Source organism: Orcinus orca, chromosome 18, assembly GCF_937001465.1.
Source record: "Orcinus orca chromosome 18, mOrcOrc1.1, whole genome shotgun sequence".
Taxonomy (NCBI): Eukaryota; Metazoa; Chordata; class Mammalia; order Artiodactyla; family Delphinidae; genus Orcinus; species Orcinus orca.
Genome location: NC_064576.1, coordinates 12,842,694 through 13,809,041, shown reverse-complemented (window position 1 = coordinate 13,809,041; position 966,348 = coordinate 12,842,694). Strand labels below are relative to the sequence as shown.

The 966,348-nt window shown below is 40.2% G+C and overlaps 3 protein-coding genes, 1 long non-coding RNA gene, 1 other non-coding gene and 2 pseudogenes across 6 annotated transcripts; 4 read left to right on the top strand and 3 right to left on the bottom strand.

Moving 5' to 3' along the window:
- The first annotated feature begins 35,354 nt into the window (after positions 1-35,354).
- HS6ST3 (heparan sulfate 6-O-sulfotransferase 3) lies at positions 35,355-682,527 on the top strand. Of its 2 annotated transcripts, XR_007473134.1 has the most exons (3): positions 35,355-36,601; positions 675,646-678,377; positions 681,209-682,527. XR_007473134.1 is itself a non-coding variant. In XM_004273650.4 (2 exons), exons 1-2 carry the CDS (start codon positions 35,895-35,897, stop codon positions 676,352-676,354), a joined length of 1,416 nt encoding a protein of 471 aa, XP_004273698.2. In that variant the 5' UTR covers positions 35,355-35,894; the 3' UTR covers positions 676,355-682,527. The 2 variants fall into 2 exon arrangements, 1 of the variants encoding a protein (XP_004273698.2); XM_004273650.4 differs by having other exon boundaries at positions 675,646-682,527.
- TRNAA-UGC (transfer RNA alanine (anticodon UGC)) lies at positions 229,702-229,774 on the bottom strand. The gene has a single exon. It is a non-coding gene; the product is annotated as a tRNA-Ala (tRNA).
- On the top strand, positions 486,146-487,964 carry LOC101270538 (probable palmitoyltransferase ZDHHC24; annotated as a pseudogene).
- On the top strand, positions 495,047-495,247 carry LOC117202794 (guanine nucleotide-binding protein G(I)/G(S)/G(O) subunit gamma-5-like). The gene has a single exon (XM_033435118.1). It carries the CDS (start codon positions 495,047-495,049, stop codon positions 495,245-495,247), a length of 201 nt encoding a protein of 66 aa, XP_033291009.1.
- A 98,863-nt stretch (positions 682,528-781,390) lies between the features above and the next one.
- Positions 781,391-782,570, bottom strand: OXGR1 (oxoglutarate receptor 1). The gene has a single exon (XM_004273649.3). It carries the CDS (start codon positions 782,498-782,500, stop codon positions 781,487-781,489), a length of 1,014 nt encoding a protein of 337 aa, XP_004273697.1. The 5' UTR covers positions 782,501-782,570; the 3' UTR covers positions 781,391-781,486.
- A 47,096-nt stretch (positions 782,571-829,666) lies between these two features.
- LOC117202801 (ankyrin repeat domain-containing protein 13D-like) lies at positions 829,667-830,267 on the top strand (annotated as a pseudogene).
- Positions 830,268-938,719: 108,452 nt separating this feature from the next.
- LOC125961949 (uncharacterized) lies at positions 938,720-963,794 on the bottom strand. Its single transcript, XR_007473143.1, has 4 exons — positions 963,585-963,794; positions 954,514-954,564; positions 939,567-939,951; positions 938,720-939,074 (listed from the first exon to the last, which is right to left on the bottom strand). It is a non-coding gene; the product is annotated as an uncharacterized LOC125961949 (long non-coding RNA).
- Positions 963,795-966,348: the final 2,554 nt, after the last annotated feature.

Here is a 966,348-nt window from a genome sequence, read left to right as displayed (position 1 = left end):
TTATTATACATTCCAGTACATTTGAGTTCAGAATAGTGAGGAATACATTTCTCTTTTAAATATAATGAAATTAATCTAATGCAGGGCTATTTGTTTACATAATTATTATACATTTTAGCTTATATAGTATTTTTCTAGAAATTTAAATGGGTTTGAAATATTCCTCAGACTGGGCATCCCTGGGCATAATCCTCTACTGCAGAACAAAAGAAAGAGTAGGATTGAATGATATTTAAGTGTTGGAAGAAGTCACTGAGCGGACATGACCACAGGCTGACCCTTGAGCAGAACCTGGGCCATCAGAGACTCCTTACTCCCTCTTTGGAATGTACATTTCACTCACGGCTTCTGCACTAGGAACCACTTCAAGGAAGCAGCCTGAGAGAATAATGTTATTGAGACCATCTGGACTGTATACATGCCTGAGCCCCATTAAGACCTCTATATGAACTTTTAAGATTCTGGCGGGTGGGTGCAGAGCTCTATTATTCTTGTAGCCCCCTATAACAAGCCTCGTGTGTAAGTTTCCCTTGCTGATGAAAACTGCCACCTGCCAATCTGGAGTAATCTTCCTAATTCTCTGGTCTCTCTTTGCCATCTGTATGTGGGGGCCGGATTCTAATTTCACCTGGGGAACTCCTGAGGCTGTGAACTAACATTAAGGTCTCTTCTATATGTCATTTCTAAGGACAGATAGAAAAACTAAAATGCAAAAATTAAGTGACTCAGTAAAAGTCACTCAAGTTAGTGGAGCAACAAAGTATTCCAACCTCTATTATCCATAATCCTTTGGCACAGATTGGCTGTGAACTGAATGTAGTTCAGGGACACAATTGCACTTTAACATTTCTTAGCAAAATGTTATTCAAAGTTATTCACATCGGGATAATATGAATGGAAATTGATGAGGATAGCAGTTTTCACTGTATGTGGAAGAAGTGATTAATGAATGCTTTATAATAAGAATATTGTGTTTAATAGAATAAATCATCTTGAATTATTTTTAGGCACAGCATAGACTATTTAATGAGAATAGTGGTTACTGTTACTGCCAAATTATCATGCAGTAGAATAAAACTTTAATTTTCTCCACCTAAATAAAGTCTCACAGCTGCAATGGCTTTTAAAAATTATCACCCCTAGGTCTTCCAGATATCCCTTATTAAGAAAGACTCTATTCTCATTTTTTAATTTGAGTATCTTAAACACAACAATTTCCCCTTATCCTCGGGGGATATGTTCCAAGACCCCCAGTGAATGCCCGAAGCCATAGAGAGTACCCTATCTATACTATTTTTTTTCCTGTACACACACACCTATGATAAATGAGACACAGAGATTGACAGCTATAACTAATAATAAAATAGAACAATTATAACAACATACTATGATAAAAGTTACGTGAAGGTGGTCTCTCTCCCTCTCAAAATACCTTATCGTACAAATATAAAGCCTTTTGCATCTTAACTTTATCATGCACTGTGGCCATAAAGTTTGCAGCTTGAGGTGCGACAGCAAAACTAGCATAGATTTCTCTTTCCTTCTTCACAATTTCACAGATAGAAGATTCGTTCTTACCGTAGATCTTAGCAACCTCAGCATGTGATTGTTTTTTCCTTATTAGGGCAAGAACTTTCACCTTTCCACTTAAAAAAAATAACTTTAAGGCTTCTCTTTGGCATACCTGATTTGCCAGCATCACTACTCTTGTGCTTCGGGGCCATTGTGAAGTAAGCTAAGGGTTACTTGAACACAAAGCACTGCAATATCCCAACAGTTGATCTGATAACCCAGACAGATGGTTACTAAGTGACTTTGTTCAGTGGATGCACTGAACAAAGGGATGATTCACTTCTCCAGTGGGATGGCTCAAGATTTCATCCCTCCGTTGGGAATGGAGTATGATTTAAAACTTATGAATTGCTTATTTCTAGAATTTTCCATTTAATATTTTGGACCACAGTTGATTGCAGGTAACTGAAAGCTCAGAAGGTGAAACCACAGATAAGAGGGGGCTACTGGACACGAAAATCCTGCTCTTCATTCCACGTGGGAAAAATTTATAGGCTTAAGTAATCTGTTATGCTTTTCCTCCCTTAGCCAGATTACCCCAAAATCATAACCAAAGAGTAATGGTTTAGTTTCCTTTACGTATCAGCAGTAACCGTGATTTTTTAGGTTTGCATATTTTACTTAAAATAGATTACAAATGCCTCACAAATCTTTAATTCCAGGTATGTTTGATGAAATTTTCAAATAGCAAATTAACTATGTGAAATACATAATTTTTAAATTAATTATTTGGGATGATATTAGAACTTTAAATCTGCTATGTAACAACCTTCTGTTCTTATATACGTGGTCAGTATTTTATAATTATGCATTCAAAGGTTGCTAAGTCACTATTCTGCTGCTTTTATTATTTGTTTTATTTCTTCAGCAAAACACCCAGGATTGAAATGTGTTGGTAGAAGACAAAGAAAAGTATATTCTGTGTTTACATCTTCTAGTAGAAGTTTGTATAGTTATGTGCACAAACATTATTTTCTTCAAAATATATTGTATATCATCTATGGGAAGAAGACTGTATCAAAAACTGGGAAAAATACTGAGATAAAATGGTTAGTGTCTTCAAAGGCCTTAGAGTGTAGTAAGAACATAAGAACTTATATCAATATATTATTACAGAGAAAAGTTAATAAAGTTCTATAAAAGTCCAGAAGAAGACACATTTTTAAGAAATCTTGTTGAACCAATAAACCAATGAAAAGCAAATTTTCTCATTAAAATTATTTCCTGAGTTTAAATCTAGCACTTTGAGAAGCTGTACAAATTCTTTCAATCCCTAGGGAAGCATCTGAAAAATACTGTCATGATTATTGACCACAAAAATAGTCATGTGTAAAGCAGCTACTTTACATTTATGTCATGAAACACGGTCTCAAACCCTAAGTGACACTGTCATTTGTTTAGGAAGGTAGTACAGTACATAAAAAGTACGTAAGTTTTATGTGACAAGATCTGAAGGTCTGCCACATTACAATAACTGTGAGAGGAATTAAAGGAGGAGACTATCTTAAGAAAAGCCTCAAAGAATAGGTAGTGTGACTACACTTTGAGGAAAGTATAAATGACTTAGGTGTCAGCACTGTCATTGCAGCATGAATGCAGCCATAGACAATATGTAAAGAAATGGATGTGAATATGTTCCAAAGAACATTACTTAAGGACACCAAATTCCCTATTTTCACATATCATGAAATCTTCTTTTGCTTTTTGTAAAATTAAAAAAAATTCTTAACTCTCGGGCTATACATATTTGGCCCATGAGCTATAGTATGCCAACCTTTGGTTTTAAGAAAGTTTTGCAGGAAATCTATGCAAGAAAGCTCATAGAATTATTGTTTATAATAATAACACCAACAACAAAACTAGGTGCAGCTCAAATATCCGTTGAAGTAGAATAACAAAACACTCAAATATCCGTTGAAGTAGAATAACAAAATAAATTGTGGTTTATTCGTTCGATAGAATACTAACAGCAGTGACGATAGTCACAGCTATATAGATAAACAGATGAATCTCGAAAACATGTCAGTGAAAAAGCAAGTCACGAAAGCATGCGTGTACTAGGAATCTATTACATGGGGTTCAAAAGAGATAGCACCAAATGATATAAACTTTAGGGAGACATATAAACTCTAAGGAAAGTAAGGGAATGATTAACACAAAATTCAGTATATTTATTATCTCTGGGTAAGGAAAAAAGATGAGATCAAAAATGGACCCACAGAGAGCTTCAAAGGTATTGGTAGTAGTCTAAGTCTTAGGAAAGGTGGTGGGTACATGGATCTTACTTGCCGGTGATGTGGTTCATAATTTTTACAAAGTGAAATAAAAAGCCACAAAATGAATTATGTCCATGTCTTCCTTAAAAAACCCTGACGCTTCTCCACTGCCTACAGAATTAAGATGAAATTCCTTATGTATATACTGCTTGAAACACTTAGATTTTTATAATGTTTAATTGAATACTGGCTATGCTTTCTTCATTTCCTGGAAGATCCTCTGCTGATGTTCTAAATCTTGCAGTGTTGTTTAGAAATACCCTCTGTTGGAATGGCTAAGTTTTTAGAGAATCTTTCTATGGCTATTTTACTTTCCTTGTGTTTAAAAAGCAAACAAACATTTAAAAATATTTAACACTCTGATCCCATGTACCCATACCTTTGTCCTCAATCTCATTACCATGTTCCTTATTCTTAAAATTATTTTCCCTTTCCTTAGCTTACTAGGCCCTTTTGTGTACTCTGTTTAATGTGAATGTTATACCTTTTAGCTAGAATTCACTTTCATTCTTTTGCATCTGGTGTAACAGCAAAGCCCATGCCTTTTCTATTATACCAGGATGTAGAGATAACGTCTTAGTCACCATGTATCTCCAGTTCCTTGCGTGGGGTTTAGCTGATAATAAGTGCTCAACTAATATATCCTGAATATTAAGTGAGGAATGGATTAGAATTGTAACTTCTCTAGAATATTTCAGTTTTCTTTTGGTCAATTATTTTCAGTGCTTTCAATGAAACAACTACACAAAATGACCATAAAGCAATTAAATTAATTTTTCAGACAAACATTCCAGAATTTTCCTATTTAAACAAACCTCCTAGAAAGTCCACTTCAGTGGATATGTACATTATCAGATGCTACAACTGGTAAAAGTATTTTTTTTTAATTGTGGTAAAATACACATACATAAAATTAATCATCTCAACCATTTTTAAGTGTGCAGTTCAGTAGTAAGTATAGTCACATTGTTGTATAGCCCATTTCCAGAACTTTTTCATCTTGGAAAACCAAAACCCTTTATCCATTAAAACACACCTCACCATTTCTCCCCCACCTCAGGCCTCTCAACTACCGTTCTACTTCTGTCTGTGTGAATTTGACTATTCTAGATACCTAATATAAGTGGAATCATGCAGTATTTGTCATCTTATGGCTGGCTTACTTGGTTTCCATTAATGTACTCAAGGTTCATCCATGTTGCAGCATGTGTCAAAATTTCCTACCTTTTAAAGTCTGAATAATATTCCATTGTATTTACATGCAACATCTGTTTACCCTTTCATCTGTTGGATACTTGGGAGGCTTTCATCTTTTGTGAGTAGTGCTGCTACGAACATGAGTGTCTCTTGGATGCCCTGCTTTTAACTTTTTTGAACATATAAATGTATACCCAGAAGTGGAATAACTGGATCATATGGAAATTCTATTTTAAAATTTTTTAGGAACTGATACTCTTTTCCATAGTGGCTAAACTATTTTACATTTCCGCCAAGAGTGCACAAAGGTTTCTGGGTTTTTTGCTTGTTTGATTGTTTTGTTTTTTATAGTAGCCATCCTAACGAGGATGAGGTGATAACTCACTGAGGTTTTGATTTACATTTCACTAACCGCTCAAAGTATATTTGAAATATAAGTTTTGACACTAATTCAAGAGCTAATTTAGGAGTACCCAAGTAAGTACCTTCCATAATTGTGTGAGCACAAGACACTCTCCTTTGTGTTTGTCCCTCTGTCCATGCTGCACTCAGATTCTCTCTCAATGTATCACCTAAGAGATTGAGTTAGGCTGACAATATCAACAACCCCAAAAGAGTAGCTTAAGGCAGTAAGAGATCATATTTTTTCTCATAAAACTGGCAGTAGGCAATCTAGAGCTACTTGCCAGCTGAAAGGTGCCCAATCTTTTGTGTCTTTTTGTTCTGCCATGTTTAATGTGTGGATTTTAACCCGTCATAGATGACTCCTATGTCTCCAGGCATCACTTATATTTTCTTGGCAGGAGGAAGAAGAAAGAGAAAGGACAAAATGTAAAACCTGGATGCCAACCGAATTGGCTATATTTAATAAACTTTCCTGGAAGCCCTAGCGAATGACTTTCTCTGACCTCTATTAACTAGTTCTTTGCCACCTGGTCACGTCTTGGTGTCGGAAATGCTGGGCACATTTTCCCTATTTCTCCCAACTAAATTGGGATTCTGTTATAAAGGAACCAGAACATCATATTTATCCTGTCGACAGCTGGCTGGGTTCGCTACACCATGTATCCCTTCTGGTTTCATTTTGAGGCAATGGATTAACCTGGGAACTATGGGGAGTTAGATTCTAGAAGCCAAAGGACAAGTTGTAAGGCAACATCAGGAAATGGACGGTCTGCCATAAGTAAATACCTTCTAGCCTAATATAAGTACCATAATGTGGGTTTAATTTGTTGAAGAAACACTTGAAAGTCGAATGCAATAAGTTAAGACATGCCTTTATTTAAAAAATACTACAATTGAAAAGTAACAAAATATCAAAATTTAGTGCTTTTATCTTGAATCGGTTATATTTGCAGCTGCAAGTGCTAAAAAATCGCTTTGTCTAAAATTAGTTGTATCAAGTATCATGAGCCAAGACAACTTACGTCATTTGTGTTATTTTGGTTTAAAATCCTCCTGACCCAGCAACTAATCTAGATATAACTAAATAACAATTTGTTATATTTCAAAAGCCAAAAGGATTATTTTTGCCTAGCTAAAGGAACACCAGAGAAATTCATTCTTCCCATTTACTTCCTCATCTTATTCTGAGTGTATAATTCAGCTCTAGAATTAAAGAGAGAAGCGCGGAGGCACTTCCAATAGCACATCAAACGGGGGATTTATATGATGTGTATATTGTGTCCAATGGAGATACTGAGATGGAAACAGGGATGGAAAGAAAGTGAGAGGAGATTTTACAATATTAGCCGACTTGGTAAACCTTTTTATTATTAATTAATTAATTAATTTAACATCTTTATTGGAGTATAATTGCTTTACAATGGTGTGCTAGTTTCTACTGTATAACAAAGTGAATCAGTTATACATATACATATATCCCCATATCCCCTCCCTCTTGCGTCTCCCTCCCACCCTCCCTATCCCACCCCTCTAGGTGGTCACAAAGCACTGAGCTGATCTCCCCGTGCTATGCGGCTGCTTCCCACTAGCTATCTATTTTACGTTTGGTAGTGTATATATGTCCATGCCACTCTCTCACTTCGTCCCAACTTGCCCTTCCCCCTCCCCGTGTCCGCAAGTCCATTCTCTACATCTGTGTCTTTATTCCTGTCCTGCCCCTAGGTTCTTCAGAACCTGTTTTTCTTTTTTTTTTTAGATTCCATATATATGTGTTAGCATACGGTATTCGTTTTTCTCTTTCTGACTTACTTCACTCTGCATGACAGACTCTAGGTCCATCCACCTCACTACAAATAACTCAATTTCGTTTCCTTTTATGGCTGAGTAATATTCCATTGTATGTGCCAAGGTATGTGCCACATCTTCTTTATCCATTCATCTGTTGATGGACACTTAGGTTGCTTCCATGTCCTGGCTATTGTAAATAGTGCTGCAATGAACACTGTGGTACATGACTCTTTTTGAATTATGGTTTTCTCAGGTTATATGCCCAGTAGTGGGATTGCTGGGTCACGTGGTACTTCTGTTTTTAGTTTTTTAAGGAACCTCCACACTGTTCTCCGGAGTGGCTGTATCGATTTACATTCCCACCAACAGTGCAAGAGGGTTCCCTTTTCTCCACATCCTCTCCAGCATTTATTGTTTGTAGATTTTTTGATGATGGCCATTCTGACTGGTGTGAGGTGATACCTCACGGTAGTTTTGATTTGCATTTCTCTAGTGATTAGTGATGTTGAGCATCCTTTCCTGTGTTTGTTGGCAATCTGTATATCTTCTTTGCAGAAATGTCTATTTAGGTCCTCTGCCCATTTTTGGATTGGGGTGTTTGTTTTTTTGATATTGAGCTGCACGAGCTGTTTGTATATTTTGGAGATTAGTCCTTTGTCAGTTGCTTCGTTTGCAAATATTTTCTCCCATTCTGAGGGTTGTCTTTTCAGCTTGTTAACCTTTATATTTATTTTCTTTTTTACCTCCATTCCACTTTGGGGCCCTATGTCTTTTTTTCCTCTTCCCTCTTTTCATTTCCCTTCTACTGTTAATCTGATATTACTCATTTTTAATTGAGTGTGAATGCATTTCCAAACCTAAGCTAGAGTTGCCAGAGGGCTATTTGGAAGAGCTGTTCGGTGTGTTCGAAGGTCATTCACTGCCCCTGCTCGCGGCTATGCTGGAAGAAAAAGGGACCTGGACACAAACTGAGAGGGCACAGGTTATTCTGCTCTACAGGGTCCCCGCTTTATCCATCCTTGGCTTCTATACGCTTTTCCGTGTAGTTCAGGCTTCTCTCCTCACATCAACACCTTTAGCTCAGTGGTCCCGCTTCCTCCTCGCAAACTGTATAAACAACCAGTGGACTAGCACTTTTGTCTTTTTCCCCAGAATTTTTTTTTATTTTGAATCATTTTGCATCCAGAACATGTGGGGCTGGGACTTCTAAAGATAGGTGAGATGCATATGAATGTACTTCTCAGAAACATATAAGAGGGCGCTAGGCAGTATGTAAATACGGATCAGCGGGTACACCCTGGCTGGGTGGAGACCATCAGTCATGTGTGACAAAATTTCCCGACAGTTGGCTACTGGGGACTTAGGTATTTTTGTGCATTATGTTAATATGTTAACTTATGTGATTATAGTGAAGATTAAACTACCAATGTGAGCACTGTATGGGTACTCAAAAAACAATAAAGAGTGGATAAAAACTCTAAGAACAATGACATTGACTTCGGAGAACTTCTCACTGTTGTTTACCTCATTGTAATGCATCACAAGAAGTATGTGTAAAACTTCATTGAATAAAATAATCTCTATAAAATGCCTTGTGCACGCCTAGCAGATGGCAGACACTAAAATGCAAATATATAAGTAAACATATTATCCTATTATATATTTATCATATTACAATTATATCATGTTATAATGCATTATATCACTTCATCATTAATAGGTGCTTTATGAGACTTTCAGTTTCTTATTGTTATAACTTCGTGTTCCCATAGCAGAGTTTTCTATTCATACATGTCCCTAATCAGTGGTTACATTAGTGTGGATTTTTATTAAACCCTATTGAGAATTTTAAGTCATACCTTCACCTAAAATTTATGTTCCAAGTTCCTATAATTCAAAATGTCAGAATAATGTCTGTCGTTGACTCAGAAGGTGTCTCTTTGCCCACCAGTTTTTCTGCTGTTCTGTCTGGATTGATGTTTAAGCATTTGGCTTTCATTTTTATCTCGAGCTCAGCCAGGCTGGAAGAGTAGAATAGTAATACCAGCTGGCATAGAGTTGAGCCTGTATCAGCATATTGACGTTCCTGCGTCAGCATATTGATGCTAGTGACACCAAAATGTCTCTCTGTCTCACAGAACTGCCGCACATCGGCATTAAACAGTGTGGTGACAAAAGGGAGTGGATAAGAATCATCCCGTAGAGTGGATGCACGGTTGCCCGTTGGAAGAGAGAATGTTTCACGGTGAGGTGGTGCATTATCACAATGACATGAAACACATCAGTAGATCCCAACTATCTATAATAAATGAGCATTTGACTTTCTGCTGGTCATTGATGATTAACTATTGAGAGCAGAACACTTTTGATTTTGAGTGTGATTAAAACAGAAACTCACCATGATGGGGCGTCCCTGGTGGCGCAGTGGTTGAGAGCCCGCCTGCCGATGCAGAGGACACGGGTTCGTGCCCCGGTCCGGGAAGATCCCACATGCCGCGGAGCGGCTGGGCCCGTGAGCCATGGCTGCTGAGCCTGCGTGTCCAGAACCTGTGCTCCGCAACGGGAGAGGCCACAACAGTGAGAGGTCCGTGTACCGCAAAAAAAAAAAAAAAAAAAAGAAACTCACCACGATGAAGGTGTTTGTAAAAAACTGAAACTATTGCTCAACCATAATAGGAAGGTAACTGGCTAATTAATCATTTTTTAATTTTATTAACTTTTAATTGAAGGAAAACATATGTACAGAAAAGTGCACCCATCATACTTGTACAGGTCGATAAATTTTCATATATCTATCACATTCATGGAAACTCCACCAGGATCAAAAAATAGTACCTATTGACAGTAGCCCTTCTGCCTCCTAACACTCACTCCCCACAGCTTTCTCTCCAAAGGTAGCCACTAACCTGAATTTTTGCACTGTACATTCGTTTCATTTGTTTTTGAACATAATTCTATGCCACTTTTGAGAGTGGTTTAAAGTGGAGAGTATATTATCAGACATATGTAATAGAAAGGTTATTCTGCAGCAATATGAAGAACAAACTTGAGCCCCAAAGATCAGGACAAAGATGATTGAAATAGTGCAGGTAAGAGAGGATGAAGGGTCAGTAAGGTGGTAGAGTAGGGCTGGAAAAGGGTGGGTGTCCGGTTTGTGTGGAGCGTGAGGGATCCAGACTGACCTACAGTTTTCTAGCTCTGACAACTAGATGGAGGGGTTTCTAGTCACCTGAGAAGATGGAGCAGGTTTTAGGGGACAAGAGGCGAGTTCAGTATTGGACATGTTGAATTTGAAGTGGAATGTGGCAAGGAGGTGTGTAGGATTCAAGATATTAGGATGTTAGAATGCAAAATCTTTGTTGGTTGAATGTGTGGGGGAGAACACATTAAAGAAATAACTATGTGAGCGCTGAGCCTCAGGACTCTGGCTTGGGCAAATTGACAATCACTGAGCCAGGAGAACTGATGGGTTTTGGACATACTGCGTTTGAGGGATTTGTGAGGAATCCAAATAGAGATGGGATATGGGTAGTTGGGTATATAGATCTGCGCTTGAAACATGGATTATTTTTTGAAGATTAAAATAAGATATTTTAAACCACTCTGGAAAGTATAGCGTGCACCACAGACTACTATTGGCTATTATTTTTTGTTGACGCAGTTTAAAAAGGCTCTGAATGTGATATCCAACTAGTCCAGTCCATGATTAATTGCTGGAAGAGAAACATCATTTGTGGTTTTGTGGAGGTAAAAGAAGACATCAGCATTTTGTCACCGATAACAGTGGCATCATGCCAGTCTTAGAAGCCATTTTAGCCAGTGTTCGTCAGAAATTATTCACCTAAATTTTAACTGTGAGGCAATTCAATTCCGTAAGAAAGGGATACTAATTTATTCTCTAACATTGGTTACTATTAACTGTGGCACTAAAAAATGCCTGTAGTTGAGCCAGTAAGTTGTTGGAACTGAGGATTCTTCTATAGTCCAGAGTGAAAAACTCTGTTATTAAAAAAAAAGTTTTTGCTATGTCACAAAAACCTAAGAATAGGACATTGTTGTCACCTTCATTTTCTGATCCTGGTGATTCACCTGGAAACCAGGGAAGCGTCAATAAGAAAGCAGTGTAGTGCTTGAGTTTGAAGTGCTTGGACTAAATAGAACCATCTGAAAAATCTCTGTAAGAACATCACTAGTTGTTTTAGACTGACCTCAAATGTATGTATAGGATATTTCTATATAGGATATATGTGTACATATATATATATATATATGTATGTATAAAATTCAGTTATGAGAAAGAAGGAAATCCTGCCATTTGCAACATCAGGAATGGACCTTGAGGGCATTATGCTAAGTGAAATAAGCCAGACAGAGAAGAACAAACACTGCATGGTATCACTTGTATGTGGAATTTAAAAAAAGAAAAGAAAAGAAAAAGAAAGTCAAACTCATAGAAACAGAGGGGAGAAAGGTTGTTGCCAAAAGGCACAAGAAATAGGGAGAGGTTGGTAAAAGAGTACAGACTTTCAGCTATAAGATGAATAAGGTCTGAGGATCTAATGTATAACATAGTGACTATAGCTTAACACTGTACTGTATAATTGAAATTTGCTAAGAGAGTAGAACCTAAATGTTCTCACCAAAAGAAAAGAGATAAATATGTGAGGTGATGTATGTGTTAATTAAGTAGATGGGGTGAATCCTTTGGCAATGTATACATATATCAAATTACCACGATGTATACTTTAAATATCTTATAATTTTATGTGTCAGTTATACATCAATAAAACTAAAGTAAAAGAAATAGCAAAAAAGAAAAGGAAAAAAAAGAGCAAACCTGGAGAGGAATGATAAACTGAACAAGAGAAACCACTGATTCATTCCACCAGTCAGAATTCATACTCATAGAGACTATGCTGAGTATAAATATGTCTCTTCTCTCAGGGTCCATATACATGAGTGGAGAGACAAACCTATAAATAATTACCATGCAAAAGTATTAGTCATGTTAACAGAGATACAAGCAACATACAATAGGAGAACAGAAGAAGAGGGCATGTAACACTCCCAGTAAAGAACACGTGACAGATAAAATGGTATGAGATATGGGTGGAGAGATGAGTGGGAATTCAAATAGGCAGGAAAGCTTGGAGAGGCTCCTACCAGACAGATTTATGATAACCTCAGGTCAAAGATGACAGTAATTAATAGTAGTAGATTGAATAAAAAATACCCTCAGCTTCACAATGATTCTCAAGTAAGAGAGAAGGGGAAAAGAGGTAGGAGTGGAAGTGGTGGGGGAAAGAAAGCTATAAAATGTAAAAGGAATGGTAACATCAGAAAACCAACATTTTAAACCCCCAGTGTAATATTCCATTCAGACACAACTCATGAAGAGGTGCTAAAGCCACTGCATAAAATGATTTTGGAGAATGTGGTATTTGAACAGTGCCAAAGTATCACCCCAGAGTTTACTTATCAATTACAAAGGGAAAAGTGTATCTTTATAAGAGTGATCTGGGGACACTGCCTTAACTGAGGGATCACACTTAGCATCTCACAGAGTTAGACAATGTGATGTCATGTGCCTTCTGATGAGGTGCAATCAGATGTACACAACATCACTTATGGAGTATTTTTGGCTAAAATGTTAAACCTGAACCTATTCAAACCTCTCAACCTAATTTCCACTTTATAGAAAGTACAGGGAAGAGAGGAACAAGTTAAACAATGTTGTGAGAAACAGTCAAACAAGTTCAGGACGAGGGGGCATTCTGCAATAAAGCTGGCCTGAACTTTTGTAGGTTAATGCCTTATGGGGAAAAATGATGGGACTGTCCTAGATTAAAAGAGATGCTCAAGAGAGGCAGCAGCAAAATACAATGTGTGAGCCTTGATTGGATCCCTGTTAAAAAAACAAATAGTTATTAAGCACATTTTGGGGAAAACTGGGAGTAAATTTGAATATAAACTGGATATTTAGTTATATTGTAAAATAGTTAATTTTCTTAGTTGTGATAAGGAAACTGTGGTTATATAGGATAATAGATTTATTCTTTGGAGATGCATGACGTTTAAAATGTCTGTGACACACTTTCAAATGATTCAACAAAAGAAGGTGTATATTTGGCAAAACTGTTGAAACGAAATTGAGGGTTTATAGGAGTTCATTGCACTACTCTTTCAAGTTTTCTGTATGATTAAATTTTTCAAAATAAAACTTTTAAGTATTATAAACTAGGAGAGAGCTTAAAATGATATTTGATCCTAACAAAATCATTTTGGTGCCATTTCTGTCTCATTATGTTTATAAATGAACCATAACATCTATCCATACCAGTTATTTCTTGAATTCTATTTGCACAACTTAATTTTCCTTCACAGGCATACTAAATGTTTCTTATACGGTATTATGAGTGCACTGTAGCTTAATGACTATGCATGCGGGCTCTGGAGTAAGTTTTCTGTTTCAGTTTCTAAATTCCATGAACAAGGACTTTGTTCTCTTCACTACTGTGTCCCCTGGGCTTAGAACACACCTGGCCCATAGAGAGAGCTCAAATAATACTTAAAATACTTTTAATTTTGAAAATTTTTCAGACTTACAAAGAAGTTGCAAAAATAATAGAGTTCCATTTACCCTTTCACCAAGAATCCTTAAATGTTAACCTCTTATTAAACCATAGCACAATGATCCAAACCAGGTAAATAACATTGAAAATGCATAATCTACATCAAATAATACTTTTCAAATGAATGAATCTGTAGAATAGGCAAAATAATAGTTGCTACCTCAAGCACATAAACCTCATTAAGTGTTCACTATCATTTAAAATAAATAGCATTGTTCTGATTATTTCTGCCCCTCTAGAGTTTCTACATAGAAGGGGCAGAGGGACAGCAATCTGGCTGGAAGCAGAACTACGGGACAGGAAGATGAATTTACAGAGAAGGCATTGTGTGTGTTTACCTTTCAGTTTATCTGGCACTGCTATCATGCCTACCCTGTCAAATTGTCTAGGTCCTGGATCACTCGAGCTTTAGACATATTAGGGAGCCACCTCCATCGTGTGCTGCAAGGATTCATTCATTCAAAATTTACTGAGTCCCTACTACAAACCCGGAGCAAACCCATGGGGATTCAATGATCAACAAACTAACCAACCAACCACATAGATAAACAAACAACCAAACCAAACAAAAAACAAATACAAAAACTCTTCCCTTCAGGGAGTTCAGTCCAGCTGGGGCAAAAGATAAATAGCCAGTGATAAAAATAACTAATAAAGCAAATGTGATCAGAGTCACTTCTCCAAAACCCAACTGAATGTCTCAGGGAACCAGGAGAGAGCTGCTGACAGCAGGTAATACGTTACAGAGAAGCTACCAGCGTTCCGAGGAAGTTGTACTCACATTTCCACCAAAAAAAGTGGCACTGCCTCAGAATGTGGGGCTTCCTGATCTTAGAAGGATACTGCTTCAAAGATAAGATGGAGTCTTAAACAGTCCTTTTCATGCTTGCCCAGGGCTTCCTGTGTCAAACCTATGACTTGCTTCCTGATTTTACTATCCCAGACTCTTTGTGACTGCCTGCTGTCCCTGGCCTGACATCAGATCTTTCTGGACTTTAGACCAGCGTGAATGTTGACCTGTATTACTATGACATGGTGGTTTTAAATCCTTCTAAGAGCCACCTAATATCTTCTGAGCCCACTCCAGGCTCCAATTCTATGTCTGCTGTGTGACGGAATGTTTAACATGTCACCACAAGGTAATGTCTCTAACAGACATCCTCAGACTTTTTGGTCTTATTGTAGGAGACAGTTCTTTTCTTAACTTTCTGTAGATGGCTCTCTCATGCCATGTATAAATGGAGACTAAACCAGACTCAAGCAAAAACAAGCAATAACATCATTCTCCATTTGCTGCTATTCAATTCACCACTGCGATTTCTGGGTGCTGAATTTCCAGTGAGTATAAGAAAGACATATTGCCCCAGTTCTTGTATTATATTCAGCTTTAACTAAATGAGGATTGAGGCTCATACCCCTATTAAAATCAAATCCTCATATATTTCAAATGTAGTAAGATAAAACCAAAAAATATGCTGATAACTAAGACCAAAACATTATCAGGCAATCAGGATATATGATTCATGCTTTGGGAAATAGAGTAAATCACACTCTGATTATAACGTTTCAAATTGGTAGACTGAAAAATCTGTTTTGAGTGAAATACTTCCTTCTCAAAAACATTGAGTCTATATAACAACTTATTTTCATGATTCTAAATATAGCATTTAAGTTACAGTCATTTAATCATCGAGTCTATGCAATCACTTATACTGAGCATAACTATGGTGAACATGTAAAAATTACTTTTCCATAATGTAACTGAACATGTCATATCTTTTCCCATTAATTTGAATATGTAAAATTTTTGACTGAGTTGATTTACATGGGGTCATGGGGCCAAGAAACAGCTTTAAAATCAATGCAAAATATAAAAGTTACACATGAATAAGTATAAAAAAACTGCAGCCACAAGCTATTAAACATACAATTAAAATGGATTTATTGCTTTTGGCTTTGATTTTTTTTTTCCTCTCTGTTATTGAATCATTATAGGGATCCCTTGAGTTCAATTATAATTACACACATACACATTATAATGTTTCACATATATATATTATACATATACAGTCTTTAAAGCTGAAATAATGTAACAATATATATGCAAATTTAAATGTGTAAAGTTCAGGTAATTAAAAATTATGATTCCCTAAGCAGCATTAACATACAGATAGTTATGAATCACTGCATTGTTTGTTAAATTTATATCACAATACATTTCTGTGGCAGGGTGGATTTATGGTGTAGCTGGTGAGTTCTTTACATTTCATAACTTACATTCTTAAAGTATTAGGCATAGATTTCTATGTTTAATAATTCTATTCTACATTTACAGGCTTTCTTTGTGTCCTAGACAGCCAATCATTTCCTGCACAGGGTCCCCTGCCAAGCAAAGTAGCTCTAGATGACTGCATAAGTTTAAATGGCTATAGCGACATCTCTCGACCCTGTTCCCTTGGCCACAGGTGAGATAAAGGGTGGGTGGGCACCCTACCCAGCTTTCCACAATGAATCGACTTGTCAAAGGCCTGAGTGGTGATTAGAATTGAGGGTTTTGCACGAGAGAAGAGCAGATAACTCATTAGAATAATCATATTCTCTCATTGATTTTGAATGTGAGATTCAGAGAAAGCTGAGCAGTTGGTAGGTGGAACAAAATTATTAAAACCATGAGAATAAAGAAGCTGAAACATGTCAATAGTGGAATACTGCAAGGGGGGTCCATAAAATTTTGTTCCCTGAGGTGGCAGCAAGGTAAGCTAGTTCGTTGTTAAAGCTGGTCCTACCCAACTTTCTAGGTCAGACTCTGTGATGAGTTGAAGTGTGTTTCCCCCCCAAAACATATGCTGAAGTCCTAACACCCGGTACCTGCGATTGTGACCTTATTTGGAAAAAGGGTTTTTGCAGATGTAATCAGGTTAAGATGAGGTCATTAGGGTGGGCCCTAATCTAATACGACTGGTGTCCTCACAGGAAGGAAAGATTGCCTTGTGAAGATGTAGGCAGAGATTGAAATGCGGCAGCTGCAAGCCCAGGAAGGCCAGGAATGGCCAGCAAACAAACAGAAGCTGGGAAGAAGCAAGGAAGGATTCTCCCTTACAGGTTTCAGACACCTAGATCCTGACTTCTAGTCTCCAGAACTATGAGATGATACATTTCTGCTGCTTTAAGCCACTCGGTTTGTGATACTTTGTTCTGGCAGCCCTAGGAAACCAATCAGTCTCTTGGAGTCACCTCGGCCAATTTTCCTGTCCTCTCACGAAGACTGGTTGTCTGACTTCTGAAGCCCATCAAACATGGCTCTAAGTTCCTTGCAACTAAAATATGAGTATAAGTTGGAATCAGGAATAGGGCTGTGCGCAACAGAGGCTGATGGGAAACGAAGGACACGTGGAACTGGTTATGGTGAAGAGGGACGGCAACGGCAGTGAGAGTTCCCTCCATATCATGGATGAAGTGCTGGTAGCCTGCACTCTGTGGTGATGGAAGAATTCATTAAGCCATAACCTGCTATCTCTAGATACTTAGATAATATGTACACCAAAGGCAAGTCTTTGAGGGCTTTTGTAACTCCAAAGACTAGGTCCCAAAGGCCTGTAGAATTGCAGGGTCAGCTGAATTCCTGATTAGCCCATATCTCCATGTAAGAATTTAGGGCGTAAGTGGCAGAGTTTGGAATCCACATAATGAGAAAATCTGAGAAATAGAAGAGATTAAATGAGTTGCTCAAGGTCGCATTAATTTTATGTTATGTGCATTTGACCACAATTTAAAAAAATAAATAAAAGCACAGCTTATGAGTCAGGCCAAAAAAAAAAAAAAAAAGTAAAGAAAAACAATTATTTGAAATGCAAAAGGATGTATTGAGGATTATGTGTGTGAATATTTAAGGCTGAATTTGGAACAAGATCTGTGCCAAAGACCTCATATTCTCCATTGAATGTGACCTGTTGGACCAATGAAGGACTTATCTCTATGGAAGTTTTATTACTGTAGTATGCATGTTTTGCTGAAATGTCCTAGTAGGGAATGGAACAAAATTTTGGATAATCTAATCTTTATGATCTTTATAGAATAGCTCAAAAAATGGAGAGTGTCTTACTATATCTAATACTTTGGAAATATTGGGGGAAATGAAATTATAAAAGATGTAAGGAGATAACAATCAAGTACTTATTTACTTTTTAATACTTTGCCTAAAACAACTCACAGAATTCAGTTCCATAGTGTTTACCTGAAATATGCATCTGTTTACTTGAAATATGAGAAAAGACTCTAACTTTTCTAGCCTATGTGCATCCTCTGTATCCCTGGTGCCAGTCTGTTCCTTAAATAGAGGATTCAAAACAAAGGTGGAAACCTCAGTGTTGTCACAAACTGTCTTTGTCCCATTCTCTGAATGTCCCATTCGCTTACATATAATTGAATATTAGACATAAGCTTGATTCCTGTATGAGGAGAAGGGAAGATAAAGGATCCTCTAGTTTTCTTTTGGTAGAATAAAAATCGCACCAACCTGTAACCTTTGCCCCCATATCAGACAAACCAACTAACAAGCCAACAAACACAAATTCTTATACTAAATGCTCCTGTGCTCGTCTGAGCATCTTCTCACATTATGCAGAGATTAGTCCCACTCTAGAGACAAGGTTTTCATTCTTCACCAAGGAAATGAGCATGACTGGTCAAGGACAGGCAAGAGAGGGAAAAAAGGGGAACAGATATTTTTCAAAGGTCAATTCTTGTAATTCTTTCAATCCTACTGTGATATATAGGGAGTAGGAGTATCTCCATGTTACAGAAGCGAAGGTGTTTACTGAGTCAGGATCGCTCAGCCAGTGACAGAGCTTGCTCGGACTCCAAGCCAGTTGCTTTTTCTAGTACATCACCCAGACTCTCATATTAAGGGAATATTTATTCAGGGACAAAATGATTTTTGTTTAACAATTTCCATAAATATCCTTCTCCCTTCAGATCTTGCAACAGCTAAGACCCCTTTTCTTAGGGTAGTTACACATGCGCACGCATGCGCGCACACATACCCCCCCCCAACAAGTCATAAAAGTGATAACAATCTGCTAATTGGTGATTTCCAACTTTCCTAGGTGCCTTTGATATTCTTAACAAGTCAGCTTATGCCAATGAATGCCTTTTTACGCATAGCAGCTGGATGATACGTATTTTGAAACGATGATTACCAATCATGATAAGGATTCCATTGAGGCTATCTAAAAGTTGATATTATATGAAGCACTCCCTTTGAATTTGGAAAATCTTAGTAAGCTGATCATAGAAGAAGGACTAGATCATTATTTAATCAACAGATATAGTGCAAACGTCGCTATTTTAATTTTACCGTACCCGCTTTTCCTTTTGCTTATTAATCAAAAACGATTCTGTTTCTTGGCTTGGAGGAGTTGATGCTAACAAAGTATACTGTAATTGTTTAGAAGTGATTTTCTCCAGCGATCCAGGCAGCTTAAGTAGTTGAGTTTCCTATTACTTTCCGCCCCCTGGGTTTTACATTAGTCCTGCACTGACTTTCTTGTCTCGTGTGTTTGTTGGAGTTAACGATTAGGCAGGAGGGGATCCAGGGGACTGTTGCTGGCAGGAGCAGGTTGTGCTTAACTACCTTCTACTTACATGAACCTGATGCTGTTGGTTATTAACAGAGTTTGTGGAATCAATGACTACAATATCTCTTTGCTTAATAGGTGTATACAAAGGAAAAAAACAGATGTAATAACATTTATCTGCAGGTGCATCCTGCGGTCTTAATCCCAGAAACAGAATTTTGTAGCGTTCTTGACAGCTGTTTTCCTTGTTCTATGTTTTCATTGCACAGGTTGAGCCATGAATATTCAAAACATGGTCTGCCCAACAATGCCACCCATGGGAAAAATCAACGAGAAGAGATGTACGTGGTAGAAAGCAATGGGCAGCAAAGGCTATTGCAAATGGAGTGGTAGGAATTAAGCATAGACAAACCAGAATAATGGTAGAGACAAAATGAAATCTTGTCTTTACAAAATGAAATCTGGATGCCAGTGTCGAAGTGATATCAATGAGTGCTTCTGGATACTTGGAGGACCCTGATGACCTCCGATTATCTACATTGTCTGGACACTGGAGACGAAACCAAGTTTTGTGACTGTTCAGAGAAAATAGAAAGTGTAAGTTTTTGTATTCTTGTTCTATCATCTTTCTTTTTACTTACCTTTCTTGTCTCTCTTTTTCTTTCTTTTTTCCTTACTTCCTTTTCTCTTCCTTTTCCATCTCCTCCTCTTTTTTCTACTTATCTTCCTCTTCTTTTTTCTGAAGCTACGAGGCCTTCTTTGCGGCTGGGTGGGAAGAAAACCTGGAGAAAATGAAAGCCGGATGGGTCTTCGTGATAAAAAGGGAAGGAGAAATTCAGAAGGGAAAATCTAGTTCAGGGGTTGAAGGCTAGAGGAGAGATGGCCAACAGGAGGCAGGGAGAGGGAAGAAGAGGTAGGTTCAGGTGCAGAGGTCTACAGAAGTGTGGAGCTAAATGGCAGACGGGACTTCTGGGGGGAAAGGAACTGCATGGTAAAGATTTGTTGCTATGGGATGTGTGATGTAATCTCCATATCTGTATATCCAGCCAAACTACTGAATGTTGCTTGTGTGTGAGTGTGTGTGAGAGAGAGAGAGAGAGAGAGAGAGGAGTGTGTGTGTGTGTGTGTGTGTGTGTGTGTGTGTGTATCTGTTATGTCATTAGGTATTAAGCATTAGGTAAAAGGAGAGCTGACCCACTAAGACCCAAGGAAGACAGGGTATGAAAAAGTTACTTAAATATAGGAATCCCTTCCTTTACTGTCCTCTATTTCAGGGGTCCCCACGCCCTGGGCCCCGGAGCGGTACCGGTCCGCAGCCTGTTAGGAACGGAGCCGCACAGCAGGAGGTGAGCGGCGCGCAAGGGAGAGAAGCTTCACCTGCCGCTGCCCATCGCTCTCCATCACCCGCGTTACAGCCGAACGCCCCCGCCCCCGCGTCCGTGGAAGAAGTGTCTTCCACGAAACTGGTCCCTGGTGCCAAAAAGGTAGGGGACCGCCTGCTCTAAATTACCTACTGCAGTCAAATGAGACTACTCACTGCTTCCTGAACTTTTTGCCACTTCTTACCTCTGCACTCTTGGTGCTTGTGCTCTCAGCCTTCATATCCTGTCACTTCCGTTCCAGTAGGCTGTCAAAATCCTACTAACCTTAACAAAGTTTAAACAGCTTCTTTCCCTTAAAGCCTTCTCTGACTCCATGGCTGGAAATTATTTTCCTCTTTAATTCCTATCCTTTGTTTGCAGCTCTTTTAACTCCCTCATCATCCCTTGCCTTGTATTACAGCCACACGGGTGGGTCATTTCCCTGCTGAGCATGTGAACCCCTCCTACGAAGGGATCCTGTTCTATGCATCCACGTGCCACCTAGATCCTGGATCAGTACACTTAGCAGATGCTCAGTGAACATCTATAAAAGAATACATGCCTAGTTCACCAACTATAGTTTTTTGCCTGCATCTTCTTTTATAATATATGGGTATTTTTTAAAAGCTCTTTTGCGGGTAAAATTTCCTTCCCAGAGTACAACCCTGAAAGGTAACATTGGCAATCACAAATGGCAATAGTCAATAGAGTTCTAAAACAGGCAAGATGAAAAAATAATCAAGAAATCCTTTAGACGATACTATTTGTATTTCAATAACTAAATTATAATAGGTGTTCATCCATTTGGGAAATGTATTTACAAAGTAAAATTGTGTGGAAGTGAAAGACAGCAAAACTGTCATTCTCAAGATTTTTATGAGAATGGAAGGGGGTTTATGCTGTTATCTATCTTTGTCTTAAATTAAAAGAAGAACTGTAAAATGCAAATTACTCCAGAGTCAGAAAATGTAAGTAACCTGAGGTGATAATTAGAGGTGGTTTTCATATTTCCCTTGTGGAAAGAATGGATGCTTATGGCTGTGCACATTTCTCCATTTTCATATCGTCCCTGTGCCCTCTGGCAAAAAGTAAGAAGAGAAATTCTGACTTGAGACACTGCTTGGAAGAAATAATAGGATCCCAGAGAAAATGAAGGCACGACAGCCATATATATCAACACAGATGAATTCCAAAAACACATTGATTAGTAAAAAAGCAAATCACAGAAGAAAATGGGCGGGATGAGTCCCTGTACACAAAGTTAAAAAGCAGATCAAACAAAACAATATGTTGTTGAGAAATATATTTATAGTGTTAAAACTTAGAAAACAGGGAATGTGAATGCCAAGTTGAAGAAGTGAACCTTATACCTTTTTGAAGGGGTGGAAGGGAAGGTAAATTTAGGAGGGAATAACATGGGGCTTCAAAGATACAGATAATATTTTCTTTCTTAAGCTGGGGGGTGGCTTTGTAAAACTATACTTATATGTTATGTCCACTTTTGTGTATATGATATTATTAATGTTTAAATATAAATATATATTGTAACTTCACAGCCCTGTTGCAAAATTGGTGTATATATAGCAGCTTAGTAGAGAGTTGTGTTAAGGGGCTATGCAGGAGTACAAGGTCGACATAGCATTTGGCAATATCACTTTTAGTCAAAGTGTTGCGGGCAAAACATTTTCAAATGAAAGTATACTGGAATATTTTATGGAACGAAACAAAGCATTTGCATGAGGTTTCAAAGAGAAAATACAAGTCTTGCCAAGAAAGTCATTGTATGCAGTGAGCCATCCACGCTACGTGAGATGCTCACTCATTGCCCTCCATAGTATTGGATGGTGCAGGGGAACGATCTGGGAAGTTCCAAGCAGTCAAAGAGAGGTGTGTCCCCTGAGCCAGCAGGGAGAGTAGACTCGTGCCTTGTCTCAGAACACAGCAAAGGGGTATTTATAAATATAACCCTGTAGCATATGGTGGTACACAAGCTGGCTTCCTTTTTGCTATTTTAGAGAACACTGAGCAAATTGCTTTAGAGTTCTTTGCTGAAATAGCTATTATTTTTGGTGCCCCCTAGAGGTTACTGGGCATACAGTAATAAATCAGCCTCTAGTTCTCAAGTGACATACTAGTGACACTTCTAGCAGAGTGAGTGAGGGATTCTGGAGAGTTTATAGGGGCAGATAACACACCTAAGACACAAGAGCCATCAGGAAGGAAAAGGAGACTTTAGGACACAAGAAACAGTCATCCTTAAAATGCAGAAAGACTTTGTTAAAGTCCTTCATCCAAATGTGAATTGAGCTGTCTCTTGCCAAAAAAGGGAATGTCAGTCTTCCTAATGTATGTACCTCAAGACAGAGTAAAAGTTGTCTCTCTAGACTAGCAGGGTAAGGATATTCAGAAAGTCTAGATTCAATCATTCTGCAAATATTTATTGAGTGTCCACTGTGCTAGCCAACAGAGTTACAGTGATGAGTAAAAGCATCATCACCGCCCTTTGGAACATATGTCTAGTAAAGAAAAGGGAAATTAATCGAGTGACGTACAAATAAATGTACAATTAAAAACAGCTAAAATGCCGTGGAATGAAGATACATGGTGCTAGAAGAGGAGGTGCTAGAAGATATGGTGGTGGAATGAATCCAGAAGAACTTCTCTGAAGAAGTGACACTTGAAGTGAGATCTGAAGGATAAGCAGAAATTAACTTGCTGAAATGGGGGTGGGGTGCCATGTTCTAGAAGAGACACCGTATATGCAAATGTCCTGAGGCAAAATACAATATCCATGGTACATTCTAGAAAATGAAAGAAGACCAGTGTGACTATAGTGCAAATAATGAGGGGGGTGAGTGAGGTGGGCATGAGAAGGGTCTTGAGGGCTATTTTAAAGATTTAGGTCATTATCCTAAAAGCAGTGAGAAACCGTTGAAGCACTGTACACAGGGGAATGATATGATCAGATATATAAGGAGAATATTATGACTTCAGGGTAAAGAATAGATTGTCAGACAGATACAGAAACAGGAAAACCATTTAGGATGAATTGTGAACCAAAGGAGTGGATAATGGTACTTACCTTATTATGCTAATGGAAACAAAAGTGTTCTGAGAAATATTTGAAAGATAAAGTCTATAGGGCTTGAAAATGGATTGAATATCAGGGGTGAGAATCATCAGGGGTGACTCTCAGGTTTCTGGCTTGAGGTGATTGTGCCACTGACTTGGGGCACCCATAAGGGAAAGATCATGAATTTGGTTATAGATATGTTGAGTTGGAGATATTAGTAAAACAACCAAATAGAAATATTGAGAAGGCAGTGGCTACATGCAGGTGCAGTTGAGGGGAGAGCTGTCACTGGAAAAGAAGCAGCTGTCATTTGTATTTTCTGGGAGAAGGAGATGTTTGGTCATTTTGTGGTTGCATGGTGTCTTTGTTTTGATCTCTGTTCAGGCTTGTTTATGGAGTGGTCTTGTTTTTGTCTTGTTTGTAATCACAGAGTCCTCATCTGACGATAGTATGGGAAGCTGTTTATATAAAACAGGAAAACACCATGGCCTAGCTTGTAGCAATTAAGCCAGCTACCGGCTGACAGGTTTCAGCGCTGTTTTTCTTTCTCACCAGACAAGTTGGGGTCAGATCAGGGTAGGGATGACAAAATGGTCAAGGATAGATTAAGGATGAAGAATGGGATGGAAGTCAGGAAACACAAATAGAAAAAAAATCTAATCTAAACAGCCATAATATGTCTGCCACACTTGCTCGGCTCAGAAAGGCCCATCAATCATACTAAGAAATTCCTTTATTCATTCTCTGAAAATTCACTTGTCCTTGAATGGGCCACAATACAAGCCCTTTTTAAAAAAATTAATTATTATTTGTTTTTGGCCGCATCGGGTCTTTGTTGCCGTGCGTGCGCTTTCTCTAGTTGCGGCGAGCGGGGTCTACTCTTCATTGTGGTGTGCAGGCTTCTTATTGCGGTGGCTTCTCTTGTTGCAGAGCACGGGCTCTAGGCGCGCGGGCTTCAGTAGTTGTGGCACGTGGGCTCAGTAGTTGTGGCTCGCGGGCTCTAGAGTGCAGGCTCAGTAGTTGTGGCACACGGGCTTAGTTGCTCCACGGCATGTGGGATCTTCCCAGACCAGGGCTCGAACCCGTGTCCCCTGCATTGGCAGGTGGATTCTTAACCACTGTGCCACCAGGGAAGCCCCTACAAGCCCTTTTTCTAATTAGTATATTTCTTTCTCTTCCCTTCCTTCCCCTCCCTCCCTCCCTCCCTTCCTCCCTTCCTCCCTTCCTTCCATAACCTCATTCATTAATTGAAACCATCCACCTAATAACTAACCAGCCAATATGTTATTATGTACCAGGCACTGGGCTAGTGTATTACTTTTCTGTTGCAATGTAACAAATTAGCACAAACATACTGGCCTAAAATAAGACAGTTTGTAGGTCATAGCTCTGTAGGTAACAAGTCCAGGCTGGATTTTGCACTTAGCATCTCACAATGCTGAAATCAAGGTGTCAGCTAGGTCGATGTCCTGACCGAGGAAGAATCTGCTTTCAAGCTCATTCAGGTTTTGATAGAATCCGGTTCCTTAAGGCTGTGTGACTGAGGTCCCTGATTTCTCCCTGGCTATTGGTCAGGGACCCTCTCAGCTCTTGGAGTTTGCCTGCAATTCTTTTCCACACGGCTCCTCATGGACAATTCACAACATGATTACTGCTGCTTCCTCCAGGTCAGTGGGAATGAGATTTTCTGACTCCTTCCTCTGCAACCAGCTGGAGAAAACTTTCTGCTTTTAGAGGACTCAGGTCTAACTCGAAATATCTCCCTTTTGCCATATAACATAACAGAATCACAGCTTCTGCCCACACTCAACAGGACTGGATTATACAAGGGCAATGGTCATTGGCGGTCACCTTGGAATTCTGCCTACCTCAACTACATAGATAGAGCGATCAGTAATCAACAGTGCCTGCCTACAAGGAGTTCACGATCTCACTTAAAAGTCAGTCATATAAACGTAATTTAAATACAGAATGGTACAATACTAGAGCTACAAAATTGTAGCGAGGTAGAGAAGAGGAAGGGGCAATTAATTTCACCTGCAACAGAAGGCTTGTGGCGTGTCCAAATCGCTTTATGGAAGAGATGTTTCAGCTGAATGTGGAAGGGTGAGATGGATCCTGAGTTGGAAGAGTATTCCTGATTGACCTTTGCCAGGAAGTGTGTGTGTGTGTGTGTGTGTGTGTGTGTGTGTGTGTGTGTGATGGGGAGGTGAGACAAGGGAGATGATGGTCCAGTCTAGACAGATAACGTAAACACGTAAGTGCTAGAACAGGAGCTGGTAAAGCAGACCCAGGGAAGAGCCCTAGTCAAAGAGCTAGTGTTTGTTTTCACTCTCCACAACAAAGCTCCCAGCCCACTCCTCTCAAAGCGTGGGTGAGGCACTCGGTTTGGATAAGGAGCCATCGTGTGAAGCACATGATCGTTTTATCTTGCTCTGCCATTTTGTGCTTTTAGCAAATAGAACTTCTCACAACAAAGACCCAGAAAGACAGATGTTTTAATTTTGTTTTTTTTCAGGGGAATGAGATGTTTCTGCATTTGCTACATTAGGACATAGGACAGCACTTTAGTGTTAGACACTTAAATGATGCATTATTGCCTTATAAAATCACAAGAACAACGTTTAACTAACAATGATTGGGAAGAATTCGCATTAAATGCTTAAGAGCAATTCACTGGAAAGAATCATCAGTAGACAGCTCCACTCCACAGAGGGAGGAAAATGAAAGAGCAACTGTTTTGAAATGGCTTTTTCTGCAAAAAAAGTATATTGAATTTGGGTGTCTGGAGCACAATTATACCCTGAGAAAACCATAATTCAAAAAGAATCATGTACCAAAATGTTCATTGCAGCTCTATTTACAATAGCCAGGACATGGAAACAACCTAAGTGTCCATCATTGGATGAATGGATAAGGAAGATGTGGCACATATATACAATGGAATATTACTCAGCCATAAAAAGAAACAAAATTGAGCTATTTGTAATGAGGTGGATAGACCTAGAGTCTGTCATACAGAGTGAAGTAAGTCAGAAAGAGAAAGACAAATACCGTATGCTAACACATATATACGGAATCTAAAAAAAAAAAAAGGTTCTGAAGAACCTAGGGGCAGGACAGGAATAAAGATGCAGATATAGAGAATGGACTTGAGGACACAGGGAGGGGGAATGGTAAGCTGGGATGAAGTGAGAGACTGGCATGGACATATATACACTACCAAACGTAAAATAGATAGCTAGTGGGAAGCAGCCGCATAGCACAGGGAGACCAGCTCGGTGCTTTGTGACCACCTAGAGGGGTGGGACAGGGAGGGTGAGAGGGAGGGAGACGCAAGAGGGAAGAGATATGGGGACATATGTATATGTATAACTGATTCACGTTGTTATACAGCAGAAACTAACACACCATTGCAAAGCAATTATACCCCAATAAAGATGTAAAAAAAAAAGAATTAATTGATAAAACCCCATGCATTTCATAGCATGATTTTAAAAACAACTACTTGTATTTGTAACTGAATGAAAATAGATATGTGCTTCTGGGGTTGTGTGTGAGACCTTGGCTCGGGTCTCGGTAGAGGCAGGTTTGTTGCTACATTAAACAGTTGGTTTTTGCTCTTAGAATATGCTTTCCTGACGACATAGAAAACTAAAACAATAATGAGAAGAACTGAAAGTTTCAAGAAAATGCTCTGAAGACAATAAATCATTGCCAATGTGGAAAAAAGGAGCATTGCATCCTGATTCGTCATATGAAACATTAGGAAAGAGAAAATAGTCTTTACAAAATACACTTCTCTCTAGACTTTAGTTTCCAAAGCTAGTAATTAAACTAAGTTTATCTGGCTTACTGCGGAAAAATGAAAGTAAATTTTTAAAGCCTTCTTCCTTAAAATGGAATGTAAATGTTTTGAGGCTCAAACCCTTTTCAAAAATGCAAACACTTAAGTTTGCTGAAGGAATTAATAATTATCTGCACTGATTTCATTCCCAATCCTTTATCTATTTCTGCTCTCATAGTAATGGTATTACCATCCTTGTAGCTTTCCAAGCTAGGATACTTTCAGTCATCCTCAATTTCCTCCTCTCTCACACCTTCAGACTTAGTCACTAGATCCTGTTGATTCTACCTGGGAAATGTTTCTCAGATTTCTGCTCTTTTGTTCCACTACCATTCCTTTTGTTTGTGTCTCAATTCCCTCTTGGACTACAGTAATTGCTTACTTAGTCTTTCACAGATTCCTTCAACAAATATTTACAGAGCACTCATGGCTATGTGCTACCTATGTTATTAAAACCACCACAATTTTATCTCCTGTCCAGTCATAGCTGAGCTCCAGATCCTATATACAGCCGTTTATTTAATATCTCCATTTGGCTGTCTCATTAGTACTTTACACTTTACTTATCCAAAGCTGAAATTAGAATTCACCTTTCCTGAAGCCCCAGCCTCCCAACTGGTTTCTCCTTAATTTCTAGCCTTTCAGTAAATAGAATGTCAGCATTCTAGTAGCTCCAATGAAAAACCTCAGAATCAGCTCTGAGCCGCCCCCTGTCCACTCCCCCTTATGCAATCTATCAGCAAATCCTATTGATTTAGCTTCCAGCATCCATCTGAATGCAGTCACTTTCTCCAGCTGAAGCAAACCACCTGGTTCAAATCCAAGTACCATCACTTACTAGCTATGAGACCCTGGGTAATTAATGTCTGCAAGTTTTGGTTTCAAATGCAAAACCATACTTTCTGAGGAAAAAAATAGGTATCATTTCAAAAAAATTCTAAAAGTGTGGCTTTACCTATCAAGAACCAAAGTCTGACTGAGTGAGGAAAAAATGAGTGCTGATTTGGTCACTTTATCTCCCCCAAACTGATTCATATTGTTAGGGGAAAGAAAAGGGAGTTACTAGATTCTCAGTGGGAGCAGTAACAAGGCTTAGGGGGGTGTTTGGGCTTCTCACAATGACGGGGAGACTACTGCTTTTATTTGGTGGTTGCAGTGATAGAACTGTCTTGCTTCCACATGACTTTTAAATATTCCACTACATTCAGAAATCGGATTAGCCTTGATGTGTAGCATGACTTCAAGATAGAAAGTGTGTTATTTTGAGATATTTGATATTATGGAGAAGTATTTTGGCCCAACATTGAAAAAGAAAACCTAGCTCATTTATGAAAACCACACTTCCCTATTTTCCTCCCTCCAAAAATCTGCAGTTTGTCTTGGTGTATTACCTTTGCTTCTTTTTCTTATCGTATGTATATTTATAAATCAGGAGTATTCTTACTTATTCTAACATTATTTTAAATTCTAGTATCCACTAACATCTCTGCTCTTTCAAATTCTTCTTGAAAGGGATGGCTTCTGATTTTACTTCTCGTGTATTCAAACAAGATATTTAAGAGACACAAGCATCTGACTACTTCTTTATGTTGTCTACTGTAGTCAGGTCTGAGCATTTACATGTTAAAATATACAGTGTTCTATTATTAAGTACTTTCTTTTTGTATCTCAACATTACAGTTAGGGCATTTTAGGTTAGTTTGGTTAATTATGTGTGTGGGTATATTCTATTATCTATGATATTTAAGTTTGGATTATTAAAGGGATTATTTAAAAATATCTGTTCAATAAAAATGAGTGCTGGGTCTGGTGGGGTTGAAAACCACTGATTTAGATGCAAATGTGTCCCTGAGAAAAGGCCATAGAAGAGCCAAAGGGGCTGACAGACAGAAAGGGCCCCATAGCAGTTGAGTAAGATACAGATCGTGTGGACATGACAGCTGAGGTCATAAAAGGGCAGCAGGAGACCCAGCAGAAATCAAGACCTACACTTTGTTCAGGAGAGACTAACTCTACATTGTCAGGAAAGGCTGTGGAAACAGGATACTCCCCACAGACCACATCTCCTGCAGCCAGTGTGAAGATACTACATAAACTCCCGCAGCTCAGACCACCCTAGAGAGAGGCAAAGAGAAAGGGAAGGGGAGAAGGACCAACTTCACTGTTTACTGTAAAGAGACAGAGGGTAACTGAGCAGTGACTGAGTTGTTGGATGCTTTCATTTTCCTCTATCTCAGGAAATGGAATCTTTAAGGCGAAATTTCTTTCTATTATTAAAAAATGAAAAACGGTACTTCTTTTCACACTGAGTTTGTGTGACTGTAAATTATTTCCTCCACTGCTTCCATCCTCTTCCAAGTCTCCATCATCTCTTGCTTGGAAAACTACACTGAGTGAGCTTTTAACATCCATCAGTCATATAATGTCCTTACTGTAAAATTCCCCCGATGGCTCCTTTGCACCGCTGTCATGGCTCTGAATGATCTGCCCCAACCGCTGTCCCTAACGTCCCATTCCTCCCTTGAGCCTGCCAACGTCTTTCCCACTCCAGACCTTAGCACATGTTGTTGTGCATAGAAAGCTCTTCTCCAGGACGCTTGGCATGGCTGGTTCCTTCTAATCCTTCAGGGCTCAGCCCCTTGGTCTCTGCAGAGCAACAGTCTGTTCTGACTGCCCAGTGGAAATGACTGCCTCCTTCTCTCCATCCCTGTCATCTATGCTTTGAACATCACTCTCCTTATTTACCCTGATAGCACTTGCAATGGTCCCAGTTGGCATCCCGGTTGATGGCTGCTGCATCCTCTGACTACAAGGGCCCCAAACTTTGGCATCATCCCTGGCTCTGCCTTCCTCTAACACCCCTCGTTCAATCCAGCAGGAAACACCGATGGCTCTGTCCTGAAAATGGACGGAATCTGACCACTTCCCAGTGTCTCCTGTGCCTCCTGTCTTGGTCTGAGCCATATCGTCTCTCTTGGTTACGGAACACCACTTAACTGGTTTTCCTGCTTCTATGTTGACCCTCCTACAGTCTATTCTCAACAAAACAGTTAAAATGACCCTTTAAAAACTGTTAAAACCCCCCAGTGCCTCCCCATTTCTTTCACAGTAAATGTCGTACAGTAGCCCACAAGGCCCAACTATTTAACCCTGCTTACATTTAAACCCTTGAGGGCGAAAATTATAGTCTCTAGTGTTCACTAAATTATCCCAAGTACCTAGAAGTAGCTGGTAACATAGTAGGGGCTCAATAAATATCCTTGAGGTCCTTGAAGTAAATGGATGAATCTTGTTTCCTTTTTCATCGTTTATTTTTCCACCTTGGAATGTAAGCTACACTTATTGGTCTTGTTTAATGCAGTATCCAAAGCACTCAGAAGAGCACCTGGTATATATTAAGTGCTTAACAAGTTCTTGTTAAAGAAATAAGTGAATATCTACTATGAAAAGACTATTGTATCTGCTTACACAATACTGACTTAATGAATACATTGTGCATACAGGTAGCATAGCTTCCATCCATCACTTTTAGGCGGCTATCAGTGGTGGATGAAGAGTATCATACAATAAAGCAAAGAATGAACTGTTCATATAAATGGAACTTTATGGGAAGCAGTATGTAGGATTATGGTTGCCCCAAAGTTACAATCATGTAGTGAACTGGAATACATTCAGTAAATATCGCCATTCTTTCTGCAGTTTGCCCTGTCTATACAGACTCTTCTGCTTAACTTCCCCTGGAAAAAGAAAGCTACTGCTTTGCTGGTTATTTGCAAAACTGCTTACCCTGGGGATCTTTTTTTTGTTTGTTTACAAAAATGAAACCAAAAAGTCATTTCAGTGTATAAGAGCACTTTGTATCCTTGAAGGAGAGGTTTACGCCGCCAATGACTTACACAATCTAGTTTGTTTTTCATCTGTACTGAAGGGCATTCTTATCCATATACTCCTGTGTGCAAATGTAGGGGATCCGAAACTATTCTCTGTGATTGTTTGGATTGTGAATCTCTCCAGGGTTTCCTCAGCATTCTCAAAGGCAGTTTCTGGCACCAAAGGGAAAGTGGAGAAGTTGAGATGCAATTTCATCTCCCAACTGAACTTGATTAAATGGGGACTGTTCTAATCAAAAGTTTGAATCCTAGGGGAGTGCAATGTTGTTAGTGCGTTTGAGAATATTTGAGAACAGGGAGGAAGAGTACTGAAGTTAAGGCAGAGAAGGAATCAGGCAAGAACGTAATTGTGGTACAGCTTATTAAGGCATAAAATTAGGTGAAGAAATTGCTTCGCAGATAGCGTCAACCTCATCGCAAGACTGGCAAAGGAAGTGGAAGAAAGCTCTTTGAAAACATTATTTTTATTATTTTAATAATTTGTGTAGGAATCATAGTAGCTGCAATCTATTAGCCAGAAACAATTGCCTGCTGGTGTCATTGTGGAGTAACTGTAGTGAGCTGAATGCAAACATGTTTTTCCTTTTACCTGGAGAGCATTCAATTTTAGAAACTTTCTATTCATTTTCACCTGAACGTGAGGTCTGCCCTTGTAGATAAGGAAGCATGTTTATTGCGTGTGATTTAAGAGCTATGATTAGGTTCACGCCAAGTTCCACAACTATAATAGGAAGAGCACACCTGAGGCAGACCGTTAACACAACGAAAGTTACCTATCATTAAAAAAAAAGAATATTTGGGTATATCCCTGAATTATCTACGTAATTGCTTGATTCTATGAATTGCTTTCCTTGTATTTACCTCAAGGAAATTATGGCATTCCATTAGTTATTTTACTGAAAGCAGAAACAGATCTTCTGGGATAATGTTCTTTGAAAAAAGTTAAAAGTGCACTTATTTATGGAAACATACATTTTGTTAGCAACGTAGCTGTTATATTTGTTTGCTATAATATCTTCTCCTGAAATTCTCCTAAATAATTTAACAATGATATTATAATCATGTTAAGGTTGTCATTGTCTTTCCCCTGTTTATCTGGAAAGTCACAGACTAGGTTCCAAAACGATGCAGGATGTAGCGATTTCTCAGCTTTGCCTGTAAAGCCAGAGGGAGAGGGAAAATAATTTAATTGTTCTATTGCAATTCTGTGTCTCTTCCTGCCTCTTGACTCAAAGGATCTCAAGAGAGGAGAGCGGAAATTATGGGCTCTGTGTTGATGTTCATTGGATTTCTTAAATGGCGATTTGAATGTATTTCAAGGATGCAAGTGGTTTCTAATTGTCTCTGCTTTCACCTAGTTTTCTTTGGTTAAGTTTCCTCATCTTTAAAATGGGATATTATTCAGCTGGCCTTCTGTATCCCAGGTTCTGCATCCACAGATTCAACCAAGGACAGAAAACATTTGCAAAAACATTCTGGAAAGTTCCAAAAAGCAAAACTTGAATTTTCTGTGTGCCAGCAACTATTTACCTAGTATTTACATTGTATTAGGTTTCATAAGTAATCTAGAGCGATTTAAAGGTATATGGGAAGATGTGCATAGGTTATATGCAACTACTACACCATTTTATATAAAGGACTTGAGCATCCCAGGATTTGGGAGAGGGACCTTAAAACCAGTCCCTTTCCCCCCAGCCATAAAAAAGGGAGGACTGTACTTCTCTTACCTCCTTAGAGTGTTGTTCTGAGGAGCAAATGAGATAATGGCTGGGAAAGTGCTTTCCACTATACAAATTGCCTTTAGTACTCAGGTTATACATTTGGGTAGCTAATGAGGTTGTATTGATCCATTGGTTATCAAGTGATTTTATAGAAAACAAGAAACTTCTCAAATAAAGTAATACAAAAAGGTGTAATAGATTTTTACTTTGCTAAAGCAAAGGCATATTTAAAAAAATAAGTAACACCATTAACTAGATGCATTCAGGAAATAATTGTTGGATGTTATTGGATTTTGTTCTATCACAGTTTCCTGCTTTGGAGAGTGATGTGATGCCATTAATAGGATTTTAAACTTTAAGTGAGAAAAAGAGAAATAGAATCAAGTAAGCTTTAAGGAAACTGATTTATCTTACCTAACACCTTTCTTACTAATATAGTCTCATACAGTTTCAGGAAGGACACGGTGGTTGTTTATAGAGTTGAAAAGAGGAAAGGAAGCAGAGGAGGGACGTTTTCTTAGAAGAATCCAGCTCGCCTAGAACAATAAAAATAACTTCCTTTGGGCAAGCGTTAGCATCCTTGAAAGAAATCTGGATCTTAACTAATGGCTGTAAAGGGGACAGTCTGACAAATGAAGTAAATCAGCACAGTGATTTATTTATTTATTTATTTATTTACTTATTACGGAGACAAATACCGCATAGATCCATAAAGAGGCCAGGTGGGAAGGCTGGATGCTACGAAGACTGGGATGTTGGGTGTGGGAAACTAGGACTGGCAGGGTACCCAGGAGGGACATGTTGACCTGAGTCAGGGAATCAAACTGCATTGTGTCCACCTTCAATACGCTGCCACTCTCAACCTGGGTCAAGCAAGTCCAGGAATTGTGGAGGGGTAGTTACTCCTAATTTTTACTCCATTCATTATCTGAAGAAGAGAAACTGTTGTTAAAGATTTGTTTCTCAGAAAAATGCAAAATTTAGTGTTTGAAAAATAAAGTTAAAATCTGCACATAATCAAAAGCTTTTTAGCTTGTGAAATACAGGTAAGTAGAGGTCTTATTGTCCGCAATGGGGCGGGGAGAGGGGGTGAATCTCGCACATCTAGGAGCTCAGCGTGTGTTAGCAGGATGAATTTTACGAGGTGACCCCTAAACTCCTCTTATGATCTAAGTGCTGCATGGTTGTGGGCTGGACTTATCTGGTACTGGAAGAAACGAAGTGTGCATCGAATACAGAGCCTGATAGACAGTAGGAGCCTCATGGGTAATTGATGAATGGATGCTGGTTGAATAAAGTTGTAGAGTTGAACACACCGAGTCTGTACGTGCGGAAGGACCAGAATAAAACTTGAGCACCAGTTACAACTCTTGTGTCGAGATTAAAAGCAGTGTAGAGCCAACATCCCCTGCCGGCGAGGGACCAGCCAACTCCTGCCAAGTCTTGCCTAGGTGAGTCTGCCCAGCAGTGGGCAGGTGTTATCCTTGCAGACAGACTGGCCAGATTTCTGTCCACTCTCAGATTGAGAAAGCTGAGGATTTGGAGGTCTCGGATCAGCGCCAGCGACGATCTCCTCGGATCCTGTCCTCGCTCCGCCTTTGCCTTTCTCCCGAATCTCTCCTGGCTCTAGGCTGAAGAGATTCCCACCCCCAGTTGCCTGCTCCGAGCCCCGCGGAGCCGCGGACTCCTCCCCTGGAAACTCTTCGGGGGCTGGGGAAGGCTTTGGCGCATGCTCCTTACCTAGGGCAGGTTTTCGCTCCGGGTAGCAGGGCTCCTGTCACACCGGCTGGCGGGTTGTGGCGGCGCCAGCCAGTGTGAGCGAGTGTGTCTGCGTGCCCGCGCCTGGGCCGACCGACCCGGAGCAGCAGTGCGCCTCGCCCGGGGAGGCGGCTTCGCACCGGCGCCTAGTCCGCAGCCGCTGCGGGGCGGGGCGGGGCGGGGCGGGACGGGGGCGGGGAGCTCCTCTGCTAACTTGCGGCGGACGCCGTCCGTCCTCGCGGCTCCGGCGCCTCGCGACCTGAGGGCAGAGGCGCCGGGCGCGCGTGCGGGGCGCAGGGCCCGCGGGCGGCCGGGCCGCGCGTTTGCCCTTGGCCGGAGCCCTGGAGAGCCTCATGCAGCCCCCAAGCTCGCGGCCGCAGCTGCCTGGCTGCCCGGCTGCCCCGGGGCAGGTCCAGGACCCGAGCCGCGCTCCCCAGCGACTGAGCGCCGGCGGCGGGGTGCCCCGCGCCGCCTGAGAGCGCGCGCCGCGCCCGGGCGGGAGCAGGGAGCCAGCGGAGCCGGCGGAGCCGGGCGCCCCCGGGAGCGCAGGGCGCCCCGCGCCGCAGCCGCCACCGCGCGCGCCGGCGCCCGCCTCCCCGCTAGACTCGCAGGCCCGGCTCTGTCAGCCCCGGAGCGCCGGTGTGCCGCGGGGCCGCCAGCCAGCCGCACGCCTCAGCGTCAGGGGCATGGAGGAGCGGCGGGCTCGGAGCCGCGCCCCGGAGCCCCCGAAACTTCCGAGCGGGAGCCCGACAACGTCGCTGCCGCCGCCGCTTAGCCTGCCGGCCTGAGAGCGGGACCATGGATGAAAGGTTCAACAAGTGGCTGCTGACGCCGGTGCTCACTCTTCTCTTCGTGGTCATCATGTACCAGTACGTGTCCCCCTCCTGCACCAGCTCCTGCGCCAACTTCGGGGAGCAGCCCCGCGCCGGGGAGGCCGGCCAGTCTGCCGCCCCCGGTCCCGCCCGCCCGGCACAGGCGCCGCTCGAGGACTGGGAGCGACGGCCCCAGCTGCCCCCGCCACCCCGGGGGCCGCCCGAGGGACCTCGGGGGGCCGCGGCGCCGGAGGACGAGGACGAGGAGCCGGAGGACCCGGAGGAGGACGAGGCAGAGGAGGAGGAAGAAGAGCCGGACCCCGAGGCCCCGGAGAACGGGTCGCTGCCCCGGTTCGTGCCGCGCTTCAACTTCACCCTGAAGGACCTGACCCGCTTCGTGGATTTCAACATCAAGGGGCGCGACGTGATCGTGTTCCTGCACATCCAGAAGACCGGGGGCACCACGTTCGGGCGGCACCTGGTGAAGAACATCCGGCTGGAGCAGCCGTGCAGCTGCAAAGCCGGCCAGAAGAAGTGCACCTGCCACCGGCCCGGCAAGAAGGAGACGTGGCTCTTCTCCCGCTTCTCCACCGGCTGGAGCTGCGGGCTGCACGCCGACTGGACGGAGCTCACCAACTGTGTGCCGGCCATCATGGAGAAGAAAGACTGTCCCCGCAACCACAGCCATACCAGGTACTGTCCCCTTCCGCGTCTCGCTTCCTGCCAACTGCCACCCCCCTCCCAGCTCCCCCAAGTCCCGACCCCGGCGGCCCCGCGCTCACTGGGCGGCGTGCTGCTGGTTCCCCAACATCTTCCAGCGGTTCGGCCAGAGGCTTTAGGAGAGCGATAAGGAACCTTTGGATGGTGCCCTGGCCTTGAACTCGCTCCCCCCTCCCCCTCCGTCGATTCCCGCCCCCCCTCCCCCAAAGGTGATGGGAACCATCGTCGTGTGTGTGTCCTTCGTTTTGCCTAGCACGGTGTGGCCTCCCTCCCAGTCGGTGCTCGGAGAACCGCGCAATGGCCAGGAGGCCTGGGTTAGACTAGCGAGGTCGAATCCTGTACCTGAGTGCTGTGAGTGGAAACTCAAATCCGGTAAAAGGCAGGGGGAGCTGGAGGTAGAGAGGCAGGGCAGGAGTTTTCCAGGCATGGGGAAGCCAGAGACGAGCCTAGTGGCTCTTGGGTGGCTGCTTTCCAGCTCAGGAAACAGTCCTCTTGATGCCACTTTGAAGACACACGTTCAATTTCCTGCTCTACCTCTATAACCCTAATTCTGGAGATGGGCTTTGTTGCTGAGCAGCGCCAGGGTTTGGACTCATGCTGTTCTCAGCAAGATTTCCACTCTCCCCCAGGCCGATCCATCAACTCGTTCTGAAAGTATGTGTTAAATGCCTACTTGTGCCTGGAAGTGTGGTAAATGCTAGGTGGATTCAAAGATCTAATAAGTAAAATCCCTTCCTTTCAGGATAGACTAGCTTCCTCTCCCACCCCCATCCATACCCGCTTTTAAATAGTAATGCTGCTGAGAATTAGGAAAGTTTGAAATCTTAATAGCCAGTGAAACTGCATACCTTATTAACATCCTCTGAGAGACGCATGGGCTTAAGAATTTTGGTTGAATGTTCTTTCTGCCCATTGCAATTTGAAGATTAATCTGACATGCTTGCTCAAAGGACTAAAATATTAAAAGCTTGGAATACTAGTTTACTGAGGTTTTTGTCTCAAAGGTTTCAAACAATTTGGTGCAAGGAAATAGGACTTTAAAAACTCAAGCTCAGCATGTTGATATCAGATAGCTTTTGCACCTGACATTATGGAAAAGCTTCCTTTACTGGAAGCTACCCAGATTCTGGAATTCACCACCACCGAAGCATCTAATTCTACTTCATTTCTCTAAGAATGAGCAAAATTTCATTATGGGATTTTTTTTACTCTGGCAGTTTTTCAAATACTTTCTCTCCTCCTTTCCCTGTTTAAAGGAAATTGCTTAGAATAAGAAACTGGTTGGACTTGGAATGAAAGCATTAGGCTCCTTCCTTAGGTTTTAAGGACTTTTTACTTTTAAAGATTTCTAATTGTGTAGTGTTTTAGATCCTGCCCTTCTATTTTAGTTTAAGACAATTTTTCAATTGATAATTACTTACAAACTTTCTACCAAAAGACATTATTATTTCATGAGAGAGAGTCTCTGCTACATTTCCCCCCAAATGGTACTTTTTGTATTTACACCTTTATGTATTAATTCCTGAGTGACCCCAAAGAGTTTACTAGTCTGATTCCCAGCTTCCATTTCACTTAAACTAGAGACTGATTATCACATAGAAACATCTAGTGATTCTTCAGTAGGGATTGGCATTATTTTCTATCAATGTATATAAAACTGTTAGTGAATAGATGAAGATTTTAGAGGAATTAGAGATTATGGAATCTAAAAATAATTGGATTTTTGCTTAGTGATGAAATGCTGCTGCTGCTACAGACCCTGCGCAGATTACAACAGTGAGGTCTTACTTCTATAGGAAATACTCAGTATCTCTCTGCTGTGTGATGTGGGAAAATGCCACCTTGGCTATTTGAACATATGGTTTCTATTGCACAGTCAAGTGCTTTTCTTTGTTTAGTGATGGACTCATTTCTCTCAGAATCAGAAGTTATCAGATAATCACCTGCACTGGTTTGCTTTTTAAAAAATTTTTAAAATTTTGTGGTAGTATTTTTTGGGGGACCATTTTTTATAATCCTTCCTCCTCTTCGTCCTCACCCTCTCTTTCTTTCCTGGTATTCTCAGTTACTTTTCTTCTCTGGATACTTTAGGAAGGAATAGCTGTGGTTTATGCGAAGTGCCCTGCATCAAAAGCGATAGGGAAAAAGTTGAAGAGGTGTTCAGCTGCACCTTCCTCACAGAGAAGATTGAATTAGTTGTCTGTCATGAGAATGTCTGTGTACAGCATTCTACAGTCAACTAGATTAGCTTGGATAATGGAGGGTCCATTTCCACAATGCAAAATGACAGATAATCTATTGCTACGTAATGGGAACAAGGTTCTACTTCAAATAGGGCTGACTCTGAGCAAAATCAAGAAGTAGATCATGTTGACTTTGGTGCCCTAGTCTCTTTGCTTTTGGTTCCCCCAATGTCCCCTCCTTCCCCACTTCTCACAGGGATCAGTGTCCTTGTGGGTCATGTTATAGGTAAGAGCAAGGATTATCGAGTCAGATGGACGTGGCTCTTGTGCTTACTAGCTGTGTAAGTTAGTGAGTTGCCCTTTCTGAGCCTCAGATTCTTCATCTTTAAATATGGATAATATTGGTACTTTCCTCTTAGAGGTGTTATGAGAATTAAATGAGCAAATGCATGTAAAATACTTGGTATAGTATCTGTGCATAGTATAATATGCTGGCACACAGCACTCAATACTTACTATGCAGGTGTATAGTAATACTTAAATATTAGTTGCTCATTGTAATAGCAGTATTTCCCCTAATCAAGGCCTTCTTCCACGAAAGGATGTGAGGTCAGTTCCTTAGAGCAGCTCAGTGTAAATGGGTCACCTTAATTCGTAGAGATGCCATTTTATCATTATTTGTATGGAGACAGAATTCTAAGTTCAAAACATTAAGCAATGAATCGAAAATTAGGGATGGCCATTTGGGCATCAGTCATTGCAGAGGACAGGATGGGAAACAGGGGTGGGAGGACACAATATAACTGAGTACACATTCTGTTGGTGACAAGAAAAACTGGTTGGAATGGTGAGAGAGGAGTTGGGAACATCTAGGACCAAAGGCAGAAGCAGGGAGCCAACTCTGGAAGGAGGTTTGTGGTAGAGCGGAAGGAACTGTCATAGGGGTTATAAGGGGCCGGGAAGGGGCAAGGCTCTGGGGCTGGCAATTTGGGTCCAGTACAGAGGGCATTTCTGACCACAGAAACTGGTTAGAGTAAGATAGGAAGCTAAGAGGAAGACGGCTTATCTGAATGACCTCTTTTATCATATTAGTGATGATTTCTTCCCATTCCTTTTCTTTCTTTTCTCTATTATTTATTTGGTAGGATATTCTTTCTCCTTATCTTTCTCCTTCCTTCATTATTGCAGTATGTTTCCCCTTTTTGTCTGCATACCCAGGTCTTTGGAAGACTCTTCTTTACCATTGTTGAGTGTGGGTAAAATCGTAGCATTTTATGGCTAAAAAAAGACTGAAGAGATAATCTAGTTCCATAATTTATATGGCAAATGGGTTATCTAATACTAAGGAGGTGTAATATGTCTAAAGTTTCCCCAGGGAACTGGTGTCTTCATTTTGATAATTTATATTCAATGTTTTGCCTACTGTTTCTTCTGTTCACTATGACAACTATAGTGGAGAGTGTTTTAAGCACCTACTGTGTGCACCTACTGTGTGATAGGTCTAGGAATACAGTTTTGAACAAATAGTGTCAGCCCTATGAGCTTGGGCCATTAGGCAAGATGGACCTTGCTCTTCTTCAATAAGTGGGTATCGCTCTCATTCTTAAAATGATGGAAAGCGATTCCATCCATACCTTTTGTAGGGTAGGATGGCAGTTGTTCCCTTTTATGACCGCATTCTATTGGTCCTGTTAGCGTGCCTGGAACGTTATGAGCATTGTGTTAGATAGGACCCTCTGTGTTGCAGATGATACAAACCTGACTCAGGCTCAATTCAGGCAGAGGGGAATTATTGACTTAATAACCAGAACACAGGAAAGATAGGGGTAGAGTTGGTTTTAAGAATGGTTGGAACTGGAGATTTGGGAACTTTCTCCCCACACCCCTTTTCATATTGAACTCATTATATCAAATTGGCTTATTCCATGAAATGAGTAAATGGCTATCAACTCTAATAGCTCCACCAGCTAAGAGGAAAGCAGGCCTTCTCTGAGTTCCAATTTAAAACCTTGGGGAATGACTCAGATTAGCCCAGCTTGGAACTTGTGACTATTCTTTCAGCCAATCGGTGTGGCCAGGGAAATGAGGGTCTCTGACCCACTTTGTATCACAGAACCATCCCATCAGTAGTGTGTATGTGTGTATGTGTGTGTGTGTATCACAAGGAGAGCTAGCATACAGCTTCTGGAAGACCACTGGGTTCTGCATAGTCCTTGTAATTGTGTCGATTATAGTTGTAAATAAGCCTTCAGATCTCTTTTAAAAAACTTTTAAGAAAAATTTTGAGTCAAGCTACTACTCCAGTTTATTCGCAGCATCTGGAAATCATGTTGTATGAGGAATAATTGAAGGAGCTGGTAATATTTAATATGGAGATGGGAAAAATAGGAGAGACATAAAAATTGCTTTCAAATACTCAGAGAGGGAAGATGTGGAAGGTGCAGGAGAGTTGTTCTGTATTTCTCCAAAGGATAGAATTAGGATAAGTAGGATAGAAGTGATGGGATAAGGATTTCAACTCAGAGTAAGAAAGAATTCCTTAAAATTTATAACTGTCTACAATGAGAATGAACTCTTTTGTGAAGCGGCGTGCTCCCCAGCAGTAAACATTTTAGATGTAGCTAATTAACCACTGATGTTGTAGAAGGAATTTCTTCCTGGGGAAGGGCTTAGCCTGTGTGGCCTTTTATTTCAAGGTTCTGTGTTCTAATCTAAGCTGAGTTCACAGTATCTTTCTTGTCCTCTTTCTTGCCCTGTACAGAGAAAACAAAACAACCTCCACCACACACACACGAAAGGATTATAAAAATGAGCTAGTTAATTCTCAGAGATTTCTCAGCATTTCTACCAAGGAAACTTTTAGTATAGCACAGTCTGATGGTATAGACTATTTTACACATTCAAGGCCAAAAGCAATAAATAGGTCCTGTATATTAAAACGTCTGCTTCTTCATAATAAGTATGAAAAGGTAAGGTGAGAAAATATAACACAACTTGCCACAAAAAAGCCATAACCACTTTGGAACACCATCTGGTTATTACTTTTCCTTTAGACAGCAGGCTAAAATATATAAGGAGGCTGCAGAGCTCTGTTTCAAGGCTATCTAGAATATTATGGCCCATACTGCTTTCTAAGGGATAATCTTTTTGATGTCTCTTCTAATTAGAAATGTGGAACTGCAAAGAAGGTTAATTTTCACCATCAGGTTTGTGTGCAGTATAAAACCAAGGAGATAAGAGATTATTCTGTCTATATGCCAAATCCACTTATATGTTCAGTGCAGGGTCTCTTAAAGTATTGCTTCTGGTTCAAACCACTGATATTTGCTATAAATCAGAAGGAGGTTGAACTAAACCCATTCATTTTTTTTTTTTTTTTTTGAGTTGTGAAGATAAAACTGGAAGTGGTAGATGGTAAGAGATGATTTATTTTTCTGCATTTTTCTTGCTGGTTACCTTGGGATTTTTGAAAGGGTTGACTTCAGAGAAATAGAAATGTTCATGTAATAATTGGAAGGCAGGTAAATTTAGCCACTAGCGATATGGATTTGCTTCATCTTAGACTCTTATTATTCCCCAAAGCTAATTATTATCGTCTCATTTTGACTAAGGACAATCAGAAGCTTATGCCATTTGAAAGTTATTTATGCTTGATAATGAATTAAACAGGTTTAATTGAGACTGGCAAATCCTAATGTGATTTTAAGAGTCATGAACTAAATTATTAGCCCAAGAAATAGGTTTAGTATGAAAACAAGTAAATGCGGAACCCAAATTAATATCTTGTAGTAATCAATTATCTTGTTTTTGAGTTTGTTAAATTATGGATATCACAGATAAGTCTCTGATGATTTTAATTGGCTAATATAACTTTGTTTTAATTATAGCTAAGCATTTGACTATGTATTGGGAATTATCCTAAATACTTGTTGAACCTAGACAAGTGTTATTTGTTTATATCTTCCTCTAGCAAATACAGTTAGTCAGTAAACATATGCAAAGTTCCCAGTACAGAGACTGACCTATAGATGTTCAATCAGTGTCGGCTAAAAATATGCTCTATGTTCTAGATTACCTTTAAAAAATATCGTCATAACTTGACAAGACTTTGGTTCTTTGAAAGATGGGATTATCAAACATTTGGTGTCATCCCTGTCTTCTTTTGTCGTGCAATTTCGAATTGTTAATAATTGCCTTTCATAATTAACAAGATGTCAACTCCCCTTGTTCACTAGAAGAGTCAAAGTAAGCATCAAGCCCAAGGTTTATTAGAACATTCTAGAAGCTTTCTCCTCTTAGTGTGCCACAGATCAGACATTCATTTGGGTACAAACAGATGTTCTTGCCTCTTGGGAAGGTTAATCTCATCATTCATTCTCACTTCAGGGAAAAATCAGCCTAAACGAAGAGCGTGAGAACTCTGATGTAGGATGGGAGGATGAGAAAAGTACCAGTAACGTAGACTCTGGATTATTACTGGTCAAAGCCCGATGGTCGAGGCGGTTGTGGTTAAGGATTGTGATATTGGAGAGTAGTGGAAGGAGACCCCGAGTAAGGAAAAAAGTCCTCAACAGAAATTGGAGAAAATGACCAATATATCAGCCCCTGAATATTCCTGAAAATCGTGCTGATGCCCAGTTTGTGAATGTGATTAGGGTCATGTTTACAGCGTGGGCTGTGAAGTCAAGGTAGCTCGATTTTAATCCAGTTCAACCACTTGCTGTCACGTAACCCTGAATAAGTCAGTTACCTGCTCTGTCCTTCAGTTTCCTTCTCTGGAAAATGGGAGGAATAATAGTACTATCTCATGGTGAGTGCTAAGAATGCATGTGGCACTCTTCAAACAGAGCCTGACACAGACAAAGTCACTATTTTAATTCTCTCATGGGAGTCATCCTACACATCTGCATTGTTTTGTGTGAAAATAAAATGATATGTAAAGCTGTACTTCCCTCTTTGAATCTGGAACTTTTCATCCTGAACAATGCAAAAATGAACTTGCAAGGTGTGATGCAAAAGAAAAGCCATAAATGATAAAAGTAAATGTTAATACTCGGGATACCATGGGCACTCAGTGGGCACTTAATTAATGCTGTGAATAGAAACTTGCGTTCTTCCTCTTCTTCAGCATGTCATTTTATTTTTTATGGGATATTAATGAAACAGCAACAAAAATGTTTAAACACGTACAATTAAATTCATAAATGAAGCAGTCCTGCAGTGAAATTGAATTAGTCGCCTGTGGGCACATAAATATTTGTAGTTCATTGCTATTATTAATATAGTACCATGCTTTTTTGGTAAGTACTGGGTCATTTATTGTCAGAAGCTTGCATTTAACACCACATGTTCACAGTTGCCCCTGCATTCTAGTTTTTTTATAAACGTAAGAGGGTAGAAAAGCTAAACACCTCGATGTCCTCCATATTTATTTATTACATTTTACAGAGTATTTCTTTCAAAGAATTCAAGGTTATGGATGTATGACTGTAAACCTGGATGATAGCTTCTGTATTTTGTGGACTCTAATTAGGAACTTGTAGAATTGTATAGATTTTCTTAAAAAAATGAAAACATAGATCCAGAAGGAAAAGTAAACAGGACTTTAAACATAGGTATGTGGTAACTTGGCCTGTGTGTGGAAATCTGCAGGTAGGATCCATGTAACACAGTAAAGAACAAGGTGACATGTCAAGGAAGAGAGAACAGACAGTGATAATGCAGAGAGTAAATTAGAAGGATGCTACGGAGGAGGGAGAGGAGAAGGACGAAAGTAGTCAAGGTGAAGAATGAAATCCTTAAAGAACTGAATCAGAAACGTGGTGATATTGAGAGTTGAGGTCAGAAATGCATCTCGTATGCAATGGTTTGTCTCATTAGTACATTTATGGGAAGTAATCACCTATCTAAGAGGCTGTCTGGTGTATTCGCAGTGCTGGTGTATCTGAATGTGGCCGATGTTCTTTTATTTACTTATACATTATTCTTCTGTATCAGGTTGCTGTTTCAAACATTAGTAGCTGTGTTGTAGGTCCTGGCAGCAAACAGAGGTACCAACCACCTCTGGTGTTGCCAGTGGACTAGTTACAGAGGTATGGACCGAGTAAGGGTACCGACATTGAACATGAGGTTCCTTACAACTATTAACAAGGGAAGCAGTTAACCACCCTGGGCATGAAGTGGTGGAGCCAGGCAGGCAGTGTCAGCCTCCCATGTCTGTAGGCACCTGACAGGAGCTACAGTCTTGGAGGTAGGAAGGGCTTCCCCATAGGAGCTGTTTGTAGAAGGCAGCCACTGCTAGCAGTAAGGAGCTGAGGGGGGTGGGGGGAAGGAAATAAATATCTTGACTCCTTTCTCCTCCCACCTGTCCGTCTCCTCCCATTGTCTTCCAGTGGCTGGATTTACCTGGAAGCTAAAGGACGAGCGAGCTCCTCATTCCACATGGTTCACCAAGGCAGAGAAAGGTGGAGACTGGATTTGGGGTTGCAGGGGTAGAAGGGAGGAAAATGGAGAAGAACTTGCACAGTGACTTAAAATAGTTTGAAGTTTCCTCTAATTCATTTTATGAATGCCCAATTCAATTCTACATATGAGACTAAGAACGAATACTCTTTCATTTAGTACCTGTACCACATATTTTCTGTATGGACCATTAGTCTCCACCCAAAGAATGGTGGATGCAGCAAAGGACACTCAGCAGTGGAGCCGTCACCATAACAAGGGGTTTTCACTGAGTAATAAAAATGATCTTAGATTTGGGTGTTTTGTCCCCGTAGTGCTCCAGAATTGACTGGTGAGAGTGACACATTTGGACAGTTGGATCTGTATTTTGATACAGAGTGGATAATATACATTTTATCAATATATTTTATCTGTGTGAGGTACTTTATAAATTTGAAGTTATATAACAATATTAGTTAAGACATGACAAAATAATTTGCAAAACTGGCTCTGGTTTGCAAAAGCATATTCACGAGATGAGATGCTTTCTGTTGCTTAGATTTTCTTCCAAGAACATTAAGCACATTAAAAATAATATTAATGTGGCTTTAAGTCACTGAAGGTAACAGGTGAGGGAAGAAAAAAATTATATCACACTTGAAACTATTCTCATGTTTTTAGTTTTAATTTTAAAGGACTTTTGAAACATTATTTCCATCTTTATTTGGGGGGAGATAGGATGTGCTTGAAAGTATATATTCATGCAACTCTGTATAAAACATCATGAACCTGGAATCTCCTAATATTAGATACTGAAAAATAGTTAAGTGAAGTTGGTATCTGAGAAAACTCCGATAGAAAAGATAAGAAAAGAACCATCGATTCACTGCTTTAATTTCTAGAGTCAAAACACCGTGAACAAGATGCTATTCAGCATATGAATGACAAAAGCAATTTTGAGTGCCATGTCTGTACCTAGAACATCCATTGGGATTGGTGCACATGGGTTCAATTCATTTCTCCCATCTGTAGGAGGGGATTTTGAGTTGCTGGGAACAGCGTCATCCATGAAGAACACAGCGACCTCCGTCCTCTTTCACAGCCCTTCTTATGCACAATACTTTTTTGTTGTTCTCTGGGACAGCATTTTGTGACAAGGTTAAAGTCAGCAATAGTGTGTAAACAGGAGGGTCATCTTCAGGCCCTTACTTCCATATGAAAGTTACTTGCTGTGAGAAAATGGCCTTAGGGAATTGTTTTCTGCTGGCTATGAAAGGTATTAGCAATAAGGAACCTGCACTCTGTTCAATTGGATTTAAGTCCAGTTAACTTAAAGCTTCTGGGAGAGGTTTCAGAGAACGTTTTCTTTCCCATGTGGCTTCAGCGAATTTGTCGTTGTGCCTTTCATATAAGCCACGAAAGATTATTCTATTTCTAATATTTCTATTTATAAACATTTCTATCAGTACTTCTCTTGATAAATAACTATTAAAAGTATTGTGTATAAAAACGTTGGGCAACACAAAGGAACTTAGCTACATTGGAAGTGTCCAGTTGATTACCTGATGCATTTTTAGTCTAAAAATATTTGTCAACTATCCTGGTCCATTCTTTGTCTTTTCAATTCAGACTTAAGCCTACAATACAACACGGTAGATAAATTTCTTTGCTTTGAAAGTTTTATTCTCCTAGTTCCTTATGTGTGCTGTAAAGAATAATTAATGTAATGAAAAAATCAATATCGTGTATAAATTATTTAGGCTTTACTATCATTGTAATTTTCTCTTCAACACTTATTGATCAGCAACAATTCATTTGTTAATTTCTTCCTAGTAAGAGATTCATTGTATTAGGCCTGTAGTAGTGCTGTCCCTGCACTTTCACAAATAAGTCATGAATTACTAATGATACATGGGACAAGTTAACCTGCTCGTGAGTGCTGTGAGATGGAAAACAGGCAAGGGCAGTCATTTGAGATGCTGTCCCGTAGAAACCTTGTGTAGCCAGACAACTGCTGATAACTAAATGAGCAGACTCTTGCAGGATATTAATTTGTACTTCAAAACTTAATGTGAACCTATTTTTCCAGGTAAAAAATGGTCTTAGCACAGGCTGATTCTGTCTCAGCAGCAGTTTCTAGATCCAGTAAAGCATAGAGGCAAAGAACCTAAGTTCTGAAACCCAGCTTTGGGTTTAAGTCCTGACTCTACCATGTATTACTATGTGACCTCGCACACATTGCGTGCATTCTCCAAGGTCTCAGTTCTCGATCTGTAAAACGGTGATAAAACATTCCTACCTGGTGTTAGTGTGGGTTTGCAACCTTGGGGACTCCCCTGGTGAAATGTGAAGGTAGCTCCGTACACAGAGGGCAGGGAGGGACGGAAGAAAGATGCAGATCAGTCCAAGTGGGTAGGTGGCAGGTGTAATAAACAAGGGAACTTACACATGAAGGTAGACCTCTGCACCCACCTGCTAGAATCTTAGGAGTTTATATAGAGGTTTTAACGAGGTTCAGGCATGTAGGCTCTCCAGGTGGTCTCAACAGCACCCTATTCTCTCAAGGCTACGTTCTGGAAACAGCTTCTAGTGTGGGAATAGTAGATGGAGCATTCATTCCAAGGACAGGGGAGTGGGGCAGGAGCCTCCGACTGCCCGAGCCCGCTTTTGGGTCAGCCAGCTGTTGCATCCTTTAGCTGACCTCCTCCAAGAATTAGCGATGAAGATCATATGAGTTAATGCACAGAAACAATTACGTGTGCCTATGTTTCTTTTTTCTTTTTTTTTTTTTTTTTGCAGTACGTGGGCCTCTCACTGCTGTGGCCTCTCCCGTTGCAGAGCACAGGCTCCGGACGCGCAGGCTCAGCGGCCATGGCTCACGGGCCCAGCCGCTCTGCGGCATGTGGGATCTTCCCGGACGGGGGCACGAACCCGTGTCCCCTGCAACGGCAGGTGGACTCTCAACCACTGCGCCACCAGGGAAGCCCCCATATGTTTCTTTCTTAATTCAATTTTAACTCCCTCCACGATTCTCTTGTTTGGGGGAATATAATAGTGCTCTGAATGTGTTGGTTATTAAATGCCATTTTGACTGTTGTCCATTGGATTACTTTAGGGGAGTGGAAAACATCTGAGACCTTTTGGAAACCCAAAGAGATTCAAGTCCAAACTGCCAAAATTCATGGCAAAGATAACATTTGCATCAGTGGATTTGGACCAGGGAGGCAGATTGGTATCCTGTAAAGAGCTCTAAAGTTTTGATCAAGCAGCCAGGGTTTGAATCTAGGCTTCCTCATTGATTTGTTTACTTGTTTATTGTGTGGCTTTCCTGCCAAAATTTAAGTTTCCTGAAGATGGTGACTGTTTTGTTTCCTTCTGCATCCTCAGTGCCTAGAATAGTACCTGGTACATAATGGCTGTCAAATAAATGAATACATGAAAACAAGCATAAATAAATTCACAAATTTATTGGACAATTTGGATAAGAATGTATGTCCTATCTCTTTTTTTAGAGTTGTTGTGGATTAAGAAAATGACTGTGAAGGTACTTCGTGAAGTATAAAGTACTGTACAAATTTAAATTTACATTGACAGTGAGAATTCTTTTGACATAGAATGGAAAAGGAAGGGAAGTTGGATTTTGAAAGTGCAATGCATAGATAATTCACCTTTTATAGACATCTTCAAAAATTGGGAATGACAAAGATGCAGTTGAAAAATATGCAGAATACACATGCAGCTGAACAACTTGTTAAAGGAATGAGCAGTTTCTTTTAGAACAGGACATAATAGATCTTAAAAGACTCGTCAAAATGTATAAGTCTTTTCCTTAGACCATCAGGAGACCTTTTTCTCCAGGGATTTGGCACAGATCAAGGTACGAAAGTTTTCTTTCTTTTCCATGGCTCTACCCTTTTGGGAAAGTTATCCAGGAGTTAATATTTTAAATTTTGTATTCATACTTTTTCATTATTTTCATATGGCTATAAATTATAGGTATCAGTTAATACTATGTCATGACAGTGAGCTCAGAATGTAACTCTTCTTCATTTGAGCTGATTTAGGATGTGTTAATCCACTGAGCTCTTCACTACATAACTTGATTTTGCAGCTAATTATGAAAAAAGAATAGAAAATAAAATCTTCCTGCGTCTAGAGTTTGCATTATAATACATATCTGTTAGGAGAATATTTTTCCCTGGTAATGAGTTAGTTTTTATACATGAGGCAATGGCTGGCCACTTCCAGGAGGATATATACATTAGCATGGGCAGAGACCTAGGAGCACACGTAGCTCCTGGGCTAGGGTGGAGTCTCGGAATAAGACCTTCCATTCAGTAAACCTACGGACAACCGCGAAAGGGGTGATGACTGTGGTCGGAGTCCTCAGAAGAAGTGAGGATGGTATTTTCATTTATGGAACTCTTCTTAATCTTAACAGCAACCCTAGGAGACATAGAGACGTATCCCCATTTTAAAGGTGAAGAATCTGAATATAGGTATTAGGATGCCATCAGCTGCATTTAGCAAAAACGCTTCAAATTGCCTGAATAAGACATTTAAAATCTCATATAACAAGCCCAGAGGGAACTGGTTGATTCTGTCTTAGTCACATTTTCCAGATCCAGGTAAGCAAAAACATAAATCCTGAAGCCCAACGATAGGTTAGATCCCAACTCTACCATGTCGTGCTACGAGATTTTGCACAAATTGCTAAATTCTTCAGGTTTTTCATTGTGTAAAACAGTAATAAAAACATTCCTGCCGGGTATCAGTGAGGAGGATTGTGTGAGTTAATGCACACAGATGTTTAGGAGAATAGCTGAAGCACGGTAAGCACCTATTAGATGTTAGCTGTTGTTATTGTACTGAGGACCCAGGTGGTTTTACTCTGCCACCCTGCGCTTGCTGACTTGGGCCGTAGGATGCCTCCCTCATGGTTGCGAGAAGTCTACAGCTACACAGGCAGAATTTCCTTGCCAAATGAACAATGACTACAGTGGAAAGGGTCACATTCCCATCTGGAAACCAGTCACTGGCAATAGGAATGGACCCTCCAGGGTTTGTCCCTGAATAAGGCGATAGGATTGCCCTCCCGAGTCCCATGGGGACCGCAGAACAAAATGGGGGCTCTCCAAGCGAGGGAAAGGAGGGATGGATGTTGGAGAGGCTACCAGTAGCATCTCCATCCTGTCCTAGAAAGTCACATAGGATTAAATATTAAAGCTAGACTTCCAACCCAGGTCTCACTTCCAAGTTCTAGCCTGTCGAGTATTCTAACCTATGTCTGCTGAAAGTGTTGCATTTCTATGATTGGTTCAAGAGCTAGGATTACTTATTGATTTTTTTTCCCTTCTTTTGTTGGTTCAGTCAACTTCAACATACATTTATTGAGTATCTACTATGTATCAATCACACTACTGTTTTAGGGAAATCAGAGGGAGAAGAAATAGTAATTATTGCTGACACATTTTGATTGCTTGCTCTGCTCCAGGCAAAGTGCTTTATGGATGTAAGTACCTGAATTAAGTAGGTACTCCTGTCATCTCCATTGTACAGATGAGAAGATGAAGTTCAGGGATATTAAGTGACTTGTCCATGGTTGCAGAACTCATCACTGGTGGAGCAGTCAGGTATTTTAACCCAGGTGTATCTGATTTTAGGACCATCTCTCTTATCCCTAGGTTGTGCTGATACTGTGTGTATTTGACAGCTGTCTGGGTAGGTAGTAGGGTGTCAGCAGGAGGAACGCAGGACCAAGGTCGACCTAGGGGGGCTACTATTATAATAGCCTCGTTTTCTAGTTTTTGTATTTTGTGCTTTGACATCTGGGGCCTTGCTGATGCTTGAGGGATTGCTCCTCCCAGGGTTAGCTAATTTTTTGCGATAGTAAATGAGCATGACTGTGAGCATGCCTTCATATGCAAACCAACCAATCCAGAGCCCATACGTCCAACTATTTCCTTTCTCAAGCTCTTATACTCCAGACCACTATCCCCCTTGCCCTAATCACCCCAGGCCGGGTATCAGACAACTTGGGACAACCCCTATTCCCCAAAGCCCACAGAAATTATTCAAACTAGCCAGTCCCGAACCCATTTACCCTGCTACCGTTGTTCTTTCCTTTGGAATCCACAATAAGGCCTCTTGCCCACATTTCCCCCTTGCTTCCTCTGCCTCCTGAATGACCCTGCTGCTTCCCTGTGTGGCAGGCTGTGCCTCCTATTTCTAGGTATCTGTGAGTATAAACAACTTCTTCGTGACAGTCATTTCTGTGTCGGCTTGTCCTGCCATACCTGATTAAACAAATCCCAGGTATCCTTAAAACAGTCACCAAGAATGGAACTCAAACATAGGACCATGAATCTACTTAATCAGAAGCACACAAGTGATAAAAAGTGGATTCTGAATCAGTGTAGAAACCAGTTGTTCGGAGTACAGGTGCAAGGTCAAGTTGAGACGAGGTCCAGGATTAAACTAATCAGTGCCCACACATCCGTGGTCAGGATCACGGATTGGTTATAGAGATGGGAGCAAGTCTTCAAGCTAAATGGTTCTGAGCTATAGGTGGACATGGATGTAGGCAGAGGCAGGGAGAGAAGGGAAGGGTTGCAACACCAAGCAAAACCTGAGACAGCCAATCCCTTATAATTTAAACAACGTTGTAAAAACATTGCCTGGTTGACAAGAGAGATATAACATATCTACTTTTATTTTGAGGTCATTTTCTTTCTATAGCTAGGTAGCTTGATTGATTGGTTGATTCATGGTTATACATAGCCTAATACCAGGCACTGCAGAGGATGCAGATTGAGGAGAAGACTTGTTCCTGGCTCTCAAGGAGTGAAATCACAGTGTATGTAAGTCATAGATAAAATGAACTGGAAATATTTACATCACAACCTTTAAGTCAATTCATGGTACTATAATTAGAAGTAGACCTAGAAATTCCAAAGAAGGTGTGCTAAAAGAAGGAGTGTGACTGTCTGCAGGAGTGAATAAGGCACAGAATAAAGAGTTTGAATTGGCTGAAGAGCTGAGGGATACTGGAATGGTTGAATGGTAGTGTATGGAGAGCCCTGAATATATGCTAGGCTGAGGAAATGATCTTGATTGAGTACCAAATTTAGAACGACTTTAAATTCATAAACAGCGATGGTTTTACCAATATGTCTGTAAATTCTGGTACTCTTCTCTTCGAGAGGTGAAGCCTAATGCCTGTCTTCAGCCCCAGTGTTGACTTCAGTAACTTGATCCTAAGGAATCGAATACAACTGAAAGGGTGAGATGCCACTTCTGAGGTTTGGTTGTAGGAGGACTGTGGCTTCTGTTTAGGTGTTCTTCTTTCTCTCTTTCGGATCCCTTGTCCTGGGTGAAGCTGTGTTTTGTGCAGCCTTATGGGGAGGCCCACATGGCAAAGAACCGAAACCTCCTGTGAGTGAGCTTGGCAGCCCCCCTCTAGTCTTCAGAGACTGCAGCCTTGGCCAGCTGCTCGACTGCAACTTTGCGAGGGACCCTGAGCCCTGTTTGAATGCTCACAGGAACGATAAAGCAAAGAGGGGTGATGGTAGGAGAGGTGTTTTTAAGAAGATGAGAGATTATCTGATTACAGGACACAGGATCTCATCTATCTTCTTCCCTTTTTAACAGAAATGAAGGCAGAGCATTTGAGTACCAGATACAGGAAAGTTGGTGAATTGATAGTTGAAGGATGAGGTCGTTCTAATCTGATTGCATCTCTTTTCTCTGTGAGTCATGAAGCAAGGTCATTAGCTGAGAGTGGGGAGGAGAGGAAGGAATGTTGGAAATTTGAGGAGAACAGAGAACGTATGAATAATTATCTCGGAAGTTGGGGAAACAAATTTCCTAGGGAAGTAAGCTGTCTGACAGCTTTTTTTTTTTTTTGCGGTACGCGGGCCTCTCACTGTTGTGGTCTCTCCCGTTGCGGAGCACAGGCTCCGGACGTGCAGGTCAGCGGCCATAGCTCACGGGCCCAGCCGCTCGGCGGCATGTGGGATCTTCCCGGTCCGGGGCACGAACCCGTGTCCCCTGCATCGGCAGGCGGACTCTCAACCACTGCGCCACCAGGGAAGCCCCCACTAGAGGTTTTGATGAGATGCACTGGGAGAAGGGTGCATTAAGGGATGATTATTATGGTTTCCAAAAGATCACGCATTGCTTATACGTGGAAGGAGCCTTGTTCATAGATAGATTGGCTTGTGTTTTGTCTAAAGCTTGATTTCTTTCCCCATTTGGAGAACTACCAACATTTGTTCAGAATCTGTTGTCCTCTTGGTCTCTTTTGGAGAAGGGATGGAGGTGGTACAATAGTTACACTGGTGTTAGTGACTTTGAGGCATCAGAAAGGTTTAGAGGACCAAGGACGGGCCTAGGAATAAGATCCAAAAATGGCCCAAGAAAGCTTAAATAGGAAGGTAGAAATGGCGGAGGGTACAGCACTCAGTATTTATTAAGCCCTTCCCCTTGATGTTCAGTAATATGACAGGTTTGGGCATGTAGAAGTGGCTAAGGCCCTGCTGATAAAAAAAAAAAAAAGGTCTCTATCTTTCTTTCCTGGTGGAAGACAACAGTATGAACAACTAGGATACAATGTGAGTAGGTGGGAAGTGCTTAGGCCCTGTGCTGGGCACTGGAGATAAAGGATGACTGAGACATGGTCCCTTTTCTCAAGGACCTTACCGTGGACAGACTAAAAGGTGGGCAATTGTAATATAACGAGGGATGGGCTGTAAGGTAGGTGCAGTGCAAGCACAGTAAAGGGATGAGGCACAGCCTGCACGGCAGGAAAGACTTCCCTGGAGGGAATGGAGTAACTATAAAGAGTCATCAGAACTCAGAATAAAGAGTGGATGATTTTGCCTAAAGGGGACGGTAAAGACTTCACAAGTTATGATTCAGGAACTGCACACGGCTTACTTTACCTTGTCAAGGAGCTTCTCCAAAATCATTTTCTCACCATTCTTCACCCATTTGTGTCCAGATGTGTCTTGATGACATGCTGTTTGCTGCACGTCGACCAGTTACCAAAGTTTGTGAAAAATGATTATATTTTTCTTTTAAATTACAGAGGACCTAAGGTGACCCATGGGATTACTCGCGTATTCTGTAATACTTTCTTGAGCAGGATATAAAGGGGTAGATTTATAGTGCGTCCTGAAGGAAAAAGGTTGATTACTCCGTTTTTAGCATATATAATTAGGAACAGATGAACGATACTATTCAATTGGCATATAGCTTAATTACTTTTGAATGTGAATATTAAGGTGCATAACCTTCCTAGGCCAACTGCCTACCTCCAAAGACAATTTAAGGTGGATTACAGAATTAAAATAGGACAATTAAAAATATGAGGAAAACCAAAACAGTTTAAAAGGAGCAGAAAAATGTGTGTGCCAGGTATGTAAGTTTAGTTCACTTGTGCAGTTAAACATGAACTTAAGCTTTTAATATCTTGCCTGCTAAGACAAAAAACAAAATACTTAGAGAGCTTTTGTCATTGGGTTAAGTTTGTCTCAGGGATAAAAACCTTTCTTTCTGACCTCCGGAAGGAACTTATTGCTTAAAGGGACATGTGATGACACCAAGAACAGTGTTTTCACAAGAGTTTTGCAGAAGATACAGAACAGTCTTCAAAAGGCCGTTACTTACATCAACTCTATAAAACAAAGGTTTTGGTATATCAGCAGTAAGTGGCTGAAGAATATAATGAAAAAATCTTATTCACTATATTGACAAAGACATAAAATACTTAGGAATTAGCTTTATTAGGGATCCCTGTGAACCATGTGAAGCAAACTACAGCACTTCATTGGAGATATACTTGAACATGAATGGAGAAATGTTTTCTCAATTGAAGAATGAATATCGTAAATATTGTAAGTTTTTTATCAAGTTAATTAATAAGTTTAAAAATAAAAAAATCTGGGCTTCCCTGTGGCACAGTGGTTGAGAGTCCGCCTGCCGATGCAGGGGACACGGGTTCGTGCCCCGGACCGGGAAGATCCCACATGCCGCCGAGCGGCTGGGCCCGTGAGCCATGGCCGCTGAGCCTGCACCTCCGGAGCCTGTGCTCCACAACGGGAGAGGCCACAACAGTGTGAGGCCTGCGTACCACCAAAAAAAAAAAAAAAAAAAAAGGAAATCTAGAGAGGTGCAGGTGGCAGAACCCCTGTCCTGTTGTGATTTTGGTGCACCTGACTTGTGTTCTAATCATTCCCCTTATGCAGAAAGGCTTAGGGGAACTTGGAGGTAGGTCAAAATGTATTTAGGGATCAAAGGGAGTTTGTATGAAGTCATGGGAAAAACATGGGTTTTGGAGTATACAAATTAATTTTGACCTGAGCTTTATCATTTACTACATATATGTACTTGAGAAGGTCACTAAGTTCTCTGAGCCTCAATTTACTCATCTGTAAAATGAAATAGATAATTTAATCCAATTTTTAGGATTGAATGTTAAATGAGATTGTGAAATGAATTTTCTACGATGTAGTAGGTGTTAGTAATTTAATTCCCTTCCCTTTTTCTCTCCTTGCTTCTTACCTTCTTAAGTGCTTTGAGAGTTCTCAAAGGAGTCTTAAGAGTCTTGATTTCTGTAGCATGAAAGAGACTGTTTTGGCCTGAATATTTCATAAGACAAGGACTTGCAGGAAAATGCTAAAAGGATTAACATGGTAAGATGCCCCTGTGGTCTAAGCATATCAAAATAGTAGCAAAATAATTACAAAAATCATAACAAGTATCATGGAGGGAAAATAACCTTTGAAAACAATAAATGAAAATTTAAAATAAAATTTTAAAAACAACCATATCTCACTGTGAAAATATTTTAACACCATAGAGGAAGAACATATTTGCAGGACCAGGTATTTGCACTGGTAGAGGTGGAAAACAAATATTAAAAATTACAAGGAGACAAGATTGAATGATGATATCCACTTGAGAAGACAGAAAAGAAGGTATAATGTCTATAAAAACATGTAGTGATGATGAAAGACTGCAGCACATGGAAATGCTGCAGAAATACCAAAAAAACAAGACAGGATGCAAAGGATAGGCTTAGAGCACTGGAGTAAAGATTACATTAGTTATAAACGGTAACACTATGTGATTGAATTAAAAATATGTAACAGACTGCATGAATCTAGAAAATAGATGGAGATAAATCTGTAAAGAATAGGGACACTGTTATGGACTGCATTGTGTCCCCCCCCCCCCAAATTCATATGTTGAGGTCCTAATCCTGGTACTTCAAAGTGTGTGATTGTATTTTGAGATGGGGCCTTTAAAGATGTAATTAAGGCTAAATGAGGTCATTGGGGAGCCCTAACTTAATATGACTGGTGTCCTTATAAAAGAGATTAGGACACAGATACACACAGAGAGAAGACAATGTGAAGACAAAGGGAGAAGATGGCCACCTACAAGCTAAAGAGAAAGACCATAGGATGAAATCAACCCTGCCAACATCTTGATCTTGGACTTCTAGCCTCCAGATCTGTGAAGAAATAAATTTCTGTTGTTTAATTCACCTAGTCTGTGGTACTTTGTTCTGGCAGCCCTAGCAAACCAATACAGACACCAAAAGAAAAGTGATGATGAAAACCATAGGAAGGAAGTAGAGACTTCTTCTAACCTGGAAAAGGAGAAATTATGAAAGGAGAACTAGGAAAAGTGTTGAACTGCCTTCTATCAATACTCCTAATTAACAGTATTTAGAGATGCTTGCCACAGGACTATGAGTGGAAAAAATATGAAGGACCAGATGAATAACTCATGTTGCTAAATATAGATATCATTGTATATATAGAAATCAACTATAGTAATCACTATAGTAATATAGTAATCACTGAAAAGTAATCAATATAGTAATCACTGAAAAAGCAGTTTATAAAATATTCTGTGTGCTCTAACTCCTATTATCTAAAAAATACATAAATGGATTATGTATATTCCTCCAGTTTGTATTCTATACATCATATTGTTAAAACTTGTTTTCTCTGATAAGGGGCATTTAGGACAATTTTTTTTCATTATATTTTTCTGAAGTTTTCAAATTTTATAAGGAGAGAAGAATCTGTACGTGTTAATTTTTTGAAGAAAAATGTTTTTTACTTGGTATTATCTTTCTGTGACTTAGGCAACTGTGCTCTCTCATGAAAAATACAGAACTATAAGCAATTTTTAAAATTTAAATTTCTATGCATGGAGCTCAGCAGAGCTATTACCAGCTCAGGCACGCAGGAAGCCTAAACTAACAAATCATTTAGAATGTATAAAATATAGGAAGCTGACATATCTAAAGAACATGTATTACAAAAAAAGTTAGAAAGTTATACATTAAGACGTAGCAGGTCAGTCTTGTCTGGAAACTGGGTAAGTTTGGGATGAATATAGGAGGTTCTGAAACTAATGGAGATTGATTGGCCTGTAATGAAATGAGCCGGCCTGGGCTGGATAGGAAAAGTGCCTAATAAAACTTGGGCACCAAGAATTTCATTTTCCAAATCCCAGACCTTTTAAAAATAGATACTGTTAAAACTGGTCACAGAGGATTTAAATTCGTTTGCACACCTATCTGAAGAATATTTTTAGTTATTTGTTAAGTGTGTTCCCAACCACCCTAAGGTTTTAAAAATGCCTTCATTTCCCTTTGGGGTTTTAAATGTATACCATTTCAGAGTTACTGATTTACTCACATTTTGAATTTGGACCAATTTAATTTAGCTGAATTGAGATATCTCCAAGTAGGTAGGTTTTATGGACTTCCTGGTACAGTTTATGAGAGGTTCATTAAGGAGTCAAGCACATGCAAAGAGAGGCTGGGATATGTGAGGTGAGTGTCGCCCTGAGGGGTACAGAATGGAGATGTCTGTAGAAAAGGCAATGTATAGTGACATCTGTGGCCACTCTGCTTCCCTTTGGGCAGCTAGAACCTCTTTGATGCCACCAAGAAATGGAGAAAGCAAATGAGGCAGCTGGTGGCCACAACCACTGATGGCGCAGGCCAGTTCATAACAGCCACCTAAAGAGTGAGCTCAGTTCTCCTCCAGTCCAAGGTCCCTTCCTGATAGCAATGGTTATGAGTAGGACATTACATATTCATGAAAACTTGGCTTAGTTTTATTGGCTGCAGTCACTCTATTTGGAGAAGCAGCTGGCCCTGGGCCCCCAAATTTTCCAGATGCTAGACTCCCTGAATCACCTTTCATTTACCACCCAAGCTCTTCCCCAAATGAACTTACTGTTTGTCTGGTACTCATGCTCTTCCAAAATTCAACCCAACCCTGAAGAGGAACTCACAAGACTACATGTTACTCTGTATTGATTTCTTACTATTGCTTTATATGCTGATTTGTACTCATTACAATGACATTAGCATGGAAGAGGGTCTTGTCAATGGGAAGTAATGTTTGTGCAACCCATTGTCACCCAAGATTTTGTTCCTTTTGGTCACACTCTAACTTTCACCCTTTCGTTTTCAATAGCTAAAAAATTCAAAGTATTTCCCATGATCTGGCTATTGTAAGAGACTTACATGCTGGTAATTCCTTTAATCATCAGTATAATCCCTTCAGGTAGGGTTACTATTATTTATTTCATTACTATCATTGTCCCTATTTTTCAGGTGTGGAAATTGAGGCACAGAGAGGAAATTTTCCCGAGGCCATAAAAGATAGGAAGTGGTGCAGCCAGGATTTGATCTCAGGAGCCTGTACATTTACCTATATGCATTTGTGTTTCATCTTAATAGCCCAGAAACTTAGCTATATGTATTTGTTTCTATCCACTTATGTCTTTGACCATCATCTTCTGATGTTACAAGATATAGACATATTCTTCTAAATCTATTATTATAGTATATTATATTTCTATTAACATAATCTCATGATTATACTTTTACAAACCCTGTAGCCAAATATATTATATATATTTTCTGCTTAACCTCATTGTTTCCCCCCCTCACATTGTTGTATGGGAAATTACACTGTAGCCTTTCAATACACTACAGAGACCACTGAACAGAAAGGTTCATGGATAAAAATTAAGATGATGCAATCACATGGTTTATTAAATCAATTTAAAATAAATAATTAGGGCTTTCCTGGTGGTGCAGTGGTTAAGAATCCGCCTGCCAATGCAGGGGACACGGGTTCGAGCCCTGGTCCGGGAAGATCCCACATGCCGCGGAGTAGCTAAGCCCGTGTGCCACAACTACTGAGCCTGTGCTCTAGAGCCCGCAAGCCACCATTACTGAGCCCGCATGCCGCAACTACTGAAGCCCACGCGCCTAGAGCCCATGCTCCGCAACAAGAGAAGTCACCGCAATGAGAAGCCCACGCACCGCAACGAAGAGTAGCCCCCGCTCGCCGCAACTAGAGAAAGCCCACGTGCAGCAACGAAGACCCAGTGCAGCCAAAAATAAATAAGTAAAATAAATAAAAATTTTAATAAAATAAAATAAATAATGAGAATCAAGAGGAAAAAGGTGGGGTAAGTTAATGCACTTAGGATAGTATTCAATTGGGGTGAAAGGAAATCCACAACCTGAATTCAGGGCTGCACCATGTTCATATATCTTATCTCTTTCTTTGCTGAATCAGCCTCCAAACTGGTGGTGTGTTAATGAGGATGAGTGTGTTTTGAGAAAGGGGCCCGGACAGGCAGATGGAAGGTGTCTGGGGGTACACACTTGCTCTGTCAAAGAGACACAAGGGCAAGTACACCTGCAAACAACTTTGCTCGCCAGTTAGCCTGCTGAACAGTGTTGGGTTTTATCTATGTTCTTTTGGAGAGAACACTTGTGGGGCTAGAATAGAACCATATTAGACAGCTGATTTAAGGATAACATAATTGTTAGACCAGAATGGTGCGATTTTACCTTAAGACTTGGGCTTTCTGAACCTTCCAATCCAAAAGTAACACTCTTGTTTGTTCCATCATACGTTCCATTTATTCTATCTTTAACATGTCTTACAGGTTACTAACTTCCTGTTTATATCATCCTATGCCTGTGTCTCATAAGCGCCTCATTATCTATATTTAGTGCATCCTGTGAATTTTGCCTCTTCACTTATGCTCTTAGCTTACTTATTTTCTATGCATAACATTTCTTGAGTTCCATACATTCTGCTTGTTTGGCTTGTCTTTTTAGAAGAATTGAGTATTCTTAAATAATAGGGCAAGCACATATTCTTCGAGTGCAATAGATTTTCTCTCCTACCAACAGCTGGTGAGTAAAAAGTACTTTGAACAGTGACCGTTAGACAAATGGTCTCGTGAATGAATGGTATTTTTGGTGGAAATATCAGAAAAGGTTTTGCAAAAGGGGAATTGGAGCCGATGCTTAGGCTCTTCTGGTTAGTTTGTTTTAAACTGCTTCATGTCAACTCATGAAAACCTTCTCTCCCCCTTATTGAAAGCTATACAACTGTTAAAGAAATTTCTCAACTAGTTTTGATTGTTGAGGAAAAACATTTCTGGAAATCTGGCATTGAGTATAACTAGAGTACATATAAATTCTCTCCCCTTGAAGGGCTCTGGAATTATCAACTGGGTTTTATTACCAAAGGAGTTTTGGCATGACAGCTTTTATGAAAAGGGCAAAGTCAGGGCTTTGATTGCCTTTGTACCTAGCTACCTCTTAATTTTCACGAGTGAAGGATGCAGATAAAAGATTTATATGGAAAAATCCTTTTGAAGCTTATTCCAGAAAAGCTGGTTTACTGAGAATTCAAAATAGTGTGGATAAGGATCCTTTATTGTGCCTCCCTCTTGGACACATTATAGAAAAGGACCCCCTGGTTGTTTTAGAAAATTAAAAATGCAGAGCTTATCAAAATATTAGTTGTTGCATACCTGGGCCGATTAGGAGGTTTGGCTGATACCATAAGGTCAAGCCTGTTGAAGATCATGGATTTAAGCTCTCGTATTTGTCATATAGGGACGGAATCATCCCAGATATTAAAAAGAAAAGAGAGTGAAACGTTCAGGAGCTTTTCCTTAACAGTGTTTAGAAGCAGAGCTTATTGCCCTCTTGATGGCCATTTCTAGCCCGTTGTTCCACTGAATTGCCAGGAACAGCGATTTTAGGTGGGACGTTATTAACCATCTCAAGAGGGCTATCCTTTAGCCCAAGGAGACCACTGGGGACTTGAATTGGAGAACTGCTTTCAGGCATTAAAGGTCCCAGTGGACAATATCATTTAGCCAGGCTTCTTTGGCAGACGGGCCCCACCAGTCTGCTTCCTAACTTTGACACTTCTCATTTCTCGTTTAATTGAATATATGTGAAAAGCCATCCAAATCCTCCACAGCATAAGATGCAGTGTAAACAACATAAAAGGAAGCAACGTGATGGTAGGGTTTTCAACTGCAGTTTTCATAGCAAATGCAGAATCACTTAATGTGGTCCTTTGTTATTGGCTCATTAAAATTACTAAAATAAAATAAATAACTAAAATTAGATAGAAAAAATAAAGTAGCTATTGTTTTACTCCCTTTAAATAATGGAATGTGTAAGGAACTTTGACTTACAAGGCCTGTAAGCATCTAACGGCAGTGATGATGGATAATCCTTTGGTATAGTATTGGGGGTTACCTTGGATTTCTGCTGTTGAGCCAGAGGCCCGTGGGTTACACGCTGGGGGCATAACCAGGTAAAGAACATGTTTTGCTGATCTAATGTGTCATCCATATTAAGAGATGGTATAAATAAGCACTTTCCTTTCCTAACTCGCCTGTCTTACTACCAGCTATTAAAGATTCTTGCTTTTGATGACAGGACACAGATAAATAGTGGCAGGTAGTATAGAGTGCTGAGAAGCAGCACAACTTATTGTAGGTCTAATGTATAGTATGTTATCAATGATCCTCCACTTCTGAAAATAAACTGATAAATGTAGTGATACCCCAAACTAGACTCATGCAGGGTATTTCACCATGTCACATTCTGCTGTATGTAGAAAGGTAAGAAAAAAGATTTTGGAATAGGATAAATTGAGAAATGATTTTTAGTGTATGAAATTAATTATGGAGGTGGCAGTTTTAAGTAAAGGTCCAGTGGCTAATTATCTCTGTTACTTATCTTAAAGTTATTCTATTATGCTTTTTATAACTTTGTAAACCGTCCAAATCCCTCATAGCCTAAGGTACAGTGTAAACAAAATAAAGATAAGCAACATGATGGAAGGGTCTTCAATTGCAGTTTTTCTAATATATGCAGAATCATTTAATGTGGTCATTTATAATTGACTATAAAATTACACAATTAACAGCATGTGGTCAACGTTCTGTTAGGCCGTTTTGGCCAATGACCATGGCTATTTATTTTTAGTTCTGAAAGGGCGTGTACTTCCTTCCTTCCTGATCTCTCATAATTCCACTCCCACTATGCCTGCTCCTTGACTTCAAGTAGACCATTAATCTCTTAGCTTCTCTCCTTTCTCTGCACCTACCAATCAGTTCCCTCGTGACCTCTCTTCCTTTCCAGCTTAGTACGGGCCATGTGTTCTGTCATCCAAGCTATTCTTTCACCAGCAACTTTAGCTGTGCTATCCTTATCCTTCTGCAAAATGTAGAAGTAGACTTAGACTTACCCAGCGCTGCAAAATCTGGAATCAGGATTGATGCTACAGTTGATGCTGAGCCCTGTTAGAGAAAACCACACAACTGTGTAGGCTGTTGCCATGATATTATCATGGGATTCTGTCTCAGCTGAGCCTCTGTGTTTTTCAAATCATCCGTACTTGTTCTGTCATTTATAATGAGCCCAAAGTCTTACCTCTCCCTTCAGGCTCCCCTTTCAACCTCTCCCTCTCGCTCTTACCTCTCACTCTCAGTAAATGACATTATTTTACTGCTGCATCAAGAAAATCAGGTCCATCAAGGTTATCCCCCTTTCTTCCCATTTCCAGTTTCGAATGTGTTTATAACTAGTGGAATTGATTACGTCTTAGATTCTATCTCATGAGGCACTAGCAGTATGGTGTCGCAGAATATTTCGTGGACAGAGGGATTTTCTGATTGTCCCGTAGATGTCCTCTCACGGACAATCGCTGGCCTGGAGCAGTGCTGGATCGTGATGCACCCGGGGTAGGTTAGCCTTAAAGTGCATCCAGAGATAACTGGATGGTTATTTCCCATAACCCAGAAGTCAGTTGAAGAACTCTGACCTCCCTGGCTCCTCCGGGAAAGTGCTGAATGGTTTTGCCCCACGTGGGTGCAAAGCTCAGCTCCTTTCAAACTCCAGAGCCCCTGCTTGCTTTTGCGAGTTCACTGGTGCTTTGGGGGTTCAGGTGGGAATTCCATCTTGTGCCCTGCAGCCTTTCTAATCTCCCAGTTCTCCCCTTTCCCTGCTTTTCTCCCTTCTTTGTCTTCCCCGAATCCTGTTCCATCTATCTGCTAAGAGCTTTACACGTTCCTCTCCTTGTTCAATGCAGCTTAATAATGGTCATTTAAAAATCTGAGTGTGCTTGGGACTTTTCCCTTCATCCTAAAAGGCTTTTCAGAGTTTTTTTTTTCCTGTTCTCTTTCTAAGAGGAATTCTGGAAATAACATTTTCTCTCTCTCACTTTCTAAGACATCTCCTTCAGAGCTGTTTCTTAAACATGACAACTGTAGTGGTGTTATAGCCAATATTGTGAGTGGTTTATTCTGGCCATGATTGTTCCATTTCTGCAGGAAGTTCATTTTTTACTTCTCAAGGAGGATGCTACGGCAGGCAAGCATGCATCCAGATAATCTGATGACTAAATTACAGAGGGTGGAAGCTGCAGCATAAAGTTTTGCTTTACATAATTTGGAGTTTGACTTGTCGAAACACAGTCTCTTCTGATTCTTGTGGTTATGTTACAGTAAAATCATTTAAAGTCCCTGGGATCTGTATCTTCATTAGTTCGTATGAAACCAAGAATGACGGGGAACCAAGCATCAAAATTAATTTGGAGCATTTAGTTCTGTCTTTAAAAAATTCACCTGAATTAATATCATGAGTAGTAGTAATAGTCATATGTACAATAGTTACGGGTTGAACTGTGTCTCCCCCAAAATTCAGATACTGCAATTCTTACCCCCCCAGTTAAGATCCAGAATGTGGGCTTATTTGGAGATAGGGTCTTTTCTAAGTTAAAATGAGGTTATTTTATGGTGGGCCCTAATCCAGTAGGATTGATGGCCTTATAATTAGGGGAAATTTGGAGATAGACTTGCATACAGGAAGAACACCATGTGATCATGAAGACGGCCATCTGCCAGCCAAGGAGAGAGGCCTGGAACAGATACTTCCCTCACAGCCCTCAGAAAGAACCAACCCTCCCTACACCTTGATCTCAGACTTCAAGCCTCCAGAACTGTGAGGCAATAGATTTCTGTTGTTTAAGCCACCTAGTTTTTGGTACTTTGTTATGACAGCCCTAACAGACTAACGGAGGATGGCTGAAATTACGGTTCCTTACACAGAATGTTCGATGGCCTAATCTAGCCCTGTAGTTTGAGAGGGGGGAAAAACCAAAGTTTTAAAACTATTTCCACCAAAAATGAAGGGTATGTAATTTGGGGGAGAAGGATGGAGAAATTTCGGTAAATTCAGTAACTTATCCTAGGATTTTCTAAAGTTTATTTGGCAGAGAATCTCTGTTTTTTTTTTTTTAAGAGCTTTAAAGGAGATATAATAGCAGAACTGCTTAGCTTTGGTTGAAAGGGCATGTGTGTGTATCGGGGGGGAGCTGGTTGGTTGTGATTCCCCCCTGCCTCCCCCCCTGCCCCCCCAACTCCACTCTCCCCATTAAGCAATCTGGAACCCTGGACCTTTTAAGAAACAGTGGGCACTTAGGTTGTTTCCATCTCTGGGCTATTGTAAATAGAGCTGCAATGAACATTTTGGTACATGACTCTTTGAATTATGGTTTTCTCAGGGTATATGCCCAGTAGTGGGATTGCTGGGTCATATGGTAGTTCTATTTGTAGTTTTTTAAGGAACCTCCATACTGTTCTCCATAGTGGCTGTGTCCATCATCGGATGAATGGATAAAGAAGATGTGGCACATATATACAATGGAATATTACTCAGCCATAAAAAGAAACGAAATTGAGCTATTTGTAATGAGGTGGATAGACCTAGAGTCTGTCATACAGAGTGAAGTAAGTCAGAAAGAGAAAGACAAATACCGTATGCTAACACATATATATGGAATTTAAGAAAAAAAAATGTCATGAAGAACCTAGGGGTAAGACAGGAATAAAGACACAGACCTACTAGAGGATGGACTTGGGGATATGGGGAGGGGGAAGGGTAAGCTGTGACGAAGCGAGAGAGAGGCGTGGACATATATACAGTACCAAACGTAAGGTAGATAGCTAGTGGGAAGCAGCCGCATAGCGCAGGGAGATCAGCTCGGTGCTTTGTGACCGCCTGGAGGGGTGGGATAGGGAGGGTGGGAGGGAGGGAGATGCAAGAGGGAAGAGATATGGGAACATATGTATAACTGATTCACTTTGTTATAAAGCAGAAACTAACACACCATTGTAAAGCAATTATACTCCAATAAAGATGTAAAAAAAAAAAAAACAGTGGGACTATGCTTGGCTACTACTTTGAATTGACCCAGAAGGAACCCTGCCTGAGGGGTTAATTAGACTCTTTGCATGGGTTAGGATTTGCTGCCATTAAAACAAGTTACATTGTCCTATAGGCAAAATATTATTTCTGGGAAAAGCGATTCATTATATATGCTATAATGGGGGAGGGGTTGCCAAATCCTAGTTGGGGAAGCTTTTAGGGTCTTTGAAACATGGGGTGAATATCATGGGGAGAAATAGCTAACCGATCATTGTGAACTTGTCTTTCTTTGATTCCTTTTTCTTGAAGTTATGCCAGGAGCAAGTATATCCCCAAATCTTCCTTCATTATTGGCCCTATTGGTTAAGCCTTGTGCTTTTCAGTGAGCTCTGTAGTATTGCATTAAAAACTGCTTATAAAAGGATTTACATTTAATGAATTTCTCTGCAGCTTTCACTGAGCTCATTATTCTATCCAATCTAGTCTGGAACTTCCTCCTTCAATTATCACTGCTCTCAGATTTTCAACCTTCTCCTCTCTGGTGCCTTATTCCCTGTAGTTACTCAAAATGTTCAAGCTTTACCAAGTTTACCAAACCCCAAAACACCTTCCCTGCAGCCCATCTCAGCTCCCTGAATTTTAAAAGTCATTCCTTCATTTCCCTCTTCTTACCCCCAAGCAGGGTATTTCAGGGGCAGATGACGTCGGGGCCTGGATCAGCATCTGCAGTGAAAAGTGTGTTGTTTCTGATCTATGCTTCATCAGCTCACTGACCTCAGCTTTCCCTTGAAACCACCTTGAAATCCTTTGCCAGGGACTGTAAGTCTTGGAAAGTCAAATCTGTAGGAGACCTGCTGCCTTTGCATTGAACTCAAAACATGTTCTAAACTGCATCCAAGAGAAGTGTATATCTTACTTTAGTAAAGAGCCTCTTCTATTTGTCTGAACTGTTTCTGTTTATTCTCCTTAGCATTGTTTGTCTTAATTATTCCACTTAATGCTTATGATGTTTTCTCTTTAAAAATTAAAACAAAAACTTCCTAGTTTAACTTAAAAAATCTTCTTGCCATTTAATTTTGTTATTTTTTATTATATTAATTTTTTTGTTATTTTATTTTATTGTAGAAAGAACACTTAACATGAGATCCACCCTCTTAACAAATTTTAAGTGTACAATGTATTACTGGTGAGTGTAGGTACAATGTTGTACAGCAGGTCACTAGGGCTTATTCCTCTTGTTTGACTGAAACTATGCCTATTGATTTAGTAACTCCCCATTTCTCCTCCCCTCAGCCTCTGGAAACCACCATTCTGCTCTGTGATTCTATGAATTTGGCAATTTTGGATACCTTATGTAAGTGGAGTCATGCAGTATTTGTCTTTCTCTGATGGGCTTATTTTCACTTAGCATAATGTCCTCAAGGTTCATACATATTATCACATATTGGAGACTTTTCATTTTTTTTAAGGCTGAATAGTATTCCATTGTACATATCATATATATCATATGTCATATGTATATCATATCATATGATACATATGTATATTTTACTTTTTTACAATTTTACCTCTCCTTTTTAATTTAAATGCCTTTTATTCCTTTTTCCTACTTAATTGTTCTGGCTAGGACTTCCAGTACAATGATGAAGTAGTGAGAGTGAGCATCCTTGCCTTTTTCCTGATCTAAGGGAAAAACTTTTCAATTTTTCACCATTGAGTATAATGTCAGCTGTGGGCTTCTCATATATGCCCTTTATTATTGAAGTTGAAGTACATTCCTTCTATACTTAGTTTGTTGAGAGTTTTATCATATTAATTTTTAAAAAGTCAAAATCTCTTTTATATTTAGCTTAGCACGTTTATACTCTTAAATGCCTCAGCTTATGGTTTTATGTATTTTTAATGTTTGAATTTCTTTTTTAAATTCTTTCAATATTCTCTATATAATTATTATTTTTCACTTGTCCTATTTTTTACCCCCTCTTTTCTTGGTGCTCTGGTTTTTTTTGTCATTTATCTTCCTTTAATTTTGTATCTTTGATACTTTTTCCTTTGGCTCTTTTCTCCTGATTATTACTTTTTCATCCATTTATATTTTCAGCGGTGTAATATTTCTTTATCTTTTTATTTTGATTTTATCTATTTTATAGATTTTAATTTTAATTTTAGCAATTCTTTGCATTGTAATCTTCCAAATCCTTTCACATTATTTGTCTATTTCTTATTTTCCCATTATAGTACTTTAATTTCTTTTATTATTATTTTTTAAAAATTACAGACACAGAAGCATTTTGTTGGAGACAAAAATTCTAAGAAATTTTTCTTAGTAATCAGAGTTCGGATGTTGTTCTTCTGACTGTCCCTAATAGTGGCTCCTTTGCCTTCGTAGAATATCTCCCCATTTCCCTTCAGTGTTGTTACTCCAGGAAAAATAGTATTATCGTTGATACCTGCAGAATTGCATATGATAAATTTATTATCCAAAGGCAGTAATGATCCTCCTTATGGAAGAGGCTCATTTTACATTAAAATTAGTAAGTTTTTCTTTCCTTGAATCTCATATTGGCCAATTGTTCATGAAGGAGCTGGATAGTCTCATAGAACTCTATTGCTCTATGTTCTGATTAGACCATATATGGAATCATAAATCTGGTCTGGGACATATACTTTAAATAGAATGGTGAGGCGACTTAAAAAGCATGCTGCATGAGGAATAGTTGAGGGAGTTGTTTAGTTTAATTATAACAGGAACTTAAAGGAGATTTGCCTACTATTGGCAGATAGCCCTGGGCTGCCATGGAAGAGGGGGTTGCTAACTAGGGCAGAAGTAGATGCCGTGGGTGAAATTTACAGGGAGCCAGCTTTGACTGTGTTTGTGGAAGGAAAACAATTTAAATATGGAAACTGTTCAACCACACACCATACTGCTTCAAAATGGATCATGACAGGTTAATTGAGAGGGAAGTTAGAAGGTTCTGTGACTCTTTGGCCTTATGTTCATTTTTTACCCCTGGCCTTAAATTAGATTTTAAATGATCTGATTAGCTTATTTCAAACACAGTATTCGAATTTGAAATAGGTTTTTTCGTCTGATTTGTTTTTTTTTTTTGGCTGCGTTGGATCTTCGTTGCTGCCCGCAGGTTTTCTCTAGTTGCGGTGAGCGGGGGCTACTCTTCATTGCGGTGCGCAGGCTTCTCCTTGTGGTGGCTTCTCTTGTTGTGGAGCACGGGCCCTAGAGCGTGTGGGCTTCAGTAGTTGCAGCATGTGGGCTCAGTAGTTGTGGCTTGTGGGCTGTAGAACACAGACTCAGTAGTTGTGGCACATGGGCTTTGTTGCTCCACGGCATGTGGGATCTTCCTGGACCAGGGCTCGAACCTGTGTCCCCTGCATTGGCAGGTGGATTCTTAACCACTGTGCCACCAGGGAAGTCCCTCCTCATCTAATTTTATTTCTTTTGTTAGTGAGGAGGAAATCTTTCTTCTCAGCATCATCACTGGCTCTATGCCGCCAAGGTTGTGGTCGTTGTCCTGATATCCAGTAGGATGCATTGAATTTAAGTTCAGGTCATACGAGGCAAAAGATACTAGCATTGGATTGGAATAATTTTAGAGCTAATCTTTAGCTATCTGGAGATTTATTTTGTCTCAATTTTCTTTAAGGAGGGTAAGTAACATATGATAAAACGCATGATTTTAAATGTTTAGTGTGATGAATTTTGACAATTGTCTACACCTGTGTAGCCACTTCCTGGAAATTCCTTCACGTCCCTTTTTAATTGATTTCTTCCCCATCCTCACTCCCATAGATCAACCATTTTCTGACTTTCGTAGCTGTAGTTTTGCCTCTTCTAGGGCTTCATATAAATGGATCATAGAACCTTTACCATTTGTGTCTGGCTTTCTTGACTCACTATAATGTTTTGGAGGTCCATCATTCGTGTTAATACAGGATCAATAGTTTGTTCCTTTTTATTGTATTTCATTGACCATTTGCTCCTCCGGAGATTCTGTTTTTTGAAACCTGGAGGAACAGTGTTGAACATTTCCAAAAGACTCTGCATTCTGTAGTAAGCTTCCTCCTGACCTCATTACCTAATATTGTCATATTTTTACTTCATTTTGGCTATTTTTATTGAAAGAAACAAGATAATTGTTGTGTAATATAAAATGCTAAAACAGTCTCTAGCTTATGGAAAGTCTTCAATGAATGTGAGCTCTAGTGACAGCAATTAGCAGTTTACCTAATTTTGCCCCAAATACTTTTTAGTCCTAAACTTCAGTGGTGTAGTAAATATGTTAGTTAAATAAGTCTCAGAAAAGTTTAATAAAATCTGTTGGGAATTGCACAGGAATTGAAATCTCTGCATCAAATCCATGAATAAGCTTTAAATATACAAAGTTATGTTCTCTTTGAAATAAAGTGGGAGTTATATTTGTTACCACTTTATTTATGATTGCTAAACAGTGGAACCAACCTACTGTTGAGAATTTATAAAAATTATTTTTATCAGCTTTATTGAGCACGGTTGACATACAATAGCTGTGAATATTTACTTCTGTGAATAACTGTGAAATTTGATACATTTTTACATACGTTTGCAACATGAAACCATCACCGCAACCAAGGTAATGAACATATCTATTATCTACAGAAGTTTCCCTGTGCCCCTTTAGCATTTTCCTCTCTTGCCCTATCTTTCTCCTACCCTCGGTAACCGCTGATTAGCTTTCTGTCACTACATATTAATTTGCCTTTGATAGAGTTTTCGTAAGAGGTTGTTAAAATAAGTTGTGGTACATTTATATTCTGTTAAAATAATGCTTTTGAAGAATATTTAATTATAGGGGAAGTACTCATATACTAGGTGATAAAATGATATAAAATTATAAATATAGAATCATCTTAAATTTACGCACCCAAAATAACATGAATAGAAAAAGGATGAAAGAAACATTAAAATGAGATGGTTATTTCTGGGTGTGTGGGGTTACAGGTGATTTTATTTAATTTATACTACTTGTCTACTTTCTAAATTTAGTATAATCAGAATACATTATTTTACAGTGAGAATAAAGTCAAAATAAAGAAATCTATGAACAAGGTGATCTGAGTCTCCAGTGAACTCTATAATGCATTTCTGCTTGGCGGAGTAAGCTTTTACTTAGGGATTTAAACTGTAAATAGTTGAAATTGTGTTCTCTATGCTAAAGGAAAAATTCTGGTAAAGAGCATTTTCTTTTTCCGGGAAGTATTGGAGTGCCTTGCATATTAATATAATTTCTCTGAGTAATCATGTTAATCACTATGGTACGTAAAATAATTCCTACAGTATCTGACCGCTTATCCTCCTGGAAGTGAACTGAAAGCATTAAGTGAGCTCTTTTGGTAATGAGGGTCACAAATCAAAAGAAGGAATATATGAAAAAAGGATTAGAACAAAAAGAGCTAAAGCCATAACTCTACGTCCCTGTTGTAATGAATCCTGTAATTTGACAAAAGCAAGCAGGTAAACAATGGCACTTAATGAATTAATTATGAGCTGCTGTTTCTGATTGTCAGTTGGGAATAAAAACTTTTTTCCTGAAATCCTGAAAGATTCAGCCAAAAAAAGCACACATAAATTAAAATAAGTTGTTAGACATAAGCAAATTATCATTGTTTTATAAATAATGTTTGTAGTAAAGAGTAATTTTTCCTCTTTAATTTTCCATAGGGCTTATAGCATGTGTAACATAAATAAAAATTATAAAGTTTGTATATTTATTTTTACTTCTCAGTTTAACAAACTAGTAATTACCTATCAAGTGTTAGTAGACTTCTGCTCAGTGCTATGAAAACTACAAAAATGAGCAACTAGTATCCCTGGTCACAAGACACATAAAATTTAGTGTATTCTTTTGGGTGTCGTACTTAGGCTTTAAGCCAAGTATGTATTTTGAGCTTGAAGAAAACGAGTATTTACAAGTCTTATTTTCATCCATTAGTATACCAGAAGGAAGTGAAAAGTGACAGCATAGATCAATACAGTTATCAATTTCTATTAAAATTTAGTGTTTAGGTCATTAAAAAAGAATGTATTCTATAAAAAAATAAATGAAAATCACAACACATTTTTTTACTCACTTATTTTTAGTAGTGTTATTATTTACTACTTTGGGTAAGTCATTCTCCTGGAAAACACTTTTTCCAGAGGAGTAATAATTTATTATTTTGCATCCAAATTCCAGATTAGTATAGGTAAAACCAGACTGAATCTGGGATCAGGTCAGGAACTCCTAAGGCAGTTATTTCAGTCCTCAACCAAAGTGTAAACCAGTATTACACATGATGTAATACACACAAGGAAATGGCTGATACTTTGCACAGTCGGAAGGGTATGTATTGTACTTCCGCTTACCTGTGGCAATAAGGTGTGTGAATCATGACTATGGGCAATTCTGATGCAAATGATCATGTCTTATCATAGAATTGTTCTGGAAGTTTATAAATGTGGTAAAGATATATGTCAGAAACAAAGGCATATCATGAAAGTACAGTTAATGCAATTAAACATTTTATCCTTCCTTTGTGCTTCTGGTCTGGTTTTCTTCACAAATCCTCCCACTTATTAAACTGAACTCATTTTGAAGGATGCATTAGAAAATCAAGAAACAGGAATACGATATCTCAGTAATGTCTTTAAAAAAAGATATTTCAGAGTTAAACTGCTGATGCTCTCTGAGAGCTTAATTGTATTTAAACATAAATGAAAATCTGATGACTTATATCTTTCACCTCCCCCAAACCTTTTTCTAATGTAAATGCTATTTCATAGAAAACTCCTTAAGCAGAACTTGACATCTTTTAAAATCATTCACTATCATAACATAATGTAGTCTGCAAATGTTTTTCACTTTATTTGAAATGTCTGTATGGATGAACACAGATCCTCTTGATAGCAACGACTGAATGCTTCACTCTCCTTGCATAATGGAGCTAATATCACTATGAAATAAGATAATGAGCTTTCAGAATGTACAGAGCTCCCACAGACTTTTCACAGGTCAAAACAAAAACGTGGAGTAAAAATAGTGATACATCAATATTCCTTAACTGCTTTATCTTTACGCAGATGATCCTATATGTATACGTTAACAGACAGGATAGTTTCGAGAATAACCTTAAATACTTGGATGTGGTTTACTGCCAAGGGACTAGAATTGAATGCCTAAATTATTTAAGTTGAAGAGATGTATAAAAAAAATACTTAGTAGGATTTAACAACTACTGGAGGTCATTTTTCACTTTCAAAATGAGTACAGTTTACTGAAAAAATAATGAAGACTGCTTTGCATTGAAAATGAGTTGTTTTCCCTTTCTAGACACACTCTGCACAAACCATTTAATGCAGTTTACTCCTGATGGTTTGCAAGGTGCTTACCCAGTTTGTAGGTTATTCAGATCCTCTGTTTCTCTTCTTTTTCTGTCTGCTTTCTACCTTCTGTTCATATTAGTGTTTTCACCATCCTAATTGTGTTGGGTGATTGAGAGGAAATGCCTAAAGAAACAGAAGTTATGTGAGTCAGTGTTTTTCTTCTTTTTTTTTTAAACATCTTTATTGGAGTATAATTGCTTTACAATGGTGTGTTAGTTTCTGCTTTATAACAAAGTGAATCAGCTATACATATACATATATCCCCATATCTCCTCCCTCTTGCGTCTCCCTCCCACCTTCCCTATCCCACCCCTCTAGGTGGTCACAAAGCACCGAGCTGGTCTCCCTGTGCTCTGCGGCTGCTTCCCACTAGCTATCTGTTTTACATTTGTTAGTATATATATATGTCCATGCCACTCTCTCACTTCGTCCCAGCTTACCCTTCCCCCTCCCCACATCCTCAAGTCCATTCTCTATGTCTGCGTCTTTATTCCTGTCCTGCCCCTAGGTTCTTCAGAACCATTTTTTTTTTTTTTTTTTTTTTTTTTAGATTCCATATATACGTGTTAACATACGGTATTTTGTTTTTCTCTTTCTGACTTACTTCACTCTGTATGACAGACTCTAGGTCCATCCACCTGACTACAAATAATTCAATTTCGTTTCTTTTTATGGCTGAGTAATATTCCATTGTATATATGTGCCACATCTTCTTTATCCATTCATCTGTCGATGGACACTTAGGTTGCTTCCATGTCCTGGCTATTGTAAATAGAGCTGCAATGAACATTGTGGTACATGACTCTTTTTGGTTTTCTCGGGGCATATGCCCAGTAGTGGGATTGCTGGGTTGTATGGTAGTTCTATTTTTAGTTTTTTAAGGAACGTCCATACTGTTCTCATTAGTGGCTGTATCGATTTACATTCCCACCAACAGTGCAAGAGGGTTCCCTTTTCTCCACACCCTCTCCAGCATTTATTGTTTGTAGATTTTTTGATGATGGCCATTCTGACTGGTGTGAGGTGATATACCTCATTGTGGTTTTGATTTGCATTTCTCTAATGATTAGTGACGTTGAGCATCCTTTCATGTGTTTGTTGGCAGTCTGTATATCTTCTTTGCAGAAATGTGTATTTAAGTCTTCTGCCCATTTTTGGATTGGGGTGTTTGTTTTTTTGATATTGAGCTGCATGAGCTGCCTGTATATTTTGGAGATTAATCCTTTATCAGTTGCTTTGTTTGCAAATATTTTCTCCCATTCTGAGGGTTGTCTTTTTGTCTCGTTTCTGGTTTCCTTTGCTGTGCAAAAGCTTTTAAGTTTCTTTAGGTCCCATTTGTTTATTTTTGTTTTTATTTATATTTCTCTAGGAGGTGGGTCAAAAAGGATCTTTGTGATTTATGTCATAGAGTGTTCTGCCTATGTTTTCCTCTAAGAGTTTGATAGTGTCTGGCCTTATATTTAGGTCTTTAATCCATTTTGAGTTTATTTTTGTGTATGGTGTTAGGGAGTGTTCTAATTTCCTTCTTTCACATGTAGTTGTCCAGTTTTCCCAGCACCATTTATTGAAGAGGCTGTCTTTTCTCCATTGTATATTCTTGCTTCTGTTATAAAAAATAAGGTGACCATATGTGCATGGTGTTTTTCTTCTTAACTTTAGCAAAATGTTTTTTCCAAAAGCTGTTAGTTAAAATCAGGTTTTCCATGTACTGTTGATTTTAGTTTATGGTATATGTGTCTTTCATTAACTTAGGGAATCCTAAACTTAATGGAAAATTACAGCAGCACGATATAGTGAAAAGCTTTGAAATCAGACACAGTGGGATTCAAATCCCAGTTTGGCCATTAATAACCATGGTAAGATAATTTAATTTATTAGCCTCTATTTCTTCATCGGTTCATGGAGGATGAGATAGCTGTCATAGAGACCTATTTTGAGAATTATTAATCATTTATGTTAAAAACTGGTACATAGCATATTCACAATTTTACCTGTTGTGTTTCTCAGTTTATTAGAGCAGATTCAATACCAGAGGCACGTTAGTTGATTATATTAAATTGCCAACTATATTGTGAAAAGTGGTTATCAGAAATATAATTGACCAAAGTTTTAACACATAAACGTAATGACCCATTATTCACATAATCCTATGAAGGTGGCAGTTCTAAGTCATACAAAAGCACACACCAGTTTTATTTAATGTATAGAAGATCTTCACAAATTAGACAAACACAGAAGAGGACATTCAAATTGATAACGCTAGAGACCTCAGTTATTCCTCAGGTTGTGTTCACTGTCAAATAGACATGTATAAAAAGATCTCACTTTATGTACCTTATGGACTAGATGTGATCCTGGAATTGGTTATATATAAAATTCCTTTTAAAAAGAAGAAATTTAAATATATTAGAAAACACTGATGTTCAGAGAAATCAGAAACTTCTGATAGATGGTTCCGAGTATATTTTTGGGTTTCTTCAAGATGCAGATATAAATCATGTCACAGAGTTTACATCTCATTCTTCCCATTCCTGCCAGGCTCTGCTTCCCAGGCCTCTCATGCTTGCCTGGGATCGAAGCAATTTCATAAACTAATTCATATCCAGGTGTAATCACTTTGTGAAGAAATCTGTCGGAAAATTGTTTTTCAAGTGTGTTATAGTTTTTTTAAAAAATTTTATTTATTTTTGGCTGCATTGGGTCTTCACTGCCGTGCGCAGGATTTCTCTAGTTGCAGCGAGTGGGGGCTACTCTTTGTTGCTGTGCGCGGGCTTCTCACTGCGGCGACTTCTCTTGTTGCAGAGCATGTGGGTTGTAGGCATGCAGACTTCAGTAGTTGTAGTGCGTGGGCTTAGTAGTTGTGGCATGTGGGCTCAGTAGATGTGGCTCGTGGGCTCTAGAGCACAGGCTCCGTAGTTGTGGCGCACGGGCTTAAGTGTGTTATAGTTTATTTAAAGTTATTTTAAAAAATTCAGAGAACACAGGGCTTAGTTCCTTTAATGTAAAGGACACAACTGCATTAGCTAGTGTTGAATTGTTAAATGGAGTTGAACCGTGAATCAGGCAGGAGGTGGTGTTGACTGGGAGAATCATGCTGCAGGAGAAGGTTGCTCTACCATCTATCATCAACGACACAAGAAGAGTTCATTGTATTTTCCAGATAAGGAATTGAAATGCTGAGAGACACAGAAAAGCCAATGGAGTGACTCAGTGTGGTTAAGGGGCCTTTTTTTTTTTTGGTAATAAATTTATTTATTTATTTTTGGCTGTGTTGGGTCTTCGTTTCTGTGTGAGGGCTTTCTCTAGTTGCGGCGAGCGGGGGCCACTCTTCATCGCGGTGTGCGGGCCTCTCACTATCGCGGCCTCTCTTGTTGCGGAGCACAGGCTCCTGACGCGCAGGCTCAGTAGTTGTGGCTCACGGGCCCAGTTGCTGCGCGGCATGTGGGATCTTCCCAGACCAGGGCTCAAACTCGTGTCCCCTGCATTGGCAGGCAGATTCTAAACCACTGCACCACCAGGGAAGCCCAAGGGACCTTTTTAAAGTAAAACTTCTGTTTTCTCAAATTACTGTACATACACCCCCTATTTTAACTGGAAAAAAGGGCAAATGTGTTTTATCATTCCTGATAGTGATCAACTGAGCACATAATGAAGGATTAGCTTAATTATTGATCACTGTAGGGAGTGTCATTCATAAATAATCCACTTTCACTAAAGCTGTGTGCTTCCCCCATTTTACCCTGTATTTTTCAGGTTACTAAAAGAAAAATCACTTACTGACCCTTTGACCAGTTTATTAACTATCTCTTACAAATGTTCCCAAGTTTCAGCTGGATGGATAAGTCATAATGAGATTGAAGACTCACCATCATCCTAAGTGCATATTGGACATAACTGTTTATTTAACAAGAGAATTATAGCACATTCAGTGGATTAATGGCAGGAGAGTATATCTGGAGCATAGTCAGGTAGAAACACCTCTGAGTAGGCTCTGGGGAGAGAGAGCAGAAAGAGAGGTGAGATTGTGCTGTATTTAGCTATTCTTGATTTTTGGCCTGAATACTAAAGCTATTTCTTTAATGAACATTTCGGTTAATTAAGAAACTTCATTTAAAGTTTGGTAATCTTTGTGTAAACTTCAAAGAAGTGAAAACGGCAACATAAAGAAAATGAATTTCAGGAAAGTCAACTTAAGTAAACTTAAATAAATTATAAGAAGAGGATCTATAAGTGTAAGAATCCACGTAAACGAGATTATTTCTGAAAGCAACACTGGTAAAAGTAGCAAGAGGACAGGAAAGCAGGGTGAAACCTGGGTAGCTACGCAGAGCTGCAGATTTAAAAGGCCCCAAAGAGTGAGGATTAGAAAGGAGTATTAGACCAGAAACAGGGCATATCAGTGATGGCATGTAAGAATAAAACCAGGAAACCTGTGGTGAATAGAACTGAAAAAACCAAAATTGACAAAAAAAAAAATTCTTTAGGTATGTATGAGGTGCAGGGAAGACTGAGCAAAACATATCCTCTATTAGATGCAAAGAAAAAGAGATATGGTACCAAAACAGAAAGCAGAATTCAGTTGTTATTTAAGAAAATTTAACCTTCGTGATAGAATATAGTGTATAATTTGGAAAATGGAATCGGAAACTGTGGTTGAAGGGCAGGGAAACAAACTAGACTTGCCAGGGAGTGGTCAAAGATCAGTTAAACAGATCCTGATGACATTCAAATTAGAATGCCAATTATTGATGATTCTGGCCCTGAGGTGCTAAAAATAACACCTTTTTGTTACAGTAGAAAACTATTCTTAGTGATTTTTAGATCACTGTGAACTCTTAGTGCCTGCTTCATTATGCTTTATGTCAAAGGACACAAATGAAATTTTTTTTTTATTATGAACGTAGTTCCTGGTCTTTATTTAAAGTGCCTTATTTTTATAGCTTTTTCCTTTGTAATCTAGTATGACTCCCCATTTTCCTGTATCAGCATACGATGGGACAAAAGCTCACCTCATTTAAAGTGACTTGTGTTCACAGTAAGCATTATAGATCGGTCTCAAGTGAGAAAAGCCAATCTGTGTGTCCCAAAGCTGCCAGGGCATCAGAGAGGAGTGGGCCAAACGATGAACCCGGGACAGCACCCGTCTTTAAAAACATTTTTTTAAATTATAGTTGATTTACAATATTATATTAGTTTTAGGTGTTTTAGTATAGTGATGCAGTATTTTTACAGATTATACTCCATTATAAATTATTACAAGATAATGGCTCACACTTCAGTCTTATTTTTAAAAAGCAAACGTCTTATTTGGATCAATTAAAGAAACTATATAATATATGCTATTTTAAAAAATTATATAATCCTCCCTTCTAAAGACAGCTTTTTATTATGTCTGTAACAGAATACAATGTACAACTTTATATTTTACAATTACAGGGATTTGAAGAACCTGGCAAGCTTCCATGAAAAGCTGCAAAGATTACTCATCAGTAGCTGAATAATGCCTGTACATGTAATTTAATATTGATATGTATTTGCCCTTAAGATGTCTGAGAATGAATCAGTCTCGTGGAGGATAACACGTTACCTGAAGGCAACTAGTTTTACTAGCGGTGAAACTGCTAGTGGTGGAAGTTTGATTGAATATATTTAGCTTCTGGTAAAGGTCTACACTTTATCTAGAAGCTCTAGAGGAAGGTTCACACCGGTTTTTAAAGTAGTTGCTATGCCATAAAAGCAGCACATTGAGAAGTGTGCATTCCTGTCTGGGTGGTTCTCCTGTGACTTTGGCCAGGACACTCCAACTTTCTGTCCTCATGTTGCCCTAGGCTACGTGCCCATGAAGGACTCTCTCAGGCACTCTGATTCGCTTTTGAATTCTCTCTTTGAAAATTTGTGGTAAAGAATGTACATAAAAGATCTAAATGTACCAGACCTTTGTGTGTGTGTGTATTATCTATCTCCATATTCTTAAGGGGAAGTTGAATGAGGAAATGTGGATAGCAGATCTATTACCATTTTCCTTTGGCACGTAGGTTAATGGTTTGAACATATTTCTAAGTAGATGCCTCAGACATTGAAGATGTCCATCAGTAGGAAAGTGATTAAGTTATGGGACATCCTTGTGATAGCCAGTCTGCTAAATAAAGAACATCTGGACACGAAATAATGTGAGCAATGCACATTCCATTTTAAAAATTACACACACACACATGCATATACACAGGGTCTGGGTGAATTTGTACCCAGTGTCAACAGTGGCTCTCCTTTGATGGAGGGATTATAGGTGACTATTTTTGCACTTAGGGAAAAAGCCCCAGTAAATATTAAAAAAAAATCACCTATTAGTTTTCTAGGGCTACTGTAACAAATTACTACAAAGTGAGCGGCTTGCAACATCAGAACCTTATTGTCTCACAGTTCTGAGGTCAGAAGTCTGAAATCAGGGTGTCCAAGGGCTGTGATCTCTCTCTGGAACCTGTAGGGGAGAATACTCCTTTGCCTCTTCTGGGTTCTGGCATTTGCTAGCCATCCTGTGTCAAAAACAAGCAAAGTATTTAATTTTGAGAATTTTATAATATTTACATAAATTTTAGTTCTACTATGATAACCACTAGTATTAAAAAATTCTGTTTTGGGTCTTCCCTGGTGGTCCAGTGGTTAAGAATCCGCCTTCCAATGCAGGGGACATGGGTTCCATCCCTGGTCGGGGAACTAAGATCCTACATGCCACAGGGCAACTAAGCCTGCGTGCTCCGGATCCTGTGGGCCACAACTAGAGAGAAGCCCGTGCGCCACAACGAAGATCCTGCATGCCGCAACTAAGACCTGATGCAGCCCCCTGCCAAAAAAAAAAAATCCTGTTTTAAATTTTAGTAAGTTATGTATACTAAACTTTAAAAATATAATCAGTGGTGTTGACCCTTATTAATGGAGTTATCGCTTGAGGAATTTCCAACCAGAATACATAGACTAAATGCACTTGATAAAATGTCTGTTTCTAAGTTTGTTTTCATCGGTATTAGTGAGTACGCAATATTGCCATGGTAAGGGCTGCATGCGTATAAGGCCACATGCTTAGTGATGAGGGGAACAGGTCCTGGGTTTGCATTCCACTCCATCACCTGCTAGCTTACTGGTCTTGGCCAGGTGGGTAGCCATTCTGAACCCGTGTTTCTCAACTGTAAAGTTGAGAGGCCAATACCCATCTGAAAGGTTTATTTTGAGAATAAAATGAGATAATTTATCTAAACCACTTTGCACACTATCTGGTGCTTAGTAATTTTTCAGTGAAGGGAGGTGATCAGTAATAATGTTAGTATTAAATAATGTCAGATAATTTGAGACTTAGTGTAAGCATCAGTTTTAGAGCGGCAGAACCATCTGTTTTATTTGCATTCATTGATTCAACAATGCATTAAAAGGCCAAGGGAAGGATAGGGAATGAGACAATTTGTCTTTAATTGGCTGGTGTGTCATGTTTGGGAAAAAGCCCTTTATTTTAATTTCAAAAGATAAGTATAACAGGTAAGTGTCAGAGAAGGTAAAGACTTTTAAAGCCTTCAACTTGTCCTCAAGTAATGTCAACTTGATGGTAAAGTGTTCCTAATATACTTTAATTTTCATTTATTAGTGACCGTGATTTCACTACTTGACTTAGTGTAACATCAGCAAAATGTCAAGGATCCTTCTAATATTCTTACTTGTAGTATTAAATAATTTTGAGTAAAGGAGATGACCTCATACAAATCAATGAAAAAAAATGAGAGTTCTAATAGATGAACAGATAAAGATAATGAATAGATGACTCACAAAGGAAAACTGGAAAATAACCATGAGAAGAAAAATGTTCTCTGTAATAAGGGAAGTAGAAATTAATACAGCAAAGCGTCTATTTTATTTCTTGCCTATTGTGATAGGAAAACTTTTTGCTACAGAGAATTGGGATCTAGTGAAATTAATTAGTCACCTAGAGTATTGATGGCAGTAAAATTGGTGCAACCATTTCCTCTCAGTTTGAGAATATGTATCAGGGGCCTTAAAGCTGGGAAAAGGTATATGCAGGAAATGTTCATCAAAATGTTATTGAAAATTGTGGAGACTGGAACAATGTTAATATCAGCTACCATGGTTAAATTAATATTTTAGTTATATATTGTGTAGTCAACATGTATATTACTTATATACACATATATATTCCAATAGTAGTGTTGAGAAAAACAGAATATAAAGTTACATGTACACCATAATTAAAGTTTTATAAAAATATGCATAAAAAAAACTTGAAGGAAAAGCCCAAATTGCAGTTGTGATTACCTAAGAGATTGACTGTTGAGCAGATATATTCTTGCCTTGTGGACACGTTTATCTTGGCCTCCAGGGCAAAAGCTGAATGCTTAAATAGGTATTAATGAGCCCTAGATTCAGCAGTAGGCGAGGATGAAGATGTCAAAGGTTAATACACATTTTGACTGGGATGATGTATACAATGAAAATTCATGTCCATGCTATTCTGGCAATTTTTCCTTTAAAAAAGTTTGAGGATGTTTTTTTAAAGCTAAGAATAGTAGTAATTTTTAATAATGAAAAACTGACAACAGAAAAAAGGGTTCTATGTATACCAAGTACTTCTATTTTCCATGGCCAACAACGTAAGTACAGTTAGTTTATCTTGGTCTGTAATTTATCATACTACTTTTTTGTCAAAACATATGAGACTTAGGATTGCGTTTAATCTTCCAACAATGTTCCCCTGAATAAATAGAATTGTAAACATACTACATTGTTTGGTGAATAAGTCATTGAGTCATGAAAGCTTTTTTTTATGTTCACCGAAGACCTCCTCTAATCCAAATGCAAAGGTTGCTTTTTCAGTTACTGTTATGGACTGAATGTTTATGTCTTCCCCAAATTCATAAATTGAAGCTCTAATTCCCAGTGTGGCTGTATTTGGAGATGGGGGCTCTGAGGAAGTAATTAAGGTTATATGAAGTCATAGGGGTGGGGTCCTGGTCTGATAGGATTAGTGTTATAAGGGGAGACACAGAGAACTGGAACTCTCTCTCCTTGCACTAACACACCAAAAGGAAGGCCATGGGAGCACATAGAGAGAAGGTGGCTCACTTCAACCCAAGGGGAGAGCTCTCACCAGATACCAGCCCTGCTGGCACCTTGATCTTGGACTTTCCAGCCTCCAGAACTGCGAGAAAATAAATTTCAGTGTGTGGTATTTTGTTATAGCAGCTCAAGCAGACTAATACAGTGACCTTTGAAAGGATCAGGCACATAATTTCTTCTTCCTTTAAATATGCCTTCCTTTCAGCTTCCACGAAGCTACATTCTCATGATTTTCCTTCTGTTTCTGTCTTCTCACAATATGGAGTCATCTAACAATCTGTAAAATATCTAACACATATCTAGTGAACTTTTTTTATGTAGAAAGTACTATTCTGAATAATCACAGAAGCCTTTGAGGTAGGTAGGGTTATTGTCCCTGTCTTACAGGTGAGTAAACTGAGACACAGAGAGGCTAAGTGACTAACCCAAGTTACACAGTAAGAGGGAGACCTGGGACTGGAACCCGGTCCCCTGGTTTCAGAGCCTGGTGCTTTACCACTGCACCCCGTTTCTTAACAGTGCCCCTCAGTGGCTGAAAACCCAGAGGTGGCTCAGCGAGGGCAGGCATTGCTATGAGAAACCCAGAGAGTGAAAGGTACATGGCTTTCTGATTGGGTGACGTGATAGGAAGATACGTTTTTAGAACCCCTGGAAGACCCATAGGATCGAGTATGACTTTTTACAACTAAATTTCAGAATGGGAGAGCTGAATTCCTGGTGCTGTTTCCAAACAAGGTCCTGCTGATTTAAGGCAGCACTGGCCATGTGACGGTCAAAGGAGACAGCAGAGTTGGTTTTGAGAGCATGGATAGCCAGCTTCACTAACTAGGAGACATTGGGTTTGTTTCTGAACTTCAGGTCCTGACCTTCATTTGCTTACAAGGTGATACATCGTACTGTCCCATTCATAACTCATTCAGTACTTAGATGAAAAACGTATAAAGGCTTTTAGCACAGTACACAGCATAAATGCAGGCAAAGTATAGGATTGATGTTCTCTCATGGTAATAATGGTGACTGACCAGGAACCCAGAGGCAGGGAGCTTTAAGCAGGTCAGTTTTTCCTGAGAAAATTCCTTCATGTCACTCCAACATATGGCAAAAAAAAAAAAAAAAAGGCTTCCACTTATTATCTGGGTAACCTTAGACAGTAATTGAACCTCTCTGAACCTCAGTTCATTGATCTGTTAAACAAGGATAATGACATTTACTTTGATGAAGATTAAAGTTAGATAATAATGTCTTTAATCGCTAACCTACTTTCTTATTTCTGTAGTATTTGAAGCAATTTAGTAAATGTTAGTAAATGTTATGGAAAGGTCTTTGGCTGTGAATTTTTCCAGTTTTCATTTTATGGCCACCTTACCTGGAACTCTGTTTCTTCTTTCTGCCATTCAATGGGGTCATGAAATTATAGAGATTTTAACTCCCCAAAGTTTAGAAATTAGGGGAAGTTTATCAAAGAAATGATATCCTGAAAAATAAGAGAGGAGAAAAAGGATTATAAAACAGAATGTAAGCTGGCAGGAAGAGATACTTCCATTGTTTTAAAATGAGGCAAAACTTTGTAGAAATAAGTATCAGCACTGACATTTCAGAAGGCAATGAAGTATTTGCCCAGAGACCTGTGCGATAATTTGTCATTTTGGACTTTTCAAGTAGGACTTAGAAAAGCACAAGTGAGCAGTTGGCTGACTTGGGAAACTGATTGGTGTTCTCAGAGAATCTGTTTTCTTCATTCAGTGGAGGTAACCTTAACAAGAACCTTAAAGGGTCATATTTTGTGACAATGTTTTTTATTTCAGGAGGAAAACAATGTTCATTACCTCTTGAATTTTTCTTGGTGTCTTACGTGATGAATTATTTGAGTGCGAAGAGACTCAAAAAATCACTTAATAAAAGCCCGTACCCTTGAATAGGATTATATATAAACCTGACCTGACGGATGGATCAACTTAACGAAATAGACATCTTCGAAGACCTACTGTGAGCCAGGCACTTGATCAGCAGTACATGAGGTACAGAGGGGAAAACAGCACCGTCCTTTCTTTCTAGGAACAATGAAGACAGGAACAGGAGTGAAGGGGGACAGGATCTTACAAAGTTACCCTGGTACCAAAGCAGTAAATACTATAAATTACTGGTTTATACAGAGTACTCTGGGAACATCGAGGAAGAACTGGATATTCTTAGGAAGAATAGAGAAAGCTTCACAAAGTATGTGACACGTGAGCAGAAATCTGAAGGCTAAAGGCTATATCAAGTGAAGGAAACAGTTTGTATAAAGGTATAAAAGCTATCAGAGAGAATAAAAAACTGAGAATTGCATAGCAAGAGCAGCAGAATTTTGGTGCATGTCTGTCTTTCTCAGGCAGGTGATGGTATCAGAAACTCAGAACAATATCTGCTCTATTTACTATCCTCTTTGGAAAGAACTCCAGAACCAATCTTTTCATTCCCCCAACTGCCACTGCCCTAATTGTCAAGGGGTAGAAGATGAAGAGTTGGCTAAAGCTTAAATTCATTTATCTCTAGTTTGGTTCTTGACAAACATGGACACTTGTTTTTCTTACAAACCTTTGGAAAGAATCATCCTGTAATTCTTACTCCTTTTTCCATCTCGTCTACGTTACACAAGTCTGGATGTTCCTGGAGCTGTGGCAGATTGGACAACGGTTTTGGCCCTTTTCTCCGAACCGTTTTTAATTTCCCTGATTTTGTGGAATATGACAATCTGTGAAAAGAAAAATGACCTCCTTTCAAAAAAAAGAAAAGCTATTGGCCGTCCAGCATGAGGACCTGGTATGCCTCTGTGGTTGCTTGTCTGCATGTGAGGAGTCATAAGAGATGAGGCTGCAGGAGAAGGTGTGGAAAGGACTTCAAAATGGGTGGTTTCTGTTTGGGAGATGGAGTGGATCTAGGTTTGGGCAAAAAGAAGAAGGAGTGGGTTTGAGGAGAGAAAAGCTACCATGGCTTTGTGTAGTTTGAAGTATGTATTGGGGAGAGCAGAGTAAGAAGAAAAATGACAAGCTTGAACTCTTGGAAGGAAAGGCCAAGGAAGAAACCCGTGAATAAGACAGAGAAAGTAAGAAGGACTGGAGAGGAACCATCCTAGAGGTAGGAAGAGAACCAGGAAAGTGTAGCATGAATGAATCCCAGAGAGAGCATTTGAGGAGGGAGCTGGTGGCGTTAGCACAAACTAGGGGGAGATTAAGTGGGATGAGAAGTGAGAGTGCAGTAGGTCAGGGTCACTGGTGACATTGCCGAGAATGACTTCTCAAAAGCCAGGCTACTTTGGAATGATGAGTGGGGGGTGGGAGGTGAAGAAGTGGAGGAAGAACACATCCCTTTGCTGGTCCTTTGGCAGAGAAGAGAGGAAAGGAGGGCGAGAGAGTTCTGCGGGGACGGTGTGGAGTGCAGTAGATACAGAAGATTTGCACATGTTTGTGTTTGATCTGAGAGCTGCAGCCAGGAAGGGAGCAGGTGAGGATACAGAGAGGGAGAAATTTACAGAGGAAGTTTCCAGAGGAGGTGACAGAGTCTGGGGTCAAGAGCACACATGGGAGGATTAGTTCTTGAAGAAGCGGGACACATTTTCCTCTAAGAGAAGAAGGAAAGACACAGTGACCAATGAAGGTGAAAAAGAGGAGAGTGGATTCTGTAAATGCCTTGCTTCCTAAACTCTCTTACCAAAGGGAGCATTTGCTCCCAGATGCTAGTGTTTGCTAACATTTATTTTATTTTATTCTGTTTTATTGGAATTGTTTCGGTTTTTTGGTTTGTTTGCATTTTAAAGGAAATGGAGATATCATACCGATAAATCTTGCAGGTTTGCAGAAATCATACATCGTCCAAGCTCTAGAATGTGCTGATCTGGAAATGGTTTACTTAGGGGGAGAGTTCCTGGCCACATCTTTTCAATATGTTTCTCATACAATCAACCTTCGATCAGAATTGAGGAATTACTTAAGGGATTGACTGGTGTTTGTATCTTATTGGTTATACCATAATTTGTAATAATAATAATTTTAGGAGTCATTAAATACATGTACTATACAAAATAGAGAGAAAATAGTACATTAGCAAGGAACCAAAAGCTGCAGATATTATTAGAATAGAATATTAACAGTCTACTAGGTTGAACCATTTGAGCATTTTTGGTCTACAGAAGTAGCAGTTTCATACAATTCAGTGTGATGATAATGTCAAACTTATGAGAATATCTGAACAAATATATCCTTCCAATGGACACTAATGTGAGTCAGTCTCCGTAGTGGGAGGAGCCAGGACTGTGGCCCCAGAAAGGACCAGGAACTGTTCCCACCTCCATCTCTTACTAGCTGCATGACCTGGGGCACGTTATTTCATATCTTTGAGCTCTCATTTCCATTTAAAAACAAATAAATTTATTTATTTATTTTTGGCTGCGTTGGGTCTTCGTTGTTGCGCACGAGCTTTCTCTAGTTGCGGTGAGCGGGGGCTACCCTTTGTTGTGATGTGCAGGCTTCTCATTGCGGTGGCTTCTCTTGTGGCAGAGCACGGGCTCTAGGTGCACAGGCTTCAGTAGTTGTGGCTCGCGGGCTCTAGAGCGCGGGCTCAGTAGTTGTGGTGCACGAGCTTAGTTGCTCCGCAGCATGTGGGATCTTCCTGGGCCAGGGATCGAACCCTTGTCCCCTGCATTGGTAGGCAGATTCTTAACCACGGCACCACCAGGGAAGCCGTCGTTTCCATTTTTAAAATGTGATAATGATAGTCCCTAATGCGTAATGTTTTTATGAGGAGTAAATGAGATAATTTATGCGGCTCTTAGCAACATGCCTGACACGTAGTAAACACTCAATAAACAGCTAATAAAATGAATCTATGTAGCTATATGAAATTTTAGTAGAAGCAGCTTGTTTGTAGTAGAGGATATTGTGTGTAATGAAAATGCTGAATTGGTAGAAATTAACATACACTAAATCTGGTGATATTTATAGCTTTTTAAAGTCCTTCTGAACAGGTTAAATTAATACGGTTGCCCTGGGCACCTAGAGATAATGCTGCTGTGCTGATCAGTGTGTGGATGACGACTTCGTTTATAATATTAGTTATGTGCCAGAAGCTCTCTGAACAGAGCTCTGGGGGTTATTTAAAGGTTGCTTTTACTTACTGTGTTATCGAGGGCTATTTCCTTTATTTAAAGAGCTCCAAATTGTCCATTTTCTTATATTCCTGACCACGGATGCTTCATATTATATAGGAATATTTAGAAATGTGGTGATTAATTTCAAGAAGACCTAAATTCTTCTACCAGGTTCCTTTCTCCTGTGACCATGAGTTCATTTAACATTCATTTACTTTGGTTATTTATTGGAAAATGAGAATGACAGCTTTCCTTCTAGCTTGGGACTATTCTGAGGACAAATAAGGGAAAACTGTGGTATTTAAGCATTTATTTAGTCAACACTTTTAAATTTATTCTCTGATAAACACTGTATCTGATTTCTGTTCTCAGAGGGAATATAATCTAGTAGGGTAGACGGATACACAGACAGTTGAACTTTGGGTGGTAAAAACAATGAAAGGGGCATGCAGGCATGCAATAGAACCCAGAGGACTGGGCTATCACTGGGGGCTTTTTAGAAAGGGATGCGGTACTTGAGGCTGGTATAGGTTCAGAATTTCAAGAAGCAGAAATTTCTTTTTCCTACAATCTAAAGCTATGATACCGAATCCTAGTTTGAATGTCTTCATTTCCTTTAAGTTTAATTCCTTAATTCCTTGAATTTAATTTTATGAATATATATTTGCTAAATAGCACTTCTAGTCACTGGAACAAGGGTCACGTCATCTTTCATTTCAAAAATGTTGTTGAGTGTCTATTATATGCTGAACATTATGTTGGGTGCTGCTTGAAATATGGAAAGAAGTGGTTAATAATGTTTGCCCTTAAGAAGTTATGGCCTAGTTAGGGATTCTAATGCATTACGGCAGAATGAGATAAGTACTCCTGTAGGGATATGGGTAATATCTATATGAGGCTGAGATAATGAAATGTCCATAGCATATGTGAGGTTTCATAGAATAGATAGTAGGATTTTATCTGGATCTTTGCAAGTGAATGGGACATAGAAGTGAATTGAGCTTCAGCAAAGGCAGGGAAGCATGAAATTGCATAGATTCTCTGAGTAGTAGGGATGACTAGAGGGTAGTGATTTTGAAAAGATGAAGTGGGGGAGTAGATTGGAAAAGGAGATGGGGCTAAAATTTAGGGGTTTTACCCTTTGTAGCCTCTGCTAAGATCTCTACTATAGAGTTCGTTTTTCTCTTGAGAGTGAAGGATCTAAAAAGCTGTTTTACTATACTTTAGATAGAGGAATAACACCAGACTCAATGATCAGGTCCTTAGCAGAACCTTTAAGAATAGCACTGGTTGCAGTGTGATTTGAAAGCTTGGGGAGGAGAGATGAGATAGGAGGCTACTGCCCAAATACCCTGAATGGGTGATAAGAGACCTTTAATTCAGGATTGATGAAGAAAGCAGATATTGAAGTCTTTCCTTCCCACACAATACTCAGAGAAATATGTAAAAGAGAAGATATTATAAAACCAATAATTATATATCTCTGCTAAAAGAAGAAAGTAGATGAGGTTAAGTGTAAGAGCACAAGGGAAGATTATCTCACATAAAAGATGGAGTCAGTAGGGAATTATAAAGACCTGGGAAAGAATTCCATCCTGAAAGAATTCACAATTACTTAACATACACAGGATTTGCTCCTGAGGAAATAGAGATAATTGAATAGTCTGAAAAAGACGGTAAAATGAAAATATTGAACATCTTCAGGGTGATAAATGTCTTCACACTTATAAAACCAAAACAAGTATTTGTAAAATAAGAATAGACATTCAGATATCTTGGAAATAAACAATAAAATTATTAAAATGAAATCATAGCTGATAGACTACATAATAGCTTGGACGCAGCTTAATAGTAAACCAGTGATTTAGAAGATAAACCTAAAAAATTTCCCCAGCATACAGCAGGGATAAAGCTATGGAAAAATGATAGAAAATTTAAAATTTAAGAGACATGGAGGATGAATTCATGAACTCTAACATCCATATAATGGTATGAAGGTACGGAAGGTAAAAAGACAAAAAAAGGAGGAGAAGTGGAGTATGGGAATACAAAAGAATGAACTGAATCATTGTCTTGAATGGTTGAATATATGAGAAACTTGGAGCACTTGTCAAATGTTTGGATATAGAGTGTGAAGCTGGAAGAGTTGAAGAGGCTCCTAAGGGGAGTAAACAGGTGATGATGCTACTGAATTTAGGAAGAAAAAGAAAGTTGTGGGTAAATTATATTTCAATTAGGTTTGGAAATTCAGGAGAAATAACTCTGTGGACATGCTCATCCAGTACTAGAAACCAAGTCTGGAAGCTCAGAGGAGAGGTAGGGAAGAGATCACAGAGGCAGTAGTTGAAGGAATTCAAGTGCATAATATAATGGAAAATGCGCTAAAATGTGCTATTTGATATACAGTTGTTGTACTGTATGGTTTTACTTTATTAAATCAAAGTTGATTGTGGTACAAAGAGGTCTGTCTCATTAAAAATGTATCACAGGGAAGATGAAAAGCAATGTGTTTTGTTATCTGGCAGTTCTTTTTCATATTTTGTGTTTGGATTATGTTGTTTGGTTTATGTTTGATATGTTAGTTAACCATTATGTTTGATTTTTATTAATGCTTTTCCATATACACAGTAATATGGCTTTTCTTGTTCTCCCAGCACTCTCTTTCCAAAAGAAATGTGTTTAAATCATCATAGCTACTAAATTGCTCAAAAAAGCGTTCTTACCCCCAAATCTGATGTATATAACATATATACAACCTAATTTTAGGATTTCACCCCACACTGAATAGAACTTTCTTCATCAATTCTAAAGAAAACAGGAGAGATATTGATTTTATGAAGTTGCGCTTTTGGGTTTGGAGTAAAATGCTGCTTTCATGGGACAGTGGGCATATATAAATTTTTTTCTGTGCCATTTCAATGCATTTGGTATGTAAGTCTTTCTGAGATAGTTTTTTAAAAAACCAGACCAGTACACAGTATATATATATATTTTTTTGGTGCCTCCTCAGGTGGTATGTTCCAAAAATGCCATCGAAATAATAGTAGAGGATTAATTTATAATGACATTTAATGTATCCAAAGCTTAATAAAAAAACCCTTTTTTTCCCCTCTAGCCTTGGAATATATCATTATTAAACTACCACTGCATGACATGATGTACTTAGATCATTCTGCTGTGGTAAATTCTTCTCAGCAGAAGTTCTGAATCTGCCAGTGTTGACAGTTCTTTATTCCAAAGTGTAGCTGCTGGCAGGGGTCCTTTTAGGAGAAGAGTTTAGATATATTACCCACAAGTTCTTAAATATGTATAAAACTGGGAAAGCATTTTATGGTCTGGTTGGCCTTCTAAGATACATGGTTTGGGTACCGGGGAACACAATTCTTAGTCTTCCGCGGTGCCCTAGGGATGATTCCCAGTGTTTTCCTGTAACTGCTGCTAATATCAGCACATTGAGGCATCGTCCCCTGGTCTTGGGGAAAAGTAACTTCGCCTGGGATTAGGCTTTCTGCTCAGACTTGCTTTGTGAATCCAGAAAGCACCCAGGGGAGGTAGCCTGTCCATCTACTTCTTTGTCACACGCACCCCAACTGTGTTTTATATGCGCGTGAAACGTACTCTTGCAACAGAGGGATGCACGCCTTCCAAGGGTACTAATGCGTGGCTAGTTTACAGGATTTGCAGTAACATGCCACTTTCAAGATGATCAACTTCCACATGTATTCTTTTCTAAAACTGCCTGAGAAAGTGTCTGCTTTGCACATTTCTTCCCTCACTTTACAGAGAAGGGCCCTCTGATGTGTAAATATGGTACATTTGCTCCAGCATTAGAAACCTCCCATGCCTCAAAAGAAAAAAAAAAGGGATAATTAGAAATATTCATTTTGAAGGAGGACTCCTTTAATGATTAATCAAGGAAACTTAAACCTGGTGGATTTCTTGCCTTTCTGCATCTTACATATAATTCTGATAAGGGTAAGCTGGGCCTTGCGCATAGGTGAGTGGGGCCAGTTCTTTTAAAAATCTGTGTTTTCCAGGACTACCAAAGTTTTAAAGATACATTGGATAAAACCACAAATATATAGTTCATGTGGTTCTTTTGGATTCAGTGCAGCTTTCAATATGATAGTTAAAACCTATTTTATCAAAGCGTGTCATGAAATTAGATTTCAAAGTCGATCCTCATCTTATTTTGTCTTATAAAACATTTAACATTTCATATCTCCTCCTAACAAAAAATTAATTTTTAAACTTATGATGAGAATTTTGGGGTGACAGTTAAAAAATGTGTAAAGGAGGTGCATATTTTTTTCAAAATTTGTATAAGGGGAATGCAAGCAGAGTATTTTGAATAACACTGAAAAAAGGCCTCCTTGAACATCACCTGGGATTCTCCGGAGGCCTCAGTTGGCCCGTTGTTCATACAATCTTACCTCTTCTGGTGGATTATTCTTGCTGCTTTTACAGCCCCACTGTTCACCCTGTGTTTCCTCTGGGATATCTCATCCAGGAGGACTTCTGAAGCTCACTGCTAGTTGATGGAAGGCAGTGTCAGAGGGCAGCCTTCCCAGAGACAGTTGGTTCTTTCCAGAGCTTCTCTTTTGTGGTGCCAAGTTCCAGAAAGGGTATGTGACTAGTCAAGACTGCTGGTTGTGCTCTGGTAACAAATGATACCAACATCTCAGTGGCTTACAACAGCCAAGATGCATTCCTTGCTCATTCTGCATGTGCACATATGGGTCGGCTGTGATTGTGTTTCTGTTATCTTCACTTGAGAATTCAGGTAGATGGATCAGCCTCTGTTTGGGAAAGAGGGGAGGGGGCCAGCTACAGGTTAGGTCCCAGAGCTTTTGCCTGGGGTGGCATGGCCTTCAACTCACTTTTTATTGATCAGAGCAAGTTCATGGGCCAAACCTGGTGTCAGTGGGGATGAAGAATATGGTCCTTTCTTAGGGAGGGCCAGCCAATATTATCAAAGCAGAATTTACACTGGGCAGAGGTAAACAGGCAGGGAAAACTTTATTCAAGGCTATTGAGATAGGAGAAAGAGACCCGAACATAGTCTGCAGGCATTTCCACTGAAGCAAAGGGCAGGAGTTGTGGGTAGGGGATCATTGGCCAGCTGTGTTTGTTAACTGGTCTTACAAAAGGAGAAGTAAATTTTCCCATATCTTCATGACAGGAGGTCCTTTTACAACGAGGAGCAATGCACTCACTGACTTTAGCCTCTACCCTCCCCCAGAGGCTGGGAGAAGGGGCCCTGTCTTCCCTCATGATTACATTTCAAAGAGATGGCTCCCAGGCCCTGGAGAAAACATTCCTGGGTTTCAAAACTGGCAGGAGGCTTTTAGAAAGGTTTACATCTCAAAGGGGCAGAGAAAGAACTTTCAGTTACAAGTTTTCTAAACTAAATGTGTGTAAGTAACAGAAGGTCAGGGGCCTAGAGTCAGTCAGGGGCCTAGAGTCAGTAAGAAGCCTGTGTAAAGTTTATTGAAGCTGAGGAGAATGTTAAGGCCATCTTGGTGAACATTTAAGAACAATAACGCAGTCTATCTTAATGTAGAGCGTGTGTGTGTGTGTGTGTGTGTGTGTGTGTGTGTGTGTGTGTGTGTGTGTGATTTGCTTGATGATAAACAACAGGAATCAATACTAACTGCCATAAGCAGAAAAATGCCTTTTTTATAAACTATTGGGGGCTCACAGAATTGATGGGAGTTGAAGAACCAGATCTGAAAAACATGCATGGCAGATCATGAGATGGTAGCCCCCCATCTTTTGGCAGGGACAATACAGCTAGAACTTTGCCACCACTGGGCAAAGATGTGACCACCACCATTCACTGCTGTAGCTGCTGGAAATAAAGGCTGGGCACTCCTTCAGTTTTGGTCCAGAGCCAAGTCTGGCTTGGAATATCTGATTGGCAGAGCCAAGGCCACACACCCTGGGTAACGAGGAGGGGGTTATCTCTCTCACACACCCTGGCCTTGGCCCCTGAGTGATGGGGAGGGAGTGAGCCCCAACGTGGGCTTTGGTAATGGGAAATAGGGTAATGAGTTCCACCAAGACCAAACATAACTGGAGATAACCTCCTTCCCACCCACCCAAAGGGAAGGTTGGATGGACAAAACAAAAGAAAACAAAGCAAAGCAAAACAAAACCCAGAAGAAACATGTAACCACTAATGTCCACCACCTGAAGGATGGTGTGGTTGTGAAGAAAGTTGGGGCAACTGTTTCCCACTTCTTTCCTATCTCTTCTGTGGGACCTCTGATGGCCAACAAACCACTAGACTGCTCTGACCACCCAATTCCTGATCGAACCCCCTGGCTCACCAGGGCAGCCTCGCAGGTCTCTGAATACTCTTCTAATACCCTGTGGAGAGAGCTCTCTCTCCTCTAAGCTCCTTGTACTAAGATGGAATGAATGTATGACTGAGGTTTGCAAAAACCTCTCATGTTTATCAAGTACAAATAGGAAGTCTGTACTCTTAAGAGAGATTTTTATAACAGTTCCTTTAAAGGAGAAGGCAGAGGGTGGTCTTTGAAGTTGCAAAAACTAGGGCTTAGATCTCCTTCCCTTTTCTACCTGCGCTCCAGGTTCCCATCAGATAAATGGGGTTTTCATGCATATTTTGCAAGGAGTTTTAGAGAACATGTCGGATAATGTCTATAGAGCACACAGCTCCTAGTAGGAACAAATAAATGGTAATGATTATTAGGAAAGGGGCATCTCGAACTCTTCTTCTTTTCCCTCTGCCAGAGTTATTTCCCCATAGCAGTCACATTTCCAGTATTGGTTCAGGAGGAAGGAACACAGGTCTATTTTTGAATTGGCTTCTGGGGGCTGCAGAATGCCATGTGCTCTTGTTCAATCTTTCCTTATAGCCCAAGGATCTCCCTGGCCACTCGCCTGGCCTCAGTCAAATAGGACCAGAAGAGGCCTGATCTTGGGCAGAACATTTTGGAGCATTTCTGCCAGGCCACTGGGTCATTTACTGAGCCGCAGTGCTTTGCAAATAGGAAGCATCTTGAGGAAGGAGGGTTTATTAGACAATCTTTACTGTGTCCTCACACTTGTGCTCATTAATCATCTGAATTGTGCAGGTACCCAAGTGGTTCATGAATAGGTAATTAATTAAACTGTTATATGCAGGTGCCATGCAGTATGTGAAGGTTTTTATGGAAATTATTAACATTTCTATGAAAATTTCTCTTTGGCTCTATTTATAAATATACGCCTAAAGATATGGTATCTCTGGTATATAAATATACTGTGTGTGTGTGTGTGTGTGTGTGTGTGTGAAGTGCTTGATGAGGATTAAGATTTTATTGGTGTGGGTTTAGTTAGATTATAAAGCTGGAAGTGAATACCAAAAATTTTTCCAAGTGTCATTACAACGTAGCACCGTTTTTTTTTTTTTTTCAGTTTTAAAGAAAACTTACAAAATTGAACAAATTGGAAAGTTTTATTGGAAGTAATATTGTTTCTTAAACTCTGGTTGCCTTGGTTACTCTTGGAATATTAAAATAATCTGGGCCTTTCGGTAGTGAGGGCTAGTCTCCTACTTATTTCCGGCCCATGGTGGTACTAATTAACCGCTCTCTAGGGCAGGTGAGGGGGAGATGTACATGCTGTCTAGAAGGAAGGATGGCGATGGCAGCCAGCAGTTTGGTTAATTTCTGAGCCCAAAAGACAATAACATCATTGCTATGGAGGATCTTTATCTTTGACATACATGAGTCCTTTTCTGAATGTTTCTGGGGCACAAAGGCACATCTTTGACCGGGTATTTAAAGTTACTCTTTTAGAATAGAGCAGGGAGCACCCAGTGATCCTCATCCACGCCTGTGGATTTGTTCTTTAATTATCATTCTCCACCCTCACCCCTTTCTCAGAGATAACCTGCTGAAAGGGGCAATGGTCACAGATCACTTCTGAAAAGCTAGCAGTTCCCACATGTTTATTTAAGGCCTGCTGCTGTACCTACCCCGGCGATTGGTGGCGGCAGCCTTATCCCAGAATCAGAATTTCAAAGCTGAAATGGAACATAAGTGTTTGCTGAGCTCAGCCCACGTTTTTCAGATCACATGACCGATGATGAGAGAAGGGGCATTTCAGTTCTGAGTTTCTGATTTCCAGTGTAGTGTTTTTCTCTCATTCTGGTGGCGACTGAAGACAGTCCTGCCTTTTCCCTGTAAATCAAAGTCCCTTATTTAAATACCACCACTGTAGGAAAATTGTTCTGTAGCGTTGAAATTTTAGAAGTTGTCTTGGTAGAGTTATGGAATCACACAGTGTAAAGGAACCTTGAACAAGTATTAAATCCATCACGCCGGCCCCAGGCTCCAACAGGAGTGCTCTTAATACCATGCATGCACTCTGCTCATCCCCTTCCGGACAGTGAGCTCTCAAAATGTGTGGGGCACAATGTGAGGACAGCAGGTCTCAGAAGCAAGGGAATCTGTGTAAAAACAAAGCTGTTTTGCTTATTTAGCCCATTTTTGTTAACCCACTTATTTAGGATTATTGCTCATAGTATTATTATTATTTTTTTGTGGTACGCGGACCTCTCACCGTTGTGGCCTCTCCCGTCGCGGAGCACAGGCTCCGGATGCGCAGGCTCAGCGGCCATGGCTCACGGGCCCAGCCGCTCCGCGGCACGTGGGATCTTCCCAGACTGGGGCACGAACCCGTGTCCCCTGCATCGGCAGGTGAACTCTCAACCACTGCGCCACCAGGGAAGCTCGCCCATAGTATTTTTGAAGGATGGGAGCATGGCTATGAGGAAGAATTAGCACTTGCTTGTGATAAAAGTAAAAGCATCTGGCTTGTATTTTAGTCTTTCCACTTTTATTGTTGCACATAATCCATCACAAAACCATACTGATAACTTAAGTGTTGAATTGATTAGCAGTTAATAACAGTATCAAGAGTAAACAACACAAGACGGGAAAAGGGAAGAATGACGCTCACTGTGTGCTGTGTTCTCTCTGTGGGTCACTTATATTCAATCTTTACCATCAGGTGAAAAAGGTATTATTGTCATCATTTTACAGATGAGGACACTGAGAATCAGGAAGTTTTGTGTCCTTCTGAAGGTGGCAGGATTAATAAATGGTGACGGCAGCATTTGAACCTGGCCTGCTGCCTCCAGGTCTGTGGAGAAGATGTCAAACAGAAGAGCAACTGGATATCAGTGCAGTTCAGCCTAACAACCTTTTCTTCCTCTTGCCTAAAAGTCGGTCGTTTCATGTGATCCTCTTAGTTAGCTGTTCCTGCCAGAGCAAAGAGGCAGCTAAGGAATTTTCTTAAGTTTTCAGATCTCTTAAAGTTTAAAAGTGGTGGGAGAGTGGATTTTATAAAAAAGCTAACAAGTTTTTAGAAAAGCCGATGAGTGGGGAAGAACTTAAGATGCAGATTGATAAAGGCCTCACTGGCACCGTCAGGGGGAACTCAGTGCTCTGGAGGAGGAAGATGGGGATGGAAAATTGGGATGAGGAAGTAGTGCAACCACTGAACTGCCTATCTGGTAAGTGTGGCAAGTGGCAGAAAGGATTTGGTCTCCCGGAAGCCTAAAAACCCCGAAATGATTAATCAGACAAGTGACAGAAAGTGAGGCCTTGATGTAGCACAGAAACTAGGTAGAGGGAACTCTTGAATTTCTGAAAATAGGAATGATAAACTAAGGGGTTTATATTATTTAAAACACACACACAGACACACAGACACACACACACACACCCCGCACAGAGGCCAATGAGATTGTATTGAAATTATTTAAAAAAAAAAAAAGATTGTGAGAGCTTTAATCTCAGCCTAGGCTGTAATAAAGGGACTTTAAGTATAGATGAGATGCATACCTTTTAATGAAGAAATGTAGAACTTAGATTTTTGGTTAAGACCACTAACTCACAGTTTTAGGATTGAGTATGACAGGAAATGCCCAGATGTCAAATTAAAGAGCCAGTATTATTTCATTAATAGGAAACCTTACAGAAGGTAGTTGAGGGCAAAGTAGCAATGAACACAAAATCCTGAATTTACACAAATTTATTATCAGCCTCCTCCCTCCCCCTTCCTCCATTTATCTCTTCGCATCTCCCACCCCTTGCATCTGTCCTGCATGAGTTTCACAGTTCAGAGCTGGCACGGTGTGTTCAAATGTTTTTTCTTTCTTTCTTTGGTCTTAGGGAAGCCCAGCCTGAGCCGCAGGGGTTGTTCTTACGGAACATAAATACCCTCCGAGAGTTTCATTTGCACACAGTGATTCAGCATAAACTTGCTCAGGCCTCTCTGGTTACTTGGATATCTTTTCTTTGACAGTGTTCTTCTCTTCGTGGGCCTCCAGCCAACCTCGCAGTATATTCGAACTTCTTGACATATTACACCTTTTGTTTTCTACATGTGATAATATGGTTTGCTTGTAACTCATATAACAGAGGTTCCCAAACTTCATTGGTTCCTGGAGCCCTTAGGCAAAAACAACCAAATAAACAAACTTAATGATTCTGTTTAAGTAGTTAGGTTCAGACAACTTAATGAGTATGTATGTCCTAGCAATTGTGGCTATTTAAAAAATTAATGCTACCTTTCATTAGGTAGTTACTTTTTGCCAAAGTGCCAAGCATTTTACATACATTATTTCATTTTAATCATTCAGCAATACACTTTATTCAAGTATTCATTCAACAACATTCATTGAGCAGCTGCTGTGTGCTAAGCCTTGTTTTAGGTGTGAACGAAGTTATAGGTGTGAACGAAGCAGGTGGAACTCTATCCTTAAGAAACTTACAGTCTAGTATGGGAGACAGGTAATAAACAAAGGAAAGAATAGATAGATAAATAGCATGTAGAGGTAAGGTCAATGGTTAAGAAAAATAAATCAGATAAAGGGGAAAGAGAATGATGGAGATGCTATTTTAGATAAGAGTGCTCAGGGATATAACCGTGAAATAGGTGGTATTATCCTCATTTTAGGGAGAATGAAACCGAATCTCAGAGAGGTTAAGTGACTTGTCTGTGGTAGCACAGCTATAAAGACTTTAGCTGGGAATCAAATATGTCTAATCAAGGAATTGAGACAATGAAGCCAAGAGTCTTGGATGAATTCAAAGATAAAATTATTAACATTCTTGTCAAAATGTGTGAGTTGATGTATCATTGTATGAATAAGTGCCTGAGATAGCCTAACATTAACTCCCACCTGTAAAGAACTGAGAACTACAGAAAGATTAGTCTCATTTACATACTGATCAGGGAGATAAAACCTATTATGTGAGGGTGGAATCATTGAATACAAGCAAACATTGCCTGGTGTGATACTGCAAAATGACTTCTCTGAGGACAAACAAGACTTGGCTTCTTTAAAGAGGTAAATTCTCAGGGTGGAAAAAAAAATGGGGTCTGGAGGAAAATATTATTTATTTAGTTCGAGAGAGAGAGCATTTTCATTTTGATTGGTGGCTAGTAATAAGAGAAACATCAATTGGGAATCACATTTGAAATTAAACAACTTAATTTTATTTTCTGTGAAAGAAAAGTAAAATATTCCATTCACCTGAATTGTTCAGCATAGAAAAGGGACCATATAAGAAAGATGACTTATAAGGGATAGTAATGTATTTTTTACTTATTGTTTTTCTGACCAGTAAAGTGGAAAATAGAGCAAGAGAGTGATGGACAGAAGGAGACTGAGAAAGCTCCAAGGGAAACGTGTTAGCTATAGGTAAATCACACTTGTCACACTGTGTTTCGGGCATCAGAATAAATTATCACCTGTTAACACTACTCTTGGAAGATTTTCAGCAGATAAGAATAGTCTTCAGTTCCTCAGTGCTCTGGGAAACGTTGCAAATTAAAGCATATAAATACTGGTTCACATTTATTTACTTATTCTCATATTTTATGTTTAATTAAAATATTATGAAAAAATTCTAAGCATGCAGAATGAGAGTAAATGAGAAGTACATAATTTCCTAATTCCAGCACGACTTCCCAGAGGCAATTGCTTCCAGATTTTTCTGTTTATACATTAATATTGTAGGTATGTAATGGGTTACTTATTTGTCCTCTAGTTTGTCAACTTTAGGCAGTATCTTTTGAATCCCAATCATGAAAGAAGAATCTTTCTCATACATCCTTCTGGTTGTATTTTACTCTTTTCTCTCATTTCTCACATTTTAAAAGCAGTTTATTCTTATTTTCTGACTGCAGTGTTCACTCAATTTCTCTGAGGATACTAATTAGGTTTTCACATTATTTTCACTTCCACTGGAGCCAGTTTTTCTCCCTGTCCCTCAGTGTTCTTGTGTTTCGTTTTTTTATTTTCAATTTTTTTGATGACATTTATTTCTCTGTTTACCTTTTAAAACCAGAGGGCGACCCACTTGTAGGAAATGACAAAGTTCTGGAAGTATGTATTATCAAGGCTATTGTTTACAGCGCTATTTGTAGTAGAAAAACATTGGAAATAACCCAAATGTCTCTCAATAAGGGATTGGTTGAATAACAATGAAGTATCTTCAGAATGGATACTATATGATGCTATAAAGATGTTAGGAAGATCTATATATATTTATGTAGTGATCTATAGGATATATTGTTAGGTAAAAAAAAGCAAGGTGGATAAAAGTATGTATAGTATGATACTATATACTGTGAAAGGGGAGATAAAAATATAAATATATACACATGTGCTTATATTTTAAGAAATGGAAGGGTAAGCCATGAAATCTAAAAAAAAAGAATGTTAGCTTTTGGGCAGAGAGGAAATAAGGTTATACTAATTGTAAATTTGACTTTGCACCATGTACATGTTTTACATGATTATAATAAAAAATTAAATTTTAAAAGATAATCCCCCCACATCAGTAGTAAAAACAAATAAATGAATCTGATAGTATATTCAGTTAGCAATATAACCAAACAGGGATGAACTATTCCAAGTGCTTTAAAACACCGTGATTTGTATATCCTCAGAGAGATGTGCTCCAAGGAAAAATATAATTGTAAAAAATCCTAAACTGTTTCAGCAATTATACTGATTATATTGTTGATGGTAGTCTCCAAATGTGTATTCTGAGATTGCTGTTTATGTAATATACAATTAGGAAAAGTAGTAATTATGTTGGTGTTTTTAAGGACTGGGATTTTTGACATGCAGGATGGGTGTTGAGACATATAAGTTCAATGCGATTAAATTAAAGCTCTGTGGCCCTGATTTTGAAGTGGAAGTATCATTATGAACTCTGAGGTATTTTGTGTGTATGTGTATACATGTATTAAGTGTATTTATGCATGTGTGTATATATATATGTATTACGAGCCCTCTTCTGTGAAAAACTGCAGAAACAAGGACCAACCCAAGAGCAATGAACAACCTCAGCGCCTAGCTTGTTGTTTCTAAATACCGTCTTTCACTAAAATGAAAGAATTCCTTGAAAAAAAGCTTGATTCCTGGTCAAGGGTAAGAAATGTACAAGATAACCTACAATATCTTGTCATTCTAGAAAGCAAGGAAACTATCAAAGACCGTCAAAAGGGTTTAGGAGCCAACTTGTATAGGCTCCTGGTGGACAGAGCTGGGGTGGTTTACGCATCAAAAAGAGAGGCTGCAATGAATTAAAATACATCACATATGTTTAAATCCATGGATTCACAATAAAACAAACAACTGTCCCCACCAAAAATCCCCCAAATTCATCGATCACCTTTGTAAGATACAAAACTCTTTTTTTGGGAAACTGATGAATAAAGGAAAGAATTTAGCATTTATCTTGACTTTCTTATATAGAAAGTACACCACGATAATCAAATATTTGATGAGAGGAAGCTTACCTTTATAGATGTATTCCAGATAATAAGTGAAGAAGGAATGCTAGGATGAGAATATCATCTTTATGCAACTCTAATGAATGAGTTGGTTTAGGCAGTGATTATCAGTGGTTGCTAACTTTGTAAAAGGAGACAAGCAGACATTTTATACCTCCTGATGAAAGCACGCACACCATGTTTGAAGTGGTCTTGCCAAGAAAAAAAAAAAACAGAAAAAAACCCCACAGAAAAAAAGAACCAGTAACAGACCAAGCTTTCAACAAATCTATCAATGTACAAGAAATACCGACAGTAAAGGACCATGTTAAGTGACTCCATTGTGGGAGGCAGTCAGTAAAATCTAGACTTTGAGAAACTCTACAGCACAGTGTGATTTTGTCGACAAATTTAAATGGCAGGGAAGAAACAAAAATAGACAGGAAATCTATAGCCTATAAGAAATGAAGAGACTTGTCAACCAATCATAGTGTATACTTCTTGTTTTGGTACTGATATAAACAAATTGCATTTTTCAAAATATCATTTTTTCAAAAATTTATTTTATTTTATTAATTTTGGCTGCATCGGGTCCTTGTTGCTAGGCATGGGCTTTCTCTAGTTGTGGTGAGCGGGGGCCACTCGTCGTTGCAGTGCGTGGGCCTCTCATTGTGGTGGCTTTTCTTATTGCGGAGCATGGGCTCTAGGCGTGCGGGCTCAGTAGTTGTGGCACACGGGCTCAGTAGTTGTGGCTCGCGAGCTCTAGAGCGCAGGCCCAGAAGCTGTGGTGCACGGGCCCAGTTGCTCCGCGGCATGTGGGATCTTCTGGGAACAGGATTCGAACCCGTGTCCCCTGCACTGGCAGGCGGATTCCCAACCACTGTGCCACCCGGGAAGCCCCTAAAAACATCATTTTTAGAACAACCAAGTATATGAACACTAAGTCATGACATCAAGGAACTGTTGTTTTCTGGAGGCTGTGATTTAGATACTGTGGTTATGATTGGAAAAGGGAACCTTTGTCTTTTAGAGATACATACCTACATGTTTAATGATGGAGTAGCATAATGTCTGGGAATTTTTAAACAATTGTGTGGACTGGGGAAGTAGGTTGGGTTATAAAGAAAACAAGATTAGCTATGAATTCTTGAATTAATACTTGTGAAGCTGGGTGTCGTGTGCATGGAGGGGTGCGTTCTACTATCCTCTACCTTTGTATGTTTGGAATTTTTCATAACTACAAGTATAAAAGAACAGAGAATGGAAAACTTGTTTGGGTTAAAAATAGGTAGCTGCATGGATTTCTTTGGTGATTGATTGGTACGTATTAGCCATCAGACGTCTCTTCCCTGTGAGGTGGGCTGACTTTGAGCTCCATGTAGGTGGGTGGGGAGTTTTAATTGGCAAACTGCACTTGAGGGTGTTTGGCATATGCAAAGGCCAAAAGAAGGAGGGTTTCACTTTGGGGGGGCCCCCACTCTTGCCCTGGAACTATAGTCTGCCTTGGTAAATTCCTTGCAGAGAAGATCTTAGGTTTCATTTTTGAGCAAATGTCTGGCTATAGGTCTCTAGGTGAGGGTGGGAGTGTTCCGAAAATAAGTCTTTCAGTGAGTTAGCTTGCTTACCATTATATAGCCCACTGGGGATGCATTCTACCCGAGATCTCTTAGTTTGGAGTGAATCTTTCTGTTTCCAAGCATCATTCCATAAGACAGCTGGTAAATGGCTTTGCCCTTACTCTTTTACAGACCAGGAATATTTCTTTACGGGCAGGAGCAGAGAATAGGGAAGGTTGGAATTCTCTGGGAAAAGACACTGTTGTCTCATGAAGTACATGTCTGATGAAGTTAAAACTAAAGCTGGATCTTTTATTTGGATTTCTGAAAGGTATTGACCAGGTTTTAATATAGAGGAATATTTGAAAAGCTGAATTATATTGGCTTCGGGCCGAATATTAAGAAATGGTGATAGTGGGTAACACTAAGGAAATAAATGAGTCTTTCGGTGGATGAGGTTAACAGATTAATAAAATATGAACGCAGAGTTTCTTAGATTTTCACAAAGGCAATCAAGAAACAGTTTTGAACAGTGGAATTTCAGGTTGGGAAATGACAATCTCCACTAAGTAGTAAAATGATAAGGTGGAGAAAGTCTTGATGGGAGTGGTTAGAAAAGTGTGAGTTGAGTTAAAAAAAAGAAATCCAGACTATATTTAATATTCTGAATCCCATTTAATCTGGATTCTGTCGCCGTGCTGTTGAAGACGGTACTGTTGCAGGTCTCATTAACTCTGTATTCTGCAAAAACATTAGGAAGCTTGCTGTGTCAATAACTGAAATCTATCTTTTGCATTCTCCCTGCTGCAAACTAGCATCATGTTTGTATTTTCCATTGAAGTTCCTGGTAATGCTGTCTTTTCACACCTTGGGCTCATCATCTTGAAATAATTTATGTATTCACTCATTTGTTCAACATACATTTATCACTGCCTACATCTACCAGTCTCTATGCTAGGCGCTGAGTCACTGTGGTAAATGAGCTAAACAAGGTCTTTGCACTCATGGAATAAAGAGCTTGCAGAGACCACCATGGCCCTTCTCCTCTCTTGGGTCATTGTACAGGTGACTTCTACTAAGTCAGTCTCTCTCAATTTTGTCGCTTTTTACTTGGCTCGTCTAGAATAGTACTTATCAAAGTCTGTCTTAGATTATAGTTAGGTGTCTATCTCTTGCATTAGGTTAGGAGTAGAATTAATTGATAACGTATTATTCTTTGCCACCTTCCAAATGCTTGTTTATATGTTTTATGTTTCCTGGTATTAGGATGCGATTATGTGACTTCTTAGCTACACACACACACACACACACACACACACACACACACACACACACACACACACACACACACACACACACCCCACACCAGCCAACCAACAGAACCCCGTCATGTGCAGTAGTGAGGGGCTCCAAAGCAGGTGGCCAGATGCCTACGCTACATTGTGAGTCCCTCAGCTGGCAGCTTGAGGCCTTCTTCCATATTTGTCAGCCTCCTACCTGGAGGGGAGTGAAAATGATGTCTGTCTCCCTTCTCTTATACTGAGTGTTATTGTTAGAACACTTCCACCTAAATGACAATTTTTTTTTTTGCTTTTGAATGCTTTTATTCATAAAACTTTAGGGGTTCCTTTTGAAAAGACAGAAACCTGAAAGGGTTAATAAATATCTATAAAAAAGTTTCAACTGTTTTAAATGATATCAGTAGAATCTTGAAAACCATGAGATTGCTTTGTAGCATCTGACATGCAAACAATAAGAATGATTGAGTACTTGTATGTCCCTGGCACGGAGCCAAGTCCTGTATAAGATGTACCTTATTTAGTCGTCACAACAATTCTGTGAGGCAGGTACCTTTCCTATCTCCATTGGACTGCAGATTAAGACTCTGAAGCTTAAAGACATTAAATAATACGGTCATAGCTATCAAGTGGTGAGTCTGACATTTGAACTAACCATAACAATTGTATCACATATAACCCTCCCTCCCTCCCTCCCCCCCTCCTTCCCTCCTTCCTTCCTTCCTTCCTTCCTTTCCTAACTCACTTCCTCCCTCCCTTCCCTCCTTCTGGTGTTATGGAGAGTACATTTACCATGACATACTTAATTTAAAAAAATAACATTCAGATTAAGGTAATAATATTAATATTCTATCAATATTATCCCATGCATTTATTATTCAGTGAACAGTAGTAGCTGACTGGATTTCAGTTGCTAAATTTTACTTTGCATGTAGTAAAGAAATACATCCATTATTGTATCACATAAGTTACTCAACACAATTGAATTGAGAGATTTTATTTTTCATAATACACTTAATAAAATTCAAAAAAATTTTCCTACTCAACATTCATGATATATTACATAATTTTTTTAGCTTGCAACCATGAGAAACTTTGGAAGCACATTTCCTCAGAGGAGGGGCAGTTGGGTTTTGAATGTATGCCCATTTATATTTCTTACTGCAAGTCATTTACATTTCCATGTTTTAGCTATTGAGTTGTGCTCCTAAAGTGTCAAATGCAATTATCATAGTTAGCAATGACTGGAAGAACTTCCCTCCAAATATTTTCCTTAGGAAAGAAGAGACTTTTTTTTCTGCCTGGCTTGAGCTCAGTAGCCAGAAGCTTCCAGGTTATATAGCTGTCCTTCAGCCTCCTCACAGACCTTCTTTAGCAGACGGTCTGCTTTTCGGAGCCTCTTGCTGGCAATCCCCGTCCCAGGAGGCGAGATATGCTCTGGAAGGCTGGTCCTAGATGGAGATGTTCACTTCCATTTCAGAGCTCTGGAGACCACCCAACCCTCTCCTTGAACAGAATCCACACCTCTGAACCGACCTTAGGTTCTTTCAGACTGAGAATGGCTGGAGGTTGGCTAGAATTCCTACACCTTGAAAGCTGTTTCTCTAGAGTAAAAACAACCTCTGGATTTATACCCACACCTCTCTCCTGCTTTGTTTCAGTTCATCTGTTGAATCTTACACAGGCTATCATATTTTTTTACTTGATGATTTTTACCCAGTAGTTATTTTTACTTAATAATACCTTATAGATTTAGTAATTTCTGGATTTAAAAGCACTTACACCTACCCTATTTTGTTTTATCTGCTCCATAAGCCTGTGAGTTAGTAGAAGAAATTCTACTAGATGAGAAACTACAACCTGGAAGAACTTCAGGGACTCATGTAATGACACACTAGTTGGCGAAGGAAGTTAGAATTTGTAACTAGTGGTCTTGAGACTAGACCACGCTGTTGATATAAAACACTTTCAGAATAACAGTTTTTGTGAATTGATCCCTTCAATTAACTTGAGTTTCTGAGGCTTTGCAGTATTGTCAACCCCTTGACTTTTGCTAAAATGATGTCGAACCCTGCAATTCATTATGACTTCTAGGGCACGGTGATTCCAGCAGTTTCTAAAAGTATGCTTGGCCACAAAGACAATGTCTTAATGATCTAAGACAAGAATCCTTTATTCCTAAAATAATTCTGCTCACTAATGTGATCAGGGAGCTCAATTTCAGTTTGACAGAGGTTTCAAAATAGAACTTCATGAGGGAAAACTGCAACTAGATATTCATAGGTAATATTCGTAATTTTGTGAAGTAGAATGTTAATGAGGAGGGGTATTGATTTTATTTTACTTTAATTATACTACATTTGCTGTTATATCTGCTGCAGATTGTAAAGCACTTGATATTTTTACTTTGCCTTTGCTTCTTGTTCGGTAGCTGTTGTGAATAAAGGCATAGAATTCTTTGCACTCTGCAGCTGATGTAACAGCAAATGTGATATACCTGTTGTGAGTAAGCAAATAAAATCCTTAACAAAACTCCTCTTACTAGTAGTTGCAAAATAGTGTCATAGTCTTACCTTCTTATCTCTGAAGGCTCCCATCTGAACTACAGAACTCTGTGAGATTAGGAATCAAATAAAATAGAGTAGCAGAAAAATAGCCAGCCCAGTCATTCAAACCTAAATTATTAGCTTCCTTTCAAAGTCTTCTGCAATTTCTTTCTTTATCCAGTATTTGGAGATTAAGGATTTCCATTTCGTGGAGGAGAGCTGTTGTCAGGAGGCTCCTCCTGGGTGAATTAAAGAAGTGATAGAAATTGTTTGAGAGCTGATTCTAGATGGCAATAGAGACTCGCATGGGACGTGGCCCTGCTGTTTTCCTGTTACGGAATGTTGTGGATAATAACAATCATTTTGATACCGTCCATTTTCTTGGAAAATGATTGAATTGAAAATATAAGCGTGGAAATTACGGAGGGCTATGTTAAAGCCTTTGGAGGGGGGGAACTTGTACAGAAGTTGATTTTTCTTCACCTTTGCCATTGTGTGGGTCCAGTTTCATGTTTGGTGGGAGAAACTAAAGTGAGCATGTTGATTTCCACAGGGTCCCACCCCAGTGTCAGTGACCAAGAGAAACTTAGATGCTTCGGGTGGAAAAAAATCTTTGAATAATCTTCACCTTACTCAGTGTGTCTTAGGAGAAATTACTGCGGATACCTGGAGATGTTTTTCAATTCTTCTGCCCTGTCCTAAGGGTTATGTATTAGCCCCCATCCTCCTTCCATTAAATTCCCAGTTTGAGACCCAGGTAGACTGTGCTCCAGGCTCCATTACTCTTTCTATGCCCACATCATAAAAATACCTTCGAAAGAAAATTGTGCCACATGCTACAACATGGATGAAATTTGAGGGCATTATTTGCAGTGAAAGAACCCAGTCACAAAAGGACAAAAACTGTCTGATTCCACTTCTATGAGGTGCCTAGAGTAGGCAAATGCATAGAGACAGAAAGGAGAATGGTGTTTGTCAGGGCAGGGGGGAAGGAGATGGGAGGTGTTTAATTGGTACAGGGTTTCAGTTTTGCAAGATGAAAAGAGTTTTGGAGATGGAAAGTGGTGATGTTTGCACAGCCATGTGAATGTACTTAATGCCAGTGAACTGTATACTTAAAAATGGTTAGGATCATAAGTTGTATGTTAACGTGTATTTTACCACAATTAAAAATAATGAAAAAAATCTTCTATCATGCCATCTATTGTATCTAGAATTTCTCTTCTCAACTAGATAAACTCACCTTTTCTAATTGTTACCTACAAAACATGCACCCAGGTACTCAAATGCAGAGTTTGTATCCTCCCTTTCTTTTTTTTTTTTTTTTTTGCCGTACGCGGGCCTCTCACTGTTGTGGCCACTCCTGTTGCGGAGCACAGGCTCCGGACGCGCAGGCTCAGCGGCCATGGCTCATGGGCCCAGCCGCTCCGCGGCACGTGGGATCTTCCCGGACCGGGGCACGAACCCGCGTCCCCTGCATCGGCAGGCGGGACTCTCAACCACTGCGCCACCAGGGAAGCCCCTGTATCCTCCCTTTCTGTCATCCCACACATCCAGTCCATCCCCAAGTCCAGGTGATTTTTTTTACTCCTGAAATATATCTCCGTTCTGTCAACTGCTTTTGGTCTGTGTCATAATGATCCTGTTACTAGATACTGTCCTCTCTCCCCTGGGCTCCTGCTACAACCTCCTAACTGGTCTCCAGCTAAGTCTTTTCCAGCCCCTTTTGGGTGCTCCTTCTGCATGAAATGTTCTCCCTCCATCATTTCATTAGGCTGGCCTTTCAGGTCTTCCTGCAAAGGTCACATCTCACAGAGGGCCTCTCTCACCATCCCTTCTACATGTCCTTCCTCTCTCCCCTTCTTCCCTAGCTGCTCTCTTAACCCCTGTTTATTTTATTCAGCACACTTATCACATGATGTCCTTTTTTGTTTCTTTGGTTGATTACTGACTATCTTTTCCAGAAGACTAGAAGCTCTGTGAGGGCAGGGATCTCATCTTCTCTACTAAACACCCAGAGCCCCAGTACAGGGTACAGAATGGCAGATAGTCTATGAATTTATTGAATGAATGAACAACAATGTATATTTGTACGTTTCTCACTTTCACAGATTAAAAATAATTTCCTTAAATGTTTGAGATATATTACATAGTTCATCGTGATATCATGGATTTGAAGAAATCATGTTTTTAGTTTGTTTCAAAGGTATTTAAAATATGTGACCTTAGTAACTAATAACTATAGAAACGAGAAATGGTGTTTTCAGAGAAGCGAAGTGCGCTCCGCCAGTCACCAGTTTGGATGTTGCAGGTCGTTAAGTTCGTCTGGCACATGAGCGACCACACTGAGTCTCTTTACTGTGAAATTTGGATAATGATACCTATCCCATCCACTTTAGGGTAGTTATAAAGATCATGTTTTTCTATTTCTTGTTAGTAAAGTGCTTTAACATTTATAAAGTGTTTTCTTATTTATGCCTCATAGCAACTAGGTAAAGTAGGTATCATTATCTGCCTTTTAAAGAAGAGGAACTTCATTGCTGAAATTCCAGAGCTAGCGAGTGGCAAGGGTGGGCTCAAGCCGAGGCCCGTTGGCCGGCTGCGTATCTGTTATTCTGTCTTTGGCACGACAGCTGCCTGCTGTCTGTACCCCAGCTGAGGGATGGAGACCGTTCGGAAGTGCTATAAACACATGGAGTCGTATCATTAGGGTTTTTAATCTTGGTGAGTTTTGCCTGCATAAGTTTGCTGTGTTTTCTTACAGTGTGCTAAATGGTTACGCACCTGAGCAGTATACAAAAACACACAAACGTATGCTCCATCTAATTTCTTCAACAGGAGTTGTTCAACTGCCGAATTGTATATTTTGCTTGAATTTAGAGAAAAATAAAGAGAAAAAGGCACTTGAAATCATTTAACTTTCTGAATTTGACTCTATGTCTCTTTCTGTTTGCTTTTACTGCACATGCTTTTGGCCATGTGAGGGTATTTACCATGTGATGCTAGCGATTGGAAACATTTATTCACGTATATAGTCCATCTGTTCCTCCCCAAATGGGCAGAGATGCTAAAAAAGTGGAGTAAGTCTCAGTGAAGTCATATACTATGTGTATGTATGTATATGTGTGTCTATGTATATGTGTGTGTATGTGCATATACGTGTACATATTTATGTGTATATACTGTATATATGCATATACTGTGTGTATATGATATACACAAATATGCATATACACATGTGTGCATATATTTTACATATATATATTGTATATATGTATATAATGTGTGTATGTATGTATACAAACACACATACACGTGCATATATATGGATATATGTACATATATGTATGTGTGTACACCCATATACATATACAACGTATATATATATATATATATATATATATATATATATATATATATATATATATAGTTTTCCTCCTGACAATGAACAAACTAGGCTTGCTATTTTTTTTTTTGCGGTACGCAGGCCTCTCACCATTGTGGCCTCTCTCGTTGCGGAGCACAGGCTCCGGACGCGCAGGCTCAGCGGCCATGGCTCACAGGCCCAGCCGCTCGGTGGCATGTGGGACCTTCCCGGACCGGGGCACGAACCCGTGTCCCCAGCATCGGCAGGCGGACTCTCAACCACTGCGCCACCAGGGAAGCCCCTAGGCTTGCTATTTTTCTTGAGGCATCACCTTTCATATGTGCAGTGAAAACAGACGAGGTCCTCCAAAGTGTGTTTCCTTTGTGAAAAGTGAAAGAAGAAAAGTAAGAGGGCTTAGAGCACAAAGAATATGAGCTCCATAATCTAAGGTTCTCAGTCTAAGAAAGGTGAAGCTCCGGGGATTTCATTAGAATTTGCCCTATTGGGTCTCCTGGACCAGCAGGAATCCTGAGTGAGACAGCTCGTGTGATTGTAGACAATGATTGAATGTTTCTCTAACCTAGCTCTGGTGACCTTTCTCCTGCTGAGCCCCATGGCACAAGTCCACAAGTTCCAACGTTGGCTTTACATTATCACGCACCCAGTGGTTGTATGTGCCTAGGTCTTGAAAGTCTGATGTGATTCAAAGTAATGCCTGGATGCCGTCTACTCTGGAGACCTTTGTGTGTGGGTATAAAACACCCTCAGACTTAGAGCCTTATCTAAAGATACTTGAAAATCCAAGTAAGTTGTGCACATTAGACTCACTATTTTCTACTAATTTTTGACTCTGAGGAGGGCCAATGTGTAAAACACTTTTCTGAGAAAAGCTACTTCTTTCCCCCCCTGAATGTTTCTTCAAATATCTATTTCTAATCAGCCTCTCTGATAGATAAGTCCCTTTTACTGCTTTTTAGGTCTAAGTGTGAATACTCATAACTCTCAGCGTGTGTTCGTCACCTTTATTCACACTGGACCAATGGAGCATTTTTTAGTTTATTGTCCTTCAGGTTCAAGGATGCTGCTGTCCGTGATGATGCTCGTGGTGGGGGTGGATGTGATTGAAGAGGCCACTGTGATGAACAGTTTCTGCGATGTAATTTGCTATGAAAACCGTTTCTCGGTTTGTGGCGCAGGGCTCTCTTAGCTATGAGCAGATCTGATTTACTGGGGGCCCTGGCTTTCATTCTCGCGATCTGTCCAGTACCGTCGCTGCCGGGGAGGCATCCTAACACGTCCTCTGGCTTGGTGGCGGTGGCAGTGGCTTCTTATCAGCGGTTTGCAGGGAAAAGCATATTATTTGAGGCTGTACTTCAGTGTGCTTTTAAAACACTTTTCTGCTGTCTTTTGTACATGCCTGAATTCTGTTCACCTTGCAGCAACTTTTGTGATATCACATTTCTATCCCACATCTGGTGAAGAGTAAGTATACTGCTGAGAACACCACTTCCAAGCTGATCGAATGATTAAGAACATAAATAACTGTCATCTACTGAGTACTTTCTAAATGCCAGGCATCTTACCTATGCTATCTCATTTATTCTTTGCCAGGAAGGCAAGGCATTATCCCCATTTTACAGATGAGGAAATGCAGACTTTTAGTGTCAGTTTGCTCAACATTTTCCAGTTAGTACACTTATACTTACAAAGCCAGTTCAGGACCCAGATGTGTCAGGTGCCAGGGCCCAGATTTTCCATGGTGACAGTGCCCTATGGCTTATGGGTTACATGATGGGTTCTGGCCCTTGAGTTTTGGCTATATGACTCTCTGTAGTTAAGCATGACCAGTTTGCAAGACTAAATGTGTTATTTATGGCAGATCTCCACCTCTTTGTTGCATCATGGATTTGACACCAGGAGGTGCCCTTTGATTGGTAGATCATTGCCATGTTGGTGCCCTCGTCTGTCTGCCAGCCTGCTGAAGGACATGTTGACATTTCTGATTTGGCTGGCTATTTCTTTATCTGTCAAAGAGCTTGTTCCCTAGGTAGCAGAATTCAGTAACCATTTCTTTCTTTCCATTGGTAATGAACACCTGTAAATGAGTTTACATTCTCCTAAGCAGAGGTTGGTATCTATGTTGATTTTCTTCGGGCAACCGCCAGCTTTTAGCAATTCAAGTTCTAATCATTTCATTTGTAGGGTGCTGCTGGTTATACAGTGCATTACTTACCGTATATATGGTAGAAAACAAGTATATACCTATTCTCTGGTGTGCCCCTTTCCCTCTGTAGCACTGGGTCATGGGAGTTGCATCTGGTCCACGTCCCTGGGGTGATCACCTATCCTAAGTGCTGCTTACCACGTGTTCTATTTCATCTAACAAACTAGAGAACGTGACATAGTGTGTTATATAGGGCTATAGTTTAGTAAGTATGATGTTCATAGGAATTTTCAGATAAAGTTGATATCAGTCTTTGTTATAATTTATATATAACATGGTGTTTGTTTCAAAATCAACGTAAAATTTCTAGAAAATTAAGTCAAGTTTCTTAGACAAGTTTCTTAATCTTTTTTGAGTCATTTTCCTTATAATTAAAACAGAAATAATATACATGCTTCTTATTTAGATATAGTTGATGAAAGGGAATATATATGCTTCTGGAATGAGAGTAAAGGAGCATGGACCTCAAAGACAAGGACTTCCTAGACAAATTCCATACCAGACAGCTCTCGAGAGCTAGCCCTGCATCCCCCTCACTGCTAGCGCGATATTTCTAAAATGCAACTTTAGTCAAGTCAATCCCAGCATAAAGGCCTTTAAGGTGCTTCCACTGCCTTATGCTTTACCGCCACCTGCACCCCACGGATACGCTCAGGAGCTGTATCTTTCACCCTACTGCATACTCCTTCACTAAAGGTATCACAGTCTCTCTTAACCTCCATGACTAGGTACAGTTAGAACCTGTGCATTGTTTTTTCCACGTTCCCATACCTGAATGACTTCAATTCACCCTCCAAGTCCTGGTTTCCCTGACAGCTCAGTCAGGGTTAATTATCTGTCTTATGCGTGCTTATGGCCTTCTGTGTTATTCCTTTCCATTTTAACTTCATTCACATATTTATCTAGCTGTCTATCTATGTATCTGTCATCTATTTATTTTTGGTGGGAACATTTATGTTGTACTCTCTGAGCAGATTTCACTTATACAATACAGTGTTGTCAACTATAGTCCCCATGCTTTACATTAGATCCTCAGACCATATTCATCTCATAGCTGAAAGTTCATACCCTTTTACCAGCCTCTCAATTTCCCCCACCCCCAGCCCCTGGCAACCACTTTTCTACTCTCTGTTTCTATAAATTTGACTTTTCTTTCTTTCTTAGATTCTGCATATAAACGACGCCATGTAGTATTTGTCTTTCTGTGGTCTGGCTTATTTCACTTTAGCGTTGCTGTGAGGATTAAATGAGGTAATGAAAGTGCTTAGAAAAGTGCCTGATAATGATTACTACTATTATCATTAGTAAAAATAGAGATTTGAATATTTTCATCAAGGGTTAGAATGTCCACCAAATATGATGAGTTTTTAAAAAGGCAGCAGTGATAGTAAATTAGTATAGAAATACATTCAGTTAGAATGAGTATAAGGTTGGGAAGAAGTAAAGAATGGGACAATACATGGCAAGGTTGAAGGAAAGTGTTTCCGAGCTCTTCTAGAAGTATTACGGCACTCAAGAGTCTTCTGGGAAGCCTTGAACTTCCTCCTGCCTCCTTCAGTGCTGCTTCTCTCTCCAGCAGATTGCAGAAATGCTAAGTCCATTACTTCCTCCACTCCAGCCCTGTGTCTAGTAACCCCCTGGTCCTTCTGATGCCTTTGGCTCCAGGTTTCTGTTTAGAGCCAAACAAGAGAAATAGAGGTTGCCGTGGCCCAGAGATCTCTCTGTTTAGGTTTTAGGTGAACCCAATGGATTTTCCCACCTCTATTCTGTCAAGATGCTCAGGTTTTTAATGCTGGAGTAGAATCATCTGCTCAGAGTTTACAGAAATCAGAAGGAACATTGCTTGACAGTTCAATTCCATTCCAGCATTTTTAAGTTCCCAGTGGGAACTTGATTCAGTATTTCTTGCAGATGTCAGTAAGCTCGTGTAAATAACTAAAGCACAGGAGGGAAAAAGTGGTTTAGTAAAAGCAGAGGGTTCAAGTGATGGTGAAGCCAAGCGTAAAAATAGGTGCTGAACTCTCTGGCGATCGATTGAAAGAGGTCAGAGACTGTGTTGTGCGTGTGTCAGAAGGTAAGCTGGGGCTTCCCTGTGGCGCAGTGGTTGGGAGTCTGCCTGCCGATGCAGGGGACGCGGGTTCGTGCCCCGGTCCGGGAAGATCCCACGTGCCGCGGAGCGGCTGGGCCCGTGGGCCGTGGGCGCTGGGCCTGCGCGTCCGGAGCCTGTGCTCCGCAGTGGGAGGGGCCACAGCAGTGAGAAGCCCGCGTATCGCAAAAAAAAAAAAAAAAAAAGGTAAGCTGGTACTGAGTATGGGCATACTCTTCAAAACTGGAGAAGATGTTACAGATTTTTAAAAGGGGGAGAGAGAGAGAGAGAGAGAAATAGAGCGAGTGAGCGAGTGAGCGAGTGAGCGAAAGCCGAAAACGGTAATGACCGAGACCATGTCTTTGAGTTGGTAGTTGCTTTGGTACTTCCTGAGTGTGTATTGTATTGAGTGCACAGGGCATTTAGAAAGAAGGGTAGTGGAGTTTCTTATGGGATTTCATTAAGCCCCTTCCTAGCCATCTTATTATTTTGGAAATTGAATAAGCTCTTTCAGGACACCAGAGCTAATTAATACACTTGGTAATCTGCTACTTCATTAAGTGGAAATCCTTGAGGAGCCCCCGAAGCTTCAAAATGTGCATTCTAGGAATAAGTTTGTTGCTTTTCAGTAATAATAACAGTAGAGGTGAGCTATTGACATTTCCAACGTGCTAGGTACTGTGCTCAGAGCTTTATACAATTCCCCATTAATCCGCACAACAATCTTACTCGGAAGATTTCCCCAGCCCATTGCCAAAGCCTTGTTCCCCTTATTTGCTGCCATTTTGCTACAGACATATTGCATCTGTTTCCCTGGCGTCCTCATCTCATTATGTATATGAAATTGTAAAACGAAGAGGACCCAAAAATCTGCTTGCAGGAAATTGTGTATTGTGTCTGCCTAAACCCAATGGCCATGAAACCAAACCAGAAAGAGAGAAGTAGAAAAGACAGAATACATTTGAAGATATTTAGTCCAGGTCTCTGAATTTTTCATACAATTCCTTTGATATATTTTGTCAATTATAAACCCAGAGAAGTATGGAGATCTTTATTTTCTATACTTATCTTTTCGCCCAGAAAATTAATCTTATTATGTTCCTCTTATTTCTTTTAATTCCCCTTAGCCTTCCTTATAACAGTTATCGATCATTCTTATTAGGTAAATTGATCCCATTTCCTAACTTTAATTAACAGTGTGTTATTGATCAAACTTAGAGGTCATGTGCTACTCATGGAATTAATGTGACTATTGTGTGTGATGGTTATTTTAAAATTCAATTTTATTGATTTCAGATATAAAACCATTACTTCCTTCAAGAGAGCAATGTGCTGGGTGAAAAATGATGCCTTCACTGTTACTAGTTCAAGATTTGTCTGCCGGTTTCAAGGATTTTCTTTTTGAAATGTCAAAACTAAAAAGGGAAACAAAAATAACATTAACAGACCCACGTAGGAAATTATATTATTTGAGGGTGTCAGATTGGAAGATGGTACATGTTTTTTGCAGACTTCCCTGCCTCCTGAAAATAGCAGTGAATACCAGAGAAAATCTTCAATGCCATCTTTGATCTTCTGCTTGATAAAAAGGAGCTACTGTATAGCTTCGAAGGTTTAAACAAAAACCCAACTCTTTGCAGAAATAGTTCATCCTTTCCAGAGCATCTTCTCATCTCTGTGCGTAAGTGCACTCCCAGTGGCATGCTTAATCCATCTTCACAGCCCTTCATATCTTCAAGGGTGTGCATAAATTCTGTCAGGAAGGAACTACAACCTCGTTGTGAATAACTGCAAGGAGCACTGTTTGTGGGGATTGATGTAAAACATGGCCCTGGGTGATTGCTCTGTACTTAGTTTTTTAGGGTTATAAGGTTCTATGTGAACTCCTCGCCAAGCTGGCAAACATCACTGAACGTTCATTGTAGAGCTGGTGCCTGAAAAGCATCCCTTGGTCCATTTCCATAAATTCTCCTCCACTCCCCAATAACTCCAAGGGTTCATAGACAGCATAATTTAACCTCTGTGCCTCGGTTTCCTCCTTTGCCAAACAGGGATATTACTGTACGTCTCACATAAAGTTATTATGAGATTAAATGAAATAAAGCACCCAGGACATCCTGAGCGGTGCATGGCACATAATAAAATACGCTCCCGAGTGTTAGTTTCAAGCGATTTTTTTCTTTGCTCTTAAGAATAGGCTTAAGTTCATCAATCTCAGGAGCCAAATGATTTCTTTCTATTTGAGATCTGCTTTGACTTGTGTGCTTTTTCCTGAAGTAGAAGGCGTAATTTTAGTGTCTTCCAGTAAGTTTCTGAGAGCATAGATGTGAAAGCGAAGAGTCATTTAGTGCGGAGTGTCACGCTGGGTCAGCACATTAACCGCTTCCTCTCTGCGATCCCTGTGAAAGGCTGAGAAAGCCACCGCTGGGGGCTCACAAAATTGCTAGGGCCACCCACCCACTCTTGTATTTAAATCTGTCCCTTATCTGGTCTCTTGCTGTCCTCATCCATTTGGTTTCTTAGCTGCTCTGTCCCTCTTTGCCTCACCTATTTGGATTATGGCCCATGTATATGTATATTGTCTGTTGGGGTTTTGGTTGGCATCTCCCTAAAACCCTCCTCAGAATGTCCCTTCGGCTCTCTAGTGTCAGGAAGGTAGATCAGACAGGAAGCGGAAAGGCACTGCGTTGACCAGAATCCCTACAACAGTCCTATGCTGTAGGCATTTATTATCCTCTTGTACAGCTGATGCTAAACAGCATAGAGAGAATAAATAACTTCCCACGGCCATAGGCCTGATGAATGATTTTGCTGGGTCTTGAGGGCCATATTGATGATGGTTGGTGATTGGTAACTGTACAGCTCAGAGCAGGGACTTAGGCAGACAATGATGTAAATGTTCCCTCATAGCATGGTGGTGCCAATCAGGGGAGAGCTGTCCTGGGTGAGCCCCAGAGATCTCGGAGGGACCTTTTCAAGAGGAACACAAGTGAAGCGGAGCGCCACAGATGAGGCAACACAGCTGGTTCCCACCCAGTAATCACTTCTCCTCCTTTCTTTGTTATAGGATCCCAATTTTTAGTTACTCATTTTTCCATCTGAGACAGACGGCTTTTCTCAGCCTTCCTTGCAGCTAGATGTGGCCATGTCACAATTTGGTTGGTGAGTTGTGAGTGAAGGGTTGTGTGAGCCTGTTGAGAACGTTGTCTAAGGGTACCTGACTGAACAGGATGCCTTTCTCCTTTCTGATGTCCCTCCTGCTGGCCTGCAACTCACATTGATGATCTTTTTTAAAAAATTAATTATTTTTATGATGTAGCGTGGATTAAAAAATTTATTTATTTATTAATTAACATCTTTATTGGAGTTTAATTGCTTTACAATGTTGTGTTAGTTTCTGCTGTATAACAATCAGCTGTATGTATACATCTATCCCCATATCTCCTTGCTCTTGCGTCTCCCTCCCACCCTCCCTATCCCACCCCTCTAGGTGGTCACAAAGCCCTGAGGTGATCTCCCTGTGCTATGCGGCTGCTTCCCACTAGCTATCTATTTTACATTTGGTATGTTATTTATTTTATTTATTTATTTTTGGCTGCATTGGGTCTTCGTTGCTGCGTGTGGGCTTTCTCTAGTTGTGATGAGCGGGGGCTACTCTTCGTTGCGTGAGCGGGCTTCTCATTGCGGTGGGTTCTCTTCTTGCGGAGCACGGGCTCTAGGCACGTGTGCTTCAGTAGCTGCGGCATGTGGGCTCAGTAGTTGTGGCTCGCGGGCTCTAGAGCGCAGGCTCAGTAGTTGTGGTGCACAGGCTTAGTTGCTCTGCTGCATTTGGGATCTTCCCGGACCAGGGCTTGAACACGTGTCCCATGCATTGGCAGGTGGATTCTCAACCACTGCTCCACCAGGGAAGCCCCTGTGATGATCTTGAGGGGTGAAAGCCTTGCCCTAGGAAACTGGGTTCCTGGTGACACCATGAAGCTGTCCTACCAGCGCTGAACTGCTTCTCTGGCCTACTTTTATGTAAGAAAGGACACTTCCGTCTTTTTTGTCACTAAATATACATAGCAAAACACAGTTAAGTCTGTGTTAAGACTACAGTTACGGAAAACAGCATCTAGAAAAAAACTATAAAAATATAAGCTAGGAGAGAAAAGGCACAAGGGACAATGCAAACAGGCATGAAGGGCCAAAGAAACACCAGAAAATCTGCCCAAGGACCGAGGGTCCTGAGGAAAGGACAGAGGAGCTCTGGCCACTCAGGAGTCCTAGACATAAAGGGGATAGGTGAGCAGGCTTCCTGTACCCGCCACCACTGTGTTCAGGACATAGGAATCAGCTCTGGGCTAGAGGCTCACCCATTCAATGTCTGATTCCTGAGACCACGGAGAGTGACAGTAGCTGGCCCAGCTTTGGGAAGTACCAACCAGATGTGCAAACGACCTACGTTTTGGGCAAAGGGCCCTGTGGCTTATATCTGCTCATTGCTACTGACCATCATTGCCATGGACACTAGGAAAACCAAAGCCCAGCTTTGCACTGTGGCCACTGGGTGGGTACCCAGTGTGGGCCACAGTGGAGTCCCCTCAAGTCTGACTGTCCAGCACTTCCAAACACTATGGGGCTAAGTTTTTTCATGCTGCACAGTCCATTTTCCTTTGATCAGAGGTACAAACCCGAGGCTTCTGATCATTTGCCATGACCAAGCTATCATCTTCATGAACCAACCCTCCACTCTTCTCTCTTCTTATTCCTTTTCCTTCTCCAGATGTTTTCCTCATCTCCTTGACTTGAACTGAAACCTGGCTGGTCCCCAAGGTCATGGCTTCTCTGCAGCCCTCTCCATGGTCAGCTGACAGTCATCTCACAGCCTTTATTTCTCAGGGTTAGGAAGGGCCTTCTTTGCTCCAAAATGCAACTCTCTGACCAGTGTTTCTGCACTGTCCTAAGGCTCATGTCACTGGCTCTGTTAACTCTTTCTCTGTGTGACCTCCAGGTGGATCTGTATGATTCATGCAGGACTGGTTCATTGACAACAATATGACAGGTAATCTAATATATTTGATAAGTAGAGGATATAAACTACCTTTGGCTTTTAGGGCTAAAGTACATCTAAATACAAACAGTCTATAAATTAATTTACTTTATTGAGTTAAAATAGGGCTTTGGCAACAGGAAAATGTATTCATGTATATTGCCGAACAGTTACAGTGAAGGTGAGACTTTGTATGTAGGGTAGAGATTGCTTTACTTGAAAAAGGAACAACCACAGAGGATCTCTTGATAGTTATGTATTTTCCCTGGGATCTCAATTATATTATTTTAAAAATTAATTATAAGCTCACTGGATGGGAATTAGTGAGCTATTATGTAGCCAAGTGCCTAGTCAGCATTAATTCATTTTCATAACATTAATTCATTTTCATAACTGAAGCTATATAGCTATAAAGAAATGAGAATCATTAACATCTATGGATTATTTGGCTTCTGTTCTGCACTGCTTCTGTGTGTATCATTTTATTTTTAACTTTAAAAGCTGGCCTATAACTTGTTCTAAGACAAGGCTGAGGCTTTCGTAAATTGTAATACACGTTACTTGATGTGTAGAAGCTACGCTTACCAGGAAACAACCCGTTGACAGTCTTATTCATTTCTGGTAGAGAAAAGCCTAGGAATACCCACTGGTCAGTGTTGGAGTCAAAAGACACGCAGCTTCTGGTTTCCTCTGATTATTGGAATAGCTTGCTAGTAGGTTGAATGAGAATAGGATTAAAATTCAGCTTTCTCCGAGTAGCAGACTTCTATTCCCCTTCTAGGAGTGCAAACGTATTTCTGACACCGATAATGAATTACATCCACATGTTTCAAGTCTCCCAATAAAACATCTTTGAGAACTACAGACCATGCTGAGTTCTATACTCTGACTTAAAATCCATTTCCCTTAAGGTAAAGTATGAGAACTGGAGTTTGCACAGATGTTTCATCTCTGTGCCCCAAAATGTCTCCCATATTTTGGGGGTTGGAGCCAACAAGAAGACTTAACTACTGGGACACAGTGTAGAGTCAACTCTGTAGTGGCCCCGCATTTCCCTCACAGTAAAATCCAACACCCCTACTATGGTTCCCAAGGCCCACCTGATCTGACTCCTGTTACCTATGGGACCTCATCTTCCACCACTCTACCGCCTACTTTCTTGACTGTAGCCACCCAGGCCTCCTTGTTTCTTTCAACAGTCCTGGCATGCTCCTGCCTTAGGACTTTGCAGTGGCAGCTCCCTTTACCTGGAAAGCTTTTCCCCTTCATAGTCACATGGCTAATTCTCTTAAGTCCTCCTTAAGTCTGTGCTCAAATGTCACATTCTCACAGTAAGGCCTACCCTGACCCTGACTCTCCTACCTATAGTTACATCTTGCCATCTTCCTCCCCTCTCCCCAAGCCCTGCCAAACCCAATCTTCCTTATTCTGCTTTACTATTTCATTTTGCCATATTACCATATTATAACTATATTATTTTCCTATTTATTATATCTCCTGCTTTTATATGTCTTCCCCAAGCTACCTGAGGGCAAAGATCTTTGGTTTGCTCACTAATACATCTCAGGTACCTAGAAGATCACCTGGCTGTATTTACTGAATGGAAGACTATAGAATATACTTCATATTCCCATCCATGATGCCTCACTTTTGAATTCCTCACAAGTTACCTTTTGTTTGATATGTGATCTGACTTTGCTTTGGACTCTAACCTTCATTCATTCCCAGCTTAACCCCATGATCCCCTTTTTTGTGTGTGTTCTGGGTCTGGGAGGACAAAGCCTAGGCCAGAAAACTTATGGCTGTGAGTTCATGGCAGGTGGCCATGGTATTCTGCCTGGGTATCTCTGAGGCTAGAGACACAGTTGATAAATGACAGCCTGCCAAGCATCTATTACTACATCCCAGCTGTGCATGGGGCTGGGTGTGCATCTGTCAGACGGCTCTGTGCAGATGCACCTGTTTCACTCTGAGCTCTGGCGTGTCTCAGAATTTCTGATGATGGTAACTAAATAGATGAAGCGATTTGGGACCTGATGTAAGGGGCAGAATTCCTTGTCTAAACGGAAGCTTGGCCTCTAAAATGGCATCATCAGAATTTCAGATGAGAGCTGATCTGCTTTCCAATTAGTTTCCATTTCAAATTTCTAAATCCCTCGCATGGAGGAAGCCATCCCAGATTAGGCTGGTTGGAATAATGATATCTTCCACCCCAGGTTTCTGTGACTAATATTGGTCTTTACTTGTGAAATCCACAAGAAATTTAGCAAAAGAGAAACATTTAGAAATTGATATGGAACGTGAAAATCCATCATTTTTATGGAGAGATGTGTTTTGGGGCCATTGCATGAATAATGCTGCATTCATTTGTAATTCCTGTTGCACAGGATCCCTCCAGCGCTCAAGGTACATGGCTCTATGAACTGTAGAGTACGTTGGTGTTAGCACTGTTCTTAGAGTGTGAGCTTCAGATATGAATGGAAAGCGACTAAATAATGAGCTGAGGACTCTGTGTCACTTGCTTTTATAGCACTTGGCAAGCACCATGTGGAAACTATACGAATGCTTTTTCATGGAATTGATGAGGGTGGATATTTAATATTTATTAGGTAATAAGAGTAGCACAGTCTCATTTCAGGTTTCAGTATAAAACAGATTTCTATCTATATATTCATTGAACTGTAAATGCACTGAAATACTTGTTTGAATATGTATGTGTATATACACATCTCTCTATCTATCTATCAAATAGATTATTTGTGCCAAATACTGCATGCTTGTATCAAAGGAATTGTGACCTCCAAATTAAGAATTTGTATGTTGTGAAGTAAAGCGAAGCATTTAGTTAAAATTAAAATTGTGATGAGTTTAAACATCCAAACCATCTCAGTATAGATCCATTTTAAAATAAGCCCTCGAAGATTAACACCTGCATATTGCTGGGTTACCGTGACACATTTCAGTGGCTATAAAAGATTGTTTCATCCCCTAGATCCTCTTTTTAATGTCATTTAAAAAATGAATTGATCTGACACTAATGAAACCTGTTATAATGAATCACATCAGAGAGCTGCATTTTAATGCCTGGATGCCCCATGAAACGATTAGAGGGGGTGAAGGGGAAATGCATTTTCCTTATTCAGGTACTTCTCACATCCATTTGAAATTCCTCATCAAAGGTTTTAATGCTTTCTACTACTATCCTCTCTGCAATCCACTTCTTTATGTAACTGCACTGATTTCTTCAAATGCCTCAGTCCTTATTCCCTAGCCTCATCATCTGCAACCATCAACACCAGGGTCCCGTCTCTCAATGATGCTGCATGTCATCCTCTCCATCCCGTGGTGCTGCGGCACCTTGCTCACTGCCTTGTGCTAAGCTGTGCTTCAGCATCCCTGACACAACCCTATGATATTGAATTGGGAGCAACCATTCCCATTCATCTACAACTGCTCCTTCCAGGACTCCCCTAAGAGGCAGATGACTCTGAAATGTGTTACTTTCTTTCCATCATCTTTTCCATCCCAAGAGTTCTCAGGAAGTTTTCACCTTTCAGAATTTTAGGAACCAATTTCAAAGGTTAGGTGGTCTAATCCTGCTTGATTTGCTGGGGATTTAGAACTGACTTGCCTGTTGTGGGAATTACTCAGGTCACCAGCATAGAAAGCCTGGAACAGTTTCTGGAGGATACTCAGTTCTGCCCTTTATTGTCGTGCCTCTGACTTTTCAGAGATCTTTTCTGGCATGTAGTAAGCTCCAAGATGAAATTAGGAGGCAAATTCACTGTGGGTTACGGAGAAGACTCAAGAGACGGATCAATGATAAAGCTCTCTTACCATTCATCCAATTCATTCATCCCATTCATTCACCCAATTCATTCATGCCATTCATTCATTCACTCCTTTATTCATTCATTTACCGTTTGTCTCTTACTTATGGTGCCAGCCACATTTCCCCTTATACAGGCATTTTGGGCTTGATCCTTTCTTTTAATGTAAACCCCAATCCTATTACACTATCTTAGAGTAGATTTAGTCTATTTTAAAATTAATTCATTTCTACCATCTGCTTTCTATATTTCCAAATTAGAGCCTCATACCCCTTCTTACTGGGACTCCTTTCTTGGGAGCTAGCTTGCTGATGTGAGAAGGGTGCTGGGAGCCATGTACGTCAAATACCTTGGATGACGCTTAGAGGAAAACACGGGCAGTGGATTTAGTCTTTCTTACTTTCCTAGTGAAGCTGAGTTCAAAGTAGGGTTCAAATTTAAAGTATCTGCAAAATACATAAAAGTAGGAAATACTACACAGAATTTCACCTCTTTTTTGGTATTAGATGAAGAAATGAAATAAGCCAGAGTCTCTATACATCCCTCTAATCTCACATCTCAGGAGGTTACTGTGTATAGTATTTATGAATACATAGTAATATAGTATTTATATTTAATATATAGTATTTATATTTTATAAATACTATATATAGTATTTATACTCATATCTTAAGATGTTACATATGATTGTAAGGCATAAAAAAGGAAGCAAGCTAGATATTCATATCTATCAAAAGGAGACCAGTTGAGTAAGTTTGAGTACATTCTTACTATGAAATGTTATGTGATTATTAAAAGAGGGTGGTATTATACAAACTACTATACATAAACTAGATAGGCAACCAGGATTTCCTATATAAAACAGGGAACAATATTCAATTTCTTATAATAACCTATAATGGAAAATAGTCTGAAAAATATATATAACTGAATCACTTTGCTGTACACCTGAAACTAACAGAATATTGTAAGTCAACTATACCTCAATAAAAAAAAATTAAATGGAAAAAAAGAGGGTAGTATTAAGGCTTAAAAGCAAGTTTCAGATTAATATGTGTCATAAGATTTAATTTTGGTTAAAAATGTGCATATAATGCAAATCATTAGTAAAAAAGGATAGATGAGACACACCAAACAACTGCTATAGTTTTATCTGTTGCTTTTTTTTGAATATTTCAGAAGTATATATTACTTTTATAATTCTAAAATAATAAAATATTAAAGCACCCTCTTCCACATATTCTTTTTTATTTTCCTCCAACACTCAGCCATGCTAAATATATTGGCTCTCAACTTGCATTTTTCATTTAATATGTCATAGACATCTTCCCCTTAAAAACCATTCTTTTCCTGGCTACAAAGCATCTCTTATATGTGTGTGTCACACTTTATTGAATCATTTTGCGATTGATGGACTTTCAGGCCGTTTTTAAATTTCTGCTGGCAGTTGCAGTGCTGCACAAAGCATCATTGTCTCTAGATTTGCACATATCTAAACAATTATTTCTGTAAGATGAAGTATCAGAAATGGGATTGCTAGAAATGTACACTTCACGTTTTAATATCCTTCCTAATTTCTTAGGGTTCAACTGATTCTTCAGAGACTAAGTAGTTTCAAGTATTTTAGGAAATATTTTCTTTCCTTTTGATGATTAGGCTGATTATTGTTGAGGCCTAAGAATGGGTAATTGTATTTTTTATTTAATGTGGTTGAGTTTGGGAGGAACCACTGTATAAGGATAGTATGCGATTTTCATTTGATGTTTTACTCAAAACACAAGATTAGCCAGTGTTAAGTGGTGGCAGTCCTTCTATTTGCTATTATTATAAATAACGTACTTTGATATCCTCAGCTAAAAGGGCACTAGGGCACAATGAGAATTATCATTGTCCTTTGTTTATTCCCATGATTTTGAGATAAGTTGTTTATACCACAGACAATAAGGCAGAGTTTTTCCATGTACAGACATCTTCTTGGAAATATAGTACATGTAGGGAAGTTAGCAAGAAACCTTTTTGGGAAGTGAAACTACCATTTTTTAAGCTACTGCTTCACTGAGTGCCTTATTAAATTCATGAGTTTACACACTCTCCAGGATTATATAACAGATCATTTTTGATTTTTTTAGTTTGGCTGGGGATACCATACTACCATAGACTTTCAACTCTAAGTAAGTAAGTTTTGGGTATGGAGTTGACTGTAGCAGTAGAGATGTAATGGCGAAGTCAATATAGTAATAAAGATGGAAAGACAATGGTGGAGCTCATACGAGAACCAGGTCTCTGACTCCTAAGCCAGTGTTTTTGCCACCCAACCATGTTGGATTTTGAAGGGAAGGCCTGAGGTCATTGAATTAATGCTACATTAGGGCACCATTGTGTAACACGTGGTTGATGCTTTCCAACTATTTTCTGGTTGCCTTTGAGAAAAAAATTACTTGGTTATTGTTTATCCCTAGACTATCCCCAAGCCCATCGTCTGTTATGGACAAAAATCCAGGAGAATAGATGGATTTAGGAATAGCGGGTCTGATAGTACTGGAAGTAGTTGATTTCTTTGGGGGAGAATTTGTAGCAAATAAGTGACATTGGCTGTAGGGGTGTCAGCAGGCTCTTCTACAGTTTTCCATGTGGTTCGTGCCACCTCCCTGACCTCTTCTCATGCCGCTCACCCACCCAGACTTTTATGTCCTCAAATACCCCGACCTTGACCCAGCTTAGGGATATGGTACCTGCTGTTACTACTTCCAGCCATACTCTGCCCCAGAGGCAGCATGGCTGCCACCTCCTCAGTATTCAGGTCTTGGTTCCAATTTAAAGGGGCATTTGTGACCACCCTATATACTGTAACAGTGACATTTCCTCCTACCAGACTTGATCATATTATTCTTCTTAAATTCTTTTGTTGAATTATTACTGACTAAAAATATCAGGTCTATTTATTTGTTTGTTAATTGTCTGCCTCTTCTTAGTAGGTTGTACCTCTGTGAGAGCAGCCCCTGTTGGTATTGTTTACTGCTGTAGAAAACAGTAGGTGCTCAACAAATTTTGGTTGAACGAATGGTCTGAATGGAATACTGCTCTGGTTGGGATAGCACTCTGCCTCTACACGTCCTGTTTGGCTATGCAGGTCACAAATGATATGCTAAACCCTTGCTAATACTCGGGACAAGTTTTCAGAAAAAGTTTCCAAAGCAGAAAGTAGTTTATATCAGGAATGAAGGAAGTGAGAAATGTAAGCCAAATTGCTTCTATTTCAAACTATTTTTATGTTGTTAAACTTTCAGATGTTGAATGTCCTTCACCCAGCTTGTGGTTACCAGGAAGAGAAGTGACTTTTCCTTAGAAATTTCCTGGGAGTGCACCTCACGGCTAACCACTGTGGAGTCACAGTCAACTTTGCCATCTTTGGCATGTCCCGAGGTGTGCTTTTGGTCCCAGGATGATTCACCAGTTTCCCTGCTCACATACCCTTAGCCTTAGCAGAAGTCAAGGTGGACAAATGTTGTCTTCCTGTATTTTTTTTTCTTCTGTGACACCAACTTAATTGCCTGTTGATATCATCGTTATCCTTATTGCTGTTTTTATTTCTATTTTTATTATTATGGTTATTATTTGGTTGGTGAGACAGACTTCTGACGCTTAGGCTTCTGGAAACCTTACCACTAGCAATCCTCAACCAGTCCTGTCTTCCCCACCTACCCCACTTCAAACCATGGTCCACGGTCCATCTGGAGTTAGGTCACCAGTGTCCACTCCTAGTGACTACACCATGGTTACAGTTCTCAGCTTACTCTTTTATGTTTGTATAAATAGCTGTATAACAGACTTGTTGAATCCCAGTTCAGTACTTTGCAGGACTGAATTAGCTACGCCAATTTTCAGAGAACAGAGTTATGTATCGTCTAAATGTCTTTTGTATTGCGAGAATGTTGAAACCCTTTAAATTTATTGTTTTCTGTTATTTTATTAGATACTTTCTTACTCCAAAAATCTTTATTTCTTCTCCTAGAGGAGAAAAAAAAGATAATAAAGAGGATGCAGTTTTCTTGTGGAAGTTTGGCACTGGAGGTGGCTTTCTTTATACTGTGTTTCTGGGAAACTTAAAATTTTTCATCCCGTATCAACTTACATTCCCACCAACAGTGCAAGAGGGTTCCCTTTTCTCCACACCCTCTCCAGCATTTATTGTTTCTAGATTTTTTGATGATGGCCATTCTGACAAGTGTGAGATGATATCTTATTGTAGTTTTTATTTGCATTTCTCTAATGATTAATGATGTTGAACATTCTTTCATGTGTTTGTTGGCAATCTGTATATCTTCTTTGGAGAAATGTCTATTTAGGTCTTCTACCCATTTTTAGATCGGGTTGTCTGTGTTTTTGATATTGAGTTGCATGAGCTGCTTGTAAATTTTGGAGATTAATCCTTTGTCAGTTGCTTCATTTGCAAATATTTTCTCCCATTCTGAGGGTTGTCTTTTGGTCTTGTTTATGGTTTCCTTTGCTGTGCAAAAGCTTTGAAGTTTCATTAGGTCCCATTTGTTTATTTTTGTTTTTATTTCCATTTTTCTAAGAGGTGGGTCAAAAAGGATCTTGCTGTGATTTATTTCAGAGTGTTCTGCCTATGTTTTCCTCTAAGAGTTTGATAGTGTCTGGCCTTACATTTAGGTCTTTAATTCATTTTGAGTTTATTTTTGTGTATGGTGTTACGGAGTGTTCTAATTTCATTCTTTTACATGTAACTGTCCAGTTTTCCCAGCACCACTTATTGAAGAGGCTGTCTTTTCTCCATTGTGAATTCTTGCCTCCTTTATCAAAGATAAGGTGACCATATGTGCATGGGTTTATCTCTGGGCTATCTATCCTGTTCCATTGCTCTATATTTCTGTTTTTGTGCCAGTACCATACTGTCTTGATTACTGTAGCTTTGTAGTATACTGCGAAGTCAGGGAGCCTGATTCCTGTGGAGAACAGTATGGAGGATCCTTAAAAAACTAAAAGTAGAACTACCATACGACCCAGCAATTCCACTACTGGGCACATACCCTGAGAAAACCATAATTCAAAAAGAGTCATGTACCAAAATGTTCATTGCAGCTCTATTTACAATAGCCAGGACATGGAAGCAACCTACGTGTCCATCAACAGATGAATGGATAAAGAAGATGTGGCACATATATACAATGGAGTATTATTACTCAGCCACAAAAAGAAACGAAATTGAGTTATTTGTAGTGAGGTGGATGGACCTAGAGTCTGTCATACAGAGTGAAGTAAGTCAGAAAGAGAAAAACAAATACCGTGTGCTAACACATATATATGGAATCTAAAAAAAAAAGAAGAATAAAATGGTCATGAAGAACCTAGGGGCAAGACGAGAGCAAAGACACAGACCTACTAGTGAATGGACTTGAGGATACAGGGAGGGGGAAGGGTAAGCTGGGAGAAAGTGAGAGAGTGGCATGGACATATATACACTACCAAAGGTAAACTTGATAGCTAGTGGGAAACAGCCGCATAGCACAGGGAGATCAGCTAGGTGCTTTGTGACCACCTAGAGGGGTGGGATAGGGAGGGTGGGAGGGAGGGAGACACAAGAAGGAAGAGATATGGGAACATATGTATATGTATAACTGATTCACTTTGTTATAAAGCAGAAACTAACACACCATTGTAAAGCAATCATACTCCAATAAAGATGTTTAAAAAAATGTTTATTAAGGTGATTCAAAAAAAAATTTTTTTTTTTCATCCTGGTCGCCTGGAACTCACCTAAATGTCTACACATTGCAGTGATATACTGCTGCCTTTCTTTCACTTACCCTCTTTTGGTCAAGAAAACACAAAACCTTTTATAGAAATTAATTCTCTACAACCCCAGAGGATGAGACAAATAGCAACTGGGAAGAAAGTTACAGAAGAGATAGACAGTTTTCCTGACATCATAGAGTTTATCAGAAGCAAGAAAGTTTTATTAATTTCACAATTTCTCAAACCAGAGTATTTCCTAATTTGCATTTCTACCAATTTGGAAGTATCCTACTAACTTAAAAACTTACATCAAAAGGAGCTTTTATCTGACTGGTCAGTTGCTGCCGGGCACATTAATAGGAAAATATCTCTAGGGTAAAAATTAAACGAAGGCTTTTTGTAGAATTTTTGGAATATTATAAAAGAAGAATTGAATTGAAATGCTGGCATTGGTTTTAATGCATGGGTATTATAGCAATACATACAAGAAAACCTGAAGTCATTATACCTCCTAGACATATAGTAGGTACTAAATACGTATTTCATTGTTTTGAAAATTCCTTTGAAAGCCTATTTCTGTTTTGCAGTATTTCACTGTTGTTTAAAAGTTGAAGTCATACTTAGCTTATTTTCTTTAAAAGATATGTATTATTAGGGCATAATGAATCTCAGCGTATGTCTGTCTCTTTCAATGACAATGTCTCCCTACAAAATTTGAGAAAATTTGGGAAAATCTCTGAATCTGTTTGTAGATCTAGTCCATGTGTGTGCAAGTTATATAAAGGTAGTCAATTTTGTATTTTCAGAGAAAACCCCAAATATATTCAGGTTTGAAAACAGGTCCCAAATGCTAAGTTACTTTCCGGAGTTTGGATTATTTTATTCTCTCGACTGGTTGATTCCCTTTTTGAGGCCAAAGAGGTCAAGAAGCTGGGAGGCAGGAGGACCAGGGTAGGAACCACTGAATCATAGATGTAATACAGGTGATGAATTTCAGTGAAGAATTCTATTACTGAACATGGCAAACTCACAGGTTCGAATAATAGTATTTCATTTTTCATTGCTCTATACAGTAAGTGACTAGATTAACTATTGAAAATATATTTTCTCTCTCCAGAATCCAAAGAGAGAAGAAAATTTCACCAGCTAAATTTATTAACTTGCACCGCTAAAGCAGATGGTGTGATAGGAAATATTGATTTTTCTATACTGACAGAGCAGCTGATAACTTATTTTCAGTTTGACTTAATGTATAAACTGTGAGATAGGTCAAGGGATTTTTATACTATTTTGTACTGGCTTTACCTTGGACTTTACAAATCCAAATATTGACTTTTCAAAAGGAAAAAAAAATCTAATTTAACCCATTGTGGTTTTCATAACACAGTCACAGATTTTCCTTAAAATTTTGGCCACGCTGTACCTGCACTTGTCATTTATTTCCCATCATGTAGCCATAAACAGGGCCCAGTTCAGTACTGGAATCCACCCCTGCTGTGTCCACGCATATCACTCGTTCTGTGGCCCTTGTGTTCCTTTGCTGTTTTCTTTGCATTTGCTGGGGATATATTCTTATCCATTTCTTCCATCCAGACCTAAAGATTCTGTGCACTGTGCTTCTGTGCGGTCTCCTTTTTCCTACCTGTGACTGGTGAGGTGAAGACCAGGGTGGATGAATTAATGTCCCCACTGACTCCTGCCTCAGTGCAGGGCCTTTTGATATGAGTGAATAGTGGATCCTAGTGTGTATCTGTCTCTCTCAAAAACAATACCTGTTTAAAAAGAATAGGAACTGAGGAAAATTCCTGGAATCACTGTTGTATGTAGATCTAGTGCATATGTGTTCAAGTTATGTACATTTAGTTGTTTTCCTAGAGAAGCAAAATGTATTCACTTTTGCAGATGGGTCCCAAATGCTAAGTTTGGGTATTCCGATACTGAAATATTATTACAGAGTATGTGTGTCATAGACTTTTATGTCCTTGTTTCACTCATTATATCTACCTTGATTGGTGGGATTCTTTTGCTGTCTGATTTTTATTGTGAAATATTTTATACTTATAAAAAAGTACAGAGAATAACATAGCATTCTCCTTAAATCCTGGGTTTAAGAAATAATACCTAACAAATACAGTTGAAGATCCCTGTGGATTCTCCCAGGTCTCATGATCTTTTTCCTGTTTGCAGTCACTGGCTTAAGTGTGGTGTGATCATTTTTGCATATTTTTACACTTGTATTACGCTTGCATGCATATATAAACGAAAGTGAGATGATTTACATATTTAAAAAACTTTATAGAAGAGGTATCATGATGCCTGCTATACTGTCACAATTTGGTTTTAGCTTAACATTGTGTTTTAGAGATTCGTCACATTAATACATATAGATATAGTTTATTTTTATCGCACTATGCACTTGCATTGTATGAATTTACCAGGTTTTATTTATCCTTTCCCTTGTTGATGGGCATTTAGATTTTCCCAATGCAGGTAGTTGATGCGTTGTATATTTCCAGGTGCACAAGTCTGAGATTTTTCTCTAGGGCATCTACGTAGGAGTAGAATTGTTGTGTTGTAAGGCATACATAACTTTAACTTTACTAGGTATTGCCAAATTGCTCTCCAATTTATGCTTGTATCAGCAGTGTATAAGAACTCTAGTTTCTCCGTATCCTCACCAGCAATGGTATTGTCAGACTTTAAAATTTTAGTTGTCCATCTGGTGCATATAAAATAATATTTCATTGTGTTTTTTATTCACTCTTCCCTGACAACTAATAAGGTTAAGCATCTTTCCATAAAGGCCATTTAAGTTTTTTCTTCAGTGAATTATTTTTTAATAGCCTTTTCTTTTTTTGGTGGTTGTCTTAGGTCAAGCTGCTATAACAAGTATACCATAGACTGGGTGGTTTATAAACAGTAGAAATTTATCTGTCATATTTCTGGAGGCTGGAAGTCTGAGGTCAGGGTGCTAGCATGGTCGGGTTCTGGTGAGGACTCTCTTCTGGGTTGAAGACTGCTGACTTCTCATTTTTCCTGCTCTGGTGGAGAGAACTAGAGAGCTCTCTGGGGTTAATTTGAAAGGGCACTACTCCGTTCATGAAGCCTCTACCTTCTTGACATAATTACCTCCCAAGGGCTCTACCACCCACGACTATCACATTGGGGGTTAGGATTTCAACATATGAATTTTTTTGGTGGGGGGGCACAAGTGTTCACTCCATTCAGGTGATCTTCCTCTTATCGATTTGTAAGACTTTGTTATATATTCTGGGTTCTAATCCTTTGTTACATGCATGGCAAAGATCTTTTCCCTCACCTGTAGCTTCTCTCTTCACTTTTAAAGAATGCAGTGTAATTTTTACATTTTATTCATCTATTTTATCAATCATTTCCTTTTAGTTTCTTGTTTAAGAAATCACTCCCTAACACATGGACATTAAGAAACTTTCCTAGAACTTTACTCTCTGCACTTTCGTTTCTGCAGGTTTTTTTTTTTTTTTTTTTTTTTGGTGATGATGTTCTACTTTTATAATATGAATCGTGTGTCACCAGTATGTAAGTCTGCACTGGTCAGGCCAGGATCCAGAATTCCACCCATGGACCATTTCTATAAGAAATCTACTCACACTCAGCATTTTTGTGAGCTACTGAAGCCTGCATGCCTAAAGTCCGTGCTCCGCAACAAGAGAAGCCACTGCAATGAGAAGCCCAGGCATCGCAGCAAAGAGTAGACCCTGCTCGCTGAGACTAGAGAAAGCTTGCGTGCAGCAACAAAGACCCAATGCAGCCAAAAAGAAAGAGAAAGAGAGAGAGAGAGAGAGAGAGAGAGAGAGAGAGAGAGAGAGAAAGAGAAAGAGAAAGAGAAAGAGAGAAAGAGAGAGAGAGAGAGAGAAAGAAAGAAAGAAAAAGAAATGACTCATTGTAAAGATACAGGATAGAAGAGCCATGGATTATCTGCAGATTCAGGACTGGCAGTAGCCATGCTCTTCACCATCTCTGTGTCCACTGTGATAAGAAGCCAGGTAGGGAGGGTGGAGGGATGGGAGGAAAGGGTTTACTGAGACAGAGGAGAGAGAGCTGCACAGAGCAGGCCAACTTGAGAGAGCCAATGACTGTCAGGTGAGGAACACAGCAGCTAGAGGGGACCCTGCAGGGAAGGAGTCAGGAGGATAAATCCCCAGGCCTCACTCTGCTCCCTTTTCTCTAGTGTTTTGCCGGGGCGCCTCACCTGCCAAGGCCGAGTGGGAGCCAGGGGAGGGGCCTCCTTGCTGTAGTCCACACAGGTGAGCCTCCAGGACAGAGAGCAAGGTGGAGAAGCGGGGAGAGACCTGGATGGGCCAAGGAATGAGATCTGGCCGAGAGTGGCTGTGTACCGTGTCTTTCTCTCTACTAATCTGGCTATTTCTAGGACCTCGTGTTTCCTCCAGGAACATGCCAGGTACTGAATATCAGATACCCAAGCCACCTGTTGCCTTGTGGGGAGAAGACAGGCATTTGGGATCTGTTTAAGAGCACAAGTCAGGAACTGGCCAGTGATGGAGACTTCAAGGACGAAATGCAGCATGGTCCCACTTCATTAGGAAGGCATCTGTTAAAGAAAGGGCTGTGGATTCAAGAGCTTCTGAGTAGTTTTGTCTTGTGCCGTCTCATATTCCTTACTGTTGTCCATCACTTGACAGATGGGCTTTCCTGGTGCTCAACCAAACGTGAATATGCACCATTCTGTCTTCATCACAGCTCTGACTGCTCTTGGCAGGAGTGGTCTTTATCACCACTTTTGTTCTTCCCTCCAGTCCCCAGCCCACGCTACTTCTCAGGAGACATTTTTAGTGAAGAGCTTAGAGCTGTTGCTCATGGTTGGGTCTGGTGCGCCATTTTCTTTTTCCCACAAAGGCACCAACGACTCCCTAAGCTTTCCCTTTACAGGGCTGTATCTTTTCACACAAAGGTGCCCTGGGGACCAGCTGTGACCTCTGGAAGGTTCCTGTACATCTTCCCCTTGAATAGTCTACCTAAATTAAGACCCTCACATACAAGTATATGTGTTCAGATCTTGGATGGCTTACCTGGCTCATAAGTGGTCTTATTCTCTTTCACCTTCGCTTAAAGTTCCCACCTTGGATAATCACCCTGTGAGATTCTTGGCGTTTTTCTTTCCTTCTCTCTTGTCCATTTTAACTTCCAATATAGTTTTATCATCCTTGTGACCATATTTTAAAGGTGGAACATCATCTAAATAACATGAACGAATTGCTGTGTGTGATAGAGGTTGCATTTCCCGAGAATACTACTTTGTGGTGATTATTTCCTGTAACTGTATTTTGAACGCTATTCTTTCAACATAGCATGTTAATAAAAGCATGGATAGTGGACGTAGATAGACCTGAGCTCACATTAGCATAGTAGCACCATTCATTCATTCCAGCAACATTTATTGAATGCCTCTTAGGTGCCGTGCACTTTTCTTTAGGCTTTGGCGAATTGGAGATAGACAAAGCAGACTGCAGATGCCTTTATGAGATAATGAAAATAATGTCTATCCTAGAGGGTGGTTGGTAGGATGAGATGATATATGTAAAGGAACCAGCATGGAAGTTCGCACACAGTAGTTGCTTCATAAATCTCATTTGTGATCCTTTCCCTGTGGATAATAAACTTGATATTAGATACAGTTTTAAGATTCTTGCAAAAGATCGTCTGGAGGGAAAATATTTTTGAAAGACTTTTAAGAATAGAAGATTTTAAAGCATCACTAAGGCTTTAAATTTTCTGATTTGTTTTCTTAGCTTTTAAGTTGTAAAGTAAGACACATTTTTTTAAGGGTGTAAGGTAGAGGAGTTATCTCACAGACATCTAAAGTCACCTTTCTTTTTTCTGCCACTTAAAGAGCTTTAATTAGAAATGGTGGTGATTTTTCCTTCCTCTCAACCATCGGCTTATTCGAGCTAGCTAGGTTGTTTGTGATGATCTGTTTTATGCAGACACTTTATCTTAAAAAAAAAAACAGCAAACTTTAAGGAAACTCTATTTTAACTTCTTTCCCATCTCATAATTTTATATCCCCTAATAAATCTGTGACATTCATCTGGCCCAAGGATTCTATAAATTCATGTATTAGATAGCTAAGCCATACGATGTAAAAATTTAAGACTGTTCCACTGGCTTCATGAATCTAATTCTGTAATTGTTGATATTAATGTGGTCTGACAATGTCATGATTTTCCTACTTTTCATGCCCCAGGGTTGAAGCCTTCTGTTCAGGGTAAATGTATTGTTACTGAAACCATGACAGTCCACTACCAGACACTAATCTCATTAAGAAATTAAACATCAAAAAATATTCTTAAAACCAGAATAATTCTAGAGCACAAATGAACGTTTGTTTTGTCAACTCCTCTAAAAATTTTTACTTGACCATTACTGGTGTTTGAAAGCTGGCCAAAAAACTTTGAGGCCTTCAATTTTTAGGTGGCTAAAAGAAACTCAGTACAGAACGTATTAGCAATAAGATGTTATCTGATTGAATTAATAATTTAAGTAGCAACCAACCCGTTCTTTGAGAAATGCTATGGGTAACTTTTAACTTATAGAACTTATCTGAGCATGCTGAGTATTGTCTACTTGCCTCTTGAGGTCTCCTTTCTCCCCTCCTCCAGCTGCTTTATCTCCTGCTGTATTACTCATCTTGGGCTGCATAACAAAATAAAGTAGACTGGGTGGTGTAAACAACAGAGATTTATTTTCTCACAGTCTGGAGTCTGGGAAGTCCAAGATCGGCATCCAGCAGGGTTTGGTGTATGGTGAGAGCTCTTTTCCTGGCTTGCAGATGGCAGCCTTCTCAATGTGTGTTCACATGGCCTTTTCTTGGTGCGTGTGTATGGAGAGAGAGAGCAGACTCTCTAGTGTGTCCTCTCATAAGGGCACTAATCCCATGGTGAGGACACTGCCCGCATAACCTCATGCAACGCTAATTACCTCCCCGAGACCCCGTCTTCAAATACCATCACATTGGGAGTTAGGGCTTCACATATGAATTGGGGTGGGAAGCTGTACAGCCCACATCAAGGCATTCCTTGCCTCTGGCTTACTGTTGAGTTTGGCCAATGGGGAGTATCAGGAGGAGATAGAGAGAGGGAGAGAAATGAAGTCAACGGTTGTCATGGGCTTGCTGTGCCCTTTGACCCAAGGTCACATTGCCTGTCAGTCAGCCCTCTCCACGCTTCCTTTCACTCCAGTTGTTGTAACCACTGCATCTCCTTCCCTTCAGGCCTAGTGGTGGTGACAGTCCTGCAGTTACTGGTCTCAGGATACCGCAATCCCTGTGCTTTCCCTGTTTGTCCCACGCCCTGATTCATTTTTGTAAGAAATCCCTTTACTCAACTTCCCTCACATTATTTCCTCTATTGCCTGCTACAATCCTGAGCGATACACTTAATTTAAAACCTTTTAACTTTTGAAATATTATTATATATTAGATTGACATGAACAGACAGAAATAGCTAATAAGAAAATTTACCTTTCCTGTGTCTCAAATCCTCCTCCTGCTCTCCTCCCACCACCATAAAAAAAACAAAAAGAAAAACAAAAACTTTTTTTTTTTTTTAATGTGGGAAAGTAGGTGCCGCTTTGTGGATGGGAAACCAGTTTGTGACACTCTTCCCTTTTGATTGATTGGAAAACAGTTAAGGTCAGCGGAAGTCTTTTGGGGAAATGATAATTAAATTACCATCTCTCTGTGCAAGGCAGATATGACTCTTACTCAAATCACTGGTCAGGGCAAAGCAGTGCCAATCCCGGAACATTGCTAGGTGATCACTACTCGCTGAAATTGTCACTTATTTATTAGTTTCATTGCTTGTGCCTTATTCCCATCTTAGAGTTCAAGCTAGGGATTGTGATGGTCTTAAATAGTACAGTGTTCCAGACACAGAGAAGAATGCTCATGATAGCTTCCAATAAATTCAATTTGTCAAGTGAATTTGTTATCCACCTTCTGTTGAACCGCAGTATTATAGTGGGAGTCAGGACATGGGGGAACGGACTCGGGTGAATGCACTCAATAAAGTTCATCTAACAGGCAGCAAACAGTAGAGGGGAGATATGGTGCAGATAGCAAGGAGTGGCCTGGGGAAACTGTGGCTCAGAGTCTAGCAAAGTAAGAGGTGGTTCCGAGAATCTCATGGGCCAGAGGGAAAGAGGCCGTAGACTTTTGCCCGCCTGGAACTCTAGACAGCTGGAACGTCTATCAGCAGGTTGTAAGATGGAAGCAACCTGGCAGATGACAGGTACTGGGGTGATGCGATATAAAGGTGGTATGGCATAGCCCCTTGTATTCGGCTCTTTGTCTCTTTAGCATGGATGACTGAAAAAAACTATTACAGTTGATCCTTGAACAAGAGGGGGTTAGGGATGTTGCCTCTCCACACAGTCGAAATTCTGAGCAAAACTGATCGTTGTGTCTTCCTGTCTGCGATTCCTCCGTATCTGTATTTCCTCATCCAAGGATTCAACCAGCCGTGGGTCGTGCAGTACTGTAGTATTTATTATTGAAAAAATTCACGTCTAAGTGTACCTGTGCAGCTCAAACCTGTGTCTGTCCCTCAAAATGGAAAAAAAATCAACTTTAGTGATACTATTAAATTTCCTTTTAGGATAATAAACGGTTATCCTTAATTTTATAATTGATTCTAGATGGTTGCACTATAAAGTGCAGCACATCAACTTTAACATTGCTCAAATTCTGAAATACAGATGGTGAAATTGACAGTATGATGGGATAAAATCAAGGTTAGTTTTCCATGGGCAACCGTAAAACACCCATCTCAATTCTTTATTTAGAACTTCCTAAGACAATCTGGAGATGCTGAAGTAAATATGATTTTCCTCTTAGCACTTTATGATGTAACAGGGAATAAATTGATTTCCTTTCTAAGAAGGCACAAATCACATAAGACAAAGGAGTAACGGCCTTGAAATGGACTTTAATAATTTCCAGGCCTTAGAAGATGGTACAGATGTCTGCGTGGAAAGGTGATGAGCAACATTTCTTGTGGTACATCAGCTTAATTTTCCCTGGGCTGAAGATTAATAACAGGAAATTAAAGAGTGTAGTAAAGCTCAGAGAAAACCAGAGGCAAAATAGCTGAAGGAAGGTTAATATTTAAGCAAGGAGTTAACAAGATCAGTGATAGCTAACACCAGTGCCTAGGTATTATTAATGAAAATCGCCCACTGAACTCCTACCAGGTAAATGGGCTTGGTAGTTTTTACCTCATTCTTGGAGGAGTTCACTCTTAGAGCACTAATATTTAAACAGGAGTATGCTATTCAGGCCTAACAATTAGTAATTGTCCCAATGGCTGAATCGGTAATGGAATAATCAAAATGAATGTACTTACAGAGAATTACTGTGTGTGTTAGTGAATTGTATTTTATTTTTTAAAATTTATTTATATATTTATTTATTTATTGGCTGCATTGGGGTTCGTTGCTGTACATGGGCATTCTCTAGCTGTGGTGAGTGGGGGCTACTCTTCGTTGTGATGCGTGGGCTTCTCATTGCGTTGGCTTCTCTTGTTGTGGAGCACGGGCTTCAGTAGTTGCAGCACACAGGCTCAGTAGTTGTGGCTCGTGGGTTCTAGAGCACAGGCTCAGTAGATGTGGCACACAGGCTTAGCTGCTCTGCGACATGTGGGATCTTCCCGCACCAGGGCTTAAACCCATGTCCCCTGCATTGGCAGGCGGATTCTTAACCACTGTGCCACCAGGGAAGTCCCTGTGTTAGTGAATTTTAGATGAATAATTAGGCAGCTTAAAACTTGGGACCTCCATGTCATGAATTTCTTGGATTTCCATCCCTTCTTTTCAAAAATTTCTCATTTATCTGAAGCATGCTTTAGCTCACAGAGTTTAATGATAGGACTCTTTTGTGCAGGGGACATCTCTTCCTTTAGTTCTTCCTGTGTATCTATTTCAGTGGGTTTATGGATATGAGCTTGGTAAAAGGTGTCAAACCAGGAACTTCTGTGACACTGTTATGTCTTGAAAAGGCAAAATTGAAGGTATGCGGTGTTTTGATGTAGAAATGGAGTATAACCATGTAATATGCCCTTTATTTGTTTATGATCTGTGGGATGCTTTTGTGTGGTAAGTACCCACTTATTGTTGTAAGCCAGACTTGTTTTGAAATATTTTATTTCATCAAAGAAAAAAAATTGTTTTCCTGGTGGAATGTTTAGTGTTAGTATGTGAGGTGTGAAATCCAATCAGGACAAGAATGGGATGAATCATGAGTGAAGTTGGAGGAGGGAAGTAGAGACGAAGAGGATGGTGAATCACCCTTCTTTTGCCATCAGAAATGTAATGGTGTGACCTTCAAGATGGCAGAGGAGTAAGATGTGGTGATCACCTGCCTCCCCACAAATACATCAAAAATACATCTCCGTGTGGAACCACTCCTAGAGAACACCTACTGAACGCTGGCAGAAGACCTCAGACCTCCCAGAAGGCAAGAAACTCCCTGCGTACCTGGCCATGTTGCTGACAGGGTCTTGGTGCTCCGGCCAGCTGTCAGGCCTGAGCCTCTGATGTAGGAGAGCCAAGTTCAGGACATTGGACCACCAGAGACCTCCCAGCCCCACGTAATATCAGTTGATGAGAGCTCTCCCAGAGATCTCTGTCTCAACGCTAAGACCCAGCTCCACTCAAAGACCAGAGAGCTCCAGTGCTGGACACCCATGCCAAACAACTAGCAAGACAGGAACACAGTCCCACCCATTAGCAGAGAGGCTGCCTAAAATCATTATAAGTTCACAGGCACCCCAAAACACACCACCGGACACAGTCCTGCCCACCAGAAAGACAAAATCCAGCCTCATCCACCAGAACACAGGCACCAGTCCCCTCTACCAGGAAGCCTACGCAACCCAATGAACCAACCTTAGTCACTGGGTGCAGACACCAAAAACAATGGGAACTACGAACCTGCAGCCTGCGAAAAGGAGACCCCAAACACAGTAAGTTAAGCAAAATGAGAAGACAGAGAAATACGCAGCAGATGAAGGAGCAAGATGAAAACCCACCAGACCAAACAAGTGAAGAGGAAACAGGCAGTCTACCTGAAAAAGAATTCAGAGTAATGGTAGTAAAGATGATCCAAAATCTTGGGAATAGAATGGAGAAAATACAAGAAACGTTTAACAAGGACCTGGAAGAACTAAAAAGCAAACAAACAATGATGAACAACAAAATAAATGAAATTAAAAATTCTCTACAAGGAATCAGTAGCAGAATAACTGGGGCAGAAGAACGGATAAGTGACCAGGAAGATAGAATAGTGGAAATAACTACCACAGAGCAGAGCAAAGAAAAAAGAATGAAAAGCATTGAGGGCAGCCTCAGAGATCTCTGGGACAACATTAACTGCATCAACATTCGAATTATAGGGGTCCCAGAAGAAGAAGAGAAAAAGAAAGGGACTGAGAAAATATTTGAAGAGATTATAGTTGGAAACTTCCCTAATATGAGAAAGGCAATAGTCAATCAAGTCCAGGAAGTGCAGAGAGTCCCATACAGGATAAATCCAAAGAGAAACACACCAAGACACATATTAATCAAACTATCAAATATTAAATACAAAGAATAAATATTGAACGCAGCAAGGGAAAAGCAACAAATAACATACAGGGGAATCCCCATAAGGTTAACAGCTGATCTTTCAGCAGAAACTCTGCAAGCCAGAAGGGAGTGGCAGGACATACTTAAAGTGATGAAAGGGAGAAACCTACAACCAAGATTCCTCTACCCATCAAGGATCTCATTTAGTATTGACAGAGAAATTAAAACCTTTACAGACAAGCAAAAGCTAGGAGAATTCAGCACTACAAAACCAGCTTTACAAGAAATGCTGAAGGACCTTCTCTAGGCAGGAAACACAAGAGAAGGAAAAGACCTACAATAACAAACCCAAAACAATTAAGAAAATGGTAATAGGAACATACATATTGATAATTACCTTAAATGTAAATGGATTAAATGCTCCCACCAAAAGACATAGACTGGCTGAATGGATACAAAAACAAGACCTGTACATATACTGTCTACAAGAGACCCACTTCAGACCTAGGAACACATGCAGACTGAAAGTGAGGGACTGAAAAAAGATATTCCATGCAAATGGAAATCAGAAGAAAGCTGGAATAGCAGTTCTCATAACAGACAAAATAGACGTTAAAATAAAGACTGTTACAAGAGGCAAAGAAGGACACTACATAATGATCAAGGGATCAATCCAAGAAGAAGATATAACAATTGTAAATATTTATGCACCCAACATAGGAGCACCTCAATACATAAGGCAAATGCTAACAGCCATAAAAGGGGAAATCGACAGTAACACAATCATAGTAGGGGACTTTAATGTCCCACTTTCACCAATGGACAGATCAACCAAAATGATTATGAATAAGGAAACACAAGCTTTACATGACACATTAACCAACATGGATTTAATTGATATTTATATGACTTTCCATCCAAAAACAACAGAATACACTTTGTTCTCAAGTGCTTATGGAACATTCTCCAGGATAGATCCTATCTTGGGTCAGAAATCAAGCCTTGGTAAATTTAAGAAAATTGAAATCATATCAAGTATCTTTTCTGACCACAACACTATGAGACTAGATATCAATTACAGGAAAAGATCTGTAAAAAATACAAACACATGGAGGCTAAACAATACACTACTTAATAACCAAGAGATCACTGCAGAAATCAAAAAATACCTAGAAACAAATGACAATGAAAACACGACAACCCAAAACCTATGGGATGCAGCAAAAGCAGTTCTAAGAAGGAAGTTTATAGCAATACAATCCTACCTCAAGAAATAAGAAAAATCTCAAATAAACAACCTAAACCTTTACACCTAAAGCAATTAGAGAAAGAAGAACAAAAGAAGCCCCAAAGTTAGCAGAAGGAAAGCAATCATAAAGATCAGATCAGAAATTAATGAAAAAGAAATGAAGGAAAGGATAGCAAAGATCAATAAAACTAAAAGCTGGTTGTCTGAGAAGATAAACAAAATTGATAAACCACTAACCAGACTCATAATAAAAAAAGGGAGAAGACTCAAAGCAACAGAATTAGAAATGAAAAAGGAGAAGTAACAACTGACACTGCAGAAATACAAAGGATCGTGAGAGATTACTACAAGCAACTATAGGCCAATAAAATGGACAACCTGGAAGAAATGGACAAATTCGTAGAAAAGCACAACCTTCCGAGACTGAACCAGGAGGAAATAGAAAATATAAGCAGACCAATAACAAGCACTGAAATTGAAACTGTGATTAAAAATCTTCCAGCAAACAAAAGGCTAGGACCAGATGGCTTCACAGGCGAATTCTATCAAACATTTAGAGAAGAGCTAACACCTCTCTTTCTCAAACTCTTTCAAAATATGGCAGAGGGAGGAACACTCCCAAACTCATTCTACGAGGCCACCATCACCCTGATACCAAAACCAGACAACGATGTCATAAAGAAAGAAAACTACAGGCCAATATCACTGAATAACATAGATGCAAAAATCCTCAACAAAATATTAGCAAACAGAATCCAACAGCACATTAAAAGGATCATACACCATGATCAAGTGAGGTTTATTCCAGGAATGCAAGGATTCTTCAATATATGCAAATCAATGTGATACACCATATTAACAAACTGAAGTATAAAAACCATATGATCATCTCAATAGATGTCGAAAAAGATTTTGACAAAATTCAGCACTCATTTATGATAAAAACCCTCCAGAAAGTAGGCATAGAGGGAACTTACCTCAACATAATAAAGGCCATATATGACAAACCCACAGCCAACATTGTTCTCAATGATGAAAAAGTGAAACCATTTCCACTAAGATCAGGAACAAGACAAGGTTGCCCAGTCTCACCAGTATTATTCAACATAGTTTTGGAGGTTTTAGCGACAGCAATCAGAGAAGGAAAAGAAATAAAAGGAATCCAAATTGGAAAAGAAGATGTAAAGCTATCACTGTTTGCAGATGACATGATATATACATAGGGAATCCTAAAGATGCTGCTAGAGCTAATCAATGAATTTGGTAAAGTAGCAGGATACAAAATTAATGCACAGAAATCTCTTGCATTCTTATACCCTAATGATGAAAAGTCTGAAAGAGAAATTAAGGAAACACTCTCATTTACCATTGCAACAAAAAGAATAAAATACCTAGGAATAAGCCTACCTAAGGACACAAAAACCTGTACTCAGGAAACTATAAGACACTTACGAAAGAAATTAAAGATGATATAAACAGATGGAGAGATATACCATGTTCTTGGATTGGAAGAATCAACACTGTGAAAATGACTATACTACCCAAAGCAATCTACAGATTCAGTGCAATCCCTATCAAACTACCAATGGCATTTTTCACAGAACTAGGACAAAAAATTGCACAATTTGTATGGAAACACAAAAGACCCCGAATAGCCAAAGCAATCTTGAGAACCAAAAACGGAGCTGGAGGAATCTGTCTCCCTGGCTTCACAGTATACTGCAAAGCTACAGTTATCAAGACAGTATGGTACTGGCACAAAACAGAAATATAGATCAATGGAACAGGAAAGAAAGCCCAGAGATACATCCATGCACATATGGTCACCTTATGTTTGATAAAGGAGGCAAGAATTCACAATGGAGAAAAGACAGCCTCTTCAATAAGTGGTGCTGGGAAAACTGGACAGCTACATGTAAAAGAATGAAATTAGAACAGTCCTTGACATACACAAAAATAAACTCAAATTGGATTAAAGCCCTAAATGTAAGGCCAGACACTATAAAACTCTTAGAGGAAAGCATAGGCAGAACACTCTGAAATAAATCACAGCAAGATCCTTTTCGACCCACCTCTTAGAAAAATGGAAATAAAAACAAAAATAAACAAATGGGACCTAATGAAACTTCAAAGCTTTTGCACAGCAAAGGAAACCATAAACAAGACCAAAAGACAACCCTCAGAATGGGAGAAAATATTTGCAAATGAAGCAACTGACAAAGGATTAATCTCCAAAATTTACAAGTAGCTCATGCATCTCAATAACAAAAAAAAAGCAACCCAACCCAAAAATGGACAGAAGACCTAAATAGACATTTCTCCAAAGAAGATATATAGATTGCCAACAAACACATGAAAGGATGCTCAACATCACTAATCATTAGAGAAATGCAAATCAAAAAGTACAATGAGGTATCACCTCACACCGGTCAGAATGGCCATCATCAAAATATCTACAAACAATAAATGCTGGAGACAGTGTGGAGAAAAGGGAACCCTTCTACACTGTTGGTGGGAATGTAAATTGATACAGCCACTATAGGGAACAGTATGGAAGTTCCTTAAAATACTTTAAAAAATGCTATCCTTGGATAACTGGTCCAGGTCTCCACTCTCTCTAAGCCATGGCAATTTTTTTCAGTTGGAAGCTAGTTTCCTATATAATCTCAAGCAGAATATCCCAATCACTTTCATTCTTCTCTCTCCTCCCCTCCCTTCTCCTGTCTTCTCCTCTTTTATTCTCCTTCTTGGCAAAATATAAATTAACTGAATGTGTAAGAGCGTGACTTAGCCCAGTAGCGGCAAGCTGTGTATCCCACTGACACACACATACCTCCTTCTACATTTTACCTGTGGGTTTTCAAGATGTTCTCATTTCTATGTCAGGATATTAGCTTCTGTGGTGCTTTCAGTTATGCTGTGTTTCTTCAGGCTAATGATCGCAAATGAGACTCCCAAGCTCCATGAATGTGAGCACTGCTGGTTTGGACAAGGAAGAGTAAAACTTTGAATTTTAACATGAAAAACTTGAGATTAGCTCTTTGGTATATATATTAGAAATTAGGAAAACACCCTTGTCTTTTTATATATGTTCACAGTCTTATGTTCTAGGCAGAATATAAATCATGTTTGCTTTAGGATAAAAGAATATAGGGTTAAAGATAGCCAGATAGGGTTAGCTTGACCCAAGCTTGCAGGACCCGCTAATTGTTTCCTGATTTCCTAGACCGGTGATCTTCCTACAGGGTTCTTCTGGTGAGAATCTTAACACTCTTTAAAGATGAATATCTTCTCGGTCATCCATTACTTAGATTTCTTTTAGGCTATTCTTAAATAATTTGGGCAGACTTTTATGTTGGTTTAAGTGGAGCATGTTTGCCTTATTACTGGAAGTGAGTTTAATTTTTCCAAAGGGTAACTGAATTATTCTCAAGTTGAATGCATGGTTTACGCACAGCAATATATTAGCTTGTAAGTTGGCAGTTGAGGGAGTCACTGAGAATAAAACATTTCCTCCAAGCATCGTAAGTATTTTGGGAGCTTAAAATGTGATTTTTCATCACAGACATCCTATGTAGACAGGAGATTTAATTGCTCGTACCTGACAAATATACCCATATACAAGGCTATTTAAGAAGTGAATGTGGGGCTTCCGTGGTGGCGCAGTGGTTGAGAGTCTGCCTGCCGATGCAGGGGATGCGGGTTCGTGTCCCGGTCCGGGAAGATCCCACATGCCACGGAGCGGCTGGGCCCGTGAGCCGTGGCCGGTGAGCCTGCGCGTCCGGAGCCTGTGCTCTGCAACGGGAGAGGCCACAACAGTGAAAGGCCCGCATACCGCAAAAAAAAAAAAAAAAAAAAAGAAGTGAATGTGTACCAAATGGAGTTTGGCGTAACTAAATTATTCAGGGGACATACATATGTGGAAATACTGATGCTGTCATTACAAATTATTTATACTAGGAGGTGCAAACAATGAGTTATTCTGGGACTTGGAAACCTCTTCATGAATTATCAAATAATTTCCAAAGTTCACAAATTAAGAAACAGCAGACTTCAACATTCTTCTTCCACAAGTGGAACATTTTTACTGGAGATGAACATCAATACTTTTTAATATTTTCCTCACTGCATAGATAGGAGTATTTTAAGTAATCATGTTAGTTGTGTTTGCCTTTAATTTTTTAACAGAAGGAGCAATATTGGGAAAAGGCAAAGTAATATATCTTTTTAAAAAAAGAATAAGTTTATTTATTTACTTTAAAATTTTTGGCTGCATTGGGTCTTCGCTGCTGCACATGGGCTTTCTCTAGTTGCGCTGAGTGGGGGCTACTCTTTGTTGTGGTGTGCGAGCTTCTCATTGAGGTGGCTTCTCTTGTTGCAGAGCATGGGCTGTAGGCGTGTGGGCTTCAGCAGTTGTGGCACGTGGGCTCAGTAGTTGTGGCTCACAGGCTCTAGAGCGCAGGCTCAGTAGTTGTGGTGCACGGGCTTCAGTAGTTGTGGCTCGCAGGCTCTAGAGCGCAGGCTCAGTAGTTGTGGTGCACGGGCTTAGCTGCCCCATGGCATGTGGGATCTTCCCAGACCAGGGCTCGAACCCATGTCTCCTGCATTGGCAGGCGTACTCTTAACCACTGTGCCACCAGGGAAGTCCCAATATATCTTAAAGTTCTTATACATCCATCTCTACTTGCAACAGGAAATCACTGATAGAACATTTCATTTGAAGAACTTTACTTCCCTGTTTTAATAACTGATCAGTTTACGAATTGATTGGTACTTTTCTTTCATTTTAGCTCTTTGCCTGGCAATTCTATTTACCCAGATGTTTTGGTTTTCTTGTCTCTATCTTGTCGTTGTGAACAACTAAAATTATTATTGTGTCATTTTTACCTATACGTTATTTTTACTTATGTTTTTACATTTTAAGTTATTTTACTTATGTATTTACTTATATTTTCATATATATTATTATAATACTGTTATTATTAAATGATTATTAAGTATCTTACGATTTAAGAAAGAGGAGAAAATGTACTTCAGCTGGGGAGGAAAATTAAAAGAGCAAGGAGACTTTGTAGGAAGGTACCTAATAAGCATGTCATCATTAATTGTGGCAAATCCTGAGATAATATCTTAGAAAATTTGGTTTATTGTCTTGCCACTACCTGGCTGATCTTGGTAAGTGCTTTCTGTTGAGTCTCTGGGCTTCTGTTGCCCCCTCATTGGTACTGGGAATGAGGTTTAAGTGAAGACACAACCAGAAGTGTCACTTTGGTAAGAGGATGACTCGTTTTGCAGAGGGAATGACACTCTTAAAAATGGATTTGATGGACTAACCCAAAGAATGTAGAGCATTTAAAAACAACGAACAACTGGACTTACATCTATTTCATAGGGGAAATACCTTGAACTGTTTCAGAATTTAGATGAAGAAATTAAGACATTATCTTTTGTTTGGTTGTTATTTATATTTTTGTCAAAAAGTGAACTCTCTTCTAAACACATACTATTTAAAGGGAACAACACACTCTCTAGTTTCAATATTTGTCATATATACTGCAATATTTTTCTGTTTAAAGAAATATAGTGGCACCGTTATGGGCTTGGAGGCCTGAATCTGTGTTGCACATCTTGGTGTGAATGCACACTTGTCCCCCACCAAAGTGACACATACATAAAGTAAAATGAAATATTAAACCAAGATATGAAAGGATATATTTGCTAGGCACATCATAGGCAAAGCCTTTTAACAATGGATATTACAGGAGCCAGCTCATCTTGACGTCATTCACATTAACTGATTAATCTTTAGCGGGTCGGTCGCTTCCTGGTGCTCCATGGTGACTTTATCTGGCTAGTGTTCTGCATACATATTTTTATTATATTGAAGATTGTGTCTAGTGAAATCCTTGGTTGTTGGGATTCGTCCCTTTACCTTGATACAAACCAGAAATGTGTTTCGCCGATCTCTTTGAAAGAAAAGCCTTAAAACATCGATTTTGCAGGACCCCATGTTTTGCAGGCTCCATGCAAGAGTAAAAATATGGTTTTACTCTTTAAGTGTGGCTGTTCTTCACGTATCAGATGTATTTCTTCTTGTCAACATACTGTATTTACTACAGTCTTTGGGATAAATATTTACCCATCTTTGCTGTAAAAGTAGGTACTTAACAGCATTTGCGGGGCTCTAGCCGAACACCAGTAATCAATTTGATCTGGCCTCTGAAACAGGTGTCATTTTGATAAATGGTCCTAATTAAGCGGAGACTTCAGGTGGGAAGCCGATTGAGTTAATGCGTGGGCACCTATGTGGCCATGACCTGACAAGTACAGATGTTACAACAGGGTAAAGACACCACTTGATTAACGTAGTCAAGCCTCCAAGTTCTGCATTGCCCATCGTTTGATCGAAGCATCTCTGTGCTGCGACACCACTGGCTTTAACTTTCACTTATTTGCAGTATTGTGCGAGAAAAAGGCAGCTACGGAAGTTTCCACCCCTTCAGGTCATTTTTTTCCTGATCCCTAGCCTGCAGTGAGAGACAGGTGCATAAACATGATTAATTAGACAAGAAGCCTCATTGTTTCCAATCCATGATTCATGTTCCTTCTGCACAACATGGGTTTGAAAAGCTGGAAACAAAGCTCTTTTATGTCTTCTTACATTAATTTCGATATAGATTGTCCAGGTAAAGAATGCCCAGGATGCCCTCACTGCTCACTGCTTCCCATTTAGAAAGACTTTTGGTGCAAAATGATACAGGGACATGGCCTTATCTCCTGAATTCATGTTGCTTTGTGATCTCACAATATCAGATTATGCCATGGACAGTTTTGCAGTTGGGGACTCCAAGAGAAGACTTGCAATTTTATTTTTTTCTTACTTATTCATTTTGGGTTTTTTTTTTTTTTGACGGGGAGGTATTTTGGGGGAATATTTCAATAATCCAGTGAACTTAATTCAATTGCTTCAACTTTCTAATGCAGAGATCAGCAAACTTTTTCCATAAAGGATCAAATAGTAGATATATCAGGCTTTGTGGGCCATATGGTCCCTGTCTCAACTACGTACTTAACTGCTGTTGTGACGTGAAAGCAGCCACAGACAATACATACATGAATAAGCATGGCTGTGGTCCCATATGACTTTATTTATAAATGCTGAAGTTTGAATTTCATATACTTTTCACAGACCATGAGTATTCTTCTTCTTTTCTTTTCTTTTTACTTTTTGCAACCAGTTAGAAATGTAAAAAATATTCTTAGCTTGTGAGTCCTATGAAAATAGACAGTGGGCCAATTTTGGCCCATGGGCCCGCTTGTCAACCCTGTTGTAATGCATTTCGTGAAACTGTGCTACGTAACTAGTGCTGTGTTTAGTGCTGGAGTGGTCACACAGAAAATACTGTGTTGTCCTTGCCTTCAAGGAACTTTTCATTCAGATGGAGAAAACATCAACTGCTTAAAAACATACCAATGTTATAAAACAGAAAGCAATTAAAGGCTGAACTCCAAACCATAGTAGTTCTTTAGCCAGCCCAGGAAGGAGGAAGAGGGACCAGGGAAGGGAGAGGATGAGTTAAGGAGAAACCGTTGTCACAGGGGAGTATGGCAGTGGGTGTGAGGGGAGCAGTGTGGGTGGAGAGGGAACCTTGAGAAGACAGAGGTCCTAAGACACATGCAGCTCAGACAAGAACTGGTAGAAGATGCTTTCTGAACTTAGGAAGAGTTTCAGGAGGTTATAGTGAGAGAACCAGAATTTAAGCTACTTCAAAGTTTAGTTTTGCTCCTTTCTATAGCAGCAAATATACGAAAAGGCAAGATTAATTATAAGTTCACTTTGTGTGCTGTGATCTATGCTGTAAAATCCAGGAGAGATCCTGATTTCCCCTCTGATTTTGTAAGGCTTTTCGTTTTTTTTGTTGGGCAGCACATGCTGTTTTCCAGTCCTGTGTGTAATTTGGCCGTTCAGTAATCACTCATTACACTACCTTCTCTGAGCTGAGAGCTGTTGGTGCGCTAGTCAGCTCAGGCTGCTGCAACAGAATCCCACAGCGGCTCATAGCCTGAGTGGATTGAGCAACAGATATTTATTTCTCATAGTTCTGGAGGCTGGGAAGTCCAGGATCAAGGCGCCACTAGATTGGTTCCTGGTGAGTACCCTGTTCTCACATGGCAGAAAGAGAGAGAGAGAGAGAGAGAGAGAGAGAGAGAGAGGGAGGGAGGGAGGGAGGGAGGGAGAGAGAGGGAGAGAGAGAGAGGGAGAGAGAGAGAGGGGGAGGGGGAGGGGGAGAGAGAGGGGGGAGAGGGAGAGATAGAGGGAGGGAGAGAGAGAGAGGGAGAGAGAGAGAGGGGGAGGGGGAGAGGGAGAGAGAGAGAGAGAGGGAGAGAGGGAGATGGAGAGGGAGAGAGAGAGGGAGAGGGGGAGAGGGGGAGAGAGAGGGAGAGAGAGAGAGAGAGAGAGAGAGAGAGGGAGAGAGAGTGAGAGAGCGAGCGCTGATACCTCTTTTTGTAATGTTACTAATCTCATCACGAGGGCACCATCCTTGTGACCTCATCTAAGTCTAATTACCCCCAAAGGCCTCATCTCCAAATACCATCATACTGGGGAGGAGATAGGGCTTTAACATGAATTTTAAGGGGTACAATTCAGTCCATAATAACTGGCTACTAGGAACATAAAGAGTAGAATATAACATAATTTTAGCTCCTGTCTCAAGGGGAGACCCCATTTAGGCTCTTAGTACCATAGAGTGATAAGGGCTAAAATAAAGGGACATATAATTTGCAAGGGAAGCACATAGGGAAAAGTGCTTGGGAGGCTAGGACAAGGAAACAATTCATAGAAGAGACAGCATTTGGAACGTGTCTCAAATGATGAGTACAAGTGACCCAGGTGGGAGAGAATATTCTCAGCATCAGGGGCAGAGTTGGGCAAGCATACGGTATGTTCACATTCAGGAAATGCAAGAAACTCAACGTGGCTAGAGCATGGGAAGAATGTGTTGGATTGGCAGGAAAAGAGTCTAAGAAGGTATCTGAGCTTAGGATTCTGAAAGGTCTTTCCTGTCATAATAAGGAGTTTGAACTTTATCCTGTGGGTAAGGGAAACAAGTTAAGAATCCGTTGTTTTGATCCATGTGAAAAGTGATGTGAAGTTAAATAGGCGGTGAGAATAGGAATGAAGAGGGTAGCAGGCAGGGACTGAGGATTCTTAGAAAGCTCTCGAGGTTCTGGTTTGGTAACGGTGTAGATGATGTGCTTATCAACCAGATGGGGATCAGCGGATTGATTTGGTGGGGAAAACGTAAATTCAGTTTTTGGAGATGTTGAATTCGAGGTTCCGAGTATCCTGCCACCTGGGTGAAATATGGGTCTGGAGTTGTAGATTTGGGGAGCATGAAATTATAGATGAAGCCTTTAGAGCTGAAGAAACTATGCAGGGAGAGTGAGTCATGTGGGAGGGTGAGTCATGTGAGAAGATGAGGTCCAAGGATAAAACCCTGGTGAAGGTGGGTCTCCAGGGATGAGCAGAGGAGCTACATGGAAGTCAAGGAATTTCTCTCAAGCTACCAAGTCCCATATGATGCTGATGCAACATGTCCACACACCAAACTTTGAGTAGAAGGAAAGTTGGGCATTTTCTAGAAGCCGCACTTGTTTTTACTTAGATCATGTGTTTACGTGGGGTATGGGCTTTGGTGAGGAATGCTGTTAGAGAATATAGGAGGATTAGGGCCCTCTAAAACCAGCCTTGACCCAGTCATAAAGGGCACATAAAAGCTGTTTTTCTCCCTAAAGCTGGAAATTAAAACATTGATGACACCCACGGGAATGCCTGCTGTATCCAGCAGTTTGTCTTCTTGGGTGTAAGTAGGGTGAATATAGATAGTGGGACCCAAGGGGGCAGGTGAGGTAGGACATTTGAAGAAATGTGCCACGTTGATGTATTCTTGATTTGGAAAAATATAGAGCGCAGAGCCTGGGGACGGAGGTAAAGGTGTAAGAGTGAGAAGATGGAATGTCAGGGGATTGTGTTCTGTATGAATTCGCAGCGTGGGGTGACAGAGGTGGGGTAGCCTGAAAGATGACAACATCCAAGAGTGGCGCTCAGGGTGGTTGTTAAAGAATCGTTCAGAGGGATGGCAGAACTGAGGACCAGAGAAAGACACTTGCCAACACCCTCATCGATTGTGAGAGCGATCACAGCATCACAGTAACGAGGTAAAGGGGCTGGGGATGGGATGGGCAGATGCCAGGAGCCTCTGAAGAGGAGAAGTGTGGTACAAGGGCGGAGAAGTCATGGTTTAGAAATGGCAGAGAAAAAGCTACTCAAGGATGCTTGTGGATGGGTGTGAGAAAATGAGCAGGCTCCCCTAGAGAGGGCTAAAAAGGGAAAACAAATCCTCAGAAACCGGGATCTATTTAGGGTAAGGAAGAATCTGAGCATTCTGACATGAGCTTGAGAATACAGGAATGGGAGTGTGTAGGAGGGACTGGGGTGTTTCCAGAGAGCCCAGAGAAGAAGATTGTAGGGGCATTGGCTGTGGGAAGAATCAGCAGGAATTAGAAGGAAGGAAGGAGCCTTAAGAAGATGAGAAGGGGAGAAATGATTGGTACCTAAAGACAATTACCTGGGGGCAGTGCTGAAAGATGACAGCAAGGAAAAGGGACAGAGATGCTGTTGACTGGTCTTGGGGTTCTGACTGAGACTTGGGGTAAAGTTGTTTGGAAGGGCATCTGCGAACCTGATCCCAAGGCAGATGTGTTGGGGTGTGTAGGTCCAGTATCTTCCATACTGTGTGAGGTCTTGGTTGGATAAAGAAGAGGTCTGTTTATTTTATGCATAACAAGCAAGAAAACTGTAAAGGATAAATTCCATAATTTTGACAAGCATATTATGCATTTTTTGAATGATGATGCAAAACAGTCTATTGCTTGATTGATACATCTGTTTTCCCTTATTAAATTAAAGCATTGGTTTTTTGGTTTTGTCTTGTTTTTAGATAATGTGTTCTCCTTGAACACATTTCTTTTTTCCTACAAACTGGAAAAGAGAAAATTACAGTAGAATGAAGTTCTAACTTCCTGCCCTAAGTGGGACCACCGTCAGGCTATCAAGAGTCGCATTTCCATCCAGAAAAAGGCCCTTTTCTTTTGAAACTATAAAACATACCACATGCAAAAGGCTTGCCATGTCTACAGAATGGGTAGAATATTGCAATTTGCAATATTAGTTCTCTGTTGTTTTTATTCCTTTAGTTTTGTGTGGTAACTATTGTTGTCTATTGAAAGCAATAGCCAGTGAGAAATGTAATTTTGCACTTGACAAATATAGAGCATTCATTTTATTATCCAGCGTTTGAAACACCTAAGAAAGAAGCTATAGCTTGAAGAACTCCAGCACAATAAATCTGAAATAGAGATTCAGTGATGAGGCCTGGAAAACATACCTAACGAATCAAAATAAAACCAGTTATGAGGAAGAGGGAAAACACAGAAGGAAATTGGGAAAAGAATAAAAGAGATAATGAAACCCAATAGAAAAAGTTGAAATGATAGCAATTTGTGTTTACCTGGAAGTTTTCATCCAGAAATTAAATTTGATAGGAGTGGGGGATTTGGAGAGGCTGGGAACAAGCTAATAATGACTTGGATCTAGGAGGTTAGGTATGGGGTCTAAGCAAGTCTGTAAATAGGAAATAAAAATTGGGAAGCAATTTAAATTTAATCCAGGGAGCTTTGGGGGGATTTTGTGCTAAAGGACTGGTCTGGTCAAAATAACAGCAGGGAAGATAATTAGCATTCAGGCTACAGGAGCAGGAAAAGGCTGGAGAAAGGCATCTTAGGGGAGGGGAGTACAGGAGATGTTACCTACTGCATGTTGGAACCGAAAGGCCTTGGCATGTCAGCACTCCAGGTTCTGACTCATGAACAAGACCCTTCCTTTTGGGTCCTTATTTATTCATGTATTAAAAAGAAAGATATCATATGATATTTGTCCTTCTCTGTCTGGCTTACTTCACTTAGTATGATAATTTCTAGGTCCATCCATGTTGCTGCAAATGGCATTATTTCATTTTTTTATGGCTGAGTAATATTCCATTGTATATATGTACTACATCTTTTTTATTCATTCCTCTGCTGACGGACATTTAGGTTTCTTCCATGTCCTGGCTATTGTGAATTGTGCTGCTGTGAACATTGGGGTCCATGTATCTTTTTGAATTATGTTTTTCTCTGGATATATGCCCAGGAATGGGATTGCTGGATCATATGGTAACTCTATTTTTAGTTTCTAAAGGTCCTCCATACTGTTCTCCATAGTGGCTATACCAATTTACATTCCCACCAACCGTGCAGGAGGGTTCCTTTTCTCTAGACCCTCTCTAGCAATTATTATTTGTAGACTTTTTGATGATGGCCATTCTGACTGGTGTGAGGGAATACCTCATTGTAGTTTTGATTTGCATTTCTCTAATAATTAGCGATGTCGAACATCTTTTCATGTGCCTTTTGGCCATCTGTGTGTCTTCTTTGGAGAAATGTCTTTATATCTTCTGCCTGTTTTTGGATTGGGTTTATTGTTTTTTAGATATTGAGCTACATGAGCTGTTTGTATATTTTGGAGATTAATCGTTTGTCAGTCACATCGTTTGCAAAAATTTTTTCCTATTGTGTAAGTTGTCTTTTTGTTTTGTTTATGGTTTCCTTTGCTGTGCAGAAACTTACGATATCGCTTATATGTGGGATCTAAAAAAAGGATACAAATGAACTTTTTTACAAAACAGAATTAGACTCACAGACGTAGAAAACAAACTTATGGTTACCAAAAGGGGGAGGGAGGGAGAGCGATTAAAATATACATACTACTATGTATAAAATAGATAACCAATAAGGACCTACTGTATAGCACAGGGAACTATACTCAGTATCTTGTTATAACCTACAATGGAAGAGAATGTAAAAAACAGATATATACATATATATGTATAACTGAATCACTTTACTATACACCTGAAACTAACACAACATTGTAAATCAACTATATTTCAATAATAATTTAAAAATACATATTACAGTAAAAAATAAAAAAGAAAGAAAGGAAACAGAGTATAGACAGGCTTGACAAGGTACAAGGGAAGTCTTAGATGCTGCTTGTAATACAAACTTTCTTTGAAGATGATTGAATGATATGTGTCAAAAACCCTAAAAACATCCATTTTCTATGACAAAATTATACTACTTCAAGGGATTGATTATAGGCAATGATAGAGATGTCTTCAAAGATTTATGCCTATGGATGTTCATTACAGCATTATTTATAGTATCCTAAATTTGGAAGCAACCTAGACATATAAGAATAGCATGTTGCTTAAATAAATCTCAGCTGATTTATCCAATGTAATACAATGCATTTATTAATATCATGTTGTAGAAAAATATTTAATGTTGTTAGAAAATCTTTATGATAGGCTATCAAGTGGAAAAGAAGTAGTTTCCCAAACCCATACTGCTTGTACAATATGGCAAAAAAATATATATCTGAATGTATGGATGGATACTGAATATTTTGTCTGTATGGTTACCAATAGAAAAATGTATATTAGAGGACTGTCTGGAAATCTGGCTTTTAAAAAGTCCTGTGGTTGAGCTGTAAGATAACAAGCATTCATCCTTTGTAGGGTAGACATTCAGTTGATGTTTGAAGGTGGGCTACAGCCCCATCAAGCAGAAACTGCTTTTTCACTAAACACAGAATCAGGAAAGAGGAGGCCATGTCCTGGTTCCAGCAGAGGTATGGTGGGATCATCCTTTGTGGCAAATAAATTCCTGTTTCTATCCAAAGACCAAAAAATATTTTTCAATAAAATGTAAAAAAAACAAAACCAAAAACTATGGGGAGGCATGCGTTGTTCTTTTTCCTTGTTCTGTCTTACTGTTTTTAGACAGATCCTTCCCTTTCCCTACGTCAAAACCCCTGATCCTTTGTGTTACACAAAATGGATATCTCACCTTCACCCCAAGCCCATGCTGTCATCTGTCGATCCCCTGGTCACCCTTCTCCATTCATTGCAGGTTTCAGCTCCTAATTCATAGCCTTATTCCCCTCCCTGAACCCTGTCATTATTTTCTCCTCAATGACTGGAACACCCATCTGCTCATCCAGCTTGGTTCATCTACCTTCTCAAACAGTCATGTCTTGTTTGAATACATTCTCACTATCCACTCATCACCTCCACCATACTCTCTTCATTTGCCTCCTCACTCAGCTTAGACTCCATGGTTGTGTACCTGAATAACTCTCTTGAAAAAATCCCTCAACTTCTTTTACGTTTCTCCCTCTGTTATTTATCTCTAGAAAAACTCTGAGGCTATGAATATGCCATTCACTGTCTCCTTGCCGGTGCCCAAGCAGCTGAATATTCCTAGATTAGAAAGCACACGGGAGGGCAGCCTGGTTTAATTTTTTTAAGTAAATTTATTTATTTATTTATGGCTGTGTTGGGTCTTCACTGCTGCGTGCGGGCTTTCTCTAGTTGCAGTGAGCGGGGGCCGCTCTTTGTTGTGGTGCGCGGGCTTCTTATTGTGGTGGCTTTTCTTGTTGCAGAGCATGGACTCTAGGCACATGGGCTTCAGTCGTTGCAGCACACGGGCTCAGTAGTGGTGGCTCGCGGGCTCAGTAGTGGTGGCTCGCAGGCTCAGTAGTTGTGGCTCACGGGCTCTAGAGCGCAGGCTCAGTAGTTGTGGCGCACGGGCTTAGTTGCTCCGTGGCATGTGGGATCTTCCCAGACCAGGGCTCGAACCTGTGTCCCTGCGTTGGCTGGCGGATTCCTAACCACTGCGCCACCAGAGAAGTCCCAGCCTGGTTTAATTTTAAACGCACGATCACAAATCTCAAATAGCCAGTCAGTGCTCAGCTGCTATCCTACTGTATTTCTCTAGCAGACTCAGTTTCTCACTTCCTGAAATGGCTATTTCCTATTACCTGCCTTCCTCAAATCTCTCAGAACACTTCCTGCGTCTCTTGTAGTTGGTGACCTTCTTACATCATTGAAAAGTTAGAAGCCATCAGGAAGACACTTACTTGTCTTCATTACCAAATATAGGAACACACGTGCATATATCCCTCTTAGTATGATGGAGGAAATACCCTCCTTCTCCTATCAACTCCAGTTCTTTTCCTTTCCACTGGATCCTAGTCCTAGTTTTCTGCCTTCTGCAGGACTTGCTTCTCTAAGTTATTCCTTCACTCTGCCTCGTTGATCTTCTCCCCAGTCCCCAATCAGTGTATAAAATCAAACTGAAAATCTTGGCCCCAAATTTCTCTTGATCATTTGCTCCATTCCTGTTTTCTTGGTAATCACCCTCTTTAAAAAATTGTCTACACCTACTGTCTCTAACGCTTTACCTCCAGTCTTGTTTTCAACCCAACACTCAGCTGAAACTGCTCTTGTCAAGGTCACGAATGACCTTCACTTGGCCTAATTCGGTGGCTGCAGCCTCGCTCTTTTTGATCTCAGGCTTCACTCAGCGCTGGATTCCATTGACCACTTGCTTTTTTGAAATACGATCTCATTTTGATTTCTCTAACCTTGGACTTTTTTCTGGTTTATTCTTATCCCCCTTGATGTTTCATCACTCCTCTGCTACAAAATTTTGATGTTCCTCTCAACTAAACATGGGCCTCTCTCCCCTCCTTTCTCTCTCTGCTTTCTCTCTTTTACAGATCTCAGTCTCTACCCATGAGTTTGATATTGTCTCCAACTGCCGTTTTGAAGTCCCTAGTTGATTGTCTTACAGGCTTTTCAAGCTTATCATGTCTGAAATGGAATCCTGGATTTCGTCCTCCTCCAAATCTGTCCGTCTTTCAGTATTCCTTATCTCCATAAGGACTGCCGCCATCCACCCAGTTGTGTGAGATAAACACTGAGAGTCGTCCTTAATTTGTTCCTTTCACTTTCACATCCAATTTATCACCCAAATCTATAGCTTTCACCTTCTATGTATCTCAAAACCGTCTACTACTGTCCATTTCTATTGTCCAATTTTCTAAGCCACATCACACAGTCCCTGACTTGGACCACTGCCACAGCCCCCTACCTCTCCCCGCTTCCAGTATTAGCACCTTTTACTCATTCTTCAGCTGAAAGTGCTTTCTTTTTTAAGTTTTTTTTTGTAATAGCTTTATTAATATATAATTCATGTACCATAAAATCCACCTTTTAAAGCATATAATTCAGTGGTTTTTAGTATATTCACAAGGTTGTACATCATCCCCATTATCTAATATCATAACATTTTTATCACCCTGAAGAGAAACCCCATCCCCATTAGTAGTCACTCTGCATCCCACATCCTCTCAGTCCCTGGCAAGCACTAATCTACTCTCTGTTTATGTGTATTTCCCTATTCTGGACATTTCGAATAGTTGGAATCATACAGTCTTTTGTGACTGGCTTCATTCACTTAGCATAATGTTTTTATAGTTCATCCACGTTATAGCATAAATCAGTACTTCATTCCTTTTTATGGCTGAGTAAATTTCCATCTTTTATTGGCTGATTCTTCTCTTTTTTTTAAGTGAAATCTGATTTTGCCTCTTGGATGAACTGTGAGCTCCGTACTGTGGGCAATAAGGCTCTTTGGTCTATCATTCCTACCTCATTTTGTGCCTCTATCCCCTTTGCTACTGAGACCTCAGATTAAATGTAGTTAATTCCAAGAGGCTTTCCTCTACCTCCTGATAAAAGTAGATCTTGTTTCCATTATTATTCTCCAGCACAGAACTATTTTGGTTTTCTTAATAACACTCATGATCTCTAATTACGTATATTTACATGTTTGTTGTGTGTCTCGTCTGCTAGGCTGGAAGCCCCCTGAGGTCAAAACTGAAGTCTCCTCTGGTCCCTCTTTTACCCCAGAACCTGGCACAGTGCTTGTGCATAGTAGATAGTGTGCTTTCAGTAGGTATTTGTGAACAGAATTAATAGATGGAATGTTTGCCAGGTGTTGATTCTAGTTGGTGCTGATGGGAAGAGAAAGGATAAAAGTGATTCAGACTGTAAGATGATTACTGTGATGCCCAGGTGACACAGGATAAGTGGTAAGGATTGACAGCACAATATGGGGAAATGAAAAATGTAACAGCAAGGTTTAGAACTTGAAAAATGACAAAATGATTATATCTTTTTGGGGACAAGGAAATAGGGCAGTGGAAAGGTCTGAGGAAAAAATGCTGGGAGCTTGGTATTCTCTACCTTTTGTGGGAGATCTTATACTTAAAAAATCTCTTCAGGCCACCTGACTCAAAAATAGAATTCACAGAACTCTCCAGGATAGAATACAGAACAGAAACCACGAAGACATTAAACTTGAGAAAGGTCGTGTGGATATTAGGTCCTCGGTATCTACACATATACCAGTGAGTACGTGAAAACACACTAAGGAAGTGGTTAAGAGGAAGGTTATTTTCATGACTGATGCTTATTGATTATCAGAGAATTCCCTTGGTGATTGTCTTCTGCCTTAAAGAGTGTTGGTATGAAAGACATCCCTTCATCTGGCTACATAAATGAAATCAGTCATTTAGCAGCAGTTGGCTTATCATATTGCACTACTTTATACGAGAGCTGCTATCCATAAAGGCAATTGTAATGGGTGGTTTCATAAGGCAAACGCTGCTAAAGAGTACAATGTAGCTGTATTCTTAGCAAATACAATACTTCTTTCAATGCACTCATTTGTTTTATTAAGACCAATTATACATTTGTTTTTGTTCATTTTTACTGTACAAAAGAAATTTAAAATACTTAATAGTCAATTAACTGTGAGCATGCAGATAAAAATAATGAATGTTATCACACCAAGTTTATATATAAGAGGCAAGGCAGACATGAATATAGCATATGGAAATTTGTCAGAAATTAATAATTTCTATTTTAAGTCTCTTTAGGCATTCAGGGAAGGAAAACCTTTAAATTAATGAAATTCCTACCTGGGTCCATGTCGATGGCTGACATGATTCTATCTAAATGGAATAGTGATGAAAGCTACAATCAGGGTCCTCTCAAGAAAGCTGACTTTTTTCTTAACAGCATCTTTAATGCAATAGACGAACAAACTCTTGGTACTTAGATCTCTATATTTAGTCACTTTGGAATATTTTATGCTTTCATGAGTCATCAGAAAGGAACTATGAACTTGCCTTCAAGTGATAATGGAGAATGACATATTTCAAATAAATTTTGGGTCAGGGAATGATGACTATACCTATAATAAAATTATGGTTATGAATTAATAAGTAGACATTTTTTATTCACCAACCAGTTATGTAGCACTTACAATATTTCAGGCTCAGTACTAGATATAGAAAATATTTCAGGGTCAGTACTAGGTACATAAGATACATATGGTCCTTGCAGTATGAAGTTGATAATCTCAAGGTGAAACAAAGGATAAAGCAAGTTTCTCCAGTGACATGTGATATATGCCGTTGAGAGGAATTAGGAGTACCGGGGGAGCATTCATCTGTGAGGGTCCAGCCTCACAGAGATCAGGAAAGGCTTCCTGGAGGAAGTAACAGTTAAACTAAGCCTTTCATTTAAGTAGGAGTTAGGCAAAGGGCACAGAGGAAGCAACATGTATGTAGGTTTAGGTCCTGGAGCCTTTGAAAAATGGAAGGAAGTCCAGACTGGCTGGAGCTTAGAGTGTGAGGAAAAGTGGCAGAGATATGCCCAGGAGATGGATTGAGAATGGACTTGGATTGCCCTCTGAGTCATAATAAAGGAGTTCTTACTTTAATCTAAATGCTGGGAGGCCGCTAAGGATTTTAAGGAGGGTCAGAATGTGATCCACTTTTATTTTTATCCTTTAAACTATTCTAGCTATAGTGTGGAGAATGGGTGGGAAGGAAATAAGACCGGATGCAGGGAGATGAGTGAGGGAGGATGTTAATATGGCATCCAGTCAAGAAAGCACGGTGGCTTTCTTGGGCAAGGGCAGGGGGAGATAAAGGCAAGTGGATAGATTCAGGAAATGCTGATGAGTTAGAATGGCAAGTAGGTTGGTAGGTAGGTGGTTCTGAATCTCCGGAGTGTGGGCTGACCTGACGTATGTTTGACAGTTATCAGCATTTAGACACGTTGTAGTTGAAGTCATGGGAATCAATGAAAGGCCTACAACTGTGGTCTTCAAGCCAAGGTACCTGTACTTGTGTAGGTACATAAAGACCCCAAGGTTTCTGTGGGCACACAAATCATGGAATTTTAAGGGAATTCAGTTGTTAGGTCCTCACGTTCCATATGTTGTCTTCCTAAAATCAATATTCCTGAGAATCCTTCTGTGGTCAATTCCATCCATCTCCTTTCACAGAGTTCTCCCATTGACAAAAGAAGGGCAGACCTGCAGTTTATTCTTACTGGCCATGGTGCCTCCGTGAGCCCCACACAAAAGCAGTAGCATTTATATGGAGAAAGCGAACGACCCAAATGGGTAATAAAGGTTATAAATCCTTTTGCAACTCAAGTAATTTTTTTTTGTTTGCTTTTCACGAAATGAAAGAAATGCCAAATAGAACTGTCAGCTGATAGATCATTAAAAATAACTTTTGGTTGCTAGATAACTATTTGACTTTCGGCATGTAACTCAGAAGTTTAAAGAATTGAGTGACATTGTTATAATAAATCCTTCCATTTCTATCTACCTATTTATGTAAAGAATGTTCTACTTACTTACATTAAAAAATGAAATACAGAAATAAACTTGATGCAGAACATTGTCTAATTTTGGCAATAAGTTATATTATCCATGGACCCATGGAATAATTAAAAAAACTCATTTTAATTAATTAATAGTTCCATCTAAATACTGTTTATTATAATTAATAAATATCTGTCAAAATATAAAATATGTTACATTGTGTTTATCAGTTGGATGTAATGGTAATTTAATGAGAACTCAATCCAGAAGAAAAATGTTATCACTTAGAAACTTATGGACCCAGGAGATTAAAAAAATTAAATTTACTGACATATTTTTTTGCAGAGAGGTATGATAAGGCGAACAATAAAAGACTTTCAAGCATAAAATATATTACATTGGGTTGAAATTTTGTTGGAGAAATAGAACAGAATAATGAGTTCCAAGAGTAGAAGGAACGATATAACATTTTCTGATGTTAAGGAAGAGCTTATTCATGTATTTTTTAACTGGATGAAGGTAGGAATAAAATCAGTAGTGATTTCACACGTTTTAAATGTTGGACATATTTAAAGAATGAAGTAACAGTTATATTTTTAAACGTTGTTACAAAATTTACAAAATAGAGGCAGTTATATCCTTTGCCAGTGATATCCTACACCAAATTAGATGGTAACTTTTGGATGTCAACCTAAAAATATGAGAGAGGTTTTTCAAAATCATTTTAGCGGGTATCTGAGAATAAAGTTTGGAGGACCACTTGGTCTAGGGTGAAAAGAGAAAGGAGATTAGGTCCCCAGAAGCATCATTATTCAGAGCTCCTTCTACCTTCACCAGTGTAACAAGGAAAGGAAGCAAGAAAAGGCTCGCTAAGTGTAAATTTGTAGGTTGTCTCTATAGGATTGGGATTAAGCCATCTATGAGAGCTCAGGCTGGGTGCGGGAAGATGTCCAAAGAGAGTTTATTGTTTGAATTACCTGTTGTGGAGAATGGGAGCTTCCATCAGTGGTTGAGAAGTTAGTCTGGAGGTTGGCTGATCACTATCCTAGAGTAATATCAACCTCTTTGGTATGTGATATTATTCAGGCACTTATTGGTAAGAAATTCTTAAAGTCAACAGATAACATAGACATTAAAAAAAAACTAGAAATCACGTAATAAGAGACAATAAGGGTAATCCAAGGCAGAGACGATAAATCGTCTACCCACGGTTACTTTCAGGAATGGCAAATGGAATCTCAGCTTCTTGCTTTCACACTGAAGGTTTTATAAACTTACCTTGAACTTCCCTGTGGTATCTCTTTCACCGAGTTTGCTTATAAAGCACAGCAGAAGTGAGATGAGAAGTTAGGAAAAGTGTGTGTGTGTCCCTGTCTGACTTCAGAACTCGATCTCAACCCAGATGTCTAAACCACCCAAATGCACTTCCAGGCCAATCTCTCTTCTACCCCCTAGAATTTAATATTCCAGCTTCCGCCTGGCACACGTCTCCCTCCTAACTCCACCTTCAAAGTCGTCTGGATCCTTTAAAGGCCAGCCCCTCTGTGAATTTTTCGAACAAGTACAAGTGTGACGCTTATCCCCTATCCTAGCCCTGCCCAGGAGAAAAAGAATACAAATGACAAATGCAAGTCACTTATATAATTTTTATTTTTCTAGTAGCCACATTTACAAAAGTAGAAAAAAAAACCAGTTGGAATTAATCTTAATATGCTTTATTTAACCCATTATATCTAAGATAGTGTCATTTTAACATGTGATCAATGCAAAAATTATAAAAGAGATATTTGATATCCTGGGTTTTTTTGGGTACTGTCTTCAAACCCCAGTGTGTATCTTACATTTACAGCACATCTCAGTTTGAATTAGGCGCATTTCAAGTGCCAATAGCCATTTGAAGCTAGTGGCTACTGTATTGGAGAGTGAAAATCTATACGACAAATATTAGTGCTAAAAATTCCATTTTTCCTTGCTGATTCTTTCTTGGATGCTTTTGGTTTCCTTAGACTGTAAGATCCTTAAGGGCAGAGATCCTATTTCACATTTCTTTGATATCCTTAAGGTGCTCAGCTGTTACGCTCAGCCATGGTACGGTATCTGCATCTACCACATTTGTTGAATTATTTTGACCAATGAAACCACTTTGACCAAAGTTAAACCACTTTGACGATACCAGTCTGTTGGCTGGCCCTTTGGGAATAGGATAGCTCTTTTTGGAACAACAAAGCCGTCAGAGTTTTAAATAATTGACAAGGCTGCTAATAGATGTTGCTTGTGTAATTAGATAATCATTCAAATTTGTGAGCATCCTGGTGGCGGGACTGGGGTGTCTTTTAAGCTACATCCAGTCACGATAGCTTTTATTTTAAGCACGAACATCTTTACATGCAAATTAATAGTTCTTTGGAAGGTATTAGATGCTCTTTAAAAAAATTATGAGTGTAAATTTTCCCGGGGGTGCTTGCCAAGTTGGTTAATATTATCATGCTTGTATTTGACTTCTCTGAGAACCTAGGTGAAAAATAAATTGGCTTAGCTGTACCAACTAGTCCCTTAGAAAGTTTTCATTTTTCTTAGGGGAGGTGGAGTAGAGGGGTTTGCCTAGATTCTGGAAATGTCATTATCTCCTTCCGATAAGCCTTTATAGTGAGAGCTATGGCCTTCAGGATAAACAAAGTGAAAAAGGGCCCCTTGAGAATCTTAATTTGTTCAAAGTAAAATGAATGTAGGAAGATAATAAAGCTGTTTTAAAAAGCTAGTCTGAACTTTAGCATAGTACTTTAACTATTCCTTCGGGGAAGTTACATCACCCTTACATGCAGGGTCAGTGAAAAAACAGTAATTATTCCCAGTGGCAGGAATTTTTTTTTCAGCCTCCACCATTGTGATTGCAGGGGTATGAATTCAATCTTGCAAATTTTTGAACTGCAGCTCTATGACATTAGAAAACCTTTGAGGGGTACTGCGTAGGGAGGAGGGTTGACAAGAGTGATCACTTTGTTCCAATAACTTTATGCTAAAACAAACTTATGATCTCAAAATCAGCTTTGTAATAGAAATCCTTGTAGCAATTGCAGAGTGTAGATCTTCTGCGTGAGAAAGGATTTTTTTTTTGTAATTATGACCACTGTGTTAAAGCGATCAAGAAGGTGTGCTGATTTACTTCTGACTGATGCAATTGATTTCCTAAAAGTTTTCCGGGGGGTGGGGGGTGAGGGTGGGTGCGATAGGAGATGTCATTGTGATTAATCACAAATGCTTAATCCTATCACAATACAAAGCAAATTGAGTTGTTATGCATTCCATCTATTGTGGTATTAATCAAAGGGGAAAAAAACCTACTGTGTTCTTCATCTAGTTCTAGGTAATGGACAGATAGGAAGAGGATTATACAAGCTAGTTTTAAACTTTTACCAGAAGAAATTGAATTGAAATTTGAAGCCTCTGGCGCTCATTATTGAGGTGCATTCTGCTAGGGATTGAAGTCTGTGAGTGGCCCATAACAGAAGTCTGCCATATATGATATATTCCATACAGGGATAATGAACTGTTGTCAGTTTCCCTCAAGGGAAATCTGGATATATTGCATTTTCTCTCTAAGGTAGGTATAACTGTGTTTGAAAATAAAATTGTTGTTGCTGCTAATACTTATTAACTTTAAATGTCATTCGCTTGTCTATGCTAGGAAGTCACCGCATGTACTGAGCTTTAATTGTAATCTCTTCCAGCAGCAGTAAAATTGTACTTCAGAAGCCACTTAGATGAATGAGATCAGCTACTGTGGCGCTAATTTTGTGTGCTATTGCCAAATCATCTCAGATGATTGAAATCAGGCTTTCAGTGCTGATTTGGAATCAACACATAACATCGCAAACAAGGAAGTGATTTTTGGGTTCGTCTTAGAGCCAGCCCCTTGGTCATCATGTCTAGTTTGCACCTTACTGCTTATGCAAGATTCAGAGAATTGAATCTATCAGAGAAGAGTGTAAGCGGTATGGCATTAAGACCCCCACCTTAGGGTCTCCAATAGATGTAACTTAATTTTTTTCCATTCCAAATCTTTTGACAATTCAGGGTAATAGCTGTCAATTCAGAGTTTCCCCAGTCAGTCTATGGTTTCTGCTTTCTCATATGTTCCAACTAATTGCTAGCAACCTTACAGATGCCAAGACAGGAGGATCCATTCTGGTCCTCTTTGTGGACCGTATGTGTTGGTCCCTAGAGTTTGCTGCAAACCTTTGTTTTGATTGTAAGGAATATAGGGTCTAGGTCTCCCATTTCCTCACCCGTCCAGTGCTTCCTGGGCTTATCTAGGGTTCCTAAACACCCCGTGCAAACTGTAGGAGTCTCCTGGTTGGTTTGGAAAACAGCATATTTTTTTTTTTCAAGTAAGTCTCTTGTCCATGCTAGGTCCTTGGCATTTTATATGCAAAAGTCAAGAATTTGCCTCTTTGGCTCTTCTCTAAAATAGAAACTCCCGAATGCCTACCTGTCTCCTAGATTGCAATAACATGGGAGTGGGGGAGTGTCCTGGGCTAATAGGAAATACAGCGGAACCTTGAAAACAGTGGGGTGGGGAGAGTATAGAGGTGCTGACCCTCTCTGTAGTTGAAAACCCACGTATGACTTACAGTCAGTCTCCTTATCCATGGTTCCTGTGTATTCCTTGGATTCTGCATCCTTGGATTCAACCAGCAGGGGATTGCGTAGTACCGTAGTATTTACTACTGAAAAAAAGTCTGCATGTAAGTGGACCTATACAGTTCAAACCCCTGTTGGTTGAAGGATCAACTGTATAGAGGGAAATACTGCATCAGTTAATATGTCAAAAATATTGTTCTCTACAAGAACAAACACAATGAATAGAGTTTAGGAAATGTTAAAAAAAAAGATTAGGATTAGTCAATCAGAGTAAAAGAAAGCTATCTAAAATATGAATTATATATGTCATAATACATATATGAATGACTATTTTGTTTGGCTTTTGCTAACCAGTTAGTTACTGTCTCTTAGAGTAGCACCGTGTCTGTAAATATGATCCAGTGCAGTAATTTCTTTTCACAGTTAGGAAACAGAGACCCACAACTAGCATGAAGCCACACAGCAAATATAGGATGTGAAGCCATTTCCTCTGATTCAGAATCTTTGCTCATTTCTTTCCTCCTTGCCTGAGAATGATATTACTTTGCAACTGAAGAAAATTGGGTTAGCTATCAGGATGAACTTTTTGATACTAATAGGTTGAAACACAGAAATACATTATCAAGGACATTTGCAGTGGTTATTTTAAAAAATCGTTAGGCAGCTACATTTTTGCTCTGGCCTGGGGACAGTACTGTGGAATCAGAGATGATGTGACTTACTGATGTCAATTTCTTTACCCTGGTTTTTAGATTACATGACTTTAAGGCATATACTTCAGAAAAGGTTTATAAATGTAGACTTGATTGAAATATTTACCACAGAAGCTGCCCCTGCAGTTTCTCCAAACTCACTGTGTTTATTTCCTCCGTGTGTGTGTGTGTGTGTGTGTGTGTGTGTATGTGTGTGTGTGTGTGTGTGTGTGTGTGTGTGTGTGTGCAGGGAACATCAATCTGCCTTTTCAAGCAAATGTAAGGATTTTTCAAGATGTTTAAAAACAGACTAGTGAAATTGTCTTCAGATCCCTGGAGAAGATTGGGCTGCTTTGGGAGAGGATTTATAACTTTATGGGCCAAGTAGTGTAAAAGATGTGACAGGCTTCAAAAATAATTTTTCAGTGGGACTATTTCTTGGCAATGGTAATTGATTTTGCTTAGTGTCTGCTAAAAACAAACCTGGAAGACTGAGTTGCATAAAAAAGAAAAATCTAGAGCAAAGTATTCACATTTTTGTGAGGACGTGTAGAGATTTAGACAGATTTTAGAGAGATTATTTTCTTTCATTACTCCCTGGTGGAGAGAGATACATTTTGGAAAGCCAATCAGACACTTCCTTTTTCCTATGGTAATATTTAAAATCTTATAGCTTTCAAGAAAAATCTTCCAGAAGAACTTTTCTTTCTCATTCTGCACCCCAGGACACCTCCCCACTTCTTGGCTCCTTTCCTTTTGGTGGCAGTATGTCTATTTAACAGGATTTTTTTTTGGTAGGGGAAGCACCTGTTTGAATGCAGCCAATCCCTTCCTCCCTCCCTCTCTCCCTCCTTTCCTCCATCCCTCCCTCTCTCCATCCTTTCCTTCCTGTTTTGAAGTGAATGACTTTGAACTGCCAACATCAAATAACATGATATCATAATACAGCCTATTCCCCTCCCCAGCTTTGTTGAGATATAAATGACATATAACATTGTATAAATTTAAGATGTACGGTGTGATGATTTGGTGCACATATATACTGCAAAATGATTATTGCCAATAAGGTTAGTTAACATATACATCACACATCAACTCACATAATTACCTTTTTTTTTTTGTAGTGAGAACATTTAAGATCTGCTCTCTTAGCAACTTTCACGTATACAATACAGTATTGCTAACTATAGTTACCATGCTGTATATTACATCCCAGAACTTATTCAACATATGCTTGGAAGTCTGTACCCTTTGATCAACATCTCCCCCATTTCCCCCACCCCCCTAGCCCTCGGCAGCCACCATTCTACTCTCTGTTTCTATGAGTTCAGCTTAATAGATTTTACACATAAGAGGTGAGATCATACAGTATTTGCCTTTCTCTGTCTAACTTATCTCGCTTAGCATAATGCCCTCACGGCCCATTCATGTTGTCGCAAATGCCAAGGTTTCCTTCTTTTTTATGGTTGAATAATATTCCAGTTTTCTATATGTGTGTGTGTGTGTGTATCACATTTTCTTTTTTTTTTTTTAACATCTTTATTGGAGTATAACTGCTTTACAATGGTGTGTTAGTTCCTGCTTTATAACAAAGTGAATCAGTTATACATACACATATGTTCCCATATCTCTTCCCTCTTGCGTCTCCCTCCCTCTCACCCTCCCTGTCCCACCCCTCTAGGTGGTCACAAAGCACCGAGCTGATCTCCCTGCGCTATGCGGCTGCTTCCCACTAGCTATCTATTTTACGTTTGGTAGTGTATATATGTCCATGCCACTCTCTCAGTTTGTCACAGCTTACCCCTCCCCCTCCCCATATCGTCACATTTTCTTTATCCATTCATTTGTAACAGAGGTTATTTTTAATATGGTTGAATCTGGGAATCTACAGTAATTTTATTGAATTTGGGGATCTAAAGTACATACTGCATACTACAGCTTCATATTTCAGTATATTTAGCTAATTTGAGGGAACTTTTAATTTTATGTAATCTCTTAAGGTTATAGTAATAGGGATAGTTGTGTTTCTAATATAACTTCCAGCTGCGTTCTCACTCTGTCAACTCTGTAACATTAATCCTTTAGAGACAGAACCTGAAAGTTGGATTTAATTCAGAATTGATATAAGATGAGAACAGTTACGAATATCACCTAATTCCCTAGAGTTTTGTTTTCCTTTTAAGGTATACAAGTGTATGTAAACTCTCATTATTCAAATATTTGCCGTGAGGATTTGTAGACACTTTTACCCTAGACTTACCATCAAAATCAACATCTCACCACAATCAGTATGCCTGTGTGTATAATAAAAAACCATTTGTTGTTGTTGAGATCGGGCAGGAGGATGGAGCGTGAGTGGGCTGCAGTCTTAAGTCCTTTGCTCGGGTTGTTTAAAAGCGTTCGCGTTGTCTCTAACCATCTTTCTCATCCTGTTGCCTGAGTATTAGCCCCTTCCTGAGTCTCAGTTCCTTTCTGCCAGGATCTGGGAGCACTTCTAACCAGGGTCTAATTTTGATAGGATCGTTAGTATCTCTAACATGTTATGTCATTGTCTACTTACATTACGGTATATATCTTTGCACATGTAAAAGGAAAATATAATTCCTGTTTGATATTGTAAGAAGGGATTCCTTATGTACTGCATACAAACATACCCTCCAAACACTTCATTATGTGTTAAAGAATTGGGTAATTGGTGTTTCAAATGATCTAATTTATATCATTCAGAAATCCTGGGTGGATTTGGATTGCTGTATAGATGTTTACAAGTGTTTTATTGATATTTGGGGAAACTGGATGGGTGTTTGGGTGGGTTGGGAACATATTAATTTTCCTGATTAAAATAATAGAGTGAAAAAAAATAATAGAGTGATAGGCTTACATCACCTGAAAACTGCTGTGTAACATGTCTTCAGAAAAGAATTGATTCAGATGAGGGATGCCTGTATTTCTGTTCCAAGCAGACATGCATGTACTTTCTCTATCTTGAAACCTTTTGCATGACAAATCCTCACATTTGTCATCTAGTTTAATTCATGTGGCTTCCGATTCTATCAGACAATACATTTATAACCTTTTGTGTATTTCTTGAAAATTTTCTGGATCTCTGGCTGTGTTCCCTCCACCTGTGTTCTAAAGGGTCAGTGCCCTTGGGTCTTCTCTTTCCTCTCTCCCCTGAAGACAACTTGTGATCTCATTCCTCTGCTGAACTCTTCATCTTGAACCCTGTTCTCTTTCTCATGCTCCTGTCTCCCATTTTCAACTAGTGGCTTTTCTACATTTGTGTCCCAATGCCATTTCAAATATAACGTAGCAGGGAGGAAATATATGAACGTAACAGTGGGCCCCAGAAATTCCATTTGGGAGGCCATGGACTTTGTCTAGAAAAATGCCCTGTAAGCCAATTGATGCTGCAAATTGAGACCCTGAGAGAAAAGGTTGGTAGCTGACAAGGTGAGAAAAGGTAGCTGAATCACCCTGGATACATAATGAACAGGAATTTGAGGTTAGAAGGGAGGGAGAGAAAAGGAATGGTAGGAGAGAGTAAAGAGACGGAAAGGCTGCAAAACTTACAGAGCAGTAGAAAAGGACTTTGAAAGGACAGGTTGGTTTGATAGTCAAATTTAGTTTATTTATATTCTTTGCAGTATAAATGTCTTCCTCTCTCCAGTACAATCTGCTACACACGCAACAGCCTTCTATGGGCGAAGTTTTCTATGTCAGAATCTAGAGACAAATTAGAGCAGCATTATTCACAATAGCCCAAAGGGGGAAACAACCCAAACTGTCCATCAGGAGATGAATGGATAAACAAAGTGTGGTATAGCCATACAATGGAATATTATTCAGCTTATAAAGGAATGAAATTCTTATACATATTACAACAATACAATTCTTATACATCCTATACATGATGAATCTTGAAGACGTTATGCTGAGTGAAAGAGGCCAGACGGAAAAGGACAAATATTGTATGATTCCATTTATATGAGGTACCTAAAGTAGTCAAATTCATAGAGACAGAAAATAGATTATAGGTTACCAGGAGGTGGGAGGAGGGTGAAGTGTGGGGTTAATGTTTAAGAAGTACAGATGTTTAAGGAGTTAAGTTTGGGATGATGGAAAAATTCTGGAGATGGATGGTGGTGATGTTTGCACAACAGTGTGAATGTACTTAATGCCACTGAGCTGTACACTTAAAAGCGGCTAATGTGAATTTTATATTATGAATATTTTACTGTAAAATATATTTTTACAGGAAAAACATTTTTTTTTTTTAATGTGGAGATAGAGGCTGTATGCTATGTCAGGGGCCCTACAGTTTGTGCAGGGTGAAAGATGATCTAGAAGCTACATGACCTCAGCAGAGGTCAGGTTACAGAACCAGAGAGAGAGAAAAAACCCCAAAACCCCTGAAGTGGGTTGAATGATGCCCCCAAAAGATATGTCCATGGCCTAACCTCTGGAACCTATGGATGTGATCATATTTGGATAAAGAGTCCTTGCAGATACAATTATTTTTATTTACTTATTTATTGTAAATTTATTTATTTATTTATGGCTGTGTTGGGTCTTTGTTGCTGCGTGCGGGCTTTCTCTAGTTGTGGCGAGCCGGGGCTACTCTTCCTTGCGGTGCACGGGCTTCTCATTGCGGTGGCTTCTCTTGTTACGGAGCACAGGCTCTAGGCGCATGGGTTTCAGTAGTTGTTGTAGCGCACGGGCTCAGTAGTTGTGGCTCGTGTGCTCTAGAGCGCAGGCTCTGTAGTTGTGGCGCACGGGCTTAGTTGCTCCGCAGCATGTGGGATGTTCCCAGACCAGGGCTCAAACCTGTGTCTCCTGATTGGCAGGTGGATTCTTAACCACTGCACCACCAGGGAAGTCCTGCAGGTACTGTTAAATTAAGGATCTCAAGATGAGATCACCAGATTACCTGATTGGGCCCTAAATCCAGTGACAAGTGTCCTTTTAAGAGACAGAAGAGAAGAACCGGAGGAGAAGGCCAAGTAAAGATGTAGGCTGACATTGGAGTGATGCCAAGCAACGCCTGGAGCCACCAAGCTGCAAGAGGTAAGAAATCTCCTGCAGAGCCTTCAGAGGAGCGTGGCCCTGCCAACACCTTGATTTCGAACTTCCAGCCTCCAGAACTGTGAGAGAATAAATTTCTATTGTTTTAAGCCGCCAAGTTTGTCGTAATTTGTTATGGCAGCTCTAGGAAACTAATACCCTCCAGCCCTTCCGTGCTGTGGAAGATCTGACTAGTCATTGGGCAGTTGCAAGAGCTCCCATGGCAGAGAAGGCTGGCTTCCAGCTGAAACCATGAGCATCTTGAAGGCATCTTTACTGACTTCTAGGTTAAAGAAAAAAAGAAGAACGAGCCCGTTTTATTAGGTCTGATTCATGTGTCACCAAAACCCAGAGAAGGTAGGCATCAACATGTGTGTTTTCAGATGGGGAAACTGGAGAGGCTAACCCATCAGAGTGTGACCCGTGGACCATCTGCTCCAGAATCACCTGTGGTGTTTGTTTGTTGTTTCATTAGGTCCAAAACCTGATGAAGCAGAAACTCCGGGGATATTCTCCAGGAAGCTGAATTTTTTAAAATAATACTCATATGTATTAGATTTTGAGAACCACTGCGCTAAGTGATTAGGTGATTTGGTTGATGTCTAATGGTGGGTAACAGATGCAGCGAGGATTTGAAAACTTGTCTAGAAAGCATATCCTTTGCACCAAAAACCAGCTGACTTTTCATCTCTCTTTTCACTCTGAATTCCTTTATAGGGTTCAGTGGCACCAGTGAATGAATTGTTTTCTTTCTAGGTCTTAAATAGCTAATATTTATTTACTCTTTGGGTTCCAGACCAAAATGATGATTGTGTTGCTCATTGTGTGTGTGTCTGTTTCCTTGAGACCTTGAGCTCTTCCTGGGGGGCCCACATTTAATTTATCCCTGTATCTCTGATCTCTAGGGCAGGGCCTTTGTAAAGAAGACATCGCATACTGGAAAAACCTAACCATTCTTCTTTATTGTTTGAATTACACAAATTGTGTTTATTATTAAAATTTCAAACATTGTATGAGTATAGAAAGTGAAAAGGGCAAGTTTTGCCCTTAATTCCATCATTTGGAATATATCCTTCCATTTTTTGGATGTATATAGATTATTATAAACATATTTTTTCCACAAAAGGGCCCATTACTCTGCAATATACTTTTTCCTTTTAAATACACCATGGACAGCCCTCCTGATTAGTCCTATGGTCTACCTTATGATTTCCAAAAATCCCTGGCCCTTTACAATTTGTAGTTAATCTTCACAGTTCCTGCCGGAAGAGCTCAGCTGGGATCTGCCTAAGAAGGTGATGTCATTTGGGGCCTCTAAGGTATAAAGATGTGGAAAAGCTCAAAGGGATGGACAGACTCCAGAGAGAAGCTCAGAAACTGTCTAGCTCAGAGGAACCAAAGAAAGGAGACTTTTTTGCCTCAAAGGAAAAGAAAAATTGCAAGAAGGAACTTCAAGTTGTTCTAGAAAAGCGAAGGTTGTATGTTCTGAAGACCTAAAGAAAAAAGCTGACTACGTTCATTCCTGACCTTGTAGCTTTCTCTACAGAGTGAATAGAAAGCCAACTTTCAGCGAGAATTATAAGTGGATTTCAGCTGTTTAAAAACCAGTTGCGGGAAGAGTGAGTCAAAGTAAATGGTGAAAGCTAGGTTAGAAAGAGATGTTTTATTTTTCTTACTTTTGTAAAGATTCTTAACTTTTTAGACTATTTTTAAAATTTATTCAAGAAGCAATTAATATCTGCCACCTAGCTGGAACAGGCGAGATGCTGAAGGCTGAGAGATAAGCGAATCTCCACCCACAGGGAGTTATGGTCAAAATTAGGGCAATGGGACCTCCCCTACCACAGTATTGCTTTGAAAGCAAAACAGTTTTCATTTTATCCTATTTTATTACAGAATGTCTTCTGAAAACATGGATGGAAATCATGTAAAAAAGCTGAGTAACATAGACTGGCAGGTTAAGAGTAAGGAGTTGTGGAGAACAGTCCCATAGAAGTGAAAATGTTATAAAATCCCTAACTGTGGCATCAACTATGGTATATGTTTTTCTCTTTAAATTTAAATTAAAAATTTTAAAATTTTACAATGTATATGTCAAATATACTAAAAATTGTATTAATATTGAGTACATGTATGTGAATGTATTTAAAAAATAATTTTCTACCTAAGGCTTTGGGTCTTTCAACTTACTTAGCATGGCTTTAGAAGATAGAGGAAATGTATTTTAACAGTGGGGCAGGCTTTTTGGTTGTAATTTGTCGGGGGATTCAGCAGGCAATTATGATACTGCCTTTACTGAGGATTTACCAACTTTTGTACAAAATTTGCTCAAAGAAAGGTTAAAACTAGCCTTTTTCTTCCCTTGATAAGAAATCTGTAGAAAACTTTATCCGTATCAACAGCTCTAGCAATTTCTGAATCGCTTAAATGCTTTCCTGGTATTGATTCGTAATCCACAAATTTACAAATATCTCCATTTTCTTTACCCCCGCACCTCAAATTGTAGACACAGTGTTTGACCTAACTTCCATCGTTTTATGTATGTCATTGAATCACTGCTGTCTCCTTCACAAATAAACTCATAATTGACCAGTTCATGTCTTGTGAGCTTTTGATGTCTTGCTTTTGGCTTGCTTACTGATAACACAGATTTTATAAATTGTATTAGTATCAGGATCAGAATTTTCATTTTTCTGTCTTCCAGTCTACTGGATAAAAACAGAGAAGAAGAAAGCAACTAAATATTCAAATACACGAATGCTCCTGTACGGACAGTGGTAGTGCCATCAGGCCATATCTTTGCCTGGTGTTTCATCAGGTGATCTATATATGGAATTGGTGCTAGAGAGGGAATGGAATTTCATTGTATAATAAATGAAAGTAGAGGTTGGTATGAATCTTGAAGACTCTTGTCATGTGTATATTAAAGTATTCTATCATCTCAACAGTGCAGTAGGGATGGGAGCTAAAAATTTCATGTTATTTCAACTGTGGTCCAAATTATTAACTTACTTTATCCGTTCAACAGTGACCTCTGAACCTCAGTTTTTCTCTTTTTCTAAAGAGAGAGTACTGAGTGCTATCTCTCAGCGTTGCTGTGAGGACCGAGTAGTGTGCGACAGGGTTTAGACAGTACTGGCTGTGTGGGGCGAGCGGCAATGGAACCTCAGCGTCTTCTCAACCAGAGGATGTTGCACACCTGTAGAGCAGGTGCCACATCTTTCATCTCTTTATGGGGCTTTGTACAGGTTGTTACATAGTTAAGAAGTATTTTTTATTATTATTTTCCGTGGTCAGGATATGTAAGGTGACTTAGCAGTTGAATTGAATTTTAGATGAAGAGTTGTGAAACAGATATTGTAAGTTTAGGGATTTTTAAGTATGCTGTACATCTTCATCTGCAGAGCTAATTTTTGTGTGGATGTGTTGAGTTACAACCAACCCTTGGTTATTCTTGGTGAGGGTTGCAATGTGTTTTATCACCCAAACTGGTATGCTTTTCAGAGTGAAAGAGTGTGCTATAGATATTTACTCCTGGACTGCTGTTGAAATCAGGAATTGTCCCAGGCAAACAGAGATCGATAGATGGTCACTCTATTTGTGGTTGATCTTCTTCATTTGGAATCTTGTTTAATTTAAGGTGGAGCAGTTCTCCAAAGCACCTCCTGCTTCCGTTGAATTAATGTCATAACTACATTCTAAGCATGAGTGGACATCTTCCTGAGGATGGTGTTTCTCAGAAGTGTTTGTGATCTTTCTGGAGGTAAATGTTTAGCACTGCTTGACTGTTCTTAATTGAGCAATGGTACCGGGACCTTGAGATTAATGAGTTTATCAGGAGATCAGAGGATTCCCCTCTCCTAATCCTAATACCCCTGGTCCCTGAAGAGGCTTCCTCATCTACCTCCTGTGTATCCACTAGAGATGTTTATTAGTCTTGCAGTAGCACCTGGAATATAAAGCTCTATGATTCAAAGCCAAAGATTATTCAGATATTATTTGCATGATCCATATTAATATTCCTTTCCAGGATTAGCATATTTATCCGAGCGATAAACTAGCCTGGTGGTTAGAGCCAAGACTCTAGCTGCCAGATGGCCTGGGTTTGAACCCTTGCTCTGCCCACATCAATTTTGTGACCCTTGGCAAGTGACTTAATTTCTCCCCTTCAATTTCAGTTTCTTCATTAATAATATGGGGATAATAATAGTACTTACCTCATAGCAATGTTGCAGGGATTAAATGAATTAATACTTGCAAAATGCTTATAACAGTGTGATACCGAGCAAGAACTATATAAATGTTTGTAAGCAAAAAATATAAGTAAAACTTCTACATGTAATCCAGTGCTGGTGATACTAAGCTTGAGGTGCTCACAGGCATACATATAGGAGTAAAGGAAAGAACAAAAGAAAGTGAGGGCTGTAGATAGCACTGGGGTAATTGAGAGAAGACCCAGTATATTATTGGGCATAATGAACCTGAGAATCAAATGTAATTTTTCCTTTGCTTTATTCTTTGGGTGCCATTGAGTTTTGCAGGGATGCCACTGAAATCATTTTTGTTATTGTTAGTATTGTCATCATTAATATGTTAATCAGTTATAAAATATTAAACTTTATTGGATTTTGGCAATCCACTATATCATTTAAATACAGTGCTCCAGCCTCAGCACTCAGAGGTTTTGAAATGATAGTTCTTTACTGAAGTCTGGATGAGCCATAGTGGATTTAGTGTGTCTATTGTTGAGTTCTCTGAATGAAACAAGAAAATGGAAACATTCATAGATTTGACAGCACAGCACAAAATCTGGCAATGGACTGCTTCTAAATCCTGGATAGAATGATCCGAGAATCATTGCTTCAGAGTGAGCTGAACAAGGTCATTTTATTATCAAGTTCCCAGTTCTCATGTCAGATTTTAAAAAATCAACAACAAAGAACCCAAGAAGCTTAAACGTTAGAAAGATACAAAGACACAGAAGAAAGGTCTGTGAGCTTTGGCATGAGGTAGAATTGTATTCAGATTCTGGCTTTGGGATCGATTGTATGGGCCTAGATAACTTGTTAAGCTTTTAGAGCCTATCTCTGAAATGGGATTGACACTTATATAGTCAGAGTAAGGATTAAATGAGATCATATATGTCAAAGCAGCTGTTCTTAGTGGCACTTGGTTTAGGCGTTTTCCTTTTCCCTACCATTCACTTTATCATAGAGATCATGTCTTTTTATTAGTAATCTCCAACATCCCACACAATGTCTGCATATAGTAGATCTTAAACGTATATATATTCAATACTGAATGAATAATGGTCTAACTAAATCCATTAATTTATCAACCATTAATTGAGTAACCACTCTATGTTAGTGACTATGCTAAGGACTTGGGAAACAGAGATGGACATGGTGTGGTCCCCTCCCCACAGGGGCTTATTGGCTGGAAAGAGAGAATATACATTGTCGTGAGTGCATTGCAGAGTTTGTATAAGGTGCTATGGGTGTACGAATGAGGAAGCACCCTACTCTAACACGGGGAGTCTGGGAAAGTTTCACAGAAGATGAGATATTTGACCTAAGTCCACCAAGCAGATACAGAGAGGGTGCTCTACACAGAGGGAACTGCACGTGCAAGAACTCTGGGGAGGAAAGAGCATGCTGTGTTCTGTGAACTGCAGGTGTTTTCACTTATCTGGAAAGGAGAGAGAGAGTGTGTGTGTTTGGGGGCTGGGGAAGGTGGGAACGTGGTGGAATCTGGGGTGAAAGCTAGGCAGGGGGGCAAGTCATGACAGCTCTTGTAAGACATGTTCAGGCACCTGAACACCTTATCCTAAAGGTGATGGAGAGAGCCTTCAGAGGATTTCAAGCCAGGACAGACAGGACCAGATTTAGAAAGGGCCCTCTGGCTGCCACACGGAGGGTCAGCTAGGTGACGATTGTGGTTTTCCACGTGAGAAGGAGGAGGATATGGGAGCTGCAGTGGCTCTGGGAGGAGCATTGGGGTAGGAGTCAAAAGATCTTAGGGTGCAAGAATGATAGGATTTGGGGACTGATTGCGTGTAACGTCTAGAGAAGTCCAGTTGTGGTTTGAATTGTGCCAAGTAGAGATCCTTCTATACTTTAAGAGCCATAGAAAATATTTTATATCTAAGATGTTCTAATTTAACTATCAAGATAGTGTTTTAACGTCCGGAAGCCACCACTCTTATCATTTCTGTATTAAATGTGCACGAACACAAGAAAACACAGTGGTTCTAAGTTGAGGGTGAGGAGATGGCATGGTGAATTGGGAAAAGCACAGAAATGTGTTCTCCTTAGCTCTGGGAGCTGAATGATTTTGCATGAGTCACTCAAGCTGTTTTGTGCTACCTCTCCTTTTAATTTTTCTTTGGTTCTTTCTAGCTCATGTCTTTATAGATGTTTAACTTTGATCATTTAATTTTGGATTTTCCTATCCATCTTACTTTTCCTTTTTCTACCTGTAGTTGTTTGATTGGGAATAATAATCAGTGATTAGCATCTCTGTCAGAGAGTAGTCATAGACAAAGAGGAAAGATAAATGTTTGTTTCTCGTGTATTAGTTCCAGTAACATTTACTGTTGGCTATATTAAACCATTATTTGGATATGTAGCAATATTTTCCATAAAATATTGTCCTGTTGGCGGTGCCCTCACTTGGGTGATGACTATATTGTTTCCATCTGAGTTCTCTACATACACAAAAAGAGTCAAGAATCTGAGCCTTTTATTCATTGTATCTTTTGTTACTACCACCAAAACCAAAACAGATCTTTTACTAATACTACTACATCTGAATATACTTTAATGTCCTTGCTTAAATCACTTGGTTGCCACTTTGCTAGGATGTTAGCTTGAGTGACTTTTTAAACATTTTCTTTTCATTGAGTGAATTCTCTTAGATTTTTATCTGTTTGCCTCTTATTTTAGTCCCATTTACAGTGTGTTACTTCCTGGGCTTTACAGTAAAAGCCAAATGGAATTTAATTGTAAGAACAGAAATTCATATATTTGGACATATTATTATGTCTTGAAGATGGTTTGATTTAACAGATCCATTACTTTCAAAATGTCTTTGCATTGTATCATAAAAATTTTATATTCAGTTTCACAGAAATTTGTTAGTAAATGCGAATGTTTTAATAAAATATAACAGGAATTGATTCTCTGTTGTTGGAAAGCTAATGTAAACAGCTAATATAAACACTTTAAAGTCGTACTTTTTAGGTATATATTTGTAAGTAATGGTAGGCTTCAAACTGGGGCTAAAATAAGATATAGGAAAGTACCATTTGAAAATAGGGGGTAGGACCTGTGAATGAGAAAAGAAAATTGGCTATATACTGTGGTTTTTAAAATGTTAGTAAATATCCTTGATACATAGTTTCTTTCTGTATTAAATGTGCACGAATATAAGAAAACACAGTGGTTCTAAGTTGAGGGCGAGGAGATGGCATGGTGAAGTGGGAAAAGCTCAGAAGTGTGTTTTCCTCAGCTGTGGCAGCTGAATGAGTTTGCATGTGTCACTCAAGCTGTTTAGGGCGACCTTTCTTGTCCATGAAATCAGGAGAATGAAACAGTTGAACTTTAAGGTCTTTAAAAATGTTTTTCTTCAAAGCTTGGTAAGTGGCGTGAAGATAGAAATACGTAGAGGTTATGGATCTATATGGAAAATGTTTCCTGGTGGGTTTTTTGGACATTGAAATATGAAAAAAAGAGGTATTTTATGGTACTAGACTAACCCACTTCAGCTAGGGCTGGTAAATGTGCTAGGAATTTACAGCAAGTACAGAGGTCGCTTGAACCAAGTATCTCATAGAAGAAACTGAGAGAAGGATCAACTGCATTTATAAAGCTTTATTGGAAGTCCTAGAATCATCTTAGAAAGTAAGTGTACATTACCATGACAGTGAGATTTATCCCTTGATATGTTTATTTGGGGTGAATGGAGGTCATCAGAATGGTGAAGCACAACTGTCATTCAGGCATGTTTCAGAAGTAAGATGTCAACATCACAACTAGGTACCTTCATTCCCAGAACGTTAGGGCCGGTTAACTATTTGGCTCTACTGAAATGAAGGTGAGGAAGAAAAAAAAAATTTTAGTAGGTGAAAAATAGAAAAATAGGATTAACAGAAGGCAAACATTTTCTTTTTTTCTTTCTTTTTTCTTTTTTAACTCTTAGGGCAGGAGGACCTTTTGTCCTAGTCTGGAATTTTGGGTTGAACAATCAGACACAGGCTTTTAAGTGTCTGGGTAATTCTGATACCCATGGAGAGTCAAGGTGTACATTTTTGCCCTCTGTGACTTCTGAGTCTGAGGATAGCAGGTGCTTCATTGGGGGAAGCATCAAGGAAATTATGACCAAACCTTGATTGTAATTGTTCCTTTACACAATAAGTGATTTGGTCCTCAACCAGCTTTAATGAAATGAAAAATCAGGCAGCAAAGAATACAAGAGGAAGATTCTCTGCAAATAGTCTTTGTGAGCAGGGTGGTCAGTTATGTATTCATTTACCCATCCTGAGTTTATCACGGTGGAAATTTATCCTTATCCAACCCACCTAACTTGTACCATGCATCCACCAGAGAGCTGGGAAGGTCCGTCTCTCTTCAACTTTCAAGAGAGAATACCTCTGAAAAGAACTAGAACGAAAGAGAATTGAAATCTGCAATTAACTCATAACGGGTCCCAAGGTATTATCAAATATTGTTCATTTAAGCATTTGAGTATAGAAAGGTTTTTGGGCATTATCTCCCTGCATTTATTTATGTTATTAAATATGAGTGATTAACAGTATTCTTAACCTGTTCTGTACCTTGGATCTCTGTGTTGGTCTATAGATGTCTCAGAATAATGTTTTCAAGGGCATAAAATAAAAACACAGGATAACAAAAGAAATCATTACGTATTAAAATATTGTTTTCAAAATGTACAAAACAAGTATTTAATAAGACTATAGTGAATATTTGAAAATTGCTAAGAGAGTAGATCTTAAAAGTTTTCATTACAAGAAAAAAATTTGTAACTAGATGTAGTAATGGATGTTAACTAGACTTATGTGGTGATCATTTATCTATAAAACAAATATCAAATTATTATATTTTATACTGGAAACTAATATAATGTTATATGCAATTACACCTTAATAAAAATGCAAAATTTAAAAATTATTTTTCTAAAGTAATAAAAATTTATAAATAAAAAATATTGTACAAAATAAAAATGTGATATGGGGTAGATGTCTTTTAAGTACCATGATTTTGAAGTGATGATAATATAATTGGTATTGTGAGACAGCTGTTACAACCTCATATGTTATGAAAATATACATGAATTCTACTGGTGACACAGTTATAGGATTGACTAACACTGTGCTGATGTGTTGCCTACATTTATAATGGAGAGAAATGTTAAATTTCCATCAGAGGTAGAGAAAATAAAGATGTAATTTTTTTTCCCTATCCAAATCAATGGATTTCCTGGTTTCTATCCCTGTACCCCATAAGAATTCAAGGACCCCAAGTTAAGAACCATTCGCCTAGAAGATTTCCCAGTCTGTACTCTACAGTTGACTTAACTTTCACAGAAGAGGGGAAAGTGGGTATAAATGCCCACATTAATAAAATAAATGGAAAGTAAATCAATCCTTGACTATTTTTAAAAAATATATTTATTTATGGCTGCATTGGGTCTTCGTTGCTGTGTGTGGGCTTTCTCTAGTTGTAGCAAGCAGGGGTTACTCTTCGTTGTGATGCGAGGGCTTCTCATTGCAGTGGCTTCTCTTGTTGCAGAGCATGGGCTCTAGGCACGCGGGCTTCAGTAGTTGTGGTGTGCGGGCTTCAGTAGTTGTGGCTCATGGGCACTGGAGCACAGGCTTGGTAGTTGTGGCACACGGGCTCTGTTGCTCCACAGCATGTGGGATCTTCCCGGACCAGGGCTCGAACCTGCTTCCCCTGCATTGGCAGGTGCATTCTCAACCACTGCGCCACAAGGGAAGCCCAATCCGTTACTATTTATTATAATCAGAATACTAGATCCTGACAGAAAATGTTGATGTGGTTAGGTATACTTCTCTATTCCTAACATTCTCATTAAGATACAAGACCATCAGTATAGCTTGGGCTATTAAAAACATTGTGAACAAACTTTCAGTAAATGAGGATTTCTTTCTTACATTTGACGGAGAGTTCTTAAATATTTAATGAATCACAGAAGACTTGATATAGACTGTAGATGTCAGGAGCCAAGATTCAGACATTAATTACATGGGGTAGACTATTGGCTTACAAACAACAGATCTGGACAAGAACAGAGCAGCCACTGACCCAGGTCCAGGTCTGGATACTTCATTCTGATTTACAGTGTTGTCTTGATTAATATGTTCCCAAGGGGAATGTATTCCTTGACAAAGAGCTCCTAGTCGGTGAAAGACTGGGGAATTCCCTGTGGTGACAGCCACATGTCAGGGCTCAGGATGGAGCCTGGTGTCCTGTGGAAGAGAACCGCTTTGTGAGCCAGCCAGGGTGGAAGACGCATCTCCATCCTTCTCACCTCTAGCCGTTTGAGAATGTTGGGGAGTTAGTGGCTTCATCTGGGTGGTTGGATGAGGTGTAGTGGGGTGGACATCATACCTGGAACACAAACCCATGCCTATGATAATTTTTTAAAATCTCAGATAATGCAGTTTCTCCTAGTAAAGAATGTTAAGAATCCACCTTCCACATTCATACCAATATCATTATCGCTCCATGAACTGGCTGTACAAATACTCGAAGAGGCGTGGAGGTGAGGAGATGTGTGAGATCTCCAGAATAAAGATCGTGGAAGGAAATGTGCCTTCTGTTCATGGGCAGACATTTTTTAAAACTCACTTGCACTGAAAGGTGCTCCCAAGGCTGTACCTCCAAGTGCCAGCTTCTCCCTAGCTACAGAAAACCCTCAGATCTCTAGGGAAGTGTTTCTACTGGTCCTGGCTTGTCCACACCTGAGGGGCAATCCACAAAGCACATAGATCACAGCCAATTAGATTACTTCTATTTCTGGTCCCCCCAAATAATGAACAAGCTGGTCTCTCTTTAAAGACACCCTATCTGTAAAGGAGAGCTTGACCCTCATGGATGGCTGGAAACAGAAAGTAAACTGATGAACTCCGAGCTCAAACCAGTGGAACTCCAGTTCGGGCCCTTTTCTCAGTTTTCTTTTACAGTACAGGGAAGTGAGCTCTGGGGAGATGAGAGGCTTTCCAGTTCTCCAGAGCCAACCAGTGTCACCATGGGTTATTTCTAAAAGGTGAAGATACAAGGCTTTGAAGTTTGCACAGCTTCAAAGAAATTATTTGCAAGTGTTACAAGTTGACATTTCAAAATGCTGAAATTTGAAAGGAACTTTTAAAAAGTTCTAATTAAGCAATAATAAGTGGGAATTGACATTTTCTACCATTCACTGAGAAGTTACCCAGCTAATAACCCCCTCTTTTCAAATTCCCAACCTAAAGCCACTATATAAATATAGAATGGCATTATGGTGCCAGGTAGGAAATAGGGGTCTTAGCATCTAACCTATTCCCACCCCTCTCTCAGTCCACCTGCAGAGCACTATTGATATCACCCTAAATAGAAAAACGGTTTACCGTTTCTTGGAAATTTTATATAGAAATTGACTTTCTTTCAGCAATTCTAATTTAATTAATACACCACAACACTATTGATCTAATTCACTTAGAATCCCTTGAAACACTCCAGCTACTTTTATAGTACGCAATGGGAAAGTTTGTACCTAGGAATCTTAAGAATTACAGACATATAGCCTGAACCAGAAGCAGTAAAGCTTTATGATCGAGTGATTTAAGATTATGGGGAACTCGCAGACATGCTGTATTGGAGGGAGGGATCCAGGGGCAGGACCAGGGTGATCTTCCAGTTTTGCCCAGGACAGAGCCAGCTTAAGCTTGTTGTCACAGTTCTTTCATTCTCAAAAAGTGTCCTCATTTGGGTGATGAAATACTGGGTTGGCTAAAAAGTTCGTCTGGGTTTTTCCATAAGATGTTACAGAAAAATCCGAACAAACTTTTTGGCCGACCCAAAAGATGGTCGTCCCATTTAATTGTTCAATGAATTCCATGGTTTCACAAGGAGAACTGAAGTCGAATCAAACTATCTGGCTTCTCATCTCTACTGAGGGACACGAGGCAGTTTGCTTAAATTCTCTGTGGCTTTTTCTTTATCTCTAAAATGGAGATAACAATCCCTACCTCATAGAATAGTCCAGATATTTACATAATAAGCATGTATGCAAGAACACCACAGTAATGCTTGGTTAATAGTGGGCACAAAGTGTTTTAGTTTGGTTGGTCTGAATCTACTGCCAATTATTGGGACTCAGCACACTCATATGTTGATTCATCTGATATTCTAGAGAAAATATAAGTTGTTAATTCTTCTTCCTTGGACAGAGCTCCATGGTTGTTTGATTTACAGAACTTACGACTGGGAGACTCAAGTTTCAAGTCTGCCTCTGTCTCCCTGTTTGACTATGGGCACATCACTTGAGATTTCTGAGATCATTCTCACTTTCAATAATTATGAGGATTGGCTAAAATGGATACACTGTAACCAACATATTTGACTTCAGATTTTGAATAGGCCTTTATTCATTCAACAAATGTTTATTGTATGTCTGTTCAGTAAATGTCTGTCTGCCACATACACTCCAGTTACTGATAAATCAAAAGTGAACAAAGTAAATATGATGCCTGCCTCAAAGGAATTGTCAGTCTGGCTGTCCTGAGTTATATTTCCTAAGCATTTCTGATAGACAGGCATGTCTCTTCTCATACATCAACAGGATATTTTAGATTTCTTCATCTAACCTTATATAACAGTTTCTAAATCTTTAAATCTAACTAAAACTCCTCTGGTTTCTCCTTAAGTATTTTTCTTTCTGCTTTTTCTCAGCGGGAAAGGAGAAAATCTGCTCTTCTGACTACATGAATATCTTTTATGTTAGTAAAAATCTGTCAGGCTTTGTCAAGGCACTGCACTGTGTAATACCATGTGATTACCTTAAGTACCATAATGAACTCAGCTATTAGGCTGCATCTTTTAATTTTCTTCATGCTAATATAAACAGTTTTATAAAATTTAGAGTATGAGACTGATTTTGTGAGTGCTATATTGTAACATTTGAAAGATGCTAGGAAGGTTAGTGTGAGAAATTGTGTAGGCGGAAACATCAAGAATTGTGTGTGTGTGTGTGTGTGTGTGTGTGTGTGTGTGTGTGTATGTATGTGTGTCCCTGCTAGGAGATTGGTTACTTTTGCAAAGATCATGTGAGGATCTTACTGATAGGAAGGAATGGAGATGAAGCAGATTCTGGGTCCAGGAGTCAAAGGGAATGGGCTTATCAAGAGACAGGGTGAGAGTAGAGAGAGAATCAGGCTTTAAGACAGATAACCAGGTATAGCTGGGTTCCCGCCATTGACCTAAGAACACAGTCTGGTTGCCCTTGGCTGCATTTTGATAAATCTTGCTGGGAGGAGGGGATTGTGTACAGGGAGCCAGAGACCAACAAGGTTTATCAAGTGATTCTCTGAGTGGCTGAGGTAGTTGATTAGAGCAGAGGGGGCAGCCTCAACAAAAGATAAAATCGAACATAGCTATGTGTTGAACTGCCAAGAATTACCTTCATTTATCAGACTGCAAAGTACATCAGATCATCTTGCTTATCCTCTTGCTTCTTGGCAAAAAATTGCACATTAATGATTCTGGAAGGAGGTGTGTCTCACATATCAAATGACTTTAGAACAAAAGCTCAGCTAGAGCTAAAGACAGCTTTCCTGTGGGTCTATATTTCCTATATCATTTTGTCGATTCCATCCTGGTGCTACTTCAAGGAAATGGACATAATTTTTCTATTATTTAAATAGGATAATTTTTTATTTAATTTAAATTATTAATTATAATTAATTATTTATTTAATTATTTATTTAATTTAAATAATCACAGAGATGTACACTTCTGAACAGGCAGGTACAAATGTTTCATGAAAAGAGGCACAATGACTCCCCCTGCCCTGTCTCTGGGTTAACAAGAGGTCCATGCTTCTCAGCTGTATGCAGGCACGAGACAGTCATATCTTACGTAAGGAATAGGTTCATAAAGACCTTGCATTTTTCAAAACACACGTAATTCAACGCTAATTTTCCTATTGTAATAAACGTGTAACGTGGGGGGATATGTTCCCAGACTTCATAAATCAATGACATTTCTAGTGTAATTTTACTTTTTATCACATCTAATTTCACTCCATAGCTTTTGTTTTTTAATTTTATTTATTTATTTATTAATGGCTGCGTTGGGTCTTCGTTGCTGCGTGCGGGCATTCTCTAGTTGTGTCAAGCGAGGGCTACTCGTTGTTGCAGTGCACGGGCTCTAGGCACACGGGCTTCAGTAGTTTGGCACGCGCGCTTCAGTAGTTGTGGTGCGCGGGCTCTAGAGTGCAGACTCAGTAGTTGTGGTGCATGGGCTTAGTTGCTCTGTGGCATGTGGGATCTTCCCGGACCAGGGATTGAACCCGTGTTGTCTGCACCGGCAGGCGGATTCTTAACCACTGCGCCACCAGGGAGGTTCCCGCTCCATGCCTTTTGATTTGAGGGCTGCATTTAACAGCATCACCATTCAATGCATTCTGGGATGCTGTTCTGGGATATAAAAACAATTATAAATTATAATAGCACTGAACATTAAAAGAATAGTACAGTAGTCACAAAATAAATCCAGGAATGTCCCCAGGCTATAAATCCCAGTGTTGTACATGGGGTACTTTTATTTCTGATATTTCTGCTTACCAGCCAAAGTGCTGCTGCCTTGTGGGAATGAAAGAGATGCTGTTTGTGGTCAGCCTACTGCCAGCTTTGAAGGGACGTGATTCAGTGATGTTTTTAAAGTGTGTGTGTGTGTGTGTGTGTGTGTGTGTGTGTGTGTGTTTGTGTGTGTGTGTGTGTGTGTGTGTAGGGCTGTATTACTTCAAATTTTTCATGTTATATATAATATAAAAGATGTAGTATATATAATATAAAAACTAAATTATAACATTTCAAGCTGGCATATTTCAGTTTTGTGTAATAAAGAATGTCTTATATCTGTATCCAGTAATAGCTATCATGATTATTTATGTAATTTTAGAAGCAATCTCTTTCTATTGTTGAACCAATAATCTGATGTATGTTCTTATATTATGTCCCCCCCACCCACCAGTATCCACATGTTGAAGTCCTAACCCTCCATGTGACTGTATTGGAAATAGGGCCTTTAAGAAGGTGATTAAAATTAAATGAGATCATGAGGGCGAAGCCATGATCCAGTGGACAGGGCTGGTGTCTTTATAAAAGAGAATGAGATACCAGAGATCCCTCTCTCTTTCCACTTGTGCATAAACACTAAGAAGAGGTCTTGTGAGCACATGGTGAGAAGGTGGCTGCCTACAAGCCACGAGAAGAGGCCTCAAAATGAAACCTACCTTTCAGCACCTTGATCTTGGACTTCCCAGCCTTCAGAATTGTGAGAAGTAGATTTCTGTAGTTTAAGCCCCTCTGGGCTATGGTATTTTGTTATGGCAGCCCAAGCAGACTAAAGTACATATCGTCCTTTAACATTGAATATGTTTAAGTTATTAGTTCAGTTTTTATTTTTCTAACTTATAAATAATTAGTGCTTATATATATTTGATTGTCTTTTTTCACTTGAAACCTGTTCTTTTTGTTTAATTTAAAAAGTTGAAATATGAATTTTGTCTTCTTTTCTGGGAATTTATTCATGTTTACTGAATTTAGTGTTATGAGGATTCATCCAGTCACTCACTTAGAAATATGCTCAGGGGAGGTAAGAAGCTGAGGTAGGCACCTGGCAATGGGAAAATGAAGAAGACATGGTCTCTGTCTTCAACAAAATTGTCTGCTGGGTGACAGGGAAAAGAAATGCACAAGTAACAGCAGCATGTGGCAGACCATGGTGACTGGCAAGGAAGGAAGTCTGGACAGAATGGAGCTAAGTGACAGACCCTCTCTCTTTGCATTGTCTCTCCATCAGCTTTTCAGATGTTTGCCAGGACCAAGATCTTTCCCTCGTCACAGAGTTCAGACATGCTTTTCCTTTCCCTGCAGTGCTCTTCCCCTCTCCTTCACCTAACCAACTGGTAGAGCTCAACTCAGGTATCACTTCCTTGTGGGCTAATACGTACTTATATTTCTGGTACTTATCACAGTTACTAGTGGTGTTTTGGTAAATGTTTAACAACCAGCTCTGTGGGATAGGGGATGCTTTGGTTTGTAGTGTTTGCTGATTTCAGTGATGTAAGTGCTCTCAGTTCAGCGATATCAAGCTACCACTGCGATGTTATTGAAAGTGGAGTTGAGAAGATGTGCAGTAGCAAACTGATGTCGAATTTCCACGAGAAAGGTGCAAATATATATTTAAGTAATTTCGAGAGTGTAGAAAACAGTAAATTAGAAAATGGTGAGCTTAAAGTATTTATTACTTTTGTTTTTCATATAATTAATTGAAAGTTTATGTAGTTTAATTTCTAATATTGACTGTGTTTAATGACTGGCTTGCACAATTCTAAAAATTTAGCAAACAGCTCTGACAACTGGCAGAAGCTGGCTTCTGCACACCACTGACCATTACATAGTTTTGTGTGTAATCGGTTGCTTAAATGTCTGTCTTCTCCATGAGAATGGAAGCATGTAAAGGCAGGGACTGTGTTTGCCTTACTCTATCAGTAATTTGGAGAAGGGACAACAAAAGCCACCTAGGAATCCAAATAGGAAGGGCTTTATGCAAGGAACTAGAGGCTTACACCACCTTGGAAGGTCATGGAAGCAGATGGTTGGGTGTAGTTGACTCTCAGGAACCTACACAGAAGCTGTCTCAACTTCTCCCAGTCTCAGTGGGAACTGCTACTGCTGATCCTAGGGATTCTCAAGAACTAGCCTTTTGCCCATGAGTCTTCCTGCAGCTTCCAGCAGAGATGACCAAATCCCATGTGGGCTTCTCTCATTGGATGACTCTAACCTGGTTCCTTGCTGGGAAGGGCTGAAGAATCTGGCCTCAGGGTTCTCCTCTGCAATGCAGAGAATCTGCAGAAGGGAGCAGAGAGGACACCAAGTTGCTCTATCTTTCTCTCTTGCTCACTGCATATCACCAGCACGTAGAATATTCTCTTATGCCTAGGAGGTACTCAGTATGTGTTGGCTAAATGATTAACTCCCAGGTGTTGAAAGTATATAACACAACTTATATAATGTTGCTGAAATGTAACACTAATAATATAATAGCTCACCACCTTATAGAGTATTCTGTGAGAAAATGTACTTCAAGTTCCAGTTATGGTGCCCAGACCCACATTTTCTGATTTTGCATTTCTGGCAACAAGTATAGGAATTACTCGTCTCCAATTCCTTTTTAGACTTTAAGCAACAGGAATAGGAAGATCTTGATGTACATTCAGCTTTAGTCATGACAAGGAAAGTTAAGTTCTGAGTTCCTAGTCATAGGAGATAGAAATTCTGTGTGGAGGAGAGAGTTCTAGCGGCTATAATGGAAAAGTAAATTCTATGTAAGGGACTTTGCGTAGAACTATGATATTACATAGAGCAAAGCAAGTGCTTTATATTAGGATTTTCTGTATTATGCTTATTTAATTAAAATCAGAGTTTTCATTGCAAAAGAATATAAGCTATATTAAAATTAAATTGGAAGAATAAGCTATATGAAATTTGCATAGAGATTTTCTATAGTAGGTCCTAACAGGTGAGTGAACCATACCTTGGGGTTATTAACTCTGGTAGTTCTTAAAGAAATCACTTAGTAAATTACTAGTATGATGAACTAAAATATACTCTAAAGAATACAAAAAAGTGCTTTAAGTTTCTGGCGGCAGGGATCATGCCTTAATCACTGTGTTATCCTTCAAGAGTTAGCACTATGTTTAACAAACAGGCATACAGTGATTGTCAAATGAAATAGTGCAGGTTGTCAGGGAGATAAACTTAGAAAAGGAAGCGTAAATTAAAATAATCTAATCTAATCTCAGGACCCATGTAATAGACCATCAGAAAAAATGAGTAAGAATTGTAGATTTACAAATAGGAAAACTGATTTACAATAAGTACGGAGTTAGAGTTTGGGTGTAATTAATGCTCTTCACCACAAGAGTTGAATTCTTGGCCCCAGGCCATGAGATGGGGCTGTGCCTAGCTCTGGCCAATGAGTTGTTAGGAAACATGACATTTCTAGTTGATGCTTCTAGTCTGGTTTAAGATACTAGAAATTCCTTTTTCTTCTACTGTGTTGGCTGACAATGTTCCAGATAGTGACCATTCTATCAGCCTGGGTCTTATGTGATGGATAAGTAAAATAAATGAGAAATAAATAATGTGACCACAGAATTTTTCATTCAAACCAGATCACTTTCGAGACTTAGACGAGGCTCTGTTAATAATTTGGCTGAGACAAGACACATAAACTAGAACTGTCCTAAGCAAACAGAGACACATAATCACTTAGAACGAATTCTCTGTTATCTTAAGCTCCTGAGATTGGGGTTGTTTGTTACTGCAGCGTAATGATACATGGAGTCAATGCCAGAACTGAAAATGACAATCTCATTTTTGATTTGTTGCATTTGAATGAGTATATGTGTGTTAGTTGGATTGCAAGTGACAGAAACTGAAACTCATTGAGGCAAAGCAAAGGAATTTTGTAGCACTCGAAATCCAAGAAAGACTAAAAAATAAAACAATACTAGGGTACAAATGGAGCTGAGCTTCAGCCACACCCAGAGTGGGGGATGGGATGGGATGCTGTCAGGCCCTTCACCTCCACCTTCTGTTTCTACTTCTCTGTGTGTGGAGCCTACCTGCTTTTCACTGAAGCCAAATTTCTTCCATTGCAGGGCAAACCATGGCCACCAGCGGCTGCTAAATTCTAAATCTGACTGCTTCCATCATCAAGAGGGAAAGACTTACAAATGTTCTCTGAAGCCAGTTTCAAAAATCCCAAGCAAGGATTTCTGTTTGGCTCAGATTTGGAAAGGTGTCAGCCTTTTAACCAATCAGCTGAGACCAGAAAGTTGAGTCAGGTAGGACCAGGGCAGTATCCCTGAGAACTACATTGGGATAAGGAGAGAACAGCTTTGAGAAGAACGGGGTGCTAGGAAGACAAACACACTAGATGTTTACTTCATTGTACTCATGGATGTGGGTAGACACCATTAGTAAGGCACACGCTTAGAGCTTTTCTAGGGTTATTGCCGAAACTTGTAAAAAATTTTTGGCATTCTTCCCCTACTCCCCTACTCTCTTCTGTGATTCCTCAGATAAAAGCCTCACATTTGAAAATAGCTGGGTGGAAAAATGATGAGTTGTGGGGCCAAGGGACTGAGTCAAGCTAACTGACCCACCTGGGCACTGAACCAGAAGTTCTGCTCTTGGTAGAATTATATTCTAATCAACCAGGCTGAGCTGTGGGAACATAAATGACATAGTGACATTCAAAGTGACTTTCTTTTTTTCTCTAAACTTTTGAGATTACCTTTATTTTTTTTTAAACATCTTTATTGGAGTATAATTGCTTTACAATGGTGTGTTAGTTTCTGCTGTATAACAAAGTGAGTCAGTTATACATATACATATGTCCCCATATCTCTTCCCTCTTGCGTCTCCCTCTCTCCTACCCTCCCTATCCCACCCCTCTAGGTGGTCACTGATCATAAACTTCTATTATCCACAATTAGCTAACTTAGTCCTTAAAAAAAAAAAAAAGGAAAAAAACTAAAGAGTTAGATTACATCATCTTAAGTCTGCCTTCAAAGGTTAGATTACGGGGTTTATGATTCAGTTGAAAGCTCCAGCACTAGGTTCATGACCTACTGTCCTCCTCTTCTGCTTCACCTGAGCAGTGACATTCGTATTTTCAATGTAAATTTGAGGCATACAGTAGAAAGCCTACTCCCAACAAAGTTACCAGCCAAAGTCTCCTATGGCTCTGAAGGTACCTATGATTAAGGTCTGTGTCATGATGAAAATAATTGCTTTAATTAGCCATTAAACAGGTTCCGGGGTCAACATGACAATGGGTTTCTTTCTGTGTTTGATTTAGTGGAAGCAGTTAATGATTTTGTTTTTATTATCTTAACCCCCTGTTTCAGAATTATTTACTTAAGCACATGGAAGGCAACGGATATTTGTTATTATAAAATTAATTTCATGCCTGACTAGACCATCTCTTCCACCTTTGTCATTACTCTTTGAGCTTTGGGTGTTATCTTGGGCTCATTTATGTTTATACAACTAGATGGCAATGGACCCTACCAATAATTATTTGGGGAATTTGAGCCATACAGCAAGAGGCAGTGCATTTTCATTCTAATTTTCAGAGTATTTTGTGTATTCATTTCCCTCCCTTTCCATTAAAATTTCTAATCAATAGAATAATGTTTCTCAAGTAAAAGTATTACATCGTACTTTCTCTAGTTATCTACATGATAAGAATGGATTATGTATCTAGAGTAAAAATTCAATATGTAAAAGGACTGAAACACACATCCAGAAGCTATCATTTTGGTTAAAGGCATTCGTCTTTGAAATCTTTGTTTCCTGAAGTCGTGTTCCTTTGTTTTCCCTAGCTTTTATGTGAGGCTCAAGGTGACAATCATGGCTTTTCTGAAATGTCAGTAGCTGTGAAGTTTAACCTAAAATGCCAGTAACATTTTTCTTTTTCTTCTTTTTTTTTTTTTTTTTTTTTGGTGGTGGTGGTTCTGAATTAATTCTCAAACACACATAAAATTAGATCTGCAAAGTCTCTTTATGCCTGTTAAACACGGCCTAGATATAGCCTTGTGGGTGTGGGGTAGGAGTGACTTGGACTGGTTCTGATAGGATCAGCCCACTGGTTCCATCATGCCTTGATGCCCTCAGTTGCTGACAGGACCCAGAAAACTACCCTGACTGGTACCTTACTCCCATGAGGTCAGTTATCAGGAACCATAATGCCACGCTCTGATCCCATCACCTAATTTTTCCCACTGACTAGCTTTGACCTTCAACACCCAACAAACATTTATTAAGCATGTACCCAAACCTGGCTAGGAGCTCTAGCTCAGCACCTTACTGGCTGTGTGATGCTCAGCAAATTAAACCATAGTTTTCATATTTAGAAAATGGGACTAATATAAACATTCACCTTATCTACCTCACAACAAATGTTGTAAGGACTCAAACAGTAAACCATGTGAAAATATCTTGTATAAGCTGCTGTATAGAGGTTAGTTATTTTGTTTCATCGGAGGTATACATCTAGATTTCTGTTGAAAAATAATATCTCTAATCTTGATCAGGTCATTTCTCCTAGAAAACTGTATGCTGGTGTTATAGTTTAACATTTGGCATACGTTATGTAGAAGGTTCTTATGCTTTTATGCGTATCAGAATCATCTGGGGTGCTTTATAGAGGTAAATCCCAGTGTCCCACGCCCAGAAATTCTAGTTTGAGGTTTGCCTTGGGGCTCAGAAACATGAATTTTTAACAAGCACCGTGGAGATTTGTTTCCTGTTGTGTTTACCACAACAAGGTAGCATGAACTGGGTGGTTTGAACAACAGAAATTTATTGTCTCACAGTCTGAAGTCAAGAAGTTCCCAGACCAAGGTGTTGGTAGGGTCGGTTCCTTCTCAGGGCTGTGAGGGAGAATCTGTTCCAGGCCTCTGCTCTGGCTTCTGGTGCTCTGCTGGCAATCTTTGGTGTTCCTTGGCCTGCAGGTGTATCACCCCAATCTCCGTCTTCCTGTTCACGTGGCATTCTCCTGACGTGCACGTGTCTCCGAATTTCCTCTTTTTAGAAGGACACAGTCATATTGGATTAGGGCCCCTCCTAATGATCTTTCTTTTTTTTCTTGAAAGACACTTGACATAGAATATTATGTTAGTTTCAGGTGTACTACATAATAACTTGACATTTATATACATTATGAAATGATCACCACAATAAGTCTAGTAACCATCTGTCTGCATACAAAGTTATTACAATATCATTGACCATATTCCTTATGCTGTATATTACATCCCTGTGACTTATTTATTATATAACTGGAGGTTTGTACCTTTTAATCCTCTATATCTATTTTGCCTACCCCCACTCCCCTCCCCTTTGGTAACCACCCATTTGTTCTCTGTATTTGTGAGTCTGTTTTTCTTTTGTTTGTTTTGTTTTTTAGATTCCACACATAAATGAGATCATGTGGTATTTGTTTGTCAATCTTCATAACATCTCTATGCCACCTTTCGTCTGTATGTAAGAAAAAAGGAGTACCATGACACATAACAGGATGGTTATGATATTTCATTGTCAACCCCCAAACTCAAACAGGCTTTCTTCAATGTCCACATAGTAGAAAATGCCACCACTATTCACCCAGCTGCTCAGAACAGAAATCCTTGGTCTGATCCATGAACCCTATCTTTCCTATCAACTGTGATCTTCATCACCTCAACTTGTCTAGGCCACCAATATCTCAGACCATATTATTAACCTTCAAATTGTTCCCCCTCTATGACTCTTTTTATCTGATAATCTGTATGCCACATAGATGCCAGAGTTGTTTTTTTAAATTAGAAATGACCTTTCTTAACTTCATCTGCATAGACTCTATTTCCAGATAATGTCACCTTCTGAGGTACTGGCAGACTTCAATATATGAAATTTGGACTTCATTACATGAATTTTGAGGGGACATAATTCAACCTAAAACATACCCTAAGTGTTTCTCCTTATGTACCACCTCACACGCTATGGCCCTACCTAGGCCAAGTAACTAGAGCCTTTTAGCTGGGTGCCTCAGAAGAGGGCTGTTACAGTTGAGGAGAGATGACACATAGGCATTGGAAAATCATGGAAGATATAATAATTAGAAAGACTTGTCTGTAAATGTATGAAAGAAACAATAGATTTGAAACAATGTGTTATGATATGAAACCAAGTTTTTCTTGCCTCAGAAGAGATGTAGGTCCTACAGAATGGGAAGAGGACAGGAGAACTGGGGAAGAATCAAACTAGATGGGGGCAACTCTCCAAGAGAAAGGGCTCTTTCCTTATTTCACCCCCTTCCTTAGGTTAGGTCATAACCCAAGACCCAAACATAATCATTTTGATTTTTATGTCTATTTTTACTTTTATGTGGTAGCAGTTTATACACCATTTTATATTTTGTGTTCTATTTAACAATATATGATGAATATTTTCCATGTTGTGGTATTCTTCATATTTTAATGCCTAAAAAATAGACCATCAGGTGGTTGTACCCTAATTGTGTTGTGAGTTATGCCTATGTATTGCAGTGATTGTAATGAAACTACACAGTGAAGGGAAAGACCTGAGGAATTGGTAAGGGAGGAATTGCTCGTGAGTCTTTACCTCCCTGCCCACTTTTGTTGGACAAACATTGCCAAGAGAGTGGGTTTACTCACCAACCCAGTTTTCTGTCCCTGAGTCCCATTAACCCTCACAACTGGAAAGGATGAAATGCCCACTTACCGGTCCAATTCTGCTTCAGCCTGGGACAGATTTCACCACTCTTGCCAAGGCCCCTGTCTTGACATATTCAAATAACCTTTTCCCCTTCTGGAATGCCCTTCCTATATCTCTCTACCCATGCAAACACACTCTCTTCATATTTCCAGGCTCCACGCAACTTCAACCTACCCAGCGAAGCCTTTCTTTACTAGCTCAAGGGATCTAGCTTCCCCCTGAAGTCTTGGTTGTGTTTTATCCTCTGCTTTTGTCTCATCTCATCTGCTGTATTATAAATTGGTTGCAATCAGGGATCATGTGTTAGCCTTTTAGGTACTTCTCACCACTTCTGTTATAATGTGGAGCCTATATTAGGTGCTCAGCAAACACCATCTTTCAAAGAACTGAAGTCTTCAGGAAGGTGACAGATTTTCCAAGTGTCCTGGGAAAAGACTGATGATAAAGTATATTGTACTAATAAAATGGAATATATGCATTCATTAAAGTTATAAGTATGATGATTATATATTAACATGAAAATTTCACAGATTCTATTTTAATTTTAAGTGAAGAATATAGTACATAAAATTATATTTATACTACAATTACAGCTATGGAAAAACATGAATAAAGGCTGGGAGAGAATGCAAATATGAAGACAGTTATATTTAGGTGATAGATTAATGGATAAATTACTTTCTTTTAATACTGGGGTGCTATTTTCATAATAACTAAAAAACATACAGTGATAGTTTGGATTGTGGACAGCTATGGAGAAAAAATACTCAGTTTCTGGAAATGGAAAATAAAATGAGTTATATAGAGACTTCAAGAGCCTTCAATGCATGAGCTAAGTCTGATAGCCTTGTGCTTTAGTTTTTAATCTTAACCAATAATGAACACTCAATATAGGAGATATTTTAAAGACATGGTTACCATGTCTTAGGAGATCCATTTGGTAATCCTGCCATTTATATAATAACTCCAATTTCAATTTCCCCCCAAAAGTAGAACTGCCAGTAAGATATCTGAAATTCAAGACCTATGACAATCTTAATTACTTCAACTTCTTTTGTTCAAGATCCCCATATTTTTAGGACTCTTGTATTTTGTTTGCATGGCAAGAAACAGTTTCCAGTGTTTGAATCATCACGTTCTTTCCCCACATAACAATGTCCTATGGGGTTTTCAACAGGGAAGAAAAGGCAGCACACTGGAGTAAGATTTTGCTGTGATTATCTCATCATCTCTTTTCATGTGCGGTGCCACTGGCAAAACTCTTTTTTAAAGAAGGTTCAGCGAAATGATTGGCACTTGGTAAGTGGTTGATATTGAATAGGAAAAGCCAAGAGCTAATTTGAAGTCTTTATATAATGTTCTTTGTTTAAAAAATATGAACAGAAAAAATCCAGAATTAGACTACTAAGAACTAGAGCAGTCTTACACCTTACTGTTTTAATTGGTGGTTACTCATGAGAAGAATCAATAATTTCTTTTGAAGTTTCACATCGACTGATTAATTTTGATCAACTCATAATTAATCATCTGTGAATAAAATGAATCAGCTGTAATTTTAACCTTAGTTTTTAAAAACATAGCTACAATGATAGAAGGCATTGGTTATCTAACCTTATTCAAAGCCTTGTAAATGATTTTAGCTGTATTTTGGAGAAACTACAACTTATCAGTTTACTCATGAGTTTCAGCAATCACATTTTCAATACCTTTGCAGAACATATTTATTGAAATGTTAATGTAATTTTGTGTTCTTCAGGTATTTTACCTGTTTTATTTTAACTGCCAAGGAATAAAATAGTAGTATCCAGTGTATTTCCAGATACCATGGAGGCAGAGAAGTGAGTCAAAAGCATCATAGGGTGTGGAACCTATTCTCAAAGACCGTACAATATAAGTGGAGGAACAGACAGACTGGACATATACAAAATAATCAGAGAATAACTGACTTTCAAACTGTCATGTTAACTGATAGTAGATAAAATAATTTCAGAAAAGTAAGGAAGCTGGAGTAGTCTTTGAGTTCCTTGGAGGACATGGAACTTGAGTGGATACTTGAGGGATAGTGTGGCTGGGACTGCTAGTTTTCCCCAATATCTGTTCTTCCCTCCTAGATAGGAAGAGAACCTAGCTGGCCAGGAAGGCTACACTTAGGCTTCTTGCATATATGTGTGGCCATGGGTCCAAGTTCTGTGCAGTGAGTTGTAAGCAGAACAGCATGTAAATTTTAGATCATGCCATTAAGGCAAGAAGTATGTCCACCTGTTACTGCTTTTTGTCCATCTTACTGGGAGGGACACAGATAAAATAGCTAGAGCTGGAGCAGCCATCTCGGGCCATGATATTAGAGTCATGTGAATACGGCAGAGAACAAGATGGAGCCTGAGCCCCCGTCACCCTCATCAAACAGAATTGTCAAGTAAGCTGGGAATTTTATATGTAAGAGAAATAAATGAATATCTTGTGTAAGCCATTATTATTTTGGGTCTCCCTATTAGAGTAGCCAACCCTATATCCCAGTATAGATGGATAGAATGTAGATCATCAGAACAATAGAGGGCACATTTCATGTAAGGAAACAGCAGGAACAGAGACCCTGGATGGGGATTATTTCCTACCTCAGAATGTCTTTACATATGTTAAAGAGTGAAGAAAGTTATAGTTATTACTTATTTATCTTCATTGTGGTCAGAGAATACACTTTGTATAATTTGAATCCTTTAAAATTTATTGAGACTTGCTTTATGTTCTAACATATGGTCTATCCTTCTGTACTGGGGAACAGTGTGTATTCTGCTGTTGTTTTCTGGAGTGTTCTGTAGAGTCTGCTTGGTCTAGTTTGTTTACAGTATTGCTCAAAATTTTCTGTTTCTTTATCTTTTGTCTAGTTGTTCTATCCATTATTGAAAGTGGGATATTGAGTTCTCCAGCTGTTATTGCTGAATTGTCTATTTCTCCCTTCACTTCTGTCAGGTTTTGCTTCATGTGCTTGAAGCTCTGTTAAGTTCATATATGCTTCTAATTTCTCATATATTTATATAGTGTAATTTCATATAATTTCATATATTTTCTTGATGGATTGACCCTTTTACCATTATAAAATATCATGCATTGTTTCTACTAACAGTTTTTGTTTTAAATCTATTTTATTTCATATTAGTATAGTCATTCCAGCTTTCTTTTGATTTAAACCCTACCATATGAGTAATTACATTAAATGTAAGTAGATTGAATCCTCCAAATAAAGGCAAATATTGTTTCTAGTTTTTAGTTTTCTATATGCCTTGTCATTTTTGTTTCTCTGTTCCTCCATTACTTCCTTCTTTTGTGTTAAGTATTTTTCTAGTGTACCATTTTAATTCCCTTGTCATTTATTTTACTGTATATTTTTGAATTACTTTCGTAGTGGTTGGCCTGGGGATTACGCTTATAAAATCATAATTTATAACAATCTAATTTGGATTAATACCAACTTAATTTCAATATTGTAAAACAACTTTACTCCTATTATTCCTATATAGCTCCATTTCCCACTCCCTTTTTTCTGCAGTTCTCCATATATATACACATGCACACGTGTGTGTGCGTGTACGTGCACACACACACACATACTGTACCCATTAACACAGGTTTATAACCGTTGCTTTATGTATTTGGCTTTTAAATCAGATAAGAAAAAATGTGTCGCCAACAAAAATACATTTCTGCTTTTATATTTACTTATGTAGTTTCCTTTGCCAGTATTCTTTATTTAGTTATGTAGATGTGAGTTACTCTTTCTTTTATTTCAGCCTGAAGTGTTTAGTGTTTCTTGGAAGGCAAATCTGCTAGTGATGAATCCTTCCAGTTTTTGTTTATCTGCAAATGTCTTAATTTCAACTTTATTTTTGAAGATAGTTTTGTTGGACATAGAATTCTTGTTTGATAGAGTTTTTTTTTTTTTGTCTTTTACACACTGACTGAATATGTCACCCCACTGTTTTTAGCCTTCATGGTGTCTGATGAGGAATTAGCTGTTAGTCTTATTGAGTCTCCTTTGTAAATATGTGAGGAATTACTTCTCTCAGTACTATCAAGCTTGTGTCTTTGTCTATCAGATGTTTGATTATGATGTGTCTAGGTGTGAATCTTTTTGTTTTTTTTTCTTGCGGTACGCGGGCCTCTCACTGCTGTGGCCTCTCCCCTTGCAGAGCACAGGCTCCGGACGTGCAGGCCCAGCGGCCATGGCTCATGAGCCCAGCCGCCCTGCGGCACGCGGGATCCTCCCGGACCGGGGCACGAACCCGCGTCCCCTGCATCGGCAGGCGGACTCTCAACCGCTGCACCACCAGGGAAGCCCTAGGTGTGAATCTTTTTGCATGTATCCTATTTGAAATTTGTTGAGTTTCTTGCATGTGGAGATTAATATTTTTTATTAAATTGGGGAAATTTTAAACAATTATTTATTCAAATATGCTTTCTGCCTCTCTCCCCCTTTCCTCTCCTTTTGGGTCACGCCATATGCACATGTTCGTATGCTGGATGGTGTCCCAGAGGTCTCTGAGGCTCTGTTTCATCGTTCTTTGTTATTTTTCTATCTGTTACTCAGACTGGATAATTTCACTTGACCTATCTTCAAGTTCACTGATTTGTTCTTCTTTCTGCTGAAATCTAGTGTTGAGCTCCTCTAATGAGTTTTTCATTTCAGTTATTGTAGTTTTCAACCCCCAGAATGCCTGTGTGGTCCTTTTTATAATTTTGATCTCACTCTACCTGGTGAGGCATCATTCTCATATTAAAAAAAAATTTTTAAACATGGTTTCCTCTGATTCTTTAAACATGTTTATAATAGTTGACTTAAAATCTTTGTAGTAAGTCCAACATGTGGCCTATCTCAGAGACATCTGTTGATTGACTTCTGCCCTGTGTGCACCATGCATTCCTACTTCTTTGCATGTTTCACATTTTGTTGAAAATTGAATAATTTATATATTAGAATATGGCCAATCAGGACATTGGATTCCTTCCACCTTCCCCAGGGATTATTGTTGTTATTGTGTGTTGTGGTATTTGTTTGTTTAGTGATTTTTCTGAAGGAATTCTGTAAACTGCATTTTTTGTGATGTACATTCTCTGGAGCTTCTGCCTCGTTAGCTTAGCCATCAGCAAACGATTGGTCAGAGATTTTCTTAAATCCCTGGAATCAATGAGTCTCCCAGGTTTTGCCTGGGTGGTCTGCGTGCGTGTTGGGTATGCCTTCACCACTCAGCTAGCAGTTTATACCTCTGCCTTAGTCTTCACTGCCTGCTTGCTTAGAGCCTCCAGATCAGCCAGAAGTGAGATCTTCATGTGTGTTTCCTGAGCACACATTCAGCCCTGGACATATGCACAGCTCTACCTATGTACATGGCCTTCTAGTTTCCTAGGAATATGTTGGAGCTTTTCAAATCCCCTATGGGCACCTCATTCCCCAGATTATCCTTTTAGGCTTTTTAGTTAGTCTCTTATTTGCTCCAATTGTTGTCCACCACTTCAGACAGCCACAAAGTTGAACAATTTTCTGTAACTGCTGCTGAAAAACATCCTCAAAAGAAAAGAAGTTGGGGGAGAAGTTTTCTCCTCTGAGTGAGTTTTGAGTCAGATCAAATACAGAAGACAGATTTTCAAGTGGGTTTTCCAGGGAAGCACCACCCCGGTCACATAAGGACAATTCTTTGGAAATGTGGTGTTGAATGAGCTCCAGCTTTCCTCTGGTGGCTGCCAGGCTGCTGATTTTCAACCCAAATGTGACCTCCCCATGTTGGGGAATTGCAACATGGCAGTTCATCCATGTTGTCACAAATGGAGGGCAGGGGATGGCAAGTAAAATGCCACAAAGTTATTACTGATATTCAGCTGTTCTTGAAGAAATGTTTTCCATGTTCTTGTGAGCATTTGGGTAATTTGCAGAGTTCTGAGAAAGTTATTTTTGACATTTTTTGCCAGTTTTCTCATTACTTTTATGGAAGAGAGAATTTTTGGAAGTCTTTACCATTTTTGCTACAGTCACCCTCTCACCTACTTTTATGGCTTTTTCTAGGTATTACTTATTATTGTTTGGGCATATTGAGGTAATTTTTCACAAGTTATTTGAAATCTCATTGGAGGCATTTTACTTTTATTCTTTACAATTATATTGGGTAGAACATGTGTTGTTGGTAGTAGTGGTCCATTGTACTTGGGAATACCAAATTTGGGTTTAGAGTTAATATATTAAAAAATTCAATTCATATTGTTTACAAATATGTCTTAATAACGTTCAAATATAATCACTTAACTAATACTCATTTAGTGATTAATATGGCTGTCTACTGTTCTAATCACTTTACAAATATTGATGTGTTTAATTCTCATAACTTTGTAAGGAAAATACCATTATTAACCTCATTTGCACGAAGGAAACAAAGTCACAGGTAGATTAAAAAACGTTCCAAAGTTCATATAGATAGTGAATGACAAAAACAGAATTTAAGGGGCTTCCCTGGTGGCGCAGTCGTTAAGAATCTGCCTTCCAATACAGGGCACATGGGTTCGAGCCCTGGTCCGGGAAGATCCCACATGCCGCAGAGCAAATAAGCCCGTGCGCCGCAACTAGGGAGCCTGCGCTCTAGAGCCTGCGAGCCCCAACTGCTGAAGCCCACGCCCCTGGAGCCCATGCTCCGCAACAAGAGAAGCCACCACAATGAGAAGCTTGCACAACGAAGAGTAGCCCCCACTCGCTGCAACTAGAGAAAGCAAAGACCCAACGCAGCCAAAAATAAAATAAATTTATATTTAAAAAAACAAACAAACCTTGTTTAAAAAAAACAAAACAGAATTCAAATCCAGGCAGTCAGGCTCTAGAGTTTTTGCTTTTAATTATTATGCTATGCTGCCTCTCCAAGTAGTTACATTAATGATTATATTTAATTCATGTATTCTAATATTTATTGAACATATACACTATATGCTAGGTACTGTGGATTTGGAGATAGGTATGGTCTCTACCATTGTGGAGCTTATAATTGATAGAAGATTATAAACATTAAACAAATAATTATACAAATTACAAGTGATACAAAGGGTAAGTTTCAGGTTGTATGAGAGCATCCTGAAAGTGTTATGTGGAAAACTTCATCTCGTGTAGAGGGGCCAGAAAAGGTTTGTTTCAGAAAGTACATTGCCAAATTGAGAACTAAAACCAAGTTGGATTTGTCTAGACCCCAGGTATGGCAGTTCTTTCCAATGAATTCTGCTGCTTCTGTTAGCTGCCAGTGTATTTTCTTCCCTGCTCTATTCTTCTTTCTTGTCCTCTTTATCTCATAACTTCCCTTTTGTCTTTTGACTATCACATAAAAGGGTAGTCATTTGTCTTTCTCTGTCTGACTTATCTCACTTAGCATAATACCTTCTAGATTCATCCATGTTGTCACAAATGGCAACAACTCATTCTTTTTTATGGCTGAGTAATAGTTTTGTGTGTGTGTGTATATATATATATATATATATATATATATATATATATATATATATATATATATATATACACGACATCTTCTTTATCCACTCATCTATTGATGGACACTTAGGTTACTTCCATATCTTGGCTATTGTAAATAGTGCTTCAACAAGCAAAACAAAACAGAAACCGACTCACACACCCAGAGAACAAACTGGTAGCTGTCAGAAGGCAGAGGGGTGGAGGGTTGGGCGATACAGGTGAATGGGATTAAGAGGTACAAACTTCCAGTTATAAAAGAAATATCACAGGAATGTAATATATAGCATAAGGAATATAATCAATAATACCATAATAACTTTATATGCTGCCAGATGGTTACTAGATTTGCGGGGATCATTTTGTAATGTATTTAAATGTTGAATCACTAGGTTGCACACCTGAAACTGGCATAATACTGTACATCAACTATACTCCAATTTATAAAAAGGTAGTAATTGGCATTCAATCAGGATGTGTCTTTCATCCTGTGTTGGGCATAATTTGGCAGTGGCTGGAGATTCTCAATTGTGTCTGCAGTTGTTTGGTGCTTAGGGGTTTCTTCTCAGTGTCACCTCATTCATATATTTGTGCTACTTTAATTTTAATTTTTTAACTTTATTCATATTTCACTCTTCTAAGAGATCTAATACAGTTTGGAAGCGGTTAAATTGTATAAAAAATGACAGGGAATGACAGCTCCCTAAAATGGGAATTTTTGCTCTTGTGGCTTCAAATGTATGAGGACATAGCTTCTGGGTTTGTCAGTTCTTTGCCTTGGTGTCCTCAATAGCTTGGCAGCATTTTATACTGGCAGGTTCTTTTCGTCTGTCAACACAAGCTTGTTTTGTGCTCAGTGTTAGCTCTTGGATGGTTATGCAAAAGTGATGTGTCACTGAAATTTTCTTTTTTGACATGTCTCTTACCTGGTGGTTAATGGCTGTGATGAAATATTTTTCCTTCAAGAAATGAAGCACTTCTTCTTGGCTGTATATTCTAGTCTTTGATGTTATATTTGCCAAAAATTGCCAATGAAATGTTCTTTATTTTCTGTTCATTTAAAAAATATCTACCATTTCTCCATTCTATGTTTATTATTTCTATCCATGAAGTGATGTGTAGCTGTAATTTATCAGGCATTATATTGTAAACCAACTGATTGATTACCTTCAACATGAGGGACTTAGAGTAGAGAAAAAAGAGATGACAAATTCAGGATGTGTTCCATTCAACAACAAATGAAATAGAAAGTAGATTTCTACTAAATTGTTTGAACAATCAGAGAGCTGTGGGGGAGTATATATTTTGTAATCAATATAAAGTGAATTATGTTTTTGTCTGTCTTGTATCACATAACACAAAACCTGGTGGATGTATTTTTTTTTTTCTTTTTTGCTGTACGCGGGCCTCTCACTGTTGTGGCCTCTCCCGTTGTGCAGCACAGCCTCCGGACTCACAGCCTCAGTGGCCATGGCTCACGGGCCCAGCCGCTCCATGGCATGTGGGATCTTCCCGGACTGGGGCACGAACCCGGTCCCCTGCATTGGCAGGCGACTCTCAACCACTGCGCCACCAGGGAAGCCCAGAAGTTTATATCTTTAAGGGTGGTTATTACCTTGAGCTCTGAGAGGAAAACCAGCCAATTTCTCATAAATCTGAGTATTGCATGGGTGAGGAATAAAAACAAAGGTGCATACTTTTTTCAGTACTAACAGAAATAAATAGGTAAAATTGCAATAAGAGTGATTTAGAGAACTGTGAGGAGAAAGACCAGTAGTAATAGCACTCTAGCACTACAACAGAATTCAGAGGGACATTGTGGAAGTTTTGTTCTGATGGCATTAAAAGTAGCATAAGTGTCACCAGTCTGAAGTGGTTAAATTGCCTGTATTCGGATGTATTTGCTAGACATCATAAAATTACTGAATTAATTTTAGACTGAGACCTAGATTCTACTTCTGGTTCTGGTATATAATCATAGGTATATTTCCAAAATGGAAAACAGGGGAGTTAAATCGGATTCTCTCCAAGGTTAATTAGACCTGTGAGTTCTTTTGGATTTCCCTTATGAAGCATCAGATAACTCTGGTCATTGTATTTTGCATAACTGCCTGTTGTTCTCACAACAGTTAATATTATATCTAATCAATGCTCCAGGAAAAAATTAGAAAATTTGCAATAAGAATCTTCCACTCGATGACATAACTGGACTTAGGGCCTCTGGTCATGATAATACTTATGTGAAGTTCTAAAATTCTGTCACAGTTAGGAAAGTCATTTATTTAAATCAATTTTATGAATGCTATGGACAGGTTAATCTTTGCTGTACTTTAATCTCCTAATTCTTCTCAGTACCTATTCTAAATTTTTCAAAATGCCTTCACACCTAGCGTCTACTTCAGTCTGCACAAATGAGTCTGGGAATAAAGGATGCCATGGGTCCTCACCTGGAGCCAGTTCTACCTAGTCATGGGAGATCTGAATAGGGGTGGAAGGATGAGGTCACTCTTCTGGAGTCAGTCTCCCACGGAGAGAAAGAAGGTCAGTGGTCAAGAAGTCCAGCCAAGGTGAGACAGCCAGTAGGAGTCCAGCTGTGTGTGCTTTGGCAGAAGCAAAAACTAACAACAGGTGAAGGTCAATAGCCAAGAGATCAAGAAAGAGTGAAGCAGATGAAGATCAGAGAAGACGTTTCAGTAGATATAGCTATGTCTAAGGAATGTGGAGTCCACATGTTCAAAAAAAGCTTGCTTTACTCAGTTAACCAATCAGGAACACGTGAGGGTTAGTGGGGTCAACCAGCTTACCCAAGGGTGTTCTTCCCCATGAAATGGGATGCCAAGAATTAAACCTACATCTTTTGAGTACAGTATCTATTTAATTTCTCCTCTACCTCTCACTGTCAGGATTAAGGTACTCTATGGATGTTAAAGAATATGTAAATTCTCATGTAAAGTTTTTATGAGGAACTTGGGATCCATGGTTTGAAGATTCACTTTCTCATGAGATACCAGAGCTGAAAGCAAGTGTTGTGAAGCAATGTGCAAGGTAGGATGTGTATCATGAAAACCTGAGGCTGCATGGTTGCTTACTCAGGTTGCTTTCCTTGCAAGCAGAGTGTTAGAATTTAGGATTTGCATGAAGAGCTGTTATGAGCATGAATTTTTAAAATGTGTTATCGTTTAACGCAAAATCGCAAATAAGGAACACATGCCTGGTTACCTGAGGGCATCATCGTTGGCTGGAAAAATCCATTTGCTCCACAGCTGTCCCTAGTTCCAAAAGCCCCTGATGGATAACCTGGCTCAGCATCTCTTGAGTATCTCTTTCTCACTGTGCTGCAAACATCTGCTGTTCCAGACGTGCCATTTGCTTCTCATGTTTCAGAGAGATGTTAGTGATGGAGGATGGGTTTTTTTTTTTTTTAATTTAAGAAGAATACAAACAAATGTTTGATCTATCAGTTTACATTGTTACCTTTCCATTCTTCAGTAATAAAGCATTCTTTATGACTCATCTGGATTAAATCATTGTTCTTGCTTCATAATGCCCTACAACGCTGTTAAGTAAGTCCTTTTCAATTCTCTATAGACCTGGCCTGTGCAAAAGCTGTTATTTTATGACTGCAAAACATGATTTTCATTCTAGTTGAGGTTATGTTTTCTCACTTTAGTAAGTGTTTATTATGTAATATTTGAATATACAAAATATATGTAGCATAATAATAAAAAAACACCTGTAAATCCACCCTTTCAATTATGAACTAGAACGACACTGTTTTGTCTTCTCTTGTCCTCCTTTCTTACTGTACCTCTGTACCTCCTCTACCTCCAGAGGTAGCTAATGTCCTAAATTGCTTTGTAATTTATTTATTTTTATCGCATAAGTCTGAATCTCTAAACAATATACCATTTAGTTTCATTTAATCTCAAAATAGATATTGATGCGTGTAATTTCTATGGTTTGCTTATTTCTTAAACAAAATTATGTTTCTAAGAAACCTCCATGATTTGCTCCTTATAGAGCAGGGCTTTTTGACAAGCACACAACTCACCTTGGGAGCATGTTAGCGTCGGGGTCCTGATTCAGTACATTCATAGAGGGACCTGAGGCTCTGCACTTCTAACAGGCTACCAGGTCTTGTTCATGCTGCTGGTTTGTGTTACACTTTGATCAACAAAGTTGTAGAGGGCACGGAATATTCCCAATTAATAGATGGTGCCTTACTCTAAATAAGGTTAGGCATACCTGTCTGAAAACATACACTTTCATTACATTTATTTCTCCCCCAAACCTTAGTGGAAAGATGGATATTGTGAAAAGAATTACGGGGCCGGCTCCTTTTGACCTAAGCACAATGATGAGCAGTGGCCTTGTCTAAAAACCACTTGGGTAACATTAAACCAAGTTTCCCCCTGTGGTTGCTTGCTTGGATGCTTTTCTATCACAGGTCGTGTAGGGAGAATACTGGTCATTTTTTTGAAAGCTGGGATTTTCAGGCAATTATAATGTGTGCTGGCTATGTATGGCTTGATATATAAGGGCTTTAGGACCGAAGGTGTGTGTTTACTTGTTAGTCATGCACTCACCTCATGAATCTTTGCCTTTGGTGAGGTCCTAATAGTATAAGACAATCAACCTGGAAGGGAAGAACAGAAAGCCGTGTGATGCAACTTTGAGCCCCTCTTCAATGTGATTCAGCTGAGAGATCCACAGTGCTGATAGGCAGATGATTGATCATCCTTGTATTCCCCAGAGCACAAATTTCAAGGAGAAGCTGCCACTTCTGATCGTCTTAAAGATATACTATTTAGCAATAATTTTACTTTCAGAGAGACGAAAAGATTCTTGTTACTTAGTGCTGTTTATTCTGCTTCTGAATTCACAACGTTAGACTGTAAATCTACAATCACCTTCCACTTTCAGAAGAGCCATTCAGCCTTTGAGAAATGGAAGGTATGGGCACATATTTCCTGTTACTTAAGTGGTAGAGAATAGGGAATTGGGCTCTTTGGCTCTAATGGGTGTCTGCCTTGGTGAGAGAAATTAGCGTTTTGACGAAAAAGTCATGAATTACTTCACACAGTATTTACCATTATTCTAAATAATGATGAATTTGATAAGTTTATTCTGGTTTTGAGGGTCTTTGTAGCTTGTTTAGAGATACAAGAGTTGAAATTTAATTAAAGGACAAGGTGTCTTTTTATTGCAAGTGACAGAAACCCATCTCAAATCAAAAGCCAAAAGGGGAATGTCTGTGCTCATATGACTGGTAAATTCTGATGGTTCTCCGGCTTTAGGGGCAGATAGATGCAGGGCTTAAGCAAGTTATCAGCTCTCTCTCTCAGAAGCTCAGTTCTGTTTTCCTTGGTGTTGGCTTCATTCTTCCCGGGGAGTGGCCAAGCTGGCAGTCCACAGCTTGAGCCTGGCATTGTCTGCAAAGTGCCAACCTCGGAGAGCGGAGTGAGCTGCTTTCCGAGTAGCTTAACCAGTTAGTGCTTTCCGTCTTGTCCTTTGTGGTAACCTCTTCTCTTCTTCTCCTTTAACTATTTGACTCTTAATCCTTTGACCCTTAAATCGCTCTCATTTACAATGTCTTTCTGTTTCCTTCCTTAATTACTCCCTCTCTTTCTCTGTGTACCTAAGATGGTTGAAAGCTCTGGATGTGTGTGTGGCTAGGGAGAGATAGTGTGTGTTGATGTAGCCATTTAACATACTATTATATAAGAGTATATAATATCATGTAAAAATGTTCACAATTTATAAGTAAAAAAGCTGATTCCTGAATAGCTATAGACTATGATATCTTTTAAAACACAAGTAGAATATCTAGATGTATAGGCATAATGATATATAAATAACGGCAAAGATATCCAGTAGGATATACTCTAAAGAGTTAACATTGATTATAGCCAAGTAAATTCCAAAAATTTGGCTTAGTAGCCATAAGTCTTTTCTCTGGAACAGTTCACACTTCCCAGAAAAGGTCCCTTCACTCTCTTAGTGGAAGATATGCTTGTATATTTGGTTCCATTACCCTAGGAGCTGAGTGGAGAGGAAGACTGGGGGGTTTTAATACTGGGTATGTAAACTTTCACTTAATGCTTCTGATTTCAGGATGGTACAAGCACCTGCCCTTAACTCTGCCTGAAGAGAGATGGGGTATGTGCGTGTGTGTGCACGTGTGTGCGTGTGTGTGCGTGCGTGCATGTATGTGGGGGGAAGTGCCTGGTTGAACTGTGCAAAGCGGGGACAGAGATCCAGGAGAGAAATCGAATTCCCCAGCCCCTCTGGCAGCTCCCCAGGGCCAAGCCTCTCCTCTGGAGGGCCTCAGAACACAGAGATCTTTGTTGCCAGGGTACAATGTAGTAGAAATTGACTCCAGTGGTCATATTCCCTAATCCCCGATGTGTCTCAGTAAAGTAAATCAGATGAGCGTCTATATAACATCCTACAAATTCCTGTTCAATTCCTAATTAAAAATCGAAATGAATCTTTTTTATTAAGGTATACTTCCAAATGTTTAATATCTAGGAAGTAAATCTGAGTTACTTCATTTTAAGTAGTTTCAAGCATAAAAATATACAGGAAATTTTTATCTAGTACTTTGAAATATTTGAATATTTGGCTATTTTAAGATCCTTAAGGAGCATTATCTCTTTAGAGATATTTTAAGATCATTAAAGAGCATTATCCACATACAGCTCCATATGTCATTACTTAATATCGAGCTATGTGTGAAAAGTCATTTAGTGAAAATTTCAAAATGGAGTAATACCTAACATCAAACTTAAAGTAACATTGATGTTTTATTTTATATTTCTCTTCAGGGCATTTAAGAGTCAGTGGCTGAAAGTCAGAACAATATTTTTTATCCTTACTGCATACAGGGATGAGTGTTCCAACTCTTCTTAATTTAATTATTTTGCCATGAATTTCATGTGGTAGATATAGACATAAAATGGCAGGTATTGGGTTTGCCTTTTTAGCTCTTATTTGTTCCCTCTCTCTTTTTATTCTTTATTCCTTTCTTAATGAAAAATAACAGCTAAAGTTTACTTAATGTTTACCAAGTTCTAGGCTCCATTTAAATCCTTTGCCTACACTAGATTATTTAATTCTCACAGTAATCTGTGAGGAGTGCTGGTTATCAGATGTTGAGGTGGAAGCTTCAAAGTTTAAAGGCTAGAGTGCTGTGCTGCAGCGGTTCTCCAAATGTAGTCCCTGCACCTGTAGCATGGGCATCACTTAGGAACTTACTAGAAACACAGATTCTTAGGCATCTTAGGCATCTAGATTTACAGAACGAGAAACTCTGGGGGGTGGGACCTGCCAATTTGTGTTCTAACAAGTCCTTTCAGTGATTTTCATCCATGCTTACCCTTTGTTATATGTATACGTGTTTGAATTTGTTCCTGCAGTTTGTTTTACATTTTATTTTACCTCTTAAAAAATTATTGAAAACTCTTGGGTTTAAATAGATTCCTTATAGTTTATTCCTGTGATTATTTAAGAAATTATATTGTATTTTTGGACTAGATTACTCAAACTGTTACCAGCTAGAATCCAGCTAGTAATGTATTTAAAAAAATATACACTATGACCAATTATGGTTAATTTGAGGAATATAAGGATGGATCAGTGTCTAGAAAACGATTAATATAATTTACTGCGTTGGCAATCTAAAGGAGAAAAAATCATACATGCAGTGAAAAAGTTTTTGACAAATTTCGCAGCCAGCCCTCATAAAAAATTAAGCAACATGGGAATAAAGGAACTACAGTATGATAAAGACTATTTACTAAGCCCAGTAGCAAACATCATCCTACATAGTGTTATAAAACACTAAATCCATATCCACTGAAATCAGAACAGAGAAAAAGATGTCTTCTATTGCTTTTATTATTTAACATTGCTTTGTAGGTTGAAGTAAGTGCAAAATGTTGGGAAGACAAAATAATAGCTATAAATATAAAGAAAAAGCAATGTCTTTTTTTGCTGAAGATATTTTTTCTGTACCTAGAAACCCCAAGATATACTAGCAAAAATGCCTAGAATTGGTAAGGAACTTTATAAGGAGTCTAGTTATAAGAAAAATAATTTAAAAATTTTATACTACTAATAGCCACTTAGAAATGGAAATAGTAAAAGTATCTCAATCACAGGAATGACAAAAAATATAAGATACTTAAGTATAATTTTTAACAAGAAAATCACATAATTCGTATAAATGAAATTACAAAGCAGTATTGAAGGATATAAAGCAAGACATAAACAAATAGAAGGACTAATATCCTGATCATAATATATGAATTTGATGTAATTTCCTTTAAAATCTCAAGCTATTTTTGGAATTTAATTTTAAAATTCAAGGTTAGGAAAAATGAATATCTGAGAAAAATTAGAATATGAAAAAGAATGATGCAGAGCTGTTTTTCTTATCGGATACCAAAACATGCTAAAAAACAACCTCAATAAGAACAATATAGGGTGGGAATGGATGGGGAAATTTAATATGTGATAAAGCTGACATTTTATTTAACTATGAAAGGAATGGTTTATTTCATAAATTGTGCTCACACAACTGGAAATCACAATAAATGGCTCTCACTTCTTCATACATATATAAATTAATTTCAGCTGAGTAAAAGCCTTAAGTTTAAAGATAAAATTCTAGAAGAAAATTAATAGCTCATATAGTAACATATAGGCTGTGAAGACCTTTCTAACGGAGACAAGATATCTAGAAGCTACTATGTAGCTTTTGGCTACATAAAGATGAACAATTTGAGTATTGCAGATGCTACAAAGGAAATAGACAGACCATAGCTTGAGAAGTTATTTCCAATGTATATGGCATGTAAACAATAATCATAATAATAATCGAAGAAGTCTGACAAAGTTATGGTGGCAAGGATTGGTGGTTGTGTGAAGAGGCACCCCTGACTTCTCAGCATCCCTGGTGGCCCATGTTTTGCAATATGATAGGACCTATTATCTTCTTAGGTATGTACTAGGCAACAAGGAAAATCTATGTGTTGGGCGAAGGTGGGGAAAATCTTGTTGGGAAGATAAAGTGTCTGATTGGGATTTAGTTTGATAATAAACTTTCGTTTTTAATAAAAATATCGATGGTCCTGACAAGCAAATAAGATAAATGTATTTATTTAAAAGATTATATTCTCCGAAGAGAAAAAACTTTCTTGATCTGATGACATGAAGAGTTACTGAAATACCGTTTTGTGCTTTAACGGAGCTTTCTGTTAATGACTTAAAAAGATAAGTGCTGCTAGCAAAACCAAAACAAAAACGTGATTGATTTTGGAAAGCTCATCTAGGCAGGATTCCATTCACATGAAACCCATATAAAATAATGATCTGATTCAGTATCCAGGAAAGATGCTAATGATTTTTTTTTCTTTTTTTGCAAAAAACACATTCTACTTCCTACCGTGGAGTACTGAGTACATACCCTTTGTCTCACTTGTCAAACTGATGTTCCATGGAAAGCTGTATTGCAAGAAGCTAAGAGCTGTGCTTCAAAAAAATTTTTTTCTGTGATTATGCATGTTTAGAAAACCTTTACTTCTGAGATTGAAATATCTAAGAGGACTTCTAAAATATGTTATAATTCCCATATCATGGTACACTTTTATTATATAACGTTTAACTTATTTGAGAATGGTATTCTATGCAAGTCAGTTTAGGACCATTCTAAAAGACAGTGGTAGTCTGATTATTTTATTTTAGCAAACTAAGTTTTGGTAAAGTAATTTTAATTTTCATCCTCGTCCAAACAATAGGATGATTCATCATGGATTTCGGGACGGGGTGCTATGTCTGTTCATATGTTTGTTATTTAAAAAGCCCATTTAAATTTAAAATGCTTTATTAAAACCAAACCACTTTTCATTATTCAGGACGTTTTTTAATCTATAGGAAGAAATGGATGTATTTCAGTTAAATTTATGTTAAAGGTACGAAACTGTATATACAGTACTTCAGCTAATAGTCAATAGAGTGGCAAATATTTACTTAGCTTGCCACTGTGCCAGGTACCATATAGGCACTGGGGAAGAAGAAAGAGAAAATCTCTGTCCCCGAGGTGAATTCATTCTAATGCAGAATTCATCTTGGTGAATAAATAGCAAGATTATTAGAATAACTTTAATATTCTTCATAATTATTAGCTATAATAGAAAAACAAGTTTTCTGTTTTGTTCCATTTCAAATGATTCCAAATTTTAAACAGAAAATTCTAAATTACTTAAAATGTTTCTTAGACAAAGTAATTTATGCTAAACACGGATTGCTGCTTTAATATGCTGTGTTATCATGTTCTAATTTTCAAGCCACGGATTTATTTTACAACTAATGTATGATGACCTTCAGTAATAACGAATCCTGCAGTTTCTCTCTAAAACTGGGAGAATGTAGAGCTGTTAAGGTGGTATGAAGCCGTTCCCTCCAGTCAAGATTTATATGATTAATAAAAGGTAATGCAGGTATTTTATGAAACAATAGTGCCTTGAAATGGAGCAAGGACAACTTGTAAAATTATAAAACAATTAAGTTCAATTAGGAGCTTAACCATTCACTATATTTTGGGGATTTTATCTAACAATTATTTGGTATGTTTTCAGAAAAAAATAGCAACTCTTATAACAGTTTCTAAAGGTCAGGGCCACTGATGGTCTTCTACTCCAGTACTGGTGCTTTAGAGCTTATCTATAATTTTATGCCTTATTTTTGAAGCTCAGAGCAAGGGCCATTATAGATTTTAGCACTTAACAGTTGGTTATATCCAATTTACCTTTTCAGGGACTCCTTCAGGTAGAGAGAGAGAGAGAGAGAGAGAGAGAGAGAGAGAGAGCATCGTATTTTCATATAGTGATCTCAGGTGAACTGATCTCTAGATGACTCTTATAAGAACTTTCCATATGTGTGCACAGGTACATATATACATATAAGGCATATAAGCTCAAATCAGCCACTAATGCACACATACTCATATATACTCCCCACTCACATGTTTGCCTATGTAGAGGTATTTATCCAGGGTCACTATTTTGTCATTCATATAATATTCAATAAATATTAAATGTTTTTCCTTTAACAATATTACGGGGACATGATTCTCAGATATTTATGTCACAACCGGCTCTTAAGTAAAGTAAAGGTTAATTTTGGTATCACTGCTGGAGAGTATTGATAAATAAACTGGAAGTTGTCCAGAAACCACTGTCTCTGTGATGCAGAAAGGGGGAAGCCGAACTGTAAGGTGTTCACAGGAAAATGATACCCACATCATCTCCACTAGAAATTCCCCAGGTTGAGGAGAGATGGCGATAGAGGGTATTGCTTGTCCATACGCTTTTCTTGGCATTTTCAGGACTCCTGAGGTTCCATGGTGGGGCAGTGTCTTTAATAATAATAATTTTATTGTTCAAGACAGAAATCCTTTTGTGGCTTAAGGACGAGTAATGTCTGGAGGAGTGACATTACCTTTCTTGGGGTTTCAAACTTAGATGGATTTGGTAATGCTGTTTTGGCATTTTGTCCTGCTTCTCTGTAGGCAAGATTCTATACAGTGAGAATTCTATACAGGGAATTACTTATATACTTACATTGTTCTAACGTGAATGGTTGTTTAGGGAACTGATATTATGATAGTTATTTGTTACTAATACAGCATTTAGGTTAGTTTCAGAACAGCTCCTATGTATCTTGAGCCCCTTCTGTTGATAGTTCAGGCAATACGTCTGTGCATTTATTTTCGTAATTTATGGTATAAAGTTACTACACCATTATTTCTTAGTTCACAAGAAATACCTTAAGTTAAAAGAAAAAGAATAAAACCATTTTCTTGTCCCAGTAGAGTTAACCTCAATAGAAGAATATAGATGGGTGGAAATAGTATTCATATTAGAGTTTGTGAAAGAATACTGCAACTGTAAGCTTAGATTCTTATATAAAATAGCCTAAATGAGGTTGTTTCATTCTGTGACCGGAAGGGTTAATTTACTCTTCAGATTCTTTAAATACGTACTGTGTGTTTTAGGTTGTAAAAATGTGAATGTTGGTAATGAAAATGGGCTTTTTTTCTGAATGAGGAGTGTGCGTTTATATAAATACCACATAGAATGAAATCATGTGATAGAAGCCGTACCTGGTTCTTAAGAGCATTGCTGTGAATCCTCTGTAATTTAAAACTTCCTTTGTCAGTTGTATGAATAAAATGAAAGTTATTTCAAAGGAGTCCTAGCAAGAAACAAAACAATTGGATTTTTATAATCAATTAAAAAAAATAACTAGTCTGTGGTGAAAACTAGGGTTGTGGTAACAGTCGCCAGAGGGTGATCGCTGGGCAGGTTGTACTCCTCAGCTGTCTCACCAGGTGGCCACAGCCAGGTATTTTGTACCTTTTAAGCAGGATACATATAATAGAACGAAAATACTGCCATAGACCGTATTAAGTTGATGATAATATCTCAAATATTTTCCTTTTTTAGTTTTTTAACAGTGATAATGTATCTTTAGTATTTAATAGGTTATGCTCACTGAAGTTATTTATTAGTTTTACAAAGAAAAACATTCAATATAAGAATGTCGAGGTGTTTTCATTTTTCTCCCCCGCCCCCCAGGTGTCAGTGTGATTTAGAAGTAATTGCTGAAGAGAAGCCATGTTAACATAACAACAGTTGATGCAGTTGCAAATCTTGCCGTTTTAAGGCTCAGGGTTTTCCCCAAGGAGTGATCCTGGCCGATTGCAGATGTTGAGTTCTCTTTAAAAAAAAAAAAAATAGTGCTGAGCCTGATACAGATGTTCCCACATTGCCCAGCACTTTGATTAACTTTTGATGAAGTATCTGCCTACAGATATCTGGATTCGTATGTTCCCATGTGTCTTATTAAAAGCCTGCCAGGCTTTATTGAACCTTGTGTTTATACTTTGTGTTCTGTGGACAGTTTTGGTGCCTAGTAAGTAGAAAATGGAAAGCATTAGCTTATACTAACAAGGATGTGTGATGTTCGCTGCTGACTTGAGTTTGAAATGGGAACCGTCATGGTTTGATTAGCTGATTGTCATGAAAGAATAACAGTAGTTGCACAAATAAGAGGGGCTCTGACTTCCATAAACAAGTTGCTCATGCTTCCTTTGGAGACGTGTTAGTAGAATTTTCTGCTATTATCCAATGGTTGGGATTGGGTTTCCAAGTGTGTGTCCATACTCTAGTCTAGCTCTGAGCCCTCCACACAGGACCCACTGGCCAAAAGTAGTTCTTTAAATTTAAATAAAAATTAAATAAAATTCAAAATTCAGTTTCTTAGTCACACTGGTCACATTTCAAGTACTCAGTAACTACCTGTGGCAAATGGCTACTGTATTGGTAATGCAAACATAGAACATTTCCATTATTGCAAAAAATTCTACTGGGCAGCATTGCTCTGACCTTTAAATACCTGACTGACCCATATGCTACAGAATTTCCACTTATACTCTGTATCCTTAAAAAGACTTCTTCAATGGGTTTGTGTTTCCTTTAAATTTATACTATTAAAATCAAAAGTATCAGCTTTTCCCTAGAGGAATGATCAGCTCCCACTTCTTTTAGCTTAATATTTCAATCCTTGGATGAGAGTTTATACTAAGAGATTTAAGAATGAATTCTTGGAATAGCTATTTTTTTTTTTAGAAACTTGGACAGCCCTCAACAAGGGACTCCTGAGGTGATGGTGGTCTGCATGTCTTTGTGCCGTGCAGAACTGTGGGGAGAAAAACTGGCCCCAAATTGCCAGTGTTCAGAAAATACCACAATTTTCTAGGCTTTTTTCGTACGTTATTTAATTAATAATATTCTATTTACATAGCTATTAAAATGACTTAAATGGATGAGATCATGATCACTTTACCCTGAAATTCACTTTTTTTAACCTACTTTGAGTAAATGGGTTCAAGTATTTTCTAATTTTCCAACTTGCATTGCTTTTATAATATGAAATACCTTTTCAAGTTATATAGTTTCATTGAAATGTTTTACAAGGTACGCTTTCACTCCTTGGGCTGGATCTACCCTTCTCCATATTCTGAATTGATTATTCTTTGCTTTATTAACACAATTAATTGCATAGCCTCATCGCTCACCTAGTTTATCGCATTAGCCTACAGAGGGGTCTGTTGTCTCCGGTTTATCCCCTCTCCGGTGGATCCTCAAGGCTGCTATAAGGATTGTCTTTCTGAAATGCACATTCGATCACGTTCTGCTGTACTCCCATGGCTGGCTGAATGAGAGTCAGAGTCCTTAGGACTTGTCCAGTGGCCTGTCACAGCCTGGCTCTTATATACCTCCTAACTACGTTTCCACCAAACTCTTTTTCCTTCCCTCTTATTCTAACATTTTTTAAAATCAATGCAAAGGTCTTTATAATCAGCGTCTCTCTTTTCCCTTTTTCTGCATAGGTTCCCAACCTCATCTGCGTCTACCTGCTCTCTGCAGTGAATATTATTTTACTGTAAAAATTGAGGTGGTTTTCTCGACTTCCTTCTTTTCTACCTCTAAATTTCTCTATATTTTGTCTGTTTTCTTTTCCTTTCTCTCTTCTCAGAGGAAGAAATATCTCTTCTTTTATCCAAATAACTGAACTGAAGCCAAACTCTGAATCCTTACTTCAGTGGTTGCCCCATGGAGTGTAGATTAAAGTAAATAAAGCTCTTTGCTTGGCGTTCAAGGTACAACATGATTTGGCTCAAACCTCCTTTGCCAGGGTTAGTCCTCGCAGTGGTTTTTGTAGATGGAATTAATTCTCTGTGCCTTGCTTTGCTTACTCCCTGGCCTCGTCTGATGCTTTTTCTTCTAAATGTCGTGTTTTTTCCCCTCATCTATAATGATTTTTAAGTATCCAGACAAAAGCTGTGTCCCAGACGAAGGCATTTCTGATTCCCCCCAGTGTGCGATGCTCACACCTATCTGCCTTCCTAGAACACTTTATCATCACTTCCACTGACGTTCATAATCTCGCCTACTGGAGGGGAAGCTCCTTGGTAACAATTTATTACTGACTTCGCTTTCCCAGTTCCCCATAATGCCCACCACATAACCTGGTATTCAGTGCATGCTCCAAAATGTACTTTGAATGAATAAATGAATTGAATCACTTATTGCCAAGCCTAAACATTTTATTGTGTTATTTACAAAGCTATATCTATTTTAAATGAAAATTTCTTAGAGAAACCTGCTGTATTGGCTGCTGCATTAATGAACTCCGGATTAGGATGGGGAAGTGATTAGTTTCTTGTTTTAGCTGGTTGGATATGGTGGGTTTAGACAATTATTGATAGGGGTCAAGTTTGTTAGATTCAAACATAGGGAGATATCTTGTTTTAACAGTGCTTATTTCATGAATTCTTTGGTGTGCTTAAATGCTAAGATGTCAGGATTTATGATGAGGTGAACAGAGGTACGTTTGCACTTATACGACCATGGTTTGGCATGTACACGGACAAAACACATAGTGCGTGGTGGAAGGAAGGAAACGGAGAAATGGGAAAGACATTATAGTTACAGGTTATTACAAGGCTTGGTGCTAAGATGAGTATTACAACGTAAGTTTTCTCCTTAGGCTCAATGGCAAAGCACACTGGCTCTGAGATCAAACACGTGGGTTTGTATGTTTTCATTTCCCGGGGGGTCCTCTAAGCCTGGGCACTTTGCCCTCTTCTTGTGCACATTCTTTGAATCCAGAGACATCTCTAATAGTCTGCTACCTAAATCAAGATGAAGCAGCACCCAGATTGTTCTACAGCAATTGCAAAAATGTTTTTATTCCTGAGCTCCATTTCAACTTTATAGATATTAGTTGACCTGTCACAAGGAATGAGGTTACGGTGCTTGACCTTTGTGTCCTCTGCCTATTTTAAGGGCAGGAACTAACAGCTCAGCAGAAGGGAGGCTCCGTACCTATCCTTTGCCGTGGCAGCTTTCACTTCTATCAAACACCTGCAATTAAGTGGAAGAAATTTCCTATTGTAGGAAAAAAATGAAGATTAGCAATACCTGTTGGAGACAGGGGAAAATAATATACATTTTCAATCTATTGAATCATAAGTTTAATAGTGGTAGAGAAAAATATATTTTGAAAATATTTCATTTTTAAAGTAAGCTAGAAATTTCAGTATACTTAATTCATCGAACTCTCACGTTTTAATGATCGTTTCTGAATCCGTTACCCTAGAAAAACTAGAAATCCAGATGTCATGTTTCTTTGGGGTATTTCTCATGGTAGGTTGAACTCCTACTAAATTCCAAGCCTTAATACAGACCTTGGAAAATCCAAAGACAAATAAGACAGTCTCTACTTACATGGAATTTGCAGTCTTTTGGTGAAGGTAACCAAATAAAGCAACGATGAGAATAATGTAAGCTTTGGATGTAAAACTCCATAGAGGCAGAGTAGTGTCTGTTGCATTCACTGCTGCTTTCCTTGGCATCTAGCACAATGACTCGTACGTGGCAGAAGCTGAAGAAATATGTTAGATACTTTTGGGGATTTTGCAGAGGAAGTACTTGGAGAACTGGTACTTGATCCAGTTCATAGAGGGCTTCCCACAGATGGTGCTACTTGAGTGGAGTCTAGAAGGATATGTAAATGTCACCATGCGTAGAAAAAATGGCCCCCAGATGGGACTGATTTTGAAGGGCATACCAGGATGACCGAACAGAATGGGAAAACACAATAGCATGAGAAAGCTGCAATGCTTGTGTCAGATGGATTGTCCCAGGATAAGACTGTAGCGGCAGCAAGTCCAAATTATAGAAGGACTTAGAAGATAAGCTAGAAATTGCACTTTGGTATGAAGGCTACCAGGAGTCCATGAAGTATTTTTAGCAGCGTGACATACTCAGGTTTGCACTGAGGAAAAAAAATCACTGTGACATTGATATTTTGAAGGAAGGTGATAATGGGATAATGCAGACCAGACAACTAAAATATTCTAAATTGTGACATGAAGAAGTCTCACCTACAGAGATAAAATTTCCAGAACTCCTAATTCAGGAGAACAGATTAGTCTTTCTTTCATGAAAGAAAAACTTAGACAAGACACATATTTATTGACTATCTGGGGTAGTTTTAAAAGTCACTTATTGTGTTATATTAAAAAATGTATATAAATATATTCATACATACGCACCTCAATATGTTCACACAATAGTTGTATTTGCTCTATTAGGTTGTAAAACTAAAAATTATTTAATGATAACAATGTGTCATTTAATTTACTTTGAAAGATTTTTAATAATTGTAAAACGATAGTGACTTCATGAGAAATATTTTTTAGAAAGTTGACTGGACTATACTTTGCATAGATGTTGAAAAATACCAGGAGCACCATTAGAAAGAACTCGTTAAAGTCTGGTGTTCTAGAAGAAAGAGACACTTGCTATTTCTGTGCAGTGCTTCCCAAGTACCCCTATGATTAGCATTCTCTTCCAAATGAGAACATTTTTGAGAGTGACAGAGGATCCTGTTAATTATTATGCTGGATAAGAGGTGTTAACTGAGGTAGTTCCTGGCCAAACCAAGACGTATTCTCACCTCTAAGAACAACCCATATAGCATTGGAAATATACATTTTATTTGATATATTTGGTGTTCACAATGGTAGCTTTTAATCCTTCTCCAATATACAAATTAAACAAAACAAAATATTAAACAGCACACTATAAACTTTGCCTTTACAGCAAGAACTTGGTCTGAAACGCTTTGGCAAGCGGAAAGAACAAAGGAAAAAGAAAGTTTATTGGTTACCTTGCCCTTAAACTCTCTAGGTAATAAAATGAACCAGAAATAATTTTTGAGCCCCCTTAGAGTGATCCAAATGTGAAGGTTATAGGTGGGTAATGTGGGAATACCACAGTCGGTGGAAAGGACTCTCTCTAGCTTTGTGACCATGAGACAATACGTAACCTCTCTGAACCTCAGTATCCTTCTTGTCTTTCAAATGAGTGCCGAAGTTCACAAAATAAGAAAATAATTTTCCAAAGTTAGGAAAAATGCCCAGTCTTTTCACTCATGTGAGAAATGCACGTTGAACTATTGATAGCATTTTAAGGTCATCAAGGTGGCAAATAGAAGAAGAAGAGAGAACATCACAAGATTGCATGGCAGGGAGTATTGCAATTTACTGATGATGGAGGTGTAAATTGATAAATCCTCTCAGGAAGGCAATCTGGCAATATGTATCAAAAGTCACAAAACTTAAAAAAATGTTTTTATGCTTTTTGATTCAGAATTCCCTTTCGAGGAATTTGCCATAGGGAAGTAATCAGATTGTCAAACAGATTTATGCACCACAAGATCCATCGTCTAGTTATTTATAATAGCATAGCAACTGGAAAGAAATGTCTAGTATTCAGGGACTGATTAAATAGCTTACGGCACATGCAGCTAATGATAAAATTATGTAGCCCTTTCAAATTATACTCTTGAAGAATATTTAAGGCCATGACTAAATGCTTATGTAAAGTTGTTAAATAGATAAATGGTTCACAAAATTGCATGTATAGTATGATAATTACTTTGCAAGAAAGTACATATATAATATGAAAAATATGAAATTTATACATATCAGATTTATACGTAATGACTAGAAGAATAAACACCAAAATGTTAACAGTAGGTATCTCAGTGTCATGAGAGTAGAGGTGACTTTCACTTTCTTCTTTATTCCTTGCAGTCAGAAATTTTCTAAAATGAATTGTTGTTTATGTATTTTACAAAGGACAATAATTGTTGTATAATAATTTTGATTATAAAAAAGTTGCTAAACTAGATAATTTATAGTGCTAGCTCTTGTTCTAAGGTTCTAGAATCCTATAATTTTGTTTTAGAACAGATGTTAGAAAACTATGTCCTCAGACTTGCTACTTGATTTTGTAAATAAAGTTTTATTGGAACATGACCCTGCCCATTCGTTTACATATTACTTGTGGCTATTTTCCTGCTACAATGGTAGAGTTGAGTAGTTTTGATAGAGACCGTATGACGCACAAAGCCTAAAATATTTATTTTCTGGCCCTTTAAGAAAGTTTTCTGACCCGTTTTCTACAACGTTGCATTAGACATTACCATCATTTAAAAAAACTAACTCAGTTAAAACATAGTTTAATATTATTATTTCAGGTAAATATTGATGCCTAAAATTCTATAAGGATCTGTACATTATTTAAATAATTTTGTGAATGTTAAACTCACAAGGCCAGGAAAGATCAGGATCCAACTTGACTCATATTGAAGAGTCAGAGAAGTTTAGATGTGATTAGACCTAAGGAACGTTAAATTATTTGTTACACATTAGTGACAACGTCTGAGCAAGTGACCATCTAATGAAGATCTGCCTTAGTTAACGGGAATGATGATGGTGGGAGAGTGGAGGGTTGATCATTTTGGAGCAAGAGATGTCTTTGGAAGGCACTGTGAATTCATTGATTGCCTAGGGAAGAGGAGAGAGAATAACATGTAGACAGTGTATATGTTGGAAGGCTTCAAAGCTCAGCCACGTGAGAGTCACTACTGGGTGTTTCTATAATGATTTTCCTGCTCTGACTATTCCATATTTCTATCCTTCCACGTTTACTTATTTATCAAGAGAACAGAGGTTTCTAATGATTCCTCTGAAATTCATTACCATCTCTAGATTGTGGGCATTATTATGACTGGAAAATCTAATGGCATTTTTATTTGGAAAAAATAAATTTATGGGAAAACCGTTGACAGTGATAAATGTGGTTGTCAAGTATTCTCATTCATATTTGCTTGATATATTTATAAATATTTCTGAAAAATCCACATTTATCTCCTAAGTAAACATTTAGTTTTAAAGTACTTCATGAATGTTTTAATTTTTATGTTCTTTGATAGATGATATACTTTGATAGCAAATTTTTCTTGAACTACAAACAACATATAAAATGCATCATTAATGGAGTTTTCTAACTTGCATTATTCTTTATTCTTCTTGTCAAATTTTAGACAGCTCAGTATTTACACAAATTATACAGTTTATGCTTTAGAATCTGTACCGATTCTACTTGCAAATATATGTATTGCATATAGAATTTCTAATATACATGAAAAATTTTAAAATAAGTTCTTTCACATTATCATATTTATATAAAATGATATATAACTAATTTTAGTATCTAACACCAAGTCCCATATAAATCATTAATAGTTTAATATCCTTAGCAATTGTTATACATAAAAATAATTATCAGTGATTTATACTGCAATCTACATGTATCTCACAAGAATATACATAATATACCTTGGATATACATGCCTGGCTCAAGGTCAGTTTGTTATTTGCCTTCATATGAACTGTTGTCAGTTTCATGGTTTACTGATCCCCCTTAGTTAAAGTGAGCCCACATTATTATTGCTTCAAATGATCTGTATGAAGGTGAGTTAAATACTGTCCCTCTTAGAGTGAAAGTGCTAATTAGTAGTTTTTCCTTTCCAGGAGGACCAGAGGAGTCCCATTGACTGAGTCAGTTTCTCAGGTCAGGAAGCCTGGGTGCTTGCTCTGCACATATGCCCTTCTTGTTTCAGTGTGCAAGTCGATAGCTTCCTTTTGTGTTCCAGGACTTCCGACAGGAAGTGTTTAACCAAATAAATAACCTTTTAACTTTTAAGAGAAAATGCATTTACTTCCTTATACAACTGGATTCCAGTTGATAAGAAATCTTGATTCTAACAAATAATTTTTGTCACCATTTATACCAAGCAGTCTTTGAAAGTGCCTTATCTGGAGCGGATCCTGGGTTGGGTGCAAAGTTGATGGGCAACCTTGATTCAAATAAATACAAGGAAGAGGCAGGCAGCTCAATCAATGTTAAAATTAAAAACATGTACATCAAATAGGCGATTTAATAGCATTATAACTCCCAGGGGAATAATTATATATGAAAGGATGAAAGTAAGCCATGAAATTTCTGTTAGTCTTCCACATTCAGTTAGTCTAGGGAAGCTTTAAGAAAGAGGAAGGATTTTAAGATACGTTTCAATGAAAAAATGTGCTCCTTCTAATATCATATCTTGGGTAGAAAATTACTATTTCAGTGTTTTGTTTGCATTCATAATCGTGGGCAGTTATTTAGATACACAGGCATAGTGAATCTTCAAAACGAGGGAGTAATAGCCATTCTTTCTGCAAAGAATAGGAGTTTCTATTCTTTCTAAAGGCAGTTTCCTGGAAAAATTGAAAAAAATACTTATCTCACTAGAAGTGGGTAATATCCTAATTGTGGACATTTTGGAACACTATAGATAGTTTAAAAAATGCTACTTTAAAATTTTCTAGATGTGTGTGATGAGTCTTAAAAATTGAACTGCCAAGGTGTACTTATCAATATAATTGGTTACATATGTTTGACATTATTCCTGAGGATGACGTGTCCATTAATTATATTCTTTTGACTGATTTATTGTGGCATAGGAAATATTTTAATTTACTGTATATTGAATTATTCAAAATTCCTAATAGTAAGATAGCTCCTTCAATGGGCAGTATATATAATATGAATATGAATTCATGATACAGAGTGAGATTTAATAAAATTAAATTTATCACCAAGAACACACTCCTACTTCATATACATATTTTCTTAATATACTTCATATGTACTGCTGCAAGAATGCTGCAATTTGCTTTTTGAAATTACAGCTCTCCAGGATGAGAGGGAAGCTTGATTTGATTAATTATGCTTACAAGCTGTTGCAGGACGGGGGGGCGGGGCGGGGGAAAGAAAACGGTTTTGAGTTTAGTTTTTGCATAACTGCTGCTTTTTTGGATTTACATTACTTCCATCAGTTGTTGAGAAATGAAGAAGTAATTTATTTTAAAGAGAGAGATAAGATGAAGAGCTGAGGGCATCAATATGGAGAAGTAATGACATTTAACTACTACTCTGATGTGGTGATCAGTAAGAGGAGAGAAAGCATTTATTAAAATGTTAGTATGTCACTTTGTAGATACTTTTCAATCTTTAAGAAAATTGTTATTCTTATATTTAGAGGACCGGTTTCTTAGATGATCTTCATTTTATTTAACTGACAACATTAGACGTTACATTAGAAGGGACACAATTGATGCCTTATGGTCTGCTTCCTTGAAAGCCATTTGTGATGATCTTTGAATTTGGTATTCATTGTCCTACTTAGAAAAGTAATTGAGATTCGTTTCAGTTCTTCTTAGTCAAATAATTATAATGAGACAGAAAATATTTATTGCTGGTACCAAGACAGCGCTGTAGATGTGAAGCATTAGGAACACAGAGAATACATGCAGAGCAATATCCAAAATAAGCCCCTGAGTTGTAGACAGTCTAAAAATTAGAAATAAAGGTCATTAAAATAATCAACATTATTTCCTCTTCTCCATGATTAATTAGTAGGTATGGCATCAGACTTACATAAAAGATAGCAAGATTTATTTAAGTCTGTGTTATTAACTCTGGGAAGTTAGGGGTGAAAGTAATTTCTGGGGTGCCATTTTCATTCTTGTTGCCATTTCCATTCCATTCTATTCCTTTCTTCCTGTACACTCTTAATTCTGGGATCCAGCAAGAACCGCTCTCAACAGCCGTGTTTGGTTAAGATTAGTTTGTTCTTTTCAAGTTCACAGCTTCATAAATATGCATGCTATTCTGGGAAGCAAAGATTCTGTCCATGACAATTTGCTGTCTTGTGGCACGCATGATATAGCCTGTTACAATGGGGAAATTGCATACACATGTTGACTGGATAGAGTTTTACCGATAGGAATTTAAGAATTTCCGGGGAAGATTAGGAAAATTAACCTTTGTCTAGAGGGAAAGAAAGAAAAATTATATTTGGCATGTTTCTCTTCTATTTGTACAAAATATTTACACTGCCTTCCACTGTGAAAAACTGATTTAAAATATTTTCTAAGTGAATTTTCTGATCAAATATATACTTAGCATGGTTTGCAAATACTTATTTTCCTCAAACTTTATTCTTATATTGTTTTAGGTTGGGCACTGGGATGCTCTAGTACTTTGATCGACTCTTAACTTAGCATTTATCACCTTCTGGTTTTCATTATTTATTTTTCTCACTTAGTCATACATTTTGGAGGGAGAGGGCATTTATTTTAGCATCTGTTTGGTCCCATGCTGAGCATGGTACATAGATCATGCTCGATAAATACTGTTTAATTGAAAGATGATAGTAAACATCAGTGATGATCAAAATGATAGGAGTCTTCATTTTTATTGTGATAAGAATGTAAATATAACATTTTAAGAGGTTGGTGCTAATTTGTTTATTAGAAACATTTATTTGAATTCCTGTTCTGAGTAAGGTTAGTTTCTTTAGCAGCAAACATTTCACAAATATCAGGGTACTTAAGCCAAGTTCTGTAGTCCACTGGGGCTCTACGGATGGGTTTAATATTAATAGAAACCCTTTGAAATAATTTGCAAATGTTGCATTCATGTCCATTTTTATGCAGAGAGGATCAAAGCTTTTATTAGATTCTTAAAGAAGTCTGTGACTTAAACAAGATTAAAAATGACTGAGTTGGGGCTTCCCTGGTGGTGCAGTGGTTGAGAGTCCGCCTCTCATGCAGGGGACACGGGTTCGTGCCCCGGTCCGGGAAGATCCCACATGCCGCGGAGTGGCTGGGCCCGTGAGCCATGGCCGCTGAGCCTGCACGTCCGGAGCCTGTGCTCCGCAACGGGAGAGGCCATAACAGTGAGAGGCCCGCGTACTGAAAAAAGAAAAAAAAAAAAATGACTGAGTTAAAAGAGTAGTTGTTTTGGTGAACAGTCCAGATTTTGTCAGCTATCACATGTTCTCTCTGTGCTTTATCATTGAATTAAATTTCGATAAAAAATTTAAAACATATGTTCCTGTTCAACACTGCATTCAATGTTTTAAAGTTTAAAAACACATTAATGCCCTTACTTTTAACCATAAGAAGAGACTTTAAACCAGAGGAATATTGGTAGAGAAAATCAACAGCTAAATATATTAAGTGGGAAAGTATGTTACAAAACTTATGTACAGTAGGTATATAGTATATAATTAAATATACTTCACATAAATGAAATATGTGTCTAAATGTGTAAAGACAAGGAAGATATCCTCAAAAGATCTGTGGAGATTATTCCTGGGTGGTGAATCTTTTTTCTTAAAATCTTTATTGAATGTGTTACAATATTGCTTCTGTTTTATGTTTTTAGCCACAGAGACATGTGGGATCTTTGCTCCCACACTAGGGATCGAACCCACACCCCCTGCATTGGAAGGCGAAGTCTTACCCACTGAACCACTATGGAAGTCCCCCTAGGTGCTGAATCTTGTAGGATTTAATTTTTTTCTTTTGGCTATTAAAATCTGTATTTTAAAATCTGCTCTTCAGATTTTATTAAAAAATATACCCCTTCTACCATGTAAGGACACAGAGAGAAGTTGTCAGTCTGTAACCTGAAACAGGGCCTTTACCAGAACTGGCTATGCTGGCCCTCTGATCTTGAACTTCTGGCCTCCAGAACTGTGAGAAATAAATTTTTGTTGTTTATAAGTACCTCACCACTAAAAATATGTATATAGTGACTAGGTCTTTCTCTTAGAAGGTCTTTCTCTTAGAAGTTGTTCTTTGCATTTTGTCAGGCTAATTATTTTTCTTTAAGTATTTGAAAATAAATATAAACATGTACTTCTACACAAACATGTATGCAAATACATATATATACATATACATGTAACCAAACAGAGGAGTAATCTTCTTCAATGACATTAGAATAATTTAAACATCATTGAAACAAAATTTTATTTATCGCTGTGTTTTGAGAACCCTATGCTTCCATTGTCAATGAATCTATCCTTTGCCTAAAAGTCCTAGGTTTGCATCAGGCTGAAGGGATGTCTCAACTTTTGGGGCACAGTTTGGAAGTTGCAAGAATTCAGAAAGTAGATGGGCTGGACAAAGTAAGTTAACTTTACCAGCCAGTGATGAAATGAGAGGTTCCCATATTATTCATACCATCAGCAAGGACATGCTCCACATCCTTCAACATTGCATGAACACTTTTTAGAGTTCTTCCTGTCTTTTTTCCCTTACAGGGTTACCCTGGATATTCATTTAACTATAGTTTAATTTAAAAAATATTTTTTTTTTGGAAGCTGGAGAGTTCCCAGCAAATATTATGTTGCTTTGTGCTATACTTGCCCTTCCTACCTTCCCAGCATAAGTCAAATGGGTCCCTCTGAGCAGTGCCCACCCAAAACAAAAAAAACAAAAAAACCCAGAAAAGCCCCCTCAAAATCATGGAACCAGATTTATAAGTGGAAATTCAAAACTATTATTACCTCGGATCCAGATAACTCTAATGAAACCGAGAGGACTAATGAACAAAAAGTATCCTAATGAATGAATTTGACCTTAAACTGTAACATGCCACCGTATTATGTACCATATTTGTAAAAGGAATCGAAGTATCTACATGGCCAGGTGAGCGCTTGGTGGAACTCCACCCCATTGTCAGAGTGTCATCAGGGAAGACAGATTTATAAGGCTTAGTGAAGCACCTTGGTAATGTTGATATCCTATGTGCTCTTTCATTTCTGCCCTCTCATTTCACTGCCCACAGCCTCTGGAGCAGTGGAGCGGCAGTGTATATATATCAAGTCATCAAAGCACGAAATTTAAACTTCAGCACTTGGCTGGGTGGGGACTGGGGGGAGACACTTTCTGGAAGTGTTAACTGAAGACGGCAGGTAGGAGATGGTGTTAGCCAGAGCAGGGAGGCCATGGGCTCAACCCCTGTCTGCCTCTACCACCAGACTTGTCCCAGGAAACACGGGTTGAGAGCAGATTGAAATGGTTTTTCATGTTTTGGCTGGAAGGTGTTCACCCCTCGTCTTGTAGAAGTAAACTAGATTTCCTTTGAGAAACCAGACTCTTCTGCACATATATCATATATTTGAGGTGGATATGATTCAGGCCTACACAAATAGAACATTTTGTAATGTCCTATGCAGAGAAATTGATTCAGAGGTGGCACATGAGATGCAATGCAGTTTTTCTGGGGCTGGGTAAATCCACAGAAGATGTGGGTCTGTAGCTCCTGGGAACAGTCTAGCCGCCAACAGAAGCTTGAGAATAAATCCAATGTGGAGAAGGGTGGGTTTCAAGATGGAGAGAGACTGGGTTCTGGGGACATTGTTTGAACTCCTAAGTAAATCTCTGTTAGCTTTTTCATTTTCATCAGCCACTAAGTTCCTTTTTTGTTTAATCCACTTTGAATTTTTTTTTGTCATATACAACACAAATTTTCCTGATGAATACAATACCTGTTCTTTCCTAAAAAGTGCACAGACTCTATATTAGCTGGACAGTACACTCATGTTCCATAGCAGCACTGCAGAATCTGACCCAATGCTGCCTTTCAGCTTCTTTGGCATTGTTCTTGTTAAGCTTCTAAATTCTTAAATTGATGCTTAGCCCAATAATGTTCAGCCTTTCTTTTCAAATACAAACGTTTAAGTTTACACATTTCTTTCTAAGTAATGATTTAGTTGGATTTCCCAGGGTTTTTTTTTTTTTTTTTGCTGCTCCACGCTGCTTGCGGGATCTTAGTTCCCTGACCAGGGACTGAACCTGGGCCCTTGGCAGTGCAAGTGCAGAGTCTTAACCATTGGACCACCAGGGAATTCCGTGGGCTTCCCAGAATTTGATATGTAACATTTTCCAATTTCCATTATGGTTCATTTTTTGACCCATGAGTTATTTATATATAGATTTAAAAAAATCACCAATCATAATATTTTAATCTAATTTTCTTTGTTTCTCACTTGACTGAATCATTATGGTCAGAGAATGTGATACGTATGACATCTATCATTTGAAATATGTACGGACGTGTTTTATGGTCTGCTGTATGGTCAATATTCATAAATGTGCCACAGATGAAAGTGTGTGTATAAATTATAACTATAGTTTATATTGTTTGTTAATTCCATTAAAGTTGTTTTATATCTCTTTTAGTTTATTTGTTGCTGTTGTTGTCCTGTGTCATCAGACAGTTACTGAAAGCTCTCTGTTAAAAAATCTCCAAATATTATAGTGAGTCTTTCAAGTTTGCTTATTAGTTCTGTCAAATTTGGTTTATTTATTTGGAATTTTTGTTATTATCTGTATACAAGGTTAGAATTATTACATCTTCCTGGAGGACTGAATCTTTTAGCATTAGGTATTTATATTACTTTTCACTAAAAATTCTTATTGCCTTTGAATGTGAATGCATTTTAAGTTAATATAAACAGCAATATCACTTTCCTTTTGGGTAGCGTTTGCCTATAGATTGCTTTCTATCTGGATTACTGGGAATTGGCAAGTGCCTTAGGGAGTTGCTGGATTGAGAGACTGCTTGCCACCTTGGATTCTTGTACTTTCTTTCTGTTATCTTTTTAGGATTTCCTTTATTTTCTTATGGTCTTGCAAGTTCAGCCATGCACTAGAATAGATTTTAAAAAAATAATTGTATTTAACATTTTTAGGAAGTTTATTTTATCTGCTATCTTGTGAGAAACAGAAATTCTCCTCCATTATCTGCCCATTTAAATCCTTATCATTCTGGGTGTGGGAAGACACAGAGTTAGCATCTCCCCACAGCTAGGGTGCCTGCTGGCCGCTGGTGGGGGACTCTGACCCCCAAGGAGATGGGAGGAACCCCAGAGTGAACTGCTAGGACATAGGGGGACCGAGGGGGGGAGGAGAAGTGGAGGCCAGACAAGATCGGCACCCCTGAGGCCGGAGAGATCAGAAGAGGCAGGTGGGAGGGACTCTCCAAGAAGAGAGGGAGAAGAGTGGAGGGCGATCGCCTGGCCCACTTGGGCCGGGGAGCCTGCTGAGCTTCCAGGCTGATCCCCTGCCCTCCAAGCCCCCTCCAGGCTGCATGGGTCCTTGGGGACATAGGATGGAGGCAAGAGAGATCAGGAGAGGAAGGTGGGAGGGGTCCTCCCAGACCCCAGACTGGAGGAGCAGGAGAGGAGAGGAGGGCATTTGCCACCCCACTCGAGCCCAGGAAGCCTGCTGGGCTCCCAGGTGAGGTCCCCTGCCCTCAGAGACCAGGGGTGGGGGGCACGCCTGGGCCTCTTCTGTTCCTTGAGCCTAAGCCCCACCCCCCACCGCCCCCAGGGCCTTTTCCAGCCCTGCGGGTCCTGAGCATTGGCCCCGCCCACTGCCCAAACCTCGCCTTTGCTTAGGCCCCACTCTCCACAGCCAAGGCCTTCCCCCCCTCTCCCTTTTTTTTTTTTTCTTTTCCCTCCTCCTCTTTTTTACTATTGTGGTACTGATTTACCTTCTGGTTGTTGATTCATCTGTATTTTTATTTTTACATTCTTTCTAACATACCTGTTAGTTTCCTAGTCTAATTTTATGTTTTACTTTGTTATTGTTCTTTTTTTGTTTTTGTTTTGCCACCCCATGCGGCTTGTAGGATCTTGATTTGTGAGCCTGGGGTCAAGCAGAAGCTCCTTCTGTGGGAGTTCCGAGTCCGAACCACTGGACTAACAGAGAACCTCAGGCCCCAGGCAATATTCATTGGAGTGAGGTCTCACAGAGTTCCTCATCTCAGCACCAGGACCCAGCTCTACCCAACAGCCTACAAACTCCAGTGTTGGAAGCTTCAGGCCAAACAACCAGTAAAACAGGAACACAATCCCACTCATAAAAAAAAAAAAAGAGAGACAGCAAAATATGTCACAGATGAAGGAGCAAGGTAAAAACCCACAAGACCCAATAAATGAAGAGGAAATAGGCAATCTACCTGAAAAAGAATTCAGAGTAATGATAGTAAAGATGATCCAGAATCTCGGAAATAGAGTGGTAGCACAGATTGAGAAAATACAAGAAATGTTTAACAAAGATCTAGAAGAACTAAAGAACAAACAAACAGAGATGAACAACACAATAACTGAAATGAAAAATACACTAGAAGGAATCAAGAACAGAATAACTGAGGCAGAAGAACGAATAAGTGAGCTGGAAAACAGAATGGTGGAAATAACTGCCAAGAAGCAGAATAGAGAAAAAAGAATGAAAAGAATTGAAGACAATCTCAGAGACCTCTGGGACAACACTAAATGCACCAATATTCGAATTATAGGGGTCCCAGAAGAAGAAGAGAAAAAGAAAGGGTCTGAGAAAATATTTGAAGAGATTATAGTGGAAAACTTCCCTAATATGGGAAAGGAAATAGTCACCCAAGTCCAGGAAGCACAGAGGGTCCTATACAGGATAAACCCTAGGAAAAACACACCAAGACACATATTAATCAAACTAACAAAAATTAAATTCAAAGAAAAAATATTAAAAGCAGTAAGGGAAAAACAACAAATAACATACAAAGGAATCCCCATAAAGTTATCAGCTGATTTTTCAGTGGAAACTCTGCAGGCCAGAAGGGAGTGGCAGGATATACTTAAAGTGATGAAAGAGCAAAACCTACAACCAAGATTACTCTACCCAGCAAGGATCACATTCAGATTCAATGGAGAAATCAAAAGCTTTTCAGACAAGCAAAGGCTAAGAGAATTCAGCACCACCAGACAAGCTTTACAACAAATGCTAAAGGAACTTCTCTAGGTGGGAAACATAGCAGAAGAAAAAGACCCACAAAAACAAACTCAAAACAATTAAGAAAATAGTAATAGGAACATATATATCGATAATAACCTTGAATGTAAATGAAGTAAATGCCCCAACCAAAAGACACAGACTGGCTGAATGGACACAAAAACAAGACCCATATATATGCTGTCTGCAAGAGACCCACTTCAGACCTACGGACACATACAGACTGAAAGTGAAGGGATGGAAAAAGATAGTCCTTGCAAATGGAAATCAAAAGAAAGCTGGAGTAGCAATATTTGTATCAGATAAAATAGACTTTAAAATAAAGACTGTTACGAGAGATAAGGAGGGACACTACATAATGATCAAAGGATCAACCCAGGAAGAAGACATAACATTTATAAATGTTTATGCATCCAACATAGGAGCACCTCAATACATAAGGCAAATGCTAACAATAATGAAAGGAGAAATCAACAGTAGCACAATAATAGTAGGGAACTTTAACATCCTGCTTACACCAATGGACAGATCATCCAAAGAGAAAATAAATAAGGAAACACAAGCTTTAAATGACACAATAGACCAGATAGATCTAATTGATATATATAGAACATTCCATGCAAAAGTGGCAGAATACACTTTCTTTTCAAGTGCACATGGAACATTCACCAGGATAGATCACATCTTGGGTCACAAATCAAGCCTTGGAAAAATTAAGAAAATTGAAATCGTATCAAGTATCTTTTCTGACCACAACACTATGAGACTAGATATCAATTACAGGAAAAAAACTGTAAAAAACACAAATACGTGGAGGCTAAACAGTGTGCTAATAAATAACCAAGAGATCACTGAAGAAATCAAAGAAGATATGAAAAAAATACATAGAAACAAATGACAACAAAAACATGATGATCCAAAGCCTATGGGACGCAGCTAAAGCAGTTCTAAGAGGGAAGTTTATAGCAACACAATCCTACCTCATGAAACAAGAAACATCTCAAATAAACAATCTAACCCTACACTTAAAACAACTAGAGAAAGAAGAGCAAAGAAAACCCAAAGTCAGTAGAAGGAAAGAAATCATAAAGATCAGAGCAGAAATAAATGAAATAGAAATGAAGAAAATAGTAGCATAGATCAATAAAACTAAAAGCTGGTTCTTTGAGAAGATAAAATTGATAAACCCTTAGCCAGACTCATCAGGAAAAAAAGGGAGAGGAAGCAAATCAGTAAAATTAGAAATGAAAAACGACAAATCACAACTGACACTGCAGAAATAGAAAGGATTTTAAGAGACTACTACAAACAACTATATGCCAATAAAATGGACCATCATGAAGAAATGGACAAATTCTTGAAAAGGTACAATTTTCCAAGGCTGAACCAGGAAGAATTAGAAAATATAAACAGACCTATCACAAGTAATGAAATTGAAACCGTAATTAAAAATCTTCCAACAAACAAAAGTCCAGGACCAGATGGCTTCACAGATGAATTCTATCAAACATTTAGAGAAGAGCTAACACTGATCCTTCTCAAACTCTTCCAAAAAATTGCAGAGGGAGAAACACTCCCAAATTCATTCTACGAAGCCACCATCACTCTGTTACCAAAACCAGAAAAAGATATCGCAAAAAAGAAAATTATAGACCAATATCACTGATGAACATAGATGCAAAAATCCTGAACAAAATACTAGCAAACAGAATCCAACAGCACATTAAAAGGATCATACACCATGATCACATGGGATTTATCCCAGGGATGCAAGGATTCTTCAATATACACAAATCAATCAATGTGATACACCACATTAACAAATTAAGGAAGAAAAACCATATGATCATCTCAATAGATGCAGAAAAAGCTTTTGACAAAATTCAACACTCATTTATGATAAAAACTCTCCAGAAAATGGACATAGAGGGAACCTACCTCAACATAATAAAGACCATGTATGACAAACCCACAGCAAGCATCATACTCAATGGTGAAAAACTGAAAGCATTTCCACTAGGATCAGGAACAAGACAAAGATATCCACTCTCACTACTGTTATTCAACATAGTTTTGGAATTCCTAGCCACAGCAAGCAGAGAAGAAAAAGAAATAAAAGCAATACAAATTGGAAAAGAAGAAGTAAAACTGTCACTATTTGCTGATGACATGATACTATACATAGAAAATCCTAAAGACGCCACCAGAAAACTACTAGAACTAATCAATGAATTTGGTAAGGTTGCAGGATACAAAATTAATGCACAGAAATCTCTGGCATTCCCATATACCAACAACGAAAAATCAGAAGGAGAAATTAAGGAAACACTTCCATTTACCACTGCAACAAAAAGGATAAAATACCTAGGAATAAACCTGCCTAAGGAGGCAAAAGACTTGTACTCAGAAAACTATAAAACACTGATGAAAGAAATCAAAGATGACATAAACAGATGGAGGAATATACCATGTTCTTGGATTGGAAGAATCAATATTGTGAAAATGGCTATGCTACCTAACGCAATCTACAGATTCAATGCAATCCCTATCAAACTACCAATGTCATTCTTCACAGAATTAGACTGAAAAATCTTACAATTCATATGGAAACACAAAAGATCCCGAATAGCCAAACAATCTTGAGAAAGAAAAACGGAATTGGAGGAATCAGGCTCCCCAACTTCAAACTATACCACAAAGCTACAGTAATGAAGACAGTATGGTACTGGCACAAAAAGAGAAATATAGATCAATGGTACAGGATAGAAAGCCCAGAGATAAACCCATGCACATATGGACACCTAATTGATGACAAAGGAAGCAAGAACATACAGTGGAGAAAAGACAGCCTCTTCAATAAGTGGTGCTGGGAAAACTGTACAGCTACATGTAAAAGAATGAAAGTAGAAAACTCCCTAACACCATACACAAAAATAAACTCAAAATGGTTTAAAGACTTAAATGTAAGATCAGACACTATAAAACTTTTAGAGGAAAACATAGGAAAAACATTCTTTTATGTAAAGCACAGCAAGATCTTTTTTGACCCACCACCTAGAGTAACAGAAATAAAAACAAAAATAAACAAATTGGACTTAAAGTTAAAAGCTTTTGAACAGCAAAGGAAACCAAAAACAAGACAAAAAGACAACCCTCAGAATGGGAGAAAATATTTGCAAATGAAACAACAAACAAAGGATTCATCTCCAAAATATACAAACAGCTCATAGAGCTCAATATCAAAAAAGCAAACAATCCATTTAAAAAATAGGCACAAGACCTAAATAGACATTTCACCAAGGAAGACATACAGATGGCCAAAAGGCACATGAAAGGATGCTCAACATCCCTAATTATTAGAGAAATGCAAATCTAAACTACAATGAGGTATCACCTCATACCAGGCAGAATGGCCATTATCAAAAAAGCTAGAAACAATAAATGCTGGAAAGGTTGTGGTGAAAAGGGAATGTAAATTGATACAACCACTATGGAAAACAGTATGGCGGTTCCTTAAAAAACTAAAAATAGAACTACCATGTGACCCAGCAATCCCAACTACTGGGCGTATACCCTGAGAAAACCATAATTCAAAAAGAGACATGCACCACAATGTTCATTGTAGCACCATTTACATAGCCAGGACATGGAACCAACCTAAATGTCCGTTGACAGATGAATGGATAAAGAAGATGTGGCACATATATACAATGGAATATTACTCATCCATAAAAAGAAATGAAATGGGGTTATTTTTAGTGAGGTGGATGGACCTAGAGTCTGTCATACATAGTGAAGTAAGTCAGAAAGAGAAAAACAAATATCGTGTGCTAAAGCATATATATGGAATCCAAAAAAAAAAAAAAAAAAGTACTGATGAACCTAGTTGCAGGGCAGGAATAAAGAGAATGGACTTGATGACATGGGGTGGGAGGGGGAAGCTGGGGCGAAGTGAGAGTAGCATCGACATACATACACTACCGAATGTAAAATAGCTGGCTGGTGGGAAGCAGCAGCATAGCACAGGGAGATCGGCTTGGTGCTTTGCGATGACCTAGAGGGGTGGGATAGGGAGGATGGGAGGGATGCTCAAGAGGGAGGGGATATGGGGACATGTATGCATATGGCTGATTTGCTTTGTTTTGCAACAGAAACTAACATGGTATTGTGAAGCAATTATACTCCAATAAAGATCTATTAAAAAAATCCTTATTCTTAAAGTCTCTAAAGCTTCCTCTTTCGAGAGCTTTTCAGCATCAGATAAAATTCACCATCCTTTCTCTGAATTTCCCCATATTATTTATACCTTCACTTAGTACTGTTTTCATTCAGTTGTAGTCAATTATCATTTATATATCTTAGCTCATGCAATTCTTCCCCACTTCCCTCCAACAAGGTCTTCCCTCTGTCTGCCCCCCATCTTCCTAAATGCCATAGATTCTTCCCAAGTCTGGTACAAATTTCATATCCCACATGATGGTTTCAAATACTCTACTCCTTGCTGATGTATTTCATTTGTGAACTCCTATTACTTTCTTACCTTATGTCACAGAAAGAGCACATTATGGTTCATAGCTTGCTTTATTCTCTAATTTTATGTTGTTCCCAGATAGAAACCAGAAGGAGGTTAATATATTCTTGTCCTACCCTGTCAGATGGTTGGAGCCTCCTTGCCTCTTGAATCGTAGGTAAGATGGACTTGAATCACCACCGCACACTGAGCATATGTCCAAAACCCTCCCCAGGCTGTTCGCCTTTCAGGCTGGAGTAGAAGTGTGGTTCTTCAGTTCACCTCTGTCTTCAGTTTCCTGTTCTCACAGGTTTATCTGTTTCTGGGTCACATTAACATGCCATACTTGCTGCTTTTGTTCTCCCCACATCAATCCAGATATGAAATTCATTCTCTTAATTTCTACAAGGAAACCCACTCACGTAAAGGCAGTTATTGTCTACAGTACACTTTACTAGAGATTGGGAGATTTGTATCCAGCAATGCAAGGCAATTTACTATTTTAACGTTATTTTAAAAATAAAGTTAAATCAGTTAAACTTTATTATTTTCCATATCTTTTCTTAAAAATCGCTCATATATCCCATCATCAGGAGTAAGTTTCCTGATTACCTGCACCCCAAATGTTGCTGCAGCCTTACATCAACGTTCTGGCTTCTCTCTTTCTTTTCCCCAACTCTTCCAATGCTCCAAATTTCTGGTTGTTTCTAATGCTAAGTAGTAGAAAAAAATTCCCCTTTACTTCTGTAGATCCGCACTCTAAGTTCTAACTAATTCATCAAGTAAACTACCAATGTACTTTTCTAAACCTAAATCTCTGGAGCAGCTGTTAAGATGATAGCATTTTCATTCATTTCTGCCCTAGCAGCTCAAACCTGTCTTCTTCTAGCGGCTCGAGGCTAGCTTTGTGCTTTCTTGCAAGCCCTCCTTTAGCTATGTGGTCACTAGGAGGTAAGAACCCAGGTGGCAAGATGCAGCTGTTGCTAGCTATTTCTGGCGGCATGATTGAGCAGAAGGAAAGAACTATACAGCAAAAATGTTTTCAGCATTTTCTCAGTTGACTCTACCTGTTTTCTGAATCCTGGTGCTGTACCTTTTGTTCTAAACTTTCCAAGGTAAAAACTGGAATAGCGCTGCAAAAGTGGCTTTTTTTTTTTTTTTTTGGAGGGGGAATCTGAGGGTGGGGTGCAGAGGAAGAGGAAGAAAGAAAGAAATGGAGAATTATATACTTCCTGTCTTTGAAATTATGTAACTCAACAGACTAGGCCCGTTCATCTAATGCTTATTCTATTCCAAAGAGGCAAATCAGTCTATATGTCTTTGGAAGGGGTAGATATTTCTGTGAAAAATAAACCAACATCATGAACAATAGCTATATTTATCAACACAGATGAATTTCAAAAAAATACTGTGACAGAAACAAATCTCAGAAGAGAATATATTTAGTATTATTCAATTTAAGTAAAGTATAAAAATAGGTAAAACCAAACTATGAATTGTTTAATGTTACATACAAAAGTAGTAAATATAATTTGGGAATGTATGGGAATATTCTACTTATTGGTCTGAGAGTCAGATGCAAGTATTTTATTTTATTACTGTTTCTTAAACTATACAATTACATTTATACATTTCATACTCTTTTGTATGTATGCTGTACTTCAAAGTATACAAAAGACATAAATTAGACAACAGAAGCATAAAACAAATAAAGTGCACCAACACACCTATATCAACAAAGCAGATGGTATCAGAAATTCTTAAATTTCCAAAGTCTGGCATTAGGTCTATCTATGGATGAACAAATCTTACCTAACTGTATTTGACCTTGGGAAAAAATACAGTTGCTACTAAACAAAAAGGCTTTTTCCTTGCTGAATATATCAACTGTAGAGGAGAAAATCAGTGACTCATATCATACTACACCCAGTGTCTGCACAAAGAATTTAGATTAATTATTCTTGGGAGGCTCAGACATATTTCTCTAAGATCTTGACAACAGATATTGGTTGGTTATGACCCAAGCCATTCCAGAGAAACAGAAAGAAAAAGACCATCATCATTTCTGTGGAAATAGAAAAGTTAAAATATAGCCAATTATTATTAATAGTTGCAGAATAAATAAGGATAAACATAACACATTATCTAACCTGATAGCTAGGAATCTATTACTTGAAGTGCACGAATATGCTTTTAAACACTATGTTTACATTCAGAACGATAACTGCCACCATGTACATTTAGGTTTTTGATAGGATCCCCTGTCAGAGATCTAAAATGAGAAAAATCTGATAAATCTTCCTGTGCAGAATGTGTCAAAGCTCATGGTGAAACTACTGCTTTATATAACATGGAGTGTGATTTCCCCATTTGTATACATTAATAGCTTTTCTTTTTACTTGATTCTCCTTGTCGACCAATAGGACACATGAAAATGCCATTTTGTTTATAAAGGACTGTTTGTGTTAGTCATACAATCGTATATGTTTTCTCAGACTTGGTACCTTTCAGGTGAGGGTATTTCTATCCCTCTGTATTTTCGATAGAAGCTCGCTAGTGCTTTGAATAGGTAAAATCGATACCCGACGGAGACGTGACTTCTCCTAAGTTGTGCATGAAGTCATTGGGTTTTCTTTATAACAAGACCATGTTCCCTTCTTTCCTTTTGTGAGAAAGACAGGAGTTGACGTTATTATGGAGCAAACCAGACATACTTCAGCACTTGGCTTCTTCCCAGAACCCTGGGGTGCTCGCTTCTGGTTGTATTTTTTAAATTATCTCCATTGTGTTAATATTTACAGTTTGTATTAAACACATATTTGGAGCACATTTTTGCGGTAAATGCTGTTTTGTTTTCTTAAATCAGTACTTGTGGACCACTAGAGGTGTAAGATTATATACACTCACATACCCCCCCACCCCCAGGTGTGTGTAGTGTGTGTGTGTGTGTGTGTGTGTGTGATTGTGTGTGAAAGTCTCTCTTTAAGAAAGAACCGAAGAACAATCAAATAAAGAAAAGAGCCCCCACAAATTTCCTAAGTTCCAAGCAATTTCAAGGTGCTCATCTCCATTGCCTCCTTTGGTTTTCTCCATATACAACTTATTTATCATGGATTGGGAGGACCTGGGAAGAAGTACAGTTCTGTCAATGGTCTTCGTCTATCCAAAACCATAAGGTCACCCTGCAGGGGAGAAGCCCACTATCCTCAGGTTACCATTTGGCCTCTTCTCTCCTAAATGATGAGAAAATTGCAAGTCACATCTAGTTTGTTAGTTTTATTTCAATTATGATAATTTTAGTTGAAAGCTAAATTAGAGCTTAATTTTAGTCACAGGCAGCAGGAGCAGATGCTACTTTTCTGGCTCCTGGACGTTTCTCCTCCTCATAGGAACAAACACACCTACCCCTCTTCTCTTTTTTCACAACTTTCTATATTCTATATAAAGCAACATGGAATAAATGGGCAGGCATTCTTAAATCACAAAGAATCACTCTTTAGATGTTGGTCACCTGTGAATTCCAAATTCTAACGATGACGAAGAAAAATATTTGGCATAGAGATATTCATAAAGGAAGATGTTAATTCTGGCTTAATATTTGTCCTTAGCTTTTTAAAATAATAGTTTTACTGAGATATAATTCACTCATCATACATTTCATCCATTGCAAGTTTACGACTCAATGATTTTTAGTATATTCACAGTTTTACAGCGATAACGACAAATAGAGCATTTTCATCCGCCCCAAAAGAAACCCTGTGCCCATTAGCAGTCACTCCCAATTTCCCTCCAACCTCCCCCAGCACCTGGCAACCACCAATCTACTTTGTGTCTCTATAGATTTGCCAATTCTAGACATTTCGTATAAATGGAATGGAAATATGAAATTTTTTGTTACTAGCTTCTTTATCAGTGTTTTCAGGGCTCACCTATGTTGTAGCGTATATTGATACTTTATTTTGTTGCTGAATAATATTCCTCGGTATGGATATACCACAGTTTATTTATCCATTCATCAATTGGTAGACATTTAGGTTGTTTCCACGTTTTTGGCCATTATGAATAATGCTGCCATGAGCACTTATGTACAAGTTTTTGTGGGGGTGTTGTGTTTTCATTCCTCTTGGGTCTATACCTGGGAATAGAATTGCTGAGTCACATGGTAATTCTATGTGTAACCTTTTGAGGAGCTGCCGAACTGTCTCCCAAGGCTGTTGCAACATTTCCCATTCCCCCCAGCAGTGTATGAGGGTTCCAGGGGCTCCTTGTCCTGAACTTTTAATTGTTTTTTTGTTGTTGAGGCACATTAGAAGAAAAGTCTATGCTTAGCCTCAACAGTACAATGTCAACACCAGAGCCAATATTTATCAAACTTGTTAGGACTTCTGCAGGTACATTTTGAGATTTGGCTGTACATAACTTGAGAATGGTCTTCCTAGAGCTCTTTGCTAGGAGTCAGAAAAGTTACCAGTACTAGAGTTCTCTGAACACTGGAAAAATGAGTACTACCCCAGAAATTGCTTTTCCTTGTTCTCTGAGGATATCAGCTATGAGTCTGTGGTTAGGGCTTCTGATGAGGTTTGCTGTTGAGGGCTTTAATGGCAGTGGGGTTTTCGGTTACTCCTCAAATGACTCCTTTCAAAAAAAAAAAAAAAAAAGAATCTGTCAGAGCACTCCCTGACATAGTGCCTTGGGCCTGTGTATATTGGAGAATGAATATTCAGCTTCATGTGAAATCCTCCTTATTTTGTCCTGAAAAGTCATTCTTATGCCTAAGTGAACACTTGATCTTTTACTCACTGTTCTTTTAGCTAGATGCTTGTCTTATGCTCTTCCCCATTTGGATTCTGAAATTGTTGTTTATTTCTCATTCAAAGCTCTAAGTACATTGGAGCATGTTTCTTGACACAAAATTGAACGTTGGAGGAAGAGATCGCAAAGCTTCACAATGCCTCTGGTGTTATATTGTCTCCAACCCTGAAGTTTGCATTGAGATGTGACAACATTCATTTCAAATCACTTTTCCACACTCCTCACAATTGTGCATAGCAGTGTTGTTATGGAAATAGACTGTGTTGAGGCATAAATATGTACAGGAAACTGACAAAGAAACACAGAAGGTTTGAAGATGAACTTTGCCGTCTTTGAGATTGGGGTGAGATTTATCACAGAGCTATTTCCCATTTTAAGTTTTCTCTGACATGAGAGTGTGTCTTACTTATTTCTGTTTGGGACAGCATTTAGCTGACTTCAACACTGTCAGCAGCCAGTAGCTCCAGTGCAGCCCTGCAGCTGGTTGGAGGGCATCCCTGAGTCAGGGAACAGATGCTGGGACCCCAGTTTCTCATAGTGAGTGGGATCTTGCATGAATCTGGTCTAAAGCCTTTGGTGAGTTTGCTTCTTGGTAGACACTGCTGCCTTTGTGCCAAGGCCCATCATGGTAGGTCGGGTTTGGTATTGATGCTGGTCCAGATCAGACCAACATTTGCCTCATGTCTTTGGATTTTATAATGTGGATTTCTGCCCCCTACCTAGGGCTGGGCTGTGCAGCAAGGATGATTTCCTTGGTCCAGGTCCTATGTTTTCCACAATTACTCTTTTCATGCCTTCCTGGCTATGATGGATAACTGGTATACTTTCTTTTTGACTCCGTCTAATAAATTCAACCTTTAAGCAAAGAAACACAGACCAGTGTTCTTTTGGCTTTCTTATTTAATACATAAAATACTGAGGAAAAATGTTCTTTAATCCCTCTACTTTGAATCTCATGCTCTTAGACTAAACCATTCATGATCTGCCCATGTTGAAGTTGTCTCCCTGTCCCCAGATTATTTCTCTTCAATCCTTGAAGCCTGAGCCTCCACCTCACTGTCTGTCTTTACAGCACTACTGCTGTCATGTTTTCTGGTGATCTCTGTATCCACGAGGATGATTCTTTCTATATTCTTGCCTCTCACTTCCATTGCCACTCCTCCTCCGATGATGATGATTTTTTCCTCTAGTCTTCTTCATCTGGTCCAGCCTGGATGTCATTATTACTGTTAATTTCAACTCCTCCGCATCTTAATTTTAAGAATCCCATTTTCTGATCACCATGTCCTACGTTTCTAACTTATTTTCTCTGTAACATGACTCCAGTAATTCTTCAACCTCTCAGGAACAACAGTCCATCGACCACCATCTGTTCACTGTCTCTCACCCACCTCATGCCTCTCCTTCCCTCTAATACTCGAGTAAATTCCATGATCAGTTATTGTATTTTTTCCCTTGCCTTTGCCTCAGTATCTGGCTCCTGTATCACTTCATTGTACTTGCTTGGTAAAACCACAGTCCTGGGTATATTCACTTCTCTGCATCTGTGCCCATGCAGGTGAATGTGACCAGGGAAAAACAATCATACTGGTAAGTTTCACTTTAAGTCATGACCATGAACCTCAGATGTGCATGTACCATGCTTCCGTAGTCCATTCAATGTCTACTTTCCTTCTCAACTTTCATACCTTTCCTCCCCAAACCCCTAATACCTTTCCTCCCGTCCTCATTCTTAGCTGATGACTTTATTTCTACTTAACTGAAAAAAAAGGAAGCAATCAGAAAAGAACTTCCAGATTCCCGTCATCTCATCTACCTACTCACATACTCTGCTTTTGTAACAACGACCATAGGCAAACTCTTTAGCACCTAAACCGAGCCAATCTCTCAACCTATTTAGTAGTTTCTAATGCTTTGTCTTTTCAAGAACTCCAGGAATTTCTGACGTGCATAAGCAATTTTCCCTCTCTGTTTGGTCATCTCCATCAACAGATAAAAATACTGTTTATTTTACCTATCGAAAAAAAGAAACCCTCCCTTGACTCAGCATGTCTTTCAAGCATCTGCTCTTCTTCTCTTTTCTACATTATAGCAAAACTCCTAAAAAGTGTTGCCTGAATTTACTGTGACCATTCCACTCCTTCCATTCTTTCATGAAGCCACTACAGTCAGTCTTTCTTTCTACCACTCCGTTGACATTGCTTTGTTCAGGCCATTGATGACCTCTGGCCCATATCAGTGCAGTTGACATAGTCAATCACTTGCTCGGTTTTGAACCACCGTCTTCACTTGGCTTCCAGGACACCATACTCTTACGGCTTTCCTTGTGCCTCCCAGTTGATTCTTTTTGGTCTCCCCTGCTAGTTCCCCTTCACCTCTTCAACCTCCTTTTACTGGCACATTGCAAGGCTCAGTCCTTGGACCTCTCCTCTATTTCTCCCATTGGTGGTCTCATCTAGGCTCATGACTTTAAATACCATCTGTGTTTTACATGTCCAAATCAGCATCTCCAGCCTGCACATCCTTCCATCACTCCTTATGAGATAGGCTGGGACCTGGAACCCTTTACCAGCCTGCTTGCACTTGAACCTGGACAAACGTCTCCTCAAGCAACAAAATACAAAGAAACTATAAGGGACCAAAAATAACTGAATGCGTGTGCAGTTGGGGCAAATTATGACGGATACGATGCAAAAAGGCCAAAAACTAGCGGCCACTTCTGAGGGAGGTGTCACGAACAAAAGCAGGGTACTGTGCGTGACCCTTGCTCACCACCAGGGGGGTGAGCAGACCACCGAAGCCACCGTTCTGGCCTGACCCACGGATCCGCCTCTGCCTTCAGCCCACGTAAGGAACCAGCTCGCCCCTGTTACTTGTTTTTGCTACCTTGTGTTCCCATACGTCCTTCCCTTCTTTCCATGGCATCATCTTCTCTAAAGAACCTATTTAAAGTTACAATCTGCTGCCTCCTGGTGCTTTCTATTTTCCTTTCTTCTTTATTTTGTATAACATTTATAACCATCTAACATGCTGTATATTTTGCAGCTAGTTTATTTTCTCCCCACTCCCTTAGTAGAAAATAAGCTTCATAAGGGCAGGGATTTTTGTCCATTTCATTCAATGCCAAGAACAGTGCCTGGTATAAAAAGAACTCAATAAATATTTGCTATGTGAATACCATGTGGATTTAAATGGGGCCTTCTTTCTTATCATAACTTCTTTTCACAAACGATACAAGGTGACAACTCCTTTAAATGAACCACACTGAGAAACTGAAGGATACTTTATCAGTCCCCTGTGCTAGCCATGGAGATTTGCAGCACTAGAAGGTAGAAGACTAGACTCCAGGAGGAAACGGACAGAGGCAGCCGCTAAGCACAAATGGGCTGGCAGAAGTTGCCGAAACTCCTTCTCTAGACATCTTCAGAAACTTTATCGTGTGGCTATCTGCTTCACCAATAGGGTTGAGGGCTTTATAAATAGCTTCAGGATAGGGACATAAAGTACCCTTCCTCTTTACTAATTTTAATTTTAGTAAAGTAAGAAATTCTAAGGGAATTGTTTGGCAATGCTGAGTGATAGTATCTATCCATAGCAGGGTAGTTAGTCCTGCTATGGGTTGAATGATGTCCCCTTCCAAAGAATGTATTGGAGCCTTGATCTGCAGTTCCTCTGAATGGAACCTTATTTGGAAATACAGGGTTTTTTTGCAGATGATCAGGTTAAGATGAAACATTAGGACTATGTCTTTATAGAAAGGGGAAATTTGAACACAGACATATACAGAGGGATAATGATGTGAAGACACAGGGAGAGAGCATCATCCACAAGCCAAGGAATACTGAGGCCACAAGAAACTAGGAAAAGGGGCTGGAATAGATTCCCACTCAGCCCTCAGAAGGAACTAACCCTGCCAACACCTTTATTCAGATTTCTAGACTCTAGAACTGTAAGACAATGGATTTCTGTTGTTTAAGCCACCTAGTTGGTGGTACTTTGTTATGGCAGCCCTAGGAAACTATCAATAATACATTATTTTTGTTTTATTACTATATATAGCTTGGACATACTATTTGAGGACTGATAATTTATTTAAATCCCAGAGCTTTAGATTTTAATTATCTAGAGAAAATTTCCATCTATCACTTACTCACTAGGAAAATCATAGTGTGTATTGGTAACATTCTCGGACATTTAATGAAAAGAAGTATAATTTTGCTGCTTTTTAAATGCAACATTTAGAGGGCTGACTTTATAAATAAAAGGACACATTATGTTTAACTATTTAATGCTAGACAGTAAGAAGTCTTTTTAATAAATAATGCTTTACAAATGCAATTCATAAAAAATGATACCCCTTCAGAGTTTTCTGAGGTAAGGTAATGTTTTCACAGAATTTTAAACATTTAACATTAACTACCGGGACTATGAGTGGAGTCTGGAAGAAAGGGTTATTTACGCTTTGAGGGGCTAAATTTTGTCATTTAAATTGGTTGAGAAAATGTTTAAGACATTGTGAAATTCATTTAAATTGACAGACTTTAATGTTAGTAGGAAGTGGTTTTCTATGTTAAAATCTTTTCCCTCCTGTATTCATTATGCATCTTAAGATATGGTAATATATACATAGAACTATGTTTTTTAAATACTTAATTTAGTTTGAAATTATTGTAAGAGAGAAAAGATCTAAGAAGAGAACAGTGGCTTAAAATTCCGTAGTGATAATGAACTTGGAGGGAACCTTGTATACTAAGTGAATTGTAGGCTAGAGACAATGGGAAAAATGTACTCAAGTAATAATTTTGAAAATATTATCCAATTGGCCCCATTTGTGAAGATCCATAATTTGAAGCATATCTGATACATTCGATGACTTTCTTTCATGTTTCAGGTTTATTTCCTCCAATTTTTATATCACAGTTTTCAATTTTGTTCCACTTAAAGGTACTTGACAGTCTTGTGTAATACATAAAAGCGCCGAAGGTCTGAGTATATATGACTCTTGTAGGCCTTGTAAAGTTTGGATCCCAGTTCTAGCTTTAACTTTACTACCAGATAACTGGTGACCTTGGGAAAGTCTCTTCACCTTTTTGATTTCGTTTTTGGCATCTATAAAACTCTAACAATCTGTCTAATTTGCCTCTTGACGTCTTTGTGGAGCCTGACAAAGTTTAGGTGTGTGGCTCTTTCTCCCAAGAATTTAGAGACTGCATGGCACTGTTTTGAAATGTTCTCCTGGTTTAGGTGGGTGTTGTGTCTTGCTCTGCTACTGGCATTAGTGTCCCTTCATTAGCAGAGGCCCTCTTAGGACATCTCATTTGAGAATGTACTGCTCAATCTGTAAGAATTTGGAGACTACTGTTGTGACTTAAGGGATTGCAAAGAAACACACCTGCTGGCCCCTCACATTTTGCACAGGGGGTTGCTTGGTGTCTAAAATATGCATTGACTTGCAAAGTGCCTGTTTAAATGTTCCGGCAGTAACACAGGGGTAAACATGCATTTGACAACATCTGCTTGAGGAAAGGAAATGGAAATGCAGGCCCATAGCACATTTTGGGTCACAGGCTGATATTTAGGAGAATAACTGCATGTATGACAGCTGAGCTCAGAAACAGCAGAGGAGGTTCTCTGCAGAGGGTCCCTGTTGATAATTCTGGGTCCAGAGTGCAGGGTGGCTTCCACACTTAGGTCCTCTCTTGGCAGATCGTCAACCTAAGGTGATAACTCTTTAGAGTTGTGTGCTGTTAGGACTTGTGGTAAACGTCAGGTACTAGCAAAGGAAAGGTGACGGGGCTGCAGGGGGCGCGGGGGAGGGAGGTGGCCATCTGGGTGTCAAGCGCCTCCTCTCTTTTTGGAGTCCTGCAGTGCTGGATGGTACTGAGGGCTTTGGGGAAGCTTGTAGCATCCTCCAGCTGCTGATAAGCTTTTGGAGTAACAGTGGTTCCGGGATTTGCAGGAGAAATTGACAAGTGTGGAAGCCCTAGTTGTATCCAGGGTAGAAAGATACAGCGTGCCATTATAAGCAAATTCTGCAAGATGTGGATTTTGGGGTAGGTGTTTCGTAAGATTTAAAGTTTCTTTTGACGGTGGGACCCAGCACACTGACCCTCGGATAGATGAAGGCAGAACTCTTTGTTGCTTACAGCTCCCAACAAAATCAGGCTGCCAGGCGGGGCCGCAAAAGAGGCTGTTCCCAGGGACAGAACAGCAGCGGCTGGAGCTGCAGGATGACATCTGGGATGGGGTTAGCTAGATGTCAGGGCTTCTCTGGGGATTTGATAATTCAAACAATTCTGCGGGCTCCAGGGCATGGGGTCTGTCCTTAGTGGTCTGGTACCTGGCTTTTGAGCAGTTAGGGCAGGTGTATTGGAGCCCATGGCATGAGAGTCTGATAAGGGAAATGGTGGGGGATGTGGACTTAATTAGCTGGGCAAGGATGAGAGCTGCCTGGCCTCTAGCCAGGACCTCAAAAAGATCAAGATGGCACTAAAAAAAAAAAAGAGAGAGAGAAAGAAAGAAACTATATTACAATAGGTGTAGGGCCTTTTTAATTGTTTGAGTACCTAGTTGATGCTTCTCAGCTCTGCCATGGGTTAGTGGGTGTCAGGGGAGGACAGGTATTCAGGGAACTGAAAGACCTTAGAGAGCACCAACCAGCACCACTCAAAACTTGTGTGTGAATTGGCCCTTGGGCACCTTGCCATCCCGTGGAGGCTGAGGATCTTGGCGACATGGGAGGGGTCTGGTTGTTGCTAATTGGGGGTGGCTGGGGGGGCAGGAGGTGTCACGTGCTTATTGAGGGCCATCTACATAAGCAGGAGAGCCTTGGGACCATGCCAATGGATAGAGTAGAAACCATATTCGGGGTAAACGGTTGCTGGAATACTTGCAGGTTGAAAGGGGTTGAGAAGTCTCTGGATTCACCCAAGCCTGTTCTTGACCAAAGGCATGTCCCAAGTGATGGTGTATTGAGCGTAAATGCTATACCAGTCATTCAATGGTGTGCACAGACCTCAGTGATCAGCTTGGGTGGTGTTGTGGCCCCAGTGACGTGCTTGACCGGCCAACTGAGCAGCACAACAGCTTGTCCTAATAGCGCTGGCCTCTCTTTTTATGCCTTGTGTCTTTGGTTCTCTGGTACCACGGTAAATAGGACTCTACTTACTGCCCACACCAGCTCTCCTTTAGCAGTAGCTGGGCTAAAGATTTCCATGGTGATTCTAACTTCTGGAATAAGGCGTTGAGGTGGGGGCAGTTTGGGCTGGTCCCCATAGTCCCAGTTGACTGAACTGCTGCCTGTGGAGCATAGTTTTATAAATCACAGGGGGATTGGTGTAACGCTCTTCTCTAGATTTATTTCCTCCAGCCCCTTGGATAGAGTCCCCTTTGATAGGGTATGAACGGCTTGCATAATTCACTCTTGTTTTTTTTCAAAAGATGTATAGAAAACAAAGAAAAGTACCCCTTGTATGTGTCAGTGGTCGAATAATCTCTTCTGGGATCAGGCTCACGATGTCTTATGAATGTGGCCTTTCTTTAGATTATTGGTGCCTGGGAAGTAATAAACCTAAGTGTTTGACATTTTAAAACACTGTGAATTCTGGTTAGTTTATCACCATTTCCCTTAGTTATTTAGGCTTTAAATGTCATAAATTGTGGCACCCTCAAGCACCTGGTAATAAACGGAAAGTTTTGACTAATTGGTGATAACATTTTAAAATTATTATTCATATTTTCAAAATTATTTTATATTGAAAAGCTCTGATTTGTTTATTTTTATTGTATTTAGATAGTGCTTTTAAAAAACACAATTAGGTCTATAAGACTTAAAACAAAAAAGTTCGCTTCCATCCTCTGTTTGCCTCACTCTGCAGAGACAACTACTTTAAATTATTTGAACTTTTACTTTCATGTTTCTAATAACATAATTTTTCAGTTTTAAGTTATTATCTACTGACCTGTGGGTTGTTTTGGGATGAATTATGCCCTTCCAAAATTCATGTACTGAAACCCTAACCCCAGTACCTCAGAGTGTGACTGTATTTAGAGATAGGGTCTTTAAAGAGGTAATTAAGTTAAAATGATACCATTAGGATGGGCCGTAATTCAATCTGGCTGGTGTCCTTATAAGAAGAGATTAGGGCATGAACTTTCGCAGGGGGAAGATCATGTGAAGACCCTGGAAGAAGATGGCCATCTACAAGGTGAGGAGAGAAGCTTCAGAACAAAACCAACCCTGCCAACACCTTGATCTTAGACTTCTAGCCTCCAGAACTGGGAGGGAATAAATTTCCGTTGTTTAAGCCCCCCAGTCTGCAGTATTTGTTAAGGCAGCCTGAGTAGGAAAAACATACTCCTCCTGTGCTACAAATCAGAGGTTCCCATGAACCCCCTCCTTGGATTCAATTATTTGCTTGAACAGCTCCCAGAAATCAGGGAAACACTTACTTACATTTACCAGTTTATTATGTAATACAGGATACGATTGAGGATACAGATGAACCGCCAGATGAAGAGCTACATAGGGTGAAGTCTGGAAGGGTACCAAGAGCAGGAGCTTCTGTTGCAGTGGAGTTGCGGTGCATCACCCTCCCTGTACATGGGTGTGTTCACCAACCTGGAAGCCCTCCGAACCCCATACTTCCGGGATTTTTATGGAGACGATCGTGCAGGCATGATTGATCATTAACTCAATCTCCAGTCCCTCTCTCCTTCCTGGAGGATGAAGGGTAGGATGGAAAGTTCCAAGTTTCTAATCATGGCTTGGTCTTTCTGGTGACCAGCCTCCATCCTGAGCTCATAAGAATAAAAGACCCTCCCATCACCCAGGGAATTCCAAGGGGTTTAGAAGCTCTATGTCAGGAACCAGGGTCAAAGACCAAACATTAGAACAAAAGATGCTCCCAGTAGGAAATTACAAGCGTTTTAGGAGCTCTGCCAGGACCAGGGGCAGATATATAGATATAGATCAATCGATCGATCTGTCTATGTACTTTTTTTCCCTATTATTTCACACAGCCCTAGCAAATCAATATGTATACTTGTGTAAAAGAAAGATAAGATTTTAGCATTATACCCCCATCCTAAATTTATGTATACAAATCAAATTATGATATTGTTATAATTTGATGGAGTCAGTGTTTGGGATTATAAGAGCTACTATTCACAGGTCAACCAAGAAGTATAATTATATAATATTTTGTTCTTCCTGAAATTAATAAATGTCTCATTTCTTATTTGAACAGTTTGCTATGACCGGTCATTACTTCACTCTCACCTCTGACAGAAATATGCATCTTTCTTCAATACATCCATATATATGAAATAATTGATCAGTTTTGTTTTTCTCTTGAAAAAATTTCTTCTGATTTTGCTGTCAGCTTCATACTGCAGTCTTTGTTTTCCATGATGCCAGCAATGCCCATGACCTATCACTTACCTTGAATCCCGTTTTCTGGATTCCTTTTTCTAGGCTTACTTCCTCGTTTTGGTGGAACAAATCCTCCAGTATCATCCTTAGAACGGGTTCATGGTATATAAAATTTTCTTCTGCTACAATCGATTCTGGCTTGGAAAACATGTTTCCATGGTTGCTATTGAGATATGTGAGGAAATTTTCATTTCTGAGCCTATGTTGTGAATTTGCCTATATCTTCTCACTTGGAACATTGCAGTTGTTGGTGTTCTGATATTTCACAATGATGTGCATTGAGTTCTCCTACTTTGAAAATTCATCTTCCGAAATCTGGAACAATCTTTAAAAATATTGTTTTTGTTTTTGTTTGTTAATTTCTTCCTCCTCCACTTTCTCTCTTCTTTTTTTTTCCGGAGCAGCTGTCATTTGGAAGTAGAATTCCTGCATTGATTACCTAATTGCCTTATGATTTCTCCCCTATTTTCCAAGTTTTTGGCTTGACTTCTATTTCTGGAGGATTTTCTTAACTTTATCCTTCAACCCTTAAAGTAATTTTTTCATTTGTGCTATCACATTTTAATTTTTGAGAATTCTTTTCTGTTGTGGACATCAGGACACTGGGAACCACTTGTTTCCCAAATATTTTTATTACCTTTTTCAACTTTATAGATGTGATACCTTTTTTAAATCTCTCTGAGGATATTTATAATAGAATTTTAAAGATTTATTCTCCACTGTCCTTGCCACCTCTGGATTCCTATTTTATTTTGATTGCTTTGGACCTCAGTTTTTCTAGAGGCATTCCTCAAATGTCTGATGGTCTTTGGCTGAGATTGCAGTCTAAGGGCAAGGCATGAAAAGCTAATCAGAAACTTTAAAAATGATTGATGAGCCATGGAATTGTGGGACTTCAACTTTCAGGATGTATAGGTCTTTTTCTCCCAGGTCGTCAGTTCACAGGGTAGGTGTTTGCCTGACGGCAGTGTTTGGGAGCTAGTGAGGGGAGAGGGCTCTGGGGGCTGCCCAGAGTTCTCTGTAGAGTTTCACGTATCTCTGGCTTTCAGGGGACTGTACTTACCTCAGCTCAGAATCCTTCTCTTTCACTGCCCCCAGTATAACCTTCCAGTTTTCTGCTGGAGCATGAGAGAGGCTGGGAAAAGTTGGAGCGATGATCTGGAGACCTGAGTGTTTCCTTCAACCGATCTTACCAATGGCTGTCAGCTGTCTAGATGGTCCCAGCTTTCAGAGTCTCTGGTGCCTCTAATTCCTAGGGTTTGAGGGTATGACATCTCCAACTTTGGGGCTGCGTCCTGCCAGCTTAGGTGTCGGCTTCCTCAGCTGTCAGTTAAGCTGGCGTGTTTCTTCCCCACTCTTTGTAGTGGCAGGGCTATACCACTGGTACCCCTTTCTCGTCATTTGGTGGGACTCAGGAGAGAGTGGTGATACCACTGCAGTTCCATCTGTATTTCTGGAGGGACCATGTTACACTGAAATTCTTTTTTCAAAACCAGGCTCCTCGCTTTTGGGGTCTTGGATAGTCAAGGGTAAGTCAGAAATTGGTGGTCTTGTTATGTGTTTGCAGAAGTCATTCAAACTGCTGCCTGTTCCACCTGGGGATATATTGATGTCATGTCTATCAAAGTTAGCATTTAGGGGAATAGTAGGGAAAATTTAGATTGTGGAGCATGCTGGCTCCTCCGTGAAGCCTTTGGTGATAATTTACAAGAAGGACAAAAGACTGAGCTGAAAATGGTCTATTTAAAAAAAAAAAAAAAAAAAAAGAGAGGCACAAGAATAATTAGTTTTCCTAAAAGATACGGACTTTGGCTAGGGCCTGAAATCTGTGTCTGTTGATTAAAAAGCCAAATTCCCTCCCTAAAGCAAGCAGAGGTAGGGTGGTAGATGCTTAACAGGAGATGAAATGGGGCCAAAAAATGAGCCTGAGCTGTCAGGACCTCCCAAATTCCTCTTAAGCTTTTGGACCTGCAAAGTGATCAGACCAGAGGGAGAGAACGCATTATGGGTGGTGCTTCCTTGCCCAAGGCTCTGGTTTGTACCTACCTAGAAGCAGAGGCCTTTAAACTGAAAGCCAAGGGTGGGCAGGGCTCAGAGCCCTGGGGCAGGGAGACTGCAAGTTTCCAGAAGCAAGGTCTGTCCAGGAATCAAAGAGACCAGGAGTTTATTAAGAAACGAAGTGAATTGATTGCCAAAGAAACTCAAATTAGTAGATTACACATAGCCTATGAGTATCCGTCTCCTATGACAGTCCTCATCCCTCCCTTCACAACCCCTCCTCAAACTGAACAATGTGTTACTGTTGTTATTCAAATCCTGATAAGGGGTTTCTTTTGTTGTTGTTGTTTGTTTTTTATTTTATGTTATTTTTATTTGTTTATTTAATTTTATGTTATGTTTTACATTTATTTTATTGAAGTATAGTTGATTTACAGTGTTGTGTTAATTTCTGCTGTACGGCACGGCACAGTGAGTCAGTTATACATATGCATACATTCTTTTTCATATTCTTTTCCATTATGGTTTATTACAGGATATTGAATATAGTTCCCTGTGCTCTACAGTAGGACTTTGTTGTTTATCCATTCTATATAAACACCCCTCCCCCTTGGCAACCACAAGTCTGTTCTCTATATCTGTGAGTCTGTTTCTGTTTTGTAGCTAAGTTCATGTGTGTCTTATTTTAGATTCCACATGTAAGTGATATCATATGGTATTTGTCTTTGTCTTTCTGATGCACTTCGCTTAGCGTGATAATCTCTAGGTACCTCCATGTTGCTGCAAATGGCATTATTTCATTCTTTTTATGGCTGAGTAGTATTCCATTGTGTATATATACCATATCTTCTTTATCCATTCATCTGTCGATGGACATTTAGGTTGTTTCCATGTCTTGGCTATTGTGAATAGTGTTGCTATGAACATTGGGGTGCATGTATCTTTTCAAATTATGGTTTTCTCCAGATACATGCCGAGGAGTGGGATTGCTGAATCATATGGCAACTCTATTTTTAATTTTTTGAGGTACCTCTATACTGTTTTCCATAGAGGCTGCACCAATTTAGATTCCCACCAACAGTGTAGGAGGGGTTGGAGAAGGGGCTTCTTAATCATCATCTGTGTGCGGATATGGAGGACAGTGGAAAAGGATGACGTTCCTTGTGGGTATAACCACAGACTCTGGGAGACAGGGACCCAAGAAAGTCTTTCCAGAGAGCGGAACAGGGGTTGACAAGTTTGCCGATGAAGAACTGACTCTCACATCCAGGACAGAGTCCTGGCTCTTTCTGTCCAGCTGGGTATGTTTTATAATGTGAACCAGGGAGCCCGGTGCAGTGTTTCCCAGTCTCCCCTTTCCTGAATTAGTTTTTTTTTTTTAGCTGCTGCTTTTGGGTCCTTACTGACGATTGTATATGAGCTATGTTGGTGTGTTCTCAAATCGTAGAGAACGTTCTCATGGTCTAAGAAGTGGATAACACGTCACCCAGAGGTCCTGGACTTGGAGCGGGTTTCAGAAATGAATTCAATGTGGGAAAACCAAAAGCAACACAACCCGAAGGTCACCTTCCATACCAGGGGCAGTTGGTGGCCGACTCAGGGCCAAGGATTTGGAGTCAGAAGGACCAGGATATGCAAATCTAATCTCAGGCATTTACACTGTGTGCCCTTAGGCGCGTTAACCTCTCTAAATTGCATTTTCTTCAGATAAAGAGGGGAAGATGATAATCCTGCCTCACAGGGTTGATGTAAAGATTCCATGAAGTAGCGTACCTGAAGCGCTTCGCAGCGTGTCTGGCGTAGAGGGAGCATGCAGTCCGTGTCAGCTGCCTCAGTCCGATCGGATGCTGACCACAGTCTCGCCGCAGAGGCAGGCACGCTACTGTGCGTGCTAGGTACTGAGATATGAAGAACTAGGTGGGCATGCTCGGGAGTCGTAGGAATCAGTCTAAGGTTTCCTAAGCATGTCAGCTCTTCTGCCATGGTGTCCTTTCCTGTCCGTGTCTGTTTCTATCAAACCCTGTACTCTGCTTTGTGCATCACCAAGCCTTTCTGAGCTCTAGTCTTGGGGCCGAATACGGTGCTGTATAACAGATGTTCAGTAAATGGTTTTTGAATAAATATCAACTTATGACTAATTCCATTCTAAAATCAATATTTGCCAAAAAAAATGTTTTGGATTTTCTTAGCTTCCAGCTTATGTTTTACAGAAGTATTGGATGTTTTATTATTCTCAGATATAATGGCTAAAGTAACAAACATTTAAAAGGTCTTTGAAATTAAGCTTTTTTGGGGTATATGTGGGAGAATCAGCCATTTATTCCCAAGTAAGCTTCTACAGCTCGGGGGGGAATGGCCTTCATTTTCTATGGAATAAAAATAATCTATAAAACGTTCTTTTTATTTAGATCTGTGCACAGAATTTGGCCTATTTTCAAATGGGGAAGAGAAAAGCTGAAACATTGTTTTGAAAAGCATTTACTATGTTTAAAGAGTGGTTTAAAATATTAGTGGTATTAATTTTTAAATGGCATTTTCAATGTACAGGTTAAAACAATAAAATAAATGTTTAAATGTAGACCAATTAGAAAATCACTTTATTTTAAACTTGAGGCATACTTTTCTTGGGGATACTTGTCTGCCATTTGGGAAGGGTTCTTATTTCATTCTATAGGGCTAGTTTTTCTTCAGTGTGGGCAACCTTGCACTATGTGAATCTTGAAGAAATTTATAAATATATGTGCATATATATATGTAGATAGTTTTCAATATATCAGAAGCAGCTCATATATAAATCTGTTATATTTTATAAATTATATTATGTACAAATTCCTTTCAATGGAGAGATAACCAGCAAGTTCTTTGTGGTGCTTTTCAAACTGAGGTACTCTTACCCTGGGGATATACTGTAATGTGCCCTGGGCTATTGTGAAGCCCTGGGATGAATATGACACTTGGCATATCTACCTGGGGTGTCATCTTTATTGGAATTCTTTTTTTTGAGAGATACAGAGGCTAAGAAATGGAGGTTGAAGGGCTATATTAAGTGTTTCTTCAATGGTAAGTAATTAAAATATTTTTATAATAAAAAAGTAGATACATTGTGGAATTGGATAAAAATTCTATGGACTTTTAAAACTAAAAATGGAGACTTAGGGAATATGTCTTGCTTGCTAAGAATAGGGTCCCCAAACTCTATGAGATGCATTTTTCATTCTCCTCTACGATTACTATAAATTTTTTAGTCAACTTTGCTAAAAATAATTATTGAATATGTCTATTTTAGTTACCATATGTAGAAGTGATTTGTAGGTTAGCAGATATTTGGTCCTGTCCAAAATGTCCATAAGACATTTGGTCCACGCCAAAAGGCCCTTGAAATTTGATCCTGTCCAAAACAGCCATGAGCATATTTAGTCCATGCCAAATGGTTTTGGACAGGACCAAATATCAAAGACCTTTTGGTGTGGACCAAATGTCTCCATGGACATTTTGGACAGGACCAAATACGATCAAATATCAAGGACCTTTTGGAGTGGACCAAACATTTTATGAACATTTTGGACAGGACCAAATGGTCCTGCAGATATCAAGGACCTTTTAGCGTGGACCAAATGTCTTATGGACATTCTGGACAGGACCAAATGTCCTGCAAGGGATTTGTAATTTACATGTCTTGGTTGATATATTTTGCTCTAAATCAGGAATTCAGATGAACGTCCTGAAATTAAACACATCCATGTGTAAGTACGTTTGTATTTGTTACCCTCTCTCCACCGCTGAATTTTTCTTTTATCTAAAGGGAATTATGTACTAATAGAAGGAATTTCTTACTCTTCAGCATCTGTGCCAGTCAGACTCCTTAGTCTTCCAACCAAAAAAGGTCCATGATTTTCATCAGATTTATGAAAGGATTGATGGTAAAAATAATATTAAGAACTTATTGATTACAATTTTTTTTAACTTCGTCATTCAGAGAATGGGGCCTGTATAAGCAAATGGTTACTTTTCATATTTTGACTCATTGAGATCCAATGGCAGTTTATATTTCTCTGCATATCGTTATAGTTTAGTTACTTGTTTACCACCCACATCTCAGTCCTCTAGACTATGAATTCCATGAAGGGTAAGGACTGTGTCGTATTAGCTTTAAAGTCTAAGCATTTAATACTATGCCTGGCTCAACAGTAGGTGTTGAGTTGAACTGAATAACAAACACATTCATATAGTTCCCCTGAAGCACTGCCCTTGTAACCAGTAGAACACTGTGTTGCACATTAGTTTGAACTTAAATGATTCAGTTGTCGTGTTTACTTGCTAATGCCATCCTATCATTGTATTTTAGACTTGGATGTTTTAAAGAATAGCTTCTCCTTAACAAGACAGAATCCAGACACAGCAATAATCTCTTTACTCAACCCAGACCTAATATGTTAATTTTGATTTAATTTAATTTTCTTCTGCTCATGGCACTGAAATTTTCAGATGGTTCATTTGGTGCTTAATTATCAGCTAAATTTTTTACCCTATCTGGAGAGAAGCCATGCTGTGTCAAGTGCAGATCATTTATCTGGGTCCATTTCTGTTCTTCTCACCATTGTTGGGTTTTGTGTTATTCAAGAAGAAATGCTTCCATCTGTGACTCTAATTTAGAGATCGCTGATATATTTCGGAAAGGGTTTCTAAGTATTCAGGGCTAAATGCCATGTCTTCTGATTCCACATCTGTATTCTGTATTCAATATTATACTGCTTCTCACTTCTCCTAAAGAGACTAGTCATAATAGCCAAACTAATCAAAGAGTCATGGAAACTTTCCCTTCATCTGAAAGGAATTATGTCCTAATAGAAGGAGTTTCTTACTTTTCAGCATCAATGACAACCAGACTCCTTAGTCTGTTTCTTTTCTGCCTGAGAGATAAGCTATCTTGCTCTTCCTCACCCTTCCTGTATTAGTTTCCTGTTTCTGCTGTACAAAATTACTACAGATTTAATGGCTTAAAACAAAACAGGTCAAAGTCCAATACTTGTCTCACTGGGCTAAATCGAGGTGTAGCAAGTCTGCATTCTTTTCTTGGGGCTCAAGGAGAGAATCCATTTTTGTTGTCTTTTCCAGCTTCTAGAAATTGCCTGCATTCCTTGGCTTGTGGCTGCCTTCCGTCTTCAAAGCCAGCAGTGGACGGTCCAGTCCTTTTCACACTGCATGACTTTGACTTCCTCTAATGCCTCTTTCTTCCAGTTTAAGGACATTTGTGATTACATTGGACCCATCTGGATAATCCCGAATAATCTCTCTTTTAAGGTCAGCTGAGTAGCAACATTAATTTTCCTTTGCCATATCACATGACGTATTCATATAGGTTCCGGAGATAGGACATTGACATCTTTGCTGGGGAAGGGGGCAGGCTTATTATCTTCATGACCACACCTCCCATTCTCTTTTCCTTCTAACTCTTAGACTTTTCATTATCCTTCCACTCCCCTTATTTCTTCCTTGTCACTCCTTATTCATAGTAGCTTTTATTCATCCATCTATTATGTTTTATTTATTTTTACTTTATTTAACATACACCTATATAGTATATATTATATAGGTGTGTGTATGTAGGTAGATGAAGCCTTTTTAAAAATATTAACATTTTAATTTTCATAAGGACTCTACAAAGCTGTCCTATGACAGGCACTATTTTCATTCCTATTTTATGGATGAGGAAATTGGGACTTAAAGAAATAGCAGTCTGTCTAACAAATTCTTCAATAATATAATATATTATATTATAATCCTTTCTTATTTATACATTTTACTTATGATAAAAAAAAGAAAAATCCATAGAAATAATCAGGAAGAAATGGATGCTACTGAGGGGTAGGTATAATTGTCATTTCGTAGAGTGAGTCTCAGAATTAAGACTTGCCCAAGGACAGACAGTTGGTAGTTTACAGGTACTTGGGGTGCCAAGCTTATGATCTTTGTATCATAGGACACTATCCTGCCTAATGAATATTTATAGATTTGGTTATGCATTGCCACTGCTCTTTCTCTTTGTTATTGATGACTACTTTTAAAACATGGTGATAGGCATATTGTATTTGGGTATGTTTATCAAATTTGTACTCTCTCCTGTGGTGGTTAGTAACATACACTGACCTTGAACTATCCTCTACTATAAAGAAGCGTTTGCTTTGTATTTCACATCCTCCTTCTGACGTTACTTTCACACTAAATGTTTCTGTTTAGTGAAGGTCATTGCTTGTGAACAATGTCATTGATCTTCTAGAACACTACCGTAAGAATCAGTGTGCTGAGCCTGCTGATTGAGGTCTTATACAAAAACCTGTTTTGCCCTTAGATAGATGAGGAATCTTATGACATTATCTTTTGGCTTTCTTTCTTATTATTTGCTTGTCCACATGTAAGTAATAAGGGCAGGAAAATCCTTTTTCAATTGTGTGAAGATCATATTTGAACAAAAGTAACAGGACACAGTCACATTTTCTAGTAAAATTATCTTTAGGTTTCATGTTGAAGAAACATTTGGGTTAGTGATAATCTCACCCCACCGCCCGGATTAAGGCAGAATTTGAGAAACACAGTACAAAGAGGGATAAGAGGCATTTTGCTGTTTGTTTTGTTTTAGAGATATATTTGCATTGAATTAGGCAGCCTTCAGGAGAAATTTTCCCTAAAGTGAGCTCCCAGTGCCTTGTTTTTCATAAGGCTATCATCAATCCTTGAGAAATGCAATTACTTAGAAAACAAAACACAGCCTCTAGCAATTTTACCTGAAATATTCCTATTCATGTTGTTTCAGAGACTTGTTGTTATCAGGCTAGATAGCTTTTTCTCTAAAGGTTTGTCTCAGTGACTAGATTAAGTTTTAAGTGAGTGTGCATAGATCTAGTGCCCAGTGTTATTTACTGGAACAGTCTGAGGATGCTATGTTGCCAGTGGATTTCAGACACCACTAGGTGTGCAAGGAGTTTATTTGGCTAGTAGAGTGCATTTTGGCCATACCCATATTTACCATTTGCATTTCCTCCTGTTTCCTTCATGTCTACTGGAGCACATTGTTTACCGTGTCATTCATTTGAATCCTATATGGAAAGAGTAAGGTGTTTTTGATTCCTCATCTATAATAAAATTTTCTGTTGGAACCATCTGTGCTTGTGACCATACTAAATATTACTTAAAAAAATAGAGCCAAACAATTTATTGACGTTAATACGAAATTCATCTTTTGATTGGACAACCCAGCCCCTTCCCAAGCCACCCTGCCACACACATTTCCTTGTTTTCCTCCCATATCGATAACCTGCCTGTGCTGGTTATTAAGCTGTTGTCTCTCAGCTCCAAATCGGTCCTTCTGTCCTCTGCTTTGTTGCCAGTTTGAGCCTGGGACTCCCCAACCACATTTCTGCTTTTTCAGCTGGTACCCTCTTAGTGTCTGTTAACGGGGACCCAAGAGAGATGCTTTGAGGCTGGAGGAGGAAGAAAGGACTTGCCCCTTCCTGCCTCCTAGCGGTTCTCATGAGCCTCACTCTGGGAACTCTACCTCACCCCAGCCGTGGCAATTCTTTCCTCTCCATTTTGTGGTTTTTCCAGCACTGGCAGGACCAGCTTCATTGGGCAACTCTGTCCCCCAGCCCCCAAGACACTGGCACCAGCTGAACAATGTCCCCTCTTCAGAGGTCTGAGCTTCACCTGAATGGGGTTCCTTCTCTCAATTTCTACGTTTTTATAATTCCAAGCTCTTCCCTTTTTTCCCCCAGCCCTTGGGCTGGTAGCTACATTCTGCAGTTGCTACCTCCATGATACCTTAAAGTTCTCGCTCTCTCTTTTTAACCTCTTAGTTACCAGGTTAACAACTTTATACTTAACAATTATTTATGTCAAGTAAATTCTCTCTGGTCAAGTAAATTCTCTGGTCAAGTAAATCGTGTAATTTCTTTTTTTAAAATTTATTTTAAACATTGTAAAGCAACTGTACTCCAATAAAAATTAATTAAAAAGTAAGAAAAATAAATAAAAATAAAGTTTATTTTATCGACGTATAGTTGATTTACAATGTTGTGTTAGTTTCTTCTACACAGCAAAGTTAAATATGTAATTTCTGTCTCTGACCTTGACTTATACAATAAATATAAATTAATTAAAAAAATAGATTCAAGAAAAAAAGATACTTTGTTGCTAGAAAATTGGAAATATGCTAAAACTTGAGCACATTGTACACTGACCAGAGACATACCAAACATGGACCATCAGTCAGCCTGTAAGGCAGACAGCCTTTTGGATGACTGCTGGTGATCCCAGCCTCCTGGTATTAGTGGCCTTGTATAATCCCCTACCTTTGAGTAACTTTCTTCTAACATAGAATATGGTAGCATCGAAGGAATGCCATTTTCAAGAGCTCATGACTTCTATCTTGATAATGAACTCTATTGATTTCTTTGCTTGTACGCTTTGATGAAACAAGCTATCATGGTGGAGAGGTCCCCATGGTAAGGAGCTGAGGGTGGCTTCCAGACAACAACCAGCAAAGAACTCAATCCTGTAAACAACTACATAAGCTCGAAGTGAGTTCTTCTTAAGTCAAGTCTATAGATGAGACTCAACACCGATGCCTTCATTACAGCTTGCAAGTGATCCTGAAGCCTAGGACCCAGATAAGCTGTGCCTAGATTCATGATCCACAGAAGCTATGAGATAATAAGTGTGCATTGTTGTTTTAAGCTGTTAAGTTTTGTGGTACTTTTTGTGCAGAAATAGATAACTGATATAGCCTGCTTCCCTGGGTTTATTTGCTCACACTTCCATTCTGTCATGAAACATAAGATGGCATTGCCAACACAAGCATGTAATGGTTGACCATACATCCCAACCGTATTCATGCCTCATTACATTCTTTTGCTATCTCTTTTCCTAAGACTCAGGCTTGAGGAAATTATCTTTGTTTCATCAGTCATTGTTCAGAAAATTAAATCTCATAAGTGAAACCGATAGCCTGATCAAAGCGTCCCTGTGTACATATTTCAACTTTGCAATTTGGGGGAATTTAAGAATTTTATACTGCAGGATTGCCTAATATTTGGAATCTATAACAAATTTTTCCTTCTGACTAGACCACAGTTAACATTAATAGAAACTAATAATACAATCAGAATAGATGCTGGACTGTGATACCACATTGTTTTTGGTCTTAGAATTCAGAGGAACAGAACATATTATACGTGTTCCATGATTAGGAAAAATTCCACTCCTATCCTCTGCCTCTTTTTGCTATCTTTTTTCCAATCATCTTTTAGATCCCAATTAAATGACACCTTTTCCAAAAACCTTCCCTGGCTCCCTTATTCACTTACCCTTCCTCATGACTAGGCTAGGGGCCCCCACTATGTGCCTTCTATTCTAAAGTGCTTGTGCTGAAGAGCTATTGTTTAATTGCTGGTATCTCTGAATAGGCTTCAGGCCCCATAAGGCAAGGAGCATACAGCTCTTATCCATCGCGTATCTCTAGCACCTGGCATCCTCTCTGGTATAGAGTAAGCACTCAGTAAGTATTTATTGAAAAAATACATATCTATAATATGCAATCAGAGAATTTTTACCAATGGAATCATCAAAAATGTGGGAGGAGCTACTTGTCCCAGAAAATCTACAGGTCATGGAGAACCACTAACACTTGCTTTTCTGCAGTATTATAGCAGCACTTTACTGGAAAATTCAAGAACATTGGATATAGATTCTGCAAAGAGAAAGCCATCTAAGGAGGTGTAACATTCAAAATCCATTAAAGTCAGGTTGAGGACCCATTACTGTAGTTCCAGTTACCCAGCATCAGGAGGTATTGGCTATTCACATAACACTGAGAGCCGTGGTTGTATCATATTTAGAGGATCTGAGGAATGTGCCTGAAGGTACTTCAGCTTTGGAAATCATACTAATCAATGACTAACCATGTAAGATGAAACGTAACTCTGATTGTGACACAATTGGCAAAGACGCCTTCCATATCATTTTTTCCTAAAGAACTATTTGTCAAGATTACTGAAACCAACTTGTGGATTCAATGAACAATGGCTAAATGTTGGGCTGTGAAAAGTTCTCTCACAGAGGGACCTCCACTTGTCTTCACAAGGACTGCAGGCATCTGTTTTGTCATCCAGAGAACCTGCATCCTCGTCAGTTAGAATAGCCCAGCTTCAGAAAGGTCTTAACTGATTTCCTAAGGCGCTCTTCAAAGTGATGGGCACTTATGGGAACAGCCAGTCTCTTCATGTCTAGATCTCTTTTGGTCACACATGCTCTTGAAGATTAGAGTTTTTGCTCAGAGAGGAATAAAAATGAAGAAAAGCCTGATAACTAATCAAAGTGTCCTTTGTCACACGTGGCAGTTGGTTTTTACTGATTATGTTATAGATAAAAGTCAGGGATGTTTCGAATACAGGCAACACAGGGAAAGAGGTTTCACAAATTTAGGGTTTACAAAATTAAAATTTCATGACAATTTATATCCTGCAACAATCTCTCCTTGACTGATTACCGATACCCTAAGTGTTATGCTCCCTATAAATAGAAATTTGTAAACTTAAATGAAAGATTTGATTTCACATGCGATCCAGTGTTTGATTTTAATTTTCTTCTGAATTTGCAATAATCTTCAAGTATTAATACAATATTCAGCTGTTTGCTGCTGTTGATGAGCATTGCTCTGCTAAGTTAAAAAAGTAAAACAATCTGTCCTCAGGATTTTAGCTTTTCTCTATATTTGAAACAAGTAAGTCAAGAGTCAGGTGTGTTGTGTATTCTATATTAGATTTTTTTTTTTTTTTTTTTTTTTTTTGCGGTACGTGGGCCTCTCACTGTTGTGGCCTCTCCCGTTGCAGAGCACAGGCTCCGGACACGCAGGCTCAGCGGCCATGGCTCACGAGCCCAGCTGCTCCGTGGCATGTGGGATCTTCCCGGACCGGGGCACGAACCCGTGTCCCCTGCATCGGCAGGCGGATTCTCAACCACTGCGCCACCAGGGAAGCCCTATATTAGATTTTTAAGGAACTTATTGTGGTGGTGTTTGTTTTTGAATCATATTTTTCTTTGATTAAGTTTATTTGTCTCCCTTTCCAAACAACTCTCTCCAAAAGTGCTATATACCATTTTCAAAAATATAAATGGAATGTCACACCTCCTGACAAAGGAAATACCCAGCGGTTTTATATTTCAACCCCATGAAGACTGAGATTCACTCCACCTCTGAGAGTATGTTGATAGTGTAGCTTAGTGCAAGCTTTAGCTTGCCAGTCGCCTTTCTTTAAAGCAAGTTCAGTTTTTGAATATGTGTTGTTGGACTTTATTGCAACATAAGACAACTGTTTAAACCACCTTGTTCATTTCAGTTCAGTAGAAGTAAAAGAGGAAGAGAAAATTTTACAAAGAAAATGTGGTTGAATTTTTAATGCCAAGATCTTGATGCGTTTGTTCAGCAAAGACTAAGGAGAATCTATTATACATAAAAACCAAATAATGTTGTTGTTGACTGGAGTTGTAATAAGGGATACAGAAAATCAACAAAGTATTTATTTCAAGGGAAATCATATAACCGCAGTTCAGATGGTACAGGAAGTAAAGATGAAACCCTTTCTCCCTGGTTGTTGTCTAGGCTGTTGTAACACATCTCACACTGTGCTTCTGAAGGGAGTATTTGAAAACAGTATTTTGCAGCATCCTAAGGGTGGATCCAAATCTGCAGAGTCCCAACAATCCCAGATTTCCTTGTCCTGATGAAATAGTCTTTCTTGTTTTTGCCATTATTCATGTCAATCCTGTAGCTACATTGAGTCAGGCCACTGAAATTAATATTGAAATAAATGCAATTTCCCAAGTCTATTGTTTTTCATCACGTTCACAACAGATGTTAAGACTTGAAAAGGTTGGAACTGAACACGTCTGCCGTTCCAAGTTAAGCACAGAAAAAGCCAGCTTCCATGTTACCGTCACGGTCTGTACTCTGGTAAATCCTGTAATGTTTGGTGTGAGATGATTCCGCTAGTGTTGATCAAACTTGCTTATCAATCTGGCATTGTGATACGTCACGTTGGAAAGTCTTGGCATAAGATTCATCTGAAAAGCACAGAAAAGGGTCTTCTGGAGCAGAATTATGATTTATAGGCAAGATAATGTTTCTAGAATTAGAATCTGTAGAATGTGAGCAGTCCAACTCTAGACTTGTGTGTTCATTTTGCCTCTGAATCAATTGCTAGATGTTCTTCTGTTGGACATAGATAAGGAAAAAAATGGACACTAAACAGCTCAAGGTAATAATGAACTTTTACTTACCTAGGTGTTATTTTGGCTTTCCTTTCCTTCACGTGGATATAATAATGAAATTGAAAATCCTTGGAGGGTGTTATAACACCTGCTAGTGTATTCTCTTCCTGCAGCACAATGAAGAGAGAGGGTTTTCAAGTGTCTAACGTTATTAAAAATCAATTTATCAGTTACCTTGTAGTGTTCTCATTTTCCTGGGCCTCAAAAATACTCCCCACTGCTTCCTTCCTACCTGTTTCACCTTGAAAATTTTTTTAAAACTTAAACATTTCAAAAATTGCCTTTCTTTTGAAAGTTATTAAAAGGAAAATTTATTTGGAGAGGTTTTATTTTCCTAAGCAATATCAAGATTTGTTCCTTCTCAATTTTAACCTTTGTCATTTAGAAGCATGTTTTTATTTATTTATGTAGTTTTGATTTCCACCTTCCTTGGGTTAGGAAGATAATTAAGTCTTTTGGTTAAAGGTCAAGGAGGTTTAAAGATAGGAAATGAAAGATAGTGAACCATGACAACAGTGACTGTCATCTTTTAGTCATTTTAAAGTATTTTTTATCATATTGATAAAAACTTGAAAACAAGGTTTGATTTGGTATAATTTAAAAATTAATTGTTAATATTTCTATTAAAAATGAGATTTTATAGACTAAAAATATTAACCATTTCGGCCAAATTGGGGGATATGGCAGTCTACAACTACAAGAATATTCAGAATAATGGAAGAAATCAAACTGATAAATATTGCAGGTATATAATATCTTCAGCCATCATATGTTTTTAGAGCTAATATTTATTACTTCAGCCAATGCAAGTACAAAATAATAGCTATAAAATAATAATAGCTGTAGAGAAATAATAGCTATAAAAAGGAAAATATGAGGCAAAATTATCATTATTTTTAGATGATATAATTACACATATTAAAAATCCAAAATAATCAGTTGTCTGGCTACTAGAAAAATGCTATTCAGTGAGTTACCTGGTTACAAAATTAATAGAAGAGTAATAGCATTAAAATTGATAGTATCAGTACAATTTAGAGAATAAAATAGAAGTATAGCAACAAAATGAATAAGAGAAATGTGCCAGAAAGAAGTTCTACATGGATAGAAATGTCCAACATTGTGAAGAGGTCAGTTCTTTATAAATGAGTCTATAAAGTCAATGCCTTCCCAATAAAATTGTTAGTTGGAAGATGTATTAGTTATATATTGCTGCATAACCAATTAACCCAAACTTAGTGACTTAAAACAACAATAAATGTTTATTAATTCACACAGTTTCAGTGTGTCAGGAATTTGGGAGCAGCTTAGTTGGATGGTTTGGGGCTGGAGTCCTTCAGGAGGCTCCAGTCATTTGAAGGGGAGCCTTGGGCTGGAAGATTTGCTTCCAGGATGGTTCATCCTCATGGCCATGGTTGTCGTCAGGAAGCCTCAGTTCCTTTCATGTGAGTCTCTCCAGAGGCTACTTAAATGTCTTCACAACGTGGTAGTTGGCTTCTACCAGAGTGAGTACTCCAACAGACAGGATAGCATGGAAGCCTCAATGTTTTTTTAAGACCTAGTTTCGAATGTCACACAGTGTCATTTCTGCAATATCCTCTTAGTTACACCGGTCAGTCGTATTTAATGTGAGAAGAGGGGTATTTTTTTTTTTAACATCGTTATTGGAGTATAATTGCTTTACAATGTTGTGTTAGTTTCTGCTGTAAAACAAAGTGAATCAGCTATATGTATACATATATCCCCATATCCCCTCCCTCTTGTGTCTCCCTACCACCCTCCCTATCCCACCCCTCTAGGTGGTCACAAAGCACTGACCTGATCTCCCTGTGCTATGCGGCTGCTTCCCACTAGCTAGCTATTTCACATTTGGTAGTGTATATCTGTCCATGCCACTCTCTCACTTCGTCCCAGCTTACCTTCCCCCTTCCCGTGTCCTCAGGTCCATTCTCTAGTTCTGTGTCTTTATTCCTGTCATGCCCCTAGGTTCTTCAGAACCTTTTTTTTTTTTTTTAGATTCCATATATATGTGTTAGCATATGGTATTTGTTTTTCTCTTTATGACTTACTTCACTCTGTATGACAGACTCTAGGTCCATCCACCTCACTACAAATAACTCAATTTCGTTTCTTTTTATGGCTGAGTAATATTCCATTGTATATATGTGCCACATCTTCTTTATCCATTCATCTGTCGATGGACACTTAGGTTGCTTCCATGTCCTGGCTACTGTAAATACTGCTGCAATGAACATTGTGGTACCTGACTCTTTTTGAATTATGGTTTTCTCAGGGTATATGCCCAGTAGTGGAATTGCTGGGTCATATGGTAGTTCTATATTTAGTTTTCTAAGGAACCTCCATACTCTTCTCCATAGTGGCTGTATCAATTTACATTCCCACCAACAGTGCAAGAGGGTTCCCTTTTCTCCACACCCTGTCCAGTATTTATTGTTTGTAGACACTTTGATGATGACCATTCTGACTGGTGTGAGGTGATACCTCATTGTAGTTTTTTTTTTTTTTTAGCATCTTTATTGGAGTATAATTGCTTTACAATGGTGTGTTAGTTTCTGCTTTATAACAAAGTGAATCAGTTATACATATACATATGTTCCCATATCTCTTCCCTCTTGCGTCTCCCTCCCACCCTCCCTATCCCACCCCTCTAGGTGGTCACAAACCACCGAGCTGATCTCCCTGTGCTATGCAGCTGCTTCCCACTAGCTATCTGTTTTACGTTTGGTAGTGTATATACTCATTGTAGTTTTGATTTGCATTTCTTTAATGATTAGTGATGTTGAGCATCTTTTCATGTGTTTGTTGGCAATCTGTATATCTTCTTTGGAGAAATGTCTATTTAGGTCTTCTGCCCATTTTTGGATTGGATTGTTTGTTTTTTTGATATTGAGCTCAATGAGCTGCTTGTATATTTTGGAGATTAACCTTTGTCAGTTGCTTCATTTACAAATATTTTCTCACATTCTGACAACTGTCTTTTCGTCTTGTTTCTGGTTTCCTTTGCTGTGCAAAAGCTTTTAAGTTTCATTAGGTCCCATTTGTTTATTTTTGCTTTTATTTGTGTTTCTCTAGGAGGTGGGTCAAAAAGGATCTTGCTGTGATTTATGTCAAAGAGTGTTCTGCCTATGTTTTCCTCTAAGAGTTTTATAGTGTCTGGCCTTACATTTATGTCTTTAATCCATTTTGAGTTTATTTTTGTGTATGGTGTTAGGGAGTGTTCTAATTTCATTCTTTTTCATGTAGCTGTCCAGTTTTCCAAGCACCACTCATTGAAGAGGTTGTCTTTTCTCCATTTTGTATTCTTGCCTCCTTTATCAAAGATAAGATGACCATATATGCATGGGTTTACCTCTGAGTTTTCTTTCCTGTTCCATTGCTCTATATTTCTGATTTTGTGCCAGTACCATACTGTCTTGCTTATTGTAGCTTTGTAGTATAGTCTGCAGTCAGGGAGCCTAATTCCTCCAGCTACGTTTTTCTTTCTCAAGACTGCTTTGGATATTTGGGGTCTTTTGTGTTTCCACACAAATTGTGAAATTTTTTGTTCTAGTTCTGTGAAAAATGCCATTGGTAGTTTGATAGGGATTGCATTGAATCTGTAGATTGCTTTGGGTAGTAGAGTCACTGTCACAATGTTGATTCTTCCAATCCAAGAACATGGTATACCTCTCCATCTGTTTGTATCATGTTTAATTTCTTTAATCAGTGTCTGACAGTTTTCTGCCTACAGATCTTTTGTCTCCTTAGGTAGGTTTATTCCCAGGTATTTTATTCTTTTTGTTGCAGTGGTAAATGGAAGTGTTTCCTTAATTTCTCTTTCAGATTTTTGTCGTTAGTATATAGGAATGCAAGAGATTTCTGTGCAATAATTTTGTATCCTGCTACTTTACCAAATTCATTGATTAGCTCTAGTAGTTTTCTGGTAGCATCTTTATAATTCTCTATGTATAGTATCATGTCATCTGCAAACTGTGACAGTTTTACTTCTTCTTTTCTGATTTGGATTCCTTTTATTTCTTTTTCTTCTCTGATTGCTGTCGCTAAAACTTTCAAAACTGTGTTGAATAATAGTGGTGAGAGTGGACAACATTGTCTTGTTCTTGATCTTAGTGGAAATGGTTTCAGTTTTTTACTGTTGAGAATGATGTTAGCTGTGGGTTTGTCACATAGGGCCTTTATTATGTTGAGGTAAGTTCCCACTGTGCCTACTTTCTGGAGGGCTTTTATTATAAATGGGTGTTGAACTTTGTTGAAACCTTTTTCTTCTTGAGATGATTGTATGCTTTTTATCCTTTAATTTGTTAATGTGGTTTATCACATTGATTGATTTGCATATACTGAAGAATCCTTGCGTTCCAGGGATAACCCCACTTGATCATGGTGTATGATCCTTTTAATGTGCTGTTGGATTCTGTTTGCTAGTATTTTGCTGAGGATTTTTGCATCTATGTTCATCAGTGATATTGGCCTGCAGTTTGCTTTTTTTGTGACATCTGTGTCTGCTTTTGGTATTAGGGTGATGGTGGCTTCGTAGAATGAGTTTGAGAGTGTTCCTCCCTCTGCTATATTTTGGAAGAGTTTGAGAAGGATAGGTGTTAGCTCTTCTCTAAATGTTTCATAGAATTTGCCTGTGAAGCCATCTGGTCCTGGACTTTTGTTTGTTGGAAGATTTTTAATCACAGTTTCAATTTCATTGCTTGTGATTGGTCAATTTATATTTTCTATATGTTCCTGGTTCCATCTTGGAAGGTTGTGCTTTTCTAAGAATTTGTCCATTTCTTCCAGGTTGTCCATTTTATTGGCATATATTTGCTTGTAGTAATCTCTCATGATCCTTTGTATTTCTGCAGTGTCAGTTGTTACTTCTCCTTTTTCATTTCTAATTCTGTTGATTTGCGTCTTCTCCCTTTTTTTCTTGATGAGTCTGGCTAATGGTTTATCAGTTTTGTTTATCTTCTCGAAGAACCAGCTTTTAGTTTTATTGATCTTTGCTATTGTTTTCTTCATTTCTTTTTCATTTATTTCTTATCTGATATTTATGAATGATTCCTTTCCTTATGCTAACTTCAGGTTTTTAAAACTCTTCTTTCTCTAATTGCCTTAGGTGTAAGGTTAGATTGTTTATTTGATTTTTCTTGTTCCTTGAGGTCGGATTGTATTGCTATAAATGTCCCTGTTACAACTGCTTTTGCTGCATCCCATAGGTTTGGGGTCATCGTGTTTTCATTGTCATATGTTTCTAGGTATTTTTTGATTTCCTTTTTGATTTCTTCAGTGATCTATTGGTTATTTTGTAGTGTATTGTTTAGCCTTCATGTGTTTGTATTTTTTAGTTTTTTTTCCCTGTAATTGATATCTAGTTTCATAGCATTGTGGTCGGAAAAGATACTTGATACAATTTCACTTTTCTTAAATTTACCAAGACTTGATTTGTCACCCAAGATATCATCTATCCTGGAGAATGTTCCTTGAGCATTTGAGAAGAAAGTGTTCTGCTGTTTTTGGATGGAATGTCATATAAAGATCAATTGAATCCATCTTGTTTAATGTGTCCTTTAAGGTTTGTGTTTCTTTGTTTATGTTCATTTAGGATGATCTGTCCATTGGTGAAATCGGGGTGTTAAAGTCCCCTAGTATGATTGTGTTACTGTCAGTTTCCTCTTTTATGGCTGTTAGCATTTGCCTTATGTACTGAGGTGCTTCTATGTGGGGTGCATAAACATTTACAGTTGTTATATGTTCTTTTTGGATTGATCCCTTGATCATTATGTAGTGTCCTTCTTTGTCTCTTGTAATAGTCTTTATTTTATAGTCAGTTTTGTCTGATGTGAGAATTGCTACTCCAGTTTTCTTTTGATTTCCATTTGTATGGCATATCTTTTTCCATCCCCTCACTTTCAGTCTGTCTGTGTCCCTAGGTCTGAAGTGGGTCTCCTGTAGACAGCATATATACGGGCCTTGTTTCTTTATCCATTCAGTCAGTCTCTGTCTTTTGGTTGGAGCATTTAATCCATTTACATTTAAGGTAATTATTGATATGTATATTCCTATTACCATTTTCTTAATTGTTTTAGGTTTGTTATTGTAGGTGTTTTCGTTCTCTTGTGTTTCCTGCCTAGAGAAGCTCCTTTAGCATTTGTTGTAAAGCCGGTTTGGTGGTGCTGCATTCTCTTAGCTTTTGTTTGTCTGTAAAGCTTTTAACTTTCCTGTTGAATCTGAATGAGATCCTTGCTGGGTAGAGTAATCTTGGTTGTAGGTTTTCCCCTTTCATCACTTTAAATATGTCCTGCCACTCCCTTCTGGCTTGCAGAGTTCCTGCTGAAAGATCAGTTTTTAACCTTATGGGGATTCCCTCGTATGTTATTTGTTGTTTTTCCCTTGCTGCTTTTAATATTTTTTCTTTGTATTTAATGTTTGATAGTTTGATTAACTATAGTTTGATAGTTTGATTTGTGTCTTGGCGTGTTTCTCTTTGGGCTTATCCTGTATGGGACTCTGTGCTTCCTGGACTTGATTGCCTCTTTCTTTTCCCATATTAGGGAAGTTTTCAACTATAATCTCTTCAAATATTTTCTCAGTCCCTTTCTTTTTCTCTTCTTCTTCTGGAACCCCTATAATTCGAATATTGGTGCAGTTGCTGTTGTCCCAGAAGTCTCTGAGACTGTCCTCAATTCTTTTCATTCGTTTTTCTTTATTCTGCTCTGCGGTAGTTATTTCCACTATTTTATCTTCCATGTCACTTATTTGTTCCTCTCCGTCAGTTATTCTGCTATTGATTCCTGCTAGAGAATTTTAAATTTCATTTATTGTGTTGTTCATCATTGTTTGTTTGCTCTTTATTCTTCTAGGTCCTTGTTAAACGTTTCTTGTATTTTCCCCATTCTATTTCCAAGATTTTGGATCATCTTTACTGTCATTACTCTGAATTCTTTTTCAGGTAGACTGCCTCTTTCCTCTTCATTTGTTTGATCTGGTGGGTTTTTACCTTGCTCTTTCATCTGCTTCGTATTTCCCTGTCTTCTCATTTTGCTTAACTTACTCCATTTGGGATCTCCTTTTCTCAGGCTGCAGGTTTGTAGTTCCCATTGTTTTTGGTGTCTGCCCCCAGTGGGTAAGGTTGGTTTTGTGGGTTGTGTAGGCTTCCCGGTGGAGGGGAATGGTGCCTGTGTTCTGGTGGATGAGGCTGGATCTTGTCTTTCTGGTGGGCAGGACCGCGTCCAGTGTTGTGTTTTGGGGTGTCTGTGACCTTATTATGATTTTAGGCAACCTCTCTGCCAATGGGTGGTGTTGTGTTTCTGTCTTGCTACTTGTTTGGCATGGGGTGTCCAGCCCTGGAGCTTGCTGGTTGTTCACTGGAACTGGGTCTTAGTGTTGAGATGATCTCTGGGAGACCTCTCAGTGATTGATGTTTCGTCAGCCAGGAGGTCTCTGGTGGTCCAATGTCCTGATCTCAGCTCTCCCACTTCAGAGGCTCAAGCCTGACACCTGGTCGGAGCACCAAGACCCTGTCAGCCACACGCCTCAGAAGAAAAGGGAGAAAAAGAAGAAAGAAAGAAAAAGATAAAATAAAGTTATTAAAATAAAAAATTTTAAAATTGTTAAATAAAAAAATTTAAATAGTAATTAAAAAAAAAGAAGAGAGCAACGAAACCATTAAACAAATCCACCAATGTTAGCAAGTGGTAAAAACTATACTAAGATAAACATAAAAATCAGAAACTAGTCAGTCTCATACAGGGAGCCCCAAGTCTACAGTTGTTCCCCAAATCCACTGCTTCAAATTTGGCTTGAATCGTTGTCTGTTCACGTTTCCACAGATGCAGGTACATCAAGTTGATTGTGGAGACTTAATCTACTGCTTCGGAGGCTGCATGGAGAAATTTCCCTTTCTCTTCTTTGTTCGCACAGCTCCTGGGTTTCAGCTTTGGAGTTGGCCCTGCCTCTGTGTGTACGTCGCCCTTTGGTGTCTGTTCTTCTTCCAGAGAGGAGGGGGTTTTAGTAGCAGCTGATTAGGGGCCTCTGCTCACTCAGGCCGGGATGGGGAGGGGTATGGAATGTGGGGAGAGCCTGTGGTGACAGAGGGCAGTGTGACATTGCAACATCGTGAGGTGTGCTGTGTGTTCTCCAGGGAAGTTGTCCTTCGATCATGGGACCCTGGCAGTGGTGGGCTGCACAGTCCTCTGGGAGGGGAGGTGTGGATAGTGACCTGTGCTTGCACACAGGATTCTTGGTGGCTGCAGCAGCAATCTTAGCATCTCATGCCTGTCTCTGGGGTCTGCGCTGATAGCCGCAGCTCGCGCCCCTCTCTGGAGCTCATTTAGGTGGTGCTCTGAATCCCCTCTCCCCACGCACCCCAAAACAGTGGTCTCTTGCCTCTTAGGCAGGTCCAGACTTTTTCCCGGACTCCCTCCCTGTTAGCTGTGGCGCACTAGCCTCCTGCAGGCTGTGTTCACGCAGCCAACCCAGTCCTCTCCCTGGGGTCTGACCTCCAAAGCCAGAGCCTGAGCTTGCAGGCCCCGCCCGCCCTGGCAGGTGAGCAGACAAGCCTGTCGGTCTGGTGAGCGCTGGTCAGCACCGATCCCTTGTGCGGGAACCTCTCCACTTTGCCCTCTGCACCCCTGTTGCTGTGCTCTCCTCTGTGGCTCCGAAGCTTCCCCCCCCCACCCCGCCAACCCCCGTCTCCTCCAGTGGAGGGGCTTCCTAGTGTGTGGAAACTTTTCCTCCTTCACAGCTCCCTCCCAGAGATGCAGGTCCTTTCCGTATTCTTTTGTCTCTGTTTTTTTCTTTTTTCTTTTGCCCTACCCAGGTACGTGGGGAGTTTCTTGCCTTTTGAGAAGTCGGAGGTCTTCTGCCAGAGTTCAGTAGGTGTTCTAGTAGGAGTTGTTCCACATGTAGATGTATTTTTTTTTTTTTTGTAGATGTATTTTTGATGTATTTGTGGGGAGGAAGGTGATCTCCACATCTTACTCCTCTGCCATCTTGAAGGTCCTCAGAAGAGGGGTACTTTTATTATTATCCTCGTTACAGATGAGGAGATGGAAGCATAGAGAGATTTAAATAACTTGTCGAAGGTCTCATGATAAGTGGAAGAAGCAGGATTTGAACCCAAGCAAGTGTGGCTTTAAAGTTCCAAGTTCTTAACTCTAACGAGAAAGATTGTGGGTACCTACTAGACTCAGTAATATTTAAATCTACTGTAATAAAAATAGTTCTGTTATAGCAACAGAAAGAGAAATGAATGGAACTGAATGGAGTCCAGACATAGGTTCAAATACATGTGCGAATTCAGTATGGAATGTGGGTGACAGTTCACATTAGTAGGGAAAATTCAGTAAATGATATTGTGATAAACTGGCTAGCCATTTGGGAAAAAAAATAAAGCTAGCTTTAATCATTCTCTATACCAAACTTCCATGAATAGAGTACTATAATATAAAAAATGAAAACATAAAATTACTAGAAGAAAATATTACCAAACTGTTTTTAATAACAAGTAGGGAAAAGCTTTCATAACCAACAAGTCATATGACAAGATAGTGATCAATTTGACTACATATGCAAAATTTATCATAAGCGATCAAAAGATAAATAAAAAACTAGGGAAAAAGATATTCCTTCACTTATGCAACTGATACAGCTCTAATTTCCTCATTTATAAAGTGTTCTTACAAAATAAAAAAGGAAAAACATAATTCAATGAAGAATTACAGAAATGGTGATGGGCAAGAAATATTGAGGGTTTATAAACAAGAAAAATGCTCATCCTCCTATTTAAATAAATGAAATAATTTTTACCTATCATATTGGCATATGTCAGAGATTAAAATTTTACTACTTTACAGTATTACTAAGGGTGTAGAGAGAGAAGTAACCCTCATACACTAACCCCCATGTTGTTCAAAGGTCAACTGTACACTCTGATCTTTTGACCCAGTAATTTTACTACTAGTATTTATTCTAAATGCGTACTCTTACATGTGCCAAAAGATATATGCGGAGTTATGTCTGTTGCACCATTCCTTGAAACAGTAAAAAATATGCAAATAGAAAAATGAAAACTGTTTACAAATATGGAACTGGTTAAAAATAAATGATGGTATAAGTACACAGTGAAAAACTAGGCAGATATCCATTAAAGAGAGTTAGGTGACGGTGGTGTGCTGATGTAAAAACTTTCTCAGATTCAGTTTAGGGAACCAGTCAAATGCAGAAGGCTGATTGTTACAAATTCCCTTTGATTAGCAGCACTGACCACAAAGGAGTCACCTACATTTACTTTTTTTTTTTTTTTTTTTTTTTGCGGTACGCGGGTCTCTCACTGTTGTGGCCTCTCCCGTTGCGGACCACAGGCTCCGAACGCGCAGGCTCAGCGGCCATGGCTCACGGGCCCAGCCGCTCCGTGGCATGTGGGATCTTCCCGGACTGGGGCACGAACCTGTGTCCCCTGCATCGGCAGGTGGATTCTCAACCACTGCGCCACCAGAGAAGCCCTACATTTACTTTTATGAATTTAAAATTTCTGGAATTCCTTCCTCAAGAAGCTGTGAAAGTGGATGATTTTGAGGGGTCAGAGACAGGGTTTTGAGTAGAAGGAAAACATTATTTCATTATGTTGCATCTTGTACTTTTTGACTTTCCTTTTTGGTTTTGTCTATATTTTTTTTAATAAAAATTAATTAATAGTTTAAAAAGTTGGTCTATGATAGGGTTTAGTTTTATGATACATGATGTGAACCTCCATATATCTTCAAGTTTATGTCTGGTTCCTTTGAAAAATTAAATAATGTTACTGTTTTTTAGGGGAAAACAACAAATAATAATACAGGTTTTATTATTACCACAATGTAAAATGCATACAGGTGACTTAAAATGGAAGAGAAAAGGTAATGTAGTGATTGTGAGATTCTGATTTTTAATTTTTAATACCACTTTACTATTAGCCTTTGTAGTTTTATTTAAGTGAAGTACTCTGAAAAAAACCCTGTTAAAATCGAATGAGAGAACTACTTGCTATCAAATATACAACCATATTATATGTCAGTATTTCCAAGTGTACTAACCCAGACTACAGTCACTCCTCTGTATCTGAGGGTTCCACATCTGCAGATTCAACCAACTGAGGATCGAAAATATTGGGGGGAAAAAATTCCAGAAAGCTTCAAAAATCAAAGCTTGGGTTTGCCGTGCACTGGCAACTACTTCCATTCCATAGTATTTACATGATATTAGGTATTCTAAGTAGTCTGGAGATGATTTAAAGTATATGGGAGGATATTGCATAGGTTATATGTAAATACTGTACCATTTTATATAAGGGACTTGAACATTCTTGGACTTCGGTATCTGTGTGGTGTCCTGGAACCAATACCCCTTGGATACCGAGGGATGACTGTATAATGATTCAAGCTGCCTTAAGATGACCAATAATTTACCCACCCATCTAAAATATGTAACTGTTTTCTCGGAGAAAATGTTAAAATCCATTTAAAATGAGCGTCCATTGAAAAATTTAAGCAACTCCACAAAAAACTAACCAAAATGAGAAAGTGTCTGCCTCTGGGAATTGGCATGAAGTAGATATAACAGGCCAATTTTGTACAATATGAACGTCAAAAAAGAATAATTATAATAATGAATCATAACACATTAAATAAAAAGTAAAAGCATAAGTCCACTGTGATATATATGTATATGTATATGTGTGTGTTTACATATATAGTGTACAAAGAGATCCATTTTTAACAGAAGAATGCTAACTAATAATTATAGAAGAAAAGATAGAATCAGTGTTGCAATCCTTAATTCAATAATTGATCGGTTGAGGATCATCAGTGGATACTAAACCTTTCTTTTTTTTTTTTTTTGCGCTACGCGGGCCTCTCACTGTTGCGGCCTCTCCTGTTGTGGAGCACAGGCTCCGGACGCGCAGGCTCAGCGGCCATGGCTCACGGGCCCAGCCGCTCCGTGGCATGTGGGATCTTCCTGGACCGGGGCACGGACCCGCGTCCCCTGCAGCGGCAGGCAGACCCTCAACCACTGCGCCACCAGGGAAGCCCCGATACTAAACGTAAACGTTTTGGATAAAGGTGGTTGGGAACAGAATATTCACGTGGTCTCAAGGTGTCATCTCCCAGATTACTTACCTCTTGCAAAGTGAAAAATGTACCTGCACAGTAGAAGCTACCCTATCCATGTCATCAAACCTAGTATTGCCAGTAGCAGAACAATCTGACATTATGTCTCCTGATTTGATGTTAATGTCACCTAGGTAATATCCATGCCAAATATGTTAAACTGGATCTGATCATGAAGAAACAATTAGACAAATCCAGAAAGTGGGACATTGTGACAGCTAGCCTGGATTCTTTAAATAGTTAATATTATGATTCATTAAAAAAGCATAGGGAATATTTAAGTTAAAAAGATTTAGAGAGACCTAACAACCAGATGCAATGCATGGAATTTGGATGCTGGATTAAAAATAAAAAGGAGAGAAAACAACAAAAACTATTTTGGGGCTTTGAGAGCAATTGGAACAATTTGAATATAGGCTGTATAATGGATCATAAATTGAATTAATGTTGGTTTCTTAGGTATAATAATGGTACTGTAGCTACTTAGGAAAAAAGTTTTTATTCTTAGAATATGCAGTAGGAAGGAAAAAAACTATACAGTTGACCCTTAAACAATGAAGGTGTTAATCCGAATATAATTTATAGTCCGCAGCCCTCTGTATCTGTGCTTCCTCCCAATCCGCAGATTCAACCAACCACAGACCATGTAGTACTGTAGTATTTACTATTGAAAAACACCCACGTGTAAACGGACCCGCGCAAGTCAAAGTCGAGTTGTTCAAGGGTCAACTGTATATATATAGAGAGGAAGCGAATGTGGTAAAATAATAATCGATGAATCTCAGGGAAGGGTACACTGTTATTTATTATAATATTCTCTAGGTTTGAAACTTTGCAAAAATAGCTTGGTGGCTTGCGCTATTTCTGATGGTTGGCATAGTAGGTCCTTGATGCGAACTTCATCTTTGCCTTCGGGGTGAAATTACAGTGTTTGGAGAGGGTGCTTGGGAAGGACCTAATGAGGCAAGGTGAGCGGGACTCTTATTTTCACTAGAAACAAATGACGATTGTTAACGGGAATAAATGTAGTTCCGTGGCAGCTTTACCCAGGGTCACCTTTTTCTTCCTAAAACCGCTTCTACATTGGATGGGTTATCTGTGCTCCATAACTGACTGGCGGTCAGAGTGTCGAACAGCTTATCATAAACATATTTGCTTTAAATTTTTTTGGATTGGATTTCCGTGTAGGAATATGGAAAACTGTCTAGTTATATGGGCAAATTGATGAATCAGTACACTTTTAGAAAACCTTACTTCCTCATTAAAGTTTTAATTTTTTTAACCACTGGTAACTGGTTCTAAAAATGTGGTTCTCACATCAGCAGCTTCAGTATCACCTGGGAAACTTGTTAGACATGCAGATGAGGCAGACATTGGAAGTGGGGTCCTGCAATCTGGCTTTATAAGCCTTCAATGAATGAAGTTGACAGGTCCCCTTATGGACACATAGGTTGTCGGGAATGGCCGCCAGTGGTCCTGCTGCTGTGGAGAGGGAGGGGGGACATCACACAGATTTTGGGATCCTTCATACCATTGGTCTGAACGTGCCGAAAGCACTGAAAAATTCTGGGAGGTTTGGCCTAATAAGGTAGAACAGCAGAAAGTGGATTAATACCTCCGAAGAGAATAGGTTGCCAAACAATTCTGCCCATTTTCTGTCCCAGCAGGGGTTGGTAAATCCCCTCCAACCTGGGCCAAGGGAAGATTTGCTAGAGGAGTAGCCAGCAGTAAAGGAGGAGTGGGCATGGGGGTGGAAGGACAGGGACACGCTAGAGCCATCCCATCCCACCATTGATCAGGGGCCAGGGGCCAGTCTGGAAAGGGACCTAGGCTGGGTCCTCCAGAGAGAAAGTGAGGACACGCTTCAGATGGACAGGGCAGAGACGAAGTGTACAGTGTGCTTGGCCAGCTCAGAGTTGCTCCTAAACAAACAAGAGTTTGGGAGAGCAGGAGCTGGGCCCATTGTTGAAGGACCGGGTGCTGGCACAGTCCAAGAAGAGAAGCAGCTGGGGACTTTCCTGGGGAGGTTAAAATAGACTCCATTTTGAAGTTAAAAGAAGTTTGATGTTTCAGGTTAAAAGAGACTCCACTTTGTAGGGAGAGAACAAAAAGACGCAGGGTATCTCAGCTTCTGGGCCAAAAGTGTGGGTACCCTTTGGGTATTTTGTAGGACATATTGACAAAAATAGGGGAGGGGGGAAATGTCTTATTCAGTGCTCCTTTCTTTGGGTGCAGGACAAGGGGGATTAATGTTGAATGCCCTCTAGGGCTTTGGGAATGATCAGCCCTTCAAGCTCGTTGTGGGAAACCAGCAGAGAAGCAAGGCAAAACTCAACTCTGTTACTAACACAGGTAGGAGGAGCCAGGGGAGGGCGCTGAGAAAATGTCAATCACCTGCTATCAGAAAGAGAGCTGCCAATATCCTGTCAGGTTCGGCTTCTGTTGATACCAAGGTTGCTTCAAGATGGGGACAGCCATCATTATGAACAGCTGTGAGGAGGTCAAAAGAGGTAGGGAATGTCATGATTATTTTGAAATTCCCAGGAGACAGAGCAACCTTGATTTATGATGTTTTTGTATAATTAAAAAATGCAAGAGGAAGCAAAAGGGCATTTATATACCAGATATTTATGAGTGCTTAACCAAGGGACTAAAATATTATTGGAAATACTATGTAAGAATGGTATATTAGTTAAATAAAAGTAGATAATATGAATAATTAGGCTATTAATAGCTAACGAGTTGATTATCCCAGTTTAGAGAGTGCTTTCCTGTACATTATTAGATGTGGTGCACCTGTGAGTAGTAAGGGGTACACTTTTATCTCCATATTGCAAGTGCAGAGGTTTGGGCTAACAGTAATTAAATGTCATGACTTATCAGGAAAAGACTATGATTCTAGTCTAATCTTGTGATGCCTTAGTTTATCACAAGGCTCTGCTGATCCTACTATTAAAAAATGTTTTTGGCTCTCTTTTAAATGACTTTCTTTACTTCCTCTTATTCTGAATGATGTGGAATAGAAAAAAAATGTTAGTAAGAAATTTTTAAAGATTCCTTTATAAAAGCTGTTAGGGAAAGCTAAGATTGTTTCATCCTCCCGTGTCTGAGTTTGGATCCCAAGTCATATCATTTTAAAGTAACACCTCACTAGCCTTTCCTTATCTGACAGTCTCAATTAGAGTTGCCCCTTGAACAGCAGGTGTTTGAAATTCCAGGGTCCATTTATACAGGGACTTTTTCCCAGTAGTAGATAGTACAGTATTATACCATCCGAAGTTGGTTAAATCCCCAGATGAGGAGCCTCGTATGTGTGGAGGGCCACCTAGAAGTTATAAGGGTTTTCCAGTGCACGGAGGGTCGGCACATTGTTCGAGGGCCACCTGTACTTGAAAACAATGCAAGGGTGAGTTACCCATCCCCGGAAGGGCTAAAAACAGAGTGGGGCTGCTCACTTGTTTTGGATGTAAAGGAGTTTCTTGCTTTGGGAAGTGGTTAAGCTAGATAACCTTTAAGGTCTGACCGCCAGGATTCCATGAGGAGTTGGAAGCAAGTGAAAAACAAAACAAACAGGAACAGCAAAACCCAGTTCCTCTGAAGCCAAAGTAGGTGCTGCAAAGTCTGGCTGCTTAATGCAACTTCCTTGCTCCTTAGAGACACACTCATCTGGTCTTGCTGCTCTTTCTGGAAAAACATTGGAAGCTTATTTTCCTGATTTTCTAGGTCAGTGGTTGGTTCCCAGGCCAACAGCATTGCTATCACCAGGGAAACTTGTTGAAAATGCAAATGAGAATCGGAGACTCTGGGGGTGGGGACCAGAAGCCTGGTTGTAACAAGCCCTCAAGGTGATCCTGATACAGCTTAAGTTTGGGAACCACTCCGCTAGGTAATAGGAGAGTAGAAGCTGCACATTAAATCTAGTGGAAGAGTAATGCGTAGTAGAAGAAGACAGATGTGAAACACAGGAATCAAATGAGCCATTCTGTTTGGGGATCCTTTCGTGTAGGGATTGGTAATACAACCCATATATATATGAAAAGAAAATCCACCTTCATAAAATAACCTTTATAATTTTTATTTTGGTGACTGGTGGATAAGTTAAATGAGTCAAGAATTTATTTTGCTCATCATGCTGGAAATAAGAAAATAATTTATAAAAATATAGGATGGCTATTATTAAAAAACAGAAAATAGCAAATGTTGGCAAGGATGTGGAGAAACTGTAATGCTAGTGCCTTGCTGGTGGGAATGCAATATAGAGTAGCTGCCGTGAAAAACAATTTGGCGGCATAGAGTAAACATAGAACTACCATATGATCCAGTAGTTCCACTTCTAATCATATACCCAAAAGAATTGAATTTAGGAACTCAAAGAGATACTTGTATGCCATGTTCCTAGTAGCATTATTCATAATAGCCAAAAGCTGGAAAAAGCTAAATGTTCATCTGCAAATGAATGGATGAACAAAATGTGGTATGTACATACAATGGAATATTATTCAGCCTTAAAGAGGAAAAAATTCTGAAAAATACTACAACGTGGGTGAACCTTGAAAACATTATGCTACATGAAACAAGCTGGACACAGAAGGACAAATATTGTATGATTCCCCTTCTATGAGGTACCTAGAATAGGCAAATTCATAAAGACAGAAAGTATAGGTTACAAGGGGTTGAGAGAGAGGGGGCTGAGTTATTGCTTAATGGATACAGAGTTTCTGTTTGAGATGACAGACAAGTTCTGTAAATGGATAGGGTGATGGTTGTACAACATCATGAATATACTTAATGCCACTGAATTGTACACTTAAAAATGGTTAAAATGGTAAATTTTACGTTATGTATATTTTACCACAATAAAAAAATATGATGAAAAACACTGGAAGGAAAGTATTTTAAGAGTTTAAGTTAACGACTGTTTGTGCTCATCCTATATGTAACACAGGATTTTGTCAGACCAAGAGGAAAGAATAGATTATCTCCATTTATTTTAAAAGTCATTCATAGTCTCCATTCTGAAGTAAACATTGCATACTGCAGAATTGCCAAGGACTGAATAACTATGATTTTAAATTTTATAAGTACCTATTTAAAGGGACATGCTTCACATTCTTTGAAATAGATTCTTCCTTTCCACCCAAAGTGATCCAGCAGGGTTGGGCTAGGCACTCTCTTTTGCTTGGTCAAGTTTAGGTCAAGTTTTGGGTCAGAATGTCCATTGTGGAATGACAGAAGTCTGGGCAGAGATATTTTATATGTAGTTTGCTGGGGCGAGGAGGCGGAATTCCCTCTTACGCTACCCTCAGATATTCCACCCCTGTCCCACATGAGACAGTGAACATGGAGATTCTGGGTGTGGTTTAATCTAGAAAGATGTGGTTTGTGGGCATGAATGTTCTCATAGTGTTGTATTCAAGTATTCCATGCCAGCCTGTCACATTGGCATGGGAAGGGTGTGAGGTAGGGGTACCAGTATTAGGCCTGACCTCATTTAACAAGTATTGATTGGGTTGTCTCTCTTTTTCTACTCTATGTTAGGCATTGGAGAGTTATAGGTAAAAACAAAAGGTATGTAATAAGGAGTTCAAAATCATACTTGTTGCACTATTCTATTTCTCCTGTAAGACTCTTCTTTATGAAAACTCTCTTGTCAACTGTGACATGTAGCATACATTATCTAATGCTGTTGTTTCTAAAACTAATATATGTAATTACCTAAATAAGAAGATTAAGGAGAGGCTGTGAGTGTGAAGTGTATTTTCAAGTTTCATATCTTTTATTTATTTATTTATTGGTCACGTATCACACGTGGTATGTGGGCTCTTAGTTCCCTGACCAGTGATCGAACCCACACCCCGTGCATTGGAAGCTCGGAGTGTTAACCACTGCACCGCCAGGGAATTCCCTCAAGTTTCGTATCTCTATCAGGCCAGAAAGTATAATTTCCTTTTAAAAAATATGGTCATCATGCCTATAGAGGAAAGAGCAGATATTTCAGGAAAAATTGGGATTTTTGTGTTTCAGTTTGACAACTGGCTAGCTATTCAGTCTGGGTGAGTCAAAAGACTTGAACCTAAATTTGCTAATATTTCCAAGTGAGGATCTTAATATGACTACCTCACAAGGTCGTTATCATCCTAAATGACATAAATTACAAAGACAGCCTTTGAAATCACTAACGTACTTTAAAGAGACATTAGCTTTACTATGCTTATTTTAACATGATCTTATTTATTACTGAATTAGTTTTGCTCCTTCTCTAGGAGATTGAATTTTGTTATACACTTGAATATCTTGGAACACTTTTCAGGTACACGTGAATCAAAAACATTTTTTCATATTCTTATAATTTATTGTGTTTAAGAATCACCTGGGTCCTTGAATTCCAGGGCCCATGCCCAGACGTTCTTCTTTGGTGAGTCTAGGGTAGTAGTTCTCAATCTTGAATGCACATCAAGATCATGTAAGGAGTTTACAAAACTCCCCACACCCAGGCTGTACCCCAGACCTATTATGTCAGAATTCTGGGGCTGAGACCCAGGCATCAGTACCCCAGGTGATTCCGGTGTGGGTGGTCTAAGAACCATCATTTAAGAAACATAGCTTTAAAGAGTAAGTTGCTAAATTGACCTTCAAATAATTACAATTTGTATTTTCCTGCTGTGTAAAAGAACATACTTGTTATAACATAGACTTAATAGCAATATTTAAAAGTACTTTTAAAAGAAGAGCTGAAGTAAAATAAATATTCTGATCCTGTATGGCAAAACTTCATATAACTCTAAGATTATATTCTTAGACAATGGTGATATTATAAAAGCAATATGTATTGAGAAATGAATAATAAAAAGATTTCCATTTTAAAACCTTTTGGTTATAGGATGATAGGGTTCAAATATATTTTTGCAAATCTGATGTCTGCATGTTTTGTTCCCTGTGCTTAATTAAATATTGATCCCCACTTTACTAAAATCATAGCTGTTGACTGTGATGCTGGTACAATCTTGCTATGCTCACTTTCTGAGATAAACTCTTAATTTCCTGCTTCTCAGTTCTTACTGGCCCTTTTTCCTGTTTTTTAAGACCTGTCTACTTCGTAGATGTTAACAATGATGAAAATGAAAGGGATGTAAATGAGATAACGTTAAAGCTCTTTGCAAAATGTAAGAACAAAACCACATCACTCATTATTATTGTTGATGCAAACAGCTCGGAGTGTCCTAGGACTCAGTCACATTAAAGGACAGAGGAGGAGAAGCTGCTAATATCTGGCTTGATTAACAGGGCTTGTTTTGAGATCTTGCTTTGTAATCTAATCCCTTTACCAGTGGCCCACTCCCCTCTTTTATTTTCCCCTGATAACTGTTCTGACTACATCCATTCCATACTGAGCAAATTTCTATTGATAATTCATTGAAAACTCATGTCATGAATTTTAGTTCTTTCCCCCGTAAATGTATGAGGTCAAAGGGAGAGTGTCCAGAGCACGATATTTCACTCCAAACTCCTACATTTCCCACATGATTTTGTTCAACAACCCCTGCGTGCTCCTCCCACCCCACATCGCTTGCTACGTCTTTTTCACTGTCCTCGGACACAACTTTCTCTACTTTATTATGCATAATATCAATAGTTCATTAAATTGAGGTTCTTCTTCTGCGCTTGCAGGCTGAAACCTATAACCCACTCCCAAATCCAGGGCTCTCCAGTTAGGGGGCTCCCCTGTTTGGACTGAAGATGTGGTGCTTATAAATAACAAAATTTTCAGGACTCAGTCATGAGAGAATAGCTGCTTTGTTTCAAAGAATGTTTTCTATGAATGCCTATTAGATTAAGCTTTATTTGAAGAAGATGTGTTTTCCATCCAGCTGGTAGACATGTTCCAATGAAAAAAGGACTTCTTACACCATGAGAATTAATCCAGACTCGAGCCAGAAAGCCTGATGTTCAGAGCTTTTAAAAAACCGTCATTTACTCTTTTGTTTTAAATTACATGGTGTCATTCAGGATCTACAGTATAATTCTTCATTTGAACAGAAACATAATAAAACTGAGTAAAAATTCGATTTTTGCCAGTCATATTTATGCATTTTCTTGTCTTAGTCAACTATCAATTAGTTAGAATTTGTCTGCGTTAGGGATTGTTCCATCCCTTTTCCTCTTTCTCTTTTATTTTTGAGTTTAGACAAAGCATTCTGAATTTGCCAGGGAAATGAAAGGAGACAAAATAATGAGTAAGTTATGATATTGTAAGGGTTGCATAAGGGTTCAAGAGCAGGATGTGTCAAAACTGTTGACACACACCAGTGTTTATCATTACTAACAATCTAAGTCTTTATGAACTCCCTAACTCCATTTCTTGGTGTACATGTGTAAGGACACGTTTCACCCCAAGGAAACATTGATCTTGATATCACTGGGATCTAGGAGAGGTGTACAATTCCATCACAGCGTACTGTGTTTGGATTTAGGAGGATTAAATCCGTGAAAGAAAAATGGTGCCTCCTGAAGTTGTGGTTTTGAAGCGGGGCATGTGGGAGTGGGGGTGTGTGTCACTCATAATCATGAAGGGTAAGGACCCAGGGCATTTCAGCACGGCTAGCCCTTCCTCTAGAACAAAACCCAAATCCTCCATTAGCAGGAGCTAACCCTCTTGCAGCATATTAGAGAAAGGATCCAAAAGTTCTTTGTGCAAAATTACCAAGCAGAGACTGACTGATTCCTGGTCAGAACCAACTGCAGGGGAGTGCACAGAAGGATATTTGGTGATTGAATCAAAAGATCACCCCCTCCTTGCCCAGTTTTCTGCACAGTGAAGCAGAAAGCAGACGCCTTAGCATACCCAATTGCCTTAGGTCTTGTTAACAGATGTCTGATGACTCTGCATGAGTATAATCTGGGATCCTGCAATATGACCATCGTTTGAGCTGACACAGAAGCCTTTCTGGCAAAGCCTGGGGAAGGAAGATGCTGAAAGTTAATTTTTAAAATCTATTCTCCTTCCAGCCAGCCCTGCACATTTGTCAGGACCTCACTGGCCTCTGTCATCTGGGCAGTGGATGCACAAGAAGACTGATGAGTGCAGGGATGAGGCTGTTAGACACCTCTTCAGGGTGATTTCTAGGGCTTCGCTGCCCTTCCATAAGTACAAAGTGGAGCAAAGGATATGAAGTAAGGTGGGTTCCCCCCTCCCACTCATTGAAAGGGAAGGAAAAAAGATGAGGTTTTATATAATTTTTGCCTGGAGAAAATGTGGGGAGAGCTAGGATGCCAGGGCCCTGGTGACTATTTTCAGAATGAGATTTTTTAAAATGTTGTCCTCTTTCCACCTCTTTAAAATTTTTTTTTAGAAGTTTGGTAAAAATTTCCAGACAGTATAATTATGTTGATGAGTTAATGGATGGTTTGAAACTTGGGGTTTCCACTAATACTGATATAGCAAGTCACTTCTCTCTGGCCTCAGTTTCTCAACAGGAAATAGGAGGCTTGGTCTAGATCAGTGATCTGTCATCCTGGCTGCATCTTAGAATCATCTGGCAAATGGTGAAGGCAAACATAGAAGAAAACCAACAAAAAAATTGATGACTGATTTCCAGCCCTGTACATTTTGATTTACTTGATCTCAGATAAGGTTCAGGCATTGCTCTTTTTAAAAATGTCCACCACCCCAAGTGATGCTAATGGATGGCTAGGGTTGAAAACCAGAGACCTATAGTTAAAGATATTTTCAACTGCAGTGTTTTGCAATTGTTTATTTGCAACCTTTCTTTCTCCCCTTAGAATAATACAATTTTGTCAGTTCTTTTGTTTATTCCTACATTATCTTTAGAAAGTTTTCTGTATAATATTTGTAATATATGAAAAATTTTTGTAACATGTGTAAGTTACAAAGCATAACAGTAATATGAAAACCCATGAACAAATTATCCAACTTAAGAAGTAGAGTCCCAGGAATTCCCTGGTGGTCCAGTCAGTGGTTAGGACTCTGTGCTTTCACTGCCGAGGGTGCAGGTTCAATCCCTGGTTGGGGAACTAAGATCCCACAAGCCATGGCAGCCAAAAGAACCCCCCAAAACAAAAACAAAACTAGAGTCCCACCATTAGTTTTGAACTTGCTTATATGTTCCTCTAAATCCTTATATCTCCTGATTCACCCAAGGGTAATTAGTGTTGTGAATTTTGTCTTCATCATTTCTATTTAAAAAATGTTTATTATTATTACTCTATGCATGTATTTCTAAAACATATCTAATAATATCTGTTTCGTTGACTTTTGCTGGATTTTGAGCATTATAAAAATGATATACTCTGTTATCTTATGCAATTTTTTCTCTTGAAGTTGTTTTTGAGTCATTCCTGCTGTGCATAGCTGTATTTCATTCATTTTCATTGCTGTGTAATATTCCATTTGTGTGAACATAGCACAGTTTGGTAAGTCATCCTTCTGACTATGAATATTGGGTAACATGTTACCCTACTCCACTGAATATCATGGACACATGGTATTGTAAGCCTTTAGAATTTTTGCCAATCTGATGTGTATAAACTGGTATTTCAGGATGGTCTTAATTGGCATTTCCCTGATTACGAAACATCTTTTAACATGTTTATTTACCGTTTGAGTTTTTATTTCCATGAAAGTTCAGTTCAAGTTTTTTGCCCATTTTTCTAACGGTTGTTTTTATTTCCTTATCAATGGCTATTACTTCTTTACCCACTTTCTAATATTAATTCCTAGCAAGCAATATATGTGGAAATATCAATTTTGTATGTTGCAAATGTCATTCTGTGGTGTCTTGATGAGCAGTGATTCATTTTAACAGTCAAAATCATCAATCTTTTCTAACTATGCTTTCTGTACTTTAAGAAATTGTTCAGATCATTACCAAGGGGGGAAGGGGGGGGATGAATTAGGAGATTGGGATTGACATATACACACAACTATATAGAAAATAGATAACTAATAAGAATCTACTGTATAGCACAGGAACTCTACTCAATACCCTGTCATGACCTATATGGGAAAAGAATGTAAAAAAGAGTGGAGATATATATATGTATAACTGATTCACTTTGCTGTACAGCAGAAACTAATACAACATCGTAAATCAACTATACTCCAATAAAAATTAGTTTAAAAATAATAAAAATAAAGAGCAGGAAAAAAAAGAAAGAAATTGTCCTGTACCCTATATCCAGTCATCTTGCTAAATTCATTAATTCTAATGATTTGGCTGTAGGTATTTTGGAGTTTTTCCTGTATAGATAGTCATATCATTTGCAAATTATGATAATCTTATTCCATTTTCCCTACATTTTCCTGTATTTTCTTCTCCTTGTCTTTTAGTGCTTTTTGGACTGCTGGTACGATGTTAAATAGAAGTGGTGACACGTGGCATCATTTTCTTGTCACCAATTTTAAAGGAAAGACTCCTGACATTTCAGCAATGAAGCAAGATGTTTGCTATAGCGTTTTGAGAGATGCTTTCTATTAAATTAGGGAAATTCCTTTCCCTTTCTAGTTTTCTAAGAGTTCTTTCTTTCTTTGTTGATCTGATTTATCATTTTACCATGTTTATAAAACACGTTGGCCATGTTTTATCAGTTTACCTTTTGGCTGTGATATAAACAAAGAGCCCATATACTTTCTTCATGTTTACTGCAGCATTCCTAAGACCTGGAACAGGTCTGGTATTTAGTAGCTGCTCAAGAAATACTCTGGGGGATTGACTGATGGTTCCCTAAGCATGATTCAAGCAATATATATGGCATCAAAAATATCTAGGACCATGTCTGACTCTAGTAGAAAGTCATTTATTAGTAATATAAGGGTCAGCCCAGATCTTTAAAACATACAGAATGTTTAAGTAATATGTGGTGTATTAATTCAGTGGAATTTATACAGAATTAAAATATATTTGAAGGCTATTAGGGAATAAAGGACAATAAAATATCATGTATTCAGTCTGGGTACAATATGGACAAAAAGTCAATAGGAGTATGCCAAGATGAAAATATCTGTTAATTAGATTATTGAGCATATAGATGATTTGTCTTCATCTCCTGGTCAAACCTTCCTTTAATGCTGCCGTACTTTTATAGTCATTAAGGAAAAGAGAAGAAAGATGCTGTATGAGTTTTCTAGAGCTCCTGTAATAAATTACCACAAACTTGGTGGCTTAAAAAAAAGGAATTTGTTCTCTCACAGTTGGTTCTGGAGTCCACAAGTCCAAAATCAAGGTGTCGGTAGGGCTGTGTTTCCTCTGAAGGCTCCGAAGCGGGGGAGGATCCTTCCTTGTTTCTTCCAGCTTCTGGTGGCTCCAGACGTTCGTTCGGGCTGCTTCACTCCAGTCTCTGTTTCCATCTTCACGTGGCATCCTCTTCTCCCCATGTTCTACCTCCATGTATCTTTTCTAAAGACACTTGTCATTGGATTTAGGTCCCATTTGAATAATCCGAGATGATCTCGTCCTAAGATCCTTACCTTAATTATGTCTGCAAAGATCTTCTTTCCAGATAAGATCATATTCACTGGTTCCTGGAGGTTAGGTCGTGGACATATCATTTTGAGGGTCACCATTCAACCCACTAAAGACACGTACTTTCCTGAAGCTAAAGTACAATATCTTGACACATTTCAGTATTTGGAGATCATGCACAGTATACACATAAATTGGATAGCACTGTATATACATTTAAGACAACATATTTCAAAAAGAATTTTGGCAGTGTATTATTTTTATGAAAAGGACAAGAATGATTATATATAGAAATTGTGCCTTAATTTATAAGTCCGACATTGATATGAAGGATAAGCTTTCTATTTTCCATTGTCTGTTTACTTGCATTCCTTACCAGTTTGAAAGCAGGGCCATTGAGATTTTTGTTCATGTTGTTAACAAATATATGATTTAAGGAGATGTGAGAGGACTCTCTTACGTGAAGCTGTGACTGTTAAGCAGGATCTTCCTCAAGCATCCTCTGCTTATTTCAATCATGTCTGTTCTCATCAATTTGATTGGAATAAGTGGCGGGGTTTTTCCCAATGTAATCCTGGAGGTGTACAAATCACAGTTTGCCTGACACGCTGTTATCGACGTTAAAAACACCGCTATGTCTATCACAGCTTCTAAGTTGCAGTTATCTTATTTTGTCATGATGTTAATTTAAATCTGTTTTCCTTCTCTCTGACAGAATTAAAAACATTAAAAAAATTTATTGTGGTAATGTTGGTTTGTAACATTATTTAAATTTCACATGTACAACACTGTATTTCTCCTCCTGTATATACTACAGTGTGTTCGCCAGGAAAAGCTTAGTTTCTATCTGCCACCATACAGCTGACCCCCTTTACCCGTTTCTCTCTTCCCTCCCCCTTCCCCTCTGGTAACCATTACTCTGTTCTCTATAAATGTGCTTTTGTTTGGTTTGTTCATTTATTTTGTCTTTGAGTTTGTTTTTTATATTCCACATGTGAGTGAAATCATACAGTATTTGTCTTTCCCCATATGACTTATTTCACTTGGTATAATACCCTCAAGGTCCATCCATGTGGTCGCAAATGGCAAGATTTCGTCTATTTTTTGACTGAGTAGTATTGCATTGTATGTGTGTGTGTTTTTGTATTCTTCTGAAGTGGAATAGCTGAATCACATGGCAGTTCTATTTTTAATCTTTTGAGGAATCTTCATACTGTTTTCCATAGTGGCTATATCAGTTTACATTCCTACCAACAGTGTATGAGGGTTCCCTTTTCTCCACACCTTATAGAATTTTGACCCTGTTAATCATGCTGTGTGTTTAGGGAGAACAAAATGATTCAGTTTTGTTAGGAGAGCGTTAATTACAAAGTTATTTAGTGTAGCTTTCTGTCCCCAAGCAGGCAAACACCTTGACCAGGCCCGTCCAAGCTCTGTCTCTCCAGAAAGAGAGGGCCAGTCTTAATCATTATTAGGCTGTTCCTCAAGTATGTATCCTATCATATGTCCTTATATTATTATATTATCATTTTACTCTGTATAGTATTTTTATTTGTTTATTTTGGTTAGTCAAAAAAAAGACAAGAACTGAAGAGAAATTTTAAATATATTGGGAAGAGAATCTGACCTAAGTGACACTCAATAATTGGAGATTTTTTTTTTTTTTTTTTTGTGGTACGCGGGCCTCTCACTGTTATGGCCTCTCCCGTTGCGGAGCGCAGCCTCCGGATGCGCAGGCCCAGCGGCCATGGCTCACGGGCCCAGCCACTCTGTGGCATGGGGGATCTTCCCGGACCGGGGCACGAACCCGCGTCCCCTGCATCGGCAGGCGGACTCTCAACCACTGCGCCACCAGGGAAGCCCTGGAGATTTTTTTAATATTGAATTTTTAAGGTTATTATTTAATGGGTTTTTTATGTCTATTTTACTTCTCTGGCAAACTTCGTGTCCTTTCCAGCTTTACGTATTGGTATCTGCTACTTTAGCCTATTTCACCTTGTGGAATTCCCCATTCTCTGTAATTTCATCAGTTTTCTCCTTCTTGTGGTACTTGCTGAATCTTTGTCCCTGTCTCTTTCTATAGACCCTACTCAAAGATGTAGTTTGTCTAAGAAAGAGCAAATCACAAGGGCCTTCAAGACATTCCTCCTGTAAGCAAGTAGAACTGCTCTCTTGTTCTTTTTAACTTCCATCTTCAGAGAAGAACTTGAGTAGCTGTGTTCTTCACCAGATGCTTGCTATGGGAGCCTGCAGATGACATGAAAAGGTCACTAGATGTCAAAGAATGTGGAGTTCTGGCTCCCCTTTTCACTGACCCCACGGGGCCTCATGGTCAACATCTATGAAACAAGGAGTGGCACAGATAATCTATAAATTCCCCTCCAATTCTAAAATTTTATTATTATTATTTTCTTCTAACTCACTAGCTATCCCAGGTAGACTGAATTAATTTTATATGGTGAGCTAAGTCACAAGGACCTTTTACTTCTCTTTACCATGTCCAAGTCTTTCCTGTCACACCAGGAAGCTCTGCCCCTGCCCACCTCTTCTACTTCATCACGGGCCAAACTCCTCCTTGCTCATCACACTCTAGCCCCCCTGACACCCACTGTTTTCTTTTAACATAGAAGACCCTTTCTTTTTTATTTTAATTTATTTATTTTATTTGTTTTTAATTTTGGCTGCATTGGGTCTTCATTGCTGGCTGCGGGCTTTCTCTAGTTGCAGCAAGGGGGGCCTACTCTTCGTTGCGGTGAGCGGGCTTCTCACTGTGGTGGCCTCTCCTGTTGAGGAGCATGGGCTCTAGGCACGCGGGCTTCAGTAGTTGTGGCACGCGGGTTCAGTAGTTGTGGCTCATGGGCTCTAGAGCGCAGGCTCAGTAGTTGTGGCGCACAGGCTTAGCTGCTCCGCAGCATGTGGGATCTTCCCAGACCAGGGCTTGAACCCGTGTCCGCTGCATTGGCAGGCGGATTCTTAACCACTGTGCCACCAGGGAAGCCCAGAAGACCCTTTCTTGCTTCAGAGTCTTTGCACTTGTGCTTTCCTCTGCTCGACACACTGTTCTTTGGCTGTTATCTTGTGTTTTTTCTTCTCTTTCTACAAGACTTGGCAAATACTCCGCCTTCTTGTAGTCATTGCCTGACCTCTCTGTAAAGACCTGCCCCTTCATCCACTTACCTCCGACTCCTAGTTGTTTCCCATCACTTTGCTAATTTTCTTTATAGCCTTTATCATGATCTGCAATGATCTCGCTTCCTTGTTTCCTTTTTATTGTCTACCTCTACTCTACACCCAAGCATATAAGTACTTAAAGGGTAGAAATCTTCTCTGGGTTATTTCTGCTGTATCCCAATGCCTAGAAGAGTATATGGATAGGTATCCAAAAAAAAAAAAAATTCATTGAATGACTTAATTTTCCTGAGTAGATTAAATTGCTCTTGAATAAAGCACATTTAATAAATTATCATGATCTCTCTAAGAATCTCTATCTTCAAGCCTGTGACCTGGGTCAGTGTGTATAGCAGGGTGTTTATTTTGGTTCTCAATTATTTGTCCTTATTGCTTATTGCTATCTGTCAACACAAGATAAAAGCCAATTAACATGTGCCACCTAAACTCTAGAAAATTGTAATATACTAACCATGCTTGACCTTGAGTGAAAACTGAATGGTGGTATTTACTTGATGTGGAAAATATATCCTATGGATTTAAACAACTTAGATGTTACTGGTAAAGATTTTTTTTAATGAATATTACTGTTTGTTGCACTAGCATCTAATTAGGGCTTCCGAGAAGCCCTGGGAAGATAAAAGCTTCTCTCTGTGTATATATATATATATATATATTTTTTTTTTTTTGCGGTATGCGGGCCTCTCACTGCCGCGGTCTCTCCCCTTGCGGAGCACAGGCCTCGGACGCGCAGGCTCAGCGGCCATGGCTCAGCGGCCTAGCTGCTCCGCGGCATGTGGGATTCCCCCCGGACCGGGGCACGAACCCGCGTACCCTGCATCGGCAGGTGGACTCCCAACCACTGCGCCACCAGGGAAGCCCGCTGTGTATATATTTTTAAGGCTATATTTCAATGATAATTTCAGCCAACATTTCTCTCTGGATTTATTTACATATTTTGTTTTCAGTATTTTGAGTTCCTGGCATTTAATTTCCTTAATTCTCTGTTTCCTGAGCTTTGCAAGTCAGGCAATATGGTAACCATGCCCTCAGAAGCATCTGGAACCCCGAATGATCAACATAATCTAGGCTTCCACCAAGTAGGTGGTGTGACTTGAGTCAAGAGCAGATGGAGTTAAAAAGGGTGGATAATAATATCTAGAGACTAAGCTAAGTAAAGAAAAATAAATTTACCTTCATGGCCTAAGATACAAGTGTATTTTATCTTTTATAGAACATAATGTGCACATATGCTACAAGTACCATTTGTGCTTTTTTATGGATTGATATCTAAAATTGTTTTGGCATTATTAACTACAGATGCTAATATGTTACTGTTATCTCCTGTAAGAGACTCTTGGTAAATAGACAAATGCTTGGGAACCATTGTGTTATCCTTCATGTCAAGGGTCAGATAGCAAAGTAATTTAACCCAGAGATAAATTTGTTCTTTAGTGTTAAATTCACATGACACTGATATGTCATGTTTTCAAAATGGACTGTAATGTTTTGTTAGGGAAAATTGCATTGCTTCAAAAATGTCCAAGACTGGTAACCTGGCAAGAGCCTGACGTATCAGGGATTAAATTCTCGATCTGCCTTTTACCGACATCTTTGACATTTATAGTTTATGACATTATCTGTGATCTTCAGCAAGTTCCTTAGCCCTTATGACGTTCCTTATCTATAAAATGGGGAGAACATTTTATAGAGGAATTATTGTGAGAATATTTTGAGAAGTATTATAAATTCCTGGAATATGGTACATAAATGCTTATTTTTTTCCGTCTTTTCCCTTTCCCTAGAAACTTTGACTTTTGAAAATTAAGGATTTGTTCTTCCTAAGAAAAGGGAGCTTAACTTTAAAAGAAAAAAAAAAGCACACACATACATAAATAATTATTGGTGGTAGATCTCGTATTTTTGCTATATTTAATGAGATCTAGGTGTAGAGTATGAGAACTAGCAAATAGTAGGAGTCCTATAAAAGGAACGAAAGCAGTATTTCCTCAGATATTTTCTCTCAATAAAGAAGCAACAATTCCTACTATGGATGTACAATCTATAAAATAATGAACCAAATGATACATTAAGGCACAGACTTAGCATACACGTGCTGACATCTGTGCTGTTTCCTTCTGATGCACGTCTTCAGACAAAACAATTTAAGCATTGTTTTAAAAAGAACAAGGAAATTGAATATGACAAAACAAGTGACACTATTAAAGAGCAAGAGAAAATCCAGAACAGGTATACAAAGCAACATGTTACAGGACCAAAGGTAGTCAACATTGGACAAACATTTTATTATAGAATAACATGCAACCTGGGTTAACAGAAAGAGATGTACGATAAAATGCTTGCTTGGTAGAATTTGTCTTCCCTTACAGTTGGGAAATCTCCAAAGGAAACCCCTTTTACTGTATTTGTTGAGTTTTGATGGGCTTGATAGACTGAATTGTCACTTATAAAGTTAGTCTTGTTCATGCCATTTTACAGTCTTGGGGAAGGTTAGAATAAGAACAGAGAACCTCAAGTCATGTTTCCACAAATGAGATGAAGAATATTATTGAAGGATGGATTTTAGGCATCATGATAACAATGTACTAGGTGCTGTCCAAGGTCCTGGGGGTACAGCAGTGAGTGAGACACCATCTCTGCCCTGTTCCATCTTGCAGTCTAGTGGGAGTTACCTGTGAATCCCACAACGAAGACCCCTCTTTCCCCCCAAATGGATCCTTACTTCAGTAATATCTGACCTAGTATCAGCTGAGGTGGTGAGGGTTCCCATGAGGCATTAGGGGGCCTTTTAGGGAAACAATCCTAGAAGAACTCATCATGCATGTAGGCAACCCATCCATCAATGAACCTCATGATTCCTGGGAACTGTTCCATCCAGTGACTTTACCATCCATTCCCAAGGCCACATCCTGAATCTTGTTAGTGTCTCCCTGGGCACATTATGATTTGCATGAGGGTCCTTAGTTGAGAGATGAGTGGGAGCTTAAATCCAGTCTTTGTTATGATTCTCCAGCTGTGGGTCCTGGCACAGGGCTAGGTCTGCTCACAGACAAGAACACCTTCTAATTTGCCCAAAGGAGTTTTCCACTTCCCAAGCTGCACCCAGAGGTGTACGTCTACATAGAAAGTGATGAATTTTTCTAATTTTTTCGAAGATACTCTATGAACCGGCAGTACGCCTGCTGGCTTGCACAAGTTCCAAACTTGACTGATACTCTGATGATAAGAAACTGTCTCAGTGGCACCTCCAGATCTCCCATCTCCAGAGCTTGAATTTTAGAAGTTAATTTGTCCTTCACTGTTCCTGGTCTCTCACCCCAACTCTCTCCACCCCACTGTGCCTAACTGTTGAATCCCCAAGTCTTGTTGATTTAGTTTACGAATATTGACCCTCTTAAATATTATTCTTACCATCCTGCTTCCATCCTACGCTCTCTACAACCCCACGTACATTTTCATCAGGTCTTCTTGACTGCAGCTTCTTTCCCCTGAAATCATTCTCCACGTCACCATAAAATCTTAAATTTAAGTTTGCTGTTCAAACCGACTTCACATTTCCTAAAGCAGTGTTTTTCCAAATGTAGTTGATACAACCCCCTTCCCACCCAATCAGGCAGTACCCAATAAAAATGCAGATTTCTTCACCACATTCAGATCTTTTTTTTTAATTTTGTTTATTTTAATTTTTGGGCTGCCTTGGGTCTTGGTTGCTGCGTGCAGGCTTTCTCTAGTTGCGGCGAGCAGGGGCTACTCTTCGTTGCTCTGCACGGGCTTCCCATTGCGGTGGCTTCTCTCTGTTGTGGAGCACGGGCTCTAGGCACACGGGCTTCAGTACCTGTGGCACTCGGGCTCTGTAGTGGTGGCTCACGGGCTCTAGAGCGCAGGCTCGGTAGTAGTGGCACACGGGCTTAGTTGCTCCGCGGCATGTGGGATCCTCCTGGACCAGGGATCGAACCCGTGTCCCCTGCGTTGGCAGGCAGACTCCTAACCACTGCACCACCAGGGAAGTCCCCCTAGACGATTCTGTTTCAGTGTTGGTCATCAACAGTTCGACCATGCATGTGCATACGTGCATGTGTTTGTGTTCATAAATGACATATGAATTGTATAATAAATATTAGTTCCAAATTATCACACTTGTTTAAAAGATGACAAGTTTTCAAAAATTTATTTTTAGGGAACTACTTTATCACTTTGTATGAAAACTGTAAATTCTATTCAAAACATTTGTCAAAATGTCCAGAAAAATATCTAACCTTTAAGTGAAGAACTAGTTTTGGATAAAATAAAGTAGCTACTAACATTTTGACATTTTTAAAATAAATGGTTCCTTGTTTGACTATATTTACTTTTATATTCATTTATTTGTTTATTTTCAAAAAACATGGAGAGACTGAGCTAGATTTTGGCCATGTAAAAAAGGAATGCATGACTTGGTTACTACTAATAAGCAGATCATATTCTAGTTTGCGGAGAAAGATAGGGCATAGTGAAATGTACTACATTGTCCTGAGATGTTCAGCAGGTAGATGGAAGGACAGAAGCTGGATCAAGAAATCTAAGCAGAGGTAGCTTGTGCTAGAGATGTCATTGTGTATATTTATCTATTTTTGAAAATGAGTATAGTGTAGGAAAAAGAGAGGACCTAAAATATACTAAGCTATTTTCAAATTCTTAATAAAAATTTTTACTGTAGAGGATAATACTATCTGGTGTGCTGCACTTTCTAAACCATGCTTGAAGCAAACCTATCCTCCAGTTTGTACACTCAATAGACACCACTGTTTACTTAGTGATGGTTAACAGAACTGAAATCAGAGGGACTTTTGTGAACTCAATTTTGTGTTCATAAGCTTATATTTTTCAGCTGTTTTCATCTGATGACAAACTATTTCTATAAAATCCTTTCATCAGAGGATTCATTCATTCTGAGGCCAAGAGTTCTTTGGTCGTTGGTTTGGCAGTGACAGTGGGATCTCAGCTCCATCACTCACTAGCTGGTTACTTAGCTTCTCTGTACTTCAGTCTCATCGTCTGTAAATTGGGAAGAATAATGGTACCTACCGGGCAGGAGAGTTGTGAGGCTTAGATGAGACAATACATGTAAAAAGCCCAGAAAGAGAGTGGCACATAGAAATTTCTCCCTCAGTGCTAATGGTCATTGTATGGCAGGGAAAGCTCTGCGGGAGTGGAAGAGCAGTGGTTGTGGAGTCAGAAAGGCTGACTTGGGGCATCCTCTCTGCCATGTGCTTGCTTTGTGTTTTGATCACCTTCTGCTTCACCCTGTTGGTGAGTGAAGGACCCCTCAACCAGGGCTGTTGGGATGGCTGAACACAGGACACCTGACACTGGACAGATGAGACAGAGAGCAGTTCTCTAGTTACATATACTCACAGCCCAAGGAGGAGGATAGTACCCTATGCAGAGTCACACGGGGTTGTACTCAGGAACAGAATGAACAGTCAGGAACTCTGGGAGACAGGCTTTGTAGTATCAACAGGGTGGGGTGTCTCCTCTCTCCCATGGAGGATGTGATTGGCCTTTTTGAATAATTTTGTGGGCTGGCAGGAAACTGAAACTTGCTACTGAGAGAGAAGCAAGAGCTGTGCTCGGTCCCTTTGATAAGGAGGGCTGTTTGGCTAGAGGAAGTTTTCTGTGGATGCAGAGAGGAGAGGGGAACTTGCAGTGAAGCCGTTCAAGCCCCTCTTGATTTTACCAGATGACAAGGCAGCATGTGATATTGAACCTTAATTTTAGGTCTTACGCCACACTGTGATTCTGAGAAATTCACTTTCTTCTCATTGTAACTATGTTTCTCTCTCTGTAAAAGAGATATGACTTAAAATAAATGTGTCTTATTAACTACATACTCCACAAATATGCAGTATTATTAAATAAGCTATTACTGAATATGGTTTAGAAAGTATTGCCTGTATTCTGATTATAATGCTTTGAAAAAAATATCTTGGTAAACTCCACTCATAAGTCAAGGTTTTTCTCACATTCTTACTGAAACTTCCTTTCTTTCTTTTAGAGTCAAGGACTATGTTTCAAGATAGAAAATTAATGAGTTTTAGTAAGATTCGTGATAATGTAACTAACATAACTGTCAAACTTAGTCATATCACTTTAGTAATTGCAGCCCAAGGACCATGCACTTCTAGAAAAGGGTGAGTTTAATAACATTTACCTTATAGATAGCAGACATCCATTAATGTTTCCAGCTGATCATGCTGGTTTACTTCTCAGATCAATATTTGTATCTGACAAATAATGTCACAGTTATGAAGAGCTATGTAATTAAGGGCATTTCTCCTCTCTACTTATCTACCTCCCTCAAACTAGGATGAATTTATAACTTGATTTTTTTTCTTTTTTTGTTTTTGTTTTGTGGTACGCGGGCCTCTCACCGTTGTGGCCGCTCCCGTTGCGGAGCACAGGCTCCAGACGCACAGACTCAGCGGCCATGGCTCACAGGCCCAGCCGCTCCGCGGCATGTGGGATCTTCCCGGACCGGGGCACGAACCTGTGTCCCCTGCATTGGCAGGCAGACTCTCAACCACTGCGCCACCAGGGAAGCCCTGATTTTTTTTCTTTTTTCATACATTGTATTAGTGGGAATGAATAGTCAGACAAAAGTGAAATAACACATACATATATTTAAAAAATGTTTGCTGTGTGTGTTTGAGTTTGCCTATGTACTAGCATATCCTTGATGAATACAGACTAGGTATGAAAGGCTAACGCTCCACCCCTACACTGTGATGTGAATTAGTACCAGCTGATTTGTGGGCTAAGGGCCCCACATAGACGCAAGTCTGAGAGGTGGTGGATGGAGTGAGGATGGGAGAGAGGGACTCAGGAGAGCCCAACTACAAAGGAGACTACAGGAATCCATCCTGGAAGAAGAATTTTCTGGAACAATGAGTCATACTTGGCAACTGAGTTTGAAGCTCGGAGGGGAGCTGTGTTTCTGGGTCAGGTGTGCGGTTATTGACCGATGCTGCTCTTTGTCAGGCCCTTGATAGTGTGTGAACAGTCTGAGGGGTGAACACCTATTGGTGGGGACCCTAAAAGGGCCAAATCCTGGGAGCGGAACAGCTCTGCAGTGCAACCTCTCAAAGAGAGGAGAACACAGAGGAAGAGGGGCATTTCCCAGCTGGCCAAGAGAGGGGGACACAAAGTAGTGGACTCGGGGTGAATGTTAGTAGACAGAGAGTGTCTGAGGGAGACCACAGGTCAAGATGAAGTCCTGGCTTCAGGATGAATGTCAGTGGACAGATAGTACCTGAGGGAGGTCAGGGGTCAGGATGGAGCCCAGGAACCTTATCAGGCAGGTCAGTGCAGTCTGAGAGGGCATCAACAATCTGGAGAAAGATTCCCACGCCCCAGGGCAACCCAGGAAGAAACACTGGGGGAAGGAAGATAGTCAAGGGCAGATGGTGGCATTGAGACAGCTCCTGAGGGAGCTCGGACCACATGGTGGACACCTCTTGAGAACTGCTAAAGCAACCAGAGGCAGAAGTGAACCGTGAAACGTGGAGGCTATTTGAGACCCTGAAGTCATGTTTGTGGAAAGAGCTCTCTGCCTGAGCCATCGTTGGGTTTATTAATATAACCTTGCATGGTGTTACAGTGAGGTGTGCTGAGTCTTTCAGCCTGTGACTACAAGGAAAGTTACATTTATTTTAATATTCAAATGATAACTCTGAGCTCCTACGTTACTTTCAGTTAAGTCTAACGTTGCTTCTCCTCAGGAACTCCTCTGATGTTCTATCCAAGACTGTCAAGGGTGGTAACTGAAAACCAAAGGCCAGTCTTCGTTAGTCTTGTCTTCTCCTGAGTCCAGGAAGTTGGGAGTGTTGTTTCCTTTGCCAATGAGAGTGTTGGCTGTTGCTAAGCAACCCTGTCTATTGCTGTGGCTATGGGTGGGAACGGGCCTTCCCTACCCTGGTGTTAAGCCTTGCCAGAGGTGCTCGTCTTTCTGATGGCGAATTTGATCTCAGGGACTTCTCCAACTTGGCTTTAGTCAGGGCTAACTCGACAGAGCATCAGGGAGAAGGCTCAATACCTTCCATCCCAGAAGACCCCTAAGATGCAAATACGTACAACCCCTTTCCAGCAGCCTCTAGTCTTCATATACCGAAGGCTGTGGGTGAGCACTTCCATGAACTTAGTACTCAAGCTCAGATTCTCGTTAAGTTTAGGTCCTGTTGTAGACCCCAGAGATAAAGCATTGGGAACTTGCTCTGGATTCGTATAATTAAAAAAGTCTCTTAAAGTGGTTCTTTCAAAATTAAAATGTTGTCCCTAAGGAGAAGCTCTAGCTCCATAAAAGAATGTGTCGATATTTGTCAAAAGACATTTCACTACCCTTAAAAAAATAAAGTCTTCTTCTGCTCCAGCAACTGTTTCATGTCTATAAGACCTCAATTAACATTCCTCTTTGCTGCCTTGTTCACACTGCAGCACAGCGTTAGTTGTACAAATATGTTAAAATCATAATGGACATTGGTAGTAATTCCAGCTTTTAACCAGCCAGATAGCATTGTGAGAAAGTGGATAGAGCACTCAATTGGCTTGGAAGACAGAAGACGCTGGGTGGACTGAATCTTACCACTTATAAGCTGTGTGACTACAGAGAAGTTACTTAATCTCTATGGACAGTTATGGAATTAGAGGGTTTGGACAATGGTCCTCAAAATTTATTCTTTGAAATTCTTTGTCCATCTTTTAATTTGTAAATGTATAGTAATGCTATTGTTGGTCAAGGATTATTATCTTATATAGTGAGGTATAATTAATACTAATGACAACTATAATAACAACAATAATTATTTTTTCAATGTTACTGTAATTTACATGAATTATCTTATTTAATTAAGGTGTTTATGAAGTGTGTGTTGGTATATCCATTTTGTGGAAGTTAAGTAACTTGTCTTTAACAGGAGACTAAGTAAGTTAAGTCATTTATCTAGCTCTTTTCATGTACATACAGTGCATGTAGAAAAATACACAAACCAAAGTTCTAGCATGATTTGGCTGTAAAGAAACTGAAATCTAAACAAAAATGAATTAGGTAATATGTAGAGAGGAACAGGAGTAAATTGTGTAGAAAAAGAAAAAAAGATCTATTGAAAAATCCCTGGCAAGTTGCTTTCTAGTGACACAGATTGACCAAATGCCTTCAGGGACAAAGCAACAAAATTGATTTGTATGACTAAATATTGATTTGACAGGAAGTCAGACAAACTAATTATGTGAGTAAGTATATCTACTGTATTTTAAGCAAAGCAGCACCAAAAACAAGCTGCGAAGAAAACTGCTACTGCAGGTAGTTCCTGATGTAACTTGGGACTTCTCCAGTCCACTGAGATACTCTCGCCTCTGAAATGACATAGAGAATGACACCTTCTCCCCAAGAAGTTCTCCTTCCAAATGTCTCCATTTCTCCCAGCTACAGTGTTGGACATCTCACAGGCATTTTTGACCCCGTTCTCTCCTTTGATTCCTGTTTGTCACTTTCGTTTTTATTTCTTGTGTAGATGCTGGGCATCAAAGTTGAACCAGATGGACACAGACCGTGTCTCCTGAAGCTTGCTGTTTATTGGGGGTTACTTTTGGATGAGGCTGTGAATGCTGTCAGAACAATCTTAGCCAGATTGGGGTCTTGCTATTGTCAAATTCTAGTGGAATCAGGAGAGGTGATGTCAAATTCTAGTGGAATCGGGAGAGGTGATGAGGTCTGCCTTGAGAATTGAGGGGAGGCTGGTAGTGAAATCAATCCTAGAGGAATTCATCATCCATGTAAGCCGTCCATCCACAACCAATATTTCCTACTGGTTCTTAGATCCATCCTTACCTTTTCGTTCATCTGCTTCCATGGAGTCCAAGCTTTCATTATGTTTTCTTTGGTTATTATGAGAGACTCTTCTAGATGGCCTTCAAATCACTTCTTTTTTTAGTGCTTTCTGCCAAATGCTGCTGTATTTATTTTCCCGACATGTAAAAGTCATTGTTTTACTTTTCAGCCAAAGACTATTGAGTATTGTGTCCCTATTGTTTTTCCAAGTCAAGGCCAAGTTCCTCAATTCATAATTCAAAGATCTCTATCAGTTGTTTACTCTTTCCCTATTCACAGATCTCAACCCCAGTTCCATCACTTCACAGTACCATCCATCCACCTAATCTGCTCCCATCTGACTCATTATTTCTCTCCCCACAACTATTTATTTCACTGAGATTCACCGAAGCCATATTTGCTTTTTCTCTCTCTTCTTGGGCATGTGTTTATTTATAGATTTGTCTCATTTTTTTTTACTGAACCATTTGAGACTAAATTGCAGACATGATACATCACCTTTAAATACTTCAGTTGCATCTCTTAAAAATAAGGATATTCTCTTACATAACCATTATCACATCTAAGAATTTAGCACTGATCTATAATATTATCTAAAATACAGTATATATTCACATTTCTCCAATTTGGGGGGGAAAAAGTCTGTTTGTCCCCCTCTCCAGAATCTAATCAAAAAATTGCATTGTGTTAGGTTGTTATGTCTCTTTAGTATCCTTTAATATAGGACACTCCTGGATGATGTTTTGTGACATTGGTATTTTTGAAGAGTATACATGAAGTGTTTTGTAGAATGTCCCTCTTTTGATTTGTCTGATGGTTTCCTTATGATTATGTTCCAGTTAAACATTTTAGCAAAAATACTATATATGTGATAGTGACTTGTTACTTTTTTCACTTCTTCTTTCCTCATGTTGCTCTCTTGGCTTGAAAGTTCTGCTACTTCCATTTTGTTATTGCAAACCCTACTACTCTCTTCAGTTAAATTCAGAAAATTGTTATGTGATCCTCGTACTGTGCTAGGTGATCTGGGTGTATGAAGGAAGCAGAAGAGTGTCCTTCCAGGGAAGCCTTACGATCCACACCCTCCCAGGAATCTTTGATTAATCCTGTTTACAATGATCTTATCTTCCTGAATTTCTATAGCACTATGGTCTCTAAACTGTAAGCTTACTTGGATTACTAATGTTCAGCCTTGTAATACGGTGTAACGTGTTAGTGTATATGAATGTACTGAACAAGTCTTCTTGTCCAATAAGATTCTACGTTCCCTTAAGGCAGATGTATGCCTTTTGCCGTTTTTCCTTGTCAGTTACAGAACTCAGCACTGTGATAGACCAAAGGCAAGTGCTTAAGAATCATTCGTGAGTTGATTCTGTTTTTCTAATGCCTTCTTCATTTGAAAGCCTTTTGCCTCCTTTTCAAATGAAGGTAATTCTTAGCAGTCTTCTGCATTGAAAAGAAGCTGTAGCATAGATAATGCATTAATATATAGCTTTGGAATGCATGACAGGACTCTTGAAAAATCATCCTTTTATATCATCCTTATTATGTTTGCCTAGGACCATGATCAGTTTGTGTTCCTCGAGTATACATTTGAACACTGTGGAAACATAATAATCAGGAGTGTGTTGAGTGATTCAGGTTTTTAAATTAACCGTGGGTGATCATCAAAGCAAATAATCCGCACCTGCAAAATTAATCACTTAAACCCTTTGTCTACATGTAAGATTAGATGGTTGAATCGTTGTGCTATTCTGTACAGGGATCAGTCTTCTCATGGAGCTATTTATCATCTGTCTGGGCATGTTGGTTAACACATTTTCTTTTGGAAATCAAAAAGACAGCTCAGAATGTAGAGAATTATAATATTGCCACAATCCACATTGAACAGAATCCAGTGGGGAGGCTGGTATTTTTATAAAGGGTTCTTAAATTTTGCATTGTACTTTATTATTCTACGTTGGGGGGAAAAACATGTTTACAGTCATGGGCCAACTGGATCACTCCAGTTACCCCAAGGCCCCAATATGGTCTGCTCCATGCAGAACTAATCAATTACTAAAAGTGAAACATTCATGCTTTACTGTTTGTTTGCTTGTTTGTTTATTCATCTATTTATTTATTTTGGACCCATCAATGCACAGGAGCTTTGCATGGTGCTCTGAACAGGGAGTTCCATAAAGCCTGTATTTTCTCCCACTTTGTGCATTAGGGGCCATTTGCAGGTGACTGTGCCAGGTCTCTCTATTGCTGGCCATCTGGTACAGCCTTGGCTTCTGAGTCTTAGAGCCACAGAGCCCCCAGCAGTGAATTTAACACCCATTCTGGTATAAAACAAGCATTTGGCCAACTCTGGTGGTCTTTAAACTGTCAACTACCCTCTGGTCTGCCTTGACTGCCACAAATTCATCTGTGGTTGTTTGCTGGAAAATAAACTTCAAGGTATTTAATCATATACTTTTGGTTACATCCAAACAGTAAGTGTTGCAGTTGCATTTATGGAGCGTAATCATGGAGCAGGTGTGAAAATATTCTATGTGGATATTCAGAATGAGTCAAAATAGCCATGTTATTTGAGTAATAAGTTAGACGTGGTTTTAAGAGCAGTGAGTCCATGGATTGTAACTAGAAGAGGTTAATATTCACAAGGATGGTGTGGCATATAGTTTCTGAAGGATTGCCATCATGTGGATGCCTAATAAATATATTCTTCATGAATAGGCTAAGGCAATATTAATTTACTAAATGAGATGACGGTTGTCAGGAACAATTAACTACAATGATTTCAAAGGCCTCTGCAAAGAAAGCGCATTGTATAAACAAACCTTTGCATTAGAATGGGCCCATAGGCCTAGAGATGATGAAAAATATGATCATATCTAAAATTTCTGACAATAGAAAAAGAAAAAATGTCATTCATCTTGTACCCTTTATTTTATTGTATTGTATTTTAATTAATTAATTTTTAAATTTTATATTTGGCTGCGTTGGGTCTTCATTGCTGCGTGCGCGCTTTCTCTAGTTGCGGCGAGCGGGGGCTACTCTTCCTTGTGGTGCGTGGGCTTCTCGTTGCGGTGGCTTCTCTTGTTGCGGAGCATGGGCTCTAGGCGTGCGGGCCTCAGTAGTTTGGCACACAGGCTTCAGTAGTTGTGGCTTACAGGGTCTAGAGTGCAGGCTCAGCAGCCGTGGCGCACGGACTTAGCTGCTCTGCGGCATGTGAGATCTTTTTGAACCAGGGCTCGAACCCGTGTTCCCTGCATTGGCAGGCAGACTCCCAACCACTGTGCCACAAAGGAAGCCCCTCATCTTATACCATTTAAAAGTTTCTAAAACTTCTTACCATTGGCTACAGTCCTTTTTTCCCTCAGTTTTATTGAGTTATAGTTGACATACATCACCGTGTAAGTTTCAAATGTACAGCATAAGGTTTGACTTTCATATATATATAAAAATTATTACCCCAGTAAATTTGGTTAACATCATCTCTAAAGATACAATACAAAGAAATAGAAGAAAGAAGGAAAAGAAATTTCTCTTTGTGATGAGAACGCTCAGGATTTACTGTTAACAACTTTCATATACAGCAGTGGTAACTATAATTATCATGTTGTACATTGCACCTCTAGTACTTATAATTGGAAGTTTGTACCTCTTGACCACCTTCCTCCAATCCCCCTCCCTCCACTCCCCACCTCTGATAACCACAAATCTGATTTCTTTTTATAATTGGCTACATCCTTAACCTAATATAGCTGAGAAAGATTTGCGGAAATCTTAAGTATTTGTTGAATATTCAATAAGCTTGGAGGTTAGAAATAAACATGTATACTAAATTGATATAAATAATGGTTAATTACTTTAAAAACCTGCCCCAGGGGATATATATAGGATTTTTTTTCTCCCCTGTATGGAACACATTGATATAGATACCTAGCATTAAAAATACATATATTCAGACATTTATTTAGTAGGTAATTAGTGAATTTTAGTCCCCTAAACTCACCTTTTCTCTACAAAAAGCCACTATGTATGAGAATATGAGTATATAATATTTAAGCTCTAAAGTAACACAAAGACTGTTAGCAATGGAAGGGATCTTAAAAACCATCTGCCTGAAACCCTTAATTTTATAGGTGAGGAAACTCAGCACTAGATAGCTGAAGGGACTTGCCCAAGATTTTAACAGTGACAGAGTTGAGATTTGAGCTCTGTTTTCCTGTCTCTTAGACCATTATTCTTTGCACATTCCAGGAGATAACAGAACATTTTAAATAATTTTATGCTTACCGAGGACCAGCTCAGCAAGGAGACAGGTAGAGATCACCAAAGCCAAACTGTCATTTCGAACTTGGCTTATGATATAATATCTTTCCTCGCTTCCTACCCTTTGCTGTAGTGTGGATAACAGTATTTCTTCAGCGCTGAAGCAATGTATTTTTCTTTGTCATTTTAAATTCAGTGAAATGTAAGAATGTATTTAGTATTGATACAAACTTTATTTAAAGATTGATCTAAAGTTATCTGTAACTTTAGTATTAGTCAAAATACTGCATAGGATATTTAATTCAGTCCAATAAATTTGAATTGAACGATCTTCCACTATGAGAAGCTCACAATCTACTTACAAGGGCTCATAGGTGTTAAAAATATTTGTAGATCGTGAAAGGTACCATGCAATATGTTTAGATCATTCTTCCTTTTCTCTCATCGACCACACTCAATCTGTCACCAAACTGTTAGTTTTTACCTCTTAAGTATGTGGCAACATATACCCCCCTCCTTACGCTTTTCTGCAAACTGCTATAATTCAGGCTGTATCACCTCTGGGCTGACTTCTGCAACAGCTTTTTAACTGACCACCAGTCTCTGTCCTCTTCTTTTAATCCCATGCAATCCAGCTTTCTTAACATCACCGAGTTAGTTTTTTAAATTTCCAGTCACTGCATGGCTTAAAATCTGTCCTTTGCTCCCACCATCGAGAGGCTAAAGTTCTAGCACCATTGCATCCACTCACAACATTCTTTGCTTCTTTAACTCCCTGTTGTACCTTTTCCCCCAACCTGATCCCCAATATCTAACACCCCAGCCCCACCCTGCATCTCTGTTCCTTTGGACTTTCTTTCCAATTCCCCCTCATCCTCACTCCCGCCAAGGAAGCCGGCAAATGCCTTCATCTTGAAGATGCACATCTTCCTCTTTGTTCACTTGGTATAATTGCATTCTTATTTGTTACATTTTTCTCTCAGTATATATAAATTCAGGAACTTATTTTTTTGCCTACGTATCCTCATCTTGTATTTTGAGGAGCTCAAATGCAGTGGATCTTCGTTATTTGTGGATTCTGTATTTGAGAATTCACCTACTCACAGGAATTTATTTGAAACTGCAAAACAAATACTCACGGTGCTTTCACGGTCATTCACAGATATGCACAAAGTGGCAAAACTTTGAGTGGCCTGAAGTGCATATCCCCAGCTCGGTATGAATAAGGGGACACTCTGCATTCTTGGTTCAGCTCTCATACTGTAAACGCATGTCCTTTGAACAGTCTATTCAGTGCCACCCTTTTCACATTTTTGTGCATTTTCTTGGCGATTTTGCTGTTTAAAATGGCCCCCAAAACATAATGCGGAAGTACCACCTAATGTTTCTAGCACAAGGAAGCTATGACGTACCTTATGGAAAAATATGTGTGTTAAAATAAGCCTTGTTCAGGCAGGATCTATAGCGCTGTTAGCTGTGAATTCATAAGTTAACAAATCAAGAGTATATATTAAAATGAGGTGGCTTTAAACAGAAACACACATAAAACAAAGTTATGTGTAGTTTAGTTGAAAATGTTGTGCCTGGAGCTCATAGGAACTTAACCCTGTATTTTTCCTAGGAGCAATGATTCCATATTTGCTATTTCAGTGTTTGTAATGACTATATAACAGAACTGTGAATAATGAGAACTCTCTGGATATTTGGTGGAAGTCCAAATGAATAAATGCGTCCCATCCATAGCTCTCCTCCCTCCAAGTTTAGTGGTTCATGAGAGGACAAGTTTCATTCTAACAATCTCAATGAGGAAACCTGTTAAAACTCCTTTTTGCAAATACTGATAGTCGTTTTACATTTTTCTCGGATTAAGTAACAAGACACACTTGTGAATTAACATAGTGCATGGGAAGAGAAGGGAACCAGGCACTGAAGATCTGGTTCAAGCCCTGCATCTCTTCCCTTGGATAAATCATTCTTTAAGACTGTTTAATCATTCATAAAATGGACGTGAATAATACCTACCCTGCCCCGCTTACCATATTGTTGAGAAGAAAGAGTGAAAAGTGAAATAACTGACGTGTAACTTGAACTATGTTGCATACATGTGAAGACACATTATACCACATATTCACAGCTTGACTGGAATGAATAAGGCTCAGTCTTTGGTACAGCAACTGCTTTTCCAACTTTTCTCATTCCTCTCCCTTCATCGTTCTTTTTCTGACATCTTTATTCACACTCTCTCTGCTTAAGAAGAAGGACTACTAAGTGTCCATCGACAGATGAATGGATAAAGAAGATGTGGCACATATACATAATGGAATATTACTCAGCCATAAAAAGAAACGAAATTGAGTTATTTGTAGTGAGGTGGATGGACCTAGAGTCTGTCATACAGAGTGAAGTAAGTCAGAAAGAGAAAAACAAATGCCATATGCGATCACATATATATGGAATCTAAAAAAAAAAATGGTTCTGAAGAACTTAGGGGCAGGATAGGAATAAAGATGCAGACGTAGAGAATGGACTTGAGGACATGGGGAGGGGGAAGGGTAAGCTGGGATGAAGTGAGAGAATGGCATGGACATATATACACTACCAAATGTAAAATAGGTAGCTAGTGGGAAGCAGCTGCATCTCCCGGGGAGATCAGCTCAGTGCTCTGTGACCACCTAGAGGGGTGGGATAGGGAGGTTGGGAGGGAGATGCAAGAAGGTGGGGATATGGGGATATGTGTATACCTATAGCTGATTCACTTTGTTACACAGCAGAAACTAACACAACAGTGTCAAGCAATTATACTCCAATAAAGATGTTAAAAAAAAAGAAGAAGGACTACCCTCATAGAAACAGTACTTCATTAAGCATTTTGTGTGTGGCGTAAGCAGTTTACTTCAATTCATACTGACTGCCTTAGGCCGACTGCCTTACAGATTTCCATTGGAGCTCTACTATTATGTTATCCTTTGACCTGGGTCCAACCACACAAGAAAAGACAGATTGACTCACTGATCCATTCAATAAATACTTATTGAACATCTCCTCTGTGCCAGGCATGATGGTCAGTGATGGGGATGGAGTGATGAGCAGGGAGAGAGTGAAGCCCCTGTCCTAATCCACAGCAGGGGTGGACTCAATAATTAGCCATGATTATGAAACAAATAGGAAGTGAAGGAGAGGAAAGACAGCTTACCTAGAAGTGGGCTTGAAGGAGTTGATGGTGTCCTGAAGAAGTGACACGTGATCTGAAATCCAAAGAGAATTAGTGGGAGCTAACTTGGTGAATGAAGTTGCAATGGAGAGAGGAGAGAGTTTTGAGTGTCTCAAATAGGTGTACAGCCTGTGCAAAGGCCCAGTGGCAGGATGGAACATGACACATTTAAGGAACTGAAAATAACTGGTATGGCCAAAGAGCAGTAAGTACATGGGAGATTGATAGGTGAAGAAGCTGGAGATACAGGAGGAAGCAGATCCACAGGGTCTCGAAGACAATGTTGACGGTTTCGATCATCCTCCTACAAGCAGTAGGAAGCCATTCAGGGGATTTAAACATGGGAGTTACATAAATGTACTTGGGTTCTGAAAGGATCACTCAGCCTCCAGGTGGAGACTGGATCTTAGAGGATTGGAGTAACCTGCAGGTGACCTCACATAGGAGGCTATTGTAATCATCCAGGAAACTACTAAATGTGTCAGGATTTGCTCTAAAATTTATAATAACTTAGGAAGTGAGTGGTTCAAATAAAGTTACATTTTCTTACCTTAAATTTCAAAAGCTGAGTTAATAATTATTACCTTCATACTGATGCTATAAATTTTGAAATAATGCTCATAGACAAGTATGTATGTTTGGTAATACCTGAAGTGTATTAAAAGGTTGCTTGCTTGCCAGTAAAATTCTTGATAATTCCACTTTTCAAAGATAGAAAAGCTAAGCACTTAAGAATTTAAAATTTGTGGCTCCTTTTGGTTGTGATAGTGAATTTGAAGTTACTCTTTTGGAAAAAGAACTCAGCCTGCAGAACCTGTGATAAGGAAGGGAGATGGGCTTGTTTAGAGAGACAGCAAGACTAGAATCTCCTGTCATCCCTTATAAAATATTAGTAGTGAACTTCCAAGTTAAAAATACATTTTTAGGGTTGGGTGAGGAAAATGAGCCGGACAGAGTTTAAACAGGCCAAGATTTCTTCTTAGTGGATGAGGACAGCATGTTAGCATCCCAGATGCTGCTAACCATTTAGAGCTTGTGATGCCAGCAAATTATTCAACAATAAAGTAGTTGTGGGGGAAGGAATGATCTCAGTCCTACGTCCTATGAAGTTTTTTTTTAATACGGTATCAATTTTAAATGATTAGGCAAATGTAGAGAAATATGCTTTTTTCTGCTATTCTCAGCCTGTCTTGGTAGATTGTAGTCTCTGTGTTCTTAGCTTCCTGTCCCTACTGTCAGCACAGAGGAAGCAGGGTATACCAGATGTCTGGTTGTAGTTGTGGCTCCTTTATCGCTTCGGCTTCTCCACGGCTGTTCTTTTGATCCTTAATGCCTGCTGAGAGGAGTGCTTTAGTTGGTGACAGGCTCAGCCAGTCTTCCTGATTTGTTCCAGAATGCAGTGGCCACAGCTGGTAATGAGGAGTTCAGTAGTATTTAGGGCTCTAACACATCTTGGGGCAAGGGGCATGGCCCCTCTCACAGGCTCTACCAAGGATTAGGCTTATCTTCCAGTCTTAACTCCTGTCCTGCTTTCATTTTAACTCTCTTGACAGGGAAGGGGTTCTTCTATCTTCTGTGGTCTCAGTTTTAAATCAGCATGGCATCATTTTTGTAAAGCTATGCCTGAAGTTTGATGAATTAACTTTAGAGGTGACAGCATGCATGTCCGGTAGAAATATGGTTTGCATAAAATTGTATAATCCTCATTATGCAGAACGTGAAGAAAGGGATAAATATAGCTTTTTGCCAATAATCTTTGTAATAAGGAGCTTAGAGTGTGAGCCTATTATTTGAATTTTCCTTGCCTTATGATACTTTGTTTAGTACTATGCTACAGAATAGCATAAGCATACTACAAATTCAAACTCATTTTTGGACAAAGCGAGGCTTAGATCTTTTAAAGAAAAAACGTACACAAAGGTGAGAGAATTGTAATATCAAATACTCAGAATCATTCAGTTTTATATACTGTGTGAAAACTAATGGACATATTTTATTATTTTATTTTACTAACTGTAGGAAAAAAATTAAGCGGTGAAAGTGACAAAAGCAGTAAACTATCACTGTGTCTTCCTATTTGTACTCAGAAGATCTTTCTATTATGTCTTCCTTTGTTCATTTACTGCTTTGTGGTCTTCTCAAAAGGAAAACTTTTGGCTAATGCAGTCACATAGTTTGGAAGATTTCTGTTTGCTCCAGAGGATGTTGGAGAGACTCTAGTCCTTTTTCCAGCATCTGAGTTTAAAGATAAATGGTGTTGGGCTTCCCTGGTGGCGCAGTGGTTGAGAGTCTGCCTGCTGATGCGGGGGACACAGGTTCGTGCCCCGGTCTGGAAGGATCCCACATGCCGCGGAGTGGCTGGGCCTGTGAACCATGGCCGCTGAGCCTGCGCGTCCGGAGCCTGTGCTCCGCAATGGGAGAGGCCACAACAGTGAGAGACCCGCGTACTGCAAAAAAAAAAAAAAAAAAGATAAATGGTGTTTTTGTAAAAATAATACTATTGTAGAATTTTTATAGTACTTCTGGAGAACAACAAAGAGGAGTGTTTCTCAGCATCCCTGTGAAGTTTCTAGCAACTATAATCATCCCAATTTTGTAAAAAAACAAACTAGTTAAGTAAAATTTATCTCTAATAGCAGACTAAAATCTATTCTCAGTTCAAAGTAAGTCATCTAGTGCTAAGTCTGCTCTTATAACGCAAATATGTTTTGTCTCTTTTGGGTCCCGTATGGCTCTTTCCTCCCAGCGTGTCAAACTACCGTCATCACCACATCAACATAAAGCATTCAGGGACCAGACTTTGCATACTGACTTAGGTAGTGACTCCCACCTCCTGGGCTTTACCCCAGTGTGCCTATTCACATTGCTATCATAGCACCTATCTCATTAAAACTATATTTTTCTATCTGTCTTGACCCCTGCCGTCTCCTGGTCTCAATAGTGCTGACTCCTTGAGGATAGAACTTTTAAAATATTTACTTGTTTATTTTTATATACTTAGTTCTAGGCACACTGTCTTGGGCACAGTAAATACTAGATGAGTGTTTAGTAAAGGAAGGCCATGAGAGAGAAGGAGAGAGAGAGGGAGGGAGGGAAGAATGGAAGGAGAAAGAAAGGAAGAAAAGTAGGGAAGAGGTATGGAAGGGACAAAAGGATGGACGGGTCTGCCAGTTATTAGCCATGGGGTTGTTTGCCTGAGCCTCTGTTTTCCTATCTGTCAAATGGGGGAAATGACACCTACCTTTTGGGATTATCAGGGAGTACCTGAGAGAACCTTTGTAGAATATCCAGTATGGTTCATTATATTCTTTCCAGTCCTTCCCTTTGAAAAATCCTATACGTCCTCTAGAAGTTTTCCCAAATGTATCCTGCCCAGCCCAGTTTGAAAATTCCAAGGCTTCGGCATGTAAGTATATAGGTTATACTACTTTAGACTGAATTTTAATGTTCTCTTGATGACTTCCTTCTCATCTTTCCACGAGGGCCATGTGGTATGGTGGAGCCCCCTTTTCCCATCTCCTGATCAGTGACATCCTATTGGTAGATTGAAATTGGCTTAGAAATTGACCAACATGTTTTCCTCCCAGAGATTGGATGTTAGACATTTACCAGCACAGCACTACTCTTGTCTTTCCTGCCTCTGTCCTGTAGGTGGCTCTTGGGCATGGGCACTGGGTGTCCTATTTGTGAATATCTCTTATGTTAATTCAACATTGTACATGTTGACAGCAGTGATCTGACAGTAACAATGAAAAATGAAGGCAAATATATGGCAAAGACAAAGCCAAGGAATTCAAGGAGAAATATGTCATCCCATGTCTCAGAAATAATTACCTTTTTAGACTAGATAATTAACAATATGGGTATCTAATTTTTAAGCACGTTGTAGATTTATTAAGAATGACTTACTTTATATAATGTCCTATAATGCTATTATCATCATTAAATATTTCTGAATATCTTGTTTTTCTCTTTGATCCACTCATTCTTTTGAATATTCCCTTTTTGTCTGTCTTAATACTTTACATTTTAACAGAGGCTAACTCAACCATTCTTAACAAGCATGTAGTCAGTCCATGTCTTTGACCCACCAAAATGAATTGTTAAAAAAGGTCTTTTACATTTCAATTTATTTATGGATAAGAGAGTTTTATTGCTTTTCCTATAGAAAGATAGATGGAATTCCTCTTTATTCCTTGAGGGCCTTTTAACCATAGAAAAGTAATGGGCTGATTACTGAAGAAGCTGAAAATTTCCTGCCAATAGAAACAAATAAAACATAAAAAAATCCATTAAGTTCATCATCCTTGCCTGTACTTTCATACATATAAAACGTTAGAGTTTATACAAGGCTTACAACAGAACAGAAATGTTACCACATATTAAACACTTAGCAAGTGTCAGTTTTTGAGTGAAGTGCTTTACACATTCTATTATCATTTTATTCTCACAACAACCTTCGGAAATTTCTACAGCAGGTATCATCCTCCCCATTTGACAGATGAGAAAACTGAGGCCTAAGGCTTTTATGATTTGCCGAGTAATCTAGTTACTAGATTTACAAAACTAGCAGACAATCCCTTTGCTGCTGTACATGGAGCTGAATTACGGGTTCTGAGCACGTTCTGCTTCTTTCTAGATGTGTGGACTTGTGCAAGCCACTTAACCTATCTGTCTCACTTTTCTTACTGTGTGATGAGGGTAATAATCTACCTCATAGGCTTATGTGACTGTTAAATGTAATAGCATGTGTACAATGCCCATTACTTAGAAGTGCTGCACATAAGCTTTCTACTCTTGTAATTGTCATGGTTGCTATTATAAGAATAGCAACTATTATAAGAATAGCAACTATTATAAGTAGTGTCTTTCTTTTCTCATTTTAGTTCTTAACTATCCATTAAAAAAAGCTTTTAATTGATGGAAGGAAGTTAGGTTGCTGTAGTAACACAATTGTTTTGCATTCCACATTTTGGAAACACACCCTAAGATGACCCCCAGTGAGTCGTGCCCGTGTATCACCTACCACCCTTGAGCAGTGAATGGAAGCGTGACTTGCTTCTAGTGAATAAGACTTGGTAGAGGTGATGGTTTATCCCTCCTGTGGATTATGTTATATTATGTAAGACTCTCTTAGTGGACAGGAATACCAGATTCTCATGCTGGCCCTGAAGAAGTGAGTTGTCACGCTGGGCAACAGAGAACACCACCACGTGGCATGGAGCTGCAGAAACCTTTAAGACCTGATGGTGACCCCCAGATGATATTCAGCAAGTGATGATAGGGACCTCAGGAACTGGATGTTCCCACTACCACATGAACTTGGGAGAGGACCCCAAGCTCCAGGAATGAATGCAGACTGGCTGATACCATGACAGCCTTGTGAGAATTTGAGCAGAGGACCCAATAGACTGTGCCCAGACTGTGTTGTTTTAAGCCCCATGTATTGCCACATTTGTGATACTTCGTTACGCAGCAGTTGATATGAAATACACACATCTGTTCAAGTTTCTGAATACATGTCTAACTGATTCATTTTTGCCACATTAGAATTCAACATTAATGTATATTTTAAATTCCATTTGTAGTTAGAGCAAAATAAAAGCTAGTTTGTTCACGTTTTAAAGGGTAGTAATAATTTTTGATTAGTGATTTAAATGTGAGATTACAGAGCTAAAACAGAAACTTTTCGAATCAAAGACATGTTCGTCTAACCCTTTTCTTTTATGGATGAGAAAACTGAATTACCTTTACCCTACATTCCATTGCCTCTGTGCATTGTGAAATTTTCACTGAGTTGTGTTTTTTTTTTTTTTTTGCACTATGCGGGCCTCTCACTGTTGTGTCTCCCGTTGCGGAGCGCAGGCTCCGGACGCGCAGGCTCTGCCGCTCCGCGGCATGTGGGATCTTCCCAGACCGGGGCACGAACCCGTATCCCCTGCATCGGCAGGCGGACTCTCAACCACTGCGCCACCAGGGAAGCCCTTCACTGAGATTTTTATAATATTCTTTTTATTGTTTATTTCTAGAAATGAGGAAATGCCCGAAATGGCATTGTACAAGTACAAAAAAACCTTTAATGTTAGCCAGAGCCCTGCCCATCACAGAGGATTACCGATAGTTGCCGGAGTGGATACAGGCATAGACTTATCAGAGGATCACCCATATTCACTGTCTGGTACCATCGGTCATGCCATCCCTCTTCTCATGAGCTATCAATAAATTGGCTTCTGATGTAGGACTGGGAGACCCAAGTTTAATAAGTTTATTTGCTGTGTACTGTAGAGGATGCAGTATTTAGTTGAGTCGATGACTCACTATGCCTGCAGAATAAGTAAAAACTCTACACCTTGCTATGTAAGGTCTTTCCGCAGTGGTCAGGCCTAATCTACTGCTTCAGCTCTGTGACCCTCTGCTGCAGGACTCAAACTTTCTTTCCGAGGGAGATTGGCCTTAAAATTTCCACCTCTGGGTTTTGTTCACACAACTCACTACAAGTTTAAACTCTGCTCTTCCGTCAGACAGGGAAGCTCGAGTTCTCCATTGCTCCATCTCCACTCATATCAACACACTGGCATGCTCCATTTGATTTAGTGCTGAAATCAAACAACCACACACACACACACACACACACACACACACACACACACACACACTTTTACTCTTGGCTCCCTAAACAGACTTTAAATTCCTTGAGTTCAGGGAAGAGTGTCCTATACCAATTTTTATCCCTCCCTGTATCTAGTAATGTGCCTTGATAGGTATTAATTTGATGTTAAATTAATTAATTAATTGGGTAGTATGGATAGGAAGTAGATATTGGATATAATTAGAGGGCTGATAACGGGAACGTATCACAGTTGATGGGAAGTGGGAAGTTGGTAATAGCTGTAATTAGAGACCTAGTAACAGGAGCATATCAGGAAAGGGATGCTGATGGGAAGATGAGGCCACAGGGAAGAACTGACAAGAGAAGAGGCATTGAGGCTGAAGAAATATCCCACCAATGGTGTAGGGCTTTGCGGTTTTGGAATTGGGAGAGTAGGATGTTTCTCTGACAACCTCGGCAGGAGAAAAATGTGTTGTGGTTTGTATATGATTTGTTTCTTCCCTCACATCTATCTATATGTATCTATGCAAGTATCTATATATCTGTGTGTCTATTTGTGTGTGTGTGTCTCTCTCTCCCTTTATCTATCTATCACTATAATATCCTTGAGATATACTCCATCAAGATTATAGAGCATTTATATTCCTCTTCCTAAGAGTAACCTTACCCCGTGGTTTCTAGATCCAGAGTGTTAATTTGAAGATAATGAAGGGAGAAATGGACCATGTAAAGAACTAAAATCTAGAAAAAATTACTTTAAGCTTACCTTTCTGGAATGAAATTATTTGAATGTGAGACTGAATATCCCTAATTTAAAATATATTGACTATTAAATGTTTATTTTAAGCAAGTATAGGGAAGACATCAAAGTAATTAAAATGGTGTGGTGACTGGGAGAGCACTGCACCCTCCTAGTACTGGGAATCTTCAACAGAAGACTTTCCTTTTCTCTTGCACTTTTTTTCTTTCTTTTCCTAATTGAAATGACCTACCTTTGTTACTACTGAAAATCATTCTGTTTTTAATTCCAACTTGTAGGGGTTGTTTGAAACTGTGTCCGACCCTCTAAGCCCTCAAGCTGGATGTCAATACAGCCTTAATAAGCATTCTTTGTTTTCTCATCATCCAAGTTACCCTTCAAAATACCAGCTGTATCAGGCCCCAGAAAACCTCATTGGATGTCCCTGAGTAAATTGATAACTTTCCCAGAGCTGTGCCCATCTGTCCTGCCCCTATAAGTTGATAGTGCCTGAATGTACTCAGTGAATCTTGGTAAAATATTATCCTTTCTCAGTTTCCTATATCTTTATTTAAGTGTTATAGTTGTCGTAAGCATATATATTCATGAATCAGAAATGCTGTATAACGACCTTTTTTATTTGCCATATAACCTTGTGAAATAACTCAGTAGTTCGTGAATTAAAGAGCTCATCAACCCGAACTCTGAACTGCTTAGGACTCTTTAGAGCTGATGCAAGATATGTTTAGGCTTATTAACTGTCTATATAAGATATGGATGGATGTACTTGTCTATTAGTCCCTCAGGTTCTCGTCTATGTAATGGGGATACCAAATAGCATTTAGCTCTTAAGATTGTTAGGTGCATTAAGTGAGATCATGTACATACACTGCTTAGAACAGCCTGGCATATATGCACGCTATATAAGTTTTAGTTTTTTATCATTAGGTGATTTGAAGTGGTCAATGTAAATGTGTCTGATCATTTTTAGGTCTGTATTTGTTTACTGAGGCATAATTTATATACAATAAAATGGATAATTTTATATGTGCATTTTGATGACTTTTGGCAACTGTATACACTCATGCAATTCACATTCCAATTAAGATATAGAATTTGAATCACCCCAGAAAATTCCTTGTGCCTCTTTACAGTTAATCACATCTCCCAGAAAACAAAATCATTCTGATTTCTATCATCAAAGATGAGTTTTGTCTGTCATAGAACTTCAGATGAATGGAATCATAGCGTATGTACTCTTTTGTGTCTTGTTGCTTTTCTGTGTCATATTTTGGACATTCACCTGTGTTGTTACATGTGCTGAGTGGCATTTCATTATATGAATATATAATTTGTTTATCCACTTTTCTACTGATGAACATTTGGGTTGTTTCCAGTTGGGGGCTCTTTTTTTTTGTTTTTTTGCGGTATGCTGGCCTCTCACTGTTGTGGCCTCTCCCGTTGCGGAGCACAGGCTCCGGACGCGCGGGCTCAGCGGCCATGGCTCACGGGCCTAGCCGCTCCCCGGCATGTGGGCTCTTCCCGGACTGGGCCACGAACCCGTGTCCCCTGCATCGGCAGGCGGACTCTCAACCACTGCGCCACCAGGGAAGCCCCAGTTGGGGGCTCTTAATGAAGCTGCAGTGCGTATTCTTATATACATCTTTTTGTGGATATATGTTTCCATTTCTCTTGGGTAACACCTAGGAGTGGAACCACTGGATCACAGGGTAGGCACATGTCAGCTCTTAAAGAAACTAACATTTTCTAAGATGGTTTTTACCATTTTCATATTCTTTCCAGCAGTGTGCGAGATTCCCAGTTGTTCCATGTGTTTACTGATCTCCATCTGTATTTCAGCCGTCCTCATGGGTGTGAAGAGGATCTCATTATAGTTTTCATTTCCATTGTTTCCCTGTTGACAAATGAAGAAGAGCTTCTTTTTATGTGCTTGTCGGCCATTCATACATCTAACTTTGTTAAGTGTCTATTCAACTCTTTTGCCAATGTTTAATTCGTTTGCTTTCATTATTAATTATTTTAATGTAATTTGAATACTTATATAACAACTTATTTGTATATGTACAGCACATTAATTATGTATTTAATCCATTTGTCAATGGGAGGAAATCACTGCCAGAGTGGTTTACTTATCCTCAAATAGACTCAGTAAAGTAGCAATACCTTTGTGGCGGAGTTTCACACCAAAACCAGAGCCAAAGCAGGTGTTGTTACCATCTGAGAGTGATAATCATTTGCAGATGCTACATATGGTATCTCTAGTACCTCAGATTCTACAGTATGTAGTTCTCTCCGTTTTTACGCTTTTGTGACTTAATCATCCCCTTCCTACACTTGTTTTAATTTGTCTGTTTAAGGAGAAAAAAAAAATCCCTGTGAGAATATGAGAATAATTAGTTTCTATGAATTGGGTATTTGAAACATACCTTTTTTTAGGTAGGGAGAGCAACTGTCTCTTTTTTGTCGGGGTGGGGAGAGCACATTACCTTCTATGTACAATAAGGTAACTGAAATTTGAATGCTTTCATTAGCTTGTATCGGGTCATTACAGTAGTGACAGCTAAGAAATGTTAATACATAACTTAGAAAATGTGTTTGTTAGTGGTTCTCAGGCAAAGAATGCGACAGAGCTGCCCCTAATTCCATAAACATAAGGCATATTAATCCCTTTAGTTGACAGGTGTTTAAATGGGCAGATTGGATGAGTAATTGGGTTGTTCTTCTAATCCTTAGCTTTGAATATAAATGAGAAATATCTCGATATTTTTATTTGTCTTCAGTAACGTCTTCTAATTGATTTATTTGAAAATAAACTGTTTGTGCAGAACAGTGATTTCTTTTCAGCATCTGTTGTTCATATGAGAAAGTTTGCAATCATAAAACATTTTTAAAAGTCCATACCTTTTAACACTCAACTCTGTTTCCAAATCCCATATGAAGGACTGGAGAAGTCATCCTCCAATGATTTCATTTTAAATAACATTAATTTTTTAAGGAAAAAAAAAAGCTATTCCCTAGGAAGAAGATGAATTCCTTTGGAGGCTGCTCTGTGCCTTATATGCCCCCAGGATACAATTTAGTGTTCTACCATGACCCAAAAATTTTAAGGTAGTTTCCAGAAGAGCCTAATATGCTCTCAAGAGGCAACACCTGTCCTGGAAAGACCCCGCTCAATATTTCTCTTTACTTGATGACAGTGAGAGAAATTACTTAACATTTTAAAGAGTGGGCTGATATATTTCTGAACCTTTTGTTGCTTTCTCTCATCTGTCAGTGTGATGAAGGATTGAGAAAAAAAATTAGAGTAAGTGAGAATTGTGGCAGGAGAGACATGGGAGACATTTTTAAGAGCAATTTAGGAAGAAAAGTTTGGAAAAAACGTTGGGGAGTTCTTCAGTACCAAATGGGGCCAAGAAGCCAAGAAGCTCGCAAAAGGTCAGCACCTTAAAAACTGACAATGCAGCCAGTATCTCACAGTAAAGCCACAGTGAATGAGAGAAGGACAGTGGCAACTGGGGGCAAGGAGGTCAGGTCATAAAATGTGGTACCATGTCCACAGAGACCCCAGGGCGGGGAACATCTGAGTAGCCAAATTATGTATATATATATTTTTTTCCCCAAGAGGCTGAAAAAAATGCACAACCTAAAAGTTGAGAATTATGACTTATTTGGTGAACTTACTGAGGACTTAAGCCCAGGAAAAGCCTCTCAGATAGCTTTGAGGGACTGTTCTGAAAAGGTAAGGGAGAAGCCAGGATATATAGGAATTTTTGCAAAAAAAAAAGACAGGTAGTGAACCATCAAAAGATTGCTGCTAATTGAAGGAAAACCAGACATTTCAAGTGAATGAATTTAGTGCTTTTCTGTATATGGGAAGATGCAAGAGTCTGGGTTTAAAATAATTCCTTTGATATGCACCTTAACTGGGCCAGTTAGGGCCAGTATCCTGTTTTCCTCCATCCTGAATCCCCTCAGGGTGCGCCTTTGTGGGTGTCTGCAGAGGCTGATGACTTGATGGTCCAAACATCCTTTGTTTACTGATACGGCAGATGACATTCTTTGTCCACAGGATCTTTCTATATTTTATGCCCATATATACTATCATTTGTATAAGCATTTGAAAACTTAGTTCATGCAGACAACTGTGCAAATTTTTTTTTTTTTTTTTGCGATACGCGGGCCTCTCACTGTTGTGGCCTCTCCCGTTGTGGAGCACAGGCTCCGGGCGCGCAGGCTCAGCGGCCATGGCTCACGGGCCCAGCCGCTCCGCGGCATGTGGGATCTTCCCGGACCAGGGCACAAACCCGCGTCCCCTGCATCGGCAGGCGGACTCTTAGCCACTGCGCCACCAGGGAAGCCCTGTGCAAATTTTTAATTGATTAGCGTTTGTACTGTTAACAAATGTTAATGTTCTATTTTGAGTGGATTTTATCTATTTTATGTGGAAAAATGATGTGACCATGTTTGGTCATGGTTGATGGGCGCTCCTGGAAGAAGGAGCCATATCTCTTTATTTTTGTATTTTTTGGGTCTGATGCCATCCTTGCTTCTAGATACACGAGGAACATCTGTTGATGAAATAAATTCAGGTTCAGGACCTTTCTACTTGACTTGGCTACTTCTTAATAATGACCTTTCTTTTCTTTTTTCTTCTGGCTTTATTGAGATGTAATTGACATATACTACTGTATAGGTTTAAGGTGCACAGCATAATGATTTGACCTACATACATCATAAAATGATGACCACAATAAGTTTAGTGAACATCCATCGTCTCATAAGTATACAAAATAAAAGAAAAAAATGTTTTTTCATTGTGATGGGAGCTCAACAATTTTTGTATATAAAATACAGCAGTGTTAATTATTTTAATCATGTTGTACATTACATCTCTAGTACTTACTATAATGATAAGTATTATATCTTACTATAATTATTATATTTATAATTGTACTTATAATACTTATAAGTATAATAATGACATTATAATTATTAATAGTGATTTTTCTTGATAGAATGCAGTAAACCCTTTTTCTGAAATTCTAAGTGCATCCACAGTGTTGCTACATTTGTCTACCTCCTTTGTTGCTGTAAATTGCTTTTCTAATGCAAAATGATTACCTGTGGCATAGCAAGACAAGAATCTTTGGAATGCTTGTATCCACCTACTGGTATTAAATGGCCTGGCAGTACAGAAAAGGACAAGTTAGGAAGAACAGTAGAATTTCAGAATATTATTTACATTTTCTTGCAAGTGCCTTTGATGTGATCTTTACTTTTCAAAAAAGAGTCATTCACCTTCATAAACCCTCAGGTGAGTTTTGAACCAATTTACTTTTCAAGCAAGAAAGGGAACCTTCCAACTTGAGAAACTTAAAACAATAGAAAATAAATGTATAACAGTCACTTTGCTGTACCTGGAAACTAACACAACATTGTAAATTAACTATATGTCAATAAAAAATATTTAAAAACAATAGAAAATAAAATTCTCAAGTCTGTTCAATAAGACTGGGAAATATTGGGGGCTTCCCTGGTGGCGCAGTGGTTGAGAATCTGCCTGCCAGTGCAGGGGACATGGGTTCGAGCCCTGGTCTGGGAAGATCCCACATGCCGTGGAGCAACTAGGCCCGTGAGCCACAACTACTGAGCCTGCGCGTCTGGAGCCTGTGCTCCACAACAAGAGAGGCCGCGATAGTGAGAGGCCCACACACTGCGATGAAGAGTGGCCCCCGCTTGCCACAACTAGAGAAAAGCCCTCGCACGGAAACGAAGACCCAACATAGCCAAAAATAAATATAAAAATAAATTAATTAATTTAAAAAAAGAAAGACTGGGAAATATTTTCCCAATTCACTTTTCAACTATGTGATTAATTTAGTTTTCTTGAAATTTGTAATCCTTTTATGCTAGGTTCCACCACTGTTTAAAGAGCTGGAATACTAATGGCATTAAACTGTTGTGTTTATTTTGGATTAGTTCAGTTTAATTATAATCTCAGCCTGTTCTAATCCGTTTTATGTTTTTATTCAGCCATTAATCTGCTATTACACCCAGATAATTATGACACTCCTTAATATGAAAAAAAATTCAACTAATACTTTGAAGAGTGTAAGACTTTGTACCATAATTCTCAGGCTCAGTGATACTGATTTCTTTATTCTCAAATACCAGTGAATACAGCCATTACTTATTCGTGCACATTTTGCTTAGGTTCATGAAATTATAGTTCTTTGTTTTCATATTGGTGAAAATACCACTGCTGTCCATTAGCTATAAACTGGAGCACAGAAGTGCATTGTGGATCCATCTGGCTTTGGAACCTTGGGGTCAGAATGTTGTAGCTGTCATTTGCACTTCACAGCCAGGGAGATGTTCAACCGACACAAATCTAACAGGAAGGTAGGCATTGGCTCTATATTTACTCTCAATTTTCTTTGGAATGTTTTATCAGTTTTAAAAAGGCATGTGTTCTTTTCAGGTGAAAGAACGTACAGTATAAGAGAGCAACACTACAACTTATTTAAGCCTAGTGTGTTTTCCTGAATCGGGGTGGGGAGAGTGCAGATCTCTGAGTCCAGATAGAAGTGCATCTCAGGTATTTAGAATCTTTGTTGTCAGAGGTTACTCTAAATAGACTTTTTTGTTGTTGTTGTTGCGGTTTGCGGGCCTCTCACTGTTGTGGCCTCTCCTGTTGTGGAGCACAGGCTCCGGACGCGCGGGCTCAGCGGCCATGGCTCATGAGCCCAGCCGCTCCGCGGCATGTGGGATCCTCCCGGACCGGGGCACGAACCCGCGTCCCCTGCATCGGCAGGCGGACTCCCAACCACTGCGCCACCAGGGAAGCCCCTAAATAGACTTTTGATTTGGATCATCCATACTGTTTTCTTGGGATGTGTGGAGGAGAGACGAAAATGGACAGGAAGTCTCCTGTGTTCTCAGATTGACTCATTAGGTCGACACTTATGAAGCCTTTTCTGTAGACAAGATACATATGCAACTGTACTTGAAGTAGAGTTTTCTTGTTCTCAACGGAAGTTGCATCCTAATAATTATTCTTCACTTCAGCCTCTAGATATTTGTATTAACATTCTACAATGTAGTGAATTTAAAAAGTGACGTTATTTTCAAGTGTTTGACTTCAGATCTAGGAATCTCTTTAAAATGGATATATTTGTTAATATTGAAACTCACTGCAATAATTTGTTAATATTGAAACAAAATATTCTTTGTGAAATTTTGAGCTTAAAAGGGAAGAGCTGTTTATAAATTTTCTATCAATTTCATGTGATCAAAGATAAGCCATAGGGCTTCCCTGGTGGCGCAGTGGTTGAGAGTCCGCCTGCCGATGCAGGGGACACGTGTTTGTGCCCCGGTCCGGGAAGATCCCACATGCCGCGGAGCGGCTGGGCCCGTGAGCCATGGCCGCTGAGCCTGCGCGTCCGGAGCCTGTGCTCCGCAACGTGAGAGGCCACAACAGTGAGAGGTCCGCGTACCTCAAAACAAAAACAAAGATAAGCCATCATTTTTCTCCTCAGCAATAAATCCTTATATACTTCTCCAGGGAGTGTAGCACAGTGGTTAAGACATTAGTCTTGGCTCTTGGATAGATTGGGATCATATCTTTGCTCAGCTGTTCACTACCTGTTTATATTTAGGCAGCTTTATAAAACCTTGTTTGTTTGTTTTTTTTAAACTGGTGGAATGGGAATCATAATAATATCCACCTGAGAGAGTTGTGTTGCTTCAATGAACAGGACGGGGTGTGAAGTGCCCCATATCAAGCACGTATTAGGAGCTCAATAAACGTTCATATTTTATATCTCAGACCTAGCACAGTGTCCTGCAGATGCTCAAATTATTTATTGAATAAATAAGTCCTTTGGGGTTCTGAGAACAAAATTGATTCTGAAACACCTGGCTGGATAAGTTATATTCGCTTTGGTGATCTATTAAATGTATTCGTGAGTAAAGTGCTAATTACTTAAATCAGTAAATAAGATTTTTGATGACCTAGCAAGATCAAGACACCGTGGGGCATGTACAGCAGAGTAAGAAGCTGTCCTTGTCTGTAAGGAACTTATGTTACTTTCTAAGTGGGGAGGGTAATACCTGAACATTTGAAAAGTTTAAGATTAATATTGAATTAAATAACAGTTGAATGATTAATGAAAATTATTTGAAAAAAAAAGATTCCAGTAAGTGCTGGAGATAATGAGAATCTTAGGAGTTAAATGAAATTTCAAGTCTCAGAATTCAGGGAAGATTTAGTTACAACTCAGAACTTCAATATTGATAACATTTGGGATTTTATGCATTTTTAATACTGATAATGGTAAGTATGTTCTATCCTCCCCCCACCAGTATTCATATTTCAAAGTATATAGTGTATAAATAAAGTGCAATATTTATGTTTCACTGTATGAGGACCAACATGGCCTATTGGATACACAAAAATGAATGAAAAATATTCCCTAACCTGGAGCATATTGTACAAATACGCACGTAACTTAACTATGAGATGCAGTATAAGTTCATTCAACTAACATATACTAAGTAAGGAAAGAAACTGAACATCATTTGTTTGTGTTCGTTACTGAATGGGCAGTGTGTTTGCTAAGGATGCAAAGGTGAAAAAAATATAGATCTGACCTCGACGAGGAGAGAGTCCCTGGTGGCACAATGGTTAAGAATCCGCCTGCCAATGCAGGGGACATGGGTTCGATCCCTGGTCTGGGAAGATCCCACATGCCATGGAGCATTTAAGCCCGTGCACTGCAACTACTGAAGCCTGCACACCTAGAGCCGGTGCTCTGCAACAAGAGAAGCCACCGCAGTGAGAAGCCCACGCACCGCAAGGAAGAGTAGCCCCTGCTTGCAGCAGCTAGAGAAAGCCAGCGCACAGCAACGAAGACCTAATGCAGCCAAAACAATACAAAACAAAAAACCTCTGGGAGGCCAGAGGAATGTGATACATGAGAGAGAAACAAGAGGATTCTGAGTGAACAGTAATGACCTCTAACGGGGAAATCAGGGAAGACTTCATGAAGGAGAAGGTATTCAAGTTGAATATTGTTGGGAGATTATCTCAATGAATTCCCCAAATTGGAGATGCTTGTTCACATCTGATATGTGCAGATTTATATGGGGAATCCTGCACAGAATACTCTATGCTTTAGTATTCAGCTCCTAGCACTGTCTTATTATAGCGGAGGCTAATAAACATTTGGTTGAATAAATAAATATTGCATTTATATTGTGCATAACAGAAGCACATTGAGGTTAGAAAAATACTGAACAGTAACTCCTAGCTCTCATTTATCTTTGTATCCCCTACGGTGCCTAATACAGTGGTTTTTGCACATTGTAAGTGCCCAAATATTTGTTAAATGTATGACTGCTGGATGCAGGGTGTTGATAATTAGGCTTATGTGGTAAGTAAACATGTCAGAGTTTTCCCATGGCTGATATGTCAGAGCATATGGTAAACTTCAAAATGTGTTTGTCATTGTGCACTGGCACCAGATGAGATATAGATTAATTAAAAAATAATAATAAATAGGAACTTCTCTTTATTGAATGCTTCTAAATTTCTCTGTGCTGTGATAAGCATTTCATATGAATCATCTCTGATCTTTAAAATGATTTGCAAGTAGGTCTAGCTCTGTTTTACAGATAATGGAATTAGACATCAAGAAGTGAACTGACTTATTCAAGGACACAAAATTAGTAAGACCTGAAAATGAGTCTAGAAACAGAAAGCTCCTAAAAGAATTCATTACACAAAATAGAATAGTCTATGATAATATAGTCTTAAAAACAAGTGCAAAAAATAAAAGTTTATTCAATAGGTAGTAATGAGGTTAATTTTAGTGGGGAAAAAAAGCTCCATTCCTACCTTAAACAGTATTTAAGTGTAAATGCCAGGTGTATTGATGTTATAGAGTTAAATGTAAAAAAAAAAAAAAGAGGAAAAAAGTAAAAAAGATATCATAAAAGCACCACAAGGTTAATTTTTTTTTTTTTTTTTTTTTGCGGTACGCGGGCCTCTCACTGTTGTGGCCTCTCCCGTTGCGGAGCACAGGCTCCGGACGCGCAGGCTCAGCGGCCATGGCTCACGGGCCCAGCCGCTCCGCGGTATGTGGGATCTTCCCGGACCGGGGCACGAACCCATGTCCCCTGCATCGGCAGGCGGACTCTCAACCACTGCGCCACCAGGGAAGCCCCCAAGGTTAATATTTTTTGTCACATTCATATGTAGAAAGATATTCTATGTATAATATCTGTAAAATGAACAATGAAAATAATGATGGATTTGAGTATGTAAATATTTTCAGCTTCTATAAATCAAAAGAATCAAAAGTTGAAAAGCAAATGACAAATTGTGCAAAACACAATATATGCATTAGTAGGTCAAGATTCATGATACTATACAATATAAGTGTTTTATAAATCAATAAGAAAATTATAATTTCTCAATTAAATATAGGCAGAAGAAATGAACAAGCAGTTTTCCAAAGAAATGCAAATTGACAATATATATGTAAAAATATGTACAACCTCACTGATACTCAAAGAAATAAAAATTTAAAGCCATAAGGAGATGCCTCATATTATCTACCAAATAGATAAAGATTAAAAAAAACAAACCAGAACTTTGTCCTGGGGAGAAATTGTGAAAAAAGCACTCTAATAAAGTGTTTGAATATTTGTTGCATTGTCACCTCTAAGAGTGAAAAATTGAAAAACAAATTAAATGTCTGTAATAGGAAAGTATTAAATTATGGTTTGTTAGTCATAGTTATTGTTAATCAAATTATTCCAATTATAGCCAATGGAATATTAGTTGGCCACATTTAGATATAATATTTAATGGTACAGGAGGTGCCACATAACATACTATTAAACAAATAGCACATACATTGAGAATAATATCACCTTGTTAAAATAGGAATGTAGATAAAAAGACTGAAAGCAAACACATGTAAATTCTAATCATAGTTACATTATAAAGGGCATATTTTCCAAATTCACTACAATTAAGAAATGACAGGAGAATAAAACAGTAAATCTTAAAAAAATTAGTAGTGAGAAATGCTTTGCTGCACAATTTGAAATTTTATGTGAACCTTGGAGCTCAAAGCTAGGAATGAGGATATTGAATTTCTGGATTGAAGCTCTTTGACCTCACTGCCAGAGAACACACAAACCACTGTTGGTGAGATTTAGGCAAAAGAAGCAACCAACTGAAGCCAACTAGAGTTCAAGACTAAAACTGAGATGCATGAAAAGTTATTCCAGAGCAATTAAATACAACTTATTTTTTTAAATAATAATCTACATGTTGACGATCTTAGCTAGTTTCAAAATTTAATGAAAGGCAAAAGATTTCATTTGGGGAAGATGAGAATAAAAATCCCCCCCCAACATGGAAAATATTTTAAGACTTAAATAGGCTGAAATGGGGAGAAAACCATTCTAAGCAAAGGCAAGATATTTGCAAAGGCTCAGATGGGTGAGGTAATAGGGCAAATTTGGGGACTGCAAGAATGTTGGTGGGGCTGGAACCAAGAGGTTGGGGTGGAGAGAATGGTAGGAGATGAGTCCAAAAAGTGAACAAGGTCTGATTCCTGTGCTGAGCCAAGATTTCATCTTGCAAAGTACAAGAGCCAATTTAGATTTTAGGGGACAGGAGTGACACACTCCGATTTATGTTTCAGAAAGGCTGCTTCACTACCAACCTGGAAGAGGGATTGGTGGGAACTCTGATTAGGAGCAGGACGATCAATTAGCTACTGCAGATGTTCAAACGAGAAATAATAAAGACAAAAACAAAGGACGTGGCAGTGGGGATGGATAGAAGATGCATTTGAAATGTAAAAAGTGGTAGAAACAACAAGGCTAGGTGGTAAATGAATAAGGGAGGGGTGAGTGAGAGGAAGGGAGAAGATGACTTGAAGTTTCAAGGTTGGATCACGGTGGTGGTGGAGCTCTTTCTACGGACAGGAAATGTAGAAGGAGAAACGGATTAGGAAACAGAAAGGTGATGGACTTGGTCAAGCATGAGGAATTACTAGGATGAGAGGTTCAGCAGTGGACTAAAAATGTCTTTAGAGCCCAGGAAGAAAATCTAGATCGGAGATAAAGATTCTAAGTCAAGGGCGGCAATGAGAGTACATCCTAGGGAGAGTTTTTGTGGAAAAGGGGGTGGCTGATATAATTGTGAGAAACATTGACATTTAGAGAATAAGATGGATTTAGAAGATACTTAGATAGAAATGCTCAGACATAATGGCCAGAGGGCTAAGAGGAGCATTAAGAGACTCTATTATGGAAGTCATAAAAGAGAGAATTTCTACAAGAAGAGAGTGTGAAAAGCCACAGAGATGATGAGTGAGAAAAGTACGGTTTTGTTTTTGGGGTGTTTTTTTTGCGTTATGCGGGCCTCTCACTGCTGTGGCAAAAGTACAGTTTTGACTGGATCTCTTTCTTGCAGTAATTTGTAGGCACTCAGTAGAAACATCTCCAGCTCAATTTGAAAGGGAGTTTTTATAGAAAATAAATCCCATTAAATCCTACAAATTTCCAATTCAGAATATGTTTTTCATATGTAAATTATATGTATATATGTAAATATAAGCCTTAGACATAGTGTTTAATCAATATTTACTGAATAAACAATTGAAGAAAGAAAGTACAAAAAATGCAGTATCCCCTCTTCCCACCTTTTTCCAAGTCCCTCTCTCTCTCTCTCTTACTGAGAGTGAAAATGGACTATCTTTGTTTCAGGCCCAGAGAACATGTCCATCCATGCACTGTGGAGACATGGACATATGAGCATGTTATGTGAGCCCACTCTTATTTGAAGGGCCTTTTGAAGGGATGTTCTCTGTGTTTCACTCTCACCATCAGCTGACACTGTTTTTAATTGGAATTTGAGATTCCAGCCTCGGACTCAATATTGCTTCATCTCTTCATGAATATTATTCACTGATTAGGCAAAGTGTTTCTTAAATTTATGAATGACAGTATCTTGAACACTTCTGGAAATAAAGCAAATGGGTATGCACAGTATGAACTTCAATAGGTGAAGGCATACAATTTTATCTTTAGAATGAGCAGCAAAAAACCTGGTACCACGGGGCATGAAGGATAATCTTAGTAAATGTGGTCAGAGAAAATTGGGGGTGAAAGAGATGGAAAAACCAATGCATTATCTTGTACAATATCACTGAAGAATTTTCAAGCCATCCATGAATTCTTGCAGAATTTTAATTTTGAGAATTTATAGAGGATATTGCAGCAAAACTTAATTTTCCGAAGGAATCTTTACTATTTAATTTCAACAGCATTCAGGTATTCACTGCATGTTTGGTTTTGTTTTACTTCTCAAATCCTTCTTGAATTGGCTTATGAAGGTTACAGTTGTGCAGATGATATCGTATTTGGTGGATATCGAAAGCCTGAATATATGTCATGGGATAATGGCTATGATTTGTGTTTTGGGTCTAAATCCATCTCTTAAGATTTGTAAACGTCATCAGACTAGCACCGCATCAGCTATTGATGCCCCATATAGTTGTCCTTTGGATATGTTGGATCCTGGGGCCGACTAGCATGTGATTTACCAAAATCCATGGTGGGATTCCTTTCTTCTAACAGCTAGCTTTGGATAGGATGAAAAATAGACTGTTAGAGCTTAGGTTTCAATTATGAATGCATATCATGTCTGCAGTTATGTTAAACACAGCAACGAAGTGTTACATAAATTAAACTGGACAATAGCCAAATTTCCTGCAGAGGATGGCAAAGTCAAAAAATAAGAAAGAGACTTAGTTTTTCTTATTTTGTTACAGTTCGTCTAATTCTCCACTAATGGCCTTATTTAATCCTGGTCCTACCTTTAAGAGATAAGGTGTTTTAATAATATGTATTAAGGAGATAAGTTTAAAAAAATAAAATTTTCACAAAGATCATATTTTTCAGAGAGAAAATTTATTTCATTGTGGCTTACCAAGTGTTAAATATAGCAAATTAAGACATGATTTTAAATCACTTTTCTCCTTAGTTGATTAGAATAGTGGAATTTTAGAGTTGGAAGGGATCTTAACATCATTTAGTCTGACCCGTTAATTTGTGTATGCAAAATATGGGGTCCCAAAAGGTATATTTACACAAAGCTAAATTTTAGCTACTTTCATGATTTCAATTTCAACTCAAATCCCTTGATTCATGTTTCAGTATTCTTTCTCAACCCAGTGCTACTTCTTGCTGAGTAAATATCGGCTTGTTTTCATTTTGCACAGAACTGACTCTTAGGTGTTCCAAAAAAAATAGTGTGTTTTGTAAGAAGTGATGGAGCCTTTCTTAGAACCCCGTGATATTTGAGCAAGAAAGTAAACTCCCCCTCCTTAAAAAAAATACACACACAACCTCAAACATTACTTGAGGATTCAACAAATTTTCTCTTTCTTAACTGAGCCTTCATAGTTATAAATAATTAACTACTCAGGGCTTCCCTGGTGGCGCAGTGGTTGAGAGTCCGCCTGCCGATGCAGGGGACACGGGTTCGTGCCCCGGTCCGCGAAGATCCCACATGCCGCGGAGCGGCTGGGCCCGTGAGCCATGGCCGCTGAGCCTGCGCGTCCGGAGCCTGTGCTCCACAACGGGAGAGGCCACAGCAGTGAGAGGCCCGTGTACCGTAAAGAAAAAAAACCAAAAGAATTAACTACTCAAAAAGGTAGATTTAAAAATAGAATATTTTATACATAACTTAAAAAACTCAGGCTGGGATATTTCTGTCTTGCAGTTATGGTTCTTTAGGGAATGGGGTGACCTGCTCAACCATTCTGAATCTTCTCACAGTGTAACATCAATCAGAAAATTACAGCTCCTTAGGAAAGTTGTCTGGGAACATGATGTTCAGTACAGATGGGGTGGGAGCAGATGAGGAGGGGGCAGAGTCACCTGATTCCTTTGCTTGGGAAATCTCAGGAATTGGTGAGGAGCTCCCAAGTCATGTTGATGAAAAGGACACAGTATAGGGCTTCCCTGGTGGCGCAGTGGTTGGGAGTCCACCTGCCGATGCAGGGGACGTGGGTTCGTGCCCCGGTCCGGGAGGATCCCGCGTGCCGCAAAGCGGCTGGGCCCGTGAGCCATGGCCGCTGAGCCTGCGCGTCTGGAGCCTGTGCTCCGCAACGGGAGAGGCCACGACAATGAGAGGCCCGTGTACCGCAAAAAAAAAAAAAAAAAAAAAAAAAAAAGGACACAGTATAATACAACTCTTAAGCCTCCCATAGCCCAGTGACGCACTTCCATAATCCTCTTGCTAAGCTACAGCAATTTTCATTGCCTTTTAAAGGAAAGAAAAAATAAAGTGCTCTGCTTTTATTGGGAATGAAGGGCACACCGTTTCCTGAACACTGTCTTTGCTGGTTCTGCCTAATGAAGCAGCTTAGGTACCACGTGACTGGAATAGCCTGAGTTGGGGAAAATAAGACCAGCTTTTGCATAGCTGTCGAGCTGCGCATATGGGCACAGAAGACCTTTGATTGGCTTTAGAAAGTAGTGGTTGATGTTCTCTACGGCTCTTGCAAGAGAATCTTGATGATAAAAGACATGTTTCATTTACGCCACTTCTTCTGTTCCTGGCAGCCCTGCAAATGATCTGGAACAGGTGGGCATACCAATAAGCAAAGAATGTGCTTTATAGTCTGTCACACTCCACTTTTCTTATTTTGATGAAGATGTATAAAGAGGAGATCTCATTTGTACTTGATCTTGTGTTAGGAATCTGTAAAGCACTAACAAAATAAAAGGGAGAGTTTCTCTTTGCTAATCAGTCAGTTGACTATTAAAATTGAGAATAATTTTCGTGCAATTTCACAGGACAGTTTTTCATTGATGGCAGTCATCACTTGGGGCAGGAGAGGGAGATGCCGTCTATCAAAAACAGATAAAGAAAAGCCACACCACAGCCTGTTGTTTCTGCTGTTTGGGATGATCGAGCTTGTGCGCAGATGAAATCACGACAGATTCATTTATATGAAATGGCCGTTGCTTATCTCCTTGCCAGGAATTAGATTGCTTTTTTATTTAGGAGATTTGCAAAGCAGTCCTTGGCTTTTTTAGTTACTGGCAAAATGACACCTGGCCAAACTGCCTCTTTTCATCCAGTTGGTGTTGCCAATATCTTGGGATGCATGCATTAAAATACATTTGCAGTCAACTGAAAAAAATAGTTTTCTTTCTTAAATTTTTTAATCATTTTCAAAGTTGGATTGGGGGATACCCTATTTAGCATAATACTAAGATTAATAGCTGGAATGGTACAAATTTTGCAGTCAGTAAGCAGAGGGTTATGATTTTAAAAAAAACAACAAAAATTTATGGATGGGTTTTTTTCATTAATGGCATTTACCATTATTAATCATCTCTGAAGTGCTTAAAGTATTTTCATTGCTGGTTATGCAGGCCAAATTTATTGAGCAACTGAACTCAATAATTTGATTGGAGAACATAAAGGTATTAGGTCGTCACAAAGAAGCATCCTCTTTTAGAAGAGTAAACTCGCCAAGTGTGTTTTTGGATAGCTCATTTACTGATTTCCACCGTCCTTAGAGGGCAGACCTTCTTGCTTATTAGCAGAGGCATGGGGTTACTTTTCTTCTGCCAGCTCACATTCATAAATTCTTAGAAAGAGACAGGAATTAATAGAATTATTATCAGATCCGTGAATACGTTTTGTAGTTTTATTTTGCAGTTTGCTTCTCCTTCTTACAGTTGTTGGTGTGTTTGGTGGGCCAATAATATTATTCATTTATTGAGTGACCACTAGGTACAAGATACCTATGTTAGGAGCTGGGCGTTCAGAGCAAAATGAACAAAGATCCCTGCCACATTGAGCTTACATCCTCATGTACACTCTTCTTTCTTGCCCTTACCTCACAGCCAGTGGAGAGAGGGAGAGGAATCAAACAGTGAAGATAAACACATCAACTTTTACTACTGATGAAGCTGATTAGTGAATATGTCTTTCAATTTGGCAGCCCAAAGGGCCTTGCTAATTAATATTTTACTCCTTTATTAGACTTTAAGGTCCATGAGAGGCGGAGCCATATCTGTTTTGTTAGCCACCATCTATATAGGGCCCAGTGTAGTGAAAAAATAGAGCATCATAGAACATAACATAACCTGTATATGACGTGTAATATATAACTATAAATATATACACATATAAGTATGTTTATATGTGTATATAGAGTCGATTTCACATATATGTGTATGCATATGTATACAGACAGTCTATTCTCATTAGTTGTGGTAGTTATGTTCTATAAAGTTGCTGTGAACACTGAATTAGTGAATGCTAATTGCTCCTAGAATTAGTGAATACTAATTGCAAGTTTAGATGCCTGCAAATCTCTGGTCACAGCATTTTCATCAGCTGATCCATACACAACCATGTCTTATGTAAGTTTCTGTTTAAAGACACTTTATTTAATATCTATTGTGGATTCATTAACATTGAAGTCACAGCCAACAGCTCTATAACTCATACCCGAAAGGAAATTTATCTAACACGCATATTTTCTCCATAAGGCACATCACAGCCTTTTTGTGCTTCTCGTGCTTAGGGTACTAGACAGCACTTCAGCGCTACACTTGGGGACCATTTTAAGCAGCAAAATTACCAAGAAAAAGCACAAAACTGTAAAAACAAAAACCAAAAAAAACATGGCATTCAATAGAGCTTGAAAAAGACGCTTATTTGCAGTGTGAGAGCTGGACTAAAAAGGCAGAATGTCGCCTGTTCAGCCTCAGCTGGGAACATGCCCATTGGGTGACTCAGAATGTTTGCTGCTCTGAGCATTCAGTATGAATGATCGCAAGAACACCAGGAGTATTGATTTTGGCATTACAAATAAATTTTAGCGAGTGGGTGATTTTGCAAATATGGAATCTGCAAATAATGACGATTGATTATATAGAGAGATATACATTAAATTGCATCTTCTGTCTTTCTCGGTGAGCTCTGAGCTGTGGATTTAGCTCTGGATGAATTGTAATCCAAAGCTGGGAATGCAGTTTCGGGCTCAGAGCCGGGACGAAAGATAAGCCCCTCTCTCTCCAAGTGTAGGGCTCGGTAATCCAGACCTCCCCTCTCTGCCTGTATCCCCGGTAAGCGCCACAAGAGATGCGAATGGTTTGGTGACTCCCAACCACTTCCCAGGAGCCCTGAATTCTGAAGTGGAGAAGAAATGGCTTGAAGAGAGGATGCAAGCAGTGACAGTGCGTGGAAACTCGAGAAAATGTACTGTTTGAACTCTCAGGCAGCAGCAGGGCCTTGCTGTCTGTTTTTGGGTCAGATTCCTGTTTCTCAGCTGCAACTCCAGGCTTCCCTGAGTCATCACACGCTTCAGAATCCTGCTGGCCTAGCCTCCTGGAGACCATACTCTTCCCAGCTGACTGGCAATCCTTTCAAGGCAGGAGTGCCTTGAAAGACACTGGTCTGCATCTCTGGAAGCCTAAAGCTTAGCACCAGGGCACGGAGGGCCCCCATAAATGCCTTCTTGATCGATTAACTGGCGTGAGGTTTTTTACAGATTTTAAATCAGACTTTTTTTCAAGTGTCAGTTGAATAGGCAGATGCTGAAATTCCTTTATTGAGGAGAAGAGCCTTTCATTCTGTAATTATGGAGGCAAGGAAGAGATCATAAAAATATTCAGTTGTAACAATTTAGTGTGAATGCTTTTCAGTTAAAATGTAATTAATCAACAAATGTAAATTACTAATTATGAGTTCTTTTTCCATTTTGATATGAAATCATCCTTCAAGTGTTTGTAGCAGGAGGAGACCTTAATACTAAAACTGCATAAAAGTAGAGGGAGAAAATGGAACAACCAATGTAAAAAACAAGTGAATTTGATCAGTTTGCACTGGATTGGGCCTGAACCGAGAATAGCTGGGTTCTGTGGTATAGTATTTACAAAAGCACCAGCTGTACTCGGCATGGCATTTTGATGATGGTAGATAGATAAATACGTAGAGAGATAGATCGCTAGATAGATGCATTTGTATATGAGGGTGTGTTCGTTTCCTAAGGCTGCTTAACAAAGTACCACAGACTGGGTGACTTAAAACAACGGAATTTTATTAGCTCACAGGCCCCGAGTGCAGATGTCCAAAGTCAAGGTGTCAGCAGGGCCAGGCTCCCCCTGAAATGTGTAGGGGAGAATCCTTCCTCGCCTCCTTTAGCTTCTGGTGTTTGCCAACAACCCTTGGCATTTCTTGGCTTGTAGAGTCATCACTCCAACCTCTGCCTCATTGTCACATGGCTGTCTTTGCCTCCTGTGTCTCTGTGCCCACGTGGCATTTCCCTCTTCTTATGACACCAGTCATGTTGGATTAAGGGCCCCTCTAATGATCTTCTCTTAACTTGATGACATTTGCAAAGACCCTATTTCCAGATGAGGTCACCTTCACAGGTATCAGGGGTTAGAATGTCAATATATCTTCTGGGGGACACAAATCAACCGGTATCAGAGGGGTTGCTTTATCATTCACGACAATCTTATATTTAACTTTGGGGCACCATCAGCTTGTCTGTGACCTGCTTCTCCATTCCTCTCTTGCTGGGGGTTTTCCTCAAGCCCTCCAGCCACCAGCAGCGGTCCACACACAGCTGACATCTGCCTGCCCTGGAACTTTATACTCTCATCAACGTCATTCTGTCTGGGCAGGGGAAGGGTGCTGGAAACTACCTGATGGGTACTTGCATTTACATAAAAGGATTCATGACACATCTTTAAGTGAAAAAAAAAAAAGTCAAATTTTTGAGTTTGAAAGGGTCCCTGTGTTATGTCTGCTTTCCTGGGGATCTTTGTATATCTTCCTCTTCATTATTCCCCATCCTGTCTCTTTATCTGATTCATGAGAAATTTACTGAATGCACTGTAATATAACACTGGGAAGGACTCTGCTGGGTAAGGAATTGTATTTGAAAATTTTATTTTATTTCTTTTGCCAGTAGGTGACTATTTGAGGAAGGGCTATCTTTAAACCAACAAATACACATCTTAAATATTTAAAAATAGCTCATACTTGATCAAATATGCACTAGTATTGGATTTCTGACAGTTTCATCACAGCAGAACCCATATTTGCCCTTTTTATGCCACCTTATGTTCTGTACACGGATGTGATAAGCAGGTCTTCATAACCTAGACTAGGAAGGCCATATAGATGGATGTGTGGTGCTTTTGACCTATCAGCATGCCTTTCATTTGGTCTGGGAAACAGTTCTGGACAGTCAGAGAGTAGTGTTGTTATTCCCACTTTGGCTGGATGGAGCGAAGTCGAGTCAGTGTGAACCCCTTGCTGAGGTTTCCACAGTTAGTGAATGAGATTGTGTTCTGAACCTCAGTTATTTTAGTTCCGGTTTGGCCTTCTCTTCTACCCCACTATCACCTTTCGTGCAATTTTTATTTCAGATTCCACAATGCAATGCAAAGTGCATTTCTAGTGTCCAGCATGTTTGGGGACTTTATTATTTTTTTAAATTAATTTTTATTGGAGTGTAGTTGCTTTACAATACTGTGTATAAAACAGATAACTAATAAGAACCTGCTGTATAGCTCAGGGAACTCTACTCAGTGCTCTGTGGTGACCTAAACGGGAAGGAAATCCAAAAAAGAGGGGATATATGTATACGTATAGCTGATTCACTTTGCTGTATGGTAGAAACTAACACCTTTCACGCAATTTAACCCCTGTTTTTCTGCCACTTTTGAGGAAATTCAGCCACATATAATTTACTCTTTGTGATGTTTTACTGAGAGTTCCTGACAGATGCTAGACTCTGTTATGTCAACTGCCCTGGAGGTTATTTATGGGTGGAAAGTAGAGTTACATCAGAAAGCTAATAACACACGTTAATATTAATTACCACTGAATTATTAAAACCTCAGTGTTTCGAATTATTGCACAAAACACCCTTGTACAGTTTAGCTATAAAATTAGGATTGCTTTGTTACCACAGAAGAGAGCAGAGATTTGTAAAATACTAAGTCATCCATTCATTCATGACTTCCTCTCTCCTTGGTGGAGAACTTCAGGGTATTGTCAACGTCCCAAATTCTCAGTGAAAGGAAAAGGACCACACTGCTTTGTAGTCTGTTACAGCTGGATTGAAAATCTGATCATAATACTCCATTATTTAAAATTTTTCAATGCCCCTCCATTTTACTCAAGATAAAGACCAAGGTCCTCCTTAGCGTGGTACATAAGGCCTTTTATGACCGACCTCCGCTACATTCAATGGCACGCAGTCACACGTATGCGTCATTTTCTTTCTCACCTTTGTACGTGCTGCTTCTCCTACCTGGAAAGCGTTCTGTGCCTGATTTGCCCAATTGCTGGCACTCATCTCCTTAGGTTCTGGCTTAGTAATCTTTAGTAAAGGTGTTCTTGACTCACCAAAGGGAATTTGATGTCTTCCACCTCCATGTTCCCATAATATTTTGCAAACAGCTCTAGTAAAACAATCAACACATTGTTTGTTTGCATATCCGTCTTAACAGGCTAGATTGCAGGCTCTTCAAGGTCAAGAACAAAAATAATCAATGAGTAACAGAAAACAAGACAAAAAATCTCCCTTACTTATATTTCAGGAACACATATATTTTCCCCAAGGTTTTACAGATGTTTTTATATGTCTAGTTTATAAATTCAGGTATTGGCTGAGTGCCCCCCGCTGGCACAAAGATAAGTAAATGTTGATTGAATGAATGCATGTTTTTGTGCGTTGGCTCACTTTCTCCACAATTCAGTTTTTCATATCTTTACATAATTTGTTTCATCATTTGTGAAATAATTATCACCTTCTTCTAAATATATTGCACGTTTCATGCTTCCCTGCCTAACACTGATTTCTTTTAGCACTATTTATCTTAGAAGTATTTTTGTAATTAAAACAAAATTACAGCACACTCTTAATATGTGCTCTTTGCCATGTGCCCTGAGAGCTACGGCAGACTGTACTGTACGCTCCCGGCCAGGCGGCATTAGCGCATCACACTACAGACTGCTCCCAGCCAGTGAGCCCCCCGTGCTGTTCTGAGTTGTGGGTTCTGCAACGCATGAACTTTGGTCTGCAGTGTTCTCCCTCTTTGTCACATGTTTTGTACTTTGGCGAACTTTTCTGCAAAACAGGAGCTTCTTTTGGATGTTGAAATGTGGGTTTTATAAAAGTGGCATGAGAGTCCTCCAAGTGTTGTTCTAGAAAATAAAAAGATAATATTTGTCAGTAAGTTAGGGATTGGTAGAAGTCCTTTGACGTTAGGAAGGGTCCATGTGCGTCACTGAAGACTGGGCAGGATGTTCAACAGTTGAGAATGTCATCTGGAGGAATCTATAGAGGAAAGTGTTTCATGGTTCCAGGAGAGTTTGGAGGAGGGTGAAGGAGCAACTGCCACTGTGTGAGGCATCTCCATGGGGACTTCCTGTCATGTGACTTGCATTACTGCTGATTCTCTCTGAGCCCTATCTAGGAATGCACACACCATCCCCCCACTTATATCCTCCAAATGAGGTGAGTGTATACTCTTGGAATCAAGTGCAAGCTAGTCAAGTGTATGATAGGAGGGACCCAAAATAACAAACGAGCAAGAGGTAATAATAGAAGGTAACACTCCCATTTATCTTTTATTTTTAAAGCATGTTTTTTCCTTTTTACTTGCTTTCTTAAGCATCTGGTCCTACCACCTAGCTTATACAATACTGTCATAACGTTATAGGTAATACATGGCTACTGTGGACATTGAGAGAAGCATACATACTTAACAGTAAGTAGTAGCACTAAAATGAAATAAATGTATAATTGAAACAAAAATCATGATTGATAGAGAAAATACAAAAAAATCTCCCTTGCTTATGTTTTAGGAACACATATATTTTTCCAAGGTTTTATAGCTTTTTGGAAAGTGGACATCCATATAGAATCGATGAATTTGCAAACTCTGCTTTCTTTTAGGGATGAGGCCCCCACCTTTATTCGAATTCTCATATTTCACTTTGAATCAAAATGGGCTGTTCATTCATAGGCTTTCACTCAATTTTTTAGATTCATGTGTTTATTCAAAAATTTTTAGAGAGTGCCTGTTACATACCTAGCAGGGTCCTGGGTCCAGAAAAAAGCCCTTGCTCTCAGTGAATTCACTTCCTAGGGGGAAAGATAGGAAACAAACAAACAAACAAATGGTACATGCCCTCGGGTGGTGAAAAGTAAGTGAGAAATAAAATGAGTTAACTTCCTGGAGAGTATGCTAGGGTGGGTGACGCAAACTCTGAGATGGGGTGAATGGCAGGGCCTCTGAGGAGGTGACATGTGAGCACCCGGATGAAGTGAGAGTCCAGCCATTTGAAATTCTTCTGAAAAAGCATGCCAGGCAGAAGGAACAGCAGGTGCAAAGGCTGCTGTTCCTCGTGGGAGCCCACGAGGCGAGTGTGAGGACCAATGCCCAAGCGGCCAGTGTGGGTGGAGCAGAAAGGAGGCTGGACCTCGTTGGCCATGGTCAGGATTTTATATCGTGTTCTTCCTGTGATGATACACTTCAAGGGAGTAACTTGCATTTTGCTGGCTGTTGTGTTGAGAGTCGGCTACAGAGGGCGAACAACATGGAATTAGGGAAACTAATTAGAAGGCTGCTGCAGCCCTCCAGGTGACTGCATGGTAACAGAACCTGTGGGCTTCCAAACTTACTTCATTCCCAAACGTGCAGTTGTATCTTGGCTGCAATAATCCAGATTATTCACTTGCATTAAATACTCTAAGCCTGTTATCCCAATTTTGCACTTCGTGAAGACTAGATTCAAAGCTACCACGGGGACTACCCATGTTCATATTACAAGAGTATGTTGCCCATAAAGCATCATCATTCTCCGGCTAGGTCAGTATCATGAAATCCAATTACACTGACCACATTTATTACAGATAAATTTTTTTCCCGTTGTTGACATTACCCAACAAATGAATTCCAGAACAATGGAATATTTCCAATTAAAATGAAGGCGTCTCACTTTATATTCACTCTTATTTTGATAAAACATGAGTCCAACCAATGCTTATTTAATGATTATACTTATAAGTGATCTCAACTAATTGGTTTCCAAACACAAAACAGTAACACTGTTTAATAAATTACAATAATTATAAAGTCTAAAGTTGTTTGCTAGCATTTCATTTAGAAACACAAATGCATTGGGCACATCCTCGTGTTTTACACAATGAACTTGCAATAAACATAATAAAAGAAGCTTCTAATGTGTGCCTCTTTGGAAGATTAATGCCTCTCACTTTTTTTTTTTCATTGAACAATACTTAAGAAAGATGCTAATAACCTACTATAGGCATCAAAATAGTACACAACTGGGTTATGTGATCCTGGCATATTGTTGTGGATGTATGGCAGCAGGTTGGCTGCCATAAACTACCCAAGTGAGGCAGGAGAGTCATGAGTCTGAACACTTGTCCTGGGGAGAGGCCACCCGGGACAGAGCCCAGGCTGTGTTTTTTTAAGAAACATGTAGTTTTGGGCAAGTAACCTATTGACGCCTCTCATGTCTCCACTAAATGGAATAAACATGGTCGTAGTGAGGATGAAATAGGTAATATGTTTAAAGCACTAGAACAGCAAACGTGGCAAGCACGAAACAAATGTGAGCTTCTATTATTCTGTCCTGCAGTTTGCTGCCCGAAGTCTTGAAGAACTTCGCAGTTCTTCTTTCGAATGAAACCTCCGAGGTAAATCTCTCTTTGGCATATATGAGAAAAATCTGCCAAGCCCATATTTGACTTTTCAGAGATAAAATGTTTGTGTGACATAAGAGTTCATACACAGGTTTTCATTACTAAAGAACAAAAAAATGGACAACTCAGAATTAGTTTGTGCCTTTCTTGTGGATTGCTCTTTTTTTTTCTGAGGTTCCTTTTTCTTGTATCTAAAAAAAAGGAGAAGTCAATCATTAGCCTTTGTAAGTCATGGTATGTAAAATTGTTAATTACAAGGCTTCTTTTGTGTGTGCATGTGTGTGACAGAGATTGAAGCAGGGGGAAGAGAGAGGGAGAGAACTCTAACCCAACGACTTTCCAAAGCTTTGTACCAAAAAATCAGGAGAGACAGTAAATAACCATTCTCTCTCAACCCCAGACAGTCGGCTGATTTGCCCGTGCAATTTGGTATCCAGGCCAATTACCATAATGAAACTTTATTTGGCCTAAATATCACGAATAATGGTTTCCAGGGCTTTTCAATCGGTTAGATTTTAGAAAATACAGCTTTTCTCTACAGGTAGTTGAGTTCCTTTCATTTACCGCGTATGCCTTTCCTAAGTAAGCGCGCTCTAGGATTCACAGCTCTGTGGTTGGTTGGTGCTGGGGATGTTCCGAAGGCTCTAGAAAAATAAGTCTGTGCCCCCGAGAAAATCAAGGGAGATGAAGGAGAGCTTCATACTGGCACTCAGAATAAGGAATTGCCATTTTCGCAGGTCAGATATCGGCAGTCCCGTATGATTGAACCTGAACTGCATTTTTTTAAAGTACAAAAATTCTGCTAAAATGAAAAGGTAGCACCCTTGCTCTAAGACCCCATAGTGAAGAGGAAAGGAACTGTGCTTCAGGCTGGGGTCTCTTCAACCTGTCACAGCTGTGTAATTATGTACCGCTAATAAGCTTCATAACCTCATTTCAGGGTTACTATCGTTCGCATTGCCTCTATTTGTATTTTTAGAATCTCCTAAACCCTATAATTAGGAAGAAGTATCAGAGTGCCTACTTACACACTTTTTATTTGTTTTCTAAGGTTGTAATTGTCTGTAAGTGCTTGCATGGCTGACAATTCAGCAAATGGAATGGTTTCCAAATACCTTCATTGCAGCCTTCTTGACGGTGCGTTCCCATTTCATTCCTCACCTTGAAGCTATTCAGTTTTTTCCAGCTTTAATTCCGCTCAAAAGTAGGAAAATGTTTATTTTCAATTAGAGTCTTACGTAGCTTGATACTTCCCCTCTGCCATTTTAAAGGGACCCGAGGAAATTAAAATCAGGGACATAAGTCATTTGACTTCTAGTCGAAAGATTGCTACTTTCTTCTCTGTATTTGTAAGGGTTTTGAGATTTCTCTCTTAAGTCAGCTGCCTCTAAATTCTTGGCACTATGTGAGTTTGCTGATGATAGCACTTCTACAGCTGGTCCCTGTTCTCCATGTGTTTTTTAAAGAATTTCTTCTTCTCTTGTTACCATAAGGAATATGTTGCACAAGTCAAATTTAATTGATTTTGATGTTACGTGCTTACTCCTAGACAAATGATAGATATGACAGCCCTATCTTTGGGAAGATTTCAGTTCTGTTCTGTATGACCGTAACATTGAAAAACTAGTAGAGTTACTATTCTCTACTTGTTGAATCATCTAGGGAGATTTTTAAGATCCTGACATCAGGTTGAACCCCAAAACAATTACATCAGAATCTTCTGGGGTGGGATCTGGACCTCAAGAGTTTTAAAAACTCCCCCGGTGATTCCTAATGTGCGGCCAAGAATGGGAACCACGGAGTTAGAACAGATAACTAGATAAATGTTTAGTGGGTGAGGACATAAATTATTACCCAACCCGTAAGAACAAGCATGGTATGTTGGATTTAAATGGTCTTGGGTCTGAAATCCAGGTCTCTCACTTGGTATGTGACCTTGGATGAGTTATTCAAATACTTCTGAGCTTCTGTTTCATCAGTTGTCACATTTCACAGCTGACAGTGTTGTTGTGAGGATTAAGTGCTTGGGCCTGTCATCCAACAGATCTCAATGAATATTAGCTTCTTCTTTCTCTCCTCCCTTCTTTAATACAGAGTTTATTTCAGAGGATACTTCAATGATTAAATGTGTTTTTTCTTTCCTGGTGGTTATTTAGTGCTTCATATATTTTATTTATTTATATTATTATTTGTACTAGGTCTCATTTTATAATATATTTATAATATGTAATTTTATAAAATATTATGAAACATTATTTATGATTTGCATTATTTATATTATATATTATTTATTATTATGAATTTATATTTTACTTTAAAACATTTGGAAACAATTTTAGGATTACCAAAATAGTACAAAGATAGAACTGAGCATTTTCATATACGCTTTGCTCAGCTTTTCCTAATGTAAACATTTGCACAACAATAATACTTTTATCAAAAGTAAGAAATCAACATAGGTAAAATGCTATCAACTAAAGAATAGGCTTTATTGCAATTTCACCAGTTTTCCACTAACATCCTCTTTCTCTGCCAGGATCCAACCCAGGATCCCACGTTGCATTTAACTGTCCTGTTTCCTTAGTTTTTCCCATTCTGGGACATTCTGTGGCAGTTCTTGATTTTTTCCTTACTTTCATGGCTTTGACATTTTGAAGAGCACTGGTCAGTTATTTTGGAGAATGCCTCACAATTTAAGATTGTCTTATGCCTACTTATGGGTAGAGTTGATGCATTTTTGGCATGAATACCGCCAAAGTGATAGGCCCCTATCAGTATTAGGGGTACATGATATTGGTATATATAGGGCTCTTTACATAATTAATAATACAGTTAGTGAAATGAGACATTATAGGGAGCTGTATTCGTTTCCTAGGGCTGTCATAGTAACTACCACAGACCGGGTGGTTTAAACAACAAAAATTTGTGTCACAATTCTGGATGCTAGAAGTCTGAGATTGAGGTGTTGGCAGGGTTGGGTTCTTTTGAGGCCTTTCTCCTTGACTTTTAAGTGGCTTTTTTTATTGTCTTCACATGGTCTTAACTCTATGCATGTCTGTGTCCTAATCTCTTCCTATAAGGACACCAGTCATATTGGATTAGAGCCCATCCCAATGACTTCATTTAACCTTAATTAACTTTAAATGCTCTAATTCCAAACACAGTCATATTCTGAGGGACTGGGGGTTAGGACTTCAACATATGGATTTTCCGAGATGGGAGGAATGACACATTTTAGCCCATAACAGGCACCTCTCAAGCAGGGACATACACTGAAATAGCAGAGGCGAAGGATTTCACCAGAATGGTAAATGATCTGCAGTCCTCCTTCGAAATAGAAGCAGCTTCTTGGCAAATTGGAGGAAACTCACAGCAAACATAATGAAACTCAATGAGGACAAAATGCTCAATGGGAGAACCAAGCTGCTTAAGCATTAAATAGAAGACAGTTGGTTAAAGAACATTATGGGGATGGGAGGAAGAGTTGGTCCTTGGAGTTATAAATGAGTCTAAAAAAAACCCATGTGCCAGTATTCCAGCTGTAAAAATCAACATGATATGGGGATGCTGCAAGATATTTAAAGGGACAGAAATCCTTTTAAGGAAACATTGAAAAGGGCTTATTCAGCCAGAAGAAGAAATTGCTGATAGGGGATTTAATTATCTCCGAGTACTGTGTGTGAGGGAGTTCTTAAACCAAGGACAGTGACCAGCTGTTTCAAAACTTTACAAGAACAGATTTCAAGTAAACAGGCTTGAATGGCAATGAATGAGAGGTTAGAATAGAATAAAATTTTTCATGAGGAAACAATGGTTAAATACCAGAAAGTTTACAGATGGAAGAAGTATGATATTATAAAAAGAACATTGATTTGGAGTTAGATACCTCTGTTTTTGTTTTGTTTGTTTGTTTTTTTTGTTTGCGGTACGCGGGCCTCTCACTGCTGTGGCCTCTCCCGCTGTGGAGCACAGGCTCCGGACGCGCAGGCCCAGCGGCCACGGCCCACGGGCCCAGCCGCTCCGCGGCACGTGGGATCCTCCCAGACCGGGGCACGAACCCGTGTCCCCTGCATCAGCAGGCGGACTCCCAACCACTGTGCCACCAGGGAAGCCCGATACCTCTGTTTTAACTACAAGCTCCCCCATCCAGCTTTATGATCTTGGACGAAGAACTTAACCCCTGTGATAGCACTATCAGACTCCTTATTTTTAAGGATGAAATGAGCTACTATAAATAATTTTAGCAGATTTAATGTAAATTTAGCAGATGGAGAAGAGAGCTTGCCACTCAGTCATTGTTAGTTTGATTGATTGTTACTCCCATGTATAATTTCATTTCTTAGACATGTCTGAAGAGTGCAGCCAGTGTTCTCTGCTCAGCCTAAACTGGCATGTATGATATTATCTGAAGTCCAAGGAAATGATATTTCCAGTGCTTTTAGTTCTAAGACTTTACATTTTCTATCACAAAGTGATTTTGGGGCTTAAATGCCTAACCCTCTCAGAATCCAGGTAAAGCAGACAGGCCGTCAGTTCAATGCAAAATTATAGGGACTAGGTTTGCTGTTGGAATCATGCGGGGCTTGTCTGGGAAAAAGCATGAATCATTTGACAAATCATAGTTTACAAAATTCAGTTATGGTTAACCACTGTGTATTACTGGATTTCACAGAAATATTTTTCTATTGTAGATTTAAACCCTTTAACAGATAATAAACCCTGACAGAAAGGCATGGTAAACTCTAGGCACTCATTCATAGAATCCAAATTGATGTTGATCACTGGGCCTTCACAATTTGCTGTAGTTTGCCGGCCGTGTATCCACTCTCCAAGACAACATCGCAGCTAGGGTCTCAGCTTAGCTTTGGGCTCTAATTTGGGGTGTTACACTTTTGAGTTTGAGAAAATCTCAGTCTTTCCATTTCCCATGTATGAATTTAGAATAGCCCTAATTTCTGGCTTCATAGGAGTTATTGATTTTAAGTGTATTCAGATGTCTCCCGGGTCTCACCAGCTTGAGGAATACAGCTGATGTCACATCTAAGTTAAATGCACACTGCTCCCTTTGCCTAGGAAATTGCAGTAGGCGAAACCTCTTCCTTCTGGATTCTTCAGGATTACCTCCTTTGTCTAGTATTTTTCCCTGACAGTGCCTCTGTAAGCCTGTGATGCCACACTGGGCACTGTCTGGCCCTTTGCTCCACTGCAGAGAGATGACTTCAGGCTCTCCCGGGGCTACGGCCCTTGTCTTCACCATTGCCATGATTAGAGCCTCCATCCCAAATATCTGCTTGTGTTGGCACCTGGGCTCCTGCTGCCCTCTATGGTGGTCTCAGAGGGCCCTTCTCTTCTCTTTACCACCTTGGACGTCCAGACATTCCCCACAGCAGCAGCTCAGAGATGGCCCGGGGGAAGTATACCACCCAGACAGACTTCTCATTGGCCACTCGCTATGGCTTCTCTCATAGCTTACAGGTCTATCCAACCATTCCATCTGATGCTTCTTCCCTGCTCAGCCACATAATACTGCCCTGCTTGATCACAGGGTGCTCTTTTGCCAAACCCCACTCCCCCAAACCCCCCCACCCCGCCTTTCTCCATCTTTCAAAGGCATAGTTCCTCCACTATTTATGTCTACCCTTGAGGAACCTTACTTGGGGTCCAGGCCTAAGAAAATCATACCAAGAGAGAGGATGGAATTCCCCTCTTACCAGCTTGGTCCCACCCTCCAGGTCTCACTGTCTGTCTCTCCAGGGTGATTGACAGCAGAAGTGCCCAATCCCTTCCCATCCCACCTTCTATTCACAGGGGTATGGCTTTAACCTTTCCCTCCCCAAAGACAGTAACACGCCAGAAGGCTATAATCCTGTAATACTAAACTTCTTCCTTATACCTTCTCCTTCTAAATTACAAGCACAAAGACAGGTCCTTTTTTTTTTTTTTTTTTTTTTTGCGGTACGCGGGCCTCTCACTGTCGTGGCCTCTCCCGTTGCGGAGCACAGGCTCTGGACGCGCAGGCTCTACGGCCATGGCTCACGGGCCCAGCCGCTCTGCGGCATGTGGGATCTTCCTGGACCGGGGCACGAACCCGTGTCCCCTGCATCGGCAGGCGGACTCTCAACCATTGCGAAGGGAAGGGAAGCCCAAGACAGGTCCTTTAATTTAGAAATGTCTCAGTGTCTGTGGATTTCATTTTTACATACGCCATGTGTTGGACTTCTAGGCTGAGTTTTGTCAAGCCTAGTTCAGCTCCTTTTCAAAGATCTTCCAGCCTCTGAATGTTCTCGGGCTCTACTAACTTGGGAGCAAACAGTTTGAATAAAACATATACTTGCCCACAAGAACAAACAATGTTTGGCAAGCACTATTTCTCCAATTAGAAGACTGTGTGTAGAGATTCAACTCTTGCCTATTACAGAACCATCTCTTGCTGGCTGACTTTGTTTCTCATAGCCCCAGCTTCTCAAACTTTCCACTGTGCAATGTCCTTTGTTTTACATTTGCATAACTTAATGGTCTACACCTGTGTCTTTCTCAGAACAAAGGCATGGTCAGCACTAAAGTACATTCTACTCATCCCATTTCATTCCCCCTTGGTACAAGCTTTGAAATTAGCAGGGTTTTTTCCCCTCTTAAGATTCCAGGTTACCCAGAAGGGAGCATTACTCTGCCCCTCCCCTGCACATGGCCTGGAAATAGGACTTTCCATTTCTTTTTGCCTTTTTCCCTTTACATTTGGGACTAAAGTATTTGCCCAAATGATACCTTATCCCTACCTTTGGCCAGCTAGTGTGCTCTTTTATGTAAGAATTAATAGATCCACAAAGTCCTTCAAACTTATGGCTAATGAAGCCTGTAGAAATATGCAAATTGCCTCAGTGGGCGTAGATTACATTTACTACATATTTTAAATTACTTACCAGATACTGAGTGACTTTATTATATTTCATGATGTATGTTATCGCATCTTTAACAAATAATGAGAAATTTTATTTTTCCTCTTACCCCTTTGTTCTTTTCTTTTAAATAATATCTTCTCTAGTATCTTGTTAATAAGGGAGAAAACCATTGTATTGAATTATGGTTCATTGGCTAAAAGACTCCATATTATTTGAATTATTCACTGTTTTGTAGCATTTGCATTCTCCTCCGAATTTAGAAGTTTATTTGTAATGCAGCAATATTATAATCAGACTTACTCTGAAAAAGCTAATGGAGCTAGAAAATAAAAGTTTTGACCTCCTTAGTCAGGATGAAATCATCAGTTTCTTCATACTAAATGTTCTTTAGCAAAAGGTCAGCAAACTCATCTTCATTCTTATAAAACACGGGCAGGAATGAGAAGAATGTGAGAGGACAAAAGTGAGAGAATCAAAATTACTTATAATTATATCTCTATGCAGTAATAATAACTTTATTACTATGTTGCATATGTGGCTTGACATTCTAAATGAGCTGTATGAAATTAATACCAATAAAACTATAAAGACAATTACTGGCAATTGTATAAAATAAAAGGTCTTTAAGCTCTTTTTAAAACATTGAAAATCATAAGTGAAGAGTGCATGGCAATTTCCCTTCCTTTTTTTGACTTTAAATCCTAAGTAGTCTTATTTAGCTAATAAATGATAAGAAAAATGAATTTGGGAAGTAGCCAAAGCCACAGACTATTCAAATTTTTTAAAAGCGTTTTCCACTAATTCTGTTTTGATTTGAGGTAAAATAATTTGATGGTAATAAAATTTTCAGTTCTGATAAGAAAAAGACTTTAACAGTGTTGTACTTAGTGTTCTAGTACCTCAACCAAGCAAGGTAGACATCTTTATATAGTGGAGAATGTCATCCAAATATTGCTGTGTTTTCCAAAGCTAGGCAAGTATACCTATGACTAAATTTTGCCCAGGAGACTGATAACCAGGTGCATTTTTTTTTTCCGGTATACGGGCCTCTCACTGTCGTGGCCTCTCCCGTTGAGGAGCACAGGCTCCGGACGCGCAGACTCAGCGGCCATGGCTCACGGGCCCAGCTGCTTCGCGGCACGTGGGATCTTCCCGGACCGAGGCACGAACCCGCGTCCCCTGCATCGGCAGGCGGACTCCCAACCACTGCGCCACCAGGGAAGCCCTAACCAGGTGCATTTTTAAAAGAACTTTATAATTAACACCCGTTGTGGGCTGAGTTGTCCCTCTTCCATATTCATTTGTTGAAGTCCTAATCCCAAGTACCTCAGAATGTGACTGAACATAGTCTATAAAGAGGTAATTAAATTAAAATAAGGTCATTAGGGTGGGTCTTAATCCAATATGACTGGTATCCTTACAAGAAGAGAAAATTTGAACACATAGACATACACAGAGGGAAGATGATGTGAAGGTACAGGGAGTAGATGGCCATCTACAGTCCATGGAGAGATGTCTCAGAAGAAACCCCTTCCAACACCAGACTTGAAGACTAGTCCTGAAGGGTGCCTGGAGATGTTCCAGATGGCTCCATATCACGGTTCTCCCTGTTGCTGGTGGCCCTGCCTCTAACATTACCAGATCTTGACCTCACCAGCTCTACCAAGATCTATGATTTTTTTTTCCCCAAGCTTTCCACACTTCCTCTTGAGCTTTTGTGGGTGACCTTGCCTCTAAATAGAATTAACTTTACTTTGATTGCTTTTATGAAGACTGAACATTCCTTATTTTTTATGTACTTATCATATTCCAATTTCTACACCAACATTTTTTGCTTATGTTTTATCTCCCCTGTAAGATTATTAGTCCCTTAACTAATTCTCTTTATGAATTATAAAAAAGGTTAATGGAAAGAATTCTAGACTTGAAGCCTCACTTCTTGATCAAATAATGCCTTTTTATACCTGTAACTGAGCTGTTTGTCTTGATGGACAGAACCATTTTGTCTGCCTGCCTTGAGTTTTTTGCCTTTCTTTCTAGGTAAATTCTCAAACCTACCCTCAACCCCAATCCATCTTATTTTCTCTGTTTCTGGGGGTGTCAATATTCGATGCTAAACAATGCCTTGAAGCACTTTGGTAGTTTTAAAAGTGAAAGTTCAAAATGTGGCGGTTAAATTTGACCAACAGCTAATGTTGTTTGAGAAGACAACTGAGAAAATGGTGGCCCTCATTTTCCCTCCACTCATTCGCAAAACTTGACCATATGGATTTCCATGTTCCTTTTTTTCCTTCCTCTGTAAGAGAAGTGTCTCCATTCCTTTTCAAGGTGAACCCGTCCTTGGAGTCTGTTTGAGTTTTCCATGACTCTGATTTCGCACAGACACTTTTGTGTGAAATGCCCCCTCTCTTGTGATAACCTGACACGCTGACCACCTGGTAAACGTCAGCTCTAATTTTCCTTGTTTGAGAACTCTTCCCAGACTCCTGGCTGACACTTAGATGCTCCTTTTTCTGTGTCCTCTTCAAAGTTGGACATATGGCCATTAAAACACACAACTCAGGGTAATTATCTGTATACCAGCTAATCCAAAAGCTTCTGAAGGCAGAGAATGATAAACACAGTACTAGGATTTCTCACACGTGGGTTAAAGGAATACATGGAGGATTCCTCTCTCCTTTGATCCCCTAAACCATACTTCTAAGCAGAGCCCTCTCCTTAAACTTGTAAACAAACCCAGTTTCATCTTTAAAACCAAAAAAAGAAAGAAAGAATAAAAAAGCAGAAAAAGAAAAAAGGAAGAAAAAAAGGAAACACTCCTTTTGTCTGTTTTTCCCCTGAACCACCTGGTGGTGGTTTCTCCAGTGTTCAGTCTTCAAAAACAGCCGGGTATAAAAAGAGAAATCACGAATTTTCTATACCTTATTTCCCATTCACTTCTCAATCCATGAAATCTGCCTTTGACTGTCTCAACTTTACTGGCACTGCTCTTCTGAGGGTCATGAGTGAACTCCAAAGTGCAATGTCACTAGAGTCTTCTTGGGCCTTATTTGTCTGATCTGTTCACAGCAGTGGACTCTTGCTGACTTCTTACAATTTATATTTTCTTTGCTTCTAAAGTGTGGCTCTTTCCTAATTCCTCTTTTTTCTCTTTATCATTCTCTTTGGATGCCTTTTCTTTCTTGAACTGGAATCCAGAATGCCCCAAATCCTAATCTATGGCTCTTTCAACTGCACTACTTACTCCTGCCCTACATTTTTCTAGGACACAGTCATTTGTTTTATCAAAAAGCCTTACTACCAAATGTATCTATTGAGATATTTTGTCAGCCCGAAGGAAGGGGAATCAAAGGTCAGCGTTATCATTTCCTGGTCTAAATTTGTAACTCCCATATCTTGCAAGATTTTGGAGTTTAATTGTTTAAATTGTAATGTATTTATCTGTACTTTTATATAAATCTGTATTTTTAAATTACATTTCACATTTATAACTGTGCCCATTTTATCATGCTGTGTTTATAGTACTGTGTATAGCTATAGTGTCATTTATCTTAGGATTAAAAATCTTACAAAAATGTTTGTAAGTTATAAATGTTATTGGCTGAGTTGTTTTTCCCTAAATTCATACGTTGGAGCCCTACCCCCAGTATTTTAGAATGTGACTATATTGGGAGATAGGATCTTTAAAGAGCTTAGTTGTCAAAATGAGTCCTTTGGGAAAGGCCCTAATTCAATCAGACTGGGGTCCTTATAAGAAGAGGAAATTTGGACACACAAAGAGCTGCTAGGGATGGGGGCACAGAGAGGAAAGGCCATGTGAGAACACAGTGAGAAGGTGGCTGTCTGCAAGCCAAGGAGAAAGGGCCTCAGGAGAAACTAACCTGCTGACACCTTGATCTTGGATGTCCAGCCTCCAGAACTGTGAGAAAATAAGTTTCTGTTGCCTAATCCACCCAGTTTGTTGTATTTTGTTATGGCAGCCCTAGCAAACTAATAACCCAGTAGCAAGAGTAAACACTCAAATATACTTATTGATAAAGTTGGAGGATACTAAAGAGGGAAGAGCAATAGCTCTGGTTCAACCAGCTGCATTTACTGTACCATGGACAGTTCCATATATATATATATCTCTTTTAGCTCTTCTTGTTATCCTCAGATTCTCTGTGGGAACAGTCCTCAGGGCAGTGTTCTAGAAGGCCAACGTAGTTACCAAATATGCCGTGAGTGTTTCTCAAGCGACTTAACCCACCCTGTGGTCCATTCCCTGTGTGTCCCTTTACTAATCTAAGGTTCTGCTCTTTGAGTGCCGAGTTTACCAACTCAGGTTGCCTCCCTGCTTCTTCACACACATGAAACCCAGGCGAGTTCTCCTGCATAATGTTAATTTACCCTCTTTTCTGGAGATCGCCCTGACTACCCAGTCTGAGTAGTCACTGATCTCTTCCTTCTCGCCCTCTGTTCCTTGTTGTTCCTGTTATTCATGGAGGTTGCTCATCAGTGGCTGAAATCATTGTCAGTTTCATTTCCTTACTCTACCTCTTCAATGTTTTATCTACTTTGCTGTGAAGATTTTTTATATTTTGGAGGCAAGGAAAGTGCTATCGTTTCTTTCTCATTTCTACTCTTTCCCACCATCTCTGCCATGTCTGCATCCCAAAGGAGCTAGTGGACCACTGAACACAGGGCAGATGCTTAATTCTTTTTTTAAATTTTTATTTTATATTGGAATATAGTTGATTAACAATGTTCTGTCAGTTTCAGGTGTACAGCAGAGTGATTCAGTTTTTACATGTACGTGTATCTATTCTTTTTCAAATTCTTTTTCCATTTAGGTTATTACGGAATATTGAGCAGAGTTCCCTGCGTTATACAGTAGGTCCTTGTTGGTTATCTATTTTAAATTCTTGAATTAAGTTCAGAGGATTTGACAACCCTGATTCCTCATGACTGCTTAGGGTGGAAACAAGTGATCAGAAACAAGGCTGGTAGGAATTATCCACATCTGAGAAATGATGGAATGTTTGAATGCAAAGATAGATTTATTATGCTAGACGGAACCTTTGCCTTTTCTCGCCCAGGATCTTTCTTGCTGTAGTCAGTTCATGATATGCTAGGGGAAAGAAAACTGCTACTGATGCTTCAGTGCATCTGATGAAAAGGTGCTTACATTATTTAAGGGGAACTTTTGTTTTCCCAGTAACTCTAGTGGGGATACTTCTCACGTTAAAAAGTATGAGAATTGGTCTCTTTTCTAATTTTTCTTTCTTGCTTGTGTAAATACACAATAAATTCCTTTGACAGTCAGAGACACGGACAAATGTCATTGGAAATCTCCAACCCATCTTAGGGAGGAGTAACACTTAACAGTGAACTCGCTGGGGGACGCTCTGTTATGATGTCTGACTTTTTACTCTTTGCAAATGTCAGCAACATCCATCTTTTAAGAGTTTCACCGCCCTAAAAGTCTGTTTCTTGCCACTTGTTCATTCATTCAATACATACTCCATAGTGTCAAGGGACTGGTGTCTGTTTTCACTTCAAGCTGGTTCTTGTGTATCAGTACACTCTATTTATTCTATAATAATTTGAGTCCCTTCCTCCTTCACCTTAGGTATATAGAACAAGCACATTTTAAGGGTTAATATATGCATGAGTTTTAACCATGTTCTGACAAAAATCTTGGAGCGTGACTTGGTATTTCATCATACTGCTTTTTCTCATGTGAAGTTCTTATTTTACAGATAAGGTCCGGAAAGGTGAAGTGACCTATTTAAGGTCTCATCTCGTAGGGATGGAACTAGAATCCACATCCAGATCTCGTAACTTCTAGTCTTGTGATTCCTTTTTTCTTTCTCTCTCTCTCATTTTCTTATTTGGTTCTTGTTTGACCCCCTTTAGCTCATCATAGAGTAGCTCCTTGGCCATTCCAATGTTATTCCCGTTTCTTAATCGGAGGAGTTGGCTTACCATGAGCACCACTTCAATAAAAAATATATTGACTCCATTCAAAGACCTCGTGATTGTTCCAGACCAGTAATGCCTGTAGGTGATTTAATGAAACTTCTCAAGAATCTTGAGAAATCATCTGTATGGTCGGTCCGGTGGTTCAGAATTCTGCTGCCTTTCCTGATGTAAAGTATTATGATTATATGTGGCCTCTAGAACAGCAGAGGTGACAGTGGTTTGACCTAAAGAGCCCCAGCAAGACTGTAGCCTTAGAGACTTTAAGAGGAAGGGGTGAGACAAAGGTTCTAAGACTTGGAATGGTTTTCAGATGAGGATCCTCAGTGATTCACTGAGGATTCATTGCCCAGTCCTTCTGAGACTGTGAAGCAGATCACTTCCATCAGTACTGAGCCAGGAGTCAGGGTTGAAGTCACCATTGCAGATGCTTAAATCAAGCTTTTTAATAAATTGGTAATCAGTTGTTAAGAAAACCCACAAAGAATGGAAAAATATTGAGGAAAGCATGTGCAAATGTGAAGCAAACTAGAATGTTGGCTAATTTTGAGCAATCATGGACTGTTAAAAAAAAAAAGAAAAACTCTTTGAACATCTTTCAAAAGTCACAAGGCATGATGCGGAACCATTATTTAAATAAATAACCGTTTAAAATTGTGTTATTTATTTTTTTACTTATTTATTGTTCTTCCTAACTAGAATGCAAGCACCATGTGCTGGTCTAGTTCACCAGTAGGTAGAAGAATGTCTGGCCCATAGTAGGGAGTCAGAAAATATGTGCAGCTTGAATGGAAAAGAAAACAATCTCCCCACAGTTATAATAAAGTAAGTGCTCTTTACTAGCGTTCAGCTTCTGGAGTCGACCTGTAGCCAAAGACTTATTTCTAGTTATAGGACAGAATATAACTGTCATAGATCTTGACATTGTCAGTCCTGATACTGAAAAAAGTCATCATCATTACAGATTATATTTAATCAGTATGTACTATGATCCTGACCCTGCTCTAGGTAGTTACATAGATAAACTCATTTACCCCTCACTCTGAACTAGTTGCACTGTAATTATTCCCACGTTACAGATTTCCATAACAGCTGGGAGAAACAGATGAGGAGAGTGGAGAAAAGAATAGAGTGGGGGGCAGGGGTCTCTTCTTTATATTATAGATCCTTCTGAGCTGCTTGCTTTCTAAGACGTGGGCGTGTGCACTTTGACCAAAGTTGAAAAGTGAATTACCTAATGCAGTGGGTACATGGGGTTGGGGTGTATGAGGGGAAGCACTAAAGAGTTTGATGCAGTTAGACCATATGGATTCGGAATCACCAAAATGATAGCCTATATCGCAAGGCACATAGATTTCAGAACACTAACCAGTTATTCTGGAATGGGCCCTGAGATGGGAATAGGCCTAAAAGGAAGTTGTATTGTAACGAGGCCTTCCCACTAATGGACATTTGCATGTTTAATTAAAATTGACTTCAACAGTGAGGTCTCACTCTTGTGTGTGTGAACTGAACAAAATTTAAGTATCAAGAACACCCTAATGATTAAGTAATCAGTATTAATTTCTTAATGCTAAAATCTTGAAATTTTAATTTTCATATAGAATACATAGGTTTGTATGTAAGTGACATTTTAAACTGTACTTTCTGGGTTCAGTATGACACCTGAATGATACGGCTTCTTATGTAGGAATATATTTAGTAGACTTCACCTTTTTATGGGCAATAAAAGGATTTGAACATGATCAAGTATACAGTTATATGGTATATAAAACAGATATTGTTACTCTGCTATTTATATAGGTGACGTCTCTCAGAATAGTGATGTGAGACCAAGGGTTTCATCTGGTAATTTCTTAAAAATAGACCGAATGGATGGTGTCCACTGAAACAGCATTTTAAAGATTTTTTCCCTCGTTTCAAACTGCACTTGAAGCTTGTAAACATGTTCTTTGAAGACCAGAAGATTTAGAGCATACTCTACTCTGTCTAAATAGAAGCATAATCTAAATGTAAGGAGAAATTGTAAAAAGAATGGGGTATCAAATGTAGTGAATGACCTCAGCACAGTTAGGGATCAATTGTGGAGTGAGAAATGAATCACCCTGCATTAGAGATGCTGACTGCTACAATAGGTTGTGGAAACTGGAAAGAAATAGGTAAAAATAATAGGTCAAACCTATTACATTGGCCTTTCTTTGGTGTAATTTTGTGCTGAAAAGCATTGAACCACTGTCACCCAGTGTTTACTGAAGAAGAAAATTATGTTTTTTATGAAATAAAACAATCAGTTGGGCAAAAAGTATGTTAGAGGGATGCTTGACATCAGTGTTGGTAACCAGAGTTTATGACAACCAAGTAAGTTTTGTTCGCTTATGTTTAACATTTATGGTTTTTAAAAAAAATAGCTTGAAATCTTGTATATTATATTTTGTTAAATCTAAAATGCCTTTTTTAATGGGCAACTAAAATCCATTATTACCAAAACATTACTTATTAAAGACTGAAAATTAACCCTGTGAGAGTACTCTGTTTTATGTTTTCCTTCATATCACTTGGGTAGAAATAATAGTTTAAAAATTATGATGTTAGATTTTCTTAACTAAAAAATATTTTGTTTATGGAATTCATGCAAAATGGCTATCAATCTTAATATCTATACCTTTTATAAAAAATGAGTTCCAGAGGAAGTTTTTTTTTTTTTTATGTTTAGGATTTGTTTTTAGACCAGTGAACTGAAGCTAAATTAAATCAGCAACATCTTACTATGCATATTGACCTATCCAATAGTAACACCTTGAAATATGTATGCTTTTCTATGATAGATGCTATTTAATCATAAAACAATTCTCTATGTGGGAGAAGGCTGGTGCAGGGTTACAAGTGTGAGTATTTTTCTCCTTTCATAATGGTAATGGAACATGATTGACAAGGTCTGTGGTATGACCTCCTTCTTAAAAATGAATACTTTGCACTCCCAACTGCCTAGAACTGGGCTTCATTATTTCTATTCCAGGGGTTTCTTTTATACTGAAGTCATACACAGCTTTGGCAGTGGAAAAGAGTAAGTATTTTCATAGATCCATAAGAGGTTGTGCGGGTGAGATCTATTATTTGAAAGTGGAATGTTCTTGTTGAATTCTTATTTGCAGAGACAGCCAATGCTGGTGTGGACATTAGGGTCCACTAGGACCATGCTGTTATTCTACAGATGTGGGAAGGACACCAAGGTCCAGAAAGGCAAGCAGTTTGCCCTCTAGATGTGGACTTCTTCTGCATTCCTTAGTTCAGTTAGTGAGACTAGTATTGACCTCATATTTAGCCAGAAACCTAGAAGTCCTTTGTCATTTCCACACGTCTTTTTCTAGGTGTTCCTCAAGTCCTCTTTTCTTCTACCTCTTTCATCTCCTACTTGTCCATTTCCTGACTACAGCCCTCAATATCTGGACTATTGCAGTAATCACGCGTCGTGTCTTCTTGCAATAATCATACTTTCCATTCTCCATGCTCTGTGCTCCATAATGGGCCTCCCCTGGTCCCTAGATAAGGATGCTCAGGAAAACCCCAACTTCTACTTTATTCCCACTCAACAAGTTTACCAGCTGAGGGAGACCTGGAGGTATCACTGACATGACAGGATCATCAGCTTTCCCGCATTCTCCTCATTCATAACTGCCTATAACGCCCCGACTGCCCTTCCACCTCTTCTTTCTCCCCCATTCTTCCCTTTTGTGTCTCAATTCTCAGCTCAGAAGGCCTTCCCTTGTGCAGTCCTATCTCCAAAGTGTTATCTTCGTTTCCATCTAATTATCCTATGAGGAGGGAGCGCTCTTCTTCCTGAAGATCCAGTTTCCCACTATGGAACTGTCCATGGTACAGTAAACGCAGCTGGTTGAACCAGAGCTATTGCTCTTCCCACATCCTCTTATCTTTAGTTCTGGCCTAAAAACTTGAGGATTATAGAACTTATTTTCTCTCTTGGCACAAAGCTTCTGGGTTACCTTTACAAATCAGCTCACTAAACATGCATTTTACAGTCTTAAATTCTATGCTTCTTAGATAGACCCACTTACTTGTATGTATTTCTTAGATAATCAACCATTGTCACCATCCCCAGATATGGCACCAAAATGTCTCTTTCCAATGCAAATATGATCATATTTCCCCCTTGCTTAAAATTTGTCAATGGTTTTTTAATCACCTGCACTAAAGACCAAAATACTTAGAACGGCATCTAGTGCTCATCCCACTGTACCTCTGGCTTAACTTTTTTTTTTTTTTGGCGGTACGCGGGCCTCTCACTGTTGTGGCCTCTCCCGTTGCGGGGCCCAGGCTCCGGACGCGCAGGCTCAGCGGCCATGGCTCACGGACCCAGCCGCTCCGCGGCATGTGGGATCTTCCCGGACCGGGGCACGAACCCGCGTCCCCTGCATCGGCAGGCGGACTCTCAACCACTGCGCCACCAGGGAAGCCCTGGCTTAACTTTCAGTCCTTATTTCACATTGGTCTCTTGAGCACAGCTTTGTTCTGGATATTTCCATGTCTGTTACAAGGCATGGTACCTAAGAAATGCTAAACGTGTTCTTATCCATCCTAAATAAATCACCTGTGCTTCTGATGAATCATGTTCTTTTTCGCTCCTGTGCCTTTTTTCCCTCCATCTAATGCTCCCGCAGCTTTTCTTCCTCCCCATCCTCTTGACTTTGTAGACTCAACTCTAGGGGGTCTCCCCTGGGGAACCTTCCCACCCAATGCCCAAGCCCTCCCCGACAGAGTGCGCTTCCTTGTTATTTCCAGCTCTTCTGTAGCACTTAGGTTGTATTGCAATTCAGTTTAATTGCCTGTCTCTCTTAGACTATGAGAATATTTGTTTTGTTCATCTTTATATGATATGTCATGCCCAGCAATTTAGCAGGTACGGGATGAGCATAATTTTTGGATGATGTATAATTTTACTTCTTTTTTCCCCAACTTTGGGATGAATGGGTATAGTCTGGAAGCCTTTAGAGAGGTCATGCTGAGTATGAACTATTGTACAAAAAGATTCTCTTTCTCCTTTCACCCCAGGAAGACACTGCTAATGCTCTTTATGGCATCTACCATGGAAGCTAGGAGAAATAAAAGTTATGCCTCTGCTATGAGTCTGCATGATTCCTGTTCTTGTAGAGTTTCTGTGAGAGAGGATGCTTCTTGTGACTCAGTCTTCTGGCTCCCTTACTCACCTCCACTTCGTGACAAGGCTCTGTTGTTACCAAATACCACCACTAAACAGACCTCCTTATAGGATGGGCCCATGTTAAATCCGAAATATGTAAATACACACATGCATATATTTATTTATCTTCAGAAGACCGTACTCCTGTGTGTGTATAATACATAAAAAATGTTTATATCTGTCATATATCAAAAGCATATTTTTGGGGGTGTACGATTGACTTTTTATCAGTTTTTTGAGGCTTTTTGATAGACTGTTACTTTCTTGTTTTCCCACTGGTATTTGCCGTAGGAACTTTTATGATTTGTTTTGAGGCATTTAAACACTTGTCTGTTCATCTCAATACAACATTGGTGTTTGTGAAATATCTCACCATAGTTGCCTATTTATAGAATTATTGTGAGATCTGCTTAGTTTTAGATAAAGATGTCTTTAAACATTTTGTGTTGAATAGAGACCCCTGCCTGCCTACCTCTAAGTTTTTTTTTTTTTTTTTCTAGCTGGATTGGAATGACTAGTGAGTATTTTTTTCCATACCCTGGAGGCTAGCCATCTATCTTTCATCCTTCAGTACAAATATTTACCAATTCCACAAGAAGTTGAGATGATTGTCTTGAGCATACAAATTTCCCAAGAGGTTTCTGGCTAACTTGTCCTTAGAAACAGTGCCTGTGATTAATGAGAAATTATGCTCTAGCAATATTTTCTCTGCTGAGGGAAAGGCAGTGACAGTTCTTGCACATTAGGAAATAGATGTGGCCAAAAGTGCAGTTGTAGACTGTCATGGAGCATTTGGCATCTCTGCTAAAGAGGTAAAATTATGTTATTGGCAAAACTGTCTGGGCAGGTATCAAGTATGCTGGCGCTAGACAAACACTCGGTTGTGCCTTGTGAAGTCATAACGGGGACCCTTCAAACCCCGTGTGAAGGACCCAACTGGAACCAAGAGCCAGTTTTTGCCCCGTCAAAAGACCCACCAGCATTATGAAAGCAGATTTAGTCTCTTGTGGCTGCAACTATACTTATGCAGTTTTATTTCTGGCTCTTTTTCATGTTTCATAGAACATGATTGTCTCCAACATATCAAAAATCACCTGATGTTTTAGTGGGGTGGGGGGGAAGGGGGATAGTTGGTAGTCACATTACCCATTTTTCTACAATTAAAAAACAAAACCCTCAATGCTGTTGATGTAGATAACATAATTTTATCCTTAATTTTAAAAAGCCAAAATATCTTTTTATTTTGAATTTCCAAATTAAGCAGAGCTGGTTTTATATCTCTTTGTGTTTTAGTTTTGTTCTAGTCTAAAAGGTAACACACATGGTCCCATTATCCGGCTCTGAGTGTTTGTCTAGAAAATGTAAGAATACCTTATCTTAGCTTTCCAATCAATGGTATTAGTTTAATTCAGATGCCGCACTTTGAAATTTTAGCTAAATATTGAAGTTTGGATTCTCTGTTCAAGCTTCATTAGTCGTGATTAGGTGACACAAATGCATCTCTGATTTATGCACGTCTAAAAACGATTCTGAAAAGCCATCTTGTGCAGGGTTGATTGTTCTTGTGTATGGTTTTGTCCTTCTAGGCCATCTTCTTTAAACACTCTGATCAGGGAGGCCACCTTTGGGACATAACACTGGCAGACCACTTGTACTCTGCAAATTAACATTATAGATGCGGTTCTAGAAATTGAGAAGACAGATATTTTTGTGCTAATGAGAGGATGGGACTAAATTTACAGAAAAGCAAATTTATACCAGGAGGGTTTTTTTTTTAAAGGACAAATTTCTAAATGAATGTCTGACATTTTGAAATGTTTGACAGTACTTCATTTGTATAAAGCTCTATGTGTAGCAGCCTCATTGCCTTGTTTTTGTTTAGTCTGATTTTTATTCGATCGTTTTTACCTCTGTTGAATTGGCGAAAAATAATTTAAGATTATTTTTCGAGGCGGCTAGCTGGCACAAGAAAACTCTGAATCCAGCCAGGGATTTTTCTATGGCCTAATTTGTGCATAGCAATGAGCATAAAATTTGCATCTAGTTTTATTTTTCAGTCTCTTTACTGGTATTTATGTAATGCAAAATTAAATGTTGCAGAGCGTTAATTAACCAAGGAGAACTATAATCATCAGCAGAATCTATATAGTAAACCTGTGAAATCATAGAGGCTCAGAACTTGAGGGTAAAATAGCTGTGTTTTGAAATAATATCATTGAGTTTGTGCTGCAACCAAATGACACAGCTGAACAGCAGAAACTCAAGTGTTGAAGGAGACATTTTTTCATATTCCAGGGAAATATAAAGGTTCCCCTTTTCTACATCAAAAGGTTATCAAAAAACAGAGACAGAAAAATGACTGACCTTAAGGTTAATATTTTGTGGGAAGGCTGCAAATAATATAGGGCAATAAAAATATCTGATTTTAGCTATTGTAGTTTTCCTTTTAAAATGAGTTTTTGTGTTTTGTTTTGTTTGCGGTACGCGGGCTTCTCACTGTTGTGGCCTCTCCCGTTGCAGAGCACAGGCTGCAGACGCGCAGCCTCAGCGGCCATGGCTCACGGGCCCAGCCGCTCCGCGGCATGTGGGATCTTCCCGGACCGGGGCACGAACCCGTGTCCCCTGCATCGGCAGGCGGACTCTCAACCACTGCGCCACCAGGGAAGCCCCCTCATTTATTTTAAAGTCATCTGAGAACGTGACAATTAGAGACTTGCGCAGGCTTTTTTTTGCCCTAGTGATGGTGGTATTTGAGGTTTTCTTGGATTAATCTGCTTTTCCCTATAACTTAGTTCATATGAAATTCTAAAACTTTACTTATATTTACAACTCATTTTTTTGGCATAAATCATAGATTTGACTGTGCAGTCCTGATTTTTAATATTTTTTTTCAGTCTCAGGTTAAGTATTTGGTTGCTGTCTAGAGTTTTTCTTTGGAAACTGCAGCCAATGTATATAGTTATAATGACGGCATATTTATGAAATAAATTAATCTTTTTGAATTATTACAAGAGCTGTCCTTAGTATATGCAAATAGTTTTTAATCTTTAGCATTTCTCATTGCAATATTTTAATAAAGTAGCAAAATAATAGGCAAAAAAATGTTGATGGGTATAACTTTAAATTCTAACAATTTCTTGGAGGCCGAATACAATTAGATTAATGGCCCTGGTTAGAATCTCTCCTCTTGTTTTGTCCTTGATCTGACTTATATTTCAAGGGTCAAACACTTATTTATTCTTTTAATGGGAGATTTTTGTCATTTGAAGGTGGCCCAATTGAGATTCATCTTTAACACAGGTAGTGGAAACACTTAGCTTAAGTTGCAAAAATGCTTAACATCACAAGCGTTAGAATCCCAGCGTGGGCCTCTTTAAAAGAATCTCAAACCTCAAACAATAGAAAATGATTTCCCTTAACTTGCAACTTCTGGCAGCCCAGGTGGTAGAAACAGAAAACAGTTATTTGCTTGGTGACAATACGGCCAACATTCCCTAAATGTGATGTACAAAGTGAACACATAAACAGTATTTCAGAAACAGAGAATCATCTAAGTCCCTGTTGATTATAGTATAGGTGCTGGACATTTTAATGGAATTGCTTCGTAATTACAGAACTCTTTTTGATAGCCATGAAAAAAAATTGGATTGGACAGTATTGATTCCAAGCACTTCTGTTTAGGGATAGTCTGAGCTGGCGAAACACATACAGATGGGCAGACAAGATTGCTTAGTTTGCCCTCTGCTGCATTTGATCAATAGGAACCTATTTCTGTATCAAGGAGAAGTAGCTCTGTTAATTTAGGCCTGGAAATCTCATCCTTAGATGCTCTTGAGTAAGAAGATTTAAAATGTTTTAGTTAAGATATAAATTGCATGTAGGCATTTTTACCAGTAAATTTTTTTTATCTTCTTCTTCTTTTATTTTTTAACATGTCAGGTGATTCTTTGAGGTTTTTTGGGGTTCTTGTTTCCTGAATAAAAATGCTAAAAGGGCCTTAACTAGTGTATAATACTCCTTTTCCACCCTATTCTGCTAGGATGGAAACGTTTTTCTTTTTTCTGTAGTATTGCATATAGTTTTAGGAACTGGGAGAAAATCGAATTTTTAAAGAAAAGAACCATTTGGTTTTTCTCTTTTATTGTTTTCCAGTTAACACACTTCTGTTTTGTATTCTGTATTCTCATACTTCCATCTTACCTTTATTCATTCAAAACCCATTTACTGAGCCTTACTATGCTCAGGGGTAACTGGTTGATAACTTGGAATCAAGAATACATTGCATATTAGGAATGCCAAATTATATTTTTCTATTTTAAGCATTTATTCATATAATCGCACTTGCAGTAACAAAATTGTGTAAGGTATATGGATTGTCTATGTGACTTCTGATTTATGATACTTCCATCTTATAACAAAATACCCAAAGAAGTTTTTCTAGATGTTTTCTGCTCAGTTCTTCTAATGGAGTCATTTCTCTGAGTGCTGAGATAGAGTTCAGACTCGCTCAAAGGAGTAGGAAGTGATCAAGAAGGGAGAAAACCTTGGCAAGCACCTGCGTTTCAGACTCAAGGTGCTCTGGCTCTGATGTAACTTTCTTTTTTAGCAGTTGGAAAAGAGTCTAAGAGACTGGCCTCCCCAATCTGTTACATTTGTCAGGTTCTCAAGACAGGAAAAAAAAAAAACAGATCTTTGAATTGCAGTTTGAGATTTAAAATTCCCAGATCATATTTCCATTTCCTGCTATACGTATTCTGAGGGAGCTGGGACATTATTAAAATCATCAGGAAATTGGGACTCCCCTGGTGTTCCAGTGGTTAGGGCTCCATGCTTCCAATGCAGGGGACGTGGGTTCGATCCCTGGTCGGGGAACTAAAATCCCGCATGCTGTGTGGTATAGCCAAAAAATATATATATCATCAGGGAAGTCAGGACTGCAGTAGACACTGATAAAAATGAAGAGATTTTTAAGAAAGAGGTGCTGTGAAAAGGGGGAGAACATTCATGCTTTGTAACTGGTCTTGACAGGAGAGACACTGGAACCTTGTCGTCAGTGCTCTTGTGAGATTATAATTCATACTCTTTTGAGTTTTATTAATTTTATGATAAATAAGGAAGAGAAAACAAACAAATTTCTCAAGTAGTCATCAAGCAAAGGAAGAAAAGATATACGTTTTATCTTGTTCTGAACCCGACAGACATGAATGACCTCGAGAAAGGGGTGTCAGGATCATCACCGAGTTGCCTGTAATGAAGATCATGTTGGTCATTGCGTTGGAAAAGTCCAACAAACTGTGAAGTCATACTGCTTTCAGGGTAGAGTATAAAGCAATAAGGAGAAACACTGGGTATATCTAAAAATACAGGTACAGTTCTAAGTAGGTCAGTTTATATCCCTGATATCAGGACTAGTCATGTAGTTTTGGAATAAAGATGAACTCTGATGTGCCCCTTGACGTAGCGTTGCAGTGTGTTCATTCATGCATATTAACTGGGGTAAAAGGGTGATTTTAATTTTCCTCTTGTTTCCCACAATTCTTGGTAAGGTTGCAGAGTATGTTCTTTTCCTAGCTTTAGGTACACAAACGACTATAAGTTCATTCTGAGAATGATGCCCTCCCAGCTGTAAAGGGATAGATCGGTGTTCAATTTGCTTTTGCAACTTAAAAATGATTAATTGATAGTGGAATAATTAAGATCTGCTTTAATTAACTGGTTATCATATGTGCATATATTTATTAACCATCTTTGTAATTCAGTGTTTGAAAATTGCAGGAGTAATTTGAAGTTCGACCCGAGAAACATTTTTAAAAGTTATTTACTTGATTCTCTTTGTAACTGTAATGATGATTAATGAGCAAATTGGTTTATTTTAAATACTTTCGAGTAGCTAAATTCACTCTATTGCAATTATTAAAGGCAAGACTTTCATTAGATTCTTTTAATTGGAGCTCAAGATAGAGCCAAGATATTGTACACAACACGAGCCAAAAAAATGATTTCTGTGAAACGATGTTGTTTTCCACAGCTGGCTTCAGACTCTCAGACATTTACCAAGAACTTAAATAAATGAAAGGAGTTTGTGAAAGTAAGTTGATTTGTTTGGAATTCTTCCACTTGTTATTTAAGTTGTTGATGGTTTTGTGTACAGAAAAGAAATTTCTTTTAGTTTGGTAACTAAGCCTCATCCTGGAACAGTTTCCTTCTAGGGCTCATGGATTTTTCTGTAAGACTCCATAATGTTTTCTAAATATATATTTAGTTGTTTTATATTCTCTGAACTTCAGATTTAGGAAGCAGGTTGCTGTTTTCCAACTCGGAATGCAGCAGGGTCAATCAGCCATTGACCTGGTCTTTACACAGTTCAAGACTGGATGCTGTCAGTTATTGCAGGAGCATTTGCTTTTCTGCAGAGAACTATATGTGCATTGATATTGATTTTTCATATCTTTATACTTAGTGGTAAACTGTAGGAGGCCATCACTTCACATAACAGAGGCTTTAAGGATTAGACAGCTCATATGACTCTAACTGGTATTTGCAGGTAGTTTTCAGTTAAGGAAATAGGTCTGGCAGCGTGCCTGCTCTGCACCATCTACTTGTATCCCTTCTCTTTCAGCGATGAGGTTCAGAGCATCTTGTCAAGAAGTATAACTTATGTTCAAATAATGCATGTGGGCTGGACATCTCCTGCCAAAAACAAGCTGCCTGGGGGCAAAAACGAAAAAAGCATCATGAGTGCTATTGAACAGCTCACTGTAGGCTTTTAATTATCTGAGATTTACATAAGCAACTGTATGAAATGGGAGATACACCCAATGAGATGACAGTAAATTTACTTTGCTGCAGAATTCAATGATTTACATCTCGGTTTCCCTGCATTGCATTAATTACCTATTTGTTAGCAGATTAAAAAGCATCTGGGTAAAATTTAACCTACATATATTTGAATTAAGTACAGTGATTGATTTATCTGTATATTTATTCACTCATTTATTCAGTAAATTTACGTGCTAAACGTTGGGGATAAGAACACATATAAACAGATAGAAACAGCTTCATATGCTTCAAAAGCTGGCAGTTCTGCCTGGGTGATAAACATGTAAGTAAAAATAATAATGTATTGGGAAAAGGACAATAACAAAATATGTGGAACACAGTGGTAATATTCATTTGCTCATTTAATCAATATTACTTGAGCCTCTACTATATGCCAGGGTGGACATGGTGTATAGTAGGTGGGCTTGAGTAGACCTGGTCTCAGAAGTAAGGACAGGTCAAATGTTATTAGAAGAATGTAGCCACTGGCATATCTATTTCTGATGGTATGAAAGACCACCGGATTAAGATAACCACAGGCTGGTGAAAAAATAGTTTAAAATCTTTTTAAAATGTACTGCTGAGTTAACACAAGACAAGGAAACTGAAGAGACCAAAACTCAAGCGAGAGCTGGAATTCTGCAAGTTGGGTGAGCTCCAAAGCTGGCTTACACCCCAGAGGTTTCTGCCAAATCTGTGAGACCTTGAACTTTCACACCAGGGCCAAGTGTCTCTCCAGATAGTCAGGGAAGGGTAATGCCAATGTTGCATAAACTCTTTCCGAGAGGAAGGAAGAGAGGGCAGTCCCAAACTTCTTGTATGAAGCAAACATAACCTTGATACAGAAACCTGGCAAGGAGGCAAGTAGATTAGAAGAAAAATTTTAGGCTACTCTCCTCATGAAAATATATGCAAATATCTAAACTTGTAGCATGCAAAATCCAGATACATCTGAAAGAGATAGTGTATATGTAATGTTATCTCAGGAATACAAAGTTTATATTAATATTAATTAATTATATTAATATCAACAAATTAATGTAATAGATCACACAAAACACAATAAAGAATCTTTTTAAACTCCCAGTGGATTCAGGAAAATAGAATTTTATAAATTTCAGCATCTATTTTTGACTTTAGAAGAATAATTCTTGGCAAACTAAGAGAATAATGAAACTTCATTATTCTAGTAAAAGGAATCTATACAAAACCTACAGCAAATATCCGCCTAATGGTGACATACTGAAAGCGCTCTTTTTTTATTATTATTATTTTTAATTTTTTTTTATTTTGCGGTACGCGGGCCTCTCACTGTTGTGGCCTCTCCCATTGCGGAGCACAGGCTCCGGACGCGCAGGCTCAGCGGCCTTGGCTCACGGGCCCAGCCGCTCCGCGGCATGTGGGATCCTCGCGGACCGCGGCACGAACCCGTGTCCCCTGCATCGGCAGGCGGATTCTCAACCACTGCGCCACCAGGGAAGCCCTGAAAGTGCTCTTTTTAAGGTCAAGAACAAGTTAAGAATGCCCACTGTCACCACTTCTATTCAATATTGTACTGGAGGTTTTTGCTGGTGTAATATGACAAATAAAAAATAAGAATTGGAAACAAGAAGCAAAACTGTCATTGTTCAAAGCTTATATATGTAGGAACCTCAAAAAGATATATTAATAAATTACTAGAATTAATAAGACAGTTTAACAAGTTGCTGGATACAGAATCAATATATGAAAGTGAGTTGCATTTCTGTATGCTAACACTGGAGAAGTTAGTATAACAATATATATAAAGTAACAAGAAATAAATCTGACAGCAGTTTTGTAATACAGTGTTCCTATTTAAACAATGTGTGAGGTTAGACAAATAGAACCAAGGAACAAATACAGACAATTATAAATTTTATTGCAAAAAAACTAAAGAAAGTCTCAATAAATAGAGAGCCATATATTAGAGTCCTAGGTCAGAAGACGTTAATTTTTCCCTAGTTGATTTATAGATTCAATGTCAATTTAGGAAACACCTCAACAGAGTGGTGTGTATTTGTGTAACTATCAATAGATAAAATTATTTGAAAAAAGAAAGTACAAGGAATATCCAAGACACCCATGAAGAAGAACAAGACGAGGCATATTCTTTTAAATAATCAGGTTTATTCAAGTCTATATTCCATTGTCCATATTTAGACAATGTACAAGTTTGGATATGTAGAAATATGGGGTAAAATGCAGACTCAGGCATATATGAAAACTTTATTTATAGAGGTAGCATTGCAGAACGGGGGCAAATGTAAATAGCAATGGGGCAAATGATTAGTTAATTGTACGACAGGATTGAAATTGGGTGCCCATCTCCTTACAAAACGTAAAAGTGATTAAAATTTTAGAAATGAAAGAGAAAACTATAAAACATTTAGAAAAAAATATAGGAGTATGTTTTTATGACCATGGGGGCAGAAAGAGATTTCTAAAACAGACACAAATAAAGCAAGACACAAAAATGCAAACCATTAGGGGAGGATTTAATATGACCATATTAAAATTGTTATCTTTATCAAAAGACACTGGTAAACAGAGTGAAAAGACAAGCCACAAACTGGTACAACTGGCAAATAACTAATACCCAGATACCAAAAAGAACTTCCGCAAATCGGTAAGAAAAATTCAGTCCAATAGAAAAAATAAAAAAGATTTAAAAAAGGAAGAGAAAATTGAAAGACTCACAAACATACGACAGGGTGTGAAGTAGCATTATTACTCAGGGAGATGAAAATTAAAAACAGTGAAATACCATTACCCACTCACTACACCTACCAAGGTAAAAAAAGTGTTGTGAAGTTGTGATAGCAGTGGAGAACCCTCATTCACTTTTGGCATTTCTTAGTAAATTAAACATTCATACACTCCCATAATTCTAAATACCCCTTTTTAATATACATGTTAGAGAAATGCTTACACACGGTTGTACAAAAGTGTTCATAGCATCATAGATTGTAATAGCTAGTCTAGAGACAAAAGTAGAGCTTGTGAATAAGTACATATATGTTTATATCATGGAAGGAGAGGAATCATAGGTTTTCTAGAACTAACTGTGTAGTTTAGAAGTAGTCTCAGTAGAATTTGATCACCTACCAGAACGTAGTGGAGAACCTACTTTCTGGAAGGAAGGTGGAGTAATGGAAAACAAGGGGTGAGTGATTTCTGGTTCTAATTTGAGCAGTTATGTCAGTAGTGGTGCCATTGACCATGATATTTTTTCTAATAATTTCTGTATTTATTTTAAGTTTTAAAGGCATGAATGGCCAGAGAAGTGCTTCCTGTCTCTCTTAATTTGAAAACAGCAGGTGGTTATCCACAGTATCCATTATAAATATACTATGATATTGGCAAGACACTTCACACTATTGTGCGTGCACACACACACACACACACACACACACACACACACACACAGGAACTCAAATGGCAAAACTGATAGAAAAAGATGCTCCAACTCAGTAGTATTAAGTATTTAAACTATACATACCCACCAGATTGGCAAAAGTTAAGAAGCTGGTAACACTAAGTGTTAGGTTGTAGATGGGGACTCTCATCCACTTCATTGGGAGTAGAAATTGGTATAACTACTCTGGAAAACACTTTGGTATTACTTAGTAAATTTGAACCTGCACCTAACTTATGAACCCAGCAGACTCATTATTAGGTGGAAACCCTCGAGAATATTGGCATATTTTCACCAGGACACACGCATAAAGATATTCTTAACATCAAAACATAGAAACAACCCAAATGGCCATCAGTATTAGAATCGAAATCTACATGGGGGCTTACTCATTCGGTGGGATACTACACAGCAATAAAAATAACTGAACATGGACGAGTTTTGCACAGACGTAATGATGAATGAAAAGAAGCGAGCCTCTGATAATGCATATGTATAATTTCATTTCTGTCAAGTTAACAAACAAAACTTTTAGTTTTTTTTAAAGTATAGTTGATTTACAATATTATATTAGTTTCAGGTGTACAGAGCATAGTGCTTCAGTATTTTTACAGATTATACTCCAGTAAATGTTACTACATGATAATGGCTATAATTCCCTGTGCTGTACAATTTATCCTTACCAAACAAAACTTTAAATCTTTTTTTAGGGATGCAACCCACAGGTGGTAAAACAAACGCTAGGCTCAGGGAGAGAGGATGCGGGTGATGAGGAAGCATGGGGTAGGGTGACTGGGATTGGAGCAGCAAGGAATTTCTAAAGCGTGGTACAATTTGCTACTTTTGAATCTGGGTGGTGCTTCCACAGGTGCTTACTTTGTTACAATTTTAAAAAATCTTCATATGTTCTCTCTATATTGTGATCTATATATCGTGGTCAATGTTGCAATAATAAAAATGTTTAAATGAAACAATAAACCAAAATATTAACAATACTCCGCTCTGAGCTATAGAATTACAGATAATTTTGATTTTTTTCTTGGAGTGTTTCTGTGTCTTAAAATTTTCAAGTGAAAATGATAATCAAAAGAAATGACACTGGGACTTCCCTGGTGGTCCAGTGGTTAAGACTTCGCCTTCCAGTGCAGGGAGTGTGGGTTCAATCCCTGGTTGGGGAGCTGAGATCCCACATGCCTCCTGGCCAAGAAACCAAAACATAAAATAGAAGCAATATTGTAACAAATTCAATAAAGACTTTAAAAATGGTCCACATGAAAAAAAATTAAAAAACAAAAGAAATGACACATATCATGTCATCATTTTTTAAACTGGAAAAAAATTATTTGATGAGAGGGGCCACATGCATCACGTATGAAAACTTCCTGGTCATAGAAGAAAAGGGTGGTGCCCCTGAGTAGAATTTGATTTTTCTATACTTCCTAGCAAGACATGTTAGGGAAAAAGGTTAGAAAAATATGCAGTATCACTTGAAGCTCGTTTCCTTTGCTTCAGTTATTTCATCTTTACATGTATATTTTCAGTTTCTTCTTTCTTACTCCCATTTGCAAGTTAAATGGAAGACAAGCTTATCGAACTCGGGGTGAGATTGTTTTCTGGGCTTTTTGCTTTTTCTCCCTCAACTTGACATCATGCTTTTCATTTTGGGTACGTAGACATCAAGTGGTCTGTCTACGGGGTTGTTTGCACATTAGTGGTTGTACTTACCACCTTGTCTTCTAACTCTGAGTCCATTATGTTTGCTAGAATGCAATGTATCTTACATATGGATCTCATCCTTGCTGTTTATGGTAAGTTTCAAAATGTGATTGTACTTTCAACTCTCCTTGTGTTGTTCTATTTGCCTTTATTTTTTTTTTATATATCTTTATTGGAGTATACTTGCTTCACAATGTTGTGTTAGTTTCTGTTGTACAACAAAGTGAATCAGCTATAAGTATACATATATCCCCATATCCCCTCCCTCTTGAGCCTCCCTCCCACCCTCCCTATCCCACCCCTCTAGGTCATTACAGAGCACCGAGCTGATCTCCTTGTGCTATGCAGCTGCTTCCCACTAACCATCCATTTTACATTTGGTAGTGTATATATGTCAATGCTACTCTGTCACTTCGTCCCAGCTTCCCCTTCCGCTGCTGTGTCCTCAAGTCCGTTCTCTATGTCTGCGTCTTTAAATGGAAAGGTCTTTCTCAAAACATGGCCATTTGATATGATGTGAGAGAAAAGGACTGCAGGACTACTTGCAGGAATGCCATATTAGCAGTTGGCACCATCCTCTGCTTAAATCTCTCCTTAGTCCCATTTTCCTTTAATTAGTCTCATGGGAAAAGAGAAGTGAGATCATGTTGCAAAATGGGACATTTTTGGAATTCTCATTATTCTTTTATAATTGCGCCCCTGGTCATGTTTTATCTTTACCTCAGTAGAGTTTCTAGCAAAAACCAGAGACTGGACAGGTAATGGAGCACCTGCCTCATACAAGGCATTGTTCAAACTATACAAATATATAGGACCTGCTCCTCTTCCTCAAGGAATCCATGATCTCAAGGGATGGGCAGCCATGTTAATAATAGTAATTAATGTGAATAACTCTGCAATGAACTTGGGAGCACAGATATCTCTTTGAGGTACTGATTTCATTTCCTTTAGGTATATACCCAGAAGTGGGATTGCTGGGTCATTTGGTAGTTCTAATTTTAATTTTTTGAGGAACCTCCTTACTGGTTTCCATAGTGGCTGCACCAATCTACGTTCCCACAGACAGCGTACTGTGGTTCCCTTTTCTTCACATCTTTGCCAAGGCCAGCATGTACCATCTGTTATCTTTTGGATAATAGCCATTTTAAGAGGTGTAAGGTGATATCTCACCGTGGTTTTGATTTGCCTTTCCCTGATGATTAGTGATGTAGAGCACCTTTGCACGTACTTGTTGGCCATTTGTATGTCTTCTTTGGAAAAATGTTTAATCAGGACCTTTGCCCATTCTTTAACTGAGTTTTTTTTGTGTGTGTATGTGCTGTTGAGTTATAGGAGTGCCTTATATATTTTGGAAATATATTTTGAATTCAACTTTTTATCAGATATTAGGTTTTATCAGATATTTTCTCCCAATTCATACATTACCTTTTCCTTTTGTTGATTGTTTCCTTGGTTGTGTGGGAGCTTTTTAGTTTAATGTAGTTCTTTTTGTTTATTTTTGCTTTTGGTGCCTGAGCTTTTGGTACCATTATAGTAGCATCCTTCATAATAGCCAAGGTTAGTTTGACTCTACTAATCATTTCACTATGTATGTATTTATCAAAACATCCTGTTGTTCACCTCAAATATATACAATATTTATTTAAAATAATAATAATAATTGTTATCATAAATGATGAGAATAACAACCACAGAATTAATTTAGCATTTCCTATATAAGCAGTCGTTATATATTAAGTCATCTAGTCTTCAGACAACTATATCACCTGGTTGCAATTTGGTACCATTTTGTAGATGAGGAAACTGAGACAGGGAAGTCAAATCACAGGCCCTAAATTTTAGTACTACTGAAGGGTAGTCAAAATTTAAAAACCAGGTAGCCTGACTGTAGACCCACTGTCTGTACCCACTACACACATGGTGTTCAAGTTCACTGCAAAATAAAGCAAAGAACAAGCTTGGTACAAGGACTAGGTATGGACTGAGAACAGTACGAGTCAGTGTGAAGATTCCAACTGAAACCTAGGAATTTGGAACTGACTTTACTAAACACCCATTCCCGGAGTGGTGTAGTCAGTGTTATTCAGTCCTGTGTTTCTTTATGTTGACATCCAAGGTCTGTGTCTTCCTAATGATTAAAACTTCTGTTTTCGGGCTTCCCTGGTGGCGCAGTGGTTGAGAGCCCGCCTGCCGATACAGGGGACGCGGGTTCGTGCCCCGGTCCGGGAAGATCCCACATGCCTCGGAGCGGCTGGGCCCGTGAGCCATGGCCGCTGAGCCTGCGCATCTGGAGCATTTGCTCTGCAACGGGAGAGGCCACAGCAGTGAAAGGCCCGCCTACCGCAAAACAAAACAAAAAAACAAAAAAATTCTGTTTTCTTTAAACATACCTTAATATTGACTTTTCCCAGCAACTATGTGCACTTCAAAATGTCAGAAATTGCTGCACACAATTCTAAATGAAAACTTCATGCCTTAAGTTTAAAAAAATGACCAATCAGACTTAGAAACAAATGTACAAACAATGTATGGAATGATATGCTAGGCATCTTGAATGGGCAATTCTCACAAATTATGAGAAAGTACGGAAAGCAAGAAATTGGATGTCTTTAAACTGAAAAAAAGTGTGAGTAAGAACACAGAAATTGAACGGATGGAACACTTATTTGGTTCTGTGGTCATTTAATTGAATGATTTTGTGTGATCATTTGAATTTTAACAGACACACACACACACACACACACACACACACCCATCATTATGTGGTCAATCACATCTCTTTTTTCTGCAAGGAAAATAGGAAAACTGAAAGTAAAAGACATGCTAACACAAAGCTGCTTTAAGTGATAGCTCCCACTGAAAGTTTAAGTCTACCCAACATATACATGCTGGGTCAAGGTGCTATCATCTTAAAAAGAAAAATCTGTGTATGTACTATAGAGCCCTGTTTATAGAGGCTATGAAGTGATAATTTAGAATTTTAGATGTTTTTAAGAGGTAAAATATTTATCTTGGATCTTTGGGCATTAAATGTAAAATACAACAGTTTGCAGGAAGAGGTGGCTTCACTGAGTTCCTCTCTTTGGCAAGATCTAAAAAAGTCCATTTTTGATCACTTTTCCATGTTGATCTCCTTCAAGGAAGCTAGTAAATAAGTTCAGCACCACTGTTTTCTTCTTGTTTATTCATGTGTTTCACTAGAGAAAAGAAATATTTGCTAATGGAAGAAACAGAACAAAATATTTACACATGCTGTGCCTTTCTTTTGACAAGGGCAGATGTGGTAAGGAAGCTTTTTCTCCCCCATAAAATTGTTTACAGGAAACAGTGGGAAAGAGCTAAAGAATAACAGTTTTTCTTTAGCAGCTGGAGGCTGTCTGAATGGAGTCTTCAATTCCCATGCATGTTTTGTAATGCAGATTTCTTTGACAATGGTCTTGCCAGTGCACCTTAAATACATTCTAGAATTATTTTACCATGAAATTAGTTTTCTCCATCATTGGCTTAGTTGAATCCCTTTTTTTCCTGATCAATGCTGGGACATTTAAAATAAAGCCCTGGCTGCACAAGCTATTTTTGTAAGTTCCTAACCCAAATCCATCAGCGTGTGTTGAGAGCCGAGTCATTGTTGCAGCCTGGTTACTGGGTATCTTACTCCTCCTCTCATCCTGAGGCTTCATTCTCCACTTCTGCCCCGGTCACTGGCTTGCATTTGTGTAATTATAGAGAAGGAAAGGAGCTTCAGGAGAAAAAAGTGGCACAGAACTTTGTTGCCACTGGATGAGCCATATCTAAAATTACTGATTCAAATAGCAACCCATGGTTCAGAAGTTATACTGGGAAACTAGCTGGTGGTGTTGATATTGATAGAGGTGATGGTGGTGAGGGTGATGGAAGCGGGGAAGGAATGATCATTCAGATGGCTGGTGGCAGCAATGAAGGTGGTGATGGGATTGTAGTGGTGGTGGTGGTGATGGTGTCAGTGATGGTGGGGATGGTGATGGTGGTGTTGATAGTAATGGTAGTGATTCTGGTAGTGGCGGAGGTATGGCAGTGACTTAAAAGCATCCCAGTTAAGGTTCTAAGAAATACGGTTGCTGCAAGACTGTTTCTATGCTGTGCTCAGTTCACAACAGGTGGTCCTCTTTCTATGCTAAAATTTTTCTGTATTTAAAAATACAATTAATTTTCACAAGGGAAGTCTTTATCAAATACGCTATATACGTATAGAAGATTCTTCAAAGTCAGCACAATAAAATTTCAATTATTTGTTTGGTACCTGTTTAGTACCCTTGAGGAATGAGAGTTATAAAAAGGAAACCAACCCTGTAAGTTTAGTAGTGTTAAAAATCTCCCCATATTCACTTTCCCAATTGCTGTTATACCTGAGGGTATTGTCGCTGTGTCATTGCTAGTTGGCACATTTTTTTCATTCCACTCTTTGAAATATGAGTCTATTACAGAAGGATCATGTTGGTGAGGCATTGGGGATGAATAAGTTAGGAACAGTAATTAGTTTTCAGACATTCCATTTGAGGATGGCAATGCATTTTTTCCCCCCAAATAATTTCCTTCCAAGCAGTTGGTTTATAGTAAGAAGAGTTTAGTTTGACTAAACTCACACATTCTGAGTGGACTCTCTTTATCTTCTTGACACATCATTTCCCAATTTCACTGTATTGTTCCTTGTGCTCATTGTTTCCCACAAAAGATGTCCTCTTCTAGAGTTGCAGCCTGTGACATCTATTACTCACATCTGGGGTATGAAGCCTTTCTGGCTTAGACAACAACAACAACAACAAACAACTTCTCAATCCATCCTGCTTACCGCTCCACCTAACCCCCTGCCTCTTCCATTGCCATGGTTCTTGAAAGTGGTGTGTGGAGTTGTCTTCCCTTGTTTCTACTTTCCCATCTCTTCAATTCACTGCAGTCTGGCTGTTGTCCTGACCACTTCGCAAAATTTCTCTCAATATTAGCCAATGACCTTTATTGCTCACCTGAGAGGCCATTTCTCAGACTCCTCCTGGCCACCTAGATGGAATTTGATCTTGTTGATTACACCCTCTCTGGTAAACTATCCAACTCATATTCAGCTGAAATACCAGTTCCTCCAAGATGATTTGCTGGACTCTTCCGAGTCTGGGAAAGTACTTCCGTAGCATCTGCATTTCCATCATAACTTAGGAACAGTTCAAAAAAGTCTGTTCATTTATCTGTCCTGCCTCCTTTGTACCCCCCACGCCTAGCACATCTATGACACATAACAGATACCTATTTTCCTCAAATTTCTTTTGAGTTCAGTAGCACATCTTTTCTTGAGCTTAAGCAAACGGAGGATTTATTACTGTGATTCGGGGTTACATCTTGGGTCAAAAAGCAGGAAGTACCACCAGGCCTTGTGGGGGCTGAGAACAGGAAGAGACAACTGTAGGAACCAAGACAATTTATCTCAGATGTACCCTGCCCTCTGGGGCCAAATAACTATGAGCTTCTGCTTCTTTCTCTGTTTTGGTCCCATTTTTTTTCTGCTTATCGGCTTCCCTTTCGCTCCTCTGAGTTTACACGTCCTCAGCTCCTGTCCTCTGTGCCAGGGAAGTGGGAATGAGTGGAAGACACCCCCTGAGGGTGTGTGGGCTGCTCACACGAGCTGGGCAGGCACTCCAATGTGCCCATTTCAGCTCTCACTTAAAAATCGGGTGAATGATTGAACATCTGTCTCCCAGTCTTCTCTCATTTCCTTAAGCAATCTAAACTCTCAAAACACTAATATTTCTCACTGACAAGAAAGTGATTTTACCCAGCAGAGCTACAACCTTCCTCTACACTCCTCTTATCCCCACGGTGGCATATACTGTCCTTATCCAAAAGGGCTATTTTTATCTAAAATGAGTTCCTTCTGGAGTCCGAGTTGACCATCACCTTCTTACTTTGGTTAAAAAAATGGGAAAAATGGGATTCAGTACTTATATGAGTCAGTTATTGCTACAGTAATGGAGTGTGATGAACAATGACCCAACTCTCTAGGGCTTACCACCACAGGCGTTAGGGATTTTTTTGCTTGGGAATCTTCTATAGGAGCTGAGGTCTGGCTGATTTTAGCTGAACGCATTTGGGTCTGTTCATTTCAGGACCTGGGCTGAAGGGATGCAGGCTACATGGGGTTTGCTCCTCCTGGGAGGGATCCTGAGTAAGAGTAAGGGATGCTTCTGCAGGCCTGGGCTCAGATGTGCCAACTGTCCTATTGTTTAAAGCCAGAGACAAGGCCATCAGCTACCGTAGTCTTAAATTGCCTAAACGATTTCAGTGGATTTTCAGTTTTTAAGGGAAAGTTCCAATTCCTTAGCTCGGTATGCTAGATTGCTAGGCCTATAACTGCCTCTGGTTGATGTCACGGGCCTCATTTCTCTCTCATTTGTCCTCGTATATGTACAGTGTGGCTCAAGCCAATTAGGATCGCTATTGAACCTGGCATATTTCACATTTTTTTCACATTTTATTTCATTTCACATCACATTTCACATTTTTTTCACATGTCACATATTTCACATTCTCATAGGCTATTCTTTCAGACTTTCCTCCCCTACTTTATCAGCTAACTCCTATTTAAACTTTAAAGCTAAGGTCAAGGAAAGACTTCCCCCTAGAAGCTACCCATGATTGCCTTAAGCTGGCAGTGAGGCCCCTTCTCTGTGCTTATCATCCGGTGTTTCCCTCTCTCTCTGTCCTTACCACCCCCCCACTCCGTGCCATAACTTTGCTGTAACCTTCTGTTCCTCTAGGCAGAACTGAAAGTTCCTCAGGGACTATGGTAACACCTTAAGCAATTTGTGTCCCTAGGGAATAGCACAGTGCCTCACAGTTAAAGGCATTCAGTCAAAGCTGTGAAAGGAAAAGAGAAGAATGAAAAGGCCAGAAGGTGGAAGGGAGAGGGCGGAGGGGAAAGACAGAAGGAAGGGAAGGTGGTGGCTGGTTACTTGTGGCTCTGCTCATTCACTGGGTTCATCCAGTGAGCTTATGTTAGGAATATCTTATTTTTATAATTGAGAGATGCTGGACCTTGACAATATAGCATAGTTGGCTCAGTTTTGCAGGCACTGTTCTTCCATTGACAGCATCTAGATATTTAGTACTGTAAGCACATGCTTAGACCATAAGTCTCTTCCCAAAGCCAACTCTGTGCCCTTCTCAGTTTCCTGTGAGTACTTTGTGAGTCCTACCTTGCCTAGCGATGTCTGCATGAGTGTGGGCGAGGTTACTTGATATCAGTTTGACTGATATGTAGTTAGGTGCAGGGTCTTGAGTACCCCTGGTGGAATGCTAATAAGGAAATGGGGACTTAGTTGTTCTTAGGTCATTTTCTTATTAGAAAAACAAAGGGTGAGGAATGTAGCCAAGGCTGAGTTCCCCCATATTCTAGGCACGTATTTCTTCAATATATGCAAATCAATCAATATGATATACCATATTAACAAATTGAAGGAGAAAAACCATATGATCATCTCAATAGATATAGAGAAAGCTTTTGACAAAATTCAACACCCATTTATGATAAAAACCCTGCAGAATGTAGGCATAGAGGGAACTTTCCTCAACATAATAAAGGTCATATATGACAAACCCACAGCCAACATCATCCTCAATGGTGAAAAACTGAAAGCATTTCCACTAAGATCAGGAACAAGACAAGGTTGCCCACTCTCACCACTCTTATTCAACATTGTTTTGGAAGTTCTAGCCACAGCAATCAGAGAAGAAAAAGAAATAAAAGGAATCCAGATAGGAAAAGAAGAAGTAAAGCTGTCACTGTTTGCAGATGACATGATACTATACATAGAGAATCCTAAAGATGCTACCAGAAAACTACTAGAGCTAATCAGTGAATTTGGTAAAGTAGCAGGATACAAAATTAATCCACAGAAATCACTGGCATTCTTATACACTAATGATGAAAAATCTGGAAGTGAAATTAGGAAAACACTCCCATTTACCATTGCAACAAAAAGAATAAAATATCTAGGAATAAACCTACCTAAGGAGACAAAAGACCTGTATGCAGAAAATTTTAAGACACTGATGAAAGAAATTAAAGATGATACAAATAGCTAGAGAGATATACCATGTTCTTGGATTGGAAGAATCAGCATTGTGACAATGACTGTACTACCCAAAGCATATTACAGATTCAGTGCTATCCCTATCAAACTACCACTATCATTTTTCACAGAACTAGAACAAAAAATTGCACAATTGTATGGAAACACAAAAGACCCCGAATAGCCAAAGCAATCTTGAGAAGGAGAAACGGAGCTGGAGGAATCAGGCTCCCTGACTTCAGGCTATGCTACAAAGATACAGTAATCAAGACAGTATGGTACTGGCACAAAAACAGAAATATAGATCAATGGAACAGGATAGAAAGCCCAGAGATAAACCCACACACATATGGTCACCTCATCTTTGATAAAGGAGGCAAGAATATACAGTGGAGAAAAGACAGCCTCTTCAATAAGTGGTGCTGGGAAAATTGGACAGGTGCATGTAAAAGTATGAAGTTAGAACACTCCCTAACACCATACACAAAAATAAACTCAAAATGGATTAAAGACCTAAATGTAAGGCCAGACACTATCAAACTCTTAGAGGAAAACATAGGCAGAACACTCTATGACATAAATCACAGCAAGATTCTTTTTGACCCACCTCCTAGAGAAGTGGAAATAAAAACAAAAATAAACAAATCGGACCTAATAAACCTTCAAATCTTTTGCACAGCAAAGGAAACTATAAACAAGACCAAAGACAACCCTCAGAATGGGAGAAAATATTTGCATATGAAGCAAGTGACAAAGGATTAATCTCCAAAATTTACAAGCAGCTCATTCAGCTCAATATCAAAAAAACAAACAACCCAATCCAAAAATGGGCAGAAGACCTAAATAGACATTTCTCCAAAGAAGATATACAGATTGCCAACAAACACGTGAAAGAATGCTCAACATCATTAATCATCAGAGAAATGCAAATCAAAACTACAATGAGATATCATCTCACACCAGTCAGAATGGCCATCATCAAAAACTCTAGAAACAATAAATGCTGGAGAGGGTGTGGAGAAAAGGGAACCCTCTTGCACTGTTGGTGGGAATGTAAATTGATACAGCCACTATGGAGAACTGTATGGGGGTTCCTTAAAAAACTACACATAGACCTACCATATGACCCAGCAATCCCACTACTGGGCATATACCCTGAGAAAACCATAATTCAAAAAGAGTCATGTATCAAAATGTTCATTGCAGCTCTATTTACAATAGCCAGGACATGGAAGCAACCTAAGTGTCCATCAACAGATGAATGGATAAAGAAGATGTGGCACATATATACAATGGAATATTACTCAGCCATAAAACGAAACGAAATTGAGTTATTTGTAGTGAGGTGGATGGACCTAGAGTCTGTCATACAGAGTGAAGTAAGTCAGAAAGAGAAAAACAAATACCGTATGCTAACACATATATATGGAATCTAAGGAAAAACAATAAAAAAGGTCATGAAGAACCTAGGGATAAGATGGGAATAAAGACACAGACCTACTAGAGCATGGACTTGAGGACATGGGGCGGGGGGAAGGGTAAGCTGCGACAAAGTGAGAGAGTGGCATGGACATATATACACTACCAAACATAAAATAGCTAGCTAGTGGGAATCAGCCGCATAGCACAGGGAGATCAGCTCGGTGGTTTGTGACCACCTAGAGGGGTGGGATAGGGAGGGTGGGAGGGAGACGCAAGAGGGAAGAGGTTTGGGAACATATGTATATGTATAACTGATTCACTTTGTTATAAAGCAGAAAGTAACACACCATTGTAAAGCAATTATACTCCAATAAAGATGTTTAAAAAAAAAAGGAGTTTATCTTTATCTGAGCTCTGAGCTTCTCTAGAGCCTAAGTGACTGCGTGACAACTCATGGTAAATAACTCCTTAGAAAAGTACATGCTGACTTGTTTTAGAATGCATGTGCTGTTTAAAAATAGGTAGCGAGTCTGACACACACCTGAATGCTTCGGAGGTGGCATCTGAAGTGTCTGGCCTTGCTCGCAGCCTCTTCCGGGGGAAGGTTTCTCCTCACCTCACCTCTGGTCTCCAGCTGCTGCCGGCAGTTAGATTACAGAGGCAGCATCCGTTACTCGGAGTATCTGCCTCTGCTCTTGGCGGGGACTTAAACTGCCTGGCTTTCACAGATGATGGATGGTACTTTTTGTAAAATGCGATTTCTCTAGAACATTAGGAGGTTGAGTCCGGAAGAGAGTCGGTCTTTATTCTCACAGGAAAGCATAACCGAGAACATGGCCGGACAAAGTCAAGAGGCCACTGAGCGAAGGCCCTGCTGTGACCTCCTCAGAATCCAGTGAGGACAGCGTTGCTCACAAACGTGTTGGCTGCAGTTTACTCGTACGTGAGAAACTGTAGTTTCTCAGTGTGAATTTCTTTCCAGTATGTTGTTATAACTCGGTGGAATGGGAAGAGCCTGGCCAAGTGTTGTGAGTGTTCCTGTGTCCTTGCATGGCCTCCTCAGGAGCTACAAGAGGAGTGGAAAGTTGCAGAGATGGCTGTCAGCATACAATGAGCAGTGAAAATCACTGAGAGGAAAATGGTCCATTTTTGCTTCATTGATTTTTGCTGGTCAATGAATCATCTTCATTTTATATACCCGCCTCCTTCAATTTTTTTTCCCTGTTGGACATGTCTTAATGTTACCGCCCTCCATCCAGCATGGTACTAAGACTGACAGGTCCTTGGATCACAGGGGTTTGTTAGTGATGGCAACGTGCTAAGTTTGGTGCGCAGCACAGAGATGAAGCTGGGGCTTGGGGAAGATGATGCTTGCCTTTCTTATTAGAGAGTGTCTGATACAATGGACGCATGAGGGGCCATGGTATTAGGGTTGAGTAGATTAGCTTAGAGACCGGAGGGATTGCATTGAAATGGATAGGAAACATTTAAAAGAAAAAAAAAAAAAAAGGACTGGTAACAGCTCCTATTGATGAAGAACAAATGTAGGGCCCAGAGAAGTGAGTAGTGGGGCGAGTTATAGGACTTAGAAGGTATCTTTGGTTTAACACAAAGTTACTGCACTGATGTTTTTGTGAGAATGCTAAAAAAAAAAAGCATTTGGTCTACAGTAATGTAAGTTTAATATATTAAGTTAATCATTTGGAGTTCTTGGCATGTGTGTAGAAGAATCATTTGCCCGTAATGAAGAGAAATCGGAAACCCAGAAATCATGATCTCTTTGGAGTATTTGCCGAAGGGAGACTTGTTCAAATTAATACAAAAAGGATGAAAAGAAAAGTTTAGTACATACAGTTATTGTCTCTGGCTAGAATTTGTTTTAGTGATTTCTTTCAAATAATCATTGAATCGCTCTTCATATTTTTAACTCTTGGATGAGAACTGAGGCACAGGATATTTTTTTAAATTGCATAATATCAAATAGGAGCTAAATGCAAGGGTTGGATAAGAAGTCAAAATCCTATACGTTTTGTCTGTCGATTGGCTATTGAAACACATTACCTTCTAGGGAGGCAGTCGACACTTATTGGAATTTTCCCAAGTAGGGAAAGGCAAGGTTCAAAGCTAAAATTCAACTCTGTCTTCTCACCAGTGAGGCTATTTATTTTGTTCCTATATAGACCTTTGAGGTCTACATAGGACCTTTAATTTATATTTTGCCTTCGGAAACTTTTGCTCCGATATCTAGTACCAAAGTGTCATGAACATTCTTGGGTTTAGAATGTGTTTAATTCTCTGAGCTATCATTACTCTTCAGTCTTACAGTTTTTTGCTTTTGGACCAAGAAGGTGAGCAGTGACTTAAAAGCCTGCTCCCTGGTCTAAGCAATGCCTCTTCACAGGACAGTCAGTGCTCATGTAGCTCTGTGCACACACCCCAGGGATGACAGGAGGTTGATAGCAGTTATTAAAATGGGTTCCACATTTTCCTTAAGGCCTTGGGCACTAATATAAACCTAATACAGATGTTTAGTTCCCTGATAATAAATGTGTAATGTGTTCTTCAAGCGAGTTTTCACAAGTTTTCTTTTATTTCCCTGGAAACCTCTGTCTGCTCCTTGACCATCAGTAGTCTGTGAAGGCACATGTCAGCAGAAGCGATCTGACTAGCATATAGCCCTAAGAAAATAGTGGCATCACCCATCAACCAGTATTATGCAGGATAAAAAACAAAAAGAAAAAACCCCTCCTGAATTTGTTTTGCTAATGGTATGCACTAGTTAATTAGGGACTTCACTCATCCAACCATTGTCACGGGAAAAAAGCTCTGATGAAATCATTCTAACTTTGTCCCTTGGTAAACCTGGTAAGGCACAAAGACATCTGTGGTCATATTCCAAAATGAGGAATCCAGAAGTTGAAATGGAACTTAATGATAATTAGCTTAATCTCATCTAAAAATCCTCATCCAAAAATGGAAGGAAGAACCATGAAATAAAACAAAGAAACCCCATTCTGGTCTCTCAGCCCTCATATTCAAACTGCTTTAGAAGAACATACCCTCACCTGCTGAGATGCACAGTGGCCTCGGCAGCTGGTAGATTTTTACTTGAAGAAAACAGGCAGCTGGTAGATTTTTACTTGAAGAAAACAATCACCATCTGAACACAACAGGTAACTATCCTTTTGTTGAAAGGGACGAGTGGTGCTTTGTCATAGCTAGTGAAAACTCTTAAATGTAAGGAATAAATCTGACATGGACATGAAAGGAAGAGTCTGTCTGCATCTTTGCTGGAACCTTAACACTCCAAGAACACAGATAATTAGGTTAATTTCCTTCCACAGGTACTCAGGGTCCCTAGACAGATCTGATGGATGGGTTGCCCAAGGAGAGAGGGAACTAAGACATGAATCATTCCTTGAGATTGTTAGATCTTGTGAATGTCGCCAAATGTGGTTCACTAGGATAGGGTACGTTTGGGGTGTAGTGTCTGGAATCGTAGGAAGAGAAATGCATCTGTGCAGTCAATGATGGGAAACCAATCTCTGAGGAAGAGTTCATTTCAAAGGATGGTGGATTGGCGCTTACAATGACAATACCTTGCTTTGATGATGTTCCTGAGTCCCTCTAAATCATTCAGAGCATTTCACACATACTGAGGTTTGGAATAAGTTGTAAGGAGGAATTTCCTGAAACTCAGGGCTGTTTAATATTGGACTGAGAATACTGAGAAAGGTTGGTAACTCATCAACTACTGAGAAAGGTTGGTAACTCATCAACTTCCTGTGTGTGCTGTTGTTGTCTTAAACCCCTTTTAGGAAAATGTTGGTCATGGAGCATTTCTTTTCATTTTCCTCATGAGGACCCTGAGACTAACAGAGGCCAATTTCCCCCCATATGTCACACTCTAACTAGCAGTACAGAAAGGTAAGCCTTTGGAATTCCTGACCAGCATACTCTCCATGATGTTATGGCCTCATTTAGTTTGTACAGAAGGCAGTGTGGGAGGATGGGGTAGGGGAAGAAGAGAGCAGTATAACCATGACTTTTTATTTTGTTCATCAGACCTTGTTAGCAATGACAACCTCAAGCTACACAAAAGAAAAAGTTAAAAAATTACCATGTCCTTACCTAGTGATTATCAAAGTAAGTGAAGTAAGTCACACAGAGAAAGATAAATATCACATGATATCACTTATATGTGGAATCGAAAAAAATGGTACAAATGAACTTATTTACAAAACAGAAATAGACTCACAGACATAGAAAACAAACTTATGGTTACCAAAGGGGAAAGGGGAGGAGGGATAAATTAGGAGCTTGGGATTAACATATGCACACTACTATATAGAAAACAGATAAACAACAAGGACCTACTATATAGCACAGGGAACTATAGTCAATATCTTATAAAAACCTATAATGGAAAATAATATGAAAAAGTACATCTAAAACTAACACAGCATTGTAAATCAACTCTACTTCAATTAAAAAAAAGGGAAAAACTGGGCTTCCCTGGTGACGCAGTGGTTGAGAGTCCACCTGCCAATGCAGGGGACACGGGTTCGTGCCCCGGTCCGGGAAGATCCCACATGCCGCAGGGCGGCTGGGCCCGTGAGCCATGGCCGCTGAGCCTGCGCGTCCGGAGCCTGTGCTCCGCAGCGGGAGAGGCCACAACAGTGAGAGGCCCGCGTACCGCAAAAAAAAAAAAAGAGAAAAACTAAATGAAATTAATTTTAATAATATATTTTACTGAATATATTCAAATATTCTTTCAAAATATAATCAATAGAAAACTTAAAAACATTACCATGCCCTTTAATATATGACAGTGCTCTTTGCTTTATTGACGCCTCTGACACCTTTAGGTTAAAGAGATAAATGCGTTTAGGTATTGTTAGGTTCAGATTCAGGTTCAGTAGCAGCACCATTATCCAGTCATGCATGTCCTTATGTCTTTGGTTCAATCAAAGGAGTGCCTAATTTTCATGAATAATTACCAATTTCCATACATGCAAAAATGAAATACCATATGTACAACCAATTTGCTACATGATTTATTCAAAACAACAACAACGGCAAAATAAACACCCTCTCTCTGCTTGAGTACCAAGGAGGCCTCAGCATGGAAGGTGACTGGCTTTTCTCCAAGAAATTTTATTCTAATTAAATATAGCCAGTAGTTTGTAACTAATTAATGTTTGTACAGAGAAAAAAAAATAGTGCCCAGCTCAGTGGCTCGGGCCTCGATCTGTGGGTGCTCGAGCAATATCTGTTGAATGAATGACTGATGTGGACTTTTGAAGACTTGGGATTAAGACTTAGTATTTTAAGTGAGGATAGATTGCTCAGTCTCAGTTGTGCTCGTTAACAGCCTGCATCTTCTTGGCCAGGGATATAAAAAGGGAAATTTGCAGAGAGGAGTTTTAAGGATGACAGAGGAAGAGAACATGGAGAATGCAGGGAGTAATGACAGGAGTCCTAAGAGACAAGAAAGGAAGGAACATTGGGAGGAGCTTAAAAATTCATGTGTTTAGAAAAATATGAAGGATGCTGAGGACAGAGGATGCTGGCAGGGGAGTTGAGTAGAGGTCCATTATCCCCCATGCAGTTCTCTGGGCTCATTTCCAGTCTAATTGTTGACTCTTTGTCCCTGCTTGAAATGAAAGCCGATCTCACTTCCAAGTAAGTACATTTCCATCGCTGGCATCGGACTAGTTTTTATGTGATCAATAATAATAATAACAAGAATAATATTATACCTACCCTTTAGATTTAGCATTTGCTTTGTGCCTCTCACTCCGTGGCTGTTTTATGTTCACAACTCTGATTTGTACAACTGTGTAATGGAGATGTGATTACTCCCATTTCCCAAATGGAGATTTGGGGACCAAGAAAGATTAAGTGATTTGCCTGGGTTCACATAGTTTCCAAGTGGTAGAGGAAGAATCTGAAGCCAGATCGATCAGACTTGAAGTCCCTTCTCTTTGCTTTTGTTCTATGCCTGAGATAACTGGGAAGGGAAGCTGGGAGAGAGGCATCTTAGATTTAAGCCTTCATTCATTCATTTTTCATTTGAAAATACTTGTTAAAGGTCTATTGTGTGCTGAGCCCTGAGGATGCAATGATGACTAGAAAACAGTCCCTGTGTCAAGGAGCTCTCACTCTTGCAGAGGAGTGTCAAGGAGACAGGCAATTATATACCCTGAAGAAGTGACCACTAACAGGGTGAGCAGAGGTTGACTCTGGAACACTCAATCCAGCCTTATGACATCAAGAAAGGAGATTATCTGAACAGGTTTCTAAGCAATTAACTAGAGAAAGTTGAGCAGGGTGGACAACAGTGTGCAAGGAAGAAGAAACAATGAGTCTGTACCTTGGTAGTTCCAAGGAGATCAGATAGTTATGGGACTGAAGCAGAGAGAGAGAAATGTCAAGATACGAGACTGGAGAAGTAAACAGAGGTCCGATTATGGAGGGCTTTGAAGGAATTCTCATTTTATCCTGGGAGCAATGGGCAACCATTGAATGGTTTTAGGGAAAGAAACAAAAGCTCTGGCACTTTAGAATGATGACTCTGGCTGTGCAGGAAATGGATTAGAATGGATCAAGACCACAGGCAGGGAGACCTGTTCCATTAATACAGCCAAGAGGGAATGATAACCTGATTTAAGGTAGTGACAATGGTTCGAATCAGATGGATTTGAGAAATATTGATGAGATGGAATAAAGAGAACTTGGTGATTAATAATATGGGCAAGGGGACTGAATTAGGTTAAACTAAGTTACACTGCTATAAAAAGCAGCACCCAACTCTCCTTACATAACAAAAGCTTATCTCTCTTTCATACAGAGTCCCTTGTAGGTCGAGGCAGCTTTCTCAGGTAACTGTCTTACATGCTCAGTGAACCAGGGTACGGATCTCAGCGGCTTTCACAAATTTGGCTGCTTTGTGTTTTTTTCTTTTTTTTTTTAAGGTACGCGGGCCTCTCACTGCTGTGGCCTCTCTCGTTGCGGAGCACAGGCTCCGGACGCGCAGGCTCAGCGGCCATGGCTCACGGGCCCAGTCGCTCCGCGGCATGTGGGATCTTCCCGGACCGGGGCACGAACCCGCGTCCCGTGCATCGGCAGGCGGACTCCCAACCACTGCGCCACCAGGGAAGCCCTGGCTGCTTTGTTTTAAAGGCGATCGGTGTTTATTCGAGGGCCCATTACTGGGTCCTTGAGGCTTCTGGGCCTTGCCCTCTCCACCTTGCTACTCCTAACTCCGCTCCTGCCCACCCGCTGCCATCATGGTGTACGTCTCCCTTTAAAAATGTTCTATGGGGAAGTTTAGTGCAGTATCGGATCATCATCAATCCTCCGTCTTCGTGTTAACTGCCCCAGATTGTGGATTCGTCTGAGTGTGGCCACAGTGTACCCTGGAGACCACAGTGTCCAGTGCTTGTGAAGTGTTTACATGCACTTGAAAAGGGCATCATGCTGAAGAGAAACTAACTGAATTAGATGCCTTTTGTTTAGATTCGTTCCAAACCATAAATGAGACCGATTAATCACAATAATATCCTCTCCACCTAAAAACCCTTATTTTCTGTTTTAGAATATGGAATTCAGGGTTTTAGCAGGACTTAGAATTTCTTTATTTTCTTTACATAATAAATTTCAGGATCTGAGTCAACCAAGTATATCGTGCACATTTCTGTCCTGTGCTTAGACACCAATTAAGTCAAAGTCAGATGAACTTTCTGAAATCTAAGAGCACATGATCTAGAATTCTTGTCAAGGCTGTTGAGAAAAGCTTAGGATGTAAAGGGAGAATGTAAATGTGTCTGTTGATTACAGAAAGCAATCATAACAAGAGCTGTGCCTCTTGCTTTTCCTGTTGCATAAGCAGAGAAGGAAGTGGTGTATTCCTTTTAGGGAAGATTCAGGACCCACTTTTTTCCAGAGTAGGTTTGGAGCAAACGTTTGTAGAATGAGTTAAGAGTAGAAAAGCAAGATTTAAAGGGTTTCTTCTTTTCCAGAAGCATCTCTGCTTAACTCCCAGACTGGTGTAATACCAGCAGTCACCCGGGCTCACGCTTTACCAACCTCAAAATGTGGAGTTTCTTTTCTCCCTCCCCAGATGCGTTCTGCTATCAGAAACACCAAGGAGATCCATCCCACTCCTCTCCTCACTGGTCCTGAGACTTTGGGTAACTTGCATCCACTCTGAGCCTTCGGTAATCAACTAAAAAAAGAAGAACCAGGGTGGTGATCCCTGCCTGGCCTGTCTCACAGCCTTGACGTGAGGCAGGGTAAAGTTGTGTGCGTGAAGTGCTTTGGGAACTGGAAAGCACTATGTGACAAGCTCTAAAGGGAAACTAATTATTTTTCAGAATTCTCTTTCTCTGGCCATGCTCTCACCCTGCTCACCTTTGTTTCTTTCTTCCTTTCTCTGTTCTCTCTGTGTCCTACTCACCTCTGTCCTCTTCCCAACAAGCTTACTTCCTCGCTCTTAGATCTTCACCCTCTGTGCTTCATCAGCTCCCCAAATAAAAGAATACAAATGGGGAAAAATCTCTTACTACTGCTGAAAGTTTCAGCAAAATGCTCTTTTCTCTTTTTCCCTTCTTCTCCTCAAGTATGTTATTCGCAGGGCTTCTCATACTCTGTGGATGCTTTATAAATATTCCTACTAATAATAACCCAGTGTGATCTGTTTCTATACCAGCGATAATATTTACTAGTTACCTATAACACTGATCTTCAGGGTCTTTTCTCTGGGGGCAAATGTAGGCTCATTATGATGGTCTTGTCAATCTGCTTTCTTTCCCATACCTCCCAGTAGAGACTGGGAGGCTGGTTATGATACTGAGATCATTAGCTTTCAAATCCGGCTCCTTGAAACCAAACAGAATGTATTTTCTGCTCATATGACAATATTTTTCAATATCGTAGGATTCACATTCCTGCTTTTTTATTTTCCATCAAGCTCAGCTTGGATATAGCGCTGTCTATCCTATGGGGACTAACTCTTTATTTGGTCTCCCTGCCAGCACTGTTAGAAGCTGGTAACAATCCGATGACTTGATTAAGGTCATTTCCTGGGGTGAGGCAGCTTAGGCTGTCTATATCCTGAGCAGCTTTCAAAATGACTTCCCTTCAATCCCGTACAGCAGTTGTCTTGCCCCATTTCAAGTTCAGTCAAACATTACATATAAGGATGTAGGTGAAATAGAAATCTCTAGGAAAGTATAAAACTAAACAGAGAGATTAATCCACATGTGTATGTTCCTTTTGGTTGTTGATATCATTACATTCAAAGGAGAGCCTAAGCAAAATTGTTAAATAGATCAAAATGTATAGGTATGGCCATTACTTAAGTACTGTTTACTTTTTTCTGGCTTCTATAATGTCCCCAACAAATATTCTTTTGTTTCCCCTAGTATTACATTAAGTATGCCATAGACTAGAGAATGTCTTAATCCATCAACAGATTTGATAATAAGCAGTGTTTATTGAGCAGTTACTTCATGCCAGATACTAGGCACTGAAGGTAAGATTAATAAGCAAAAATAATCTCCATTTCACAGAACTTAGTCATTGAAGAGTTAATTACACTAATGAAAATATGAAAGCAAACTGAGATCTGAGTTCTGAAGGAGAAGGCTATGGTTTTATGAATGCATTTAACCATGGCGATGACCAGATTTTGAGGGGATGGCATCAGGGAAGTGATCCTAGAGATGTGAAGGTGAATAGGAATTACTCAGATGAAAGCTGGAGCTTGTGAGGAGAGTGTTCCTCTAAGAGGGAACAGCAGGTGCAAAGGCCCATTGGTGGAAAGAGTCTGTCATCTTTGAGGAACTGAAAGCAGGACGGCATGTTTAGAGCTCGGAGAACAAGGGGGCAGTGGTTTGGGATGAGGTGAGAGGGGTGGATACAGCCAGTGCATCCGATGACAGATAGACCAACTATGGGAGGTCATGTGAGTCGGCTAAAGCATTTTAAATAGGACTGTGACACAATCAGATTTTTAATTAAAAAAAAAGATGTTCTTGTTCATAGTGAAAGAAGGATAGAGTATTTTCTCATAATTAGGAAATATATTCATTTTGAGAAATTTGGAGTATGTGGTTCTTTGGCTCACTACCACATATCATTTATCACATTATATTATTTTGTATCTTTTTTTTTTAAATAAGACTTTTTTTTTTAGATATTGGTAGGAGTTTATTAATTAATTTATTTATCTTTGCTGTGTTGGATCTTCGTTTCTGTGCGAGGGCTTTCTCTAGTTGTAGCAAGCGGGGGCCATTCTTCATAGCGGTGCGCGGGCCTCTCACTATCGTGGCCTCTCTTGTTGCGGAGCACAGGCTCCAGACGCGCAGGCTCAGTAGTTGTGGCTCACGGGCCTAGTTGCTCCACAGCATGTGGGATCCTCCCAGACCAGGACTCGAACCCGTGTCCCCTGCATTAGCAGGCAGATTCTCAACCACTGCACCACCAGGGAAGCCCTATTTTGTATCTTTGAGGGTGTTTGTCTCACTCAACAAATGAGCACCCTGAGAGAAGGATTTTTTAGTCTCATATATTTTTATACATTAGCACCTAACACCCAGTGCCTGCAACACACTGGTGATCGTTAAATTGTTGAGTAAATGAATGGATGGGGGGAGAGGTTTGAATGAATGAATAAACATTAGTGTTATGAACACGTATGGAATTGTTTGACCTAGCTCAAATAGTCTAAGATACTTCATAGCTCTCAGATTCTTTTTCAAAGTATATGTATTGATACTTCCTTGTGAATTCTCTGTTTAGTAGGAGCCCTTAAATAGATAGATTAGATATACAGAGTGATTCATACCAGTGACTGGGAACCTGGAATTAGAGCAGCCTTCATCTGATATATGACATTCTCAAGTACAAAGGGAGTAAACTGGGATGACTAGTATTTTTCAGTTGCAAAGATGCCACTGAATCAGACTCCACAAGTAGACAGAATTTCTAGTTTAGGGAATGCAAATTCTGGCAAAAGTTGGATAAAGGGACAGGGTGACTAGGAACTTAAAAAGTGAGACATTATTTGGAAAGGATCCATATAAGGTGAACAGGGATAAGGTGGATAAGGTTGGACCCTGTTAATTAAGATCAGTTTGTTGTGAAGTATCTCAAATACACCGGAGTTGCATTCGGTGTTCTTAAAGGAAGATCTGACTTTTTACATGTGGACTTTCCTATTCTCCCCCAAAATATCATAAAGTAATTAAGAAAATGGAAACAAAATAGAAAATTCTAATAGAACTATGTTGAAAGATAAAATTGCACGGGGATGCTTGAGGTTTCCTAGAGCAATGTTGAGATGATGTTGGCTTGGGGTTGTGAGTGGGACCTCACTGTCTAAGAGGTTGATAGGTGACCATTAAATAATCTTAGAATATGCTCTGTGCTTAAATTTCATTTCCAAATGTGATATTCCTGTAGAGTGAAAAATGAATTTTAACAGGGACTAATGCTTTCTGGCAGGGAAGATATTGGGGGAGCCTTTTGGTGATGTCAAATCTAGGACTCATGGATGGTCTCCAGTTATTCCCATTTACATTATATGAACGTCATGTTCATGTAGAATATTGGATGTTAAGGAGCAAGGGAGTTTGGAGTCTAGATGTCATGGCTCCTAGTCTTGGTTTCTAGAATATTTTAGAGGTACAATCAGTATTTTTAAAAAGTGGAGCAAATAATTAAATCCTGGGTTACATTCAAGCTACAGGCACACCTCCTTTTATTGCACTTTGCTCTGTTGTGCTTTGCAGATAATAGTGCTTTTTACAAATTGAAGGTTTGTGGCAACCCGGCATCAAGCAGGTCTTTTCACATCAAATTTTCCAACAGCATTTGCACCCCTTGTGTCTCTGTGTCACGTTTTGGTAATTCTCGCAATATTTCCAACTTTTTCATTATTATTTTATTTGTTATGATGATTTGTGATGAGTGATCTTTGATGGTACTATCACAAAATGGTTATGGTTCCCTGAAGTCTCAGGTGATGGTTAAGTGTTTTTTATCAATAAAGTATTTTTAAATTAAGGTAGGTACATTGTTTTTTAGACATAACGCTATTGCACACTTAATAGACTACAACACAGTGTAAACATAGCTTTTATATGCACTGGGAAACTAAAAAAGTGTGTGACTCACTTTATGGCGATATTTGTTTTATTGCCGTGGTCTGGAACCTAACATGCAATGTCACTGATGTATGATCATATTCACATTTGACTCAGAATCCCTTTTCATTGTGATTTTGAACATGATTGCAGAATTTCTGCAACTGAATGAGTACCCATTGATATCATAAGTCATGTTCAGTGTTTTTGGTAGGGTTTTCTGTATTGTAGAATTATGTTATAAATATGATACTGGTTCTGTACATCTCTCACTGTGAGTAGACACAGCTGGATGCCACCTGAGAGTGTCTGGTGTAAGAGATCAGCCACATTACAGACAAATTATTTCAGTTTACTTGGCAGAAAAAGAAATGATTTAACTGAACAAATCCAGGCAATCAGGTGCTTTTTGAATAGGAGGAGAATGGTTTTCTTTGCAAAATGTTTCATTTTTATTGTTACCCACACTTTATTTTTACCCCAAATGATCCTTCTTATCTTTTTTTTCTCCCCCTTCGGCTTCCTCTCCTTGGATGTGTATGGACCCTGTTAACTTGGCTTCTTCTCTCCTGTAACAGGTAAGAAAGACAATTTTGCTGCTTTTATTTTCTTCTGTGCTTCAGTTGTATTTAGTGCAAAAGATTACTTATCCATTCCATTGCTGTATTTTAATATGCTGAGAATATCTTCTTAAACTTGAAATCTGATACCTCTTAGGATGGCTCTAAGATGAAATCTTGAAATTATCGATGCTATACACTATCCAGTGTTATTAGATCATGTGTTGGTATTTGTATATCAAGACATTTTTAGTAAGAAGGATGAGTTCCTGAAAATGACACTGAGCTGATTCATCATTGCCTGTTGACTTCTGTTGTAACGTCTGATTGAATGTCCATTGGCAATACTTCCTGATGTTTTCAAAGCTGAGCTTCCTTTGTTCCGTAGCTTCATCTCCATCAAGTAATGGCTGTTTATAAAGATCAGAAAAATGCATTTGGTGAGTAAGAATGTGACCGTGAAAAGTTTTGTTCATCAGATCATCTTTTATACCGTGACTAATCTCACCACCTGTATGGTGGTTTTCCTTTTCCAAATAGAACACACATGTAATTAAAATAATATTCTTGGTTGCTTTGAAGGCTTCCGTATCAGTCTTACTTCGGGCACATGTGAATATGTGTCCCACCACTTCCCCCCAAAATTTTGGAATCCTTAAAAAACACTTTTTCCTTTACTTCTTGGGGAAAATATATACAAAAAGATTCCAAGAAAACATGTATAATGGCACTATACTTCTAATACAATACGTGTGTCCTTTGAGGGGTATGTGGTTTACTTACCGAGGAGGCACATTAGCAAAGTATGTGATACTCATGATATTCATGAACATAGTAAATTATAAATTATGTTACAGTAGGCATGTTAACCAAACCATTCCTTTATGTTCTCTAAGATATATCTTTATATTATCAAAGTAAAGGAAATAGCGTTTCTAGCTTCTATTAGCTTTTTGTCCCCAGAGAACTGCCTTTGAAGTTATGATTTAACGTTATACCAACAGCTTTTATCCGGGCTTTTTTTTTTTTTTTTTTTTTGTAAAATGACTACTTACAGAACAAGCTACAGTGAGTAAATAGCACTTCATGTTACTCAGTGGCTCTTAATCCATCAAGACGCACAATAAACTCACAAGATTTTGTGCCAGGAATTTTTTTCTGAATATATAAACATATATGTTCTTTCCCAAATTAGTACAAGATATTAACAAAAAAAATGTGTTTCTATTTTTGACTACCAGCTAAGAAACTCAGAATTAAAATTTGTCCCTAATTATAGTAACTAGCTCATTGTAGCTCCTGGTGAAATTTTTTTCCCAGTATTTTTCCATGTTATCTAAAAAACCCATCCTTTAACGGCACTGCTTATGTGTGTTGTAATATTTGCGTCGCTATCTTTAAGCAATATTTTAAGTGGTAAATGACATTAATATGAATCATAATAAGAGCTAATACTCTTTGAGTTTCCCAAGTGCCAGGCCTTGGTGTTAACTTGTTTAAATCACACATGCACGTACTCCTATACTTCTTACGTGTTTGGAGCACATTTTGTTAACGTTTGGGGGAAAGAGTACATTTATATCATAACATATCAAATAATACTGTTCTTAAAATGTCTTCCTCCATGTAGCTCAGCCAATCTTTTTTCTCTCTTCTTCTCACTTCTGCTCCTTCCTTCACATGTACAGAAATACGTTCCATTCTCTTTTCTTGTGTAGAGCAAATTAGTTTCATCCCATCCTTCCCCTCATGCTCAGCTCTGAGCCTTCCTTTGCATATTAACGGAACCTAGTGATGCATTCAATAGCTTCATATAGGGACAAATATATTAAATTTCTGAGGAGTAGGTCTTTCAGTTATATAGACAATAATTATAATCAATCGTATAATTTCATGGAGTTAGATCCTTTAAAACATATTTGGATTTCGCTGCAGCTGAGCTTAATTCAATAGGAAAACATCCATAATTAGTTTAGACCCAGAATCTTAATTCTAGAACTGTTACATGTTTATGGTGTACAACAGAATAAGGGCATCTGTTTTCATGGTAGAATCCTAAGGAGGAAAGTAGAACATTTGTATATGAATCTAAACCTCAGAGAATGAACTGAAGTCTGAATTGTCACAAGTCATTTAGCATAAATAAATATTTTCAATGTGTTTTTAAGGGTCATAAATAAAAATAAAAGTGCAGGGCAGAATTTTAAGGGTATTAATATGATTAAAATGAAAACAGTCTTATAATGCTGAAAGGTTTATGAAATGACTATTTTGCATTGACCAGACTACAAACGCATTTAAAATATTAATGCATGTATTGCAGTGCTGAAAACGCTGAGGATATTTAAATGACATGGTTACGGTCTCTGTCTTTTCAAATACCAAACAGTTGCATTTCACGGTCATGGTGTCACTTGAGAGACGTATTTTATTGGCTCGCCTGTATCATCTGGGCTATAAATAGAGCTCCCCGGAATATCTACAGAGTGGTAAATTATTACATATAGGTCTTCTCACAGCATTCACAGGGTAGTAGGCAAGCTCGTTGATAACCCCACCCTCTGTTTCTATTATTGTACTAACACAGTCAGGCTATGCTGCTGCACATCTTGGAGCATATGATGCTATTTGTTGTCCTAGCAGTCAGTGTTGGGTCACATCTGGACAGCCTGGCTGAACTATCTATGCTGAACCCACAAGGGCCCTTACTGCTACTGTGTATTTAGAACATGAGCGTGTGACTTGTGGCTGCTTGTGAGCCATTCTGAGTACTTGCCATAATGACTTCCTCGATAATCATGCTGGGGGGCCATAGGGTATAAGTTAGTTCTTAACGTAACTTACTTTCCTGGATCAGTTCCCAAGATGACCCACCTTAATCTGAGTATCATACTCTAGCTAATTAAGTTCAAGGGAGATTTCAATTCTTTGAGGGAATTATCCTATTATTTTTTGCTAACTAAACACATTTTGAAAAGCTAACAAAATCCCCAAAATCCCAGAGTGACCATTGCTGAAAGTTGTTCCCATAGCCATACGCATACCATTTGGTATTTCTTCCCATGGTCATTGTTTCAGTACTCTGTGGCGGGCTGGAGGGACTCAGGGACTTATTTCTGAATACTATTAATAAAAGGGCAGGAAAAGTAGAGGAAAAACTATGTTTTCAAAGGGAAGAAGGGAATTGTCCTAGTACCGAGTTGTCACTGACGTTATAATTGTAGTATTAATGTGCATAAGACACCCAGCACGGTACAGCTGTGTGGTTGTGAGACTTAGAAAAGAACGTGGTGATATACCGGGGGTTCCCTGGTGTCTGCTGCAGAATATGACATCATTTGTATTTGCGTTATCTGCCACCATCTGCTTGTATACTACTATGTTGTGAGCCCCACTGGGACGGTTCTGGCAATAAGTTGTACTTTAGCTGTTGGTGTTATTTCCTATCAGACAACCCATATATACAGGGCCTCTTCTGGACTCAGTCATACGCTAACCCTTCGGTGAGACCCTGGTTACAGTACCTGTGCTCATTTTGATCTCACTTCTAGACCTTTCAATTCCAGTCACTCTTGCTAATAGATGTGTCTCAGTCATCTCCTGGACAACTTTGTTATCTTTCATTTGCCTCCCTTCCAGAGAATTAATTTATTGTACAATATGAATTAATGTTTATTAATAGATTCTTCCATGCTACTTCCCCAATATTCTCCTTATCCAGGTAATCAATATAGACAACTACACATCTTACATTTCCTTAGAGTCACGCCTCACTCTAACTTCTACCCAATAATTGGCTATCGGGTTCAGCATTCACCCGAGTTATAATCTCACCTTGTCTTTCTTCCTTGTCTATGCCTCCTTTGAAAGTACTTGGTCCATAGTTCGTTTTATGTGCCTGGCGCATAACAATGAATTGACTTCCAAAGGAGTTCAACTAAATTGAAAATCTCATACATTTTCGTGTCCAGCACTAGAAATCTCACTCTTTTTTTTTTTTTAAATTTTATTTATTTTTTTGCGGTACGTGGGCCTCTCACTGTTGTGGCCTCTCCCGTTGCGGAGCACAGGCTCCGGACGCGCAGGCTCAGCGGCCATGGCTCACGGGCCCAGCCGCTCCGCGGCATGTGGGATCCTCCCGGACCGAGGCCCGAACCCGTGTCCCCTGCATCGGCAGGCGGACTCTCAACCACTGCGCCACCAGGGAAGCCCGGTCAGGTTGCTTTTGGTGGTGTTCTGCCCAGTCCTGCCACCGCATCTCAACTCCTGCTTCGCAGATGGTACCATTTTGTTGTTAGTCCACACTCTCCAGGGCCTTGGCACACTCTCACTGCTTTTGCTGCTGAAGCCACACATTCTCAGGCAGTGACACTCTTTCTGCAGTAACTGGACAGGATCACAGTGCTTTCAGCCACCTTTAGAGAGGTTAGCTTCTCATTTTACTTCAAAACTTGTTCTGTTAAGCAAAGTGCACCAGCTGTCCAGAGGCTGCCCTTAGGGTGATCGTGTGAGACGACTCCACCTTCCGAGGTCCACCTTCCTCCCTGATCCTGACCTGCTCTGATGCTAGGGTACATATCCCTTACTCTCTCCTCCCTAGTGAGTACTTTGCCTTTCTGGGCATTCTATTACCTGTCTTCTTCCTCGTAGAGTCTTAGTCTTAGTGTCTGCAGAGAGATGACGATCAGTCCTAAGACATCTTCCCCATTTCTAACAGGGAATTTTTTTTTTAAAGAATGGCCTTTACTGAGACCCAAATACATCGATGTGAGTATACAACTGAATTTGAACTCCTCCATGACTTTTCAGTGTAAATGAAAATTTATCTGAGTCTTATATAGTGACAGGAGTGCAGTAGCTACCCTTTCAGGGAGCCTCCCTCTCTTAAAATTTCCATGAAAGCTGAGGGCTTAGCCAATCCAGATGGGGGCTGAAAGTTCAGTTCAATTTCTATTATAAGAGAGGAGAGATTGAATCCTCTTCAGTTTGTTAATGGTATTGCTTGCAGCTGGCAAGTCGGGTGGCTGTCGACAACATCCTGCTCCCTGCTCTGACAGATGTTGCCAATTCACATCTCTACACTGGCCAAGGGCACTCTGCCAGCGTTGACTTTTGAGCGAGGACAACTTTAATTTCTCAGAGCCACGCTCAGACAAGGTTGCCCTTTGCTTGGCTTCCCAAGGTCATGGTTCTCGATATTCAGTTAATTTCATCCCCTTTCAGAACTAGAACCACTGTTTTCTTACTGCCCCTGGAGACCTGTACCTTGAAGTTGGGCAGCTCTTCTCTTTCTGTTCTTAAAACACAAAACGTTTGTCTATACCCATTTCCCAGACAGTTCATCATTCTAAGGGAGGTTACCTAAACGACTCTGGGTATCTCTTTATGCATCCTTCTGAAGGTTTCCCTCAAGGGTTCAAAGTAATTCTCTGACACCTTTCTCAATAGAATGCATATATAAAAAATCACAACAGAGTACTTTGCTACATATATGCCTAATAATGACCGTCATTTTGGTTTTGGAATGTTTTACAGGGTTTAATGTTATTAAATGAGGACTCATTATTTTATTCTTCACAACCATTCTCAAGATCAGTGTTATCATATTTCTTTGTGATATTATGTGGCACAGTGTGAGGTTGTTTTTCTCTCTGTGCCAATAGTTTAAATAAATTAATGTCACCCTCTTGACTTTTATATATCATGGGGAAAAAGTTAACATCCCAACATAGGAACTGAACTACATGTTTCCTCAATAGCAAAGTATGAAATGTGTTCTGGTTTTTCTTTGTCAAAAAGCTCTGAAAAAAGGGTAAGTTTTCTCTTTGTTGTTGTTTATTTTTTCTTATGGTCATGTCTTTTAAACTTAAATGCCATGTGCTGGAAGTGACAGAGTTGTAGAATGATAAAAAGAGAGAGGTATGCAAAAGTTATGAGATAAATAGTATGATTTATTAAAATATGAATGTCAATATCTCACATTTTTAAACTAACATAGGGACTAAATATTGTAATTTTGCACAATAATTAATTACCTAAGATCTCATGGTCATTACTTAAAAGCAATTAGTTCAGAGTCAGGACTCAAACATAATATCCTTAATTCCTGTTCACGTCTTTCTACTGTGCTAATGATTTTTAGTCTTTGTGATGTATCAGAATAGCCTCTGGAGCTTATTACAATTAGAGATGCCGGGAATTGCTGTATATTTACTAAATCACAATCTCTGAAGATAGGGTCCGGAAATTAGTACTTTTATCAAACTCCATTGGAAATTTTGCAATATCAAGTTTCAGAATCACCAAAACACATACACACCCACGGGGAAAGGGATAAGAAAAAGAGAAAGTGTGTTTTTGAGCACGTGCGCGAGCGCACGTACTGGAGGAACCCATTAGTGCGGGATATTCACAAAGAAGTAATGGCATAAAACTGACTGCTATATTGTTACTGGTCCCGCTAATAAGCTGTGCTGCAATGTAGCTAGTATTGTCGGGAGACCTTTCTTTGAGCCCTCTCTTTGCTGCATGCTATAGCAATATGAAGAATAGTTAGGAATATTTTTGCAGTAAGGACAAATGGAGTTTGACTGTATACAGTAGTGGGCCAGGTTACTATACTCCAGCCCTTCCTTTTCTCATGTTTTCACCCTGCTTCTTCCTTCTCCCAGCTGGCCTCCTGCTTTTCTTCTTACTCTGTGTTGATCTCTCTTTCTCTCCTCCTGACTGATGTTATACTGTTTCCTTTTCCACAATCACCCTGGGGGAGATTTTTATGTTTTTCCGCATCCCATTTATAACACCCAGTTCTTGTTACATAGATTTAAGAATTTATTGGTGCAGAGTCTGTTAATGGAATGAGAAATTCCTTCTCTTTCAATACTAGTATCGAGGATGCTATGTCATGAGGATTTTTGTTTTGAGAGCTGTAGCGACTTGTAAGAAATATCCCACCCTTCTTCTTTTTTTGCTAGTTAGCAGTTCCCCTATTGCCAATATTTTTTAATAGGCTTCATTAAGAGAAAACGCGTTTACTTTACCATTACTCCTTAGAATTATAACAGTGCCTTCAACACTGAGAGCTTGTGGTTTTCCATCTTAGGTGGAAAGAGTTGATGAGGAAAATAGCCACAGAGTAAGTGGAGAGATTGTATTTGTTTCATTGATGCCTTATTTTAGTGATTTCTTTAGTCCTGTTCAAGCTAAGATTATTAACAGCTTAATGAAAAGAGCATATTGTCTCTTTGCTTAAAGAACCATTTAATGAAAACTCTAATATCATTCCAGCCCAGGGCAGGGGGAGTGTAATTGGTATGACTTCATAGGGCCACACTTTGTTCGTTGTGTACCTGTGTGTTCAAGACCTGAATCTTAGTAATTTTGAATACATCCCTTTGTATACTACTAACACTCGATTTGTGAAAAATATACATACGGAGCAAAGCATGCGTTTTAGAAAACGCATTAAGGTTTGGACTTCTCACGTACCTGCTACCCTCATGAACAGGCAGTGGTTCCTCTTATCCCTTCAGCATTAGGCCCGGACACAGGGTACATGTGAGCTCTATGGTCCGAGTCCAAGACATCCTTGGCTGGACCACCCAGGTTAACTGGCTTGTCAGTGGGCCATGGGAACAGGCAGAAGGACTCCTAAGTGGGAGGTGGACACAGCAGGAAGAGGGCGAGAAGAAAGGGCAGTGAGCCAAAGAGTGCTCACTGCAGTGAGTTCCAAGGAAGCTTTCCAAAGAAATTTCCAAAGACAGGGCTGGGCTCCAACCTAATTTCACCTAAAATCCATTTCATCCCTTTCCTAAATGTTCTACCCCTGATTCCGTTGGCCACGTTTTATCCCTGGTAATACATTCATCTTTGCCTTTGGGCAGATTCCATTCTTCCTGGGAATGGAGTTGTAGACTGTGGGGAGAGAACCTTTGAAATTCCTAGAAATTACTCTGAAGCTTTGAGAGCTTGTTTCCAAAGATACCACTATCAGCTCTTTCCCCCTTGTACACTCTTGCCACTTTACCCCTCATGAGGGGGGCAGGTCTGTTTTCTGCCTTCTTGAATGGGCTAGCCTTCTGACTGACTTTGACCAGTAGAATGTGGCAGCTGTGACATCCTGGGTCTTCTTCCCTCTTGGAAGCTAGCTGTCAAGTAAGAGATCTGATTACTCGAGACTGTGTTGCCCAAATGAGTCTCATGGAGAGGCCATGCAGAAAAAGATATGCCTGCTCCGACACCCCTCTCCAACTTTTCCAGTCATCGCAGGTGAGATGCCAAACACATGAATAAAAATCCAGGATGGGCTCAGCTGGATTGTGCATTTTCTGCTCCACGTGGTGTCTTCTGGTGTTGAATGTCTCAATAGATTTACCTATTCTAGATGTTCCATATAAATGGAATCATACAATATATAGTCCTATGTGACTGGATCCTTTCATTTAGCCTCCATGTTGCAGGTTTTCAGGGTCCATCCATGTTGCAGCTTATATCAGTTCTTCATTTCTTTTATTGTCAAGTAATATTTCATTGTAAGATACCGTAGTTTGTTTAGCCGTTCATCAGTTGATGAACATTTGGGTTATTTCCACCTTTTGGCTATTACGAATAATACTGTGAACATTCATGTACAAGTTTTTGTATGAATGTATGCTTTCAGTTTTCTTGGATAATATACCTGTGAACTGATGACTTCTGTTTTAAAAGTATCACTCTCTGGGCTTCCCTGGTGGCACAGTGGTTAGGAATTCACCTGCCAATGCAGGAGACATGGGTTCAAGCCCTGGTCCGGGAAGATCCCACATGCCGTGGAGCAACTAAGCCCGTGCGCCACAACTACTGAGCCTGCGCTCTAGAGCCCATGAGCCACAATTATTGAGCCCACGTGCCACAACTACTGAAGCCCGCGCACCTAGAGCCCATGCTCCGCAACAAGAGAAGCCACCGCAATGAGAAGCCCGCGCACTGCAACGAAAAGTAGCCCCCGCTTGCCGCAACTAGAGAAAGCCCATGTGCAGCAACAAAGACCCAGTACAGCCAAAAATAAATAAATAAAATAAATAAATTTTTAAATAAATAATAAATTTTTAAAAATTAAAAAATAAATAAATAAAAAATAAAAGTATCACTCTGTCTACTATGTTGAAAATAGACTGAAGAGAGTCAAAGGTAGAGGCTATGGCAGTAATCAGGTGAGCGAGGATGGTTATTGCAGGATAAACTTGTTGACCAACCACAAGTCCGAGGAGATGACTGATCCGTGGACCCCTAGTGACAGCCACTGCTCAGGATGAATGCCATCCCAACACATCAGCAAGTCTGCCTGCCATCCTGCAAATGGTGTGAAAAGCCCCATATTTAATGGATTAGCACTCTGTAGTTTTCTAGAGAGATTTTCTATTCATCGATCCAATGATATTGTACGGGGCCAACATGAAATGTATTAAAATACAATAGTCCAATAATAGAGCCATAAAACATAACTGTAGTTGGCTTGCGAAGAATGAATTTGTGGCCATTTTTTACATGCATTTGCCGATTGTAGTCTTCTTCAGCTATGAAATGCATTACAACTTATGACACATCTTGGCAATCTCTATTTTTCTTTGGTAACGTGAAAGTTTGAGTGGAAGGAATTATGGGAGGAGATGGAGAAAGACAGGAAAAAAATAGAGCCACCTGTTCGTTGACACATCTTCTGATGATAAACTGTCTTCTGGAGGTGATGAGAGAGAGGTTTCACAACCACATCTGGTGAGTTCTGATGCCGAGGTTGACGGATCTTTAGTAGACTGTGGCTGTGCTACTATTGAGAACCTAACGATCAGCTTAACAGAAGGGTGTCTATTCTTTGAGCACCCACAGCATATACAGTTGGCTTCTATATAAGGGAAAGTCAAGTAAAATGTATTGAGTGCCGGGTGGCGCAGTGGTTGAGAGTCCGCCTGCCGATGCAGGGGATGCGGGTTCGTGCCCCGGTCCGGGAAGATCCCACATGCCGCGGAGCGGCTGGGCCCGTGAGCCATGGCGGCTGAGCCTGTGCGTCCGGAGCCTGTGCTCCGCAGCGGGAGAGGCCACAACAGTGAGATGCCCGCGTACCGAAAAAAAAAAAAATGTATTGAGTGCCTACTACTTTGTATACTTTTTCACGTTAACCTTCATTACATCCTTTGAGCATGGTTAAGAGAAAGGATTCTGGGGCCAAACTCCCTGGCTTCAAATTCCACTTTGGGCACATTATGTAACTGTGTTGTGCTCTGTTTCCTTACCTGTGAATGGGGATAATATCAGTAAGCTACCACATAGGGCAGTTGTGAGGATTAATACGATCAAAGCACTTAGAGCAGGACCTGGCTTCATGAACCGGCATATGAACTAAGTTCATTCCCAGGTTCTTTCCATCTGCCTCGCATGCTTCCTCTTCCTAACACATCTAAGAACAGCACATTACACATGATGTATTGCTTTCCTAATTTATCTGTTATACTCCTGATATGCCAAGAAAGCCTGATGAATGTAGGAACCTACAGTCTGTAAAGCCTCAAATAAGTCTAATTGGATTTGTTGGTTGAGGAGTCAATTTGTGAACTTGACCTTTGACATATACCACAGGACTTTTGTAATGAACTTGACCTTTGACATATACCACAGGACTTTTGTAATCTAGCAAAAAATTGTAATGGTGAATGAAACAAAATTTCAAGGAAAATGAGACTTAATTCTTGCTGCTCCTTTTATTCTTACTTACATTTGTTCTACTCTTTCCTTCTCTCCTTAGGCCAGTAGCCAAATATATGGACCATAAATCATGACCATTTGTTAAGCCTCTGTATGACAGATATCTAACTTCTCCCCCTCAAGGAAAGCTGGACTAATAAATAAAAATGTCCTAGCAACCCTCAGGGACCCTAACCTTACTGTGTAGACTGCAGTGTTTGGTTAGCTTACTATACCTGACCAGACTGGAGATTTATTTTACGTTGTATCTGAAATGCCAGTCTCTGATATCTTGTAGTTCCACGGTTCTGGCCACCTAGCAGACGCTCAGTAAATATTGGGTGACTGACTGGTTTGATTTTCACAGCTTTCTGGTTAGGAAAGGGCCAGCATATCCTACATTGTCCGTGTGTGTGCACATGTATATCACCTTCTTTTCTTTCATTTGGCTGTTTCGGACACTCTAAGTGGGAATGGATCCAAAGTTTCAACATGAAGAGGGAAATGGTTTAAAGTACTCGTTTCTTCCTGACACTTTCTCACAAATGAGCTTCTGAAATATTATTAAAGAACCTATTTATTAGCCAGCAGGGACAACGAAGACACACAGTCTACTCTGTGATTTTGAAGAAGTCCCAGCTCTCAGTCCTTTAAGGGCTGCAACCATGACCTTGCCGGAAATAGTCACTGGAGTCGGATTACAGTATTCCAAAATCAGGATTCTATAGGAGTTTCTGTAGGTGGCTTTATGCAACTGGAAGTCTTCCAATGCCAGGTCTGCAAACAGGAACAGGCACTGCTCCTCATAGAGCAGATTCTGAGCTTCAGTACTTTTTACACCTTATTCAGTCAAAGATGAGAATACAGTTGACCCTTGAACAAAGCAGATTAGGACTGCCTGGGTCCACTTCTATGTGGATAGTTTTCAATAGTAAATATTACAGTGCTACACGGTCCACATTTGGTTGAATCTGCAGATGCGGAGGAATACAAAAGGCTAACTGTAAGTTCTATGAGGATTAACCCCCAGGTTGTTCAAGGGTCAAGTGTATTTCTAAAATATTTTAGCCAAATCCATATCTTAAACACCAAAGAGAACTCACTTCTAACATCCTTAATGTGGGTGACCAAACCATGAATTTCACCAAGGAAAACCCATTTCTGACATTCATTATACTAACTAGCAAAGCTTCTGCTGTTGATTCAGGTACAGATCACAGAATCTCCTCTATAGGGTGGTTGGACTGGTGTGAGCTCCCATCCCAGGGGTGAGAATTCCTGATTAGGTCAGTTGACTGCAACTGAGTGTAACTTAACTAAATCGCATCCGTTCTCTCCACCTACTATCTATGCTGTACACAAAAGAGCTTTTTATAGTAAATGTGCTTTCAGTGAGCTTCATTCTGTGTGAGGATTAGAATTCCTCCTGCATGTATAGCTTGTTTTCTAAATGCTAACATTGAATGAAATGAAAAGAAAGAGAAAATTTGGAAAGCTTCTTTTTTTGTGGTTAAACTCCTCTAGGATGTTCACAAAGGACCAAATCTACACCTGTTTGGAACTACCCATTGGTCAGCATCTGCTGCATGAGACGTAGGTCAGGGCAGTGCCTGTGCTGGCGTTTAAGCTACGAAGATAACAAGAATACATGGAAAACAATAAGAAAATCACACACGAGAGTATTTCACAATGAAAGGACATGAGAGTGTAAATGATACGGAAGAAGTAGGGGGAAATCACTGTGATATGACATATGCCAAGAGCAGCTCATGGTGAAAGTAAGCCTAACAGGAAATGTAGGCTTTATAACTGGAAGGACGTGGGAAGGCATTCCAGCCTGGTGGGATAAGTGTTCACTGTGGAGAAGGGTGTGTGTGTGGATATTGTAGGTTCTGGAACAGCAAAGAAACCAACCTGAAAGGGGTACTAGAGGGGGTTCGGACTCATAATAATAGCTCACATTTATTGAGCACTTATTATGTGTCATGCCACGTGCTGAATATCTCTGAATACGTTTACTGATTCCAAACCTTATGAAGTAGTCGCTACTATTATTCCCACTTCACAGAAGATGAACTAAGTAAGTAACTCGCGCAAGGGTCACAGAGCTACAGAGGTGGGATTTGAACCGGGGCAGCATGACTCGGAACACTCACTCCTGTGACTGCTGCCTGGTTTTGCCCCTCAGATGGCCAGTGGCTGTGGCAGCTGGTGGTGCTGTGGGAGTCTTGGACACCGCAGATATCTGAAGCGGATTCTGAACATGTGTTAGGAATTGCTTAGCAGCGCGTGTTGCCAGCAGAGTTCATCCTAAGCAGTAAGGCTTGGGATGTAGACAGGAGAAGGAAACATCCAGGGACAGAGAGAGACAGAGTCAGAAATAAGAAAGCACACAGAGAAAGTAAGTTAACAGACAGGGCAAGGGGGAGAAGAGTGCTTAGAGCCCTTGCCCCAGAATGACAGGGAGGCACAAACCTTCACCTCAGTGACAGTCAGTGGCATTCTTCTTCTCTGTTGCCTTAACATAGTCCCAAAGTACCTGACACAATTAAATACGACCTTTCCCCCTTAGAAAATGGGGCTCAAGTTGCAACAGCGTGGATGGACCTGGAGGGTGTTATGCTAAGTGAAATAAGTCAGAAAGAGAGAGAGAAATGCTGCATGATCTCACTTACATGTGGCATCTAAAAAAATGCAACAAACTAGTGGACATGACAAAAAAGCAGCAGACTCGGGTATAGAGAACAAGCTAGTGGTTACCAATGGGGAGAGGGAAGCGGGGAGGGGCAGTGTAGGGGTAGGAGATTAAGCGGTACAAACTATTAGGTGTAAAATAAGCTATAAGGATATGTTGTACAACGTGGGGAATATAGCCAATATTTTATAATAACCGTAAATGGAGTATAACCTCTAAAATTGTGAACCACTATATTGTACACCTGTAACTTATACAATAGAAAAAAAAGAAAATGGGCTCATTTTTTATTTTTTGCTTTCAGTGTGTTTCTTTTGAGCATGTTACAATGTCAGGCCACAACTTCAAAAGAGTTCAGTCGTGATAGAATGGCTTACAAAAACGTATGGAATATATAAACTTCTGTTCTATAATTCTTATGCAACAGTAATAAAATGCCAGAACTTCAAGGTGAAACTGCAAAATGTACAAATAAAATTCAAAATAATAAATGACTAAAAGTCCAGCTCTTCTGCCTGCCGCTTTGGGGAATTATTTCCCCAAATGAGAAAACTCCGACCCAAAGTATTGTATTATCTACTCAAGTACTAAATTTTGGTGACATCCTCCCTATGAGGGTGTAAATAATGTTTATCCAACATGATGGAAATGTTTTCAAAATTTTCTAAATGATCTCCCCACACAGCTGAAAATATCTTTAATGTGGGACAAATCTATTCCTCTGTGATCGCCCCTTTGCATCCCGTGTAATCACGTGGGAGAATTCGCAAAAGGTTGACAGGCTGCAGTTTATATCCATCAAAAACATGCGAGAGAAATACAAGCAGGCAGACTTCCACTAGAATGAAAAAGCACAGTAAGAACAGCAAGTGCATCGTGAAAGGGAGCCCCCTTTTAGGACTGTTCTTCCCAGTAATCAGCCCTTTTGGGCGGAACGCTGCATTTGGAAGACATTTCTAAGAATTCTCACAGTGCGACTCAGGCTGCAAGTTGGAGTGCTCCATGGGGTGGGGCTGAGTGTCGTCTAGTTTGTGCCATGGAGCTGTCCAGCTTAAACATGCCTGTTGGCCTAACAGCCCTCTCCATCACCCAGAGAATACTGACATGTGCAGAGCACTCTGGAAACACGTGGATTTAAATGAAATGAGGGAAATAGATTTGCAGGAAGATATTTACTTGAGTTCATCTGTTCTGGATATACCTTGCAAATCAACACAACTTCACCTGGTTAGACCTCGAGTTATTCAATGAAGAAATTTTGAGAGCTCTTTTAAAAAACCCTTTCCTAAGCACACAGAAAAACTACATGCATAGAAGTGCCCCTCTCTTGTTTGCTCTCGATAAAGTATGTGTCACATCAAGAGATATAACTAAGGGGCTTCCCTGGTGGCACAGTGGTTGAGAGTCTGCCTGACGATGCAGGGGACACGGGTTCGTGCCCCGGACTGGGAAGATCCCACATGCCGCCGAGTGGCTGGGCCTGTGAGCCATGGCCGCTGGGCCTGCGCGTCCAGAGCCTGTGCCCCGCAACGGGAGAGGCCACAACGGTGAGAGGCCCACGTACCACAAAAAAAAAAAAAAAAAAAAAAAAAAGAAATATAACTAAGGAAATGGCAGGGAAAAAAGTGGCTTTGCATATTCTTTTTGCAAAGGTTTCTCTGAGATTCTTGCTGGACTAGTGCTTTTAATTGGATTTTTTTTTTTTTTTAATTTAAAAGCTGCTGCTTCGGGCTCTTTCTGATATTAATGGTTCTAAGCTTCACTTCGCCACTGCATCTATGGGGTGTTGTGCACAGAATCAATATTGCTTTCTTTACCTGCTCTGCCACTGTGTGACCTTGAGGACGTTTCTTATTCTTTTCAGGTCTCAGTTTACCCACCTCTAATAAGGAGCTAAATAATGCAGGGATTTTTTTATAAGATTTGAATAATAGATGTCTGAAAAAGCTTTCGGGTTTAGGATCTGAAACCACTCTGTAGTTGGCAGTGACAGTAATAGTAATAGCTTGGATTAACAGAGAACTTTTCTTCCAAAAGCTCTGACCACTTTTATATTCTTCTTCCATTTGTCCTCTAAATACCCTTTAGAGGTAAGAATGAGAAAGTATCAGCTTTCTCATTTTGCAGGTAAGAAAACGAAGCAGAGAGATGTTGGAATGAGTACTAATTTTCAGAAACAGTATTTCTGATTGCATAATGGCAAACGCATTTCCACCACAAACCCTAGAGGATTGGGCAAACTTCTCACGAAGGCTATCTCTACAAGTCGTGTCCGTCATTAATTCATCTCTTCAGTAGGATAAGAAATCTTTCTTTGCACGTATCCCTTATTTTCCTATTGAATGCTGCCCTTCCATTTAGATGGTATTCATTTTTTCAGTGCTCGATGCAATCAGTGAACAGAGAGATCCGTGTTATTTCTGCCCCCTGTGCAACTGATCACATTGTTATAGTCCTGGATGAGCCCTTGTAAGGTATGTACAAATGTCATTATGCTGCCACACAGGTTATCCATATGCGGGCATTATGGTTTTCAGATGACTTCCACCTGTAGCTGTGTGTAACCGAAAACCAGCCGCTCCCAAGAACATCACAATTTCTCCTGCTGAAATGGAAATTGACAGGAGGAGTTAGATACAGCTGTACCTGCTCATCGAGGGATAAATTATTTTGTGTCATTGTTAGAGCCTTGCTAAGACCTCATGGAATGAACATGTTTTCCATGCCCGTGGATATAGATAGTCTTAGTAAATACTGTGTGCTTGGATTTAAAGGTGTGGGAGACTGTCAGCCTGTTGACAATGAGAAAAATTAATTTGAACTGCTGATAAAGAAGGAAAATGTACACAATGAATTAAATTTATTAGACTGAAAAATGTTTCTCCTTGCTATTTCCACGAATATGGAAATATGTCATATGGAATATGTCAGAGTTCATTTAACTCAACTATGGATATGAAGGACAACTACGCTGCAGCCACTCTTGGGGAATTCTGCGTGGCAATCTGGTGCATCAGTTCTGGGCACTATTTTGTTAACTTTTTAATGTAAACTGTAATGATGTGTATCCTGAGAAGAATAGAGAGTGGTTGGTTGTCAGTGACAAATCTGACAACATTGCTCTTTACTCTCCTTTGGGGTTGTGCCTTTCCAGTAATGAAAAGTAGAGGAAGGCCAGACTCTGATTGGGCTCTGCCTTTCTGAAATCCTAAGAAGATGGATCTGATCTCTGGAAGGGGAGTAGAGTTTTACAACTAAGATCTCACTCAAAATACCATGTTGTTGCTTTCAATTTTCTACAATTGGTATATGGTGCCGGAAAACCTTGGTACATAGAGCTTAATTCTCTTTCCATCCATATAGTTTTATCACCTAATAGCTAATAAGAAGGGTTGTAGTCAGTGTCACCACTTCACTATTTTCCTCTGTTTTACTAATAATAACTTTATTGTTTGGGTAAAACTGTTACCAGCATCTTAAAATTTTAAACAACTAAAAAAGACAAGGAAATGAACATAAACATTCAGGTATAATCATCACTAACATTTGGTGAGCACATTCCAGATATTGCCCTAAGCAGACAGATTGATAAAAATAAAATTGAAATAACTTTAGACTGTATTATACTATGTAAACTATTTTAATATTAACTCTGCAGTTGAATGTTATGTGAAGGTAACAAAAGAAGCTGAATGAACCTAAAGGAATTGAAATTCAGGCAAGTCCTTCAAAAGGAACATTGGAACCTAAAGGAATCCAAAGTTGAGAATAAGAGTTAATGAAGAACTTGCTAAGTTCAAATTACAATGCTTATTAGACCGACATGTTCAAAAGTTAGACTTTATCTGTACACTCCCTGCTATGAAAGATGAGGAAATTAGCACACTTTTTCCCTTTTATCCCTACCACCCCCTATTTTTATTAGTTACGTGATTAGGTTTTACATTATTGAGGTTTATAACATTAACCTTTTGCTGGGTAATAGCAATGCCCATGGTTTCATAATTGTAAGGGGATATTTAAATTAATAGAATGCTCACCTCAAGCCTTTCTACTACTGATTTTTAATCTTTTGCTTTGATTCATTTCATAATTGGCTGAATCCATTAAGCGGTAGCCATCCCTCCACTGCTGTCATTTTGGACTTTGGTTCTAGAGGATGAGTTAATCCTGTTCCTTTGTTCATGGGACACAATCCCTCTTTTTTAAAAAAATTATTATCTTTATTTTATTATTGTTGTCATTGTTATTTATTCTCTTTTATTCCCTAATTTCATTCTGCTCACCCTACCCCATAGATAATCATTCTGATGTATTTGATGAATATCCCACGTGTCTGATGCATACGAGTTTGCTTCCTTGTCAAACACGTACTGTTGTATTTGACGTAAGTGATATTGTGCTCATGGCATTGAATTAGCTTCTTCACTTAACGTGATAGTTTTAGCTTTTATCCGTGTTTCTGTGTCTATATTCTAGTTAGTTGCTTTATCTCTGCATAGTATTATGTGTAATTTATTGTTCGAAATGGGACACTTTTGAGGCTAAAAAAGACCCTATTAGAAATTATACCAGCACAATAGACATACAATGGGATTGACACAGGCCACCGAGGTGCACAGTCACCTTATCCTTAGTGTACCTTCTCCACATTTTATACTTTCAGAGCTGTATTCATGGAAACTTAGATTGTATCCAGCTTTCTGCCACCACAGACCATGCTGAGATGGCTATGCTTACATGCGTCCCTCACGCAACTACTTGAGAATTTCTCAGGAATTTACACTTAGGGGTTGCTGGGTCAGAAATAGACATATGACCGATTTGCTTGACTCTCCAGGGTGTGCTCCAGAATGACTGCAGCTGTGTAAACTATCAGTAGCGCTGGAGGATTGTCAGATCCTCACATCCCTCCAACAGCTGACACTCTGCAGCTCTCCAGTTTTTACGAATCCAGTGGCTTTAAAGTAATGGCTCAATGTTTTTTTTATTTTGAATTTCTCTAAATACGAATGAGTTTGAGCTTCCTAGCCTCTGAGTTTCTCCCTCCATTGGATTGCCTACACATCTGCACAGCCCATTTTTTATTGTGTCTTTTGATTTTGTTTGTTTGATTTTGATGTTTTGGGCATTCTCAACATGATTCCCTTATTGAAGTTAGATTGCACACATCTCCCACTCTGTCGTTTTGTTGTGGCTAACTTTGTACATGGTGTCCTTAGTTGAAGAGAAGTTCTCACTTTTTATCTAATCAAGTCCATCAGTATTGTTTTATGTCAGTGCTTTGAGGCTTATTCTCAAGAATTCCTTCTGTATCCCTAGGTTATGAAGTTTTCTTCTACTGTTTCTTCTACTTCTTCATTGACTGTTAACTTTATTGCTTTAATTTCCACATTTTGGTATGAAATCTACTTTTGTACACACTGTTAGATGGGAATACAGATTTTTTTTCATCCATATGGTGGATCAGTCTTCTCAACATTACTGACTATGCAGACTAATTTCCATCAATATATTTAAGGTACCAAAGGTATACAAAGATATATGATTATACATCTAGTCTCTTTTTCTTGCCCCAGTATCATATTGTATTTATTACTATGACTTCACTGTGTTTTAAAAATATCTCTTAGGGCAAGTCCCCCATCTCTGCTTTTCTTTTGCAATGTTGAACTGGCTATTCTTGGAATTTTTATTGATATTTTTTAAAAAGTTTTATATTGAGTTTATCAAAATCCCCCAAAATTTCAGCTCAAATTTTTATTTTAATTGTATTGAATTTTAGATTGATGAGGGGAAGATTGATTGACTTCTTGTTAATATTATGTTCCTAAGAGTATAAACTGTTCATCTGTTATGTCTTCTTTAAGTCTTGCAGTAAGTTTAACATTTTTCTATATAAAGGACTTATTAATTCTTTTAAAATTCCTAGACATTTCATAAGTTTATTGTTATTGTATCTTGATTCTTAACTATATTTTCTAGTAGTTCATCGTTGCGGTAGAAAAATGATACTGGTTTTGTAAAGTTGATCTTGTGTCTGTCAACCTCACAGAACCCTCTTATTAATGCTAGCAGTTGGATTATTCTATTGGTTTTATCTGTGTGGGCAATTACGTCATCTATAAATAATGTATCGTTTTCTTTTTCTCTCGTTTTCCTGAACTTTAAGCTCTCATTTCTTTTTTGTTTGTTTTTTGTGGGGTTTTTGTTTGTTTGTTTCTTAGAGTATGGGCAGAACTTCCACTAGAAACAGTGATAATACTACTCAGTGGTTTTAAGAAAAGCTTCATGGAAGTTGTTTTCCCTTTGTTCTTGTAAACTTTAGACTATCTTTCTGCTCCTCCAATTGGATGATTCTAACATTATTGTAACATTATTGTAAAATCTTCTTTCCCCTTGAAATTCTGTGGGCTGCTATTACACAGCGGTGTGTGTTGCTGAGATCAAACTGTATTTTTTCCCTTTTAAATGTATTCTCCCCCCACCACTCTTTATTGGATATAATAATATCTATATTATATAGATATCTATATAATATCTCTTCTTATTCTTGAAGTTCAATGACTGTTCACAGTATATTTTGGACTTGATCTTTCTGTGCATTTTTTTTTCACCCCGGGATAAGATCTAAAGATTCAAGTCTTTATTTTACGAAATTTTTTTTTTTTTGTATCATTGAACACTTTTTTGTTTTCATTTATTTTTGCCCTGTTTTTTTCTTTCTAAATACCAATAATACTCATTTGCAGTTTTCTTTGTTTTCATGTCTATGCTCATAGCCATCAACATTTAAATATCTTTGCTAATTTCTATTTTGTGTGATTTTTACCATGATTCTGACTTTTTTATGTGTATGAACCCTCATTTTTGTGTTAGAATTTTTATGTTTCTTTCCTTTCCACTTCTTGTCTGAGCTCTACCGGCTTATTTTATTTTCTTACGTTGTCTTAGCTATTCTTTGAACTCTTGTATCTCTTTCCTGAGCTCTTTTCTTTAGAGCCATCCTACTGTTAATAATTTCTTTGAGGTAACAGACAGCTATCTGAACTTTGCCCATGTTTCTTCGGGTATTGCCTCTTGTAATGTATGTATATGTTTCTTTATTCCTCTGTTCTCCCAGGTTTTATGTGTAATTGTGTTACTGGAGTCTTTTAAGGGGTTGCTTCTGTAGTAACGGGGATGGTTATTTACTGAAGGAAAGCACATGTGGACCGTGAAAGCTGGGTGTTTTAGGGAGATGAAACAATCTGAAAACTCTTTGTCACTCAGCCTCACTAGGGTATCTGTCTCAGACTGGGCCTTCAAGAGGCCTCCATGGCTCAGAGCAACACTCTTGTGGTTATGATATCTTACTGTTGTCATGCGGCTCTTGCATATCTCTCGTCTTCATTCCCTCTGCTTTATATGCCATGGTCTCCCTGAAGAAAAGCTAGATAGTAAACAATAGAAACAGATATGTGTCATGGTTTCTCCTTTAGCAATCTTTCCCTGATTTTCCAGAGTCTCTAATTGTGATTTATAGAATCTTCACCCACCTTTCATGTGTATGGCCATGACTCTAGACCTCTCTCATGACTTTAATCCAAGGATCCCTGAATATTTCTTTCAAGACTGTACAGGTAAATTGGAGAACATCTGTGTCCTGCGTGAGATCTGAGGAAGTATGCATCTGCATCTTGGTAGGGATTTTGCATTATTGATGTGTTCATAAAGTATACTGCATATTTACATACTCTATACAAATGACATGTGTGTAAATAAGGGCACATTTACGTGCAACTATCAAGGATTATTCATTCATTTTTGCTGAGAGTTTGTTTGTTACTGGTTAGCACAATGGTTCTCAGACATTTTATCTGTGGTCTATGCTCGCAGGTTCTATTTTCCAGTGGAAAAACAACAATAAAAATACAGTGATGAGGTATGAGCAAATTTGGAGAGTTAGGTTGGCATCTTTAGTGTAGGTTTGAGGAATGGGATGGTTTACACTTGAATCATAACTCATAGATATCTTAAAGTCTAGTTTTTGAAAAATTGTAGGTTAAAATACTGATAGAATATGTATCACCACATATTGTAAGGCGAACTAAGTAACCATAACAACCAAATCCATTAGCTTATCCAATATATATTATTTAAACAGATAGTATAGTCTAGGTACTCTTCTAGGTGGAGGGAATACAGTGGGAAAAAGGAGGAAGTAGAGGAAGGGTGGAGGGAAAGAGAAAGGAGAACTTTTATGTAAAACTTTCATTCTCATGGGAATAGATACATAATAAACAAATGCACACATAAACATAAATATCAAAGTACTATGGGAAAAGTACTCTGGGAAAAAACTAAGGTATGCAGACATTTTAAACAGGCTGAAGAGGGAAGTGATCTCTTAGGAGGACATCTTTGAGCAGAGACCTAAACTGAGTAAGATAAAATGAGAAACAGAGCCATGCTCTGGGGGAGAGATTCCCAAGCAGGGGGACAAATAAGTACAGAAACCGTGAGACAGGAATGTTCTTGAAGTGTGTAGGGGAGAGTGAGGATGGTGTGGTTGTATTTAGGCCAGTGAGTAGCTAGTGGGAGGAGGCGGTTGATCCGGAATCTGCTCATGAGCCTGTGGGATGTGGTCAGGATTTGGATTTCATTCTCAGTGGGATGCAAAGCTAGTGCGGATCTGAGCAGGGTAGTGATGGGTCATAAGTTGTTTTTCAAAGGATCACTCTGGCTGCTGTGTAGAGAATAGCTTTTGGGAGGGCAGGGGTGGAATTTGGGAAGGGGGGTACAGATAGGAAGCCATTGTAATAATTCTGAGACTAGATGACACCCAGTTCAGTAGATTTATAGGGTAGACTTTACTGGATTTGGGCTTTATATTGAAGGTAGAGCCAGCAGGACTTGGTGATAAATTTCAGTATGAGATATAAAAAGTTTGAAAGGAGTCCACTTTCAAGGTTTTTCTTGGCCTGATCATTGGAGTGAATGGTGATGCAATTTACCATAAGTAACTGCTATGGAAAGAATTGTGTCTCCCCAAAATTCATATGTTGAAACCCTAACCCCCAATGGGACTGTATTTAGAGATGGGGCCTTCAGGAGCTATCAAAGTTAAGTGAGGTCATAAGAGTGGGGCCCTAGTGTAACAGGATTGGTGGCCTTATAAGAAGAGGAAGAGAAAGAGATCTCTCTACTAGAGTATAGAGAAGAGGTCATGTGAGCAAAGAAGCACATGGTGGCCACTGACAAGCCAGGAGAAGAGGTCTCAGAAAGAAACTAACCCTTCCAGCGCCTTGATTTTGGACTCCCAACCTTCAGAACTGTAAGAAGTAAATTTCTGGCTTTTAAGCTACCCAATCTGTGGTGTTTTTGTTACAGCAGCCCGAGCGGACTAAAAACAAAGCTCTGACTGAAGCCCCTTTGATTAATTTACTTAGGTACTTTGATATGGTATTGTTAACCAAAGAGTTTGATTTTTGACAAGTTAAATTTGAGATTCTATTAGACATGCAAGTGATGTTGTCTAGTAGCAAGCAGTTCAGGGGAAAAGCGTTAATAATGATGAAGGTAAATGAACAGTAATTTATGATAAAAAACCTAGAATAGCAATTGAAAGTCAGAGCTACCTCAAGGCAATAGCGATTGTGCACTAAAAACAAAGCATCCTTTCTAAAACTGTTAAGAATTCGATCTATCTTTATGTGCTCCTTGGCCTCCGAGGAAGGAGCTTTGCAGTTGGTGTGGCGGCTGGCCTCCTTGCTATACTTCTTCACTTGGGTTCCCATTAATTCGAGGAATAATAGAGCATTTGTTTTTGAATACCAAATATTGGTAAACTTGAATAAATCACTAACATGCAGCTGTAATAAAAATAAGATCCATAGAATTTCTTGTGCCTTTATAAGAATTGAAAAAGGCAATTCTATTTATTGAATTAATAGGCATGCAGCCCAGTAGGAATGTTCCTGTAGTCCAAATTGTAGGGATCAGACTATCATTTGAGGAGTTGAGCTTGTGAGGTCCTTGCTAATGGTAGGCCTGAAGGGATGGCCTTGTTTACCTTTTAGTAGAGTCCCTTCTGCTTTATTCATTCTGCATATGCTGAGTACATGCATGCTTTGTGCCTTTATATGTGCTCAGATGCCTTTTCCTTGCTCTAGAATTTGCAAACTCTTAGGCATCTTCCTCCTTTCACCTTAAATGCTGCCTACTCTAAGAGACTGTCAGGTTCCTTAAAGCAGATAGAAGCTGTTTGTGCTCTATACTCCTGTTTCAATGCTATGTGGAGTTCCATTTAGCAATTATTGTATTGCATTGTTGTTATAATATTTGCTATTTTTTGTCTAGGTGGTGATGATGAAGATAGTAACAGCATTAATATTTATGACATACTTACTATGTGACTGACACTACTCTACTTACATAACCTGTACTTCTCATCTCTGTATTCACATCTATTGAGCACTTAATAGATACTCAATAAATATCTATTCAATAGCAAAACATTTTCCATCTCTGATATATTTTGATGAAATTTAAATGTTCTTGATTTTGCATATTTTTTGAAAAAAGATTTAATTTATATTTTCAGTATTTTTCCTATGCCTAAGAAAAAATTGAAGAACCCTTATTTTGTTCAGTATAATCATTTACGTTAGGACCTCAGTGGACACATTGAAAAGAATTACATTTATTCTAGTCTTGGTGGATTGACAACCTAAATAGTTTTCAAAATTATTAGGTGTTAACCTTAACTGTTGCCACAATAAGGTGGTGTGACGAACTACCCCCAAGTCTAGTGGCATGCAACAGTAGCATTTTGTTTTCACACTAATGGATCTATGGGTTTTCTGGAGTTCAGTAATCAGATCTGGGTTTAGCTGGTCTTGGTTCAAAGCCATGGTGAAGTCCAGGTCATCTCCACATATTTGTCCTTCTTCTGTGACCAGTGGTTACCAGTGGTATGCTTTTTTTATGACAGTGATTGGAAGCAACCAGGGGGCAAGAGACCTTGCTCTGAACTGGCATACCATCACTTCCTCCTACATTCCATTGGCCAAAGCAAATCTTATGGCCAACCCAATATCAGTGGGGCAGAGAAGTGTGTGCCACCCATAGAGGTCAGAGCTGGGGTTGGGGACCAGAACAGAGGGGCAATAATTAAATCTACCACATTGGACTTTTAAATTTTCCTTGATGAAGAAATTTAGATAATGGTTTTGACCCGTGGACCTTTGTTAAAGCCTCTCCTTTCTCTAGTCATTTTGGGTGTCCTTGAAATTCTTCCTTTTCCATGATGAAGACACCATCTCCTAAACAGATTTTTATTGAAGGAAAAGCAATGAGACCTAGACCATTACGAATTTCTTTCTGATTAAGACCATTCAAATGTTAATTAAATATGTCTTACATGAGGCAGTGGGCATGACTGCAAATTAATTCTTATTTCCTTTTTCTATGGGAAGAAGTTAGAATAGTACTAGTTAATTCAGTTGCTTAGAGCATGATATTTAGAGAAGCAGTACTATTTATTTAATCTATGTAGTATATTAGGTATGTTATATGCAACTTTTGAAACTATTTATAAAAAGTACACAAGACAGTATTATCCTGTGTACATCACCACTACCTCTCCTCCCCCTCAGATGGTAAAAATAAAGTCTGCAAATATTCTTTTGTATTACTTGCTTGGTGTAAGTAACTATTTATCTTAAATGAGTAGTTAACTAGATAGTTAAGTCATAGAAATTAGAATGTCTGCATTAAGGCAGCAATAATATAATTATTCCTCTATATTGTGTTCCTATTAAATGAAACTGTCTTGTGAAAAGGAAATGTCTAATAGCATTTTTGAACTTCTTATTTACTAGGCTACATTTTATAATGCCTGTCCTTCATTCAGAGTCATCTTAGAGTTTTCGAGTGGTTTTACATAGTGGTGTTCATGCTCAAATCATCTCACTTATTTCTAAAAAGGACAGGTTTCTGTGTTCTGGAACATTATTCCTATCCTTCCTATGTACAAGCCTTTAGAAAACATTTATTTTCATATTTTGACTGAAAATGACTTTAGAATAGATAGTTTATTGATCCACATATGTGCATTCCGTTTTATTTTTTATCGGTAAGTTGTCTAAAATGATAAAACCCTTGTTTAAAAGCTATTTACTTAGCACAAGGTAATGGAGTTCATTCTCCCTGGCTTTCAGAAGGTGTGTTCTTAGTGGGCTGGGCAGAGAAAACCTAGAGAATCTTCTGGGGCTTAAACATGGTTAATGCCATATTTGAATCGTTTTGTTAATGACTGGTGGTCCCAGTTCTTCTTGAACTGTTGATGTTAATGACTGTTCCTAGCTGGCTGGTAGGAAATTGGCAGTGCTTGACAGTCTGTCTGCTAGATAAGAACTGTGGCTTCAGTCAGTGACGTGTATACACTCCACATAAATTGTGGGACAGAGATTGGCTATTTTTAGGTAGCTCTTGTGCCTGTGCTTTGAATGACTGCATCTAAACTAAACTCTTACCTGTGTTGACCTACCACTGGGGACAGAGGAGCAAATGAATGAATATTTCTGGGCAGGGTCTGACGATGTGATCAGTGGTGAGCTGGCCACAGAAAGGTGTATAAGTATGAGTAACAAATAGTTCCCCCCTTGGGCAGTCTAGACTTACTTGGGGAGACAACGTTGATTTGTCGATTTATAGCTTAGGAGGCAGTCAGTATGGTATAATGGATGCAAGCACAGCTTTGGAGTCAGGCCAGGTGAGTTTATATCTCACTTATGCAAGTTATTAGCTGTGAAACTTTAAACCTCTTCCTGAATCTACTTTAAACCTTAAGACATTCTCTTAAGGCCTGTCCACCCTCCGCCCCTGTGTGGATGGGATTCTCTCCAGGTCTGCAGCCCAAGGTCACGCAGGATGTAGCTTTCACTGATATGCCGGGTAATGTCTCTTGTTTCCAGGAATCCCTGTTCTTAGTTTTCTTTATTATTTTTTTTGTTTGTTTTACTTTGTTTTTATATTTATTCAACAAGTACTTTTTGAGTACTTCCTCCGTGCCAGGCACTCTTCTGAGTACTTTTGATATACTGGTGGATTAAACATATAAAATCCCTGTCTTTGTGGAACTTTCATTGTAGCCAGGAAAACAGAAAATAAACAATGAAAAAAGCTAACTTATATAGGTATGTTAGAAGGTGGTGAGTGCTATGGGAAAAAAATAGACAGTGTAGATCAGGGTAAAGGAGGCTAGAAGGACCTGTGAGGAGCAGAGCTGCAATTTATTGTTTTAATTAACAGACTTTCTCTTTAGAGCAGTTTTAGGTTTGTAAAAAAACTGAGCAGCAAGTAGAGAGATACCAAGCAAGTAGATATACCATCTCCCGCCACAGTTTCCCTTACTACTACAGTAAGTCCCCTACCTACGAACCTTCAAGTTGTGAACTTTCAAAGATGCGAACTGGGTTCTCATGTCCAGTCACTTAAGTTAGCTCACGTGTCTGGCATACATCGTCACGTGTGCACATCCTCTACAAGTGGTTGAGCTTTTGTGTACTTTACTGTGCAGCACTGTATAGAGTACAGTAGTACAGTATCTTTATTTCAAGCCCAGGATGTCCAGAAGCAGATGTAAAAGCAGCAGTGATATATAGCTGGTACTAAGAAGTGCTAAGTGACAACGATGGAAACAAAAGTGAAAATAAGTGAGAGAGTGGAGCGAGGTGAAAAGATGGTAGGCGCCGCTCGTTCTTATACCATGCATCGTGCAACCATCGGCACAATTCTAAAGGACAAGGACAAGATCGTGGAACATGTGAAGTCTGCCGATGATGTCAACAATAAAGTGAAGAAGCGTGGAAAAGTGATGGAGGAGACGGAGAATCTTCTCAGTGTGTGGATGCAGGGTCAGCATCAGTGGCGAGTCCCGCTCAGCTTAATGCTGATTCAAGAGAAAGCTAAAAGCCTTTATGAAGCCTTGAAGAAGAAACACGGCGAAGAATTAGAGGGCGCATCTTCTAATGCCAGCCATGGCTGGTTTCGTCGGTTCAAGGCTAGAGCCAACCTTCACAACGTAAAAGTGAGTGGCGAGGCAGCGGGTGCAGATACGGTAGATGCCTGGGAACTTCTGGACATGCTTCGAGAAATTATTGATGAAGGCGCGTATTGACCCGAGCGGGTTTTTAACGTGGGTGAGATAGGACTGTACTGGAAGAGGCTGCCAGACCGAGGTTACATCGGGAAGGAGGAAAAGCTGATGCCAGGCTATAAAGCAGCAAAGGATAGGCTAACTCTGTTGTTTGGTGGCCGTGCTTCTGGTGACATGAAGCCAAAGCCTTTCTTAGTTTATCATGCTGGGAACCCAAGAGCCCTTGAAAACATAGCCAAGGGCTCTCTTCCTGTTATGTGGAAGAGGAACCCCAAAGCCTGGGTGACACAGGCCATGTTCCAGGACTGATTTTTCCACCACTTGATCCCGGAGGTGGAGCAATATTGCTTGGAGAAGGACGTCCCATTCAACATTCTTTTGCTGCTCGACAGTGCTCCGGGCCTCTCCCCCACCCGCCCCAGTCATGGACAGCTTTCGTCCCAAAGTCAAAGGAGTGCAGCTGCCACTGAATACTATGTCGCTCATCCAACTTATGGACCAGGAAGTTACAGCGACTTTCAAGAAATATTATTTACATCACACTTTTCGTCAGGCAGTAAAGGTGAGTGACGAATCAGGAGCAGCCTTGTGATAATTTTGGAAGGACTGTAACATCTACAAGGCCATAAGAAACATTGACTTTGCTTAGCGTGAGGTCATGGCCATCACCATGAATGGGGTTTGGAAGAACCTTTGCTTGCAGTTTGTTCACGATTTTCATGGATTTGGGAAGGTGGATGAGGAGTCCAAGAGGTCTTCAGCAACTTAGTGACCCTCAGCGAGAAGCTGGAGCTAGATCTGCAAGAGGACGACTTCACTGAACTCCTTGCCATGCAACATGAGGAGCTTACTAAGGAAGGCCTGATGGAATTGGAGGCCCAGAGAAAGGACAAAGAGAGACAAGAGAAAGAAGAAGTAACTGAAGAACCGAAGGGATTCACGATGCAGGAAATGGCAAAGGGATTTTCTTTATTTGAGGCGGCACTGTTAGATTTTGAGGCACGGGACCGGAACGTAGGACGGTACACGAAGGTTGCAGCAGCCATTCAGAATGCGATCCAGTGCTACCGTATCATCTATGATGAGAAAAAAAAGAGCTACTACCCAGACATCACTGGATCGTTTTTTCAAGAGGGTAGATAGAACTGAATCCAGCAAGGAACCAGCACCTGTGCCATCAGCGTCAGGCATGAGCGACATTGCAGCTTGCCCTCCGTCTCCTATTGCCGACGATCCTTCAGCTCTACCGTCTCCCCCATCCTCTCCCTCCTCCAGTCAGTAACTCTTCTTGCCTGTTCACTGGATGCCAGCCCTTGTACCCCAATTGTTGTATTGTACTACTGTACTTTTCAAGGTGCTGTACTGTAAGATTAAAAATGATTTATTTTTTCTGTTTGTTTTTTATGTATTATTTGTGTGAAAAGTATTATAAAACTGTTAGTCCTATATAGCCGATTGTGTTAGTTGGGTACCTAGGCTAACTTTGTTGGACTTACGAAACAAATTAGACTTATGAACATGCTCTCGGAACAGAACTCGTTCATATGTAGGGGACTTAACTGTTTTATCTTGCATTAGTTAGTGTTACAGTCGATGAATGGATATTTATATATTATTATTAACTGAAGTCCTTGGTTTACATTGAAGTTCACTTCTTGTTGAACATTCTGTGGATTTTGATGAACATACGGTGTCCCATACTCAGTATTACGGTATCACACAGTTTCACCCCAAAACTTCCCTGTACTCCACCTATTTACCCTTTCTCCCTTGCCCCAATCCCACGGAGACTACTGATCTTTTTACCATCTCTGCAGTTTTGCCTTTTCCAGAATGTCATATGGTTGGAATCATACAGCAGGTAGCCTTTTCAGACTGGCTTCTTTCAGGTAGAAATACGCATTTAAGTTTCCTCCATGTCTTTTTTTTTTTTTTTTTTTGCAGTACGCGGGCCTCTCACTGTCGTGGCCTCCCCCACCGCGGAGCACAGGCTCTGGACGGGCAGGCTCAGCGGCCATGGCTCACGGGCGCAGCCTCTCCGCGGCATGTGGGTTCCCCCAGACGGGGCACAAACGCGTGCCCCCTGCATCGGCAGGCGGACTCTCAACCACTGCGCCACCAGGGAAGCCCCTCCATGTCTTTTGGTAGCTTGATAGCTCATTTATGTTTACTGAGGGTTGTGATTTTTAATCGGGCGCGCAATGCAGGTCACTTTGTGGGAGCATATACTCTAATAACTTCTTATGAAAAGGTACCTGGGAGGGAGATTTTCTGAGTTCTTGAGTGCCCAAGCATGTGAGTGTTTTATCCACATCCTTAACTGACAGTTTGTATTGGCATCGTTCTCTAGGATAATGGAATGTCCCTCCAGGGTTTTGGTTGCCCCATTCCATTGCCTTTTAGCATCTAGTGTTGATAGTGAAAAGTGTAGCACTCAGTACTTTGTAGCTAATCTTCATGTTTCACTTTCCTCTAGATACTGAGGATTTTCTGCTAATCTTGATTGTTCTGAAGTTTCACAAGCATGTGCCGAGGTGCAGAATCTTTTTATTTTCATTCTGGTCTTAAATTTTTTCTTCTGTTCTTTATTTGATTATATGCTTCCCTCCCTTTTGGGTGTTCTCTCTTCTTGGAACTCCCATTGGTTCAATATTGACTCTCCTAGACTGAATCTTTTTCTCTCTTAAATTTTGTCTCATGTTTTCTGTGTGCTTTTCTTCTTTGTTCTGGAAGATTTCCTAGAAAAATAATTTGTAATTCTTTATTTGGATTTTTATTTTGATAATTATAAAAGATAATTATTTTCTTTTCACATATGTTTCTGTCTCATAGCATTCTGTTTTTATTTTATGGTGGCAATATCTTCTTAAATATCTACAAGAATAATATTCATTTTTTGAATGAATATTCACTTTCAAAAGACACTTTTGAAAGTTGTCTTTTGTTGTCTGAATTATGTTTCTTGAGCATCAATTTAATTGAGAGTGTTTGGGTATGAAATAGGCTAGCAAATTGACCCTCAATCGCTCTCTCAACCCGTACTGGTTTTCCACAGGCAAATTAATTTCTGTCAGAAAGGAGGTCTTCAGCTTGTTTTGCCTTGCGGTGAATTCTGAGCTTCTCACTGTCAGTACCTGCTAGGGTGGAGATGGGATATTAGGGAACTAATGTGTTTTTTAAATTACCCACATCAGTTTCTGTCTCACTCCCCACCCCTCCCAGTCACCAGTGGACTGTAAACCTGGGGATTCACCAGGAATATTGACTCTTTGCCTCTACAGGCAACAGAGCACACCAGCTACTGAAAATATACTGACACAGAAGCTTTGAACATGTTCCTAATGTTTCAGCACTAAACACACACATCCTCTCTCTGTCACTCCTACACACACACACACACACACACACACACACACACCCCAGACTCAATTTGGGGTCTTCAATGATCTGTTTTGCTATCAATGATTTCATATATAATCTGTGACTCTGAAAGAACTTCAACTGGAATTATTATTCTGCCTCGTTAGAATGTTTTTGTTTCATTATCAATTTTTTTTTTTTTTTTTTTTGGTGTACGCGGGCCTCTCAATGTTGTGGCCTCTCCCGTTGCGGAGCACAGGCTCCGGACGCACAGGCTCACAGGCCTAGCCTCTCCACAGCATGTGGGATCTTCCCGGACCGGGGCACGAACCCGTGTCCCCTGCATCGGCAGGCGGACTCTCAACCACTGTGCCAGCAGGGAAGCCCTCAATTTTCTTTTGTAATGTACCTATTATAAGTGTGATGAGAACCAGTAAATGACAGCAAGTCTAAACATATTAATTCACTTTTTCTACAACTATGTATTGTGTAAACCATGAACCAGGCATTGTGTTAGGCTCTGGTGACAAAGCAATGAAACACGTCATTCCTGAGCTCAAGGATTTTGTGCTTCAGTCAGCAAGATGTACACGCAGAGCCACAATTACAGTGCTGTGTGTGCACTAATCCAGAGGCTTCCTAGGCCACCATGTAAACACAGGGACCCATGATTAGTTAACCTTGGGGATGAGGAAGGGTTTTGGTAAGTTGCTGAGTTGAATTTGCAGGGGTTTTGGAGTTAGCCAGGGAAAGGGAAGGTAGAATATATTCTGGGCAAATGGAGTAGCTTGGCGAAAGGCACAGACGTTCCTGATTTGCAGAACTGCCACTTGTTTGGTGTAGTGAATGTGTGTCATGCAGATGGGAAGGTTAAGATGAAAGTGGATGAAGAACCGGGGAGGCCCAGGAGCTCAACCACGATGAGCTTGAGAGATGTGCTGACGAGCCTGGAACTTCTCCAAAGAATGAGGTACACAACTGAAGGATTTAAAATAGGTGAGTGTCATGATCAGGACTGCATTTTAGAAAGGTCGCTCTGGATGCTGTGTGGAGACTTAGAATTCTGCCCTTGAATCAGTGTGATGCTGTGGAGGATTTATTTTATTTCTGCTGAGATCCCGCAGTGATAGTTAAGGACTGCCTGCTCACCTCTTCCATTCAATTCTTTCCAAATCAGGAGGCATTAGTGAAAATTCTCAACAAGTTGGTAATTCATCTTCTTTGCCTAGTTCCATTTCTGGAGATTGAGGTGGGGATGGTTAGAAGTGTGGAGCGATGACAAAAGTTTTGCCTCATTCATGGCCACCATTTTGCAAAACTCATAGTATGAACTTGGACTCTTCCTTTATTTGATTGCTTCTGGTAATTATTATTATTATTTGCTACTGTTTATAATATTTTTCTTCATTCTGTTAGGCTTGGGAGAAAGAAAGTTCTTTGACTTGGTTTCTCCCCGTCTTTCCTTAGGTTGTGTTCTCCAATACAGTAGCCTGTAGTCACAAATGGTTACTGAGCACTTAAAGTGTAGCTAATCTGAGTGGAAATGGTCTATAAATATAAAATAGACGCAGATTTGAAAGATTTAGTAAGAAAAATAAAGTATAGCATATTAATAACTGTATATTGATTACATGTTTAAATCATAATAATTTTAATCTATTAGGTTAAACAAAATAGATTATTAAATTATTTTCATCTGTTTCTTTTGACTTTTTTAATGTGGCTTCCAGAACATATAAAATTATATCTGTGACTCATATTATATTTTTGTTAGACAGCAATGACTCAGAAGACTTTCCTTTATTCACTGAAAAATAATACAGGAAGAGCATTTAAGGGATTTTTTTAATGTAAATTAATTTATTAATCAAGCAAGTATTTGTTGAGTATGATATGTTAAACACTTTTCTGGGCATTAGGGCTGTAGTGGTGAATAAAACAAAATCCTGGCTCTCATGGAGCTTATAATTTAGTTGGGGAGGCACACAGACAGCAAGTAAGCAAGTAATTGCATAATGGAATTCTACTTAGTGTTGAGTGGTATGAAGAACTTGGACAGTGTAAGAGACTTTCCTGAGGCTCTGTTGGGGAAGATGGAGCCTAACATGGACAGGAGCATCAGGAAAAACATCTTGGAGGAGCTATCACTGAAATAGAAACCGGATGTGAGGAGGAAGAACCAGCTGGGTCAACCACAGTGGGAGCCTCACCGGCAGAGGAAACAGCAAATGTAGAAGCCCTGAGGCAGAAACAAGCTCAGAGTGTTTAAGAAATAGCAAGAAAGCCTGTGTGGCTGGGCCGAGTAAGGTGGGAGAGTGGTTAAGAGATACCTTGGAGAGGTAGACTGCATTGTTCCCGAAGTGTGATTCATAGACCCTTGGGGATCCCAAGACCTTTCAGGGACCTCTGCAGGGTCAAAACTATTTAACTGTTTAAATATTTGCACTCCTGATGGAAAGGCAATGGGTGGTGCCCTCGTGTCTATCAAGACGGGAGCACTAAACTGTACTAGTCACTGTATACTTCATTGCCATTCAAGACCAGTGTACATAGTATCAAGTTCACTTAAGAATGAGCTTGCTAAAGCACTGCAATTATTAATTATATTGAGCTGTGAGCACACATCTCTTTAACATTCTTTGTCATGAAATGGGAAGTACACTTTAAAGAATTTTGCCACAGATCCAAATATGATGGTTGTCCCAAGGAAAAGCACTGGTGCAATTGATGGTGAGCTGAACTGGCAATGTTTCTCATGGAACATCATTTTTTGCTTGATATAATGTCTTCAACTTACGGTTATTCTGACTTGGGTATTTGGCAGACATTTTCTCAAGAATGAACCTATCACTTTGCAAGTGAGTCTATCACTTGAAAAGAAACAAAGACCATTATGTGCTAATGATAAACTTTGAGCTCTCAGGAGAAAATTAGAACTTTTGGAAAACCTGTATCAGTCTCCAAGGCAGGTACCCAATACTTGAAGTCTTTTAAGACTTTACTGATGAGATTGGTAGTAATATTAACAAATGTGACTTTTAAAATATTATGTAATGAAATATGTCAACATTTGGATGGTCTACATAACTCAATAAACTGATAGTTTCCAGTGACCAATGTGTAATGTCAAAAATCATACCTGAGAAGAAGATTCATTCAAAGTGCAAGATAGACCAATATATTTTACCATGATACCTTACAAAAGTTCACTGGTAAAGCTTCAGATTCTATGTTGTAACTAAACATGAAGATACTACCACTCATCAAGTTTGCATGTGGTACCAAAGACATGTCCAGAATTATCTGAAAATGACATTAAAATATTTCTCCCTTTTCCAACTACATATTTGTGGGAAGCCAGATTTTCTCATCTCCTTCAACCAAAATAATGTATCAACCCAGAAGCAAAAATGAGAATTAACTGTCTTTTTTAAGCCAGCCATTAAAAAGATGCAAAATATAAAACAATGCCATTCCTCTCACTGATTTTTTTGGGAGGTGGGTTAGTATCTTTGTTTCCATAAAAATGCATTATTTATATTAACATGTAATGGATTTATTATTGCTATTTATAAACATATTAGTAAATTAATATTTTTAATATTCCTTACTTTTAATGTAAAATACAATAGATATCAGTAGATATTACCTCAAAAGCTCCTTGAGATACTCAATATTAGGAATTTAATTGCTGCTAATGATAAATTTTGAGCTCCTGAGGCCAATTTGAGAACAGCTGATCCAGAGTTAGAAATTTGGATTGTATTCTAAGTGTAAGATCTAATTTATATGTAAAATATTATTGTAGCTACTAGAGATCAGAATAGATTGAAAGAGGGGGTATGGAGGCCAGTTGGGAGAGATGGAGTCTTGGATCAGAGTAGTGATGGTAGATGTGGTAAGAATACATTGGATTCAGAGTATACTTTGAAGGTAGAACCTGTGACATTTAGTGATGATTCAGATGTCTATAATACTCTACCTCATCCTTATTTATCCATATGCCTTTCTACCTTTTAACCATATGCATACATGAATTCATATAATTGCAACCATAGTAATCTTACATTTTATATTCTTCATTATTTGGTTATCATTTTATTATAAACTTTTTCCACTTGTAGAGGTCTGATGTTCATAACTTTCATGATTTTTGCTTGTAAAACATTGAGGTGATTTTATTTTTTTAATATAGATAGATCACATTGAATATATTAACAATTGCTTTCTTCTAGCAAATTATTTCTTTAGTATAAATTCAGATAGAATCACCCTTACCTTTTAGTTATCAAGTTAACAAGAGGAACTTGCCAAGTTAAACGATGTTTACTTCTCCCCTCTGTTATTCTGGAGGTTGCCAATAGTAAGGCCGAGCGTGTCTAAGTTTTATTTGTCTCAATACCTCAAAAAATAACATGAATCCAAGAATACAGAGGGTAATAGTCCAGACATTAGAGTTGGTACTGATCCTCAAATTACATGTTTCAAAGATTCATAAGATAATTATGAAAATCACGATAGATATGTTGTTGTTGTTGTGTGTTTCACAGATAAATTTTGGGAGCAAGGACTTGGAGAACTGCCCACATTTCTTTCTCCCCACCATGATGGTTCCTGAAACACCTCTTCAGATCCCCAGGTGTTTGTGGAACATGATTTGAAATCCATAGGTAGTGCATGCAGTCATCCAACTCATACGAAATGCATGTCTTCTCTGTGCCAGGTGAACAAGTCCTTATTTGACAAATGACCCAAGATGGAAGCCTTAGAACTTCATCTTAATTCTTCCCTAACACAGGTGTGCTTCATCTGATCAGTCTCCAAATCCATTCTTTGTGTTTCTGATATGTCTTCTGAATAAATCTATTCCCTCCATTCTATTTCCAACATCAGTTTGGTCTTTATCATCACTCACTTGCACTATCACAGTAGAATCCCAATTGGCTGCCCTGGTGTGGTCTTTCCTTATTAATAATTTATCCCCCTACTTTTGTTGCTCCCCCATGACTTGAAAGACCGAACTGATGCTGTCAATCTGTATTTTAAAATCCAGAAGGCCATAACCAGTGAGTGCTTCTCAAATTTTAATGTGCGTTAGAATCACCTGGGGTCTTATGAAAACGCAGATTCTGATTGAGTAGATCTGATGATTCTGCATTTCTAACAACTTTCACATGAACACTATGCTGCTGGTCCATGGACCACAATGAGTAGCAAGTGTTTAGTTCACTCCATGTGGTTTATAAATGGCACGTCTTCACAGTGGCATTCAGTGCTAATCAGAAACTCTCCAATCTCTACTGCTAGCCATATCTCTTTTCACATTCTCCCTCCTCTCTGGCCTCATCATTGTTCTAGTTATTATTCTGATGAACAGTAAATTTATTTGAGACAAAGTAAAAGTTTGCAAGCTCCCCTAGCCCCAATCTTGTCCACACAGCTGGGCTCTGAGAGCTTCAAATTATCCTGGCTTGGTGACAAACTGATATTTGGAAAAATAAGATTTTCCTTAGATTAAACCATGTTTTACAAATGTCTGAAATATAAGACATGACACCATAAAACTCCTAGAAGAGAACAGAGGCAAAACATTCTCTGACATAAATTGTAGCAATGTTATTTTTTTATCATCTTTATTAGAGTATAATTGCTTTACAGTGGTGTGTCAGTTTCTGCTTTATAACAAAGTGAATCAGTTATACATATACATATGTCCCCATATCTCTTCCCTCTTGCATCTCCCTCCCTCCCACCCTCCCTATCCCACCTCTCTAGGTGGTCACAAAGCACCAAGCTGATCTCCCTGTGCTATGAGGCTGCTTCCCACTAGCTATCTATTTTACGTTTAGTAGTGTATATATGTCCATGCCACTCTCTCACTTTGTCGCAGCTTACCCTTCCCCCTCCCCATATCCTCATGTCCATTCTCTACTAGGTCTGCACCTTTATTCCCGTCTTGCCCCAGGTTCTTCTGAACATTTTCTTTTTAAGATTCCATATATATGTGTTAGCATACGGTATTTGTTTTTCTCTTTCTGACTTACTTCACTCTGTATGACAGTCTCTAGGTCCATCCACCTCACTACAAATAACTCAGTTTCATTCCTTTTTATGGCTGAGTAATATTCCATTGAATATATGTGCCACATCTTCTTTATCCATTCATTTGTTGATGGACACTTAGGTTGCTTCCATGTCCTGGCTATTGTAAAGAGAGCTGCAACGAACATTTTGGTACATGACTCTTTTTGAATTATGATTTTCTCAGGGTGTATGCCCAGTAGTGGGATTGCTGGGTCGTATGGTAGTTCTATTTGTAGTTTTTTAAGGAATCTCCATACTGTCCTCCATAGTGGCTGTATCAATTTACATTCCCACCAACAGTGCAAGAGGGTTCCCTTTTCTCCACACCCTCTCCAGCATTTATTGTTTCTAGATTTTTTGATGATGGCCATTCTGACTGGTGTGAGATGATATCTCATTGTAGTTTTGATTTGCATTTCTCTAATGATTAATGATGTTGAGCATTCTTTCATATGTTTGTTGGCAATCTGTATATCTTCTTTGGAGAAATGTCTATTTAGGTCTTCTGCCCATTTTTGTATTGGGTTGTTTGTTTTTTTGATATTGAGCTGCATGAGTTGATTGTATGTTTTGGAGATTAATCCTTTGTCACTTGCTTCATTTGCAAATATTTTCTCCCATTCTGAGGGTTGTCTTTTCGTCTTGTTTCTGGTTTCCTTTGCTGTGCAAAAGCTTTGAAGTTTCATTAGGTCCCATTTGTTTATTTTTGCTTTTATTTCCAGTTCTCTAGGAGGTGGGTCAGAAAGGATCTTGCTGTGATTTGTGTCATAGAGTGTTCTGCCTATGTTTTCCTCTAAGAGTTTGATAGTGTTTGGCCTTACATTTAGGTCTTTAATCCATTTTGAGTTTATTTTTGTGTATGGTGTTACAGAGTGTTCTAATTTCATTCTTTTCCATGTAGCTGTCCAGTTTTCCCAGCACCACTTATTGAAGAGGCTGTCTTTTCTCCACTGTATATTCTTACCTCCTTTATCAAAGGTGACCATATGTGCGTGGGTTTATCTCTGGGCTATCTATCCTGTTCCATTGATCTTTATTTCTGTTTTTGTGCCAGTACCATACTGTCTTGACTACTGTAGCTTTGTAGTATAGTCTGCAGTCAGGGAGCCTGATTCCTCCAGTTCCGTTTTTCTTTCCCAAGATTGCTTTAGCTATTCGGGGTCTTTTGTGGTTCCATACAAATTGTGCAATCTTTTGTTCTAGTTCTATGAAAAATGCCAGTGGTAGTTTGATAGGGATTGCATTGAATCTGTAGATTGCTTTGGGTAGTAGAGTCATTGTCACTATGTTGATTCTTCCAATCCAAGAACATGGTATATCTCTCCATCTATTTGTATCATCTTTAATTTCTTTCATCAGTGTCTTAAAATTTTCTGCATACAGGTCTTTTGTCTCCTTAGGTAGGTTTATTCCTAGATATTTTATTCTTTTTGTTGCAATGGTAAATGGGAGTGTTTTCTTAATTTCTCTTTCAGATTTTTTATCATTAGTATATAGGAATGCAAGAGACTTCTGTGCATTAATTTTGTATCCTGCTACTTTACCAGATTCATTGATTGGCTCTAGTAGTTTTCTGGTAGCATGTTTAGCATTATCTATGTATAGTATCATGTCATCTTCAAACAGTGACAGCTTTACTTCTTCTTTTCTGATTTGGATTCCTTTTATTTCTTTTTCTTCTCTGCTGTGGCTAAAACTTCCAAAACTATGTTGAATTATAGTGGTGAGAGTGGGCAACCTTGTCTTTTTCCTGATCTTAGTGGAATAGGTTTCAGTTTTTCACCATTGAGGATGATGCTGGCTGTGGGTTTGTCATATATGGCCTGTATTATGTTGAGGAAAGTTCCCTCTATGCCTACTTTCTGGAGGGTTTTTATCATAAATGGGTGTTGAATTTTGTCGAAAGCTTTCTCTACATCTATTGAGATGATCATATGGTTTTTCTCCTTCAATTTGTTAATATGGTGTATCACGTTGATTGATTTACGTATATTGAAGAATCCTTGCATTCCTGGGATGAACCTCACTTGATCATAGTGTATGATCCTTTTAATATGCTGTTGGATTTTGTTTGCTAGTAGCAATGTTTTCTTAGGTCAGTCTCCCTAGGCAATAGAAATAAAAGCAAAAATAAAGAAATAGGACCTAATCAAACTTACAAGCTTTTGCACGTCAAAGGAAACCATAAACAAAACGAAAAGGTAATCTACGGACTGGAAGAAAATATTTGCAAATGATGCGACTGACGAGGGTTTAATTTCTGAGATATACAAACAGCTCATACAACTCAACAACAAAACAAACAACCCACATTGAAAAATGAGCAGAAGACCTAAATAGACATTTCTCCAAAGAAGACATACAGATGGCCAACAGGCACATGAAAAGATGCTCAACATCACTAATCAAAACCACAATGAGGTATCACCTCATACCAGTGAGAATGACCATCATCAAAAAGTCTACAAATAATTAATGCTGAAGAGGGTGTGGAGAAAATGGAGTCCTCCTACACTGTTGGTGGGAATGTAAATTGGTGCAGCCACTGTGGAGAACAGTTTGGAGGTTCCTTAAAAAACTGAAAACAGAGTTGCCATATGGTCCATCAATCCCACTCCTGGGCATATATCTGGACAGGACTATAATGGGAAAAGATATATGCACCCTAATGTTCACAGCAGCAGCACTATTTACAATAGCCAAGACATGGAATCAATGTAAATGTCCATCGACAGATGAATTGATAAAGAAGCTGTGGTATATGTTAATATATACAATGGAATACTTACTCAGCCATAAGAAAGAATGCAATAATGCCATTTGCAGCAACATGGATGGACCTAGAGATTATCATACTAAGTGAAGTAAGTCAGAAAGAGAGAGACAAGTATCATATGATATCACTTATATGTGGAATCTAAGATATGATACAAAAGAACTTATTTACAAAACAGAAACTGACTCACAGATATAAAAAACAATCTTATGGTTACCAAAGGGGAAAGGGCAGGGAGAGGGATAAATTAGGAGTTTGGGATTAGCAGATACAAACTACTATATATCTAGAATAGATAAACAACAAGGATCTACTGAATAGCACAGGGAACTATACTCAATATCGTGTAATAAACTATAATGCAAAAGAATATGAAAGAGAATATATATATATAATCTATATATATATATGTGTGTGTGTGTGTGTGTGTGTATATACAACTGAATCACTTTGCTGTATACCAGAAACTAACACAACATTGTAAATCAACTATACTTCACTTAAAAAATACTCATGAAAAACAAATACACGTAGTAAAAAAAAAAGAAAACGAAAAAAACCACATGGTTTTACAGATGTCCCTTCATTGCCTTTCAGAGAAACTGTAGATTTTCTTTTTAAAGATTTTTTTGGATATGCATCATTTTTTTAAAGTCTTTATTGAATTTGTTACAATATTGCTTCTGTTTTATGTTTTGGTATTTTGACCGCGAGGCCTGTGGGATCTTAGCTCCCCAACCAGGGATTGAACCCTCAACCCCTGCACTGGAAGGCAAAGTCTTAACCACTGGACCGCCAGGGAAGTCCCAAAGTGGGATTTGATTGTTTTCCAAGTAGTTGCTATGAGATCATTACAAGCCCAAACTTCAGAAGGGTGTTGTGGGAACATCTCAGTGTTGACTGGGTGTTAATCAGCATAAATTTCAATTCATGATAATTACATCAAAGCCTGAACTGTTTCTTATATTTATTGCTCTCCCAGTGCAGGTCAGCAGGGCAGAGGGTGGGCTGTGATCTGTTAGTGCTGTCGCAGCTAGAACCATCCTTCTGGCTAAGAGAGGATTCTCAGCGAATCCATGGCCATCTTTACCGTAAGCGGCATGGAAATGCCAGCTTCCTAGAGGGTGCAAGTATTTTGGCAACAAAATGCTTTTGAGAAAGGAAAGTAACACAGTGGCCCGCGGTCGTGGAAACTGTGAAGAAAGCTTACACTGAGAGATCCAAGGGACCTTCAGAACCCAGAGGACTGCTGCCTGGATTCCGTCCCTCCATGCATTATGAAGCTTGGTGGTTCTTGTTCTACTACTTTTGTGAATGTAGGCAAATCACCAGACATCTAGGAAACTCAGTCTCCTCACATGGGAAATGAAGATTTTATTTGCCCCCCCTGCCTACCTGCGGTGTCATGAGGGCTCAGTGAGAGAAGAAGCAAGACCGTAATTCTGTATAGCCTAGAACGACCTGTTTGTTACTAAAGCCGCTGGGAAGGGAGTAGCTGCTGTGTACCGGTCTTCATCGTCGGGGCAACGTGTGTACCTCATAGTTCGTGCTGCCTCTCTCCTGAGTCCTTTCCCCTTTGAGAAATAAACACAACTTATGGATGTCAGTTTTATTACAGGTAAAGCTGGGTGGAAAAACACAACTTGGACGCAAGACCAGTGTTTCATCTCCTCTCCTTCTCACTTGAATTAAAAGTTCCTGCCTCCCAAAGCCCATGAGTCAGATAGGTGACTGCAGTCTGTTGCAGAAACCCCAGCCTTATGAGGTAGGACCTGCCCCAGCTGAATCCAGAGAACATCCAGACCTCACACTGCAGTCACCCCTTCTCTGTGGAAAGGCAACAATGACTGTGAGGCTGATAGCTAGTTCCCCAGGACTTCTGAGAGAGGGAAATTCCTATTTGATGGGTCACATGGAGTAACTACTAAGGGAAATAATGAGTTCTTCTACATATACACTATTCCATTTAACCCTTGCCATTGCACTTGAATATACACATTATTTTTCCAATGAGATATGTAACGCTTAGAGAACTTAGGAAACTTGCTCAAGTCCTTTCAGCTAGTGTGGATTTGCAAGTGTGCTGCACGCTTTCAGCCCTTTAGTAATATGAAAGGTATGAGGTCTTTGGGTTCCAGCGGCAAATATATTTCAGGAAGATGGGTGTGGTTGGCAAGGAGTCATTTTATTTTATTCATTCATTTATTTATTTAAAATTTATTTATCTTATTTATTTACTTTGGCTGCATTGGGTCTTCATTTCTGTGTGCGGGCTTTCTCTACTTGCGGGCGAGAGGGGGCTACTCTTCGTTGCGGTGCACAGGCTTCTCATTGCACTGGCTTCTCTTGTTGCAGAGCACGGTCTCTAGGCGCATGGGCTTCAGTAGTTGTGGCTCGCGGGCTCAGAAGTTGTGACGCGTGAGCTCATTAGTTGTGGCTTGCAGGCTTTAGAGCGCAGGCTCAGTAGTTGTGGCACATGGGCTTAGTTGCTCCACGGCATGTGGGATATTCCCGTCCAGGGCTTGAACCCGTGTCCCCTGCATTGGCAGGCGGATTCTTAACCACTGCGTCACCAGGGAAGCCCCAAGGAGTCATTTTAAAAGGAGGGTGTTAATGGAGGCCCCAATGTTCTAAGAAGGACTCACGGAAGAGGGAGAAAATGCTTGGCCTGAATTTTAGTCGGTCAAAAAGTACTAAAAGTGCAGAGGTCTGAGTGGGAACAGGGCTGGAGGGGAAAAAGTTGTGCTAGGATAAAAAGAGAACCTTTCTGAATACTCCAAGGAACCCAGATTTTATACTTACCCCACTGATTGGAGGAAAAAACAAGGATTAACAATCACACTTTCTTCCACTTTTACTGGCCTGATGAGACAGCTCTCCTCAGTGTTTCCCCCAAAGTAGAAGGCTCTTCTAGGAGGTGGTCTGCACCACAGCGCTGCTAGGCGGGAGGTTAAAAGCTCTAACATAAGATGCATACTTAATGTGATTTTCTGCTTCATTCTCCTTTAAAGATAAACTGGGGAGCTAAAGTGTCCATGTTTGTAGCTTCTTTTTCTGTTGTAATTGGATGATGTTGTTTGCATTTGAAATGGGAGCTAAGTGAAGTGAAACTAAAAACTTCTTAAATGGTGCTTTGATTCTTCAGGGGAGAGGGGCCATGGAAACCGATGAGTTATTTGGCCCTTCCTCGGAAAATCCCCGGACGGACGGTGTCAAGACCTCCAAGTTTATTTACTTAAAAACAAGCTTCCCATTCCTCAAGAGCTTCAAAAATGATCCTGCATGTTATTGAAAAATAATAATTTAATGAACAGCCTGATTAGATGGGCACAATGAATTAGCTATCGGCCTGACAGCCATGTAAGCATTATGTTCTGTATCTGTTTACTCAGCACTAGGTGAAATGCAGAAGTCTATTGAAAATCAGATTTCCATGATGCTTTGTCAAAGCAAATTTAATCACAGCCAGAACTTGTGGAATCCATCATTTCCACTTCAGAAGGCATCACCCGGGACAGATCAGCGACAAGGAGTCTAGCTGCCATGGCTGTCCTCCACTCACAGGAAAATTAAATTTAACTATAGATCCTTGATAAATGAGGCTGCCGAAGCCATCAAACATGGTGACTAAGTGCTCGGTATTAAAGTAATCCCCAGAGGCCCCCAGCCTTGAAAGAAGCGCAGTCTCATTTGATATGGCCTTGAGGTCTTTGCACACATTCACACCCTGCTATGGACAGATAAATATGGGCTTTAGTGCCCTGCCCCAGGGGTCCAGAGATAATTTTTCTAGAAATCTTTACTTGGTCTTTGCTTTTCTAGAAGTTTCTATTACAGTTCTCCCAGTCACTTACCCAATGTGTCTTTTCCTTATATACCTCTTTCCTTTCTCATTATTCTTTACCCCACCAGGCACTGATCATCTAGGCCCTAAAATGACTATTGGACCTTGATTGCTTTTTTTTTTTTTTTTTAATGGTACGCAGGCCTCTCACTGTTGTGGCCTCTCCCGTTGCGGAGCACAGACTCGGGACCCGCAGGCTCAGCGGCCATGACTCACGGGCCCAGCCGCTCCGTGGCATGTGGGATCCTCCCGGACCAGGACACGAACCCACGTCCGCTGCATCGGCAGGCGGACTCTCAACCACTGTGCCACCAGGGAAGCCCCGGATTGCTTTTTAAAATGCTCCTTCTCTAGCATTTAACAGTATTCTCCCCCAGGCTGCAACCCATGGGAAATAAGACTAGAGACGTAATTTTGTGGAATGCCAAAACTGTGAGCTGTTTGAGGGCAGGAACTATATTTTATTGATTTTTTTAAAATCACCAGAACTTAGAAATTAGCATATGGCACATGGAGGTGGCTTGATTAATGTATATTGAATGAATGAGTAAATAGTAAATAAATGCTTATGAAACTCAGCAGAATGCTGTGATTAGGAGCCGTATAGTTCTGAACTTGATCCAGGTGTGTACGCTGATTGTATTACTCAGTGTCTCAGGAATAATTGTGTATACCTGCCTCTCTGAAATTCAGTTTAATTAACTGACTAGCTAATCAAACTGACCTTTATGTGCCTCTGTTTTCTCATGTTTTAAATGAAGTGGGTTTTTTTGTTTGTTTATTTGCGGTACGCGGGCCTCTCACTGTTGTGGCCTCTCCCGTTGCGGAGCACAGGCTCCGGACGCGCAGGCTCAGTGGCCATGGCTCACGGGCCCAGCCACTCTGCGGCATGTGGGATCTTCCCGGACCGGGGCACGAACCTATGTCCCCTGCATCGGCAGGCGGACCCCCAACCACTGCGCCACCAGGGAAGCCCTAAAGGAAGTTTTTAACCATATCTATCCCACGTGGTTGTTATGAGATTTAAATGCAATCATTTATTACCATTGGGTAGCACAGGGCCTGCCACGTAAGCAAAGACTCAATATACATTAGTTGCCGTCATGGTCAAAGTGAGCCTCATCACAGTTATTATTTACATGCTCTTTGCTCAGCTCAGTCTTGGTGTTGTAGAGGAGGTAAGAGACTTGTAAAATCTGCTCTTTTCCTAGAAGAGATTTCTAAGTGCCTGGGAAGACAAAAAAAGAAAAGACATATACAGGAACAACATACCAGGGAAATGCGGAACAGACCGTAAGCGCACAGAATTTCAACATATTGCCTGCTCAGCTGTGTATGGAGAAATCTGCGTTAGTAGGAAAGGATCTTGGTCTTAGAGGGCAAGTCACTGCAGCAGAGAGTCCTGAATGACGTGAGGAACGGAGATGTACCTGGGAGTGGGTGGGCCCCGGGGGATATTAAGGAGACCAGCCTGACTTGAGTAGAAGGTTTGATTGGGGGTTAGTAGAAAATTAAATTGTATAGATATGGATGGAGCTCAATTGTGGAGAGCTTTGAAAGAGAGGAAGGGTTTACATTTGTGGCCTGATACGTATGCACAGAGATCTGTTTTAGGTCCTTTACCAGGAGGTCACATAGAGAAGGAGGTTCTTGAAAGAGTAGTGAATGTGGATTGGGGGCAAGAGGCAGGGTTTGCAGCAGAAACCAGGGATGAGATAAGGGAAGATGAGTGAGGGACAAACGTGAGCATCTCTCTGCGTTTCTCTGAGGAAGAAGAAATGGGTCTGGATGACTCTTCAGTTTCCATTTGCCCAACAGTGAGAACCCATTGCTGGCAGGGAGCAAACTCCCTTTCATAAAGCTGGTAAGAGAGAAAGGCAGATGAGTTCCCCTCACTCCAAATTGATTGACTTGCTGGAATAATTTGAAGTGTTAGTAATTGAGAATAACTCTACAGCCTGAGAGCACTCTGCATGTGGAGGTATATTTATAACTCTTTTTAACCTCATCAAATGCCAATTTAAAAACTTAGAGTCAATAATCAAGCACATCTTAACTCCCCTGAAAAAATTATGGTGCACTTAAGTATACCCCTGCACTTAAATTTTCAACACGAAGCATTCAAAAATCATTTGGACTAAGTAAATGTACTGTCTACCTTCTTAGCAGATTTACATAGAAAATGTTCAAAGTTGTTACGAAATTGTTAAGGCATTTTTTTCTGGTATCTCTTGGAAACACTTAGAAGCTTTGGCAGAAATTGTTGTCTTTGGTCTAATCACATATTTCCAAAGGCAGTTTACAAACATGTTATTTTGCTATTTAGTAATTATATTTATTTGATACACCAATCACTTAATAGCCTCTGGCTGCATTTACAAAGAGTATTGAAAAAGCTCCTGCTGTTACACTTATAATTTATTAGAGACACAACATAAAAACAAGATGCTCCCTATCCACATGCGTGACACACACAGGGATGCTTAGAGAAAAACTGTGCAGATCCTGAATGATCAAATATAAAGGGCTTTCTTCTCTGAGGGCATTAGTTTCTTTCTAGACAGCTGGAACTTGTGGCACTCCTCCATCTGTGCCTGGGGGGAGGAGAGGCAAAAAGGTGCCTGCCATGCTGTCTTTGGTTGGCCGAGCAAAGTAGAAAACTATGGTCTCCAAGGGACACGTTGGTACTTGCCATCCTCCTTTTAGGAAGATCTGAAGCAGCCAGGTAAAATGTGGTTCTAGGGCCTCTCAAAGAGTCTGTGATGAGCAATACTTTCTCCATGAATGATTATGTAAAAAATGTCCATCCCATGTGGGTGCTACCTAAGTCATGTGGTTTTAGAAGGATGCTAATGGCCTACTTCTGGGGAGAGACTCTTCCATTTACCTATACTTGATGGCCATCCCTTTTAGCCTCTTCTCACTTGAAAAATTATTCTTTCAATATCTGTAGGCCCTTTGCTCCGTGTATGATGTGAGGAGCCGTTGAGAAGCTTATACCCTGGAAGTGAGACTAAAGCACTTCTGTCTTGCCTCTGAGACCTGAGTAACACTCTCTATTACTAACCGTGATGAAAAGAGCTTCCCATTCCCTGTTCCATGTTCATCCTGTATTGAGCATTTATTTCTCTGTGCTGGTCCCTCATTCAAACCATTCATTCCATTACTTATACATGTGTGTTTCCTTCCCTATAGATCATAAAATCATAAGCTTTTCTTAGGACAGGGAGCATGTTTTGTACACCTTGTATCACTGACGTATCTAATGACCGGTAGGATGCTATTCACATCGTTAAGTGTTCATTATAATACAACAGAGAAAAATCATCTTAGCCTGGATCAGTTAATTTCATTAATGTGTCTCAAGGCAGGGCACTAATAAATAAACCAATGCTAGGACTGATACATTTTAAAAAATTTATTTCATTGAAGTATAGTTGATTTATAATGTTGTGTTAGTTTGTGCTATACAGCAAAATGATTCAGCTCTACATATATATATATACATATATATACAGACACACATATACACACATGTACATACATATTCTTTTTTATATTCTTTTCCATTATGGTTTATCACAGGACATTGAATGTAGTTCCCTGTGCTCTGCAGTAGGACCTTGTTGTTTATCCATCCTATATATACTAGTTTGCATCTGCTAACCCCAAACTCCCAATCCATCCCTTCCCCACCCCGCCTCCACCCTGGCAACCACGGGTCTGTTCTCTGTGTCTGTGAGTCTGTTTCTGCTTCGTGGATAAGTTCATTTATGTCATATTTTAGATTCCACACATAAGTGATATCATACAGTATTTGTCTTTCTCTTTCTGACTTACTTAGTATGATGATCTCTAGGTAGAACTGATACAGTTTTGTTAGTAGGTTGGATGTCAGGTATATTTGATAAATGAGCAAGAGAGAGAGAGAGGTTTGCTTCCAGTTGTAGAGGTTTATTTTAAGATCCAGGTATGGCATGGTGGGAAGTGTGTGTGGGTAGTGATGCTTTCAAATGGGAAAGAGGGTACCAGAAAAAGTGGAGGGAGTGAGATAAAGAGACTCTTCCCCTCAACCTCACAATTCTGCTGAAGGCTTGGCATACCTTAAAGGTTATGCTCCAAGTATAACAGATGCAGATGAAACAGTTGCGAATGCAAGTGTGATGCTCACACTGTGGACTTCAAAATAGGAAGAACCAAACGCTGATCATAGCTTGAGGTGTCTTGTCTTTATCTAATGACTGGTAGGATGCTGTTGTGTTATCAAAACAACATTTTGAGCTAATTTTACTACACACTCCAAATAAGTGATGTGATTTATGTAGAAAGAGATGCCGTTTTATTATTCTAGCAGAATATGTGAATAATTTATGAGGTAATTCTAATCACACTTTGAAGAAAAAAAGAAAAGACAGTGGTCATGCCTCTCTCCATGCCTTATATATTAATTATAGAGATCATTTGCATTATAAACTTAGTAACAATTGAAGAGGAAAATAGTTTTGTTTTAAAATATTATGAGATGTCTTAGTGAAATATTTGAGTACGTGGAAATGGATTTTTTAGCAATATTTAGACCATACAAAAGCTAAAGACTTATATTACCAAAAATCTTACCTCTAAATTTTTACCAGCTCCACATTTTCAGAAGATTTTTTTTTAAACCAGTTCACTGTTTCTTGGTGAAGGTAGGTTACAGAGGACTTGGGGCAGAGGAGATCCTGCATCTCCAGCTGGTCTGTGAGTCCTATTTGGGCAGGTCTCTTGTTCTGTGTTTTTTGCATATTCTTAACATTTTGCCTTCCCCAATGTCTCTGTAGGTTGTGATATCATCAAGGCATGAGAGTGGCTTATTCCTCTGAGGTTTCTCAGAAGGTCTTTCTCAACAGAGAATGATGCCCAGACCATCTGGAAAAAAGAGTGGTTGACACAACATAGGTTCTTTATACTTTGGGCAGACTCGTTGGGAAATAGGGAAATTATACACTTAAAAATGTCCCTATCAGTTTATGTCCTGTTCTAGCATTCATTGTATTGTTTTACTAGTTTTCTCTATAAACTTAAATCTGAGCCCAAATTTGTATCTATCATATGACTACAAAGACTATAAAATCCAAACCAGCAAAGGCATTTGCCCAACTTGGTTTGGGTGCTCATTTTAAAGTCTGTTTATCTCCAGGCGGCTCTTCATTGTTTTACTGCCATTTTAATGTATTCCTGGAATTGAAAAGGGAAACCCTACGATGGATAATCAACTGATTAATAAGAGATGTTGAGTTCCCTCATGTAACTGCTCCTGGGTTCAGAAAGCCACAGTGGCTCCCTGTCGCATCTTGATATGTCTGCTTGTTCTACTGGTTCCCTGGTTGAATATCCTTAACTAGTGCTGTGAGTTTGCATTACACACCTCCTACTCCTACCCTCTCCCCACACCATAAATGTGCTTGCTATCTTCCTGTAGCCCAGGGACTGGACCTTCTCCGTATGAGAATCTGCTTTATTCCTTCACTCCCTGGGTCTCTCTGATGGATAACAAGAGCAGAGTGTTGAGTATAGGTCACTGATGGGCCATACAACAGTAGTTGCTGTTGGCTAAAACCCAGTGGTTGTGGAGAATTCCTTTATGGGGATATAACATTGAAAACTAACTTTAGGCTGGCCAGGCAGAGTTCAGAAATCTTCTGGCAAGTTGAGTCTTGCTGTGTGGTGAGCAGTGCTCTAAACCTTAATACACAATGGACTCTGGTGAATTCAACTTTATTGCATTTCTTCCCAGGTACTTTCCAATGTATGATTTGTAGTTATTCTTCTAAGCCACTTTCCAAAACGAATTCTAACTTTCTCTGAATGCCCATCCCGAGGTCGTCACAGTACTTGGGTATAAAACTTCCTCAAGTTTTCCCAACTATTTATCATGTGCTGTCAGTTCATACATTTCTCTCTTTTTCTTTTTTAACTTGTCCCTTCACTTAAATGTTTGATTCATTTTAGCTGCTAAATTATAAGCACGTAAAGGTCAAGAAGTATTTAGGGACATTATCTGATCCCTACTATCTAACCCAGCATCCCCAATTCCTCCTCAGGCAAAGGGACCTCGTCAACAGTATTTAAATTTGGTCATTGGATCCCTCTCTGAGGATAGCCTCTTAAATTGACATTTTAAGTTATGCCATCAGTTACTGAGATGCTCTTGTGACGTAATGTCGTTCCCTCACTTCCCTCTGCAAACCATTTTTGTTCTAAAATAGATCTCATGAAGGAATCACTTCTCTTTGCTTAGCTTGGGACATCTAAATTAGCCCTAGGCATTCCTATTTATTTCTGGTTCTGAGGACCTTAAGGAATTAGATTTGACATGGAGCCCTCCACGGGGAGCTGTAGGCTGGCAAGCACCAGGATGGATAATGCACTTAAGGAGTATAGAGTAAGAGTGACCCCAGGAACAGATTAATCCATGTCTATGCATAGATACGTGTCAGATACATCTTCCTGAGAGTGCTGATGTACAAAACCAGAAAATCTTAGAGCTGAAGAGGGTATCAGAGGCTGTTTAGTCCAAGCCTGATAGTTTACCCATGAGAAGACTGAGGTCTAGAAATCAGAAGTGACTTCTCTTAGCCACAGAGACAATGTGTGGAAAATCCAGCATTAGAACCCAGGACTCCTGGTTCCTGAGAAAGTACCCTGGTTTGAGTGCCTAAGAGTTTCAGTTCTTCCTACCGATTTTAGGGCTTCACACGTAAGGAGACCTGAGAGTTAACTAGCAAAATTGAAATGACTATAATAAATTAGCAATGGATAGTGCCTGGGAGCCATGATTACAGGGGCTGTGAAAATGCAAAATGTAATGGGAATAATAACTTTACTGAAAAAACTCTGAAAATGGGATGATATGATGTCTGCCCAGGGCCAGATGGGAGGTGCCTCTTCCAATCAACTGATGCTGTGTGACCTCATGGAACCTCTAGGAATGTTTGTCCATTAGTCATGGCTTGCGACTGTGATGCCCAAAATAGTCACCCAGGGGCCCGGCACATAAGGTATCATCATCAGTGCTAAATTATTCATGAAGTGATTTTCTTGGTAGACTGTAACTCATTGTATTATTTGATTTAGAGGCATTTCCACAATTTACAAAGTGTTCTTCTTATGTCAGTTGAAATCCAGTATAACACTATAGGAATAAAATTTGACATGGTGTGCATTTCCTGATAGTTTTTTTAATTTGTTTTTACTTTTTTTCTCAGTCTTATTGGATCAAAATATTTTTTACCTCCTGTGGATTCGCTATGCATATTTATAGATCTAAAACCTTTTTGATTCAAGAATCCCCAGGGGCACAAAACCTCTGGGACAAATACTTAACAAATTACGTTGAACAATTACATAAGAAAAAGATGGTTCCTGGCTCATTAAGAACAAGACATGACAAAGTTACTTTCTCCCATTTGTGGTTAGGATTACTGGACTGGCAGAAGGAGAAAAAAATCATAAAGCATAGATACAGTATATCTTTATTTTATTACAATATCCAGCTGCTTTTCTACTGGTATGGATGTGCTCGTGGTGAGTAGGGAGAAATTGGATGTCATGATAACAGAGTCAGATGGACTCTTATTGAACACCTATATGCAAAGTATTAGATTCATGTCATCTGCAAGGTAATCTGGAGTCCCATTTGGTGTTTTTATTCATGATTATGCAAATACATAATTAAACAAAGTAACTGCTTCCCACTCTTTCAAGAGTCAACTTTTTCGGGCGTATTTGGGAAAGGGGAGCTTGGTGTCATATTGCTAATGCAATCAGGGGCATTCACTTCATTCCTGGTCCCTTTCTCACTTCCTGACCACGGTCCCCTATGTTTGCTCTATCTTCCTTCCTATGAACTTAGCAGAGTGGTAAACATGGAGGTGACTACATTGACCTCTACCTCTCTATCCCTTTACTGCTCATGTGACCTCTTCAGGTGTGCACTAAAGGGAAAAGGACTAATAAGGTTAATCTTTAATAGGGATTTTCTCTTGGGGACACGGTCTAGGTTCTTGCTTTGCTAATTTCAAGTCCCGCCCTGTCCGGGTCTGTCTTTCAATATGTCCCTGTAGCCTCACATAGTCATCGAGAGGCTCTCCAGGCACTGTTCTAGGTGCCAGGACACAAGTGAAAAAAATGTGATGGGTAACCCTACTCAAAAAATATCAAATAATCATGATGCTTTCAGTTAGAAACTAGTGCTATGAAGGAAAAGACACAATGGTTTTTAATTCTTTACATGCCCATATTCATATCTTCACACATCCATAGTTTGACTCCCTATGGGGAATGCAACCCCTACTCACAGACAGGATTCTGTCTCTCTTCCCATCTTCCCTCCAGACAATCTGGGACGTAGCAGTGCATTACTCAGTACCTGATTTATTCAGTCTAGAATAACTCCCTGGGAGACCTTAGCTACCCTCCTCTCCCAGGTCTGGTTGGTTCAAAGTCTGCTTGCCAGCCTGTGGTATAATAGGTCTACTCATTTTGGTATTCATCCATTGGGTAGTGACACCCAAACTCAAGAACCTTGTCTCAGCGACAAGACAAAACACATGTTGAGAAAAAGAAGCATAACCTTTACAGTTGCCTCTGCCCATGAAAGACCATTACTGATTTGCAGATGTTTGTTCTTTGTACTGAAATCTATAATGATATAAAAAAATGGCCCACCTATTCCCTGTGGGCCAACTCTTTGCTCTTAGCTATATCGAGCAAAAACTTTGCAATTAATATAGTTTCCCTTAAATTTAGAGCCAAACCAATTTCTTGACCAGGACGTTCTCCTATAATCATTGTATAAGAGGAACCAATTTCAGGATCTATTCTTTTTCTGTCTAAGTAACATTTTAGGAAAATGTGGGTAAATTGTGCTTCAGTTACACATGGAAAACACACTTCTGAGTTTTGTGTAAGACACAAAGTATGAAGGATGGCAAATACATTTTAAAACATGTCTTCATAGAAGTTATTTAGAAAAAAAAATGTTGAACAGGCCAAGGCCAAGAATAGACGACAGAATCAAAACGTTTCCTTAACAGAATGGAATGATGTATTTCAACCACGGTTATGATATATGACAGGAATAAATATAAAGTACTGAATTCAAAACCTTATCTGTATTAGTTCAGGCTTGGGGAGACCCAACATGACTTGACAACAGTTAATGTTAAAAGAGACCCTGAGAGCTTCAGCAGACCGTGAACTTACCCCATGTCCACAGCATGGCATAGCAACAAAAGGGCAGAACAGGGGAGGATATATTCTCATAGACATCTGCCCTGGTAAACTCAAATCTGGAATATTGTATCTAATTTGGAGACTAACTCACTGACAGGGATAACTGCAAACCACAGAGCATTCAAAGTAGGTTGAATCCAATGGAAGGACATCTGAAGCTGTATAGTACAGGGAACTGTTTCTGGAACTGAATTCAGAAAGAAAAGGCTTATAATAAACATGGTAAGTTTCTTTAAATATTTATATGGCTAGCATGTGGCAGAACGGGTAGATAGAAACTGTGTTATACCAGAGCACTGATGGTGGGTAGATGGAATTCTTCACTGCAACAGTCTAACCGTGGAATAAGCTTCCAAATGAAGTGGTGAGTGCTTTGTCCCTGAAAATGATCAAGCAGGGGCTTGAGCAGGTGTAAATCACTGTTAGGTATCTTTATTTTGTTTTAGTTATGATCTTCAAGACTATCTTCTGTTAGTCTTCATTCTTGACCCACAAAATGAAAATATGAATATTTTCCAGCTTTGAGTCCCTCATCTTTCTGCTTTCTTGTGCATGCATGATGTTTGCATCAAATGCTGCGATGCCGTCTTCGCTAGTGGATGTCTGATGCAATGCGATAAGTGGGCCCCTAATGGCCTGGAAGGCACAGCAGTCTACCAGGGAGTGACTTCAGCTCATTATACTATTGAAAAATGAACCTTGTTAGAAATTCACACATGTATTGCTTTGCAATGAAGCTTGTACTAAGAGGAATATCTGGAAATTATAACAGTGAAGAAACTTCTTTCAAAATTGGTATTCTAGAGAGAATCATACGAATCTTTGATAATTACAAAATGGAAAATGCACTCCTTGTCTGGTGAATACGTAATGGAAATGTTTGAGAACATCTCTGGATACTGCTTTCGAAGTCTCGCTGGCATTATTTATGCAGCCTGTGTAGAAAGTTGTGGTGGGTTCTATGCAGGACTAAAATTTGTTTTACTTTTGAATCAATTCCTGCTCAAATTTCTGCTCTGTGTTTGGATTATGAATTTGATAACTCAGCCTATTGTGCTCATGTTCTCCCATGTAAGAATGAAGCAGTTATTTCAAGTTACGTCATCCAGCCACTGTGAGCTGACTTCTCAGCTGAACATAGTCAAGAGAAATAAAACGACATTCTACAAATGATGCTGGCATATCTACTGTCCTGTGCTCCCTTTATAGCCCAAACTACTCTTTTGAAAAGTTTAAGAAATATTTTAGAGCTTATTTAAAATTATGTTCAAACCCACGTCAATAATCACAGGAAGGAGAAGAGTGATGCAACTCAGTACTGTACTTCTGATGGAGATCAGACCATTATTATCAAGAGTGGGAAGTACAGTTGTGCTTCTCTTACAAACGTCACAATAGAGGATCAAATCTTCATAAAGAGATAATGTTTCCTGTTTATCTTTCGGGTGATTCTTTGAAGTGCTCATTAGTTTCAAAATCATGTTATGACCTGTGTTCTTATTGCTGTTATAAAGATATGTGAGTTCACGAGTTTTCATCTGTATTCATAAGAAATTTAAAAACAGAAGTTCCAAGTAGAAAAATCCAATACTTACTTGGATCACCTGATACAGTTTAAATATCAAGAACAGGTATTGGCTGGAATACAGGAAGTAGAAAACGCTGCCCACAAACATCTGCTGAACCCTATACTCTGTGAAGACAGGGAATGTCTGTCTTATTTGTTCTTGTATCTCCAGGGCCTTCTGCAGCGCCTGGCACATAGTAGGTGCTCATGAAATATTTGTTGAACTTGCTATAATAAATTTCAGGGTGAATTAGAAGTGGAACAACCTTTGAGTTTACTCTTCAAGTTACTTCACTTGGGGGGATTTAAATTCCATATTGTAGATTTGCCTAATACTCTTAAAATTCTTTAATGTAGTAAATCTCAATCTGGACTTTACATTAGCCTCACCTGGGAACTTTTAAAAATCTCAATGCCCCAGGCTGCTCACCAAGCCAATTAAAGCAGACCTTCTGGGAGTGGAACCCAGGTATCACTATTTTTAGAGCTCTTCAGGAAATTCTAGTGTGCAGCAAAGTTTGAAAAATTATTATAGGATATGGTGTGCATGCAGGTGTGTGTGTGTACATGTGTGCAGGTGTGTTAGAGAGTTTAAGCCCCATATTGTGAATTTTGCCTGATACCGTTTCTCTCCTGGGGTAAGGGCAGGGATTGGGGTCTAGAGGGGAGGAGCTTGTACCAGCTACAGAAAATGCATAACTATGAATGGAGAAAGAGTTGATGCCATAAATCATTTCACGATTAATTATGCCATGGCCTGTTTTTATGTTCACTCTTCTTTATAAATGAGATGAAATAGCTTTACAATGTGCCTAACATCGCTTTAAAATGCCACGTAAATTAACTCCTGTTTTAATGGCGTTGAAAAATTCTAACACAAAAATAATTTGCCTAGCTTGAAGAATTTGCATAAAACCGTCGTAGGGGTGTGTTAAAAATTACTCTTCTTCCCTTTAATGTAAGAGCGCAAGACAGGATGGACAATAGGTTTCATTCTTATGGTGCCCCAGGTGAATCTCACATTTGCATATTAAGGATTCAATTTAAAATAAACTCTCAAGTCACAATGGGCATTTACCCTAGAATACATATTTCAGCATTGGCCTGAGACCAAGTAAGGAAAATTCCTAGAGGGCCAGCAAATTCCTTTACAGGTAATAGTAGGAGGAGAATATGATCTGGGTAGCCCGAGGCTGATGCCAGAGAGAAAATGGTAAGTTCCAGAAGTGAAAAGTTACAGTGGTCTGGGTTGTCCCTGGCAACAGTTGGGCTATTTTATGGGAATAAACAGATGAAAGCTTCCTGTTACTAACAAGCTCTGTGGGAGCAGAGTGGAGATGGGGAGACACTGGGGAGAGCTCCTATCAGTAGGGGTACAGTAAACATCCTCTAGAAGAAATTCAACCTGGAGGGAACAGCTGGGGGTTCAGGGCATGGGTGAAGGTTCAGGCAAGGTCCCGTACGGCTCAGGCAGCTATTAACATCAGGATATCAACTTGGTGCCAAAATCAGCTCATAGTAAATCCACCAGCCATTCTAGGGTCTCTTTCCTCCTTTTGGGGTTTGCCCAGCCCCTCTATCTAGTATTTTTTATTCCTTAAAAGTCACTGGAAACAGAGCCTACCATCAGTAGATAGCTTTCATTAGAGACAAACGAAAGGTACTATATGAATGAGATATTTATTACTTTCTTAGTATTGCTTTTGAAACTTAAATATAATAGAATAGTTTTCCTTAAGATTAACCTTAGTGGTTCCCTTGTCGTCAAAAAAGTGAAAGGCCCAGAGAGAGAGAGAGAGAGAGTTAGGCATTCTTTTTTTTCGGCGGTACACGGGCCTCTCACTGCTGCGCCCTCTCCCGTTGCGGAGCACAAGCTCCGGACGCGCAGGCCCAGCGGCCATGGCTCACGTGCGCAGCCGCTTCGCGGCATGTGGGATTCTCCCAGACTGGGATACGAACCCACGTGCCCTGCATCGGCAGGCGGACTCTCAACCACTGCGCCACCAGGGAAGCCCTCAACTTAGGCATTTTAATCAACTCTATCCTTTATACAGTCTCACTGCATTATCTGCCGCCATGATTGTTTCTGCCTTGTCTTCATTTGTAGTCTGGGTTTTTCGGGATTTGGCCAGTGTTTCCTATGAGTAGTTGTGTTGATCTGCTGCAATGGGGAAGGTTCCAGTTTTAGGTCTTAGTGTTGCTTGCTCTGTAGTTTGCTTTTGGTTTAAAAGACCATGGGGTGTTTTAAGGCCTGTGAATCCTTTTTTTATCCTAGAAATTTGTTTGAAAGTTGAAGCACCCAAGGAAGTCATGACAATTCTCTTCCACTGTGAAGCTTTATTTAGGAGAAATGGCAAAAAAAGTACAAAAATCACAAAATTGTAGTGTTTAGAGAAGGACAAAACCCAGTCTTCTTACATTTTGTTCAATGATTTTGTTTTCATTGCACTGTGGCTCCCCCTTGCCTCCCTGGCCAACCCAGTTTTTAACTGAAAATATTTTCCAGTTCTTTTGATTGAAAACTAGGTTTCTGTAGAGAAGCTTACTCTTCCTCAGCATGTGACTAGACCCAGGACCTCCAGACGCTTCCTCTTCCAGGAGGTTCTGCCTTGTATCCAGACACATCTTCCTGAAACATTGTGCTAATTATATCCCCACCCCCTCAAAGACATCCAGTGATGTGGACACCTGCAGGAATCAAGCTTATGGTTCCAATTTAACTGTTCCATCTTCTTCTCCACAGTGCCGCTATAAGAACTCTGCTTATATAAACTGTCCTCTCCACTGTCACCCCAAAATGTCTTATACTAACTTAACTTTTCATGTTTTCTCATGCTGTTCCTCCTTCATTATTACTTTCTATATTAGTCAGAGTTCTCCAGAGAAACAGAACCAGGAGAAGATACATTTATCTCTCTCCCCCCTTCCCCATCTCTCTCTATATATATCTAGACTTATTATAAGGAATTGGTTCACATGATTGTGGATGCTGGCATGTCCAAAATCTGCAGAGCTGGTATCCCAGCTCAAGTCCAAAGGCTAGAAGCTGCTGTAGATTCAGGAAGAGCATATTTTTCAGTCTGAAGGCTGTCAGGCTGGAGAATTCTCTCTTAATTGGGGGATGGTCAGTATTGTGTTCTATTCAGGCCTTCAACTGACTGGATGAGGCCCACCCACACAAGAGAGGGCAATCTGCTTTACTCAGTCTACTGATTTAAATGCTCATCTCATCCAAAATACCTTTACAGAAACACCCAGAATAATGTTTGAGCAGGTAAATATCTGAGCACCCTATGGCCCAGTGAAGCTGAGACATAAAATTAACCATCACACTTTCCCTACCACGTTTGAAGACAGTTCATTATTCCCTTCAATATGCAGTTCTTCAACCTAAATACCCTAGACCTTCAGTCATTCCTCATACAGCTGAGTTTCAGATACACCAGCACCCTGGTTGCCCTCCTGTGAATGGCACTATGTCTTGTCCCTACCCTCCCTCATCCCCGAAGTCCTATCCCAAAGGACAAGAGCTGTTTTTCCTTCTCCATTTCTCCAAGGGTGACCAGCCTCACTTGTGTTTTTGGCTTTATTCTCCTAAGGCATTCAGGAGAAGTTATTCCTGGGTGTGCACACAAAATAAAGAAACTCTCCAGCCTCCAAGAATCATCATTTATTTGTTGGTTGGATGCATGTAATAATTTATTTGTGTTTTTCAATATACAGTTGAGATAGTTCATCAGACTGGGGGAAAGGGTGGTGTGGGGTTTGAGGTTTCACTGCTGGCTTATTCAGAGTATAGGAGATTAGAATATTAAATCCTCATTGCATCAGGAACAGCTGCAACTCTGATTTAATTCCAGACATATAAAACTTGTTGAACTCTTTTTGTGAAAGTCATCAAAAATACTAATATTGGAAAAGAAAACCCTTCCACTTTGTAAATGATATAGTGAAAGATTCTTTATCCTTTGATTTAATAATTTTAATAAATCAATAATAATTTTTCATTTTGATTACTTGCAAAAGCATTGTTTTTGCTTAGGTAACAGTTTATAAGGAAACCTGAGAAAAATTCTGATTATGTCCACAGTACTCTTCAAATTTCCTTGTTAGCTGTAACAAAACATTTGTGGATTTAGAGTATGCCGAGTTCTTTCCCGCTCCCGTGCCTTGGTACTTGCGGGTCTGTCTGCCGGGAGCACCCTCTCATGCCTGGCATGATAATGCTTCATCCCAATGGGGCTTCAGCCCAACAGTGTGTATTTCTTTGCCCTCTGGAGGCCAACTAAGGTATTCCATTAAGCAATAAAGCTCCCTGTGCATTCTTTTATTATCTCACTTGTCACAGTGTATGTTGTTCTCTGTTTTCACATCTGTCTTTCTAATGCATCAGCACCTTGGAAAGCGCCACAAAGAAATACATACTTATTGATACTCCTGACATTAGAGATTCAATGGTGAGCAGCACAGACTAGCTCCTGCCCTCATGGAGCTTCCAGCCTAATGTGAACCCAAGCCATGTTGTATTTGTAAATACCAATGCTTATGAAATCAACAAAAAGTGACTCCTCCGCTAGACTCCTCAAGAATAAGGATAGTATCTCATGGATTGGTTTTGGTTTTGGCTTTGGTTTTAGTTTTGCATTCCTTAGAACTTAGCAGAGTAAACAACACACTCCAGGCACTCAATAATTATGTGCTGAGTAAATGCAGGAATGATTAATTTAAGTAATTTCATTGTTGACTTTCAATTTTATACGTGCAAGTAGCTTTTCAGAAAAACCTCATTTAAAGGTCTATGTTAATTTCTTTTCATAAATGCTGTTTTGAAGCTGATAATTCTAGGGGTAATGAAAATTCAAAAGTCAGGTCATATCCCAGGAGGATGAGTCAGAATCATGACACTTTTTACTAGCACAAGATATTTGGACAATTCTAATCATAGTTTCATTAATTATAAAATTATTAATATCAACTGTCAGTTATATTTAGACTTCCAAGGTAGAATTTAACCTTTAACTCTGTCCAAATCTGTCATGTAAACAAGCTAAATTAACTGTCCTTTAAGATCAAAAACTAATATCTTACAAGGATTTACTCAGAGTGTGCTATTTCTTTGAAGCTTCCTGGAAAACAAATTCAAATTCAAGACAATTAAATGTTAATAAACGTCTAGTGATCAGAGAGATAAACAAAAGGAAGATTAATATTCTTTCTCATGCTTTAGAGACAGGTTCTCAAAGTGATAAAATAAAATGTTACCTTTGAAAGTGACACCTTAAATTACAGTGTTTCTATGGCCCTTATATATTTAGTGAACAAGCAAATTTTTTCTTTTTGGGGACATTGAATAGGTGCTAAGGTTAGTAAGGTCTTTTGAGGGGGTCATAGTAAGAATAAAAATGTATTCATTCAACAAATTTTTATTGAGACACGGCCGTGTGTCAGGCTTTATTCTCGGCACTCAGAAATCTTGTCCTGTGGAGCTTACCGTGCGTGGGTGAGGAAATGCAAATACCTAGGAATATAAACACAAAATAATTGCAAAATAAAGACGTGATGATAATTTGCAAATACTGTAGAGAGTGTTACATTTCACAATTCATATTTTGACATATCTTTGGGAAGGGATTTAGCCAGAGCCGAGAGTTGGGGATTTACCTCTAAACGTTTATTCAAGATGAAGAGTTTGCCTGCAGCCCTGGAACCAAAGCTCCTTGTTTGTCTCCGCTCAGCCCACATCTCCACCCCCTAGATCACACTTTCTCACTTTAGGAAAGAAAGCTAACGTAGGAGCTGTCTAACTGCAGCTCTCTGCCAGCTCTGTATTGACCTTATATGTTCAGCTCTGTAATTTTAAGACTTCATAAATATAAAAAATACTTACTTTTTATCTTCAGTTTGGCTTTAATTTCCCTTCTCTGTGAGAACTGTAAACCTGCCAGCATTAAAGTTAGTTGATCTATTTATTCTGAGCCGTAGGAATATACAGAACAAGTCAGTTGTTATTTTTTCTTTTTGTTGGAGCACTCTTCACTGATATCCTAGGGAAAAAGTTTATTGCATGCATTAAAAATGAAATTTGGTTTATTTCAATGGTTTTGGAGCAATTCAAAGTGCTAGTATTTATTGCTCAGACGCGTGCTATGTACCTATTACAGAAGTATAGCAGCTTAGGATGATATTTTCAATGTCTTGCCTCTTAAAAATGTTCTGCTTCTCTGAAGCAGGTTCCTTTATGTATTTGTGACCACAACCTTACAGGGTCACCCAAGGGCAGAAGCAGCTAGAGAGGCAACAGCCGATCCCGACTGCTCTGACGGTGGTATGGTGTTTGTGCTCTGTGTTTCTAGGTTCTCTGCAGCTGGCCTCCTGTCAACTTGTCACATCTGTGGTCAGATCCAGGTCAGCAAGAGCAGAAAGGGCCAGAGAGCAAGGGTCCAGGGGCCTAATTCAGACCTTCTCACCTGGCTGCTCTGGGCACTGTGGATGGATATCCAGTTGCGTACTCTTGGAGCAGATCTAGTGGGGCTGCCAAAGTAAATATCCAGGGCAGCAAGAGCCAGTGCAAGGGAGAGTTCACAGTAAGGACCAGTAGGGGCACGTGGACCAGTGGCTGGAGCTTGGCAGTGCCTTTGCAGGAGGTGGGCACTTGGTATCAAAAGCTCCTTCAGCAGGTAGGCGGCTCCCGGCTGAGGTTCAAACGTAGGAGTTTATGTCGGAGGAGGCATGAGGACAGTACTGAGAAACCCAAACTAAAATCCAAAACTCAGGGGACAGGAAAGATTAACAAGGTGTAGCCACAGCATAATGCAAAGAATCCAGCTGCCAACCTGGAATATTAGGTGGAAGGAGAGGTAAGCCCAGTTTTAATGGCTGGGATAAAGATTCAGAGCAAAACTTGCAGCAAAGGCCCTTGGAATCTGGGAGGGGTTTGAGGTGTCCAGGCACTGGGACAGGAGTGAGGAAGGGGCTGGGAAAGGATCGCCTGACATTAGGGATCTGAGAGTCCTCCGTGGGGTGTGGACATTTGGGTCACTGAAGGTACCGGACTTCATGAAACTCAAAGTGCATTTGAAGAGATCCATGCAGCTCCCACACACACAGTTTATTTTCCTCATTCCTGGTCAGTTCTACGTTGTGATCCCTCTATTCCTTGGTTTGTAGCACCTCTTCCCTCTTCCTGGGAGCTCGAATACCCATTGTTCAAGGTTCAACATATGCTTTCCTTACGTGTACAAGGCCATGTGCTGGATGCCCTGGGAGCTACAGTGGTCAGATAGGTGCAGTGTCAAGATGCTGATGCAAAGGTCGTGAGTTATGACACAGATGCAAATGGGACAAGTCAGGGAATAGATGTAGTAGGAGTGGTCTACAGTGCTGCAGCAGTTCAGGGACAGAAAAAGGGGTTCCCAGGAGTAGGTACAGAAGGCTTCTCAGAGGAAATCTCGTTTGAGCGGAGCCTTGGAAGAGGGTAACATTTCAGTAGCTGTAGAGGAAAGAGATAAGCCTAAGGAAAGAGCAGGTGTTCAGATAGGAAGGGCATTTAGGAGAACAGGACACAAAAGGTTAGAATGGGAAGGTAAGCTTGCACAGACATGCCTCATGCCTACATTTGATAGAGTCTTAAGTGTCAGATTACAGGCAGACCTCAGAGATATTGTGGGTTCGGTTCCAGACCACCACATGGCGTGAATATTACAGAATATGGCAATAAAGTGAGCCACACGAATCTTGGGGTTTTCCAGTGCATAGAAAAGTTATGTTTACACTCTCCTTCAGTCTGTTAAGTGTGCAATAGCATCATGTCTAAAAATATATACATACCTTAATTAAAAATATTGCTAAAGAATGCTAACCAACATCTGAGCCTTCAGCAAGATGTAATCTTCTGGTTGTCAGAGGGTCTCACCTCCATCTTGACAGATGCTGACTGATGAGGGCAGTGGTTGCTGACAGCGGGGGGCAATTTATTAAAATAAGACAACAGTGAAGTTTGCTGAATTGATTGATTCTTCCTTTCACTAGGACACATGGAGGCCATTGTAGGGTTATTAACTGGCCTGATTTCAACATTGTTCTGCCTCAGGGAATAGGGAGGCTCCAGGAGAGGGAGGGAGATGGGGGAACGGCCAGTCCGTGGAGCACACATTTCTCGATTAAGTTTGCCGTCTTACACGCACCCCCAAACAATTACCATAGTAACATCAGAGATCACTGATCACGGATCACTGGGACAAATAATAATGAAAAAGCTTGAAATCTTACAAGAATTACCAAAATGTGACAGAAGAGAGAGGAAGTGAGCAAATGCTGTTGGAAAACTGATGCCAGTAAACTTGCTTGACGCAGGGTTGCCACAAAAACGTCAATTTGTAAGACACTCAGTTTCTGCGAAGCACAGGAAAGTGAAGTGCAATAAAATGAGGTCTGCCTGTAATTGCACTAAATTACATTGAAGCTTCATGGGGTAGTTCCAGAGTATTTTATGCATGAGATTAATACAACCAAAGAGGTGCATGGTTTCATCCAAAGTAAATTAAATGTTGACTCAAAGAAGAAAGCCATGTCAGAAAGCTTGTGCAACCCTGATTCCAACACGAAGCACCCGTGATGGGAATAATTTCATGATGGAGAGAAAAGAATCAAGAATGGCTACAGGTTTGAATCTGATAGACTCAGAGAATATTGGTACAATAAATAGCATTAGGGAAATTAGAAGGAGGAGTTGGTCCTGTGTGTGTGTGTGTGTGTGTGTGTGAGTGTGTGTGCACTTGACTAGGCTATGGAATGAATGCCGAGAGCTGAAATACAAATAGCCTGATTAGGCAGTTAGCTGGAAATAGATGTGAACATGTTCAGTAATTAGAATGTAGTGCCACAGCTCAGGGGATGTGTTAGGGATTAAGACAGAAGAGAGGTTGGAACCTTGCATTCATACTCATTTAAGGGACAGAAGAAAAATGAGGGAGAAGAGAAAGAAACAGAGAAAGGACAATTCAGAATAGATGAGAACAGGAAAGTACAAGTGTCACCAAGCCAAGAGATAAGAGTTTCATGGAGAAGGTATCATAGCTTGCTCTTGATTAAAAAAAACTTTTTTAAAATGACAAACGTGTTTGGGTAATTAACTGCAATGGGGTATAGACAGAACAGTAAAAGTCAACAATTAAGATGAATAAGAGTATCATAGCCAAACAAGTACATACATCCATTAATATCCATTTTCAGAATGTAAATAGTTAAAAAATAGCTGACCGAAGTTCCCTGTTTCTGCGACAACAAAACCAGCATTCACTGCACAAATTACTTTTTATTTGGGTTCTCTGGGGAAGAGTCTGGGCACAGTCTCCTTATATGTGGGCCTTGGGTCGAGGAAGGAACCCTGTAGGGTGGCAGCGAAGCCCTTGCTTGTCAGCTGCTAGGCATGCAAGCCCTCGCTCTTTCAGCAGCAGCCATGCCCTTTTGCAGGCTCATAGCCCAGCACTGGGGTCCCAGCCTCCCTTGGTTACTTCCAGTCATGAGCTGGGAAAGGCACTGTGGGATTTAATGGCGGGTGATGGTCGAAAAGTTCTGCAGAATAAAGTGAGATGCTGTGTAGATATTTGTAAATAAACAGTATTACACCTAATTCTCCTTCTGCTCTTCTGAACACCAGTGGAAAGTGGGCCAGTGATCCAATAATTCACAATGAAGGAATAATGGTCTGAGTGCAAACTTCCCAGGAAACATATACCTTAAGCTTCAAGTCAAATATGATATCTTTCTTAGAGTTTTCTGATGTGGACCATTTTTAAAGTCTTTATTAAATTTGTTACAATATTACTTCCGTTTTATGTTTTGGCTTTTTGGCTGCGAGGCATGTGGGATCTTCGTTCCCTAACCGGGGATCGAACCTGCGCCCACTGCATTGGAAGGCAAAGTCTTAACCACTGGACCACCAGGAAATTCCTAAATATGATATTTTTTAAGAAAACAATGAGATAAGATAGAGACTATAATGAGAGTAAAATTATAGCCTTCCTGCAGAGTTCACTAGACCTAAGAGAAACTGTCCCACTGCACTATATTCCGTGTTACTGGAGTTTGTCTACTGATGATCTCAGTGATAGCAAACATGGCTTCCATTATGTAAGAGTTACTTGGGTGCATAGGTGAATACCAATTCTATATTTAGATTCTCATGTTAGGTTCTGCCTAGAGCTCTATGAACGATTTGTTATTAAAAAATTTATGATCTGTAATTTGTAGACGTGTCAAAAAATACACCAAAAGGAATTAATAAAATCATTTTAAACAGGTGGTTCTTAAAAACAAAAGTCCTGAATGGAATACAGCGCGCTGAACTGAAGTGGGATGTGGAAGACAATACATTCTTGTCTGAAAATCTTCACAGATGTCAATGACAATAAATGCCAGACAGAGACAATAAATTCTCAATTTTTTAGCAGTAAAATTGCTTCAAACAATTTATTTGCCCAGTATCTCAGCCACCTTAAGTTAGTACCATAGATTATTATATCTTGATCTCCTAATGTATATAATTAAGGAGAAATGGAAAATTTCAGGAAGGGTCTGAAGGTCAAGGTGGCTCTATGCCTTTACCCCTTGCAACTAGACCATTCTTCCTACATTGGAAATGGATCGTGACCATACGATCAACCACTACTGGACCATATGCCCTCTCTAGGCTATTCTTAAATTTAGAGAGAAATACATCTGGGCTTTCCCAGTATTAGACTAGGAGGGCCCTGGTTGCTCATAAAGTAATAGGAATGCCTTAGGTTTTCATGCCCGTATATTTATAATGCTTTAAAAAAAATAACACTGGACTTGGAGGAAAGAGACTTTTTTTTTTTTTTTTGCGGTACGCGGGCCTCTCACTGTTGTGGCCTCTCCCGTTGCGGAGCACAGGCTCCGGACTCTCAGGCTCAGCGGCCATGGCTCACGGGCCTCGCCGCTCCCCGGCATGTGGGATCCTCCCGGACTGGGGCGCGAACCCGTGTCCCCTGCATCGGCAGGCGGACTCTCAACCACTGCACCACCAGGGAAGCCCGAGACTTTGGTTTTAACGCTAGTTCTTATACTAACTAGGTGTGTAACTAGGTCGTTTGAGTTATGGCCTCCATTTCCTTAGCTTTAAAATAAAGTTCTTTTCCATCATAAGCAATATTTTATTTAAGTTTTACCATTATTCTTAGGTATCCATTCCTAGAAATTGATATCTAAACTGGCATCCTTTAAATTTCCATAATCATTCGCAGATTTGGCCAGAATTCATTATCCCTAAATTTGTCAACTGGAATTACTCCAGTTTAAAAAAAAAAAAAAATTCTACTTGGGTATACTTTTGGGCTAATTGAGAAAATTATTTGCTTTGAAAATATGAGTGTATTTTAATCGTGGGCAATGAGGATTGGACTCTGCAATGCAAGTGAGGCAGCTTTTATCCTGATTCTGATACCAACTCTTTTGTGTGTTTCAAACATCCACTTCTGTGAGAGAAGAGCTAACAATAGTAACTGTGTCCCAGGCACGGGTGAGTCATTACTCATAAAAATGGCAGAAAAGCAGTTTTCCAATGCTAAAAGTGACATTAATGATATATAATAATGGCTCAGGGTACTTTGGCTCTATGCAGTTATGTCGGCGGCAGCAGCTACAGCAAAGCACCATTGTTGGGTGTGCTGGAAAGAGGTGGCCCTGTATCTGATGTCACATCCAATTCCTTAAACTACTTAATCCAGGTGATTTGTAGATCATCCTTAAAGCTGAGATGGATTCACCCACAGTGAGGGTCTAGAAACAGTCAGTCCTGCCGTTCATAAGTAATATTTGCTACTGACAACCATATTCAGTACATATTTATAGAACACCAGATTACTTTTACAGGCATAATTTTGTTGTACCTTTGCACCTACCCTGGGAGTTAGATCCTGTTGTACCATTTTTTTTGTAGATGGAGATGTACTCAAGGAGGTTAAATATCGAGGAGGTTAAAGGTCACACAACTAGCAATGGTACAGCCTGGCCTGGGCTGCCTCTGACTGCAGAGCTGGTACTGAAGGGCGTCAGCGGATAGGGTCTGTGTGGCAAAGGAGCCGCTGACGGATGAGCTCAAGTGGCTGTGTTTATGAGTAAGGAGGGAAGGGAGGAGCCTAAGAAGAGCCCTGAGGATGCCACACCGAGGGGGAAGCCCAGCCCTCCCTGAACTTTCAGCGAAAGGACAGTCCTCACAAGCTCAGCGTTTAGAATGGATTGCTGGGAAAGTTTACTGTCTTTCAGCCACAACCTCTCAATTTAAGTGATCCCTCAACAGTCTTGGCAAGTGCACAAACAACAGTGTCTGCTTTGTGTCTCATCATCCCAAGCCCCTAGTGACCTGCTGCACTGGGCCAGGTCTTTCCAAACCAGAGCACACTCAGGTGGTTTCTGCCTTCAACACAGATGTCCTGTAGTTGAGTAATTGAGTATTTTCAGCATCTATTCTACCCCTCTGCTGCTTCTGACTCCCAGCTCAGACCAGGAGCAGAACAGTATGGAATAAGAGTGCAGACTTTGGAGTCAGAGAGCCAGGGTTTGAATCTCAGCTGTGTGACCTTGGGTAAGATACCTAACCTCTCTGTCCCTCAATTGACTCTTCTGTAAAATGGGGACAATAATAATAATAATAATCTCATAGGTTTAGTGAGAAGATTTAATAAGGATATGAATGCTATACCTGCTTTGGGTCATTCAGTTATTATCCAGAGGCTGATATGTGCATATATGTGTAAGTATCATTTTTCTTTAAATTCTTCTTTTTTACTTCCCTCAGCCTTTACCTTTTTGCTCTTTTCCTATCTCAATCTCCTCCCAATACTCTTTTATTTCCTATTTTACAAATGACCAAACCATCAAGTCTACTCTCCACTTACTTAACCTCCAACAGTTCCATCTTTGAAAAGAAAGAAACTACATTCACAGCTTTAATTATCACGTAGGTTCTGATAATGCTTAACCTGAGATGCATATTAAATAGGACTTGCGAACTCACTCTGTGCCGAGTTCCGAGTTCCTCTGACATGCTCTTTTGTTGATTTCTCGCAAAGGCAAGTATGTTATTATTTTGATATTAAGAAGAGAAAGTTAAGTTTCAGAGAGATTTTCTAACTTGCCTTCAGCTCCCCAGCAGGCAGGTAACAGTTATCACTGTCTGCTGCCTGCTGAGCGTAAGAGGTTCATTTTTCACAAACCATTTACAGATTCATTTACAAAGAGTATAATAATGTTCTGGAGGATTTGTGCTGTATGGCAAGGGCCAGGTAAGGGGAAATTTTTAACTTAAAAAGACCAAGTCCTGTAAAGAGCCCAGGGCCAGTTGGAAGTTCTGGCTTGGAATCCTCTTTTAGCCGTTTAAGATCAATGTCAGCTCAGGCAAGTCATGTAATCTTTTTTGTTTTCTTCTTCGGTACGCGGGCCTCTCACTGTTGTGGTCTCTCCCTCTGTGGAGCACAGGCTCCGGACGCACAGGCTCAGCGGCCATGGCTTACCAGCCCAGCCGCTTCGCGGCATGTGGGATCTTCCCGGACTGGGGCACGAACCCGTGTCCCCTGCATCGGCAGGCGGACTCTCAACCACTGCGCCACCAGGGAAGCCCAAGTCATGTAATCTTTTTGAGCCTCATTTTCCTCATCTGGAAAATGGGAATCAATATTGTCGATGTGAGAATTTAAAAATGGAAACAGACGTGAAAATTGTAGACTTTATGTTATAATAGATATGTAAGTTTTATTAATCTTATTATCATTTTTCAGACCAGTAGGTTCCACATGCAATTTAAGATGTAGACTGGGGAATATTAATTAACTCTTGGACAAGATGCATTCTGAAGACCTGATATAATTTTGGCCAAGGAAAGATGAAGAATGGTAGGCTTGTGCTTTTGGACAAGCATGTTCTGACTTTAAAAGGAAGCTCTATTAGTATCAAACTGAATTTGGGGGCCATTTTGACCAATTTCTAAGTGAGAATGTAGACAGTCAATTAAATTTTATTGGTCAATAAAACTATGTATCATCCCATTCCTCTTTTCTCAACCTAGTTTATTGCACTGATATCTGTTTTTTGCGGATTTTCGTCCTAAGGAAACTAGACTATAGGAAGAGGTGTGTGGATTATATCTTTGGTTCATTTAGTGAGCCAGGAAAAGGGGGTGTAGCTCTCTCTTTAATCAGCAGACCTCAGGCTGTTTCAATGAGAATAACCCAGGTGCTGATCACCTTAATGACAACACTATTTTAAAAAGCATTTTAAACACATTATACTGTAGATTATTCTATTTTTTTTTCCCCTAATGGAGCTGTCCTTGAAGGACCATTATGCCATTCCTTTCAGATGTTTAATAAAGCACGAGATTATAATGATCATGCTTGAGAATAGGTTTTGTACAGCTGGGAATTGCAGTGTAGCAATCTTCTATTAAATCATCAAGACTCTAAAATGTATCTTTAGTGGAATGGTGATGTGGATTTTATTAAATTGGTCTAGTCAGTATTGCCTATGATCATTCATATAATTTTATTTTTAATTATTATCATCCTAATCAAAAAGCATGTATTCAAGATTCCTTCATGCATATTCCAGGGTTGAGATCTAGGAGAGTTTCAGCGCAGGCCCTCCATAGGCTTATAGCTGGAAACAACCCTGAAGTTTATCTAATCTAGTAAATGAAGGACAGATACATTGTTCATTGTAGATGTTGTAGATGTTGGTATGAGAGTTTGAGTGTGGGCTCCTGAGTGTTCTTGCTTGGGTTCAAAGATGTGCAGTGCACTTAGTACTAGGCTATACCTGTTTGGGCATGTTACTTAATCGCCTCTGAGAACAATGTGACCTTGTGAGAATTAAATGAGGTTATTTGTATTAAGTAAACCCTTAGCGTTGAGCCCTTAGCAAGTACCTAATAAATGGTAGCTTTTTATAAGTACGGTGCTGAACATTACAGATAATATTTAACCAGGAAATTTAGATTTATTTCCCACACAATTTCTAAACAATCTTTATTACACTGTTCTTGACATTCAGATTTTTTAAAAATATAGAGTTAAAGGTCTGACCAGGTGAGTTGAATCTCTTTCTTTCAGAATTATAACAGGAAAAAAAAGAAAACTTTTGTAGCCAATGAATTTCAGTAAAGTAACTTTTATTTCGTTTGGAAAAAATTATTTACTTTCCTCCCAGTATTATTCCAGATACATGTTTTACAGACAAGGGCCTCTGTGGCTTGTGTAGCATTGTATACACACAATAGGCAGGAGGACAGTGTGACTGGGCTCAGCATCTTTCACCCAGAGGGAAGGAGCTAGGCGCTCTCCATGCAGTAGGTGGTATTCAGGCAGAAGAGATCTTATAGGTTTTTTTTTTTTAAATACCTTTTTTCGTGATTTTGTTGCTAATTGTTTTGCATATTGATCTTGTAGCCAGGAGTCTTTTTTTTTAAATATTTATTTATTTATTTATTTGGTTGCACTGGGTCTTTGTTGTGGCAGGTGGGCTCCTTAGTTGCGGCAGGTGGGCTCCTTAGTTGCGGCAGGCAGGCTCCTTAGTTGTGGCATGCGAACTCTTAGTTGCGGCACTCATGTGGGATCCAGTTCCCTGACCAGGGATCAAACCTGGGCCCCGTGCATTGGGAGCACAGAGTCTTAACTACTGCACCAGCAAGGAAGTCTTATAGTTCCAGAGATCTTATAGTTCTGGAAACTGCAAGAGGTACCTTGTTTTTGGTTCACAGATGGTCAGGAGGGGAGCAGGGAGAGAAAGCCACAAAAGTGGAGCTCTGGGATCCAGACAGAAACTCTCAGGTTTCCTGGTTAAGAAAGAGAAAGCAGGAGCTGTACTGAGCCATGATTCAACTAGACGAAACGAAAAAGGAGCCTCAGGTTGGAAAGCTAGTCAGCAATTCAACCACTAAAATGTTTTCTTTTGATCTCAATTTAATTTTTTTAATAAATCAAACTTGTGATGATCTTACATAGAGCTTTTAATAAAAAGGATCCCGTGACACAGGTCTGGCCATGGCTTAGGCAAGGGATTTCTTTCTATCACATTGTTTCAGATCCGTTCCTGATTAAAGGGTGAACCTATCACACTTACGTGTATTATAAAGGACTGAAAAACAAACTTAAAAAGAAATCAAACCCCAGGTGTCTCAGATAGTGACAGAGCAACAGCATTTGTTTGGCTTTGAAAGTTATTATTATTTTTGATACCTGCTCCTTTAGAATGAACACCCATTAGTCTTAAAAGAAATTTCTTTAAAGCTGCTTCATTTTCAAATATTTACTTTTATGCTTGAAGAAGTCTTAAAGCAGTGGGGAAAAAAAAACCACTTCAAGTTACATTTGGGAGGAAGAAACTGAAGTATATAAGAAAGGGAAAGGAGGACAGGTAATAATCCACAGACCTGACTGGCAGATGCTCTAGGGGGTGTACAGGTATAGGGGACCTGTAATAGTCCCACAGAATCATGTCACTTTATGTAGCTGCTCAACGGTTTCGAAAGTGTGCCCTGCTCTTTAGTGTAGCATCCCAGCATGGTAATGACACCAGTTTAATGATTGGGACGGAAAATGCAAGGAGGGATTTGAAAGAACTTAATTGTGCATCTGTTAGGTGCAATACATCGTGTGGCCATGTCTTCATGGAGTCCCTCCGAAGTATGTATTTTCATACCTTTTTTTCTTGTAATGTTAAGTGACTTGCTAATGCCGTGTTTTGGGCAGCCATGCCTGATGCCAAAACTCATCACCTTCCTTTCTGATAGAGCCTCTTCCTGAGATGATGGGCTTCTGTAAGAGAAGTAAGCCCAAGGAGACATTAACGCATGCCCCCCACTCGCTCCCTTCCGATTGCTTTGGTTCCAAGTGTGAGGTCTGTGCCATATCTGTACGGCCAGCCTGTGTGCAAACAACATCTTGACTTTTCTCCTGCCTCTATTTATTGCCCTGCAGATAACACAAAAAATAATATAATTGGCTGTAGCTTCTTCAGATATAAATGATAATGGTACACATCCAGTTTATGACCTTACTCATTTTTCACCGCCCAGAAATAGGAAAAAGAAGCTACTTTGTTGTTCCTTGCAATTGAAAATGAACTAAAAAGTTCAGCAAGAGGTGTGAACTGCATTTTGAAAGTTTCTTTAGAGCATGAGTGATTGGAGAATTTAGCACAGTACTTCTGGCTGATGCATTTTGTAGAACTTTTCTTCTACCTATTCAGGAACTCTTTGGGAAAAACCTCAGACTGCATGCAGTTTATGTGTTTTTAAGTGAAGAAAGTACATACTTACTATTCTTTTGTTTCATAAAATTACTTGAGATTTTTTTTTTCCCTTTATGGTGAACTGCTCTAATCTGTCTTGGAAAGTACTTTTAAAAAACCAAAGATGAAGTTCTGTTCCCTTCACAGATCATTGGGTGCTTTGCCTTAGTACCTTGCATAATGAATGTCTTGTTGGCATACTGCTTAAGCACCATTTAGTCATGAAACCAGAAGAAATTCCCTAGTTGACTAGGAGTGACTCTTTAAAACCATAGCAAATACACATGAAAATGAAAGGAAAAGAAAGCACAAGGTCATGAGAATTTGTGTGGGGATGCTTTCTCCATGAAAAGATCTGGGCAAATCTAAAATAAAGAGCTCTTAATTAAATTCACAGAAATAACAGACTATCTCATTACACCGAATCTTCCCTCATCCCCATCCCGAGTTTTAAAATAAGCAAGCTATTCCTCATGACCCTAAATAATTACTCAGTTAACTTCTGGGATCATGCTCAAACATATCAAGAATAGAACAAACACAAAACCCAAATTATTTAAAGAACTCATAGTAATTAAACTTTCTACTAAAATCCATGGGAAAATACCCATTTTTCATGTGTACTTGCAGAATAAAAGCATTCTCTCCACCTGTCTCTTTGATGAGAGGAGAAATTAGAAGTGCTGTGGTAGGTGTTATATTAGAAGGACAAGGTCAGAGGCCATGGTGACATTGCAAGCTGCAGCTACAGTGCCTAAACCAGCACGTATGACAGAGTGAAGAGTCTGAAGTGCGGAGAGCTCAGGACTTCTGGTTGACATCGTGGTTGGCCACATACATTCATCTCTTTCCTCTTCTAAAACACTTACAAAATGAGAATAAAGGGAATCATGAAGTATGACGCCTCCAGCTTTGTTCTTTCTCAGGATTGCTTTGGCTAGTTGGTGTCTATTGTGGTTCCATAGGAATATTAGGATTATTTTTCCATTTCTGTGAAAAAGGCCATTGGAATTTTGACAGAGATTGTATTGAATCTGTAGATTGCCCTCAGTAGATGGACATTTTAACAATTTTAATTCTTCCAATCCATGAACATGAGATGTCGTTCCATTTATTTGTGTCTTCTTCACTTGTTTTTATCAATGTCTTATAGTTTTCAGTGTATAGATTTTTCACCTCCTTGGTTAAATTTATTCCTAAGTGATTTTTGTTGCTATTGTAAATGGGATTGCTTTCTTAATTTATTTTTCAGATAGTTCCTTGTTAGTGTATAGAAACAACTGATTTTCGTATATTGATTTTGTATCTTGCAACCTTACTGAATTCGTTTATTAGTTCTAACAGTTTTTTGTTGGGGTATTTAGGGTTTTCTGTATGTGAGATTTATCCTATCTATTTAACTTCCTCCTTTCTTATTTGGATATCTTTTATTTCTTTATTACAAAACTACAGAAATCAGAACAGCAGGGTTCTGGTATGGGAATAGGCACGTAAACCAATGGAACAGAATAGAGGGCCCGGAAATAAACCCACACATACATGTGCAACTAATCTTGGTCAGTGGTGCCAAGATACACAATGTGGAAAGAATAGTCTCTTCAAAATGATATTGAGACAACTCATCAATCACATGCAAAGGAATTTAAATTAAGACCTGAAAATGTAAAACTCCTGGAAGAAAACATAGGGGAAAATCTTGACATTGGCAATGATTGTTTTGGCTATGACTATAAAAGCGCAGGCAACAAAAGCACCAATAAATAAGTGAGACTACTTCAAACTAAAAAGTTTCTGCACAGCAAAGGAAACAGTCAACAGAGTAAAAGTACAACCTGCAGAAGCCGGGGTGGGGGGGGGAAATATATACAATCCATACATCTGATAAAAGGTTAACATCCATAATATATAAGGATCTCCTATAAATCAATCGCAGTAAAACAAGTAACCTGACTAAAAAATGGGCAAGGACCTGAACAGATGTTTTTCCAAAAGAGCCATACATATGGTCAGTGGGTATATGAAAAGGTGCCCAGCATCACCAACCATCAGTGAAATGCAAATCAAAACCAGAATGAGATAATCATCTCTCACCTGTTAGAATGCTTATCATCAAAAAGACAAGAGATAACGAGTATTGGTCAGGGTGTAGAGGAAAGGGCACCCTTGTATATCATTGGTAAAAATGTAAATTGGTACAGCCATCATGAAACACAGTATGAAGTTTCCCCTCACAATTAAAAAAAAATCGAACTATTACCATATTTCAGCAATCTCACTTCTGGGTATATATCCAGAGGAAATGCAATCAGTATGGCAAAGGAATATCAGTACTCCTTTGTGAGACGATGGATGTGTGAATTAATTTGATTGTGGTAGTCGTTTCACTATATATATATATATATATATATATATATATATATATATATATATATAAAATCATCATGTCGTACCCCTTTAAAAATCACGTTGTACAACCTAAACATATATGCAAGTTTTATTTGTGACTCATATTTCAATAAAGTTGGGAAAAATAAAATGAGATGGACTTCCCTGGTGGCTCAGTGGGTAAGAATCCTCCTGCCAATGCAGGGGACATGAGAAGGAGCCCTGGTCCAGGAAGATCCCACATGCCGCGGAGCAACTAAGCCAGTGCGCCACAACTACTGAGCCTGCGCTCTAGAGCCCGTGAGCCACAACTACTGAAGCCCATGCTCCTAGAGCTCGTGCTCCACAACAAGAGAAGCCACCGCAATGAGAAGCCTGCGCACCGCAATGGAGTAGCCCCCGCTCGTTGCAACTAGAGAAAGCCCGCATGCAGCAACGAAGACGCAATGCAGCCAAAAAGGAAGGAAGGAAGGGAGGGAGAGAGAAAAGGAAGGAAGGAAAGAGAGAGAGAGAGAGAGAGAGAGAGAGAGAAAGAAAGAAAGAGAGAGAAAAAGAAAATGAGAGTAAAGGAGTAAAAGAAGCATTAACCCACAAGAACCAACATATATAGAAAAAACGTATGTCGATATGAAATAGAAAACATCCCAATAGAAAAATGAGCAAACAGAACAAATAGGCATTTTTCAGAAGAAGAAAGGCTTATCGTGGCTAATGAACATGGAAGAAAGTGTTTAAGTTTAATCTCATTGGGAATCTGAGAAGTGCAAATGAGGAGAAAAATGAGATGCCATTTCTCACCCACCAGATTGGTAAAAATTAAAATGTCTTATATCATGTGTTTATGAGAACGTAGTGAAACAGAAACTCTCATATGCAGCTGGTGGGAATATGTGCAACCATTTTGGAAGCAATTTGGCAGCATTCATGAAAATGAAGAATGTGCATATACTCTGTGACCCAGTAGGAGTTCCACTACCAGGTCTCCAGCACAGAGAAACTGTCACTCATAGGCTGCAGAAGGCATTACCACAATATTGTCGGAAATATAAAATAGGGACGCAATTAGGTATTCTGTAATATATTCATACTACAGTGCTTTTAACAGCTTCTACCATTTGACTCTGTGAATCTCTAAATTCAAGTACCTGGATACTATGATTACTATTTCATCACATAGTCCAATTTTAGACCATAGTATAATATTACCAGTACAAAAACAGGGTATATCTGAGAACAGTGGATTTAGGAATGCATTGTACATACCATATGCCATATATTTTAATTTATAGCAGCTATGATTATGTTTTACTGTTACACTATACTTATCTTGCTGAAAACCTTAGTCTAAATATCTCAAATAACCCTTGGCTGCAGTCCACTGCAATCTGAAATGCATTCTGCTTTGCCAAGCTTTAGTCACTTCAAAAGTAAGGTCAGGGGCTTCCCTGCTGGCGCAGTTGTTGAGAGTCCGCCTGCCGATGCAGGGGACACGGGTTCGTGCCCCGGTCCAGGAAGATCCTACATGCCACGGAGCGGCTGGGCCCGTGAGCCATGACCGCTGAGCCTGCGCATCCGGAGCCTGTGCTCCGTAGCAGGAGAGGCCGCAACAGTGAGAGGCCCGCGTACTGCCAAAAAAAAGTAAGGTCAGTGTAGTCTATGATAAATTCCTTTGAAAAATCATCCTTAAGTATGGAATTTACAAGTAAGGAATTTGTTTTCTTCAGAAGTAAGAATAAGGTCACACTGTCTAACCACACCTGGAGATTCTGCTAGGGCTGGGTTAACCTCATGGAAAGAGTATTTCTGTCCTGGTTTAAGGTTCTAAAACAGATTTACAGTTGATTCACCGTATCTGCGGGTTCTGCGTCCATGAATTCAAACAACCTCAGATGGCAAATATGCACACACACACAAAAAAAATTCCAGAAAGTTTCAAAAAGCAAAACTTGAATTTGCCATGCAATGGCAGCTATATACATAGCAATTGTATTAGGTATTATAAGTAACCTAGAGATGATTTAAAGCATAGGGAGGATGTGCATAGATTATACGTGAATGCTATGCCATTTTATGTAAGTTACTTGAGCATCCTCGATTTTGGTATCCAAATAGTGGTGCAACTGTACTTCATTTTCTGCATGTCATGATCCCACAATGAAAGACTGAATGGCTTTTCCTTTATACTTCTTTTTATTGTATCACGAACAATTCCTAGCATCGTACTGGTGTTCAACAGCTACTTCCCAAACTAATAATATGACAGAGAGGAGAAGATGCTTTGCTGAGAGATTTGACGTTATAGGTCTGGTCTTCATATTCTCTATTGTACCCTAGGACAAGCACCTTGCTACAAATCTGAAGAGGAGACTGGCACCCAGGAAGTCAGAGCAGCAAGATGGGAAAAACCTGGGTCCTTGATGATACCTTTCACCCAGCCCTGAGCCCATCCACACTCTAGATATCCTATTTATGAAATAATACTTTTGCACGATGGTGGACTTGCTATTATATTACTTGAGGCTGGAAACATCACAATGGATAGCATTTTAGAATAAGCTAACTTTGCAGTTATCAAATATGCTAGAAATTGCACATGTTTTATCAAGCCACCGACATTTTCCTCTAACAGAAGAGTAAGAGCAGGGATAACACATCAAATAAACCTTGGAAATAGGAATGATTGAATATTCAAATTGAAATGACATAATGGTACACGCTTCTAGCCCTTTTCTTTAAATGGGGAACTTTAGGCCCAAGGAAATACAAACGTTGCTCGGGGTCACTCAGCAAGTTTGTGGCGTATTGAAATTAGATCTCAGGGCTGAATCAGCTACCTCGTACTCTCTCTATATGGTGTTAGTGTCAGAGAGAGAGCGTGTGTTATTAAGAGTGGAGACCTAGGTATTAACACAACAGATTCCATTTCTGGGTGGTCATGAGTGCTTGCCCACCTAAAACTTCATAGAATCCTTCTCAACTTATCATTAACTTGAAAGGATTGTATAAGATTGAGGCATTATTATTTTATGTTTCATTTTATAGGAATATACAATGTCAACACTTCCAGTGTTGTTTATACATAATTAATAATTATAGGTACTTCAAGGATTTGAGGATTTTTTTAAGCAATAAATATGCCTCTGGTTTGTTTTACATGCTTTCTGATTAATGCAGGAGGACCTGTGACACTTGCTCATTTCATCCTATTTTAATTGTGAAATGTTTTAGCCTGCATTTTGGCTCTGAGTTTTCACACAGCACAGTTTCTGCACTCATAGCTCTTTGCCTAGTTAATGTTTAATGTCACTTGTATTCTTACACCTCTGGATATTAAGCTACAGAAAGGTTTTTCAGTGCTATAAATTATAGCTTCCATCAGAAGTGCTGGTGGAATTAATATCCCAGATTAATGTAGGGCTGAAATCTAAGTGGATAGCACATTAAAAGGATGAGCAAAGATTCATGCACTCTGGTTCGCAGCCTAAATGAAAGGTCAGGGAGTTGAGCCTTTGGGTCAACACATTATGTTTAGGAGGGTTTTCATCACCCACAAATCTAACGACCCATTAGATCCTGACTATCCACTGGCCACTCCCACACTAGTTCAGTCAATAAACATTTATAGAACTTAATCTATGCCCACAGTATGCAAGAAACTGGGGAGCATATTGGCAGGTGTAAGGGGCAGGGGACCAAGGAGTGGCAGAAATATAACAAGGAATAACACAACAGCCCTGGCCATGAAGAGTGTGCAATCTAATGGGTGAGGTAGCTCATCAAGTAATGACAGCATATTATGGTCGGTGATATAGGAATGGCTTGACCAAAGTACTTTTGAATGTAGACGAGTGTACAGTTGGCCTTGCGTATCCGTGGGTTCCGTATCTGTGGATTCAACCAACTTCAATTGTAAGTATTTGAAAAAAATTTTCAAAAAGTTCCAGAAAGGAGAATTTAAATTTGCCACAAGATGAAACTGTTTACACAGCATTTACATTGTATTTACAAAGCGTTTACATTGTATTAGGTATTATAAGTACTCTAGAGATGATTTAAAGTATATAGGAAGATGTTCATAGGTTATATGAAAATACTATGCCATTTTATACAAAGGATTTGAGCACCTGTAGGTTTTGGTATCCCCGGGGGTCCCTGCAGATAGCGAGGGACCACTGTACATTTACTTAGGTCTTCTCTGAGAAAGCTGGGTATTTAAAAGATGAGTAGAATTCTGTAGGTGGAGAAGCGAAGGGAGAAAGGGACTATTTCAACCAAGAAAACATAATTTGCAAAGGAATACTAGCCAGAAAATTGTTGTTGAAGTAACCATGAGTAAGTAGTTCAGGAGGTCTGGGGGTGGAGGATATGCATCGTGAGAAATCTAACTGAATATTCTAAATGATAAAGGACTGATAGAGTGATGGCAGGAATGCTCACTTAATCCGTTCCCAGCATTATTTAAAGCTCAAGTCTTCTTTCCTCCTCTCCATGTACATTGCTCAGCTCTACATGTTGATCAGTCATAAGTCATCTGGTCAACCTAATCTGCTGTCACTGGGCAGTTATACATGTGCACACACATCAGTCACAAAAGATCTCCCTTCTATTATATACAAAGACTAAGAGGTGGCATTTCACCACTAAGAAGCTCCCAACTGAGCCGTGTTGAAGCTCGTGTTTATAGCAATGTAAGGCCAATAATAAACATGATATTGCCATACAGGTAGGGTAAGGTGAAAGAGACTCTACAGTTGAACATAAGTGCATGTTTATTTCAGCTTCCTCTTTACTAATAAGTTTATAGTATAGAGTCGTTTATTATGCATGTATTTCTCCATTTAACAAATTAATCTCCAAGATTCTTTCTTTTGGTGTCTCTGCTCTCCCCACCAAAGTGAGGCTCACAGTAATTGTTGCCTGAGAAGAGAAGATTATCCATGAGTTTAGGTCTTGGTAATGTTAATGGTAGAAAAGGAGCTGTCATTTTTCTTGCCATTAGAATGACTAAGGGATATTTGACTCAGTTTCATTTATAAATTAAACCTAGTGTTTAGGAAAAAGAGTTGGAGAAACCAAAGATAGTTTGAGTATTTACGCCCATCTCATATCAGCAAGGATTTAAGGTATTGAACACACATACTGATCCATTAAATACTGAAACAACCCACTGAAGGGAAATGCAGAGTCCCTGGAATCCAGTATATTTAAGCCCCAGTCGCACATATGTGTAACGTATACTTTCCTCTTTGAGGTCACTGCATGTAAAGAAATATAGACCCTGAGAATGAAAGAAAAATGACATTAGAGCTCATCTAGCCTAACCCAGAATGCTGTACTCTTCCTGGAGAGCATGTGGAAGAGTGAAAGAGTACTTAGCAGGGGTCAGAGGACCCCTGGGTTCTGGTCCAGGATGTAGAAATTAGTTGCTACTATATCTTGGGCAAGTTCCTTCACCTCTGTTTACCCTCACATCACAGAAGTCTGTTGGGCACAAATTAGAAAATACATATGGACTCCCTATGAGGAGTTGGAGATGAATCATTATACTATCGTTATCACTTCAGTAAGAGCATTAGCACTATGAGAATTCTTGATCGTTTAACTAGAACTAGACTCAAATTTACCTCTCTACTCTCTGTAGTCAAATGTTTTCCGTGCAAACCTTGGAATAAATAGATGGCACATTTTTGATGTGCAGAAGTATTTTCAAATGCTTTCTGATGCCATTTGCATGTAAACAATTTATCTGCTAATTACAGATGAGTTATTCAGTTATTAAAATAAGCCCTACAGGACTTATATTGGACAGTATTTAAGTGGTTGCTTTCACTTACTTAAAAATAATCGTTATGTATTTCTTCAAAAATAGTTACTTTCTGACTTTATTTTTTACCAATTCGCTTGTCCCCACCTTGTACCCCATTCTCCCCAAAATGGTCCGAATCGATGAAGCTTTAGTGCACCGGTTCAGCCAGTGCTTGACACAACTTTTAATTCTACAGTCTGTGAGCTGTTGGTCGTGCCTGGGTCCCTGTTGGCCTGTGATGAACATTACAGACACGTGAGCAACACCCCAAGGCAATGACTGTTTATCCATTATAATTACAAGGAGCAATAATAGATATGTTGAACAAATCAACATACAATAAAAAACGTCATCTATTTCAGATTTTCAGCTGTGGTGTTTGCATTTACATTTAATGTGATTATCTTGCTCGATGAATTCCTTTTCAATGTTATAGTGACGCCTTACCCTGAAGACACAACTCAAGGTCAAGGTGCAGAGGAAAGAACCCTAGACTATATGGGTATACTGAGTTCAGTCCGATTCCTGCCACCAGCTAGCTGTGTAACACAGAGAAAGCTGCATCACCTCTCTGGACCTCACTTTGCTCATAGATATAAGGTTGAACGTGAGAATCTCTCAGAGTCACTTTCCAGTCCTATCTCCCGGTTTACTTTTTTCTTTTTTGCGCTACGCGGGCCTCTCACTGTTGGGGCCTCTCCCGTTGCGGAGCACAGGCTCCGGACGCGCAGGCTCAGCGGCCATGGCTCATGGGCCCAGCCGCTCCGCGGCACGTGGGATCCTCCCAGACCGGGGCTCGAACCGGTGTCGCCTGCATCGGCAGGCAGACTCCCAACCACGGCGCCACCAGGGAAGCCCTCCCGGTTTACTCTTGATGGGAATAGTGCTTTCATATCCCTCACCAAAGAGCCTTTTACACCTCTCTCAAATTTTCATATAACAGATAGAATATTTAGTTTCTCGTTTAAACAAACAAACAAGAAAATCAACAAACAACAAGCAAGATCTCAGCGGGGCAAATCATTAACCTCAGCTAATTCAAAAAACATCAGTATTTTTTCTAAAGCAAGAAGCCCACGTTTTAGCCCTTCCTCTGTCACTGACAAATTAAGCAACCTTGCAGGAGGCACTGTAGGGGGTTTCCCTTGTGGTATTTCTTGAGTGACAGGTCTTAGGCACTCATTAAGATGCCAAGTGCTAATGTAATATGATATGATTCTATGCAAATGCTCTGTTATCAGTAAGTCAGGTGCTGGGTTAGGAACAATATAATCTCCCTTGGATAATTGAGGACTGCTATCTTATATTTGAGTTGATAATGAATTTTCTCTGTCGAGTGATTTTTCACATTTTTTTCAATTTTGATTCACTATATGATATAATTGAATTAGAAACTAATGTCCTTATATATTTTTTCCTTCCAAATTCTTTTTTACTGCCTCCAAAGATTCAATTTGACTGGGAAATGATTTTTTTTCTTATTTATTAGTGCATAAGCATCTTCCAAGAAATATATATGTGTGTGTGTGTGTATATATATATATATATATATACGTTTATGAACGATGCAATCCATATTTTGCAAAGCATATTGGCATATGAGCCTTTTCTAAAAGATTTGTCTATAATATTATTTTCGTCTTCACTAACTAGCTGTAATGGAAACAGTTAATCCATGTTTGCTACTTTATTCACCACTTTGCAGTGTGTGTGTGTGTGTGTGTGTGTGTGTGTGTGTATGAAATGGTTGTACCTTATGGATTAGTTCTCGGCAGCAAAAGCCCACTTAAAATTTGTCATGCCTCGTGGTCCTGACAACACGTCAAGAGGAGGTGATTTAGGAAAACACAGATTGTTTGCTAATTCCTACTGTGAGTGGATTTCTTGCTAATTATTTTTTTGCTTTGAACCTTCCTAAAATTTTCTTTAAAGGTAATTATTGTGTGGAAAGAATTTTTTTTGATTGAGGAAATGTTAGCTTTTTGGACCTCTCTCTTTAAATCTTATTCTTTTTTAAGGTATGTAACTAAAGTAAATTATTTAAAACTCACTTTTTTACAAAGCTGTTTAAATAGATTTTGGTATCTGCTCGTATAGTTAGAAAATTTTTCTTAGAATTCAGGCTTCTCATCTATTCCCTTATGTTTTAATAGATACATACACAGAGAATACTTCAGGTCTTTAACATTTAAATAATCAGCCTCCTTAAAATGATGGAAAATTGGGTCTTTGAGTTTTAATAATCTCATGAGAAGTAAGAACAAAATGAATGAAATTTTTAGTCTTTATTGGTCATAGAATCAAATATATTTATGGAATAAAATGAGATAGTGTGGTTTAATTGGGGGGCTTTATTAAATTCCCTTAAACAGAACTTTAAAAGAGCTTGCTTAGTTTCTATTTCTTACATGCTATTTTTTAAAACTAGTAGATTTCAGGAAAAATAAACAGTTTCAAACCGTACTAGTATACTGTTCAAAAAAGGAATAAGTTCAGGTCCACTTTTCTCTTTATATGCTGATTAGATTGCAGTGTAGTCATTTCATGCAACCACTAATTTTTGAGTGCTTTGGGGATGCCCAGAATTACTAAAAGAGGTATCAAGGAAGGCTCTTGTCCTTAGGGAGCTGACACAGGAGTCTTGGTGAGATAAGACAAGTGCCCCAAAACACCTACAGAATATATGCATGTTAACTTTCAGAAAGAAAACCAAGGTAATGAACAATGTTGGTGAGACGTACAGAAACAATTTAAATAGGAAGTCAAATTAAAGAAAAAACAATCTACACTGAAGAAGAGAAAATGTGGTGAAGGAGCAGGAAACAAAAATGAGACTTTTGGGGCTGTTGGCCTAGCTGGGACCTAGGACTGAAGTGGGGAACAGGGAAAGAGCTTTGAAAGGTCTCTGATGTTTGCTACAGAGGCGTTGGCATGTAATGCAATTTTGGTCACACTGTTAGATGCCAACCAAGTCACCTAAGCAGGTGAGGACTTACATGTTCTGTGTAAAGAAGAAAGTTTCTATTCAACTCCAGCTGTTACAGCCAAGGGGAAATGCAGATCCAGTGCGGCCAGATCTTCAGATCTTTCAGATGCAGCCAGACACCCAGATTTTAAAGAAATCTTAACCTTAAATATTGATTCTTTGTTACTACTATGTGAGCCAAGTTAAAAATATCTGCTAGCCTGACACAGCCTAAGAACGACCAATTTACAATTCTTTACAATGATAAGGAAGACTGGAAGGTTTAAACCTGAGAGTGTTACTGAACTCAGGTCCGGTGCTCGCCACTCGAAAATCAATAACCGACAGGCAGTTTTTGGTATAAAGGAAAGTTGCTTTTAATCAGAATGCCAACAATCGGGGGAGATGGTGGACTCAGTGTCCCTCAAAAACCACCTCTGAAGATTCTGCTCGGCCATGAAAGTTTTTAAAGGGAAAAAGGGAAGTAATCGCAGTTAACCATTGAGATCGGGGGTCAGAGTCCTTGACATGCCCCACTGTGCGCAGACTTGTCGACTCCCGACTCCTCCTGGCCTTTCCTTAGATGCTGTCTTGTTCACACGGTTTGTTCGCGAGATTACTGCAAGGGAAGCTAGGGAGGAGATCTGGTCATCTGTTGATTACTTATTCTTCATTTCTACTTCTTTGATCTATGGGAAGAACCAACAGGTTAGGCAAGGTATTGTGTGATCAAAAGACTTGAAAGGTGTGCTAGGGCTGGAGATCAGTGGAGCATGGGTGTGACTTGTTTAAGGTTACTAACAAGACAAAAGGGGCCCCCCTGTGGAGAGCTCTTTCCTGACAAAAGCTGCTTACAAATCCCCATTTGTCAGAACATCTTTCTGTTTCTGTGGGATTATGGGCGAAGGTCCGTCTTCTGTAACTTCTTCATGCTGTATAGGGAGCTGTATTCTTAGAGTGGAAGATGTCTACGTGGGTCTGTAACATATCTTTGCTGACAGTTTAGTTGCCCGTTTACATATACGAGCAGAACAAGCTACAATTATTTTGATGCCCACAAAGATATAGATTATTATGAGCAATAGTGCTAATGCCATTCTCTTAAGGCTGTTCTTGGAATTGTGCTAGCCGTAGACTCAGTACTGATCAAGATGGAGCACCTTATGTCATGGCTGCAGCCTGGTCATCATGCAGTTAGCATTTTCCCTCTGGTGGCAGTTACAGTATCTGTAAAACAACTCCGGAATGTGCATCAGACACTGAGTCTGTGACTCTATTGTGCTAATCATTAGCTGCTTGACCCTGCACTTTGCGACTCAGGGGACCCTGGGAAACTTCAGCTTCTCTGTAAACAAGAGGCAGGGGACATGGAGAGGACTTCGTGGTTGGGGGCTGCTGCAGGGTTCTGCCTGGTTCCAATCCCCCTTTTCTTTGATACTCCTAAGGAGAATCTAGTTTAAGATAATGTAAAAGAAGTGACAGAACATGTATATTTTATTAGTTCACATTTGAAGATAAAAGGCATGCAAGAAGCCTATCCCAAGATTTTGAACTTGGGGTTCCTGGTTGATGGGGACAGAAAACAGCTTAGGGAGCAATGAGAACCAATTTATAATATATGTTCCTTCTTTTAGTAAGATACTAGAGGGATAACCTGAAGCTGGTTGGAGATTTTAAACTAATGAGAGAGAGATATAAATGTCAAAATTGATTAGGTACTTAATTGATCTCCTGTATAACCAATATATATTTGAACACATGCCTCTTTCACATATAGAAACCATTCATGCACAACCTTGTATTTTTGCATTTGAGAAGTATAGCAGGTTGGCTCATTTCCCAAGTACATATGATTCTGTGTTTACCTATGCAGATATCTGTCCATTCATGCATGCATAGAGTTGCCAGGTTTTACAAATAAAAATAAAGGATGCCCAGTTAAATTTGGACTTCAGAGAAACAACAAATAATTTTTTATATTAGTATGTGCCAAATATTGCAGGGGACTTGTTACACACAAAAAATTAAATCATTCTTTGTTGATTTGAAAGCCAAGTTTAGCTTGATATCCTGTATTTTATTTGGCAACTCTACCCACTACCGCCCTCCCCCAGCAGCACGTGTAGATTTTCACTTAACCCCATTTTTGGTCCAGTCCCTCACCCTCACCCCAGCGGGGTAGCTGCTTGGCTGCAAGGGGTCAGGTGGGTCCTGGGGGCGGGGGGCAACCTAGCTGCTTCTCATAGAGACCTTGGTGTGCCTGGCACATCAAGGGGCTCAATAAACATTTATTGAATACATGCCAAATAACTTCAAATGACCTTTATTGAAAAGGTAACACAGCCAGGCACTGTTGGGCTTGGGTGGAATAACAATGAACAGGACATTATGCCAGGTCTCTTGTCTCTGATGTCTTAGAGAGAAGCCCAATCGTGAACTCCATGCTATATGTAATAAGAATTACAGGCCCTACAGGCTACAGGCATCTTGGGTTCAGATTCAGGGAAGCTAACCTTGTGACAGTGCCTGGGTCAATCCCATAAAACAAAGAATTGTCCTGCCAGAATGAGAACTTTGTGTCTGAGAGAAACTCAGGCTTGAGCCATCCGTGCCTCACCTGCAGAGCTGGGAAGATTGTCATGGGCACAGGTGGAGGGGAATTGGGGAAAGGAGTTTCACAGGAAGGAGGAAGGTCCAGTGCTTGGGGAGAAACACACGTCTTCTGTAACAGGGGAAAGGTATCAGTGGGAGGCTACCAAGGACTTCGAATGTGGAGGTTGGAGAACTTTATGAAAATAATATTTAGAGAATATTTTTGCATTATGTCACTTGGGTTAACTCTGATGAAATATAATTCTCGCTATTAATTATGGTATCATTTCTGTACTACACTTGGCACTGCCACAGAGGACTTTTTTCTTTATTCATAGTGTTTATCTTCTAAAGTAAACTTAAAAAAAATTGAAGTCTATCATACATATTAAGAAGTTCACAAATCATAAGTGTGCAATGCAGTACCTTTTCACAATAGGAAACTACCCATGTAACAACCACCCAGTTCAGGAAAAAGAACGCGGCCAGCACCCCAAACCGGCCCCTGCCTGACTCAGTCACTGTTCCCCACTTTTCCCCCAAAGCGACCACTATGCTGATTTCTGTCACCACAATGATTTTTGTCAACCTTTGACGTTTACATAAATGGAATTGCAGAGTATATGCTATTGTGTTTGCCTTCTTTTGCTCAACTTTATGTTTGTAATACCCACTCCTGTTGTTTTTATAGCAGAAGTGTGTTGATTTCCATTGTCTTTATTATACCATTGTATAAATATGTCACAACTTATTTATTGATTCTGTGTGGATTGCTTCCTGGTTTGAGCTTTTACAAATAGTGCATCTATGAATATTCATATCAGTGTCTTTTGTGAGTATATTTATGCATTTCTGTGGGGCATATACCTAGGAGTGGAATTGTTGGGCCATAGAGTATGTATATGTTCAGCTGTAATAGATACAGTCAAGCAGTTTTCCAGAGTGGTTGATTCCACTTACATATGTGAGAGTCCCATTTGCTCTACGTGAGGATAGAATTTTTTTTAAAAGGCAGTAACTTACAGGAGTAGGATACGATAGAAAAAAAAGTATTGCCTTAAGAGAAACACTGCCTACTCTGTAATAATTTTATGCACGCTTGGCATACTTCAGCGTCTGTAACGAAGCTGATCACTTCCTTTTGTGAAATTTTACCCCTGTGCCTACTTGAACCTACTTCAGACCAGATAATGATGGTAAGTATCTACTGAGTCTAGGAAATTCACATTATCCCCAGAATATTGGGGCTATGGGAATAACTTACTTTGTAAGTGTATAGTGTTCCTTTAACTAAATCATAAAAATCATTGCTGTGTTATATGAAAAGTTTATGAGGTCACATGAATGCTTGCTTACTGTGCATATGGTGAGAGCTGTGCATTTCAAGTTAAATATAGGAGCAGTTCTGGCTGTAAAGAAGTAGTTTAAGAAATCAAGAGAACTATAAATGGCCATCTGCTCTCTTCTCCATTTTTATTTGCTGAATTAACCCAGTGAAATATTTTAATGAATAACGGGTTGATATTCCATCTGTTTGTTAATTTTTTCAAACTATACAATAATCCATCATTTTTACTGAGTGGAAACAATTTGCTACTTTGTAAAAATATTTTTAAAAATTGAGGCAGTGTGTGTAATTCAACTTTCCATTAATTTCAAGTGCGTTTTAGAGATGGAGCTAACTGAGAGCATCTTTTGGGTCAGGGTGCTGGGGAAAGAATTTCAGTTCTTTGAGATCACAGTTCATATTGGGTGATGCATATCATTGTTTTATAAGATATGTGTGTTTGAGCTTATTTGAATAGAACATAGAGAGAACCTTTCTCTGTATAGCCAAAGGTTGCTGAGATGGAAATAGCATCAATGATAATATAACACTTTGGCAAAAAGAGTGTAAGGATTAGTTCTTTAAAAATAATGTAAAACATATGTCACTATCGGAATGGAGCTTATGGCTTTCCAATTCTGTACTCAGTGCTACGAATCTAAAGCAAGTGGAGCATATGACTGTGTATATATGTATGTGTGAGTGCACGCAAAGGCACACACTTAAATTACAATTTCATTTAAGTATATTTTAAATTTGTTTCTGGGTTTTGTTTTGTTTTGTTTGTTTTTGCTTTTTCTTTTGATTTCTCTTTAGTTGGCATGGCACACGTTATATGCTTTCAGGCCACTTAAGGTTCACGTGTCCAGGAGCAGATGTCAGCTTAATGGCATCTTTAATGCCTGCTGTGCCACGTCCACAAGTAAATTCCCTGAAACAGGATTTGGCCAGAGGGTTCAAGCTGACATTTGGAGAATTGATGGATGAGGTGAGAGGTGGAGAAGAACAGGGAAAGAGCTTTAAAATAATCCAGTATTGACAATTTTTAACATTTCTACATCATTTACCAAATATTTTCTCTTCTGGTGGTTTTCTAGCTCAATCAGTTTTAAATAATTTATCAACAGATTTTTAAAAGCCTCTACTCCAGTTCTTACAGGTTTGGGGACCTGAGCGTATTCTTACCTATCAGTAGAGATATATTATTCCCTTTAAAGATAAGGGGTATTTTGTACAGAGGGAATGGAAAATAATTAGTAACGATGTTCCTGTGGATTATAGGAGCCTCTTCTACATTAATATTATTTTGAAATAATGACTAAATTCTGAAAATTATGACAACGTACCAATCACCAGGTCTAAAGTAGATGAACCATCTTAGAAGCACACGTTTTAGTCCCACCATATTTCACTTATAGCTTCTCTCTCCTGAGCAGAATGGATTAAAGCCGTAGCTTTTTATTTACTCCTTAGACCTGTCTATGAAATATTACATACTTATATTTTCGTAAGTCTCTTGGGCCTCACATATAGTTCATATGATCTCCCACAGCCACTGTTTCCCCATATTACTAACCAGAGTATCTAGTAAAATTGGCACTATTGTATCCCAATGCATAAAGTAAATGATATATTATGAAGTTTTTCAAGAGAAGGTTCCATTAAAATGTAAAGACCAGGCAAAAGAGAAACAAAAATTAAATGAGTCAGTGTTTTAAATGATTCAATATAAGAAGTCAAGGATTTCTGTTTGGAGGAATATGAATATAGAAATGTTTGGACAGATAGCACCAAACTGTAAAGAGAGGACTTCTCTGTGGTTATGCCTTGGAGGATTTTTATTTTTCATTTTTAATGTCCTTGTAAAATTTAGTTTCAAAATAGACTATGAATGTTTCTGAGAACCTGTGGTCAGAGAAATGACAGTGCAAAATGTTTCTATGACCTACAAAGTATAAATAATAGATGGGTGTTTACTGACAACAATCCAATACAATGCAAATGCATATGATGTGCATCTATGGTAGAGAACTGAGTCCATCATGGCGATGCCAGGAGCAGAACTCAGCTGACACTGCCTCCCAGTATGTGCCAGTAGATTCCTCAGTAGGTCATGTCTGACACAGTTATGTATTTTCAAGATCATAGGGACATTTTCTTCAATGACAAAGAGGGAATATAACAGAGGAAAAATCATTATGTTCTATGAAAATTTTCCCATGAGGTTAGTGGAAATAATTCCATTCAAACATACTTTAATTTGAAATATACAACACTTTAATGTTTCTAATAAAATATGTTGATAGAAAGTGTTCTAGGAAGGGCAATACAGCCTTCTCCTTAAATCTTCAAGAAAGCATACACGATAGAAGTTCTTTTCCTCGCTCTGCTACAGAGCTCTTAGGTAAGCTGCATGATAGCAGATTTTCTGCTGTTCTTCACCAACGTATCTCTAGTGAGAACACAGTACAGGGCACACAGGCTCAGAGGCGGATCTCAGGACACAGACAGTAACATAAAGGAATGACTCTGGGCATGGATTCCGGCATCAGATAGCCTGGGTTCAAACCCCAGTTTCTACAGTTAATGGCTTCTGTAGCCTTGGGGGAAATGACTTAATCTCTCCAAGCTTCAGTTTGTGCCTTTGGGGATAAAGTTAATGACCTCTAGGTTATTGTGAAAATTAAGATTTTATATATAAAATATTCAGTTCCATAAGTGGCAGAATTTGTGCTCCAAAAAAAAAAAAAGGTAACTATGTCATATACTAAAGCTTGAGCTCTTCCTGTCCCAGGTAGAATTATTTATTTTTAAGCAAAAATTTTGGATGGAGAATGAGGCTTACGCATGAATATCAAAAATACTAGAGAATCTCTCAGGGCATTAGTGATTTCCAGCACCCCCAATATGATATAGCTCTCAGAAATGCCAGGGACTGGCGTTATTCCCTTACGCAGTCAGTCACTGATAGCTGATTTATAAGTTAACTTCCTTTGTTCCTTTGCCTTAATTGTGTACCATGGTGTCCAGGAAGGAGAAATAACACCAGAAGCTTGAAATCCCTCTGAGAGTGAAGTATGTTTATCAAAATCCATAAAAATTTTCGATTATACAATCTGTTCCATGAAAAAGCCTGTGTTGATTATCATGTTAATTAGAATACCTTCTACTCTACTGAAATGTCCTATACGATCAATATTTTACTGCCTTGTATCTCAAAGCACATAATTTCTAGTTTTCTGAAATGGAAGAGACAGATAGTACCAAATCTTTGTGTTATAGCCGGTTCCCCAGAGAAGCTTGTAGCTGTGCTAAAAAAAAAAAAAAGGGGAAAAAGAAAATCTTAAGGCATATTGCCTGAACTATATACTGGGATATCATAGAGACATTTTTAACCTTATCATGTAAAGCTCAAGGGTATTACCTTCATAATCAACCAAAGAAACGTATTAGGCTTCAAAACAAAAGCAAAAAAACGGAGACACATCAATTCTCCCTTTCATTATAACTTTCTTTTCTTTTTCTGATTTACCTATCAATGTTTTATAAATGAAGGGAAATTTTTACATAGACATTTCATTTCATGAAATGAAAACTAAAATTATAAGAATAACATATTGTAAAGAGAGCACTTGATTGTTTTCAGATCAACAGATTTGAAGTGATACACATGTTAATTTCATTTGGCCAGAAATATTTTTATTTAATTCAGTCAGTGTGTTAGGAACTGTAGACCCACTGACATAAATAAGATACGATCTCTACCTTCCAAGAGGTTTCGGTCTATTTGATGAAACAAACAACTATATAAAATAGCTTAAGGTGAAATGGAATATGTGTGACGAAAGTACAAAGCCCAAAGCCACCTGCCAAGAAATACCGGAGAAGCCTTCATCAGAGAATTGGAAATCCAAGTTAATCACGGAAGGATTAAGTGACCTTTTCTTAGGCATACAAGAAGAGGAAGTACTTCCAGGAAAGGGAGTATCATGAAAAAGTCATCCAATTGTGAAGGTTTGGGGACCAGACAATGGGTCGAGCTTGGCTGGAGCAGAAAGAGCATGGACGAAATGCATGTGATGTCAACAGGACCTTGAATGGAAGGCCCAGGGGACTTACTTTACAAAGTAAGCGGCGGCCACTGAGGATTTCTGAGGAGGAAAATGATCTGACCTATGACGGATCACGCTTCCCCTTAGTTTGCGCATCTCAGTCGGTGGCAGCTTCATCCCTGCAGAAGCTTGGACCCCAAATCTTGGAGTCATCCTGGACTCCTCTCTCTCTCACCCAACATCCCTCAGTCAGGAAATGCTGGGGACTAACCTAGAAAATAACCCGGACCTGGCCACATCTTATGTTCCGCTCCGTCTTCATCAAGATACGTCATCACTCACCTAGCCTGCTGTTTCCTCACTGATCCTCCTGTGTTTACTCTTAACTCCTCGTCTTAAGAGTTTCTTCTCTACACAGCAGCTATGGTGATCCGTTTACCACAAAAATCCAGCAGCGGGAAGCGGCGGGGTACCCGGGATCCACCGCTAGTGGGTCCAGGCCATGGGGCAGCCCTGGGCGGTGGGGAGCGCGGAGGCAGCGTCCGCGCGGCTGCCTCTTGGGCCAGGAACTGGCCTACGTGCTGGTGCTGGGTCCCGGGCCGCCCCCGCTGGGACTCTTGGCCCGGACCTTGCAGCTTGTGCCGGCAGCCTTCCAGCTGCTCAACCTACTGGGCAACGTGGGGGGCTCTTCCTGTGCTCGGACCCCAGCATCCAGGCTGTGATGCTGGCCGGCCGTGGTCAGGGCCAGGGCTGGGCTTACTGCTACCAGTGCCAAAGCCGGAGGCCACCGTGCAGCGGGCATTGCTCCGCCTGGCGCCACTGCATCCTGCGCCGGGACCACCATGGCCGCCCGCTGGGCTGCCGCGTGCGCTTCCGCAACTACCGGCCCTGCGTGTGTCTGCTGCTTCACGCCGCAGGCGTCCTGCTGCACGTCTGTGCGCTGCCGGGCCCTGACCCGTCAGCCCTGCTGCGAGCCCACACACCCCTGCACACCACCGCCCTCCTCCCGCTGCCTCGCAGGCAGTGTCTGCGGCGCCGTTCGCGCTGGCCTTCGTGACCGACACGTGTCTGGCGTGTGCACCGCTGTGCGCGGCTGGACTGCTTTTCCGTGGGATGTTGCTGCTGAGGGGCCAGACCACGTGGGAGTGGGCTCGGGGCGGCACTCTTACGACCTGGGCCCCTCCCGCAACCTGCAGGCGGCCCTGGGGCCCCGCTGGGTCATTGTCTGGCTCTGGCCCTTCCTGGCTTCCCCGTTGCCAGGGGGACGGCATCACCTTCCAGACCACAGCTGATGTGGGACTCATGGCTTCCTGACTCCAGGAAGAGCGTGAGCTGTACAAGGAGTGGGGAACGGGAGAGGGGACTCATTTCAGACCCAGCCCCAGCCTCAGAAGGGGCGGCAGGCTGGTACTTGATGCCTGCTTTCGGCAACTCCAGCCCCACCCGTAGCCTTGCCCTTGCCCAGCTTGGACTCATAGTGTCCAGGGCTTGGGCCCTGCGGCTCTGCCTCTATCAGTGGCCCCTGAGCACAGCGAAGGGTCTGGCAGGGGGCTGCTCGGCCTGCCCAGGTGCCCCTTTGCCAGGTTAATAAAGTGCCCACTTGGTTCTCTGACTCCCCCCATCTTTGTGGGTTTCTGGACCTTCACTGTTGCCCGGGCTGCTGTTTTTGGTTCCTCTGATTGGCAGGCCAATGGCCACTGAGCCTGCCCGTCCGGAGCCTGTGCTCCGCAACGGGAGAGGCCACAACAGTGAGAGGCCCGCGTACCAAAAAAAAAAAAAAAAAAAAAAAAAAAAAATCCAGTAGCATTACCCTTCCATTCTAAATCCTCCAGTCGTTTTTCGTTAAAATGCGAGCTCCTTCAAGGCCCTACGGGGTTCCTCTCTCTGTTCCTGCTCTGACCTGGCCCCTGGCCATTCTCCTCCTCACTGGCTTTGCTTCAGCACCTCTCCTTAGGCTCCTGTGGTTCTGTCAATGCTCCAAGCTGTCTTCCTCCTCAGAGCTAGTTCAGTTGGTTCCTCTGCCTGTGACACTCCTCCAAGATTTCCAGAGCTCCTTCCTCACTTATTAAGGTTTCTGCTCAAAAGTCACATTATCAGAGAGGCCTTCTGGGGGAGACCACCTTGTATGAGCGAGCAAGGACCTCCATCCTCTGTTCCCTGGCCCCACTTACTGTCTTCACAGCAGTAATCACCACGTGACCAATTACATATGTTTGTGTTTTGTGTCTGTCTCTTTTGGGTAGAATTGAAGCACCTTGAAATGTTGTCAAGCATTTACGTATATCATACATTCCAGGCGGTCTTTAAAGAACTTTACAAATATTAACTCATTGAATACTCATAACAACCCATGACGTAGGTAATATTGTTCCCATTTTTATAGACTAGGAAATTGCAGCCCAGAGAGGTTAAGTAACTTACGTAAGATGTCACAGCTCATATGTGATGGAGCTTGAACTCAAACCCAGGTGGTCTGCATCCCTCAGCACTACTAAGTTGTGCTGTCTTTTGAAAGCAGGGACTTTGTTTTGTCCGCTGTTGAGCTGGTACCTAGGACGTGGCCTGGCTCAGTATTCAGTGAATAAATAAACTTTCACCACATTACGTTGAGGGTAGTACAGAATCTCTCCTGTGTTCAGAAACCAGTGGAAGTACAGAAAGATAAAAATCAGAAAGTTTGTTTCTGTTCAATCACCGTATACTATTTATTTTGAGAATACACTTAACTTTTTGTGTGTGTGCTTTCTGGATTTTTTTTAATCTGCCTGCATGATGCCATTTTCTATTAGAACACTGTTATTGTAAACTCAGCAGTAAATACTAAATATTCAATACTTGACTGCTTTTCTATGGTCATGTACTGAGTTGAGCAAATTAATCAAAAGAAAGCTTGTCTCTAAAAGTTCCTCTTTTTAATTTCACTGTGGGAAATAGTCAATAAAAAGATGTTTGATGAGGAAGGTTAGCTTTATCAAAGTAATCAAGCTTATCTTGATCATCACAAGTGCCGGGCACTGTGCTGTGCTGTGAGTACACAGATCCGTAAGGTACTCCTACATCTATGGAGTACAAAGTCCGGGGAACTGTGATAGACTAGTAAGTAAGTACAAAGATTATTAGCAGGGGACAGCAGGAACATAGAGTTATGTGTTTGGAGAACTAGGCAAAGACAGAGAGGTGACAAGGAAGGCTCGATGGAGGAGAGGAAGTTAGGTGTCTTACGAGGCTAGCGAGTATTTGCAAAGCTGTCTCAGGTCTGGGAGTGACGTCCGGGGTGGGTATTGGTAATGATAGTGGGTTACAGGCTTCCCAGACAGAAAAAAAGCATGAATAATAGAATATTCCCATGTTGTAAATCCTTGTTCAATTTGGTCTTTCACGGGGAAAAAGGTCTGTTAATTTGTGAGAATCCAATTTCTTATTAGCGCTATAAATAGCTTTAAGAATTTTGAAGGCTCAGAACTGCATATGTATAAAAATTGCTGACAGGAAATGATGTTATCATGTTATAGGCAGTTGAAAATGCATTTCCTTTTAATTATGAAAATGTGAGATTATGGTTTTATTTTTAACTTCTTCCTCTGAGAATTGACATTTTGTTACAGTTTTAGAAAGCAACCAAAGTTCTACAAACACTGGTTAAATTTTTGCTGAATTTCAGATTTGTTTCCATCTCAGATACATTTTTGTAATAAGATTATTCTTAACATTTGTTTATAATATATCTTTAAAATGTATCCAGTTATTTTATTTGTGGGTACAATTTGGCATAGATATTTTGTGGTATTCCATACATCTTGGGCAAGACATCTAGGTTTTTCTTTACAAAACTTTCACAGAATAACGTCTTAGGTTTTATGATCTTGAAAATTCCTTTTATCGGTATCGTGCTTTCTGATGTACAAAGCCTGTCACTTTATCACTTTACCTACATTATATTAATTGATCCTAGTAATAGTTCTGTGGGTTAGACAAAGGGTAGCTACTTCAAGAATTCCACGTACAAATTCCTGCTTCTCTTTTTACTGGCTCTTCAAATGCATCGCACTCAGATTGCTGTTGAGAACATGTAATTCCAAAGAAGGTGTCAGGGCTCCCTGAAGATCATTGATCAAATGGCACAGTGAGAGCAACGTCGATGGACAGTGAGTCATGTGACCAGAGTTTCGCTCAATCTTGGCCCTTTCATCACCCAGACGTAGACACTGGACATCTCACTAGATTTTGCGGGGGGGGGGGTCTCAGTTAATCACACGTGAAGATGATTTGGAAGGGAAGAGACTAAATCATCTCCATGGTCTCTCCTAGTTCAGAGTTCTGAGACTTGATGTGAACTTGAAAGTGAATGAAGCAGAATAAACACAACCATTAGAGGAATCGGTTAGAAGATTACGGTGAAGCGTGAAAGTTTTAAGACCTTGTGACACCTGTGAAGTGCATTTGGACGTGTTATCCTAGGCATTCTGCAAATGGGCAGCCTCTCCTCAGATGGAATGTACCAAAAGCTGGTTCCATGTTGGCCGTAGCACCATTTGATATATGTGACCTGAAATTTACTTGGTAAGACAATTGCATCATTTAAGTGATCTGCTTCTAATAGGAATTTTTTATTTCCCTAATTATACTACACGAAAATTGTTGTTTTTCTGCTAACAACGTTAAAGAGAATTAAAATAGTTATTTTCAGATATTGTAAATTAATAGAAATACAGTTGACACTGGGAAGAAAAACTGGCTTTCTTGTTTTGGTTTTTTTTTTTTTTTTTGCTAAAGAGTATTTTTTTCAACCATCTGCCTATGAAATGTGGAGTGAAAAATAAATTTATAGAAGTCATTTTTAGAAAGCAAGAGTGGTATTAAATGTTGATATTATAGAGCATATATTTATTTTCTTATGAAATCTCTCTTATGTGAAGGTATCTGTATCCCATGATCATTGTTGGGAATTCATTGTTTTCTTGTGCACTGATCCATAAGGTAGATAATTGACAGGAGGTTAGAGCTAAGATTTATTGCCACTGATGGTACATTTTCTAGGAAAATGCAGAACTTTCTTTTATATCATTTTAGATCAAAGGCAAATTTTATTACCAGCTCCTCAGAAAATCACTGGTTCCTTTTCTGAAAATCTGTGATCCTATTTGGAAAAACTCTTAATTTCTTCTCATTATCAGAATCGCCATCAATTCCCACTCTTTGAACAATTCCTGTGTAAACTCCACTGCACACAAACCCTGCCCAAGAACCTCTGCTCCTGGAAGCAGAAAATATTATAACAAGGGGCCGATATTCACATTATTTCTTAAAAACTAGTCTTTTATCCAATACAAAGACCACTATGTGAGAAAACTATGGAATCTCTGACCATCCATTCTTATAGATTGCACACCTATCAGAAGAAGAAGTCCATAAACCCAAAGCTCAAATTATTTTTCTTTCTCTGAGATGAATTACTAGATAGTTGTATTAATTCTATTTCCTTTCTTCAAGTAGAATAGAAAGAGGATAATGTAGTTGGCTAATTCTTTGAATAAGTATCTTATTAATTTGTGTATCTTTGGTACCTAGTAAGTGTCAATAATTCTTTGTTGAATAAACAAAGAGCCCCCTAGGCTTCCAACCAAAGAGCAAATACACAGGTTGTTTACTGCAGAATAATCCACGAGATACTAATGGCAAAAGGATCATCTTTTCTCTCTGTAAACATATTCGAGTCATTAAGAGTTCAGAGCGAACTAAAGTCTTTCAAACCTCAATATACTTAGTACTCACATCTTAAACTAATTTCTGGATGTGACTTTTGTAGTATGTCATAGAGATAATTTGTCTACAGTCGTTTCATAAGCATCACTGAATAGCTTTCCTGTAATAAAAGTCCATCATCATTATATTGAATATCACTTAAATACAGAATGTAAGTTGTACTCTATTGTAGAATGCATTTAAATACCTTGATTAAACCCTACTAACTCAATTTCAAATGACATTTCATGCCCTTAGTCCCTTAGCTCCGCCCCCCCCCACCTGGTGATTCTCTTTCCTTGGTTTCTCACCATATTCATTGATTCTATTTTTCTATTAGTTTACAGAAAAATTAGGGTATTTATATGAGTTTTCATTAACTACCATTACGTAACAGTTTTAAATTGTGCTATAGTGAGGCTAATTTAAATATACTGAGTTTCTCATTGTTGAATTGCATTTTAATACTATCTTTTCTTCCAACATAATTCTTCACTAACATTTTTCCTTCTCAGCCTATTTTGTATTCCAGCTACTGTTAGTCCAGCTGAAATCTTTCATGAAGGGGTGGGGTTTAGCTCCATTTTAGCTGAGCTGGTTAAGCACCCCTGAACTACGATAACTGTGGTTTCACTGGAGGAAGAAGATAGATGGGCAGAATGCTGGAATTAGCTCAGTTTCTCAAGGTCAGCGGCTAAATGCATGGTGCTGGCTGAATGGCATCAACATCACCTGGGAAATTCTCAGACCCCACCCCGACCTACTGATTGAGAAACCCTGGAGGTGGGGCTCACAATCTGTGACTGCACAAGACTTCCAGGTGACTCTGATTCACGCTTAAGACTTCCCTTGCTGTAGAGAATTCTCTGGGGGCTAAAACAAGACCACCACCCCATCTCGGGGAACTACAGGTGATAACAACCCAAACCTCAATTAACTTAAACCGAAACGCAGCAGTATGCATGGGTTTCAAGAGAGACAAACTTGAGCTTGCATCCCAATGAATGGATCCCTACCAGAGGCCTCTGGGGCAACGCATCTGAGCCTCAGGTCCTCATCTGAAGAATAATGCTGTCCTCGCTGGGCGTGTGTGAGGATCAGAAATGATATGGGAAAAACAAGATCCAGAAATACTTCTGCTTTGTCGCCAATGAGACTTAAGTGTCTGGCTTTCACTTGTACAAGTCCCTTATAAATAATATTAAGTTTTGAAGTTGGTATTCTTTTTTTTTAAGGAGGACTTCAAATTATATTAGCTTCAAGCCCCACAGTATCCCAGCACTCCTGGAATAGGACAATGCTTGGCACTTATTTGGGTATTGAATCTATTCACTGTTTCTGCCACTTTTTGTCATTTATTGATATATTTGAGTCCTGAATTTTATTCGCGAATGACTTATCAGCATAGCACATAAGCCAGGTGATGGGTGCATGGTACACATTTCTGGATGACAATGAGGCTGAAATGTATTTAGGAAACAAAACTTCAGTGCTGAGGGATGTGATCGCTCACAGAGCAGGAGTTCCCTTGCTCATCAGATCAGGCGAGGATCCCAGCCTCCCTTTATGTTTATCTAATGCGTGGCAAGCAAAGTGTTTGGAGAGTTGAATTTCTTTTAAGATAAAACCCTTTTTAAATCAATGGGAAGTTGCTTAAGATTCAAATGACAGTTCTCTGAAAGTCAGCATGTATACTTTGCCCTCTCTTTGACAATGATTATAGTAATTGAACAGGATATAGCCTTCTACATTCAAGTGTATGAATGTAGACACTTCAGATTATATTTCCAAAGTAGTGTGTATAGACCTAGCCATGTGTCTTTTCTTAATACCGATGATGTCATGCAAGAAAGTACTTTTTGCTCATTGGCTTGAAAATATACCCCACAACGTTAACGCAAGTATCCTTCAGCATCACCAATTATCGCATTTCTATGCGACTTCTTTTCAATTAATTTCATTCCAGAATATAGAGTTATCTGAGCAGTGATTTTTTTTCTTTTCTTTCTTTTTTTTTTTTTTTGGTTTAATGATAGGAGTGCTAGCAGTTTCAGTATTTATCAAGTGCTGACTGGATCTTTTTGGTTGAAGAGTTGGTTGGGAAAATTACTGTCAAGCTCACTCACCACCGTGGTAACCGAATTTTAATACCTCTGGGGGTACAGACATTTATATAATCTAACTCTATGGCACTGAGGTACAGTGTATGTAGTGTATGTATGATTGAACAGAAAGTTTCAAACAGCAGCCTGTGAAATTGGATTTTAGATGTAATGTACCATAAATAAGTGCTATAAAGATTGCCTTTAATGCTATAAATCAGATTTTATTGGTTTCAGCTATCTCATTCTGGTTATTGTATTACCCACAAAATCAAAGGAAATCAAAGAGCTGGAATATTTTTTATTTTAATATGCCATATTCTACAGGAATGGCACACGCACCCTTCCAGCTTCCTTCTTTGGGTAGGTTGGACAAAATTGACAGGTGGCAGGCCCTGGCAACATATCAGTGGCAGGATCAGTATAAATAACCAAACTTTTGGGACTTGAAACCTTTTCAGATTTCCTGTCTGTGAAATATACAAGGCAGGTGAATTGGCAGGTCTCTTTCCTTTCTGAGATGCTGGCTGTCATGTTTTCATGCAAGGCTGACGCCTGTAGAGATTGGCAGGTGAGGTGAGCTTTGCAGCTTCTGCAAAGCTGATGGAATTTGGTGATGATGCTTTCCATTGGGGATAGAGGGTATCCATGCATGACCTATCGAGTTATTTAAAATGCCAAAAACTATTGCTATAAAATAAAGTTGTGTCCTCAAACAATCTCTCAGTGTTCAGTTTAGAATCAACACGCTTCTCCCCCAACACACATGCACACGCATGCACACACACGCGCGCACACACACTTTACAATGCTTTTTCTTCAGTATGATTTTAGTCAAGAAAATCAACATATTTGGCATTAAAAATTGCTTAGGAAAGCATACACGTGGGCATGCCGATCTGCCCAGCCGTCGCGTGCGCCATGTCTGGTCCTTCCAGCGTCGCTGCTGTGAAGAAAGTGATCCAACAGGCCCGGCTGGAGGCTGGGCTCAACCCTGTGAAGGTTTCCCAGGCAGCTGCAGATTTGAAAGAATTCTGTCTGCAGAATGCTCAACATAACCCGCTGCTGACTGGAGTATCTTCAAATCCCTTCAGACCCCAGAAAGTCTGTTTCGTTTTGTAATAAAATGAATCTTTGCAAGATTTTCTAAACCACTTTTCATAAACCAGTGAATATTCAAAGGGAAGCTGAATTTGAAGCCAGTACAAAAGCCTGTCTCTATAACACGTGCCATACTATACAAACTTGTACTTTTGTCAGTCCTTAACATCTACGTCTCTGAATATTCATGAATTTCTGTTTCACAAGGGTAATTGTTTTATATACACTGGCAGCAATAAAATACTTAGTATAAAAAAGAAAACAAGAAAAGCATACACATGAACTGGGAGAGCCCAGGAGGCTACAGTAATCTAAATTTGAACTAGTTAGGGGTAGAACAGTTTTCAAGCTATTAAAAATGCAGTTGTGTTTGGTCTTTGTGTAGTTTTCCTCTGTATTTACTTGTACAAATACTCTGAGTTCCAGGCACTCTGAGCTGCCTACCTAGGCATTGTGGGGATGGGGGTGACCTTTATTTTTCAAGGTTGAAGCCATAGGACCTGAAGAAGGCAAGAGGGGTAGCAGGGGTTTCTTGAAACAGAGGCTACCAGAGAGCTACATCTTCATGATGCTTCACTTTTATTATTATTATTATTATTTGCAGTACGCGGGCCTCTCACTGTTGTGGCCTCTCCCGCTGCGGAGCACAGGCTCCGGACGCGCAGGCCCAGTGGCCATGGCTCACGGGCCAAGCCGCTCCGCGGCATGTGGGATCCTCCTGGACCGGGGCACGAACCCGCGTCCCCTGCATCGGCAGGCGGACTCTCAACCACTGCGCCACCAGGGAAGCCCCCCACTTTTTAATTTATTTTTACTGCAGCGTTACACCAGATATGTTCTCCTTAGTTCCTCCACCTGAAAAACAGCCATCCTTAGCAATCAGAGAAGGTACCAGAATGTTGTGCTTTGTCTTGATTACAAAGAAATCTGATTTCCACAAATGCTTAAGTAATCTCGAACTTACTGGAGATAAAAGCCATGTAGAACGTTAGCACTGCTAATATTAGGCCAGCCCAAGTTCAGCAATTTTTTTTTTTTCCAAAATAGGAAATCTTGATGCCACCTTTCCTTGCTGTGAACTAAGCTGGAAGAGCTAAGGGGATTATGCTGATCAGGGCTTGACATTTATGACTGCCAGTTCACTGATGAAAATACAGCCCAGGAGCTCAGCCCTAGACCTGGGAGGCAGCTGGATCCCAGAGTGTGCTTTGGCACTTGTTTTAGGCTGCACTCAATTTTCTGGGAGCCCTGTGGGCCGCCCGCATGGAACAAGGAAGTGTCCCCGTCTGGAAGGGTATGTGCAGCTGCAAAGAGAAGCAAAGGGGCTTTTTTTCTTTAAGCACTTCTGCCACTAGTTCCATGTTCTTAATGGAACATGAAGCAACTTCTGTCTCTCTCTCTCTTCAAGGCTGGCCTTCTCCAAGAAGCTATCATCAGTGAAAACCCTCTCTAGTTTCAGTCCAACAAAATGATTCTAACCAGCATTTACCTTTTCTGTTCCTCTCTTTTCTATTCCTCTCTATATGACTATCTTTAGGCAAATGCTAAAAATATAATTTTATATTTTGGTTTATTTGGTTTGCTTCACCCTGTCTCCTGTCCTAGCTTAATCAGCCTAAGGTCACCAGAAATGACCTTTTATTCAGCAAAGTCAGTTCTATTGCACCATTGCAATGAGGGAGACTGCATGCCAGGGGAACTGTGGGGCATCTCACCAAATAAAGGAAAAGACAGAGGTTATTATAGGATTTTTTAAAATAAATTTATTTATTTATTTTTGGCTGCCTTGGGTCTTTGTTGCTGTGCACGGGCTTTCTCTAGTTGCAGTGAGCAGGGGCTACTCTTCGTTGCGGTGCGTGGGCTTCTCACTGCGGTGGCCTCTCTGCTGCAGAGCATGGGCTCCAGGCACGTGGGCTTCAGTAGTTGTGGCTCGCGGGCTCTAGAGCACAGGCTCAGTAGTTGTGGTGCAGGGGCCCAGCTGCTCTGCGGCATGTGGGATCTTTCCGGATCAGGACTCGAACCCGTGTCCCCTGCATTGGCAGGCAGATTCTTAACCACTGTGCCACCAGGGAAGCCCAGGACTTTGGAGGATAATGGAGTTTAGGTTAAATTTAAATAAAGCAGTGTTTGGATAGGCTCAGAGAAAGCTGGGCTGTGTGCGAAGGGTTTAACATCAACTCTGGACTGTGAAGTGGATCTAAGGTCCTGTTTCCTTGGGAACTACAAAGTTAAGATAAATGTGGAATATTGTATCCAGAAACCCCTTATTAGAAGCTCTGCACTTGGGTTGGAAATTGAGGCTGCCTCTGTGTCAGAGTGGCTTAAATCCTCTAGGCAAGAGTGGGATGTTTCATTTTTACTGATATAATTTCTAACAAACAAAGTTTTTGATAGTTAATGATTTTAGAAACCAAAGCATCTTAGTAAAAAAGCAGTAGTCACCCAAAGAGGTGATCGTTATGATACTTTACAGCTGCAATATGGGAGAAGTGTTGTTCCCTGTTAACTTTTAGCTGGATTTGTCTGAGTCTATTTTTCCAGATGCTTAATGGTCAGGTACTTTTTTAAAAAACTTTCTTAGTCTAATCTTTATTTTCTTACTTCCAATATCAGCTAGGAAAACTTAGCTTGCAAAGAACAAAATGCTCAACATAAATGGGATTAAATAATTTAAAAAATGTATAGGCTAACAATATAAAAGCTGAGGAATGGAAAGGGCTTCAGGCAAGGTTTGATCAAGCATCTTTTAAAAATCACCAAATATCTTATTTCTCTCTCTTCCCATTGGTCTCTATATTGTCTGCCCACATCTTAAATATATAGCTCTTTTGGAACTTGAATAAATGTTGTCCTTCATATTCTATCTTTCATGGCTTTCATATTTTATACTTTTTTTTAGTCCTGCTTTATTAATAATTTTATTATCTCTATATTTTAGTTCACTGATTTTGTCTTCATCTAGGTCTTATTTAGCTGTTAATCTGTCTTTTGGGTTTTATATTTCAATTATTTTACTCCTGGAAATTCCAGGTGGTAATTTTTCAAATCTCCCTGGCTTTGTGATAGTGCTCATAATTTTAAGATATTTTTAATTTCTCTTTTTATGTCCTCAATAATTTAAAATATACTAAATTTTTATTCTATATCTTGTAGTCCTATTATCTGAAATCTATTTTCAGACATCTGTTTCTATATATCTGTTGACTTTTACATGATGAATTTGGGGGGGGTTATTTGGTAATTTTGGGTGGTGAACTTATTTTTCTTAGGAGTTTATTTGTTGGAATCTCGTGCCTCCTGGGTTAAGCATTAGGGTGAAGGTGGGAGGCATGAATCTCAGGAGAATTACTGGCAGGAATATTGTATGTTAAATTTTCGGGTTGTAGGTTCCTGTATCATGGTGTAGGAAAGATGCAGACTCCAAATCTATGTGAGAGCACATTTGTGAGTATATATTCTCGGAGGAAACTTTTACAAACCCTGTATAAACTTTCATTCACCAGTATATCACCCTGTGCTGCTGGTGTGTGTGTGTGAGTGTGTGTGTGTGTGTGTGTGTGTGTGTTTTTACAGGGGGTGAGGACATATATATATTTAATCCACCATTTTTCTGAGGGTTAGGCCTTAAACTTTACATATGGTCCCAGTTGCAGCTCTCTGACTTTTTGCAGACCTAAGCCACCATCTCCTGTCCCCACATGGGCTATAAAATGCAAGCTTCTTGGTTATAGAAAGTGGCAACCAATCTCTGCCCCTTGTCCAGTCTACCCTTCCTGCTCTGGTCTTCAGTTCCCACTTTATTTTTCATTTGGATTTTCATTTCTCACCTATGCAGCCTACATATGCTGGGGAAGGTGACTCTACTCTCATCAACTGACCTGGCTGGGAGATTTCCCTTACTTTCTTTTGGACTCAGCCATGCACTTAAAAGGACGTTTGTTGTATTTTATTTGGCATTTCTAAGTGTTCTGTAGCAAGTGGTCTAGGTTACCTAGTCAACCATATTACCAGAAGGGCTGGCCCTGACCTACCTGGGGCTTCATTTAAGGCTAGCTCCTCAGATGCCACATAGGTGGCTCTAGCAGCTTCTCGGGGCAGGGATGGGTTGCCAGTCTTGTTCATATGTTCAATAAACACAGCGAGTGCCTCTCTGAGTATCTTTCAGAAGACCTAGGAGGATTCCTCACCCCACCCCCAAATCACACACACACACACACACACACACACACACCCCGAACCTCTCATAAATATTTTCTTGTATCTCATTTCTTGTCTCTCATTGGCTCATATTTTGTTAACTGTTTTGAACCAAACACTGTTGTCAAGAATTGGAAGATGCTAAATAACTTAAGCCAATCAGAGTCCACCTTGGTTGCTAAGAGTGGGGTCACTTTCCCCAGTAGCATATAGATTGTGTGGTTGAGGGATAAGCATACAGTGAAAATTGGAGCTCTGTTACAAAGAACGGCTGAGATGGACAATTCAAAATAGCTGATGTCACACATTTGCCCCTTGTATTATACACATTTTAATTTAATTCAATTCAACAAACATTTATTTAGTGCTATTTGTTCCATGACAGGAAACAGCCCGGGGCTTGTGGAGATCACATAATTATCATTTTTTTAAATCGGAAAGACCACACCTCCACTAAGTATTTATCTTAGGTCAAATTTTGTTAGGTACCTGAAAAACAGAAGAGTTGGCTTTATTTGTGATGTGTTATTACTGGTGAAATATTTTTTTGACTGTTGAAATAGATCAAATATAAAAAGAATGTAATATATAGACATACATGCATAATACACCCACACACACATATATACATATATATACCGCTTAAAGAATAATAAGGAGATAAAAAACTGTGTACCATTACCTAGCTTGGAATAAAGACACAGACATAGAGAATGGACTTGAGGACCCGGGGAGGGGGAAGGGTAAGCTGGGACCAAGTGAGAGAGTAGCATTGACATATATACACTACCAAATGTAAAATAGGTAGCTAGTGGGAAGCAGCTGCATCGCACAGGGAGATCAGGTCGGTGCTGTGTGACCACCTAGAGGGGTGGGATAGGGAGGGTGGGAGGGAGATGCAAGAAGGAGGGGATATGGGGATACATGTATACGTATAGCTGATTCACTTTGTTATACAGCAGAAACTAACACAACATTGTAAAGCAATTATACTCCAGAAACTAATACAACATTGTAAAGCAATTATACTCCAATAAAGATGTTAAAAAAACTACAATAGGCAACAATAATAATAATATAGTATCAGTTCCTTAGAAGCCCTCTCTACTTATCACATCTCAGAACTCATAGTTCTTTCAGAGGTAACACTGCTGATTTTTGTATTTATTAATACCATTGGGTTTCTTTACACCTCCACACATATATGTAACCATAGGCAATACATTTCTTTTAGTTTTGCTTGGTTTTGGATTTTATATAAATGGAATTATACAATATTTTTCTAATTTGCTTTTGTTTCGTCAGTATTGCTTTTAGTATTCACCCATGCTGGTGCAGGCAGCTGCTGTATTATTTATTTATGCAAACATATACTATTGAATGACTATAACACAATTTCTGGTTTTCTGTTGTTAATTTATGTTAGGTTGTTTCCAGTTTGGTCTATCAAACAATGGGTCTGTGGACATTTTCGAACCAGTGTTTTGGTGCATGTGTACAGAAGGTTCTTTGGGTCTATATTAAGGAATAGAATTGCTGGCTTTAAGGCATGCACATGTCCAGCTTCACAAGGTATAACAAGTCATTTACTGAAATGACTATACCAGTTTACCTTCCCAGCAGTACTGTAGGAAAGTTTCATACAATATAGTGATTCACAATTTTTAAAAGTTAGACTCCATTTATAGTTATTACAAAATCTTGGTTATAGTTATAGTATATAAGTTATATATAAGTATATAAGTTATACTATATAACTTATAGTTATTACAAAATCCTGTTTTGTACAATATCTTTGTAGCTTATTTTATACATAAAAATTTGTACCTCTTTATCCCCTACCCCTGTATTGCTCCTCCCCCCTTCCCCTCCCCACTGGTAACCACTAGCTTGTTCTCTATATCTGTGAGTCTGCTTCTCTTTTGTTATATTCACTAGTTTGTTTTATGTTTTAGATTTCACATATAAGTGATATCATACAGTATTTGTCTTTCTCTGTCTGACATTCCACTAAGCATGATGCCCTCCAAGTCCATCCATGTTGTTGCAAATGGCAAAATTTCATTCTTTTCTATGGCTGAGGAGTATTCCATTGTGTGTGTGTGTGTGTGTGTGTGTGTGTGTGTATACTTTAATTATTATTCAGCAATGTATTTATAATTTTCCATCATGATTTCTTCTTTGATCCATGTGTTTTTCAGAAGCATGTGTTTTATTTCCAAATACAGTTCTTGTTTTAGACATCTTTTTGTTTTTGATTTTTAACTTAATTTATGTTATAGAATATGATCTATATGATACCAACTTTTGAAATATATTGAGATGTATTTTATGGCCTCTTTCTTTAAAGCATTTTTTAAAAATTAATTAATTATTTAAAAATTTATTCTTGTCTGCGTTGGGTCTTGTTGCACGCAGGCTTTTCTCTAGTTGCGGTGAGCTGGGGCTACTCTTCGTTGCGGTGTGCAGGCTTCTCATTGCGGTGGCTTCTCTTGTTGCGGAGCACGGGCTCTAGGCACGCGGGCTTCAGTAGTTGTGGCTTGCAGGCTCTAGAGCACAGGCTCAGCAGTTGTGGTGCACGGGCTTAGTTGCTCTGCAGCATGTGGGATCTTCCCGGACCAGGGCTTGAACCCATGTCCCCTGCATTGGCAGGCGGATTCTTAACCACTGCGCCACCAGGGATGTCCCATTTTATGGGCTCTTATGTGGACGATTTTCAAAAATAGCTCATGTGTTCTTAAAAGGATGGTATATTCTGAAGTTGTTTGGCGCAGTGTTCTATATTATATATGTCCATTTAAATCAAGTTTATGCTGTCCAAACCTTCATCTCCTTACCGGTATTTTTTGTTTACTGGAGCTAACAATTTATGAGAGATGGTGTTAAAGGATTCCAATATCCTGTGAATTTTTCAATTTCTCCTTATGTACCTGTAAATTTTCAATGTATGTAATTCAAGATACATTAGTATGTTTCACATAAGTCTAAAATTGTTATAACTGACTGGTAAGTTAAACTTGTCATCATTAGGAAGAGACCTTATTTATCTCTGCTCATACTTTTTCCACCTTAAAATCTATTCTCTTTGTGATATTTTCAGTTAGTATTTGACATAACTAATCCTTTTGCATCCTCAGCTGTTAGAGTGTGTGTGTGTGTGTGTGTGTGTGTGTGTGTGTGTGTGTATTTATATAATGATCGTGTGTATGCCTACTCTAATCATCTTTAAAAAGTACTGGCTAGGTTATTTCTTTGGAATTTTATTTTACCTTTTCTTGTTCAATTTACGTCTTGATTTATTTAACATTTTTCCCTAATATCTTGCTTCCTTTTGAACTTTATCTCTGTACTTATTTTTGATGTTTACTCTCTGTGCTTTTTTTTTTAGTGGCTACTGTGGATATTTCAACATGCTTAATTAGCACAGTTTAAAATTAATAATAAGCTTACTCTCATCTCAAATGGTACAAAAACCTTTGAATGTCTTAGGTTTCATCACCACCCTCTCAACTTACATACTGTTCTTTTCCACTTATTATTTCTGTATTTTTTAATCTTCACCAATAAACTGTTTTGTATATCGATGTTTGTCTTTATCATATATTTACTAATATCTTTGCTCAGAATCCTATCTTGTATTTTAGACCTTCCATCTGGACTAATTTTCTTCCTTCCTGAAACATATCCGTTAGAGTTTCAGTTAGGGATAGCATGTATATGATGAATACTTACAGGTTTTACTTTTCTAAAATGCTCTTGTCTTTCTTCTTGAAGGTTAGTTGTACTGCGTGTGAAATTCTAGAGTGATAGTTGTTTTGTCTCAATGTATTGCATTATATCTTCGGTATCTATTGCTGTGCTGAGAAGTCAGTCATCAGTATAATTGTTCCTTTATAAATGATATTCTTTTTTTCCTCTGCTTCCTTTAAATATCTGGTCTTTATTTTTTATTATTTTTTATTATTTTATTTTTTTTGTGGTACGCGGGCCTCTCGCTGTTGTGGCCTCTCCCGTTGCGGAGCACAGGCTCCGGATGCGCAGGCTCAGCAGCCATGGCTCATGGGCCCAGCTGCTCCACGGCATGTGGGATCCTCCTGGACCGGGGCATGAACCCATGTCCCCTGCATCGGCAAGTGGACTCTCAACCACTGCGCCACCAGGGAAGCCCTGGTCTTTATTTTTATTGTTATATAATTTTACTTTCAGTATGACAAGGTGTGAATCTCTTTTTATTTAGTCTGCTTGGAAATCATTGAGCTTTTTGGATATGAGCTCAGTATCTTCCAAAAATTGTTGAGAGTATTAGTTATTATGTTTTTGAATAGTTCCTTATCCCAATTTTATTCATTAGGTCCCTCTGAAACTCCATTTAGATGTACTCCAAACCTTCTCAGCCTATCTTCTCTGTATCTTTTCAACATTTTTCTACTTTTAATAATTTTCTCTCTGGTTTGATTACTTCAGATTTATCTTTAAGTTTATTCATTCTCTCTCTTTAGCTGTGTTGAATTTGCTAATTTATCTTACTGAGTTTTAAATTTCATTTAAAAAATTTAATCCAATGGATTCTTTAAAACATTGATTTGTTTTTTAAAATATCTTGTTTTCCATGCTTCTGAATCTTTTATTTCTTAGATCATATTAAACATAATTCTTTTATAGTAAGAATATTATGTGTTCAGTATCTGAGAAATTTGTAGATGATTCTGCCATCTCTCATTCTTGGTGTGCTTTTTCTTGTGTGTGGTGATCTTTTTTTATTGTGATTGCCTTGTTTTCCTTAGAATTATCTGTGAGAACTATTAGAGCTCCAACTTGATGTTGAATTCCTCTAGAGAAGCTGTCCAAGCTTACTACCAACCTGGATGCATATTTAATTATTTTCTGTGCTTGTGGTTTTTTAATACATACAGAAAGCATAAATGTGGGTCACAAACTCCATAGTGTCCATAAGGATTGACTTGTGATGATGAATTCTCAGGGAGATTTATTTCTTCTCATACCGAGTGTCAAGTTATGGCAGGCACTGTCTTTTAAGTTCCCTTACTCTCCTTTCCTGGGATGAGGATTGTTTATTATTTACTCTTCCACTTTGGAATCTCAGCTTTGTTTAGAACTCTATTAAATTTTTTCTTTGCAGACCTTGACTCTTATCTCTTACCTGCTATGCCCTGACAATCCATCCAAAAAGAGAGTCAAGGTCACAAGATTTGACCAATACCCTCAAGACAATCGAGGCTTTGATGCTACCTTACCTCTCTGGGGTCTGGCTTTTGCTTCATTTTGGGGATTCAGTTCATCTGGGGTTCCTTTTTTCCTCAAGACTTCCAAGATGGCTGAGGGAGACGCAAGAGGGAGGAGATATGGGGATATATGTATATGTATAAATGATTCACTTCGTTATAAAGCAGAAACTAACACACCATTGTAAAGCAATTATACTCCAATAAAGATGTTAAAAAAAAAAAGCTATGCTTTAAAAATGATTTTTTTCATTCATTTTGGGAGCTTTCAAAGGTAAACAGAAAATTCAGCCTGCCATACTTTTAGAAATGGGAAGTCCTCTCCAAATGGGCTTTTTTTTTTTTTAATAGTGCCCATTAGAATAAGGGATATGAATGACATTCGTGTTATTGAGTTTTACATTTTTTTAGAAATGCAGCTCACCATTATAATTAGAAATCAATGGTTTTTAGTACTCTTAAATGTAAATTCAAGGCAGAAACATTGTAAATGTGAGAGTGCAAATGCATATGAGATAGAGCTTGTTGCTAATTTCCTCTGAGGAAATAAAGGTCTACAGAATTGGGCTGTAATCAAAGGAGCTGTGAGGTGGAGGCAATATGTCAGGCAGCCTCCTTTAGTTTCAAGGGCAGGGTCAGGCGTATACAAAACAGCTCATCTTTTCTCGGACATTTCTTCAGAGTGCTTTTATTCTCGCATAGATTATGGACCTTTCCTTTCCTTTGTGCCTGGGTGTCATCTTTTAATTCCTCTCTATTTCTAAAAATAACGGTTTAGCAGCCCATGGACCTACTTAGATCAAAGGGCATAGCAATAATAAATGTTTTTATCATGAAATAACAGCTATGAATGCTGTAAATTTCATTCTCAAAGACTGATAACATAAGACACTGACTTTATCCAACAGTCTTAAATTTTAATGAGGTAAACAAGAAAGTTCTAAGAGTAAACAATGTTGTTTATTTGGAAAAAGAAATAGCTACTTATTCCATTTTTCTTTTTCTCTGCATCAACCCTTACTACCAGTAATTCTATTGGGAGATTTTGTCATCATTAAGGACTGGTTCTCAGCTCCAGTCTGTAACATCTTACAGTTATCTACTGATATCCCAGACATGTTGCAAAATTCCTAAAATGCAACTAACATCAGTATTCTTGGGTTGTTCGTCTTATTTCTTAAACATCAACTCAAGGTTTTTTTCTAGATATATCCAGATAATATTGCAAATTTCTCAAAAAGGCAATTAATTTTAATTCGCATTGGTAGAGATTTCATATATTTCTTAAGCATTTCTTGCAATGGTAGGATGTCAGAATCACTACTCTGGGACTCCTGAAAATCTCCTTGAAAGAAAACCAAGGGACTCTGCATGCCAAACCAGAGTGGAAAGGGCTGCCATTTGACAAATTCAGTGGAGATGTATCTGAAAATCCATGCAAGTTAGAGCTCAGGTTTATGGAGACAGGAGTGAGGGACTGTCCCATTGACTGAACCTAACAGAGAGTTCTTTTCTTTCTAGAATATCAACTGGTGGACAGTTGTTTCTTTGGGGCCCCAGAATATTAGCTAATAAAACGTGATTTCTGAACTTCAAAACCCTGCTTGTTTCCTGCAATTAAATCTTTTAAAATACCTTTGCAAAGCCGTTCCAAAGCACCAGCCCTCGGAAGCACAGGGAACTTAGGTGATCATTAAGGGCTGAGATGTATGATATCAGTGAAAGAAGATGGGCTCCCTCGTTTTGCCATTTAGTCACTGCCCGCTGAGCTCTGAGAACAGTACATAACGTACACAGGAGTTTTGCCGTTAGCAACTTCCATACTGAAAGCGAATCACTGTTTTGCAGTGGCAATACCATTTCTTTTTATTGTTAGTGTTGGTGGTGGAACTTTGATAGTTCAGGCTGTACACTACACTAAGGATTAAGGAAAACATTGCCTCTGTCCATATGGTGCATCGTCTGAATACACCAAGCAAGACATCACTAGATGTAAAAATCTGGGAATACGTGAAGGAGATGTGCATGTTTATGGTGAAATCAGCCAGGTCATTTGTTTGTGTTTCTCCTCTCACTGTGCTGGGAACCACACTTTAATCAGCTGTAACCACACTTCTATTTCTTTTCTTACTCCTTCATCTTGCTTTCCTGTCACTCTTCGAACACAGGAAGATACAAAGTTGGCAGTATGCCTCCTCTCTGCAGTGAGTCAAAATATGGAGGAGTGCATTTTGGTACCATTCCATGGAACCGTCAGCATGGGTGTGCGCATTGGCAGGGACCAGGGTTTCTCAGATGTCCAGAGAGAGAGGCAGGAATATAAAGTGAAGGCATATGTACAAACAGGGAAAGCAGAAATGAAGAGCAACTGCGGAAAGCAAAGTAAATCTCAGCTTGGTTCTGGAACAAACAGCAAACAGTTCTGTTTGCTAAAGGATAAAACTTTTCGTCTCAAAGGACTGAATTAACAACCAAAATCTTTGTTGAGCACGTACTGAGTGAATCCAGGATGCTCTAAAACATTTGAGGGTGAAGACTCTAGAAAAAAACTTAAAGTGGAAGAAAGTTTTGAAGCCCATTAGGCTACTACTTCAAATCAAGACATGGGCTGCTCCAAGAAAGGGCTGGTGTTAAAATTCTGACCCTGTGGCATCTAGTTTTCCATGCTTCCAAACACCTCTGATGACCTGTGACCCCAAGTGTACGTGTAAATGTGGAGGTGGGTCCTATTCGTGGCAAGTGATGAAGGGAGAGTATCCTTGGATTCTGCATTTCCACCTTAAGACTTGCTTCATCTATCATTTTTTTTCTTTTGTATTAGAACAATTTAATTGTATAAAACTTTTAACAGTTGCATATATGATATGATCACATTTATGCATCCATATGAAAAGTTTTTCTTTTTTTACATCTTTATTGGAGTATAATTGCTTTACAATGGTGTGTTAGTTTCTGCTGTATAACAAAGTGAATCAGTCATACATATACATATGTTCCCATATCTCTTCCCTCTTGCGTCTCCCTCCCTCCCACCCTCCCTATCCCACCCCTCCAGGCGGTCACAAAGCACCGAGTTGATCTCCCTGTGCTATGCGGCTGCTTCCCACTAGCTATCTACCTTGTTTGGTAGTGTATATATGTCCACGCCTCTCCCTCGCTTTGTCACAGCTTACCCTTCCCCCTCCCCATATCCTCAAGTCCATTCTCTAGTAGGTCTGTGTCTCTTTTCCTGTCTTACCCCTAGGTTCTTCATGACATTTTTTTTCTTAAATTCCATATATATATGTGTTAGCATATGGTATTTGTCTTTCTCTTTCTGACTTACTTCACTCTGTATGACAGACTCTAGGTCTATCCACCTCATTACAAATAGCTCAATTTTGTTTCTTTTTATGGCTGAGTAATATTCCATTGTATATATGTGCCACATCTTCTTTATCCGTTCATCTGATGATGGACACTTAGGTTTTTTCCATCTCCGGGCTATTGTAAATAGAGCTGCAATGAACATTTTGGTACATGACTCTTTTTGAATTATGGTTTTCTCAGGGTATATGCCCAGTAGTGGGATTGCTGGGTCGTATGGTAGTTCTATTTGTAGTTTTTTAAGGAACCTCCGTACTGTTCTCCATAGTGGCTGTACCAATTCACATTCCCACCAGCAGTGCAAGAGTGTTCCCTTTTCTCCACACCCTCTCCAGCATTTATTGTTTCCAGATTTTTTGATGATGGCCATTCTGACTGGTGTGAGATGATATCTCATCGTAGTTTTGATTTGCATTTCTCTAATGATTAATGATGTTGAGCATTCTTTCACGTGTTTGTTGGCAATCTGTATATCTTCTTTGGAGAAATGTCTATTTAGGTCTTCTGCCCATTTTTGGATTGGGTTGTTTGTTTTTTTGTTATTGAGCTGCATGAGCTGCTTGTAAATTTTGGAGATTAATCCTTTGTCAGTTTCTTCATTTGCAAATATTTTCTCCCATTCTAAGGGTTGTCTTTTTGTCTTGTTTCTGGTTTCCTTTGCTGTGCAAAAGCTTTGAAGTTTCATTAGGTCGCATTTGTTTATTTTTGTTTTTATTTCCATTTCTCTAGGAGGTGGGTCAAAAAGGATTTTGCTGTGATTAATGTCATAGAGTGTTCTGCCTATGTTTTCCTCTAAGAGTTTGATAGTTTCTGGCCTTACATTTAGGTCTTTAATCCATTTTGAGCTTATTTTTGTGTATGGTGTTAGGGAGTGATCTAATCTCATACTTTTACCATCTATCATTATTAAAATGCACGGCAAAGGGTATGGAGAAGAAAAGTCAATTAGAAAAGGCTTGAAACAGAATGACTTCTTTTGTGTCACCAAATACTAATTAAGAGTTTTTAAGGCTAGAGATTTGGGCTCCTTTGAAAATCAACCTTCACCTAAAAATTAAGCCTCACTTTTTATATCCTAAGGGAAGAGAGTCTCTGAAAACTTGGTTTTATCCATTCATTCATTTATTCATTCATGTATTTATTAAACAATATGCATGTGTGTCTCTGACACAGAAAAGGTCTTCAAAGACTTCCTTATTGCCAAAGCTATTGGACATGACTCTATATTGACTTCACCACAATGGGGCATTGACACTGTTTTCTGCCTTTTCTATGAAAATCTCTACACATTTTGCAAGTCCCTGAGCCTTCAGGGCCTCACACTCTCTTTGCCTCACATGCAGGTCTCTGAAATGTCCCCTCATCACCTTCAGGGGCACCCACTCCCCAGCTCACCCCTTAAATGATAGTTTTTCCCCAAAGATTCCCAGCTACTGGGTCTCTCTTTTAACAAGAGTTCTTCATGGGAAATCTCATCTACTTTCAAGGGTAATTTCAGCTCCTATAAAATTAGGAGTCACATAGTTTAATCTTAATCCCTGACACTTCCCTGAGCTTCAAGCTCATATATCTCAAGGTCTAATGAGTACCTCAAGCCACTCAATTCCTGCCTCTAACCCAGCACAATGTCCTTCCCATTCTGCCTTTTCAATAGTTCTTGCGTAGCCTTACTCTCAGCCCTAATACAGGCTCCCATGGTCTTTCACCAAGATGATTAAAATTGCCTCCCAGCTGGGCTCGTTGTTTTCTATCTTTCACAAAGAAAAGCCAGCCCCTTTATTAATTTCCCAGTTTGAACAGTTTAAAGCATAGATATGAGCCTGTTTCCCTTAGGGTTGAACTCTTTCAATGTCTACTTTCTCAAAAATGATAAGGTTAAAAAAAATCCTTGGTTACCTGGATACTGCCCACCTCTCTGGTCTTAATGGCCTGCTATTTCCAGCCTGGGCCTTGAAGTTTGCAGGGCCAACTGCATAGCGTTCTATGCCCTCTTGCCTCTGTTCATGCTGCTGCCTGTGCCTGGAACTCCCTCCCCTCCCTGCTAGTTCTTGACTTAATTCCTATTTCTTTTCAGGGCTCAGCAATGGCATAGGCTTCTCCCAGCGGTCCTCTTGACTATACCACCAGGATTACGAACCCATCTGCTGTGTTCCCTTTGGCATCTTGGTCATACTCGATGTAACCTCTAGTTGCCTTGTGCATAAATGTTATGCTGATGCATGCGTGTCCCGACTAGACTCTAAGTTCCTCAAGGGGAGGACATTCTATCTCTGGATGAGGCTCGGTGCCTAGCACAGAGTAGGTGGACAATAAATGTGTCTTGACCTGACTGCCAGACTCCTTGCTCTAGGCTAGAAATATGGAGATAAACATGATATTGGCTCTGACTCAGAGAGCCTGCATCAGACAATACATAGCAAATCCACACACACACACACAATAAGATATGAGATGCACATGGGATGTGGAACCCGCCAACTTAGCCTGGGCGGGGGAGAGTAGAGGGAAGGATCTAAAAATACTCCTCAAATGAGGCAAACCTTTAACTCTTTTCTTCACTTATCCTCTTCTGCACTTTTACTTCTTCAGTTACGGAAACACAATCCCTTAAAAACCTGACTGAGAGGCAGAGGACTACTTCATCGATGGACTGATGAAATCCAAAGCTTTCCCTGCGAGCTGTTCCTTTCATCTGGCTTCCACAAGTGTTGAAGCCAAGAAGAAAGTACACTTGTGTTTGCCAGGGACTTGCAAAATGTGTTCCTGACTGGCAAAACACAAAAATCTTTAAAAAGTGAGGAAATGGTACAGCAAGCACTGCCATCTGAGAGTAGCAAACAGGCTCACGTTTGTGCAGAAATTGGTAGAAACGCACTTATTGCGTAGTTAGTACGTGGCAGATAAGAGAACTCCATGGCGCTATCGCCAAATGTCACTTTCAGATACGCACTCTACACCTAGCGACTTTGGATGAAGTTGCGTACGCAGAACTGAGGGGAGAATTGGGCTCCAAGTGTGCAATTTGGCCACGGCTGCAGCTCTGAATATTGAGAAAACAGCAGCATGCAATTGGAGGTAGGGTCTTGGGCACATCAGCTGGATTTCTCATCCTATCTCTTGGGCCCCCTTGTGCCTGGAACACAACGTGAGCCATTTTATTTACTTTTGGTGCTTTGCGATGCCAGAATCACAGCATCCCAGACCTGAAGGGAAGCTCAGCATATTTTTCTGAGAGGCCCTATTGCTAGAAACTCAGGATGGAGTTGACACAAATCTAGTGAAATGAAAGAGCTCTCTTACCCTCTCCTGAATCCCAGAAAGCAGTGGCATTTGGAAAATTGTGTTCTAAACAAGTTGACAAGGGCAGGAGTTCGATAGAAGCTGGCTATGAATTTATATATATTTGAAGATTTCTGCCCTCCTTCTCTGCTGTTTGAAGATAAATCGTATTCAGCTTTAGGGGCTTAGTTTAAATAGCATGCATGTACACTGGAGAATTCTCTTTAAAAAAGAAGAAAAAAGGAGAGGTTTTAGAGCCATATTGGTTATGGACAATAAAATAAAATAAAATAATGAATGAAATTGCATTTTTTGGTTGCCTCCTAAAAACTAGAAGAAGAAAAAAATTTTGGCAAGATAATGATGGTGGACTCAAAATTTGCCAGTGCTTAATGAATTCAGAGGTTATTATTACAACTACTGTAGCCTTACATAACTTTGTGTCAATTTGCACTTTATTGATAGAAGAGGGGCCCGGCTGGGACTGTTTTTATGTCAGATATGAAAAATATTTAGCTTACCAGATTGGTATGATAAACAATATTGGAGGCATGGAGAAGTGGTCTCTATAAGAAGCATAGGGCTTCCCTGGTGGCGCAGTGGATGAGAGTCCGCCTGCCAATGCAGGGGACACGGGTTCGTGCCCCGGTCCGGGAAGATCCCACATGCCGCGGAGCGGCTGGGCCCGTGAGCCATGGCCGCTGAGCCTGCGCGTCCGGAGCCTGTGCTCCGCAACGGGAGAGGCCCGCGTACAGCCAAAAAAAAAAAAAAAGCATATATCAAACACCTGATATTCTGTGTTTTCCATTGTGTGGGTACAGAAATATTTCTTGCCAGAAGGATGATAGAATTGAGAAGTTATAGCACACATTTGTGGAACAAATACAGATTAACTTTGAGGTCTTGGACAGGTTCTTTCATCTCTCTTATCCTCAGTTCCTTCATCTGGAAAATGGGGATAATTACCTCAAAAGCTTATTCTGTCAATTTACTAGGATAACATCATGCCTGCGATGTTGTGAATAGTTCATACTGTTAGTTTGTATTTCTATTAAGGCAGGAAAATTAAAGTATTAAATCAAGGCAGGTAATAGATGGTGATTAAGAGCAAGACTTAGAAGTTACATGATCACTGGCTCAAATATTTATTGAATATGCACCAGATGTCAGGCATTTGCTAGATGCTGAATATTTGATAGTGAGTGAAAATGTGAGTCCCCTGCTCTTATGGAGTAAATAGCTTCTGGAAAGAAGCAGAATAAACAAGTAAAGAAACAATAATGCAATCTTCCTTCCTTCCAAAATGGTAGTGCTTTCTTGGAGAGCCTCTTTTTTTTTTTTTCAAAGGCTGGGTTAAAAATCTCATCTTTGTTTAGTTTCTGTATGGTGTTTCCATGGTGACTGAGAAGGGTGCCTTGTAGTGGGTAAACAGAGACCCTCCTGTGGTTTATAAGACACTTAGGGCTGTTGGGGGAAAGAAGGTTGGCTGCAGCACACTTATCTCCTGGGTGATAGCTCTTATGACTTACGAAGGGAACACCTACTTGTGTGGCATCAGTGAGCTAACACTTGTAGCTTATTTATTTCTTAGTGTGACCAACCACCCGGATTTTCTCAGGACTAAGAGAATTCCAGTGCTTGGTACTATCAGTGTCAACCCCAGGAAAGTCTCAGGCAAACAAGAACAGGTTGCTCACACTACTTATGTTATCCACTTGTCTGTCTTCAGACCCAGAATTATAATTTCACATTGTGAAAAGTTTTATGAAGAAAGAGAATAGGATGCTGTCAGAGTGAATTATAGAAGGGACCTTGTACCGATTGGGTGGAAACGTTTACCCTGAGACCTCAAACATGAGAAGAACATTAATTGTAGCTCCTACCTTTGTTTCCTATTAACTGTTCAATCTTAGGCAAGGTATATAACCCTCTTTACTATAGTTTCTTCATCTGCAGTAAGTGGATATTCACCGTACCTAACCATACTTCTTATACCTAATCATATCATACATCGTAGGATACTTTTGAGAATTAAATAAAATAATGCTTGTAAATCACTTAAAAGATTCCCTGGCCATTGATTTTTAATTCACTACATTTTAATAATATACATGTAAAATTATTGAGGCTTGTTTTTTGGCCTAACATATGGCATATCCTGGAGAATATTCCATGTGCGCTTGAGAAGAACATGTATTCTTCTGGTGTTGAGTAGAGTGTTTAAAAAATGTCTGTTAGGTCTATAGGTTTACAGTGTTGTTCAAGATTTGCATTTTCTTGAGATCGTCTACCAGTTGTTTTATCCATTATTGAAAATGAGTTATTGAAATTTCCACCTATTATTGTTGAATTGTCTATTTCTCTTTTCAATTCTGTCAGTTTTTGGTACATGTATTTTGGGACTCTGTTGTTAGGTATATGTTTATGCCTAACATATATGTTTATAATGACCATATCTTTTTGATGGATTTACCCCTTTATCATTATAAAATGTTCTTATTTGTTTCTAGTAACAATTTTTGTTTTAAGGTCTATTTTGTCTAATGTTAGTATAACCACTGAAGTTCTCTTTTACTGTTTGCATGATATATCTTTTATACTTCCAATCTATTTGCGTCTTTAAAAGTGTGTCTTTTGCAGACAGCATATAGTGGGATCTTTTTTTTCTTATCTATTCTGCCAATCTCTTTCTCTTAATTGGAATGTTCAATTCACTTATGTTAAATAAAATTACTGATAAGGTATGATTTACATCTGTCATTTTGCTATTTGTTTTCTATATGTGTAATGTCTTTAATGTTTTTCTCATTACAACCTTCTTTTGTATTACACAGATATTTTCTAGTGTATTATTTTAATTCCTTTGTTATTTCTTTTATTATATTTTCTTTGAGTGATTGTCTTAGTGATTGCCCTGGAGATTATAATTAACACTTTAATATATAATAATCTACTTTGGATTTATACCAATATCATATCAATAGTATACAAATCGTTTTTCCTATAGTCCATTTCTTCACCCTGACTTGTGCTATTATTTTTATAGAAATGATATCCTTATCCATTGTGTGCCCATCAACACATATTTACAAGTATTACTTTACACAGTTGTCTTTTAAATAAAATAGGAGGAAAAATGAGTTACAAGCCAAAAAACCAAAAGTTTATACCATCTTTTGTATTTACCTATATAGGTACCTTTACTAGTGGTTTTTTATGTCTTTATGTGGATTCGAGTTACTATCTAGCATCTTTTTATTTCAGCCTGAAGGGCTTCCTGTAGTATTTCTTGTAGGGCAGAAAAGCAAGCAAATAAATGCTCTCAGCAAGCAATAAATTCTTCACAGTTTTCATCTGTAAATATCTTAATTTCTACTTCAGTTTTTTTTTTATATATAATTTATTTATTTATGGCTATGTTGGGTCTTCGTTGCTGTGCGCGGGCTTCTCATTGTGGTGGCTTCTTGTGTTGCAGAGCATGGGCTCTAGGCACGCGGGCTTCAGTAGCCGTGGCTTGAAGGCTCCAGAGCTCAGGCTCAGTAGTTGTGGCGCGTGGGCTTAGTTGCTCCGCGGCATGTGGGATCTTCCCGGACCAGGGCTCGAACCCATGTCCCTTGCATTGGCAGGCGGATTCTTAACCGCTGTGCCACCAGGGAAGCCCCTCTATTTTAGTTTTGAAGGATAGTTTTGCTGGATTTAGAATTCGTAGTTGACATTCTTTTTCTTCCAACATTTTGATTATGTCATATCACTGCATTCTGGCCTCCATGGCTTCTGATGAGAAATCAGCTTATTGGTTAGTCTTCTGGAGGATTTCTTGTATATGAGGAGCCACTTCTCTCTTGATATTTTCAAGAGCCTCTCTTGGCCTTGGGCTTCAGCTGTTTGATTATGAAGTGTCCAGCTGTGGATCTTTTTGAGTTTATCTTACTTGGCCTTTAGTTGGCCTAGTAGATATGTAGATTGATAGTTTTCCTTAAATTTGGGAAGTTTCAGCCGTGAATTCTTCAAATTCTCTTTCTGCCCTTTTCTCCTGTCCTCTTCTCTCCCTCTGGGACTCCCATTATAAACATATTAGTCTGCTTGATGCTCTTAGGCTATGTTTATTTTCCTTTAGTCTTTTTCCTTTCTGTTCCCTAGACTAGGTAATCTCAATTGGTCTGTCTTCACGTTCACTCATTTTTAATTCTGCCTGCTCAAATCTGCTGTTGAACTCTTGTAGTGAATTTTTCATTTCACTTATTGTACTTTTTTTTTTTTTTGCGGTACGCGGGCCTCTCACTGTTGTGGCCTCTCCCGTTGCGGAGCACAGGCTCCGGACGCGCAGGCTCAGCAGCCATGGCTCACGGGCCCAGCCGCTCCGCGGCATGTGGGATCTTACCGGAACCGGGTACGAACCCACGTCCCCCGCATCTGCAGGCGGACTCTCAACCACTGCGCCACCAGGGAAGCCCCACTTATTGTACTTTTAATCTCCAGAATTTCTATTTGGTTCCTTTTTATAACTTCTTTAGTTCCTTGACCTTATTTATTTATTTAGTTAGTTGGTTTTAATTTTTTTTTTTCCGTGGGTGGGCTGGCAGGACCCTTGGAACGGAGGCATCCTGTCCCCTAATTTCAGTGGGTAGGCTGGCTGGACCCTAGGAGACTAGGCATTTTGTCCCCTGATCTTGAGTGACCTTTGGAAAATGTCAGGTCAAACGGAAATTTACACAGGCGTCCCGGTGATTCCAGAAATGCACGGCGCCCGGCCTCTTGTCCCCCGTGGCGGCGTGGTGCGCGTGTTCGTGTCTCAGGGTCCACGCTTGGGTCCCTGCAGCCCGCTTTCGGGAGGGAAAGCGCAGCGGGCGCCCATTCGCGCGCTCGGCTTGAGGGGGACCGGCCTCCGGGGGACCCGGCGGGGAAGCCGTGGAGCCTCGCCCCCGCGCGGGCTCCGTGTGTGTCTGTTTGTGGAAACTGTGTCGCGGCCGGGGGCGGGGGTGGGACGCTGGGACCGTCCGGGTGCCGATGTTGGCTCCGGGCCAGTCCTTGACCATATTTAGAATAGCTCATTTAAATTCATTATTGTAAGTGCCAGCGTTTGGCCTGCCTCAGGAACAGTTTTTCTATTGATTGTGTGTACGGTCCATCTTTCCTTGTTTCTTTGTATGTCTCCTACTTTTTGTTGAAAACTAAACATTTTAGTTAATATAATACGGCAACTCTGGAAATCAGATTCTTCATCCTCCACAGGGTTTGTTGCTGTTGCTATTTGATGTTTGTTTAGTGACTTTTCTGAACAAATTCTGTAAATTCTGTATTCTTTTTTGTGTGTGGCCACTGACGTCTGCTCAATTATCTTAATGGTCAGCTAATTATTCAACAAAGACTTCCTTAAAAGCCTGTAATTAATAAGTCCCCCAGTCTTTGCCAAGGGCTCTGTGTGTGTAACTGGAGAATACCTTCAGCACTCAGCTGGGCTGTTGCTTCTTAGCCTTCATTTTCTGCTTGCATAGAACCTCAGGTTTAGCAAGAGGTTACTGTATTTTAGGCCCACCTGAGCACGCACACAGTCCTGGCCGGATGCACAGCCGGACACACACGCACGGGCTTCTAGATCACCGGGAATATACTAGGGATTTTCAAAGCCTCCTATGGCCATCTCATTCCCCATCTTTTCCTTTTAAGCTTTTGTTTAGCCTATTGTATTAACTGTTACCCACTGCTTCAGGGAGTTGCAGTGCTAAACAATTGCCCCCGATTTATTTCCAACACCCCTGGGAAAAGGCTTTTTTGCATAGGGTGAGCTTCAAGTCAGCTCATTTAAAGACAGTCTTGCAAGTGGGATCTTTCCAGGTCAAACAATGGCCGATTCTCTAGGAATGGGGCTTTGAAGATGCTCCAACCCCATTCTGCCCCTTCCAAAGGCTGCCAGACTGCTGGCTTTAGCTGTGATTGTGGCTCTTGGCTTTCAAGGGTACTGCAGATCTGGGGGGTGGGGGTTGGGAATAGGGCAAGTTAAAACACCGTGAAGCTTGCTCTTCTTAATGAAATTTTATCCTTTTTTAAAAAAAATGCTCTATGAATTGCTGCAAGAGTTTGGCTAGTTTTCGGAGTTATAAAAATGTCAACTTTGACAATTTTTGGCAGTGTTCTCATTGATTTCATAAAGAGGAGAGGCTTTTTCGATGTCCTTACCAGCATTTTCACTGATGCTACCTCTCACTATTGAAAGACTCGATACATGGTGTTTATTGTTATCAATTATTAGCTCAACAACCTCATGGGATGAATATCATTATTATTATGTTACAAATGATTATGAAGCAAAAAGTAAGCAAAGTATTTGGTGTCTTCCGTCTCTTTTTGCTGCACTCTTCCCATTTCACCTGCCTTACAGTAAGGCTCCTCATCAATGTCTGTCCTCAGAAAAGGATTTTATATTAATCAATTTTGTCAGATTAATCAATTATATGGATTTCAGGTCAGATGTTTCCTCTTCCTTTGATGTACTGAGTCAAAGCATCTCTTTATTCTTTTAAAGGAATTTGAAGCATCAGTGAGAAAAGTGGAATTTTGATTTTAAGGCAGGGAAGGCCTTGAGATGCCTGAAATAGCATCATATGGGCAGGAGACGTTAATCATTTTAGTGGTCTAGTTTGGAGTCCACCATTGCCCGTGGGCCTGGAGATCTGCCAGGGCTTATGTGGGATGATTTAGGGGACTGCCTCAGGGGGGTGGTGTGCAACGAGCAGAAGCAGCATGGAAAGCTGATTGACATTCTTGGTGGGATGTTGTGAGGACTGGCTTTGTAACAGGTGTATAGCATACTCTAAATAAGATGCTAAAATCAATAGCAGAAACCCATGGCTGTACCTTAGGATCAGTAATGTCATAGGAGCATCTTACTCAAGAAAACAAAATTTTCAGACACCTTGTTTGCTTGTTGATATAGCAGATAGACAAAACATGCTTCAGAAAAGAAATCTCTGGAAATGGTTTTCCTCTATGGCTCTTTCTGCAGAGATGACATACTTCCATAAATGGCAATCATTTGAAGGATGATCTCAAAGAAGATTCTGTTTTAGGTAGAGGATAGATTCTGCCTTATAACCTGGATCAGTCCTCTACCAGAAATACTAACTGTTCAATTCTAATATATGTGCTTCAGTCACTGGAGATAAACTGTGAAGAGATTCAGAAACCTGAGACTTTTTTTTTAAAGAAATATATTGTTTAAGAGGATTCAAGCATCATCGTGACACATCTGAACATAGGTTAATAACTCCGCTGCTAAATACTAAATACTCTTCACTGTGCTTGGGGGAGTAATACTGCAAAGATGGAAATTCAACACCACCTAGGTATAAACTAATGCCAGGTGTGTTCTTGTTGCCTTTTCTGTTTTTTGTTTTGTTTTTGCGTTGCTTTGTTTTGGTTTAGGAGAAAACATCAAAAGCCTGCTGTTAATCTGGTGTTTGACATAGACCTGTAGAATCATATGACTTCAGAAATAGTTTCATGAATGAGGAAACTAAGGCCCAGGGAGTTTGGGTGACTGTCTAATGGAATTCATGAGTCAGAGAGCTGGACCTTAACTCCATACCCGTGATACCTCTTGTCCAGTGTTTGTTCCATGTTACTGCTCCACCTCACATATTCCACTTAGGTGAAATGTAATATTGAGGTGAGAATACCTGAACATGTGTGGAAATCTCCAGAAATGTGTCTGACCTTATTAACTGCACTTTGGTTATAGTATTCTTACCATGTGAAAAAATTCAAGCACATCTAAGAGAGAACGTCACTTACTGTGGACACTGTTGACACCAGTGCGATCTGTATTGAACTACTCTCCTTTAGCTCATAAATAAATATATTTGGGAATGATGATTCACCTTGATTGCTGGTTTTGAAATTAACTCCAATGCAGGCAAGAGAATTTGGACTCCATTTACCTGCTTAAAAGGGATGAAATGCCAGGCAAATTGTTAAGAGAAGTTCTGTGGTTTGTTGTATTTGCAAATAGTTGAGAAACAATTTTACAGTTTACTTCCCTTCTAGTTCATTTTGTACAGTGGTCTACGTGGAACCAAGTGACCTTTCAGATTTCTTCAAAATCTGTGATTCTTGATTGAATGCCATTGCGAAGAGGACTTGTTACTGATAACCAAGATGAAATTCAACAGACTCAGAAAGATGATCTCATAGCAGAAGAAACTTAGGATTTTCAATGATACAAAGGGTGACACAGAGGAACAGTAATAAAACGCCCAATTTAGAGGGTTAAAAAATAAGTAATGTAGCATGTTATGCATTGTGATTATAAACTGCTGAATTGGCATTTACTGTGACAAGAGTCTCCAATTTACTGGATACGTGTCATTGGAATTTGCCCTTTCTTTTTATGTGTCTTTCCATGATGAATACCAGTGCTGGGAAATGAAGAGCTCTTACCCTTTTCATGATTTGCTGAATGCTCACGAACTTGCCAACTGATGCTTCTATAATTTTTGCCTCAAGGTCACCTGAGGGGACAGAGTCATCCAAACAAGGTCACTGACTCTGTGGAAAGTTAATAGTTGTTTCTTGAAAAGGAAAGTCACAGAAAACTTAGGACACCACGGATATAATTACTCTAAGATGGAAAATGAATTAAGAGACTGTTTTCTTTTAATAATGAAATTCATTTAAAATGTGATAAATACTGCTTGGACAACTAAGGTCATTTGGTCTGCTCTCAGTAATTCAATTAGGAGAAATCTGAAGGCAGTAAGTGTGTGGTAGGTGGGAGCTGTAAAAGCACTGGACTGTTAATAATTTGAGACTTTCTCATCCCTTTACGCGGATGAAAGTGGATCAATTATGTGAACGCTCGGGTCTCCGTATCGTCCTCATTTCATGTATAGGCCTTGAGGGACGTTGCTCAAGGACCCCAAACCGTGAGGCAATGCTCTTGCTCTTTGGAGGAGGGTCACTGTCTTCAACTTGATTTTTCAAACCAGGAAAAATGCAATAACGGGCTTTTTTTTTTTTCTTTTCAAGTCGTAATTTCAATGTCCTGAGAACATAGAGCCCTTTTGAATCAGAGCAGCTGCTAAGAACTAGGGCAAACATTCAACAGCAATTTGAGAAAACATTTAGCATTATAGCAAGCAGGGACTAGCTGAACGTTCCTAAGAGTGCAGACCCAAAGAGCACGTGGGTTAGGCTTCTGGTGCGTTTGCCCGTAGATAGTGGAACTCTTAGATTTGGGTAAGCTGCTCTCCACCCTCCGGCAGACACTGGGGGTGGGATCTAAATTTAGTTTCGCCCAAAGCAAATCTGCTAACAGTGTGCATGTTTTTCAAATGAAAAAAATTAGAATACATGGCTTGACAATTACAAACACGTTTATGAGGATAGTGAGATTGTCCTGAAAATTTTTAGAAATGGGATTAGCATACATATGCTGTACCTCAAAGCTAAATAAAGCTTTTAAAAAGTCGTATCATATGTCTGATTGTTATAACATATGTCTAGTTATCTATAGCATGATTTGTTTCTAAATAATTAAGAATTAGCCATCATCTTTTGATTCTGTTCTTCTTTAATGAAGTTGATTGCACACACACACAAAATAAAGTATCCGGTACCACCTTTTTTCTAGCGCCTTTTCTTAGTATTAACCAGTGTAATAGGCCTATTGGCTGTTGGTGCAATGCCTTGTACCAAATGTCAAATGACCTTAAAAAAAATGTTTTTGAGCACATCTTGGAAACCACATTGACCATTTGGAAAGTCCAATGGTATATGTGTTGGAGTATTTAGATATCCTGATGACATTTTATTTTAAGGAACCTTTTATTTTAACGTTCTGAACAAGTGGGTCACCGTTAGGGGTTTGCTCCAAAGGCTGAGGCTGGGGTGAGGAATACCTGAAACAACCAGGAACAAAAAAGGTACAAGAATGAACGCTGAATCGCAAATCAGGGAAGTAGAACTTCCTATGAGTCCAAGAGCGATGTGGAGGCTTGTGTGGAAACAGGCAATTGAACTAATGGGGCAGAAAACCGAAGTACAAGAATGATGCTGGAGGGGAAGCAAAATGTAAAGGCCCAAACCATGGCCAAAATAAGCCTGAAGGGCTTGTGGTGTGTATATATTGGCCTGCAAAGCCGTGCTGTTGTGAGTGGGTACGTCTGAGAAAGCTATGTAATAGCGGTAGATAGCTCCACCTTTCCGATGTGTCTTAAATTCATTCTCTCTCTATCCGTTCAATTCCTACCATTACCTAAATCCCTGTTATCTTGAGTCTGCGATACAGGGACAGGCTGTTCTTTCTGCTACCCGCCCTCTAGTCCATCCTTTATCTCGGTTCTGGACTCACAGTACTGACCCTGTCACTCTTTCCTTTGAAATTCCTTGAGCGCCTCCCATTGGCGACTGGATTAAGTCCCAACATTTTAGTCTGGAATTCAAGGTTCAACTCCAGCCCATATTTTGAAACCTCTTTCTCCCTCAGTTCCCTATGATCAATCATTTATTTATTCATTCAACACATATTTATTGAACTCCTAGCATGTGTCAGGAATGAACAAAAGTGTTTTATCCTAAGTGTACGTTCACCATTCCCTAAGTCCACATTATATGTTCTTATCCCCAGTTCTTTCCTAATGCCATCTTGTTTTTCTGGAATGTTCTTTTCCATCCCACTTATTTGTTTGTTTGTTTTTGGCTGCGTTGGATCTTTGTTGCTGCGCGGGCTTTCTCTAGTTGCAGCGAGCGGGGGCTACTCTTCGTTGCGGTGTGTGGGCTTCTCATTGTGGTGGTTTCTCTTGTTGCAGAGCACGGGCTCTAGGCACGCGGGCTTCAGTAGTTGTGGCACGCGGACTCAGTAGTTGTGGCGCACGGGCTTAGTTGCTCTGCAGCATGTGGGATCTTCCCAGGCCAGGGATCTAACCCATGTCCACTGCATTGGCAGGTGGATTCTTAAGCACTGCGCCACCAGGGAAGCCCCTTCATCCCACTTCTGACTGTAGAAGTCATATTTATCTTTCAATACTTAGTTAAAATGCCCTGTCTTCCCCATTATCATCTCAGACTGAATTAGTATAGTAATTGCCCGTCTTCTGACCTAGACTCTGCACAGTGTCCACATCATAGGCCACCTTGTCCCTCTTGCTGTCCCTGGCATGGCTTCCTTGCTGCACCCTCCTCTCAGGTGGGTGAACCTCCGTGTGATTCCTCAGCATGTTATTCCTCCCTTCTGGCGGGCCTGGCTCACATTCCTCTAATGGCTTGCAGAATTCTTACACCTTCTCCAGCTATTAAAATTAGCTAAAAGGCATCTCCTTCAAGCAACAGTTCCTCGTCTCCTTCTACCCTCAGACCATATTATAATAAGCCCTCCTTCCTTCAGGTCTTCTCAGCATCTGGTTTTCTCTCTGTTAGGGCACTTGCTTCATACTGTTCGGTATGCAATGAGTTGTCTATGTGTCTTTTCCTTTATGAGCTTGGAACTCATTTGGACTATGGAAACCAGATTCTCCTTGGCTCTCTTTCCCCAGCAGCATGTGGTCCGATTCTTTGTTCATAACAAAGTCTTTAGTAAATTTTTGTGGAATGAATGAATGCATACTTTTTTTTTTTTCTTTTTTTGGCGGTACGCGGGCCTCTCACTGTTGTGGCCTCTCCCGTTGCGGAGCACGGGCTCTGGACGCGCAGGCTCAGCGGCCATGGCTCACGGGCCCAGCCGCTCCGCGGCATGTGGGATCTTCCCGGACCGGGGCACGAACCCGTGTCCCCTGCATCAGCAGGCGGACTCTCAACCACTGCGCCACCAGGGAAGCCCAGAATGCATACGTATTTGGCTCCATATATTACTGTCATGACACACATCAGATATGTGGAAGCTTAATACCTGGTGTATAGTCTCAGGAATACATATATATATTTAATTTCATATATATAATTAAATTCTACTAGTATATATAATGCAGTCATATATTATAGTCTCTCTCTCTATATATATATCTATATTTATATATATGTAAACACATTTGTATGTATATAACTGATGTATAAATATAATAGATATATACATGCATATTTGCATGTGTGTGTATATATTGTATGTATATAATTATATAAAATGGATAAAATTATATATTTGGTATGCAGTCCAATATATATATATAAAATTTGGTATGCAATCCAATAACAGAAGCTTCATACCATCACCTTCCCTTGGGCTAAACGTATCGAGGAAGCTCTCTCGTTAACTAGCAGGAAGTACAGGCAAGACTGTGTCATGGCCATCGAGTGCAAGACATGGGCCACGTGTGTGAAAGCAGTGACACATGTCGGCACAGGCCCCTTGGACTCCTCTTGGCGCAGGAAACATGCTGTGAGCTGTGAGAGTGTCCCGTTGACCTCCCCAATGGGGAGGTCACTATGCCTCTTGGGTCAGCCCCCTTATTCGTTACTGTCTTTTCGTCTTGGGAGCAGCTGTCTCTCCAGGAAGAGATTAGACCTTCTGGAGTGTTGGGAAAGGTAGGGCTGGGGCATACTGGATGCTCTTCTGTGTGAGAAACCCACTTCTCTGAGTATGAATCAAATCCCTCTCTTTCAAACACAGATAATCCACTCCCTGCCAATCAGTCTTCACGTCATCAAGTCTCCATCTATGGTCTGAGTATCTACGGAAGAGATGCTCAAACACACTTTTTGCTTCCTTGCCTTTCCCGTTCTAGTCCATCTCTTGTCTACCCTTTTCTCTCCCTCCCTTCCCTCCTTTCCTTCCCCCTTCTGTTTGTCTGTTTGTTGCTTTCTCACTCTTTATTTTTAAGGTATGACTCTGCTTCGATGTACTTGGTACACACAGTAAAAGGAGCTGATGATTAAAGTAACCGTCGTCACTTTGTATTGAATTGTTGGTGTACAGCCTTAAGATTTGAAAGCATCTCACCTGTTTGTTCTTGACTGTACAGTGCCTTAGAGCAAATTGTTTTCTGTGTTTCTTTGAAGGGAAGACTAAATGCAGTCAAACAGATACTTAGTAACTTTGGATGCGAATTACGCATCCAGTCTTTGAGGAACTTTGTGGGGATACGGGTTCTGAAAATATTGCTGCCGTCAGCAATAGCGCTCGTAATTACTCTAAAACTGTAAATGTAAAAAGGCGTTGCTGGGCTATCTTCATCCTCCTATTTGCCTGTTTTTTAGAAATGCCATTAAAAAATGCAGCACTGATAAAGGAAATGGGGAGGATTTTCTTATGGTGCTCCAAAATTCCAATCACATCATAGTAGTTGTCAATGAATTGATGACCAAACTCTGATGGCTGACTGTTTGCTCTGCAAGAAAATAGAAATGCTTTAAACAATTTTTTTAATGCCAGTGCTATTTGGTGTCTTGTGTTTGCTAAAATCTTTTCTGAGGTGAATGCAAAGGCAGGGGAGCTTCACATTTTATTCATACCGGTCTTGAACCAAGAGGATTAGAAAACACAATTGTCTGTTCACTGTGGATTTGATTCTTGTCTTCCACTCCCTCCCAAAGAAACAGAGGTTGGGTAGTAGGCAATGTATAAAATCTTTTGAAATTTTTGTTTTTAGAAGTACCACTTGCAAAAAATAAATATCCTAATGGAAACTAATGACGTCTGTAGTGAACCAGACTCTCTATGGTTTATTTTTAATCATTAGTGTAAGAACAGACATCTCATCTTTATCTTTTACACATCCTAGATGTGCCTATTCTGAAAGCTATCGTTATTAGAAAAAAAACTAGAGTTAACCTGTTTGAAGTGGTTATTCAATTTGACAAGGTCAGTACCAATTTTTCCCCGTCAGGAGTTCAGGGAACTTCTTGGCTGTCTTGGCCGGCTTACTAGCAATTTTTGTTATTTTTTGAGGTGTGTATCAGTGGAGGGAAAAGATCACCTGAGCCCTTAGGACATTGTTATGTTTATATTTTCTCTCTGCCAATATCTGTCAGGGGAGAGCAAAATGACCATCTTAGTTCTTTCCTTCATGCTTTTCAGTGCAACTGAATTCCTCAATCTAACTTATAATGGCAGGGACTCGAGAAACTGTGACCCCACCCCTGATAGTAGGTGGGTGGTCAACTTTTCTTAAGGAGGTTAAATCAGGGGATATTTCACATGTGTTGGAAAATGTGCTTCAAAGTCAAGTTCAACGGGGAATACCAAAGTACTTGGAATGCACACGATTATGGCTCATCTCCAGGAGGATGAATGCCATAGAAGACATCATCATTTTGAATTCTTACTCAAAACTTGTGAAGGAGCTGTTAATGGGAGGACAGCTGATTTTTGCTTAGGTTTTTTCATTTGTATCTATGCCCAAATAGTCAGTCTTATTGGAAGCCTGTATAAAAGAACTACTACTTTCATTTACAAGATTGTTCAAAGACCCTCTGGCATATCTGTGATGAGCCTTCTCCAGGAAGAAAATTCTGATTGTTTGCTGAAGAATATTACTACAGCTAGTGCTGTGGAAAGCTGGACATTGGTGATAAAGGGTAAAATGAAACTCTACCCAAAACCCACAGCTCATGCTCCTTCCATACTGACCAGATGTGCATTTTGTCCCCGGAAGTTGGGTGGGGATGGCTGGGGAAAAATGGCGAGACAGTCAGACCACAGTGTGATAAAGAGTAGAGATGTGTCTCCTAACCTTGTGTACTTGTCAACCTTCTGTTGGGCTGCTCAGTTCTCTCTACATCTTCTGAGAGGAGATCCTGCATCTCAAGAACAAAGGAGTGGGCTGAGCATAGTTTATTAATATTTCTGTGTCTTTATTCATAAACTAAGGGAATTATGAAGATTATCTTTGAACATCTGAAAAAAGCATTGTTAAAAATAATTCATGTGAATATTTTTTAAATGCAAGGAAAGTCAATTACGGTCATGGACCTAGATGCCAGGTATAGTTTAAAGTTATATGCTAAGTTGAGCAGAGCAGAACACTAATGCAATTAGTGATTTATTCCCCAATAGTGCTTTCCATCCATGATTTCTCAGGATGTTTTACAGTATCCCAATTATGTCACATACCCTTTCCTTTATTAAGGGAAATGTCATTTTATTTCAATCACAAATCCTGGTTAGATTCTCCCACAAACTGGAGGTACTGAGAAACTAGGACTGATGTCCGTGCTTCAAGCTTTATGTGAGTTCTAAACCTTAAATTTTAGAGCAAACAGATTGGTTCTGTGTATATTATGCCTAAAACAGTCTCATGGTTGCTTTAAAGCCACATTTGGGATGCCTTTCCGCTGGGTGCCAGTTGTCCAAACCTAGATGTTTCATGGCAAAATGGAGTATTCTGACTTCCTTCAAGTGTGTGTGTGTGTGTGTGTGTGTGTGAGTGAGAGAGAGAGACAGAGCGGGAGAGAAAAATGCATGTGTCTCTGTGTTTTTTTGAGACATACCTCAAGTGGCCACACTAATTGCATTAGTGTGGCCAAGAAAAGAAGAAAAGTAGACTCCAACCAGCTCTAATGTTTATTCAGCACAAACAAAAATACATGTTCTTCCCTTATTTTTAGTTATTGCAAAGCAACGTTACAAACACAATAAGGATTACGTTAAAAAGAAAAAGAAAAAGACATTATCTAGAACTCTCACTTTTAAGATGTTAATACAGGAACAGTGTGCCCAGATGTATCCTGTTATCATTATTTCAAAAGAAATGTCTTAGAAGTTTGAAAAGTGCTTTGCTGTGAGTGCTGGAGGTTTAAAGATGCTATTGGTGACTTTTGCAGAAAGAGCTTTCATGAAGAAGCCGCCTGGCAATGGTCACGCCAACACCAAAAGTATTCAGTGTAATCTTTTAGACTCTTACCTGTCTGTAGATGTGAAAAAAGAAGTGAAGGGAGGAAGATGGGAAAGTTCTGTTCAAAATTACCATCAAAGCAGTTGGGAAGGAAAAACAGCACACCTTAGCTAGTAGCTGAAATCAGACTTTTACAGAATAAAAATTAAGAGGCACTGGCCATAAGGAGGTACATTGAAGCTGAAGCGACGCCTGACTTTGTAGTTACATATAACTGTCACCCACATCCATATCAACATTATCAATAGTACGCCTGTTCCTGCTGTTCATATAAATGGAATCAGACCGTATGAACCTTTTTTGGCATCTGGCTCCTCAACAAAATGTCTATGAGATTTATGCTTCTTATTTCATCCATCATTAACTTGTTAAATTTTAATCCTGTCTACTGTTCTATTCTATACCACGATTTACTTATCTCTTCTTCTGTTGATATTATTTGGGTTGTTTCCAGTTTCTGGCCATTATGAATAAGGCTTCTGTGGATATTCTTGCCTATGTCTTTTGATAGATACATGCACTTGTTTCTCTTGGGTGTATGCCTAGGGGTGTGATCGTTGGATCATAGGGTAAAGGTATATGTTGCTTTAGTAGATAATGGCAGCAGTTTTCTAAAGTTGTTGCACCAGTTTAGTTTTCCTTCAGCAAGATATGAATGTTCCAGTTATTCCACATTCTTGACAACAAGTGGTATTATCAGTCTTTTGGGTTTAGCTATTCTAAAGAGGATGTAGTGGTATTACATAGTTATTTTAATTTGCATTACACTGACGATTCTATTGATTTTTGCTAATGTGTCACTTAGGTATTCCCTTTTATATAGTGCCTGTGTAAATCTTTTGTTCAATTTTAAAAATTGGTTTGTTTGTCTTTTCCTTATTAGTGTGAAGGAATTTCTGAGATATACTATGTATAAGCTTTTTTGTTGGATAGATGTATCAGAGTTGGCCCTCCATATCCATGAGATATGGAGCGCTGACTCTTCTTCGGCTGTTTAACGGACTTGAGCATCTGCCGACTCTGATATCTGCGGAGGGTCCTGATACAGATCCCCTGTGGATACCAAGGACCAACTGTATAACTATCTCCTCTCATTCTTGGATTATTTTCTTCATTCTCTTCCTGGTGTCTTTTGAGAAATTAGTCCTTAAATTTAATGCAATACAGTTTCTCATTTTTTTCTTTGATGTATATTAATTTTTGTACTACTTAAGAAATAATTTTCTACCCTAAAGTATGAAAATAGTCTTTGTTTTCTTCTAGAAATTTTGTGAGTTTTTTCTTTCATACTTAGGCTCAAGGTCCATTTCATGTTAATTTTTAAGTATGATGTGAAATACTGACACAAAGTTCTTTTTTTTCTCATAGAGATACCCAGTGGCTCCATAACCATTTATTGAAAATAAATTCTTTTCCTCCTGAATATTTGGCATCTTTGTCATAAGGCAGTTTACTCTATATGTGTGCGTCTGTTTCTGGACTATCCATTCTGTTTACACACAGTCTTTTGGAAATTTTTTCTGCTTGTACATTATGGTTATATTCTCATGATAACGATATTCAACACAGTACCTTTCAATGGACAGGATTTAATTTATAGATGCACTGAAATGTACTTAATCCCTTATGGCTTTTGAACTCAATTATTAAATTTTTTTTCTTACATGTACTGAACCATTATGTACCCTTGTTCCATACAAGTGCAGTAAGGCTAGCAAGGGAATTAAATTTTTAATGAAGAGAACCTCTATTGTATAGTGTGAAGTATATTAATACAGCATCAGAAGAACTGAATTCCAATCAAGATTCTGCCCCTTATTAACTGTGCAGAATAGGTCTCAGCTGTAATTTGGGTATAATAACACTTACCTCCAGAACTATTATAAGAATAAAGCCTATTAATGGACATGGAAGTGCTTTCAAAAATGTAAATTGTTATAAAAACGTTTTTGTTATTGATAAATAATAAATGTTCGACAAACAAAATCATGTTAGCTTAGTTGACAGACATAAAATCATTTTAGCCTGTTCATAAGAAAACAGACCTTATCTGGGACAAGCCTCTAATTCAGGAGAGATCTCCAGTCTTCAGGAACTTTAAATTGTAGTAACCTTTTAAGTATTAAGTACTTGCCCTATCTCCAAAATTGGAGCCCTCCTAAATCTGTAATTGTTGGGTTAATCAAATAAATGATTTTGAAGTTTCAAGAGGAACTTTGTGCTCCTTTTCATACACCTGATGAGGCATGGTAGGTAGACTTGGCAGCCTAGACTGCAAAAACGAACGAAGGTGTCTCAGACATAAATTCAAAGACCTAGGAAAATGATGAGAATAAAACAGTCCATACATTTAGGATGGTCGGAGACAAATAATTATGTATTGGGTTTCCCAGGTGGCGCAGTGGTTGAGAGTCCACCTGCCGATGCAGGGGACGCGGGTTCGTGCCCCGGTCTGGGAAGATCCCACGTGCCGCAGAGCGGCTGGGCCCGTGAGCCATGGCCGCTGTGCCTGCGCATCCAGAGCCTGTGCTCCGCAACGGGAGAGGCCACAACAGTGAGAGGCCCGCGTACCACAAAAAATAATAATAATAATTATGCATTGCTTGGACACTAGCAATTTCAGCAATGACACTGCAGAAGGATGGTCCTCTTAGACATTCTAGAATGGTCTGTAGGAGACGTGATGACCTTGACATCTTCAGCTTGCACAAGGTGGAGCTCAACAGAGATGTGTCTGCCTCTGCTCATTCCAAGATATTTCTCCTCACACTCAGCTCATTGGACAGCTCTCAGTCCCACCCTCCTGAGGTTCAGAGAAAAATGGATTTATTCAGTGTGCTAGTCCCAGCCCTGGGACATGATAGTCAACTCAGTGTCCTGCTGTTGTATGTCAGCCCATGGAAATAATAACCCAAGTGACATGGGAACAGCGTTATTTTCTAAAACTTGAATGATAGAAATTGGATGCAATTGGATTCACAGAGAATACAATATATTATTACGTGTATTTTGAAAGCACAGACTTTGGGAGAAGAGTATGTGTTACTGGGAGCAAGATGACAAAGTATCTACGTGTGATGTTGGCTGTAAAGAAGCAATGAGTCATAACTGGCAGGTTATGAAAAGTCATGGAATTGTTAAGGATAAAAGTGAAAGACCTGCTCTATTGCCATCAGTCACTTACCTGGTTGATAATATTGTAAGCAATAAGAAAAAGTTGCATTCTCCTTCAATTTCAGTGAAGGAATATTAGTATAAATAGTGAAATGTTTTTAAGTTTTCCTTGTATCCTTAGAACTAATAGGGTATCTGAAGTCATCAAAACCACAGTGAAAGAAGACAAAAAGTGACTAGAAACTCAAAATCATCCATCTCTGGCCTCCCAGAAGAGTTAAACATTTAATTCCAAATTTCAGAGTTACCTAAAAGAAAATGTGTGCAAACTTTCCTAAGAATACAGTGTTGAAATTTCTGTATCTCATTACCTAGTCTTACAATTGCTTGGTTAGGGTAGATGGTGTCTTTATTAGCTTCGTAATTTAAAGCCTTAAGGTGCTAATTAAGGAGAAATAAATCAAGTTTTCTTTGGCATTTTGTGATGTCTATATGCTGTCTAGAAGAGATGCAACTTAGATGCAAAAACACAAATAGCTTTAAAGTAAAGGCTGGAAAAAGATATACCATGAAACAGTAACAATAATGGATCTGGAGTAGTTATATTAATATAAAGCAAAATAAACCTTCATATATTAATATTATTAGAAACAAAGGGAGATATTTCATAATGTTAAAAGGGTCAATACATTAGAAAGGTATAACAATTATAAATGTATATGCACCTTATAACAGAAACCCAAATGCTTGAAGCAGAAACTAACAGAATTGAAAGGAGAAATAGACAATTAAAGAAGTAATAGTTGGGGATTTCAGCACTCCACTTCAATAATTGATATAACAGGTAACTCAACAGAAAATCAGCAAGGGTATAAAAGACTGAACAACATTATCAACCAATGTTACTTAATTGACATTATTGCACATTTCACTCAAGGACTGCAGAATACACATTTTTAGAATGAAATATTCTTCAGAATAGACTATAGGATGAGCTCTGCAATAATTCTCAGTACATTTTTTAAAAACTAAAATCATGCAATTGTTGTTTTCTGACCACAAAAAAGTTAAATTGGAGATCCACAATAGAAGGGAATCTGTGCCAAATATTTGGGTACAAATACACTTCTAAATAACCCATGGGTCAAAGAAGAAACCAAAAGGGGATCAAAAGTTGTTCTGAGTTGAATGAAAACTAAAAAAAAACAGATGAAAATTATGGAATGCAACTAAAGCAATGCATAGAGGGAAATTTATAACTCTAAATGCTTATGACACCAAAAAAGAGTTTCCAATCCCAATAACCTAAGCTTTCACCTTTAAAAAACTAGAAAAGAGCAAACCAAATCCAAAGTAATCAGAAGGAAGGAAATAATAACGATTAGAGCAGAAAATTGTGTTTACAAATTACCAAAATGGACTCCAGAAGAAATAGAAAATCTCCAGAACAAGAAATCTAATTAGTAATTTAAAATCTTCCCACAAACAAAAGCCCATGTTCTCTCATGTCTTAATTAGTGCATTCTATCAAATATTTAAAGAAGAAATATCAGTTTTTATAAACTGAGAAAATGGATGAAGAGGGAACACTTCCCATTTTTTTTTTCGGGCCAGAATTACCCTGATACCAAAGCCATATAAAAACATCACAAGAAAACGACAGACCAACATCCCTTTTAAAGTTAGATGCAAACTGGGCTTCCCTGGTGGCGCAGTGGTTGAGAATCCACCTGCCGATGCAGGGGACATGGGTTCTTGCCCCGGTCTGGGAGGATCCCACATGCTGTGGAGCAGCTGGGCCCGTGAGCCATGGCCGCTGAGCCTGCCTGCTCCGCAACGGGAGAAGCCACAACAGTGAGAGGCCCGCGTACCGCAAAAAAAAAAAAAAAAAAAAGATACATGCAAACTCCTTAACAAATATTAACAAAACAAATTCAGCAGCATATAAAAAGGATTATGTACCATGAGCATGTGGGATTTATCGTAGGAATGCAAAGTTGGTTTTACATCTGAATATCAACCAATGTAATAACCACATAAATAGAATCAACATTAGAAACCACCTGACCATCTCAATAGACACAGAAAGCACATTTGACACATGGCTTTCTGGTGGGGATACACAACGGTACATCTACTTTGAACAACATTTTGACAGTTTCCTAAAAACTTACGTAACCTTATCACACAGCGTTGTAATTCCAAATTCCACTCCTAGGAATCTACACAAGAGAAGTAAAAATATATGTTCACACAAAGAATTGTAAGTGAATGTTCACAGCAGTATTACTCATAATGGTCCAAAACTGGAAACAATTAAAATGCCTGTGAATTTCAAAATGTGGTGTAGCCATATAATTGCTATTCAGCAATAAAAAAGGAACAAAATACCAGTACATACTACAGCATGAATGAACCACAAAATCATTATCCTAAGTGAAAGAAGCCACACAAAAAACCAAATCTCTATATTCTTTGATTCCGTTTATATAAGATGTCCAGAAAAGGCAAATTTATTGAGACAGATAGTTGCCTGTGTTTGGGGGTTAAAGCAGGATTGAGTGCAAACAGGCTCAAGGGAATTTTTTAGAGTTATGGAAATGGTCTAAAACTGCCTTGTGGTGATAATTGCCAACTGTATAAATGTATAAAAAATCATTTAATTCTACATATGCAATGGGTGAATTTTATAGCATGTAAAAATACCTTAATAAAACTGTGTAAAAAAGAAGTCTCAGCATTCTCACTTGTAAACAAATGGATATACACAGCATTCTTTGTGTGTGTAAGAAATGAAGCAATTCATAGAAACTGCTTTACACAGTGCTTGACGGAGTTAACAGTGAATCAATGTTGTCATCACCATCATCATCATCTTCACACTGAGTCTAACCATCTGTCTTCAAGACCCTAGCTGCTGAGCCATGCAGCAGGAAATGCCACCCGAGTCAGTGTAGATTGGCAAGGCTAAGCCTTCATAATCTAACTTTGGCTGATGCTTGATGCTTTCTGGCAGCTCTGGACTCTCATTTATTACCTTCTTCCATTCTCTTCACTAAGCTCTTCAGAACCCCATCTCCTTTCAGTCACTCATTCTCACATGTAAATACCACCCTCTACCGAGTAGAATGTCTATGAAGGGATCTCCTTTGAAAATATTTCTGCATATGATCTTACAGTTGTCTTTCCTATCACAGTGTCAGAACTGTTCCTCCTCCTTTTCTCGGGCAGCTCTTGCCTCCGTGCCCTGGATCAAGTTCTTTGAAATCCTCAGGGATCTTGTTAACATTCTGTCATTAACAAATAAAACCAGGGAGATCTCTGGCGGCCTAGTGGTTAGGATTCCGGGCTTTCATCGCTGTGGCCCGGGTTCAGTCCCTGATCAGGGAACTGAGATTCTGCAAGCCGTGAAGCACGGCCATAAATAAAACCAGACAAAACTATTTGCCAACCCGAAACTCTTTTTCAGTCTTCACTTATCATTAATTGATGTATCCAACAAATTTTTATTGAATGCCTGCATTGTGTCAGGTACCCTCCTAGGGATGGGAGACATGATGGTCGGAAAGAAAGAAATGGCCCCTGCTTGAGCTGACGGTCTAGTAGAGAAACAGTAGTTAAAAATAATTGGAAGATGAATTAACAACTTTAATTATTAATTAATACACCCAAGGAAAAATGAGAGAATACTAAGAGAACATGTAATAGAAGCTCCAGGCAAAGTTTACTGAAAAAGTTATATTTAAAATGAATTGTAAAGGATGAATAGGATTTAACAGGCAGTTGAAGATTTAGGAGAGGGGAGTGGAGAAAGAATTCCCAGCAGAGAAATGTACAGATATCTTGAGGCCAAATACATGAGTATTGCTTGGCCTTGGGACTAGACAGGCCTGATTTGAATCCCAGTTCTGCCCCTAACTTTATGCCACGGTATGGTTATGAGCATTAAGTGATAGAACCATTCTGAGAATCCAAGAGTACAGGATGGTCTTTCTATTCTGCATGGATAATTTAATGCTTAACAGACATCTCTGTAGCCCTCACATTGTTCTAGGTATTATTTCCTTCGCTTTGAAATGTGGGATCAGAGATTGATAGGGCTTGAATCACTCAAGGACACTGACTAGTAAGTGTTAAGACATTTTAAACTCAGTCTTTTGAATAAGTTATGTTAATGTGATATTGTTATATAGCAGGTACTCAATGTTATTTCTTTTCTTCCTATTCCTTTCTTTCACACTTTTCTTTGATCTGATAGGGCTATCATCAATTCATTGGACTAGATCACATTCATGCTGATTTTTTTTTCTGGTATGCCTTTCTTTCCAGTATATTTGCTAAATTAAGATTTTAATACTGTTAAAATAGAGCTATGGTTAATTTTCAAAGGGCTGAAGATATTTTCATTTTTTCTTTACCATCACCACAGTTATAATGTTACGGCAATATTTTTAGCTTCAGCTTCCTTATTTCTAATATAAGGGATTTGAACTAGATAATAACTATGGTCATTTCCATTTCTAACAGTCTGTGGATGCATATTTCTGGTCTTGTAACTTAATTTTCAAAATTTTACTTTTTCATCATGTAGTAGCTATATTTTATGCCTTCATGAAAATAAGTAAATGAAAGTCATTTCATCCTGTTTCAAGGTATGTAATTTGTAGATAGGACACTGCATCTACTTTGGTTGCTTTTTTATGTAGAATAAACTTAGGAGTCAAAATTCACACTATAAGACATTTAAATTGTCTTAACGTTTATATCAATACATTTTAATTATATAATGTCACCTATGATAACTTACGCCACTGTATTTGCCAATTTTTTTGTTATGTAGGATGTCAACTAATCATGGAATCAAAAATGTCTTTCTCATGCTAAGATGGTCTTTTAAACCACGATAAACACCAAATTCCCACTTTTATTTGTGATACTCATAAAATAGTTGTTCATAAAGCAATTTGTATTTTGCTAAAGGCAAAATCTATCAATCGTATTGAATATGAAGTAAAAGTACATTTGTAAGGCAATATTTAAACAGAGGAATAGATAATAGAAAGTAGCAGACAACTTCAGGTAGATTTTTCTATTCTCTTAATATCTAACTTTAACTTGTCATAAAATCTTCTGAAAGGGTCAGCATCCAATTAAACTCTTGTACTAAACGCTGAATACAGAAGCAGTTGCTTCTTTACAGAAAATATGCCTTCTGGAAATTTCTATAATGCATGTCAACTTTTTGAGGATAAAAAAGCACATTTGTTCTCCTAGTTCAGAGATAATTGCTTGCCATTAGGTGGGTTGGAACGTAAATTTTACTCATCTCTGTCAGCTAGTGTGTCAACTTCCTAAACTCCATCTCCATCTGCCCCTCCAGTAGAAGCTGAACATCATTTTTTTGCCTTCCACCAAAATGATAATGACTCGTAAATGTAAACTGCATTGAAATCACATGTGTGGAAACGTTTATTAACTTTTCTTTCTTTCTTTTTTTTTTTTTTTTTAGGAGTAGAGAAATCAGATGGGTTATCTTGGTTAAGCAACAAGATTAAAAAATAATCCCATCCAAACTCATTTGCTTTTTTTCTTACAATGGTGTAAACATATTATTTACTTTTAACTTTTTTTCTGTTTTTGCCTTCTCTCTCTCTTTCAAGAATTACATATGCAATTGGCTGTCAGGACTTTAAGACATAATAGTGTCACAGAAGAGGTACTTACTCTGCCTTCCTCTAAGACGGGGTGGGGTGTGAGACCAGCCACCTGCATGTTTCCTTGTGCCAGGATTCTTGTCTCTAAGCCCAGAAGTCACATTTTAGCACCACAGACTGTGACTTTAGGGAAAAGCCTTTAATAAAAATAGCTGTGGTTTCCAAAGTATCTACAGTTTTTGTTTTTTCCCAATGTTCACCAAGACTTTACTATTTGCCAAGCTCTATTTTAAGCTATTTATAGATATTAACTCATCTTAATTTTTACAGGAACCCTTTAAGATAGATACTGTTATGATGCCCATTTTGTAGATGAGAAAACCGAGGCAGGAGAGAGGTAAAGCCGGTAGCTGAAATCAGGAAGTCTGGACCGGTGGAGACTACCCTCTTAATCACGATATGATTTTATCTTTTAGCATACTCTCTTATTCAGTGCTGAGAAAAACCTGATCAGTCAGGCTGAGAAAACAGATGTTCAGAAAGTTTAGCTAGTGTCCTCCAGTTACACAACTAAAGCAACTAACAAGCGGTAAAGCAAGGCCTGGCTGCTGCTAACGCGCATGCTCAGAATGCCCTGTGATGTCAGAAGATCCCCCTACCTGCCCTTTCCCTACAAGGCATTGATCTACTGAAGGGGGCGAGGCAGGAAAACCTCATGGCGCTGCTGCTGCATTCCACCCATTCCTGGCAAAATCCTGTCAGGACTGGCCGGAGAGCACTTCCTGTACTGGCTGTGCCACACCAGTTCTAGGGGAAAAAAAGAAAACATAGTGGAGGGAGCTAAGCACACCATTACAAACCCTCTTTTTCTTTTTTTTTTTTTATTAGCTACATTTGGTATAATGCATATTTACCTTGATCATCTAGCTTTTTCCAGGGGAAAAAAAAGGCAATGTGGTTTTCTTATAAAGATATGAGATACTGGCACATTAGTCTTACATTTACCCTCGAGGATAAGAATGCTTGCTGATAAGAATTGAGCTCTAAAATATGGATACCGTGTCTCAAGTATTTAAGGATAAAGCGATAAACATGCAGATGGGGCCATTAATGAACATTAATTGCTTTAAATTAGGTTTTATTGTGCAGTGGGTAAATTGGAAGGTACACATTTGCATTGGTAATAGAAAATTAATTTAAATGCTTCAGGAAGCAAAATATCACCTGATGTGCTAAACCTGTTATTTGCAGTAGACTTCCAAGGAAACTTGAAGGGCATTATGCATTAAAATAAAATAAAATAAAATAAGCTATGCTGGAGGCATACATATGTGAAAACCTCCTTGGGTGTAAACCCTGCATGGCTACTGAGTTTGCCTAGGCCAAGAAAGCTCCAGATGGGGACCTGGAGGGATAACGTGTCTCCCTTTTCTAGTGGCCCATTTCTAGCCAGGACCCATCTGGGATCACATCCAGAAGGCCCTCTCTCATGCCTCTCTTCGTCTCTCCAGCGGTAGTTTAAGCCTGTATCTTCTTATTCCGTCTCTGAAGAGTTGGTAACCAGAGGACATGCATGATTTGATGGCTCTCCAACTTTGCTCTACTTGGATAGAAGTAACCTTTTGTCACTTAAAAAAATGTGTCACTTTAAAAACACTTAATTTGTCACTTTAAAAAAACTTTAAAAAAAGTTTAAAAACTTTTTTAAGTGTCACTTTAAAAACACTTAAAAAAATGATATTCATATCACTATTTTGTTCTGGATCCTGCCCTGAAAGTGATATTATTTTAAAAATATTAAAAATTCTCTAATAAGAGAGGTACATAATAAAGACCTTTCGTTTTAAGACAAAAGTAGTAGGAAATTATCATCATAGCTGTTCTATTGACTCAGCCAATGATGCTGCAGTAACTTAAGATAGGGGAGTGGAGTGGGGCTGGGAGGAGGGATAGAGATTTGAGCCTTAAATATCATAGAGTACACCATTGTGGGGTTGGGAAGACAAATTGAGGCTAGAGATTTAAATTTGAGAGCCATCACTTTAGGGATTATTTTCAAAGCTATGGGATTGTATGAGATCAACTAAGGAGTAAATGTAGCAAGTGAAGTTAATATAGAAAGAACTGAGCCCTTGGGGCGCTCTGGCATTTTGAGGTCTGAAAAGAGGGGAATGAGCCAGCAAAGAAGACTCAGAAGAAGTGAGGTCAGAGATGAAATAGAAAATATTGGGAGAATGTGGTGTCCTGGAAACCAAATAAAGAAAACGCTTTAAAAACATGGGAGCCGCCAGCTGTGTTTAATGCTGCTTAGAGGTTGAGCAAAAAGACGTCCTTGTTGACCCTGGCAAAGTCATTTTTAGTGGTGTAATAGGGACAAGGTCTATTTGAGGTAAATTCAAGAGAGAATGGTGGATGAAAAGCCAAATGAGTGAATATAGACATCTTTTTCCAGGAGTTTAATATAAAGGGGAACAGAGAGCTGGGTGATAGCAGAGGGGACTGTGATATCAAAAGTACATGTTTTTAAGCAATGAGGTCTTACAACAAGACTATACTAGTGGAAATAATTCCGTAGAAGAGAGAAGTGAGAGAAATAGTGATCCTAGAGAGAAAGGAACTTCCAGACAGGGAATAGTATCCAGTACACAAGTGGAGCATTGATCCTAGATCCATCTAGGGAGAGCTGTCTGTGGTTGCTGGGTAGAAGTCGCATATATGGGTACAGATGGAGGAGGTTTAGAGATTTGGCTCATTAAATAAAATATTGAACTGCTCTACTTCTACATTTGAATCAGATTTTTGTTTCAGGTAATCAAATATTTTCTCAAGCCTTTGAATAATCCACTGATGCTTGAAAGTCTGTTGTACCGAGTGGGTAAAGCGCAGCTAACAGAAATGGAAAATGTTGTGTTGTTTATGCAGCCAAAGATCTTGTAAGTGCTTTCTGCTGAGCACAGCTGTCTTCCTTGGGGGTCGACCACTCTTTGACTGTCCCTTGGCTGGGCCTACTATACCTGGGAGCATATCTCTGTTTGCAACAAGAACAGCTATGAACTTCAGGAGCAGTTTACTGAATGCTTAGGGAAAATGAAAGTACACCACCAGAGAGTAGCTTGTAACTTTGAAAAGAAGGGACCCCCTCTCTCCAAATCTGAGAATTTCTACTGGGTCAACTCCCTTTCTGCTTCCACATGGATTGACGGCAGGTAGCTCACTTTGTTACTAGGAATACTGCAAGTGTTTTCAGAACGTAAGAGTCCAGGCCCGAATGCCATCATTTCCCCCGTCTCCCAAATCCTTTAGAACTCAAATCAGAAGAAGTCTCTTCTCCCTTATGTGTTTCAAGGGCTGCTCATTGCCTGCACCAGGATTTACCTTCTTCCCAAGATGACTGACAGTGGCAATTCCCTTCAACTGAATCTCTGCCTAGCTGCAAGGATGTGTCCTGGATTCATGCCCTTGATAGAACAAGTGACATGATGCAGTTCCCAAGCGTATTAGTCTGTTAGAGTTGCCATAACAAAGACCACAGACTGGGTGATTTAAACAACAGGAATTCACTTCTGATGAGTTTTGGTGTTAGTTTTTGTCAATTATCTTGCTTTGTAGGCACTTTGTGGGCAATTTCATCTAGAAACTCATGTCCTTTATTACAGGAATATTTTCTTTATTGATTCCTTGAATGTATTTCTCCTATATCCTACCTATTTTTTTCAAGAATCCCTACTTCTCAATTGTTGACACTCCTAAGTCCTTCTAGGTGAATCCTCCGAGTTACTTATACTTTCTCTTGTGTTTTCTGTTTCTTGAACTTTTTCTTCCAGTTCCTGAGAGTTTTCTTCAACTTGTGTCTTCTGATTCTCCTATTAATATTTTACATGTCTGATATTAAAATTTTAATATCTAGTATCATGTTCCTCCTCTTTATAGCATCCAATTCTTGTTTCATGATCACGATATTTTCTTATCCCTTAGAATTTTTTCATTTTTTTTTTTAAACTTCTTGTATCATCTCTTTTCCTTCCAAGTGCTTTAAAAATAATGGTCTGCTTTTACCTCCCTCTTTCACATGGGAAGATTTTTTCCAAATGTCTGGATATTTGCTCATACTTAATAGTGAGGGAATAAAATTTTATAAGATGATCCCCAAGTGTGTCAGCTTTTTTTGCTGGGTGACTTCCAAGTGTCAATTTCTCTCTCTTTTTTTTTCATATAGGTCGTCCTTTTTCTTAGAGAGAAACCCTCTAACGTCCTCCTGAGGGGGTTAAGCCAGGCTGCTAGCATTGTGGGAGCTGAGTGGGGAAAGGACCCAGGCTTCTCACCACTCATGAGCAGACTTTCACTGAGTCCCTCCATTCGGCCTGTCTTCCATGGTCCTCAAGTGGACTCACTGTTCCTGAGTTCACACTTTGATTTCGCCTCAGCAGAAGTAAACAGTCCTTCTTCAAGATGGGGGAGAGCCTTGGAAGCACATGGCTTCCAGTTTTCTGAGCCTGGGTTCAGAAATGCTCACTGGCTCATTTCTTCTCGGTCCAGCCCCCATCTCCATCCCTCCCCGAGCCCCACGCACTGTAGACTTCTATTTCAGCTCTGCTTTACACATTTTTCTTGACGTCTCTTACTTGATTCTGTCTCCTCTTCCATTCTCAAGAGAAATATCCTTGTGAATTTATGCCCTTTTTTTCTTTTTTAATTTAAAAAGTCATGATTCAGGAGAAGGCAAATATAAATGCATGCATTCAGCTTACCATGTTTAACCTTAGTGCAAAATAACAGTAAATGTAGCATCCGCGTAATCTATTCCAGCTTTGGCTGCACCTGCCCAGCCTTTCTTCCAAGGTAAGATGGAGAGAAGTTCAGGCTTGCATGCCTTTCCTGCAGGAGTTCAGTTTCCACTCCTGATCTTTGGGAAGCCAGTGCTTGGACAAGAATACAAACAAAAGATCAACACACATACACACACACTGGTATAAATTGAAAATTTAAGTATAAATGTAATTCTATAAATTTAGATCTTCCTAAATCTAAAGCTAAATCCAGATTTGAGAAAATCAAGAGCAGTATTTTCTAATTTTGAGGGGGAATAATTCATCATTATATTATATATATATATATGCTATTATAAATAAATATTATATATATTCTCTATACTCAATTTGCAATACTAAAAGATACATTTTTATTTCATCCTAAAAAAGGGGCATTTGGGTTATTTCACAGAGTATAGGTCTTCCTCACTGAGTATAGGTCTTCCTTTGTATTAATTTGCTAGGACTGCTGTAATAAAGTACCACAGACTGGGTGGCTTAAGTGACAGAAATTTATTTCCTCACAATTGTAGAGGCTAGAAATCTAAGACCAAGGTGTTGGTAAGGTTAGTTCCTTCAGAGAACTATAAGGAAATGGATCTATTCCAGGCCTCTCTCCTTGGCTTGTAGATGGCCATCTTCTCCTTTTGTTTTCACATCATCTTCCCTCTGTGTCTGTGTTCTAATTTCCTAGAAGGACAACAGTAATATTGGATTAGAGTGCAACTCATTATACTTCAATTACTTCTTTAAAGACTCTTATCTCCAAAGTATAGTCACATTCTTAGCTACTGGGCATTCAAATTCTGAACTTTTCGGGGGACAGAATTCAACTCTTAACAGGGTCTATGGGGGCAGAGCTGCTTGAACCAGAAACCAACTCTTAAGGTGCAGACGCTAAAACTGACATGCCCGGTGCGATGTTCAACTTCATCACAGCTGCATTAAAGAAATGTATGCTTACTGAATTAAATGAAGTTGAATTATCCAAGACAGGAGTCCCTCCTATCAATTGTAGGTAGTGCCAGGCTAAATACATTTCCCTGATAAATTGCTTCATGTTTCCCATTCCTCCCCTAAGAGATACAGACAACTATGTTTTTGAAAGTCCCCATTTCCAGGTTGTGGTTGTCTAGCTCAAAGTTTTTGAGGTCTAAGTCATAATTTTCTAAATTATTTATGATTGTGTTCTTTAGGAAAGACCAAGAAAATTTGACAAGTCTTGTGAAGTCAAGATAAATGACACCTTCTGTTCCCCTTTCATCTGTAAGATCCATTACTCTGTCAGAGGAGTAATTTAGATGGCTGTGATTTGTTCCCCAGAAAGTTATTTTGGTTCTTCCAGCACCCTCTCCTTGGGGGTGGTGATCAGCAGGTATTTTTAGTTAGAAAATCTCTCCAAGTGAACTAGAAATGGAAGAGGGGTCATGGTCATTGTCAGTAGAGACCGGGTGGCTTTCTATTTGCCTTTTGTCAAATACTGCATCGTGATATGTGCAGGAGATCTCTGAGGTAGAGCATGGGTCATCTTTATGGATGGTCGGATACATTTTCAAATTAAAGGAAAAAATTGCTCATCACATTAACTGAGTCTTAAATTACATTATATGGAGGTAAAGTACAAGAACATCTATCTACGTTCTTGTCTTGAGGGTCAGAGTTTTCTGTACTAAAGCAGGTTGTTTGGGTTGGTTTGCATTATGATAGTATACCTGTTCTCTATAAATAAAGATGAAATAAAATGTAAAATGAGAAATACCATTTAAAGGGGAGGTGAATGAGTCTGATTTCTGTTGATTACATTTGGCTGGCTTTGTGTCTCCCCCTACTTTTGCCAGCAGCTGTGGCATCTAGATGGATTGAAAGCCTCTCTATTAAATAGGACGTGAGTGGGCTGGTCTTCCTACGATGGTCATGAGTGTTTCTCAGCATTTTAAATTTCACTTAGGCATATACGTGTGTGTGCGTGTGTGTGTGTGTGTGTACGCGCATATGTATCAAACATATTTTGTTGTTGTTCAAGAAAAATTAAAGTGAAAGAGAAGGTTACATATCATTTTCATTCCCCACGCTATATTTCTTTTTAAAAGAGATTTATTTTCGGGATATTATTAGCAAATCTGGGCCCATATCACTTTGCACTCAATTCTCTTATACGTCTTATGACATTGTGTTGTAAATATTTGATTACATCTCTTTCCTCTCCTCGGGAACTTGAGTCATACTAGACTCACATAAATCTCATTTCAAATTTAAGTGAATATTGTACTTGGTCAAAACGTTTATTTATTTATTGTTTCATACTGAGTTCTTTAATGTAGAGAAATATTTTTTAGGACTTGGGCCTACAATATTTGGTAATACTCCTATTTATAATACATTATTATAGCTTTCTGGCTAATATTGAAAACCAGATAAAAGCAAGATTGGTCTTCTGAACTCAAAAGCAATGTGAAGAATTGACAATAATTCTGAATCAAGTCTTTTTGATTCAGATTCTGATTTACCTCATTAACTGTGCACCTACTAATTACCACACTATGTACTTCATCATTTATTTATTTTTCTTATCAATTCAGCTATTCGTGCAGCCTGCACAGCATTAGGAAGAAGGAACAAAGAAAGCAGAATTTCAAATGGGTGCTTTTATTATTTATAAAACAATTTATTAAAATGTCAACCCAAAATTCACCCTGAGTGCAGAGAAGATCGGAAAAGTATTTTCTCAACTGGTCATAGGACAAAGAAGTCACTCCTGTTAGGACAAAGGGAGTTAATGCAGGACCCTCATCCATCTGGCAGGTTCCTCCGTGCTTATTTCACTTCCACGAGGCAACATCGTCTTCAGATATCAACCTGTTCCCATATTAGACTATTGGGTAGGACCAGCACTTATCTCTGGGTTCTGAGCATCTTAATATTATCTACAAGATGCTCACATTCCAGCATCTTAACATAAGAGTCAAAAGTTGACTGATGGCTGAACTAGGTAACTAATTAATCAATGAATGATGAGAAACATGAGCATCTCCTTAAAAAGCTCTGAGCAGGTTTGTTCAAGGCCCACAGCAGCATCTCTGCCTACCTCACCCCAGGAGATAGGACCTGGGACTCCTTATCACCCTGCCCCCCAGCAACCACACAAATGCTTAATGGAAAACAATTGCGCAGACACATTCACACGTGTATATTTGGGCACCTTTATTTACTCCCCCATTCTTCATCCCGCCTACCACCCACGCCCACTGCAACCTTCAGACCCCAGCCTGTCCCAGCAGTCGCTGCAAGACACAGCCAAAGGCAGTTAATCCTTTAGCTTATGCAGCTCACTAGTCTCTGTAGCATGATTTCTTTTTGTTCTCCTGTGAGTAGCACACTTGAAATGTTGCTCTCCCCTAGTTTTCTGCCTCCACAGACCCCTTCTTTCATGGAGGTCAACCACTGGTTACTGTGGCAACCGTGCTGTACGCAGCAGATTGTTTTTTTGCTATTTCTTTCTTTGAGGTAGATGTCAGACATTCATTCATCAAACATTTAAGGATCTGGTATTTACTGGGATCCAATAACGGGATCAAAAGGTCCAAGAGACTAGGTCCTGGCCTAGAGAGCATTAGAATTCATGGGGATAGTTTGGGCATAATAAGAAATGGGGTTCCTGAGACCCCAAAGGCCCTATTCTTAGCTTGAAAGCAGAGGTGGTAAAAACATGGGGAAGGAGTACAAGAAAGGGAAATAGAATACAGCCCTGGGTTGTGAAGAAAGACACCCTGAGCCCATCCCAGCACAGACCTCCAGGATGGATTTGCTGCCTGTGAGATGCCAGTGTTTATGGATGGGAAAAATTTCTATGAAAGGCCCTAGGCCCATCTTAGCATCTCTTTCTGAAGGACAACTGACCCAAGCAGGCTGCCACACAGCCCTTGACCTCTGAGTGATTTCTGCACTTTTTGATGGCATCCCTGAATCTTGTCATCTCTTCACCACATTGGGTCAGCAACCCCTCCTTGAACCCAAGAGATATTGCACCACGTTAGAGCCCTACAATATGGATGAGTGTAACCTGGCAAATCTCCTGCACATTTTTAAGGTTTGTGAGAGGGTAGGGAGAGTGGGTTTGGACTAAATGCTATTAGAAGCCAGGCAGTGGAACGCTTAAAGACCCCTACCCTGTGATGAAATAAGACCCCTTTAGTGCACACCAGTTTGGAGACACAGGGAAGAGGACACTTCCCTTTATGTAGATGCAGTAAAATGTCTTTCCGCAGAGGTATAGAGAGTATGCTAGCACTGCTGAGGAAGGTTCCAGCACCACCATCCTCCTAAGAGGTTAGACCACAGCTCTTGGTCATATCTTCATGGGCTGTCGTGGCCAACTTGTCAAGAAGACTCTTGCACCAGGAGATGACCCATCATCTTGGTTCAACTGTCCCCTCCTCCAGGCCTGGGCATATTTTTCTTCCCACTCCAGGGACATGCAAATTTCTAGAAGATTCCGTACTTCATAAAAGTCATCACTGGAATCCCAAGCATCATAAAAAAATAATAGCAAAGAGTTGGGAACATGTAGGGTGGGAGAAGGTACAGAGAGTGTGTGATGAATTTGGAGCTACGTACCTGTGATTTGGAATGCTGGCTTCACCACTAACTAGCTACATGACTTTGGGTAAGGCATTTAAGTTTTCTGGGCCTCAGTTTAAAATCTGTAAAATGGGGGGAAACTACTTGCCATCATTAGTTTTTTTTCCCTAAAATCGTCAAAATGTGCCATGAAAGTAGTTGCGTCCTTCACCTAGTTGGGATACTGGGCTCCACTTCATAGGGTTCTCCACAATTTTGGCCCCAGCAAGAATAATAACACTTGATTGTATACATTTTGTTTGAATCGATTAGATGTATGACTATTTGAAATAAAACTAGGCACAAAAATATGTTTTATGTTGTCCAAGGCAAGAATATTTTGTGAAATAAGGAATTATGACACCTGTTTTCAACCAGTCACCTTTGTCAAATCTGGGATATTGGTGTAGCCTGTTCTTTCATCTACACAATGCTTGACAATACCTTTTCTCCACCCCAGTTTCCTTTGCTGTAGACTCTCATGGGTCGGTCTCTTAGCTTCTGTAATTCTACCCCCACTAGGAACTATTCTCCATCCTGTTGCCGCTACACTTACCTTCCAAAAAAAGCAAAAGTGATCCTATCAGTAACCCTATTACAGCATTCATTTTCTTCGTTGTCAAGATTAAAGTCCAAACCCCTTGGATGTTCATGCAAGGCGCTTCATTAACCTAGATTCTTTTTAGTATTCCCCCTGTACATCCCACTGTGGACATGTACTTTTAATGAATTAATTTTCAAATATATTTTCTTAGCAGCAGACTACTTCTTCAAAGGAAATCCAATTTCAAGCATGATATGAAAAATGAATGAAACGAGACTGCTTTATTTGATCTGTGGGTCGAGGTCAAGAGCCCCCAACACTCATTCTTCCATGTGCTCCCCTCTTCCTTTCCTCCTGCACCAAGAGATTCTGTGTAGCCCACTTTTTAAACACCGTCTCCGTCTAGGCTTGCTAACTTGTGGCCTTCTGTTGAATAATCCTTGTTCTCACGCCTCATCGAGAAATCTCCTTTTGTGTGAAAAATACCTCCTCATCCATTAGTACAGGGTTCCATCTGGCATCCTCCCCCACCTCCGCAGAGCCTGTGCTGACTACCCGAGCAAAACCAAGGGTCCGTTTCTTATATTTGTTTGGGTATATCCTTATCTATTCCATAGACTGAGCTTCTGGAGACCAATGACATGTATTGTTCATCTGTGTGTCTAGACCATAGTGTGTGCTTCATAAATATTTGGGGAACTAAAAAACTAAAATGTATAAACGTAATTATTATTATTCCTCTCCAAGAACATTCATTAATACACAAGGCTTAGCCTGGATGTTCAGGATACCTGTCCATAGGCAAACATGTATGTCTTTATACATGAATATATGACCTCTTCATATTCACAGATACGTATTAAGCTCACTGAAATCGTGCTTGTGCATAAATATTTAGGTGGCATAATAACTGTTTTACAACCTTCATATCATTTATATTCTCTTTCTATTCACTATGCTTAGGAAACCCTTGCCTCCTGTGGCTGAATGTTTTATTCGTCTTCTATGTTCAGTCTATCATTTGTTCTTGTGTAGTTATGGTTAAGGATTTGTAGAAACACAGTGATGCTTTGATGCGTGCTGAGTTATCAGAGGAACTCCAGCTAGAAATTGGGCAAATGGAGGAGAATGACTTTGACTCCAGGGGCCACCAGTGACGCTTGGAGAACTGAGTGAAGTGGATCACACATAGATTCTGGAGCTGCAGTACTTGGACGCTAGGCCTGATACAAAAGAGACCTCATAAGAGCATATTTCCTTCATTAGCTAAAGTCTTCAGGTGCATTCACGGTGGAACGCTGCTTAAAGGCCAATAAAGGAAGAAGCTCTTCTATTGACATTTTAAAATAAATGACGGGTTTATTTCTTTTGTCTTGATCGTGATGCAACCTTGCATCAGTTGATGGATTTTGCCCATGTCTTTTGTTCGTACTAAATGAAAACAATTCCAGAAAAGCACCTGATTCGCGTTCTTTTAAAAAAAAAATCCTTGATACACTTTCAGAAGAAACTTTATATCCTCCCATTCCTTTTTATAAACACAAAATTAAATTACTTTTAGTGATTCTTTGCGAGGCTTTTTCATTTCTTACAGAAGACCCTACATGCACGGAATGAAATTGATTTCACGCAAGTTTGTTTGATGCAACGGTGTCATCATAGGTTTATTTGCATCACTTGTGCTATTCTCTGTGCCTTATGTATTTAACATATCTCTTTATCCTTCTTAATATTGACAGTGTGTTAGTGAGGGGAGCGTATAATATATCGTTTACAGTATTTAAATGTCAAACACTTGTTCATCCAGCTAGAGTCCAGCTATATATATAACTGCTCCCATTAAATCTGTTTTATCTGTGCCTCAGTTGGAAATGTCAATTAAAGAAGAATCTAATCTCATTAGAAAAGCTCAGTGACAATGCCATGATATTCACATTTATCTGTCAAATTGTTTCTCCCGCGCATCTTGATGTTTTAATTAAACCTTGGTGTGCCTTAGCAGAATTTTTACTGATGGAGACAGTTGCCTAAAGCACTCTCCTTTTTATTGCATGTTCATTAAGACATTGTAGGAGCATGAATCCTAGCAGATATTTCATCATTGGCTTAGTATGTTCGTAATTCCTTTATTGTCATCACTTTGTTCGAAGCAAGTGCTAGCCAAAGCACTGCGGAAAAAAGATTGGTAGCCATTAGTACCTCTAGGTTTTGGTTTATTTGGCAAAGTCATTGCACTGTTGTTAAACAGTCTTCAGTTTGGGGGAAATACCCTCGTATCATATGTGTCATTTCTGTTGGTGTTACTGGACTATTATTTGCTGGCATAAGAAAGAGTCAACATTTTTCTGTAGGGGAAAAATCTTCAGTAATAATAATAACAAGACGTAAACAATTCCCAAGTCGTTTAGCATAACAGAACACACTGAGTGCTATCTTCAGTTTATAAAAACTTTGTAGTGTAAGAATTATCGACCACACAGACTCTGAAAACAACTGAAATGTGGGTGGATGGATTTGAAACCTAGTGTTTTGTTTGTTTGTTTGTTTGTTTTGCGGTACGCGGGCCTCCCACTGCTGCGGCCCCTCCAGACGCTCCGCGGCATGTGGTATCCTCCCGGACCAGGGCACGAACCTATGTCCCCTGCATCGGCAGGCGGACCCCCTACCACTGCGCCACCAGGGAAGCCCCTAGTGTTTGTTTTTAACAGAAATAGGCATTTCTCTGCCACATTACTCTGCATACCTCTCTAATTGAAACAATCTTTGTATACTGGGGAATCTGAAAGGTTAAGCAGAGAGCTAAGTCACTTTCTACAAGCCCGTTAATATTTACTTACCTAGAAATAGTTAAGCAGGTGTGGTTTTGGAGACAATAGGTCTGGGTAGCACAGGTTAAACACTGAACTCACACATACATTTGTTGTCCCAATAACTATAAACTATTTTGCTCAGAGTAAAAAGTTCTGTATTTTCTATGATATAAAATTTCTAGGAACCTGGGTAAAATAATTATCTTTTCTCTTCATCTCTCTTGTGTAGTTTTTTTTCCCTTAATGTACCTTTTTGTTTGTTTCTACATGGATGCTCCAAAAGGTGGTCTGTTTTAAACTGCATTTCTGTATATCCAGAGACACCATGTGCAGGACCCATGGATTTCTAATTTTTGAGCTATCTTAAGGAGTTGAGTTAACTGTTGCTGTTAATATTTGATAGCAGCCAATACTTTTGCAATGAAGTTTTTACTTGCAGTCAGAAATATAAGTGGAAATAGGACTGGGAGACTTGTGTGTATAATTTTAGAGGCTTCTTCAAAACTCTAGCCAGAGATCAAAGTTATCCGTATGCACATATTGGTGAGGGGCGTGAAAAGGACCAGTTGATGCTACAAATAAATGCTCTTGCAAAGGTAGCCTGTTGATCGATAGAGGCCTAAATGTTGAGTGACTCCTGGATTTGAAATCTTCATATTGTGTTGTCATCTCTGCACTTAATATCCTTTCATACTCCTGATGCTTGAACTGACAGCCCTAACCTGTTATCAGTTGATAGTGCAGCTCCATGACATGGAATGTACAGCTAATTACAATGCACTCCACAGTGGCACATGACAGCAAGGATGCTAGCAGAAGACCCAACCAAGCAAGAAGTTACTAGGTGCCTTTAGGAGCTGCTTACCAGGACAGTTACCGTAGAAACATGCTCTGTGTGTGTGTGTGTGTATATGTGTGTGTATACATATATATGTACATATATGTGTGTGTATTATGCACATATGCAACAAAAACATACTTATACGGCATTTTTTATTTGGTTCTTTAGCTTTCAACAAAAACATATGGGTGGAAAAGACTGATCAATACATAAAATGAGCATTCAGCACACAGCACACGGAATCGATCTATTTGGCAGGGGACTGGTTCTCTTAATCTGACAGTCTTCTATTTTTAATAGAGAAATATCATTTAACCATTATTCTCTCTGCCGTGATTCCAAAACAATCCAATGAAAAGATAATGCAGGTCAAACCGATCACTTTGGCACTAAGTAGACCAGAAATTGATTATTTTACTTCGGTCAATAGGGTTTATATGTGGCTAGTTTACTTCTCATTACCTCATTCTTTCGGGGTTTTTTTTTTGGTCATAAAAGAGATGGAAATAGGACAGATGCTTGTGGTTGTGGAAAGAATGTCAATTCTTAAATATCTGGCATAAGACTGTGGAAGAGCAAAGACCATATTGTATTTTGTATCTTTACACAAGTTTACATCGTCACAAATGTACGTTTCTAATCGTTTTATGTAGTGAGTTCCATACAACCGGCACATAGTATTTGCGTTAGATACTGCGTAGAGAATAAACGTGGCGGTCATTCACTAATTCAATCAACGTATGCTGAACGTCAGCAGTATTTGAGGTATTATTATGCAGTTGAAATCTTCCGCTCCGTAGGTGTGTGCCATGGGTGAATTTTGTCCCCTTCCCATCCTACAGTGTGCTTGCTCCATGATGGGGTTCGAAGGGAAAAGAAGTAGAATTACACCCCAAGTACATAAAATAACGCCTCTTAAACACAGACACACCATGGGAAAGATGGCAACTACTGCATTTCATTCCTGTTTTCACTCATTTGCCCAGAATAATTTCCCAGAACTTCCAAGGAGCTGAGAGACGTGATCCATGTCATGTTACCTAACCCCCCGCCAGATCCAGAGGGAATTCAGAGAATGAGACGTTCATTTTAGATTCTCGGTTAATGACAGTAGCAGACAAAGTTGCAGGTATATGGCATTGGGGTTATATTTTAAAACTGAAAATAATTTCATTTTTGGAGTGTACAACGTTACTCACCTAAGTTATTACTTTCCCATTGGAAAAGTAACCCATCATTAAATTTTCATACAAGGAGGAAAGTGTTTGCCTGCAGTTACACACAACTCATCATCACACTTTCTCATTACCATACACGTCTCCTCCAATTCGGGGTCTCATTTTCCTTACAAACACAGCTTGAAAACCTTCCTCTTCGCCTATTTATTCCAGCAAATGATGACCTTTCGAGCCAAGAAAATAACTGTCACAGTGAAAAGGCATTTTTATTGATGTGAAGACCAGATTGTGGTTTAGCCCACAGCACTGCATTTCTTCCCTTTTAATAATTATAGTTTATTACCTGTGTAAATAGTGCTGAAATGGTGCTCAGTACATCCAGCTCAGAGACCAAAGCCATCTAAAAACATGTCTTGAGTTATTGTAGTTTTCAAACAAATACAAGGAACTGAACCTATTCAGGTTTAATGTTCTATCTTCTGTTGTCTAGGCACATCTGAGAAGGATTGATAGTCATTTTTATTGCTTTGTTGTTGTTTTAATTTAGTACATCTAATAACTTCCATTCCTTAGACACTGAATGTACAAGACAGCCCCTTCCATCAAGAAGCTCATGATCTGTGCAACGAAATAGTAAAATAGAAAAGGCTCCTTGATAAAGCAAGCATGCTTACAGTCAAGGAAAGTTAAAATGCCATATGTTTGTTCCAGTCCTCTAACCATTGGCCCTATGTAAAATTATAGCTCCAGCGCTTAATTTTTCCGTCGTGGAACCAACTTAGAAGATGACTGTGTATAACATTGGTGTTGAGGAATGGGATTCATAGCCATATGTTTAGATACATTTGATTTGGTATCTATTGTCTATAGGTACTTTTTACACTGTTCCCCATTGTGGAGTCCAATCAATGCATGTGATAATCAGATATATTAAAATGTGGGTTTGGTATTTAATATTCACCAGAGATAAAAGTGCAATTTAATTTATGCATGCTTACTGCTTTCTGTCCTCCAGGCTCTTTTCTCCTTTTCGTTAAAGAAACATGGAGTAAATACCAAATTTATTCTGAAACAGCCAGAAGAGGCTTTATTTATCTTTTTTCTTTTTTTTTTACAAACATGACGGTAAAATGTTCCTTTTGTGAATATTTTCAGTATAACAAATAGACAAAATAATTCTGTTAAAAAATAATCTGTGCAGTGAGACAAATTTACACGCTCCACCCCCAGCGAACACATTATTTTTATTCACTGTAGAATATGTGATTTCAAGGCAGACTATTAAAAGTTTCCTTTGGGGTGGAAAGTTCTGAGTCTGGGGTGGGTTTTCGTGGTGTAACACACAGCGTGTCTTTTTTTTTGATGTGGTCACAGTTGGCTGAAAGTCAATTACTTTGAATTTAGGCAACTTATGTTTGTAACACGTCTAGACAGGGTGAATTTTAAGAATGACTACAATATGCAGAATGTCTCTAAACATGCTCACAGTTGAGCTCACTTTGGTATTTTAGATTTGCAGGAAATGAAGGGCAGAAAGGATTATATATTTCCAACTCACATATCAGCCAATCTCTGAAAAATGTGAAACACTTTCTATCTCTAAAATGATCTTGTAGTGTGTATGTCAATCCAAGAGGGAGTTCCCACAATGGGCTGGATGGGTCTAAATATTATCCTGGACGAGGGCAGGCTTGTTGATTGGTGGCCCTGGCAACAGAGTAGTAAAAGGTTAGGAAAGCTGGGAAGGATTGAGGCCCAGGGTCTTTTTAGGGGGATGGGCAATGGATGAAGAAGAAAAAGCCGGTGAGGGACAGTGACTGACACAGTGCAATTTCTCATTAAAAATTGGCTAAAACAATGAACGAGACAGTCAAACACCGGCTTAGTCCTCATTTGCGTCATTTGGATAATAGACCTCTGAAATGAATTGACTCTCTCTGGCTCCAATTTTGTCAACCAAAACCTTTCGGTTCTCCCTCTGGTGGTACTAAGCTAGGCTGCGGAGCTCAGCTGGACGCTATGCTTTTATGTGCAAATAAAATTTGCTTTTATTTTTTAATGGATTTTGTTCTTTGTGATTGATGTAACTTCCTTCAGCTGGTAGCATGAAGAGGTAGGATTAGTTTGGTGCGGAGCCAAAGGATGGTAGATCGAAGGTATTTTCTTCCTTCTGTTTTTAATTACTGCCCCACCTTTTCAGATCTTGAAGGATATGGCTGAAGGAGTAATAGAGAAGAGATGCTCACTTGACAGAGAGGTTTATTCTAACCCTCTCAGCTGTCAAATTCACAACCTCGGAATTTAAGTGTGCTTTTGTTCATGAGTTTTTCTTGAACCTGTGAATCTGTCAGTTGTCTATGAACTCTCTCTCTTCTGCAGTGACCTATTTAGTGTGATAAAATATATGTATAATCTTCATTAAATGAGTTGTCCGTCACCATGTAGAGGGCCCCACTAGTCCCTGGCATATATCTTTTGCCTGGCCACGGTGGTCAGCGTAGGACCTACCAAGGATGATTTGCCAATTCTTATTTACCCAAGACCCCCCATTTTTTAAATTAATTTTTATTGCAGTATAGTTGATTTACAATGTTGTATTAGTTTATGCTGTACAGTAAAGTGAATCAGTTATATATATATACATATATCCACTCTTTTTAAGATTTGTTTCCCATATAAGACATTACAGAGTATTGAGTAGAGTTCCCCGTGCTATACAGTAGGTCCTTATTAGCAAAACCTCCCCATTTTAAGCATCCTCCTATTGCTGCCTGTTTATTTGAACCCTACTTATGCTTCAAAGTCCAGCTGAAATTCTGTCCTTGAAGCCTTTCCTCTCACCCTGTATTTGAGAATGCCAGTAATCTCCACCTGTGTGAGGTCCTTGTACTCCCTGCAAGTAAGCTGGTGATGAGACAGTATAGAGCAGTGGATATCGATTCATGAGTCTGACTGGGCAAGTTATTTACTTTCTCTGAGTACTAGTTTTATCTTATGTAAAATGGAGATAATCAAAATACAACCTTCTACAACCCTTTAGAACTGTTCTGAGGGTTAAATAAAATGGCATCTGTAAGGGTTTGCTGAGTGTACATAGTCAGCCCCAGGCACACGCTTATCACTCCCAGTCCTCGGAGGGGTCCCTGGAAGGTAGGAATCACTACTGTCTTGGGCAGCTACTAAGTGGAGGAACTGGAAATTAGATTGAAATTTGTTGGGCAATAAAATCCAGGTTCTTCTTTATTTCCCATATCTTTCCCTCATCTAAGTTCCTAAAATACTGATCTGTAGCAAATTTAGCTTTATTCGAAACTATATTCTGGTGTAATTTACATGTATGCCCCGTATCCCCAGTGATGTAAGAATAGGCACAATTTTGTAGTTTATACCTAGTAAAAGGGTCTCCAACAAAATGAATTCATTTGTTGCTTAGTCAGCAGGATTTGTGTTTGTAGGGTTTTTTGTTTGTTTGTTTTGGGTTTTTTTGGTAATTGTGTGGTTGACTGACATATAGAAATAAATATATAAATACACCTACTCTATAAGTGTGAAAGAAATGCAGTACAGATTTTGGTCCACCTTCCTCCTAGAAAGAAGAAGGCTGCTTCCTTTCTTCTTTATTTAGCATCCACGAGTGTATTTGTCAGTAGGTGTTTATCGAGAAATATATTATTAACTTCAGATCATGCTGGCCACAGACACCTTCTTCTTTATTATAATATGCAGCTTCCAGTTTGGGTTTTGTTTCAATGTTAATAATTTAGCCATATCATAAACTGATAGCTTAAAGATTCACAGAGGAGAAGGTATAAGCAGGGAAAATTGGCCCATTTTGAGAAAGGCCCTGGGTGCCCTTTCATTGCTCATGTTTTGAATTACAGTGAAGAAAACCTATGGACAGAAATCACCTCTTCGTTGCATCCTAGATTTCAGATATTTGACTCAGTCCTTACAAAGGAAGTTCATACCATCCCATTTTCAAATATTAGATTTAAAATCATGAATGAACCTTTGAATTAAATGAAATAGAAATTCAAAGGAGAGAATTAGCCTTTAAAAAAACTGGAAAAAACTGTGTCTGCACAACAGCAAATCCTACATCAGAAAGTAATAAATCAAAACACGTGACTAGTCGCCTTTACTGGATCTGCTTCATTTCACATCTCAGCAAAATGTTTATTTCAAATTAATGTGTCCTGACATAAGGAGGGGGAGTTTTCAGCCAAAATATTTAATTTGCAGCTGTCTTATGATTGATACGTTGTCAGAGGGCCATGTGTAAATGATTGCGCCGGTGACAGGCTACTGAAGATAAGGGATTTAAAGTGGGCTGTTAAATCTAAGACCGGTAGCCAGCTTCCCTGTGCCCCTCTCCTGGCTCATTTGATCTTCATAATCTCTCAACTTGTTGGCCAATGAAAGAAGCCCGTTGTATCTTTTCCCACTACTGGTAGTCATATAGAAAGAACTGAAGAAAGGAACAACTAGTTGGAATTTAAATAAACGTATTATAGTTTAAGTTTTTGACTTTGTAGGATGGCAAAGTTGGTCTTTTGAGAGTTTGACAGCCAGCTCAGGTAACTCTGCTGAGTTTTTCCTTCTCTTTCCTTTTATCTTTCTTTTTTTTTTATGCTTTTTAAAAAGTTCTTTTCTCTTTTCTTTTCTTTTTCTTTTTCCTCATCCTATATCATTAAAACAACCTGAACACTAACTCAGCCGAGATAAGAGTTTAAAGAAAAATAGCAAATTTGGTGGATGTGTGCCCTAAAGAAATGAACTCTTAACTAATTCTTAATCAAGGCACTATTTCGTCTCATTTAACTCTTACCCCAATTAATCACCATTAGGTACATATTAATATTCCAACCCTACAGAAGAAAAAGCAGTGGCAGAAGTTAAACAATGTATGTTCAAGGTCAATTTGCACTTGAGAGAAATGGCATTCAAACTTGAGCAAATACAGTGTCCTTTTACTACAACTGCCCTAACTGAACTAAATCATGTTTACTGTGAGTCAGAGAAAGACTAATAATTAGAACAATGAAAATTGATCATTCAGTAATCAGCTCAGATTGAAATTTTCAGACTCATTCAAACAACAAATATTTCTGGGAAATCATATTTCTTCAGAATTATGTAGCCTTGGGGGCCTCACTGATTTCACAGTATATTCAAGGACACTTGATACTATAAGGCAGCTACAGATTCCCGAATCTGTTGGGAACTTTAATCACAGATTGCTTTCAGGGAGCTTGTACAAATCCTGAAGATGAAAATAATTAAACTGCATTAAGATTCCATACTGAATGACTCAGCAGCATCTATTTCTATATGAATATTAATAATGTTTCATGGAATAACAGATGTTCATTTTTCACATCTTTTCTTTTTCTGGCATAGTTATTATTGGTCAAATTAGTAAACAAAAATGTATAGTTTTCCATTTGCTTATTTACTAATTTTGGTCTCCTGTTAATTCTTTTGTGTTTTATTTATCTATATCTTGTATTCAGAATTATACAAATCCAATTACTATTCTCAAAAATCACTGTGTAAGAGAAAATATGTTGTTGTTTGGTGCATTTTTTTTTTTTTTTTTTTTTTTTTTTTTTTTTTTTGCGTTACTTGGGCCTCTCACTGTTGTGGCCTCTCCCGTTGCGGAGCACAGGCTCCGGACGCGCTGGCTCAGCGGCCATGGCTCACGGGCCCAGCCGCTCCGCGGCATGTGGGATCTTCCCGGACCGCGGCACGAACCCGTGTCCCCTGCATCGGCAGGCGGACTCTTAACCACTGCGCCACCAGGGAAGCCCTGGTGCATTTTTTAATGTGCTATTTGAAGAATATGGTCTGGTCTATATTTTACCAAGCTCATCTTGGAATTTTTGCTTGAAAAGGGCATTTGTGGCCAAATGATAAACCCCATTGGAAAAATTAAGCTTCATATTCAGTTGCAGTGACTCCCAAAGGTAGATGTCCATCTACAGTCCCAATTTACAATTTCATTTTAGTTCTCTAAGATGGAATTCACCCTTCATCTATTATCTGCTTTTATGCAGGTAAGGCTGCTTTCTCTACAGGTTACAGACAGAAAGCTTATTGTCCTGTTTCACCTGTTTTTAATAAAAATATGGGGAATTCCTTGGTGGTCCAGTGGTTAGGACTCCACACTTTCACTGCAGGGAGCCCGGGTTCGATCCCTGGTTGAGGAACTAAGATCCCGCAAGCCACACAGCGTGGCCAAAAAATTAAAATAAATAAATAAAATTATGAAAACAGATCCCATCCTCATTATTGAATATAGAACAACCTTCTCTAATGTCAGATATATGTGACTTTGTTATGCCATTTAAAAAAATTTAGCTAGATTCTTCAGAGTTGTATTGGAGTTACTGCATAATCCAAATTGTTTCAGCTATTTAGTCTCATGGTAAAATGACGATTGGCTCTAAGCACAATTTGGGGGGAATTAGGCAGAGCTAGTGTGAGACCATCCCTCAGGAAGGTTGAAGCCAGAGTGACTGCTTTCATATTCACATTCTCAATCTCTAAACATCTTTCATTTGGAAATTGGCTCTAGCCCTGTCACAGAGACTCCTCTTTAAATTAAAGTAACTCAGGCCCCGATTTGACCCTTAAATTCATGCTGTTCTCAGCAATGGTTTGTAACCTACAGACCTAACATTCTAAAAGCAACCGAGCTTAAGCAGTGATATCCTTCTCTCCTCTGCAGGCCGCTATTCTTCTTTCCCTGTCCATAGTATTAAATCTTATGAAAATAAAACCAACTTGATGTATCAAAATAAGGGACACACATACACACACACACACACGTGCATGCACACATGCACACACACACACACACACACATGCATCTGCCCAGAAACACAGACACCTAGAAACTCCAGCTTAAAAGTATCCTTAAAAATCTTTTGGTTCAAAGTCCCAGCTATGTGATGATTGATAGCCTCCATCTAGGTGCTTGAACAGGATGGGTGATGAGAAAACCCATTTCATCTAAGGGTACTATTGTAGTCCTTTTTAAAATTATTTTTTAATTATTATCATTTTTAAATTTTTTAATTTAATGTTCTTTCTAATGTTGCCCAGGAAAAAAAATCTCTCTCTTTTTAGATTCTACTTATTGATCCTAGTTTACTCCTTTGAGACAAGATATTGACGGTTCTCCTGTACCTTCGCAGTCTTCTCTAGGTCAATCATCCCTAGTTCTTTTGAATATAAGACAACTTCTGATTCTCTCCTTTGTAATGGACAATCTCATTTGAAGGTTTTCCAGTTCCATGGCCCCTCAGAAAGTTTGATAGTCACTCTCACACGCTGCAGGTGGGATAGGGAAATAGGCATAAAATTCCTGCAGGACAATTCGGCAATATATAACAAAAAGATTTTAAAATGTGCTTACTCTTTGATTCAGCAATTTCTCTTATAGGAACTTAGTGTAGAAAAATATTGAGAGGTACAAGGTTCATACACATGATATGGAACACAACATTAATAATAACACCAATAATAATAATAATGAAAACTTGGAAAAACTGGATTATCCAAAACTAACGAGTGAATTAAATCTTCAGGGGTTAATGGCACCAAGGGGTAGACTGAGAATATATGTTCATACCGTCTTCATAATAATTTATTAAAATATAAATCCGTAACAGCAGAACTATACAGTAGGGAGGAGTCTCTGAATGGTTGGAAGAGCTTAACAAATTGCTAAATGTATCCGTCAGGGTCCAAACAGAGAAATAGTAGGAAGTATATATTAAGAGCTTTAGTGCAAGGAATTGGCTTACATTACTGTCCGGGCTCACTAGGCAGCTGCAAAATCCACAGGCCAGGCTGCCAGGAAGGGCGGATGGAACTCTCAGGTAGGGGCTGAGCCGCTGTCAACAGGTGGAATACCTTCTTTCTCAAAGAAGCCCCAGCTTTGCCATAGGCCTTTCAACTAACTGAATTGGGACCACCCAGATTATCTGGGATAATCTGCCTTATTTAAAGTCAACTGATTGGGGACTTTAAATCTCATCTACAAACACCTTCAGAAGCAACTGCTCTGTTAGTGTTTGATTGAATAACTGGGAAGCTTAGTCAAGCCAAATTGACACATAAAGCTGACTGTCACACCAGAAGATAGACAATGCACGGCAGAATGTCTTCTGATGAATCAGAGAGGAGGAAGTCGCAGCATGTATAATACCCTGACAGGGCGACAGCAGAGGAGGGAGCCTGGCTGAACCCCAGGGACAGTTTTTAGGCAGGACTGGGAAGTGAGGCAGAAAAGTAGATATTTACTGAACATCTGTTGATTTCCCCACATCTTTCTTCCTTGTGCTCTTGTGCTATATCATACAACTAACCTTTAAAGCCGAGTGGAAAATTGCAGAGTTTTTCTCTAAGGAAGCAGAACTAACATCTGGGAAGAATTAGGACATAGGTGTTGGCAGACGAGGGTAAAGCCTGCATCATTTGGCGTTGAGAAGAGGCCCCTAGCCTGACAGTGAGCTCAAGATCTGCTCACATCAAACCAAAACACAATGAACAAGTGCAGTCCACGGACGCAGACACACCTCTCAGGCAGCCCCTCTGTTTCCTCGTCCTTAAATATAAATGGCCAGTCAAAATCTTTAGGCACTTGAAGAAGAATGCAGCATTTAAAAAAAGAGAAAAGGGAAGAAAACACAATGGAAAAACTGCCCCAGAAAAAACCATAATATTCAAGAAACAGATGATAATGTACAGCTATTATATTCAGAGAGATTTGAGAAGATGATACATTCATAAAACGAGAAGAAGATAAAGGGACCAAAAACAGTCCCTCAGAAATTAACATGTGTGTATGTGTGTAAAAAAGAGGAAAATGTATGGCAACAATAATAAAAGTAATAGTAACAGGAAAGTATGAGCTAAAATAATAGAGACATTAAAATCGACCCATGCATTCCAACATATGACAAGTAAAAGGTCCACCCAAAGAGAAGAGAAAATACAGCCAGAGAAACTGGGAAAGAGCCAGTGCAAGAACATTTTTAGAGCTAATGGAAGACAAGATTCTTCCATTTAGAAGTTTCCACTGAGTGTTGAATAGGACAAATGAGATAACACCAGAGTTAGACACATCCATGTGAAATTTTAGTACACCAACAGTAAAGAAAATATCCTTCAAGTTTCCAGAAAAAGAGAAAATTTAAACAAAATAAATCTAACCTCTGAAAGAGGTCTCCTCAGCAGCAATGCATGCTTGAAGACAATGGTACAGTGCCTTTAAACTAAAACTGTAAGGGGAAATAGTTTTGATCACAGAATTCTACCAGCCAGGGGTTATTTTTGGATGGTGGAGTGATGGGTTATCTCATTTGTTTTTGGAGTATTTTTATATTCTACTCTAATATTCTCCAGAGACCAGCATAATATATTTTTATACATTTAAAAATGTGATTCATAGAAGCAAACACAAAATACCAGATACAGACTAATCATTGATTAATAGTGCAGGTTTATTGCATAACTCCTTTTAAATACTTTACTTCTCCTGAGCAGTGGATTAAGATTGCATTAGCCCTTTTGGTGACAATAGCTTTTGTGGAATCCTATCGAACTTATTGGCAGTTTAAGCCCCTAAACTATTTTTCATTTCTGTATCCTTAAAACATATCTCCCTCGCTCAGGACCTCAGCATTTATTTCTTATTTGTTTGTTTGTAGTTATGTCCAAAGCTTTGCATTATCCCTTTTCAATTCTTTTTATTCGAACAAGCGCATCGTGTACGTTGTCAACATGTTTGCAGATGCTGATTTTTATCTTAACCTATGAAACCTAAACTAATAAATCTGTTATTCCTAAAGCTAAAGAAAGAACTTGAATATTTTGCTTGTCGTCCTACTATATCTGGGTCTGTGTAGGAGAGGAGGAAAAATTATCCACTGTAGAGAACAAGAAGCCTTCTTTTGGCTTCTTCCTGGCTCCATAGGCACTGCTTGTCACACTGGAAAAGGTCATTTGCAAAATCGTTTCTTTTTGGCCTAAAATAGGTGACATACTTCCCATAGAGCGAATGGTTCACTATTATTTCATTGGGTTTGATCGTTAGGCTAGATAATGACTTAATGAGTGTAAACTCCTTATTTGTATATGGCAAGGGCCCTGGGACATCCAGGTCTCATTTAGTTCATCCAAAGAAACAATCCAACCAATGGAAATTCACCTCCTGGAATAACATGGTCACGATCTAAGGGGGGAATTGTTTACTCACAGAGTTGTTTTGATCATCATAATAAGCAGAACAATTTTATTTTAGCTGATTTGGGGAGAAGAAACATGTTGGATAATAATCAGCTGTTTTAAATAGCTGGTTGATCTATCAATCAAAATTACCATCTAACAAAAGAAGTACTATTCTTCTTTTGTCAATTAAATTCTGGAGCCTTAGTTACCAAAGTCACAACATTTCTATTATGACAACTGGCGTGGCGTATTATTAAAGCCAGCCTTTCACTTTGTTTTCATTTCATCTATGACACTTGCGCAATTAGAGACAGGTGAAATGTTAATTAGTGGTCTGAAGATGTAGAGAATGACTCATCAAATACCATCGTAGCTCACTGAGATTCTACATTATGTCTAGACAAATCCCAATGATGGTAGTTAAGAATAAAATTAGAAGAGGCTGGATTTTAAATAACTATTGGAAGTGGTTAAATAAACATATTTAACTTGCCTTAATTTTTTTTTTTTTTCTGGGCACAAAAATAAAATCCAACAGTACAGAACTCCCAGAGCTGGGAAGAAAAGTTAGTCAAAATTTAATACTCAAAGCACGTCACTGTATTCTGGGTACTTGGTGGACTTAAAAAGGAGTCTTCATGATCCAATTGTTTATAATTTAATGAGGAAGACAAAAAAATGTAAGAATTACGTATAAGCAAAAGGGTATTAAGAAAACAATACATAGCATAGACAATGGATGGAAGGGAAGAGGCTGGATCAAGGTGATCAATGGAATTCACAGGGGACGGAAAGAGGATGTGATGAGGGAGATGAGAGGAGCAGTAAGCATGGCTGTGCAGAATCTGTGGAATTCAATATCTAGGTGAAGTCAATTAGAGGCAATATTTGTTGTTTGCTCCACGTTAGTTGTGGGGAGGAATCATAGTTGCAGATGAGACCATTGAAGAACATGTGGTCCCTTCCTCTTTGGGCAAAAGCTGTCTGCAGTCATCCCAGTAAGATGATGCAAAAGGCATCTGATAGGGATTTTTCTGCCTTTATTCAGAGTCTTTAGGGCCTTTTAGACAGACTGTTCTGGTGTTTTCATATCCAGAATGGCCCTTTGGGGACAATATTCCCATGTAGTTCAGTTGGCACTTTTTAAAGGAAATACTGTCAATGTATGTACAAATGAGCCAAATCGATAATGTTAACCAATTAGACATATTCCTACCTTACTTTTAATGTTGGAACCATCAGGGTGCAATGAGAATCGCCCACGCCTTTCTTGCTGATACCAGCTTGGGCATCAGCATGGCAGTATCAAACCTACTGCCCAATTCTCTACTGAAAACCTACAAAACAAATCACTTGCTTATATATACAGAACAAAGAAACTTTGGAGGGTTCAGCGTTTTAATTTCAGAAAAGTGTCCCAAGAGAAAAAATACTAAGATCATTGGATTTACGTCTCTTTAAGGGGCTTTGAAATACCTCCCAAGAATTACCATGAATATTTGAGTTCACAAGACTTGCTAGCTGGACACGGAACAAAGGGACTGAGAGATGAAGGGGGTAAGTGACCGGGGCAAGTCGATCAAATTCTGTGAGCCTCAGTTTGCACAGTAGGAATGGTATACTGGAAAGTGTTTTTAAACTATAAAATTTAATAAAGCATTAGGTGCTATTTTGTGGGTTTTCTGCTCTATAACTTTGAGCTGCCCCAGTCAACTATCCTGAGACTTCTTTCTTTGTCCAATAAAATGGTTGAACTGAGGATCTCCAAGTCCTGATTTAAAACATTCATGTATATTGGACCTATTTGCTCTCTGAATTGCTTCCATTAATGTTAAAATCAAATTCTAATACTGGGCATAATTCTGTTACCAGGAAGAGTTTCTGCTTCCAAATAGCAAACGATGTATACCTATGAGATAGCTTCCACTAAACACTAACTTTCCTAAATGATCTGTTGACATCGGCATTGCCTATCATTGAGGCTTTCCCTGGGCTTAAGAACTGTATTTAACAAATGGCATTGAGAACTTTTAGCATTAACCCGGGAAGCAGCTCTGCTCCTCGGCATTTGTTAAGGTTGTGAGAAGAGTAACCAACCTGTAATTTTCTGGTGCATCCTAATTAAAAATGGAGAATGAAAATAATGGTGTGCTCTCATCAGAGGCACTTAGCCTGCTCGAGCGCTTGCTTTTTGTTCCGCATAAAATTGCTGCAAATATTTTCATGTGTCTGAATGGGGGTAACAGAGAAAATGCAGCAAATTCATAGACATCAGTGTTAGCACTACTTACTGATCATCTCTCTCTTACGTTCTGTTTGCTGCATTTGTTGGGATTACTTACTTCACTCCTGGGGCACTTAACAAAGGATGCTAGACGTCTTCTGTTATTAAAACAAACAAACAAACAAACAACTTGGCTTAAACGTGTTGGTGTCAGTTCTTGTCCTCCAGGACTGAGTAGCTCTAAGGTGGTACTTCTAATTAGCCCTGAGTATCTCAGGCAACTCCACAACCTGCCCTGAAGCAAAGAGAGGTCAGTGCAGCAGACAGCAAGCTCTGTCTCTGGTCAATATCACACAGATCAGATGGGATTCCGCACCAGGTATTTTCGAGACGAAATCCCAACCTGGAAGGCTTTTGGTTCTCTAGGAATGATCTGGATCTTGTCTGGATGGTTTATAGGACTCATTCCCAAGCTGGCCTGCCCTAGTCACCTTGCCAAGGACAAACGTCAGCAGTTAGATGGGGCAAATGGATGTGGACGTCTCAAGTGGAAAGATAATTATAGATTAATGCTATCGTTTGATCAAGAGCAAAGACCAGAAAATAAAATTATTGGATCTCTCTAGAAGCGGTAAACTTAAATGCCTGTATTAGAATTAAGATGGTGCTCATGAGTTGAATGCTCTGGGGCCTGGGCTTACAAGCAGGCTGAGAAGGAAAGCAGACCCAGGCCATCTGAAGAGTCAACCTCGTGGCGCTTTGCAGAGAAGCAGCCAGGTATGAGGAAGCAGGATGGACACTGAGAACTGGGACACCAGGCCTCAGGGAGACTTGAGTCACAGGACTGGACGAGTGAGAAATTCTCCCGAGTTCCTAAATATCTGAACCTGATAGGCACCCTGAGGTCTCTATCAGAGATGGGAAGGGAGCTGTTAAGGGTCCAGGTTGCCTGGGATCCCATAGGGGTGCTGTCTGACCTTTTTTCAGAAACTGTTAACGCAAATAAATTTGTTAAAAGACTCTGTTACGGCATTATAAAATAGACGTTATGTTTTAAAAACAATTTTAGGTTCATAAAAAAATTAAGTGAAAAGAACAGAGATTTCCTATGTAACCCCTGCCCACACACATGCATAGCTCCCTCCACTATCAGCATCACCCACCAGGGTGGGACGTTTATTACGACAGATGAACCTACGTCATCATGTCATTGTCCCCTGAAGTCCGTGGTTTACATTAGCATTCACCCTTGGTGTTGTACATTCTATGAGTTTGGACAAATGTATAATGTCATGTACCCACTATTACAGTATCATACAATAGTCTCACTGCCTTAAAATCCTCTGTGCTTTGCCTATTTATCCTGCCTCTCCTACTAACTTCTTAGGATTTTTTAAAATTGCCTATGAACCAATGTAAGTATAACTTTTAGAAAGACAAAAGTAGCCAAAATAATGACTCAGGTTAACTCTTCTGTCAGTGTGATTTTTTTACTCAAATTCCTCCAGGTGATATCATTCATGGACTCCTGTGCAATTTAGCAAATTTTCCATGTCTGGAATCAGAAGTTCCATAAGGGTGCCACAAAAAGACACTAGAGCCCGCTTGGCCATCCCCGCCTCTCACAGCTCCTCTCTTGCACCCAGATCTTGATGACCCTTCCACGGGCCCACGTCTGAAACCCAAAGGTGGGTGGCTTCTGGCTCAAGCCTCAGGATCCTCTCCATGACTCACGTCCCCAGGGATCAGCTTTGTGCATTCTTTCCCCAAAGCAAGCCTTTGCCTGCAGCACATGAGGAACCTAACAGGTGGGCAGAAAAGGGTCACCTGCACACCTGCCCAGGTGACCACGATCTCATCAGATCTCCAGCTGGAGGGGCCATTAAACTCTTGCTTACTTCACGCAAAGGAAGACGACGGTAACTTCTCACTGGCTCCTGCCTCTTTTTCCTCTTTTATTCATAGATATCTGGTTAGTTCTCTACTTTTAGTACAGGTGTTTGCCAAATCCAGGCTCATCTAGGTATCTTTTTTCTTTTTGGAATAATCCATGGGTTCCTTTCCTTGTGTCACTTTTCCACAAAATATAATGAGTCGTCTTTTTAACTCTTTACAAATAAGGAAATTGACTTCTTTGTAGTACATCCGTCCCCAAAGAGCAAAAAGGAAATGAGCACGTTTCTCTTCACCCAGGATCATCCCCCCAGAAACTGAGCAGGCAGCCCCTGGAAGCTGTGTTCGGGTCATGTGTTACACCCAGAGCTGGACTGAGGGACAGGCAGAACTGTTAGTGGCCTGGGTCTTCAAACAAAAAGGTGTGAAAAAAAAAAAATCTCTGGGAGCTAAAACATCAGTGCAAATATAATAGCAAGGAAATATCTTATATTTAGCAGGCAAAATGCTGTGTAGGTTAAGAAATATAGGTGCTGAGTTAAATGGGGTGATACTGAGGCTCTCAAAAGGCAGGCTTTGATAACAACTAGTGGTCAAGTACATTTCTTCTCAGGACAGGGGGTCCATGTGACTGGAGGGCTTTTGTTTTCCAGGGCTGGGGGGGGATGCTATGAGTCTAGGACCAGAGCTGAAGCCTCAGGACGACAAAGACGGTTTCCAAGAATCCTGCCACTCCTTACGCAACAGTCTGTCTCTCCCACACACACAAAATATTTTTTAATTTGTTTTCTTGGGGCAGTTTTGGGGGCAATGTCCAATGAAGGGCATTCCAGACGGGCTTTAAGTTAGTTTAGAGGAGTAGCAAATGGTTAACCTGCTCAGAGTACCCACATGGCTGTGTAGTTCTGGCAGCGCCAACAGATAATCTTCCTTCTCTCTCCCACCCTTGCCGCTTTTGGGCAGTGGAGAGATGCTGAAAGCTTCCCTGAACAGCAGTTCCCAAACTTCACTTTGCATTAGAACCACCAGAGTAGCTTTAAGGTAAAAAAAAAAAAAAAAGATTCCTGAGCTCCACTTCAGTTCTACTGTGTCAGTATCTCTAGAGGTGGGGCCCAGGAATCTGCAGTTTTCAAGCCTTTCCATGACATTGGGATGCATCCAGCCAGGCCTGAGCCAAAAAGCTGACACTGGAGAACTACTGCAGCCGACTGTGGCAGTGCTGCATGATGGCCATGCCTCCTCTGGCTTCTACATACATGCACTGGGAGCCAGACACCCTGGATGCTTCCTCCTTTGCACTCTGCATGTTCAGCTCGTATCAGGAGCCCTGACAATCCCAGGGCTCATGTCCACATAGGAAGGATGTAGGAAGAATCCAGGATTTGTTTATTTCACTGTCTTCTCCTCTCCCTATAGAGAGCCATCCTAAGCAGGCAGTGAAAAACAAAGGAAAGTCCTCTGAATGAAAGGTCCTCTGAATGCAAAACAGTTGATAGTAAACCAGCTCAGGCCCTCTATTGACCATTAATGATCTAAATGAAGAAGCTGAGTTAGTGAGGTTTGCTGATGGCATAATCAACGTCAGTCGATAAGAGCTGCAAAGGAACAAGGGCATTCCAGGTGGGCTTTAAAGTTCGGAAATCTAATGAAATAACTCCTGGGGATATTGGATTTGTGAACCTTTCAGCCAGCCTGCAGAAAAACACTAAGCGCTGGTGTCATGAGTTCAAGAAAACAGCAGTCAGAAATCATTGACCCGTTCCCTACTTCACAGTATGTTTGTGGCAAATGAATAAACATTGCACTTAAAAGTCACTTTACATTTTTTGCCCATAATTATCTGAGACCAGCTCATGACTGGATTAAGTTTCTGAAAACCATGAGGCCATGTAAAAGTCTGGACCTCATATTCGCAGCACGTAACATGAAATTTTCAATAATAGTATTCTGACTTCCCAAGGCCTGGTCAGTCTAATTTGAGAATGCACCAATGTCTTTCTCTGGCCTCTCTTAGGCTAATTGTCTCACTGAGGAAGGTCAGAAAAATAATGATGCAGTAATGTTCAATTTGCTAATATATCCTTTACTTATTTTCTTATCGCCAATAACACTATCCTCTCTCTTTTCCTTCTTCAGACGGCCCCTGTCCTCTCTATACACATAGGTCAGGCTTTTATTTAACTAAGCAGCTCTCATACACAGCCCAGAGACTGATTCTCTTCAGAGAGATGTGGGTCTCCAAGGGAGAATAGCCCAGTGGTGTGGGACCCAAGGGTCCTGGTCAGACCACGCCAACTGAGCTGGGGGAATGTGATCACTCCTTCAACTCATTTGTGGAGCAGTTCTCCAGCATTGCCACAAAGATGCAAAATGATATGCCTATCAATGAGGCACAAGGGAATGGAAAGGAAATTTTACAAAGTAGATGCTGTTCAGTTGTTGATAGGATGAAAGAAAGGATAGGAGAAAAAATAATGTTTGACTACCCATCCCCCCACCCTTTTCCTAAAAACTGTCTTTTCATCACCACCCTCTTTCTGTGTGTCTCCCTCTTACTTTCTCTCTTTCTCAGACTCACACATACGAGCACACATGCACGTGTGTACAGTTTCTTTCGGTGAAAGCATTTTATCTTATTCATCTTTGTATCCCTGGAAACTTTCCCAATGGTAAGTGCTATAGACTAGATGTTTGTGATTCCCCTAAATTTTGTTTGTTGAGGGCTTAACCCCCAGTGTGATGGTATTTGGAGATGGGGTTTCTGGGAGTTAAATAGGTCATGAGGGTGGAACCCTCAGGAATGGAATTTGTGCCCTTATAAGAAGAGAAAGGAGAGAGATGGATTTTATGTAAGCATACAGCAAGAAGGTGGCTGTTTGTAAACTAAGACGAGGGTCCTCACCAAGACCCTGACCATGCTGGCACCCTGATCTCAGACTTCCAGCCTCCAGAACTGTGAGAAATAAATGTTTGTTGTTTAAGCCACCCACTCTATGGTATTTTGTTATAGCAGCCTGAGCTAAGATAGTAAGCAATAAATAAATGTCAAATAGATGACTCAAGGTGAAGCATTTTAAGATACTGTTTAATTTTAATATCTATGTGAAGTGGTAAATTGAAATAGCTCCATCTTCCTTATTATGATTACCATTTTGTAACTTGGAGAAGATGTAAAGAAAATAATTTAGAATTCAGACAAAGGGCTCTAAGTGGCAGAGCTATATTTGAACCTGTGTCTGCAGTCCCTGTCCTTAAATGCAACTCTGTGCCCTTTCTCAATCACTGCAAGATATAAGGGAGGCACAGTAGCTGAAACAGTTCTGGTACAGAGTAAATAATCACTTTGTGCTATTAATGTCTATTGTAATGACTATTATTCTAATGCTCCTGCTATATATAATTAGCCTCCTAAATGTACAGCTTAAGATTTTGAAAAAGGCTAAGAAGACAGACAAAAGATATAGGATGAAATATTAAGCAGTATCATTTAACAATAAATTGAGAAATTAAACCATAGTGCAGGTCCCAGCCTGAACTGGCCACGTTCATTTGGGGGCTGACTCAGCAGAGTTCTGCCTGAAGGCAGCTGACTCTGGGTTCCCCAGAACCCCACACCCACCAGCAAGGCTTTGGGGGCACAGCTCACCCAGAGCTGGCTGCTTCAGGTCCCAGAGACTAAAGTGATAAAACTGGGCTCTGGGAGGTCTTGGCATTTAGTAGGTGAATGCAAATAACAGAGGGGATTCTCTCTGTAAGGAAATGCACAGATTAGGCAGATAACTCATTCTTTCCTTGGTTACACAACACATGTCCATCAAATACCTACCAAACCAGGCAGTCCCAGCCCCCAGCCTCGTCTTGCCAGGCTGACCCCGCTGCAGCGGGTCCCGCATCATCTTTCCATCTCCTGGCAGGCACTGCCTCCCAGGCAACTGCCCCTCCCAAATTCAGACTGAGAGACCCCTGATGAGGCATAAGATGCTCTCTGTGTGCAGAGAAATGTCTCTCCCAGGGGCGAGGAGGACCTGCTGGAGAATTCTGGATGGAAGCTGAATCTATCTGTGCCCTGGGGAAACCAGGCCTAGAGACCTGTCCCAACCCTTGAAGATGAAATGGGAGTTTGTAGCCAGCGGGACCTGAATGAACTATGCTGGTATCAGAATAGCACGTTTCTCTCAGACTTCTCAATAATTCCACACTTCCGTCGTTCGCTGGTCTCATCAACAAAAATCTACCTTTTGTCCCGAGTCTGTCCTACATCTTAACCTGCCTTGTGTGTAAACTGCCCAGTCCAAAGGGAGGTGAGCAAACTGTAGAAACTGAGCTTTTCCGTTCTCAGCTTGGGCATCTTTCTTTGACCGTTACCTGCACAGGCCAGTAAACTCAGGCTGACCTGTCTTCCCCCTGGTTGGCCACACCTCAGCCTATATCCCCTCATAACCCAGGCTGAATGACCCACTCTCTCAAGTTCTCAGAGCCTGACCAGCCAGAGCACCTGTCAGTCATATAATTACATGGTGAAAATAAAGTAACTGGGCACTCTGATAATTCCCAAATATGTATATCATTTATTAATAAAGTAATAAGTAGTAATAAAATAAGAAGAAATAAACTCTTTAACATTGAGATGAATCCTTTTTATGTGAGAAATACATAAGTTCATTCAGTAATTCTCTGTATGAAAATAGAATATGAGCAATTAGACAAGATACGCCTTTGCCTGTCTTCGTTCTCTCTGGCTTTTGTTACTTCATGTCCTTCTATGAACCTCTTAGCTTCTACTTCGCATGAACTTCTTAGTTTCTACTTTGCATACGTATCTTTTTTCTCCTAACTTCTAAGGATGTCTCCTTATGAAGCCACCATCTAAAGCATCAGTTAAGCACCTGCATATCCATAGGACTTTTTTCAGGGGCTGCCTTCCCACATATTTTCTATTTATGTGTCGTTGCGTGTCTCATTCCAGACTTTCCATGTGTTTCCCAATATATTTTGTGCCACGCTCTCTCTGTGGGTTTTCTTTATGACTTCATACTTATTTATATCCCTACCTTGTGATTTTATAATCTAGATTGTGATCAATCTGAATTTTTTATAATCTCAGTTATATCTATTATAAAGAATGGTATCTAATATAATTCTAATAGATTGAGCCGACCAGTTAGTATTCTGTATGTGAAGCTAAGATTTTTTTTATTGTGATTCTCTGCCCCAGTAGAATATAAAATATATAACTTATGTGGAACTCTAGTTTTCTGGGATAACAGATGCTTTACTCTAATATGGAATATTTGTCGAAAGTTACAGGCCAGGAATGGTCTGAGTTCATTTCTTGTCTATTGTGTGAACCAGTTCGGATTTTCCTTCCATGACCTATAGCTTAGGGACTGTGTAAGGGCTGCCGAGATATGTGAAAAATGGCTAAATTGAACACAATTGAACTAAGGTGAATGGTAGAGAGAATTAAACAGTTTTAGGGCATGAACACTAAGAAGTACAAATATATCTTTCTTGGCACCAGGATTTCTGTAGATACTTCCTGATGTGACGGCCTTGTAAGAACCTGGAATACCAATAAAGCAGGGAACAGGTGGGTTGGGCATCACCTGATGATTGGAGCTGTGGGATTCGAGTTCCATGGGCATCACCTGATGATTGGAGCTGTGGGATTCGAGTTCCATGGTGATAGGCTGGGTTGGATTGGAATTCCGTATGTTGAACTCAATGAGATATCAAACTCACGCAAGCAAAAGCATACAGTTTCTGTTACTCCAGGGTGAGGGTTGAGGGGTGGTGTGTGGTGAGACAATGAAAGAATGAGCTAGCCGCCAGGACGGCACCTTAACGCTTTACAGATGTCAAATAGCCGTTTTTCTAGAGTGAGAAGTGTTGGCTTACCATCCAAGTCAATCAAGGTGATATGTTGATAAGCAACTGTTGGGTAGCTTCCGAATGTCCCTCACATTTTCCTGACACTCTTTATTTAGCCGATAAAGGCTTTCTAAGAATATGATGCAAATTCTCTTTCTGGGACATCCTCTTCCTCCCCCACACATCCAGTGCATTGAAAGGATTCAGTAAGTGTGATTCAAACAATACAATGGAAAAGTAAGTGATTCTAAAGGGAGAAGAGAATGGAAATAGAAACCAAGGCCTGTGCAAACTGAATCAAATGAGATTTTTAAAAACAGTAAAGCTTCAAAGCTTATTTTCAGGAGAAATTGTCTTCAAAATGACTCCTACTGAGTAACCTCAAATGAAAATCCAATTGAAGATATAAAAAGGATGAGCCAGCTCTTCTTGTTTGGTACTACAACTTCACTATTGTGAAATGTCATCTTTTTCTGTGCTAAATTTTCTTGGCCTTTTTTTGGTGTGATGTTACTGGGATATTTTCAAAATTCCACATCTGCCCCAAGCTACAAAGAAGGATTTATAACCATAAGCTTGTAGGCCTGCTTGTTATAGAAGTTTTAAATATGGACTCTAAACATTCTACATCTTTCAAAACCATTGATTGCCATTGATCAAATAGAACTAAACCACTTTTGAGTCTCTTTGAATCCCCTGCATAAATACATATTGAAGGGCTGTTTTAAATGCCCGTTAGATCTTAAGGTTTCTCTTTGGAGCCATTACCATTTATCATATGACTGTAAATATAGATTCGGGGATGTTTAAAACACACAGTATTTACCTGGCTAGGCTTAATGGCTCCAGAAGATGCGTTAGAGACGGTTTATAACTCCTCTCCAAGAGTAGGTCCTGAACACCTCCCATATATGAATTTTATTTTATACCAAGAGAGGAGATTACCCTGCTGAGTAATTTAGCCAATGTTTTAAATAAAATATATTTTCCAAAGCACGTGCGTTCAACAATTTTGTGACTATTTGTAAAAGTAATTTGCTTTGAGTGGTGCTTTGATAGAAGCAGCCATCCATGGTTTTACTGAAAGCACTTTAAAAAAAAAAAGAGGCTCAAAAGAAAAGGGAAAATTCTCTACCTTTACAGTAAAAAAACCCTTAGATTTTCTATTTTATTAATATTTATTATTTTGAAGTTAATATACATATATGGTTAAAATAAATATTTCAGAAGACCTGATGATGAAACACAGATGATCCCTGGAACAGAACAAAGCTCCTTAGAAAGCTCCTACACATGTGTGGAAATGTGGTAAGACGGGGTAGCATATAAATCAGTGGAGAAAGAATGGACACGTCAACAAATGATGCTGGGATAACTGGTTATCCACAAGGAGATAATCGTACCCTTACCTTACGCTAGGCTCCAAACAGCTTCCGTGCGGGCTAAAGAATTAAATGTGAAAATGAAAAAAACTTTTAAAATTTTAGAAGAAAATCTCAGAGAATATATTATGACCCCTTGGTAGGAAGAGATTCCTTTTTAAATTTATTTTTAATTAAAAAAATTTTTTTAACATCTTTATTGGAGTATAATTGCTTTACATTGTTGTGTCAGTTTCATGCCGTATAACAAAGTGAATCAGCTATACGTATACATATATCCCTGTATCCCCTCCCTCTTGCGTCTCCCTCCCACCCTCCCTATCCCACCCCTCTAGGTGGTAACAAAGCACCTAGCTGATCACCCCATGTGAGGCAGCTGCTTCCCACTAGCTATTTTACATTTGGTAGTGTATATATGTCCATGCCACTCTTCTCACTTCATCTCAGCTTACCCTTCCCCCTCCCCGTGTCCTCAAGTCCATTCTCTACATTTGCGTCTTTATTCCTGTACTGCCCTTAGATTCATCAGAACCATATATATATATTGGTTTTTTAGACTCCATATATATGTGTTAGCATATAGAATTTGTTTTTCTCTTTCTGACTTACTTCACTCTGTATGACAGACTCTAGGTCCATCCCCTTCACTACAAATAACTCAATTTCATTTCTTTTTATAGCTGAGTAATATTCCATTGTATATATGTGCCACATCTTCTTTATCCATTCATCTGTTGATGGACACTTAGGTTGCTTCCATGTCCTGGCTACTGTAAATAGTGCTGCAATGAACATTGTGGTACATGACTCTTTGGATTATGGTTTTCTCAGGGTATATGCCCAGGAGTGGGATTGCTGGGTCATATGGTAGTTCTATTTTTAGTTTTTTAAGGACCCTCCATACTGTTCTCCATAGTGACTGTATCAATTTACATCCCCACCAACAGTGCAAGAGGGTTCACTTTTCTCCACACCCTCTCCAGCATTTATTCTTTGTAGATTTTTTGATGATGGCCATTCTGACCAGTGTGAAGTGATACCTCATTGTAGTTTTGATTTGCATTTCTCTAACGATTAGTGATGTTGAGCATCCTTTCATGTGTTTGTTGGCTATCTGTATATCTTCTTTGGAGAAATGTTGATTTAGGTCTTCTGCACATTTTTGGATTGGGTTGTTTGCTTTTTTCATATTGAGCTGCATGAGCTGCTTGTATATTTTGGAGATTAATCCTTTGTCCATCGACTCCTTTGCAAATATTTTCTCCCATTCTGAGGGTCGTCTTTTTGTCTTGTTTATGGTTTCCTTTGCTGTGCAAAAGCTTTTTAAGTGTCATTAGGTCCCATGTGTTTATTTTTGTTTTTATTTCCGTTTCTCTGGGAGGTGGGTTAGAAAGGATCTTGCTATGATTTATGTCACAGAGTGTTCTGTGTATGTTTTCCTCTAAGAGTTTTAGAGTGTCTAGCCTTACATTTAGGTCTTTAATCCATTTTGAGTTTATTTTTGTGTATGGTGTTAGGAAGTGTTCTAATTTCATTCTTTCACATGTAGCTGTCCAGTTTTCCCAGCACCACTCATTGAAGGGGCTGTCTTTTCTACATTGTATACTCTTGCCTCCTTTATCAAAGATAAGGTGACCATATGTGCGTGGGTTTATCTCTGGGCTTTCTATCCTGTTCCGTTGATCTATCTTTCTGTTTTTGTGCCAGTACCATACTGTCTTGACTACTGTAGCTTTGTAGTATAGTCAGAAGTCAGGGAGCCTGATTCCTCCAGCTACGTTTTTCTTTCTCAAGATTGCTTTGGCTATTCGGGGTCTTTTGTGTTTCCATACAAATTGTGACATTTTTTGTTCTAGTTCTGTGAAAAATGCCATTGGTAGTTTCATAAGGATTGCATTGACTCTGTAGATTGCTTTGGGTAGTATAGTCATTTTCACAATGCTGATTCTTCCAATCCAAGAACATGGTATATCTCTCCATCTATTTGTCTCATCTTTAATTTCTTTCATCAGTGTCTTATAGTTTTCTGAGTACAGGTTTTTGTCTCCTTAGGTAGGTTTATTCCTAGGAATTTTATTCTTTTTGTTGCAATGGTAAATGAGAGTGTTTCCTTAATTTCTCTTTCAGAATTTACATCATAGGTGTATAGGAATGCAAGAGATTTCTGTACATTAATTTTGTATCCTACTACTTTACCAAATTCATTGATTAGCTCTAGTAGTTTTCTGGTTACCTCTTTAGGATTCTCTATGTATAGTGTCATGTCATCTGCAAACAGTGACTATTTTATTTCTTCCTTTCCAATTTGGATTCCTTTTATTTCCTTTTCTTCTCTGATTGCTGTGGCTAAAACTTCCAAAACTTTGTTGAATAATAGTCGTGAGAGTGGGTAACCTTGTCTTGTTCCTGATCTTTGTGGAAATGGTTTCAGCTTTTCACCATTGAGAATGATGTTTGCTGTGGGTTTGTCATATATGGGCTTTATTATGTTGAGGTAGGTTCCATCTATACCTACTTTATGGAGAGTTTTTATTATAATTGGTGTTGAATTTTGTCAAAAACTTTTTCTGCATCTATTGAAATGATCATATGGTTTTTCTCCTTCAATTTGTTAATATGGTGTATCACATTGATTGATCTGCGTATATTGAAGAATCCTTGCATTCCTGGGATAACCCCACTTGGGGTTATCATGGTGTATGATCCTTTTAAAGTGCTCTTGGATTCTGTTTGCTATTATTTTGCTGAGGATTTTTGCATCTATGTTCATCAGTGATATGGGCCTGTAATTTTCTTTCTTTGTGACATCTTTGTCTGGTTTTGGTATCAGGGTGATGGTGGCCTCATAGAATGAGTTTGGGTGTGTTCCTCCCTGTACTATATTTTGGAAGAGTTTGAGAAGGATAGGTGTTAGCTCTTCTCTAAATATTTGATAGAATTTGTCTGTGAAGCCATCTAGTCCTGGGCTTTTTTTTGTTGGAAGATTTTTGATCACAGTTTCAATTTCATTGTTTGTGATTGGTTTCTTTATGTTTTCTATTTCATCCTGGTTCAGTCTCGGAAGGTTGTGCTTTTCTACGAATTTGTCCATTTCTTCCAGGTTGTCCATTTTATTGGCATATAGTTGCTTGTAGTAATCTCTCATGATCCTTCGTATTTCTGCAGTGTCAGTTGTTACTTCTCCTTTTTCATTTCTAATTCTGTTGATTTGAATCATCTCCCTTTTTTTCTTCATGAGTCTGGCTAATGGTTTATCAATTTTGTTAGCTTCTCAAAGAACCAACTTTTAGTTTTATTGATATTTGCAATCATTTCCTTCATTTCTTTTTCATTTATTTCTGATCTGATTTTATGATTTCTTTCCTTCTGCTAACTTTGGGGTTTTTTAAATTCTTCTTTGCTAACTTTGGGTTTTTTTAAATTCTTCTTTCTTTAATTGCTTTAGGTGGAAAGTTAAGTTGTTCATTTGAGTTTTCTTGTTTCTTGAGGTAGGACTGTATTTCTATACACCTCCCTCTTAGAACTATTTTTGCTGCATCCCATAGGTTTTGGGTTGTTGTGTTTTCATTGTCATTTGTTTCTAGGGTTTTTTTTTTAATTTCCTCTTTGATTTCTTCAGTGATCTCTTGGTTATTTAGTAGCGTATTGCTTAGCCTCCATGTTTTTGTATTTTTAACAGTTTTTTTGCTGTAATTGATATCTAGTCTCATAGCGTTGTGGTCAGAAAAGATACCTGATAAGATTTCAATTTTCTTAAATTTCCCAAGGCTTGATTTGTGACCCAAGATATGATCTATCCTGGAGAATGTTCCATGAGTACTTGAGAAGAAAGTTTATTCTGCTGTTTTTGTATGGAATGTCCTATAAATATCAGTTAAGTCCATCTTGTTTAATGTGTCTTTTAAAGCTTTTATTTCCCTATTTATTTTCATTTTGCTTGATCTGTCCATTGGTGAAAGTGGGGTATTTAAGTTCCCTACTGTTATTGTGTTACTGTCGATTTCCCCTTTTATGGCTGTTAGTATTTGCCTTATGTATTAGGTGCTCTTAGGTTGGGTGCATAAATATTTACAATTGTTATATCTTCTTCTTGGATTGATCCCTTGATCATTATGTAGTGTCCTTCTTTGTGTCTTGTAATAGTCTTTATTTAAAGTCTATTTTGTCTGATATGAGAATTGCTACTGCAACTTTCTTTTGATTTCCATTTGTATGGAATATCATTTTCCATCCCCTCACTTTTAGTCTGTATGTGTCCCTAGGTCTGAAGTGGGTCTCTTGTAGACAGCATATATACAGGTCTTGTTTTTGTATCCATTCAGCCAGTCTATGTCTTTTGGTTGGAGCATTTAATCCATTTAATTGTTTTGGGTTTGTTATTGTAGCTCTTTTCCTTCTCTTGTGATTCCTGCCTAGGGAAGTTCCTTTAGCACTTGTTGTAAAGCTTGTTTGGTGGTGCTGGATTCTCTTAGCATTTGCTTGTCTCTGAAGGTTTTAATTTCTCCATCGAATCTGAATGACATCCTTGCGGGGTAAAGTAATCTTGGTTGTAGGTTTTTCCCTTTCATCACTTTAAATATGTCCTGCCACACCCTTCTGGCTTGCAGAGTTTCTGCTGAAAGATCAGCTGTTTACCTTATGGGAATTCCCTTGTATGTTATTTGTTGCTTTTGTCTTGCTGTGTTTAATATTTTTTCTTTGTATCTAATTTTTGATAGTTTGATTAATATGTTTCTTGGCGTGTTTCTCTTTGGATTTATCCTGTATGGGACTCTCTGTGCTTCCTGGACTTGATTGACTATTTCCTTTCCCAAATTAGGGAAGTTTTCTATGATAATCTCTTCAAATATTTTCTCCATCCCTTTCTTTTTCTCTTCTTCTTCTGAGACCCCTATAATTCAAATGTTGGTGTGTTTAATGTCCCAGAGGTCTCTGAGACTGTCCTCAATTCTTTTCATTCTTTTTTCTTTATTCTGCTCTGCAGTAGTTATTCCCACTCTTTTATCTTCCAGGTCACTTATCCATTCTTCTGCCTCAGTTATTTTGCTATTGATTCCTTCTAGAGAAATTTTACTTTCATTTATTGTGGTGTTCATCATTGTTTGTTTGCTCTTTAGTTCTTCTAGGTCCTTGTTAAACGTTTCTTGTATTTTCTCCATTCTGTTTCCAAGATTTTGGACCATCTTTACTATCATTACTCTGAATTCTTTTTCAGGTAGACTGCCTATTTCCTCTTCATTTGTTTGGTCTGGTGGGTTTTCACCTTGCTCCTTCATCTGCTGCGTATTTCTCTGTCTTCTCAGTTTGCTTAACTTACTGTGTTTGGGGTCTCCTTTTTGCAGGCTGTAGGTTCATAGTTCCTGTTGTTTTTGGTGTCTGCCCCACATGGGTAAGGTTGGTTCAGTGGGTTGTGTAGGCTTCCTGGTAGAGGGAACTGGTGCCTGTGTTCTGGTGGATGAGGCTGGATCTTGTCTTTCTGGTGGGCATTCTGTGGTGTGTTTTGGGGTGTCTGTGAACTTATTATGATTTTAGGCAGCCTCTCTGCTAATGGGTGGGGTTGTGTTCCTGCCTTGCTAGTTGTTTGGCATGGGGTGGCCAGTACTGGAGCTTGCTGGTCGTTGAGTGGAGCTGGGTCTTAACATTGAGACGGAGATCTCTGGGAGAGCTCTCGCTGATTGATATTAGGTGGGGCCGAGAAGTCTCTGGTGGTCCAATGTCCTGAACTTGCCTCAGGGAGAGATTTCTTAAGGTACAAAACCCCACGAACTTTAAAGGAAAAGATGGATAAATTAAGCTATATTAAAATGTGTAACATCTATATAAAATGCACCATATACGAAGTAGAAAGACTATCTATAAAAATATATCTGTAAGGTATAACAGAGGGTTAGCATCCTGAGTCTATAGGTCACTTCTACATATTACCAAGAAAAAACAAACAACGGAATGGAAAATTGGGAAAAGGGTAGAGTAGGATAGTCACAAAGGAGGAAACCCAAATGTCCAACAAATATGTCAAAAGATGCTCTCCTTTTAAGGGAGGGATGGGATGAATTGGGAGATTGGGATTGACATATATACACTACCATGTGTAAAACAGATGGCTAGTGGGAACCTGCTGTATAGTACAGGGACCTCAGCTCAGTGCTCTGGGGTGACCTAGATGGGTGGGATGGCGGGGGAGGGAGGTCCAAGCGGAGGGGATACATGTATACATATAGCTGACTCACTTCGTTGTATAACAGAAGCTAACACAACATTGTAAAGCAACTATATCCCAATTAAAAAAAAAATGATGCTCTCCCTCACTAATGACCAGGTAAAGGCAGAATGAAGCAAAGCAATGCCATTTTACTTTATCAAGTATGCAAAATTGAAATGTTTGGGAATACCAAGGGTCAGAAAGATTGTGAAGCAACAGGAACACTCATGCATTGATGGTAGAAATTTTAATTGGCATCACTACTTTTGATGTATTAATTTGGCTAGATGTGATAATGTTGAAAGAGTGCCTTCCCTGCTCTCTAAGGACTCACTGCTAGCTACACAGCCTAGAAGAGCCCTTGCATGGGTGAATCAACACACAAGTGGATGTGTAAGGATATTCATGATTGCTTATAATGGTGAGGATTTGGAAACAGCCCAACTGTCCGTTGATGGAAGGATTAATTTAAAAATTGTAGAGCAGTCATAAAATGCAAATAGCATTATGCTAAATATACTAACTAGCAAAAACAAACATCTTGAATGCAGTAGAGCATGGAAAACATGGGTACATCTTCAAGAAGTAACGTTGGAGAAAAAAATGGCAAACTGGAAATTTCAAGTTTCAAAACACGCGAAATAGTACTGTGTATGCTACGGATTTATTCATATGAAGGGAAAAACAAAACATTCAAGGGAATAAAACACTTACCTCCAATTAGTTTTTAACTCTGGGGAGGGAAGGTAGATGACAGATTAGAGAAGTACATCAGGTTCTTTGATTATATTTTACTTTTTTAAAAAATTAAACACTTTAAATTAGAAAAAATCTGGAGCAAATGTGGGAAAATACTGAATTTGATAAAACTGTGTTTACTTTGATGTTTATTCTGTTATTATCTATTCCTTTTTTTGAATTCTTGAACTATTTCTAATTAAAACACATACACAGGACTTCCCTGGCAGTCCAGTGGTTAAGACTCTGCACTTCCAATGCAGGGGGCGTGGGTTCAATCCCTGGTTGGGGAACTAAGGTCCCGCATGCCGCACAGTGTGGCCAAAAACAAAACAAAATAACAAACAACAACAACAAAACACACACACACAATGGTTCTCATCCAGACTCCCTTCCATTCCTTGTGCCACTTCCCAGAGGCAACTGTTATTAACTATCTTTAGCTATTTCTTCTAGCAGTTGCTGCTCTATCTCTAGTTAAGATGAAAATCCTACCAGTTGAAACATTACCTATTTCCCATGATGAAAGTTAATGATTGTACTAACTTATACCACTTCCTACCTTCCCTCCACAATTTTTAAACATATTTATATCGAGATGTTTAGTTCCTTTATTGGTTCATATTGAGTTTTAAGAAATGTGTATACTTAAACCTTACATTTCGTGTTCCATCAATTACAGATGGTGTTTCTTGCTCCTTTCCTTCCTAACATGGGTTCTTCTTACTGTTTTCCTCCCCTTCCACCTTTGAGACTTTTTCTTTTGTGCTTTAACACTATTCAGATTAATAACATCTGCATTCTGTTTCACAATCATAATTAAATCTCCCTGCTTTGAGCTAATTCTAAAAGATCAAAATCAATAAGGAATATTTATATCATTGTGATTATTTTATGCAGTTTAAAATAGATCCAAACAGTGAATCATGGTTTTATTTCTTTTCTCATATTGCTTTTTGCTTTTCCTTGGAATTTTAATTGCCTTTATTTCTTGAATTAGCTACCATTATTGTTTCTGAAAATTGTTCAAATGTCCCATAATATCAAGCATTCCATGTGAGGGGCTGATACCATTAGGAAAGTTTTTTTTAAGTAAAAATGAATCTGGACAGATGACTAAGGTAGCCTACTAGAAATCTAAAGCTTACTACTTGAAAGCATAACCCATAATTGTTAAATCACATGTTAAATGAATTTTTGAATCTTTGGTTTTATATTAAACTGGGGTTAAAATCTTTCTGGAAGAAATAGCAACCAAGGGCACAATGTAAATTCTGTGATCTAGTAATAACCAACAGGGTATACTTGATCTAGACTCACCACCAAATAATCCTCCTATGACATGTCACTGAGTAATTTCAACTCTCCAATATTTTAATTAATGCAGTATGCTGGCAGTGATATCTATTTGTCTGCCTATCTGCATTATTTCTATGTTACTGCATAACAAATTACCACAAATTTAGCTCATAGATTTGTAGGTCAGAATCATGGGTGGACTTAGATGGGTTATCAACTTGGGGTCTCACAAGACCTAAATTAGGATGTGAGCTGGGCTGGGCTGTTGTCTAGAGGCTCTGAGAAAGAATCTGCTTCCAAGTCATTCAGATGGTCAACAGAATTCTTTCCAGCGGTTTTAGGAATGAGGTCCCATTTCCCTGCTGCTTGTCAGCCAGGGTTGCTCTCTGCTCCTAGTGGCTGCCTGCATGTCTGCCCATCTTCCAACTTCAAAACTCTGACTTCTGCTACCAGCTAAAGAAAGCTCTCTGCTTTGAAGAGCTTCATTGATGAGATCAGACCCACCTGGGGCTTTCATTACGTCTGTAAAAATTCCTTCAAAGCAGCACCTAGATTAGTGCTTGATTGAATAAACGAGGTTTGGGGACTCTTGGAGGTGGGGGCACCTTTAGAATTCTCCACAGCTCTCTCACCTTCCTTCCTATCTATCTCTCTAGCTATCTACCTACCTACCTAATCTATTTTTCATCTCTCCATCTAGCACCTATCTAGCCATCCATCTATCTAAATATATGCCTATATCTATGCCATTTATTTCTGTTCCTGGGGTTTTCAGACTTTTAAAAAACAGCATACAGTAAAAGTCAAGCAAAAGGAGAAGAGCATGCATAAAGATAGAATATGCTCTGACTCCCTCATTAATGCAGGTAAGTGGGCCACACAGAGGAGCAACCATTAGCCTCTAAACTAGCGAACTAACACAGACCGTGATGGAAGAATACCTGGTGTCACTCACCTCCATACGGGCGAGCCGGACGTTGGGGTCCAGCCTCAAATCACGAAGTCCGAAGTGTGGAGCTCTGATGGGAAATTGCGCGGAAGCCGGGCAGCCTGAGGACCTCTAGTCTCTGTGTCTGGGATGTCAGTAAACTTCCAGGAGTAATTTGTGAACAGTGTACATCGCTCAGTTTTTTAACCCATAAATCTGAATGAGATGTAGTCCAGAAAGGGGAAAAAAAAGTGTAGTTTCGTAGAGTAGGGATACTCGTGTGGCAGATCATATGATTTTTGCCGTCCACTTGCATGAAGCAGATCTCCAAGGATGCATCCCAGGGACTAGTGTTTAGGGAGGTGACGGGGAACGTATTGGCTCTTCTATAGCTGATAGGTTATGTGCTGAGAGGGAGTAGGTTCTGGGAAGAGTAACAGTGTCTAGTCCCAAGTGTGAAGTACTGTATTTCTCATGCTTTTTCCAGTTTTTTTTCCTTCCTGATACTTTTTGAGCGTATACTGTGTACCACATGCTTCCACATAGAGCATGGCATTTAATCCTCACACTAACCCTGGTAAGTGTGTATCCTCATTCCTGTTTTGCAGGGGTATAAAGAAGAGAGAGATAAAGAAATTGATATTGACATATGTTACATGGCTATTAGTTACTAAGGACTGTTCAAGGGGCCCTTCATATTTACATTTATTTATTCCTCACAACTCCATAAGGTAGGCCTATTGCTTTCATTTCACAGCTGAGGAAATCAACACTCAGTAATGGGACAGAACTTTCCAGGTGTCAAGCTAGAGGTGGTGAACTTGGACTTAATCCTGGCGTTATGTCCTCAAAACTACTCTGATGGGAGGGCGGCATGAGGATCCTAGAGAGGTGCTTTCTATGTTCCACATGTGTGTGGGGCAGATGTATATTAAAAATATAATAAAATACACTCAGAGGTAAGACATCCAAATTTTAACACATTGGAGATCACCACGTATGACTCCCCCTGCCCTGCAAAATAAAATGAGAGTAACAAACCTGCTCCACCTTGGAGTTCCCTGACTCAGATTCCACTCAACAGTCCTTGGTACCTCCCTCATTCCAGCCTTCCACACCCAACCAATCATCCAGTCCTGAGATTTCCTGGATCCCCAGTCAGAGTGAGCATCCCAGCCACATACTCAGGTAGCACTCTGTAGCATTTATTACAATGATTATTAAATAAATGACTTGTGTAATTAATTTTGTTTAATGTCTACCTCCCCTGCCGGATTTAAATTTCACAAGACTGACAAAGATAGTTTCTCACCACTGTATCCCTAGCAGTGACTTATTGAGTCTATAAATAAATACCAGGTTAAGTCATTTTTGTGCAGACCTCAGATCAAAGCCTTTCTTTCATCTCTATTTAATTGAAGAGTACCCTGAGATTACAGGACACATGCTGTCATGCTGTTAAGGAACTCTTACCAACTGTGACTCCTTTCTGGCATGAATCAAGATTTTTAATGGAACCAACAACAACAAAAAGGGAAGGACAAAAAATAAATTGGATGCTGACTGCTATAACTGCCAATGTCAAATTGGGGGGCTTATCAAAAATAGCCATAGTATTTGGTGATTAACCATAGAAAATAAAGATTATAAACTTGAGTTCATGACATGACAATCCAGCTTCATAAAATACCTCTTCAATCTATTTTGTATAATAAGACGTAATGTGAGATTTAATTTGAAAAAATATTGAATAACTACTGATATAACTTCCAAAAAATAGTGCTGGTAACAGAAGAGGCCCTAATTAAAACCTGTTTTAATTAGGTGAATTAAGTGAGTGAACAAATGAATGAATGAATGCTATATTTGGTATTATGGACCGAATATGTGTGCATCCTCTAAAATTCAAATGTTGAAACTCAGGGCCCAGTGTGATGGTATTGGGAGGTGGGGCCTTTGGGAGGTATTTAGGGTTAGATGAGGTCATGAGGGTGGAGCCCTAATGAATGGGATTAGTGCCCTTATAAAAGTCATGAGAGCTTGCTTCCTCTCTGCTCTCTACCATTTGAGGACAGAAGCAGAGTTTAGTAGCTGCACCTGACCCTGGTCTTGAACTTCCAGCCTCCAGATCTATGAAAAATGGTTGTCTGCTATTTATAAGCCACCCAGTCTCTGGCAGTTTCTTATAACAGCCCATTTGGTAAATGCCCACATTAGCAATTATGGCCATTAATTTCCACTTCACTCATCGGCCATCTCTGGACCTCCTCTGTCTTTCGCTTTTTATCCCCTCTTTTCTCTTACCTATAAACCTTTCTTTAAGTAATAAAGCTTTTCAGTAAAAAGCTTTAGTAAAGGTGCACCTTTATAAAGAAGCTTGTTCCTTTAGAAATAACCCAGACATATACCATCCAAATTTCTCTATGAAATGGTAACTAAGAAGCTCCTACTTGGAGAAGCCAGAAAGTGTGAGACCAATGTTAATTCTTGGTTTAAAGACAACAGAAAATGCAACAGAGAGGCTGTTTTATTTTATGAGGTTTTTTCCTTTTTTTTGGTAATGTTTGTGTTTTGACTTTTAAAATTATTAGGATTTTCATAACTATTTGAACCCTGTGGAAATAATCTCATCAACATTCTATTCCTAGGTCTATAAAGCAATTACAAGCTTGAAAGTGCTATTTTATTGTAATAAAAAGGAGAATATTGGAGATACGTGGTTTGTGGTTTATTAAAGCCAGCTTGCTTAGACTTTAAAATGAGTAATTGCCAGCATGATTACTGTTTTACATTAGGCGATCTGCACTTGGCTTTTTTGGTGAATCAGTTTTTCTACAGGTTTACTGGTGCTCTTGCTTGCAGGACTAAAGAAAATGTGGTTAAATAATTTAGCACCTACGCCGTTACCTATTACTGTGAACCTACATCCACAAAGTTGTTCTCGAGAGTCTTTGGTTAAGCCCAGAACAAGAGTACCCACGCAACCCTCACTACCTCGAGATCCCAGTCTTCCTAACATCCTCTCTCTCTATTTCTTCTCCCCTCTCTGCTGCTGACCTCATACCTCCGCAGGCAGCCACATTTCTCCTTGCATTCAAGGAGACACTCTCTCATCCTCGCTGACAAGGTGCTGACAAACTGGAGGTGTGTGTCCTTGGGGCCCCAGATGCCAAAGCATTCGTTCTGGATCACCTGTTTCTCCCCACCCCTCCTCCTTCCTGCCTGCCTCTTTAGGTCACCGGGACACTGGAGACAATGATAAAAGAAGTCACTTGGCTTCTGGGGAAGTCCTAAATAATCTCTCTCTCCTCTCAATGCCTAGAGTGTATAGTGGTTCTAAGACCCAGCCATCACTTACGGGCACTGCCTTCCACAGAATTTGTTTTGTTCTTGTACTTTTATCTCAGAAAAATAGGTTATGAGCGCCACAAGGTCTACGGTGATCTTCCTTCCTTTTGTATTACTCATAATAGTAGGTGGTAATGAAATACAGAAAGGAGAGAGTAACCCTGCAGGATGCTTCTGCTTGGCCTGGAGAAGCAACTGTCCATTCTTCTACCTTCCGAGGGTTTGCCACTAGCTTTCTTTTACCTCTTGGAGTTTAGGGGGGTCAGGAAAAGAATGAACTAAGAAAGATTTTCAGTGACATGGTCTTCTGTGTACTCGCTAATTGACTTTTAGGTGAGCTAACATAGCTGGTTAGCTATGGTTCTCGAACCTGACTGAACCACTGCTATTCCTGTTTTGTTGCTATTTCACTATCCTTTGCTTTTATCCTCATCCTGAAATGGCAAAAAAAAAAAAAAAGGCAATATCTGCTGCAAAAGGAAATCTCTTCTACTGATGAAAAGCCTATGGAAATAAAGATTTTCTCCCTTTGTTCATAATCCCTGTATCTTGATAGGCCTCTGGCTCCTAAGTTGATGACGTGGATATGCCTGTGGTATCTGGAAGTTCGCTGCTCACTTAGGAAATAGTATTTATGTCATTCGTCTCGCATGTTTAAGGTTGTCATTAAAAGAACAATCCACATTAGCACATCTTCCTGTTGTCTTCATTGCATCTCTTCAGAAGCACTCAGTGAAAGACAACGTAATGATAACCACTGAGGAAACTGAAGAAAAGTCATACTATTTGTAGGAAGACACATGGTGAGCAGAGAGTAGGGATCTAGAAGCTGCGAATTAACAAGCAGACTGCAGCAAAGTTTTAAATTCTTCAAAACCCTCTCATGCTGATTGCCTGTGTTCTGAGGCTCATGATAATTCCTCTTGTTGAAAAACGAGCTGTTTATGTGTTTTTCTGGTGCATGTCACCTGAGTGCAAGGTGCTCAGACATGTTATTTTAGAACATGACACGGCATTTTTATATCTTTTTCGACTTAATGACCCCATATTTGCCTCTGCAGCTGATTTGTGTTCTAGTCAGGAGCCTTCAGGGATTAACCTCACATAAAGTGTTGTCTCTGAGGAAGATATTTCCACAACCAAATTGAACCAGGCTAATTAGAATATTAGCATAAATCACAATATTTATCTAATAATAATAATGTCTAAGAAATTTATATTCAAAGTAAATTTACAGACACATTCTTTTCTATGGAGGAAAATATACCTCAGGTATTGACCTGCCGAGCCAAAGGTAAATGAGCCAGTCTGGCCATGAGCTAATAATAATATATTACACGTTTATGAATTTCTCAAGTCATCCCCATGCACTTTCACAGATGTTACCTTATCTGATTTTCAATAGTTAGAAAGGTTTTTATAGAGTCTATATTCCCTTAGCTGAACCCTAGGGGCCAGGTATATTTCTTACACAAAGTTTCAGACTTTGAAAGGTAATATTGTACATATACCATTATTACCCAGGGATGTATAGCAGTCCCTATAGTCAAGCTCATTGATACTGCTGCAGTGAAACTTATGAATAGTCACACAAAATAACTCACATCAGTTTAAGTCAGATTTTGCCAATAAATGATTTGGGGGAAAAAATTTGGTTTTCAGAAATTGAGGATTTGGCATATAAATAAGAGATTGTGAACCTATACAAAATATACGTTAAAGGCCCAAGTTTTCGCTAACAAAAACAAAAAATGTTCCGTAGACATCACATAGAACAATTTCCCCAAATTATCAATACATTGTCCTGTTTCTTATAAAATTTTAATCATTCTGCTTGGGTCTTCTGCCTCATTTTTGCATGTACATTTGTGCTTTTCCCAAGAATCTTTCCCTCAGGATTGACTCTTTTTTTTTTTTAAACATCTTTATTGGGGTATAATTGCTTTACATTGGTGTGTTAGTTTCTGCTTAATAACAAAGTGAATCAGTTATACATATACATATGTTCCATATCTCTTCCCTCTTGTGTCTCCCTCCCTCTCACCCTCCCTATCCCACCCCTCTAGGTGGTCACAAAGCACCGAGCCAATATCCCTGTGCCATGCAGCTGCTTCCCACTAGCTATCTACCTTATGTTTGTTAGTGTATATACGTCCATGCCTCTCTCTCGCCCTGTCACAGCTCACCCTTCCCCCTCCCCATATCCTCAGGATTGACTCTTAAATTTCCCATTTTTAACCGTGAAAAGATGCTGTGGAGCCAGATAGATCTAGGTTTTAATCCTGTTGTGACTTTTCTATAATTTACTTGAACTCTTTCTTATTTTTTTTATTTTTAATTTTTTTAATTTTTAAATTTTTTTTTAATTTTTTTTTTTTTTTTTTTTTTTTTTTTTTGCCGTATGCGGGCCTCTCACTGCTGTGGCCTCTCCCGTTGCGGAGCACAGGCTCCAGATGCGCTACTTGAACTCTTGATTCCTCATTTTATTCACCTGTAAAGTGGGAGTAATAATATTTATCTTGTAGCGTTTATATGAAAGTTAAAAATCTATGTGTATAAAAGCACTTAGCCTAAAAGAGTTTGTGATAAAGACTGCTAACTGTGTGCCCAGTCCGCCTGTTCTCTTCTGCTTAATATGGAATTATTGTGGAATTTCTGACACTTACAGCTGAACCTAACTCTAACTGATAAAGCTTTCAATAGATGTTGGTTCTCTTGAGCTGTACCCTCAGTCCGCTTTTTACTGGCACTCATAAACTCTCTTTGCAGGTCTTTGGAACCTACCAGTTTGGGCTTACTGGTTAATTCCTACAGTGCATTCACAGCCCAGCTGTGGGTCCCTCCTCCCCATATCCTGGGCTGTCAGGTGCCTTCATTCCCCAACACTTCAATGGGATCTTGATTTAACCAGCAGTTTGTTACATAAGGCATTTTCCATGCCATTTCTGCTTTATCCTACTTTCGTTTCCTGCAGCCTCTTAAAGATCTTTTTAATGGTTTCATCTTAAATTCCTTTAATTCCTATTTTACGATTCTAGAACTCTTTTGGTGTTTCATCGTGAAATACTTTTTTTCGGCTTTCTCTTTGCCTCTTCTCTTCCAAAACTTTTCATCACATCTTTTCTTTGTTTTGTTTTTTTTTTTTCAGTCTCATTTTTCCATTTCAGAAAAAGTTTCCTCTTCATTGCTTTATTCCTCTCGGGATTATATTGGTTTCTTCCCAGAAGGCAGTACAGCTTCAGAAGTGAAGCTCATATATCCTTCACAACACTCTGGAGAGATTAAAGCCAATAAAATATAATGTGCACATTATATTAACATTTATGTATGCTTAAAACACACAGAACAGTAGTATACATTGTATGGGTACACAACAATGTGGAAAAAGTAAGAAAAAATGCACTGAGTACATAAGAAATTGACTTTAGTAGTGATTACATATATGGGAGCAGGGAGGGAAATGGCATAAGATAGGAGACTTTGGTTCCATCTGTAACTTTTTAGGCAGTTTAATTGAGATGTAATTGACATACAATAAACTATACATATTTAAAGTATACAATTTGATAAATGTTGACATACGTATGCATCATGAACCCATCACCACAATCAAGATAGTGAGCATATTCCTCACTCCAAGAGTCTCCTTGTGCCCTTTTGTAAATTCTTCCATTGGCCCTAACTCCACCCCTCCCTGCCACTCTCATCCAGACAAAATACTGATCTGCTATCTGTAACTATAGATGTTTCTTTTTTTTTTTGGTCTGGTTTCTATTTCTGAGCATAATTATTTTGAGATTCATACATTGTTAGTTCAAGTGATGCTACTCTTTCAAACTTTTTTTTAATCTAAAACTGTTTTGGCTATTCTAGGTCCACTGCATTTCCATATGAATTTTAGAAAACTTTAAAATGTCTACAAAAATTCCTGCTGGAATTTTAATTTGAATTGTTTTAAATCTATAGCTCAGTTGGGGGAGAATTGAAATCTTAATAATACTGATTATTCTTATTCATGAACATGGTATAACTCTCATTTAATTTCTCTGATAAATACTTCGCAGTTTTCAGGGTACTAGTCTTGCACATCTTTGGTCAGATTTGTGCCCAAGTATTTCATATTTTGATATTATTGTAAATGGTGATGTTTTAAAATTTCGAATCCTCAGTGTTTGTTGCTAATATATGGATAGTAATGAATTTTTGAATATTGAACTTTTATCAGGTAACCTTGCTAAGCTCAATTATTCTTGTAGCTTTTCTTTCAGATTCCATTGGATCCATTAGGAAATCTATTAGATTTTCTGTGTAGACAATAATGTCATCTGAGAATAAAGACAGATTTACTTCCTAAGTCTTAATTCTTAATCCGTATTGCCCTCTAGTATCATTTTCGTTATGTCTGGAAGACATCCTTTAACATTTCTTGGAGTGAGGGTCTGCTGGTGATGAATTATTGTACCTTTAGAATGACTGAAAAAAATTTCACTTTTATTTATTTATTTATTTTCCTTTCAGTACCTTAAGGTTGCAGTTCCATTATATCCTCATTTGCATAGTTTCTAAAGAGAAATCTAGGGTCATTGTTTTCTTTACCCTCTGTATGTTTTATGTGATTTTTTTTTTCTTTTAAGATTTCTTCTTTATCATTTGCTTTGAGCAATTTGATTGTGATATGCTTTGGTGTCATTTTCTTCATTTTGTTTTTGTTTTTGTTTTTGTTTTGTTTTGTTTTGGTTGGTACTCCTCAAGCTTCTTGGATCTCTGTGTTTAAAGTTTCAGCCCATATTTCTTCAAATATATGTTTTGTTCCCCCTTCTCCGCCTTCTCCTTGAGGCTCTGTAATTACATACATGTTAAGCCTCCTGAGGTTGTCTCATAGCTCAATGGTACTCTTCTTACTGAAATAAAGAAAAAAACAAAAAGGAAGGATTGTTTTATTTAGATAGTTTCCATTACTATATCTTCCAGTTTGCTAATCTTTCTTTCTTTCTTCTTTTTTTTTTTTTTTTTTTTGCAGTCTCTAATCTGTGGTGAATCCCATCCAGTATATATTTTATCAGTTGTGATTAATCTCATCCAGTAAATCGTTTTCATTTGGGGTTATTTTTATAATTTCAATGTCTCTACTTAAGTTTTTGAACATGTTAATACAGTGATAGTATCCTGAATATAGTTTTAGTATACTTGTCTGCTAATCCTAATATCTGGCTCAGTATTGGTTCTGTTAGATTGATTTTCCTCCTCATTATGGGTGGTATTTTGTTACTTCTTTGCATGTCTGATAATTTTTGAGTGTCTTCCAGGCATTGTCATTTTTACTTTGTTGGACTGGATATTTTTGTATTCCTATAAATATTCTTAAACCTTCTACCTGGATTCAGTTACATTACTTGGAAATAGATTCATTAAGTCTTTTATCTAATTTTTTGAAGTGGGGCCAGAAAAATAGTACTTTATTCAATAGCCTGTGAATTTTAAGTTTATCTAGTTTGACTACTGGAACAGGTACAATCCCCAGCCCTGAGTGAGAAGCCAAATGATGTCTTCTCTAATCTTGTAGAGTGGCTGTCTCCTTGGTCTTGGACAGCTTCCTTACATATATTGTCCTCTCCATAACTCCAGTTGTGTAATTGTCTATTTTCTTCTCTGTCTCTTCCACTGATTGTAAACTTCTTGAAGGCAAAAACAGTCCCACATAGCACTTAGCCTAACAAAATTTACCCACTCAATAAATACTTGTTGAATAAATAAATAAAGTAGAAAGGACAAGGACATAAATACCGAAAATACAAGATAAATAACTGAGATATACTTTCAGTATATAAATTCCGATGTGAGAGAGATTACTTCCAGTTGGTGCTCAATAAATATTTACTGAAAAAATAAGGAAGCCCAATGTTATATCTATTTACCAAATTTGTGTTAGACTTATGTCTAAAATTCACTGTTCATGTTTCCATGGCATCATTCTGTATTCCTAAAATGTAGATAAAATAGATACCCTAGAATTGAGATTAAATGTAACTCAGGGAATGCCTTAAATATTTATAAAGACAATGTTCTTTTTTCTAATATTTAACATTGTCTTCTTCTGGAAGGAGGAGGCCACCCATTGCTTGAGTATTTTTCTAGCTATTGAATTATGCTAAATATGAATATAATAGTGAGTCCTTTTCAGTGTTATAGAGTTGATGATTTCACCTTTTTTGTCACCATATTCACAGTATGACAGGCTCAAATGTTGAAAAGTTTTATCTGGGAACCTAATGAAACTTGCACCTTTCTACAATCATGATTTTAATCAACCATTCCTGGTCAGATACATGAAAAATAATCATGTTCAAAGAAAAGCCACATTTTTTCTGGATCTTGCTAAAAGAAGTGCTTTCTAAAAATGGAGCTGGTGATCTTTAGGTCATAGGATTGTTATGGAGCATAAAAGAGCTAATGTGTGCCAGCAGCCTGGCATATAGTTATTGCCAAATGAAAGCTAGTTCTGCTTTCAGAAAAAGTATTTTGTACCATTCAACCTACAACCAAACTATAAAACAGAGTAGTAGTGGTAGTGGAAGTTACCTCCTTCATTTGGTATAAATGGGAAAGAGAGAGAGCAAAAGAGCTAGATAATTTGCTTAATATCAACTTGCGAGTTTTCATCTTTAGGTGAGCAATACATGTCTTATTAAGCACTGTGACTCATTTGTGAGAATGCACATTGGGTGCTTGAGGAACAAGGCTTGAGGTCTCCTTTCACTGTCTAATCCAAAGACAACCTTAGATAAAATTGGTATATCTGAGAATGAGAAGGAGATAACAAGAAGAGGTTTTAGTAATTAATGACAGTGTCCATGGTGGGGTGAGGTGTGGGCAGGGCATCTCTCCTCTAGGGTAATGAATAGAATGCACACTCTGGGCTAGAATACCAACCTCCAGAGGTGCTTCTTTCTTTTTTTTAATTTATTTATTTAATTTATTTATTTTTGGCTGCATTGGGTCTTTGTTGCTATGTGCGGGCTTTCTCTAGTTGTGGTGAGCGGGGGCTACTCTTCATTGCGGTGTGCAGGCTTCTCATTGCAGTGGCTTCTCTTGCTGCAGAGCACAGGCTCTAGGTGCACGGGCTTCAGTAGCTGTGCCTTGTGGGCTCTAGAGCGCAGGCTCAGTAGTTGTGGTGCACGGGCTTAGTTGCTCCACGGCATGTGAGATCTTCCCGGACCAGGGCTCGAACCCGTGTCCCCTGCATTGGCAGGTGGATTCTTAACCACTGTGCCACCAGGGAAGCCCTCCAGAGGTGCTTTGAACACAGAGCCTTCACTGACTTAAAAAAGTAGTGCTATTCTTTCATCATTTCAGCTGATAGGATGCAAAAAGAGGCTCTGCCTTCAAAGGAGTAGAGAGAAGGTGTGGGCCATCCTGCACCCTGAACTAGGAAAAGCAAGAGGCTGGAGGCAGAACCTGCATGGCCTAAGATGCTCCAGACAGTAAACTTTTTCAGGGTTGCCTTTTGTTTCACTGCTTGTTTGAGGCTTTTAAAAATCGTTTAGGGCTTCCCTGGTGGTGCAGTGGTTGAGAGCCTGCCTGCCGATGCAGGGGACACGGGTTTGTGCCCCGGTCCGGGAGGATCCCACATGCCGCGGAGCGGCTGGGCCCGTGAGCCATGGCCGCTGGGCCTGCGCATCCGGAGCCTGTGCTCCGCAGCGGGAGAGGCCACAACAGTGGGAGGCCCGCATACCGCAAAATAAATAAATAAAATAAAAATCGTTTATACTTTCTATATTCAAAACATCCAAAATATTTTTAGTCTATTTGGTTAGCAATTGCTTTTCCAGCTTCCTCGTCATCTTCTGTGTATATAACACCTTGCTCTCCTTGGATTTTATTGTTTTACTTGTCTCTGTCACCTCTGGTACATTCTCAATCCAATTAGCATTTATTTATTTATTTATTTGAATCTTTGCTCTTTATGTAGAATACAGTGGTTCTTAATGTAGAATGACATGCAGTGACATCTTTTCTGTATGCCTGACCTTTATTTCTTGCTGTTATTAGCCTTTGCACATAATAGTCTTTCTCTGTTTTCACTGGTGTGTTTGACAATTCCCTATTTAGCATCATCTGGAAATTTCATTAATGTTCGTCGCCTTCCAGAGGATTAATAAAGTTGTAGCTCAAACTGCAGCAGACATTCACTTCCCTGGCTCCCTCTGGTCATCTTTTTGCAGTTCATTATGTTGCCTTTTATCAGTGTTTTTTGTGGTTTTTTTTTTTGAGGATTCACCAGCCACTTTCCAATCCTCCAGATATTGCTTATAGCCAGTCATTTTAAATTAATTTTGTGACTGTTTCAGAATCTAGTAGAGTACCTTGCAGAAAATAAGCACTAGATAAACATTAGTAGAAGTAAATTGGGTCACTAGGCCAGCTCTTTGATTTATTCAGTGTGTTTGGGTCTCCCCACCCCTACCAAGGAAAAAAAAAGAAAAAAGAACATAAATCTTTTTTTAACAGATTTTTTAAGACAGCTTTTAGCACTTTTCTAGTCCTTTTAAATAATTAAGAATGCTCCATTTCTTTTTATAGTTTAGATGCTATCTTAATCCAGGTACTGATATAGATAATTAACAAGGGAGATATCCAAATACCATATACATATGTGTATATATGTATATATTTATACACATATATATACATATGTGTATATATGTATATATTTATACACATGTATATATACCTATATATATATTCTATAGTAACTTTACCATTAATAAGTTTTAAAGAAGTCCTTGTAACTGGACTGAATTCCTCTAATGAGATTTGAGATAGCTTATAATAAATCTGGATTTACTGTAAGATGAAAACAAATTATCATAGGACAAAAGAGGACACAATTAAAAGAGAAAGAAAGGAAGAAAACATACCTTTAAAGTTCTTCTAAACTATGTCAAGAGTGGCAGGAGAGAGAAGAGAGGAGAAGCTAGAATAAGGTTGAATTCTGACTCCATTACTCATGAGATAAGTGGCTTCAAGCAAGTAATGTGACCCCTTTCAGCCTCGGTGTCTTCATCAAGGATATGGGGATGATCATGTTTAACCATATGAGGTTTTGTGAATATAATAAGGCACTAGGAAAACTCTTGGCATATGTTGGGCTCTGGACCTATCCCCACCCCCTTTCCCTGATTGCAGTATATGGTCCCTCTGCCGCATAGCACAAGCATGAAATTTAGAAGAGACCTGTGATAGGCCTCCTCTTTCACCTCTGCATCCAAACAATAGCTAGTCCCACTACCACTTTCTCAGATTTACCCACTGCCACCTCACTATCGGGCCCCTGGTCACTGCAAAGGACTTGAAGTCTCCTTGGTTCAACTCAGCCTTCCTTTAGTTAATGCTGAAGCTGGATTTAACCTTTTAAAAGTGCAAGTCAGATCCTGACACTCCATTGCTTAAACCTTGCAGGGACTTCTCCCTGACTTGAAATAAAATCCAACTTCCTGTTTATTTATTTTTAGTCCAATTTTTTAAAAAAATTTATTTTTTTATATCTTTATTGGCATATAATTGCTTTACAATGTTGTGTTGGTTTCTATTTGTTGCTGTACAACAAAGTGAATCAGCTATATGTATACTTATATCCCCATATCCCCTCCCTCTGAGCCTCCTTTCCACCCTCCGTATCCCACCCTTCTAGGTCATCACAAAGAATCGAGCTGATCTCCCTGTGCTATGCGACAGCTTCCCACCAGCCATCCATTTTACATTTGGTAGTGTATATATGTCAATGCTACTCTCTCACTTCATCCCAGCTTCCCCTTCACCCCCTTGTGTCCTCGAGTCCATTCTTTATGTCTGCGTCTTTATTTCTGCCCTGCCACTAGGTTCATCATACGGTTTTTTTAGATTCCCTATATGTGCATTAGCATACGTTATTTGTTTTTCTCTTTCTGACTTACTTCACTCTGTATGACAGACTCTAGGTCCATCCACCTCATTACAAATAACTCAATTTCATTCCTTTTCATGGATGAGTAATATTCCATTGTATATATGTGCCACATCTTCTTTATCTGTTCATCTGTCGATGGACATTTAGGTTGCTTCCATGTCCTGGCTATTATAAATAGAGCTGCAATGAACATTTTGGTACATGACTCTTTTTGAATTATGGTTTTCTCAGGGTATATGCCCAGTAGTGGGATTGCTGGGTCATATGGTAGTTCTATTTTTAGTCTTTTAAGGAACCTCCATACTATTCTCCATAGTGGCTGTATCAATTTACATTCCCACCAACAGTGCAAGAGGGTTCCCTTTTCTCCACACCCTCTCCAGCATTTATTGTTTGTGCATTTTTTGATGATGGCCATTCTGACTGGTGTCAGGTGATACCTCACTATAGTTTTGATTTGCATTTCTCTAATGATTAGTGATGTTCAGCATCCTTTCATGTCTTTGTTGGCAATCTGTATATCTTCTTTGGAGAAATGTCGATTTAGGTCTCCTGCCCATTTTTGGATTGGGTCGTTTGTTTTTTTGATATTGAGCTGCATGAGCTGCTTATAAATTTTGGAGATTAATCCTTTGTCAGTTGCTTCATTTGCAAATATTTTCTCCCATTCTGAGGACTGTCTTTTCTTCTTGTTTATGGTTTCCTTTGCTGTACAAAAACTTTTAAGTTTCATTAGGTCCCATTTGTTTATTTTTGCTTTTATTTCCATTTCTCTAGGAGGTGGGTCAAAAAGAATCTTGCTGTGATTTATGTCATAGAGTGTTCTGTGTATGTTTTCCTCTAAGAGTTTGATAGTGTCTGGCCTTACCTTTAGGTCTTTGATCCATTTTGAGTTTATTTTTGTGTACAGTGTTAGGGAGTGTTCTAATTTCATTCTTTCACATGTAGCTGTCCAGTTTTCCCAGCACCACTTATTGAAGAGGCTGTCTTTTCTACATTGTATACTCTTGCCTCCTTTATCAAAGATAGGGTAACCATATGTGCATGGGTTTATCTCTGGGCTTTCTATCCTGTTCCATTGATCTATATTTCTGTTTTTGTTCCAGTACCATACTGTCTTGGTTACTGTAGCTTTGTAGTATAGTCTGCAGTCAGGGAGCCTGATTCCTCCCGCTCCATTTTTCTTTCTCATGTTTGCTTTGGCTATTCAGGGTCTTTTGTGTTTCCATACAAAGTGTAAATTTTTTGTTCTAGTTCTGTGAAAAATGCCATTGGTGACTTGATAGGGATTGCGTTGAATCTGTAGATTGATTTGGGTAGTATAGTCATTTTCACAATGTTGATTCTTCCAATCCAAGAACATCGTATATCTTTCCATCTGTTTGTATTGTCTTTGATTTCTTTCATCCCAGGAATGCAAGGAATCTTCACTATATGCAAATCAATCAGTGTGATACACCATATTAACAAACTGTAGGATAAAAAACATATGATAATCTCAATAGATGCAGAAAAAGCTTTTGACAAAATTCAACACCCATTTACACAAAAACTCTCCAGAAAGTGGGCATAGAGGGAACCTACCTCAACATAGTAAAAGCTATATATGACACACCCACAGCCAACATCATTCTCAATGGTGAAAAACTGAAACCATTTCCTCTAAGATTAGGAAGGGTGCCCACTCTCACCACTATTATTCAACATAGTTTTGGAAGTTTTAGCCGTGGCAATCAGAGAAGAAAAAAAAATAAAAGGAATCCAAATTGGAAAAGAAGAAGTAAAACTGTCACTGTTTGAAGATGACATGATACTATACATCGAAAATCCTAAAGATGCCACCAGAAAACTACTAGAGCTAATCAATGAATTTGGTAAAGTAGCAAGATACAAAATTAAGGCACAGAAATCTCTTGCATTCTTATACACTAATGATGAAAAATCAGAAAGAGAAATTAAGGAACCACTCCCATTTACCATTGCAACAAAAAGAATAAAATACCTAGGAATAAACCTACCTAAGGAGGCAACCCCCTTATTTACTTATGATCTGACTGCTTCCCTCAGACCACAAGCTCTAAGAGGACAGGGACCAACCAGTCATTTCAATACATACCTGGTACTGTCTGGCACATTACCTAATATACAGGGGGCACTCACAAATATTTGCTGGATGAAGGAATACTCTGTGCCGTTGCTGCAAGGGAAAAAGACTTTTCTCCCAACTTGATCATATCCTTCACTTCTAAGTCAGTGTTCTAAAATAGACTGCTCAGACATCTAGCAGTGAGAAATGGTGAAACTATGATTGCTCCTACATTGGTCCCACCTTCATTACCCAGACACTGACATTTCATAATCATTGAGTATTCAAGAATGCAGTTCTTATAGATGAAAGTAACTATTTGTTAAAGAGAAGGGGACTGGAATGAAAATGGAGAATCCTTTGATGAACATTACATTCAAATCATTAGAATTTCGTACAGATGTAATTGCTCCCTCAGAAGTAGATTAAATATACACAGCATTTAAAATGACATTTTTACATTGTTAAAGCGCAGTTGATTATAAATTGTGAGTATTTTAAACCAGGCATGCTTCCTGTCCATCAGTCAGCGTTATCATGACCATCTTTTTAATAAGATTATTTGCTAACGGAAAACTAAAATGTGCAATGCCTGCAGCAGCATTAACACAGAGGATGATCAAGTGACAGTTCACCCACCATTTGATTCTCTCTTCAGGACACTGTGTCTGGAGAAATTTGTTTTTCTTCGTTCACACACACCCGTGCAGCTTCTGCTATTGGGTATTTTTTTCCAGTGAGGAGTCATGAGTGCCTCCAGGCTTTGAGGTGTTAATCATTAGCAGTTAAGAATCATCTTAGAACAAACTCTGGCATTCTCCCCAAAAGCTGAAGGTTGAGATGCTGCAGGGCTATTTTGGATGTAGGATTTTGCCATTTATTACTCAGTCAAGTTAGGAAGATAATATATTAAGTTGACAAAGAAAGTAAAGTCATCGGGCTTTCAGTTGAACAACTCAGTGGACTGCTTAGCTGGGTGCATTTCATTAGCCGATAAGTTCTAATGTGTTATTTACCTGCACAATTCTTTTTAAGAGGCCAGGATAATGCATGATGAAAATCACCTACAGAAGAAAACAGAGGAACACACAGGATCTCTAAAGGCAAATTTATTTTTATTTTAAAACATCAGAGAATGGTTGACGTGTCTTGTGTGTTAGAGGTGGGACACAGCTATGGGAAGGAAACCATGCAGGTTTAGAAATGCTGAGAATCAATAGAAAGTTATCAAGAAACACATCGATAACTCATCATAGGTGTTACCTATACTTATTGCCAATTAAATAATTCTTATACATTGTAAGCATTCACTATAAAAGAAGTGTTGACATATATGAAGAAGGATATTAAATACAAAATGTGAAAACTGTATTCAGAACATAGAAAGGATGTTGAGTCAGATCACTGCCTTGTATCTGAGGAACAAATGGTAGACAAAACCAAGACCTTCATTTCTGGCATTTAAGAGTCTCCCTTTCTCCAGACTTCCTAAATTCTCTGCACTAAATAAATGGAACCTGTATTCTCTCCTACCATATTCCGAGTAATTTTTTAAAAAGTAAAAGCTGTAAACGATGAAATAATTATATCTATCATATAATTAAATTTAAACTGGTCAAACTCATCTAAGAGAAAGACTCTCAGACATGCAACACAGAACCCACCTATATTCTGTTTAAAAGGCAGACTCCTAAAACCAAGTGACCAACGAGGGGAGGAACTCACAGGATAGACAAGGACATCCCAGGCAGATAGGAACAAAAAGAAAGCATTGACTGCAGTGTTGTTATCAAATGAATCTGAATCCGGAGAAAATCTAGACAAAGAATGGCCCTTAATAAGGATATAGAGTATAGCTCACAATGAAGCTCAAACAATGTGACTATCCAGTCACCAAATAATATAACATCAAGATCATTATAAGAATCACCAGAAATATAAGGCAAAATTGGAGACTTTAAGTTACTTATTACAGTCATCAATAGACCAAATGGACAAAAAATAATTAAGGGATTAAGGGTATAGAAAGCCTAAATAACAGTTTATAAGATGGAATATATATACATATATATATGTGTGTGTGTATATATATATATACACACATATATATCAGACACACTACCCTGAAAATAGAGAATACTTCTTTCTTAGCTGCTCAGGAAATGTAATTAAGTTAATTAATTTTGCAAAAATTTATATATTGGCCATTAATGTAACTTCAGCAAATTCACCAAAGCTGGAATAGAATCAGAACCATTTTTTGATCAATTGCAATAAAAGGAGAAACTTGAAAATATAACTATTTAAAAACAACCAAAAACAGTCATATGGAAATTTCAAATTTTTCTCTTAATCCTTGAGACATAAAGAAATCAAAACTCAAATTGTAATACATCTAGAAGGATTGATGAAAGCATGACATGCCAGAACTTATAGCATACATCTAAAGTCATGCTCAGAGAAAGTCATAGCACTAAATAATTTAATAATGAACAAGAAAAATAATTTAAACTTCCAACTTAGAAAAGCAAAGGAATAGTGAAGAACGATAAAAACAGATTTTAATGAATGGGACAATTGAAAAATTATACAACTAATAAATAAATCTAAAAGCTAGGTAACAGAAAAAAAGATAAATTATTAGCTGACTTAGAGAAAAGGGAGAAAGCAAAATACAAAAAAAAAAATTTGACGAGTACAAGTGCAGTAGAAACTGAAAGAATCGTAACAGTCTATTTTGCTCAGCTCTATACAAACATAATAAAGAATATGGATGAAGAGGATGACTTTGTAAATAGAATAGAATATATAGAAATTTTATACAGACCAACTTCTATAACAAATTATTTCAAAGCACCATTCTACTGAAATGTTAAATAATAGATAACTCCAATGCTGTTCTGTTTCAGAGTATAGAACAGTGGAGGAAAGTTTCTAGGTTATTTTAATGAAGCTCTCATTTCCAAGGGAGAGCCTGTTTCCTTGTCTTTCCAGTTTCCAGAGGAATTCATCTTTGTCCTGTTGCCCCTTCCGTCTTCAAAAAGCCACCAATCATATTGCTTGCCTCTGCTTTTCTTACATGTCTTCACATCCTTTCTCTGGCTCTCCTGCTTCCCTCCTTCACTTATAAGAACCCCTGTGATTATGTGGGACCCACAAAAATAATCCAGGATAATCTCCCCATTTTAAGATCCTTAAATTAATTACCAAGTCGCCTTTGCCATGCAAGGGAATATAGTCATAGGTTCTGTAGATTCGTATGTAGGCATCTTTGGGAGGCCACTATTCTGTCTCCCACACAATATTGCCAAAGATTAATATATTTGACAGCACCATATGTTGGCTGGTGGTGGGTCAGAAAGCACGCTTAGACATTGCTGAAGGCTGGCAAAACCTTTATGCACAGCCATTTGGATTCTCCATAAGATGACAATTGCACTTCCAGAAATTTCTTTAACAGATTCACCTAGACAGGGTAAAGAAGACTGTATATATTAGGGTACTCACTGCAGCATTTTTATGACATCAAAGAATTGAAAATAAGTCATCATCAAAAAGAACTGGTTGAATAAGCTAGGGTACACTGATTAAAAGGAATATTCTTCAGGCTTTCATGAAAGATGCTTTTCTCTTTGAATTGAGATGGAAAAAATCACCAAAATGCAGATCATATGTCATTGTTTATGAGAGGTGCTTTTTCTTTTTTCCCATTTTAACATCTCTGGAATCAGGATGTGTCTTTCAAATAATGGCCTGTCATATTTAAATGGCAGAATATTTGTTTCTTTCAGAGCGGTAAAATAATAATGGTGTGTGTTCTGGTCAGTGAGAACTTGAACTTGATGGAATACTGTCATTAAGTGGGGGAAAAAAAGTTCAGATTTTTGTGTAACTATGTATTTTATTGGCCAAAAAGTTTGTTCGGGTTTAAAGGAACTTTTTGGCCAACCCAATATCATGTGTAACAGAATGAATATGTGTAAACACGCACACACTTCCCCTTGTTATTAGATCATTCCCATCAGCATTCAAACAAGCTTTTTATTTCTCCCATTAAAAAAAAAAATCTCCTTTTGATCACATATTCTCCCTCTAGTTATTACCTCTCTTCTTGGCTTCCTTTTACAGCAAATCTCCTCAAGAGACTTAATCTATACACATTTTCTCAAGTTTCTCTTCTGCTCCTAACTCCTAAATCCATTCTAATTTGTTTTGATCCCACTAAAACTCTTCTCATCAATATTGCCATTGACCTTGGTTTTGATAAATTGTTTAGCAGCATTAGGTACAATTGTCATGCTTCCTCCTTGAAATATGTTCCTTCCCTTGGCTTCCAGGACATCTTACACTGCTTTCCTCCTCTCCGTTGCTGCTTCTTCTCAGTCAGCTTGCTTTTTCCTCCTTATCGTTTTCACTACGAACTGTGGGAGAATCCCAAGGCTCCACCCTGTTCCCTTCTTCCCTGCATTCACTTCTGTCGGGGTCTCCTCCAAACTCACAGCTTTGAACACCATCAATTTGCCCTTGACTTTCAAATTTGTATCTCCAGCTCAGGTCTGTTCTGCGATTTCATACTCATATATCCAACTGTTTGCTTAGCATCTCCAGTTTGATGTCTAATAAGCATCTCGGGCTTAGGGTAGCTAAGACTGAACTTCTCTTTTTCCCCTCAAAGCCTACTCCCCCTTCAGGCTTCCTATCTCAGTAATGACACCACCGTCTTCTCAGTTGTTCCAGCTAAAATCCCTAGACTCGCTCTTGATTCTCGACTTCCTTTCTCAGCCCACTTCCAAGCCATAGTCTATTCTTGTTGACTCTGCCTTCAAAGTCTATCCAGAATCTGACCTTTTCTCACCACCTCCATTGCTGCCTTCTAGTCCAAGCCACCAGTCATCATCTTTTGACTGTATTCTTGCCAAGTCCTTCTTAGCGCCCTCATAAGTCTTGCTTCTCTTCAGGCTCTTCTCAACAGAGCATCCAGGATATCCTGCTAAAATGTAAGTCAGATCATGTCACTCCTTGCTCAAACTCCCCTCCCCCACCATTCGCTCCCTATTTCCTTCAGAATCAAAGCCAAGTTTATTATCGTGACACATCTCAGCCTGATGTAGTCCACTGGGTACCTTGATCTCATTTCTCATTCTTTGCTTCCAAACTCACTCTTCCTGGATGCTCTTCCTTGATAACCACAGAACTCACTATCTGTCCTCCTTTAAGTCTGCTCAAGTGTCACTCTATAAAGCTTTATTCTGACCATCCATTTCTACATCTTCCCAAGACTTTCTTCCCCCATTCCCTGTTTGAGTTTTCTCCATAGCAATTATCATGTTCTAATAGGCTACAAAATTAGCACATTTATCTTATTTGATTGCCTGTCTCCCCACACTAGAATGTAGACTCCTTGAAGGCAAGAAATATTGACTCTTTTGTTCATTTATATATGCACATATTCAATGCCTGACATATATTCAGTGCTCAGTAAATATTTACTGAAAGGGTTATTATTCCTTATATGGGCATTGCATAGTTCTGGAAGCATACACAAGCAAATGATGACAAAGGCTTCTCTGTGGAAGGGAATTGGATTTCTGGGGGACAAATGGACAATCTATTTATTTTCAAACTTTGAATTGTGTGCCACGTTACATATTTACAACAATCAAACTAGATCATTTACAAACAACTGTAAAATACTAGATAAAGGCTCTGATCTCAACTGCAAGTTGGGGTGGAGTAACAGAGTTTGAGCCAGGAGTGTGAAATAGTCCCTCCCCATTTGGGGTCACGCATCGCTCTTTTTGCTCTGGGCTAGTTACATGGTACTTTAATGAAAGTCAGTAAGGAGGAGTGTTGGTGATATTCTCCATCCCTAGTTCCTTCTTTCTCGTTTCATTGCCCCACTTTTTAAGAGAACTTGCCAGGGCTCTTGAGATCAAAATCAAATTAGCTTGAGCCACAGCAAAATTATTTCTTCTTCCCTTCTAAGAGGAAGACAAAGACCAACCTTAGGGTGGCAGATGGATAGCTGCTCACAAAATGGACTCACCCAGTGTCTCTGGCAACAAGACTGGGATGGAAACAATGCTTGATCAAACCGTTGCCAGATACCAGCTAGCACGTAATTGTAAAGAGTTAGAAGTAGTGGTTATGATTATGATGCTGCTAAGCAAAGTCACCTTGTTAACGTTAAGCATTTTCCCCTTTAACTGAAATATACACTTACAAGGGGAAAAATCCATCCTTTATTATTTTTCAAAGTAACTTTTGGTCTGGAAAACAATTCACTGCCACCAGAAATATGTCTTCTTTTAGAAAAGCGTATAATTGGCTGCCATTTGACATTACGTGGCATTATTAAAGTCTTGAAATTCTCTTAATGTGCATTTTTTTTCTGGCCACAGAGCAACATTTTCGCAATCCCAAAGATTCCCTTGCCATCTCACACGGCCCCATCTATTTAGCGAGCTTCTCCGCCAAGGATGGTTTTGAAAGAATCAGGTTCTTGGTACAACTTTAGAGGATTAAATGGGTCAGACTAATATAAAGATAAAATGTAACCATGGTTATTATTACTCTTGATTACCTTTTAGTCTGCATACCACACTATCAAGACCTTGTCAACTAATACCTGAACTACTGTTTTATAGAAATGTAGACTCCTACCTCCCCCAATTCTAGTGCAACAATCTACCTCCCAGTGGCAGACATTTATGGATCACCGCTAAGTGCAGAACTGACTGGACAGACCATGTGACTGTGCTTCATCTCCATCTGAGAAAGTGCTTGTTAAAAATGCAGACCCCCAGATCTCCCCCATGACTGTCAAACTTCCCCTGTGGGTCTGATGCTCACTGAGGTTTGAGAACTACTGAATGAAAAGATGGAAAATAAATAGAAGACCGTGTCTTTGTTTCTTTGAAATGCACAATATAGCCAGTGAAGACAAACTCCTTGCATATAAAGCGATTTGGTTTTATTATCAAGTAATATACCAACAGTATGAGGGCATGCAACAAAGATCTGCTCTTTGACTACGTACGTGGCTGAGTGGATGAATGAATTCAGCACAGACCAAGTGTGGGAGCATGGTGGATATACTTGCTTTTCTCCTGTGCTGCTCTGCCTTCATGTGATTCTGTGGTTCACAAGTTTAACAAAATATCCCATGTCTCTGTAAGCAAGATTAGGTCTTGTCAGCTTTGAAGTTATACCAACATCCCACTAAAAGAGGGTGTATGAAGCCAGTAATTATGATAATGTTAAAAAGTACAAAGGGCGGGCTTCCCTGGTGGCGCAGTGGTTGAGAGTCTGCCTGCCGATGCAGGGGACATGGGTTCGTGCCCCGGTCCGGGAGGATCCCACATGCCGCGGAGCGGCTGGGCCCGTGAGCCATGGCCGCTGAGCCTGCGCGTCCGGAGCCTATGCTCCACAACGGGAAAGGCCACAACAGTGAGAGGCACACGTACTGCAAAAAAAAAAAAAAAGTACAAAGGGCTTCACTTACTCTGAACGAATCCTAGTTAATATAAATGACTACTAGAGAATGGAAATAGTGTGTCACGTCCTAGCCAGTGGCAGAAGGCAGGTGAGTGAAATTTTAAAATTTGATTACAAAATATGGCAGAAAAGAGAAAAAAATAAACTTAGATAAAATCAGGACAAATGGGAACAATAAAATAAGATGATTAGAACTCATTCCAAATATATCAGTAGTCTCAGTTGATATAAGAGGAACAAACTCTCTAGTTTAAAATGCAGAGATGTTAGTTTGAATAAAAGAAAACCAAAATTCACTATATTCTGTTTATAAGTGACACACATAAAATGACACAGAAAATATAAGGACAGAGAAAGATTGCAAGTGAAAGGAGGAAAAAAGATATACCAGGTGGATGTTAACAATAAATGTATTTGAGGCCACTGCAGTCATATAATTCTGTTACCTGTAGCTGTAAGATTTCCAGCTCCTACACATCTTGAAGGAATTTAACACATAGTTAAATACCACAGTTTCAGGTGCATGATATTTCAGCAGAGTATTCAAGCTTGTTTTAAATTCTGGGTTATTTTTTCCTAGAAAATGCCAATTTCTAAGTTTATGTTCATAAAATAGAGTTACATTCCTATGGTTGGCGATATTCATTTCATTTTCTTATTATAATGCTATAGATAAAGAAGAAGACACGCTCAATATGAAAGAGATTTCAGTAGGAAATTGCATCCTGTCTTGCTAATTGAAGGAATGACTTTCAATATCCTTGATAAAACCCAGTTCAGATTGCCAATGTTGGGGTGGAGGGAGAATCTCTTCGGGAAATATGTAGTGTCCCCCTTAACCTTTTTCTTATCCTCCAGGACTTACAGAGAAGCATGGTTGGTTTTTTACGTGGTAATACATTTCCTCATAGGGCTGCAGTAATGAGTTCGAGATGTCCAAAGAGACCTCCAATCCTTCCCATGCTTCATTGCCAACCTTGGATGATTGGGTCTGATTTCATTAATCCTGTAGGAGGTGGTTTATTTCCTTATGGTCCAACCAGTGGTTAAGTTATGCTGTCTCAAGTCATTCTTTGTTCTGAATTATGCATCAGGCATGTCTCAAAAGAAAGTCATTTAATGTGGAAAAAGTGAGTTTGAAAAAAGTGGAGAGGCTCAAAATTCGTGCTTTAAAAATATCAAGGAGGGCTTCCCTGGTGGCGCAGTGGTTGAGAGTCCGCCTGCCGATGCAGGGGACACGGGTTCGTGCCCCAGTCCGGGAAGATCCCACATGCCGTGGAGCGGCTGGGCCCGTGAGCCATGGCCGCTGAACCTGCGCGTCCAGAGCCTGTGCTCCGCAACGGGAGAGGCCACAACAGGGAGAGGCCCGCGTACCACAAAAAAAAAAACAAAAACAAAAAACAAAAAAATATCAAGGAGATCGAACAGTCACTCGGGTGATTCTGATATTGACGCCTCTTTGGCAGCCTTTGGACTGAGCATTTGTACTGGGAGAGAAAGCTTCTGTGATGACCCAGCTTTCCCTGGAGAACATGGCCATTAAACACCCTCTGTTCTTCTCTTGTAGGAGCGCTACATACTGTGAGTAAAATCCCATAATAGTGGAAATCCTGCTCAGTGAATAACTGATCTTTCTATTCTTTTTGAAGTGGGGAAACGGGGGCATGTTTCTTTACAGTTTTTCTGGAGCTCGTAGTCCTTGTGCTGTATGGAATAAAACCAAAACACAGCTTGTGGTCCTGTCTTTGTTAGTTTGACAATGAGGGTGTTGTGAGTCGGGAGATTTCAAGAGAGTTCTCTGTTGTAATATACATTTGGGGGTAGGGACTAATTTTTGAAGATTTGTCAGTCTGGTGCTGGAAGAGGCATATCACAGGAAATGTTTTGTACCTTACAGCTCTTTTTCCTGGCTGTGATTTATGGGACCATGGTACTATAAATCATGCTTTCTGATTCCCTCTTCTCCTTCTGAAATAAGTGCCTCATTCTATAGGGCCAAGCTTGCTCCTTTTTCTTTTTATTTCTTTATTATTTTCACGGAAAACCTTGTTTTCATCTATCCCAATCGTGTACATGTCATTTTTCCTGTTAATTCTCTTACTATCTGGGAATGTTCATTTAAAGAATATTTCTATAAAAGTCATATCTCATCTAAGAAATGCAAGAAGTAAAAAATTTAAAATATTTGAGTCCTTAAGAAAATGCATATATTTCAGTATATAAGCCATATTATTGCTAGGAAACTTGGTATAAATTAAATTTTATCTTCTTTTGATTTTTTTCTCTTCCTATAAAGAGTATAATTTTCACTGGGCTTGGAGAATATGAATTTCACTTACAAGTCATGTTGTAAGCAACATTTATTTTTTTAAAGCCAAACTTCTAGAAAACTATAAGAAAAATAATCCTATTTTTTTACAACACTGCAGGTAAACAACAAACATATTTAGAAACTACGAGAGTTTTAAAGCGAATGACAGGGTAAATCAATAACTCCTACATGGAGGAGAAAAGTGATTTTCTATTCAGGATATCAAACAAAACTAACGTGATATTAATGGCTGAATGAACAGCCTTCCTACTTGCACTTGCATGAGGGGGAAGTTGAGGATTGGCAGTTGCTCATATAAATCAAGTCTGGTAAGAACCATATGAATAAGTGTTTGACATTTTCAGTTGGAAAGGAGCAGCTTGTCTTCAGTTCTAAAAAGCCTTCCCCTTGTGACAATCATCTTTTTTTCCTCTTTTGATGAACCAGATTTTTAACATCAACTTCACATAAGCAAATGCACTGTAGTCCAGAGGGCAGAACTTTCGGAGGCAGCAAGGTAGCCAAGATGACAGGGGAAAACACGACCACATTTGCCCATCGAAACCAAATCTGTTGCCCGTGCATTTGCCAGCATGGTTTACTTAAGCTCTTTCCACTCACTCGTGCTGTGTTTTACAATTCTCAAATCTAAAGAAACAGGGAGAAAATGGAGACACATAAATCGGATTTTCTACTTTACGTCAACTTCGCAGAGGAATCTAGTTACTGATCACATGTCTTACATGGCAATTACCTGTTAAGCAACTACTTATTCAACATTTATAGTTGAAGGCCTACTAAACATCCGACAAATTCCATGATTTGTATCCAAGAGAAGATATGTTGTTTCATAAGAACAAAACATCACTCCAAACATCTGAGTTCTACTCTCGTCTCTACCACTCATCATATGACCACTGCAAGTCACCTGACCTCCTGGCCTTTGTAAAACTGAGGGCATTTAAATAAATATTTTCTAATGCATCTTCCAGCTCAAGCATTATGTCCTCGATTAACTTAATTGAACTTGCCTTTCCTACCTCTAGGGGAAGTAGGAGGAGATCAAAAGGCAAAAAGAGAACAAATAAACTGCAAAACAGTGGTCGTGACAGCATGTGCTAGGATTTAAGGCAGTGCCCAGCCGAGTCATAAAAGCGATGACCTCGTCTCAGGAGACATGCATGACTCCAGGGCCTTTCAAAAAGATGAGTCAAATCTCTCTAGGAGCCGGGTATTAGAGCAGAGCTGGAGACAGCTATGTTTTGGCAATGCACCAAAAGTGGTGCAAGTCACCTTAGTTCCTTCAGTGAACTGGCTTTGGCTTGGAGGCCGAGGGCAAGTCCACCTCCCTGTGGAGAGCAAAGAGTTTCCCGCACGGGTCTGCTACAGTTAGCGTATATTTAATCTCTCAGAACTGATTCCAGTGCGTTCAGTTAGTTAGGTCTCTGGCTTGACCAACACTTGAGGTCATTGGATACGCACCCCTGGAACTTTCTGCTTTGACTCCAGGATTGCTCTTGCAGCCCCCTGGCAGTTGGCCTGATGCAGAAGCAAGCTTCCCTTGAAACTTGGCTTCTACTCCTTTGGCCTTGGTCCTGGTGCCTCACTTTTATCTTCAGGTCTTTCCACTGCTGCAGAAAGACGAAGCCCAAGCAATGAGTTGGAGCAGCAATTTCTGGTTGAACTGGCTTTCCTTACAGCATAAATTGTCAGCTCTAGAAAAAAGTAGGGAGTCAGTCCCCAATATCACGACTAGACCCAAGCAATGCGTTAGACTCATTGAAGAGGCAAGAAATTCCACTTGAAAATTATCCAGCCCCACTCCCACTTTAAAGAGAGAGTGGATTTTCTTGCCAAGAATGAGGGAAAGTAAGGGGACTAATCCAGGCACTTTTATATAATTATGTATTTAATCTTCTTAAAAACGTTTAACATTACTTGATATCATTCCAATTTTGCATTGAGGAATTGAAGGTTTAAAAGGTTAAGTAAACTGTCCAAGGTCAAAAACTTAATATGTGGTAGGATTGGATTAAAACCCTTGACCTCAAAATTCTATTTTTTTTCACCAGGCTATCTCTTTTTGCAAGTACATAGAATAATAATTACCTTGGTTCCTCTTAAATTCTAAAGATCAAAAAAATGATAGTAGGTGAAAGATATACCTGAGGAAGGTAGAGTATAGTAACTATATAGAGGTAACTAGTTTAAAGTAGTCACTTCCAAAGCTTTGGATAACATGAAGAAAACTGGGCATTTCCTACATAAGAGTGGACTTCCATCTTTTTTGCATCACAAGAGTAACATGATTTGGGCTTCTATATTGTTCTCATAGGAAATCATGAGCCATCAACATTAATGTTTGATTCATGAATATGATCTTTTTATTAAAGATATAACATTTAAACACTTGCTCTGTAATTAAATGTCATTTTGAAAATTCCATTTTCAGGTCAAGATTTCCCCTGAAACTCCAGGCTAATTAATGGCATTATGTCATTTGGTTTTTAAAATGATCTGAGGAGCTCATCTATAAGAGTGTCATACTGATAGCCCTGCAAAGTCTAACTTCACTGATAAAAAGTAAAAAGCTAGTGAACATCGCTGAAGACTGGAAGGTTCTTACACCATTGATTCTTGCCATGGTACTAATAGATGTTTTTAGTTAGATGTAGTTGTTTGTCAAGGAATTATAATAATATTTTTCAGAAAGCTTTACTTTGACTCCCATTACACTGCAAGACTATTTTTTTCCCCAACCTCCCTACCATCTGTCTTGATTCTGCATTGGAAAAATCTCCCTGATATTCCATCCAGAAGGGCTAAGTGAAATCAATATGGCAACCGCAGATTGCTGATGCATTCCAGTTTTTAAGTGGGATGTTGTTATGATTAACCGTGGCCCAGCTCCTCACCTCTCTATTATCCTAATGCTATCTCAGAACACTTCAGTCGCTCATCACATTCAATTAATTCTATATGCTTTCTAAAAATGCAGCATAAGGCTAAAAGAAATGTGAAGAAAAAAAAGATCAATTATATTTAGCTTTCAGCAGGATTGGAATGATACAGTTTTCTCTTTTTGTCTATTTTGGTTAAAGACCAATCAATATATAAGAATACCATGTGTTTTAAAATAGGGGCCATGAAAATCATTAACAAGATCTATTCTTTTATGTGCCATATGCTTAGCTAGAAATTAGATAGAACACTTGAGCTTTTTTTTTAATATTACTACCCCAAATAGGAAAGAATCTTTTAAAAACTTTATAGCACCTAATTATATTAAGCAATCTGTCACCACTGATTTTTCATAATCCAGATACTAATGAATATGTGTATCTCTCTAATTATTAGAGGGTAGCCCTTCATAGTGTGGCAGTTCTGAGTAATGACAAGGGCCCAATGGTGTTTGAAGTAGATTAAGATTCAGGGCCATGGAGACAGTATAATCAAAACATGGTGATGCTCGGGGTATCACCAGAATCACTCACATATGGAAATCTCTTAGAAGCAGGTCAGATATTAGGAAGATACATTCAGGAAGCATTTAATTTTACATGTCAGAAATTTTAACTAATGTAAAAAACAAATTCATTAGCTCATACAAGTGGGAAGGCTGGAGGTGAATCTCACTTCATACATGTAGGTCATTTTTCTTGATCTATCTCTCATCTTAGCTTGTCTCTCTCACCCTTATGTTTACTTCATCCTCTGCTGTTGCAAACATGTGTTCTCCATATGGCAAGAAAGATGGCCATGGGTATCCCCAGATTTCTAACTTCCTTGTTCAGCAAAGAAGAATAAAGAGAACTTGTGTCTTACAAAGCCCATATACAACTCCCAGGACAAGATTTTCTGTAGCCCTGCTTGGATCTTGTATCCTCTCTTGGTCCAATAACTATGGATGGAGAAATAAAGATGCAGTGCTTGCTTGGGTCAGGGTTGTGCACCCCTGTGACCTGGAGGTGTAAGGTCTTATGAAAAGGGAAGTAATTGGGGCAAAAGCTTCTAATACGGCTGGAAAAGAAGACCGCAAGCCAAAAGCAAAAGTCCTCAATTAATACAGAGGAAAAGCTCTTGGTCCTGGTGAATTAATTAACCATGACTAATCCTATGCAGAATCGAGCAATATAGCTCATGCTGTTATATTTAGCTACTCAGAGCTGAGCTAGCTTGCAAAGGTCTCACATGCAATCCTTACACACTCTCCTTGTATGCCTGCCTTCTTTTCATAAATCTTTTGCCTGGTCTCATCCATTACAATGTACATTTTCAGGCTTCATTAAATGATTGTGTCTTGCATATTGCTCTGCCTGGCTCATAGTAGAACCTCAGAAATGTCTGCGAAATGAATTATCATGCTTTTTTCTTCCCTTTGTAGAGAGACTGGTAGAGTCTGGCACTAGGTGCTGTGTAACAGTGTAAGTTCTTGCCGTTTTCAAATTGCCTTTATTTGAGTTGGCACTTGGTAGCCTCCCTCAAAATCCTTCTCTCTCCTACCCCCTGGCTCCCTTATTACCTTTTAGTTTAGGAAATAAATAGCCCAGACATTGAACTACTTTTAGTTCACCGGATCTTTAGAATTACCTCTCACTGCCCACCTTCTCTTTCTGCCGTGTTAATCTCTCACTAAAATAGAAAATTAACAGTTGATGCCACAGTTACTTGGGGAGTTCCTGAGACTAGCATAAAATAAGTAACTGTCAGGTGTTTGTTTTTTCCCTAGTATCACTGCAAAAATGCTCTGTGATTAACACGAGTACATTATTTCTTTATTTTGCCTTAAAATGGTGATTTTAATGGAATTCTGTGCAACTGATGAAGTACCATTGTTGAAGATGATAAGAAGTCAAGATTTTTCTTTTACATTTTAAGTGAAAAAAGCACAATATATATAATCTGTCTTGTTTTATATATAAATATGCAATTATATATAATTATACATATAGGCAAATATATGTACAAATGCATGTGTATATTAAGTTTCCAATACACCACTAGATTTAATTTGTTAATATTCTCACGTTTAGTTTATAGTTTTGGGTCAATATTATATGATCATTGTAGAATGAGCATGAAACTTCCCAGCCTTTTCTAAGCTTTGGAATAGTTTAAATAAGACCGGTATTCTTCATTGCCATTATTTTCTTTTTTGGTATTCATTTGTAAAATAATCTGGGTTGGTACTTTAAATTAGGGATAGAAATTTAACTAAATTTTTATCTCATCTCTGGTCATTTGTCCAATGAAGAATTTTAAATCTTTTTGAGTCAATTTTGGTAATTTATATTTTCTTTAAATATTGCTCCTCTCATGTATATTTTCAAAAGTCGTTGAGTACGTTTGTACTTAGTACTCTCACATAACTTTTAAGATCATCTTTGTGTCTGCAGAAATGCCCCTTTTCTAATGTTATTTTTATTTCCCGCTTTATCAGATTGGTCAAAACTTTGTGTATTTCACACTTATATTTACTAAGCTCTACTGTCTCTTAGTTTTTTAGTTAACTAATTTCTACTTTTATCTTTTATAAGTTTACCTCTATGCTCTCTTCAGCTTTATTTTACTTATCATTTAATTCAAAATATCCCTAGGTATCATAATCCAGAGTTAATAACTAAATGGATTTATCAATTACCCTACTCCATGGGCATAAGAACAAATCAAACTTAAAATTCTTGGCTCTCAGTCTACTCTTCTAGAATTAAATGGAAGAAGATATTATTTTGTGTAAAGGGTTCTTAATAGCTGCAGAAATCTCCCACAAGTGTTCTGCCCATAATAACTAGAAGACAATAATCAGATGTTCCAAATTCCCTCAATTACATATTTAGATTACCCTGGTACCATTGAAGAGACTTGTACCAGTTACCAGGCATTGCAAGGCAGGCAGTCGGTAAAAATATAAATAACACAGTGATAGTTACATGGCCCAAATAAAACTACCATCTTTTGAAATTGCTTCTATACATGCTGCCTAGCTCTGTACCAGCCCTGGGGAAAATCAGGGATTATAAGAGATGCAATATTCTACAGCTACAGCCTATACAGGAATGGTACCATGACCCCGGGTGCAGTCCTAGACCTCCCCTTCCTCACTGGGAAGCCACAGCCCATCTTCAACAAGCCCGTCTGTCTTTGACAGTGAAGTGAAGATAAAGGTACATGCCACATACCTCCTTCCTATAACTCTTTCATTATATCAACAGGAGTGTTATTGTTAATGAGATAATGCTTTCAAAATGCTTTGTATGCCTTTGACAAAAAAAAAGAAAAAAGAAGAAGAAGAAGAAGAAGCTATTTTTAAAAGAAGAATTGCTCTGCTGGCCTTGAACTCAGATCTGAGTCTGACCCGTGTGCCTTCTGTTGAGAGAAAGCGATTAACCGTGAAGACATTCAAGAGAGACTGGAAACTTTGCCCAACAGGCAGGAGATCAGCCATGACATAGCCTACTGTGAAATATCATTAGCTTCCTTTAAAATTCTGTCAACCTAAGTTGAAATGTAGGTGAAGGTTTTAAAATATAAAAAAGAAACATGTCAATAGCATTTTAGTTCCAAAGTGAAAAGAGCTTACTTTTTTGTTTACAAAAAATTACAGGTTCATTGAAACACCTTTTCAAACAATATAGAAAAATGTAAAATTAAAATTGCCTATTATCTACCACCTGGGGAGAATAATAATCTGGCCCATAACTTTTTCAGATATCTGTCTATGTATATTTGTATTCAGGGAATCATATAACATTTTTCCCCCTCATAATATGTTGTGAATATTATCTCAGATTTATAAATAATATTTAAAATAAAATGTATGTGGATATACCTACTGTCGTGGGTTGAATGATGCCCCTCCCCACAAGATATACCCATTGGAACCTATGACTATAACTTTATTTGGAAATAAGGTCTTTGCAGATGTGATTAAGTTAAAGATGTTGAGATGAGGTCATCCTAGCCTATCTGGGTAGGCCATAAATCCAATTTTGTCATTATACCAGGAAGGCAGAGGGAAATGAAAAAGACACAGAGAGAGGGCTGGATGAGATAGAGGTGGAGATTGGAGTGATGTAGCCCAGGAAAGCTGACAAGGAACCCCTGGAAGCTGAAGAGGAAAAGGACAGGACCTGCCCCAGAGTCCCTAGGAAGAGCATAGACCCAGCACCACCTTGATTTGGGGCTCTGACCACCACAGCTGTGAGAGAATGAATTTCTGTTGTTTTAAGCCAACAAATTTGTGGTAATTTGTTATATCAGCCCTAGAAAATGAATATACCTGTGTACACATGGAAATTGATACATTTGGATACATGTTTAAGTGGAGCCTGGATTTCCAATAGTTCAAAAAGAGTAAGTATATAACTAATCATAGCTAATGCAATGATTTCTCTTGAATATGGTGTTTAAAAAAAAGGAAAGCTGATTTCCAGGACAGAGATATATATTGTATAATTGTATATTGTGTGTGTGTATATATATATATAGAGAGAGAGAGAGAGAGAGAGAGAGAGTATACTGTAAGTCCCCTCTTAAAAAAATGTGAGGTATATACATAATACATATAATACATACATATACTGCATATATACACACATAATCTAAGATACATATTGAATTATATATAATTATTTAGATTATAATCATTTGCATAACTTGCAAATAGAATTTATTTTTGACTGCGCCGAGCGGCTTGCGGGATCTTAGTTCCCCGACCAGGGAGTGAAACCAGGCCCCGACAGTGGAAGCGCTGAGTCCTAACCACTGGACGGCCAGGGAATTCATGCAAACAGAAAAATTTTAAAGCAAATAATTTAAAAGCAAAGACTCATTAACTGACCGTCAAATTTAAGAACAGGATTATTACTAATACAGATGAAGCTCCTTATGTGGTCTTCTGGCTCCCTCATGCCCCTGAATAGCCTACAGATGTAACTACTCTGACTTTAAAAAAATCACTTCTTGGGCCTCCCTGGCGGCGCAGTGGTTGAGAGTCCGCCTGCCGATGCAGGGGACGCGGGTTCGTGCCCCGGTCCGGGAAGATCCCACGTGCCGCGGAGCGGCTGGGCCCGTGAGCCATGGCCGCTAAGCCTGCGCATCCGGAGCCTGTGCTCCACAGCGGGAGAGGCCACAACAGTGAGAGGCCCGCGTACCGCAAAAAAAAAAAAAAAAAAAAAATCACTTCTTGTGTTTTAAAGTTTTAAAGCCAGGTTTCCCTAAATACTATATTGCTTTTCTTTTGAGTTTATGTAATGGTATAACAGTCAATGTAGTCATTTCAGAGATGCTTTCATCACTCAATGAACATTTCTACTATTGATCCATGTGCTACATTCATTGTTTGTGCATCTGGTTTTCTACTGATGCATACCGGAGCTGTATGCAGCATTTGCTAGTATTTGCTATTAAGTAACATGCCTATGCATGTACCACTGCGTACTGGACTTGCACATTCTCAGGATGTGCACAAGTTTAGGTGTAGAAAATGATGCCAAATTGGTTTTCCAATGTGTTGACACCAATTAACACTCCTGCCAGTGGTGTAGGAATGTTTTCTGTTGCTCCACGTACTTTCCAAAACTTGGTAGTGTAACTCTTTTATTTTGCCAATCTAGTAAATGCAGAATGGGATCTTATGATCTTATTTTGCATTTTTTTGATTGATAATTGGTTGAGCATGTTAAAATAAGTTTTTAGACCATTTGTGTTTCCCACTGTGTGAGATATTTATTCATGTCTTTTGCTCATTTTTCTACTGAATCATGTCTTTTCATATTGATATTTAAGATTTCTATACGTATTCTAGATATATTGTCAGCTACATATGTTGTAAATATCTTCCCTCAGTTTGTGCCTTGTCTTTCACCATCTTTATAATATCTCTTGATGATGAAAGCTTAATGTAATGGAATTCAATGCACCTATTAATTTTTAAATTTTTTGTTCGTGTCCTTTTAAAACTGTTTCTAACCTCCAGGAATATAAAGATGTTTTCTTATATTTTCTTCAAAAAGCTGCAAAATTTTGCCTTTTATAGTTAAAACATTTCACATTGATTTTTGTGAATGGTGTGAGAGGTAGTATTCAAATTTAATCTCTTTCTCATGTCACTCACCAGTTGTCCCAGGGCACATTCTTGAAGAAGCACTTGTTTTCCGAGAGATTTGTGTTGCCATCTCTGTCATGAGTCTGTTGTGTCTATTCAGTTTTATTGTTGTTTTTTTTTCCCCTAGTCTATCCCTGTAATTATCCTACAGTGTTTTAATTGCTGGAGCCTTAAATTGATCTTGTAGGGCAAGTCTTCACCACCTATTTATCTTTTTCAATAGCCTTTGCCATTTTGCTTTGTAATATACATGTTACAATCACCTGGGCAAATTTCTTAAAAACAAACAAACAAACAAAAAACAACCCTGATGGGATTTGGATCTTTAGATAAATTTGGAGAGGAATGTACCTTTTATGATGGGAAGCCTTCCTTCCCCTGAAGATGCTAACTCTCTTTATTTAGTTATGACTTCTTTAATGTCTTTCAGTAAAGCTGTAAAAATATGTCCATAGTGGTCTTACAAATCTTTTGTTAGATTTTTTAGGTACCTTATATTTCTGTTGCTATTTTAAATGATATCTTAAAAAAAACTACATTTTTAAAATTGTTATTGATGGTATAGCGATTGTGTATGCATCTTATTTCTAGCCAGATTGCTAAACTCTCTTATTAATTTAATAATTAATTTGGATTTTCTGTGTATATAATTATATCATCTGTGAGAAATGACATTTTTGTTTTTTCCATTCTAGTTATTATATTTTAAAATTTAGTTTTCCTGTGTGAATATGCAAGCAAGGACCCATAATACAACCTGCATAGAAGCAGATAGTGGACATACTTCTCTTGCTCTTGATTTTAAAGTGATTGCTTCTAACATTTTACTCTAAAGGATGTTTTGGATCTAGGTTGTTGGAACTACTCTTTATTGGGTCCAAGAAGTTCTTTTTTATTTCCAGCTTACTCATGATATTTATTAGGAGTAAAACAATTTTATCATGAATTTTTCTTCATGTACTGAGAGGATATATGACTTTTTTTCTCCTTTTATCTATTAATGTGGTGAATTGCCTGCAGAGACTTCTACTGTCAAACCCCTTTGTAATTTTGGGAATTTTTAAATGATGAATGGTACTAAATACTGTCAATTCTTTTCTTCACCTGAGATAATATAATTTTTCTCTTTCTTTAGTGAATATTGTGATTATATTGATTCATTTTCATATGCTAAACAAATCTTCCATTCCCTGACAAACCATATGTGCCCATGATGTATTATCTTTTTTTATATATATTAGAGTCACTATCACTTATATTTGGAGTCTAAAATGAAAACAAAGCAAAAAACAATGACAGCAGCAAAAAACCAAGCTCATAGAAAGAGAGATCAGATTTGTGGTTACCAGAGAGAGGCAAAGGATGGGGGCAGGGGAGTTGGGGAGTTGGAGGAAGGTGGTCAAAAGGCACAGACTTCCAGTTATAAGATAAATAAGTACTAGGGATGTTAATGTATGACACAATTATTATAGTTAACACTGCTGTATGATATATAGGAAAGCTGTTAAGATAGTAAACGCTAAGATTTCTCATCACAAGGAAGAAAAATTTTGTTCCTTTTTCTTGTTTTTTTCTTTTTTATTGCATCTATATGAATTGCTGGTTGCTAAATAAACTTATCGTGGTAATAATTTCACAATATATGTAAGTTAAACTGTTATGCTATACACCTTAAACTTATACAGTAATGTATATCAGTTATATCTCAATTAAACTGGAAAAAATAAGGTGTGTGTATATATGAGATTAAAGTAACATTGCTTGAATTGAAATATGTAGATATTTAAATATATACCATCAAATCAGAGAAGAGTTACTTATAAATGTTCTAAATATTGAGAGTTTTTAGGACACAAATTCTAAACCTTTTACCTTGCATTTACTTAGCAATAGAAGGTGATGTTTACAGTCATGTTGATCTCTCTTGCAAGCTGGTCCTGTATAGACTCCAACTGGAACCTTATTCTCTCTCTTCAGGTTGTTCTTGTCGCCCTGTGAATAAAATTAACAAAGAATTATTCATTGGCTCAACGGCCTTCTTCAAGACTGCTTCTTTTTGGGAGAATAAGATATTTTTATTTGAAGTCCAACCTGTTCTTTAACCACTCAAGTCACCGATTGTAAAGAATTAGCACTTACTATATTTATCTGTGTGAACTGAACATTTTACAAGGCTTGGCAAAGCTGAGAGGTTTTGCATCTTTCCTATGTCCCCTCATTCCTTCCACTGTTCTTCTCTTTTACTTATCCCTCCACCTCTTTCTTTTCCATTAGACTGCCTTCTCTCCATTTCAGTACTTTAAGTTTTAGAAAAAATACAATAAACTTAAAAAACAACAACAACACACACAAAAAAACGAGATACAAGAATAGATGTTCTGTCCTAATACCGCCCTTGTCCAAGTGGTGATTTAGTTCCTTTCGAGAGAAATGATTTGCAAATGTGAGATGATGTAGCACATTGCCCATTTAGATTCTTTGGAAGTAAAGTGTAAGTGAGGAAACAGGGTGTGGGTAAACAGCATTGTGCCGGGAAGGCGGCGGGAAGTGGCTTACTAAAAAGTTTTCCAAGCCAGTTAATTTTACCAAGATTATTTTAAAATTTGACGTAAGTATATATCTAAAATGAAGTAACACGACCTAAAGGTTAAGAGACCCAGACTGGCAGGGTTCAAACTCTGGCTCCACCTTTAGGAGCTGCATGGCTTGGACAAGATTTTTAACCTCCTTTTGCATCATTTTTCTCCTCTATAAATTGGAGGTAATAGTGGTAACTTGATTAAATGAGGTAATATTTGTAAAGTGCTTAGAATAATGTTGGACATATAGCAAGCACTATATAGTTTCCTCAGTAGATAAAATAAAAAATAAATAAATGGGAAAAAATTGGACAAGAGGGTTACAAGCGTTATTGCATCGATATGCTTTTTTGAAGAGTTATTCTTGGATAACCTTGAAGTTAGAAAATAAGCTGATTTCCAAAGGAAAATGTGGTGTGCAGGAAAACAGTAGAAATGAAAGAAATTACGACAGGCAGTTATACCTACAGAATCACAACCATTTGTCCTTTAATTAAAAATAGTTCCTAGTGTAAGAACAATGTTTACTCACATCCACTTCTTTAGAGTCTAGGGATTTCCTCACATGGTTTTGCTCCATCCTTAAATATTTTAAAGTCTTTTCTATTGAGTACATGAACAACACTAATTTTAGCCCCGATTGTTATATTTTAAAAAAAGCTTAAAAAAGTGTGAAGCCTGACTGTTTTCAAAGAAGGCTTTTATAACAAGAAACTAGGACTGTGGTTTGAAAGTGATTGGTCTTATTAACTGGAGAGAGAAGTATGGCCTGATGGAAAAGGAACAAGTGATGATTATATCTTACACTTTCATCTTAGGCTTCCCAAGGCACCTGAAACCAAGTCTCATTATCATTTCTTTAAATAGGTGAAGCAAGGGAGATAGCCAGTTAAGTGTGATTCCCAAGGTCACACTCCAACTTGCTAACATAGCGATAAAAATCCAATATACTTGATTAGTGTCCGCTGCCTGCTCATCCTCTTGGCATCGAGTTTGCGCACGATGGGGAGAGGAGATGGGCAGGATGATCTTCTCCGTCTTTCCAGCCCTGCCATCTTGCTTAGTGGCTCCCCTCTTATTAATCATTGATTGCATCTCTGCAATCTTTCCTTCACACCACTTCTGTTCAGGCAGGATTCTTGCTAGTTAAGAAGTGAGAGGGACAAGTGTGTGCCCTGCCTGTTCCCTTGTGCCACTTTCACGCTTTCTCATCCTTTCAGCTCCGGAGGAAGGTTGTAAGTCCTCACAAGTGTTTTGGTTTTCATGGGTCTTTGTTTTATGGACCACTTCCGCTTGGAATGCCTGTCATGTTTGTGGTCGATTTCAGAAAGCTTTGGGGATTTCATAAATTGTGAGTGACTTTTGTCTTTTTAATTCTTTCGAGTTTTAACCCGTCGTCCATGTCTTTAAACCTAGTTGTAGAGAAGGACATAGGAATAGCCAGTATAGGGTCGTCCAATAGGGTGGCCGCTAGCCATAAGAGCCTATTGAAATTGAAGCCGGAACTCAAACTAAACAAAATTAAAAATTCAGTCCCTGAGTTGCACTAGCCTTGCTTCAGGCACTACCTATTATCTCCCGCAGCTTCAGCCTCAGCCTACGCATCTCTAGAGTGGAGAGATTGGATTAGATGACGGTAAGATCCCTCTGGCACTAGCGTTCTGTGATTTTTCCAGGGACTTTTCTTGGGTTTGGCAGTACTGCCTTGGATTCTGTGAGCAGAGCCTCTCCCTCCCAATCTCTCTCTCTCTCTCTCTCTCTCTCTCCATTTTGCAAAATGCACCTCTCTTATATTCACCTTGTATGTTGGAACCAAGTGCTTGGCAAAGAATATGGTAATGTATTCAACAAAAGCTTTGTGTACTAAATATAGCCTCAGAGTTTTAAAGAGCTTTTTTTTTTTCTTTTGAGTGTAGGCAGCTGTTTTACTATGAAACAGGTCTCAGGAAGAGATGAGGACACATTCTATTTTGAGATAAATGCTTCATCTGAGATGTAGCAATGACACTGTAATAAACGCTATTACAGTTAATGAGATCAGGGTAGCAGCTGATTTTTATTTGATTGTACAAGGCAAATTCTTCCAAATTTCCATGTATACCTTCTGAGCATAAACTGGCAGTAGAGCCTGTTGTGAATCCATCAGAACCACAAGTTGGTCCCTGTTCCATTCTTCTTTGTCACCCTGAGGTAGTAAAGAAAAAAAGCAAGAAAAATAGAGGGTTAAAATAGTAGAGACTAGAATTTCCCTTTTTTTCCTCAGGACTTCCAATGAAAGGGCAACATTTAATTATCCAGTGAGAAACATTTATGAACCTCAGTTTATAAACTAAAGCAAATGATTGAAAAAATCATGTAAGACAGAGTTTCTGTTTACATCCCTTGGAAAAGTAACTGTGACAATATGGCGTTAATCATCATAAAAGGGGGAATTTTAAAACCTTGAACGCAGCCAATGTCCTATGTGCTGATTATCTGTGCTAACTGTCTTTTGCTTGTTATTTCAACCCCTTAACTAGGAAGATTCTTAGCATATGTCTATTTTTCCCCCTCCTTCCCTGAGGCAGAAGTTCCCTTGGGAGGGAGGTGCCTGAGAAAATCATTAAGTAGAAGTTTTATGAGCCTAGGTGGGATAACACTTGGAGATGACTGATGACGTGGTTGCAGCTCACTGTTTGAGGGACTTGGAGACTCTCTAGCATCTTTAAAAGGAATCCTTTCACTTGCAACCCAGCAAAAGAACTGCAGTTTTCTCTAAGGATAAACTTCCTTTGGGGTGTCACAGAGAAATATTTCTGAGGAACCTTGCATTAGCTTCAGTCTGTTTATTTTCTGATGAAAACAATCCCCCCTTTGTCACCAAAATATAGTTTATAGCTAGAAGACCATCCCCAGCTAGGATGTTTGCCCTTCAACGAGATTGTTTGAGACTTCTGGTTCATACAAGAAATTACATAGCACTAACTTCGTCCTGTCAGAACCCTACTAATCTGAAAGGATTAACATTCTTAACAAATTCACTCCGGGGATAGCTTGCTTTAAAAAAAAATGATTGTTATGAATAACATACCTTTATTCATGTATTTATTTTTATTTAGTGTCGTAAGAACACTTAACATGAGATCTACCCTTTTAGCAAATTAAACGTACAAAGCAATGTTGTTAACCTAGGCATAATGTCGCACAACGGGTCTCTTGCTTTTGAATTGAGCCAGTCTCTGCGTGGAGTGTCTCTAGTATTTGTAACTTTAGTGTATTTTTGTGCAGAGTATAATTGTTACCCTACATTTTTTCAGCAATCTATCCATCAGACTCTTTGAGCTAGTTTCCTATGTTGTAGTTAATAAATAACCATTAGTTATGAAACTTGCAGTGAGGCCATCAGGCCTGGAATCCTCAGACCCACATCAAAATCCTCTCCATGGCCTTTTTGTTTCACATCTACTGCAGGACATGTGGCACACTGTGATTAACACACATGCGTATATGCACACACTAATACACATGCACCCCACGGTAAGGTTTAAGAAAATGAAGGTCAGATGTGTCTCAATCTGTGTGTGATATTGAGAAATTATGACTTTGGGGGGGAAATGCGGGAAGGAATACAAAAACATTAAAAATGTTGCCTGTTTGTGTAACCTGTTACACATCTTGTACACTGCTTCCGTGTTTGTCTGAGAACCTCTTGAATTGCAACCCTGAAATAAAGCTGGGTGTATGCACGTGGTGGCAGATAGGATTTAGACAGAATTTCTGCTTGTGGGAGGTCTGGGTGGTATTTGGTGATAAATAGTGCCTAAAGCCATGTGAAATGGATCAGGATGAAGAAATTAGTCTGGGAATTGAGGAATGCAGGCTGAGGCATGAAGCCAGCCAGTTTCATATATTGCCCAAATCTCAATCAGCCTAGAAATTAATTATTAAGTGGTCAAAAAATTGGACATGCCCTGAATTAAAAGTGAAAAAAAAAAAAGCATCAACACAACTTTATCGAATGAGATACCCATCACCCTGGCCTGGTTAAGGGCCAGGAATGCCTTGAGTCCTTGGAAGGAGCTAATATGAAAATCAGGTAAATTCCTTGTTCTTCTGCCCCCATTGGAAGCCATAGTATTTTTGCTTTCTTGTTTTAGCTAAGAAGAAAGAGGCCAGGGCCTGGAAAGGAAAACAGCCTGGAGGTCATCCTATACCTTGTTTTCTTTTTTCGCTTCTCATTCAGGCAGGCACAGTAGAGCCTTAGAGACTCACAGTCTTTCTGAGGGCCTGGGAAGAAGAATGCTTTCATTATTTTTCCAATCACTAGCGGCTTCCTCCTCTCTTTGTTTACCCCGCCTATGCTTGGAAGGTAGGTCTCACTGGCTCAGCATACAGACCCCACTCTTAACTGCCTTAGAGGCAATAGATTAAGGGGAAAGGGGAATGAACACTGTCTTTGAAAGAGAGAGATGCTTAGCGTCACTCCCTCAGCTAGTTGACCAGTAGCAAAGTAATTGCCAACACTGATTCGGGACCTGCCTTCTGCAAGCAGAACATTTGAGTACATACGCAAGACTTTCTTAGCAAATGATCCCGAATTCTAACTATGTCAGTTTTGCATTCTTCTCTAGCTTTTCCTTCATTTCTCCTCAGACACAGTTGTTCAAGGGGCTAGAATTTTAACATAAATACTCAAACGCCATTTCTTCTATTCTGACTGAAGCATGTTTAAACTCAGAATAAAATGGATTCTTTCCTGCTACGTAAGCCACAATACAGGTGGGGGAAAAAAGATTTTTAATACGACTTTTTTGGATCCCAGAAGCATGCCCTTCATAAAAAGCAACCTCCACACTCTTCCGTGAACGTACAAGCAACGCCATTGAGCCTATGAGCCATTTATATAAAATCTAAAATGCCAGCAGTCCCATTATTTAGTCTCTAATATCTGCTTGCTTATACCCACTTTATTCACAGCACAGGAAAATTCTAGACCAATACTTCAGAAACTCTAGTGAGCGAACCCATCACCTGCAGAGCTTGTAAACACAGATTCCTGGGCTCTGCTCCAGAAATGTAATAGGGGGGCCGTGGTTGGGGCCTGAGAATTTTCAGCTCGAACAATTTCTGAGGTGATGCTGTTACTGCTGGCCCATGAGCCACTTGGGGGAGCACTGATCCTGGCCAAAGGGCCCACACTGAGAACCCCTTACTGTTAGCACCTAAGACAACACACGCAAACACACACACAATCTGCTTTTATTTAAGGCAGGGGATTTGGTAGGTTCATTTCAGGATAGCGTGGTAACACATCTTCTTTACATTTCAACTACCTTCAAGGAAATAGCAGAAAGAGTTAGAAGGCCATTAGGATAGACCGCTGAGCACATCCCTGACTTTAAAACCCCAAACAGGAGAAGCCATGAATGCAGACATCCATTCTGTGTTTCCTAGGAACACAACATTACTGACACATTGCTTTAGCAGGGCCATTTAAAACCTCTAGCCAATTGGTAATTATTAATATTTATTACCACTCTGATGAAACCCCCAGCATATATTTACTTTCTAAAAGTTTGTAATAAAAGCACTTATACTGATAAACAATTAGTCATTTGGGGGACTTTTTCCCTGTTTAATTTGTTTCTCACCCCTATATACCTTCATGTAGATTAGATAGATAGTTTTGAATGAATATATATAGAGAGAGAGAATATATGTATTTTATATATAGTTTTAAATGTCTATAATATGTATTATATATATGTGTGTGTATATATATGTGTGTGTATATATATATATATATATTCTAGTTTTGCTAGCTGAGTTATGAGGAAGAAATAAATTACTATCCCTATTCTACCCCTTTCTTATTTGGAGCTACACAATTATATCATTAAGTTAATTATACCAGTGATTAAAAGGGATCAAGTTATTTGGGAAGAGTTATTCAGAATGAATTACTCCTTAATGCATGTACACATGGATTGGTTTGATGGAAGAACAGGAAGGATGTAGGTTAGTGCAATATTTCTTGTTGCATTTTGCTGTCAGAGGCTTTCATTTCTGCCCTTGAAAGGCTCAGAAGTCCTGGATAAACCGCATTATACCAGTCCTTATCTTTCTTATGGGTATTAGGGACAGATATTCTCATTAACTCTCAGCTTGTGAATTATGGGCCAGCCATTTACTGTACAGAATAATAAATTATCCAGAACTATGTGTGTGCACAGCTATTGGCTCTAAATATTGGCTTCCTTGCCCAATGCGGTTCAGTTATTTATAGACACCAGACTGGAGCTCCCGTGGATGAGCTGAATTGAAAATGGTTGCTGGTTGTGATTTTTACCATTTAGCACTTCTCCAATCATTTCCCTTGAGTGTAACTTTAATGCAGACATGTTCTCATTTTTTAAATGATCAGAAACTTAGGCAAATATAAGTGAGACCTAACACTTTCATGTTTTATGTACATGCCTGCCTTAAAGAACCAAGTGATTCTTAATTGAATATTATATATCATATGAATAGTGGTTTTGTAAGGCAAAAATTTGTTTGCTGCAATATATAGAAAACGGTGAGGCAGAACAAAGCATACTTGAATTTCTTGGTGGGGATGAAATAGAAGGAGATGTTGAGGGAAAAAGTAGTAGATTTTATGGCACTGTGAGTACTCAATAGATTGGTATTAAATTATGGATTGATTAATTATTGGGTAGTAATTGTGAGAAGTCGATAGAAGAGTTTGAAATAGTACTAACTTTTATCAAGCTTGAATTGGGATCTGAGGTCTGTGGTCATCCTTTAGGGGACTTTTGGGGTGTTTAGGGCACCATATCAAAAGTAGTCTTGATGAGGTTACACATGTTTCAACAGTTATTGTCTCTGAAAGGAGGGCAGTGCTGTAGTAGGTAATTAATCCATTGGCAGGACGACTTTTGCTGGATCAGCAAATTTGATGATATATCGAAAGCAAGTCATCTTTTGAAATAATTCAGGAAATCTCAATAAGCATTCTAATGATGTAATGGCTCAACTATTCATAGAGCTATAACATAAGCAGATCACAAATGGCTGAGGGGTTACAAGAGGAGAAGCCTAATCATTCCAGCCCCCAGTCGAAGAGCATATGTACATTTCAGGAAGGTTGCAGTAAACAAATGTTCATTGTTTCCTCTATCAAGGTGCCAAGCCTTCCAAGATTTTGGCAGCTGTGTCCTGTTACACAGCAGGCGTTCCATTCTCTCCCAGGCAGTTAGAGAAGATCTTGGCATGCCTGCTTTTGATACTCATAATCACATTCTGACAGAAAAAATCCTCAACTGATCAGGCATCAACTTGAAGCAAGACTACCAGGAGATACTAAATATATATAGTGTTTTGCAAGGAGACCGTCTTCCCCTAGCTTCTAGTTCTGACAAACATGAGCAATGGATAGTGACAGTGAAATACTAGCTATGAAATATTACAAATCTATATGGTATACTCATGACCGAGTTTACACTTCTTATTCTTTCTTTGTTGTTTTTGTGTTCTGCTTTTGTATTTGACGAAGTCTGTTTTTTCTTTTTTTATTCCACGGTGTTCCAGCTTTGCTAAGGGATAATGAGGGAAGGTATTTGGGTTCATGCATAGGACAGCGTTTATATGGACAATAGCACACATTTGCGGCCAAGATGTTGGCGCAGCCTATACTGACCAAGGTGCACGAGACCCAAGGGGGATGTGAAACTCAACAAGGCTGTCAGAATTGGTGCTACTGAGACTACCAGTTGCTGGTTCCCTGCCAATCCCCAATTTACCTTCCAGAGGTAAAGGTTTACCTTATTTTAATAGAGTTTGTGATATGCCTAATTTCAGTGCATACCAGGAACATGGATGGTAGACTGCAGCACTATTCTATACTCTTAAGCACATCCAGTTAAAGAAAAACAAAAAGAGCAATGTTATGTTGGACAGAGTAAGAAAATGGACGCCAGAACAAAAAAGCCATCTGGTTGTTGGGCTGTGGTCATCAAATACTCATCAAATACTCAGAATATTGTAATATAAATATGTTTATAATAAACATTATATAGGGAGAAATATTAGAGTTAAATATTTCTTGTCCTAAGAGAACAGGTATGAGGAAATAAAACAATATTTATTAAGCATCGTCACTGAGTCAGGCATAGCATCAGGGACACCAAGTTATACAGGTCAAGTTATGTAGGTATATCAATGTTTACAAGTGGGTGCAGAATGAACATTCAATAAGAAGAGCATCCCTTCCAAGTTACTGTAATGTCGGTTAAAGCATGGTCCTTCCCCCTCACATAGACTATAGTCTTGAATGTCATCTTTGGAATTTGTCCTATAGGAATGGAAGAAGTTTGGAATCTGTTCTATGAGAATTCCTCATAGATTCCCCCTATTGGAATTTGTTCTATGGGAATGGGATGTTCATGGAACTTTCTGAGGTAGCCAACAACTACCTCAGAGCTGCATGTTGCAAAGATCATTATGACTATAGTGTTAAAAATACATCTGAGTTTGGAGGTCATTTGGGGGGAAAACAGTGGATTGAGGGTTTGGACATTTTGAGTATGGAGGCGCTAACAGAACATCCCTGTGTGGATGGATGTGATAGTTGTTGAAAATACAGGATGCAAAAAGAGAGTAGATGAAAATACAAAGTTGTGGAGTGGGCCACACACCGTGCAAGAGTAAACATGGGGTCAGATCAATGAACACAGGTGAGATAACTCATGACTCTTCGACTTTTGGACTTGCCCCAAGATCAAGCAGGTATATTGGCTTTATTAAAACTTCTGATCTTACTTACACTGCTTTTTGCAGGGGAATTTGAATCCTTCTTGTCTGGCTCACCAAGAATGTGATTCAAGTTGAGGGTCTGGAAAGAAGCCAAGATGAATCATAAATTGCAGACCTCAGCGACCTTTTGTTCAATCCCAGAGTGGAAATGCAGTTATTGGAATGTATTGCTGAATAACATGATTAATTTTAAAAGTCTGTGCTTGATTCGATCAGTGTGAGTAGAACAGGACACTAGCGCAGGGAACAAGGACCAGGAGATCGAAAAGCAGAGCAGGTAGAAGGCAAGCATGGGGGAGATTGGTCTCAGCGGCAGGCATGGAACTCAATCCCTAAGGCGGGACTCAGATCTGGAACTGTGAAAGTTAGAACTGGGGAGAATGGAATACTGCAAGAAAACAGAAGTAGGCATCGAGAACTAAGAAGCTGGCAAGAGCAGGTGGATAGTTGGCATTAAGGATCCCTGCAGAGAGACTGACAGCATCTATAGAAAGCAAGAGGATAGACCCTTGATACTATGCCAAGTATTTGCTTCAGCTCAAGTTAGGAGTGATTGTCCTGCGTTAGTAAGAACCAGCAGCCTTCAGTGAACAGCCAAGTCTTATAGAAAGAGATAAAGAGGATGCAAAGAGCTAGACAAGGCAGTTCTTGACGCATTCATTCCAGAGAAGAACTCTATTTCCTGGAGAAAGGGAGAGAGAATCTTCCTTAATTCCTTCCCTCTCTCTTTCCTCAGTCTAGAGCTCCTTAACCTTTGTGTTGAAGGCACTTTCAGAATTGAGTGAATGCTACAGACTCACTCAGCAGAGACTTGCTAGGACTCATGGACCCTCAGATGTTTCCTATAATTATAGGATTCATAGACTGCTCTCGCCCTCTGCTAAGAATGCTAGTCCAGGATGAGAAGAAGTCAGCTCCCCTGCAGCGCATCCTGGCTTCTGGAGCAAAGTTAAAGGCTCTGCCATACCTTATATGTGGGGGGCAGGCAGAAGACAGAGTAGAGGGGAGCTATGTCCTTACCTCTTGGTTATTCCTTGTTGCACACTTTAAGTATGAATGAGCTGATCCTGGTGGAGAGATAGTCTTCCTAGGAGTAGGGGGAAGGAAGAGATATTAATCATAGCACAGTAAAACAGTAGCAGTGGCAACAGCTACCACCAAGCAAGGCAGGTCTATTAAGTAGCAGCCACTATATGGTCCACTTTACCTTGCCACATATCCATTATTACACCTGATTGACTGATGAGGAAACTGAGGCGAGAAGGAGTTAGCTTTGACTTATCCAGAGGCAGATAACTATATCTTTCTGACTCTGAGGAATTCTTCCTTCCATATCTCCGATTCCTCCATCTTGTTTGTGGAGACCCTCCCTTCTGCCCTTTGCAGAGCAAAAATTAATCTTAACATGTTGGAGTTTTCCTATTCGATGTCAGCTGCCAGGCTAAATAAGGGCCTCCACTAGCATGTAAATGCCTCTGTGAAGATTAGTAAAAGGCCCTCCTTCTTCCAAGTGGAGGCAGCCCAATGCCGGGGCACACGACTGAACAAGCAGAGCATGGGCTGAATTTCAGTCTGCTCGCCCCTTGGCTAGATGCTCTTGTGCAGTGAACAACCTGCCCAACTCTACACAGCAGCCTGGAGCCAAGTCTTTTTAAAATACTATCAGAGGTGAAGAGCCAAGGACAAAGCTTTGTTCTCAGGAAAAGCTGTAGTGTATTCATGACAGCTGCTCAGTGATCTTGAAATTCAGTAGCTGTATCTTCTTAAACAAATTGCTCTGGAAGTTTACTCTTTTGAAAAAGCATGTACTGTAAAAATTGAAAGATAAAACTCTCAACAGGAAACCAGGGCAGATCATAACTCTGCTGCAGTTCAACAAATGAAAATATATCAATAATGAGATGAAGCCCAATTCAGAACAACTTCTGTTGTCTTTGGGCCTCAAAAATCATCTCTTTTCCATTATTATGGAAAACATGAACCCTTTTTTCACTTCTTGTGAATGCAAATCTTGTTTGCAAGAGATGATCGTGTTTAGCTAAAATTGCTTCCACTTAGCTATTATAGTGGAATGACAAATATGTTACTGCTGGTGTTCATTGGCCTTATTGTTCGTTAGTTGTCAAACCTTGAAGGAAAAATCACGGACTGAAACCCTGAAAAAGTAATCTTATTTTCATAAATACATTCCCAAATAATTATCTCATGTCCAATAGCCACTTAGCCTTCATATAGATTTTTCCTGTGAAACAGGAATGGTTGTGGGTAACTTAGAAATCTATTAAGAAAATGCATAGAAATATTTTGTGATATATTAGCATCCGTATTGATTACGAAATTTCAAGCTTGTCTCAACTACTCTTTCTTTTTTTCCCAGAGTCTGATGCTTCTCTTCAGAGAATATAATCAATTTACCCGTCTAGCTCTGATGCTGCCCCCAGTTTCCACAGGTTATGTATGTTAATGGTCAAGCAAAGAAGGCCATTGATTTATTTAGGAAACTGAAGACAGTAAAATTATCCCAGAGTTAAGGATTGCCAGTTTTCTCCAGAGTCTCCAGAATGGTTGCCATGAACATGTCACATCATTGCCAGATAGAATGAATTTTCTTTGTTCCTATTCAGCTTTCGTGTCTTTCCTTGCACATGGATGTGTGGCAGTGAATCGCTAAGTGGCCATAAGCCAGCTCTAAAATGGTGAACATACAAAGGGAATTTTAGAATTTGAGAGGCTTCTTTAAACAGGCTTATCTGATGTTCATTTAAAATCAGTCATTTTTAAGTAGAGAGAGGAGAAGCCCTCCAAATAACTCCAGCTGGAATTTCTGTTCCCTGTTAGGAAGGGAGAGAATAAATGGGCAGTTACTGTGTATGGCAGGAAAGATGAACTCTGAGAGGCCAGGAATTCTGGTCTGTAAGAATAGGCAGAGGCCCCAGACCTGAAATGATTCATAAGTTGAGTAAGTTATTTCAGACCATGTGATCAAATGAAACGGAGCATATTATTTATTGAAGGAACGAAGAGTCTCAGGAATGAAGAGTCTTAGGTGGATACGTGGATATGACCCCCAGAATATAAAAACAGAATATATGGTGCTGAATGAGCCCGTACGCTTAGCGCAGGAAGGCTTTGTGTCGGGACCATTCCTTGGGCATCAACAGCCTTAGCTGGTCTTTGTACTCCCGAACTTGGCTATTTGCCCCCATACTGGGTCATGACTCTGTTTTCTTTACTTCTTGTCCCATTAGGGCGTTGATAGCCTACCAGCTAAACATCAAGAAGGCTGCCTGAAGTTTTCATTTTTTATCCAATTTTAGCATGCCGCAGGCGGTAGCAATCTCTGATATTTTCCACCTGTCTCCCTTTCTGTCTCTGAGTTTGAAATTCAAAATAGTTTTTTTTTTCTATTAAGAAATTGTAAATTCCACCACCGCCACCCACAACTATGGGGTATTAGAAAAATAAAGGTATTTCTTCTCTCTTGTGAAAGGAAAAAAAAGTCTTCCAGAGGCTTAGGCATCAGTACCTTGATTTATGGACAGGATGGAACCAATGAAGTTTTGTCAGGCAATTTGAGCCAGTATAAACCAATTCCTTTTACTGGGAGATGAGCAATGCAGTTCTCAGCAGTAGGAGCTCTTGAATAGGAACATGAGATGTGATTAGGAGGAACCTGGCAGCAATGTGTGTAAGAACTTTGCATCACGGGATCGCATCAAAGCTGTTATTGATTGGGTCGAGAAGAGGGTGCCTTAAAACCATCATATGTGGTACATCATTGATCTTCAGAAACTCCCACCATGCTGCTTCTCAGCACTTACCAAGGATCTTAATGACAACACCCCGAAGAAAGACTCAGTAGAAAGAGCGAGTGGAGGAGAGCCAGACCCTGAAGGCCTCTCTTCATCTTGATATTTTCAAGTTCTTCTGGCTGTAGCCTTTTGATTCATCACTATTGGGAGATTGGAGACTGAGGCTGAAATTCACTTCCTGCTGAGAAGAGAGGAGATCTGATACGAATAAATAAGTTGCATGTTTATTTGTATCAACATCTGCTTTATCTCCTCCTGAGGATCTGGGGAAAGATTAAAGGTGGGAATGAAAACCCTTACGGAAATTAATATGACCTGCGTAACCGACCAGTCTGGTGAAAGCCAGTGCTTCAAAAGTGGAGTCAGCAGATGCAGCAAAGAAGGGCAGAAAAGGGAAGGAGTTGCAATCTGCTTTTCAGGAAATGAGCTTGTAGGATTTGTAACTTTTAAATGTTTATCTATTTATTTTTGTCAAGGGAGAGGCAGAGAGCTGGATAAAATGTCCTATGCTGAAATCTAACATGTGGCACACACATCGTCTTGTAGGACAGTGTTCGGGTAAGGGTCATAATGCTGTTCCTGCTTGTGGACAGATAAAATGACTTGGCTTTGTTTAACAAGCAGTAGAGAATGGATTCCTATTTCAAACGAAGATTAGCTTAAGAAGCATTGTACAAAATGCATTTTACAGATGTTACATATCATCCTCAAGGAATTATAAATTGGGTGCCTCACAGAGAACATGCAAACTAGGACTTATCAGCTGACTGTATTAGTCTTGATTTTCTAATTTTATTGTACCTTCTATCAGGGTCATCCTCAAGGAAGTGATGGCAATAATGTTTCGTGCAATGAAACCATGAAGTTTGCCTAATAAAAAGATGACAAGGATTGAACACTTCTGACACAGAAGGCAGTGCTTGGGAAAACTCTTTTGTATATTAATGTTTTGACTGTAAAGAGAACCCAGCAATCTGTTGGTCACCAAGACAGTGAGCCAGAGAGAAGGATGCTCACTTATACTAGTGAGAAAGGGTATGTCTTTTTGTTGTTTTTAATTATATATTAGTCTCTTAAATCAAACAGAAACCAGAAAGTGGAGCTACAAACCAAAGTTACAGTCGTACTAGCTTTTCTAATCGCCCGTCTGTCTACTTTTACCAGAGATCTTTATTTCTTCATAAGGCTTTGAGTTACTGTGCAGGGTCCCTCACCCCAGCCTGAAGGACTCCCCGCTGCAGGCAGTTCTGGTGGTTAAGAACTCTCTCAACTCTCTATTAACTGGGAATGTCTTAATTTCTCCCTCATTTTTGAAGGACAGTTTTGCTAAATACAGGATTCTTGGTTAACAGCTTCTTTCCTTCAACACTTCAAGTAGATCGACCCATGCCATCTGGCCTCTGAGGCTCCTGATAGGGTATGTCTTTGATGAACATGGGCTTGATTAGAATCACAGAATTTAGGACAATAATGGGTCTCAAAAATCATCTAATTTGTAGCAGATGAAGAAACACCTCGGAACGGTGATGGTCACATTTAAGTGTGCTACGAAGCTGAATCATGTGAAATTGACTCACCCTAATTTAATCAGTTGTGATCTACCAAATAGCCATATCGTATGGTTCAACCACACAGAATCAAAGCTGCCCGTCTCCCCGCCCACTCTCGCAAGTGGGCAGTGACAGCAGAAACCAGAGGCTTTGGCTGTGCTTGTGCTGGAGGTCAGACAGAAAAGCAAAAGATGGAGCGGCAGAAAGAAGAGACAGAACTGAGAGGTTCACACAAACAAAAGCAATAAAAGGACACACACACGCACACACACACACACACAATGGAAGAAGAGAAACTCAAATTTTATTGAGCACCCAGTATAACCCGCACAATTCTAGACACCAATATATGTAATTCTCACAAAAATTTTGCTTGTTATGTGATGATCGCCACTTAGCATATGTGGAGACTGAGATGCAAAGTTAAAAGAACTTTCCAAAGGTCACACTGATAATATAAAGAAGACCATGGCCACTCCCTTGCTTAAAAAAAAACAAAAACACAACAAAACCCAGTGGCTTCCCATTGCTCTTCACGTCAACCAGACTTCATGCCATGGCTTACGAGCCCCTGTGATGTGGCTACTTCATCTCTTTCTTTTCCCCTCACAACACTCCAGCCCCATCAGCATCTTTGTTGTTCCCAGAATGCACCAGCCCTTTCCTACCTCTGCTCCCTTAGCCTTGCTGTTCCCTGCAGCAGCAGTGCCTCTTCTCCTAGCCCTTTCCGTGGGCAGTTCATTGTCATCCTTCAGATCTCAAATGTCCCCTCGGCCCCTCCTTCATTCTGCTGCAGCTCATCACCCTGTTTATTTTCTGGGTAGCACTCACCACAGTCTATAATCATCTTGAATTACCTATTCTAGTGTTTTTCTGCTTACTGTTTCCCCCACAAGACTGTAAGTTCCTTGATATCTAAACCTCTGTTTTATTTATCCTTCAATTCCAAGAACCTAACACATACCTGGCATACAGTAGGTGCTCAGTATATATATGGATAAAAGTTTGGGGGCAAGAATTTAAAGTCAGATTTGCCCCTAAAGCCTGTGTTTCTTCCATTAGACTGAAAGGATCTCCAGTTGGTGGATATGTAGATAAATAGAGGGTTACACACAGAGGCAAAACACACAATAAAACACACAGACACTTGCATGAAAACGTTACAAACAGGAACATTTGACATATGATCAAAAGAGACTTCTAATTTTTTTATTTTTTAAATTTACATATAGTAAAATTAACTTTTTTTAGATGTGCAATTCTGTGAGTTTTAGCACACGTGTAGATTCTTGAAACAGTCTCTACAGCTAGGGCACAGAATGAAAATATCCTCATGGCGCTCTTTCTCAGTTAAATCCTCCCCTACTTCAACCACTGATAACTACTCATCTGTTCTCCATCACTAGAGTTTTGTCTTTTCAGAATGTCATAAATGGAATCATACAATGTGTAACCTTTTAAGATGGGCGTTTATTCACCTAGCATAACTCCATGGAGAGCCACCCAATTTGTTGTATGTATTGATTGTGTTTGTTCTGTGTTGTTAATGAGCAATATTCCATTGTATGACAGTAACAGAGTTTATCTCTTCACCTGTTGATGACATTTGGGTTGTTTCCAATTTTTTGACAATTATAGATTGAGCAGCTATAAACATGGTGCGCAGTCTTCTTTGTGGAGATAAATTTTTTATTTCTCTGGAATAAATACCCAGCAGTAGGATGGCTGGGTCAGGTCATTCTTACCACAAGAGTGGAAAATGCATGTTTAGCTTAAGAAACTGCTAAAGTGTTTCCCAGAGTGGCTGTTTTCATTCTCACCATCAGAGCATGAGAATTACAGTGGTTCCTCATTCTTAAAGCTCTTGGCTTTATCATTTATGTATCAATGTATGTACATACATATTTATTTATACTAATTTATTTTAGCCATTCTACCAGGTGTGTAGTGGTATCTCATTTGGTTTTAATTTGCCTTTCCTCAATGGGTAATAATGTTGGGAATCTTTTCATATGCTTATTTTCGTCTGTATATCTTCTTCACAGAAATGCCTGTTCAAATATTTTTGCCCATTTTAAAAATTGAGTTCTGTGTCTTATTATTGCATTGTAAGAGTTCTTTATATATTTTGTAATCAAGTTCTTTTTATGGCATGTAATTTGCAAATATTTTCTCCCAGATTGTAGCTTGTCCATTCTTTCTCTTGGCAGTGTTGTTTGCGCTGTCAAAATTTTTCAGTTTTGATGTTTTCCAATTTTCTCTTATGGATCATGCTTTCGGTATTTTATCTGAGAACTCTTTACCTAACCCAATGTCAGAAAGGTTTTCACCTATGTTTTCTCCTATAAATTTCTAGCTTTACATTTATGTTTAGGTTGATGATCCAGTTTTAATTTTTGTATAAGGAGTCAGGCTGAGGTCAAGTTTCTTTTTTTGCCTATAGGTATCCAATTGCTCCAGCACCATTTGTTGAAAACACTTTTCTTCCTCCTTGGAAACGCTTTTGTAGCTTTGTCAAAATTCAGTTTAGTATACTTGTATGGGTCTATTTCTGGGCTCTTTTCAGTTCCGTTGATCTATATGTCTATCCCTTTGCCAAAATTACACAGTTTTGATTAATATAGCTTTATAATGTCTTAAAATCAAATAGTGTGATCCCTCCAACATTAATCTTCTTTTTCCAAATTGTTTTGGTTATACTATTTTGCCTTTCCATTTAAATTTTAGAATCAGCCTGCTTATATCTGTAAGACATCCTCCTGGGATTTTGATTGGAATTGCATTAAATGCATAGATCAATTTGAGGAGAATTTGTATCTTAACTATATTGAGTCATCTAATCTGTGAACATGGTATGTCAGGTCAATTATTAGTTCTTTGATTTCTTTCATCAGCCTTTTGTAGTTTTCACATACAGTTTTGCTGCTTTTTTTGGAGTGTTCTTTAAATGTCACTTAGATCCGTTGGTTGATGATGTTGTTCAGTTCTATTCAAAAGAGTTAAGGCTTCCCTGGTGGCGCAGTGGTTGAGAGTCCGCCTGCCAAAGCCCGGGATAGGGGTTCGTGCCCCGGTCCGGGAAAATCCCACATGCCGCGGAGCGGCTGCGCCCGTGAGCCATGGCCGCTGAGGCTGCGCGTCCGGAGCGTGTGCTCCGCAACGGGAGAGGCCACAACAGTAAGGGGCCCGCGTACCGCAAAAAAAAAAAAAAAAAAGAGTTTAATTGTGGATTGTCCATTTTTCCTTTCAACTCTATCAGTTTTTTTTGCTTCATGATTTTTGAAGTTCTACTGTTGGGTGCATACACCCTGAAGATTGTTATATATTTTTGATGAATTGACCCACATATCATTCTGTAATTCCTTCTTTATCCCTGGTAATATTTAAAGTAGGTCGTTTTAGACAGCATATAATTCAGTCTTTTGGTTTTGGCCATTCTGATAATCTTTCACTTTTAATTGCTGCATGAACTGTTTACATTTGATGTAATTATTGATATGCTCAGATTTAGGTCTGCCGTTTTTATTATTTGCTTTGGTTCATTTGTTGCCTTGGTTTTACATTCTTCTCTTTCCCCATAGTCTGGCCTTCTTCTAGATTGTTTGAATTTTTTATTATTCCATTTTAGTTTATCTATTGAATTTTTTAATATTTCTATTTGCATTAATGCTTAGTGCTTGGCTAGAGATTATAACATACATACTTCCCTTTTTGCAGTCTAGTTATAATTAATGTTTTATCACTTCTAGTGGAATGTGGAAACTTACCTAAAGGAGTCCTTTAGTCCTTCTCCCTTTATGTTATCATCATCATTCATTGCATTGTAGTCATAATCTCTATACCTTGAAGCCCCAGTCAGACAATATTATAATTTTTGCCTTCAACCATCATTCATATTTAAAGACTAATATGAGAAAAAATAGTCTACCGTATCAACCAAATATCTACCATTTCTGTTTTTCTTCATTCCTGAAGTTCCACATTTCCCACCGATATCATTTCTCTTTCTTTTGAAGAACTTTTGTCTTTTAGAGCAGGTCTGCTGCTGCTGATGGAGTCTCTTAGTTTTCCTTCTGAGAATGTCTTCATTTCCCCTTTATTCCTCAAGCATAATTTTGCTGGATATAGAATTGTAAGTTGACGGTTCTTTTCTTTAAATATTAAATAAACAATGCACTGCCCCCCGGCCTCCTTGGTTTCTGATGAGAAACTCATAGCCATTTGAATCATTCTTCCTCTGTATATAGTACAACACTTTCCCCTGGTTGCTTTGCCTTTAGTTTCCAGCAGTTTGATTATGATGTGTCTGGGTATGGACTTCTTCGAGTTTATGTTGTTTGGGATTTATGAGCTTCTTAAATCTGTAAGTTTATTTTCTACCAAATTTAGGATGTGTCAGAATCTCTTGAGGACATCATAAAACACATATTCCTGGGTCTCAGGCATTGTATAATATGGCTCGATAGCTGTCTCCACAGGTGGTTCTGGTGCCCCACCTTGATTCACAGTGACTTTGGCTATCTCATGAATTAATTCCCTCACAAAATTCTGATAAATGATTATCTAACTTTCCCTTGAATGTACCATTTCCTCCCCTTAAACACATTTCTGTAATATTACAAAAGTACATATACATTTTGATTACCTGAATTGTTATTCAGGTAACAATATCATAATTGTTATTATGAAAGAGTGTTTTTAAAGGTCTTTTCCTCCCTGCTATTCCCACTGATATTAGATGCAGTTCTGAAGAAGCTTCTTCATTTAGCTCCTGGTAACTGTTTCTAGTACCAGGTCCTCAAGTTTTGCAATGTGAAATAGATTCTTTTTACATTGGAAGATGACTTCCTCAGGCAGCAGTCCATTTCTTCAAGTTATTGAACCTTGTTGAACCTCAATTTCATGAGGAAGCTTCTCCTTGCTGTGCTGATTTTCACCATCCTCTAACTTCTGACCTTTGGTGTTTTGGCATCTTGCATGCTAACATTCCATTCTTTGTTATCAATAATAAACATTTAACAAGCACCTGGTAGGTACGGAGTGAATGATGACAAGTATATGTTATGTACTCACCATCTGCCAGAGCAGATATTATTTATTGATTATCCCTTGTCTTCTTGAGCCCAGATGCAGCTTCAGAATCCTTCTCAACACAGGGGGTCCAGGCAGCCATAGCAAGCCATCAGACTTGATGCATGCAGTGAAATTTAGTTGCCATAACTATGCCAGGCTAGAAAAAGCAATAATGTGTGTAATCTGGGAAGATAACAAGATAACTTTTAAATTAAGGATGAATTCCCATAAGTTTTTGTTAAGGGCTTGCCTGTCTACTTCTCATCAACAAAATAGTTTTATAGACAAAATAATATGGTTATTATTTCTCTATGTATATATTTTTATACATAAATAGTATACACATATATACTTCACCATGTATATGGTAACATATATATTGCATTTATATATGTACATGTATATGTATACAGATATTTTATATACATATATACATGTGAATATATATTAGTATTATTATATATTACATAATATATTATACTATATATTATATACACCTTACCCTGAGTCTCGAGTGAAAAATGGATTGCCATCCCACTACAAGTTCAAGGAAGTGGAAGAATGCAAAATTATCTTTTGTGGATAAGAAGCTTAGATACTCTGTTTTCAAAGCACTTAACTACCTCTCTGAAAAGAGTTTGCCCAGAGTTTCACAGCAAGATTCAAACTAATGTTCACTGATAGATTTACACACATGAGCTATAGAATGGAAATACACTTTGATCCTGAATTTGTAACACAAACCATGGCTCAGATAGCTCCCTGAGAACTCACAGCCCTGGCCCATTTTGACATTCTGAGAGAAACTAAATTTTGAGTTGCCACTTGTGTTCCCCTTTGGTGTTCCATGGAACGTTTCCTACACCTGTCACCATCATCTTCATATTTTGTGTAGCTGTCCTATGAAATTGTTGCTCTCTCCAGCCCCCTGGCTACCAATTTCGATGACAGTCTCTAACATAGTCCCTTACTTGGCTTCAGGCATTAACTTAGAGGCCAGGATGTTGCCTGGGTCCATATGAGCAGAGACTGCCAGTTGAGAGGAAATTTTATAACCTGTGTTGTGGCCTGAACAGAGAGACCTCTGGTCCAAGTTCAATTTCCAGAAAGAAAGGGGACTATTTACCTTGGGCATAAAATATTCCAGGTGCAGAAAGGCAGTTCTTCCTATTCAAGCTGGCATGGCTTTGTTTATCTGGAGAGATTTTACTCTGTGGCAGCTTGGCAACTTGAAAATTTTGATTCTCCATTATCATGTGTCTTGTAATGAGACATTTGCTGGTGACATATGTTTATTAATCTTAGTTAAAAGACACCTGCCTAGGGCTTCCCTGGTGACGCAGTGGTTGAGAGTCCGCCTGCCGATGCAGGGGACACGGGTTCGTGCCCCGGTCCGGGAAGATCCCACATGCCGCGGAGCGGCTGGGCCCGTGAGCCATGGCCGCTGAGCCTGCGCGTCCGGAGCCTGTGCTCCGCAACGGGAGAGGCCACAACAGTGAGAGGCCCGCGTATCACAAAAAAAAAAAAAAAAAAAGACACCTGGCTAGATGGTTTATGGCTGGAAAACACTTGCAGTCATCAATCCTTCTCTGATCATCAAGTATTCCTTCCCTCCTGGCACGACACCAGTTTATTGCGATGGCCAAGCGTCGCTTCTCTTCCGTCACGTGTGGTCCATGCCTTCTACATGAGAGGGATGGAGGGAAATAAAGCACATTGCTTAGTCCTGAGAAGTAAGTGAGTTTGTGCCTCGCCTGACCTTTAGCTGAAATGATTCATTTTACATTATTCTTTACCTTACAGTCTGAAAGTCGTGGTAATGAGGTGCCCTCTCTGTACCCACTCTCCGACAGGCTGTACTGAGAAGTACAGCTGCGCACAGCAGGGTTCTAATCACCACTTCCCGATGGATGGTGAGGACTGACAGGGCGTACAAGTGGGGGCTGGTTTCTGATTGGGGAGGCTCTCCTCATCATTCCAGCATCTGTTATCATTGCTTCCCTGGAAACTCCTGAGTAGTTGTTGCTTCCCACAGAAGCTAGGCTTCCATAAACAGAACCATTATTCTAGGGTGAAATTAGCCAAGGTACGAAATTGCTCCATGTGATGGTGAGCAAACATGGTAGTTGGGAGACAGACAATAAGCAGCAATCACCTGTGAAATACAAAACAGCCCAGACATTAGCGAAGGAAAGTTGGTGAGCTGTGAGCCTGCCGGTGGTAACATGGTATTTCCCTGCATCCCATTATGTCAAAGGGGAATTCACTGGATTTTTACCTCATGCATCTTCCGGCATGTGGGCATGAGAATTACAGTGTGCGCCTTGATAATTTAAACAACCATCATTAGACAATGCACATTTGATGACTAAATCTCTCGGACCACAGAATCACAACCACACTCTGTCATCTTGGGATCTTACAGTCTGCTCCAAGCAAAAATATATGTAAATCTGCAGCAAAATATATATAAATCTGCAAGCAAAAATATATATAAATCTGCAGTAAATTCTCAGAAGGCCAGAGTGCTAGGAATTTATTTCCACGACAGTGCTCTGGGACTTCTATGCTAACCCTGGAAAGGGAATAAGGATATTATTATGGTTCTAAGAATTACCTCCCACCTAAAATATTGTTTAAAGATAATAACGTATTTTAGTTTTTCATCATCACCCAAATATCTTCTTATTGATCGGTTACAATGACGTGCTAAGAAAGAATGGAATTCTGGAGGAAGACTTAGGTGCACATTTAGCGGACTACTTTTGTTTCTACTGATTTTGCAATTATGACATCTTCCACTCAGACAAATGGCAGTGATTTTCTTCTGAGGAGACCAGATGCTTCAGTGTCATCCTTTATGTGTCAATTTGCTTCTTTCCATCCCTGATGACAGATTAAACAGTAACACTTTTGACACTCCCTTTCAATGCGAAAATGTATAGCCCTGAACTTATATAATTTGGTAAATGAGTTATTTGTACTTCGTGCAAAGTTCTCTGATAAATACTCCATGCAGATTACAGATCCAGGAAATTGTGTAATAAAAGGTTTAATTTGATGCCAGAAATTTACAGTCTATAAAATATAGACGGGGCTTCCCTTGTGGCACAGTGGTTGAGAGTCCGCCTGCCGATGCAGGGGACACAGGTTCGTGTCCCGGTCCGGGAAGATCCCACGTGCCGCGGAGTGGCTGGGCTCGTGAGCCATGGCCGCTGAGCCTGCGCGTCCGGAGCCTGTGCTCCGCAACGGGAGAGGCCACAACAGTGAGAGGCCCGCGTACCGCAAAAACAACACAACAACAACAAAAAAACATAGACGTATTTTAACAATCGGATCTTTCCAACATGTAGATTTCCTGAATATTTATGGCCAAGTTTCCCAAAAAAATGTATTTAAGATATCACTACATAACTTCAGTGCTCTGAAAACAAAAATGAATCTTCTATTTGACAAATTACTTTGCCTGTGAAGAAGATATTTGACCAAGTGTGTATTTTTTTCTCACTTATTTTAGGGGTTTATTAAGTGGACATCTATTTTTGAATTCTGGTGTTGATTTCTGATAAGAACTTGAAAGGTGAAGAAAGGAAACAGGCTACATTGTGGCAGATTTTGGTCACTGTACCATCCTCTGAAAAAAATAAATGAGAATGAAGAGCGTTGTTTCAGCCCACAATTCTTGATTTGATGTATAAGGTCATCAGATGAAACATGAAGTAGAGATGGGCTTTCTAACCAGCTGTGTATTTTGGTTCCAGCTGACTGACAGTACAAAGAAAATGTGTCAGTCATGAATATTAAGTTTCTTCCCGGCATTTCTCTTTCAGATGGAAGCAACATGCACATTGTAGCAATGCTTCTTCCAGCTGATGAATTTTCTTATTTATATTTTGGCAAAGAATATTGATTTTCTCCTGTGATTTCCACCTTAGTACCCTACTGTGTGGTTTTTAAAAATGTGCAGCTTAGTTTCTTTTAAAATAGCCTACCCTCCAAAGAAATCTATTTATAGCGAAGTCATTCAAGCCCAAGTCCTTTTATTATCTCTCAAACCCTTCACTCTTTTTCATCCTCTTTCTTAGCTTTGGAAATGCATATTATAAGCCTACCTTTTTAACTAACTGATGACATTATTACCCAGTCTTGTCATCACAGTACTATAATGATATTAATAATCAATTTTAATATTAAAATCTGCTATTTTTAATATCTTTGTGCCAGGTACTTGAAATATGCTGGATATTCACTCTGCCTCTTAAGTCTTCCACCAGCTCTATAAGTAAAACATTGTTTCCCTCACATAGTTGAGAAGACTAAAGACAAGAGGCGTTAAGGAAATTCTCCAAGGCCACATAACTAACACGTGGCAGAAGCAGGATTTGAAGCTAGTCTCTTTGAATCCCAATCTCATTATCTTGACTGCTAAGCTATCAAAATTGTATAAACGATAATTCTGTTCCTCATTCATTAATATCTGCCTTACATTCTTCAAACAAAAATGCAACGAACTTATGGTTACCTGGGGGAAGAGTGCGGGGAAGGGATAGTTAGGGAGTTTGGGATTGACAGGTATGCACTGCTATATTTAAAATGGATAGCCAACAAGGACCTACTCTATAGCACAGGGAACTCTGCCCAATATTATATAACAACCTAAATGGGAAAAGAATTTGAAAAAGAATAGGTACATGTATATGTATAACTGAATCACTTTGCTGTACACCTGAAACTATTACAACATTAGTAATCAACTAGACTCCAATATAAAATTAAAAGTTTTTAAAAATGCAATAGAAATGTAAGTATAAAAAATATTTTTAAAGATTATGCTGTTACTCCTTCAAGTTTCTGACTTTTTTGCAAATTATTTTCAGCTTGGTCCCCAGACAACCCAAAGAGAATCATATCTAAAGGGAAGGGTTTTATGTTGGGAGACGAGTTTTCATTGAAAAGCTCATTTCCTAACTCTTATCCCCATAGCAACAAATATCTGATTGAATTCTCCTTTGCAATCTCCGTCAAATGGCAAGGAGCCGCACATCCTAGAGGGGCTGTCGTTTGTTGGAGACGAGGCCTAGTAGTCCAGCCCAGGGGTGCTCACTCTGCATGGCCAGTTGTGGTCTTTTCTTCCTGATACATCTGTTGACAGCTTTGAGATGGTGCAAAGGAAAAAGCAACACAAACCCAAATTACCGTCATTATGATCCTTGATGTCACCATTAGTATTGATAGAAGATCTATTTCCAATCTGTCTGTTACCTTTCAAAAGTATCAAGATTCACGTATTTTAAGCAGCAGTCATCATGTCTAATTCATCTGACATGTATTCCGCCTTTAGTTTGTCTGAGTCAATCACTGAAAATGAAACCTCGCCTTTTGATTTGTTGCTTGCCCTTATTTGAATGGGAAAATGAAAACTTCACATCTGAACATCTCAAGCCTCATCGTATTTTCCTCTTCCACATGACAGCAATAAACAGATCTTGGCAAAACCTCAGACGCAAAAGAAATTTTTTCAATGAACCATACTGTCATTTCTTTTGAATGATATGGCAATAAACCAATAATTCAAAGGATCACTGAACATCTAGACTTTACAATGGGAGAGCAGCTCAGACAGTTGGTATAAGAAAGCACCATTCAACTTAATGAATTTTCAAAGGGTAACTTTTTAAAGAAAACTCATATTTGGGGAGTGTCAGTGATGATTGGCTGAGAGAAAGTTTAATAGAGTGAAAAGACATGAGCTTTGGAGATGGAGAGACCATCTCAGACACATAATTATGAGACCTTGGATTACATTCACCAAGCTTTGGTCTCCTTATTTTTTTTTTAAGATTTACTTATTATTTATTTTATTTATTTTTGGCCGCGTCGGGTCTTAGTTGCAGCACGCAGGATCTTCGTTGAGGCATGCGGGCTCTTCGTTGTGGTGTGTGGGCTTCTCTCTAGTTTTGGCATGCGGGTTTTCTCTCTCCAGGGCGCGTGGGCTCTGTAGTTGTGGCATGTGGGCTTAGTTGCCCCGTGGCATGTGGTACCTTAGTTCCGTGACCAGGGATTGAACCCCCCTCCCTTGCATTGGAAGGTGGATTCTTTACCACTGGACCACCAGAGGGGAATTCCCCCTGGTCTCCTTATTAATGAGAGAGAAGTAATGATTGACAGCTTGCCTGGTTATGGCAAGGAATAGGACTAAGGTATATCAGAATACAAAGAAATGCTCTGTCATACATTAGTTGCTCAAGAAACTGGCTGTGACCATTATTGTCTCACTGATAGTTCCTGGTGGGTCATGGCATTATTACTTGTCTGTCTATGAGGAGATCTGAGTGGATGACCATTTCTTCATCAGGGGACCATTGGACAGGCAATAATGCAGTAAACACTGTCTGTTAACTTTCTGCACATACGGATGTGTTCTTAGGAGTCTGAGGACCCCGAAGACAACTTGCCAGACACAAAGCCATGCAACTCCATAGTCTGAGGACATCTGCAACATTTCACAGCCCTCCAGTTTTTGAAAAATCCATTTATGAGAGGGAGAGAGTTGGCCCTCCAAGGGAAGATATTCAGAGCATGAGATCCAGTTGGATGAGCCTTTTAATTATATTTATTGACCCTTTAACTGGAAGTCACCCAGTGCCCAGGCCTGGATGCACAAGGGAGATTTGAAGCTCCACTTTTAATGGGAGTAAAATGCTGCAGGGGAGAGCAGAGAGCGCAGATGTTTGGCCAAGCTATGAGGTCCCAGGCTGCACTGACATAGGCGCCATCTGATTGCAACGCTGTCCCAGAAAATGGGGTCCAGCTCAGAGTTCTGATCTAAGCACCTCATTTCAGAACTGGCAAGCTGCAATCCCCTAGAGTGATCCAGCTGAGATGGGAACAAAGGCCGAGGGAATAAACAATCTGGTTGATTGAGTTTGAGTGATAGAATTGCAGCAAGGGGCCAATAAAAGGTGCAATAAGAAGGATGTTTAAAAATTCTAATAACCTTGAAGAGATAGTAGAGTTGGACCTCTGAAAATAACGACGGAAAAAAAGCTATGAAATCGTAGCATATAAGCCAGGAATCTAAGAGAGTGGTTAAGGGAAACATATAAAAAGTTTTTTTTTTAAATTTCTGTTTCTATGACTTCAGTTTTTATAGTTACCTTTAAGAGGGATCCTATAGTCAATATGCACTTTGTAAGAAATTACCTGTCATATGTGACCTTGAGGAAGTCACTTAATCTCTCTAAATCTCCGTGTCTTCATTTATTTTTTGAACTTATTTTATTGATGTATAGTTGATTTACAAGTTTGTGTTAATTCCTGCTGTACAGCAAAGTGATTCAGTTATACATATATACACATTCTTTTTCATATTCTTTTCCATTATGGTTTATCATAGTATATTCAGTGTCTTCATTTATAACATGAGGATAATAATGCCTACCTAGTAGAGTTAAGGTGAGGCTAAGAGATTATACATATATATACATATATCTATATCTATATCTATCTATCTATCTATCTATACTATGTATTAGTTTGCTAGGGCTGCTATAACAAAATACCACAGACTAGGTGGCTTAAACAACAGAAATTTATTTTCTCACAGTTGTGGAGGCTGGAAGTTCAAGGTCAAGGTGTCCACAGAATGGGTTTCCTCTGAGGCCTCTCTCCTTGGCTTGCAGATGACCACCTTCTCACTGTATCTTCACATGGCTTTTTCTCTGTGCATGTGCACGCCTGGCATATCTCTGCATGTCCAATTTTATTTTCATATCAAATCCGTCAGAGGCAAATTATCATCATAATAATTTTCTATGTAGTTAGAGAAACTGAAGCGCAGAGAAGGTAAAACACTGGCCCAGTATTATTCGATGTGTGTTAGATTTAACGCTGGGAGTGCCCCTCATTTCTTCTGACCCCAAATTGTTTTCTTTCTAGTACTTTGTGCTGCCACCAAGTAGCTGGACAACAGTCAGAGAACTAGGTTTCCTGTTAAATGCATGACTACCCTGTCCCAAAGCATTTGTACTGTACCTACTCCAAAGAAGCTCTTCATCCAGGCAGCTCAGCGTCTGAATCATTAGAGTGGTCTCCAGTTAGAGGCAGATTCTCCTCTTTCTCAGAATTCTGAATTTTAACCCAAGGTCAAATCTTTGAAATGCAGAACAAGGTAAATGTGTAACACTTTTCTGTTTCTGGAAAGTTCTTTATCTTTTGACTTTTATATCATGTTGTCCATTGTCTAAGATAGAAGCCAACAGATGGACATCTTCCCCAATCCACCAAAGAACCTGCATCCCTCTGCACACGTCATACCTCCTACCTCATTGTAACGTATACAGTTTCCCAGCTCCTACTTAAGGCCAGATTTTTCATCGTTATCTTTCCTCAAGAACTTTATCCTTGTGATCACCCCTCTTCTCTTGGCTCTGACAGTTTCTCCCCCTTTAGTGCACCATTTGCGTCAGCATACAGGCAGGTCCTAGCATCTCTCACCCTAAAAGAAAGAAAGGAAAAACACTTTTGGTGGCCTGCAGTTACTGCCCTATTTCTTTTTATCCTGCCCTAATATGATACAAAAGGTATGTATGGTCATTGTCTCCAAACTCTCAACCCTCGTGGATTCCTCAATCCACTCCACTCATCTCTTCATCATCTTCCTCCTTGGAAATCCCTATGTTCCCTTCTGTATTCTTACTGTACTTGGTGTCTTAGCCGCATTCCACACCGTTGTCCACTCCATCTTTTAGGAACATTGTCTTTTCTTGGCTTCTGCATCAGTATGTTCAATTTTTTTTGCCCTACTTATATCACTGGCTACTCCGTCTCAGCCTCGTTGTGTGATCCTTCTCTGACAATCTCAAAGCCCTAAAACACTGAGTACCTCTCAGACCCCATGTTCCTAAGGGATCCTCCCATCAGATTCTAGGTTCCTAAGAGATCAGAAAAAAATACAAATATTTTTGTACTTCATCTTGCACGAGGTGTCAGAAAAATAGGCTTTGGGCTTCCCTGGTGGCACAGCGGTTGAGAGTCCGCCTGCCGATGCAGGGGACATGGGTTCGTGTCCCGATCCGGGAGGATCCCACATGCCGCGGAGCGGCTGGGCCCGTGAGCCATGGCCGCTGAGCCTGCGCGTCCGGAGCCTGTGCTCCGCAACGGGAGAGGCCACAGCAGTGAGAGGCCCGCGTACCACACACAAAATATATATATATATAGGCTTTAAGTCCTATACTCATATGCTGTCTGATAAAAAAATATATATATATAGGCTTTAAGTCCTATACTCAGATGCTGTCTGATAATCCCATATGCCTTTCTAGTTTTATTTAATCCTGCTGCTTGAATGGTGTTTATTTTCTCACTTGATATGTTTCCTATTTGACAACAGCCGTCAGAGTTACCTTTAGAATGCATGTGTGTTGGGAGGTTGGTTATTATTTCTTGAGTACATTTCGCAGGCCTTCTCTTACATAATCTTTCCAAGTGCTCTTCAACATAGTTTCATTGACAGAAACTTGAGGTGTAGAGAGTTTAAGTGACTTATCCAAGTTCATACAGTCACTGGCAGAGTCAGGATCCATCCCTGCGTCTGACTCTATTGCTGGTACTCTCAATACACGTACAATGTTACATTTAGCATTTCTAGAGCAAACGGGAATTTGGGGACAGGAGGTGGTACTTTCTTTTGGATTTGTAGAGTGCCTTTGGCTGTAAGCTACAGAGAAAGGTTAACTAGAATAAATAATGGAACTTATCATCTCAATGCACTTATTACTTATGTCACAGTGAGATCAGAGCTCAAAAGGAGCCTCCAAGCTCTTTCCAGCTCTCTGTTTTGCTGTTCTCTGTGTTGGTTTCGTCTAAAGGCTGTTTTTTCTTATAACTGCAAGATGGCTGAAGCAGTTACAGAATCACACCAACATACAACACCATCCAGCAGTAGAAAAGGAGATAATTTTTACCTACGGAATTTGTTATGAAGGAAAACTTTCAGAAGCTCTCCAGTATACATCTTCTCACATCTTGTTGACAAAACTGGCTACATGTCTACCTATAAACTGCCCACCTTTGTAGCAGTGGAACCATCACTAATGCCTTAGACTTATCTAAATCTACCTGATTCATGGGTAAGGGGATTGGATTGCAAACCAGAAGATCAGGACTTGGGCATCATGAAAGAGGGAAGATGGCTATTGCACCGACAACCTACTCCATCTCTCAAGGAGCGTTTCAGGCACAGTATCTGTGACTGCACATTTGTGTTTGTGTATGTTCCATTTTGAAGCCTTTTTCCCTTTGAACAAAACTTCACTTTGATAAGAGGAAATTTTCAGCTGTTCTTTGTACATACTTTTGTTCCAAACGTCTAATAAGCTACTTTTTTGGCAAGAGCCTTAAATAAAACATGCTTCCCATGGTACCAGGAATGCTTAATGATCCATCATTTGGTCTGTGACTGTTATGTGTAGGACTTCCAATTTTTCAAAATGTACTGGTATGCAAAAGGATTGAACACATTCCCAAATCTTCCAGAGGCTCATGCAATTTTAAAGTTTTCTCCTTAGAAACAAGTCACCTGAGCTATATATAATCTCTGGTCATAACGAACCATTTGAACGTCTTCCAGTGACTTTCCCTTGTTAATAGTATCTGTGGCTCAGATGCCCTGTGCTTCCCACATTGTATAATCTAAAATATCGATGCCCTCAGCTTTCTGTGGAGCCTGATAGGGTCTGGATTTCACTGGAGTCAGCTCCGAGCAGCCTCGTCCATTTATCCCAGAGGGCTGTATCATAAGGGCTTATCTTCTACATGTGCCGTTACATGAAGGAATTGGGGAGCAGTGTTCTCACTAAAGAAAATTTGGTTCTATCTCTTATAAATAAACATTTTATCTTCCCTGAATTCCAGTATAGATTGAAGTATAGTCTTATGTGGTAAAATGAACACAGTGTCTGGGTAGAGGAAGACATAAGCTTAGGCTAAGCCTCCACTAACTTACTGTGCTGTTGTTCTAGTCAGGCAACCTAAGATGTCTCGGTTTTCCCACTGTGACACGAGAACAGCAGTTCTCCCTACCCCTAAGGGATCATTTATGTGGAAACACTTTCCGCACTCTCATGTCTGATACAAGGGTTTGTCATAGTTTTTTGTTTTTTCTTGTTGATTTACAATGTTGTGTTAGTTTCAGGTGTACAGCAAAGTGAATCAGATATATATATATAGATCTATCTATCTATATGGGAAGTTATACATATACATATATATATGTTGTGTGTGTGTGTGTATATATATATATATATATATACACAAACACACAGAATATATATATTCTTCTACAGATTCTTTTTCATTATAGGTTATTATAGGATATTGAATATAGTTTCCTATGCTGTACAGTAGGTCCTTGTTGTTTATCTGTAGTGTGATGATTGTAGTTTTTGATTTGAGATCAGAAATGCCAATCCGGCTCATGGGGTCTAATTAACCCCACATAACTCATTGGAAATTTGCCATCTTGGTTCGTTTGCTGCTGTCCTTATCTCTCCCAAGATGGCAGAGAGGTAGGGCCCCGCCTTGCATAATTGAGCATCTATGGTACAAACATGTACAAAGGCTCCACCAGGCTTGTACCAGCCCCTCAGTTCTTGAGGAAGTGGCTCACAGGTTCAAGGTGAGTGGCAGACAGACAGAGGGTTACAGCAGAGTGTCAAGGCCCGCAGTAGTGGAGCCAGGGGCCAGTGGGAAGGGCACCAGGGCAGGCTTCCTCAACAGACTTCCTGCTGTGGAAGTACCACTGGGCCTTGCTGCTCTTAAATCCTGCTTTTCCTTTCCCAACCCATTATTTAACCAGTTCATCAAGTCTACAAGCTCTCCTTTACCACCGTCCCCCAAAATGCCTTTTCTGCCTAAGTTAGCTAAGATGGCTTCTCCCGATTGCCATCAAGAACAAAGCTCGCAAATTTTATTTTGTATCAGAAACTATCCTGCCTTATCTGCCAGACATCCCTAAACCTCAATCAGTTTCTTCATCTGTAAAATGAGGACAGTTTCTCATAGGGTCATTTTTTTTTTTTTTTTTTTTGCGGTACGCGGGCCTCTCGCTGTTGTGGCCTCTCCCGCTGCGGAGCACAGGCTCCGGACGCGCAGGCTCAGCGGCCATGGCTCACGGGCCCAGCCGCTCCGCGGCATGTGGGATCCTCCCGGACCAGGGCACGAACCCGCGTCCCCTGCATCGGCAGGCGGACTCTCAACCACTGCGCCACCAGGGAAGCCCTCTCATAGGGTCATTTTGAACACAGGATGAATTATTCAATGAGATATTTATTGGGTGATTATTATTTGTCAGGCACTATCCTATGTGTTTGGGATACAATGTAAAACATCAAAAATACTTAATAAGTGTTTGATAAAATATAAGTGCTTGATAAAACAACTAAGGAAATAGTATTTGAAATGATTATCGTAAAAATTAAACTGGCTAAACAAGGAGTTCAAAGCTCTAATGTATAGTGGTACAAAATCAAAGTGCAGTGTGATAGGTGCTGTATTTTCAATGGAATTTGGAAAGGTAATCAATACCTCAGTATGCTACTAAACATCTATTATGTGCTCTTAACTGTGGTAGATCAGGTGAATGATTTCCAAAATGACAGAGTTTCTGGTCTCAGAGGAGATAAGACGTGTGCATGAAATAATAACTTAAAATATGTTTAAATATGATAGCGCTAAATAAATGGAACAAAAAATAAAGTTTCTAAAAGTGAAGGGGAAAAAACACCACTGCCATCCACCTGGGCTCTGTGGGAAAAGCAACAGAGGAGAGAGTTTTTACCTTAGCCTTTAGTACTGATAGAATTTGAACCAGTACTCTCATAAATGCTATATACCATTGTTTTTTCCCATTTCAGCCACTGGTGGCATTGTACATCCTGACTCTATTGTAGTTGGGTGGGGCCCCGTGGCTATTTCTGATGAGTGAGTGGACAGTGAAAGTGACATGTGCCTCTTCCAGGTCAAAGCATTTATTGCCAGTCTGAATCTTGCTGAGCTGTCTTCATTCTCTGCTATGGCAACCAGCGATGTCCAAAATGGCTGCTTCATCCCCTGAGTCTGTAGTGTGACAGATGAGACCAGCCCGTGCTAACTTACAACAGACGTGCGACCTAAGCAAAAAATAAGCCTTTGTCGTTTTGAGCCATTGAGAGTTAGGGGTTGTTTTGTTACTACAGATAACCCAGCCTATTCTTACTGATTCAGCACTTGTAGGAGAAAAGGCAAAAGAGAAAGCATAGATATGGGAATGTAGAATCTTAAGTAGGTTAACTCTTTGAAAAAACTTAATTTTGAAAAGAAGTGGATTCTAAAATAAAGAAAAGAGAGCCCAGATTGCAGAGAATTTTGCATGTCAGAGTAAGAAGCGGGGACTTCTTTCAGGAGTCTATTACTGGTTTTGAATAGAGGCTAGACGTGAGAAGTTAATTTGATGATTCATAAGAAGGCAGTGGTCCATGGGAATTAAAGAAGGGAGCCCAGTCTGACTACTGCAGGGTGCAGATGAGATGTGAGTAGATAAAAGTTTTCTTAAATTGGTGGCATTACTCTCCTTCAAGTCACAAAAAAGAACAAAACCAAATACATGCTAGGGCTTCCCTGGTGGTGCAGTGGTTAAGAATCCACCTGCCAATGCAGGGGACAAGAGTTCGATTCCTGGTCTGGGAAGATCCCACATGCCACAGAGCACCTAAGCCCATGCACCACAACTATTGAGCCTGCGCTCTAGAGCCCACGAGCCACAACTGCTGAGCCCATGTGCCACAACTACTGAGCCTGTGTGCCACAGCTACTGAAGCCCGTGCGCCTAGAGCCCAAGCTCTGCAACAAGAGAAGCTACCACAATGAGAAGCCCGCGCACCGCAAATAAGGGTAGCTAGCCCCCGCTTGCCGCAACCAGAGAAAGCCAGTGTACAGCAATGAAGACCCAAAGCAGCCAAAAATAAAATAAATTAAAAATTTTTTAAATACTTAAAAAAAGCAAAATACATGCTAATATGGGGAGAATTTATAGATTCACCTCTAACCATTTGAGCTATTGACTTAATATTTTAGACTCAAGGAAAGAGCTCTTGGACCTCTGATTTTGCGTTCTTCACAGTTGAGTAATGCTTCTTTTTAGCCCTATAATAATGTCCTCTTTTTTTCTAAAGTGTAGTAATAAAATTTTTATTGTAATCCAATGCTAACATGATTCTTTCTAAGAATTATGTTTGGTGGATTTAAGCAGCCTCAGAAAAATATTCAGGCTAAGATTTTAGAAAGGTATGTTTGGTGAAAAGAGCACTGTTATAGATTAATGTTTTAGGAGGGTCTCCTGAGAATATACCTTATTCTGTCTTGTCTTTTACTTTTAAACTTGAAACTAGTAGTTGTCAACTTTTAATTACTTTAAGAATCACCTGAAGACACATTAAAAAATGCAGAATTCTCAGGCCCACCCCAGAAGGATTCTGATTTAGCATAAATAGGGGAAGAAGGGTGTTACAGACTAAATGCCTGAGTCCCGCCAAGTTCATTTGTTGAAATCCTAATCTTGAATGGGAATGGTATGGGTAGAGCCTTTGGGAGGTGAGTAGGTCATGAGGGTGGAACACTCATGAATGGGATTAGTGCCTTCATAAGAGAGACCCCAGAGAGTTCTCTCACCCCTTCTACTATGTGATGACTCATCAAGAAGATGGCCCTCTATGAACCAGGAAGTGGGTCCTCACCAGACACCAAAGCTGCCAGCACCTTGATCTTGGACTTCCCAGCCTCCAGAACTGTGAGAAATAAATGCTTGCTGTTTAAGCCACCAAGTCTGTGTTGTTTTTGTTGTTATTGTTGTTATAGCAGCCCTAATAGTCTAAGACAAGGGAGTTAAGAGCCTACATATTAAGAAATAGCTCAGGCCTTATGTTCAGGGCATCTGCAGACCTCACTTGGAGGGACACAATATTGATCCTTGAGTTCTATGAAGGGAGGGCTGTGTTTTCATTATCTTGGTATCCCTGAACTTATTATAATTCCTAGCACATTCAGGGCAGAGCTATATAAGACTTACAGACACCGGCTTTGCAGTCGGATAGACCTGGATTTACATGCTGGCTGCAAGACTTATTAGCTCTGGGATAGGGGCTGTAACCTCTCTAGACCTGGCTTGGTCCTCTGAATGTTGAATACAATGACACCTGCCTCCCTAAGGATTACGGAGCTTCAGTGAGGCTATGTTTCCACAGAGCTTGGCACAGTGCCTGGGGCAAGGGATTTGGAGTGAGATCTTGGTACTGTAATGATGCTATTATGACCAGCACACAAAACTGCTACCATTGGGGTTCCTGACCAAGGAAGAACTGCCAAATAGAATCAAAGTTCCTCTTCATCCAGGGCTGAGACTGCATCCAGTACACCACAAGGCTGAAATCAGGCAAGGGCTAATTCGGAGAAAGTGATATAGACCTGGATGACCCAGTGAGGCATCCTGACTCCTTAACACGAGAAAAGCAAGTACAAGGTGCTCTTACCATGGAGGCTTACTTTGACAGTTTGGTAGCCTTTCCTATCAAAAAAATGTAGCTCCGTCACGTTCTGGACTCTATCCAGTATTATTAGAAATCCCTTCTTCTTCCTTCCATGAGGAAGGGAGACAAAGAGGTAAAGAGAGAAGGAGGAAGCAGACCAATCTCCTCCCCTCACCAGGCACAATGGAAGGACCCCTCCCCATCAAAGGTATTTATTTGGGTTGTTATCATTTATTATTATTATTGTCATAAAACTTTGTGAATGATGAGAGTAGCTGACCTTTATTTAGTGCTTACTGTGTGGTCGACCGCGCTGAGATTTCTTCCTATTGTGTCTCACCAAATCCTCACAGGAAGCCCTGAGAGGTTGGTACTATTTTTTATTTATTTATTTATTTATTTATTTATTTATTTTTTGCGGTACACGGGCCTCTCACTGTTGTGGCCTCTCCCGTTGCGGAGCACAGGCTCCAGACGCGCAGGCTCAGCGCCCATGGCTCACGGGCCCAGCCGCTCCGTGGCATGTGGGATCTTCCCGGACCGGGGCGCGAACCCGTGTCCCCTGCATCGGCAGGCGGACTCTCAACCGCTGAGCCACCAGGGAAGCCCGGTTGGTACTATTTTTATCACCGTTTGGACACAGGGAAAGTAACGCTTGGAGAGGTTAAATAATTTGTTCAAGTAAATGGTGTCAAAACTTGGATTCTGTCTAATGAGCAAATGTAGGACAATGTTAAACATGCATTAGTAATTAAATTGAAATAGAAGGAAAACTTGAGTTTCCCTGAATTTGGGGAATTTGCTCCCAACTTAAAGCTTGGGTGTATGTCATGGGGTGAGAGAATCTGCTTTGCCTTTGTCTAACGAAAAACGGTCCATGAGACGCACAACAAAACAGCAACAAAAAATAGAGCTGAAGAGCTTAGTTAATTTTTCTATGACTTGTGTTACTCACAAAGAAGAAATTACAATTCAGGTTCTCCTGCGGCTTAATTATAGCCTCTGTGCTGTGCACAGTACACTAAGTACTAATAATAGGGACCGTCCAGAACCCCATTCTCTAGAGACCTCCCAACTCGCTGGGGTCTGTTTAGGACAAGTGATAAGAAAACAATGCTCTATATGAAGGAGCAGCAGGTTCCTAGACAGTGTGAATCTTTTTTCTGGTTAATGAAGTAAAGTGAACATTTTTACTCGTGTAAGACCAACAGCAGAAATGAAAAGCCATTTTTGTTACTGACCTCCGTGCTGCAAAGGAAATATCCATTCAGTGTGTGAGCTAGGAAGTGATAAGGCCTCATCAGGAGACGTGCCCTGTGCTGCCTTGGCACAGAGACCCAGAAGAAATGGTCCTATTTTTAAACGGCTTTTCTACTTCTGATACAATTTGGGCCCTTTTCCTAAATCATCTTTGAGTCAGAATAGCAATTCTTTTTTTCCCCACTTGGCTGGAGTGTTAAATCTTTGGAAAATGTTCAGTAAATGTCTTGAGCTCTATGTAAACAGGAAAAATGAAGTTGTTTGTAAAAAGGATATCAAAGAAAAGCTTAATATTATTCAACTTTTTCTGTATTAGGAAGCAAATACATTTATTACAGTGTAAAAAAAGGTGGAATTACTTCATGGAATAGAACATACACTGGCTGCAACATAGTAGGTTTCTAAGTATCTGTTGAATGAATTAATGAATAAAAACTATGACTAGGAGACCTCATTAAAAACAAATTAGAAAGTTGAACACATATAATGAATAACATTTGTACCTACCTTTGTGATTTACTCTTTTACCACCAAAAGAAAGCCTTGTTTAAAATACAAAGAATATTGAGGCATGAAACTCAAGATGGAGGTATGAAAGAACCAGGAATATCTGGGTCTCAAGATATTTTTATTAGATCAGAAAGAACATGTTTAGAACAGACTTAGGTAATGGAGGAGTCTTGGCCAGAGAGTGCATGTACCTGCTGGGGTGAGGCTGGGGTCGACCAGATGGGCTGGGGTCTTAGAGTTGGAATCAGGACCTGGGGGACAGGCAAGGGCACACCTATCCTTCTCCAGATTTTCTATGCCCTGTGAGGGCGGACTGCATTCCTTTTCAAGGTCACCTTTGGCAGACAGTCGGAATTCAGTGGCATCCCAGCTCTGGCCCGGATCAAACATTCTTTTCTTTGATTGCCCCAATCTACCACGCACGCAAGATGTTAGTATAGCAGAATTTACTGATGGTTTGGGGTAGCAAAGAGGACTTCCAAGACAGAATCACACACAAATAAATTTAGAAGTTAATATTAGTCATCTCTTTTGCAAATCTTTCAAGCACTGTGCCACCAGAAGCTTCCTGCTGGCTAACATTTCCCCACATGCCTCCACCTTGATGCGTGACCCATCACTGTCTTTCTCTTTCTTGAAACTTCTTTTTCCTTCCTACTTCCCCTCACTCCAAATTCAAGTTAGCTTCTTCTAGAAAGTGTCTGAGTCCTCACTTGATCTGGCCCTAGCCGCTCCATGCTGAGCACAGAGCTTCTGCTATATAAAAATACATGCCAATGCAGGTAAGTTGCTCGGCAAATTCAGTTCTCCTGAAAAGAATTCTGAAGTTGACCCTTAAGACAACCTTTCGACATTGTTTTCCCTCCTCGAGAGCACATGAAAACAATGAAGATCTACACCGAAGGGCGGTTTTCCTGCTAATTAGCTTGCTAACCTTCCCATTTCATTCTTTAAGCTTTGAGATACTGCTTCCTCCAACTATTAGCTGAAGCTCTGATCATTATAAAGTTGTCAACCAATCATGGTGTCTTTTCTCCTTCTGAATATGAGGACTTACCTTTGTATTTAAAAATGAACACACACACACACACACACACACACACACCCGGGAGATATCGGTGTTGGACACTGGAGATATACCTTTGATATCTGACTTAGGGTTTGCTGGAACGTTCCACGTTGTCAGGGACTCCTGCAGATTGGAGCCTGAAGGAATCTGATATAGGGTTCTCAGCTTCTTAGGATTCAGGTGATAGCGGGGCCTGTTTCCTTCTGTCCCTCTTCTCTGATCTCAGCACCTGTGAGATCAGCTCTGCCAGCTCTTTTATCTTATTTCTGGTCCGGCAGCGCAGCTATATATAAATTCCTTGCTTCTGAGGCTGGTTGGGTCTCAAGATAAATTTTGCAATTTACTTCCAGGAAGATTGAAGCATAAGTGCAGGTTTACCTGCCCCACAGCCATTCTAGGATCTGATAAACAGGAATAAAAGCAAAAATAAGTGTTAAAAATACAGAAGTGTAAAAAAGTGTTAAAAATACAGAAGAGGGGGATGGTATGAACGCTACATTCAGCATTAGGAGAGTCTGTCCCATGTCATGTAATTTGGGCTGAATGCAAGGGTAGTAAAAGGCATCAACCTGCAACCTTCCATCTTGAGAAGGATCTACTCCATCTAGACTGTCATGGATATTGTCACTGTCCGGTGAGGAATGAGACCCCTGAACCACAGCCTGTTTCCTAGTGTGCTGCTTCTACCCTTGCCTCTGCTTCCTAGGGCTCAACAAGTACTTGTATGCAAGGAATAAATGCCTTATCGATTTCTCCATCACCCAGAGATGTCTTGACTCTCCACTATGGAAAATGGAATTCATGCACATTTTGTTTGCTTCACCTCTGTTTGTAACTTTCTCTTTCAGCTTTTTTCTCTTGGAATTGTTAATTGCCTTTCTTTTATCTTGTGGAGAGAAGAATTCTATGCCTCTTTCATCATTGTTATCCAAAATATTCAATTTAAGAATCCTGGTATTTGTTGAAAGCGAACCCCTTTTCTCTCACATAAGTTCCTCTTGGAGATATCTGAGTTGTCATCCTCGTAAATCTTTCCCTTGCAGACATTAACACCAGTGTCTTAGAGCCCACCCTTTTTTCATGGATTCCTTTTTACTTATGTTGGGATGTTTTCTCGACTACAATTCTCTTTTTCCAGAAAATGTAGAGGAGGTAGATTTTCTGAGCATATCAATATTTCAGATTCTACACTTAATTGATAATTTGACTAGGTAGAAAATTCAGCGTTTAAAATCATTTTCCCACAGGAGTTTGAAGTCACTGATCCAATGTTTCTAGCTTTCAGAGTTCTGATCTTAAAGATTGTTGGCAGGCTTCCCTGGTGGCGCAGTGGTTGAGAGTCCGCCTGCTGATGCAGGGGACACGGGTTCGTGCCCCGGTCCGCGAAGATCCCACATGCCGCGGAGCAGCTGCACCCGTGAGCCATGGCTGCTGAGCCTGCGCGTCCGGAGCCTGTGCTCTGCAACGGGAGAGGCCGCAACAGTGAGAGGCCCGCGTACCTCGAAAGAACAACAACCAAAAAAAAATTGTTTGCAATTTGCTTTTTATTCCATCTTAACTCTTTTCAGGTCCCTCCTCTCTGGAAGCTTTTTGGTCTTTATCTTTAAAGTTCTAAAATTTTATCCACACTCTTTGAATTTCACAGGCTTTTTCAATTTGAAAAGTCATGTATTTTCAGGCTTAGGAAATATTCTATTTTTACTTTTATTATTTTTCCCCGGTGATTTCTTGTTTTTCTCTACTCTCTATTGGGAATCTTTTCTAAATGGGCATTAGACTTATAGAATCCATCTCCTTCTGTCTTAACTGAATTTCTCATATTTTCCACATCTTCCCCTCCCCATCATATCTGGCAGGTTTATTCTGACTACTGATTTTTTTCAGGCCCAACATATATATGAATATAAATTAATTTCTAAGAATTCCATGTTTTGTTTCCTACTATCCTATTCTTTTTTTTTTTTTAGATGTTGGGGGGAGGAGTTTATTAATTAATTTTATTTTTGGCTGTGTTGGGTCTTCGTTTCTGTGCAAGGGCTTTCTCTAGTTGTGGCAAGCGGGGGCCACTCTTCATCGCGGTGCGCGGGCCTCTCACTATCGCGGCCTCTCTTGTTGCGGAGCACAGGCTCCAGATGCGCAGGCTCAGTAGTTGTGGCTCACGGGCCTAGTTGCTCTGTGGCATGTGGGATCCTCCCAGACCAGGGCTCGAACCCGTGTCTCCTGCATTAGCAGGCAGACTCTCAACCACTGCGCCACCAGGGAAGCCCAATCCTATTCTTATTTAATGGATATGGTAACTTCTCAGGATAGTCGTAATAATATTTTTGTTTCTTAAATTGTGGATTTCTTCTAGGCAGTTATTCTGTTTATTCATTTTTTCTCAAATGTTTAATAATCCTTAATGTTCCATTCATATTTATAGACAAAAACTAGTCTTATTAATGCAGGCAGCTAGGGAGAATTCCTCTGCCATTATGTTCATCTGTTTCTCCAATAAGTATCTCCCTTTGCATTAGTTTCCCAGGGCTGCTGTGGTTAAAGTACCACAAAACTTAAATAACAGAAATTGATTCTCTCACACCTCTGGAGGCTAGACGTCCACAGCAAGGTGCAGGCAAGGTTGGTTCTTCTGAGGGCTTCGAGGGAGAATCTATTCCACGCCTCTCTCCTAGCTTTTGGTAGTCTCAGACATGCCTTGGCTTGTAGATGGCCATCTTCTTGTGTCTTCACACTGTCTGTCTCTGTGTTCAAATTTACCCTCTGTATAAGGACACCAGTCATAGTCGATTAGGGCCCACCCTAATGACCTTACCTTAACCTGATTCCCTACAAAGATCCAATTTCCAAATGAGTCCCATTCACAAGTACTGGGAGCTAAGACGTCAGCATCTTTTGGGGAAACAATTCAACCCATAACACCTCTCGGTGGGAGATCAATAACGGGTTTTGTGTTGATTAGTAAAGATTGGCAGTTGGTCTGGTGAATTGAGAAAGACTAGTTGAGAAGAACTAGTCCTCCAAAGCCTCACTCCCAACCTCCCTCATCTCAGCAGATTATTTAGTCATTTAATTTCTTTAGAGAGCTGGTGGTCACATACTATTGTAACCAGATGAGAGAGGAAGGATGGTGGAGAAAGCGTTCCCTTATTTTCTCTAAAACACCCACCTTTGCTATCATAATCAATTCAGGTGTTATAACAAGATACCACATACTGGGTAGCTAAACGACAGGAATGTATTTCTCATAGTTCTAGAGTCTGGGAAGCTCAAGGTCAGGGTGCCAGCAGATTCCGTGTGTGGTGAGGACCTTCTTCCTGGTTTGCAGACAGCTGTCTTCTGGTTTCCTCACATGGCAGAGAAAGTAAGATCTGGTCTCTTTTTCTTCTTGTGAAAACACTAATCCCAACGTGGGGCTCCACCCTTAAGACCTCATCTAAACCTAATCACCTCCCAAGGGACCCATGTCCTAATACCATCCATTACGAGCTAGGGTTTCAACATACGAATTTTGCGGGGGACACAAACATGCAGCCTATAGCATTTTTTGGCTTCCTTTTAGAGGTGGGAAATTCCTTCTCTTTATTTGAGTTATTTTAAGCACACAAATCAAAATGTATTTCAAAGATACGTATATAAACTTGACTAGATGTGCTTTGTCCAAAACCAAAATGCCCCGTGATTTGTTAAGGATCTGGATGTTTCTACCTGCTCGACGCTTGATGCCCCCTCCTCCATAGGGTCTGCCTCAGTCCTACCTGCCCTTCTGGCAGGGCAGGACTCTGAGTCAGGACCCAGCTGAGGGCTCTTGTCTGTGCACAGAATCCCTAGACTAAACGTAAATCCCAGGTCATGGCCGGAATGCTTTAACAAGGGTTGTCCCACTAGAAGGGCACTATTCCAAGGGTACACGAATGAGCAAAAGTATATGGGGCAGATGGGATGAATGCGGGAAAGCACAAAAGTAACTTGCAGAGTATCGAAGAGGAAGAATCTAAGCGGAAGTCTGGATTAGATCTGAAAACAACACGATGCTTCCTAGAAGGTGCCCTTTGAAATTCTCAGAAAAGAATGATTAAGGCACATTAAGAGGGACTACTGCTTTTCAAATGGAAAATTAAACTTGGGGAAGCACCAGCTCTAAAACTGTAAGTTAAACATCCACGCAGTTTGCACCAAGGTTGGGTTCCATTTGTACTGGGGGCACATGTCAAGCAGGGTAGGGTGTCATAAGAGAGAACTTCATTTTCCAGAACACCTCTCCCGAGTGCCTGAGTCAGAGGCAGAACACTGACCTTTCTGAACCCGGAGTTTACTCTATGCTAATTCTTAATTTCAGAAACGAGTGAATGTGAGAGCATGATGTATGGGGACTCTGATCAGGAGTGACAATTGCACTGCCCGAGCCGGTGTCCCTCGTCTTCCTCAGCCCTCCTCCTGGTGCTGAGGTCCAGGACAGCGAGCTGTCTAAAAGAAAGACCACATCCCCGCAATTCCACGCGAGCACTCCTGCCCTATGACAATAGAAGGGTTAGCAATCCTTACCTTTCTTTAGGATTATTTTACCATTAGAGAAAAGGCAGTCAGCAAAGAGTCATTTCATGTCAAAACTCAGAGGGGCTTTCTGGGTTTGTACAAGGTGATTTTGATAGCTAGCTAACCTGATGGAATGTTCTGGGAGTGCTTCTGTTCTGTTCCCGTAGTTTCCCTGTGGTAGGGGGTGACAGGTGGTATTCTCTCTTCTGCTGGAGCTTTGGAGAAAGCTACGTTTCCAGTCTGTCCTTAATTGCTGAAACTTTCCATTCTGCCTGTGTGCAGCACTATCTATTATATATACTATACTATTCTGCCCTATCTTCTAGCTTGAACAGAAAATTAAAATCCCTTCTTTCTTCCAAGTGTCTTTTGTGGTACAGGCTGTAAACACCATCAACACCATCAAACTCTCAGCGTGAGTTGAAAACCTCCAGAGCTAATGGCTCCAGCAACTTCCCACTGCCCCAAGAGAGGGTCTGCATTTTAACTTCTGTGTGTCACCCTCCATGGCTGTTTTGGGGGTGTGTGATGTGGCAGAAGGAGGCAGAATAGCCTTTAAAATCCATTGGAGGTCAATGTATTCCATTATATACATAGTGCTTCAGATTCAGTTTTAACCTTTGATGAAATTTGCAGTGTTGGAAATTTTTATGCTAGAGCAGACGCAGGAAATCACAGGTGCAACTCATTTTGGTTTTGACTTACGATCACTGCGGGGCACGTAGAATTTTTATAAGAAAGTCTCTTTAACTTGAGTGTAAAGTGTCAGAAGTCGATAGCTTGTCTCTGTAATGTACATTAATAGGTAATATTGATTGGTGGAAATTAATTACTAGGAAAACAGCTCTTGCACTTACCTTGTGTTTGGAAAGATTTGAGGTCCCCCTTGTGGCTAGCATAAACCTAACCTGAAAACAGATGAAAAGAAGCTTTGAGCTGGTTTTTTGTTGCCGTTTTTGTTCATTTTTTCCCCTTTCTTCTTGGTTACATTTGTTTGCTTGCTTTAGGGTTTTGAATTTTTTAAATTTTAGATTAACATCAGCATATTCCACATCATTTCAATGGAGGACTCAGAGATGGTAGCTGGTGTCAATTTTAAAAGGACAGGCTACTTCTCTTTTATGATTATTAAACTTAGATTCTTATCACCAAGAGAAATAATAAATGCAGAGGGGATATGTTTGGGAAAGTTCACAAAACAAGGGAATTGCAGTTGCGTTATTCCATTTCTTAAGGGACGCCTCCTCTTTATTTTATTTTATTTTCTTTGCGGTACGCGGGCCTCTCACTGTTGTGGCCTCTCCCGTTGCGGAGCACAGGCTCCGGACGCGCAGGCTCAGCGGCCATGGCTCACGGGCCCAGCCGCTCCGCGGCAGGTGGGATCTTCCCGGACCGGGGGGCACGAACCCGTGTCCCCTGCATCAGCAGGCGGACTCTCAACCACTGCGCCACCAGGGAAGCCCCTCCTCTTTAGTTTTAATCCAGGTATTGATCGCCCAAAGGTAGATGCCATCTCTAGCACAGCCCCAAGCTGCATTATTTTGAACATCTTAAAGCTTATTATCTCTGATTTACATATAGCAGAGGAAAGTGGGAAAATAAGTATCCTTGTTTGAGTGTTTTAAAATCTCTGTGAATACTGAAAGCTATTATTTCTCTGATGCTTCAATCACGCCTCAAGAAAAATATTTGCAACTTCAGGTCACTGTGCTCCACACTTGAATTGGCGAAGGGAACACCCAAGGCAAAGTTGAGACAGAACCGATTGATTTTCTTTTCTGGGAGATTTAAACTATGGTGCATATATTTTTCTAAATTTCTGTCATTGCATTATTAATTAGGCAGAATTACAGCTGTACTTCGGAACCCACTGCAGCTGAAAGATGTCATTGAGTGTCCATGTGGTAAGCTGGGCTTCTGGAAGGAGCTCGGGCTCTTATTGTGAATAAGTGGATTTTGGAGAGAACCTGATTAGGGCTCCGAGTTACTTCCAGCATAATTTGGTTTCTCCTAGATTAGTTTGTGGAGTGGCATTGGCATCTGGTCACAGATGAATCACTAGCCCTGCCTTTTATTCCTACCACCAAGGAAAATGTCATGCATGTGAGCTTAAGAAGAAAAAGAAAAGGAAAAATGAAAGGGAAAACCTCTGGTGTTTGGGCCTCGATAGAACCTATGAAAGTTAAAGATGGTGTCTAGTCTATTTCCCCTTTGATGCACAGGTATAATTAGCACAAACTGCAGTTACGTGGCTTTGTAGGAGTGAAAAAGAAGACTGTGGTGTGCAGGTAACACTGGCCAAGGAATCACTTTATTCTTCAGGAACTGAAGAAAATTTCAAGCTCTAACACCATCTTTCTTGATCTTTTGGGCAAGATCCTTTAAGAATATGCATAAATCGGGCTTCCCTGGTGGTGCAGCGGTTGAGAGTCTGCCTGCTGATGCAGGGGACACGGGATCGTGCCCCGGTCAGGGAAGATCCCACATGCCGCAGAGCGGCTGGACCCATGAGCCATGGCTGCTGAGCCTGCGCGTCCAGAGCCTGTGCTCCGCAACAGGAGAGGCCACAACAGTGAGAGGCCCGCGTACCACAAAAGAAAAAATAATAATAAGAAGAATATGCATAAATCTATAAGGATTGCATCAAAAGGACCAAGGTTCCATCTAAATAAGCTCCTACTGGCCCAAAATTAGATAATTTGAACATCAGTAGGGATAATGTATTGAATGTATTGAATAATGACTGCAATGTATTGAAACTCATTCTATATGTTTAGATGCATGAGCTCGTAATGATATTAAAACAAACAAACAAACAAACCTCGACAAAAACGCCTTTGGAGGATTCTAGGAAAGCAAAGTGTTATTTTGAAAACCAGTACATAGAATGAGTCAAACATTCATCTGCCTTGGAGTATCAGATAGTTGATGGGGAAGTTTGTCTTCATAGAAGCGTGGCAGCTGATAACTGAAGAAGAAAGGATGCTATGACTGTCACCATTTGCAGTCCTCTAACGGATGATCACCAATGGCTGTGGTACCACAAAAGGGCAGACCACCAGGTATTAGTGCCTCCAGATTGAAGTGCGCGGCACTGCCTCTGTAGAAACACAAGCTTATTATTTCAGAATGATTATCTTCCACAACTTTAAATGCTACCTGAGGGTGTATCCATGCCTTGGCATTTCTGGCTATTTCTTCTGGGTCCCCCTTTTCAGTGGGTTTCAAGGAGAAAATGAGCTAATGTACAAACTAGTGAAACCCCAAATGTAGAATAATGAGCTCATGACATGTTTTCTTTCTAACTCTTAACTACATTAGGGCAAAATAAGACGACTCCACAGTCAGCTCTTGCGATCAGGCTGTGTCTTGTGTACCGTTATACCCCGGGCATCTAACATAGTGTTTGGTGTCAAATACATAATCAACAGATATTTTTAGATAAACAAATAAGCTAGTCTAGTAGCTGAAGAAGAAACAGAAAAGTCTCAGCTTCACTAGTTGTTTGACCTCAGGAACATCCTTGCATATCTGTGAGCACCAGTTCCTTCATCTGTAAATTCTGCCTCTGATATGATTTTGTACTGAGAACCAAGTGAAATAATGGATGAGGAAAGTGTTTTGAAAACCATAAGTATGTTATACAAATAGAAAAGCGCTATCAGCTGTTTTTTTTAATTATTAACACAGCTTGTTTAATATTTAAAATTTCACTGTATTGGGTAGTTTCTGAGGCTCTGACATTCATGGAGAAAGGGACATTTTTTTTTTTTTTTTTTGGCGGTACGCAGGCCTCTCACTGTTGTGGCCTCTCCCGTTGCGTAGCACAGGCTCCGGACGCGCAAGCTCAGTGGCCATGGCTCACGGGCCCAGCCGCTCTGCAGCACGTGGGATCTTCCCGGACCGGGGCACGAACCCTCGTCCCCTGCATCGGCAGGCGGACTCTCAACCACTGCGCCACCAGGGAAGCCCGAGAAAGGGAAATTTTTGAAGTGGAGGGTGTGCACTATACTGTCTGCTTCTCAGCTACTGCTGGACCCTTTATGGTCATTAGTTTAGTCATTAAGTCCCACAACCCTATGAAGTAAGCATTTATACCCTGGCTATTTAGATGAGGAAACTAAGGCCCCCAGAGGTCATATAAGCTAACCAACTCACCCCAAACATGAGATGGACCTGACATAGAAACCAGATCTTTCTAACTTTAAACCTATTTTCCTTCCACAGCGCCTTAGGTGATGCTCCCAACATGTCTGAAATTTTGTGTTCATGCTCCATTCGAATGGTAGAGCTTGCCTTGCATTTTCCTCGAATCTTCTCTTCCTGAATAAAGGCATCAGAACAGCCAACTTCAGGATCCAGTAACCTTTCTGGGACACAGTTCTGAGTCTTTGTAGCATTGTGTTTAAAAAGACCTATTTTAAAACCAGGAACAGAATGATGGCGTTGCGTGAGGTTTGGCTGTATCTGGATTCCCTTGCATCGCTACTTCTAACCACCCTTTACTGTCCTGATACCCTTTACTGTCCTGATGCGACTGCAGCTTTGGGCTTCCAGGTTACCTGGGAGTGTTAAAAACGCATGGAACTGCAGTAATTCCCACTTGTCTCTAACACCCTTCCCTCAAGTGTGAATTTGTTATGTAGTTGTGAGGGAGCTCAGGAGAACTGTGTTTAGGACTTTTGCCAAGTTCTAAGCATCTAAGAGAGCCTCTGACCCTGAGAGGGGACAGGTACGCCTGCCTCCCCAGCCCCTGCCATGTGCTGCCTCGCTCCCAGCGACCCACAGGCAAACACAAATCCCTCACTCCGAGTTGCTTATTTTGCTTCCAGAGCTCTGACTTCAACCAAAGCCTGGACCCCTGCAGCAGTAAGTCGCAAAGTATCTCTAAGACAGCCTGCCACTTACAAGATGATGGAAGAGACTGTGGGAACTCTCATCACTTTGTGAAATTTCAGATATCATCTAAAAGCCTGTGTAACTCAAAGGGTTATTTTGATGACCAAATTGATTAGTGGAAGTCCTTAGAACTGTACTTGGACATAGTATGCACTCAGTAAATGTTAGCCATTATTATTATTGCTATTAGTACCAATTTTTCTTTCAATAGATACACTGAATTTAAAAATTCAATAAAAATTTCCATTTTTGTTTTAATACCTAAAGCATTTAGAACTGTACTTGGACACAGTAGGTACTCAATAAATGTTAGCCATTATTATTATTGCTATTAATATCCATTTTTCTTTCACACGGAACTTTCCGTATTTTAAGTTAGCTTGCTTTTAATCATTGCTTGGGGGATGACCTTCAAGGCACTCTTTCTTTGAGAACTGGCAAGGGATGGAATCAGGTGGGGAATCTCTCAAGTATTTTGTTGAATATACTAAAATGATTGCCCAGTCCTGACAGCAGAATCTAGGAAAATCCTAACCCAAAAGAATCTCTCATGGCAGAATATGGCAAAATCTGGACACAGAAGTTTTATTTTTCAGTTTTGTGATGTTTTAGGAACACCTGTATCAAAGCTGCCAGATATAAACCTAAATGTCAAAACATGTGCCTTGTCCTTGAATGTCCTGATTGACTACTTTTCCTTTCCAACTTGGCTGCTACAAAACAATGGCAAGGAAGACACCTCCTCGCTCCTACCCTGTAATTCTCACATTCCCGAAAAGCAGCGCCTGAGAAATTAGCTAAAGAGCGAGCACGACTGAACACGCGCGGCCTAATAACACAATCTGAGTGTACTATCTGGTGTTCTGCTTTGCCTGGCTGGGAGTAGAGCTGTGAGTGAGATTGAATTAGGCCTTATCTCACTCTGGGGCGGCTCCAGGCTTCAGGTGGATGCCCGCATGCATAAACCACAGCTTTGCAGAGCAGAGCGCCTGGAAACGTCCTCGTGCCCAAGTCCCAGCGCGGCAACGCAAAGCAGGGCGCCTCTGAACCAAATAATCACAGAAGTCCCTGAATAATGCATGAGAGCAGGACCCTCCCTGGCACATTTGAAACTGTACTGGGAGGAACTGTGCTCAGCAAGCTAGCAGAAACACGTCCCTGGAACATGCATTTCCTGAAATTTATTCTTGTAGCAGCCACTTGGGGGAAACGGAAAGCAAACATGACAACGAAAATCATGGCATTTCTGTGAGTCTGAGGCCCCTAGGATTTGTGTCAATATTAAGAAGCAATGTGACAAGATTTAAAATGTTATCTTATTGATAAATACTACTTCTTCCTCTGGGGAATTTGGGGGGTGGACTGATCCTCGTGGAGAAATGACCAGTATCGTCCGGAAACCTCTATTTCTTGCTTTTGTGTGGTTGGTTTAGTAACATGTGCAGCTTCCCATTATTAAAGTTAGCTGATACCTAGACTTGCAGAAAAGCTCCATCTCAAGAGGCTGTTTCTGTGAGGACCGGCCCTGAACATAATCAGGTGATGCACTTCCCTCTTTCTGATCTAGATGTCGGCTTTAATATAGCTGCAGTGTTGATGAGTGGGATTTGATTCCACAAATGTTTAGCCTCTAATTTGATATTCCAGCTACTCATTAAGTGTAAAATAAATTGTTCAGGAAGTATGTTTCCTCACCACCATGTCACAAACCCCGCCTGGCTGTCCTGGAATGTCCATCTTAGGCTCCTGATCTGAACAGGGCATCTTCCTGGTCCAGCTGGGAGGAGGGAGAGCCAGGAGTCTGTTTCATGACCTTCCCTTGACTTTCAAGTAGACTGTTTCCTGGCACCCGAAGATGTCAGACCTCATGGAAGGGCCCTGTCTTCACCTATGCTGACCGTGGTCGGCTATATTTCGGCATTGTAATGATGAAATGAGGGCAATTCTCTCGGCTCAGAAATTCTGTTCCTAGCAATTTAGTCACTGCACAAATACTTATGGTTTAGGATGATTCATCAGATTATTGTTTATAGTAGCCCCCACTGCAAACAGAATCAGCTAAATTGTCCAAAACTGGGAGATGGGTCACATAAATTCCGGGACATCCATAATTGGAATAGTATGCTCTTAAGGAAGAACATTAAATAAAATGGAAAATATATCCCCCTTGTATTTTTAAGTTTAAAATACATGTTAAAAATATAATGTACAGTATGATCTCAAATCTGTAAAAGAAAGAAATAGATATTTAACTGTGGTTATATCCAAGTGAAGTAATTATAAGTAATGTTCATCTTCTTCTTTTTTTACGGTTCTGCATTGCTCATACTTTCCATAATGACAGTGTGTTGCATTAATTGTCACTGGGGTTTGGGGGTGGGGATTAATGATTTAAAAAAAAAGACCAGCTACAACCAAAGTATTCTCCCTTTAATGTTACCAGGTACACAGGGAAGAAAAAGGATGCAGAGCCCCTCCCCTCCTGAGGGAAGCACAATGGGCTTTCCTCTCCCCAATATCTTACCAACTGAAAAGTGTCAAGATCTCTGGGTAATAAGTAAGATAAAACATGCCTTAGTCAAAAGGGTCTGGCTGCTTTGTAAGTCAGTCACTGTCGGGGAGGAGGTGACAACGGCAGCTTGGTAGGGGATGCAGGGTTTCTGGATGAAGTAAGATAAGAACATGTGAATGTTTCCATTTTCTCATCACAATGCCCGACATCCTTGGGACCAATTGCTCTGACACACACCATTGTCAGCCCCCGAAAGTTCTTTATTACAACACTTAACAATCATCGTCCCCAATTTCCCATTTGCTTAGAACATCATTCTTAAATTCCTTAATTTGTTTTCAAGGCTCGAATAAAAGGCCCTTTCATCGCTCTGTCAAAGGGCAGTCTGATTGCCAAGCTCTAAGTGCCGTGATTCCCCCTATCAGATACGGAATAGTGCAGCTAAGACTCTACTGAGATAATGAAGAATGGGCAGCCCATAACGAGTGTGCAGCTCTAAAGAGAGTCGAGAAATTAATTCCATTCTGAGAATTTGGAAAATGACTCCTGCACACAATACAGCAGGGTGGAGGGAGAGCTAAGTTTCACTTTTTGAAAATGCGCACATCAGCTTGTGTTTAAGATGGACTGGTTGTCTGTGCCTACTCCCTGGTGAGGACCAAAGAGCTCCTTCAGATGCCCCCAAGGCCACCTTACAGTCACTCGTGGTGTTCTTTTGTGAGACGCTGAACTTTGGCAAAACTTGATCATATGTAGGGAAAACTCATCTCAAAGTCTGCAGGGCAAGAGGAAGGAGGAAAGCTTATTTCCTATACATTTCACAAGGTCTAGGCTAAGGGAAATCATTAGCCTGGGCTAATTCTGTTGGCTAAGGCACCAACAGAAGTTTCCCGGGGACAATGACCATGAGAATTCCTAAAACAGTGGCTGATAAAATGTATCTAGTTTTTAATTCCATGAACATTGGACAACTGAACGTCCATGATGTACAAGGTGATGTATCATATGCTCTGGAGGCTGAAGGATGAGTAAGACATAAAGCCAGTTCAAGGGATAAGATATTCACTGGTCCCGGAATGAAGATAAAAGCATGAGCGGCACATGTTTCAGCAGGTGGGGATGAGGGAGAGGATCCCTTCTGCTGAGGACATCAAAGGAGGCTGATGGGAGGAGTTTCTAGTTCAACTGGTTTTTAGGAAGGCTTCGAACTGTGGATTGTGGAGATGTTAACTGTGTTACTTGATTTTACAAGAGGTAAGCTGGTGGTGGAAGGAATATACTTATTAACTCTCCTTGTGAACCTGGCATCTTGTAGCTTCCTTCAAATATGTTCTCACTGGACAGGCATGTCATAGCCTCATGGAAGTGAATATCTTTTAATCACCACAGGCACAGTGACTCCAGGGGCTTCTATGATGCGCATACCAGCACTGCCTGTTTTACATCACAGAATTGAAAGGGAAGGATTAGATAGAAGGAAGAAGGGAATACAGAGGAGGAAAAGGTAGTTTAGAGGAAGCTGAGGAAGAGGAACAAATGGTGAAGGTTGGGTGTGTGATAGTTCTTCAGTTCTGATTCTTTCTCATCAGTACCCATGGTTCTGGGTTCTTCCCTGCTGGCCTCTCACCATGGCTGTCCAATGTCTGTCCTGGTCTCTGCCTCCTTTTATCCATCCCAAACTCTGTTGCTCCGTGCGTCTTCCTAAATCAACACTTTTCCTATTTTAGCAATTCACAGGTGCATGTAGAGCCCATGACAATTGGGCCTCAGCCTCCTGTTCTAGCTTATGTCCCTCTTTTCATTCAGTCATTTATTGACCAAACCGTCAGTGAAATGCACAACATGAACTTCCTGGTCTCATTAGGCCACTCTGCTCTCTGTACCTTCTGAAATATTCTCTTAAATATTCTTTGTCTACTGCTTACCTCCATGACTTGCTAATCCATGCCTCTTTTTCTAATCTACCACTTTTACACCTACAATACTTGAGTATGTTCTATTTTTTTTTATTCTCCACATTTCCTAGAGCAGATCCTTACATACAACAAACCCTCAATAAGCATGAGTTAATTAAATGACTTGCTAATTAAAGAAATGAGCGATTATACAATAAACTGCTTGTGGAAATACAGGTTCTTGAAGCAGAGGGGAAGAAAACTACTAAGTTTAACATTAAAAAAACTCATTTCTATTAATTATCTGGTGTATGAAATATTCTGCTTTTTACGCAAAGTCTGTATTGACTGTCTCTCTGTCTCCCTCTCTCTCTCTCTCTCTCTCTCTCTGCCTATCAACCAACACAATCGAATGATGGATGTATTAGAAGATTATATGCATTTTTATTCTTTTCACACGTTTTGGACATTCAAAAATAATGTCAGATTACTTTTTAGGGGAGAAAAGAAGGGTCTATTTATCAAAGGCAATATTAACCTTAGTCATTAAAATACACTTATCTTGTACGAAGGTCACTTCTTTTCCACAGCATCGTTTATTGAATGCCTGCAGAGAGCAGGATTTGTGGAGGTGTCATGGGACACCAGGCCTAAGGTCCAGTGGTCAAAGAGGAACTTAAAGGGTAGATGTGACCAAGATTTTCATACGCACGTTAAAAGCACAGTAAGTGATGCAGTAAATCCTCGAGGCCAGAAAGGTCAGAGGAGATGGAAATGAGGCTTGAGCTGGGCCAGGACAGACGAGCAGGATGCAGATGAGTGAAGGAAAAGGCAAAGACTGAGGGAAGGCAGTCATGTCCTTGTGCTGTGTTTAGAATTTTTTAATAGGATTACCTTACTGCAGAGCAAGAGACTGAAAAGTGTGTGTTCCGTGTATTTGTGCTTTTGTAAGCCATGATGGTCCCTGTGATAATCATCAGTTAAAATAATTATGGAACTGGGCTTCCCTGGTGGCACAGTGGTTGAGAGTCCGCCTGCCGATGCAGGGCACACGGGTTCGTGCCCCGGTACGGGAGGATCCTACGTGCCGCGGAGCGGCTGGGCCCGTGAGCCATGGCCGCTGAGCCTGTGCGTCTGGAGCCTGTGCTCCGCGGCGGGAGAGGCCGCAGCGGTGGGAGGCCCGCGTACCGAAAACAAAACAAAACAAAACAAAACAAAATAATCATTGAACTACCCAAGGTGCCCCGTCCCCTAATGCCCCTGAGTACACAGGGCTTTGCCATCATTACCCTGAGGCCACAAGAATAACAATTCTAAAGAGTTGTAATTGTGTTTCAGACATTCGTAAATGAATTCGCCCAAACTCTCAATGAAGCAGGTGGCAAATGGAAGATGTGCTGTCAGCACGCTGTCCCTGAGACAGAAAAAGTCTTTGGGATCGTTCAGGTCCACGCAGAACAGTCCCTTAACTTGTTGGTTAGCATTTCTCCCACTTTACCAGAATCACTGGGTGCCTGAGATCTCCTCGAGGACAATGTCTTAGTGATCTCGGGGTCCCCACTGCCTAGCCCCAGTGTGTGGCAAATACCAGGGGCTCAATCAATGTTTGGAGAATTACCAGGTGAGTGAATGGATGGATAAAAGGAGGAAATAATAGTTTGCTTATTAATGTTTCCAAAATCTGGGGAAAGTTTAACTGCCAGGACAAGTGTTGGAACAGATGAGACTCTGCCTCAGCTTAGGAGGTTGAGTTAAAAGGGACGGGTGTTGGGCTTCCCTGGTGGTGCAGTGGTTGGGAGTCCGCCTGCTGATGCAGGGGACACGGGTTCGTGCCCGGGTCTGGGAGGATCCCACATGCCGCAGAGCGGCTGGGCCCGTGAGCCATGGCCGCTGGGCCTGCGCGTCCGGAGCCTGTGCTCCATGGCGGGAGGGGCCGCAGCGGTGAGACGCCCGCGTACCGCAAAAAAAAAAAAAAAGAAAAAAAGGGACGGGTGTTGATGAGAGCCTCTGTATGTGGCCACATGGCCTTTGCTTGGGAGCTGCTTCTCCTTCTTCTCTGGTCTTCTCTGTTTTACCCTCCATTGTGCTGTTGAACAATTAACGTTTGAAAAGGAAAGTTGCAGATTTCAGAGTATTTTAAGAATTTTCCTTAGTTTGGGATAGATTGGAAGTTTGGGATTGACATGTACACACTGCTGTATTCAAAACAGATAATCAACAAGGACTGTATAGCAGAGGGAACTCTGTTCAATATTCTGTAATTACCTAAATGGGAAAAGAATTTGAAAAAGAATAGACACAGGTATATGTATAACTGATCACTTTGCCGTATACCTGAAACTAACACAACACTGTTAATCAACTATAACCCAATGTAAAATAAAAAAATTTTTAATAAAATATTTTGTATTTTCTAAAAAAAAAAAAGAAGAATTTTCTTAGAAACTAAATTGGGAGTTACGGGAGCAGAAGAAAATGAGTTTCCGTTGTTAGGGAGCAGGGAAGAGAGTCATGAAACTGGACTGAAGCTTGTACACAATGAAGGTTGGGCGTGTGGCCTGGAGGTAGACATCATTTCATCAATGACTTTTGCAGTTTTCTGTCTGATAGTAGAGGAGCAAATGAAAGTAGAGAAAAAAATAGAGATGAGAAAAAATGCTTTTAATGAATCAAATTGTGTTTTCTTCTTCAATAATTAGGTGTTCTTCAACCCTTGTTTCTTTTTACTATTATTCTAGCTTTCTATTTTGACTGCTTTGCAAGATTGAGACAAACAAATAAAACATACATGAGAATATGTCTGACTAAAGCAATACCCAAATGCTATGAGGCACTTGGTTCCAGAACCATGAGATGGGACAACCTTGTACTTCATCAATATGAATGTTGCCCTAGTCCATTTTTGTGTCTTGATGTCAGAGTTTGTTTTCGTTACAAATGGACCTCTGTCCTATTTGGCTAGTAGAACTTGCAGACATTTGGGGCTTATTTTACTCATGTAAACATCACTCTACAACTTAGCTAGTCTTTGTTAAATGCAGTGTTACCTTGAATAAAGTTAAATTTGAAACCAAGATCATTTTAAAGTGTAAGCTAGTTTCAGTTAGCTTTGAGACCATGTGGAGTCCGATGCAAAGAAAGCACAGGGAACTGTATGGCCAGTTAATTTTCCCAAGTGAAACCAAAGCCTCTCAGGTTCCAGCAGCAAGTTCCAGTTAACCCTTTATGTCACAAACTGTTGTAATTCCCAGCCCTAAAATCCTCCAGCTCTTATGATTATTTTAAAAATCTGGATTATGTCTAAATTTGAGACACATAAATGGGGTTGAGTCTTATCGATCGATAGTCATCATCTTTCTTGTTTAAATCCTCTTTTGTGTTTTCCGTTTTGTCCAATTAACAAGGGAACTTACGGATTTCCCATCTGTGATCTTTTTTGTTTTCCCTGCCGTACGCGGGCCTCTCACTGTTGTGGCCTCTCCCGTTGCGGAGCACACGCTCCAGATGTGCAGGCTCAGCGGCCATGGCTCACGGGACCAGCCGCTCCGCGGTATGTGGGATCTTCCCGGACCGGGGCACGAACCCGCATCCCCTGCATCGGCAGGCGGACTCTCAACCACTGCACCACCAGGGCAGCCCCCCCATCTGTGATCTTATTTGAGCATTCAAAAATCTGTCTGGGGCTTCCCTGGTGGCACAGTTTTCGTCTGCCCAGGGGCACCCTGAGTGTCACCCCTGGTGATGAAGGTGGGGTGGGCAGCCCATTCCATTGGCGGCTGCTCAAATGACGAGAAAGATTTTCCTTACTTGGAATCAGTGTTTGCTTTCCTCTAACGCCTACTGCTGTGTCTTTTTTTTAAAAAAAACATCTTTATTGGAGTATAATTGCTTTACATTGTTGTGTTAGTTTCTGCTGTATAACAAAGTGAATCAGCTATACGTATACATGTATCCCCATATCCCCTCCCTCTTGCGTCTCCCTCCCTCCCACCCTCCCTATCCCACCCCTCTAGGTGCTCACAAAGCACTGAGCTGATCTCCCTGTGCTATGCGGCTGCTTCCCACTAGCTATCTATTTTACGTTTGGTAGTGTATATATGTCCATGCCACTCTCTCACTTCGTCCCAGCTTACCCTTCCCCCTCCCCGTGTCCTCAAGTCCATTCTCTACGTCTGCATCTTTATTCCTGTCCTGCCCCTAGGTTCTTCAGAACCTTTTTTTTTTTTTTTTAGATTCCATATATATGTGTTAGCATAATGAGGTATCACCTCACATCAGTCAGAATGGCCATTATCAAAAAATCTACAAACAATAAATGCTGGAGAGGGTGTGGAGAAAAGGGAACATTCCTGCACTGTTGGTGGGAATTTAAATTGATACAGCCACTATGGAGAACAGTATGGAGGTTCCTTAAAAAACTAAAAATAGAACTACCATATGGCCCAGCAATCCCACTACTGGGCATATACCCTGAGAAAACTATAATTCAAAAAGAGTCATGTACCACAATGTTCATTGCAGCTCTATTTACAATAGCCAGGACATGGAAGCAACCTAAGTGTCCGTTGACAGACAAATGGATAAAGAAAATGTGGCACGTATGTACAATGGAATAGTACTCAGCCATAAAAAGAAACGAAATTGAGTCATTTGTAGTGAGGTGGATGGACCTAGAGTCTGTCATACAGAGTGAAGTAAGTCAGAAAGAGAAAAACAAATACCGTATGCTAACACATGTATACTGCTGTGTCTTTATCTGTCGACTTTTCCACATCTCTTCTGGCCTCTTCACACCTCTCTTGCCCTTTTGAGCCAGGGGTGCCCTAATCTTTACCTGATCATTCTGAAGCTAGCCATTTATAAAATGTATCTCTTCTCAATGTTCCAATAGATGCCATTAGATGAGACGAGACCCGTGATTATAATAACCACCACACCTGACAATTCGTAGGCATTCAATAAATATTAGTTACATTTTTGTTTTTAAGATATCAATATGGTGCCCAGGAAAGCACAGAAACTTTGAAATCAAATAGGCCTAAATTTTATTGCATCAAGTATTAATTTGCTCTAGGATCTTGGGCTGTATTTTTCACCTTTCTCAGTCTCTGTGTTCTCAGCTTTTTTTAAAAAAAGTCATGATAAAACCCATTTTACAAAGTTCTGTTGAAGGTGATCTGTGCCAGTATCCATAAAGTACCCAGCCCAGTTTCTAGCACACAGTAACTGCTCGGTAAATATTAGTCTCTACATACAACACATCCTTCCCCTACCCCACCCACCTCTTAACCCAGAACACCCCTGTGAACAGGAAAGATTAAGGAGACTTGGCTTCCAGCTTTGCTCTTTCTAGTCACATGACTTTGGGGAAATCATCCTAACCCCCTTGCACTGTTTCCCTATCAAATAGTCCCCCGTGTCTACTACCAAAGTTCCTTTTAAGGATCAAATAAAATATCAGATGGGTGAAAACGCTCAATAAACGTGGCGTGTTCTCTTAATGTAAGGTATTGTTATTGCTGGTAGAGATTGAACAGTGAATGATTGCTGAATGAATTATTGCTGATCGATTCTCCCAACCCCGCCCCTCCCCACCCTGGAGCAGAAAGAAAAAACCCAGCAAATAGTACTGAAAACCGATTCATGCGTGTTTGTATCATAGAAACACGCACATAGGGGAACATGGCCCGACAGCTGCAAATCCAGGCAGATATTCTCACGTGACCATCTGGCAGAAAAACCCATTGAGTCAATGCTGATACAGACGCTACAGAGGCGCGGGGTCCCAGGGTTATAGTTACGGCGGACTGACGCTCTTCGTCTAATCTCTTCCAGGAATTTCTATTACATCACCATGTTGCGGGATCCGGTGTCCCGGTACCTGAGCGAGTGGAAACACGTCCAGAGAGGGGCCACGTGGAAAACCTCCCTCCACGTGTGCGATGGGAGGAGCCCCACCCCCGATGAGCTGCCTACCTGCTACCCCGGGGACGACTGGTCTGGGGTCAGCCTACGGGAATTCATGGATTGCACCTACAACCTGGCTAACAACCGCCAGGTGCGCATGCTGGCCGACCTCAGCCTGGTGGGCTGCTACAACTTGACTTTCATGAACGAGAGCGAGAGGAACGCCATCCTGCTGCAGAGCGCCAAGAGCAACCTGAAGAACATGGCTTTCTTCGGGCTCACGGAGTTCCAGCGGAAGACGCAATTTCTCTTTGAGAGGACATTCAACCTCAAGTTCATCTCCCCCTTCACGCAGTTCAACGTCACGCGGGCTTCCAACGTGGAGATCAACGAGGGTGCCCGCCAGCGCATCGAGGAGCTCAACTTCTTGGACGTGCAGCTGTACGCGTACGCGAAGGATCTCTTCCAGCAGCGCTACCACCGTACCAAGCAGCTGGAGCGCCAGAGGGACCGGCAAAAGAGGCGCGGGGAGCGGAGGCTGCAGCGGGAGCACAGGGGCCGCCGGTGGCCCAGACAGGACGGGAACCCAGAGGGGGCAGTCACGGAGGACTACAACAGCCAGGTGGTGAGATGGTGACCCGCTGCCCTCCCCTCCTCTCCACGGGAGGGGGAGCATTAACCGGGGCACTGCCCTACCTTGGAGAATGTGGGACCATGCTGAGGACGTCTGGCTGGCTGTAGGTGGCTTGACTGGGGCCCCTGCTTCCTCTTTGTCTTCACCTTTATCCAGCTGGAGATGATCCGTCTTCTTCTTTTTCTCCTGACATTTTTCAGTCTGTGATATTAAGTAGGGTAGGAATGCATCCAATAATAGACCGCTTTAGAAGGTCAAGGGGAGAAGCACCAAAAAGGAAAGAGCCCTTGGGATCTTTTATTTTTGCGGCGACGGCGGCATAGGTTATAGTTTGGGCAACTGGAACCCACCAAGGCACACGTGAAAAGCCAAATTATGGCTTGGATGTTCTGCTGAAACTGATCTGTTCATACTGCCTCTTTAATGGAAATACTGCTGTTTAAAGAGAGAGGAAGAGAAGGCTTTTTCAGCCTTTAGATGAGGTTTAACGCCAACTCTCTCTTGGCACTTGGCTGTCATCTTTGGACTCTATTTGAATGTGGGTTAAATCATAAGTAGTGTAAACATGTTTTGTTGTTACGGTTGTTTTTCAACAAGATTACCCTGCTACTGACCATCACTGGAGACTCACATCCCCTGCATCTTAGCCCTGAGCCATGCTTCCTTCCCCATCTTTTAAGGAAAGGCTAGTAGATTCAGGACAGGCATGCCTCAGAGAAATGAACATTGGTAGGGGCATTCGGGAGAAAACGTGCTTATTAACGAATGCCTACGGAGATCACCATTTACCAATTTTTATTTTCAGCGTAAGGAATGAATGATAAATTAACGGAGGCAGGGAAAGCAGGAGGATAACTACATGTCTAGCATTTCCAATCTGGCTACAGAGCCTTAGTTTTCTAAGGACTCTTTCAGAGTTTGACCTCTGTGGAGCAGTCATCTTCTTTGGTACAGGACCACCACGTTTGAAACACTGCTGTCACAGAGGAAAAGACGTTTAAAAAGAATGTGGCCTGAAGAATAGGAACTCAGCTAGCATGTATACAAAATATAGTCAAGATCACTAAACTTAAAAATAACTGATTTAGGCCATGAGACATGGAACACAGTGGAGTGGTTATCCCAGGAGTTTAGAAAGACTCTACTTCCCGATAGCTCGAATATCTCTGGCCTGATAACACTTTCTCCTCACATGATCTCTGTTGTGAGAGTGTGGCTACAACAGGACCGGAAAATGTGCTGCATTGCTTAAGCGCTTCTTACTCTCACCTTTTCCCAATCGCAACTACAATAACACAAAATTTTCGAGTAATAAGGGGAGACCTATGGCAGAGGGAATAGAAAATCCTTGCCCAGCATTTAGTAGGAGATCAGAGTGAGCAGAAAGTTTCAGAACAGATTGATCTGATCAATCCCTTCAAGGAGCCGAAGGCAAAATGAGTGAAACCCCTAAATGAGATTGAAAAGCCTATTTCATTGATATCTAACATGTTTGATGTTTAAGCCAGCTTTACATAAGCCTCGTCTCAGCCTCCAGAATACTCTCTCTGGGGTTGAGAGTTAATCAACTCACAAGCATTCGCGGAGTGCTCGCCTGCACAGAGGGGAGCCCAGTACCTCCATCAAAGAGAGATCTGGAGAAGAGGCTTAGGTACTTCTTACACGACCCTTGGCTTCATCTGTCTTGGGGGAAAAGGCATCCCTGGGGCCTCCCTTGTGCCAGAAACTTTGGCAGACCCTTTTTATACCTCAGATCTAGTCACAAGAAGGTAGATCGTATTAGTCCCAATTAGGTGAGGAAAGTGAGACCACAGACAATAAATAGCTTCCTCAAGGGTTGTGAGCTACGTCTGGCAGACTGCAAAGGGCAAGCTCTTTTTTTTCTCCATCATGTTTTCCATATGGGATAAAAGCTTCCTGCCAATCATGCTAGAAGCCACCTGTTCTTGCCCAGAAGGGTCTGTCTCTAACCCATGTGGGTCTGACAGCACCAAGCCAGCAGGGACCCAGAGCCATGTCGCCTTGGGTGAGTCCGGCCCCTTCCAAATCACTGACCTGTCAAGGAGCTGAGACACTGATGACGTCATAGGCAATTGTACTTTTTGAGCCGTAGATGGGGTGAGTTAAAGGGGCCGAGTAACTATCGCTTGTTAGTTGGTGGAGATGAGGCTCACAGAGTATTAGCGTTTCCCTTCCTGATGCCTTGTTCCTAAGGTAGTGGGGGAAGGAGGACTGCAGCTGGGATCCATGAGCAGCCTTTTCTCTGTCTTCCCATTTCGATGCTAGGATCTAATGCTGCTTAGAATGGCAGGGCTGCACATTACCGTTCTGTCACTGTGAAACAGACACACGAATACACACACATGCATACACACGTGCACAGTAACAATCCAGTGTTTTGTCATGTGGAAAATCAAAACAAGTTAGAAAGCGTTTAGATGTTTCCTTTAAACTCACTTTCCATTTTTGGCAGGGAATTCATGCATAGCTGAGACTTGGCGGCTGCCTCTGCTAACTTCACACTGTTCCTCAGGCACCTCGGGATTTATATCAAAAGGCTTTCCTCGGCCTTGCTGCTGAAGGTGTGATGTATGGGGCTCCACTGGAGACCCGATATCAGGATGTTCAGAGGAGAAACCATCTCTTTGTATTGGCCCGAGGCCAGTGCTGAGCAAATTAAAAAGACAGACACGAGCTTCCTCCCTCGTATCATTTCATTCTAAAGCAGCACACTCATCCTCTCCCTGGGGTCCTATGTTGATAGAAATGAAGAGGTGGGGATGCAGTTTGTTCTCTGAAAGTCAGCTGCACACCTACATGCCAAGTGATGCTCAGCTCAGGGAAGGGATGTCAGTCAGCAGGAGGCCTCTGGGCCTAACCATGGGAAGCCAGCAGCCTTAAGACCCCAAACCAAAGCAATTCCAGATACATTAGTGTTAAAAGCCAAGAAGAGGCAATCAATCAATCATCCCTAAGTTCCGTGTCCTACCAGCTCCTACAATTCCCAGATAGACCTTCCTTTCCTCCTCTGGCAATGGCAACTGCAGTAACCACACTGGGATAAGATGTCTGTGTGTGTGTGTGTTTAAATCATTATTAAGGTCTGAGGTACATACTATATATTCTGTCTCCTTTTAACTTTTTGGCAACCTACTTCTGACAAATAGAGAAAACCTGCCCTGAGAATTATTTGAATGCTCTTTCTAATAATTGCTAACATTAGCAATCAGTGTTAGGCAACAGTTAAGGTTATCACGTATGTTATTAAAAATTATAAAAATCTGTTCCTTATCCTCTAAAGGAGGTAACTGTGTCAGAAATGGTTTGATCAAGGGTTTGAAATATAAGGAGTTGTTCAAAAGTCTGACTGGAGGTCATATGAATATGGGGGAGAAGATCTACCAGATAGACCTAGCAAGGAGGTGAGCAAAGATCATTAAAAAATAAATACAAGGCCATTAAGTAGGATTCCTACTTGGCTGCTTTAACAGAGAAACTCAAAATAATAGTGACTTCAAAAGATTGAAGCAATTGCTTGCTTTAAAGACAAACTGGTCTCGTGTGTGATCTTACCAGAATCCCAGGCCCTCTCGTTGCTCTTTCATACTAATGTGCAGCTTCCAGCTCAAGGTCCGACATGGCTACTGCAGTTCCTGCCATCTCAATTTTATTTAAGACAGCCGAGAGGAAGTGGAGAGAAGTTGTACATATCAGTTCCAGTCACATCTCGTTGGCTAGAACCTAGCCATTAGATACATCTAGCTGCAAACAAGGCCAGGAAATGTCATCATTATTGGTTGCGATGTGCCTTGATACATATAAGGGTTCTGTTATTAAAGAAACAATGTGAAAATTAATACTGATCAAAACTATCAGTCTCTGACACAAAAGGAAATTGAAAAATATTTCAAGTGCTTTTCAATGTCATCTATTTTGCAAAGGCTAAGATTGAAATTTGTAACTTTGTATAGTATTTAATGCTTTTCAAAACGTTTCTACATCTAGTATCTCATTTGATCTTTACTACATTCTTGCATGTAAAATAGGACCTCTATTCATTAATCCCATTCAACAGTTTGACGTGGAGATTCAGGGATGATGAACGATTTCCTAAAGCGTCTGGCTTACTAACAAGACAGGTGCTCAGAGCCCCAGTCTTCTGACTTCATATTTTCTACTACTTCATGCTCATCATCAGTATTGGGATCGAGAATAGCAAGAATATGAAATCTAAATCTTTATTGATTTATATCTTCTCTGACCTTCTCACGGAGCTGCAGCGACTTAGAAAGTGCTAAGGAGGGGGGTAGAGTTGGCTCTCAACCCCCTGCCTCCAGGGAGAGACCCTCTTATTAGGAGTGAAATGTCCAAGAGATGGACAGTGTTGCAGGGAGATCTCGAAGCACGACCACTCAAGCACCTGCAGCCTGAATAGAGAAGCTTCATGGGAGATCAATAGAACTCCTGCTCAAAAAATCTCCCTTCTTCTCTACTTCTTCCCCAGGTCCGTGGAATTTTATCAGCAACATACTGTTTGGGTTCTTGATTTTATTTGGTGTTAAATGAGTCCCTTTGCACATTTGCCCAGGAAAGGAAATGCTTTAAGTCGTCATGAGCTAACATCTTCGCACAGAGGTTTCATCTGATTCCTCTCCAACCCTGACCTCTAGCTGAGAAGCAGCGCCCGTAGGATGGGATCATGCAGAGGTGGGGTTTGGGAGAGTAGGGGTAACTGTGGAGGAAAGTAGGCCTTCTAAAAGGGGGCAGGTCTTTCAAAGGTGGAAAGATGAGGAATTAAGTAAGTGCCAGGGAATACGGAAACACAGAAAAGTAACTTAATGTAGTTTCTATCCTCAGGGTCAAGGGCAGTCTGGAGCCATGTGGACTGATTCTTTGGGCCACTGAAAACAGCAGGAAAAGGCATGAGGCTCGTGAGACAGGACCAGAGCATTGCGATGGTTTTAGGGACTGAATTGGAGTTGGAGCAAAGAGAAAGCTGGGGCAGACTTAGGCAGAGCGCTGTGATCTGATCACAGCTGTGTCTCTAAGGCTTTTCTTTTCCATAGTTACTATACGTCCACCGGTCAGCAGAGCTCCAGCTGAAAGCCTGCAGGTGGGTATTGGGGCTGGCTGAGTCTGACGACTCTACCCAATAGTGCCACCTCTGGGAAGCATGCGACGGTTCTTTCTCCAAAGCACTTCCGGCTTTTCTTCTAACCCCCTCCCTCCATCGCTACTGGATGTAAGCCTGCTTTCCCTCACCACATTCAGCTGGACGCATCTGAACGAACTCCATAAAACTTTGAATTAGCCCTTCTGGGCAAGTGGGCGGGTTCTGAGACCTGTGTGTTTTGTAGCCAGAATGCACATGGACCCATCTTCACAACACATCTACAGAACCAACCTGCCCTGGAGAGGTGCTGAGATTTCCTGAGGACTGGCCTCGCTATGAACACCAGCAACATCTGCAAGACAAAAGCCCCTGAACTTCCAAGCCAGGACTCGAGGTCATCTAACAAAACTATGGATCTGAGAACACAGAAGCACAGATGTTTCTTGAGCCTGTGTTCTGAGTCGTTTATGGACGAGACTGCAACTGTCATCCTTTGGCACATTAAGTGGAACCTCTGTGGGTTACACGTTCTGTTGCACTGTGGGAATTCATCAAAGGGCCAGATGTCAGTGCTGAAAAGCTTCAGTTCTTGCTGGGGAAAACTCTCTGAGGGAGCAGAATGTGTATGATTTAGTCACTGTCACATTTGTCTTCCACCAACTTGTCATTTTTATTTTTTATCATGTGGCCATCTTTTCTTTTCCTTCCTTCTCCCCACCTCCCTCCCCAGAAGTACTTTCTGGGTTTTGCTTGCATTATTTTTCATTTAACGTATCCAAAATGAAAAAGCATCTGGAAAGAAGCATCTGGACTTTTATCTGGTGCCCCATTTTAGACGTAAAGATAGTTATCCAATAGATAGTAAATGATTTCTCCTAAGAGATATTTCTTTTTGTTTCTGTGCCATAATATGTATGAACTTGGGTACTCAGAGATTGTATTGTGACATTATCAACCTTTATTGCTGTTTAAAGATGATAGTTTGTAGAACTGAGGATTCCCATTGATGTGAAGCACAATTTAATGAACAAGTTAATGTATTAAACTGTTGTGATGTCGAGAACGACTGTTTTCCCCTGTGATTTTGTTAGACATTTTTTACAAAAGGAGGAGAGCGGGTTAAATACTTTAAGGGATTTATGGAAATTGCAGACAGGGGATCAGCTTTGTCAAATTCTCAGAATCCATGCTTTGGATAAAAATGTGAAACTTTAAAAGCATATTGGATGTGAAACTTTAAAAGCATAAAAGACAGAGAAAATATAGATTGAAGCAATTTCAAATCTCTGAGGCCAGGCAGGATTTCACAGGCTCTCAAACACATGAGCTTCTAAAACCATGGTTCTCAGTGAGTCTCCTTGGTCACTGCCCACCCGGCACAAGGAAATTCACTGTGAAATGCAGAAAACAACCTGGAGATGATGAGGGGGAAAAGATTTAAGAGTGATGGAAGAAAACAACAGGAATTAGAGGAAAGGAGTTTGGAATTCAAGGTAACAGAAAGGAGGAAAGAGGAAGGGAGGAAAGGCAGAGAGAGAGAGACAGAGAGGAAGAAAACACAAGCAACAATGAAATCTAATATGGGTCTCTCCACAGTTTCAGTGTGCATGGTTTGCAGATTGTTTTTAATGACTAGCTCCTATAATACAAGCAAAGAAACAAAATTAACTTCTAGGAGAGAAGTTCGTTCATTCAAAAATCCCTTGATTGAAACAATTTATCATTTTCTTTTTGTTCTGTGAAAGTGGGAACTGCGGATTCCTTCCTTGCTTGTGGGTTAGTGAGATTTGGAACCTCAGAAAAATGTCATTCGACCACGTTCCTCTATCTAGTGAGAATCATACGCAAAGGGAACTTGACTTTAATGCAATTGGAGTCGTCTTACGAAAGACTCCAAAAGACAGCAGAAGTTAAATACACACACACACACACACACACACACACACACACACACACACACACGGAGACATATGGGGGACTTTTCCAAGAAAATCCTCACACAAGTTAGAGTAGGACTGAGGAATACTCAACATTTACTTCTTTCTCTCATTCACCTTGAAAATAGCATTGAAAATAAGACTGAAAAAAATGTCAAAAATATTATTGAAAATCTGCTCGCAATATAGTACTGTTTCACTCTCAGAGATCACTTTTCCTATCAAATATATATTTGCAAATTAATGGAGTCTAATTCAGCATAATTATTTCTTTATTTTATAAACAACTTGTTTTTTATGATTATAAAGTATTATATGATCTTAGATAATTTGGGAAATACAAGGCATTGAAATGTCCATAAATTATAGAGCCGAACTCTGACATTATTTCGATCTATTTTCTTTCCTATTTTTTATGCATCAGCAATTAGAGTAACATTTAAAATAACAAATGTTTTAGAAAATGAGAATCATACAATCTGTGCAATGTAAATACATAGGTTAACGTCTTAGTACCCATTCTTTGAAAACATAATTTTAATAGCTGCATATAATTTTATCATTCCCATATTTGTGGGCATTCTGCTCATTTTCAACTTTTCCACTAATGTAAATAACACTGAAGTGAATATATTTGTACATAAGTAGCATCGATTTAAGTGTCATTGTACACCCATTGGAGAGAGGACAGTGGGCCACTTGATTGTATCTTCCCAACAACTCGGAAAGAAAAATTATTCAAGATTGTCAAAATTATATAGATGGAGCTAAATGAATGGTTAATAAAAGAAATAAATAAAAATTATCCATAGCATCAAAGAAAATTATATGCATGTCTCCAAAACCACCCTCCTGGCCCTGGAGTGAAGCTCTCGTTCCCCAAGGTGCTGGGGGTGCTGGCGGCAGGCTGACAGCTCCCAGCTGAGTCTCTCAAGGACCTGCCCTCCCCCAAGGTCATGCCACCTTTTGGGAACAGGTCATATAGAATGACTCTGCTGTGGAGCTAAAGGTCAGGTCTTCTGACTGGCGACATCTCAGCTCCAAAACGCCCTGTAGGCTCAGCTGAGGACAGCACTGCAAAGCATCTCAGTTCACGGGCTGCTTCCAACCCATCCTGTGGCCCTTTCTCCCCACAGGTGTGACCTCAGTCAGCTTTTGACACACATCTTACCATGGACTCTGCTCTCCGGGGACCTAGACTTGCCACGGACCCCCGGGTTTTAGCCTCCGCAGCCTTCTGCTGTGTTTCTTCTTTGTCCTACCACCTGCAGACTTCCTATCTTTTGAGCTCAGCTATGTTTTGGAAGTTTATTTTGGCATATTTGATCCAACGTTTCTACTTGTTTGCAGATGTAAGAGGAATCTGTGCTGGCTCAGTCTGTCAAGCTTCTAGAAACGAGTCTGCTTTTAAGTGTTGAAATCTCCTTTGAGTCTGTGCTTCTGTTGCTTCTCCATTATTCGGCCCTTCATCACATTTTCTGTTTTGAGCCTCCAGATTTTCACAATTAACTTTCACTCCTTTTCTATTCAGAGGGAATTTTCCCTCTGTTTGCTTATCTCCTCCAAAACCTGTTTGTATTCATTCCCTTCAATAATATATTTATTTTCCCACTTACACATGTATTTTATATATTTTACTTTACCTTTCCACTTTTAATTTTTGTTGTCAGCTATTAGTCTTACATTTATGCTTGAATTTTTAATCTTAATTTTCTTTTTTTTTTTTTCTAAGCATCTGTATTGGAGTATAATTGCTTTACAATGGCGTGTTAGTTTCTGCTGTATAACAAAGTGAATCAGTTATACATATAGATATATCCCCATATCTCTTCCCTCTTGCGTCTCCCTCCCTCCCATCCTCCCTATCCCACCCCTCTAGGCAGTCACAAAACAATGAGCTGATTTCCCTGTGCTATGCGGCTGATTCCCACTAGCTACCTATTTTACGTTTGGTAGTGTATATATATCCATGCCACTCTCTCACTTCGTCCCAGCTTACCCTTCCCCCTCCCCGTATCCTCAAGTCCATTCTCTAGTAGGTCTGTGTCTTTATTCCCGTCTTGCCCCTAGGTTCTTCATGACTTTTTTTTTTTTTTTTTTTTAGATTCCACATATATGTGTTAGTATACGGTATTTGTTTTTCTCTTTCTGACTTACTTCACTCCGTATGATAGACTCTAGGTCCATCCACCTCACTACAAATAACTCAATTTCGTTTCTTTTTATGGCTGAGTAATATTCCATTGTATATATGTGCCACATCTTCTTTATCCATTCATCTGTCGATGGACATTTAGGTTACTTCCATGTCCTGGCTATTGTAAATAGAGCTGCAATGAACATTTTGGTACATGACTCTTTTTGAATTATGGTTTTCTCAGGGTATATGCCCAGTAGTGGGATTGCTGGGTCATATGGTAGTTCTATTTTTAGTCTTTTAAGGAACCTCCATACTATTCTCCACAGTGGCTGTATCAATTTACATTCCCACCAACAGTGCAACAGGGTTCCCTTTTCTCCACACCCTCTCCAGCATTTATTGTTTGTGCATTTTTTGATGATGGCCATTCTGACTGGTGTCAGGTGATACCTCACTATAATTTTGATTTGCATTTCTCTAATGATTAGTGATGTTCAGCATCCTTTCATGTCTTTGTTGGCAATCTGTATATCTTCTTTGGAGAAATGTCGATTTAGGTCTCCTGCCCATTTTTGGATTGGGTTGTTTTTTTTTTGATATTGAGCTGCATGAGCTGCTTATAAATTTTGGAGATTAATCCTTTGTCAGTTGCTTCATTTGCAAATATTTTCTCCCATTCTGAGGACTGTCTTTTCTTCTTGTTTATGGTTTCCTTTGCTGTGCAAAAGCTTTTAAGTTTCATTAGGTCCCATTTGTTTATTTTTGCTTTTATTTCCATTTCTCTAGGAGGTGGGTCAAAAACATCTTGCTGTGATTTATGTCATAGAGTGTTCTGCCTATGTTTTCCTCTAAGAGATTTATAGTGTCTGGCCTTACATTTAGGTCTTTAATCCATTTTGAGTTTATTTTTGTGTACGGTGTTAGGAAGTGTTCTAATTTCATTCTTTGACATGTAGCTGTCCAGTTTTCCCAGCACCATTTATTGAAGAGGCTGTCTTTTCTCCATTGTATATTCTTGCCTCCTTTATCAAAGATAAGGTGACCATATGTGCATGAGTTTATATCTGGGCTTTCTATACTGTTCCATTGATCTATACTTCTGTTTTTGTGCCAGTACCTTACTGTCTTGATTACTGTAGCTTTGTAGTATAGTCTGAAGTCAGGGAGCCTAATTCCTCCAGCTACGTTTTTCTTTCTCAACGTTGCTTTGGCTATGTGGGGTCTTTTGTGTTTCCATACAAATTGTGAAATTTTTTGTTCTAGTTCTGTGAAAAATGCCATTTGTAGTTTCATAGGGATTGCACTGAATCTGTAGATTGCTTTGGGTAGTATAGTCATTTTCACAATGCTGATTCTTCCAATCCAAGAGCATGATATGTCTCTCCATCTATTTGTATCATCTTTAATTTCTTTCATCAGGGTATTATAGTTTTCTGCATAGAGTTCTTTTGTCTCCTTAAGTTGGTTTATTCCTAGGTATTTTATTCTTTTTGTTGCAATGGTAAATGGGAGTGTTTCCTTAATTTCTCTTTCAGATTTTTTATCATTAGTGTATAGGAATGCAAGAGATTTCTGTACATTAATTTTGTATCCTGCTACATTACCAAATTCATTGATTAGCTCTATTAGTTTTCTGGTAGCATCCTTAGGATTCTCTGTGTATAGTATCAAGTCATCTGCAAACAGTGAGAGTTTTACTTCTTATTTTCCAATCTGGATTCCTTTTATTTCTTTTCCTTCTCTGATTGCTGTAGCTAAAACTCCTAAACTATGTTGAATAGTAGTGGTGAGAGTGGGGAACTTGTTCTTGTTCCTGATCTTGGTGGAAATGGTTTCAGGTTTTCACCATTGAGAATGATGTTTGCTGTTGGTTTGTCAAATATGGCCTTTATTGTGTTGAGGCAAGTTCCCTCTATGACTACTTTCTGGAGGATTTTTATCATAAATGGGTGTTGAATTTTGTCGAAAGATTTTTCTGCATCTATTGAGATGATCATCTGGTTTTTATCCTTCAGTTTGTTAATATGGTGTATCACATTGAGTGATTTGTGTATATTGAAGAATCCTTGCATTCCTGGGATAAACCTCACTTGATCAGGGTGTATGATCCTTTTAATGTGCTGTTGGGTTCTGTTTGCTAGTATTTTGCTGAGGATTTTTGCATCCATGTTCATCAGTGATATTGGCCTGTAGTTTGCTTTTTGTGACATCTTTGCCTAGTTTTGGAATGAGGGTGACAGTGGCCTTGTAGAATGAGTTTGGGAGTGTTCCTCCCTCAGCTATATTTTGGAAGAGTTTGAGAAGGATAGGTGTTAGCTCTGCTCTAAACGTTTGATAGGATTCGCCTGTGAAGCCATCTGGTCCTGGGCTTTCATTTGTTGGAAGATTTTTAATCACAGTTTTAATTTCAGTGCTTGTGATTTGTCTGTTGATATTTTCTGTTTCTTCCTGGTTCAGTCTTGGAAGGTTGTGCTTTTCTAAGAATTTGTCCATTTCTTCCACTTTGTCCATTTTATTGGCATATAGTTGCTTATAGTAATCTCTCATAATCCTTTGTATTTCTGCAGTGTCAGTTGCCACTTCTTTTTCATTTCTATTTCTGTCGATTTGAGTCTTCTCCCTTTTTTTCTTGATGAGTCTTGCTAATGGCTTATCAATTTTGTTTATCTCCTCAAAGAACCAGCTTTTAGTTTTATTGATCTTTGCTATCGTTTCCTTCATTTCTTTTTCATTTATTTCTGATCTGATATTTATGATTTCTTTCCTTCTGCTAACTTTGGGTTTTTTTAAATTCTTCTTTCTCTAATTGTTTTAGGTGTAAGGTTAGATTGTTTAGTTGAGATTTTTCTTGTTTCTTGAGGTAGGGCTGTATTGTTATAAACTTCCCTCTTAGAACTGCTTTTGTTGCATCCCATAGGTTTTGGGTTGTCGTGTTTTCACTGTCATTTGTTTCTAGGTATTTTTTGATTTCCTCTTTGATTTCTTCAGTGATCTCTTGGTTATTTAGTAGTATATTGTTTAGCCTCCATGTGTTTGTATTTTTTACAAGTTTTTTCCTGTAATTGATATCTAGCCTCATAGCGTTGTGGTCGGAAAAGATACTTGAGACAATTTCAATTTTCTTAAATTTCCCAAGGCTTGATTTGTGACCCAAGATATGATCTATCCTGGAGAATGTTCCATGAGCACTTGAGAAGAATGTGTATTCTGTTGTTTTTGGATGGAACATCGTATAAATATCAATTAAGTCCATCTTGTTTAATGTGTCCTTTAAAGCTTGTGTTTCCTTATTTATTTTCATTGTGGATGATCTGTCCGTTTATGAAAGTGGGGTGTTAAAGTTCCCTACTATGAATGTGTTACTGTCGATTTCCCCTTTTATGGTTGTTAGCATTTGCCCTATGAATTGAGGTGCTCTTATATTGGGTGCATAAATATTTACAATTGTCATATCTTCTTCTTGGATTGATCCATTGAGCATTATGTAGTATCCTTCTTTGTCTCTTGTAAGAGCCTTTATTTTAAAGTCTATTTTGTCTGATATGAGAATTGCTACTCCAGCTTCCTTTTGATTTCCATTTGTATGGAATATCTTTTTCCATCCCCTCACTTTCAGTCTGTATGTGTCCCTAGGTCTGAAGTGGGTCTCTTGTAGACAGCATCCATTCAGCCAGTCTATGTCTTTTGGTTGGAGCATTTAATCCATTTACATTTTAGGTAATTATCTATATGTATGTCCCTATTACCGTTTTCTTAATTGTTTTGGGTTTGTTATTGTAGGTCTTTTCCTTCTCTTGTGTTTCCTGCCTAGAGAAGTTCCTTTAGCATTTGTTGTAAAGCTGGTTTGGTGGTGCTGAATTCTCTTAGGTTTTGCTTGTCTGTAAAGTTTTAAATTTCTCCATTGAATCTGAAAGAGATCCTTGCTGGGTAGAGTAAACTTATTTGTACGTTTTTCCCTTTCATCATTTTAAGTATGTCCTGCCACTCCCTTCTGGCTTGCAGAGTTTCTGCTGAAAGATCAGCTGTTAACTTTATGGGGATTTCCTTGTATGTTATTTGTTGCTTTTCCCTTGCTGCTTTTTTTTTTCTTTGTATTTAATTTTTGACAGTTTGATTAATATGTGTCTTGGCATATTTCTCTTTGGATTTATCCTGTATGCGACTCTCTGCGCTTCTTGGATTTGCCTGACTATTTCCTTTCCCATATTAGGGATGTTTTCAACTATAATCTCTTCAAATATTTTCTCAGTCCCTTTCTTTTTCTCTTCTTCTTTTGGGACCCCTATAATTCAAATGTTGGAACATTTAATGTTGTCCCAGAGGTCTCTGATCCTGTCCTCAATTCTTTTCATTCTTTTTCTTTATTCTGCTCTGTGGTAGTTATTTCCAATACTTTTATGTTCCATGTCACTTACCTGTTCTTCTGCCTCAGTTATTCTGCTATTGATTCCTTTTAGAGAATTTTTACTTTCATTTACTGTGTTGTTCATCATTGTTTGTTTGCTCTTTAGTTCTTCTAGGTCCTTGTTAAATGTTTCTTGTATTTTCTCCATTTTATTTCCAAGATTTTGGATCATCTTTACTATCATTACTCTGAATTCTTTTTCAGGTAGACTGCCTATTTCCTCTTCATTTGTTTGGTCTGGTGGGTTTTTACCTTGCTCCTTCATCTGCTGCATATTTCTCTGTCTTCTTATTTTGTTTAACTTACTGTGTTTGGGGTCTCCTTTCCACAGGCTGCATGTTCATAGTTCCCATTGTTTTTGGTGTCTGCCCCCAGTGGATAAGGTTGGTTCAGTGGGTTTTGTAGGCTTCCTGGTGGAGGGAACTGGTGCCTGTGTTCTGGTGGATGAGGCTGGCTCTTGTCTTTCTGATGGGCAGGACCACGTCCGGTGGTGTATTTTGGTGTTTCTGTGAACTTAGTATGATTTTAGGCAGCCTCTCTACTAATGGATGGGGTTGTGTTCCTGTCTTGTTGGTTGTTTGGCATGGGGTGTCAAGCACTGGAGCTTGTTGGTGGTTGAGCAGAGGTGGGTCTTAGCATTGAGACAGAGATCTCTGGGAGAGCTCTCACCAATTGATATTACGTGGGCCCGGGAAGTCTCTGGTGGTCCAATGTCCTGAACTTGGCTCTCCCACCTCAGAGGCTCATGCCTGACACTCAGCTGGAGCACTAAGACCCTGTCAACCACGTGATCAATTTTTGAGGCTGAGACGTCCCTCTGCAAGCTGGAGTCCCAGGAAAGCTGGTGGTGTAGTTCCAGTCCAAGACCCAAATCTGAAGGTCTGAGAACAGTTCTGGAGGAAAGAAAGGATGGATGTCCTGGAGAAACAGGTTACAAGTGCACTTCCAGGGCAAAGAGGTGGGTACTGGTTCTATTCCTGTTTTTCTTAATCAACATGTGGTCAGGTAGTTCTGCCTGCACAATTTCTACTTTCTGAACTGTACTGAGGTTCTCTGGGGGCTTTGTATGTACACAGTTTTTGTAAAAATTTCATGGATACCTGAAAAGAATATGTACTGCATTATTAAATTATATAGCTATAGAAATATCTCTCTATATAATAGAAAAATATATGTAAGGTATACTGTAACTATATATTGCATATCTATCCTTGTATGTAATCATTTAAATTATGACATATGTGTATATACACATATATAAATATTTAATTTATCAAAGACAGAGTGCCTGCTAAAATCTCCCACTATAACTGTGCTTGTATCCTTTCATAAGTTTTAGTTTATATATTTTTGTGACTTGTTATTTAGTGTTTACGACTTCCATATTTTTACTGAGGGGGCTACCATTTCCAATATAAAATGACCCCTTTGTGTCATGTAATACTTTTTGTTTTAAATTTTCCTTTCATTTTAACATTAATTTCAAATTTTTGTAATTTGCAGTTAACGTGTAGCTTCATTTTTCTTCACATGGTCTGAGTCTTTGTCTTTTAGTTTGAGAATTGTTATGACTTTTAGATTGCTATCCTCTGATGTTCTCGTTTTATGATTTCTACTACTTATGCTTCTTTTCTGTTTTACGTTCTATTGTCCTGATAAGCTATGATTTCCTTGGAACCAATATTAAGAATCCAACCATATTTATTTGACTTTCCTTTGTGTGATTTGAAGTCGTTTACATTTAAATGCTTCCCTCTTCCTACTTCCAGTTGTTGGCTTTAATTACCTGAAGTGAGAACCCTGGATTAGAGGTAATCTGGGGCTTAGATTTACATTGTCTCTGGGGCTTGAGATTTACATTGTCATTGCTGCTGTTAAACCATTACTACAGTTACCATTATAACTATATCAAAAAGAGATAAGAAAATGTAAATTAGGCACACTGTTATTCTTATCCTAGTCTGGAAATACTGAGCTATTTCAAACTCAAAGTCCTCACACTTCTGGGTGATGCTTGCATATCTGATCATTTAAATTATTCAAACAGTTGTTGCATGTGGGAAAAGAAGATATGACGATGAAGAGGAAATCGGGACCTCCCATCTTGGTGTTTGAAAGCCATGGGGACATCTAGCTTTCAGGATGTCATCTGTTCCTGTGAATAATATGTTCGTTCAATGAGGAAAAAAAAGAAAATTAAAGGAGTGAAAATTTTATCAGAACTCTAGAAGTACAATTGTTTTCAAGTTTAACTTATGACTAACTAAACCCATCATAATATACACAAAAGAGGGGAGAGGAAAGAAAATGATCTTCTGTAGTACATAGCAGGAGTTTTGAAATTGAAGAATAGCATTTTTAAATATTTCTGAGTAAGAACACTGAATGTTGATATCAAAGTAACAGTTATTGAATAAACATAGCATAAAGAATTCTTTTCTGGAAAGGCAAGACAGTGCCTTCACAAATCCATGGTGCTCACTCTCTCTGGGGACACAAGCATGTACAAATACCCTCCCCTCTTGTCTCTGTACCTGCAGGTATTAAATGACAAGTCATCAAGTCCTTGCAAATCAGGGCATCACTGCCAGAAGCTCTGCCAGGAAGCCTGCCAGTTAAGTCTTAAGCAGAAGCATATGTATCACTGTTCTTCTAAGAAGCCACTGCTGAAGGTTCACATTCACACGCGCAGCTGCAGGTCACAGCCAGTAACCCCCCAGCCACCTTCTCACTACTCCCCACATGAAGGTGGAAGCCACTGAGGACGATGTATTAGCTCAGTCACTGCTGAAGAGTCATGATCTTCTACTAATGTCATTTTCTTTGCTCTCTAGGAGACAAAGCCACCCCTAGGTGAGATTCTGAAATTTAGAAAAGTACACAATTAACTCATAGTATTCTGATGCTGCCCATCACAGAGTTACTAGTGACCAGTTTTACTCAAAGTCATCAGAGTATGGTTTCATTAATTTTCAGCAGTCCCCAAACTCAGATTATCAAGTTTTTATCCCCATAAAAATTTCTATGACTCAGTATAGTGTCAGTAGACATTCTACAATATCTTTATTACCTTCTAACTCTAAAACTCGTAATTTAACTCTTTCCAATGTTTCCTTCCTTTCTTTCATTGTATTATTCCTTTTTCTTTCCATTCTATAAAACATTCGCTAAGCATGTTCTACCAGGCACAATGCTAGGTACTTAAAAGAGTAAGGTCCTTCTGATCCAAAATACTAATTTCCGATTGTTTTCAGCAATCACTTTAGCACCTATAGCTAAGTGACAGGTTCCCCAGAAAAGACTGTTGCCTCCCCTCACCGGAAATACATCAGGGAATCTCTTCACCCTCAACCCTCTCAACCTGCACATTCCACCTTTCTGGTCCTGTGTTGTACCTTGTTTATTCCAGATCTGCATTTTGCTCTGTTCTCAGACACTCTTGCCAAGACTGTCTTCCCTCCTCCTTGTGCCATGACTCACAACAACAGACAAGTGATACTCCACCCTGTGCCCCACTCAGCAACCTGGCATCCAGTCCACACACAGGCTTGGGGTCCTGGCCACACAGGATTGAAGGGCTGGGGTATCTGTGGCCATCTCAGATCCTCTACCCTAGGATAAGATAAGTTTCTGAGGGTCAGGGACAACTTCTGCCTGTTCACCATTGTTTAACATCACTGAGCATGGCTTATAAGAGACACCCAGCGTATGTTTGATGGATTAGTAGGTGAGAGAATCAATGAGAGAATGGATCCAACTTGTCCTCTTGGGCCAGCCAAGCAAATTCCATAGTGACCATAAGGGCCTACACTGTGATGAGTCCCGAATAGGCAGTGCTCTCTGGATCGCCCTGTTTTTAGTGAACTAATCACCACCGGCACCTAGATGTCTTCCACTCACTCTCTCAATTTAACTGTCCAAAATGAAACTCATTGTCTGCCCTTTTTCCATCTGAAAAAGATCTGTTCTTCTTCTGTCCTTCCTTAACCCCCACTCAGCCATGAGGTGTACAATTTGTCGGGTCACTCAAGATGCAACACCTAGCCACCTTCGATTCCTCTTACGCATCCCGGTGACGCGGTCTCCAAAGCCCATCTCCTCCTCTCCATGCCCACCACCACTGCCCTGGTTTAGACCTGCCTCTTGTCTCATCCTGTTTGCCGGTAGGAGCTCCTTATACCTATTTAATCTTCACAACAATACTGCGAGGCATTATGACTTTTTCCAATTAGGAAATAGAGAGAAAGTGAATAACAAGCACCTAATGGATACATAGTTGATAAATATTGGAAATAGGATTTTTAAAAATAAATTTATTTATTTATTTATCTTGGCTGGGTTGGGTCTCCGTTGCTGTGCGTGGGCTTTCTCTAGTTGCAGAGAGTGGGGGTGCAGTGCGTGGGCTTCTCATTGTGGTGTCTTCTCTTGTTGCGGAGCATGGGCTCTAGGCGCGTGAGTTCAGTAGTTGTGGTGTGCAGGCTCAGTGGTTGTGGCACATGCGCTTAGCTGCTCCGCGACATGTGGGATCTTCCCGGACCAGGACTTGAACCTGTGTTCCCTGCTTTGGCAGGCGGATTCTTAGCCACTGCACCACCAGGGAAGTCCCTGGAAGTAGGATTTGAAGTCAGCTTTACTTCAACACAAAGCCCAAGTTCTACATGCAAGAATTCTCCCCCCACCTCTAAAACCTTCCCTGTTGGCCTGACTCTGCCTTTTCAAACACAAGGTCATGTCCCTTACTCGTTCAATCTTGTGAATAGTGATCTGTTGACCTTAAGGTCAAAGTACATTCTCTGTAGCGGGGCATTTAGAGTCCATCATCCCCACCACATACACTCTTTGCTGTCATCTTGCTCTCTATCAAATCTGTCCTATATTCTACAGTCATGTAGATTCCTGGAGAAATCTCTCAAATGGTCTGGGGGAAAAATGCCTGAGGGGATCATCAAGTGGATAAGGATGGAGTTAACCAAGAAGGTAAAGGAAGAAATTAAATGACAACAGGGATTTGCACATTCTGTAGGCGGAGGACCTCATATAGCAAGACGGCCATTTTGGCTAAGTAGGCAACTATTGTTCTTCCCCCAGTGCAGAAGGGAGAGTGGAGAAGACTGAATTCTCTAATTAAAGGGAATTCTCTGGTGAGTGCCACTCTCTCTGATGACAACAGTTGAGAAGAGTCCTATCTAATATTGAGGCATCACCACAGCAGTCAAGCCATAAACTATATACAGGAGGCCATGACTGTAGGGACATTTGCTGATGGCCCCTAAGGAAAAGTTCTTGTGGGTCTGTCTTTGGTCATAACAAGGATGGGACAACTGGGACCCTCTTGTTCTACTTCTACTTCCTAGCCAATCTTTGAAGGAGAGACCCTAAATACATATTGGCAATTTAAAAAAAAAAAAGGAAAAAGGAAAAGAAAGTTGGAGGTAGGGTGGGAGGTGGGGAAGGCAATCTGTCAAAATTCCTGACTCAGTGACAGAAAGAGGGACGTATTATGTATAATTTTAATGTTGTCCTAGTTAATTCTGTGAGGACAGATAATTCTAACTTAACATTCAGTTAACCAGAATATTTGCACGTTCCCTGATACTGCTATCCTTGGATTCCTTAGCCTGAACAAGTGGGAGTTTATCGTGAAGCAATATCTTTTAGTTTGAGTTTGGCTTTTTGGTTCGTTTTCCTGCTTTAGGACTCACTATCTTGTCAGCACGTGGTTCCGGGACTGTCTATGGATTTCTTTGATGAAAGCCTCGAGGTAAATTGGTTTGCTTTACCTCCTGAGATAGTAAATTAGATAGACAAGAAGAACATTTTCACTGGCCGTTCATGATCAAGTCTTCCCGTAAACAATCAGAATAGGTAACGGTCGTGGATTAACCCCTTGCTGGCAGAAAGAAACCCATTCTAGATTTGGGATCTGCTGGCATCTAACCTTTGCTCTACCATCGCCTCCCAGATTGCCCAATCACGAGGCCATCCCCGCGTTTTCAGGACCAGGACAAGCATTCTGGTAGAGGCCCTGCCCTGCTGACCAGCCCACTCCCCCTCCCACCCCTTGTTCCATCCCACACTGAGAGGGAGATGGTCTCAAGTCTGTGGACAGCTCAGGCCAAAAGTCCGAGCCGTGGTCATCTCTCCCCCAACGTTCACCCCTTGGATGGACTCCTACCAGACCTGGTGGGACTTTGGGGAGGGGCTTGCACAGGCCCCGCATGCTGTTGCGGGTTGTTTGGGCAAGGAATCTGGGGCGCTGGGATCCCCAGAACGTGGAGCAGAAGGAGGGAAGTTCACGAGCTTCAGTTGGCACATCCCTCCTGGGCCTGGGAGGGGCAGGATTGGAGGAGGAACAGAGTGGGTCCTCTAAGCCTGGGAGCCCTGGTGGCCTGGGCCCGAGGGTTTTCATGCTCAGACCCTCTGTCCTCTTCATCTCTGTACTTCTTGGCTCTGATAGCTAGTCAGTAAATTGATTTTAGATACAGGTAATTGAACAAAAATCCTTGAGTCAGGTCATATCTTAAGGTCTTCTCAGCTAACATACGAACACAGAGATAGATCAGACTCTTTTTCTTCCCGAGAAAGGTAGCTGGGAGGGAAGGCAGGGCCGGAGTGGAGAGAGGGCAGTGGACACTGCTGGTGGGTAGGCTGGCGCTAAGATTTCACGGCACATCTATCCTAGTCATAAACCAGCCTTGCCTGGGCCTCCAGACAGGGGACCGGTAGTCGCGTGCAGCTACGCAGGAGAGGCCAGCGTTCAAAGTGACACTTCACCTGCATAATCACCTGCGCTGTCAGAGGCACGACCCTTCCAAGGAGGCTGATGTGGTCCTTTGGTGCCTCAGCGCCCAGAACTTAACGGAGGCAAGTCAGTGCTTGACAGGTCGCTGGCTATTCTGGGATGTGGAAACTTCTACTTGCTCTGCTCCCACCCCGCACTGTCTGCTCTGGTATCAGTTCTGGCTGTCCTAGTTCACACAAAGTTTAAAGCTGACCCTGCCACAAACCCTCCCGGAAGTAGGTGAAAAAGGAAGTCTCAGTCAGTAAGTAAATGTATTTGATGTTTATCCACACGGAACCGGCTGCATGAACCAGAAGGAGAATCTGTGGGTTCTTATTTTTTGTTTCTTTGCAAACAAGCCATTTTTATAGGATGAAGACGAACTGTGCACTGCAAATACAAGTGGAGAGGCTGTGTGGTCTGTCCTAGGAGAGCTCCAGCCCTGGAGAGCCCAGTCACTGGGTCCTTTGCTTGAGGTCCCTGGCCATGTTCTGTGGGGCAATACTAAACATCCTGGAAAGGCTATTCCTACTGTTCTTAGCGGGGGAAGTGTTGCCTTTGTCACCAGCAAGTTACTTTGTTCTCTTTCTTTTCAAGTTACTTTGTTCTCTTTCTTTTCAGCAAACAAACAAAAATGTGGGACATTTTAGAGTAAACCGTAAACCTTTGCCTGAGGCTTTGAAGCGATCTCACACCTGGAACAGTGTTTGACTCCTGTGATGAGAGGCCAAGGTGGGTGCAGAGGGCATACAGCCTCTCCCTTTGCAATTGCTAAGATATTAACTTTTGGTCCAGGATTTAAGCATGTTATTGATGGTCAAGCTTAAACATTACCTTCTAAATTATCTCCTCCAAAGTAAACACTATTGTAGATATCTTTCCCGGGTCTCTGCTTCCAAGAAAGGGCAGGAAGAGGGGTCCACAATCCTCCGTCTAGTGTCCCGTGACTATCCAGGCTGAGTAGATCCCCCAGCCGGCTCTCATTCCAACAGCCCTCAGGAGTGGAGACAAAGCTCAGTGGGGTGGATGGGAGACTGTGTCACTCCTCAGAAGTGTCCAGCCCTCACTCTGCGAGGGTCACACCACCCTGCCCTGCCGAGCTCAGGCCTGGTCACTGAGACTGAGTGCAGTGACGGGTGTCACCTCCCAGGCTGATGCTTTAGGAACAAGCATGTCCTTAAGCCTTCCCGACTTGCCCTCTGCGCCCGCCATTAGCGATTCTCCGAGGAGTGCCTGCTCCATCGGCCTGGCCCTCAGAGTACAGACGATCACAGGGGGTGACTGAGCGAGGAGGACCCCAAGTGGCCTGGGATGGACATGCACCCTGGGAGAGAAATCAAGCTGGGTTGTCCAAGGCCACTGAGAGTTTCCTAACCTATCCTGAGTGATACAGAGTCCAATCAATGTTGGTTACTTCCTGAAGAATGGAAAGTATATTCCAGCTTTTCCTCAGAATATCTGGCTTTTACATCTGCGTCTCCCTAAAAGTTAGATCTTTGCCAAGTCAATTAAACTCTGGGAATCTCTGCCCAGCCCATCAATTTCACAGGGTCATTGGAAAGAACAAAATCGATATAGCAAGACGATTCTGCTCTACAAATGTAGGTGTTAGCACCAGGGAGGGTTTCCCTCAACCTGAAAGAGCGAGATTTCGGGTTCTTTAGCTCCCTGAGTCCCTCCAAGGACCCTCCCTTGTTAGGGGCAGTGTAGGGAGGGGGAGATGTTTTAACTCATATGCCACCGCTGTGGTCTGCTGAGCACTGATGGTGGGAAGATGACAAAGACAGAGAATGAACAGGGCCTGTTCTTAGAAGGCTGACTTCTAGAAGGAATAACACATAATGCCCAAGAAAGGTCTTTAGGACAACCTTCCAGCTAACACTGAATGGGGCAAAGTGTAGCCCACGATACACAGGTCCTATCAGCTGTGAAGGGCAACAGAGATGGCAGAGAGAGATGAGGTCCCTCGGGGCAGGTGTGTTGGGCCAGGGGAAGGTGGGAAGGGAGGCTTCCAGTTTTCACCTGTGTGATCCGGGTGCCCTGCACCCTTCCCCCCCCCCACCCCCTCGCCATCCTCCCACACATACACACATAATCTCACACAACACTCGACGGGGAAACAGGCTTTGAGTGGTAGAGTAACATCTCTAGAACCAGGATTCCAACTCAGGCCTATGTGACTTCAAAACCCCTGTCTCTCCCTCCTGCCACACGTCTGCCTTTTCGGGAACGATTTCAAGTGGCAGTCCCATCCGCTGTGAGCCTGGAAGTGCCTGTGGCATATTCCATTAAAGCCCATGCCCTCCCTCCTTCCCTCCCAAATTAGGTGGTTCAATTTTCTCTTCACAGGGCCTCTGGCAGCTTCCCCTGCCTGCAGGGCCTAATTGAGCACGAGTCTCCTGGGGGCTCCACTCTGCTATTTCCTGATGAGCAAGGGGAGAAGGGAGTGAGAATGTGACCACGCTCATTAAGGAGGGACCCCTGTTTGTCATTCTTCTTACCAGCATCATCACTATTTTAATTAACCATCTTTGCCATTGGGCCTGCAGATAATTGTTCTCTGCATTGTTCAAATTGCCAGGATGGGTACCTTTAAAGGTGCAGGCTCCCCCCTCCATCGGCCATCGCTAATTAGAGCAAGGAGAAGCTTTAACTTCTGCAGAAGGCCTGCAAGTCAGGTAGGAGGTGACCCTCATTAGCACACGGAAGATTACAAGCTCTGCTGTTATTATCCAGGCCCCGGTCCCCCTTCTGAAAGTCACTGCTTGCTAAGAGGGAGTGTTGATTGAATGTAGTTTTGCCCGACAGTGCAAAGTTACAAGAGAATTTTTTATTCTAACAACAGGAGAAGAGAGCATTTACCTTCCTATGTGGAGGGTAATTTTTTGGTTAAACAGCAGGTAAAAAGGCAAAGCGAAAAGAAGAAAAAAAAAGAAAAAAAAACCCGTCTCCGAAGTCTGACTGTGAAAAAGATTGTATTAAAAGGAGTTCAGCAGAGAGAGCTAGGCTGTAACTCAGGATCATGGAGGTAAAGACTCTCCGGGGGGGCTGGTTCTAAAAAAAACCTGGAATGTAAGAGTCCACTTTAATGCTGGCTCTATGGAGGGAAGTGTGACAGAGAGCAAAGCAAACTATATAAAAGACTCTAAATCATACCGTAGAAGTGGCTTTGCAAACCTGCTTTCAGATCCAGGTAATGAAAGGAAAAACAGGTGTGGCTTAAACATGGTCACAAGGAACCTGAACTGGACCAGTGACTTGTCATGTGTCCACATTTCTGAAGCATGTTATGGACGAAACTTTCTCTGTGGTGTTCATCATGGATTTATCTATAAGTCTGTGAAAAAGCAGCAGGATGCCTCTGATACTTTTCCCTTCTGTGACTAGGGATATCTGAAGTCCATTTCTGGAATCCCCTCAATTTAGTTCAAGCACCCCATTTCTTCATAACTACTCTTCCTTCTGAGAGATTGAATATACAAATGGACAATGGCTAGACCATATATAAAAATAGGGCCCTGAACCACAATCTGCATTGAACAGCCCATTATCCAGGCTAAGCAGCCCCAGAGGCCAGCCAGCTCTAAGTCAGACTCGTGGAAAGTCAGACTACTATCTCTAGCAACAGTCCCGGAAGCTAAACAATAACCCTTCTAGCATTTGGGCAAAAGTGGCCGGGACTTGCTTAATAACTGCCAGCTTCCCTAATTTCCATCCTCACTTCCAACTTGGGGCCAATCAGAGAAAGCCAAACATGCCCTCCAACCAATCACATAGAAGCCCTCTTCCTAGTTGTCCCGCCCCCAGCTTCCACAGGCCAATAGCCTCCAATCAGGGCCCAGGTGGAGCCTTCCCTTCTCTCCTCTGTGAAGCTCTCCCCCTGCCCTGCCTGCCCTTGAGTCTCTGCCAAACACAAGTGACGGTGGCTGACTCCCTGCTACAGCAGGCGCTGAATCAATAGTCTCTGCTTCTCTCATCTGGTTGCTCTTTGTTTATTTCTACGTTTCCCTCTCTCTCTCCTCTCTGACCCGGTTCTTCCTGGAGCATTTTTTTTCCCTTTTCTTCCATGTCAGTGTCACATGTTTAACAACTTCGCAGGTTCATTATGTCAGACGTTTCGTTTCTTTTCCTCCAGAACCATTCCAGGTAATCCTAGGTTAACTGGTAAATTACTTACCTATAGTGTAAAAAATTATCCCACATTGGGCTTCCCTGGTGGCGCAGCGGTTGAGAGTCCGCCTGCCAATGCAGGGGACACGGGTTGGTGTCGCGGTCCAGGAAGATCCCCCATGCCGTAGAGCGGCTGGGCCCGTGAGCCATGGACGCTGAGCCTGCACGTCCGGAGCCTGTGCTCCGCAACGGGAGAGGCCACAACAGTGAGAGGCCGGCGTACCGCAAAAAAAAAAAAAAAAAATGTAGAAAATTATCCCACGTTTTAGCAGCTCAATACAGTACCCACTTATTACCTTACCATTTCTGTGGGTCAGGAATCTGGGCATGGCCGATCTGGGTGCCTGTGCCCCCAGTCTCTCACAAGAGACTCTTGCCTCTGCCATCAGTGTCTCTCCTGGGGGCTGGAGTTATCTCCAGGCTCAACTGGGCAAGATCTGCTTCCAAGCTCACTCAACAGTGGTAGGCAGGCTTCAGTTTCTTATGAGCTGTTGGACTCCAGGTCTCAGCTCCTCCTGAGCTGTTGGCCAGAGGCCACCCCGGGTCTTGCTACATGAGCCGCTCTGAAGGGCAGCTGGCTTCATCAGCGTGAGCAGGTAGGGTGAGAAAGTGCCGGCAAGATGGAAGTCACAGTGTGTTAGAGCCTCATCGCAGAAGTGACCTCCCATCACTTTGGCCATCTTTTGTCATTAGAAGCAAGTCACCAATCAAGGGAGGGGCCATCGGAAAGCATTGCAGATGGTCACATGTCACATTTAGCCAGGGCTGCTTTCTTTGAATCTATCTGTATTTCCCTCTGGGCACAAAACTTCCCCTATTCTGCAGCTAGTTCCACCCTCCCTTACCTCCCAAATGTTATCAGCAAAATCTTCTTCTTTTCCCCTTTGAGAAAACATCAAAGGACACTATTCCTTTTCAAATGATTTTGGATATACTTTCTTACTTTGCCCTTCCTCTAATCCTGGGAGTGAGAGAGAGTAGCCCTATTGCTTACAGACCCCACTGAGATTATTTTCCTTGAGGGCCCTGGTGACAGAGCCAGGACTGAAGCCCGTGTTCCCTTTCCTTCCTCAGGATCCTCAGGTCACCAGAACACATTGCAGTCCTGCCCACTGTCCTGCTTCAGGAGCCTGGCGGGGGGATCACATGGGTCAGTGATGCGAAAGCTTCCAAATGAGTGAAGATGACTGTTTTAGGGCTGCCGAAATTAAGGATGTCTCCCCTTTCCGGGCTAGAGTGGCTTAGATTCTTTTAATTATACTATGACGAAAATTTCACTCTTTAGATATGACGTACAGTTTTCAGCTCTCTAACAAAGGTCAAATTCTTGGCGACTTTGAACTGATCTGGACTCCAGAGTGGGTGTAGCTAAGTTTTATCTCCAATCATCACATCACTGGAACGATGGGGAATTCTTCCCATAAACTGGGGGCATGTCTCGATCTTTTCTAATAAACTTTCCTGGGGCAAAGGTTGCTGCCCACAATGAACTCTATTAATAACCTCCCCCATGGCTTGATCCTATGAGGCTCACAGCAACTTTCCATTAGGTGTTTCTTCTGGTTCATTTGGGAAACAAGGGACAAGTCTGTAGGCAAATTAAGGGGACAAGCTTCCCAAACAAAGTAACTTCAAAGGAAGAATTTGTATCTATTATTCATTTATCTCCAGTGTAAACCCACAGATATTTTATAGGAAAAGGGGCACTGAATTTTGGCCTACCTTGACCAAAAAAACATTTATAATATTAATAGCCTCTGATCTTAGAAGCACAATGGGAAAAAAATAATGCCATATGGCTCATAGGACTTCAAGACCCATTTGGGGATTTCTCTGAGGATCCCCATTTCATGCTTTAAAAATGCAAAGATAAAGAAATAATACAAATGAACTTATTTACAAAACAGCAACAGACTCACAGACTTAGAGAATGAACTTATGGTTACAGGGGGGAAAGGTGCGGCGAAGGGATAGTTAGGGAGTTTGGGATTGACAGGTACACACTGCTATATTTAAGATGGACAACCAACAAGGACCTACTGTATAGCGCAGGGAACTCTGCTCAATGTTATATAACAACCTAAATGGGAACTAAGGCTTTCAGTAGAATAGATGTGCAATAAACATTTGTTGCATTCTCCATTACATTGAGTAAGGGGAAGAAGGGAGCTTTTAAGTTGTTTCTTATACTCTGAGTCTCTCTGACAGAACCTAACACAGTTCCAGGCATGCATATTATAGGCTTGCAAAGTACTTACAGAATGGTTAATCCAGCATTTCCCACACTTGCCTGCTTATAAAAAGTTACCTGGAAACTTCTAAAAAATATAGATTCCTAGCATCCACCCCAGACCAACCAAATCAGAATCTCTAAGAAAGAATCCAGAAAACCTAGATCATTAACAAACACCATGAGAGAATCCTATGACCAAGCATGTCTGCAGAAATCCTGGATAAATCCACTGCAACTAACGTAATGGCTTAAAGCACTTATGAACTGATTTTCATTCTGTTGCCTCACTTAGTTGCTTTAGATATTTTGATGGATAAGTATGGGTGAAAAGTTTTCCTAACAACATGTAATCTTGATTCCTTCCTTAAAAATTCTAGACCACTGCTCTGGGCTGGTTGGAGCTGAAGCACAGTGGAGCAGAGAACCATGGGGTTTCCTTAATGTTTTCTTACAAATTCCTGAGTTAACTTTCAGAGACTTGTCTTCTGTTGGCCTCAGTTCACCCATCTGTAAAATGAATATGATGCCGCCTCCTCACAAGGGTATTGGAAGGTTTAATTACATTTTGAAATCCTTTGCATCTGTCAAAGAGTAAAGACGCGCCAGGTCTAATTACGAGCAGCGTGTTAGTATTCCTGGGTTATCATGCTGTAAATGTCATGTCTGCATTTAAATTCAGAGAATAAAGAGCCCTTAATTTTCATTTTAAATAACTCCTTTCTCCTGTTGCTTCCCGTTGTGCATAGAGCCTGACCATGGAGTCCCTTTCAGTTCCAAGGTGCCTCAGCTGTAGCATGTCGCCATCATTTCTGGAATCTCTTGTGGGTCAGCTTAAGTACCAGCCCTCACCCAAGCTGGACTCGAATCCGCCCTCTGACACTTGGGAAAGCTCTTTCAGCCTCAGTTGCCTCCTTTGCAAGATGGAGCAATATTTACACCAAAGGGCTATAAATGAGGATAAGAGAATAGGAACTGAATCAATGGTGATTATTTTTAGAGAGAAAAAGAATATTAAGAGACCAAAGATTGAGTAGGGAGAGGAAAAGTTTTACTGCCAAGCAAAGGACCGACTGCAGTATAGGGTCTAGGTTCACAGGGATGAGATCTGGGGGAGGAGAAATTGTTGAGTTGAAAGATTCTGAGCTGCCTTTTCCCACATGAAGAAAGCAAAGTCCTTGGGCGTGGCTGACGGGGTGGGGTTATCTGGCTCCTTGCTTAGCTGAGCAGTGGGGGCCGGAAGGGTCAGGGACGAGGGCCTTCACTTCGCCATTTTCGTGCCCCGCTGGCCACTGCTGCCTGCGGAGGTGTGAACGTTGAGATTTGTCTCCAGTGACAAGATGTACGGGCTGGGGTTTCTCAGTATTACAATGCTGATGATTCATAATATTACTAAACATAATAAATGGTCTCCCTCGAATCTCTTCACCTTCCTTCTCAGCAACCCTTCCAGCTCCAGTTCCCACTCTTTAGACTGCCCTTACCTGCCCCAGACCCTCAGGGTTTGTGAGTATCAGAATAGGACTCCATTTTCAGGAGTCAATATTATTATTTTGTCTCTCTTTCCAGGGTCCAATGCCCAGCTAGCTAATCTGAGCAATTTGCCAAGCTAATAGTAAGGAAAATTCTATGGCCTTCTATAGGTAATGTTGTCCCTCTCGGTGACTTTCCAAAATGAATTTGCAGGCTGACTGGTAGACTTGGGGGTAAAGAGAGGAGGGGGGATGTTTGGGGATGAGCCATCTTATGGCAGCCTTTCAATCACAACTCCTGGGGACCAGCATGTCCCCCTTTTGCTATAAGAGTGAGATGCTGGTATTAGAAAGCAAAGAGTTCTCCCTGTTACCCTGCAGATTTTGGACTTGAAACTGTAACATCAACTCTTATTTATATATCATCTTCTATCAGTTCTGTTTCTCTGGAGAATACTGACTAATACTAGCATCTCACTCTTACAGCAAAAGGGGGACATGCTGGTCCCTAGGAGGTGTGATTTATAATAAGAAATACATATTTGATTTTCAACCCCTTCCTGGCACAGAGCTGCTATAACCCTTGGGATTTCTGTAAGTGAGGAGAACAATAAAGGTATCTTTTGTTATGTTGATGAGGTAGCTTTTCGAATGCCACCTAATGGTGGTGGGGGCTTGTCATGGGGGCTTGTGACCCCGGAGGAAGCAATCGTGTGATTAAAGGGTTGGAACTTTCAGTCCCACCCCCTGACCTCTGGTGAAGGGAGAAGGGCTAGAGATTGAGTTCAACCATCAATGGCCAATGGTTTAATCAATTTTGCCTGTGTAATGAAGCCTCCATAAACACCCAAAAGGGCGTGGTTCTGAGAGCTTCCGGGTTGGTGAACTCGTGGAGATCTGGGTAGAGTGGTGCTCCAGGAGAGGGCATGGACGCTCCACACCCTTTCCCCTTACCTTTTCCTAAACATCTCGTCCACATCTGGCTGTTCCTGAATTATATTCTTTTTTCTTTTTTTTTACGGTACGCGGGCCTCTCACTACTGTGGACTCTCCCATTGCGGAGCACAGGCTCCGGACACACAGGCTCCGGACGCACAGGCTCAGCGGCCATGGCCCACGGGCCCAGCGGCACGCGGGATCCTCCCGGGCCGGGGCCCGAACCCGCGTCCCCTGAATCGGCAGGCGGACTCCCAACCACTGCGCCACCAGGGAAGCCCCTGAATTGTATTCTTTTATAATAAACCAGTAATCTAGTAAGTAAAATGTTTCTCTGAGTTCTATGAGCCATTCTAGCAAATGTATTAAAGAAGGGTGTCGTGGGAACTTCCAATCTATAAGTGGATCGTCAGAAGCACAGGTAACAACCTGAACTTGCAATTGGCATCTGGGGAGGTGCGGGGAGCCATCCTGTGGGACTAAGCCCTTAACCTGTGGGATCTGCTGCTCTCTCCTGGTAGATAATATCAGAATTGAGTTCAGTTGTAGGACACCCAGCTTGGAGAATTGCTTGGTGGTGCTGGAAAACCCACACATTGGAACTGGTGTCAGAATTGTATCTACTGATTTAAATGTTAATCACATCTAAAATAATATCTTCACAGCAACATCTAGATCGGTCTTAAAACAAACAAATGGACACCACGCCCTAGTCAAGTTGACACAAAATTGCCCATCACAATGTTCAATTCCATTCTTATGCCACCATCCTACAGAGGTGAAAACCAATTGCTTCCTCTTTTTCCTCTTAGTTTTCCAGACACTGCTTGTATTAGGGCAGAATATGGCTGCAAGAGCAAGCATGCAAACAGAACAAGGAGGGGATGCAGGGCATTATAGCATTTATGCAAAGCTACTGTGATTTCCAAAGTGATTCCAAGTCATTTTTTAAAATATAGGCATTATTTTAAATTCTCAAATTTGGCTAATTCCATGTCTGTTCCCACCCCCACCTCCAGTCCTTTACACTTAGAACAAAATGTCTGAGAAGAGCTGGAGAAATTGTGGTTCCTTCCTCCAGGGAAGATCTAAAATAATTTTTAAAACATGGCAAAGGATAAAAATTGGAATCCAGATGAAACGCGGGCAGACTTTGGCACACAGTGAAAGTACCGCTCCCTAAGCATCTTTCCCAACTCCTTGTTAGGTAATGGTACCACCCAGGCTGGAGAAGAACAGTTCCCTTATCTTCTCGGGCCAGCTGGCTCATGGTGCTCTCTAGGCAATAGATCAGAGAAAATTATTTCCAGCTCTCAGCTTCCAACGAGCAACCCAAGGGCCTTCCTACTTCCCTGCTGCCTGCTTTGCTAATTCTGCTTAGTCCACAGCCAGTTTCCAAGATGGGCAGTGTTGAAATGCTTCCTGGGGTGAGTGGAGGTGGGTTCTCATCCCCATTTTGCAGATGAAGCATGGTGATGAGTTGCTCTTCAAAAACAGAACCAGAAACAGCCTTTCTAATAGCTGGTCTCTCCTGTTGAGTAATGTCTCAGGCCAGGCTGCTAAACTAACTCAGCTAGAATGAAGCTAAATTCAAGTTCTCTGCCATCCAGACTGCAACCAGCAGTAACTGCTGGTTCATTGGGTTCACAGGACTTGGCTACTTTCTGGCTGTTTGGATGCAAATGGCGATGATGATGATGAAGAAGAAGCTGGTGCCACTCACTGAGCTTCTAATCTGTGGGGCACATACACTAACTCATTAAAGCATCAAGCTAGGAAATTTAATCTCTTTTTTACAAATGAGGAAACTGAGGCTCATGGTCACTCCCTAAACAAGAGCCGCAGACATGGGTTCAGACTCTGGCTTGACTCCCCCGCTCTCCTAAGAGGCTAAGATCATTGTGGACCACGTGGCTCCCTCAGGCGCTCTGACTCAATTGCTTTAGAATCTATGTGTACAAATTGTACAAGTTGAGCCATTAGGAAAATTGAGGTCGATTTACCTGATTTTGAATTTACCAAATTAGAAATTTCTTTCACACAACCCTTAACTTCAAACTCGAGGGATTTTAAAGCTAAAATGTGACATCATTATTGATACAGGGGAAGCATGCTATTACAGCCCAGCTTCATTATATATGGAAAATACCCAAACCCAAAGAGAAGATCGAGAAGCCAGAATTTCGCAGAAATGTGTTCCCTGATTGGGTATAGAGAATGCTGAGTCTGGGAAACCTATGCAAACAGATAATAAACAAGGTGAGACTGACAGCAGCCACAATGTCTACTCTAGTATGTCTTGAAGCTGACTGCCCGCTATCTTGTACCTTTTCCCGCTAGAAGACTTTTCTTAACTCTCATTTCTTGTAGGATTTTTTCCTGTAAAAACACCTGTTCAACTTCTTCTTAGAGTTCCGATAGGAAAATAGATTTCCTTTTACCAAAGAAATTGCTTTAGAGTTGTCTTTACTGGAATGTATGTATTCTGTTAAATGATAGATACTGAGATATCTTGGTGGGCTCAGAAATTAATTTCCTTCATGTTTCATGGCCTTGCACACTGGTTCCCACTCTTGACTGTTCCTCATATATCACTCTCTCCAATTATGAATGCTGCTTGAGAAAAAATGGCTGGAGGAAACATAAAAGTAGATCAGTCATAATACTTATACCTCCTGGGAAGTAACCCATTCTATTCTCCAGGCCCACAAATACAGTATTAAATGAACTTTCTTTTAATTTATCAAATGCAAGGTATTTTTTTCATTCATGCATTCACCAAATATTTATTGAGTGCCTACTACGTATCGGACACTATTGAAGCAGTCAGAGACAGGAGAAGCAAATCATCAGTCAAAAACCTCTGTCTTCATGGAATTTACATTCTAGCAAGGCACGCACACATACTTACACATGCTCAGCTCAATTTAGAGGTAAATAGATTATAACCAAATGTTAAGACCTGAAGGGTTAAATTTGTTGTTTAGCACATTTACTTGTTAGAATTCCATAGCCTTAATAATTTCAAGTAAAATTTCTTTAATGAAGTATAACATATGTAAAAGAAATACACAAAATGTAAGTGTATACTTCAATGAATTTTCTCAAGAACATGTCATTGAAACCATCACTGAATAAATATAAAACACTACTAGCCTCTCAGTACTGCCCCACTCTTTGTCTCCTCTGATAACGAACCCCTCTCCCTAAAGATATCCACCATCCTAACTTTCAGCATCATAACTTAGGGGTTTTTTACACTTTACATAAATGGAATCATACAACAAGTGCTATTTTGTATGTCTGGCTTATTTCATTCAAGTTTGGTTTTTTGAGATTTCTCCCCATTTTTGCATACAATAGTTTGTTCATTTTTGTTGCTATTTTGTAGTATTTCATTTTAGGACTATGTCATAATTTATCATAATTTATTCATTCTTTCTACTGTTGGAATTTGAGTTATTTCTAGTTTGAGGCTATTAATAATAATAATGATATAAACATTTTTATACATACATTTTGGGGCACATACCTGTGACTAAAAATCTAAAAGTGAAATTTCTGTGTCGTAGGATATACACAGGGTCAGTTTTAGTAGATACTGCTGAACAGTTTCCCACAATGGTTGTTCCCATGTACACTCCTACCAGTAGTGTGTAAGAGTCCCAATTGCTCTATACCCTCACCAGCACTCAGCGTTTTGCGTTTTTTTTTTAGCCATTCTGGTTAGGTATATAAAGGATTTTAATGTGGTTAACATTTAAATTTGTCTGGTGACATTGAACATCTTTTTATCTGGGGCATTTGGATATTATGTTTTGTAAGGTGTCTCTGCAAGTCTTTTGTCCAATTTTCTATTGTATTGTCTGATATTTTCTTGTTGAATCGTAGTTCTTTGTGTATTCTGGATATGACTCTGTGTAACTGTCTTTGCATCTTTCTTTTCTCACTCTGCAGATTGTATTTTCCTCTTTCAATATATTTTTTGACCAATAGAAGTTCTTCATTTTAAAGTAGTCTAATTTTCTGGTTTTTTTTTTTTTCTTATAGTTAGTGTTTTTATGTCCTGCTTAAAATTGTTTTTGCCTTACCACAGTCCTGAAGATCTTATTTTTCAACTTCCTTTAGAAGAGATTTATGTGGAAACTTTAGCATTTATATTTACAATTTACCTAGAATTAATTTTTTTTTTTTTTTTTGCGGTACACGGGTCTCTCACTGTTGTGGCCTCTCCCGTTGCAGAGCACAGGCTCCGGACACACAGGCCCAGCGGCCACGGCTCGCGGGCCCAGCCGCTCCGCGGCATGCGGGATCCTCCCAGACCAGGGCACGAACCCGTGTCCCCTGCATCGGCAGGCGGACCCTCAACCACTGCGCCACCAGGGAAGCCCTGGAATTAATTTTTTATATAATATTAATATGGCTCAAAATTCATTTTTTTCCCACATGGATATTTTGTGTTGATGATTTTTGAGGAAAATTAAATAGATAACTAAAAGAGGTGGCAGAAAATGTTATTAACACTTAATACCAAAAAGAAAACACTTTATATAGGACTTATGTTCAAATATTGCCTTAGGCCACTTACATATGTCAGTCATTTTATGCACTATGACATAGGTACTATTAGTATGATTCCCATTTTACAGATGAACAAATTGGGGCTCAGAGAGGTCAAGCAATTTGCCTGAAATCACATAGCTAGGAAGTGGTAAAGCCAACACTCAAACTCAGGCATTCTGGCTTTAGCACCAACTCCCCTAATCACAAGGCCATGTCACCTCTCAATAAATCTTACATTGTTCACAGTCAGTTACGTAAGTGGGGTTATAATGTCTAAATTTGGATATCCTATTTACACAGTGCAAAGTATATGACTTTAGAGAAATCAAATACTAAAGAGTAATGTGGAGTTATAAAATTCAAGCTGTGCTTTTCTTCCCACCACCCTCCCACTTTGCCCTGATTTTAGTGCCTCTTTCTTACATTTCAGGCAGACAGAACTACTCTGGGAGCAATGTTTAATTTCAAAGGATGCGTCACTGCCTTAGTCTTCAGGACACTGGCAAGCTAAAAATGAAGCATTTTTGTCCACGTTCTCATTACAGACTTCTCCTCAGCAGTGGCCGCGATTTGACCAGTTTCCGCCTCAACTCTTTCTGTGGCTGGAAGCCAGCTCTTTAAAATCAGTTTCACTTGCCCTTGACTCCCGCGGTTGAATTTCTATTTGATTTCTTTTTCCTATTCTTTCTTTCTTTCATTTAAATCCTGGTTTCCATCCAAAATGGGAGGAGGAATGGGCCTTAACCTTGAAGACTGTTAGCACCAGCAGGCTGTACGGTTATCAGAGCCCGGCGTGCTGACCAGGGACCTTCCCAAAGCCCATCTCGAGTCACTGATGGCTGCTGGCTGGCGTGTGGGAGCTGTCGTCACCTACCTGGATCACAACACACACTTTGACCATTAAGCGAAGAGAAATGGCCTCAGAGTGGTGTGTGGTTTGGGGCTTTTGGAGGAAATGCATCCCAAGATGGAACCAACAGACAAACCCGGAGAGGCAAGTGCAGCCCGCACTTCACAGGCAATGAATTAACCTGCCGTAATGCACAGCTCTAATCAGGTTCCACATCCAGTGGCCCATATGACTAACTGGTTTACAAATAGAACCTCGCTTGTAGAAAACAGAAGCACAAAAAGCATAAGTCACCAGCGACTGAGTCCGGTTTAATTAAAAGTCATTGGAGGCGGTGTTGTGATGGGACTTGCCTCAGCTCAGGCACCTGGGGAGACAACTGTTAGTACTAACTTTGAGGCAGAAACGTCAAAATGCAATTGTGCTGCTGGAGAAATCTCCCTATACTAAGTGTCCAGAGGAGCCGTTGCCAGGTTCCGGGAAATATCTGTATACTAAGGGGAAAAGCAAAACGCAGAACACATTTTTCATTAAGAATATCAAGAGTTTTAAACTTTTTTTGTTGGGTCAAAGTTGGAAGGTGTTTCAAGGCCCTGCCATTTCTGTGGTTCTACTGTCTCTAAACGCCTCAAGGAAGGAAGGTCATTTGAAAATATCATGATCCTGCTTTGACTCAGCCTTTCAGCATTCAGGTGACCTTGAGAAAGTCATTAGCTGCTCTTTCTTTGACATACAAGCTTCTCAAGGGCAGGGGCAGGTCTTAGTAAACATGATCTCTACCTGTGGACATAATAATGAAAGAAGGGAATGAAAGAAGAATGAAAGAATACCTAAGCTGCCTTTTGGTCTTAATACTCTATGTTTCTACATTCAAAAATATTTTACAGTGAGGAGTTCAGGAACACGCTAAACGTGGTCATACACCCAAGCCAATTGTTTGGTTTGCCCTGGCAGGAAGGAGTATTATAACACTGACATGATTGAGAATTGCAGCTACGTGGTGGTAATAAATTGACTTTGTGTTGATTTTACTATAGTTTTAAAATTGTGTAGCAACAATGTACCCACTTTCCGGCAGCTCCCACCACCCTGTGTGGCCCATGCCCCAGACGCCAACTTCTTCTCATCTTTTCTTATGAAAATCACAAACTTGAGTCAAGTTTTTTCATCGCAGCTTTCCTCAGAAGAGTCACCTAGATGAGGTAAGAGGAAGCTACAGTGGGGTGGGATAGGGAGGGTGGGAGGGAGACTCAAGAGGGAGGAGATATGGGAACATATGTATATGTATAGCTGATTCACTTTGTTATACAGCAGAAACTAACACACCATTGTAAAGCAATTATACTCCAATAAAGATGTTAGAAAAAAAAAAAAGAAATGATTTCCAGTGGTCTGAGCTGGTAAGACCCATCACAAGAATTGAGTGAAAATAATTGCAAACGTATTAGCAAAACACACACACAAGATAGATGACTCCTCCCCTGAGGGTTTAGTGGAAGAGATAAACTACAAGGTCCTTGGAAGCTGTTAGAAGAAAAGTGTGCTGTGGGCAGTAGCAGCAGCAGTAGTGTTCGGTGAAATAGGAATGTATCACATCTGGAATTTTAGGTTAAATAAATCAGCCCTTGCTCTGCCCTGTGGAGCATGGCGTCTGGGTGCTGGGAACGCACGCTCTAATGGCCCAGCTCACTCCCCAGACTCTTCCAGTCCCATCACCACCAAGCTACCTTCCACACAAGGTTCTGAATTCACCTTCAGAACAGACATTTTTCAGAGAGAGTTGATACGATGAAAAAATTGAAGTAACTGGGTTGACTCTGGATCTGGGCAGGAAAAGATATTTCTGCTTTAGTGATTGCATTTCCTCTCTTGCATTTCCCCACTCCCTCTCTCTGTTCCCCCTCTCGGAAGGATGCTGCCAGAGACTGATGGCTCCCAAGCCTCTCCGGTAGCGGTAGGTGGTTTTCTTTGCCTCCTGGTCACCACAGTCCCCCAGAAACCAGTGACTGGATATGCGTCAAGCACCTTTCTCCAGTCCCTCCCCATCTCCATCTCAGAGAGCCAGCCTCAGGTGAAGCAGCTCCCCATTGATTTCGAAGGCAGAATTAGGTTAAATTCATTGGTTTCTGAATGATACATTTACTCTTTGAAGGACAGAAATTCTGTGGCAGCAAGACTGATATGCCCACAGGCATTGACAGGAGGTCCTCTGGTGAGATGACCCATGTTCTTGAAGAGGTTTCCACAAGCAAATATTGGGGTGGCCAAAAAGTTTGTTCGGGTTTTCCCAGGGTTTTCCCACAGGATGCTACAGAGAACCCGAATGAACTTTTTGGCCAACCCAATATATTCTGCCCAGCTCACCACCTACACAAACACACATGCACACACACATATGCACACACTCGCACTGATGCATATATTACTATGGAACAAGTGCATTTGTACTGAGTTTGAGACATGTTATTATCCGACAGGGATAGTTCCATCTAAGTGCATTGCATTGGTATGACTTGTATATCAGGCACTCGGCTAGACACTGAGCTTTGACAGGTGGCCTAGAGCAGTGAGGCTAATGGCATGAACAAGCTGAGCTAGTTCAGAGAAGGAGGAATTCTGCCCAAGGACACTGGACAGGCTTCCCAGAAGGGTAACAGAGCCTTGAAGAATGGGTCTGAATAAACTCCTTGAAGAAGCACATGGCTATAGTGGGAATGCACTTACTGGTGTACTTCATGAGCCCTTTATTATCCGCTGTCCCTCCGTGGAATCCCAAGTTAAAAGCACAGAAGATGCGTGAGATTTCCTGAGGGGACGAAACTGAGGGGAAGACTGTCCTCGAAACCACCCTTAGCCTCTGTGGGACGGAATGGAGAGGAAAAAGTCTCAAAAGCTACTTCACATATTTCCCTGGGCCAAGCTTTATGAGAACATGTTTCTTTACATTACAAGGCTTGAATGCTTCCTGAAAGAGAACGTCCAAGTCGTTCTGTATAGAATTCATGACTTCAATTTTATGAACCATACCTCTCTATTAAAAAATCTTTTTCGAGGTGAACTTCACACAAAATAAAATGAACAATTGAAAGTGAACAACTCAGTGGCATTTAGTACATTCACAACACGGTGCAACCACGACCTCTATCTAGTTCCAAAATATTGTCATCACTCAAAAGGAAACCCCGTACTCAGTCAACAGTTACTCCCCAATCTCCCCTCCTCCAAGCCCCAGGCAACTACTGAAGTAGTTTCTGCATCTATAGATTCACCTATTCTGAATAGTTTATATAATCGGAATCATACAATAGGTAACTTCTTGTGCCCGACTTCTTTCACCTAGCATAATGTTTTCAAGGTTCATCCATGTTGTAGCCTGTGTTCATACGTCATTCCTTTCTTCGGCTGAATAATATTCCATTGTATGTATACACCACGGTTTGTTTATCCACTCATCCGCTGATGGACATTTGGGTTGTTTCCCAAATTTTGGGCTACTTTTGGCTACTGTCAATAGTGCTGCTGTGAATGTGCATGTACATGTATTTGTGAGTATCTGTTTTTAATTCTTTGGGGTATATATCAATACCTAGGAGTAAAATTGCTGGGTCATAGGATAATTCTATGCTTAACTTTTTAAATTTAATTAATGAATTAATTAATTTTTGGCTGCATTGGGTCTTCGTTGCTGCGCGCGGGCTTCTCATTGCTGTGGCTTCTCTTGTTGCAGAACACGGGCTCTAGGCACACGGGCTTCAGTAGTTGTGGCACACAGGCTCAGTAGTTGTGGCTCGTGGGCTCTAGAGCGCAGGCTCAGTAGTTGTGGCGCACGGGCTTGGTTGCTCCGCGGCATGTGGGATCTTCCCAGACCAGGGCTCGAACCCGTGTCCCCTGCATTGGCAGGCGGATTCTTAACCACTGCGCCAGCAGGGAAGCCCCTATGCTTAATTTTTTGAGGAGGCACCAAATTGCTTTCCACAGCAGCTGTACCACTTTACATTTCCAGCAGCAAATGTACAAGGGTTTCTCTGTCTCCACATCTTCAACAACAGTCGTTATTTTCTTGTTTCTGATTATAGCCATCCTAGTGAATGAAAAGTGGTCTCTCACTGTGGTTTTGACTTGAATTTACCTAATGACTAACGTTGTTGAGCAGTTTTTCACATGCTTACTGACCGTTTGGATCGCTTCTTTTGAGAAATATCTATTCAAGTCCTTTGGCCGTTTACAAAATTGTGTTGTTTATCTTCTTACTCTTGAGCTGTAAAGTTTCTTTATATATTCTGCATAACTAGACCCTTATCAAATATATGATTTGCAGATATTTTCTCCCATGTGTAAGTTGTCTTTTCACTTTCTTGATAATGTCCTTTGTTGTGAACATTTTCAATTTTGGTGAAGTCCAATCTACCTATTTTTTCTTTTTCTTTTTTCCTGTGCTTTTAGTATCATATATAAGACTCCATTGCCAAATCCAAGGTTATGAAGATTTACCCCTATTTTTTTTTTTTAAAGTGTTTTAGCTCTTCTATTTAGGTCATCGATCCATTTGAAGTTAACTCTTGTATATGATGTGAGGTGAGTGTTCAACTTCATTTTTTTCCATGTGGGTGTTCAGCTGTCCCAGCACCATTTCTTGAAGAGACCGTTTTTTCTTTATTGAATGGTCTTGGCACCCTTGTTGAGATCAGTTGGCCATGGATGTATGCGAATATTTTTCACTCTCTATTCTCATACCCTTCTATATTTATAGAACTTTCACGATGGAGATTTCAGCTACAGTCGGTTCCAGTTTGTTTATTTCTCTTGGATACTAGAATTTTGAGGGCTTTTCAGGCCACATGATTATGACTTTATTTTTCCTTTCTCATCCACTAAAGCATTTCTTGGCCTGTTTTCTACTGGTGCTACCGAACAATCCAATAAGACCGAAAAAAATTTTTTGAGTAATTTTTAAATAATAAATTTGACCCTTGTGATGATGTAGCACTTACAGTGCAAAGTCCAGGATGAATGGAGGTCCTCACACATTCTTGCATTCATCCTCCTGAGTTCCCTTGAAAACAGTCATTTATTGCGTCTTAGATTATTCTACTTCAAAGCTCCTCTTCTGACAAAGTTGTATGCTTTTTTTTTTTTTTTTTTTTTGCGGTACGCGGGCCTCTCACTGTCGTGGCCTCTCCCGTTGCGGAGCACAGGCTCCGGACGCGCAGGCTCAGCGGCCACGGCTCATGGGCGCAGCCGCTCCGCGGCATGTGGGATCTTCCCGGACCGGGGCACGAACCCGTATCCCCTGCATCAGCAGGCGGACGCTCAACCACTGCGCCACCAGGGAAGCCCCCAAAGTTGTATTCTTAAGAAATGTCATTTCTGTAACTTTCCTGTTAAATTTACTCTACCTGTGACATCCTGTGTCTTGCTCCTCATTTGTAGTTTTTTGGCCCAAGCTCTCTGACTGATGATTTAGCTATTGAAATATTTACCTTGACTGTTTGAGGCCAGAGTTGCTCCTGGCAGAATTACCTCTGAGTCCCAATCAGCCAGTCTCTGAACTTTTCCACTTGAAAAGGTCAGGCGGTTATGGGTACTGACATTTTTTTTTTAACATCTTTATTGGAGTCTAATTGCTTTACATTGTTGTGTCAGTTTCTGCTGTATAACAAAGTGAATCAGCTATACATATACATATATCCCCATATCCCTTCCCTCTTGTGTCTCCCTCCCACCCTCCCTAACCCACCCCTCTAGGTGGACACAAAGCACCGAGCTGATCTCCCTGTGCTATGCTGCTGCTTCCCACTAGCTATCTATTTTACATTTGGTAGTGTATATATGTCCATGCCACTCTCTCACTTCATCCCAGCTTACCCTGCCCCCTCCCCGTGTCCTCAAGTCCATTCTCTACGTCTGCGTCTTTATTCCTGTCCTGCCCCTAAGTTCTTCAGAACCATTTAATTTTGCAGCCTCTGTGGAAAACTGAAGGGGACAGACTTGAACAAATAAATTAGTGTGAGCTGGCCACAAACCTCACTGAAAACTGCCATGGGAGGAAAGAAGAGGCAATTTGAAGCCAATAAACAAAAAGGGGTGCTGGGTGTTCCTATGACAGCATCAAGCTGTGTCAGCCTGTGGACGGGAGGAAGGTTGAGTTATTGATCCCTTAAATCTGGTTCAAGTAAGAACTCTCAGCTGAGGTTCACTCAGTTTATCATGATCCAAAGAAGATCATTTACTGATTTCTGATGCCTCAGAAATACTGATGCTGAAATGTCCAAGGGCCCCTGTTTTCTGTAGGATGTTCAAGAGCTCTGAAGTCAAAAAGCCTCTAGACGTCTTGACCACAAAGGAGCCTTTATTGGAATGTTGTCTTTCATCTGAAGCCACGTCCTTGTAGCGCTCTGAAAGAGGAAACACATCCATGCCATGTCCTAAGATGCTGGGACCGCAGTTCTCAAATCCTTTCTATGGACAGTGGGGAAGCGATTCAGGCTCAACTCAGTGAGGAGTGAGAGCAAGACGTCTCTCGAACATTCCCTGCTGGCCTTGGGAAGAGGTTCGATTCTTCTGCATCCCCTACATTTAGTCTCTTGGGGTTCATGGGGCAAATTATAGAAAAGGAACTTTGTCAAATAAGTGTCACAGAGTCAGTCACAGAACACCTAAAAACTACTCTTTCTAATACACCTAAACTCAAGTTAAGAAGTACAGAGCTCGTGAATGCCCTATAGTACTTCTTTGCCTCCCATTTATTTTGCTCCTTTCATGCAATCAGGCATCCCCACTGCCCCTTTCTCCCCTAATGAAGCTGCGTGCTCAGGGCTTCTATCCTGGCTCGACCTTCTCTTGAGCCGCCTTGAGCTCCCTCCTATACTTACATCTACTCATCCCTTCCTGAAACACTTGCCTCCTCTGAGTTCCAAAGCATCCACCTCTCCTGCTTCTCCTGTTACTTCTTTGATGACTCTTTCTCGGTCCTTCATTCATTTATTGTTTTTTGATGCTAAAGGTATATTTCCTCCAAAGTTCTGAGCTTCATTTTCTCTTCTTCTCACCCTACACATTCTTTCTGGATGACTCTACTAATGGTTTTCATTATCACCTGTATTCTGATGTTTCTCAGCTCTGTAGTTGTCTCCTGTCTCCCAAACTCCGGGCACATTTAGGCCACAACAGCCCCACAGTATTCTAACCCATAACACTTCAACTCTGTGAGGACAGGAATTTTTGTCCATTTTGTTCACCATCTATTTCAGCACTTAGCACAGTACCTGGCAGACTGTAGGCAATTTATAAATATTTGCTGAATTACTGAAAACACTATTTTCCTAGATTCTCTCCCCTTTAATTCATTCTACAAAACCATCAGAATTAAGCAAAACAAAGACACAGTCATATCATCAGTTGTCCAGAAACTTTTCATGGTCACCTCCCATTTGCTACAGAGTGAAAGCCACCATGTCGACTTGAAATACTCAAGATCTCTCGCGGGGTGTCCCTACTGTATTTCTGAGAACTCGTTTCCTACCACCATCCGCCAGGACCCCACTCACTGCAGAGACTAGACTATTTCCATACCTTTAATGTACTGTGTACATTCCCATCTCTTTGTCTTTGCCATGTCTATTCTCTCTGCCAAAAAACCTTTCTCTCCTTTGTATTTGAGCTGGGACGGTCTTTTATCTGTGGTCCTTTGAGCTGTCAAGTTTGGAAAAAAGTCAAGAATTAATAACAGACAAATAAAGATAACGTAACGTGGGGTGTAATTAAAGGTTAGGGAAAGACAAAAAGGGTACCATTCAGAATCCCTTTCTTTAAAAATGACCTTGTAACTTCGTGCATTCTTAGGACCCAAAGTTCCCTCACAACTACCTCCACCAAACCAACAGCAGAAACGAAGGGCAAAAGGAAGAGAGTGACTCACAGCTCACTCTAAGCTTTCTGAGACCAAGGAGAAACAGTGAGGGAGGGCCAGCCCGAGAATGCTGGAGGTCAAGACTGCAAGGGATGAGGGGATCGAAAGGAAGAAGGAAGCAAGTTTTAGGGGCGGGGCCATGAAGGGGAAAGAGGGAGGGAGAAAGGGAGAGAGGGGAGGAGAGAGAGAGAGTCTGATAGTTACTCCCTGGAGCCTGTAAGTGAGAGAAAGCCCACATACTGGTCTGTCGGTGCAAGCAGCGGGGTAGTGGGGGGCAGGGAGGCTCTGGGTTAGGACACGCACAGACCTGAGTGTGCATGAGGGTCTCCCTGCTAGCCTCCTACTTTTCTCATGCTCTGTACAGTGCCATTCCTCTACTGAGAAATGAAAGCAAAGCACTTCACCTTTTCTGGAATGTGTGTGTATGTGTGTGTGCACGCGCACGAGTGTATGCCGCCCTGGACTGTGCATAAGAATGGAGAATAGACCTTCCCCTCGCCCGTCCCTTGTAAATCACCTCCAGGCACTTGAGATCGTTCAACGCAGATAATGAGAACTAAAGAGGGCAAAGCAGGGGTTCACCCAAACAGCTAACCAGAAAAACCGATTTCACTGGCTGCTTCTGGGAACCCTCACCCCGAGCCCCCAAGAAACAAAGGCTGGTGACTCAGTTACATGCCTATCAATTGCCTTCTCACACTTCATCAAGCGTTGCCTCGCGGACAGAATTGATGGTCTGTCCTCCGGCTCCCGGCAGCTTTCATGGGTGTTTCTGTTCTGCTCAACTAGATCCTGTCTTTTCAACTAGATCCTGAGTTCGCCGGGAGCAGAGCTGTGGACGCTGCCTCTGCATCCTTCAGACCTTCACTCGGGGTCTTGAGCCTTGTGGCCACTCAATAAATATTATCGACTTGGCTTTTACAGATGCCGTCACTGAGGCCCAAAGTGGCTAAATGGCTTTGCCTGCGCTCCCCGACTTGTCAGTGACTAAGCCAGGACAGGACAGCAGCTTTTTCTTTCAGAGGGAAAGCTCATTGTTTTCAGTCTAAAATGTTCAGTTATTTGCATATATTTGCTTAAAATAAAACTATAGAATGTGCACAGAGCTTATTTTCTTCAACCATATTATACCCTAAACTAGTTTTCAAATGAGAGGCAGTGTCATGCAGAGATTATTGGCACAAGCTTCTGAATCAGAGGGAACTGGATGCAACTCCCTTCATCTCCTGAGCTCACTTTCCTAATCACTGAAAAAGGATACTGGTACCCACGGCCCAAGGATGCTGCAGGATTAAACAAGACAGAGGGAGGTCGAACAGTTAGCTATTCCTCAAGTATATCATATGGGCCACAACTATATCAGCTACTCGTTGGCTCTATCTAGGTTTTTTTTTTAACAATATGAAAATTTTTTCAAATTGAGAAATCACAACAAACTACAAAATAGAAAAGCTAAAATTTACCTCAAACATCACAAAAACCAGGAAAACAATAACACAATATTGATATTAGCTCTGTGACACAACTTCGTAACACCCTTTTCTACATATTTTGTCTACAGACTTAAAACAAAATTTGTATTGTCTTAAAATATACATAACACAAAATTTGCCATTTTAACCATTTTGAGTGTGCCATTAATTATATTCAAAATGTACAATCACCACCACTGTCTGTTTCTACAACTTGGCATGGACTACATATGCTCAGGGATATTTTGGATAGGAACAAGTATCAAGGATATTTTGGCATGGACCAAAGGTCTTATGGATGTTTTGGACAGGACGAAATGTCCTGCGAGGCTTGTCTTGCAGTACTCCCACGACTGTTTTCCAAATCATCACCAGACAGACCTGAAAAGCCCTAGCTCATTTTGCTTTAAATTGCTCACTAGTGACCCTTGGATCTAGTTAATGTAAATTAGAGACTAGCATTTCTTCTTTTGCAAATTATCTGTCTGCATTCTTTGTCCAGCTTCTCTGAACTACTTGTGTTATATAGTTGATTCACAAGAGTTTATGTAAATAGGGTTTGTATTATACTGTGTTCCTTATCTCTGGCGTATTGGTGATAATTCTAATACTGGGAAAGGCGGCAGCTGTTTGGGGCTTGTCTTCTGTGAGTGCTGGAGAACATTGGATTTTGAGAATACTGCTGGGCATCTGCAAGAATATAGCTGTAAACAGGGGAGGAACTGCAGAGAATGCTTTTGCATTGGAACCACAGAACTCTGCAGGCTGGTTGCCATGTCTCCCCCACCCCACCCCCAAAAGACTGACTATCTCCTCTCAGCAGGGAAGCCCAGAGAATTCCCTCTGCTTTGCCTCTCAGCTCATTTCTCCATCTTACCTCTGCCTGTGTTTGACGCCCATTAACTACAGAACATAGGAGACTCACTGACTACAGAAGGCCCAGGGCCTCAGAGGTAGACCTGGGATAATAAGGATTCGATATATTTGACCTTCAGGACAAAGCCTATAGGCAAATGCAGTGTTTTCTTAATATCTGTTTTTAATGCGAGTTACAGATCATTCCATTCTGTGTAGTTTCCAAATCAGATCTTCTCTACCATAAACCTATTTGTGATTATCAAGTATTTAATAACACAACACCTTGTTCTGTGCTGTGTCCGATCTTGCTGAAAGCCAGTGCATTAACCTCCAGAGAACTATTGAAAATTGGTGGCCGGTGCTCTTGTTTGCACTTAAGGCACATGGACACATGTAAGGCTAATATTAGACTCGTGTAACCATCATGTTTCAAAAATCCTACCTGTCTCCTTTTACTTCAGGGACACCTTACCCTTTCTCCTACGAGAGGACGGTAGTCATTTAGCCAATACTTGTAGAGTAAATGGCTGCAGAATATATATCTCATCTAAGAAGTGCTTGACACTTAATTTTTCATCAAATCCTCAGCTGGGCAAGTGTCTGCCCAGCCCCAAGCCCTTCTTTCTTGGATACAAAGTGTAGAACCTATACGTAAGAACCCCTAGAAACTTTAAAAATGTCAGTGTTTCCCGTTGGGCAATAATTAGTAATCTTCACAACTTGTGTGCATTTTCTTATATGTACCAGAGGGAAGATGTTCATATATCTAGACAGGATAATCATCTATCTGATTTCTATGAACCTGATTCACACTCGTCATGTTCCTCTTATGCCGTGGCTTCAAGTTCATGATCTTATGACTTCACATCTTCATTGATGGGGGGAGGGGGCATTTCTTTAAAAATATTTTAAAATTATAGAGGTATACAAAAGGTACACAACAAAATGCACAGCTTTTAAATGTAGTTTTTTCATCAAGCCCAAGCTTGTGTGCCTGATGCATGGTGAGGCCAAGCTGAAATGTCAGAGTTTACAGCAGAGAATGGTTTATTGCAAGGGCTAAGCAAGGAGAATGGGTGGCTCATGCTCAAAAGACTCGAACACTCCAATGGGTTTCAGGGAAGAAGTTTGTATAGGCAAAATTTGGGAGGAGGGCTTCTGGGTGTGTAACCCTCCTCTGATTGGTTGAGGAAGTCACAGGGTGGTATTCCAGTTATCTCAATCCTTAGCTTTCAGCCTGAAATAAGTTACTGCCAGAAGCAGAACTGGAGAATCCAAAAGGTAACAAAAGAGAATCTAAAGAATAGGTGTGGTTGGAGGTGGTGTGTGGGAAAGAAGAAAGTAAAGAAGAATCCAAGGCCTCTGGATTAGACACTGGGAAAAATTGCAGGACCATGGATTGAGATATTGGGCTTAGATAGAAAAACAGATCTGAATAATCAGTGATGAATTCAATTTGGAACAACCCGAGTTTGAGCTGGCTGCGGATATCCACCTGAAGGTGACCATAGATATTAGATATGTAGGTCTGGAGCTCAGGAGAGCCATCCAAGCTTGAACTATATTTGAGAGTCACAGCATACACATGGTCACTGGAGTTTGGAGGAGTTTGAGTCTAGAGTATTGAGGATGGGACTCTGAGAAATGCTGACATTTTAAGGGATTGACAAAGAAAGATGAGGCAGCAAGCAAGACTGTGATGTAGCAGCCCATGAGGTAGGAAGAAAACCAAGACAACACGGTGTCAGGAGAACGGGGAGCTGTGGAGGCTGAAATAGGTGACCACTTCCAGGGTCAGTGTAGGTCACTGATATTAAGTCATGATGAAGAGTCAGGTGAGATGAAGCCTGTTGAGGCCATTGTATGGAGGAAAAAGGAAGTCATTCACAGTTCTTAGCAAGAACAGTTTCAGTGAAGAGGTGAGAATGATGGCCAGGTTGGAGTGAGCTGAATAAATAGGAGCTAGCAATGGAGAGAGCTGAAGTAGGCTGCAGGGAAAAGAATGCAGGATCAGAGCTGACGTGGGATGCAAGACCATGGGGAGCTTGTGTTGTTGCACTTGTTTCTTGAACTGGGAGAGCAGTGAACTTGTTTGTATGTTGATTGGGAAGAGCTGGTATAGACGGAGCAATTGTAGTTATTGGAAATAAAAATGATACCTCCTTGGGCCATGTTTCTATAAAGACAGGAATGGTTGGACGTCATAATAGCTGTGGAAGGAGTAGCCACACAGAATAGGAACAGAACTTCTGAAACGATGAGGCAGGGTACCTGTTATGAGTTAAATTGCATCTCCCTAAAATTCATATATTGAAGTCCTAACACCCCACCCCCCAGTACCTCGGAATGTGACATAATTTAGAAATAGGTCATTGCAGATGTAATTAGTTAAGATGAGGTCATACTGGAGTATGGTGGGCCCCCATCCAATATGTCTGGCGTCCTTATAAAAAAGGGGCATTTGGACACAGACATGCACGTACAAGGAGTACACCATGTGAATATGAAGGCAGAGATCAAGGCGATGCAGCAGAAGCCATCAAAGATTCCCAGCAGGGCTTCCCTGGTGGCGCAGTGGTTGAGAGTCCGCCTGCCGATGCAGGGGACATGGGTTCGTGCCCCGATCCGGGAGGATCCCACGTGCCGTGGAGCGGCTGGGCCCGTGAGCCATGGCCGCTGAGCCTGCGCGTCCGGAGCCTGTGCTCCACAACGGGAGAGGCCACAACAGTGAGAGGCCCGCGTACCACAAAAAAAAGATGCCCAGCAAACCACCAGGAGTCAGGAGAGAAGCCTGGAGCAGGTCCCTCACTAGCAACTTCAGAAGGAAGCAAGCCTTGATCTTGGACTTCTGGCCTCCAGCACTACGAGGCAATACGTTTGTGCCGCTGAAGCCACTCAGTCTGTGGCATTTTGTTACAGCAGCCCTAGCTGGCTAATAGGGTACCAGTGGCAGTAAATCTGAATGTGACAGGCAAGAAGTCAAGGGAGTTCTGACACGATGGTTGTTACCTTTTACTATGAACTTGGACCCAATGTCATCTTTGGGGCATCTGTGGAGGAGGTGGCATGGGGTGCTTGGAGATAAGTAGAGAAACCTTGAAATAACCACTCTGAACAATGGAAGACAGCAGTCTAAAAAAACATAGAAGGCTGCTGGGCAGTACTGAGACCCCAGTTGAGTCTGGATCTCAGTATTTTACAAGTTTTAAAACATAGTCCCTTCCAGTGGCATGCCAGCACCCAGCGCAATTATTTTGGGAATATATTTTCCACCAGGGAAGTCACAGCTAACTCTCTTTCTCTGCCCTACCTGCCTTTTCTTAGGCCCCTGTCCTTAGCAAAGGTACAAAGTAATAAAACTCTTTTATTCGTAGGAAAGGTCATTAATGTTGCTCATCGCTCTGTTTGCCCATGTGCTTCTCACAGCCTTCCAGCACCAAGGACTAATCCCCAGGGTTTAACTTATAAAATCCATGACTAGAAAATGTTTTTGTCTTTCATCATCAGCTTTCTCATAGATTTGGCGCCTCTGAGCTGTACTCTGGTGCTGAAATGTCTCCCCAAGGTATTTTTCTTCACTCTAAAGTTCAAGGATGTCTTAAGAGGCTTGCTTTCTCTTTCCATGAATATGAATCAGGCCTCAGCAGGATCTGTAACTCGCTAGTCCTGAGGAGGTGCAGTAACATGGTTGATACAGGAAAAGCTGACATTGAAAACTTCGTGAACGCATGGTTTTTTTATTCCCCACACGAAGCATCAATTTCTTTGCGTAAAATATGGCAACTCGTGTGAATCACATGAAACTCACGTGAAATACAACAGAGAAAATAGGACTTCGATTTTTATGAAATTTGTATTATTCTCACTGCTAAGTAAGCCAGTTTTATTTTAGATCCCATCCTCTGAATAAGCAGCAAAGTTCAAAGCCTGCCAGAAAAAGGTGATGAATTTCTCAGAGATATTGCAGGAGAATTGCAACTTCTGGACAATGCTCATTAGAGACATGGAGGAGAAGGTCGGAGCTGGGGACACCTCCAGGAGGAGAAAGAGCTGGAGTCATGGACAGAGCAGGACAAAAACAGCAGTGGGCTAACAGTTTGTGCTGGCCACAGAACGTCCCATCAGATGCCTGTGACAACATCCCCGTGGGTATCACGCCCCCCCATTGAAGAAGTCAACATCTCAAGTCCTGATAGTCTGGCCTGGCCGCCCAAGCACCAGTGGATCCTTAGGGAGGAAGCCATCCAATTAGATGGTACTTAATGATAGATTTGGAGTCTAACCCCAGGGAAAGTAGATCCAAACCTGGGTCAGGATTTACATCCTACTGCCATATGTAAAACGCCTTCTTGTAGGGCAGAAGGTGAGCTGATATTCTGGATTCATTCTTTATCAGTGACCCTGTGTGCTTATACATACGACTCCAACCCTCGCATCCCATCTTATTCGCACCACTTTCTCTAAACTCTAGTTTGATCGTAACAAGGAAACCTCAAAGCACACATATCATAGAATCACAGAATAATAAAGCTACAGCATAATTTAGAGCTAATCTAGTCAACTTCCTCCCATCCCACTCTCTCCCTCCAAATATACCATCAGCAACCCTATCACCGTCACTACTTTATAGGAAAGAAAATAAAAACTGAAGCCCAGGGTTTAAGTAACTTGATCACATGGCTTATTGCTGGAAAAACAACTATCACACCTGAATATTTTGCCTTTGTATTCACAGATCTTCCTTCTGCATCACTCAAAGTGGTCCAGAGCGTAGAGATCAGATGGTCAGAAAGAAAAATCCACTGGAATAGACTCAGTAAACACTGATGTCATGAAAACAGCTCTGATCTACCTGCTAAGAGGGATGAAAGCAATGAGTCATCAAGGTCTCTTCTTATCTAATCAGTTCCCATTAACAAGTATTTAATAAGATGGATTTTATTTTATCTATACTTCATAATTTAGTTCAAACCCTTTCCTACACTAAATTTCGTTTAATTCTTACAACAAATCTGTAGGAGAGGAAGAAAAGTTTAGTAGTATTTGGTATCATTACCTCCACTTTAGAGATGAGGAAAGAGAAGGTCAGAGAAAAGTGATAGACCCAAGTTCACAAGGCTAATATTTATTAGAACTGAGACTGGATCCCAGCATTTTACTGACTTCTAGCCCAATATTTTCTCCCTATTCAGCAGACAATTATTAAACTCCCATTGTATATCAGGACTATACCAGAGCCTGGGGCATTTGAGATCTAACTAGAAGATGTCTGATTTCAAGGACATGGGAGCCTGGTAGGAAATTAAATAAATAAATAATTGAATTATGTTCAGTGAAAAGAAAATTATTCACTTGTGTAGACCAAAGAAGTCATTTAACTACTCTGAGCCTCTCTTTCCTCAGCTGCAATAATAATGCCTGGGCAGGGTCCTGTGGAATATATGCAATGCTCTTTTTTTTGCGGTACGCGGGCCTCTTACTGTTGTGGCCTCTCGCATTGGGGAGCACAGGCTCCGGACGCGCAGGCTCAGCGGCCATGGCTCACGGGGGCAGCCGCTCCGCGGCATGTGGGATCTTCTCGGACCGGGGCAGGAACCCGTGTCCCCTGCATCGGCAGGCGGACTCTTAACCACTGCGCCACCAGGGAAGCCCTGCAGTGCTCTTTTAACTTTCATTTATATACATACAATATTATAAAGGAGCTCAGAGAGCAGGAACAAGATGCTAACATTCGGGTGTGGGGAGTGAGCGTTCCGGCACAGCTGCTCTGACAAAACAGAAATTTGTTTCACTGAACTTAGGAGAACCAAGTTCCCACTGATTCACACAATGCCTTCTAAGGCCCTGTAATCTTTAGGGGTAGGGACGAAAGCCTGCAGGATGCCCCCTCATAGTGTACTAGATCTTGGAGAGATCTATTCTAAATTGAAATTGGTTCACATGCTGAATGAATAAGAATAAATTGCTTACTCTCTCTGATTCTGGGCCCCTGAGGGGTAGAAAAGGATAATTATCCCAATAAATAATATGGCATTATAAGTCAATAATGGGATGGCATCTTCCTGGCAGCTAGACTGTAATCGCCTGAATTCAGACCATGAGTTTGCCGAGGTGCTTGTTACTGCAGGGTTACTATGGGCATATTATATTCCTTTGGTCTTGAAAATGGCTGTCTCTGCAGCTGAGTCCGTTAGGTAAACAGCTGGGGTAATTGATAGTGTGAGTACCATTTCACTTCCTGCTGCTCTAAAAGAATTTGCTCTGAGGTGGAAGAAAATGACCGGTTCTGCCACTGTGAGTTCTAGCCAGTTTTCCTTGAGGAAAATGCTGCCGGCTGAGTGTCTGCAAATTGTCTTCTTTCCTGTAAGGCGAAGACCATAGGAGGGGCCTATTAATTCTCTCTCTTTCTCACGGCAGGGCTGGAGTTCCAAGTTCAGATCTCATTTGGCTGCGAAGACTTTTCCAGGGAGCCCCCAGTCTCCACTGGAAGGCCTTGGCAATGCCAGAAGGATAGTTGGGTCATCCAGGAAGAAGAAAGATGAGCCTTTGCACTACTGACAGCCCCAGGCACGAGATTTCCAAATGTCAGAGCAAGGGGTGTCCTGGTTTTGTGGGGCTTAAAATGGGGGATGATACTCTTGGAGGAAAAAAAAAAAAAAGGGACATGCAATTCTATTGGATGGGAAGAAATATTTTTCCCCAAGTTAATTCATAAATTTAAAGCAATTTCAATAAAAATCTCAGAAGAACTTGTGGGACGAAATTATCCCACAAAGTATCCCAAAAAATGATAAAATAGTCAAATTTTACATAATCAAAATAATAAGAGGTGACTTGCACTTGCAGAAAATACAATACACTACCAAGTAGTGGTTATTAAACATTGTGTTTCTGGGGCTAGAACAGACACACATATCATTGGAAACGAATGATCCAAATGAAAAGAAACCCAAATTCATATGGGAAATGCAGTGCAAAATAACATTATTTACATCAGAAATGGTTGTCAACAACTTACCCCTTCGCGGGTAAGGAGATTGGGAGAGACAGCAGCAGAACTGGTATAATTCGTACCAGTCGGTAACTAAATATCTCTTTAAAAGCACAGAGTACCTGGAAGAGACTTTGGAATTTCCTTTTTTTTTTCCTTCTGTTTTTTTCTGTTTATTGGAGTGAAGGAGACATTTTTAAGAATGGTATTAAAGGCAAGTTATATAAATAGAAAGATTGTTTGGTCTAAAAAAGAAAAAGAAAAATCTGAATTTCAATTAAAAATAATTAAAAAGTACGTGTTAAACTGCGAAATATATTTCTAACATATATTATAAAGAAGTAATATCCCTAGGATAGAAAGTGTCCAACAGAACAATCAGGAACATAAATACTCCAATTTTTAGGATGGGCAAGCGACCTAAAGAAGTAGTTTAGCAAAAAAGATATAAAAGCACCAATATTCACATAAAAATGTGTCTTAACTTCATGGAACGGTACCAAGGAAACAATGACCATGTTTTTGCTTATCAAATTGGCAAGCTTAAAATATATTTTTAATAATCATCATGGAGGAAGCAGAAAAATGCATATCTGATAGAAACATAAATTGATACACATTTGTGGATGGCAAAATGGTGGAAATTTGGAAAACGTTCATGTCTTTTAACCCAGCAAGTTCTTTGCATGGCATTTATCCTGTGGAAATCATTATAGATGGTCACAAAGATTTATAGTAAGTATTTTAAACACAGTGTTCATAATTTAGAAACAATAAAAAAGGTCTAACAATATGAGACTTGTGGAATAATATAAAAATACAATGGAAAACTATGCAACTATTGAAAAACACAGTGTAGAAGTACATTTAATGATATGGAAAATACTCTTTAGTAAGTTACTTGGAAAAAAGTTTACACACCTACCTGATTACAATGATTTTCTCTTGGTGGTGAGATTATTGTGATTTTTTTTCTCCCTATTTTATGCTTTCCTGCACTTTCTAAAATTTCAACAATGAACACTTAGTGAATTAAAAATTTAGAAACCATGATATCCTATTATATTTGCTTTCTGAAAACCTAATACAAAAAAACCAAAGTGTTTTACAGCACAGACCTGAAGTAGCTATCTATTAGTTTCCGTACAGTAGTGGTGGTTATTTGTGCCTGCCTATAGCTATTCCCTATTCTCCCTGCAAAGAACTGCCTTGTGCCATACTGGTACTCAATCCCCAAGACTGTAAGGTACTTCAGGTGGCGATATTCCAACTGCAGCTGCTAGGGTGGCCCGATGCCTATGACCTAGGCCTGGACCATCAGAGCATCCCTTCTCCTGGCCAAGTGGATGAGTCATGCGTAAGCAGGGGACACAAGCCAGTCCATCTTGTCCCATCAGGCTAATCTCAGAATCTTTGCCCAGGTGACCAGAAAGAAGGCGTTCTCTTTGTTTGTTCCATTGGACTTAGAGCTATGAAGTCTCTCTAGCAGCCACTGAAAGAAATCCTGCCAGAAATGAGGCCAACACAGGATACAGAGCAGAAGGATGGAAAGAAACTCAGTCCTCATGACATCACTAAGTCCCTGGATCAATTCACACCTGAAACTAGATTGGTTCCTCCCCTAAACAAACAAACAAACAAAAAAGAATCAGTCAAGTGAGAAAAAACAGTATTTTTAACCATCTTAGGCTGGTTTTGAGTCAGTTTCTATTGTTTGCAAATGAAAGAGAAGGAGTCAATACAGAACTCAAAGAACTCACAGTTGATCACTCAGAAATGCACCAGGAAAACTCATAAGAATCAAATAAGGAGGTATCCAAAGTGGGAACTTCTCACTCCTACCTTCCACCTCTTTTGAGCTAAAACATTCAACCAAGCTGAAGGGACTTCAGTAGGTTCCCCAGGCTGCACTGTCCCCACTTAACTAATTGCAATAATGCAACTAAAGGGCACTCACACACAGTAACCAGAGACTCCAAAAGCTCCCTACATCACTGCTTGAAAAGCACATAATTCATTCAGATAAACCCTCTAAGGAATAGGGCCAGTGGGCTTGCTTAAAATGGATAACTTGCAGTGTTCCTTGTTAATCATATATGCAACGTAGACCAGGGCTTCCCAAACTTTAATGTGTCATTAATGAGAGTGCCACCAGGGAAGCAGGACCACCCTGAATAATATGGAGCAAGGGGTCTAGTCTAGGAATTGAACCTATTATAATCATGAGATGATCTGGGAAGTAAGTCCAGTAAGTGGAATTGAAGAATCAAAGGAAAGTCACTAAGGAAACTTCCTGAAGATTTGGTCTGTGTGGACAAGTCAGAGCTTTCAGGAATATCTCAGATGCCAGCGGGAAGGAGAAGGGATGCTGGTGAATCTATGGGAGGCTGTTGCCTCTGAGTCAGGATGTGGGCTTGGAGTTCCTTTGGTTAGCAGGGCTGACAGTCAGAAAGGAGAGCTGGGTGTGGAATGGGGGAGAGTGAGGAAAAGCTGGACCCAGCAACATGCACTTGTGTGTCTCGTGGCGGCTACGAGGATTCTCAGAGAGCGAGGGAAACTGCTCCACTTCCATCTTGTCCAGTTCCTGCAAATTTCTCTCTGGCCACTCTAACTGGGGGCCCTCCAGGAGCAATGTCTTTCGAGCTTATCCAAATTGACACTGTCGTAAAGCCACCACCGATGTGCATACAACCCACCTGTGGATGCTGTTAAAATTAACATATACACACTACTATACAAAAAATAGATAATCAACAAGGACCAACTGTATAGCACAGGGAACTCTATTCAATACTCTGTAATAACCTCTATGGGAAAAGAATCTGAAAAAGAATAGATACATGTATATGTATATCTAAATCACTTTGCTGTACACCTGAAACTAACGCAACATTGTAAATCAACTATACTCCAATATAAAATTTAAAAAAATTTTAGATGTAGACTCTGATGCAGTAGCTCTGGGTGGGGCCTGAGATTCTGCATCTTGAATATACTCTGTGTGATGCCACGGCTGTGGGTCCACAGACTGCGCTTTGAGTAGCAGGCCTTGGTTCCTCTAATGAAAGTGGAAAAAAATGCATGGTAATGAGGGTTAGAATAAGGGAGACTGCTCTTGCCAGGTTCATTTTATTTTATTTTTAAAGTAATAAATACCACGTTGGAAGCCCTCACGAGAAACTAGAAAACTGGCTCACTTATGATGAACAAAGGGTAATTTAAAATTTTTTTCTTAATCTTTTCTTAGTACTACATTAAAGGAGCCTGTGGAGACCACTGGTCTCTGCTTGAGATTGGACACTTGGGCTTATCTTTCATCTAGACGGCTCTTTACCACCTGGCATCACATCAATCCTCTGTAGGGGGCTGATCGCCACCTTTCCTCCTCTGCTCAAGACCAACAAACCCAAACGTAGAAACCTCCTGTTAGTGGACAAAGAGATATTTTTTGTGCATTTCATCAACTTGCTTCTTTGTGAGACGCTGCACCACATTTTGATTCGTGGAGCCCATGACCAAGTGACAAATGAGGGCACAGAGATCGGATTATATAAGAGACGAGTTATGAGTGTCATAAGCATGTGTTAATAGCATTTACATATTTAATGATCATTTTATTCTATGGCAATTTTTCATGAAATATTCAGAAATTATGTTCTCTTTACTCATGTAAAAGCTTTTTGTCAAATGCGTTATTATTATTCTGGGAAGAGAAACTATTATGCCATTATGTGACACGCGATGGCGTTTAAGCTCTCATTTCAACGTCAGTCACCTGGAAGTCCTCACCTCAGCCAGCCTTACGGGGGCACCTTTTACTGTAATAGTGAAATGAGGTGGCTGGAGCTCCACCCGCACAGGAGGAAGGAACTTCATTCCTGATCCCTCCATCTCCCACCTCCCATGGGCCAAGGGATTTCAAGGCCTTGTGTTTCTTCTCCTCTCTTTTTTGCTTCCTTGTTTTATTTCAGTTTCATTCTCAATTTCCCCTGTAGCTCCCGTTCTGTGACTATTCATTTCATTTCCCTTTCACCCCACTGTATTTCAACCCAAAATACAGAACACTAACCCTTCTAGTTTGCTGTGCTTTTCCTTCACAGCACCATTTGTGAAAGCCACTTGCGGTTAGAGAGACTTTTGCTGACAAAGTTGGTGGTGGGACGAGTGAGGGTGGGGCTGTAGGTGACAGCAAAGCCCCTGCAGCAGGTGACTGTGAATAGAGCATCGGACAGCCCGATTCTAGAGTGAGTTTCTGCCCGGTAGGTTTCTCTCCCCAAGCCCCACAGCCACTCACCCTGCTTCAACCTCCCCTATCACATCTCCTTTCATCTCCATTCTCCAGCGAGGGCATCTCATCCATCACAGAGACTTCTGAAACTCACAGCATCTCCCACTTCAGAAGGCAGAGCAAAGTGGGTCCCTCTGGTTTGCCCTGACTATCGACGCCGTGAACAGCTTGTCAAGGTATCTGGATACAAGAAAAAAAATTTCCTCATCCCACTAGGAAGGAAGTTTGCCACCAGACGATGTACCACCAATAGCTGTTTGGTTTTTTCCTTTTCTGCTACATACTTCTCTCAGCAGAATCTCTGCAGCCCCTGCAAGGGCATCTAATACTGCTCAAATTTTCATCCTGATGTGATATGTGGGAATGGAGGAAAGACTGGACCATATCATTTATTTGGGGAACTTGAATGATGCTTCACATTGATCCCCAAGAGAAAACGGTCTACACACATCAAGCAATGTCTACGCATCACCCATATTTTGTAGACCATGAGCAGTGCATTTAAGCGTAACAAGCAGTGCATTTAAGGAAGCGAATTTCTCACGCTCCCCAAGCAAGATCTCCTCTATCGCAGCTCTTATTCTCTTTCTTTCTCAGGAGTCCTAGTTTCAGCCTGAATGGGAGTTTCCAGCAGGTTCTCTGGGAGGGAAGGCTGGGTGTTCAGCCCCCACTTGGAGGTGGGGCTCGGAGCCAAGAGCATTCCTCACGCGGAGAGAGGCCAACTCCCTCTCTACAGGAAGCTCTCCTTGACTCCCCTTGAGAGCAGGACAGTTCTCTTGGTACTCTGGTGCTCTGCCAGGCCAGCATTCTTCATCAGAGCTCTGCATGCTCTCTCCCTACCTGGAGCCCTAACCCACCAGCTCTGGCGCCACGCTGAGTCCCCAGGCTTTGGGTAGCCCTGTCCTCATGCTCCCATGTATTTTGCTACTGCGTGCAGACTTGGGTTCCTAAGTAGGAGAGGAGGGAGGCCCCAGTGAGTTACAACTATCCTGTCCATTGGCCTCGTAGGTCTGGTGGAGAGTGGACAGTGCCCTGACTAGAGGTCGAGATCACCATAGCACCTCTTCCCTCCGTGTCTGGAACACAGTCTCCTGTCGCTGGATCTTACCCACCATGACTTCTACCTCCTATGGCGCTTTGGGCCTTTAGTGCTGACTCAGCTGTTTTGGATTTTTCCTAGAAACAGCCAATACCGCCTCCCAAACGCCCTCATCCTAGTTTAACTTCACTGGTAGGAATACTTCAGGAATGCCTGTAAATCTCTTGTGCCACCCTAGTTCATTTTATTCCAAAATGTTTCACATAAAATAGTTTCAGCCATCTTTAGTTCCACTTCTATATCTGACAGTCCTGTTGTATTTCCCTTTTCAATGATCTCTCTGATATGAAGACACAACAGTGAATTTTTTCTCCTTACTTTTGGTCATATAGTCAAAGTTTGCACGCACACAACCTATTAATCAAAATTAATGCAAAAATGATGAACTTAATACTCAAGTTTTGATTTTATTTAAATTTTATTTTATTTTATTTTATTTAATGGAAGTCTGGTTGATTTACAATGTTTCGCCAATCTCTGCTGTACAGCAAAGTGACTCCGTTATATACATATAGACATTCTTTTTCAAGTTTTAAATAAAGGAAGAATCAGTATTACCGATTTTTTCTTTTGACTCAAGTTCTGATATGGTTAAAGTGTTGATTTTTTTTATCATAGATTTTTTGGTTTTCATTTCAGTTTTTTTTAAATATTGCATTAAAATAGTATTTATCTTGATTACTGATTTTTTTTTTTTTTGGGCCCCTGAGGTGAGTACCACATTCACCTTGCCCTAATTCAAGCTCTGATCTATCTTCCTTTTGGGTAGTAATTGGAGGGCCAGCTCAGCCCAGGCCCTGGCCTGTTGAACTGCAGAATATTTCGCAGGAGTGGCCGTTCCTTAAGGTTGAGAGCAACAGTGAGGTATGGGATTGAGGCAAAACAGAAAAAGAATCTTGGTAGGCACCAGAGGACTTGTCATTTTTCCTTGTGGTCCACAAGCTGACCTTTTGTGTTCCTTTTCCCCCCATCTTGTGGATGCTCTGGTAGACATCTTTCCATCACCAAAATGGCAGATGAAGGAATCTAGCTCATGAGGAGGAATTAGACAATCAATGCTTAAGCAAAAGCATAACAAGCGTTTCTTTTTTCTCTCGATGGCATTTAGCAAAAGTCTGTGCCCGCCCACTAATGACAGACACTAGTAATACAGCAGTAAGTAAAACTTGCACGTGGCCTTGAGGAGTTGACGCGCTCTCTCTGGTCACCAAACAGACCTTGCCGAGGTCTCACCCCAGACCCAGTGAAACTGAAACTCTGGGAACAGTACTGTGGGCATCTGTATTGTGTTAAGGTTCCCAGTTGATTCTGAGGCACAAATGAGGACGGAAAATCGCTCTTCTAGCTGAAGAGCAGACACAAAGAATTGTCCAAGAGGACAGTGCGCTCTAGCAAAAGGCAACGTGGAAAGGGAACAAAGTAGAAGTAGGATTAGTTGGCCTGGAGGGGTTGGGAAGGTTTTCGCAGAAGATGCGACACTTAAGAGAGACCTCAAAAGAGGAAAAGAAATTGCTAGGCTACCACAGTACACTATGAACACTGCGGCACTGTTTGCTTCGTTCTGTCAAAGCAGAGACAACTCAAGTCAGAACCAGAAATTACCCACAGCTTTCTCGACAGGACCCGGGTCATACAGGACACCTCTGCGTGTACACTGTGGAGGGGCAGGGGCATGTCATCTGTGGCCTGAGGTGTCTTGAAAAAGCTGCATATTTATTTCCCTTCTGCGAGATTCATTCTATGTGATACCAGAGCATCCATGAGAGGAGGGGAAAAGGAACACAGAAGGTCAGCTTGTGGAACACAAGGAAGAATGACAAGACCTCTGGTGCCTACCAAGATTAGCTTTCTGTTTTGCTTCAATCCCATACCTCACTGTTGCTCTCAACCTTAAGGAACGGCCACTCCTGCGAAATATTCTGCATATCAAAGGCTCTAAGGACAGTTTCGAGAGCAAATAGATTTAACATGCATTTGGTCAAAAACCTTTTTTATTTTGCTTTGTGTTGTTTTCATGGAATGCCTTAACATCCCGGACCTAACTAGTGTACCATGAAACACACCTAGCGAGCACTGTTAGAGGTCAGAGATTCTCAGTTGCTTCTCTATAGAGCAGCTGCTCCAGAATTAGACTACATGGTAAGCACACAGCACAAATAAAAAGCAAAGAAAGGTCAACCAAACATTCAGCAACAACTGCTGATAAATAGTTTTGTTTTGGCTTTTTTTTTTTCTCATCTTGATCCATATTAATACATTTTAAAATTTGCAGTTATAATATAGCTTTATATTATAAAGCTATAATATAAATTATAATATAAATATAAATTATATTATAATATAATATAAATATAAATTATATTTATAAATATAAATTATATTTATAAATATAAATTATAATATAAATAATAATATAAATATAAATTATAATATAATATAAATATATATTATTAATATAATATAAATACAATTTATACATCTGCATGGCTACAGATGTATTATAAATATATAATATAATATAAATTATATTATATAAATTATAAATATATATTATATTTATATTATAAATATATATAAATGTATTATAAATATATAATATAATATAAATTATAATATAATAATATATTTATATATTATATATGATAATATATAATATATAAATTATAATATAAATATAAATTATAATATAATATATAATATTTTGTATTCTTGTTTTCTTACTAAAATTTAACTGTAAATCCTTGTTCTTACTGTTACATGGGTTTAATAATTATTACTATCAATGATCCATCAGGCAAGTAGCACAGTTTCCATATCGTTTCTCTTGTATGATACTAAGGTTGAGCTCAATGGTCCTGCAATTATAAATAATTTTCTATAAAGAACAGGTAACATTATATTTTCTTGCCTAGAATTATTTCCTTAAATTCCAGAAGTGGGATAACACAGTTATGGGATCTGGAGATCATTATCCTGATGGAAATATTTAATCTTGATGGAATTAATAAGTTTGTATCTCTGGGGTAAAGTTAAAGAACGGATGAGAAAGTGTTGTCAAGACACTCCTACTTGATTTATCTGCTAAAATCAGATTTCCCAGTGGACAGAGTCATGATACATGAAGAGTCCTCCCACTCGGAGAGAATGAGGCCTTTCCAACACTTCTTCTTTTACCATTGCATCTAAGAGGACAGAAAAGTGCATATTTAAAACTCCATAAATCTCAGCCGAACTGCCAATCTCTGTCCTTGATCTCTCCTGGTCTTCTGGACCCAAGGAACCCTTTGCTTTCGGCAGGGAGGCACTTACATGCTGCTACCCACTCCCCAGCTCTGGAACTGGAGATAAATGCAAATTAGGAATATATCTTTTAATATATCTTTTCTATTAGGGAAGAGCCTGCGCTAAAAAAAAAAAAGCTTTAGCATTGTCTACTCTGTTACTATGGAATTTCAGATCTTAATACCCAAAAGGAAAACAAAAACCAGAAAAAAAATTTTCCTTGTGAAAATTAATCTCAACAGCGTATAGGTACAGAGATATGGGTACAATTAGACTTTGACCTTGAGTTGCCAGAAAGTTCTTGATAGCAAGGATAATTCTAAATGGCCTTTCTGGTCCTCTGGAGTTGGTGAAAGTGAGGCAGCCTGGCTTATAGTTCTGGAACTGAGCAGAAGAATCATGGTGGTTTACTTTCCCACTCTGGAACGCTGATTTTCTACAGTCTGAATCTAGATTTTGAAGGTGTTACTATAAGGCTTTGCTCATTGATTTGGCTACAAGGATTGTGTACTTCTATTTAAGGATTCAGTGACAACTCAGTTCTTTCCTGAAACTTCTGGTTGAATCAGAATCTTAGAGGTAAGATAAAAACCTTAAACATGGGCCGCTAGAGCCACAAGAATACCTCAACCCACGTGGCCACAGAGGGGGGACTGAAGAAGAAGAGTGTCATCTTTATTTCAACAGTTTTAAGACACTTTTGTAGTCTTGTGGGTTTCGTCTGCTTGGTTAGTTTGTTTATCCTCCTGAAGACTCTTGATTGAAATGATGCTACTGAAAAGAAAAATGCAGAGACTAAGGTAGAAAAGTGAGGAGTAAACTCTAAAATGAGGTATTTTGAGAATAAAAACATAACTTAATAAAGAATTTTGAAAACATACTCTTGACAAAACGCCAAACAGAACAACAGAACAAAGTTGGAAAAATGGAAGAAAAAAGCAATTAGATAATCAGGCTAGCACATAACCACAACCAACTAAAAATGCCTTTTAGAAAGGGAGGATAGAGAAAATGGAGAAGTTATCAATGAAATATGATAAATATCCAAGCAATGAAGAAATGAGTATCCAGCATAATTAAAACAAGAACACCAGTGTGTATCTTTGCCAAATTTCAAAACACCACAGTGTCATTCAACACCCCGAAATGCTCCAGGGACAAAGAGCAAAGGGTGAGGAGTCAGAAGGGCTAGACTCTCAACACTGCCATTACAAGCCAGCAGATAGTGGCACGTCCCCTTGAAATTTCTAACAGGAAACGATTTTCAATCCAGAATTCTATACCCACTAGGTGATCAATAAAGAGTGAGTAGGGAACATAATAGAAAACGCAGACAGGCAAAGTTTCTCCTTTCCCTCCCATACTCCCTTTTTTGGAGAAATGCTGGAAGATGTTCTCAGCAGAAGTGATAGGCAACCGGCTGGATGATCAGTAAGAAAACAAGACAGCTGTTGTCCTCCCCTGGACTGTAAGATTTTCCAGTGACTTGGGTTTCCAAGGCAGTGTCAGCCCATGCTCTCTGAGCGAGATTTGTGAATTGTGTTTGGAGTGTTGCACAAGCACTGGCAGGTCAAGAAAGACACCATGTCAGCTTCTGTTGGAGGTGCCCAGGTGAGACAGCAAGGCTCCCCCTGAACTGCAGACAAGGGAAGAGGATCTCAACAAAAAATGGCTCTGCATGCATAGTGGGTGAGGACCAACCTGGGTGGGACTCCCCTGTGAGTCAGCTCATAAAGTAAAGTGTAGAGAGGGCAGAAGCAGCAGCTTCTGGAAGGTTGGGGAAGACTTCCCTCCTGGACAGTGTTCTCTGCTCTAAAACCTAAGAACTCAAGGTCCAAGGTTCATCGGACCTGGACCCGTGAAAGGAGACGGGACCCCTAATCAATTACATGTGCCTTTGTTATCCCTCCTTTCCTGATTTTTCCTTCTCACTTGCCGAACACCTGTGAATTTTGGATGTCCAAGCTTTGACTAATCACCACGCCTGCTCACACATGCCCTACACACCTCTCAGCACACACCCCCTCCCTCATTCCCATCACGAGTTCTGTACCATAGATCAAAATGACCTCTCACTTCTTTTCCTTCTCACCTCTCCTCCCCCTCAGGGAAAAGCAACCCATGTTCTTGTTCATGAACTATCAATCATCAGAAAGAAAGCAATTCAGTTAAATTCATTCCCACTAAGCTGCGAATATTTGAAATTTCCCACTCTCCTCCAATAATACCATATTGAAGAGGAGGATTGTTTGTTTCCATGCGGGTCCAGTTAGCTGAACTTCAAGCAGAAGGGTGAGTCTGCTTGGGATAGAATCACCTTCCTGCTGACTTGCCAGAGAAGTAGGGAAGCCTGCTTGCTTCTGCCCTGTGGGACTCCTGGAAATGAGAGTCATAGAACTTGAGAACCCTTGAAGTTTCGCTATTCATCTTCCTTATTTTGCCGCTGAGAATAATGAAGTCCGAGAGGAGAATCCAACCACAGGTAACTGGTGGCTGAACCAAAGGAAAAATCTGTTTCTCTGACTCCTTCCAGCAGTCTTTTTGCTTTGAATGCCATCTCCACTTCAAGGACTCAAAGCTCCTTCTTATTCCATTTTGTAATCACTTGCCTGTTCCCCATATCTCTAGAGAAATTTCCCACAGATCCTATATTTAGAAAGATATTTACATATTATGTAATTAGACTTCTAGAAAATGATTTCAAACTACATCTTGAATAGTTATATAAAAAAAGGTCATATACAACTCTTTGTGTTTTTGTTTGCTTGTTAGAGAATAGTGGCTACCAAAAATGACTCAGATATATAAGGAATAGTTACTCACCTCACTACCAGATTCTAAAGAAGTGTGTCATAAATGCTAATGCACATGCAAGACATCCATTAAATCAACATTAGCAAGGAGGCAACAATGATTTGCACAAAATATTCAGTAGCTCAGTGAAGTGCTGACTTTCAGTCTTTTTAAGCTTTCTGGCCTTACTTTGCAGGAACGTTTCTCTTGAGCCAAACACAACAGCTTTGCAGAGATAGTATTCCGGGCTCTGTAGTCAGACATTCAGAAACCCTCCTAACTAATGGCTAGGCCGAGGGACATTTAGGGACCTCAGGCGCTTTGCCTACACAAGCAGGCTACAGACGTTGCTAGGTTTTATACCATGGCCTTGTGAGAGGTAGGTGGGGAGGGGGGTCTCTAAAATATTTCTAATATATCTTAGAAACTGCGATTTTACCAATGAGATGCCATTCCTAACAGTCCTCACACTAGCCAACAAATCAATACTTTTCACCGATAAACACCCTTCTCTGACATTCAGTATGCAAATGAACACAGGGTAGCTTGCTTGAGGTTTGGCTGTTAGAAATACATGTAGTAGCTGCTTCCGAAATGTGTCGTTTTCCAAATAAAGCCAGCTGACCGCCTGCAGACTGTGTACTCTGTGGTAAAGCAATCACTTGCACCTGGAGTTAAAGCTATGGTTACTAGTTGACCTTGATCCATGGCTTCTTTTCCCAAGAGCATGGGCTTCCCTTTAGAACATAGCCCTAGAGAAACCATCTCTAACCTCCTAGATAGTCTACCCACTTGGGGATGTGCTCCTAGGAACTACCACAGGTTCTTCAGAGGTGGGATGTTAGAATTTCTGACTTTTTATCAAGCTGCTAATTAAGTTATTTTCATCATGATCCATGTTGGTAGCTCTTTGCTCATAATATAGAATCATAAGCAGGCAATGGAGCCAAAGTAGAATGCAATGGCCACAGTGGAACATATGGTCTAAAAGGAATTTTCTATATTATTAGATCCAAGTGGACCCTAACCTACTATCACATGCAGAGTAAATTGTAGCTCAATACCCTTGGACTTCAACCAGCCATGCGGAAGCGAGTACCTCCACCACAGGCTAACTGATGTAGAATTACACAACCAAGAATGTATTCCTTCAACTTAAACTCTTGTCGAGACTTGAATGCAAATACCCACGAAGGGAAGCATTTGAAATTAGGGAAGAGAGCAATGGGGGAGATAGACTTTATGGAGGATGGGGAGTTGGACAAAGGCCATTCTCTATGCCTCTCAAATCAAACTCTATTTGCCTATTTGCTCTACCCGCTTGTAGGATTTGCACTGATAAGGAAACAGAACCAAATCCTCTTACTCTGACATATCCAAATAACCTCGTGAGAAGGGATCAAAAAGAGTTCATGTGGGTTTGTACTCCATAGGTATAATATTTGCCTTGTCTGATTTGTCATCGTGTGCAAACAGTGGCTATTACTTTTATGGTCAGTGGAAGGGCAGAAGGCAAAACTCTGGCAGAGAGTATAAAGAACATATTCCTCAGTGACGGAAGAAGACATTAAAAGCTCGTAAGCAAGGAGTCCCTATACGTGCAGCCCATCCTCGTGAGTTACAGCATTAGTGCTTGCTGTGCACAGCCCTTCCCTGCAATTGGAAGCTGGTCCTCCTTAAAACAGGAAAATCGTGGTAGTTTTGCAGGCTTTATTGGGATCTATTGTGTGTGAAAGTACACATTTGAGAGAAAGAGGCATGGGAAAATGGTACTTCCAGTACACTATGTCCAAGAGTGTGTTTATCTGCATTTGGCCCAAGACCTCTGCCTTAGAGGCAGCCCCTTGCAGGGCCCGGGCGACTGGAAGGACCAATTCAGACTCTGCTCCCTGCATGGTCCACAGCTACTACATAATAGACCAACCCCAGGAGCTCTAACTGGGTTTGTCTAACTGTTGCAGGAAGGCAGACCCCTTCCAGGGCCCAGGAGTGGGCTCTTGTCTAACACTCGGAAATGAACTGCCCGAGGAGGCACACGTGCTGACAAAGCAGGAGACTTTATGGGGAAGGGGAGCCTGGGAGCGGAGAGCAGCAGCGTGAGGGAACCCAGGAGAACTGCTCTGCCACAGGGCTCGCAGTCTCGGGTTTTATGGTCATGGGGTTAGTTTCCGGGTTGTCTCTGGCCAAACATTCTGACTCAGGGTCCTTCCCGGTGGTGTGCGCATCGCTCAGCCGAGACGGATTCCAGTGAGGAGGATTCTGGGAGGTTGGTAGGACTTATGGACTGGTGTCTCCTTTCTCCTTTTGATCTTTCCTGAATTCTTCCCGGCTGGTCAGTGATAGCTCGTTAGTTCCGCATTCCTTACCAGGATCTCCTGTTACAAGACACCTTATGCAAACGGTTACTATCCGGTCTGGCCAGGGCGTGTGGTTTCAGTCAGTGGTTCTCCAGACCTAACCACTAAGTTCAGGTGTGGGATGGGTCCCTCCTCGCCATCCTTCAGGGATCCAAGGAACTATGGATGAACACCAAGTGTATATGAGAAATATTTTGGTTATCTGAATGACCAAATATATATATTTCTTATAAATTGCAATATTGCAATCTGTTTCTCCTGGCAAACTTGAGTGACTACCTCTTCTTTATCAGTTAAAACTTTAACCTCACTCCATTCTTTTGCTTCTAGATAAAAGTTATTAAGATTCCCAATCATTGAATTACCCCTGTTTTCTGACAGTGATTTACCCAGAGAGTAACCTTATTTCCTTGAATCTCCCCAAATCACTTCACAGAAGCCCAAATCCTGTAATGGAGTCTTCCTAACGCTCTCTTACTGAGATAGCCCATGGTTCCCTATGGTGTGTAGTCGCCCTTGCTACTCCAAGCATCCGTAAACAATTTAGGATGCAGATGCGTTCCAGATGAAGAGCCTTGAATTAAGAGTTTCAACAGCCATTAAAACTAAACCTCAAGTCATTCTGAATAAAAAAAAATACGTCTGTATATCCATATGTGAGAACAAAACACCTAGTTCCCGCCTCCGTTGAGGGTTGAGATGGCTCTGTGTTTAGCAATACAATTACAGAGACTCCACTTCCCAGAAGGGACGGAAGAAGTGTTTCAGATTTATCTTTTGCCCTTAGGAATGTCACCACCACCACCCTACAGCCATTTTGCTAAGAGAGGCAAAGGAGTCTTAAGTGATTCGTTGGAAAAACCAAAGGAAAGCGATTGTATTTGTTTTCCACCCTGGTGTAGTGACTGATTTCCCTATGGATTTTTCAAGTATCTATATCTAGATTTATCATTTGTACCTAATATTTTAAAAAGCATTTGACCAAGTCATTTGCAGGTATAAACCCAAAATGCAATGCAATGCAATAAGTATCATGAGAGCAGTGAACTCAGACAACTAAGGAGCACAAAGGGAGGGAATCTTTGTTCCCTCCCTTTGTTCCCTTTGTTGAGGTTAAGGAAGACTTCCCAGATAAGGCGATGCTTCTGCAGAGTTGAGTAGTTATTAGACAGGCATGTGACCTGCAAGGTATTCCCTGTAGAGGAAGCCACATTGGTAAAGGAGAAATGGTCAAGCTCCTTGGGAGAAATTTACATAGATCAATTTGACTCCCTTGAGAAAACTTCCCAAAGCCCTCAGGCTGAGTTGGTCTGTTCTCACTTTTAGGAAACACATGATATATTTACATACCAGTGTATTTCTATACGACATACTGGGATTGTTTTCTATGTATTTCTTTCTTGCAGTGGAAAGAATGTTCTGGAACATTCCTGATAGCAGTACAGTATATGAGACCGAGAATAGGGCTTTAGTGTCAGATAGAACTAGAGCTGCCATTTATTCATCATGCAACTTAGGCAAGCATCCAGCAGGACAAAGCAGGGGCTCTGAAATATTTTTGAATGAACATAGAAAGTCATTTCAGCCCTTTGAGCTTTAGTTTCCTCATGCATAAAATAAAGATAATACCTACATGGAAGCAGGGAGAACATTAAGGGGCTATGGAATAATCCAGAGAAGTAGTGATGGCGGATTGCATTCAGAGAAGCAGATTGATTCAGGACATCTTCTGGAGGAAGAGTCCTCAGAACCTTCTAATGGATTGGATATGAGACATAAGGGAAAGAGAGAAAACAAAAAGGGCTCCATCCCCTTTTTGACCTTCAGTTCCACGTGTCACTTACTGATATGGGAAAGACTAGAATGTATGTTGCAAGACTTTTCATCCTATAAGTGACATTTAAACGGGATACAAGGAACTACCGAGGGAGAGTATAGTTTGGGAGGAGAAAGGGTCCCGGGACATATCCCTGGGAACATTCCAACATTTAAGAGCCAAAAAGAAAAGCAAGAGTTAACAAGAGACTGGGAGTGATGGGCATGAGTGAGTGGCCCCAGTGAAGGAGCGGCAAAGTCAAGAGAAAGTGATATCACAGAAGCCAAGGAGAAAAAGTGTTTGAAGAAGGAAGGAACATCCATCTGCCCCAAATACTATCTAGAAATCAAGTGAGGCAACAAGAGAAAAGGAATGTGACAAAGTGAGGGTCGCTGGGAACTTTGATGAGCAGTGTTAGCTGGATGTCAAGGTACAGTGAAGATAGGAACTCAGGACAACTCTTCAAGGATGTTTGCTTGGGGAGGGTAAGAAAGAGTAAGGAATTGGTAGCTATAGGGAAATTGTCAAGAGAGGTCTTCATGGTTCTGTTTTGTATCGTATGAAAGGCTGGAGCCACTTGTTTCACGTTGGTATGATCTGGTACAAAGCAGAAATTAATGATGCAGGAGAGAGAAGGGACCGCAAAAAAAAAAAAAAAAAAAAAACATTCCCAATCATTGACTTACCCCTGTTTTCTGATAGTGACTTACCCAGAGAGTAAGGTTCTTCTTGAGAAAGAAAAAGAGGATGGTTGATATGTGATTGATAGAAGCAGGGATAGATTATTCATCCAGCTGAAGGGAAGGTAAAGAATTTAGGTTGATATCCTGTAGGTTGGTGAATTTAGTGGAGGAAAGGGGAAGGAGTACCTATCTCGTTGTACCTAATTTCTCTTAGCGCTTTAGGGCAAGGTCATCTGTTGACAGTGAAGGGGGCATAGAGGAAGCAAGGTGTTTGAGCAGAGAGGGCAATGTGTTGAAAAGTCACTTTAGGGAGTGGGAAAGGGAATGCTAAGGATCTATAATGAGATTAGCAAGCAGCATTGTATGCCCATTGGAAATGTATGCGTTAGAGCGAGACAAACACATGAAACTGTGTGCTTTGCTAAGCCAATATTTGGCTACTCAGCTGCAGGAAAGAAAGAAGTGGATGTTTCGTTTCTCCAGGATTGTATTGACCAGGATGGTACAGAGGAGCAAGAGAATTAAGGTGTCTGTGCAAAAATGAGGCACATGAGGGAGAAGACGGCTAGGGCTGAAGAAATGTCTGTAAATGAATGAATGACTTAGGACAGAAAAAACTTCAAAAGTGGAAACATGCGTCATTAGTGGGTTACTTATCAGCTCTACATGTTTGCCTTTTCTACTGTGATTGCTATTGAATGTTGCCTGAAGCTTGGAGCTCTCAAGTGCCCCTTCTCTGCACGTACTTGTGAAAGAAGCACACGTCATCTGGATGGGTTGAAGTAACCAAGGAGACGGGAATGATTCCTGCAAAAACCTTGAATGACATTTTCAGGGATGCAATCTTAGCTTCTTCTTAAACGGCCTTATAAATTATAGGTTTGCAGGGTCAGGAAGCCCATCACGAAAAGGTCTCAGAGGCAGAGTGTGAGAGTGGGGAACGAGCGACCTAAGAGGACAAAATGTAGAGAAGGATCAGAATGGACCACCTCCCCCACTTTGTTTCTTCTTTGCTGCCTTAACCGCCAAATGGAAGTTCATCTGCTGCTCTTTCCAAGTTTTCTGTCTCCTTTCCTTGGCCCCATGGCCCAGGCACAGTGGTTTTTTTTGTTTTTTTGTTTTTTTTGCGGTACGCAGGCCTCTCGCTGTTGTGGCCTCTCCCGTTGCAGAGCACAGGCTCCGGACGCGCAGGCTCAGTGGCCATGGCTCACGGGCCCAGCCGCTCCGCAGCATGTGGGATCTTCCCGGACCAGGGCACGAACCCGTGTCCGCTGCATCGGCAGGCGGACTCTCAACCACTGCGCCACCAGGGAAGCCCAGGCACAGTGGTTTAATGACAGCTCTCTTCTATCTTTTTTTTAAAGTTTTTTTTCTTTTGCATGTGGACCATTTTTAAAGTCTTTATTGAATTTGTTACAATATTGCTTCTGTTTTTTGTTTTTGGTTTTTTGGCCATGAGGCGTGTGGGATCTTAGCTCTCTGACCAGGGATTGAAACCACACCCCCTGCATTGGAAGGTGAAGTCTTAACCACTGGACCACCAGGGAAGTCCCCAACAATCTCCCTTTTTGATAACACCTTCTTACGTGAAATGAGTGAGACGCCAGATTCCTGTCAATTCTAAAAACCATCAGGAGCTTTCATTACTCTCAACTACTAGTTTTGTTTTCCTTCCCCAACAGATGTTTGTTTGTTTGTTTTTTATTTTTGCCTTCATTAGAGGGGCCCCAAGGGCTCCTGAGATAGGGATACATTTTATTTTATTTTATTTTTTATAAACTTATTTATTTATTTTTGGCTGCGTCGGGTCTTCGTTGTGGTGTGCAGGCTTCTCATTGCTGTGGCTTCTCCTGTTGCAGAGCATGGGCTCTAGGCATGTGGGCTTCAGTAGCTGTGGCTCACGGGCTCAGTAGTTGTGGCTCGCCAGCACTAGAGCACAGGCTCAGTAGTTGTGGTGCACGGGTTTAGTTGCTACGCTGCATGTGGGATCTTCTCGGACCAGGGCTCAAACCCGTGTCCCCTGCATTGGCAGGCGGATTCTTAACCACTGCGTCACCAGGGAAGTCCCTGTTTGTTTGTTTGTAAATGCCCTTCTGCAGATAGGACCCTCGCAAATAAATAATAGCAAACACATAGGCATCAGTGTCTCTGTTTAGAAGTATCGTGAGTGAAAGGAGGGTGCCGGTTGCCTGGGGCCCGTTTTCCTTCCCCTTAGCCTGACTGCTAAACTGGCAAAAGCGCAGGTAACAGCTTCCTCTCAGAGCCTTCGAGCACAGTGACTGCGTGATGACAGCTGTGGTTGGAGGGCCCGAAGCTGCTGCACAAATACGTCTGCTGTTCCTGAGGAAATGGTATGTGAATCGCGTTTTTTGAGTCCAAGAAAGAGAAGACTAAAAGGTGCTTGAATTTACAGTCTTCTAGCATCTGAAAGTGGTTTTTTTTTTTCCCTCCTAAGCAGAAGGATGGCTTTGAATGCCTACAACAAAACACGAAGTAGTAAACTTAGAGCAGGGAATCTTTCCCGTGGGCATGAGAAAGCATCTCCTAACTAATTTTCCTTGTGGAAACACCCAGATGTGCTCCTGAACAGATCAGCCATGTCTCTGTCCCTGGGTCTGTCGTATATAGGTGCTCAGTGAACCTCGCTCTTCACCGTTCTGTGTGCAGGGAGCACGGCCACGTCAGCACCTCAGCCCCAGCACCTCCTTCCCAGGGCACTTGATATGCGGGGCAGCATCAAGTCACAATGTGCTTGTCTGTTCCTCCTGGAATTCACACCCACCTCTGTCCACCCAGCACGACCTAGGTGTCCCCTCCAAGGAGAGGGAGAGGGAGAGGGCTGGGACCTATATGCATTAACTCCTGCCACATACAAGGCCCTACGGATGAGAAAACTGAGATTCAGAGCCAGGAAGTAATTTGCTCAAGGCCTCTAGCCAGCCTGACTCCAAACCCTCTGCAGCGCATTTCTGAAGCCTTTGAAATTCGCAGCCTATCCTTTTTCAGAGGCTCTTTCTGCCTGGCCTGTTTGTTCCAGCTTGACGCAGCTGTAACCCTGCTGTTCTGTGAATCCAAGCCCTTGTGTGGATACTATGCTTTCAGGTTGAGTGGTTTATTGCTCTGATAATAAGAGGTAGACTATTATTCGGAAAATTCAAAGGCTTCTTTTCATTCTTGCATTAGATAAAGACACTGCATTATCATTTTTAGCGGAAGCCTCAGAGGGAATTCCAAGCTGAGATGAGCAGGCCCATCTTCCAAGTCCTTCCTCCGCTGTTGGCTGAGTTTGTGGAAGTCACCTGCAATTGTTGGCACTGGTTGGTGTTTAGGGGTTACAGGGTGATCAACTATCCCATTTTTTTTCCCCCTTGGGACTCTCCCAGTTTTAACACTGAAAAGTCCTGCATTCCAGAAAAAAACATCAGTCCTGAGCAAACCAAAAGGTAAGTAACCCTAGTTAAAACCTCAGCTGGAAGCAGTGATAGAAAGACAAAAAGGGCTGGTAACCAGGAACTCAAGCAGAGGTTTGTTAAAAATTGGTTTACTGTCCTTAGGCATTTGAAGCCACTTTTATATTTTTCCTGGTGACAGGATGGGATCTTTTGAAGGTCCAAGAAAATAACCTAGAAGTCCATTAAATGGGGGCTAGTTAAATAAAATTTGGAAACTCTATCTCTAGAATATGGGACAGACTTAAAAACTAAGATAACAGATGTATATATACGACTATGTCGAATAATTTCCAAGACTGGAGAAAAATAAGTATAAGTCATTTGCATATGTACCCTATTTGTGGGAGGGTACTGTATTAATTTTATGTCACTGTGTAACAATGTTATCACACACTTAGTGACTAGAACAATGCACATTTATCATCTCACAGTTTTTGTGGGTCAGGCATCAGGGCTTGGCTTTGCTAGGCTCTCTCTAAAGCTACAACCCAGGTGGCAGGCAGGACTGTGTTCTCATCTGAAGGTGTGACTGGAGAAGGGTCTGCTTTCAAATTCACATGATTGTTGGCAGAATGCACGTCCTTGTGGTTGTAGGAGTGAGGGCTTTATTTCTCAATGACTATTGGGGGTTGGGGACCACTCTCAGCTCCTAGAGGCTGCCTGCAGTTTTTTTTGCCACATGGGGTTCCCTAGTATGGCTGTTTGCTTCCTCAAAGCCAGCAAGAGAGCAAGAAAGTCAAGCAAGATGAGTGCTCCAATCTATATAACATAATCATGCAATCAGGTGGAGACTGACTTTTCATTACTATTCACAGTTTAATTTTTTTTTTTTACCAAGTGCACAAATTACTTTTCATCTTGCTTTTCTTCCAGCATTTTAAAAATGATTCTATTGTCTTTTTTTATTGAAGTAAAGCTGACCTGCAACACCACTTTAGTTCCAGGTACACAGCAGTGATTCGATATTTCTAAACATTGCAAAATGATCACCATGATGAATCTAGTTACCGTCTGTCCCACACAAAGTTATCACAATATTATTGACGATATTCTCTTGCACTAAGAATGCAAGTTGATGTCCTTTTTCTGCTTAGGTTGCAAGTAGCTAATTCTCTTAAACCAGAGAGAGCAAAGGTTGATAGGAGATGTGAGGTTTTGGATACAAACTGGGTCACTTTTAAGGTTTACCACCCGATGTCTTATGGTATCCCCAAGTTAGTGTCACTCTTCCTGCATTTAAAAATATAATAAAAGCAATCAATTAACCAAACTAAATGCATAGAATTTGCAACTCTATGTTTCTCCCTGGTAACTTTTATTTTATCTTGCAGAGCTCCACAATTTTATTTATTTTTGCTGTCATTTTTTAGAGGAAAAAAAAGAGACACAATGGTGTCATAAATTAGCAAAATTTGAGATTTTCCCAGTTAGCTAAAATTTGTGAAAGTCTTTTTTGTTTGTTTGTTTTGCCTTTAAGAAAATGGCAATCTTTGGAAGTTACTTAATGGAAGAAATGCCTTTTTGTGTTTGATATTTACTTCTGTAGCTGTCACTGTTTATATATTTTTTAAAAGACACATTTACTTATTTAAACTTAAAGGAATCAGTTTCTTTAGAATGTGTGTAAACGATTAGGAAATTTCTTTTATGTGTTGGATGTTCCTGACAAAATTTTTGGTAGCAGCCCAAAGAGAGCTGTAGTCCCATTTATAATGGGAAAGGTGGTGTCACGTTGGTGAGTGAGGCCTATTGCTTTAAGTAGTAATGAGTTTTCTCTCGGGCCCATAGTGTAAAAGGGATTTTTAAGCATTGCAAAACAGAAACCACATAGACCTGTTATACTGCTTAAATCTGAGGTCTGACCCTGTATCCGGGGACTCACTGTATGGCTCTAAGAGTTTAGATATGGCTAAAACCTTCAAGGAAACTTGGTCACTAGGCTGGTCATTCTCATCCTCTAATACTGACCAATGATGGTTTTGTTTCGTTTGTTTCCATATTGGTTTATTTCTGGTATCATTGTGAATTCATGGATTTAAACATATTTACAGTGTGTTATGGACTGAATGTGTTTCCCCAACATTCATATGTTGAAATCCTACCCCCTAATGTGATAGTATTAAGAGGTGGAGCCTTTGGAGGGTAATTAGGACTAGATAAGGTCATGAGGGTAGAACCCTAATGAGTGGGATTTGTGTCCTTTTACGACTCACAAGAGAGCTTGCTTCCTCTCTCTGTCCTCCACCATGTTAAGACACAAGGAAAAGTTAGCTGTCTGCAACCCTGAAGAGGCTCTCCAGACCTGCCCATGCTGACCCCCAAATTTTGGATTTCCAGCCTCCAGAGCAGTGAGAAATTTCTGTTGTTTATAAGCTGCCCAGTCTATGGTATTTCTGTTACAGCAGCCGAGACGTACTAAGGTACTGTGTTTTAATCCTTTGTACTTATTAATGGACAAATTTTCTCACCTTTGGCTGGTAGGAGCCAGTTCAGACAGGCTCTTTCAGTGTGAAAAACATCCCCTGATCCCCTTCAGTATTTACAGACAACATTCTGGGTATAATTGTATCGTGGCAAATGGGCTGGGCATTGTTTCTAACCTTTTCAGTGGACACAGTAGGAAATAATATATTTTCCTTAAATAAAATATAAATAAATAAATAAATACTATGTTCAGGACAAAAAAATACAGCGTAATACAGTTATAGTTCAAATCTAAGCCTATAAAGTTTTCATTTAACCTCGTCAATTTTATATTTGTATATCCTTTCAACTCTGCTGAAAATCTCACGTAATTACTTATTTGATATTGTTCACAAAACATACAGAAAAATCTCGGAATAATCATATTAACATTTCCTCTAACAAAACAATTGCTGAAAACAGTGTAAGTTTTTTTTCCACAGTGCTTTTGCCTCTGCATCTATCCCACTAGGGCCAATCATTCTATTGTTTTTTAAAGTCACTTGGAATAACTCTTCTCGGTGTGGTTTTGTCACCAAATAGATACACAGTTAAGGTGGTCCATTTCATTTTACTTTCAATTCTAAGTGATTACCTTTTAATTTATTTAAATGTTGTTGAAACACACTATTTACATGGCTCCAAAGTAAAAACTACAACGTGAGATATGTTCAAAGCAGTCTCACTTATATGCTCCCTCTCCTCTCGTTCCCCTTAAATCAGTCTGGCCCTTGTACTCAGAATGGTCTCTTCAAAATACAAATGCTGTCACCCTGCCCCCCTCCCCTCCTGCTTGAGAACATTTGCTCACTGCTCCAGCCACTTCGCAAAGGCCAGCTGGCCTCTGCATGAGCGAGGCTTTGCCCACCTCTCCAGCCTCATGCTCCAACTAAAATGGAATTCATTCAGAGTCTTGAAAGTACCAACCTCAGTAGCACTTCTGGGCCTTTGCCAATCTCATTCCCTGTGTCTGAAACACTCCCATTGCCCAGAGTCTGTGTGTGGGTCTGCCTAAATCCTACTCACCCTCTGGTATCAGCCTATTCGCCACCATCTCCAGGAATCCTCTACCTGAATCAGGGTCCTCTTGTGTGTGCCCATGGCACTCCATACACGTAACGACCAACACACTGGTATGTATGTAATTGCCTACTAATGTGTCTGCATTCTCCGCTGAAATGTAAGCTCTGTTAGGAGAGAGACTTTGTCTTTTTGGCTCACCATGTTATCCCCAGAGTCGAAAATCTTTCCGGACTCTAGCCCACATGGTTTCTTTGTGTGTATCCAGGTACTTTTGTGCAGTCTACACACTGCACGAATAGCAGCCCTGCCTGGCATAAAGTATTTGCTCATTAAACAGCTGTTGAATTAATATTAATTATCCCTGGTTTTGACATTTACTTACTGATAGTTTTACTGCTAATCCTCTTTTTCTCTTTACATTTTTTTTTAGTGTTTTAGAGCATCCTTTAACAATGAAATTCCCTGAAGATGGTTATACTGCCATTTTCCAAACAACAAATTCAGGCTTGCGTATAACTTCATTTGGGAAGGCACACGGCTTACTCCCCACACCAAGATGCCCCCAATCTATCAAAAGAGGACATGTGCTTTTTATTTGAAATATGACTCCTGTTCTCAGCTCTTTGAAGAAACAAGTGGGTAGTATAGGAGAGGACACAGCTGGAACCATTACTGTTTGTTGTACAGATAGCAGGCCCTGAACTTCATCTATTCTAAAGTGTGGGGAAATTTGGAAGCATAAAGTTTACAATCACAACTGTGCAGCTTGAGCACCACTGTTTCTTTTATTAAAGCACGTCCTTGTGTCTAATCTGCCTTGTGGAACTCAAAACTGGGAGTTGGGTTGACCCTCTTCACGTACAGCAAAGCTTTAGAATAATTAAGGCAATAAGTCATTTAAGTACAAAGCCTCCTTTTTTTCCCACATTGTTGAAAGTATTGTCAAAATACCACTTTTTTTTTTTTTTTTTTTTTTTTGCGTACACGGGCCTCTCACTGTTGTGGCCTCTCCCGTTGCGGAGCACAGGCTCCGGATGCGCAGGCTCAGCGGCCATGGCTCACGGGCCCAGCCGCTCTGCGGCATGTGGGATCTTCCCGGACCAGGGCATGAACCCATGTCCCCTGCATCGGCAGGCGGACTCTCAACCACTGCGCCACCAGGGAAGCCCTCAAAATACCACTTTTATCATAATGAAGGCTCTTCAAAACCCCAAGATAATCATTTTGAATGCTTCCTCCCATGTTCCATCACAGCATAGTCTTGCACGACAATGAAAGTCATGCCACATTGTAAAGAAAGGACAGCTATTCTGTCTTCCCTGGGTAGGGCACATTTTACACCCTTTCTAGAAGATACTTCAAATCTGGAGATAGTGCACTGCTGAAGTATTTTTTGGAACAGTGTTTAAAGAACAGGAAGAAAGAGTTTAATTGCCTTACAGGGAGAATCTGGACTGAAACCTATCTCCTCTTCAAGAAATCTTTCCGAAGCTCCTTGTATTGCTTTCTAAAATATTTATGTGAGCAAATATCTTGACTTATCATAAAGAAAGTCTGGCATGACATAGTCAAACAAATTCATTTCTAAAAGAAGATAAACTCCCAGTGGATACTGAGGTGGCCAGCTGCCATTCAACAGTTAGATCTGTTAACAGTAGTAAGTAAATATTAGGGAAAGCAGTTTTCTCATTGACTTCAAGAACGGGCAAATACATGATCATGGAAATAATTCTCTGAAGAATAGATTTAAAGATTTGTGTTGAGAAAGACTAAAAGTGAGTCTTCCACATGGTACTGAAAGCAGGAGCAAAGCTTTGAGATTCCCCAGAAAATTCATTTTTCCTTTTCTGAACTTAGAAGATTTTATATAAAAAAAAAAAGAAACAATTTTTAACTGTATAATTGGTGTACAATATTAACTGTATAATTGATATACAGTAAACTACATATTTAACATGTACAACTTGATGAGTCTGGATATCTGTATATACCCATAAAACCATCACCACAGTCAAGGTAATAGATACAACCCACTCCTCCGAAGATTCGTCATGTACCTTTGGGGATTTTTTTGGTAAGAACACTCACCATAAAATCTATCAACTTAACAAATTGTTACATGTATTGTACCGTGTTGTTGACTATGGGCACTGTGCTGTACAGCAGATCTTTAGAACTATTCATCTTGCATAATTGAAACTTTATACCAACTGAACAACTATTCCCCATTTCCCTTTCTTCCTGGCCCCTGGTAACCGCCATTCTATTCTCTGCTTCTTTGAATTTGACTTACGTAGCTACTTCATAGAAGTGGAATCATACAGTATGTATCCTTTTGTGACTGCCTTATCTTATTCCAGGTTCATCCATGTTGTCACAACTGGCAGGGTTTCCTTATTTTTAAGGCTGAGAAATATTCCGTTGTGTGTATATATACCACATTTTTTTGTACCCATTCATATGTTGACGGGAATGTTGGCTATTTCCATAACTTGGCTATTGTGAACAGTACTGCAGTGACACAAGAATGCAGGTATGGCTTAGAGATCCTGATTTCAATTCTTTTTGGTATATACCCCAAATGGGGATGCTGGATCGTATGGTAGTTCTATTTTTAACTCTTTGAAGATAAAGATGTCCCAGAGGAAGTGAAGCTGGCAAAAAAAAAAACAAAAAACAAACCTTTACGTTAAAGGAAAACCCAGTGATATTTCATGACACTGAAGGCACAAAGAACACAATGTTGAAAAGTGAACCAGTCTTAGAAAGGAGTATGACAATTCAACAAGGTATGGAAAAGACGTTTTCTCCATGCATGTTGTAACTTCTACAATGAGAAGAAAGTAAGCTCTGTTCAAGTTGCTCTTGATACGTTTTTACAAAAACATGAAAAATTTTCATTGTCAATGTGTCTAGTGTTTTCATTTATAGTATACTAAATTCATACTATTTTACTATTCATATTTTCACTATTTCCCTTTATGTTTACAAGTGACATGGAGAGCTTTTAATGTTTCAACAAAAAGTATTAAAGATCAAGAAGGAATCATAATTTTCCCCATTGATTATTTTTTTAACATCTTTATTGGAGTATAATTGCTTTACAATATTGTGTTAGTTTCTACTGTATAACAAAGTGAATCAGCTATATGTACACACATATCCCCATATCCCCTCCCTCCTGCATCTCCCTCCCGCCTTCCCTATCCCACCCCTCTAGGTGGTCACAAAGTACCGAGCTGATCTCCCTGTGCTATGCGGCTGCTTCCCACTAGCTATCTACCTTACGTTTGGCAGTGTATATATGTCCATGCCACTCTCTCACATCTTCCCAGCTTACCCTTCCCCCTCTCTCTGTCCTCAAGTCCATTCTCTATGTCTGTGTCTTTATTCCTGTCCTGTCCCTAGGTTGTTCAAAACCATTTTGGTTTTTTTTTTTTTTAGATTCAATATATATGTGTTACCATACTGTATTTGTTTTTCTCTTTCTGGCTTACTTCACTCCATATGACAGTCTCTAGGTCCATCCACTTCACTACAAATAATTCAATTTCATTTCCTTTTATGGCTGAGTAACATTCCATTGTATATATGTGCCACATCTTCTTTATCCATTCATTGGTCGATGGACACTTAGGGTTGCTTCCATGTCCTGGCTACTGTAAATAGTGCTGCAACGAACATTGTGGTACATGACTCTTTTTGAATTATGTTTTCTCAGGGTATATGCCCAGTAGTGGGATTGCTGGGTCAGATGGTAGTTCTATTTTTAGTTTTTTAAGGACCCTCCATACTGTTCTCCATAGTGACTGTACCAATTTACATTTCTACCAACAGTGCAAGAGGATTCCCTTTTCTCCACACCCTCTCTAGCATTTATTGTTTCTAGATTTTTGATGATGGCCATTCTGACCAGTGTGAGGTGATACCTCATGGCAGGTTTGATTTGCATTTCTCTAATGATTAATGTTGTTGAGCATCCTTTCATGTGTTTTTTGGCAATCTGTATATCTTCTTTGGAGAAATGTCTATTTAGGTCTCCTGCCCATTTTTGGATTGGGTTGTTTGTTTTTTAGATATTGAGCTGCATGAGCTGCTTGTATATTTTGGGGATTAATCCTTTGTCAGTTGCTTCATTTGTAAATATTTTCTCCCATTCCGAGGGTTGCCTTTTCTTCTTGTTTATGGTTTCCTTTACTGTGCAAAAGCTTTGAAGTTTCATTAGGTCCCATTTGTTTACTTTTGTTTTTATTTCCATTTCTCTAGGAGGTGGGTCAAAAAGGATCTTGCTGTGATTTATGTCATAGAGTGTTCTGCCTGTGTTTTCTTCTAAGAGTTTAATAGTGTCTGGCCTTACATTTATGTCTTTAATCCATTTTGAGTTTATTTTTGTGTATGGTGTTAGGAAGTGTTCTAATTTCATTCTTTTACATGTAGCTGTCCAGTTTTCCCAGCACCATTTATTGAAGAGGCTGTCTTTTCTCCATTGTATATTCTTGCCTCCTTTATCAAAGATGAGGTGACCATATGTGGGTGGGTTTATCTCTGGGCTTCCTATCCTGTTCCATTGATCTATATTTCTGTTTTTGTACCAGTATCATAGTGTCTTGATTACTGTAGCTTTGTAGTATAGTCTGCAGTCAGGCAGCCTGTTTCCTCCAGCTCCATTTTTCTTTCTCAAGATTGCATTTGCTATTCAGGGTCTTTTGTGTTTCCATACGAATTGTGCAATTTTTTGTTCTAGTTCTGTGAAAAATGCCATTGGTAGTTTGATAGGGATTGCATTGAATCTGTAGATTTCTTTGGGTAGTACAATCATTTTCACAATGCTGATTCTTCCAATCCAAGAACATGGTATATCTCTCCATATGTTTGTATCATCTTTAATTTCTTTCATAAGTGTCATATAGTTTTCTGCCTAGAGGTCTTTTGTCTCCTTAGGTAGGTTTATTCCTAGGTATTCTATTCTTTTTGTTGCAATGGTAAATGGGAGTGTTTCCTTAATTTCTCTTTCAGAATTTTCATCATTAGTGTATAGGAATGCAAGAGATTTCTGTGCATTAATTTTGTATCCTGCTGCTTTACCAAATTCATGGATTAGCTTTAGTAGTTTTCTGGTAGCCTCTTTAGGATTCTCTATGTATAGTATCATGTCATCTGCAAACAGTAACAGTTTTACTTCTTCTGTTCTGATTTGGATTTCTTTTATTTCTTTTTCTTCTCTGATTGCTGTGGCTAAAACATCCAAACTCTGCTGAATAAGAGTGGTGAGAGTGGACAACCTTGTCTTGCTCCTGATCTTAGAGGAAGTGGTTTCAGTTTTTCACCATTGAGAATGATGGTGGCTGTGGGTTTGTCATATATGGCATTTATTATGCTGAGGTAAGTTCCCTCTATGCCTATTTTCTGGAGGGTTTTTAATCATAAATCAGTGTTGAAATTTGTTGAAACATTTTTCTGCATCTATTGAGATGATCATATCATCTTGGATTTATCCCTTGATCATTATGTAGTATCCTTCTTTGTCTCTTTTAAGAGTCTTTATTTTAAAGTCTATTTTGCCTGATATGAGAACTCTGCTCCTGCTTTCTTTTGATTTCCATTTGCATGGAATATCTTTTTCCATCCCCTCACTTGCAGTCTGTATGTGTCCCTAGGTCTGAAGTGGGTCTCCTGTAGACAGCATATATATGGGCCTTGTTTTTGTGTCCATTCAGCCAGTCTATGCCTTTTGGATGGAGCACATAATGCATTTACATTTTAGCTAATTATCAATATGTATGTTCCTATTACCATTTTCTTAATTGTTTGGGGTTTGTTTTTGTAGGTCTTTTCCTTCTCTTGTGTTTCGTGCCTAGAGAAGTTCCTTTAGCGTTTGTTGTAAAGCTGGTTTGGTGGTGCTGAATTTTCTTAGGTTTTGCTTGTCTGTAAAGGTTTTAATCTCTCTTTCGAATCTGAATGAGATCCTTGCTGGGTAGAGTAATCTTGGTTGTAGGTTTTTCCCTTTCATCATTTTAAATATGTCCTGCCACTCTTCTGACTTGCAGAGTTTCGAATTAAAGATCAGTTGTTAACCTTATGGAGATTCCCTTATATGTTATTTGTTGCTTTTCCCTTGCTGCTTTTAATATTTTTTCTTTGTATTTAATTTTTGACAGTTTGATTAATATGTGTCTTAGCATGTTTCTCCTTGGATTTATCCTGTATGGGATTCTCTGCGCTTCCTGGACTTGGTTGACTATTTCCTTTCCCATATTAGGGAAGTTTTCCACTATAATCTCTTCAAATATTTCTCAGTCCCTTTATTTTTTTTTTCTTCATCTGGGACCCCTATAATTCGAATCTTGGTGCATTTCATGTTGTCCCAGAGGTCTCTGAGCCTGTCTTCCAGTCTTTACATTCTTTTTTCTTTATTCTGCTCTGTGATAGTTGTTTCTACTATTTTATCTTCCAGGTCACTTATCCGTTCTTCTGCCTCAGTTATTCTGCTATTGATTCCTTCTAGAGAATTTTTACTTTCATTTATTGTGTTGTTCATCATTGTTTGTTTGCTCTTTAGTTCTTCTAGGTCCTTGTTAAACGTTTCTTGTATTTTCACCATTTTATTTCCAAAATTTTGGATCATCTTTACTATCATTACTCTGAATTCTTTTTCAGGTAGACTGCCTATTTCCTCTTCATTTGTTTGGTCTGGTGGGTTTTTACCTTGCTCCTTCATCTGCTGCATATTTCTCTGTCTTCTCATTTCACTTAACTTACTGTCTTTGGGGTCTCTTTTTTGCAGGCTGCAGGTTTGTAGTTTCTGTTGTTTTTGGTGTCTGGCCCAGTGGGTAAGGTTGGTTTGGTGGGTTGTGTAGGCTTCCTGGTGGAGGGGACTGGTGCCTGTTTTCTGGTGGATGAGGCTGGATCTTGTCTTTCTGGTGGTCAGCACCGCCCCTGGTGCTGTGTTTTGGTGTGTCTGTGAACTTATTATGATTTTAGGCAGCCTCTCTGCTAATGGTGGGGTTGTGTTCTTGTCTTGCTAGTTGTTTGGCATGGGGTGTCCAGCACTGGAGCTTGCTGGTTGTTAGTGGAGCTGGGTCTTAGTATTGAGACAGTGATCTCTGTGAGAGCTCTCGCCAATTGATATTACATGGGGCTGGGAGGTTTCTGGTGGTCCAATGTCCTGAACTCAGCTCTCCCATCTCAGAGGCTCAGGCCTGACACCTGGCCGGAGCACCAAGACCCTGCATCCTCACAGCTTGCTAGGTCCTCTGGTCTGTATATTCTCCTTTTCTCCAAATCGTATCACCAGTTGGACCTCTGTAAAAAACGAGTACTGAAACCGAGCAGGACCTGGTGTGTCTCCTGGGAACAGGAGAATTTCTGTTCACCTCTCTGATTATTAAAATCACTTTTCATGGTTTCAGTTTGCATCTGCAAAATGAGGACTACCTGTATTCATAGGAATTTCAAGTGTGAATGAGTGAGTAGGAAGGGTGCTTCAACCACGAAACTGAAACTTAGATGATTCAAACTATTGGGCACCTTTTTTCAATGTATGTCAAAGAAAAGTCTTTCAGGCTCCAACTACCTTACGAGTCCCATGGGAAAACCTGACAGCATGAGAACAGGAAGGTGTGAGAAGAATGCTAGCTTTGGAGAACCAGAAAGCTGAACTAAATGTTGGCTCTTTATCTTATTAATTCTATAGTCCTGAGCACTCATTCAATAGCTGGGGTTATTGAAATTGAATATGAAAAATACTGTGCAGAGTACCTGGCAGAGACTAGGGACCCAAAAAATGTTGCTATATTTTAACACAACCACATGAGAATCAAAACATAACATGCAATAGTAAAAATCCAGTGGAGGTAGTAGAGCCCTTTCCGCACCCAATCGAGGGCAGGAAGCTACCACTTATTAGGGGCTTAGTGTCAGGGTCTTTGACAGACTCACTCAATCAGTACAACAGCACAGCAAGGTATGGAGAGAACCCTTCCAAAGACAGCCTGCTGATTTCAGTGACTGTGGACCTTCTTGTGTAAGACATGGTCAACTCTGGGTGATGAAGTTTAGGCCAATAGTTAGGTTAAACTATGGGGCATCTTGGATTTTCTAATAAAAATTTCAGATATCCTAGAAAGAATTTTCAAACTCTAGGTTTTTTGTTTTATTTTGGGTTTTTTTTTGCATTTAATTATTTCCCTGATTCTGCATTCATAGAAAATGTACCTTAACATCTCTGTTTCTCATTTTGTTTGAGTACACTACAAAGAGAAGCAAATTTTAATAACTACTATTATTGTGTGTTTACATGTAATGAGGCTATTTCCATGTTTGCACAGATGGCCTGGAATAACTAAACGTCATTACAACCCGTTCTCGTAAACATGGAGCGTCTCTACTAGTTTCTTTGATCTCTATCAATACAATATTGTAATTTTGATATTTGTTTTTGTAATAAACTTTATGCTACACTGGAAATTTACTAGAATCTTTATTCATTCGTGTATTTTTCAGAGGGACATGGGAAAAAGATTTTGTGGTGGAATGCTCCCTCCTAGAGGTTGAATAGATAGATTTGGGTAGATCATTAGTTAGCTGGGATCTAAAAGAGAGTTGAGTAGGTGCAAAGTTGACCTTGGAAATAGTCTTGGTGCCTGTTTATCTCTTCAGCTTGTCTACTATCACTCCTCCACACATTTTTACTCTGTCCTGAGTTTACAATTCATTTTCTTAATGTATCATGTTCTCACTTGTATCTGTACCTCAAAACAGTGTAATAGTCCAAGAAAAAGATATGGAAGCCTGGACTATGGTGGTACAAGAGTGGATGGAGAGTAAGTATGCTTAAGAAAGGGGTTAAAGAACCAGAAGAACAGATCCTGGTACCCATCTAAATACTTTACAATGATATAAAAGACCCTGTGCTATCTGCTCCTACATCATTTTCTCGCACTGTCACAGGAAATGTGAAATCCAGGCACCCTCCATGCCCTACAGTTTTCCACTTGTTCTGTACGTATTCACCTCCAGATGGCTCTATTTGCCTGGTATGATTTCCTCCCCAGTCTTGCCTCCTTCATTTTCCAGGGTAAATGTTGCCTTACCCAGCTTTCCCTAGTAGAATTAAGCACTTTCACCTAGTTATTCAAAAGGCCTGTTAAATATATTTCAGTTATGATACAACAGGGTAAAAAAAAAATTATTATTGCTTTGCTGTTGGCACCAGAGTTTCTGTTTGGGAAAGAAGTGTTTTTATTTAGGAAAATGCACTGAAAAGCTGAAGCTAACAGAAAGTAAGGCCCCGGAGGGGACGGGTTAGCAAAAGCAACACAGAGACAGTGACCCTAAAAAGACATATAGAGCTGGGAGAGAACAGAGGGGAGAGAGGTCAAAGGTGGGCTGAAGAGATAAAGGGAGTATGGTGAGAAGTGGAGATGGACATCGCCAGAATCGGCAGAGAGACTCTTATGAAAGAGGAATCTTACGTTCAATTTAAATTCATCTACCGTGTGGTCAGGAGACGTAACCCCACCATGGCATTCTCCACTTCTCCCCAGTGAAAAATCTCTTCCCTCTGGTGGTAGCATCATATGATTGGAACTTTTGGAGTATGAAGGAGACAGATCTGTGACCCGTATTTCAGTTGATGCCAAGATTGAGAGAAAGGGATGGAGATCAAAGAAGACAGAAGAAAAAAGAATTCCAGAGAAAGTGAGTTACCAGAATTGGCAAGGAAATTTAGAAAAAGAAACAGAAATACCGTCTTTCCCCCATTCCAGATCCTTGCCTCCCTTCCCCACTGTGAACCATATACCAGTAATTTCCCCACCTGTAAAATTAGGGGGATAAACTAGGTGGTCCCTCCGGGCCTCTCCAGCTTTGATATTCTATGAATCTAAGCTTTTCACCAAGCTTACGGAAATTAATAAAAGTTATGTCCTGTTGTGGAAGGATATTGCGTGCTACGAATGAGCTTGATTAGGCTCTGGAGATGACACAAATAATGACAGTCGTTTAATGCCTAGGTGAGTAAAAAAAAGCAAATTAAGAGACATATGCTCATGGCACCAAACAATGGCTTGTTCTGATTCATCTGGCAGTTGTGTTGCATCTGTTCTAAAAATTATGATGTGTTTTGAAATTACTACTTGGGGGTATATACAATGTGTGCAGACATTTATGTAATTATGTGATTAAAAAACTTTCCAGTGTCTGTGGACACAAACATGCCAATATAAGCAAAAAATATCAACATCCCATTCTCTCCATATCTGGCAGTTTAAAGGTGGTCAACACGAGCTATCGAGTGGCAAATGACAATGAAGGCTCAGTCCAATCAATTGATTAAAATGCAATTATTTGGAAGGAAAATATTAAATTGTTTCTGTTTATCTGCTAGAGACGATTATCTGATTGTGTTTAAGAAACTCCAGTCACGAAGAGCTATCTTTTTGAAGAACAGGAGTGGGTTGGTTGTTTCGAACCTATTTAAACTATGGTAGCTCTGCCTGTTTTGAAGTGGGGAGACTGAGGCAAGGTGAGAGAAGGCATGGTTGTTACTTCTAAAATGGGCAAATATTGATGCCTTTAAGTCAATTTGCCGTTAGTCATATATTAACTGGATGCACATAGAACCAGTGGAGTCCTGGACAGAGTTCCTCAGGAACCATCATAGAATCTTTGGCACCATGTGTAGAAGTTAAGCCCACAGACACTGGGTTCAAGCCTGGACTCCAACATTTATTGGTTGTGTGATCTCAGTTGCTATCTGCACTTCAGTTTATTAATATGAAAAATTATATATATAATATAATATATAGCTATATATTATAATATTATTATAACTATATATATATATATAATATATAACTCCTAACTCTTGGGTTTGTTGTGGGGATTACGTGAATTAATACAGATGAAGTATGTAGAGCCATGCCTAACACATAGCAAGCACTACATAAATGTAAGCTATAATTTTTGTTAGAAGATTTTGTCATGAGGAGAAATTTAGAAAGAGTATTGATTAGGAAAGAGATAAGCAAGTGTCCTTTGTTACACAATTAGAGACAATATGATGCAATGGTAGGATGGACACAAGGCACCTGGGTAAACAGAGAAGCTACTACATATTTCTTGCCTACTATATTCCAGACACCAGGCTAGGCACCTTACCTGTGGCAACTCATATAAGCCTTCTAACAATCGGAGAAATAGTTATTATTATCTGCAACTTACAGGTGAAGTGACGGGTGGCTCAGGGATGTTAAGTTACTTAGCGGAGAGCACAGAGCTCAGAAATGGGTGAGTCATGATGGGACCACCCTGTGGTCTTTGCACTACAGCAGGGCACCTGCCTAAAAGCAGACATGAAGGTTGTGGCCACTAAGGCCAGCTGTTCAAAGCAGAGGCCTTTAAACTCTTTGGTCTCAGGACCATTTTACACTCATAAAAAAAGTACTGAGTACTTAAAGAGCTTTGGTTATGTAGATAATATCTTTCAATATGTAGAAGATTAGAAATTAAAACTGAAAAAAATTTTATTTATTAATTTAAAATGACAACAATAAACCCATCACATATTGACACAGATAATGTATATTTCTGAAAAATAACTATGTTTACCAAAGCAGAAAGTATTTGTGAGAAGGGTGGCATTGTTTTACAGTTTTTTTTCTGACCTCCTTAATGTCTAAAGTATTACCTGAAAGAAATGATTAAAAAATTTCAGGCTGTTGCTCAGATACACTTGGTAAGCAAATGGCCTGAATTCATGATTTGACTAAATATAAAACCTACATTTTAAACTATTTCACTCGTGGCAGGATGTACATAAATAGGCAAATTATGCCAATTCAAGCAGTGCTGCGTGAGCACTTCCTCAGTATTTTCCGGTTGAGGAGTTTCTTTAGGTTTGATCAAAGTCATAGAACTCTTCATTAAAATTAATTAAATTAATAAAAACTATTAAATAAAAGGGCTAATAAAAATTCTTAATGGGAGGAAACTTACCTTTAGAGAAAGAGTCAACACTGCACGGTATCAGTCCTATTACGGTTTCTGAACTTCCTGGTGAGAGCAAATTTTATACAATCCTATGTATAAGGAAAGGCCTAGAAAAGGAAGAGGAAAAAGGGGGAATGAGAGAAAGGAGGAGGTGAGCTGTTAAGCTGGAGACACCAGTGGCTGAATTTGCCTTCTTCCTATCGCTCCAAACAACTCCACCCAGGTGACCAGGAACCTGAAAAATCATGGAAGATTTCCTTTTCACATGAAGAACACTGTTGAGATTTGTTTCCTTGAAATTAACTATTTGAAGTACTACAGTATAGTTTAAGGTATCCAATCTGGATGAAAAAGTGTACAGATAACAAGAGCTAACATGATTGTAGCACTCACTGTGATATGAGGAAATCTTCTTAACCAGGGATCCAAGTAGCTAGCATGGGACACCTGAATGACAAGGGTGTACAGACCACTTCATTTCTACATTTCATTCGTACAATAATAAGTGCTAATGGGCAATAAAGTAATATAATTGTAGAATATAATAAAATAAAATAATGGGCGATAAAAATGCTAGCAAAACATATTTATCCATTTATCCAGTTCGATCAGTGGTTAACATTTGTAGATTCTGAGATAAATTATTTGAGTTCCACTCCATTTCCACCATTTACTACTTCTATGACCTTGGATGAGTCTCCTAAACTCTCTGTGCTTCAATTCTATCTATAAAATGGGGACATTGATAATAATGACTAATTCACAGGGTTATTGTAAGGAATAAATGAGTTAATATATGTAAGGTGCTTACAATCAAGCATTATAAAGAATTTGCTTTCACCATCACCATCATCATCATCATTGCCATCATCATATGGTTTAATGGTTTCTCTTAATTCTGATTTGAAATGTCTCCACCATAGCACAGCCAAGGCAAGTATACCGTAGATAAGTGCGAGGACCGCCTCGCAAGGAGAGAGCTTAATTCTCACAGTTTCTGCTCACTCGGGATCCCTATGACCCCCAAGGGAATTTGGATGAGATTCCACTGAATTCTTTGGTCTAGAAACTGTACCTGTTGCTAGAGATGAGAGTGTCACCCAAAAGCTCCCATTGGCCCTTCATCTACATCTCTTTTCACAACGATAAAAGAGAACAGCAGTGTCCATGTTGAAACGTTATCAACATAAGCTCTATTACAATGAGTTATCTCATTTGGTTCATTCTTCACGCTTCCTTTTCCTTCGAATCTGCCACAAGCTCCATTTAACCAAATAACTCACAAGATAATTTTTTACTCTTTCTTGACAATTTCTCCCTTGACTTCTTCCTGCAGGTTTAAAACGAATGACGTTCTGTTGGAATAAACAAAATTTCCTTCCGCGTCTCCTTCCAGCCCACGTACTCTTCTCCATCCTTTCCCAGGCAGGTGTGGTCCCCGGGAAGGCTCACGTCTTCCTTGTGCATCAATGTTTATTAAGAGTTAGCTGGTAGTCCCCAGTGGTTTTGGTAATATGGAGATAATTGGTACTTCAGCAGACACAGGAGGAATGTGGCTGGCAAAGGAAGTTGTAGTGTGACCTAATAATTCATTTTTATCGCAAAGCAGGACTCCAAAGCTGATATGCATTTCTTACATTCTGGAGAGAGACCCACAGACAAGACAAACATCACCAACAGCCACCATCACCTATGCATCACAACGCAAACCAGGGCCAAAAACCAACCAGTGGAAGGATTAGCCAGCCACGTGATCATGACCTTATAGCCCAGTGAGCCCAGGGCACGATCAAATTCCTAAAAGAGAGGATCATACTATTTCCCAAACAAAATCTCCACACACTAGACCCCATCTTTTCTGGAGCAGGACTCCTTTGGAATCTTTTCGAAGCAGAGTAAGTTAGGCAAGTGTTGGTTTTGTAAGCCAAAGATGCTGTCATCTTTAATAGCCACTACGTTACTTTTTACAAAGGACCTTTCTGGATGAAATTCTTTTGAAAAAGACACTGATGTCTGTGGGTTAATCTAAATTGTAAGGTAGGTTAGAAATTGCTTCACATCAATGGGAAAATAGGTACATGTACTGATTTTGCTTATTTAATTCATATTCCAAAAGGAGAATCAGATTTTATAGGAAGAGATTGTATCTTTTAAAAAATTATTTATTTATTTATTTTTGGCTGCACTGGGTCTTCGTTGCTGTGCGCGGGGTTTCTCTAGTTGTGGCGAGCCGGGGCTACTCTTCCTTGCGGTGCACAGGCTTCTCGCTGCGGTGGCTTCTCTTGTTGCGGAGCACGGGCTCTAGGCACGCCGGCTTCAGTAGTTGTGGCACGCGGGCTCAGTAGTTGTGGTGCACGGGCTTAGTTGCTCTGCAGCATGTGGGATTTTCCCAGACCAGGGCTCGAACCCGTGTCCCTTGCATTGGCAGGCGGATTCTTAGCCACTGCGCCACCAGGGAAGTCCAGAAGGGATTGCTTTTTAAAAATGCATCCTCACTTTGCCTTTCCCAGCTGTACCTGGCTAAGAGAACATTTCAAGCGTTTCATGTTTTCAGGTACTGATTGTTTTCTCTGAGGCACTTTTATTTCTAATAAGGTTTTCTATGCCCTCTAGTGGTTAGTGTTTTGTTTCTGGCATTGGAAGCAAGGTCATGTGCAATTAGGTAGCAAAATTTCACCTGAGGGGGATTGCTGTGCACTCACTGTAGTACTGGAAGTGGTTTCTGGGGATGTCTTCTCTGAGAGAGGGGGATTCTCGGACGACGTTACCTCCCATTCCACAAAGACAGTTTCAGACTTTGCTTTATTTTTCCAACCTCTTTTCCTGTGCTTCCCAACATGGAGCTCTTTGAAGTTCTGTCCCATTTACAGTATGCTTGATAGTTTATTATGAGAATTGGTTATTTCTTTTGAAAGTTAACAAAGAAGAGCCTATTTCTGTCCTTAAATTCTGGATCCTAGAGAAGAAGCTTCAAAATTCACTCCTGGAGAAATGGGAAGAGTCGTGTCAGTTTTTAAAGCCACTGGGTAGAGCCGTATGGCATTTGCTGGGGCCCTTCTTCCTGTCCAGTGAACCCTGTAGAAATGAGGCTATTCTCATGGTTGGGCTTTCAGAAAGCCAAGGTGATTTGGAAAATATATTCTGAGAGGTAACAGCTGCGGCTGTGTGGTTCAAGGAAGATTTAGGGCTGCCAGGCCCTCATCATGCCTTCTGTAAATTTTGATCCCTAGTAATTATTAGAAATGACACCAACTCTTCTTAATTAACCCCTCTGACATAAACAGAAGGTATGCTTCCTCTGTGAGTTTCCTCCAGAGGATAGCATGTAGGGATGGAAAAGATTTCATTGCTCTACCCTCACACCCCTTTATCTACCAATCCTCGAAAGATTAAAATAATGATGTGGATTTGTTCAGATTGGCATTTCACGTTAATCAAAGAAGTAATGCTATCCACTGCTTGTACAGTGATGAAACAGAAGACCGTTTCTAAATATGTGGGCAGGAGGAAGAAGCAAGATCATATGTTACAGAATGTGTCCAATACGATTAAGGTGGGACCACCAAGACCATCTTTTCCGTAATTCTTACAGTGTAATTTCAAAAGATTATTGTTTAAAATGTTTAATTGTGAAATAGATCTCTCGCTCTCTCTCTCTCTCTCTCACACACACACACACACACGAGTTTACTATTGAATAATGAAAAAGCAAACACCCTTGTATGCACTACCTTTAAGATGTAATGCCAAACTGTTTTACAAATTAGTGTGTAAATGTCCTTTCCTAACAGTACTGTCAGAGAATTCACTTCACTACATCTCCTTACTGATACTTCTTATTATCCAACTTTTAAACACTTACCCATCAGATAGAAGTAAGATGGCAACTCACTGCAGTTCAATTTTGCATTCCTCTGAGTTCTAGCGAGTTAAAGAGCTTTCCATATATCTGTTGGCCGTTCATGCTATGTCTTCTGGAAATAGCTATCTATGCATTTTTACTTATTGTTTCTACTGAATTATCTTTTATTCACTTGTAAGAGTTTTTAATATATTTTGGATATGTAGGGTCAGCTGTTAATATAGCCAAAGTCTTTGGCAGACAGCCTTCAAAGACAGTTTGAGACTTGTCTTTTTGCTCTCTTTATGGTGTATTTTGATGAACAGAAGCTCTTAATTTTGTATGTAGTTGAATTTATCATTTTATTTATGGTTTGTATTTTTTTGTGGCTTATTTAAAAATCCTGCTCTTCCTCAAATTTTAAAGATAGGCTCCAAATCTGCTAAGGTGTTTCTGTATTGTCTTTCATATTTGTGGCAAAGAAAGTTAACTGCCGGCCAAGATTCCATGCCCCTGCCCCTCTCCAGAGGATAGAATTGTTGTTGGGAAACAGCTGCTCAGTCAGCAATTGGTTAATCCATTTCTGCATCTAGATGGAGCCATATGGGACTTCCCTGACAGTCCAGTGGTTAAGACTCCACATTTCCACTGCAGAGGGTCTGGGTTCGATCCCTGGCTGGGGAACTAAGATCCCATGAGCTGAGCAGTATAGCCGAAGGAAAAAAAAAAAAAAGAACCAGTGATAGATGGACCCACATGACTAATTCTTGCCAATGGATTGTGTGTAGAAGTGGTGTGGTACTTACATAAGAAGTGTGTGCCGGGCTTCCCTGGTGGCGCAGTGGTTGAGAGTCCGCCTGCCGATGCAGGGGACGTGGGTTCGTGCCCCGGTCCGGGAAGATCCCACATGCCGCGGAGCGGCTGGGCCCGTGAGCCATGGCCGCTGAGCCTGCGCGTCCGGAGCCTGTGCTCCGCAACGGGAGAGGCCACAGCAGTAAGAGGCCCGCGTACCGCAAAAAAAAAAAAAAAAAAAAATTGTGTGCCTTCTCTCTTTCCTCATCCACAGAGATGCAAGGACTCTGGATTTGGTGAAGCCACAGGTGGAAAGAACATAGATGTTTGAATCACTGCACGTAGGTAAATAGCCTGCCAACCAGGAACCCCTATGTTGGGCAGTCGTTTGAGCAAGAAAAGAATTCTATTCCGTGAGCCGCTACGCTGAGGGGCCATTTTGTTTCATCGGCTACTATTACCCTAACTGATACAGAAATTAGTATCTTGAAGTGGGAAGCTGCCTTAACAGATTCTAAAATGTGCAGCATTGGCACTGTGGATGGGTGGCAGGCAGCAAGGAAAAATAACGCAAGACAGAAGTATAGAGCTTTTTTTTATGGCAGCATAAAAATTTGCCTGCTGTAATTTTTAAAGCAGATTAAGTGCCTAACGGATGTATAGCTCTGCAAGAACTATCTGGAAAGAGCTAGAAATGTTAGTGCATATGTTGGTTTCTACTCACTGCTTATAGCAAGGTGTAAAAAGGAAAAGATGAGTCCCAGCAAGAAGTGGTTGGCTTGGGAGCAGAGATGGAAAGGAATGGAAAGAGTCCAGAACTATAGAGTTACAAGAATTGGCAAAGCTGACTGTTTCTGCACTTTAAACCAGGATTTAAAAATTAGAATGAAAAGAACTTTGAGCAACAAAAGTCCACTAGGAATTCTCAGTTACATGAAGGGATTTGATCTCGTGCCAAAGAACTGATTAAGGTTACTTTTTTCCGACTCAAGGTTGGTTCTTTTATGAGGTGGCCCCGAGGCACCTCCCACTGCAGTGAAAGACACAATCATGGGAGGTGGGGAGCAGAAAGCAAACATACGAATCAGGGTGAGAATTGTGTCTGGGAAAGCACTAACGTGGTTATCCACACATGGGATTTACTGGAAGCAAATAGATGTGAAGTCTGCTAAGCATCTGTGAGAACTGTCTTGCTAAATAAAATGCAGTCTGGCTTTAAAAAGCCTGTGACTATAAAATAGCCCTCATGTGTCCAAACTTGTCCCAGTGGGAAGCTGGTAGTGAAAATGGTCTGCCCTCAAAGAGGACATATTCCTCAGCCCGTTTCAGATGGAGACTTAGGGCACTGGTTTCTCCCAAAGTGTGGTCCCCAAACAAGCAGCCTCGCCATCACCCAGGAACTTGTTAGAAATACAAATTATCCGGAAATTCTAGGGATGGTGCCCACCAATCTGTGTTGTAACAAGCCCTCCAGGGGACTCTGATGCTTGCTAAACCTGGAAACCACTGCCTTAGAGGAGAATCAAATAGAATTTCCAGGACAGTGGGGAACAGTGGAAAGGAAGTTGCTTCTAAAGAGAAGAATTGAGTTTTCATCAAGCAGTGTCCACCACAGTAAGGCACAGGGCCTTTACAACGTATCCACGGCAGGATTTCAGAATTCTTATGACTATTGTCTCTATCCTTTCCTTTTTCTGAAGGAGCTTTTATATTGAAGTTATCTTTCATTTGCTCTGTCTTTATGTATTAAGGTTGGGACAGTTGCCAGATAACTAGCCTTTTAATTCCTAAATAGATAATGAGGATCTACAACCAGACCATTTGGAAAAGAGCTGTGATCAGTTACTGCCAATGGAATGTGAGAAAGGTGGTTAGAAAAGGGGAGTTGAGAAGAAGACCCCAAAGCCCTAGGCAGTGCAGAAGTAATGAGTTGAAAGGCATTTGGGTCCCTGAATCACTGTGTGGACATTAGCTGACCAGGAACACCTATAATGAATTTTTACATGAGTAATGAACTTCTATTGTATTGGGACAATTTCTATTGCTTTCATTGTTACAAGTATGTTTCATTTTTTTATTCCTTTGTAAGTTAGTAAGTTGTTTTATATTGTAGATGTGTCTCTTTAAAAGAGCAGAGAGGGACATCCCTGGCAGTCCAGTGGTTAAGACTCTGTGATTCCAATGCAGGGGGCATGGGTTTGATCCTCGGTCAGGGAACTAAGATCCCACATGCTGCACGGCATGGCCAAATAAATTAACTTATTAATTAAAATAAAATAAATAAATAGAAGAGAATAGATTATAGTAAAGCGTGGTCTGAAAATCTACACATTAGATTGGAATATGTAGTTTTTTCACATTTATTGTGATTATTGACATATTTGTTTTTCCATTGTATTTTATGGCCTTATTTGTCCCCCTTTTCTGTTTCTTCTTCCTCCCTCTTTCTTGATTTCATTTGGATTAATTGATATCTATCTATCATCTTTTATAACTTCCAGGTGAACAGAATTGAATTAATCATATCCTTGGTTTAGAAGGATATGATTTAGATTGTCATCACTGTTCTATACAAAGCCTTCCTTTCTATAATCTATCGGTTTGCTTGTCAATTAATACAATAAACATGTGACCTCATTACCCAACTGCTTTTGTTATTTTCCCCAGCCTCTTTGGCATCATCTTCTGAAAATCTGCTCAGATACATATTGGGCCTTCTCACCTTCTCCTCGAGGCCAAACTCTTTCAAATTTTTCATTTCCTTGCTGCTTTGGGTTGCATTCCAGATAGTTTTTTTCTTATTTCATGTCCAATTTATTAATTTTCTTTTTCTGTGTCAGGTCTCCTGTTTTACCTATCCATCAAAATTTTTATTTTTATTTATTTACTTTTTGCGGTACGCGGGCCTCTCACTGCTGTGGCCTCTCCCGTTGCGGAGCACAAGCTCCGGACGCGCAGGCTCAGCGGCCATGTCTCACGGGCCCAGCCGCTCCGTGGTATGTGGGATCTTCCCGGACTGGGGCATGAACCCGTATCCCCTGCATCGGCAGGCGGACTCTCAACCACTGCCCCACCAGGGAAGCCCTAAAATTTTTATTTTAATTGGTTATGTTTGTTAGTTCTAGAAGTCTGGGGAGTTTTTGCTTTATAATATTATAGTCTCACTTCCATCTCTCTTCTTCTCAAGACTCAATTTTTTACAGAAAATAAACATTCCATCTTGCAATTAATGTCTGATATTTCCCACATATGAAATCTTTGACAGTCTGCTTCTTCTGTCCTCTAATTCTGATGTATTTCGCCCATTGTGCCTTTTTGTTGACACCTCCTGTGATTTATTTTTACATGTGCTTCTCATTTTCCTTGGAAATTTTACCAATAGGAATTCTTGGAGACCTAGGTTAAAGTCGTGTTCCCTGAGAGAGTTGTTGCATATGCTTCTGCCAGTTGCCTGGTAGTCCTACCCTTCTGGAAATTACTTTAAATTTAATTCTCCACTTGAACTTCAGTTTTAACATGCAGGTAACAAATTTACATGAGCGCTTGATGCTGACGATGATTTCTCAGGGGCAAATTCATTTTCCTTCCATCCAGTGTCAAAGTAAATGCAGACTATTTTACATGCTGTTCCTTTCTGCTTTGTAGTCTTATTTATTTATTTATTCATTTTATTATTATTTTTTTTTTGCGGTACGCGGGACTCTCACTGTTGCGGCCTCTCCCGTTGCGGAGCACAGGCTCCGAACGCCCATGCTCAGCGGCCATGGCCCACGGGCGCAGCCGTTCCGCGGCATGCGGGATCCCCCCAGACCGGGGCACGAACCCGCGTCCCCTGCATCGGCAGGCGGAGTCTCAACCACTGCGCCACCAGGGAAGCCCTGTAGTCTTATTTAATATTCCCCCTAACACTGATGTGCAGAATTTTGCAAAGATCTCCTATTAGAACCCCTACCTTTTTGAGCTCCATACATTATGTCCTCTCTTTTATACTCAGGATGAGCATGTATCATTCCATGCACTTTTAAGAATGAAAGTGGGTTCAGTGTATGATTACACCTGAGCAGCAGAAGCTAACTAGTACTGTCCTGGGTAAATCAGGAGGTCTGATCACCCTACTCTTCCCAACACGGATTTCTTAGGCTCAAAAACTTAGCCTCAAAAGCAGATACTATTTTGCAGATACTATTTGGAAAATTGCTGCTTTTGCTGCCTGCCAACTTCTAGTTTTCCATTTTTATATTTAATTTTTCTTTAGTTTCGTACCAGCTCAGTGAGCATTTTATAGGTGTTTATGAAAATATTTTATTTAGCCATTTTCACCAGTTCCAATTGGAAGGTTGTGCAGTAGATTTAATCTACTATGTTACCAGAAACAGAAGTCTTTTCCCTTTGCCTTCAAAGGCAACCCAAAGGCTCAATTTAAGCATGAATTTCCTATATCCAGAAATTGGTTGAGTAAGAATAGAGATTAAAAAGCAGGTATTTCGCATTCTAAAAGAGGCTTGTGCTTCTTGTTGTTCTATATTCATGCCTTCTAGCATATTGCTAAGAGCTGGAAACACGATGTGACCTTGCGCTGGAGGAGTTAATAATCTCACTGGGGAGAAAAAGAACACATGGACACGGAAGAGTGATAATCCAAGTCCTATAAGACAAAGTGCCTAAAGGGCTTCATGAATAAGAAAAAGAATTTGCAGGACTGACTATCTTAGAATGAGTGGTTAGAAAAAATTCACAAAAGCTGAATTTCAGCAGTCCTTTCATGAATGGTTAGAAGAAATATTTTTTAATTGGAGTATAGTTGCTTTACGATGCTGTGTCAGTTCCTGCTATACAACGAAGCAAATCAACTCTATGTATACAGATATCCCCTGCCTCTTGGACCTCCCTCCCACCCCCCCATCCCACCCATCAAGGTCATCACAAAGCACCGAACTGAGCTCCCTGTGCTATACAGCACGGTCCCACTAGCTATCTGTTTTACACCTGGTAGTGTATATATGTCAAACGTAATCTCCCAATTCATCCCATCCCCCCTTCCCCTCCTGTGTCCACACGTCCATTTTCTGTGTCTGCATCTCTATTCCTTCCCTGCAGATTGGTTCATCTGTACCATTTTTCTAGATTCCACAAATATTTAATATACAATATTTGTTTTTCTCTTTCTGACTTACTTCACTCCGTATGACAGACTCTAGCTCCATCCACATCTCTACAAATGACCCAATTTCATTCCTTTTTATGGCTGAGTAATATTCTATTGTATATATATACCAATGTTCGTTGCAGCAGTATTTACAATATCTAGGACATGGAAGCAACCTAAATGTCCATTGACAGATGAATAGATAAAGAAGATGTGGTATATATATACAGTGAATGGTTAAAATTTGAATAGAAGCTTTAAGATTGGCCTTGTTTGAATTCTTTAATATGAATAATATTCAGATTTGCCCCGGAGTTCAGAGAAAAAACCAGCACTATTATTCAAACTGTTAGATGTGTTATGTGAATCAGAAATGTTTTGCAAAGTGGAGGTAGCTTATTAGATACCAAGGGCAACATTTGTGGTGCATATGTAGATTTTTTCTTGGCTTTGTGATGTAAGATTAAGATATTTAAAATGTTGCCTTCCCCCCCCCCCAAAAAATGTTGCCTCCGATAATGGGATAACATTAAGTATTTAATACCAAATACTGTGGTGTTGTTCATCTCCTAGGTGGATTTAAACAGATAAATGGGACATTTAACCATGTACAATTAGCACCCTAGGAAATTTCTGTGGATTTGCCACTTAGAACACACTTTAGGGTTATTGGTGAGAGGGATTTAGATAATTATGTATGTTCCTGAAATGCTCCCTTTGGGTTGAGCTCTTTAGATATAACTAGAATAATGATAAACTATAATGGTGAAAAGAACTTGATAAACTTTTCATTGAGATTTGCTTGCAGCATGACAAATACTCAACCTAAAAGGCACATAAATACACATAAATACATAAATACTCAACCTAAAAGGCACATATGAATAACACAGTTGGTTTGCAAGATTGTAGTATCTTTGAAAGCAGAATTGTTTATTACTAAGGTTTATATATCCAGGGTATAGCACAGTACTTTGCACATAGTAGGGCTTTAGAAGATGCTGGTGTTAGTTAACCTGAATAGAAATTTAAAATAATCCTAAACAAGTAGGCTGTGCATTCTTCTGTTCTTTAAATCCCTGCATTCAACGAGCAAAGATATAAACTGAATAGAGAATATTTTATGCATCTATATTTACTTTTCAAATGTTTGTGGAAGGTACTGTGATTAATCCAAAAAGCCTCATTTAGGAGTATTAATGTAGTGTTAGCAAGCATTTCCAAAAAGAAAAACAATATGATCGGGCTATGGGCACATTCCCAAATCATGGAGAACAAATTATATGCTATTACGTTATCATATAACATATACTCCTATACGTGTCATATAATATGCAATCATAGAGACAAAATAAGAATAAGGAAACAGAGCAACTCCAAGAAACTCAGTGGTTTAAGTGCACCTTGAAAAATCCCACTTTCCTAAACTCAAATGCACACAAAATAATAAAAATCAGAGAATGCTTCACCTGCACTGAAATCAGGAAACAACTCTGGCATCATACTACCAGCCTCTAAGACTTTCTTCTAGATACCCAACAGTTAGGATAGATTGAAAGAAGATGCCAGGAATTCCCCCAACTCCCCGGTGCAAAGGTGCAAAGGACGTGTCAAGTTGTAGGCAGTTAGTGGAGGGCATTTGGAATAACCTCGCTCATCTCCTTCAGTTTAGTATACAAGAGCTCTTTTTTGTTCTTTGAATGATCATTCCTTTAGAACCTCCTGGCTTGTTTCAAGGATGTTTCTGAGAGTATTAATTATAGGTTTTTTGACATTGTCCTCGTGTCAAGAATCTTTCTGGTTCAACCTCAAATGCTTAGCATTCTCTTGGTGTGGAAAAGGCAGGAAGCATTCCATGTGGGTCCTGCTCCCTCAGCTGCTGTAGACTATAGTAGGACATAAGGGAGAGGTTCTCTTGCTGTTGACAAAATACAACTGGGCAAAGTATATGCACTCAGCGTTTTCAGGCGTGGGACAACAGACAAAGCAAGACTGTGAGCCCCACAATCACCCCAGCGCGCCGTTTAGGCTTAATTTCCTGACCGTGGTGTAGAGATCTGGAGTCTAACCAGAGCACAGTGGTCCCACTGAGCCGAGGAGGCAGAGGGCACAGTCTGACATTGCCAGCGTGTCTAAAGTGTTTGAAGCAGAGCACCAGTGATAGAGAGAGGAGGGGCAGAAATATACGGAGATTCCCTGTGACTCCTGGACCAAGGGCCGTGCTTGCATGGAGAACCTTCTTGAGATTAACCACAAAGAGGCTGTTATGGCATCAGAGATACTAGTGGTCAACATTGGTGTTCATGCCCAACTAGAGAGGAAAAACCTCCTAACGCCCCGTGAACTCATTTTGCAGAGACAACAGAAAACTGTACCTTAGGAATAAAGACCACACCTTAGAGTAAGGTCTACTCTAGACATGCTTTGAAAAAAACTCTAAAACCAAGTCTGGACAAAACCATAGGAAAAACAGAATTTGGCAATTGGGTCCTGCTTCTTAAAAGGGCTTGGAAGGGCTTCCCTGGTGGCGCAATGGTTGAGAGTCCGCCTGCCGATGCAGGGGACGCGGGTTCATGCCCCGGTCCGGGAGGATCCCACATGCAGCGGAGCAGCTGGGCCCGTGAGCCATGGCCACTGGGCCTGTGCGTCCTGAGCCTGTGCTCCACAATGGGAGAGGCCACAACCCTGAGAGGCCCGCGTACCGCAAAAAAAAAAAAAAAAAAAAAAAAAAAAAAGGGGCTTGGAAAACATCTTGGGCTTTTCACAAATCTGTCCTTAAATTGCAAAAACAAGTCAACACAATTTCAAGGTGCTTAGCAAGTAATTGATGTGTCTGTTAGAGGAAAAGTCAACAGTCTTCAAAGGACAATAATAGAATATAGAGTCTCTACAATGATTTATTCACAATATCAAGTATTCAGTAAAAAATTGATAGACACACAAAACAAAATTGTGTCCCACAGCCAAAGGAAGAAAAAGCAATTAGAAACTGACCTCTAGGTCACTTTATATTGTTATTATTGTTGTTTTAACTTGTTGTCCTTTAAGAAACCACCGTGATAGGCTGCACGATAACCTTTCCAAAACGTCCTCATCTTAATCCCCAGAACCTGTAAACATGTTACATGCCATAGTAAAATGGACTTTGCAGACGTGATTCAATTACAAACTTTGAGATGAGGAGATTATTCTGAATTACCTGCATAACTGCAAAAGTTACAATGAAAAAGAAGGCGAGAGAATCAGAGTCAGAGAGAGGAGATATTCAGGTAAAAGCCCAGGTCAGAGAGATTTGAAGATGATACGCTGTTGGCTTTGAAGAGGAAAGAGGGGCCATGAACCAAGGAATGCGGGTAGCTTATAGAAGACGGAAAGCACAAGGAAATGGTTTCCCCTGTGGAGTTTCCAGAAGTAAGGCAGGACTGCCAGCTCCTAGACGTTAGCCCAGTGAAACTGGTTTCAGACTTCTGACCTCTGAAAGGGAGTAGGCTTGTGTGGCCTGAAGCCACTAAATTTGTGGTAACTGTTATAGCATCCAGAGGAAAGTAATACAAGCCAGATGCTGGACTTAATAGACAAAGATGTTAAAGCAGCTATTTAAATATGTTCAAAGAATTAAAGGAAAAAATGATTTATTTAGTGAATAAAAGAGTAGCCAAACTTCAGAGAGCAGTGGAGAGAAATAGAAATTTGACAATTGAAAAGTAAAACAACTGAAAGAAAAACCTCTCAGGGAAGCCTCTTTGATTCTTCCACATGCAATTTCTGTCATTTAGTCAAAATTAATAGATATGCCAGGAGACGGGATCACGTGACCAATAAATACGGGGAAGATGGCAGTCAGTGGAAGCAGACCGGAAGGTTATCCAGATATGGAAAGGTGAGGACATTAAAATAGCTATGATTATTCAGTTCTAGAAAATATTGGAATAGGTGGACAACATAGATTAAAAGACAAAGCAATTCACTGACATGGTAGAATTAATAAAGGGAACCTAATGCACATCCTAGAAATGAAAACAATGCAATATCTGACACTAGGAATTCAATGGATAGGCTTAGTAGCAAACTGCATACAGTACAAGGCAGGATCAATAGAAAATGTTCAGCTAGAAGCACAGAAAAGAAAATAGAATTGAAAAAAAATAAAAAGATCAGTGCGTATTATGATTTAATTTCTTCCTGGGAACTCAGTAACACAAGGGGCTCTCACCCTTCAGGCATTTTATGGCGTTATTCTTCTATCACTTGATATCACTTGGGCTCATCTAATATCTAATATCAGGTAGATTATATTGAGTGATGTTGCCGGGTAAAATTTAAGAATAAAATTAGAACAGGAAAGGAAGCTTGACCCCAAATGTTACATGGCCTTGTAGTTATTAATGTCTTGTTCTACTCCTTCTCAGAACCTCTGGGGGAAGACCAAAATGGCCTGCACTGGCCCAAGAGGACACACAAAGGCACTCAGGTGGTACGGAGGAGAAACCTGGCAGCAGCAAGAAAGCTCCCCTGATAACCTCCTTCCCCAAGGGGGCAGCTCCAGCCCTGTAGATCACAGGCATGGCTGTCAACCCCAAAGAGTTAAAGGACAAAACTTTGTCTCATATTAAAAGGAAATTCTGTCGAAATTTCTGTCAACACTTACACTCTCATGGAGGAAATAATGGAGAGGCAGCTTCCATATCTCTTTCTATCCCTTCCTTGTGTCTTCCCAAAGGTGGAGGAGTGGGAGCTATGTTCAGAGTGGAAGGGGTAAAGGTCGTTGACGAGTCAAAGATCTTTACAGAAAAGCCATGACTAACAAAAGCAGAAGAACGTTAGAATTTTCAAAGTCACCATTGTGAAAAGCCTAGTGGGTCATGACAACAAGAAGCAACGACTGGAAAACTATGAAAGAAAAATGGCTGGAGAATCTGATGATGGAGGGAGGGAGGGAGAGAGGGAGGGAGGGAGGAAGTATCTAATCTGTATCTAATCTAACCTCTAGCTCTGCCTTCCAAGTTACAGCAAATGCAAGGTGTGAAGGATCATGATAAACAACAAAATGGAATGCAAACAGCCACACCTACAATGTGGGAAATCGCACAGGACAAACAGCTTGATTTCTTCAGTAAATAAACAGTGATACATAAAGGGAGGGGTAGTTCTAATAGATTAAAAGAAATTTAACCGACATATCAACCAAATGTAACACATAGACCTTGTTTGGATCTTGATTTCAGGAAAAAAAAAAAAAAGCAACTGTAGAAGGCACTTCTGAGGCAACCAGTGGAAAGAAAATATGGATTAGATATTAAAGAATGTGAGGGAACCATGTTTTATTTTGTTTTGGTTACGTATGTTTTGAAAGAGATCAATGTTGAAGCATTTATTGGTGCAACTACTATGTTTTCTAGGATTTGCTTTTGAATATTCTAGAAAAAACTGTGGGAAGGGATAGAGGAAACAAGAATGGTAAGATGTTGATTATAGATGAAATTAGGCCATGGGTATGTGAGGTCATTTGCTAATTTCTCTAATTTTGTGATTATTTGAAAACTTCCATGATATAAAGTTAAAAATGAAGTGGGGGGATCACTGTCTCCCAAGTTCAGAGCAGGTGTGTCTGGGTTCCCCGCCTGCAGGTTCAGGGAATCTGACTTGCTTCTCGTTCCTAGGCTGCGAGCAGAACAGGCAGGTCCCTCTCTGGCAGACAGTCAGAGCTCTGCTCTTTTGTTCTCGTACTTTCTCTGCCTACACCTGGGAGAACTGGGCAAAGGGCGTTCAGGTCCCACTCTATTCTCAGAAGTATCATCAATCTCTTTTTTGGCCTCAGTTCCAAACTGCATCCTCCAGCACAATTAGCCCAAAAGTCTTTACTTTGGAAAAGAAAACTGACCCTTGGAATCTAATTTAGCTTGGATCTTTGTTATTATATTCTATCAGCAGAACGCAGGAGGGCAGACAGTCATCTGCACCTGACCCATGAGTGCAGGGAACCAGTCAGATAAGAGAATGACAGAACTGCTGAGTCAAGGGAGGGTATTCTGAGGATAAAGGAAAATGATGCATGCTCCCAAACTAAGGTCAACTATCCAGGGTAAGAGAAACGTTAAAAATTTGAGAAAGTAGGATTGAGTGTTGAAGCAAGTCCCTAAGAGAGCAGAATAAGGACCTAAGACACGGTGGGAAGAATCACAACTCCTGAAGTCCGCGTGCCTAGAGCCCGCGCTCTGCAACAAGAGAAGCCACCGCAGTGAGAAGCCCGCACACCGCAATGAAGAGTAGCCCCCTCTCGCCGCAACTAGAGAAAGCCCGCGTGCAGCAACGAAGACCCAACGCAGACATAAATAAATAAATAAATTCTTAAAAAAAGAAAGAAAGAGATGATTTGTTGGTCTGTAAACTGGAGGGAAGAAGGAAAAGGATAAAAGAATCTATAGTGACAAGTTGAGATTGGGATGAAGGAGATTGAGGCAGCTTTTCTCTGGTGGGTGAAATCTTTGGAATAAGAAAGAGAGAGAGGGAGAGAGAGAAAGGAAAGGGCTAGAATAAAAACCGTGGTATTACTATAAAGGCTATTCTGGCCACGCTTTGGTGATGGCCCAAGAGCTGAGCTGCGCATCAGGGGTGTGGGTATGGGGAGGAGAGCTACCCAGCTTCTCGGTTCCAAGTGGAATTTTGAGCGCAGTTCCACACTGTGCACCTGCACAGAGGGGCAAGTTGGGCCCTCTAGTGAAAGAGCTCATTCTACATGCTATAAAAAAGCCTGGGATAGGACTCCACACTTCTACTGTCCAGGGCCTGGGTTCAATCCCTGGTCAGGGAACTAAGATCCCACAGGCCTCGCATTGTGGCCAAAAATAAAAAAGAAGAGAAAGCCCAGGAAAAGATGGCTCAGAAGGTAGTGGGTAGAGAGAATGCCATCATCCAGAGAAGTTCATGCACAGAGCCGCTGGCTTTCCTCTTTCTCCTCCACACGCCTGGGGTCTCCTGACTCCAAGCGTCCTCACTTAGGTCTAAGTCAGATGTTAAGTCCTAGAAAAGCCTGAAAATCATGAAGAGTTCCTATGATACCCTTTTCTTTGTTTAAATCATCTCTTCCGGCCTTATTCCATAACTGATTCTTAAAATTATTTTTATTCTGTAAACATGGAGAACATAAGCTTCCAGTAAGTATAATAGCGGTAAAGCTACATTTTCAGAGAAAACTATTACCAGCCTATTCAGTGATTTTAAATTAGTTTATTACTTGTATCAACATATTTACCAGGGTTTTGAATATCCACACTAGACATTTTCTCAAATATTTACATTTAATGATAATTAAATACACACAGTTCAAAAATAGCTCTGGCTGTTATAATAGAGAACATATTTTCAAGAGAGGCACAAAAGAGAAGGTAGCAAAAGAGAATTAGTGTTTCCTGGAATATTTTCCCACAGAAATCAAAACAATGTTAGATTTTATTTAATACCCAATAAATACATGAAAAGTACTTCTGTTCCCCTAAAAGTGCTCCTTCCTTCCCCAGGACATGTTGATAATTACTAGTACAACTTGATCATTTTTATAAATTCAATAACAATTTTAAAAATGATCTACAACAATAAAGGCATAATTCCCCAATTTGGGAATTATGTATGGACATCCATTATGTCCATACATAATTATGTAGGGACAGCTATCTGTATGGACATCTTTGAATTGTCTCAAGGGTATTGTACCTGGGTTGCTTTCATCTACACAACTGACTAAAGCCTAGTGAAAAACACAGTTTAATAATCTCAAAGCAAAGTTTGAAAAAAAATTAAAGATATGAAATTTTTTTAAAAGCGAATATTGAAAAATATACAAATAATGCCTTGAGTAGTGTAGGGCCTCAATACAAATAGACCTGCGTACAAAGAAGCAAGAAACTGTGAATGAAAAGATTGGCTTTCTCTTGTTGTGGCATTAAATACTGAGAGATTTAGGGCAAGGAGGTGAACATCAATTTATATATATATATACACTATATATAATTTTATAAATTTATATATATAAAGTTGGTGAGACTAGATTTCCTCCCACAGTTCCAATTCTGCATCTGAATTCTTTACTGATACGCATGTATCAGTATTGAGGATCTCAACAGACAGGTTGCAAAGAACTCGCAGCAGCCCTGCCCCGGCTCCGGCACGTCACTACCTGAGTGCACAGTATGTCCTAAGAGTTCCACCGAGGGAGATAGTCTGGACTTCGTAGAAGTTATAGGTAAAATACCAGCATTTCTTTTTGGCTGAGCATGTGAAACGTTTCAAGGGTTGTTTGAGTGACTGACTTTCTTCCCTTGCTCTAGGTCCCCACCTGCTTTGCATCTCACCATCGAGCAGACGGCCTGCTGGAAGTTGTTGCTGACCACCACATACAGTAACAGGTTGCCAAAGGTGTTCAGGGCAGCCAGCGGTCTAGAAACGATGTACGCCTCGTGGATCTGATTCTCAATGGAGCAGCTGATTGAAAGCAGGCGAGATTCAATCCGAATGACCCTCAAGATATGGAAAGGCAAGAAGCATATATAAAACACGAGGAGCAGCAGAATGGTTAGTCTTCGAGCTTTCTGCTTAAGGCAGCTGTGCGTCTGAGGTCCTTGTGTTAGGGTGTAGATAATCATCGTATAGCAAAGTGTCACGATTACCAAGGGGAGGCAGAAGGTGGTCGCCGTCAAAATTAGATTGTACCATTTGATGGTCGTGAGGTCATCTGAACTGGTGAGGTCGAGGCAGGCGGATCTGTTGGTCCTGGTGGTTGACGTGATCAGAAACGTTATGGGCATGACGGCCACCAGTGAAATGGTCCACACCACCCCACAGGCCACCACAGCCCATCGAGTTTTATGGATGGAAAAGCAGCTCATCGGGTGAATAATGACAAAGTAGCGGAAGATGCTGAAACAGGTGAGAAAGAGGATGCTGCTATACAGGTTAAAATGGAAGCCGAAGCGGATGAACTTGCACATGAAATCCCCAAAGATCCAGTTTTCTCCGCTGGCGTAGTAGTGAATCAGGAAGGGCAGGCTGGTGAGGTACAGCAGGTCCGTGCAGGCCAGGTTCAGCATGATGATCGTACTGCTTCTCCAGGGCCGCATCTTGAAGATGTACGTGGAAATTGCTACTGCGTTCCCGGGAAAGCCCACCAGGAAGATGATGCTATAAATAACTGGGAGGTAGTGCGTCTTGAGTGGGATCTTTTCATCAGTGCAGTTTCCAAGAGCAGCTGCATAATTGGGGAAATCAGAAGCATTTGCAACATCATCTAGTGGCTCATTCATGGTTGTCTCCTTTCATTTTGCAAGAAAACAAGAGAGTGCAGTTTGGCGATACGAATCGAGAGAAAGTAACTTGCTGATAAAGGAAAATAGAAAACATTAACGGTAGGGTAATGAAAACAATGATCCACTTTTCAATGAAAATTGCTCTGACAGCCTAAATTTGCCACTCTTTCTCTTTAATCTCCAAAGAGACCCTGAGGAAGAAATTGAATTTCAAAGAAAATGACTGTAAGGCAAGTTACTAAAGACATCTAACAATAATATAAAAGTTAAATACTATGAGAAGTAAAATGAAGGACTGGGGTGGAAAACCCCACGTTGTAGCTGTAGAAGACGACTTGGCCAGGTTGCTGTTGAGGTATGCCCTAGAGTGTCACCATTAGAGACTTGACCACAGCAAGCTCCACCACTAATCACGTGTGAGGCACCTCACCAATGTGTTACCTCTAAACTTGACAAAAGGCTGAGGACATTTCTTATTATCTCTATTTTACAGAAGAGACTAAAACCGCGACCTGTTCCTGGTAACACAACTAGTGGCACAGCTGGGATTTGAACCTATGTTTGTCTGACTTAGAACCCATTCTCTTTCCAAACTGCCTCACTGTGCTGCCTCTCAATCTGGATGACCCTAAATGAGGGATGCAATGGGAAGTGCAAAGGCATGACGGGACTGAATACCAGACATTTCTAAAATGTAGATTTCGTGCATTCCAACATCATATGTCTGGTAGATTTCATTTTCAAATTTCAGCTCTTCCAACCCATTTTAACAGGCAACATAATTTGCTCATGTTGTGTGTGGGGGGGGTGTTTGCAGGGGGAAGAGGAACAATAGCTTCATGCAGTGTTAAGAGCTAGGGTGCTATTGCCAGAGGCCCTGACCTTGACTCTGTTTAGCCAAAGAGTAGTTGTGTGTCCCTAAGCAAGTTGCTAACGCTCTCCAGGGCTGAGAGGAGTGGGATTTTAACCTTTCTTCTTCTTGCTTCTCAGTGTTTTCTAAAATTTTGACTGTGAATTTCTGCATGAAGATCATTTAAAAGAAGAATGACTTACAATTAGGTTATTATTCGGATGTAAACGCTGTTGGTAAAATGCATCCACTTACATATTTATGAAGCACCCACTGTGTATTAGTTAGGCACTCTGCCAGGTCCTACAGATACCAAATGAATAACATGCACAGATGTACAAGCCACTATCTCAGTCTACTCGGGGAGATGGACAGAGAAATTATTTTAACAAAATACAACGCTATCTCATGGAACTGTCAATATATCCCCCCCAAAAAAGACACGAAAAACACTTGGAACACTACTGGACACATAATAAGTGCTCAATAAATGTTAGGTGTTAATCACTAAGTCCTTTGATAGATGAATAGTACAAGGCTACTGATATTACAAAGAAGGGAGGGAACAGCTACTTAGAGAATAAGAGAGGGCACTAAAGGAACATCATTTAGGAGGGAACATTTCATCTGAAACTAGCAAGAAGAGAGGAAAGGCCTTCCAGGCAAAGGGAATAGCGTGTGCAAAGGCACTGAGGTGTGACAGAGTTCAAGAGGTTTCAAGAGAAATCTCAGAATGCATTTAAACATTTATTACTTTTATTCTGAATGAATTGGGGAAAGAATAGTTCAGGGATAGGAAGCCTGCCAGGCACTGAGGTGTGACAGAGTCCGAGAGGGCAGCTGTCAGGACCCACACGTGAGAGGCCAGCGCTCCCTGGGACCATGTATTACCAATCAAAAGCGAATGTTTCTCTCCTGGTTCAGTTAATTTACTCTCACTGGTATCGCTATTTGTAGAACTACCACAGACACAGAACTAAGGGTGACAGGAGTTAGGCACTGCTGACCAGCAAGGGTGCTGTGAAGCCAGAAAACCACAGTGGAGAGCTTTTCCCTTGACCAAAAGCCATAATGGGCTTATGCATGGAGAGAAGGCAGTCATTTAAACCCAAAAGAAAATGGTCAGGGTTAGGGAGTCACTGAAGTAGCACTTTCTGAAGTCTGTTCTTAGCAAGTCAAGATTCAAGACTGCTTATCCGTCAGCTCCTTGAAAGCAGAAGCAGGAAGTCACCTCGTACCCCAGGGGCCGACACACATATTTATTGTGTGGACCTCAATAAATATTGTTGAATACAAGAACCATGAATAACACCAGCAAAATATATCTTGTGCCGCAAAACTAGTAAAGCAGCAATGGTTATTCAAAAAAAAAAAAGTTTGATTCTTTCATGGATTTTAAAATAAGGTGCAAAATTAATTTCTGTTATTGCAAATAAACCCCTGCCATGTTATGGGGCCATTTTAAACCGTAATCGTATCAGGAAAAGGCAGGCTGTAGGTAGAAACAACCACCTTATTGTTTTGAAAAACAACAGCGCAGCTTGGGATTTACTGAACAATGACTGACGACTTGTAAGGGAGCCGGGGTTGACCAAGAAGAGTCACCCCTCCCCCTAAACCTCACTGAAAGAATGGTTTGAGTTTACAAAATACGTGTGAAGTTAAGAACAGGAGACAAAAACTGGTCAGGGCTGTGAGCGAAGTAGAACGAGGCAGTTTCTTTCCTCGACAGTTCCAGAGTCCTGTGCAATTCACTGCTGCCACCAGAGCACCGGCTGACCACAAAGGCACCATTTCCATTCAGAGGACACTGTGGAATGATGTGCTGTATTTCCCACTGTGGATCTCAGTCATAGGGCGGTTACAGACCCCCGAGGACTACTGTATGAACTCGAAAGAATGATCTATGAAGCTTCAACATAGCCAGATGGATACATTTGCACTAAAGTAGATGCCACACAAATAAAGCAAGGACCAAAGATTTGGGAATTTTTTATGATGGAAAAAAAACTCCATCATTTTAGCCTCTACTTTTTTCTCTGAAATTGGGAAAACATTGGGAGTGTTTGAGGCTAGCTGCAGGATGTCAGTGTTTTGGGGATGCACAGCTCAGGACCGTCATCCTAAGGCCAGCCCGCATATGAACCTCACAGACTGGGATTGCAAGCTTCTGAGGATAAAGATGGCAGGACGCGGGACGTGGTATCTATTCAGGTGCAGCAGATGCTACTTTGTGTCCATAGAGGATTCTTGCCCACTTGGTGGGAACAAGTCAGGTGGGATTAATGAAGCAATGTGATTTTTCTAGGGTATCTGATAATTTTGTAATAAACTCCTTATCCAACAGCCCCCAACTGCTCTGCAGCTCCCCCTGCCACACCCTGGGCTCTTCTGGTGCTGAAAACCCAAGGCTAAGTTAACACCCATTCTCTCCTCCTTTTCCCAAATTTCCAGTGGACCAGGGAGGGATAAACTTGGAACACTGCTCCTCTCACCCTCCCTCAGAGGCCTTGGAAACCCCGCAGCTAGGGTTGCATGTGGTTACCAAGAAGAACCTTGGATAGACCTTTCATTCACAAAGATTCATCTTGGTTTCCTCATCTACCTATTTGTAAACTAATTTAATTTTGTACTTGTGGAAAGCGGACCAGTTCTCAGCCCAGACATACTTGTGAAGAGAGTGAACATTGTCCTCCCTGGACCCTGAAGGACCCCTCTCCCCAACTCTTCCCTCAGACCCAAATTTCAAATAAGAATCTGCAACTCAGGTACCCTGACGAGTCTTAGGACCTGCCACATTGATGGGGCCCAAAGGTATGATTTTAGCTATTTGATCTTTGACATTCTCCAATCAAATAAAATCTATGGAAATGCACACACAGACACACAAAAGTTTTACATCCAATTTGGAGGTTTAGAGACAATCCTAAACTTGTTCGCTTAATCTATAGCAAAGACACAAAACAAGATATAATAAAGGCATAATAAAGGGAAATGTTTTTTTGGTGTGCTTGCTGAGGGATTTGTGGGGCAGCGTCTCTGGGCTTTGCTAACACCATGAAGCCCAGAAGCATACGGTGTGATCTAAGTACTCATCCGGAGGGCGGAATCAATCGATGCCCCCAAAGTCCCCACGCTTGGTCGTGAAAAAGGTAGGAGAAATCCATAGTCTGAAACTTCTCCAGGCCTCCCTGAGACAAATCTCTGGCCATTCTAGGCTTTTATTTTGCCCAGATGCGCCCCTACCCCCTGCCAGGATGCGGGGTTGCTACTGCTGCCCCGAGATAAGAAGCTGGGGACGGGAGGCTCTGTTCCCGCTGGCTCAGGGCGTCCCGCAACCTGGGTCCCCGCTCCCGGATCAGCGCAGGTCCCCCATACCCAGCTCCCTCCCGCCCGCGGGGCCCGCTCCCCCCAGATCGCGGCTCACCTGGCACCCCAGGCGCGGCCGCCGTGCGCCCCGAGTGGCCGTCGGAGCGCGGCTGCGCCCTGGCGGCCGGACAGTCAGGAGCAGAGGCCAGCGCGCCGTCCCTGCCCCTCCCACCGCTCGGAGCCCACGCAGCAGGTGCGCCCCGGTCCCGCCCAGCAGTCAGAGGACAGCATCCTCCCTCGCTCACTTTCATGGCCAACACAGGAATAGCAGCTTCCTCTCCCGGGGATCGCTGGACATCCTCCATGTCTGTTTTGCGCGAAACTGCCCAAAGGGAGTATTCCCTTTGGGCAGTATTCCCAGGAGCAAACACAGCCTGGCAGGAGGGCTCTTGCACCAGGACAGTTGCGGTCCTGGGTCCTGTCGTCTGGGTCCAGAACTATCACCTGCTTGTCCACAGTTCACGGCCTTTCATTTAGTATAGGGTGGAAGCAACTTAAATTCCGGCTCTCTAAATTGAAGACCTCCGCCAGAGGGTCTTTTCACTGTGTGCAATTACAGGCCTGCCCTCCACAGCTCAGCAAAGTGGTGTAAAAATAGTTTGTAACTGTGTGGGGAGAGCACCTGTCGGAATCTCCAGATCTAGGACGCAGCCCTTTTGCCATAACCTGAGAACAGCATTCTCCCTTCTCTGAAACCCGGCTACGCCATCCAAGAGAACCGGGCTCTGAATCATTGGATCCTGGGGTCCCTGACAGCATCAGAGACAAGTTTTCTGTATTGCCTGATGGGGACGCGTGGAGAAAGCCCCCTCTCCGCTCCGCCGTGAATGGGCGCTGAATGCCCCTTTTGCACTATCATGTTGATGGGCATTAAAGCAACCAGTCCATCCTCTGGGCGGGCCAGCCTGCAGGAGCAAAAATGTTAAACTAGGCATCCCAGAGCCCAAGTGAGAAGATCCTCCCTTGCTGATGGTTGGGACAGTACTATATTAGGTATTTTTATTAGTATGCTTATCATTATTTGAGTCCCAGACTCTCCCAGGAAATATTTTGCATCAGAGAAAAATTATTCTCCAATTTTACTATCTTTAATCACTTCCTCAATTCCTCATTTGGAATTATTTGATCCTATTTATTTCCAATCCATCCACACATTCATTCAACAGACATTTGCTGCTCGATTATTCTGTATCAGGCACTGGGGAGCTGAAGAAGAATAAAACTTGATCTCTGCCTTCCAGGAGCTCGTATTCCTGAAAAAAATAAGCAGTTAATTTAAAAAGTGATTAGGGTTTGACCCTGGAACATAAGGGTGCTATGAGGGAATATAAGTCAGTTGTAAGAGAGAGAGAGAGAGAGATCACAAGAAGCTTTCAGAGTAAAAGATGTTTGAGCATTTTCCCTTGGTGATCAAGATGGCCATATAAAGAGGAAATGGCTTAGAGGGATTATTTAAAAACAGGTATTGGGTCCTAGAATTTTAGATGTGGAAAGGACGTTTAAAAATATCCAGTCCTGGGAATGTAAAATGGTGCAGCTACTATGGAAAACAGTACGATTGCTCCTCAAAAAATTAAAAATAAAATTACCATATGATCCAGCAATTCCACTCTGGGTATATTCCCCAATGAATCAAAGTCAGAGATTCAAAGAGATATTTGTACACTCATGTTCATAGCAGCATCATTCACAAGAGCCAAAATGGGGAAGCAACTCAAATGTCCACAGGTGGATGAATGGATAAATAAGATGTAGTATGTACCTACAAGGGACCCTTATTCAGGCTTTAGAGAAGAAGGAGGTTCTGACACATGCTACAACATGGATGAACCTTGAGGACATTACATTCAGTAAAATAGGCCAGTCTTAAAAGGACAAATACTGTATGATTCTGTTTACATGGGGTGTTGAGAGTAGTCAAATTTATAGAGACAGAAAATAGACTGGTGTTGGCCAGAGGCTGGAAGTAGAAGGAATGGGAAGTGTTTGTTTAATGGGTATAGAGTTCAGTTTTGAAAGATGAAAACAGTTCTGTGTGAAACTCTCTGAAGATGGCATAGGTCTTCACGCCCAGAGGATGACGATAATGATGGGAGCATGACATGTGAATGTACTTAATGCCACTCAACTGTACGTCTAAAAATGGTTAAGACGGTAGCTTTTATGTCATGTGTATTTTACCACAATTTTAAAAATTCTGTTAAAAAACCCATAGTTACGGTCTCACTTTACAAAGGAGGTCACTGAGAATTAGAGACGTCCAGGTGACAAGCCTGAGCACACAGCCAGGGAGGCCTGTGGAAGACCAAGGCATCAGCCCTCTGTTCTCACTGCACCGTGCTGTTGGTAGCTGGACCACTTGATGGAAGCCATTGCTCTGTCAGAAAACAACGTGCTTTAACCCAACACTCTGAAATGGCTCCATCAACAAGGTGATTATGAGCAACTGTCTTTTTTATCTTTTAATATTTATCTATAAATATTGTTTCTTACTACAATTTGAAGTCCTCACCAATAAAGTAGTCATTTCCAGGAAAATAGAAAATAAAATAAAATACTAACTGATAGATCTTAAACATCTCTGATTAAAGAGAATGATATAGTTTATACGTCTTTAAAACAACTCGCCTTAGAAAAATGACGTCACTAATTTAGACTATGTTTTAAACTTCAAATTTTGGATCTGGAAGTAGTCTTTTACCAACCCTAAGTCAAAGACTCATATAAGGGTAGAATTCAACTTCCCTTTAAAATTGGTCTCTCGCCCAGATTCAGAAATGCTTTTCCTTCTTTAAAATGAGCACCCAATAGAACAGAACTCCAGCACTTAGATTCATAGCTATTTGAGCAGTACAGGTGCCACCTGTAGTGTGCTGCAATTGCTCCTCTGAAGCAGGGGACGGGGTTTAGCTCCACGATAATCTGGCTACTCAGAATTTCTCTAATTAGGAAGCACCTCCAAAAGCCCTGTGAGACTCTGCAGAGAAGGCGGATTCAAGGAGCATCCTCCAAAGGCAGGAGGAAGAAGAAGGAGTAACATATTACAACTATCCTCTTCTTCAGGGTTGAGCGAGAAAGGAAAAAGTCATTGGTGATAATGTGGGCCCTACAATTTCTCTCTCCCCTGGTTATCATTCCCCATCATTCCCGACCATTTGTATTAACCATCTCTGTTCTTTTATTCTGATGCTTTGATATGTGGGGTTTTGCTGATGGGAAGAGACTGCCTCTCCCAGAGTTAGCCAATTCCTAGAGTTAGTAAACTCATCAGTGTACTCTCAAATGCAAGCCAACCAATCCAGAGCCCATAGCCCAACCACCTTCTTTATTGGGCTGTCACACTCTGGCCCAGCATCCACCTGCCCTAATCATCCCAGGACCAGGTACCAGACAACTAGGGTCAGCCCCTATTCCCCAGAGCCTGCTGAAATTATCCAAACTAGCCAGTCCTAAGCCTGATTCCCTGCCTTGCCTGGTCCTTCCCACGGAAACCACAGTAAAGGTTCTTGCCATATTTCCCCCTCTCCTTCTGCCTCCTGACCCACACTGGTGCTTCCCTGTGTGACCTCCTGAGGTGTGGTGTACCCCCTCCTCTTGGGATCTGCGAGTATAACAAACTACCTTTTCAATGGCAGTCATCCCCTGGTATGTTGGTCTCACCACACCTGAATGATAACAAAACGTATATTTTGAAACACTGTTCATGGCCTCGTCAGGCTTTTTTGTAACTTTGGCCACAATATGATACGTCTTGGTAGGATAGCAGTACTCTCATGAGATGAATTGTCTTGATTTAAAAAAGAAAAAAGGTTAACTTTTTTTCTAATGCCTTTAAAATGGATTGCTCAGTGAAGATGCGTCGTTTAGATAAAACAAGGTTGGTTTTTTTTGGGGGGGTACGCGGGCCTCTCACTGTTGTGGCCTCTCCCATTGCGGAGCACAGGCTCCGGACGCACAGGCTCAGCGGCCATGGCTCACGCGCCGAGCCGCTCCGCGGCATGTGGGATCTTCCCGGACCGGGGCACGAACCCGCGTCCCCCGCATCGGCAGGCGGACTCCCAACCACTGCGCCACCAGGGAAGCCCGAAAGCAAGGTTTTGATCTATACTAGGCAACAAATTCAGCTATTGCAATGCCTTCCGGATTCCTACAATATTTCTTCAGTGCGGAGGAAGACTTTATGGTACACCAGAGAGTCCCCGAAGTTTGAGACCTGAATTGTAGTGTTCGGAAAGCAACTCAATTAGGTGGGAGAGGAAATTCCCTTTCTAGTTCTCCATCTGGGAAAAGCAGACGTTGGGCAGGTCAGTTCCAGATTAAAGGGATCTCAGTTTTGAAAACTTAAGAGAAACTCCAAGCTTAGTTGCTTAGACGACGATGTATGATATTGCTGTGCTAATGTGAGTCCCCGCTATGCTTCTATGTGAACATCTTTTGATGATTTTTAAATGTTTTCACAATGATATGTTCTTTGAAAAGAGGCTCTTCTGGGGAATTTAGAGAACTATTAGGAAAGGGGTGGACTAGGTCGTCCAACCTTAGACCCAATCCCAGTATAATCTGGAAGATGGCATGGGTCTTCTAGGTGGGTAAAGAGCCAGGCGGTCAGTAGAGCTAGTGGATGGGCACAGCTAAGCACGGGGTCCCAGTCTGTCCAGGAGGAGCTTTAATGTGAAGTATGGTAACCAATGGAAGCAGGGAGAAATGGAAATTCGAGACTAAGGAAAACGTCATATAGAAAAGCCAGGGAATGGAGAAAACCATCAACAAGAAAATGAGTGCTTTGCCTTTGCTGGTGCAGGGTCCTCTGCTTGGACCATCCTTCCCATCTCATCTTTCTGGCTTGAATCTTAACAAAATACACCACTAGTCTGTGACTATCTTTGCCCAGAAATATATTTTCTTCTCTGAATACTTACTGTACTTATAGTATGTACCATACAGTCTAGCATGTATTCATTTGAAACTGTTTAATAGTATGATAAACTACAATGGTTTTAAAACTTGAGTCTTGTCTAATCAACAAAATTGTCTCTATCTCGAGAGAGGAGTTTATATTCTCCTCTTTGGATATTGCCGCACCATCAATCTGTGTATAGTAGACTATTACAACTGCCTACTGTTGTTAGGCAATTATTACTATAACCATGAATCTGATTCCTCATTTGACCTTGATTAATACTAAAATAGGTTTTAGTTACTAGTTGAGACTAAGCTGTCTCCCACTGGCCTCTGTCCAGTCAGTTGAACATATGAAAAAGGACGTGGGGAAAGAGTGGCCAAGAATTTAACAGAATGAACACTAAGCTGAAAGACTGAATGGGGCAATTAGGAAATCACTGCTGGCCCGAGAACAGTTCTGTCACGTGGTAGGGGCTGAAGCTCGTTTGTGCAGTGGGTAGAGCAGTAAAGTGGGAAGTCACAAGTGAATTAGGAGGGGTGGGAAGAAAGAAACAAGGATGTAGCTTGAAGGCTGACATGTTTAAAGGAAAGATTTTATTTATTTATTTATTTTTAGGTTAGAGAAACCCTAAGCATTATTGTAGAGTGAGGGAAATAAAAAAGCCAATGGTGAAGAAAAGATTGAGTTGGTATAATTAATGGACAAGAACATGACACGATAATACTGGCTGTGAGGTATGACTCAGCAAATAATAAACGTGTTTGAATTCTGGCTCCTACCTTTATAAGCTGTATCATTTCTTTCTTTAAACCTCATTTTGTTCATTTGTCAAACTTGTTAACACACCATACAAAGTTGAAAATGATTAGGATAAATTTTGATTCTCAAGGTTGACTATACATTGTAAATACTTTAAAAAGTTTAAAAAATACTCATGCCAACGATGGCTGAATTTCAAAAGCATTACATTGAGAAAAAAAAAAATGCCAGAAACAATGAACGCACTTTGTATGATTCCATCAAGATCTGGCAAAAATCATCATCATCATCATTACCATCATCATCATCATCATTATCATCATCAACATCTATGAGGATAAAAATGACAGTAGTAGTTGCTTCTGGAAGGAGAGGAGGGTTGACCCACATGGGCAAAGAGAAAACTTTCCAGGTTGATGTAAATGTCCTATATCTTGATTAGGATGTTGGTTACTGAGATGAATACATTTGTTAAAACTCACTGAACTGGATACTTAAAATCTGTGTAAAAATACTCTATGTATTTATATTTTGATTAAAAAATAATTAACCCCAAAGGAAGATTTGATTTAATTGGTATGGGAAGTGGATTGGAAATTGGGATTTTTATAAGCTGCCCTGGTGATTATAATATAAAGAAAAGTTTGAGAACCACCGGGCTAAATCATCTGCTGAGATGATTGAGATTGTGAAGAAGCGACCTTGAGAAAAGTTTGAAATTAGAAAGTGGGTTGAATGGGTACAACCTTTGTTCTCAGGGTATGCCCGTGGACTATCTGCATCAGAGACCCCTACGGTGCTTGAAAAAATGTTCATTCCTGGGGCCCACAGCAGATGTACTGATACATACTTTGGGAGTAAGTTCCAGGGTTTTGCATATTAACAAGTTTTCTCCAGGTGATTTTTATACTCTAAAGTTACAGCAATTCCTGAATAAAGGGACCAGCATTTCACTGGAGAGGAGGATTGGATGGAGAGCAATTCCTAGCAGGGGAGGGCAGCCTTAACTCGCAGCAGAGAAAGTATTTGGAAAACCAATCACATGACAATCTGGACTGCCAGGTACCCACATAAAGTTGAGGAGGTGATGTGCAGCTGTAACGCAAAAACAAAACAAGCCTGGAAAACCAAGAGAAACAAAAGGAGTAGTAAAGTATGGATCTGCTCTGGAGTCTGAGGCTCAGCCCTCGGACCAATGATCCTCTTGGGATGTACCTTTTGGACAGCAGCCAGAGCTTCTTAAAGCTGATTCCTCTGAAATGAACCAAAAATATATGTCAGGATTGACAATTTTCATGGGAAGTATTAGCAAAGTGTTAACATTTCAAAAAGGAATACAGCACACATTTGAGAAGGACTTTGGGTAGGATTTAGACCAAGGTAGATGTCAGAGGAGCTTCCTGGTGGTCTAGTGGTAGGATTCGATGCTTTCACTGCCGTGGCCTGGGTTCAATCCCTAGTAAGGGAACTGAGATGATACAAGCCCTGCAGTGCGGCCAAATAAGAAGGTAGATGTTTTTAAGGAGGATTTTCAGGAAGAGAGGTCAGTCTATATAAAAATACGGAGGCTGAGGATTGAAGGAAGTGTTCAGGTAATAACCTGAGGTCCAGTTCTCCTGAAATATTAAATAAAAACTACATCTAGAAGAGTAGTGGCAGGGACAGGTAAGTCCTAAAAAGTAGAATGGGAGCACATTTTGGTGAGACTAAATTCGCTTTCTCCAGCCCTGGCTCTGAAGAAGCAAGCTGCCATGAATCATGAGTCCTGCAGCCTCCAAGGAAGCCATTGCTGCTAACAGCCCAGGGAGAATGGAAGTAGGTCCTTCCATGCTGAGCCTCTGGTAAGAACTCAGCCCTGGACAACAGCTTCAGTGCAGCCTGGTGAGACCCTGAGCAGAGAACCAGCTAAGCTGTGCTTGGACTCCTAACCCCGGACTCACAGAAACTATAAGATAATAAACGTGTGTTGTTCTAAACCACTTAGATGTGGTCATTTGTTATACAGCAACAGGTAAAGGACGTAGATTTTGTAAGCTGTCTTTATCTATTACACAGGCAGTGGGGAGCCATGAGAAGTGTTTGAGCTGGGAAGTGGAATAAATGTGCTCAGCACCTTATCATCTACTATTTTTTCTCTCGGGCAGGTGTTCAGTTCAAATTGTTGATCAGCAAGTTTCCACCAAGAAAAAAGGAAATCCCAGGAAACTGTGTGAAAAAAAGAACCAACTTTGTGTTTTTTGTCCTTGTTTTTACTTTAAAGAGTTAGTCATTCATATTTCTTATATTATTTATGTATCAAGTTATATTTATTATATATTATATTTTATGTTTTTAGGTTTTCATCTTCTGCTGTTTACTCTTGTGGTTAAGGTTTTATTACCTCATTTTTTTCTTTGGGACCTTTGAAATTATAAAAAGAATGTTGGACCAGAATCACATGGTTCCTTAAGCTATCTTCTTGTTTTATGAAAGACAAGTAGATTCAGGGGTCAATGCCAAGTCTCTTGCCAGCATAAGGGAAACTTTATTATACCAGCATGTCACACAAACATTATCTTTGTCTTTACCTCTTAAGACCATGAAGGAATGCACCCCTCCATCGCCATAATGCACACACACTGCCATTCACCATGTAAAAATACCGCCATACCCTCTCCTTTGCTGAGGTCCCCATAAAGCTACTTGTGACTTTTGTGAGCCCCAATGACATGACTAAGGACAGAATGGTTAAGTCTGAAGCAGATAGGAGAAAATTGTTCCAGGATTGCCCTCGACTTCTGTACCTCACCTTGTTCTATTCACCATGTGAACAGAAGATTAATCCCTCTTACACGCTGATGGAAGTCCAGGGATTCAAATTCTTTGGTGCTGAAGTAATGATTGTTCACATTTTTTGAAATTTGTTTCTCTACCCTGCTAAAGTCTTATGTCACTTTTCCCCTTCAGCGACCACATTGCACAATACTATCTTATTATATCTGTCATGCTTCTGCATTTGAATTAAAATGCCTCAAAAAAAAAAAAACCATGACAGGCTCTGTAATTTCTTTATTATAGCATTTTCAATCTCTTCCTTTTGACCTTTTGGTATTGCTTTCACGATTAATTTTTTTCCAGGGCCCTGTTGACACAACAGACCACTGTACTAACCTATTAACCTTTGAAAAATCAAAGTTGAAATCTGACTTGAGTAAGGGAACCAAAATATTTTTCAGCTAGCCTGGGCTTTATGAACAATAAGGCAGACAAGTTCATCTCCGTGATGGACAGGCTCTGTGTGTGGAGGAGTTGGTACTAAGAAAAGGAGATTGAAATGCAGTGCAATGCAACTAAAATGGAAAGTTAGCATTGTGTCTAATCTTAGAGTGGCTGGTCTTCATGCTCACTTTCAGGGAGAAAATGAAAACATAAGTAATTTAATGATAACAGCTGTGTCTTCCTTCTTCCATTTTTCATAGACAGTCCTCCAGAGTCTGCCCTTCCTGCTTTGTGTCTGATGTATGCTTGTTAGTTAAAATCGTTAAGCTGTTTATTGTTCCTCCCTTCCTAATTATACCAAACTGATATTTCATTAAATTGGAAAAATTTTAAACCTCTTTAATTGTAAATCCTGCTTTAATCCCAACTGTGAGTTTAACTGTACCCAGACTTTTGTGAAATTCTTACAATTGTCCATTGATAACTGAAGAGACAGTGTAAGGTCCATTTGGGTAACCTATACTTGGAGAAAAAGTGACTCACTCACCTCTACCCCATCTTCAAAGGTGGTTTATTCCTGACCTTTGCAAGCTTCCCTTAACCCTCCCCATGTCAAAATATACTGATCGCTGGTTCTGTGGTTTTAGATGTCCTTTGAGCCCTTATATCTGAGCTTTCTGCTTTATTTTATTTTTAACCAGGGGCAAATAGGTTGCCCAAATCTCAGTGATATTCTTTGAAGAAATACATCTGCATTTGGTTATGTTATTATGCATTTATTTGAAAAAGAAATATTGCCACTTTTTTGCCTCATAACCGCTTTCCAACCTGATTACCTTTGGTCTCTGTGGTCATAGCAGAGTGATGCCCAGGTGGGGGGAAAGCAGGGGGTGTGAGGGGCTGTGAGAGGGATGTTGAGTGCCGGTAGACTTTCCTCCTAAAGGCAACCTTGCAGACCAGTCATGATAAAGGAACAGCTCCAGGGATGCCTAGGCTTTATCACACATGTACCCAGCGATTGTAGTCACTTGCCCTTTAAAGGCTGAGCTCTTGAACAGTGTTCTTGCCTGATTTTATTCCCTGGAGTGGACACTTAATGCAGCCTCTTTTTTTTACCATGGATGACGCACTTATTAGCCCTTGAGCATGGCCAGCTCTATAATTCGCAGGGCCATTGCAAAAGGAAAATGTGGGCTCCGTGCTTAAAAAACGGGAGAAAAATGTCTTTAAAGGTTTTAAAATATAAATCTTTTTCCTTTCTTCCACAGTCTCTCTTGATGTCATGGTGTTTTTTGTTGTTGTTGCTATTTAATGTCATTCTAAGTAAAGAAAAAATTAACATGTTAAATTATTAGCATGAAATGTACCATTCGTCTTTATATGATGCAGTGTTAGTTTTAATTGCAAATATAAGAGCATCCAACTTACATGAAGCACCCTCAAAATTACACAAGCCGGGCTTCCCTGGTGGCGCAGTGGTTGAGAGTCCGCCAGCCGATGCAGGGGACGCGGGTTCATGCCCCGGTCCGGGAAGATCCCACATGCCGCGGAGCGGCTGGGCCCGTGAGCCATGGCCGCTGAGCCTGCGCGTCCGGAGCCTGTGCTCCGCAATGGGAGAGGCCACAACAGTGAGAGGCCCGCGTACCACAAAAAAAAAAAAAAAATTACACAAGCCATATTCCAAAGCTCATACCTACATGGATGTGTATTTTGGTTTTACCGTAACCGTGGAAGCATGACACAAAACCAACCCAGCTGTTTTACTTTATTCTTTTCCACACACACCTTCTATGTACTCTATCTGCAGATATTGATGAGTAAGGGAAGACTGAAAGGAAAGTAATCATAGGCTGTCCTATTTTTTCCTTTCTTCCTATGCCATCGTTTTCAGTATAATTCACTGGCTCACTCAGGGAAATAACACAAGTTAAAAAAATAACATGTTATGGTTCCTTGCTCATTAGTGTTTATTAGAGCACCAGTGCCTTCTTTCTGGGTGCAAAGCAAGTTCTGGCTCAAACAGAAAGCATAGCCTCTAGGGGCTGTCAATGCCCCCTCTTACTTAGTCATAGACGTAACACTGACCTTGCACTTGCTTTGAATCACTGAACTCCTATGCCCCATAGGTCCCCCAGTGTTGCTTGATTATCGAGCATCGTGAATGCTGTTTCATGGGCTGCAAGGAGTGACAATGGACACGCGTCGCATCTAACTCCCCTGCCCAGACAAGTACTCCATTGTCCGTCATATTTCACTCACAAAGCATGAATTCAAAGGTAACATTGAGGAGATTTTCAAGACAGGAAGAGCGAACATGAAGCCCAAAGAGGGGGTCTTTGGAGCATGGGCCCTGGGCTACCACACGAGTCACATGCCCATGAAGTCAGCCCTGCCGTTGAACTAGGAAATCACTAGTTTGACTGACACAGACTCAACCTTGGAAAAGTTATGTGAAGTTTTCAGAAGTGTCAGTTGGGAAGAAACATAGTTATTATTCCCCGTGTTTATAAACCATGGGAGACTTCAAAATTTGGTTTCTTGATTGAGCTAATCAGGATGAACTGCTCCCTGTTCTATGTCACAAAATAATTTCATAAACTCTGAACGCGCTGGATTATCTCTAGCTTCTAGTAGAGTTTTCTGTCTGAACGACTGCACGCACCTAAGCTTCTCAACTCAATGAGTCTCAGGCTACAGAACCTCCACCTCTGATTTATGCTGGGTCATTCTAGCTCAGAGCCTTGAGTGATGCTGTCTTTTGCACATGGCATTTGTACACATGTGATGTATCAGAGGTTTTCAGTGATGGCCTTCCATCCACAACGGGGATAATACACAGATAATAATGCTGTGAGAGGCAAAAGGGGAACTGGAGAAAGACCTTTACAAATTTGCCTAAAAGGAGCCATGCAGCATTGAGTACAAACACACACACACACACACACACACACACACACACACACACACACACACACACACACACGAGGAGGGAGAGGAAGCAGTAACATGGTTTCCCACCTCAAGGACGAAGATGGCAAGTTGCCTGTTTGTAAGTGACATTTTTTAAGCTAACTCTGTGCACACTTCAGACTTTTATCTTATTAAGTTACTGGAGACAAGGACTTTGCCAATAATCTGGACTCCTCAGACTTAATAGGAAAGTTGCCAACCACTCCTTATTTCTCTAACTTATTTCAGAGCGCGAACCTGCATATCAACAGAAATAACCTTGGGGCCAAATGCACCTGTTTCTCTAGCAAACAGCATTCCAGTCACATTTTTCTCTTTGTGTACTGTGGAGGGCTGAGGAAATGAACCCTCACCGCCCTGCCGCTTTTCTAGCAGCAAGGAATGAGAGCGAGTCTGCTGCCCGCAGGGGCGCAGTATGCCGGTTCTTAAGTGCGATCAGTAAGGACCCTCCTCCTCTCCTTGTCCTTGGGCGCTGACCTCGGCACCACACGTGTGCCAGGGTAAACAAAGACCAGTTTGGCTGTGCCTCTGCTCTCGCCGTCAGTCTCTCCCTGCTGTCTCTCCTCCCTTCGGCTGGAGCAGGTGCCAGAGGCATCGTGCCTGAAGCTGAGTGAGTCCCGTGGGCACGGTTGAGTCTAGAACATAGTAGAAAGGCACGACACCCTCAGTGTCTCGCAAATCTTACGGGACCTCCCCAGGCGCCCAACTTTCACTATGACCTGTGACCCCATCCATCAACAAAACCAGGCCACAGATATTCACAGGGAGCCTCCTAAGAACATCCCGGTGACACGGACAGGGCAGCCACTGAGTTTGAAATAACAACCACCATAGTTCAGCATTTGACTATGGATATTTTAACTGGATGAGCTGAGACAAGTTACTTAATTCCGGAGGCTACTGTTTTCTCAATAATAAATTAGAGACGAAAATACCTCCTTGCCTACCTCATGGTTCGTGGGGAAACTGAACAAGTTTTAAAACTGCACATATAATAATATGCCCTAAAAGAAACTATTTAGGGCTATTGAAAAGTCAGGCATTACCAGAAAGTGCCTAATACCATGCCAGGCAATGTGGAATCACAGTATCTAAGATGTCATGCCTATCAGAAGTAAGCTCACAGCCTAGTGGGGAGGAAAGACGCTGTACATGGTACAAATATGCTCTTTTAGTTCCCCACATTATACATTGCTAATGACAAACAACACTTCACGCTATAAAGTTGGTTCTGTTCATCTTCCCATTTTACGTATGAGGTAATGAAATGCAGGGATCTTGAATAATTCTGTAGGTCATATAGCTGTAGGAAAGTGGGGAAATGGCAGGTCCAAACTATGAAACCCATCTGGACAAAACTGTAATTCAAAAACATACATGTACCCCTGTGTGCATAGCAGCACTATTCACAATAGCCAAGACATGGAAACAACCTAAATGTCCATTGACGGATGAACAGATAAAGATGTGGTACATATATACAATGGAATACTACTCACCCATAAAAAAGAATGAAATAATGTCACTTGCAGCAACATGGATGGGCCTAGAGACTATCATACTAGGTGAAGTAAGTCAGAAAGAGAAAGACAAATACCATATATCACTTATATGTGAAATATAAAAGATGACACAAATGAACCTATCTATTTAGGTCTTCCACCGATTTTTTTAATTGGATTGTTTGTTTTTTCGATATTGAGCTCCATGAGCTATTTGTATATTTTGGAGATTAATCCTTTTTCCATTATTTCATTTGCAGATAGTTTCTCCCATTCTGAGGGCTGTCTTTTCATCCTCTTTATGGTTTCCTTCACTGTGCAAAAGCTTTGAAGTTTCATTAGGTCCCATTTGTTTATTTTTGTTTTTATTTCCAACACTCTAGGAGGCAGGTAATAAAGGAGCTTGCTGTGGTTTATGTCATAGAGTGTTTTTCCTATGTTTTCTTCTAAGAGTTTTATAGTGTCTGCTCTTACATTCAGGTCTTTAACCCATTTGGAGTTTATTTTTGTGTATGGTGTTAGGGAGTGTTCTAATTTCATTCTTTTACATGTAGCTGTCCAGTTTTCCCAGCACCACTTATTGAAGAAGACATACAGACAGCCAAGAGGCACATGAAAAGATGTTCAACATCACTAATTATTAGAACAATGCAAATCAAAACTACAGTGAGATATCACCTCACACGTCAGAATGGCCATTATCAAAAAAACCAGAAACAATAAATGCTGGAGAGGGTGTGGAGAAAAGGGAACCCTCCTGCACTGTTGGTGGGAATGTAAATTGATACAGCAACTATGGAGAACAGTATGGGGGTTCCTTAAAATCTAAAAATAGAATTACCTTATGACCCAGCAATCCCACTACTGGGCATTTACCCTGAGAAAATCATAATTCAGTAAGAGTCATGTACCACAATGTTCATTGCAGCTCTATTTACAATAGCCAGGACATGGAAGCAACCTAAGTGTCCATCAACAGATGAGTGGATAAGGAAGCTGTGGCATGTATATACAATGGAATATTACTCAGCCATAGAAAGAAACGAAATTGAGTTATTTGTAGTGAGTGGATGGACATAGAGTCTGTCATACAGAGTGAAGTAAGTCAGAAAGAGAAAAACAAATACCATATGCTAACACATATATATGGAATCTAAAAAAAAAAAAAAAAGGTACTGATGAACCTGGTGGCAGGGCAGGAATAAAGACATAGACATAGAGAATGGACTTGAGGATACGGCAGGGGGCGGGGAAGCTGGGGTGAAGTGAGAGTAGCATCGACATATGTACACTACCAAATGTAAAACAGATAGCTAGTTGGAAGCAGCAGCGTAGCACAGGGAGATCAGCTCGGTGCTCTGTGACCACCTAGAGGGGTGGGATAGGGAGGGTGGGAGGGAGGCTCAAGAGGGAGGGGATATGGGGATAGATGTATACATGTAGCTAATTCACTTTGTTGTACAACAGAAACTAACACAGTATTGTGAAGCAATTATACTCCAATAAAGATCTATTTAAAAATTGAACCTATCTATGAAACAGAAACAGACTCACAGATATAGAGAACAGACTTGTGGTTGCCAGAGGGCGGGGGGGATGGAGTGGGAGTTTGGAGTTAGTAGATGTGAACTATTACATATAGAATGGATAAACAACAAGGTCCTACTGTATAGCACAGGGAACTATATTCAACACCCTGTGATAAACCAGAATGGAAAAGAATATAAAAAAGAATGTATACATATGTATAACTGAATCACTTTGCTGTACAGTAGAAATTAACACAACATTGTCAATCAACTATACTTCAATTAAAAAAAATACAAAGAAACCCCAAAATATGAAACCCTTGAAGTCTAACTTCAGAGCCCAAACTTCACTTTGACACCATGCCATCTCCTTTTACTGGTACCAAATATCTAGTACAGACAATAATTATGTAGAATTAGTTATGGAAGAGATCAATATAGTAATCCTTTCAAAGATCCTCTGTGAGTATCTTTCCCTCAGAGCTCTATTTTTAACTTTATGAAAAGCCATAGTAATAGTCTAAATATAAAAACTAAGCCTCCTTAATGCGCTCCCACCTCTGAAGTTCTCAAAATCCGTCAGTCTATTTAAATTGAAGAGCTCCTTAGGAAAGTCTTTATGCAACACTCAGGACAGGAGACTTGGATGCCTAGTGGAGAAGGTGTCTTTCAGGAAATCTCAAAGCAGGTCCTACAGATGCCAATAGCTCTGCCCACACATGGGACTGATTCTGCCAAGGACAGCATATTTGCTAGTATAGTTTATGTCTCTCTTTCCTCATGGCCCCTTGCTCTAAACAACTGAACTTTGCATCATTCCTTTGAAACAATGCCGGTCCCATAAATGAAATAGAATCTAATAGCATTTCTGGCTCTTGCAGGGTCAAAAGTATATGTCAGATGATAAAGAGCAATTTAAACACACCAAGGGGCAGCACAATTGAAAAATAAAAGATGAGGTCTTAGTGAGAAGGCTGCTCTGGAGAAGAAAATGACAAACTTATTCCTTCTTCGAATCTGATAGAACTCACTGGTTCGTGAATCTTCCCTTATGTCTTTTGACACTTCTATCCAAAAATAATAGAATCTTAACGTGCCTGCCCCTATTTCTGCCTCTGCTAATGACTATCTTGGATTCATTTCAGCTGACTCCCCCCCAACATGGCCACGTGCAACAAAGAGGCCATAGTCTAAGAGTTTGAGATAGTAAGGCTGAAACCCTACAGATCTCCGCTTGATATCAGAAAATGGGGTATTTTTCTCTGAATGGCTTTTTTCATAAGTTTGCTCATGAGTTTTCATTTGATGTTTAAGTGTTGAAGAGTGAGTGGACAGTTCAACCAGGCTCCCAGCACTCCTCACTGGACACCAGTCCTGTGCAGCTGAACTTGGTGTGTTTGGGTGGCCACGTGTTGGTGGACATTCACCATTAGACTTCTAAGAGATCCCTAAGAGATTTTTGCTTTTGGCAGAGTTCTCCTTCAGAACCCCAGGCATCACAGCCGGATGACTCAGAATCAGACGTTTGCAGAACATTTTCTTGGGTAAATTTCTAATAGATTTGGAGCAACTCAACATGTGACATCCAGCCAGGGATTTGGTCACAGAGCCCCTAGAGGCCAGCAGAAGCCAGACACTCTGCAGCATATAGCCATGCTGTGCACGCCAAGTCTTGGATGTCTGTGCTCCACAAGAATAAGTTTGGACTAAGGAAAACCCTTAAAGGCTCTAACAAGTAACCAGAGGCCAGTCCCAGGATGACCTGAACACAAATGCTTTCTGGAAGTCCTAAAGAATCATCACATGTCTTCCCCACTAGGCTATAAGTCTGTGTTAACCATTGTTTTCCCTATGCCTGGTACAGGGTCTGGTGCACAGCAGCCACCGAACAAGTCAGAGTTATTATTTTGGGGGCCGGGAGGTGGGGTCTTTAGGGATCAAGCTATGGGACCTGACCAAGTGAGGCATCATCAGGACCCAGCAATTGCCCTGTAATATACATAGTACATTAGTAGACCCCAAATTTTCATGCTGCCCCTCTCCTTGGAGTCAACCCTTGTGAATTCTGAACATGGACATGCTTAAGAAAAACACAGATGAATCTGTATTTCTGTAGCCTCTTTAAAGTTGTTCCCTTGAGCAAACTTGCTCCAGCTGTCTCCCAGTATAAGTCCAAATTTGTTTTCAACTTTTTATTTTTCATTTTAAAACTTAGCTTGTTAACATAAATAGAAGAGAATGAAATGGATTCAGCAATGACCCTTAGCTTTGTAAGAAATGTGCTGTGTGACCAGGGAGCAATAAAAAATTCCAACCCAGACAAGTTAGAGGCAGCAGAAGGCACTTCCTTGAAGAACTAAAGCAGCCCAGTGTTTTTGGTATTGGCATTGTTGATGTTTGTTATATAACATTATTATTTTTAAAATTTATTTATTTTATTTATTTAATTTTTGTTTGTGTTGGGTCTTCGTTGCTGCACGCGGGCTTTCTCTAGTTGCGAGCAGGGGCTACTCTTCATTGCGGTGCGCGAGCTTCTCATTGTGGTGGCTTCTCTTGTTGCAGAGCATGGGTTCTAGGCACGTGGGCTCAGTAGTTGTGGCACGTGGGCTCAGTAGTTGTGGCTCGCGGGCTCTAGAGCGCAGGCTCAGTAGTTGTGGTGGCTGGGCTTCGTTGCTCTGCGGCATGCAGGATCTTCCCAGACCAGGGCTCGAACCCATGTCCCCTGCATTGGCAGGCGGATTCTTAACCACTGCACCACCAGGGAAGTCCCAATTCTCTCTTTTTTTAATTGACTGCTCTGTTTTCCTCCTCAGTTTCAGGTTGTTAGTAGGGATGCTGAAAAGATTAAGGATTTATGGTAATTTGGATATTTGCGAAATTATTTCAAAGGTAGTATCTTTTGGTTGGATAGATTTTTAGGGGTTACAAATGTGTTCTCCGGCATCTCCAAATGTAAGGGTTTTAAATTGTCATGAGACTTGAAATTTTATCATGCTGTTATTTCTCCAAAAGAAGGGTGGGCATAACATAAATCTCCTCAGGAAATAAAGCACATTTTCTTTCCATTTCAACTCATGTTGAAAATGTTCAGTATATTAAGAAGTATCTTATTAAGTGCTTTCTTTTTGCAGGTACTAAACTAAGTCAGCTATATGCATTTTTGCATTTATTTTCAGGACATCCTCACGAGGTCCCAGAGTATTATTCTCCTAGCTTATATGTGGGGAAACTGAGCATCACAGAAATTTTTCAACTTATCCAAGGTCTCAGAGGCTGTACCAGTTATTATTTTCGTGTTTCTTAGCTCACACTTTTTTTGTCCTGCTTTGTGAGCTGAGGTCGCCGCAAGCCTCATTTCCCCTTTGCCTTCCAACAGGTAGCCCTGGAGGGGAGCAGCAAGGCTGCAAGAGGCAGCAGGGGCTTGTATTAGTTACGAAAGACTGTCTTAATCAAGTCCCACACGCTGGGTAGCTTAACACAACAGAAAAGTAGTCTCTCGCATAGAAGTCTGAACTCAAGGTGTCGGCAGGGCCCACTCTCAACGAAGGGTCTAGAAGACAATCTGTCCCATGCCTTTCTCTTGGCTTCTGGTATTGCCGGCAGTCCTTGGCATGCCTTGGTTTGTACATGCGTCACCCAGTCTCTGTCTCCATCACTGCATCATCTTCACACGGCATTTGCTTTGTGTGCGTCTGACTCTGTGTCCCTTCTCTTCTCTAGGGACACCAGTCCTATTGGAATAAGGGGCCACCCTACGCCAGTAGGACCTCATCTAATCTCACACCTTAATGAATCTGCAGAAACCCTATTTCCAAATAAGATCACATTCACAGGAACCAGGGGTTATGACTTTAATACATCTTTTGGGGGGATACAGTTCTACCCGCAACAGGACTAGTCTTCTTCTGCTGTTTTTGTTTTCCTTGTAGGATTCACTTACGAGGCAAGTGGTGGTCCTAGCAGAGCCGCAGAATTCACTGCGGTGGCCGTGGCTCTAAAGATTCCAAAGCACATAGTCTCCAGACCCTTTTTTTGTCTCTCAGGCTCGGGCAGCATGTTCCTCTACCCACCATTCCTTCAGCCCTGCCGGGCCCTCCTCAATGCTTCCAAAGCCCTTCCTTGATCACTTTTCCTCAGCCCTCGTGCTCCTAACTGCCATCTTCAGGTGCTAGCCCTGTTAAACCTTAAAGTTCTATTTTGCTTCTTCTTGTAGTTAATCAACTTGTACTTAGCCAACAATTCTTCCTATTAAATTCTCTCTGTTCAGATATTGGTTTCCTTACTGGACCTTGACATGGGTGATGGACGGGGAACTCACACTTAAGCCAGTGTCCTGTTGGATCTGAGTTATGTCTTAGGAGAAAGCACTGGCATCTTTCCCCAATCCTCAATTTTCTACTGTCATTGTGAAATGACATGGATGAAAGTCACCTATCCTAGTTAGTTTTAAAGCCAGTGAAAGGGCAAATCACTCTTAGAACCATCTTTAAAGTCTGCTCTAATCTCTAAATGTCCACGAGTCATGGACATTCACTACTGTCCTACTCCTACTTATTACCAGCACCCCACTGCATGGGAATCATTAGGGCTGTTTATAAGTACCCCGTTTTCATCTCCTTCTGGGCACACGATGACATTGCCTTTGCTTACCTCTTTTGAAGTTAGCCGTGGTCACGTCTTCCTTTGGCCAGTGAAATGTGAAGGGGAGTGGCCTGTGTCATTTCCAAGTTTAGCTTTAAGGGTCAATGCGTGAGCACCATGTTCCTATCCCCCGCCCTGTCAGTCATGGAACCATATCTCAAAACAGAACTTCTACAAGCCCATGTCCCTGGGTGACCACAATGAACAAAGCACCCAGCCAAGCTGAGCTGCACATGCAGCATGAGAGAGAAATAAAGGTTTGTTGGACCATTGGTCCCTGCAGCACGCCAGAGCCTGTCCTGTTTAGTCCACACAGATTCCTGTGTCTAGGGGCAATCTCTTAAGCTCATACATTTTTGATAGTTTATTCATTTGTCTCCTGGGACTTTGTGCTTGCCTGGTATTCCTTCACCCCCAGTGGTGTCTCCTTCGTTGCAGCTTTGCTGGGTCCTTCTGCCACGCTCTTCTGGAAACGCTAAGGTGCATCAGGGTGCATCTTCAGTCCTCTTTTCTCTTCTATTTATACTCTCGCCCTAGAAAAATCTCATTCCATCCCATGGAATAAATTTATATCTGCCCAGAAATTGGCCCTAATTACCAAACACATATCATGAACTACCTTGTAATCATCTCCCTCTTGATGTCTCATGGACCACTTTAAATTTCAGATACCTAACAGAAAGTTTGATTCTGCTCCACACCCACAGGAAATCTTCTCCGTCTCAAATAATCATCCCAGCATTCATCCAATCGCTCAAACTTCAAACCTGGAAGTCATTTCTGATTCTGTTCTCTCTAGCAGGTCCCCACGCAATCCATCACTAGGTCCTACCGGCTCCGGTCCCCAAACTTTTACCAAATCTGACTGCTTATCACCGCTTCTGCCCCGTCGTCAGAGTCACCAATCCGAGAACTAGTAAACTGCAACCTCTTAACTGATCTTTCTGCTTTCACTCTTAGACTACTCACATCATTTTCCACACAGCAGCTATAGTATTCTTTTTAAAATATGAATTACATCCTATTGCTCCTGTACTTTGGTAACCTCCAAAGGCTTTCTGCTACACTTAGAATACAATCAAACTCCTGTAGAAAAGGTAAATTATAAACCCCATAGCTGTTCATTTAGAAAATGTAACTGAAGTTAGAAGCCACAGGCCTCCTTTCAGAGTGTCGTAAGAAATCTTACAAGAATGGGAGACTGTTGATTTGGGCGCTTGAGAAGACAAATTGTTCAACTCTCATTACTTGTTGTCAGGTAAGTAAGAGGAAACTGTAGCTAGTATATATACATACTAGCTACCTACAAACTCATGGGTGAATCTGTATTTGTCTTTTTACTGAGGAGGTCAAAGAACTTTCCTGTAATCTTAAAAGGATTCTTAAAAGTTCCGAGACTGTTGGCGTGTGTTCTTAAAAGATTAAAAATGTCTACTATAAGATGTCACACTTATAAGATTGTTTTGTTGTAAAAAAAAAAAAAATGTTTGTTCACCTAAGGTTGTTAACTAGTTTTGTCATGGGCGATTGATTTTCACCTACAACCTTGGGATAATAATTTCACTCTGACCTCCCTCATCCATCTCTAATAAAACCAACTCATATAAAAGGACTATTGCAGATTCTTTTCAACCTAGGAAGAAATTTAAGAAGCATTTCTTCCTTGTAATAATTTGTAAGTAATAATAGATTGTTTTAAAATAAGTGTTCATTAAAAAGCATTACTTAGTGTCTCTTTCACAGTATTCCTTACCTTGGCTTCCAAGGCCCTATGTGACTGGACCACCATCTACCTCTCTGTCCTTTTTTCCTGTTTCCTCACCCACTATCTCCAGGTACTTTGGTCTTGTTGTTTCTAGAACACTGCAAGCTCATTCCAATCTTAGGCCCGTTAGGCTTGGTGGTTTTTTGGTTTTTGATTTTTTTTTCTGGCATATTTTAGCATCTTTTAACAACAGGCTTAAATTTGTTAACTAATCACCACAAACTTGTAAGCATCCCTCATAAATATTTGGCCTTTTCAGATTTATTCAATATGTTGATAATTTCGACCTTATGCTTTTGTTAATGTTTCCTAAACTTCTTTTTAAACTTTTTATTTTATATTGGAGTATAGTTGATTTACAACGTTGTGTTAGTTTCAGGTGTACAGCAAAGTGATTCAGTTACACAAATATACATGTATCCATGCTTTTTCAGATTCTTTTCCGGTATAGGTTATTACAGAATATTGAGTAGAGTTCCCTGTCTATATAGTAGGTCTTGTTCTGCCTGAAATGTTCCCTGATCTTCCCATGACTCAAGTACTACACATTCTTTTTTTTTGGGGGGGGGCATCTTTTTTTTTTGAATTTTATTTATTTTTTTATACAGCAGGTTCTTATTAGTTATCCATTTTATACATATTAGTGTATAATGTCAATCCCAATCTCCCAATTCATCTACATATTCTGTTTGGTCCAAGTGCCTTGTCCAAGAAGTCTTCCCATATCACTCTACTAAACTTCCCCCCAAGCCCAATAAATCTCATCACCCTGCTTCTTTTCTACATTTTTTTTGTTATATGAAACTGTGTTATTTGCTACTTGTTTGTCTCCTTCCATTAGAATACAAATTCCATAAAGGCAAGGACCTTGTCTGTCTTGTTCATCAGTTTCTCCCTGGCACCTTGAACTCCATCTAGTCTATAGCTGGTCAAATAAAGGATTGTGGAATGAGTGAGTAAATGTTTATAACTTCAAAGGCATTTTAATGGCTAGTAATAGCACAGTACTATCTTACATATCTAGATGAATTAGGGCCAAGGGCAGTTCTGCACAAAGAAAATTGCTTGGTTCAGGCAATATTTTAGCACACGTCTTTTGTGGGCCACAGCTGTAAGTGGTTTAGATAATGTGTTTTATATCAAAGACCACTTGAAAATTGTCTGTATTGATCCACCTATGAATTAGCAAGAACTCAGCCCACAGTTCCAAGGTTTCACAAGTGTATTGTGAAAGTTAGGCTGAGCTGGTATAGTACATAAGTGCAGTTTTCTGAAATAATTAGGATTCCATAAAATCGTCCTGCTAAGAAACTTCTCAGCATGTCTGTCTGCAGATCAATAACTGTGCCTGAATAAAAGTTGATAGATGCAGAAGGTTGTGGTCTCATCTAATCGGCTTTAGTTGGGTCAGCAGCTCAGTTCAGGGAGTGGCCAAGGACTCAGTGCTTCAAGTGGACCAGGATTGAGTAAAGGAGACGTAAGCCCAGGCTGGTGGTAGGCACTCAGATATGGTACATCAGTCAGACATTAAGAGACCAGTTGTCGAGAAAATTGGGATAATCCTTCAATATAAGTTATAATTTATTTTGTTTGCTATGTCTATTTGAGATTCAAAGATGGCTGCATGGCACAGTGAAAAGAACACCGTAGAAGACGGTGACTCTCTGCCTCTTAAAAGCTTGGTGGGATGTACCTGTACAACCTTTTTGGCCTGGAGCTTTTTTTAGTTACTACAGCATCAATATATAACATGGTTTTTAGTCCATTTTTATTTTCTATTTCTTCTTATGCCAATTAAAAAAAAACATTTTTGCTAGAAATTTATCTTTTTCATCTTGATTTTCAAGGTTATAGTGATTTCATCTCTCTTATAGATAAGTATATTTCTAGAGAGAGTTTCTGTTATATTTTACTTTATTTCACTCTTTGATTCTGCATTTTGTGTGGCTGTATCTTCCATCAACCTCCCATCTCTCTTCAGGCATCTTCAGGGCTGAGCTGAATGTGCAGGAGAACTTACAGCCTTAGTTGAGCATCTCATCCAGAGATATTTTTAGTTGCTTTCAAAACGTTTTATGAATTTTTCTGTTTTTACTAGCCATTGAATTTACCAAAAAAATCAAGAGAGACATTTTCTGATGGAGAAAGCAATGATAGGTAGACTGTGTTGATGCAAGGTAGGCCCCATCTGCAAATCTCTCTTACGTTTTTCTCATTTGAAAATGAGTTTAATTAGAAACAGGCAACCAACTCACATATTTGGGTATTTTACCATGAAATTCCCTGCAAATGGATCAAAACTGTTTCATATGTAAAACAAAAATCAGCAAAGCACTTAGTACTTCATTCCCCTGCTTTCATCCAAATATTGTAAAAATTGAATTAACCTCAGTTTATCAGTCAGATGTTCAAGTATGTCCTTGAAGCGCATTAAAATTTAAGGTTTTTTATAGGACAAGTTTTTTTTTTTTTGATAGGCCGCCTCTTTTTGACCTGAAACAGATTTGAAGGCACTTTAGTACAAACTTTCGTCAATTCTTGCTCTCTTATGTTAGTTTGTCTTTCAAAGTAATTCTGAAACTGACCTGAATTACTCCATTAGACAATGTGTAGATGTGGAATTCTGCTAATTTTACTTGTGCATATTTTTGATAAAAACTTATACACTGGGCTTCCCTGGTGGAGCAGTGGTTGAGAGTCTGCCTGCTGATGCAGGGGGCACGGGTTCATGCCCTGGTCCGGGAAGATCCCACATGCCGCGGAGCGGCTGGGCCCGTGAGCCATGGCCGCTGAGCCTGCGCGTCCGGAGCCTGTGCTCCGCAACGGGAGAGGCCACAACAGTGAGAGGCCCGCGTACCGCAAAAAAAAAAAAAAAAAAAACTCAGTGTTTACTAAATTCCAGAGACCATATTTGCTCATATTGACACATACTAGCTCAAGACTACCTCTTATGCGATAGGTTTTATTATCTTTATTCCCACTTTATAGATAAGAAAAGTGAGCCACAGAGAAATTCAGTTACTTGCCCAAGGTTATGGCTGCTAGTGGCAGAGTTGCGATTCGAATCCACGCTCCATAGCTCTAAAGGTCCCATGTCGAATCATGATTCTATATCACCGTGGTTCAGTGTGATACAGATTTGTTGTCCATTTGTTTATTTTGTGCCTTTGTAGAACTGGAGGTGGAAATTTGCTCTCCAGAGTACGAGAACAGCTGGCAAATTAATATTTCTCCATGTTAAAAAATCCTAGAAAGGAGAGGTCTTCTAGACCATTCCCTGACCTGCTCACCCATTTAGGTTAGAATCTCCTAAAGTTACTTAAATAGTAAATATCATATACTCAGCACTGAAAGTACACAGATCACGGGACTTCCCTGGCGGTCTAGTGGTTAAGACTTCACTTTCCAGTGCAGGAGGTGTGGGTTCGATCTCTGGTTGGGGAACTAAGATCCCACAGGCCTCACGGCCAAAAAACCAAAACATAAAACAGAAGCAATATTGTAATAAATTCAATAAAGACTTTGAAAAGGTCCACATCAAAAACAAATCTTAAAAAAAAAAGAAATATACAGACCAACACTTTAAAAATAAAATATTTCTGGCCAATCAGAGATTAGACCTGTTCGTATTTGTCAGTGTTGTCTTGACCAGAGTACAAAGTTTCATAAACGCTGAAAAAGGGGAAAAAAAAAAAAAAAAAATTAGATGTGGCTGAAAATGTTTCCCTTCACCAGCAGATGTCTCTGTTGCCTCTTAGCACGGAACGTTTACCATCCACTGGCGATAAACTTGATGGAGAGGATGAGAGCTATTTTACTAAAATCTCTGTAAGTCTTTGGATACAAGCCAATATTGCTTTGGCATGAAGACAAAGAACTATACAAAAGATGGAGGGAGTGTGTTTCCACACTTTTACAGAGAGCCCAGTGGATTTCCGACAACCTGGTCCCCCTCTGCTACCTCAGGCAGCAGCACCTGGAGGGAGGCTGGGCGTACCTGGAAGGAATTCCTGTGCAGTCAGCACAGAGCCATTCTCATTCCACGTGGCCAGTAGGACTCAAGCGAAGCACGAGTTCTAGGAAACAGAAAGCCAGAGTCACAGGGCGGTAGTAAACAGAACTTGTTGGTGAGCACATGCTAAGGCACTCTCTAGCAATGCCTAGAAATAATTGGGAGAGAATTTGAAGAGGCTGGAGGTACTGTATTGGCGGGGGGCGGTGTGTGTGTGTGTGTGTGTGTGTGTGTGCAAACCAATGGAAATGAGGCTCACGAGAGGCTCGCATAAAGACATTCTGAGCACCTCTGCTGGGTCTGGGGATGCAGAAGTAACCAAACACTGCTCTGCACCCTGCCTTCACCCTGAAGGTAGCAGGAAAGCACGAACAATCCTGGCAAACCAGAAAGTATGGCTGTGACTTTTGCACATTCCCCCGTGCCCAAAAAATATCCTGCTACTCTGAAAAATTGCCATGATCATTGCTTTCAGTAACATTAGGATAAAATCATTAACCATTTGAATGATTCCATAATCAAGTAATATGATACCTTTTAAATTGTAATTGTCTACAGCTGTATCAATTATTTGGGGTGCTAAAAATATCTGCTCCTCAAAAAGGTTTACTTATACAGGTGACCCTTGAACAAACTTGGGGGTTAGAGATACCGACCACCCATGCAGTCCAAAATCCAGGTACTGCATTCTCTGTGTCAAAAATCCAAGGGCAGGAAGCTAAAACAGTTTGGATACAATCAGGACTCAAACGCTAGTTCTTTTGATTCCACATATTGCAATCTCTAATCAAACACAAACTTTCCCTTACACCTAGTTAATATATAGATCGTAAAATGAAAATACAGGTATCATATTTATTGAAAGGTACCCGTGTGTAAGTAGACCTGTGCAATTCAAACCCTTATTGTTCAAGGGTCAACCGTACTCTAGTAAATTCTCTTGCCTGTGGTAGTCGGGAAATATATTCTAGCAAAATTTTAAGATTTTGTTTTGGAGGTCATTATGGAAAACTTTTCTACGATCAATCTGCACATTCTTCTAACTTGGTCCGATGATTTTGGAAGCGCATTGACAAAAAGGATATGACGTCAGCCTTTGTTTCTGGATGTGGGCTATGCTTTGGTCAGTCTGGTTGGTAATGAGAAGACAGCTAAAGGCTGACCCTCAGTGCTGTGAGGGAAGCAAAAGGACCCCTTCAACTCAAGCTGAGATTCACAATTATATCTCCTAAGCAACACTAATTCCTAGGTCACAAATAGTTTGAAACGAGAGGGTGATGCCTCCCTTGTGGAATGATTTTCTAGCAAAATTTTAAAATTCACTGTGACTGCCCTGCCTTGGTCTTTAAAATACAGTAATGCCCAGTTAAAATTGGATTTCAGATAACAAAGAAAACTTTTGAGTATAAGCATATATACTTCATAAGTATTCTTTTTTTATACTGTTGGATTCAATTTGCTAACATTATGTTAAGGATTTTCACTTGTATGTTCTTGGGGGATTTTTGCCCTGTAATTTCTTTTTCTTGCAAGCTCTTTTTTTTTTTAAGGTTTTGATATCTAGGTGATGGTGGTCTCATAAAATGAGTTAGGAAGTATTCCTTCTACTTTCTAAAAGAGCGTGTAAGATTGGCACGATTTCATCTTCAAATGTTTAATAGAATTCACCAGCGAAATGATCTGGACCTGAGGTTTTCTTTGTGAGAAAGTTTTTGATAGCAAATCCAATATCCTTAATAAAATTTTTTATTTCTTTTGTACCAGGTTTGGGAGATTTTATTTTTCATCTGAGTTTTTAAAACTTATTGGCATAAAGTTATTCATATTGTTCCCTTTCTATCCTTTTCATTATTGTAGGATCTGTAGTAACATGCTCCTTCATTCTCGATGTTTACAATTTTTGTTTTCTCTTTTTTTTCCTGAGTATTACTATTTCTCAACTTTGTTAATCTGTTCAGAGAACTATTTTCTGGCTTTAATTTTCTCTATTGTTGCCCTTTTCTTTTTTCTGTGATTTCTGCTCTTATCTTTACTATTTCATTTCTTATGATTTAGGTTTAAGATGCTATTCTGTTTCTAGTCTCATAAGATGCATTTACATCACTGGTTTTAAATTTACCTCATTATCTAATATAAGCATTTCCCACTTAACACTACCTTAGTTGCATCCCTCAATTTTTTATATACTGTACTTCTATCATTATTCAGTTTGAAATATTCTGATTTCCCTTGAGATTTCTTCTTTGATCAATAGGGGCCAAATATTTGGGGCTTTTTAACATATATTATTGTCACTGATTTTTTTTTTTTTTTAAAGAAGATGTTGGGGGTAGGAGTTGATTAATTAATTTATTTATTTTGCTGTGTTGGGTCTTCGTTTGTGTGCGAGGGCTTTCTCTAGTTGTGGCAAGCGGGGGCCACTCTTCATCGCGCTGCGCGGGCCTCTCACTAACACAGCCTCTCTTGTTGCGGAGCACAGGCTCCAGACGCGTAGGCTCAGTAGTTGTGGCTCACAGGCCTAGTTGCTCCACGGCATGTGGGATCTTCCCAGACCAGGGCTCGAATCTGTGTCCCCTGCATTAGCAGGCACACTCTCAACCACTGCGCCACCAGGGAAGCCCTGTCACTGATTTTTAATTTAGTTGTGTTGTGGTCAGAGAACATACTCTGCAATCTTTTGAAATGTATTAAAATGTATTTAATAACCAGCATGTGGTCTATTTTGGGGAATATTTTATGTTGTCTTGAAAAGATTGAATATTCTGCCATTGTGAGTATAAGGCAAGGTTAGTAATGTTGTTAAAATCTTCAACATGCTTACCAATTTTTTTTGTCTGGTTTCATCAACTTCTGAGAGAGTGTGTTAAGTCCCGAAATTTGATTGTATGGTCTCTATTCTCCTTTTAATTCTGTCACTTTTTGTTTCATGTACTTTGAAGCTCTGTTATTGAGGCATATACGCGTATGATTTTTATGTTCTGATGAAATGACTCTTTCATCTTCATGACATTTCCTTGCATACCTCTGACATTACTCCTTGTCTCCAAGTCTACTTTGTCTGGCATTAACGTAGTCACACCAGCGTTCCTATTCTTAGCATTTTTCTTTTTTTTTTGGCCACGCTGCACAGCATGCAAGATCTTAGTTCGCCGACCAGGGATCAAACCCATGTCCCTTGCAGTGGAAGCATACAGTCTTAACCACTGGACTGCCAGGGAAGTCCCTTAGCATTTTCATGGTATAACTTTCCCCATATCTTTTCTTTCAACCTACCTGTGTTACACATTTGGGACTGAGGAAACTGTTGCTGTGTGGTCCATGGGCCACTGAGAGCTGGCCCTGTACCAGGACTCCATTGAAGTCACCCTATGTGTTCTCACTCCAGCAGGGGCTGTGATAATGCTTCCTGTCAGTAGCAATATCACCCCTGTCCTTTCCCAAAGGAGCCTACTGCCATTTACAAAGGTAACAATACAGCGGGAAAGGGGAATACCTGGACATTGCAGGGACTGTTAGTCACATTGTATTACAAGATCTTGCAAGGCAACTACCTCTCCAACCTCATGTGGCCGCTCACACCAACACACTGTCTTCCAACAGTGTCCTCAGTGCCCTGCTGCCTGACTCTTTCACCTCGCTCATCCTATACAGTTGGCCCTTTGTATCTGCAGGTTCCACATCCTTGGATTCAACCAACCATGGATCAAAAATGTTCAGAAAAAAAAATCCAGAAAGTTCCAAAGAGCAAAACTTGAATTTGCTGCTGCATACTGGCAAGTATTTACATGATATTTACAATGATCTACATAGCATTTACATTGCATTAGATAGTATAAGTCATCTAGAGATGATTAAAAGTATGCAGGAGGGTGTGCATAGGTTATATGCAAATACTACCACATTCTATATAAGGGACTTGCACATCCTTGAATTTTGGTATGCACAGGGGTCCTAGAAACAACCCCCTGGGCTGTCCTGGGATCTCCACTCTTAGACACTATTTCACTAGTGTGTTTTGCTCTTCTGCATACGTGTAAAAATGCACAGCTGTCAGTGTTTTTAATGAAATGAGTGAAAATATACAGCACAGCTTTCCTTTGTTTATTTATCTTTTATTTTAATAAATTACCAGAGGACCTTCAAGATGGTGGAGGAGTAAGATGTACAGATCACCTTCCTCACCACAAATACATCAAAAATACATCTACAGATGGAACAACTCTGACAGAATACCTACTGAATGCTGGCAGAAGACCTCAGACTTCTCAAAAGGCAAGAAAATCACCACATACCTGGCTGTGTGGCTGACAGGGTCTTGGTGCTCCAGCCGGGTGTCAGGCCTGAACCTCTGAGGTGAGAGAGCTGCGTTCAGGACATTGGACCACCAGAGACCTCCTGGCCCCATGTAATATCAATCAATGAGAGCTCTCCCAGAGATCTCCATCTCAACGCTAAGACCCAGCTCCACTCAATGACCAGCAAGCTACAGTGCTGGATGCTCCACGCCAAATGACTAGCAAGACAGTAACACAAACACATGCATTAGCAGAGAGGCTGCCTAAAATCATAATAAGTTCACAGACACCTCAAAACACACCACCGGATGCGGTCCTGCCCAACAGAAAGACAAAATCCAGCCTCATCCACCAGAACACAGGCACCAGTCCCCTCCACCAGGAAGCCTACACAACCCACTGAACCAACTTTACCCACTGGGGGCAGACACCAAAAACAATGGAAACTATGAACCTGCAGCCTGCGAAAAAATAACCCCAAAGACAGTAAGTTAAGTGAAATGAGAAGACAGAGAAATATGCAGCAGATGAAGGAGCAAAGTAAAAACCCACCAGACCAAACAAATGAGGAGAAATAGGCAGTCTACCTGAAAAAGAATTCAGAGTAATGATAGTAAAGATGGTCCAAAATCTTCGAAACAGAATGGAGAAAATACAAGAAACGTTTAACAAGGACCTAGAAGAACTAAAGAGCAAACAAACAATGATGAACAACACAATAAATGAAAGTAAAAATTCTCTAGAAGGAATCAATAGCAGAATAACTGAGGATAAGTGACCTGGAAGATAAAATAGTAGAAATAACTACCACAAGCAGAATAAAGAAAATGAATGAAAAGAAATGAGGACAGGCTCAGAGACCTCTGGGACAACATTAAATGCACCAACATTCAAATTATAGGGGTCCCAGAGGAAGAAGAAAGAAAGAAAGGGACTGAGAAATATTTGAAGAGATTATAGTTGAAAAATTCCCTAATATGGGAAAGGAAATAGTCAGCCAAGTCTAGGAAGCGCAGAGAATCCCATACAGGATACATCCAAGGAGAAACATGCTAAGACACATATTAATCAAACTATCAAAATTAAATACAAAGAAAAAATATTAAAAGCAGCAAGGGAAAAGCAACAAATAACATACAAGGGAATCCCCATAAGGTTAACAGCTGATCTTTCAGCTGAAACTCTGCAAGCCAGAAGGGACTGGCAGGACACACTTAAAGTGATGAAAGGGAAAAACCTACAACCAAGATTACTCTACCCAGCAACCATTAGCCAGACTCATCAAGAAAAAAAGGGAGAAGACTCAAATCAACAGAATTAGAAATGAAAAAGGAAAAGTAACTGACACTGCAGAAATACAAAGGATCATGAGAGATTACTACAAGCAACCATATGCCAATAGAATGGACAACCTGGAAGAATTGGACAAATTCTTAGAAAAACGCAACCTTCCGAGACTGAACCAGGAAGAAATAGAAAATATCAACAGACCAATCACAAGCACTGAAATTGAAACTGTGATTAAAAATCTTCCAACAAACAAAAGCCCAGGACCAGATGGCTTCACAGGAAAATTCTATCAAACATTTAGAGAAGAGCTAACACCTATCCTTCTCAAACTCTTCCAAAATATAGCAGAGGGAGGAACACTCCCAAACTCATTCAATGAGGCCACCATCACCCTCATTCCAAAAGCAGACAAAGATGTCACAAAGAAAGCAAACTACAGGCCAATATCACTGATGAACATAGATGCAAAAATCCTCAGCAAAATACTAGCAGACAGAATCCAACAGCACATTAAAAGGATCATACACCATGATCAAGTGGGGTTTATCCCAGGAATGCAAGGATGCTTCAATATACACAAATCAATCAATGTGATACACCACATTAACAATATGAGGGATAAAAACCATATGATCATCTCAATAGATACAGAAAAATGTTTCAACAAATTTCAACACCCATTTATGATAAAAACTCTCCTGAAAGTAGGCACAGGGAACTTACCTCAACATAATAGATGCCATATATGACAAACCCACAGCCAACATTGTTCTCAATGGTGAAAAACTGAAACCATTTCCACTAAGATCAGGAGCAAGACAAGGTTGTCCACTCTCACCACTATTATTCAACATCGTTTTGGAAGTTTTAGTCACAGCAATCAGAGAAGAAAAAGAAATAAAAAGAATCCAAATCGGAAAAAGAAGAAGTAAAACTGTCACTGTTTGCAGATGACATGACACTATACATGGAGAATCCTAAAGATGCTGCCAGAAAACTACTAGAGCTAATCCATGAATTTGGTAAAGTAGCAGGACACAAAATTAATGCACAGAAATCTCTTGCATTCCTATACGCTAATGATGAAAAATCTGAAAGAGAAAATAAGGAAACACTCCCACTTACCACTGCACAAAAAGAGTAAAATACCTAGGAATAAACCTATCTAAGGAGACAAAAGAACTGTATGCAGAAAACTATAAGACACTGATGAAAGAAATTAAAATGATACCGAGAGATATACTATGTTCTTGGAGTGGAAGGATCAGCATTGTGAAAATGACTACACTACCCAAGGCAATCTACAAATTCAATGCAATCCCTATCAAACTACTAATGGCAGTTTTCACAGAACTAGGTAAAAAATTTCACAATTTGTGTGGAAACACAAAGGACCCAGAATAGCCAAAGCAATCTTGAGAAAGAAAAATGGAGTTGGAGGAATCAGGCTCCCTGACTGCAGACTATACTACAAAGCTACAGTCATCAACACAGTATGGTACTGGCACAAAAACAGAAATATAGATCAATGGAACAGGATAGAAAGCCCAGAGATAAACCCACGCACATATGATCACCTCATCTTTGATAAAGGAGGCAAGAATATACAATGGAGAAAAGACAGCCTCTTTAATAAGTGGTGCTGGGAAAACTGGACAGCTACATGTAAAAGAATGAAATTAGAACACTCCTTAACACCATACATAAAAATATACTCAAAATGGATTAAAGACCAGGGCTTCCCTGGTGGCGTAGTGGCTGAGAGTCTGCCGGCCGATGTGGGGGACACAGGTTCGTGCCCTGGTCCGGGAGGATCCCATGCGCCGCAGAGCAGCTGGGCCCGTGAGCCATGGCCGCTGGGCCTGTGTGTCCGGAGCCTATGCTCCACAACGGGAGAGGCCACAGCAGTGAGAGGCCCGCGTACCGTGAAAAAAAAAAAAAAAACTGGATTAAAGACCTAAATGTAAGGCCAGACACTATAAAACTCTTAGAGGAAAACATAGGCAGAACACTCTATGACATAAATCACAGCAAGATCCTTTCTGACCCACCTCCTAGAGAAATGGAAATAAAAAGAAAAATAAACAAATGGGACTTAATGAAACTTAAAGGCTTTTGCACAGCAAAGGAAACCATAAACAAGACCAAAACAAGACCAAAAAATGTTAAAGATGTTAAAAAAAAAGGGGATAGGGAGGACTGACTAAACTGACATATTTAACAACTATTATAAAATATATGTGCTATTTTCCTTGTAGTAAACTTTTCATACTTAAGAAATATTTAAAAAAATAAAAATAAATAAAATAGGGCTTCCCTTGTGGCGCAGTGGTTGAGAGTCTGCCTGCCGATGCAGGGGACACGGGTTCGTGCCCCAGTCCAGGAAGATCCCACATGCCGTGGAGCAGCTGGGCCCATGAGCCATGGTCGCTGAGCCTGCGCGTCCGGAGCCTGTTCTCCGCAACGGGAGAGGCCACAACAGTGAGTGGCCCGTGTACCGCAAAAAAATAAATAAATAAAATTAATTGACAAGGTCTTTTGGTTTGTTTTTCACATTTTTTTTTTTTTTACTGCCTCATCAGATCTGCAAAAAATTGTTTGAAGCCTCAATCCCATTTCTGGAAGACTGAATTACAAAGGTAGTCTTCTCTGCCCCCTAGTGGCAGGCCTTGTGAATATTTGTACACTTGCTTTCTGATGGAGTTGCCACAAAACTGTCCTGTTGGAGTGTGAAACTCCTGGGTGTTTGTTTGTTTGTTTGTTTTAACATCTTTATTGGAGTATAATTGCTTTACAATGGTGTGTTAGTTTCTGCTTTATAACAAAGTGAATCAGTTATACATATACATATGTTTCCATATCTCTTCCCTCTTGCGTCTCCCTCCCTCCCACCCTCCCTATCCCACCCCTCTAGGTGGTCACAAACCACTGAGCTGACCTCCCTGTGCTATGCGGCTGCTTCCCACTAGCTATCTATTTTATGTTTGGTAGTGTATATATGTCCACGCCACTCTCTCACTTTGTCACAGCTTACCCTTCCCCCTCCCCATATCCTCAAGTCCATTCTCTAGTAGGTCTGTGTCTTTATTCCTGTCTTACCCCTAGGTTCTTCATGACCTGTTTTTTTTTTTCTTAGATTCCATATATATGTGTTAGCATACGGTATTTGTTTTTCTCTTTCTGACTTGCTTCACTCTGTATGACAGACTCTAGGTCCATCTGCCTCACTACAAATAATTCAGTTTTGTTTCTTTTTATGTCTGAGTAATATTCCATTGTATATATGTGCCACATCTTCTTTATCCATTCATCTTAGGTTGCTTCCATGTCCTGGCTACTGTAAATAGAGCTGCAATGAACATATTGGTACATGACTCTTTTTGAATTATGGTTTGCTCAGGGTATATGCCCAGTAGTGGGATTGCTGGGTCGTATGGTAGTTCTATTTGTAGATTTTTAAGGAACCTCCATACTGTTCTCCATAGTGGCTGTACCAATTCACATTCCCACCAACAGTGCAAGAGGGTTCCCTTTTCTCCACACCCTCTCCAGCATTTATTGTTTCTAGATTATTTGATGATGGCCATTCTGACTGGTGTGAGGTGATACCTCATTGTAGTTTTGATTTGCATTTCTCTAATGATTAATGTTGTTGAGCATTCTTTCATGTGTTTTTTGGCAATCTGTATATCTTCTTTGGAGAAATGTCTATTTAGGTCTTCTGACCTTTTTTGGATTGGGTTGTTTGTTTTTTTGTTATTGAGCTGCTTGTAAATTTTGGAGATTAATCCTTTGTCGGTTGCTTCATTTGCAAATATTTTCTCCCATTCCGAGGGTTGTCTTTTGGTCTTGTTCATAGTTTCCTTTGCTGTGCAGAAGCTTTGAAGTTTCATTAGGTCCCATTTGTTTATTTTTGTTTTTATTTCCATTTCTCTAGGAGGTGGGTCAAAAAGGACCTTGCTGTGATTTATGTCATAGAGTTTCTGCCTACGTTTTCCTCTAAGAGTTTGAGAGTTTCTGGCCTTACATTTAGGTCTTTGATCCATTTTGAGTTTATTTTTGTGTATGGTGGTAGGGAGTGTTCTAACCTCCAGGCCCTGAGCCTCATTGCATGTCTCATCTTCACCCTACATAAAGAGGACTTTCACTTTCCTCTTTATCAATGTTTGAATTTATTTGCTTATACTAAGTACTTATTACCTTCATTGTGAAAAAGTGAAATGGAAAATATTTTTTTAAATAACTTTTTATAACAGCTTTGGTCTTAAGGAGGTCTGTCCCACAAAACCTTTGCCATAGAGGCATTTTAAGACTTAAAATAAGACATGTCATAACACAGAGGAAGCCATGTAAACATTAAATTATTTCTTGTGCAGTTGGTAAATATGAATAAGAGATCATGTTTATTGTCCCATAACTCTTTCTGAACCTGGCACCAACCCACTTTCTAATATCTATCCAATCTAATGAATGTTTTGAATAGGGAACCTAAAGTAAGGAGCGGGTTCCCCACGCTTAGACAAGCGTTTCATTACAGTTTTAATCCTTGGCTCAATTTGATAAACATGAACGTCTCAAAATCTATAGTCCTTCCTAGAGATTCACAGCCGCCATCCAGAAAGAGTTTCCTTTCAAGCTCTACTTTGACAAAACAATAATCTCCTTTCTCTTTTTTAAATACAAAACTGTACTGATTCTTGTCTTACCTACCCCTGACCCTCCCCACTTCCACACAACCCAAAGCATATCACTCAGATTGATTTAAAATTATGGTTTCATTAGCTACAGATCTCTCTGTGCTTGCTGACCTCAGGAGGTGCTATGAACATCTAAGCCAAATAATCTGCACATTCTTGGGTATCATGCACGATAGGCGCCTCCAGATCTCCGACATCTCTCTCAAAGAAACACAGTCTATGCTATGTTTATTTTTATTCAGTATATTGATCAATGGGCTTGGTAGGTACATGACTACAGCCTTTAAGATTTGTCTGCCAGATGGTGCCTGACCCTCTGTTTTTTCCATTCCCATCCTGGTGATGGTGGGAGGCTCAGGGATGACAAAGTGAGGGTTTCCCGATTTGCACAGTAGTTGATCAACGCTGAATAGAGGAGGATTGAAATTTACGTTATCCTGTGATAGCTACCTATTAAGTCGGAGATTCAATTTTTGAGAAGGTGAAAGTTTCAAACACTCCAAAACTCAACTGGTTAAATCCTAAGCTTTCAAAAATAGGAGATTGGGGGTGGGGAGAGGGGTGGAAAAAAGCTTGTGGAAAAGAGGAGTGTCTTAAGGTAACCTTTTGAATTTTATATTCCCAAATTGCAATCTGCGTGAAGTATAAATATTAGCCCACTGAAAATTGGAAAAGCTATAAATCGGTGAGGTCATTAACAAGAATTAAGGCTGTTTGTGTGTGTGTGTGTGTTTGTGTGTGTGTGTGAGTGTGGTGTAGTGTATGCCAGATGAGGGGTCTGGTGAAGGGGGATGATTTGGGTGACACATTTTAGACTGAGTCAATGGAAAAAATATATATCTCTAGCATGGATTTTAGCTCTTTATGCCTCATGGTACATATTATAGCCACAAGGTGGGGATACAACATAATCTTCCTTTCTCATGCTGCTTACAAGTAGAAAACTTGAAAAAGAGCCGGTTTTAACGTGACGTGATTATTTCCAGGCTCGTAAGAGGTTTCCTCCCTGTTTTCCCTTAGAATTTAACGGTAACTTTGACTACATATCCAGTCAGAAAATATGTTTGTCAAAGAAAGCATATATTTTTGAAAATCACTATTTACAATAACCAAGACACAGAAACAACCTAAATGTCTATCAACAAATAAAAGAAGATGTGATACACACACACACACACACACACACACACACACACACACACACACACACCCCACTGGAATACTATGCAGCCATAAAAAAGAATGAAATAATGACATTTGCAGCAACATGGATGGACCTAGAGAATATCATACGAAGTGAACTGAGCCACACAGAAAAACACAAATATGATATTGCTTAGATGTGGAATCTTAAAAAATGATACAAATGAACTTATATACAAAACAGAAATAGACCCACAGACATAGAAAACAAACTTATGGTTACCAAAGGGGTAAGGAGGCGTGAATTAGGAGTTTAGGATGAACATACACACACTACAACATTTAAAATAGATAAACAACACAGACCTACTGTATAGCACAGGGAACTGTACAGAATATTTTGTAATAACCTATAAAGGAAAAGGATCTGAACATGAATAGATACATATATATGTATAACTGAATCACTTTGCTGTGCACCTGAAATGAACACAACATTGTAAATCAACTATACTTCAAAGAAAAAAAACAAACAACATGAGGTAAATCCCTGAAAAAAATGCCTATACGATTTCTAAATGAAGGGGAAAAAATGGACAGAAGAGCTGTTTTCTCTCAATGGAAATTTTAACTTTTAAAAGCATGTGTGTGTCTTACTTTGGTAACAATGAAACTAAAATACATATTTATCCATAAAAAATTGAGGAAAGCATTAAGATAGACCCTCTCTAGCTGCAATAAAGGAATTCTAAAAGCAAAAATGATATTTTTTTCTCTTTTCTATTTGCTTGTTTCCATGGTTGTTGAGAAAATATTTCTGTACAGTTTGAAATGAGCCTGTTAAAACCCACTACAAAAACTAGGTGTTTTGAAACATGAGAGAGGTTTGTGACAGGAGAATTTAAGCACCGTAAGAGAAGAATTTGCTGGAAAAACCTTTAAAAAATCTAGCAACCTGTACAGTCAGCTTTCAGTCATCTCATGTACCTTCCTATTTTGGAATACAAAATTATAACTTCTCAGTGAAAGAAAAACTTTCAACTAAGGGATGATCTCCACTCTTGTATAGCTCTTTAACGATTGGACGATAATAATTCTACAAATCTCATGAGCCCTCATAATGAAATACCATTTTTCTGAGGGAAAGGCTCTTCATGGAAATTTACATATGGTATTGGAATATAATGATCATTTGTTACAATACTATAATATTGAAATTATGAGGTTATGATAGATCTTACGGTCATATTTTAAAATAAAATAATATTTTAAAAAGGGATTGAGTATGTATGTATGAATGTGTGTGTATGTTGGGAAGCTGCTCTTTCAATTTTAGTGAAATGAAAGACCCCCTAGATAAAGATACCAGGGTAAGGTTCTGACATAATGAAAAGTCAGAACTTTTCTTGTAGAAAGTTTTTGTTTTGAATCAATTTATATATACTCCCTCCCTACCTCCCCCTGCTTCTTCTCTTTTTTCCTCCCTTTTATCCCCATGCAAAGTCAAATGTTAACTCTGCAGAGAGGGTATGTCTGATAATAGGATCATACAGATAGCAGATATATTAATTATCTCAGTGAATCACCTTAATAAAGAGTGTTTGATAATCCTGGTTGTCGCTCTCTTGGAGAAGCAATTCCTGGTTCAAAAAAACTCTTATTAGGATACATCCCAATCAACCAGATTCCCCCTAAGCATAGTCCTATTTACGAACTTTGTATCTTCTCATGACTCGTCTCCTTGTCTGGGACGGTTTTCTTCCTAGTCTAGCAAATCTTAATCATCTTTTAAATTTGGCTGCGGCATCAACTCACCTGACATTAGCTAGTCTCTCTAAACATTCTCCAATCCCTAGCTTTTCATATTAACTAGCATGTCCCTTGCTCTGTAAAATGCCCACAGCACACTCAGGGCAGCCTTCTTTCCGGATGCTCTTCGATGCTCCAGCTGGTTTCTCCCTTCATCTCAGCATGTGCTCACCAAGAGTCACTTCAAACCACTTGTACCAGTTGTGCACATTATTGTAATCATGTAATTTAATTAAAGCTTACACAAACCAAGAGAATGTGCATAGGGAAAGACAGATCTCTCTGAAAAACAATTTGGATGCCCTGTTGAGAAGACTCGTTGAGGGTAAGTCTTCAAAAATACAAAAAGTATGCAAAAAACTAATAGGCAAAAGGAGTGTGAAAAAGTGCATCTTTGGAAAACAATAAAAAATCTAGAGGGATAGGGAACTTGGATGTTTCATATGAGTCATTTCGGGTTCACTGGTCTGTAAAAACACTGAAACTTGGAATCATCGAAGATTCATTAGAAACATGGTTTGACACAAGAAGGAGGCCTCAGTTTTCCAAACTGTGGGCTTAGACACGAAAAAGGCTTGACCCTTTCTCAGAAGATTGACAAAGAAAAAACAACAGCACCCCCCAAAGGGATGTTTTGTTTCAAATAAAATGCTTGAGTTTCGTTAGGTGTTCTTTTCTTAAGTACTCACTTTGTCCAAACTTTTTGATTAGCCAACTGTCTTTGATAACATCTGATTAAAAAAAGAGAGCTTTTATCATAATCACTTTCTCTTCTGCGGTACTTTTTCTCCTTAATAAATAAGACATTCATTCAGTATATTCAATGCTTTAGGTGTTAAGATAAGTTCTGAGAATATAGCTGTGAAAAAGGAAAAGGTGGTCCTTATGGGGCTTAAAAGTCTTCACAGTTATCTTTTAGCATCTCATTGAACTATAACTATATGTTTACATACCTGTTTTCCTTACTATTTGACAACCAGTATAAGGTAGGGAATGTAATTTTCATTTATTTATTTTCAGTGCCTTACACAGTACCTGAGACTCAGTAAACACTACATAAAAGTTGGTTGAACTGAATTAGTAAATAAAGTCCAAAGCTTTACTTTATCTAAAATTTCTAAGATCTATGAGCTCATGGAGAACAATAGTGTGACTTATAATTTGTAGATGTGTCTGCCTTAAACCAATGGATGGAATTGGAACATAAGTGCATCGGATATTTTTAATGGAAAAAGAAGCCGTCACGATTGAACAAATACTTCTTAACTGGGGCATTATTTACCAAAGGAAGTACTTAGCAAGCACCATGGTCAGTACTTAGCAGGTCTCCAGGTCAAAAGTTCAGCGAGGAAATAACCTCACAGTCATGCAAGTGCCTTTTAACGCATTTGTCTGCACAAAGATGAGTCAGAGAGACAATTCACTTCTAGTGGAGGGGGGCTGCTGGGCTTAAGCTGTGATTCTTCAAACGGCGCTGGGCTCTTCCCCACACTTAACACTTTAATCCCGTAATAACAGACTGGAATAGACATAAGGATTCCTTGGAAGGGCTTGCACTTTGAACAAGTTTAATTCCACTAAAGAAAGCTCTTCAGTCCCGCCCAGCCAGAAAATTAATGAAAAGTCATAAATGAAACCTTAATCGATATCATTGATAATTTCATCTTGAAGATCTAATTGCTCCTTTCCGGTTCTGTGACGGAATCTGATTTCTGTTTCCCGGATTTGTTGCCCAAATGGTTACAGTTGTCCAAATGTCCTCAACTATATCTGCTCTGTTACCTGGCTTAAACGTCAGCCTTTGACGTTTCCATGCTTTTCGTGGATGTCAAGCTTTCTTTAACAGATGGTGGAGTTTCACACTTCCAGTTTCTCAATATAACTGGAGCAGATATCTGGGTAACATGCAGCCGTAATTTACTAAAGTATAGCCACCTTATTGTGTTGCTTTTCTTGAGAAATTTAAAAATACAGAAAGGTACAAATAACACATATCAAGTATCCATGAACCTACCACCCAATATTGAAAGTTGTTAATATTTTTGACACATTTGATTCGAATCTTTTTTTAAAAAAGTAAATATAATAAAGTATGGATAAAATTGAAGTCATTTTGCTCTCTATTCACAGCCTGAATTCTCTCCTTTCCTCTCCAAAGGTAGCTGTTGTCATGAATTTACTATCTATCTTCTCATCCATCAAAAAAATGATTTTAAGCTTCCAGGAACATAAAAGAGCATTGATTTGTGTGGGACTTTTTTATTAATATAAATGACATTATACTCTTTATATATTCAAAATTCCGCACTTTGAGACCTATTCGTATATAAGTATGTATTAAATTCCTTCAGTAACTATATGGTATTTAATTGAATCAATATTCCACAATTTATTTATTCATTCACTATTGATTATTAGATGGTTTCTAGTTTTTCACTACCATAACTGCTGTAACTATTTGTAATATTTCTTTGTGCACATGAGCAAGTGTCTCCAGACTGGTGCTGCTTAAAGTGTGTCCACACCCTGGCCATTCACCCACAAATTATTAGAGTCCTTGGCAAGATAGGGAGTCTGTGACAGAAAAGGTCATCTATGTCACAAAGCACACTTTTTAGTTCATTTGACATTTCACAACAAGACTTTTGAGAGAAGGGAAGTGATGCATTGATTTATATTCTGGTGCAAAGCCCTTTATCTAAACACAGATTGAGTAGTGCTGCAGATGACACACATACAAGTGGAATTTCTGGGTCATAGAGTAGGTGATTTTTCATTTTACTATGTGCTACGAAACTGCTTTCCTAGTGACTGTCCCAATTTACACACAGAGCATCTGAAACGTCTCGGTTTTTTTCACACTCTTACCCACTCTTTTTTTGATATTTGTTTATTACATCTTTACTGAGATATAATTCACATACCACACAATTCACCCATTTAAACTGTACAAGTCAGTGGTTTTTACTATATTCCCAGTTATGCAACTATCACCGCAATCCATTTTAGAATATTTTCGTCACCACCCCCCAAAAAACCCATACCTTTTAGCTATCACGCCTACCCCAACCATCTCATTCCCCCAATCCCTAATCAACCACTAATTTACTTTCTGTCTTTACAGATTTGCCTGTTCTGGACATTTCATATACACAGACTCATAGGGTATGTCGTCTTTCGTGACTGCTTTCTTTCACTTAGTGTAACATCTACAAGAGTCATCCATGTCGTAGTATGTGTCATTACTTCACTCCTTTTACAGTCAAATAATATTCCACTGGGAGCCGAGCTTCCCCTGCTTGCCCAGCCCTGGGGCCGCCTTCCCGCTGCACGTCCTGGTATGGGTTAACCAGCACTGTGGGCTGGAGGCAGTGCTGCACAGCTGCCTGCCAGTGTGACATTTAACTAGAGGGCCCCGGAGGCCTACCTTCCTGGGCTGGCCGTGTCCTGGGGAGCCTGGAGTCCCTAAGAGTCCTCCTTCCATTACGGAGCCGGGTTGGTCTGCTTGACCCACAGCAAGCCCAACGCTGAGACTCCTGAGGTAGAGAAAACGTTTGTTCACGAGGCAGCCAAGCAAGGACACTGGATAGCGAAAGGGTATGACTCTTTTGGGCAGGAGGCGTTGATGAAAATGGCCCCATTTGCTGAGGGTGGAGTTTGGGGCCCTCTGATGTCAAAAGGTCACTGGACACTCACACGTGCCCAGTTGGAGGGTGGGTGGTCCTAACCAGTCTTAAGGGGCTCCAGCTCGAACTGGACACAGAAAACTCCAAGTTCCTAGAAAACAACTCAGGCAAACATTGCCTAGGCTGCACGAGGCTTGGAGAACTTGCAAGTCTTTTGTAGCCACAATTAAAGCGAGCTTGATCAGGGAAGGCAGGTTAAAGTCTAATTGTTACCTACCCTGCAGAGTCAGGCCCCAACAAGTGTACTTCTGCCGGTGTCGCTGGTGCCAATAGAATGAGACCCAGTTCGATTCAGAAGCAAAGGAAAGCTTTAGTCTGTGATCAAAGAATGGAGATAGGAGCTCCCGCTCTAGAGCACAGGCTCTCCGCCTCAGGCCAGCGCAGGGCTGCGTTATAGGGGCCTCATCAGCAGGGGAGGGGGCGGAGATCTTGCGGGCTGGGCGGAGCTGTGCTGCTCAAGCTTCAGATCGCAGTGCCCTGCACAGCATCTCTGCACGTGGTCTGCCGCTGCCACCATCTTGAATTGAGGTGTCATGCTCAGCGCTCTTGTACACGCCCCCTGGGCCGAGGTGATGGGTGCAGCGGTTCTGTTTTGGGAACTCTAATCTGACATGTTAGGTGCAAGGCCTCTGCACCCAGCCCCCTAGAAGCAAGTGAAACTAGGCTAAGCTCAAAAGAAGAGGTTAGACCTATCGTATTTGTTTACCACCCTCCCTCTGCATCCTTAGTGGGCTTTGGCGGTGACATGATGGATTTAACTGAGAATTACCCTCAGTTTCACTTGGACACGTGGCAATGTGTCCGGGCGTTCCTGCAGGAGGTGGTCAGCCCTGGGGACCCTGAGATGCTGCATCTGGTGCTCTAGTAATGAGACTTAGAGGACCGCGCAGAGGCCGGCTGGAATTCTAGAATTGCTCAACAGACTCCACCAGACCCCAGATTGCTAGGAGGAGATGAAATGCAGGTTCACCACCTGGGTGCCCCTCCTGTCCAGGGTGTGCCCGGTGACGTGGACCATGTGTGGATGTGACCACTGGGTCATATCCATCCCCCAGTCTCCTGGGCTCTGAGCACGAGACCTGGCAGCTCAGGCTGAGAAGCTTCTCCTTCAAGGGCCAGGAGGCAGGAGCCTGGGGGTTGGATATGACCCAGGAAGTGACCCACGGATATGCTTGGGCTCCCCCCTCCCCCGCAGGTGCTACAAGCACTGCTCGCTGCCCTGAGGCCCAGAGAGGAGCACGTGGCCAGTAGCCTCACCGTCCATTGTCTCCGCCCAACTGGACACTCGCAGTGTGGCCTTCCAGAGGTCCGTTGTGGCCCGGCCACACCGTCGGAGGTGCCCTTGAGGCTCCTGGTTCCGGCTTCTGGGAGGCTGCCCAGTGAGGGAGGGGGGCACCGCAGGCCCAGGATCTCACCCAGGCCACCTCCTGGGGCACCTCTGAGCCCCCAGTGCCCATCTATACAGGCAGCTGTTGTCCTGGGAAGGAGTCTAGGTCAGGGTGTCCCCAGCTTCTTGACTTCTGACCTCACATGATTTCTCATAAAAACAAGGATTTAGGCTGCAGTTCAGGGTACAATGTTGGCTTCTCAGGGGCACAGCTGTTTCTTGGCCAGAGTCCTTTGCAGGTGGTGTAGGAACCTGACACTTGCAGGTAGAGTGTTATTTCTCTGACAACACATGCCCCGGTTCCAATAACAGACTTCAGAAAACAGACTTTTTAAAAAACAGCTTTACTGAGATATAATTTCATATACCATACAGTTCACCTCTTTAAAGTGTACAATTCAGTGGTTTTTACTATTTTCACAGATATGCAACCATCGCCACAGTCAGTTTTAGAACATTTTCATCACCTCAAAAAGAAACCCCATACCCTTTAGCTATCACCCCACTAACCCACCATCCCCTCATTCCCTCCCCCAGCCCTAAGCAACGACTAATCCACCTTCTCTAAAGATTTCCCTGCTCTGGACTTTCATCTGAACAGAATCATACAATGTGTTGCCTTTTGTGACTGGCGTCACGTTTTCAGGGTTCATCCAGGTGGTGGCATGTAACTACTTAGTCCCTTTTCTTGGCCAAATCCATCGTATGAAGATACTACATTTTGTTTATTCATTCATTCATTGATGGATGTTTGCATTGTTTCCACTTTTTGACTGTTATGAATAAATGCTGCTATGAACATGAGTGTACCCTTCAAAATTCAACTGTATAAGTTTACCATATTTGGTTGATCTTATTCATTAGTTGATGGACATTTGGGTGTTTCTACCTTCTTGGATATTATGAATAATGCTCCTATAAACATTTGTATACAAGATTTTTTGTGAACATATACATTCATTTCTCTTGGGCATATACCTAGAAATGGAACTGCTGGGTCAAATGATAGGCTATCTTTAACCTTTTGGGGAACTGCCAGACTGTTTTTCAAAGTGTCTGCAGCATTTTACATTCCCACAGCAGGGTATAAAGTATAAGTGTAATAGCTTTTTTGTTGTTTTTTTTGTTTTTTGCGGTAGGCGGGCCTCTCACTGCTGTTGCCTCTCCCGTTGCGGAGCACAGGCTCCGGACGCGCAGGCTCAGCGGCCATGGCTCACGGGCCCAGCCGCTCCGCGGCATGTGGGATCTTCCCGGACCGGGACACGAACCCGTATCCCCTGCATCGGCCAGCGGACTCCCAACCGCTGCGCCACCAGGGAAGCCCAAGTGTAATAGTTTTTTTCTGATTTCTCCACGTCCTCACCAACGCTTGTTATTATTTAACTTTTTAATTATATCCACCCTAGAGGGTGTGAAGTGGTATCTCAATATGGTTTTGATTTTCTTTTTCCTAGTGACTAATAATGCTGAACATTTTTCGTGTGCTTATTGGTTATTTGCATGTTTTTCTTTGGAGAAATGACTATTCAGATCCTTTGCTCATCCTTTAGCAAAGGTTGAGTTGTCTTTTTATTACTGAGTCGTTAGTTATTTATATAAACTAGATACAAATCCCTTAACACATATAGAATTTGCAATTTTTTCCATACATTTAAAGCAGTCTTTCTTCTTGGTCCAGCTAAGTCCCACCACTAAGGCTTGACTCTTCTGGTGTCTTTATTGAATGCCTGGGTGTGCAGATTTCCACCCTAGCTGGTTGACACCGGAAGTTCTCTCACTCTGTGAGCTCTGAGACTTCTTCAGATTAAAGCTCCCTGGTAGTTCTTTGGTCAATTCATAGCATTTTCGATGCATCCAAAACTTCATATTCATCCTCAGACACTGGGAAAAACCTCCGCATGGGCTTTTATTCTATGTAGCCCTTTCCTCTCCGTACTTTCCCCACAAATTCCAGATGCTTCTTCTTTCCCAAACTCCCGTCTCTGTTGCCTCACCTCAGAGGGAGCCCTGTGCTCTCGTTTAGAACCAGCCTCCCAATCCCCGCTCTCTGCATCATTATTCAGAAAGTCTTTCCGAGAAGAAAGCTGAGGCTCGCGTCATTTGTTTCCCTAGTTGCAGGAATCACAGTTCTGCACTGCCTGCTGTCCAGTCTCCGAACATAGTTGCCTTACTCATTTAGTCTGGTTTTCTACTTGGTTATAGTGGGAAAGCAAGTTCATTTCCAGTTCCTGTATTATGGCTGAAGCAGAAGCCTTCACAGAAAATCCAATTAACAAGAACACCAGCCTCTACCCAACTAATCAAGAGAAATTCATTCTTTTTTCCCTGGGATCCCCTTCTTATAATAATCTGGGGCTCTTATTCAGTCCAGAGGGCTCAGTACTGACTTCTGTCACCTGAGATATGAAGAACAGGAAATGTGCTCCATGCCTTGGAGACGTTTCTCCTCCCCTCTCTTCCCCTGCTGCTGCTGTAATTTCTCCGTCATGTCACCATTGCAACAGGGGTTTCGGTATCAGGCAAGTGTTTCACACTGAGAGAGATTCCTTTTTATCACCCCATCTCTGTACTAGAAAATTATCTTTAGTAATAATCAGGAAGAAAAATGCGTTTATTTCAGATGTGAATTAAAATGTGCACTTACCAAAGATATTACACCTTTCAATGAGTGCTCTGTTTCACACAGTTTTAAAACCAAACAAAAATCCAAGAGATCACATGATTGATAGAATTGAAATAGCATTTTGTTTCTTTGTCTTCATAATCATTGTGTATCATTATTTATTTATAATTTGCTGTTTAAACATAGGGATCTATATCACTACCGGGGTTGTTAATACAGCTTGTTCCTGAAACAAGCTCAAAGCTTCCAGACCATTAGAAACTCACTCTGAAAAAGTCCTAGGTAGCTAATTCCGCATGTTTATGGCTGACTTGGAGATCTCTGACTTAAATTCCGTGTAAAATGCCATGTTTATTAAATGAAGGGTAATGAAAATGTACATATGTATAAAATTAGTTCCGAAAGGAGCTGATTTTTTCAAAAAGGAGCATTTGATCGCTACATTGTGTAGAACTGGAGACACATGGTGATAATACAAAGCAGACTAACCTGTAGCTGAAGCTGTTTTTCTTATAGTTTTTCAAACAGTCTGCAGAACGCACTCTCTTGTTTGCCTGCACTCTGGGTGGGTTGCTCCCACCCCCTCTCCTTGATTCACCATCTTCAGGAATGCAGGACAGTATCCCCTCTCTGAAGAAGCACTGTGATAATTAAGACTCCACAGTTTGAACCCAATCTAGGCTCTGCTCATCTCTGAGATTTCTTTGTTGCTCATGGCTCTCCATGTCCCTCATGTCCCTCTCCATGTCCTTCAGTGGGTCAGGTGGGTGCAGAGAACACCTCCATCACATCACTTCCAGGCCAAAGGAGGCTTCGGTCTCAACATCCAACTTAGTGGCATAGCTCTCAGTTACACACAACCACACATGCACACACAGGTCAGAAGGGGTCCAGCCTGCTGGAAGTATTTTATTTAGCATTATTATATTCATTTATATTCCAAGCAATTTATATTTATATTCAAAATGATGGCTGTATAGTTTTTTGTAATAGATTGTCTTGTTTTGGTGTCAGTGATATATTGTAGAACGAGTCGGAAATTTTCTAGCTCTCTGTGCTTTGAAACAACCTAACTATAGCAGTTCTGTTTCTTGAAGTTTTAGACCTTACCAATAAAATCCTCTGGCCTGGAGATTTTTGTTGGAAGAATATTTGACTACATTTTAAATTTATTTATTATTTATTTATTTTATTTATTTATTTTTTGTGGTACGTGGGCCTCTCAGTGTTGTGGCCTCTTCCCATTGCAGAGCACAGGCTCCAGACGCACAGGCTCAGCGGCCATGGCTCACGGGCCTAGCTGCTCCACGGCATGTGGGATCCTCCCGGACCGGGGCATGAACCCGTGTCCCCTGCATCAGCAGGCGGACTCTCAACCACTGTGCCACCAGGGAAGCCCTGACTAAATCTTTTAAATAAAATCAAAATACATTTAGCTTTTGTTTACACATGCCACTTACAAAGAATTCAATTATTGCAGAAAAGGCAAAGCTGAAAGTTAAATACTCAGATCCCATCATCTATGAATAATCATTAACACTTGGACTTTCATAAAACAGTCATATATTTTTCAATAAACAATATTAAATGTAATTTATCTGAATTTAAGAGAAGAAAAAGAAACTGAATAAAACAAGGGAGATCCCTTAAGCTTTACCTAAACGTTTCTTCATTCCATGAGATATTTCCCAACAAAAGATCCCTCTAAAATTAAGCAAAGGTACTAAAGAAAATCTTGAGAGTGTGGAGTCATTATATCTCATTAAATACATAATACAATTTTAGGCAGTACCGGCTGATTACCTGCAGGGCTAGATAAGTGCCTTAGCCACTTTCTCCTTCCTCTAATCGTCAAATATTTATATTCTGTAACCATAATTCCCAAAGTTGTTTAGTATTTGCTTTACATAGAGATAAATTCAGTGCTCCCCACCAGTGCAGTCTCTTCATCTCTAACTTCTTTGTTTTACTTCACTCTGGAATTTGCTGAAGAGGGTTCGCACTGTACTTTGTATGTAGGCCTGAGTGTTTCCTCTATACTGGAAAGCAGGGCCTGTAAGGGTCCTGCCCTGAGAAGGACCCCGTGCTTGGTTTAACGCTGTGCTGTCACAGTCTTGAAGTTCTTAATATTCTTTTAAATAAGGGACCCCACATTTTCATTTTGCTTTGGGACCCCTCAAATTATGTAGCTGTTGGCTTGAAAGACAAGGTATTTGGTGATGCTAGTTATTTTTTTATTATTATTAATTTTTGATTGGAGTATAGTTGCTTTACAGTGTTGTGTTAGTTTCTGCAGTACAGCAAAGTGAATCAGTTATACATACACATAGATCCACTCTTTTTTAGATTCTATTCCCATATAGGTCATTACAGAGTACTGAGTAGAGTTCCCTGTGCTCTACACTAGGTTCTTATTAGTTATCTATTCTATGTATAGACAGTAGTGTGTATATGTCAATCCCAATCTCCCAATTTATTCCCCCCCCACTTTCCCTCTTGGTAACCATAAGTTTGTTTTCCACATCTGTGACTCTATCTCTGTTTTGTAAATAGGTTCATTTGTACCATTTTTAAAGATTCCACGTATAAGAGATATCATACGATATTTGTCTTTCTCAGTCCAACTTACTTCACTCAGTGTGACAATCTCTAGGTCCATCCATGTTGCCATGCTTGTTCTTAGTTACTCCTTCCTTGAGAACACAGCGCCGACGTCTTCTGGCATTCGGCATCATCATGGAGAGCTGGAGGCCTGCCTGACAGCTTTCTCTGTTTTGGTGGTATGATACTGTTGTCTGGATGCCTGAAGAAATCCTTCATCTTTGAAGTTGAGCCACTTCACCAGGATGTGCCTCTGTGTTAAGCTTTCTGCATGACAGTGTTTTTGGAACACAGTATGTTGCTGCTTCAGTCTGCAGATCTGTTTCGGAGAATGCTCCTTATACAATATATTTAGGCATTTTTGTTTTTTGAGGAAGTGAAGAAGCGGACTTGGACCACCACGTGCTCTTTATTAAGTTGCTCTCTCCTTGGACCTCAGCCTCCAGCAGCTGTGAAGAGGAGCCCTAAAACCTCTTCCTCCAGGGGCAAGGGAAGAGATCCCTTTAAAAAGCAAAAGCAAACCAAACCCTGACCCCAAATCCTTCTCCAAATAATTACGGTAAAGCTGCTTGACAAAGCTGTGTGTTATTACTGATCCCGGCTTTGGCGTGGTGGTGGCTTCCTGGTGTTGCTCATCTCTTGGCTCAACTACACACATCTGTCACTGCGACTCTTCCATCACATATGTTACCCATTTCTTGCACTAAATCCCCTCACCCCTGTTTTAAAGACTTAATGTGGCTTCTCTTTTCTTGATTGGCTCCTGACTGACAGATATGTGGGTGAGTATTTTAGTAATATCAAAATATCCGTTAGATTGCATTTCTTCGTTGTGTTGTTTAAATCCTGTGTGTCTTTTCGGATTTTTTGTTTTGCTTTGTTTTTTGGTCTGCGGTCTATCCATTATTTGAGGTGAAAAGTTTTCCATTGTTTTGGCAGGTTCGTCAATCTCTCCTTATACTTCTGTCACTTTTATTAGTATTTATTTATTTATTTATTTCATTATTTATTATTAGTTCTGTAAATTTTATTAATCTATATTATTCAATGCATACAGGATTAAAATTGTTGCATTTTTCAGGTTGGAACTCAAAGTCAAATTTTGCTCTATGAATTGCATGAGCCCTTCCAAGTTTAAGTGGCCTGAGGGCTTCAAGGAGGGAGAGTATGGTTTTAGTCTATACATTTCTTTTCCGTGTGTGATATATTTCTTTCTCTGGTTTCCATGCCCTTCCGATCCAGTCTGCTTTTTCTTCCAAATGTTCAATGTTTCCAGCTCTCTAGTTTCACACTTCTTTCCCAGCAAGGTGATAGATGCATTCTTTTTTATAATGTGTGTGTGTGTGTGTGTGTGTGTGTTTGACACACACACACATATGTATTTCTATTTCAATGGAATGAATAAAGTAGTTTTATAGATTTTTCCTTCCCTCTACTGTTTTTATGGTATTGAAATCATGTGTTTAAAAGCATTGGCTGCTAAAATCATCAGAGCCTAGTCCCTTTGGAGAAGTAATTCTTTGATAATTTTTTCATTTTTTAAGTTACTATTTTTCCAGGTTTTCTATTTTTTCTCAAGTCATTTTGATCATTTATATTTTCTATAAAACCGAACTTTTACCAAGATTTGCAAATCTGTTAGCATTATTTTAGTCTAATTCTAATTTGACCATTAAAACCCCTCGTTAGTAGTCACAGATATAATGCCTCCTCAGATTAATTTATGGTTTCTTCTGCCCAACTAAAGAGAGCCAGTGATTTATTAATTTTATTAACACTCTTATTCTTTATAAATAAATAAATTGGAATTAAATTTTATAAAACACATTTTAAACACATTAGTAAAACATGTTTATTTTATGTGTCATGTAAAAAATATAAGATGCATAAAGAAAAAGTTAATACTCTTCTCCCCATTCCCCCTTTTACCGCCCTAAGATAATGCTAACAGCCTGGTGCTATTATATTTCAACTCTGTTCTGCATGCTTGTGCAAACACAAACACACACATACATACACATTTTTTTGTTTTTACAAGAAAAGGATACACTAAACACATTATTCTTTAACTTCCAGTTTTCAGTATTTAGGTATATTGGACACCCCTTCAAGTTGGTAATCTTTGTTCAGGCATGCGTGATAGTGCTATTGGCTAAGTTCAATGTTAATGAATCAGTAATATATATTAAAACAAGATGTCTTGGGCTTCCCTGGTGGTGCAGTGGTTGAGAGTCCGCCTGCTGATGCAGGGAACATGGGTTTGTGCCCCGGTCCAGGAAGATCCCACATGCCGCAGAGCGGCTGGGCCCTTGAGCCATGGCCACTCAGCCTGCACGTCTGGAGCCTGTACTCCACAACAGGAGAGGCCACAACAGTGAGAGGCCTGCGTACAGCAAAAAAAAAAAAAAAAAAAAAAAGATGTCTTTAAACAGAAACACACATAAAACACAGTTATATATTAATCAGTTGACAAAAATGTTACCAGAGGCTTAATATAGCTTTCTTTAATAAAATCTGGTCAGTCTTCAGCAATACTTATTAAGCTACCCTGTCTATATGACTTTGGGGTATCTGCTATAGACACAAAGGAGACGTACACCTTAGCCCATAAAGCTTAACTTATATATGAAGAGAAAAAATAAATTGGAAACTATTAAAAAAAATATTACCAAAGGCTCAAAGGAACATAACCCTGTATTTCTCCTAGGAACAATGATTCAGTATTCACTAATTCAGTATTCACAGGGTCTTTGTAAATCATAACTACCATAAAACAAGAACTGATTGTGTTTCAGACAGGTGCAGATTTTGAGAACAAGTATAATACTTGATGGTCAACCATTTTTAGCTGTATTCATATAAAATAGATAAAATAAGGTCTGGGTAGTTACTTTCTTCAAAATCACACACACACGCACGTGCACACACACACCCCTCTCCCCAACTGGTAACCAAATTAGTGCTTTAATATTAGCTAAGAACCCTCTTTGCCTCTTTTCTACTGGACCAGTTCTGGAAGGAGAGTACTGGGCTATTGGAGACATATTTCCAATTGAAACTGAGGATGTTGTCTTAGAATTTGGATGATATTAAAGATACCTTTTTGAATTCCTTTGCTTTCTGCAAATAGCCAGCCAAAGTGGAATCTATTTCATGAATTATTCTTTCTAAGATATTGATGTTGAATGTAAAGCACAAATAATCAAAAAGGATATGTTGAGATCTATTTGAGGTCTTTAAAAAGGCAAATAATCCAGCACATTTTAACACAGAACAAAATGCTTACTTTTGGAGTAGAAAGGGGGTTGTTATCTGTGGTATCATGAACGTTGCAGTAATAGTCATAATTAAGAACCCAAGCCCAGCTATCCAAAGTCCTGTGCTTTCTTTTGAAAGTATTATATATGCCTTCCGTTACTTTAGAAGGTATTTAGTGAAACACTGGGGGGAAAAAATGAGAGGGTTTCACTATTTCTTCAGATTGTAAATACAGCAATCACTGTATATTAACTCTGAAGTGTCCCCAGATCAGTTCAAGATGTGGGTGCTCTCATCTAAATAATACTAATGATAACTTAAAAGATGCAGTATATAACTTTTCAAATGATAAACACAAGTTAGATTTTGGGTTTTGATTTTAATCCTCGACTTTTTGTCTCTACTGTTATAAAGATGAAATTCTCACTTTAGATAAATCAGGTGTATAGTCTACGTTGACTATTAGTTACAGAAGATGATAATTTAATGAAGACGGCACTGACGGTCCTCAGCAGCCTGGGCCCAGCCTTGACTCTCTTCACCACCCTTCTAATCGCTCGCAGTTCCTTCCACCTCTCATCCCCTTTCTCGCTCTGCCTGCCACCCCTACCCCTGCCCGTTACCCAAGCGCTCTCTGGGCTTCACCTTGTCATCACCTTACCTGGAATGCCTTCCTCCTATATTGCCCTTCTAAATCCCATCTACTTCCGAAAGCCTTCCAGCAGCCAAGTAAAAATGTTTTCTCCCTTTCCTGACACCAGACTGTACCTGTAATAGAGCATATACATTTTATTTTTAAAAATAATGTTTCACTTTATGTGCGTATGTTTAATATACCTATCTTTGTTTCACCTTTGTAAGTTCTGTCTGCCCAGTAAGACTTTTTGAGAACAGGCTTCTTGTCATATTTTCTTCTTCTGTTTTCCTAGCATTAAAGCACATAAGTTTTCAACTATCTCCTATGAGTCAAATTGTCTTTCTTAACGGATGTAACTACAAATCAAGCATGGGAAAATTAAACTAAGGCTGCAGGGAGATTTTCCAGGAGGATTTTGAGAATGAGACAAGGAATTAAAGACAAAGAAGAATTTTACTTAAATTATTTTTAAAAAATAATACTCTGATTCCTTTTTATAATCATCTCTCCCAACTTTCCTACTTAACCCCTGCACTACAGCCAAAATGAACATTGCCCCAAACACTGTTTCCTCCCTCTGGGCCTTTTCATGATCTCGGGCTTTGACACAGTCAGACTGAGCTGGGTTCAGTTCCTATTGCACTTACCAAAGAGCTGCATGATCTCCAACACGTTACTTAATCTCTCCAAATCCCAGTTTCCTCATTAGGGATGATAATGGTACCTAGCATAGGATTTCTGAAAATATCAATTGATATTAATCATGCAAAGTATCCCCACCCCTTCTATCCATTAAGGCAGTGTTTATCAAATTGTTGACAACAGTTGGGTTGTGAAATAAACTTCATGGGTTCCAATCATGATTTTTGGCTAAACGAAAATAAGTGGAGAACAGTAGAGTAGAGAACAGGACATAACAGAGTATACTGACCCACAATAAGAGAAAATATCTCTTTGTGAAATTTTAATTTCAGATAGATATATGACTGTGTGTGCTACATTGTGATATGAAATGTATTTCTCATTGAAGGTTCAGGATAAAAGAGTTTGAAAACAACTTTTAACATCAGTTTAAATTGCATGTCATTTATGAAACTTTCCCAGCTTCTGTCATCCAGAAATGAACCTCCCCCTTTGATCTTCTTGGATTCCTGTCTTGTAGCCACATTCTATGTAGTATCAGAGCTGCTTTTGAAAATATCTCATTTCTACAGCATTTTCAGATTCTCTTTGAGCATCTAGAATGTGCCGTGTTCATCTCTACACACCTGGCAGGACGCTTAGCGTATTTGTTTGAATGTTATAAATGCTAAATACATACTTTGTTAATAGATGTCTAAGGTTTACCCATATTTAATTATGAAAGTGACAAATTGACAAGGGAAGCCTGGAAGAGAAACTAAAAGCAAATATTAAGGAATTTAACTTCAGAGATTAAAAACTCATATTTACCTATTTGTTTTCATGAGGAATACTCACTCCATCCCCCCCTTAATTAAATATATTTAAACTTTCTGAAAAGGGGAATTTTGTTCTTAGAGCATTTCCCTCATACTCTATATAAGGCAGAATTTCCTAAACTGGGCTTAATGGGTAAGTTTAGGAGCACAAAAATTCTCTGAAATTGTATGTCAAATCTGATATGTGTATATGTACACACATGCACATCCCTTGGAGTGTGAGAGAGTCCAAAACTTTATGTTTTGCAAGGAGGTGTTCCATGATTCAAGAAACCACAAATATAAATTAGTGATGCATCCGTATCGGTACAAATGAATTTCCCAACTATCTGCAGTTCCCCCTAGCTTCCATCCTCTTTCCTCTTAAAAGTCATCTAACTAGGGAAAAAAAATGCCATCCAGCTAGGGTTAATGATCCAGATTCTCTCCCCGGTCCAAAGGACATCCCTGCTATTACGTTAGGTACGGAGGAAGGCACTGTCTCAGGTCATTAGGAAATCATTTAGTCACCGATCTCCTGGGTCCTGCTCGCTTTAGTCATCTCTTCTTGGCTTTCTGCAGGAGTAAATCACCTGCTCACTCAGCATCTGGACAGTTCTCAGAACATGTGTTCATCGTGCCCACTCGCCCTCCTCCAGCACTATAGAAACCTGATGGGTGGGGCATAGCATCACTAATGTTCAGTTTGCTTTTGACCTTTCACCTTGACAAGGGGTGAGCACAAGGAAAGCCACTACAATCAATGGTTCTTTGGGACCTTCCACAAAATGAGCTCCCCAGACAAGGGAGCAGGGGTAGCCGTGCCCAGAAGAATCTGGAGACTAATGCATCCAGTGTTTAAGTGGAATTTAATATCTGCACTCTTGTGTGCAGCGGTGTCTTCCAATTACCCCTGCCAGGGGGACTATTTCCAGCCCACTCCCCAGAATAAACAGGCATGCCTGGGAAACCATCAGGGAAAGGTAAACATTGTAGATATTTAAACAGCTACTTCCTGTCACCTTGAAGCACATCCTCTCTCCCTCATTCTAATTTCCACCATTAAAACTGACCTTGCTTTCTAGAGATGAGATGCCAGGACCTGGAGAACCTGACCTATGGTTTAAAAACCAAATAGACATTTCCAGCCAGCCAAGAAGTATTATAGACAAATTACCCTCTGATTTATCTGGGGCAAAGTGTGCCTTCCGTGTAAGGCAACACCGTGAATCCATTTCAGGCCTTCTCCAAAGCTGCCCTACCAGTAATTATCTTTAAGGAAAGTGGTCCAGGTTGAATGCTAATGCAGGAAGGCTGGACTCTCTCAGCAGCAATTACTTGGAGGAAAGGAAGCATCATTCTGGCAGGTAAAAGAAACAGTTGGTTCCTAATTTTTTTCTTTTCTGCATGGCATCTAAAAGGCTGAAACAGTAATCTCTTCAAATGCAGCTCCCTCTCTGCCTTAATTGACCACTTATCTTACGGGCAAACAATTTAGTGGTGAAATCAAATCACTTAAAAGGTGCCTCTGTTCGTAGGAGAGCATCTTAGGACAGTAGTGGTCTCCATTATCCATTATCCACTTAAAGAGCAGTTTTCTGTTCTTGGCTGGGTTTCCATTCTTCACCACTTCCCATTACGCTTCAAACTGTTTTATTTTCCGTAACAGCAGCCACGGGCACACCTGAATTTGGTGTCCTTTCTTCCTCGCCATCCATAAGAACGCCCTGGCTTCTGCGTAAGCAGGATATTTATTCTCCACGTGTCTTGTGATGTGTTGAAAACACAACAGGTGGATCCATTTGCCAATGGCCGCCCCTTGACCAACGGTCAGTGTCCAAAGTCCTATTCGCCAGTGCCCTGATTTTTCATACAAACAGGAAAGGTTTAAAATTCCCATCCCTATTCTCAGCCCCCAGCAGAAAGGAGTCTCGCCTCTTTTATTGCCTGATGGCCATTCTAGTCACTGACGACATGGGCTTATTGTGCTGCGAGCTGCTTAAACTTCCACCTGATCTAGAAATGTTAGCGACAGTGGTAGAGTTTGGGGCAGACACCTGCTCTTCCTCTTTCTCAGCTCTTAATGCTTCTTTCGAAAACTTAGTAGGCCTATTTTTACTTCTCTGTAGAGGAAGGGATAATCAATAATCAATTCCTCTAACTCCACTGCTCCGTTAGCCTGCAGCCCTGCCCTGGGCAGAGTGAAGAGGGGCCCAGAGCCTTCTAACTCGATGCCCCTCTCAAGCCCTCAGCCTCACCAAAGAGGGGCAGAGCCCAGCACCAAGCCCATTGTGTCCTGAGCCCCAAGGTCACATGTCCTTCTTCAACACCTGGACCCCCATTCCTATGGGGCCCCCTAACCTGACCCCATCACAGACCCCTGCACTCCACTATGCCCTCTGAACAGACGACTCAGTAGCAAAAGCCACTGTGTTCTCAAGCTGTCATTCTAAGGAGATGCGACAGTCTCCCCTGAGGATGGTGCATTGCCCACAGCCCCTCTGGTGGTTTCCTCTTCCTCTGTCCTCTCAGCCCTGGGCCTGGCCTCTTCACTGTTGCTTTCAGACCATCCCCCCGCTTCATCTTGAATGCCCATGTATCAGACCCCACCACCAAGTCCTCCACCTGGATGAAGTTTCCTTATACGTTGACCTGGGCCCTCCTCTCTGATAGGAAATTGTAGTTTGTGACCCACTACTGGTCCTGCAGTAGTTCCTGATAGGTCATCATAATGACCCTCCCAGCCCCCTGTGGTCGCAGCTCTTTGGTTTCCTCTTCTCCGGTGACTGGGTCCTCTGCCCTCTCCTTGCCCTCTACTCCCAGAGTGTACTCTAGCCCTTTGCTAAGTGCTGTGTCCCTTCCTGACCTCAATTTCACCACCCTACTTTGAGAACACCCCCTTATCCTGTGTCAGCTCACTCCCTCATACACCCCAACGCAAAAACTTAACCACCCCCTGGGATTTATAATCCACTGACCCTCTGACGTTTCCACCCCCACCCCCACCCCTCATAGAGTCACTGTCCTTACCCAGCTTAGCTTCCATGGTCCATCATATACGCTTTGCACATACCCTCAACTCCCTTCTCTCTCCCTTTGCTGTAGTCATTTGGGAAAGGCCAGTCCCTGGGTAAATCCAGCTCCCTGCCTTCTCCCCACCTTCACCGAAGCATCTGGCAGTGGCTGGAGAAAAACACAAAACCACGTTGTTATGTCCCTTTCTATTCAAGACCGTAACCTTGGGGGTGCCTTTAGGACCACAGCCATCCTTGGTTCGCTCTCCTGCTCTCATAGACTATTTTATACTTTTTCTCTCTCCAAATCCCATGTATCTTTGCCCCATCATAACTCTTAGCAGATAACCCTTCTTCCTATTTTACTGAAAGTTAGAAGCAAGCGGGAGAGAACTTTGACCTGTCCTCAATCAACCTGCTTGCAGCTGTCTTAAAACTCTGCCTGTCCTGCTATTCCTATTCCAGGACCCGCTCTCTCTTGGTTCTCCTGCTACCTCTCTGGTCCCTTCTTTCTTTCCTTTGCTTCATTACTCATCATCACCCAGATTCCTAAACTTTGGACCCCCAAGGTTCACTCCAAAGTCCTTGTCTCTGCCCATATACACCTGCATGATGATCTCATTCAGTCCTTTAAAACTACCTATGTCTGTATCTTCAGGCTGGACCTCTTCCTAAGTTTGAGGCTCCTATATGTACCTGCTTGATCAGTATCACCACAGTGGATGTCTAAGAAGCATTTTCAACCTAATGAGTTCAAATGGGAGCTTCAAATTTCTCAACCTATGTCTGATCTTCCCACATTTTTCTGCCATCTTGGTAAACTGCAACACCATTCTTCTAACTTCTTAGGAGAAAACCCCAGGATCACTTGATCCATATCTCTCCTCCTATCCACCTATTTTCAATCCATTAGAAAATCATCCTCTACCATCAACATATATCCACACTGTATCCACTCACTTCTTACGCATTGACTCCTGCCACCCAGCATTTGAACAGTGCCTGCCACGTTGAAAGAATTCTCTGTCTGTTGAGTACTGAATGACTTGAGACCACACAGAAAGGGTAACCTAATTTTATAAATTAAAAACAATTTAAGTGACAGGACATCCTGAGACATTTCACGGAAGTTATATGTGGATGCAGAGAGGTGAGGGATCTGCATGGTTTTTACACTCATCAGCCACTTGTCTCCACAAAAATCGCATAGCCCGCTTAGTTCATGTTTCTTTCTCAGCAAAGCAAGAAGTTCATATTTTTCCCTACCCCCTTATCAAGTACCATTTTCTACTGGTATATCACTCATTCAGATATGCAAGCAGATGGCCCAGGAGGAATTGTAGAAAATTTGGAATGTGAATCCATGTTTACCAAATTTCAACTTTATTTTTGACTACCTATAGTACTTCCAAATATTTAAAATATCTATTTCTTCAGTCTTGACTTCCTTTCATACAGTCCTTCAACATGATCAATCAAATGCTTAATAGCACCGATACCCACAAAGGATAGCTCGGGGTGCTTCAGTGTCATACTGGAGCATATTTCAGTCTGACGGAGCTGATCATCATAAAGGTTAGTTTTATTACCCTGTTGGACATTGAAAGATTTGTCTGCAACTCAGAAAGTTATCTCAGTATGTCTTTCCTGGTGGATTTTATAATCCTGTTCTTTTAATTCTTATTTGAGCCAGCTTTACCTTTTAGCTGGCTCCCTCATTAATGAGTTATAGATCTAAGTAATACGTTTGTTCTGTATTTATACGACCCATGCTTTTTAAGTGGTTTGTGTTGAGACCAAGCCTATAACATACCTGGGCATATTGCTCGTGTTAGTTTGTTTGTAAATATTGCTTATTGATGTAGAATTGAACTTTATATAAGTGGAACCATACTGTATTTTTGTGTGTGTTTGGTTTATTTTCTCAACATCTTTGGGAGATTTATCCAGACACTGTGTATAGCTGTCATTTATTCTTTCATTGCCTTGTAGTATTACATTATATGAATATGCCACAATTCATCTATCCGTTTTACTACTCCTGGACATTTGTATTATTTCCAGTTGATGGTTATCATGAATATTGTTGCTATGGTGATTTTTGTAAGTGTCGTTTTTTGGTATATGTGTCAGCATATATAGGAGTGGAATTGCTGGGTTATAGGGTGTACCGATATCCAGCTTTACTAGGTGCTGCTAAAAGGCACTGTATCAATTTACCCCCCTCACCGTGCACAGTGTGCCTGAATTCCTGTTGTTCCACATTCTTACCAACACCTGGTAATGTCAGGTCATCCAATTATTATAGCCGGTCTGCTACATGTGCGATGCCACCGTGTTTTAGTTTTTAACTTGCATTTTTCTGATGATTAATGATGCTGAATAACTTTCCATGTTTATTGGCCTTTTGGATATCCTTCTTTGTGAGGTATCTGTTCAAATCTTTTGTCCGTATTTTGTTCAAGTCATCTATTCATTTCTCATTAATACATAGAAGTGACAAATATTTTGGATATGAGCTCTCTGTCACTGAAAATAATTGTCTTATCCTTGTTGTGGCTTTGCCTTTTCACTCCAAATGATGTCTTTAGATGAGAAATTTTCAATTTATTCATCTTTACCTTCTGATCAGTGCTTTTTTGTGTACTGTTGAGAAATCTTTGCCTATCTCTGGGTCATGAAAATATTCCCCCACATTATCTTTCGGAAGCTTTACTATTTTATCTCTGACAGTTAAGTCAGTCTTCAATCTATCTGAAATTGACTAATTGATTTTTGAGTGGCGTATCTATATGAGTTAAAACTGACCTGGTAATACTTTGGAGTGTAGGCCATCTGAAGGAGAAAGTCCTAAATATTCACGTAGAAAGATTATGCCAGTAGACACCAAAACATGTTCAATTTAGGGCAAACAAATCTCTTAATGTGATGGTTTGGTATCACGTTGACCAACGAAATGAATGCTATTTTGACATTTTGACTGAAATGGTTCAGTTGTCAGTTTGGCATTGCAAAAACATAGTGAGGGAGTGAATGTGAAACTCTACTTAGAAGAAGAGAGTAATCTTGAAATGGGCTTCTGGCCCAGACATAATTATTCCCAAGATACACCTGTTAATGAAATTGGGCTTGATTTCCTTAGTCACCTCTTGTTAATGATTATAAATTCATCATTTTCCTGGCAGGGGCCTGAATTGAGGCTATTAAGTTTCCTCTGGCTCTAATATCCAATGACTCCCTGCTTCTCTGCAATTCCCAGCAAACCAGCTGATTAATATAAAAATTAAAATATAAATAGGTTTAAAATGACCACAGGCCACAGCAGATAATTTTAGATTTTGTGAAGGAAGCAAGATTATTTTTTAAGGTCCTTCTAGCTCTAAGACTTGATATGTATATATGTATGCATATATAAGCACATATATATCAATATATACACTTGCAGATATACACATACTCATATACATACAACACATTTTTGTGTGTATAAGCATATATAAAATATAATCTTAAGAATTCATTTATTAACAATCATAAAACTTTCTGTGAAAGGACCAGGTTGCTTTCTTACTTATTCAAACTTACCATTACTAAGGTAATCTAACATTTAATATAATCTGGAGTAACCATCTGTAATTTTATCACTCAGATATTACCCATTTTATCATATTAGGGGGTATTTCTTTTTACTCTTCAAAATGTTTAATGGAGAAACATGTTTAATGGGAAAATTCTCTATAAATACAATTTTCTACCTGATACTAAATTTTATAAAAATTGGGAGATAGCAGTGGGCTGATTTAACTTAAAATATAGGTCTTGAATATACTCAAAATTCACATTATTAGAGTTTGGGGGTGGGGTGGAGCATATCAGAGAGATTTGCAATTGATGTGAGGCAAAAAGCAAGTGATGTGACTACCAACTGGCCAAGTCAGGCCAGGGTAATTAGGGAGGCCATGGGTCAGGTAAACAACAGCGTCTTCAGACACAGGCCCCAAATCAAGGTCGCTGGTGGAGGTGACAACACCTGGAACTGAGCAGCTTCTTGTTAGCAACTCATGTAACAGCTCAGAAGCAAAGGGGATTTATTTAGTCAATGGCTAGCAAGGCTTATCTTGAGAGTCTCTAGGTTACACAGGGGACTGCTTTGTGCAGAAGCAGCAGGTTTATTAAAATATTACCAACAGAGCTTTTTTTAATATTTATTTATTTTTGGCTGCGTTGGGTCTTTGTTGCTGCTCATGGGCTTTCTCTAGTTGCGGTGAGCAGGGGCTACTTTTCCTTGTGGTGCGCGAGCTTCTCTTGTTGCGGAGCACGGGCTCTAGGGGTGCAGGCTTCAGTAGCTGCAGGACGCGGGCTCAGTAGCTGCGGCACGTGGGCCCTAGAGCACGCAGGCTTTGGTAGTTGCGGCGTGTGGGTTCAGTAGTTGTGGCTCGCGGGCTCTAGAGCACAGGCTCAGTAGTTGTGGCACACGGGCTTAGTTGCTCTGCGGCATGTGGGATCTTCCCGGACCGGGGCATGAACCCGCGTCCCCTGCATCGGCAGGCGGACTCTCAACCACGGCGCCACCAGGGAAGCCCTAGGAGGATTTTTTGAGCTATTTATCTAATTTCTTGATTTACTATTCATTCTGTTCTTTAGGGCATCTGCTATATTTGTCACTTTTAGTATAACAATTTCCCTCCAAAAGTAATCTTCCCTGCTCTCAATTTTTTTTTCATTTATATAATATCTTAGGGAATCATATTGAGAATATAAATTAGATTTTAAAAACAGTTTTCTCCTGGATTTTGCTTGCATAATCTGTTTCCTCATAGACTGTTTCCTCTGATAACTCAGATGCATGCCTTCTTTTGAACTACAGGATTGTTTTTTCTGTATAATGTTTTCTTTGTTTTCCTATCCTTTCAGATGCTTATATACATCAAGTACGTGGAGCTTAAGTAAGTTGTCTTGAAAATGAATATGTATTGAATATATTGAATATGTATTTATATATTCAAATCTTTTTATCCTTAAAGAAGGGGGAAAATCTGCCTATCTATCTATCTATCTTATCTATCTATCATCTATCATCTATCTTTTTGCCTAGGTAGAGTTTCATCTGCCTGTGAAGAGAGCTGTTCAGAAGAGAATTCCACTGCTTGTTGAGGAGTTTCTTGTCTGTGTTTGCCACTGCCCTGCTCTCATTAGGGACCCCGGCGACTTAGTGGAGACCTTGCTCCAGCCTAATCATCTCTGGGGCTATGAATACCAGTCTTCTCACAGAGAGATCAGCTCGGTGCTTTGTGACCACCTAGAGGGGTAGGATAGGGAGGGTGGGAGGGAGACGCAAGAGGGAGGATATATGGGGATATATGTATATGTGTAGCTGATTCACTTTGTTATAAAGCAGAAACTAACACACCATTGTAAAGCAATTATACTTCTATAAAGATGTTAAAAAAAAAAAAAAAAAGAAAGAAAGCCAGTCTTCCCCAAACTGCCAACCCAGTTTTGCCCACACTAAACATTTCTGATTATGTCTCACAAAGCCCATTGCTAAAGAATATTTCCCCTGTTCAGCTCACCCATGTTCTCTCTTAAGTACTGCATTTCCTCCAGTTCCCTCTGGGAAGCCCAGTATAACCTCTTCTGTGTGTTTAGATTTTCACGCAGTGCAGGAAGAGCTGAGGGCAGGGCTTTGCTATGTGCTTGAAGTTGGAGAATTAAAATATACAGAGAGCAAAATACAACTCAGCTTAATAAAGATATTTTGCTTTAAGGTATGTGATTATCAAAATATAGCTAATAGAGGTCATGTTTAAGTACATATTGCTTGAAAGGAAAAAGGAAATAAGAAAAGAATCATAAAGAAAGAAGGTCACTTATGCCTTCCTTTCAGAAAGCTCTTAGACCAATATTGGGCCCGGTGACTGTTTTATTTAGCCTCTGTTAAAAGAAATCAAAGCAAATGAGCACACAGTTATTTCTCAACTATGGGTGCTAAGTATGGTGAAGAAAATACTTTCACCAAATGTATCAAGTTTATCGCTATGATGACATAAGCTTGATGTCACCAGCCACTCTTAAATGGCCAAGAATATGAGTTTTGCTCACTGCAGGGTTGTCTAAATTAATAAGATCAGATGATTGTATTGGAAGCCCGGGATCACCTCTATACTTTTGGACATTTCAGTGGGAACTTGGGAAGATTCAAAGTGCAATAGTGAATCAAAATTTTAATGTGGCTGTGTCATCACCGTTAAGACCTGTAGGAGACAAAGAGATTATTGGGGAAAGACAATACTGGGCAATACCAACAGATGCCTATCTGCTCCTTAAGTACTGGGTTAGAACCCTCAAGTGCATATGATGGCATCATGTTTTCCCCATATTGGAGTTAGTAAGAGAAATCTTCCTAAAGAATTATGTGAACATTTGTGGAGATAGTTTAGGATGCTCCTATAGAAGTGCAAAAGGCAACAGAGGCTTCAATCTTAATATCTAGTGTGACCCATTCATGAGACAGAATGGGAAAGGTAAAGCTAATTCGAAGCTGAATGCCTCCACTCAGCTATGGCGAGCCACCTTAGAGAGCCTTACCAAGTAGGGACAAATCATTGAGAAGTTAGGCCACTACGTTCTTTTCAATGGTAGCATGCCACTTTTGGCTTCTTATATATAGCTGAAAAGCAGAAGAAGCTCAGTGTACCACATGGGCAATTGGTAACTGCCAATTCAGCCTTGCAGATCTGAAAAACTGTGAACATTCAGCACAACTGCTGGTACCCAATGCATGATGGATGCATATGTGTCTGAAATACAGGGCCCCCCATCCAAATTTGGAACGATTAAAAGTGTGACTAATCATTGGCATTTAAGTAGCTATTGTGATCATCAACTTTATGATTAGAAAACAGAATGGGGTGGGATGAACATTTCAGTGAATAACAGTAATAGCTACCATTTACTGAGTGCTTTGTAAGACATGAACACTGGGGTACTTCACATCATTTTTTTCCTCATTTAAGCCGCATAACAATCTCATGATCAACTTTACAGAATAGGAGAATGAGACTTTAAAATGGTTAGAAATTTTACTTTAGATCACATTGTGAGCACATATCAAAGCAGGGATTTGAACCTATGTTTTTCTGATTCTAATGGTATCCTTTTCAAGTTAGCCATGTTGCCTCATGCATAGACCTTCAGTGTAAGGATCTCTTTTGCTGTAGTGAGTTTACATTTGAGTTTTTGATTTCCTCACCTTGATATGGATGTATAGAAAGGGTAAAAGGCTGTGCATAAGGATTTTTCATGCAATGTCATAATCTATCGTATCTACCCTTTTAAGTACAGATAGGTTAAAGTCACACTGTGTTTAAGGAAAACATTGAGCATGTTTTGGTTTAAAATGTGCAACGAATCTGTAATAATTTTGAAGATGTGAGTAAGAACTGATGGGTGCTTTGAGTTTTAAGTGTTGACAAGGTTATGTTTTGAGCAGGTTAACTGTTTCAATAATAGTTACTTGCCAACAACTCTAACTGTGCCTCAGGAGAAAATAAATCAGTGGGAGATATGCCCCTACTCTGATCCAGCAGCCATGGAGAAGAGAAACTGTTCAGGATCAACTGCTGTGTTGGAAACATTTCATACTGTCTTGTGAGATCTGATTAATAAATATTCAGGAATTTTGTAAGCGAGTTGTTAAATGCAGCCATTATTAAAAATCAAATTATATAGTCTTACAGTTTAATTGCATTAAAAACAAAGGTGATAAATACCCAGTGTCACTTCCTAATTATTTTATTACACTTTAGTATTATTGATGGTCTTTTTATCTCTACTGTATCTGTTTGGTGGAAATATCCCACAGTGTTCTGCTACTGCGCCTCTCTTCACAGCTCTGCATTCAGTGACGTCATAGCAGTAGTCTGAAATTGACCATGGTGGGAGCACTTACTCCAAACAAACTGGCAAACGCTACACATCAAGCGCTGATTTAGGGTTTGGCAAACTACAGCCAGTGGGGCAAATTCAGCCTATGGTCTGTTTTTATAAAGTTTTATTGGAAAACAGCCATGCCCAGCCGTTTACGTGTTGTCTACAACTACTTTTGTACAGTGACAGAATTGAGTAGTGGTGAGAGTGACCATCTGGCCCACAAATCCTAAAATTTTAACTATCTGGCCCTTTACAGAAAATTTTTGCCAACCCCTAATCTAGATTTAAGAAACTAATGGAGGGCTTCCCTGGTGGCGCAGTGGTTGAGAATCTGCCTGCCAATGCAGGGGACACGGGTTCGAGCCCTGGTCTGGGAAGATCCCACATGCCACGGAGCAACTAGGCCCGTGAGCCACAATTACTGAGCCTGCGCATCTGGAGCCTGTGCTCCACAACAAGAGAGGCCGCGATAGTGAGAGGCCCGCGCACCGCGATGAAGAGTGGCCCCCACTTGCCACAACTAGAGAAAGCCCTCGCACAGAAACGCCATAAATAAATAAATAATTTAAAAGAAAAGAAACTAATGGAGACAATAATATAGGTCAAACATACAGCCATTACATTGTGACTAGCATAAAAACTTGTAAAAATATTCTTGGAGTCAAAAACTATTAACCAATTCAGCAAAAAAAGTTGCTCAGTAATTGACAATTGAGTGAAGTTCCCATATAGGCAGTGCTGAAGTTGAAAGAAGTTTCATGTTAGTGAATGTAATTTGTTTGAGTCTGAGAAATAGTAGACTATGTATCAGGAAAAGAATTAGCAGATTGGTACATAACTTTGTCAAATCATGATTGAATTGCAATAATAGGTTGCCATGGATGCAAGAGTTCGGCAAAAAGCGATGAAGCATTCCATGAGAATCAATTGGCTACACAAAACGTACACTAAAAAGTATTATACATTTTATTTTTTGTAAATTGTGTGCTACAAATTATTATCGGTAAAATTAATAATAGACTAGTATATATATATACACATATATATATATGTGGTGTGTGTATATATATATATAGTGTGTGTATATATATATATATATATATATATATATATATATGCCTGTGATTTTTTCCAGAGAACCAATTGTTAAACATTGACAGCTCACCACCAATCAGGCTCCAACAAGTGTGTAACTGCTGTTTACCCCGGTGATGTTAGGAGACCCAGCTTGTCACTAGTGATTTCCCCTGGAGACCGGACTAAGCAAATAAAAGTTGAACAGTAGACAGTAGTAAATTGAACAGTAGTAAAATTGGATGGGGCAGTAGACAAGCCCTAGTCCCCGAAGAGTCATAAACATCATATCCTTCATAGCTACATCCCAGTGAAGGAGCACCTGGCACGATGAACCTATCTTGAGACCAGAGGTGAGGACAGCTGGGAGTCAGGTGTTTGGTAACTGTAGGAAACAAAAAACGCTGTTACAGACAACTCCAGAAGCTCAGTGACTCACAGAGTTTTATTTCTTGCCCATCTCACAGTCCAGTGTGGTTTGAGGACTAGAGGTAGAGGCTCTGCTCAAGCAGAAATCCAGGCTCCTTCCATTGAATGGCTCCACCATCTCCAGGGGCCTCTGAGACTTCATGGGATGTCTTGTGTCTGGCCGGCCCACAAGGAGAGTGCATGGAGATTTTGGTAGGTGGTTTTCTGGGCTAGATCTGGATGGGACATGGGTCACTTCCAGTCCACATGTCCTAGCCAGAATTCAGTTGTCAGGGCAGACTGGGAAAAGGTGGCCTTCCCACATGCCCAGGAGGAAAATGAAATGAGAATCTGTGAACACATAGTCTTTCTTCCCTCTGCCACTACTTCCCTCTTTTTCTTCTTGGTCTACAAAGTCCCAGTGACCACACGACATTCCCCCCTTTTAAGTACATGCCAAAGAGGATGCTTGACTTTGCTGAACTGCATGGTAAACCTGAAATGACTTGGATAAACTAGTGGATAGCCATCCACTGAACACAAGCAGGCTTTCAGACGGTCCCCAGGTTTTCCAGTATAAGCATGTTACTGGAAGATTGTGGAAGGGATGAGATATGAGGTTAAAAGGATTTTTTGGTTCTGATAGAAATGCTTTCCTACTTAAATTTTACAAGATAATTACTCAAAGAACTTGGCCAACTAATGCATATACATTTAGGTCAGTGCCTTCCTTTATGTCATTGCAATCTCTTGATTGTTTTTCAAAACTTTATGTTTATATGAGGAAGGGTGAGTGCAATCTGTTGATTTTTTTTTCAAAATTTTATGTGAGGGAGGGTGGGAGATAAAAAGAAGCAATAGGAGAAGTATATAAAATATGGATAATACTAAAGAGCTGTCCAAGAATAGGTACCCTAAGAACCATAATTGCATTGTTACAATCGCAAATTGCAAAGTGTTCAACCACATGAACTACGGCAATGTGCCTGCATGTGTGTATTGTGTGTCTGTGTGTGTTTGTGGGTGTGTGAGTGGCTTGCAGAACTCAATTTCTGTAGCATGATTCTAAGGACGGCACAGTAGGCATGTGCTCCCAGAATGACATCAAGCAAGCAGGCAACGTTCTCCTTCCCAACCTGGGTGCCAATGGTGACATACATGTGAGGGAGGTGCTTCCACATGCCTCTTCCCATCTGCTCCCTGGGCTTTGTGAACAGAATGGACTGCTGAGAGGCATGGCAAAGCCAGGGCCACTGCTGTCAGTTGGCCCAAGGTTACCTGCTCTCATGGTGTCTGGCACAACCCAGGTCATCTACGCTTTGATGAGAGCAGCAGCCCAGGCCTGTCCACTACAGGAGCTGCACCTGCACTAAAGGGCTATTTTTCATGAGTTTCTCTCCTTAGTAAAGCAAAGAGGCCATGGAAAGATGGAGATAGCTGAGAATCCATAAACTGGAGTGTCAGGAATATCTAGCTGGCAATGGGGGTCTCCCCCCGACCTGTGGAGGGCTTGCCTGTGTTCCTCTTCTGGGTCTCTCCTGGAGTAATCTGTCATGTGTCATGCAGTATTCTGGGAGAGAACTTCCTATTCCAGTAACCTGCAGAGGAATGACAGATGAAGGTGGGGGAAGGGAGCACACATGGCCCCCAGTCTGAGTAGGCTCCTGTGACTACAAGTAAAGTAGGGCTTATTGCACTTTGAGCAATGAGCTTTGGAAACAGTATGTTCCCAATGCCCGGGGGAGTGGGGTTCTATCTTCTCTACTGTGTTTCTGTTTCCCCTCTATTTTTTCTTCCATATATACATACATATAGTTGTTGTTGGTAATAGGGGGAAATCTTACTCCCAAAAAAAAAAGAAAAGAAAAGAAAAAATTGGAAGTAAAGGTGGGGGAGAAATTGACTACAAAAGAACAGCACAAGGGAATTATTGGGGTAAGAAAATTGTTCGGTATATGACTGTGGGGTGGTCACATGCTTCCATATGTTTATCAAAATTCACAGAACTTTATGCCAAAAATGTAACACCTGCTGTTTACAAAGTAAATTTATAAAAATTTTCAGATACATCACTAGCCCTTGTAGCTTCCTCTATGAAAAGGATAATAATGTAAATTAAAGGGACAAATAAACATTTATTTAAATTGGCTGAATTGTCCTGATCCATCCAATGTGGTAGCCTGTAGTCACATGTGGCCATAGAGCACTTGAATAGACAATCAAATTGTGTGCTGTAAGTGTAAAGTACACACCACATCTCAAAGACTTCATACAAAAAAATGCAAAGTAGCTCATTAATAGTTTTTACATATTGATTACATGTTGACGTAGTAATATTCTGGACATACATAAATAAATGAAATGACTAATTATTAAAATTAATTTCATCGGTTTATTTTTACTTTTTAAAATAGAACTACTACGAAATTTAAAATTACATTTGTGGCTCACATATTTCTATTGGACAGTGCTGGCTGACCCTGAGTGCAAGGTATAGGTAGATGTATCATGGAATTAGCAGTTTGTTTGGAAACCCCCTTACAAGCCCCCAAACCTAATTTCATACTCATTACAAAGCTTTGTTCTTAGCCACCAGCCATTTCTTCTCAATGTTCCATTTCTTATTGGACCCAAGACTCAAAGCATAATCTTTAATCAGTTGACTCCTAAATTGATATATGTAATCCAGCATCTATCTCAACCAGGGGTTCTCCAACCAGGGCCAATGTCACCCCCCAGGGGACAACATTTATCAATGTCTGGATACATTTTTAATTGTCAGAACCTGGGGAGTGAGGATAGGATTGGCATCTAGTGGACAGGAGCTAGAGATGGTGCTAAATGACCTACAATACACAGGTCAGCACCACAACAAAGAACTAACCAGCCCAAAATGTTAGTACAGCTGAGGTCGAGAAACCCTGATAAACATTTGTCAATCTGCTCATTCATAGAACTAATGTTTATTGATAATCTATCATGTACAATTCACTATGCTAAGTATTTTGAGGAAGATAAAGTAGTACTTTATTTAAAAGGTAAACTAGATATGGATCCTGCATTCACCATATTTACAGAGATGAAACATTTGTTTGAAACAGACTAGGTAATCAATAATGTCATAATAGGATGATGTCATAAGAAGAGACAGTGATAAGTAAAAGTATAGATGATTTCTCACTTATATTCTTTGTTTCCAAAAGCTGACGTGATATTTCTACATATCATATTTCTACACTTATCAACACAGCTAAAACATAACTCATCAACTTTCCCTACAACAAACCATTTTCTAAGTATATCATTGTTATTTTAATCTCCTAGGTTAGAAAATTGGGAGATAACCTCTGACCATCTCCCCTAACTTACTTCTCATTAAGATTTTTAAAAATTCTTCTGATTTAGTCAACATAAATGATTTTTGATTTTCTTCTTTACCAACTGTGGGTAAACCATTTTAGGGGAACGTCAGTGCATTAAAATGTATAAATAGGGCTTCCCTGGTGGCGCAGTGGTTGAGAGTCTGCCTGGCGATGCAGGGGGCGCAGGTTCGTGCCCCAGTCCGGGAAGATCCCACGTGCCGCGGAGCGGCTGGGCCCGTGAGCCATGGCCGCTGAGCCTATGCGTCCGGAGCCTGTGCTCCGCAGCGGGAGAGGCCACGGCGGTGGGAGGTCCGCGTACCGCAAAAAAAAAAAAAAAAAAAAAAAAAAAAAAAAAAGAGGTGCAAGTAGAATCAGGAGACTCAATTTTCCTATTGATTTTAAGCTATTTCTGAAGGTAGTTTTAAATAAATGCTACAGTTCTGATTCCTGGTGGGAAGAGCCCCCTCCTACACAGGTAGAGCTCATGGACACATATTAATTGGCAAGATTAATCGCAAGCTTTCTATGGCAATCTTCCTCCAGCTCGTGTGCTGCTTTGTGCCACTCTTCACTTTACTCCAACTGTCCTTTGCCAATAAAGGCAAGAAAAATGTGTGATTTACAACACACATGAAGCCTTGCTAATTCCAGGGCAGCTATGCTAATTGACTGAATGAGTGAAGCTGACCTCTGGTATAGCCCTGTTCAGGTTTTTATTGACAAGTTTTAGGATGCCGTGATCTCTCGGTGAAGCTAAAAGATGATAAAAGATGGTAATCAAGACTGCAGAGGTAGAATGAACACTACTGCAAAGGTGGAATGACTTTGCTGGGGAGAATGAGACCAAAGCCCTCTCCTTCTCTCTCCTTTCTCCCCACGCGTGTTTGTGTGTGCGTGTGTGTGTGTGTGCGTGTGCGTGTGGCGTGTGTGTGTGTGTGTGTGTGGGGGTGGGTGGGTGGGTGTTGAAGGGTAGAGCAGGAGACCTCACCGAGATGGACTAGGTAGATTGATTATGACTTCAAGTACAACATTTAGACCCTTAGCACTACATATATTCAGTACCCCTCTGTAAAGCTCCCATGACAGTTGGCTATGATGTGTAATAATAAATTGGATTTGAGGTACTACATGGCTTCCCAGTCCTTTTTGAGCCTTGCTCGATTCTATGTTCTGGTACATAGTCTCAAGCAGAGGGAAACAGGTGCTGTATTGTGTAGATGTTTCTTATCACACATTATTTCTTTTAATCCTCATAGCAACTGTCTCAGGTAAAAACAATCGTCCTCATTGCCACAAAAGGGGGAAGTAATATTAGAGGATTTAAGGATCTTGTCAAGGTCAGACATGTAGTAATTTTCTGAGTGGAACTGAAGAGAGTAAGTGGCCAGGCCAGGCCCCCAAGCCTTCTAGAACATTCTAAATCCAAATGTGTGAGTCTTCCTGGAAAAATCTGCTGTTGTACTCTTAGCAAGGTTGCGTATTTCTGCTGAGTCTTCTGCAGAATGATGACCTTCCACTTTGACAGACTGCAAGGATTCAAAACTTCTTTCAACTGGGGGCTCCTTTCATGCTGTTGAATATCAACAGTCAGTCTCTTGTGACCACTCCTTGTTTCCGAAGGTTTAAATGAGAGAGGACAATGCATAGTCACATCCCGATATCCTGTAGCTCGCTCTGCTTAGTCATGCCTCTAAACACCTTGTCTTGTGAGAGGCAACATATAAGCTATTTGCTGAGTGCATGAAAATAGGCTTATTTTCCCCTTTACCATTTATAAAGCATTTTCACACGCAGCATCTAATTTTATTTTACCTTGGCAAAAAAGGTGGTGCTGAGGCCAAACATTTCCACAGCAGTGGTTAATCAAGGTTACTTCTTTTAAATCATTATTACATATCTCTGCAGTAAAGGACAGACATGAAAGAGAAATGCCTTTAATAACTTACTGACAGGAAAGAAAGGAAGCCTAAGCACGCTGTTCTAAACCATGGCTTCTCACCCTGCTTCGGAGCACCTTGGGGGGCTTGTTATGTATTCTGGGCTCCCATCCCAGACCTACTAATCTGAGGCTCTCAAGGTGAAGCCTGGAAATCTGCACTGTTTTAAAAAGCTGTCCCGTGAATCTTTCATAGACTATTTTTACCAGGATTAACATGGAGGCTGTGGTCCAAAACAATGTCTTAAAGTCTTTCTGGTGCTATTTTCCATGATCTGCATTATTCAACTCACTGAGACCCAGGTGAATATTCTACCAAACCCCCTAAAAGAGTTAATCAAAATAAAAGAATTGATTTTAGGCTACATGGAGTATAACTATCTTTCTGAAGCGGCTGTGGTCTCTGATTAGTTTACTTATAGCCTGAGTACTAACACTCACATGGATTTTGGGTTATTTTTAATTGGAATATTTTCCATGCATTATCCAAAATTAACACAACTAGATTGCTTTGGGAAATGGAAATGCTTAGATTTTGAAGGAAAAAGGAGAAATCCTTAATCACTGGGACATTGATACACACTAGGTCTTTGAATTAAATTTCATCAGTGATATAAAATGAAACACATTTAGCTCTATGACTCCTAGAGAGTTAATGCAGCTAAATTTGGTTACCCAGCTAAGACAACAGGTGAAGTAGTATAGGACAAAAGGAAAAATTCTCAAATAGGGTGTTCTACTAGGTAAAGAGATATCTTGATTGTTCAGAAACATAGTCTTGAACCACTTGGCTAACCACCACCACAACAAAAGGTCTGTTATGTAGAAGGGAACCTAAAAGCATAAAACAGACTCTAATATTCAAAACAAACCAAAAGGGACTCTGGAAGGGCTCACGCCAAGGAGTAATTCCCAGAAATTCTGCTGCCAGTGTCTTTGTCACCGTGGTGAGCCACACCCACCTCCGCCTCTGCAGTAGACCCTCCAATACTAGCAGCCATGTGGCTGACAGGGTCTTGGTGCTCTGTCTGGGTGTCAGGCCTGAGCCTCTGAGGTGGGAGAGCTGAGTTCAGGACATTGGACCACCGGAGACCTCCCGGCCCCATGTAATATCAATAAGTGAGAGCTCTCCCAGAGATCTCAGTCTCAATGCTAAGACCCAGCTCCACTCAACGACCAGTAAGCTCCACTCAACAACCAGAAGCTCCAGTGCTGGACACCCCATGACAAACAACTGGCAAGACAGGAACACAACCCCACCTGTTAGCAGAGATGCTGCCTAAAATCATAATAAGTTCACAGATACCTAAAAACACACCACTGGACACGGTCCTGCCTACCAGAAAGACAAGATCCAGCCTCATCCACCAGAACACAAGCACCAGTCCCCTCCACCAGAAACCCTACACAGCCCACTGAACCAAGCTTAGCCACTGGGGGCGACACCAAAAACAACAGGAACTACGAACCTGCAGCCTGTGAAAAGGAGACCACAAACACAGTAAGTTAAGCAAAATGAGAAGACACACAAATATGAAGCAGATGGAAGCAAGGTAAAAACCCACCAGACCAAGATAATGAAGAGGAAACAGGCAGTCTACCTGAAAATAATTCAGAGTAATGACAGTAAAGATGATCCAAAATCTTGAAAATAGAATGGAGAAAATACAAGAAACATTTAACAAGGACCTTGAAGAACTAAAGACCAAACAAGCAATGATGAACAACATAATAAGTGAAATTAAAAATTCTCAAGAAGGAATCAATAGCAGAATAACTGAGGCAGAAGAATGGATAAGTGACCTGGAAGATAAAATAGTGGAAATAACTACTGCAGAGCAGAATAAAGAAAAAAGAATGAAAAGAATTGAGGACAGTCTCAGAGACCTCTGGGACAACATTAAATGCACCAACATTCGAATTATAGGGGTCACAGAAGAAGAAGAGAAAAAGAAAGGGACTGAGAAAATATTTGAAGAGATTATAGTTGAAAACTTCCCCAACATGGAAAAGGAAATAGTCAACCAAGTCCAGGAACTGCAGAGAGTCCCATACAGGATAAATCCAAGGAGAAACATGTTAAGACACATATTAGTCAAACTGTCAAAAATTAAATACAAAGAAAAAAAATTAAAAGCAGCAAGGGAAAAGCAACAAATAACATACAAGGGAATCCCTTTAAGGTTAAAAGCTGATCTTTCAGCAGAAACTCTGCAAGCCAGAAGGGAGTGGCAGGACATATTTAAAGTGATAAAAGGGGAAAAACTACAAGATTACTCTACCTGGCAGGATCTCATTCAGATTTGATGGAGAAATTAAAACCTTTACAGACAAGCAAAAGCTGAGAGAATTCAGCACCACCAAACCAGCTTTACAACAAATGCTAAAGGAACTTCTCTAGGCAGGAAACACAAAAGAAGGAAAAGACCTACAATAACAAACCCAAAACAATTAAAAAAATGGTAATAGGAACATACATATTGATAATTACCTTAAATGTAAATGGATTAAATGCTCCCACCAAAAGACACAGACTGGCTGAAGGGATACAAAAACAAGACCCATATGTATGCTGTCTCTAAGAAACCCACTTCAGACTTAGGGACACATACAGACTGAAAGTGAGGGAATGGAAAAAGATATTCCATGCAAAGGAAATAAAATGAAAGCTGGACTAGCAACTCTCATATAAGGCAAAAGGCAAAATAAACTTTAAAATAAAGACTATTTCAAGACAAAGGAGGACACTACATAATGATCAAGGGATCAATCCAAGAAGAAGATATAACAGTTGTAAATATTTATGCACCCAACATAGGAGCACCTCAATACATAAGGCAAATGCTAACAGCCATAAAAGGGGAAATCAACAGTAACAAAATAATAGTAGGGGACTTTAACACCCCACTTTCACCAATGGACAGATCATCCACAATGAAAATAAATAAGGAAAAACAAGCTTTAAATGACACATTAAACAACGTGGACTTAATTGATATTTATAGGACATTCCATCCAAAAACAACAGAATACACTTTCTTCTCAAGTGCTTATGGAACATTCTCCAGGATAGATCATATCTTGGATCACAAATCAAGCCTTGGTAAATTTAAGAAAATTGAAATCGTATCAAGTATCATTTCCGAACACAATGCTATGACACTAGGTATCAATTACAGGAAAAAAAAACTGTAAAAAATACAAACACATAGAGGCTAAACAATACACTACTAAATAACCAAGAGATCACTGAAGAAATCAAAGAGGAAATCAAAAAATACCTAGAAACAAATGGCAATGAAACTTGATGACCCAAAACCTATGGGATGCAGCAAAAGCAGTTCTAAGAGGAAAGTTATTAGCAATACAATCCTACCTCAAGAAACAAGAAAAATCTCAAATAAACCATCTAACCTTACACCTAAAGCAATTAGAGAAAGAAGAACAAAATAACCCAAAGTTAGTAGAAAGAAAGAAATTGTAAAAATCAGATCAGAAATAAATGAAAAAGAAATGAAGGGCGCAATGGCAAAAATCAATAAAACTAGAAGCTGGTTCTTTGAGAAGATAAACAAAATTGATAAATCATTAGCCAGACTCATCAAGAAAAAAAGGGAAAAAACTCAAATCAACAGAATTAGAAATGAAAAAGAAGAAGTAACAACTGACACTGCAGAAATACAAAGGATCATGAGAGATTACTACAAGCAGCTCTATGCCAATAAAATGGACAACCTGGAAGAATTGGACAAATTCTTAGAAAAACGCAACATTCTGAGACTGAACCAGGAAGAAATAGAAAATATAAACAGACCAATGACAAGCACTGAAATTGAAACTGTGATTTAAAATCTTCCAAGAAACAAAAACCCAGGACCAGATGGCTTCACAGGCAAATTCTATCAAACATTTAGAGAAGAGCTAACACCTATCCTTTGCAAACTCTTCCAAAATATAGCAGAGGCAGGAACACTCCCAAACTCATTAAATGAGGCCACCATCACCCTCATTCCAAAAGCAGGCAAAGATATCACAAAAAAAGCAAACTACAGACCAATATCACATATCAACATAGATGCAAAATCCCTCAATAAAATACTAGCAAACAGAATCCAACAGCACATTAAATGGATCATACACCATGATCAAGTGGGGTTTATCCCAGGAATGCAAGGATTCCTCATTATACGCAAATCAATCAATGTGATAAACCATATTAACAAACTGAAGGATAAAAACCAGATGATCATCTCAATAGATGCAGAAAACGCTCTTAACAAAATTCAACACCCATTTATGATAAAAACTCTCCAGAACATAAGCATAGAGGGAACTTACCTCAATATAATAAAGCCCATATATGACAAACCCACAGCAAACATCATTCTCAGTGTTGAAAACATGAAACCATTTCCACTAAGATCAGGAACAAGACAAGGTTGCCCACTCTCACCACTATTGTCAACATAGTTTTGGAAGTTTTAGCCACAACAATCAGAGAAGAAAAAGAAATAAAAGGAATCCAAAATGGAAAAGAAGAAGTAAAACTGTCACTGTTAGCAGATGACATGATACTATACATAAAGAAACCTAAAGATGCTACCAGAAAACTACTAGAGCTAATCAATGAATTTGGTAAAGTAGCAGGGTACAAAATTAATGCACAGAAATCTCTTGCATTCCTATACACTAATGATGAAAAATCTGAAAGTGAAATTAAGAAAACACTCCCATTTGCCATTGCAACAAAAAGAATAAAATATCTAAGAATAAACCTACCTAAGGAGACAAAAGACTTGTATGCAGAAAATTATAAGGCACTGATGAAAGAAATTAAAGATGATACAAATAGATGGAGAGATATACTATGTTCTTGGAATGGAAGAATCAACATTGTGAAAATGACTATACTACCCCAAGCAATCTACAGATTCAATGAAATCCTTATCAAACTACCAATGGCAATTTTCACAGAAGTAGAACAAAAAAAGTCACAATTTGTATGGAACCACAAAACACCCTGAATAGCAAAAGCAATCTTGAGAAAGAAAAATGGAGCTGGAGGAATCAGGCTCCCTGACTTCAGACTATACTACAAAGCTACAGTAATCAAGACAGTATGGTACTGGCACAAAAACAGAAGTATAGATCAATGGAACAGTATAGAAAGCCCAGATATAAACTCATGCACATATGGTCACCTTATCTTTGATAAAGGAGGCAAGAATATACAATGGAGAAAAGACAGTCTCTTCAATAAGTGGTGCTGGGAAAACAGGACAGCTACATGTCAAAGAATGAAATTAGAACACTTCCTAACACCGTACACAAAAATAAACTCAAAATGGATTAAAGACCTAAATGTAAGGTCAGACACTATAAAACTCTTAGAGGAAAACATAGGCAGAACACTCTATGACATAAATCACAGCAAGATCCTTTTTGACCCACCTCCTAGAGAAGTGGAAATAAAAACAAAAATAAACAAATGGGACCTAGTGAAACTTAAAAGCTTTTGCACAGCAAAGGAAACCATAAACAAGATGAAAAGACAACCCTCAAAATGGGAGAAAATTTTTGCAAATGAAGCAACTGACAAAGGATTAATCTCCAAATTTTACAAGCAGTTCATGCAGCTCAATATCAAAAAACAAACAACCCAATCCAAAAATGGGCAGAAGACCTAAATAGACATTTCTCCAAAGAAGATATACAGGCTGTCAACAAACACATGAAAGGATGCTCAACATCACTAATCATCAGAGAAATGTAAATCAAAACTACAGTGAGCTATCATCTCACACCAGTCAGACTGGCCATCATCAAAATACCTACAAACGATAAATGCTGGAGAAGGTGTGGAGAAAAGGGAACCCTCTTGCACTGTTGCTGGGAATGTAAATGGATACAGCCACTATGGAGAACAGTATGCAGTTTCCTTAAGAAAGTAAAAATAGAACTACCATATGACCCAGCAATCCCACTACTGGGCATATACCCTGAGCAGACCATAATTCAAAAAGAGTCATGTACCACAATGTTCATTGCAGCACTATTTACAATAGCCAGGACATGGAAGCAACTTAAGTGTCCATTGACAGATGAATGGATAAAGAAGATGTGGCACATATATACAATGGAATATTACTCAACCATAAGAAGAAACAAAATTGAGTTATTTGTAGTGAGGTGGATGGACCTAGAGTCTGTCATACAGAGTGAAGTAAGTCAGAAAGAGAAAAACAAATGCCATATGCTTACACATATATATGGAATGTAAAAAAAGAAAAGAAAAGAAAAGGGTTATGAAGAACCTAGGGGCAGGACGGGAACAAAGACACAGACCCACTAGAGAATGGACTTGAGGACCCGGGCAGGGGAAGGGTAAGCTGGGACAAAGTGAGAGAATGGCATGGACATATATATACCACCAAATGTAAAACAGATAGCTAGTGGGAAGCAGTCACATAGCACAGGGAGATCATCTTGGTGCTTTGTGACCACCTAAAGGGGTGGGATAGGGAGGGTGCGAGGGAGACGCTAAAGGGAGGAGATATGGGGATATATGTATACATATAGCTGATTCACTTTGTTATACAGCAGAAACTAACACAACATTGTAAAGCAATTATACTCCAATAAAGGTGTTAAAAAAATGGGTCTCTTACAAACAATAAAAACCAGAAGAAAAAAAAAAAACCCAAAAAAACTCATGCACACCAATCAGCTCTATCAAGACCAGAGATTCTCAGGGAATTCCTTAGTTGGCCAGTGGTTAGGGCTCCACACTTTCACTGTCGAGGGCTCAGGTGCAATCCCTGGTCAGGGAACTAAAGATCTTGCAAGGTGTGTGGTGCGGTCAAAAAACAAAATAGACCAGTGATTCTCAACATCTGTCCTACTGATGTTTGCAGCTGGAATATTCCTTGTTGCAAGGACCTGTTATGTGCATTGTCAGATGTTTAACAGCATCTCTAGTTTTTACCCACTAGATGCCAGTAGCACTCCTTCCCTGGTGGGGACCACCAAAATTGTCTCCAGACATTACCAATGTTCCCTGGGGAGCATGTTCACTCCCAATTGCGAGCCCCTAATCTACACACACACACATTTCCTTAATACTTTAAATTCAGCCATAATAAAAAATGTTTTTTATAAAATTAAAGGCATTCCTTAAGATGTGCTTAAAATAACTAAAAATAAATGTATTTAAATATCTGAAAAACGCTCCAAAACTATATCAAGATCAAAGATACAGAAGGGTGAAGGGTTCCCATTTCTCATATAATGAAACAACTTTCATTATGAGCTGATGTGGATTTATATCAGTGCTAAGTAAAGAATCAAACTGTTAGGTTTCAAGGCAAGATTAGTTTAAGCTTCCTAGAGTCCCTGCCTCTGAAGCAACAGGACAAGCTTTTGATATGCAAAACAGACCCTAATAGAACCAGAAAAAATGGAAAGTGTAGTTGGAAGAACAAGCGGTGTCCCCATTTTCAAAGTGTTCTCTTGTGTTTCAGATGCATGAGTTTCAGAAACCACTGGGGTCCTCTTGAACTTAACCGCTGAGTATATCCATGTTTCTGTGCCAGGAAGAGATCTCCTTGCTCATTCCTACAACATTCCCCAAATCAAAGGAACGAGTGACTTCACATGTCTTTTCTCACTTCCTCTCAGTTAAGTCCTGTGTAAACTGAGATTTCCCCAAGATCCTAAAGCCTCGCGTAGAGGCCAAAAGAAAGAAACTTCACGGAGGGTAAGAGGTCTTAGTATGGCGTCCAGGGTCAGGGGCAGAAGAGGGGCCCTGAGAAGTGGAACAGCAGAAGGACCAAGTCCTCCTACTAGTGACACCTCTGGAGGAATAGCCATCAAACATCTTTTTTCTTATTGTGTAGGTAATGAATGCCCATTTTAGGACCTCCAAGTGCGGAAAAGAATAAAAAGAGGATCCATTTATGCTGCCTTTCTGTATCACCATCTATGTTGCATAAATTCTTTAGGTTTGCCTATTTTTGACCTTTATATAAATTGAATCAACTGCATATATTTCTGTATTATTTGGTGTTGGAAATCAACATTAAGTTTTAAGATCCATTTATGTCGATGCGTGTAGCTATAATTTTTCACTGCTGTCTAATATTCTACTGTAAGAATACATCACACTTATTTACTCATTCCACCGTTGGTTTTGGTGTTTCTAGTGTTACCTATTACAGAAAAGGCTTCTATGACTATTTTTATGTGTCCTTGATGCAAGTATTCAAGAATTTTTCTTACCTCTCATATATGAGGGTGAAAAGGCTGGATTTTAGGGGATATATGTCTCCAGATGCCTAGATAATGTCAAATTGTTTCCCAGATTGTTTGTACCATGAACTCTTGCCAGCCCACCGTCCTCACCAACACTTGGCATTGATCAGGCATTTGAATATTTACCAATCTGATAGCAGGAAAATGTAGTTCATTGTGGTTTTAATTTACATTTCCATTATTACTAAAAAGCTTGTCATTTTTTTCAGATTTTAATTGGATATTCATGTTTCCCCTTTGGTCAAAATCCTGTGTCCATTTTGCTTCATTATTTCTCATTTTCGTATTGATTCATGTGTGTTTTTTGTATATTCTGGATACAAAGTCTTTCTCCAGTTATAGGTAGGTTTGTGTGTGAGTGTGTGTGTATGTGTGCCAGCTAGTGGTTTGTCTCGGTCTCTGTAGAGTTTTTTGGTGAACAATATATAGTTCTTCATTCTAATGTAGTCAAACTTACCGCCTGCGAGACCCTTTCCACAGCAGCTGCACCACTGTGAACATCCCCACCAGCAATGTATGAGGTGGTCTCCAGCTGCCCACGTAGTATCTGGTGCATAGGATGTTCTCAAAAAATATGTATGGAAGACCAGAAGAAAAGGGAAACGGGCATTCATATAGAAGTTCGTGTTGGCTGTGAAAAAGTTGAATTTAGAGAAGAGTGTGACTGTGGCTCTTCCAGCATCAGGCAGGGGCCAGGCTACAGCACCCAGAGTCTACCGATGTCTGGATGGCTTTGGGCACGCAGCCCCTCCAGTTCAAGCTGGATTTTCTCTATTTAGCCTTCAGGTTTCTGTTTTGGTTTCATGGAGTCAAATCTGAATCTACAGGAGCAGGGATGTTCAGACTTCTTGAGACTCTGGTCCCAATACTTCCCAACACTGGAAGGCCACGTCACATAAATGAACACACACACACGCACACGTGCACGCACACACGCACGCATATATCCACTTTGTGATAAAGTTTTTGAGATCATGAAGATCTAGAAATACGTTTCAGAAAGCAAAAAAGGGAGCACCGTAGCCCTCTCCACGTGCATTGCTGCTCTGGAAGCATGTTTCTGCTTGGATAGCACACCTTCCCCTCCCCTTGGTCTAGCCTGGGTGACAACCTGGACCTGGGCTTCGCCTGGATGGCTGGCTTGGGGGGAAAGTGGCCAACATTAGTCCAGCTACCAGTAGACCTATTTATTCACATGAAGTCTCCTGATCCCAACAACTGGGAGTGTATCTGTAGAACAGCCCCTGGTTAAATTAAGTGACAGCAGCGAGGTGGGCCTAACCTATCCAGCCGAGAACAGTGAGGACGGTCCCTGCTGCTCTGGGCTGGGGTGCCACTGATGATGCAGGTTCTGGTTCCCACCCTTGCCAGAACCCCAGTCTTTACCTCCTTCCGCTGTCTTCCTGACCTCCCACCCTTAGCATCCCCAGTGGTTTCCAATCCCTGCCATCTTTGCCTGCAACCTTCTCACCACCAAGCTCATCTAACTTGCCTAATTCTGCCAGCTCTTGGCTTGGGCTCGGTACTTCCTTCCAGAAGTCTTTCCTGATTCCCAGAGTCAGGCCTCCACTGTTTTCACGTGCCACGTATCCCTCTTTATTTCTTCTACTTCAAATCGCTTGTGTAACCGTGTCCTTCTCTAGGTGAAAAGCTCCACGGAGGGAGGAAACATGTCCTGGTTGTTCACTCACGTGGGGGGAATTCAATAAGTGTTTGCTGAATGAATGAACAAATGACGTTCTTTTCCAGTAAAGAGCAGACCCAGCCTGAGCCCTTTGGGAAACACCAGCAAGTGGCATCTCAGGACCCAGAAGAGAAAACAACGGACTTCTGTGTGATAGCTGTCACGTGCAGACTTCTCCCAGACTTCTGTGTGATCGCCGTCACATGCAGACTTCTCCCGGACTTCTGTGTGATCGCCGTCACATGCAGACTTCTCCCGGACTTCTGTGTGATCGCTGTCACGTGCAGACTTCTCCCGGACTTCTGTGTGATCGCTGTCACATGCAGACTTCTCCCGGACTCCTGTGTGATCGCTGTCACGTGCAGACTTCTCCCAATGAAAGTGCCTTCGCATCTGTGATTAATCAGTCCAGAGCGAAGTCTTCTGTTTTCTTAACTGAAAAACTGTTAAAATTGTTTGCTGTCACGAGGAGGGTAAATTAGATCATGCTCTGGTGTGCCACAGATGGGTTACAGGTGTGACGTCGGCCCCTTCAGTTCAGCGTGAGAAGGCCTGGGGCAGCTGGACCCCTGCCCAAGGCTGCCGGCCGTGCACAGCCTCATCTACTTACCCCAGTGTGTCACGCAAACGTTAGCATGGGACGTCTATGGTGGGTTTGAACAAGCTTGCAAGCACTCATGGCCACTATGTTGGCAGATTGGCCTGTATGACTAATTATTATTTTTAGCCATTATTAGTTCTTATGTAGACGTGTCTTTAGGAGGGAAATCTAAGGAAGCATCGCATTTTCAGGCTCTACAGAACTTAGCAGCCGTCCTATCCTCTTGGAGACCTGGGATTTCTCCAAATTCTAAAATAGAAGAAAATGGGCGTGCATGTTATTATGAGCAGTGGTAGTAGTTGTAGAAGTAGTTGTAGTAGTAGAAGTAGTAGTTGTACTAATAGTAAGACTAGTAAGTAGTAGAAGCAGTCCTGGTAGCAGTAGTGATAAGCGTATTTCCAAGGCAAAAACTGTAGATGGAACGAAATGTCTAATGTCTTATATTTTTCATACGTGGTCCCCCAAGAGCTCAGGGGGTCAAGAGCTAGAAGCCATCAGCTACAAACAAGGAATTTCCTTAAAATCTTGTGCTTTGTTTTAAAAATCCATGTAAAATGTACTCGCTACTCCGTAATGCATCAGTGTCATCTCTTTCTCCTTCCCCCACAAAAAATAAAAGCTGTGAGTTATAAATATGTTCCTGGAACATAGGCCAAGTTCATCCTGGGGCTTCAAGAATGCCCCTGCCCCGCCCCCTCACTTCCAAGCACCCTGCAGGGGCTGTGCATTCCTGTATAGTTTTGTTTCTCCACCTGGTATGAAATAAAAGACAAGCCACAGAAATTCAGTGTTAATAGGGAAAATAGTGCATGGGACAAAAAAACACGCAATAAACAAACAGAAAACCAGAATGGAGTGGTTACTTATGTATTTATTTTTAAGGAAATAGGAGCGGGAGTCTTCTCGAAGCTGGGATGACAGCATTTGGGGCTTGCAGCTGGACCTCCCCGCATCTCACCGTAACTCCAGAACGGCTGGGAACATTGTCCTGACAGCATAGCAGTCTGTCAGAGGCCCATCATTGTTTATCATACTCACGTTCAATTATGCTTGGCATGTGCTCTCAGTCTGGAAGCTCTGCCAGATACCATCTCTGACTGCAACTTGGCCGCCTCTGACTAAGTGGGTTTGATTAGCATTTGATTGGTATTTTATCATCAGTTCAAGAGTGGATATCATTTGGGCCTTCTCAGATAATGTGAGGTACAGTGTTTTCATGAAACTAGAGTAGCCCTCCAGGTGCCACGTTCAGAGGGAGAGATCTGGGAAAGATGCTAATTTATTTTTGGCGGTAGATCTGACTTTCTTAGCTGGTGAATATAATAACCAGGCTGAATCCTAACTTTCTGACGGCTGCCCTCATTCTGTATTGCCTCAGCTTTCCTGGTTTCTTCTTCCCACTCTATATAAGGTACCATCTGAAATCCTGGAGAAGATGCTTGGTCCATCTCCTTTGATTGTTTCTAGAGAACTATCCTCATTTGGACAAATAGCTCAGACTGTCATCCATAAAATAAGAGAATGGGATCATATAATCTCTAAGGTGCCTTCCAGTTTGTTTGTTTTGGAAGTTTGAAATTTTCCATTAGATTGTCTGAGACGCAGAGGTGCTTCAAAGCCCCATGTCGATAAAGCAATCCTTGAAATATTTTATGAGCTGAAGATCACAGTGAAATAGAAGAATGTCATAAGTCAATATCCAAACTAGTCAGGACTGAAATGTCCACCCACTTCTTACCAGTAAAGAACCAAACTAAAACTCCTTGAGGACTGATTCAGACTGAAGGAAAGTTTGATTGAAGAAAATGGTGAATGATAAAAAAACAAAACAAAACAAAACACAAAAACAGAGGGGGAGGAAAATTTTGGAGGTGATGGATAAGTTTATGGCATTGATTATAATGATTCTTTCGCATATACTTACCTCCAGACACATCAAGTTGTATACATTAAATATCTACAGCTTTTTGGGTGTCAATCTTACCTCAATGAAGCAGATAAAAAATTTTTTAAAGGTACCAGCAGCTTATTAAGTGGGACCTCAGGAACTCAGACCAGAGAATATAAAAATGTTCACGTCTCCTGGACCCTGCCAGGCATGGGATGAACCAGCTCAGTTTGTAGTGTTCCTTCCTCAGCAACATAAACCATGCATCTTGGGAGGGCAAGGCTGACTCTTTGGTAAATTTCACCCATGGTCAGATTTTTAAAACTTGAAGGCCTGTTTTGAGAACACAGCTCTAAAGCCTTTGACATAATTTGGAGGAGGATAGAAGCCAGGTAGCTTCTGGAGAATAGGTCCGGGGACCTGGCATGCTGAGGGCTACAGGGTAGGAGTTGGGAGCTAGTCTCTAGTAGCTTTGCTTGAGGAGAAATGCATGGTGCCCTTGGGGGGGAGATGGTCCCATAGTCTACTCCTACTTAACAAGAGCAAATAGTAACAAAAGCTTGTAGTCAGAATGTGAGAGCTGAGACGGAACTCAAAGTTCACCTCAGTCACCCCGCATTTGGAAAGTGTAGAGCACCAAGGCCCAGCACGACTGAGTATGTGGTCCAACCCCACAGCTAAGGAATGAAAGAGACAGGTGTATACTGAAGTCAGAAAGGCCCTCATTGCAAACCTGGCCGGGGCTCTCCCTAGTTATGCTCCCTTCAGTAATGTCCCCAGTCTCCCCTGAGCCTCAGGTTCCTCATCTACAAAACAGGAGCGGTCCCCCTGCTTCTAAGGGTTCCTGAACAGACTACGTTCAAGTACGTTGCTCGGTGGTGCTGGGAAGGCACTGGCTATTTTCTTGCCCTCTCCTTCTCTTATCATTTCGATTTAATCGAAGCGCCAGGAGGTCAGTGATTTCCTTTTGTCAACGTGCTCTGGTTGCAGTCTGGTGTTGCATAACCTGCAGGTCCCCTGGGAGCCGTGGTGATGCGACCAGACACGGCGGCGCGGGCGGGCTTTCCGCCCAGCAGAGGGCAGCAGAGCACGGGCCGGGCTCCTCGCAGCCTTGTTTGCGCACCGCCAGCCGTGCTGTTTCCCTTCCGGAGAGGCCTAAGGAGCTATCAATCCTTGCAGCGTGTTCTTTTCAGTGGAGCATTTTTCCTGTCTCATTTCAGTGAGGACACGATGTTTTGGCAATTTTTTTTTTAAGTTTCTGCTTCCGTTGGTTCGGTTTCGTTTGAGGGGTAATCACTGCATTTATTAGGCATCTTCCCTCCCCCGTGCACCAGGCACCGTGCAAGGCACCTGATAGCCATTATCACAGTTATTCCCGATTTAGAGACGATGACTGTGTCATTCGGAGGAGTTGAGTAACGCATAAGAGGCAAAGGCTCTTTCTAAACCAAGGATGGGGCTGGGATGACGAAGGGGCGGGGAGGTATTTGATTTAACGGTGTCTGCCTCCCTTCTGTCTAAACATATTGGACATTTATTAAGTGCTCGATGCAAGTTAGGAGCTTTTATAAATGCAGGGGAACAGGAAACAAGAATATGGAAAGCCTTCTTAATTTTTTTTTTTTTTTTTTTTTTTTTGCGGTACGCGGGCCTCTCACCGCTGTGGCCTCCCCCGCTGCGGAGCACAGGCTCCGGACCCGCAGGCTCAGCGGCCATGGCTCACGGGCCCAGCCACTCCGCGGCATGTGGGATCTTCCCGGACCGGGTCACAAACCCGTGTCCCCTGCATCGGCAGGCGGGCCCTCAACCACTGCGCCACCAGGGAAGCCCCTTCTTCTTAATTTTATAAGATTTTTTTCTGCTTTGAGCAACTGATTTGGGAGGCGACGCTGCCTGTTGGGAATGGGGGTCTCAGACCCCAACCTAGATCTGCTGCATCAGAACCTGATGCTTCCCAAGCTCCCCAGGTGGATTCTGTGCACTTTCAAATGTGAGAAGCAAGGCCCTGGAGGGCAGCCAGCAGCTGCCTTCAAATATTTGGAGGGCCAGTATTTGAAAAGGAGAACGTATTTGTTTTGCTTTGTTCTAAAAGGCAGGTTTAGGTTTAATTAACATAAGCCACAAGAGAAGTTTTCCAAATCCTTAAGGAGCAGAGGATTTGGAGTTGGACCTTATCCCAAACCTTACTAGCCTTCTACTAGTCACCCGGCTGAGTTGACACTGGAGGAGTCCAGCTAAACCCCTTCTCTCTGATTCTCATTATCTATAAAATGGGGATGTTGCTATCTAAACAACTAAAGCTGTTTTACTATAAATGAGACAATGAATTTGAAAATGATTTGTATATTTGAAAATACCATACAAATGTCAGTTGTAACTTGTCACCATTTGCAGTGTCCAAGATGGCACGTGGGTCGCCCTGTGTGGGAGGGCTTAGCATGGATCGATGGACAGTGTGAACGGATTCAGGGAAGTATGTTCGGGGCTGTTAAGAAACTTCACTAGGGGGACGGGGATGATGAAAAGCTGGATGGGGAAGCCAATGGCAAAATTAGACTAGAACCCAGAAGTTGACTCATTCCATATTTATTGTGTCACGAGGAAGACCAGTCCCGCCCCTCTAATCCCACACCCTTCAAACACTTGGCCCTTTAGGACTGATCCTTGGTGACATATGGTTGGCTAGAATCACCTAGACCCTTTGGGTTACCACGAGGACAGGAGAAAGCAGCCCGTTTACTATTTCTTGTTGCCTCTGCAGCCATTCAATTAAGAGCAAGTGGAAACAATGCCTAGAAGAGCCAGCATGTAGCTTGGTTGTGACCGATGGAACCCAAAACAGGACTTGTCTTGTCAGCACCGTGTTATTAAGCAGGAAGGAAACAGTGGCCACTTCTGGGGGGCCTGAGGCCCTCAGAGCTGTGCGTCCTCCCCTCCCAGGGCAGCCGAGGTCACGAGAGTGAGGAGAACAGGCGGGGGGGCCGCGCTGGAGCCCAGCACACAGCAGGCCTCCAGAAATGCTCGTGGAGGAACCAGTGACAAGCAGGAAACTCAGCCAACAGCTTGTTTCAGCCCCTCACGCCCCCATCTACACGGCCCACAGAGCGCCCCAAACGAGGGCAAACCTTCCGCCAGCGAGGTCCTGATTCAGCCCTTCAGCCTTGAGGGGCATCTCTAACCCCTGGGATATCAAGGAAAGGGCGTAATATACAGAAACTCGTTCTGCCATGTTCTGCCTCAGAGAACGCTCGTGAGCCTGACCGATTGTTTTCTCACTGCTGTCCTTGTCACTGGACACTGCGGTCAAGCTGAACACCATAGTCACTCCACGTTGGAGGTCTGTCTGGTTCTTAAACCATCTAGTATTTCGTTTCCCAGAGTGGAGGGCTGGCGTGGCGGAGGAGCTGTGACCTGTAGTGTTGGTCAGTGAGGACGGGGTAGGTGCTTGAACCCTCTCTGGTTACATGGTCCTGGTCGAAACAACGTGATCATCTATTTTCAGGCCTGTTTTGCCACTTGGACAGTCTCTTCCTAAGTCAGAGCAAGTCTTGCCCCCTCTCCTCCATCTCCCCTCCCTCCCTCTCCACCTTCTCTGCCTTGAATCCTTGCAAGGTCCAGGAATCCCTCCAGATGCTCTAGTTTCCAGAAGCAAGAAAACTCCAGTTCATTCAAGGGACGCCGCAATTCAACACTGTCTACTGGTCGCCACTTTGTGCCCCAAATAAGCAAGTAAATAAATAAATGCCGCCTCGTAGTTTGAACTGAATCCTCTGAATATATTTAAATGTATTTTGTCCTTTTTGTTGAGCTTCTACCTGAAAAACAGTTGCCTGTCTCTTTTCACATTGTTGACAGTTTCATGGGGTTTTCTTTTTTTTCCTCTTCTCAGATCATCTGAATCTTTTTTTTAAAACCTGGTGTGATAAAGTGTGTGCAATTTGGAGAATCAGCCTTGTCTGCACGTTAGTACCAGCCTTGCCCCTAACTAACTAGCTGACCCCTAAGATGCCGTTCACCCCTGTGAGCCTCAGTTTCCCTATCAGTGGACAGAGACCCTGCCAGGCTCCCAGGATTTCTGCGAGGATGCATGTGAAAGAGCTCTGAGAGGGTGTCGTGCAGATGATGTCTCTCTCTCTCTTTTTTTTTTTGTTTAACTCCTCTCCTGTTTCATTACCATTTGCTTTCTCTAATGTTCTTCTCTGTTCTCGCCTCAAAACTGGCATTTTAAAAACTGTTGCTGTTAAAATGAGTACTTGCCTTTTAAAAATCTTCAAGTTGCTAAGCAGCACCTACCTCCCCCCTCCCTTTTATGCAGCCTGGTTGCCATGGTACCCTCTGAGCATGGTAACAAGAAGTAAAGAGCAATCATTTTTCACTAAATAGGGCTGGGCAGACAGACAAACACGCTGCAATATTTTCTTACAACCCATCTCCAAGAAAGGGGGGAATTTGCTTCATAGTACACGGCTCGGTTCCTGTAATCAGCTCCTGCCTGGATTTCCCTGTAGCTGTTCTGCACACCTGTAGCTCCCTGGATGTCCTACCACCCCTGGCATGACACTTCCTACAAAGGTTTTTGAAGGGCTGCTACTCCCTTATTTGTAGCTATTTAGGGCTAAATGCAGACTTAGCTCTTCTGAGCTAGTTGCTAAATATAGAACGTTAAGCAAGGATCAGTATTGTGACTGAAGGTACCAGTGTCGCAGCAGGTTTAGAGAAAATAATAGATAAATGTCATCCAAGTGACATTCAAAGGGGGCTCTTAAAAAACAGAAAAGTTTAAGAGGGAGACGAGAATGAAGAACCTACTTGAAATTTAACACGTATGTGAGAAATATAAATCCCGGACTCCTGCTTTCCAACTCAAAGCTCACAAGGTCAGGTACTAGCTTCCCAACGATATAAACTGAAACACAACCGGAACCGACTTGTCCCGTTTGACCCTGGGTGGTTAGATTTTTCATAGCCAGATATACAGGAGCAGCTCGACAGGTTGTCAAGACATTGCAGTATTTCTCTAGTGCTTGGTGTTCCCCCTTTCTCCCAGGGTGTCCGCCTGCTGCCCAGTGACCTGTGCTCTAGCTCCAGGGCCCTCCAGACCTCCTCACAATCCAGCACCTAAGGGGTTAAGGCTGGCCCGCAGGTCTCCAGGAGCCCAGCACTGAGGTTAGCATCTGTGCTGATTGGTCCGTGTCCATATCATACTTGTTAACTATTTTGAATATCGGCTCTTAAAGCTGTCCTCATGTACTCTGATCCTTTTTATAATTAAGTCAGTGTTTTCTTTTTTATTTCATACATTTATTTATTTTTATTTTTAATTTATTTTTGGCTGCGTTGGGTCTTTGTTGCTGCACGCGGGCTTTCTCTAGTTGTGGCGAGCAGGGTCTACTCTTCGTTGCTGTGTGCTGGCTTCTCATCATGGTGGCTTCTCTTGTTGCAGAGCACGGGCTCTAGGCACACAGGCTTCAGTAGTTGTGGCACGCGGGTTCAGTAGTTGTGGCTCACAGACCCTAGAGCTCAGGCTCAGTAGTTGTGGCACACGGGCTTAGTTGTTCCGCGGGATGTGGGGTCTTTCTGGACCAGGGCTCGAACCCGTGTCCCCTGCATTGGCAGGCTGATTCTTAACCACTGCGCCACCAGGGAAGCCCCAAGTCAGTGTTTTCTTGAGGAAGCAAAGTTTACTCTTCCAGATTAAGCCATCAGGGAAGTGTGGCACCCTCTAAGAAAAACGTGCCTGCTCTCAGCCTTCTTGGGGAGACATTGCCTTTGAACTTGGGTCACAGGATTGAGATGAACAAGCGCTGTTGCTTGCACTCTCAGGCTGCCCAGTGACAATGACACACCACTGCCAGGCAGCCGGTTTGAAGAGGAAGCTTACTCCACGGCCCTATGGTGCTGCATGTGTTGATGGCCCAAGCTGATCCCTGCATCTTCAACACATACGGTGCAAAAGGACTCAACAGAGGGCTGTCTTTTCAGGCAAAAGCCAGCTTGTCCCAGACTCGTTCAAACAAAACGACTTCTCCCTCCAAGTGGAAGGAAGCTTCCCTGCCCTGGTCTTCCAGGACCTTTCTTCTTCTGCCTTAGACAACTTCTACTCTTCCTCCAGCCTGTCGGAAGCCACTTCAGGGCTAGTAACACATCCTGCCAGATGAGTCTTAGGGCCCATGAAGAGAGCAGAAGAGATGTCCCTACCTTTGTTTCAGCCAGCGGGAACGGCAGACTCACAGACAGGTGGGATCTACCCAGCACCTCTCAGAGAGAGCTTCTGCCACGTCACTCAGGACTCAGCCAACGGCTTGCTGACCCTTCTCTAGGAACATTCTCTGTGGTGTCTGAGTCTTGTGTTGTCAGAGCCCATTTTTCTTCCGTTTGGACTCCAGCGGAAGCAGACGTTAGCTGTCAGAATGCCATGTCCACCAGTTCTCCTGAGCCCCAGCTTCCTGGGCCTTCCCAGCCGGTTTCTCCATCCGGAGTCCTTGGTCAAGTGAGAAAGGTTCCCCATTCCACTCCCAAGCAGTGCCTTCCACACGGCCTTTTCCACATCGACTGTCAGATCCCTGGTCTACGGCCATGTCTACGATTGCACGACAAAGGTGTATTTTCCCAGAAGAACTCCTTCCCCTCTTCCCAGATTCTACAAACTTCCACATAGTCCCTAACTTGACCATACGCAGAAGGCCATGGGTCAGAGGCTCACAGGGTTGTGGCTGTTTTGCTAGCCAAATTACCTTCGGATTAAGGTCCAGTGCTACGCTGATAAGTATTTTATGGCTGGCTCTCTGGGGAGAAAAAGAAAAGGGAAAGAGAAAGAAAAGACTGATTTGTGCCATTTGCCAATTTCAATGGTGTAAATAATTCCCCCGTGGCCAATTTCAAGCTGCCAAGGTGAAGTCACTGAATGCAGAGTTGGGAAGACATATATGGGCATGATTGTTTCTTGTGAGCTGGTACACACTAGCTGGCCCTGCACATCCTTGACGCCCTCTTCAGGGGAATATGACCACTGATCCTTGCTCACGCGCCTTTCTGTATCTTGTTTCCATCTAACATCTAATTCTGTCAGACATACTAATCCTTTAAGCCAGTGGTTTCCAAACTGTCTTTTGGCCAAAGGTCTTCCTGTCAAAGCAATGCCAGCCTGATTGAGGCACTGTGGAAAGTTCTAGGCCCCCTACCATCCTATAGCTATGGAGATCGCTAGGAATCACTACTTTCCGTTTCTTCCCACCTTCTAATGATTTGAAACAATCAGAATCCTCTAGAACATATGACATAGCTCTTGACATGTGATGGTTTTCTTGAACTCTTTGGAATAAATTAAAATGAACGACTTTGGGGTCTACCTGAAACCATTTGTAAAACCCGTGGCTTTGGGCTGGGAGGAGCTCTTGGGAGCTCTAACAATTAGCATACGAATAATGACCTCATATGAGCTGCAGGACAGGCCTTTGCAGCGGGAGCCCTTGCTCTCACAGGACACCTAATTCAAGTGTTTGTCTGCAGCTCCGAATGTCCTCTAGCTTCAGCTCTCTACCGAGAACTGGGAGCTATGAGTCACACCACTTAACAGGCCTGCGGGTTTTCAGTTCTGCTCTTCTCAGTCAATATCTTTCTCTGTCTCTTATTTTCTTTCTCTCTGGGTTTTCTCACGATATTATTTCATGCAATTACGATAGCCCTGAAAGATTCTTTTATATATTTTCCTTCCAACAGAGTGCTTTCATTTTTATTCATCTGTTTTACAATGTAAATCATGGTTTAATGGAGATGCACCATTCAAGCTTTATGGACTCATGATCCTATCTGATGAGTTCCTCTCATTTTGATGGGAGAAATAGGCATGGAATTTCCTGAGATTTCAGCATTCAAGTTATTAATAAAGAAATAAAAATTCTAAAGCAGGAAAGGAACCTGTGAAGACAGAAGAGAAAGTGCAGGGATGTTCTATCTACGAAAACTCCATGTCTCTCTGACTATCACTGCATTGTGTAGGATTGGAAAGTCTCCCTATTTCTAGTTCTTTCTGGCCACACCCTTAGATCTGAAAGCAGTAGTAACTGGGACATATAAATGCTCAGGACCATCTTCAGGCTAAGTCGTGATGAAGGTGGCAATCCCAGTCTCCCATGCTGCAGGGGGCACACAAGCGCAGAAGTTTAAAGGGTTTTAACTTTAAGCTAATGGTGTGGAGTGCTAATAGTCAGATTTCAGACATCAAACTGGGTTAGGGAATAGGACAAGTGAATATCCAAAATTACACATGTAGGTTATTGCTACTCGCATCTGCATGTAGGACCTATCTTTTTGGTCTACTAGGACCACATTCCCATCTTCAGTCAATTACTGGACCTCTCCATTAACATTCTAACATGCTTCACACTAAGCAGACCCACAACAAAACTACTCAAATCCAATTTTTAATCCGTGCTCTGTACCTCCGTTAGTAGTGCCATTCACAAGGTTACCCAGACCACAAACCAGGGGGTCTTCTTTGGCTTCTTTCCTCTCCCTGCTCCCCACTGAGCTGTCAGATCCTATCAACTTCCTTTTCAAGGTCTCACATTGCTGCCTTTTACTTTCCAGTTGCAACACCATTGCCCTAATTTGGGCCATTGCAACTTTTGCTTCATTTGGAATCATGTTTTATTTATAAAACATTTTCAGTAACTATCACTTGCATGGCTGGGTTACTCTAGAATCTTCCTCCTAACCTGGCTGCTCTCAGTCAAGTGTGCTGTCTGTTTCCCATCTCTGCTCCATCCTCCAGTGAAAGTTCTCAAGTGATCTGTGGATGGTGCCACTCCTGGAGGTCCTGACATTGGACCTGCCGTGCTCCCCTTATGGTTCCACACCCTCTTCAGGCAATCCTTCCAAGCTCTTCCACAGCACTCGGCTACCTCTACAGAGTCTGCTGGACCTTGCTGCCCAGCATCAATTCCACCCAGACTCAGCCCTACCAAGTTCACTGGTCAGTCTGACCCCGTTTGAGGGACTCCTTTCAGGATCACACCCTCATTAGCAAGCGGGATGTTGTTAGTGTTCTCACTTAGGCCAGATCATCTCTTTCCCCCTTCTCTGTTCTCGCAAATAGCGTGGGCCGTAAAATCTGGAAACTATATTTCCCCAGAAGCCTTTCCAGAGGTTTCCCACATAGATTGTTCCAAAAAGAAAATCTCAAGCAAGAGAATTTGACCTCAACAGTTCCTGGAGCAGCTACAGGCAGGTTTAGAGGCTTCCCCAGAAGACCTAGGTGAGGCTTCCAGGACTGCTTCTGCAGGTCACCTGTAGCGCTGAGCACCTGAGTGCAGGCACCTGCGATCATTAATCAACATTTCCTGAAATTCCTGCACTTCCTCATTCCCTAAATTCTAAAAGCAGTTTTCATTATCTTGTGTTCCATTAGCCTCCCAAAAGTTTTGCAAGCCTTTAACACCCTGTATTTAATCATTTCTTCTGGAAATATCTGGAGTGGGTTCTATTCTCCTGATGAAACCTTGACTAACACAAATCAGGTGGCCAATGATTTGGAAATGTGTTTAAACCAAGCCTCAGCTTCGAGCTCACCGAGATACAAGCTTCTGTCCCACCTGTGGTTGCATAAATCTTCTGCTGCAGTTCCTGAGTTTTATTCTGAATCCTCTGCAAGAGTTAAGCCCACTCGGGCTTCCCTGGTGGTGCTGTGGTTAAGAATCCGCCTGCCAATGCAGGGGACACAGGTTCGAGCCCTGGTCCGGGAAGATCCCACATGCTGTGGAGTAACTAAACCCATGCGCCACAACTACTGAGCCTGAGTGCCACAACTACTGAAGCCTGCACGCCTAGAGCCCGTGCTCCGCAACAAGAGAAGCCACTGCAGTGAGAAGCCCGTGCACCGCAACGAAGAGTAGCCCCCGCTCGCCGCAACTAGAGAAAGCCCGCGTGCAGCAACGAAGACCCAACGCAGCCAAAAAATAATTAATTAATTAATTAAAGAATTAAGCCCACTTGGCTTGTATTTTCTAAATGCTGCTGGAAATAAATTAAGTTCGTATCAGGGAACTTAACTCTGGGCCCTTATCTACTCTACCTCTTGAACTTGTGCTCCAAATTAGACAACCCGTCTGGAACTAAAGGACTGACATCACCTGACTTTGATATTCATTACTGCCTGGAAACTTCTGCTCTCATTCTTTACTCACTTTTTGGCTCCAGTCAATGTTGGTGAACGGTTGAATGTTTGCCCCATCTCTCCAGGTGACAAATCATGCAGTCAAGTTTGCTTCCATGGCCTGGGTCCTACATTATCCCTGTTTTGTCCTAGTTTCTTTCTTTCTACTGCTAGTCTATTCTTGAAGTCCCAGCTTGTCCTTCAATCAAACCTGTCATGGGTATAGTATTATAATAACGTATCAGTTGCTTAAAAGTATAGCATTTTTCTATCCCTTTAGTTGCACTTCAAGTCCTTGTTTTACCCAACTTCAAGTTAGGATATAACTCACAAATGCAAAAGGAAGTCACTAAGGTCAAAATGAAAGGGCGTGATATTATTTAACGTAGAAGCCTAGACCAGTTAGCCTGGTCAGAACTACTCATGACAGATCTTCCCTATACTGAAGTCGCCTGCCCTTTTTTCCCTAAATATGACATTATGACAACTTGTTTTACTTTTTCCTCACACGTACAATTTGCTGTCCTGAATAATCTCTTATTCCATTTTCAGGTACGAAAACATACACACATACCCTGCTTTTGAATCAGCCTTCTGTAGTTGCTGTGTGTTGCTGAAAGAGTTCTTTCTTTTCTCTGGCACCCTCTCTGCTTTTCCTCTCTGGAAAATTTTTGTAACCACATGTGTGTATTTAGTGCTACAGACTCTTCTTTAAGAGGTAATTTATGGAAAACCAATCCATGTGCATTACGAGTGCCAATGTTATAAGTCCATGTAATCATATAATTTCAGATTTCGTTTCAGCCAGAAAACAAAGAAATCAATCTTTGGTATGCCTGTACAGCCCTCATGTCCATATTCAAAAGAGGATACTTAGTCCAGGAAACCATAGCAGCAATTGTTTTACCTGCCTCTACTCGATATCTGAGTGGAGAAATCGTTTTTGCTAAACATTAGATATGGACACACCACCTATTCTTCTTGGAAATCATGTAAAAGAGATTCCACCCACCTATCACATTGTTCTGCAGGATGAGTCATGAGCACTGTAATGCCACAAACGGGAGATTCTAACACGTTTCCTCATAGACCTCCTGACTGGACAGATTGGCCTCTCAGATCCGTCATGCTCCAGGGATGTGCGCTTTCACGGGCACACTGGCAGCATGAGGACCCCATTCCTCTTCAGTGTCTGACTTCATTCTGGGGCTTCAGACTTTCCCCCTCTCTCTTGCCATCAAGTCTTGCTTTATCCAGTTTCCAAAATCCAACTGCCTGCTTTCCAACGGGGTTTCCATGACAACCTCTGTTTGTGGTGGCGTTGACTCCAGCGCTTCGTTTCATCTCTCCTTTGTGGCACTGAGCTCTTCTTTCTTAAACATCCCTGGTTCCTCTCTGTTCTTACATTGTGCTTGACTTTGACCCTAGCCTCTCCGAGCTCAGTTTACATATTGATGGGCTTGATTCAGTTTATCTAAGAACAAAACTCCCATCCCAGAGAACTGAGTTGAGATCAAGAGTCTCCTGCCTTGTAGAAGGCCATTAATTTTCTGCCCTGGAAAACAAGGATTAGATAAGAAAGAATCCAGGGAACAGCACTCACAAAAGATATATAATTTCAAGGTTACCTTTCAAAATAATTCCACATGTTGAACCAATTGAAAACTCATTTACGATCACGTGTCTTTATTTATTTATTTTTTTCAGATGCATTCCCCAGTATGGAATGTCTATCAGTCATCCACTCCATAGTATAAAGTGACTTTATCACTCAATGACAAATTGGCAGTCCTGGATAGAGGTGGGAGATTGAGGAGAAGCGGGGTCATTTTTAAATGTGGAATACCGAGAGGCAAGAAGGAAGATGATTCTGTAGGGAGATGGGTCCCAGGGCCTGAACCAATGAGACGGCACTTTGTATGAGCTGGTGGCTCTGTTTATGAAGGGAGGTTGGGGGGCAAAATCATCACGTATTTTGCAGATTTCCTCAGTGCATCGGTGGCAGCCCCTGCAACAGACCTCTGTGAAGCCCCTTGGCGTGTGGCTGTGGGTGACTGATGCCTGTGTGTGTGTTATTTCACCAGGTGCAATTCAAATCCTCTCTCTGTAGTGTTCTTAGAGGAATAGCAGACACACAGATGCAGACCCATCACACTCTACCTAGAACATGGGCTCTGCTCCTGCCTCATCCTCCTTATTCCTCTCTACTTTAATCTCTGCTTTAATAAGGGCAGCTCATTAGGAATCACTTCTATGAAGTTATGTTGGTTGCCTTCCCATCCGAATGTATACAGTCAATGATGGATGTAAAAGGAGGCATAGACACACAGTCTACATAGTCACAATAGGATGAATACGTCTTCGGGGATCTTTGAAATACCAAGCACCTTTATATGCTGGAGAGACTAAAAGTTCTGGACTTACAGAGCCTGAGTGTGGGTCCTTTCCTGTCTCTTCTCTAACCAGATGCCCTTGAGGAAGTCATTTAACCTCTCGGATCCTGAGTTTACCCAGGGAAGGGCGAATAAAAATATCTCCCTCTTAGGGTTATGAAGATTATGAGATAAAATTTGTAATGTGTCTAGCAGAAGGTTAAACCAAATTAAATTTCAATAAAGGGTATCATATATGTGTGAATATATACATGTTATATATATATATATGTCTTCAAAATGAAAGCATTTTTAGTTTTCTAGGGCTTTTTGCTAGAAAATTTTCTATCAATATTCATCCAAAAATTTATCCAACAAAATAATCTTTGAATGACTAATCCATGCCAGCCAGTGTAATATTCGACATAATTTCTTTTTACGGATTGTAGCTGAGGATGTGACTTAGACTTATTTTGAAACCACATCTCTGGAACAGTGTCACCTTTATTAGACTCATGATATCTGTGTTCTCGTTGCTCTTTCTGGTTTGGAATTCTCTGCTTGTTTACTGTATTTGAAAACCCGTCATGATTCATCTTATGTCCAAATTCTCCTGAGAGCCCTCAACCCCATTCATTTCAATGCAATCAGTATTTATGTGCTACTTTCTGTGTGCAGAGGGCAGTGCTAGAAGCTGGGAGTAGTTAAGGGAGAATAAACCACTGTTCTGTTTCAAGGAACAGTAAATATGGCTGAGAGCCAAAGCACTGGGCAAATGACTAATAGAAAACAATGAAGTGAATGCAATGAGCCATGATATAAGAAATGCGGGGAGAGAGGTTCCTTCTGGCTGGGGAACCAATTCGTGGATGAGGCAGCATTTGTACATGGCCTTAAAGAGGAAGCAGCATCTGACCTGGGAAGATGGGAAGAAAGAGAGACTTATGTAGACAAAGAAGGTTGAGCACCTAGGGTGTCATATTCAGGGAGACAATGAACTTGGCTAAAGTTATAGCTTTGGAAGCATAGAATCACGAAGTTTTATAGCTGGAAGGGACCCTAGAATCCAAAGCATTCATTTTAGCAGCAGGTGTTAAAGGGAATTATGGGAGAGACGTTTAGAAAGTCATGTTGGATTGATTCATGGAGAATTTGGTGTATCATTTGAAAAGTCTGTACTCCCTACCACAGATAATGGATATTTCTGGGGGGTTTTGAGTAGTAGAGTTGAATATATTTGCAGCTCTTATTCCCGTTTTGGATCCTTCTACGGCAGTGGTTCTGGATAAATATTTGGAGAGATTGTTAAAACACTGATTGCTGGCTCCCACCCCCAAAGTTTCTGATTCAGTAGGTCTGGGTGGGGCCCAAGAATATGCATTTCTAACAGGTTCCCAGGTGATGCTGCTGTTGCTGGTCTGGAGACCTCACTTTGAGAACCTTTGTTCTACTGCGGAACTGTTGGTTCTCAACTCTGGATGCCCATTCAAATCATCTGAGGAGCTTTCAAAAACCGCCGAGGCCTGTGCCCTATGGCAGGCGAGCTGACCCAGGACCTCGGGGATGCCGAATTGCTGTTGGAGAGTTTTTAAAGCTCAAGTGATATCTCAGGTCAACACTTCTCACATTCTCTTGTCATGTGAATCAGCAGGAATGTTCAGCTGCAGATTCCTTTTTACTAGATCAGGGTTGAAACTTGAGATTATGCGTTTCTAATAAGCTCCTGGCAGATGTTCATGCCGCTGGCCAGTGGACCACACTTTGAAGAGTAAGGCTCTAGAAATATTCAATATTCATTCTTTCTTCCTTTCTCTTTCCTTTTCTCCTCCATTCAGTGGTTGATTCACTCTCTCTTTTCCTACCCTCAGTGCAACTTAATAACATACCATTCCCAAACCCCTATTTGAATCGTGCCTAAGAAAAAAAAAACATAGCGGGCCAGGGTGAGGAACTTTGGGTTTGGGTTTGGAAAGCAGCTGAGTCGACCTGGAGATTGGACTCCAGGCAAACTCCTGCTTGGCAGCGTGGAGCCTGATGCAGTGCAGGTAAGTGCGTGTCTACAGCCCGGACCTGGACGTGTCCATCTGAAGCCTTCTGTTTCCACCAGCTGCCAGGCTTGGCCGGACACCGGCCTGCCTGTGCCGTGCCACCTCCCAGTTCCTGCTTCCCTGCTCCTGAGCTTCCCTTGCTCAGCCTCCCTCAGCAACTTGCTTTTTTTTGCACATTAGCCTTTGTTATAAGCATAATTCCCAAAGAGAGAATCAGAAGCTTTCTGGCGTATCTATTAATCATGAAGGAGATTGAAAGCTGGGAATAAGGAACGAGAGAAAGAAATGTATAAACTAAACGGAAAATGCCCATTTGAAATGAAGCTTCTCTGACAGGCCCCCAGGCAGCACCTGCACTTCTGTCCATTACCTTGAATAGCTCCTCCCCTTTCTCTGTGTGTACAGAGGGTGGGAGGAGGCGTGGCGGGGAGCCCGAGGGGCAGGAGGACTTTTTCCCTTTTATTTTCTTCAGTAAATTCTGATGACAACTTGAAGTGCTCTTGGCTAGAAAACTAGACTTGGAGGAATAAAAATGAAAACATTCCAGGATTATAAGGCAAATCTCCTACCCTTACAACCTTGGGTAGATCAACGCTAGGACGTCCAAATTATTTCCGTTGAAGGAAGGTATCTGAGCACAAGCTGCACCGTGCCACGACTGAACAAAGAAAGAAAACAGTCATTGTTTTGCTACGCTGTGTTTATATTAACAAAAGCCTCTGGCCACGTTGAGCCCTTGAAATTCTTCTTGGGACCTTGCGACATCACCACTTAGGAGCGGGAACTAACAATTTATTCACTGACAATTTATATGGGGGTGACGGATTGCTTGCAACAGTTCCAAGAGCGACTTGCAAACGGACATGACTGTAGAGCCGAGCAAAGGGTGCCGAATTCAGGCCAAGTGTGAGGTCTGTGTTGCTCACAAATTTGGGTCACTCTCTCAATTAGTTTCCTCATCTGTGTGAGCACAGAAACAAAAGCTACTTGGAGCCCTCGTGGATCGGTAGAGCATCTGAAAATACCCTCCTAAAGTGGCAGTGCTGTAAATTCAAAACAAACGTCCAAAATAAACTCAGCGGGGCAGCACTCCGGGACTCCCTGAGCCAGGCCCCGTTCCCAGTTCTCGATGTTTGAAACCTCAGTCCCGTTGACGGTTACAGTCCTCCTCTCTGAGCTGCTTCTCCTGGGAGGAATCCGTTATCCCTAAACACAGTCAAGATTTCTGCCATTCCAGATGCAAGCTTTCAGGAGCCCTGCCTACGCCCCCTCTCCCTCCCTTAGTCATGATCGATCTTTTCCTGGCGGTGCAGGGATTAAGGTGCACTTGGCTTGCTCGCGAATCCCCTGCACGTGTGAGGGCCAGCATTTGACATAGGAAAGCTGAATCAGGACTCGCATCTCAGGTGCTGCCCGGGAACGTGGGGTGACGTACAGTAATAAGCACAGTTCTCTTAGAACTGAAACCAGATCCCATCCTGTTTGTCTCCACCGTTTCTGCCACCAGAGCCAATTCTTCTGTTTGGGAGCATAAGTACAAATCATCTGTTGTGCTTTAAAGTGGGTGTTTTTTTTTTCAAGGAGCTAATTTGGTTGTGCGATGCCATCAAGAGGAGCCACTTGTGAAGTATATTTAGGTGTGTGTGTGTTCTTCCACTTGAGGCAGTGATGAATCATACCCATCTTCACTTTATTATGTAACTCGGCACTTCCAGAAGCGCTCCAAGACCCCGCCATCCACGCTCCAGCCAGCAGAAGGGTCTCTGCTCTTCCCTCCACCCGGCCTGGCCTTTCTGCTGAGAGTACAGTACCCAACTCATCCAGGTTTGCCCGGGAGCTTCCTGGTTTTAACCCGAAGTCCTGTGTTCCAGGAACTCCCCAGCCCCGCTTAGTCCCAGGCAAACTGGGACAGACTGTCACCCCAACAGGTCTGGCTCTTGCCCGTTTCTGGCCTCGGGTGATGAGCTTGTGGACATCAGCACTGGGTCCCGATGGCTCTGGGTTCTACCCCACCTTTCCTGTTCTAGCAGGAAAGCAAGAAAATTCCATGCCCTGCAATCAGGAGTCAGGAGACAGGGCTGGGGGCACAACCAAGTCTGCTCTGGTCATGGAGAGGAGGACAGCGGGCCCCCTCCCCGGGGAGCCATGGATAGGTGTTAAGGAGTCCCCTGTGCCCAGCCAGGGAGGTGATGGCCCCACAGTGAAAGACTTCTAAGTCTAGTACCCTGCCGCAAGACTGAAGCCAGGAACCACTGTGTGTAGACGGAGGGGTGCGGGGCTTGGAGGGAGGCATATGGGAGGTGGCTCTGGAGCACAACGGGGTTCAAATAGTAGTCACGCCACTTATTCATCCTGTTTTGGGGCAAGTTATCAAGCCTCTCTCAGCCTCAGTCTCCTTGTCATTGAAAGAGAGATCCTGACTCTTACCCCTCAAACCTCTGGTTGGTATCTTCCCTACGAAAAGGCCATCAAATTCCAAATAACTTCTCCTAGACTTCAGAATAAGGCAGTAACCTTGGCTTTTTAACCAGATCTGTGTTATCTCTGGAAGGATAGTGGGTACATTTAATGGGTATAAAAGGGACGCAGCGTAAGTAGGACGCGGAGCAATGTAAATTTATTTTTCTGTAACTGCATTAAATTCCCTCATGAGCCTTCATTTCCACTGCTGGAGGGGAAACGCTTGCCCCTTGAGGACAGTTCAGCTTAAGACTAGACGTTTCCAGATGAAACCCTTAGTTTAAATTCAGTCTGTCGAAGTCCTCTGTGTTTTCTTCTCCTCCGGGAGATCAGGGTGGATGTGCGCCACCAGCCTCGGGAAGGGAGGTCTGGTAGGAGTCCTCTGTTCTAGCTCATCCTGGGGGGTCCTGTACAGCTAGGGCTTTGTGTGAAGGCCACTGTACCTACTGGGGTGGCTGGTCCCTGGTGCCCTGCACTTGTATCTGCTGCTGAGTCCATAATTCTGCTGCAACCCCAATCATGGGGCCCATGTATCCCTTCTTAGCCTGACCCCAGACCTCTGTGGACCACTGACCCTCTTGGCATCTTGGCTGCCTTTCTCTACACTTAATGGAGAAGAATCAATGAGAATATCCCAGGCCCTCTTTACCTAAGTGTGCAAGGACATCATGTTTGCTCAGAGCATAATGCAAAGTGTTCCAAATCTTCCAGGGTTCCGATAGATGGTGGGCATAGGCCCTGAGGGTTATGGAGTCCCCCTTAACTCCATAAGAGGTTAGAGGGTATTTCTAACCTCTCATCTGCCCCTTCCCCTGAACACGGTTTTGACTAATGGGGCTGGACCGAAGCTACTCAGGGACATTGATCCAATTCCAATGCTCTTCCATGCAACACTCCTCTTGGTTCAAAGCCCAGCCCTTTCTGTGCAGAAGGCACTGCTTATATCGTGTTTATAGATCATCCTCGGTATTTCCCTGTTCTAGACTTATTGTAAAAATTCTATGGTCTGAGTCCTACAAGCCTGACCTTTCAACCTTCCAAACAAAACTCTCTTCAACACAAAACCAACTCTTCCTTTTTCCTTTCCCTCTCCTTCCCATCCCCCTCTCTTTCTCTCTTCCTCAGTCCCTCAGCTTATCTCTTGCAAGTCTAATGTGCTTTGGCATTCAAGCAATTGTTACTCTCTGTGTACTCATTAAAGTAAAAACACCTGTCATAGCAAATCAACTCCTAAACTTCAGTGGCTTAATGTCATAGAAGTGTGTTTCTCCCTTTTAGAACAGTTTGATGGAGTAGGGGGACATTCGGGAACCCAGGAACTCTGTCATCTTCAGCACGGAAGTCTCTTAAAGAGAGTGGAAAAGGGGCAGCAACTTGTCTTGGGAGGGACACTTATCACCAGAGTTCATATTCAGTTGGGGAAAACTAGTCATATGACTCCGCTTAAATTCGAGAGAGGCTGGGAAATGTCATCCTGGCCTATGCAACCGATTCCCAGCCACAGTTCTAACTGGGAATCGTCCTTCCACAAGCTAACTTTTTCAGACTTCTAGAATGTATGGGGCACTGTGCTGGGCATTCAGCAAAAAGATGATTAAGGCATGGTCTTTACCCTCAAGGTCTTACCTTATATATCGGTAACCTCTTATCCTTCCTATACTGCTTTTTGCTGGCCTGGAGCAGTAAGATTCAGCCTTTGGGCTTGTCTATATTGACATAAGGGATAATGAATACAGAATGCAGGGTAAAGAAAATCGGCTAATAATGAAATTGAAAGCTGAGAGGCATCTTGGAAGTCATGGTACAAGACTTCTGCTCCGGGATGAGAAAACATGAGACCCAGAGAACTGAAATAACTCACCCCAAATTCTCCCAGGTAATTAACGCCAGAACCAAGTTAAAATCCTACTCTTTCCATCTTCCAGTCCTAAATACTTTCCAATATATCAGGATCTTTCTGATGACTATGCAACATACAATAGCTTGTGAGCTCAGCCCTTTTCAAATATGTGTTTAGGCAACGGGGGCCAATGGTTAGTAGAATTTCCCAGTGTGGTGCTGTCTGCAGGTGACCCAGTCAGTGTTTGCCACTATGCCTGTAGAACATACAGGCATCCGTGCTTCACTGGGAAATTATGGTGTCTCTTTGGAGGATTACCTTTACATCCACCTTGGTTCTCCCTGCATTCAATAACACCACAGCTCACAGGCTCCCAAACTGTCAACTTTATCTCAGGTAATAACATCAACCAGGTTTCATTTGTCCAACCAGCAGTGATGCTTGACGCAGTCAGAAGTTTGAACAGTGTTTTATTTCAGCACACAGTATTCTCTACCACGTACCCGAAGTCACTGACCATATCTGTCAATTACTTTAGCTTGTATTTAATAGCATAATTATTTTGACCTCTCCCCCAAAGACCCAGCTACTTTAGCTTAAATGACCACGTCAGTACGATCTGTCAGCTGTGGTTGTATTGGCACTGTCAGCCTTTACAAAGAGATATAAAGGGGCTTGGGGATTTCTGAGAGTTAATCCTGACCTGTGAATCCCTGGGCAAGGGGCATACCCAGTGTGTAATGTAATATTTTCCTTAAAAGAGATTTCCTTTAATGGAGATTCTCCTGACCTGCAAATCCTCAACTCCAGAAATTCTCAGCCTACTGTATGCTTCTCAGATACACACTGACCTGGGAGGCTGGAACCCAGGCTATCCTTGAAGATTCCAAATCCGCATCCTGGAGATTTGTCAGAATATGTCAGAATAAAGTGGGGAAAACAGTTTGCCAATAGTTATGGTAAGCTCCTTGAGAATAAAGGCCATGTCTTAATTGTCTTTCAATTCCTAACGATCCAGACTGGAGCTATACTGTGAATTCTGTTTCTTTTTTCTGAGTCTGACAACTGAGACATCGGAGAAGCTTTGTCTTGGATTCTGAAATGAAGGAGAAGCTGTATATCCTGTTCAGTTATGAAGTTCTACCCAGACAGTAGGTCTACTTTGAACCAGAGCACGTGGTAGTAGAATTTCTAGACCAGAACAGCTCTGAGGCGTTGGAATGAACACACACACACACCCCAAAGTGGCCCATAAATAACTGGGAAAGGCTAAACACTATCATCAATTTCCCAATATGTTGCTGTCTGTGCTGCTGGTTATGTGGCTGAGTTAAAATCCCTGGAGAGGCTCAGACTCCACTGCAGTCTAAAACCATGCACCCGGCTGTTCAGCTAGAAGAAACAGAGTGGGATGGGAACCCTCATTTCTTAATGTGTAAATAAAATGAAGTTTTCCTGCAGTCCTAGATTTGGATATTTTAGCTACTACTAAATATTTACCTACATTTCCCCAGAAAGCTACTGAGACACCAATTTACCTTCCACAGACACATTTTAAACTGTGCCAAAATGGCCAATTTTCTCCTAAGTTGACAAAAAAAAAAAAAAAAATCCATTCCATGTGGCTGGAATCAGGCCCACTGAAACTTTTCATCAAGAGCAAAATTAGCTTGTGTGCATATCAAAAACAGTTGGAAAGAACTGGCTATATTTTTCTGCACCAATATAGTCAGTGATGGCATTCCAGTCAATTGGCTGGCATTGTTCTTTTTGGTGGGTAGAGCCAGGAGGGCTCAACCTAAGCTGGCCCAAGAAACCTGTTCCTTCTTTTGAATTCTGAATTTGAATGTCTAGTTTAAGTTCTTGTCCTTTTACATGCTGACATTGAAAGACTTTATCCAACTGTCCAGTCATCCAGCAAAGATGTATTGAAAGCTTGCAATGTGTGGGACATTGTATTGGGCATTAGGAGTTCAAAGATGAGTAAGACATGGCCCTTACATTTTAAGAGCTTACCTTAGTGTCTGGAGGAGGAGACAAATAGCGTATCAGACCTATTCCTACTGGGAGGGCGATCGAGTTCCCTTAGGGCAGCATGTGCCTGCTCTACTGCGCATTTCCAGGAGGATCATGTACAAGATTTTCTCTGTGAATGGCAGCCCTTGGGTACCCTGTAGGTAATATGCGGAGTTGTGCCACATGGCTGCCCTGGGAGAAGCCAGAGAAAGGCTGCATAGAGGATGAGACACTTGAGTTGAGCCTTCAAATGTTGAGTAGGTAGACAAAACATAGAAGGACATTGCAGGGATTGACCCAGACAGGGGGTAAACTATAGATATGGTAAGACTAGGGTTCAGTGCACAGAGGAGGAATGGTAGGAGATGAGGTGGAAGACGGAGGCAGAAGCCAGAAATAAGTGTCTTGGGTGCCACAGCAAGGAGTCGAAATGCATCTAATTAGTGCTGGAGAGACTTTAAATATGGCAGTGACTTGCATTTTTGAAAGTTCACCTTGAAAGTAATGTGGAAGATGGACCTATGCAGGGGAAGGGTAGAGGGGTGCCCAGGAGCACAGGGAGCTAAGTTAGGAGGCTATTGAAATAGCCCAGCAGAGAAGTGATGGAAATTTGAGTTAGGGCGATGAGGGGAACAACGATTCAAGACCCTTAGGAGGTGAAATCCATAGGTCTAGGGGACCACCCAGAAGTAAGGAATAGACAAAGGGAGCTGCTGGGGAAGAAAGCCATGTGGGTAAATTGTAAATCATTGAACCACAGTTGTGGACCCAGAATGAAGGTGACACTGGGCACAAGGATGACTGTGGTTTTGAGGCATGTTGAGTTGGAAATTGAGACAACCAGAAGGGTTGCAGAGATAAGTCTGGAGTCAAAGAGAGATGTCGGGGCCACAAAAAGCAATTTAGAGCCATCAGTGTTTAGTGTATGTTGGAAGATATCCCCCTAAATTCCTAATTTCTCCCTTCTCTCCACTCTAAAATGATCTCTGACGAATTTTCCTGATGATTTAACTTTTTCAAGGCCATCACTTGGAATCTATTCAGTCTTAGCTGTCAGACTGAATTACCACTTACATGGCCCCTTACTTGATTGTAATACAACTCCAAGTCCCTTCCTAAGGCTTCTCTGCTCTTCTCTTTCCCTGACTGCTTCCAGTTAAACAGTTGAGTAGACTTTCTCTTGGGCTCTGTTCCAGCATAATGCAGTGAAAAGATCGTAAGTCTGGTTCTCTGCTCTACCACATTCAAGCCATGTAGTCTTGTGCAAATTATTAAACTTCTCTGAGCCTCAGTTTACTTACCTTTGCAAGCAATTGTAATAATAACCCGAGCGTGATTCTTTTGTGAAATTTAAATGAGATGACTCGTAACAATATTTAGCACACCACATCGACAGATGCTCAACAAACATGAAACACGTTCATTCATCAGTCCTGTAAATCAGAATCTATTAAAGTTGGGAGAAAACATCTCTCCCAAGACTCTCTCAGCTGATCTTATCAAATGAAAGAGGAGAGAACTGGGCCCCAGAGAATGAAAATGACTTGACAAGATTACACAGCCTGTTAACGCCACCCTGCTGTTTAACTCTGTACCATGTTCCTTCCTTCCAGCTTGTTTTAGAAGAGTCTCTGGCTCCCCATGTATCACCATGGCTCTCTCGGGAGATAGGAAAACGAAGGCTGGATTAGCTGTCCTTCGCTGCATAACGAATTACCACAAACGTAATGGCCTAAAACAATGCATATCTATCAGCTCACAAATTCTGTAAGTCAGAGGTCCTGGCACGGCGTGGCTGAGTCCTCTGCGGGTCTCAGAAGGCTACAGTTAAGGTGTCAGCCAGGCTGTGTTCTCATAGGGAGGCTCTAAGAGGGCAGAATTTGCTTGCAGGCTCACGCAAGTTGCTGGCAGAATTTATCTCCTCACTGTTAGAGCACTGAAGCGTCCCTTTTCTCACTGGCTGTCAGCTGGGGGCCATCAGGGTTGATACCATCTGGCCCCTCACAGGTCCTTCACAGCACAGCTTCTCACTCTGCAAAGCCAGCCAGAGAGAGTCTCTGCTTGTCTGTGAGCAAGTCGTGTATATACAGTTATGGGACATAATTACAGGAGCGACGTCCCATTACTTTGCCGTATTCCATTGATTATAAGCACGACCAGGTCCCACTCACACCTGAGGGGAGGGGATTACATAGGGTGTGATACCGGGGCTCCGAGATCATGGGGTCATCTCGGAATTCTCTCTGCGGAAACCGTGGCGGGGTTCATGGTGAGAGCGTCGTAGAGCACCGCCTGGTTGGCCATCAGCCTCCTCTAGCCACAGTTCAACACATCGCACTGATGGACCTGCAAGGGCTCTGGGGTGACTGCGGCAACCAGACCCCAGGTGTCCTCAAGACACTCTATCAGGCCCCTAGTGGCACCAAAGGACAGGGTGGTGCTGTTGGGAGGAGAAAATATGTGTGTGTGCGCAGGTAGGTCTGTGTATCTCTGTGTGTATGTGTGTGAGACAGAGGGGGTCCTTCCCGAGAGCACATCCAGAGATACTGCCTGCCTTTTGGCATTGTCTGAAGCGGCTTTTTCCTGAATTGTCGGTACACTCTGTGACATGAGTCATGCAGCCTCTTTATTAAAAACCCATCTTCTCCAGCTGAGACAAAGCAAATATTTACCCATCTCTAACTCTGGTCCCAGCCCCGGCAAATGCCTGGGCCTTCTCCATGGAGCTGTCCACAACCACTGGGAATGGCTAAAAGAAGGAAGACACTGTATTTTCCCTCAGTCCTTCTGGGGACTGAAACAATGGAAGGTGCTTTCTTCATCTCCAGACCCCTGTCTGCAGTGAAGTCTGCCCAGCACCTCTGGACAAGCCTTCTTGAAACACTGGTCTCACCACGCTACTTGCTTGCTCTAGCTGCCTCAGAAATGCCTCATCTTACCCTTTAAGATCTACCAAGCTTTGCAGCCCCTCCACTCACCACCTCTTCCCTTGCCTACTGTAATTTCCTACTGCTACTCCTTGCACAGGGCACATCACACCCGAGCGAGGCCAGCTGCCATCTATCTGCTAGTGTGGCTCTACTGCCTCTTTTTTTTTTTTTTCTTTTGCAGTACGTGGGCCTCTCCCGTTGCGGAGCACAGGCTCCAGACGCACAGGCTCAGCGGCCATGGCTCACGGGCCCAGCCGCTCTGCGGCATGTGGGATCTTCCCGGACCAGGGCACGAACCCGTGTCCCCTGCATCGGCAGGCGGACTCTCAACCACTGCGCCACCAGGGAAGCCTTACTGCCTCTTTCTCATCCCACCAAAGTCCCCTCCCTATCCCACCAACTGCTGAGAGCCTGGCCGTCTTCCAAATCCCACCTCAAATCCCACTGCTGCAACAGCCATCCCTTAAGTGTCAATCTGCGCCAACTCTGACCCCTCCTGGCGTTTGCTAACTGACCCTAAGGGCCTATTTTAGGCAATTTATTGTGTTCTGTGTTGCACTGTTATTTAATTACTCCATGGGAATGTACCTCATCCCTCTAGTAAGATTATAAATCTCTTGAGGGCAAGAGTGACGTTTTCCTAATTTTTCTTTCTTTCTTTCTCCCTACTCCTTTCCTTTTCTTTTCATCGTGTTTAAAATTTGAGCTTTGGGGCTAGATGGGCCTGTATTTAAATCTCAGCTCCACCACCCTCTACCTGTATGAAACCTCTGCGATACTCATTTCTTCTCATGGTTATTGAGAGAAGTCAGTGATATAACGTGTGAAGAAATGAATGTACATATACGTGCTGGCACACAATAAGTAGTCGACGAACAAAAGGTATTATAGAATCTTTAACTGCTTATTAATGACTATTTCTGTTCAATCCAGCAAGAAATATTGGAGCACCTTCCATGAGCCCAGTACTATGCTTAGGTGATGGAGAGATGACAGAAAGCCAAATGAGCATACTCTTATGCCCTGTAGGACCTCTTAAGCCTTCCAGGAGGCTCTAGAACATGACCCAAACCCTAAAAGAGACAAGAATAGATAGTAATTGTTTTTAAAACTTGACAAGCATTCCCTGACAATGATTTCAGTGGGAATAGCCTTTTCAGTGCACAGTGCACACCCTCTTGCATTCACGAGGAGAGCAGCACAGGGCTCCCAGCTGTGGGATGCTGTCCATTGCTCCACGCGACCCCTAGTGGCACTGGTGTGATGCGTTGCTAGTGAGATGACAGGTGGGTCCTTCCTCTTCTGCTGTAGGTGTGGAGGGGAAGGCGGGGACGAGTTCCTCACTTGTAGCATCCCCCTCTCTCTCCTCTGAGCTCGTCCTTCTCCCCACTTGTTGGGGAACCTGGGGCAATATCTCACGATGCCGCTGCCTTGCAGAGCTCCTGAAGTCCCTTGTGTAGGATGGGCACAAAGGTTGCGGTGGAGTCAGCGCCCAGTGGGTGTGGGCTGAGTGAGCGACTCCTTCCTCTGGGAGCTGACGCCTAAACCCTATAGCACCTGCCCCAACCGAAGGGGATCAGGGTCCTGACAAGGTGTCTCTGCACTAAAAGTTAAAAATGGAACTTGGGGGAATTGACCTTCAAGCTGAGGTGTGTTTATCTGGGTTGTTTTGCTTGCACGTGAGCTTTCAGAGGAATTCAGGCTTTCTCCGCTCCCTTTTTTGGGTGGCTCAATAAAATGGGAAACTTCCACATTAATTCCTGTCAGGGTGAATCTGCAAGTGGAAGAATTCACCGCTTTTCCCTTTTACGGAATGCAGAGTGCCTTGATTATTGTAATGAAACCCCGCATTAGGAAAGTCCCAAAGGAGCACGAGATTTCTTCTCTGAGAGGCGCCCACTGAGCCAGTGGTTGCAGATGAGAAAGCGCACGCTTCGGAGGATGGGAAAGCTTTCTGCCTCGTCCCTGATCCACTGAGCACCCCACGCTGGGTGCACTGATGCGTCTCCCTGGCATTTGGTGATGTTCTGTTTTCCTGCCCCTATCTTGTCTGATTCCTAGGTCGGTTGATGTCAGTTTGCACCATAAACTACCCATTAAACCATATCGCCCTTCCACCTGCTGAATTCAGATCATGTCCCCTAAGGAACTTGGAGGTGCAGAATGAGCTTCTGGCCCCTTAAATCTCTTCAACTCTGTGGCCAGGTGGTGGAGAAGAGTAGGAAGAACTTCTGCATCTGAGAAGACCCCAGCCCTGTGGCACTGCGGGGAAAGACAGTTTCCACGTTAGCTGCTCTCTAGCCCCATCCCTAACCCATCCTTGGGTCAGGTTGGGCTTGAGGGATTTTCAACCAATGTTCCTGACTCTCATACAACTACAGCTTCTGATGGCTTTCCCTCAGCCTTCTCCTGTGAGAGTTCAATGGAAAAATAAAGGACAAGCAAACGGTTCCTAAACTCATTACAGGATTTAGTAATAGTAGCTACCTCTACACGTTGATCACCTCTTACTGTGTGCCTGGTACTGTGTGCTTGGTACACATTGATTTGCCCAGAAACCCTGCCAGGGAAGTGCCCTTATTACCGGTAGTTATTGATGAGGAAACAGGGCCCAGTGATGTTAAATTAGGTACCCAAGAGCACAGAGCCAGACAGTAGGAGAGCTGGAGTGTGACTCCCAGTCTCCTGATTTAGGTCTAAATGCTCAGGTACCAGGCAATATCACTCTATGAGTTTAAAGAAGAAGTCTCCCCCCAATTCCTATTTTTATTTTGTCTCTTCATCTCTTCACTTCCCATAAAATCTCCACTCCTTTGTGTTCTCTTTCCTGCCTTCCTGTCCTCCCTCCTCCCATCCAACCAAAGATTAGCTGATATTAGTTAGTTTATTCTTTTTTTTTTTTTTGCTGTACGCAGGCCTCTCACTGTTGAGGCCTCTCCCGCTGCGGAGCACAGGCTCCGGACGCACAGGCTCAGCGGCCATGGCTCACGGACCCAGCCGCTCCGCGGCATGTGGGATCCTCCCGGACCGGGGCACGAACCCGCGTCCCCTGCGTCGGCAGGCGGACTCTCAACCACTGCGCCACCAGGGAAGCCCAGTTAGTTTATTCTTAAATATAACTGTCTTGGCAGATGAGGTGCTTTAATCTATGAATGCTCGCATCTGCCACTTATGCTTGCCCATCACACGGCAAGCACGGGAAACAGAATAAGTCTCAGGGTCTAGCCCAATGGGTCAGGTCCAAGAAAGGGAAGGACAGTGAGCTTGGAAAGGACTTGCTGAGGGAGACTTCGGCCCAGGCTTAGGTGTGGTGCAAGCACAGAAAAGCCTGCTGGGGGCAATTCATCCAGCAGGTTTGGCCGTTAAAGAGTGGGCTTTTGCCAGAGCTCAGATTACCATACCTTAACCTATGAGCCATCTTCACGTCACAAAAAGTGGGACAACACGTGGATCCTGCTGCAATATGCTCTGAAGCAGGCAGCATCATCAGTGAAGTCATTTTTGCCAAAACTGTTTGAACTGGGTTTTATCTAACTTCCAGCTTACAGAAGACAGAGGGGTTAGAAACCAGGGTAAGTGACTCAAGGAGTGAGTAACGAGACAAATCCAGAGGGCGGAGCGTTCCGTGGGACCCCTGCCAGTTACCCCTGCTGGTCAATAACATGGAAATAAAAATGTACGGGCAGGAGGTGTGGTGGAGCGCTGCAAGATTCAAAGAGAATTAACAAATAGGACGACCGGGCTTCCCTGGAGGCGCAGTGGTTGGGAGTCCACCTGCCAATGCAGGGGATGTGGGTTCGTGCCCCGGTCCGGGAAGATCCCACATGCCGCGAAGCGGCTGGGCCCGTGAGCCATGGCCGCTGAGCCTGCGCGTCCAGAGCCTGTGCTCCGCAACGGGAGAGGCCACAACAGTGAGAGGCCCGCGTACCGCAAAAAAAAAAAAAAAAAAAAAAGAAATGGAACAACCAAACATAATTTGTGGACCTTGATTGGATGCGGCTTTGAATAAATGAGTCATAAAACATATTTGGGAGACAATGAGGGAAATTTGAATAAGGACCAAGGACTGCATAACATGCAGGTATTATTGTTAATTTTGGTAGGTGTAGCAAAGGGATGGTGATTATATAGGAAAACGTCTTTAGTTTTTAGAGATGCTGCGGACGTCTTCAGGAGTAACATGTCACCATGTCTGAAATTTACTTTAAATAGGACATCAAAAAATAATAAAGTACATGTGGCAGAATGTTAATAATTGTTCAGTCTTGGTGGTGGGTGTATGGCTTCACTATACTATTGTGACTATGATAAATCTAATGAAATGGAAAATTACCGCCTTGGTTTGGCAGTGTAAAAGCAACGTAGTGATTTATAAGACCTATTTATGGGATAATTGCCGCATGTCCAATGGCTACTAGGCAGGCATTCTGTGAATATGTCAGATTCATTTTGGTGAGTCGTTCTGAGTCCCAAACCACTGTGCTCAAGTGCCCTCAGGCGGCTATTGGAGTAGAGCGGAAAGAGCCTTCTTGTGTGGTGTGGTCCAGCTTACGAAGCACATACAGGGAACCTTGTCTGAGTCCCTGAGGACACCCACAGCCAGAGGGCTGCACGGCCCTCCACCGGGCAGACATGGGACAATGCCCACGGTCAGCCCCTTCAGAGCAAGGAGTAGCAGTCTCTACAGCTCGGAGGGAGGATGCTGCTTCCTGTTCTGCCCTCTGGCATCTCGTCCTCTTCCCCTCTTACCTCTCCTGTCTTCACAAGAGGTGTTACATTCATCAATTTTCTTACATGGAGACTGGACCCATTCTCTTGCTCTTCTTATGGTAGAAGAGAAATCTGCTGTTTAGCACTTTTCCTGCTTACTTTTTCCAAGTTGGTGCCACTTCCTGATGCCTTCCGCAGTTTTGCCTGTCCTTTCTGAAGCTTTTCTTGTTGCATTTTTACAACTCATCCTGGTTTTGCTCTGCTTAAGGATTTTATCATGATTTATACTGCAGGTCTCTGTTTGACAACTTTTTTTTTTTTTTTTACTGGTACCATCTGCCTCTTTGTAGAGAGTTGGTCATAAACCTACAGATTCACACACAAACGCATACACGTACACCTTTGGTGAATGTCAGATTTGAAATTGTTCATGTACTAAGTGACACTTAGGAAGATGATTGCAAAAGGTGAATCGCTTGTCAAAGCCACACCATCTGCCTAGCATTTGGGTCAATGGGTGAGTTTCATTTCTGTTTGCTGTCACAGTATTTTCCTCCCAGTGGTAAGAGCAGCTCACCTTCCCCTATGGCCGAATTCTTCATCCACTTCATTTATGTCCAGCCCTGGTTTGTTTGGGGTAATTTAGGTTTTGAGGATTCTTCTTTTGTTAGAGTCTATAATGCCTTTCCTCAATTGAAATTCTTCCTTCAGGGGGCCAAGAGCTCTGATGCTTCTAAATTTACATCTGGGTAACAGATTTGCTACAAAGTTGGAATACAGGGAAACAAATTCATTGTTTCAGAAATTTTATAATGAGTTACATTCCTCAAGGTCTCATCCAGTGAGTTCTGTCATCAAGGACAGATGGTCTACTTTAAGGATGATCAGGAAGTTTCAGAAACATGACATAATGTTTATCTCTCTTAAGATTTTTCTTTTGGGTTTGGCTTCTGAGAAATATTCCCTGTGTCCATCTCATTCTTTTTCTCTGGCGGATTCTTATAAAAATAATGTCTGGAAAGGCTTTTGCCTTGTCTCTGATAAAGAGAATATATTTACTTCTCATATACTGGCTACACGTTACCATCTTTAGATCATAAAAACTCAGTTTTTTTCTCTTATGAAAAATAATATGCTTTATTTAGAGCAAACCGATAAAGCATAATCTCTCTGAAAAAGGACTATTATAGGAAAAGAACCCAAAGGTAATCATTTTGACCCCAAGTGATGATCAAAATTGTCCTTTATACCTGTCTTACATCTGACATTTAGATTCAATTTCCAGCTGCAACTCTCATGAGCTTGTTCCTAAGATGACATTTAATAGAATGGGTCTGATGACATGATGTATGTTCAGTGATTTTAAAAAATCTGAAATGCAAAACCATCTTCATGTGAGTAGGAAAATGCCCTCAAACCCAACTGTGTCCGTTCCTTTGAGGAAATAGTGTTTATTTAGAGGCAATCATACATATTAGAATTCTTTCAATTACCTTATATGCTGATATGCTTCATTTAAAAGTAACACATGTATTCTTGTAGTTTTTTCTCCTGTCTTAAAATGTAAATATATTATGCTTACAATTCGTTTGAAGCTTCCGTGCCCACTGCAATTTACACACACAGTGTCACTCCTCCCTTACATTCTATAGATCATTTAATGTACTTCAAAGTCCTCAAAGCTTTGATGGAGGTGGGGATGGAGCACAGGGAAAGCGATGATTACGCTAAGTACAGAATGACTCAGGTTCCCCGTGACAAGAGGCACTCCGGTGCAAAACTGTAGTCCTTAGCTACTACATCACCTGGGGCTGTTTGTTTGTCCTGGAGGCAGATGGAAAGCAGCCTTGTGCAGAAGCTGAGGATCTGTGACTGAGGAACCAGGGGGCCTCCGCTCCAACAGAGGCAGCCAGCGCTTGGTCACCTTTTTGTGGGGCTTTTATATCTCAGAATATCCGGTTCCCTAAAATAAGGCGCTGCCAGTCAGTGTTTTTCACCTAAGGAACTGAGCCAGAGAAGTTAATTTACAAAACAAAGAAAAAATTAAGTAACAATTCTAGATGGAACATTGACAAAGGGGAAAAGAGGAAGCAGAACAAGAGACGTAAAAGCCCAAGGGAGGTTATCTTTCTCATTTAATGAGAACTAATGCCTATTATTGCTTTACTATTTATTATTAATTGTAAACAAAACAGTAGCAAGTGGTTGATTTGATAGAAAAGTTTAGTAAAGGTAAGGTATTAATAATTGTGCATTTTTAATTCATTAATTAGTAGTCCTTGATTTCCTACCAAGAAAGGAACTTGGCTTGTCTTATCGAAATAATATATTCACCTCTGATTTTTAACTGTCTATAGAATCATCAAATGCTGAATGCAAGGGCTTTGTCTCTAGCCCCTTAAAAACAATTCCCACCGCGGTTACGTCTTTCAAAGTGTTTGGAACTGCTATGAAAACTCAACTGTTCTCAGGTCTCAGTTCCTCAGGACCTAGAGATGACCAAGCCAGACACACCTCCCCACACACCCCATGGGCTTGAAATAGCCAATGGCTCGCTCAGCGTGGGCTGTGCCCGCCCGTAGCTTCCCTCTGAGCTTCTCCTCCCAGCCTAACCCCACATCAGCTTCCCGTCCTCCATCTGAAAACCAACAATTTGAAGGTACGATCCCTGGAGAATTGACTTACCCTAAAGGGAAATCTGGGATATATCTAGTGGCCCAAGGAATAGGACTAACACACAGCTTTGGAAAACTTAGCTTTGTTTCTGTATCATAGAAAATTTTCTAGTTTGCCTTGAGAAAAATCAGAGCTGTTCCTCAGGAAAACTCAGAAGGTGGTCAATCTTGTCTTTGGTCCTTCTGGTTTCCCAAGAAACACCAACCACCTCCGCTCAGGACCAAGGACTCTTCATGTCCCAATTCCCAGGTAGCTACCTGGTCCAGATTCATGCTGCCAATTAGCTTTGCAATATAGTGTTAGTCAACAATGGCTTAAAAATCAGTGTTTTTCCTCCCAGGTATGTTGTTTTTTTATTGGTTCTTCTGAAAACTAAAAAAACAAAACAAAACAAACAAAAAAAACCCCTTTGTCCTCCAAGGAATAATCCTCTAGTTGTACATAGTAAACATTGAGGGAGACACTTGAGAAGCTTTCCTAATGTGTGTCCTTTATCACCTCAGAGAAGCAGTCATTTACATGTAAACACTCCCAATGTTAGACCAATGTGTGTCTCAACATACCACACAGACTTCAGCTGATTGGAGTCACAGCCTGAAGGTAACACAATAGAATTTGTTGAAGGACCTTCCTTCCACCTCACAAATTCCTCAATGGCCCTATGCTACCCAGGAAGGAAGTCTAAGATGCAAAACTACACACGACTCTTCAGCAGGTTGGCGATAGTAGGCATATTGGCTTCTGGTTTTCTGGTCCCCAGAGCTATCTGACTAAGCAGTATAAATGCATAACATTTATACCCAAATAAAGCGTACTTGCCTTTCTTCACCTCCCAGGTAATGTTTTATGGATAGCTGAGATTTGGCTTTACCCTAGAGATTTCCTTGTAATTTTACAACGTAGCTGTTTCCTAGGATTCATGCTTACTACAATTGATACTAAGTAGACCCTCCCCCTGTATTTTTGCTTCGATTCTTTACTATATATTTGTAAAGTATAGTGGTTTTACTCTGACTTATTTGGGGGGCTGCTAAATGATGGCTATGGAGGAAGAGAGTTTGTTTAAGTGATATTAAGATGGAGTCATGCAGAATGGGGAAAGGGAGAGTGTGCTCCAAGTGAGCTCTAAGCTGCATGACTTTAGCACCAACTGCTGGGAAAGACCAGTGTCCCCCAGGACTGCATCTTTCAGTGAAGGAGGAACCTGAACTAGGGCCCCGCAGCTATAGGTCCTGACACAGCCTTCTCTTCTGCCTACAGGACTATCATTGTGTTACACCAGAGATTATGCATTTAAAACCACGACACTCCTCTCTCTTTTTTTTTTTTTTTTTTTGCGATACGCGGGCCTCTCACTGTTGTGGCCTCTCCCGTTGCGGAGCACAGGCTCCAGACGCGCAGGCTCAGCGGCCATGGCTCACGGGCCCAGCCATGTGGGATCTTCCCGGACCGGGGCACGAACCCGTGTCCCCTGCATCGGCAGGCGGACTCTCAACCACTGCGCCACCAGGGAAGCCCGCAGGTGCACTTTTATCTGATGTGTATAGCTGGCTTCTACCTAAGATTTTATTTGAAGAAGGTGTTCTCATTTCAAAAGAAAAAAAAGTTTTCTAACAACAGATCCAGTCTATCATGGACAAAATGTCACACACTTCTCGTATTCCACCCAATATCCTGTATAAAATTAACACTTCATTCAGAATGAAATGAGGTTTGCAGTTTAAAAATATGACTTCTTAATGGAAGAGTGCTGTTGGCTAGAGATCTCATTTAATCGGGGTCGGGGGGGTACTTAAGAATGGCCAGCGGGTAATGAAAGACCTAGAGGGAGGGTCCTGTAGAGGGAGTACCCTTTATGTTTAGGGAGTGACTGGAGCAGGAAATTGCCTGAAACTCTGACTTTACGGAAAGCCTTTTCCCTGTTCAGAACCCCAAGCCGTCTTCTAGCATTTTCATCAGCATGCATGGCTAATCTCCCATCCTACCCAAAGCCAGGAATAGTTGCCAGGGATGCCTAGGATATATCTTGTTCCCAGGGCACCTTGGCCGGTCCCCCAACAATCAGAGGGGTTATTAACTTCTGGGGATGACGCGCATGAGACCAAAATGAGGCCTTCAAGGCCACTTCTGGTTTGGATAGGAAAGACACACTGACCACCTCTCAGTGGAAAGGTCACTCTTGGGTCTGCAGCAGGACTGAGGGGGACTCCTGCTGTTCTGTGCACCACAGCAGACCCCTACTTGTTTTGGATAATTTGGTGAAAAGGAGGTAGAAAGCAGCAGTATCTGGAGGAGAGTGTTGGACACTAGATTCTATTGGAAACGGAACACAATGGCAGTTGTCCAAACAGCAGCAGAGACAAGAACAACATCTGGAAATTTGAAAAGTTACATGAACTACTATGGTTGGCTCTCCTGCTTCTTGGGTTGCTTGCAAAGTAGGCAAGTTGCTGGAAGCATGAGAAATGCCTCATGTACTCCTAGTACTCACGGCACCGTCCACTCACTTTGTATTATTCCAGACTTTGATCCTTGCAGGAATATTTCTCACCTGTGGACTGGTGAGATTTCTAAATTCAGACTGTATGAAAGCAATTTGAACTGTGTTTATATAATACATGTTCATGTTGGCAGTTGTCCCCAGCTCTGTCTCCATAACCACGCCTCCCCATCCAGTACTGTAACTTTGGCTGAGTAGAAAGCAATAGCCCACCAGCAGCTAGGAATGGTCCCACATGGACAATCTAGAATGATTTTTTTCCCCCACTAACTAAATAAAGAAAGGCTCATACGTACCTGATGTTTTAACTTGCAAATGAAATAGGCCATTTCTCACGTTGGTTATAGCTCAGGAGCTGCATGGTTCCGTAAAAACATCACGGAGCCAATGAAAACTAGAGCTTTGTCTGCCCTCAAGATCTAGAGAGAAAAGAAGCAGCATTAAAATCAGCATCCATTTGGGTACCCTGGAAGGATGGCAGAGATTGTTTCATCTGATGTCCAGGGCACGGCTTTGATGAGAAACAAGAAGGAATCGTAGTTTGAAGACATCTTTGTAGACTCATGAGAGTGAGTGAGGAAGGAGGTGCCTGGGCAGACGGCAGAATTCAGAGGCAGTGACACAAAGCTGCACCGTGCGGGGAGCAGGGGGGAGGGGAAGGGGACACTGAAGACACCCTGGCTCTGGGCAGCTATAGGAGGGAACTAGAAAAGGGAGAGAGATGACTGCAGGTCAGGCGTGGGTCAAGGCTCCAGTCAGCCTAAACTGCCGCTGTGTGAGCTTGACCTTGGACAGAATAGGAGTCGGCATGGCTGAGGAGAAATGGTTGAGAAGCAGAGATGCTGGGCCACCTTAGTTACAGGGAGAAGAAGAACCATGCAGGCTGTCCCTGAAAACATATTCATTTCTTGACAATGTTCATTTGAGAATTCTGTGAAGAGAACAACAAATTTTTTAGGTTGGAGCCTTCCTCTATCATTAGAAAATGTTCTTAGCTGAGACAATTCTGTCTGTGGAACCTGGGAAGGAAAATCTCTGTATTCATGTCCTATTCTTTCAATCTGGTAAAGCCCAAAGGACTGTTAAAATAAACCCTGGACACAAGTCATTATACATCTATCAAAACGTATAGACTGTACAACAAACAGCAAGAGTGAGCCCTAAGATGAACTATGGACTTTGGGTGATGATGATGTGTCGGGGGAGGTTCATCAGTTGTAACAAATGTCCACTCTGGTGGGGATGTTGATAATGGGGGAGGCTGTACATGTGTGGGGCAGGGGGTCTATGGAAAATCTCTGCATCTTTGGTTCAGTATTGCTGTGAACTGAAAATAGCTCTAAAATAAAGTCTATTTTCAAAACAAAAATCTATGATCCTACAAAGAGGCAGCATCATATAAGATATAGATCAATATTACTTTATTACCTACTGTCTTCCATGGAAAATTTCAAGATTTTTATGCTAATGTATATGCCTTATACCGGATATGTTCAGAGTTAGTGAGTGTCTTCCATAGGATGTGATGAAATCCAAAGTGATTTCCTGTAGTGATAATCACTATTATTAAAGGTAAAAGTGAACTAATTAGGTCCGTTCTCAGTAGAAATACACATGCACTCGTGTGCACACACACACTTGTACACACACTTGTGCACACACAGAGGACGTTTCACGATTCAAAACAAATGAAAAATGCCTAGAGAGGAGCAAAGACTCAAACCCAGCTTGCGACTTAGGAACTTTCCACAAAATGTGTTTGCTGTGTGTAGGGAGTTGACGAAACCTGTCTGTGCTCAAGCCAAGACACACTGGCTGAGCTGCCTTATCCTGGAGATGCAGGGCGGGGCCTCTGAACTGTGTGGGTGTAAAACGGAGGGCAGAGGTAGGAATGGGGCAAGATGCAGCCCTGGCAGGCAGGAGAGAGTGTAATCTTCTGCTTCCTATGGTACCTTCTCATTAGCGCTTAAATGAGGACATATTCAGGCTTCAGATGGATGTTTAATGCCTTGTCTTAAGTGAAACGTTCCTGGAGATAAATCTGTCTGCTTTGGGGTACGCTCTGGACGCTCAGTAAATATTTAATGTCAACTCTGTGTCTTCCTCAGTTTCAACTCAGTCATTCTCTGCTTTCTCCGGGAGCAGCCTGGCTCTTGACCAGAACCTGCCCCTTGATCCAGACCTTCAAAAGCAGCCGCCTAGGGCTTCCCTGGTGGCGCAGTGGTTGAGAGTCCGCCTGCCGATGCAGGGGACGTGGGTTCGTGACCCGGTCCGGGAGGATCCCACATGCCGCGGAGCGGCTGGGCTCCTGAGCCATGGCCGCTGAGCCTGCGCGTCCGGAGCCTGTGCTCCGCAACGGGAGAGGCCCGCGTACCGCAAAAAAAAAAAAAAAAAAAAAAGCAGCCGCCTCGAAGGACTCTCAGCTGCTGGGGGCAAACATGCCACCCACAGGAACAGCCCCACAGCAGCAAACACTTAGGGAGCTCATGAGCCAGTCTGCAGCCCACGGCTTTGCACCTACCCCTCCCAGTAACTTCCCCAGGTAGTTCTAATTATCACTTCAGTTTCCAGAAGATGAAGTTTAGAAAAGGACAGTTGCCCCAATACAAATGGCTAGAGACTGGTGGAGCAGAGGTTAGAATCCACATATTTCTAACTCCACATGCGTACGCAAATCATTTATCAACTCTGTTCCCACACTTGAAAGGTAAATCTTCTTTTAAGATATTTGTTTATTTATTTGGCTGTACCAGGTCTTAGTTGCAGCATGTGGGATCTTTTGTTGTGGCATTGCAGGATCTAGGTCCCTTAGCAGGGGTTGAACCCAGGCCCCCTGCATTGGGAGTGTGAAGTCTTAACCACTGGACCACCGGGGAAGTCCCTGAAAGATAAATCTTGAGGGGATGGATCCCTTTCCCTCTCGTCTCAGAGGGGAAGTTGTTCTCTCAGATGTGAAATCAGGAAGTGCATGGCAATAACTGGCCTGAGGTGCTCCCACCATATTGCACACCAGTCACCAGACACAAGGTCTCCCAGGAGTCTGGGCCAACACTTTGGAGCATGTTTCCCATTGTACTTTGGTGCTACATGGTTGCCTGCTGTCACAGCAGTGTTTGTCTCAGAAATCGTTGCCAATCTTGTAACCAAAAGGGGAAAAGTTTTTCAACCCACGATCATCAGCCATCCAACGCTCGCCACTGCTAGGTCCACCAGGAACCGGATGAAAGGAATCAGCGAGGCTTTATCCAGGACACGTTTGTGTTAAGTAATCTGCCCAGAAATGCCATTTGTTCTCCGGAGTTATTCGTGTTGAGATGCCTCCTTACCTCTTGGAGCTGAAAAACTGAATTTAACAAGATGAATGGTGTGAACCTGCAGGTGCACGAAACAGGAGCGAGATTAGTTATTTCTCAATTGCCAGATAAATCCTAACCAATTTGTAGACCGACAAGAAATGGCTCAAATCCACAGGAGCTCTTCAGGTGGCCCTGGTACTTGGAAACTTTTCCAAGAGAAAATATGTATGTGTTTTACAAAGACCAGTCAGAGGGAGTTTTCAGAAAGTCAGAGTTACCAAGTTTGTAACAGTTGGCAAAGCCCTGAATAGCATCAGGCCAGTACTTAACAAATACATGGTGACTCCATCCTCACTTAATGCAGTTCTGCTCTGCCCCAAACAACTCTGACCTGCCTATTATTCACCGGAGCCCAAGAAAGGCCACCTTGGCTGTGGGGCTGCCCATGGCCCTGAGACGTACTTCTGGGTGGGCCCAGGGTAGGAGGAGTGTTTCAGGACAACTCTGACTCTTGGCCTGCCCCTAAAACACCATAAACTCTTCAGTTTGACTTTGAAATAAAAAAAGGCAGATTGAGTTTGCGTTTACTGTGCTCCTCCCTCAAACCACTGAATGGACTATAAAAGGTTAAAAGAGAAAAATAAAGAACGGTATGAACCCTAAACAAAGAGGAGAAAACAAGAACCTAATTTTGCACGCTGGAAAACAGATGGATGAATGGCCACTGACTGGGCCGATCCCAGAAAGCCGAAACCTCGGCCAGCAGCACGTAAAGACGAGAAGTAACCTGACTGTGCTTCAGAAACTCAGGCCTGGGGGTGCCGGGTGCTTCTCAAAGAGCGGGTGAAGAGAGGGTGGAAAACAGGTGAGTGGTTTGAAAATCTGAGAGGCAGTTAGATGCTAGATTCCCGCTCTCTCTCCTACTCTGCACAACCTCATGAACATGTTTCCTTCCCCCAACCCTGGCAGGAGACTTAAAGTGTATTTTTAGAGGGGTAAACCGGAGGAGTTCTGGCATGGGGAAAGACCAGACACAGCTGGGGGCAGGCTTAGCGTGCCGCATAGAGCGCACTGGTTATGTTAACAATCCAGTCAGGGTTCGGGGGCATAGAGGGGGAGACGACGTGTAGTCCTTGCCAACTTCGGAGGCAGAAATACTCCCCCCAAAGCTAATTTCAAGCTAACAACATAACGTCTCTGATTGTGGAACTGGGAAGAGAGGCATATAATCAGCTTTTTGTGAATTGGGGCAAGCCGGCTACAGGACCACTAAGAATGCTCAAAATAGAGAAAATAAGTGGAATTTTACACACAGAGTTATGAAATAACCTCTACCTGCATCCCCTTCACTATTTGATGCCTATATTCAGACAGTCAGGATAATACATTATAGATAGTATATTGCAATTTTTTTCCCTTGGAGAATCTGAATAGTTGGGAAGAGATAAGAGGGACCTGGAAATTCTTACGGCCATCAGTGCCCTCATAAGATGACCAACAAGATTGCTCTATAATGAGTTTCACCTGACAGCAAGCCCCCCCTGCAAAGAGCTATCATTGGCACTTTACCAACCCACTCATATGTGAGCAGAGAGTGAAAGATGAACAGTTGCAATAGGAAATATGCCAACTTGAAAGTCAGAAGTGAAAAAAAAAAAAACAAGAAAGAGTAAAAAAGGAATTTGGAATAAAAAAAGCCAATGTAGAAAGAAGAACACTTCCAAAAGATTGAGGTGGATTATTACATTCATGAAACAAGAAAAGGAAGCCTTTATAAAGAAACATTCTGGAACATTTAAGAAAAGAATCTTAAAATTTTTTTCAAGTATGATAGGAAAATCTCAACAGAGGAGTTGAAAGATAAAGTTTTCTCCTCTAGAAAGGAGAAAACACAAATAAGTGAACAATGAGAGAAAAATATTTTAAAATAGATAATCAATCCAAGAGGCTCAGAACAAAATGACAAGAGTTTCATAAAGAAAGAAAGTGATAACAGAGAGGAGAAGATAATCTAAGAAAGGTTACAAATAAAATTTCCAGAATGTAAGTATGTGAGTTTCCACATTAAAGGGATTACCAAGTGTGAGCAAAATGAATAGAAAAGGCCCAAGTGCGTGCACAACATCACGAAATTTCAGAACATTAGATGCAAAGAAACATTTTCATAAAGCTTTCAGAAAGTAAAAACAAATGATCAAGATTCAGAATAGCATTGAACTTCTCAATACCGTACGGGAAAGTAGAGATAAACGATCAACACAAGCCTTCAAAATTTTGAGGGGCATGATTTCCAATCTAGTATTCTATACCCAGCCCACCATCCACTGAGAGGATTAAATAAAGACACTGTCAGACATTCAAGGTCCAAAAAGTTTCCTCCCTTGTACCTTTTCTCAGGAAGCTACTGGAAGAGAGAATCTTCTAAAACAAAGGAGTATGTCAATAAAAAGGCATTGGATCCAGGAAACAAATCATCAGACACAAAGAGTAGCCAAGGAAATTGCCAAGATGATGGTGAAGAGAGATCCCAGGAAGACATCTCAACAGGAAATAAAGAGAACATTAACTGTGAATTGGAGCAGGAGGTCAGAAGGCTCTGGAGGGATGTCTCAAAAAAGAAGAAGCGATGACTTACCAAATGTGTGTGGCTGAGAGGAGATTCACATTTATGGTAAAGAGTCTGGGGATTAATTAGTAATAGGTACCTAGAAAATTAAGCAATCCCCCCCAATCAATCAATCAGAACAGTTACTAACTCTGCAGACATAAAAATGAATAAAAGAAAGGAAATGTAATAGTTTATCAGGACTTAGATGTGAATAGTGTTCTCCAACCTTACAGTAACAAAAAAGACAATATACATGTCCAAATCAACATTGCAATCTAATTGCATAAGAAGAATATTGGGAGGGGAGTGTGTGTGTGTGTGTGTGTGTGCGCGCGCGCGCGCGCGCGCGCGCGCGCGCACTCTGAGCATGGGGGGCTGAAAAACCTAAATTCCAGTCTTCTGCAGAGAACCAAAGAAAAGTAACAGAAACAGTATGAGCACATTATTTAGATAGATATAAGTATAATCAAAAGAAATAATCAAGTAGAAGTAGTTAAAGTAGTTGGGAGGCAGGGGAAAAGAGGCTGCTGGAAAAAAAGGCAGGTGAAAAGAGCCTTGTAGAAAAAAATTTTATTTTAATCCCATGAGCACAGATAATTTTGATTAAACAGTAAATATAAAGCAAGAAAGAAAATGATTATATTCAGAGAAAATAAAACCTTTAATAGAACTATCTATGACTACCTGAATATTCTCTGAATGATCAGGACAAAGGATAGTGTATACTCCTGGCAGAAGCAAACCATGAAGTATTACACCCAACCCCAGAGGTCTGGTGTCCTTTCACAAAGGACTGACAACAAAGTGGCCAATGACTTGACCATGTCCACCTTACCATGAAGTTTCCTAATGCCTGGAAAACTTGCCAATATGCTAGATTTCAGGTAAATCGTACCTATAAATTTCTCCCGTATGCTATGACTACCCCTTGACATACTTCTATGCAGAAGAGACTTAACCAAACTCTAATGATTAAATGCTAGGTCCGCTTCATTCGCTGGATGTTGACTCTGTGAATTCAGTTTCACATAGTAAATATTTCTGGAGGACAAATACTCTGTGCCGGACTATACAGTGTGCTCAGGAAGCAAAGGCATTCCTTCCTTCTTTCATTCATTCAATATTTGTGCCTAATATGCCTCGGAGCTGGAGAAACTTGATTAGTGAAACAGGCAGAATTTCCTCCTCCTGGACCCACAGTCATAAAAGAAAAAAAAAAAAAAAGACTGGAGATGGACCGACCTTCTCATTCTCATAAGAAAATTAGATACGTTTTCACAAGAGGATTTTAACCCTATTTTTCACCCAGTTGAGTTTTTAAGCATTTGGATTAGCATCAGCAGTGCAAAAGTAACAGGGAAGGCAGAATAGAAGGGTGTCGTATTCTGCTTTTATCCCTAAGGCTTAGCACAGTACTTGCCACATGATTGGTACCGCATAACTGTTTCTTGAATGAATAAATGGTGGAAGGAAGGAAGGATGAATAAGCTGATTCGTCTGAAATTCACCTTGGCTCATTACAAAGGTGATTCTAAGAGTAGAGGGACCATACATTGCAGACTGTGTAAATAGGTTGCATTGATTCCAAAAAAGAAATCCTTTGGGTAGATCTGATTCTATGGCTTCTCTTACAGTCAGGACATGAATATTCCAGCCCTTTCAGCTTCCATAAGTACAAATTTGAGATGAGCCTAGACTCCCAGGGGCCATACTTTTTAAAAGGGCTCATTTTTAGAGTTCCTTGTTTCCTTGGTTTAGATTTCAGGGAATCATGGGACTAATTACACCCATGGACTTCAGGATATGTTTCAGCTATTTTTATTTGACTTGGAAACACATTTTCCATGCTCTCATTCCAAGTTGTTCTCTTTAGCAATGGCTAATATACGTATTTTTAGATCCAGGTTTTAAATAACTTTTCTCTCTTTTTTTTGAATTTTTGAATTTTATTTATTTTTTTATACAGCAGGTTATTAGTTATCTGCTTTATACATATTAGTGTAATAACTTTTCTGTCTAAAATCAAGTTCTGTTCCTCTCATTCTCACCCTTGTCTAAATCCAAAGACATTATATTTGCTGGAAAGGAAGTTATTTTCTTATGTTTAAAAGCCAGTATAGCTGTTTGGGAACAAATTTCTATAACATTAACTCTGGGGTGAAAGAGCCTTCTGGAATTAAACTTGTCTCTCAATCGGATTGTGTGATTTAAGCTGAGTTGTAAGGAAATTCCAAATTGCATTTAGCTCACCTTGCTGAGCTAGCTGCTTCTATGTTTGCTGCCAAAGGCAAAAAGAAACCCCCTAATAAATCTCAGATTATTTTCATTGAAAGGAATCATTGCTTCAATGTAAGAATAAATGTAGGTCCACTACAACTGGACGACTTCCACTTACTAGAAGTAAAGGGCAGTCATATCTTTGTTTCTGTCTAACTGCATTTAGTTTGCACTCAATAGGTCTTTGAAAACCGTGTGGAAAATGAGGCAGCACTAACTTCAGTTGCTTGATTGTCAGGTACCTAAAACACACAGAGAGACAGACAAAATTAGGCAGGTGAGCCTATAAATATGCTTAAAAGGTCTATGGCCAACTATAATGGCACCTTTTGAAAATTAAAAATATTGGTTCCATCAATTCTCTTTTGGATCTCTGCACTAAGCTCTCTCGGCTTTGTAAGGGAGTAACTCAAGGCAGCGTTTGGACCACTTTATTTATGGAATGTAATTTCTGAGGTAATAATAAAGCCCCCATTTATTCTCTGACCATGGAAGTGCTTCCCCACTTGTTCTCAGGGCATGCATCAGATGGGTACTGGTAAGCTGTGCAGCCCTGGTTGGCCAACATCCACTGCCTGCAGGGTTCACCCTCCCTCTGCAGCCTGGGCGGCTGCCCCTCTGCTTCGTTAGAGCCAAGCTAACCATAGTTATCGGCACTGACTTTTCATTCTCAAGGAGAAACACCGCGGAATGAGAATCAGGAATCTCAGGTCTCCAACCTTGCTCTTATTATCATGGATGTAGCCAGAGATCGGCTTTACGGCTTGCTGAAGAGGGACTTATTTCATTTCACTCAACAATTGTTTACTTCTTTAAAACCTATTTTTTTCTGACACCACTGTTTAGGCAAAAGTGAAAAGAAGCAATTCACACTTAATTTTTCAGTGGAGTTGGAGAATGCCATGCTAAGTTTTGTCTGAGATTGAAGGTGTGATTTTCTGTGGTTTGTGGGAAAATGCTGGTTAGTCCTTCATGATCAAATTGTGGTCTATAGACAACATCACCTGGAAGATTTTAGAAATAAGGAATCTCAAGCCCTCCATCTTCTTTTTAACACAATCCCCAGCTGAATCATATACACAGTAAAATTTGAAAAGCACTGGTTAGGATGTCTTTCACTGAAGCTGATGCAGATTCATTCCAGTGGCATTGGGCGTCGAAAGGAAAATTAACCCAGTTGGACTTCATACTCTTTGGTTGTTAAGAACCCAGCATCTTCTCTTGCCCACCCCGCTCTAGAGACATTTTCATATTTGGCTCTGTTCTCATGGCTTGTTCGTTATACTCATCATCTTGACTCCTTTTGCAGCTAAGCTGGACCTCACCATAGAGGGTGAAGGTAGTCTCTGGGTGGGTTCCATGCCAGTGTTGGACTTAAGGTCAGAAATTCCCAGAGGATGTTGGAACGTTCAGCTTCTCTAGTAACATCCTGCATTCTAAAAGTTTCAGGCAAAACTTGCATAAATAATTATGAGTTTTCATCATAATTAAGATTGTAGCCGTAACATTTTTATGAATGAACAAGTAAGCTTAAGAATCACCTTGGAAATATCTAAAATACGTATTTATAACAGAATAGCATATTTGAGATGACCGTGGATTCTATCATTACACTGACAGAATATTAACATGCCTGATAGAACTGGGAACTTAATAGCAGTTAACAAACAAGTGCTTGCCATGTCTTCAGTTGCCCCAAGCTGTGAAAATTATTTGGAATTGGTAGATATATTTGCATGGTTTGGGATCCATTTTTTTAAAATATACTGAGTGATATTTTAAAAGATAAAAGCTCTGTATTTTAACACAGGGACACAGGGTCTGAGGAGTACATCCAGTTGAGATCTACATGAAGCCACCTCTAAGAATGAAAAGTATGGTGGGAGAACAAGAAACAATGCTTACTGGGCTCCAACCTTGGATAAGTGGAAATGTTCTGTACATAAGCAGTGGCTCATATGTGTGAATTCTTGCATAGAGAATGCTCCTGTGTGGAGAAATGAGTGTATTTTCCACTTAACACCTGTTACTTTTGATACGTGTGCATTCGTATGCATAGGTTTCTTTGTCTTACAACCGAAGTTCCTGCTGCATGTGGCTTAGGGAAATTGTGAAACTGGGAAGGGCAGGTCCTAAAACCCTCCCATAGCTGGGTATCTGGTACTACGCACTGTTCTTTCACCATCCTCAGGAGGAAGACAGGACAGTCATTAAGGAAGGAAAAGGAAATTGTGCTGCAGCCCAGCCTCTCCCCACCGGCTCAGACTGGGTGGAGTGAATTTACTCATCTTTCCATATTGCTCACAAGAGTGTAAACCTGTGCAAAGTTATATTTTTATTATTTTTAAGGTCTAACATAAAACAGGTTTATTCTCCATACCTAGCCAAGATGTGGGTGACCAGAGAAGACTTTAGTCTGGACGGGGAGATTGGAAAGTCAGGGCATTTGGGGAAAGATGGCAAAGACCGCAGGTCTTGAGAAGTTCGGACTTCCTAGGTGGGAGATTTAGATGTTCAGGAGAAGAGGAAGTGACAACACAAGATCATCTCCTTTGCCAGCCTGAGCGCACCGTCCGCTGCAGAATAATTAGGTTTGTAGACCACCACCACAAACAACCACCCGATGACAATGAACCACAGCAAAGAACGAGCTCTGTCTTTACAGGTTTTTTTTTTTAATTTATTTTATTTTGGGCTGTGTTGGGTCTTCGTTGCTGCGCGCAGGCTTTCTCTAGCTGTGGCAAGCGGGGGCTACTCTTCGTTGCCGTGCGCGGGCTTCTCATTGCAGTGGCTTCTCTTGTTGTGGAGCACAGGCTCTAGGCGCGGGGGCGTCAGTAGCTGTGGCTCGCGGGCTCAGTAGTCATGACTCGCGGGCTCTAGAGCTCAGGCTCAGTAGTTGTGGTGCACGGGCTTAGCTGCTCCGCGGCATGTGTGATCTTCCTGGACCAGGGCTCGAACCTGTGTCTCCTACACTGGCAGGCGGATTCTTAACCACCGCGCCACCAGGGAAGCCCCTGTCCTTACAGGTTTGAGGAGGAACAAGGCACCAAGCAGAAAGAGCACCATACAGGGCAAGTGCCAGCCTACAGCTTTCCTGAGCTGCCTCCACCCTCCCTTTTAGCCTCCAGGCTGTAACCTCTGTGGGCTGGGATGAGAGGACAAATGGAGGTCCTGTCCAGATTCCAGATATTTACATTTGTAAATTATAAAGTGCGGTCCCTGGCTGAAGGGCAGGGACTTTGAAAGGATTGCATCAATTTTTATAGTCTTCTTCTTTTAGAGAGAGCCAAATTTAGACAAATTTTTACAATTAGAAACAGGTGATTAATTTTCTCTGTTTCTAAATAATGCCAAGGGGAAGAATGCGTCTTAGTTCCAGGCAACCCCAGTTCTGATTTTTCACCTGATAGGATACCACCAATGACTGTGTCTCCTGGGCCACAAACAAAGGTCTAGCGCAGGCCTCCAGGGGGAGAATCATTCTCATTATGTTACCAGACTTAGAAAAGAAAATAAACTCTATTTCCAAAACAAACGCTAAGGGCCTATGCAAAAATATAGCCTGAGGGAAATGAGGAGAAATGAACGTTTTTTTATAATAATCCCCTAAAAGGGGAAATGTCACTTTAATTTAATTGGGGCTTTGCTATTACATTTCTTCTCTATCTGTGACACAGTTAAACTCTATTATCTAAAGCACTGACCCAAGATGAGCTACTTTTTCTCAAAAAAAAAAAAAAAAAAAAACTTCCTGACATCATTTTTCTAATGTCTTTTGTGAGTCCTTTGGTTCTGAATTAATTATTCAGAAGAAAGGAGAGTAAATCAGAACTTCAGCTGGAAGGTTTTGGGGCATGAGTAGTTTTGAAAAGCATATTCAACATTGTAATATAGATTTATTTCTAGAAAAATTTAAAAAATGTTTTGATGATACAAACCACAGGAAGTAAAGGGTGACAAATCCTCCCTAGTAGGGACACATAAAAGACAGTCATCTGAGTACCAGCAACTCACCAGCACCAAGACACTGCCCCAGGAGGGATGATCTTATCAGAATCTTGAACTTGAACACCTAGTAATACATTTATGCTTTTAAAAATATACCACCCTGTCTAATTTTGTATTTTCTCTTCATATAATTCACACTGTCCATGACATTTGGAGTCCACCTTTGGGTATCAAGAGCCTTGAAGTCTGTTGCCAAACCTGGGAGCTGTAACTTACTATTTGGGGTAGAATTCCTCCATCCTTAAAAATGTGCTTTGCCCCCTCTATGGCTACTGTTTATCAATGTTTTATGACAAGTAAGTAGAAACCCTTTCTAATCCTAGTGGATAGTTGCCAGGTAAACACAAAGTAACAGTTTGTTAAAGATCTAAGGGGAGTGGAGAAGACACAGCGTTAAGACATGAATATCTTTAGAGTGTGAAAATGGTACTCCATGTTGGTTAAAGACAGGGGCAGGCATGATTTTTTTTTTTAACTTAGGAGATGTATTGTTTAGGATGTTTCCTCCCAAATTAAATAAGCTATCGGCAGCACGTGAATCATACGAATTCAGAAAAGCCTTTCAGAGGGTCTTTTAATGTGTTCATATTCTTACAGTAGTGGATGCCTTTCCTCTCCATCTTAATTTCAGGTGTGAATGATGCAGGTAGATAAGGCTTAGGACATGCATGTGCCTCAATTCTTTCCTCTTCTGGGTAATTCTGACTCTGCAGCAGCAAGGGTGGGGGGACCTCAACAACCTAAGGGTCTTCTTCTACCCAGATCTACCCATTGGACTCCATTCCCATTACAAAGTTTAGATAAGAGAAATGCTTTGAATGCTACACGACAGAAAGCAAATGCCCAATAACATTTGTTGAACCAATGAATAAATGAGTATTAAAATATTGGGGGGGCTACCTCCCTGTATTAAGAATAATAATTAATGGAATAAAACAACAAAGAATCATTCAATTTGAAATCCCAGGAATTGAGGTCAATAACCAAAATAACAAAACAAATCAAACAGAACACGTGTAGGGGAGTACACATGGGCGTAGGAGCATGTTGAAAGAGATAAGCCAGTTGAATTGCTCTCAGATTTGCCTCTAAATTGTAGCATTCACCTACATGCTCCAAACATGGGAAGACCAGTTAGTGAGTTGCTTTTTTTTTAAAGGTGGATCTTAGAAATGGGAACCAGAAAGTAGAAATTCTTATAGGAAAACCTACAAAGTAAAGGGAATAAAGCATTGAAACGAAAACAAACAAACACCAAAAAGAGGAAAAAAAAAAAGAAAAAAAACTCAAACCAAAACAAAAACCTGTAGAGAATGAACTCTTTTTATTTATTTATGAGGCTGTACTTCACTGTTTTCAAATTAGACTTCCTTATTATATTTTATATTTTTATAAAGCAGCTTATTTAATATATTTAGACAAGTTATAGACAACTTTTATACTTAATCATAAAGCTGGGTATTCAACTAAAGGTCTTCATTCTACATGGATCATAAACATGACCTTGGGAGCAACATTTTTCCTATACTTCTAGAGTTCCTTGTGTTCCTACGTGTAGAGATCATTTTGAAAATAGAACATAGGTCTGAGGAATGAATGCCTTCTATCATGTACCCAAAAGTGTATGTCTTCTTCGTCCCTTAACCTATATATTTGTCAAATTTTAAATTGACTAATTTCTTGCCACATTAGCATACATTGTGGCAAGGGGAAAAAGACGGCCCAAATTTTTTGTTGGTGTATACTTTAAATAATAATAATAATAAAAAAACTGTGGTCCAGAAGTTTAAAAAGAGCAGCTTCAAAACTCATCAAACACAAATAATTCCCCAATTAAGTTTTTTTTTTTTTTTTTTTTTTTGCGATACGCGGGCCTCTCACTGCTGTGGCCTCTCCCGTTGCGGAGCACAGGCTCCGGACGCGCAGGCTCAGCGGCCATGGCTCACGGGCCCAGCCACTCCGCGGCACGTGGGATCTTCCCGGACCGGGGCACGAACCCGCGTCCCCCGCATTGTCAGGCGGACTCTCAACCACTGCGCCACCAGGGAAGCCCCCAATTAACTTTTATTTCCCCTGTGGCTTTCCAGAATTGTCAACAAATGAAGAACAACAAAGAAAGAACAGATATTATGTAAACGAAAGAGACTAGAAGCGTTATGTAAATATTGCATTCCCCATCCCTACCTCCCTTTCCTATTTTCTTTTTCCCCCATTGAACTTGCCATTTTCTAATATTCTATATGATTTTTAACTTTGTTCGTTTTCCTCTGCCTCTGCAGAAAGTAAGCTCCATGAGGTCTGGAATTTGGTATGTTTTATCTTCTGATGCATCCCCTGTGCTTAAACAGTGACTGGCGCATCGTAGGCACATCATAAGCATTTTATGAATGGAATAAACCTAATTCAGGGCTACAAGTATCATGCCAACACATGCAGCTCAGAGCCCCAATTTTCTATCAACATTTACTTAGAACAGTATGTGGTACAGTGTTTTCTCAAGGACCACCAGGTCATACTTTACAGAAACAATAAACTAAATAACATTTCCATGGCACTTAAGCAATTTGCAAAGTTCTGTCTCTTGCACTGTCTCATTTGATTTCGCAGCAGCCTCTTGGGGAGCTTTTTCCATTCTTACCATGTCACAAAGGAGGTTACTGAAGCTCGGACAGGTGAAAGGATTTGCCCTAAATCACCAAACACAGAAAGTGCTGGAGCTTAGATGTAAGCTGCATCCTGAGAAGGCAGAGTTTATCTGCGCTCCCTTCAGCCACATGACTTCTTCTTTCTGGATTCTTCTCAAGCTGCCCTCCATGCAGCCTCCCTGTAAATGGTCATTTCAGCAACCAACGACTTGTCGTAAATGTATGCAGGTCAGATTGTTGAATGCTCCATAATTTCAGATAACTCTTACTTGACAACCGTGTTCTTGTAGTTATTATAAGACACTATGTTGTCAAATGAAACAGAGAGGGTAATTATCTAAGGTGGTTTCATTTCCTTTCTATCCTATCCCCTAATTCATTATAAACAAAATACAGTTGACACTTGAATAACACAGATTTTGAACTCTGCGGTCCACTCACACACAGATGTTTTTCAATGAATAGCGCTACAGTACTACATCATCCACAGTTAGTTGAAGCAGTGAATATGGAACCAGGTGTACAGAGAGCCAACTGTGAAGTTATATGCAGATTTTCAGCTATGCTGGGAGGGGGTCAGCACCCCAACCCCTGCATTGTTCAAGGGTCAACTATTGATAGAATGCAGTAAGGTGTCACACACTCTGCTGGACGCTAGAGGTTCAGTAGTGAGCAAAAAGGGCTTCAGAAAATGATGGTTTCCATGATAAAAACTCTCAGTCAACTAAGAACAGAGGGGAACTTCCTCAACTTGATACAGAATATCTCCAAAAATCCTACAGCTATTATCATACTTGATGGCGAAAGACTGGAAGATTTCCCACTTAGATAAGGTACAAGGCAAGGATGTCCCCTTTCACCACTCCTTTTCAACATCATACTAGAAGTTCTAGCTACTGCAACAAGAGAAGAAAAGGAAATAAAACATAAGCCAATTGGGAAGAAAAATATAAAACTGGCTCTGTTCATGGATGACGTGGTTGTCTATGTGGAATATCCAAAAGCATAAATAAAAAACTCCTGGAACTAATAAACAGTTATAGCAGGGTTGCAAGATACAAAGTTAAAGCTCATCCCTTTCCTATAGAGCAGCAAAAATCAAGTGAAATTTGAAATTAAAAACACAGTACTATTTACATTAGCATCCCCCCAAATGAAATACTTAGATGTAAACCTAGCAAAATATGTATAAAATCTATATGAGGAAAAGTATGAAACTCTGATGAGCAAAATCAAAGAACTGAATAAACTGAGAGATATTCCATGTTCATGGATAGGAAGCCTCAATATTGTCAATTTTTCTCAATTTTGTCTATAGATTCAATGCAATCCCAATCAAAATCCCAGCAAGTTATTTTGTGGGTATTGACAACTGATTCTAAAGTTTATATGGAAAGGCAAAAGACTCAGAGTAACCAAAACAATATTGAAGGAGAAGCACAAAGTCAGAAGACTGACGCTACCCAGCTTCAAGACTTACTGTAAATCTACAGTATCAGGACAGGGTGGTACTGGTGAAAGAGTAGACAAATAGATTAATGGAGCAGAATAGAGAGCTCAGAAATAGACCCTCATAACTTACCTACAAGACAGAAATAGAGTTACAGATGTAGAAAACAAACTTATAGTTACCAAGGGGGAAGGAGGGGGATAAATTGGGAGATTGGGATTGACATATACATACTATTATATATAAAACAGATAACCAATAAGGACCTACTGTATAACACAGGGAATTCTACTCAATACTCTGTAATGGCGTATGTGGGAAAGGAATCTGAATAAGAGTGGATATATGTGTATGTATAACAGATTCACTTTGCTGTACACTTGAAATTAACACAACATTGTAAATCAACTATACTCCAATAAAATCTTTTTTAAAATAATATTTACCTAATAAAAAAAAATAAAGTGGCCTTGGGAATTTTGTGATCCAAAGGGGAAACTGAGTTGGTGATACATTTAGTTTGGGTTTAGTGAGAAAAATTTATACAATTCAAACTCAGTTGATGTAGGGCTATTATTGCTAGCTGTTCTAGTGTAAAAATGGCTTCTATGTATGTTCTTACCACTCACTGTGACAGCCTATCATTATCATCACGAGGCCAGATGTAATATTGTGATATCAGCATGTCCAACGGCATCCAGCACTTGAAATATGTGGATAATGGAAGAGAAACAAGGTTTGAGAAGAGCTGGAAGCTTGTTTGAGGACGATTCTACCAGTAATTACGTATATACAATTTCTAGTAAAAGATTCTCATTAATACCTACTTTAAACAGAAATTCTGGGCTTCACTGATGGCACAGTGGTTAAGAATCCACCTGCCAATGCAGGGGACATGGGTTCGAGCCATGGTCCGGGAAGATCCCACATGCCGCAGAGCAACTAAGCCCACACGCCACAACTAGTGAGCCTGCGCTCTAGAGCCCGGGAGCCACAACTGCTGAGCCCACATGCCACAACTACTGAAGCCCACATGCATAGAGCCCATGCTCCACAACAAGAGAAGCCACCACAATGAGAAGCCTGCTCACCGCAACGAAGAGTAGCTCCTGCTCGCCATAACTAAAGAAAGCCCACACACAACACAAAGACCCAACGCAGGAAAAAAACAAAACCCAGAAATTCCCTCCTCTCAGAAATATACTTGATAATGTATTTTTTTTGGCAATGAGAAATACACTATACCATCCTTTTCTTTTTGCCTGGGAATTGCACAAAACAGAAATTTATGAATTTTAAGGTGTATAGGATAAAACCTGTGCATTATTACAAATAGTAAGTATATATCTTTGTAAAGTCATATGCATTATATATCCCAACCAAAATAATAGAAAATAAATTCCAACCAACTATGTTAAAAAATAGACTAGTTCTCTTTCTTCTCTTTGCTGCAGAAAGTATGACAAAATCATTGTCATATGAAGACATGATCAAAAACTATGCTGCCAACAACATTGGAATCAAAAAGTATAAGTAAACTCAAAATGGATTAAAGACCTAAATGTAAGGCCAGACACTATCAAACTCTTAGAGGAAAACATAGGCAGAACACTCTATGACATAAATCACAGCAAGATCCTTTTTGACCCACCTCCTAGAGAAGTGGAAATAAAAACAAAAATAAACAAATGGGACCTAATGAAACTTAAAAGCTTTTGCACAGCAAAGGAAACCATAAACAAGATGAAAAGGCAACCCTCAGAATGGGAGAAAATATTTGCAAATGAAGCAACTGACAAAGGATTAATCTCCAAAATTTACAAGAAGCTCATGCAGCTCAATATCAAAAAAACAAACAACCCAATCCAAAAATGGGCAGAGGACCTAAATAGACATTTCTCCAAGGAAGATATACAGAGATATGAGATATCATCAATGAGATACAATGAGATATCATCTCACACTGGTCAGAATGGCCATCATCAAAAATCTACAAACAATAAATGCTGGAGAGGGTGTGGAGAAAAGGGAACCCTATTGCACTGTTGGTGGGAATGTAAACTGATACAGCCACTATGGAGAACAGTATGGAGGTTCCTTAAAAAACTAAAAATAGAACTACCATAGGATCCAGCAATCCCACTCCTGGGCATACACCCTGAGAAAACCATAATTCAAAAAGAGTCATGTACCACAATGTTCATTGCAGCTCTATGTACAATATCCAGGACATGGAAGCAACCTAAGTGTCCATCAACAGATGAATGGATAAAGAAGATGTGGCACATATATACAATGGAATATTACTCAGCCATAAAAAGAAACGAAATTGAGTTATTTGTAGTGAGGTGGATGGACCTAGAGTCTGTCATACAGAGTGAAGTAAGTCAGAAAGAGAAAAACAAATGCCGTATGCTAACACATATATATATATGGAATCTAAAACAAACCAAAAAAATGGTCATGAAGAACCTAGGCGCAAGATGGGAATAAAGACGCAGACCTACTAGAGAATGGACTTGAGGATACGAGGAGGGGGAAGGGTAAGCTGGGACAAAGTGAGAGAGTGGCATGGACACATATACACTATCAAATGTAAAATAGATAGCTAGTGGGAAGCAGCCGCATAGCACAGGGAGATCAGCTCAGCGCTTTGTGACCACCTAGAGGGGTGGGATAGGGCGGGTGGGAGGGAGGGAGATGCAAGAGGGAAGAGATATGGGGATATATGTATACGTATAACTGATTCACTTTGTTATAAAGCGGAAACTAACACACGATTGTAAAGCAATTATACTCCAATAAAGATGTTTTAAAAAAAGTATTATAGGTGACTATCAAGCAGTAAATTAATAAAAATACATTGTTTTTCTGGAAAAAAAAAGAAATAGACCCTCATAAATACAGCCATCTGATATTTGACAAAGGACCAAAAGGCAATAAAATGGGGCAAAGATAGTCTTTTCAACAAATGATGCTGGAGCAACTAGACATGAACATGCAAAAATATGAATGTAGACACAGACTTTAAACCCCTTACAAAAATTAACAGAATGTATCACACACCTAAATGTAAAATGAAAACCTATAAAACTCCTAGAAGGTAGCATAGGAGAAAACCTTGATGACCTTGAGTATGGTGAAGCCTTTTCAGCTACAACACCAAAAACACAATCCATGAAAGAAAGAATTCATAAGTTGGACTTCAATAAAATTAAAAATTACTGTTCTGCTTAAGACTCTGTCAAGAGGATGAGAAGACAAGCCACGGAAGGGGAGAAAATATCTGCAAAAGCACATCTGATAAAGGACTGTTATCCAAAACATACAAAGAACTCTTTTTTTTTTCCTATTAGAACGACCAAAATCCAAAACACTGACGTGAGCAGATGCCGGCAATGGTGTGGAGCGACAGAAGCTTTCATACATGGCTGGTGGGGAGTACAAAATGCTGCAGACACTTTGGCAGACAATTTGGTGGTTTCTTAACAAAACTAAACATACTCTTACCATAAGATCCACAACTGTACTCCTCGGTATTTACCCGAAGGAGTTGAAAACTTACGTCCACACAAAAACCTGCACGTGAATGTGTATAGCAGCTTTATTCATAATTGCAAAAACTTGCAAGCAGCCAAGATATCCTTCAATGGGTGAGTAGCTAAATAATCTGTGGTACATCCAGGCAATGGAATATTATCCAGTGCTAAAGAGAAATAAGCCATCAAGCCATTAAAAGCCTTGAAAGTTAAGTGCATATTACGAAGTGAAAGTAGTCAATCTGAAAAGGCTATATGCTGCATGATTCCAACAATATGACACTCTAGAAAAGGCAAAATTATGAAGACAGTAAAAAGTTCAGGAGTTGCCAAGGGTTGGTGACAGGGGAGGGATAAATAGGTGAGCACAGAGGATTTTTAGGGCAGTAAACTACCATGTATGATACTATAATGGTGGGTACAGTCATTATACATTTGTCAAAACCTGTCGAATACACAACACCAAGAGGGAACCCTAATGTAAACTATGTACTTTGGGGGATAATGATGTGTCAGTGTTAAGTTCATCAGTTACAACAAATGCACTTGATAATGGGGGAGGCTATACATGTTTAGGGGTAGGGAGTATATGGGAAGTCTCTGTACTTTCCCTTTAATTTTACTGTGAACCTAAAACTGCTCTGAAAAAAAAAATAGTAAAGGCTTAATACACACACACACACACACACACACACACACACACAGAGTCTGATGGTTTCATGTCTGCCTATCAATGTTTGTGTGCTTCCTCAAATGTCCTCAAGAAGAGAGAAATTAGGTTGGAAATTTTGCAAAACCAAGATTTCTCTGCTTTCATAGTTTGCTAAGAAAACTCAACCTGGCCAAAGCCAAACGTTTTATTGTATTTTGAAAGCTTGTGTCTCTAAATGACATCATGAATGCAAAATGACCCTGCAATTGTCTTTTGCATTTAAAGTTCTCCATCTTTCCTGGCTTTTATAGTTGTGTATGTGAAAAGGTCAAGTGAGAACGTCTAATAACAGGACTAACGGTCTTCCTTTCACACTGCTCCTTCCACCTGCCCTCCCTCCCAATTACGACTGGGGCCACTCTTCCCAAACCTCATCCAGACCAGAGGCTTAAAAGATGCTCCCTAGTGTACTTGGCACTGATTTTGCGGTGTTCTGGAAGGTTGTTTCCTACACCCATACGCAATTTGTATACTTAAAACCCTTTCTTCACCATATGAATCATTTACAGTTTGAAAATTTACCATGCCAAATAGATCCTGCCTACAGAGAATACATCTAGAATTGTCCCCTTTTCTCCCCACCAGACAAATCTACACAGATTTCTTGGACACCAAGACAAACAGGACAGGAAAAGAATCAACCTGTGGGCATTTCATTTCCGTTGGTCCGTTCCAGGATGAAGGAGGAGAGCTTATTTTGGTGGTATCCAGCATCACAGACAGAAACCCAAGGCGCAGGGCGCTCAGGGCACTGTCTGACACTTGGTCAGCTGTGAACTCTAAATCGTCCTGCTGTTGTTTCAGTGCCCTTCTGCCTAGCCCTGAACACAGTCCTATTCTCTGTTCTGTCCTCTACATAAAGTGTTAGCAATTTATTTAGGGCAGAGCTCTGATTTGGATGTCAAATAAAACTGATTGATTTTATGATTCTGTAAAGGTTACCTCAAAAGGTGAAATGATTTCTGCTGCAGAAGAACACCCATAAATCCCAGCTATTTGTGACAAGACCTGTCCCACTGTGGGAAGATGGATCCTTGCATCTGCATCTAATCTAGCAGAGATGGCAAATTTTCCACCAGACGTGGCTTAGGAGCTCATGCTCCTGAGGCATCAGGGAAGGTGACATACACGAAGACAGCATGGTTAAAGGAGAATTTGTTGTCAGTTTTTCCTAGGGCTGCACCATGAGAATGAGAAATGAAATTGCCATGCTAATTCCATCGGCAAAATAAAACAACGATTCTCACACCTGTTAGTTACCTCACTGCCATCAGTTAGGAGCCCTGGAAGATGTTGCCTCCAAATGGTTGAGAAGGTCAGGGTGTGACTAAAAGCCTTCCAACTCTCTCACCTCTTCCAAAACTCCCGAGAGGCAAGGAGTGTTCTTGTTGGGTATCACAGACTAGGCGCTCAAATACATTTCATGAACTCTTTGATACATCTTGAATTTCCTCATATCCTCAAGAGCCTTTGGGATTCTTGGCCCAGAAAATGGAGGATGGGAGCCATGGGGGATGGTGACTATGGTAGAAAAGTGAGGGAGGAGAGGGATATGGTGTGCGTGTGTGTGTGTGTGTGTGTGTGCACGTGCATGCGTGCACCTGTCTATAAAAGCAATGTCACAATGGATGGATGGGCAGGGGTGCATACTAGTTTAAAGCAAGAGGGTCCACTGAGCATGTTTACTTATCATGACAATTGGCCTCAAATAGCTACCAAAAGCAAGACAGTAGGGAAAACTGGAGGTAACTTAAAAACACAGAGTGAGGAAAGGGGATGAAACCACGTTCCGTGCGCCAAGCAGCACGTCAGGTACTTCACGGGATCGTCCTCTCTGGAGCTCAGGATTAACCACAGGGCAGAGTGTGGTTCTGCCCTGCAGGAATGAGGCTGAATGACATCATGTACAAATGATTGGCAGAGTAACAATTCCAGCCTGGCCTTTTGGCTGCGGTTACTGCCCTTAATTCTTTTCAATTCCTGCTCTCACCCACCTGGTTCAGGCCCTCACTGCCAATGGCTAGCCTGCCCTGCTCTCTCCTTAGTCCTTATGGCCTCATCAGATTGTGTCAATATCCAAGTCAGACCATGTTGCTCTTCTTTATTTCCTTGAAGCAGCACCAAAGGGCCCCACGATGTGGCCCTTGCACTTTCTAGCATCCTCTCAGGTCACCCTCAGCCTCTCACTTGCCCCCTGCCTTAGAGTTTCCCTACATGCATCTGGATATTCCTCACCACCCTACACTAGCTATTCCATCACCTATTTCTGGAACGTCTGCCCCTCCCATCTGTGCCTGGCTGGTCTAACATCATCTGACACTTAGCTGAGTCCTCAATTCCTCCAGAGATCTTGCCTGATTTCCAAGTTGATGTAGGGGCCCTCCTGTATGTTTCCAGGGCATTCTCTGTATTCCTGTACCATAAAAATTTACCACATTATGTTCAAATTGCCTTTCTAGATCATCTCTCTCACTAGTTTAAAATCCTTTAAAGGCAAGGGCCAAATGCTACATGTTTTTGTACACATGGGGCTTTAGATGCAGTGCCTTTAAGAAAGTAAATTTTAAAAAATTGCTTTTCTCTATTATGTATAAAACACATAGAAAAGGGAGATTTGTCTTAGATAGAGTGGAAATGTGCTTAATCTAAATTGCTCCTGGAATGATACTGGTGGGTGGGCAGCGTGCATGAGAGAAGATAGGTTTATAACAGGAAACAAACAGGAGGGCATTCAGTGGGGAACAGCCTCATATCCCAACTCTATAGTCAAAGAGCTATCACAGTCTGTACCCAGTTCTTTCCGATTTTCTTCTGGTCACATGGAAGAGTTGGCCCTTCTCTGGACTAAAGTTTATCACTTCATCTCTAGATCCCATTCTCTTCTTCCTCCTGAAGGCTCTCATGTCATTGATTATCTCTTAACTCTTGAATTCTTGACTGATTGAGGCCTTCCATCAGAATTTACACATGCTCTGGTCTTAGCGCTTCCAGGTAAAGAAAGTAGGTTTCATATATTCTTTACCTCCACTCTCGTCCCTAAATCTATAAGAATAAAGGAACATAAATGGTGTAGACCCAATAGGACAAAGAAAAGCAGGACAGAAATCTACAGTGGATGAGAATTGTTAACCAAGTTTTGAAGCTGGAAAGAGGATGTATAAATGGTCATTGACTTAGCAAAGGAAAAATAGCTGAAAACTGTGTGTCTACATAGAGAAATGGTAACAAGAAGCAGATTGATTTGTGCTGTAAACCCCAGCACATATTGAGGGATAGGAGGTAGGATGTATGGTACCTCAGAAGGCAGGTTTATAAGGTATGGTTGAAAACATGATTGGTTATAGAAGAAGCAAACTCCTAAATCTCATCACCCACTTTGCAACCAATTAATCATCCTCCCCTAGCTCAGCATTAGAAGGTTTGTGTTTTGGAACAGAGAAGGTTTGTGTTTTGAAGCAGAGACTCTCCAGTCTCAGAAACACTGCAATCAGTGGAAAGAGGTAGTGAGTCATTCACCTTGAAAGCAAGAAAATTCAGTGAAAGTCTGTAAACTGATAATGATATTCTCAGTCCCTTCTCCCCTCAACTCACAGATTACTGGTAACCAGATGTGGGTCTTCAGGAAGTAGACTATAGAATTCTTCTGTTGAGAAAATGACCCTCTGTAGCAGCCAAAGAAGTGCAGGTGAATAACTAGAGTTAAATCCCAACATAACTTTGCTGGGAATGTACTGTGTCTGATAAAGGAGGAAAGAGATTACTCACTAAGAAGCTGAAAGAATTAGCTAGTATGTACTAGGAGGAATTAGCAGTGTACCCCTGGGATTAGGTTTTAAGAGTAATTGATCAAGGGGCCCAGAATATAAAGGTGTCTAAGCAAGAATACATTGATTTGAGGGTACTTCCTTAGAACATGGGATTAGATACTCTGGCTAGGATCCCAGGGGTTGGAGCAAACTCACTGTCAGGCAAGCCTGTACATGCTTGCCTCACACTGAGGAAAACTGAAATGCCTGGATTTCTCTGGCAGATGGCAGAGGAAGGTATAAAAGTTGGAGAAAGGTAGGCCTGCTGGAATAGACATGCTACATGAGGCCCAAAGTCCCTCTTGAAGATTCTCCTCAAGAGGGTTCAGAGGATACAACAGTCACCTAGGCCATCAGGAATGCACTGGCAAGAGAGAGTAAACAGCATTAGCAAGAAGTTCAGCTTGTGCTGCATAAGAATTTGCGAGTGTTTTGAAGGGAAAAGTCCCAAAGAATGTAAGACCCACCTCAAACTCTTCCTCTTCTCTCACAGATCTTGGTCCCTCAAGTCCTGGATGATTTGGTAGCCTTGTGATACCTGTCATCAGATATTTTATGTATATTGCCATATGTTTTTAGTTATATTTTATAGATGATTATTCTGTAATGAACTACTTTGCCACTACAGAAGTAGACATCCCTCCAGCTTTTTTAGGTATTTAGGTTTTTATACCTAAATATGAATATAAGCCCATAAATAATGAGTATGAACCAGTAATCAATAAATAATGAAAATGTACCAAAAGTCAGATCTCCAGAGACAACTGAGAAAATTGACTAACTTGAGAGGCAGATACAAAAAAACAATAAAGAAAAAACATACTTTGAGAGATGCATGTGGAGCAGGGGGCAAAAAAATAAAAATATGTAGTATACTTATCAGAGAAATAAGAGAAGCTACTGCAGCCATGAAAAAATAACAGGATATCATCAAAATGGAACATCTGAAGAATAAGTAGAAGCTTTTGAAACTTAGAAATCATTATTTCTAAAATACTATATTCTAAAATATAAATCAATAACTCAGAGAAGATTTGGAGGATAAAGTTCAAGATAAAGTAGAACAAAAAGGTGAAAAAGAAAAGGAAAATTGAAAAGAAAAAATAAGAAAATAGAGGATCAATTCATTAGGTCCAATGTTTCAGAAATAGGAGACAAAGAAAGAAGAGAAAAAAATTATCAAAGAAATAACAGAAATATTTTTCCAAAATTAAAAAAAGTGTTTGTAGAAAATTCCTGAAAGAACACAATGACTGAAAATATAAACAAGACACATTATCATTAAACTTCAGAATACTAAGGATAAAAAGATAATGTCAAAAACTTCCATAGGGGCTTCTCTGGTGACGCAGTGGTTAAGAATCCGCCTGCCAATGCAGGAGACACAGGTTCAAGCCCTGGTCCAGGAAGATCCCACATGCTAAGGAGCAACTAAGCCCATGCACCACAACTACTGAGCCTGCACTGTAGAGCCCATGAGCCACAACTACTGAAGCCCACGCTCCTAGAGCCCGTGCTCCCAACAAGAGAAGCCACTGCAATGAGAAGCCTGCACACCACAACGAAGAGTAGCCCCCGCTCGCTGCAACCAGAGAAAAGCCTGCGTGCAGCAACGAAGACCCAACGCAGCCAAAAATAAAATAAATTAATTAAAAATAAAAACTTCCATAAAGATAAAATATGTCACATATAAAGGATCAACAATTGGAATGGCATCAGAATTCCCATTTACAATAGTGAGAGCTAGAAGAAAATGGAACAAGGTCCAAATTCTGGTGGAAAATGATTTTCCATCTAGAATTCTCCAAGACAAACTATTAATTAAGTATGAGCACAGATTACTCCCACTTCCAGACATTTGAAATCTCAAAAATTTACCTCCTATGCATCTGTTCTTAGAAAGATACTGGAGAATTTGCACTACCAAAATGACAGAGTAAACCAAGAAAGCCAAAGACATAGAATCTAAGAAACAAGGGGCTCCGACAGAGGAAGAGGCTGTGGGAATTGATCCACAGGGTTCTGGCAAAGAAAATGCCAGGATGACAGCCCTTTGGCATAAAGAGAGAGCAACTGGGGTGGATTGGAGCAGAAGAACAGAGGTTGACAGTAAGAGAGGCTTCAGGAACAATAACAGCTATGAAAACAGACCTGATTTATTTATGTGTTTGACTATACTAAGAGGAATATACAATTCTCTTGGAGAGGTTGGGGAAGAATTAATGATCAGCACAAAGAAATTTAATGAAAAACAAACTGTACAAGAAAGAAAAAGCAATAATAGTATACTTTGTGGCTCAACAGGAATAATAATTATATAGTAAACACTGAATATTTATATAAATAAAAAATTGTTATATAACCATTTTGGGAAAATAAGGGAAAAACATATGTGTGTGGGTACATAGGTTTTCTCTAAGAGTACTTCCACCTCATCTTTCATAGTAGGGAGTCAGTAGAAATGTCCCAAACGAGCATTACTTAGAAATACAATGGCAAATATCAACATGAACAGCTAAAAGCATTGAGCATGTTTCCAGGAAGTAAGTCTTGGAGATCAAGGTTGAGACAGGGGAATTATAGTCATTTTATTAGCCCTTGAGCCATTTGACTTTTTAAAATTTTGTACATGTATTGCTTTGAATACATACATATATGTGTGTGTGTGTGTGTATATATATATATATATATATATATATAAAATTTAAGACCTAATCACTTACACAATAAGGAAGAGTGATCTGTGATTCACAAACATTTAAGCATGTACCAGTCTCTCCCGTCTTAAAACAAAGAACACCATAAACCTCCCTTGACATTTTGGCTTCTTCCTTTCTGCTCCATTTCCTTTTCTTCACAGACCAGCTTCTTTAGCAGTGATTGTTCTCACTGTCTCCATTTCTCACTGGCCGCTTAATCATCCCCCCGCCTTCCTGATCTCTTGCTCAACCCCATGAATTCATTTTCCTTGTCTGACCATGCTACCCACTTCTCTTTTGGCTTACCTACCACAATTTCTCCTACTCTCTGTGCCCCTCTGGTCACTCCTCATCTCCTCACCCCTCCAAAGCTTCTGCTTTTTCTATTTGACATGCAAATGTGCTCAGAAAACCTCTCTCAGTCCCTGTAACTCAATTTCCAGGTTATTTCCTAGGTTCCTCTCTGGACTGACCCTTAAGCAGAATGTCTTCTCGCTGCTTCCAGATTTGCTTGCTTCTTCACCTGCTCTCATCAGATATGAGGTCACCAGGTTCCCTTAAAGTATGCCCTGAATCTCAGAGCCTTTTGCTCACTATTCTGCCCAGCCCCACCTTCTAAGACTGCTGCCTGGGTCAGAGAATCTGGTTCCTGCTTGTCCAGGCAAAGAGTATGCATGACAGCCCTCAGGAAGGAAGGAACAAGGTGTGTCAGAGGGACAGAAAAAGAAGTCTATTACTCAGTTTTCCTTCTTTGTGATGCTGTGCATCTATTAAATGTTTTACCTGAGTTCCTTCTCTTTCCTCTCCCTGCTGCCACTAACTGATATAGTCTTACTAGTGACATACATGCCATTTAGCTCATAGGTGGAAGACTATTGATGAGAACGATGGAACACAATGGAACAAGAGGAAGAGAGGGCATCACTCAGATAATCTAGGCTTGGAGATGGATGGAGAAACTGGCAGAACTTTGGGTTATGTTCCTTTGAGAGAAGAGAATTGCTCACTTTTGATGTGTCAGGAGAGTTAACTTATGTTAGTTTGGGGTATTTTTTTTTTAATTTATTTATTTTTATTTTTGGCTGTGTTGGGTCTTCGTTTCTGTGCGAGGGCTTTCTCTAGTTGCAGCGAGCAGGGGCCACTCTTCATCGCGGTGCGCGGGCCTCTCACTGTCACGGCCTCTCTTGTTGCGGAGCACAGGCTCCAGATGCACAGGCTCAGTAGCTGTGGCGCACAGGCTTAGTTGATCTGTGGCATGTGGGATCTTCCCAGACCAGGGCTTGAACCCGTGTCCCCTGCATTGGCAGGCAGATTCTCAACCACTGTGCCACCAGGGAAGCCCAGTTTGGGGTATTTTTTGAACTCTCAAGATGAGAATAAAGATGTGGTGGATTTTTGGCAACCGAGTGGACTGTATTAGGCATATATCAGCTCTTTTTTTTAAGTGCACATCACCATCACCTTTCCAAGAATATGTTGAATTCATTCTGGGGAATTACTCCCCTCCATTGTGTATTTCATCTTGGCAAAGGAAACTGGTTGATCTTGGGAAGGGGAATGCATGCTGGCAGCCAAAAACTAAACAACAGAAAGGACAAGTGTCCATTGGAAGTTCCACCAAGTATAGTTATGTCTATCGCCATATTCGGAGAATAATTAAACTCAAGATTTTTATAATGTCCATAAAAATGTCTGAATTCTCAGCACTGTACAATGGAAGTATATGCAGTTTACTATACAATTACTATACAGTGGAGTCAAGCATAAATGCAGATCTTTCAAAATCAAACGTTACAGAGTAGGGCCTTCTTATCAGCTCTAATCTCTTTTCAACAAAGAATTGAAGAAAGTTCAATCTAGATGTGGCTACAGGATGTGTCTCAAATTTGGTTTTCTCTTCCGCTTTGACTGTTCAGCACCAGCGATCTCTGTGTGTCTCTGTTTGTCCCAAGTATTCCTTCCATTATTATAGTTAATAGAAATTGCAGGAAATCCTATCTCTCAGATTAATTACTCAACATTCAGCAACTATGTTCTTGAGCTCTAGCTACCTCTATTCTTAGTTACACAGAACTTAAGAAGATTCTTTCTGTTTCCAGTGTACCTGTAAAATTCCTTCCCTTTATTTATTGCCTGAGACTAGCATTTTTCTATTTGGGAGATGCATTTTGGCAAATGCCTTCTCGTCACCTCACTGATCTCTCCTTCTACCTTTTTCTGAGCCCTCCTCAATCTGCCATCATACCCTGCCAGATACCCAGTGGGATTTCCTCTCTGCCCAGATACCCATTTGTGTTTCTCCTAAATACATAGTGGCAAACACCTGGTGTTTGACAATTTCACACCCGCAGTTGGGTACCTCTCAGAAAGCACCTTGGCCTGATCTGACTGGAAGGTAACTGTGCATTCTCTAGTGCATGCCTTCCTTTCCCCCTTTAATTTTCCTCTTAATGGTATTTTTTAAGGATGTGAAAGGAAAAATACTGACGTTTTAATGGTAATTTCTGATCCTTGCCCAGGTGGATTGTGTTTACCTGCCTTCTGTCGTTGGTAAGAGGCAGAATTTATTGTCTTACCCTTTCTGGCGTTACCATTTTTTTCAGTTGTTGAATTGCTTGCATAAAAGTGCTTCTAGGTGACTGAACTACTTGTTTGGACTGTATAGGAATCAGATAATTTGATATGAAATCAAACCCCCAGTCTCTTTTCTTCACTATTGTGCTTTGGTCTAATCATTCTCATAAGAGGGTGAAACTAAGGCTTTTCAAATGAGCTAGAGATTTCAGAGATGGATATAAAATATTACAGCTTAAATGATCATTAGAGACCATCTGATCCAAACCATGCATGTTAAAAATGAAGAAACCGAGGCTCATCAAATGGAAATATCTTTCCCATAGTTAGAGAGAGAAAAGACTATTCTCATATTCATAACACTACCAGGTACTGCTTCTCTCTCCTGCAAGGTACAGAGAGTGTCATCTAGGAAAATTTAAAGTGTACATTCAATATAGCCTAGCTCTTGTTACACGGCTCTGCCTGGTGCTTTGGCCAGAGCTGAGAATCTCCTCTCTTCTCTTAAAAACGATGACAACAGGGCTTCCCTGGTGGCGCAGTGGTTGAGAGTCCGCCTGCCGATGCAGGGGACACGGGTTCATGCCCCGGTCCAGGAAGATCCCACATGCCGCGGAGCAGCTGGGCCCGTGAGCCATGGCCGCTGAGCCTGCGCGTCCGGAGCCTGTGCTCCGCAACGGGAGAGGCCGCAGCAGTGAGAGACCCGCGTACCGCCAAAAAAAAAAAAAAAATGACAACAAAAACAACCAACACAAAAACAAAACAACTCGCTTTCCTGGTCCCTGGCTTCCAAGAAGTTTTGCTGTCATCTTTCCCTCCCTAACCAGTGATCTCCAGCTGCTGTCCTGATGGTCTCCAATGTAATCCCTCACTGTCTTGTCTGCATTCCCACCTCACCTGGGAACTGCTCTCCCCCAGCCATCACCAGTGACCATCTGACTCCCCAATTCTGTAATTCCTCCACTGCCTGCATTTCACCTCTTTTCTGTATTTGGCTTTAATGACTTATTCCTTCATCTCTTCCCTGAGTCAGACTATTAAGAATTCTTTGGTATGTCACTTTTTAAAAGCAGTTTTAAATTAATTTTTTATTATAGAATGCTTGAGAATTAGAGTAAAGGACAAAAGTACGATCTGTATTCCCATGTTTCTAATGAAACAATTACCCATTTGACATATTTCCTTTGGGTCTATTTTCGCATTTCATATGTGTTATCTCAATTATTTTCTGTGTTCCTGCCTATCTTTCATGCTTTTAATCACGGAAGCAGAGATTGGGGTAAGGTACTTTGAGGATGGAATGGGCCATGAACCAGGAATGTGGGCAGCTTTTAGAGGCTGGAAAAGGCAAGGAGAGAGCCTTTTCCCCTGGAACCTCCAGAAGGGATGCAGGTCTGCCAACACCTTGATTTTAGTGTGCAAAACCCATTTTGGCCTTCCAACCTCCAGAACTGGAAGATAATAAATTTGTGTTGTTTTAAGCCACTAAGTTTGTGGTAGTTTGTTACAGCAGCCATAGGAAACTAATGCAATCCCCTTCCATACTCAAGGCCAGAACTCCGGGAGCTCCGTACAAAACACCATGGCTTTGTTCTCGTGACCCAGGGTCTCCTTCTAAACTCTATCACCCACCTGCAAGTTCACTGCTTCTCCTCACTTTGCTACTTTTGCCCAGGCCTTGGGGTTTTCCTCTCTACCCTGCCCCTTTGGATTTGGATTAGTGAACTGGGTTGACTTTCTACCTGGATGCTCTCTCTTGATAAGTCAACTTTCATCTCTTCAGTGTCTGGCCTCAGTATCTAAAATCCTAGGCTGAGAATAGCACTCTGAGGTCAACACTTGTCTAAAAGGGGAGATTAGACAAGGGTTTTCAGATCCATAAGACATGGACAATTTATCACTATCCCAGAACTTTCCTGAGCTCTGGACTCATATGTTCAATAACTTATTGGGCATGTCTACCGGGATGTACCCATAGATACTTAAACTCAGTATGTCAAAAAGTGAACTCACAATTTCCCCCAGTCCTAACCCTTCCCTTGCATTTCTAGTCCTGGTTATATTGGCAACGCCCAATCATCTCATCCTCAAACCTCAAAGTTATTGCGGATCTCTCCTTCTCCCTATGAAGTGTATGCCCCCCTATGCTCCAATGTGGAGAGCTCGTCAGTTGTTTACTTTGGAATACTTATAGCTTACCATTCATCAAGGACCATAATGATAGTAGACTTTGTTATTTTAGTATAATTTAGCTATCATTAGCCATTAATAAAAAATGCATATAATATTAATATATAAACAAATATAGTATTGAAACTGGTTTGTCAATTAATGAAACAGGCCAGAGTGAATATCTCCCCATATGCAATGCATGTTCCCCTTACTAACTAGAAAACTGCACAGGGCCTTTACCGGTATAACAGCAGGCTCTTTCTTCTCCAACTATGGGTACTTCTAAATTCCTCAGGAGGTCACAGCAAATCAGGCTTGTATTATAGAAAGAGGTTATTCCTGTTTTCAGTTTACCCCGATAATAGCATTTAAAATGATCATTGTACATCATGATATAGGCACTGATATTTTGATCATATGCGGGAAGGGGTAGCATCACACACTTGTCATTGCCGGTGCTCAGAAAGTGCTTCTGGGTTAAGATCTAGATGTATTGAAATTGGATCCCAGGGGCTCCCCAAGTGATCTCTCAGCGACTTCATCTTGTAGGGACCCATTGACCTCCACTGCCTTATTTTCACGCTCAGTTAGAAGAGTAAGAAGTCCATCTCCAAAGGATTCCCTGTCCTGTGTATTTTGTCCTACTGGGGATGACAGTCTTAAAGATCCCATCAAATTTTTATAACAGATGACTGCTTAGAAAGTGCAAGTGACATGGAGATGTACAAGCCATGTGCTTTCTGGAGGGTAGACTAGAGGGTTTGTCATTTTTATGTTTCCAAATGGGCTCCAGCCTTATTGTTTTTCTGTTTATAAAAATATATGTTCTCATTGCCAAAAAGTGAAGGTAAGTATAAACGAAGATATATAAAGTAAGTGCCACCTTAAATCCACCACCGAGATTTAGTTACTGTTTACATTTGGTTCATATTCTTTCAGGATTTTGTCTAAGCAGCAAGTAACTCAAAGGCTTGTGTCTGTGCCAGAGGCGGAGAAATGAAACAGAGAAGCTAAAAGGTTCAAAAATAGGAGAAGCAATCTCCTATTAGTGCTGTGACAGCAAACATAAGGAATCAGAGCCCAGAGCCACGCATAAGACTCCCTAATGTAATTAGAAAGCCAAACCTATCTGTTTCCTTCTTGCTTTGGGCTTCGCACCATGCAGTCTGCAGCTTAAAAAAAAAAAAAAAAGGAAACGGACACAATATCTTTCCTTAAATGCACACAGGACAAAGATATTTGTCCCTAGTCCGTGGAGAAATGATGTAGCCCTTGATTTACTAGATCTTCTGGGGAACAATTTTGTTTTTCTTCGCCACCTCTGACAGATTCATGCTTAGAGCAAGGCTGCTTTAGGTGGCAGAGGGAATATTTTCCCTAAATTCACCCACAGGGTAATTGTCCTCAAAATGAAGCTACGAAAGGTGGGAGGATCCTCGGGAGGCACTTGTGCTGACAAATGGCTCCCCTGCAACCATCACCCAAGAGACAGAGTAATTCCATCACCTCGCCAGATCCTAGCTCTCTTCCCTGCCTGGTGGGGCTGGAAATCCATGGCCAAGACTCCTCACAGGATGCTTCCCCAAATAACGTCCTGACAGTGGACATAAGGGCACTCTAAGACGACTAGAGTCATGCACAGATATCGGGAATTATCATCACTCCTGAGGCCATAATCATACCCATCAACTCCGAGTGGTGAAATTTACTGGGGGACACACACACTTTTCTCTCCTCCTGTATGTCTGTTTAGATCACAGAATTCACATCTGCTACACACACATTGAAATGTACAATGTTTTCTCCGTAACTGGATCCACTGTTTCTTGTAGCTTTCTGAATCAATTGATTGAGGGAACCAAGTGTCTATATGCAGCTGATGCACCTATAATTTCCCCAGAACACGAATACATGTGAAAACCAAGCCAAAAGAAAAAGAAAAGGGAGGCAAAAATAATACACATCTTTGATGCCTTATTTTTCACTAAGCCCACCCTGATTTCCTTTGGGCCGTGGACCAGGGCTTCCCTGAGCACGCATTCTAATCTCCGCATTGTGACACCCGATGTTCTCCATGGCTCAATTCCTGTCAGTCTCTCTGGCTGTCTCTCAGTGTCCCACCCCATCCCACTTCCCCCAACCCAGGCCTCACTGACTTCTTCATTCTCAGCCAACGTTACCTGAAATTGCTGAAAGAGCCGTGCTGTCTCAGGCCTCCACACCATTGCCCACACGGGCTCATCTCTCCCTCTGGGACTCTCCTATCGCCGTCTGTTAATAAATCTCGTCCTTTAAACAACTGCTGCACTCCTTGACCTAGGAAGCCATATCTTAACATTCCAAAGTAGGCGATGTGCTCCACGCCCCTTGTACTCACCCCATCAAAGCCCCATCCACTGAATTCCAGGTGTCAGTTCAGTTGCCTGGGTCCCTCACTGTTGCAGGAAGGGATTGTGCTCTCTGTCTTGTTTTACAGGTACTTGGTACATGATAGAACTCAGTAAATACCTATTGCAGAGGAAAAGGAAGGAAAGAAGGAAGGGAGGAAAGAAAGAGGGAGGGAGGGAGGAAGTTAGTTCAAGGTGGAATCAGAGCATTTTGGCTTTGTTAAGATGACACTGAATATTTTGGTAGGAGAAGAAACAAAATTGTTCTTTGTTTCTGTGGGGAAGGACGCACGTCCATATATGGGTGTGTATACACGCATACATGTATGTATACACGTATCCGCAGAAATGTGTATACATATACATATATTTATATGCATATACGTGTGTGTATATGCATCTGTATGTCTGCAAGTGTGTCTGCATGCACGCGTGCATATACACATGCATGGATGTGTGCAAGCATGCCTACACACCTATTCTAGTCTTCCTGGATCAGCCAGCAGCATAGCTATGCAACCCACGTATGCAAAATGAAATTAAGATGATCAGAACTTAAGGGGACAGATAAGGACTTTGAGCCAATTTTCAGCAAATGGTTATCGATGTTTACCTTTGAAGCCACGTGCACAGCATGTGCAGCTGGAGATGCTGTGTGGGCCACCTGCTACCTCGTACTTCTTCAATCATGCTTGATTACCAAGATGACGGAGAAAATTACCAGATAGCCCAGGCTGCTCTGTATTTTATCATTTAGTCTGTGTTTGGGCAAAGGAGTTCAAACCACGCATGTCAGCAGTATATACGACGGCCTGGGGCTCTGGCCACCTGCCGCAGCAGATCCCTTGCTTGGTTTCCATGTGCTCTGTAGCATGACAGAAAGCAAATCCAACTGGCCACAGTAGGTGACAGGAGCTGAAGCTCAGTCCTTCCTGAAACCGACCTGTGGCCTCGCTGATGCTGAGAATGTCCTGAATAAATTTTCCAGTTCCCTTGTCCTGTGTAAATAAATTTTTTAAAAAAAGAAACAATCAGCAGAAGTGAAATAGAAACATTTTACGAAGACCAGCATAATTATCGTCCCTTTCCTTTGGATGGTACGTCACAGTTTGTTCATCGTTTCGTATCTATCATTTTGTCTGTTCTCTAGAATAATAGAGGAAAGAAGACAGAATGTGATTTTTTAAAAAACGGAGATAATGCAAATAGAGAAGTGAAGTTAATTTCCCGTAAGTGCTCATGATAAGCCTTGAAAAGTCATGTTTATTTTGTATCACATATTTATTTATCCTGAAACAAAAGTTCAAAATAGTAGCAGAACAATGGGCTTAGAGGTAGAAGGGCTTTGAGTTTGTCCACATACATCTACTGGATTTGGGCGAGTCATTTGCTTTCTCTGGGACTGATATTCTCATCACTAGAAAGGAAACATCGGCCTTTTGCATGTCCAAGGAGATGGTATGTATGAAAGGACGTTATGAGTTATGAAGGACGGACTCCTACAGGGGGGTGACCACCAGTGTGGTGGGTCCTTATCATCTGCACTGATTGCTGGTCTTCAGAGGCCCATCTGACAGAGTCTGAAGCCCGAATCTGAATTTATGGTATCACTAGAATACATCTGCTCCTAACATCCCTTTGCAAACAGATTACGTATTCATAAATCACAAACTGGTTTCATCTTTCATTGTAACTTATCATCTCTTGGTTAAAATATCTTCTGCTGCTTTGATTATGGATAGCAACACAAAGTTTTAATGAGAGATGTGTACTTTCATTAAAAATAAGTCAAATGAAATTGAAAACTTTTGTTTACTTGGGAATCAAAATGCCTAAAATCAAGTCATGCTATTGTATACAGAACAATGGAATGACTGGCTCTGATAAAAGAGCTGTCACCTGAACCCTCTGTAGGAGCATTTTTCAGTTTACATGAAGATTGTGTTCTAGAAGTTCACGTATAAGTTTATACTTATTGAAATTTATAATTCAAGTCCCACAGAAAAACATGTTATCTGTGTCAGTCAGCCCACCAACGCCTATTGAATCACAGTGTGGGCAAAATGTAAGAGGAATAATTCTGCTATGTTTTGGATTAAAAGGAATCTCGTGGACTAGCACGGTTTTAATCTATTCACCGTTCTTGTGGGAAAATTTACTCATGAATGAGAACTCAGGATGCTGTGAGTACACATTCTCATTTTCAGAACAGTTGCAAAAGACACCCCCCCTGCCAATGAGAAGAGTCCCCTGGGGAAGGGGACTCCCTCTGCAGCTGTGCTGGGCACCTGGCACAGGATGAGAAGGGACCTTCCTCCATGCGTCTGCCATGGCGTCTCAAAGGAGAAGAAGAAAATGTTCTACCCACGCTTTGGGACTCAGCACAGGATGTTCTTATATATAGAACATTCATAATTTAGGTGTTTATAGGTCAGGGAGTGACTATGATGCATTTCCTAAGTTTTATTCCCTGCTATAGACATGTAAGACAGGCAGTCCTTAAGTATAAGATCTAAAAACCAGTAATCACCTGGCCCATGGTTAACCTCGTTACTATGACAGCTCGATTGGCCTTTTCAAGCTTAACATTCACATCCTCAAATGAAAGAAAACAATATGAGAAATTAACATCTTCAGTAACCGAGGCAGACCTGATATTAAAGGATATTTATTCAGGAAAAAAAAATCTTCATCGTTCATGCTTTCACAATGTACCAACTGCTTAATTTAGCTTTGATCTGACCCCATCTGTATTTTTCCAGCATAATTTTTGCTACTGGTATGGATATGACCCTGGGCTGGACCTGAACTGTCACTAGAGAAAATAAGATCAGACCTGGCCCACATGGCAGATGTCAAGTGGAAACAATCGGAGGCAGAAGTGAGACTAAATAACTTGGAATTGAAGGCTTGGTTTATACTAGAGCTTAAGAAAATAATTAATACTCCCAAGGTTAGGCCAGTCGGAAAACAGATGGAATTGAGCCCGTCAGCATAGACAAGGGTGCCCAAGAATAGCTGAATCTGAATGGGCTCGTGGGTACCTGGGCAGATGAGCTGCCCTATTTATTGTCCATGGCTTGGCAAGCAGGAAACCCAGCATCCTGAGAAGGGGCCAGGAAGTCATTATACACCAGAGGTTGGAATTACCCAGAGGTTAGAATTACTCCACCTGCAGAGATTCTGATTCAGTTGATTTATGGCAGGCCCAGGAACCTGTGGGTCACACTTTGGAAAACACTGTGCTAGGGAATACTATTCGATTTCACCCCGAAACAAGTAGGTCATCTGTGACACTGGTAAGTGAGTAAATTAAGATAAAGAGGAGGTGAAGTCAAAGTGTGTACGGATGCCCAGTATCAATCAGCAGGTTCACATGAAGCTTGACAGAAGCCATGGGTGAAGCCAGCAGATGAAGAATAAACACTTGGGCTTTGGTCCCAAGACAGCTTAATCAAGAGGGACTTGGTGGATATTTGGATGTGATAACTCTGCTGCCCGTTTCCCATCCAAGTCTGAAGAGCCCTGACAGGTTTTCAGGTGGATGGTTACGTAGAGGACAGGACCTTCTTTGAGAGAAGGCTGCAGGGAGGCACCTGTTGTGGAGGGCTGGACAGAACATAGATGGTCAGGAAGAGGTAGCAAGGGAAGGGAAAGCCAGCGGGTTAAAAAGGAACAGCAGCACCACTGTCCAGGGGATGCACAAGTTCTCCTAAGTACTGTCTTCCTTAGACAAGCCAGCCCTGGAGAAAGATCTACCCAATCAGCTGGATTTGGTTCTACCAGGCTTGGTTCACACCCTGAGGGCCCCTGGGATGGTTGAGGGCAAGATGTGGAACAGTGGGAAGGCAGGACCCTGAAAGGTATGTTTGATGGACATTGAGCTGGTAGGAACACGTGGACTTGCTGGTTTCTGCGGGGATTAAAGCTGACAGAGTGGGAAGGAAGCACAGTGCAGGGTTTTAAGAGGCATCTCCTGCAGCTGAACGGAGTTTACATCTTGGTGTTAGCGCTTTATGGCTTCAGAAACCGTGGGCAAAGTATTTGAATTTCAACTATTTTATCAGTAAAATGTAGATAATTACAGTTTCTACCTCTTGAGTTCTTGTGAGGATTAAATGTGATAACAAGGTAAAGTGACTAGAAATCACAGGGTAGATGCTACCCATGAGGGACGTTGCTATATGAAGAAGGTTTCTGTCTTCTTGGCCTTTTCCTGTCAATCAACCCTCCTTCTTTTCATGTGCTCCCTGACCACTGGCTCATTCCTCTTAGCATATACAAACGCGGCAATTTGCTCCACGTTTTAACACTCCAACTCAATCTGGCTTTAAAATGAGGCTGCTTGAAGGATTCAACTATACTCTGTCACTTCCTCACCAACCGTTCACTTCTGCCTCCACCCATCCCCCTTCAGCTGCTCTTGCCAGCGTCCCTGATGAGATGATGGCCAAATCTGCAGGTGCCTCTCAGAAGGTTGTGTCTAGGGCTCCTGGCCACCCCTGGCGCTCACCCACTGCTTTCTTCTTGGGCCTCCCTCCCTCCTTGCTGGCCATTCTCCCAGGCTCAACCGTCTCTCCATTTCATGAGCTATCGTCATACCTTCTCAATGTCCCGAAGCTCTCCCTCCACGGGACCACACTTCCATTGCTTGCCCTGGCTGTCCTCACTTCTCAGCAACCTTTGTCCCTATTGCAGTCATTTCCCCAGTGTTTTATTGCAGCCTTCTTAACCTCAGAACGTAAAATCTTCCAGTGACTGAAGTCTCCCTACCTTCCCCCAAGTCCCACACACCCCGCAAAGCTTAGTACATCCACCAGACCACAAGTAAGATTTTATTTCTACAGTGTAAGTGTCATGTTTCCTGTTCCACTCCACCCAGAGTCTCCAGAAATTAAAAGACCAGTAAGGCTGGAGCATTGCGAGAAAGGACAGTGATCTGAGATGGTGTCGGAGGGGTTACCAGCCGTCAGACCACGGAAGGCCCGAAGCCATGTACATTTCAGTAAGCGGCTTCATCAGTGACATGGCTGTGCAGGCCATAAAGCTAGGAGACATCTGTGATGAAATGCTGGCCACCATGTTGCACGGCAATGTTGTCAGAAGACAGAGCAGTGCTACCTCCAAAGTATACCCAGTTCTTGTTTCCCCTGCCACCATCCCAAGTCCCAGCCACCATGACTTCCTTCCTGAACAACTGCCGTATGCTTGGTTTTCTTGCTTCCCTTCTTGTCTGCCTGCAGCCCACTCTCTACCTAGCAGCCAGGGCTCTGTCACGTCACCTCACTGCTCACGGCCTTTAAATGCCTTCCTAGGGCATCTTCCATGAACCTGCAGCCCTTTAGCCCTGGACTTCGGGCCTTCCATGGTCTGGCGCCTGGTAACCCCTCCCACATCATCCTGGATCACTGTGCCCTCTCGCTATGCTCCAGGCTTACTGGTCTGTTAATTTCCGGAGTAGTGCCGGTTCCTCGCCTACCTCAGGGCATAACATTACCTGAATATCCTGGCATATCCTTCTGCCTGGAACATTCGCCCGGCTCTGTGTGTGACTGCCTCAGCTTTCAGGCCTTTCCTTCCATAACAGCTCCTTGGAGTGGTCTTCTCTGAACGCCCCGCCCAGAGTCCATTCCCCTGGCCCACAATTCTCAACATGCCCCTTATTCCCTCGGTAGCGTTAATAACAATTTGTACCTATTTTATCCATTAAAATTGTTTTCCTTTCAATGTCCGCCCTCCCATACCTCCTTTAGAATCTAAGTTCCGTGAGGATTAGGGACCCTTTCCATTTGGCTCCTGCCTATATCCTCAATGCCTAGCATCATACCCCGTATACAGGTAGGTTCCTTAAATACTTGTTAAATGACCAGAGGAATTAAACGGATTACAAACTTCAGTGATCTCCGGAGATTACACAGCACAGATCAAAGGCCTCGGCACGTGAGGCCCCTGCCCACCCATCCACGCCCTTCTCCTGACGTCTCTCTCCATTACTAGAGGCAGCCTCTCTCAGGATGGTTCTTCTACCTGGAAGACTTTGCCCTGTGCTTGTCCTGCTAGAGAACTCAGGCATCATCTCCTCTACCATTTCAGCTACCTCCCAGCCCGCCCCAAAGACGTCAGCTCACACCTTCCACTATGCATGGCTCCCTGTTTGGAACTATTTGTCTCTTACCAACCCTGCTCTCCTTTGGACTGTGTGGGCCTCAGGGACATATTATCTGTCACTGTATTGCCACAATCTAGCACCTTATGTAGCACATAATTGGCGCTCAGAAAAAAACTGTCAAATGAATAAATGAATGAATAAATAAATATCCCTCTTGGAAGGTTCTTAGAACAACTGCATTAGACTACTCATTTATTAGTCTTATTGAAGTTGATCATTTTAGACTAGAAATTCAATATGGCATATAGGGTGAATTAGCATGATGTAGGTCGTGGTACTAAAATGATACGTTATAGCATAATTATACCTGGTGTCAGATAATTAGATGTGATAAGTGACTAAAAGGTTTTAGGTACATTTTCACTAATGGTTGATTCTTGGTAATCCTGGACATATTTTTTTTTTTTTTTTTTGCGGTACGCGGGCCTCTCACCATTGTGGCCTCTCCCGTTGCCGAGCACAGGCTCCGGACGCGCAGGCTCAGCGGCCACGGCTCACGGGCCCAGCTGTTCTGCGGCACGTGGGATCCTCCCGGACCAGGGCACGAACCCGTGTCCCCTGCATCGGCAGGCGGACTGTCAACCACTGCGCCACCAGGGAAGCCCAATCCTGGACATTTTTGATATTGCCAATTGACGTGTAGCTTGGTGACGATCCATTTTAGTTGTGAGAGCCTCATATCCGCGGCACGTTGTTTTTCTCACTGATGGTACAGCAAATGCTATTTTATAGATTCATTACACTGGGCAGCATCAGTCAAAGGTAAGTGGAGGATAATCTCCAAGGAATTCCACAGTCCCAGCAAGACAAACGTGTACAAGCGGCTTCATTTGTTTCAGCCTAGAGAACATTAGTTTTCAAATAATTTTGACCTTAATCTTTCCCTCGCTGTGTCCTGTATCAGTCCCGTAAAACAATAACAAATATAAACCACCTTTTTGTGCTTTGCAAGGTTGAAACTCTGTGCATCCTCTGTGGACATGGCGGGAAACCTCAAAGACTGAGAAATGACTGTCTTAAGCGGGAGGTGGATCCAGTTGACATAGGATGCGAACAGGCCTGTGTAGAGCCTATAATTCATCAACAACTTCTGAACAGAAATATTCAGATTGCATTGCATTTGAAGAGCCATAGAAGGTGTTTTGGGAATCATAAGACCATACTGTCCCTACCCTTCAATTTTTTGTTGCCACTTAGAAATTACCTAGCACTCTTGTGTTCTTCAGGTGAGCAGAATCCAATCTAAAGGGTTCAGAAGACTTAATGAAGAAGGGACCGTCCACAAAGGTAAAGAAAGGCAGGGTAAAAGCAACCTATAAGAGATGTCGAGGCACCCAGGGATTATCAACAGTGGGAAGCCATTATCACCTTCAGGTCTGAAGGGGAGAAGCGAGGGACAGTGTTGCTGGGGCCACGGAGGAGGGGCCCACGACAGCAGCTGGTACCATGGCGGGTCACAGTCACTTCCAGAAATGCAACTGAAAACAAAGCAGGAAGATACCTCCTCCTGGGTGTCCATAGAGGATTAATTCCAGGGCACAGAAAGGTGAGGATGGTGGGGAGAGAAAAGCAGAAGAAGTAGCTAAATTCTACGATTCTAATTACCATGATCCCTCCCCACATACTTTCTTCTGAACCTTACGCATTTCCAAGATATTCTTTGCCACCATATGGTTCCAAAGCTCCATCTTTGAAAACCAGAAGCCTAGAAACTTGCTGTTTAAATTGAATGTCTCTCTAATGGGCCTTTTGTGATCTTTTTTATTCAGGTTGTTTACACAGACCAAGGGTCACCAATTACTTTGCCCCTAGAGCTAGATTGTGGAATGCCAGGAAATTGCTTTCAGTGATACTGCAAATTAAAAAGCAGAGTCACAGAACCTCAAAAGGCATTGATTATCCAGCCTGCTACTTGACTGGGGAGGTCAGATACCTCCCGTATTAACTCTCCCATCTGTAAGCTTGGCGAGAGGTTTTTCTCTAGCTTAAGTAACAAATATACTTTATTTCTCATGTAGATAAATTGTCTTGATATCATGCTTCTACTTTTATTTAAAAAAATGACTGTTCTTTGCATGCACAATCATTCTGCCTTGTACCCTACACTTTTACTGAATCAGAACAAACTGAAGAATGAATTCATAACCTCTGCAATAGATTCGTGTTTTTATAAGTGAAATTATCCATTACCCATCCCTGGTTAAAACATGAATTCTGGTATTCCTAGCTCTTGAGTTTCTATGTTTATTCCATTAGTGTGTCAAGCTCAGCTTTATGTTTATTCATTTTCCCAAAATAGTCTTGATAATCTCTTGAAAGTTTGCTGCTACGGTGGTTTCTTTTCCTTTGCCCTAGAGATAGTTTTTCATATGTTTAGGCAATTTTTTTCGTTTTGTTTTGTTTAGCCATTTTTTCTCCAGCCCGTTGTGCTCATTCTCTCTGCTTTCTCATACTCAACTCTCTTGATAAAAATCACATGAACGATATGTTTGCGTTCTTTGATCTACAAATGCACTACTACTTTATTTGAAGTATTTATAATTCCCCTAATTTTGATTTCAGTAATGTAATGTTTCTCTAGAGAATAATATTAATGGGTCTTTGGATTATATTGAGATCCAATTAAATTAGTTAAGTTTTTTTTTTAACTCCTTAAACATTTGCCTGACTTTTTATCCTTAATTCTTCTTTCTCTCTTTTTTTCCACTGTGGTTATGTATTGAGCCTCTACTTCTATCCTGGATACAACTGATAAACAAACACAGAGCCTGCTGTCAGGAAAACTTAGTGCAAACAAGACTCCCAGGATTGGGTCTCCCGCCCAGCCCTGTCCACGCAACTTCAGACTCTCCTTCATCTGCCTCCTCTCGAATGTCTAATGGGTATCTCACATTGAGCGTGTCTCTAACCAAACCCTTCACTTCCCTTGCCTCACCTGCTTCTCCCACAGTCTTCCGTTCCTCAGTAAAAGGCAACTGCATCCTTCCAGGTGCTCGGGCCCAAATCCCTGGAGCCATCCCAGGCTTCTCTTTTTCTACCACATTCCACAACAGTCCTTCAGAAAGACCCATTGGTTTTATCTTCAAAGCATATGCAGACCCTCCACCCTGATCCAAGCCATCACTGTCTCTCACCTACTGCAGTCAGCAATAGCTTCCTAATCAACCTCACTGCTCCCACCACTGCCCCAGTCATCTGCCCTCAATGCAGGACTCAGGTCACATCACTCCTCTGCTCAAAAACCTTCCAGTGGCTTCCCTTTTGACTCAGAGTAAAAGCAAAAGACCTTACAAATTGCTTGCATAAGATCCAACATGATTTGCCCTTGCTACCTCTCGGGTTTGTCGACCTCCCCTTTCCCCTTTGCTCATGCGTACTGGTCCTACTGGTCTCCCTGCTATTCCCGGAACAACATGCCGGGCCTCCTTCTGATTCAGGCCTTTGTACGCACTGGTCTCCCTTCCTAGAATACTTGTCCTCCAGAGCTCCAACAGCTGGCTTCCTTACCTCTTCCACATCTCTACTCAAGTGGCACCTTGTCAGAAAACCCTTCCCTTCCCTTCCTATTGAAAAGAGCAACCTCTCTGCTTGACAATTCTAATTGATCTTATTTTTCTCTGTAGCAACTACTGCCTCCTCACATATATTATATCCACTCTCTAATCTGATGTCTCCCCACTAGAATATAAGCTCCATGGGGGCAAGGTGTTTGCGTATTATGCTGCATCCTAGCATGAAGATCAGTGCCTGCCCCATATAGATTCTTAAGAAATAGGAGTTGGCTGAACACATAAGCATGGGCATGGATGACCACTGCTGAATGCAGAATGTGTAACTGCTATCCAAGACTCACGAGACGAGAGCTGTGCATGTGGAGATGAGAGGTGACTTCTGATGGGAAAGACCAAAGAAGGCTCACGCCTGAGGAAGCTCTGATCCACATTCGGATAGGATGGTTAAATCGGTTAACAGCTCAGGCTTCCTATCAGACACACCTGGATTCCAACTCCGACCTTGCCGCTTACGGCTCTGGTGACCTTTGGCAAATCTCTTCACCTTTCTCACCCTGCATTTTCTTAACTGGAAATGAGTTATAAGGCCTGTTTCCTAGAGTAAGGGGTGAATACAGGTCATGTTTCACAGGCTCGAAAAGCATATCTCCGCACGCGGTCACTCTTAGAGAAGCAAAAACTGGAGAAAGCATTCTAGGTATAGAGACCTGGAAAGGAGCCATAAGAGGTGGCGAAGCACAGGCTGTGGCTGGCGAAAAGCAGGATGGTCTGATCTTTCTGAACATGAGGGCCACGCACGGGGAACGTGAGATAAAGAGGAAGAGGTGATGGTTGTAGCAGACGTTTGAGGATCTTATATGGCAGCCATACCTGTGAACTTTATCTGAAGTCACCAAGGAATCGTCGAAGACATTGCATCGGGGCACAGCTGGAATGAGATGATCCGAACAAACCCATTCTAATCGGTGTGAAGGAAGGATTGAGGTATCCGCGTGCGAGTTGCCTCCGCAGCACGGAATTTAGAACGAGATAAACCTGGCCCCCAGACCTCGCTCTGCAACATTCTAGCAAGTTAATCTCTGAGACCTCAGTCTCTTTGCCTCCTTCCTGCAGGCAGTAAATGGTGCATATATCGCACAGCTGATACGAAGCTTCAATGAGTTGATGCACATAAAAAGCTTAGACTCTTCTGATATATGGGAAACACCTTGCTAGCTATTTATGGAGCCTTACTGGGTAGGGACTTTGGGAGAGAAAGATGAGGACAGATTCTAAAGACATTTTGCGGATCGATGCAAAAGGACTCAGATCTTGCAACTGCTTAGAAAAGAAGAGGATTCTGATGTTTTGCTCTTATGTGTCTGCATCAGCCAGTTGTTCTTAATTGCAAGTAAGAGAATCTCCTCTAATTGGATTAAGTGTTTAATCCTGCCTACCTAGCTTGTAAAATCTTCAGAATATACAAAGAAATAGGATTGGAGACTCTAACAGGAACAGTGCACAGAGCATACCACGAAGTCCCTACCATTGCCATGGGGAGCAGACACCACAATTCCCGCCTCAGAACTGGGCAACAGAAACCAGAACCTCTACCCTTGCTGTCCTGGAAAGCCAAAAGCATCCAACCGCCACTCTTGCCAGAAAGCAAGTTCCAAATGATACCTACTCTGTCCCATTAGTCTCCTTCAAGTGGAAGTCTTGCCTGGCTACAACTGATGGGTATAGATTATGTCAGACACCTTACTGGACCTGCAAGGAAGGTGCGGAAAGAGAGTTTCCTAGGATGAGACTAACCACGTGCGAAATTCCCCAGACATAGGAGATGTTTTTAAAAGATACTTGGAGGCCACAAATCATGACAAATGTCAATTTCTGCTGTTAACAGAAATTAGGAAGTCAGGAGAAAGAGTGTATTTGCTCGGGGAAAGGAGGTGCTGAAAAATTGAGTTTGGGGTTGAGATTTCACTGGAGTATTTGTCGGAATACATCTAGCAGACATGGGATGTGGATTTGGAATTCAGAATGGCATTATGGGGAATATAATCCCAAAGTGGAGATTGCTAAAGCAATGCAAGTTCATGAAATTGCTAAACTCTTAATGGGTGGTTTCTGGACACTTCTCCATGATTTTGTTTCTTTAATTCTGAGAATTTATTTATAGCTGATAAAGTGAAAATAAACAGTGAAGCTCAAAAATCTACATTGTTGGATTTCATCAACTGACAAAGTTATCTTCCTGTAAGTTCTCTAATGGGCAAATAATTATTTAATTCAACAATTATTTAATGAATTGTTCAAGTTTTTATTAGGATTATTTATGTTTGAATATATAATTAAGTATATAATGTAATCTAGGATTATTATTTACAATTCATTTAGTTATTAAATCAACTATTTTGTTATTTTATTAAATTAACTAATTATTATTACATAATAATTATTAGAATTATTCATTATTTAAAATTATTTAAGTTTTGATCTTTTAGTCTTAATGAACAGAATATTGATTAATAAATATCTTGGTGAATGAAGAAATATGAGTTACACTTTTATATGCAATATTCATACGGTTTTTGCCAATTTGGGGGACTTTCCATGAATTCTGGAGGATATTTTTTCTTTCAAGCACTGAATGAATTTTAGTTTCTGAATTGTTTTTCTACCTCATATGGTTAGTGAATCAGTCGAGGTTTGATCAAGAAGCAGAATCGCTACGCATGGTAAGACATAAGGGATTTGTTATAGGAGTTAGACCTGTCCGCAAGCGTGGGAGCTGGTGGTGCAGTCCCTAGGAGTTAGACCTGTCTGCAAGCGTGGGAGCTGGTGGTGCAGTCCCTAGGAGTTAGACCTGTCCGCAAGCGTGGGAGCTGGTGGTGCAGTTCCTAGGAGTTAGACCTGTCCGCAAGCGTGGGAGCTGGTGGTGCAGTCCCTAGGAGTTAGACCTGTCCGCAAGCGTGGGAGCTGGTGGTGCAGTTCCTAGGAGTTAGACCTGTCCGCAAGCGTGGGAGCTGGTGGTGCAGTCCCTAGGAGTTAGACCTGTCCGCAAGCGTGGGCGCTGGTGGTGCAGTCCCTAGGAGTTAGACCTGTCCTCAAGCGTGGGAGCTGGTGGTGCAGTCCCTTACTGCTGTTGGCTCTGCACCCCATGTCAAGCCAAAAACACGGAGCCTTTGGATCAGCCAGATCGGCAAGTGGGGAAGAAAGCTGGATGTGGCCGAGAGCAGGGAGCTGACACTGATGGACTGCAGCCCTATGAAGTCAACCGTAACCTTTGAGACCAGCTGGGGCCTGCACCTGTGTCTCAACCCCTGCGACCCCGATGCCGTGGCAGGAGAAGTGGGTGTCTCAGCGCAGAGGTGCACGTACACCTGCTCCATGCCTCGGAAAAGGAGAAGGAGCAGATCTCGCGGGAGCTGGAGGTGCGGTGAGTCTGGATGCTGTGCTACACCAGCCCCGCCTCCGGCTAGCGGGTCAGCAGTGATGTGCAAGGTCTCCCGCGGGGCCTGGAGCCTGGCCCTGACCTTCAGAGGGTAGGGAATATGGCTGCAGCTGCACTTCCCCTTCTCACTTCAAATGTCTCCGGTGACCAGCGCTAACCCAGAACCGTACAAGCAAAGGAATCTGGGAAAACACAGTTCCGGCTGAGCCAAGCTGACCCACCACAGTTGTAAGAATTTCTACTCAAAACATTTGCGTTTTGTATGTTATCTCTCTGTATAGAATGTTAATAGGCATTGGACAACAACAAAAAAGTCCTCTTGGATTGCATTGTTTTATGATTTTGACTGTAAAGAGTTTTAAATAAATTTTCGTCAGATCTCCTTAAAATTTGCAAGTTACTTATCCCTCAAACATGACTTGTATTTGAGTATCTTGTTTAATATTCTAGCACCTGCAGACAGCACTTAAAGATGAATGAAGCAGTTGTGGAGGGTTTTAAATTAAGTAGACATATTGAATCACTGTATGCTAGAGAAGCACTTTTCTCTGCCCTCTGTTCCTAGAGACAAGTTCCAGATGCATTAGGGAGGTGGGTTCCTTCCAGAACCTAGGCTGCCCAGCCTTCCGCCCTTCCGTCCTGCAGTACTAGATGCCCGTACTTGTTTCATTTAAACTCTACCTTTGTTTATGGAAGTTCATTATTCTTCATCCACCCTAGCCCTTTCCCCCTACTTTTGACCTCAGACTCTCTTCTCTCTCTGAAATTATTTCCTCTCTCTTTCTCATTAAGCTAATAGACTAGAAAGAGAGAGAGAAAAAAAAAGAAAGTTCTTTGAAAACCTCTTCTTCCTTGAAGCCCGAGTGATGAGCTTTTAATGATCTATCGCTTTCTTCTTGGTAAAGCAAGGCTGGGGGCGGTCAGAGTCATCTGCCCATTAGAAGAAAAGTGAAACTTCAAAGACCATCTTATCTTTAGAAACACATAAGCCCTCCTGTCTGAGTCTCACCCGAGTTTGCAATTATTTCTTTTTTTCCCATATTACGTAACAAAGCAGTCGTACTTATAATGTTGTAATTAACCTGCTTGCCTATGTTTTGGGTTCTGTGAAGAATAATAGTTTCATTTTACATATTATTAAAAGACTACTTTTAGACATATGTCTTGCTAGATATATAGGTAGGCACATTGATTGACGGATGCATAAATGGATGGGTAGATAGATAAATATACTGATTGTCAGAGGGGAAGAGGCTATTTGAAGGTATTTACCTATTATTCCTTTTTAACACCAATGACTCCACTTTTCAAGTTTAGAAAGACAGTCCACGAAGGAAACCATATTTATGAAATAAAATCCTTTTGGAATATATATATGTAAAATAACCTTCAGAAAGTTCTAGAATTTGAGAATTCCAAATTATGTCACTGATAGTTCAAATTCCTCTTTCATATATAAGAAACTGAGGTCCTAAGAGTATAAGTAGTAAACTTAAACATGGAGCCCAAACTTGAGAACTAGATTTTCTAAATCCTGTTGCTTTCTGCTATGCCACTTGGAGAAATACGTGGCCTCAGCAACTTGCATGTAAAGTAGCCTCATTTGCTCAAACACATTTAAGTGTCAATGCTGGAATACGAATGATGCCATTAGGGGTTTGGTAGATTTATTCCTTCATCTGTACCAAATCTTGTCATACCTATAAGATTATGGCCTTGTAGTTAAACTACAGCTTGAGACTGGGTATTTGTTGTTTTTAATGAATTATTGTTAATACTTTTAGGTGTGATAATAGTATTGTGGTTATAGTTTTTAAAAGTCCTCTTTTAGAAATACATAATGAGATGTTTATTGATGAAATGATCTGGGTGTCTTGGACTTGCTTCAAAGCAAAATAGTGTTGGGGGAAAAATAGATGAAACGAGACTAGCCTTATTTGGTAATTATCGAAACTGGGTGATGCATACCTAGGAGCTCATTATACTATCCCTTCTACTTCTGTTCATGTTTGAATGTTTTCACAACAAAAAGTTAACTTAGAAAAAAAAAGCACTGTCACTGGAGCATTGAGGTGATGAGCATAGGCTCTGGAGGGGAGCCAAATGAGGGAGATTTCAATTCCAGATCTGCCACTTACTACCTCTCCATTTATAGAATGCATGTCAAGTAGCTTCCTCATAGGGTTATGAAAATTAAATGAGATAATACATATAAAACCCTTAAAACAACCCCAGCACATCTGTAATCCCTCAAATTTTACCTAGTATACTATTGCTGTGATTGTTGTTATTTGAAAAGCTGCCTTATCTCCATGGCTTTCTGTTCCTCCACACCTACTGCAATGGTTAAAAAAGAAATGTGACATGAATAAAAGATGTGAATACTATTATCCTAGGTTCTGAGATAGAGAGAGTTACTCACCGGAGAGAAAGAGTTACTCACTGAAGTTTTCAGATGACGAGTGGCAGAGAAGTCGAAAGGTTCAATTGCTGACTGCAGAAAGGAAAAGAAAAGAAATGTTCTTGATTATAAAGATGAATCTTTACCAAAGTCCGAGCAATCTTATATCTTACACTCAGCTGAGAAGTGGGCAGCACAGGTGGCCTTGGCCTGGGGCTGGATGTGTGGTCTGTTGCGGCCGGCAGATTCCATTCATTGCCAAAGGAATTGCTCGGTGCAGACTCCCTTTGGCTTCTCTTCTCCTTCTGTGCTTGTGTTTCTGCCTCACTTCGTCCACCACTGATTTTCTTGTCTTTTTTTTATGGAGAAGTGACATGCTTAGAGTGATGGGTAGACCAGAAGGATTTGTCTGCCAGGGCTGTTCTGGAGATGGGAAAGCTCTAGGAAAGGATGCCTTTAACCAGAGTCAAGGAAGCCGTACCTTTTTCATAATATAGACCACTTTCCATAAGAAGGTCAAGACCTATTGCTTTGCAGACGACTTTGGTGGGGGATTGGGGTGGCAGGGTCATCATCAGGACTTAGCCAGTGCCCATTTGAAACACTGCTAAGTGCAGGGATGTGGAAACAAAAACCTGGTATGTTTTCATTGTTAAGGGTAGAGGTCCTTGTTAATTCACATATACATTGTTCAATGCAAAACAGTTCAGTAATTCTATGATAGAAGCCAAAGTCTTTAGAATATCATAGGGGTCTCTACACTGGAGCACCACTGGCCGTCACCCCCCAACCCCACATTGTAACTGGCCTAATCTCTTCTCGACAGCTTCCATTGCCAGCCCAATGTGCTCCAGGTAAGCACACCCCTACTTCAAGCTGTTTGTGCTTGTTTTTCCTCCACCTTGAAAACTGACCTCTTAGGGGTCACTATGGCTTGTTTCCTTAGTGTCTAATCAAATACAGCCTGCTTGGGGTGGCCTCCGCTGACAACCTGTCAATGCAGTAAACCACCACCTGAATCTGCATTCATTACCCCTTTTCTGTGCTTTACTGTTCTACGTAACATTTAGCATCTTTTAACACATTATGTAATTTACTTACTTATTTAGAAAATGATGGCTCTCCTCCCACCCTACGAAGGCGTGTATATATTTGTGTCTGCTTTCTTTTACGGATCGCCAGTGCCTCGAACACTGCCTGGCACGTAGTCATTGTTTAATTGAATGAATAAATAAGGGAAAGAAATGCTGAAAAAACTGTAGAACTTGTCATCACAAGGTGTTGCTCATTCATTTTTCACTGGCAAAGACCAGTTCCCTCTTCTGCCTGCCTACGTCTGTCTTCTGAGTCTCAGCTACCTGCCTGAGGATCTCATTTACCCCAGACAGTCACAGCAGTGACGGATGTCCCCTTTCTAAGAGAACTGCCATGTCACCACCTCCTACAGCCCACAACATGAAATCATCTGACTTCAGTAAGTCCTACTTTTCCACATGTGGAGTAGAGGCTGCAGTGAGTTACAGGGTCTCAGAGCTTAAGCAGAGAGTTTTAAGATCTATGCTTGGATTTAATGCCTTGACCAGTTATTAAATATCTTAGGAAAAGGCTTATCTGAAATAATAAAACATCCATTTAAAACATTTTTCAAAAACATTCAAAAGAAGGCAATTTTGGTAATTCCTTGGTGGTCCAGTGGTTAGAACTCCTCGCTTTTACTGCCAAAGGCGTGGGTTCAATCCCTGGTCGGGGAACTAAGATCCCACAAGTTACACAGCGCAGCCAAAAAAAAAAAAAAAAAATCAAAAGAATACAAGTTTGTTATTCTAAGTACATAGAAGCAACTCAAACTGTTAACAAAGTATTATCAACATGAGGAGTTCCTAGCTTTGTTTCTTTGAACAAGTAAAGTACATTTATTATGGAAGCATTTATCTGCATAAACTGTTTAAATATACTGTTTAAGGAAGAAAAAAACTTTCTTAAGAATGTTGAAAAAACTTTTAAAATTATGTAGCAGTTGAATGATGTATCGACTTATTTAGGAAATCTCTTCTTCGAAGGAGGAGGAAGGGGACTGCAGCTCCACCAACGTCAGCCTGCTCGCACATGTGCTACATGTCGACACCCCAAGTCCACGCAGTTGCCTGTACAGCAATTCAGTGGTTTCCGTAATGTTCTGCATATAAAGTAAATGACGGAAGCACAGCGTTCCCCTTGAACTCTCCCCTTTGTCAATGTTCTTCTGTAACAGTGAGTTGGGATCTATGAGTCTTGCATCTGATAACAGAGTATCCTCTTAAAAGACTCTGCATCTGACATTTAGGTTGGATTACAACTTATATCAATTTCCCTCTTGTAAGAAGAAAACTCTCACTCAGAATAAGATCTGCCAGAAGGTGACAGCTGTTTTTTGTTGGATGTGAGTTTAAGTAAACAGTTAAGACAGTAGAGCTTTTACTAAGATGATTTAATAAAGCTCATTAATGTGCTGATTTACATAGCTGACCCGAATAGAATATGACATTCATCTCTCTGCTGCAGCAAAGTGTCATCAAGATATATTAATGTATTAAAGGCACTGCCAATGTTAAATTTTAATTCTAAATGTAATCAACCTTTATGATGGAGGACAACACAAAGGGAGAAATATTGGAAATAGTTCACATGTATTTTCCTTTGTTTTTAACCCATATAAATTGCTCAGTCTACCTCGTCAGGAAAGTATTAATAGCATTTCCATTGGTATGGGAAAAAAAAACTGAGTTATTTTCGAGATTATAGATCAAAGCTATTAGATCAATCAATATAAAAGCCAGTGAGTAGCTAGAGAAGAGCTTTAGCTCTCAGTAAGCATCCGCTTGTCTCGCTCAGCTGTATCCACAGTCATGAGTCAGCAAGAAAGCATTTGACCCAGCAAAACTCACCCCTGTGTCTGAATCGTGATCCATAACAATTCTGAGCCTCGGAGCACAAGCCACTTGGATATTTTCTATTTTCTAGTTGAATGCTCAATGCTCTCACTCTTCACCGCACAGTGACTGAGGGTATCATAGAGTCCACCTGACAAGTATGCGATTTTTCACATATTAAGACCTCTTAGTCCCCCTTCAGCTTCAGGGGAGAGGAAGGAGAGAGGGACTCTATTTTACATTTGATCCCAGCAGTTCCTGACAGTTCCTGACACAGCCTTGGCTATGAAACTTGTAAAATTTGAGAATTAAGCTGTGAATAGTAATAATAAAAATAACTGGCAACATCTATTGTTTACTCAAATAGTGACGGGAAGTATTCAAAGTATTTTCTGAACACCAATTCCTTTAATCCTCCCAACAATCCCATGTGGATTACTATTCCCTACTGCAGAGATGAGGAATTGAATCGGAGGCACAGGGAACCCCAGGCAAAGTCACAGCCAATCAGTGGGAGGGATGGGAAGTGGACTTGAGGACTGGTTGGAGCCTGCACTCACCACTGCACCATGGTGCCTTTTCCACAGTAGCGATATTAGCAAGTGTAAGATGATACCAGAGGTAATGAAATGGAAGAGCAAGGGGTTTGGAGGCAGCCATGTGGGTTCAGGTGAAAGCTGTTCACCGAATAAACAGCGTGGGCTAATGCAAGCTATATAACTTCTCTAAGCCTCAATTTCCCCGTATGCAAAATGGGTTTAATAAAACAGGGCCAGGTAACAGGCTGACCTTCCCTGAATTCCCTTGGTCACCTGTCTGTGGCTCCTTTCCCTCTACTTTGCTGTCTCCCTAGGCCCCCAGCTCCCTCCTTCTCTTTCTTGTATGCAGGCTGTTGCGAAGCTCAACTCATTATACGGTGAAATCCTGTGAGGTGCTTGGGAGAACCTGTAAACGGTCAAGGTTGTGCTGTACACATTATTATGGATGCTACAACCTAGCTAAGCCAATGAGGGTGAGATCAGGGAAGAGTCTTACATCATGTTGAGAAGCAATGTTTGTAGAACTTGTTCTTCTGTAGACTAATATTTCCCGAAGTGCATTATTGTTACTAATAGGAGTTACCAAAAATAAATAAGTAAACTTGGGGATAAACAAAATTAAACAGATTTATTTCTTGCAGGACTTCTCAAAGCCTTTGGTATGCTAACACACTATGTGAATCTCCAAGTGGACAATGTAGTATGCAGTGTTTCCCAAACAAATCTAGAAAGGAATCCATTTTTATTTCCCCAGATCATCTTGCAAGACCAGTACTGAGCAGGAAAAAACTGGGGAAGGTTTTGGGCTTCGGTGACACCAACGAATAGATGTAGAACTCAATGCTGAGGATTGTTTCTGTGACTTAGGGAGTGGAGCAATGAGACTAACCCTATACCGCTGATTCCTTTGTAGAGCTGGAACTCAAACCTTTTGAGGAAGCTGCAGCCTGGCCCAGATTGTACAACAGAACTAGATTGTTCCTAGGACTGTAGAAGTAAGAGCTGATTCATGGATTTATTTTATCAATCTCCTGGGACTTAGAAACCCTAGTTATTAGTCCTTAGGCTATTAGGAGCAGTGTAGAGAAGTCTCAGTTGTAGAAGTATATGGGTCAGGGGCTTAAGAAAGATTTGAAAAAATAATGACAAGAGGGCTTCCCTGGTGGCGCAGTGGTTGAGAGTCTGCCTGCCGATGCAGGGGACACAGGTTCGTGCCCCGATCCAGGAGGATCCCACGTGCCGCGGAGCGGCTAGGCCCGTGAGCCATGACCGCTGAGCCTGCACGTCCGGAGCCTGTGCTCCGCAACAGGAGAGGCCACAACAGTGAGAGGCCTGCGTAACGCAAAAAAAAAATAATAATAATAATAATAATAATGATTTACAGAAGACTAGAAAAGAGTCAGGGGAGAAACACAAAGATTATCTAAAAGTGGTAAATCTGTGACCAGCCCCTATTAGTGTCTACCACCCCAGTCTTAATCTGAAGATGTTAACCGGGCAGACACGTACGGTTGAGCAGGTTGTGTACCGCATAACTCCAGGGGAGCACATATTTTATGAATGGTGAATGCAGAATGTTGACTACAACCTGAATAAAGCCCTGGAGATCTGCCACACATAACCTCCTTGGTCACACACAGTGGCCCTGGACATTAACCTCAGCGACTAGGTAAACTAACGGAAAATGTGTTCTTACAAAATATTTATTTGATTTGTCAAGCTGTATCTGGTTTGTCCATTAAGCAGAGTTCTTAAAGTTGGGGGCAGTAAAATCAAACAGCTACCCAAGCAGCTAGAAACACACAAGAAATGAATTCAAAATACCATAAAGATATGATCTGAGTAATTTAATTATGAGTTTAAAAATTAAATCTCGGTATTTCCTTTAGAACATTTCAGGAAGTGCTCTATATTTTCATGTTTTCAAGACAATCCCTTTCCTTATTATTTTCCTCTTCATGAGCAAGAGAACCCACCAAAATTTCACTTGCAAACTCCCCACTAAAACATGGCAAGTGAGCATGAATCTTTGCTCAAGTTTCAGGATTAGACTGTGTCTGAGTGTTTGTGCCACTGAAGGGCCTAAACTTTACACAGAATCTGGGTTCACCACCCACCTCAGCCACTAGGTTCTTTAGAGACCCAGGATGAAGGCTTCAACCTTCGGCATCTCAGTTTCTCCACTTGTAAAATGAAGGTAAAGGAAGTGACCTCCCAGATTGAGTACAAGTATGAAGTGAAAAATGATTGTAAAGTGCTTTTCGAAACAGAGTGTACAATGAGTGCTTGATAATAATCTTTCCAATACTGAAGACATAAAGATAAATTAGGCAGCCCTCTTTTCTCCTCTGAGAACGATAGAATCCGTATTTGGGTGTCAGGATAATTAGGGCAATAAGTACTTATTAGCTGATTCAGTATGAAAAATATGCTCTAATTGCCCATTTGGTGAAATTTACATTTTTCTTGAAGTTTGGGAATCTTTTGTTTCTCTATTTTCAATGTTAAAAAGTCCTTTACGAGGAAAATGTTGATTTCTAACCAAAAGGCAGTTTCCTCATTATATTTAGATGTGAAATCTCGAGAATGGAGAGTTTTTTAAAGTATGGTCCAAATTATTAGCTCAGCAATGTTATGTAACTCAAAGTATATATAAAGCAAAGTTATAAATGCTTAATTATGTTAAAAAATATTTATGCTTTAAGATTAAAATAGATTAAAAATATCATCTGTGCTTCTTAGTCAGGGATCCAGGAAACTGAGAACTTTTGAAATTACTTCTGGAACGTGACGGTTAATACGTGATGAGAACTCATGAAGGAAGTCTTTGTTTGTAGCAGAGCTTGTGGTTTTGAAAGCTGAGCACCTGCTTTTGCCAAGGTGTTGCATGTATGTGGATAGTGTGCTACTCATTGATAGCAAATTTTTCCTGTAGATATATACAAATATTTACTACTGTAAATAAACATAGCTTAAATGATCCTACACGACTGCGAATTTTTTAATGTTATTTATTTTGAGACCACAGTGAGTATTTAAACTCTTAAGTGGAGGAGTCTCAGACCAGTTTCTGGTACAGGAAGGATTTCTGGCTGCTGTAATTCAGCCAGTTGGGTGTATGGAATTTTTGTGTATGAAGGAGACCAGGGGGAGGCGCCTGGGGCAGAGATGCAGGGAATGGGGGCCAAGTATGCACCCAGTGCATAATATGACACCCTGTAATCATCCTCACTGATATTTTGAGGAAGTACAAACTTCCAGAGGGTTAAAATCTCTTCTGCTTTCATAAAAGCCAAGCATTGTGTTTCCTCGCCTTCAAATAAGGGGCTAGAATCTAGATGAATAGTAAGATATCTTCCAGCCCTAAGGATTCATGATTGTAATCTCACCATAATCGCCTCAGGACTGGGCTCCTTTGCAAAATAAAATAATTCCATTTGTAAGTGATCAGGCTTGTTGGGGAGGCTGGCAATCCAACGGGCTGGGGGGCACAGAGAGGGAGCTTGTGGGCATCAGCATGACTCGGGAGATACAAGGGTATCTTAGGCAAAGCTGTAGCAATAATTGGAGTGAGTCGAAAAGGAGTGAGTCGAAAAGGATCAATTCTTATTTTGTTTGGCTGTAGACGAGAGACCTGCTAACAGAGTTCAGGATTATGACTCAGTGAATATTTAAATGTGGTTATTTCTTCCTTTCTCATTAAGCCTTTTAGGTGCAGAGATCTACAAAGCATTGAGATTTAAAGGTCTGAGATTTTAGAGAAAGAACACAGTGACATGAGACCGGAATGATGTAAGGTGATGACATCAGCACCAGAATGCTGTTGCTAAGGTGAACCTATTTTTCTCTCTGATCCAGATGGAAGGCTAAATAATTGCCCATTTCTGGTAAAGAATCTATCCATGGCATTTTCCCTTTTCTGTAGCAGATGAAACAAAGCCAGATGCTTTCTCTTTGCACAAATTATTTCTTAAAGACAAAATTTTTATTACAAAACATACCACCTGTTCTTCAAAGAAAATTCGGAACACTTTATATAAGTTTGAAATTTTGATGATCAAGAATATATACTGAGATCTAAATGGATTATCTGAATGAGATGATGATTTGATGAATCACCCTAAATTTAGTGAAAAGAAATAGGGAAACATCTAGAAGGGAAAAGAAAGATCTGTCACCTTCAGATTGTTGACAGAGGGAAGGCAGTGAGGGGAGTCCTGGGTTGGAAGACAGAGAGAGAGAAGACACCGTTTTAAGGCTATGGACTGAGTGAAACTGAATAATGGATTATGCCATTAGTACGGAGAGAACAGGGCAGAGCCGAGAAAACCTATGAAGAAACAAGGGGTGGGATTCAGCGACAAGTTGGAGGCCAGAGCAGTTGAACACAGAAGTCCCTCCTACATGAAGGTCTTCCAGAGTTCTCCCTGGAGTTTGCATCTTCCGCTGGAGCAAGTTTCTCCAGGGATCCATGACAGACTCCCCCAACCCTGCAAATCTCGGCTCAAGGGACACTTTCTCAAGGAGGCCTGTCCTGCCTACTTATTGTAAGATGGTCTGGTCCCCTGCACCGTGTCCTACTTTTCCTTTTTCTTTTATTTTTGTAACAACACTTGACACCTTCTAATTTACTGTATGATTTTTCTTTCTGTTACTTTTAGAGCAGCATACTGTAGTGGCAAAGAAAATGCACTCTGAAGCCAGCCTGCTTGGGACAAATGGGCTCCACCGCTGACTCGCTGTGTGGCCCCGGAAAGGTTCCTTAACCGCGCAGGTGACTTTTCTCCTCTGTAAGGTAAGGCTGGGATAATAGTAGCATGTATTTCATAGTGTTGTGCTCAACATAGTAATTGCTATGTAAATATTTAACAATATTACAATATTAGTATTGTTAGTTAACCATATTAAATATTATATTAATATTTACTATGTAAATAAATTGTATCTACCCCCTCCAAGCCCCCAAGACTATGGGAAATCCTGAGAAGCACTTGTCATGAGTGACATTTGATGGAGGAGAGAGATGAATAACACATTTTCCAGAAACTGGTATTTTCGTTGAAGCATAGAATTTAGGTGGGATTACGATTTGGAAGGGTAGTTCTGCCCGTAGGTCACTGGACAACCACCAGGGGCCCTCTGCTGGCCAGAAAAGCCTGGGCAAATGGTCTCCAAGATTTGACCAAGAAGGATGGTTGTGAAGGTCTGGTCCAGCCAAGACGTCCTGGAGCCACAGGGGCTTCCAGGTAACTGTGGTCCCAAGAAATGAGTAGAAAGTAGCACTGGAGACGTGGTAGATGCCTCACAAGTTGTCAGCAAAGTTGAGGACCTCTATAGAGTAGGAAGATCTGGCACCAGATAAAAGATGTTGAGGTGAATGAGGTAAGCAGATATGGGCATGGCCCAAAGAACGGGACAAGAAAAATAAAAAAAGATTTATCTGGGCCAATGTTCCCCAAAATGCATCACCCATATAGTTAGATGTTACACCATACTAGTTAGATGTTTTTTAATTAAAAGGGTCTGTGGTAAAATAAATTTTCAAACATGGCAAACTACAAACTACTTGGAGATTCACAAAGCATATTCCTAGAATTAAACCTCTGAGAAGTCCTTTGATGAAAGCACATGCTTAACTGGTTATTCCAACATTTCTTGAACTTACCTGTCTGTGACCCTTTTCTTCAGGAACATTTTGAGATCCGTAGATCTTGCTTTGGGGAACCTCTGTGTAATTCTTCAAGCTCCTCGGGGTCAGGTCCTACTCATCTTTATATCTTCCATATCTCAGTTGGAACCAACGCATAGCAAGTATTTCATAAATCCTAATCAGATGAGTGAAAAAGCAAATCTAGGTAGAGTGGCTGTCCTGGGAGAAACTGGAAGAGATGGAGATGGGAATGAGGGCCTTGAAAAGCGTCCCATCAAGGAACGTCATATTGTACTATATCAAAACTGGTTGTATTTATTTTTAAAATCAAGCTTGCAATCAAAGCTGCACTTACACACATGCCACCCTTCATTTCCCACAACTAGCTCATACTGGCACTCCAGGACAACAGTTGTCTTCTCTAGTCAACAAGCTCATGTTCTCCTGCTGTCACAGAGGTTCACCCAAGAATTCACCAAGATCTTTTTCTCAAACTCACCACCCACTTCTCAGCCTTTTGGAAAGGAGGTTATTCCCATTCCATTCAAGACCCTTTCTAGTGATCTGGGCTGCTCATTGAACATAAGAAACATGACATCCCAACTCTGCCAGAGCTCATACTGTCAGGTGGCACAAAGTTGCACCCTCAATAGCCGGTCCTGACTCATCCCTGGTTTGCACACATGTGGCTCTAATGACCCTTGGAAGGCCCTTAGGAAGTGCCACTCCAGCTTTGATGGTTTCCTGTGTCTCAAGCACAATTTCCTACTTACCCTGTGCCACATTTCAGTCCTCTCATATTTTATTCATTTACTTAATGAATATTTATCATCAGTCCCATATGTCAAGTATGTGGTAGGCGCTTGGACTATACCAATGAACAAAACAGGGAAAGCCCCCTGCCCATGGGTGCCTACATCCTAGTGGAGGAAATGGACAACAAAGAATAAATATCAAGTACATTATATATTATGATGAAAGGTGACAGGTGCTATGGAATCTCCTTCCATCCAGTTGCTATTAGACCCCAGTCCAGCTTGACCCTTCAGTCAGGAGATGGTCAGGAGGCAATGGATGGGCAAGTCTTTCAGGTAATCCAACAAGGGGAGCATGCCAGCCCCCTCTAGCATTTCAGGTTTGGAGGATTCTCTGTCATACACACCACTTTACTATAAGGAGGTGGAGACAGGGTCTAAGAACAGTCACCCTTTCTTATAGGTGAAGGGTCAAGTTATGGTGGCCACAACAGGAAATATGAGGGAAGGATGGTGATCCACCAGCTAGCCTAGAAGAACAATGGAGATGAGCTGCAAAAGATGTGTGTGGTCTTAATGAAGAGGAATTATAGGAAAAAGACTCATTGTCTCTTCCTCTTTGCACTTATTTTCAGAATTCACCATTTTGAAAGGCAAATGGTCACTGGCAAGTTGTCCCCGTGAACAGCTGGCAGCATCAGCATCCTCTTTGTCCCATCACGTTCTTCTCTATTTGACCCACAAGCATCTGAAATTCTGAGGACCATAAGGTTCATCCACTACTCAGCAGCTTGTTTTCAAATGACCTCGGTTTCAGGGCTGGACATGTCCTGACCTTGTCTTTGCAACTCCAAATGCCTTTGGGCCTCAGGACAGGAAGCCTGATGCAGCCATCACACCAGAAAAAAACACTGGAACAGATGATGTTGGCCAACCTGTTGCGACCCTTGCCTTAGTGCCATGGTTCCCAAATTGAACCATGAGTCACCCTGGGAGACTGCGGTGAACACACATGGGTTCCATGGAATATTTTATATTTCCAGGGGAAACACAGAAATATTTAGCATTTGTCAGAAACTGTGCAAACTACTAATTCAAAGTAATGCAATTCCAATATTAGAAACACACTACATTCCTTTCAATGGTATATATATCTTTGCAAAGTTGGACTTGCAGCAATTGCTAAGAAGAAAAGCAAGTGCAACACAAAAATCAATGTGGAGCAGGAAACGAGAGCAGTGCTTCACTCTTATTTCAAGCTTTGAGAATTGCAGGCAGTGCCCAATAGGCATTCACAATTCATTAATAACTAATTAAGGTTATTTAAGAATGAAATAAAAATACTGTTTTTTCTTTTAAACTTTTTATATTAACTTTTCAATCATCTACAAACTTGTGAAAACATAAACTCTTACTAAGTTGTTAGGATCTAGTTAATAAATAGAACAATTAGGTGTTTCTTTTGGCCTAGGAGCATGGTGAAAAAAATACAAGAAACCAAGAAAGTCTGGAAATCTCTACTTTAGTCCATTACCACATAGACTCCTCAGTGAAATATTGCTAGAATTCTAGAAACTAAAAATGATGATGCCGATGATGATAACAGCAGCAGTAATAACAGTCGTAGTTAACATATATTGAGCATTTATTATGTGCCATGTCTATGCAAAGGATTTCTCAGACAGTATTTTATTTATATGCTTTACGCAATTTATTTTGTTTTAACCCAGAAATGTTAGTCTTAATTTTTCCCCAGGCCTGCTGCCCCTGGACCTACAGAGAAAATTTAGGAACCAGTTGAACTTTTTGTAATAAATTTGATTGAAAACGCTATAACTTTTTTTCTAATGATTATAAAACAAATTTTCTATTTCCTACTGCATTTTCGACAATCCATGTATTAAAAAAAAAACTACCAGTCCCTTCTAAGTATGTAAATTTTCTTCAGATTCATAAATAAAAATCCACCAACCAAAATTAATTCAGCATTGCTCCATGCTTGGCAGTGTAGAGGATGCAAAAGG

Coding starts and splice junctions, on each gene's coding strand:
- OXGR1 (XM_004273649.3), bottom strand. CDS start 782,500: ATGAATGAGCCACTAGATGATGTTGCAAATGCTTCTGATTTCCCCAAT.
- HS6ST3 (XM_004273650.4), top strand. CDS start 35,895: ATGGATGAAAGGTTCAACAAGTGGCTGCTGACGCCGGTGCTCACTCTT. Junction 36,602..675,645: donor CGCAACCACAGCCATACCAG/GTACTGTCCCCT, acceptor AATCTCTTCCAG/GAATTTCTATTACATCACCA.
- LOC117202794 (XM_033435118.1), top strand. CDS start 495,047: ATGTCTGGTCCTTCCAGCGTCGCTGCTGTGAAGAAAGTGATCCAACAG.